General features: G+C 46.1%; 3 protein-coding genes across 4 annotated transcripts; 1 reads left to right on the top strand and 2 right to left on the bottom strand.

Annotated features, from left to right (window-relative positions):
* Nucleotides 1-55,107: 55,107 nt before the first annotated feature.
* LOC138487810 (histone H2A) lies at nucleotides 55,108-55,758 on the bottom strand. Its single transcript, XM_069614383.1, has one exon. It carries the CDS (start codon nucleotides 55,695-55,697, stop codon nucleotides 55,260-55,262), a length of 438 nt encoding a protein of 145 aa, XP_069470484.1. The 5' UTR covers nucleotides 55,698-55,758; the 3' UTR covers nucleotides 55,108-55,259.
* A 129,967-nt stretch (nucleotides 55,759-185,725) lies between these two features.
* On the bottom strand, nucleotides 185,726-236,649 carry DPAGT1 (dolichyl-phosphate N-acetylglucosaminephosphotransferase 1). The gene is made up of 9 exons (XM_069614382.1): nucleotides 236,298-236,649; nucleotides 233,272-233,392; nucleotides 231,634-231,847; nucleotides 231,111-231,257; nucleotides 230,731-230,815; nucleotides 203,801-203,989; nucleotides 202,636-202,723; nucleotides 189,040-189,195; nucleotides 185,726-187,913 (listed from the first exon to the last, which is right to left on the bottom strand). The coding sequence occupies exons 1-9, from the start codon at nucleotides 236,450-236,452 to the stop codon at nucleotides 187,848-187,850; spliced, it is 1,221 nt and encodes a 406-aa protein (XP_069470483.1). The 5' UTR covers nucleotides 236,453-236,649; the 3' UTR covers nucleotides 185,726-187,847.
* A 118,901-nt stretch (nucleotides 236,650-355,550) lies between these two features.
* Nucleotides 355,551-889,067, top strand: C2CD2L (C2CD2 like). Of its 2 annotated transcripts, XM_069614380.1 has the most exons (14): nucleotides 355,551-356,212; nucleotides 499,509-499,604; nucleotides 527,013-527,132; nucleotides 582,389-582,499; nucleotides 646,317-646,427; nucleotides 646,848-646,962; nucleotides 664,109-664,232; nucleotides 664,380-664,444; nucleotides 665,033-665,160; nucleotides 665,572-665,743; nucleotides 742,634-742,732; nucleotides 746,285-746,415; nucleotides 860,569-860,839; nucleotides 876,840-889,067. In XM_069614380.1, exons 1-14 carry the CDS (start codon nucleotides 355,871-355,873, stop codon nucleotides 877,058-877,060), a joined length of 2,106 nt encoding a protein of 701 aa, XP_069470481.1. In that variant the 5' UTR covers nucleotides 355,551-355,870; the 3' UTR covers nucleotides 877,061-889,067. The 2 variants fall into 2 exon arrangements, with proteins under 2 accessions (XP_069470481.1, XP_069470482.1); XM_069614381.1 differs by lacking the exon at nucleotides 527,013-527,132.
* The last annotated feature ends 264,366 nt before the right edge of the window (nucleotides 889,068-1,153,433 follow it).

Below are 1,153,433 nucleotides of genomic sequence, written 5' to 3'. Positions count from 1 at the left end.
AATACCACATTACTAAAATACAGCCAAGTTAGGTAAAAGCCCTAAAGACAAAATCTCTTACATATTTATGGTGCATTGGCCCCGTGGGACCAGACTGAAAAGCAGCTACTAGGCGTGGCAAGTGTGTTCTACACTGCCACCCGTGCATTAAAGGGAATTAATTCTGTGAGATTGGAACAGCGCTGCTCATTATATCAATATGCCTCAAATTGAGGCCGTATTTCCAGAACTGGTGAAATACCTAGAGGCAAAATTATATGCGCATGGGGTGTGGTCACCAGACAATGCCATACAGTGGCATGACCGCATTTGTGGAGAAGTGCAGAAGGAACCACTGAACAATAGAGGGCAATATAATTCAGGTGTGTCTTCTGAGATTATTTAGAGCAACTGACAAACATTCTGAGAGAAACTGCTTGATAAGGCTCTGTGCCAAGATCTGGCTCATTTTGAATAGATCTCTACGAATGCAGGAAAATGATGCTAAGTTAATTAGCAGACTAATAATTGGATTAGATGGAGTTAATGAGCAGGAGAAAAAGTTAAAAATCAGAACGAAGGAAGCATTTTGAAGACTGAGCAAGAACTAAAACACCTGAAATGGTGAGTAAACAACATCAGACATGACAAAGAGGAGGTTATCTTAGAGATGCAAACTCTCCAGGGAGACAATATAGAGAAAGAAGTTGAGCTCCAAGCTATTGAACAAGAAATAGCTAAAATGTTCCAGGAAAAGGGACGAGTTTAATCAATGTCAAATACAGATGAGTGAGATGCAGAATGTAATAAATAAGATGGGTGATGAGACTACTTATTTGTGTCAGGAGGCAGACCGACTTCATAAACAGTGCAAAGATTTTTAAGAGCAAAAATATGTCATTTTAAATCTCAGGAAAAACAAGGCACCACATTCAATGGAATTGAGGTTAGCCCCATCTCGATTAGAGAGAATAATATACCAATGACTGTACCGATGGCTGGGCCTGGTTGTAACACAGTTGGGGGTTTTGACTCACCCACTGGTGGTTGCCACCAGCCCCATACACCTGAGAAAAGGAATGAACAACAGAATAATGCAACTCCAAATATAGCATCCAGTAGCCCTATCACAATAATGAAATCAATCAAGACTTTGATTAAGCCACTCAAAAAGGGAGGTGAGTGTTGTATAGTGGATCACCTGGAAGCAGTGCATGATATATTTAAAGTCCTAAAAATACCCAAGGAACAATAGACAATATTTTCACATAACTCTTGATGCACCCACTGCGAGCATTATCAGAGGATTGAATGAACAAGAAAATATGTCATGGGCAGAATTTGAAAAGGAGGTTAGACACCATTTTTCTCCATATCAGTCACTGCAGGATGCAAACAAAGCTGCATATACCATGACAGCCAAGCCAAATGTGTCACCTCGCCAATTCATCCAAGAATTAAAAAGAGCATTCTCCCGCTATGTTGTATCCTTTAGTCCTAATTCAACTGAGTTTAAGACTTCCTACTTTTATGGCTTACAAAAAGATATTATATCACAGTTAATTTGCGAGTTTGATCGCAAGAAGTCCCTTGAATGGATTATAGTGTTACGCTCACCTGGCTCCCACAGGGGCGTCGGTCGGACCCGGACTGCTGCGGCCTCCACCCACGTGATGCGTAGTGCAGCGATGACTGACTGGATCTGCCCTCCTAATCTTGTCTGCTTGACTCGTAGAAATATTCTCCTACAAGTGGAGAGATGGATTTAGCCACTTGTGGATTCAAGTGATAGCACCCCCACTGTCCTCCCCACTAATCACCTCTGAAGTGCCCTCTCAGCAATCTCACCATATATTCTTGAAGGATGAGCTCTCCATCCTGCGAAGTACGCAGGGGCGCGTTGATGACCAGTTACTTCACTGGCCTGAAGATATTGGAAGAGTTGTAGACAAATCCTGACTCCAAAAGGTCCTGGCGAAGAGCCGTAAGTATATAGTTCGTAAGAGTTCAAAATGTCTGGAATTCACTCCTGTCCAATTCCTCTTTTTATCTTGCAGCTTTGACCCAATAAGAAGATTGACAGCTGAAAGTGCTCCGGTAAAAGTCTGTGTTACCCAACACTGTCCGGTAAATAATGCCAAGGGTTTAACTTGCTGCTTTCTCCTTTTCTTATGGGTGCAGCATAAGAAGATGTGGCGTGCTGATGAATAATACCTCCGGCGGTAAAATCAGGTAAGCATATGGCGGCTAAAGAGATTGTCTCTGTCTGTTCTCTCTGCTCACCTTGTTTCTTGTCCCCCTTAGGTGCCGGGATTCGGCGATGTAAAGATGAAGACAGCGCCGGATCGAAGAGATGCTGCGTGGGACGGTGAGTATGGCGGGCCCTGCTGCTGCTGGTGATGCGACGCTTTTAAAATAAAGTCTTTCCTCTGGTTTGAAGATGCAATGAATCCGGGATCAGGTAAGAAATCAGGTAATACTCTTGTTCTAACCTTTGCTTCTTTCCCTCTTTCTAAGTGCTCCAGGTTCGAGGTGGGCGTGGCAGAAGGCTGGATGCTGCTGTTGGCACGGTGAACGTTACGCTGCTGGATGCAGAATAACGCGAAGCGTGTGCTGCTCTTCGGGCGTGGTTTAAATAGCCTCCAAAGTAGTCCCAGGTAGGTATTCCTCCCCAACCACACCCGAGTAACAAACTAGTCCCTAAGGTAAAGTAGTCCCTTCCAGGCCTCACATGGGCTTGGATCTTCTTGCAGCATGGTCTGCATCAGGTAAGTGTGCACCTATGAGCCTGGCGCCATAGGCACCAGGACTGTACCCAGACAGCCCCTAGCAGGGGTTGCTTGGTTTTCTCAAGGCAACATGATGCCTGCTCCCGGGGCTGATGGACATGGTCTGGATGCCCGGGGGTATGCATCATGACAGCACTCCCCCTCAAGGCCCCTCCTAAAGTCCTTCTTTCCCTTGGTCCCGGTTTGTCTGGGAAGTCCCGATGGAATCTCTTCACTAATCGAGGTGCATGAACGTGGTCACTAGGCTCCCATGACCTTTCCTGTGGCCCGTAACCTTTCCAATCAATTAAGTAAAAACGTTTTGATTTAACCACCTTGGAGTCCAGGATGTTTTTCACCTCGAATTCAGGTTCACCATCTATCTTGTTCCTGGTTGAACTGGTTTTAAAAGTGAAACATGAAAGACAGGATGAATTCGCATATTGGAGGGTAATTCCAGTTTGACGGCCACCGGGTTGATAATGGCCTTAATGGTGTAAGGTCCTAAATATCTAGGATTAAAAGTCTGAGTTCCTTTCAGAGGTATGTGTTTTGTAGCTAGCCAAACCTGATCTCCAATTTGGTACTGTGGAGTTTCACTTCTATGTAGATCAGCATTTTTTTTGTATTTTTCTTTTGCTTGCTTCAAATGTTCTGTTGCCTCCTTGAAGGCTTGTGTAATAGTAGAATGCAAATGACTAACTGCGGGCATCTCTAAGTGCTGAGGCGAGTCGAGTTCTGAGGTTCGAGGGTGGTGTCCATATATGGTATAAAAGGGGCTTTTTCCGGTTCCTGAATGTACAGAGTTATCGTATGCATATTTGGAAATCCATAAAATATCTTTCCAATTACTTTTGGTCTGGTGAAGCATGCAACGTAGGTACTGTTCAAGGGTCTGGTTGGTCCTCTCCATCTGACCATCGGTCTGGGGATAGTGACTGGTTGATAACCTTATGTCGATTTTCGCCAATTAGCAACATTTCTTCTAAAAATGTGAATTGAATTGACTACCTCGGTGAGAGACCAATACGGAAGGAAACCTGTGTATTCGAACGATGTTTTCAAGGAACTCCTTGGCCAGAATTGAAGCAGAAGGTAATCCCTTCAAAGGAATAAAGTGGGCCATCTTGGAAAAAAGATCCACGATACCTAGAATGGTGTTAAATCCATTGCATGGAGGTAGATTAGTAATAAAGTCTAAAGACAAGGTGTGCCATGGTGTAGGTGGAATATCCAAAGGTTGTAAAAGGCCAGCTGTTTTTTTTCTTCTGACTTTTGTTTTGGGCGCAAATGCCGCAAGACATCACAAATGACTTTATATCTTTGCGCCAGGTGGGCCACCAGAATTGTCTCTTAATTTAAGCTTCGGTTTTTGCGATACCTGGGTGACCTTCCATCAGGGTATCATGATAATTGGAGATGACAAGTTCCTGTAATTCCTTGTGTGGTAGAAATAGAAGCCCTTGATAGTAAGGTAGGTCATTGCTGACTGAATAATCTTTGCCTTTCTTTACCCAGTGCTGCAGGGCTGCAGGATCGAAAAGTTGTTGGATTTTTAAATGAATTTCTTCTAGTGTCTGTAAAGTAGTTATGCCAAGAATTCTTTGTTCAGAAATTATAGGCACCGGCTCCGGGTTCGCATATGCTTCTTCCATTCCTATTCGGGATAAGGCATCTGCCTTGCCATTTTTACAGACTGGTCGATAAGTGATCACAAAATAGAATTCGCCAAAGAACAATGCCCATCGAAGTTGGTGCGATGATTGGGCTTTGGCTGTTTTTAGATACTGCAAGTTCCGGTGATCGGTGATTACAATAATGGTATGCCTGGCACCGAGAAGATAGTGTCGCCAAGCCTTCAAGGTGGATTTGATGGCTAATAACTCTTTATCGGTAACCGCATAGTTTAACTCGGGTGCCGAGAACTTTCTGGACCAAAATGCCACTGGGTGAAGTTGACCAGTTTCAGGATCCTTCTGGGACAGGACAGCTCCCATGGCTAAACTGGATGCATCAGTTTCCACTATGTATGGAAGCTCTGGGCGTGGATGTCATAAGATAAGCGCAGACATGAATTTCGCTTTCAGCTCTTGGAAGGCCTTTTCAGCCTCTTCGGTCCACAAGAAGCGTTTGTTCTTACGCAAAAGTGCTGTGGTGGGATGTACAACACGTGAGAAGTCCGGAATGAATCTGCGGTAGAAATTGCCAAATCTGGGCATGCCTTGTACCCCTTTAACTGAACTAGGTGATGGCCACTTGAGAATTGCATCCACCTTTCGTGAGTCCATTCGGACTCCTTTTGGAGTCAGGATAAATCCAAGGAATTCAACTTCCGTAACATGAAAAACACATTTTTCCAATTTTGCATATAACTTGTGCTGGCGTAGTTTCTCAAGGACTGCACGTACGTGCTTAACATGGTCTGATTCTGAGGAGGAGTACACTAGAATATCGTCTATGTATACGACAACACAGACGTCAATGAGTTCATGAAGGACATAGTTCATAAAATACTGGAAGGCTTTTGGTGCATTGCACAACCCGAAGGGCATCACCTGATACTCGAATAATCCGTACTTGGTGCGAAAGGCCGTCTTCCATTCGTCCCCTTTCTTTACACGTACCAGATGATATGCCCCTCGGAGATCTAACTTAGTGTAGATAAAAGCATCCTTCACTTGGTCTAGTAGTTCAGGGATCAGAGGCAACGGGTATCGGTTCTTAACAGTTATCTGGTTCAATGCGCGGTAGTCTATGCACGTTCTGAGGTTACCTTCCTTTTTGGGTACGAAGAACAAAGCTGAAGATGCAGGGGACTTGGATGGCTGAATAAAGCCATTGGCAAGGTACTGGTCTAAGTATTGTCGTAGGTGAAGGTTCTCAGGTTTCCGTAAGGGCATAGATCCTGCTACAAGGGGGTTGTGCACCGGGTCTGAGATCGATTTGACAATCGTATGATCTGTGAGGAGGTAAGGTGTTTGCCTTTTCCTTTTGGAAGACATCCTAGAATTCTTGGTATTCTGGAGGTAGTTGCATGACTGCTGTGGTTACTGTGGCCAGGGCTGCGTTCTGATTTTTCTTTGGGTAACAGGTTTGTGCACAATCCGGGAAGGTTATTCTCTTCTCTCGCCAATCAATACAAGGATTATGTGTTTCCAACCAAGGTATCCCCAGTATTATTTGGAACTGTGGGGCTTTGATTAGATCAAACACAATAGTCTCTCCATGCCCCTCCTGACCCTATAGTGTCATCTCTGCGGTGGAGTGAGTTACAGGCCCAGAGGCAATTTCAGTTCCATCGACTGTGGTGATGACATCTGAGGTGGTTTTTCGGCAGAGAGGTAGATTCATCCTGGAAGCCAATTCATAGTCCACATAGTTTCCTATGGCCCTGATATCAAAATATGCCCTTACTGCGTGCATACGCGATGGCTGCCCTGGATCTACGAGGACCATTGGTATGATGAAATGCGAGGTCTGAGTATCCTTCTTCAAGCTCGGCAAGCGGACCTCTACGCTTGTCGGGCGTGGTCGTTTCCCAAGTCTGACTTCATATGGCTTTTATCAGCAGCTCCTACCACCTTCTTGGGTGGGTTTACAGGTCAATCCCGTAGAAAATGTCCAGAAGTTCCACAATATAGACACAATTGCATTTGCCGTCTCCTTTCCCTTTCCTTTTGAGTTAAGGGTCCTTTGACCCCCCGATTTGCATAGGTTCTGATGCATCTGTTCCTCTGGGGGCAACGTTGGATTTAACCAATACCCGATTTTCGAACTTAGCTCGATCAGCCTTTCTATTCTGGAGTCGATGATCCAGCTGGACCACTAAGTCTATAAACTCTGCGCAATCCTGAGGTGGGTTCACAACTTGAGCCAAGACGTCTTTAAGTTCTCCCCGAAGTCCACGATGAAACAATGTAATTCGTTTTTCCTCAGGCCATCCGGTTTCCACCACCAATCTATTGAAGGTTGCGATATAAGTTAGCAGATCCTGGTTACCCTGTCGTAAGGATAAGAGTTTGTTATCCAGGGCTTGTCCCTGTGAATGTCTGGCGAATAGTCTTTCCATGCTCATTTGAAAACCCTGAAAATCCCGGAGAAGAGGATCATCCTGGTTGACTAGCGGAATGGACCAATCCGCTGCGCTGCCACTAAGATATGATAATACAAAGGCTACTTTAGCTTGGTCATTTGGAAAGGCTCCCGGTCTGCATAAAAAGTGAAAGTGGCATTGGTTCATGAACACAGCGAACCTCTTGGGGTCCCCAGCAAAGCGTTCGGGTGGAGCTAACGGAATATTTCCTGGTAAAATCACTTGCACAAGATTGCTTGATGAAGCTGGGGCTGGATTCCCCCCAAGCCCAGGTAGGGGTGTTTGTCCAGCTTGGTTTTGCAGCAGTTGTCTAGCGAGATCATCTGTGCGCTCCTTCGATACAATTAGTACTCTTCTGAGGGCATTAGTCTCTTGGCGAGCAGAGTGCACTTCCGCCCTAAGTTCCCCCAATAGTTGGGCCAGTTGGTCGGTTTCTGAGGTCTCCATGATGCCCGGGTGGGGATTTGTAGATAGGCTTTGCGTTCTGTTACGCTCACCTGGCTCCCACAGGGGCGTCGGTCGGACCCGGACTGCTGCGGCCTCCACCCACGTGATGCGTAGTGCAGCGATGACTGACTGGATCTGCCCTCCTAATCTTGTCTGCTTGACTTCTAGAAATATTCTCCTACAAGTGGAGAGATGGATTTAGTCACTTGAGGATTCAAGTGATAGCACCCCCACTGTCCTCCCCACTAATCACCTCTGAAGTGCCCTCTCAGCAATCTCACCTTATATTCTTGAAGCATGAGCTCTCCGTCCTGCGAAGTACGCGGGGGCGCGTTGATGACCAGTTACTTTACTGGCCTGAAGATATCGGAAGAGTTGTAGATGAATCCTGACTCCAAAAGGTCCTGGCGAAGAGCCGTAAGTATATAGTTCGTAAGAGTTCCAAATGTCTGGAATTCACTCCTGTCCAATTCCTCTTTTTATCTTGCAGCTTTGACCCAATAAGAAGATTGACAGCTGAAAGTGCTCCGGTAAAAGTCTGTGTTACCCAACACTGTCTGGTAAATAATGCCATGGGTTTAACTTGCTGCTTTCTCCTTTTCTTACGGGTGCGGCATAAGAAGATGTGGCGTGCTGATGAATAATACCTCAGGCGGTAAAATCAGGTAAGCATATGGCGGCTAAAGAGATTGTCTCTGTCTGTTCTCTCTGCTCACCTTGTTGTTTCTTGTCCCCCTTAGGTGCCGGGATTCGGCAATGTAAAGATGAAGACAGCGCCGGATCGAAGAGATGCTGCGTGGAACGGTGAGTATGGCGCGGCGCTGCTGCTGGTGATGCAACGCTTTTAAAATAAAGTCTTTCCTCTGGTTTGGAGATGCGATGAATCCAGGATCAGGTAAGAAATCAGGTAATACTCTTGTTCTAACCTTTGCTTCTTTCCTTCTTTCTAGGTGCTCCAGGTTCAAAGCGGGCGTGGCAGAAGGCTGGATGCTGCTGCTGGCATGGTGAACGTTACGCTGCTGGATGCAGAATAACGCGAAGCGTGTGCTGCTCTTTGGGCGTGGTTTAAACAGCCTCCAAAGTAGTCCCAGGTAGGTATTCCTCCCCAACCACACCCGAGTAACAAAATAGTCCCTAAGGTAAAGTAGTCCCTTCCAGGCCTCACATGGGCTTGGATCTTCTTGCAGCATGGTCTGCATCAGGTAAGTGTGCACCTATGAGCCTGGCGCCTATGGCGCCAGGACTGATGTCCCATAAGAGCCTGGCGCCGTAGGCGCCAGGACTGAACCCAGACAGCCCCTAGCAGCGGTTGCTGGGTTTTCTCAAGGCAACATGATGCCTGCTCCCGGGGCTGATGGACGTGGTCTGGATGCCCGGGGTTTTGCATCATGACAGCAGATCAAGGCACTAAATTATATGAAGTCATATATTGTCAAAGCGGAGAGGAAGATAGAATTAAAGAAACAAAGTCAAAATCTAAAGACTCCTCATCAACGGTAATGGAGATAAGATCTGTTAAAATGTCACTTGAATCAGCTCAAACTCTGGTTAGAAATAATATGACATCGGATCAGAGAGGCGCACCACAGAGACTGCCATCTCAAACGCTGATTTTTCAGTCACATGATCCGAGCAATAGAGAGAGTTACATTAGTCCTAGGTACATGATAGACAGACCCAGAGTGGGATACCGGTCCGATATGTCGGGCATGAATAACAATCAGAGAAACAATCAAGATCAAAGAAACAATATTCCCTACCAGACATTGGGAGCGCAGAGCAGGTTTTACCCCAATACCATGGTATATGGTAATCAGGATAGACCACGATATGTGTATCGGTTAATTCAAACTGGAAATCAGCATAGGGGACAGTTCCCACAAAATGAAAGACAAAATATGAACTGTGCCCCGCACCACTATAATCAATCACCACCACCAATCACACCACGTTCCCCACCTTCCATGAATCAAGAGTTCAGAAACAACTCAAATAGAAATCAATCTCCTGAGAGATACCAGGACAGATTTAACCAGGGTGAAGGTAACCAGTACGAGTCTGGACCGCAAAGAGAAGATTATAGAGAAATTGACAGATTTCAATGTCTTGAGGCCCAAGTAAAAATGTTGTCTGAACAGATAGGGAAACTCTGTGCAGTTAAAAAACAGTCATCAAATGAGGGGGTGGAAGGTCGCAGAAGCAATCTGGTGTCTTCAGATAATAGGCGACTAAATGCTTATAGCACCTGCAATGATAAAAATACAGAATCCCATAAACCGGTTTTGTGTAACGGCCCTGAATTGCTTGCTGATGTAAACATGAAGATGCCCGCAAATGAGAATGAGGCAGGGATTGCAACTACGCATAAAAAGGAAGTTTGGTTTAATCTGGCGTTGAATCGAACTATTGAAGTATGTGCAAATGAAAAAGAGAAAGGAGAAAATAAACGTGAAGTTCCAAAAGAGCAAAGAGACAGATTAAAAAAAGACATCACATGCCCTGATAAAACCACTGATGAAGAAGTAGGTTTGACTGTTGAAACATTCTCCCTAGATACTTAAAATGCCTATAAAATGCAAACAGGAAAAATGAGAACTAAAAAGGAGGGTACAGTCCAGTCACCTGAAGAGTTCTTTGAGCCACATATCTTTCAAGAGACTAAAAAGGCTGATGCTGTGCCAGATGCAAATAGGTGCCCAGAGTCAGAAAATGACACGTTACCGTGTGATGTATATGAGCATGTTCATTTGAAGGACTGCAGTCTGAACGCTGATTGTCCCCGAACAGAGGGGTGAACAGTGGCTACACTCCAGACGACCTCTGAAAGTGACAAGACAGACCAAGATTCCCTAGATGAGATGGGCAAAAAGGAGGGAAAGCTATCCTTTCACTTGCCTCTGTGCCTGGCAAAAAGTGAAAAGGGCTTGAGGAAAGTGAGTCCTGAAATCAACAGAAATTCACACTTTTTGTGTATATTGGAAGAAGTAGAGCCCATGTATTATGCTCCCATTACTATGGAAGAGAGAGAAGTGCAATACATTTGCAATGGTTGACAAAGGTGCACAGGCCACAATCATGTCCAAAGAGTTTGTAAAAAGCATCAATGAAGGGAGATCCCCACAAAATCAGATCAAAGTGAAACAAAATCAAGGCCCAGTACATAATTTCAAAGGTGAGGAGGTACCTATCGAAGGTGTCACCGAAGTTGACATAAAGATAGGAAAACACAGAATGAGACAGGAAGTATTGATCACATCTTTTAGTGAAATTCCATTTTTTGATGGCAACAGATTTCCCGAAAATGTTGCCGCCCTCGATGATGGAGTAAATGGCATTCTGTGGTCTCTAACAAAAAAAACATTTAGGCCTAAGAAAGTAAAGTCACAAAACATTAAGGCCTAAGAAGGTAAAGTCACAAATCAGCAGTGTAAACGAATGGCATACTGTTGCTAAGTCAAATGATGCAGTGGAGGTGTATCTTCAAAACAGCTGTGTGCCTAGTGTCACGGTTATCCTAATGTGTCATCATAAAATGCAAAGTGAAAAAGAGAAACAATCTATGCAGATTTATCTGGATCCTAGGAAAAAATGGCAGACTGAAATAGATAGATACATTGCGCTTTTACTTAAAAGAAGAGAAGTGTAAGCAAAATACTATCCCTGAGGTAACCAAAGAAAAACATCACAACCCTTGCTGAAATACATATGGGAGATGGGCAGCCATGTATCCATATTGGTATATATGGCCATTCTGCAATGATAAAAGCCATGTTAGCACTTGAACAGGAAAGGAGTTTTATTAATGAGAAACTTCTTCAGAGAATAATGGAAAGGGGGGAGATCCCAAAATTCAGAATGAAAAACCAATACATTTCTGGGTTAGACAATCCAGACTTTGAAAATAGAATTGCAGGAAGATGCACATTAAACATTTACATTGGCCAAAAAAACATATACCACAATGTGTGGATAGTGAATGGGATGCAAACATTATTCTTATTTGGGAAATGACATTATGCACAGAATGTGTATGGTGTTGGATTTCTTTTACCAAAAAGTGTGGTCCCGGCTAGGAGAACCTGCACCTGAATTTGAAGACAAGACACAGGCTTATCATTATGCGCAATTGGTGCCATATGCAATTGAGTTACAAGTGAAAAGGGAAGTTACCACTCCTGCATTCACCAGATAAGTCCCTATAACACTAAAGCATAGAAATGGGCAGCAAATGAAGGATTCTGATGCATTTGTGTGCTTAAATGAATCCATGAAGCAGCATGGGCTGGAATGTGAATATACACCATTAGTGGAGATTGGGGATGGACCTGTCAAAATCATGGTAGATAGCAATGGGTGCCAAGACATTTATTTGGAGGAAAATTCTGTGTTAGGAATGGCAATACAAAAATCACATTACACTACAGATTTCAACAATACAGTGATTGGGAATATACCTGAGAGGTATGTAGATGCAGAGGGCATGTTGACAGAGAAAAATATTTTTGGAATATAAGGAGTTTTTTGCCAAGGATGCATATGATTGCGTCACAAATACCGGATTTCTACCATATCCTAGCTGATTTGCATGTTGCCACATTACCAGAGGGATATGATAGGAATCCGGTATTTATGCTCCAATATCGGTTGCCATTGGCATGCTTGGAGTCACTGGCAGAGATAATTAAGAATTTATCAGACCCATTCATAGTGCCTCAAACACTCCCATTTTGGGCGTCTTAAAGCCAAATGGTCAATGGCGTTTGTGTGCAAACTTGAGAGAATTAAATAAAAGGGTACCAGTATCTAGATGGCCACTCCCATTTATTGGTCAAGGCCTCGCTCAGGTACATGGGTCAAAGGTGTTTACCACATTATATCTTACATCTGGGTACTGGTGTGTGCCATTGGCTGAAGACATTGAAAATTTGTTTGCATTTTCATTTGATAAAACGCAATACGCTTGGTCCAGAACATCATTTGGGTATGTTAATAGTGGGAGTGAATTTGGCATATTTTGGAGAAAATCACTTCCAGATGCGGCAGAAAGGGGAACCATAGTTTATGTAGATGATGTTCTAATTAAAAATGAAAGCCTGAGAAGTCATTTTGATGAAAGTTGACATGTGCTTGGCCAATTGCAGAAGGTGGGTGACAAAAGTTCCTTGCAGAAGGCCCAATGGTTCAAAAAGAAAGTGAATTTCTTAGACCATGAAGTGACTGAACATGGGTTAAATCCACAAAAAGAGAAAGGTGGAAGCAATACAGAAATTGAAAAATCCGACTAATGTGAAAGGTCTAAAAAGTTTACTAGGGATGACAGGATATAACGGGAGGTTTATTAAGAATTATGCCGAAATCACTCAACCCTTGACTAAATTATTGAAGCAGAATGTACCGTGTAGATGAGAAAAAGAACAATCTGAGGCAGTGGCTAAATTGAAAGAATGTCTCATGAAGGCGTCATGCTTAGCCTATCCCACAAAGAATAAAGATTTAACGGTAGAAATAGGATTCACTGAACAGTGTATGCCAGCTGTGTTCTCTCAAAAGCATGATTTGAATCATAAAACTATCGCCTATGAGAGCAAGGCGTTATCTCAGGTTGAAACTAAATTCAGTGAATGTGAAAAGGCTCTCTTGACCACTGTCTGGGCATTGCAGCACTTCCGTCCCATTATTCAGGGAGAAAAGGTGATCATTTAACCAAATCATCAGCCATTGCCATTTTTACAAAGCAAGAGGATTCGATCAGGTAATCTGGCACAATCCATAATCACTTACTGGACCTTAGCATTACAGGGATTCCCTGTAGAAGTAAGATATGGACAGAACAAAAAGAGCCCAATTACTCAAGGGATAGCAGATCTGCATGACTGTGCAGCTGAATGTGTTTCAGATGAAACAAAAGTGGAGCCCAGTATGAATGAATTTGAACAATCACCACACAAAGCTTTTAATGTAAATGTGTGTGTCACATTCAGTACTTTAGCGATATTCATGATTAGTTTCTAATTAGTTTCTAATTGTTGGTGTTCTTCTAGGTTAGACGTCTTACGGTTCCTCTTACTGATTCTTGCTAACCTTTGCAGGTATTACCTTGTCTTGTATTCTTAGATTGGGTTATTTCCGTCATCTGCTGTTGCTAATTGTTACTTCCTTTGCAGGTTGGCGGTTCCGGTGGCGTCCATCCATCTTTTGGTTAATAGACCCTTCAGGGGGTATTTCTGAATCTCTCCGAAGGGTATATTGGCAGAAAGAACTCATCGGCTACACAACGGGCTCAACTGTCAAGACTTACCTGTGCTTCATTGGCACGAATATCAAGCCTGTGCTGACATATTCAGAAGCCATACTATGGACAACGCTAGTGACCCAATAACCGCACTCGTCCAATTGGTGTCTGATTTAAGGGCCGGTGTTACGGGAGCCCACAAAGCCACTCACAAAATATCCTTGAGATACGAGCTGGCATTGAGCCTGCTGGGGCAAGTGCTTCGAGCAGCATTCCTGCTCATACAGCTTCGTCAGGGGTTTCTGCTAGGCAGTAGAAGGCTCCTGCGGTACTCGCAGCTCAGTTCCCATTGGCTCCGCCGGAGCGCTTTCATGGTGACCCTAAGGCATACAGAACATTCATCAACCAATGTTGGTTGCATTTCTTGTGCCGTCCTTCTTCATTTCCGGATTCTACAACGAAGGTGGCTTTTGTATTGTCTTATCTGGGTGGAACTGCAGCTGTTTGGGCTAACCCATTATTAGAGCAAGGAAGTAACCTTCTTCATGACAGTGATGCATTGATCGAGGGCATGTCCCGAGTATTTGATACCAGGTACAAGACACAGGCCTTTGACTTGGAATTATTGTCCCTGCAGCAAGGGGATGCTTCCTTGCTGAGTTATTTGGCCAAGTTCAACCAGTTGGTTGCTGAGACAGGATGGCCTGACGAAAAGAAGGCTGCTCTGTTCTATAAAGGTCTGTCTGACACTCTGAAATATGTGCTGGCTACCGTACCTGTGGTCCCCACCACGTTCCCCCGAACTACTGGACCTGATTTTGCAAATTGATGTTCGAAGGGTCGAAAGAAAGGGGAGAAACAAGGTCCTGTACCGGTCGCAGCATTACATCATGTGCCGGTGCCAGGTGGGGATGAACCTATGCAAATAGGGGCAGTACGGGGTCCCTTGTCCTCGGAGGAAAGGGAGCTCAGTAGAAAAAACAATCTGTGTTTTTATTGCGGGTCATCAGAGCATTTTCTAAGGCAATGCCCCAAGAAACCTCAGAAGGTGGGAAAAGCCAGAGCTCTGCAATAGAGGGAGCCCCGTTGCCAAGCAGTTCTTTTCAGGGTTCCTGTTGTCCTGTTCCTTTTGTCTTGCAAACCTCGTTGGCCTATTGTTCCAGGGAACCATGGCTTGTTCATGCAGTATTAGATTCAGGTGCCACCGGTAACTACATCGACACTCAATACTTGCACCAGTGGAAAATCCCTGTTATCCCGAAAAGATATCATGAGGTGGTCAATTCAGTTGATGGTACCACCTTAATGTCAGGGTTGTTCACTGAATACACCATTGACCTGAACATGACTATGAGTTCTGGGCATACTGAAGTCATATATTTTGATGGTATTGCAGCACCCCAGTTCAAGCTCATTCTGGGTTTACCATGGTTGGTGAAAACAGAATCCTAATGTGGATTGGCATACTGGTTCAGTTACGTTTCCATCAGATTATTGCACATCTCATTGCCAATCTATACTTGAAGAGCCCTCAACTCCTTGTTCCTCTTTGTTGGATACTGCTGCAGTAATTGGGGCTATCACCTCGACCTTACCTCGGGAGTATGAGTCCTTCCGAGATGTATTTGACAAAGTAGGAGCTGAGACGCTTCCACCGCACTGGCCATACGATTGCCCTATTGACTTGGTAGAAGGTGCTAGAGTACCCTCGGGTCGGGTTTACTCTCTTACCCAAAGAGAAAACATTGTTCTGAAGGAGTACATCGACAAGGCTCTAGAGAACGGTTTTATTAGACCGTCTCGATACCCGGCCGCTTCGCCACTTTTCTTTGTGCCTAAGAGGGAGGGTGATCTGCGACCTTGTATCGATTACCGTGAATGAAACGTGGTCACTATACGTAATCAATACCCGATTCCGCTTATCTCGGTGCTTCTTGATCAGTTGGGTTCCTCTGAGTACTTTACCTAGCTTGACCTACGTGGGGCGTATAACCTGGTGAAGATGAGGAAGGGCGACGAGTGGAAAATGGCCTTCAAACCAAATACGGCCTTTTTGAATACCTTGTTATGCCTTTCGGCTTGTGTAACGCTCCCGCTATATTCCAACGATTCATCAATGATGTTTTGAGTGACATGTTGGATCACTATGTTGTCGTTTATTTGGACGATATACTGGTGTACTCATCTTATGAAGAACATGTGAAGCATGTGTCAGCGGTCCTTCAACAATTAAGGGAGAATCGGCTCTATGCCAAATTGGAAAAATGTTTGTTCCATGTTCAGGAAGTGGAGTTTCTTGGGTATGACATAACCAATGTTGGCATCAAGATGAGCAATGCCAAGGTTAATGCCGTATTGGACTGGCCCGTGCCCACGACAGTCAAGTCCTTACAGTCATTCCTCGGTTTGCAAACTTTTATTGTCGCTTTATCCGCTCTTTTTCAGAGACGGCTGCTCCATTGACCGCCCTGACTAGCAACAAGCAATCTTTTGTCTGGAATCCGGAGGCCCAACGGGCTTTTGATGCTTTGAAATGAGCCTTCACCTCAGCACCAGTGTTGCAACATCCAGATCACGGACAACCGTATTTTGTGGAGGCGGACGCCTCTGAGGTTGCGGTAGGGGCTATTCTCTCACAATCATGTAAAGACACCGGAATGCTACATCCTGTAGCCTATCATTCGAGGAAACATACTCAATATGAGCAGAACTATGCGGTTACAGAGAGAGAGTTGTTGGCCGTCAGAGACGCATTCACAGTCTGGAGGCATCATTTGTTGGGTACCGCCTCTCCTGTGCATGTGTACACTGACCATAGGAATTTGTTAGCGCTACAGTCATTGCCATGTACTACTGCCCGTCATGCCAGGTGGCATGAATTCTTCTCTATGTATAATTTCAAACTCACCTATTGTCCTGGTCCTATGAATTCCAGAGCTGATGCCCTTTCGAGAGTACACGGTGCGTCGTCTCATTCTTGGGGCGGTACTGTCCTTCACGGTAATCAAGTGGTCTGTGCCTGTACATTACAACCCTCTTTGGTGTCTTCTATCCAGGAATGGGTAGCGAAAAGACCCAACAAGATACTCAAGTATAATATGGATGTTATACGTTCCTTGCCTTATGTACAGGGTCGACTGTACCTACCGAACGTCGTCACTTGGCGCACTGCCATGCAGTGGTGTCATGACTCTCTACTAGTGGCTCATCCAGGCAGGAAGAAGACTTTAGAGTTGTTGAAGCGTTGGTGTTGGTGGCCTGCCATGACCCGGGATGTGTCTTCTCATATTGACTCATGTTCAATATGTGCCCAATGTAAAGGTTCCACGTCAAAACCTTTAGGTCTATTGCAACCATTACTGATACCGGATCGGCCTTGGTCAATGGTGTCCATGGACTTCATCGTGGAGCTACCTCCTGTGAAAGGATTCGATACTATCTGGGTTGTTGTGGATTACTTTTCCAAGCTTGCCATATTTGTTCCTTGTCAAGGCTTGCCCACAGCACCTGCTCTTGCAGACCTGTTCCTACACAATGTGTTTCGTTTCTTTGGTCTTCCTGATATCATAGTGTCGGATCGGGGGTCCCAATTCACCTCCAGATTCTGGAAACACCTCACGAGTACGATAGGCATTGATGACCATTTTTCCAGCACTTACCATCCACAGACGGACGGTCAGACTGAAAGTCTTAATGCCACGCTCGAGCAATATCTGCGCTGTCTAACCCTGCAGTATCAAGAGTCATGGTTTTCTGTTCTCATACACACAGAGTTTGCTTACAACAACTCTATACATGCATCCACTGGTACCACCCCGTTCTATGCCTTATACGGCCAGAATCCGCATACCTTGCCTTTGGACATCGCTTTGGATAACTTGAACCCTGCGGTGCAGGGTTGTTTACGTGACCTTGCTTATGTTCATGAAGATGTTGTGCTCCATTTGACCGAGGCTAAAGTACAGGCCAAACAGTTTGCTGACCGTCATCGGAGCGAGGCTCCACAGTATCAGCCTGGTACCAAGGTCTGGTTATCCACAAAAAATCTACGCATGCCTGGACGTAGATGTCTTCTACCACGTTTTGTTGGGCCTTTCACGGTTCAGGCTCTGGTAAATCCGGTGGATGTTCGTCTGGAATTACCTTTGTCTTGGAAAACACACCTTGTCTTCCACGTCTCTTTGTTGAAACCTTGTGTTCAGGGTACCAGATTGTCTACTCATCCTCCACCCCTCTTGGTCCAGGGTTCTGAGGAATACAAAGTTAATGCTATTCTTGATAGCAAGACTGTGAGGGGTGTGAAACATTATCTGGTGGACTGGAAAGGTTATGGTCCGATGGATCGGACTTGGGAGCCTGCAGCGAATATACACGCTTCTCTACTCTTGTCTCGTTTTTTGGCTTCCAGGAGGTGGGTTCTTTCATTAGGGGAGGATACTGTCAGGAAACGTAAAGGAATCCGGTATTCAAAACACTCTAGAGTCCGGTGTGAAACACCGAGACATGTTACATCTTCTGTTTCCCCACAAATCCACCTTAAACATCAAGGAAATAAAGCATCTTCCCACGTTCGGCGTACTCATATTCATGAGGTACATGTTCAGTCATTCAAAAAGCGCTGGGGATTGCCATGGCAACGCGGACGCTCTGCGTTGTTGGGATCACGTGTCTTTTCACGTTGAACCCGATTTTGGCAAATCACGTAACGGGTACTTTGTATTCTATTGCCTTGTTTTGCATTCTGGATTTTCTTGTTATTCTTGTGACCTCGGCTTGCTTACTGGATTCCTTTGGATTGCCCTCTTGTCTTATAGCTTCGTACCTGTTTTTTGACCTCGGACCGCTTATTGACCTGCTTGCCTTGTGATGCTGTCTTCCATTCCACTACTTGTTTTTGACCTCGGATTACTCACCAACTTGCTGCTGCCTCTCCCTGGTTCTTCCTTACCTGTACTGTACTTACCGCGGACTTCAGTCCCTTCCGGAGTGCTGAACTAGAGACGCTTCATGTTGCTGATTAGGCGTCCTCATGCCGTCGGTGGGTAGGTGGATCAAGGAACACTTCTCGGACTCTGGGATTGTGTTATACAGGCGTCCTCGTGCCGGCGGGTGTTAGCATTTTATGGACTTACCTTGGATCACCAAATTCTCCTTTTCTTCATGACTCTGCAAGAAACACACAGATGGTAAGAGCGTTCCATATATTCACATTCAGTACTTTAGAGATATTCATGATTAGTTTCTAATTGTTGGTGTTCTTCTAGGTAGACGTCTTAGGGTTCCTCTTACTGATTCGTGCTAATCGTTGCAGGTATTACCTTGTCTTGTATTCTTAGATTGGGTTATTTCCATCATCTGCTGTTGCTAATTGTTACTTCCTTTGTAGGTTGGCGGTTCTGGTGGCGTCCATCCATCTTTTGGTCAATAGACCATTCAGGGGGTATTTCTGAGTCTCTCTGAAGGTTATATTTGCAGAAAGAACTCGTCGGCTACACGACGGGTTCAACTGTCAAGAGTTACCTGCGCTTTATTGGCACAAATATCAAGCCTTTGCTGACAGGAATGTAGAAAGAAGCAACAGATCTATAGTGGAGATATTAAAGAAGTTTGTAGCAGAGGCAGGTTCCAGTTGGGATCTACGGTTACCTTTAGTATTAATGGCCATTAGATCGACTCCTGTCAAAGCAACAGGCATCAGCCCTCATGAAGTATTGACAGGAAGAAAAATGGTGCTGCCACAACATTTATTATACAGGACACATGAGCAAACACTTGTGAGTGCATCCACAGTTCACAAATATGTGGAAGCATTGAGGAAGCACTTGCAACATGCATTTGCACAACAAAATCTGGAAAGAGCTGCTGAAAGTGCAAAGACCTATTATGATAAAAAAAAACACATCTGTGAAAGAACATAAGATAGGTGATCGGGTATATAAATACCACTTTGGAAAGAATAGACATGAAAATTCAAAATTTCTCATGGCATGGCAAGGGCCGTGTGAGATTGTAGATAAGATATCCGCTGTTGTATATAAAGTAATGAGGGAGGAGCGTGAGATGGTGAAAGAGCAATTTGTTCATGTCAACCAAATTAAGCCCTGCCACCCGAAGCATGAGATCAAGACACTTGAGCAGGTGGAGCCCAGCTCACACGGCCCTTGCGATAAAAATAAGGCTGACAGTAAGGTATGATGATAAAAGCACAGTAAGTTTATCTGTTGGCGGATACATTGAAGAGGGACTGTGTAGTAATGCATGTAACCTGATAACATGAGGGCAGGTACAAGGTGGTGTATATTTCCCTCCATGAATAATCAGAAATGTGGTCTGGTGAGTAAGCAGGAGCAAACAAAAATGTCACGTTTAGCCTTTGAAAATGGTGCCATGTTTTCATAAAAGGTGCTGAATCAGACTGAGCTATTCTAATATGGTGTGGTAAGATTATTCAACATGGGTCTCAAATAGACAAAGAAACATGGTGAAAAGGAATGGAGATATAAAAACGTTCTAAAAGGGTGCATTTGGTTGGGATTTACTCTGATTACTGTGATGCAAAGTGTAAAGTATTATTTGTTTCTCTATAATGTGTGTTTAATTTCAGGTGTCCAAAAGTGGCAAGTCCTGGAAGCTAGTATGTTTTGAGCTGCGTTTATTTTCAAGCCTTTTTTCAAGTTTTATGCTATGTACTTAACCTGTCTCTTTTCTATTCACTTTAGAAATCACTAATCGATTATGCTGGCAGGGCCGGCTCCTTGAGACGATAGACCATTGGAGGCCACGGGATTGGAGTCCACGGGAGGAAACTCCAGGAAAGCCTCCGTTTTGAAGTATGGGGGTGAAGATAACAGCCCGAGATGCCAAAAAAAGATGATTTCTGTGAAGAAAAATCCATGGAGTGTCAGACCGGAGAGATTCCGCTGAGAAGTATGCTGTTATGGAAGTCTGATGGACAGGACATCCCGGAGGCGTGGTCCTGAGGATTGTGGTGTAGAAGAGGTCCCAAATAAAGCCTGCACTCCCATCGCCCATTTTGAAGTACCAGGAACGTTCACACCAAAATATGTGACGTATGATGAACAAATAAACCAGCAGAGAGCCGCAGTAGGGCTCTGCCCGGTACCCATCAGAAGAGCAACACCTATTGAAGTACCAATAACCAGACAACCATGGACAGTAAGGTATCCATTGAGAAAACCCTACCAGCAAATGAGACAAAATGAAGATTGCCTAAGTACGGTCCCAGAAGAAACCAAAAAGGCCTTGATGGAGGATGAATGGTGATGTCATGAGGGATCGGACAGACTCACAGATAGAAGATATGACGACCCAAGGATGACACACAGACGAAATGCCATGAATAAGGATATTGTGGACCTAGAAGAAGAGAACAATGTTGAAATATAAAGAACCTTAAACTGTAAGCAGGATGAAGACATTCAACCAGCTAACACCTCTACATATGCTTGGAACCACAAGAAAGCTAAGAAAACAGTGCGGCTTACTATGCTAAGTAGAAGAATAGAGCGGCAAGCGCCATTATACATAATCTACCTCAAAACGAAGCACAGTATTATAAGAGTCCACTTTACACAAAAAGCAGAATCAACTCAGGATACTAAAGGCCAAACAGGACAAGATTCGTATTCTAGCTGAACGAGAAGAGATGGCTGAATCGAAACTCAGCAGATGCAACTTGCGCCAGGAAGAGCCAGGGTCAGACCAATAGAAGGAACGAACAGTAGTTTCACATAATTGAAACTTAAGAACAGAATATCCTGTCTTTGAAAGGTTGAGATAAGGAGGCATTGGCAGGTGGCAAGCCGAATAAGAATTAAATGCACAAATTGAGAGAAACTCGGCAAATTCACAGTGTGGGCAGCACGTGACCATCGGAGTGAAAAAAAGCACAGGTTCACACCTACGCTTGTCATCCGCCCATACAGAGATATCATAACGTTTCGAGACAAGAAGATGCAGTTTCGAGGCCAACCACAGTGAACTAATTGACACATAGCTACTAAAGTAATGATTGATTGAAGAAAGGTAGGGTGAATCAAGGGGCACCCTGCACCTGGTTGACCGTTCTGCGTGCTGCTAAGTAAAGTGGAAATGTATGCATGGGGTTGATGCAAACCCAATCACAATGGACCAAATAATCTAGGGTCCTATAGATAGCAGAACCAATGGGACGTCGTACTCTAAGTGACGTCTACAATAGTCATGTTGAAGAGAGGGCTTAGACGCCCACCTGATAGTGTTTACCCAATCCCCCCACTCCATTACCATATACAGATATAGTACCTATAGAAAAGTTACCTTTTCCTAACCAATAGAATTGCATGTTAACTTTTGAGTGTTACACGTCAGATTATGATGCGCTTTGAGTATAAAAGTTATGATTTGTATGAATTTTGTTGGAGTTGAAGAGATACGGACTATCGCATCACTGCTGATTTCTATGACTCCCCGTTTTTTGTACTTGTCATTAAACAGACTCCCTTTGCCAAACCATTGAGTTGTCCTTATTGATTGGTGTTGGAGTAATAAATCTGCACCCCATCCATCTCAAAGGTGTAGCTATCCCGTCTTAAAGTACTTCAGAGTAAACCCTGATTCTATGAGCCGGCAGGGGGTCTCCCCAGTACACTTGGTAGCAGAGGATGGTTTATCGACTATCGATTATTGATTAGAATAAGACACCTATTGACCGTCGACATAAAGTAACTCTAGGTCTTTGGCAATATCACGAGTCCTTTGCCATTCGTCTGAGTAGACCGTGAAGCTCCCCGTAGACAGTGGTCGTTTAGAAGAACCTGCAGGAAGGGCCTGAAGGGACCGTGTTCCCCACACTTCCCTTCCGACTCCTACGGGCAGCTGAGCGGGTGAAAAGCTGAAGAAGGCGATAACGAAGGCGGTGATCCCGAGGGTCCAGAGAGGAACCATGCGAACGGTGAGTGAAACGAAAAATGTAATGTTTTGGCAAATAGTACATGCTTTAGAACAAGTAGAAGGAAAAGGTAACAGAGGGAGGAGGGAAAACAAAATATAGTTCTATAGTTAGAAGTAGAAAAGACTGTATATATCTGTATATATATATATATATATATATATATATATATATATATGGTGATAATAACTTGAGAATAATTAAATAAATAAAAGGTTACCGGGGAGGACACCCGAGAAGAGAGAGGTTACCGGGGCAGACACCCGAGAAGTGAGAGGATTCACCTTATTCCTACGCTTTAATATAGCGGTTAGAAGAAACGTGTACCCAGAGTCCCACATAATGGGAAACGGTTAGACTATCACAACGTTTAAAGACCTCGTGAAAGGGGTACGTTTACACTCCATGAAGGGGTAATGATTAGAGGCAGAGATATCTGTGTCCACCTGGTGTCTGTCTAGTCTGTCAACCGTCAGTCTTATATGTTCTGTTGTTGTGACGTCATATGTCTAAAATTTTCTTTGAGAAAACTGATTCAAATTTGACGCTATTTAATAGCTGAGATAAAATCGCATATGAATTGATGTTTATTGAGTAAATCGGAAGATATAAAATTTTGTGAAAATTTGGATTGGAGCTTGCAGTGTTTGGGGCTCGCGCATATTGTTGGAAATGTTTGAGTCACGCAAAAGTTTTGACACGGTTGTATAAGAGCAAAGGGAACAGATTTAAGCATGGAGGACATGACTCCATTAGCACACTGTCAGGATTCCATGGCACATTTCCAAATTTTCAAGGAGACATTACACTAGAAAACTTTCTTTTAGGAGATCTCATCATCACATATAAATGTAGGAGTAATGGTTGAGTGGTGTTTGGTGTTGGTTCTGAAGTTAACATCTTATTATTTACATAGGTTTCCTTAATGTAAAATTATTCAGGAAGTGCCTAGCTTCCCAAGCCAAGATGGAGGGTCTGTTCCACAACAGTGATTGGAGGAGAAGTGCTGTGAGGTAGTTTGGAACATTCACCAAGATTCTAAACTGCCTTTCATTCCAGTTTCCCTTAGAGGAAGGTTGCAGTACTTTAGCTCTGAAAACTTTTATCATTAGGAATCTATAGTAACAGCTTGTTAAGAACAAACTACAGAGAAGATAATCATCAGCTGGTTATAGAGTCAAGATCATCACAGATGAAGCAAGCTAAGTCAAATTTTGGAATAACTCCTTATTGTTACTAAGTGACTTTAATTTATCAACAATTGTCAAGTCAAGAAGTTATCCTGCTAAGTATTTTGAAAACTGAAATTATATGAGGACATGAACTTCGTTGTGCTCTTTTGCTCGTATTGTTTTTTCTGAGAAAAAGTTAACATTCTTTTATTGTATTTGCGGCTGCATTTACATTTCTTATTTAGTAGATTTTTAACTATATATATATATATATATATATATATATATATATATATATATATATATATATATATATATATATATATGCTTAACGTGAGCAGGTTCAGCCAATGTTTAAATTAATGTTCCCTCGTGTTTAACATTACTAACTTGTTGCGCATCTATAATAATAATATTAGTGTGCCCACGTTTCTCGTAACGAATAACTTTAAAGTAAAGGACCCGCTAACGTACTTGTGCGTGTGTCCATATTATGCTTATCACTTCCTGATAGTGACGTATGCATATTTTTTGTGCGCTTCGTTGCGTGAAAGTTTAATTGAAGGCGATTTTTCAGTTTGTCGTGTTTTTCTTAGTTTTTGGTGAGCGCAGGCTTTTTTCTACACCTTCGCGCGTACCAGGAGTCATCTCACCGCGGTCCAGAGTGCCCGGTTCATCTTCTGCTTTGCGCGACCACAAAGTCATCACATCTCATTGCTGAGCGCGCGGTTCTTCTTCTACGTGCGCGGTTTCGTGAGCGGCGTTTCAATCCAAGAGCACTGTTACATTGTCGATGCGCGTATCTTCATCAGAATAGAAGGTATGTGTATGGCTACTTATGGATGGCAATTGAAGCATCATTATCATCATTTTAAAGGTGAAGCAAACTATTTAAATTTAAATATTCAGAGTCTATCTTCTTCAGAGAATCGACTACAAAAGTAAGACAAATAAGAACTTTTCAAATCTGTTTAGAACTTATTCAAGAAACAGAAAAAAAACATCTTTAAAAGATTATTTGAACTATTCTTCAGTCAAGTTAATTCTTTACAACTTGTTACGAGCTATGAGACTATGAAGATGAGAAGTAACACAGCAGAAAAGAAATATAGTTAAGAAGATAAATAGTAAAATAATAATATATAATTAAGCCTATCAGCAATAGAGCATAGGCTACAGATTTTCACAGACACTGAGGAACCGTATTTGCAGTAATCCAGTTCCAGAAGATTAATCAGTTTTCCAGTGATCAAGATTGAAAACCAGTGAAGATCTGCTTTTGTTTTGTTCTCCATTCCCCTTTCCCCTTGGGTTTGCCAGTTTGATAATTATAGTCTTCTTGAGATTGTTGAGCCGGCATACTTGGGGGTCTGGTGGGCCAGCATCACTCCTGCAAGAAGATTCAAGTTTGGACCCTGACAGAATGAAAGGCCCACGTGTTTAAATCTTGCCTGAGTGATGATGGATCCAGAGTCAGAGCTGAGTTTGGGGGCCATAGGAAAAATGTTAATGGAGATTAAGGAGGAGTTGAAGGTAGCAAAGAAAGAGACAATAACTTTAGGAGTACGCATGGAAGAATTAAATAGTTTTGTGCATAAATCAGAGGCTCCGGAAACTTCTAAGGCAAAGACATTTTTTGAACAAGAACCACCAGTTTTGTATCCTGAGTTAGATGTTAACTGGCCAATACATGAGACAGAAGAGAAAAAAGATAAGAAGGATATACTTTTAATACCAGGAATTTCGTTAGTGTCAACTCAGTTAGCGCCACCAGAAAGATTTAGTGGAGACCATAGAAAACTAAAAACATTTTTAATGCAGTGTGAATTCACTATTTGTGTAGGCCTGAAGCTTTTCCTAATGGAAAGGCAAGAGTGGCCTTTTTGATTTCTTATCTCACAGGGGAGGCGTCAGCATGGTCCGTTCCATTTGTAGAAAGAGGTGCAAGAGAACTAAGAGATTGGAATCTGTTTAAAAATTAATTCCGTAAGATGTTTGACAAAAGAACTTCATCTTTATGTGTAGATGGAGAATTATTAGAGTTACGTCAAGGAAACAGAGAGTTAGTAGTCTATATTACACACTTTATATCACTGGTGCAAGAGAGTGAGTGGCCTGAGGAGAAGAGAGCGTCCATCTTTTACAGGGGTTTAAGAGAAGAATTAAAAGATGCATTAGCAACGATAGTAGAGAGACCAACTGTTTGTGAGGATTTAATTTCTTTAGTAATTCAATTAGATGAAAAGATTATTAGAACGTAGGTCAGAAAAGAGGAGAAATATTTTTGAAAACAGAACTTGGAGTAGGAGTGAACGACCCAAAGTAGAGCAAAATTCAGGAAAAGAAGTTAAAGTACAAATGAGTGAGAATCAAATTCGAGGTCCTTTAACTAAAGAGGAAAAAGAGAGAAGGCGCAAGGAGAAATTATGTTTGTATTGTGGAGATGGAACACATTTTGTTGGAAAATGCCCACGTGCTCCTAAAAGATTTCCTTCTTTTCCTGGAAAAGGACAAGTTGTAGCAAATACCATTCAGACTGCTATACTACATATCACTCTTAATGTATCCTTATATTGGGAAGGTAAATTGAGGTGTGGAGGTCCTTGTGTGATTGATTGTGGAGCTACTGGAAATTTTATGGATTTGACGTTAGCAGAAAGATTGGGGGTGCCTGTGGTAACTAAAGGAATTCCTGAACAAGTGAGGGCGGTAGACGGTTCACAATTAACCTCTGGTTTAATTACTAAGATGACAGGTGTTTTGAGAATGACAATTGGTGAAAACATGGTGAAGAGATTGTATTTGAGTTAATGGATGCACCGCAATTGCAAATAATCTTGAGAATGCCTTGGTTAACTTTACACAATCCATATATTGATTGGGGAAGGAGAACGGTTGAGTTTAAGTCAGAGATTTGTAAGGAACAATGTTCTGTATTTTTTCAAGAAGGTGATCATGAAGGAAATTCAGAAGTTCTTGGAGTGTGTTTTGCTGCTGGAGTGATTAAGGAACATGTGATAGGAGCTGTGTCAGGAATATTACCAGATTGTTATCAAGAGTTTAGGGATGTATTTGATGAGCAAGTGGCTAATGAATTACCTCCACATCGTTCTTTTGATTGTAAAATAGATTTAGAAGAGGGAGCACCTATACCTTGTGGAAGGGTTTATGCATTAACAGAAAAGGAAAACGAATATTTAAAGGAATACCTAGATGAAAATTTAGCCAAAGGGTTTATTAGACATTCACAGTCCCCAGCAGCATCACCATTATTTTTCGTACCAAAATAAGATAAGACCTTGAGAACATGTATTGATTATAGGGCCTTGAATAAAATTACAATTAAAAATAGATATCCATTACCTTTAATATCAGTTATGTTGGACAGAATTCAAGGAGCTAAGACATTCTCTAAATTGGATCTCAGAGGAGCTTATCATTTGGTGAGAGTGAGAGAGGGAGACGAATGGAAGACAGCATTTAGAACTCGTTATGGATTATTTGAATATCAGGTCATGCCATTCGGTCTTTCTAATGCTCCTGCTGCATTTCAATTTTTTATTAATCAAGTTCTTTGAGAATATTTGGATGTTTTTGTTGTAGTATATATAGATGACATCTTAATATTCTCTAAAGAATTGAATGAACACATAGAACATGTTCAAAAGGTGTTGATCAAGTTAAGAGAAAATCAGTTGTTTGCAAAGCTTGAAAAAAGTCAATTTCACACTGAGAAAGTGGAATTTTTAGGTTTTGTTTTGTCTCCTGAATGGTTGGAAATTGATTCTACTAAGATGAAAGCTGTACGAGATTGGCCACAGCCAACTACAGTAAAGGATTTGCAAAGTTTTATTGGTTTTGTTAATTTTTATCGTAGATTCATACAAAATATTTCACAGATTATTTCCCCTATAATGAAATTATTAAAGAAAGGAGTAAAATTTGAATGGAGTGAGGAAGCCGAGAAAGCTTTTAATTCTGAAAGATAAGTTTGTTAATGGACCTATTTTATTGCATCCTGATGTTGAACAACCTTTTTTCTTGGAAGCTGATGCTTCGGATTGTGCAATGGGTGCTGTCTTATCTCAACGTCATCGTGTTACTGGACAACTTCATCCGGTAGCTTTTTTTTCTAAAAAATGTTCACCTGCTGAAAGAAATTATACAATTTCTGATCGAGAATTGTTGGCTATTAAGGCAGCTTTTGTTGAATGGAGACACTATCTGTTAGGTGCCAGACATCGAATCACTGTTTTGACGGATCATAGGAATTTGACTTTTCTTCGATCAGCAAGAACTTTAACACCAAGGCAATTGCGTTGGTCGTTATTCTTTGCTGAATATGATTTTGTTATTTTGTTTAAACCAGGGCGTCAGAATGGAAAAGCAGACGCTTTGTCTAGATGTATTCCTGGTAGTATAAAGAATGATCCTTGTACACCTATGCCTTTGCTTGCAGAAAATAATTTTGTCATAGCTGGTGTTGAAAAGGTTCAGGACTTTCGTGAATCAATTTTGCAGTTTTTTACTGATGACGAACTTTTGGTTTGGGCGGCAGAAGGTTCTGAACGTCACATTAAAGATGGTTTACCTTTTGTTGGAAAACAGTTGTATTTACCTTCTGAAGAGTTGAGAATAGAAGCATTAAAGAATTGTCATGATTCACCTTTGGCTGGTCATCCTGGAATTAAGAAAACTTTTGATTTACTTCAAAGAGAGTTTTGGTGGAAGGAAATGAGAGAAGATTCAGAGAATTATGTGAGAACTTGTGATGCTTGTATTCGTTCTAAGTCTGATCATCAGAAGGCAGCTGGATTGTTAGTCCCCCTTCCGATTCCACCCCGTCCGTGGCATACAGTGTCAATGGATTATATTGTAGATTTACCGCCTGACAAGGGTTGTACAACTATTCTAGTGGTAGTGGATTTGTTTTCTAAGGCTGGTCACTTTATTCCTATCAAAGGAGCGGCTACAGCAACATCTTTATCTCAGGCCTTTTTGCAAAATGTTGTTAAATTACACGGTTTACCTAGTCAAGTAATTTCTGATCGAGGATCTCAATTTGTCTCTAGGTTTTGGAAGGCATTTTGCAAAGAGTTGAAAATAGATATAAATTTAACTACAAGTTATCATCCTGAGAGTTAATCAAGAATTAGAGAAGTATATACAATGTTATCTGGGTGCTGATCAGGGGTGGTTGGAATTACTTTGGTTGGCAGAATTCTGCTATAATAATTCTACAAAGAATTCAATTTCTATGTCTCCATTTTTCTTAAATCAAGGTTTCCATCCACGCTTTTTGAGAGGGGTGGTGTTGGAGGAAACTGAGGTCCCAGATGTTGAAAGTAGGTTGGTAGCTATGGAACAAAATTTGAAAAGAGCAGCTCAGGCTTTGGAAAAAAGTAAATTAATTTACAAAACATTTGCAGACAGAAAGCGTCGGAAAGAACCAAATTATCAGATTGGAGATAAAGTATGGTTATCCACAAAAAATGTACCTTCGAAGAGTAGGAATAAATTTAGTCCGCGATATATTGGACCCTTTGAAATTGAACAGGTTTATTCTCCTGTATCTGTAAAATTAAAGTTACCACTAGGATTAAAATCCATCCAACTTTTCATGTTAATTTATTGAAAATCTTTAGGAATGATACCAGAATGAATGTTGTTCCTGGACCTGTTTTTTCTGAAGACGAGCATGAATTTGAGGTACAAGCTATTTTAGATTCAAGAGTGGTTAGTGGTCAACTTCAATATTTAGTTGATTGGAAGGGATACGGTCCAGAAGAGCGTTCATGGGAGAAGGTTGAAAATATACATGCTCCTAGATTGGTTAAAACATTTCATCATTTACATCCTGATAAAGTTGGCCCTGGGTCAGGGCATTACAGAGGGGGTACTGTCAGGATTCCATGGCACATTTCCACATTTTCAAGGAGACATTACACTAGAAAACCTTTTTTTAGGAGATCTCATCATCACATATAAATGTAGGAGTAATGGTTGAGTGGTGTTTGGTGTTGGTTCTGAAGTTAACATCTTATTATTTACATAGGTTTCCTTAATGTAAAATTATTCAGGAAGTGCCTATCTTCCCAAGCCAAGATGGAGGGTCTGTTCCACAACAGTGATTGGAGGAGAAGTGCTGTGAGGTAGTTTGGAAAATTCACCAAGATTCTAAACTGCCTTTCATTCCAGTTTCCCTTAGAAGAAGGTTGCAGTACTTTAGCTCTGAAAGCTTTTATCATTAGGAATCTATAGTAACAGCTTGTTAAGAACAAACTACAGAGAAGATAATCATCAGCTGGTTATAGAGTCAAGATCATCACAGATGAAGCAAGCTAAGTCAAATTTTGGAATAACTCCTTATTGTTACTAAGTGACTTTAATTTATGAACAATTGTCAAGTCAAGAAGTTATCCTGCTAAGTATTTTGAAAACTGAAATTATATGAGGACAAGAACTTCTTTGTGCTCTTTTGCTCCTGTCGTTTTTTCTAAGAAAAAGTTACATTCTTTTATTGTATTTGCGGCTGCATTTACATTTCTTATTTAGTAGATTTTTAACTATATCTAAATATATATATATATATATATATATATATATATATATATATATATATATATATATATATATATATAGAAAGAAGGGAGGAAAGAACGAATCGCACTCCCGCAGGCACAAACATGAATGCCAGGTTCAAAAGGTTCGGAAAAAACAAACAGACACAGTATAGGAATTACTGATGTCTTTAATGTTTTAATAAGTTAAAAAACAAATGCATTGTGCAAAAAACAAATGCACGACACATAGCAGCACATAGAAGACAGAACAACAACAGGACGCCTAGGGGCAGCAGCCTGCAAACAACGCGTTTCGCGCTATACTGACATATATATGTGCTTAACGTGAGCAGGTTCAGCCAGTGTTTAAATTAATGTTCCCTCGTGTTTAACATTACTAACTTGTTGCGCATCTATAATAATAATATTAGTGTGCGCGCGTTTCTCGTAACGGATAACTTCAAAGTAAAGGACCCGCTAAAGTACTCGTGCGTGTGTCCATATTATGCTTATCACTTCCTGATAGTGACGTATGCATATTTTTTGTGCGCTTCGTTGCGTGAAAGTTTAATTGAATGCGATTTTTCAGTTCGTCGTGTTTTTCTTAGTTTTTGGTGAGCGTTGGCTTTTTTCTACACCTTCGCGCGTACCAGGAGTCATCTCACCGCGGTCCAGAGTGCGCAGTTCATCTTCTGCTTCGCGCGACCACGAAGTCATCACATCTCGTTGCTGAGCGTGCGGTTCTTCTTCTACGTGCGCGGTTTCGTGGGCGGCGTTTCAATCCAAGAGCACTGTTACATTGTCGATGCGCGTATCTTCATCAGAATAGAAGGTACGTGTATCGCTACTTATGGATGGCAATTGAAGCATCATTATCATCATTTTAAAGGTGAAGCAAACTATTTAAATTTAAATATTCAGAGTCTATCTTCTTCAGAGAATCGACTACAAAAGTAAGACAAATAAGAACTTTTCAAATCTGTTTAGAACTTATTCAAGAAAAAGAAAAAAAACATCTTTAAAAGATTATTTGAACTATTCTTCAGTCAAGTTAATTCTTTACAACTTGTTACGAGCTATGAGACTATGAAGATGAGAAGTAACACAGCAGAAAAGAAATATAGTTAAGAAGATAAATACTAACATAATAATATATAATTAAGCCTATCAGCAATCGAGCATAGGCTACAGATTTTCACAGACATTGAGGAACCGTATTTCCAGTAATCCAGTTCCAGAAGATTAAAGGATAGTTCCGGGACTTTTTTTTATTGTTTGGCCATGTGTTTTTAAGCATAAATCGGTAGATCGTAGAAAACTTTCCTATGGACCTTACCCGACTTTTCGTCCATTAACGCACTCAAAAACAGCCGCCATTTTATGATAATCCTATCATTTCCCCCCATCGCCCTGGCTCACCTGCTTTTGCGGCACTAAATCAAATCCCCCGCCCCTGAAACAGACTTGATCAAAACATTCATATTCCCCGCCTCTATCCGTGACGTGACTGAGCTGCGTAGGCAAACGCGCCCAGGCGTCTTCTACGCGACTCCACACAGAACCAGGAAATCAACACAGATGAGCTCACACAACACAGTGCGCCACAATTGGGAATATGAAACTGTACTTTTAAATTAAACCGCAAGATTGTAAATTTGGTAAAGTACATTTATTTGACATCAAATGTTTTGAGAATATTCAGCGATTTGCATTTTTATTTGCTCACGTTCCAAAAAGTTCGTTTCGAGGCACACGATGTTCCTTTGCTGTACACAGGGTCTTAGATCATCTCACAATACAGCGCCACAATTCGGAATATGAAACTGTGGTTTAAAAGCAAACGGCAAGATTGTACATTTGGCAAAGTACATTTATTTGACATCAAATGTTTTGAGAATATTCAGCGATTTGCATTTTTATTTGCTCACGTTCCAAAAAGTTAGTTTCGAGGCAAGCGATGTTCGTGTGCAGTACACAGGGTATTGGTTTACGATAAAATAAGCTCTTCGGTCGCACTGATAATCGCATGGCTGTTCCAACAACGAGGCACTAGGCCACCACAACGGTCTGTATGTTGCATCTAGCCGTTAGTACCGCGTAAGGGCATACTTGTACTTGGCGATCGTCCCATAAAATGGTCAGGGTGGTAACGTTGTTCACGCGGAGAAGCAACTGGCGGTTGAAAAATCCATCCGTCGGTGTCTGGTACTCGTGACACAGACAATAATGGATGATGTACCTGTTTGAAAAACATAAAAAATGAAATTAGTCTCACCATCAGATCTTTATTAAAATTATTCATTTTATATATTAGGTCGGGAAATGATTTCATAGCTAGGACAGTGCAACTGGGTATTATACGTCAAGGGGGGGCTGTAGGATACTGAGACAGTCCCCCAGTGCAGGGGTTGACAGGGAGGCAGTGCAGGTGGAGAGTGGAAGGGCCCAGGACCGAGGTCGCAGACAGTGGACCAGTTGTAGCAGGGGAGAGGGAGAGAGAAAGCAGAAGCAAAGAGGAAGGTTTTTAGGTGCTTCCGTAAAAGGAGATGGTTCTCCTCAAGATAGTGCGCGGTACAAAACAATATGCCACATAGAACGAACAAGTACAACTTAACCCGTCTTTAAAGCTACTGTATAGTAATTAAATTGCGGTATAAACTCATCTAAAGAGTTACTTACATTATATTTGCATTTTCCATTGTGCCTGTGCGTAGGGCAGCCCCGAAATACCACTCCTTCTATGCCGACGTTATTTCTTCTAATGAACGAACATGAAATGGCTTTCGTTTCTGAAATTATATTCATTATCGTTTCTTACGTTATTGCCCCACACCCCCAAAAAGAAGTCTTTTGGGATGGTCCCGGCCTGTCAAGGTCAAATAACAATAGAACCTTTTACTGAGTCGTGGGCCATTCCGGCACCCGAGCAAAAAATCAAAGCAGCTGACCTTCACTTTGAACGAGCACACATTCCTAGTTAGCTACATTCAGTGTAAGGCCATCTCACAGGACTTGAAATTTACACTCCATCTTTGCATTTTGTCTGCGTGCTTTGCAGCCCCAGAGAACCATAAATACGGAGACATTCTATATTTTTTGAAAAATTATTTATAATACTGTTTGGTTTAATTTAATGCGCAAATGAACAAGGTTGGATAGACACATTGCATGTACACTGAGCAATCACTTTTATTTACACATTACATAGATACACATATTCAATGGGCCTGCGACATGAGGAGACTCGAGAGAACAGACAATCAAATTACAATCATTTAAACCGTGATGTGTATTTCTCAATGAGCTCTTCTTTAGGTGGACATGGAACAGAGGCAATGTTGGGTGGCAATGCAGTTGTCCCCTGCACAGGTTCGTTCACAACTCCATTTATGTGCCTATCTAGGACGTCAACAATAAGTCTCTCAATAAACTCATATTGCATATCCTCAAATACTGGTTTGATCACCCATTGTTTACTTCTTTTAGTGAAGGCCTTATTGTAGCGAAGCGTCCCTAAAGTTCCGGTCGTCCTACTTTGTTGACGGCCAACATTATGGTTATGTGCCAAGACCGCTAGAAGAGTCCGATTTATCATGCCCTCCATGCCAAAATGCAATCGTTTTGGCCTGTACTTTAGGCACATATTGTGGAACACCTCCAAACCTCCTGTGTGGCAGAATTCCGTGAGTCCCCTCAAATCTCTTGTTATAGTTTTATCAAATACAATCTTTTCAATGGCTTTGTGAGTGGGTGATGAAGGAATCAACCACTTCTTCTTCCGTGCCTCCTCTGTGGACAAATGGCCATGTTCACAATTGTGGAAATGTTGGTTTGTGTTCCAACGGTGAACGTTGGTACAGTGTAACATTACTGACCGCCATTTTTCCAGTAGAATTTCCAACGACCCTCCACATGTTTTTGAGCTCCACCAAAGATGGTTGCTGATTGACTTGGACCACTGTGAAATACCTTGCATTTTTTTTTTTACCTGCAGCCGACATTTTTTTATTGATTGTTTTTGCAAGATGCCAAACGTCAAATTGGTGATTTATATTTTTGTACTCTTCTCTCATTGTCTTGGCAATTGAAACGTGTCTGTCTGTGGCTATCAGGTCGATCACCATTCCCTGTGATTGTAGTTCTTGCAATGATGCTACAAAGCCAACTTTCTCCATGGCCACTGAGGATGTACTTTGTGACACCTGCACGACCACCGAACTCACAATTTTCTTACTTTCCATGTCCTGAAAGTGGTAGGTGCAGTACTTGGCTGAAAATCCTGGGCTGTCGCACTGTCCATCACCGGCTAGCCTGAACCGTTTGCCCGCGAATGTACTATCAATAGACATTTTTTCCATTCTCCAAGCTTCGCTAATGGCTGGAAATAGATAATCGGTTTGGTATTTGTAGAACTGAGTTTTCGCAATGAAATGGATTCCCACAAACTGAAAGAAAGACTCTAACTTTTTAAAACTTGAACCACTAAAAAGTGCAGCCGCTGCACAAAGTAGATTGCCTGCTGGCAGTTGCCCCAGCATGGGTTGTGCAGACCATGAGAAAGGATGATATTTTGTACAGGTGGCATGTATTTTAAGGTTAGTGCCTCGAATTGCACGAGTCACATTAATCAATGGCTCCCCACATACTTCCCCACCTATCGAATGCCCACATTTCAACCGAATAATAATATCAATCAAACAACTATCGAATACAATGAATTTGGCCTCTTTCCTTATACTGTCACTCTGCATCCCAGCTGGTTCAGCCTGTAACATTGAGGACATGTCACTCACATGAAAGGTAGAATCTCTGATATCGTCTTCCGCTATGTTCAGTGATATTGATGGTGTTTCATTGTAATCCACTTCATTCTCTTCCATTGCAACATCTGTTCCTTCTCCGGCGATGGGTGAATAAGACAGTTTCTTCAACTTTCTCGCGGTCTTAGTTTTTGCGGGTGTGGATTCTGTGAATTGATCTCCGACTGCATCCGAACTACCAGGAGGACATTCACTATCAATGGCTGGATGTGGAATAGCTCCGTTGTCAATCACTTCATATTCTTCCCATTGGCACGATGCATCTCCGGTCTCAAGTCCCTGCCAAAAGGTTTGACAAGCAACATCTCTCGTTCGCTTCACTGTCTGTGTAGATCTAGTTCGTACACCCACTCGCAACTAGAGGACAGATTGGAAAAGGGATGTTCAGTTTAAACACAACTTACAGTATTGAACTATTAACAGTGAAAAACAACATAATATAGTGACCAGGACACTAACCTTCTTTTGCTTTCTTTTCTTTGAAACTTTCTTGCCTCGAACTTCAACATCAGGACGCTGTTGCTCCGACTCATGTGTGCATGTCTCCACTTCCTCTTGCGCTGCTACGACTATATTTTCATGATAAGCACATCCGTCACGCACTGACGCTCCATCGACTCCCTGAAACATAGAACTTTCATTAGTATGTATAATAATATCGAAAACACAAAATGTACTTGGGGACCAATACCCACGTACATCTCAATAGCAAAACACAAATGAACGCTTTGTGTAGAACATTCAAACGACAATTATTCACGCATTGTTGATCTAGTTAGATGGAACTGTCAAGATTCATACCTCGGGCTCCTCATAGACTTCCATTGATGATATTATTGAAGATGGTGCTTCAGTAACTCCCTGAAACACAGTAATTGCATTAGTATGGTTTTCTATTTTGTTAAAAAGAACATAAACTTTGTGCAGGCGTCAACGGCTCATCTAAATAGACCTGCACAAATGATCAGTTGTCTAAAATAAATAATGGATATGTAAATATGATTCGATTTGCTCGATCGTTGGAAGTGTCACCACCCAGAGATCTGCATCAACTACTAGGGGTGATGTTCTTGTAGAAGAAGGTCCGTCATCTCCCTGAAACATAGTACTTGCGTTAATAAAGAAGGAAGTATAGCGGATGTAATCACGTCATATGATTTTGCTTGATCGAACTGTCAGTATCCATACCTCGAAATGCATAAGAACATCAAGGGACGATGTAACTGCGGTGCACACTTCTGCAAGCTGTTGCGCCGACCCGTAACTGCATGCTCCCCCTTCTTCTTGGACTAATGCTCCATCGACTCCCTGAAACATAGGACTTTCATTAGTAATGAACACAATATTGAAAAAAGAAGACACATAGGCGGGTGACGACAGAAGGACATATCAATGGCTAAAAACGAAAGAAACATTGTGTGTAACAATCACGCTACAAGAATGCAAGATCTGATGATCTCCATCGATGGAACTGTTCGGAAACGTACCTCGAGCATCTGAGTGACATCAACGGTAGTCGTCAATACATTGGACTCCTCAGCATCTCCCTGAAAGACAGTACTTGCATTATTTTGGATAACAATAATTATAACTGAAAAAAAAGACTAGAGGACGAGTACAAGGGTGTACCATTAGGTAAAATAATTACACGATAAATTAAAACTATTGATTTACATGCCTAAAACAAGTCAGTTTCAGAATAGCCAAGTAAGATTACCCGATAGGCGCTTGAAGTGGCTGATGACTGCAATAACGACACGGATGGAGAATCTTCCGCCTTCATGTTGAGTGGATACATAAATGGGGAAATTATTGTTAGCTAATACTACACACTACCGCAAGGCCGAGAGATAAATACGTAAACTTGACTCACCAGTGGAGGGATGTGGACGAATAGAGTGGGAATAGCGGTTGAGAGCAATTTTCGCCTCGCTCGCGGTGTGTTCTTCTTTATTAGCAATGATGTGGAGTACATGTCAGAGGTAAAGTGCCTGCTGCAGATGCGGTATCGATCACCCCTCTTGTCCGCAAAGACTTCCATGACTCTACTTTCAAGCTCAGACGGTGGATATCCGCAATATCGGACCCATTCTCTTATCTGATCTATTGTCTTAGGGAAAACATGCATTATAGTACCTTCAGATTTATTATGGGTCTTCGAAGGGCAACCGCCAATGGAACAGGCAGGCATTGTGGAAAGTTCTGAAAAGTAAAGATCAACAATTCTCTATGAATACCAATGTAAACTCAGAACATGTGACTAGTTCCTTGCATGTACTGTCTTGAACGAAAAGAAATTGGACGCAAAATGATTACGGTACATGGCATTACCTTGACGAACAAACAGTTAGATGCAGGGATCAGAGTAGTTTCTTGTCGTAGAACAGGGAGCCGTTCACAGGTTGCAAACTGACGAGTTTCCTCGAAGTGGTCACGGAAGTTCACAGAGACGAAGAGCAGATAACCAGCACCTTCACGGGTTGACTAGCAAAGCGCAAAGAAGTTCTCATTAGAAATATGAAGTGGGTTATAAAGAATTCTAAACAGGGGTGTGTTTGTGAATGAATGACGTGTATATGTCGTGGCATTATGCGGTTTGCAGGGGGGCGTCCAGCGTGAGGGGGGATGCTTGGCAGGAGACACGGGGTCTGGAGGTAGACATGGGATCAACAACCCATGCTCTATAGACCACTTTGACGTGTACATGGTCTTTGGCACCTCTTGGCCTTTATCGCTCCCTGACAGCTCCACTTGCCAGCGCAAGTACCCCGGTGCGAACTGCCTTTGATAGGGCGGGGGGTGGATTGGGGCGGTGGTCGTGCAGACAAGACACAGGAAGACTCGTGAATGGAGACACACTTATGTGGATTGCAGGGGGGCGTCCAGCGTGAGGGGGGATGCTTGGCAGGAGACACGGGGTCTGGAGGTAGACATGGGAACAACAACCCATGCTCTATAGACCACTTTGAAGTGTACATGGTCTTTGGCACCTCTTGGCCTTTATCGCTCCGACAGCTCCACTTGCCAGCGCACGTACCCCGGTGCGAACTGCCTTCGATAGGGCGGGGGTGGATTGGGGCGGTGGTCGTGCAGACAAGACACAGGAAGACTTGTGAATGGAGACACACTTATGTGGATTGCAGGGGGGCGTCCAGCGTGAGGGGGGATGCTTGGCAGGAGACACGGGGTCTGGAGGTAGACATGGGAACAACAACCCATGCTCTATAGACCACTTTGAAGTGTACATGGTCTTTGGCACCTCTTGGCCTTTATCGCTCCCTGACAGCTCCACTTGCCAGCGCAAGTACCCCGGTGCGAACTGACTCGTTTGTCGCAGGGCCTCACCAAGGAGAGGCCATCTAACTGCATGTAAGAGGCAGGCTGCAGGATCTAGTACATGGAAGGCAGGGGGTGAGTTTATAAATACCTCACCCTCCCAGGAGAATATATGGGTGCAGTTCACCCTGGAGACCCTGGATGCCTAGGCAGTTAGTCAGCAGCAGGCTGGCCTGTGGTGGCAAGGCGGCACGGGCCAGAGGGGGTCATCTCTGTACCCGGTGCCCAAAAGGATGATTTATTGGGCGGCCTGCGTGAGGGAGGATGCTGGCCGGAGACATGTGGTGTGACAAGACAAGGCACAGGAAGACTATTCAATGGAGACACACTAGATTCATTTAAAAAATCAAAACAACCATTGTTAAAATATATGTTGGGTTTTATTTTAGATCTTAATTTCAATTGAACATAAATAATAAACATTACACATTGTAAAGTTCCGGTTGCAGCACATCCAGGGAAAATTTGCGGTATTGTCCACTGTCGCTGGGGAAATGTTGTCTAATGGCAAGTGCCGCACAGGCAGGTATTACTCTCCGAACGCGGTGTCCGAGCCTCCCGTGAAGCCACCAAGTGAAGCAACGATAGGCCACCAGCCTGTACCACCTGTGAAAATGAAAGACGCAAACTGTATTAAAATGACAAAACTTTCTTATCACTGTCGATTCAGGTAAAAAATGTCATTCTTCTTTGAAAAAAATTCTATCTAGAAAATGCACAATATGGAACCAATTTACATGCATTCGAATGATATGTAGATGTAATTTTATATGTGGGAGACGACCATGACATAGTAGTGGCATCACTGACATCACAACCAGAGTATACTTACTCGTTACTCGGATTACGCGGACGAACAGTGCCGCGAAGTTCGTGCATAAGCACCATCATCATCCTCAACACGGTCCGTGAGAGGCAGGCTTCCCTGAACTCTGGCAGCTCGGTGATGCATTGCGGACTTGGCTCGCCTTCCGAAATGTAGGCCAAGCACCCGGAATTTTCACGGCAGCAGCAGTTCTCCTCCTCAGTTGGCATTAGCTTGCACCGATTGCACGTGCACCAGGTGGAGACGCCGTCCATGCGACATGGTCCAGGCTCTTCATCCGTTGACTGGTCCTCCCAACTCCCATCGTTTTCGCGTGCTTGCCTTTCCAGTAGTTCTTCCTTGGTGTACTCGGGCTCGTACATATACGGCATTATTGTAGCCATTGTGTGGTAAAGAAAGTAAAATAATTTACAGAGATGGTACAGGTGTTCACAAGGACTAGAAGCGGCGAAGGTAGCTGACCAGAGCACAGAAACGAGTCACAGAATACTCAAAGTAACACAGAGAGAGGAATGGAATCGAAAATCTGCTGCTGTGTGTTGTGAAACGGTGTGTTTATACTTATAGAGGAAAGAGGCGTCCTGCCATTTCCATGGCGACACTTCATTAGCTGAGGCGCAGTGATTGTTGACACGAAACGTGCTTTGGCGTTGGGAAATGGGCGGTACGCGTCTGCTGATGTCAGGCTCAGGGGCGGGGGATTTGATTTAGTGCCGCAAAAGCAGGTGAGCCAGGGCGATGGGGGGAAATGATAGGATTATCATAAAATGGCGGCTGTTTTTGAGTGCGTTAATGGACGAAAAGTCGGGTAAGGTCCATAGGAAAGTTTTCTACGATCTACCGATTTATGCTTAAAAACAAATGGCCGAACCATAGGAACAATAAAAAAAACGTCCCGGAACTATCCTTTAATCAGTTGTCGAGTGATCAACATTGAAAACCAGTGAAGATCTGCTTTTGTTTTGTTCTCCATTCCCCTTTCCCCTTGGGTTTGCCAGTTTGATAATTATAGTCTTCTTGAGATTGTTGAGCCGGCATACTTGGGGGGTCTGGTGGGCCAGCATCACTCCTGCAAGAAGATTCAAGTTTGGACCCTGACACACACTTATGCAAGCTGTTGCCAAAAAACGCACCCAAGCTAAAGAAATATAGCACCGAGTGGGGGACACGATCGATAGAATATATGATGAAATGGGGCAAGAACAAATACCCCAAGGGGAGGGGGAAGACGAGCGCCTAGAAAGCACTCAGCTGTATGACACTGAGGAGGTCACTCAAAGTAGTGGGAATAGAGAGCTATCCCTGGATGGATTAGAAATAATTAGAAACAAAGAGGATACGAGAAGTCGCACTAGTTGGGGACAGGCAATGTCCGACTCCGAAAGAGAGGAGCGCAAGGAAAATGAGGAAGAGGGATGGAGCGAAAGACGACTCCCAAGGGAAAAAGGAATAAGGTGGTCAGACAATAGCAAACCTACAACGAGAGCATCAGAGTCCGCCACGCAGCCTGACCGATATGAAGAAGTATCTCACGGTCAGAGGGGGGTGTCTTCGCCGCCCTATGTGGACAGACTAAGGGCATTGCCAGGTAGATGGCGATGTGGAAATATTACCCCTGCAATAGACAGGAGGACAATGAGAGAAGAGAGAGAGGGCTACACATTCCAATCTATGTTGCTCGAGAAAGGGGGAATAAGACCACAATATATTCCATGGCCACACATGGATCGAGACAATTTGAAAAACAAGCTTCCAATGCTGACATCAGGAGCCGGAAAATTGAGACATGAGCAAGAATAAATGACAGGAGGAAATACACTAGCTATAGGGGACATCAAAGGTCTCCTGATCGCCATACTTCGTGAGAGAACAGACGATGTGTGGGTGTTAGGCAGAATCCTGTGCAGTTCCCTTGGGGAGCACTACAGAAGATTAAGGCTACAGGTATGAGCAATAAATCCCCTTTGGTATCAGTCCATACCACAAAGATTTAGTTGGTAGCTGTGGCTAAGCAGTCAGACGTATCTCAAGAGGGAGATGAACAGTATTCAGGGTTTACACAATAGGACTATAATACTATGGTACAAGGAAACACTGACCAAAGCTTTGTTTTAAAAAGAATATATATATATATTTATTTTATACACTTCTAGTTCAACACATTAATCACAGTTATTAAAGCCAGTTAAAATCATTCAAGAAAAGTATACACAACTCCCTGGTTAAATTAGACAAGTTTGAGCAAGAGTGAAAACTGAGCAAAACGGCACAGTGAAAACCAAACACAAATGACACTCTATCAGTTTCTCACAAGAGAGGGAAAGGACAAGTTATACAGGAATATACTCTTAGGCACCCTAGCAACACTTCCCAATAAGTTTGTGAAAAAGTTTAGGCAAGGCAGTACTTTAGCATGTATAATACTGAGGTGAAATCCGAGCAAAATGACACTTCACAAGTTTTAAAAGTGGGAAGGAAAAGGAGGTTATAAGAGTTAGTTGCACCAACACATTTCTAGGTGAGAAGCAATCTAGAGAAGGCAGTTATAACAGATTCAGCCAGAGTCAATAGGCCTGTGCCAGAGTCAGTGGTACAAGGCAAAGAGCCCAGGAGCAAAATGTTCTTGTAGCTGCAGTCAAGTCTTTGTTAAACGATTTGAAAAGGTGGTTGCAGAAGGTGAAAGACAATGTTAGAGGATAGGGGCGGCCAACAAAGCAGGTAGGTAAAGGATTTAAAACACCTTTAGCGCTACCAAATGAAAAGGGAGGCCTGGTGGAACAAAGTATCTTAAAATAGAAGAGGCTCCTGCAGTGGCGGTTGTTCCTGTGAGTTCCTGCAGTTCGGGAGATCCAGCAGAGGAAGAGAGTCTCTCGTCATGGAGGAAGGTTCAAGTTACTGCGCTGCCCAGGGATGAAACCAGCCGCAGTGCTGCCAAACGAAATAAAAGGTACGCTCCTTTTAAATCGCGGACCGGGTGGACGGGTGCCTGGCTCTCTGGTCTCCGAGTGCAGGGCACTGGCGATTCGACCAAGACAGGTCCAGGAAGGCGTTTGGCAAACTGGTTGGCCCCACCAGCTCAAGGGAAGAAGGATCTTGCAGATGAAGATCTTCTCTCGTCGTGTGGAGAAAAGTGGTGATCGTAGAGAAAGACACGAGAAAGAATTTATATAAAAGTTCTGGCAAATAAAACATACCAGAGTAAAGTTAATATAAAAATAAACCGGCGGTATGTTAGAGGCTGTCAGTAAATGTGGTAGCCTCGAACAATGGGAAAATCCCATAGGGAAATATTTGTGGTTGAATATTTTTGGTAGTAACCACTGCCACCAGCCAGAAACTTTGGAGAGAGGGACTGTACGGTACCCTCTCGAAAATGAACATGAGGGAAAAACTATTAACCCTTGCCAACACCTCCATAGTAAGATGGGTTGTAATGGTTTTGTTCATAACGAGTGATTAGTAAAGTCAATGGGGACTTTACATGCCCTGGAAGACAGTAGTCAGTCCCAGGGTATGGAGTCTATGTTTGGGGGTCACTACGACACCCCGTGTCACTGCATGGACGGTGCTGTGTAACAAATGTGGATAAAGATGGTTCCTGTGAGGGTGAGATAAAACCCCATAGACATTAAACACAAAAAATAGCCTAGAACACACATAACAAATATGCCTAAGAGTGGGAAAAAGAGTCTCACTCTTAGCAGGAGAAAAAAACAAACCCTTAAAATCCAGGAAAGCTGCTGGGGGACTCTATAGGTAAGGGAAATTAGCCATAGAATGAGAATTCTCCCTAACATTGGGCACGAGCAGGCTACCCTGGTGTAACCACAATTAATACCTCGCATGACGGAGCTCCATGCTCCATTTAACAATTATAGAGCTGCAGTATGGAAAGCGCTACTAGTACTGTACCCAAATACTTCCGATATGGGAGCTATAATGACTCGAAAAATGAAGGATTCTGAGGATCCGTTAATTTAGATACAGAATTTCCAAGACGCATGGGTGCTCGAGACTCATGAATCGTGGATGAAATCTATACCTGTATTTTACCATATACTGTGCCAAGGGCTGCCAGAGCCGGTACAGAAACAACTCAAGAAATTGGTGGGAATTGAAGCCACGCCTTGGGCTGAAATACAGTTGACAATCGCACATTATTGTAGACTGTCGCAGGAAAAGAATTGCAAAAAGGAAGCAACTCGAAAAGGTGAGAAAATGAAATTGGTGCAAAGGAAATTGTCAAAATATGCTCTTGAGGGAGCCATGATAACTAGCACAGCTGAATCAAGCATGCAGCAGGTGGCTAGTCCACAGCAGAATAATCAAGGCAGTACAGGGTTTTATCCAAGGGGAAGAGGATTTAGGGGAAGAGGATGGCAGAGCAATCAGGGAGGTTTTCCAAATAATCAAGGAGGTTTTCATAATATGCAAAATGGTAACCAAGATATGTCAAATGGGCAAATGATCCGACCACCGCCAGTCTGTTCGCTGTGTGGAATGACAGGGCATTTGGCGCGCACCTGCAGAAATCAAGGCAAGATGCAGAACGGCCAAGGGACAGGAGCAGGCATGGCAAATCCACCTGCAGTTTTACAGCAGGGTGGGGCACAGAATCACATGGTGCAACAACAAGCACAAGGAGCGCAACAAGGGGTGCAACCACAAAGCATGGGTAATTTCCGACAAGGACAATACCAACAGGCACCGCTGCAACTATCGCAGACCATGAACCCTGGAATGGGAAGTAACAATGGGAATGGGGGAAATCCACCAGCACACAGTGGGCCAAATTTGTATATAAACTAGGACAGCTCACTGGGAACCCTGATGTGTTCTATCCTATCAGTGACACCAGACCCTCAAAGGGAACCTAGGGTGGATGTCGTTATAGGGGGTAAAGATTATTCCTTCTTAGTTGACACGGGTGCAACACACTCGTGCATACGTGAAGGCAAATTGTCCTTGTCCGGCGAGGCCATAGATACTCAGTTTTACAGAAGCTACCAGTCGCGTTCCCTTCACAAATGCACTTCCAGTCTCTATAGGAGAATGTGCCTTTACTATATTCTCGACAGACTCCAGTAAATATTTTAGGTGGAGATTTAATGACAAAGTTGAACATGACAATCTCGTTCACAGAGGAGGGCATAGTATGTTCCACTCCAGGAATGCACTACTCAAATATATGTGAAATGATTAGAACATACTCAGGACACATAGCCATGAGGGCCATACCATTAGAGCCAGAAATGTTTGCATATGATATGCGTGTGCTTATGGCAGGATTGCCAGGCCTTGCAGACAAAACCATGAGAACTCCTGATGATTTCCTATTTAGACCAAGAATACTTATGCATGAGGAGGAGGGTCAATTATTTCCCTTGATGATGCACACAGCCGCAGTGCAAGGGAAAGTTGCCTTGATTGATGGTTATGACAACGAGGGCCAACAATGGTGCACAGTAATCGCCATTGAAGAATGATATCGATTGACTGGCGTCACCGATGACGATCTGTTTGAAGAACAAGCAGAGATAGGAGAGACAATGGTGGAAGTGAGTCTCACCTTTTGGGTAAAGATGATTAAAAGAGAGGTACCTCACAGAATGATGTTGGCGCTAAATCGTCCTAAATATTTTGATGACGACATAGCCAAGTGCCTGTCTCAGTATGGACTACAGGCCCCTATGACATAGGCCTCTTGAAGGGGATTGGAGAAGTAAAGATTAAACTGAAACCAGGAGCAATTCTACCAAGAGCCTGATACTATCCCATGCCCAGAGGCAGATGAGGGGATTTTTAAGACAATTTCTGCCATGATGGACCAGGGCATCTTAGTGATGTCAGAGTCACCATGTAATACATCAGTGTTCCCTGTGAAAAAAAAGTAAAGGGAGGTCTTGAAGGCTAGTGCAAGACCTCAGGCCAATAAACGATATTGTTGAGGCCAAGTTCCCTCTAGTCCCTAACCTGTCTACAATTCTATGTAATATACCTGTTGAGATAAAATATTTCACGGTGATTGACTTGAAAAATGCATTTTTCTCAATCCAGTTGCACCGTGACTCACAAGATCTGACGTCATTCACGTTCAGACAAATGTGTCTAAAAAGCACGAGTCTGCCAGAGGGATACCGTGAGTCTCCTTCTATTTTCAACAGAGTCCTGCAGATGGACCTATGCAATATAGCATTAAAAAGTGTCGTCCTGCAGTACGTGGATGACATCTTAATTTGCAGCACAACAGAAGAGCAATGCAGGTATGATTCTGTTCAGCTATTGACTATACTGGCTGAGAAAGGATATAAAGTTGACAAAAGTTACAATATTGTCAACAAAAAGTGCTGTACATAGGCCAGCTGATCTCACATGAGGGAAAGAAGGTGACCTCAGAAAGGGCTGAAGCCATATTGAACACGGCTAAACCGCATACGATAAAGCAAATGCAGAGCTTTTTATGCCTATGCAACTATGTCAGGGCATGGGTCTTCGACTACAGCTGTTATACTAAGCCTTTACTTCAGGCCCTAAAGAAGGCCCAAGTGACGAAAGAAAAGATTGAGTGGTCTGAAACCATGGAGAAAGAGTTTGCTGAACTCAAAAGAGCTATTTGCACAGCTCCAGTTCTCGAGATTTCCAATTATGCAGAGGAATTTTACCTTTTTTCGCACACAAATGGCAGCGTTATGACAGCAGTACTCACACAAAGAACCTGGCATACTACAGTGGGAATTTGGGCCAGGCAATGAGAGGTCATTTCCTGTGCAAACAAAGTTTAGCTGCCGCAGCGTTCACCATAGAGAAGGCTACAATTATTGTAATGGGATGTTCAATGATGTTGTATGTCGAGCACTCGCTATTTGCCATTCTAGAGAAACCAATGGGCACATTGACATCTCAGAGAGCTTCTGCTTATGAAGTGATCATATCACAGCCATTGATTAAGATAGTTTGATGTAAGATAGTGAACCCAGCTAGGTTTATAGCAGAGCCAGTCACTGAAGGAGAACCGTTACATGACTGTGCAAATTATGAAGAATTCTATGATGAAATCCCCAGAGTAAAAGAAAATGCCTTGGCAGAAGGAGAGACCGTCTTTATGGACGGGTCTTTGAGAATCGACCAAAGTGATGGGCAAAGATACACAGGCGTTGCTGTGATGAAACACACAGCGAATGGAGAGTTTTGAGTACTTCTTAGTGCACAAATACCATCTCATTATTCAGCACAGGCTACAGAATTGTTGCCGTTAATACTTGCCATTGAGAATCACGCAGACCAGGAAGTGACGGTGTACAGTGACTCCGCCTATGTGTACCAATAGAAGGAACGAACAGTAGCTTCACATAATTGAAACTTAAGAACAGAATATCCTGTCTTTGAAAGGTCGAGATAAGGAGGCGCAGGCAGGTGGCAAGCCGAATAAGAATTAAATGCACAAATTGAGAGAAACTCAGTAAATTCACAGTGTGGGTAGCACGTGACCATCCGAGCGAGAAGAAGCATGGCTTCACACCTACGCTTGGCATCCACCCAGACAGAGATATCAGAACTTTTTGAGACAAGAAGATGCAGTTTCGAGGCCAACCACAGTGAACTAATTGACACATAGCCACTAAAGTAATGATTGATTGAAGAAAGGCAGGGTGAATCAAGGGGCACCCTGCACCTGGTTGACCGTTCTGCGTGCTGCTGAGTAAAGTGGAAATGTATGCATGGGGTTGATGCAAACCCAATCACAATGGACCAAATAATCTAGGGTCCTATAGATAGCAGAACCAATGGGACGTTGTATACTTGGTGACGTCTACAATAGTCATGTTGAAGGGAGACGCCCACCTGATTGTGTTTACCCAATCCCCCCACTCCGTTATCACATATAGATATAGTACCTATAGTAAAGTTACCTTTTCCTAACCAATAGAATTGCATGTTCATTTTTGAGTGTTACACGTCAGATTATGATGCGTTTTGGGTATAAAAGTTATGTTTTGTATGAAGTTCGTTGGAGTAGAAGTGAGACGGACTATCACATCACTGCTGATTTCTATGACGCCCCGTTTTTTGTACTTGTCATTAAACAGACTCCCTTTGCCAAACCATCGAGTTTTCCTTATTGATTGTTGTTGGAGTAATGAATCTGCACCCCCCCATCCATCTCAAAGGTGCAGCTATCTCATCTTAAAATTCTTCGGAGCAAACCCTGACTCTAGGGGGTGGCCGGGGGTTTCCCCAGTACAGAGGGTATCAGAAATGAAACATAATTGAAAAGGAGTTTGTCTGGTGCGGTTGATTTTGTTTTCACAGATATTGCTGGTGGAGCATAGTACTGTGCTTTACCAGTTGGGACTTGAACTGGGGACAATGGAAATTGTTTATTTCAATTTTATTTTGTTATTTTATTTTATTGTTTTATTTTTGTGCATACACGCTGTTAAAACATGTTTACTCCATAAAATACATAGACAGAGACTATAATTCAGAACCTACGATGATGCTGTGGAGGTTGGACAATCCATGGACATATGAACTTTTGCATATGTACACTTCAGTCGGAAGTGTGCACGTATGTTATTCTATCACAATGCAGTTTCAGTAAACACGAATGGAAATTCTGCCTTACTATTTCTCCATGGAAGAGAAAAGTGAAGAGAAAAAAAACCCATAAGAAAGGAATAGCTGTCTTCTTATGCATTCTGAAACCTCTTTTGTTTGCACAGGAAATAAGTAGATACATGAAGGCTCTTGTTAAGTAATTGGACAGTGGAGTTTGAAGTCTAGGCTGGGTCATTCTGTTCTTGTCTGTGCCACTAGTGGTGCTGAGTTTTTCCTTGTTTGGCGCTGCAGTCTGCAGAAGGGAGTACGGAGAGAGGCAACCCTCTGGCATTGAAGTTTGCCGGGATCCCCAGGCTGATCCCGGGGGCAGTGCGGGTTGTAATACTCCGGCACAGATAAACCACGGCAGAAAGAGATTGTCCAGACGAAGCACAGAAGTCTCATAAATAATTGTAAGTGAAGTTCAACATGAGGAGCGTGGTTTAAATGCAATTCCTTATCAGTTAGGACAGGGGTCTATTTTTAAAACAAAGTGCTTGATGTTTTCTTTTTGCATCTGCTAAATGGGGCGATTAGAGATGAAAGAGGGGATCCAAGAGAGGGAAGTGTCTTTGATTCCTAATGTGTAGCCTGTCTGGGAGGATGGTGTGATTGATTGTATCGATGGAGGCAGAGAGGTCAAGAAGGATGAGTACAGCACAGCCTTCTGCATCTGCTGTTCTTTTTAGGTCATCCCAGACTGACACTAGGGTGGATTCTGTTCCTCCGAGTGGTCTAAAGCCAGATTGCACAGGGCAAGGAGTTTGTTGGCTTCAGTGAAAAGGCCACCCTGCTTGTATGCTGTGCGGTCCAGGAGTTTGGCCATGAAGCGGGTGTTGGAGATGGGCTGATAGTTTTGGGGGAGGAGTGGATCGAGTGTAGTTTTTTTGAGGAGGGCATTGCTGTAGGAGGTTTTTAGGGCTTCTCTGGAAGGTTTCCAATGTTAGGGAGTGGTTGGGGATTGAGCGTGCAATAGTGTTTATGCTTATTCCCTTAACACCTGCACTGACTAACAAGTCCTCCCCCTATTCGCCAAATCCCAATGGTGAAAGTCAGGAGCAGCAGCAGCATTTTTATGTCTGTGGAAGAGATGAATGGTAAGCCAAGACAGCAGGCCACCTGAAATAAGTGCAGACTAACCCGCCGATCCAGCACAACTGAAGAGTTCCTGGAGAGTGAACTAAACAGCATGCTCTGCTGACACCATTAAAATAAGCAGCAAGCCTACTAGAGTATCAAAGGGAAATGAAGCAGAGAGAGGTGAGGAGTTGCATGCATGAGTTGAAGGATAGTGCCTTTCGGAGCAGCGAGGTGGAAGGGTGCAGACAGGTGTAAGTGGTGGTGCAGAGGAGAACTCTAAGGGGGATAGAAGGGCGGAGAAGCGAGAGGAGCAGAGCAGAGGGAGAAGAGTACAACAGAGAAGGGCAGAACATTGGCCAGAGGAAAAACAGTAGAGGTGATCGAGATGAAGAAGAGTATTCAGGAGGAAGGGGAAAAGAGGGTGTGGAGCAGAGGATGTTATGTTATTTCTCCAATCACTCATTGCAAAAACATCATGGCGAGTGCACTTTCTCAGCGTGCTGCAACATGCATTGAACACACTTTCTTTTTGCACTTTTGATTGTTGTATATATAAAATGATGCAGGTAATTCTATTGCTGAAAATGGAGTCTGATCATCAGATCACCCTTTCATTAAATACCCCATGCCAAAGATTATAGTTCAAACAGTTTGCCTTTGCTAAGATAACCTTCAGGCAACCCCAGTCCCAGCTCTGAAGGGGTACAAGGCAGGTTTAAAGGTCACATGTGCATCCCTGATGGTTGCAGCAACACAGAATTCCTGTTAGGCAGAGGTGTATTTATCTTTAAGTATAAGCAAGTCCTGGGGTGGTATGGTGACTGCTAAGAACACGATTATATAGCAATTCGGTATCCACTCTGAGCATGGCCCTGCTATGCCACGACTGATATGTATTGAGTTTAGTATGATTGTTTCCACAGTTGCCACGTGGGGCAATATCCAAGCTGCCGCTTTTGATACTCCTGCAGGAAGGAAGGCGCTTTGCTTTCAGTCTATAGCAGGGGTGCACAATTGATTTTGACAGAGGGCCGAAAGTACCTTACATGAGGGCTATAGTGGGCCGAAAAGTAAATGTGGACGGGGCAGTAGGCGGGACGTGGCAGGAGGCTTTTTAAACCCCCAAGTTGTACTAAACACATGGAAAAATAATGTTTGAGGGGTAACGATTTTTATTTGCATTTCAAACTTACATTTTGTACTACACATTTTCCATTGTTATAATGTATTTCTATTTAGTTATTGTATCTCGCCTGTTTAATTAACTTATATATATTTTATTGACCCTAGATTGGACATGCCGTTATTTGGGACTGCTACAGTTTGCTATTTGGGTTGCCCAAGAGGAGTATGGCCTTCGTTGAGTCAGGTTTCCTCAAAAAGCCAAAGATGAACATCTCCCAACTGTGCCTGTTTTAGCTTTATTATTGGGTTCACTCTTGGAGTGCAACACTATGCCCCCTCACCTCCAACCAAACACTTTGCCCCAGGGCCCCCTTACCCCCAACCAAACACTATGCCCCATGTCACTCACCCCCAACCAAACACTATGCCCCATGTCCCCCTCACCCCCAACCAAACACTATACCCCATGGCCCCCTTACACCCAACCAAACAATGCCCCATGTCCCTCACCCCCAACCAAACACTATGCCCCCCTTACACCCAAACCAAACAATGCACTATGGCCCCCTCACCCCCAAACGAACACTATGCCCCATGTCCCTCACTCCCAAACAAACACTTTGCCCCATGGCCCCCTCACCCCCAACCAAACCTCCACCCCCCCAAATCAGCACACACAAACCAGCACCAATACAGACCCGAACCCCCAACTCAGCACACAAACAAACATGCACCCATAAAGACCCGACCCCCCGCCCCCAACTCAGCACACACTCTCAAGCATGTACCCATACAGACCCAAACCAGCACTCTCAAACAAGCACCCATACAGACCCGAACCCCCCAACTCAGCACACAAAAAAACATTCAAATCAAAACATTCATACACATCCGACAACCCCCTCACCCCCGCATCTCAACATACACAAAATACAAACATTCATACACATCCGACACACCCCCCCACCTCAACATACACACACAAACAAAGCAAAACAAACCCGACACACAAACACAAACAGAGCATGGTTTCCCTTTACCGGAGACGTGCTGGAAGGCAGGTAAGCTGGAATCTTACTACGGCTGGCGTGGTCCAAGGCTGAAATGCCTTCCGGCATCAAGCCTTATGGACCACGCCAGCCGCAGTGCTGGCCCTCCATTGGTGCAGCACACACACATTACGTGGCTCGTAGGGGCGACGTGGTGCGTGCTGAGCCAGTGTTTTGTCCGGCCCAGAAGACAGACTTTCCTAATGGAAAGTCTTTGTGCGTCGCGGGCCGGACAAAGGAGCAGGACGGGCCGCAACTGGCCCGCAGGCCGTATGTTGTGCACCCATGGTCTATAGGAACCATCTCCCCATGAGGTCTCTCGGGAACCAGTCTTTCCAAAGGCAGCACTGACATTGCCATACTACAGTGCTGAACACTGGACTCCCTTTGAAGTCAAGAGGCATGGGAAGGGTGGAGTTATGGTAGCCAGGAGGCAAAGGTGGGCTGAGAGAGGCTTTCAATCATCATGGTTTCCGTTAGGGCTCTTCACCTCCTCTACCCTCATTTCCTGCAGGCAAGGCACTCTGGGTGTGAGGTTGTAAGGAAAAGGGTACTGGTTACAACACCCTAGGTTGGACCTACTACGGTAGGCTTGCTTTGTACCAATCTCCAGTGACATTTTGCCATAATATGCAGAAAAAATCCTCTCAATTCATCTCTGGGCATTCTGAAGAACAATAATTCACCTGGACCTGTTTCAGGATATAGTGTATCCCAAAGTCCTCTGCCAGGGAGGGGGGAGTTCTGTCCCCATATCTCCAGAGAATAGTTGGGGTGAACTGCAGTGGACCACGGCACGTTTCATTGCTATCTGAGGCACTAGAACCAGGACCCTGCAGTGGAAGGTGGGTGGATGACTTCCTGTAGGTCCAGCCAACTAGCTGCTTTTAAATCAACGCATGAGCCGTACCAAATCTGCTTATATTTATTAAGTAATCTTAATCCATTTTTAAAGTGCCCCCCAGTTTCAAGACCACTGCCCTAGATCAGACTTAAACACTTGGAAATAAAACTGCAGCTTTAAAAACGTATTTATGTTTGTGGTCGCTTTTGAAGTGACCGCAAACAAATATGTTATTGTGTTTGAAAACGCTGTGGTTTTTCTTTCTAAGTTTCTCCGGCTCCTCCGAGCCTCAGAAACTAAGAAAAACTGCAGCGTTTTCAAATGCAACCGCGTTGTGTTTCTGCCCGTCGTGGCTATCACTTTGGGTCTCCATGGGAGCACCGGAGACCCAAAATGAAAGCAAAGGCATGCAGAAACACAACACGGTTGTGTTTACATGCCGCAGTGTTTCTGCCTAAATCTACTTTCCCATTTGGGGCTCTAGGGCTTTTGTTTACTAGAGCTGGCTGGCTTTTCCTTCATTAGTGCCGCAAAAGCCAGCACAGGCGGGCAGCCATTTCACAAAATGGATGCGCCCATGTGCTTGCTTTTTCAATTTTTTGAGCTTGAATTGCTCGAAATTTTACATAGGGACTTCGAAAAAAAAAACGCCAATCGTTTTTTTTTATGTTGCCTATCTATTTTAGAAAAATTTTTGGGCGAACCATTCCTTTAATAGACACTCAACCTAAAGATGTGAACTTTTAACACATGGGGCTACGGAAAGGGTGACATTGAGAGGGACACAAGACAAGATCTCTGCAACCTGGTGTGGAATACAGCTCCCACAAGACCTAGCCAGCATGATAAATGGCGAGGGATCGCTGGAGTGCAAAACAGAGACAGCCACAGGTTGCAGTCCTAAGAGCATTTAGGAAAAAACTGTAAACGTCGGCTTCATGAGTATCCGAGAAACTACCATATCGTGGAAGAATTCCAGTTGCTTTTTTTTTTACTAGCCCATTAAATAGCAGAACATGCATTTTTCCCCCCCAAACTTAATGCTGGTTGTGCTCAAAGAAAACCAGGCCAATATATACCAGCAGTACCAGAGCAAAGCAAGTGTACTGCCTGCTATCCAGGCTTTGACCTTGCGCAGTAACTTCTGCTCCATGTGACATTGGTGCAGGGTGGCCAGATTTGAAAGTAACAATGGGATAGGGCAACTAACATAAAAGCACCAACTCTTGAAAGTGGCCGTCAAGACACTACACTTCAGTAACGTTTGGAGAAGGGGGTTTAATGGGACTGTTCAAATCATATTGTAATTAATGTATCACAAACCAACACTATTAGGTTGTCAAATGCAGCATTTTTTCTGTGCGAGACGGGAGTACTTTCTTACCTGTAACCCCATTTCTCCAGTGGTTGGTATGGTTCAAGGAGTCACATGCTGGGAATATTCCGTTGTCAGGCTGGGACCCGGAATATCCACAGCATGTGAACCCATGAAAGAACCAATGCTGGAGAATGTGCATTGCTGCCTGCCAACTATGAAGAGCTACTACAAAAAAACAGGACCACATGCAGTTTCCAATGGAAACAATCTTGAAAAAGAGGGACAGAGCTACACATTCTGGGACAGTGCTGGCAAAACCGTGATGTCTCGTCACCTTACATCAGTGCCACAGCTCTGCTCATTCTTGGAGCTCAGGCATGTTCCATGTCTCTACCGTACTTTCACGTTCCCCAACAGTAAACAACCACTCACGAACCTTTTCAGGTTTTCTTTTCCATCTACCTAGCTGTCGCCTGGCCCCGAGTGCAGAACTCGGGTTAAATGAGAGGAACGTAAGCATCAATCACTTTTCTCAGGGTCCTGCCCGCAAACAAGACCAGGAGGGTCAATCTACTGCCAAGTTTCTGCTCAGACGCCAGCGGCGCCGTGTCACCACACGTCGCTAGTTACGCATCGGCTGCATCCCACTCAAGTGGGTCGCAATCATGTTTAGACCCCTATCCCGCGGATGGAGACATTTGCTTTGCAAATCAGGAGCCAGGCAAGTTGGGATCATGGTACGGTCTACCGTATTAGGATACCAAGTGAATAGTAAGAGTGGAAAATACGTACAGGAATTGTTCATGTGGATGGTAATTGAAGAAACATTTTTAAGAGCTGGTCAGTTATGACAATACCAACAATGGAGGGCTACCCCCCTCCCGTCTATTCACAAACCTAATCAAAATACTTGATATTTGGGGTGGATTTCGAGTTATTTGCTGTTGGCGGAACCTTATTTTAGATGGGGGCTGTGTGTCCAATAACATTGCTTGCGATTTATGGAAGTTTCTTTTCTGTGTTAAGATCAATTGCAACAATAAAACTCATAAATCTCGAGTGCCACTCAACCCTTTGCGTCTCCCCCTCCCAATTCCACTTGTCCACTATCCCTCACGTACAGAACAGTAGCAGCATTCGAGACTTAATTTAACACTTTCATAAAGTTAGATGTCGAAAGGCAACAAGACCTCGAATTTGATCCAGGAATACACGTAATGCGGGTAAGGTTAGGCACATACCTGTAAAGCAGTCGTGGATAAGTAGATACTACGCACCGACAAGCAATCGGGGTCTCCTGCCATAATGGCATATGCAGCAAACAAGGGCGGATTTCATAGGGTGGTAGCCTCAAAATAAAAAGCACGTGGTAACGTATTTATAAAACTAAAAAAAAAATGCATTTAACGTGTTCAAGGGAGCGAGGCGTGCAAAGTATGAGCAAGTTCCGAGGTGCATTCAAACTGGCGTACCGAACAAATCGAAAAAGCACCGCGGCATACAGGACAAGAGGCCCACACCTGGTACTGGCGGGGGGGGGGGAAGGGGCACGATGAGAAGGCAGCTACCCGTGGCAGCAAGAGCGACCGAGTTGTTGTGAACTTTCGTTACCCCTCGATGGGGTGGAAAAGTTAAAAGCGAATGAAATGGCACTGCCCGGGGAGCGATTGTCGTGGTTCGAGTACAAAGGCAGGGAACAGGGGTGGAAACGCTAAGAATTTACAAATGGCGGTGGGGACAATGAAGCCAGGACTAGTATAACACGTGCAAAATACAGGATATCGAAAGATTTACACGGCAAAGCACAGAAACCAGAACATACAGATGCAAATTATTAATTTGAAAGTAGTCAACGGTAACGCAAGCGCATAATCATGAACAGGCCACACAGACAATCCACCACACAATTCTTTGTGAAGTCTTTTAATATTCCCGCGCCCCCCATTAAAGCAGCAGCTCAGCTCTTTCGTGATGATTTGGGTGGCCCTTAAAAGGGCCTTTGGGTTTGGTCTCGGCTCGCTGTTGTGAAGGGCCGGTGAAGTGAGGGCCCGGGGCCCCCTCAGTACTCCTGGCTCTGCTGGGAGCTCTTCTTGCCTTTGCTCTTGCCCCCGGAGGGCGCGGCCGGCGCAGCCGCAGTCTTCTTGGGCAGCAGCACGGCCTGGATGTTGGGGAGCACACCGCCCTGCGCGATGGTGACGCCGCCCAGCAGCTTGTTCAGCTCTTCGTCGTTGCGCACCGCCAGCTGGAGGTGGCGCGGGATGATGCGGGTCTTCTTGTTGTCGCGCGCCGCGTTACCGGCCAGCTCCAGAATCTCGGCCGTCAGGTACTCGAGGACTGCGGCCAAGTAGACCGGGGCGCCGGCGCCCACACGCTCAGCATAGTTACCCTTGCGGAGCAGCCGGTGCACCCGTCCCACGGGGAACTGGAGGCCGGCACGGGAGGAGCGAGTCTTGGCCTTGGCGCGCGCCTTGCCGCTGGTCTTCCCTCGTCCGGACATCGTAGACAGGCGTTCAGTTTACACGGCGAATTCTGTTCGAAAAAGAATGGCTCAAAACCGTTGGTGGGCCGGTATTTATACAAATCCATCAAAACTGCTGACCAATCAGCTCACTAGCTTTACAGGCGGGAACAGAAAACCGCACCTCCCCTCTTCCGGGGCTCAATTAGCATCACAAGGAAGTCCCTTTACAAGCCAATCGGCAGGTGCCTTTTCCACGTGGGTGGAGACGAAAGGAAGCAAGGCGCAAGTAGTTGGTCCAGCCGTATTACGATTGGTTGTTCGACCGAAGCCTCTAGAAAGAATTGGCTGCTAGCCAATCAGGAACGAGCGCGCGAACAGTTTGAAATATTAGTAATTTGAACAATCCGGCGAGAGCCGCCAATTTTAGTGCACAGATTTGTCTTTATTCGAGTGGGCTGGTTTAAGTGTTTGTTTTTAAGAATATTCGGATGTAAATACGTTGAAAAAAACCATATGCACACAAATTAAGTATTCGTAAAATGTCCTACTCGCTCCTAGTGTGTTAAGAAAGTTGTCCCGAAAATGTCACTCCTTTTACCCCGCGCTGCAGTGCGCAAGCGGGCGGTGAGGGGTTCATTCGCAGTATAATCTGGCACATCTACAAAACACATTTTTAAACGCTGAAGTGTTGTTGATTTAGTGTGGCAGGTAGCAAACAGGAACTTGTGCCGAAGGGTCATAAAAGTCAGGAAAAATGGCCGTACGTGAAGTACAATACCTAAACACTGGGTTGGGAGTTGAAGAAAAGGGATGGGAGGGGGATCGAAGTGGGATAATAGGTGGGGGTTGGCAACATATGGGCGAAGCAGCTATACAAGCATTGGGAGAAAACATGAGGCACGGTAGGGGACAATAAAAAGGCGGGACGTGCCATATTTTCCGTGAGCTTAAACTCCCAATCTTTAAAAAAATGTTCTCATCGAAAAATATGCATTGTAGGTTAACTGGGGGTGGGAGCAGCAGATAGGAAAAGAAAGGCAAGCAATTGAGGGGTCACGGCTCCCAAATGAAGACTATAAGATAAAGAAATGGGTGGCAAAAAAGAGGCAATCGTAAGGATGATGGATGCGCGGGTGAGTGGGGGCAGCGAGGGAGCTAAAATCACAGAAATGCGAGCACGAAAACGAGGGAAAGGAAATGTGCACAAGAAAGGGCGGGGGCGGGCAGAATTAAGTTTGGACTACCAAAGGAAGGCGAGGGCTGCTGAACGCGGGGAAATCCCAGAAGAAGGTGGGGGTGGTGAAAGGGAGGGAAACTCAACGGGGGCAAACCTGAAGGCCTGGGGGTATGTGAAAGAGAGGCAAACAGAAAGAAAGGATCGGGACAGAAGAGAAACAACAGAACACCTAAAGAAAAGGGGGGGGTGGGGTGTGAGAAAGAGAGGCAAACAGAAAGAAAGGATCGGGGAAGAAGAGAAAAAACAAAACCTAAAGAAAATGGTGATCACCGGTGAAAGAGGGGAATTGTGGGAGACGGCGAGGGACACAATGGAGGTGGGCTAAGGTCCGTCAGTGATATTGTATAACAATATGCAGCAGGCATTGCAGGCTAGCGGGATGGCTTTTCTAATGCTGGGTGCAGCAAACATGGTGTCCCTTTGTGTAACGCAAGGATGCGACGGTAAAGGCAGATGTTACGAAATCCCCTTTATCTAGCAGCCGACGTTCAACCACATATTATCTGTTGTGCAACACACTAGAGCAACCTTTCTGGGATCAGCTTGCACTCTCTCCCGCCAAAAACACAATTATCTCTTTTCACCGGCCTGCATGCACACCGACAAGAAACACACACCGGTGCAGGCTATCGGCATGACAGCATGCGGCCTGTTGTTGTGGAGGACGAGGATTCAGCAGTCCAATATCACCATGTCTAACACGAGAAAGCAGCAGTTTTGCGAGATCTGCTACAGTCCTGGGTAATCCGTGTGTAACACACTGGGCGCTGCAGTCCTGTATGATGATCAGTTTCGTAACACACACAGCGCTTTAAATGGAAACGAAACCGCTCTCACGCTGGAGACCAGCCGAGGTCCATGAACCCCATTTCAATTAATCGCACACGGCGTGTCCTTACGTCACCGCCGGGTTTTCCTAGTTCCCCAATTCATTACCTTAAATGTGATTCTGTCAACCTACCATCTCTCAAGGACGCTCATCAATCACAGACTGATTTTGACATGTTTTACACTAGTATTGTTATATATCAAATATGGCAGGCTTTGTGAACTCCCAATTTTTGTAGGCAGTGCTCAATGTGGCTACATTATTTGCTTAGGATCACATGCTTTTGTTAAGCATAGTATCTAGGATTCTTTCACACATATGTCACAGCACCAAGCCTGTTGCCTCGGAACGGCCCAGCTACTCTCACCACCTACCACCCCTCAAACTTCAGGGCCATTTGCATCCGAACGGGCCGCCCATCGGATGGAACTACTCTGCCGAAGACCGGCAAATATGTCATCTCTTACCAGTCCCGAACCACCTGCCGCCCTCTATACACCCACCCCACCAAAAGTATTCCCCCCCCCCACCAGACCAACTCTGTCCATCCAAGTACACTGTCCGGCCCAGTCTACCCTTTCCCCGCCACCACCATCCTACCGGCCACACTGACCAGCCCTGTCAACCCCGGTCACCCGGAAAAATACTGCCCCCACCGCACCCACTACTCCCCACAAAGTCACTGGCCTGCTTTTCAATGTTCGCTCTGTGGCCAAAAACAGACACAGTATTTATAGTCTCCTAACCTCTGAGAATCCCAATCTCATCTTCATCACAGAAACCTGGTTTTCAGACAACCTCAAAACAATCGCTCACAAAGCATTCTCACTGACTACTCACTCATCACCCACAACAGACCCTCAAGAGGAGGCAGATTAGCCATCCTCCACAAATCGCACATCTCTATCACCTCAACCAAAACACAACCTAGCACAGCTAACTGCGATTCCTTTCTAGTCCAACTCTCTCCCCAGCCTACTCTCTCACACGGTTTCCTACTAGTCTACAGGCCCCCTGGATACGACAGACATTTCGCCAACGGCCTATGCTACTCACTAGCGGCCACATTAGTTAACCACCCTGCACTCACACTACTGGAGGACTTCAATATCTGGTCCGACATGCCCAATATCTGGTTTGTTGTGCCCAACAACTCCATGACTCTGCCCCTGGTCGACAGCCTAGAGGCACTCAACTTCACCCAGTATTTCACAGGACCCATGCACACTGCTGGCCACACCCTTGATGCCATTTTCAGCTTCTCCGACTTCATCTCTACGTCCACCCCTAAACCCCTCATCTGGACTGACCACTCTGCCATTCCTTTCTCTCTCCTCACACCGCCACCACCCCCAAAGCATCCTCTACATCTCAGTTCAAGTGCTGGATCAAGGTCAAGGTAATAACGAACCTGGCCAAAGCACTGTTACACACCCTCCACCCACTCCCGGCCACAGATGGATCATTGCTCATAGAGCTCTTCGACTCCTGACTAAATGACTCACTTCTTCCCCTAACGCTTCCAAGTCTGCTCCCTTCCGCAACGGTCCTACCCCCAAATGGTTCACGCCCCACCTGAAGACTCTCAAAAACCATAACCGCTCCAGTGAGCGCAATTGGCGAGCCCTGAGAATCCCGCAAAGCAATCAGTATTCGACCACCATTACCAAAATTATAAATCAGAGATTGGAAAGGCCAAAAACACCTATTATAATAAAAGGGTCCTGAGCTACCGTAGCAGCAGAAAAGAACTCCACAGGATAATCACAGAATTCCTAAACCTTTCCTGCACTGCAACCCTGACTGCCTCCTCACAAACACTCTGCAATTCCCTCTCTGAACATTTCCACAAAACAGCCCTACAGAGGACGGCCACCCTCAACGCCAAACTCTGCAGCCAACCAATTCCTCGCCCAACCGCGAGATCCCTTCGTTCTGCTCTTTTAACCTTGTCTCGAGCGAGGAGTTTGTCAAGCTTCTACCCAACAGCCGACCCTCCGGCTCTCCTCTCGAACCTTGCCCTGCCTCTCTCCTCAAAGAAATCTTCTTCACCTCCACTTGTGGAGGAGAACTGGCGAGGTCCATTCTTAACGGCTCCCTCACCTCCGCCAACTTCCCAGAATCATTCAAAACCACACATGTCACACATCTTCTTAAAAAAGCATCCCTCAACCCTCTCCTACCAATCAACTACAGCCCCATTTCCAACAACCGATTCCTAGCAACGCTCATCGACCGCACTGCGCACCCACAGCTCAATGGTTTTGTGGAATCAAACAATCTCCTAGACCCTGTGATATCAAGTTTCTGTCCGCGCCACGTAAAAGAAACTACACTGATTTCTATCTGGGATGACCCCAAAGTCACAGCAGACTCAGAAGGATGCGCAGCACTTGTTCTTGACCTCTCTGCAATGTTTGACACAATTAACCACATGATCCTCCTTGAAAGACTGCTCTCCCTAGGAATATGAGATTCAGCGCTCCACTGAATTTCCTCATTCCTCACTAATAGACAGCAAATCACCCATCTCCCCCCTTTCTTCTCCACCACACGCCCAGCGAACAGTGTAGTACCATAAGGTGCATGCCTCTCACCCTTCTCTTCAACCTTTACATGAACCCCCTGCCCAGGATCTTCCATTCACACAACCTCACCTGCTATAACTATGCAGATGATACACAAATCACCTTGAGAATTCCTAAATCAATCTCCGCCCCTCGCCCTGACCTAGCAGCATGTCTCACTGACATTGACTGCTGGATGACGACAAGCCATCTCCTTCTGAACCTGGGGAAAACGGAGATCATGGTATGCAGCAAAACTGCTCTATTCCCCCAACCGACTCCCTGGCCACGCTTACTCTTTCTAATGCTAGAACAGCAGAGGGGTGTATCATAAAAAAGAGTTCCCTCAAGTTGAGGAGGCCTGAGTTTTGGTGAACTCTGGCTGACCCAGAGAGTTTGTCTCACTGTTCCATTCGGTTGACTTGAGATCTGATCAACGCCCCCATCTGATTGGTGTTGTGAGTATCAGAAATAGAATCCTTAGAAGATTGTGTCAATGGAGTCCTCGTATGCGTTGGCACAGATCGTGCAGATGGTTCCCGATCTATGGACAGACCTGACCACAGCACATGAGGCGCTACGCCAACGCTGTGACACACTTCAGTCTATGGTAACCACACCTGCTCTGCGGGGAGCTGACTCTGCGGGGGCTCCCGCCTCTGGTTCAGGGTTCCCTGCTCCCCGACAAGAACCTGCACTTGTAGTACTGTCCACTCAGTTTCCACTGGCTCCTCTGGAACGCTTTATGGGTGATTCTAAACCGTTATGGACATTCATTAATCAATGCAAGTTCCATTTCCTCTGCCACCCAGCTTCTTTCCCTACCTCTACCACAAAAGCGGCTTTTGTTTTATCCCATCTGGGTGGTACAGCTGCTGCCTGGGCTAATCCACTGTTGGAGTCGAATAGTCATGTCCTATACAACTGTGATGCCTTAATCACCGCGATGAGCAGAGTGTTTGACACTCGTTATACCACTCAGGCCACAGATTTGGAGCTTCTAAATCACAGACAAGGTAATTCCTCACTCCTTACATACCTGGCTCGTTTCAATCAATTGGCTGCAGAGACTGATTGGCCTGAGGAGAAGAAGTCTGCTGTTTTCTATCAGGGTCTCTCCAAAGAGCTGAAAGATACCCTGTCTACAGTGCCTGTTGTCCCCACTGCTTTCGTAGAACTACTTGATTTGGCATTACAAATCAACGCTCGCAGGGCTGAGGGACGGGGAGAAAATAAACAGGTCCTGGACCCGGTACTCTCTGAGTCTACGGTTCCTCAAGTACCTGCTCCCGAACCCATGCAGATCAGTGTTATCCGGAGTACTTTAAATCCAGCTCAAATGGAGTATCGCAGGTCCCATAACCTCTGCATGTATTATGGTTCCTCAGACCACCTTCTACCGGAGTGCAACAATAAACCCAAGAGAAAGGTGGGAAATGCCAAATCCCGACAGTAGACAGAGGCCCTGCGTCGGGAAGTCCTGTATTGGACTCACCCATTAACGGTCAAGCAAAGTTGTTCCACCTCACTGTAACATTCACGATGGCATCTGGAGTCCCTTCCTCTGCCATGGCTTTCATTGATTCAGGAGCCACCTGTAATTACATCGACTAGCAATTCACCTGCTCTTCGGGAATTCCTTTGGTGTCTAAGGCTCAACCTGAGACGGTCAATGCAGTGGATGGATCTGCTCTCGTCTCGGGTCTGGTGACCCATCAAACTGTACCCCTTCTCATGTGTACAACTGAGGGTCATTCTGAGGAAATACGTTTTGATATCGTCAAAGCCCCAGCCTACAAGGTTATTTTAGGAATACCTTGGCTCCAGTATCACAATGCTGCGATCAACTGGGCTTTGCATGTGATTTAATTCCTTTCAGCTCTGTGCAACAGTCAATGTATGCTGGCACATGGCATCACACTGGGGAGTCCTTGCCAAGCACTAGTTACAACATATTCTCTTATTGGGGCTGTTTCGAGTGCCTCAACGATCAACGTACCTTCCAAATACAGTGAATACTTGGATGTGATCGACAAGGGAATGGCAGAAGTGCTGCCTCCTCATCGGATATACGATTGTCCCATAGTCTTAATACCAGGGGCAAAAATTCCATCAGGAAGGGTGTACTCTTTGACATTAAAGGAGGAAACGATAATAAAGGAGTACATTGACAAGGTGCTGGCTATGGGGTTCATACATCCTTGTAAATACCTGGCTGTCTCCCCACTCTTTTTTGTTCTTAAGAAGGAAGGTGACCATAGGCCGTGAATAGACTACTAGTTACGTGGTAACTGTAAAGAATCAATACCCTCTTCCTTTGATCTCGGTGCTCCTCGACCAGTTGGGTTCTTCTCAGGTTTTCACCAAACTAGATCTTCTTGGTGCATACAACCTTGTACGTATACGAGAGGGAGATGAATGGAAGACCGCTTTCAAAACACGGTTCGGTCTCTACGAGTATCTGGTGATTCCCTTTGGGCTGTGCAACGCCCCAGCCACCTTTCAGGTGTTCATGAATGACTTATTCCATGATATTATAGATCAATATGTCGTGGTCTATTTGGATGACATTTTTATCTACTCCCCTACGTTAACGGAACACATTCATCATGTCTGTTCTGTCTTGCAGCGCCTTCGAGAAAACCATCTGTTCGTAAAAGCTGAGAAGTGCGTTTTCCATGTAACTGAGGTGGAATTCCTCAGTTATGATCTTACCAATCATGGTATCTGGATGAGTTCTGCTAAGGAGAAAGCCGTCATAGAATGGCCTGTACCCAAAACAGTGAAAGCACTGCAATCGTTTCTGGGATTCGCAAACTTTTACAGGCATTTCATTCATGCTTTCTCCTCCATTGCTGCTCCCCTCATAACACTAACCAGCACAAAGGTACCCTATGTTTGGTCCCCAGAGGCCCAAGGTGCCTTTGACCTATTGAAGGCAGCCTTCTCGTCGGCACCTGTTCTACTGCATCCAGACCCGGAATTGCTGTTCTTTGTTGAGGCCGAGGCCTCTGGTTTTGCAGTAGGTGCCATTCTTTCACACATTTGTCCTCAATCCGGGAAGATACATCCTATCGCATACTACTCAAGGAAACTGACGGTAAATGAAAAAAAATTATACCATTACCGAGCGTGAACTGTTGGCCATTAGATATGCATTGGCCGAATGGAGGCACCATTTGTTGGGTGCTCGGCCTGCCATCAGCACCCACGCTGGCCAAACTCTTTCTTACCAACGTCTTCAGACAATTCGGCTTGCCATCCATCATAGTCTCAGATCGAGGGACTAAGTTAAGCTCCCGTTTCTTGGAAGGCTCTCACGTCTTCCCTCTTCATAGACAACAGGTATTCATCTTCCTATCATCCTCAAACTGCTGGACAAACAGAGAGGGCTAATTCTACTCTGGAGCAATATCTGAGATGTTTATGTATCCAGTTCCAGCAATCGTGGCTTTCAGCCTTGTTCCAGGTGGAATTTGCATACAACAGCTCGATGCATTTTGCTACGGGTGTTTTCTCCTTTCTTTACCCTATACAGACTTCATCCAGGGTCTCTGCCATTGGATCTTACATTGTCGTTAGACAACCGCGTTGCGCTTACCTGCGCGCGCAACTTGGATCAGTTGCATCAGGATGTCAGGTCCCATCTTCTACGTGCGCAAGTGCGAGCAAAGAAATACGCTGATGCGCACCGTAGCCCGGCTCCAATATACCGAGCCATCATGAAGGTGTGGTTATCATCACGTCACCTGAGAATTCCCGGCAAGAAGTAATTGTTGCCTCGATTTGTGGCTCCATACAAGATAGTGTCCCTGGTGAACCCGGTGGCAGTAAGGCTCTCTTTGCCTGTGTCTTGACAGGTACACCCGGTGTTCCACGTCTCTCTGATCAAGCCATGCCCATGGCCACTCGACTGCCCTTGCACCCTACACACAGCCTGGTGGATGGCGAGGAAGAATACGAGGTGTCTCGTATTTTGGAATGCAAATTGTCTCAGGGTACTCTCTACTACCTTGTTGATTGGAAGGGATTTGGCCCTGAGGACCGGACTTGGGAGCCTTTGACTCATATTCATTCTCCGTATCTCTTATGGGCTTTTCACGTGTCCAAGGGGTTTCCGACATCTTTGGGGGCGGATGCTGTTTTCTTGGTTTCCGTCTAGGTTCAGACTCCATACGCCTTGACGCAAACAATACCAGGTATTAGGAAGATCATACAGGTCCTTGTTTGCATGGTTTTGTTCCAACCTTGCATTAACCTGCGTCCTGTGCTTTTCTTGCAGCCTTGGTTTGGCGGTGCGTGCGTTCCCCGCTCCCCGCTCTTTTGTTTGATCGACACCTCTACCTGTCTAATGCTAGAACAGCCGAGGGGTGTATCATAATGAAGAGTTCCCTCAAGTTGAGGAATTGGGAGTTTTGGTGAACTCTGGCTGACGAGTGGTGACCCAGAGAGTTACTCTCCCTGTTCCATTCGGTTGACTCGAGATCTGATCACTGCCCCCAGCTGATTGGTGTGGTGAGTAACACTGTGTTGAGTGGGGATTCCAAAGTATTTTCTCTAGCAAGCAGTACTATTCAACTGTTACGCTCACCTGGTCTCTGCAGGGATGTTGGGGCACAGTTGTAGCTCTCCCTGGACTTGGCTCCCCTGGATCAGACCTCTTCCCCTGCTTCTGTAGTGTGGGCTGCTCTGGTTGCTGGCACTGCCCCTGAGAGAATACGAGAGGCAGTGAGCATGCGTTTACCCATATAGTCTCACCCGTTTTCTTATGAGGATGAGCTCTCTGTCCTGCTTCTCAACTGCAAGGGTGCCTTTGATGGATCTAGTTGCTTCACTGGTCCATGTGCGTGGCAGCCCAGACCGGCTGTGGCTGAACCACTTTGAAGGTAAGTGTTCTTAACAATGATTATTGTCCGTATCCTTTCGCAATGTCTTTTTTCCATGATTATTGTCCGTAACCCTTGTAATGTCTTTCCTCTCCCCAAAAGGTGTGAAGAAGGCCACGTGGAGTTGCAGTGTTTGGAGCGAGTCCAAATGGGTGCCAGAGAGATTTACGAGGTTCCCAAATAGAAGGTAAATTGGGGTTCCAAGGTCGAGCGCAAGGATTATGTGTTGCGCGACCAAGCGTATATTTATGTAGTCTCTAACCTTGAGTGTCCTTTTCTCTTGCAGGGATGGCCTGGTGGCGTCAGACAAGAGGCGGCTATCCGAAGACCTGCCAGCGATTACTGGATGGATGGATCCGTGAGGATGCTGGGCGAGAAGAAGAACTCCTGCGTAGTTAGACGCCCGGAACAGGTGAGGATGCGCCTCGACTCCGATGACCATGGGAATCAGGTAAGATGTGCTGCAGGCGATGGAATTGCTGGAGTCAAGTAAGCTGCGCTTCGAGCGATGGTATTGCTGGAAGCAGGTAAGGTGCGCGCTGTAGATGAGGTGCGGTATTAAGGTAAACTACGCTTCAAGCGATGGTGTGGCTGGAGTCAGGTAAGGTGCGCGCTGAAGATGTTGTACTGGAATCGGATGAGATGCGCGCTGAAGATGATGAACTGGAATCAGGTAAGAGCGCTTAAGGCAGAAGCAGACTAACGCAAAGCACTTGCATGCGGGTGGGGCAGGCTTAAATAGCCTGGTCCCAGCCACGCCCCTTTGGCTCCCCCTGTGGCCCCACCTTGCCACTCCCAGAGACTGCTGCATGTGCACCCCAATGTTTCCCTATGGCCACGCCCGGCCTGGATGCACGTGGGGAGCCTGCTGGGGAGGAAGTAACACGTGCCCCAGACACAAACTGTGCAGAGCACACTTTCTCATGAGCCTGGTGCCAAAGGCACCAGGACTGGGTCCATTTGGACCCATTAGATGATAAAGATAGTGGCCCTTGCCATGTGACCATGACAGCACTCCCCCTCAAGGCCACTCTCAGGGGCGTCCTTCTCCCTGGTCGCGGTTTGGCAGGATTGTCATGATGGAATTGTCTGATTAGTCGTGGCACATGGACGAATTCAACAGGTTCCCATGTGCGTTCTTGGGGTCCATAACCCTCCCAGTCGATCAAGTAGTATAGGTTTGATCGCACTATCTTGGAATCCAGGATGCCTTTCACTTCATACTCCGTTTCTCCTTCTATGATATCAGGCTCAGGTGGTGTTTTAATCTGAGTATCTGGTTTCATTGGTTTCAGGAGAGAAACATGGAACACCGGATGGCTCCGCATATTGGCTGGTAAATCCAATTTCATGGCAGCAGGGTTAATGATGACTTAGGTACCTGGCACAGAAGGCTCGAGGTCCCTTCAATGGAATATTCTTCGATGCCAACCATACTTTATCTCCGACTTGGTAGTGCGGGGCCTCCCTCCTATTTCTGTCTGCAAACGTTTTCTGTTGTTCCTTGGCTCTGATCAGATTTTCGGTTGCTTCTTTAAGGGTTTGAGTAATGGTCTTATGTAATGAGGTAATTGCCGGCATTTCCAGTTCGTCAAGTGGATCAAAGGAGGACGTTCGAGGATGCCGACCGTGCATTGTGTAGAATGGGGTTTGTCCGGTGCTAGTGTGCATAGAGTTATTGTAGGCAAATTCGGTTAACCAGAGAATGCTTTTCCAGGATCCTTCAGTTTGCTGCAACATACACCTCAGGTATTGCTCCAGAGTCTAATTGGTCCTTTCAGTTTGACCATCAGTTTGAGGATGGTGACTCGTGGATAATCGAGGATCAATTTGGGCTATTTTACAACACCTCCTCCAGAAAGCTGAGACCAATTGAGTTCCACAATCTGAAATCAGTACAGATGGAAAACCATGTAACTTGACAATTTGCTCCAAAAAACAAAGTGGCCAGAGCAGAGGCAGTGGGAAGCCCCTTTAACGAAATAAAATGTGCCATCTTTGAAAATAAGTCTACTATGACCAGGATTGTGTGAAACCCATCGCAGGGTGGCAGATCGGTAATAAAGTCCATAGACAGCGTATGCCATGGTGCTGGTGGTACAGTTAATGGACGAAGCAACCCTGCAGGACTTAACTTCTGGGATTTGTGTTGCACGCAATCACCGCAAGTCGCAATAAATTGGGCTCTGTCTTTTCTCCAGGTTGGCCACCAATAGTTCTTTTGAATTTTGGTCAGAGTCTTAGCAATCCCAGGATGTCCTTCCACTAATGACTCGTGGTAGTTTGCTATTATTTTGTTTTGCATTTCCTTGTCCTGAATACATAGTCTTATTTAAAAATAGGGTAAGTTATCTTTGATGGAGTACTGGTCTCCCTTAACCAACCACTCCTGTTGGGATATTTGGTCCATCCGAGATTGGAGCTCAGTCTTCAAGTCTTCCCAGCAGGCGGTTGCAGCAATCTGATTTTGAATCCGTTCTTCGGGAATACTGGCCACTGGCTCAGATTGTGTAAAAGCTTCTTTGTCCTCACTCATGCGTAACAGAGCATCTGCTTTTCCATTACGCACTCCTGGTCTGTAAGTAATGACGAAATCATAATCGGCAAAGAAGAGAGCCCAGCGAAGCTGGCGCGAAGATTGGGCCTTAGCAGTTTTCAAGTATTGCAGATTACGGTGATCTGTGATAACTGTGACCGTGTGTCTTGCCCCTAGAAGGTAGTGTCTCCAGGTTTTGAAGGCTCCTTTGATTGCTAGTAGTGCCTTGTCAGTGATTGCATAGTTCATTTCCGGCGCAGAAAACGTACAGGACCAAAATGCTATGGGATGTAACTGCCCTGTGTCGGGGTCCTTTTGTGATAATACTGCTCCCATGGCCATGCTGGAGGCATCTGTTTCAACCATATAAGGCAGATCAGGTTGGGGATGCCGAAGAACAGGTGCTGAGGTGAAGGCCCGTTTTAATTCCTGGAAGGTGGTTTCTGCTTCGGGGGACCAGAAGAACTTTTTATTCTTTCTCACTAAAGAGGTGATTGGATGGACTATATGTGAAAACCTTGGGATAAACCATCTATAAAAATTGCCAAATCCGAGCACAATTTGCACTCCTTTGGTAGTTGTTGGGGATGGCCACTTATGGATGGCATCCACTTTGCGTGTGTCCATGTGAACTCCTCGTGGGGTAAGCATGAAGCCCAAAAATTCACCTTCTGTGACATGGAAGAAGCATTTTTCCAATTTAGCAAACAGCCGATGCTGACAAAGCTTTTCCAGAAATGCCCTTACATGGCCAACATGATCTTCGTTGGACGTTGAGTAGATAAGAATGTCGTCGATGTAAACGAGGACACAGACATCCAACAATTCATGAAGCACATCGTTCATAAAGAATTGGAATGCCGCTGGTGCATTACATAACCCAAAGGGCATGACCTGATACTCGAAAAGCCCATATTTGGGTCGGAATGCTGTCTTGCACTCGTCTCCCCTTTTAACTCCCACAAGGTGATAGGCTCCTCCTAGATCCAGTTTTGTGCATATTTGAGCATTCTTCACCTGATCAAGCAGCTCTGGGATGAGTGGCAGAGGATATATGTTCTTAACTGTGATTTGGTTCAGTGCTCTATAATTTATACAAGTTCTGAAGTCGCCCTCCTTCTTGGGTACGAAAAAGAGAGCCGAGGAGGCAGGAGACTTAGATGGGCGGATGAATCAGTTAGCTAGGTACTGATCTAGGTAAGTCTTCAGATGCTGATTTTCTTGCTCAGTTAGAGCGTAAATTTGACTGCAGGGAATTTGTGCTGCGGGGACCAGATCGATCTGGCAGTTGTAAGGTCTATGTGGAGACAGGGTGTTTGCTTGCTCCTTTTGAAACACACCCAGATAATGCAGATATTCAGGGGGAAGGGAACCAGAGAGTCCCAGGATAGGTTTTGTGTTGAGTTTCAGGCTCTTCACGCCTTTGGCGTAGCAACTTTTGGCGCATTCTTGAGGAAAGGTCAGTACTCGTGTTCGCCTGTCAATCCTGGGGTTATGGGCTTCTAGCCACGGCATTCCTAAGATCATCTGGAACTGGGGATCCCCGATAAGATCGAAAGAAATGTTTTCCCGATGACCATCCTGACACATCAGCATGACTTTGTCAGTATGTTGCGTCACTGGGCCGGATGACAGCTGAGAACCATCCACTGCTGTGATGTTTTCCGATTGTAGCTTTTGCTAGAGGGGAAGACCTATTCGTGCAGCCAGATCTTGATCGATATAATTTCCCACCACTTCACTATCAATATATGCTTCCAAGGCATGTACCTTTGATGGTTGTTGGTGGTGGACCAAGAGTACTGGGATGACCAGGTGTGAGATCTGTACAGCTTTCTTCATTTCGCTTGACAAGTGGACCCCTATGCTTGTCGAGTGATGGAGTTTTCCGGGTTTTGGTATTTCTCTTTGTTGCCATTGTCCGTTGCCCCAACTATTTTCTTGTTTTATCAGGTATTTCCCGGAGGAAATGTCCTGCTTTTCCACAGTATAAACAGAGTTGTTGTTGTCTCCTTTTTTCTCTCTCCACCTTGGAGATAGGGGCCCGTAATCCCCCAATCTGCATGGGCTCGGTTGGCTCATGGGCTTTGACTTGGTTGCCCCGAGGTCGCATATAGACTGTCCTCCCTTCAGTTTTTGTGCGGTCCATTTTTCGGTCCTGCAACCTATGGTCCAGTTGTACTGTCAGGTTGATGTACTCCGCACAACACTAAGGAGGGTTGACCACTTGGGCTAGCACATACTTTAATTCACCACGCAATCCCCGATAAAATAGTGCGGTCCTCTTCTCTTCTGACCAATTTGTCTGTGCTGCGAGATGATTAAAGGTGGCAATATATGTCAGCCGGTTATGGTTTCCCTGTCTGAGGGACAATAGTTTGTTATCCAGGGCTTGTCCTTGGGTGTGCCTAGCAAACATTTTTTCCAATTCCCGTTGGAATTCTCCAAAGTTTCGGAGTAGTGGATCATCCTGATTTACTAATGGTATGGACCAGTCTGCTGCGCTGCCTCCCAATATGAAAGTACAAAGGCGACTCTTGCGCTATCGTTAGGGAAGGCCCCAGGACGGCACAAAAAGTGAAGGCGACATTGGTTCATGAATATGGCATACTTGTTAGGATCGCCGGGAAAATGTTCGGGCGGGGCCAGTGGCACTGCCCCTGGGAGCACCACTTGAACTGATGGTGATGGCTGAGGCATAGTAGTTGGTGCAATTCCGGGTAATGGAACCTCCCCTGCGTGTGTCGGAAGCATCTGTCTTGCCAGATCATCCGTTCGTTCTCGGGCTACAATAAGGTCTCTTCTTAAGGCATTGGTCTCTTGTCTGGAGGCATGTACTTCAGCCTGCAGTTCCCGCAGCAATTGGGCCAACTGGTTAGTTTCCGAGGTGTCCATAATGCCCAGGCAGAGATTCAGAGAGTCTTCGCTTTCTGTTACGCTCACCTGTACTCTGCGGGGACGTTGGGGCACGGTTGTAGCCCTTCCTGGACTTGGCTCCCCTGGATCGGACTTCTTCCCCTGCTTCTTTAGTGTGGGCTGCTCTGGTTGCTGGCACTGCCCCTGAGAGAATACGAGAGGCAGTGAGAATGCTGTGGTTGGATTGTAATTTCCCTTGAACCCTTCGTTCCAGAATGAGGTGAGCATGCGTTTACCCATATAGTCTCACCTGTTTTCTTTTGAGGATGTGCTCTCCTTCCTGCTTCTCAACTGCAGGGGCGCTTTTGATGGACCTAGTTGCTTCAATGGTCCGCGTGCGTGGCAGCCCAGACCGGCTGTGGCTGAACCACTTTGAAGGTAAGTGTTCTTAACAATGATTATTGTCCGTATCCTTTTGCAATGTCTTTTTTCCGTGATTATCGTCCGTAACCTTTGTAATGTCTTTCCTCTCCCCAATAGGTGTGGAGAAGGCCACACAGAGTCGTAATGTTTGGAGTGAGTCCAAATGGGTGCCAGAGGGGTTTACGAGGTTCCCAAATAGAAGGTAAATTGTGGTTTCAAGGCCGAGCGCAAGGATTATGCGTTGCACGACCAAGCGTAAGATATTTATGTAGTCTCTAAGCTTGAGTGTCCTTTTGTCTTGCAGGGATGGCCTGGCGGCGTCAGACGGGAGGGCCAATGCTTAATGTGTGCCGGTGTTAGCAGTGCCCAGGGGATGAAGGCATTCATCAAAGAAAATTAACACGTAAGGGTTAACTTTCTTTCATGAATGCGATTGTTCGCTGAGGTCATGCTAAGAATGCCCCAGCTACCCGCCAGCGTGGCGCCAGCCAGGAGGGAGCCGTGCTCACCCGCCCGTGCGTTGCCATGGTTACTCGCAAGGAGAACCCTCGGCCTCGCTTCGCTTTCTTGGAAGCCCTTTCCATTGGGAATGATTCTCGAGTCCTGTGGCGACATTTCTTCTCCGTGTCTCTGTCTCAAAACAAACGCCCCACATGGAACAGACACCGCTGCAGAAGAAAGTCTACTGTTTGGGGAGGTGGGTGAATTTCTTTGCCGACTATTTGTAAGCACTATTAAACATGCACCATTTTACGTCGCCTTTCATTAAACATATCACCCGCTACTAGGAATTACTGCACTGTAGCGGTAAACTACGGCATAATCTATGAATTCGTGCACATATTGCAGCATGCAAACCTTGAGCGACGTCATTTATCACAAAATATTGGAGAATTCTATAGCTCACTACAATGTACTGCTGCGTGCTGGGGACTTTATTGTGGTATAAGGTAGACTATTTTTATAATGATCTGCTATCCCCCCCCGCCCAACTCTCGTGTGTGTGAGGTGCCCTGGCTGCAGCCCTTATTCACCCGGGGTCATCACAATTGTTACACTAACCCTTGGATGGTCTAACATGGGTACAATTTGGATCGATGCAGGATGCTCCCAACGGCTAATGATCGATAATGAGAACTGTAGCAGTGGGGAGAGTGTCTTTCCACCTGGCTCCGCCCAGGTAAATGGGGTCCGCCCACCATTACATGGCATCCGATCCCCAAGTGGACCAGCATTTGTGTCTTTCGCTAAGCTGGTCCTTTTCTTCTAATTGTAAATTGCAGAAAGGGAACCCATTACATTTGTACTTAAGTGCAAAAAAAGGTTCCCTCTTTGGAATGTATCATTTGCACTACGATGTGAAAAAAAAGTGCAAAGAGTATAAATGCCACAATCAAAACCAAATTCTGGCGGTAATGCAGGAAGATGTGTACGGCGAAAGGGATGGGGGCTGGCATAAGCGGTAGTTTCATTCGATGCCCCGGCTCTGCCATGCAAATCAATGAAAACCTGGCGGACAGTGGTAAAAAGCATGTGTAAAGGGTTTTATGCATGGTTTTTTGCATGATGTGTCTGTTGCGCCAGAAAGGAAATGAGCCCAAAGGTGTAATGTGACCTGCCCCAGGCAGTCACCAACATATCCCGGAATGCGTTCGTGGACTGATACTTTGGGTACAATCCAGTTCTCTGGTTTGCTATTTGGCACTTTAGTAGCACTACTTAGTTATTGCCAGCTTAATTCCAGGAGTTCTACAGTGATAACAACCGTGAAAAGTGAGATCTGTTTTAGTTCACTGCCAGCATGCGGAGATAGGTGGTTCTCAGTTAATTATCTGTGAAGAAATGTTTCTCCGAGGCCCAGCCCACTTCCTGCCTGCCTGGAGTAGTTTTGGCACAGGATTGTAGGACAGAATGTGCTTTTAAGACTTGGCAAAAGCTTTCAGCATCAAGGGAACGCCATCAATAGAGCACATGCTTATTTACTTTACGTGTCATCCGTATGCACACTTTGTTAACAGATCATTATAATGATACGATTCTGCATTAGAAATACTGGGAACGTAAACATGGCGCTATGCGCCTGGGGTGCCCAGAGCTTGGAAGAAAGTTATTCATGAAGTTGGGGTTCAGTCTGGAGGCCAGGAAAGGTTGGGGTATGCATTGGGGGGGGGGGGGGGCTCTTGAGTTTTCAGATGCCGCATTTGTCATCAACTTTATCCAATAGGTTAAAACCGCTACGACCCCACAGGGACTTAAAACACATTTTCTCAACATACAGAACTTTCTTAAACATTTTTGTTTCTCAATTCACTGTGGAACTCCAGTCACTTTCCTAAAAGGAATGTCTCTGCATTCCTTATGGAACTTAAGACTTGGTTACAAAACATGCAGCACTTTCTTGCTACACACTTACAGGTCGGCGCAGCAGCCTGAAATCACACACACATGTGCTGCAGGGACGACTGGCTGCGAGCATTCGGGATTACACAGAAACACTTCAAGCGCAAGAGCGGATTGCAGGTAACACCAGAGCTGAGACACACGGACCCAACATGTCCAAAGCCAGGAATGGGCATTGCCAACACTAGGCGCATGAACCCAACAGGCCAGTGGCAAAGAGGGGCATTCCAATCATTCCATTCATGACCCCAACGCGTTCAAAGTCAAGTGTGAGCACTGCCATCAATGCACACAAGACCCTACGACCCCCCATGTCAAGAACAGGCATTGCCATCGGTGCATGCAAGACCCTAAGACCCCCTATGTCAAGAATAAGCATTGCAATCGGTGCATGCAAGACCCTAAAACCCCCCCTAAGTCAAGAATAGGCATTGTCATCGGTGCATGCAAGACCCTAAGACCCCCCCTAAGTCAAGAACAGGCATTGCCATCGGTGCATGCAAGACCCTAAGACCCCCCCTAAATCAAGAACAGGCATTGTCATCGGTGCATGCAAGACCCTAAGACCCCCCCTAAGTCAAGAACAGGCATTGTCATCGGTGCATGCAAGACCCTAAGACCCCCCCTAAATCAAGAACAGGCATTGCCATCGGTGCATGCAAGACCCTAAGACCCCCCCTAAGTCAAGAACAGGCATTGTCATCGGTGCATGCAAGACCCTAAGACCCCCCCTAAGTCAAGAACAGGCATTGCCATCGGTGCATGCAAGACCCTAAGACCCCCCCTAAATCAAGAACAGGCATTGCCATCGGTGCATGCAAGACCCTAAGACCCCCCCTAAGTCAAGAACAGGCATTGCCATCGGTGCATGCAAGACCCTAAGAATCCAAAAGTATCCTAAGAATGAGCATTGCCTTCATTGCATGCCAGAGCCCATGTCCCAAGTCAAGCATGAGCACCTATGTTAATAAGCAGTACTGTCACTCCATGCATGACCACAACATGCGACACGTTTTAAGAAAGAACACTGCCAAAAGGCTGACTTTAATGCAGTTCATGTTATACAAGAAACAAACATATAGCAGTAAATATCCAGTACCCAATCAAGGGGCGTTCCCATCAATATCTGCTCCAACCTTGACCCAGTCTGCCGCGCCCTCACATGGAGGGAGCTTGTCCTGTTCTAAGAATGAATATTCCCATTAGTGCATCCATGAACCCAACACATGCTCGATCAAGAAGCCTTCCCATCACATGCATGTAGGCAGCATCACCCGCCTCACTGGGCAAGCCTTACCATCATCACATGCATGTAGCCAGCATCACCTGCCTCACTGGGCAAGCCTTCCCATCATCACATGCATGTAGCCAGCATCACCTGCCTCATTGGGCAAGCCTTCCATCACATGCATGTAGCCAGCATCACCTGCCTCACTGGGCAAGCCTTCCCATCATCACATGTATGTAGCCAGCATCACCTGCCTCATTGGGCAAGCCTTCCATCACATGCATGTAGCCAGCATCACCTGCCTCAATGGGCAAGCCTTCCAAGTCCCAGAATACAAAGTTAAAACCAGGACTGTGGACTAGCATCTCCTGGGTCATGTTGATTGTTGCATATTAGCCAGTATGTGGGTTTTGGTTATGGCCAGTATATAAAGGGAATGGGAGGTGGGATTGTGTAATTACTTAATCATAATTGCTCTTTTATAACGCACTTCATACCAGACATTGGTTTCTAAGGACGGCATCGGGATTCGAACTCGTGTTGCGCTGCGTTGTCAAGCACTGGTAGAGCCAACCACTTTGTCATATGCTTAGGAATTAGATAGGCATTTGTCAGGCACTGCCATCAAATGTCTATCACAATGAACTGGCTCGGGCCGCCTGCCCTGCAGGCGGCGCCGGGGCCGGCATTATGGGGCCAAGATATTTTGTGCCCTGGCACTTATTTTTTTTTACAAATTAAACACTGCGGGAGGCGGCTATCCGAAGACCTACCAGCGGTTCCTGGATGGATGGATCCGTGAGGATTCTGAGCGAGAAGAAGAGCTCCCGCATAGTTAGACGCCCGGAACAGGTGAGGATGCTCCTCAACTCCGATGACAATGGGAATCAGCTAAGATGCAATGCGCTGCAGGCGATGGAATTGCAGGACTCAGGTAAGATGCGCTTCCGGCGATGGTGTTGCTGGAGTCAGGGAAGCTGCGCTTCGAGCGATGATATTGCTGGAAGCAGGTAAGGTGCGCGCTGAAGATGAGGTGCCGGATTCAGGTAAGCTGCGCTTCAAGCGATGGTGTGGCTGGAGTCAGGTAAGGTGCGCGCTGAAGATGTTGTACTGGAATCAGATGAGATGCACGCTGAAGATGATCTGGAATCAGGTAAGAGCGCTTCAGGTGATGGTAAGCGTTACGCTGCAAGAAGCAGATTAACGCAAAGCGCTTGCATGCGGGTGAGGCAGGCTTAAATAACCTGGTCCCAGCAACGCCCCTTTGGCTCTGACTGTGGCCCCACCTTGCCAGTCCCAGAGACTGCTGCACGTGCACCCCAATGTTTCCCTATGGCCACGCCCGGCCTGGATTCACGAGAGCCTGCTGGGGAGGAAGTAACACGTGCCCCAGACACAAAGTGTGCAGAGCACACTTTCTCATGAGCCTAGCGCCAAAGGCGCCAGGACTGGGTCCATTTCGACCCTTTAGATGATAAAGATAGTGGCCCTTGCCCTGTGACCATGACATCAACTCATTTTACCTCTGGGCAGTAATATTAATCCCTTACTCACAGGAGCTCTAACAAGCCTACCGGTTTCAGTGGTTTAATTACTATACCACTTTCTTCAGGGCCTCAGCAGCCCTGCGGGTGCTGACACAAAAAGAGAGAAGAGGCTCAGCTCCAGCTGGTCACTGCATCTGCATAGGGAGGGAAGCAGGGAGGTGGTTTTTGAGAGGGAAAACGCAATTTTCATTATGCTACCCATGTGTCTATCTCTGATTTAAACCCCCTCACTGATGTAATTACTCCTTACCCCAGTTCCAGTTACAGCCATTTCGGTCAAGAGTGCCTTTTCCAAAAGATGGGGTGTTTGATTCCCCCACGTAGACCTACAAGGATATACAACATGCAACTTGTGTGTCCATGGTTGTACAGGTCTGGTTGGATAATTCTCATAATAATCACTAAATTATCATATGTTAAAAACTGGCAGTGCATCACACAAGTTCCTAGGTATCACTCTACCCGTTTATTGACACGCAGTGGGGAAACATACTGCTGTGTGTCGGAATTGGCAATAGAGTCCTGGGTATTGTGAGTGTTTAGGGTTATCCCTCCCTCTGTTTGGGCTCCTGAGTCTTACCTTCCTCAGTGGTGCGAAGGCCCTGAAGAAAGTGGTATAGTAATTAAACCACTGAAACCGGTAGGCTTGTTAGAGCTCCTGTGAGTAAGGGATTCATATTAATGCTCGCAGGTAAAACTAGTTAAATAGTACTATTCGCTAGAGAAAAAACTTCGCAATCCCCACTCGACACAGCCACATGTCTGGAATTTCGAAGCACGTTTACAAAAAACTTCAACATTTTTTTAATTTTCATTTTTTGAAAGGCCAACTCAGGGAAAAAGAATAAAGGAAAGTAATTCACCTGTATGGCCCCAGACACACTGGGTGGTCCATTTTTGTAAGGCCGACAGAGAGCTGTGTTTTTTATGTGACAGAAATCTGATTAACTCTGTTTTTTTGCCTCAAGGACTTAGGGCAAGCCTTTTCTTATCTATCCACTAACCCTAGATAAGCGGCACACCAGCGCAATCTAGGGTCAGACACCACACGAGGGATTAGACAGAATAGTTGGAGGGGAAGTATTTTCAAGTTACACATAGGGTAACATAAAAAAGTTAAAGAAATAGAACTGTAGACTTGTCGTTATATGTGTGAAAAAGAGAAAAGATAGAATACCTCTGAGGAAGTGCAGCTGGAAGTGGGCCTTCTTGGCAAGGTCCGTGATGTGAGGAGAGAAGGAGATGACACCAAGGTTTTTTTCCTCAAAGGAAGGCGAAGCTAGAGGGCCCATGGAAGGCGGCCAGAGTGAGAGAGGGAAAGCGGGAGCAGGGGTCCCAATGAGAAGGATCTCATAGCATTAAGGCACACCAATCCTGAGTCACAGATAGACCATCAGGAATGAGCGAGGAAGGAGAGGAGGCAGAGGGAAGCCTGAAAGAGAGCTAAGTGTCATCTGCATAACACTGAAAGTTAGAAGAGAAGGTGGAGATCAGGTAGGCCAAAGGGGCCAGATAGACATTGAAGAACCAGGGTGAGAGGATAGACGCTTGGGGGACACCACATGTGGAGAGCGAGGTAATGGAGAGAAGGGACCCAAGTTGGACCTGGGAGGGTTGGTTCAGGAGCAAGGAGGTCAGCCATGCCAGGGCCAGATCCGTGATGCCCGGTTCTCAGGGAGCCGACTGATAAGGGTGGTGTGGTTGACCATATCAAACGCAGAGGAAAGGTCAAGGAGGATGAGGACAGAGGGAGAGCTGGTATCAAGATTAGAGAGCAGATCTTCACGGGTGTTCAGGAGAGCAGTTTCCGTGTCTTTGGCTTCTCTGAAGCTAGACTGATGGTCATGGAGATGACCAACAGACTCAGTGCAGAAGGTAAGCTGGGAGATGGGCAGATTTTCCAGGCTTTTTCCCAGGCAAGGAGTAATGGAAATCAGGCAATAGTTTGCCAGACAGGTAGGATCGGCAGAAGGCTTTTTTAGGAGGGGCTCACAGGGGGGTGCTTTAGGAGAGATGGGACAGATCCAGTGGCGAAAGAGTGGTTACATAAATCGCCCGAGGCTGCAGCGAGGGTGGAAATGTGGTCCTTAATAGTTCTGGAAGAGCAGGGCTACACCAGTTTGGACGTCACTTTCATAGATCGGACTTGTCTAATAAAAAACATGGAAAGTCTTTGCCATAGATAATAGAGGTGCAGCTACTGACCTAGTACTCTTGGTCAATGGTTCTTTAGATGACTGAATGGTCAGCTAAAGTTGCCTTTTTTTGTTTCCACTGGCAATCCCATTGAATGAGTTGTAGAATAATTGCACAATGTACCACTGAACTGTGTCTCCCTCAATGGCCTCAAACACGTTTAAAAAAGGTTATTGCCCAGGCTTTCCAAATCAATCTGTGCCTCATATGAAAACTCTAAATGGTCGCCATGCGAAGCCCACTTATCAAAATGGTGTTCCACACCTTGTGTGCTGAGAGCTCAGGAGCTGCATGTATGTCTCTCTTTTTGTTCTGCAGGCTAGGCCCTGAAGGAGTCATTATGGACATTGAGAGATTAGGACAGAGAGGGTGCTGCTTTCCCCCAGCAAGGGCTGCAGGAGGTTAGTTTTTTTTGTGATATAGTGAAATTAAATGCTTTCCTATCACCTTGTCATGTAGTTAAGTACCGTTACTCTCTTTTAGGCTTTGAGAAGTGCAAGTACCCAAATGCTCAAAAATAAAAAGTGCAGTAAACTTATGGGAGAGATAAAAGAACGGTTGCATATTCCCACATTAAGAACCTATGTGTACCACCCTCAGTCGGATGGTCTTCTGGAATGTATTAATAAGACTCTTCAAACCATGTAAGCTGGTAGATGAGGATGGGAAAAACTGGGATCGGATGATTCCATGGGCTCTCTTCGCAATTAGAAAAACACCTCTTTTGAGTTACCATGCGGGCGAGAACCTGGGAAGAAAGAGAAGATGCCCCAATACCACTATCCCAAACTGCCACGAAACTTAAAGAAAAAATGGCAACAGTTAGAACCATGGTACAAACACACATGGAGAAAGCTCAAAATCAACAGAGACTAACTTATAACAAAAATGTTGGTACTATTACCCACGTCAGATGCACTAGTTTCTAAATGGCATGGACCTTACACCATAGTAGAACAGATGGGCACCTGTAATTATAAAATAGCCCAACCGACCCCCGTCAAAAGACACATATTTATCACGTAAATCTTTTGAAAGAGTGGTGGGAAAATCCTTCTGAATCCAATGCCACTATTGTATCCTATTTAGTGCCAGAAGAAGCTGACAACCAACTACTGATTTCCCCTGAACTCACAAATAATCAGAAACAAGATCTTGGTGACCTTATAGATCAGTTCCCTGATGTATTCTGTGATAAACCCGGAAGAGTGAAGGGTAAATACCATCACATTCATACACCAGCAGACAAAGTGGTACATTTAAGACCAAACCGCTTGCCTGAAGCACGTAAGGAAATTCTCATAAAAGAGGTGGAACAGATGCTCAAAGATAACGTCATTGAGCCCTCCTCTAGTTCCTGGTCCTCTCCCATCGTATTGGTGGCCAAACCTGACCAAAGCCGGAGATTTTGTATAGGTTTTAGTAAAGTGAATTCCATCTCGGCTTTTGACACATACCCAATGCCTCACATTGATGACCTCACAGACAAATTGGGGAATGCCATCTATTTGTCAACCCTAGATCTTTCGAAAGGCTATTACCAGGTCCCATTACATGGACATGATCAGGAGAAGACTGCCTTTTCCGCCCATGTAGGATTGTTCCACTTTAAGGTCTTGTCATTTGGTCTACATGGTGCTCCTGCAACTTTCCAAAGATTAATGGACCAGATTTTACAGCCCTATTCGGTTTATTGACAATATAGTAATACACAGCAAGACCTGGGAGGATCACCTATATCACCTATACACTACCATGAGTGTTAGGGGAGTTTTTCCAAAGGCCTACTGGTAGTAAGACTTGAGTAAACTATCCCAATGGTTTGTAGATCCCAACTCTTATTATCAGTCTGTACTAGCTCAGGACCTTGGTAGTGTGGCAGAGCAATCAGGCTTATCTTAAGAGGAAGATGTGAGCTGTAGGTAAGTACACCGAAACAAATAAGCACTTACACATATATTTATATAAAATATATATATTTATTATATTTACACCAGAAACACTTTAAATACTTCAGACGTTTACGATAGAACACTTAGGGATGCTAGATAATATACTTGAAAGGCCACTTTAACTTTTGTGTTTGTTCGCAGTAACATTTGTTGCGCACTCATGCGGTTTTCTATCGGTTATACGGTAATGCCTTTACTCTGCCAACACATATACAAAAGTCACTTAAAGGGATGTAAATAAGTGGTTAGTGCAACATGAGCTTAGTTGAAGGTTCTAGAGACCGTTTCTTTGCCTGGCAGGTCTTTTAAGTCCAAAAACACAACCATAGCTAGAGGCATTTAGGAGAGGGCTTGAAGTCTTGACTAACAGTAAATTAAGAAGAGTTTCTGTGGATTTCGTCCAGTGCCTAAAGTTATTGAAGCAGCGAGTTGGCAACTAACAAAAGAGAGCTAAAAACAGACTTAAGAAAGGGACACAAGCAACGGCTTGGGTCAGAGGTAAGAAGGGGTTGCCCTGGACACCTCTACATGCACTCCAACGCTCTGGAGCAACTTCTTGGAATCTGGTAAGCAATACCTTTTTCCCCACAGTACTTTTGGTTTGAAGAAAGTGTTTGTGTTGGCTTCCCCATGATGTGGCAGCTCTGGACCTGACCGCAGGATTCCTTGGTCTGATGACGAAAGGCAGGACAATGGATGGTGTCTCTCAGCAGCAATTTCGAGGGAGGACCTGTAGCACGACCTTCAGCAACTTCTTGGTTCACTCTATGGTTTTGGCGCCTTTTCAGTAGCACCAACAAAGGACATGGATCGCCCGGTCAATTTTCTTTGCTTCTTGCAGTCCCACGCTATGGTGAGGGGGTCTGGGTGAGTTGGATCGGACCTCTGGAGTGTCCTTACAGGTTCAGCAAAGATTTGGATGGATTCAGCCTTTCCACGATGATGCACTTGAAATTGGCAGCAGTTCTCCCGGTATTGGGGTTCCGCAGCTCTGGAAGCTCCTAGGATCTCAGGAGATGGCTCATTTCAAAGTTAGTCTTGGGTCTTGTTATTCCCACGAGCCAAAGGGAAGGAGTCATCCTCTTCAGAGCTCCTCTGTCGCATAGAAAACAGGGTCAGGACAGCAGCGGTTGCTTCACGGTCTTGCAAAGGGACTGCAGGCATCTCTGGTCGTCTTCTTCTTCTGTTACTTCTGTTTCCTGTGGTCTACTTGCTTTACACTCCAGAAGCCTCACCTTATATCTAGTTCCAGCACACATCCCTCTGCAATCTCTCTCAGCATTTTACAGAAAGGGGCTTGTGGCTGGCTGTCCAATCAGGACAGCCAGACCCCCTGTGGGAGCTGGACCTATTTAGGGACTCTGGCAGACTAGGACAGGGGGGTGTGTCGGGGGGAAATTCTGCCGGGGTCGGCCGGACCGTCCGCAGACCTCCGGGCAGGGAGGCCCCAACTCCTCCCGTATATCCCAAAAGAGATAGAGTATGAGACACACACAAGAAGCAAGGTGACTCTGCTGTTTATTAGACAAAACGGCAGGGATGGGTCAAGGAGCGTACGCGTCCGTCCTGACACACACACAATCGTGGGGCTCGCAGGCCCTTTTTACCTTAGTATGACGCGCTACTTGCGTCACTTGGAAAGTTTAGCAAAAAACCTATCTCCACTCTGGATTGGTTACTCGAGTGGTAGGGTTAGTATAGCGCACATATAGAGAACGGTGTTAGTGGCTGAGGGTTAGTCAGGTGGTATACCTGGGCTGTCCCTTCAATTTGATACATGAAAATTGTTACATGAAGACCTCTGAGGATTGGTCAATGTAAATGGCGTCAGTGATAAGAACCCCATGTTCTAATTGGTCCGCTCGCGAGCCTCCCAGTCTGGGACTATCGCTGTTCCCAGCTCGCGGTGCACCTGTCATTTGCAACAATGTTTTAATATGGGTAGGTGTAAACAATGTGAGGATTTATTCATATGTTGGGAGGTCGACTACTCCCACTGCTGCAGATGTCCAATGAGTCTTTTAATTGTATCTGCCTGTGTCTTGAAACGTGGGATTGAGGCGTCTCCTTCCTCCTGGGCTTGGCATCTTGTCAGGTTTGGCTTTGTCACGTGAGGTGGGACCGTGTTTGAGGCAAAATTCAGCACAATTAATATTGTTTTTCCTACTGTGTGCCTGGTTTATCTTGCAGGTGCGACCTTGGCGTTGGCTTGCAGCGTGCAAGATTGCAACATCGTGCCCTTGGCGGTGTGCTTTCGCCGGGCTCATTTTGCAGGGTCAGCAACCCAGTTCTTGCTCATTCAATGTTCGTGGAAGCTTTTGCTTGTGGCCTACTTGGGCCTGGTGCATAGGTGGAACCGTTTGATGCAGGCGCTTTAGGTTACGGTGTCATATTACTTTATCCTCAGTATCGTGTCCCAGTTATATTCTTCATTATGGTGCATGGCTCTTAGAAGAAGCGTGAGCAAGCCTTTTTAGATAAGTTCATGATGCGTCTTGCGTTTCTGCATTTTGAGAGCCTATGTGGAAAATAATAAAGATGCACGTCCGTGAGTATGTCTGTCGCCTACGTCATAGCACTGAGTATATTCTTCGTGTGGATTGGTGTGGGAGTGTCCAGTGTGTATATTTGCACAGGTGTGCTGACCGTTGGCTGGGTCGTCATGGCATCTCTAACGACGTGTAGGTTTAGTCGAGTTGATCCGTGCCGCAGGTGTCGGCATGGACAGGGCGGGCTGCTGGGCAGGTAGATGGGCACATCCGTATGTTCCTGAACCAGGGTATTTGGTCGTCTGGTAGATAGGCAAACTCCTCTCGTGGCGGGTGTCTAGGCCGTGATCCTCTAGGCCAAGCGCGAGAGGGGAATGGCGGGAGCCTGGTCTTCCATTCTCCCACTTCAGTCCCCCCTCTGGTCAACTTGTCGACCACAAACATATGCTTTTCTTTATCTCCTCTTACTCTCCATATTTTAGTTATTCCTCCCAAATGTCCATAGTGGTTAACATGGTCTTCAAATGACCAATACATATATTCACAGGTTCCTCCAGGGGTGCAGTATACCCATTTCCCTATGTAGCTCCTTGGGTTTCTTGGGTTTTCCGAGCTTCACAGATGGTGGGTCCAGGTGATTGGTGATGATCTGGTTGCGCAACTTCTCTCTCTCTTTTATGATTGTGCCTGTGTGTTGGCCGTCATCTGTTGGCATCAAGAGGTGTATACCAACCATTTCGATCATCTCGTCTGTGGTGCGTGCCTTCCGGGCTTTCCAAAATCTTATTATGATCAGTGTAGCTCCAGCCAGAATAGTACATCCAACTATAATCTTCAGTCCATCTGACAGCCAAGATGGCATCCATGACCATAATATTGAAAACCAACTCTCATCCTTTTTCACACCTTTTCTTTCATCCATCATTTTTGAGTGCATTTGGGCCAATTGTGATACAGCTTCCGTGAGTGTACCATTGTCAGCATCGTTAGCAGGAATGAATGTGCAGCATGATTGTCCTATCTTTGCGCAAACTCCTCCCTCCATTGCGGTGAGGAGGTCCAGTACATATCTGTTCTGTAGTGCAACCATTCTTACTGCTCGCAATTCCTCTTTTATTGCGTTGAATCCATTTACTGTAGAGTTAATTGTCATCATTAGTTCCCACCTAGTTATCTGGAGCCATTTTGCGTTTGCGTAAGCCTGCAGTCCAGGATGTATTATTGAGGAGAAGAACATAGCTGCTCTGCTGAATAGTCTGTGTTCCGGCGGGATTGAGGTCAGTGCTGTTTCCGACCTTCCCCACAGGTAATTTCCTGTCAGAGGTTCTCCTTGTCTTTTCCTTCTGTTGAGGACAGTGTTGTTGCCGTTGCGTCTGTTCTCTGGCCCTTTCCGAGGCTGTGCAGATCTCTTCTTCCTTTTGTTTCCTTCAACCATCTTGGGGAAATTCGCCATATTCACATGTTTCTGGGGTACCACTAGTGATGGTACATTAACGTGTACTATAGTGCATACACCATTCCACAAAGGGGGCAGTGTGTGATACGCCTTGTCTCCACAGGCCCAGTAATGGTCCATTACTACTGCTGTTCCTGCTCCCCCCTCAGGTAACTCCATCACGCTTTCACAGTTGGTATTGTAGCCTACATCCACCTCTCCTTTATGTTGGTAGCATACCTTAGGCGCAGTTAGCGTCAATATTGTTATTGGGTCTTCATCCTTCTCCATCCATGTGAGCATGGGTACGTACTTGATCCAAGTCATCCAACATCTATGGTTATGTCCATCAATAGTTGAAATGTTTTCTCTTGTTACTGTTAATGTTGCTGCCAACCACTCCTATGTCCCATTTGTTGTCCATGTACACCTTCCCTGTTATTAGCATCAGTGGTCTTTCCCAACATCCGTTTTTACCAGGGACTTCAGTGGCGTACCAATCACATGGTAGGTACTGCAGTGTTACCTTCTTGGTTTCTCCTTTTTCAGGACCACTTGTTATGTATTTGAATCCTTCAGCATGTAAACTGCTCTTGTGGTAACTCAAATAAGTCTTGAGGAAGTTGTTTTCATATGGATATGTATCTCGTGTTTTCCACACCAGGTGCACCACTGTCCCTTGAAATCTTCCTTTCGTCTGGAACAGTGCCAGGTATATTATACATCGTGCTATTTTCCCATCTATCTCCGTGGCAACGAATGTTCGAGAAGCGCTCATAGCGTATGGGATCAATGAGCAGCTGTCTTCCGTTGTCTGCTTACCTATGTGGGTCATGTGTTGATACCATATGTTGTTTGAGATGTGTGCTGAATCTTGTACGTAGTTGTCAATGCCTTTATTATCTGAGTATGTGCTGCGTTTGACTCTATCTTCCTTGTGTGGGATTTTACTAGTACCACCTGACATAACACCTGTTGCAGCTGGGGGTGGGGGTGTATTAGGTTTGGGTACAGCAGTAATATTGCTAGCATAGCTGTACTGCCATACAGAGGCAGCCAAGAACCCGGTGATCAATAAAATCCCTATCAGTCTTATTACAAATGCTAATTTCACCGGCATTTTGCTCTTACCTTGCTGCAGTCCGGCAGCTTATTCTTGCGACGTTACAGTTGCCCGCCTGAAAATTCTTAATATGCTCGTTATTAAGGTCAGTTATTGTTATTAAGCTCTCCCTATCAAGTAGTCATTCAGTGCCCAGGCGAAGAGCTGTTCCCACGCCAATCTAAGCGATCTACCTCTCAGGGCAGGCAAGTATGGTTGGAGGTGGGGCATTGAATGTTCTATGGCCAAGAGGAATGCTGTGTAGTAGACACGTACCCTCCTTCTTTTCAGGTACGTTGGCCTTTTTACTTCATATACAAATTGGTGTGACAATTCTTCCAGGTAATTATCGTCTGAGGGTACCATCTACTCCTGGGCAGTGAATTGGTTAGTTATCTACTTTCTTAACAGTACAATAATACGCTGTACCTGCATGTGCGAGAGAAAAGAAAGAGAACATTTAGGTGTTTACATGTGTATATGTGCAAAACAATGTCCTTCAGTTCAATTGTTACTACAGTGGGCAGGGGGTCAATGGGCAGAGGGTTTGGGCTCAACTGGCGGAAGTCTCTTTACCCTTTGATCGTGTAACCATGGGGTGGGCGGTATGGGGATCACCCCTTTCTTTTCTAATAGTTGTCTCTGGGGAATCTGGGGGGTGGCAGGGTATGGGGACACTTAGGATGTTAGTTGTGGTAGGAGTCTCTTCCTCCGTTGGTGACTCTGTTGTTGTTCTTCCAGTGGCCCTGTCGGTGGCGCTGGGGCGGGTCTGGAGTTTGTAGATCTTTACGTCGTGTAGGTGGTTCCAAGCACGTTTGTCCTGTAACTTTACTGCTCTCGTTGATACCTCCTCTATCAGATGGGGGCCAGTGAATCGTGGACTGTTCCACTTTCTGTTGAAATTGCGAAGTAGTACGTGGTCACCTTTAGCAACTTTGCACAGACTTTCCTTTTCTAATTCTTTATCCACGTCTTCTTGCTGATCGCTGTTGGACCCGCCCCGCGTGCGCTCGAGCTGTTGAGACACAAACACTACACTAGTAATGAAAGAAGACACATATTGGTACATTTCATCACCAAGAACACTCGCAGTACTCTCGTGGTCAGTAAATGCTCTTGATGTTGGCGTTAGGGGAAGGCGCATTTGATGTCCGATAACCACCTCGTGAGGGGTGAGGTGGTGGTTGGACCCTGGTCTATTCCTTAGCTCAAATAGGGCTAATGGAAGGCAATATAACCAACTCTTCTTTGTTGTTTGCTGTATCTTTGCAATTGCCTCCTTTAATAGGCCATTCAGGCGTTCACATATACCGTTGGCCTGTGGGTGGTATGCACATGCAAATTTATGCTTGATGTTCAGCAAGGATGTGATGTGCTGGAATATTTCGTTTGCGAAATGTGGGCCATTGTCTGACCTCAGTACCTCGCACACTCCCCACCTGGGGAAGACCTCCCTCACTAGGAATTTAGCTGCTCTAAATGCATCTGGGTGTGAACAGGGCCCTGCTTCAATCCACCTCGAGAATGGGCATACTACTACAATCATATACCTATTTCCTTGACATACGTTGATCATATCAACATAGTCAATATGGAGATGCCGGAAAGGTCCCTCTGGCCGGGGTATAGTACCTCTTATCACCTTCAGAGTATGACCGGCCGTAAACTGTTGACATGTGAGACAATTGCTGATAAAATTTGACACATGAGAATTTAACTCGGGGCAGAACCAGTCTTCCCTAATTCGTGCTGCAATTACTTCCTTGCCTGTGTGGGCTGGGTAGTGTAGTTGGCTCAGGGTGGTGTTCAATAGTGCCAGTGGTATTACAATCTTTCCAGTGTCACCCTGGCGCCATAGTGCGTCGGTTGGTGACATTGTGCATCCTCTTTTTACCCATATTTCTTTTTCGGCCATTGGTGCAGCCGCTTGTAGCTCCATAATCTGTGTGGCTGGGTGATGGGTGTACCCTTCTCTTATCAACATCTCCTTAGCCATTCCCCTCCCTCTCCCTCGCTGTGACTCTGGGGGGTTCCATATCTCACCAAAGTATGCAGCATACTTCGCATGTGCGTCTGCTGCTGCATTCCCTTTTGAGATGTGGTCTTCACCATTGGTGTGTGCGGTGCATTTGACCAAAGCTAATTCTTGGGGGTCATTTATTGCTTCAATTAGTTCAGCCAATAGGAGGGCATGTTGCACTGGAGTGCCATCAGCTCTCCTAAACCCTCTTCTTCTCCATTTCGACAGCCCTGAGTGGACAGTGGATGTAACATATGCGCTGTCGGAATATATGGTCACTCGTTTGTCAAAGCTTTCCTTCAACGCCAAGATCAGTGCAACTAATTCCGCTGCTTGAGCGGAGTAATGCTGTGTTAATTGTACACATTTCATTGCCACACACACCGGTACCTCCATCATTTTTACCACTGCTGCCCCAGTCCTCCTTACACCATCCCTTTGGTCGATAGTTGATGACCCATCAATGAACAAGAGCTCACCTCCCTCTAGTGCGTTTTCTTCAACCTTTCTAGTACATGAGTACATGTCAGTTATTTGCGTACAGTCGTGAGCATAATCTCCCTCCTCAATTACTTCTGCTGGGAACCTTGCAGGGTTGACTGTGCTACATCTAACAATTGAAAGTTCAGCTCTGGATAAGATGATCTCATAACCTGATGCCCTTTGTGTGGTTAGGGTGGACTTAGGTTTATTCAATATGGCAAATAGTGCATGTTCCACAAACAGTGTAGTTGGGCACCCCATGGTGATTGCTGATGCTTTCTCTACCGCAAAAGCAGCTGCGGCGAGACCTTGTTTGCAAGGGAAATGACCTAGCATCACAGGATCTAAGTGGCCGCTGTAAAATGCTACTGGTTTGTAGCCCATGCTTGTTTTTTGGGCCAACACTGCTTTCATTACTGCTGAGTCGCAATGTGAAAATATAAAAAAGTGTCGCTCGTAGTCTGGGGATGCCAGTACCGGAGCAGTTGATATCGCATCTTTCAATTCATCAAAAGCCTCTTTCATTTCCATTGTCCACCCCAGCTTTTTCTCCCCTTTATTAGCTTCCTTTAACGCCTCAAGCAGGGGTCCTATGTATGAGCTGTAATCAAACACCCATGCTCTACAGTAGTTGCACAGCCCCAGGAACTGCTGCAGTTCCCTCACTGTTTGTGGCACTGGTGTGTTTGAAATGGCCTGTGCTCTTTGTGGTGCAATCTTTCTTCCATGTTGGGATATGAGCTGACCAATGTAAAGTACCTGTTCTTGACAGTACTGTAGCTTTTCCATGTCTACCTTGTAACCTTTCTCAGCCAATATTGTCAACATCTTTAATGAGTCCTCTCTGCATGTTCTTTCGTTTATACTGCAAATTATTATGTCATCCACATACTGCAACACTGTGCTTTCCACTTCAATGTTACCCAAATCCATCTGTATTACTCTGTTGAAAATTGAGGGTGATTCGCAATACCCTTGTGGCAATCTGGTGTGTTTCCACTTTGTGTTTCTGTAAGTGAAGCTTGTCAGATCTTGTGAGTCTGGGTGCAATGGTATTGAGAAGAATGCATTTTTAAGGTCAATCACTGTAAATCGTGATGCTTCTGCCGGAATGCCACACAATATTGTGGCCGGGTTTGCTGCTATGGGGTATTCTGCTTCTACTATGTTGTTCAAGGGCCTGAGATCCTGTATGAAGCGCCAAGAACCCCCTTTAGCCTTGCGCACTGGATATACAGCCGTGTTACATGGTGATTCTGAGGGGACCAATATGCCATTATTTATAAGGGCCGTTATGGTTTCATATATGCCCTCATCTGCCTCTTTTGATAGTGGGTACTGTTTCACTCTGGGGAGTATTGCACCTTTTTTCAATTTTATCCTTACTCCCCCTATACTTTTTATGCACCCCACGTCATAGGGGCTAGTAGTCCACAACGATGTGGGTACCTTGGTCATATCCTCCTTAAAGAAGGGGACTGGGGTGCATGCGGGTGCCTCAAGTGCCATTGCAATTTTCTGTGCTACTTGTTTGTACGCCACTCTTAGCCATATTTCCACCCTCATCATAAACACCATTTCACCTTCCTCCTTTTCTTCTGAGAACAGCTCCTCATCTGACACCTGGGTGAGTCTACATCCTTCTGCTAGTGCTATCACTGCCCTCCATGCTCTTCCTTCTCTGTCTTGGGCATGTACAGCAATGTAATCAGCTGTTGCTATAATGCTCTCAATGTCCACTGGAACCACCTTTCCTTCTGGTTCATTGACTGGTGTTTCTGGTCTAAACAGATAGGCTGCTGGCCTCCTCCAGATTTTTCCCTCTATCCTTGGCATCCATGCAAATGCCATGTCTGTCCCGTACTGGAAGAGTTCGCCATCTACTGGCTCCGCCCTAATCGCTGTCTGTCCGCAGTATGCTTGCATAATCTGTCGTGCTGTGAGCATGTTAATCCCTGGAGTAGAGCAAATTATGCCGTCCTCAGTAAAGGAGATCGTCATATTCAACCTGTTCATTATGTCTCTCCCCAGTATATTTACTGGTGAGGCACTATAATATAGAAGTGGAACTGACAGGTCATAATCTCCTATAGATAAGGGAATGTTATCAGTAAAAGGAACCAACCCTCTAGCCCCAGAGAATCCTTGGGTGTTCATGGCTTCGCCTGACATCTTAAATTTACCTTCCCTTATGCAAGACAGGGTCGCCCCGGTGTCAACAAGGAATGATAACATTTTGTCACCTATCGTTACCTCTATGCGTGGTTCCTCCGCACTATTAGGTGTTACTGACAGGATGGGACACACCAAGGCCGTCTGTGGGCTGTCCTATTGAGGGTACAACGATTGGCCATTTCCTGTGTAAGGGTTGTGTCCTAGGACCGTCACCCTACCCAGTTGTGTTTGTTGTACTTGGGGTTGTTGTGTTATCGCTACCTGTTGTTGTGGCAGTGAATGTGTCTGTGACTGTTGTTGTGTTATTAGTTGTTGCTGTTCATTTCCCTGTTGCAACGCCTGCTGTTGCTGTATGCCCTGCTGTTCCTGTGTGGGCCTTGGTTGTCCCTGTTCACTCCATGATGGTGTTCCTGGTCTAACTCTACACGTGCGTGACATGTGCCCTAATAATCCACAACTCCAACACACCAGTGGTTCCCTACTCTCCCATGGAAAGCTCCCTGCGTTTTCCTGGTAAACTGGTTGCCCTGTGGGGTAGGAATTTCTAAGTCCTCCCACTTGCTGTTGGGTGTTATATCCGTATCCTCTCCCTCTCATAATTCCTCCTCTCCCCCTGTTATAATTATAATACCCAGCTCCTGGCATTGGGTATCCTCCTCCCATGTTGGTCGTGTATGGTTGGAGTGGCGGCACCTGTTGTGTTATAGCCTGTGAAGGTGGTATTTGGGAGGAATCTTGTGCAGCCACTACTTGTGTGGGGCTTTGGGTCATTGTTGTAGGCGTAGTTATTAGTGCCCCTTCCATTGTGTATTTAGTAAGATTTTTCTGCACTAGTTTAGCCTCTTCCGTTTTCCTGTCCTCTTCTTTTTGTTTCATTTTTCCTTGCCATGTCCTGCAATGATGCACTATAGTCAGTTGTATTTCTGGCCATGCTTTTGCTTCCATTCCCACTACTTTCTTTAGTTGTTTCTGAACTCCTTCTGGGAGCCCTTGTACTAGTATATGATAAAATATTGCTGGTGTTTTGTCCCATTGTTCTCTAGTTTCCATGCGCCACTTCTCTTGGATTTCCTGGATATAATCAACAGGATCTTCGTTCTCACGCATCTTGCGTGAGGTAATTGCTCCTATGTCTGATGTGTCTGGGTACTGTACCCTCAGTGCCTGCCATAGTGCATGTCTGCAGTTTGCGAATGGTGCCCCATCATGCGATGTGTTTGTTATTGTTACCCCAGGGAATCCCGCTCTCTTCCAAATGTCATCCGCTGCATCCCCTAATATCGATATTAGAAGGCCCTTTACATCTCCTACTGCCAGTTTCTGTCCTGCGGTGTGTTTTTCCATTTCATATATCCACTTACCCGCACCTCCACTTAATGATGGGAGCCTGCATTTTATATTTTCTTTGTCTGTATGCTTCCAAGGGACATACTATGGTCTAACCCCTCCCCTCTCCAGAAGTGGCATTAAGTTATGTCTCGTTTTACCCTTTGTGTTCCATAAAATCGAGTCCTCACACCCTTCCCCTTCTTCCCTTTCTTCTACATCGTCAATTTCATCCGTATTTCCCCTGCTCGAAACTCTTTCTTCTCCATCTTTTCCCCTTCTTCCATCATTTCCTGTATTTAATGTGGGCATGTGTATTCGTCCTTCCTGTCTGCGTCTAGGGAGGTCCCCAAGCCGACATGCATAGGGTGTCAGTTCGTCTGTGAAGGGCGCAAATTTTATTGTGCGTAACGAGCGTGAGGTGGTTGAGCATGTAGGGTGGGATGGGAGAGGGCGTGATGGGGACGGTGCGGCCTCATGTGTCTGTCTTTCCTCTATTCCTTGCTCTCCCTCCTCACTTCTCTCCAGTTCATCCTTTCTCCTACGGATCCATGGTGAGTCTGTGTTGGTCCGGGTGATGTATAGTTTATCTAGGCTTTCCCTTTCACTGTTTCTTCCTTCCTTCTCCACTCCTTCTTCTTCCTCACTACAAAAGTCAGTCATAAACGGCACCCCCCACTCGGTCTTTTTCCCATTGATTGTTACTGTTTTTAAGTCTATTAGGTCCAGTTCTCCTTTATCAACCGCTCCCCTTTGCGCTGATGTTGTTGCTACTTCTGTGTCTCTATATACGTCCCCCCATACTTCACTCTCCCCTCTCCTATCTTCTCTTTCTCCTTCATTTCTCTCCTCCATCTCCCTACCATTTTCCTCCCTTTTCCTTTTTAATTCCTCCATTACTTCACTACTCATCTGTTCCAGTATTCTTTCATCCTCTTTCTTCCTTTCCCATTTCACCCTTTCCCTTTCTAATATACTCTCTATCACCCTCCCTTCTTCGTATTTCTTAGTCGTTTCTGATAGTAATCTCCTCTTCCACATTGCCATTTCTCTTTCTTTCTCTTCTTCTTCCCTTTTCTTTTCTCGCAGCACTGCTCTTGATACCCTTTCTGCTGCTGCTTTTACCCATTCAGCTTCTCTCCTTTGCTCCTCAGTTCGTTCCCTTATTTTTTCCAATTCGTTCTTACCTTCTTTCTTTTTCCTCGCTCTCTCTCTTTCCTCCCTCTCGAGCTGTTTAATCAGTTCATTCTGCTCATCCCTTAACTCTGCTAGTCGTTCCTCCAAAATCTCTTCCTTTTGTCGTAACAGCTCTTCCCCCCTCATTTCACTCTCCCTGGTATTATCCTCGTCTGTTTTCCTTACTACCTCCTTCTCTTCTCCTGTTAATGAACCTCGTAATTTTAATAGTATCTGTGCAGCTACCCACTCATCATTTCCTATTTCCACAGTTTGTTCTTCTCCAGTCCTCCCCTCCCCTGCTGGCATCTTCCTATGAGCCACATATGGTGGAGGGCTGTATGCCGGGTTCGAGTACCCCTCAGCCGCCCTTAACTGACCTCTTTCTATTTCTCCTAACTCTCCTAAAGGGTACAACCCTCCTCCCTCTGTTTTCACTCCCTTTGCTAGGGGTATATCGTTGCTCGGTTCCTTTTTTATTTCATTTGATGTATAATTCTTTTCTCCTCCCTCTTGTCCGTTCCCCGTGTTCTTTGGGTCTTCACTCCCCTTTTTCCCATCCTCTCCTTCCTCCTTAATCTCTTTTTCTTCCGGTATTTCCCCCACAGTGAACATTCCATTTGGTCCTGGTCGGGACCCTTGGAACATCCTCCATAAGTTAAACACCTCCACGTGGTTTGCCAACTTCTTCCCTTTGTATGTATTATGCAGATGGTTTAGTAGTGAATGTTGGGCATATGGATCGAAGCTACCATTAGGCGGCCACGGTGTTATCATTTTGTTGTCCGTCCCCTGGGTCCATTCTATGCTATACTTAATCAGTTTCTCCCTATGGGGTGACAGTGTGGTACATATGTGTTGTAGTGGAGTAGTGAGGGTGTTCCCCCACCCTCCCGATCCTGTCCCGTATGACATAGTAGCGCTCCACTTGTTACCCTTCCCCTATTTGGTAGCGGTTATCTCACTAGCAGTTTACAATATACAGCCTTATATCGTTACCTGGCCCCGTAAGTTTGGGGACTTGCGATAGTCCGCTTAAGGAAAATTATTAAAATATAGTATTTACATTTGTATGTTTTCTTCTTCCTTTCTTCCTTTACACAACACCCTTACGGCCCCCTGCGGCCGAGGCGCACGTAGCCCCCTGCGGCTGCGCACCCCTTGTGACGTTCTTATACAGTCGCCGTATTTTCACTTGCTCCTCCTCCTTCTTCTACACTTGCCGTGGCCGGCGTTCTCCGTGCGCCGCCACGTCCCCCGTTTCGCCTTTCCTCAATCAATTCATGACCGTTTATCTCCGTTCCCACTCCCTTACCACAGTTCTCTTCCCCACCACTCTCAGAAGGAAGGATGCCTTGTGCTCGGGATATCCTATGAAAGCCCTATTGGTGATGTCACCGATCTCTTCGAGCTACTGGTAAGTTCTTCATATATTCTTTAAGTTCAAAATACACTTGCAATCTACCCCCGTTAACCTTACAGCTGTCTTCCTGTCACTCCTGGAACAAGGTAATCAATAATATAATCGGACTGCGCACGCTGCGTCGCCTCGCGTGTGATACGCCCCTCGACAGGAGGGCTTAACCAGCCAATTATCTTCCGAATTAGGCAACTGACTAGCTACCGCCTACAGGGAAACGTCATCTACCTATCGAGTTTCTTGCTCGAACAATAGGGATCCTCATCTACTCATTGATCAATAAATGCCAAATCGTAGGAAACCACACACACACACACCCTTACACGTAGTCGCGACCTAGGCCAATCAGTGTCTACGAGCGGCCGCACGTGTTGTTTTCGTGCTCCGCCCCCCTCTCTCGCGTAACGTAGCTCACTGCTCTCGCACTCGTTCGGCTACCATTCATTTCATTGCCTACACTAAATTATCAAAACCTTCGCTGCGCACCTGTGCAACACCTCCCACCTCCCGTATTTAATTCCTCCCCCCTCCCTCACAATTTCACATTGCTTGTTGTGCGTGGCATGCTCACCAAGTTCTCTTGATGCGGGGCCGCTCGACTGCGTGCACCCCTCCAAGCGGCTCGCCACCTCCCCTCGTCTGGACCACGTCTGGACACTCGCCAACCGCGGGCGGGATACTTCTCAACCGGCTCCCGAAGGCCAATATCCGGATTGCGCTGTCCGGTCTTCTCGCAGTTCCGCGATGGTCCTGTAGTCCTCAGAAGGGGGCAACGGCAGAGGGGGCCGCGCCGCCGGGCCTCCTCGCAACAGTAGTAACTGGAAAAAGTAAAAATAAAAGCAGATCTTAAACAGATCTCAGCAGTGTCTCCAACTTGTCGGGGGGAAATTCTGCCGGGGTCGGCCGGACCGTCCGCAGACCTCCGGGCAGGGAGGCCCCAACTCCTCCCGTATATCCCAAAAGAGATAGAGTATGAGACACACACAAGAAGCAAGGTGACTCTGCTGTTTATTAGACAAAACGGCAGGGATGGGTCAAGGAGCGTACGCGTCCGTCCTGACACACACACAATCGTGGGGCTCGCAGGCCCTTTTAACCTTAGTATGACGCGCTACTTGCGTCACTTGGAAAGTTTAGCAAAAAACCTATCTCCACTCTGGATTGGTTACTCGAGTGGTAGGGTTAGTATAGCGCACATATAGAGAACGGTGTTAGTGGCTGAGGGTTAGTCAGGTGGTATACCTGGGCTGTCCCTTCAATTTGATACATGAAAATTGTTACATGAAGACCTCTGAGGATTGGTCAATGTAAATGGCGTCAGTGATAAGAACCCCATGTTCTAATTGGTCCGCTCGCGAGCCTCCCAGTCTGGGATTATCGCTGTTCCCAGCTCGCGGTGCACCTGTCATTTGCAACAATGTTTTAATATGGGTAGGTGTAAACAATGTGAGGATTTATTCATATGTTGGGAGGTTGACTACTCCCACTGCTGCAGATGTCCAATGAGTCTTTTAATTGTATCTGCCTGTGTCTTGAAACGTGGGATTCAGGCGTCTCCTTCCTCCTGGGCTTGGCATCTTGTCAGGTTTGGCTTTGTCACGTGAGGTGGGACCGTGTTTGAGGCAAAATTCAGCACAATTAATATTGTTTTTCCTACTGTGTGCCTGGTTTATCTTGCAGGTGCGACCTTGGCGTTGGCTTGCAGCGTGCGAGATTGCAACATCGTGCCCTTGGCGGTGTGCTTTCGCCGGGCTCATTTTGCAGGGTCAGCAACCCAGTTCTTGCTCATTCAATGTTCGTGGAAGCTTTTGCTTGCGGCCTACTTGGGCCTGGTGCATAGGTGGAACCGTTTGATGCAGGCGCTTTAGGTTACGGTGTCATATTGCTTTATCCTCAGTATCGTGTCCCCGTTATATTCTTCATTATGGTGCATGGCTTTTAGAAGAAGCGTGAGCAAGCCTTTTTAGATAAGTTCATGATGCGTCTTGCGTTTCTGCATTTTGAGAGCCTATGTGGAAAATAATAAAGATGCACGTCCGTGAGTATGTCTGTTGCCTACGTCATAGCACTGAGTATATTCTTCGTGTGGATTGGTGTGGGAGTGTCCAGTGTGTATATTTGCACAGGTGTGCTGACCGTTGGCTGGGTCGTCATGGCATCTCTAACGACGTGTAGGTTTAGTCGAGTTGATCCGTGCCGCAGGTGTAGGCATGGACAGGGCGGGCTGCTGGGCAGGTAGATGGGCACATCCGTATGTTCCTGTACCAGGGTATTTGGTCGTCTGGTAAATAGGCAAACTCCTCTCATGGCGGGTGTCTAGGCCGTGATCCTCTAGGCCAAGCGCGAGCAGGGAAGGGCGGGAGCCTGGTCTTCCATTCTCCCACTTCAGGTGGAAGACTCCTTCCCTACTTCCTGCTTGCCCAGACACTTAGGGAGCCTAGGCGGGTATACCTACTGGTTCCCGCCAAAGGCAAAGCACACACACAGACCTCCCTCTCCCAGAATGGTAGAAAAAGGGCTAACAAAGAACAACCACACTAGTAATGGTGAAAAAAGAAAGGAGGCCCCAAGTTGGTACTCAGGTGCCTCTATTGTGCACTACCAGGGATATGGGCATAGCCTGTAGTGTAATAAAAGACACCATAGTTGGTAGAACACATCCACTGCCACCAGCCATAACTAGGTGATTGTCAATGTGGCTAAAAAGTCACAGGAGCAGAGAGAAGGGGGGATACTAAGTATCCCTTTGGCACTCCACTGAAGGTGATGTGTGCCAATCTCCCAGACTATAGAGTTTTGGGAGAGATACTAAGCATCTCTCTATCCTTAAGAACTGTAGTTACTTGAGGATAGGAATCTTAAAGGAGGATACTAAGGGTCCCCAGCAACACTGCCCATAAGGAGCTGTGTGCTGCAGTAGTAAAACACAGATGCCTTTAAGAGTTATGGAGTAGACAGACTCCATAGTACAGGTAGAATACAAAGTATAGAGTTCCAAAAGACAAGGCCCACAAGAATGAATGAGTGGAAAAAGGCTCCACTCATTCAGGATTCAAAGAAAAAGGCCCAGAAGTCCAGCAAACAGTGCTGGGGCTCTCACCAAGAGAGGGGATGAAGCATGTAAAATGATAAATATCCCTAACACCCGTCCCTCCCAGACTAGGAACAGGAGGATCTAATCCACTCCTGGGTGACTCTTGATCCAGTCGGTCATACTTTCTGGAGAGACCATCAGCATTCTTATGTTGGGTACCTTACCTGTGCTCAATAGTAAAGTCAAAGCTTTGTAGGCTTATGGACCACCTGAGCAATTTTGGGGTTTCTCCTTTCATCTGCATCAGCCACCTTAAGGGTTAGTGGTCAGTTTGAATCTTGAAAGTAGTTCCATAGAGGTATGGCCTGAATTTCTTCAGGGCCCACATAATAGAAAAACATCACTTCCAATGGTTGCCCACCTTGTAATTTTCTACTAATGACGCAGATGGGACGCTGCGTGCCTTTGCTATCAAATTGACTCAAGACTGCTCCTATCCCTGTGTTGGAAGCATCAGTTTGGACTAGGAAGGCATGAGTGTAATCTGAGCTAACAGCACTGGAGCTTTACAGAGTGCATCTTTCAGCCACTGGAAGGCTTTTTCACAGTCCCCATTCTACCTGACCTTTTTAGGGTACCTGCGAGAGGATATGGTATTCAGAGGAGAAGCTATGGTCCCACAGTTCTCAATGAAGTTCCTGTAATAACCAGTAAGTCCTAAGAAGGCTCTTATTTGAGTTTGATTAGCTGGAGTGGTCCAGTCTTGTACAGCCTGTACTTTGCTGGGTACAGGCTCTATCTCCCCTCCTCCTATCTCACGACCAAGGTAGACCACTTTACTTTGACCAACGTGGTATTTACTTGCTTTGATGGTCAGATTGGCCAGCTGAAGGGCCTGCAACACATGTCCCAGGTGGTCAAGATATTCTTCCCAGCTAGGGCTGAACACTGCTATGTCATCAAAGTATGCCATGAAGAAGTTCTCTAACCCATTCAGAACATGGCTAACCATTCTCTGGAATGTGGCAGGTGCATTCTCTAAACCAAAGGGCATGACCTTTAACTGGTACAAGCCTTCTGGAGCTGAGAATGCTGTCTTCTCCTTGGACTGGTCAGTCCTGGCAATATGCCAATAACCACTTGTCAGGTCAAAAGTACTGAGGAACTTTGCTGAGCCCAGTTTATCCACTAGTTCATCTGTCCTTGGCAAGGGATGGGCATCAGTATTGGTGACTGAATTTAATGCCCTATAGTCCACACATAATATAAGTTCCTTAGTTCCCGCCTTTGGTACTAACACTACTGGGCTATCCCCTTCACTCCAAGGTCAAGTATCCTATTGACCTCTTCTTTGATGTGATTGCCTCCATTATCTGACATCCTGTAGCCCCTGCCTTTAACAGGTACACTATCACCAGTGTCAATGTCATGCTGGCCCCAAGGGGTCAAGCCTGGTGTGAGAACAGAGGGGCAAAGTGACCCAAAAAAACTTAACACTCAACCTGTTGCTGCATTGTCAGATTAGTAGAGAGTGCTACCCCTTCTACTGACCCATCTGAAGGGTGTCCCTTTAGATGATCTTGAAGAGGTTCACACTCCTCTTCTTGATCAGAAGCTAAGAGCAAAGCTCCTATCTCTGGTCTGGAAACATAAGCCTTCATACGGTTGGCAAAAAAGACCCTGGGAGCCTCCTTGGGGTTGTCCAAGTCTAGCAAATAGTTGACCTCTCTAACTTTTCCCACAACATTGAAGGGTCCTGTCCATTTGTCCTGTAAGACCCTCTGTCTTACTGGGACCATAATGGTGACAACCTACTTTTTCACAAACAGACAATGTACAGAACATTTATTCAGTATAACATAAACACTTGTATTTTATTTCATTCAATACACAATAGAAAATGTAATCCAATTTATAAAAAATATATTTTTTCTTTTGATTAGAACCCTATACCCAGGTGGGAATATGAACACATTACAAACTACAATGCACATTAGAAAAACATCATTGAACAGTTGACTTAACAAACAACAGCGCCAACATGTAAAATCACATAGGTCTATTTGTTGTGTTTACACCAAACCCAACACGTTTCTGTCAAAAGACCATTTAAGTCAGACATTCATCAGGGGATATCCTGTTCCAGCTTATTGTCCGTGTTCGAACACTTGTGTCCCGGGAGGGTTACCTTTTTTTTAACACTATTAATAAAAACATAAAAAACACTCACTCAGTCACCTAAACCAATTTACACCAGGAAATTAATCCCTACATCAATTATCAAGAAAGACCTTCTTTAATGAAATGTAGGTTGTCACCATTGATATGATATGATAGGTTATTTATAAGGCGCTTAATACCCAGAGGTTTCTAAGCACGGAGCCGGGAATCGAACCTGTGTTGCTCCGTGTCGTCTTTCTTTCAGGGCGAGCATGTTGCTGCTGAGCTATCCTAAGGTCCACACTCTCCTCACCTGTGTTTTGATGTTAGGGAGCTCTCCATCCTGCTTTCATGCAGGGGTGCATTGGTGGTGAGGCTCAGAATATACTCGTGCTGTAAAACTGGAAGAGCCTCTGAAAGTAAGTGTCTAAAATCTTGGAGGGGTCTTTAGTCAGGAGAGCGCTGAAGTCTCTGAGAGAAAAAAGGTTCTGAGGTAGGAGAGATCTCTCTTGCTGCTTTAACAACTCTGTCTTTCTTTTGCAGGTTCTCTGAAGAAAAAATAAGTTTTCACTTGAGGAGCTCGGGCATCGTCGAAGAAAGAACGTGAAGTCTTCTCATGTGTTAAGTATGCATGCGTAGTTAGGAATAGACGCATGACACAGCGCGCCTTCGTTACCCAGCTATGGGTTTTCTGTTGAGGTAAGTAGGCACACATTGCTAGGGAAAAGGCGATGCACAGCTGTTCCGCTCACCTGGACCCCACAGGGGTGTCGATCGGACCCGGACAGCTGCGGTCTCCTTCAACGTGATGCATAGTGCAGAGATGACTGTCTGGACTGGCCCGCCTAGTCTTGTCTGCTGGACCCGAAGAAGTATTTTCCTGCAAGTGGAGACAGGGATTAACCACCTGTGGGTGTTAGTGATGGCCGCCCAACTGTTCTCGCTCTCCCTCACTAATAACCTCAGATATCCCCTTAGTAACCTCACCTTATGTTCGTAAAAGATGAGCTCTCCATCTTGCGTGTCTTGAAAGGCACGTAGATACCAGTTACTTCACTGGTTTGAAGGCGTTGGGAGAGTTCCGGTAAGTATGGACTCTGAAGTCCCTGGCGGGATTGGTAAGTATCAAGTTCAAAGAGTTCAATGTACCCGATGTTCACTCTTGTCCCCTTCCTTCCTTAAGTTGCAACTGAGTTCGTGAGAAGAAGGTCTCGTAGCTGTTGCTGGCGTTCAGGTAAGAGTCTGTGTTACCCAACGCTGTCCGGTAACTATTGCATGCGTTAACGTGTTGTTTTTCTCCCTCTTTACAGATGCGGCATATGAAAATGTGGAGAGTTATGGAATAATACCACCAGCGGTAAATCAGGTAAGTCTATGGTGGTAAGAGGTTGTATTTGTTGATTCCCTTGGCTCACCTTGTTTTTTCTTGTGTCCCCTAGGTGCCGGATTACGGCAAAGAAATGATGGAGACAGTGCCGGATCGAAAGATGCTGTGAGAACTGGTGAGTATGGCGCCGTGCTGGAGTTGGCGAAGCGACGCCTGCAGGACTGATGTACTTTCCAGGTCCGGAGATGAAATGGTTCCGGAATTAGGTGAGGAATTTGAAATAAGTTTGTTTTCTAACATTGTCCTTTTCTTCTTCTTTATTCTAGGAGCTCCGGATTCGAGGCGGGCGTGGCAGAAGACTGGATGCTGGCTGCAGGCACGCAGGCGTGGCAGAAGGCTGGATGCTGGCTGCAGGCACGCTGAGCGTCACGCTGCTGGATGCAGAATAACGCGAAGCATGTGCTGCTGTTCGGGTGTGGTTTAAATAGCCTCCAAGGTAGTTCCAGGTAACAAGTTCCCTAGAGCCACGCCCGAGTAAAAAATAGTCCCTGTAACAAAATAGTCCCATCCAGGCCTCATGTAGGCTGGGACTCATTTGCAGCATGGTCTGCATCAGGTAAGTAAAGTCTATGAGCCTGGCGCCTATGGCGCCAGGACTGATTTCTATGATAAACCTGGTGCCTAAGGTGCCAGGACTGAACCCTGACAGCCCCTAGCGGGGGCTGCTGAGGCTTTAACAAATGTCTGGATGCTTGCTCCCGGAGCTGAGGGCCTTGGTCCTGATGCCCGGGGGTAGGCATCATGACAACAGCGTGCCTTAGTTATAAAGCTATGGTTCTTTTTCTGTGAGGAACTGCTTTGGAATGTTTTGGAAATGCTCGTCGGAGCTTCAGGTACGTATGCACGTATGATTATTTTCATTCACTAATAAGTCTTTAATGTTCTTTCATTAACTATGGTACCTTTTGTCTTTGTAGGTTTTCAGAGGTTGGAAGATTTTAAGACGAATCCGCGGCCGTGGACGAAGACTGCTGACTGAACTGCAGAACTACAGAGAATGAAGTCACCTGACTGCTGCTGCGGAAAACTCTGGCCAGGTACGTTGAAGTCTAAGGTCTGTGGATTTTCTGTTAGCTATTTGAGTTCATAACATGTCTTTTTTCTATTATTTTACAGGTCTGTGAGCTAGGGGCCAGTAGCGTTACACCGCTGTCAGCAGGACTAACGCGAAGCGACTGTTGCTGTGGGGGCAGGCCTTTTATAGTCCTCTATGCCCAACGACTAGTTCTCTATGACTACTTAGACAGTGACCCACAGGGCGACCATCTTAAGGGGATTGGTACACCATTGGATCTCTATGGGAGCCCATTGTCACCTTGGTACTGGGAAATGTGAGAATGCCATGTTTGCCATGCTAAAACCCATCTAGCCCCTACAGATCTGTACCAATACTCCTTCCTGGCCCGGGCACCATAACCCAAAACAGAAACCCTGGAAGTGATCATGACACTCAGCTGGTTTTCTACAGGAACCTTTTTCCTTGTGGAAGTTTTGGGCTTGGTGCCCTTCTTTCCTTGGAGGACTCTGGGTTTCCCCTTGGTCTCAGTTGGAATATCCTTTAAGGTTGCCTCTCTGGCCTTCCTTGTCAACTCCCTTCCCTTCTTAGAGGAGGGGTTGGGTGTGCTGGAGACTACACCCAAGACCTTCAAATAATTGCCCAACAGTACCCTTCATGGCACTTCTGACTGAACACTGACAGTCGTCTCATTGCACTTCATGATAGCTGGCAATACTGGGCACATCCAGACTGGGCCTCCTGCTAACTAGGGTAAGCCTTTTGGGCGCCTTAGCAACTTTCTCAGGCTGAAAGACACTTTCATCTACCACAGTTATACTGACCCCGGTGTCTCTAATGGCAGAGGTGCCTTGACCATTCACAAGTACACTGTCTTTATAATACTCTTTAGTATTATCAGGAATAGAATTATAGACTTCAATGTTCTGTTTTTCCCACAGTCCCAGAGATACTAAAGATCTCTAGCCTGAACACGGATGGGCGCTTCAGCTTGAGGGTGAAAGCTAGACCCTCTCTTTGTAATATCCACAGCATGTGGGAATGTCAAGCTGACAGAGGGGACTCCTGAAGGTTTACCCTTACATCTGGGATTGCCTTTCACGTGGTCACCAGACCCACAAACCACACATTTCCCAAATGTCTTTTGGAATGGGGGTTTCTGGTAACCTCCCTGGGTTGGGCACAGAGGTTCCACTAGCTCTATATGGTTGTTAAGGGGGATATTTACCCTTGTTATGTTTGTGGCCCTCTTTTGCTGGGGGATTTTTGGAATGATCATTCTCCTCCTTTTTTGTGCTTTTTCCCTTCCTCTTTCTTGTGAGGAGCCCCAGACTCCTTGTAAGTAGCCATATTGACCACCCATAAATCAGCAGCCACTGCTAACCTCTTGGGGTCCAGTTCTTTAGAGTAAGCAAGGTGCTTTCTCAGCTCTGTGGAACAGGCAGCAAAAATACTTTCCAGCATGAAGAGATATCCCACGCCTTCATAAGAGCTCACCTTGTAGCCCTTAATCCACCCGTCTACGTTTTTCAGGCTTTCACACACCTAAGTGGGCCACAAGTTACCATCTCTCTTCTTGTGGTCCTTAAACCATTTTAGGTATTGGGAAGGAGTCTTCACAAACCTGGCTATAATAGCAGTTTTTACCAACTGGTAATCCTGTTTATCAACATCATTCTACTCCACCACAGCCATTCTGTGGGAGCCTCGAGATTACACATGGAGCAAACTCAATTTCACAAATACCTTGTACTTCGCATGTAAACTCAAATGTACTTAGCCAATCAGGAATATCAGTTTTCACATCATACAAACACATTCACCAAATCTTTGGGGAGATGAAGCTTCCTGCTTCTGGAGTGGTCTGGCAAAGATGACTCTGAAATAGAAGCAGAATCAAGGGACAACTTTTACATCTCTAGTTCAGGCTGCATCTCTTTTTCCTTGAGTTGCAGTTCCTTCCTCATATCTGTGTCTCATTTCAGACTGTATTTCTAGTTTCCTGAATTCAAGCTGCATTTTAATTTTTTCTAATTCTAGAACCAGCTCAGCTGACATATAAGATACAGGTAGGTTTGAGGACAGAGGTGGATTCATATTCATACTTTCATCCACATCATCTTCTACCTCATTATCTGGAAATTGAGGGCTAAGGGTTAAACTATGACCATCATTTTATTTTAGATCTATTCTGGAAGCAGGAGTTACAGGTCTACTTACAGTTTGGTAATCCAACAGGTTTTGGATTAACTCCGCTTTTTTTCCCTTTTGTACTAAGACATTTATCTTTATACATTTCCTTCAGTTTTTCAACAGTAAGAGACATAAGAGCTTCTGCCTTATAGTTTTCCATAGTGGACTTAGATTTTGTACTTTATAGTATAATGACCTGGAGGATAAATTAATTGTGTGCAATGCAACCAGAAATCAGTGCAATCCAACCTGCATAACTCCCACTGCTGCCACCAGTGTTAGGGGAGTTTTCCTAAAGTTCAACTCTACTGGTAGTAAGACTCTAGTAAACTATCCCAGAGGTTTGTAGATCCCCAATTCTTAATATCAGTATGTACCCGTTCAGGACCTTGGTAGTGTGGCAGAGCAGCCATGCTTATTTTAAGAGGAAGATGTGAGCTGTAAGTGCACTGAATCTTATCTTGGCAGGCATAACAAAGAAGCACTTACACATATATTTATATAAAAGATATATATTTATTATATTTACACCAGAATCACTTTAAATACTTCAGACTTTTACGATAGAACACATAGGAACAATAGATAATAAACTTCAAAGGGCACTTTCACTTTTGTGTTTGTTCGCAGTTACATTTGAAGCAACGTTAGAAAGGGAAAAGACAAGGTTATCGTATTTTTCGGTTATTGCGCACTCATACGGTTTTCAACAGGTTATACAGTAGTACATTTACTCTGCAAACACATATAGAAAAGTCACTTAAAGGGAAGAAAATAAGTCGTTAGTACAACATGAGCTTAGTTCAAGGTTATAGAGACGGTTTCTTCACCTTGCAAGTCAAGTCCAAAAACACAATCCTAGCTAGAGGCAGTTCGGAGAGGGCTTGAAGTCTTAACAAACAGTGAATTAGGAAGAGTTCCTGTGGATTTCAGCAAAGGTTTGGATGGATTCGCCCTTTCCACGACGATGCACTCGAAATGGGCAGCAGGTCTTCTGGTATTAGGGTTCTGCAGCTCTGAAATCTCCTAGGACCTCGGAAGATGGCTCGTTTCAAAGTTCATTTGGGACTGGTTGTTCCCACCAGCCAAAGGGAAGGAGTCGTCCTCTGCGGAGCTCCTCTGTCACATAGAAAACAGGGCCAGGAAAGCAGTGGTAGCTTCACGGTCTTGCAATGGGTCTGCATGTTTTTCTGGTCATCTTCTTCTTCTTCGGATACTTCTTTTTCCTGTGTTCGGCTTGCTTTACACTCCAGAACCCTCACCTTTGATACAGTTCCAGGACACACTCCTCTGCAATCTCGCTCAGCATTTTACAGAAATGGGCGTTTGGCTGTCCAATCAGGACAGCCAGACCCCCTGTGGGAGCTGGACCTATTCAGACACTCTGGCAGACAAAGGACAGGTGGTGGAAAACCCCTCCCCTACTTCCTGTCTGCCAAGACACTCTGGAGCCTAGGCAGGGATACCTACTGGTTCCTGCCAAAGGCAAAACACACAAACAGACCTCCCCCACCCAGAATGGTAGAAGGGCTAATGAAGGACAACCACGCTAGTAATGGCGAAAAAGGAAGGGGGCCCCAAGTTGGCACTTGGGTGCCCCTATTGTGCACTACCGAGGCTATGTGCATAGCCTGAGGTATACGAAATACACAATAGTTGGTAGAACATGTACACTGCCACCAGCCATTACTAGGTGATTGTCTATGTGACTAAAAAGTCCCAGGAGTAGAGAGAAGGGGGATACGAAGTATCCCTTTGGCACTCCACTGAAGGTGGTGTCTGCTAATCTCTCAGATTATAGAGGTTTGGAAGAGATACTAAGTATCTATCCTTAAGAACTGTAGTTACTTGAGGATATAGAAAAATAGTCTTAAAGGAGGACCATAAGGGACTCCAGCAACACTGCCCATAAGGAGCTGTGTGCTCCAGTAGTGAAACAAAGATGCCTTTAAGAGTTATGGAGCAGGCAGAATCCATTGTACAGGTAGAATACAAAGTATAGAGTTCTAAAAGGCAGAGCCCACAAGAATGAATGAGTGGAAAAAGGCTCCACTCATTCAGGATGGAAAGAAAAAGATCCAGAAGTCCAGCAAAAAGTGCTGAGTGTCTCAGTAGGAGAGGGGATGAAGCATGACAAATAATGAATCTCTTAATACTGAGGGCCTTACGACAAGATGGACTAACTGCCAATCCCAAAAAGTGCAAGCTACCACAACCCGCTGCAAAATATGTGGGATTTTTGTAGGTAATGACAGTGTCCAACCCTAACTGGAAAATGTACGAGCTGTCCTTGAAACACAAACACCAAAAACAGAAAAAGATTTGAGGGGTTTCCTAGGGTTGATAGGTTACTATCGTCACTTCATTTCCAACTTCTCTGATAAGACCGCCAGACTAAAAGAAAAGGGCACCATTTTCATGAGTAAACCTATGGGAGAGGTAAAAGAACTGTTGCATATTTCCACATTAAGAACCTCTGTGTATCACCCCCAAACCGATGACCTTGTGGAACGTTTTAATAAGACTCTTAAAACCATGTTAAATAAGCTGGTAGGAGGATAGGAAAAACTGGGATCAGATGATTCTGTATACTCTCTTCGCAGTTAGAAAAACACCTCAAGCCTCCACTGGGTTTTCCCCTTTTGAGTTAGTATATGGGCGGAACCCTGTGATGTCTTAGGCATGCTCAGGGAGACCTGGGAGGAAAGAGAAGAGTCCCCAAAACCACTATCCCAAACTCCCACGAAACTTAAAGAACACATGGCAATGGCTAGAAGTCTGGTACAAACACACATGAAGAAATCTTAAAATCAACAGAGACTAGTTTATAACAAAAAGGTGTCCCTCAGAACATTTTCCATCGGACAGAAAGTGTTGGTACTTTTACCCACTTCAGATAACAAACTAGTTTCTAAATGAATGGGAGAGAACTGAATAAAAGGTGAGGCTTTTGGCTTGGAAGGCAGAGTCGACCACTGGATGAAGGAACCGAAGAAGAACTTGAAGAGGACGTCTGCTGCAACTCCGGGACTGTTTGTTTGCCCGGTGAAGCCCTGCTGTTGTGCTGAAACTTGAAATTAGTATTGACAGAGAAGCCCCTGCAAGGACAACTTCTCCCCTTGAGTTGGTGGGACCAATCAACTCCAATGTAAGCCACCTGGACATCCTTCTCGGAGCTGGTTGAATTTCAACAGAGTTGCTGCTGGAAACCGTATAGCCAGGGAGAGGAACACCAGATTTTGTGTGTCGCTTTTAAGCTGTTTTAGAGCTCCAGGAAGATCCTCCAGACTCCCAGGAAGCAGGACTGACCAAGCCTGAGCCCCCTCAACAGAGTGTGAGATCCCATAAGCAAGGAAAGCCCATCTCAACAGCCAGGAACCGCAGTGTTGCTATTTGTGGTAGACACGAGGAGCTGAAACACTGAACAGCCACCGATTTGAAGATTGCCGGTTGCGAGCAATGACCGTCCCATTGTGCAAAGACTTTTCTACTTACCTACCAGAAGTGATTCATCCTATATAAGACTTTTGGCCATTGACCTTGGCTTAGCCTATTATACTGAATGACTCTGCTTAGGGAATCCAAAAGTATTTGCCTGCTTAAGAATATTTGTGGTCTCTTGTTTGTTCTAAGAATATTTTCCTTTTACCAACTTCTAACAGAATTCTAATGCAAACAGTAAGATATTAATGTCCCCAGCACCCTAGCTGTTGAAGTCACCTGAGGGTGTAGGTCATGTCTGTGGGCCATCCCATAAGGGTCTTTTTCTGATTTTGAAACTAAGAGTAAATAGTATTGAAGTGTGTTTGTGTGTTACTTTTTATATTGCTTCCTTCTGAAGAAGACTTACTCAAACTGACTGATAAATAAATTAATAATTGTTTATTGAAGAAACCTTGTGTGTAAGAGTTTATTTGAATACTTGCCACTGTGAATCTCTCTGTAACTCCCCTACAGCTCACATTGACCCCTCTTGAGATAAGCAGAAAAAGACAGCGAGGTTCAGCGCAAGGACTGAGCAAGTTTGTATGGTTTGGATGGGCTGCAGGCGAATGCGGTAGTGGAAACCTGCCAAGTTTTCCACCAGGTAAGTGTTGCGTAAGAGGGGCTTAAATGCAAAGCACACTGCGCACACAATGTTAAAGATCAGTTGCTTAGTAATTTAATCAGAAGGTGATGCAGCCTGACACGTGTTTCAAGCATTGGCTCTTCTACTGAGGCTGCATATTCATTGTACAATAAAATAATAAAGTACAACATTATAAACATGGCATTTATGGCAGACCCAAACACCAAACAAGGCAGTTAGGTGGTCAAAACCAACCAATACAGAAACATTAAACCCATAGTTTGTCAACAAAGTTGTGCAAGTGAATGCATTTTGACAAGTGACTCAAACATAAGCAAAAAGGGATATATGGCCCATATGGTGTGAATTTATCCAATTCAGGCATTGCCAGAAGTTGAGGGAATAAAAAGGGAAAACAATAGAGAATGACTCAGTTAACATTTGGGGACACTGTTGGCCATGCAGTTAGTCAAAATAAGTCAATTACGTTGTAGATTACCTGGAGCCTGGACTACCTTTCACAATCACTAGAGAGAAAGAATGCAATTTAGAAACAGCTATTAGGGAAACATGACTAAAAATCTATTGGAGGGGGTGAGTTGCTTGAGTTTAGATAGAGTGTGAATGGTAACCTGATGACACTTACCCAGTAATTGGTATACGATACTCTTTATTAAAGGAATGGTTCGGTCAGAAAATATTATTGTCCCTATGGTTCGGCCATGTATTTTTAACCATAATTTGATCGATCGTACAAACATTTCCTATGCACCTTACCTGAGTTTTCGTCTCTTGAACTCAAGCGAAATCAGGCAGCAGGGTGCGGCCATCTTGTGATAATCTTATCACTTGCCGCATTGCCCTGGGTGACCTGTGTTTGCGGCACTAAATCATATCCCCCGCCCCTGAGCCTGACATCACCAAATCATTGATATTCTCTGCCTCTCTCCGTGACGTTACTGGACAGCGTAGCCAAACGCGCCCAGTCGTCACCTATGCGACTAGACGCGGAACCCGGAACACAACACACATCGTCTCACAGCACAGCGCGTCACAATTAGGAACATGAAACTGTACTTTAAAAGGAAACAACAAGACTGTACAATTGGTAAAGTACATTTATTTCACATTAAATGTTTTGATAACATTCGGCGTCTGACATAATCAATCAAAATGGAACTTTTTTTCTTTGCTCTCGTTCCGCAAATCCACAAATGTTTTTCTTGAGTCACGCGCTGTTCCTTTTGGGTACACAGGGTGTTCGTGTGTCTAAATGAAGCACTTCGGTCATACGGTGAATTGCAAAGCTGGTGTATGAACTTGGCACTAGACCACCGTAAAGGTTGTTATGTTGCTCCTAATCGCTGGTACCGCATACGGGCATATTAGACCTTGTCTGTCGTCCCAAAAGACGGTTAAGTAGATCCAGTGATTGACATGTAGCTGCAGCTGGCGGTTGAAGAATCCATCGGTCGGGGTCTGGAATAGATGACAATCGCAGAATGGCACAATGTACCTGTTTGCAAAAGATAAAAATAGAAATGTGTCTCAGTAGCCGATCTTTATTACAGTTAATCATTTTCTTTATTAGCACAGAGGTGACACAATGTGAACCGAGAGAATACAACGGGAATATCAAAGTACTCCGCTATTTGCTTCCGAGGATAGTGCAATGGAGTATGTTGAGCTCTTAACGTAATGCGTAAACTGGGGCAAGAATTCGAGGTGCACAAACAATGTAATGATTTATTAGCGTAGAACCAGGGAGAAACGAGTGGTGGTCTACATGTGTCTCGATGCTGGTCTGCCCATGTGCCCGGTAGATAGCCCAGCACATAAAGGTTGTACTAGCACTTCATTGGAATATGCCACACAGAACGAACAAGTACAATGTGACCCAGCAATAACGGTCAGCTATTCGTATTTTGACTAGTTCTGGTGTGAAAACGTCTAAAGAGAAACTTACATTATATTCAGCATTTCCATTCTCTTGGCGCAATGCAGACTCCTCCGTTCGTGTGAACGATTTTTTATAAACTGAACTTATATGTAACTAGGTCCAGTTTTGGAATGGGCAACCTTATCATATCATACGTTATTACAACCCCCCCCCTTCAATTCAATCCCTTTCGGAATGGTCCCTGCCTCTCAAGGTCAAAAAACAATAGAACCTTATGCTGTGCGCGGGACGCATGGGCCTCCCAGCTCCCAAGCAAAAATTCAAAGCTGGTGACCTTCACTCAAAATGAACATACATTCTTACTTTGCAACATCCTGTGTCAACGCATCCATGAGAACATGAATTTTGAAGCACGGGCACAGGAAATTGGGGGCTGTCACTGCTCGTTGTTCTTGGCGCTACTGAGCTTTAGGGGAAACTTGCCAATGACAGAATGCCCCCTATTCCCAAATTATAGTCGATGTAACACATCAAATGAGTCAAAATGTGTCCAGTAATAGGCCCACCTCTGCTTATCTCATGGCCTCCTACCCCATGGCATGTTTTCACAGTCAGTACTTCTTGCGTGCCTAGAATGTTTTGTGGCCTAGGTCTAATCCCTTTTGTAGGGCAAGCAGATATTCAGCTTTTTGCAGAACCTTATGGCAAGGCAACTGCCAAAACCCAAAGATTTTTACACACTGTTATCCATTGGTCATTAACACGAAAAATGAAGGTCCTACTGTAGCTCGACTAAACTGTGAAATGTGGAAGCAATCGTAAAAATTGTACAATTTTTTTAAGAAACTGACTAAGAGGATTGATTTCAAAAGACAAATTGCATACCTTATTTGGACACTTTATGAAAACATTTTTGGCAAAAATAAAAACAGATGGTAATCATTTGTACCAGGATTTGAACGATTGAACAAGCTCTGCTTTGGGTGGACATGGCACGTTGGCAATGTTTTGTGGCAATGTATGTGTGCTCTGAACAGATTTGTGCGCAATTCCATGAGTATGCATCTCTACGATATTAATAATAAGATCTTTCACAAAATCAAATTCCATTTGATCATATACAGGCTTGACCACCCATTTTTTGCTTCTTTTTGTAAAGGCTATATTGTAGCGAAGCATCCCTAAGTTTCCTGCAGTCCTAGATTGTTCCCGGCCTACATTCTCGTTATGGCTAATACTGCTAGTAAAAGTCCTAGCTTTCATCCCTTGGATGCCGAAATGCAATCTCTTTGGCCTGTACTTTAGGCACATATTGTGGAACACCTCCAAATCTCCTATGTGACAGAATTCTGTGAGTCCCTTCAGATCTCTTGATAGTTTTATCAAACACAATCTTCTCAAGGGCTTTGTGTGGAGGTGAAGATGGGATCAACCACTTCTTCTTCCGTACCTGCTCTGGGGACAAAGGGCCATGTTCACATTGGTGGAAATGTTGGTTTTCTGTCCAGTGGTGTACGTTGGAACAGTGGTGCATTAGTGAGCGCCATTTTTCCAGTAGAATTTCCACAGAATACATCACATGTTTTGGAGCTCCACTAAAGATGGTTGCTGAAAGACTGGGACCATTGTGAAATACTTTCAAAACCTTTTTTTTCCCTCCCGCCAAGATTATTTTATTTATTGATTTGGCAACATGCCATACATCAAATTGATGTTTAATATTTGGTGCTGCTCTTTCATTGTCTTGGCTATTGAAACATGTCTGTCCATGGCGGAGGTCGATTTGCATTCCCCTCGATTGTAGATCTTCCAGTGATTTTATAAAACCAGGTTTCTCCATGGCCACTGAAGTTTACATTGGGACACCTGCACGACCACTGAACTCACAATTTTCTTACTTTCCATGTCCTGAAAATGGTAGGTGCATTACTTAGCAGAAAATCCGGGGCTGTCACACTGTCCATCGCCGGCTAGCCTGAACTGTTTGTTGGGGAATGTACTTTGAATAGCCAATCGTCCAAGCTTCACTATTGGCAGGGAATAGATAATCACTTTGCTATTTGTAGTATTACATTTTAGAAATGATTGATTGCCAGCTGGCAGTTTCCCCAGCATCGGTTGAGCGGACCATGAAAATGTTTTATGTGACTTTTCAGAGGTGACATGTATTTTGAGGTTACTGCCTTGTGTTAGACGAGTCACGCTCACCAATGGCTTCCCACATACTTCCTCTCCCACTGAATGCACGCATTTCAGCATCTTTATAATCTCCATCAAGCTGCTATCGAATCTATGTATTTGGCCACTTTTATTAGACTGTCATCCGGCAACACTGTTGTTTCGGACTGAACCGTTGTGGACATATCAGCCAAACTGGACATAATATATTCAATATCTTTGTCTGTTTCGTCGGTCAATAGTGTTGATGCTTCAGTCTCTGTAATTTCAACATCTGTTACTTGACCACGTATAGGAGAAAACATCAATGTGGACTGTTTTTTGGGGGGCATTTTTTTGGCGGGTGTCGATTGCGTCAAGTGCTCATCGAGTAATGTAAAACTATCTTCTATAAATTCACTTTCGCATTTATCTGGCGGAGCAGGCGCATTGTAGCAATGGTCCAAAAACACTTTGCTGGATTCGCCGGTCATATTAAATTCATTTTCTGGCCATTGGACATAGGCATCTCGAGTGTGAACACGCCGCGCCTCAATTAATAGTTCCTGCTTGGTGAAAACAGTTTGGCAAGCAGCATCTGTCATTTGTATCGCTATCTGTGTCTGCATAGTCCGTACTCCATCGGGCAACTACAGGACAGATAGGAAAATGGATGTTCAGTGTAAATCCAGCATACAGTGTTGTATAATTTACATTAAAAAAAAGCATATAATGAAGGCCTCAGCACAAAACAATTGGCAACAATATAAAGTGTTTGTAACTAACCTTATTTTTATTTCTTTTCTTTGAAACTTTCTTTACTCTAACATCAACATCAGCAAGCTGGCGCACCGACTCAGATCCACGTGCCTCCGGTTCAATATACAGATCTTGTATACATCCCTACAGAAAATAGTATCCATTTAAAATAAGTCATTTGCATTACACATCTAATTAGACCGACTTTCTTTCATTAGATGGTACTGTCAGTACGCATACCTCTGGCTCCGGATCAACTGGAAGGTCTGGTTCCGGAACAACTACAAGGGATAATGTAATTGTAGAGGACGCTGCAGCATCTCCCTGAAACACAGTACATGCATTAGTAAGGACGAAAATATTGGAAACTGGACACACAATTTTGAAAGACGACAAAGGTACATATCAATAGTAAAGTAGGAATGAAACAATTGTGTAAAACAATTACACAATATGTAAATATGATCAGATTATCTCGTCCAATTGAACTGTGAAGACACATACCTCTGGCACCGGATCTACTACGAGGGATGTTGTAAATGTAGTGGACGCTTCAGCATCTCCCTGAAACACGGTACTCGCATTAGTAAGGATGAAAATATTAGAAACTGGACAAACAATTTGGAAAGATGACAAAGGTACATATCAATATCAAACCACGATAAACATTGTGTAAAGCAATGATACGTTGCGAAAACATGAACACATTATCTAGAATTCCGTGCATAAAACCAGTCTGGAACAGAATAGCTAGGTAAGAAAGTGGTTGATGACTCCAGGCAAGACATGGATGTTGAATCTTGTTGCTTCATATTCGGTGGATAGTCATGGAGTTGTAAAGGGAAAGTATTATTCGATTTAGAAATTCCAACATTAAAAAGTGGCATGTAAGGAGACTGAATACGAGAAAATTATGCTTATGTAAATGCATAATATAGTATAGTTATCTGTCCCCATAAATCATTTTTCTATGTGGGTTCTAAAAAACAAGGACTGATGTTTAGCAAAATAGTCATTATTTCAACAGCTATTCAATCACATAAATATGGAAAGTATTATAAGTGACATTTACACTGAAAATACAGGCGTAAAGCTAAATCCGTAAGCATGACTCACCTGTGGCGGCATTTTCACGAATAAAGTCAGAATAACGTTTGGGAGCAATTTTCGAGTTGTTCTCAGTTGATTGCTCTTTGCGTACAAGGATGTGTCGTACATATTTGGGTTGAAGTGCATTCTGCAGAGGCAGTATCGATGACCCCTCTTGTCCTCCAAGACTTGTTTGACTCTACTTTCAAGCTCTTCCGGTGGATATCCGCAATGTCTGACCCATTCTCTTATTCGATCAACAGTCTTAGGGAATACATGCATTGTAATGCCTTCGGATTTGTCATGGCTCTTGAAGGGCAACCGAAAATAGAACATGCAGTCATTGCTGTAAATTCTGCAAAATAAAGGTCAACATTATTAGAAAATTATTTTGCATAAACATGTGAGAAAGAATGAATTGGACCATACATTGATCATTGCACGCTTTCTTTTGGGCACTACAGCAAAACAAGTGCAGCGTGTGCGGCTGTATTATGGGATACATTTCACAAACGATTCATTGATGTGTTGAAAATCAGAACATGTTACTCGTCCCTTGAATGTTGCATCGTGCATGAAAAGGAAACATGCTTATACTATAGGCACGGTCCGCGAAGGATGCAATACGATGCCAATTGACACTGATAAAAATTGATATATCGATAACATAACAAAAGAAACTCAAGTCAATAGCAATGATACGAATTAACATAGCACTACTGAGTATGTTACTTCAAAATAGATATAAATGTACAAATGAAGGAGATATGATTAGGATACATGCCCTTACCTTGACCAATAAACAGCTGGATTCAGCAAGCAGAGTAATTAGTGGCAGGAGAACAGGGAGATGTTCACAGGTAGCACATTGACGAGTTCACTCGAAGCGGTCACAGAGTAGCATGTTCACAAGTTGACTTGCAGTGCTCCAAGATGTTCTCATGGTAAATATCAAGTGGTTTATAAACAATAACAAAAAGGGGTGTGTTTGTGAATGAATGACATGTATATGTCGTGGTATTAGTATTGCAGGGGAGCGACCTGCTTCAAGGGGAGCCTGCCTGGAGACACGGGGTCTGAGGAGGCCGTGTGAACAATGAACCCCTGGGCGTAAAATAGCTTTTGAAGTGTACATGTTGTTTGGCACCTTGGCCGTTCGCGCCCCTGACAGCACCCCATGTCAGCGCACATCCACTGGTGCGAACTGCCTTTGATAGTGGGGGGTGGATGGATGGGCCGGGAGGAGTGCAGACAAGGCACCGGAACACTGCTGAATGTAGACACACTTATGTGTATTGCAGGGGCACAGTCTGCTTCAGGGGAGCCTGCCTGGAGACATGGGGTCTGTGGAGGCCATGTGAACAATGACCCCTGGACGTACGATAGCTTTTGAAGTGTACATGTTGTTTGGCACCTTGGCTGTTCGCGCCCCTGACAGCACCCCATGGCAGCGCACATCCACTGGTGCGAACTGCCTTTGATAGTGGGGGGTGGGATGGATGGGCCCGGGATGCGTGCAGACAAGGCACCGGAACACTGCTAAATGGAGACACACTTATGTGTATTGCAGGGGCACAGTCTGCTTCAGGGGAGCCTGCCTGGAGACATGGGGTCTGTGGAGGCCATGTGAACAATGACCCCTGGGCGTACGATAGCTTTTGAAGTGTACATGTTGTTTGGCACCTTGGCCGTTCACGCCGCTGACAGCATCTCATGGCAGTGCACATCCACTGGTGCGAACTGCCTTTGATAGTGGGAGGTGGGATGGATGGGCCGGGAGGCGTGCAGACAAGGCACCGGAACACTGCTGAATGGAAACACACTTGATTCACTTAAAAACTGAAACAACCATTGATAAAACATGTGTTGTGTTTTATTTGGTTTCTTATTTTGATGGCACAAAAATACTACACATTGTAAAGGTCTGGTTGTAGCTCAGCGAGGGAAAATCCCCTGTACTGACCCCTGTCACTGGGGAAAGTTTGTCTAATGGCACCAAAGACACAGGCGGGTATTACTCGTCAAACGCGGTGTCCAAGCCTCCCATGGAGCCACCATGTGTACGAACGATAGGCCACCAGCTGGTACCACCTGTGAAAGAGAAAGATACAAACTGTTTTTAAATGACCAAGATAAGTGTATTAAACCTTAGTTGTCAATGACAATTCTTGTATGCAATGGCATTTTTGCCAGGACAAATGCTAACTAGACACTGCACAATATTGAACGACTTTTATGCGACTATTACTAGAGAATTGCAAGACTAAACTGATATGACAATGATATATTGAAGTTACGAGAATATAGGGGACAACCATGAAATAATAGTGGCCTAACTGACATCACAACCAGATTTCATGGTTACTTACTCGTTACTTGGATTACGCGGGCGAACTGTTGCGCGAAGTTAGTGCATAAGCACCATCAAAATCCTCAACACTGACCGTGTGAGGCAGGCTGCCGTGAAGTCTGGCACCTCGGTAACGCATTGCGGCTGTGGATCGCCTTGCGATATGTAGGACAAGCATCCAGAGTTTTCGCGGCAGCAGCAGTTCTCCTCCTCGGTTGGCATTAGCGCGCACCGATTGCAGGTACACCAGGTGGAAACACCGTCCATGCGACTAGGCCCAGGCTCTTCATCTGTTGAAACGTCCGCCCAACTGTCGTTCAAAGCCCCATCGTTTACGCAGCTTGCTCTTTCCAGTAATTCCTCCTCGGAATACTCGGGCTCCTACAGGTAGGGCATTATTGTTGCCGTTTTGTGGTAAACAAATGCAAATAATTTATAGTGGTGGTACTGGTATCTGTTCACACGGGCTACAAGCAACAAAGGTAGCTGACCAGAGCACAGAAATGAGTCACAGAATACTCAAAGAAATACAGCGAGAGGAATGGAAAAGAAAATCTGCTGTTGTGTGTTGTGAAACGCTCTTTTTATACTTATCGAGGAAAGAGGCTTCCTGCCGTTTCCATGGCGACACGTCATTAGCTGAGGCGCAGAGAATGTTGACACGAGACGTGCTTTGGCGTTGTGAAATGGGCGGTACGCATCTAGTGATGTCAGGCTCAGGAGCGGGGATCTGATTTAGTGCCGCAAACACAGGTCACCCAGGGCGATGCAGCAAGTGATAAGATTATCACAAGATGGCCGCAGCTTGCTACCTGATTTCGCTTGAGTTCAAGAGACGAAAACCCGGGTAAGGTGCATAGGAACTTTTTGTACGATCGATCGAATTATGGTTAAAACACATGGCCGAACCATAAGAACAATAATATTTTCTGACCAAACCATTCCTTTAATAACGTGGGCTCCACTGCAATTTAAAAATGGTGTGCATTAACGGTGTGTCAACGTGTGAGAAAAACTTAATGTGCTCAATTAGATACTGATTCAGTTGCAGGCTTTAAGGATTCAAGATCTCATACCTGTATAATGCAGTTGCAAGTTAGTCATTAATTAAAGCATTTCACCGAGGGACACTGAGAGAAAAAGTTGGATGTAAAAATCGACAGGGGGCCAGACATCTCGGTCAGGAAAGGAAAGAAAAAAGGACACGCCAATTAGCTAATTTGAAACCCGTCTAGATGGGCAGGTGTACTCGCGTAGACCCTCCGACCACTCTAGGGGCCTACGCGAAAGTGCTTCACTTACCAGCGTCTCCGCTGTGTATGGGGATCAGGAGCCAGCGCGTCTCCGGCTCCCACTGTATATTATAACATTGGGGTGGCATAGACGCAGAGCCGTGCGTGGCCGTACGTGCAACTATGTCGTCATTTTGGATGAGTATACTTGAAAATGAAAAGCGTTGAACCACAAGAAGAAGAACAATTTGTGGACAAATTCTAATGGATTAAACTTGAGAATGGGCACCAATAGCAAAACTGTAAAATAGAGACCGTAAAAACGGTATTGAAAAACAATTTTTGGTTTGGGGAACTAAATGAAAAATTATTAAAGGCCAGTACATGAATACGAATCCGTATATAGGAGAAAAGTAAAATCCTTAGTATCAACTGGCTAGGAGTAGGAGAAGACATCATAAATTTAGATGAGTCTGGGCGGATTGAGTTGACCCGCATATATATGATTGCCAAAGATATGGATGACTCAAAAATAAATCAATACCCAGTGCTGTGCTAGTGATATGTCCACTGGCACGGGCGTGTTATGCATGATCTAAATGCTAATTAAACATGTCTGATCAGTTTCCAATCTGCATTCGTTAAATTAGTAGTTTAGAATGTGGTTAATTGAACTAAATGGATGGCCAACATTGAATGATGAAATGGAAATACATATTTGAAAAGATAACAAGTACCTGTTATTGGAGGCGCATGATATGCATGATCACAGAAAAACATAAAGTTCATGGTCCGTATTGAGACCTTGTGTGACAGTACGGTATTGGCAGATGAGGCGGGCTTCCAATTGCCTAGGTTTCAGGACAAGGTTTCCCCCACATTGAGGTAAGGTGACTTTAGCCATCCCAGCAAATTGGATCTGTGCTTTGTCATCCATTTGGTGAACTTTTTGCCAATGTACAGACAAAGGGTATTGTGAATCAACCTTAGAAATGGATGACAAGTGCTCCCTTATTCTGATTTTCAAAGGGCGAATGATACTGCCAATATAGCGCTGTCCACATATACATAGAATGCAATATACACAAAATTTTGTGTTGCAGTTAATAAAAGCGTTGATTTTGTGTGTTCCCAGTTGGCCAAATGCGATTTTAGAGGTTTCATACGCAAAGGCACACATTGCAAATCCCTCACATTTGTGAAAACCTTTGTTGAGTGGTTGCTGTAACCAATTGTGTTTGTATTTTTGAATAGATATAAAGGAGGGTGAGAGGATGTTCTTAAGGTTGTTAGCTTTCGTATAGATGAAGTTAGGCGAAGCATATAATCATGGACTAATATGTCTGTCTAACTGTAAAATATGCCAATGTCGTTTGACTATGTTGTACAGACTAGAACTATCAGCATTGTATCTAGAGATACATTTAAGTTTGTGTCTGTGTGCTGTGTGCACATACGTTTGGAGTAAGCAAATCCTTTCTCTTCATACATTTGACCTCCCGTTCTGCTTTTTCAAGTAGGCTTTTTTCATATCCTCTGGCTAGGAATCTGTGTCGGATTAAAGCACATTCCGTATTGAAGTCCTGATTTAATGAACAGTTCTGTCTGGCACGGACAAATTCAACTTTAGGTATGTTGGTTGAGACTGATTTCTTATGATAACTAGTCACATGCAATATAGCATTAACTGATGTAGATTTCCGGTAAGTCTTGGTAACAAATTTGTCACCAGATTTGCTGATTGATAAATCCCAAAAATGAATACTAGTATTGCTGAAGGTATGTGTAAATTGTATGCCCCAATTGTTGGTATTGAGATAAAGAATGAATTCATTAAGACAATTAATAGAACCTTTCCAAATCAGAATCACATCGTTTATGTATCTTTTCCACTTATAAATATGTGGCAAAAATGTAACATTGGAAAAGACGATCTACTGTTCATAGTGATGCATGAAGATGTTTGCAAGAGCTGCAGCATAGCTAGCTCCCATCGCTACACCTGTTAGTTGTGTGTAGTAGATGTTATTGAATAGAAACACATTATTAGAGAGTGCGCTTAATAGCAATTCTTTAACCAATTCAATGTCTTCGAAAAATTAATCCGAATGTTCGCGAAAAATATAATCAACATTGGCAACTGCCTGCTGGTGGTCGATTGAGGTGTATAAAGCTTTCACATCAAGCGTCACTAATAAATTTGGCAACACTGGAAGCTAGTCTAATGTGTGTAAGATGTGCATGGTATCACAAATGAAAGTAGGAATGGTATTTACCATGGGTGCAAGACATTCATTGATATATAAATAGAGATAGGTTCAAAAATGCCACTGCCACCACTCAAGATCGGTCTCCCTTCAGGTATTTTCATAAAGGTTTTGTGCATCTTGGGTAGAAAATAGGTTGTGGGCATTATTGGGCCATCGACAATTAGGAATTGTTTCTCAACATCAGTTATCAGACCTCTGATATGCCATTTAGATACAAGTGTTTTCACTTGGTTGTAAGTGAGGTGTGGGATTGGATGCCATTATCTCATGGCATCCAGGGGAGTTGAGATGTTCGATCCCCATGGCAATGTAATCCACTTTGTCTATGATCACTACATTGCCCCCCTTATCTGCCTCCTTGCTAATTAAATTGTCATATGATGCTAACTTGCGCAAGGCCATTTGCTCTCGATTTAATAAATTATGCTTGCATATATTCTTCCTCTTGGAGGTGTCTTGCATTTTATGAATGTCATTAAGGCCAGCTTGGTGAAATGTGACAATGAGATTCTCTTTAGGAAACACGGGTACAAATTTCGATTTAGATGATAATTCTTTTATTTTCAAACTTTGCTGCTGGATATTCAAGTTTTCTCCTATATACGGATTCGTATTCATGTACTGGCCTTTAGTAATTTTTCATTTAGTTCCCCAAACCAAAAATTGTTTTTCAATACTGTTTTTATGTGTCTCTATTTTACAGTTTTGCTATTGGTGCCCGTTTTCAAGTTTAATCCATTAGAATTTGTCCACAAATTGTTCTTCTTCTTGTGGTTCAACGCGTTTCATTTTCACGCATACTCATCCAAGATGGCAGACATAGTTGCACGTACGGCCGCGCATGGCTCTGCGTCTATGCAACCCCACTGTTATAATACACAGTGGGAGCGACGGACACGCTGGCTCCTGATCCCCATACACAGCAGAGACGCTGGTAAGTGAAGCACTTTCGCGTAGACCCCTAGAGTGGTCGGAGGGACTACGCAAGTAACTTTCTCACACGTTGACACACCGTTAATGCACCCCATTTTTAAATTGCAGTGGAGCCCACGTTGTTAATAAAGAGGATCGTATACCAATTACTGGTTAAGTGTGATCAGGTTACCATTCACACTCTATCTAAACTCAAGCAACTTACCCCCTCCAATATATGTTTAGTCACGTTTCCCTAACAGCTGTTTCTAAATTGCATTCTTTCTCTCTAGTGATTGTGAAAGGTAGTCCAGACTCCAGGTAATCTACAACATTATTGACTTATTTTGACTAACTGCATGGCCAACAGTGTCCCCAAATGTTAATTGACTCATTCTCTATTTTTTTTCCTTTTTATTCCCTCAACTTCTGGCAATGCCCGAATTGGATAAATTCACACCATGTGAGCCATATATCCTTTTTTGCTTATTTTTGATTCACTTGTCAAAATGCATTCACTTGCACAACTTTGTTGACAAACTATGGTTTTAATGTTTCTGTATTGGTTGGTTTTGAACACCTAACTGCCTTGTTTGGTGTTTGGTGTTTGGGTCTGCCATACATGCCATGTTTATAATTTTGTACTTTATTATTTTATTGTACAATGAATAGGCAGCCTCAGTAGAAGAGCCAATCGCTCGAAACACGCGTCAGGCTGCATCACCTTCTGATTAAATTACTAAGCAACTGATCTTTAACATTGTTTGTGTGCGCAGTGTGCTTTGCATTTAAACCCCTCTTGCCCTCTTGAGATAAGCCTAGCTGCTCAATACGCTACCAAAACTGTGTAGTACAAGCTTATACCAAAGGTTTGTATTTGTATTTATTTTATTTATAGAGCGCACCAGGCCCGAGGGCATCCGGGCGCATAGTTTAGTTACAACATGATAAGGCAGACGGAGTAATACAATTACAGTTTAAAATTACAGTTAAATGTATAAACATATATACATAATGCAGTCACAGGTGAGCAGAAGGTCATAGCCTATATACATGAGGTGAGGCAGGTGGCTAGTGCATGGGAGTTGGTTGGCTAGTAGGTGATGGGTCTTGGGCTGTTAGCCAGGCTTTGGCCATGTTTTTGAATCTGTGGAAGGAAGGTTCAGATCTTAGCAAGTTGGGAAGCGAATTCCAGAGTTTCGCCGCCATTACTGGGAAGCTGGCTCTGCCAGATCTTTGAAGGTTGAAGGGGGGTATAGAGAGGCAGTTAGTCTGAGCAGTTCTACGAGGTATGTTGGTGTTGTGGAGGGCAAATCTGTTGGCTAGGTAGGAGGGTGCTTGGTTGGATAAGGATTTATGAGTGAGAGCAAGTGTTTTCAGTGAAATTCGTTGAGGGACGGAGAGCCAGCGTAAGTTACGTCTGGTGTCTGAGATGTGTTGGTTCCTAGGGATGTTGAGAGCTGCTCTAATAGCATTGTTTTGGATGATTTGTAACTTGTTTAAGTTACATCTGTTGGTGCCCAAATAGAGGGCATTACAATAGTCAATTTTTGACAGCACGAGAGTCCTGGCAAGTGTGACACAGTTGGGCTGGTGATAGGAAAGGGCGGCTAGCTGTAATGAGCTTGCAGGTGTATGCCGCTGCAGAGGATACTGCATTTGTTTGTCTGGCCAAGGATAAAGTAGAGTTGAGGTAAATCCCTAACATTTTAGTGTCCTTAGAGGCCTTGATAGTGTTACCATCAATGATAAAGGAATTGAACTCGGGGGCCAGTTTGGATAGTTTTTGAGGAGAGCCGAGAATGAGGAGCTCTGTCTTCTCGTCATTCAGACAGAGTCCGTGTTGCATCATCCAGGCTTGGATGACTTCGTAGATGGCATTCATAGAGAGAGTCAGCGACGTAGTCTCCTGAGATTGGGATGAGTATCTGGGTGTCATCAGCATAATTAGTATTTGTGACACCCAGATAGTCCAAAATATCAAATAGAGGTTTTGTGAACACGTTGTACAACATTGGATTTCCTATACCTGTAGTCAGAGTTGTTGTAGTGTTCCCAAAGGGTACTGCATACAAACTTTGCCTAACACAGGTATGGGGCGCTGTGGTCAAGTGGGCAAGTATTACCAAGTTTCCCTCTCCCTTTACACCTCTTTTTCGCAATCCCTAGTTTACTCAGAGATTAGAACAGAGTGCATTCAAGACATGTGAGGAAGCAGGATGTTTAAAGATGGGTGACATGTTGGAGGGTGTAGCGATAAGGTCCTTTCAACAAAGTAAACACGCATTCTCCCTAAATGAAAACAAAAGATTGAGGTATGCTCAGCTTCGACACTGGTTAATGTGAGTTAAACACTTTATAATAAGGGATCTTACCCCCTTCGAGAAGTACATTACCACAAACCCAGGGGACAAACATGTGGTGGGAGCACTGTATAAAATCATTGGAGAGGATCTAGATCCAGGTCAAGTGGAATGGTGGTATACAAATCTATGGGAGAAAGTCATAGGCACTACCATTGCAGAGACCCAATGGTTGGCGTTTTGGAAGGGAATTCCGAAATTGATGCAGGCACTTAAGATACGTGAAATATGTATCAAGATAATGGTGCAATGGCATCTTACTCTGTAGAAATGACATACATTTTATACAAACGTTTCAGGGGAATGCTGGCGGGATGAAAGGAAATGGGAACAGGAGGTCATATATGGTGGGAGTGTCCCAAAGTGAAGGTATACTGGGGAAGTGTTAATAAGGCAATGAAAGAGATATTTAGTCCCCAAATACATAGAGATATGGCAGTAATGTTGGGGTTGGGGGATAGAATGGAGGTCCGCATTGTAAAGAGTCAAAAGAAAGCTTACATGATTCTAAGTGTAGCTGCTGTGTCAATAATTGCACACAATTGGAAACAACCTATGGCCCCTACAGAACAGGATTGGTTAATGAACATGTGGCATTATGTCTCTTTGGAATGGGTTACATATGTCTTACAAGGGGAACAAAAAGTTTAAGAAGGATTGGGATTTGGTGTTGGACTTTCTGCATAAAGACTGTCGAGAGAACTGGTGCCCACAAAGAGCACGAGTATTGGATTTATTCTGCTGAAGGTACAAGCGGACTGGATTCAAAAGACTGATATTGACAATGGTGGCAGCTGTTCGGGGGTGGGGGAGGGAGAGGGAGGTAAGGGGAGTTGAAGGTGGGGGGAGGATTTTGTATGTGAAAAACTGAAAATCTTAAAAATACGTTTAAAAAAATAAATTCTCGTAGGAAGCCTACCTGTGAGAAGAAAGGAAGTAGGTGCTTTAATATCTGTTCAGTTGTGTTATTTCTCAAAGGAAGACCTCAGGGTATCGCGTGGCGTAATCCACAATCACTAACACATACTTATTTCCTAGCTTAGAAGTTTCAAGAGGGCCAATAATATCCATTCCAATCCTAGAAAAGGTATCTCAATGATGGGCAATGGATTCAGAGGTACTGGTGGTACATGGGTGCTGGTTCATTGGCAAATATCACAGGCCTGTACAAAGACTTTGATATCTGCGCCGATCCCTGGCCAATAGAATTTAATACTTATGGGCCGCTGTTGAGCAGCTAAGGGGAATGGCGGCCTGACTGTGAGCTCCTCAGGGCTGGATTTGCCACGGTCTGGCGCCTCCGGGGAGACAGAGGCTTCACTGCTGGGGATCAGGGTTGCGGCGGCCTGCTCTGGGGTGGAGCTCTCTGAACTGGCAGCTTACGCTGGAACCCCATTGGCATCTCTATCAGCATCCAAGCCTGGATGCCTGCGGGAGCACTGCACATCCTCAGTGCTCGCTCCGGTGGTGAACACGATACGTCAGCACGTCCTTTGGTGGGGGCTCCTGCTTCCTTGTGCACTTGTGGGCCTGACTGCGGGGCGCCATACGTGGATGAACATCACGGGAACCAGCCAAGCTCCTAACGACATCCGAGGTGAGAGCTCCCCGGGGGGCTGCGAGAATTGGGCACTGCTTGCTAAATACACAGCAAGACCCGTGACCCTGGAGGCATTGTGTGGTCACCACAGTGGAAGGGCACTGTGGTTTTCTAGCCCCCAAGATAGTGTGGTCTAACAACCGGCTGGGGCACTCGCCTGCGCTTCCTTACAACTGACTGTGGCACTCACGATATAGGTTGTGCCTGACCCCTTCCCCCCCTTCTTGTCATAATCGCCTGCTCGGGCCTGAGAGTGCGTGGCTTGGAAGGCCCAGTGACACCGTAAACAGCGTGGCACCTGTGAGGTGGAGCCCAGTCTGATAGATCTTGGCAAATTCTTTCTGACTCTGGGCTCGGTGGGACAGGGGTGCAGTGGTCTGCCTCTCTACCCTCCTTTAGAGAATAATGGACTGCACAGTACTTTTTGCTGTAAGTGGAATTTCCTGTTGGGAATATTATTGAGTCTGTGTAGTCACTGCTTGGAGGGGACAACCACTGAAGTCATAACATGGTGGTATCGATTTACACAATGTGGTGGCTCGGCAGAACAACATGACTAAGTGAGCCAGAAAGAAATGCGGCCCAATGGATTCTTTTACCAGTGCCTAAACATCACCCATAGAACCTGCCGACCGGGAACAGCCAGGGAGCCCAGGTTTTTCAACTGCTGGATCCTGAGATGACCAGCCGATGATGGCAATGCAGAGTGGTTTCATGGCTGTCCTGGATGACATTGTGACAACAATTGGATCCCTGAAGTCCACACTTGAAAAAGAAAGCGGCCGCATTACCGAAACTGGCACCAGAATAGGAGACGTTGAGGACAGGATGGGCCAACATGATTGTAATATTGCGACATTGAAAGCAGATCTTGCCATGGTCTGAAGGAAATGCGATGACCTAGAGTCCTGTTCACAGCGGAATAAAGTGCGCATTGTGGGAGTATCCATAGTGGCCTGTAAGGGACCTATAGATACATTTGTCAAAGAGCGTTTGAAAACTCTATTCTGTACGTCTTAGTTCACTACCCAGTTTTTAGTTGAGCGTGCACACCGCACTCTTGCCCCGATGTCCAGACCTGGAGCTCCTCTCCGCATTATTATTGCAAAACTACTTCTTAATTACAGAGACCTCATCCTGAAATTGTCATGGGAACTGGGGATGCTTTACTACAAGGCCAATAACATCCACATTTACACAGACTTTGCGGCAGGGGTCCAGGCCATGAGAAGATCTTATGACCCAGAAAAGAGACTGCTCAGGACCAGACATGTCCCGTACACCCCCATGGTCCCCGCAAAATTACACATTAAACACATAGGTAGAGCGCACTTTTTTGAAAATCCTTCCGACGCCCTGGCATATGTGGAGGCGTCTATCCCGCTTCCAGTAGCGGAACGTGGGCGCAATCATAATCGTGTCCCAATAGGAGATGCCAGACAACACAACATGGGGGACTGAACGCAAAGTTTTGACACCAGAATTTGCTTTTGCTGAAAATAGTGCAGTTAGCAGGCATGTGAAACTGTTAATTTAAGTTGGGGAGTGTGACCACTGGGCTCCCAATGGATGTTGTGACTGCTCGCAGCATACTCCAGGAAAGTTCCTTGGTTCCGCGAGGGCTAGATCATCAAGTTGCGGTGAATGGTGCGGGAGTGAGGGGGTGGATAAAGGAGCTCTGGGGAGAAGTTTGGGGCTCGATGCTGGGAACCCAGTTGGGAAGGTTGGGGAGGGCAGGGATGGGAAGGAGGAATGAAGGTATGTTTATATGCAAATGAGGGGCGACATCATCAAGTTGGGGTGGATGGTGAGGGTGGGGTGATGGATGGGGTAGTTCAAGGGAAGTGATTGGGCATCGAAATGAGAACTGGAAGGGGGTGGGAGGAGGGGAAGGGGGATGGTGAGTTAAAAGGTTTCTAAAAGCAGATGGCAGCGGGTGGATGGCGGTACTTGGGTGGTCCTAGCCCTCGATGGGTTCATGTATTGTGAGTTTTCCATATTGTTGTTGGGTACAACTAAATGCCAGGTGAGGTGATTGGATTGGTATCATAGAACATTCGGGGTCTGAACAACCCCATTAGAGCCAGGAAAGTTATAGCTTACCTGGAGAGACACTCTCCTAAAATAGTAATGTGGCAAGAAACACACACATTATGCACAGTAAGTGATGGGTTTGCAACCAAGTGGGGGTGACAGAGATATTACACAACCTACTCTCAAGTTAGAGGGGTACTAAATATGGTACATTGCTCATTCATTCCAAGTAGGGGAGATGCAGGTTGACCCCGAAGACGTTAGAGGGGTATTATCAGGAGTGAGAGTCACATTGGTAAATACATATGGCCCGAACATAGATGATGCAGGGTTCTACTCCCGAGTGTCCGAGATGTTGGTAAAGATGGGAAACGATCCCATCATCTGGTGAGGTGACTTTAATATGATTTTAGATGTACATATGGACCAGACTAGCACGACATGGTGCGAGTCATCTGGTGCAGCAAAAATGATCAAGCTAGTGATGACCTAACTGGGACTGGTCAACGTACGGAGGAACACCTGACAGTGGCCGAATATACATATTACTCTACAGTCCATGATGCTATTTCACAGAGTGATTTCTGGCTGCTCTCAGCAGGGTTGGCGCTACGTTTGCATGGCAGCAGAAATGTACAATGTACCTTGTTGGATCACTTCCCGGTGTGATGTCACTGGAGCTTGGTAACACATCACGGCCCTGGCCATTGTGGACAATACCACGGTCCATGTTTATGGATAGTGTGTTAGTAGAAGATATGCAGGAGAAACCTGAAGGATTCTTTGAGTAAATGAGGGGTCGGTCCAGACCTACGCCATGTATTTGTGAGATGTTTAAAGCTTGGTTATGGGGCACAATGATTTCGATCATGTCAGGGGTATTGAAGACCTCCAGGCGGGAGCTGACGGAGGAAGTAGGTACATTACGCAGATTAGAGAATGAATACAGCATAAAATCTGATAAAACGCTCCTTGGATTGATTAAAGGTAACCTGCTGAAGTTCCGAGACCTGGCGGACCAAGAGGTACGCTATATGGCCAAGCCTAAACAGGGAAAAAACGTTATGGGGAGGAGTACAGGCTTATTGGCAGGAATAGTGAAAGGCGAGAAGGGGATGGTTTCCGTGCCAGGGATAGCGGGAAAAGCTGGGGAGTTTTTGACAACTACGGCAGTGATCAACGATGAGTTCCTACGGTACTACAGTAAGCTGTATGCTAATGCCGATACTTGTACAGAGGAAGAAATAGAATGATATCTACAAGAGATTGTTCTCCCAGATCTCCCCACAGAGGTCAGAGCGACACTTGACGATCCTATTACTGTGGAAGAAATAGCTAACGCCATCACTATACTGTCTTCCGGTAAGGCTGCAGGACCGGATGAACTGGGTATAGAACTACACAAGACATTGTGACGTCCTAGCACCACGATTACTGAGGGTTTGGGAAGAGGCACTGGCCACAGGGAAATCCCACCTACGCTCACTGAGGCAGTCATCACAGTGTTACCAAAACCAGGTGGACACACGAATGAAGTTGCATCCTATCGACCATTGTCATTAACACTAACGCTAAGATTTACGCTAAAGTATTAGCAAGCAGACTCCTCCCACATATTACATATCTGGTACACCCAGAGCCGTCGGGTTTTGTTCCAAGAAGATCCACAGCTCTTAATTTACGGCACCTTTTTGGTATAATATCACAAATCGATTAACAAGCTCAGGCAGTGGTTGCATCTCTTGATGCAGAGAAAGCTTTTGACTCCGTATCTTGGAACTACTTGTTTGGGGTACTCGGGCGTTTTGGGTTTGGGGAGTATTTTGTCAGATGTGTCAAACTTCTATACACCGACCCGACAGCTAGAATATGAACTAACAGTGCTCTCTCTCAAGCATTTACACTTGCACGAGAAACTAAACAGGGATGCCCATTCTCTCCGTTGTTGTTTGCGCTCACAATAGAATCACTGGCACTACAAATGAGGGAACGGCATGCACACAGGGGGATACACTCAGCGGGACCAACTCAAATTATTTCCCTGTACGCAGATGATACTTTACTATATATACAGAACCCAGAAGTCCACTTGGGACCAGTTATGGAAGAGGTAGCTAGGTTTACTAATGATTCAGGTTACAAAATCAATGCTACCAAATCTGAACTGTTTCTGCTAACGGATGATCTTAAGGGACTTAGGTGGTCCCCAAAGAGCTTTAAGTACCTGGGAGTGATGGTATCCCGTACACAGCGAACACTGTTAGAAAATAACCATGGGATGTACCTTAATGCTCTTGCTGTCAAATTGGTGCTATGGGGCAGATTCCCATTGTCACTATATGGGAGGCTATCCCTGTTAAAAATGGTGGTGGTACCCAAGCTACCATATTATTTCACAACTATACCAATTTGGTTGGGTAGAATCTTTTTTGCAAAACTTCACTCTATGGCAGTGCAGTTTGTGTGGGGGGAGTGGAACACCTCGTAAAAGCTGGGAGGGAATGGCAGAGCCCTATGAGCGAGGTGGCCGGCTGCCCCTGACTCCGAATTGTATTATCTGGTCGCCCAAGCACAATACGCAGGACACTGGTAGTCACCAGAACCCGGTCCAGTGCATAGAGAAATGGAACGCTATGGAGCAGCTCCAACAGACCTCAAGGCAGTCATATTAGACGACCGGTACACAGATTCATGCACATTTGACCTGGTTCGTACAACAGTGAATGCATGGGTCCGGGTATTCGAACGCCTAGAAATATCAACCGCTTATAACAGCAAGATTAGTCTCTGGAACTGCCCTGCTCTCGCTCCCACGTATAACACTGACATACAGAAATCCTGGGACCCGAGTAAAGAAATGGTGTTGGGTGATTTGTTTCCTGAGGGGAGGTTCTCATAACACAAGAAGAATTTAAAGGCATGGTCTAGTAAACATTTTTATTTAAAAAATAGATAGGCAACATAAAAAGAAAATACTAGCATTCTCTTTTTTAAAACTTCCTATGTAAAATTTTGAGCTATTCAAGCTCAAAATTTGCAAAAGCAAGCACATGGGCGCATCCATTTTGTGAAATGGAGGCCCTCCTGTGCTGGCTGTTGCTTTTGCGGCACTAATGAAGGAAAAGCCAGCCAGCTGTAGTAAACAAAAGCTACCGCTGGGTGGCTTTCCCTTCATTAGTGCTGTACGGGGAGGACGGGGACCGGAGACCAGAGCAGGAAAGCTGCAGCTGAATCTCGGTAAGTGCTATTTATTTTTTTTTAAAAAATAAGCACTAGCTGCGGTTTTTTTTCTACGTTTTCTGGGCTGGAGGAGCCCGGAAAACTTAGAAATAAAACCGCAGCTTTAAGAACGTTGTATTTATGTTTGCGGTCGCTTTCGAAGCGACCGCAAACATAAATACAATGTTATTGTGTTGGAAAACGCTGTGGTTTTTCGAAAGCGACCGCAAACATAAATACAATGTTATTGTGTTAGAAAACGCTGTGGTTTTTCTTTCCAAGTTTCTCAGGCGGCTCCGGCTCGGAGGAGCCTGAGAAACTCGGAAAGAAAAACCGCAGCGTTTTCCAACACAACCGCGTGTGTTTCTGCCTGCTGTGGCTATCACTTTGGGTTTCCGGTGCTCCCAGGGTAGCACCGGAGACCCAAAGGGAAAGCCACAGCAGGCAGAAACACAACACGGTTATGTTTACATGGCGCGTAGTGTTTCTACCTACAGCTGATTTCCCATTTGGGGCTCTCGGGCTCCCCGTGGGGAGCCCGAGAGACCCAAATGGGAAATGCTAAATGCTGCGTTGTGTCTGCCTAAATCTGCTTTCCCATTTGGGGCTCTCGGGCTCCCCGGGGGGAGCCCGAGAGCCCCAAATGGGAAAGCAGATTCAGGCAGAAACAACGCGGTTGTTTTCCGCAATGCCGCGCTGTTTCTGCCTGAATCTGCTTTCCCATTTGGGGCTCTCGGGCTCCCTGTGTGGACCCCGAGAGCCCCAAATGGGAAGGCAAATTCAGGCAGAAACAACGCGGTTGTGTTGGAAAACGCAGCGGTTTTTCTTTCCGAGTTTCTCAGGCTCCTCTGAGCCGGAGCAGCCTGAGAAACTTGGAAAGAAAAACCGCAGCGTTTTCCAACACAATAACGTTGTATTTATGTTTGCGGTCGCTTCAAAAGCGACCGCAAACATAAATACAACGTTTTTAAAGCTGCGGTTTTATTCCTAAGTTTTCCGGGCTCCTCCAGCCCGGAAAACTTAAAACCGCAGCTAGTGCTTATTTTTTTTAAAAAAATAAATAGCACTTACCGAGATTCAGCTGCAGCTTTCCTGCTCTGGTCTCCGGTCCCCGTCCTCCGCCTACAGCACTAATGAAGGGAAAGCCACCCAGCGGTAGCTTTTGTTTACTACAGCTGGCTGGCTTTTCCTTCATTAGTGCCGCAAAAGCAAAAGCCAGCACAGGAGGGCCTCCATTTCACAAAATGGATGCGCCCATGTGCTTGCTTTTGCGAATTTTGAGCTTGAATAGCTCAAAATTTTACATAGGAAGTTTTAAAAAAGAGAATGCTAGTATTTTTTTTTATGTTGCCTATCTATTTTTTAAATAAACATTTTTACTAGACCATCCCTTTAAGGCAACACTGGCCTTGAACCCAGTTAGGTTATTACAGTATTTCCGCATTAGAGCTGCGGTGCGCCGAAGATGGCCATCGTTCCCACAAGAGCCGGAATCATGTGAGTGTATTAATCTGATAGCATTGAAAGATATACCGAGGGGGCAGGTTTCGTGACTCTACAGGGTTGTACAGGCCGCTCAGATCCGAAGAAATCCAGCAACGGCTAAATGTGAGAGGGATCTGAACATGAATATAGATGAGTCTAAATGGCATAGATATTGACTATTAACAAAAGACTTTGCACTAAATGCAAGATTACGACTCATCCAATTTAAAGTTTTGATTACATTATACACCTGCTAGAGCGGCAGGCTTCTTGTCTACTGCAGAAGATAAATGTATGAAATGTGGGGGCGATGGAGCTGACATGATCCTTATGTTTTCGAACTGTCCTGTGATATCACGATTCTGGCAGAGGTCGCTGAAGTGTTGGAATAAATGATTGGAATACTCCCTACACTACTCCCTCTCAAATATTTATTGGGCAATATTGGAAAGGTGCCCATTGGTAAACGTAAACTGTTCAATGTATGTTGTAAAGTGGCGAAGAAATGCATTTTGCTCAAATGAAAATCAAAAGCTGCACCCTCAGATGAACTAACTTACGCAAATGAAAAAGAAGAGGGGTATATAATGACAGTAATCGGGACGGGCAGACCTAGGGATGTATGGGGACCGTTCCCTGAATACTTAAGTACTCTAACAAGTGGGAATGTATGAAGAAACAATGCCATTGTAAAATGTTAACACGCAAAGTTATCCAATACAGTATTTATTATCATTGTATGGAATGTGGGGGCCGTGGAGCCCGAGTCTGATCTGTCTACCTGTCTGCTTAAATAAAGGTTTTTAAAAAAAAATGTACTACTTTTGTGGGCTTGTGTCTTGGTTTGCCCTAGATGGCCTTCCGATGAGTTGTGAATGGGAAATCTCCAGAACGATGAACCTCTGGCTTTTGGGGACTACTAATTGGGTTTTTATCATCCCTTCTCCTGTGACTTCTTTCCTATGCAGTAGTCCTTGTTTTAGGAAAAAGAAAGGACCTCTTCTTTCTTTCCTTCCTGCTCAGATATGACTTGTGATAATGCTTCGGGTAGTAAAGGATTGTTCCTCTGGGAAAAAGCTGAGTCCGGGAGAATACTTCGCTCTTCTTCACTGGTCTTTGGAGGTATGTGTGTATTTCGCTTTGATCAGTCTTTCCAAAACCTAACTCACCTCTGTCCATCTTCCCTTTATCAGCCTCTTCTTTCAAGATGGGAATCTTTGTTCTCTCGAGTATCTCTTGAGCTATTTTGTCCCCGGGTTGGATTTTAAATGCTGTCTCCACATGATTCTGTAATAGGACTTTAACATCTCCTCTAAAGTCTGGACCAATATCTCCAGCCAGGAGATTGAGTCCACATTTCCAAGCGAGTCCTGATTTGTGTGCGAGTTGGATTGGAGGCTCCGTTACTCAACCTTTCATATTTCAGCGTCCCAAAACCTGTTTTGGTTGAGCTGCATCCCACTCTGACACCATATGTGAGGCAGGCATGGTATCAAGAGATAGACACAGACACAATGGATCACGTTTGTAAAACCTTTATTAACTGGAATTGGGGTTGGAGACTTCCTAGCTTCCCCTCCTTCTAAAATGGGAGTAGTCTCAACCATTAAAATAATAAAGCTGTTTGTGTCAAACCTATGCTTGCCTTCACTTTCTTCTATAATAATAATGTGTTCGGGACTTGGATCACAACAAAAGAGTGAGTCAAATAATATCAGGATAGAACTGGAGTTGTCCCACAGCTTCCTTCCCCAAGCTTGTGCCACTCGGGATTCTACAAAGTTCCTCAGGTTCAAAAACTTCAAAGTTCCTTCAAGTTACCAAGAGCTCCCTTTCTCCAGAAGCCCTTCTTGCTTCAGACTCAAAGTTATCACAAAGTTCCTTTGTGCTACCTTTTCTCTGGAAGTTCACAGACCACAGTTCACAACTGTAGGGGTTACAAGATTCTCTCTTGCTCTGGTTTCCTTTGGGTGTTTCCTTCCCCTTCAACACTTGACAGTTCCACATTTGGGTTTCCCTTCCCCAGTAGTTCAACAACTCAAGCCTTCGTATCAGAGTCTTCCGACAATGCACAGTATTACTCGGCCCTGTGCTGGACAACTCTGATACATAGGCCCTCCTGGAATCGTGCCCCTGGTACCTTATCACTTTTGTCACAATCTTCGTATCTGAGACTTTTGACAATGCACAGCATTACTCAGCCCTGTGCGGGACCACTCCGATGCCTAGGCTCTCCTGCAATCGTGCCCCAGGCACTTTATCACAGTTCACAAACAGGTTTGGGCCCCAGGCACCCTTTTGCTTCTTTACTTTCACAATCTGTATTTCTCAGGGTTTCAGCTTCCCTTCACTTTCTCTCCCTCACAACTTCCCTTCACTTTCTCTCCACTTGGCTCCTCCTTCGAGCCTCGCACAGCTCCTCTGCACTTTCGGAGGGTTTCTTAATTCAACAACGCTCTTTTCCCCAGTGTGTAAGCATATGCGCGACACTCAGTTATTTTCACTCTAATCATTTCCACATTTCAATTTACAATGGACAATTGAAGCTATATCTTCAGGGCGTCTTTCACCTTACGGTTGTTCTAGCCTTGCAACAAATTATCTCTCGCGTTTCGCTTCTTTCACCAACCGGACTTCCTTCTTACTTTGAACTCACCAGTTGTGATTTCTTTAGCGTATCCTTTGCGGTCCTGTAGTACCGAAGTCAGGGGCTCCTTGCCTGCCCCTCCGACACTCCTGGGCTGTCTCTTGGCCCAGGTGAACAAGCACCTCTTTAAGGACTTTTCATTGGACAACAGCTTTCCGCACAAACCCCCTTCTGGCTCCTTGGAGACATGGCTCTCTTAGCACGCTTTCTCTAGCCTTCTCAGACCACAGGCCCTTAGCGTTTTAGAGTTCTGTTCTCAGACAGCAGGTCTCAGGATGCTCAGGTGTCCCAGTTTGCCTGATAGCTCAGTCTCCACTTCGTACTACATCTTGAGTTCCAACTTGTCCTTCTCGGATTCTGACTCGTTCTGAAGGCTTCAAGCGGTTACTCCTTTTATACACCGGTGGAGTATTAACAGGTTTCAGCTGGACATCATTTTCGCTCAGTACCTGACTTTGCCTGGTCTTGTTAATGGGACATTCATGAAAATGGTAGTTATTTTAAATGCAGTTACTCCATCTTAGTGACATAGAGATGTTATGCGTTTTAAGAGCACAGCGAAAAAAGGAGGTCAGGAGCCATATAGACTGAGAGAATGGGGAGATACCATGTCTCACCCTTGGGTAATCCCTCCCCAATCCCAGAGGACCCTCCACCCAGGTGATCTTCGCTCGCTAGTCCGCCCCCAGGGTCGGGATGCAAAAGTGATGGCACTCCCCTGCCCACCTGCTTAAAGGATCCCCTGGGAGTAGGGAGGGAAACCCCTTAGGTTTTTCACATTAGTGAGTCATTGTTTCATACAATATGGGCATGTGCCTAGATTAGCTCTTCCTTGTCTATTTCAGATTTTCCATACTAAGGTTCAGGAAAGTCATAAATCTATTAAAGACTCAGAGGCAAAGTTTTATTGCTTTCTCATTCTTTACTGAAAGCTCGAGCAGCCTTTATATTTATTGTTTATTAACATTTATAAAGCGTGCAACAGCCCTGAGGCATTGAGGCACTTTATAAAAATGAGCATTCAATACCATATCAAGAACTGCAATTTTCAAGAACAATCTAGTCTTAAACTTGAACACTCTATGGCCTCAGGCCTGTCACATATCCATATTCCACCAATCACGACTCTTCTGTCCCAGCATATCACTATCCCTCCTTCTAACTTTCCCTTTCCGAAGGAATGATTCTCCTAGCCGCTGCCACAACAAAACCATCTGTGAAAGCAACACTGTTTTGAAAAACCTCTCAATGATTCTTCGCTGCCGCTATGCGGGATCATCCCAGGGGACATTCAAGCTACCGGCTGCTTGTTATCCGTCCCTGCATGGATGACATAAGGCACAAAACCACAACCAGCTTTAGATCAACTGTGGGAGGACAATCGCCGCAAAAGCTATGCTGCTCCCTGTCGCTCTGCCCTAGTGCGCCCGGACTACACAGAACTGAGCAATTAAATGGGCGGGATAATACTTCACCTCAGTCTTTAATAGAATTAGGACTTTCCTGAACATTCGTGTCTAAAATCTGAAATCATGGTTCTTGGAAGAAGTCGAGAGAGAAACCTTGCACAGTGTCTAAGACCCATGCGTCCGCTGTCAGGTCTCGTCAAGGTGGCGCGTGCGCTGCTAGGCTGCCCCCGACGGGTGGGATTGTGCTGTTTTCCTCTAGGCTGGGTGCAGGAGACAGTGGTCTCACCTTTGATAGCATCCTGCTGTCTGCTGCACCAACCTCTCCCTCTTCCACGCCCCCAGGAGGGGAAGAAGGGGTTGGGTCTGCTGTCCTCCTGGTGCCAGTTACTGCCTTGGTAGGGCCTTTGACCTCCTCTGCAGCTGGCTAAGCGGCCCCTGCCTCTACCAGCCCTTGCGAAAACCTGTGGCACAAATACTCTTTTCAGGGAAGGCTGGGCCTTGTCTAGTGTGGCGAAAGTACTGATGAATTTAGACATATCCTTGACGAAGGTCTCGCCGTAAAGTAGTGCCTTGACCGCAGATGCAGCTTCTGCGGCTGCCGATTCCCTCAGTTTGCAGCGACGTTCTGCTGCGATGGCGCAGTTGGCATTTCTTAAGAGACACACCTCCCGCTTGGCACATCCTGCCAGGATGTGGAGGTCAATAGCTTCATCACCTTTGGCTTGCTCTGCCAGTTGCAGGATCTTGGCTAAAAGGCGTACAGTGTCCAGGAGCTCATACTGGCAAGCTCACCACAATCGATCTATGCCCTTTTTGACGTCTCTTGTATATTTTGCCATAAAGGTCAGCATTTGAGGGTCCACCTCGGGGGTCTCTACTACCCTGTCAGTTAGTGACGGTCTGGGCATTCCACCCTTAATTTGCTTCTGGCTTCTCTATTCAGAGGGGTGCACACCTGTCTGCACAGGTAGTTAGCCACCTTCTCACAGGAGGCTCCCATTCCACGGATCTCAGGTGGAGCAAAGAATCCAGATCAAAAGTGTCATCCGGGGGACTCTCCTGGTGCTTGTCAGACTTCTTTCATTTCTTTCGGGGTTCCTCACCTTGCGGGGAGTCCGAGCTAACAGAGATGTGCTCACTTTCTTCTTCACTGGTCGGTTGTGTGAGACTTTAAGAGTCTGTGCCCTCAGCATCTTCCTACGGGCTACAGAGTCTACCATTGTGCCACCTCTGCCGCACTTTGTCTTTAGAGTGCTTAGTCTTGCTGTGTTTCTTCTGCAGCAAGCGTGACTGTGTTTGTGACCTGTGTTCATCTTGCCACTGCCTCTTATGGGACTTGGATTTAACTGCCCTGCGGCCCTGTGCACAGGCAACCCAGTCTTGCAGGAAGTCTAACCTGCTGGCTATGGTCCTAGGCCTGCCCATGCTGCTTGCTCTATGAGCTGTCCCACTGTGGGGTCATCTCGGAGATGCAAAGGCTCTTCTGCGGCTGACTCACTCCCAGAGGATTCCCTGCGCTGAAAAGCCATTATGGCTAGGACACTGGTGACTAAACTGTGGTGGCTTGCAGGCTGCACTTGGGGCCTGTCCCCAGAATTTAGTTTACTTGGGCTTTCACCAGTCGAGGAGAGCTAGTAGCTCAAGGGTTCTTATCCCCTTTTTCCGTGTTTATATCAGTATACATAAAATATGTATATATACGTATATATTCTGCGCTGTGCACATGCTTATATTACAGGATTTCCTGGGTCTGCCCGTGAAGGATTGTGCAGCGTGCTAGTAATCTGCATCGTCAGTGCGGGACGGTAAAAGCCGCTCTATGAGCCTGTATTACTCTCTGTGAGGAAAGCTATAGGATGCAGTGTGCCCTGGTGACGCTAGGTGGCGCCTACAAAGAGCGCCGTTTCGGAGCTCTTCGGTGTCTGAAATGCAGAGCTACACGTAAAAGGATCTCTCGGAAGATGAGTATGCTGTTGTTGACTGCACGCAGGAAGCCGAAAACGACAACGCTGGAACTGAGAGGAAGTCCCAGGAGTATTGTTGTTTCAATTCCCCAAGACAACACGCTCGCAGCAATGCGCTTCCAAATATAAAGCAAAATGAAAGTATATTGAAGCAATACAAACATGCACTACTAGGGTGGGCAACTTTTCAAAATGGCTTTGCAAGACATTTTACACGCGGAGGCTAAAAAATGGTTTGTAGTGTGCGCGGCGCGAGATTTTATATAGCGCCATTTGTTTGCAACAAACATATGGATACTTTTGTTTACATATGACTGTTGTGATGTTTAAATGTCCTGTCCTGCTGGCTATCTATGTATGCTGAGAGAATGTGCGTGCTTGGAATGACCGACAGCTCAGGAGAATGTTGATGTGTGTTTGCTGTTGAGTGTTCTGTGAGTGTCAGTTGGGGGCCTGAGTGAGCTGGTGTGTGTGAGGATGGCCAGTGGGTGGTCTGTCTCCTTGTATATAACTAAGAGAAACTGGAACCCATACCTGTATGTATGTAAATAAAACGTACCTACATCACAACAATGACACTTAAACACATAGTTGGAAGCTTGCTTTGTTGTTGCTCAGCTCACTAGCATAGCATTTTGCTATCTTGATACAGTCAAAAAAGACAGAAGTCAAAAGTTATCTTTAATATTTAGTCAGTTTATAATCAAAAACGATTCTCCATTAAGGTAATAATTAATTGCATATTTTGAACTTGTACTTTTTTTGACTTTTTGCTGAAAGCAATAACTTCTTGTTTTGGGGCACTTTGCAGAAAAATCAGTACAGCTCATCTGAAAATTATATTTAATTTGAAGCTCAGCCTTAATTGTGTTAACTTCACAACGGTTCCTGGCATCACTCCAGGTAAAGGAAACAAGAGTAAATACTCCCTCCACATATGCATTTGATGCAGGTATTGAGAGCACACAGCTTGCAATCTTGGTGAACTGTTTTCCTTCATGGCCCAAGGCATTCAGGAGCTTTATCCATTTTTGGAGTTCCTTCATCATTTGAAGAAGTTAAAATATGTATGATGCTTTCTACAATGCAAAATTCTTCATACAACAGATTAACATCTACCAACAGAGCTGGGAAAGATTGAAACAATGCTGTTATTTCAGCAAAAGACATAGGTCTATTAAGTGACAACAATGATAAGCACTGAAGTCGTCCCTTTTCAAAAAGATCAATCCACTTGTCAAAGTAGATCAGCACCGAATCATAGAAAGCAGTCACATCCTTCATAATAGCCTGTCTCACCTCATTACCTATACATTTCAAATCGTTGTCTGCCTTAAATCCAATAAAACAGTCTTTCTGACGCCTGGACATTTTCTTTTGGAATGGACTAAAAACATCAAAAATTTCCGTAATAGTCATGTCCCTCCGCTCCATTATGAGAATTGTGTCTTGGAAAGCCTTCAGCACATTGTGCAGAAAAGAAAGCATGATCTCAGCTTTTGTTACTCTACTTGCATCATGCTCACCACCACCCATGCCGTCACCTTCAACTATTTGCCACAAAAAATAAGGGCATGCTTCTTCTCCAAGAGAAAGACAATAGGGGTGCACTGCAGGCCAGTTGGACAGCAGGCGCTCAATGGCTAGAAAAAGGCTGAGCCATCCCTTTGGTACATGCCGTTGAAGCACACATGCCAATAAGTTCTTGCCTACGCTTGGCTCAACAGGAGAAATGACTATAAACTTTGGTCCCTAGATTTTCAACATCAAACCTCATTCTCCCAATGCCGTGTTTGGCTGTGTTTGGCTGTGTTGTGCAACATATGGGCTCAGCAGTTGCCCTGAATTATCTGGCCAGCCTTTTGCTTTTGCAGTATGGTGAACACACTATTATGTCTTCCAAAACGTACACTTGCATTATTTGCACTATACGAAGAAACCGGATTTAAATTGAGACCAAAATATTGTAGCTTATCCTGTACTTGGGTGGAAATCGCAACTGCGGTTTCAACACTGTCTTCATAGAAAATTACTATCTTCATAGAAATCAAGCAAACAATCTTTCACCCCATTGTCAATATCAAAATGTCTTATCAGCAATGGGAATAGTTTCATGTTACCCTTGTTGGAGGCATTGCTTCCAATGGAGAAAAACCTCCAAGAGTTTTGCCCAGTCAGAGCATGGACACTATCCTTGATGGAATAGGGACCAAGCACATTAACTGCTATTGCATCAGCTTTTGTTTTAGCACAGTTTATGTTGCATGAGATGTTGGGAGTCAGGAAATATCTTAGCAGCAAGTTTCATTCCGCAGTCCATTGAACGGTAACAATGATTATGGATTATTCCATGGTACACACTGGAAACATCTGCCAATACTACCTTGTCATGCTCTGTGGTCTCCACAGGGTTAACAAAGAAATGCTGGATTGCTTGCCTAGCGCAGAGTGACTGCACAGACCTTTTATGGAAATCTGAATTCTCATGTCGCTGTACATCATGAAAACCTCCATGACCAATAGAAAATGACTTTCCACATGGGATACATCTGGCTTCATTGTCACAATCCTTACAGCCAGTAAACCAGTGGGTCTCTACTTTCCACTCTTTCCGGTATACACTCAAACGCTTCCTTTTCTTTTGGGGTAATTTTTTTTCAACAATGCTATTTTGGAATTCAGCCATTTTAAGTCTTTGAGTGTGGCTAATATACCACTAAAGGCTTGCCTTCAACAAGTTACTTGGTAAAGTTTCTTCTTGGTTTTTGCCACTCTCTTCTCTACTCTCCCACAGCTGCGTTCGTGGTGTTTCCTCCTGGGTTTTAGCTAACCACTTTTCTGTTTGGCTCTCAAGGTCACTCAAGCAACTTTTTCGCTGTACAGAAACAAAATAGGGGGAATATTAGGGAAGGAAGACATTAAAATGTATTCCAAATCTGGTACCCATTGCTGCTGGCCCAGACCTGGAAGCAAGTAAGAATAGCACTACAGTGCTAAAGTGGATGACTGGGAAGCACATATTACATGAAACATCACATACCGTTTTATTTTTATTTTACATTTACATTGTTTTTAATGTGTCACTCTCACAATTGGTCACATTTTGTCACTGTGTGTCTAAAAGCACAACCTGCACTACTCCCAATTGTGGTACAGTTCAAGAACACTATCCTGTATAGTGCAGTGTGCATTTGTAGCTTTTCTCAAGAGCTATACTTTTCAGCCAATCACATTGGAGCCTTCAACACCATTCGCATCTATACAGCAGAAAACGTCCACCGTGAGGTACTGAAAGGAGAGCGATTATCGCCCTGCTAAATCTAATTAGAGCAATTCAAAAAGTAAATGGTGGGAAGGTCACCCTGCAAACATACGCACCTAGAATATAAACGGACCCCTTTTAAGACTCCCATAGCCATTCAGACAAATAAGTGGCTAGCTAATAGCAGGGACGTAGATGGATATCTGGCACATCAACATGTTTTCCCTTATATCATTAAATCTTGACATACAAAAAAATTAAAGTTGCTTTAAGTCACTAATCAAATGTTTTTAACCTTATGAATAACAACGAGCTGTATGTTTGTGACAAATAATCTGCATATCTATCTTTGTTTATTACACAACTTCTTTTATTACCTGTTTTAAATCACTGAAAGTACAGTGGGGTTAACTATACTTTTCAGTTTGGCATTATCTTGCATTCTGGCACATAATAGTTTACCATTCAAGATATGAAAATTAAAGCCACAATTATATTCTTTTGCCTTAACATATTGCTTTACACGCTGTCATGTGACTTTATTATGCAATTTATGTTTTTTTGTAATTGAACTCCATAAGACTGAATGTTGAAATCCAACAATTTGAGCCGAAGTGTGTGATCCTGGTCATCCCTGACCAACTAGACACCCGTACCCCACGCCCCCCACACTCCAACTTCCCTCCTTTTTAATTACAGCAGAGTACCACTAGTTCCTTTTTCCCACCACTGAACTTAACAGCGTTCAAGCCCTTGGTGGGAACTAAGTAGTTCCACTTCCAACAGCAGCAGCACCTCCCTGCAATGGACAAACTTCTGCTTCCCAGACCCATGACAACAGAGTGCTACAGTCATACAAACAGTGGAGAAAGCACCTACCATGCTACAAACAAATGCAGCTCTTCTCGACACCTTTAATAAAATAATCTCATGCTTTAACTATCTACTTTAAGGTGTCTCCAAGTGGGTGGTGCTAATCGTGATACCTTTGCAGCATTAGGGTTAAGAATTCGGTATGTGCACAATAATAAAGGAATACCTCCCCCCCCCACCGGGCCTGGTACAGTTCACACAGAAAAAAACACCACACACTTGCTCTCATAACATGTATTACATCACTGTATCTTCGACCACCAACCATGCTTTTTTCTAATCCACATTCACACAAACTCATCAACGTGCCTCTTTTCCCTGCCTATGTAGCCACTCACCTCTGCCCCTCTCGAGCAGATTCCTCTCACCTTGTCGTGAGCATTAGCAAAGGTCCTAGCACTGGCAGGCAGGTGACGACAGCTGGTTCCTCTTCTCCCCTCAGGCAAACTTCTTGCCACTGACCAGCTGGGCTGGCAATAAATGGCATCCGACACCCCCCCACCCAATCAATCAATGCATTGCGCCCCACAGCTGCTGATGTGACAGGCCGGCTATGCATATGCACTAGAAGTGCATCGCCTGGAGTCCCGCTTTAATGGGAGGTGGATCACCTCCAATTAAAGCGGGACTCCAGGCCATGCACTTCTAGTAACACAGCACAGCAGACCTGGCACGTAAGCAGCTGCGGCTGCAATCAAATACAAAAGGGCTCATTTAGGGTGTCTCACAGATTAGCAGCCACTTTCCAGCCACTGTTATTACGATTCTCAGGAAATATATGTATATGACCCCCTCCCCGCTCCTATTACATACATTTCCAGCGAATTGGAATAACAGTGGCTGGCAAGTGGCAGCTAATCTGTGCGACATGGATGCATGCACAGGGTGAACCTCCCATTAAAGCAGGACTCCAGGCGACGCACTAAAAATGCATCTGCACAGCAGGCCTGTCACGTCAGCAGCTGCGGGGGCAATTGAATGCAATAGAACTCACAGATTAGCTGCCACTTTCCAGTCACTGTCATTCCGATTTGCGGGAAATGTATGTATATGACCCCATTTCTCACAAATAAGAATAATAATAAAAAATAATAATAATAATAATAATAATAATAATAATAATAATAATAATAATAATAACAGTGGCTGGCAAGTGGCAGCTGATCTGTGAGACAGGGATGGATGCACAGCAATTAGTTGTGACCTGTGCACCCGGCAGCGGCTGGCCCCAGCCCCCAGCATGCCTAAAAGTGACTCCCGACTTGCTCTGTTCGAGCAAAAATTGGGCTCGAACAGAGCAAGTCAGGACACCCCGCATCCTGCGGAGCCACTCGGCAAACTGCGGGGCAGAGTGCCCAATTACGGGTCAATCCCGCAAAATACAGGACAGTTGGCCACCCTAGAAGAGGCAGTTAGAAGGAGGGACAGCGATATGTTGGGATACAAGATTCGTGATTGGTGGAATATGGACATGTGACAGGCCTGAGGCCATAGAGTTTTCAAGTTTAAGACTACATTGTTCCAGAAAATTGCAGTTCTTGATAGGTTATTGAATGTTTAGTTATAAAGGCTGCTCAAGCCTTCAGTAAAGAAGGAGAAACCATAATACGAGCCTCTGGGTCTTGACATCGAATTGGTTTTTCCTTTACTGCATTTGGCAATTGGCACAGTACATAACCTAATCATTTGGCATGTGTAGGCACCAACAGCAAAGCTGTTGAGCATTCTGTCATGATGCACTCTTTATCCCGTGGATGTGCAAGACCCCTATGCCATAGGATTCAATGGTAAAATAACAGCTGCCATTGAATCCTACAGGTGGATGGATCCCATTTTTGAGGAGGCAGTGCACCACAGATGATCTAGATACTGCTTCATGCCCTGGACCTGCCTGTAGAGGGCACAGAGGGGCATGACACGTGAGGAAAGTGCTTACAAGTTAGAGTTTGAAATCTATTGCTTTAAACAGACATAGTAAAAATACATCTGCTGTGAACAAAAGTATTTTGACTATGTCTATTCTTAATGTAATACTGTGCAGTATTTAAGCATTATGGGCAAGTTACAACACATTTTGAAATGGTGATGTCTGCCTCTCAGAACGTGCTGTAATTTGGCAAAGAGTACTTAAATAATGCCCATGCATCTAGTAAATTTATTTAACGGCTTAACAATGTGTAAATGTTAAGAGTTTGCCCACGATTACAATAAGCATAGACATACTAAAAAGATGTCAATTTTTTGCAGTGAATTGAAGTCTTTTCACTATCTCTATGCTTAATGAAAAGTAAATCAAACAAGGCTCTGTTGAATGGGGCAATACATAGTTCAGATTTTCAACACTAACATTATAGAAAGTCAAAAACACGGGGTGAAGCATTATGCTTTCTCTAAACTTTACTTCTCGAGCAGCAAAAAAACTGAACAATAATATATATACACAACAAAGCACTAAACTACAAATCCCAATAAACATTGAGTCTTTGGTAGTCCATATATTATTGGTGCTTTACAAAACACGTGACTTCATTCACCAATCCATACACTTTGTGAGAAACCTGAGGGTTTTTCCCTCCCTACACCCGGGCGATCCTTTAACTAGATGGCCCGGGAAGGCCATCGCTTTTGGATTCTGACCCTGGGGGCAGGCTAGCGAGGGAGGATCACCTGATTGGAGGGTCCTCTAGGATTGGTGAGGAATTACCCAAGGGCGAGACAAGGTATCCCCTGTTCCAAATATCACCTTACCCAACATTCCCTTAGCCTATATGGCTTCTGACCTTCTATTTTCCCCGTGCTCTGTAAATGCATAACATCACTATGTCACTAAGACGGAGAAACTGCAGTTAAAAGAACTCTACCATTTTCATGAATGTCCCATCAGCAAGAGCAGGCAAAATCAAGGCACGGAGCAAAAACTATGTCCAGCTGAAACCTGTTAGTACTTCATAGGTGCATAAAAGGAGTAACTGCTTGAAACATGTAGACCGAGTCAGAGCCCGAGAAGAAGAACGAGTTGTAACTCGAGATGGAGTACAAAGTGGAGACCGAGCTGACAGGCAAACTGGGATGCCTGAGCACCCTGAGACCTGCTGTCGGAGAACAGAGCACTGATTCGCCAAGGCTCTATGGTTTCAGAAGGCTAGAGAAAGCGTGGCGAGGGAGCCGTGCCTCCAAGGAGCCAGGAGGGGATTGTGCAGAAAGCTGTTCTCCAATGAAAAATCCTTGAAGAAGTGCTTGTTCCCCTGGGCCAGAGAGACAGCCCAGGAGTGTAAGAGGGGCAGGCAAAGAGCCCCTGACCTCGGCACGACATTGCTGCAAAAGCTACGCCAAAGAAATCACAAACAGTGAGTTCAAAGTGAGAAAGCTTATCCCCCATTCCTCCTCACATGACATATCCACCAGATCAGCTCCACCGTCACATTAATCATAAAGAGACAAAAAAGGGCCCCATAACTTAACGGGCCTCATTTGCTATGAGCAAAGTTGGGATGACCTCTTGGTTCGAAAGTTTTTCAGACACAGGGTCATTCCTCTGTAATTTCCTTACCTCTTGAGTGTCAGGTGTCGATTCTCCCACCACCCGCAAGTTCTTATTTATGATCGGCGTTTAATGGGTAGCCGTTAAATTTGATTTTGTTGTGGTTGTAATTGCAGTTTTGCAATTACCATTGTCATCAATGACTGGACGCGACTCTTCGTCGGTATCCACTTTTTGCAGTGCTGTATTTGTTCCAATGCTGGGAATGTTGGGCAATGAAATGATGTCTGAAGGTAAGTGCAGTTCGAGCAGATCTGAATCCGTTATATCCGTGATATCAAAATCAAAGGGCGTTTCCAAGGCATCAACGGGGCCTTGAAAGGGAAGCCTATTTGAGGACAGTGTAACAGGTTTTCTTGAACTATTATCACTGATCGTTACACTCGTGAAGGTGTTTACAACCGACTTTGCTGCGATCGTTTCTGTTTCTAACATTTTGTCTTTTGATGGCATTGTACACAGACGTATTGTTTGTTAGCGATGTAGAAACTGGGAAACTATTGGGCTCAAAGAAAGAGGATGTTGCATGGAGCAAATTTGCGTGCTCAACTCTTTCAGAATGACACTCGCTCGCAAAAACAGTGACGGTGTTGGATGAAACATCGCTTACCTCGCATGCCTCTACGGTCAGGTTAAGTTGAGTTTTGAGTTTTCTCCTCTGCTGCAAAAGTTTGCCACGTTTGCGGACCACTTTTTTCACCATTCATCGTCGTGAGTTTCATGTTAATTAGGAGCAGATTGTTGTCACTTGCTTCAGCGGACTGAAGTAGATTGAACTCTGCTTCTAACTCTGTGCCGCGTTCAGTGCAGGGAGTTCGTATTTGTAGGTTAGGCCTGCAATTAAAGAAACAAGCACACTCAGCACCACGTAGCGGCAGCTCCTCAGAAAAGCAGTCTTTCGCCAGTAAACAGGAAGCAGACTGAACTCTGCTTTGAACTCCCCATAACTCAATTCATTCCTCACCTTTATCTTTATTTTCCAATGAAACCTTATACTGTGGTAAAGGGTGTGTTTTTTTGTTTGCCCCACTTGTGTTGTCTTGTGTTGTTTTGGGTCTACTTGTCAGTTTGCTGTTATGTTTCGCAGGATAAAGAGCTATTTTGACAGATTGACCATGTATGATGCTCATATTGTTCTGTAAATTGAGATGTGATGCTTTACTGTGGGACATTGTTTACTTTATTGGTAGTTGTTGTTCATTGTAAACTTAATAAAGTGTTTTTCAAAAAAAGTGAGAAGGCAGTCTGTTTGATGAAAGAAGTGAAGCGCAAGAGATAATTTGTTGCAAGGATTTGTAACTCATAGGCTGAAGATGGTTAGATATACGTAATCATTAAAGATACTTATCAACTGAATTTGTATTCTATTGGTACTTAGAAAATTATCTAAATGACCATATTCCTAACACAATTATCTCTCTTAAAGTTAACTGACCAAGGCAAAATTAATTCTTAAAACCCCATTGATGTACGTTTGTATTATTTATAGTGTGGTATAGTAGATTATGCTTCAATCTTGTCATTGGAATGACCAGGATCCAGATGTACATCAAGAACACTGATGTAGTGAAGTGTTATCTTTATTTGGGTAACTGACATAAGATGGACCAAAATGATAAACAGAGCAAAAAACTCAACATGTCAGGTCTTTGCCACCAGAGGCTAACCCCTTCCTGGGTTTGGGCATTCCATCCAGTCTTCCACATACCTCTCTCCTGATAGTTGCTTGCTCACCCTGGGTTGGGGTCAATGTGGGGGTCTGCACCTCTGCATTGGAATTGGTGAGGGAGATTATTGGCTGCTGCTCACATGGTCACTTTAGCTTAATCTGGTTCTAAGGGCTGGTCCAAGCCTTTATCTGGCCTATCTGCCATCTTGGAATCCACATTCGCATCCCCATTACTGCAGAGTGCTGTTTGGTAAGAATACAGCTCCTATGCCTCTCCAGCGTGTGAACCTGAAACTTTGAAATCCTTCAAAAGTCTTAATTCACTCTGGATAGTAAAAGGAATCCTTGTCTCTGGTAAACCTGCTCATTTGCAACACCCGCCAAGGGGGGTGCTACCAGTAGACAAGTGGTTGGTAAGTTAGCATTGTATAACCCCATCGTCACTGCCGGAAGGCGTTAGCCGGCTCGCAACACCGAGGCGTGCACTATAAGGCGCTTGCCTGTCTCTAGCCTGTCGCGGCCGCATCAAGGTCGCTAAGAAACATTGACACCCTGCATCATATCGAATCAACCCGTGGAACTCCTTTTCTAGACCACCAGCACCCTAACACCATTTCAAAGACATTCCGCGCTACGACACACTCCGGTATTGCTATGCAACTTGTGCCTCTTTTCTGACCTGCTGTTCAACCGAAACCAGAAAGTACACATGCAAAGGTTCCTTATCTGCGCAGCCCTCCGCTGCGCCACCCACCACTTACAGTCATTATGCTGAATACCGCATTAGCCTATGTTTACATGTATTGTCTGTAATAACATTGGAAATTGACTCCATATATCGCAATAGACCATCTTTCTAACACTGCATTTCCTATCAAACTATTTAGCCATACGTGTACTGAAACAGCCTAATTATCGTCATGCAAACTGATTCGGAATTAACCTAATCATACTAACAAGGCTTGTTTGAAATAGCTCTATTGACCTCAGCTAAACATGTTTTCTCAAAAATGTTCCTTAGTGACTCGTGTTTTGAAATAGCCTAAATCATCAGCTTGTATGTATGTTCTGAAATAGCCTAACTTTTATTATTTAAGCCTGTATTGAAACAGCTCTATTGTTCTCAGCTAAACGTGTTGTGCAATAATTGTCCTTACTTATATCTGCTTTGAAATAGACTCATCAACTACTAATCCTGTATGAAATAGCCCTATTGGCTCAGTCAAACATAATTGAAATAGCTCAAGTGTCATCAGCTTAGCATGCCTGAAATAGCATAACTGTTAACTGTACCCAATATCTCATTCTCAGCATGTGTACCACGCTCCACCACCTTTTCACGCTAGGCACACCACTCACCTTAAACATCATTCTGCTGTATGCCATGATGTATCCCTTCAGCAGTCCAGACTCAAGCAGCCAAACCATGACAAACATTCTCAATCCCGACCATCCCACGCAGCCTTCACTAATGCACCCAATTGCCACTCCAGACTCCTTAGACTTAGAACACGCACCCTGCCCATGCTCTTCACAGCCCTCCCCACACCTACAACATGCTGAAACCTTATGTTAGGAACTTGCACCCCTGACAGACATAACAATCATTACCATTGCCTGCACTCTCGCCCCCCCCCCGCCCAAGTCCAGTCCTATGCTGCCACCCTACATAAAGCCCGCTCTCAACCCTACCAAACCACATAGTTACACCTAAAGTAGCTAAGCAGTCACGACCAAACAAAAATATCCCTGCACCACAATGCAAATGCGCCCTTCTCAATGTCCGCTCTCTTACTGCCCATGCCCTTGAAGTCAATAACCTCATCTTAAGCCAAGACTTAGATATTTTAGCCATCACAGAAACATGGCTACATGAAGCATCTGGCCTGACCATCACCCTTGCCCTACCCGTAGGTTACTCTATCCTCAGACAGGAGAGATCCTCTAAAGTAGGAGGAGGGGTAGCTCTGATCTTCAAAGATGCCCTACCTCTTAGGCCCATACCTCACCAATGGGAAGTTAATGCAGCCATCCTATCGGCTAAACTGTCACCCTCACCTAACACCATAAATATTCATTTCATTTACAGGCCCACGAGACACCCTGCAGACTTCCAAGGACACGTCACACACTTACTCAGTGAAAACATTAAAAAGACCACCAAAACCTTACTCCTAGGTGACCTCAATCTTGGATTCAATGACCCCAATGATAAAGCCGCTGCCTCCTTCACCAAGGACCTCACTGATCTAGGTTTCTCTCAGAAAATTATGACCCCTACCCATGCCAAAGGTCGCACCCTTGACTGGGTGGCCGATCACAACTGTGAGTCCACCATCACATCTAACACTGTATACCCATGGGCAGACCATAACTGTATTCAATTCACCGTCCCCACAGCCCCAAGCACTAAAATTACCACACATGCACCCGCTATCCTAGCAAGAAGTGCTAAAAAGCTAACTGCGGATAACCTCTGACCCTTTCTTGACCTCCCATGCCTAGCACCTCCTTTCTCACAAGACCCTAACATCCTAGCAGATATATTTAAAAATATCCTTACTCACGCAGTCAACTCCATTGCCCCACTAGAAAATAAGCAGGATAAAAAGTAATTCCACTCTAACTCGTGGTTCACAAAAGAGCTCCAAACCTTACGTAATAACAAACGCCAGGCGCTCAAAAACTGACAGGCTAACCCCTGTGACACTGCTAAAGAAAACTTTAAATTAATTGCCAAAATGTACAAAATATGCCATCTTCAATGCCAAATCCGAAGCGTGTAATCGCTGAATATCCGGCGCTAACTCTCATTCCAAAGAACTCTTCACTATATTTAATGAACTCAAAGTTCCTCCTACTTGCACTGACGAGATCGTTAAAGATGAAGCATGGTGTACTAGTATACAAGCTATTATGCTAAAAAAAATGGACTTCTTACAAAATAAAATTCTAGACCACTACAAAGCCCTACTAAACCAGAACCAGCCAGTACAGACCCCGACTAATCACAAAAATACCAACTCCCTTAAATTCACATTTAGAGACATCTCAGAAACAGAAGTCAAAGACATCCTCAAGCACCTTAAACCATCACAATGTAAGGGCGATGTATGACCCCACCCCTCCTGCCCCCCTCCCACCCCAAGATCATCAAGGAGTGTGCCGAGCCACTTGCTCCACTCCTGACCGCGTTCATCAACTCCTCATTCAGAACAGGCATTGTCCCAGACAGCCTCAAAGAGGCTTGGGTGCGTCCGCTTCTAAAAAAACCCCAAAAAAAACACTGGACCACTCTCAGCCCAATAACTACCGGCCCATAACAACTGTCCCATTTCTTCTCAAAATATTGGATAAGGCCGCTCACAGTCAGATCCAACTTTACCTAGAAACCAACTCCATCCTACGAAAAAGACAATCTGGGTTTCGCAAAGGGCATGGAACTGAAACCGCCCTGCTAGACTTAAAATGTCAAATCACTCAAATCCTGGACAAAGTCAAACCCGCCCTACTCCTCCTCCTAGACCTCTCTGTGGCTTTCGATCTTGTAGATGATAAAACCCTCACCACACATCTCACACATTCTGCGCACTTTTCTGAGCAAGCAGCGCCCTGGATCACCTCCTTTTTAGAAGGCAGAGCAATGAAAGTCTTCTCAATCATAGCTAGTGCAGCTCCCACCGTCATTCAATGTGGTGTCCCAGAGGGATCTTGTACTGCCCCTACACTCTACAATCTCTTCACAAAGCCCCTTTTTGATAAATTGGATGCACTTGGGATCGCGAACACAAACTATGCTAATGATACCCAGGTGCTCCTTCCTCTAATAGGCTCATATCACCAACATACTACAGCCTTAAGACAAATCTACTCCACCATCCAAGCCTGGATGGCCACAAACGGCTTATGCCTTAACGGGGACAAGACTGAGATTCTTATTCTTGGCCAAAAGTCCACACTAGCTAGGCTTGACTGTCTTTACGCCAACTTCAACATTGACAACTGCATCATCCCAGTCTTATCCTCTGTCAAGACTTTAGGGGTCCATATTGATGCCACACTGTCCATGAACAAACAAGTCAGTGCCATTGCCTCCGCCCTTAGCACTAAACTCATGAACGCCATAAAACCTTTCCTAACTAAGGACAACTGTCTCTCAATAGCAAGAGCTAGCATAGGGGCCAAGCTAGGCTACTGCAATGGGCTCCTAGCCAGCACCTCCACAAAAAACATAAACAGACTCAAAATCACCCAAAATAACTCACTTAGAGCAGCCCTTAGCATTCCAAAAAGAAACCACATCTCACAAGCAAGAAAGAATGCGCACTGGCTCCCTGTCGAAGACCGCATCACTTTTACAATTCTCACAACAACACACAAATGCATTTACCTTACATCTCCATCCTACCTTTCAGACACACTAGCCAGAGCCACCTCAACTAGGCCCACTAGAACATGCTACACTAACCAACTCATCATACCACGCATCAACAGGGCTAAAGTAGGAGGGATTGGCTTCCCTTAACTAGACCCGAAGCTATGCAATGCCCTCCCAATGGCCCTCAGAGCAGAAACATCTCTCCCTGCCTTTCGAAAAAAGCTCAAAACTGCCCTTTAGCTAACTTTCCCTCCCATCCCACCCCTTCACAGCCACTAGCAAACTGTACATAAAATATATATGCCTGTATGTTGTTATATGTAACTAAGCTTTTCTCACTCACTGTAACAAGCGCCAAGATGCCTTTGGGCTGTTGCGCGCTCTGCAAATATGAATAAATAAAATAAATAAATTAGCATAATCTGTATGCAGAAATCCTTCCAGAAAACCTTGGACTCCACTTTCGTTTCCATGTTACTGCAAAGCACTGTCGGTTAAGAATAGTGCTCCGCTGCTTCCCTAGCTTGTGAACCTGATACTTGAAAATTCTCTGATTCTGATGGTCTATTTAATCCCTAAAATTGCTAATTTTTAAGACCTGCAAAAGGAGACTCAGTTGAGAATGGATTGGTAAATTTGCATCATGTTTGTGTGGAAATGCTGCCAGAAAACCGTGAAACGGCAAAATTGTATCACATGCGGGTGGAGATCTTGGGGGAAATCTCTATGGACCTTTGAATTGAGTTATTTTCTATTACAGGATCTTTAGCAAAAATAAAAGTCAGGGTTTTGAAAGTCTCCTAGGTGTAAAACTTGAGTCAATGAATCATGTTTGCTTTCCCCATCAGGGACTTTGGGTCTGGCTAGTGGGACCACCAGAATTTTTCATCTGGGGGTGATTCCATATAGATTTCTCCTGTGACTGGCCCCACCTAACAACAGGGACCAAGGGACTATTCTGATACTGACACTGTGCCACCTCTCATCCACTAGCTTGGGATGGTACCTGGCCCCTTAGGGGATCACCAAAATTAGGAAGGGGACTTTTAGTCACAGCAACTATAGCTTATTGTGCTATTACTAAATAGCATTTTATGGTTCTTTTTGTTCCATGGCTTCCTTTTATCTTAAATGTATTTACATTATTAATAATTAAAGTTTTCACTACGTGCATTGATTGAATGCTTCATTGATTTAATATTGTTCAAACCACTTTTAGGTGTATTGATATCAGCTTTTCCAATTTTATCCAGGCTCTATATATTTAAATTTCTTATTATAGTTATGAAACAGTGCTTATTTTATCTTTTTTTAAATGTAATATACTTTTTAAAAAAAATATATTTGAGCTATGGCATTACTCATCCACATTGTAGTAATTTTACAATACATAGTTCTCTTCTATTGATTTGTATTACTACTGTATATTTAGATTGAGGCAACTGTTTTAATTCATATTTAGGATGCTTTTTTATCATCTCCACCGTTCAATCTTTGACTATTGCAATGAAGATACAATAAAGACTATGAAACATTAAGAGCAATGAATCCATCTGTGAATTAATCCCAGAAAGCCCCAGCACAGCTAGTCTCAGTATAGTTAACAGATGACCCAAGGGCAGCGGTAACCTCACCTGAGAAGATCAATGTCAGGCTTCTATTGCCCCTGCATGAGATGGGTATCGACCATGTAACCTCAGTCTAGCAAATGGAAGACTTTTCTCTTATCTTTCCTCTATAGACTGTTTGCCTGAATCGAAATGTGTTACTTCCAATATTCCGAGTGGCTTGGCTGATTTTCAATGCCACCTTACCTTCATTCAAAGACACCCAATTTGCTAATTTCTCTCTTCTTGGCAAAAAAAAAAAAAAAAGAGGGTGCATACTTTAGGCCCCATCAACTATATGGCATTGCTTTCAAGATTGTGGCATAAGGCTATTGTGATGGGGTGGCTTTAGGATTCCCTTTGTCTACAGCTACATTTCAATATTGTGGCAGAAAAATTGCTATTTTGCTACAAAGCCTACATTTCCCAGAATACCATATACAGCTTTTTCTCCACCCTCACAGGCCAAGGATGGATGATGCAGAACAGATGTGAATGGACGATGCTAGCCTTTGATAATTCCAGTTCTGGTGTAGTCTGCTATAACATCCTGTTTGCTTCTATCCAGTGTTACTCTTGTGTCTATCTTTATTGCTCCTAGATTCTATATTCATAAAATTAGATTTTGCTACGGTTTACAGTGTTTTTCCGCTTGCAATGGTGTCTCTGTTTAGAATTCCTTTTGTTCTAGATACCCCACTCTTCCAGTGGTCCTTGAAGAGAACAGTTTTGCTGCACTGCATAGTTCTTTGACCCATCACTGTAACACAGTGTCCTGTATGTCAAGGTTACCCTGTTTGGAGAGTACGCCTAGTCATCAGTCTTTTTACTTTTCTTCTGTGGTTGGTGAGGGGAACATTATGGTGTTTGTCCTTGTGTTTTTATGGCCTCCTGTTGGGGGCAGTTCCTGGTTTTACCCTGATCTATGTGATCACTTTGAAAAACAAATTTCGAAAACGAAAATACTGAATGACTTTTCCCCCCTCACATTTCCACATAATGATATGCGGGAGGAGGAAGACCCCTGCAACTCCCACCATACTCCCCTTTTGTCGTTTATTACACTATATACACACATACAATTGCGGGGAAATGTGTATTTCGAAATTCTGTATTTTCATCTTCAAAGTTTTCTTTGGCTTAGTAATTGACTGATACCATTTTACTCTACTTGATTTTGTGGTGGTTATCAAATGTGTCTGTTATTCTACTACTGTTTGAAAGCCTACATGTTTCTCTGTCCTGTAAGCACTACTTCTATATGTTGCTTTTGTAGCGTAAATGTGTATTAAATGTACCCCTTTTGTTCTGGTATGTGATCAGCAGGGTCTATGTGCTTCTCTGAGATCCCAGGTGGTTTCTTATATTTGTGTTTTAAAGAGCCGTGTGTCGCAGAACTATTATTCATTGTTTGACTCAGTGCAGTGCTCTGAGAAAGAAGTTGTGTCTATAAAGTTAATACTCCTTTTCTGACCCTGCTTAGCCTGTGTCGTGATAAGCTTCTAGGCGCTTGCAGTAACCTGCACTTGCACTAACCTCCTGAGCCATCTTGTGGGTATTAGAGCTTATTCGAAGCGTGGAGGAAAATGCTGAAATCAGCCAGGCCTCTCGAACTGGGTGAGCCTGCACGCTTGTAAGGGGTTAACTGCGAAGGCCCTTCTTGAAGACAAACATCTAGCTTTTGCAAGAGGCTCTACGCAGCCCTTGGGAGCCAGGCACAGCTTTGCACAGCCTTGCTCGTCTTCGCTCTGCGAGTCAGGTGCATTGATAACACAGGAATGTCAGGCCTTCCAAAAACAATGTGCACAAAGCCTGGGAGCCCAGACTGGCTGTTTCAAGTCTTATAAGTTTCCAGGCGAAAACATGTTTGAGCTGGTGCGTCATAGTGATTGACATGCAGCCCCTAATAAGAGAACTATACCTGGGCCAGTGAGGGAGGGACTCATCCTGGGCTGTTTGGTGAAACGCGCGTACGAAGAGGAACAGCACTTGGACGACCAGCCGTGCACTATCTGGGCTGAGACTCCTAGCATCACATCCCCTCTCTGGTAGAGGACTGTGGGGGGCTTGGCCAGTCCTCCCCTCCTCTCTTAAGGAGTGCTGGGCACCTGTAGCAGCGAGGGTCCCGGGTGTGATCTGATCATCTACATTTTCTAGAAGCGTAAGACAAAATAATTGCATACTCATCTGTGACTGATAATTGGCATTATACAGCTTGCACTTTCATTCCCATATTATTGTAAAATGCTGCTTAGTTCTCATTAGACGCTGTAGAAAATAAATGCAAGCATCATCTATTTTGTGTGATTGGCTTTCTTCCAGACTGAGTTCATCTTGCTTTTGCATAAACTTACTTGTTAGCAGGGACGCAGATGGATATCTGGCACAGCAACATGTTTTCCCTTAAATCATTAAATCTTGACATACAAAAAAATTAAAGTTGCTTTAAGTCACTAATCAAATGTTTTTAACCTTATGAATAACAACGAGCTGTATGTTTGTGACAAATAATCTGCATATCTATCTTTGTTTATTACACAACTTCTTTTATTACCTGTTTTAAATCACTGAAAGTACAGTGGGGTTAACTATACTTTTCAGTTTGGCATTATCTTGCATTCTGGCACATAATAGTTTACCATTCAAGATATGAAAATTAAAGCCACAATTATATTCTTTTGCCTTAACATATTGCTTTACACGTTGTCATGTGACTTTATTATGCAATTTATGTTTTTTTGTAATTGAACTCCATAAGACTGAATGTTGAAATCCAACAATTTGAGCCAAAGTGTGTGATCCTGGTCATCCCTGACCAACTAGACACCCGTACCCCACGCCCCCCACACTCCAACTTCCCTCCTTTTTAATTACAGCAGAGTACCACTAGTTCCTTTTTCCCACCACTGAACTTACCAGCGTTCAAGCCCTTGGTGGGAACTAAGTAGTTCCACTTCCAACAGCAGCAGCACCTCCCTGCAATGGACAAACTTCAGCTTCCCAGGCCCATGACAACAGAGTGCTACAGTCATACAAACAGTGGAGAAAGCACCTACCATGCTACAAACAAATGCAGCTCTTCTCGACACCTTTAATAAAATAATCTCATGCTTTAACTAACTACTTTAAGGTGTCTCCAGGTGGGTGGTGCTAATCTTGATACTTTTGCAGCATTAGGGTTAAGAATTCGGTATGTGCACAATAATAAAGGAATACCTCCCCCCCACCCTCCACCGGGCCTGGTACAGTTCACACAAAATAAAACACCACACACTTGCTCTCATAACATGTATTACATCACTGTATCCTCGACCACCAACCATGCTTTTTTCTAATCCACATTCACACAAACTCTTATTAATGTGCCTCTTTTCAATGCCTATGTAGCCACTCACCTCTGCCCCTCTCGAGCAGATTCCTCTCACCTTGTCATGAGCATTAGCAAAGGTCCTAGCACTGGCAGGCAGGTGGCGACAGCTGGTTCCTCTTCTCCCCTCAGGCAAACTTCTTGCCACTGACCAGCTGAGCTGGCAATAAATGGCATCCGACACCCCCCCCCTCACCCAATCAATGCATTGCGACCCACAGCTGCTGATGTGATAGGCCGGCTATGCATATGCACTAGAAGTGCATCGCCTGGAGTCCCGCTTTAATGGGAGGTGGATCACCTCCGATTAAAGCGGGACTCCAGGCCATGCACTTAAAATGCATCTGCACAGCAGATCTGGCACGTAAGCAGCTGCGGCTGCAATCAAATGCAAAAGGGCTCATTTAGGATGTCTCACAGATTAGCAGCCACTTTCCAGCCACTGTTATTCCGATTCTCAGGAAATATATGTATATGACCCCTCCCCGCTCCCATTTCATACATTTCCAGCGAATCGGAATAACAGTGGCTGGCAAATGGCAGGTAATCTGTGCGACATGGATGCATGCACAGGGTGAACCTCCCATTAAAGCGGGACTCCAGGCGACGCACTTAAAATGCATCTGCACAGCCGGCCTGTCACGTCAGCAGCTGCGGGGGATATTGAATGCAATAGAACTCACAGATTAGCTGCCACTTGCCAGTCACTGTCATTCCGATTTGCGGGAAATGTATGTATATGACCACATTTCTCACGAATAAGAATAACAGTGGCTGGCAAGTGGCAGCTGATCTGTGAGACAGGGATGGATGCACAGCAATTAGCTGTGACCTGTGCACCCGGCAGCGGCCGGCCCCAGCCCCCAGCATGCCTAATTGTGACTCCCGACTTGCTCTGTTCGAGCAAAAATTGGGCTCGAACAGAGCAAGTCAGGACACCCCGCATCCTGTGGAGCCACTCGGCAAACTGCGGGACAGAGTGCCTAATTACGGGTCAATCCCGCAAAATACGGGATAGTTGGCCACCCTAGAAGAGGCAGTTAGAAGGAGAGACAGTGATATGTTGGAATACAAGAGTCGTGATTTGTGGAATATGGACATGTGACAGGCCTGAGGTCATAGAGTTTTCAAGTTTAAGACTACATTGTTCCAGGAAATTGCAGTTCTTGATAGGTTATTGAATGTTTAGTTATAAAGGCTGCTCAAGCCTTCAGTAAAGAAGGAGAAACCATAATATGAGCCTCTGGGTCTTGACATCGAATTGGTTTTTCCTTTACTGCATTTGGCAATTGGCACAGTACATAACCTAATCATTTGGCATGTGTAGGCACCAACAGCAAAGCTGTTGAGCATTCTGTCATGATGCACTCTTTATCCCGTGGATGTGCAAGACCCCTATGCCATAGGATTCAATGGTAAAATAACAGCTGCCATTGAATCCTACAGATGGATGGATCCCATTTTTGAGGAGGCAGTGCACCACAGATGATCTAGATACTGCTTCATGCCCTGGACCTGCCTGTAGAGGTCACAGAGGGGCATGACACGTGAGGAAAGTGCTTACAAGTTAGAGTTTGAAATCTATTGCTTTAAACAGACATAGTAAAAATACATCTGCTGTGAACAAAAGTATTTTGACTATGTCTATTCTTAATGTAATACTGTGCAGTATTTAAGCACTATGGGCAAGTTACAACACATTTTGAAATGGTGATGTCTGCCTCTCAGAACGTGCTGTAATTTGGCAAAGAGTACTTAAATAATGCCCATGCATCTAGTAAATTTCTTTAAAGGCTTAACAATGTGTAAATGTTAAGAGTTTGCCCACGATTACAATAAGCATAGACATACTAAAAATATGTCCATTTGTTGCAGTGAATTGAAGTCTTTTCACTATGTCTATGCTTAATGAAAAGTAAATCAAACAATGCTCTGTTGAATGGGGCAATACATAGTTCAGATTTTCAACACTAACATTATAGAAAGTCAAAAACACGGGGCGAAGCATTATGCTTTCTCTAAACTTTACTTCTCGAGCAGCAAAAAAACTGAACAATAATATATATACACAACAAAACACTAAACTACAAATCCCAATAAACATTGAGTCTTTGGTAGTCCATATATTATTGGTGCTTTACAAAACACGTGACTTCATTCACCAATCCATACACTTTGTGAGAAACCTGAGGGTTTTTCCCTCCCTACACCCGGGCGATCCTTTAACTAGATGGCCCGGGAAGGCCATCGCTTTTGGATCCCGACCCTGGGGGCAGGCTAGCCAGGGAGGATCACCTGAGTGGAGGGTCCTCTAGGATTGGTGAGTAATTACCCAAGGGCGAGACAAGGCATCCCCTGTTCCAAATATCACCTTACCCAACATTCCCTTAGCCTATATGGCTTCTGACCTTCTATTTTCCCCGTGCTCTGTAAATGCATAACATCACTATGTCACTAAGACGGAGAAACTGCAGTTAAAAGAACTCTACCATTTTCATGAATGTCCCATCAGCAAGAGCAGGCAAAATCAAGGCACGGAGCAAAAACTATGTCCAGCTGAAACCTGTTAGTACTTCATAGGTGCATAAAAGGAGTAACTGCTTGAAACATGTAGACCGAGTCAGAGCCCGAGAAGAAGGACGAGTTGTAACTCGAGATGGAGTACAAAGTGGAGACCGAGCTGACAGGCAAACTGGGATGCCTGAGCACCCAGAAACCTGCTGTCGGAGAACAGAGCACCGATTCGCCAAGGCTCTATGGTTTCACAAGGCTAGAGAAAGCGTGGCGAGGGAGCCGTGCCTCCAAGAAGCCAGGAGGGGATTGTGCAGAAAGCTGTTCTCCAATGAAAACTCCTTGAAGAAGTGCTTGTTCCCCTGGGCCAGAGAGACAGCCCAGGAGTGTAAGAGGGGCAGGCAAAGAGCCCCTGACCTCGGCACGACATTGCTGCAAAAGCTACGCCAAAGAAATCACAAACAGTGAGTTCAAAGTGAGAAGGCTTATCCCCCATTCCTCCTCACATGACATATCCACCAGATCAGCTCCACCGTCACATTAATCATAAAGAGACAAAAAAGGGCCCCATAACTTAACGGGCCTCATTTGCTATGAGCAAAGTTGGAATGACCACTTGGTTCGAAGGTTTTTCAGACACAGGGTCATCCCTCTGTAATTTCCTTACCTCTTGAGTGTCAGGTGTCGATTCTCCTACCACTCGCAAGTTCTTATTTATGATCGGCGTGGAATGGGTAGCCGTTAAATTTGATTTTGTTGTGGTTGTAATTGCAGTTTGCAATTACCATTGTCATCAATGACTGGACGCGACTCTTCGTCGGTATCCACTTTTTGCAGTGCTGTATTTGTTCCAATGCTGGGAATGTTGGGCAATGAAATGAAGTCTGAAGGTAAGTGCAGTTCGAGCAGATCTGAATCCGTTATATCCGTGATATCAAAATCAAAAGGCGTTTCCAAGGCATCAACGTAAGTTGAAGAAGGGGGGGGCTTGAAAGGGAAGCCTATTTGAGGACAGTGTAACAGGCTTTCTTGCACTGTTATCACTGATCGTTACACTCGTGAAGGTGTTTACAACCGACTTTGCTGCGATCGTTTCTGTTTCTAACATTTTGTCTTTTGATGGCATTGTACACAGACGTATTGTTTGTTGGCGATGTAGAAACTGGGAAACTATTGCGCTCAAAGAAAGAGGATGTTGCATGGAGCAAACTTGCGTGCTCAACTCTTTCAGAATGACACTCGCTCGCAAAAACAGTGACGGTGTTGGATGAAACATCGCTTACCTCGCATGCCTCTATGGTCAGGTTAAGTTGAGTTTCGAGTTTCCTCCTCTGCTGCAAAAGTTTGCCACGTTTGCGGACCACTTTTTTCACCATTCATCGTCGTGAGTTTCATGTTAATTTTGAGCAGATTGTTGTCACTTGCTTCAGCGGACTGAAGCAGATTGAACTCTGCTTCTAACTCTGCGCCGCATTCAGCGCAGGGAGTTCGTTTTTGTAGTTTGGGCTTGCAATTAAAGAAACAATCACATTCAGCACCACATAGCGGCAGCTCCTCAGAAAAGCAGTCTTTCGCCAGTAAACAGGAAGCAGACTGAACTCTGCTTTGAACTCCCCATAACTCAATTCATTCCTCACCTTTATCTTTATTTTCCAATGAAACCTTATACTGTGGTAAAGGGTGTGTTTTTTTGTTTGCCCCACTTGTGTTGTCTTGTGTTGTTTTGGGTCTACTTGTCAGTTTGCTGTTATGTTTCGCAGGATAAATAGCTATTTTGACAGATTGACCATGTATGATGCTCATATTGTTCTAAAAATTGAGATGTGATGCTTTACTGTGAGACATTGTGTACTTTATTGGTGGTAGTTGTTGTTCATTGTAATCTTAATAAAGTGTTTTTCAAAAAAAGTGAGAAGGCAGTCTGTTTGATGAAAGAAGTGAAGCGCAAGAGATAATTTGTTGCAAGGATTTGTAGCTCATAGGTTGAAGATGGTTAGATATACATAATCATTAAAGATACTTATCAACTGAATTTGTATTCTATTGGTACTGAGAAAATTATCTAAATGACCATATTCCTAACACAATTATCTCTCTTAAAGTTAACTGACCAAGGCAAAATTAATTCTTAAAACCCCATTGATGTACGTTTGTATTATTTATAGTGTGGTATAGTAGATTATGCTTCAATCTTGTCCTTGGAATGACCAGGATCCAGATGTACATCAAGAACACTGATGTAGTGAAGTGTTATCTTTATTTGGGTAACTGACATAAAATGGACCAAAATGATAAACAGAGCAGAAAACTCAACATGTCAGGTCTTTGCCACCAGAGGCTAACCCCTTCCTGGGTTTGGGCATTCCATCCAGTCTTCCACATACCTCTCTCCTGATAGTTGCTTGCTCACCCTGGGTTGGGGTCAATGTGGGGATCTGCACCTCTGCATTGGAATTGGTGAGAGAGAGGATTGGCTGCTGCTCACATGGTCACTTTAGCTTAATCTGGTTCTAAGGGCTGGCCCAAACCTTTATCTAGCCTATCTGCCATCTTGGAATCCACATTCCCATCCCCATTACTGCAGAGTACTGTTTGGTAAGAATACAGCTCCTATGCCTCTCCAGCGTGTGAACCTGAAACTTTGAAATCCTTCAAAAGTCTTAATTCACTCTGGATAGTAAAAGGAATCCTTGTCTCTGGTAAACCTGCTCATTTGTAACACCCGTCAAGGGGGGTGCTACCAGTAGACAAGTGGTTGGTAAGTTAGCATTGCATAACCCCATCGTCACTGCCGGTAGGCGTTAGCCGGCTCGCAACACCGAGGCGTGCACTATAAGGCGCTTGCCTGTCTCTAGCCTGTCTGCGGCCGCATCAAGGTCGCTAAGAAACATTGACACCCTGCCTCATATCGAATCAACCCGTGGAACTCCTTTTCTAGACCACCAGCACCCTAACACTGTTTCAAAGACATTCCGCGCTACGACACACTCAGGTATTGCTATGCAATTTGTGCCTCTTTTCTGACCTGCTGTTCAACCGAAACCAGAAAGTACACATGCAAAGGTTCCTTATCTGCGCAGCCCTCCGCGGCGCCACCCACCACTTACAGTCATTATGCTGAATACCGCATTAGCCTATGTTTACATGTATTGTCTGTAATAACATTGGAAATTGACTCCATATATCGCAATAGACCATCTTTCTAACACTGCATTTCCTATCAAACTATTTAGCCATACGTGTACTGAAACAGCCTAATTATCGTCATGCAAACTGATTCTGAATTAACCTAATCATACTAACCAGGCTTGTTTGAAATAGCTCTATCGACCTCAGCTAAACGTGTTTTCGCAAAAATGTTCCTTAGTCACTCGTGTTTTGAAATAGCCTAAATCATCAGCTTGTATGTATGTTCTGAAATAGCCTAACTTTTATTATTTAAGCCTGTATTGAAACAGCTCTTTTGTTCTCAGCTAAACGTGTTGTGCAATAATTGTCCTTACTTATATCTGCTTTGAAATAGACTCATCAACTACTAATCCTGTATGAAATAGCCCTATTGGCTCAGTCAATCATAATTGAAATAGCTCAAGTGTCATCAGCTTAGCATGCCTGAAATAGCATAACTGTTAACTGTACCCAATATCTCATTCTCAGTATGTGTACCACGCTCCACCACCTTTTCACGCTAGGCACACCACTCACCTTAAACATAATTCTGCTGTATGCCATGATGTATCCCTTCAGCAGTCCAGACTCAAGCAGCCAAACCATGACAAACATTCTCAATCCCGACCATCCCACGCAGCCTTCACTAATGCACCCAATTGCCACTCCAGACTCCTTAGACTTAGAACACGCACCCTGCCCATGCTCTTCACAGCCCTCCCCACACCTACAACATGCAGAAACCTTATGTTAGGAACTTGCACCCCTGACAGACATAACACTCATTACCATTGCCTGCACTCTCGCCCCCCCCCCCCCCAAGTCCAGTCCTATGCTGCCACCCTACATAAAGCCCGCTCTCAACCCTACCAAACCACATAGTTACACCTAAAGTAGCTAAGCAGTCACGACCAAACAAAAATATCCCTGCACCACAATGCAAATGCGCCCTGCTCAATGTCCGCTCTCTTACTGCCCATGCCCTTGAAGTCAATAACCTCATCTTAAGCCAAGACTTAGATATTTTAGCCATCACAGAAACATGGCTACATGAAGCATCTGGCCCGACCATCACCCTTGCCCTACTCGTAGGTTACTCTATCCTCAGACAGGAGAGATCCTCTAAAGTAGGTGGAGGGGTAGCTCTGATCTTCAAAGATGCCCTACCTCTTAGGCCCATACCTCACCAATGGGAAGGTAATGCAGACATCCTATCGGCTAAACTGTCACCCTCACCTAACACCATAAATATTCATTTCATTTACGGGCCCACGAGACGCCCTGCAGACTTCCAAGGACACGTCACACACTTACTCAGTGAAAACATTAAAAAGACCACCAAAACCTCACTGATCTAGGTTTCTCTCAGAAAATTATGACCCCTACCCATGCCAAAGGTCGCACCCTTGACTGAATGGCCGATCACAACTGTGAGTCCACCATCACATCTAACACTGTATACCAATGGGCAGACCATAACTGTATTCAATTCACCGTCCCCACAGCCCCAAGCACTAAAATTACTACACATGCACCCGCTATCCTAGCAAGAAGTGCTAAAAAGCTAACTGCAGATAACCTCTGACCCTTTCTTGACCTCCCATACCTAGCACCTCCTTTCTCACAAGACCCTAATATCCTAGCGGATATATTTAAAAATACCCTTACTCACGCAGTCAGCTCCATTGCCCCACTAGAAAATAAGAAGGAAAAAAGTCATTCCACTCTAATTCGTGGTTCACAGAAGAGCTCCAAACCTTGCGTAATAACAAACGTCAGGCGCTCAAAAACTGACAGGCTAACCCTTGTGACACTGCTAAAGAAAACTTTAAAATAATTGCCAAAAAGTACAAAATATGCCATCTTCAATGCCAAATCCGAAGCGTGTAATCGCTGACTATCCGGCGCTAACTCTCATTCCAAAGAACTCTTCACTATATTTAATGAAATCAAAGTTCCTCCTACTTGCACTGACGAGATCGTTAAAGATGAAGCATGGTGTACTAGCATACAAGCTATTATGCTAAAAAAAAGGGACTTCTTACAAAATAAAATTCTAGACCACTACAAAGCCCTATTCAACCAGAACCAGCCAGTACAGACCCTGACTAATCACAAAACTACCAACTCTCTTAAATTCACATTTAGAGACATCTCAGAAACAGAAGTCAAAGACATCCTCAAGCACTTTAAACCATCGCAATGTAAGAGCGATGTATGCCCTCACCCCTCCTGCCCCCCTCCCACCCCAAGATCATCAAGGAGTGTGCCGAGCCACTTGCTCCACTCCTGACCGCGTTCATCAACTCCTCATTCAGAACAGGCATTGTCCCAGACAGCCTCAAAGAGGCTTGGGTGCGTCCGCTTCTAAACAAAAAAAAAAAACACTGGACCCCTCTCAGCCCAATAACTACCGGCCCATAACAACCGTCCCATTTCTTCTCAAAATATTGGATAAGGCCGCTCACAGTCAGATCCAACTTTACCTAGAAACCAACTCCATCCAACGAAAAAGACAATCTGGGTTTCGCAAAGGGCATGGAACTGAAACCGCCCTGCTAGACTTAAAAAGTCAAATCACTCAAATCCTGGACAAAGGCAAGCCCGCCCTACTCCTCCTACTAGACCTCTCTGTGGCTTTCGATCTCGTAGATGATAAAACCCTCACCACACATCTCACACATTCAGCGCACTTTTCTGACCAAGCAGCGCCCTGGATCACCTCCTTTTTAGAAGGCAGAGCAATGAAAGTCTTCTCAATCATAGCTAGTGCAGCTCCCACCATCATTCAATGTGGTGTCCCACAGGGATCTTGTACTGCCCCTACACTCTACAATCTCTTCACAAAGCCCCTTTTTGATAAATTGGATGCACTTGGGATCGCGAACACAAACTATGCTAATGATACCCAGGTGCTCCTTCCTCTAATAGGCTTATATCACCAACATACTACAGCCTTAAGACAAATCTACTCCACCATCCAAGCCTGGATGGCCACAAACGGCTTATGCCTTAACGGGGACAAGACTGAGATTCTTATTCTTGGCCAAAAGTCCACACTAGCTAGGCTTGACTGTCTTTACGCCAACTTCAACATTGACAACTGCATCATCCCAGTCTTATCCTCTGTCAAGACTTTAGGGGTCCATATTGATGCCACACTGTCCATGAACAAACAAGTCAGTGCCATTGCCTCCGCCCTTAGCACTAAACTCATGAACGCCATAAAACCGTTCCTAACTAAGGACAACTGTCTCTCAATAGCAAGAGCTAGCATAGGGGCCAAGCTAGGCTACTGCAATGCGCTCCTAGCCGGCACCTCCACAAAAAACATAAACAGACTCCAAATCACCCAAAATAACTCACTTAGAGCAGCCCTTAGCATTCCAAAAAGAAACCACATCTCACAAGCAAGAAAGAAAGAATGCGCACTGGCTCCCTGTCAAAGACCGCATCACTTTTACAATTCTCACAACAACACACAAATGCATTTACCTTACAGCTCCATCCTACCTTTCAGACACACTAGCCAGAGCCACCTCAACTAGGCCCACTAGAACATGCTACAATAACCAAATCATACCATGCATCAACAGGGCTAAAGTAGGAGGGATTGGCTTCCCTTACCTAGACCCCAAGCTATGCAATGCCCTCCCCACGGTCCTCAGAGCAGAAACCTCTCTCCCTGCCTTTCGAAAAAACCTCAAAACTGCCCTTTAGCTAACTTTCCCTCCCTTCCCACCCCTTCACAGCCACTAGCAAACTGTACATAAAATATATATGCCTGTATGTTGTTATATGTAACTAAGCTTTTCTCACTCACTGTAACAAGCGCCACGATGCCTTCGGGCTGTTGCGCACTCTGCAAATATGAATAAATAAAATAAATAAATTAGCATAATTTGTATGCAGAAATCCTTCCAGAAAACCTTGGACTCCACTTACGTTTCCAAGTTACTGCAAAGCACTGTCGGTTAAGAATAGTGCTCCGCTGCTTCCCTAGCTTGTGAACCTGATACTTGAAAATTCTCTGATTCTGATGGTCTTTTTAATCCTTAAAATTGCTAATTTGTAAGTCCTGCAAAAGGAGACTCAGTCAGTTGAGAATGGATCGGTAAATTTGCATCATGTTTGTGTGGAAATGCTGCCAGAAAACCGTGAAACGACAAAATTGTATCACATGCGGGTGGAGATCTTGGGGGAAATCTCTATGGACCTTTGAAGTGAGTTATTTTCTATCACAGGATCTTTAGCAAAAATAAAAGTCAGGGTTTTGAAAGTCTCCTAGTTGTAAAACTTGAGTCGATGAATCATGTTTGCTTTCCCCATCAGGGACTTTGGGTCTGGCTAGTGGGACCACCAGAATTTTTCATCTGGGGGTGATTCCATATAGATTTCTCCTGTGACTGGCCCCACCTAACAGGGACCAAGGGACTATTCTGATACTGACACTGTGCCACCTCTCATCCACTAGCTTGGGATGGTACCTGGCCCCTTAGGGGATCACCAAAATTAGGAAGGGGACTTTTAGTCACAGCAACTATAGCTTATTGTGCTATTACTAAATAGCATTTTATGGTTCTTTTTGTCCCATGGCTTCCTTTTATCTTAAATGTATTTACATTATTAATAATTAAAGTTTTCACTACGTGCATTGATTGAATGCTTCATTGATTTAATATTGTTCAAACCACTTTTAGGTGTATTGATATCAGCTTTTCCAATTTTATCCAGGCTCTATATATTTAAATTTCTTATTATAGTTATGAAACCGTGCTTATTTTATCTTTTTTAAATTTAATTCACTTTTTAAAAAAAATATATTTGAGCTATGGCATTACTCATCCACATTGTAGTAATTTTACAATACTTAGTTCTCTTCTATTGATTTGTATTACTACTGTATATTTAGATTGAGGCAACTGTTTTAATTCATATTTAGGATGCTTTTTTATCATCTCCACCGTTCAATCTTTGACTATTGCAATGAAGATACAATAAAGACTATGAAACATTAAGAGCAATGAATCCATCTGTGAATTAATCCCAGAAAGCCCCAGCACAGCTAGTCTCAGTATAGTTAACAGATGACCCAAGGGCAGCGGTAACCTCACCTGAGAAGATCAATGTCAGGCTTCTATTGCCCCTGCATGAGATGGGTATCGACCATGTATCCTCAGTCTAGCAAATGGAAGACTTTTCTCTTATCTTTCCTCTATAGACTGTTTGCCTGAATCGAAATGTGTTACTTCCAATATTCCGAGTGGCTTGGCTGATTTTCAATGCCACCTTACCTTCATTTAAAGACGCCCAATTTGCTAATTTCACTCTTCTTGGCAAAAAAAGAGGGTGCATACTTTAGGCCCCAGCAACTATATGGCATTGCTTTCAAGATTGTGGCATAAGGCTATTGTGATGGGGTGGCTTTAGGATTCCCTTTGTCTACAGCTACATTTCAATATTGTGGCAGAAAAATTGCTATTTTGCTACAAAGGCTACATTTCCCAGAATACCTTATACAGCTTTTTCTCCACCCTCACAGGCCAAGGATGGATGATGCAGAACAGATGTGAGTGGACGATGCTAGCCTTTGATAACTCCAGTTCTGGTGTAGTCTGCTATAACATCCTGTTTGCTTCTATCCAGTATTCTGTTGTGTCCATCTTTATTGCTCCTAGATTCTATATTCATAAAATTAGATTTTGCTACGGTTTACAGTGTTTTTCCGCTTGCAATGGTGTCTCTGTTTAGAATTCCTTTTGTTCTAGATACCCCACTCTTCCAGTGGTCCTTGAAGAGAACAGTTTTGCTGCACTGCATAGTTCTTTGACCCATCACTGTAAGACAGTGTCCTGTATGTCAAGGTTACCCTGTTTGGAGAGTACGCCTAGTCATCAGTCTTTTTACTTTTCTTCTGTGGTTGGTGAGGGGAACATTATGGTGTTTGTCCTTGTGTTTTTATGGCCTCCTGTTGGGGGCAGTTCCTGGTTTTACCCTGATCTATGTGATCACTTTGAAAAACAAATTTCGAAAACAAAAATACTGAATGACTTTTCCCCCCTCACATTTCCACATAATGATATGCGGGAGGAGGAAGACCCCTGCAACTCCCACCATACTCCCCTTTTGTCGTTTATTACACTATATACACACATACAATTGCGGGGAAATGTGTATTTTTCGAAATTCTGTATTTTCATCTTCAAAATTTTCTGTGGCTTAGTAATTGACTGATACCATTTTACTCTACTTGATTTTGTGGTGGTTATCGAATGTGTCTGTTATTCTACTACTGTTTGAAAGCCTACATGTTTCTCTTTCCTGTAAGCACTACTTCTATATGTTGCTTTTGTAGCGTAATTGTGTATTACATGTACCCCTTTTGTTCTGGTATGTGATCAACAGGGTCTATGTGCTTCTCTGAGATCCCAGGTGGTTTCTTATATTTGTGTTTTAAAGAGCCGTGTGTCGCAGAACTATTATTCATTGTTTGACTCAGTGCAGTGCTCCGAGAAAGAAGTTGTGTCTATAAAGTTAATACTCCTTTTCTGACCCTGCTTAGTCTGTGTCGTGATAAGCTTCTAGGCGCTTGCAGTAACCTGCACTTGCACTAACCTACTGAGCTATCTTGTGGGTATTAAGAGCTTATTCGAAGCGTGGAGGAAAATGCTGAAATCAGCCAGGCCTCTCGAACTGGGTGAGCCCGCACGCTTGTAAGGGGTTAACTGCGAAGGCCCTTCTTGAAGACAAACATCTAGCTTTTGCAAGAGGCTCTACGCAGCCCTTGGGAGCCAGGCACAGCTTTGCTCGTCTTCGCTCTGCGAGTCAGGTGCATTGATAACACAGGAATGTCAGGCCTTCCCAAAACAATGTGCACGAAGCCTGGGAGCCCAGACTGGCTGTTTCCAGTCTTATAAGTTTCCAGGCGAAAACATGTTTTTAGCTGGTGCGTCATAGTGATTGGCATGCAGCCCCTAATAAGAGAACTATACCTGGACCAGTGAGGGAGGGACTCATCCTGGGCTGTTTGGTGAAATGCACATACGAAGAGGAACAGCACCTGGCCGACCAGCCGTGCACTATCTGGGCCGAGACTCCTAGCATCACATCCCCACTCTGGTGTAGGACTGTGGGGGGCTTGGCCAGTCCTCCCCTCCTCTCTCAAGGAGTGCGGGCACCTGTAGCGGCGAGGGTCCCAGGTGTGATCTGATCATCTACATTTTCTAGGAGCGTAAGACAAAATAATTGCATACTCATCTGTGACTGATAATTGGCATTATACAGCTTGCACTTTCATTCCCATATTTTTGTAAAATGCTGCTTAGTTCTCATTAGACGCTGTAGAAAATAAATGCAAGCATCATCTATTTTGTGTGATTGGCTTTCTTCCAGACTGAGTTCATCGTGCTTTTGCATAAACTTACTTGTGTGGGAAGGTGATTAGGAGTGATTTTATTGCACTAAGGGCTGGTCCCCGGGGGGTGCGGGTGCTCCTTTTTCACTACAATTGGCGCTGTGAGCAGGGTTTTGCAAGCACGATGCCCTTCTGGAAGAAACAAGCAAAGGATGAATGCAATGTGGGAGATAGTGCACTCTGTCACATTCCAGGATGGCCGGCAACAAATGCATGGTCGAGTGTGGCAGATATTTTTCATCGGTACTCAGCACCGAGGGCATGGGACATGCTTGAAAATTATGTTTCCCCGGCGGTAATTAGTGAGTGCTTGGAGAGTTTACCGCTTGGGAAATGCAGACAGGAGCTAAAGGCAGCAGAGAACATAGGCTGGTTATTCCTGCAGGCGCTCAGGAAGTTGCATGAGAATTAATTACTTAAAGATGCGCAGATTCACAAATTAACTGATGAGATTTCCCTGCTCCAGGAGCAACAAATGATTATGAGAGAGACCTTGAATCGTCTGTTAAGCGGGCCGATCAGATGGAGGACATGTGTGCCTCCTTAGCTGTGCGTGTAGCCACGCACAAGCGCAGACAGCGGCGGGGCAATCCGTCAAAGATAACGATTCGTGCACGAATTAGGAAAGATAACTGGGACCCAAATTTATGGTCGGGTGAAGTTAGTGACAGCGAAACTGAACACATATTTGACTGGGGTGAATCTGTTGAAGTCAGGCTTGCAGAGTTAGACTGCTCTGACGAAGAGGAGCTGGAATGTGCTCCAAAGAAATGTGTTTATCCAGCGCGGCCGTTAATCACTAACAAGTCTAAAGGCCAAGCTGGCGGTGGAAACATTCAGAATACTAGGATTGTATGCGATTATACACAGACAGAGCTTTTAGAGATTGCTAAGCTATTTAGACAAAGGGCAGGTGAACCGATTATGAAGTGGCTTTTAAGGGGCTGGGATACAGGTGCCGATGGAATATTCTTAACCCCATAAGAACTGTGAAAAATGGATTCAATCACCACTAATGTAATGCTGCGACAGATGTTGCGCGGTGCGCTCGGGCAGCAAGGCTCGCATTCCTCGTTTAATTGGCTTCAGACTGCCCTAATAAATCTGTATGCGAGTCCGATGAATATGGAAGAGAATTGGGGCTGTTGGGGGTCACTAGTGGAAGCAACAGATCAGTTTAGAGAGATGGGTTTACATTGTGCACTATACAGTGCAAATTTTGCAGGGCCTGACATGGAGTTGTTTACAGCTGGGATGCGCGCACGCTTGCTGAGAAACGCTCCGAGCCATATGAAGGGAGCATTGCTTTCATTGCTGGGTCCAGCGCAAGGCAAAGCCATTGGTGAAGTGGCACTTCTATTAGGGCAATTAGAAGGGCTGGATGTGCGCAAAGCAACGTGCCTAGTGGCTGCGCGTAATGACTCAGAGAAAAAGCGTGGCAAAAATGTAAAGTCTAAAGAGAAAACTGACACCATTGAGGTCACGCGCAGACAAATGTGGGTGGACATGCTAAAAGCGGGAATTCCAAGGGAAGAGATAGACAGTAAACCCACACTTCTGTGCTGCTTGAGAAATGGAAGAAACTGAAAAAACAGGGATCAGAAAAAACTAAGACCTCTGCACCCTCTGAAGAAGAGGTGTTGAAGACCAAAGTGCGAGCAAAAGGTTACCCTGATTTGGCAAAGGACAAGTGGGAGGTCCCAGACCACATTTTTGATTGAAGGGCTGGCTCTGTCTTTGAGGTATGGTTAATAAAGAGAACCAGTCCCAGAGACAGACGCCCTTTTGTGCCACATACATTGTATTTGGATGAGAAAGTAAAACACGTCTTGGCTCTATTAGACACAGGAGCTGAGGTAACCACTTTGAATGGCAATCCCAGTAAATGATCTGGTCCCAGAGTTCTAGTCAATGGTTATGGGGGAGCAGAAACTGTTGCAAAAGCCTTTAATGTAAAAATGTCAATTGGCGAGGGATTGCCTTTCACAGCAAATGTTTTGATTGCAGACATACCGGAGTATATTCTAGGCATGGATGTGTTGTTGGGCAAAAGTGTGACTGCAGATTTAGGTGAATTTGTTTTTGGCAATCGGAAGGTCCATGTGACCCGTTGTGGTTGGGCATGCCAAATGGTCCCCCTTGCATTTACCCCCTCCTGCTGAGCCAGTGTGTGTGAAACAGTAACGGTTGCCAGGAGGACATAAAGAGATCAGTGAAACTATTGAGTCATTGGTAAAAGCTGGCATAATGAGGCCGGCAGTCAGTCCATTCAAGTCGCCTATCTGGTGTGTCTGCCGCCCAGATGGGGCGTGGCGTCTGACAATTGATTACCGCATTTTGAATAAGAAGGTGCCGCCCTTAGCTGCGGCGGTGCCAGACATCATTACTCTGATTGAAAACCTTAGGAAAGAAGTGGGTGAATGGCATGGGGTCCTTGACCTGGCCAATGCATTTTTCTCCATTGATATCGACACTGAATCACAGGAGCAATTTGCTATCACTTGGGGAGACAGACAATTTACCTTTACTAAACTGCCCCAGGGGTAAATGCATAGTCCCACTCTGTGTCATGGATTGATTGCCAGAGACTTAAAGATGGTGCAGTTGGATGATTGATGTGTATGTTGCTCACTACATTGATGACATCATGCAGACCAGTACTGAGAAAGAACATGTAGAAAAAGCTGCTGAAAAGTTGATCACACACATGCAAGACCGGGGGTGGGCCATAAATCCCAAAAAGGTGCAGGGGCCTTCTCAAGAGGTGAAAGTCTTAGGTGCAATCTGGTCTGGGTCAGTTAAGAAAATTCCCGACCCTGTAATTGACATGGTTCAGCAGATGGCTCCACCAGCAGATAAAAAAGAGGCACAAAGATTTATTGGGTTAATGGGTTTTTGGAGAAATCACATACCTCACTTAAGCCTGATACTGAAACCCATCTACAAAGTCACCAGAAAGAAACATGATTTTACATGGGGCCTAGAGCAACAGTCTGTCTTTCAGCAGGCTAAGGACACTTTGCAGAATTACATCACGCTGGGCTCCAGGACAAAAACTGATCCTTTTGAACTGGAAATTCGTGTCTACAATGATGTTGCTGTGTGGAGCTTGTGGCAAATTCAAGGACAGAAAAGAGTGCTGCAAGGGTTCTGGTCAAGAAAGCTCACAGATCCTATGACAAGATACACTCTGCTTGAGAAACAAGTTGCTGCAGTGCACTGGGCTCTATTCGAGACTGAAAGAATCAGAGGCGAGCAACCATTGACAATTTGCACAGAAATTCCGATCATGGGCTGGGTGCGCGACACTGCTGCAAGCGGAAAAAGTGGCAGAGCGCAAGACGCCACTCATGTCAAATGGAAATGGTATATACAGCAACGTGCGAAAGCTGGCCACACTGGGGTTTCCAGACTGCAAGAACAAATGCTGGAGGCAGTGAACTTGGAAGCGATGCCTGAACCGAGCACCCCTGTGGCGCTGCCAGAATCTCCCTTCAAAGTCGCACCCGCCTATGATACATTGACAGAGGAAGAACAAAAGTCTGCATGGTTCACGGACGGCACCGCAAAGTATGATAAAGGGCAAAGACACTGGCAAGCTGTTGCATTCCAGCCCCACCGAGAAACACTGCTAATGAGAGAAGGTGTGGAAGGATTCAGTCAATATGCTGACCTGCAGGCGGTGGCCTCCGTGATTGAACAGGCGAAAGAGACATAGACTGCATACATATACACGGACAGTTGGGCCACGTATCAAGGCCTGACGCATTGGGCACCGGCATGGAGAAGAGACGGCTGGCAGATCAAGAACACTCTGATCTGGGGAGGGCCAGACCTCTGGGAAGAGATGTGGCGCAAAGGTGAGAGGTGCAAAATCTGCATTGGGCATGTCGATGCACACATGCCCCCTGACACCTCACTGGCTGCCCTGTTCAACAACGAAGTGGATCAAATGGCAAAGATTCGCCCATTGACAACACCTGAAGATGCTGAGGTATTGCAAGGAATGACAGACTGGGAACACCAAACCTCAGGGCATCTAGGGCAAACAGGAAGATATCAATGGGCTAAAAGGAGACAATTGCCCATTACCATGGATCAAGCCAGACAAGCTGCCTCCCAATATTCTGCGTGTTGCGAAGTGACGTACTACCCTCTGGAGAGGAAACCTCAAGGCCCTTTGAGAAGAGGTGAAAGAGCTGCTAGCGTATGGCAAGTTGACTACATTGGCCCTTTACCGCCCGAGAATGGAAAGCATTATGTGTTGACCATGGTCAACATACTCTGGACTGCTGTTAGCTTATCCAGTCGCCCATGCAGATCAACGGGCTACCTTGCAAGGAATGGAATACCTCACCAGGCACTATGGCATCCCGGATGAAATCCAATCAGACCAAGGCAGCCATTTTGCTGGACACAATGTGCAAGACTGGGCGTTAGAACAAGGCATCAAATGGACACTGCACATCAGTCGATACCCAGAATCCTCTGCTTTGGTAGAGTGCAGCAATGGGCTTCTCAAGCAACAAATAAAGAAACTGACTAAGACTCACACTCTCAAGGAGTGGTCAAACACCTGGCACAAGCGCTGTTTGAACTGAACAATCGTCCGTTGGGAAACCGCCAGACACCCTTTGTGAGACTGACAAGTGACAAGGTGGAATCCACAAAGACTCTTGTTATTTGGAAAACCGACAAAGAAGCAAAGCTGCCTGTGCAAGCCACTGCAGGCAGCATTGGGCTTGATCTATCTATCTGTGAGGATGATGTTATACCAGCGGGGCAAACCAAATCCATCTCACTGGGTATTGGCATCAAATTGCCGGCTGGCACTTATGGACGCATTGCTGCACGATCCAGCCTGGCGAAAAAAGGCACTGACATTTTGGGAGCTGTGCTTGATCCTGATTATAGAGGGACTGTTTCGGTACTCTTACATAACACTGGGGCATCTGCAGTACCATTAAACAAATATGACCGAATTGCACAATTGATTTGTGAGCAAGCAGTTGTTCCCCTAGTGGTAGAAAGTAAGCAATCCCCAGACACTACACTGAGGGTGGGAAGGAGGCTTCGGTAGCACGGGGAAAAAGGTGTGGGTTCACCATCCTAACAAAAAGCCTGAGGCTGGGGAAGTGTTAAGTCAAGGTGTTGGAAGTACTTATGTTGTACTTTTGCAAAAATTCTGACATGCCCGTTTATATTCCCGCTACTAGGCTCAGACCACGAACGTAGAGCAGTATGAAGGGGATGGGACTTACCTTGCTGTGGGTGCTCCTGGCCTGCCAAGCAAACGCTTTCTCTGTAAAGAATGGGTTGATGCAAGACGCTACATGGACTCCGAGAATCGCATGCACTACACCTGATGCTCCAGTCCTGCGTTATAACTACAACCGCACCGTAACCTGTGAGAAAAGCGCTACAAATGAGTATCCACATTGAACTGCAAAAGTGATAGCTTGGCATATTGTCGGACACCTTTTGTCACTGACTCATATGACTGCTGCTTATGAAATCGTAGGCCCAAACGTTTCAGTGAATGGATCCAATAATTTGTTTGATGTTTCATGTTTCTTCTGTCCCAAGAACTGCAGCGAGTGTACTCGCCAAGATTTTTTGGACTATAACTTGACTAAATGTATTTCATACAATTGTACATTGAAACAGCCACTGCCGGATGGTAGTATGGTGTTTGTATCTAAAACTGATATTGTATATGACAGGCTTCCCACTTGGAGAAAGGTATTCTTCAAGTCACACGAAGTAGAAACTGTAAACATGCTAGATTTTCCAGTAGTTAGACAATATTTAAATTGAAGACACGTGATGCACGTGTCTATCATTACAGAGGTACACTTAGACATAGATTTATCACGAGGCAATGTTTCCTTAGTACTACCAAGCTGCTACAAATGGAGTCAGTTTCTATGGCCCATCGCCAAATTGCGCGTAGATAGGGGGTTAGATTCATTGATTGTGGGTGCAGCGGGGTTGGGAACGGGAGCTTTAAATGCTTTTGACATAGATACTGTGCGCAATAAGTTAGCCACTATGGGTTCTGATGCCAGCGCCGCTATAAAACTTCTGGCTCAGTGGGGCCCATTGATAAGCCCTACCCTGCACAACACTGCTGCAAGTATTGGCAACCACTGGAGATGGCAGAATTTTAGCTATGAAGACATTTTTTCTGCCATAGGGCAGGTCAATAAGACTGCTAAAGACACGATGCATTTTGTGGCAAACTTTGTTAAATCAGCAGGTGTTTGCTTTCCGCTCCGAATGGGGGGCGACTATCCTCAACCCACTGGCACACAGAGCTACAGTTACCAGCAAACATATGGATTAAACCGCTTGCTTTTGATTGCATGAATAACACATGCCATGCTTTAATGCAAGTTAGTAGAACGGCTTATGCTTTAGAAATATGGTGTCCTTTTATAGTATTGCCTATGAAAATCAATGGTTCCTGGTGGCTTCCGCAGATACAAGGAGAATGGTTAGACAGAAAACTACACCATCCATAGTCACACCTGCATGCCCTGGGATCAGGGGTGGTTGCGTCTCCAAACTGGAAGGAGCCGGACCCCTGCATGCATCCTGTAGCAGGGGAGTGCACCTGGATGCAATACCACATTAATGGGACTGACATTTTCGAGATAGATCAGCATAAGGCCTGCGTAGTTACTAATAATTTCTAGCTTATTAACAATTAAAGGTTATTATGGAATCCTCAAGTATTTTGCGTAGATCAGGTTGTAACTATCTTAGACATTGTTACTAACACCTTATATTCATTAACCCAGTGGTCTCACACTACTTTGCATGATGAGCTCACGCATTTGCTTAACTGGACTCTACCCTATGGGGTGATTACTGCCCGGCTTCAAGCTATTAGACAATTTGCCCAAACAGCTTGGAAAGATTTCCAGACGCTAGCTACCTCAGTTATCTCTGCAGAGTGCAAGCTGATGATAGACGGGAACCAATTAATCAAAACTGCTGACCATCTGCAATCGGTTACTACTCACCACTGGTGGGATGTATTCACTGGATGGTCTCCCTCCTCCACTAAGCTGCTTAATATAATGCTACATCCATTGCTGTGGCTGCTGATTTCCCTAATATTCATTCTTATCGTTTTCTTTGGGCTCTTGCGCAGAACGTCTTTCCTTTTTACTAGAATGACTGCGCTAGAAAAATGCTTAATCGGCCTACAGCACACCATACATGCTTCTAAATCATGGAACTGAGTCAGCATTTTCAGACCTCACTTCGAACGGGGTGGAATGTCGTGATAAGCTTCTAGGCGCTTGCACTAACCTACTGAGCTATCTTGTGGGTATTAAGAGCTTATTCGAAGCGTGGAGGAAAATGCTGAAATCAGCCAGGCCTCTCGAACTGGGTGAACCCGCACGCTTGTAAGGGGTTAACTGCGAAGGCCCTTCTTGAAGACATAAACATTTAGCTTTTGCAAGAGGCTCTACGCAGCCCTTGGGAGCCAGGCACAGCTTTGCACAGCCTTGCTGGTCTTCGCTCTGCGAGTCAGGCGCATTGATCACACAGGAATGTCAGGCCTTCCCAAAACAACGTGCATGAAGCCTGGGAGCCCAGACTGGCTGTTTCCAGTCTTGTAACTTCCAGGCGAAAACATGTTTACTGCCCGGAAGGGTGAGCCTAGAAGCTTCTCGAAGAGCTGGTGCGTCATAGTGATTGATGTGCAGCCCCTAATAAGAGAACTATACCTGGGCCAGTGAGGGAGGGACTCATCCTAGGCTGTTTGGTGAAACGCGCGTACGAAGAGGAACAGCGCCTGGACGACCAGCCATGCACTATCTGGGCCGAGACTCCTAGCATCACATCCCCACTCTGGTGTAGGACTGTGGGGGGCTTGGCCAGTCCTCCCCTCCTCTCTCGAGGAGTGCCGGGCACCTGTAGCGGCGAGGGTCCCGGGTGTGATCTGATCATCTACATTTTCTAGGAGCGTAAGACAAAATAACTGCATATTCATCTGTGACTGATAATTGGCATTATACAGCTTGCACTTTAATTCCCATATTTTTGTAAAATGCTGCTTAGTTCTCATTAGACGCTGTAGAAAATAAATGCAAGCATCATCTATTTTGTGTGATTGGCTTTCTTCCAGACTGAGTTCATCGTGCTTTTGCATAAACTTACTTGTGTGGGAAGGTGATTAGGAGTGATTTTATTGCACCAAGGGCTGGTCCCAGGGGGGTGCGGGTTCTCCTTTTTCACTACAGCCTGTGTCCCGAGTCAGGAGAAAGAAACAGGGCGATGCTTGCGGAATGCACCCTAATCCTCTGTGCACACGAGTTTATGTGAATTGCGGGGAAATAATCAGTATTTTCATATTCGTATTTTATTTTTTCACGGTGATCACATAGATCCGTTTATGCTCCAGTAGAGTATCATTTATTTATTAACATTTATAAAGCACACAAACAGCCCAAAGGCATTGTGGCATCATGATAGGGCATATATGTCAACTATAAAACATAAAATGAGGATGATGTGTGCATTTAGCTCTGTTCTTGAGAAATATCAGGGGTTAATCCTGAGTTTCATGACCTTTATTAGCTGAACAGATTTTCCTAGGGATTTAACAGTAGTGCTACAATCAACATGCTTCCATGGTGCTCTAAATTACAAATTCCTATATTCTAAGCAGGGGTTACTCCTTTATTAATTTTAACTCTCTCATAATATTTTACAGACATTCACAGATATTCCATACATGTGCACAAAGTTGGCTCGATACAACATATTTATTTTGGTCACTCCTTCCTAGATTACTCTAACCTCTTTCTTTTAACATTAAGATGTTGGGCCTCATTACGACCCTGGCGGTCCGGAAATAACGGTGGCGGTAAACCCGCCGCCACCGTTGTTTCCGGACCGCCTGATCCCGACCCCTGCAGGCGGGAGGTGATGTTCCCACCAGGTCTGACCTGGCGGGTTTAACACCGCCCGCCTGCAGGCGGACGAGGAAACACCGGCAGCATTACGAGATGCTGCCGGTGTTTCCATGATCCCGATTCCCATTGAGTCCTATAGGACTCAATGGGAATGGGGATTTACACCATTCCGCCTCCGTGATTCCCGGAAAACCGGGGTTGTAATGCCCCGGTAATTCCGGGAATCACGGAGGCGGAATGGTAATACAAGTCCGGCGGTAACCAGGCGGTTTTACCGCCGCGGTTACCGCCGGACTCGTAATGAGGCCCGTTGTCTTGCACTGACGACACAGGCGTGAACCATTTAGATGTGGCTCTATGGCCTTTGTGTCATAATTTCAAACCTAACAAATGTATTGGGGTTTGTGATGACTCCAGCTAGTCATCACTAAACCCCAGCCTGGGTTCTCCTCCCACGTGGCCAGGGGAAGGCACCAACTACCTGGTCCTAAACCTGGGGGGTGGTAACATGAGGGGGGAATCACATGGGAGTAGATAGCTGCCAGGGGGAAGTGGTGACTTCTTTGGGAGAAATGCAATATTCATCTAATTGTGAGGATGCAAATCCTATCATTCCCAAATGCGTCATGGCATGCTGTCCTAGCCCCAATATTAAAACACAAACCTTTACACAACATTCCCTAACTCTAGCAACCCTCAGTCTATAAAACAATCAAAACAAACTAAATGTCAAAGGACTATACCACTATGGACTGCCTGTGGTACTGGGACGAGGAAGAAGGGCCCAGAGTTAGTAAGGATCAAAGGTGCTATTGACCGGAATGTGCAGTCTAGTTGTCATCATAGAGCACAACATCTGAGCAGGACATTTAAACTCAGGAATGAGTTGCAGCTGAGAGGAGATGCGGGAGAAGTAGCTGAAGCAGCGGCAGTTCAGACTGCTAGGATTGCTGCAAAAGTAGAAGGAAAAGAGCCAGTTGATGCTGACGTGAGAATTCAAGGCATGCAACATTGCAAGGCAAGCCGAAGTGGAGACGTGCTCCCAACCCGACGTGTTGATTCAGTCTGTGAGAGGACGTGGAGGACCAAAGGAGCTGGCAGAGCTCCGGAGAAGAGCTGTGCAGTCCGCTGAAGATACACAGGAGCTGGTGACAAAGCGGGCAGGACGCAGGAAGTCTGCTGCAGCAGCAACCAAGGAAGCGGAGACGCCAAAGAAGACCAGTGAGTTGGCCTGATGCTAAAAGTGACCCTGGGGCACTCCAAGCAGAACAAGTGACAACAAATAATTTTGAATACCAAACAAATACAGTACAGAGGCAGCAAGGCCGCAACTCCCCTTTTGGATACCAACTGAGGGGAAACTTGTAACCCGCATTGCCAACAGCCAAAAGGCTATCAAGAAGCAGTTAAGAGGCAACTTGGGCGCAATTCTCCTTTCTTGAGTTTCCAGGTTGCAGAAACCTGTAACCCACATCGCCAAGAGTCAAGAGACTAGAGGCAGCCATTGTTCAGCCCTCCTCACATGGGACACTGGTATGGAGAATCTTGTAACAAATATTGCCATCAAGATCATTTGTAGTTGAAGGAGTTTCCTTCTTGGCAGGTGAGTAGACCAGGAAAGGGATCATAGTAGTTAATCTTAGCAGACAAGCATGACAGGAAAGAAGAGGATTTGAAGTAGTACGTTTGTGGCAAAAAGGTGTCGTTTTGACAAACTGTTAGTTGCTGTGCTAGCCTGACAAAAGTATTCCATTGGAAGAATGCGTGTGATATGCTAGTAATTGCTTTACATCTTGAGGAGAACAATTGCCTTGGTGTATGAACTTTTTGCTTTGTAATAAAGACATTTGCCTTATCAAGAAGGTTATTGTGGAAGATACTTATTGTTTTAATTGTGAAGAAGTGTTTGTGAAAGAGACATTTACTTTACTGAGTGGAAGGACGCAGCGGATGGAAAAGATATTTTGTGTTGAACTGAACTTCACTGAATCAGAACTTTTACAAAATATTCATGAATTGATCCAGGGGAAGAAAGCCCAACCCTTGTCACAAAGAGTACTTTCTGAATTTGAACTTTTACACTGTTTTGTTGAACTGAAGACAGCAAATATTCCTTGTATACTTGTGTTTGTATTAGTGTGAGGGTCAGAGACTTCCTGGACACTAGGTCATTTTTCTTTAGTGTTACTTTGCTAGGTAGGGACCTCCTTGTTAGGATAGGGGAAGATAGGTCTTTATCTCAACCTTTTTCATTTAATAAATGGCAAACATTTAGAAAACTATACCTTTGTGCCCGTCTTGCATTTCTGACCCCTCACAGGTTCCAATTCTTTAGATAGTATAATTAAAAGGAAACTATTAATATACTGAAGTCATTGACCTTTTCAGTACATAAATCCTCCTAATCCCTCATACCAGAGCAAAGCAGATTTTGGCCCATGAGGGTGGCATTTAGTATCCTTTTCCCATTCTTGTTTTGTGTCCCCCTGCATTCACTTACACAAGGCCAATCCTTGGCACTCCTGTCAGTTGGCTAGATGCTCCAAGATCATCCTACCTGAACAAGGATGGGCTTTTCTAAAACTCTGTCTGATGAATAGCCTCTATAATTAAATGCCATTTTTGAGCACGCCTTGAGTCCCTAACATAACCATGAACTGACTTTATCTAGTGGCTCTTGGTAAAGTAGTGGAAAACTATCACTGAGAATGCTCAACTTTGTTTGGTTCACTAACCCTGGCGCAGGCACAATATAAGTGCTCAATGACAAAATATACTTTTGAGTATGGTCTTTAAATTGAATGTATCTAAAGGGATTTATAAAGCACAACCATAACTGGTAAGCAATATAGGGAGGGGGATCATACATAAGGGTGCAGTGGTAACAGAGGAGCAGGGATGGGGAGAGGTTGCCAGGATCTCCATAAAGAGAGAATTAGGGTTGAGTGGAGCAATTGTCGAGGTGTTCTTTGAAGAGTAGTGTCTTCAGTTCCTTCTTATCTGCATTGTTCCAGTTATTGGTTTCCAGCCTGTTGGTGTTGTTGCTTTTTGTGGTGCACTGGCCCCCGGAGAGTGTAAGCTTCTTATTGGTTGCGACTGCTTTGCAGGTGATGCATGCCATCTTGAACATGATGCATGCTTGAAGGGGTTGCCAGTGAAGCTCCATGATGAAAGGGTTTTATAGTTGAATTTCAGAGGGGTTCAAGGTGGCCACCGTCTAGGTCGAAGATGGCCAGGGCTTGGAGAATATGTCTGAAACTCAAAGCAAGGATGAAGAACTTAATTATGGAGAGGAGTGAAACCTAGTACCATGCTCCTTGAGAGATGTTGCACTCGGTCAGACAGGCAGCCAATTCAGGGCTTGGGCATACTTGGTTGGATTTCTGTGAGTAATTAATAGTCATTGCCAGGTTGAGCTTCAAGTAGGCAGTTGACAATCAGGCTTTTTGAGGGGGGACAGACAGTGTGTTAATTATGAGACTTCCAAAATGAAAGCCGGACACAAAATTGTCATGTTTTTTGTAAAAGACATTTATTAATAAAAGAAATTGGTTGGAGAAAATGCCTCTGGCCCTATTCTAAAGAGGAACTTCCCTGCCTAGATACTAAAAACTAAGGATCTGTCTGTGTCAGGATGTCAGTAACTGAATAGCCGTTCTTGTGCCCAAAATGTCCTATCCCGACTCTCACAATACAAAAAAAAAAACAACAAAGGGTTCAAGGAATTATCTTTTAACTTGATGGTGGTAAAAGTGTTCAAAATCAAAAGTATAAGAATGACTCCCAACAAAAAATGTTATGCAAGGTAAAGACACTTGGAACCAGAGGGTGGTCCCCTTCCCCTGGATTCTTAAAGTGGATGGCAAAAATGTCACTTTAGCTAACAGTTCCTTTGTGTCTTCACTGGACTCACAAAGTTCTTGTTTAAGCAATAGGTTCTGTAACAGTCTTTCTGTAGTATTCCTTATAACTTTGCAGATGGTCTGGTACCCCTGCCAGGGATCTTTGTACAATTTCAACTGCCTGGTGTACTCGCTTGCCAAAACTATTCTTGTGATTTTTCAGCTGGTATACTCCCGTGCCAAGGATCTTTTTACAATTTCAGCTGCCTGGTGTATTTGCCTGCCTGGATTTCTTATGCGTTTCACAGTTCTTTGGCTACATCACAATAGCATTTACTGTGAGGTGCTAGGTATATCAGTCTATGGTAACATTTGCTCAAACGTTTTCCCCACGCTGGCATCTCATGCATCTGTACTTGATTGCCTTTGTACTTTGCCATGTCTGCATTCAAACATTCTTCTTATTGGGTGCTGAATTTTTACTTTGCCTTTACTGTTTTCAAACATACTTCACTTAGTTTCTGCATCAGCAACTTTGTACCATTCAAACATTAGTTGGCGCGCTTGTCAGAACCCCCTGGGGTCTCTAGCTGCTTTGGGCAGGCTCACAGCTTCCTTCCAGCATCTCTGATCCTGCTTGTGCTTCTGCCCGCTTTCCACTTTGGAGTGTGCAGACATTCTTCCAGCGTCCTGCACGGCTCAACGGTCACACCCCAGCTTTCCCTATCGGCCTGGAGCAGAGAACGCAGTTCCTGCGAGTGGCCCTGCTTCCATGAGCTTCTGCATGGCTCCCAGAGGCTCCACAGCCAGTCTTGCTCACATGCAATGTTTCTCCTCTTGCCACGGCAGCCTTCTCCGTTCCACCAGTCTGTGTGCCTTGCATTTGGGAGCCTCAGCATGGGCTTCAACGTCTTCTCCTGCACTGCTCAATTCTATTGTGCGGTTGCCATCTTTAAATGTCCCGCACACTGAAGGTTTGGAAAAACAACTAGCCTGCATGTTGCACTTCAAGCTCCTGTCACTTTGCACAAACGTCCTCCTCCTTGTTGTCTCAGTACCTGGGTGGTTATGGGAGTTGGGAGTCCCTGGAGGTCATTGGACTTTTAACTCTTAGATGGTTTTCTCAGAGATTTCACATAAAGGCAAATTAGAAACAAAAAGGTATTAAGTACGAGTTGTGGGCGTTTGGGTGAAAGGTGAGGGCCTGACCAGAGTAGTATAAAGAAAGGGTTTCTTGACTTCCTCTACAGGGGGAACCATTAGATGACAATAGGGCATTAAGGTCTTGGGTGTCAGAGGGTCTTCCTCATGGGAAAGAGAGGAATACTGTGCCTCATCCAACGAAGTCACAACATCTTCCTGGTAGTTGTCTCCTCCCATGTAATCCTTCCTCATATAGCCGCCCACAGCATCAGGTAGCAGCTGCCTTCCACTGGCCACATTGGAGGAGTTTCTCGCGGGTATCCATGATGACTCCATTGGATTCATCACATGTTGCACTTTATCTTTAGGTAAAGTTATGTGCCATCAGGGTGTTGGTGTATCTCGATGTTGTGTTGGCAAGGCGTTCCCCCAGTTTTTCCTTGTAGTGGCTGAAGATGACAGGTAACAGGATAAAGGCTTGTGTAACTCCGAAGTTACTGGGTCACACTAAGATTTGGAGCACATCTGGGAGAGGTAGGAGGTGAACAGCAGCAGGTCTGTTCCATCAAGGCCTACCCACATTGCAAGGATGTTGAGGATGGCTTCATGGTGAAGGATATCAAAAGGTGGCAGCGAGGTCAAGCAGGCACAGGTCTGCTTTGTCCAGGATTTGTAGTCATTGATAACTTAGGTGGTGGTGAACTCTGTGCTGCATCTTGGTAACAAACTGGACTGGGCGGCATGTAGTAGAATTCGCGGAGGGATCCTTTCATGACAGGGTTCCCAATTGCTTTGCCAACATAGAGTAGATGCGTGATGGGGCAATAATTGACCTTGCCATCCGAGTTAAGTGTGTGTTTCTTCAGGAGGGGAGGCCATGTCCCATTTTCAGTGCATCTTTGAAGCCTTGTGTCAGTGATGCACTGATGTTGTGAAGTAATGTGAGTGGTTGACATGTAAAGAAGAGGTCATCTTTGCAGCTGGTGGGTTTGACTGCAGCAAGATTGTTGGTAAGGTCTTCGAGATAACTTGCCCTAAATTTGGCCCATCTTGATACATTGTGGACTGCTATGGGTGGGAAGTCTGTGGTGTGTTTGGAGCGGTCCTTGTGTTGCCTTTTCTGGTCTGTGAAGAAGCGGTTGATGGCATTGCATTTGTCAGTGAAAAGCGGTTTTGGTGGGTGTGGGTTGATACAGTGCTTCATGGGTTTGCAAATCCCTTTGTGCTTGTAGGATGCCTCCCTGATGGTTGTTGTATACAAGTTTGTTTTGGCTGTGTTGAGTGTCCCTGTGCTGGAGTTCTCGTGGTGATGAGGTCACCTAGTTGATTGGATTTTCTCTAGCACTTTAATTGTCTGCACATGGTGTGCTTGCTGTTACCAGGTTTCTCTGTGTACCAACGCATGGAAGGCGTATGTTTGCTGAGTTGGAGTTTCAGTGTTGCATTGGTGTGGGTCCCAATTAGGGTATGGTGGAGTGTGATTAGCTGGGTGTTGATATTCTCCAAGGGGCAGACTTTTGAGGCCAAGATGATGTGGTTTTCTACTAGTGAACCCATGGGGAAGTCCTTGAAAAAGTGGTTGATGTGGGGGAGGATGGCTATAGCTGAATAATGGGTCCAGTCCAGACGTTGGGGGTGGGGGTAAGGCATACAATTGTTAAATACGTGGTGACTAGTAGGTCAAGTGTGTTTGTTTTGGGCTGGATTTGTGAGGAGTTACTGGATTCTAATGGTGTCACGTAGTACATGTCTTTTTGTTGGCATGGCTACTGGGAAGTTTAAGATCTCAGAGGAAGAGGTCAGTTGTGTTGTTGTTGGATGTGATGAAGTTGTGATTCTGTCCAGGGGAAGGCCTTGTTGGCTTGGGATGATAGATAGATCAGGTGGAAGGTAGTCATCTGCACATGGGCAAGTACCTTATATGATGCCATAAGCTGTGTCCGCTTGTCCTATAAGAAGCTGGATATCTGCCCCTTTTATCTCTCTGCAAGGGGTACCACACAGGTCACATTGAGAACCCTCACTTTAGGTGACAATAGCCACGATTTGTTTTGTCTGTGGCATGAAAGGACTAAGACTGCTGCCCCATACAGCACTCTAATATTTACCATTCATTCTATACGTCTCAACTAGGGCCAATTTTAATTAATAAGTGCAATGTCAGGCCTTGTGTGCATCTTGTTATGCTGAGGTTTCTTGGCCGGCAACTTCCATTGGGCAGTGTACATTTTGAACCCTACGACAAAATAATGTACTGTATTTGAAGCTGGCAGCAGCTTGCTTGTGGCAAGCAAACTTTGAAGCATATGACCTTTTCTGTTTTTCAAATGATGTCTTTTTGATTAAGCATTAGCCTCCACAATATGAATGCTACAGTTTCAAACAATTTTTGTCAGAGAGTATGTTCTTGTACAAAATGTACTGTTTGTTTCCTTTCCATATCCCGGCTAAAAAGCCAGGTGTTTTACACCAGTTGGGAATGGTAAGGCTACATGTCTGCATTTCAGATATTAGCGTGGTCCTATTTGAGTGGAGTCTGGGTTATGTCCTTTAAATCCAACATTTGGCGATGAAAAAATACAAGCTCTAATTGCTATAAGAATTGGCCGAAAAAAGAAAAAAAAACTACAGGTGACATACAACTTTCACTCCGATTATCGGTTATCGCCAAATGCGTTTTGCCATTCAGTTATTTAAAAAAATCTTGAATGGCTTACTTGTAATTCTGGACAAGCCGTCTACCAACAGTGAAATTCAGGCCGATTTAGCATTAAAACCGACAACGTTTTCAATAGAGGAATGTTGCTATTCCATAACAACCCATGTTTCATTCTCAAGGTAAACCTTATTTATTTATTGTTGTTTTTTAGTTTAAAGAACTTTTACAACAGTATGGACATAATAAAAAAATATATATAAATCTTATATGTCCAGATCAAACGGGAGATTCTGTTCCCGTTCTTCTTTCATAAGCTACACGGGCCTCAGCCAGAAGAAATGTTACATGACCTGGTCGAGGAGCGTGCATTGAGTTTCTACATTTTCCATACATAGGAATTTAGTTCAACTATTGGGATCTTTGTGACTTAAAAAAGTGAGCATTGGCATTGCCAGCAGTTTGGGATTTTCTGTAGGCATGGGAAAGGTACTTGCCAGGCAAAACCGTAGTTGTATTAACCGCTCCTTAAATGGTAGCAGGTGCGATACCTGGGTATCTAATAGAAGTGCCTGGCAAATTCCTATTACTTATACACAAGCCAGAACTATTGGCTTTGCTAATGCTTGTTTCTAACCGGACTTCAGTGAAGGACACACAGAGTGCTTATAAGTCGAGTGGCTGAAGGAGTACCTGGTAAGACATATTTATTACACCAGTAGCGGGTGTACTACTTCAAAAAAGTAATGAACTCTCAGAAGACTGTTTTGAACAAACACTGGCAGGCGCTTCCAGTGCAACGTTTGCTGGTAAGGCTTGATTAAATCAGGTGTTTTGGGCATGGAGGAACTAGGTGGGACTGGCCATGGCAGTCACTGGGTCGGCAAATAACACCTACAAGCTGTGTGTCCCTCCTCATATGCCATTCATCCCTGTCTGTACTCTAATGCAATAGTTTTGGCTTATAGGTGTCACAAGCAACACTGAATAGCCCAAACTAAAAATGTACCTACAACAAGACGTTGCACGCCCTACCTTCCTATTGGTCTCGAATATACATTAATAGCGTTGATACATAGTGAGAAACAAAACATGCTGAAAATCAAGCCTGTTCCCACAGACAAAAAGCAGGTTTTGTTCCTACCAAATCAAAAACATTTTCCGAGGTATACAAGGCAGCCATTTACGGTTTACTACAAGTCTCCCAAGAACATTGCTATGTGGGTACCTGCTTAGGATCAGATTTTCAGTATGGCCAATGATCAGCACCCTTCCAACCTTCTGTGTAATCTGTTTCCAAAATTGCACGCAGCAGAGGGCAAAATATCAAGAGCAGCAACTCGTCTGAGCAGACTCTGGTACTCAAGATTCTCCTAGGATTTAAATGGCAACTAGCTTCCAAACACTATTCTTCCATGGCATTTGTCAATACATCAACATTGTTCCAATTAATGACAGAAAAATATATTGCACCAGAACGGATTGGGATAGAAAGGGGACATAAGAAAGACCAGGGGTTTGCATGATGATTGCACAATGGTCCACTCACTCCAGGCTGTACCTTCTATTTACGAGCAAAACTCTACTTTAGGACAAGCAATGCAAATGGATTGTACCTTGGGTAAATTGAAGTAGTCCACTCTTGAAACAGATAGGATTCTGAACACTCCTTAGGCGTTGTATCACAGCTGCCAAGTGAAGTGACACGAGAAACCTAGAACAGCCATTCTGCTTTTCATGCTGTTCCTTCATGTTCAGACAACCAAAAGAATCGATTTCCTGCTGTATCTTTAGGGGAAAAAATTGTAGTTTGCAAACTCGCAACAGTTAATAACTAAAATCCACAACATAAACATATCTTTCAATGCAATAGTTAAAAAAAAAAAAAAAGATTCAGACACCTTATGCACTACTTTCCTCGATGGTCAATTCTATGCTTCGTAATAACGTGCCTTCATCCACCCCGAGTATATCCCCCTCAATGGGGCGGGGGCACCTCACACCTGCAGTACTGTTCCAAGACCGATTAATGTCATTATAGTGTCTATTCTTCATTGGTACAGCAAGAGTCATTCATAATAGGATTGTCAGCAGCGATGAAATGAACAGGTAGAGTTCCTCCTCTCCACCTACTCCTCAAACTCATCATCTTTGAGTCAAGTGAATAGGAGGTCAATTTTAGCAGTTACACCAGAGCAACAGTGTTTGCCTCTTCCTTGATCGCAGTACAGACAGCAGGATGCCCCTTCTAGGATTGGGGCTCGCTCCTTCTTATATATATTCTGAGTGATTCAGACATCATAAAAGAGCCGCACTAGCTGGTACCGGATAAGGAAAGCAGCTCCGCTGCCCATCACCTGTACAGGGAAAATAAACAAACTGGAGTCATAAAATAGACACTACCTTTTACATGCTGTCCTTGCCAAGTTTCCAGGTTGCCCTCGATGGTGGCCACTTAATCTTTGTAACTGTAAATCCAAACCAGAGTCTGGGTTCTTCTCTGTTGTATTATATTACTCTGCATTTGTAAAATGTACTTTGTTCATCTTGGTAGTGCACACCAGCACCTAACTGGCTTTTTATGTTATGTTTATTTCATTTATTAGTAGATTTTCATAGTGCGAACAATGATGCGCAGGGTGGGTGAAAGCTGATCGGGCATATGTTTGGTTGCAACCCATACAACAAGGAAGAGTATATTTCTACCGAGACTATATGATTAGCAGCAAACATTGTAGTTATTACTGGTTAACGTTTGGAAATAAGAGTGTGTGCCCTATGTTCCCGAAACGGGATGATGGATTGGTGCTTCAGGGATACTCCCGTAGAGCAAGCAATAGAGTGGGGTCCCAAAGGGAAAAGGCTTGGTTCTGCTTTTTAGATTTCAGTATTTTAGAGTTGCTCCGGAGAAAGGCATTGCCAACCCTGGATGTATCAATGGTGCTCAGAGGGTCTACTTTATAGGCCTTGGGTGGGATTCTAAAATACACATCAACGACAATTGGCAAGGATTTGAATGTGATGCTTGACTCCACTTGGCGTAGGTAAATGTACTTCTTGTTAAGATGGAGAAATTGACACCCTGATTTGTTGGATGTCGGATTTTGGGATATGCTTACGAAAATAAAAACAAATTTGAACAAAAAAAATAAACTAATAGTATAATACTAAACGTATCATGCAATGTGAACGTAAACGGCTGCAATTTCATATAGTGCTTTCTATTCATGTTTGCCTCTTCATCCACTCCCCCAGTTTTGGGAGACGTGGAATGTGAGGCACAAAGTGATAACAAGATCCATTCAATGTCAGTCACCATGTTGATTTGTCTAGATCCACCTCTGATAACGTGGCTACATCTGTTAAAAAGGACCAGAATTGTATTATTATACTAAAAAAAGACAGTTTATTGGGTTTGGAGGACAGAGTATGTATGCCTGTCCTACCTCCTCAGTCTTTATGCTACCCTCACTTCACACTCACCTGGATTAACAGAAGAATGATAGTGAGCGTCCTCTCGTGAGTTGGTCCAACAAGCTTCAGAACAAAATTAATGAGAGTCATGTTGTTGCATTCAATGTATTCTTCGTCTTCATCTAATTTCCTCCGAACTTCCACAATGTGTAACATCTCAGCAACCTAGGAGTGGCACAATCATCATTAAAAGACTTCCTTGAAAGCAAGGATACTGGTTGGAATTACACAAAATAGGTTGATAAAAAGCCAGCACAAAGACTCACAACTTGTAACGGAAATGCGGGAGTCATACTACAAAACAAAATAAACTAAAACTTTGAATAGAGCGTAAATGTGTGCCATGTGGTATCCGGTCATTACATCTAAAACAAAGCATCGACAAACCATAGCATTGAAAGAAATGCATTAAAAAAAACCATTGAATGAACTTTTTTCAATGGTAAATGGTTTAGTTTACTAAAAATGTGTTTTAAACCATTAAAATGGAGGGTTGGAGGGGGAACCCCCCATAAAAAAAAATACAAAAAATGCATTCAATGTTTTTTTGGATGCTTTTTCTTCTATGCTATGGTTTGTCAATGCTTTGGATGTCGAGGCTGTCACTAGGAACCGTGTCATTTATATGAGATTGGCACAAGTCTGGTCAGCTCTTCCTGAAGGGCAAGGAACTTGCCCCAGTCCTCTAAACCAGCTGTCAAATTTTGAAGACCGGTACACTCACAGATGAGAGAAAATGTCTTGCAAGCAGCTCATCTGGGTTTTGGAGGAGTGAATTTGGCCCAGTTAAGCAATCCTGCTAGGAAGAAAGCGCTTGTTAGCAAGGGGCAGAAGGTAAAATTGAAATGTGAAACTGGGAAAGGCAGAGTACATAAAAATGCTGGGAAGTGAAACAAATTGCATCTTTCAAAAATACTAAAATCTCAACAATCCATTAAACCTAGGGCGGGTGAGGTCAAAGCTGAGACCACTAAGAGTTATAAGCTGCTGTTTTAAGAACAAAAATTGAAAGGCCATATGGGCCTCAGAATCTTTTTCTGTGATCACTTTCTATGAATTTATGGCTTAGGTTTGCATCATTTGGGCAATTGTTCTGACAAAAATTATTGATTTCTGGTGTTAAATTCAGAAAATAAGCAAGACAAAATTAGCCAACCATTAAAAACAAAAGGGGAAAGCGGTCATTTGGTTACAGGAGGGAAATGGAGGGGCACAAACTCATTTTAATATTAAAAAAGGCACAAGAATACAGTTTTGAGGAAGATAGGAGGTATGGTCCGCCAGACATAAGAGGGCATAACGCCCCTGTTACAATGTTCAAATATCCACACAGTCCTGTGAACTTCAATTGGAGAATATGACAGATAAAGGAATGGGGATGTCAAAAGGGATTCAGAAGAAAAAACACTTTTTTCATAAACTTAACATACCAGGAAAATAAATATTTTATAAACAGTTTTGAGCGGTGTGTTTGAATCTAAAGATCTATAATCAAAAATACAATCACTTGACAACCACTGACCAGCCTCTTTGCCTCTTCACCTATAGACATTTGCTTTCCTCCCTGCAGCACATGCGAGTACCCCTTGCTTCGTAATTACTGTGCTGTCTCTCCACACGGCCGGCAAGATAGCTCTGTGGGTTGAGCACTCCGTGCTGCGATCTGTGTGAGACCAGCAGGTCGCAGGTTCGAATCCCGGCAAGGCCAACTCAGCCTTTCATCCTTCCGAGATCGATAAGTGAATATCAACTTCAGTTGGGTGATATTGTATGTAAATATGTTCTCCCGAAAGTGCTATATAAATAACATTATTATTATTACTCACCTATAATGCATTTGTTGCTCCTCCTCGCCTCTCCCTACACTTCCTCCAATCACACTACAACTTCCTCCTTTCCTATTATAAAACACACATCTAGAAACTCCCACTACTCCATCTCCCTTCCAACAAACCGAGCAGACAAGCTAATTGTACCTCCTCTAACACCCATCTACCTCGCCGCTATTCCTCTGAAACTCAACCTCTCTACTCTTCTTTACTTCATCAACTGAACTCCAGCTCACCTTCGTGCAAAAACCAAAACCTGGATTTCTCTATCCGACACTGCCACTCTGGCGGCCATACACGACTCAAAACTATCCTTCATTCACTCTCCTCGACTCACTGGCAGAGGTGGAGGCGGACACGTACTCTTCCCTCCCCAACACCTCCCAAATCTACAATGAAACGTCCCCTCCTACCTCTTTTGAATTCCGCCTCATTCGGTTTACATCTGGTCCATCTATTGCCCCCCGGGGCCATTCTTTAATGATCTTTGGCAACTTTTTGATTCTCTTTCCACCACACATCACCTCATTCTCTTAGGAGACTTTAACCTTCCTTCTCCAACCACTTTTCAGAAATTTCAACTTCAGTCTTTTGTAAGTGATCACTGTGGCGGGATGGAGTAGGAGGCTGACAAGGTGTTATCATTTTGGTTATGAACATTTATTAAATAAGGTAATAAACCTATCTCTCCCTACTTCTAGAGGGGGTTCCCTGCCTCAACCTAGAATAACTTGGGTGTTCATCAGGATGTACGTTAACCGAAACATATAAACCGTCCTCTGTCCCAAACCAACTACTCTATCCCTGCCATTCCAAAAGTGTTCAAATATGGTTCCTATTTAAACACCAGGAGAATGACTCCCTTCTTCTGGTGAAGTACTGCAGTCAATGGTTGATTTAACAACAGTCTCTTGCAAAAGGGTCCGATTTACCAATTGTACCAAGACAATGAGAATTACTTCATGCTCCTGGTCTGCTTGAAAAACTTGCTTAAAATGGTTCTTGGTGGTTCTTCTCATAAGCCTTACAACGTTTCTTTAGTTCCTTCCATGAACTTTTAAACAATAAAGTCCAGGACTTATACATCATTTTCCTGGTTGTTAATGTTTCATTGGCTAAATTACTTTTATCCAGTTCTTTACAGGTATCTCTACCGTGACGAGGGAGATTACTCCCAAGTGCTTCTTCAGCCTTAGTAGCTTTGATGTGGCTTCTAGGACGAGGGAGATTACTTCTGAGGCATTTAAAAATCTTCCCCAAGCTCCTACGGATCTACTGTGGCCCTGTTACCTTTCTCTTGGAGCAACCACGTCTCCGATTCTTCCTGGGGTCTTGGACTCGGCCACTCCACTTGGCAGATGATTCTTCATTCTCCATTCCCCGCTGCTCGGTGCTGGCTATGCAGGGTTTCTGGTCATTTGGTTCCAGCACAGTTGCAGGACCGAACGGTCCACCTCAGCAAGGTCACACCACCGACAACCTTCTTCCAACTGCTGGTTGCCTCGACATTCCGGGCTTCTTCAGAGTGCCCTGCTGACCTGGGTGCGACGTCCTCATCGCAGAGGACCAACCTCTGCAGCTTGCCTTGGTGCTCCCAGCTTTGAACTGGACGCGGTTTCCAGCTTTCACGCCGGCTTCCTCCTTTCTCTAATCCTTTCTCAGTCTTTATATTCTGAAGCTGGTTCCTCCACAGCAGACTGTCAGTCTTTCTTTGATTTCCATGTAGTGATTTTCATGTCCCGTCGGGGCTTCTTCTCAGTATGGTCTAGCTTTAACCAGGGAGTAATCAGCATCCTTTCATCTTCCCAGTACTACTAGACTTTACATCTGAGACATTAGTAACTTTACAATAACTCAGAGTAGTATCCTCTAGGGAGGAAAGAGGAGGCGTCACTAATGGGAAGGTTTCTGGGGGCAAGGTGGGTCTTTCACCAGACAGGTGGCCTTGTCCCCATGCAGGGAGTCTCCCCCTATGAGGTCCTCCCACTTTTTACCAGCCTCACTGCCCTAGTCCCATACGGAAGGGCTCCGCCTGGGGAGAAGTGACAAGATCTGGTAAATCGTCACATCACGCTCTCCACTCTATCCATAACCTACCTACTGTGGCAAGGTAGAGTAAGGAGGCTGACCAGGTGATAGCCTTTTGGATATAAACCTTATTTTCAACAAAAAGGAAAATAACCTCTGCCCCTAGTCCTAAATGGTAATCCCTTCATAAACCAAATAACTAATGTGCTTATCGTCAAGATATATGTCAAAACCAAAATAATGTCCTCTGTCCAAAACCAACTACTCTATCCCTACCACTAGTAAACAAACAAAAAGACTTCAACAAGCTTCTTGACAAGAACATAAAGAGAATGACTGTTCTCCTGGAGAAAAAACTGAGTCTTAAATTAGGTTACAGCAGTCTCTTGTAATGTGGTCCGAGTTACCAAAATACAATGGCACCAGGAGATGACTCCCTTTTCGTGGTATATCTGGAGGAGTGTTAAAGACTGCTCAGTGACAGTCTTTTGCGCAAGTCTTTAAAAAGTCTCTTTACTTTCTCCGAAGGGTTCTGGAATAGTTGGGTTAAAGTTTTGTCAACTCGTCTTCTTATCTTGATTACTCTCTCAGGGCTTCTTGTACCCTGTATCTGTTCTCGGTTATTGGGAGGTTACTCCCAGACAGTTCTTTACCCATTTGGTCTCTTCCACGCTTGTTATATTCTCCACTGTGACTAGGGATTTCACTCCAGAGGCACTCAGACTTTATCACTCTCGTTGTCACCACTATGACAAGGGAGACCACTCCCAATGCACTCTATACTTTTTCAGCTTCGCAGGTTACTACTGTTACAAGGGAGGCTACACCCGTAACTTCCTTGGCTCGTGGTTCTCTGGGTATCACTACTGTAACAAGGGAGATTATTCCTGAGGAATACTTGACTCCTGAGCCTCGCTGGACCCCACCCGGCTCTCCCATGGCTCATGTTACCTTCACTTTGACTGGGGAGCATTACCGGTTCTTCCCGGGGTCTCAGGTTGGTGTTGGTTCAGTACAGGTTTCCTGTGTGCTCTTCTCCTGGTACGGCTCTGCAGGGCCATATCTGCGACAGTCTCTGTGCTGTTAATGGACCACACGGTCCACCGCTGGGATATGATACATGATATGATACTTTATTTGTATCACGCTCGTACACAAGTGTTTCAGGAGGTCACGCCACTACAGGATCCTCCACTCTTCAGCTGCAAGTTGGCTTCCCACCAGCTCACAGTATTCCTCTTTGCTTTCTGCCCAGAAACAACTGTCTCTCTTGGTTATGGTGGCCATGGGTTTCAACTTCCCAGGCTGTGCAGGATGGACGCCAGCTTCCCTTGTGGCTCTTTCTGCTTCCCAGCACACCTAATCCTTCCTTAGTCTTTACTTTATAGAGCGGGCCCGCCCCAGCCTAACATCAAGGTCTTTCTCCATTGCTTTTGATGTCATCGTCATGCTTCCTTGGGACCACCTCGTCACAGTCCTGTGGCAATCCATTCTATTGTTACTCTGCATGCTTCTTTGTCTCTTTTCCGTTTCAGTTATACCAAATCTTAAAGGTGAGACAGGAGGTACTTCACAACAGCACTTTCAGACTGAGTATTAGATGGATTTAACAGGTTTATGGCATCTGGGGAAAAGGGTTTAGGGAGGTCCTTCACAGGTTGTGAGTCCTTATCCCCAGGAGGGGAGTCTCTCCCTGTGAGGTACTGATTTTCCCCCTCTCCTAGGGAGACTATTGGGTAGCGGCTTCACCTCCCTAGCCTCACAGGGAAGGGCTCCCCCCTCTGGGGAGAAGTGACGATATCCAGTGAATCGTCACACTACCCACACCAGGGGGTAACTCTTTATATCTATTATTCATCTCCACCTCTCTCTAAGCCACTTATACTACTGTCACACCATTCCTATCAGATCAATTGTTTTCACCACCATCTCCTCACCACTTGCCTCACCTATTATTAAAATAACATTTGAACCTTCTGCCATTCCTCTGTTTTGATCCAACCTACAGTTCTCACTCTCCTCCTTCACACCCGAGATGCCTCGTCCACCAACACTGCCTTCTCCAGCTTCCAATCCCTGGATGTTGTCCCTTCTGACACAGGAAAGGGGGCAAGGGGGAGATGTCCTTCCCATGGGGTGGTGCAGCCACACTCCAATAGTTCCCCTGGGGGTGGTGCACCATGGGAAACTCCTTACGGAACGACAGACGAAATGTTAGGGAGAACGCGGTATCCACCAACCCCTTTGTAACCTCCCTCACCCTCTTACCCGATGCAGGGTAACCTTATCCCACACACCTCCATCTACATGTGTAAGGTAGACCATTTCAGTGCACTACCCTATACCGAGACGAGGAAGAGTAGGGACTATAACAAGACTGGAACGAAGAAAAACACCAACAACCCAGTAAAGAATCACAACAAGAATACTGAGACGAAGATGATGCAGAGTGCTAAAGAGCACCCCACGGAACCATCAGGAGCAGACTAGTTAATATGGACGATCTATTGGTAACCAGGATATAAAAGGGAAGGAAGAGAAAACAGTTGTTCGAGCCCACCTAGGAGGAACCGCAAGCATCTGAGCGAGATGGGGAGAAGAGCAGACCAGGACAATGAACCGGGAGCAGGACGCTTCTCAGCTGATGCAGAGTAGCTGCAGTGTGCTGGCGAAGTGAAGCCTTGGAAGTCGTTGAGGTCTGGGAAGAGCGAGGACCCAGAGCTGCGCTGCCAAGAGGAACAGAGAAGGTGCAGAGCCGCTGCACACAATGACAAAACCCCAAGAGCTGGAGGCAGCCCCCGCTGCATCGCAGACACCAGGAAGGGCTCTCAACCCAAGCGGGCCAAAGATACACGGGTTGCCCAACAGACGAAGGGGAGCTTAGAAGAAGGTGGCAAGCAGAGAGGCTTGGGGAAAGCCAAGAAAGGAGGTCTGAGACCCATAAAGCAGTTGAAGTGGCCAAACATCAAAGAAGGTGAGAGTTGGGGCTTGAAAGGATAGTGAACCAGGTCTATCGTGCAAGCAGCTGGAGAAGAGAGGAGACCCCACATATACCAAGTAGTGTAAGAAGCAAGAGAAGCACCATCCCTCTTCTTCATCGCAGTACCTGATGAAGGAGAGAACCAGGTCTGCCAACAAGGGTCTGAGACCCACATTGAGAAAGAAGCAGGGCAAGAAAGTCATTCCCCCTTATATTGTGGGGCATTTAGAAAGGAGTAAGGGCAAAGGGAGACGTTTCCTCCTGGCATTGAGAAGAAGAGAAACCAGGGGAAGGGAGACATTCCGGCTAGCACCTTTTTCCAAGGACTTTGTCCAGAAGAAGGGAGTCATTCTTCTGGACCCAGCAGAGAAGTTATCCTCATTTGTCCATAAGTGTAAGGGAAGGAAATAGGATTTGACACAATGGTGGACACTTCTTATTTGGGACATTCTAACATTCTCCATAGTTTATTGTTCGAGCCAGGTAAACCAGTACTAGTTTTAGGGATAGGTAGGTTTTTCCCTTTTCTTTTAAAACAAACATCAATAGCAAACCACCATGCCACCTTTGTGTTGGTCTCTTACTTCTGCACCCAGACACTTCCCAATTCTTAATTTCAACCCCAAGTCTCAGCGTCCTCAACAATGGCTCAGCCCATTAATTTGCTCACTCTGCACAGATATGCGTCGGCTGCTGCACAAATGCAGATGTACCCAATCGCATGAGGAGCTGCAGCTCTACCTCTCTGTCCTGAACTCTCTCAAGCTCTCTTGATAGAGCAAAAAGGGAATTCTACCTCATCCTCCTTCCAACCATCCTCGCCATCTACACCCTAAAATCACTCAAAATCTACAACTATCAAATCCACTCTCCTGGCTAATGACCTAGCTGAATACTTTGCTGCAAAAATATCCCAAATTAGAGAATCTGTCCTGACAGTCCACGCACTCCCTCCTCCTACATTCTAAACTCTGCCTACTCTACCATCATCCTCTGCCTCTATCGCCCACATTATTCACATGAATAACGAAGTTGTCTTATCTCTACTGATGAAGACCAATCCCTCTTGTGCCCCATCAGACCCTTCGATAATCAAGCCTATTGCTCTTTTAGCGGCCTCTCACCACGATGAACTCTTCAACCTGTCCTTTGACTCTGCTTGCTTTCCTTATATTTTCAAAACAGCCATAGTCCTTCCTCTCCTAAACAAGCAAAGGGCTGAAATTCCGCCATGCCTCTCCTTCCACACTACTCTAAAGTGCAGTGCAGTGCAACCTATCCTCTATCCTAATTCTCCATTATCTGTCCTCTGCCTTTGACACCGTCGATCACTCTGATCTCATTAAAACTCTCTTTCTTCTTGGGTTTCATATCAAGCCCTTGCCAGGATTGAATCCCACATGGCACCTCGCAAATTATCCGTCTCCTGGAGCAACAACACCTCTCAACTCACTATTGGTGTTTCACAAGGCTCTATCCTGGATCTGTTCCTGTTTACACTCTACACCTCTGCTCTTGGGGCACAAATCTCCTCCTTTGGGTTCTCGTATCAGCTCTTTGTGGACGACACCCAAATCATCTTCTCTTTTCCTGAACTCTCCTCTGATCCCTCTATCAAAATTGCCAACTGTCTCTCTGCCATTAAACATTGGATTGCTTTGCACTCTCTGACATTACACTATCAAAACAGAGGTACTCTTTTTCCCTGCCAAATTCTCTTGCTCATCTCTTCTTCTGCCTATCCAGTGCCCACCTGACAATCTCCCCTAATCTTCTTCAGCTAGAAACCTCAGCATCATCGATCGCCCCCCTCACACCATCTCTACTTTCATCTACAAAACTGGAAACAGCAGCTCACCTCAACCTCCTAAATATTAGGAAAATCAGGAACCTCTGTCTTTTCAACAGCACCCAGCATCTCTTAACCACACTATTTTATTCTTCTATAAACTCGACTATGCCAGCGTCCTCTTTGGTCTCCTCAACTATGCTTTCTCTCCTCTTGACAAGATCATTAACTTTGCTACTAGGACTCTTTGAACTCCCTCACTTCACACCTACTTCCTGGTACTGTCAGCAGGCTGGATGGCGGACGATGCAAAACTGGGCCCGAATTAAATTTCTTCTTGTGGTTCACAAATCCATCCACGGTAAGGCACCACTGTATCTAGCCTCCTCTATTCAAATCCTCCTCGACTATCCATTTGGCTCTTCATCCTCCTGGTGTGTCCTCTTGCATCCACTTTTTCGGTCTTCTTGCTCCACTTGCATGGAAGTCTCTTCGACCGGACATCAGAGAAAGCACGGTTAAAGTGTCCATGGCGTGTCTGGTTAAAGTGTCCATTGTGTGTCCAGCTCCTACTTCTGCCCCGCCACACCACCTTCCTCTTTGTTATGCCCTGTGATGGTGTCAACAAATGAGGGCAGAGAACACATTCCAATTTGGATGATTAACTTATTTATTTTGAGAGTTCTTAAAGAGGAGTGGACCAAGCACCGACAGGAACTAGGGGAAGATTCTACAACCAAAAAGGGAGATGCTATGCAAACAGCGTCAGGCCAAGTCAAACTAGTGATCTCCAGTTTCCATTTGTTCTGATCACACAAGTAATGTGCTTTCCCTACACTTACCAAGCCTCTGTCCTCTTATGGACACCATATTCTAAAACACAAACGCCTGAAAAGAAGCGGTCTAAGTCCTGTTAGCCCCCAAGCTAACTCAAATCTATAGACAAATAATCGTGTGGTTCCGTCAACACAAAGTTCAAATCCAGTTTAAGGTTCTGTGTCCTTAGGTGTCACCCATCTAAGGTACTCACTGTGTGATATGGGGTCTTCCTAGACCTTGCCCCCCTCTTGGCTTCTCGGGGTCTTCTCTTTAGACCTTTGGGTGTTTCACAAGGTCTTTTCCAGACCAGTATCTTTCTTTCCTGGAGGTGGCTTATTTTCTTGCAGCTATCAGGATTTGTCTTATTTCTTGTGCGGTCTCTTGTATGCCTACCTTTTGAGGTCTTCTCTGGAGACCTTTCTGAATTATCTGGAGATCTTTCAATAGACCAGTGTTAGGCAGAAACCTGTGCAGTTCCCTCTGGGACAACTGCAAAAGATTTAAGACTACAGGTGTTTGTCAGTAAACCCACTTGGTAGCAGTCTGTACCACACAGATTCACTTGGTTGCTGTGGCTGAGCAGTCAGGCGTCCCTCAAGAAGAGTTAGGCAGTATATAGAGTATTCACAATAGAGCAAGTAAACACTGACCAGAGCTTGGTGCAAAAGAGAGATAATTATTTATTTAAAACCACATCTAGTAAAACACACAGGCACTAATGTTAAGCAGTTCCAAAACACGGTCACTAAAAGATATACACTCCCTTAAAAGAATATTAGACAAGTCTTAAGTAAAGCCCCACTTATTTTCAGACAGCGGTGAGCGCGTAACACAGATGGCACTCTAATAATTTGTTTTAAAAAGGGAGAGAAAAGCAGAGTATAATTTGTAACAGATCCCAACACTTTCACAAGAACACAACAAGAGAGGAAGGCAAAGTAAAACCGTGAAGTTAGAGTTCAGAAGGCCGGATCCACTTTAAGAGGATCAGAACGAAATGTGTCCAAGGTCACACGGTTGAAGTGCACAAAAGTCTTGAAAAGGTTCAGAAAGAGTTGGACCAAAAGAAAGGGACCAGTTAGATGGTCAAGGCGGCCAGCCCAGTCCAGAAGGTTAAGGGATTATTATTACCTTGTAGCAATCTTTAGAAAGGGAGGCCTGGCGGACACGGTACCTTAAAGTGGTGAGAATACTCCAGCGGTGCTTCGTCCGAGGGAAGAGAGGATCTCGTCGGGGAGGAAGACAGGAGTCCGTTGCACTGCCAGGGAAGAAACCAGCCGCGGAGTTCTCAGGTAAAAGGAGCGGTACTTTTATTCGCGGACCAGTGGTAAGTGGCTATCCGGTTGCCGGGGTGCTTGGCACGGCAATTCGACCACAAGACGTCCTGGGATGCGAGGAAAAGAAGGTAAACTGGTTGTGCCCACCAGTCAGGGGAAGAAGACTCTCCAGCCGGGAGATCTTCTGTCGTCGGGAAGTGGTGAGTCGGTTCCGCAGGGCTCCACCGGTGGTGTCGTCGTGGTAGGTCGGCTCAGCTTCTCCCTCGTCGGATTTTCAGGTCCTGTGGCGACTTCTCAAGTTCCAGTCCCCAAAGCCCTGCTTTTATGCAGCACACCCCCATTCACTCAGCCTGTCAATCAAACATGCTAAGTGGTGAGCCGGCCAATCACACAAGAGTGCGACTTGAGTTACCAAGGTAACTCGGTCCAGGGTGCCTAAACTCCCTCCTACACCCCCTGTGGTACCCAGACAGAGTGGCACCACTTTTGGAGGCTTCTTTGGAGAAGCCCGCCAAAAAGTGGAACAAAGGGCTCAACTTGGGTTGGAGTCACAGAAGAGAACACAAACGCCATTTTAGAATCGAGTCCTGGCAAAAAATACCAACCGCCGAATTAATATTAAATAAATAAACCGGTGGTATGTTCGAGGCTATGAGAATTAAATAATTAAAGTTGGTAGCCTCGAACAATGGGAAAATGCCACAGGGATATATCCGCGGTCGAATATAAAAAGTAGTATCCACTGCCACCAGCCAAAACTCGATCAAGGGGGATGGAGACGTGCCCCCTCGACTAACAGACCCCGGGGCAATCGAATTGCCCCTACCAGTACGTCCACAATATGATGGTTTGTACCGGTTTCTGTTAATAATTTGGGACTAGTAAAGCCAATGGTGACTTTACATGCCCTGGGAGACAGTAGTCAGTCCCAGGGTATGGAGTCTATGGTGGGGTGTCACTATGACACCCCTGTGTCACTGCACGGAGGGTGCTGTGTAACACACATAGTAAAAACACATGAGACCCTATGGAGTAAAGGACCCCATAGCCCATAAAACACATAAACAGTGAAAGGAACACCATAAATCATGTCCAAGAGTGGGATAAAAAGAGTCTCACTCTTGGCAGGAGAAAAAACAAACTCCAGAAATCCAGCAAAGCTGCTGGGGGACTCACTAGGTTAGGAAATTCAGCCTAAAGAGAGAATTCTCCATAACAACCAGTCATCTGCTATCCTGGTGGGGTCTGCCCCGGGATTCTCTGGGAGTCTCTCAGAGACTTTTCCTCTGGAGATCTGGCTCATCAGACCTTGGAATGCTTTTGATTCTTTGGGATTTCAGAGGACTTTTTCTTGGCTTCATTAGAGGGTTGTCCATCAGATCTTAGAATTCCATGCAGTCCTCTGAGATTTGATTTTTCCCGAAGTTTGTCCCTTAGATCTCAGGATTTACTGCAATGGGTATTTCTCCCTCTTATTCAGAGTGCTTTTCAGGCAAATTATAGTTAAGGCACGCCTGCCAGGGTCACAACTCTGTCTCACTCTCTTGTTCCAAAGAATAATTTAGTTGGAGTGGTTGACATTCAGGACCTCCTCCAGGCTGTTCAGTTTCTCTCTGGTTTAGAGGGTGCTGTGGTGCTTCTCCTCTGGGTTTCTGCTTCTCTCAGCAGTGTTCCCACTGTCTCGGTGTACACAGAATGATTCTCCAATTTTGCTTAGCAAGCAGAGTACCTTTTCCAGGTAGCTTTCTCCCTTCTGGATAAGGGAACCTCGTTCGGCACTCTACTACTCTCAACCCCTTCTACCTTTTGCATTTCCCTGGCCTCTTATGTCCCTACTAATTCTTGCAGAATTGGGTATTTGGATCTTCCCGTTTCGGAGGTCTTAAAGCTGCGCAGAGGCATCAGTGCCATCTTGGAATTAATATGTTCGAACAGTTGTGGCTCTGCGGCACCCCGTCTGACGGCAGTGATGATTTGGCTGACCTCGAGTGTCTTGGCGTGGGTTCTGCCTCAATCTGCATAGTGCATGTTCCTTGGCGTCTGCTGCATGTTTGCCATATCCCTTTTAGAGTGTAAACACTTGGCGTTCATATTATGTTTTGTTTTATGGTCCTCTCCTCTCTCGTGTATGAAGTGGGACGCCGATGTGTGAACACTCGAGGTTTGCAACAGTTTCTGCTGCTTCACTATTTGTCTCAGAATTGGAGCTATGAAATACTGCACCCCGAGGTGAATTGGAACCTGCTCCAAACATCCACATGACACATTAGGTAGAAGATGACCAAACGAGTCCCTTGTGGTTCACCCCTTGATAAACAGGATGGTGAGGGGAGTCCGACTCCCCACACCTTAAACCCATCCTAACTGGATATAGGTAGGCCATATCACACACCCTTCCACGTAATGTTACTGCTGTTCTTTGCAGTGGGCAGGAAGAGTGGGTGAAGCCTTCTTTTTTTTACAATACAATTCTATTTCTTCTGTGTAAAATATACTGGTTTCTACTTGAATCCTCATCACAACTTAACTTGGCACTAGTTGTATATGTACTTTTTGATTACAGCTCACTCATAGATTTGTATTCCTTATGTCAAATGTTATGCTTTAAAATAAATGTTTTTTAAAAAGCGTGTCCAGGTTTCCCTGTTCCATGCTGCGATAGTGGCATAACATGAAATGACGAGGACCCGAGCCAAATACATTTGAGTAGCACATGCTAATTTGCATATCCAACATATAAAAGACCGTTGGTCAAGCTGTTGGGCTCACCAACCCCCCCTCTGACTTCTTGTGTGTCGGTTGAAACATGTCCTGAAATGTATCCTTGGTGTGGGATGAAACAAGCATTGCGCATTGGATTTACTCCCCACACAGGCACTTTACCTTCAGAATAAATGCACCTAGTTTGGATAGGTCCTTTTCCTTGAATTTGGAATAGCTCATTCCCAACTTGTCACCATCAGCACTGAGCCTGCACAGACAGTAACAAGAAACCATTAGTTTGTAATGTACAAACAAAATTCATTCACAGACGTTTTCATGGGATGCTTTAAAGGCCCTTTAAATCTAGCTGTTGCACTAAGTGGTAGGCTCGTAATAAGTAGTTCTAAAATGAAGGTTGTAGTGGTGGCTTCGTGCAGTAAATTGGTCATACCCTAAGCAGATTTTCCATGTCGTGTTAAGACATGAAACTGTGGAGACCTTGCGTAAGCAGTTAATGCAGCAATTGTCGTAGGCCATGCAGGAACTATACAATTTGGATGTCTGAGCATGTCATGCAATGGCTGTCGCATTATTATGCCACTTCAAAAATGGCTTGGCCCCTGGTTTTTTGTTCAAGGGGGGCTTTCGCTTATGAATGGGGAGGTATATCCGTCAAAATGAGTTCAGTGAAAAGATACCCCTCCCTCGGATCTCCAGTTGTAGTAAAGCTTTGAAAGGACAATAGTCCGGATCCATACTGTGTGAAGAAAACTATGTTAAATGTTTGTAATGTCTGTTGTGAACCATAAGTATTCAAATGGTATGTATTAATGTGGAAAATGCTCAACAAGGAGAAATAAAATTACCTTGGGAGCTTAAAGAGAAGGAACAAAAAGGCACAGCGCATTTTTAATGTTGTATATGCATTAGGAATAGAGGCTTTCCTACAACTGGACACCCGAGGGAGGGGTAGCTTTTCACTTAACTCATTTTGGCACTATTATGCCAGACAACACTGCAGACATAGTATATCATATAGGCATTGCCTTTGCAGCCGTTTCTGTGGGCAGATAATGATGAGGGCAACGATGTTTATGAGGTACAGAATGATCTCTGCACCAGCAGTGCTTAAGAGTTCATTTGAAGAACTTCCGAATTACCTTGGTCGCTAGGGATTTAAGCAGAAGAACTGCACTTCATAGAATGTTGGTACTGCATTGGTGGATGATCTGAAAGAGCTATAGCGTTACCATGGCAGCCTGTGACACATGCAGGGGCTGTTATGGAAGTAATACAACATTACCTTAGCAACCTGTGACACGTCAGAGAAGAGCTATAGAATTACCTTGGCAAACGGTGCCGCGGGCAGGGGATGATGTGGAAGAGCTGTGGTACAGAGTAGAGGAAGTTGAGGACTTGCGGAATAAAGAAGAGCAGCATGGTTTTGCTGAAATGGCCCACTATGCCAACCACTGCAAAGGTCATGCCAGCAAAATAGCAGAAGGTGTCGCCAACGAAGACCCGAGATGGGTACCTGCAGAGAATTAAATAAAATAAACATAAATAAAGCATTCCCAAGAAACCGTCGATAGTGTGGCAAGTCCACAGTGGTGATCGATGTCCATCTCCACCTTGTAGTCGCTGGATATCAACACAATCAGCAAACAAGTGTTAGGACTGAGTTTCTACACTCTGGCCTGGTGGAGAGATATTTGGAAGGCCAACCTATATTGCGTCAGGGACACCTCTGGGCAGCTGTAGCTAAACCAGTTCCGGTAGCAGTGACAGGCAGTCTAGGCTAAGATCTTCAGAGGTGGTGAGCTTGTAAAGGGTCCACAATGAGTTCACACAATGGGTATCACAAAGTACACTTAGGATGTATACAAATAGAGTTATTTATTGGCCAAAACACACTATATAAAAAGGACTCCTAGCATGTGGATTTATCACACAACAAAGTAGATACATATATACATTGACTTATTATAGGGCATAATACATATCACAAACTCCTGCAAAGGGAAGGTAAGATTAGTATTATGCCCGCAAGGTCCACAGAGAATGATCCCCAACTAAAATTGTCCGGGCCCTAAGTTGTCTGGGGCCTTTTGCCCAATAGTTCAGGTAAAAGGTCCACAGAATCCTTGCAGCAGGAGAAAATGCAGGTAGGGTCTCTGGGGTCCAATGAAGTGTTCTTATGTTTAGAGTACAAGTTAAACTAGCTAACAGAAGTAGGCCCAACTTTTAGAAGTTTTACACAAGCAAGCAATGGCAAAGCCAAAAATGTTGTATTATAAGCCCATTGACTTATAATGGGAGTATAGGGGTAGGTAAGAAGCTCTGTAACTTACCCCCCGTACTCAGATTCTTCCCCAGACTTGCCAGACTTGGCAGGACAAAGGAAGAGGGTCCAAGGTTACTTTTCCTACCAAAACCCGCAGTCCTATATTTGCAGGTGTTGCAGGTTCTAGCCAATCTCCAGTTGGGGTCTTTCATTGTTGCAAGGACTCTGGATTGAAGAATGCAGCAGAACTCAATGCAGGACCCCTCTCAAGACTGGACTCTGGTCAGGTATGCGATTTCAGACGGTGGTCACCGCAACACAGCGATACAAATGGACTCAACTGCCGAGATTTCGCAGAGGTTAGTCTCGTAGTGCCAGCTGAGGATCCCCCAAGTTCCAGGTCGAAACTCGGAATGGTGATGCCGGCAGCACGGTAGACCAAATTCGGAGCTGGTCTGCCACAGGACGATCCCGGGACACTTCCGAAGGCTCTTTGTTGCAGTGTACTGAGCAGACATCAGGAATGGGTGGTCCCTACACCCCAAGGGTCGCAGCCTGTTCGCAGGACTGCTAAAGATCTTCATCAAGACAGGGCTCCTTCAGGACAGCAGCAGAAGTTGGTTGCCAGGCCTCTTTCAGTCAGGTCTCAAGTTTCTTCGCAGGTCTTAAAGCTGGATAGGATTCTTGGCTCCTTCAGGTTTCTCGAGGACCTCTCAAGAATGGAGGCTGGGGTCCTCTTCTTATCCTAAAAGCCAGGTAAGAGCAGCTACCCTCACTAGCCAGTAGCAGGACTAGCCCACACACACACACCCCAGCAGTGGTCTAATCAGGACCACTGGCAGGAATATTCATGCATACCAGACACAATGAAACCAGTTTGTGGATTGCGACCAGGCAGTCCCAGCCCACATCCTGCCAGCAAACACACAAAGCCCGCCAAAATCTTCTGCTTTCCCGGGCACTGGAAGGCCTTATAAGGATTTGCCTGGCCTCGCAGACGAGGAAGAAGGCTAAAGAACAAGATGGCAAAAGGACAAGCAAAAAACCTCGTGGCACAGCCATGTTTGACCAGTAGCCACAATTAGTAGTCAAAGGTGGTAAACACAGTAAAGCGAAAACGAAAAGTCCCCAAAAGTGGTAAAAAGTCACTGCTGCCACCAACTTATCCTTTTAGTACACCTAGAGTAACCAAAAATCCACCAAGTGTTAGTCTAGTACAAAACAAAAATGTACCCTATTCTACTGCAGTGTAAGGTGCTTTGTACAATAAGAAGTTACCACAAGTGATACAAATGTAACCAAAAGTAGTAACAAGATTAAGGAAAACAAGGTTTCCCAGTACTGACAGCCGGAAGAACATGTCAGTTTACCCCATGACATATGAGCAAAAGCTAGTGTAGTGAAGCTTAAGGCTTCACTGCACAGTAAAAAGAGCAGGCCACAATCAAAAATAAAAGCAAAAGGTTTGGGGATTCCATAAAGATGGAAGGAAAGGTGCAGTACAGAGAAATCTATCCTAACAAGCAGCTTGCATAGTAACTATTCAGAGTTACGTGTTAGAGAAAGGGGCTTTTGGTTTCGACTTAGCACTTCTGTGAGTAGTTCTAACCAAGCTCGAAAGCATGTGTTCCTATTGGTTCAGAAGTTGCTCATAATTTGGGTAGTCAATACCTGGACTAATCCAAGTGATCTCCTCCTTGTAGGCTTCTCTCTTTCACAACCCCATAAACTGACAATTGAAAACAGCAAGGCATACAAGTAAGGCAAAGTGACTCATCTGTAGTGTCCCTGGTACACTTAACCCAGATATTGCTCTCTTACCATCCCTTCTACCATCAGTTCTGTGGTGCAGCTAATAGGTGTACTTTCTACCAACAACCCATATCTGTAACGGATATGTGGGTGTTTAGAGGATGAAAATTGGGTTAGGAATGACAAAGGGGGACACTATATATGTATATAGATCCTCTGTGTAAATTTATGTAATGTTTTCTGTATATTTGCATTTCTGTAACCTTGTACAAATTGCGCCCGGATGCCTCCGGGCCTGATGGATTGCGCGTTATAAATAAAATAAATACAAAATACTCTTCTACGAAATATATGGTCTAAAACATTGCAACGATTCCCACAATAAAAAGTCACAGTTTCCAATAGTGCCAAGAGAGATTTTAGACTGATGGGCCAGAGTTACTCCAGTAGCCTTTCCTCATAATATGAAATTGTGATATGTTATGATGAACGCCCTCTTTCCCAGAGATCAGTCTTCAACCCATACTTGTACAGCATATAAAATTGAATAAATAATTTGGAGAGGAAAAAAAATAATAAATAAAAACACTTTGCGAATCTTGCTCTTGTATTGGCCATTCTAGTGCCACAGCCAGTGCCAATTATCAAAAGCAATGCCCAATGACCTCACAATTGGTAAACCGACTGGACAGGTTTTGCCAGTTATGACCTTTTCATGCCTTGCTGTGCTTTTAAAAATGTTATGATGTCTATCCCATGCCATGCAACATCTTGTTCTGCCTTATTAGGCTAGGCTGAGCATAGTTTACCTCTACCAGTCTATCTCAGGTCCCATTGTGCCAGGGCAGGAACTCAGGCCCACAGATGTCTATCCAATTGGCCAGGTTTCCCTTCAAACTGCCCGCTAACACCTCAAATTCGTGCCAACCGCAAAGCCATTCAGCAGTACCACTGATAAAGATTCAATGCAGCAGGACCCGCATTTTCAACTATCAATCGGGATGGCCAACTACACAAAACATCACAACTGTAGCATTACAACTCTTGCTGTTAAGTTAGAATGCATATTTAGAAGATTGTGGTACCATTTTTTAGGTCCCCTCAACTCCCCCCCTCAAGTGCTTTTTGATTATTCACTTTTCTGAGTGGCCATAGGGACTTCTCCTGTAGTCCCCTTGCCATTACAATCCTTTAAACCTTACTTAAGGAATATGGTATTGGAACACGCCCAAAGCTCCCATGCTAGCGGTGCCTCTCAGGCTCCCCATTTTTGACATTCTGTGATGTTATCACCCTCCACAAGTTTTAGGGAGTGGAATGGTAGCATCTAGACTTTAGTTTTGTCTTCTCCAAGGGTGCAAGCCATTTTACTGCATCAATCGCCCAATGCACTTTTTGGCAGCCATTGGAGTACCAATGCATTGGTTTAAACATTGCTCTCTGCCATTTTGTGTTTCAGGGCTTCCTTTGTTCAGGGTGACCACTAGGTAGGCCCAAACTCGTTGTTCTCACCATGTGGGGTCTTTGTGAGCCCTCAATGGCAGCCTCTATATTGGTCGTAACTGGTTTAGCCATAATGCCCCCAAATATCGCATCAGAAAAAAAGGTTAAAAAGATCACGCTTTTTAGTTGCAGTTTTGTGGGATTTTGCACTTTTAATTAAAACAAAAAGAGATGGGTGTGGGGGTAAGGGTATAATTCTAAGGTGGGGGTTGGAGGGGCTCTTAAAAAGTGCAAAAAAAGCAAAAAACATTTTCACAATTCGACCAAAAAGAAATCAGTCTTTTAGGCCTCGTTATTTCTTTTCATTTTTTTAATGTAGAACCATACCAGTATAGGTTCCTGCCCTACACTATCCCCATCACTCCTTGTGGGGGAGGGACTTTAGCTAAGTGTTAGTTCCAGTGACCATTAAGAATGATTGGTCATCTAACCCTTTGCCCCAGCCCTCTTTAACAACCGCCTGACTGGCTTTTGGCCAGGCCATTCGTGCAAGGGTATTTATGCTTTGTCCAGCTCCTGCTGCACTCTCTTGCTGCTTTGTTCCTGCAGCTTGGAGGCGGCAGGTTTGCCAACCTGCTGAATGCGTTTTCCTGCACTTCGCAACGTTTTATTTTTTATTCTTTATTTATATTATCAATGCAACAGCATTTACCGTACCATTATACATGTTTGCTCTTACTTTGGATAACAACCTCTGGTCCTGACCCATGTAGGTTTCGAGAGCTTTCGTCGGAATGTCTTGATGGGTGCATTGAATTTTCTTGAATAATATTAGCAAACCGTGGGTCTAAGAATGACCCAGCAAACATTATCAACATAAATAGCAACTAAATAGTCCCTATCCCTCCCTCACCCTCCCCCCTTGGACATGGCTACCAAGCAACCACAGTTCATAGTTAAAATTTCTTTTCTTGTTTGACGGACTCAAGTTCCATTGTCCATGTTCTTTCGGGGCACATCACCATAAATTCAAAGTAAGACCATTAACATTATTAAGCATTTGCTGTTTGTGGAAGTGGTGTTCTCTGTCTCTGACATACTCATGAAAGGGGAGCCATGTCTTTAAGAATTCCTGGTACGTCGGTTTTCCAAGATGGCCGCGCTCGGGTGAACAGCACATCCCACGAGCTCCAGCACAGAAGCAGTGATTGCGTGTCGAAAGCAGTGAAAATGCCCTCCCAAGGATCTATTGACAAGCAATTATGGATCTATTGTCAAGCAATTATTGCTGGAGGACGTGGCGAGAAGGGGGCGAACGCAGCGCCGGGCCCGCAGACCCTGAGTCCCAACATACGCAGCAACTACGGAGCTCTGAGGACATTGTGTGGCATTCAGGCCGCTCCCCTGCAGGCAGACCAGTGACATGCGGTGCCGGCCCTCTGCCCCGCGCAGCAACCCTCAGGGCACCACGACGGCAGAAGCCGCCTCCCACTTATGAGCACCGTCCGACAGCGGGACAGCCTTTGCAGGACTCACCGGACCCGGGACCCGGCTGCCGCCCGGAAGACTAGCCCAGACAGAGGGCGGGGTACTGCGCAGTGCTAGCAGATCCACAGGCGTGGGGGGCCCTTCTGCCTGCCTCCACCCCCGCACAGGACACCAACCGGAGCGAAGAGGCTCTGCACAGGATCACAGCCCGCAGAGACATACGGTCTGCCCGCATGAAGACTGTAATCCCCAGGGCTCAGACACATCACGAGCTCACCGCTCATCGCCAGGAGGAGCCCGGGCGCACCCAGCGGGGGGGGGGGGGGTGGGATCAGCTCAAGGCCAACTTCAATCGTAGCGGGCCGTCATTTGCCCCGAGTACCCCCGGCACAATGGAGGACCGTGACTCACCCGCAGAGGCCGATAACAGCTCCAGGCAGCATCTTACTGAGGATCCACACGGGCAGCGGGAGCACGGGAGTGGACCGGCAACCATCCGCACACCCCACATCAACCACGGGGGACCAACAGGGGCAGCCCACTCGGCCGAGCCTTAGCAGGGCCACGCCCGTCCAAGATCTCTGGGCAAGGGGCCCCCCACCTAACCTCCTATAAAACCAGGGGAGGTGCAGCCCCAAAGGGCGCCCGCAGTTTGATGAGTCGAACCTCCGCCAGGTGCACCTCCTGCTAGAGTGCCCGGGCCTGAGGCGGCAGACCATAACGACAGGAGCAGAGAGGACTGGCCACCAATGCAAGCACCACTCCGGCACCCCCAAGTTATTGTGGAGGGTGGACCCAATCGCACAGCAGAGAGGGGCGCCCCATCTTTGCGGGGGAACATTGCCTAGGCATTAGGAGCAAACCAGGCCCGCGGACCCTACTGCACGAACATCGACATTTCCCTTAGCCTGGAAACTCTGGGACAGGCTTGCGCCGCGTAGCCCTTGCAACTGGGACCCCTAAGGCACGGATAGCTGCACCGGGACCCTCTATTAGCAGAGGACCCCCCCCCCCAAAAGACTCCACTGACCGCAGTCAGGCCTCGTGGCCCGGAAGGAGAGGTGTAACCACATACTAACTCGGGATCCAGGGGCTGCTTCATCCCCAGCGAATCGGGAGAGTTCTGCCTCTAACGGAGATATGATATGATATGGCATTTGTAACGCGCCTATACACAGGTGTTTCAAGGCGCGACGAGGCAAGGGAGGGGGAACAAAGGGAGGACGGACAAACGATCCTACTAGGTCAGGTGTCATTCAGATCGTGCAAGTGCACGGGAAGTGGGCAGGGATAGTGCAGTACAATGGTATAAGATAAGTAAGTAACGGCCAGCAAGTTGCAAGTGCATGGGCAGGTAAGGGGACTGTAGGGATACAGAAACAGTCCCCAAGTGCGGGTGTTGCCTAGTGGGCAGTGCAGGTGTGAGACGCTGGCGGGGAGGACAAGGACCCTAGATCGGCAGAGGTGAGGGGGCAGTCCAGCAAGCCAGTGCAGTTCCGGTTACAGCCAGGAGATCAGCAGAGGAGAGGGGGAGAAAAAGCAGAAGCAAAGAGAAAGGTTTTGATGTGCTTCCGGAACCGGAGATGGTTCTCCTCAAGTTTAAGGGAGGCTGTTCCAGAGGGATGCACCAGTCGAAGAAAGATCTACCACCAACTCGTTGCTTGGAGAAGCGACTGACCCTGAGGGAGTTGGAGGCGGAGGAGCGAAGGGCTCGAGAAGGAAGATATTTAGGAAGAGAGAGTTGAAGGTATAGAGGCCCCAGACCCCAGAAGGCATTGTGGATGATGCAGAGGGTTTTGAACTTGATCCTTGCAGCTACTGGGAGTCAGTGCAGAGATTTCAGTCTTGGAGAGATACGATCCCTGGGCTTGAGGCCAAGGACAAGTCTGGCAGCCCTGTTCTGAATAAGTTGCAGAGGGCAGAGAGTAGAAGCAGGTAGATTTAGAAAGAGGCTGTTGTAATAGTCCAGCCTAGAGAGAACCAGAGCCCTGGAGACAGTGAGCTTCTGGGGGAAGGAGAGGAAAGGAAGAATACCTCTGAGGAGGTGCAGCTGGTAGTGTGACTTCTTAGAGATGTCAGAGATGTGAGGAGAGAAGGAGAGTGTGGAGACGAAGATGACCCCAAGGTTTTTAGCCTTGTAGGAGGGAGCAGGTGTGCCGATGAGGAGGATCTCAGTCATACTGGCATTATGGCAGAGGTCATTGGCGGCACACCACTCCTGGATAGCAGACAGTCGGAGGTGAGGGAAGTAGAGGAGGCGGCCGAGGGTAGCCTGAAGAGTTGGGAGACCCCCCCCCCTCTCCCGCACCAGAAGTCAGGCCTATTAAACTACAAGTCTAAATACTAGCTGAGAAGGGAACAACTCATCCAGAAACCTAACGAAGGTTACCTCTACATCTGTGAGCCAGCCCCAACACCCTCAAATAAGGTCCCAGGAAGGCCCTCCAACGAGGTCGCCGGTAAGAGTCACAACCAAAGCCCTTCGCCCTCACGAGAACAGTGGGAAGCTACAGCAGGGGGGGCGGACGGGGCCCCCCGGGGTACTCCAGTGGGAACACAGAAGAGGCCTCCTAAGGGAGCAACCTCTAGGAGAATGGGATCCCAAGAAACATCGCGGATCACAAAGTGACTCGAACAAGGAGCTTTTCACCACTGGACGGTCAAGTGCGGCGGTCACCTGCGGAGATCCCCACCAAAGAGATGTCCAGGAACAAGGACACGCCAATAACCCTCACAATAGCAAAGAAAGCACAGGAAGGAACGTTGGCGCAGATTTGGGCCTGAGAGACAGACGCCATGGGGACCCAAAACCCTAACGATTGGGGTGCTGAATCTGGCATGGACAGCAGGCGGGAAGACCAGGAAAGGCCTGTGACCCACTTCTTGCTCAAAAAACCTGCTGGGAGAAATAGTAGAGAAAATTACTGATGCAGGACAAAAGCAGATGGACACCATAAGAGAAGACCTGGCCGAAGGAATACAAGAGATCAGAAGGGACATCAATAAGATCGAGGAAATGGTAGACACCAACAAAAGGGCAATACAAGAATTAACAGAAGACGCACAGAAAGCGATGTCCTCCTGGCGACCATAGCAGTGGCAACCCACAACCTCGAGCTGAGGGTTGAAGATTTGGAAAACAGATCCAGACGTTCCAACATAAGAGTCAAATGCTTGCCCGAGGTTATACAGGATCAAGACCTGACCCAAACCATGAGATCCATTTTCGAAGACCTGCTGGAGGCAGAACTGAGCGCACAGATCCAGTTCGACAGAATATACAGTGTGGGCCCGAAACATCAGGAACTGGGGGCAAGAGCGAGAGACGTCTTAGTGGCGTTTCATAGCTACACCCCGAAAAAACAAATACGAGAAAAGGCCAGAAAGGCAAATCAAATCACATACAATGGTGTTGAAATCTACTTGTACCAAGACCTTTCCCAGACTACCCTAAACAGACGAAGACGGATGGCTCCGGTATTGGCTCATCTGAGAGATAAACATGTGCGCTATAGGTGGCTACATCCATTTGCGCTGAGCTTCACTTGGCAGGGGAAACGCCACAACGTGCGACCAAGGGGCAGCTATACTGGGGCTCGAAGAAGACAACCGACCGCTAAGCACTTCCTCACCCGGCCAAGCTGCGCCGGAAGACCTGGGAATGGACAACTGTGGAGACCAGAAGATCAAAGAAAGGGGGGGAAACATCCCCTCGCCCCAGAACAACGCTCCTCGAGACAGACCATCCCCAACAAGAATGTTCAGGGGACAAGGAAAAATGAGCCAAACACAAGGGATCTACATAACTATGGCACCCCTCGGGAGGGAACACATTGTGACAAGCCACATGCTCGCATGACCAACACTAGTAGAGATCCAGTTACACTAATGGGAGGTGGGGGGGGGAATCTGTTCATTGGAATGGGAAGGGGAGATCCCGCGTGGGGAGGAGGCTGGGCAACTACTAGGGTCTAGCTCTTGTGACCAAAAAAAGAAGAGGGGGGGCTGAGTGCCAGCTGGACTCTCCCAGCAAGGGGAGGGCGGGGGGGAGCAGGGAGTGGGGGAGAAAAGGGGGAAAGGAGCTGACAGAACGGGATGGCGCACGTAGGGGAAGGGATTGGCCCTGCAAGGAAGGGGGGAAAGGAGAGGACACAACAGGGAAACCCAGAACCGCACACCCAGACAACGAACCCTAAAAGAAACCGATCATGGGCCGGCCGGACCATTTAAAGATTCTATAGCTAAACATCAACAGGCTTAACACCCCACTCAAAATGAAAAAAGTGTAGATATCTCAAAAGAGAACCCACACATATTTACAATGCAAGAAACCCAGATACAGTCGCTGGACACCCACAGGGTCAAAGTCTGGGGCTACGGGAGAATGTTGCATGCCACACAAGCCTGCAAAAAAAGGGGGGAGGTACTCGTAGCGCTGAGAGACGGGCTCAACCTGTTGGTTAAGGGGATCGACAAGGACGGCCAGGGCAGATACCTCGCAGTCGCACTAGAGGGAAGGGGGATGCCTGCACGGTAGCGACATGCACCAAACACGGGCTAAGTCCCATATATACAGAATGCACTCACTCGTCTAGAAAAGTTCACGAAATTCCCCCTTCATCTTGACGGGAGACTTTAATATTGCCTGGGGCCCAAATAAGGACAGGAGCACGATACCCTAAGGCCCACCGGGACTACCTACAGGGGACCTCAAAAAGAAAATACCAGACCTGGCCCTGGTGGACACTTGGAGGCAAATGAAGGGGGACAGGGAAGGTTACACCTTTTACTCTCACGCCCACATATAGCACTCTAGGATCGATTATATTTGGTTGTCCAGCTCACTGATGGGCAAGGAAACCGACATAACGCTGGGAGCTATCACTCTTTCTGATCACACACAGATGACCCTAGGACTAAAAAGGAAAAAGGGCCCATCAGGGCTCTGGAAATGGAAATACCCAATCCAGCTCTTCAGAGACATTACATTAGCACGGGAGGTGACGGAGGAAATTGAAAGATTTGCCGAGACTTATCAAATTGGGGATACTGCCTGGCAGACCTGGTGGGACACGCTCAAAGCCCCACTCAGAGGCAAGATCATAGCTATAAAAGCAAGACTCGCAAGTGAACTGAGACTGGAGGAAGCCCGCCTAGAAGTAAAACTAAAAGAGGTGCTGACCAAAATGGGTGAGAAACAGTCACGCGCTATCAAAAGAGAATACAGGGCCATACAAGGGCAGCTTGACACCATACCAACCAGGGCGGCGGAGCGTAACCTGCTGCACCGTAAACAAAAATTCTATGTTAAAGCCAACAAATCTGACCGTCTGCTAGCCAAAATATTGAGGAAAGAAGAAAGGGACAGAACAATTTTAAAAATTAAGCAACAGGGCGACCAGACGACCACTAAAACAGAGGATCTAACAAGGGAATTTGTGAAATACTACTCCATGTTGTATAGCTCCGACTCCCCGGCCACAGAATCCGAGGCAGCTTACCTAAGGGAGATAGGCCTACACTTTTTAACGGTAGAGGAAAGGGAAACCTTGGAAGGGAAAATCAGGAGGGACGAGGTTAGGCTATCTATCGACTCACTGCCAGTCAACACATCCCCAGGGCCCGACGGCTACGTAGCAGAATTTTACAAGCTACACAAGGAAGTCCTAATCCCACATCTCGCGAACCTCTTCAACCACGTAGAGCAATCCCAAACACTACCGCAAACCATGGAAGAGGCCAAGGTAATATTAATCTTAAAAAAGGGGAAGACCCAACTGAATGCGGTCATACCGCCACATTGCGTTGATAAATGTGGATGCAAAAATTCACACCAAAATATTAGCTACCAGACTCAAGGCAATCCTACCCAGACTGGGCCACACGGACCAATCAGGTTTTCATTAAGGGAAGACTAACGGGGGACAACATAAGAAGAATAACCCACTTAATTGAAAAGGCACAGAAGAGGGGAATCCCCGCTCTTCTCCTGGCGGTGGACGCAGAGAAGGCCTAGATCGGGTGGAGTGGGGATTCCTCTTTGCAACTATGACAAAGATGGGCTTTGTCCCGCGGTTCCCAAGGAGAGTCAAAGCTAACTACCAGCGCCCTCTGCTCTGACTCGCGATCAACGGGCACATCTCTGACCCGATCCAAGTCGAAAGAGGCACAAAACAGGGCTGTCCACTTTCCCCCCCATCGTATATGCCATTCACTTAGAGCCATTTCTGGCAGTCTTAAGAGAAAACGAAAACATAGCGGGGATACAAATGGGGGTGCCGACCACAAAATCGCTGCCTTCGCGGACAGCATGATACGGCCAATAATCCAGCCTCACACCTCTCTGGGGGCAGTTCACATGGAGCTGACCCGCTTCGGGTCCATAGCAGGATTAAAAATTACAAAAAAGTCTGAAATACTCAACCTCACACTCTTCCAACAAGGAGAACAAAGCCTCAGAAACACCTTCCAATACAGATGGGTAGACATGTCCATTACTTATCTAGGGATAAGGTTGACCAAATCTGTATCAGGCCAACTACCCGCCCCTCTTAGAGAAATGTAAAACGAAACTGATAGATTGGGGACCGCTAGCAATATCCTGGCTGGGGCGAGTCAACGTACTAAAGATGGTGGTCCTGCCACAAACTCTCTACCACTTCACGTCCCTCCCGGTCCATATACCACCCTGCTTTTTTAAAGACCTCCAAAATAAATAATAAAAGAATAACAAACCCCTGAGAATAGCGGCCAGACTAACGAAAGGGCTCGTGGCTTCTGGGGGACTGGGATCACCAGACTTCAGGGCATTCTACCTCGTTGCTCAAAGGGTCATCAGGGATTGGCAAGTAGATAATAGAGGGAAGGTATGGAGACCTATGGACAGGGCGGTTGTGGGAGCCCCATTGGAGGAAATCCTGTGGCAGTCAAGGGCGGACAGGCCACCGCAAATGCATGCAAGCCTAATTACAGATACAGTGAGTAAGGCATGGGACTCAGCAGTGAAGAGGGCGCAGATCCCTTCCTTCCCTTTTCCTTACACACCACTCTCTGACAACCCTTAGTTCACCCGGGCCTCAAGACGACCACGTTTCAGGCTTGGAAGATAGGGGGGGTGCCATAGGGTAAGGGACACAAATTAAAACCTTTGACGAGTGTAAAGCAGACTTTAGCCTGGGGGAAAACCAGAGATTCCCTTACGCAGAGCTGAGACATTGGCCGACACACCCGGCCATGAAAAACGCAGGGACCGGGCCCTCACGCCCGTCGAGAAATATTTAAACACAGGCGCAGGAGTGAGGAGGGTGGTAGCGAACGTGTACAAGCTCATTAAAAAGGTGGAGGAGCCCCCAAACATACTATACATCGGGAAATGGGAATCCGACACAGAATCTACAATTGATATGACCGAATGGGCAAAACTCTGGGACCAGATTCCAAAACTGGCATGGTCAATACAAATCAGAGAGATGTGGATGAAACTAATGATGCAGTGGCATCTAACCACGGCCAGGCTCTATAAAATATACTGAAGGTGTCACAACAGTGCTGGAGGAACTGCGGACAAACAGGCACTGTAGAACATGTTAACCATGAAAACTGTGAATGTTTGTTTATTTGGTAATGCGCGCCAAACCCTTAGGTAGCTGCTGCCCATTTATTTTTTGCCCTTTTATTTATTTACATAATAAAAATGTATTGAAAAATGAATTTCTGGTACGCCCCAGCCCTAAGAGCGCACACCTTCTCCATTGCCAGCACCCCCCAAATCTTGACCCACCAACAAGCGACTATCGGGCCTTCCGGCACCTTCCAGTTTTGGCTAGTGTCATGCGCTGCCATGAGTAGATGGGTGACGAGTGCTTTTACCTCACGTTGCTGCATATACCCCCTCCACCTCTGCCCCCAATATTATTACCACTGGTGAATCAGGCAACTGTGCCCCTGTAATCTCTTAGATGTGGGCTTGGATCTCCTTTCAGAATATTGTGGCTTTGGGTCATGCCCACCACATGTGCCCCAATGTTCCTATTTCTCCACACTGCCTCCAGCACAAGGGCAAGTGGTCCTTATTAATTGCATTCCGCGCTTTGGGGTGGTAGATACCATCTGTGGCAAATTTTATAGGCCAATTCTTTTATGGCTGTACATTTGGACGACTTTTGAGCCCTCCTGCAGATATGCCCCCACTCCTCTTCCGTGGTGTCGATTCCCAGATCTCTACCCCATCTGACCATTTATGGTAACTCTCCTGTGTATTGCGTTTCATCCAATAAACTATACACCCTCGAGATTCCCCTTGCAGTCACCTTCTCCTGCATATTCAGTTCCAATCCTATCAGTGTTCGTGTGCCCGCTTTCTTCACCTCCTTTTGAGAGATCCAGGATGTATTTGTATCTCTCACCCTCCCCTATGTGGCATTTGTGCTTACAGTCCTCGAAGAGGAATGGATTGCCATCTTGGTAAAAGTCCTCCAATTTCAGAGCATCGCAACCCTCCCATCTTTCCCAATAGGCCACCTTTATTCCGGGGGAGAAATCTGCATTTGTGGCACATCGGGCTGTGTGACCTAATCCCGGGGTAATCTTCCCCCATTTTAGTGCTAAGTCCCAATGTTTCAATGAGCCCCTTGTCGCCTTCAATAGTTGGCCCCCCTGCTGCTCTGTTTCAGGTGTGTATTGATTGCAATGCACCTAGAGGTATAGTGGTTACTTCCTGTTCTATTTTACTCCAGCCTTTATACGAGTCTGGGCTCGGCCATTGTATCATATTTGCAATGTGAGCTGCCAAAATGTACCTCTTCACTTCAGGGATTCCCAATCCTCCTGTCCACAATGGTCGGAGGAGAACCAACCTCTGAATCCGGGGTTTCTTTTTATGCCAGATGAAGGCTATGATTTCATCCTGTAGTGTTTTAATCAGCTTAGCCGGTATGTTTATTGGCAGGGAGCTAGTGACATAGTATTTTAGGTACAATGGTCATTTTGACCGCATTTATTCTGGCAAACCATGATAGGTCTTGTGCATCCATCCCATTAGATTTATTAAAGTTGATCCTAAACCCAGAGACCTCAGCAAACTCATGTAATCTGCTCATTGCCTTTGACAGGGTCTGTTTTGTGTTCCTCATGAATAACAGGATATCATCTGCATAAAGGGCTATTTTATGCGTCCCCCTTTTAGTTTCTATTACCAGAATTTCGGGGTCTTGTAGGATAGTGACTGCGAATGGCTCCATTGCCATAGCGAAAATTAGGGGTGATACTGGACAGCCTTGAAGAGTACACCTCTGGATGTCTATTTGTTCTGTGAGTCTCCCATTCACCATAAACCTTATGAAGTGGACAGAAGTTAGTCAATCAATAGCATTCGAATGAATGCCGGGCCACACCCAAATTTCGTTAGTACCCGTTCTAGGAACCCCGAGTACAGGCTATCGAATGCTCTTCTTGCGTCCAGTGCCGCCATCGAACATTTCTGCTCTGGTCTTTAGCCCAAGTCTAACAGGTCTATAGCCCTTCTAATGTTATCCTGTGTGTCTATTCAAAATAAAGCACGCCTGATCCTCATAAATAATCCCCGGTAGTACCATTGCCAACCTTCTTGCCAAAATCTTTGCATATATTTTGGTGTCGCTATTCAACAGAGATATCGGACGATAATTGGCGCAGTCAGTTTTGTCATTCGCTGGCTTGGGGAGTAACACCGTAGTCAACCTACCCATATCCTCTGATACTGTCCCTACCTCTCTGATTCTGTTAAATAGGCACGTCATATGCAGGATTAGTTGTGTTCTTTAGTTGTGTTCTGAAGGTCCTATAATAACCTTTATCAAACCCGTCTGGTCCTGGTGTTTTATTGGTGGATAGCATAGCTATAGCTTCGTTGACCTCCTACGCTGTTATAGGTTTCTCCAGGGCCTCCCTTTCATCTACAGTCAGTTGTGGTTGATTCGCATTTCTAATGTAGGTTGTTTGGATTACCAGATCCAACTTCTCTTTTCTTCATAGGGTTGTATGAAACTTTCCCATGATCCTCAATTTATCATCCTTCCCCCACCTGTATATTACCTGCTTCATCCTGAAGCTCTGTGATGTGGTTGTGCATCTTAGTCTTCCTGAGTTTTGCCGCCAGTAATCGGTTAGCTTTGCCTCCCTGTGTGTAGTAAGTCCGTTTTGTATTCAGTGGGGTCTGTGCTGAGCGTTCTGCTATGTGTGCTTCCATCCGTGGCCTTACTTTACTTAGCTGACTCAGTGATTATTGGTTTTGTGTTGTATCTCAGCCTTTTGTAGTTCCTTTTCTAGTTCAATTCGAGTTACATCTCTACCCCTAGCGTATGCTGCGGCTTACAAGATAATAATTCCCCCCTCATTACCGCTTTCCCAGCATCCGATAAGACCCCGCTAGTCTACCTCTCCTGTGTAATTTTCAGCAAAGTAATCGGTTGTTTTTTCCATATGAGCTCTAAGTGCTATATCGTGCAAGATAAACTAATTGAGCCTCCATTGCTGTGTACCCTTTCTACAGTCAGGTTGTGCTTCGATCTGTATTATCACTGGGGCATGGCCAGATAAATATTTTGTCACTTTGGTTATAGCTATTACTTGAGGTATTAAAGTGCCTGAGACCAGGACCATATCTATGCGTGAGTAACCCTTATGCACTGCAGAGTAGTGGGTGTATTCTCTATCATTGTTATAAAAGAATCTCCAGGTTTCTATGAAGAATTTCCCCAGGGCTTGTCGATCCTGTGGTCATTATGTGAGGGGGGGGGGGGGGGGGCGTCTTGTCTAAATTGGGGTCCATAACGCAGTTAAAATCCCCTCTAATTATCACGTGGCCCTCACACCAGCTACCTATTTTCTGCAGGACTGTGCTCAGGAACCTATCCCGTTTGTCGTTTGGGCCATACAATGCTACCAGGGTGAAAATCTGTGTTCCCAGTATACCCTTGAGATCCAAGTCCCTCCCCTCCGTGTCTCTATAACAAAACTGTTCCTTAAATAAGAGGGAGGCTCCTATTAAGATCGCGACCCCCCTTGTTTTGGTCTCATTGGATGCAAAATATTGCTTGGGGTACGCTTGGTGTGCCATTCTTTTCTCATGTATGTCTAGTAAATGGGTCTCTTGCAGAAATGCCACCGATGTCTGCAGGTCTCTCAACCGTTTCAGTATAGATCACCATTTCATTGGTGAGTTGAGGCCCTGGGCATTCGGGGTTACATTGTTTATGTCAGCCATGTATGATCGAGTGTCCGCCTTTGGTACGTGTATGTCCCATATTACTCTCTTTCCCCCCATCTGTGCTGAGTCATCTCCCCCCTCATGTTCCTTTACTTAACTTAACTTAGCCCCCCTCCCCAACTTCAACAACTCATGCCTCAGTTGCACTTTGAAACTTTCTGGAATTTGGTCCATGTAGATAGACCAATGGGCCTTTATCCGACCCCGCCCCCCCCGTCCCCAACGCCACCTCCATTTCGCTTGTCATGGACTACAAACAGCTTTAGGTTAAATCAATCCCTCCTACTCTCAGCAGGGCATTGTGCATTATATATATATATATATATATACATATATATACACAGACACACACACACAAAACATTCTGCCGTAGGCGATCATTCAGGTGTCCCCTCTTGATATTACGCCCCTTCCCCTTCTTCTTGGATAGGGGCGCCCCTTTCGCTACCCTCCTTATTTATACGACCTGGCTGTTGGACCGAGTCTTTCTCAGGTAGCAAGTCCCTTGAAACAGTAGCTTCCTCCATGTTCACCAGGTCGTCATTTCTTCCTCTTTTGTGATACGCTACGCTTTGTCCTGGTATTCAAATCGTATCATGCAGGGGAAGGTCCATCTATATCTGACTCCCTTCTCTCTAAGCCAGTTCGTCACCATGCAAAGTCTCTTCCGTCTCAATAGTGTGGTTTTTGCCATGTCTTGGTAGAATGTGATGCGAGCGTCCTTGTATTTGACTGATTCAGTTCCTCTGGCCGCTTTAATTATTCGCTCTTTTACCTGGAAGAAGTGAACTCTTGTGATGACATCCGGGGTCAGGTCGTTTTTCTGCTGGCAGACGTTCTATATCCTGGGTGTCCTGTCCAGAATGATAGCATCACTTTTGGTATTGCCCAAAACCTGCCGGAATATGCCTTGAACATGCTCCTGCAGCTCTGAATCCAGGCTCGCCGTTGGTATGCTCCTGAGTCTAATGTTATTTCTCTGCAATCTATTTTCGCTGTCATCTTGTCTGGCCACCACCCAGTCCATTTGTTGTTCTATTGCTTCCATACATTTAGCAAGCACTCCTTGTTCATAGCTTTGCTCACATAGTGTTTCCGTTTCTTCCACCCTGCGTTCGATTGTAGTTACTTGTTTGGACAATTCTGCAATGGACTTGGTGAGGCCGATGGTGCAGTCTTTGATTTCTTTTTTCATATGTGCCAGCATGTCCTGAAAATCCGATCTTCTCATGGGCGGATCCTAAGTTCTGCGTTCCAATCTGCACTTGACGGTGAGTGGATTTGTGCTGAAGTCTGTGTTCGCTTCTTGGCTGGGTCTTGGTGGCTCTGTATCATAGCTTTAATGTCCCCTAAAAGGGGAACTTTCGTTTTGCATGCATTTCTTGCCATTTTGCTGTGCCCCAGAAACTCTGATCCCTCTCTTGTCCGTTCACGATCTCAGTTTTAATGGCTCCTTTCTTCTCCTGTTGCTCCCGGCTTCCCAGTGCCTCTCTTGTCCCAGTTCCCCCAGGTGATGTAGGATGAGGTGCTTCTCCATCTGTTTCTTGGTTTCCTCAGTTGTTTGCTCTGTGGTATCTTCAGGGGGTGTTTATGTCCTAGACCCCGGCTGTGTGGTGGTTCTCCAATGTGTTTATCAGCGTGTGAGTGCTGCTCTTGCCTTATATCTAAGGACTAAGACTAAATATATAGCTTGCTGTGGCCTGTGGGCCTAGAACTTCTTGATGCCTATCTTTCTCTGTGTTTGGGTGGCTTCTGCGAGTATGCTGTCCACTTTGTTTGTTCCTTTGCAGGGACTGGCAAGTGCTTGTGTGTATTGTCTGCCCGTTCTTTAAATCCGTACAGTGGCGTTAATACGCGCATGTTTCATTTCCTTTTATTGCTGCGGCGTGTATGCGTGTTTTCATTCCCCTCCCATGAGCACTTTTTCCTGATTGCTCACCTCCACTGCTGGACTGATGTCTCCTCTACCTGGCCACCTCTTCTAAGTGCAGTGCACAGCGGATTCCGGGTGGTTCCTCTCTTTGCGTCTCCTACACGTATCCAGTTCTCCCTCGCTGCCGTCACATGGCCACATTTCATTGTAGGAGCGGGCGTTTAATCTCTTGCACACCACCGCCTACACCTTACTTCTCTTGTTGCTGCGCACCCTCCACAGCCGCTTCCTCTAGTGCTCAGATTCTGCTGCTGGTACATTCTCTTGTCTGGTGGCTCCCTCTTGTGTCGGGCGGTCTCATGGCTCTTACTGTGGTCCGTCCGCCATCTTGGATCGCCTACGCCGCTAGAATCTTTTGTGTTGAGGGTGACTGGCGCCCCCCCGCGCGCCTCGCCGCAAGCCCCGGCACCAAGGACTGAGACGCACACATCTGTCTTCGTTTGGGCTTCCCGGTCGCTCTAACGTGGCCGGGAAACGCCCCGTTTATTTGTACTGCACGCAACGGCGTGTAACGTCACGCTGCCGCGTGCGCGCCCGTCATCGGGCGGCGCCACACTCCTCCTTTTTCGGGGAGAACCAACAATTACCATTCAACTATGCACTGCAAACCAAACAACACTGCAGCTAGAACAAGTCACAAAAACAACATGGCAACGAGAACAAATCACAAACCCCCGTGCCATGAACACCCCTTTATTGGCATCCACCCGGGTCCCCTTAACTAGCATTTCTCACCCTCCGGATCCTCAACCAATTGTCCCAGCACGTAATCGGTGAGGCGAGCAGGTTTCCCTCGCCCAGCCCTCTGGGGGTACCTTCGGCTCGCCTCCGGCACGGGTGATCTGTCCACCGACGGCCCCTGAGCTGGGGACTCCGGCATGCAGGGTGGGTCTCCCTCGTTCTCCAGGACTCCTCCCAGGTCCGGATCAGGAGGTGGGTCAGTTCTAGGATCTCTGAGCTTTTTGAAGAAGCTTACATTGCGAGTTACTTCTGACCGTCCATCTGACGCAGTCACCATGGAGCCCCGGACCGCCACGACATCCAGTGGCTCAGGCTCATACGGAAGGGAGAGCTTCCCATGCGGATGTCGATTGCGAATGAGAACCTCATCGCCCGGCTCCAGCTGTTGTGGGCGAAGCCCCCTCCGCACGTTCTCTTGCTCAATTCTCACTTGCCGGTCCATTTCGACTCGTTGGTCGTCGATCACCGCAGGCTCTCGTTCTCCGACCTCTGGCAACAGTCCTCGTGGACACCTTCTGAACATCGCTTCCGCCGGGGCCACCCCCGTGGATGCATGTGGCGTGGTGCGGTATACCCTCAAGAATTGGTACAGGGCTCTCTGTAGGGACTGCCCCTGTCCTTGGGCAAATCCTAAATGTCTTATTGAGGGTCCTCATCAGACGTTCCGCCTCCCCATTCGCTCGAGGCCAAAGAGCCATGATCTTCCGGTGCACCACCCCACAGCTCACCATCAGTTCAGCAAACCATTCACCCAGGAATGGCGCACCGTTGTCCGAGCACAGCGTGTGTGGAAACCCGTGAGCCGCAAACAACTTTTCCACCGCCACCACCACGTGCTCAAACGCCACGGACTCCACGAACTCCACCACGGGGTACCTGGAGTACTCGTCCACCAGGACCAGGACGTGGGTGCCCATGGTGGTGGACCCAAAATCGGCATGAACTACCTCCCATGGATGGGTCCCCCTTGGCATCGCCTCGAAGACCGGCTCCCGCTGTAAGGGCGAGGCTGCCTGGCACCAGACACAAGCCGCCACAAAGTCGTCCACCTTGTGTTCCAGCTCGGGGAACCACACCTTCATCCGGAGGCGGGCCTTGGTCTTGGCAGCCCCCTGGTGGCCCCGGTGTGCCAGTGCGATCACCTCCCCCAGCTTTGACTGGGGGACTACAATCCGATCACCGCGAAGTAGCAGGCCCGATGCAGAGAAAGACAGTTCTTCGCAAACCTTCCATAGTTGTTCTAAACCAATCCGGGCCTCCTGAGTGCGCCCCGCCAGGGCCTCGAGCGCTGACTTCCAGGAGCCTTGCTGCATGGACTGCCTCAGCACCTTGAAGCCCTCATCCTGTGCCGCCGCAGCCTCCAACTCCTGGAGAGGCATGGCATTCGGCGTGGCTGCTTCCACCACGACTTGGACATGCTCCTCAGCTTCTTGCTCACAAGTGTCATGGTCTCCTTCTCCAGGCGCTCCGGGGTGTCTGGATAGGTAGTTAGCTGCGTTATTTGCCCCTGGCCGGTAAATCAGGGTCACCACATACTCCAAAAGAGCCAGCACCCACCTCTCAATGCGTGCCGGCGGCTTGGATGACGACCCTGCTAGGATGGGCAGCAGTGGTTTATGGTCAGTAACCACCGTCACCGGGCGTCCGAGTACATAGAGCCGGAAGTGGCGGCATCCCCACAGCACCGCCAGCGCCTCGCGCTCAATCTGCGAGTAACGTTGTTCGGCGTCTGACAGCGCTTTGCTGGCATACGCGACTGGCCGGACGCCACCGTCACGGTCAACCTGTGTCAACACAGCACCCAGGCCAAATGGGCTGGCATCGACGATGATCTCCGATGGTAGTGCAAGATCAAAGAACGACATCGTGTCCTCGGCCGTGAGGGCACTTCTAATGTCATCAAAAGCCGCCTGCTCCAGTGGACCCCAATTCCAGATGGTGTCCTTTCTTGTCAGGGCCCGGAGGGGCTCAGACCTGGATGCCAGGTTCTTGATGAACCGCCCACAGTACGTGACCATGCCCAAAAAGCTTCGCACTTCCGACACAGATTCCGGTGGTTGTGCCTTCTGTATGTCCAGTACCTTTTTTGGGTCAGGAGACACCCCCCCCTCCTTGAACACGAACCCGAAGAACTCCAGGGAGGGGCGCAGAAATTCGCACTTCTCCTTATGTAGTGTGAGTCCCAACGACTGCAACCTCTCGAATGTCTTTGCCAGACGCCTCAGGTGGTCCACCTCCGTCCTTGCGAACACCAGAATGTTGTTGCTTATGTTTAGGACGCCCTCGAGGTCAGCTAGGGCTTCTGCCGCCGAGGACACCCCAAAGCTCAGCCTCTTGTAGCGATATAGTCCCCGGTGTGTGGTAAAGGTGGTAATGTATCTTGACTCGGGGTGGAGGACGACCTGGTGATAGCCGGCCCGGAGGTCGAGCTTCGAGAAAAAGCGAGCGCCCTGCACCTCCGCAATGATGTCATCCAGCGTCGGTGTGAGGTGCCTCTCCCTCTTGATGGCTTTGCTGGGGATCCTCATGTCCACGTAGATCCGGACTGCACCTGGTTGTTTGAGTTTCCTTGCCACCACTATGGGGGGCACCCAGGGAGTCGGGCCCTCCACCTTTTCTATGATGTCTAGATCGACGAGGCTGTCCAGTTCTTTGTCGACCTGCTCACTGAGGTGGAAAGGTACCCTCCGATGTTTGAGGGCCACCGGCTGTACCGAATCATCAATGTGCAGCCGCACCGGCTCCCCGGCCATCTGCCCAATCCCTTTGAACAGGGCACGATGCTTCTCCAGCAAGTCATTAATGTCTTCCAGGTAGACGGAGTACGCGAAGCTGACGATGCCGAGAGCCTCCGCCGCTGCACAACTCAACAAAGTGTTCTTACTCACTGGGGTCACGTAGAAACGGGCTATGATGTGAGAGCCATCGTGTTCTACTTTTGCTATAAAGGCTCCGTCCAGAGGGATGGCTTCCACACCACCGAACGCAAAGATGGGGGCCCTTGGTGTGACTAGCCTGGGCGGCTGATCCATGGCGTTGTAATGTTCTCGGGCCATGACGTTCACCGATGCCCCTGTGTCCACAAGGACAGGGACTGGAGACTGGTTCACTTCGACCACGCACCTTGGTTGTCGTCGGTTCCTGCTTCTTAGAAGCTCCACACTTGAGACAAAGAATATGTTCTCTTCGTCTTCTTCCTCGGCTTCTCCCACCTGGGCCTCCTCCTCGCTCTGGTCCACTTGAGCGACATTGGACGGCCGACCTTGGCGAGTGGAAACAGTTCGGCCCTGGCCCCTTGGCACTAATACGGGCAAAGTCGCCCTACACATCCTTGAGAAGTGGTCAGGCAACCCGCACCGTCCACAGGTCTTTCCAGCTGCAGGGCACTCGGCTGGGTGGAGCAGGTCGTATCCGCATTTTTGGCAAATTTCGCCTGCCCTCCCGGCTCTGTCTCGTGTGCCACCGCCGTATCTCCTGGCACCTCTCCCCCCTCGCCACATCGCGCAGATCTCTTCAGTTTTGATAGGGTGCGACCCGGCCTCCATTCTTGCAGCTCTCGCCTCTGACACCTTGTGGCACCTTCCTAGCTCAAGGATGTGCTGGAGTGTTATCCCAGGCTCCCTCAGCACTTGGCGCCTGAGCTTTCCTGACGAGCACGCCTGGATAAGCATGGTCCTAATCATGTCCTCTGCATCGCCCCAGGCACAGGCGAGCGACAGACGCCTCAGGCGCCCATAGAACGTGTTCAAGGTCTCGTCATCTTTTTGTTTGGCAGAGAGCATCACGAATCGCTCATAGTCCGTGTTGGCAAGGGGCAGAAAATATGCTTGGAGGGCGGCCTTTGCATGATCATAGGTTCCATTCCCTTGTGGCAGAGATTCAAAAGTCTCTTGGACAGAGGGCCCTGCCGAGTATAACATCGTGGCCAGCTTGGTGTCGTCATCGACCACTTGCGCAGCCCTGAAATACATGTCCAGGCGGTCCACCCACCTCCTCCATCTGGGCCCCAAGCTGGATGGCGGACCCGACACATCGAAATTCGGGGATGGGCTGCAGGGCAGCATGCGCACGTACCTGGGCCATGGCAGGCGCCGCTTTTTGGACACCAGGTGCAGCAGCTGGTTGAACTGGGGGTTGGAGAACGAGAACGGGAACCACTGCCTGACCATCTGCTGGAGCTGCCGGTTGCTGCATTGGAGGTTGTCGACCCTGCGGGGCCACTGGTGCACGAGGATGAATCTGCGCCGCCACACCGTGTGCTCCGTCCTGATCCTCGGTGTCACTCATGAGTTTGAGCGCACAGGCACCCCCATAATGTCGATCAGGGGCCGCAACTCAAACACCCAGTCCAAATTGACCCTCAGCATGGACCACCTCTGGATGCAGTGACTCCTACCACCTCTGTGATGATGAAGAGAATGAAGACAGGTGGAGTCAGCAGGATGATGATGAAGGGGATGAAAAAGGCATTATGCCTTTGGCTGTTCCAAAAATGTGTGGCAAAAGACAAATAGATTCAGCAGGCCCAGCCAAGATAGGCCTTCTTCTAGCTTCCACTCGACGTAGAAAACCCAAAATTGAGTCGATGCACTATTTGGGCATAACTCTGTGTAGATGTAGCTGTCAGCTACTAGAATATCCAAATATTAGGCCTGGGGTCGCTTCAGGGCCCAAACCGGAGCCTCCTGAAGTCCCACGGCCCGTTGCACAAAATGGCCGCCAGCCGTGTGGGCAACGCACTACCCGCGGCGTGAAACGAAGTCTGTCTACCGATCTCGTTTCGGTGAAAAATTGTTCTGATGATCACCGCCGGGCCCGGGCATCGTTTCCCCCACTCGTCGCCACTGTTGAGGGTGACTGGCACCCCCCGCGCGCCTCGCCGCAAGCCCCGGCACCAAGGACTGAGACGCACACGTCCGTCTTGGTTCGGGCTTGCCGGTCGCTCTAACGCGGCCGGGAAACACCCCGTTTATTTGTACTGCAGGCGACGGCGTGCAACGTCACGCCGCATCGGGCGGCGCCACATTTTGGAACGGCATTCTTTCTAACGGCTGATTAAAAAGATTATCTTCGCCGCAGGTTGCTCCTCATGCATTCCGGTTCCCATTTTCTTGTCTATTTTGTCGGTTTAGTCCCTAGGAGAGGGGGAAGGAGCTCCGTAGAGAGCGTGGAGCTCACCGAGAGACCATGTTCCTCGGTCCTCAGCTAGCCACGCCCCCCACTTCACAACGTTTTTGCCCTCACTTGGTAAAACTTGCTAAGTGCAGTGACTTGGGCACATCCCAGTTTGAGTGTTTTGTTTCCTGAGGTCCAGTCCAGGTCTGCTGACCTCTCACATCTACTGAGCCCTCCACTCTGGAAAAGGTTTTTTAGCGGTTTACCACTGGAGCTGCCATTTTGCACCAGAATCATCCTTTTGGCTGGTGTCCCAAAGGGTGCCGAGACTCCACCATCCCACCAATTCTTCATCTTAGGCTGTCCGAGGGTGCCTTCAGCCATTGTCCCTATCCTGAGATTATCTGCTGCTGTTCTGCCTTCATCTTTCGTTTTTTCATCAAAATCTCCAATGGAGGCTTGACAGTTGAAGAGCCTATGTTCCATTCCTGGACCACTGGATCAACACTGGCTCAGGCTGCAAGTCCCTGGGAATCAAATCCTGGAGACAACACCTGCGAAAAAAGGAGTCACTTCTTTATAAGGTTGTTTCCTGCTGCTGGACCCTTCTCCCTCAAAACCACTGACTGAGAACTTACCTTTGGGACCTGGGGTTGCCAATTATTCATGATACTCATGCTCAAGTTTCCCTCTGGTCCAGAGTCGAGATTCGTTGTAGGAAAGTCTTTACCACATTTGCCATAGACTTCTATTGGGGTAGTCCTGCTCAGCTGTTTTTTCTTCTGGGGGTCTTGGTCCATTCTTCAACCCCTGGAGCACTAAGGGTCTCCTCTGGCCTTTCCTGGGGTTGCTCACCACGGAATCCACACCTGTAGGGTTACATTGACTTTCCGCCACTAAAACGCATGGCCAATTGACTCTCCTCCCATTCATTCCTATGGCACTTTGAACCTGCTCTGGAACTCTGTAAAATGGACTCTCTGGTGCTTAACTGCCCCAGGACACGTTTCCTGGATTCCCCTAGGACTGCAGTGAGCTTCTCATTTTAGTACTTACTGTTGATTTTATTGTTCATTTTTAAAATCGTGCTCTACATTTCTTCAATGGGACTACTGTATTTTTAACATTGTGATTATCCTTGGTAACATTTATTTTCTTGAATTGCATGAACGAAGTAGCGGCCTCTGAAATGTACTAATAATTCTTTAAAGCATTTTGCTTTGGTTTAAAAGTGTTTCCTACCCTTTAAGGCTTTAATGTAATGTATTAACAGATTTGCATTTAATGTTATGCCCCAGGGGTTCCAAATTAATGTGTAGTAGTGTTATAGGCTTTAGGAATTTTTAGCGTAATTTTCCTGATTGGTAAAATTGTTGGTTTCCCTTTTTCTCTCGCTACCTAGATGTGACAGGTGCTGACCACCAAGTCTAGGGTCTTTCACATATACCAGGATTGGCTTTTGTCTATATGTACATTAATTTTATCTCTGCTACCTGTAATCTGTAACTATGTAAACTGCATATTTCTGTAACCTTGTAAGCTTTGCATATTCTTACTGCTGCGCCCTGCTACCTCTGGGTTTGTCGCGCATTATAAAGAAAGAAACAAACAAACAAAAAGTTCAGCACCACAGTGTTCTATAAGTGGTAGAGGTGCGCTAAACAAATCCTAAATACCATAAAGCTTGATGACATTACAATGCAATGCAATAAACTGGCCACTGCCTATGCCAGAAGGCATCTCAAGGAATGTTTGCCACACCTGGAAGGAGACGCCATACCTACTTCGTACGTGGTAGTTCTGTTTGCAAACCACCCCAAGTTTGTGTCTGCTTCATAAAGAACTGCAGATCTGGTGGTGACGCTAAAATGATATCTGCAGGGCGGTGCATGGATTTTTTGTGGTTAACACCGAAAGGCTATGTCACTTTAAAATGAAAACACAACACAGACTACAGTTTCAATACTCCTAAACACCTGCTGCAAACTCCTACCCATCCCCAAACAGAGGCTGCCTAACTTCAATGACAAAGTGTCGAAAGTATGTACGAATGGGATTTATAAAGCGTAATCCCAGCCCTGAAGCAACAGAGAGCTTTATGTAGAGGACACAACCCGGGAGGGGGGGGTCAGGGGGGAGAGGTGGGGGAGGGTTACAAGCAGGGAGTGGGGGACTAATTCTCTGTTCGACCCACGAAAATATTCACATGACTGTAACCTGGTGCCGGTACACAACAAATCCACCTGTTTGAGTGTCCAGAGTATTGGTCCTCACCAGTTGTGGTAGAGTAAGGCCAGTGTGGTGAAGAAGAATGGCATCATGAAGTACAAGGAGAACAAGTGGTCTTCACGGCAATCACCTGCGAGAAGAGCACAGGAAGAATTCCATCATTAAACCACTGAGCACTACATGACCCGACAGACTACCTGCAGCAACGCTTATACTCAGTCGCTCACCGTACATTGGCATCTACAAATATTTAATTGGCCTCATCAAGGACGTCAAACCAGATTATAAAATGCTTTGTAGCTAATCCAGTCATGTGTTTTACTTGCTTGTGCAGTGGATTAAGTATCCATGCCCCACCTTGTTATCTAAATGTGTGACTGTACCACAGCATTTAACCCACCATCAGCGTGCTTGCTCTTTCTTACCATTGAGTTCGACAACATTAAATATGATGATTGATCCAGAAATGACTAGAGACTGCCCAGCCTCGATTCCGTTAATCCCGGCTAGAATGTTGATTGCGTTGGTGCAGAATACAGCCAACATGCCCATGTAGACATAGTACAGGAGACCTAGGAGAAGAAGACAGCCGTTTCACAAATCATGCACTTGCCGGCTGCACTACCACTTTTCATTGCCTGCATTTATTTATTTAACTTATTTATTCTTTTCTCTCCCCTGTTCCGCACTTTCCACTTCTCCCCCTTCCACGCACTTTCCCCTTTTCCATGCACTTGCGCGTTCCTAATGTCACTGTAAGATTGTTGTTTTTGTTCTCCCTTGTTCCCCTCCTTTTGCTTGGTCGCACTCTCAAACCCTTATGTACAAGCGCGATATAAATAAAATATATCATATCATAGGGATTGCCTAAGAAGCTATCCTTGTGGTTTTGCTGCCTCTATGCAGAGTTCACACAAAATTACAGATGCTGGGAGCAAGCCCTCTTACCCAAGTCAAGGTGCATGCCCAGCAGCATCCGGAATGGCTTGGGCACAACAATGGTGGTATTGCCAAAGTTGGTGAAGTATACCATGAGCAAAGGCAAGGAGGCCATTGTAGGGAGGAGCAGCTTGTGGCGCCAGCGAAGATTCAAAACATCGTCAGCGAAGCCCAGGAAAATCATACAGCAAATGGCGAGTAGGGAGCCAATGAGAGCCACAAACTACAAACAAAACATGAGGAACTTAATGAGAACCAGAAATCATTAACAGAAAAAAAATGATGCTACGCACAAACTTTGAAAAGATAAGCAAAAGGAGCACAGGAGAACCACAAACTGAAACAAAAACAGACGACACTTGATAAGACACAGAAACACCAAACAGAAAAAGACCCAATAAGAACCACAATGTGTAAACGGTAAAAAGGGAGTCACAATGTGAAATACAAGTGCACAAACAGAAGACCAGACTCTCAGGGTAACAAGCTGCAAAGCAAAGCGGAATGACGCTGATAAGACCCATATACAGAAGACAAACACGACAAAGGACACAAAGTACAAAACAGAAGATTGGTGTTGAGCGATGAACAGAATAGAGGAGACTTGCAAAGTGTGGCAAACTGCAAAGAAGAGAAGATCTGATGAAAAGCATAAACTGCAAACAGGAGAAAGATCTGATGAGATCCGCAAACTGATAAGGGAAGAGGGAGAATCCAGTTAGAGCCACAAACTACAAAAACCAGATGAATGCCACAAATTGTATAGACACAATCTGTGAGCACAGAGAACGGGCTTAGCATCAAACTTGAAACAAAAGAAAAGAGCCACACGCTTCAATTGGTGAAAGCTGCATATTCCAAAGACGCCATGACAGAGCTTTCAACCTTTTCCATCCCAATTTTGTTTTAGGCAGGTGAAAAACCATTGAGATGTATGGGCATGCATGTGCTTGCTGGGCGAGTACAATGTTTACAAGGTGGGTGACACCCGTCAAAAGCGTGCGATTTGAGAGGTATTCCATGAGGGAAACGAGCTACAAACAGAAGGGAATCCTGCAAGTACACAGACTACAGGCAAGACGGAAGATCTGATGGGAAACAAACTGCAAACAGAACAATCGAGAACCACAAACTACACTAGCCCAATGAGAACTACAGACAGAGGCCCAATGAGACTGAAAGTCTAAAAATGCAAGTTAAAGAAGGGGGCCTTTGTCTGTCTAAGTTACGTTAACAAGCAGCACACTACTTGACCAATAACTCGAATATCAAATCCAACCCTAGTGCAAACCTGTGGTGTATGAAATGACAATGCAGACGTTCACATGCAAACTCCTATGATCCACAAATGCGACTGTAGGCCCTGCAGGAAAAAGTGCATGCTTATAATATGGAAGGATGCACCACTGTTGTGGGGGCACAACCAGACTATCTGACATACCACTAGAATGACGACACTGCCATGCCCAAATTACCTGTAAGCGTTTCCGTGAGTGGCAGGCAAACAAAGTGAAGCGAAGGGGTCATCTGCAAGGTTGGCCACTATGGCATGCCCATGCTAAAAGATCAGTCGGGCCCGACTAGGCCATGCCCAACATAGTCCACACAAACTTTGAATCTCTGGCCCAGTCCACTTATAGTACTCACCTCCTGGTGGGGAAAGGCCTTGCACTGTTCCTCTACAAAGCAGCTGAGGAATGGCACTGGTATGAAGCAAAAGAGGATGATGAGGAAAACAGCCCCGCTGATCACTCCCTGCGACTCCGGTCTACAGGTGTAAAATTGGAAAGAGAAACAAAGCCTGTGTTACCAAATACAACAATCTGTAGTAATGCTCATTGATGTTCATGCAAGAACTACAAGTGTACATAGAAAACCAGATGTAAATCATTAATTAAATGCATGTTTAGATATACCTTTCTACTATTGTGCCGTCTGAAATAAAACAGCTGAGATGCCAATGTTAGAGTAACAGAAGTCACACCAACACTGTATTTCCTATTTGTTTCTCTGGTGTGATGATATCCCACCGTGATATGACCAGAGCACCCGCTCAACTGGGTGCAGGGGTGGACTGGCCTTTGGGGAACTCTGCAAGCTGGGCCTATTTTCTGTGTAATTTCAAATGCTCACATATGAAAAGGGTTGACCTTGCTGAAAATGTGAAATATGGGGCAAATTTGAAAATTATTTCCGGGGTCTCCTTTGGTTTCCAGTCCACCCCTGACTGGGTAGGAGGGTAGGTCATTTCATCATTTCAGCAAACTTCAAGTACATATGTACTGTATGTTACTATTTCTTGTTATAGTGTGCGTTTTCCGTTTGCATAGCCACTTGGGGACCTGCAAGGAAAAAAGGATAGGAGTAGAGGTTGCTTAGATTGACTCTGCAGGCAGCGTAGGATATAGTAATGTCAAAACAATGGGTAAGAGTAGAATGAAAATATACCTGAAAGGTATCATATTTTGAGCATATTCGATCATTTTAAATTCAATTGTAAATTTATACAACGCTTATACACCGGTGGAGTGCTTCAAACCAGGAAGGGAGCAAAGGAATACAGTAAACATTCTTAGGCCTTGAAGTTTCCAAATGCTCTAACAGAAAAACTAGCATATTAGGCCTGACAGCATTTCTCCTACTGCAAGTGCATGAAATGTTACAGTTGCGACCATGCTAGGGAGGGGGGGGGGGCAACGACAGGACAGCCGAACGTACTAGTCCTAGTACATTCAGGTGATGCATGCGTACAGACGAGGGTGAGGAGGGGGAAACAAACCCGTCCAGTCTAGCAGGGCCCTGGGTTAAGTGCAAAGAGAGGTTGCTGCGCTCATGGAGCGTAAGCTGAAAGTGCAGCGGCCCAGAAGCAAGTGCAAATACTGGCAGGGGAGCCTGGGACCTTTAAGGCTCTGGAGGTGAACCAGGCAACCAGTCAGCAAAACTGAACAGAGTTAGGTAGGAGAAAGAGGAAAGAAGGGTGGAGAGAAAAAGAACAGAGGTTAGCAGGGGAGAGGGAAAGAAAAGGAGGAAGAGAAGAGGAAGGTCTTGAGGAGTTTCTGGAACTTAAGGTGCTCAGGCTCAAGACGGAGAGTGGCAGGGAGGCTGTTCCAGAGGGAGGCAGCTGCAGAGGATAAAGATCTGCCCCCAAATCTCTGTTTGGGGAAGCGGTTCACCCGCAGAGAGTTGGAAGAGGACGAGCAGAGGACTCTAGACAGAGAGTATTTAGGAAGAGAGCGTTGTAGATGGTGCAGGTCACAGCCCCAGAAAGCCTTGTGGATTATGCAGAGAGTCTTGAACTTGATCCTTGCAGACGCAGGGAGCCAGTGGAGGGATTTCAGCGAGAGATGCAGTCCATGGGCTTGAGACCAAGGATAAGGATTGCGGTTCTGTTCTGGATGAGTTGTAGAGGACTGAGAGTAGAAGTAGGGAGAGTGAGAAAGAGGCTGTTGCAGTAGTCCAGCCTAGAGAGGACCAGGGCGCTCAAGGCAGTGAGAATATAGAATAATGCTGGTGTAATGTCATAAATCCCGTTCTGTCAAAAAACACTATCCAAAGGAAAATTTGACACATTTGCTTATCTGTCAGAAAATCCTATCAGGGTAAGACATTTTTACATTAAAAAACACACAAATGTAGGTGACATACTTTTTTACCCTCTTCATTCTAAACAGGCAAAATGACCTAGAAGCTATTTTTAGATTAACTGGACTAAAGTCGCAGGACACAATGGTTTATTAATGGCCAGTGAAGGCCTGGAAGCACAATGACTTAGCGATAGGGTGCAATATGGTCACAAACCCAGGCAAGTAGGAAACATGGGCCTAATTTTAGGGGGGGTGGACAAGAGTGTTTGCCACCCCCCCCCTTAACTTTTTTGGCACACTATTTGTCCCACTCATTTGTCAGGGGCCCCTTTCCCATGAGATGTCATGTCCCTCTCCTCCAACATTTTCAGCAAAGTTACTCCACTGGTAGGAAAGGTCCTTTCGGTACCCTTGTACCAACACGCCTGACATCACTGATCAGGAATCGCACTGATGCACTCAAGCATCACGTCAATAAATCTAAGCAGGTATGAGATAAGGAGGGCCTACAAGTATTTGATTTCCCTGCAGGACCACTAAAATACATTTCTAGCAAACCTACAAAAGGACATGTTTACCAGAATACATTGATGATCACACAAGAGGAGCATCAGTACCACGAGGCAGGGTGCGCTGAATACCTCCTATGTAATTTAGAGTTAATGAGCAAGTGAAGGTTTATGCAGGTCCCACCCCCACAAACAAAAGTCATGTAATACTCACACCTGCTACATTGTCTTTTTGGCATCTAAATACACCGTACGTACCCATCTATACTCGCATGCACGACATACTACCAACACTTTCTATGTTGCAGCCTTGGTTCTCACGTAAGCTCCATAACAACCCGGCCGCTCAAGACTGGCACAGATTATCCCTTTAGGTGCTCATATCTGCTGCGCTACTAGCAGACCCATTTGTATGCTGCTAGACGAAACTCCATATGCAGGTGAGGCAATAAAGCCCTCCCAGTGCTCTCTATGTGCCATACCCCCATTCCTGTAACCGTAAGTGATTCAGAGCCCTGGAAGAACATGATGTATTCACATAACTCCCATGTATGTTGCACCGCCAGTCTATTGTACTCACATGGGCTGCTTGCTGCTCTTGTTCATATCTATCCCAAAAAGTTTGGCTGCTATGAAGTGGCCCTTGAAAGCCGGAATGAGAGTGAGTGTACCCAGGAAACCCAAGAGGGACCCGCCGAAGTTAATTAACAGGGGGAAAAGTGGCAGCCCCCCCATGGCTATACATAGGCTGGCTCTGCAGCCTGGATTTGGCAGAAGTTAGAAGTGTACGATGAAAGAGAAGGTGTCCCTGTGCCCTCACAATACCAAATGCCAAAGATATTACTGCTTGGACAGGAAGAAGAACCAGGAAGCAGGTAGTATAGTCACTACACTGCAACCTGGGTAGTATCTACTTCCCATCCGAGAAAAGGACCTTAAAAATGCTCCGCCGCTGGGTAATCACGTGGGTGGCACGTTCTGGCGTTTTTGGAAGTCACGTGCCTCTGGTTGCGCACTTCATCAACAACTTGTCTTTGTACGGCGTGGCATGAGAGGGTAGGCTGGCGCTGTCTCGTGGCCGAGACGGGTAGGTAGGAGCACACAGCGCAGTTTGTAGCCAACTTGGTGCCCAGGGCGAAACACCAGAATGCGCCTCCCTCCCACTGGCACACATCGCTCCCAAACTACACCTCTGTGTCGGGCAGTGGTAGAAATGGAAAAAAATTGAAGGGGATCCCACAAGGGCCATGGTGAGGGCGGAGTTGGGGGGTGGTGCCCGAGGGGGCGGGGTTAGTGGGGGCGGAGCTCCCAGTTGACCTTCGATCAAAGGAAATGTCCAAAATAATAGTTTAAAACGGCACTTTTTCTTTCATGCTGCTTCTTTTCCAAACTATATATCAATTCCACTTGAAACCACTTCCATGGCACTGATGAGTTACTCCACTATGAGGAAAATAGTTATAGCAGCGTTGCTGAGTAAATATTCTTTAAAATACACAATTTGCATTGCATTTTATAAATATAAAAATCCCCTTAGGCACTATTCAAACAGGGTGATTTCTGTTCACCATAAGCAACGTTTTCCTTAGCTTGAACCACACCCAGCACAGCTCCTGCAGCGCCACTCTGAAAGCAGTTGGGTGGCTTCATTGTGTGGGATGTTAACTGGTATTTATTTATAAATAAATAAACAGGGTCGTGGCTGAGGACTGTAACTTCCTCTTGTGACCTCTTAACCTCTTACATGGGGCCACCAGAGGAAGTAACAGTTTTCTCACGTGAGTTTTTTTTTTTCTTCTGCCCAGCGCAGAGCAGGGGTTTGGGGCGGCTGACTGGCCAGATCCTGAGATCCGGCTACACATCTGGTGCCGGATCTCGGATCCGGCGAGAGCCGGCCCAACGACCAGCCCTAGTGTCGGGAGCCAAACAAAACCTCTCCTCATTCTGAATAAATAATTGATATATAAACAAAGGTTGTTTCATTACATTGTAATGCAAGTACTTTACAGAAGAATTCTAATGCGAAAACATAGCTGTTTCTGTCCAAGTGAAGGTCTTGCCTGAATGCAGTTTCAAACTGTCCATACTGGCACACTGCAGAGTGACCAGTCTACCGGGATCTGAGGGCCCACTGGCCCTGTGTTGCAGGTGTTCTGTTCGTACACCTCACTTGTATTTCGCAAGGGGCAATACTAGACTAACCATATGAATTATTTTCTGATAGAAGGTTATCATTCCAAGATGGGCGGTCTCATACACTCTTATTTTACTCTTTCTAAAAACGCCTATGAGAGTGGGAAAGGGGACAAATGGCATGAGTGAGGGTTCTGGTATTCTTTGTAGATCACAGAGCATTTCGGGACTATAACAATCATCAGAGATCTCTATATTGGATAAACAAGTCTGTGATAAAAGAAGTGTATGTTTGAATCTCTAAATTAATAACAGATGCATGGATTGCTGCTCACATCACTGTTCACAACACTCACCCTAATATTAAAATGTTTGTAAACATAAACTATACATACTCATTTGGACACATTAAGTTTTTGGATGCAACTATAAAATGGCTGCAAGGTCAGCCACTCAAATGAGGTACAAGGACTCTTGCTTCTTGTTTCTGAAGAATTTTAGATGATGAAGGGCTGGGTCTCAGTGTGAGCATGCCCAACCCCCAATACAGAAACATATTTTGGGAATTATATCTATAGACAGGACAGGATACCGTAGACAAGAGACCCAATAAACAATGCACAGCAATGCTACACAGAAAGGACTGTACCTCTTACAAACTTTAGCCTGACCAGTAATAAGCTGATGAAGCATTTTAATTAAAACCTAAAGGGTCCACAGTTCCTCAGCCCCTGCCTACTCACTATTACAAAGGCCTCAGGTCATTTCTGCAAAAACGAGCAGGTCCATGCTTTATCCGAGCTGGCATTAGCATCTCTTGTTAGTGCTGGCCTGCAGCTACTGAAAATCATGGTGTGGCAGTGTAGAAAAGGTGTTTGGCCTAGTGGATGTACAATTTGAGGCAACGTCATTGATTGCTTTATGAGTTTAAGTGTGGACACAGTATGGCATGCTCGTCAGAGCCACACACACAAAACCTTCCAGTGTGTTATTGTATGGACATTGCACACATCAGACAAAAACAAGCCTATGTACTGTTACATACGGGAGCACCACATAGACGCCATTAACTAACAGGGTGGTGGCTTGTGCAGCGCACAAAACATTGCTACACACATATACCTGCATTGATTTGCCATGGACTACTGTCTGCATGGTGACAATGAACTCTACTTCCTAATCAAGTTGCCAAGTGACATTGAGTTTCCATCTGGTGTGTGCGCTAGGCAGTGGCTGGCTTGTTTAGAAAATTAAAAAACCTTTGATGATGAGCGGATGCATTTAGTACATGTACCAAAGCAGCCACTAGAATACTTGAGCAAGAAAATGACAGGGATGGGCCATATGTAACTAAAAAGTAATATACAAAAAAGCTGTTTTGGTGTGTCAAATAAAGAGACATGAAAATAAAGAAAATAGTTTAAAACGTTTTCTGTGTGGCATTTTAATTCTCTTTGAAGAATGCATAGGTTTGGTCAGCTAACTGATACTTGTGCTGGCCTGGTGAATAAAAATGCCCCATGTGCAGTTCTTAACACTGAAATGTTTAGCACATACTGTTTAAAAACAATGGGTTGTTGAATGAACCACCACTTATAAATTTCCCCACTTGAAAGGCTGTCAACACAAAGAATGAGGGGCACATGGTGTGTGACTCCAGAGCATCTCACACACTGTGTTTGGAATATGCATTCCTTTGCATATTACGAACGCATCACAGTCGTCCACAAGTCGGCAGAGAGCAGTCAGCAGAACATCGCAGGGGAGCACACACCGGCACAGCAGGCTGCTTAATTTTTTGTCCAGCAAGATCAAAGTCAGTTTCTTGGGTGGGCACCTTACTGCACCCCCTACTGAGCTATTTAACTGTGTGTCACAAGTTTCTCCCCTTCTCACCTGTTTCTCCTTACTTGGGACCTTCTTGGAAGTGGCTTCCTTCTTTCGTACTGTCTGAGACTTGTAGCCTGGGCACGGGTCTCCGGATTCCAGCGTGAGTGCTTGGTTGCCCTTCGCTAGGAAGCGTTCAGTATCCATGATGTGGAACCAGGACGGAGAAAGAGTCCGGGCTCGGAAGGAACCGAAGCGCGGAGGACCGAGCACAAGATTAATCCAGGAATGAACCACAGAAAGGAGGAAAGGAAGGAAATGAATGGGTACCAGGAATAGGAAGGCGGAAAAAACAAGGAATCAAAAAAGAGCACCGAGCGGACTGCGACAACACATGTCTAACTACTCCAAGCAATAGCGTTCAGACGCGCGGCGCCATGGGGGCGTGGCTGTTTTCTAGGAAGTTGAACGTAACGTGCAAGAGCTGGTGTCCAGTGTTTCGAAACCGTCAGCCATGTTGGGAGGATCACGGAGTTCATACCGCGGTGCATCATGGACCATGAAGTCCAAAAGGGACGAATTCGGCGGTTCATGACATTATGCCTCCTCCTAAACCCTGCACCACTGGGTTTGCCTGGCTGGATCCGATGATATCTTTGTATTAAACGGGGGGCATTCACGTTTGCGACAGGTTCCCAAGTGCGCTCACTGGGAGGATATCTTTCCATTCAACCAGATACTGGAGTTGACCACGTCTGTATCTGGAATCACATATCCTGGAGACCTCGAATTCAAGTTGATTATTGATGATTACTGGAGTGGGTCTTGGAGCAGTTCGAGTGGATTGTACGAACGGTTTTAACAAGGAAGTGTGGAAGACTGGATGAATCCTTTTCCAGGACTCTGGAAGTTGGAGTCGGTAGGCCACTGGATTAATGATTTCCTTTATGGAGAAGGGCCCATAGTACATGGGGGCCAGTTTATTTGGTCGCAGATGTCAAGGAAGAAGTTTCGAAGACAGCCAAACCTTATCTCCCACTGCGTAAGAAGGGCTTGGTGTTCTTTTGGTGTCTGCATATCGTTTGACATCTTTCCTGGCCTGTTCCAGTCGCTCCTTGGTGTCTTTGTGTACGTTGATCAGTATTTCAATCCAGGAATCGACTGCAGGGACTGGGGTAGGATGTGGAAGAACAGATGGTAGAACTGAAGGATGAAATCCCTGAATACAAAAGAATGGACTGGTCTTGATGGCTGAATGATCCGAATTGTTGTAAGCATATTCAGCTACTGCTCTAGGGTCTGGTTGACTCGTTCAGTTGCTCCATTGGTTTGTGGATGGTATTCTGAGGACAACGCGCGCTGGATTCCCAATATTTGACATAGTTGTTTCCAAAACTGGGATATGTATTGGGGTTCTCTGTCGGAGATGATTTTGGAAGGTAGTCCATGAAGCCTAAATATATGTTCCATGAAGATCCCAGCCAATTCAGATGAGGATGGTAGCTTGAACAAGGGTGTAAAGTGAGCCATATGTGTAAACAAATCGATGGTAACCATTATGGTCGTGTATCCTCTAGATGGGGGTAATTCCACGTTAAAATCTGTGGCGATGATTTCCCAAGGTTGTGTTGGCATTGCTGGTTGGTGTAAGAGACCTGCTGTTCTTCTGTTATCATGTTTATTCTGGTTGCAAAGTGCACAGGATTGGACATAGGTTCTTATGTCGGTTTTCATCCTTGGCCACCAGAACTGCCTCTGTATAAGATGGAGGGTGGTGGTGATGCCTTGATGTCCTGATTGGAAGGTATCATGGCATAGATTCGCAATCTTATTTCTCAGTTCTTGTGTGGGTGTTGCCAGCCGTGTTTCCTTGAAGAGATATCCGTCCTTCATCAGGAGATTCCTTAGATTGTTCCCCTTGTATTCCTTCCAGAGTTCGGAAGAAGGCGTCTCTGCACAAATGTCTTCCAGGAGGGAAATGGCTTGAGCTACAAACACGGTGTTAGGAAACATCTTGGGAAAGGTCTGTGCTTCGAGGGGCTCATAATCAGGACGTCTGGACAAGGCATCAGCTATGATGTTATGTGTTCCAGGACAGTGGTGAATTTGAAATTGATATTGGGCAAAAAAGATGGCCCAACGGGCGTGACGGCTGTTTCTGCACTCCAGGGATTGTAGCACTTATAAATTTCGATGGTCTGTACAAACTTGTACTGGGTGAAACACCCAATAGAAGATGACGCCAGTTGGTGAAGGCTTGTCGAATTGGCTAACAGCTCCTTCTCCAGGACGGAATAATGAGTCTCACTGGGAGTCAGGGTGCGGGAGAAATATGCAATAGGATGCTCCATCCTGTCCTCAAGTTCTTGTTTTAAGACTGCTCCAATGGCATAGTCGGATGCGTCTGTCTCTACCAGGAAGGGCCGATCTATAACAGGCTGAGCTAGGATTGGAGCTCGAGTGAATTCCTGTTCCAGTTGTTGAAAGGCCGTCTCTTGAGCCGAGGACCATTGAAATGGAGTGTCCTTCTTAAAGAGTGTTACAATAGGATGTAATATGTCAGAAAACGGGGGTATGAATTTTCTGTAGAAATTAGCAAGTCCCAGGAAGGATTGGATCTGTTTCACAGTAGTGGGAGCGGGCCAGGACAGGATGGAATCAACCTTGGAAGGATCCATTCTGATACCTTTTGAACTGAGTACGAATCCAAGATAAAGAACGGTGGATACATGGAAAAGGCATTTTTCAGGTTTGGCCAGGAGCTTGTGTTCACGTAGGCGTTGTAAAACTGCTTTTACATGTTCTTGATGGACCTGAGGTTCCTTGGAGTAAATTAGTATATCGTCCAGATATACAATGACAAAAAGGAACAGCATGTCAGAAAAAACCCGGTCCATGAAGCGTTGAAATACTGCGGGGGCATTGGTGAGACCAAATGGCATTACCAGATACTTAAAGTGACCAAAAGGAGTTCTGAAGGCTGTTTTCTACTCATCGCCTTCCCTTATGCGAATGAGATGGTAAGCACCCCTGAGATCAAGCTTAGTGAAAATGACAGCACCCCTCACTGCCTCCAGAATGTTCGAAATAAGTGGTAATGGATAGCGGTCCTTGAGTGTGCGTTGGTTGAGGCCACGGTAATCCAGTCAAGGTCGAAGTTCCTTGGTGTCTTTTTTAGGAACGAAGAAGAGGGAAGCACCGGCTGGGGATTTGAAAGGTCGTATAGTACCATTTGTCAAATTGGTGTCCAGATATTCTCGGAGAGCTTTCTTTTCTGGTTCAGACAAAATGAACATTCTTCCGAAGGGAATCACTGCAGATGGGTCTGTATCAATGGCACAATCCTCGGGTCTGTGAGGTGGGAGAGCTTGAACAATGGCTGTTGAAAACACATCTGAGTATGTTTGGTATGCCTCAGGGATTTGGATAATGTTGGAGACAGTTACGGATGGTTGCTTGAGCTCCTGGAAGTCAGTTGAAGAGCTTGGCAATGAGGCGAGAGATATACAATGGGTCATGCATTGTTCTGAACCGAGAAACAAGGATCCAGCTGCCCAATTGATGTAGGGATTGTGTTTCTGTAGCCATGGCATGCCTAAAACCATGGGGTAGTGAGCAGATTTAATGATGTCAAATCTAAGTATTTCCTGATGATTGTTTATTGAAAGTAGTAAGTCCTTGGTTTGGTGAGTTATGGGTCCAGAAGCCAAGGGTCTGCTATCACTGGCTTCAACAGGTTGTACTATCTCTTTGGTTTCTCGAGGTAAGTGATGGTTGACAACCCAGTCATGGTCTATGAAAATGCCCATGGCACCGCAGTCCACTAAGGCCAGGATGGGGTAGGATTCTTCTTTGGAAGGGGACACAAATGTCTGTAGAATCACAAGAGTGTTCTGTCCTGGAGATTTCAAGGAAGGAAGAGATGAGGAGCAGACATCTTTCTCCCGAAGCTGTGCTCCGCCTAGGATCGGGAGCTGGCGTTTCCCGAACGCCGAGGTGGCACAATAGGACATTCTCTTACCAGGTGTTTATCAGAGGCACAATACATGCATAGTCCTGTTTTTAATCCGACTGATCCTTTCTTGTGGAGAGATTGGTCCTTAGAAGGCGCCTAGTTGCATGGGTTCTGGATCTGAGGATTGCAACACAGGTGTTTCTTTTGGGCAGGGATAACCTGTGGCTGTCTTTGGAAATGTGGACTTAGACTTCCTTTTTTCTGCCTTTCTTTCCTGGATCCGGAAATCAATCTGTAGGGAGAGGTCCATGACAGCTTGGAAGGAACTTGGGCGAGCTACTCTAGCTAATTCATCCTTTATCTCTTTGTTTAAACCCCTTCGAATGAGGGTGAAGCTGGCTTCTTGGGACCAATTGGCTTCTTTTACTAGCTGTTTAAAGCGAGTCACATAAGTGAGCATATCCTGAGTCCCTTGTTTAAATTCAAGCAGCCTTTCTTGTGCACCGTAAACAAGTTCTGGGCGATCAAACATGGCCTTAAGGGCTTCCACAAACCCATCCTAACCATCCAGGAGAGCATCACCCGCATTGACTAAGGGAGTTGCCCAGGTTAAGGCATTGCCCGTGAGATGAGATATCATGAATCCAACCTTTGCTCGTGGGCTGGAAAAATAGTACGGTTTGAAGGTGAAATGTACTAAACAAGAATCAAGGAAGGCACGTAGGGTCTTGGATGATCCGTCGTATTTGGCCACTACACCCCCTAACAGGACACTTTCCTTGGCTGCAGAGTCATGAGATAAGACTAATTGCTTTAATGCCGCATTCTCAGCCTTGAGGTTTTGGACTTCAGTTAATTCGTGCAGACCTCTCATGAGGTACTGAACTGCGACTTCCATATCTGCCCTTTTATCAGGTTTGAGGCGTCTCAATCTGTCCCAAGTTTCTCCCCTTCTCACCTGTTTCTCCTTACTTGCGACCTTCTTGGAAGTGGCTTCCTTCTTTCGTACTGTCCGAGACTTGTAGCCTGGGCACGGGTATTCGGATTCCAGTGTGAATGCTTGGTTGCCCTTCGCTAGGAAGCGTTCAGTATCCAGGATGTGGAACCAGGAGGGAGATAGAGTCCGGGCTCGGAAGGAACCGAAGCGTCGGAGGACCGAGCACAAGATCAATCCAGGAATGAACCACGGAAGGAGGAAAGGAAGTAAATGAACGGGTACCAGGAATAGGAAGGCGGAAAAAACAAGGAATCAAAAAAGAGCACGGAGCGGACTGCGACAACACACGTCTAACTACTCCAAGCATTAGCATTGAGATGCGCTGCGGGGGCGTGGCTGTTTTCTAGGAAGTCGAACGTAATGTGCAAGGGCTGGTGTCGAGTGTTTCGAAACCGTCGGCCATGTTGGGAGGATCACAGAGTTCATACTGCGGTGCATCATGGACCATGAAGTCCAAAATGGACGAATTTGGCGGTTCATGACAGTGCACCCAGGGCCGTGGCCCCCTCCGCCTAGGCCAAGAAACGGGGCTGGGGCGGGGCTTAAGGCAGCATCGTGGCTTAGAGCTGATGAACACCGCCATTTCTCTGTTACCATGCGAATTTGGTTTACAGCGATTTGGCCTGCCCGTAAGAAGGGATATTTCGAGTTCAAAGAGTTTTATTGGGGTTTTAACAGAAATGACAGTAGACATTACAAATATAGTGCCAGAGCCCTCACCGAGGAAAATAGAAGGTCACAAATCAAATGACAAGATAAGTATATACAGTGCAGGCAATGGACGGGAACAAGACTGAGCGCTGCTCCGGCCAAACATTTCTTGCCGGAGCACCACTCTGTCCCCCAGACACGACTCTCACAGATCCCGTGCCTCATCGAGCAGACCACTTTCAGAAGACTGTGTTCGTGCCGAGTCCGCTGAAAGCAGTCTGCCCGTAGTCCTCTGAAAGCAGTCTGCTCTGATGTACAACCCATTCTTCAATGAGCGTTCAGAACACGCAGTACTGGAGCCTGCATACAGAAAATGCTGAAGCCTCACATACAGTTTTGCAGCTGTTCAAACTGGTGTATATGTCCTGCATTTTATAGACATCTTTATTAGGGTGAATATTGTGACCAATCAAAACAGAAGAGTCCCTTATTCGCTTTAAAGGGTTCCTTAATGAATCACTATAAGACATGTTTAACATTTAAAATTGTGGACATTATGTTGTTCCCAAAATGCTCTTTGCTTTTATGCAAATTGCCAGGATTGGGTTCTATATAGAGATACTGTGTTGCGCAACCTGCCCAGGGGCCATGCCCCTTGGCCTGTCCCTTCCTTCCCAAAGCCCCGCCTGCCCCTCCTAAGAAGTGACGATTCCCCCAATAAATGTTTTCCTTTTCCAGCACTGAGTACATACAACATAAATAAGGTGCAAGGCAACAGAAGCGATATTTCGGTGTATTTATGTGCAAGAGTTTTTTTTGTGCAATGGGGCAGAGAACAGGCATTCCTCCGTTCCCAGGTGAATTTCCAGTATACCAGTTTACATTAACACACATAGTTATTTTTTTGTTTCCTTGTGGGGAGGCTTTCTTTGTACTGCCCGCTAGAAAGAAACTTCTGGCAGCATCTCTACAGGTGAGCCTCACTCACGAGTGCGCAGTGCATCCCCTCAGGCACCCGAAGCCCACTGCCTGCACCATGCCGCCGAAAGAGCCTCCCAAAATGGCCGCCGCCATTGTTTACTGCGTTGCCTAGCAACGCGTCTCGTTCATCTGCTTGCCAGCCCGCCGGCAGGCGGAAGCCGGCCCAATCGAGGAAGGCCCAGAGAGCAAGGCCCTTCCTGTTTGCCCCTGCCCCTCACTTCTGGCAGCATCTCTACAGGGCAGGAGCCCTCCTCGCACCGGGAGGATCCAGCCTTTGATGCCTCCCCCAGCCCCGATCGACCGCCGACCTTCAACACGGTCTGCAGGAGCAGCCGTGGCCATCTGTACAGCGCTGCTGGAGCAGTCGCTGTGAAGCACTCCCTGTGCTTCTCTTAGGTGAGCCTCACTCACGAGTGCGCAGTGCATCCCCTCAGGCACCCGAAGCCCACTGCCTGCACCACGCCGCCGAAAGAGCCTCCCAAAATGGCCGCGCCATTGTTTACTGCGTTGCCTAGCAACGCGTCTCGTTCATCTGCTTGCCAGCCCGCCGGCAGGCGGAAGCCGGCCCAATCGAGGAAGGCCCAGAGAGCAAGGCCCTTCCTGTTTGCCCCTGCCCCTCACTTCTGGCAGCATCTCTACAGGGCAGGAGCCCTCCTCGCACCGGGAGGATCCAGCCTTTGATGCCTCCCCCAGCCCCGATCGACCGCCGACCTTCAACACGGTCTGCAGGAGCAGCCGTGGCCATCTGTACAGCGCTGCTGGAGCAGTCGCTGTGAAGCACTCCCTGTGCTTCTCTTAGGTGAGCCTCACTCACGAGTGCGCAGTGCATCCCCTCAGGCACTCGAAGCCCACTGCCTGCACCACGCCGCCGAAAGAGCCTCCCAAAATGGCCGCCGCCATTGTTTACTGCGTTGCCTAGCAACGCGTCTCGTTCATCTGCTTGCCAGCCCGCCAGCAGGCGGAAGCCGGCCCAATCGAGGAAGGCCCAGAGAGCAAGGCCCTTCCTGTTTGCCCCTGTTCGCCTCTGGAGTCCCGGAGTCGGCCCTCCCTGGACTCAAAGGCTACGTGAGTAGAACCCCACACACCAAGGCTGCTCTGCACTGCCCCAGACTCTGAATTGCGTAAATTCTTAAATTTGCTTATATCACTATATGATTCTACTTTGTAAGTCACTCCTCGAATCTGTAATTTCTGCACATGTATCATTGCAATGCCAAAATCCTGTACTCTTGATTCAAAATGCCTCATTTCGTACTTATAGACAGTGAATGCTTTTTGCACATTTCTACCATCTGACATCCTCTAGGCAACTAGCGCCTCGCACTACTAGAACCACCGCTGCTCAGTCTCGCCACCCTTCACGTGCACAACAGAGTACTCCAGCATGCTACCAGGGCTGCACCACCAGACTAGCACTCTACTACTCATAGGCACACTCCTCGCCACCGCAATATATGGACAACATTATCTACACTCGTGCTTACCTAGCCCCAGCATCATGATGCAGTCCAACACAAATTCAACACCTTCTCACTCTAGTCCCAACACCGCGCATCCTCACACCTCTACACCTAATAGCTGCACCAGACTGTGCAGACTGAGGACACGCACACTACCTAGGTCCTTCTCATCGCAACACATCCCAACATCACACAGAAACTATAGACTAGGTTCTCGCACATCCGTCTCCCACAACCTTATGGCCAGGATTCCTCACATCCTCACACCGTGTACTAACCTCACACCCACCCCTAAACCACCCACCCCACCCAACCTCAAGCAGAAAAAACAAATGAAACAGCGGCCTCCCAACAGAAGTCAGGTAGCACCAACACTCAAATGCGCATTACTTAACACTCGATCGCTCACCGCCCATGCCCTAGAAATCAACGAGCTCATCTCCAGCCTCGACTTAGATCTGCTAGCCATCACAGAGACTTGGCTACATGAAGCTTCAGGCCCCGCCATCACCCTAGCTGTACCAGTAGGCTACTCCATCCTTAGACAAGACAGACCTACAAAATCGGGGTGGGGTTGCCATAATCTATAAAGACATCCACCATATCAGACCCACACCCCACACTTGGGAAGGGAATGCAGACATACTATCGGCCAAACTACCCCTCTCTCACAACAACACCATTAACATTCATGTCATCTACCGGCCCCCAGGACTCCCAGCCGATTTTCAAGGGCAAATCACGCATATTCTCAGCGAAAACCTAAAAAAATCCACCAAAACCTTACTCCTAGGTGATCTTAATCTAGGCTATAATGACCCAAAGGACAAAACAGCAACCTCCTTCCTCAAGGACCTCTCCAACCTAGACTTCATACAAAAAATCATGTCACCCACCCACACCAAAGGCAGAGCTCTTGATTGGCTGGCCGACCATAACTGCAGCTCCTCTATCACATCCAATACATTCCTCCCTTGGACAGATCACAGCTGCATACAATTCTCTATCCCTACGATACCTACCAAAGAAACACCAGTACATAAATCCACCACCCTAGCCAGAAGCTCCAAAAAATGCAAACAATCTACGCCCCCTTCTCAAAACCCCATGCCTCGCCCCTCCTTTCCCACAAGATCCTAACATCCTAGCAGACATACTCAAGGATACGCTCACCAATGCTATAAATTCCATTGCTCCTCTAGAAGAGAAAAAAGAAAAAAAATCTTTCCATTCAAACGCATGGTTCACAGAGGACCTCCAAGCTCTGCATAACAAAAAGCGCCAAGCACTTAAAAACTGGCAGGCCAACCCATGCGACACCACCAAAGACTTATTCAAAGACACCGCAAAAAAATACAAAACCGCCATCTTCAATGCCAAATCTGAATCATACAACCGTCGAATATTAGACTCAAAGTGCCACTCAAGAGAACTCTTCTCTATCTTTAAAGAGCTCACAGTTGCTCCCACTTCCTCTGACGAGATCATTAAGGATGAAGGCTGGTGCAACAGTATCCAAGCCGCCATGCTCAACAAAATAGACCTCTTACAAAACAAAATCCGTGACCACTACAATACCTTGCCGAAACAGAGTCGGCACTTAGATTCCCAATCGCCTAGCAAAACCACTAACATCCCCAAATTTGCCTTTAAAGAAGTTTCAGAACTAGAAGTCCTGGACATACTGAAACATTTGAAACCATCGACTTGCAAAGCCGATACATACGCCCTAAGTTAATCAAGGACTGCGCTGAACCACTTGCCCCAATCATTACCGCATTCATTAATGCCTCATATAAGACTTGTTCTGTCCCAGACAGTCTTAAAGAAGCTTGGGTGCGCCCACTTCTAAAAAAGCCCACTCTCGACCCCACGCTGCCTAACAACTACAGAACTATAACAACAGTCCCCTTCCTTCTCAAGATTCTAGATAAAGTGGCACACAGCCAAATCCAACTATACCTCGAATCTAACTCCATCCTAGGTACCAGACAGTCAGGCTTCCGCAAAGGTCATGGAACAGAGACTGCTCTGCTGGACCTTAAAAACCAAATAACCAAGATATTGGACTTAGGTAAACCCGCCCTTTTACTTCTCCTCGACCTCTCTGCGGCATTCGACCTAGTGGACCACAAGACCCTCACCTCACACCTCTCCCACTCCGCACATTTCTCTGACCAAGCCACCTCCTGGATAACATCATTTCTTGAAGGGAGGGCCATGAAAGTCTTTTCAAACACTTCTAGCGCAACACCATCCATAATACACTGCGGTGTCCCTCAAGGCTCTTGTACAGCACTTACGCTTTACAATTTATTCACTAAGCCCCTATTCGAGAAACTTGATGCACTTGGGATTGCCTACACCAATTACGCTGACGACACCCAAGTGCTCCTCCCTCTAACAGGCTCATACCACAAAGACGCCCTAGCTCTAAAACTCATTTACGCCACCATTCAAGCCTGGATGGCCACTAACGGCCTATGTCTTAACGGGGATAAGACTGAAATCCTTATCCTCGGCCAAAAATCCACACTGGCCAGGCTAGATAGTTGCTATGCCAATTTCAACATCGACAACTACACTATCCCAGTCCTATCTTCTGTGAAAACGCTAGGGGTCTACATTGATGCAACCCTGTCCATGGAAAAACAAGTTAGTGCCATTGTCTCCGCATCTGCACTAAGCACTAAACTCATCAACGCCATCAAACCATTCCTCTCCAAAGAAAACTTCCTTTCAATAGCAAGAGCTACCATAGGCGCTAAACTTGACTATTGCAATGCACTCTTAGCCGGCACCTCTGAAAAAAACCTAAACAAACTTCAGGTCACCCAAAATAACGCTCTAAGAGCAGCCTTAAACATCTCCAAAAGGGGCCACATCACACTGGCAAGACACTCAGTTCACTGGCTCCCTGTCAAAGAACGCATCACCTTCAAGGTACTGACTACTACCCACAAATGTATCCACCACACTGCACCATCATATCTCTCAGACACCATTCTCAGACCGACCTCATCCAGACCTACCAGACTGTGCTACACTAACCAACTCACTGTACCACGCATCAACAAGATTACAGCAGGAGGGCAGGGTTTCCCCTACATAGCACCAAAACTTTGGAACAATCTCCCCCACGCTCTAAGAGCAGAAGGCTCCCTCACAGCGTTTAGAAAAAAACTCAAAACCTCTCTCTTTAACTAAACTTCCTCTACCTACAGCCAATTAGGCACACATTGGTAAATATTGCTACTGCCCAAACTTGTATGCCTGTATGCCTCTATGCTGTAACTAAGACGCGCTTTTCCTGTAACCAGCGCTATTCTGTAACCAGCGCCACGATGCCTCAGGGCTGATTCTGTGCGCTTAACAAATACGAATAAATAAATAAATAAATAAAAGGGGTGTTGTGCAATAATAACACTTCAATGGCCTGGTAATTGCTTCCCTTATTGAGGACTCTCAGGCAACTGTATACTATAATCATAGAACTGTTCTTGTGCCCCTCGTGAGGATGTCTTTACATCATTGGAGGGTTCTGGGGTCTCAGCCCAATGTTTTAACCCCTGCAGAGGAGCACCACGAGACAGGTCCTCTGACTGCGGCTTTCCGCTCCGTTCTCGTGCGCACCTTTGCTGCGTGTCTTGGGAGAGCTCCACATTTCGCAAGTGCCTACTCTGCATACCTCCCTTTCATAAACTGTTTGGCATTACCCCAACACATAGTCATTATACTTCACAGGTCTACTTCGATCTCTCCTGGGACGGGTCGCCGGGCTCCCCCCTTCTGCTGGCCTGCTTTCCCCTTCGTATTTTTGGTCGATCTGGTCAGGGCTTTGCTCATCCTCCCCAGTGGGCGTCATGGTGTTTTATAGGGCCAGTTCCCTGGTGGTGTCCTGGTCAAACTCTTCCCTTGCAAGGGTTTCTGGATCTGCACTGTACTGCAGTTCCTGTCCTTGCAGCGATGAGTCTCTGGTAGGTTTTTTCTCGAACATGGCCACTCTTTCCATGTTCAATGATCTGCACTCATCTTGGGTACACACCTGGTTGATGCCTCTTTGGACAACCTGGATAGGGTGACTTAACCGGGATCCTGTCTCTTGGTCTTTGTGTGGCAATCAGATTTTGACCCCACCGCCCTCATTGACCTCATGCCTTTGTGTTGCCCTTTGTCAATCACTCCAATCCTTCATCTGCTTCTTGTTATTTCTTATCCTCCAAATCACTTCCTCTATGTCCACGTCATTGTCTTCCCGCACTCTTGACATCCATGGGGCTACTAGTGTGGACACCACTCTCCTTCCCCTTAGCATGTGGAATGGTGACACCTCAGTGACTCATTGATCCCGTTGAGGGTCAGGTGATGAGCAGAAACCGCCTCCTTGACTGTGCGGAAAGCCTACATGCCCAAAGCTGTGGCCAATTGTATCGCCCCTTTGATAAATCCGTTGGCCTTTTCGACCAGTCCATTGGCCTGGGGGTGATACAAAGCCGCTTTAATCAGTCTAATATTGTTTTTTTTCATGGAGCTTTCCATTTCCCGGGAGACCAGCTGGACTCCATTGTCCGTAATGATTGCTTTGGGCAGCCCTTCTCTCTGGAACACATCCGTAAACACTTCAATCACCGTCGCCGTGGATATGTTTGGCATAAACTCAGCCTCCATCCATTTTGACAAATAGTCAATCATGAGCAGCCCGTACCGACGTTCGAGTGGCATCACTTGTGGGGTTTACCACCAGTTACAGGCCACTTCAAATGTGGACAATGTTCAGTTTGCCCACTTACAAGAAACATAAAATCGATTGAACTAAATGGGAATAATTGGAAACTCTGTAGTTTTACAAACTGTACTACCGAATGGGTAGTATACGGCATAAAGTGCCCTTGCAACCTCATTTATATAGGGAAAACCAAACGCTGAATACGGCTTAGAATTTGCGAGCACCACTTGTGCATAAAAAACAAGGTTGAGAATAAACCTTTGGTGGCACATTTTGTGCTACATCAACACAAACATACAGAAATGTTCTGGTTTGTCATCCAGGTAATTAAGCCAAACAATAGAGGCGGCAATCGTCGTGAGCTGTCTCTAAATGTGAACAACTTTGGATAAATAACCTGGACACAGTGGGACATGGTTTACATTCTTCAATAGAGTGGAACATTCTTATCTAGTTGATATGGTGTATTGGATATCATAACATATATTCATCACAGATACATAGATATCGAATGATATATCACTATCAGATCTTTCGTTTCATGCTAAGTACTGATCAGGATATATGATGTCATGCACAATCATACAGTTCACAAAGTGAACACTGTTTTGAAATAAATGAAGACGTGACCCTTATGAGAGGAGACTGTATTTACTTTTTTCATTTTCTCATTGGTTTGCATTTCTTTCATTTGTTTGACTTCCCCAATTGAAAAAAGAAACGTAGGTATCACAACAAAGCTCTTCTAAAAATCTTGCAATAACCGGAGATACATAAACATACGCCAGTTTGGAACAATGTGGACGATGTGTGCGTCCAAACAAAGAATCTATTTTCTCTGTGTAATTTAAACATCACAATTTGACACCACTACAAGTTGGCTTTTTCTGCCGTATACAACAGGAAATCAAACATGACACGCTAAGCATGCCACGCTCGTTGCACGTCTCATCATTTGATCTAAACACATTTAAAAAAGAAAGGCATTTCCCAAAATAAGCCTTCGATCGATGTGAACACAGAGAAAAGCACGGGATGCTGCGCACGCCTTATTCGAGACACCTTCCGGTGAATTACATGCGCCCCGTGTGAGGATTTTAATACTGTGAATGTACCACTTTAAAAGCCACCACTGCATGGCGAAATGCACCCGGTAAAATCAAGTTGTGCCTTATGTAAACAAGTTAATCTTGTTTATTCAATGACAATCTTGACACTCCATTCGTTTTCGTCCTACTGTTACGGCCGCTTTGGGTGCACGACGGCGGCCATGGTCACTATGGCAACGATGGAGACGCATTGCGTGCCTTGCCTCTGCTACCACTAAAATGGCGAACACAAGGAAAAGCAGCACACTAGTTGTTCCAATCACCGTGTACCAGCAGGCTCCGCCCCCTACTATGGAGAACAAATTTATGCCGGCTGCCTCTTCGACTCAGCGCGTTGCTACTGTCGTCAGAAGCCACGCTCGTAAGTCCGTTCCATTAGACTTGTTTAGTTTCTAATCAGGAAGACTTCAATCTTAAACCTTTTTCAGCCCTGACTTTCCTCCTCTTTAGTGACTACGCTCGCCTCCCTCTCACTCACCAGATGAGCTCCACCAACCTATCAAGGCAGGAAACACTTACTCTCGGATTAGTACGTCTTCCTCTTTTTCTCCAAGCATTCCTTCCCTCTTCACACACCTATCGAACACTAATCTGTTTCTTTTTTGCATACAATCTCCCGGCTCTCGCCGGGACTACATTTCCCATCTTACAGCGCACTAAGACTGAAGCAAATCCGTTTGCAGTTCATCCTCGGTAGGCTTGAATACTAAGACCAGTCTCTCTCTGTTAACTCTTGTATTCTACTAATACTAACTCTCTTCCTGTATATTTAGCTACGAATCTAGTAATACCAATTCAGCGCTTTCATTTGTCCGGCAGACAGCTGACTAACAGAAGAGAAAGGTACTTGACACTCTAAAGAGACTTTAAGCTCCCAATCTCTGAGTAACCACTCTGTGTTCATTATTCCGGACAGATGGAGATTCAGAGAGTCTCCCACTGAGCCCAGGATGCCGGACACCTGAAGCCTTTACTGAAGGAATTTGACTCCTCTACACACCATGGAATTTCCCCCCCATGAGGGTTTCCCTGACTTCTTCTCATTCTGCCTTTCATCAGGCCCAGTGAGAGGGAGACAGGTGAGCTTTCCATTCTTCGATAGAAGGCAAAGAGCTCAGGTTAGTGCCCAGCATTTTTCTATTAAGCTCCACACTTGTGACTGTGCTCTACGGTAACCTAAATTATGTAAGATTTACTATAGTACTCCAACAAGTGTTGCAAAGGCAAGGTGAATAAGAAAACGCTAAAGAGACAGCGTCCTAAACTATTGCCTACAGCAAAGGCAAGTTGAATAAGAACACACTTAAAGAGGCTGCGCACTAAACTAAAGACCGTTTGTTGAAAAGTAAGAGCTTTGTCTTTTGTCTTTACTAGATTTTGCTTAAATATGCTAAACATGATACAAAATAACATCAAATCATAAATAAATCTACTTCAAAAAAATTAATTGAGAAAAAGTGACCGAAAAACAAAAAAATGTTGATTTTCAGCCATCATAAGATTTGCCGGTCAATTATGTTGAGGTTCTCCGGGTATCTTCTTTTTCAGAGGCAAATCACCGCCTCTAGACCTAGATGGGCCCGCCCAACAACGGAACTTTGAGAGATTTTGAAATATACCACAAGAAATCAGGTAAATCATTTTTTTCTAATTCTAAAATTATGAGATAAATGGCATGAAAGATAACTGAAAATGGAGGATAAAACTTAGTTCCTCCTTCTGTTATAGGATACCAAGGTAGATGCTCCTATCTCGGAATATTTCATCTTCTAACAATTGCTGAAATATTATTTTGCTCGCGCCCTCACTTTGTGTGTAAGTATAACACTGGTGACGTTTCTTAGAAAGTTTTTATTAGTAACCTATGATTAATACAGTCTGTTTATGCATTATTTTACCTGATTTTTATCACTGCCACGGGACAAAACACTTTTCTGAAATATATTTCTTCTGTGCTATTTGTAGTGTAACTACTCATCCAATATTAAAGAAGTATAAAAGATTAATGCATCATCCAAAAAAACGATCCGTTCCTGAAGAAGGCCAAGCAAACCATTCGGAAAAAGACACTACAGATAGTGTCCAATAGACAATATGGCCGAAACATGTCGACTATCTATAAGACCATAAATTAGAAAGTCTTCTGTATGATCAGAGATCAAGTCAGGTTTCTTTGAGGCTAAGCCTGTGTGTTATGTGATTGAAAATACTGATGGAAAAAGATCTGTCATTAACAACTCTTATAGAAAGAAATCCGAGAGTAATTTGACTGTTGAATATACATTTATGGTTTTGACGATGAATTACAGTACAACATAACCGCTACCCAATAACCCCATTGTGCTTGATTCTGTTTTTTGATTCCCAGTAACTGTGAATCTTATCACGTGTGACATTTATATATATATATATATATATATATATATATATATATATATATATATATATATATATATGTATTGATGTATAATAAAGTCTATTTTTTTTATATATAAGGTTTTTTAGATAATTGTCACCAGTCAGAGTTGCATGGGCGGAGAGAGGGGTAATCAGTTTCCCACTTCTGTATTTCGATTTTCATTTTTCCCAATTGGAAACTGATCCCCCAAAAACAAAAAAGAAGCGACAATACCCAATTTTTGATACCATCACTTTCAATGGGCCAATAAAGTCCAAACCCAATTTGAACCACACCCCTTTGAGAACTTCCCTAGATGAGAGTGGTGCTTGTCTAGTCTTTAACCTTTTGCCACTGTGCATGCATTCATGGCATCTCGCTACCATCACACCTATATCTTGATCCATTGCAGGCCACCAGTAGGCCTCTCTCACCCTGCGTTTAGTCATGATGCCTCCCAAATATCCCTATTGGGTCCTGTACAGAATGATCTTCCTCATACCAAGCGGCGGTATCACCTGGTCACACTTGAATAATAGGCCTCCTGCCTCCCACATTTATTTGGACACCTTCCAGTATGACCTTAAACCCTCAGGAATCGACCTTTCATCCGGCCATCCAGTCCTGACCCACTCGGTGAGCTTCACCATCGTGGGATCTCTGCTTGATTCTTCCTTCCAATGTCCCTCGCTCATTTCTGGAAGTCTTTGCTCTTCAGATCCTCGGCTCGGAACTGCGGCGCGTCACAGCTGCGCTCACCTGACGGGAGACCCGATCCCGAAGGAGGGGGGACGAGGGCGCAGGCGCTCCATGGCAGCCTGGTGTGGGGGCGACCGGCCCTTCAGCGTGGCGTGCCCCGCGGCGGCCCCGGAGCGGGCTGCGGCTGGAAGGCACCCAGAGCACGCCCATACACAACGCGATCGCGGCTGCGATCACGTGATCAGCTCCGGCATTTCCCAGGTCTCGGAAAACAGGAAAAGGCGTACGCTGACACGGCAGCCTTTAAGGGAGGCGGGACAAACCCTCAGCAGCCAATAAGGCGTAAGCCAGGCAAAGCTGATGCTGATTGGTGGGGACTTAAACCTAGGGAACCCTTTAAAAGCGCGCCAAAAGAAACTGACGGGGTGCTCTCATTTTCCAGGAAAGAGAAGAGGACGAGGAACGAAGATCGGAGTGGTGGGCCTATCCGGATACCACGAGATAGGATAAAGTTGGGAACTGCTTCAAATCTACTTTGGAAGGGTCAATCACTGGTGAAGGAAACCAGAGGACGATATTCTTTGTTTTGTTAAGGACCCATTACTCATTAGAATAAAATATTGTTTTGGCATCCACCGTCTCCTGAAGTTTTCAGTATCACACTGGCGACGAAGGTGGGATTACCGACAACGTCATGGAGGCCCTAATCAAAACGCTATCGGAGGGACAGCAGCAACTACAACAATTAATACAGCTGCAAACCCAACAGGCGGCTGCCGATAGACAAGCCTTCCAGCAGGCCATCCAGCTGCAGGGCAACATACAAACCACAGCCCAGGACAAACAACACGAGACCATAGCCCGTCTCACTGATGTGGTGGCCAACGTCAGAAACCAACCATTGGTGCCATCAGCTCTACTCCAGAAATATAAGGAGGGGGAAGATCCTGCCTTCTTTTTTACCAGTTTTGAGAGGATCGCCAGGAATGCGCAATGGCCTCCCGACCGCTGGGGACAGTATGTCGCCCCCCTTCTATCCGGGGTGATGCAGGGTGCCTATCAGGCGGTTAACCCTAATGGCAGCACTCCCTACGGAGAAATTAAGGCCGCAGTCCTGGATCGTCTAGGCCTAGATGAAGAAGCGTACCGGATACAGCTGAGAGAGACCAGACTCAGGGTGGGGGAAAGCCCGCGCCAGCTATACTATCGTATAAAAGACTTGGTCGAAAAATGGCTGCTACCTCCCACCCCAGCGAATCAACCCGTCCTCGACAAAATCATCCTGGAGCAATTCATCGAAGCCCTACCAGGACAAATGCAGAGGTGGGTTAGACAGCACCACCGGCCCTCCTTGACTGAGGCGGTAGATATCGCCTCCGCATACCAGAAGGCGGGTCACCACAAGATACAACCGACAGGAATAACAGCCCGGATAGCAATCCCAATGTCCGACCCCCTGGCATTCCGGAGTGGTAGGACCCTACCCATGAGGTGGAGACACACCGACGACAGCTCCAGAAAACCGGAAGAAAAAAGACCAGGAGGTGAAGAGAAACACCCATTGGCAGCACCAGGATACAAGCAACCGCAATGCTACGAGTGCAATGAATGGGGCCATATAGCCAGGTTCTGCCCTAGAAGGAGACCAGCCGAACCGATGGACATCGGATACCTGAGCCCTGGGTCGGAGGAGAGCCTCCCGGGTCCCTATGTGGTGGACATCCGGGTGGATGGCAGACCATCGCGCGCTCTACTCGACAGCGGCAGCCGGCAGACCGCCATATCACCAACCGTGAGTAACGCTCCCTATTTGTCTAATATAACAGTACCCATTAGATGTATCCATGGGGATGTAAAGCGATATCCAATGAAGAATGTGGTGGTAGAACTAAACGACACAACCACTCCCTTGAGGGCTGCCGTCCTACCGTGTCTACCTGCCCCGGTAGTAATAGGGACCGACCTGCCTGGCTTTGAACAGGCCATAAATGCCCTGGAGGGAAAGAAAATTCCATGCGATTCCGACGTCCCAGCGTCAGACTCTGCTTCCCTGACCCCTATACCAGGACGGAAAAGACGAACCCGGATGGAATGGTGTCAGGCTAGTTACATGACCAGACCCATCGATTGGAATTTGGAGGAGAATGAAACCACCCTTAGAAGGGAGACCCTAACTGACCCAACCCTACGGATAGCACGAGAAAGGGCAACCCAAGAGGGGGAACCCGATCTAAGTAAGGGACCAGGGTTCCTATTACGACGGGGTCTACTATATCGAAGATATAAGGGCGAGGATGAAGTCACCAAAGAGCAATTGGTGCTACCGAAAAACCATCGGGACATAGTTGTACAACTGGCCCACAACCATCCCTGTGGCGGCCATATGGCTTCCCTCAAGACCCAGCAGAACTTATTGAAGCGGTTTTACTGGCCGGGCATATACGGGGAAGTGGCGCAGTTCTGTAAAAACTGCCCCACATGCCAATTGACCAGCGGTGCCCTACCAGCAAAGGCGCCACTACAGAAAATGCCTCTCATAACAGTTCCCTTCCAGAGGATAGGCATGGATATTGTCGGGCCCTTGGAACCCGCTAGCAGGGGGTATAGATATCTGTTAGTGATTGTCGACTATGCCACCCGATACCCGGAAGCGTTTCCCCTAAAGGGGACATCTGCCAGAGTTTTGTGTGATCAGCTTATTCCGTTTTTTGCACGAGTGGGTTTGCCTTCGGAAATAATCACAGACCAGGGTACGAATTTCATGTCCACCCTCCTACGGCAAATATGTGAGAATCTCCAGATCAAGCAAATGAGAACCTCAGTATACCATCCCCAGACCGATGGACTGGTGGAACGGTATAACCAGACCATCAAGAAAATGTTGAAGAGGGTGACAGGGCCGGACGCGAAGAATTGGGATCGGGTATTGCCTCTGGTGTTGATGGTATTACGGGATACACCCCAATCTTCCACTGGATTCTCCCCCTTTGAACTTCTATTCGGAAGACAACCCCGGACGATACTGGATCTGGTGAAAGAAGAATGGGAAGCCAGCGGAGAGGTATCACTTACTGAATATACTGAGGAGCTAAAAACCCATCTGACAGCTCTGCGTACCTTGGCCGAAGCAAACCTCAGCCAGGCTCAAACAACCCAAGAGAAGAACTATAATAAAGGGAGCCGAATGAGGACCTTCAAACCCGGAGACCAAGTACTGGTACTTCTGCCTACATCTGCAAACAAACTATTGGCCAGATGGAGAGGGCCATACAAAATCACGGACGTGCTCAGCCCAGTGACTTATCGGGTGCATCAACCTGATAGAACCACAACCGACAAGGTTTATCACATCAACCTTCTGAAGGAGTGGAGCGAACCAAGTCTGAGTGCCTTCACAGAACCCGAGGAGCCAGAATCAGAGGAAACCGTGAACACTGTTCCTGACACCCTCGAAGCCATCCGTTGGGGCGATGTCCTCTCCCCAACCATGAAAGCAGACGTCATGGACAAATTATTCCCCTATGCCAATGCTTTTTCTACATTGCCCGGTCGGACCAGAATATTGGAACACGGGATCAACACAGAACCCGGAAAAACCATAAGGCTTAGGCCATATCGAATCCCCGAAGCCAGACGAAGAGTCATCAGTTCAGAAGTAGACGAAATGCTACGGATGGATATCATTGAGCCATCCAACAGCGTATGGTCATCCCCCATAGTCCTGGTTTCCAATCCGGACGGGTCCGTCCGCTTCTGTATGGACTACCGACAATTAAACACAATTTCCCAATACGAAGCATATCCTATGCCGCGGATGGACGAGCTCTTGGAAGGCCTCGGCGCGGCCCTCTTTCTGAGCACCCTAGATCTAACCAAGGGATATTGGCAGATCCCCTTACGTTCTCAGGACAAGGAGAAAACTGCCTTTTCCACGCCAAGGGGGCTCTATCAATACAAGGTCCTGCCCTTTGGACTACACGGCGCCCCCGCCACATTCCAGAGGTTAATGGATATCATCTTACGTCCACATGACGGATATGCAGCCGCTTATCTGGATGACATTGTGGTATATAGCAAGTCCTGGGAAGCCCATATGAACCACCTGGAACTAGTGGTTGCCGATCTGCATAGGGCTGGTTTGCATATTAACCCAAGGAAAAGCACGATCGGAACGCATGAAACCAAATACCTGGGGCATATAGTAGGTGGGGGTGTCCTAAAACCACAACTATCCAAGACACAGGCCATACAAGATATTCCGACTCCCACCAACCGGAAACAGATCCGAGCATTCTTGGGGCTCGTTGGATATTACAGGAGGTTCATACCTGACTTCTCCTCGGTGGCTGCCCCCTTGACCGATGCTTTAAGGCTCAAAGGTGTTCCGAACCTAACCAACAACCCGAACGCCCTGAACGCCATAAAACTCCTGAAACATAGGATTTCATCGAATCCTGTACTTTGTTGCCCGGACTTTCAAAAACATTTTTTCCTGCAAACTGACGCCTCGAACCAAGGTTTAGGGGCTGTACTCTCACAAGACCGGGAGGACGCCCTACGTCCTGTATGCTTTATCAGCCGGAAGTTGCTGCCTCATGAGGCTGCCTATTCAACCATTGAGAAGGAATGTTTGGCCATCCGATGGGCCATCGACTCCCTTAAATACTACCTACTGGGTCGCCGGTTCACCTTGTACACGGACCACGCCCCCTTGCAGTGGCTTGCACAACATAAAGATACCAACCAGAGGGTGCTCCGCTGGTTCCTCTCCCTTCAGCCTTTTGACTTCCTTACATTGCACAAACCAGCCAGGTTTCAGCTGGTGGCCGACTACCTATCTAGGTGTGCTTCCCGGCCCGAACGGCCTGGGACTGGGGTGGGGATGTGTGGGGATGCGCCTCGGCGCCGGCAGCATATGTTGGCTACAGCGGCGATCGGGGGCCCTGAGAGCCGCGGGTCGGCTCCCTCGCTCTCGGCTGTCATGAGCGCCGAGAGCGAGGAAGCGCGAGCCGCGGCTCGGAACTGCGGCGCGTCACAGCTGCGCTCACCTGACGGGAGACCCGATCCCGAAGGAGGGGGGACGAGGGCGCAGGCGCTCCATGGCAGCCTGGTGTGGGGGCGACCGGCCCTTCAGCGTGGCGTGCCCCGCGGCGGCCCGGGAGCGGGCTGCGGCTGGAAGGCACCCAGAGCACGCCCATACACAACGCGATCGCGGCTGCGATCACGTGATCAGCTCCGGCATTTCCCAGGTCTCGGAAAACAGGAAAAGGCGTACGCTGACACGGCAGCCTTTAAGGGAGGCGGGACAAACCCTCAGCAGCCAATAAGGCGTAAGCCAGGCAAAGCTGATGCTGATTGGTGGGGACTTAAACCTAGGGAACCCTTTAAAAGCACGCCAAAAGAAACTGACGGGGTGCTCTCATTTTCCAGGAAAGAGAAGAGGACGAGGAACGAAGATCGGAGTGGTGGGCCTATCCGGATACCACGAGATAGGATAAAGTTGGGAACTGCTTCAAATCTACTTTGGAAGGGTCAATCACTGGTGAAGGAAACCAGAGGACGATATTCTTTGTTTTGTTAAGGACCCATTACTCATTAGAATAAAATATTGTTTTGGCATCCACCGTCTCCTGAAGTTTTCAGTATCACAGTGGTTAATAACCAATCGGAACCTGGTGCCCCACACGTATGTTCTGAAGTATTCAACTGCCCACGCATAGGCTTACATCTCCTTCTCGATCGTCGAGTAGTTCCTCTCTGCACTGGATAACGTTTTGGATGCAAAAGCCACTATATGTTCATTGTCACCCTTCCTTTGTGTCAACACGGCTCCTAAACCATATGAGCTGGCATCGGTTGTGATAGCAGTATCCCAGGCGGTGTTAAACGATTGCAAGCACAGAGATCTCACGATACTTGCCTTCACGGACTCGAAAGCTGACTGCTAATCCTGCGACCATGTGAATTCAGTTCCTTTCTTCAGTAAACCTCTCAATGCTGTGGTGATTTCTGAAATGTTTGGAACACATTTTGTGTAGAATTCAGCCAGCCCTATGAATGATCATAATTCATCCTTGTTTGTAAGTGCAGGAGCTATGGTAATGGCTTGTAGGAGGTCCTTTTATGGGATGATGCCCTCATTGGCTATCTTGTACTCTAGGTACTCTACTTCCTTGGCTCTTAGTACACATTTGTCATACCTCAATCTCACGCCAGTGTCTTGTAGCATGTTGAGGAATTTCCTCAGCACTGCATCATGTGTGCTCACACCACTGCATATATAAGTATGTCATCTTGGAAATACGAGACGTTGCCCACATCTCGTAAAAATGAGTCCATCATCCGCTGGAACGCAGAGGTTGTGGACGACAATCCAAACGGCACCCTGGTAAACTGGAACATGCCAAATGGGGTAATGAGCGATGTCAGCAGCCTTGAGTCCTTATGTAGGTATTTTTGGTGATATGCATCTCTCTTATCCAGCTTGGAAAACACTGTGGCCTCCTTCATACTCAGTATCAGCTTTTATGCTGAGTAGAGGGTAGGTGTCTGTGATGACCTCCAAATTCAAGCTTCTGAGATCTATGCAAACTCTCAGATCATTCGAGTTCTGATTTTTAATCAAGACAACTGGGCTCAACCACTCCGAGGACTCCACTTCTTCAATGGTGCCCTCCTTCACCATCTTCTCCAGCTGCGATTTCAACATGCTCCTAGCGGTTGCCGGTATGAGACGGTTGTGCTTTACCGGGACGGTGTAAGGTTTGAACATGATTTCATGGACATATTTCTTAATTCTGCCTGGCTCATCGGAGAGCATCAGGGGGAATCCCACTTTGAATACCGGCGCTCCTCCTGCACACACCGACATCACCTGATCTCCTGAACTGGTGTCAAGTTTGATTCTGAGTTTTGCTTGGTCGTCCCAACCCAACGCCGCTGGGCCTTCTTCTGCGAAGTACACTCTGGTTCTGGTTTCTCTACCTTTAAATTCAACAACACTGTTAATGTAGCCCAACAGACTCACTGAGGACCCTCCAAACACAGTGGGCTTATGTTTGGTACTAAGCACCTCAACCTTGTCTTTTCCCACCATTTTCTTGTAGGCATCGATGGGTAAAATGGTCAAGTCCGAAACTCAGTCAGCCATTACTCTCGTCTCGTTGCCGTCGACTTTGATGAACCAGTGCAGCTTTTCCCTCCTTGCTCTCGTGCTATTTCCACCCCTTGTCTCATCTAGCTGGAAGGACGTAATTCTTTTCTTGTTCCATCTGCACGCAACAGCAATGTGGCCAAGCCTTTTACAGTTGGAACACTCCTTTTTCTTGGCTGGGCACTCCCTGTCGTTTGCTAGGTGGCATGCGCTGTCGCATCTGTGACACTTAAGGGGTTCCTTCCTTCCCCACTTTTCTTCTCTAAAGTCAGGCAATGGTTTCCTTCTCCATCCTCTGAACAGCACAGCCTGCACTTCAGCTGTCCCGGGGCCTCCCGCCAATTCCTTACGTATTCCTACTGTCTCTTCCACTGCTCTCGCGATCTGGACAGTTTTGTCCAGCTTCAGCTCCTTCTCAATTATGATCTTGTCCTGCACCTTCCTGCTATTCGTGTGTACGGTCAGCATGTCGCAAATCATATTTTCAGCTGAATTCCTGAACGCACATGGCGCAGCTAGCTCCTGCAGTTTCTTCACGTAATCATCCACTGGTTCCGTGGGACCCTGTTTCCTGCCATAGAATCTGATCCTGTGCAGGACTGTGTTCTCCCTGTCGGAAAACCGTTTTATAATCCTCCTTATGGCTTCATCGTAAAGATTGCCATTGTTGCCTTCTATGACTTCGGGGGGCAAACTGGCAAAAACTCTCTGGCCTTCACACCCAGTGCGTTGAGGAGCATCACTCTTTTCCTTGTCGGTGTGAAATCCGCACTGCCCACCGCTTCGACGTGCGTAACAAACGTGTTCCCACTGAGGACATGGTATGTAGGGCCCACCTGGCGCATGGAGGAATGGCGGGGGTGGTGTCGCTCATTGCATCATGCCACACGTGAATCCTTTCCCGCTGCCTCGTCGCCAATTATGTTGTGCAATAACACTTAACTGGCCTGGTAACTGCTTCTTTTATTGGAGACTCTCAGGCAACTATGTACAACAATCATAGAACTGTTCATGTGCCCCTCGTGAGGATCTCTTTACATCATCGGAGGGTTCTGGGGTCAACGCCCAATGTTCTAACCCCTGCAGAGGAGTGCCGGGAGACAGGTCCTCTCACTGCAGCTTCCTGCTCCGTTCTCCTGTGTCTACCATTCTCGGGTGCACCTTTGCTGCACGTCTCACCAGAGCTCAGTGTCACGCGAGCACCAGCTCTACATGGGGTATTTTTTGGGGATTTGTTATGTATGTGCAACAGAGAGAGGAGATGTGTTTTGAGCATTGGAACATACCTGACTATCCTGTGGACTTGGGTACGAAATTCCAGCATAACAGTTAACAGTAAGGTGACTAGTTCATTTTTGGATTGTTTTCTCGTACAGAGGGTAAGGTGACCAGATTTTCAAGATTAAAAAAACTGGGACGGTCACAAACATAAAAGGACTACCAAGTGGAAACTCAAAACACCCCATTGCCAGTGGTGAAAATGGAAAACATTTAAAGGGGGATCCCTCAAGGGGTGGGGGCGAAGTTTGGAGGAGGGGGCGGAGTTCCAAGGGGGCGGAGCTGGCATTTGAACTTTGCTAAAAGGAAATGTTGAAAATAATAGTAAAAATTATTAACTTTTTCATGTTGCTTTTTGCCAAACTCCACACTACAGCAATTCCGCTTGAACTTACTTCCATGGCAGTGGTGCACCCAAAATACTGTTTGTAAAGCAGTGATTTTTAGTACATTAACGGGATCCATAGACACACTGTTCAGTGGAAGGAAGGCTACCAGGGTAGCTCAGCAGGTTGAGAGGCAGTTGCTGAGATGTTATATATTAAAAACTGGTTAATCATATTACTTTTTTCAATTCCTTATTAAAAAAACAAGTGCTATAAAATGTGTTTGGCCAGGTCATGGGTTGGGCTGGTTGCCTTCTGATATTCAGGGTTGGGTTGTGGGTATTTTGGTGAACATCAAAAGTTGGCTACCATGAACCCACAGTTTATTTTCCAAATAACTGCTGTCGGCACAACAGAAGCAATCTGTGGCTAAGCAGTTTACGATATGGTAAGTAATTTATAACGCGCCTGTACACATGTGTTTCTAGGCGCAACAATACAAGGGAGGGAAGACAGAGGGTGGACAAGACAAACTATCTTACTAGGCCTTGTCTCATTCAGATCGTGCAAGTGCGAGTACGAGAAGTGGAAGGGAAAAGGGAGGGGAGGTACCAGGGAGAGGGACTGGGAAAACAGGGCAGCAATGCCTGAGTAAGTGCAGCACAGGGCAGTGTGGCTCTGGGTAAGTGCAAGGAAGCAAGGGACTGTAAAGGTTACAGTTATTTATTGTATGTATTTCATTTTCTTGGCAGCACCCAGATCCTCAAATAGCCAGGTTTTCTGTTGTTTCCTGAAGAGGGTTCAACTTGGATGAAGGGTGGGAAGGAGTTCCAAAGGGTGGGGGCAATGACCGGGAAGCTCACTCCCCCTGCCTTTTTCTGTTGAATCTGGGTGTAGAGAAGGCAAGTGCGGATGATGAGCGAAGACATCGAGGAGTGGATTTTCTTGAGATTCATTGTGCGAGAAAGGGGGGAGTGACGTTGTGGATGCAGCAGTGTGTGACTGAGAGGATCTTTAACTCAATCCGGGCTTTAACCGGAAGCCAGTGGGCGTTGCACCTAGCTTGTGTAATGTGATTGGTGCTTTTCATACCCCAAACAGCGTGGAGAGCATTATTTTGGATCAGTTGTAGTTTGGTAAGAATTTTGAGGAGGTGCCAGAGAGGAGGACGTTGCAGTAGTCTAGTTTAGTGCCTAGCAAGGGTGAGGCAGTTCTCAAGTGTGAGGAATTTTCTGCTTAGGTTGATACATTTTGTTTAGTACGCCGCAGATGAGACCAGGGAGTTAACATGCTTTTTTGCATGGAAAGTTCTGCATTAAATTAGACGCCCAAAGTCTTTATGTGGCTGGACACAGGAGTGGGGTTACCGTAAATGGAGAAGGAGGCAAAGGGGGGGTTCAATAATTTGAGTTGATGGGGGAACCCACAATGAGGAGCTCAGTTTTTTTGTCATTATTGAGACAAAGGTGGTGTTCAGCCATCCAAGCCTGAATGATGCTGTAGACTCGATTGATGTTGGCTGAGTGTAGGCTGTGGTTTCCAGTGATTTTCAAGAGTATTTGCGTGTCGTCTCTGCAAAGTTAGTGTAGGGTATGTCAAGTCGGTTGAGATGGTCAGTCAGAGATCTTGTGTAACCATTGTAGAGTGTGGATGAGATGCAGGATCCTTGGGGGATGCCATAAGGTACTGGGATGGCGTCAGCAGCCTCTGACCCTATGAATACCATGGATAAGCACTCGCTAAGGAACAATTTGATCCAGTTGGTGGCCTCATTAGAGAGGTTGAAGTTAGTGGTGAGGTTCTGACAGAGGATGTCATGGTCAACTAAATCGAAAGCTGCCTAGAGGTCGAGGAGGAGAAGGATGGCAAGGAGGGCAAGGTCTCCAGAGTCACAATGCAGTCAAGTTGGATCTTTAGACCAAGGAGGGCAGCTTCAGTGCTATGCCTGGGTCTGAATCCCGATTGGCGGTCATTTGTGTTCTAGGTGAGCTTGGAGCTGTGTATAGGTAGCCCGGTAATTTTGAGTAAGTAGGGCACAGTAGTGATGGGGCGATAGTTGGTGGGTAGGGTGGGGTCAAGGGAAGGTTTCTTCAGTAGGGGTGTAACCCATGCTTATTCAATGGTAGTGGCATTGTAGGTGGAAATTATGGTGTCAGGGTTGTTACTATCAGCTCGTGAAGAGAGAAAGGTCAAGCAAATCCGTAGTAAGTTTGCAAGTGTGTCTAGACATTATGGTGCGTTGTTTGGTCTCGTTGCGGATGTTGGTGGAGACGTGAAGGAGGTTGAAAAGAATCAGGGAGTGATCCCTTCAGGGAATGGGGTAGACTGAGGTGAACCAACAGGTGTGCTGTGGTTCAAAATCCAGTCAAGGATTCTGCCTTTGGAATGTGTTGGTGTAAGTAGGGATTGTGTGAAGCTAAGGTCCAGAAGTGAGGCCATGAGGGTGATGGATTTCGCATCTTAGACATCATCAAAGCCTAGGTTAAAGTGTCCAAGCAAAATTAATTTGGTGTTAAGCTTAATCAAGGGGGTGAGGAGGAGACGGGATGTCTATGTTGGGTGCATTCTGATTACAGCCCCAAAGTGTGTGGATGGCTCGGAGGCTGTGCAGGGGTGACTGATCAAAAGAGAGCCTGGTACCCAGTGAGACTCTGAGGGTAACCAAGCAACCAGTCAGTGCGGCAAGGGAGGGAGAGAGAGAAAGTAGAGGAGAAGAGGAAAGTTTTGAGCTGCTTCCGGAACTTCACGTGGTCCGGCTCAAGTTTGAGAGGGGCAGGGCGGCCATTCCAGAGTGAGGCACCTGCAGAGGGGAGATATCTTTGAAACACAATTTAATTGATGTATAAGTGCCTTACAAATGCAAAATAAAATAAATAAAATAAAATCTACCCTGTAGCCCCCACTCTCTGCTTGGAGAAGTGTCTGACCCTTAGAGCGTTGGATGTAGTTTGGGCCATGGCCACAGAAAGCCTTGTGGACAATGCAAAGGGTCTTGAACTTGATCCTTGCAGCCACCGGGAGCCAGTCGAGTGATTGCAGGGCTGGAGAGATACGGTCCCGGGGCTTGAGGCCAAGGATACATCTCGCAGTCCTGTTCTGGATTAGTTGCAGCGGGCGGAGAAGAGGAAGGCAGATTGAGAAAGAAGCTGTGCAGTAGTCCAGCCTAGAAAGAACCAGGGCTCTAGAGACAGTGAGCTTCTGGGGATAGGGGAGAAAGGGAAGAGTACCTTTGAGGAGGTATAGCCGGTAGTGTGACTTCTTGGCGACGTCTGAGATGTGAGGAGAGAAAGAGAGAGTGGAGTCAAAGATGACACCAAGGTTTTTTGCCTCACAAGAAGGCGAAGGAAGAGAGCCCAAGCAGGGCGGACAGAGTGAGAGAGAGAGAACGCGGGTGCAGGAGTCCCAACGAGAAGGATCTCAGTCTTACTGCCATTAAGGCAGAGATCGTTGGAGGCGCACCAGTCATGAATCACGGATAGACGGTCAGTAATGAGCGAGAGAGGAGAGGAGGCTGTGGGTAGCCTGAAGGAGAGCTGTGTGTCATCCGCATAACACTGAAAGTTAGAGGAGAAGGTAGAGATCAGGTGGGCCAAAGTGTGGATATTGATTAGGAGGGCTGGGCATGTGGCTTCAGTTGGTGTTCATGGTTTCAGCAAGATAAACCCTTCTCGGAAAACTTCGACACTTTCGGAGAAAGGGCTGATAGCTTGTGACTAAGACCTTTGGTATTCCAAGAAGAAGAGCCGAGCAGGGGTGGGACGCATGTCTGTAGCAGAAGATATGCATCAGTTATGCAACCACACGAGCAATTTCCCCGAACTAGGCCGCCTGAAGTTAAGGCAGGCATGGTGTGTGTGAGATAACTGTTAAACTACAGGAATAAGTTTGCAAGAAATCCTTTGCACGAACAAAGGCACGTGAGACAGGGCGTGCAACCAGCTGCCAATGACTATGTAGATTTTTGTTTTGACTATGTGCCAGCTATTCAATGCAATGTTAACCAACATGTTTATAAGCTGTATGAACTTTGAATGCTTAGCTCACTCCTGCACAGTCCTCTTGAATGTGCAGGAAGTCATGCCCTTTCGTGAATGCTTAAATTGAATAAATGGATAACTTGGTTTATTTGGTCTGAGTCTTATTCGAGGGGTCCCTTATACCAGGTTGGGGTGAGCAAAAGGTGTTTCCTAAAAAGGGGCCAAGTAGAGGATGCAAAACCAGGGTGAGAGGATAGAGCCCTGGGGAATGCCACAGGTAGAGATAGAGGTGGAGGAGAGAAAGGAACCAAGTTGGACCTGGAAAAGGCGGTCCAAGAGGAAGGGGGTCAACCACTCCAGGGCGTGATCTGTGATGCCCAGGCTTTCACGGAGTCGATTGATCAGGATGGCCTTGTTGACAGTGTCAAAGGCAGAGGAAAGTTTAAGGAGGATGAGGACAGAAGGAATGCTGGAATCAAGATTAGAGATCAGATCTTCACGGGTGTTCAAGAGAGCAGTTTCTGTGCCTCTGGCAGCTCTGAAGCTAGATTTATGGTCATGAAGACAACCAACAGATTCAGTGTGGAGAGTAAGCTGGGTGATGACCATCTTTTCCAAGAGTTTGCCCAGGAAAGGGGTAATAGAGATTGGGTGATAGTTTGCTGCACAGGTAGGATCGGCATACGGCTTCTTGAGGAGGGGGTGCACAATAGAGTGCTTGAGAAGAGAGGGGAAGTTCCAGTGGTAAAAGTGTGATTACAAAAAACAGCCAAGGCTGGAGCGAGGATGTCAATATGGTCCTTGATGGTTTTGGAGGAGCACCTGTTTGGACGACACTTTCATAGATCGGACCTGTCTAGAAAACTTGTCAGGTGATGTCAGAGAGAAAGAGGAGAAAGGAAGAGGAGAGGGAGAGCTGGCCACAGAGGAGCCTAGCGAGGAAGAGGAGATAGAGGACAGGATGTTCTGAGTGTTAGTGGTGAAATGAGAGGCCAGAGTCATACAGAGGGCCTGCGAGGGAACAGGAGAGGTAGAGACTGCTGCAGGATTGGCCAATTCATTGCAGATTTTAAAGAGTTCTGCCATGTTTTTAGAATCCACAGTGACACAGGCTTTAATGTGTGCTCTCTTCATGGACAGGACAGAGAGTCTGTATTGCCTTTGGAGCAGGCAGCAGGCCAGTCTGTCGAAGGAATGTGCCTAAAGCCCTCCACTTCCGCTCAGCCACCCTGCTCTTGCGTTTCAGGATGGCGATGTCAGAGCCATACCAAGAGTTGCACTTGGAGGTAGGCTTCAGCTGGATTCTCATGACATGGGCAAGGATGAATTTGTGTGGTAGTCCAACAAAAAATCACATTTCAAAAACTAGTGAATGCACATTTAGACAGCATATTTGAGTATGGAAATGACAGTTTTTTTTCTATGAAAGTGTAAGATGCACATTTGGATAACAATTGTGTGCCCAGCATGTAGAAAGCCTGCTTTTAACAGCAAATGCCCCACCCTAGTGATAGCCTTGGCCCATTGATTCCCGTGGTGTCCCTTTCAGGCCAGAAGAAAGAAAACAGCCTGAGCAAATAGAGCCTGCAAATGTGCGAATGAAGGACGACTTGGGAAAGGAGCACAGAGCAGATTAGAACACAGAGCCCCCAGATTCCCTTGACGAAGCTGGGGGCTCGGTAAGTCCTTGTCAGGGCTGAGGCAAGCCGGGTCCGAGATCCGGCCAGACATCTGATGCCGGATCACAGACCCGGCAAGAGCCTGCCCATTAACCAGTGCTGCCTATTGCGCAGTATTTCTAGGACTGCACTGCTACCCTCCATATAAAATGTGCAGATATATAATTTAAGCATGACATTTATAAAGGAGCTTTTGCTCTGATTGCTCCAATTCTTCCTATGTATTCGTTTTGTAACCAGCCTTTGTTGCAAAATCAGTTAATGCGTGTGATGGTTACCCCAAAGACTGGAGGTTTGAGCCCACCCTGCGATGCCAGAGATCTGGTTAATGTGCTACGGGAAAATACTCTAAGTATTCTGATGCTTTTTTGGTTTATAAGTGTTGTCCACTATCAATATTCAATCATTTCGTGATGGAACTGTCAGTGGTCACCTTCCCTTTCGCTAAAACTGGAATAGGGTTTTTAATTAAAAAAAAAACTCCAGGCAGGGGGGAGTGACATCCCAATTCTGGGACAGTCCTGGCAAAATCGTGATGTCTGGTCACCCTAGCAGAGGAGCGATTTGGCCTGCCCAGGGGAGGGGGTTGACTTGTGGATCTCTTACGAGCAGCAGAGTGGGGAGATGCGTTGTGCAGTGGGGCATACTTGAAGATTCCATTGCCCTTAGTTTAGCACCTTGTCATCATTGCACCAGTGGGAAGGCAGGATCTTGAGACAGCATTGTGGTCAAGAGCTTGTGTTCGATGAGCATGGGCCTACTTGAGCATTTATCCTGTGCATAGGGACACATTCGGATAGTGAAGAATGGCAGACTACTTGTGCTCCAAAATAAAGGAGCAGTTTGTCCTGTGGAGAGGGTGTAGTTGGCCATTTGCCGTGGCAAACGTAGTTGTTTGTCCTGTGCGCAGAGTGCTAATTTAGGTATTTGTCCTGTACAGCGAGCCAGGGAAGTATGGGATTTGTTGTCTTGCGCAGCAGCGGGTATTTGGGTATTTGACATGGGGACAGGTGTACTTTACAAAAAGCAGCATGGGGTATTTGCTCTATGCAGAGAGTGGGATGAGATTTCCCTGCCCAGAGGGGCTATTTAGGGATTTGTTGTGTGCAGCAGAAGTGTGGGATGGATGTTATTTGTCCTGTGCAGAGAGCGGCACATGTTTCGGCATAGATTTGCTTTTCTGGTCCTGTACAGAGTGGTAGATTTTCCCTGTATAGAGGGGCAGATTTCTTATGGTTTTGTGCAGAAAGGCGAATCGCAGTAAACAATGTTACAGTTTAGGCTTGGGATCTGTGAAGAACAGTCTCCATGGGACTAGGAACAGGTTTGTAAGTTGAAATGTGAAAGTGTAGCATCTGTGTGGGGCTTTGTAAACTGGGCACATGGTGTTTATAAAGGAGAGTCAGCATGGTTCTTGTAGAGGAAAATTCTAACTATTTCCAGTTAACGGGCATGTGGCTTTGTAGGGGTGGTTTTGAGTGGTGGCAGAGTGTAGGAGTCGGATTTGAGGAAGGGTAGCTGGATAGAGCTTTGTAGTAGAGGGGTCTACATTACCCCTTTAAAGAGATGTTATGGAAGGTGCAATGTAAGAAGGGGCAGAATTGTATCTAATCATTGCTTTTTGATGGCGCTTTGCAGAGAATATATCAGGATTGTACTTGGTTAGAGGTGATTTGGATGGAGCTTATAGAGAAGACACCACTTTTGGATCTTTGCAGAACAGTTTCAGATGGTGCTTTGTAGAGAGGGCACCTGTATTGGACCGTGTCATAGTGCTTTTGTATGGGGCTTTGCAGGGGGGGGGCAGGATTGGACATTTGTATAGGTGTTCTGGGTAGTGCTTTGTAGAAGACCCTAGGATCTGACCTTTTCAGAGGCTGTTTGTGTGGGGCTCTGTAGAGGAGCCTCAGGATAAACTATGCCGGATAGGTCTTGTATGTGGTTTTGTAAAGTGGGACAGGTTTGGACCTTGACAGAGAGGTTTTGGATGTCACTTTGGAGAGGGTTAATAAGTCCTTCCAAAGCAAATGGATTGAGCTGTTTAAATTCAGGGAGCTAGATGTGCCCTTGTCAAGTGGGTCTAGATTTGGGTTTGTAAAAAGGGCATGAATAGGACCTTCTAGAGGGTTCAGGACTTTTGGTGATGTGGCATGGGTGGGCCTCTTTTGTAGTGGCGCCTTCATGTACCTTTTTAAGAGTGTGGTGTTGATAGAGAAAGGTATGGCTCGGGCAGGGAAAACAGGTATATGGACTGGGTTTGTGCAGAGTGGGGTCTAGAAGGGAGTTGGGCATAGATTTGTCTAGATCAGGCTGTAAACAAGGGGTTCAGGTGAGGCTGCGCAGAGGTATCATCTATATGTGTTTGTGGATGCTTTGTTTGGTGTGAAGGTGCATCATTGCACAATGGTCAGGTTGGGGGTTTTCACAAGAATCGGAAAAATGATTATTTGTTATTTGAATTTATATTATAATATTTATATAGCGCAGGCCTAGCTCAGAAGCAGTGGAGTGCTGTACAGCAGAAGTAAGGCAATATTAACAGGCAAAAGTGTTGAGGGGTAGACAGTAACACATATTATTGTGTGACCACAAAACAATTAAAATAGTAGCACTTTGTTGAGCTGCAGATAGATACCTGTGACTGGTGGGTAGTCTCTTGAGTCTAGGTAATGTCACAGTGTGACTAAAATAGGAAGGGTTTCAGTACTTTACAGCACAGGAGAGATGGAATGGTCAGTATTGCTGCTCAGATAGAATTCCATAGGAACAGAGTATAGCAAGAGAATGGCCGTTTCCTCGTTTTTTTCTTACGGGCCCATCCAGTCTCAAGTGTGGCCATGATACTTATGTTCGTCTGTCGCGATCTGCCAGAGGTGTTTAACTTAGCTGGCAGGGAACGTAGTGTGGCTGCAGAGGTAGCCTTGTAGGTGATGCAGACATTTTTAGCAGGATCCTAGCTGATAGGGGTGTCCAGTCAGATTGGGTGTAGTCGAGGGGATGTGAGGTCGAATTTGCATGTCTTGGTATTGAAGGGAACCACTGAGTGGTTCCTCCTTAAAAAGGGGGCTAGCTACATGGCTGGAAACCCTGCCAGTACCTCATTTCCCACATCTAAGTGATACATTTATCACCAGAGCCTACACTATTGCTCGGAAGTCCTGGGGTGGTAGGAAGGGTTTGATCTTGCAAAGTATGGTGATTTGATGCCAGCCCTTTTGGGCCTTTTTAGCTCTGTGTTGTTGAAAGGATACTTACATTCCCACAATGGATCTGAGATCTGAGAGATTGTTAATAAGTTAGTGAGTGTCAGGGAAAATCTGTCCATGTGCATGCCATCTAGCCACATTTGGGTGAGAGCCTAGAGTAAATAATTCTATCTTGGTAGGGTTAAGTTTCAAGTAGGATATTGGCATCCATTTTGAATCGCAGTAAGGCCTGGTGGGCGATGTCCTGGGAACCGATAACTCTTTGGTATTGCTGAGTGTCGTCCAAGTATTGGTGTATTCAGATCACAGTCAGGAGTGTGTTGAGCGGTTCAATGTATGGACTGAATAGGACCGGAGAGAGGATGGAGTTCTGGGGCACACCCCAGGGCACTTGGCAGTGTGTCGACCTTAGAGAACCCATTCGGACAGCCTGGTGTCTCCTAGTAGATATGAGGACAACTGCCATGCCTGCAATGCCCATTCTGTGACTAAGGGGAACGGAAGTGTGTCTTGGTAGAATGTGTAGAATGAGATTGAGGAGGACTAATAGGCATGCATCACCTTTATAGTTATATTGCATGGTTTCACCAACCACCTCAATGGTGAATGTCTCCTTTACAAGTTTGGGGCGGAAGCCAGATTAATAATCCTGAAGTAGGCAGAGTTGGTGAATTTTGGCAAATAGATTGGCAATCACCTTCTCAATGATCTTTCTGATAAAAGGGAGCCCACTGATAGGACAGTAGTTTGTCAGATCCTCCGAGTCGAGGATGTTTTTTTTTCAACAGGATGAGCCCTGTTTGTAGTCTGTCTTAAAGAGTGTGTTCGCTAACAGAAGAGTTGACAATCCTGATAAGGGCCTTCATCATGGGACCGCTGTCAAAGGTTTCGCAATAAATAATTCTGACACATAGAGATTGTTCAAGGGTTTTTCTTTTTTTTCTTTCTGGGGCCTATGGCTGTCTCTTTCTCTCTTGTCTATTTTCGAAACTCCTCCTTAACCCAGGCGTCCTTTACCCCATGTTGGTGCTAGCATATGTTGACTCCGACTGTTTAGAAGTTTATCTTATACTGCAGATGGTATGCTAAGATGGTGGCTGTCAAATCTCCCAAAGGGACTTCCTAACTGGCCCTACTCCATCCAGTGGTTAGTGTTTCTAATGTAAATTGGGATAGTGCCTTGCACTTACTCTATTGGATTTGGGATGGTTCGCTCACACCCATATTTACCTCTTCCCTTCTACTGTTACTACCATACCCTCTTTACTTGGTACAACATCCTTTCATCGCCAGGCATTTCTATGCCTGCATTTTAAACGTGTACAAAATAATGAGAACGTTCATTGAATTTATTTTGGGGCCGGTGGGAAAGGGCTGATAAGGGGTTGGGGGGACGGGTATAGTTAAAAATAGGCGTGGGAGGGGGGTTTTGAGGGCACCTCCCCTCCCCCCCAAAAAAAGAAAAAAGTAGATGAACTTTTTAATTATTTTATACACGTTTAAAATGCAGGCGTAGAAATGCCTGGCGATGAAAGGACATAGAGCCCTTTACCCCTTCCACCATTCTTCTGTCCTTCTGATGTTTCACTCCTCCTAGTTCTTGCCACCCTTTGATGTTACCACTACTCCTCTTCTCCATTACTACTCTCCATACTTTTACTCTCCTCCCCACTACTACTCTCCTCCTCCTACCAGCTACTTAAGCATCCTTCTTTCACTCTACTTGAAAGTCTTGGAAAATGGGGCTAAGCCCACCCACTTTCTCTGTGTGGATCCGCCATGTACCAACGATGGTGGAGTAGGCAGTTGTGGCGAACCAGAAGGAGTCTGACTAAGGTGAGCCATTTTTAAGATGTTTTATTTAAATAAAAAAAAAATGCCTATGTAATCCTAATGCTATGAGGGAAGTTCCCTGCCTAACAAACTAAAAAGCAAGGGTGCTTGTCAAATTCCAAAGAAATAGTCCTCAGTACAAATCCTATTAGCCACTCCTGCCACTTAGAAGAAAAATAACAACATTAAAGGAAGCCAAAGCAATGGCCTCTATCTTTGGGCTTCTGCATGGCCCAATCACTTGGATCTCTTTCTACAAGAGGTTTTAAAAGTTTGTCAGTTTCTCGTAACTCAGTTCACAACCTTTCTGCAGATTCTGTACTCCAAATCTCAATTCCATACACTTCTCTCCAGAAAGAAAAGGTTTTCTTAATCTAATTAGGTTTTAAAAGTTCATCAATGTCTCGCAACACACTTAACAACCTCTCCGTAGGTTCTGTTGTGCCAAGTCTTACTTCCATACGGTTCCCTCTTTCCAGAAAGAAAGGTATTCATCATACGATACCCCCGTTTCCGACTCTGGGCTTGACAATATTCTGGTATGATACTTAATGATTGGAACCCTCCAGGTTCTCTCTTTCTCCAATTTGGACTGTATCACAGTTTCTCAGGACTCCCTAAAGTCCTATGGCCTTCTTATAGGCTTGTTTTATCTCTGTTCGGATTTGTGTGGTTCTTGTAATCTTTGCGGCTTTACCAGCCTCGAAAGTCTTTCTGTTTCTTAGGATTCTCCGAAACCCTATGGCCCTCTGTCAGGCTTGCATTAGCAGTGCCTCGATAGGGCGTCTACCCGTTCGGGTTTTATGGGCTCCGGTAACCCACATAGCTGTTCCAGCCTCGAATGTCTCTGTTTTCTTCTCTCCACGGCATTACCTCTTTGGGAGCGTTAGCTTCCATTCTGTTACTTGGCTCTGCAGCTAATCTACTTCTCAGCATTCCAGGGTCTGCACTGCACTCTGGTCTTGGCATCAGTTAACGGCCCTCTGGCCGACAAGGGCTTCTGTGTGGTTGTGCCACCAGGTGTGACGGTCACTGTTCCATCTCCATCTCTCCTTCGACCTTGGCTTCTCAATCAGACAAGACACCAGCCATCGGCATCTTGCAAGCAACTCCTTCGCTCTCCACTCTACCGCTGGCTCTGCAGTCCAGCATGGCTCCATCCCTCCAGGACGTCTTTCCGCCAGATGCTCGCTTCTGCATAGGATTCTACATCTTTCATTCAAAGTTCCTCTTGGTTTTATGCATGTCATCCGAAACAAAAGGAGAGTGTCTTTCCTCTTTCACTGTGGAGTTCATGCGAGATCCAGCATTAACTGAAGCTAAAGAGATTGAAGAAATATCACTATTTGGTGAATCCAAAACAGAAGTCAAGTCAACAGTGGAGTTAGTCAAACAAACAGGTTTTAACAAATTACAAGCAGTAACATGCTTCTGATTAACAGAGATCCTCCAAAGGAGGAGTCACTCCCAGTGAAGCTGCACTTGCCCAAACCCCTAAGAAGTGTTTGGCTGAGCGGGCTCGCCTCCCTCGCCTCAAAGGGGTAGGTTCCCCCTTGGGGAAACGAATATCCTGGATTCATCATACAGTTCAGAGTCTCAGTTCATATTTTAGCTCCCTTTGCAGTGAGGTTCACAATAAGTATTTTCCTGGAGGGTAGATTTCCAGGGGTCGAAATCGGTGGGAGCTATGTGGCTTCAGCTTGTAGCCTAGAAGAGCCTGGTTAGCTTGACACCAACAACTACAGGAGCTAATTTTGGCTCCCCAGGCCAACTCATACCTAACAGAAATACCTATGTGCCATTCATTTTCTGTGTTTCGGATGATTGATAAATGAAAATTAGGGCACATCTATTTGTCATTTAACCCCTTAAATGCTGAGGGTTTTCCCTCCCAGTGCGGAGCCCTTTTTGGACATTTTGGTATGTCAGCATTCAATCCCTTGTAACCTTTTTGTTAGAAGTGTAATCCTGGCCAAATGTGCACCCCTTCCTTCTCACATGTAGGCGGTCATAACACCACCAAGGATTCGTGGTTTGCTTTAGGGAGGTGCGAGAAAATAACCAAAAAGTGACCAAAGTCTTAGTTTTTTCAGAAAATGCCAATAAAATGATTTACAAAGAAGCCTGTGGTTTATTTCCTGTAAGAGCTAGGAACAAATGGTTTTCAGTTCTGAATTTTCCATTTTCCAGCCTTTCAAGAACAGGTTGAGCGAAAACAAAAGAACATATTTTTCATAAGGTTACCATCAGTTTTGTGAGAGGTCGGCGATTTTCCCCTTTTTTTTAATAGGGCATGCGTGGACGGAATGGAAGAGGAGGATAGGAAAGCTCAATGGAAACACAGAAAGGTATACATTTCTGAAATGTAGACAAAATTCCAAGTTCAGGAAGGGTCATTTGCGCAGGTCAGGCAACAACTTTGTACCTAAAATTCTCATAGCTTGGTAAAAAATTGGAAAAGTGACAGAAAATAAAAGTGTGCGCTGGACATGTTTGCACTTGTAAGGTAATGGCTTCTGTGACTATTGAGGAAAGCAATTCACTGCTACTTTCCCCCGACTCTTCTATGTAGGTTCACAAAACAAGCAATAATACCAGGAGCCAAAAACTGAGCCATGGTGCACAGAATTGTTATGCTGACTGCCTAAACAGAGATGCTTAGCATTTGAAAATAAGGAAAATGAATGTGGTGAAGAATGGCAAGCATACATTTTCTGAAAGAGCACAGGCAGACCATTTGAAGGATAGATGACTTGCGCAGGTTACAAAAGCATACAGTGCCTAAAGCAGCGACTAAATGTAGGTCACATTTTTGAAATGAAAGGGTTGTGTAACAAAGTGCAGTAGGAAATGTATGAAAACGTTATCAAAACCAAGAGAAAACATCAAATGTCCTACCTTTCCACATTTCCACAGGTTTCCTGATAAAAAATGGTATCTCACATGTGTGGGTGCACTGATCTGGGCGCAAAAAGAAAAGTCTAAACCACTGTTACATCAAAAGACCGGATTTGGCTTTGTGGACAACCCACAGATTTGGATCTGGGGTGTCGCAGCCACAAAGGAAAACAGGGTAACCCATGCATTTCTGAAAAGAAGACACTCGCGGGAATACAAAGAGGTCTGACTTGTGTGAATCGCCCTAGAATGTATTACACACAAGGCCAGGCAAAGTCCAAAATGTAGGGAAAAAACAACATTTTCAGACATTTGCCACCAGGAAACCACGAAACATGCAGGCAACAACACATGTCCTACCCTACCTTCTCATGTTCCGACGTTCCCACAGGTGTCCCGACAAATATGGTACCTCACATCTATTGGTGCACTTATCTGGGCGCAAAGGGAAAAGGCGAAACCACTGGTACACCAAAGGGCCTGGGAAGACCACTTTTTTCCTGTATTTGGTCTTGTGGAGAACCCACAGATTTGGGCCTTGAGTGTCGCAGCCACCAAGGAAAACAGAGAACCCCATTTATTTCTGAAAAGACACCTGTGGGAATCCAACGAGGTCTAACTTGCGTAAATCACCCTACCCAAAAGGCCTGACAAATTCCAAAATGTAGGGGGAAAAAACTAAATTTTCAGACATTTGACACCAGGAAATCACCAAAACATGCCGGCAACACATGTCCTACCTTCCCATGTTCCTGCAGGTGTACTGACGAATATGGTACCTCACATGTGTGGGTGCACTTACCAGGGCACAAAGGGTAAAGACTAAAACACTGGTAAAAGTGCCAGCTAAGTGTATGGAGGTGTCTGGAGGAGATTGTGGATTGCGCTACAGTGGCTGGCTGCTGGTTGTTGTTACAACAGGAATCAATGTGCTTCCCTGACACTGTCTCTTTAATTGGTTTTCCCATAAAACCTCTAGATTCTGCGAAGCAGAGGGAAGTGGCAGTTAAGTGTTTGGAGGTTTTTTGGTAGGGGTTGGAGGGCGCTGTGCTCAACTGAGTTTGCCTTTTGGGACTAGTTGTTGCATATTGCGTCCACCCCCGCCTTCTCTGCCTCCACTACCTAGACTGCCGCCAAGTGTCACTGGGCCTCATTACGACCCTGGCGTTAACCAATGGCGCTATTAGCGCCATGGTTAACGCCGGTAATTTACCGAATCCGCCATGGTGAAATGGGGAATTACGACTCCATTCCAAGGTTGGCGGGGCAGTAATTCCCCATTTACCATTGGCCCTTGCCCATTCCCATTTTTGCCCCATAGGGCTCAATGAGAATGGGGAAGGGGGTAAATACGGTACCGCAAATTGCGGTACCGTAATTACCTTCAAGGTCCCTTTGCGGGTCCCTACCTTAACAGCTGGTACAGACCAGCCGTTAAGGTCGGGAGCCGCAAAGGGACCTCGTAGTAAGGCGTTAATGGGTTAACGGCGCCGCAACCTTTTATGGCGCTGTTAACCCCTTAATGCCTCGGTCATAATGAGGCCCACTGTGTTCGTTTGGCTCCCTCCAGAGGAGCCGCAGATTTTCACCCATTGCCTATGTCATCTCTGCTGCTACGGACAGAATATCCAACGTTTGATGTGGTAAGGCACAGTCTGGTGGGAAAAAACAGTGATTTAGAGATGACCTCTCTCTCTCCCTGAAGCAGAGTACTTATTTTTTTTCATTTTTTTATGTAATGCCAATTTTGAGGAGCGACTCTGTTCTCGATAAAGAGACTTCAGGTCTTGACCAAATGGACAGGACTGCGGACATGGCTGCCCCTGGTGGGGAGGAAATGAGGACGATGGAAGTTCAGCCTGCTCACTTTTTGTCTAAAAAGACTCTTCTCCATCTCTCTCTCTGTAAAACCTTCGGATTTGGGTTTTGGTGATGTTGAGTCTAGGCAGGAGTGTATATCGGCCCCCCCTATTATGGCGGCGAGGAAGGTTGTTAGATTCCATGCCTCCACAAAAATGTCATGTATTTAACAACAAAATTAGCAATGAGAGCAGTAAATGTTTGATTGACTTGGCTAACTCTGACTATACACGGATACCCTAATGTCCTTTGAACCCAGCGGTATTTGTATTCAGCAAGTCCAATGGTGGGATTGCATTGACACCTTCGACACCGAAGCAGCCGCCTTTTATACAAACACGAGCTTCATCATTAGAGGGGGTGGCTACAGGGGGCACTTGTGTATCCCAGAAGGGAGAGAAATTTGACGACTCATTTCATATTCTATTGTCTGCTACTAAATGTCTTCTTAGAGACATAACAGATCTGGTCATGGCTTTGATCCATGAGGATTTGGCATCACGTAAGAAGGGGAAACGCCTTGGTGCTAAGGGCGAGGGTAGGGTTGAAGGAACAAGCTTTTGCTTGGCCAAGCGGTACAGGTAGTGCAGACACAAGAGGGGGTCAGGATTGATTTAATGTATAGGAACTGCACTAATAATACTGGGGATACCGCCTGCTCACACTGTCCTGCGTCAGACAACGATGAGGACATTGGTCTGTAATATAAACTCTTTAGAGAAGTCGACTACCTTCAGGATTGGGTTATGGCACATAGTCTGTTTTAAGGTGTTATGACATATATCATCTTCGTCATTCCAATGAAGTTTCCGGGGTTCGGCATTCTTGAGTTTATCTGTCAGCCTAGATGTTTTGTTTGAAAAGTTGGGGATAAACCTACGGTAATATCCTACTAACCCGAGAAAAGCTCTAAGATCTCTTTTGGTCTTGGGTGTTGGGGTATCTAAGGTGGCTTTCACCTTTTCATGTTGAGGCTGTACATTCCTATTCCCTACAAAGAAGTCGAGGTATTTTACAGCTGACTGGGCCAGTCTGCATTTAGCTGGATTAGCAGTTATGCCAGCCCCTCTGAGGACTTTCATGATTGTATGAACATGAAAGAGTTGGTCCTCCCAAGTCTTACTCTAAATGATGATATTGTCAATATAAGCTCCACAGAAATTGGAATAGGGTTGCAGGATTTTATCCATGAGACGTTGGAAAGTGGCCGGTGTGCTATGTAAGCCAAAAGGGAGGACTTTGAATTGGAACATTCCTAGAGACGTTGACAATGCAGTCTTTTCCTTATCTGGCCAATATACACAAACTTGCCAGTACCCTTTGGTTAAGTCTGGGGTGGATAGAAAGGTGGCTGCTCCGAGTTTGTCAATTAGGTCATTGATGCGTGGCATGGGATAGGCATCCAAGTCTGAAATGGCATTAACTTGATTGAAATCTATGCATAATCTCCAGGAACGGTTAGGTTTAGTAATCAACACGATAGGAGACAAAAGTGGACTTAAAGAAGCTCAATAATATTGGCTTTCACCATTTTGTCGACGTCCTCAATCACTATCTGTTTACGGGCTTCTGGGAGTCTATACGGTTTTAAGTGAACCACTTTATCCTTAGGTGTTCTAATATAGTGGTATGTGCCTTTTACTCTTCCTGGTTTTTCTGAGAATACATCGGGAAATGAGGTAACTACATCTTTTAGATCTTTCTGTTGTTGGATAGATAGCTCTGGAGGAATCAATTCAAAGTTATCTATCTCTTCAGGAACCAGGCAGGCTAATACTTTGGCCTGGGTGGCTGACGGGTTCTCTTTCCACTCTTTCAAGAGATTTACGTGATACAAATGGACCATCTGTTTTCTGTCTGGTTGGCCTACTTTATAAGTACAGGTTCCCGTTCATTCTAATATCTCATAGGGTCTGTGCCACTTGGAGACAAGCTTGTTTTCTGAGGTGGGTAAGAGGACCATTACTTTCTGTCCTATGGAAAATGATCTTAAGCTCACCTTCCTGTCGTAAGTGGATTTTTGTTGGCTCTGTGCCTTTTCCATCTGACTAAGGACTAGATCTCGAACCAATTTCATATGTTCTCGCATTCTGGTGATGGTTTGCGAGATGGGGATGGGTGCCTCTTCTCGTTCTTCCCAGGTTTCCCAGAGCATGACCAGGACATCTCTAGGTTCTCTACCATAGAGCGGTTCAAAAGGAGAGAAACCTGTGGAGGCTGAGGGGTTTTCCTTACTGCAAATATTGCCCACGGAATCATTTAGTCCCAGTCTTTCCTGTCCTTATCTAACAATTTTCGTAGAATTAACTTCAGAGTTTTATTGAATCTTTCTACCAAGCCGTCGGTTTCGAGATGGTACACCGAAGTTCGCAAGGTGGTAATATGGAGTACCTCTTTGTTTCTGCCATGAGCTAACCCTGGGAAAGCCGAACCTGGAGAAACACGGTAGGTGGTGTTTAAGGATTTTCTGTGTGGTATTATTTTGCACTGGGAATTCTTCCGGATAACGGGTCGCATAGTCCACAATCACAAGGACATATTTGTTGCCTAGCCTGGATGTTTCTAGAGGTCCAATTATGTCCATCACGATTCTTGAAAAAGGTGGCTCTCAGGTATTACCAACTGTGTCTTTACTAAGCCTTCCGTAGATGTCTCTCTTCTATAAAGTAATCCTTGTTTTAAGAAAAAGGGGCTTCCTTTCTCCAAGCCTTCTCCTTCCGGAATAGCTTGTAGGAAAGCTTCAGCAAGAGTTGAATCCTTTCGCTGGGCGAAGGCTTGGTCGGGATAAATGGTAGGCTCTTCTCCTTTCCTTTTTTCAATATCCACAACATACTTCAAAGGGGATCTCACCATGATTCTGTAAGAGAACTTTGACATCTCCCCAGAAGTTGGGATCGATGACACATGCTAAAACGTCTCTCCCAAACGTCCACTCTAGGCTAGATTTTGGGGCCAATCTTATACAACACCCCAGAGGGGGTATTAAAACCAAGTCTGTTGGAATCATTTCTATTTTCCCAGGGGAATAATAGCTTCCCTACTGCTACAGATATCAAATCCTATCTATTCCTTTGTGGCAATGGAAGGGTTAGAAGCTCTCTGACTAAGTTTTTGAAATTGTAGGGTTCCCCAATTAGTTTCAATTGAGTCAAATCCCACTTCCGACACCATATGTAAGGAACTCATGGTGGCAACTGTAAAGACAGACACAAGTGATCACAGTTCAAGGGTGTTTATTAAACTGTATAATGGGTGAGAAAAAACTAAATCTAAGATGGGAGCAAGCTACAACCATCAAATAATAATAAGGCAGTCCTAGTGGCATCTTGGCAAATCAAAAGGGCCTATACTAAAAAAAAACAATTGCCAATACTTACCACTAAGCTACAAAATAGCGTGGGATAATGTTCACAAGAAAAGAAAGAAGTGTTCACCAAATGATAAGTCAGGATGGTATGGCTGGGTTCTCCCTTCCCCACGTATTTAGCACGGGACAAGGCCGGGACCTCTGAGCAAAGCACACTCCTGGGCCTCACCAGCACGATGTTAGAGTTCCTTTCAACGATGCCAGGACCTTCTGGGGCAAACTCACTCTTCTGCAAAGTCTCTTGCCTTAGAAGGCCTGCCGGACCATAAACAATTAACAAACAAAAGTTCATTCCGGAACCTTTCACGTTGGGCGATTGCTCTTCGCCCCTTGGATATCCCTCAGCTGGGCTTTGATTCTTTTTGCAACATTAGCCTCCTTCAATCGGGTTCACTCCAGCCTTTCAGTCAAAAAGTATAATTCAAAAGTCTCAATGTTTTTTTAAACAACTATTCATTGTGGACATCCCTCAGCCGGGTTCACACTTGTCGCCACAATGTTCAATGATATATCACTGTTTACCCCCAATTTGCAGGCATTCCTCCGCCAGGTTCACATTTGCCAATTTCACAATTCACTCAGTTTTTTCCAATGTTTCAAAGACTTTCGAGTGTATGAGGAGTTTTGCTCGACTCTCCTAGGACCACTTTGACACTTCACGCCGGCCTCTCCTAAGGCCTCTTGATTCTCATAGTTTCAACAAAAAAACACAATCCCAAAAGGCTCCAGTCAGAGTCCTTCGAAGGAGCGCCCCTGCAGCGCCGGACCACTCTGCTTCTGTACCTTTTATAGGGTTTCTTTAAAGTTCAAACACACAAGTTCTTTGTCTAACAATGTTGCCGCCTGCAACCTTGGGCCCAGCACAGTTTGGTTTACTATCAGTCTTCTCCAACTCACCGGCTGTGCTCAACTGTTGAGGTTTCTTGTCTCGGGAGTCAATGATGTCACCACGGCAGTAAGCGCTTCTCCCCGTTTGGCCACCAGCGCGGGAGGGCCCTGGGTGCCGTTGACACCTGTCACACCAGATGCCAGCTAGATTTCCTGTTCTTATAATTTCGCTCTCAGAGGCTTTGCGGTCTGAGTTGAAAGGGCAAGGGCAATTCCCTCCTCATCGTCCCTGCAGGTCTTGCTGCCTTTCTCCTCTGTTTAAACTGCTGGTCCAGAATGGCTGCTTCCTCGTGCGTTCGGCCTTGCTCCAAGTGTGCTCTTGTGCTTCGCCTTTTATCCCTGTGGGGAGGGGAAAGAGCTGTCAGGTGTGCGTAGTTATTGTCAATTGCCTGACTCTGCCTGACTCTTGTGTTGAGATATATCAGGTAAACGGCTCTGGTGTTAGTCCGTTGTCTTTCACGATGTAAGAAAGTGTTTGTGTCGGAAAAGGGAAGGAGTAGAACCTCTGAATCTCCTACGGGGTAGGATGGGGAAAAGGTGTTATAAGGAAGGGGGTACCGCGTCTCACCCGGTGTCCCACTTCCACTCCCCGAGGACCCCCATCCAGGTGATCCTCCCACACTGGTCGACCCCCAGGAACTGGATCCAATAGCAATGGCCATGTCCTGGCCACCTGGATGACAGATCCCTGGGGACTAGCGGTTGAGACACCTTCAGGTTTCTCACAAAACTCTGCAATGACTTCTCTTCCTTTACCATTGACGGAATCCAGATACCCGTATCATCAACGGTAAAAACATTTGGTGTCTATTTGGATGCCACCCTCTCACTTGCCAAACAAGTAAACGCAATCGCCTCCTTTTCCGCTTACACAGCAAAACTCATCAACAAGGCCAGACATTTCCTCTCACTGACCAGTTGCTTGACCATAGCAAGAGCAATCACTGGAACAAGACTAAACTACTGTAACATCCTATTTGCAGGAACATCCAAACAGAACACTGCTAAACTACAGATAATTCAAAACAATGCCCTGCGAGCAGCTCTGAATATTTCCAAAAGAGACCACATTTCAATGGCCAGAAGAAATGTCGACTGGCTCCCCATTCGAGAAAGGATCATCTTCAAAACATTATTCATCACGCACAAGTGCCTTTCCAACTCAGCCCCCCAATACCTAACCCAGAACATCGAGGGATCCAAATCCACTAGACCGGTGAGATCCACACATGCACACCGAGTAGCCTTATCTAAGGTGAAAAGAGCAAGAGGAGGTGGGATCAGCTTCCCTACAGTAGCTGCAACCCAGTGGAACGCCCTTCCCGCCAACCTAAGAGCTGAAACCTCCTACTGGGTATTCCAGAAGGCACTAAAAATGTGGCTTTTTGGCTAGCAGTCCCCCTGGCTGCCTCTCCGATGCAGAACAATGAGAGACTCACTACTCTTAACTACTCTTAACTGTTCATTTGGACAATGTTTTGTCGCTACAACTGTAGGCTCCTTAGCCCCCTACAGCCCATTTTGTCTCACTCTTACCCCGGCTTGTTAAGGGTTTTTCATTGTAACTAGTCGCAACAGCACCCTGATGACTTCGGGCTTGGGTGCTTTAAAAATGCAAATATATCTGAATAAAATTAAAATAAATGATTAATGAAATGAGTTTGTTGTTTTTAACGCTCACTGGTGGTGGGTAGTGTGAAAAACCAGAAGGTGTTTCCCAACCTAGTCCCTGGGGATCCCATACTCAGGTGGCCAGGGAGGGCCATCGCTCCTGGATCCCAACCCTGGAGGTGGGCAGGCAAGGGAGGATCACCTGGGTAGTGGATCCTCAGGTAGTAGGCGAGGAAACACTTGTGTACGAGCGCGATACAAATAAAATATCATATCATATCACCTAATGGTGAGACGTAGAATCCCCCTTTTCCTGCAACTCCTTTTTTCCCTGCTCCTACCCAATATATGGGAAACTACATCTCCCATAATTCCTCTCCCCTTTATTCTAACAAACCTACTGGGACGAGGAAGATGAAGCTAAGAGCTAGAAAGATGACCCCCAGAGATTTACAATGGCTCTGTCCCGTTAATAAGATCAGGCAGGGTCAGACACTTGATTCTAATCACACACACACCGGACAATTATCAGCACTCCCTATCCAGATAAAAAGTGGACACACAGGCACACTCTGAGCAAGGATGGGTACGAGAAGTAACAGCTCTTCCTGAGCTAGGGCTAACCAGGCTGTGGAACGAGACGGGTGAAGATGGAGGCGGCAGACCGTATTCCAAATGAAGCCCGCGGGTCGGCAGAGGGCGACCAAGGTGGTGGGAAGAGCCCACCTGGAGACGCTATGAAGATTACTGGTTCCCTCCCGTTGGGGAGTATGATGGCTTTCTCACTTATGGACCCCGGGGATTCTTTGTTTGGGTGGCCAGGGCATAGCCATCGCCTTTGGAACCAGACCCTAGGGGTGGACCAGTGCGGGAGGATCACCTCGGCAGGTGGTCCTTGGGGACAGTTGGATGTATGCCCTTGGGAGTGACGCAGTATTCCCCCCTTTCTGATAAACCCCTTCCCGACACTTCCTCCACCTTTATAGATTGTTATGAATCCTGTCCCGTTAGCCCCTCCCCAATTCCAACAGGTACTAACATTAAAAGGGAGGCATAGGTGAAGAAATATATCCCTATCAAACATCCCCACAGTCACTATGGGACATTATCATCTAAAACTCATTCACCTATACCCCCTTTTCCCTGAAAAAACAATTACAGAAGTATCCCTGCATCATTAGGGAAAACTACAACTCCCATACTTCCTCCCCATTGCCTTCTTTCAAAACCACTAGAACGAAGAAGAGGAGTAGAGCTATGAAGATCGCCCTTAGGAACCAATGTATTATAGATTCCTATGGGCAGTTTCCATCTTGTCCCATTAACGAGGACAGGCGGGTCAGGGCCTCCCTTATCAACCACCCACACCTGATTCCGATGAACACTCCCTGTCAGTATAAAAGGTGGAGCACTGAGACACACTTTGAGCGAGCTGGGGATGCAGTGTGGACCAGAGGAGCTGGAGAGCAGATGAGAGTGCTGATAGAACCCTTGAGAGTCTGGAAGGAAGCTGAGGGCTAAGAAGCTGATTCTGTGTTGTTGAAGGGCTGTAGCAGGGCTGAGGAGCTGTGCCTTCCAAGAGCCAGAGAGGGCAGATCATATCCTGCTGACTCTTTCCACAGAAGTACTCATTTCCCCTGGGCATATGAAGGGAAGTCCAGGTACCCGAGAGGCAGGTGGGAAGACCCTGACCTTGACCGATAGAGCTCCAGAGAAGTTGCTCACCAGAGCCGCGCTAACCAGGTGAGTTTCATGGCAAGAGAGAGGAAATCCCAGTGAGCTTATGTGTGGCTGGAGCGGGAACCTGAGCATGGAATTTGAGAAAGAAAGCAGGAAATAAAAAGGCCCATGAAAGGCATTATGGGACTTGAAGTTCTTTTTGAAATTAAGTGAGATTGAACTGTAAAATAAAGTAACAGAGTGGTCCGGCGGAAAATGAAATTAAACCCATTTGAAAGACTCTGTGCACTTGAAAGTGGTCTGAGCCCGAACAAGGGAGACCGAGAAATTGTGCTTGAAAGGGGTCCGAGCCTGAAAGAGGGAGACCCAGAAATTGTGTTTGAAAGGGGTCCAAGCCCAAACGAGGGAAACCCAGATATTGTGTTTGAAAAGGGTTTGAGCCAGAATGAGGGAGATCCAGAAATTGTGTTTAAAGAGAGACATTCTTTTGTTAAAGCCAAGGCTGAAGAGAGCCTGAGAAAATTGTGCGAACTGTTGAATCTTGCCAAATATTTGAACTGGGTAAAAATCTACAAGTACCATAAGGCATAGCAAACGCTAAAGAATAAAGCTAGGCGAAGGGAACCCGAGAAAGTAAAGTGAAACAGTTTGAGCCCAAAAGAGGGGAACCAAGGAAAGAGATTGAAAGTGAGAGGCTTGGCCCAGTTCAGGGGGCCTATAGAGACTTAAAATACCTTTTCCATTGGAACTTTTGTGTTTGTGCCGAAGAGCTTGGAACTTTTATGTTTGTGCTGAAGAGCTTGGAACTTTTGTGTTGGTGCTGCAAAATGCAGGGGTTTGACCTGGACTTGGGGAAAAGGGAGACCCAAGAGGTCAAAACCTTGAACTTTGAGACGGAGCATGTGAATGCCAAGCAGGCTTTGGAGGGCCGAGGCAGCCACCTCACGTGCACTTGCATAGCAGAGTGATATGATATGATATGATATGATATGGAATTTATGACGCGCCTAAACACAAGTGTTTCAAGGCGCGACGAGGCAAGGGAGGGGGAACATAGGGAAGACAGACAAAGATCCTACTAGGACAGGTGTCATTCAGATTGCGCAAGTGCATGGGAAAAGGGAGAGGAAAGTGCTGTACATGGGATAAAAGAATAAATAACAATAAGTAAAAGTATGGCAAGCAGGTGGCAAGTGCAAGGGTAGGTGCAGACAACAGGTGTCAAGTGCTGGTAGTGGGACTGTAGGGATATAGAAAATAGTCCCCAAGTGCAGGGTTTGCCAGGAAAGCAGTGCAGGTGTGTGACTGGCGGGTGAGGATGACCTTGGCCCGAGATCAGAGAGTGGCCTGGTAACCAGTGCAGTTTCAGTTTCAGCCAGGACAGGAAGTCAGCAGGGGAGAGGAAGAGAAAAAACAGAAGCAAAGAGAAAGGTTTTGAGATGCTTCCGGAACCAGAGACGATTCTCCTCAATCTTCAGGGAGGTTGTTCCAGAGGGAGGCCCCAGCCGATGAAAGAGATCTACCACCAACTTGTTGCTTGGAGAAGAGACAGACCCTGTGGGAGTTGGAGGCAGATGAGCGAAGAGCTTGAGAAGGAAGATATTTAGGAAGAGAGAGTTTAAGGTATTGAGGCCCCAGGCCCCAGAAGGCCTTGTGGACAATGCAGAGGGTTTTGAACTTAATCCTCGGAGCCACTGAGAGCCAGTGCAGAGATTTCAGTCCTGGAGAGATACGATCCCTGGGCTTGAGGCCAAGGACAAGTCTCGCAGTCCTGTCCTGGATGAGTTGCAGAGGGCGGAGAGTAGAAGCATGGAGATTTAGAAAGAGTCTGTTGCAATAGTCAAGCCTTGAGAGAACCAGAGCTCTGGAGACAGTGAGCTTCTGGGGGAAGGTGAGGAAAGGAAGAATACCTCTAAGGAGGTGCAGCTGGTAGTGAGACTTCTTAGAAGCGTCAGAGATGTGAGGAGAGAAGGAGAGTGTGGAGTCAAAGATGACGCTGAGATTTCTGGCCTCACAGGTGGGAGCAGGAAGAGGGCCAAGAGAGGCCAGCCAGAGATTGAAAGGAAAGGAGGGTAGCGGGTGGGCCGATGAGGTGTCTGGCATTAAAGCAGAGATCATTGGTGGCACACCACTCCTGGATGGCAGACAGGCAGTCAGAAATTAGAGAGGGAGAAGAGGTGGCTGAGGGTAGCCTGAAAATTAGCTGAGTGTCATCCACATAGCACTGGAAATTGGGGCAGAGCGCAGCAATGCGGTGGGCAAGAAGTGACAGGTATTGGTTGAACAGCCAGGGAGAGAGGGTAGACCCCATCATCTGGGGTCTAACCTCTCTCCCTGGCTGGGGCACTTGTACCCATACATCAAGTGCTCCACCCCATCCACGTGTTATACAACGTGGGAAAGAATCTTTTGATCCCATTCTGCCATCCTTTTGTTTCCCACTGATTTTCTGTTTGCATTACATTTCCCTAATTCACTTGTATGGCATTAGAGTGAGGGCACGCATTAGGTTTTCTAGCTTAATTGTTATTCTTTTGGACTAATGACGGTCTAGGACTGTTTTCTTTTTATTTAGATGGTAGAGTGTGCCCCCGCCTTTAGTGTTAGGACAAGACAGGAGTTCTTTCAACCCCCTCTGAAGTAAATAAAACTGGTGATTTGGATCATTTGTGTCCTCGTCCTTCTTGTGATACCATGTCTGCCTCACAGGAGGCACGCATGAGGCGGTGACAAAGGCCTTGATAGCTGTTGGCAAGGCGAACAAAGGGAACTGGATGGGATAAACACAAATGGTGAGTGAGCAGGAGGAGTAAAAGCCTGGTTTGTGTTGCAAGCAAATGATACAGTAACAAGTGAAGATTACAAGCGCGCCACTTGTAGCAATAACGAGCAAGGTTGCGCAGAGGAAGCAAAGAAGAGTTTAATTACCGGAGTGAATTACGCAAAGTAACAGAGTGGTCCTGCTTTTGTGAAATGCACTCTCGAAAGTCTCTTTGAAATGTGGATAAATTGTTAAAGGAGAAAGGAAACTTTCAATGACAAACGATTAAAAGTGTTGAAACGAGAAAGTAAAAAGGCTCAAGCCAGATGGGGGGAAGCCTACAGAAGTGTATGAAAAATCACAAGCCCGATTGAGGGAAGTCTATGAAAGTGAATGAACTACAAATACCAGAAAACTTTGTTCTATTATGAAAACCTGTGAGAACGTCGAACAAGATTGGGAGCCTTTTGAGCAACTACAAATACCATGAAGTTTTGTTCTATTGAGAAAATACATGAGAACTGTGAACCAGATTAAGAATAAGGTCGAAGTGGTCATCCAGGGGTCTGTGTCAAACCCCCTGCAGTCTCGAAAGTCTTAGACAGTTATAATATGAAATAAGAGAAAGGTACGTGAAGTCTAGCTTGGGGATGGAGGGGCCCCCTAAAGGTAGAGAGAGGTCAGAGCCCGGGTGAGGGAGACCCAGTGAACTACAATCTTGAAGGAAAATTTGAAACAGGATAAAAGGGCATGAAAGCAAGCTTGAAGGAACATTTGAAATAGGGTAGAAAGTGCATGAAAGCAAGCCTGGGGAAGAGAACCGCCGTAAAAAGTGAGAGAGCGGTCTGAGCCCGGCCAGTAGGGGAACCAGTGAACTATAGGAAGATTGGAACTGTGTTTTGTTTGTTTTGGGATACATAGAACCTTTGGAAACTTGAAGAGCCTGGAGCTCAAACCTGAACTGTGGAATTGTACCACTAAGCCAGAATGTGCCACACTGACAGAACTGTCATGCCCACCTGTCCCTTTTGTTAAAATCTTCAGACCCAGCGCTTTTAAACTTGAGCAAGGGATTTGTTATTTCTTTTGAACACCACTTTTTCCTTTTACATATTCCCCTTTCAAATTTGTTAATTAGGAGTGAGGGCAAGGCTAGCTTTTTTTTTAGCATAGGCCTCCTTTTGTTGACCAGACTAACTTGGACTATTTATTTTGTTTTGATGGTCGAGATTGCTCCATCTTTGAGTTAGGGCTATTTAGGAATTCCCCCAGCCTTAACAAATATAAAAAGAAAGGTTTTCAAAACTTGCATCCTTTGTATCTGTTTCTATTGTTGATACCACGCCTTCCTCACAGTACCGAATAGCTACTTAGCTAACAGCAATACATACTTATCAGGTGTTGGGTACTAGATGCATAGAGTACTGTTGAAATATGTTACATAGTCCCAACTGTGAAATTATTTAACCAATTGACTGAATTGCTGAAGTCCTTGTATTGGGCTGAAGATGCAAAAGCCTGTTTTCTAGATCTGTATTCGAATTCTGTTTGTTTCAGAAAAGAAGTGGCCCACTTTGGGCCCAAACACTGCCCCACACTATTAATTTGGCTTTTTCTTCGGGCATTGCCCTATTGACATATAGGGAAATCTGAGCCTGACTGCACCATGCCTCGGGTCACCTTTGAATGAATACGTAAATGTTGTGGGAAGAGGCGAGTTGGTACCGTTAAAATGGTAGTAAATATTGTCATAAGTGGGATACGTGAAATATTTTGTTGTTTTTCACTGCACAGCTTACCATTAATAGTTTTCATTTTTGTGGCATGTGTTTGGAAAAACGAAACTCACTCTCGTACGGTGTGAACGTTAGATGAAGGGTCCCATTGTTTTGTGTTCTTGAATCCACCGCACTAACAATTTGAAGGACCAAATGTGTCGAAATAGCCACAAAGAATTGATAAGATTCACTATATTGAAAGCTTACATTGGAAAGTTAAGTTTCCATTACTGAGATCTGTCTTTCGAAGCGGTTGGTCATCAGTCACATAGGGAGAATGAAAGCTCAAGACACAGTGGGCCTCATCACAAGTTGGGCGGAGCAGTAAAAATGCAACGGTAATAGCGTTACCATCGCATTACTGCTCTGCCCAATCCCGATAAATCTCCAGCTTTCTGCCCATTTTCGGCAATATTACCACTGACGCTATTACCGTCAACGGTAATATTGCTGAAAAGCCCCATAGAGTCCTCTGGACTCAAAATAAATGGGGATTAACAGCACCACGGCAACTCGTGTTCCAGCGCTAATAGTGCCTGACCGAGTTGCGGTATAGCAATCTGCGTTGGGAGGTATCCCCGAAGTATCATTGCTACGGTGTGACAGATGAATGCTCAATTTGACACAAAGAATAGACATTGTACGTGTTAACTGTAACTTAAATTGATAGTTTACATAAATATGTACTGTGTGTATTCAATTATGAAGTGGGTACTGAAATATATCTTTGCACTCTCGATTTTCCATAGTTATATTATACCGATGTGCGCCGTCATGGGTACAGTCTACCTGATGACGGCTTCTTCAAACGTAATTGGACAATAATCATCAACAACGCATCTGTGATAGCCATTATCTGGAACGATCTCCAGACACCAATCTGTCCTTTCGCATTTGCAGTAATAAGAAGAAACATGGCAGCCTATATGTTGTAAAAACCTGCAGATGTGAAAGTGTTGCATTTGAAATTTTAACCACTAATTTCTTCTCTGTAATGAAATGCCATGTGCAATCAAAAATCGGTGATGGAAGATAATAACTCTCTGAAGAATGCAAAGGCCGGGATTAATTGATCGATGAACGGAATTGGCATTATAAGATCACTGTTCACAGTTAAACAAAAAGTGAGAACCAATGCGATCTCTGCTACCTATAACTTCAATTGGAAAACGTTACCAATGTTTTTGTGGACTTAATTACCTCTTTTCAGAGTTATGTCAAAATGAAATGTACTTGTAATGCTCCTGACTATTACTGTTTTATTCAAAATAAACAGTTTTTATCATTTTTGTGAAAAGAAACAAATGTTTTGCGTTTGTTGTGGATGTCTGTGTTTATGTTCCTAGTTCTGTTTTAGCTAACATAATTACTTTTCTGATGACAAGGTACGTTTGGCTATGCTGCCCACTGTGGGAAGTGGAAAGAGGTTGCTTAAGAATTGCCTAGTGAAACGGTACCAGAATCACAACAAATATTACTAAATATCGAACTAGATGAAAAGCATATTTTGAATATTAAAATGATATGAAAAGAAACCTTAAAACCCTGTGGGTAGCAGAAAGGGGTTTCCTAAAAAAGATAAGCATTGGAAAAAGCCATATGAAGAAAATAAGAAAAGGAAATGTGTCAATTCAAGTTTGAATGAAAGGATGGAAAATCCTAACCTGGCAGGAGAGTTAACCAGGTCTCCAATACAAAAACTGATACAGTGATAAAAGAGTGATGAAGAGATGTTATGTTATTTGGCATTTATATAGCACTCTATATATCATTGGTGTGACCTCAAAGCGCTGGTAGGTTCAACGCCCTCGGGACACATAGTTCTGGTCAGTAGAGAGAGATAGAGTCGTAGGGTGCGTGGGTGCACCAGATATGGGTGCAGCTGATGTAATTGCTGGATGGTAGCTGCATCCTAGCGTTAGGTGTGGTGCTGAAGATATCAGTTGGATGTTGGACACCAAGACTGGGCTCTGGCTGCGTTAGACCTGAAGGACGCATATGTGAGCAACAGGGCCAGAATGTGCTCGGCTAGCTGCGTTTTATTAGGGTAATGAGGTGTTTGTGGGGTCGTATTCATATGTGAACAGCTAAGCCGAATTAATCCGGGGTATAGCTGTGCTCTAGTTGAATGATGGTGCATAGTAGAGAGTAAGCGTAGTGATGTGATATGATGGTTATCTTTAAAGCGCCCAAGACCAGGCACGTGAACAGGATGGCAGGGAACAGAGCAACACACATACACATAGAGACAGGTGCTGGGTTTACAGCGACGAGAGGGGGTTACAGATATATAGCAACAGCATGGGGAACAGGAAAGCAGGGTACACATTGATGCACGTGTGGGGCATGTTAATATGTACATTCACATTTCCATCCAGATGTGATTCAGGCTAATGTTCACAGCTGCACCCAAGTGAGGGGCATACCAACATTTGCATTTCTATCTAGAAGCGACTCAGGCTAAAGTTCACAATCCTGCCAGGTCTAGTGCAGGCTAATGTTCAGAATTCTGAGTGCGGCATTGCCAATATTCACAATCTTGTCCGGGTCTGGCGTAGGCTAATGTTCACAACTCTAACTAAGTGTGGCATTGCTAACATTCACATGCTAGTATGGGTCTGGGGCAGGCCAATGTTCACATAAAGGGAATAACGACAAAGTCGATAATAATGACAATAACGCTATCTCTATGTAAGAGCTCTGCATTAGGGCGACCAGTAATCTGGGTGGAAAAAAATAATCTGAGGGACCCCGGAGTGTGGGGGATTTTGGATACACTGCAAATACTCTGCAGTTACCACTGGATGTCGGACCATATGCACAGCATGTGATTCTAAGCAGATTAACAGGCGTCAGAAACACATTTAAACACAATGGTTAATACAGAATCGACATAAAGTGAAAGGAGCATCTCTGGCAGCTCCTGGATCCCCTGCAGTAGCTCCTGCCTGCAGGGTGTTGTGTACTGGTTGGGTGACCTGCAATGGGTGGACCGTGTGGTCTGAAAACTGCGCTTAGACCGATGAGACATACCCATTGAAAAGCCACCCAAACAACTAAAAGAAAACGTGTTATTGAATTCTAAAGAGAAAATCTGTTTTGTGAATCCTGTGAAATCACTGAATTCTGTGTTGAGAATCGTGTGAAACCAAGGAACTTTGTATTGTGAATCTTAAGAATATTTGACCACATCAGAGGGGCTGGGATGCACCCTGTGCCCATTAAGGAACCAGAACTGTATTTTGAAACCTTGAAGAGAATTGAAAACATAGGGGAAGGGAACCCCTCTATGAACTTAAAGTTGCTAAGCTACTGGAGTATTTGAAAACTTTTTCATGTACTTGAACTTTACCTTACACATTTAGCTTTAGAATGTGAGGGCAAGGTTGGATTTTTAACACATATGGATTTTGATTTGGAGATCCTGAAGCAGACTCTCGTTAGTTTTCAGTTAGGTAGGGAAATCACACATAGGATAGGGCAAGTTAGGCCTTTTCCCCAAAAGTAGGGGGTTTAGTATATGAAACCATGTGGAAACCATTGATTGAAGAAAATAGGAAAGAAAAATATTCCAGAAATGTTTTCCTATCCTTTGGCTGATAAAGTAAATCATCAGCAAACCATAGAAAAATCTTTAGGGGAAAAGTCGAACCTCCTAATGTTCTAACATCTTTTGAAAACATTTTTACCCAAGAACTAAGATCTGAAATAGAAAGAAAAGATGGTAAAAAAATCCCGAAATTCACAACAGAAATTGTTAAGGATTCTCTTTCTGTGCTTTCCATAGAAACATTTGGCAGGGAACCTATACATTAAGGTAACCTTGAATTAAAATATCAAGAGGAGAGCTCAGGTTGGTTGGAAAACCCTTCAAAAATTCAAAATGAGTAAAACCTTAACACCTTTGAAGAAAATAGGGAAGGAACATCCTACCCCGAGAGTAATGTTCTGTCCGAACCAAAACATTTTAACATGTCCCTTAGAAAATTAAAATCCTTTGCAAGACCAGATTCTATTAATCCCTTGATAGAGATTGAGGGAGATATTCTATCCTCCCTAACTATAGCTGCAGAGAAAAGATGTTTTTCTTGTAGAGGATCTGGGCATATTGCTAAATATTGCCCAGCAAATAAAGTATCCTTTCATCTTGCATCTTCAATGAAGAACCCCAATCAAAGAGGGTTAGGCAATATAATAAAAGTGGAACCATCTATTACTAACATTCTTTATGAAAAATCTAGTGAGATGCTAGAATAGCGAGATGGGAAACTGAGAACACCTAACAAAGAGAGGGGAAAAACCACACACTTTTTGATATACTCGGACTAACGCTACATATCAAATCCCTGTTACTACACTGAGACAATATTTGGGCACAATTAGATTCGGGAAGTGAAAGATGTGCCGTCAGACCAGATCTGCTTCCCCAAGGATGGAAACCAAATGATAAAATAAGAGCAGGTTGTATTCATGGACATGTTGAAAGACAGCCCCAAACCCAAGTTTCCATTGTCATACTGGGAGAAGCAATCCATTATACGGTAACCATTATTCTTAACTTACCAGCTCAACTAGTTCTGGGAAATGACATGCCACAGTTCAATCAATGGATTTTACAGGTGCCACAAATACAAAAACAGACCCTAAAGGAAAAATGCTTTGACCCAGGGACGGAAGAAAACACCTCTGAAAAACTTGTCTTGGATCGATCAGCTGATAATTTCCATTCAGCCTATGATCAAAAGGATAGCCCTTGTGTAGGTAGCCCTGTTCTTAGGGGAAGGGGGTGTGTGAAATCCAAGGCTTCTCTCACTCATTTCGCTGGTGTTGCCTCCAACCAGGTGTCCAGGGAAAGGCCGAAGCTGCTGTATCCTGACCCTGGCGGTGGATCTGCGAGGGCGGACTACCTGGGGGCAGGTAACTTGGGAGGAGTAAGTGAAGTGCCCTTGGATGAAACACGGTACGTCCCTTTTCCGTTCCATCATGAAGCCCTCCATTCCTCAAGCCTTCATGTGTTATTGTCAGTCCTTTCCCTATTTTTACTCTGACTCACACTCTACACACAACAGCTAAACACTGAGACGAGGAAGAGTCAATCACAATCAATACCATCTCTTTATCAAGCCCCATAATGTTCCTTATTACTTTGAAAGTGAGATGAGGAAGAGAACATCAAGATGAGTGAGGAAACCCAGAAGAAGGAATGAGTGGTCTAGGCCTCAAATGACCAATCAGTATGGTAGGAGGTTTAAATGCCTGAGTCCCAAGAAACATGGAGGACACTGCTGTGGCTGGGAAAGCAGTTTACAGCCGTACGGAGGATAAACAGAGGTGGACCTGCAGGTGGTATGGCGAGAGACCCGTGTGAGTCCAGTTACCAGGTGCAGAGTGTGTGCAGTGAGAAGCGAGTCTGAAGAGAGCGAAAGAACCGGAGCAAACTGCAGGACGTAGGCCGTCGTGACCCGGCAGAGCTGGACAAGTAAGCCCGAGCTGCGATAGACACGCTAGTACCAGAGACGGGGCCACAGAAAGCCGCTGCTGAGCAACGAGGAAGCGCTGCACGAGAAGGAGAAGATCGTGGCAGCCGAGAGCCAAGCTGCAGCATCGTACGAGAGAACTGGTGAGTCAGCCTGGAGAGGGGGCCCAGGTACGACAAATGGGCTGGAATGCCTGTGGCGTTGGCCCTTTAAGGGCACGCACGCGACGGGGTGACGTTCACTCCGTTGCGTGCGCAGTTAAATAAACGGGGCGTTCCCGGTGACATCACAATCACCGGGGAGCCCACACTAGCAAGATCGCTGTCTCCGTGTCTCTGTGTGACAGGGGGTGGGGGGCTCACGGACGGCAGAGTCCGGACACCACCAACAGTGGCGACGAGTGCCGGGATCACTTCCTGGAACAGGCGGAGACATTCGCTCGTAGCATAGATGATCCTACGTGAGCGCTTCAGCGAATTCTGACCGCGGAGAGGGGAGAGACGCACGCTGTCGGCGGCCATTTTGATGAATAGGCCTCGGATACTCACGGCTTCATAACGAAGCGCCGGTGAGCCATCCGGACATAATTCTTGGACATTCCAGCGGCGGACAGCCACTGGAAACAGCACGTGTCAATTTTAAAATGAATCATTGACATTTTCACTGTTTTTCACCAAGTAGATGGGTGAGACTCCATTGGAAGCCTGCTGAATGCACTCGGGGTCTTTCCCCCTGCCTAATTTTTGGACGCTTCATTGTCCTGCCTGCTGGCTGGAGCGGTACATCCACGAGGGGCGCATCTGGAGAGAGGCAGAATTTAGACCGTATCAGGAGGCTGCTTGCTGGTGGTGAGTTGCGGCCCCATTAATCATATCATCTGGGGTGCCTGTGCGCTATCCACCATGAGTCAAGCTGCTGCTGCTGCTGCTGCTCCTGCTGCTCAGCCTCCGCCCGCCCTCCCGCTGAAATCACCTGGGTCCCTACAGCCAATGCCTGAGTTTGATACCTCGGGCGCTCCATCAAGCCTGGGAGAGAGGTGGAAGATGTGGATGGATAGACTCGAGATGTACTTCAGGGCCACGATGGAGACGAGCGACGACAGCAAGCTGGCCACTCCCCTGTACTCTGCTGGCCCGGCAGTGCATGAGATTTTTCTGTCCCTGCAGCCAGCGGATGGGTCGTTTGCGGCGGCAAAGGATGCACTCCATAATCATTTTCTGCCAATGGCCAATGCAGATTATGAACGTTTTCTCATGGGGACGGCTCGACAGAAGGATGACGAGACTCTGGATGTATTCTACGGGCGGCTGCGGAGACTGGCGGCGCCATGTGCGTGGAATGACCCTGAAGTCATGATTCGCAATCAACTCATTCAGGGGTGCGCCTCAGGGAAACTGCGGCGCCAGATATTGCACGAGCCGGGTATCACCCTTCCCCGCATCTTAGAACTGGGAAGATGCCACGAAGTGTCTGAACTGCGGGTGACCAGAATGGAAGCTAGTGCCCGCCCAGGCAAGGTGGAGGAGGTCTGCGCGGTCGGAAAAGGCCGTGGAGCGAGGCGCCCCATGAACACCCAGGGCCCGCGCCCGCCTTGGACTACTTCCTCGTGCCCAAAGTGTGGGTACGATCTCCCGCACCCGGCTCAATGCCCTCCGACTGGGGTGAAGTGCAGTAGGTGCGGAGGCGCGGACCATTTCGCCAGGATGTGCCGATCTGCAGCTCCCAAGGTAGTGCCTAGGGGGCCTGTTCGAGCCGGTTTCTCCCGACCCCAAAGGGCGTCCAACGTTGCTCAAGTGGACCAGGGTGACGAAGGGGACCCTCAGGAGGGGGAGGAGGAGGAAGAGGATGATGAAAACATTTTCTTTGTGTCCAGTGTGAGCATGCTGAAATCCAGCTCCAAGAGACAGCCCAGATGCAATGTGCTGGTCAATGGAGACTCTATACCAATGCTATTAGACACCGGTGCATCCGTGAATGTGATGGCCAGACAGCACTATGATACCATGCAGGCGCCGTCCACGCTGTCCGCGCCGAGAGCACGCATTTTCGCTTTCGGCGGCGACCAGCCCCTTCCCTTGGACGGCGTGTTCGTGGCTGATGTTCAATATGGCGACTCACATATCCAGGCCAGGTTCTATGTCACGCCGGTGAGCGACAACACACTGCTGTGCTGTGCTGCAGCCGAAGCTCTGGGAATTGTAACATTTGCATATTCAGTGTACCTAGACGACATTCAGGTGCTCCTGGCCAAACAGCTCTCTGTTCGAAGGCATTGGACAGTTGGTGGGTGAGCCGGTCCGGCTCCACATCGATGAGTCGATCCAACCAGTGGCGCTGAAGCACTGGCGAGTTCCCTTTCATCTCAGGGATCTGGTGGATCGAGAGCTGGACAATCTTGTAGGGCTGGACATTATTGAAAAGGTTGAGGGCCCCACCCCATGGGTGTCTCCCATTATCATCGCACGCAAGCCCAAACAGCCCGACACGGTGAGGATCTGCGTGGACATGCAACTCCCCAATAAGGCCATAAAGAGGGAACGGCACTTGACCCCTACCATTGATGATATTATAGCGGAACTGCAAGGGCGAGGTTCTTTTCCAAACTGGATCTGAGAGCAGGCTATCACCAGGTGGTCCTGCACCCCGAGTCCCGCTACATCACAACGTTTACCACTCATCGAGGTCTTTACCGATATAAGAGGTTGAGTTTTGGGGTGTCTTCCGCGGCAGAGGTGTTCCAAAACATCATAAGAGGAGCACTGGCTGATCTGGATGGAGTCCTTAACATCAGCGACGACATCCTGGTGTATGCCAGGTCGGAGACGGAGCATCTGGCACGCCTGGCCAAGACCTTTGAGCGCCTTCGCTCGCTTGGACTCACCCTGCACAAGGACAAGTGCGAATTCCTGAAAACAACGATCAAGTTTTTTGGATTCGTATTTAGGGCGGATGGGGTGTCTCCGGACCCTCGCAAAGTGAGGGACATAAAGGAGGCGCGTCCGCCAGAAAATGTTGCGGAGGTGAGGAGCTTTTTGGGCATGGTCACTTACTGTGGCCGTTTCATCAGGAATCTGGAGTCCCGTTCAGAGCCGCTGAGATCTCTCACAAAGAAGGACACCGTCTGGCAGTGGGGCCCCCTTGAGCAGGCGGCATTCGATATCAGAAGTGCCTTGGCGGCGGACGACACCATGGCGTTCTTCGATCCGAGCCTGCAGACAGAGATCGTAGTGGATGCCAGCCCCTATGGCCTGGGGGCAGTGCTTACACAAGTGGGGAGTGACCAGGAGATTCGACCCATAGCATACGCCAGCAAGGCGCTCTCCGACACCGAGCAAAAATACTCCCAGATTGAGAGGGAAGCCCTGGCGGTGCTGTGGGGTTGCAGACATTTTCGCCTCTGCATTCTGGGGCGCCCCGTGACTGTGGTCACGGACCACAAACCGCTGTTGCCGATCATGGCGGGCTCATCATCCCGTCCACCAGTGAGAATAGAGCGCTGGATGCTCGCCCTGCTCGAGTATGGAGTGTCGTTGACATATCGTCCAGGGGCTAACAACGCGGCGGACTATCTCTCTCGACACCCAAGAGGGGACTCGCAGGAGTCTACGTCGGCTGAAGAGGCCGACGAACATGTCCGCCTGGCCGTGGAAACGGTCACCCCAAACTCCATGCAGGTGGAGGAGCTGGAGCTCGCGTCAAAGAGCGACAAGTGTTTTGCCATCCTGAGGGAAGCAATGCAGCGGGGCGCCTGGAAGACGGTGCTGGAGGCCGTGGAACGCAGGACATGTGAAGCCAGGGTGGCTCTCGAGCAGTTATAGAGAGTGAGAGAAGAACTGACATTCTCAGAGTCGGGGCTGCTACTAAGGGGTGAGAGGATCGTGGTGCCCCAGGCCAAAGTTGCACAGGTCATCGCTTTGGCGCACCAGGGCCACCAAGGGGCGCCCAAAACAAAAGCTCGCCTCCGCCAGAAGGTGTAGTTCCCGGAGCTCGAGCGGAAGGTGGAAGCATTTGTGGCGTCTTGCGTATGGTGCCAGGCTGCGGCACCGGCCCAGTGGGAACCGTCCATTGAAACGATGCCAAGAGGGACCAGGCCATGGGAAGTAGTGCACGCAGACTCCGGGTCCACGTCGAGAGGCACTCACTTCCTAGTTGTGGTGGACGAGTGGTCTCGATACCCGGAGGTCGAGTTCATAGAGTCTGTCGCATTTGGGAACGTGGTGGTGGCGCTAGAGAAGATTTTCGCCACCTATGGCCTGCCCTCCGTGCTGTGCTCCGACAACGGGGCACCATTCCAAGGCAAGAGTTTTGCTGAGCTCATGAGGGAGTATGGCATTCAGCACCGGCGGGTAACCCCACTGTGGCCCCGGGCTAACGGTGAAGCAGAGCGCATGATGCGCACCCTTAACAAAGTCTTCAAGATTGCCCACAGAAAAGGCGAGTGCTTGCAGAGGGCCCTGTATGTCTTCCTGCAGGGATATCGGACCACACTTCACTCCTCAACGGGTGTAGCACCGGCGGAGGCTCTCTTCCAGAGATGCCCGAGAGACGTCATACCAGAGGTGGGGGACAGGGACCCCGCCGTCATTGACAATGAACAGGTCGAGGAGGACAGACGAACAAGGATGCAGATGGAAAACATCCGGAGAGGCCTGAGACCCCCACACATCGTGCTGGGGGATGAGGTGCTGGTGAGGAATCGCCACCCACAAGGCAAGTTATCCCTCACGTATGAACCCGTCCCACTGGATGTCGTGGCGGTGAAGGGCTCTATGGTGACAGCCTCTGATGGGACGTCGTCCGTGACTAGGAATGCTTCCTTCTTCAGGAGAATCGGCGACCCGAGAGTGGACAACCCGGACAACCGAGAGGGTGAGGATGCCTTGGATGAAGGTGGGGGTGAAAGCCCCGCCGTGGACTCTCCTGCTCGGGGCAGACCAGGTCAAGAGACACCGGCCAGAGACGTTGGCAGGAGGTACCCCCTGAGAACAGGGCGTGGGAAACCTGCCCGTCTTACAGACTATGTAACGGACTGAGCTGGGGAGGCTGACCTGGGGACAATGGTCAGGCCGTGACAGGCACCCTCGGGGGATCCAGGGTGGCTGTTAATAAATGGGGGTTTTGGTATGTACATAGTTGCGTGCTTTATAAATGTGTAATAGTTAGTCCCTCCTGTTTCCAATTTGTTGTTATGGAAAAGGAGGAGTGTGGCGTTGGCCCTTTAAGGGCACGCACGCGACGGGGTGACGTTTACTCCGTCGCGTGCGCAGTTAAATAAACGGGGCATGCCCGGTGACATCACAATCACCGGGGAGCCCACACTAGCAAGATCGCTTTCTCCGTGTCTCTGTGTCACGGGGGGTGGGAGGCTCACGGACGGCGGAATCCAGACACCGCCAACAATGCCCTTAGAAACATTAACAAGAAACTATTGCCGGCTGCGATGTCCTTAGAAATATTAACGAGAAACTATTGCCTAGTCAACGGCACCAGAAGCACAACAAATATTACTAAATATCGAACTAGATGAAATGCAACATATTTTGTATATTAAAAGTATATGAAAAGAAGCCTTAAAACCCTGTGGGACGTAGAAAGGGTTTTCCTAAGAAAGAAAACAAGCATTGACAAAAGCCAATTGAGAAAAGGTACAATATTACAAAAACAAGCATTGGCAAAAGCCATATGAAGAAAATAACAAAAGGAAATGTGACAATTCAAGTTTTAAGTTTGAATGAAAGGATGGAAAATCCTAACCTGGCAGGAGAGTAAACCAGGTCTCCAATGGAAAACTGATACAGTGTTTTGTGAAACCTGTGAAACCAAGGAACTTTATTTTGTGAATCTTAAGAATATTTGACCACATCAGAGGGGCTGGGATGCACCCTCTGCCCATTAAGGAACCAGAACTGTATTTTGAAACCGAATTGAAAACATAAGGGAAGAGAACCCATCCATGAACTTAAAGATGCTCAACTACTGGAGCAGCCGTTGAACACTTTTTCATGAACTTGAACTTTACCTTACACATTTAGGTTTAGAAAGTGAGGGCAAGGTTAGGTTTTGACACAGACGGATTTTGATTTGGACATCCTGATGCAGACTCTCATTAGTTTTCAGTTAGGTAGGGAAATCCCACTTAGTGTAGGGCAAGCTAGGCCTTTTTCCCGACCTCATTTTTGTTTAATAAATGTTTATAGCCCAAAACGTATCTTTTGTGTCTGTGTGTAATTCTTGATACCTTGTGTCTCTCGCACTACCTAAATATATATATAGGCCAGGCCAAGAGGAGACTCACACACATAGGGCCCGATTCATGGAATGAAATTGTGTGGAAAAAGGGGCGCTTGCGTGCAAAACGCACACAAGCACCCTTTTTTTGATTCATGGAACACAATGCGCAGGCCTTACCCGAGACTTGCGCTGAATCCCCGCGGGTCCAACATGTCACTGCAACACCACAAACACCTTGCGCGAGACTCCCAGCGAAGGCGCTTACCGTTTTGCGCAGTCACCTAAAAAGGGGGCGGAACACGTGGAATGGGGAACAACAAGCGTAAATGTGGGTGTTGTGGGAAGCACCACAGTAAAATACCCCCAACGCCCACACGCCCGCTAACAACACGTATTCATGGAATCGAACAGGACTCACCGGCGCTCAGAAAAATCCAGAAACACGTCTGCCACCGAAAGCTGGCATAAGTGTCACCGCGCACTAAAAACAATGCATAAAAAAGGGCGCGCAAAACAGCAGAGTGGATTTGAGGGGGGCAAGCTGGGATGCAGGAAGTCCGAAGAATAAGGGGGAGCAGTAGAATAGTCGGGAAAAGATGAGAGCGGAGATAAGGAGGATTCCACCTCATATCATATTAGATCTGGACACGGAGTGGGAAGATGACCTCACATCACCCGCCCTGTGCTCCCAAGCACTGAGCCCCTTGGAAAAGGTGCTCAATGTACTGCATTTTTTGGCCACTGGGTCATTTCAGTGGACAACTGCCATCGGGGGCATTTCACAGCCCACGCAGTTACGCTGCCTACACCAGTTGTTGGCAATCATGACTGCACGCCCCTCAGTCCGCAGGCACATATACATGCCCAAAACACCCGCAGAAAGGCAGGCTGCGGTACACTGCGGGGTGGCACACTTCCCTAAAGTGCTTGATGCCATCGATTGCACCCATGTGACCCTATGTCCACCTAGGGCCACAGAACATCGCAATCGCAAGCACTGGTATTCCATCAACATGCAGGTTTTATGTAATGCCAAGGGAATCATTGCCTCTGTATATGCAAACTATCCATGGTCCACCCATGATAGTTTCATATTCAGAATGTCTCCCCTACACCAGGTCATGGAAGCTGGGAGGCATGGCAACACATGGCTCATTGGTGAGTACAAATGGCCCTGCAAATGCATGCATGTCTCACACAAACAAAACCACACCACTGAAAAACCATCTCACCTCCACAGGGGACAGTGCCTACCCTCTGAGCACCTACATGATGACGCCAATACGGAACCCCACCACACCACCCCAGGTAAGATACAACGCAGCCCATATTGCAACTAGGGCCATAGTGGAGCGCACATTGGGAGTGCTAAAGTAACGCTTCTGCTCCCTTGACCACTCTGGTGGTGAGCTACTATATGCACCACCAGTAGTGTCCAGGATCATTGTGGCAGCATGTGTGCTGCACAACATTGCAACATGGCGTGGAGTACCGGTGGACATGGTGGTGCCCCCACATCCCCAACCACATTCATGGCAGCTGTGCATGGGAGGGGAAAGGGCCCATGGCGAGGCTGCCCATACCCATCTTGTGGCACAATTTTTCACCTAAAACCCACCCCTGCGGAGTGCACTCAGCCCTGGCACATTCCAGGTGACAATCGATGATGACAAAGGGACAATCATCTGTCCCAACCTTACCACCCTGAGAATCTGTTCTTGGAAGTGCTACATTGTGTGCATCCCTTAGAACTAAAACTAACTCAATCTGGTGTGAAGAAAAGGAACACATGGAAGATGGAGTATGCCACTAACACCATGCCAAAGTACACATCCAAATGCCGGTATGTTACTTAAACTCTCCCACACTTCATGTCACCTGGTTGACACACCATGCCATGGCATGCAATGTCGAAAGAGACAAAGAAATGGCTGAAACATATCACTACTGTCACAAGTGCTCAACGATCAACGGAACAAGTACAGAAATAACTCACTCTCACACAACAAAATAACAATGTACACAGGAACATCAATTGGCCAGTGCTACATACCAGAAACACAGGACCCAAGATTGAATCTGGCTGACGGTGACCATTCATAATTGCAAATGTGCCTCAATGTGTCGTGACTTGCACATGGCACCCTTGTATGTTCTTGTGGCACTGCTAACCAAAGGGGGCAGGGAAGCGCATACAGCAGGAAGGCTAACAATAACAGAGATAGTCAAGCTAATACATGAAGATGGAACATGAACAAAGGATGGATCTCAATGTCCAAACAAAAAGGGGTGCAAACCATGCACTGGACAAACAATCATGAATCCCACTAGGGGTGTATACGCAGGTCGGACTTGAGACTGCCCACAAATATAATGGAACCCCAATGCCTCTGTGTAAGTTACTTTTACACGCTGCACTCCTTGCAAGCCCATGGAAAGGGGAAACAGGAGTGGCATATGTGTCTGGACCCTAAGGCACAAACAAGGAGTGTACCAACACGAGACAAGCCTGCATGGGTCCAGCTGGAATCTACAGTGGATGCCCTCGGCTGCCACACAAAGTATAACACTGTCACATAAATGCACAATAGACAAAAAATGAATAAAAACAAAATCAAAAATGCCCATGGGGCACTAGGTTGGGGGGGTCCCACGGGGGGTTCAACCAGGAGGGAGGAGGGGCAGGGTGCACGTCAACACCCAGATGTGTGGATGTTGAGAAGAAAAAGAAAACACTCCATGGGTTAATGGGCCGCACGGCTAGCATGGATCGGGAGACCTGTTGCTGCTGTCGCCACCCTCTGGTGTAGCATCAGAATGTAGTAGTGTTAAGAGAGGATCACCACGCATAGCCCTGGCCTGGTCCTCCATGGCAGTGGCCATGCAGGACTGATATGATTGCATCTGCAACATGATGGCTCGGAGGTCTCCATGCAACACCTCACGGGATGTACAGAGTTCCTCTGTGATGGTATGAGTGAACTGTTGCATCTGCTGTCCAGACCGTCTACTGCGGGCTGCCTCGAGTGCAGCCAATGTAGTTCTGAGCGACCTATACTCTAACCTCAGGGCGTCCCTGTGGGCCCAACCCTCTGCAGCCATGGATGCACGCAGAGCGCTCAGTTCTGCCAGTTGGCTCCTGTTGCTGGCCACCATGTGTAGCCTGTGTGAGTCGCATGTGGACCGCAATGCCTGCTGCTGGTGCTCCACATGTCTCTCTGGGGGGATCATTGAATTGGCCACTCTATCCATGCCCTGAGCCAACATCTCATATGAAGCAGCCTGTTGTTGTGCAACAGCATACATGGACTGCTCCCACACAGTATCGCCAGCTAACAAACGTCCACCGCGTTGGCGGACCACACGCCTGCCTGGCCCAAGGAAACCTGGCCATTGATGTGATGCCGCTGTCTGTGGTTGCAGGACTGCATCCCTCCCTTGATCAGCTGGCCCAGGACCAGGAGTCAATACTGTGGACCGTAACCACCATAGATGGACGTACCAACGCTGACTGGCCCTTCAGACGTTTGTGATACAACAGCACCCACACTCGATGCACTCACCTGCAACAGCACAGAGAAGTTATATTCCGGTTCACCACCAGAGCCATAGGTATCATCAGAGGCAGACTCATACTGAGTCAGGGCCGGGATGCACTGTAGCACCAGTGGTTCATCATAGGCTGCCAGTCCACGTCCTCCACTGGTGCTTGTTTGCAGATTAGTATCCTGTTCCTTCTCCACCTCCTCCTCTGCATCCAGTGCCTCATCACCTGTACATGGACAGAATAATACATGAAGACCCGTGTAAATAGAATAGCCCACACACATAGGCATCACAATGTCGTCATGCAACACATTAACCTGCCATGTCACAAACTCCTGCACGTACGCAGTGTCAATGGAAGTGGAGGGTAGCATGAAAGCAGCCATGGACGTGTGTGGAAGGGCTAAATACCACATGTAATGCATGGTGCATAGCACCTGCTTCACACACGAGCACCTGACTGGCATAGTTCAGTCACCAACATCACTGATGCAAATACACAGATGCCACGTAGCATAGCCATGCCTGAACCGTCAAACTGCATGAGATGGAACTTGCTGACTACTGTCCCAGAGCCATGTACAATGGATGTGACATGACATGTAATTCCCAAACTCAATACACACAAGTGTCACAAGGTGCTACGATGCTACGATGCAAGAGTGGTGGAATAGAGTGAAGCCAGACACACCCATCCCATGAGGCCAGGTCACATTGACATCACGCGAGTGAATATGCACGGTGAAGGGGAGACCTGGGGTTGTAAGTGGGAGTGGGCAGTACAGTACATGGGAACGGCATCCAAATAATATTCAACTACATAATCAGTAATGAAAATGCGGTGGCCTGGTGGCAGTGTAAGAGTTAGTGCAGACATCAGGTGTCAATTGCTGGAAGAGGGTTGTAGGGATACAGTAAACAGCCACCAAGTGTAGGGGATGGCAGGGAGGCAGTGCATGGGTTCAACTGGTGGCGGCCTGTGTCAGAGATCAGAGTGTGGGCAGGTGACTAGTGTATTCTCTCAGTCATCCAGGACTCCAGCAGGGGAGAAGAGGAGAGAAAGCACAACACATGAGGAAGCATCAGAAGTGCCTCCAGACACAAGAAGGTTCACCTCCAGTTCCATTGAGGCAGGGAGGCTGTACCAGAGGAAGAGCGCAGACGAAGATAGACATTAACCACCAACTAATTGCTATGAGAAGTAACTGACCCTGGGGGAGTAGGAAAGGGATGATCAAAGACCATGAGAAGGAAGCAAATTTGGAAGATGGAGTTGAAGGAACTGCGGCCCCAGGACCCATGAGGCCTTGTGGACAATGCACAGGGTTTGTAAAGGAACAGTCGTAGCCACTGGGAGCCAGTGCCATCATAACAGTCATAGGGAGATAAAATACCTGGCCCCAAGACAAACTGACAATTCCCACAGTTCAGTTCTGGATGAGTTACAGAGGGAAGAGAGTAGAAGCACATCAATCTTGGTAGAGACCATTGCAGTACCCCACCATAGGAATGACCAGTCCTCTGGAGACAGTGAGCTGCTGGGGGAAGGAGGGGAAAGGAAGAATACCTCTGAGGAGGTGCAGCTGGCAGGGTGACCTCTCAGAGACATCAAAGATGTGCGGAGAGAAGGCGAGTGTGGAGTGGAAGATTATCACAGGCCGAACGCCCTCAGAGGTTGGAGCAGGAAGAGGGCCAAGAGAGGCTGGACAGAGAGTGACATGGAAGGAGTGTGCAGTTGTGGTGATGAGGATTGTCACGGTGTGCAGCACATCATGCGTATGCAGTCGGCAGGACAACAAGCACGTGTTAGTCCACCATGATATGGTTCACCCATGGCAGTCATGTAAATGCAGTCAGAACTGCCAATCATTAACTTCAAGCAACATACACATGTCCTGGACAGACACGCATCACCACTCACCAGACATTCCCTCATAACTTGTCAGGTACCCCATGCCTTGGATCTGCTCTACATCAATTATATCACTAATGATCTCTTCATGTGGAGTGAGTACTTCGTCCTCTCGTGGTGACCCACCTCCAGTCACCAGAGTAGAGGAGTAGTTGGCACCCAGCTTATCTTTGGCTCAGCGCCGGAGGTCATTCCACTGTTTCACTGCCTCAGCAGCTATGCGCCTCTCATTGCCCAAGGCGTTGATTCGATCGGTGTCGCACTGCCAGAGGGCCATACGCTGGGCAGGCGTATGTGTGCTCCCTGGCCACACAAGCATGTCATGTTCATGTTCCTGCACATAGGCCACGAGGATCTGGAGTTCCTCATCACTGAAGCTCCTCTTCCTCGATGCGTGGGTCTCCTGTGCCGTGCCTTGGGTCTGAGCCTGTTCGCCTACTGCACGCTTTGCCTTCTTGCAAGGTCGTGCAGGCCCTGAGTGGCTGGGACCACTTGGGTCAGTAGGGGCTGGTGCACTGGTGGACTGGGCTGTGACATCACCCACTGCTGCTGTGGATGCCTACTAGGCTTGCAGGCATCTGTACCTAGGTGCTGGTGCCAGGACCTTTGTCCGCACGTCTCTTGCCCTTGGAGACAAGGACATCCGCCCCAGGGTCTCTGTGGGCTTGGGCCGGGACCACTACAGGTCTGGCTGGGTGACCCTGAGCCTGGGTGGTGGTTGCTGCAGCTGCCCCTGCAGCCTCCTGACCCTGCCTTGTGTGGACAGTAGATGGCAATGCTACTCCAGGACCCAGGGTGCTGGTGCCTGGACCTTTGACCGCACGTCTCTTGCCTTTAGAGACAAGAACATCCGCCCCTGTGTCTCTGTGGGCCTAGGCCGGGACCACTACAGGCCTGGCTGGGTGGCCCTGAGCCTGGGTGGTGGTTGCTGCAGCTGCCCCTGCAGCTTCCTGACCCTGCCTCGTGTGGACAGCAGATGGCAATGCTGCTCGAGGACCCTGGGTGCTGGTGCCTGGACCTTTGTCCGCACGTCTCTTGCCCTTAGAGACAAGGACATCGGCCCCTGGGTCTCTGTGGGCCTTGACCACTACAGGCCTGGCTGGGTGACCCTGAGCCTGGGTGGTGGTTGCTGCAGCTGCCCCTGCAGCTTCCTGACCCTGCCTGGTGTGGACAGCAGATGGCAATGCTGCTCCAGGACCCCGGGTGCTGGGGTCGTCAGTATCAGCTGCATCTCTCTGACCCTGTTGGGTGGAGGGCATGGCTCTCCCTGCATGGCCTCGGGCACCTCGGCCACCTTGGCCACCTCTGCCACCACGTCTTTTGCCTCCCTTCCCACTTGTTGCCCTCCCAGTCATGAGCACTGATGGATTAGTGCAATAGTAGGTGCAGCTATCAATTGTCCTGGGCAATTTGAGTGAGGGTGCAGTGTATGTGATGTAAAACGTGCAAGTGTGCTCCAGCAAGGCTCAATGTAACCCCCTAATAAACGGGCCGTGTAACGCACAGACACAATTGACAGACTTCGGAAAGTGATAATCAGAGGGACGGGATTGGTAGGGTTTGTGAAGAAAACGAGAATAACCGGGATCGTGAAATGAACAGAGGGGGTTATGGGAATGGTAGTGTTTTGTCAGGGTAGACTGGGTGATCGGGAATGAATTATTATAGGGATGTGGAGAAGAATGATTGGAGGTATTCTGGTAGGCAACATGAAAACAGGGATTCTGGGAAAGATAGTTTCTGGGTTCAGTGGGGTGTAGGATTCTAGAAGGTTCCCCTCACCTTCCTCCTCTGTATAATACCGCGTCTCACCTGGGGCATTTCCCCGAGCACAACCCCGGGCTCCTTGTCACGCATTCCACTCGTCCCTCTGGGGGTCCCATTCCTCATCCCTGTGCCCCGAACACCCCTCGCCCTCTTGCCCGGTTCCGGGACTCACAGGTTCTCTCTTCGCCCCAGTTGCCACGGCGCCGATTGCCACAAAGCTTTGGTCGGCATGCTGTTTGCCCGCAGAGACGTCTACCCCTTTGGCGTCTTCCATGGCAGCTGCTAGACCGGCTTCTTCCGCGTCACATGACCGCCACCTTCCGCTCACGTGTTTCTGGACTACACTCACCTGATGCGCTCGCAGGTCATGTGACCGGGATGAAATAGCAGCGCCAGTATTTAAACATCTCTGTCTGTTGCAGTGCTTCGGTGCTTCACAGCTGTTTCTTCGGATTCCTGTACGGCGCTACATACCTGTTGTCTCACCCCTTTTGGATCTTGACCTCGGATTTGTTTCACGGACTGGCAACGGATAACCCTTGGCTTTGGTACTTGCTTTTGGATCATTGTTACGACCACGGACTGCTTCATGGACTCCTACTACGTTCCGCCCTTCTTGTGCGGATTCTGGCATCAGGTGGGCCTGGCACTTGCAACGTTGCTGGGATAGTTACATACTGAAAGAACAGCCTTGCTGGGTCTCGGAACCTTCCCCATAGGTACAACCGCTACTCCACAGACACCTTTTGGTAAGACCGTTCCACTTACTTGTTGATTGGTTGTTGATTCTGTTTTGGCTTGACACTTAACCAGTGTTTCCTTTACAGTGGTTCGGGGCTCCACGAGTATCGCAGTTCTGGAAGAACATCTCCCACCTGTGGCCTCAAAGGCTGTACAGAGAGTGACTTTGATTCTCTCTGTGCGGCACTTGTGGACAGAGGACTCTTCGGCTACACGACAGTCAAGACACAACACTCCTCCCTTGCTCGTCCACCCCCAGGGTTGGGATCTGAGTGCGCCAGCCCTTCCATGGCCACCTGAATAAAGGATTCTGAGGTCTGCTTGGGAGAATACCCTCACGTTTCTCACCCCCCACCCCACTTGCACAGCGCTGGCATTAGGCTTAGTGTGCTTCAGATATGAATGACTGATGACCGAAGCATTCATCACAGCCTCGTAACAAGGTGGAGATGAAGGACTCGTGATCGCTCCTCTAATAGGAAATCAAAACAACTGCACAAAACACCTATCCCCCTCTGCTTCATGAACGAGATCCACAATCTAACCCTGTCACCCCACGCAGGCCAAATCACCCACTCTGCTAGGGTGACCAGACACCCCAATTTTGCCGGGACTGTTCCCAAATTGGAACCTCTCGTTCCCCTGATCTGAGAGTTTTTAAATTTAAAATGTAAAACTCTGTCCCGGTTTTAGGGAATGGGTTGGTGACCACTGGCAGTTCCAACAAAAAATGACTGAATATTGATAGTGGGCAACACTTATAAATCAAACAAGCATCAGAATACTTTACATACTTTCCCGTATCACATTAACCAGATCTCTGACATCGCAGAGTGGCTCCAACCCTCAAACTTTCAGGTACCCATCACACGCATTACCTGATTATGCCACAAAGCCAGGTTACAAAATGAATACATAAGAAAGCCTGGAATATTAGTTAGAGCAATCACAGCAAAAGCTCCTTTAATATTATTTTTTATTGTGTTTTGATTCCCAAATATAAACATAAAGGAATCTTACACAAGTAGATACAAAATTTATAAAAATGAATTTCGCAACTACATACACAAATTATAAAATAATAAAACCAATGGATAAACTTTGCAAAATAAATTAGAATGTTACACACCTTTCCTTCTCTACACCACATAGCCCACAGCTTAAATCTGTTGTACCAACATTCCAGCTCCCCATTCTCTCCAATGTTGGGAGTTGGTTCATTCGTAACCGGAGGTATAAAGATCTTCTTTCGGAGCATGGAAAGATAAGTACATACCTCGGAATTTGTTCCCTCTTATATACCAATCTTGCATACTCCTTATATAGGCTGAATTTAGACAGATCTTCTGCTGTTTTACCACAATCATAATTAACAACTTTTGTTTTACTTTTGCCTGATTTCGACTCAACTTTTCTGTAGATGACCCTTTTACATACAGTAGTTTATTCAATTCTACTTTCGTGCTAGTTATAGAATGTCCAGAAGTTTGTATCTGCACTTTCCCCCATTTTTTGTATAGTGAATGAGGTGGTGGGTTTAATAATTTTGCATAGGACATCAATTTCCTTCACTCAACCCTTGCGGCGAGTGAGACTAGTCCAAGCTCATGTTGTATAATTGAGTTTGGTATGGATTTTGCTAGTGTTAAAATTTCTTTCCACAGTTTTCCTTGGAACGTATTTAAATTCTGTCCTAAATCATTGAGGTTAATATCCAGCCCATACAAAATCATCAGCTCCACCTGCATCTGGTAGAACCGTATGAGTGGAATCAGTGAATAACTACAAAGTTGTGCGCATACCTGCCTCATCTTAGTAAACAGAAGGCCATACCTAGAGTTGAGAAAGTGTGCCCCTCCTAATTTAGCGGTTGAATTCAAAACCTCATACCCCAGGTAGGTTAGGGAAGAGACTCTCTCCAAAGACTTATCCCCTACTTTCCATATAATCTTTTTAGGGCTTTTTTTGTTGTAAAAGCGTGGACCCTTGATTTCATTCCATTTACCTTAAGGTTATTTTCAACTGCACAGGTGTGAAAGAGAGACAACTTGCGCTGCAGTCCAATTGGGGTGAGGTCGAACAACACTACATCATCAGCAAAAGCTATTCAGTCCAGTGTTGACGACCACAATCTCACTGAGTTAGTGCTTCCACCCTTCCAAATATTAGCAATATCTGCTGTATGCAAGGTGTAGAAGGTAGGTGCCATGACACACCCCTGGCTTAGCCCCACTAACGTGTCTGTTAGTGGTGTCATAGCCCCTCCTTATTTAGCCACACCCTCACTGATGTTTCTGTGTGTAGCAGTGTTAGCATTTCCACCACACTCAACAAGATCCCAAACCTCAACAACTTTTCCCACAATCGACCATGACTCACTGTGTCAAATACACTGGTCATATAGATTGAGGCCATATAGATGGTCCAAATTGATTTCTTCTTCACCGCTACTCTCATATGTGCTAGCGTGAAACCATTTAAAGGGGTGCCCATACCTGTTTGAAAGCCTATCTGGCAATCAGTTAACAACCCTTGTGCATTTATTTCTCTTTTGAGATACCTCAATATAAGGGTCCCAACATTTTTTATTGGTACAATGTGTGAGTGCTTACATGTTTCCAGTACTTTTGATGTCTGATATATAGGGAGGGAAAGCTCATTTATTAATGACATACTTACATTATAAATCCCCACATTTTATATGGAGGATAGCAATCCATTCCAAGAAATACTGCGCAATAGGGTGCTTTGAGTGTTAGTGTAGAGGAGCAGCCAAATGCCTTTGCAGGAAGCCCTGCCCCCCTACTACCTATATGCTGGAAGGCTGAAATTGTGCCATGCTTGACACCAGCAGTTGTGACTATTCTGCGTCGATTCTTCTAGAAAAGGTATCCACTAAGAAAACCCTATCAGATGTATCCCAGAAGAGAGGACAATCTCTTGGAGGAGATCGCCGAAGGAATATGAAAATGAGAGAAAGAGAAGAAGTTGGTGATGTCAAGAAAGACGAGCGTGACGCACTGAGAAGGCTGGCTGAAAGAATGTATGGACCTTATGGAAACTGATGACGAAGTAAAGAACCGAGTAAACTTTCATGTGTGAAACGAAGATTGTACATGTGAAGAGCACTGCAGAAAAAGCCAATCGTTCGATAACCATACAGATGCCGCAACGCAAGTAGATCAAGTAATCTTATCAGCTGGCTATACGTAATGAATAGACTGCAGGCGAATCCGCTATTATATAGAAGCTGGACAGCTGTGTCACAATTGTAGTAAGTTCAAACCCATGGAGAGAAGGGCTGAGAGCTGTGTCGCAGCAAAGAATTAGCTGGAAGCATGTAAGAAACGAGAACGGCTATTTGGCCTGATGTCAAGACTGAAGGCAGCCAAGACTGGTTATCTATTCTCAAAGGCAGAGAACATGAGAAGCTGGATCATCCATTGTTAAAGTACAAAGAAAGAACACCATGAATGCCAAGTTTTAGTAATTCAAAACAATTAAATACTCCAAAATGGCGGAATTGCAGTGTTTTCTCACGTGAGCCTGGGATGAAATTAGAGCTTGAACTAGAAGTCCCAGATTTGATAAGGGTGTGCCCGTACTCCCCAATATTCCCAGGGATGAGAATACATGGCAAGGCCAAGTTCAAAGACAATCTTCATGGCAGAATGCTTGGGCGATGAGAGATATAGGGATAATTGAGTGGGGAGGTAAAGTCACGTCCACCTCCTGGCACCTGGAGTATGAGCTTACGTGCTGCTAGTGAGCCGAATGTTCAAAACATGGCATGAGCGTGCCAACCAATTGTTTAGGGACATATAACTGTCATGATGCCTACCTCCAAGGAGCCAGGCCCAGCCCAGCAACCCCAGAGGCAGACATCATTTTCCCCAAGGACGTCTCAGCGGGCCCAAGTTGGGGCCTTTTGGACGCAGTCCAGGCGCCTTTGGCGCCAGGCTAATTCTAGACCCCAGTCCTGGCGCCTTAGGCGCCAGGCTCATAAAGCAAGACATGTGTGTAAGTGTTTTAATGTGCACTTACCTGAAGCAGACCGTGCTGCTACATCCAGGCCCTCTTGAGGACTGAATGGGACTACTTTATCTTTTGGACTACTTTATCACTCGGGTGTGGTCTGAGGAAGAATACATACCTGAGTGGAAGGATACATACCTGGAACTACTTTACAGGCTATTTAAACCACACCCGAAGAGCAGCACATGCTTCGCGTTGTTCTGCATTTAGCAGCTGGACGCTCACCGTGTTTGCTCCTGCATTCGGACCTCTGCCACGCCTGCCAGCATCCTGAACACCTACAAAGGAAGAGAAAGAGAGAATAGGAGAAGGAAAAGACTTTACCTGCAAGATCCGCATTCCGGAGTCAGCTCGCCGACGATCCTGCAAAGGAAGACACTTAATTTAAAAGCACATCTCATCGACCGCCGCAGCGCCGCATTCCACTCACCTTCACAGGGCGCCTCCATGTTCAGCAGCGATCACCCGGATTTGCAGCCACGCTTCCACTCCTAGGGAGAAAAAGACAAGAGCAAAGGTGAGAGAGAGAAGGGAATGAGGAAACCTAAACCTCCATGTTAAGACTTACCTGTTGGGTCATTCCCTCTTCATTTCGGGTCCGCGCCGCATCCAGGCGTTTTCGGACCCCGGCCCCTATGGAGAAAAAGACATTAGCGTCAATGAGCTAATGAAAAGACATTACCCAAAAATGCTCATCAAGACTTACCTGATTTCTACAGGGATTGCACCTCGCATCTCGGGTCGGTGCCTTTTCCCCGGCATTCCGTACCCCGGCCCCTATGGGGAAAAAGACATTGACATTAGCATATTGTTGCAAGGACAAAAGGGGAACCTTTCAAGGAACTTACCTGGAAGCCAAGCAAGTTTGGTTCTCATAAAACCAAGAATCCAGTGAAGTAACTGGATACCTACGCGCCCCTGCATCAGAAGCAGGAAGGAGAGCTCGCCCTTCAAGACCCTAAGAAGGATACTTTTGCAAGCCGGACAAGCAGGAGTTGGGAGTCCGGTCCAGTCCATCTTCTGAGCCCCGCGCAACACCTTAGAAGAGGTCACAGCAGCACGATCCTGGCCAGCGCCTCCGTGGGAGTCAGGTGAGCATAACAATAACGAAGTGCCTTATAGTTTGAGAACCAATGTGTTTCTAATAACTGTTGAAGATGACTTGCATTAGGGGTGGGCATGAGTTGTTCGCCTGACTATAGAGACCCAACCACAATCCGACCCCTTATAGAAAGTATACTTAGATGTTCCCCTTGAGCCTACCACAATCCCCTGTAGAGCTTTCTTATTTGCCACGTAGTATGATGTCACTATTTATGATAATTTGTTATAAAGGTGTGGTTTTTAATGAAATGCTTCAAGCGATTGCTGTGCGACATCGGTTGACATCCGTTGTAACTCCCTGTTTTAGACAATTGATATTAAAACAGTAAATAAACGTTGCCGTCTTCCTGAGTTGGTTTGATTATTTGGTGTAAGAGTTACTCTGCCTCCCATCCAACTGCATGACTCTGCTACCCGCCAAGGGCCCTAAGTTCACGTGGTAGCAGTGGCCGGATGGTTTAGACCCATCGATCAGTTAGCTCCAGAGTTTCGGACGATCAGACATCCTTCACCATTTAGCTGGAAGATCGCTGGGTTTCCTGTGGAGCGTGGCCGAATAGAAATCTTGCAAGAAAAAAAAGAGAACGGTGGGCAGGGTCCCTCTGATGAAATCCCTACCTGGTTTACACAGGCGCTCTACGGATGGAAGGCAAAAGTGGTTGGTTGGAGGAGGAGACGATACTGAAGGCCTCGAGTCAAAGAACGACTGAATGGTGAGTAGACTGAGGGGAATGGCAAATTAAGCGAAGGGATTGTGGTAATTTAAAAGTAACACGAAATATTGTGTGGAGATAGAGACACGCCCAGAAACCTGGCACAAGGGGGTCGAGAAGAAGTCGTCTCACACTCCAGTCGGAGTCACTAGGCTACGTATGAACAGGTTCATATAAGGAGATGAGTTAAATCCTGTGACAGGATCTTTGATTAGGGGTGAGAAGAAAAAAGGTGATCACAGAGTATTTTCTGTAAATGTGTAAAAGTCAACTAGTCTGTCTGTGTTATGTATTAAGTTAAAGTGTTGAAGAGTGACACAAGTTGTGAAGGAATTGAGACACAGTTAAGAAGGTATAGTGACTATCTAGGAAAGTGGTTGGTACCAATCCAGCGATAGACAGAGATAATTGAAAAAGTAAGAGACTTCAGCGGTGATTGTTGGAGCGCGCTCATATTTGTTGTTTTAAGAATATTGAAAAGTGGCAAAAGTATTGTATAAAATCTGGTAAGTATTGACAGTCAATTGAGACTCGTCACAATGGAAGACACTCCTCTGATGCATTTATGTAAGACATTGCAAAAACACAGGCCCAAGCTCAAACAGTATATTGTGAAATGGGTGAAAGGCATGGCCGATAAGATGTTCATGCCGTGGCCACAAGGGGGATCACTGTCAAAAGCTGTATTGCAACACATGACCACATACTTGTACGCTCCGTACAAGGGGAAAAGATTAGAGAAAAGGCTAGCGATTCTAGAGCTTTGGAAGATGTACCAAGAAGAAAGAGAGGATCCGCTACCCGAGGAGTGGATGCTTAATCAGTGTAAGGAGGAAGGTGTTGAGCCCTCAGCTCCCCTTGCCTCTCCTGAAGTAAAAGGCGCCAATATGGAAGAAGGAGGGTTGTATCCTTTAAAGGAACTGAAAACGGGACAGGGTATAGCAACCCGATATATGGACCACCTGCTTATAGCAGTGACGATAGTCCAGAGTCTCCAGAGAAAAGAGGAGATCTTTAAAATCATGCAAGACAAGAAAGAAGAGTGAGCGATAGAATGTATTGACAGAAATAGAAAGGGAGATTAAGAGATGGAAAGGGGAAAGGGGAAAACGACAAAGCTGACGAGATAGCGCTCGTGTTGGATGGGAGGGCAGATATTACTCAAGCTAGATGTGAAAAGCATTGAGGAAGTAAGGCAAAGAGAAGATAAGGACGAACACGATAGATAAGACTCCGAACGAGAAAAGAGGTTGAAAGAAGACAAACATAGATGAAAGAGCAGGGAGCGGCGAGAACAGATGTCTCAGGAGAAGCAAGAGAAAAAAGAGGAACGTGCAGAAGAGCAAAGAAAGTACGACAATAGGCAGAGAGCAATAGAGGACAGGGATAGAAAAGAAAGGAAGAGAGGAGGAGGGAGCATAGAAATTAAGGGACAAAAGGATACAGAAATGAAGAGAAGAGGAGGAAAGGAGAGCAGGAGTGAGGAGAGAAGAGCAAAGGCAAAAAGAGGAGAGATTTAGAAGGGAAGTGAGAAAACAAAGAGAATTAGAAGAGTTAGAGCAAAGAAGGAGACAGTGGGACTTTGATGTTAGCCTTGTTTGTAAAGAACCAGTAGAGCCAAGCCCAACAATACAACGGGACAGAATAGAAGAGTTCCTTCCATTAAAGGAAGTAACGGCAAGGGCATCTAGAGTAGTATTAGAAGAAGAAATCTTTGATATAGGAAGTATCGGAGACAGGATCGATAAAGCCTATCAAGAATTAAAGGAAGGTAGCAAATCTGAAAGCTGAGGGAAGGGAGGAGAGTCCCTAGTATTTGAATCACGAAGCGAAGCGTGAAAAATCCCTTTAGCCTCGAGCACAGAGCCTTATCCTTAAGCAGACTGACCTTAGATAAAGGTGAAGGAGATGAGAGTCACACTAGTCTGGGAGTAGACATGTCAGATGAGGAAAGAGAATTCTTCCTTGGGTAAGAGGGAAGATGTGCGTGTGCCTCCGAGGGAAGCCTGCAGACAGACAAGGAACTAAGATGTTCAGATCAGGAACAACGTAAGGACAGGACGCCAGATCCCATACCATATCCAGAACATCCCAAGGACAATCGTATAGATGAGAGGGGAGGATCACTGCCATATGTGAGTAGGTTAAGGTTGCTTCCAGCGAGGAGGCAGTCAGGGACGATTGTCCTTGCCATGGATAGACAGACGATGGGAGCCGACTGTGGGTTAGGGTTTACACAGTTTCCCTTTTGGAAAATGGGGGGTCGAGACCACAGTATATTCCATGGCCGCAGATGGATAAGGACAATTTAAGGTGCAAACTCCTGAGTTTGACTTCAGCGCTGGGAAATAGATATATGAGTTAGAAACAATGACAAGAGGAAACACATTGGCCTTACAGGACATTAAGGGTCTCTTTGCAGCCATTCCTGGGGAGAGAGCTGATGATATATGGAGGAGAGCAGGCTATTCGAGTGTGACAGCACATAACACAGCGCATGACAGAGCACCGTTTAATAATTGTAGAGCAGATGTTTGGAGGGCTTTCAGGGTACAGTATCCTGACACATCAGATATGGGTGCAATCGTAAGATGAAACAAGATGAAGACCCCATTGCTTACATTCAGGATATTCAAGAGTGTTGGCAAATTGAAATTCGCGAACCGTGGCAAAGAATGGTGCCATTATTTTAGCATATTTAATGTCAGGGATTGCCTGAGCCAGTGTAGAAGCAAATGGAGAAACAAGTGGGAATGGAAGCAAAGCCATGGGCTGAAATACAGTTGACGATAGTACATCACTGTTGGCTATTGCAGGAGAAAAACAAGAAGAAGGAAGGATGAGGATAGGAAAATTGAGAAAGCCAAATTAGTTCAGAAGAAATTGTCAAATATGCCATAGAAGGGCCGATATTGACAAGCAGACAGGGGCTGGGAATACAGCAAGCAGTGGGTGCATTGCAGGCAAATAATCAGCGCCCGATGGACCAAGCAGGTAATGAGTTCATGCCACGAAGCAGAGGTACAGTCTATAGAGGAAGGGGTGGCTTGCAAAACAATCAAGGTGGGTTTCAGAATGCGCAGAATGAGAATCAGAATATGCAAGGAGGATTCAAACAAGGGGGACTAATTAGGCGGTCTCCCCCTGTATGTTGGACCTGGGATGACAGGGCACATTCCACGCATATGTGGGAGCCAAGGGAATGTACAGAATGGCCAATTTCCGAGAGGCTGGACAGCTTATCTTCCACCATATAGCACACAAGCTAGGAAAGGGTTTGCCCAAGATCAGACAGTGTATCAGACACAAGCGCCGCAAATGCAACAGACACAGCAACCAGAGCAAGTGCAAATTAATCCACCACAAGGGCAGTAGCAGCACGCCTGTTGTCAGGCATCAACACGCCTGTGTTCCTTGGGGCGCACATGAGCGGTCTCCACCTTCGCTACCTGCCTTATGTCAACAGGAAAAAAGGAGAAAACGGATGCTGTTCTGGCGAATACACCGTGCACCGTTTCACTCACACTGGCAGTTATTATGGAGACGGTGGAAGCCCTGCCTCTCACGCTACAGCGTAGGCATTGGACAAACCCTCGAGTGACGCGTATCCTGGGACGCATTACACGTAAAAGAACGCTTCATTCCTGTTTCGGTGTTTCTTATTGAAGTTACCACGGTCATGCTCTTTGGTCCAGTGTTCTGTTTCATAGTTGTCCTGACCTTGGTTTATTTAACAGTCTTGCTCTTTCTCCCTCCCGTGTGTTCTTCCCCCTTTGACCCAGATTGTTTGAACAAACTGCTCTTGGAACCTGTCTTTACTCCTGTTTACTGCCCGCACCCTAAACAACCCGGTATGCCTAATGCACTGCCTCAGCAACGTGCTTTTGTCCCTGGTTACTGCCCTCACGTTTCTTGACTCAGCCTCCCAAGCAGACTGCATGCGTAAAGCACTTTTGTTTTGGACATCACCTGCACCCGTTGATAATTGTCCACAAGAGTGTTGTTGTTTATATCACTAGCCGCAGCTCCTATCTGCCTTCTTACCGACGTCCCATCCATGGAGTGTCTTTGGTCTACACCAACGCTAGTATCAACACCAGCTACAATGAAGTGCTACGTCTTCCTAACGAACGTTGCCACCTGGACTAGAGACAATTACACCACCATTGATTAGGCGTCCTCGTGCCGTCGGGACAGCGCCTCTGCATTGGACTGCTCTCTTGGACTACGAGACTCATTCCTACTGGTAAACCCATATTTATTATAATCTTTTCTGCTCAGAAACAGACTTTTTGTCTTCCTTGTACTGATTACATACCCTACCTTCGTATTGCAGCTCTCAGCTTGTTACAGAGTTCTCAGGAACTCGTTTGTCAACTTCCCCCGCGCTGTCTTTCCTGGTTCTTCTTCCAACTATTGGAGGTTGGTTCAGTCTGCCTTTACAATAGATGGCATTGTATCCTGCTGTTCCCTGTACTAAGTGTTTCTTTTTTCCTTGCAGCCAGTGTGTCAGGGGTACCTGTGTTCCATCTTTCAACTAATAGATCCTTCTGCTTGTTTTTTATATCAAGTAGAAGGGTACGTTTGTGGGAAGAATTCTTCAGTGACTAGTTCCAGACGGAATCTCCCTCTGTGCTACTAGGCCACGTCCTGGGAAAGCCTAACAAAATTAGAAGTCATACTATATTAAGATGGACACAGCTGATGCTCTAGATACACTGGTTTGTTTGGTCTCTGAACTCCGGGCTGACATGTCAGCCGCTAATGAGGCAACACATCATCGTATCAATGCATTACAGGCCTCCTCATCAACTGATGGGGCAGGTGCCTCTGCCTTGCCTTTGGGGGCTTCTGGCCCGACTTTTCCGACGCCGCAGCCAAACCCAGTACCAGTCATCATGTCAACACAATTTCCTCTGGCTCTGCCAGAGCGGTTTAACAGTGACCCAAAGCACTACTGCACCTTTATCAACCAATGTAGACTTCATTTTCTATGTCGCCCGGCCACGTTCCCTACTACCACCACCAAAGCAGCCTTTATACTATCATACATGGGTGGTAACGCCGCGGCTTGGGCTAATCCACTACTTGAAGAGAACAGTTATATGTTATATGACTGTGACGCTCTTATCAATGCCATGGGACGGGTTGTCGATACCCGGTATAAAACGCAAGCCACGGATCTTGAACTCCTGTGTATACATCAAGGTGACTCTTCCCTTATTTCCTATTTAGCAAAATTCAATCAGCTGGTAGCTGAGACAGGATAGACTGAGGAAAAGAAGTCAGCCATTTATTATAGGGGCCTATCCGAATTATTGAAAGATACTCTGGCCACCGTTCCAGTGGTTCCAACTGTGTTTCCCGACCACTTGGATTTGGTTTTACAAATAGACGCCCGTAAAGCCAAACGGAAAGGTGAGAAAAGACCTCAGCCAGCGGTTTCCATACGCACAGATACTTCAGGGGTCAATGATGCTGAACCTATGCAGATAAGGGCTGTACGAGGCCCAATGTCCGCTACTGAAAGGGAAAACAGACGGAAGAACAACCTGTGTTATTACTGCGGCTCTTCCGAGCACTACCTCCGATCATGCCCAAAGGAACTGATCAAAAAGGCAGGAAATGCCAAAGCTCGGCAATAGACAGGGTTTGTTTGTCGAGTACTTCATTACATTAATTCCCATGGTTCGTCGCCTTTAATGTTTCCGGTGACTTTGTCTTCCTCCTCTGGACAGTCCTGGGTGGTTTCAGCTATCATTGATTCAGGGTCTACAGGCAATAATATCGACATTCAGTATGGCCGACAAACAGGGATACCCATCATCTCAAATTCAAGACCAGAGGTCGTCAACGCAGTGGATGGTACCACTCTGATATCAGTGTTGGTAACCGAAAGCACCACAGGCCTCATTATGACCACAGAGAACGGACACACAGAATGTATTTCGTTCGACATGACCACAGCCACCCAGTTTCAGTTGATACTCGGTCTTCCATAGCTCTCTCTGCACAATCCCGATATCGACTGGAGAGAGCACGGGATCCGCTTTACCTCAGACCACTGTGAATCCTGCTGTTTGGAGGACATCAGCCTCCTACAGCCAATCCTTGTTGGCTCCTTCTTGATAACTTCTCAGTGGTTGTTTCAGTCATGACTACTGCCATTTCTGATAAATACGCTGTATACCTGGACGTCATTGATAAGGGTAGTGCAAAACAACTGCCCCCTCACAGACCCTACGACTGCCCGATCGACCTAATACCTGGAGCCTGCATACCCAACGGAAGTGTCTACTCCCTTACACAGAAGGAAAACATTGTCCTAAAGGACTACCTTGAGAAAACCCTTTGCACAGGATTCATGTGACCATCCTGGACCCCTACAGCCTCCCATCTACTAATTGTCCCGAAGAAAGAAGGAGACCTAAGGCCGTGCATAGACTACAGAGACCTGAACGCAGTAATGGTCAGAAACCAATATCCATTACCATTGATCTCTGTTTTACTGGATCAACTGGGTTCCTCTGTTCTGTTTACCAAATTAGATCTGAGGGGAGTATGCAACTTAGTGCGAATCTGCAAAGGCGATGAATGGAAAACGGCCTTTGAGACACAGTATGGCCTGCTCGAATACAGGGTCATGCCATTCGGCCTCTGCAACGCCCCGGCCACATTTCAAAGATTCATGAATGATGTTTTTCATGATATGCTGGATAGATACGTGGTGGTGTATCTTGATGATATACTGATTTATTCCTCCTTATATACACAACACATTCAGCATGTGACATCAGTGCTCCAACGCCTGCGGGAAAACCATCTCTCTGCCAAGGGGGAAAAGTGTATCTTTCACACCACGGAGGTGGAGTTCCTTGGTTACGATCTTACTAACACATGTGTCAAGATGAACCAAGCCAAGGTTAGAGCCATCCTAGATTGGCCGACTCCTACTACAGTGAAAGCCCTGCAGTCCTTTCTAGGATTTGCACATTTTTACCAGTGTTTTGTACAATCCTTTTCGGAAGTGGTAGTGCCACTGACTGCTCTGACTAGTAACAAACAACTGTTTGTATGGTCCTCTGCAGCAAAGGAGGCCTTCGACAGTCTTAAGACAGCTTTCACTACTGCACCTGTCTTACAGCACCCCAACCCAGCCGTGCCTTTTTATGTTGAGGCAGACGCCTCGGGTGTAGCCATTGGGGCCATTTTGTCACAACTGTGTGTCGACACAGACGTCCTCCACCCGGTGGATTTCTTTTCGCGCAAGCTCTCGCCCTATGAGTGTAACTATACCATCACAGAAAGGGAGCTGCTGGCAATACGGGATGCTTTTAAGGAGTGGAGGCATAATTTGTTGGATGCATCACACCCAGTGCATGTGTATACTGATCACTGAAATCTCCTCGCTATGAAGTCGGTTAGATGCACTACTACAAGGCATGCTCGCTAGTACAAATTCTTTTCAGTGTTCGATTTCACCATTACATATAGACCAGGACCCCTGCACTCCAAGGCCGACACACTTTCACGCATGCATGGATCCTCCACGGACACCAGACAAGAGAGTACCCTCCTGTTGCCACACCAGGTTGTGTGTGGTTGTACCCCACGCTCGTCACTCCAACAGTCGCTTCAGGAATGGGTCTCAAGCCATAAAGATGAGATCTCAGACCTCAATTTGGACGTGGTACATTCCTTACCTTACGTCAATGGTCGCATCTTCATACCCAACGCAGATGCTCGTCGTACCGCTATGTTATGGTGTCACGACTCCATGTTTTTCGTACATCCCGGTAGAAGAAAAACCCTGGACCTGTTAAGCAGGTGGTGTTGGTGGCCTTTCATGCAAAAGCACATTGCCGAATATATTGCTTCATGTGCTATCTGTGCCCAGTGAAAAGCAACCCCTGCCAAACCCATGGGTTTCTTGCAACCCATGCCTGTCCCATGCCACCCCTGGACGATGTTGTCCCTGGACTTCATTGTCGAATTACCAGTCATAGTGGCTATAATACCATATGGGTAGTGGTAGATTATTTTACCAAAATGTCTCTGTTTATTCCATGTCCGGCCTCCCCACAGCACCAGGACTCGCTGACATGTTCATGAAAAAGGTTCTTTGCTTGTTTGGTCTCCATACGATCATCATAACAGATAGGGGCACGCAATTTACATTACATTTCTGGAAAGTGCTAATGGCTTCATTTGGTATTAACGACAGGTATTGAAGCGCATGCCACCTGCAAACGGGTGGCCAGATCGAGCGTTTCAATGCCACCCTTGATCATTATCTTCGCTGCCTTCTCCTACAACACCAGGAGACATGGTTGTCATTGTTAGTGGTGGCCGAATTCGCTTACAACAATCGGTTCACACATCCACAGGCTCTTTTCCATTTTATGCCAACACCGACGAGCCTTGCCTTTGGATCCGTCCTTGCCCCAGGATAATCCCGCTGCACTCGATTGTGTCAGGGAACTGACTGTTGTACATCAGAACATAGAGAAGCACTTACGGGAGGCACAGGCAAGTGCCAAAGCTCTTTCGGATGTCCAATCGTTCCCCCGCTCCTGACTATCAAGAAGGGATGAAAGTGTGGCTATCTACCCAGAATTTACATCTGCCTGGTCGTCGAGCTTTATTGCCTCGTTTTGTGGGCCCTTATGCCATAACCAAGCTCATTGGTCCTCTAGCTGTGAAGCTGGAGTAACCCCCTACCTGGTGTATCCACCCGTTTTTTCACATGTCCTTGGTGAAGCCATGTTGTCCGCACACTTGCTTACCTGTTCATCCACCACCCATTACCATCTTGGGTTCGGAGGAATACAAGGTTAATGCCGTGTTAGACACCAAGATCAAGAATGTGGTCCGGTTGTATTTGAGTGACTGAAAAGGCTATGGCCCTGAGGACAGGACCTGGGAACCTGCTGAAAACGTTCATGCCACACATCTACTGGCTTGTTTTCATGCTACTCGGGGAGAGAGTCTCCTTTTAGGGGAGGGTGCTGTCAGGAATCAACACACCCACGTCCCTAGGGGCGTACATGAGCGGTCTCCAAGTTCGCCACCTTCCTTATGTCCACAGGAAAAAAGGAGAAAACAGATGCTGTTCTGGCAGACACACCGTGCACCGTTTAACTTCCACTGGCAGTTGCCATGGAGACGGTGGAAGCCCGGCCTCTCACTCTACAGCGTAGGAAGGAGGCGTTGGACAAATCCTCGCGTGACGCTTATCGCGGGATGCTTTAATCCTCTTTCGGTGCTTCTAATTGAAGTTACCACAGTCACGCTCATTTGTCCAGTGTTCTGTTTCATGGTTTTCCTGACCTTGGTTTATTTAACAGTCTTGCTCTTGCTCCCTCCCGTGTGTTCTTCCCCCTTTGACCCGGATTGTTTGAACGAACTGCTCTTGGAACCCGTTTTTACTTCTGTTTACTGCGCTCGCACCCTAAACGACCTGGTCTGCCTAACGGATTGCATAAGCTACGCGATTTTGTACCTGTTTACTGTCCACACCCTAAACAACCCGGTTTGCCTAATGGACTGCCTCAGCAATGTGATTTTGTCCCTGGTTACCTCCCGCATGCTTCTTGACTCAGCCTCCTGAGCAGACTGCATGCGTAAAGCACTTTTGTCTTGGACATCGCCCGCACCCGTTGATAATTGTCCACAAGAGTGTTGCTGTTGGTATCACTATCTGCAGCTCCCATCTGCCTTCTTACCGACGTCCCATCCACGGAGTGTCTTTCGTCTACACCAACGCTAGGATCAACACCAGGTACAACGAAGTGCTACGTCTTCCTAACGAACATTGCCACCTGGATAAGAGACAATTACACTGCCATTGATTAGGCATCCTCGTGCCGTCGGTGTTCTCCTTGTGGAACTATTGCTGGACACTATTAGGCATCCTCGTGCCATCGGGACAGCACCTCTGCATTGGACTGCTCTCTTGGACTACGAGACACATTCCTACTGGTAAGCCCATATTTGTTACAATCTTTTCTGCTCAGAAACAGACTTTTTGTCTTCCTTGTATTCATTACATAACCTACCTTCGTATTGCAGCTCTAAGCTTGTTACAGAGTTTTCAGGAACACGTTTGCCATCTTCCCCACACTGTCTTTCCAGGTTCTTCTTACAACTATTGGAGGTTGGTTCAGTCTGCCTTTACTATAGATGGTATTGTATCCTGCTGTCCCCTGTACTAAGTGTTTATTTTTTCCTTGCTGCCAGTGTGTCGGGGGTACCTGTGTTCCATCTTTCAACTAATAGACCCTTCTGTTTGTTTTTTATATGAAGTAGAAGGGTACATTTGTGGGAATAATTCATCAGCGACTAGTTCCAGATGGAGTCTCCCTCCATGCTATTAGGCCACGTCCTGGGAAAGCCTAACACCCCCATGCAGACACAACAGTATGAAACATGGGACAGTTACTGACACCTAGAATATGAGGTGCCACTGTGGTAGTAGGAAATCCTTTCAAAGGTACAGGGGTATGTATGGACCCACAATAGCAAATAACAAGGGGGGTCCTGGGAGACTCTCTGCCAGACATGAGTCCTGGTTACAAGAGCCTTACCCAGAGTCTTTAGCTCACTATCTTTCACAGAGAAGAACTATCCCAAACATATCAGTCTTTGTCCTGCCCTGGGGCAGTCCAGCACCGAAATGCTAGGCAGTTCTCCTCTGAGCAAGGGGTCCAGACGTGGACCCCTTGCTCACTATTCTTAGAGAGGCACAACACGTGTCTGGGGATGCTGTTGGTACTCTTGTTCAGAGGAGAATTGCCTAGCATTTCGGTGCTGGACTGCCCCAGGGCAGGACAAAGACTGATATGTTTGGGGTATTTCTTCTCTGTGAAAGATAGTGAGCTAAAGACTCTGGGTAAATTCCCTTGTAACCAGAACTAATGTCTGGCAGAGGGACTCCCAGGACCCCCCTTGTCAATTTGGACCCACAATAGGACAGCTCACATTACTATCAGTAACGTCAGACCCCCAAAGAGGGACCGAGGGTTGATGTGACGATAGGAAGCACATCTTTTTCTTTTTTAGTAGACACTGGGGCTACTCGTTCATGTATACGAGAAGGAAAATATCCAATGTCAGGAATTGCCATGAATGCTCAAGGGTTCTCTGGAGCTACAAGTTGAGTTCCTTTTACTGATGAATTACCAGTCTCTATAGGAGAGTGTGACATGTTTGTTCCTTTGTTGTATTCACAACAGACAACAGTTAACATTTTGGGAAGAGATTTGATGACAAAACTTAACATGACAATTTCATTTACAGACGAAGGGATAGTGTGTTCCACTCCTGGAATACACTACTTAAATGTGGGCGAGTTCTTACTGGCGTACACAGGGCAAATGGCTATGCGAGGAGTTCCAGTAAAGCCAGAGGTTTTTCTTTATGGGGTGAGCATTCTATTGACATGGCTACCTGGTTTAGTGGGGAAGACTGTGGATACCGGACAAATTCTTGTTTAGACCACAGATACCTATGGATGAAAAGGGGGACAGACTACCCCTCCAGAGTTAGAAGCAGCCAAAGTACAAAGGGAAATGGCAATGCTCGAAGGAACGGATGACGAGGATAGGCCATGGAGGACAGTAATAGCTCTCGAAGAAGGGTACAGGTTGACTGACATTACTGATGATGACATTTTTAGAGAAGACTCAACAGACGAAGTAGTGTTCTTTCTGAGCATTACATACTGGATAAAAATAGAGAAGAGGGAAATCCCACAGCAAATGGTAATAATGTTGCAGCGTCCAGCATTTTTTTAAGAGGACTTGGAGAAGATGCCAAGTGTCCTATGTGTAAGTGTACTACAGGCTCTTATGACGTAGGACTGTTAAAAGGAATAGGGGAAGTCAAAATAAAGCTGATGCCAGGAGCAATTTACCTCGAGCAAGACAGTACCCCATGTCTCGAGAGGCCGATGAGGGCATATTCAAGGCCATTTCAGTACTGATGAAAGAAGGGATTCTGGTGCCATCAGAATCATCGTGTGAGACCAATGAACCAGATTGTAGGGACATCATTTCCTTTAGTTCCTAACCCGACGACGATACTATGCAGTGTTCCAGTGAAAGCATGATATTTCAAGGTGATTGATTTGAAAAATTTGTTTTTCTCAATCCTGTTGCACAAAGACTGACAAGACTTGACTTCATTTACATTTCGACAAACTCATCTGAAACATACTAGGCTGCCTCAAGGGTACTGTGAGTCTCCATCGATCTTTAACAGTGTCCTCTAGATGGACCTAGGCAATGTTTATTTGAAAAGTGCGGTGATACAGTAAATAGATGACATTTTAAATTGTAGCACTACAGAAAATGAGTGCAGACAAGACTGGATTCAGTTGATGACTATCTTCACAGACTAAGGATACAAGGCGGACAAGGTAGACAAGGAGAAGTTACAATATTGTCAAGAACAGGTGTTATACATGGGACAGTTGATTTCACATGAGGGAAAAAAGTGACACCTGAAAGAGCTGAGGCGATTATGAAAACTGCAAAACCGCACACGGTAAAACAAATGCAACAGTGTTTGACACTATGCAATTATGTTAGAGCCTGGGTGTTTGACTAAAGTTTGTACACAAGACCCCTTTTGCAGGCTTTAAAGAAAGCACAGGTGAATGAGACTAAAATAGAATGGACTGAGGAGATGGAGGAAGGGTTTGAGGAATTGAGGATAGCAATTTGTACAGCCCGTTTTAGGATTTCCCAATTATGCTGAGGAATTTTATCTATTTTCCCACACAAATGGGACTGTCACGACAGCAGGGCTTACAAAGAGGACTACATTGGGGTACAAGCCTCTAGCGTATTACAGTGGGATTTTAGACCCATTTATGAAGGGACACTTTCCTTGCAAACAGTCCTTGGCTGCCGCCGTGTTCGCAATTGAGAAGTCTACAAGTATTATTATGGGCTACTCTATGTAACAGAAGGCGATCAAATGCATGATTGTGCAAATGATGTTGCATTTTATGATATACCTCGTGTGAAAAAGAATCAGACTAATGGAGAAAGGCATTCTGGCGCAGCTGTAGTGAGGCATGGAGTAAATGGCGAGTTTGAGGTTGTAGCAAGTGCAATGCTACCATCTCACTTTTCAGTGCAAGCGGCAGAATTGGTAGCACTCATTGTCGTGCTCGAGAAACACGAAGGGCAGGAAGTGACGGTGTACAGTGATTCCGCCTGTGTGACATCAACCGTACATGCAGGGTTAGCACGTTGCAAAAGCAGGGGCCACCTCCGAGTGGATGGCACTCCAGTGCAGCACGCATCCTTATTGGACAGACTTATTAAAGCACTACAACTCCCAGTAGCCATAGCAGTCATTAAATGCGCCATTCACACTAAGTGGACAGATTTTATTTCTTGCAGGAACAAAACCGCAGAAGCCAAAAGAGTTGCGTATTCCCCAGATATCTCAAGTTTTGATACTCCAAATGTCAAAGAGAAAGTAGTGACGATTATGAGCATGCAAGAAGGGTTTAATCATTTGCCAAAAACCCAATTAATGGAGATTCAAGGAAGTGCACCGCAGGAAGAGCAGGAGTTATGGAAACAAAGGGGGTGTTATTTATCCCCCACAGAAGCACTATGGCGACCGGGTAGCACCGGAAAGCCGGTGTTGCCAGTAGCATTGTAAAAGGTAGCGTTTGAGCAGCTGCATTACCCTGCGCATGTAACTAGGGAAAGTCTTGCTGCAACAATTGCAGAAGACTGGTTTATTCCAAATTTGTCAGACTATGTTGCATTTTTGTAGTAAACTGCATTGTATGTCAAATGTTTACCGCTGGGCATATGCTGAGAACGAATATAGGGGTAATAACCAGACCGAATGCTCCTTTTCACCATTTACATATTGATTATGTTGATATGCTGCAGCTGTGTAATGTATGTAGGTATCTGATAGTGGTGATGTGTCCCTTCTCTAGGTGGATCGAGGTAGGTCCATGTATGCACCCTGATGCCACTTGTGCAGCAAAGTATTTAGTACGTGAAGTTTTTCCAAGATGGGGTGTGTGTGAAGTGCTAAAATCCGATAATGGGCCACATTTTGTTAAAGAAGTATTCGAACAGATAGGACTATTATTAAGTAGTAAACATAAGTTTTCTTCTGCTTATAACCCGCAAGCAAACAGGATATGTGAGAGACTCAACAGCCTCCTTAAGGAAAGGATTGCCAAAATCAAGCTAACTTTGAAGAAGGGATGGCTATATTTCCTACCCTTAGCTTTATATGCCCTAAGGAATCAGCCTGGTTCGGACCACCACCTCACCCCCATGAACTAGTAGCAGGGAGGCAAATGAGAAAGCTTCTTACACCTCCATCAAGGAGTAGAAGTGATGCCCATGGTACAACAAAACTGTTAGGTGATGAATTAAATAAATATTTGACATGTATGACCTCTAGCATCTCTCTCATTTCAGATCAACTCAAGCGCCAGGGCGGTCGCTCTCAGAACACATATGAAAATGATCCAGCAACCGAATCTCCTGAATTATTATCGACACCTTTTTATTGGCGATACCGTTTTGATCAAATATTTCTCCTGAAAGTGGCACGGTTTAATGGGCCCTTTACCATTGAAAATATAACCCCCTCAGAAGTAATAATCGAAGGCAGAAGAGCTTGGTTTCACTTGAAAGACGTGAAAACATACAACGGGGTGACCGCCCCTCAAACCGTTGCTGATACAGAAGCAAGACAAGTAGAAGAATTTCAAGGTGTGCAGTCTCAATCAATGACAAAGAAGAAGGATGATAAACCAACTAGCTATTAAATGCAGATTTTGCATTTGGACTGTGACTCATTCAGACACCCTTTAAAAATATTACAGAAGGAGTGCAAACCTTTGCTGGGAGTCACAGGAATCTTTGAAAATGAACTTTAGCATAATATTGATGTATCCCAAATATGTCTGATCTTCATTTAGAGTTTGAAGATTGGAAACGAGAACAGTATCCAGACTCGTTTCTCACTGAATATCTGTTTGGTTAAACTTATGGTGTTCACAGACAGGGATGTGCACCGACTTGTGTTTGCTGTTTTTGTATTTATCCTTCAAGCTTATCCTGCTCTTGTCAGAAGAGGCGTTGATATTCACACTTTTTACAGGATCCTAAGAATGGCCCTATAATCAGAAGACTGCTCACAGCAATAATAGAAGAGATATTGCAATTGCAGGACAAAAAAATATTTTTTCCTTAAATGATCACTTTAGAAATGAGGAATGTTAAAGTATTACGATTTTAGGAAAGAAGCAAGCCTGACCAATCCCAAGATGTCACAAAAGGTCGAGGTCAATATTTTGGTGCATAATATATGCTTGCACAATTACACATTTTGTCTTTCTACCTCTCTTCATTTCCAGTCTCTACTACAAGAGTCCACCCACTAAGGTAGAGGCCACTATGATTTCCCCCACTACAGGAACTGCTTTTGATTTACTTACTTCTACTAAGGTAGAGGCTCTTATGGTTCTCCCCAAAGAAAGAACTCTTTTTGATTGGCTTCATGATAATTATGCAAGCACTGACCTTGATGTAGTAAGACATAAGAGAAATGCAGAGGAAGATAATGAGGGGATAAATACCTATCTAGACAATGCAGCACATTTGGGTAATAACATGTGGTATCTGCACATGAGAAAGGTGGGAGAAATAACTTCTAAGGAGGGTTGCTACGTCTGCTCTCTCATACCCTATGCCATGGATGCAGTGCAAACTTTTAATTCAAGAGAAATCCTAGAACACGATGCCAGATGCCTTGTTCATCTTTAATGTGGCCACTTCGCGGTGGAGATCGAAATTCTAGTTTCCATTCCAGGATGATTATATCAAGACCACGCATATGTAAAAGGAACCTGCATGGAAGAGCAAGATGCTTATATATCCGGTGACAGGACAGGAAGAGGTAATCATGGCAGAAATGAAGAGATTGAACTGCCCCGATAAAACAGAAGTAGCTGGATGGCCTGGATGTTGGGAATAAACTCAAGTTTTAGTCTATGGTCGAGTGAAATCCAAGAAAGGAGGGGATGAGGGTCTGATGTCCTGTAAAACTCAGTTACTAAAGGCAGAATTTGTACAAGAAGTACAGAGAGTGAACAATGGACGTTTGAAATCATATGATATGATATGATATTATATTTGTATCGCGCTCGTACACAAGTGTTTCAGAGCGTGACTAGGCAAGGGAGGGGAGCAGGGGAGAGCACAACACAACAACGATCTTACTAGGCCCAGTGACATTGAGAACGCGCAAGTACATGGGAAAGGGAAAAAGGGAAAAAAGTGCATGGAAGGGGGACAGTGGAAAGTGCAGAGCAGAGGAGAGCGGAATAAATAATAATTAGAACATTGAGGCAACAAACAGTGGTAGTGCAGCCGGCAAGTGGCAAGTGCTGTGTTTAAGGCAGCAGACTGGGTAGTCTGATAAGTGCAGAAAAAGAAGAAAAAATCAGGGGGGGGCTGTATGGGTACAGATACAGACCCCAGTGCAAGGGGTGGCCGGGAGGCAGTGTAGGAGGGTGGCAGGGTGAGCAGGTACCTGGGCCCAGGGGACAGAGGGTGGCCAGGTGCACAGTGCCAAGAGAGAGCAGATCAGCAGGGGAGCGAAGGCATAAGCAAAGAGGAAGGTCTTGAGGTGCTTCCGGAACCGGAGATGGTTCTCCTCAAGTTTTAGAGTGGCAGGGAGGCTGTTCCAGAGGGAGGCCCCAGCCGAAGATAGAGATCTACCCACAGCACGTTTCTTTGAAAAACGATTGACCCGGAGGGAGTTAGAGGAGCGAAGAGCTCGAGAGGGGAGGTATTTGCGGAGGGATAGCTGAAGGTATTTTGGACCCAGGCCCCAGAAAGCCTTGTGGACGATGCAGAGGGCTAAATAGGGGCTAAACATGCCAAATTACTGACGTGGGGAGAAGATGAATCAGGTCCTATGATCATGAACCCATTGGTGAATGCAACATTGTGTTTCCGTAGAGAAGGAAGAATTTGTGTGGGAGGTAACAAAGCTGCAAAACTACAGTTGATGTACCAGGCATGAAAGCAGGGACAGCCATCCTGATGGATCGATATTGGGCTTGGGGTCAAGAGCCTACATGAAGTTGCCCAAGGACTGGGAATGGACGTGCTCCTTGGTGCTCATCCATGTTTCAGCATTAGTGATTCCTTAGAGTGACCTTAACATTGGAGAATTTCCAAAAGTGGATGCCCATTTAAGAAGAAGATCACTTTAATTTCTCAATCGAACAAAGAGAGAGAATTACTTCTCAGCCAAATCAATAGACGCATATGACTCTATTCCATATGATCACAATTTGTTCAGCAAGACTGCTTCAGCATTTACGACCATCTTTATGCCTGGGATCCAGATACTGGCCAATGCCAAATGGTTGCAGATTACCAGATAAGAACTTCTGCAGACAATCAACACCACCATAAAGGGAGTCAATGCTATCAGGGAAGAATTGAGGGCTATAAGACTAATAACCCTGCAGAACAGTGTCACGATCCATGCCCCTGACCCCCTCAGGTATAACAGCCCCCTGGCAGCAGTGTGGCTAAAGCCATTCACACTGGCCCCAAGGGCCTTAAAACTCCACCAGAAACATACATGGAGTCACGCCTTTGGCGCCAGGCTCATTATCAGAAATAAAGCAATACCAGTTTTGGACCTTAATCCAACATGGAGCCCTATTACATAGCTCAGTTCTTTAAAACCAAGCAATGCGGTCTAGTGTTTTGGGTGTGGCTGGGCATGGAACTACTTGGCCTGGAACTACTTTACCTGGGCTATTTAAACCACACCCAAACAGCAGAACACGCTTTGCGTTATTCTGCACACCTGCAGCGTAACGCTCACCGTGTCCAGCTCCTGCTCATCTGCTTCTCCGGCGGCCCTATCTTGAAGCCCTAGATCTGGATTCCATTAATAACCTGGAAGAACAAGAACAGCATTAGCGAGCAAGAACACTTACCTGTGAAGTAACCAGTCTTGAATCCATCCTGCGCTTTGCTTACCTCGCCCATCCCCGGAGCTTGCAGCAACCTGCAAAGGTAAAGAAACAAGGACAGCATTAATAACAATTCTTACCTGGGCAAGCAGCGGGTCCTGGCAGCACCCTGCGCTTCTCTTACCTTGCCCATCTCCGGGTTTCACCGCAACCTGCAAGGGAGAAGGAACAATGACAGCATTAAAAAAGAAAGCACTTACCTGGGCAAACAGCGCTTTGATTGCTCATCACTCCGGAACATCACCGCAACCTGCACAAAGAAGGGAAGAGAACACAGGTTAGCAATTAACAACAATAAACAGTGCAGCGCTCCGCGCATCAATAACTCACTGTGGTCTTTGCGATCGGTGCGGCAACTCCGAGATCACAACCATCCCTGTGAAAACAAAAAGAGACATTCATAGGGAACAGTGTAGTAGAGCAAGACGCTGAGAAGACAGAGGAAATGGAGGGAAAGGAAGAGACAAAATAAAGACATAAAAGACATTATAACTCAACTGAAAGATAGCAAGCAGAGTCAGAGTCACAGCTGGTCTGGACCCAACATAAGGGCACACGGACCAGTGAAGCAACTAGGTCCACAGAATGCCCGCACCAACCACGCGCCCCTGCACAGAGACGCAGGACGGAGAGTTCAACGCAAAAAAATGTAAGGTGAGCAATAACCCCATAGGTAGGGGATTTGGACCAGAGGGAGGTGGGAGTCCACCCATCACAGAACCAATATCTTAACCCTCCATTCTCCTGTTATAGATGCTACCCAATGTCTGGCACATAACCAAGCAGGGAGGGATCCGGGATAGTGCTTAGACCTCCATCCAGTATCGTGTGGCGCCCCCATGGATACCAGGTGAGCGTAACCAACAGATATGTCCTTGACATGATCACAGCAATGGAAGGAGGAGTTTGTGCCAAAATCGGGCCACCACATTGCACATTCATACTTTCTCACGATGACGAGAATGGGACCTTGACAGAGGCCATAACGTTGCTGATGAATTTGCATAACAAGATGGAAGACAAGACAGAGGAAATCACAGATTACAGTTGGTTCGCGTCCATATCCTCATGGGTTCAACAATGGATGGCAAACATCTTCAAGTTTCTTGGAGCGGTATTAGTGATGGTGATGTTTGGATTCTGTGTGATCAGGATAATAATCACACAGTGCAAGAAGACAACAAAGAAGGCAGTAGGAATGAAGATCATGATCAATGTCGAATCAGGGTTGCGACCCAAGGAGTTGACCGATGAAGATATCAGAAAATACATAGAAGTCAGCATCATAGCATCTGAAGGAACCACGTTCCTGTATCCAAGGAATCATAAGAAGTATGTGGGACGATGGGTCTATTGCAATCCGAATCGACAGTGCAGCTACATGACCTGAGTCTGGATGAACATGTAAAATCAGCAGGATCTCAAAAAGGAGTGATGAAGATTAGGACCTTGAAGAAGCACTTCTTCAAGAGAAGAAATCAAAATGTGGAAACCCGTGAAGGTGTGGTAGATGGATTGACCAGAGAGGGGAGGAGTGTAGAGGAGCAGCGGAATGCCTTTGCAGGAAGCCCTGCCCCCCTACTACCTATATGCTGGCAGCCTGAAATTGTGCCATACTTGACAACAGCAGTTGTGACTATTCTGCGTCAAATCTTTGAGAAAAGGTATCCACTAAGAAAATCCTGTCAGATGTATCCCAGAAGAGATGACAATCTCTTGGAGGAGATCCCCGAAGGAATATGAAAATGAAAGAGAAGAAGTTGGTGACATCATGAAAGATGAGCGTGACGCACTGAGAGGATTGGCTGAAGAAAATAATCTATGGACCTTATGGAAACTGATGATGAAGTAAAGAATCAAGTAAACTTTCATGTGTGAAATGAAGAGCACTGTTTCTACAGAGCACTGCAGAAAAAGCCAATCTTTTGATAACTGTACAGATGTCGCAACACAAGGAGATGAAGTAATCTTAGAAGCTGGCTATACGTAATGAATAGACTGTAGGCGAAGCCACCATTATATAGAAGCTGGACATTGATGTCACAATTCTAGTAAGTTCGAACCCATGGAGAGAAGGGCTGAGAGCTGTGTCTCAGCAAAGAATTAGCTGGAAGCATAATAGAAACGAGAAGGGCTGTCTGGCCTGATGTCAAGACTGAAGGCAGCCAAGGCTGGTTATCTATTCTCATAGGCAGAGAATGTGAGAAGCTGGATCATCCCTTGCTAATGTGCAAAGAAAGAACACCATGAGTGCCAAGTTTTATTAATTCAAGACAATACTGCAAAATGGGCCGAATTGCGGTCTCTTGTCACGTGAGCCGGGGATGAAAATAGAGCTTGAACTAGAAGTCCCAGACTTAATAAGCATGTGCCCATTACTGCCTTATATTCCCAGAGACGAGAATACATTGCAAGGCCAAGTTCAAAGAGAATCTTCATGGCAGAAGGCATGGGTGATGGGACATATAGGGCTAATAGTGTGGGGAGGTAAAGTCATGTCCACCTCCTGGCACCTGGAGAATGAGTTTACGTGCTGCTAGTGAGCTGAATGTTCCAGACATGGCACGAGCGTGCCAACCAATTGTAGAGGACCATATAACAAAGGGCCTTATAGTTTGAGAGCCAATCAGGTACAGTGTTTCTAATAGCTGTTGAAGATGACTTGCACTAGGTGTGAGCATGAGTTGTTCACCCAACTATAGAGACCCAACCACAACCCAACCCCTTATAGAAAGAATACTTAGATGTTCCCCTTGAGCCTACCACAATGCCCTTGTCATGTCTCCTGTCACAAAGCCCCATTCCTCTAGCATCAGAAACCCTGTAGATACCCATCAGACCACTCCCGCTACGGCCCATTCACCTCCACATATCCGGCGGCAGCAGTATGGTGGTCAGATCCGGCAAACTCGGAGGAAGGCGACTTGGGACGGTAGCCCAAGACCTTTGCGACCGTTCCTTCACTGGCAATTACCATGGCGTTATTCAATGGTGCGCCGCGGATATCGTCCCAACCTAGTTCCGTGTCACGTGATGAGGAAGACATGATCACCTGATATCATCTCGGAACACGTGACGCGGAAGCATCGGGAGAAACACGTCATGTGACCCGAGTCATATGACTCATCAGTGCAGTTAAAAGGAGCAGGTATGCACTTAAACAACACTTCACAGCTGCTTCGTTACCAGTACGGTTTGCCGCTTCTTTCATCTGCTACTCACGGTTTTTGATTACGGAATGCTACACGGATTCCCTTGGTTGCTCCCTCGGACTGTAAACTACCCTTGTGTTTTCTGGAACTCCCGACTCCTGGCTCCGCTATCTGGTTTGATTTTGGACTTCCCTTGGATTTGTCGCTACCCTCTGGCTTTTGACTCGGATTGTTACTGGACTGCCCACGGATCATCCTATGGGAAAACCAATCAATGGTCCTCTCCATCTGTACGGGTGTTGATACTTACATCTGGAGTGCTACGCAGGACTTCATACGCCTCCTGCTGCTGCCGGTTATTCGCAGGCTCCTGCCCCTCATTGTCCCTTCCCGGGGTATGGTTGGTACCCACTCCCTTTCCTTCTAGGTAAGGCTCACCGTGTTGCATATCTGTTTGTTCTGATACTCACCTGCATTGCCATTATCTTATTTGTCCTCATTGCTTGCCTTATAGCGGTCAGGGGTGTTTCCTGCGTTCCTGGTTCCGGTTTCTTGGCACTCAACACCTGTGGCCTCAAGGATTGCACGGGTAGTTATATTGCCATCTCCCCGTGTGGTACTTGGGGACATAGGTTCTAATAACCTGCACGACCATCAAGACAGAACAGCCCCCTAAGTTTTTCTTATTTGCCATGTAGTATGATGTCACATATGATGAGTTTTTGTTATAAAGGTGTGGTGTTTTATTAAATGCTTTGAGAGATTGCTCTGCGACATCTGTTAATGTCCGTTGTAACTCCCTGTTTTAGACAATTGATATTAAAATAGTAAATGAACCTTGCTGTCTTCCTGACGTGATTTGATTATTTGCTGTAAGAGTTACTCTGCCTCCCATCCAACTGCATGACCCTGCTACCTGCCAAGGGCCTAAGTTCATCCGCCTTGTTAGTTCTTTTATGCTTGTGGCTGTCCCAGATTTTTTTTTATCTTGAAATTCTGGTCACCTTACCCACTGTACAAGAAAACAATCCAGAAAATAACTCTCTACCTTACTGTAAACTGTTATGCTGGAAATTCGTACACAAATGTGTCCCTCTGCACACAATAGTCAAGTATCCGATTGCACAAAACACATCTCCCGTCTCTGTTGCTCATAACAAATCCCCAGAATACCCCTCTCCAGCGGGCAGGACAAAAAAAGCCACTCTGCACGCAAGAAAACAAACAAAAAATAATTATCCACATTACTACTGTAAACTGGTACTGGAAATTCACCTGGGAACGGAGGAATGCCAGTGATCAGCCCAATTGCACAAAAAAACACCCACTTGCACATAACGAAGCATCAAAATACACTGAAATACCCCCTCCTCTGCTCCACTACAGTAACAACCAAGTATGTTATAGCTTTCAGATTTACTTTAAAACAAATTTGCTTGGTAACAGAGGAATTACAGTGTTCATCAGCTCTTGGTCACGATGCTGCTTTATGCTATGACCTTCCCCTCTCGGCCACGAGAGCCTTCCCGCTCGTGCCCTGCCTTACAAAGACGGCACATTCCCCCTCCTCCCTCTATTCCCTGCTCTTCCCCTGGCCCTTCCTCAGCCACCTCTCCCCCCTCCTTCTCTGCCTTCCCCCTGTTCTCCCAAGGCACAGTTTCCAGACAAGTCTGATCTATGAAAGTCTTGTCAAAACAGGTTCACCCCTGTTGCTCCAAAACCATCAAGGACCACAATGACCCCATGGCTCCTGCTATGGCTGACTTCTGCAACCACTCCTTCGCCACTTGTGTCTTCGCCCCCTCCTCCCCCCTGAGGCTCTCCCTTGTGCACCCTCTTCTTATGAAACCCTCTGCCGAGCCTCTCTGCCCGGCTAACTATTGCCCAATCTCCATCACTCCTTTCCTGGGCAAACTCCTGGAAAAGCTGGCCATCTTCCAGCTTAATCTTCACACTGAATCTGTTGGTTGTCTCCATGCCATCAATCTGGCTTCACAGCTGCCAGAAGCACGGAAACAGCTCTCCTGAACATTAGTGAAGACCTGCTCTCCAACCTTGATTCCAACACCCCATGTGTCCTCATCTTACTTGATCTCTCTTCTGCCTTTCACACAGTTAACCATGCCATCCTGCTCAACCGTCTCCAGGATAACCTGGGTATCACGGATCAGGCCCTGGCTTGGCTGACTTCTTTCCTCTCCGATCGACCCTACCAGGACCAACTTGGGTCCTTTCTCTCCTCTATCTCTACCTGTGGTGTACCACAGCGGTCTAACCTTTCTCCCTGGCTGTTCAACCAATACCTGGAACTTCTTGCCCACCGCATTGCCGCTCTCTGCCCCAACTTTCAGTGCTATGCGGATGACGCACAACTCATTTTCAGGCTCCTTTCTGCCACCTCTTCACCTTCTCTCATCGCTGACTGTGTGTCTGCTATCCAGACGTGGTGTGCCGCCAATGATCTCTGCCTTTTTGACAGTAAGACCGAGATTCTCCTCATCGGCACACCTGCACCCTCCTTTCCTGTCACTCTGTCAGAACTTGCTTCTTCCAGGCGTAGAGGCAGCACAAACGCAGCTAAAACACCTCCCTCCCCGTTAGGTCGCAGTACCTGGAGATAGACAGCACAGGCAACCTTGACCCTTTGGGGAAAGAGGGTTAGGGTCCGTTGGTTGGATAGGTAAGGAAGTTAGGAACACCGGAAAAAGGTTTAGGTAGTGGTTCTGGATGGGAAGGGGGAATGTCAGGGTCACATGCTCCTCGGCTCCTGCTCCATGAATTCGCCGCCCATGCACTCCTGCTCTCACCACTCACTCTTTCACTGAATGCTTGAGTTCACCTCAGGCTTTTGTACTGGAGCCCCTCACCAGGACATCACAAGTAAACACATTGACTTCAAATTAGCCCCACATTGCAGCATGCGGGATTCCAAAACTGCATTACTTCATGCAGCATTGCCCAACTTCCCACCCAAACCTGCATTCACCTCATGCAGTAGCAATGGGAATTGCCCCAAAGCAATAATGTACTTAGCTTCGGTTTCTGCCTGAGTTTCTGCCTTTCTGGCCTTTTCGTGTTGATTGGCCACGAACTTCTCCTAGATTTCCTGTCTCTCTGCAAGAGCAAAATTAGAGTCAATACCTGTGCGTGCTGTGCGCGTGATTGGTTAGTGGCTTCTGAATACCCTGCACGGCGAGAAGCGCCGGTCCGGAGTCATGCGACTATACTGTTAATCACATTGAAACATGTGGGCATTGTTAGTTCGAGTCTCATGCGTGATTAGGGACGTTATTACTTCTAGCGTTCCCTGCAAGAGTTTTGCGCTCCGGCTCGCGGTGGGCTGGTGGGCCTCTGCGCCGCTTCTACTGCGTGGCCCCCCCTCGGGTATGAAGTGCAAGGTAAGGCTTTGTACTTATCTCTGCCTTGTACGCGGGGTCTGGGGTTTGCAGGCGTCGGGTGGAATCACCCCGCATAAGCTTGCCTCCGGAGCTCCTGAGAACACGTCTTTCCAGGACGCCGGTCAGGATTGCGAGCGGCTCCCCAAGGGCGCGGCTCGCGCATGCGCGCTGATGCGGGCGCGGTCGGAGGCGTGGCGGTCTTCCTCCGAGCGGGCCCAAGCGGCGAGCGGCCCGCTGGGAAATGAAGTTCCCGGGCTGTTCTCCATCCTTGGACCACGGTCCTACAAAAAGGATGGAGAACACGCCTGGAGTACTTGGTGGAGTGCTTCCTGGTTGCTTGTCCGCCCCCCAGGCTAACCATAAGGGCATTTACCCCCAAACCAGCCCCAGCCCTGACAGTACTCCCCCTCCCTCCTGCAGGCCCTGGTTTATGAGGGTGCCGAAGATGAAACTGGCGGAGGAGTCGAGGAGCATGGACATTTTCAGCGGGCTCCCAAGATCTTTCCTCGGGACCATACCCCACCCAATCCACCAAATAACATAGTTTCTTGTGTCGAATACTTGAGTCCAAGATAGTGTTGACCTCAAATTCGGGGTGGCCGTCTACCATAATGGGTGGAGGTTTTCTAGTTCTCACAAAGGCAGGGGCCGGTTTCACCAAGGCAATATGGAACACTGGGTGTATCTTCATGTGCGGGGGAAGTGTCAACTTGACAGCCACTGAACCAACCAGTGCCTCGATTGGAAATGGCCCTATGAAGCGAGGGATGAATTTGCGTGAGCCTTGTAGATGAGTGTTTCGTGTAGAGAGCCATACCTTATCCCCGACGTGATACATGGGACCGGTTCGTCTTTTCTTGTCAGCGTGATGCTTGTAGGCTTGCTTGGCTGCAACCAGATTGCGTTGGACAGCTCGCCAGATCTCTTTTAGTTTTTTCTGCTTTTCCACTACTGCAGGCACTTCGGGTATGTTATCTTGGGGTACTGGTTGAAAACGAGGGTGGTACCCATACAGGCTGTAGAATGGTGTTGTTTTAGTAGAGGAATGCACTGCATTATTGTATGCGAGTTCGGCGAGCCAGATGACGTCCGCCCAGTCATTCTCTTTTCCTTGGGTGAGACATCTAAGATACTGTTCTAGAGTCTGGTTTAGTCTCTCCGTCTGACCATCAGTTTCCGGGTGATAGCCAGTGGACAAACGTACATCAATCCCAACTGATTTGCAGAACGCTTGCCAAAACCTTAATGTAAATTGCGGTCCTCGGTCTGAGACGATTCCGTATGGTAATCCATGCAGACGAATTACATGTTGCGAAAACAGTATGGCCAGTGTGCTTGCTGATGGGGTTCCTTTGCAGGGTATGAAGTGCGCCATCTTGGTAAGATAGTCTACCACAACAAAAACTGTTGTAAAGCCTTTACTCTGAGGTAGTTCAACAATCAAATCCATCGACACAGTATGCCATGGGGTAGGTGGCGTAGGTAGTGGTTGTAGGGGTCCAGTTGGCTTTTGGTGATCGGATTTGTTTCTGAGACACACTTCACATGCAGTTACATATAGCTGGACGTCTTTACAAATGGTTGGCCACCAAAAATGACGTTTCACCAGTTCTATGGTCTTTGCTGTTCCAGGATGGCCTACAAACGGGGAGTTGTGGCACCATTGTATTGCTTGTTGACGTAGTGGTGCCGTAGGTAGAAATAGCGTGGTTTTGTAGAACGGTAATCCTCCTTTTACCGACTGGTCTCCGCCTTGCATTTCCCATTGAGCCAGTTGCTGAGCAGACATAGCTGCCCTGATATTGTCAAACATAGAATCGACAGTTACACTCCCAATGACGCGATCCGGATCCACCATAGGTCTGGGTTCTTCTTTTCTTGTCTCAGATGGGTCGAAGCTTGGTTCGGGGTATCTTGAAAGTATATCTGCTTTTCGATTTTCTGCTCCTGGACGGTAAGTTGTCACGAAATCATATTCCGAGAACTGCATTGCCCATCTGAGTTGCCTGGGACTGAGGGCTTTGGCTGATTTTAAGAACTGCAGATTACGGTGGTCGCTGTAAATAGTCACGGTGTGTTGGGCCCCCAAAAGATAGTGACGCCACTCATCGAACGCTGTTTTTACTGCCAACAGTTCCTTGTCGGCTATGACGTAATTTTGCTCCGCTGGGAGTAACATCCGTGAGAAGTAGGCGACTGGATGTAATTGCCCGTTTTCGTCCCTCTGTGATAAGATCGCCCCCACTGCATAGCTAGAGGCGTCGGTCTCGATGACGTATGGTTTGGTCGGGTCTGGGTGCTTTAGTACTGGAGCGGTGACAAACGCTTTCTTTAGAGCCTCAAACCCCCCCGCAGCTTTCTCATCCCACGAGAACGGAACACCTTTCCGTAGAAGCCTGGTAATGGGTTGTACCTTTTTCGCGAAGCCATCTATGAAGCGACGGTAAAAGTTAGCAAAGCCAAGAACAGATTGGATGTCTTTGACTGATTTCGGGGGAGGCCAGTCTATGATAGATTGCACTTTTTTCCTGTCCATAGTGACCCCCTGTGGTGACAGAATGAACCCAAGGAACTCGATGGTAGTCTCTGGAATTCACATTTCTCAAGCTTAGCATATAGATGATGTTCACGTAGCCTTTGTAGTACCGCTCGGACGTGTTTTGGATGTTCTTCCAAGTTCTGAGAGTAAATCAAGATGTCACTGATGTAGACTATGGTGAACACATCCAGATACCCACGCAGAACTTCGTCCAGGAAATGCTGGAATGCTGCTGGTGCATTGCACAACCCAAACGGCATGACCTGATATTCGTAGAGACCAAACTTGGTCCGAAAGGCCGTCTTCCATTCATCCCCTTTGCGAACTCTCACTAGATGGTAGGCCCCCCTGAGGTCCAATTTGGTATAGACGGTAGATCCACGTACCTGGTCCAACAGCACAGGTATCAGGGGCAAGGGGTAACGATTCTTGATGGTTATTTTGTTTATTGCCCTGTAGTCTATACAAGTTCTTAGGTCTCCGGTCTTTTTGGGGACGAAGAATAGAGGGGAAGAAACCGGGGATGTGGAGTGCCTGATGAAACCATTGGCCAAGTTGGATTGTATGTATTCTTTCAAATACTTGTTTTCGGCTTCAGTGAGGGCGTATATCCGACTGCAGGGTAGCACTGCACCTGCTTCAAGGTCAATCCGGCAATCAAAAGGCCAGTGCGGGGGCAAGGTTTCAGCTGCTGTCTTGCTAAAAACATCCCTGTACTCCTCGTACTCTGCTGGCAAACCTGCAACCACACTGCTTCCCACGTAATGGGTCAAAAGCTTTGGTGGGGTTATTTGACAGTGTGTCTGACAATAACTGGAGTGGAACTGGACTGTGCCGGCATTCCAGTCGACGGATGGGTTGTGGAGCCTCAACCAAGTGAGCCCCAGGATGAAGCCAAACTGTGGAGCTGCGATGACGTCAAAACTGAGCATTTCCTGATGTATTGTACTGCATTCTAACAACAAAGGTATTGTCTGCTGAGTAACTAGCCCAGAGACTAAAGGCGAACCATCTACTGATTTCACTTCTTCAGGAACTGTCTTTGTATTTACCGGGAGGCCCAATCTCTTGGCCACCTGCACATCCACAAAGTTTCCTGTGGCTCCGGAATCTACCATCAAGGTCACCGGAACACATTTTCCCTGCCATTGCAGACATCCTTCTAAGGTGACATGGGTTATCAGATTTGTGCGCACGTTTGCCAGCATGTGTGGGGTGTTTTTCGTTTTGCTCGCTCCTGCCACCCTCATGGGCGAGCTAGCGCGTTTCCCGACGCCCCCCCCTTGGATGGTTTGTTGGGACATTCCCGTACGAAATGGCCGGCTTTTCCGCAATATAGGCATAATTTGTCCTTTCTCCTCTTCTCCCTTTCTTCCTTGGAGAGAGGTCCCCGAATGGAACCTATTTGCATCGGTTCATCAGCCCCCTTGTCTGACACCCGAATGGGCTTCTGTTGGTCCAATCTCACCATCGGTTTGTTTTCCCAACGACGTCGATCCTGTCGCCGGTCATTCTGTCTCTGATCTAAACGAAGAACGAGATCGATCATAGTTGAACAATCTTCAGGCTGGGGGTCCACCTGAGCTACCAGATCCTCCAGCTCCTCCCTAAGACCCTGATAGAACAAAGCCATCCTTTTCTCCTGCGGCCAATCCGTTTCCATAGCCAGTCGATTAAATGTGGTAACGTAAGTGACTAGATCTTTGTTTCCTTGTCTTAGAATTATCAACTCCTTATCCTTAAGCAATGAAGCGGCCCTACGATTGAATATCCTACCAAACTCCTCCAGGAAGGTTTCCCAGCTGTAGAGCAAGGCATCATCCTTGCGGACTAGCGGCGTGGCCCATGAAGCGGCATCCCCAGTGAGATAGGAAATCACGAATGCCGTACGAGCCTGAGCTGTCCGGAACACAACAGGTTTAGTTAAAAAATGCAACTGACACTGCATAATGAACTGATTAAAGTTCTGAGGGTCTCCATGGTATCGTTCCGGAGCTGCCAAGGGTAGAGATGGTTCAGTAGCTACCTGTACCTGTACCGGGACTGGTGGGGGGGCTCTGGGTAAGGGAGTGGCCTGGGCCTGATTTTGCACCGTTAAGCTATGTACCTGCCCCGCGAGGGTCGGATAATCCTGCCTAGTTGCCGCCAGCTCCGCCTTTAGTTCTTGGAGTAGCGTTACCACGTCCGCCATGGTTGTGCTGCCTGGGCGCCTATACAATACTTGGGCTCGCAATTCTGTCAGAACTTGCTTCTTCCAGGCGTAGAGGCAGCACAAACGCAGCTAAAACGCCTCCCTCCCCGTTAGGTCGCAGTACCTGGAGATAGACAGCACAGGCAACCTTGACCCTTCGGGGAAAGAGGGTTACGGTCCGTTGGTTGGATAGGTAAGGAAGTTAGGAACACTGGAAAAAGGTTTAGGTAGTGGTTCTGGATGGGAAGGGGGAATGTCAGGGTCACATGCTCCTCGGCTCCTGCTCCATGAATTCGCCGCCCATGCACTCCTGCTCTCACCACTCACTCTTTCACTGAATGCTTGAGTTCACCTCGGGCTTTTGTACTGGAGCCCCTCACCAGGACATCACAAGTAAACACATTGACTTCAAATTAGCCCCACATTGCAGCATGCGGGATTCCAAAACTGCATTACTTCATGCAGCATTGCCCAACTTCCCACCCAAACCTGCATTCACTTCATGCAGTACCAATGGGAATTGCCCCAAAGCAATAATGTACTTAGCTTCGGTTTCTGCCTGAATTTCTGCCTTTCTGGCCTTTTCGTGTTGATTGGCCACAAACTTCTCCTAGATTTCCTATCTCTCTGCAAGAGCAAAATTAGAGTCAATACCTGTGCGTGCTGTGCGCGTGATTGGTTAGGTGCTTCTGAATACCCTGCACGGCGAGAAGTGCCGGTCCGGAGTCATGCGACTATACTGTTAATCACATTGAAACATGCGGGCATTGTTAGTTCGAGTCTCATGCGTGGTTAGGGACGTTATTACTTCTAGCGTTCCCTGCAAGAGTTTTGCGCTCCGGCTCGCGGTGGGCTGGTGGGCCTCTGCGCCGCTTCTACTGCGTGGCCCCCCCCTCGGGTATGAAGTGCAAGGTAAGGCTTTGTACTTATCTCTGCCTTGTATGCGGGGTCTGGGGTTTGCAGGCGTCGGGCGGAATCGCCCCGCGTAAGCTTGCCTCCGGAGCTCCTGAGAACACGTCTTTCCAGGACGCCAGTCAGGATTGCGAGCGGCCCCCACGGGCGCGTCTCGCGCATGCGCGCTGATGCGGGCGCGCTCGGGGGCGTGGCGGTCTTCCTCCGAGCGGGCCCAAGCGGCGAGCGGCCCGCTGGGAAATGAAGTTCCCGGGCTGTTCTCCATCCCTGGACCACGGTCCTACAAAAAGGGTGGAGAACACGCCTGGAGTACTTGGTGGAGTGCTTCCTGGTTGCTTGTCCGCCCCCCAGGCTAACCATAAGGGCATTTACCCCCAAACCAGCCCCAGCCCTGACACACTCTCTTGCCAGCCTCTCTTGGCCCTCTTCATGCTCCCACCTTTGAGGCTAAAAACCCCAGAGTCATCTTCGACTCCACCCTTTCCTTCTCTCCTCACATCTCTGACGTCTCTGAGAAGTCACATTACCAGCTGCACCTCCTCAGATGTATTTTCCTTTCCTCTCCTTCACCCAGAAGCTCACTGTCTCCACAGCTCTGGTTCTCTGTAGGCTGGACTACTGCAACAGCCTCTTTCTAAATTTGTCTGCCTCTACTCTCCGCCCTCTGCAACTCATCCAGAACAGGACTGCGAGACTTGTCCTTTTGCCTCATGCCCAGGGATCGTATCTCTCCAGGACTGAAATCTCTGCACTGGCTCCCAGTGGCTGCGAGGATAAAGTTAAAAACTCTCTGCATTGTCCACAAGGCCTTCTGGGCCATAGCACTTCAATACCATCAACTCTCTCTTCCTAAATATCTTCCTTCTCAAGCTCTTCGTTCATCCGCCTCCAAGTCCCTCAGGGTCAGTCGCTTCTCCGAGCAACAAGTTGGTGGTAGATCTCTTTCTTCTGCTGGGGCCTCCCTCTGGAACAGCCTCCCTGCCTCTCTGAAATTTGAGGAGAACCATCTCTGGTTCCGGAAGCACCTAAAGACCTTCCTCTTTGCTTCTGCTTTCTCTACTCCTCTCCCCTGTTGATCTCCTTACTGAAACTGAAACTGCACTGGTACCTGGCTAACCTCTGATTCAGGCCCAGATCCCCTCCCTGCCAGTTGCACACCTGCACTGCCTCCCTGGCAACCTTTGCACTAGGGGACTGTTCTGTTTCCCTACAGTCCCCTACCAGCACACCTGATGTCTGCACTTACCCATGCACTTGCTGTTATGTCTAAGCTCTTCCTCCCCCACACCTGGCCCTTCTCCCTCCTCCTCACCTGTGTCACTGAATTCGGGTCCGGCCTCTGGTATGTGGCCTTTTGTCGTGTAATCCTTCTTTCTCCTTTGAAGAGTGCTCCTACCTCGAGAGGAAGCCTCAGTGACCGTCTACACAACGGCAGCCCCGTGACTCCCTTCCCGAAGGAGGACGGGAACGGGAAAAAGCCAAAAGGCACAAAAAACCCTGTTGATGTTGACTTGTGCACGTGGAGGTGGTGATCCAAAAACAGTTGTGTGACCCAGGTAGATGGTTGGAAAAGATGGTAGAAGTAGAAAGACCCTATGGAGCGGTCCAAAAGTAAACGCAAGACTAGTAAGAGCGGCAAGCTCAGGAGGAGGAGCAAACTGGAGAATGCTCTAGGACAAGAGAGACCACAGGGTAAAAAGCAATAGTCAGAGGGCAGAGGAGGTTGGAAACGGAGTAAAACCGGAATGGGTACCAAGACAGAAAGAAAAAGAGAACAAAAGATCCCCTGGCGCGAGAATGCACGCGAGAGCGGGCAAAGGCGGAGAAGACAGCAGAGGGAAACCGAGAGAGAAAGTAGAGGTTCTGGTGCGGAACGAAAAGGGAAATTACCAGCGTCAAAACCGCACAAGAGAAAAGTCTACAGCAGCGGTTGCAACGCACCAACCAGCGGCCATGTTTGAAAAGACTAGACCCACACAACGGAACGGAGGTAAACGTGACAGGACGTTTTAATGGCGTCCCAACCGCCACCTCTTCCATATACTCCAAGATCCTGTGCGCATGACACTTGCCGCCAGCTGGCCGCACTTTTATCTACTGTCCTTATTTACTGTATTACGGTCTTTATTTATTTTACTGTTATCCTATGTACTCCACTGCCCCCTCGTCCCCGCACTTTTCCCTTCCCCCTCCCCTGCACTTGCGCGATCTCAGCATCACCTAGTCTAGTAAGATCATTGTCTCTGTCTTCCCTCTGTTTCCCCTGCCTTGCCTCGTCGCGCCTTGAAACACTTGTGTAGAGGCGTGTTATAAATGCAATATCATATCATAAAGTGTGCAACCTGAGGTACGAGAGTGGGTTTCAATCCATAATTCCCTGACTATTTGTGTTTGATCATGCTGAAAGCACTGTGAAATAGGCCCTCACATGCATAGCGCTGGCTTTAGGCTTAGTGTGCTTCAGAAATGAACGACTGATGACCAGAAGCATTCATCACAGCCTCATAAGGAGGTGGAGATGAAGGACTCCTGATCACTCCAAATAATAGGAAATCAAGACAACTGCACAAAACACATCTCCACCCTCTGCTGCATGTAAGACATCCACAAACTTATCCTCTCACCCGGGCAGGCCAAATCGCCCGTCTGCTGGGGTGATCAGATGTCTCGATTTTGCCAGGAAGGTCTCACAATTGGGACGTCTTTCCCCGAGAGTTTTTTAAACTTAAAACCCCTGTCCTGGTTTTAGGAAATGGGAAGGTGACCACTCACATTTCCATCATGAAATTATTGAATATTGATAGTGGCCAACACTTATAAATCAAACAATCATCGGAATACTTTACATCTTTTCCTGTATCACATTAACCAGAGCTCTGACATTGCAGGGTGGCTCAAACCCCCAAACTTTCGGGTACCCATCACACGCATTACCTGCTTGTGCCACAAAGCATGGTTACAAAACAAATACAAAAGAAAGCCTGTAATATTAGTTAAGCAATCACAGCAAAAGCGTCTTTATTAATGACAAGCTTACATTATAAATCCCCACATTTTACATGGAGGGTAGACTAGTCCTAGAAATACTGCCTGATGGGGTGCTTTGAGTGTTTGCCTTGGTAGTGTCTGTGGCCTTCCCGGTTTTTTATCTTGAAAATCTGCTCACTCTACCGTCTGCACGAGAAAACAATCCAGAAAATAACTATCCAACTTACTGTAAACTGTTATGCTGGAAATCCGTACCCAAATGTGTCCCTCTGTACAGGATAGTCAAGTATGTCCGACTTCACAAAACACAATTCCACTCTCTGTTGCACACAACAAATCCCCAAAATACCCATCTCCAGCGGGCAGGACAAAAAAATGCCAATCCGCGAGAAAACAAACAAAAAATAACTACCCCCACTACTACTGTAAACTAGAAATTCAATGCCCATGCTCAGCCCAAATGCACCCTCTTGCATATAACGAATCATCAAAATACACCTAAATACCCCCTCCTCCGCTTCATTACAATAACAACTAACTTTAAGATTTACTTTAAAGCAAATTCGCTTAGTAATGGACAGTGCTTGAAGTGGGCGGGGGCTCAGCCGGTCCACAAATTGCTGTAGTACTCGGGCCCTGCCAGGCGTACCTACCTTACTTCTATTAATCTCACTCTGTTTCCCTCCTTATTTGTGTAGGTCTTAATTTGGCTCACTTTCTGTGTGTGCCTCGCTCTATTTGTCTCGCTCTTGTCTTGCTTTTCATGACCCTCCCTCCCTTTGCCCCTTTTTATTTGTCTGACACAACCCTCTCCCCATTCCCCAGCTATTGCATAGAAACTGTTTGTACTGCACCAGATATATACACCTGGCATTGGCAAAAAACATTGCAAATGACAGAGCAATGATGCATAATGACATAATTCGGTCACGACAGGTAACACTGATAAAGTCATCTGCTAATGTAGTGAAAGATGATTTAGTGGAGCTGTACAGAGCTATTGTTGGATGTAATAGGAGGCAGCAAGCTGGAGGCGGTTTGAGACAAGGTATTCGTACATGTCATTACTTCAAACAGACAGGATGCATAACCTGACAATACCACTAAGGATCCCAGATAGTGTGCCATAAGAACTTTCTTAGAAGAACCTATGTTGCCCAGCATTGCAAACCACTTAGGCGACTGATAACCTGTGGCATACTCTGTCCTGATTAGAATTCTATACTTAAGCATTGTCCGGGCCAGCAGAAGATGTGCCTCGGCTCGTGGAGCCTATTTCAACATGATGGTTGGGCCCCCACCCCCTTGCTTAGAGTGGAGAACAACAGCCTGAGGGACCCGTGGGAGGCATACATTATATAATGGAGACAAACAAATACAGCCAGTGGGTTAATAGCCACCGATTATCACAAGACAGCCATCCAGCAGGGAGCTGAAACACTAAATGCCCACTGAAACGCTATTAATCCTTCTCACAAAGGGGCAAATGTAGAGAAACCGTAATGTGTGCACTGCAAAGAACACATTTAAAGTCCAGAATTAACGGCACACTTTGCTGTGTCATAAGAAAGCTGATGGCCAACATGAGGGAAGTTTTGGGGGCACCCCTGAGGCTCAGGCCCCTTGCCCCTTGGGTGACAGATTTAATTGTGTGTTGTGGGTAGTGAGCATTGGCACAGTTCCAAGCAAAACGGCAAAACCCCCACAAAATACAATTAAGATCAATTTTAGGCACTATAATAAATTATTTAAACATACACTGTTTGACATGTAGGTAAATGTGGAATATTGCACTTTTGGCCTAACAATACTCGCCCTCTAGGTGCCAACATAAAGCATTGTTTAACTCTCAAATACAAAAGTATGCTGTATGTTTTTTATCCACAGAAACTGTGAATCCGCTTTTTTTTATACAGCAAACCATTAGTACATCCAAAAAGAGACCTACTCAGGGGCAACCATTCCTGATTAAAACAGTCTTCCAACTTCTGTTTAGGACGGGAAGCGTTTACTATAAGGGACAAATCGCAGAAAAGTGAATTTAATTCATGTAATTGGAAATTGGCAAATCATCACTGCTGGGGAGTATTAAGAACATGACTCAAATAAAAAAGAAACATAGGAAAGGACACAAATGTTATTCAATGGCCTTCCTATAAATCATTTGATCAAAATGAAGCTGAATTTACTACAGAAAGGGGGGGGGGGCAAAACAACAAAGGATTACTTTTATTTATTGGTTGTTTATAATGCACCCATTAACAAAACAAGGATCACGTTCGCAAAGAACTTGCCTCAGGCTACACGTGGATAATATTAATTTGGCTGCCTAGACTGTTCACTTTGCAGCTGTGCCATGTACAGTGTTTATGAAATGATCTGTCAAAGTAGGCAAGAAGTCCAAGGTGAGAATGACAAAGGGGCATGGCGGACAAAGCAAGGGAGCCTCCCATTTAGCAAGGCCACCCTGAATGTCCTGTATGGCTCTGTCTTTGTTGTTCCGAATGATTTTAAGAAGACCACACGGGCATACCTCTCAACTTACCCGCTTTTGGCGGGTGTCAGCCGCCAGAGAAAGTGTTCACACACTCGCCAAACCTTTTATCTGTCCATTCTCTTCAATGGACTCTCACCCGCCTGAAACAGAAATGTGTTTTCACCCGTCTTTCTGACTCGAGAGGTTGAGACCTCTGCACGGGCTTCGACTATCTCATACTTGCCAACCCTACAGATTTAGGCAGTAGGCTACTGAATTTTAAGCAGTCCTACCGCCTACAGATTTGGGTGACAGATCCTACTGCTTTTTACAGTGGCAAGTAATTTATGTGACTCTAAGGCAGGCTGCAGGACAAAGCATGCAACACATTAATTAGTCTGTCTGTACAGTGGGGTACTAGGTGATTATTTTGATTGGGCTCAGACCAATCCACTGACCTGACAGCTACGTGACTCTGTCCTGCACTCTGGCTGGGACAGGCCTTAGGTGAACCACCAGTGAAGGCAAGTGGCAGAGCGTAACACCATCGCACAGCATCTGCCTATCAGACTGAGGGGATTATCAGTCTCCATGTCATTCAGTTAGCTTGCAATAAATATGTACTGGCCAGGCTGCTGTCACACAGCAGTGGCCAACGTTGCCTACCAGCTCTGTGTGCTTAGCTTCTGTGAAGTTAGGTTATTGAATTTGGTGCTAACTGACCATTCACATTTTTAACCATTTGAACAACTTTCCATATTGTGCTGTTTGATGGGTTGTGTATTTTAGAATGCTCCAGTGGTGCCAATAATGTATGTTTTGTATTGTCCTGTGATGTAATTGTTAAGCGTTATGCACATTATTATTTTTGAAACTTGAAACATCCTACATCTTTTTGGTCAGAGAATGTTGGCTAGCATGCTATCTACAGGGTGGGGCTGAAAGGTGTCATGAAGGGAGGACATAGAGGAGTAGCAGCTTCCCACAGCAAAGGCTGCAGGTGCAGGAGCAGTCGCGCGACAGTTAAGGAAATGCTTTCATTTGGATAGCACCGTATATTTCAGTAACGGGACTCTCTTTCAATTTGGAGAGGTCCAGGTTCTCAATATCGTGAAAAATTAGAAGTGGCGGACCATTTAAAGCACTGGTAAATAAATGACGGTGTTGATCAACTTTTGGCCGCGATGCTGTATCAACCTCCGAGCTTCCTCTCTCGGCCACAAGGCCGCGCCAGTCTCCCAGCTCGTGCGAGGCTTTACAAAGATGACACACAAGTTGATGAAGTGCACAAACTGAGACATGTGACTCCCCTGACACGCGCGAACGTGCAACCCACGTGACGAAGAGGGGAGCGGAGCGTTGCTAAGGTCCCTTTCTCAGATGGAAACCAGACGCTACCATGGGTCCAGGCAAATACCATCAGCACCATCCTTGTCTCCCAGCCCACTCTATCTGGGCTCACGTTATGCCTCACCTAACTTATTGTTTTTTGTTTGATTTTTTTAAGTGAGGTGCATGTTTCTGAACCCTTATTTGGAGTTGCTACACCTGCCTCGCAAAATCTGTAACCCTAGCTGTCACACTATCTTCTGATTCCACTGAACCCCACCGGAGGAGCCCCGTTGCCTAATTCGCTTACCCTGCCCTCCGCTCATGTGCATCAGAGCCTCCTATCCTCTGGCCTCACCATGCAGGCTCTGTGGGAGCTTCTTCCAGTACCTGCTGGGCTGGAGTTGGACTTAGGTTGGCTGTGCCTGCTCTTGCTTTTTGCAGCCTCCTTGCTCACGGTGCTGGTGTGGCTGGCACAGTATTCGCATGGTCTGTGGAGCCGGAGCATCCAGAACCCACCTGAACCTGCAGGCATCTGGAAGTCGCTTCTGCGTCTGGGGTTCTCAGTCGGTGAAGGTGCACGAGTACCCGAAGCTGGAGTCCGGGGCCTTCTCTCCTCTCTTTTCACCTTTAAATCCTTTCGGGAAAACTGGCAGCGGGCCTGGGTGAAGGCCCTGAATGAACAGGCCAGCAAAGATCGGGTGAGTGGGATCTCTACGCCTTACTAACAATGCTTTGTGTTGTGGATACTCCATGTGCTCCTGACTTCTTGGGGCATCTTCTTTTAGGGTAAATGGGGTGAACATGGTTTAGACTCCGTGATATTTATATTAAAAAACCTCTTATCACAGCTTCTCAATTTGATTGTTTTAATGGTGGGTATTCTAGAAAGCACGTGACCTGAGTGTAGATCATCAATGAAGGTTCCTACCTTCCTTGGTAATGGGACACTTCTGTGTAACCTGCACTGATCAACTGTCATGACACTGCTACAGCCCGATGGGTTGACCAATGTAATAATAAAAGACAAAAAGGAGCTATGGGCTGATTTTATCGAGCTGTTTGGACTTCTATCAAGGTCCAAGACAATACCGAGCTCATGGAAATCTGCAGTAATCATTCCTATTTTCAAGAAGGGCAATAGGGACGATCCTGCCAACTATTGCCCTATTGGACATAATAGGCAAAATATTTGCCATCTGTCTACAACAAAAAATTGTGGTTTGGGCATCTAACAATCTACTGGACTCCTGCCAAACTGGCTTCACAAAAGATGTCGGAACCGAAGTCAATCTTCTAATCGTTACTCTCCTGAAACTTGAAGCTATGAAGTCCAGAAAGAAATTATTTATGGCCTTCATAGATATGCGACAGGCCTTTGACAGAATTAACCGCACAAAATTTTAGAACAAATTGTCAACATGGTCCTGTCCACTCTCTTTACTCCAACCGCTCATGGCCTTGCATAATGAAACATCCATCAAAGTGCATATTGACAACATCGGTCATATGACAAAAGAAGTTTTAACAACACGAGGAGTGAAAGAGGCTGCCCCTTGGCAGCTCTTTTTTGTTTAAGTTGTATATAGCTGACATTCCTGAAGCTTTGCAGCATGTCTGATGCTTTCCACCAAAACTAAATGGACAGACGATCAGCTGGGCTATTTATGCTGACGACATAGTGTTGTTTGACCAAACTGAGATCGGTCTACAACGCCTTTTGAATGCACTAGTAGTCTATTTACAAGCCAACGATCCTTGAAATTAATACAGGCAAATCCAAGATCTTAGCGTTTGGCATAAAACAAAAGTCAGCGATGAAAACATTCAAATGGTCAGCAGCCAGTGAAATAATTGAGTCTGTCTCATCCATTTGTTATCTAGGTGTGCAAATTAATAAATCCATCAGAGAATGGGATTGGGTGGCAGATTTGAAATACTGCATGGCAACCTTCACCTTGCAAAGCAAACGATTGCACTCCGAATATGGCAAATTCACCTTGATTCCACTTAAGACTTTTTACTTGCAGAAAGTTATCCCTGCTCTAACACATGGGGTGGAGGCTAGTCTAAACACTGACAACTCTATTTGGGCAACATTGGAAGGCCATTTCTGGAGAGGGGTGTTAGGCTTACCCTCTTTTTCTATTGTAGCCATAAAACATGAATTAGGATTAGAGCCTCTCAATGGGATTATCCAATGGAAATCAATTGCACTTTTACGCAAAATGAACATTAGTAAGGTCGCACCTGCATACAAAATATTCAAACCATCAAACGAAAATCCACACACTGGAATCCTATGCATTTGGTCCACCATGAAAATCGGAGTGATACTATCAATCACTGACATTTCTTGGGCCACAGTAATGGACATGCCTCAAATCGCCAAAAAGAAGCTAAAACTGGGGAATTGGATAAAAAACAATGAATTGCGGGATGTTATGCCAACTTCGCTCAACTTGCGTGTAACTTGCAATAGCCTAGATAAATTGCCAAAGTATCTTGCAAGATTTCCATCAAGGATACATCGCAGCAAGTTCCTGAGGCTTCGTCTCAATGCATATCAAACGAAAGAGATGATGTGGCTGAGACACTACAACGACATAACAAACAATACATGCAGGTTTTGTAATAATGCACGAGTCTCTAAAACACATAATCACAGAATGCAGCAATATATCCACCCAGCGGTCATTCTTTCTAGAACATCTTACATCGGCCCATCAACAGACTGAACACTGGTGGCATACTTTAATATCTGGAAACAATGTGGCAATAACATGTGCCTTGGTAGACTTTCTTGAAAAAGTCTTAGAAGTAGAAATACTGGCGTGTTAACGAATCAAATCTTATACATCTAAAATTTGGTTATGAAGCAATATGGACTAACAACTGAGAAGGTGTCAGATGAACTTGTGTTTGTAATTAAAGTTGTGTACATAATTAATTGTTACAATAAAAACAATGTATTATCCTTGATCACCCTTCTAACTTAGACCAATGCCTTTTGTCTGCAGCAAGCCCCGCCAGAGACTGACATTTCTGCAACTTTCTTTCCTTAAGATCGATGTACACCGGGTTGATTTTATTAATCGTCTGAGCTTCATCATATTTTTCCTCGTGCCCACAGGCGGGATTCAGTGAAGGTACGAATCAAGGTGGATGTACACAAACGACTCTCTAGAGTTCCTTCAGCATTAGTGAATTTATGCTTTGGACTGTCGCAGTTCCATAAAGCAGAGAACACCCTGTTGCTTTCTCCTTCCTGGGCCACAGTGAAAGCTGGTCCATCATGGATATTCAGTGCACATCCTTCTTCAGCACTCCCAGAGTCCACCAAACTGATCCACTATGTAAGATCTAGCATGGTGTCAAATGCAAAGCAAAACAGTTCATCCTTGTGTTTGAAGCCACATGACATTGAGCAAGGGAATCTGATTGCTGAATGTATAGCTAGGACAGGCCCCTACCAAGGCCAACCTATGGAGATATACCTATAATAATTCAGACCAGACATGTACGGAGTAACATTAGGACTTCTACATGCGTTAATTTAACAGGTCATCTCAGCACTGCTTGATTCCCTAAGTGACCCAGTCCATCAAGAAAACATTTCTTCCCAGGTGGCACACGAATAAAATGTACATCCAGTTAACACACGCCATTACCAATACTTTAGATTACTTTGGGTGACTACTAGGCACAGTTTTTCCACTTCTGGTTGCTATAACGAAACGACACTGTTCACTCTCCAATTCTGTATGTAGTGTAGCCTAGGCTGATGTTCAGGAGTCCAACTTCCTTACAACTTGTATTCTTCTGTTTAGGAACAGCCTACTCTCTTTAGAGCCCTCAATATTGAACAGGTCCCTCTCGCTGATCAAGCGGTGCCTGATGAAGGTCAAACTATGCACCTTCATACAGTTTTCCTAGGTGGGGTTGGTTCTGTGAGCAGAGGATTCAAGCGCCTCCAAAGATCCGGTCCACCGCCGCTCTCCTCTGGGCCTTATCTAATGACACAATATTATTAATATGCCCTGCACGTTATGTTAAGAGGCCCCAGTCCAGTGATATGTTATTGTCCTCTCAGTGGATCACTAACACATCTGAGTTGGGCCCTTCCTCATCTTTTTTTCTTGAGGTGGCCTAGAGTGTGGCTCATCCCATGCAGGTGGTGCCCAACTAAGTGGTCATTGTGCTCTAGAAGCCCATGTTTCCAACTCTTCAGTGAACCACAAACTCCCTCCTTATCTCTCTGTATCGCTTTATGACCCACACGCTTGTCTCGGCTGAAAGAATATAAAAAGAGGTAAATACATGCTTACACAGAATATAAATGACAACAATACTTTTTGTCTGGCAAATGTTTTCATTGTGAAAAGTTCTTATGTGTAAGTATTCATCAAACCAAGCAGGCTGCTCTTTTCATTTTGGAAAATAATGACGCAGTGTACATATTTGAATCCTCTACAAAAAACCTCCTCATCAATTTGGTCACTCTGAAACCACTTTCTTTCTTCTATTTAGGGCTGAAATATAACATGTAATCTGTACTCCCCCCCCCCCCCCCCCCGTTGCAAATGCAAAAAGCAGCTTTGCTTGTAGGGGGAGGATTTTAAAAATAAAATGTGTTTTTTAAAGGTTTCAACAGGGTACAGCGTAACCAGATTATTAAACAGCATGAGAGTCAAAGTGCAGTAACCCATCCCCATCAAATACATCACACTCGTCCAAAGTATACCACTTCACAAGAACAAATGTACCTTCTAAACAATATGCACAAACAAGGAGGGTCCTGGCAGTGTCTCTCTACTGGCCTATATCCCGGGTTAGAGTCTCAACCAGAGTCTTTAGCTCACTGTCCTTTCACAGAAGAGACATTTCCACTATACATCGGTCTTTATCCTACTCAAGGGCAGTCAAGTACCAAAATGCCAGGCAATTCTCTTCTGAACAAGAGTACCAACAGCAACCCCAGACATGTGTTTCGGCCTGGTGGGGCCTCGTCAGTGAGGTGGATCTGTGACTCTAAGAACAGGGAACAAGGGTTCCACGTCTGGATTACTTTAGTAACTTGTGGTGAAAACCCAAATCTACTTGATATGCACAAACAAGGGGGGTGCTGGGAGTCTCTCTCTACTGGCCTATATCCCGGGTTAGAGACTCTACCAGAGTCTTTAGCTCACCATCCTTTCACAGAAGAATCCTTTCCACTGCATATCGGTTTTTGTCCTGCCCTGTTTGACACTCTTACCCAGGGTATAGACCGGCAGAGAGACACTCCCAGGACCCCCCAGGCCCCCTTGTTTGTGCCTTATAAACAATAAACACCTTGCTGCCTACTGAACAAAAGTAGTGTGCCGCATCTAGGATATTATAAGGAAACTCCTCCCCCTGATTGGGATAGTGAAATATAGGGGAAACGTGCAGTCGCTGGTGGGGTGGCTCCAAAGTGGGTCAAATTAAACCTTCTATAGAACTACAGACAGCAGTGTCCCGGGAGGCCCATTGCTCAAGGTACATCAAAGCCTCAAAGTCCTTAGCTATTCAGGTGCAGAGAGCCCGTCTGCACTACTGCCACAGCTCTGAGAGGAGTAATATTCAAGGAAGGGAAGTCATACCGTGCCTACATGAGTGTGAGATTCCAATAGAATTGCTGTTAAACTTTCCATGACGTATATTTCATGGGCCTTCTCAAGCCATTCTCTCTGTGAGGGTAGTTGGCTCCTCTCCTAGTGAAGGGTTATGCACACTCGGGCCGCTAGTAGCAGATTCCTCTACATATGTTGTAACGCCCAAAAATCATTGTCATTCCTTTCAATACCAAACAAGACCAAACACGCGACCAGATCTCTCCATCTATCGCCTTAACCCACCCCATCACCGCCTTCCAAAAAAAAATTCTCACCAAGGGACAATCCACCGCATATGGCAGTATGTACAAGGACGGCCACAATTCCTCTAGCATAGGGGACTGATGTTGGGGTACATTTTAGATAGTCTTGATGGTGTCCAGTGCCACCTGAACATCAATCTGCCATTATGTATTTAATATTGGGTCGTTATGGAGGAAGACCAGAGCACCCTGTATGTTGGGCTGGGAGGATAGCTCAGGGGCAAGGTGCTCATCTTGGAAGCAAGACGACGCAGAACAAGACGGGTTCGAATGCCGGGTCCGCGCTTAGAAACCTTGTTGCTATTAAGCCTGTCACAAAAAACAATTATAATTATATTACCCACCAAACCTCTGTGTCCTCCGCGATCTGCAGGTCTGTGGACCACTGTGTCTGAGATCTAGGTATGCTTGCATGTCTTCTCGTCAACAATGACAAATACATACATGAGATGAGCCCTTTAGATCCAGTTTGTGTATTTAGAATCTTTTCGAATTGGGTCAGTGGGAGTTTCAGATCAATGCCCCAAAGTACCTCTGTCAACACCCCCTTCAGCTGGAGGTATAACAACAGCATTATGGGGGGCCGGTCTAGTGACGTCTCTAGTTCTACTTTGGTCATAAATGCACCTTCCTTCCATATCCGGCCTTCCCTGACAGAGCCCGCTTCATAGCAAGTATTAAACCTCAAGGAGCCCTCTATTTGATCTCTAATGGGGGAGACTAGATTCAGCTAAGCGACGAGGGCTAGGTGGTTATCCCCTTCATCTCCCTGGATGGCCTCCAAAGGTGCCACAACACTGCAAGCACCGGGTGATGGCGGATCCTCTGGAGAAGGCATCTTTGTGGGACCCACAACCACTCCCCTAGCGTGACAGGGGGTAAAGAGCAAATTCTCCAGGGAAACCCACTGTTTATTCTTATTGTTCCTCTTGTGTTGTGTGATAAAGATCATGTATGGAAGTTGTTTGAGATTCTATTCTTCACTTCTACATATTTGGCGCCTACAGGTCACTAAATCTCCCTATTGGAAAGTCTAACTATCTATCATGCCAGTTGTTCTTTTCCTAGTTTTTTAAAAACATTTTTATTAATTTCAAGCAAACAATACAAACCAAACAGGCAGTGCATGTATCAACAGTTTCATTGTACATTGCTTACTTCTAGCCACTGCTTCCCTTATCCCACCCCCCATTTCGAGCCTATTACTTTACACATTCCGTTTCTGCGTCCTGTGGTAGGGTCTCTCCTTCCATGGGTTCTGCTGGGTCTCGTATTGACCCAAAAAGCTCTGCCATCAATGATTTCCAGGCCATCCGGGACTCTGTCTCCTCCCCCCCACCCACTCCAGCATTGCTCGTTTCTTGCCATACCATGGTTTCTGCCTCCGCCCATTTCTGCAAATCTTTCCACCACACCTCCACTCTCAGTCTATGGCATGTCTTCCACCCCATAGCGATTCCCCTCTTTGCAAGCACATATGCCAGATCTCTGTTTACCCACATGAGTGAGCTTCTGTGATCTTGGGAACCCCCCCAACAAACAGGCCCACACTGTGTCCACTACAATCTTGACCCCCTTCTCGGCCAGTCTCCGCTCCACGTCGCTCCAAAAGCGTTCAATGACCGGGCATGACCAGAACATATGCGCCATGCCCGCGTTATCCTCATCATACTTGGGGCATGCTTCCCGTCCTGCATTCTCAAACCTCGATATCCTCTGGGGTGTCATATATGCCCTGTGCGTAATAAACAGTTGTATCTGTTTCAATCTCGCATTTCTAGATACCTTCTTATGATACCCCTGAGCCCGTTCCCACATCCCATCCTCCATCGGGGCTCCTACTTCCGTTTCCCAATCTAGTCTCAACTGTGTGACCTCCTTCCCCACTTTGAACATCAACATCTCGTATATTCTAGATATCTCATGTCCCCCTTCTGCTATGTTGTATATCATATCTATGGTGGCATCTGGTTCTTCCTCCAGCACAGTTTCGGGCCATATTCTCTTAACTCTCTGCACCATTCTGTGATATGTAATATACTGGCCCGTGTGCAACCCAGTTTCATCCCGCAGCCCCTCAAAGGTAATAATAGAACCCTCCCACCAAATATCACCCATTGTTGCTAACTCAACCGGTTCCCAGTAGTTTCTGATCATTCTTAGCTGTTCATCTGCCCCTGTTAATGCAACCAGTGGTACCTGCGGAGAGCATGGAGACGGGTTCTCCATCATCTGGCATGCCCTACGCCACATCTTCCACCCCAGTAACATCATCTTGGGGCGCCCTTTCATTTCTGCCTTGGGTACCCACATCATCTATTTTTGTCCAAACAGCCTGGATTCAGAGGTCTCTTCATCAGAGAGCCATTTGGCAACATACTGCAGTTGGCTCGCTACATAATAAACCTCATAGTTGGGCAATTTTATTCCCCCTTTTTCATAGAAATTCTGTAGCTTCCATAAAGCCACTCTGTTCCGCGTGCCATGCCACAGGAAATCCCTGCACATACTATTCAGTTTGTTGAAGAACTTCTTAGGTATCAGGTATGGTATGTTCCCAAAGTAGTGCAGGAGCCTAGGCAGGACGCCCCATCATTGCTAAGGGCAACCTCACCCAAAATCGCATGCAATTTTCAATTTTTTGAATGGCCACCTCCGTGTTGCACCTATGCTCCTCTTCCACTGTGTGGTATATGTCTATCCCTAAGTAGTGAAACGTACTGACCGCCCATGGTACCTGCAATACGGGTAACTGCTCCACTGAGATCCCTTTGTACCCACCTAGTGGGAACATGCTAGACTTCTGAGGGTTCACCGCTATACCAGACAACCCCGCATATCTCTGCATTACTTCTAGAATATATTGGAGATTTTCTTCCGGGTGCCGCAAGTACAGCAGCATATCATCTGCGTATAGGGCGATAGATGTCGTCCCTCTTTCGCCTCAATGCCTATGGTATCGTATTGTTGTCTCAGGTATATTGTTAGAGGTTATAGGGCCAGTATGTAGAGCATTGGAGACCACGTACATCCCTGTCTGGTGCCCCTCCGAAGCTGCCACCTTTCCGATATCACTGATCCTGTCTTGACTCTAGCCAGCGGTTCACTATACATTATTTTCGCCCACCGTACATATCCAGGCCCCAACCCATAGCATTCCAGGGCCGCCAGCAGCCATGGGCACTTGACCGAATCAAAGGCCTTTATTGCGTCCAAGGACACAATTGCCATTTCACCTGCGTTTTCGCCACCACTCTCAATAATTTGTTGGAGTCGTCTATGATTATTAGAAATGTTCCTATTTGGGACATAACCCGTCTGATCAGGGTGTATTAGTCTACCAATAACCCTCTTCAATCTATTTGCCAAGACAGCCGTCAATATCTTGCTGTCTTAATTCACCCTCGACAAAGGACGATAGGAGCTGCAGCTGTGCCCAGGCTTATTAGGTTTGGGAAGCGGTATTATAATCGCTTCTCTCAGTGACTCTGGCAAACTTCCCGTCTCAAATGCTTCATTTAACATTTCTAACAGTGGGGGGAGAACCTCTTCCATGTATGCTTTATAAAATTCACTTGGGAGTCCATCCGCCCCCGGGGTCTTGCTAGTAAGCAACTGTCTTACCACCTCCCCAGTTCCTCTAGGGTAATTGGTGCATCTAGCTCCTCTTTCTCCTCCGCACTTATCTTTGGCAATCCTATATCCTCCAATGCTTCTTTTATCGTAGCGCAACTGCTCTTACCGTCGTCTCCATATAATAACTTATAATAGTCTGCAAACTCTTGGTTAACTCCCTCTTGGGTGTCCGCTACACTACCGTTTTCCCTCATTATGGTCCTGATTGTGACTCTGGGGGTCTCGCTCTTATATAGCCACGCCAAGAGTCTTCCTGGTTTATCCCCGCCTGCATGCTGTCTCTCTACATATTTTTTTATAGTTGTGGTTACTCAATCTATCCCAGTACTCTGCGCATTTTTGCTGTAGCATGAGTATCGGTTGTAATTTCTCTTTAGTGCCATCTTTGCCCCTTAAAGCCTCTTCCAGTTTCTCCTCCGTCTCTCGTAGATCAGCTAGAATCCCACCTTGTAGACCTTTAGATTTTGCTATGGCTACCCCTCTCATCACAACTTTGAAGGCCTCCCACAGTCTTCCTGCCGAGTCCACACTACCAGTATTCATCTCAAAATAGTTTACAATCTCCTCCCTCATGTCCTCCCTTAAAAAAAAAAATAAAGAAAAGGGGGTCTCTCAGTGCTTCTGCTCCTAGGCACCATGTCTGAATCCTCGCTCTCGGGGGACAGTATTGCCATCCGAGGATCAGGGGCGAGTGGTCCGAAAGAACCCTTGCTTTATATTCTATTTGTGTAATCTTTGTTATCACGTCAGGTGTAGTAAAGACATAGTCCAACCTTTTGTGTAACTGCTGCGGGGCAGAATAATGCAAATTTTGCCCCTCCTGGGGGTGTCTCATTCTCCATGCATCTTCTAGACCAAAGTCACTCAGCAATGTCTGTAGCGCTTTGGCAGCAGGGGCGGGTCTATCCATCTTCCCATCCGATCTATCCACCCTTGGGTTAAGTACGCATTTAAAGTCCCCTCCCCAAATCACCGCGCTCCCCACACACGTGCACAGATTAGTACACAATGTTCTGATGTACGCTGCTGTGTTCTGGTTCGGGGCGTATGTATTTACTATGCTTATCTTCCTATTTTCCATCAGTCCCCTCAATATAACCATCCTCCCTTCTGTCTCAGCTACCTCTTGCAACCGTTGAAATGGGACATGTGGCGCCACCCAAATAAGCACTCCCCTGCTATAAGCAGAATATGAGCCCACCATCACCCCCTTCCACTTCCCAGCAATCGTATCCATTTTCTCCCGTGTCAGGTGGGTCTCTTGTAGCAGTGCAATGTCTATTTTTTGCCTATGCAGGTACAACATGACCTTATTTCTCTTTAGATAACTATTTAGCCCCTTACATTCCATGTAACTATTTTAAGGTCCCCCATGGCTTATTCGAGTTCCATTCCACCTCCCACAGGTGCAGTCTAAATCTAAGTTCCTTTCCATTCTGTATAGGCTCGTTCCCTGGTTTAAACTCCTCTTAACCAAAAACACACCAAACTCCCCGTCCCCCCCTCCCTCCCATCTCCAACATCACCCCCCTCAACTGTTGCACAGCTCGATCCGTGGATCTCAGGCACCCCCGCATCTAGCTCTTTCTGGCAATCGCCTATACTCGAAGCTCCGCAGGGCGAGGTTGCCCTAATGGCTAACCTACTGCTACTACTACTACTATTACTATTGCTCGGGGGGAGAGGGGGGGTGCTTTCGTCCTACCGCTCCTGTTTGCTTCAGTCCAACCGCACATTGCTACTCAATTTACGTATGTATACGAACTGCTATATTCCAGTCCCTTAAGTTCGACACAGTCAAAGGTATCACAGCCAAATATCAACTTTACTTGGTCGCACCCCTTTATCTTAATCTAGTCACTGCTGGGGTACCCGCTCTGTGTCACATCAATATACATGCAATATCCCAATCACTTATCGTGTTCTTCTTGAGCCTGCTCCGTATCTCATTCCGGGCAACCCTGAAGGTCCAACCATGTCGTTGCTTCTTCCGGAGTGTCAAAAAAGTACATCCTGCTTTTGTGCGACACTTTCAATTTCGCGGGGTACAGAAGCATGTATTTGATTCTGGCCATGCGTAACCTCCTTTTGATTGCCACATAGCTATACCGTTGCCTCTGGACCAACATTGTATAGTGAGGATACGCTGTGATGGTGCTTGAAGCCCTTTCAATCGTTCCCCCTTTACGAAAGTACTCCAAAATCTTCTCGCGATCTTTATAGTTCAGTATCCTTGTGATTATTGCCCGGGGAGGGGCCCCAGGCTTTGGCTTCCTCATAAGGGCTCTATGTGCGCGCTCCACTGCAAATCCTTGCAAGAGTTTTTCGCCCCCTATTCCTTGTAAGATTAGGTTGTCAACGTAGTCTGTAGGGTCCTGGCCTTCCTCCCCCTCCAGCAGGCCGACCACACGGATATTGTTCCTTCTTGCTCTCCCTTCCGCTTCCTCCGCACGATTCTCCAGGTTAGCTACCTGTTGCTTCAGTACGTGAACCTCCTTTGCATTGTTGGTTCTAGTATCCGTGTTGGTTTTCACTGCACTCTCCAGGCTGCTCGTTCTCTCTGCCAACGCCCTAACATCTTGTCGCAGCAGGGTGACTTCTATGCCTACTGCGTCTATTTTAGCCTCCAGGGAAGTGTGCAAGTATGACATCGCTATCCCCCATGAGTCTCTCAGCTCCGTAATGGCCGCTAATATCTGGTGACTTTCAGTCGCTACGGTGCTCTCCACCGGTGCTGTCGCGCCTTTGGGCGCTGTGGTCGTAGGAGATTGCTGCGTTTTGGCGAATGCTTCCATTGTGGATTGTTTGTTCTTGTTCGTGCTTACGGCCCCTCGCCCTGCCATCTTGCGGCCTCAGTTATGTGTCTGAGGTTGCTTGGTCTCTGGTGTATCAATCCTGCTTCTCTGTTTTGATGCGGCACCAGTGTATCGCTCCAAGTCTGGGGCAATTATCCTAGAGGAGCCCCTGTATAAGCTTGTGTTTGTTGGGTTATTTCACCGAGTGGGTTGTGTCCTCCCATGTTTCAAATTGTCTTGCTGCGTCTTGGAGACTACTCTTTTCCCTTATCGTGATCACCCAGCTTTTGGGCTCTTTGCACTCTTCCCACCACTGCCTGTATCTGCAGCAGTCTCTCTTAGATCAACATCAGCTTGGATCCACCCTGTATGCCGTGCCTTTCTATGGCGGCGTCCACTATCTGGCTCTTCCACTCCTTGGGGTCGTCTTCTTGTCTTCAGCCCCACAGAGTGCCCACAGCTCCCAATATTGTACTCCTGTTTGTCTCTAGGAGCACAGGATCACCTCCATCAGTGCCAGCCCAGTGGTCTGTTAATGTGTCCTCCCGTAGCCGTTGCTACAAGGTGTCCGTTTCCCCAGTTATCAGCTGCTGATGTTATTAATGAGCAGCCGCCTTTTGCACCAGCTGCCCTTTCTGCTGGAATCCCAATACTGTCCTCCAGCACGACTCTCGCGCACCTCTGTCCTCTGTGCGGCCGTCCCAAACTCCTTCATCCTAGTCCAGGCATCCGCTACTAATGTTGCCACGCGTTCCTGCGGTGCACCCGCTGCCTCCGCTACAATGCATCGTGCAGTTCTGGTCAGCGATGCCTGTTCTCCGCACGAGGAAGCGTTCGGGTAGCCGCTCCTAATAGTCTCTGTCCCGCGGCGCCCAGCCGCATCAGCTTCGCGCAATCGGCTCCCTCCGATGGAACGCTCGGGGAGCCCCACCAGCGGCTACAGTATCTCTTCGATCCTCCGCTCGCAGGCTTGCCGCACCCTGCTGCTCAACGCAAGCGGATACTGTGTTAAATATCTCAATGCCTTTGTTGTCCGCCATTTTGTGGGAATACATGCCCACCAAATCACACGCATAAAAGACTATATCTCCGGCATGCTTACACCGATAGGCTTGTAGTTTGCTTATGTCGTGGGGCACACATTCCAACGCCTTTGCTAATATTTCTAGGAACTTTTAGATCAATTTAAGCGCGTTACCACGGATCGCCGTCGGATCAACAGGAGCTGCTGCACCAGAGCACGTCCTACTTCATGGCTAGTTAGCCACGCCCCCTGTTCTTTTCCTAGTTGGCGCTGATGTGCTGCTTATCTAAGAAAGGGGATGTTAGAAGCACTGACCCTCAACTAGCTCACTACTTTTCTATATCTAAAATTTCCAAAAGAAATACTTTAAAAAAAAAACAACACTGGGGGAGTTTTTTTCTACTTTTATTCATCCCTGTTTAGCATGGTAAAAATTGCAGTTGATTCCTCAGTTAAATAATGATTTTTGTGATCTTCTCAACCCAGGCTCTCAATCAATCTAAATGTCCTGGGGTTTCAGGGAATCAACCTGAACGCTTAGATTGTCTACCGGTTTCAGCGGGTTTAGCTCTAGTCTAGCCGCTTCATTGAGGACTGGACCCCAGCCTTCTAGTTGGGCTCCCTTGGGGGAAAAGGGAGGGTTCTCAAATGTCCTCCTGTGTACGATTCAAGAGGATTCAAGAGGCGTTTCTTCCTCCTTTATTTCAGCCCTGCATAAGGAGACGTACAATATGGAACATCACTATATCTATTACCCTCTAGGTTCTCATTTAGTGTTTTAATTTCACCAAATTGTCTCTTATCCTTTCAGAGTTCACAAAGTTTTTCAAGGCGTCTGTGATCAATTCTTCCAGAGTCTGCCTGTAATTAGAGAGCCCACAAGTGTAATGTCCCCACCGACTACCATAAATGCATACACCATTCTTCAGTATGATTTATCCATTATCACACTAACCTCTATTTTGTTTTTCTTTCCAGTGATTTGTTGATGTGCCACTTGGAGGTATCTTTTTTTCTCTTAATATTTAATTTGTTCTTTTTGGGCCTATGGGTCAGAAAACCCACAGTTAAAAATGTAACTTCATTCTTTGGGCTTATACATCTCTGTGTATCTATCATTCCGATCTTTCAAAATGACTCCAAGGTTTTATGTTTAACAAATTACAACAAACCCACACAGGGAGAGACTCGTTCTAAATATTCTACCTAGTGTATACTTTGCAATCTGATTTCATACTGCTATTCATTATTGTATAGTTATTGTCTCTTTGACACGTGGGGTTGTAGTTCTGTTTTGGGATTCCACACCCCCACACTCACTTGCTGATCTTGTCGTTTTTTCTATAGCAATATATCACTTACCTTTTATCACTTTCTGTCCTCTTAAAAATATTGGGCATTTTTGTTTCTGGATGCGCGTTCATCTGGTGTCCGTTGCGTCCCTTTCTTTGTTTTTGGAAACACACAGGTGCATCACGTGATGTGTTTATATATAATTATCACGTGGTGCGCGTACCGTTTCTCGCCACCATCTTGGGATGTGATCTTAACTGAATGGATCATGATCACCATTTCTCTGTTTTCGACAAATGGATCGTTTTGATACACCCGCAGTATTTCTGCCGCCATCTTGGAATTAAATCTTATATATTTTCTGCAACTATCCATTGCATCTCTTGTTACGTGTGCCATATCGGCATGTCCAGGTCTCTGATTCAGCTATATTGGATCTCAGAGCAAGTGTATCCTAATGTTAAAAAGTGCTCAAAAATAAGTGCTTTGATACCACTATGTTTTTTTTTTTTATTTTGCACGCAATCTTTTGGTGATATATTATCCATTTCTTTTTGAATATGTTTTAGAGGCCTCTTATTTGGATGTTTTTGATACTTGTATTATCTGGAGTTCTGATTTCAGTGTGTCTCTGAGCTCTATTCCATCCCACAGTAGCTGGAGTCTGCCAGCAGAATTCTTTATTTAGACCATCTTTAAAGGTATTGATACAAAAAATCCACAGTTGCTCTCTTTTGAAGAGCATCACTCCTATGTCTCCCCCTCTTCGTGGTATTTTTACCTTCTCAAGGAGTGTCTATGTTGCATCATTCTCGGTGTGTTGCATTGAAACATAGCATTCTACAAGGGGTGCCGTCATTTGTTTTGTTCTGATATTGGAACGGTGCTCGCATATTCTCGTTTCTATGGTCTTGGTGGTCATCCCTATGTATCTTTTATTGCAAGGAAATGTAATTTGATACACCCCATGTGTCATATTACAATTCGTTAAGTCGTTTGTTCCCACGGTGTAGTCCACCCTATGTCTATCTTAGTGGTACGTTTGGTAAATGGGCAAGCCGAGCACTGACCACATGGTGTATGTCCAGCAGCTCTTGGCATGGCCCATAGTCTGCTCTGGTCATTCATTTCATTTTTGTTCTCTTTGATCTGTGTTCACAAATGATTCTCGTAGATTCCTTCTCCTCTTTATAGCGAACAATGGGACCGCTAAATTAGTATTCCCGACATTCAGGATTGGCCAGAGTTTCTTAATCTCATGTTTTTATTTTGTTAAGCGCGAACTTGCAACATTCTCCGGCATCTTTCAATCCTAGCCTCTAAATGTGACAAGGCTGCACGGTGACGTACTTGCTCAAAAGCAAGTGGAAAGGACCCTCATGCGTCATGAGTACTTGCTGCCATTTTTTGTTTCCTTGACAACTAGATACACTGCATGTAAACAAATGTACAAAACAGCCTTTCTCAATTGAATGTTCCTTACGCAAAGTGAATACTTGTATAGAAATGTTTCAGTACACGGGATGAGAATGATGATTCAACTATTACTAAACTGTACAATTGACAACAATGTCACAATTTATTACAGAAAAATTTAATAAACGCCATGTTCTGCTGAAACTGAATTTGATGCAAATTTAAACGCACATGTATGCTGCTGTAGGTGAAACCAATCGGAGTGTGTGCACACAGGCAATAAAAGGTAACAAGGAAACAGTCAAGTGTGAACGCTTGTTGAAATATATATATATATATATATATATTTTTCAAATTCCACTAATGAATACAGCACAAAAGGGACAAAATCAATCCACCAGCTCTCTATCCATGTCAACATTGAATCAATTAATTGCTGGAAGAAATGCACAGCTACCACAATTTGGAAGAGAATAACAACTAATTTTACCAACATATGTAAATTAATAATTACAAGCCAGCCCAGCTACAGGAACAATCCACCATTAACCATCAGAAATGCAAGGGATACTGCCACCAAACTATTTTTTAGATACCAAGTGTGATCCAGTGGTACATTGGAAAAGATGGTAGAAGAGTTTTGATCATTATGTTTTTGCAGCCCATGGATTAAATTTTGCCAGTGAACGTAAAACATTTTTACTCGTACACTTCTTAGGGAACTATGGACAGGAGCAGTTTGAGAATCTTCCATCTCTGTCAGAAGAAGAGTCTGTGGGACTTACAGAATATGAAAGATGTGTTAAAATCCCCTTCCCCCTCCCTTCGATCCGCTGATCTCTTCCTTCTCATCGCCCCCCCCATCCCCATGTGCCTTTTCCCGTTTCTGCTCCTTTCAGCTCCTAGCCCCCCTGCACTGGAACTCCCTCCCTCCCTCTCTCTATCCGCTCCATCACCACCTTTTCCTCCTTCAGTACTTCCTTGAAATCTCTCCTTCTACATTCCCTGCCCTGATACCCTTACCCCCCCTCTCACTTCTCTCTCCTCCCTCACATCTTTCCCTACTCACCTTCCCTACCCGGTCCTTTACCTTACCCTTACCTCTCCCTCCCTAGATCGTTACCCTAATGCCCTTTCTGTCTCCCTCCTTCCTTTCTCATCCCCCTCCTTCCCTTACTTACCCTCACAGATTAATTGCACTACCTACTGTTTTATTGGTTTGATTCATGTCTGGTAACTTGCTTCTACTGTTATATTTTCTATGTAACTTGTTGTTATAATGTAAAACGCTTTGGAATTAAGCGCTATATAAACACAATAAATACCTTTTGGTTTTTTCTCAGAAAGCGATTGGCTATATGAGGATTTAACTGTGAAATATGGAATAATGGGTGAATTCTAGACCAGGATGGTGGTAACCGTAGTTTAAAAGCCACTGGACCTACTCTTTGCAGAATCTTCAAGGGTCCAAAGAATCGTGGCGATAACTTTGAAGGGACCAAATGTCTGGGAAGAGACCGAGAAGAGAGCCAGATTAAATCACTGTTGTGAAATTCCGGAGGTTGTAGACGTCTTATCAGCTTGCTTCTTGCTTGATGCGCTTGCCTCTGTCGGGGTCTGTAAGGCTACAAGTCATCCAGATTGAATCTTGTTCATAAGCTCATCCACTGATGGAACCTATGATCCAGAAGGTACACAGACTGGATGGTAACCATAAGTACAAAAGAAGGGAGAAACTCCAGTGGCAGAATGTCTTGAGTTGTTATATACACACTCTGCATATGGTAACAAGGATGCCCAGTTGTCGTTTGAGGCAGAAGCAAAGCAACAGAGCTTCTAGGGATTGGTTCAGTCTTTCAGTCTGGCCATTGGATTGTGGATGGTATCCTGAGGTTAAAGCTCTTTACTTCGAATTGCTTGCATAAATGTTGTCAATAGTTGGAAGTATACTGCGGTCCATGGTCAGACAGAATTGTAGAAGGTAGTCCATGTAGACGGAAAATGGCCTGCAAAAAGACCTGTGCCATAGCTTGTGCAGAAGGCACCTGGGGGAGAGCTATGAAATGTGCCATCTTGGAGAATGAATCCACAGTTACTATTATGGTGGTTTAGTTTTCAGATAGAGGGATGTCTATGATAAAGGCTGTACTAATGTGTTTCCAGGGCAAGGTAGGCAACCATAGATTGAACAAACTTCCCAATGGGAAGTTTCGAAAGGGGTCTTGCTTTGTAGACATACGATGCAGGCTGCTACACATTATTGGACATCACGTAGCATGTTGGCCCACCAAAAAGGTCTCCTGATATTGTCTATGGTCACGCTGACTCTTCAGGTCATGTCACATCTTTAACACTTCTTGTTGTAGGTATGGTGTTGGGATGTACAAAGCTTGATCATGAAACAGAAGATCATGTTCTTCCTGTAGGTCGTATCGTTTCTTCACTGCTTGAGGCGGCTGAAGGTGAGAAGGGTACCCACTGTGAGAATGTGGAAACCACACCTAAGAATGATGCTTTGAGAAAAAGTGTTCGTTTTGTGCGGGTTTCCCGGTATTGTGTTCCATCCTGGATAAGACGTCAGCCAATTGGTTTTCTGTACCAAGGAGGAAGGTGAAGAGAAGGTCGTGGGGGGTGGGAAAGTAAGCCCATCGGGCTTGCCTACTGTTTTTGTACTCATGTTGCTGTAGGACCTTTAGGTTGTGATGGTCGGTTCTTACGGTCACCTAATGCCTGGAGCCAAGTAAAAGATTACGCCGTTCTAGGCAGGCTCTTTTGATCGCCAAAGTTCTTTTTTACAGTGTAGTTCAACTCAGATACTGACAACGTCTTTGATATATATGCAATGGGATGTTCACGACCGTCTTCAAAGACCTGCTTTAGGACTGCACTGATCGCGGCATTAGATGCGTCAGCTTCTACAATGAAGGGCTGGGTTTCATCGGGCAGCCTTAAAATGGGAGCTCTTATAAAATGATCCTTAAGTTCTTGAAAGGCCATTCTGGCTGGCTCATTCCAATGGAAATGTCCCTTTTTTCAACTATGATGTCTAGGGAAGGATATTCCTAGACAAGTTGGGGATGAATTTCCTATAAAAGTTAGAAAACCTGCCAAATCTTCGAATGTCTTTGACTAATCTGGGCTCCTTCCATTGCACAATGGCCTGGACTTTCTGAGGCTCATAGCTGCCCCGTCCGAAGATAGAAAAAAGTTCAGGTAGCTCACACAGTCCTGATGAAACTGGCATTTTTCCAGCTTGGCGAATAGCCTATTTAGAAACAGAGGAGAGGGAACCTCTGCCCAAGAACGATGTTCATTAATGATTTTTGAAAACCTGTGATAGTAAGAGAAGTTCAGCTGATCTTGGAGCAGTCGTAAGTGGAATAAAGCCCCCGTTAGAATCCAAGTCCCCTGATAGGAATGGGGGAGTTGTGTGCCCACTGGGCTGAGCCCAAAGGGAAAAAACCCAAGGCAGGGGAAAAACCCAATCCAATTGGTAGATGCTTTTATGTCTTGGCATGGAGCTGAAGAGTAGTGATGAAGGTATTCCACGAGGATCCACTAGAAATAACGGCTGTAGTCTGTTTCTGAATCCCACTGCCAGATCTGAAGCTTGCGAGTGCAGGGAGAGTTTTGTAAAGATATTGCCAAGGGACGCGGAAGACACAGAGAGCAGGGAGCTGCAGAGTAGGTGTGCACAGAAGGCAAGCGGAGCGAAGCATGGAGCGGATAATGAAGGTCAATGAAGTGCGGGGTAGTAGAAAAGAGACCGCAAGGTAGCGATATGGAAACCAGGAAGCAAGTAAGCCAAGTAGGGCAAAAGGCGGAGCAGCCAGAGCAGCGGAGCAAGGACGGAACAGAAATGGAAACTAGCGTATTGCTTAACGGAACAAAGCAACACAGGGAGTTACCTGCTGCTTGTCTTTCATAGTGTCCGCAAGGAGATTCTCATCCCATGCAGCAACGCGACTCCTGGCGGCCATCTTGATAAACGCTAGAACGTTGCAAGGTTTCCCTGGAAGTGAATAAACTGTGTACCATCTTGAAGGTTAATACAGCCCCGAGGGCTTTTTTCGCCATTACTGCCAAAGGGACCAGGAACTGGCATCATTCCTAACCGCTACCTGAAAGTTCTGTTGGGATTATGTCTGTACCTTCTGTTGCTTCTTGGATATTCCACTTGCAGACCTCTCGCAAAGCTGTCCAGGAACACCTGTTGAAAGTTAGGGAAGCCACAAGAAGATTTGCTGACCGGAAACACTGCCAATCCCCTTTGTACTCTGTAGGCGATATGGTCTGGTTGTCCACCAAATATCTTCCCAGGTATTTAAGACCTACCAAATGTTCTCCTCATTTTTATGGACCATTTACTGGGATCAAGGTCATAAATCCTGTGGGCTTTCGTTTGCATTTACCGATGCCATGGAAACGCATACATCCAGTGCTTCTGAAACCTTATAGATCTTTGCCCAGAAATTCAGTCATTCCGCCTCCAGTTGTTACTGATGCCCAGCAAGTGGAGTATGACGTGGCCAGGCTGTGTGATTCTAGATACAGGAGAGGACGTCTACAGTATCTGGTAGATTGGAAAGGTTACCCCCCCTTAGATGTCAGTCCAGAAAAAGTAGACACCCCTCGATAGTAAGGCAATGTGCTTTGTTGGCCGAAGACCAACTGCCTCATGTGTTTAGTATTAGAAATATGTAGCCAAAAGCTAGACTGAAGTGCGGCCATTTTGGTGACTGAAATCACCATTTTGTTTTCTCTAATGTTTGCTTTTTGCTTACTGTTAAAACTGCTTTGCTGAAATATTATTCTGCTCCACTAGAGCATAACGCAAGGCCTTGAGAGACATGTTGAAACATAATGCAGAAACCCAGCCAGAAATGCCCAATCCCCTCCCTCACATATCCTTGGAAGTAAGCAGCAAGGCATCCTAATCAGTCCACAGGTGCCAGTTTGTCTCGAAAACACAGTAGAAATGCTAGAAGCGAACATTAAATGACTTGAATTATGCTCTTCTTTGCGCCCCCCCCCCCCTTCATGAGCCCTGTAGAGCTCTGGAGAGCAAGTTGACCCCCAGTACACGAATAGAAACTAGGAGATAGCAAGGCCTGGAATGTGTCTCTCCCCTGCACGCAGCTTGCTTGCAAGAACAGAAGCATTGTGTTCTTTTAAACAAAGACTTGTGTCTGTAAGCTCATGAAAATTGCAAACTGTTGCTAAATGAATGTTCGAAGGTGTCATACTCGTCACCATTGTCCATCATCGTGCCCAATTCAAAGGAAATGAATTAGGGGCGGTATTGGATGTTTCAGTACTGATTACAAGATGCTTGATTTGTATATATGTAACTGTTGTATGATTCTCGTCTCTCTTGCGTCCCCCGAGGTCTGGTAACGCACGTCGCGGGACGTGGGACCCAGTTGGCCAACTGAGACTATTTGCTTTGCAATAAACCCTAGATTTTGGGAATACAACCTCGTGTCTGGCGTATCAGTTCGTGTGTGGTGATTGTGCCTTGTTTCCATAACGCAAGGGTCCCTCAGGGGCTCTTTCATAGCGAGCGCTCCTGGTAACCAATTGCCAACATACATGCACCTTACCTGCTCTGCCAATTATCATAGTCTCCATCCCGGCAAGCCTAGTAGTCTGATCCTTCAGAGAGGGCATGATGTGCTTTTTCACCCCAGGACTCTTTGGTCCAGCTGGAGGCACCATTCCCGCTTCACAGGTGCCATTTTTCTTCACAATATGGCCGCTGCTTACACTTCCTGGCAGAGCTATAAACGGTCTAGTCTTTCTGTGCACTGCGTTTATGTATGCTAATGCTGCTGGTGTGCCTCGCGTCTCAACGCTTGGCAAACTTGGTTACTAGCTCATCACTCCTTGTTTTCTCCTCTTCCATCCTTGATCTCTGTTCCCGCCTCCTTGGTGCCGTTCTCCTTGTTGTTTCTTTCTCCGTTTCTTCCATTGCCTGCTTGTGATCTTTGTGGTCCTGGAATCCCCTTGCTGCAACCTCTTCTGTTTTCTACCATCCTTCCACGCACAACTTGTTGGCCACCTCGGCTCTTCAAGCTCCTGAAACCTCTTGCTGTCTTCTGTATTGAATTCTGCACTTCCCACGGGCTACTCCTGCAGGTTTCTTCCCCTCGCTGGCGGTTTTCCTGCTTATTGGGTTGTCTCCCCGGGGTTTCTCTGCGTTGATTGTTTATCTATTGGGAAGGGTGGTGTCGGGGGAGGCTCTACCCTTCCTTCACGAGACTCGTACAAAAAAGAAGACCCCAAAGGTGAAGGCCACCATGAAGACCCCAGATAAGAAACCATAGGTGTGTCCTATACCAGAACCTGCACATTCTGGCACTCTGCATAGATTTTTCATTTAGTCCAATAAAAGGTATCAAAATCTAACTTGTGGTTTTAAAACTAGCCAGAAAGTGGCCTAATGACCTTCACCCATTGTTGTCTACCTTAATTCCTGTATCTCCATAATTCCTCTTGCCAGAAGGAGTGGGGCTGGGTTTATGGCCAAGGGCAGCACACTATAGTGCTGTGCCTCTAGCACCACCTGTAGTGGAGGGAGAATCTTCTTTCTATGACACAATAGATGGTTTGTAAAAGACACTTGGCCTACGAGTTGGGCGGTATTCCATTGGTGAACCCTTTGGAATGCGTCCCAACAAAATTACCTTTTCTGCCACTTGGTTCGGCAGATTTCCCACTTGATTACAAGTGGTGATGGCGGTATTAGTCCTCTTTAATTTGGAGTCCATAGGAAGGCCAAATTCATAGTATGGTGGAGCGTGAAAACAAGTGGCGGTAATTACATTACCGCCACTTTTTTTCCCACACCACCATACTCGTAATGAGGCCCACTCTCTTTTCCTGTCATTGATCATATTCTACTCTTTCATATCTAGCCATTCCTATCCTCCGAGTAGCGTGCTGGATGATTTATTACCATGAGGTGCCTGTCCTTTTTTATTTATTTGAAATAAGACACTTGCATTTTGCATAGTTCAGCTATAAGTTGCTGCCTCCTTGCCCCAACAATAGTCACTATTTAGTTACAAGTTTGGCCAGCTAACTTAAATAAGTTGTCAAGCAAGGTTTGAAATTTCGATTCGATGAGCAGAAGACCAGCTCCTTGGTGTCTGGCATCTCCCAGTAGGCAGGAGCTACCGCTGGGGGACCAAGAGCAAGTACACGGTGCACTGCAAATCTAACTTCCACATGAGATACACACTTGAACTTTTTCCCCATTCTGTATGATCCATTATGTTAAGTGTCCTAACTCTTCATTATTTAAATTCTCAAACACTCAAAGGTAATGTCAAATGTGCATGTTTGTAAGGCACCAGTTGGCCTGGGGAGCCAAAAGTAACTCCTGCTAACCAGAGTCTTCTAGGCTTGAAACAGGAGCTAAATAGCCCCCAGCCTCTGCAATTTCGAACCCTGCCCTGAATGCACATCCATCTGCAAATATCCTATTGGTTTATGTGATAGGTGGCTTTAGATCGTATTGAGATATTGGTGAATTAATCGGGATTACCACTTCTATTGCAACTCCTTCCTGTTTCCCAGCATCGTTGCTTACATTTCCACTCAAACAGTCTGGTACAAGGTCGCCTCATCAAAACGAGTAAGTAAACCACTGGCTCTCTTTCAGTGATATCACTAGCATTCTTATTAATTGGATGATGTTTAAACTTGACTGCGGAGGTTAGCGGAGCCTACAATGATTTCTTATGGGAATTTAGGACAAACATACTTGTCTTTAGCACTAACGGGGTTAAGGTGAGAAATGAAACTGTTTGATTTTCATCCACTTTAACTGGAATTAGTCTCAAGGGGCATTGCTCTGCTGTAGGTAAACCTACTCTACCATGGATTGAAATCCGTGGGTACTATTTAGTTAATGCTTGTAGCTTATAGCCTTGTTGCCTTGATAGTAACTGCTACAAGGATCTACTTTTTACTCCCCAGTCTGCCTGGTGTAATTTAAAAATACTAATGTGACATTAACTTTGTGTTTGGGAGAATGTGTATAAAGGAGCATTAGGATAAACGAGAAGAAATTTGAAGCATAACTAGGTCCTAAAATGAACAAAGGGTTATCATTTGCAGTAGGTAAAAAAAGAGGAAGGCAGCACCAGTGTTACTAAGCCCCTATCCCCTCCTGCAATTTTGGGAAAGATTTGTGCTCTTGGAGGGGTGTTGGTTCCTGGTCACCTGAATAGTAAAGATGTTATCACTACAGCTACCAGAATCCTTTGAGACTGAAAGAGCAACTAATTAGTAACACCTGAAAAGAAATACAGCCTCCCTGATGATTGTGACAAGAAAGCACTTGGAGTAGAAGAACAACAGAGAAACTGAACTGCAGCAGATGGGATTCAACCCTGTTAATACTTGTTCATTTTTGGGATTTAACCCAGTTACTTCTTGCATCAGGTATATTTGACTTGGAACTGGAGTGCGCGCTTCGCCTTCCTCTCATTATTTTTTATAATTTTCAGAAGTCTGTGCACTGGCACCTCATTCCCCATAAGATGGCTCCTGCTTACTTTGTGGGGTCGGATACTTTGACAAATTCATGAAATGTGTCCCTTCTGCCGAAGGGGGAACCCCCCTCTGTGAGGCTAGGGAGGTTGGTCTGTTCTGCAGCACCCACCCTAAGGGTCGAGGCAAGTGGGACCTCACCAGGAGAGACGCCCCCTCTTTTTCCTGAAGACAGTGTCACAATATGTTATCACGAACAAGAACGAATCTCTCTTTAAGAAGAAACCTCAATTTAACTAAGACAAGTGGACTCGAAGAGGAGGACACACTAAGAAGAGGCGAGTCAGAGAGAGCGTAAGCCCCCTGACAGCTTGACAGCTGAGAGGGGTGGAGCCAAGAAGAGCTGTAGACCTTGCGACTTTCAGAAGTGGTCTGAACGTGACTGTGAAATGCTGGAGGTTGAGTGTTCATAGGCTCTGCAGAGACAAGGAGAAAGGAATTCAAGTACTGGTGGTGGCGGGACGACGACAGCTTTGTGGTGGCAGTGTGCCTGTCCAACAATGCAGAAATGACCATGCTGAGCGAATGACCATGCTGTGGGGAAATGACCATGCTGTGGGGAATCGTTCTGCATCTGGGAAAACACGTCCCAGTGAAATTGACAAGATGTGGAATAGAAACGTGATAAATTGGAATTGTAACCATGTGAGAGAGCATCACGAATAAATATATAAGAGAGACCATTAAGTATTGGATACAAATACCCTGGGAAAAGGCGGAAAATATCCCATAAAGCAAGAATTGCAGAGCAGAACATTTCAGAAAGAGAATCCTATTAGTGCAAAGTGAAGGCCAGTAGAGGCCATAAAGGAGAAACGCTAAGTAAACCACCTAAGGAGAGCGAGGACATTAATCGCCAAAATCCCAATCCCAACTAAGAAAATATGTCGGAGGAATCCAAAAGCCATAGCAGCTTGGATCAAAAGATAAGACCGAGGACAAAAGGGGATTAATTGAACATTGTCCAAAGAAAAGAGCAAGCCCAAAAAACTCCGGAAGCAGTTACAAGAACTTATGCAGAATGTGATCAGAGACTATTTAAAAATAGCCTACTAAAAGAACTTTAGAGTGAAGAAGAAACTCTTTGAGAAGAGACAGTTAAGAGAATGGGGTCATTCTGCTGGTTTCATTTAGTTGGTTAGAATAGTGGTAGGTTCAGGTAGAACTAGTTCTTGGACACTAGACTATTTTTATTTGGAGACGCTCTGACGATTAACAAGCACCTTAGTTATTTATATAGGCTCGGAATACCCTCATAGCAATAGGGAAAATGGGCATTATTCTTATAATTTAATAAATAAGCAGTGGAAATGTCATCAGTGTCTGCATTCTTATTCTGACCCGCCACAATACCAAGTAACTGCTTTTAAATCCTGCTCATCAAATTTGTATTTCAATCGTTTCATTTCAATCCCTGCTCTATCCATTATATACCACACCAAAGACTTTTCTTCATAACATATGCATTGGGCAGTCACGTATTAAATGGTGGGGGGAGGGGAGTAGTCTGTGAACATCCACGTTTTATGCTTTTGTCTGCAATTGTATTTTCCTTCTTGGGCAGTATTCCATTGTGATGTCAGTTCTATGCTGTATATTAAACTGTCAAATATTTTTTACGAACACCAGGTTGGAATGAATTAATTGAGGTAACTAATTGAAATACGTGTAAGCATTATTTCTAGGTTTTGATTCCACTGCAATTGCTGTTATGTTTAATGCCTAGCCTGCTGTTTATCAGTAATTCTCTTAAATCCAGTGCTGCCTGGAACAGGAATGTGGTATACAGCATACCTAGAAACTGAAACTGTCCTTTGGTTTGCACATAAAAGATCATGTTTCAGAGGCCAGACGGGAGCTGCATTGGCTCCCTATTGCCAGCAGAATCTCATTTCGTCTCCTGTGCATCACACATGTGCTTCTTTGGCAGTAGACTATCTTGGTTGTCGGCATGAAGAGTGCTGAGATCAAACACTATGCGCTTTTTACAGGTGCCTAGAGCCAAGCTCAACCTGTCTCCCAGGGGCCCTTTTCCTATGTAGCACCTAGAATCTGGAATGCCCTCCCTCCTGACCTAAAGACCTGCGCCTCACTAGCAGATGTCAAACATAGACTAAAGACCGTTTTATTCAACTGATTCTCGTCTGGGTTCTCCCCTTGCACTTAACCTTGTTAGGTTTATGTTGTCTATCTCTGTCTGCTAGCGCTATTATGCCTGTCAGCCTTGCTCGCAGCGCTATGCAAATGAATACAGCAAAGTAAAGCTTTTAGTTGCCTAGATATTTTCGGGTGCAGCTAGAATTGCCCAGCTGATGAACCAAACTTTACTCTCAGGTCTTGAATTAAAGTACACTTTCTATTTTCATGCAAGAGCCCACCCCACGTCTTCTGATAATCCAACTTCCGTTCCAGTTCATTACAGCTGGAACAAGTTACTAAACTGTTTCAGTAACCAAAGATCCACCTGTAGTATCAAAGGTATACTGCTTTAGTTTGTACATGCTTTAGTCACTTACATTCCTTCTGTGAACCAGCACTATTTGTGGTCTTCAAGCATGTAGGAATTCCAAAACAAATTTGTTAAGACACCTACGTTGAGCCTAGTGAGCATCAGTACATCAAAGGGTTTAAGACTGTCGTGTCGTCTTCAAACTGTGGGACTAGGGGCCTGAAGGATGTCAGGGGGCACCCAAAGCTCTTCAAAAAGGGAGTATGGTGTCTGCTTTCAATGAAAATATAAGCAGTTATGATTCTTGGGATGAAAACGGGCAGCCACGCTTTACCCTGTAGGTTCACTCCGACTTCGGAGCCAGATGAGTAATGCATTGTGGATATGCAAATTAGTTCAAATGCAAGACTTTCACTCCAGAAAAGTGCCTCTGTCTTGTAGTATCGCAGTACTATTTTATACATGGTGATTTTTAACCTAAGAAAGACTACTTATATGTTTCACTCCTATTAGAGATAGTCAGTGCAGTATAGTCAGACATCCCTATGGTTGGAGCATTGGGGTATGTATGTTTAGCAAATATGAGAAAAGTTTAATGGTGGGTTTTATAAAGCCTTGGAAAAAACACTTCCACCTGAAATGTGAATGTAGATTAATCCATTTCAGCAAAGTCACACATGCCGCAGGGCACCCATTGCTAAATTGCATACCCACAATGCGTTGCTCTTTTGGCACTGAACTTGCAGTAAGGCCTACTAGGTGACGGTTTGCCATGTGAGACCTAATGGAAGGGGCAAGTCTGGAACCGGGTCTTTGTGTGATTGGAGTGCGGGACATGGGCGATTGGTGCTGTGTTTGGGCCTCGGGGGATGGAAATGTGTTTGTCAGAAAATGTTCTGGTTCTTTGGTGTTTCCAGCCCTGTAGTGGTAGGCTTATCGCTGGTCCTCTTGAATCCCTTCCTCCTAGGACTGCGTTTAATATCTTATTGAGACTTGCCTTTGCGGTGCTGTTGTGCTGGGATACATTATTTCCCTGGGAGACGGAAACTTTTTATTTTGCGTCCTGGGGGCATACCTGTCTCTCTTAAATATTTTTTAAAACTACTGGAAAGATTTTTTGTTCATCCAAGTAAAAAAAAAAATTATATATGCGCAACGTGTTTCAACTTCATCTTAATGGTGCAAATCTATCCAGTGGTTATACATGGCATACCCTTTTCTGTAAGGTAAAATGAATGGGAGTAGACGGAAACCAGATTTTTTTTTTTTTCTTGAATAACTTTTGAACCATTTAACACATTTTCCCCAAACTTTCCAGCTTGATGGGACCAGTGAGAGAAATTTTTGTTCACTTTTCATCCCAATATGTCCAGCAAGCCAAAAGCCATTAGCAATATAATTTTTGGGAAAGTCAGTGGACACTGATTTTAATCTGACTTTATGGTGGTGATCGTTCCTCTATAAAATACACACACATGTATATTATGAGTTGAGTCTGTACGTTTTTGTCCACCTCCTATTTCCCACTCTTCCCTGCTCTCCTTACGCAGTTTCCTTCGCTCCACAGACCACAGTCTTTTGCTGCTGCCCTGGGTGAGGTCATAATTTGCCTTTTCATGTACATGGCTCAGCCAAGGTGGTGATGTGCGCTGAATAAAAGAGTAATAACCGATCAGAACGTGTGTTTTTGAGTACGTGTGTGTGTAGTATGTGTCATTGTAAATGAGGTCTTTCTCTAGCATGCACAAAATCAATTGCACTGCAAATTAAACCATCACTTTTTCTGCACCACTATGATATAAAGTGTAAATGGTTTGTTCTGTACGTAGTTCTTGTTCACCAGCCCTTCTGTGACCCTACACCATTGTGCATGGAACATTGCCCTTGGTGACAATAAGAATGTAGTGACTTGAGAATGTTATAGTAAGAACTGAGGAAGTTGAAGGACTGGCTACTGTATAGAGCTGCAGCCATACATTAGCTCTTGAATAAAACTTAATTGAATTACCTGATTGTGTGGATCATTCCTTGAATATAATACTGGCGACCATTGCCCTGGCTGCAGCTGACGTAGGGTATGGTCTGAGTGAACGCTAAGGATTTGCACCAGCTGTGTGCAGGAAGCAAAGGTGCCTGGTCTGTCTATATGGTTTTGGGAGAAACACAGTGAGCCAGTCCCTGCATCACCTGTGTGAGTAGCAAAACTGCGCCCTTATCCTTACTGTAAAATGGAAGCGGGCCTGAGACCCACAGGGAGGAATAGTGCACGAGGCATGCAGGGAGGAAGAGTGGTTCCCTATAAGCTTGGGAATCTGGGCAGTGGAAGAGAGTTCCCAATTTCTGGGATTTGGACATCAGGAGGGATCCTAGTGGGTTCCCTTTGTGTGCGCCATGGCCTGCAAAACCAGAGTTCCTGCAGAAACATGCAAAACGGGATTAGAGGAAAGGACCCTCTAACGTCTCTGTACGTGCAGTGGACATTTTGGTCTCCGTGGTTACCGTCATAAACAGTAGCGCGGAGACGAACTCTGAGTGTTTCTTTTAGCAACATGATTATGGACAATAGGAATTGAATGTAAGCAGCTTGGTGTCAAACATAAAGTGCTTAGTCTCAGGGATGAGTCTTTCACTATTTGAATAAAGGCGAAGCACTTAATTTTCACGCAGTTGGGTGACTCCACAAATGTGTTAAGTACCACATAAACAAAGCCAGAACGTATAGAAAGCAAGGGAAAACAAAGACCCTTTGTGGCAAAGGGCCAGCGCCTCATCACATGAACTGTGTTTTGGCAAGGGTGTAGTGCTGTTCGGTGTCATCATGGCAAATATACCAGGACAAGCAATATTCCTTCCCCAGGGATTGATGAACCAAGATTTAAATGGAAGGAATGGAAAGAAGATTTTCTGAAGTTCACTCTAGCTGTGTATGGCCAAAAGTAATCAGTAGACGGGAAAGATGCCTTGTTGTTTCACTGTCTTGGGCATGGTGGACAAGAAGTATTAAGGTTGCATGATCCTTCGCAAGTAGGACATGTGTTGAATGTGTTTGATGTCCGCATCTTGAAATTAGACAGTCATAGAGAATAAGATTCTAGTGAGAACAGAGAAATTGTTGAAACCATAGAGGAGTTACTTACAGCTTTGATGAGGCTGGCTGTAAAGTGCCAATTCAAACCCTGCAGCAACAAAGAACATTTGAGAGACCAGCTCATGATAAAGTGCACAGTGGATAGTTGCGAGAAGAACTGTGGAAAGGGAAAGACCCAGACCTGGATGGAGCCATCGAAATGGCAACGAATGTTGAACATATCTCCACCTGCATTAAAGAATTTGTCAAAGAAGGGAGAATCATCGAGAATGACAAAAAGAGCCCAGAAGGAGTGGAGACTAGTTTAGTTTTGTCAACAGTGAAAAGAATGACAAGACTGCAGGGAGGGCGATAGCCCTCAACAGGAAGAGTGCTGGAGAATTTAGTTCCCGTGGAAGAGGAAGACACTTTCAAGCATACAACCGAGGATGAGCACCAGGTTTCCAAGTTTACAGAGGAACATCTGGTGGCTGCAATCCAAAAAAGGGGAGTGGATGATATGACATTTATAACGTGCCTATACACAAGTGTTGGATGTTACAGATGTGGCACCACCAATCATGTTGCCAGAGACAAAGAGTGCATGTGGTAGAAGGCGTCATATTTCTAGATGTTGCAAGTTTTGGAGTATGCATTGTTGCAGATGTATATTCTGTGAAAGAAGTATCTGAAAGTGGTGAACAGATTAAGCAGAGTGACAATAGTGAAATAGAGAAGTGGGCACCTAAGGTTTTTCAGGATCGGGTTGGATGTTTAAACAAGTTTGTTCATAACATAAAACTTAAAAGAAATGCAATTCCCTTCGCTGCCAAAGTTAGGCCTGTACCATTGGCATATAAAAAAAGAAGTTGCAAAGGAAATAGAGATAATGTTAAAGGATGGGGTAATTGAAAAAGCCGAAGCTTCAGGGTGGGTTAGTCCCTTTTGTTATTGTTAAGAAGCCAAAGGAATCAATTCATTTGTGTATAGATCTTATAGAGGTTAACAGAAATGTAATCACAGAGAGGTTTCCTCTTCCCAAGATTGATGAGATGATGACTGATCTCAATGGTGCCAATATCTACTCTTTGTTAGATTTACGTACTGCTTATCACCAAGTGAAAATGCACCCTTTGTATGACTTACATTCATAACACATATACGTCTATTCGAATGCGTCAGGATGCCTTTTGGCCTTGTTTCTGCGACCAGTGTTTTCCAGCGTGAATTGCACAGTATTCTGGGAGGTTAGTGTGGTGTCAAATTTTATTAGGATGACATCTTGTTGTGGGATGGGGATGTCAAACAGCATGATGATCGACCCTATGGTACTGAGGAAACTAGAAGAAGCGGGTTTAACGTTAAGTTTAGATAAGTGCAAGTTCAGGAAGAGACGAGTAGATTATCTTGGCTACAGCATTTCTGGAGAGGGTGTGAAACCGAAGAGGAGCATGATGCAGGCAATTGTGGACATGCATGCACCAACGAATAAGAATGAAGGGTCTTCATTCCTTGGCCTAATTGGGTACTATGGGAAGTTTATTTGAGGATTAGCAAGCAAAACCCCCAATCTGAAAAAGTTTATGAGAAGAGGTGTTGTGTTTAAATGGAATGAGAAGTGTGAGAAGGAGTTGTAGTGAAAGAGGACATAACTTCTACAAGACTTTAGAGAGGAAGCAAAGACTGTTGTGTATACGGATGCATCAGAGTGTGGGCTAGGTGGTGCCTTAATGCAAGAGGAGGGTTCAAGAAAATACACAGTAGCATATGCCTCCAGGTCTCTCAAGGACATGGAATATCGGTGTTCAGTTATTGAGCCAGACGCTCCGGCCATTTTGTGGGCTATTTTAGAGTTCAAGGTGTATTTATTTAGTAGGAAGTTTATAGTTTGCACTGATCACAAACCACAGCTATTTTTAACAAGAAGGGTTTGCACGGTGTGTCCAAGCGAATTTCCAAATGGATCACAAGGTTGCAGGGGTTAGAGTTCGTTATGGAGCATGTGAGTGGAAAAAACAATGTAGTGGAAAGAACAATATAGTTGCAGATGTCTTATCCAGGAAGCCTATGGTGTCAAATTAGAAACATTAGGTGATGAAAGGATAAGTGACATTTTTGTTGTTGAGGAATCTCTTCAGGAGGAGGAGTGGTTGGCAGCATGTGCGGAAGATGCTAACTATCAGGCGCTATTAGGCGGACATTACTGAAGTGGAAGTGTAATATCGAAGTGGGTGAAAAAGCAAAGCTGATTTATAATTGAGTCCAAGATGAGTTGTGAGTCATAGACAATATGTTGTGTAGAGGATAGCAACTTTTGGTGTGTGGTGCCTGAAGGCATGAGAAAGTTGTGGATTTCAGTCATAGGTCCCACATGTGAATCAGTAGGACGAAAGCGCTCATCAGAATGGATTTCTGGTGGCCAGGGATGGACACATTTATTGAGAGATGGATAAAAGTGTGCGAGCAATGCAGAGATAGCAACAAAGTGTTGGGTACCAGAGTGCCTCCCATGGTGATACCAGATATCGCCAGGATGGTGTGGGACACCATTGCCATTGATTTGTTGGGACCCTTAAACGTTTGTGGCACACAGAATGTGTTTGTCATAGTTGTGATGGATCTGCTCACAAAGTGGCCGTAGATTGGTATAATCAAAGACATCACTTCTAAGAACGTAAAAGCATTTCATGAAAATATATTTTGGAGGTAAGGTTGGCCTGCGGTAATCGTGTCGGACAGTGGTCTACAATTTGTCTACAGTTAATTTTGCAGTTGGTTGGTCAGGAACGAGGTCAAACGCAAGTGGACAGCGCTTTACCACCCCCAAAGCAATGGGTGTGTAGAAAGATTTAATAGGCACTCATGGATGGGAAACGCATTGCAGTGCATTTTGGTTGTGATTTGGAGGAAGGAGATAAGTTGTAGAAATGTCAGTATAGGAACACACCCCATCCTGTCAATGGAGTCACTCCCTTTGAGCTGATGTGTGGTCGGAAGCCTGATACCCTGTTGGTACCTGGATGGATGGTACGAGCAAATATTGTGGTTGTGGATATCCAGTCTGCGAAAGAAAAGATGAGCGTTAGGGGTGTGAGCAGAGGTAAAAGTTGTAAAATGTGAGACATGGATGTAGGTTGAAGAGTGTCAAGAAATGGGATGAGGTGAAGGTAGAACTCCCAAGGTGGACCAGGAAGACTGATAATAAATTCTCTGAAACCTGGACAGTCTTAGATGATCTTGGTAATGCACTCCAACTGGAGGGGGGGAAGACATTTGGAATAAAGAACGTGTTGTGAAGATGTAATCTGTGTACAGGTTTCCTTCTTCGTGTTCAAAGGGAAGGAGGTGTGATGTGATGTTATATTTCATTTATATCGCGCTCGTACACGTGTTTCAGAGCGCGACCAGGCGAAGGGAGGGGAACAGGGGCGAAACAAAAACAACGATCTTACTAGGCCCATTGACACTGAGAACGCGCAAGTGCATGGTGGAGGGAAAAGGGGGAAAGTGCATGGAAGCGGGGAGGAATTGGAAAGTGCAGAGCATAGGGGAGAACAAAATAAATGAGTCAAATTAAATAAAGGTGATAAACAGTGGTAGTGCAGCCGGTAGGTTGCAAATTGCTTTGTTGGTCAGATAAGGTGTATCTGATAAGTGCAGAAGAAGAGTGGGTCAGGGACTGTATGGGTACAGATACAGGCCCCCGTGCAAGAGGGGGCCCAGAGGCAGTGCAGGAGGGTGTCCGGGTGAGCAGGTACCTGGGCCAGAAGGACGGAGGGTGTGCAGGTGCACAGTGCTGAAAGAGAAAGCAGATCAGCAGGGGAGAAGCGGGGCAGAGGCAGAAGCGAAGAGGAAGGTCTTGAGCTTCCGGACTTTAGATGGTTCTCCTCAAGTTTCAAGGTGGCAGGTAGGCAGTTCCAAAGGGAGGCCCCAGCCGAAGACCGAGATCTACCCCCAGCTTGTTTCTTTGAAAAACGTCTGACCCTGAGGGAGTTAGAGGTAGACGAGCAAAGGGCTCGAGAGGGGAGGTATTTACAGAGGGGTAGTTTAAGGTATTTTGGACCCAGGCCCCAGAAAGCCTTGTGGACAATGCAGAGGGTTTTAAATTGAAATAGTTTGTTTTGTACATAGTTCTTGTTCCCCAGCCCTTCTGTGACCCTACACCATTCTGCATGGAGCGTTGCCCTTAGTGACAAAAAGAATGTAGTGGAATGTAGATGCTTGAGAATGTTATGTTAAGAACTGGGGCAGTTGAAGGACTGGTTAGTGGAGAGAGCTGCAGCCATACATTCGCTATTGAATAAAGCTTCTTTGAATTACCTGATCGTGTGGATCATTCCTTCAATAAAATGCACTACTTCTCAAAACTTGCTTTTATTATAGCATGAGCTACCTAATATTTAAAACAAGTGCAGTGTATGTGATTAACCAAACCGCAGAGGAGCAGGCTTCAAACTGTAAGGGACATGTCTTGAACAGAGTCTTTTGTGTGTTTGGAGTGCAGGCGCATGGTTGGCTAGAGCTGTGTTTGAACATGCGTATACATGTTTGTCATTCCTGGTTCTTGGGTGTTACCAGCCCTTTCTTTTTGGACTTACCTTTTTTTTAAATTTAATTTTTATTTATTTACTTGCGTTAATTAACATCCAATTTTTAGAGAAATAGAAACAACGTATTCATCATTAAAAAAAAGGAAATGAAAGAAAGAAAATAATACTGATAATAGTATAATAGTAATAATAATAATGCTCATAATAATTATCCTAGCTTGATGATAAAATCAAACAGCTTTAATAAATCCTGTCTCTAAGAGAACTTCTCCAAGAAAATGAACTAATGCCATTACTTTTGTTTTCTGTCCTTGCATTAACAATTTCCACCAGATGAAAGAATTCAAAAATCTGAAAAAAGAGGTCTATAAAACTTTGAGCGTAGATCTCTTAAGGCTGGACACGCTGTGATAATATGGAACAAGGATTCAATCTCAGTGGTAACCTTACAATACCGGCAATGATTTTCTGATGACAAACACTGAATTGCAGATTTAAGCAAACTCTCATAAATTGGGCTCTGATCTTTTTGTCCGGAAATTGTTTCAAATATCCACCAACAGTGTTTAGCCTATGCCTTTCTGTTGGTAAATGGACTACAGAGTGGTGACTATTCGCGAGGGCCAGAGTTTGAATCCAACCATAAGATTTCAGTTTTTACTCGCGTTGGGTTAGTCACCAGTTGCTTCTGAGAATTTCCAATTTCTTCCAGGCACGCCGTCATTTTTATCTGCCAGTATCTCAAAGATAGATTACAATCCAAAATAATTTCCTCATAGACCATTTCCAGGGGTGCCGGTCTCTGGGTGGAGCAGCATTTTCCGTAGAGAACTAATCTATTACAATCGACTATACACTTCAGGAATGTAAGGCCCAGTTCTCTTCGAAGGATAGCCATCGGGGTAGATTGGGGAACACCCAAGACCTACTTTCAAGACGGGTCCATAGTGTCTCTGGAATGTTGAACATGGCTTCAGCCCCATAGGTCACCGCCGAAGTAAGGTTGGCTTTATAAAAATGTAGGACTGGGAGAATAGAACATTTCCCAAACTTTCTATTTAAAGGGGTAGCCCAGCTAAAACATGTATTTAAAAAATAGATAGGCAACATTAAAAAATACTAGCACGTTTTTTTTTTAAACTTCATATGTAAAATTTTGAGCTATTTAAGCTCAAAATTCGCAAAAGCAAGCACATGGGCGCATCCATTTTGTGAAATGGATGCCCGCCTGTGCTGGCTTTTGCTTTTGCGGCACTAATGAAGGAAAAGCCAGCCAGCTGTAGTAAACAAAAGCTACCGCTGGGTGGCTTTTCCTTCATTGGTGCTGTACGCTGAGGACGGGGACCGGAGAACAGAGCAGGAAAGCTGCCGCTGAATCTCGGTAAGTGCTATTTATTTAAAAAAAAAATAAGCACTAGCTGCAGTTTCTTTTCTAAGTTATCCGGGCTGGAGGAGCCCGGAAAACTTAGAAATAAAACCGCAGCTTTAAAAACGTTGTATTTGTTTGCGGTCGCTTTTGAAGCGACCACAAACATAAATACAACGTTATTGTGCTTGAAAACGCTGCGGAGGAGCCTGAGAAACTCGGAAAGAAAAACCGCAGCGTTTTCAAACACAACGGCGTTGTGTTTCTGCCTGCTGTGGCTATCACTTTGGGTCTCCGGTGCTCCCCCCGCGGTTGTGTTTCTTCCTAAATCTGCTTTCCCATTTGGGGCGGGAGCCCGAGAGCCCCAAATGGGAAAGCAGATTTAGGCAGAAACACTGCAGCATTTTGCATTTCCCATTTGGTGTTCTCGGAGGTCCCCCGTGGGGAGCCCGAGAGCCCCAAATGGGAAATCAGATTTAGGCAGAAACACTGCAGCATGTAAACACAACCGCGTTGTGTTTTTGCCTGCCTTGGCTTTCACTTTGGGTCTCCGGTGCTCCCCTGGGGAGACGCAAGGAGTTTTTGGTAGACGCAAGGAGTTTTTGTTGGTAAAAAATCGAAAGGCCCGATCTACACCAGCCCCTTCGCCTTCTTCCAGCACTGCAATCTCTTGCAGTGCGGTGTCCGTGGAGATACACAATCCATTCACCAGACTTTCTGAGGCCTTTAGGCCATTTAATAAATCTTCAGGGAAATCTGGCAGCTCCTGATGTTCCTCCTTTCAAGTCCACTGGGAAGGATATGTTTGTGGTCTGGACAGATTTAGAGCAGATGGTATTTGTGGCATGGTTTAAAGGAGTCATCATACCCACGTTGTCACCTGAGCAGCTCTTTCCCAAACTCTTTTCTTCTTTTCCTATGACAAAGCCTTCCAAACAAATGAGTTTGGAATGGGTCATTGCCAAACGGGCAGTATGGTCCTTAAGCGTATCATTCAATTGTTCATCAAGTTTGGTGAACGGGCCAAGGCTATGGTAAGCATTTGACATGATTGAGAAGAGATCTAATTTTTCTCTTCGATTAGACGAATTTGATTGTGCTTGACCAGGTAGCTGATTGGCCTGGGAGCCAGATGAGTTGATTTGCTCTGAAGTTAATATGGGCACTTTCAGGCTCTACGACCACCGATTTTGTTCGAGGGCAGCTCTACTTCGCCTAATGATGGCGTATTGTTATGTGCTGGTGCGCCGAAAAGAGAAGACCCGGGTCTCTTCAATTCAGGTGCTGGGGCATCTGTTAACGGGGCCGCCACACTGGAGTCATCCCCCAAATCCAAACACTTATCTTTTGGGGCCAGAATCAAATCTGCTTCCACAGTCCGGGCATCTTCATTACTAACAGTAATTGGTAGACTGGCATTAAGCTTACTTTGCGTTAATACATATGGTATTAGCTTCAACTTCACCCCAGACATTTGAGCTGTAAAGTTAAAGGGGATGATAATGTTTGACCCCACATAATTAACCTTATTCAGACTCCGGGGATGTTTAGGTAACCAGCCTCATAATTCCACGCCCCCCAAGATGTCCGCATCTCAAACCTTATTGAGTCCAGTCGCAGAAGGAGCCTTTTTTTTTTTTTTTTAGTAAACATAGACGGAACCATTAGACTCTGTACTGTACCCTGTTTATGAAGTCTGTGATATACACAAGGCTTATGCACCGGGTTTACAGATGATTTTGTTGTGGTGCCCATCCACCACAGCAAGGTGCCTTTAGTTCTAATATGAGGTTTGGCACCAGAATTCGTAGAAGGGAGATTCCTTTGGCAAAACATTAGAATCCTCGATCTTGCTTCGAGCTGGAGAAAATGGACTGCCCTTTGAACGGGCCGGGCCGTTCTACAGTTCTTCCTGACCAATCAATGCTAGCTTTTAAGTTAGAATTAGTCTCTGCTGATGCAGGCATCAAGTTGGATCCCTCGCTCATATGGGCCGCACTCTCCAGATGGGACAGGGGGCGCGAGATACCCTCACCTGTGCCGTGTAGGTGATTATGGACTTAAGCCTCTATTAAACAAGGTATTCCAAAAGCTGGCACCATAAGGTCTCCTTTCCCCGCTTCCGTTTGTTACAGCCGCCTTTGGCACTACATCCTCTGTTGAGATGTCCCCTTTTAATAACGGCGAGGGACTAGGAGCACCCTTGGTCTGACTGGCAGGTAAATCATGCGTGGAGGGGTAGCAGAGCAGATCCCCTGGCTGAATGGGCAGCCGCCAATAGTGAGTTCTGTGATGACAAGTGCTGCATGCTTGAATTATCCGAGTCCAGAAGAGAAAACAGCGGTCGAGGAACAGCCCCTGTGTCCCATAGGGTGTCTCTCGATGTCACTGATGAAAATGGATCTGAGGTTCTTTTGGGGCCTGGAGTTACCGGGCACCCCAAAAGCCGCACTGTGGGAGAGGCGAGAGTGGGAGCATTTAATAAAAAAGGACTTTGGGATACTCACCACAGACTCATCGCTCTCCCATTCCCAATGTTCTGCGGCTGTCCTGGGCATTGAAGGTGTGACTTGTCGGGCGTCTTTGATCACACAAACTCAGTTGCTTAGAACTCCTAAGAACCATGGCCTCATCCATCGGACACCAGACACTCTACTGCACTCTGCTACGCTTCTTTTCTCACGTGGGCTAAGAGAGCGAGCGCAAGCTGGAGGAGGAGCATCACAAATGGGGAGGGCAGACAGACTCCTCGAGTCTCAGCGAGTCTGCAAAATGTAGTCTGCAAATAAGCAAAAGTCTGTAATTCTTGAGAGCAGAGAAATAATAAATAGCAGCAGATGAGCCAGCACACGCTGTCCCCAGCACACCAGACACTCTACTGCTGGACGTATCCCTTGTCTCATAATACCCCTTTCATCCCAGCACTGACTTTAATATCTTTTTTGGGACTTTCTGTATTTGTGGTGCTGTTGTGCGGCTTACGCTATTGTTTCTCTGGTTTACTATGCATGTATTTGCTGTGTGGTTGTGCTTTGCTACCCTTTGCTGTCTTTGATATGCTTTCTTATGTTTGGTATGCTACACAATGTTGTGTTACGCTGCTGGGACATCTTTCGCAATGTTGGTTGGTAATGCCCCCGCCGCGAGTGTTATATTGCTATTAGTACCCCGGCCCGCATTATGTGCGTGACCGGGGCACTAAAAACATTTTTTTCTGTAAAAAAAAGAAAAAAAAAGGACCAAGAAAATGGCCGCCATGGAAAGGGAAAACGGAATCAGTCTTCCCTTTCCATGGCGGCCATCGGGAGCGGACGCGCTGGGAACACAAGTGTTCCCAGCGCGTCCGCTCCCGAAGGAAAAAAAAAAAGCAGAAGGTAAGTGGCGTTGGGAGGGAAGGAGAAAAAAAAAAAAAACACGTACCTGTGTCCCCGGCGAGGGACGAGGGAAGCCTCCAGCCGTGTGGAGGCGCGGAGCGGGGATGGCCCCGCTCCGAGTCTTCACACGGCTGGAGGCTTCCCTCGTCCCTCGCCGGGGAAGCAGGAACAAGCAGGTAAGTGGGAGTAGGGGGGAGGAGGGAGGAAAGGGAGTTTTAAAAAAAAAAAAGCCTTACCCGAGTCCCCGGCGGGGGCGAAGGCAGCCTCTCAGCCGCGGGGAGGCTCAGAGCGGGGATGGTCCCGCCTCCAGCCTTCTCATTGGCTGAGGGGCTGCCACGCCCCCCCCCCCCCCAGGACAAGGAATCCCAGCCGAGAATCGAAGGAATCTCGGCCGGGTAAGGACCCGGCGAGTGCCAATCAGAATGCATGTTGCATTCTGCTTGACTCTCGCCGGGTACTAATCTAGGTTATCACTTGTTAGTCCTGATTTTGTTGTGGACACTGGTTTAAACATGAAAAGTCAAAGAAAAAAGTTGTTTCCTCTCAGAGTCCTTTTTTTGTCTGAAGAACATAAATGGTAGATGGATTCAATCCGTCAATATGTCTCGGAGTAGACTTCGTATTCCAGGGTCAAGTCTGCCTACAAGGTGGACAGTCACTTGGAAGCAGCCAGAAGGTGACATATAGCATGCCACAAAGCACAGAAATCCACTAGTGGCACTCAGATCGTGAGAACAGTTCCGTAATGGCAAAAGTAGAACTGGTAAGCTGCCAAATAGACAACGCCCCTATTTCTCTTAAGGTCTCCCTGCTGGCCTCTTAACAGGAGAATGTAACTGAAGCCCAGGTCTAGAAGGGTAGACCAGGCTTGGTTTTTCAGATTAACTGTCAGACGGGCCCAGCCTCAGCCCAAGATACATCCAGCCTCCCACTATACCACTTTGACCTTCCCTGTAACGCTTCTTGCACTCCTCAAGAACTTCCAAGAACTTTGGTCCAGGGGATTGCTCCTAGAGGAGCCCCAGTTCTATACCAGTTAAGAGTGCCCTTACTTCCTTACAGCGTTCCTTTTTATAGATCCCGGGCCAATCGCACCAGAGGGGCCAGGTAGAAGGGCATTTGTTATCCTGTTCCCTTGTTCATTGTTTCAGCGCACCCACCGTAACAACGATGTAAGAGTGTTGTGGAAGGCCTTAAAGCCTGGCCACCCCATAGCCAGAAACATACTCGCATCTGTAGAATATTTCACACAAAAGGTTGCCAGACATTATCTGGCACGTCCAGCTGTACTGCCCCTATTTGCCTTCATTCCCATTTGCCTTTCACACAGCCTGTTCTTGACTTGCCCATGCTTGGCCACTAGGCTTGGCAGTCCCCGAATTACAGTTCTGGAGTATGTTTTGTGGGTGAATGTAAACTACTGTTGTGGCCATTGCAAACCCCCACATTACTTTTAGTAATGCCTTTTTATCTCTCTGAACTGCCCTCACTTAAATGTTTCCTTTTCCTTCAGACATGTAAAAATGTACCCTCCTAATTTCTGCAATCCATAACTATAATCTATTTTGGCTGGTTTGGAATGCACCCACGCTGTCACAAAGATTATCCTTCCTTTAACCAGCCCGGACCCAGTTTGACTCTCCCTGTTTGTTTTATCTGCACCTTGTTTTCCCTTCTCTTTTGCCTTCCTCCTCAGATTGTGGTCTGGATCCACCAGGTGGAGTAAAAATATGCCAACTTCCACACCAACCTTGGTGCTTTGAAACCACCACGATGGAGATTTCGGGAAGTGTAAAATATTTTTAACATAACATACACCACCTCTTTCCAAATCTAACCCCATGCGACACTGATCAGGAACGGTCATTATTCCAAGGTCACCATAGCGCAGCCTGCTATATTCTGGTTCTTGCAGGCCTGGGATATAGTAAAGTGGGTGGAGGGGGACCGGAAGATGAAGCCAGAAGATGGGTATCAAAGGTCGAACAAAAGAGATGGAGAGGTGAAAGCGTTGAGTCAGGTTAGGGTAGTCTGCATAGTGGACAGTGGCAGCATAAAGCCTGAAGGCCATTGAGCGAACATGGGGCTGAAGAGAGGAAGGGCCACACACCGGCAACAGCAGCAGTAAAGTGACTCCAGACCCAGTTGCTTACTTGAGAGGTCAACCGAATTAATCAAAACTACATATTGGTATAAATCCATGTACAGAGTGACCTGCTCTTTACACTTGATTATTTTGAGCCAGTGAGTTGGTGCGTCTGCTTGCCTCCCTGATCCAAAGAACTTCGCCTGAGAGATAATCACTGTGATGTCTCTGCCCTAGCAAGACTACATGGCGGACTGAGGATTAGTAAAGACTGATGCGTACACTGTTCTTCCACCTGTTGCAAATTGGGGTTTCATTGTGGCTTGCTGTTGCTTATGAACAGTTGGGCTCAATAAATAACTCCTTCGCTAGAATTGAAATCCTCACTTTACAGGTACTCGTCCGTGTTCCCTATTTACAATACCAACCAGGGTTAGAAATTATGATTCGATGGCCCGGTGCTAAAACCAGCCCCTGGGTGTCATGCATCACACTGATCAGCAGCCACCACTCTGGAACCAGGGGCGAGTACACAGCACACTACATACTATCTTCCACATGTCTTAACTTTTTGCCCTTAATGTATGATCTATTGTATTTAAATGTTTCCAAATGTGTCCTAATTCTTCATTACGACCATTCTCAAACACTCAGTGTCACATATGCATATTTGTAAGGCACCAGTTGGCCAGGTGAGACCAAAGAAGCTCCTGATAACTGTTGGTTTTAAGCTAACCAGGGTCTCCTACGGTACAACCAGGAGCTAAATGGTTCTTAGCAATTTCGAACCCTTCTTGATCACGGGCACGCCACATTCGTTTCCATTAGTCACTTTAATAGATGGTATTGAGGGTGATTGCCTGCCTGTGGCCTAACACTCCGCAGATTTAAGGATAGATCTTTAGGCGATGAGAGCCTTCTACCTCGTGTGAACACTGTATCCTTCCCCCACCTTCTGTCTCCCGGCTCTCACAAAATCACTTACAGCAGCCTTATGCCTCTCCCTCCACCAGTGTTCTGTTTTCCTTGGGGACGAGAGTCCCATGGGGACCAGGATTTTGCAGTAAATTCTAATTACCCCTGGAAGGAGGCAGCAAAGAAAGGAAGCACGCCTAGATTGAGTGTCCCTCAGGTGAGCAGGCGGGAGAGATGAGTGCAATGACATCATTCTCCATTTTGTAAAAATTGTAAACGGCGCCTGGAAGTAAAGCTTTGCAGGCGGCTTTTACATTGCATTCCTATCAAATGTGCCTCCTGTTAGTAGGTTCTAAATGTAGGCGGATTCAACAGATATCCATTGCTCTTGCACCTGCCTGAAAATCTCATCCAGGTATAAAATGATGTGCTCTTCTGAAGACGGAGGGGAAAGCACAGAGGCAAGTTAATTCCACTCTGTTCTTCTCCATCTTCAAAGGTATAGGAACCTCCCCGCAGCAGTAAAGGAAGGCATAAATGCATTACACATTACTTTTGCCCCTTGGTTTACAGCTCCGCCCATTATAAACTGACCCCGCGATCCCCCATAGAGTATTAAAATTGGGAAGAGCATCCTCCGTCACTGGCATTGCAAGGTGTTACTTCCCTGTGATCATCTGCATACCACTCCTGCCCCTCCACCCCACCCCACCGCTGCAGTCTGCTACCTGATTGGTACCAATGCATGTGCTGTTCCACGGATCATTGCAAGTGCTTGCTTGTCAACTGGCCGTACGTTATCGGTCCTTTTTTCTGGTGCTGCATCTTTAGCTAGTTGTAGTTTCGATTTTTCCCATTTGAATAAGGGCCTACCAGTTCCAGCATTCAAAGTGCTGCTATTAAAAAAAAATAATAATAAAATCGATAAAAAGAAAATAGACTGCATAACCGTGACTGATGACCTGATGTGAGTTGAAAATACTTGTAAAAGCAGCACTACAAAGAATCAGGGCCCCGTGACTGGATTGGATGTGGACATCTGCAAGAGGCAGTGAATTCGATCCTTGTCCAGTTTAACTCATACTAGTGCAGCAAACGGCGAAGTGCCATTTGCACTGGAGGAGACCTATGTGTCCACTTAGTTTTGGAATTTCATCAGGCCGTCAATCCTGAAAACTGCTGACATGACCTATTATTTTAAAAACCTAATCACTGGACCTTCCCTTTGCTGCTTCCTCTACCAGTGCGATCCCAGGTTAGTCCTTTTGCTTCTCTCCATTGCAGCTCCTTCTTTTAAACACTGTGCGTGTGTGACCTCTGTGCGTTCTGTTCTGGGTGTTTTTTCTCCTTTCCTGCTTTGCTAGTCAAATCGGCAGTTGGGATCTGCTTGCTGGTTGCTAAGACACTTCATTTCGAGCGGAGAGACTATTTGAAGAAGGTATGGAGATGCTGTTTGGTGGCCATTATGTTATCACTGGAAAACGGTAACCTGAATTTCTAGTCTCCACTTCCCCATTGTCCACTTGAAAGACCTGTGACAACGTTGATCTCATTTCCCTTATATGGAGAATTTTGGGGACACGCGAAACAAGCTGAAATACCAGCGTTATGGGTTACATTAAAAGTGGGCATTTTCTATATATGTGAGCCAAGACCTTATTTTCTGTCAGGGTCTCAGTGTTGACAAGGGGAAATGGTGGGCTTGTATGGTTGGGCACTGGCAGGGTGACGAGGGGAAGACAGCCTGGGTACAAAGTTGGCACTGGGAAGGTGGCAGCCTGGTGGGTGCCCACAACTCTTGAAGGTTGAACAGTGGCAGAGAAACAGGTTGGCAGAGGGTGGATGGAGGTCGCAGATTGTTTGGAAATGACATTGCAGGGATTGGAATACAGATTTTAAGAGAAGGAGCTAAAATCGGCTCTTCGGTATCAGGCAGGACTACCTCTGAACGAGGAGTGAGTATATAACTTGCCGCAAATTGAGATTTCTTTTTATTTATTGTGACATTTTGTTTTACATTTGAAAACATATATCACATTACTTTTGTTAAAAACTCATCTCTCCTACAAAAACACTGTTGTTTTTCTACATCCCCATTATCATGGTAACTTCGTCATTGGCACATTACTTCACGCTGGTTTCAAACTTCTGTAGAGTATTTTCTAGGAAGTTTATCCCCTGACATGTGAATTTGTGGTTATGTCCCTGCAAAAAATAGTCCCAACATTCCTTAGTGGTGGTTCCGCCTTCTGTGGCCAAATATGTCTTCAACAAGTATTGTCTTCAGCGCTACATTCTAATAGTAAGTGAGCTGTAGTTTCCATTTGATTTGGTTTTTGACATCATCTACAGATTCCATTGGCAATCCCTCTTTTACCAGTCCGGTTCATATACTCATTGGTTGGATACACATCCAACCTAATTTTCATCAGTCTTTCTCTGTAGAAACTTGAGGGGAATTTGTGCAAGTATCCGGGCATTTCATTTCTTTTCCGATGTTCATTTGCCATATTTACGCTATTTTTGAGAGCCAATTTTACTTCTCTTGTCGCAATCCAGTCCAGTCTAAGTAGTTTCTCCTTCACTTTATTTGGATTGGAAATTATTTCTTTCATAGATGAATCCAACTCTACCAGCAATTCTCCCCACTCCTTTTTCCATAGAAAATTCCATTTCATCTTTGCTTCTATAGACTCAAGGCATAGTTCTGCTCTTATTGCAACTATTGGCATAGATTTAGTCAGTTTAAGTATGGGCTCCAAAACATACTTTCAAGTTTTGGCCAGATTTTATGAAATTCATACCTGCCTCGCTTCCATACGTTAGCGACGGTACCACTTTTTGGGAGTAAAACATTCTCACCAGGACAAGAGAAAATTTGCCAAATCTTCCATTTATAAAATACTGCGCATAACCGCTTAACCTCTGACTGTAAATCTTCTTCCCATTTTTTTTCTATGCTTGTGCTGTTAAACCTGATACCGAGATAGCGGATCTCTGAGACATTATCCAGTAGCTCCCCTCCAATTTGCCATTTGAATTTTTTTGTTGAGAAGATCATACTTCCTCCAATAGTGACTATCTTTGATTTCTCACTATTGATCACCATGTGATTAGCTGACATGTAGATCTGCAAATTGGTTAGACCTATTCTTGTCTCATCCAATAATACCATCTCATCGGCATAGCAAATGATTGGTACTTCTTTCACGTTCAGTTTTGGAGGGAAGTGTCTTATGTTTGTTGTTATAATCGGGAGGTCGGCTATATATAACTTAAAAAGGGTAGCTGCCAACGGGCATCCTTATTTAACTCCTTTTTTTTTAGCCACGTCCCGAGACAGCGTTCCTTTGTTGTCAAGATGTATCTGTGTTGTAGTATTTCGATGTAACGCTCTTATTGGGTTTAGAAGATTTTTCGGGCACTTCCAGTTTTCCAGTTTGTCCCATAATTTTGTTCTGTGTACCGTATCAAATGCCTGACTGAGATCTATAAATGCCAGTTGTACTTCACTCTTTGACTTTTGTGCATTTGTTTTCACCATGTTTAGTATAAAAAGATTCAGGTCTGTACTTGTTCTTTTGGTGAATCCCGTTTGTCCGGGGTCAATTATGTTGTTTTTTTCTGCCCAGCTTGCCAATTGCCGTTGTAATTCTGCCGAGAAAATCTTTCCATTGTTGCCAAAAGGGATATAGGACGGTAGTTTTTTGGTTCGTCCCTATTTCCTTTTTTATATATTGGAACTGTGATGCTTTTATTCCAAACTCATGGTATTTTCTTTTGCACTACTATCTGATTGAATAAATATGTTGTAAATTAGTGTTGCCCATTTTTTCAGATCTTTTTTCAAATGTATGTTAGTTTAGCCGTCCGGGCCGCCCCCGTCGAGCTTTATAGACTTTTTATTGCATCTATTAGATCTTTTATCTCCATCCTCCCTGACCAAGGAGTCTTTGTATCCACTTCACACTGAGTCACATCGTCATCGTAAGCTTTGAAGACTTGGGTGTAATGTGAGATCCAGTCATTTTCTGCAACCCCAACCGTCAGCCTCTGTTGTTGATTTAAGGAGCAATCGTCAATGATCTTCCATGTGTCTCTTGTTGTTGCATTCCATAGAGACCTTAACATTAGCTCACCTTGTTCTTGCAGTCTCCTAGATTTAAATTCTCTGAGCCAGGATTTCTAATGATTTTTGGCCCGTGCTATTGCCTTTCCATCTTCGTTTTTTTTTATTTCCTTTTTTTAATTGTCTTAATTCTTGCCTAAGTTGTTTCCTTCTCGCCGCTAGTTTGACGCTATATTGGTATTTGCATGTCATCGTGTCTTGTTTTAGGCCTGTTTTTTTGATCACATATACTGTAAGCAAGGAATCATATTCAAGATGTTTCTTCTGAGCGATGATATTTTCACTTAAGTTCGTAATGTCTTTGATGGTAAAACGCAGCCGATTTCCCGCTGGATTCAGTTTCAACTCCTGTTATCCTGAGTTAGCTGTTATAGTTCCTTTTCTCTTTATCGACAATAAGGATGCTTCCAATATTTTGTGGTCGCTATCTTCTTGTTCAATGATTCTGAATCTTTTTATTTTTTGCAGCATTGACGCTGAGGTCCACATGTAGTCAATTGTTGATTCTGCCGCTCCATTAGACCATGTAGCACCACCGGTAATGTCACCCTTTATCTGGCCATTTAGCATTGATAGATTATTTTCAAATGCCATTTGTGCCCATTTTGCGGCGTTTGAACCACCAACATCTAAGTCGTTCAGAAGTGGAATTCCATTTACATTCAAACATCTTATGTTTAGGTCACCACAAATAAATATGTCCAAGTTGGTGTAAATGGCAGTTTGGATTCGCAGTAGATCTGTTATTGCTGACAATAAATTATCTGCCGTAATCCCTGTGTGGTTCCAGTAAAGATTGATCAGTAGTGTTATAACGATCTTTTCCCTTTCCTTCTCTCTGTTTTCAAGTAATACCCATTGCAGATATTTATTTGGGTTTCCTCTCTTTATTGTCCGGTATCCATTTCCTTTTTTAACCAGTATCAATAAACCCGCAGATGGTCGACCAAACAGACCCTTTATAGCTTTGTTCATATGTAAATCGAGCCTGTTACTAGTTGGTAGGTCACTTAGCCATGTTTCTTGTAAACATATTAGAGAGGCGTTAGTTAGATGTTGATTTTCCGTGGTCATTAGGTGGTTAAAACCCCTTGTGTTCCATGAGATTACTGTATCTTGTCTTGTATCACTTTCTGCGTCATGCTACTTCTGTTTATTCTTTGTTGCCAATGAGGTTGCTATCCAAGACTAGTCCTCGCGGTTGTTTAGGGAACCTCCAGCGTTCTGTTTTGGGGACTGGTTCATATTCCTGCTATGATTATTTCTTATTGTTATTTTAAAATCTTCTTTACTTTTTTTGTATTCATTTACACTTTTAGTTGGCACATTAATTTCACCCTATTTATTCAGTAGAGATGATATAATCTCATTTACCATCTCTGACAACTCTTCGTTGAGGTCCCTCATGTCATAACCTCTTTTCTGAAGGTCCTTCGCAGCCTTAAGCAGAGCTGTTTTTGTTGTTTTATTCTTTAAATGCAGAATCACATGATCAACCCGCTCCTCGTTAACATATTCCACAATGGCGATATCATTGGAACTTATTGACCTGTAACCTGGGACACACTGTAGTAGCTGCATGACATTTTTCCGATTCAGGTTGTACTCGCCGTTCTCAGGTAAGATGTTCTCAATCACAATCTTTAATTCATCTAGGCAGTTTGTGTTGTTTATTTTGGCCTTGCTTCCCCTACTAATATTTTTGCTGTTATTTGTGCCTGGCATTGTTGGATTCCAAGTTGATTTGTGTTCGATAGTTATTTCTTTTTTCGCATGTTCCATCCGTAAGTTTTCACGTCGTCTCTCGAGTATCTTTCTTTTTTGGTCCAATGTTAGAAATTCATGATCCCCTTCATTTATATTTTCGTCAGATGTATCTATGGAGCCATTACTCATTATCTCCACTAGAAAAACATTTTGTGTTATTCCTGTGCTCAATATCTCTTAAGTTTGAGCTGCTAAACTTGCTGCTGGTACTTGTTCTGCTTTGTTAATGTAAAACGATACGTTGTCTATCAGATCTTGCGATTGTTGTTCCGAATCAGAACTTGTCCTCTACGCTCTCTACAATATGCCTTGGTGTCTTTTTAACTGTTTGATCTGTCGTACTGACTTTATTTTCCTCCATCGTGGCCTTTGTCTTCAAATTTATGTTTCTAAAAAATGCTCTTGCTCCTGTATTTTGGTTCCATTGACTTCCTTTGATATTTTTTGATTTCTAAGCCTCCTTTGGAGCAATTCCCCTCATTGTTCTCTTTCCGTTTTTGATGTTTTTTTGTATGTCCTGCAGTGTTCTGGACAGTAACGGACCTTGACTCCCCCCAAATATAGGGAATAATTCGTCCACATCCATGATTTTTGCTGTTTTTGCCAAAATTCCCTTCTGTGGGAGTGTTTTTTTCCACCACATCTTTTTCTATTAAAGTTATAGGGACATTTATGTTTGAGTCTTTCTCTTGAGTGATCTCTTTTACTTCATTAGGTTCCGACTCTATAATTCCTTGTAATCGGCCCTTTCCGTCTTGTGCACTTGGTATCGCGTGGGTTGGTTTTCTTCACGTATGCATCCACTTTATTTTTGTGTGGCGGGAAAACTGCAGCTCCCCCCCCCCCCCCAAGTCAGAGACCACTCTATTCTCGTTGGTATTATTGATCTTGTTTGCATGCCCAATCCTTTGATCAATGTCTCTGGTTTCATAGGTTTTCCACATCCATTTTAAGGAGTCCACAAGTGTGTGAGATAATAGTTTTTTTTCGCTTTTTTTCGCCACTTGCTAGGTCAAAGAGTCTCCGCTGCCAGGCCGCCGATTTTTCTGCTTCTTGATTAAGTTTGGCATCCAAGTTGACTGACCTCATCTCTTGCGCTGACAGTTTGGTTAGCATTAAAGCTAATCATGCGCTGTTGTCTTTTAAGCTGTCCCTTATGTTTTCGTACAGCTTCATGTAAGGGGCCAAAGAGATTGAAAGTGCGGCCATGACGTTATTATGAATCTGCATGCCTGCTGCAATTGAAAGATGACTTTTATTTCCTCGATTCCCTTCCCCATTGTCAGTTTTGTCAGAGTCCGTTTTAGACGCCTCTTTTAGCAGTCAGGTTTTTTTCTATCTCTTCATTTACGTTGTTTTCACTTCCAATCGACACACGTTTGTTTTTTTGAGCGGTCGTGATGTTTTCTGTTTGCGTCGCAATTGATCTGTTTTCTTTCTTTTGGGCATATAATTCCCTCTTGCATCTTAAAGCCACCTATGTGTCTTCATTTTGCCACAAAGGTGGATTGTAAACAATACTTGTCATGCTGCAAAGATCTGATCGTGTCCACCTCTTCAGAACTGTTCAGTAAGTGTGGCACCCTATGGAGATTCTTAGATGTAGATACATGTTGCAAATGTAATAATGACTGTGCAACACAACCTCCATCCAATTCCGGCAGGTCATTGTAATATGACACTATATCCGGTGTTTCTTGGTCTTTGTTTTTCTTGGAGTTTCTTTTCATCGTTTTTATGAATTGTTCTCTCAATTCTTGCTCAAAAATTTCATCTGCAATAAATAATTCATGTTTACTTGTGCTTTGGTGGCTTATTCTTTTCCCAATTAGGGGGAGGCTGCTTTTCTTTTCACTTCATCTAATAGCCGTTTCACTTGAGTATGTACATTTCTAGATTTGGAAACACGTTTTTGAGTTTGATTCCTCTACACCACCCACCTCGTTTTCCTTGCCATTAGAAAAAAGTCAAGTTTTTATCGAGATTTGGTTGAGCGTTTTCGTTGGTTTTAAGGGGGACTGGAGACCTTTCCATGCTTTTACCCTTCATATTATGTCTGTTTTCAAGGTCAATACTAATGACCCTCAAGAGTGACTCTTCTCTGCGTTCGGGCATCACAGTCCCTTCAGCCTCTGTTCCTTTGACCAGCCTAGGGTTTTTGTCACCGGCCCTCAAAGACACATCAGAATACAATGGTACTGCAGCAGTGTTTTTACTTAGTAATTCCTCTATGATTTAATTGTCCATTGGGAATCCTATCCTCATAGCGCTCTGCATTAATCATTACATCTGATGCATCAGAGTATATGGAGTCATCCAGATTTGTAACAGAATCTTGGCTTAGATTATTTTGAGTTGGTTGCACTAAGTCCATCTCAACTGTAGTCTCCGCTAAGTTTGATACGTGTGGCGTGTTTGTTAAATCGTTACTCTCATTGGCTTTGTTGTCAATTAGTCTGTCGCCACCGTTGGTTTCCATCTGTGCATTAGCAAGAACACCATTTATCTGGTACCCTACTTTGGATAACTCCAAATCCGTAACAGCCAAGGCTTTTTCCTCTGTTTTATTGGTGTTCAATGACTTCTCCTGAATCTCACGCCATAATTTCTGTTGAGCGAATGCCCTTTTTTGTAAGGTACTAACAGTACACTGCTGCGAGCCACTATTTACCGCCGGAGAGCAGGTAAGCAATTCTTGTGCACTGCCTTCTATCAATAGGTGTGTTTGCATTTGTGTTGCAGTGTCTTTTAAAAATGCTTGTGTATCACTGTTCGCCACGTGGGATCGTGGTTCATCCATTGCAACATTACGTGTGTAGTCATATTGTTTAAGTTTCCCTGACGGCCCGCCCTTGTCACATTTCTCTGAAGCAGATGCGTAACGTAATGCAGAAGAGTCCTGATCCCCCCCCCTCCTTACCTGTGTTCTTACAGAGGCCAATTGCGTGGGCATGTCAGAAGACGACATGGCGCGAGGATGGATAGGAAAAGTTGACTTCGCTCAAGTGTTGTGTCTCGCTGCAAAGAACGGTGGGGGCGTTCATTTCAACCGATGACTTCCTGGAGGGGGCGGAGCCATAGGCGGGATTCAGCAGGCTTGCTTTCAAATGTCAATCAATATCTCTGCCTCCGCTAACGCTGCCCGTAAGATCGGTCCAAACAGCCGATACGCATCACAGCTGTCAGCAAGTGCTTGTGTTCTCAGCTCCTCGCACGCAGCACAGCCAAACAGCGCCAGTAATCACAGCCCTTTACACCACAGGGCTTAACCTTAAATTCCCACTTTAACTTATTGTATCTTTTTTTTTTTATATATATGATGACCCATTCTGCTTGAATTGTTGTCATCTCGTTGGCCTAATGCTCTTTTATTCATTCACAAACGCAGAGATAGGGTCACATACGTACATTTGGAGGGCACCAGTTGACCTCTGCAGTCAACAGTAGCTCCTGGTACAGTTTGTGTGAAGCCAACCATGCTGATGCCGGCTACAAACGGAAGCAAACTAGCGCCCATCAGTTTTGATCCCTGGCATTTGTAACGGCAGTTGGGTGGGCACTTGAAGGTCGATTTACGACTTGGTGCTGAGTTTGCTAACTACACCTGGTCATGTGTGGTGGGAGTGCAGAGCCGTTGGTAGAGGTTTTGTAGACGGGCTTGGGTTTCTGCGGTAAGTGCCGCAGGAATGTCAGCTGCTATATTACATTTTCAGGAGCTAAACAGTTTTTTTTTTTTTTGGCAGCAGCGACAAGTCACATAATCATGTTGAGATGAATAACTCCACATGCTATGAAATTATCCTGGCAGTGTCTAAACATTCCCCTTTTGCCCATTTCTCATTTGCTATTCCCTCTTTCTCCCAGTCTAAAATCCCTTGTTTCGCTCTGCCCACATTACCCTTTCTTAGAGACTTGCATTTCCTTTTCTCACCACCTGGTGGCCTGATAACTTCAACCAGTCTTGTACTTTCCTTTCACACATCATTTTGATCATCTGTATTCGCTCAAATGAAGTGAACCACGACTAAAACTAGAAACATGGTGTCCCTAAGACATTGGCCCTCATTATGAGTAAGCCGGTTCAGAATTAAAGGTGCCCTGCACCAGCTCACTCTGTGTTTGCCGGTTGGGGCAGACAATTCACTTAAGCACCAGCACCCTTAACAACCACAGGATTACGAGTACAGCAATAGTGACGTTAATCCCCATTTTCTTGTAATGCATAGGAATGCATCCGGATTTTGGAATAATTACTGCAGCAGTATTTCCACCTGTTGTAATTCCTCTGATGTCTGCTGGTTAACTGGAGGATATACCTCCTGCAATATACTTGAGGTATCTTCTCCAATTTTCATTCTAACTCATGATTTGGTGGGGCGGAAAAGTAGCAGTAAAGTGGTAGTAATGAAATTACTGCCATTTTAGTGCCATTTTTAACGAAACTAAGGAGGCACTCGGTCTTTCCTTCTTGATTGTCACTCCCCTTCTATCCTAGACTGACTTCCTGTGACCTAGACGGGACATGCCATTTTTGCCCGAGGGCCCAGCTTGCCATTCTGGGTTCAGATCTGTTCCTGACACTTGCCGATTGCACACATTTGCTTGTTTGCTGCACACAACACGTTTGAAGTTTTTGTCAGGCTGCAAATGGTATGCATATTGTGGCTGTGTTAATCAATGGCCACAAGCAAGCGACTTTACTACGCTGGCTCTTCCGGGGAGTGCCTAAGCTTTGAAAGTAGCACATACCACTGGAGGGACTCGCATTCTCTTAAGTCATGTCTGAAATAAACAACCAGTCCTGTGTTTTAGAGTCACTTAATTTTTAATTCTGATACTTCTATCCCTGTATTTTTAAACGGTACGTGTCGTTTTCCATGCCTCTGCCAAACACTGGTACATATAGAATATGATCGAAGAGCTATGTTTCAGCTTGTTTTTATGAAACGAGTTGGAATGAAGCATAGTAGATTGGGGAGGGGGTGTGGGGGGCTGTCAGTGTTGTTGTCTCTGTATTACTAGCTTTAGAACGTTTTCACCGAGCAATACATGTGCATGCATATTACTGTGTGTATCACAAACCTAGCTAGCAAGCAACAGTGTTCTACAAAAAAGGCCAAAAGCGGAGGGAGAGAAAGGGAAGAACCGGGGCAAGGGAGACCAATTAAGAAGTGCCTTGGATCGCCTGCACGCGTCTCTCCAGAGATCTTTGTACAACCTCATGCATATGTTGGAATTCTGTCAGGGACCTTTTAGACTTTAATCTGTACGTTGTCAACAAGCGTTAGTTGGGTAACATGAGCATCTGTCAATTACAATGAAATGACGATCACCTTAAAAAGCTCCCATGGCCCTAATGGAGCGCACATGAAACCACTCCTGTTAAATAAATGTGCCTCTCCTAGTTTATGGGAGCCCCTGCCGTAGGCGCACATGAGCACGGGTAAGGCCCACCCTGTGGACACAAACTGCCCACACAACTGCTGCTCCTTCACTCCCTCCCATTTCGCCTGGCATTCACCTTTGTTGCTGTCTTTCATTGTCTGCTCTCCCTGCTGTTCCCCTCTTTCTTCCTGCCTGCTATTTCACTTCCACTGGTAGCCCCTTTCTCCGCCTTCCTTTCCTTTTTCTCCTCGCCTGGCAATCTCTGCCTTCTGGCATTCTCCCTTTGGCATAAAGCCCAACCCGTTTCCTCCCCTTCCCCATTCCCTGTGTGGTCCCAAGTGGAATGCAAGAGCGATTGCAGCTGTAATATATTTCGGCGCTCTCTGCTTACCGCCCCCAGGTGCAGGTATTTTTAGCACACACTGTCATCGTGTTCCATCTATTGTAATATCCAGGGCACAGAGGGAATACTTGCGTTGCTGCCTGGCATTGGGAAGAGTGCGAGTAGGAGCGGTGATTGAACTCGTTGAGGAACTTGATGTAACAAGGATGGGAGTGGAGGGGGTAGCGCATCACAGTTGGATTGTGGTCCGTTGAAGCCCTCTCAGTTGCTGCTTTCTTACTACAATGCTAACTTTACACAAGCAGTATAAGAGGCGGCTGAATAGAGCACTGATGGTGTTACCGTTCTGTATAATTACGAGACTGTGCTTGTTCATCCCATTTTCATGTGATCAACAACTTGGTTTTAGTTTTCACCAAATCCGTGCCACATGCATGCACATATACACTTTCCTGGTAGAAGTCAGTCAGACCGACATTTCGACTCTGTAACTTAACTCTGTCCACTGTAACTTAATAACTTAATAAACGCAAGGTCAATGTCCAAGCATTTAACTGAAATCCTATCAGAAAGAGGCATAGACATCCTATTTGTAACCGAAACATGGCTAGATGACAACTACAAGATCACCCTCAACAACTGTCTGAAGACTTCAAATGCATCCAAGCAAACAGGAAATCTAAAATGGAAGATCCGCAAAACCTCGATAAATGCAAATCCTTAATACTACGGCTATCAGTAAACCCCAAAACTAACCTGAAATTCATACTGATATACAGACCACCAACCTACGATGCGACTTTAATAGACGCATTCACTGAGGCAATCGCCATCCTAGCCATCAAGTACAATCATCTGATCATCCTCGGAGACTTCAACATCTGGTTCGACGAAGAAACCACAACCACACAAAAATCCTTAACCACCCAACTAGCAGCCATGAACCTACAACAACTAGTCAAACGAGCAACACACTCAGCAGGGCACACACTTGACGCAATCTTCATCAACAAGGATTTCATCACCACAGCATCCCCAATTCAAATACTCTGGAGCGACCACCTCATCATTCCATTCATAATCACAACGCCCGCTCCAACAAAAAGGCAACAAGAAAAACCACTGATAATGATGAAAAAAAATTGGAGAACCATAAAAAACGGCAACCTAACCAAGCTTCTAGAACTTAGCAAACCACAAGCATCAACCATGGAAGAAGCAGACCTAGACAAAAAAGTTGCCCTACTCCATACCTGGATTGCAACAACTCTAGACGACATTGCCAAAGAAAAGCCCTTCACCCCATTAAGTAAGAAAACAGCAAAATGGTTCACCCCACTACTCAACGCCATGAAAAGAAAAAAAAGAAAACTAGAATCTGAATGGAGGACCAACAACACCACTGCAAACAAAGTGAAATTCCTGCAACAGATCCGCTCATATAAAAAGGAAATACAAAAAGCATAGAGGAAACATTACGACAACCGAATCTTGAGAGCACCAAACGCCCAAAAAGAACTCTTCAAAATCATAAACGAAATAAAAAACCCACCGGGCTGCAACAGCACGCCAATCCCATTGATGAAACTTTGCGATGACCTAGGAGACCAGTTCAAAAACAAAATAACCTCCATCCAACACACAATGCAAAACGGACCAAGCGACCACAGCTCAAACCCCACCGATACCGACAAGGAACACCCAAACAAGCTACGAAGCTTCCCAAAAATATCAGTTAAGGCTTTCGTCAAACTGGTAAAACCAAAGCAACAAATCAGGCTCTCCTGAAGACCCCTGTCCCCCGGACATATACAAAGCAATTCTCAAACAAGTAACCCCCATGGAATACCACAGGAATCTCCTCAACCTCTCAATTGCAACAAGTAAAGTACCACAGGCCTTCAAATCAGCTTACATCAAGCCGCTACTCAGACACAACAGGAAACGTAGAGGACTTATCCAACTACGGACCCATCTCCAACATACCCTACATAGCCAAACTGCTAGAAACGTACGTCTACAAAATGACCCAAGAATTCATAGAAGAGCATTGCGTACTAGACCAGGCACAAGTTGGTTTCAGACCAATGAGAGGACCAGAATCAGCTCTCTTCTCACTATGGGACGAGCTAAAAACTAACGCAGACTCGGACAACAGCACCACCCTGATTCTCCTTGATCTATCCGCATCTTTCGACACTGTCAACCATGACATCCTCATAAAGAGATTAGAAGGACTAGGGATAACAGACACCACCCTACTATGGATCAAATCCTTCCTAACAAAAAGAACCGAAACCGTATGGATGAAACCTTTTAAATCCAAACCTAGAGACTCCACGTGCGTACCACAAGGATCATCCTTCTCCCCGCTTCTATTCAACATCTACATGTACCTATTAATCAAACTCATCAAAAAACACGGCCTCACATGCTACAACTACTCCGACGATACTCAAATAATCTTCAACATACAAGACACCCGAGAAGAAAACACTACACTAGAGAATTGCCTTCGTGATATATTCAACTGGATGAAACTCAACCATCTAAGAATCAACCCAGGCAAAATACAATGCACACAAAATGCAGCAGCCAGACTCCTCCTCAAGCTACCCAGAAGAGAACACATCTCACCCGCGCTAAAAATACTACACTGGCTATCATTAAAACGGCGAATAAAGTTCAAGTCCATGTGCATCACGCACAGAGCAATACACAAACAAGGTGCAGAATTCCTAAGCGATAAACTACGCCTACATCAACCGACAAGAACACTGAGATCAAGCACCGACATCTGCCTGGAACCAAAACCCTATAACCGAAGAAAACTCAGAGGATCCTCTTACTCTCACCAGGCACCGAAAACCTGGAATGACCTACCTAAGAATATACGGAACACAACAAACCACCTAGCATTCAGGAAACTCCTCAAATCATGGCTCTTCACAACGTAACCACAACAGCGATGCACTAGAATGCCAACCCCATTAAAACAACGATGAAAATAACACCAACCTCGTCCACTCTCAAAATGGACAAACGCCGAACCCAAAGAACCGACCACACGACAGACCATAAGATATCATGGGAAATAGCCACAAAGGAGGTCTCCAGAGACTGACCACATACTCGGACCCAGACGAAAGCCTTAAATTACTCATCCACCCTCCCCCCTCCCGGACGTACCATATCCAAACCGGCAGACGCATTTAGATAGAAAGTTTGTTAGAAAAGTCCACTAGGCCACCCCCAGCACACAAGGAGGAGAATAGACACCAACCCACATTAATCAATCCATCAGCATTATAACACCTACAGAGCTTGCTAGAATAGAACGGCGAGGAGCAATCATAACACTTACAGAGCGCATTAGAACAGCACAGGGAGCTCCTCACAAAAACCAAACCAAACCCTGCCAGGCGTAACCCCTTTGCCCACCCTGATGAGATTGGGAGGATTGGCGAGCGCCACTCTCGGACAGATTTCTGAACTTCTTTTAAACTTCATACAACCGACTAACAAAAAACTCAGCATTTCTGCAGCCTTCTCACTCAAAAATCTCACACAACCATCTCTCGCACAACAACCCGCATGCACTTCACAACACCGCAACAACACATAAGCAACACCAACAGCACACGAGGACTGACATCGATCCGATACTCGCACTGAAACTCAGCACCCGGTGTATACCGAGTTGAAGCTGCCAACAGAACACCACTCCTCTCACTATCCTACTCCCGCTTCACCTACCAACCCATCCCACCTTCTCATTTGCAGATCCGCCAGAGCGCCTGGGACCCAACTCCGTTGGTGACAGTGCGCGGTTCAAATACCTTTAACATTTAACATACCCAGAGATTGTTTTTGTCATCATTTATTCCAGGTAAATTGCCTCCCTCATTCAACCCTTTACACTTCTTCCTGTTGCCCTGAAGCATGTAATCATGCACTCTGCCTGACCCATGGGTTGTGTGTGGAGGGACTGTAGTGGGCCGTGCCCGATCACCCGCTACGTGATGTGGGGTCTTATGGCTAGTACCCCCTCGTCTCCCCCACAGCCCGAGGGCCTTTACGACTGGACTTAAGAACTGTATTAACAAGGTCCACTGGCCCTTCCTAGGGGTACCCGCTGTATTACGGTTACCATGCAGACTCTGAAAGCCCCACCGTTGGAATAGTAGGCCCCAACTCGGCCGAGTGACCGCAATGAAGTGGCACTCTGAAGTCCCTGCTCGCCGTTCCTGATTTGTGCACAGTAGCAAAGATGTGCCAGAGTCTGAATTTCAAAATGGTGGACCAGCCTGATATAAACTTGGGCCAAGGTGTTCAGCAAAGCTGAGGAAATCAGTCACTCATCTGCACTAGTTAACTGCTTCTCTACTTGCCAAACTCTTAAACGAACCAATGTGCTTTCCAGGTGTTGCACATTGATATAAACACATACCATGATGAACGACTAGGCAGCTATAAAAACGGGGGGTGAGCATGTGGGCATTTAGGGTAGAGGAGCAGTGAGCATTAGAGAGAAGGAATTGGCGTTAGAGGCGCACAAGAAGATGAAGGTTGAGCATCCAGGAGGAGGACGTGAGAACACAGGAGCGGTTGGAGACAATCAAGAATTGCTGAAAATGGAGAGGTGAACCACGTGGAGAGTTGAAGATGGAAACGTTGGAAGGAGGAAGTATTGGTAGTTAGGGAAGCAGCAGGAAAAAGAGAAGAACGGTGGGAAAACACTTGGTGGAACAGGGAGCATGGCGGTCAGAGAGCATGACAACCCAAGCTTTTCTGTTGTCTGTGGGAGGAGGAATGACCATGTGGCGGAATAGGAGGTTAGACAACTGCCAACTTGAGGGCAAACGACAAATTTTAGCCATAGGCCCATATGCATGAGTGAGAAGCGACTTAGTGAGGTGGGAAGTAAGGTGGGCCTGGGTGGTTGTAGATTAAGGGCCCAGAGATGTGTGCCAGAACCTAAACCAGCACCTGGAAGCCTTCTTAGCCTACCTCAACCCTGTGATATCGGTTTAAGAAAACCCTCAAGCTCTAATAGATCTACATTAATTCACATAGTGCTTTCTGTTGCGGGGCCGGGATGGCCCATTGCATTGCGCTCCCTTTCAGTTCACTTTGGGTATTGGTAGCTGCTGCCTATGCCCTCCTGGCTCTTGTGGACTTTGTTGGCGCCTCCTGGTACCCCTGCTCTCCCCCCCTGCGGCCACTGCTTACTTGAACTGACACCGCCATTTCTGAACGGCACCTGTACCGGCTATATTGTCACGGGCGCCGTGCTGTGGGGTCATCACGGTGTCCGGAGTTGCACTGGGAATGCCTGGCCATTCTTGTGGCTCTGGTAAGGGGGGCACGATGGATAAGTTTTCCAGGGCTGTGCCAAGGACTGGGCCAGGAGGCTCTTCATCCAGCCAGGAAGAACCTGAAGCAGAACCCCGCTCCTTACCGTGATAATGGAATCTATGGCTAAAAATCTTGCCTCTTTCCATGAGCAATTGGACGATCTCAACGCCAATGTCGCCTCACTTAAGTGTAGAGTTGACTAAGCTGGCACTAGAATTACTGAGGCAGAAAATAGGATTGGCGCAAATAAAGATGAGATACGCACACTTCAGGATGCGATGGCTGCCCTGTCGCGGGATATGAAGACTGAGTCCCGCTCCCGTAGGAATAATCTACGCATTATTGGGGTTCTGGAGAACGCTCTTAAGGGGCGCATGGAGGACGCGGTTGAGGCCCTCCTCAGGGAGCTGCTGGACAACCCCATCTTGTCACCATATTTCACGGTAGAGCGAGCCCACTGGGCCTATCGCCGTGCCCTAAACCGGGGGACTTTCCCAGCCCCATCATCTCCAGAATTCTCAATTATAGAGACAGGGATCTCATTTGACGCCTGTCACGCGAAAAGGGGGACTTGCGCCTAGACGCTCATACCATCGGAATCTTTCCGGACTCCAGCAGGAGAGACGGCAGTTCCTCTGAGTCAAAAAACTGCTCAGAGAGCGCAATGTCCCTTATGCGATGCTCTTCCCGGTGCGACTTAAGATCACCTATAAAGGCAAGCTGTACTTCTTTACTGTTCCGGATGAGGCTGTGAAGTTTGTGCAGTCGCAGATTCCTCTCCGTAATCTAGGGGGGGCAGCTCGGATGATAACTGAACTCAAACTGGCCCCACTTCTTGGTGCTCACATCTGTTGAAAATGTTTAATTTGGCTTGGGTAATGTGATGATGACAACAGTGCTTTTATTAATTTAGTCACACATGGCTCTCTGGTCTGGCTCTTGGCGTTTAGTCAGCACATATCCTGGTGGCGCTTCTGCCCTTTGGCCCACTCTCTGATGTCAACTATGTGTGTCACCCATTTCTACGGCCACACCCCTGGGTTGCTGAGCTGACTGGTATCGGGTGCCATGCTGTTGAGTTTTGTACCGCTGACGCCGGCACTGTCTACGGTGCTTGACGTCTTTTGCTTGGGTTAAATGTCAACTGCACGGCAACAGTGCGCCCCACTGCAGTTACAATGGTTATTCTGAGTTAGTTTTTGGTGGTCGTTGGCCCCTGTTGGGCTGATACTGGGGTATACCCTTGTTGGGTTTTGACCACTGACCCTTGATTAGAGGGAAGCTTTGAGTTTTTGGGGTGGGGGAGGGATGGGAACACTGCCCGCTCTGGTGGGGTGGTGAGGGAGGGGGGAGGTTTGTATTGGGGGGGAGGTTTTGTTGAAAATGGCGGAGGCAGACTGGCTTACAGCACTACATCGGTCAGCCATTCCAGCGACAACATTAACTGCAGGCATAGGACACGGCGGCAAAGATGGGATGTGCCCTAGGCTTTTGAAATGCCAACTACCATAATGTCATGGAATGTTCGGGACCTGAGCAATCATACCAAGGCCCGTAAGATCATGGCCTATGTTCAAAGATATGGCTGTAAGATACTATTTTTGCAAGAAACACAAACGGAGGGCCCCCTGGCTATGAAAATGGTGACTTCTTGGGGACCCATCAGGTATTACACATCATACTCCACTCAGGCCAGGGGGGTACTCGCAATGGTCCATAAATCCATCCAATTTGTACTCCAAAAGAGTTATATTGACCCTGACGGTAGATATGTTATATTACATTGCACAATTGCAAACAGAGAGCACCTCCTGGTCAACACATATGGTCCTAACGTAGATGCACCTGATTTTGTGGACAGGGTGGCGGAAATACTTCTGGGCTACATGGGAATCCTAATCATCTGGGGGGGGCATGAATTTCATTTTAGACACGAATCTGGACAGAACCGGAGCCACCTCCAGGTCTTTATCCAGCACATAGGTTACAGGCACATTGCATGACACTTAATATTTGTGATGCCTGGAGACTGTTGCATCCACGATCACGTGAATACACCCATTATTCCTCTGTACACGATAGCTCTTCCAGAATCGACATGTTTTTGGTGTCAAGGGAGGTAATGGGGAGGATTGTGGAAGTGCGCATACTGACCCGTACCCTTTCTGACCATGCCCCAATCACCCTCCAAGGGGAATTGGGAATACCAGCTCCAACATTCTGCACATGGCGATTCAAATCTTCCGCGCTTCGGGATATCGTATTTAAAGCTGATATCCTTGCAGACATTGAGTCCTTTTTTAAACATAACACCATTCAGGACACCACTATTGGGGTCCGCTGGGACGCCTTCAAGGCCTATATTAGAGGCATGTCCATATCTAGGGAGGCCGGGGTGCTAAAAACCATAAGAGTAGATCTTAACTGCTCTGAATCCAGACTACGCGAGCTGGAGCGGGAATGTGCAACGCCATCCAGCCCTACCATACTTGCCCAGATTAGCGAGGAACTCCTGTTGTTCAATACACACGCCACTGGAGAGGTTCAGTACATTAGTCGTCCGGTTGAGGCTCGATGGTACGGGGAGGGGGCAGAACACTGGCTGCTCTGGCAAGGGGGCAGTGGGGTCAGGCCCAGATCGCCTGTATTGGAGATGGGCAAGGCTCCATACAGTGGTCGGATCAGCAGATAATTGACATCTTTACGGAGTTTTATAGGGACCTCTACTCCCAGCCCCCCTGAGCACAGTGAACAACGCATGAGGGATCTCCTTGATCAAATTCCTACAACATGTATTTCTTCGGCGACCAGGGACCAGATTGATGCCCCGTTCCGCCTAGACGAGATAGTTACTGCCATATTGGATCTCCCCAAGCGCAAGGCTCCTGGTCCTGATGGGCTCACGGCTGAATTTTATCAGGAACACATCGCCATATTGGCTCCTAAGCTACCGGAGGTATGGGAGGAGTCGCTCTGCGTGTCTGCCCTCCCTCCCTCCCACCCTGCGTGAGCACGTAATAACAGTATTGCTTAAACCCGGCAAGCCTAGCGAAGAGTGTGGTTCGTACAGGCCCCTCTCGCTTATGAACGTGGACACCAAGATCTTCGCTAAAGTAATAGCTAACCGCTTCCTCCCCGTTATGACATACATGGTTCACGAGGATCAAGCGGGCTTTGTGCCGGGGAGATCCACCTCTCACAACATCAGGTGGCTTCTTAATGTCATGTCGCGGATTGACCAGGGCTCGGATGCGGTCACGGTTACACTGGACGCTCAAAAAGCGTTCAATATGGTGTCTTAGTCATATATGTGGGCGATGCTAGAGACGATGGGGGTCGGTCCTAATATGATTAAATACATTAAACTGCTGTACACCTCCCCGGTGGCCAGGGTACGAGTCAATTCCATGACGTCTGCTCTGATTCCGCTCTCCAGGGGGACCCGGCAGGGCTGCCCATTCTCCCCTATCCTTTTTGCCCTAATAATTGAACCCATGGCAGATTAAATCAGAATACGTCACTCTCACAGGGGGATTTGACTAAAAGAAGCTCTGGAGATTATATCTTTCTATGCAGACAATGTATTATATGTCAGAGATCCCTCTGTCCATCTGGACCCAATATTGCGTGATATCACTCGCATTGGCACCTACTGGGGATTTACAATTATACCAAATCTGATATCTTTCCACTCACTGGCACTACCCAACAACCAACCACTGAATAACCACTCCGTTGGTGGCCCGCTGCGATCAGATACCTGGGGGTACACGTATCTCTTACTAAAGAAGCTCTCCTGGCTGTGGTGGTGGTGCAGCTTGCTGAGTCCAAATTGGCACGCTGGCGCCCCCTCCCACTGTCACTTATGGGGATGCTCTCTTATCAAGATGGTACTTCTCCCCAAGTTTTTGTACATGTTCTGTAACATACCCATCTGGCCTGGGGTGTCATATTTTGCGGAATTACGTTCAATGTGTGCGCAGTTCTTGTGGCAGTCTGGCGCGGTACGCAAGAAATGGACGGCTATGGCCCTCCCCTATGAGAGAGGCGGATTTACTGCCCCTGACTTGACACTTTATTGGCTGGCAGCGCCGACCCAGTATGACTCCCATTGGTACCCTGGGACCCCCCTCCCTCCCGCATGTCAAGCTGGAAACTCTTGCGGCGGGTGGGGTTAATGTATTGTCACTTCTATTGCACCGGCAGTATACACCAGACTCACCCATAGACCCAGTCGGCACTACACTGCGGGCATGGGGCCGCCTGTTTGAGTTGACAGCAGATCCGTTCCCCTATTACAAGTGGCTCCCCGTATGGGGATTTCCTGGGCTGAAACCTACACATGATGCTGCCCTTAAGCAACACTGGAGTGCTCTAGGGTACCGGGCACTGACAGACTTCTAGCCCAGCGGGCAGTTTCACACCACAGACATGGAGGCCGGGCCACTCCGGGTCGGCACTGGAGTTGCTGCAATACTACAGGCATCGCGCGGCCTTCCGTGCTGCATGGCTCGACTTCCCGGATGAGTCCCCTGATTCACCAGGGATTTCATACGTTGCTAATTCGGGAGGTACCCGCGGCGTTGTCTGCTCATTATACAAGTTACTACTGGCAGGCGCCCCAATTTCCGCTATCGCGCTATGCAATTTAAACTATTGAATCGACTGTATTGCACCCCCCTCAGATTTCCAAGTTCACTGATACCGGCTCACGTTCCTGTCCTCGTTGTTATATGGAGAGAGCGGGTCACCTACATATGCTTTGGACATGCTGTAAACTGGGGGAATTCTGGGAGAGAATACTAGCGACATTGACGGAGATCGCTGAAAGTGTTGTTGATCCGGACCCCTTGGGTGTGCTGTTTGGAGTGTGGAAAGTCAAGTATACTGGATGCATGGTCACATTTTTAAATGTAAGTTGTATTGTGGCTAGGAAGTGCATACTCCAAAATTGGAAGAACTCCTCTCCCCCTACATACCAGAAATGGATGAATCTGCTTACCTGGTCCGGGAATTGCGAGGAGGAATATCTCGATATGCTTCCTATGCACTCATGCCCAGTGAACAGTTGGACTGCATTTAACATTTACCTTAACACCCAAGTGGAGGACGTGTCGGAGAATGGCTCATCTGTGGTGCTGTAAAGTAATGTTCATGAGAAATGACACATTATGCTTTACTTTTTCTTTCTCTTTCTAAGGGTTCCTTATCTGTTTAATGATACTTCTGAAATCATGCTGCTATTTTATGAACATTCCGAATGTGTATGTCTGCCCTGATGTTTGTGCTTGCTGTATGCCTCTGCCAACAAATACAATTCTTAAAAAAAAAAAGGGGGAAGGATGGGGGGGGGGGGTGGTCTTAACTTCTCTCATCCAGAGGTGGGTGGCCGACAGCAAGAAATCCAGAGCCAGTCCTACTACTGCGTTGGATGGTGACAGTTGAGAGGACTCCAATTCATGTTCCGTCTGCTTGCGTCAGCATTTTTCTATACAGTTCACCGTCATCTCAAGCCTTGCCTCAAACAGATGCTTGCCTGCATCTCGGTTTGCTTCTAGATACAACACATCTCATCCAGGAGGCAAGCAGAGAAATGTGTAAGAGAAACCAGAAAAAGCAACCCACGTTCCGGGCAGCAAAGATGAAAACCATCACACAGCGAGAGAAAGGGACAAGCGAATAGAGGCAGCAAGCCTGCAGAAGTGCACAGCCGGCTTAATCAGCATGCCTCCAAGAAGGAGAGGGGAGCCGGATGGAGCTGCTCATATACTGTCCACCAGAAGGCTCTGGCATGCCTGTGCAATGAGACTAAACTCCAATAGACCAGCACAGGCTAAACGGGAAGAAGTATCCACCCTCTCCCGGTCAAATTAACTCGGAGGTGCCTAACACCAAGCCCTGTGATGCAAATACAAACACTGTGCCGGGCCACCATGGCCCATCAGTAGCAACGAAGCACACATAATGTAGGCAGGGCTTAGCCCACTAGTTATGCTGTTACAATGCACATGTGTTTGCTGGGTGGGGAAGAACTGGCCAGATTGGGCAGGGAGAGGAGGCCAATCCCCAGAAGGAGTGGGCCAGCAGGGGTGGGGGGGATATAAGGGAGATACAGGAAGCAGGAAGTGTGAGTTATTCATGTGAGGTAAGGAGTGGAGGACAACAAAGAGACCAGCAGGAGGGAGGAAGTAGCTGTGGACTGTGGAGGTGTTTTTTGGTATAGGCGAGACATTGGCTAAAGAGGGGAAGTGGTACTGCAGTGTGAGTGGATTAGTTTTTGTGTTGTGTTGGGAGCATTAGTACTGAGTTAAAGGAGGGTGCTTGAGAAGTGGGTTGGGGGGGGGGGGGCGCTATGATGCTTTGAAGGGAGGAATAATATCAAAGGGTGTAGGCAAGACCTAGGAGGAGTGATAAAATCAAAGGGACAGGAAATTGGAGGGTGAAGTGAGTTGGAAGATTAGGAAAAGGAGAAAGTGAGGCTGGACGTGTCTGGTAGAGTCTGAATTGAACAGTATTGCACAATCCCAAATCTTGGTGGAACTCTAACCACTGGATAGAGTAAGAACAGCTAGGAGGTCCATGAGGGAGCCTTCGGTAGAAAAGGCAGCTCTGCCTTAGGGCTTCACCACCAGCACAAGATATACTTTAGACGGAAGGGGTCAACCATTGATATATACTAACCTGCGGTCAGGGCTGCCTGAGTTAGAATGAAGGGTCAATATAAAATGAGGGAGACAGGACAGCACTAGTGCCCACAAAGACATCAATAAAAACATTTGAACCATCTCTGAGATGGGAGTGATTGCTATGCCATCTGTGACAGAATTTTTCCTGACTACGGTCTTAAAGTTCTCATAAGATTTGGGTTTTCAATAGAACACCCAAATGGGGGATGGGGGGGAATAACTGGAAGATCTATATTTTGTCTCATTTTGTTTATGACTCTGCCTTAAAGATAAGTTGTTTTACAATCTTTCCTGTTTCTAGTAGCTGTGACATCCCAATAAAGGACCTTCTTTGGAACCTTTATTTATGTGTCCTCTGGGGTTTTCTCAATGTCTTTGTGAAAGCACAGAGACCCTTATTAACTCTATACCATTGCAGACTCCTTTCCATTCCTCAGTGGTTGGTTCCTTTCTAGAACCTTTTGCGGCTGATCTACACAATCTTCAATGCCCCCTTCTCTGGAGGGGTTTTCTCTTCCCACTTTCAAAAAAACATTTTCTGTCCTCTGCTGAAAAGTCCCTCTTTGGAACTTGACAGCACTGACAATTAGAGGCCCATAGTTATCCTTTCTGCAGGCATACAAAAATATTGAAAGCGTTGCCACTTCCCAGCTCCAAGAATATATGTCTCCCTGAATAGCATCAGAGGCGCCTACAAATATGGCTTCCGTCCAGCACACTGGATCGAGTTTGCCTTCCTTTCCATTTTTGAGACGACACTCTTGTAGTTGCAGACAAGCAAGAGTCACTCAGATATTCCTGTTGGACCTCTGTTGCCCTTGATATGGTGGATCACATCGTTTTGTTCAATATATTTCCTTCTGAGGCCCCCACTTAGCCATCCAACAGCTCTGCTCCTTTCTCATTAATAGCCGCAATAGGTTATTCTAGGCTCATTCTACTGTCCCAATTCCACATCATTTGCAGAGTGTCTCCATCCAAAGCCTCCCTTCACTTTCCCCTTTCCGTCTAAAATATATATGCTTCCACTCTTTCAAGTAATTAAACGTTTCAACATTGCATATCATTCCTATGTATGCAGCTTTATTATGCAGATTTATTTTCCACATTCCCAGCCCCCTGACTAATTTCCCCAGGTGGGACTCTGCCTGAACATCATTCAAAACTGGATGGCCAATAGCTAGTTCCAGATCAACCATGAAGGACAGAAATTCTCCATCTTTCTGTCTTTTCTTGCTTCTCTTTTATTAGTGAATGTATCTCATCCCAGCTCCCTTATTTGCAATGTAGGGGCTTTGATGGATGTTGCAAAGTTTTTAAAAAAAAATCTGTTTCAGCTCAAGCAGCCATTGCACATTCTCCCTTTATTGCAGTAGAATTTATAGCGATGATCCTCTGAGCCCTTGTGAACATCAAAGTTAGCTTCCTGCATCTCCGTGTATGTATGGATTTCCACTTTGCTCACTGCCAAATTGCAGGTAGCACAACATGCTATAATCGGATTCATGGGCTCTGGAAAGGAGATCATGTCAATGCTGGGCCATGTCCTTTCCCTGGCTCAAGGCAAAGGACAGGATTTAGTTGAAACCTTCATGCCTGTCCCACAAATCTCTTTGGGGTCTTTCCCCATGTATATGAGCAGCAAGGTCACCAATGTGGACTAGTCTTAGTGCCAAACTTTAAATGCTTTGCTCACAGCAGTCAATATTTTGGAGTCAGGGGCCATAGACCGAGTAGTACTCGTCCAGCAGGTTTTAAACAAGAGTTCAGCCATCTATCTTCTTAATGGCTAGGCCAATGTGTCTGTTCTATCCTCTTCAGTGTTGACTGGTGCATCTCCCTACTTCGGTCTTAGATTCCCCCTACTTCCTCTTCTCCTTTTTTCCCCAAGCTGTTCTACTTCTCCCTCTTTGGTGATGTCCACATTCCACTGTCTCACCAATGTGGACATTTCATCTGCCCTGGCTAGGGCTCATCCCACCTCCTCCCCCGATGATCCTCTTCCTTCCCTTCTAATCCTGCTGGTTTATTCAATAATTCTTCTTACTGCCCTCTTCAACCCTTTCCCACTAGCACAGTCGACCATGCCATTCTTTTCGAGGGGATTGGGTCCTCCGACGTATTCCATAACTATGACAGTAATCACCACAGCTGTGCTGCTTCGGAAAATCTTTGTCATGACCACCGGGTTTCCCCTCACAAAACCTACTAAAATGTCTTGGCTAACTGCATATAGATCCTGGGCTCTGGGAAGGTAGGACCTTGGCTATGTAGTTTTGACACTTCCTTATCCTGCAAACATGGCCCCCGGTGAAATTCCTGGTATGGGGGCTGTGCAGTCTAGTTGTTGTCACGCCTTCAGTATTTAAGCCCCTCCCCCTTAGCGTTACGCGCTTCGCTTCTGTTTGTTTTCAAAGGACGCTTACCGCGGATCCTGTCAAGATTCTCCTCAGAACCCCGTTCTTTCATAGTTCCTGGTTCCGTGCTTCCGTTATTCATAGCATTCCTTACCTTGCCCCTTGCTCTCCTTGCCTTTGGTGTTCGTTACACGTTTGGGGGCGAATCTTTCTAATTGAAGTAAGTTAGCGGCAACGCTTAGCTGTGCTCGCGCTTTCCGCCAGTATTGTTTCTGGTATATTTATTGTGGTGGATAGTGCGCATAGCGCTTGATCAGTTCCAGTCAGGTGTCGAGTGTCGGGGCTCCGGCACTCAAAACGTGTGTGAGGAGTCTGTCACTAGTGACACGCAGACTCTTGCCTCAGGTTTCCTGTTGCTATGTCTTCTTTGTGAAATATCTTTAACTTGTGACTCTCCATTGAACTCGCAATAGTTAAATAATTCTCTCCGTTCATTTAGTCATTGTTTATATTTGGACAACGTCATTAGGAAATTCTGTGGCATTCCATATTGAACCCCTGTTACAGTGCTCCTCAGGTTTTATTGTCATTCGTGCACATCACCTCAGGGTCCTGTTTCAATCCAGTCCAAGGGTTTAGGAGTCACTCCAGTGTGATAGCTGGTCATTATACAGTGGCTATTTGGTTCCTTCCTGTGCCTTATTTGCCTTCCCTCCAATCACCCTTCTACAGTAAGATCCTAATTGCCACCCCTTCCATCTTCAGGACAAGCGCCCCTGCGCAGAAGCAGGATGGATAGCCCACAATATACTAATCAAAAGTATGAGTAGAGAGATTGAAGGGGAAGATAGATAGGGAGATTAGTTAGTGCAAGTTACCTTGGGAAAGTTACATTTATCTATGTTCTTGTGTTTCCTCATAGATTCCTAGTCTATTGGAGCTTAAGATTTCGGGAAATAAAAACTAAGGGTTAGAACAACGCACTCAGAGAAGAAAGTTACATTATAAAGAGTGGTGTCCCCGCAGAGTCAGGTAAGCGTTACAGAACGCGAAGCCGCCATACTGAAAAGTACTCTGCCTGGACATCATGGGATCTTCTGAGATAGATCAGCTCACCCAATTATTGGGTGAATTAAGAACCGAAGTCCTTGCAGCCAGGTCAGAAACTAGTGCTCTTAGAAGAGAACTAGGAATAAATAGAGAAAGAACTGGCTCATCAACTAATGCAGAAGCAAGCAGGGCAGGTGCCTTTACCCCATGGAAGTGGTCAGGCTTCTTCCCCTGCGTCGCCCCCAGTTCCTGTTCAAGTGGTCATTCCAGGGAATATACCTTTGGCTCCTCCGGAGCGCTTTACAGGGGACCCAAAAAGGTTCGCAGTGTTTCTAAATCAGTGCAGGTTACACATTCTGTGTAGGCCAGGAGTTTTTCCAAATGACCAATCTAAGGTAGCCTTTGTGTTGTCCTATCTGGGAGGTGTTGCTGCGGATTGGTCCATTCCCTTGGTAAATAGGGATGATCCAGTATTACAAAACTTCACAGAATTTCAACGAGAATTAGAGAAACTATTTGCTCGTCACACGCAGGGACAAGCTCTGGACAATGAGTTGCTGTCCTTAAAGCAAGGTAACCAGGAGCTCCTTGCATACGTTGCTACTTTTAATAGACTGGTGGCAGAAACCAATTGGCCTGCAGAAAAGAGAACAACACTGTTCTATCGTGGTCTACGCAGTGAACTGAAAGATGTTTTGGCTCAAGTAGTAAACCCACCAGAAGGTATTACAGATTTCATAGATTTAACAATCCAATTGGATCATCGTCTTCAGGACAGGAGAACAGATCGTGCTCGTCAAGACAATCGGCCCCTTCTGATCCGTCCCAGAGAACCAGTGGTTAAGCCCGGAGTGGATGCTTATTCAGAACCAATGCAGTTGGGTGGAATCCGAGGCCCAATATCTCAAGCTGAGCGAGAAAAGAGACGACAACTGCAGTTGTGTCTTTATTGTGGCAAGGCTGGTCATATTTTGAAAGAGTGCCCAGTGAAACCTGCTCGGAAACCCCTAGGAGGAGTTAATCAGGACAAAAAAGAACAGATGGCGGAAAACTCCAGTGCCCGACAAGTCTAGAGGTCCGCTTGTCGAGCATGGAAAAGGTTGCAGCGACCTCACACTTTGTGTTTCCTATTGTCCTTTTTAATCCTGAAACTCCCACCGAAAGACATGCCTTAATGGCATACATTGACTGTGGGGCAGTTGGCAATTATATGGATCAGCATCTGGCAAGCAAATTGGGATTCTCTTTGAGGAACAAGTTGGAAGCCGAGAATGTTTCCGGGGTCGATGGCACACCATTGGTGTCAGGACCTGTTACACAGTGCACCAACCCACTCACTATGCTGTGCCAGGAAGGACACAAGGAGAGGATCTCGTTTGACCTAATTCGAGCTCCACAATTCCGAATCCTCTTGGGAATACCTTGGCTGGAGAAGCATAACCCGATCATCGATTGGTGCGCCCGGACCCTGACCTTCCCCACCAAGTGTCTGAGCATGTGTTTCTCAACTGAAGGTTCCAAAATTACAAAACAGCCTGATGCATCTACTCAATCTACCTTGGGTCTAATGGGTTCATTGCCAGGAGAATATCAAAGATTCCAGGAAATATTTCAAGAAGAAAAACAGGCTGAAGTATTACCTCCACATAGACCTTATGACTGCCATATTGACCTCATTCCAGGAGCTCAGCTTCCGTGCAGTAGAATTTATGCTCTCACAGAAAAAGAGAATGCGCACTTGAAGTCTTATTTGGACCAGTATTTAGCTAATGGTTTTATCAGGCCATCCAAGTCACCAGTGGCATCCCCTCTTTTTTTGTGCCCAAGAAAGAAGGTGATTTAAGAACATGTATAGATTACAGAGCCCTAAACCAAATTATTGTGAAGAATCGATATCCTCTCCCCCTTATTTCAACTTTACTGGAACAGGTGAAACAGGCACGAGTATTCACCAAGCTTGATTTGAGAGGCGCCTATCATCTTATCCGTATTAAGGAGGGGGAGGAGTGGAAAACTGCCTTTCGAACGCGGTTTGGGCTCTTTGAATATCAGGTTATGCCTTTTGGGCTTTGTAATGCTCCAGCAGCCTTTCAGTCATTTATGAATGAGATCCTTAGAGAATATTTAGACATCTGTGTGGTGGTTTATGTGGATGACATTCTCATCTTCTCCGCAAACCATTCGGATCATGTGAAGGATGTAACATCAGTGCTGCAAATTCTGAAGGATAACTCTTTGTACGTTAAATTAGAGAAATGTCAGTTCCATGTCCCGGAAGTGGAGTTTTTGGGTTTTATCCTGTCTGCACGAGGCATTCAGATGGATAACAGAAAGGTTGATGCCATTACGTCTTGGCCCGCCCCTACTTCAGTCAAAGGAATTCAGAGCTTTCTTGGATTTGCCAATTTTTATAGGCGATTTGTTTCTGATTTTTCTCGCCTGGTTCATCCCATTACCTTGTTACTCAGGAAAAATAGAAAATTTGATTGGACTAAGGAAGCTGATGAAGCCTTTAAAAAATTGAAAGAGAGATTCACCACCGCACCTGTTCTCCAACATCCAAGACCTGACCTTCCATTTGTGGTTGAAACGGATGCTTCAAATGTTGCCACGGGAGCAGTTTTGTCTAAGCGCAATCCTAACACCCAAGAACTGCACCCAGTGGCCTTTTGGTCTAAGAAATTCTCTGCGGCTGAACTGAATTATACCATCACAGATAAAGAGCTTTTGGCTATAAAGTGCGCACTCAAAGAATGGAGGCCCCATCTGCTCGGAACAAGACACACTGTGACCATTTTTACTGACCATCGCAACTTGCAATATTTGCGCTCTGCAAAGGCACAATCCTCGAGGCAGTTGCGATGGGCCCTCTTTTTTGCCGAATATGATTTCATCATTACCTTCAGACCAGGAGTGCGAAATGGTAAGGCGGATGCCTTATCCCGTATCGGAAAAGGTGATGGAGCTTATGTACCTGTGAAACCAGTGGAAATCGTTTCTGGGGAGAAGGTACTTGGAGTAATGGACACTGCTGATTCGACATTTGAAGAACTACGAAATGAGATTAAAACCAGCATGACTAGAGATGAGTTGGCGAGGTGGGAATCGAAGGGGGAACGTTTCACGATTTTGGATGACTTATCTTTCTATCAGGAACGTCTGTACTTACCCACACCAAAACTGCAAGAACTAGTAATGGCTAATTATCATGGAACCCTGTTGGAAGGTCATCCCGGAATCACGAAAACCTTGGAAAAAGTGAAGAGATCGTATTGGTGGCCAACTTGGAGAAAAGATGTCATCCAGTATTTGAGAACATGTGGCAACTGTGCTCAAAATAAGACTCAAAAAAGGAAACCAGCTGGTCTTCTCCAACCTCTGAGTGTGCCCCCTGTTCCCTGGCACACAATTTCAATGGACTTCATCACAGATTTACCAAATTGTGGAGGTTGTGATACCATTTTAGTGGTAGTGGACTTATTCTCAAAGATGGCGCATTTTATCGCATTGAAAGGTCTTCCCACAGCGGCTGTTCTGGCAAGAACCTTTCTGGAGAATATTGTGAAATTGCATGGTTTCCCCACAATAGTGGTTTCAGATCGGGGAAGTCAATTTGTTTCTAAATTTTGGAAGAAGTGTTGTGAATTGGCAAAGATTGATGTACGCCTGTCCACAAGCCATCAACCCCAAACTGATGGCCAAACTGAGCGAACCAACCAAACTCTGGAACAGTATATCAGATGCATGCTACATCAACTCGAAGACACCTGGTTAAATGTTTTATGGGTTGCGGAATATGCATATAATAACTCAGTGCATGCCTCCACTGGATTGAGTCCTTTTTATACCCTACACGGCCGGCATCCTCGTACATCAGCCTACGACCCACCAGAACCTTTGGAAATGCCAGCGGTTAAATGTCTGTATGAAAAAATCACAACATCCATTGCTCAAGCAAAGAAACACTTATCTTTGGCTAAAGAGTCCCAGAAGAAATTTGCGGACAGCAAAAGATGCGATGCTCCAGAGTATAAAGTGGGGGATTTGGTGTGGTTATCCACTCGGAATTTGTCCTTAAAAGGATCACGAAAATTCCTTCCGCGATTCCTGGGACCTTTTGCCATTGAGAAGATAATCAATCCTGTAGCCATGAAGCTCATCCTTCCAAAAACCATGAAGATCCACTCTGTGTTTCACGTGTCCCTTTTGAAACCAGTCTATCCAAACACCCGAATCCAAGAGGCGCCAGCTCCTGTGGAAGTGGAGAATGATCAGTTGGAGTATGAAGTCAAGGCCATCCTGGCTCTAAGATTGTGCATAATAAACTGTACTACTTAGTGGATTGGAAAGGCTATGGTCCTCAGGACAGAACATGGGAACCGGTTGAAAACCTTCACGCCCCTGGGTTGCTAAAGGCTTTTCACGTAAATAACCCGTGCAAACCTGGGAGGGGGAGTTCCAGTCTTGGAGGGGCTTTGGGGGGGAGGGGAGTACTGTCATGACCACCGGGTTTCCCCTCACAAAACCTACTAAAATGTCTTGGCTAACTGCATATAGATCCTGGGCTCTGGGAAGGTAGGACCTTGGCTATGTAGTTTTGACACTTCCTTATCCTGCAAACATGGCCCCCGGTGAAATTCCTAGTATGGGGGCTGTGCAGTCTAGTTGTTGTCACGCCTTCAGTATTTAAGCCTCTCCCCCTTAGCGTTCCGCGCTTCGCGTCTGTTTGTTTTCAAAGGATGCTTACCGCGGATCCTGTCAAGATTCTCCTCAGAACCCCGTTCTTTCATAGTTCCTGGTTCCGTGCTTCCGTTATTCATAGCATTCCTTACCTTGCCCCTTGCTCTCCTTGCCTTTGGTGTTCGTTACACGTTTGGGGGCGAATCTTTCTAATTGAAGTAAGTTAGCGGCAACGCTTAGCTGTGCTCGCGCTTTCTGCCAGTATTGTTTCTGGTATATTTATTGTGGTGGATAGTGCGCATAGCGCTTGATCAGTTCCAGTCAGGTGTCGAGTGTCGGGGCTCCGGCACTCAAAACGTGTGTGAGGAGTCTGTCACTAGTGACACGCAGACTCTTGCCTCAGGTTTCCTGTTGCTATGTCTTCTTTGTGAAATACCTTTAACTTGTGACTCTTCATTGAACTCGCAATAGTTAAATAATTCTCTCCGTTCATTTAGTCATTGTTTATATTTGGACAACGTCATTAGGAAATTCTGTGGCATTCCATATTTAACCCCTGTTACAGTGCTCCTCAGGTTTTATTGTCATTCGTGCACATCACCTCAGGGTCCTGTTTCAATCCAGTCCAAGGGTTTAGGAGTCACTCCAGTGTGATAGGTGGTCATTATACAGTGGCTATTTGGTTCCTTCCTGTGCCTTATTTGCCTTCCCTCCAATCACCCTTCTACAGTAAGATCCTAATTGCCACCCCTTCCATCTTCAGGACAAGCGCCCCTGCGCAGAAGCAGGATGGATAGCCCACAATATACTAATCAAAGGTATGAGTAGAGAGATTGAAGGGGAAGATAGATAGGGAGATTAGTTAGTGCAAGTTACCTTGGGAAAGTTACATTTATCTATGTTCTTGTGTTTCCTCATAGATTCCTAGTCTATTGGAGCTTAAGATTTCGGGAAATAAAAACTAAGGGTTAGAACAACGCACTCAGAGAAGAAAGTTACATTATAAAGAGTGGTGTCCCTGCAGAGTCAGGTAAGCGTTACAATCTTCAGCGTCTGCGTCCTGCATCGATGGCGTCGATTCGCCGCCCTCGAGGACCTCCTCCGACGGCCGACGTCACTGGATGTTATAAGTAGGACGCATGACGCCCGTAGTCTCCGTTCCGGCTTTTCCGCGAATGTGTTTGCTTCATGAATCTCGGTACGCCTCGACTCTTTGGAGTTTCTGTTGTTCATCTCGGTTTTTCAAACCTGTTCGTTTGCGAAGTTATTCTTCGTGAAGATGTCTACCTCATCTTCCACACCGCGTCCGGGCTTTAAGAAGTGCGGGGACTGTGGGTCCAAGATGTCGGTCACAGACTTGCACGACGCCTGCCTCTGGTGCCTCGGGGAGGCCCATGACACGGATGACTGTGTCGACTGACAGTCGCTCACGTCGAAAGCCTTGCAGGAGCGCAGGAAGAAGTTATCGGTAGGTAAGGTGTCCAAGCCCTGGAAGTCGAGGTCTGCGGGGCTTTCGACGGACGTCTCGAGGGGCGACTCTCCGCGTCGTCGTCGGAAGTCCAGTGGGTCTTCCCCGTCCTCATCCAAGGACTCTGCCCGTCGGCGGGTTGCTTACCCCACCAAGCATGCGACACCGGAGGAATGGGCTACCTTCGGGAAGAAAATGTTGGAGATTCTCTAATCGCAGGGCACTGGTCCGTCCGCGCCTCCGAGTGGGGTCGGTCGTGATCAGCCGAGAGACGCCGCTCGCACGCCTTCGTGCTCGGGTGGTCGTCAAGATTCGCAGGAAAGGTCCCGCTCGGACAAGGGGCATCGTTCTCGTCATGCCCGGTCCAGGACCCGGTCCTCGATGCGCTCGAGACCGAGTGAGCCTGTGAAGTCTTCGTGGAAGACATTGGCGCCGAGGTCGTCGACGGACTCTCTTGAGGCTCCGCCTCCAAGGACGTCGTCGACGACGTTGGCGCCCAGGATGTCGAGGGACACGCTCAGGGCTCCTCCCTCGAGGCCTGTGTCGACACCGTCGATGCTGTCGGCGCCGCGTCTGTTGTCTACGCCGATTCACTTAACACCCTCAATGCCTTTCGGGGCTGTGTCGACGGGGATACCCCGTGGCTCGGGGGAACCACCTAGGAAGGCTCTGGCCAAGGTCAAGCATGGCTTTGGTTCCAGTTCTGTGCCTTCTTACCGCCATCTGGAATTAATTTCAGAGGTGGATGAGGGCTCCGATGATGGCATGGTGCCTGACATGGTGCCTGACGAGATTCTCTCGGGCCATAGCCAGTTTGAGGACCTGAGGCAGTCCCTGCATGATGCTAGTGGGCTGAACACCTCTCCGGAGGTGGAATTTTGTAGGCCTGAGCCTGGCACTCATGCCGATTCTTCGTACCGCGACTTATGTCACGGGTCACCGAGTACTTAGGATGGTCTGCTCCCCCAGGGGAGTTTGTTCAGGATGACCTTACGGATATCCTCGACATTGGTCCACCAACTGACCCGGTAATGCCATTCCATATGGCTCTGCAAAGAAGGGTGGCAGCGGCTTGGACTGCTCCGGAGAGTCTCCCGGCAGTGAGCAAGTCTTTGCCGTGAAAATACCACCCAGCCAGTAATGACCCCTGTTACTTGTCCAAGCACCCTACGCCGGAGAGTTTGGTGGTGCAGGCGGCTATGGCCCCGGCAAAGCAGGCGTCGTACCCTACCATCCCTCCTGATAGGGACGACAAGTGTTTTGACGGCTGGGCGAAGAAAGTATTTTCTGCAGGGGGTATGGCGCTTCAGGCGGCCAACTCCATTTGTGCCTTGTCTCGTTTCACGCACACTATGTGGAACTGTGTTTCCTTGGCGGCTGAACATATTCCCGAAGGGGATGAACGGGATGGTTTCCTTGCCATGGTTCAGGATGGCAAGGATGCTATGTGTGAGGCCGTTCAGTCGGGTTTCGAAATGGCAGATTGCGTCAGCCGGTCCATGGCGGCGAGCACCGTGATATGCAGGTTTGCGTAGTTGCGGAAGTCCGGGTTTGCTCCTGATGTGCAGGCCCGGCTCCTCAACATGCCCTTTGACGGGGAACATCTTTTTGGCAGCAAGGCTGACGAGAGCCTTGAGAGGTTGCAGACCTCCAAAGCTGCAGCGAAGTTGTTGGGCGCTGCAGTTCGACAACCTCTGCCTTTTCGTCCTAGGGGACAGCAATGGAGGGGAGGTTCCTTTCATTATTACTCATCCTTTGGTAAAGCGAGAGGAGCTGCCAGTCAAAGGGGCCACCGTAGGAGTGCCAGAGGTGGAAAACAAGGTACTCGAGGTGCCAAGGCCGCTCGGGCTGTTGCCTCTTTGCCCTCAGGCAACGCCGCAGCCGCTTCAGCTCAGTCATGAGGCCATGTCCCATGGTTCGCCAGTTGGGGGAAGGCTGGCGCAGCATCGTGCAGAGTGGTGTGCCATTACTTCAGGTGTGTGAGTTCTGGAGATCATAACCCACGGCTACTGTCTTCCTTTCTGGCAGAGGCCTCAAGACAATCCACCGGGGAATCTCTCTTTGAAGAGTCTGGATCCGCTCCTTGCGCAGGAAATTCAATCCCTGCTGGAGAAAGGCACCATAGAAAGGTGCCTGTAGCGGAGAGGAACAAGGGATGGCATTCCCCTTATTTTTTGATTCCCAAGAAAGACGGGGGATTGAGACCCATCATGGACTTGCGCGGTTTGAACAAACTCCTCAGGAAGGACAAGTTCAAGATGGTTACTCTTTCTCAAGTCCTCCAGGCCCTTCATCTTCAGGACTGGTTGGTGTCTCTCGACCTGAAGGACGCTTACTTTCATGTGCTGATCCATCCGAAGCACAAGAAGTACCTAAGGTTTGCGGTTGGCTACTCGCATTTTCAGTTTCGGGTCCTGCCGTTCGGATTGACCCCCGCCCGAGGGTCTTCACCAAGCTCATGGTAGTGGTGGCAGCGCACCTCAGGAAAGGGGGATTCACGTTTACCCCTACCTGGACAGTTGGTTGATCAGGGCGCGCTCTCCCGAGCAAGTCCTGGATCATCTGTCAGTCACCTGCCACTCCCTCCACAAGCTGGGCTTCTCCCTCAACTTAAAGAAGTCTCATTTGACACCAACTCAGAGGCTCCAGTACATCGGAGCAGTGCTCGACACGTCCCTGGGGCAGTGTTTTCCCCCCCAGGTGAGGGCTCATCACATTCAGCAGATGGTGCACAAGTTTCAACTTGCCCAGACTCTCCCAGCGTTCGAGTTCTTGAGACTGCTCGGCCTCATGGCATCCTGCATTCTTCTGGTGCCAGAGGCCAGGTTGCGGATGAGATCTTTGCAGTGGGCACTCAAGCTCCAGTGGTCTCAGTCCTCCGGCAGGATGTCGGACCCTTTTCAGGTGCCGTCTTCGGTCGCCCAGGACCTTCTGTGGTGGGCCGACGAAGGCAATCTGATGAGGGGGTCTCCATTTTGGCTGCCCTGGCCGGAGGTGACGATCGTGTCGGATGCATCCCTCACGGGATGGGGTGCTCATGCCAACGAGTTGACAGTCAGCGGTTGTTGGTCTCCGTCGGAAGTCCAGACTCCATATCAATCTGTTGGAGCTGAGGGCCGTCAGGCTAGCCCTGAAGGCTTTTCTGCCGAATGTGCGAGGAAAGAATGTCCTGATCCTGACGGACAACACAGTGGCCATGCACTACCTCAACAAAAAGGGGGGGGTGCAGGGTCACTTCCTCTGTGCAGGGAGGCGATGCAGCTCTGGTTCTGGGCAATCCAGCAGGAAGTTTCAATCTCGGCAGTTCATCTGGCAGGAGACAAACGAGACGGCCGATGCTCTGAGCAGGCAGAGCATGATCTCTCACGAGTGGGAGTTGGCTCAGGAGATTCTCCTAGAGATCTTCGACCTTTGGGGGACCCCTCAAGTGGATCTCTTCGCCTCCAGTCTCAACCGTAAGTGCGAGAGGTTCTGCTCACGGGAATTTCCTCCACACGGAGCCTTAGGAGATGCGTTTGTGGTGGAGTGGTCATTCCCACTGCTGTACGCGTTTCCTCCAGTCCCCGTCATCCCTCAAGTACTGCGGAGGTTACGGAGGTTCGGTTCCCGGATGATCCTCATTGCTCCGGCGTGGGCCCGGAGGACGTGGTACCTGGACCTTCTCGACTTGTCCATCTGCCCTCCACGTCGTCTTCCCTACCGTGATGATCTGCTCTCACGGGAGGGGGGGGGGGTCAGGTTCTCCATCGAGAGGTCAGGTCCCTCAACCTTCACGCTTGGTTTCTGAAAGGTTGAGGTATAAGGATTGGGACCTCCCTGAAGATGTGATGGAGGTGTTGCTTTTGGCCAGAAGGCCCGCAGCAAAGTCCCTGTACCGTTGCCGTTGGAGGAAGTTCTGCGACTGGTGCAGGGTTAAGAATGTGGATCCTTTTGCATGTGAAATTCCCATGGTTCTGTCTTTTTTGTTTTCTTTGGCCCACAGGGGCCTTCAAGTGGGTACCATTAAAGGTTACCTGGCGGCGCTGTCTATAGTTAAGCGCTCGTCTGAAGAGTGTTCCTATTTTAAAATTCCTTTAATTTCTCAATTTCTGAAAGTGCTCACTAATGTCTTCCCGCCGTCACCTTTCCAGGTTCCCGGTTGGGATTTGAATCTTGTTCTCAAGTTTCTGATCGGTGCTCCATTTGAGCCTTTGCATTCATGCCCTTTGAGACTGTTAACTCTGAAAACAGTATTTTTAGTTGCGGTCACTTCCGCTCGCTGAGTGAGTGAGTTACAGGTACTTTCAGTTAAACCACCCTTCACTGTGTTTCATAAGAACAGGGTTGTCCTTAGAGTTCGTCCTTCTTTTCTTCGGAAGGTGGTGTCGGAATTTTATTTAGGCCAGAAGGTTGTTCTTCCGGCATTTTATCCTCCTCCACATCATGGTAAGGAAGAGGAGAGGCTCCATAGGTTTGATCCTAGGAGAGCGTTAAGCTTTTATATTTCACGCATGTCCCGGGTCAGAGTGGACGATCAGCTCTTTATTGGTTACGCTGGAAAGCGTTTGGGACAGGCTGTGACGAACAGACTTTGTCTCGCTCGATTATTTTGGCTATCTGAGTGTTACCGCTTGGCAGATAAGGACCCACCGGTCGGCTTACGGGCCCATTCTACCAGGGGTATGGCTGCCTCTACTGCCCTGCAGAGGGGTGTTCCTATTCGCAACATCTGTGATGCAGCCACCTGGGCTTCGGTACATACGTTTGTACGTCACTATTCCCTCGATTCCATCCGGGGGCAGGATCTGGCCTTTGGCAAGGTGGTCCTTTACTCCGCAATTTGATTGGGCATGCTAAATTTCTGTTTTCTAAATTCTTTTCCCACCTCCTTGCATTGGTACTGCTTTGGGAGCCTGTCATAGATATGGAATACGTTGAAGAACCCAATCGCCTCGAAGAACAAGTTACTCTCTTACCTGGTAACGTTCTTTCGATGGGATGGTCCGACGACGTATTCCATATCGCTCCCTCCCTACGTTCCCCGCTACAGAATTTCTTATGCGATTGCAGCTTACGTTTCCACAATGCTTTGTTTCTCAGACTGGCAGAAGACTGGTGGCACACGTTCTGGGAAAAAACTACAACTGAGGCTACGGGCGTCGTGCATCCTACTTATAACATCCAGTGACGTCGGCCGTCGGAGGAGGTCCTCGAGGGCAGCGTAGCAACGTCATCGACGCAGGACACAGACGGCGAAGATTTTCCGAAGCAGCACAGCTGTGGTGATTACTGTCATAGATATGGAATACGTCGTCGGACCATCCCATCGAAAGAACGTTACCAGGTAAGAGAGTAACTTGTTCTTCTCTTCTCTTGCTGAACTTGGCTCTCGTGACTCTGTTTCATTCTAACCTCTTGGGACGCACCATCTCCGTTTCCTGGGTTGGTCACTCTTCCTCCATTTCGCCTCTCATGTTATGGCCCCCAAGGCTCAGTCTTTGGTCCTCCTTTTTTTCTCTCTGCACCTCTCCTCTAGGTTCTTTTATCTCTTCCTTTTTGGCTTTTCTTCACCTCTATGCAGATGACTCAAATTTGTAAGGGTGCAGGTGAGAGGCTGACATGGGGGTGACATTTTTTTCACTAATATTTATTGAGATATTAATGAAAAACTGTCTGTCCCTATCTCTATGAGGGCGGGGTGCCTCAACCAAAACTAAAAGAACTGTCAGATTGTCTGTCAAATACTCACCGTCTTGTGCCATCTCTAGTCCTTACACTCTACAACTAAGGATATCTAATAACACACAAGTTCTCCCACCAGGGGAATGACTACCTTCTCCTGGTGGATGCAGAGAATTCTTCTCGACAACTGTCCAAAAAGTTCTCAAGCCAGGGGGAATGACTCCCTTCCATGGACGTCGATATCTTATTCCACCAAAGTTCACACAAAGTAAATATATCCTGATCCAGGAATGACATAATGACTCCCTTCTCCTGGACTGGGCATGGACTTGAACATCCTTTCACGGGGCCAGGGTAAATAGCTCTCTTCCTGTGATGCCCTCCGGTTCCACTGGTTTGTTACAGAGTCATTCAACAGATTTTGCCATTCCTTCCAAGTGTAGGCAAACTTCCACTCTTTTTATTGGTATTCTTTGTCTGGCTTTTAGACCCTTTTCACACTTCTTTCGTCAGGGTTCCCAGACCCTTCTATTGCTTTCAGTGGGCTTTGCCTCCCCACTGAATGGTGGAAGATTTTCTCCTTGACTCAGTTCTTTATTGTTGGGGTCCTTGTCCCATTTCTGGTGGTCAGTGGTTTTGGGTTTGTCACTGATGCAAGGAAGCTTTCCTTCCACACACACTTTGTACACTTCACTTCACTTAACGTTGGGGGTCCTCAAGTCTTCATATGAGTAGTGGGCTTATGCCTGCCACCACGATCAGTACGGCCCCTGCTGTTGCTTATCTGGACTTGATTGGGGTCCTCCACTGTTCCCTGGTGGTCAGTGGGTTTATTGGCAAGGCCACTGTGATGAGGGAAAATTCCTCTGATGCAGTATTTTTGATGTTGGGGTTCCTTGGCCCTTCCCTGGTGGTCATTGGGCATATTGTACCTCCACTGGGGCAAGGAAAGGAGCTATGCTAAACGTTGGGCCTTTCAGGATCTCCTGGGCACTGTGATTGTCGAGGGATTGAGGGGAGGTAGCCTTAGCCTGCTTTACTTGCACCGCTGCTTCCTCTCTGGGTCTCCTGCTCCACCCGTTACCTTCATTTGGGTGCAGGTGCGTTGCCGGGGCTTCCAGGGACGGCGCTCCTCCAGCTTGCTTCTGCGGGCTCTTCAAACTGCCTTCTGCTTTCGGCTGGCGACTCCACTGATTGCTATCCTCAACTCGCTTTGCCTCTGGCTGGTTGCACAGGCCCGATCCAGCGGTCCTGCTTGGAAGCTCAGGCGGCCGACTGCCGGCATCCTCTGTACTATCCTTCCATGGGTCTGCCAAACAAGTTTGAAACTCCTGCATCAGACACACTCTGCACTCTCAGCCTTCCTAAATTTAATGTGCATGTTGCTTAACGCCAGTACATGATCACGACTTTTTTAACTTTACAGATTTCGATTATTTTTTTTTTATCATGACTGGGAACGACCCAATCTTTCAACCTGTCAACCTCATATCGTCTCCACACCCTCAGGTATGCCACTTGTGCACAATAATTTCACCCTACTCACAACTTCATGGAGTATTTAGGAGTTGTGACACATTTTTGTTGTGGATTGCCACCCTTACAGATTGTGCTCTGCCATTGCGGCACCGAGTTGTTATCGACATCAGCGCCAATGAGGCAATTCATTTGACTGTCTCACTGCATTACTCAACTGGCTACATCATTCGTTTCATGTGGCAACTTGCTCCACTATCGAATTATGGACACTGCACACTGTTTACCTTCACTCTGATACTTACTGGCTGATACAAAATCTTGGCTAACATTATCCTATGATATTGACACTAGTGATTATAAAGAACTATTCACGGATTAGTGAATCACGCCACGAAATAGGCTTGTATAAAATGTGTCATCAGTATGTACAGCTTATTTTCTGCTCTGTATTTTCTGTTCCTTCCACATGTACGAAATATTGGATTTCGCATCCCTGGACACTGATAACTGAATGTCTTGACACCAATGATAACATTTTATTATGACAACGTGGTATTGCATTTTGTGTATTTCATGTCTATCATACGTTCATATCTTGTGTTTTTTCTGATGGGTTCTGGCCCCTACTCATTTCTATTGTTGCCCTGTGTACTAATACCTTTTCCTTTACTTGCACTTCTTTGCATTATGTGTTGATTGCACTCTGTGACTTTTGTTTTGCATTATGAACAGTTTTGCCTTGAAAAAGGACCCGTTCAGGGTCGAAACACGCGTCAACAGTTCTGTTCTTCAGTTTACTATAAACTCCTGTACACAGCTCTTGGACTGATGACTCTTTTTGATCAGCTTAATTTGGTCTCTTACTCTCTAACAACTACATCAAGCTAGTATATTTGTGCACTTTTGAACTCATGTCAGGGCTGCGCAACGGAGCATGGGGTGACACTTACCTGTGTGTTTTTGCCCAATTTATTAACTACCTTTTGCATAGAGCAGGAACTTGCATTTCGAGATCCCATATACTGTTCTATGTTGCTTAAAGGACATTGATGTCCCATCTTCGAACAGGTCTCCCAAAATCCTGCAGTTCCCCCCCCCCCCCCCCAAGTGTGGCTAGTCCCAGTTCCCTCATAGCCGTCTTCCTGCCCACATCATCAATCCCCACCCCCTTCCCCCATGGCAAATCCTATCTATACTAGCCTTTCACATGTAGTTTAGTCAATAACTGTTTTCACACCACCCTTACAACCTGAAACACATTCATTGTTACTTTCCTTCCTATGGGATTCCACATTACATCAACCCACAGCCGATATCTTGGGATGCTTCACAAGAGGCCACTTATCACTTCCCATGTAGGATCATTCCAATCAAGTACCACTTGCAATTGTGCTGCCATAAAATACAACTCGTAATCCATTAAATGTAATCCTCCATCCAGGAATGGCTGTCTCAGAGTGCCAAGGATACTCGCTGTCTACCTGTTCCACAATAGTTCTCCAATCTTTTCATCTAACATTTTGAAGAAAACTTTTTTTTTATCACATGTGAGATATTGGTAAACAATATAACAATCTGGGAAGTTACCACCATTTTAAACAATGCCACTCTACCGATCAGAGACAAGGGTAGCGTTTTCCAAAATTGAACGGCCTCCCCTATCCCCGCCTGTGTTTATATACAAAGGTCTCAATATCCTGAAAGACTTGAATGCCCAAATATCTAAATGACTCCAGTTCCTAATGCACTCCCCGTTCTGGAAGGGCAGAAGCATCACAAAGCTAAAGGCCTGCTAAAGGGAATACAAATTTTCTGGATTGACGTGAAAATCTGACAATCTGCGGAAATGACCTAGTACCTTTAAAATATTTGGCATGTTCTCCGCTGGATTACACACGTAAAGCAGCAGATCATCTGCATATAAGGACATATTGTGCATCGCTCCTCCAGCTAATATAGCCGTCTCTCTTGCGTCCATTTGAAAAAACCTGGCATGCAACTCCAACGTGATAGCAAGTAAAAGGGCGATACCGGGCACCCCTGCCTTGTTCCTCTTTCCAGTGTCCACGGCGATGACTCAAACCCTTTGTTTTCAACCTCTGCCATTTTAAAATGTTCTCAACGAGACCAAAGGACTTCAATACATCGAAAAGCCACTGCCCCTCTAAGGAATCAAAAGCCTGCATCTAGAGAAACCGCTAATTCCCCCGCCATGTTTCACCGGATCCATTATACAATGAAGGCGACCCAAATTCATTGTGGTATTCTACCCCCTATAAATCAACATTGGACCGGATGAACCAACTTCGGTGCCACCTTAGATCATCTAGTCACCAGCACCAATTTTAGCGACCACATTAAGTAGTGATATGGGACGATAAGAATCTTGCTGTTTTTGCTTTTTCCTAGAAAGTCAAAGCTTGCTGCCGTCGCTAAATTCTCTGTACTTTGCTTGTATACTGTTGCTTCTCTGTAACTTGCCGGCCCAGGGAAATCGCCACTCTTTTGTCCCACACCTACCTGCCTTAGCTGACCAGCTTCTCCCTCCTCTCTTCGCTTTCACCCTCATTTCACTTTCTGTTTCTGCTGTCTTTTCCAACTGCTTCTCCATTGACTATCCTTCCCTTCTCACTAAATCTGGCAAGAAGTTCAAAAAGGATATCTTGGCCTCTAACCCTGGTCTTCCTATCGCCGACACCTACTCCAATACTTCCTCCAGACAATGGACTCTTCATATGATCTCTGTGCTCTGTCCGATTTCCTCCTCTCCCATTAATGCTGGCACTCGCTGGGAAGTTCTCATGGCTTCCTTCGACTCCTCTAAAGTCCTCAATGTCTACCTTAATGGCCTTGTCATGGTCCAAGGCCCTCAGGCCAATCTCCTCTTTCGATAGGCGCTTCCCTCGCCTCATCAATTTTCTCTCATCTCCTGCTGTCCCCTCCTCTCCTGCCTTGGCTACCTTGACCTCCCTCCCTCTCCTCCTCCTCCTCCTCCTACTCCTCCTCCTCTTCTGCCCCTCCTAGGGCTATTTCTCCTCCGCAGGGCGTACCTCTGATCTGTACCCCTCCCCGGAAAGTCTTTAAGGCTGGCAACCTTCTTCATCTTGCCACTCTCAACTCTCACTCTGCAGTCAAACACTCCTCTGACATCTGCCACCTCATTGAAGAACTAGACCTTGATGTCCTTGGTCTTACTAGGTTCACGGCCAGCTCTGTCACAAGTTTTGACACTCTCCTCCCTGATGGCTACAAGATCCTCTCTGCACCCAGATCCTCCAGGCCAGGTCCGGTGGGGGTAAGGGGGGAGGGGGGTAAACCCTGATCTTTCCTGAGTGGATTCTTGCCTCCATCATTCCCACTCAGACCTACTCCTCTTTTGAATGCCTTGTTTGTAGGCTCTCTCCTACCCATTCTCTTACTGTGGCAACCATCTACTGGCCTCCTGGTCAAATCACCTAATTTTTCTCTGAGTGGGCGGACCTCTCGCCTTCCCTCTGGCCTCTACCACTCCACTCCACTCCACTCAACTCCAACTCCTCCTCCTCCTCAGTCACCTCAATATCCATTTAGACTCTCCTTGTTCCTCCTTTACTCTTCAGTGACCTCTGTGACTTCCTCTCCCTGTCCATCCTCCACTCCGGCCCCAGTCACTCTGCAGGGACCACACAATATCTTGATCTCCTCTGACCACTCCTCTCTCCTGGAGCGATAATTCCCTCCTCCCATCTCTCCCTTTGCCCCCCCCCAAGCCAAGCCTAGCCCAACATTGCCACCTACCTTCTCAGACATCCAGCCCAAGAAGCGTCTGTCAGTTCAGGCTTTTGCTGCCACCTTCCCCCCGCCCCTCCACCTCCGGCTCACTCACATCCTGACACAGCCCTGTCTCTGCTCTACTCTTCTATTTCTGATGCTCTTGCCCCTATTATGAGCATCCGTTTGAAGTCCAAAGCCAAGTGCAATTCCTGGTATGACTCTGACATAGCTGCACTTAAACGTAAGTGTAGGGCAGCTGAGAGGAAATGGAGGGCTACTTGGTCATCCTCAGACAAGCTGGCCTGTCACCTGCTCCAAAGACAATACTGACTCTGTCCTCACCAAGAAGAGAGTTCACATTCAAGCCTGTGTCTCTGCGGCATCCAACAACTCGAGTGAACTTTTTAAAATCTGCAAGGAGCTAGCCAACCCTGCTGCAGTCTCTACCCCTCCTGTTGCCTCCCAGGCTCTTTGCAATGCCCTTGCCTCTCACTTCATCTAGAAAACCCAGGACATCCCGTCCACCCTCTCCTCCCCTCCCCTCCCCTTCCTCTCCGTCTGTGCTTGCTGACCCTCCTTCAGCCACCCCCCACCCTCCTTCTCGTCCTTTCCTCTTCTCTCCCCTGATGAGGTCGCTAGACAAGTCCGATCTATTAAAGCCTCATCCAAACGGGTTCATCCCTGTTGCTCTAAAACCATCAAGAACCACATTGATACCCTCGTTCCAGCCCTTGCTGATTTTTGTAACCCCTCCTTTGCCTCAGGATCCTTCCCCTGCCCTCCGAAGCACTCCCTTGTGTATCCTCTTCTCAAGAAACCCACAGGTGACCCTTCTTGTCTGGTTAACTACCGCCCAATTTCCATTACTTCCTTTCTGGGCAAACTCCTGGAAAAGCTGGTAATCTCTCAGTTTAACCTTCATTCTGATTCTGTTGACTGTCTCCATGACCGTCTTCAGAGCTGCCAGAAGCACGGAAACTGCTCCCCTGAACATCAGTGAAGATCTGCTCTCCAAACTTGACTTCAACATTCCCTGTGTCCTACTGTGTCCTACTAGATCTCTCTTCTGCCTTCGGCACGGTCAACCATACCATCCTGCTCAACCGTCTACATGATAACCTGTGTATCACTGAGCAGGCTCTGGCCTGGCTGACTTCTTTCCTCTCTGATCGACCCTCCCAGGTCCAACTTGGGTCCTTCCTGTCATCTATCTCCCTCTCTACCTGTGGAGTCCCCAGGGGTCTAACCTCTCGCCCTTGCTTTTCAACCAATACCTGGCAACTCTCGCCCACTGCATTGCCATTTTCTGCTCATATTTCCAGTGCTACGCTGATGACACAACTCATTTTCAAGCTGCCCTCGGCCACCTCCTCTCCCTCTCTCATCTCCGATTGTCTAACTGCCATTTAAGATTGGTGTGCCGCCAACGATCTTTGTCTGAATGCCAGCAAGACGGAGATCCTCCTCATCGTCACACCTTCACCATCCTTCCCCTCACTCTGGCTGGCCTCCCTTGGCCCTCATCCTACCCCAACCTGCGAGGCTAAGAACCTCAGGATCATATTTGACTCCACACTTTCCTTCTCTGCCCACATCTGATGTCTCTAAAAAGTCAAACTTCCTACTGCACCTCCTCAGAGGTACTCTGCCTTTCCTCTCCTTCCCCCAGAAGCTCACTGTCTCCTAAGCTCTGGTTCTCTCTAGGTTGGACTATTGTAACAGCCTCTTTCTAAATCTACCTGCCTCTACTCTCCGCCCTCTGCAACTAATCCAGAACAAGACTGCAAGACTTGTCCTTGGGCTCAAGCCCTGGGACCGTATCTCTCCAGCTCTGAAATCTCTCCATTGGCTCCCCGTGGATGCAAGGATTAAATTCAAAACCCTCTGTGTTGTCCACAAGGCTTTCTGGGGCTTGGGTCCAAAATACCTTCAGCTACTCCTCCGCAAATACCTCCCCTCTCGAGCTCTTCGCTCCTCTACCTCTAACTCCCTCAGGGTCTGTCGTTTTTCAATGAAACGAGCTGGGGGTATATTTCTGTCTTCGGCTGGGGCCTCCCTCTGGAACAGCCTCCCTGCCACTCTAAAAGTTGAGGAGAACCATTTCTGGTTCCGGAAGCACCTCTTGCTTCTGCCTTCGCCCACCCCCCCTCCCCTGTTGATCTGTTCTCTCTCGGCACTGTGCACCTTGCCACCCTCTGTCCCCTCCAGGCCCAGGTACCTGCTCACCCTGCCACCCTCCAGTACTGCCTCCGGGCCACCCCTTGTACTGGGGTCTGTATCTGCACCCATACAGTCCCACCCCCCCCCCTTTTTTTTCTTCCTGCACTTATCAGACCTACCCTGTCTGCTCCCTTTAAACCAGCACTTGCCACTTGCTGGCTGCACTACCACTGTTTGTTGCCGTTATTATTTATTTATTTATTTATTTATTATTGATCTGTTTCTCCTTTGCTCCCCACTTTCCACTTCTCCCCTTCCATGCACTTTTCCCCTCTTCTCTCATGCACTTGCGCGTTCTCAATGTCACTGGGCCTAGTAAGATCGTTTGTTTTGTTCTCCCCTCTTCCCCCTCCCCTCCCTTGTTGCGCTCTGAAACACTTGTGTACGAGCGCGATAGAAATAAAATATGAATTCAATTCAGGCCCTATGGTCCTTCCCACGCTTCAACAGAACCGTAATAATTGCCTCCCTCATCAAATATGGCAGAACACCTGTTTTAAATGCATGATGATGTACTTTCTTTAACTGCGGAACCAGTATGTCAGCATATTCGCGATAAAATTATATAGGGAAACCATTGCTGCCCAGAGACCTACCAGTGTGCTTTGATTTAATAGCATAATGAATGTCTGATTCCTTGATGGGGCCCCTCCAACCTATCTCGGAGGTCTTTTGCCAATACTGACAATCGTACCTGTTCTAATAAATCAGTTGCATCTATTTCTGAATAAGTACCTTCACTTGGATACAATTGCTGCGTATAACCCTGAAAAACTGCATTAATTCCTTGCTGGGATTATACCATTTCCCCAGACTCGTTAATAATCTGAGTGATCACAGCCATATGGTGTTCCCGCCGTATCAACCAAGCTTGTCGGTTCTTTACTTTCTCCTCTCCTTATCTCCTCTCTAGTTTTCTCCAGACTATTCTATTGCTCCTCTCTTCCCGTTGGTCTCCCGGTGTCTCACCTTGCTCCTCTTCGTTCAATCTATCATTCATCTATCTGGGTGCTCTGCACTCTCTCTCCCTGTGACTCTTACTTCCGCTCTGCACTGTCTACACTGGCTCTCTTTTGAAACTTGTTTATTCTTTAACTTCATTTGTATTGTTTTTAAGTCTCTCTATGCCTCGCCCATCCCTATCTCTTTAATCTTTCTACTCCCCAGCCCATTCACTCCATTCCCCATCCCTTTTTCTTTTACCTGTTCCCATATGCGCCATCTCGTTTCCACTCCTTTGATCAGCTTGCGCCCAAAAATTGGAACTCTTCCCGGTGCTCCAGGTAAGATTTGGAAGTGGGGGTATTTTACTCCCTATTTTGTATGTTGGGAGTTAATCATTTTTTAGGGAGTAAAATTAAGCCCAATGAGAGTATTTTATAAGCGAATAAAGATATGTTTTAACTGGAAAACAGAAATGTTTTTGTAATCGTTTTTTCTCTGCAACTAGTTAATCATGTATGATAAAAGGTGTATGTTTACTTCAGGCAGGCAGGTATAATAGTACTTTCTTCCTGTGGTACTATATGCACTATTGGTCCAAACATATCTGTGCGAGTGGCACAAGGTTCTATGTGGCTGTTTCCTATTTTTTGTTGGGGGTATTTTTACTCCCTTTATTTTTGGGGAGCATTTCCGTATTTGTAGGGCGTAAAAGTGGCCAAAGCACCTCATATCTGTAAGGCCGACTCTTCCTCTCTTTGTGTTCCATATCTTCTTCTTGTCCCCTTTTTAAGACTTACCTTGAAGCTCATCTTCTCCCTTGGTGATCTGTTTGTTTTTTCTTTGACATGTTAACTTTTTTTAATGTACTGTTATCTATTCTATTCGTCGAGTGCTATACAATACAATAAAATACAAATGGTGACACTGATTCTAGCAGTTTTTGCAAAATCTTTTTATTTCCTATTCCATAAATCTCTCTCAACCCAGGGTTAGAATTTTCCCCCTCCATATTATTTATTGAAACAAACAATGTCTTAAAGAAGGGAACACATTCCTGAATCCATGATGCATATGTAAATTCCATCCATTCTTTACCACAACATTCAAGATAGTGACTGTGTGCTTTTAGATTGACTGAGTGCTAGAGGCTGTGCACAGAAGGTAGGGGTAGTCTGTAGTTTCAATCTGTACAAGCTTCCCACAAAGTTGCACTCTCCCTATATCAGGGTTTGAACTTGAGGGGCGCTGGGAGCTATTTAGCTCCTGCTTATAACCTAGAAGAGCCTGGTTAGCTTAAAACCAACAGTTACCAGGAGCTACGTTTTGGCTCCTGTCAGGAATCCTTGGATGTCGTCCCTTCTCCCATAGGGGAGGCTCCTTCTCATGGGGCCAGAGAAGTGAGGCCAGAGGCCACCGCCCAATAGTCCCCCTGGGGTTTGTGTACTGTGGGAGGATTACATGTGTAGGGGAAACCCTTATGGGATGAGGGATGAGTCCAGGTAGAACGTGGTATCTACCAAACTCCCTTTACCAACCTCCCTCAGCCACTTACCATTAGAAGGCTAAAATACTTCCCCAAAGCTCAATGTATCTCTGTAGGGTAGAATATCACAACTATCTACCAGATACCAAAACTAACAAGAGTAAGCACGGCCCATGTGGACTACTTTGGAATAACATCAGAAAAACTGCAACGAAGAAGAGGTGGAGTAATGAAGAGCACTTCACTGAACTTGCAAGAGCACTCTAGTCCACATGGACCTTATGTATGCATAACAGGTGAGGAAGGACTCTGAGCGAAGTTGAGCCCTCCATGGAGGAACCGCAAGGCCTGGAAAGGAGGAAGCAGCGAGAAGGCAGACCGGGAAGTCGATACAAGAGCACGCCACCCAGTGCTCCAGATAGGATTTTGGAGTGAGAGTATTTTACTCCCAATATTTAGAATTTGAGAGTAAATCCATTTTCAAGAGAGTAAAAATGAGTTTCCTCCTTCGCAAGAGAGTAAAAAGTGTCTGACAACTATCCAATTGGTGCGTAAAATTAAAACTTTGTTGGAAAACTGTAACTAAACAGCTGTATTTCCAAGTGGTTCTAAATAATGTATTGCACCTGGGGAAAACATTTTCCCTACACAAGACCCTTGTAGATGCATTCTACCCATCTTCACCTTCATGATACTTGGGCACAAACTCTGTTACGAGCTACTACAGATGCCAGCTAGTTGCATTGGGTGATTTATAAATCAAGTCCTTTCGCTCTACCAGCATCACTTCTCTTCCTCTCAGGCCTCCTGTTGCTGCCTGGCACTACCTGCTCGACAGCCACTCCATGTTTTTGCTCCATCTCTCCTTCCCTTTGCTACTCTGTTCCCCCTGTCTCTCTTTCTGACGCTGTGCCTCTTGCCCTTAAGTGTTGCGATGTCATGTTTTGCGGTCTGTTTCTCCGTCACTCTGCCTCTCCCATTGCTGCATTTTATTTTTTGCTGTTTCCCTCCTATATCTCGCTGTATCGGTTGATATAACTCCTCTTCCTCCCTCGTGTCATTACTCTGGCTACATCTGTTCTTTTTATTTCTCGGTTGTGGTTGCTTATCCTTGTGATTATCTTTCTTGCAATGTCCCTTATGCTATTGGCATGCCCTTCTCTAGTCTTTCTTTTCTATTTCAATCTCTCCCCACCTGCTTTTGATGTGTGTTTTTAATTTTACTGTCTTTAAATGTCTTTTGCTCTGCTTCTATCCCTCACTCCTATTAACTGTTTCCCTTTTCACTTTCTTTGTTGCACTATCATGTATGAGGACCACTGCGCTCTCTTCCTGTTGCTCGAATTCCTGTTTTGGACTGTATTGGTTGGGTGAGCTTACGCCTTTCTATGCGCCGTAAAATAAAGAAATGAGAAAAACTTGAAGTGGTTTTTTTAATTCCTTTTAATTGAAAGGTTTTGAAGTTGTAGCCTTTGTGGATGACACGTGTTTCGGCAGGTTTTACATTGCCTCTTTCAAATCCAGGCTGTATATACATGTAACACAAATGAGAAAAACAAAACAAAATAGAAATAAATGAACACAAACCATACTAAGTCAGTCTTAAGAAAACATTTATAAGGGTCATTTGGCATGTCATCACTGGTGCAATAAGAGTGCTCTAATCCTGGAAGCTAGTGTGGGTTGGGCTGGTAGCCCGTGATTAGTTAGTCCATGTAAAAGATTTGGCCACATGGAAATGCGGGAAAAGAGGTTGTGAGGGGGAAAAGGAGAGAATAGTTTGAGCAAGATGCACAAAACTAGATATAAAAGGTTGGATTGGATGTGCACAGGAGCAAGAGAATACGTCAAAAGTGTACTATTTGCAGCATAGAACAGGATCTTACCCATATTCACTTTCTTAAATACCAGCAAAATGCAGAGAAAACTATACGTCATGGGTTCAATCCCACCTGCGTGGAAATTATGAGGAAACCCATTAGTTTCAAATGATTAGCTTAGGGAGGCATGTGTATGTCAGATCAAACAACCATTCTCATATGCATTTGGTCTGTTGTCAGCCGTTGCCTGCTTAGTATGACAGGCATGTCACACGGATTAGGTGTGCAACCTATTTAACAAGTTATTTGTTTAGTAATACAAAAATGCGTTAGTCAAAATTATCGCGACATGTGATTAAAACATTGTTCCATTATATAATGTTAGGTTAATTATCATACTTTTCCACAATATACTTGGGGGCATGAGTTATGCACTTCAATGCGGCTGCTAGTTGTGTTTATTCAAAAAGCGGCATGTCCGCGATGTATAGACACCATTGTGAATTCGAAAAAATAAAGTAAAAGTTACACGTGCGCATCATGATGCAACATGTGTAACGGGAATCATCGGATGCGAACGAGAAAAGACCCCCTTAGTGTGGGCGGGCAAGAAACAAGGTCTTACCTTATGAAAATGTCTCCTCCGTGTGTCGGGTGGTCTGCGTTCGGTGCCCTAGCCTGTAGGTATAAATAGAAAGTCCTTTGTTTTGTTGTTGGCGGCCATATTTTGAGACAGTTTAGACGTGTGGCCAGTGTTTTTAGGTGGAAGGGATACCCAATCCAAAATGTGGGGTAGGAAAAGATGCAAATAAACGTGAGCTTAATTCCTAAATCTAAGTGTGAATTATTATTGGCACGTTCACGAAGGATTAGAATGAGTGAAAATTCCACGTAAGGTTGGCATAGATCTATCGATCTGACATACACATGCCTCCGTAAACGAATCATTTGAAACTAATGGGTTTCCTCATAATTTCCACACAGGTGGGATTGAACCCATGGCGTATCATTTTCTCTGCATTATGATGGTATTTAAGAAAATGAATATGGGTAAGACCCTGTACTATGCTGCAAATAGTACACTTTTGACTTATTCTCTTTCTCCTGTGCACAGCCAATCCCACCTTTTTATATCTAGTTTTGTGCATCTTGCTCAAACTATTCTCTCCTTTTCCCCTCACAACCTATTTTCCCACATTTCTATGTGGCCAAATCTCTTGCATGGACTAACTAATCACGGGCTACCAGCCCAACCCACACTAGCTTCCAAGATTAGAGCACTCTTCTTGCACCAGTGATGACATGCCAACTGACCATTCTAAATGCTTTCTTGAGCCTGACTTAGTATGGTTTGTGTTCATTTGTTTCTATTTTTTGTTTTTTCTCATTTCTGTTACATGTATATACTGCCTGGATTTTAAAAAGGCAATGTAAAACCTGCCGAAACACATGTCATCCACAAAGGCTACAACTTCAAAACCTTTCAATTAAAAGGAACTAAAAAAAACCACTTCAAGTTTTTCTAATTTCTTTATTTTACGGCGCATAGAAAGGTGTAAACTCACCAAACCAATACTATTTTGAACATACAGAGTTGAGGGTCTCTACGTCTCCGTAGCAGCTTACTCCATTGCAGCGTCGGATCTCAATAGCAATCTATCAAAAATAATTTACAAACACAATTTGTATTGGGTTGCGAGGTATTACCTCTCCAGGTATCAACCAAAAAGTCCCTCACCAGCTACTTCTGTTTTGGATTGTCTAGTATGTTTTCCGTCGCTCTGACCCCCGCCACACCTTTGGTCTCCTGTATTGCTTGGTTCAGAGCTGCTCTTCCTCCTGTTTTTATGTTGGTCTTTTAACATAGCACCTACAAAATATCCAAAAAGCTGAAAATGCCTTGTCTATTTAAACATCTAGTGCAGTTTTACCAATCGGTGCTTCTTTTTAGATGTGTGCAAACCTTCTTTTGGCCATTACGCTGGGAATTCTAGAGTTAGGGGTGTGTCTGTACAGATGCAGCACTTGCTTGAATGCAGATGCTTTACCAACACTGTATGCCGTTTACAAGTATAAGAGCCCATATGAGCTGTGTGTTCTGAGCCATTACAAGTATAGCAGATCAGATGAGATGTCTGTTCTGAGCCATTACAGGTATAGTGGTCCTCCTGGGATGTGTGTGTTCTACTTCTGATCCATTACAGGTTTTGTAGCTTGATGAGGTGTGTATTCTGAACCATTACAATTATAGCAACCCTGAAGAGTTGTGTGTTCTGAGCCTTTACAAGTAGAGCATGCTAGATGAAATGTGTGTTCTGAATCACTGAACATTTAGTAGTCCTTTTGATAAGTAGAAAGTTAAGTCAACTCTGTTAAAATTGAATGTTATCTGCATCTTAAATGCATATCTCTGATGCAGACTTATTAACTCACTTATCAACAGGATTTGAAGTAACAGGTTACACAATAATCTCTGCAGTAGGGTTGACCCACTGAGCTGCCTTTCTCAACAGACTGTTGACACTGAAAGGAACATAGGGTTGGTGCACTGGCAGTTCCATGTGAGGTTTGCCTGGCATAAATGGCTTTTCAAAAGCTCTATGCCTGTTTGGACTATCCTGCATTAGTCAGGCGATTCATAATGAGGCTTTGAAATGTGCTATATTGTTGGTGTTACGACTCAGTAATAGGACATTGGAGAAGCAGAAATTTTGACAAGCACAAGCCCGAGCAGAAGGGATTGAAGTATGACAGCCATGCCATCTTCTCACACCGTTGGAGGTTGGTGGGAAGTGCTCAGACACTGTTCTTGCTCAGTACTTTAGCTTGCTGCAGAAAATGCCAACACATGCTTGTGCTTTCTTAACAGCAGCTCTGTAAAGAAATTTGGGTACTGTCCCAAAACATAGCAGTCCTGCTAGGAAATGTGGGCATGATGCAATCAGCCCTGCTGTGCATATTTGGCCTTGTGCCATGACATGCGTATAACAGCTCTGTTGATAAATTAGGCTACTTGGCCTGTATATATAGCCGTCCTTTGGAGAGGTACTGGTACAATCTATACCACTGAAAATATATACAGCACTACTTCTACCTGTGTCCATTATACCTGCTTTCGGTGGGTGGTCAGAAAGGGAGATAAAGTTCACACCACATGCCTAGCTATTTGTTACCCTCTAAGAAAACAAACTATGTATAGTGCCCTTTCATGCACGCAAACACATGGAATCTTAAGACCAAAAAAAAAACTCATCTTCATATAGAGCACCAAAAAAGTTTCCTACTCACAAAAGCCAAACAACTGCTTGCTGGGAGGCTCGCCTAAAAAAAAAAAATTAAAAAAAATCAAGCGGTCACGCGCCCAGAGGCCCCTGGGTTCGGTGTGCTTTATACATATCGGAATAAAGAACCCCAAGCTATTGAATGCAATTGATGTGCTTCTGTGATGAAAGTATGAAATGCCCATGCTGCTGCAACTGCACTGCCTCCATTAAAGCAGATTAAGACTGAGGAAAATTAAGCAGAAATGCAGCCCTTAAGACCATTTTCATTTTTACACAATACTACCTGTGTCCTAAAGCAAACTGAAAAGCATGTTCATGATTCAAGATACTGTAACCTACAAAATGCAGGCAGTTGAACAAAGTGAACAAAACACAAATTCCCTTTTACATTACTCAAAGTATTATCTTGATAGAATCATTAATGGAGGAGAGTGTTAACAAAGTTAGACAGACCAGGACTCAGCCCAGTTGCTTCTTTCAAGAAACTGTGTGGATTAGTAAAGAGTGATCTGCGACCTGCTGCTGACCAGGCTGTCACCAGTGAAATCCATGATTTATGTGCGTGCTCCCATAAATAGCCTTAGTAAGTGGTGTGCAAGGAAGTATTAAAAGGGCCGTATTGACAAGATTTCTGTAAAAAGGGCTAATTATCTGGAGGGCTGATGCCACCGTATGGAGGGTCCAGTGTGGAGAGGCCACTCCAGGGAGAAGCTCCTGGCATCCCCTGTAGTCAGCAGGCGTGTGGAGAGAAGAACACGCCAGCCGAACAAGAGTTTCCTGCCACACACCACAGACAAACGCTGACTGACGAGGAAGCAGTACAGCAGGCCAGAAGCGTCCATAGAGCAGCAAGACCACCGCGGACTGAGAAGAAAGGTACGCAAGTGCGAGGGGAGGCACAGGGGCTCCAAGACAGTATTGCAGAAGCTGGGAACAAGGAAGAGAGTGGGAGACAAGGGTCTGGTAAGTATAAGGAAAGGAAAAATTAATTGTAATGGCAATCTAGGCTTCCAGAGTCCTCATCATAGTCTCCGTACCTAGCAGGCTAGTAAACCAGGAGTACTGAACCGAGAACAAGCAAGTGCGAGTCTGGGGGACACACCCACAAAGGTAGACAAACAAAATCCTACAGGAAGAGAACCCAAGAAAGCCAGAGAAGGATAATTCCTCTACTTCCATATGATTGTGTTCTGAGCAGAAGTAAAACGGGTCAACCGGACCCACAACCAAAGTGAAAATCAAGAAGAAGCTAGGGGAAAGGGAGAGATTTCCTACTGGCATTTGAGAAACAAAGCAACAAGGGGGAAGACCTCATTCCCCTTGGAAATATGGGACATTTAAATAGGGGAAGGAGGATATTCCCCCAGGGCTTTAAGAACTTTGAGAAAATCCAGGTGAAAGGAGATATTCCACCTGGTACTGATTCAAGGAACTTTCAAAATCCCTGTCCAGCAGTAGGGAGTCATCCTTCTGGAGACGTCACAGACAACAGATGTGCAGTTCTAAAACCTTTATTATTATTGTCAGGATGGTGTAATGTCCAACTTGCCCTAACTCTAAGGTGGGAATTTTCCCTACCTGAAAGAAAACTTAAGGGAAATCTAAGTCTGTCAATCCAAAACAAAATGCAGTCTGTGTCGCAACCTATGCTTGCCCTAACTTCTACAATGTGTAGGGGATATTAATATCTTAGTAAACTAACACTAAATAGTGTTCAAAAGTAAAGATAGCTTGTCACAGGAGCTTTTCCATGGCTCCCTTCCCCAAGTTAAGTACTTGGATTCACAAAGTTCCAAAGGTTTCTCCGGATTAAGTTGGTCACAAGTTCACGGTACTTTAGCTCTTAATTTTCACAAAGTTCCAAAGGTTTCTCTAGATTCACTTGTGACAAGTTCTCAATATCTTAACTCACAATGTTCCCTGTGCTTCTCTGGTTACCTTTCCTGCATTCAAAGCCCTCTGTTGCATAACATTCAATAGGTTTCTTAGGCTTCGTTTGCCCAAGCTCAAAGCCCCTGTAAGTACTTTAGGAAATGGATGAAATGGGACTTGCAATATCTCATGAAGGCTGAGGAGGGGGTCGAGTAGGTTGTGTCCTTATTTTATTGTTTGAGACAGGGAAACCCCTGTTAGCGTTAGGGACGCTAAGGCTCTTCTCCCCTTTTCTTTTAAACAATAAACATCTATAACCAGCCCAATGTCATCTTTGTGTCGATCTCCCGATTCTGCACCCTTACACTCCCAAAGCCAACTGATGCTGAACAAACACAACTATGTGAATTTAGCTCTGTGCATTTGGGACAATCTATAAATAAACATTATGACATTTAAAGCAGAAGGGGTCATAAATACTGTATACAATTATGTGTTTGCATTTTATGTGGCAGTTAGATTTGCGTAAAGCTATGTACTAGGCTCCTCGCTTCCCAGTGGTAGCTCCCGGTGAGTGGTTACTGCTGGCTACCCAGAAGCTGCTTGTAACTTCTTCTTATCCAATCTTCATTTCTTGCCCTGGTACGTGCACGGCTTGTAGACCTGAGTACTAACCAGAAGTTCAGAGTTCCCGGACAGGAGCTGTGTAAATATGTGGTTCTAGTCTCTGCTCTTTAGGTCAGAATGGTAGACCCCTCCCCCAAACCCCCATGGGACTGTGTTCATTACGGCCCACATTTCTGATGTCTCAAGTCAAACCTCCTACTGCACCTCCTCAGAGGTATTCTGCCTTTCCTCTCCTTCCCCCAGAAGCTTGCTGTCTCTCGGGCCCTGGTTCTCTCAATGTTGGACAATTGCAACAGCCTACTCTCCGCCCTTTGTAACATATCCAGAACAGGACTTTGAGACTTGTCCTTGGCCTCAAGCCCTGGATCGTATCTCGCCAGCCCTGAAATCTCTTCACTGGCTCCCAGTGGCTGCAAGGATTAAAGACCCTCTGCATTGTCCACAAGGCTTTCTGGGACCTGGGTCCAAAATATCTTCAGCTGTCCCTCCATAAATACCTTCCCTCTTGATCCATTCGCTCCTCCACCTCGAACTCCCTCAGGGTCAGCCGTTTTTCTAAAAAATAAGCTGGGGGTAGATCTCTGCCTTTTGGCTGGGGCCTCCCTCTGGAACAGCCTCCCTGCCACTCTATAATTTGAGGAGCACCACCTCCGGTGCCAGAAGCACATCAAGACCTTCCTCTTGGCTTCTGCTTTCTCTCCTCCTCTCCCCTGTGGATCTTTCCTGTATCGGCATCGTGCACCTGGTCTCCTGTCTTTAGGGCCCAGGTACCTGCTCACCCTGCCACCCACCTGCACTGCCTTTGGGCAATCCCCTTGCACTGGGGTCTGTATCTGTAATCCTACAGCCCCCCCTTTTTCTTTTCCTGCACTTATTCAGGCACACCCTGTCTGTTGCCTTATTCCTAGCAATTGCCACTTGCTGGCTGCACTACCACTGTTTGTTGACTGTTTTATTCATGTTTTATTGACTTTTTGCTTAGCACTTTACACCGCTTCCCCCACTCCCTTCCACTTAACCCTCTCCCATGCACTTGCACGTTCTTAATGTCAATGGGCCTAGTAAGATCATTGTTTTTGTTCTCCCTTGTTCCCCTCTCTTGCCTCGTCGCGCTCTGAAACACTTGTGTACGAGCACAGTACAAATAAAATATCAATACCTATATGGAATTCATAGCTAAAGTGTCCAGGTCCAGTATCCCAATGTTGTGGCTACCTGGGCACTGTGTATGCAGAAGGATATCACGGTCTCGTGCCACTAAGAATCCGGCGATCCAAAGCAAGGCTGTACCATTTCAACCCTGTATCACCTAGTCATTCCGAACCTAAAAAATATTCAAGAAATTTATTTCAGTTGTAATGTAACCCTCTGCTTGTTTGTGGCCTGTGTGTTTTTGTGGCAGGTCAGTCTTTTGTGTCAAGGTTTTTAGAAGCCTCAACCCCTAAATATGTAGAAATGTAATTTTGTGTTTACTATGGCAATAATCTCCAGGCCCATTTGCCTGGGTCTATAACTTGGGATCAAGGCCGTTATTGGCCCGTGAAGCCAGCAGGCCTTGGGAATTATTGGCACCCCAGGTTTAAAAACCGGGGTGCTGATATCAATGTATTTGTTTGAAAGAACGGGAAGCATGCTGCACAACCTGTTCTTTGAAACGACTACCCCTCCCCACTCCCCAACATGGCCGCCATGGAAATGTAAGGCGGGGCTCCATACAGGTACCATCTTCCATTTACATGGCGGGCAGGGGTCATCTGAGTAGCAGAAAAGTGGCACTGTAAAACCGACAGGTAAGTGGGAGTGGAGGAGGTAGCTGATTGGAGGCAGGTAGGTGGGTTGACCTGGGGTAGGGACACCCAGTGTCGTGGGGGGGGGGCTCTTTCATCACTCTAGCACACCGGGCCAGCAGGGGGTCCCCGCATTTGAGGGCAGCTCACAGGTATTCCACCCCTACTCCCCACCATACCCAGTCTTGCTTCAACCCACTGCAAACACCGGATTCCGTCTGTCACCTGGTCTCCACTGCTCGTACTCCGTTACCGAACCAAATCTCTGCCACACACGCCATCAGGAAGTTAACTACTCACACCAGCTCTCTTAAGTCACCCCCACTTCTCTGTACCTCCTTGACAAGCACACTATGGCACGTGCGGGGCAGGGCCCACACAATGCGCAGATGCGAGGCGAGCCACGGCCCCAGCCGGCGCCAGCGAACCGCCCAGGGGGCTCAGCCTGCAAGTGATTGATCTTTATGTATCCTTCCCCCAACAAAATAGGCCCATGCCCCTGAGGTCTACTGGGGAAAGTCCCGGTGGGCCAGTCCAGGCCTGGGTAGGGTGGAGCAGGTTGGAAGATGTGAGCAGTGCACAACTTGTTCTGAGCTCTGCATAGTCAGTGTGCGTTTGGAGCAACTGGACTGGAGCCGAACCCACCGTGGGTGCTAGTTTTGCATGTGGTTGGAGGTTTGGGGTGCCTTCTGCCGTGTGTTCATCAGCATTATTGTGGGCCACATGGCCAGTTAGTGTTTCAAATGTTTCCAACTCCAATCGTGTTAATACACCATGTTTCCATTTCAACCACAACAAAGTGTTTTCACACAAAGATCCAAGTACTACATTTTAAAATGTGAAGGCCTGATAACATCTGTGTTGCAATCATGGAACCCTTGGATGAAATTTGCCCCAGGTTTACTATATCCCAAACAATAAAACACATTGTCACGCTTAAAGTTTAACGATGCTAATAGTCTGTGGGAAAAACAGGAAATGTGTTGGTTTACTGATTTTATTATTGTGCTTAACTCTTTCACTTGCTTGTTTTTTTCTTTCTATGTAAAACCTCATACCTGTGGTAATAAAATACATGTGCATTGGCCACCATTTTACCGTTCTTAACCTATCAGCCCTAAAAAGGTGGGCGATTGACTGTCCCTGCACTGGGAGACACAGAACGTTGAGCTTTTGGCCAGCATGTGATGGGAAAGATTTCTCTTTACTGCACTTTTACTTCCATCTTTATGCAACCCCCAAACTTTTTGCTTTTGTTTTTTAATCTGACCTGTACTTTTTGCAGTGCAGCTTCACTACACTGGCTTTTGCTCATATGATGTGGGGAAACTGACATGTCCTTCAGGCTGTCATTACTGGGAAACTTTGTTTCCCTTAGTCGTGTTACTGTTACTACTTTTGGTTACTTTTGTATCACTTGTGGTAACTTTTTGTCATTGTACAATGAAGTTTACACTGCAGTACAATGGGGTACATTTTTGTTTTGCCCTAGACTACCACTTAGAGGTGTTCTGGTTACTCTAGGTGTGCTAAAAGGATAAGCTGGTGCCAGCAGTGACTTTTTTCCCACTTTTTGAGACTTTTCATTTTAGCCTTACCGCGTTTACCGCATTCGGATACTAACTGTAGCAACTGGTCAAACATGGCCGTGCCCAAGATTTTTTGCTTGTCCTTTTGCTATCTTGTTCTTTAGTCTTCTTCCTGGCCTGAGAGGCCAGGAAAATCCTTATAAGGACTTCCAGTGCCCGGGAAAGCAGAAGCTTTTGGCGGGCTACTGGAGGGCTGTGTAGGTTTGCTGGCTGGATGTGGGCTGGCACTGTCTGGTCCCAATTCACAAACTGATTTCATTGTGTCTGAGTGATATGCATGAATGTTCCCACCAGTGCTCCCGATTGTACCACTGCTGGGGTTTGTGTGTGTGTGTGGGCTAGTCCTGTCATTGGCTAGTGAGGGCAGCTGCTCTTACCTGGATTTTAGGATAAGAAGAGGACCCCTGCACCCATTCATCAGAGATCCTGGAGAAACCTGAAGGAGCCAAGAATCCTATCCAGCTGTGAGACATGTGAAGAAACCGGAGACCTGACTGAAGGAGGCCTGGCAACCAACTTCTGCTGCTGTCTTGGAGGAGCCCTGTCTTGCTAAAGATCTTTTTGCGCAGGAGCTGCGACCCTTGGAGTGGAGGGACCATCCATTCCCGACATCTGCTCGATACCCTGCAACAAAGAGCCTTCTGAAGTGTCCCGAGATCGTCCTGTGGCTCGCCAGTTATGAATTGGGGATAACCTCTGCAGAACTCCGGCATCCTCGCACCAAGAGGACCTGAGATGGGCAGGAAAAGTATGACTCTGGCAATTGAGTCCCTTTACGTCGCCGTGCTGTGGTGACCACAGTCTGAAATCACTTACTTTACCAGAGTCCAGTCCTGAGAGGGGTCCTACATCAGGTTTTGCAGCATTCTTCAATCGAGAGTCCTTGCAACAGGGAAAGACACCAACCAGAGATCAGTTAGAACCTGCAACCTCTGCAAATCGAGGACTGACTTTTGTTGGGAAAAGCAACCTCGGACACTCTTCCTTTTTCCTGCCAAGTCTGTGGAAGAATCGGAGTATGGGGGTGGGAGAGGGGGGGTAAGTTACAGAGCTTCTTACCTACCTCTATACTCCCATTATAAGTCAGTGGGTTTATAATTAACCTTTGTTCTAACACTTTTGGCTTTACCATTACTTGCTTGCGCAAGAATTCTGAAAGTTGGGGCTACTACTGCTAGCTAGTTTAACTTATACTCTAACCATAAGAACCCTTCATTGGACCCCAAACACCCTACCTGCATTTTTTCCTGCTTCAAAGATTCTGTGGAACATTTATCTGAACTATTGGGCAGAAGCCCCCAGACAACTTGGGGTTGGACAGTTTTAGGCAGGGAACATTCTCTGTGGACCTTGAGTGCATAATACTCATTTTATCTTTCCTTTGCAGGAGTTTGTGATATGTATTATGCCCTACAATAAGTGAATGTATATATGTATCTACTTTGTTCAGTGTTGTGTGATAACTACATTCCTAGTAGTCATTTCTCTATAGTGTGTTTTAGCCAATAAATAATTGCATTTTTATGCATCCTGTCTTAAGTGTAATTTGTGCTACCCAATTTGTTAACTCATTGTGGACCCTTTAGAAGCTCGGCACCTCCTGAAGAACTTAGCGTAGACTGCCTGTCACTGCTGCCCGAACTGGTTTGGCTACAGCTCCCCAGAGTTTTCCCTGTCACAATATAGGTTGGCCTGCTATACATCTGTCCACCAGGCCAGAGTATAGAAAATCAGTCCTAACAGCATGATCCGTCTCACACCTAGCAACATGGAGTTGCCCACCAGGACAGTAAAGGGGCCAAGCCTGCCAAAACTAGAGAGTGCGAAAGAACGGTGGCTGAGCAGCCTGCATTTGGTGGAACTGGCACTTCTAGAGACAAAACATCATTCTGGCATTCCACTCTTCAGGGGTAGCGCTGACATGCCCTCTATGGCAGCCAGTGTGGGAGGAAAAGAAGGGACCTGCCATTTCTGGAATTAGCGCTCCTGTGCCATTGATGGCGCTGTGGTTGCCACAGTACATTGTCTACCATGAGGTATGTGGGTAACAAAAGCCCCCTGCACGCACAAGTGCCATAAAAGTCAGGGAATCCTTTGCGAGCTCTGCTGCCTCAAATCAAATGTGTGCCTACCTCAAAGGATCCCTGTGCGGGGCAGTGGAGGAAAGCTGTGGAGAGGGAGGATGGCCCCAGTCCCACTTTTGGTGCGCTGCCTTAGGTGAAATAAGAAAGAAAGACTGTCGTGCCTGACCCATGTGGTGCAGGAAGCAGAGTTCCTGTTGCGCTAATTCTCTGGCACATTTGGAAATGTTACCTTGCCTCCCAGTGGCTGCCCGCTTGCAGTGCGGGGATCCGAAGAGTAAAAACTGCAGCCTTTTCCTGCCGTGCTCCCACTTTGGCAACAGAGACCCATTTGTTATGTACCTCTCTCCCGGTGCCACAACTCTTGTCTGTGGCACTGGCATAAAAATGAGGGTATCAACGTAGGGAATGGCCTCTGCCAAAAAGGTGGCAGGGTTTTTTCTGGCTGATGGATTTACTGTCGGCGATGACTTTGGATAACAAGGCTTGAGCCTCATTACTCCAAATTAGTTTGAGTTAAGTTGTGGTTTTGGTCTTGGTTATTTTTGCCACAGTTGTGTTGGTTTCACATAGTCAGCGCTGTGATTGGCATGGGTAGCGGTCAAATGGATTTGTAGAAGTGTCAGCAAGTTTCTTGATCAGTGGTTTCCCATGCGGATTCAATTTCTTTTTAGAATCGGTTGTTGAGCTTCAGTAGATGTGCATTCAGCATCTTGATGTCTAGCTGCTTGTGCAGCTCTGATATTCTTGTGAGTTGTGGAGCACCAGCCGCTAGCTTTGCTGCCTTGTTATTATAGACTGCTGATGCTTTCCCAGGCAGCTGCTCCACACCAGTGAGGTCTGTCATGGCTTGTCTAAAGGTCATGATATTGTTGATTTTGCTTTGGGTAGGCATGGACCTTGTTTTGTGCAGGGGGGTACAGTGCTACCAGCTTAGCTGATGCCTTCTGTTGGATCTTCTCCATCAGGTTTTTCCAATTGAGCTTAGTGTCTAGGGTCATACCCAAGTAGGTGCTGCTGGTCTCCCATTGATGGCCTCTCGGTTGAGGAGGATTTGTGGGTGCTGTGTGATGTTTTTTTTAATTTGTTTTATTTTTTTGTGAATTGTGTAGTCATAGCCTTGCTGGTGCTCTTTTCAATTTTTCAGTTGCTGTTCCATGCTGAAAGCTATTAAGCTTGTCAAGGGATTGACTGAAGGGTCTTAGCCACTTCCTTTTCACTGAAAGACTTGACAGTTGACCACAAGATCGTCTGCATAGAATGGCAAGTCAGTCTTGCGAACATTTGCGGAGATGATGTTTGTGTAGAGGGTCAACTGGAATGGTCCAAGGTTTGGTCCATATGGCACACTTGCTCGAAATAAGGCATGTTCTTGAGAACTCTTCCCGCACAGACACATGAAAGGTGCTTTCGGCCAAGTAGCTAGCTTGCTCCCAGGTTTACCAGGTAGCTTGGGAACTCCATGTTTGATTGCCTTGTGCGGCAGTCCTTTGTGCCATACTGTCAAAGGATTTGGTCATGTCCAAGAAGCCTACCCTGGTCAATTTATAGATGTTGAATCCTTGGCTTATTATATCCACTTCTCTTAGTAACTGATAGTTGGTACAATGTTCTTTTCTAAATCTAGACTTTAGAATAAGGATTCTTTCTGAGGCAAAGTCTTTGAGGTGGGCAAGTTTCGCCATTTCCAAGAGCTTTGATAGTCCAGAAAGAAGACTAATCATTCGTTAGATTGCAGGATCCCTTGCTGGTTTTCCAGCCTATGGAAAAATGATAACTTCGGCTTCATCCCAGGATTTAGGGTACTGAAGTTTCATGCAGACATTGAAGATTTAAGCAAGGCTTTCTGTAGCTGCGGGTGGGAGCTTCCTGATGGCCATGTTAGTTATTCTGGTGCTTTGCCATTTGCCAGCTTCTCTGCGAGTCACGTAATCTCAGTCCTTGAACTTTCCTTGAGGTTCTACACTTCTGCTTCGGATGGGTGTGCTGAAAGATGGCTAGCAACTTCTTATTCAATCACTTGAGCTAGTCTTCTGGCTTATTTTGGCATGAACAAAGCCTTGAGTGAGTCTGCAAGTACCCCATCCTTGTCTTGTTGCTAAATGCAAGTTGGATCTGGCTCTTGTATAATTGGGTTTAGTTTCTTCTATCCAATCAGGCGATACTGAGTTGTCTGATTCTTTTAGCTTGGCTGCAGCAGCCTCCTATTTTTCAACTGGTGCTGCCTGATTTTACTATCGTAGAATCCTTGTGAGACGATTAGACCTGAAGGAAGGTCTGGTGTGCAGAACTTCTGCCACTGGCATCAGGCTGCATCTTTCACAGCGATGGAGTGCATCATTGCTCTCGGTTGGTCGTAAATGGAGCTGCGTTTGAGCATCTGCTTTGGAGCGCTGCACTCAGTAGCTGGTTGGAATGCAGTCATGAAAACGGTTAAAGCCTTGTTGATCCCTCTACTGATATTAAGGGGGCTATGAATTGTGATGCTGCTCAGTTTCTGCTTGTACAGGCCCTAGTCATAGTTTCTAAAGTGCTACCTGGTTTTGTGCTGGTGAGATTCAATTTTGTCACCAATAGTAACCTCTGGTTACTTGGGTTGTGGTCTAAAAGTTAGCTCTGCAGTAGTTTTCAGCTATTCAGATTTTTTTAGGTAGTACAATGTACAGAACATCTTGTGTGTGGTTTACTGTGGCTCTTCAGTAGTGTATAGGGTCTGTTGGACCAGGTACCACAAAGATGTTTTTCCTTGAGTATACGTGCAGAGTTCGTCCCCTGGAGTTGGCTGTCCTTGAATTCCAGCACTGATGTTTGGCATTCAGTTCTCCTTCAATAATAGTTGTGATAATAGAGTCCAGCAAAGCATCCAAGTCATCATATGTTGCTTCACTTTAAGAGAGCAGCATGTGGCAATCGGATGTAATGGTCCTTCTGCCGTCTTGACCTATACTCCTATGGCTTCAATACTCCGGAGGGGTGGCAGCACTATCTTATATGGCTGACCCTTTCATTCACAATCACAGCCATCACAGCTGACCCTCCACCTCTGCCTCCTGCAAATCGGTCAGTACGATGAAGCTAGTGATTCACCAGGCATAGTTTGTGATTTCCTTGGAGATGGGTCTCTAACAATATCCCTGCATGTATGTTCCTCAATTACAATATGTAAAGTAATCATTTTTGTTTTCTTGTGGATGCCATTCACATTCCACATCAGGATGACGTAACCGTATTTAGATGTCTTTACCATTTTGGTTTCTTCGCTCCGGAGAAGGCAGAGGATGAGCTTTGCCGTCATTGACACTACAGGGTGAATATTAATTTCCAGTATGTCATTTGCAATTTAACGATCATGTTTTGCCAATTGATGGAGCTTGGGGTTCTGCCTTTGGGCACCATTTTGACTGGCTGTAAATGGGTGGGTGAGTGGTAGCCGTAAACTATTTACATGGGTTTCCCTGTCTGTTCCCAGTGTCTGAGTCCTTGGCATGGCCTTGTCTGGTGCAAGGTGATTATATTGATCCTTTTGGCCTCTCTTGTATGGTAATAATCTGGAAGCTGAGGTGTCTGCTTTTGCTGCTCCTCTTTCTTTGCCTTAACCAGGTAAGGGAATCCGCTGTAACTTGCAGGGTGCAGGCCTTTGCAGTATGCACAAGTCACTGGTCCTTCTTTTGATTGCGAGGGCATACCTTGGAGATGTGGTTCTGCCTGAAACATACACCGCGTGGCTGCTGATGGCAGAGGTGTATCGGAGGTGCTGGTTGTTGTAGCACATAGTGGATCCTCCTTTGTAGTTTGTTGCTTCTGTTGTGACAATGCAGCCTCAATGTCTTGTAATCTGCGACAGAGTTATATGCTGGTGCTGTCTGCTGGACAACAGTATTCTGTGACAAATCCCTTGGTGGTGTCACTTCTCCCCCTGAGGGCGACCCTTCCCATGGGGCCCGGGAGGTGAGACCGCTACCCGATAGTCCCTCTGGGGGTGGTACTCAGCGGGATGATCCCATGGGAGTGGACCCCCTACGCGGGTGAAAGGAAGACCGTCAAGGGAGAATGCGGCATATTAACCACGATGCTGCCATGTATTGCTCACCCAACAGCACAGATAAGGGCCAAGTACCCCACACTCTGTCTCCTCTTTCTTCTGTTGGTTACTTTATGCATAGTAACCCTGTCTATCAGATAGAAAACACTGACGAGGAAGAGTGAGTGAGAGTGAGAATAGATGGATCCAGAAGTACTGACAAGAAGAAGAGCCGGGCTATGAAGAGCCCGATGCGGATCCAATACAAACGTACTAGTTATCTGCGATGCGAAATATGGCATACCTTAACAACTAACAAAGGACTCTCTTCAGGGTCACTCCTGCCCCAGAGGAGCATCAAGCTGGGGAGCAAAGCCGTGCCGGGAGGACGCGCTGCAGACCCGGACGCCAAGAGAGAGAAACTGGCGTTTGGGAAGGCTGAATAGAGCAAGCGCTCACCTGAAGGCTGGGAAACCTTACGTCTGGTGGCAGGAAGGAGGACATCTGAGTGGTCCAGGTGAGACCAGACATACGGTTAGAAACCAGCAGTGCAAGGCTGCCGAGCATAGACTGCGAAAGCCCAGAGAAACTTGCTAGTGTTTCTGAGGACTGGTACCTTTTCAAAGCAAGTACAAAGGTACGCTGAGTGGGCCCGGGAAGGCACTGGGAAACCCTAGAGGCTGTGGTGGGGAGGAAGTGCAGAACCATCTTCCTCGTCCCAGTGGGTCGAAGTTGAGAAACAAAACTTATTGGGCGAGAGAGCCCCCAAAGAGACTAGAAGAGGGATAAGGGGTCTGGGACCGGATTGGAGAGTTATACATGCAAGAGAATGCCTGGCAGGAGAGTGAACCAGGCCTGAATAAGAGAGACAGGCCTCCAGTTAAGGTGCGAACTAGGCTTTTTTACGCATGAAAATCTTGTAAATAAGACAGCTTTAATATTTTCCTTTTGTATATTTACACACAAGTTTAGAGCAGAGTGTCACAGGTTTCCCCCCTTCTCACCTGTCTGTGTTTGTTGGAGTTCTTCGATGGAGTCTTCTTGCGCACAGTTCGGGTCTTGTATAACCCTGTGCGTAGGTCCTCAGGTTCCAGCGTGCGTTCAGCGTCCCGTCTCCTGGGAACGTTCAGATGTCCGGGAAAAGTCCAGGAAACGGCGAGGAGTGCACTCAGGAAACGAGTGCAAGGAGATCCGGGAAGCAACAGAGGACAAAAGGGGAAGGAATGAAGGAGGAGGAATTTAGGGGACTGGGAACCAGGAATCAAAGGAATTCGCAGAACGAACTACGGCAGCACACGTCTAGCCACTGCAAGCTGTAGCGTTGAGATGTGCAGGGCCGCAGGGGCGTGTCAGCTTTATGGAACGTAGTGCGTACGACGCGGAAACTGGTAAACAGCATTCCGCGGCCATGTTGGGAGTACTTCTTTGTGCAAGCCCCTATCGGTGAGGGACCAGGAAGTCCAGAAAGGACACGTCCGATGGTTCATGACACAGAGGGCAATGCAAAGGTCAGGTTACTTGACAGAAAACAGAAGGCTTATTTAGATTTTTATCTTAGGTTTGGTGAGAATTGTCATAAATATGTTCTATGTACAGCGCTTTGCCGAAAGCACTATATAAATAACCATTTGACTATGAGATTAGATATAGAATTTAGCATGGAGTCCTTGTCTCTCTGCACTGTTGTATCATAATATTGGCATACCATTAGGTAGTAATAGCTCCAGGAAATGAAGACTTTCATTAAATAGCTAAAGACAATTCTGTTATCGAACCTCAAAACACACAATACATGCTTGCTTTACTATGTAATTGGCCAGGTTTTTGTGTTTTCAACATTTAAATATATACAGGAGAGATGAAATGGCCAGACCTTAGAGAAATAATGAAAGGTGTATTCTGTCACAACGCAGAAAGCTGCCGCATAGTAACGATTTCCATACAGTTTTTGCACACGTCGGCTGTAGGTCATATACATTTTACTCTCTTACAAAGGGGAAAAGTCATTTTTACTCTCTTAAAATCACATTTAATATCAGTTTAAAAATAGGGAGTAAAATACTCCCACCTCAAAATCTTATCTGGAGCACTGAAGAGACATTATAAACCTAAAGAGAGGTCTGGGACCCGAAGGTTAAAATGCTGGAGGAATTGTACATGCAAGACAGTGCCTGCTGGATAGTGAATCAGATCGTATGGGGGGGAGCGGGCGCACTACTGAATACTGCTGGATTAAAGAAATTAAGTAAAGTAATTTGAGTTTCAGGTGCTCCAAACAAGTGTTCATGGCTATGGGGATGCCAAAACTAGAAATATGTTGGTTCCTCAAGGTAAATCAAGGAAATACCTGGGCACTCCTATGGGATGTTCCCAAATGTGACTGAATGGAAACTTCTCAGTCTAAAGTATGCTCTTGGTTTTTTATTTTGCACAAATAGAAAAAAATAATTTTAATACATGAGAAGTCAATCTATATCAACTAACACTTGTAGGCAAATGCAAATGTTATTTGCATTATTTGCTGACTTCTTCTCTTCCAAAATTCTTTCTCTTTGCCAAAACATAAATTGCTCCCCTTATTCCCCTCCCGTTTCCCCCCCACTCCCCTCAGCTTGTATGTCTGACTTCTCTCCTGTCACTCCTTCTGATGTTTCCCTTCTCCTGTCCAAATATCATCCTACTGCTGCCCCTTTGGCTCCACTCCCTACCCTCCTTATTCCTAAGGTTTACCCTCTTCTCATTCCTTACTTAAACTCCTTCTTCAATATCTGTCTCTCCTCTGCTACCTTCCCCTCCTCTTTCAAGCACGCTACTATCATCCCTATTCTGAAGAAACCTTCTGCTAATCCTCACCTTGCATCCAACTTCCGTCCAATTTCACTTCTTCCATTCCTTTCTAAAATACTTGAACGCTTAGTCTATTCTCAGCTCTCTGCTTTTTGTCACTAACCTTTCTCTCCCCCCCCCCTTTCAATCTGGCTTCTGCCCTAAACACTCTTCTGAGACCGCTCTCACTCATGTTCTCCCTCCTCTCTGCTCGCTACTCTAAGCAATCCCCAGTCCTCATCCTCCTTGACCTCTCTGCTGCCTTTTTATACAGTTGATCACCCCTTACTTCTCAACACTCTTTCCTCTTTTGGTTTCAAAGGCTCTGTCCTCAACTGGCTCTCCTCCTACCTTTCCTACTGCTCTTTTACTGTCTCTTGGGGCGGTTGTACCTCCTACTCTTCCCTTGGACTACAGCGTACCACAAGGCTCTGTTCTTGGCCCTTTCCTATTCTTTCTTTACACCTCCCTTCTTGCCCCTATCATCTCTTCTTTCGGTATTTCTCACCATTTCTACGCCCAGCTTTTCCTTTCCTTTTTATTCCTTCACTCCTGACCTCCACCTATCTCGCAATCTTGTTTTACTGCAATTAAAAGCTGGATGTCATCTCACTTTCTCTCTCTCAACACAGACAAGACTGATGTCTTATTCTTCCCTTGCAACACTTTCCCCCTCTCTATCCCCTCCTTTTGTTCATTTTCCCCCATCTAATCTTCCTTTCTCTGCCCACGCTCGTAATCTAGGCATTTACTTTGACTCCTCCCTCTCATTTACCCACCATATCTCTCTTACTTCTCGCACCTGTCGCTATCACCTTTTCAATATTCGTAAAGTCTGCTCCTCTCTCAACTTCCATGCCACTAAACCTTTAATCTCCTCCCTCATCTTCTCTTGCCTTTTCTACTGCTCTTCTCTCCTCTTTGGACTCCCTGTTTCCCCATCTTGCCCCCCTCAAATCCCTCTACCACCCGTATCCTCTGTCTTCTCTCTCCTCACGACTCCATCTCCTCCTCGCTTTCTCATCTTGGCTGGCTTTCCTTTCATTCCCCATATTTCTCCTCTCTCATTTCATTCTACACTCCCTCCTGCTCTCTCCGATCTCTTCCTACTCTGTTCCCCCGTCCCCATGTTCCTCCTCTCGTTTCCGTTCCTTTCAGCTCCCGGCCCCCTTAAACTGGAACTCCCCACCTCTCTGTCCGTTCCATCCCCACCTATTCTTCCTTTTGTGCTTCCTTGAAATCTCTTCTTCTCCACTCCCCATCCTGACACTCCTATCACCTCCTTCCACTTTTCTCTCTCCTCCCTCATACCCTCCCCTTACCTTTCTCTTCCTGCTCCATTCCTCTTAAGTCTCCATCCCCCCTCTCTCATCCTCAGTCTATTCCTCTTCCTGTCTCACACTTCCTTCCCCATCCCCTCCTTTCTCGTTTATCTTCATAGGCAAATTGTTCTACTTACTGTTTCACTGGTTTGATTCATATTTTGTAATTTGCTTCTACTGTTTCGTCTTTATTGTATCCTTGTTATAATGTAACGCGCTTTGGCGTAAAGCGCTATATAAACATAAACATTATACATTCAGATACGCTCTACTGGTTTGTGTAAATATCAATTTAGTATTCATTGACAATATATCAGACAGAATTAAGTTTTGCAGGAATGTTCCTAGGTATGTCACCAGGATGTGTTGTAAAGAATGTCCCTGCTGTCGCTACACGTTTCGGGAGAAAAGGTCTCCCTTATTCAGATGAATACTTGCTCTTCCTGAGAAAACTAGCAATGTTTCAGAACTTTGAATAAATGAACTCCTAGGAACTCGCATAAAGGGAAACCTTTGTTATAGTGCTAACTGCTGCCAGAAACAACCATCGAGTGTGGTTTTTAAGAACGAATAAGAAATAAGAAAACGTGTCTATTTTCCATTATGTGTTATAGAGGACGTTAATCATGTGCACGCTGAATAATCTCCTGTTTGATAAAACAGATACTCACTGATACTCACTGATACTCGTGGATGCAGCTTTTGTCTCTCTGCTGATACAACCAGATATGTGGCTTTAATTAGCCTCATAGAGACTTAAGTAAGCATCATTGCTGGTGTGGTGTCGTCACTCACTCATGTCACGTGGGGAGGGACATGGGGCAAAGGGAAGAGGAGGGGCATGAAAGAGAGAAGGCAGTTCTGGTTTGGGTGATCTTTGAATAAAGACCTGTTGGCTAAGAGCTCTCGCCTCCATCTCCCTTTTGTGGTTAGAGTGCATAGCAGGCTGAGTGAGAGATCGAGTAACCTACCCCGGGGACACAATATTGGCGACGAAGCGGGATGAACTTCCCGGTGAAACCAGCATCTTCCCTTTCTGGACGCCTGCGCTCGCGGCTGGACACTGTCGCTGCTCGAGCTGCATGCAGTCTCTTGGTCCGGAAGACAGAAGGAAGAAAAGGCGGGTGTAGCTCTGCAGCTCCCCACCAGCAGCTGGCCACACACACCTCGCACAGCATTCCGGGCGGGTTGAGGAGCACAAACTCCCCGCCGATGGCAACGGTAAAAACGCCAGCAGGTGGAGCACGAAGGCTCCCCGCTATAGCAACGCAGTCCGGGCGGTATTGAGAAACTCCCACCAAAGGCAACGGTGCTGTGCTCCATACCGAAGTGGGCACCCTGGGCGGCGTGAGACCGTCTTCTCCTGCCCATAGAACTTGTAAGGGCGCCCAAGGCAAAGCGGTCTCTCTCAACAAAAAAAATATATATAAAGCAAAACTGAGAGTCTGGACCAAGAACTGGGTAAAATCCGGGTGGTGTGAGAGGTCTATCTCCCGCCTACGGCAAAGGTGAAAAGCTGCGCAAAAGCGGCACACAATTTTTTCGCGTGTGGTCGGAAAACGCTGCGCCCTTTGAGTGAGCGGCCCATCATCAGCAGGTGGGAATGCAGATTTTCCTCGCTGCCACAATTCTCAAGGTAGGAGGACAGCGCACATTTAAACATGCAGGGAGTGCGATGCTAACGTAGCACACGCACTAAAGACAGAACTTTAAGCCCAAACGGTGAGTTTGACCATCACCAAGTGTCAACAACCACACACAATATCGGGGGGATGATTCACTTACGGTACAGATGACACCTGCCCGTGGGCTGCCTACAAGAATGTCAGACAGCTTATTAGCTCAGCTGCCTTCCAACTTTGACCCAAGCGACACCAGCACTGTGGGATCATGGTGGAAGAGGTGCGTGAGGGATTCCGAGGTGTGCCTCGGAGCCGTTGGCCCACTTGACGATGAAAAAATACACAGCCTATTGAGCTATAGGCTCAAATGTAAGAGACCTACTGGATGAGATTCCAGAATGCGATACGAACACTTACATTAAATTGAAGACAACCCTCACATACTACTTTACGCCACACACAAATGTGGACTAAGAAAGACACATTTTTCACACCACCAAACAAATCAAGGGTGAAACCATGGACGCATTCGTGATGAGACTGAGAGTAAAAATGAAACATTGCGACTTCAATACGTACTCCAATAAAGAAGCACTCCACTCACACATCGTTGAATGCGAGAGCGTTGACTTCAGGAGACGACTACTACAAAAACCGCGAAATCTGGAGGAGATACTACGCATAGCCCTTTCAGACGCAGCATTAGTATCGCAAGTTGAAGGACTCAACGACATCAATATCACTCACGGGAAACACGCGAGTCTACAAAAGCTCGAAAGTGCCTTGAAGGGCAACAGTGACCCATTCTGCTACAGGTGCATGAAGGACAATGCCCTGCCATGGGGCAAGTGTGCTCCGCCTGCGGCGGCGGAAATCACTACAAGGCGGTCTGCCTCATATTTCGCAGCAATATGCGTGGAGTTGGGAGAAATGGACGACCAACACCAGACAAGGAGCCGAGTCAACCGAGCCCATTCCGCGCGATAAACCACCAGAATGACCCCACACATCAAGAAGACCAGTCGGACAAGAGACGGGAGAGGACCTCAAGTGACTGGAGAGACAAACCCACTACATCCCGACAAAGGAGACCTCGAAGATATGTCAGATACCTAGTAGAACAATCATAGTCTGACAGCGCATCAAGTGCATCCTCGGAAGACAACACCAGACAAAGCAAAAGACCCAAGGGAGAACCACGGAAACAGGGATACCTGTATGCCTTAGGGAACACAACTGCAAAAGAAAACAGCCGGTCCTGATGATCCAAGTCAACCAGACAGCAGCTGAATTTCTGGTGGACACTGGGCCCATTGTTAACGTGATCAGTGAAGAGGTGTACAACAGCATACTCCAGGCACCCCGCCTACAATCTGCCAGACCGCTCATATTCCCATACGGCTCCAAGATGCCTTTAACCTGCAAAGGTTTCTTCATAGCATCATGCAGGTACAAAGACCACTCATGAGACGTACCCATGCATGTCCTGGAAGCAGCAACTGACAGTGGATGCATCCTCAGCTACAAGGTGGCCATTGAAATGGGCTTGATCCATGTCCTGTACAGACTTATGGCGCTCAAATACCTGGACCCTACCGTAAGCATTGATCAGGTATTCCCAGCACTGTTCAAGGGTCTAGGAAAGTTGAAAGGCAGGCAAATCGAGTTACATATTGACGCCAACATTGTTCCAGTGGCACAGCACTACAAGGGAATCCCCATCAACATACAGAAATGGGTGGAAAATTAACTAACCAAGCTCCTAGAGGCCGACATTATCGAGCCAGCAGAAAGGCCCACACCATGGGTGTCCCCCATAGTGCCCATACCCAAAAGAGACTCCTCTGACATGCGCATATGTGTGAACATGCGACCAAATTAAGCCATCACCAAGCTCCACGAATCACTGACATGGTGCATTTACTAAATGGGGTCACAATCTTCTCAAAACTGGACCTCAACAAAGAGTATCACCAATTGGAACTCAGAAAAAGGTCTAGATATATCACCACTTTTGCTACTCATCTAGGCCTATACAGATACAAACGGCTCAGCTTCGGGGTCTCGTCTGCAGCAGAGATCTTTCAGTCGGAGATCCACAATGTGATCAAGCATGTGCCAAACTGTCTGAACTACAGTGATTACATCCTAGTATTTGGTCAAACGCAGGAACAGCATGACACGCTCATTTGAGTGTGCATGGCTCTGGAAGAAGCTTAACTCGCCCTCAACAAAGAGAAATGGCAATTCCGAAAGAAAACCCTGCGTTTTTTTGGTCACATCTTCTCCGAGAGAGGAATGACACCTGACCCCCGAAAAGGTCAGTGCCCTCACAGGCACAGAGCCACTTAACTGTATCACTGACCTCAGATCTTTTCTTGGGCTAGCGAGCTATTGCACACAATACGTTAAGGACTTTGCATTGGTCCGTGAGCCCCTCGGAGCACTCACCAAGCTTGACTCAGAATTCAAATGGTCTGACAAATGCCAAGAGGCGTTTCAGCTCATCAAGGATAGAATTTGCAGACGCCAAGAACATGGCCTACTTCGACCCCAGAAGACACACTGAAGTAATCGTGGACGCAAGCCAGTCGGCCTTGGGGCCATCTTGACCCAACTGGATGAGCGAGAAGGGCACGCAAAACACATTGTGTCATACACAAGCTGGAGTCTATCAAAAACGGAACAGGCTTACTCACAGGCTGAAAAGGAGGGGCTTGCAGTAGTATGGGCCTGCAAACATTTTCACTTATTCCTTTGCGGGAAACTGTTCAGTTGTCGCAGACAACCAGGCATTATTGTTCATCTACGGAAACCTACAAGAAAAATGCCACCAAGGATACCATGGTGGGCATTGAGGTTGCAAGACTACCAGTTCAACATAATTCACAGGTCAGGAAAGGAGAAAAATCCAGCAGATTTCCTCTTGCGGCACTCATTCGAGGAGCGCCCGGCAGACCCGTCCTTAGCGGACCAGTACATCAGATACGTGATCCAGGGCTACACTCCACGAGGCCTCGATGCAGAACAAATAGCCCGGGAGTCAAATGCAGATCAAGGCTTACAGATCATCATGAAATACCTGGAGACAGAGCACTGGAAGCAAGCTAAACAACTCAAAGAAAGTATGGAGAAGGATGCAAAACGGGACATCACATGCCTGTTGGCCGTCAAAGAAGACCTTGCCAAATCAGACGAAGGGTTGCTACTAAAAGGCACGAAACTGGTAATTCCACACAGTTTACGGCAAAAGGTCCTCAAGCTGCCACATGAAGGGCACAGAGGAATAGTGTCCACAAAAGGAATGCTGAGGCAAAAGCTATGGTTCCCTCATCTCGACGACCGTGTGGAGGAACTGCTCAAAAACTGCCCCACGTTTGCGGATATAAACCCACACACCAGACCCGAACCCCTATGCATGACTGAACTACCAAAGGGAGCATGGGTGGAAGTCGCTGTGGATTATTTCTAACCACTTGAAGGAGGTGACCACATCCTTGTAGTGGTCGATGAATACTTGAGATTCCCAGACTTAGAGGTCATACCGTCCACAGCAGCGTATCACACCAGTCCCGCATTGGACAGAATGTTTGCCACCTATGGCATCCCCAAAGTCTTGAAAACGGACAGCGGGCCCCCCTTCATGGGACAAGATTTCAAAACCTTCGAAGAATACATGGGTTTTCGACATCGCAAAATAACACCCCTATGGCCCCAGGCAAATGGCACTAGAGAGGTTCATGAGCAACATCAAGCGCACAACTCAAATAGCTTGGCTCACAGGAGAGCCTGTGGAGAAGTTGCTGTGTCAACTGATGCATGCCTACCGTAATACCCCACACAGCACCACTGGAAAGACACCTTCAGAGGTGATGTTCAGAAGAAGCATAAGAACTCGATTCCCCCACATTGCATCAGAAGATGACGATATAAGGGTGATGCTGAAATGCGACAACAAGATACCTCAAGGAAAGCGGACATGAAGAAAGCAGCAGACTGGAGAAGGCGAGCTGAAGAAACACCCTAGAACCAGGGGATGTGGTCATGGTGAAGCAACCCCAAGGTTGCAAGAACATGGCCGCATTCAATGAGGAACCGCTCAACATAGTAGATATAAAAGGATCCACGTCACCGCTGAGGGCGACAGAAAGACCACAACAAGAAACTCCTTGCACTTCAAGCGGATGCCCAGAATCGTACCAGCTGCTGATCCGCACATCTCACCAGTTTCCTTTTCTAAAAGGGATGCGCCCTACGAGGGAGATGAAGAGGACTCCAGCACTGAAAGCCCTCCCTGGATGTCACCAAGGCTGTCTGAGGAAACCAGTCGGCGATCCCAAAGAACAAGAAACCAACCTCACCGACTCATTGAAGAAATATCTTGAACCAAGGACTTTGTTTAGTATGGGGGGGTATCGTCACGCACTCATGTCACATGGGGAGGCAAAGGGAAGAGGAGGGGCATGAAAGAGAGAAGACATTTCCGGTTTGGGTGATCTTTGAATAAAGACGTGTTGACTATGAGCTCTCGCCTCCATCTCCCTTTTGTGGTTAGAGCACATAGCAGGTTGAGTGAGAGACTGAGTAACCTACCCCCTGGGACACGACAGCTGTGTGAATTCCTTAAAGGAAAATACATGTACTGCAATGTCGTTCAATCTTCCTCACTAAAGCCTATGGAATGATGCGCCTGTTCTTGTTCCGGTCCTGAAGGAGACCAACATTTATGCTAAGACTCGTAGAGTTTCTACTACTAAACTTCAATCAAAATTGTGAAGCCAATCAACACTACACAACATTGCATTTACCTTAGCGGTTAATGAAATGCCGGGCGTGGGACAGAAAGCAGCTAGAAAGCAGCCTCCGGTCCCATGCTCTGCTTTCTACTCCAGGATTTACTCACGTGAGCCGTCTGACGTGTGCAAGTGTCATGACATCGCTCAAACGGGAGTTGAGTCAATAACTAACCTGTGTACTGATTGGTTCTGCACAAACATGCCAGATGCAGTATATATCCAGTATAAAAGGAGTTCATATTTAAAATACAAACCTCATGTGCCTAGATCTCCAGTGATCTATTGATCTGGTGAATGTGCTTTTACAGATCCAAGGGAAATATTCACTATGCACATTTTCCGAGATTATTATAAACCTCTCTCTGCGTAATTGTGTGCTGTCACTTATTATACATTGTCACTTTCAGAACCTTGTGTCCGTTGTTGGATTATATTTGGCGTTCTGATATTCGGTCACAGTATTGTAAACAATAACATTCAATTGCAATTGTGTAGAATATAAATGAAGACGATGGTAGTTTCTCAGAAGGATGAAGTAGATCATGTTGTGCCTGGATTCCAGACACACCTCGGTATGGATTTTAACAGTGCACCGTCAAAGATATTGTTGCATAGTAGTATGAATTAATTGAATACAGTGGGTTATTGAAAGCAACAACTTTGAATTGTCTTATTCTCTCCACAGCTATTCATAAAGCATGTTCATTATCAAAACGTTTCCAGGATTACAGTATAAGGGCGACTGTGTCACAGAGGAAGTGTACATATAAACAATTGTGATTTCTCAAACAAATGGGGTGTTGCATAGTGTCCCTCCATTTCAAGAATGTTGGACTTTGTAAGTAATCTCCCAAGATTACATTATAGAGGCGACAATATTCCGATAACCATGTTCACATAGCCAATTGTAATTTCCCAAACAGGTTGGATGGTACCTATTGTCCCTCAGATTATGGTCACATTGTGTTAATGATGTATTACAGATAACCTGTGAGATCAAATTCTGTGTTCATTCCACGCAGTGACAAAGGCGTTCGATCCACATTGTCTCTTTTTGGAGTACATTTCTAAGTAAATCGCCACCAGGTCTGGGTGATCTAATCTGATCTAGAATGATCACCTGCATTCGGGCTATGGTATGTCGTGCCTGAATGAAGTGTTGTGAAAGCAGGGACTTTTCTGACTTGGTCCTATTGTTCTTTCTTAAAAACCATACTTGATGATTGTTTCTGGCAGAGGTTTTCCGTATAACGGAGGTTTCCCTAAGAAGCATATATCCTGATAAGGTTAGTGTATCACCATGAGGCAGTGGACATGTTTGTGAGTCCCTATGAGTACATTTATTCAGAGTGCTGAAACATTGCCATTTTTCTCAGGAAGACAAAGTATCCACCTGAAGAAGGAAGACCTTTTCTCCCGAAACGCGTATTCACAGCAGGAAGTTCTTTACATCACATCCTGGTGACATGCTTAGGAAAAGTTCTGCAAAACTTCATTGTCGTATATTGTCAATGAATACAACATTGATATTTACACAAACCTAATGGGTCAATTTAAATTGTTTGTATATATTTTTCATAATATAAAAAGAGGTCTCAGTAGAGCATGTCTGAAGGTATAAGGCAAATAACTTGGATTTGACTAAAGTATTAGTTGATACAGATTGATTTCTCGTGTATTAGAATTGTTTTTCTAGTGGTGCAAAATAAATATGAAGAGCACACCTTACACTGACGTTTTAATTGAATCACATTTGGGATCATTTCATAGCAGTGCCCCATTTCCTCTTTTTATTTCGAGGAACCAATATATATTTCTGGGATGGTGAACTAGGCTTGAGAAAGAAACCTTATAAGCCTGAGAAAAAGAGGCCTGGGGCCCACACAATCGGAAGAGAATACCAAGGGAAGAGGGAGATATCCTTTGGCAAAGGTCGGAAGAAGGCCAACAGGAAAGAGAAACATTCTTTAGTCAAAGTCAAGAGAAGACCAGGGGAAGATATCCTTTGGCAAAGATTCAGAGAAGACCATAGGAGGAAAGATGCATACTCTGGTCAAAGCCCAGATATCATTGTGACTGTTGAAAGTGAGCCATTAAGAGTTTTGAGGGAAGGGAGACATTTTCTCCATCTTGGTGCAACTGTAAAGAGTTAACTAGGAAGGCCCTGGGAAGGGAGCTCTTCGCCCCCCTCCCTGCCATCTGTATGGAACTGTATAGCAAGGCCTAGTGATGGCCAGGGGAAGGAGGATATTCCCACATCGGTTACAAACTGCATAAAAACCATCCAGAAGGATGGAGCCACCCTTCTGGAGTCGGGACAAGTGCTCTTACATAGTTTTCTTTTGAAGTGTATGGGATGGAAATAGGTTTGGGACGTAGGACAGTGGACTATTTACTTTTGATGGATATTCTGACAGTATCCTTAGTTTTGTTTGAGGCAGGGACACCCATCTTAGTTACAGGGACAGGCAGAGTTCTTCTTTATTTTTCTGTTAAATAAGTTTGACAACAAACATGTCACCTTTGTGTCCCACTTCTAGGTCTGCACCCTTACAATTCATTACTATTAATACTCTGCTAGGCCCTGGGAGATCTGTACAACAGGGGCATTTGTTGCTAATCAGCAGTTGACATATTGGCATGGCCTTCATTTTACTCTAGGTTTTGCTTAGTGAAAAAAATCTGTCATGCTTCTGTAGTCCTCCACCCTTTTAAGGGAGATCCTAAGATGAAGATGGTTGTTGCATGGTTTGATGATAAAGCCAGATAAGCAATGTTCATTAAGTAAGTTGTGGCAAACCAGATGAAGCAGTCGGAACCAAGGTGGACGTTTCCATGTTCTTTATTTGACCAAAATAATAAAATGCTGATTTTGTCCTATGACTGTGGGGTTTTTCCCTACCTAACCAACCTAACTAATGGTGCTCGTCAGTCATCAGAAGTCCAAAGAAAAAACGTCTTCCGTCCAACAATCTAACCCTGTCTGGCCCTACCACTTAGATCTGTTAACTCAATAAGGTAGCTTCCCTTTAGCCAGCTCTCGCAGCTTTGTTTCAGGGTTTCCAATGTACAACAGTTTCCAAAAATAGTATAAAGTCTGTATTACTTATTTATCCGGGTTCGGTAACCCTCACCGATTAGTTTTTGTAGCTCTTGATATATGTTTAAACTTTTGGTCTCTGGGAGTTCTTGAGACCCTCTAGTCTCTCTCATGTACTCTTTATGACCGTGCGTTTTTCCTTTCTTAGCAATTCGAACCATTTTACTTATGGGGTTTTCTCTTCCTCTTTGTTTTGGATATCTTACAACCTTTCTCTGTGTTTGATAACCCACCTTCTGGGGCCTTTACTCTGTCTTTGAGTTTCATCAATGCGGCTTGGGTTATGATTCAACTTTTTAGAGTCTTCAAATACGGGGCTTCACGTTTTCGTAGGCTTTCAGCCTCAATATTGATATTCCTTCGGTAAAGTTCATATGGTCCCTGTGGCCTCCCCCTTATTAGAATCACCCGGGTACCTTCAGTTAGCGTTGGTTGATTCACTGGGTTCGGTTATGGGACGTATCTGTTTTGGCTGCTTCATCTCTGGTTTCTCTCTTCTCTCACAGGCTCGTCCTACTTTTTCCATTTAACTTGCGGTGGTCGGCACAACTTTGCCGACGGGAGGATTAGTTCCTCCACCTTGTACGGGTCTCGGTGTTGGGCGTGTCCCCCAACCCACCACAATCCTCTTGTGGTCACGCCACCCCTTGGGGCGGTCTCTTGTCCTTTGTCCGTACAGTAATTGCTCCGCTGCGTGCTATTCCGCCTCCAGTGTCTCCCTTAGGCGTTCTCCTTCTCCTTCTCTGTTTGCCACTGGCTCCGTGGCTCGATCCTGCTCCGCCTTTCCAATGTGTGCATACGCCAGAGGTCTTCCCCTGTGTATGCTTCTCTCTACACCTCCATGGTTTGCTCATTCCTTTTACAGGCTGTTTAGCATTCTAAACAACGTTGTGTTTCTCTTCAGGTGTCGTACTCTGTCCAGCATTACCTGAAGCCAATAGAAGGGAAATCATGTTATTGGTGTTTAAAGATAATCGCATGTGTGCAAGATAGCTTTGCTTGCATAGGGAGTTCCTCGTGGAAATGGGAGTCGCTGGCCCCTAGAGGCGAGTCACTCCCAGTTAGGTCCCACTTGCCTAAACCTCTAGGGAGGGTCTTGGTGAGCGGGCTCACCTCCCTATCCTCACAGAGGGGGTGGCTTGACTTTGGAGAGAAGGGACGAATACTGTAGATTCATCAGTGACTACAAGGGGTGTTTGCATTGCTTACCATCACTGGCAGAGTGAATCTGCCTTTTCGACATCAGCACAGGCAGATCCTCTGGGTACTGGGCTTGCATCATCGGCAACAAGCAATGCAAAACAACTACCTCCCACCCTCATAAAGGACCTTTTTTTGCCCCTACCATACACACCAGAGCGGGTCGAAAGAAAGCATTTGCAGAGGGTAGAATTCACTATCTCCAGGAGGTACGACAGGGACACAAGTAGCCTGGCAGACTTGTATCTTTTATTTTTGGGGCCCCATGAAGTTTGTTTTGTTTTCTTGACAGACTGCAGCTGCATTAGTAAATGCAGAAAATTGGAAGGGATAATACTCGGTATGGTTTTCGCATGAAAAACAAACTGTTGTGGTAATATCTAGATATGCTAGACCAGTAGGGAGTGTTAGGGAGAATTCTCATAAATGGTTAATTTCCCTTACCTACTGAGTCCCTCAGCAGCTTTGTTGGATTTCTAGGGTTTATTTTCTTCACCTGGTAAGAGTGTGAGCCTTTTTCCCACTGTTTGTGTGATATTGGGCACTGGAGCCTCCCCTACTCCATGTGCACCACTTTTGTGTGCGTCACACAGCACCTTCAGTGCAGTGGCACGAGGTTGTCTTTGAGACTTCCCATTGACTCAATTTTTCTGGGGCTGACTACTGTCCCCCAGAAACAGGTAAAGTTGCCATTAACTTTATATAGTCACTTTAAACCACAGACCCAGTACACCCCATCTTACATGGAGTATTGTAAAGGGTTAACTCTCATCCCTTTTTGTCTGTGCCTCTTGGAGCCTTGTTTCGCTCCCTTGGCTGGTGGCAGGTGTATCTAGCCTAACTTTTCTACCGTGATTATATTCTATAAACGTGGTATTGTTTTAGGCTATTATATTTGCCTTGAACATAAACCCGCTTGACCAAATACATTTTATTTTGATTCCGGCTGGGTTTATTCACCATTTCTTTTTGTTAAGTCTTGCTCTTGTTTTATTCTGCGTGCCAAACCGGGGATGACTCCTTTGTTCGCTGTCTTTTCGCGGGCTTCTGCACAGAAGCCCTCCTTAAGGCGCCTGATAGTCTAGGTAGGCAGGATGTGAGGGAGGGATCTTCGGACCCCTGCCATGGGTTCCCTTGGTAACCCAAGTTGCACTCTTGTCTGATTGGCTAAGGGTACTGGCCTTGCCAGGCCAGCCACCCTGCTGTGTGATTGACAGCCAGTATGAATGGGGGAAAACTGCATAAAAAGCAGGTCTCTGGGACTGGAAGAGCAGAGTCGCCATGGGAACGAAAGAACCAATGAGGAACTGGAAGAAGAGGACCCCTACCACGACTGAACCGCCCGGTGAAGCCCTGCTGCATGTCAGAATCTTGAATCCGACGACAGAGAAGATCCTCCAGGAAACTTCTTCCCTTGAGCTGGTGGGATCAACCAGTTCGCCTAAACTACAAGCCAGGACCCATCCTCTGGTCGAATTCGCTGTACAGAGCTACAGTGGGCCGGATAGCCAGGAAGGTCGGACCCTGCTTGGGTTTTAAGGAGCGCACCTTTTATTCGTTGTTTGGCTCTGCTGCTGGCTTCTTCACTGGGTGGCGCTGGACCCTCCAGGCTTCCTACTTCATGTCAGTCCGACAGTCGCTTCATGAACCGTCTTCCTGCAGGAACCACCAGGAACACCCGCCTCAGCTCCTTCTCCGTTTTAAGGTACTGTGCAAATCCGGTTGTCAGTTTCGTTCAACCGCGGTGAAAGTGTTTGGAATCTTTCTCCAATCCCAGGGCTTGTCCTTCTCTTCTCTTTGAACTAACTTTTCTACGAACCAACCTCGTCCGAAATATGTGCCACAAACTTTACCGCAAACTACCCTGAACTGTGTGATCTTGAGCAAAAGACTTTTGTCCCATTGACTTTGGCCCTAAGCATTTTCTATCTGATCTCCTCACTGTAGTCCATCTTGTTCAACTGCCCTGAGTACGTACTTGTTGGTTTTGCCTAATTTCTAATAAGTTTGTCTTTCCCTCCCTTTTAAATTGCTGGAGTGCCATTTTGCTCCCACTTCATTTTGTGAGCCTAGCTTGTCTGGAATTTAAGGGAAGTTGTGTGGTGTATTTATGATTGTGATTTTTAAACTTGCTTAGAATAGTGAAATGTTATACAACTGTTCAGTAAATAAATATATATTCTTTTACTTAGAAACCTTGAGCCAGTGTTTGCCTGAATCATAGTAATTGCTGTCCTTTGTGTAACTATTTGTACTGCTCACTTACTCTTGAGATAAGTCTGGCTGAAATTGTACTTTCACTTGTAGTCTTAATTGTGTGTAGTGTTCCCAAAGGGTACTGAATATAATTCTGCCTAACAGGGAGTTCCTGTTCAACATATATTGTGGAAGTTTACTATAGTAGATTTAAAGTTTGGCCTGTTGTGGAAAAAATATAGTACCCTTCTCGGGTCAAATAGTGCATAAGTCCTGATGTTTTGTAAAGTAGTGGATTCATCTGCTCTAACTTCTTACTTTACAGTTTCCAGGATCCAAACATTTGTTTTTGTTTCAAGTCTACACTAGCTGCTTTTGCCCAGGATTGCACACATTATTTTGAAAGGTCAGGGATGCCACTACTCTGGCAATGTAGCCATCTCTTGCATATAGAAACTTTGCAGACATTGAGAAGGTCAGGGGCTTGATGCTGTCAGTGGGGGAATAGGGCCAACCCCTGAATCTGGGGAGGAGCAGACCACGATGTAAGGCAGAGCTATCCTACCCCAAAGGCATAGTGAGGGAGTTAGCGGGGTGGCAGTCAGTGACCTTCCTAAACGTGCCTTGTATGCTGACAATACTGGTACCATGGTCTGTTGCATTGGTCCTTCTAGTCAGTTGTTGGGCCAGAGCTCTCACAGTAACCTGGTTTTGACAAGTGGATGTGGGACCCCCTCTCAGCCAGGTGTGGTAGGCCTACCAAGGAGAAATCTTGAGCCAGTCTTACCCTGGAAGTGGACGTTGCTAGTTTAGAGGGCCCCTTGTCCTACCCCAACCCCTTGTGATAGCATGCTTCCATGCAGACCACCTCGTTCTCGAGCCTTGCCTTACATCTCGGATGCTTGCCTGTCACTTTTATTTTTTCATAGGGACAACCCATTCAGTCCATCAGGCATGCAGCAATTAGAGACAACAGATCAAATGCCCCACATTCCCTTGGGGAAACTGAATCCCATCAACTTGCAAAACAGACGCATGAAGCGAGGCAGCGGCTCTGCAGAGGTACATCACCGACGCACTGCTGAGGAGAAAGGAGCTGCCCGTATATGTGAACAAGGGACAATCGTCAATGGGCCGCCAGAAGGCTTTGACATACCTGCGCAAAGAGACAGAAACCCACTAGTCCACCAGACACTAAAGGGAGAGAAGTATCCACCCTCCGCCAGGCAAACTACCTCTGGGACGCCTGAAACAATACCCTGTAACACAAACACTTGCCTTACTGGGCCTTCTGCAGCAACCCAGCGCAAGGAAAGTAGGCGGAGCTTAGCCCACTATTTATGCCTTTGCAATGCACACTGGGGTGGGAAGACAGGGCTAGATTGGGTAGAGAAAGAAGACCAATCAAAAGAAAGGACGGGAGATGTAGGAGAGGAGCAGGAAGTGTGGGTTTTTCTGGAGAGACCAGAGCTGGAGATGAGGATGACCAAGAGACCAGCAGGACTAGGGTAGGAACAGTGGATTGTGGAGGAGGTGACGTATTGGCTAGGGAGTGAAAGTGCTACAGCAGTGCATGCACGTGTGGTGAGTGAATAGGCAGAGTAGTGTAGAGTGATTGTGAAGCGAAGTACTGGGTGAGAAGAGGGTGGTTGTGTAGTATAATGCAGAGGAGGAAGTAAAAGTGTGGCAGAGGGAGCGTTAGTAGATGTAGTAGGAGGAGTAACATCAAAGGATGGAGGCAAGATCTAGGAGGAGTGGAATACTGAAGGGACAGAAGGTTGGTGGGAGGAGTGAGACTGAGAGACAAAGCATTGAGAGTTGAAAAAGGAAAGGTGAGAAGGGAGCGTGATCAAAGGGGCATGAATCGGACAGGGTAATTGCAGGGTGCTATCCCAACTGTCATTAAAACAGTAACCCCTGGATAATGTAGGGAGAGTTAGGAAGTCCCTGAGGGAACTTGGAGAGATAAGGCCAAGTGCCTTTAGGTTAAAATCACAGGTCATATAGAATTTAGTTTACTGAAGGATAAACAATTGCTAACACTAACCTGGGATTAAGGTTGCCTAGGCTAGAATGGAGGTTGAAACGGACAAGAGTGACAGAGGGACAGCCATAGGCCCTACAAAATGTTCAATAAAAACCCTTGAACAGCCTCTTAGGCTGGGAGTTGTTCATGAGCCATCAGTACAATCTACTGAAGCCACAGTTGAATCTAAACTATTGGATTGCCAGTCCAAAGTACAAGAATTGATGCACTGTGTACTCGCAGTGCACACCGTGACATAGATTATCCCCATATGGGTGCTCTGTCACTGGCCTCTCAGGTTTACAGGTGTTCTGCCAGTAGGCGCCAATCTAAACTGGATGGCTATAAAGTCGGCGACATGCTTGGCGCCAGTGGCGGAACCAGAGGTGCCTAGCGCATCCTCCCCCTGGCACCCTATTATCAGCCCTCCGTGGCCCCAAAAGATGCCTGCGCTACTGCTTGAGCAAGGGCAGCAGAATTCTGACATCTACTGAGCATGTGATGGAGGTAAAGCAACTGCTGCAGGAGTTCAAAGATGTTAAGACTGGGTTGGACCAAAAACTAGACCTGCTGGCAGTCCAAATGGAGGCCACTCATTACAAGGTTGAGCAGATTAGCGGCAGTGTTGAAGAGGTTGATAAAGAATTGATTTTCTGGAGGATGCATGGAGTAAGCACGTGTCTGATTTGAAGGACATTAAGAGAACCCTGGAGGTAGCGCGTGCCAAAAATGAGGAATTGGAATCGTCAACATTCCGATGGCGCATCATTCCCTGGGGACAAGGCCGGTACCTGGTAAGCCGGCGAGAGCTGCGATTTCCCCGATTTTCAGTGACGGACCTCGTGATCTTAGCCTGAGAGCGACAAGGGAGATCAGGGAGGCGTGCTATGGGAATACCATGCCCCAGATCTAGCCAATCTGTACAGGCAGCTCGTAAGACGTATGTGAAAGTCGAGAAAGAACCGTGTCAGAGGGATTTGTTATCAGATGCTTTTCCATTCAAACTGAGGGTATTATACCAGGGCAAGTCGCATTTATTTACATCCCCACGGGAGGCACAACACTTTATTGAGACACACCTGAAACATGTGTGACAAGGTCAGTAATCTGACGTTTTCAAGAGGGTGTGGGAACCCATCTAAGCTTGAAGTGGGACGCCTACCATTGTAGAAACCAGAGCCAGTTTTGCCACAAAGGGGGAACGTGGCAGTCTAAGGGGCCCCAGTTCTCCTCCTCTCCCCATGTGTATGCATCTGGACTATACCACTGAATCATCCCCATGACTCTTGCTAAAGATGCCCAGTTTATTTATTTTATTGTTTAAAGCGCGGAACTGCTGGATAGCGGCGCAAAAGCGCGGAACTGCTGGATAGCAGCGCAATGCTGTACAGAGTGTGGGTAGCAGTTTCTTTCTTTTCATTGCCGGCCACACCCATCTGAGCGGACCACCAGCGACATGACAGCCCCCCCTGCGCCCCCCTAGCCTCCAACTGAGTGGGGGCTTTTAACACCATTCTGGACACGTGTATGAACAATTTATCTAATGCGTACAGGTGCCCACTCGCGCTGGCTTCCGTGATGAGAAGGGTTAATAAACCTTCATGGGGTGGGTGATGCTTGGAGATGCATGCATGAAACTGAGCATCATTATATGTTCCATTCCTCTGTACATGAGAATTGATCATTAGTTAATCTTCTCTGTGCTAGATTATCCGAGTGCGCCATACTCCACAGAACTACATCGGCCCCTCTCCGGTCACGTTAGTCCAGCAAATAGACTAGATCCTGTTTGTTAGGCCAGTATGAAAGATTAAGTCGGATGCGCTATTGGATCTAGAATTTTCCACCACTTTGTAAAAGGGGTTAGAGCAATATTTTGAGCTCAATGAGGGCTCCAGGAGGCTGGGATGCTGAAACAAACTTGTTGGGTCTTGAAGCAGATTTAGGCCACGCTTTAAACTCTGGACTCACAGCCTGCTTACAAAGTGCTCCAGATGAGATTTTGAGGTGGGAGTATTTTACTCCCTATTTTTAAACTTTGAGAGTAAATGTGATTTTAAGAGAGTAAAAATGACTTTTCTCCTTTGCAAGAGAGTAAATTGTATGTGCCATACAGCCGACATGTGCAAAAAACTGTATGGAAATCATTATCATGCGGCAGCTTTCTACATTGTGACAAAATACACCTTTCATTATTTCTCTAAGGTCTGGCCATTTCATCTCTCCTGTATATATTTAAAATGTTGAAAACACAAAAACCTAGCTAATTACATAGTAAAGCAAACATTAATTGTATTATGTGTTTTGAGGTTCGATAACAGAATTTTACTACCTAATGGTATGCCAATGTTATGATACAATAGTGCAGAGTGGCAAGGGATCCATGCTAAATTCCATATCTAATCTCATGGTCAAATGGTTATTTATATAGCGCTTTTGGCAAAGCCCTGTACATATAACGTATTTATCACAATTATCACCAAACCGATCGACCTTGAAAGCATGAAAAACTGAGTTTGCCTTGCCTAGATTCGAACCTGCAACCTACAGATCACGCACAGATCATAGTAACGAGTGCTCAACCGGCTGAGCCATCTTATTGGCTAACATACTTCAGAGGTCGGTTAACTGAGTATCGACTGAGGTATAATAATCACAGTGCCTACATGTTGGGCGAACCATGTATGAAGCGCTACATAAAGTTAAATACCTATCTGGATTATCACAAGGACAGGTATGCTGAGTTTCTATTTCAATTACAAATGTAACTTTCATTTGTTTGTTTTTGAACAGCGCTTGCACTTCCTGGAGAGTCGGGTTTTGGATGATTTAATTAGTCTTGAAGATTTGAGAGGTTAGAACACCTGTGACTGGTGTAATGACAATCACTCTCCCTTGAACAAAGGCTCTGCTGCCACTGACCATTTATAGTAATGTACCCCATTGACTGCAAGAAGAATGGATGTAAACAAGACCGTGCATAGTCATCATTTTACACACTGTTTTTATAATTGGAGTGTAGATTAAATTATATAATAAGTGTAAAAATGATCAGCATGCGCATGATTGTGCACACAACACAGGAATTCAGAAAAATATAATTGTGCAATCAATACTAGTTTGCTTTCACTTTGCTTTGCTGTCCTTGGCCAATGCCAGTCTGGCGCACGCCTCTATCAAGGTACAACTGGCGGCTATCTTCTAATACACCAGGTCTCCAGGAAGGTCTTCCCTTTGGTCTCATCGACTAGTCAAGGAGTTCCTCAAAGGATCTTTTCCGACAGTGAAGGCTCCTTCCCTGGCATGGGAACGCAACGTGATGCTGATGAGGCTCATGGTGGGCGGGGGGGGGGCCTTCGAGTCTATGCATCAAGCCCCTCTCAAATTCCTCTTGTGGAAAAACGGTTTTCCTTGTGGCCATCACCTCTGCCAAGAGGGTACGTGAGATCCAGGCCCTATCCTGCAAGGAACCATACCTGACTTTCCACAACTCGAGGGTGGTGCTGCAGACGCACCCCTCTTTCATGCCGTGCCGAAGGTTGAGTTGGAATTCCACCTCAACGAGCGATTGGTGTTGCCTGTTTTTTCCCCCGAAGCCATGGTCACCAGCTGAAAGGACCTTGCACTCGCTGGACATTGCTCGTGCCTTGAAGTTCTACGTGACACGCACAAAGAGTTTTTGGAAGACTTCACAACGGTTTGTGAACTTTGGTCCTGTGAACCATGGGAAGGCCTTGTCCAAGGCTTCCCTTTCAAGGTGGCTCTCCGGCTGCATCACGATCTGTCATCGATTGGCAAACCGACCGCTGCCCAGCCGGCCTATAGCTCACTCCACGAGAGAGATTGCTGCTATGATGGCATTCCTGTCTGGTGTGCCCCTGCTAGACATCTGCAGGGCTTCTATGTGGAGGTCCACACACACCTTCACAAAGTTCTACTGTGACGACAGGGATTCCAGGGAGGAGTCCAGAGTTGGCCAAGCAGTGCTACGCAACCTGTTTGCTTGAGGTGAGTCTGTTCCAGAGGTAAGAGTTAATTGCTTCTGTTGTGCATTGTGTAATGTTGTACTGCTATGTGTTCATTATTCATGAGCATGTGAATCCATGCCAGACCCCATGCTGGAGAAGGAACAAGTTACTTATCTGTAACTATTGTTCTACAGCATGTGTCTGGCATGGATTCACATGCGGACCCTCCCACTTGGGGAGAGGGCTCTCATTTAATGGGGGCAGTATGACCCAAAGGACAGTGATTGATTGGTTTAAAGGAGAAATACAGTTTGTAAGTGAAAGTGAAACACCTTTTTCTTTTAGTGAGGATTTCCAGCCAGACGACGGGGAATATTCATGAGCATGTGAATCCATGCTGGAGAACAATAGTTACCAGTAAATAACTTGTACCATTCCTTTGTAATATGCCTGACATTTCCGCCTGATAAAAGCAGGCTGATTGCATATGAGTGAATTTGAAATGCACCTGCAAGTGTAATTTGCTTGCAGCGTTTGTATTTTTTCCTCAAAACCTAGTAGAAAAGTGTAGAATAATGGCTGTTTACACTTCACATTTCCCCTCAGTTTTGTAAATTAACAAATGTTCACTGTACTGGACCTTTTGCATATAATTGCAAACTGACAGGCCCCTTCTGTGAAATTTAGGTTTGTTATAAAAATAACTCCCTTTGACACTAAAAGTGATCCCGACACTAATGAAGAACCTGGACCAGGGGGGAGATGAGAAAATGAACCAGAGGGTGTTGAGAGGTTCCTCCTGAAGGGTGAGAGAAACCGTAGGTGTACCTGAGAGATGAGACCCTGAAGTAGACACTGAGATGTTAAACCAGAAAAGCTAGGGAAAACATAAGAGTACTTGAGTGGTGATGAGACCCTGATTTAGAGGGTGTTCAGAAGATATTCCAGAAGGGTGAAGAAACCCTGGGACATATTTGACAGATTGTGACCTTGATAATTAGATTGGAAAACTTGGAGATTACTGACACAAGATTGGAGGCCCTGGCAGCCATTGAAACCAAGCATTTAAATAAAGGTTTCTTTATTCAAGCATGTTCAGCCTATGTACGTTTGATCAGTAGCACTGACAAAGCTGTCTACCAAAACCTTCTTATGAAGACTGCCAGACAAGATGTTAATGGCTGGAAGTCAAGGAGATCATAAGGTTCCCCTTCTATCTTTTGTGACCAAGGAAGTGTGACTCCGATGTCATTTCCCAGCAGTCACAATTTGTTGTGCTGTCATTCGCCATTTCAGACTGACCACAAAAGTGATGGGTGGAAGGTTTCGAATGAATCTAAACCACTGGCAATTGCTCTGGGCAACCTTCCACACCACCGTTTTTTAGCCGTCTGCTCCATTGCAAAAAGGGGCCAGCCATGTGCAAATCAGTCAGCAGCTGCCGCCACCGAAGGTAGCAGCCCAGCCCGAACTGCTAGACCAGGTCCCCTCTGCACAGAAAACCAAGCAACTCCAGACATGTTTCGGCCTTGTTGGACCTCCTCAGTGAGGTGCAGCCTGGTTCCCTGTGGCGCAGCGAGCAAGGGACCCACGTCTGGGCATACCCTCTCTCACAAGGAGAAACAAACTGACCACAAAAGTGTTGGGTGGAAGATTTCGAATGAATCTAAACCACTGGCAATTGCTCTGGGCAACTTTCCCCACCACCGTTTTTTAGCCCGTCTGCGCCATTTCAGTGCATTTCCTACTTCTGAAAGAAAACATATGGCCTTAGTGTTTATGGCTAAGACTGGAAAAGAGGGTTGGTGGCTAAGTGGGTGACAAAGGGTTAACCGGTTTTTACTCTGAGATAGGAGTGTGACATCAAGACTCTATTCATTGGACACCAAGTCTGGACTTCAGTGGATTTTGCTCCACACTAGGTTGCAGCATAGGAGTGACAACGGACTGGACAAATGAGACTTGGACTTTGAGAGTTGGCCATTGGTGACTGAGGGGAGAAGATGGCTGGAGAGTGAATGGAGCAAATCTGTTCCAGGTTAGTGAAGTTTTCCAGCATGTCCAAGGACCAGGGTTGCCCCATTGATGGATTCCCTGGGTCTTTCTCTCCTCTTGTGTAAAGTGGGCACCCAACATTATATAACATGCCCAATAGCATGACTAACTAAACCATTTTCCTAGCCCCGGAGAGGGTGTGGCGCTAAAACTGGTGTGAAGGTAGCTGTGGAGACAAACTTGCCAGGATCCCTGAAAGGGCACACCCACCCTTCACAGGACTGGAAGATTGACCCTGATGAACCTAATACTCGGTCACACAGGTGATCATACTGATAAATGTCAACACGAGGATCAGTACAGCAAATTGGGGTAAATGCCATCCCCCGTCATTCTTGGGATGGAGGATAGGGTGCACACCGTCACAGAGACGTGGGAAACCAAAGAGGATCCAAGGCCTCCAGAGACAGAACTGGGTGGTGGTGTCGCCGCTAACGGAAGGCGGTGGACCAGGAGGTCCAGTCACAATGTTGATAACACCTATGTGAAACCGCAAAGGACGCCACAGCAGAATGAACGGAGGAACCGTTCATAGCGGCGTGTGAGAAGAGAAAAGCCAACCTGACTAGAAGGTCTCCAACTCTTGTGAGCTCCGGTGATGTTATCCCTGCAAGCTCCAGGTAACGGGGAAAGCGTAAAACCTAAAGGGAGACTTATAATCATTATATTTATACTCATCCTAGTGAAGAGAAAATATTAAAAGTACTTGTTGAAAGTCGGAATTGTTAATGGAACGTTCAGACCCGTCCCAGTGAATAGAAAATATTGGGAGCATCTGAAGAAAATAATCGTTATTGGAACGCTCATACTTATCACAGTAGGGCGAAAGTTATAGAGAATCATTACTGGAACACTCAAACTGGTCCCAGTGAAGAGAAAATATTGAAAGTATCTGAAGAAAGTACAAATTATTCTTTGAATGTTCATACTCATCCCAGTGGAACTGGAGTAAGACGAATAAGAAAAGTGACTGAAAATACTCGAGTTCTCAAGTTAGCTTTAGTCAAGATAAAAGTTGTACAGTTCGTAAAGAGGGAATTAAAAGGGGAAGGAACAATCAAATAAAAGAGAAGGTTGAGACCATGTCAAACCCCATATGAGAACTATATCATTTAATGAAAAGCATCACCAAAAACTATTTTGGAAAAACACCTTTTTAAACTGCAATTGGTGGAAGAACCACAAATGGGTGAAGGGAGGCATTTGCCTAAAGTTCAGTTATTCTCAATAGTTCCAGGGCCACAGTAGGTTAGATTTTGGACAGTGGACTGCATTTTGGTTTTGGACTCCTAGACGATGAATGAGCATTCTAGTTCGTTTTGTTTGGTAGGGGATGCCTTATAGCTTAGGGAAAGTCAGGAGTTTGCAGTAAATAATTTTAATGAAACACCAGTGAGGGGAAACATCTGTGTCCTTCTTCTGACACACCATATATGGTGCCGGGAGTGTGGTATTAATCCATGATGTAGAGAAAAATCACAAGAATATTTTTGTATATGGCAGCACCCCTACATAGATTACCACCTATCGGGCTACTCAGGATAAAACTTATTTTCAGAAGAAACCCAACCCCTTTATTAATTTAACCCACTCCATTGACTTTCAAACTATCCAAAGATTCAGGAAGCGAAGAAGAAGTTGGGTTAATAGGAAGTGATAGGTTAGACGAGGGGTAAGAAATTGAAGATCGAGACTCTGAAGATTCCTTCATGGATAAAAGGAAGAATTCCAACTTGAGTACTTTAGAAAATGTCATAGATCGGTTGGTGGATCACCATATACAGGCCGACCTATGGTTTCAGGAAGGTCTAGAACAACTAGGAACGGAACCACAACAGGAACTCTTAAAGTTCATGTTAAAATGCTTCTTGATAAAACACTCAATATTGAACACTCAATTAATGCTCCTTACGCTCTCATGTATAATGTAAGTCTTTTAACGATGAGAAACAAGTGATAAAGGAACATTACTACCATTATGGTCACTACACATAACGCACTTCAAATGCAAAAAGTAATTAATGAATTAACCTTCGCAAAGACATCATAGCCACAAAGGTGTATTACAACTATATCGAGAGGGGGAAGAACTGAGGGCCTATTTAAAAAAAAAAGAAAAAGTTTTACTTCATGAGGCTGGATACCTAGTTTGGTTGGGATGAGGGAATTAACACATGTCATTTGGCATCCTTGTTAAAAGGTGAATTACCAGCATTGTATCAAACCATTAATCCTCAGGGAAACACCCCATTCCCTGACATAAAGAGAGCATTATCAGAAAGAGTGGGCCAAGCTGAGGGTTTTTATCAACCAAAGTTTAGGGAAATGCACTTGTCAACTAACGAAACTATAGAGTTGGGTGCCCCAGTCCAGAATATCCTTTCCCAATGGTTGGGGAATAATACTCTCGGCGAACTACTAGAAATTCTGGCATTAGAACAGTTTGTCAAGGGGAGTATTGCAACAACTGGAAATTACTTTCGCCATAGCTTTTCTAATAGCTCAGGCCCATGCAGAAGCTGCTAAACAATTAAGGGCAAACCATAAACCTGGAGAAAGTAAAAAGGATCTTAGAACTCAAAGTAAAACAACCCCCTTACAGAAAAGGTGAGAAAACCAGATTAATCCCCCCCCCTGAGATCGTGTTTATAGGAAAGGACCCTGAAGTGTAATCCTCACAATTTTCCCCCCAACTGAAGAGGAAATCAAAAAAAGGTAGAGCCCCAATATCTGTTACACCTCTCTCTTTTCCTGTGGGGAGGGGCATGTTTCCTGGGCTTGTCCCAAAAATCTAATCTAAGAATTTATGGAAGTCGGGTTGTCCTCAGCGTAAGCTTGGTGGGAGGAAGACGAAAAGAGAGAGTAAGAGACCGAAACAACAGAGGTCTATTTTTGTGAATCTAGTTCATTCAAGAGCCATAAAGTCTCCATAAATGAGGTGGAAGCTGTCGCATTGTTAGACCCAGGGAACAAAACAGACAGCGCTTCTTGCAGATTTAATATACCGAGAAGACTTGTGGAATAGTCACCCTGTAAGAATTACATGTGTCCCTGAAGATGTGGAGGTATAACCAAACGGTTCTCTAACTCTAAGAGTGTGAAATCAACCTGTGACGATAAAGTTGGCCATAGTACCGGGCCTAATCATCGATACAGATTTTCCCAACTTTGGTCATTTTATTAAAGTCCCAATCCGATCCTCAAAATAACTCATCATTACATTCCTGGGAACCTTCTATGAATATCTTTAGTGGAGCCATTTGGGACTGGGATACAGAAAAAAATATCATACCAGAAGTGCAAGCCAGCGAAAGAAGGGAAAGGATATGTGACAAATCGCGGGATGTCACTTCTCTCCAGGGGGGAGCCTTTCCTCATGAGGCTAGCGAGTTGAGTCTGCTACGTAGTACTCTCCCTAGGGGTAGAGGCAAGCGGGACCTCACCGGGAGCGACTCTACCTCCTGGGACAAGGACCCCCGTTCTGGGAAGGAACACTCCCTAAACCCTGTGATTTTAACAATCCATCAATGAAATCCTTCAAAGTCTGCTATATCAATCAATTGCATTCATAGCACCTACAATACCACACCTATGTGGTACTGGGATGAAGAAACGCAATGGAGGAATACAGAATAGGAGCTCAACAGAGCGAAAGGAATTTGATAGTCCACCAGGGAAGTTCACTTTTCAACATCATAAAAATAAAGGGCAGAGACACCAACGTCATTCTTATCACCCCTATTGCCAGATCACCCAGCAGGCGCTGTTGTAGGAATAGAGATAGCAAAGAGCATATACCTTTCACTGTGCATCAGTAAAGAGAGCAGGCAATCGACCCGCTGCAGTGGGAGGCTGCTACTCATCTGTCTGCCCAGGAGAGGTTTACTAATGTTGCATTATTTTTTATTGATAGTCCACTGCTCATACCTTCCAGTAACACTTTGTGTGTGTGTTTGTGTATTAAAGACATGCACCATATACAACGCATCAAAACACAGTACATTTAAATAATGCCCCACTCTTAAAGTTCATGTTAAAATGCTTCTTGACAAAACACTCAATATTGAACACTCATTTAATGCTCCTTATACTCTAATTTATAATGTAAATATTTTAATAATGAGAAACAAGTGATAAAGGAACATTACTACCATTATGGTCACTACACGTAACGCACTTCAAATGCAAAAAGTCATTAATGAATTAACCTTCTCAAAGACGGCATAGCCACCTTCGAAACAACTACCTGCCTCACCAGGCCTTGCTAGGCAACCTCACAAATCATGCTAGGCAATCCTCATAAAAGCACAACCCCCATTTCTATACCTCTATGCCTTTCTCAATGTGATATCAATGAAGGGTAAACAAACTTCTCATACACACTATCTTCAGAAGGTAGGGAGATGGATGGGCTGGAGAAACCTGGATTCCTGCGATGCTCTACAAGCCAGAAAACGTCAGCACCTATCAAAGCACCATGGTCTTTTTATCAAAAAAGCAGAAAAATAAAAAATAAATGCTTTAAAATGAGTTAGTCAATTGGCAGTAACCATGTTGTCCGCTTCAGCCAATTAAGAATAACATCTTTTCATAGGTGGTGAGCTGAGTTGCCTTGGGTGGAAATGTAAAACTATTCCCCATACTGCTCAATCAAAATAAATAGTTCTGCTCAAAAGTCAGATGCTTCAAAACAGCCAAAAATCTGATTTAGTGGCTTTCAAAACAAGCCAGGAAAAAAGGAGGGGCTTCAACCTCTCCCCTCTGCATCGAGAATAACGGGCCCAGTGCTTCTCCTTCTCGCCTGGTCCTTCTAGCCGTCCTTCTGCCTCCTCTGCTCCCACCAACAGCAAATCTCCTGCCCTGCCTTCCAAAGCCTCCCTTTTATGCTATCTGGGTTTAAATTGTCAACTCCCCTTATTGGCATACGTATCTAATGGAAGCAAAATGTGGTTGAGACCTTCATCGTCTTAAAAGGCTATTTAGCTCACTGGTCTTGTATCGGTGTGAAGCATCTTGTTGGGGAAGTAAAAAGCTTGTTTATGTTGAGAGCAAGTCTAATGCACTTTTCACCCACTTAAACAAGCCACTCTGCAGCTCCAAACTTCGCTTGACGTTCTGTAGTTCTCGGTAGTTCTTTCAATATCAGTTGCATTTACTATTACCGAGGCACTTCGGAACACTTCCTAGAAAACTTGTGAATACAGTCATTGGCTTGGTTTGCGTGATGTACCCACAAGATCCATAACAAAGATAATGGTCTGGGATGGAACCCAAAAATCCAAACCAACACTGTGTTCTGCATCTATAAGTGCTGTCGCCATGTACCCCTCTGTTCCCCGCGTTATCGCCGTCTGCTCACCCTCTCGTCCCTGTGATGTCTCGATATACCCCCTGGCCCCATACTGTCCCTGTGTTCCCTGCCCACATACAACACGTGTATTCATTCAACTCCCCCTCCCCCCTCAGGGCCTCGTGCTATCGTTGTATAACCAACCCCCTCTATGCCCCTCTAGTCCCTCCGACAACACATCTAGTCCCTGTGATGTAGCTTTGTGCCCTGTGTGTCGCTGTATACCCTGCCTCCTGCTCCTGTGATGTTGCTATGTATCCCTCTGTATTGCCCTCCCCTCTAGTCCTGTGAAGTCGCTGTATGCCCCAATGCGCCCGTGTGTCGCTGTGTTCCCTGCCTCCTTTCCCCATGTCATTATGTATCCCTCTAGCCCCGTCACTGTAAGCAAGCACTGAAAGTCCTGTCTGTGTGCCCCTTCGTGCCTGTTTGTCGCTGTGTACCCCTGCCCTCCTGTTCCCGTATTACCACTATATATTCCCCTGCATCGCCCGCCCCTCCAGTCCCCATGATCTCCTTGTGTGCCCCACTAGCCTGTCTGCCGCTGTGTACCCTCCCTCCCTGTTCCCCATGATGTCACAGAAAATCCCTCCGACCCACCGTCCTGCCTCTGTAAACCCAGCCCTCCGCTGTTGTGTGCCCCGTGTATCGCTGTGTGGGCCTGCCCTGACGTTCCTGTGATATCGCTATATATCCCTCTGTAGTATCCCGCCGCCACAAGTTCTTGTGATGTCGCTGTATGCCCCACAGAGCCTGTGTGTTGTTTGTATCCTGCCTTCTTGGCCCCCCGTCCTGTCGATGTAAACCCATCCCTCTAGTTGCTTTGTATCCCTCTGGCCCCATGTCCTGTCGCTGAATGCCCAGCCTTCTAGTCCCTGTGATGTCCCTAGTACCCCTACCCCTCCAGCTCCCGGGTTGTCGCTTTGTACGCCTGCCCCTCAGGCCCCGCCCCGCAACCCTCTGGCCCCTGTGACTGTATGCCCAGCCCGCTAGTCCCTGCACTGTCCCTATTGTGCCCTACTATTCCAGCCCCCGTGCTGTCGATGCATACCGCCTGCTGTCCCGTGATGTTGTTTACCGAGCGCCTCACTTCCCCGATGTCACTGTGTACCCACTACCCCTAGGTTCCCACGTTCCACTGCTGCCCAGACCATCCAGTCGCTGCGCCAATCCGCTGTTACAATGACACAACTATGTGCACAGCCCTTGCCTCCCAGTGGTGACGCAATACCCCCATCCTCCTGGTCCCCTATGATATCGCTGTACACCATGCCCCTCTCGTGTCCCACGTAGTGACTGCCTGCCCAGCCCTCCAGTCCCCTTATGTCGCTGTATACCCAGCCCCCTGCTCCGGTAATGTCTCTCTGTACTTCTGGCCACTGCATACCTGTTGTTTGTTGCTACCACACCCCCCCCTCGCCCCGCGATATGTACCCAACCCTTCCGGTCCTCATGTACCGTTCCTGGCATGTCCCCACTGTCCGTAACTCACCACTTTTATGCATGAACCATCATATCATATCACTATGCTTACTCTCTACTCTACACCATCACTCAATTAAGGTACAGCTATACCCCTCAATAAATTTGGCCTATCTGCTCACATACGAACACTACCCCACGAACACCTCATCACTCTAATAAAATGCAGCTATATCCCATGACAAACCGGCCTAGCTGCTCACATAAGCATGCTACAGGCCTAACGCAGCCAGAACCCAGTCTGGGTGCCCACCCACCAGACTGCACACATTCAACTGATATCTCCACCACCACACCTAATGTAATGTTTCATGTTATCACACTCTAAATTGGCTTGTTTCAAGATTAACTTAGTTTCATGACTAACACTGAGACGAGATGGCTGCATGATACGATTCCCTCTTGGAGACCACCTGTGACTCCCATTCTCCTGGTTACCTTCGTCTTTGAAGAACGTCTTCCGGAGGTGGTTTCCTCAGAATCCTTCTTGCTTGTTCCCTGATGCCGGTGCCTTTCTCCTCTTCTGGTCTCTCGTTTGTGTGCTCCAGTGCTCAGACGTTGTACAGGACACCCTTTGGCTTCACACTTGCGATGGTATTGGCAAAATTTGGCAGGCCAGCAGTTCACCAGGGGTCCTGTTTGTGTTCTCATCACCATCAAGCCTCGGGCTTCTGCCCTGCTGGTTTCTCACTCTGTGGTGATGTTGTAACTCTGGTGTTCTGCTCTGTGCAGTTGAGCAAGTGTGTAACTTGTGGGCTATCTGGTTTCTGCTTCTTGCAGGTGTCACGCAGCTTGGGGCTTTCCTGGGTCAACATCTGCGTTCCTCTCTCTCCCCTCTGGCTTGCTGATGTTACGTTAATCAACGCACTCGTCTCAGTAGCTTCTCAGTTAAAGGGACATATTCCTTTTCAGTAAATTGATGGCCTCTATGGCAGGCTCTAGTATTGACCCTACCCAGCCCACACATGCTCCATCTTGTCTGTGGGGCGTAGAATCCCACAACCCCCCAGGAGAAAAACCTCCCATCTGCCCTAGCAGCGCTTGGAGTGACCATCTGTCCCCTATGAGCTCGGGACCTAGCTCCTTTCTCCGCCTGACGCCACTTTGCGCAACAAAGCCCTTAGACCTTGCCACTTATCCTGGCTGTGACAGGACCATAGATCCACCTAATGAGGCCACACTTCCATATGGGGGGGTGCAGATGTAACCAAGTCCTTGTCGAGCTGGCGTACATTAGGAGATAGCTTCATTTGCAAGAAGCCCATTGGAAGGAAGTGGGGAGACCACAGGAAAATGCCCCGGTTGCTACACCTGTTGACAAAGGGCAGAAGACCCAGGCTCCAGAATGCCCCCTAGCCCATGGCATCTCGTCCATAGCCACCAGAGAAGAGATTGTTGTTCACAATAATCTGGCACCGGGGAAGTAAGTACCACCTATTCTACCTGGGATAGTAAAGTCAAAACAAGCGAGAACCACAGGGTTGTAAACTCTAGGTCATCTAATTCTTTACTGGCAGACCAGGGCTCCACTCCTATGGACACGAATGGCCCAAAAGGGGCAGAGACTGGGGCATATAGTACCCGCGAAAGAGGGAGCTCGGTTAAGTAGCATATCCAGGGAAGGCCCCTATGAGCCTCAGTATGTCTTCATGGAGTCCCCAAATTAAGTCTGAGCCAAGGAATGCCTTACTTAATAAGTGTCTACATTGGCTGCGGACAACCAGTGGTTGTTCATTTGTCTCTAGGGAATCCATGCTGGGTTGTCGCGCAATCCCAAGTATGGACAAAAACCATTATGACTCAATTAAATTGGACTTTTGGGACCAAAGGATGGCTAACGGGGTCCTGAGGAGTAGTGTGTGGGCGGGCCAGGCTGCCACGACTGGGATAGCAATCAGTTCATGCCCCCTGATTGTATCGGATGACCCTTTTGGAAATACCATTGCCATCACTCCCCTAACTGGTGCGAACCTCATACCCCTGGGTCAATGTCAATTGGGGCAAAAAGCAGCGGGACGCATGGCGTTTACAGTACTCTGAAAAGGGAAGGGTTATTTAAATGCTGTTTTTGTTAATTGTGTTAATGTTTATTTGTGTTAATTGTGTTTGGACTTACTTTGATGACCTGAAGACCGAATAAAGTTATGTTGTTGCCTCTATGCAGTGTTTCTTCGTCCCAGACTTGATGTGGAAAGGTTTCTGATTTTTGAGAGCATACCATGGAGGCCATAATGCGTACAGCTTTAGGGAGTTTATCTTGGGACCAGGAGTCCTTGTCCCCTAATGGGGAGACTCTTCCGGTGAGGTCCTACTTGCCTCTACCCCTAGGGAGGATATTGCGGAGCGGGCTCACTTCCTTAGCCTCACGGGAGGTGGTGGGGGGTTCCCCTTTCGGAGAAGGGACAAATTCCCTCAATGGTACCTTCCCCGATGAGGCTGCAGCTTTGCAAAATGATGAATAAACCCATGCTGTTGTAGATTTTGCTTTGTTAGTTCTATACATAGAACATTATCATAGAGTTCAAAATTAAGGTTCAGAACCGGTAAAGATTTTAACTTCAGTCAGATTTTGAATATGTACAGTGGTATTTGTACCCGCTGGCCACTTGCAGCAAATGTTGGTTGGGGACCAAATTGAAACAGCCTAACAGTCTCTGCTCCATCTGTGGTGCTGGTATTTTGATTTTTCTGTTTTTGGGTATTAGGTGGCACTTTAGGGCCAAAAGGATAGCTCAGGGGCAGCACGAAGCATGACACCGCAGAGCAATACAGGTTTGAATCCTGGTCCTACTTTTAGAGACTGATCTATAGTATTAAGTGCGTTATAAAAGATTCATTAATTATAAGATATTACTGTTGTGTTGGAGTACATGTAGAAGGGAGATGAAATGTGTGGAGAGACACACAACCTATGAATGTTGTTTGGCATTTTACCAACCCATTGACTGACCATAGCCATGCCAATCGCCATTGCCACCCATTACTTGCCCCCCCCCCCCAGCTTAAACCACTCTCCTTGGATCTGTTGGAGGTAGCACTATCATGCAGTAATAAGCAATCTTCTGAGAGTTAATGGCTTAATTGCTGATATAACTGCGAACTTGGTGAAATCAAACTTTCTTCACCAATTGTGCCCTCAGCCACTTGATTTATAAGCAATATGTGTCTTAGTGTCTGTTCATTGCACTGAAGTCCTATTAAGCCCACAGTTTGGCCTTGTATATACGTATTAGGCATTTCCAAGCATGGAAATCATATGCCCAGGTACTCGCACCATTTTCCAGCTGTTACCATCTCATGGCAGGTAGTATCATTGTGGCAGTGTCTGGTAAATACCTATCCCATGCCTACACAAAAGCCAAAACTGTTGGCTTTGCCAATGCCTGTTTCTCATTTGTTGTGTGCCAAGGAACTAGTTTACCACTAGGCCACCGTCCCTGCTAGTGCTGCTTGACAGCTGTAACTTCTTTGTATGTCTTTGTTGTATACATCAAATAACTGCAGTATTTGTCTGAGGTATCGGGTAATATAATCGTGGCAAAAAAATATTGCAGCAAAAATGCTGCTGTTTGACCCGGTAAAAGTGTGCCCCATTATAGCACTTAAGAGGAGCGGGGGTTGCGGGGGTGTCCCCCCGCATGTTTTACATGGACTGCGGCGCAAAAACGGCGGCATTTTTGCTGCGATTATATCACATGGAACCCTGTCTGAGGATTTACTGTCCCCTAGACTGTGTGTAAACTAATTGAAATCATTGCATTCTTCTTTTCCCTTCTTACTCAGAGTTCAGTGCAGATCACATTTGAAGAGAATCTCCAGCTCCCAATGACCGCTAACATCACTCATGTCACCTGCGCCGACCAATCAGACTGCAGTATGGTAAGTAGTTACCACTTTTGTTTTGCTGTGTATAGTTTGGATATTGCTGCGATCAAGTGGCATCTCTGTCTTGCAAATTGGTAAAGAGCAAGAACGGCACAAAGGGCTTATGAAGAAGCAGAACTTGCCTTTGGTCCTGATGATTGGAAAGCTCTATGAGTGACTCGATGAATTGTCTAGGCTGAGGGCCAATAAGAGCACTGCTCCCCAAAGACCACTCCCCATGCCGCACACCTGGACTGAAAGTACAGAGCATGCTCAGCTACTTGCTTCCAATGTGAGCGGCCTATGTTCCTACATCAAGAGCTGCATCAGGTACTTGCTCCAATCCAGATACTCATGCCCCTCTTCACTGACTATTGCTACCCTCATTCACTTCTGTCTGCATACTATGCATCCCTGCCACATGTTACTGCACCTTCAGAGACTCTTGTCCACGTCAGACTACTGTTCCCATTACCTCTACCCTCTTCCTGGTCTACATCCAATCCCATTGCCCCCAAATAATTCTACACCCTTTCACCCACTGACTCCTTCCATCTACTAATTGTTGCCCCTCACGGTCACGGACGTGTGTCTGTTTCCTTCTGCTTGTCTGCACACCGCCTTGAATCTTCGCTTTTGTTCTTAGACTGGCCTATCTCACTCCTGACCCACCCCACTTATTTCTGCTCTTGTCCACCTCCAACCACCTTACGCTTGCCCAGACTTTGGCCAGCATCTGCTAAGAGTGAATACTAGTTGGCCATCTCTGCAAGGTTTTTATTTTTTTGCGTCTTTTAAAAGCAACAATCTGTTATTCACAAAAGTAAGTCCTTTAATTTAGTGGACACAAAGTGTAACAAACACGGTTTACTAGTTAATTACCAATGTGTCTCATGCGCTTGTGTAACATGCAACAAACGTCTTTTTACACACACTAGGTCTTCATGCTTTTATTTCTGCATCTCCAACTCCTCGGTAGAACGTGTTGCACCTGTTGTGGTTGGTGGGGGTGTTGTGTGGCCTTGTTTACTTCTCACTTCCTGGAGTTGTTTTGCTTCTCCTATTTTGCTGGAATGCTGATTTGTGTGTTTGGGAGTTCACCCATCAACGTTCGCCCAGGCCTAATGCCTGTGTGCCATCTGGGAGCCTTCCCTGAGGTCCCTGAACCTTTTCCCCAACAAATAGTGTTACTTACCTGCTACTGAAGACTTCCTCTGGAATGTATGACTTTCTACAGCTTGTACCTTGTCTGTTTGACCTTCCATTCTGACCCTGAGACACTCATAACTAGATAGGGATGGACACCTAATGACTGTGTGAAATTGTTACAAGTATTTACCTGCTTTATGTTGGTGGTGTTTCATTTATTCTTACCTGAAACTGATCTTCTGAAAGTTATTACAAAAGTTTTACTTACCTTTTGAATTGCTTACTGCCATTCTAAAAGTATTACCAAAGTGATTTACTTACTGTGATGATTGCATCAGTTGTTCTAAGGTACTTATTGCGTGTTATAGTACATACCCTCTGAAGCATCACCTTTACCTGTATAAAATAAACCATTATTTTTATATAACTTTGAGCGTGTTCGTGTTTCTTTGGCTTATGTGTATACCCTTAAGTTCTTTGTACCTCCCAACAGCCCTTCCTCCTAAGATAAACCTGGCTACTCAGCCATTGTTACCAACAAAACGTTTGTGGTTCAGGCCTATACTAGCAGTTGGAGCCCTCTGCCCGCAAGTGCGTGTCTTCTAAAGTCCTGCCTAAGTTGGACTTTTGTAAAACTGCCTAACAAAGTGGAAACCATAATAGAAGCCGTTGGACCCAAACCTGACCCAAGAACTCACCTTTGCCTTTGTGACCCCTGGGACTCTTAGCAGCCTCATCAGTGCAAGAAGTCTCCCCCAGGTCTTCGGATCTACCTCGAGTTATTGGTCTTCTCCTTGGGATCTTTTGGGGCACAATGACATTGCCCCTTTATTCTCCCCCTCTGAACACAGTACTCCATAGGATGAAAAGTGCTTCCACGCATCCACCCTCTTGCTTGTCTTTCGTAGTGCAAGCTCGGCATTTTGGAATCTCTTATGAGATTGCTGCTTTTTCAGATTTGTCTGCCATTCTTTCTTTTCAGGAACTTGTAGGTGCTTTTCTGGGTCAACAGTATAACTACATAACTATAAACTTTGCCCATTTAAATCCTATCTGAGGACCTTTTTGTTTTACATCTCCTTATGCTTCCTAAATAATTGAAACCAGTTACTTCTTGACTTTCTGATCAGTGGCCAGGACTTTTGAAGATCTGTTTGATTTATGCGTGTGTGCTTTGTTTTTAAAGCAATTAAGTTATATATATCCTAGATGCACCACGTAGGCTCTCGCGTGGTCATGCATAAATGGATTAGAATGCTTGTTTGAACTGATTTTCTATACTCTGGCTTGGTTGACAGATGTATAGAAGGCCAACCAAGTTTAGTGACTGGGACAACTTTGGGAGCTGTTGCCAAACCAGTTCAAGGTATCTAGGCGAGTGGTCAAGGCAAAGTCTCGGGAGGGGTGAGCCTGCTAAGGAGTCATCAGTGAGCACACACAGTGAAAAGTCAAGGAACACACTGAGACAAACAGTTATGAAAAAAATACTTATTTATTTATGGCCTATATAACACTATAAAAAATGACTAATCGCATGTAATATTTTCACACAAACTAAATAAATTATACATGTATACAATGACTGGAATAGTACAAAATCCATATTTAATAACCCGCAAAGGAATGTAAGTATTCGTATGCAGCGTTACAGGCCCACAGAGATACAACACTAACTTTAAAAGTGCACCCCTAAGATGTATGGGGTCTTGTGCCCAAAAGTTCAGCGAAGTTCTGCACAGGTTTGTGAGATGGGGGAAAAAGTTATTGGAGGGCTTCTGGGGTCCAATTAAGAGTTCCAAGGGCAGAGGACAAGTTGTTTGAGTGAATAAATGTGTCCCCACTTTCGGAATACTTGCGTGAGCAAGCAATGGCAAAGCAAGGGGAGACAGGGGTTCAGGTAAGTACATTTATAACTCCCTCCCCCAATCTCCCTTGTACTCTGAGTCTTCTTAGTATTTGGTAGGTCTACAAAAGAGGGGCCAAGGTTGCTTTTCACGTCATCAGCTCCGGTCCTTGATGTCCAGGGGTTGCAGGTTTGAGCACTTCTCCTGTTGGCGACAAATGCTGGTGCAAGGTCCTCAGGATGAAGAATGCAGAAGAACTCGATACAGGAAAGCGGATGGCCACTGGCGCGGTGACGCAGGGGTACACACTTGTCATGGTCGGATTTCACCTAGTATCTCGGGTCCCCTTGATGGTGGAACCACGAAATTTGGCGGGGATGAGTCCTGTAGCACACGCTGCCGATCCCCAAAGTTCCGGGTCCAGTGCGGAACACCGATGTCTGTAGCGCAGTACCCCAAACTCTGAGCTGGGCAGCCACTGGGTGATCCAGGGGCACTTCCGAGGGTGGTTCTTCGCAGGACAACGAGCTGACGTCGAGAATGGATGTTGCCTCCACTCCAAGGATCGAAGCTCCTTCTCAGGACTTTCGAAGATTACCTACAAGTCGGGGCTCTTCCAGGACCGCAGCAGAAGTTGGTCACCAGACCTTCTAACGGGTCTGCAGTCTCCTTACATGTCTTGCAGCTGGACAGGATAGTTTCCTGGCTCCTTCAGGTTTCTTCCAGGATCTCTCTGGAACTGGTGCAGGGGCCCTCTTTTTATCCAAAAGCCAGGTAAGAGCCGAAATTCCCACCAACCTTAAGATCACACACACGCATACACCCCAACCCCCACACCCCAATCATGACCACTGGTGGCACAGCTCATACCATACAGACACGCTGAAACCAATTTGTGGATTGGGACCGGACAGTCCCAACCCACTTCCTGGCAGCAAACGCACATGGGCCTGCAGTACCCCACGAAAAGCCTCGGCTTTCCTGGGCACTGGAAGTCCATATACATATTTTGCTGTCCTCGCACGTCAGGAAAAAGGGTTAGTGACAAGATGGCCGAGGAAGAGACAAACGAAAAACCTTGTGGCACAGCCATGTTTGGACATTAGCTACAGTAGGTAGCCAAATGCAGTAAGGCTAAAACAAAATACACTAAAAAATATTTAAAACAATGTCTGCTGCCTCCAGCTTGTCTCTTAGGCACACCTAAAGTGTGCTCCTGGGCGTGGTGAGTGCCCCCCCTTTTTTGACTCCTCCATCTTGTTTGTGCTCCTCTTTCTCTGTTTTTCCTCTTTTTCGCTCTTTTTTTCTCCTTGTCTGCCGTGCTCCCTTTACCTGTATGCCTCCCCCTCCCACCTAACTTCCCCAGTGATTGGCTGTTCCCCGAGGTAGCTGCTGTGAGAAATCCCAGGGCGTTCACATGTAGTCCCGGGCGTTCTTTATTCAGGTGGCCAGGGGAGGGCCATCACGTCTGGATCCTGACCCTGAGGGTGGACAAGCGAGGGAGGATCACCGGAGTAGAGGGTCCTTGAGGACTGGGGAGGGATTGTCCAAGGGCAAGACATGGTACCCCCCTGTTCTAGTCCTGATCTATCCTACCCTCCCTCTACTGCCATATGATATTTTCATGCATGTCCTACGCTACCCCAGGACTTTCCCTCAAACACTAACCTTGAGAAGGGGAAGAGAAAACTAAGAGTGATAACATTTTTCTGTCATGAAGACACCCCTAGAGTTGAGACATGCTATCCCCCTTTCCATGATGCTGACCTATCCAACCTCCCCCTCCCCAGCCTTTATAGGATGCATTAAGACACCCCCCTTCACCCTCAAAGTATCAGTCAAGTACTGTGACGAAGAAGAGAAATTCAAGAGGAATGCAGACTTCCTATGAGAAACACGACTATGGTACTGGGACGAGGAAGATGCAGATCAAGGTAATCCAACATCCTCAATGGACCTGCCAACTAACAAGGGCATGTAGGGTCAGGCAATTGTCACCCATGCCCACCTGCAGCCTATCAAGTACTTGGGTGAATATTAAAAGGGCACACACATTCAACACTTCGAACAAGTTGGGTGTGGTGCTGTGGCTGCCGGGAAACAGCTGGGGGAACCCAGCACACCGATAGGCCAAGGGTTTGCATGTGGGAGCGGCCTTCAACAGCATGGCGAGAGACCTGCAACTCCTGCGGCAAGGAAAGGTCCAATGAAGAGACCCGACAGGCATGCTAATCCCCTTCTGCATTGCAAGTATAAAGTGCTTGTTCCCCTAGACCAGAACACGGACCCAGGAGTGTCTGAGGGGCAGGTTGTGAGACCGTGATCTCACACAGCAAGGACGTTGGCTGTGAAAGAAGGAAAACGCAACTGGTAAGGCAAGCGATGTGAAAGCCCTGTGTGTTTGACTAAAGCGAGCAAGATACAATCTTGCCGCTCGACCGCGTAGAGTGAAACTGACTAAAAGGAATGATACAAAATGGTGGCGGATAGGATTACCTGTTGTCAAAAGACTCTGCAAGTGAATTGAAAGCTTCTGTGAAAAAGGCAGAGCTATTGATATTGATATTTTATTTCTATCGCGCTCGTACACAAGTGTTTCAGAGCGCGACACAGCCCTGGAGTAGGAGGGAAATAGATTACTAGAAAGGGGGGAGCAGTGTGAAAATAGAAGTGGGAGCAAAATTCCCAAACCTGATAATTGGAGAGCATTGGGGTGGCCCCCAGACAGGAGGCTGATCCAGGCGGACCACAGATACCCCTCAAGAAGGACAAGAACGCTCAAGCGAAGTAAGGCACCTGGTTGCGTGACCTCTAATGGGTGGACTGTGCATTCTGTCAACTGTGCCACGACCAGGGGAGCCCTAACTGTGGAAATAAGCTGCCCGATATATTGAAGTTGCAAGCCAAAAAGCTTGGTTTAAAGTTGGGAGGGGCATCCCGCAAGAAACAAAGAGAAGTGACATTTTTGCAGTAAAATGTTAGTGAGTTGAACTTCTGCGCTTGAAAAGGAAGCAACATTGAACCAGTTGAACATTTGTAAGTTGGAGAACCACCAAGAGGGTGTAACTTGGGACGAGGGAAGCCTGAGAACCGTTGAAAAGGTGAATCCTGACAAGGAAAAAGTACTGTGAACATTTTTCAAGTGAATTCCTAAGTTGCTAATCCTGAAAACTAAACTGGAGTGCCTTGAACTTGGGGAAGGGAGCTGCAGAAAAGCTCCTTTGTCACATTTAAGGGATAGTCCGGTCCAAAATTGTATTGGCGCAGTGGATCGGGCATGTATTTCAGAGCATACATCGATCTTTCTTACAGTAACAAGGAGCAACATGGCAGCCTACAGGTTCTAAAAGCGTGCAGATGTGAAAGTGTTGCATTTCAATTTTAAAGCTCTAATTTCTCCTCTGTAATGGAGCGCCATGTGCATAGATTACTCGTCGGTCATGGAAGATAACTTTCTGTGAAAAACACAAAGACTTGCATTAATCAACCGATGGTCGATCACCATTCAAAGTTACACCAAAAATGAGAACGATGCGAAGTTCACTAGCTATAGTTAACCAAGTTTTCGTGGACTTAATTAACTCTTTTCAGCATTATGTTAAAATGAAAACTACTTGTTACACTCCCAACTATTGCTGTTTTCTTCAAAATAAACAGTTTTCATAATTTTTGTAAAAAGAAACAAAAGTTTTGCGTTTGTGGATGTGTGTGTGTGTTTAAGTTCCTGGATCTGCATTAGATAACATTATGATGTTGGTGATGACAGAGTATGTTTGGCTACTATGGCCACTATAGGTGGAGCTTATCCTGAGCGTCTATTGATGTCACTGTTAGGGGAGGGCAAAGTGAATCAGTGCCGCGAGGGCACTTGAATTTAGGGCGATTGATCAACAGATAAGATTAGCACAAGATGGCGGTACCCAAGTCTTCGTTTTTTCGCATGTGTTAAAGTGATAAAAACTTGGGTAAGTTGCATTGGAATGATTTTTTTTAAGAACGATCGATGTATGCTCTGAAATACATCCCCGAACCATTGGGCCAATAAAATTGCTGACTGAACTACCCCTTTAACTTTACTTTGAACACTATTGAGTGGGCCAAATCGCATACGTCCTGTGACTCTATAGAAGTGAGGGCACGCATAGTTTTTGACGCAGACAGTAGTTAGCTTTTGACTGACAAACTTAGACTTCCCTTAGTTTTCTTTTCATTAGGGAACATTCCCACCTTAGAGTTAGTTAGGCATTATCCCATCCTGACCATTGAAAATAAAGCTTTTGAAAATCTAATCCTCTGTCCGTCTCATCTCTTGATACCATGCCTGTCTCACACTGCCCTCTTAACAGAGGTCCCCACAGCAGCATTGCCTGGGCAGCCATCTGCTAAGGGCCAGAGGCAAAGTGCAGCCCCCTACTGGCAGCTTTATTCCATGTTTGCCCGTGTGCGCCAGGGACACCTGATGCTGACAACCTACAGTGACTGATGAGGTAAGTGTGGTGTGGACGGGGAGTACAGCCATTACTGCACTCCAGTAAATGTTGCCACTCTTATTACCTAATATCTTATACCTGCATCCAGTCTAATTGTGTAAGTTAGCCACATTTTGCATCTAGCCTGAAATGTATCTCACTTGGGTGGATTGTTGGGGGTTGAAATGTATCGCACTTGGGTGGGTTGTTGGGGGTAGGAAATGTATCGCACTTAGGTGGACTGTTCGGGGTGGGAAATGTATCGCACTAAGGTCGATTTTTGGGGGTGGGAAATATGTTGCTCCTAACTAAGCGTACTGAAAACTCACCATTCTGCATTCTCACCCTCCAACTCTGAATTAAACACAACCATACCTCTACTGCATACACATCACTCAACATGAAACCAAAGCATGCACAAACGTACCTCAACACCACATGGCGGCTACCAACCTAAAACTCATCAACGCTTGGTGACCGGTTTCTCCAAACTGAAGCTGCCAACAGCACATCAACGTTCTCTTGCTCTTCTCCCTCTCAATCCCACTAACAAACCTTCTGGATGTCGGTCCCCTTGTCCTTCTTTGCTGTTTAGTTTAAGTAGCTGGGACTGGCCCAGCGTAACGTCAGTTTGAGTTACAACAGCTGGTTGAATGCTCTTCATGTTTGACCGTAGCATTCTCGGTTCTTCTTCGTCCCACAACCTATCATAGTGAGACTGTCTGACACATTACAACACATAGTCTCGGACTTTACAGAAGGGTTGGGTGCTGTCATTACCCTGTGGGGTTGGGAGATAAAGGGGCCTTGTCCCAGACTTGCGTCCTTGTCCCCAGGAGGGGAGTTCCTCCCATGAGATCCTCCCGCATGTTACCACCACTAGGGGGACTATCGGTTAGCAGCCTCACCTTCCTAGCCTCTTAGAAAGGGACTCCCCTCTGGTGACAAATGACGTCATCTGGAGGATCGTCACATAGCCTTTCCCTTAAAGCTTCGGCTTCCCCATCCACTCCCATTGGAAATCGAGATAGGAAGTCAACATTTCCCTGTTCTTTCCCCTTCCTATGCTCAACATGAAAGCAAAACGGCTGTAGGTCCAAAGACCAGCTCATGATGTGGGGGGTTAGTGTCTTTACGTAGGCTGAGCCTGGTTAAGGGGGGAGTGGTCTGTCACCAGCTTAAATTTGGGACCAGTGCAGTAATATCTCTGATGTCCTACTGCACACTTAATGACAAGGGTCTCCAATTCTATGGTGGCATAATTTATCTCGCAGGGAAAAAGTTTCCTACTTGTGTGTAGGACCGGATGCTCCACCTCATCGTACACTTGTGACAAGATGGCCCCAAAAACCACCTTAGGAGCATCCGTCTGTGAAATAACTTGGTTATAACTAGGCACTTTGAGCACCGGTTTGTGACAGAGAATGTGTTTCAGTGTGTTGAAACTGACCTGTTCTTGTTTATCCCAGTGTATCTTTTGGGATTCAGCATTCTTTAGCTTATCGGTCAAACAAGATATTATACTAGAGTAGTTGGGAATGAACCTCCGATAATAGCCGGTTAGGCCCAAGAATGCTCCGAAGTCCCTCTTGGTCTTAGAGAGAGGTGTTTGACTAACAGTCTTGACCTTTTCTAGCTGAATTCTCACCAAGCCATTCCCTACAAAGAAAACCAGGTATCTCGCGGCCGACTGGGCCAGGTGAAATTTATTTGAGGTTGGCCGCCATTCCCGCCTGCCTTGGGGCTCTTTCGATTTCATATAGGTGGTGTAGGTGTTAATACCAGGTTTGCCTTATGGCTACAGTATCATCAAGCTGTGCACTGCAGAAGTGGAAAAGGGTCCCAATATCTCATCCATGAGTCGCAAGGCATAAAATAAGCACTGTTGTGTAGCAATTTGCTTTGCAATTCTGTGGGTTTGCTAATCAAATTGACACTTGTGTAGCAAAACAAGCTATTTAAGTTACCCTGTTCAATGAAAGCACAGCTTGCCATAAAATCCTCATGTTCCCCCCAGTGCTTTCTATGCCCTGTTTTCTCTGTTCACTGCAAGTGTAAAGGGGTGCCCAAGTCCATCCGAGGTGATTAAACATTCCAACAGTTGCACAGCCATTCAGAATGCTTTTACAGATAAGCTAAAACATATACAAGCAGACATCATTGCTAAGCAAGCTGCAGTAGACAACTGCAACTTGAAGATACTCCCCACAGTACTCGCATCTACTATCTGCTCTAATCCCCCACCATGTCTGGTACCATTATGTTTTTGTGAGATTCTGATTGATTGCCAAACAAAGCAAAGATTTCAGGCTATTCAGAACAATGCAGCGTGCATCGTTGAAGGACTATGCAAGACCGGCCATGTGTCGGCAGCCCGAATTGCCTTACACAGCAGAATCCACTTCAGAATACTATGTATCACGCACAAAGGTATGTACGGGGAGAGCCCTAAGTATTTCTCGAACAGTATTGCCTGTCTTCCAGCTCGACAAGTCCTGAGATCGAACAATGCCTGCCTCCTCTATACACCACGTGCCAGATTGTCCCTCATAGCACAAAGAGCCCCAAAAATCTGCAACACACTACCTCGTGACCTGAGATCATGTTCCTCATTAGAGGCTTTCAAATGAGGGCTGAAAACCCTTTTATTTCATTAAACCTCCACTGTATTGACATCTATCTGCTCTAATCCCCTACCATGTCTGGTACCATTGTTTTTGTGAGATTGTCATTGTCAAGGCACCCTTATGCCCCAGGCCTCTACGTTTTGCGCCATAAAAATAAATTAAAAGAATGCAGCAGTAATCATCTCACCCACTCTTAAGTGCCAAAGGCCTGCGTGGTAGTGATATGCCTGCACTTTTTTTTTTTTATAATTGCAAACCAGAAGTAATTGAAATTATACTTTTATTAAGCTAACTATATCCTGTCTGGCAAAGACCAGTATGTATTATCTTTATATTTATTTATTTTATTGTTAATTCATAACGCGCTTAATACCAGCGAGTGGTTTCTAAGTGTGGGATCGGGATTCAAACTTGTGTTACATGGCGTTGCCTTGCTTCCAAGAAATATATACATTTCATTTCTTTTTTTTTTTAGTCCTGCAATTCTATTCCTAAACACTTAAGTGGCTACATAATGCATAATTACAGTATTAACACTGTAAAACACTGCATCATCTCCATGCTTTACAGTAAAATTAGGTTACTGTATCTAAATCAGTGTCAAACTACATTTCATTTTTTTGGGGAAGATGCATCATGTTCATGAGTGAACGCTTTTGAAAATGTAATGTACCTGATCATACATGCCTTTTGGTGGCAAACCTAGTTCTTTAACTTGCTGGTTGCATATATCTGTGCAACTGGTGCTGAATGAATGAGCTGATCCCATACACCTTAACATACACTCTTATCACCCTGTTTCTTTGTATCAGCTACCCTTAAAGCAAGATGGCCGCAAACTACAATAGTCCCTCTAGTTTGCCCAGTTCCCTGCTTGCTCCGCCACCTACTCTGCTTAGAATCTTACTTTCTTTCCTGTTACATAATTAATACAGAAAGCTAACTAGATGTTTATGAAAAGTAGTGTTTAATAGGTCACCCAGATCTCCTGCACTACTATACACTGTAGTACGCCTGCCAAGCTTGATTTGCTCTATAATTAAGATTGCATTATACACTAGCACCTTCAGGAGAGTGCTCAACAAACTGTTTTCAGAACCTTTTTATCATACCTATTTATTTGTGTCCATTCATACAGCACACTTTTTACATTTTACAGACATTCAGGACATGCAAAGTCTTTTCGCCAACTAGTATAGTCGAGTCAATTTTATGATGGGTGAGTACCATTTGCAGGGGATGTTTGAAACTTGTAATTAACCCTTTAGTGCCATGGGTATTTCTCCCGCGTGCCAGGGCCTTTTTTGGTGATTTTTGGTGACCCTACTGCCCCATCTATTGGGGGGCCTGTCCCACCATTTGTGGTGGCCGTCTCCTCACCAACACCGAATGGAGGGGGGGCACATCATGCAGCCCTTCCTAGGAGGTTCAGGGGAGGGCTGCATGAGGGGTCCCCCCCCAGCCATTTGGGGTGAGGGGGAGAGGGCCACCACAAAAGGGGGGGGGGGGCAGGACACCCAATAGATGGGGCAGTAGGGTTTGGGCACCCTGGGGGCAGACTAATGTGGCCATTTGCGCCAAGCGAACTTGGGTAAACAAACAAAATAATACAAAATTGTAGGCTGCATTTTAGGGGGGGCTGAGGGCCACCCTAAATTGACAGCGAATGCTGTGCTGCAACGGGGGAGGCACTCCCCATCCCCACCCCAAATGGAGGGCCCCACCTCATGCAACCCTCCCTGGGGTCAGATGGGGGGGCACCACATGCATCCCTCCCTGGGGTTAGAGGCCCCTTCCTAGGAGCAGATATCTACCCCCAGGGAAGGTTACAAGGGGTGCCACCTTTTCTACTTCGGTTGGGGGGGCACCCCCCTTTCATTCAGTAAAAAATCCATGGTGGCTAGTGGCCCCCCACCCCCTTTTCCCATCATTTCATTTTTTTTTTTTTTTCATTCCCTGGGGGCAGATGGTCAGCCATCTGCCCCAGGGTTCACATGCATGTGCCCCCATGCTTTGGGGGCCGGAATGGGGGAGAGGGCTGCTTACTTGAAGCAGTCCCCTTCCCCCCAACTCACAAACATATCCATGGTGGTCTAGTGGGTTGCTGGTCCCGGATAGAGCGCTCTGCGCCGATCCGTGACCAGCAATGCCTCATATATGTGGTGTCCTTGGAAAGGGGAGCTCTGCGCCCGATCCGCGGGCAGCAATGCCACACAATGGGTATCGTTGTAAAGGGGAGAATCTCCCCTTTCCAACGATACCCGCCTCGATCTCCGGCTTGAAATACAGCCGGAGATCGACGTGGAGAAATAAGGGCTCTTACCTTCTTTCTTTTTCTTTCACTGCAGCAGCCGAAAATGGCTTCTGCAGTGATTGTACTTTCAGTTTCACGCCGACATGCTTTACGCACGTCCACGTGAAACTGAAGGTAATCCAGCCCCCTGGCAGTGAGGGGGGACCTCCCTCTCACATAGCCCGGGAGTTGGATTACAGTTTTGCTCGATCCCTGCGTTGCAGGGATCGAACAAAGCAGAGTGCCAAAACTGACGAGCCGCCTTGTCGGTGGCAACCTGGAGCGCTTTCCACTGACAAGCCGGCTCGTCGGTGGCACTTAAAGGGTTAACATTTACTTTGCAGTAAATGTCAAAACAAGGCTTCATTGTGTATGGCTGGCCTTTGGGTGGCAGCAGTGTGCCAAACATAGGTTTTTGGTAACATGCATCATTTTACAGAAAGCGCATTTAAATTTGTTGTCATCAGTTGCCATGAGTCACGTGCATGTCTCTTAAGTCGAGTAGGTAAACTAATGAACTCGATCTGCAGGTCCAACGAAATGTTAAAGAATTTGCAAGGCCTGACTCTTCTTACTAATGTCTTACTTCAGCGGTATACAATAACCTCTGGTGACACTAAACATACCAATACAACATTGCTTATCAAATGGGTTTGTTTGCTAATCAAGTGCATTTTAATTAGCAAACTCTGTTAATCAGTTTTTTAAAACTAATTCATGCCTTGAGTCGCTGGAAAGTTGCTGGTGTGCCATGGAGTCGAAAGGATAGGACTTTGAATTGCAATAATCCTCTTGGAGTGGAGAAGGCATTTTTTTTCTTTGTCAGAGGGGTTTAATGGCGCCTGCCAATAGCCGTTTGTCTGATCAATAGTGGAAATAAACACTGCAGATCCCAGACTGGTCAATAAGGTCATCGGGTAGTGGGAACTGGAATATCGTGTTCAATTTTCTGAAATCTATGCAAAATCTCCATGACTGATGAGGCTTGGAGACTCGGATTATTGGCGAGGATCATGGGCTCTCAGATGGTTCTATTATGTCTGCCTCCAACATTTTCTCCACTTTCTTGAGGTTTACTTCCTTTCTGGACTCTGGGAATTCTGTATGGTCGTAAGTGAACTACCTTTTACGGGGGCAGTATGGATGAGATGTGTGACATTTTTTACTCTTCCTGGTTCTTCATTAAACACATCAGGGAACTGGTCCCACAGATTTTGTATATCTTCTTCAGGCCGCAAAGCAGGTGGTGCTTGATTATCCTCTAACGTCCCCCTCAGACAAGAGTGCAACCATGACTACTGAGGTTCACTCGACAGGATCTTCCTTCCACTCTTTGAATAGATTTATATGATAAATCTGAGTCTTTTGTCAGGTTGGGACAGTTTGTTCTAATATCTCTTAGGGACCATGCCATCTCAAAGTCATCTTATGTTTGGATGTGGGTAGCAATACCAGAACCTTTTGACCTATGCAAAATGATTGTTTTGCCGCTTTCTGATCATAATAAGCTTTTTGCGTTACCTGTTCCTTTTCTAGATGTTTATATACTAGGTCTCACCCCACAGCCATGTGTTACTTTTAATGGTCGAGCCATCTGTGATAATGCTAGGACAGCCTCCTCATTTTCATCCCCGGTTTCCCTTTGCATATCCATGACATCCTTGGGTCCCAACCATACAAGAGCTCAAAAGGTAAGAAACCCAAAGAAGCTTGGGAGGATTTACGGACTGCAAAAAGCACCCAGGGTATCATATCCCAGTTTCGGCTGTCTGCCTTGACTCTCTTCTTGAGTATATTCTTTGTTTGATTAAATCTCTCCACCAGTTCATCCATCTGTGGGTGGTACACCGAGGTACAGTGTTTTAATGTGGAGTATTTGTTTAACCTCCGTCATAAGCATCGACCTAAATGTACTACCCGGGTCGGATAAGATTTCTTTGGGAAAACACACCCTGGACAAGAAAGGGATCACATTTTCCAATATGCCCTTGGCTATTTTCTCTCCGATCTTTACATGCTAGGTCTTTTTCCCATTATTATACAGGAGAACTTTTACATTGCCCCGATAGTCCAGGTCGATTACTCCTGCTACTACATCCAAACCATGTCGCCAGGATAAGCCAGATTTTGACACTAGCCTGACAGAAGTAGCTTTTGGGGCAGATAAAATCAGACCTGTAGGTACTCCTTGCCGTTGCCCTGCATCAACAACCATATCCTGACTGCTGCATATATCAAACCCAATAGATTTGGGAGTTGCTACCGTGGGAGTGGCAGTGTCGTGACTGAAGATCCCAGGTGAACTTGTGCCTTTCTCTCAAAGTACCAGCCACAGAGAAATAAACACAATCCCTAGCCAGCAATTGGGATGAAAGGTGAAACCTAAAACTCTCTCGGCAGCTGAAAGTGAAACAGACAATTGACATACCCACTATGACTGGTAACCCTTATCGTGCCCCCTGCATATGAAACAAACATAGTTCGGGAGAAGGTAAGTTGAAGAGAGCTGAAGATCCACAGCCTGACGAGACCAGGGCACAAACAGCGCAACCTGTCACGAAGGCGCAACTAAGTGAGTAGGCAAGAAATCCAGAAGTTGCTTCAGGGTTCCACCAAGTTCCAATGAGAAAGAACAGTCAAGTAATCCAAAGTTCCCAAATCCAGAAGGGGAAATGTAAAAGTTCCAGGGAAAAACAGGCAATCCAGTCCCAAAATCCACAAGAAGACCCGGTTCGCAGAAGCCTTAAGGAAAATCCAAAGAGCCAAGGGTCCAAAAAAGCAAAAAGATCAAATCCAGGAAGTCGGAGGAGTACAGGAAATGAAGAGCCACTCGCAGAACAGCTAAGAAGCACTGGTTCACAGTTGCTGGGTCTTTGATCACTCCTGGATGCTGCGCTGCTTCTGGGAGGTGGCAAAACACGTGACTTACTATTGTCAAGGGACCACTTTGCTGTTGTGCCGTGACTGTCGTGCCCGTCGGTGCAGTGTGGTGTTACCATGGTGTAAGGCAGAAACCTGTGCAGTTCCCTCTGGGACCACTGCAAAAGATTTAGGACTACAGGTGTTTGGCAGTAAACCCACTTGGTAGCAGTCTGTACCACACATATTCACTTTGTAGCTGTGGCTGAGCAGTCAGACTTCCCTCAAGAAGAGTTAGGCAGTATACAGAGTATTCACAATAGGTCAAAAGAACATAGTAGAACAAGTAAACACTGACCAGAGCTTGGTGTAAAAGAGATATAATTATTTATTTAAAAACCACATCTAGAAAAACACACAGGCACTAATAGTAAGCAATTCAAAAACACGGTCACTAAAAGATATACACTCCCTTAAAAGAATATTAGACAAGTCTTAAGTAAAGCCCCACTTATTTTCAGACAGCGGTGAGCGCTTGACGTAGATGGCACTCTAATAATTCGTTTGAAAAAAAACGGGAGAGAAATGCAGAGAATGAATTGGAACAGATCCCAACACTTTTTCACAAACACAACAAGAGAGGAAGGCAAAGTAACACCGTGAGTTTAGAGTCGGTAGGCCGGATCCACTTTAAGAGGATCAAACGAATTGTGTCCAAGGTCACACAGTTGCAGTGCACGAAAGTCTTGAAAAGGTTCAAAAAGAGTTGGACCAAAGAAAGGGACCAGTTAGAAGGTCAAGGCGGCCAGCCCAGTCCAGAAGGTTAAGGGGTTATTATTACCTTATAGCAATCTTTAGAAAGGGAGGCCTGGCGGACACGGTACCTTAAAGTGGCAAAAAATACCACCCGGCGAATTAATATTAATTAAATAAACCGGTGGTATGTTCGAGGCTATGAGAATTAAATAAAGTTGGTAGCCTTGAACAATGGGAAAATCCCATAGGAATATATTTGCAGTCGAATATAAAAAGTAGTATCCACTGCCACCAGCCAAAACTCGATCAGGGGGGACGGAGACGTGCCCCCTCGACTAACAGACCCCGGGGCAATCGAATGGCCCCGACCAGTACGTCCACAATATGATGGTTTGTACCGGTTTCTGTTAATAATTTGGGACTAGTAAAGCCAATGGTGACTTTACATGCCCTGGGAGACAGTAGTCGGTCCCAGGGTATGGAGTCTATGGTGGGTTGTCACTATGACACCCCTGTGTTACTGCACGGAAGGTGCTGTGTAACACATATAGTAAAAACACATGAGACCCTATGGAGTAAAGGACCCCATAGCCCATAAAACACATTAACATTCAAAGGAATACCACAAATCATGTCCAAGAGTGTGAGGAAAGAGTCTCACTCTTGGCAGGAGAAAAAAACAAACTCCAGAAATCCAGCAAAGCTGCTGGGGGACTCACTAGGTTAGGAAATTCAGCCTAAAGAGAGAATTCTCCCTAACATATGGCAACCTCCAGCTATGACGCTGGAGCGAACGCAAGCCTGGTGCCTCAGGAGAACACATGGAGCCAAGGTCTCAGTGCACCGGCAGAGCCCCGGAGGGCAAGGTGGAGTGCTGCATTGGCTGAACAGGTACGTTCATGACAGAGTCCCCCCTCAGGCTCACGGGCAACTAGGATGGGTAAAATGGAAACATGCTGCTAATTCAGGAACATGGACGTTTTCGACGGGTTCCCACGTCCTCTCCTCGGGCCCATACCCCTTCCACTCTATAAAATACTGAAGACGGCCCTGCATAGACGTGAGTCAAGGATGGCGTGAACTTCGTATTCATCAGCGGAACCCAAAGCAAGGGGAGGTGGTGGCACAACAAGGCGGGTGGAAGCAGGTTTTGGCTTCAACAGAGAAGTATGGCAGACTGGATGAACACGCAATGAGGCAGGTAAAGACATCCTAAAGGTTACAGGGTTGATGGCCTTGATTATTTTGTATGGACCTACAAAATGTGGGAGCAGCTTGCAGCAACCACGAATATGGAGATAGCGGATTGAGAACCAGACCTTGTCACCCGGACCCAGACCATAGAGTGGGGCCAGGCGACGATGGCTATCTGTCATGGGACGCATGGTGTTCTGTGCATCCTGTAAAGGAACGTGGGGTCTGTTCATGTATAACCTTGCAGTCTCTGTAACAGGCATTAGCAGCAGGGCTGGGGGTTGATGGATCATCTAAAAAGGGTAGTGTGCAGCACTGTTGGCTGTAAAGGGAAAAGAACGGAGAAGAGCCAGTAGAAGGATGGGGAGCATTATTGTAGGCGAACTCTGCTGTACATAAGACATTGAACCAGGTATCTTGGTGTTGTAGACAAAGGCAACTAGATACTGTTATAGCGTCTGGTTCACGTGCTCAGTATGTCCTTCGGTTTCTGGATGGTATGCAGACGAAAATCAACCATCTAAGTCTAGGAGAGAAGTGAGTGCTCTCCAAAAATGCTAAGTAAATTGCAAACCCCATTCCGAGATAACAGAAGGGAGGGCAAAGTTCTTCACCTTGGGGAGATCAATGATGAAGTCCATAGACGCCATATACCACAGCTTACGCGGAATCGTCATAGGCTGAAGTAGGCCAAGGGGTTTACCTCTGCAGTTCTTCCCTTGGGAACAAATGGAGCACGCAGTGACGTAATCAACTGTATTCCATCTCATTGCTGGCCACCAGCACCAATGCTTTAGGAGTGCCAGGGTTCTGCTTTGGCCGGGATGTCCATTGATCAAAGTGTTGTGTGACCATTCCAGAGATAGGCCTCTGGAATAAAGGGTTGGTAGGAAAAGGCGTCTCTGGAGAAAAGGTAGGCCTTCATGGTAATCCACGTTCCATTCTTGTAGGGTGGTGTGTAACCCACTCCTTGATTGACGTTACCAGAGCCGGTGGTGGCATACAAAGACAAACAAAATGAACCTTTTCTAGAATTGTCGGGAAACACAGGAAGTAATTGACCCCCTCCCCCGCAAGATGGGACAAGACATCTGCCTTCCCATGTGCCGAGTTGAGAGAATGCTTAATAATGAAGTTCTAGGCAGCAAAGAAACAAATTCTAGCGCACTTGGCGACTGGTCACGCATTTCAAGGAGGCTACATCTTGAATATTGCGGTGATCGATATATACAGTCATGGACCATTTGACTTCTAACAGATGGTGCCTCCACGCCTGGAAGGCTTCTTTAAGCCAATTGCTCCTTTTCCGTAACGGTATAATGCGTCTCGGTGACAATGAATTCCCTGGAATGAGAGGCCACCGGGTGCAACATACTAGAGGTCGGAAATATGAGACATGGTGGCTCCTGAGGCAAAAGAGGATGCGTTGGCTTCCAGCACGAACGGTGCGTCAACATTGGGATACTGGAGCTGCGGCAAAGGCTTTCTTTAAGGTATCAAAGGCTTCCTGTTGGAGATCAGCCCAATCAAAGGCAACTGTTGGACTGGTCAGCATGGTTAAAGGGGCAGCAATGGCAGAAAACCCCTGAATGAAACAGCTGTAAAAGTTTGCAAAGCCCAAGAATGTCTGTAGGGCAGGCTTTGACGGATTTAGGTATGGGCCAGTCGAGAACAGCTTTCACCTTGGCTGTATTCGTGGACAAATCGGTCTTCAGAAATGTGGAAACCCAAGAAATAGATATCCCATGCATGGAAAACACATTTTTTGGCTTTAGCAAATCACGCATTTTGCCGTAGTCTGAGGAGAACCTCTGAGACATGTGCAACGTGGGCCTGCTAGGAAGGTGAAAAAATCAAGATATCGTCGAGGTATACAATGACATCAGAATCAAGGATGTCATTCATGAACCATTGGAATGTAGCAGGTGCATTACATAAGCCAAAAGACACTACTGTTTATTCAGAGACCATAGCGCGTGCAGAAACGCGGTCTTCCGCTCGTCTCCTTTCTTGATACAGATCAGGTTGTAGGCACCCCCAAGATCCAGTTTAGTGAAAATGACCGCTTATTGCATCGATCAGTGGGATTAGATACCTGTACTTGTTCGTGATCTGGTTTACCTGCCTATAGTCGATACAGGGCCTTAAATCCCCTACTCTCTTCTGGGCGAAGAATATGGGGCTCACAGCTAGAGACTGGGAGGTTCTGATGTCATTTGTGCAAAGCTAAATCGAGATATTCTTTTAGAGCCTGGTCTTCTGTAGGAGTTGGAGAATAGATCTGACCGCAGGGTATCTCATCGCCTGGAGTGAGGTCAATGGGACAGTCATATGGACGATGTGGGGGTATAGATTCCACCTTGCCCTCATCCAATACGTCCAGAAAAACGGTATGCTATTCTGGGATAGCTGATGTGATTGTACCTACAAGGTGTCCCACAGTTACTAAGGCTTGGCATGGATAACGGTTCATGACAATAAGGGGAACGAAAGTCTATGTGCCCTCTGCCCAATCTATCAACTGGTTGTGCTTCCTTAACCAGGGGATTCCCAAGCTCACCCCGAATTGAGGAGCAGCTAGAAGGTCAAACGATAACAACTCTGATTGTTTGCCTTGTACAACAAGGGTTAGAGGTACAGTTTGTTTCCTAACTGGGCTATAGACAAGGGTAGACCTGACGACTGTTTGTACTGGTTCATGCCTTTTCTATCATGTAACGGTAGGTTCAAAGAACAAGCCATGGTAATATCAATGTAGTTACTCGTGGCACGAGAATCCAGAAGTCTTGAGGTGGGACGCATGCTCTGGGCTCATCACTGCCCTGCATTCTATGGATGAGCATTATGAAAACCCAGTTTTTTCTTCGTCCTTTTGGGGCATTCTTTGACGAAATGTCCAGGTTGGCCACAATAGAAACACACGTTGGTCACACAGCATCGCAGCATTGCTCTTTCGATTGGTGTCAATGGACCCCAGACACCGCCAATCTGCATGGGTTATGCAGCTGTTTGTTGAACCTGATGGGCTTTGGGTTCACCTTGGTGTAAACCTGGGTGACTTATGTGACTCACCCTTTCGTTTGGCCTTCCTAGCAGCTACCTCTAGTGTTAGATCTACCAGGTCCGAGTACGGATAAGGTAAAGCAGGTACTACTGCCAGAGCGTCTTTAATGGCATCACTGAGGCCTTTGTAAAACACGACTGTCTTTTTGTTTTCAGGCCAGGAGGTCTCAGCAGCTTATTGGTTGAATTGTGTAATTTAATCCAGTAGTCCTGCCTTTCCTTGTTTTAGGTTTAGTAATTCCAGGTCACAGGCTTGTGCCTTGAATCATGTGTCAAAGACCTGGGTCATTTCTGCCATCAAGAGGTCAAAGTCATACAGTACAGGGCTATTACCTTCAGTAAAGGATTCGCCCAAGTGGCTGCTATCCCACCTAAATGGGATTGTGTAAAAGCAGCTTTAGTAGTAGAATTGGGGGAATCCCTGAAGTTTACACAAAGTGCAGTTTGCATTGATTTACAAGCGTGCACAATTTCTGTGGTTTCCCGCTAAATCTCTGGTGGAGCCAAAGAAAAAGGAGTTGGGACAAAGACAGGAACTTGAGGGACGTTCACTGGTGCAGCCCCAGAAGGCACAGGGGCATCCCCCCAATTCTTCATATGGAGGAAGCGGATGGCGGTTACTCTGAATCGTATCTCACTGCTGGGGAATCACTGCATTCGAAGTGTGGTGATGGCCTGAAGTAATGCGGCTACCGAATTCACAGCGGCCTCCATAAATTCAGGTGGGAGAAAAATGGCTTCTCAGTCTGTCGTGATTGAAGGTCCCAGGTGAACTTGTGCCAGCCAGGGAGAACTAAACATAATCCCTAGCCAGCAATTGGGACAAAAGGTGAAACTGGAAACGGCAACGCCAGACACTCGGCAGCTGGAAGGGAAACAACCGACATACACACTTTGACTGTTAACTCTTATCGTGTCCCCCGCATATGAGAAATATCTAGTTCGGGAGAAGGTAAATTGAAGAGAGCTAAAGATCCACGGCCTGGCGAGGCAAGGGCACAAACAGGGCAACCGGTCCCAAACGGCACGAGGGCTCAACTAAGTGAGAAGCCTAGAAATCCAGAAGTTGCCACAGGGTTCCATCAAGTTCCAATGAGAAAGAACAGTCAAGTAATCCAAAGTTCCCAAATCCAGAAGGGGAAATCCGAAAGACGTTCCAGGGAAAAACAGGTAACCAAAATCCCAAAATCCACAAGAAGAGACGGTTTGCCAAAGCCTTAAGGAAAATCCAAAAAGGGCAAAGGGTCCAAAAAAGCCAGAAGATCAAATCCAGGAAGTCATGGGAGCATAAGAAATGAATAGCCACACAGAGAACAGCCGAGTAGCGCTGGTTCACAGTTGCTGGGTCTTTAAATACTCCTGGATGCTGGGCTGCTTCTAGGTTGCGTCAACACATGACTTGGTTGTGCCACGTGACTGCTTTGCTGTTCCGCCGTGACCACCGGCGCTGTGTGGTATCACCATGGCAATCTCCTGCTAGGGTGCAGGAGCGGATGCAAGCCCGGCTCCCCAGGAGAACAGAGGGAGTGCAGCGATTGGTGCGCCAGCGGAGCCTTGGAGGGCGAGGCGAAGCCATGACTGACTCGGCCGAACAGGCAAGCTCTGGTGGTCAGCTTACTGAACTTAAGGTTCCCCCATTTATGTCAGCTGGGCAGGATCCTACACCTGACACCATTTGGGTTGACCTGGAATGAGGAGTCTGACCAAGTGCAATCATGGCTGTGGTTATAGATTTTTATCTAAACAGAAAAGTGTAATCCTGTCTATCCCCAAGTGGAGGTGGTTTCCCTACGTCAACAAAACCTAAGCTCTGGCTGGACAGGAAGTCCGTAATATCGAAAATAAAGATCCCGTACTAGTCAAAACTCAGTTTCTGTCATTTAAACACAAATCGCGAAGCTAACCCAGGAGAATGACTCCCTTCTATTTTTTTTTTGTTACACAGTTCCACAAATGTCCCGGGACTAGGAGAATGGCTCCTTTCTCCTAGTTTACATCCAGTCTCTAGCAGGCTTTTTTTGAGTTACTTGAATTTTGGATTCTTCGTCAATTCTTTAAGTTCTTTCCACTGACTTTGTGTTATCACTGTTTGAACACTGGCCTTCTACTTGCCTCCACCGGGACAAGGGAGAGACTCCCCGAGATCTCCTTGATTCATCACTGTTGTACTAATGTTCTTAAAACTGCCCCCGCTGCAACAAGGAAGAGGCGCCCGAGTCGTCCTTGACTCTTCATTACTATAGTCTTATAGAACTGACCCGGGAGTTGTCTCACAAAATGATCTACTTCTCTGTTGTCTTCGTGTTTCACGGTCTCAGGTTTTCCCGGCCCCCTCCAAGACATTGTTCCTGGGGAACTCTTCACCAGTTTCGCCAGGGTTCACGTGTTCATTCCTTTTCTTGTTTATTCTGCTTTTGTTCGGACTCCTTGACTTTGCAGCCCATTACTGTTGGCGGTCAGCAAGTTTCGGACCAGCCCGACCACCCGTTACAGGTTGCGCAACCACCACAGTTCCTTGTACTTCCCATGCAAATGTCTATGCGCCTCCGCAGTAGGCTAGTGTTTTGGCGATCTCTGTGTAGTTCTTGGACCGCACGGTCCACCCACCACAGTTCACGCCACCACCGCACTGATTGAGCTACAAGAGATTCATCTTTCAGCCGATTGCCGAGACGCTTTCCTAACACTGCTGCTTCCATACAGCCTTCCAAAGCCCTGTTTCAAACTCACTTGCTTTTTGGAGGCCTCCTAGCTTGATGACTTTGCTTTCTGGATGTCGTTCCCCTTGTCCTTCTTTGCTGTTTAGCTTAAGTGCCGGGACTACCCCAGCATATCGTCAGCAAGTGGTCGAATGCGCTTTATGTTTGACTGTAGCGTTATCGGGTTCTTCTTGGTCCCAGTACCTATCATAATGAGACTGTCTGACACATTACAAAAACACATAGGGGCTCATTACAAGTATGGAGGTCTGGAAACAGCGGTGCCAGTAAGCTTACCGGCACTGTTTCTGGAAGGGCATACTACAGGTCTGCCTGCTGCAGCCGACGTGCGGCGGCCACGGTAGGTAGACTGTCACAGAAGCACCGGCACCATTTGTGGTCCCCAGTCCCATAGATTCCAATGGGACTCTATGGGAATGGAGAACAACATTTTACCGGCAGCTGACTTTCCGGGCCGCTGTGGTTATTATATAAATTATTCAGAGTCCGGCGGCAACCCACCGGTAGCACCGGCAGGGTTACCGCCGCACTCGAAATAAGGCCCATAGCCTTGAACTTCATGGAAGGGCTGGGTGCTGTTATTACTGTGAGAAACCTGAGGGTGTCACAGCTGCTAGTCCCCGGGGATCTCTCTCTCTCAGGTGGCCAAGGCACGGCCATTGCCTTTGGATCCAGACCCTGGGGGTGGACCAGTATGGGAGGATCACCTTGGTTGAGGGGTTTTCGGGGCGTCGGGGTGAGATAGCTGTTGGAGAGACACGGTATTCCCCTCTTTTGTGTTTATCTACCCATTTTCCGAAGTCCCAACTCCCCCCGAGCCCCCTCACCACCCCACCCTCCCTTTTTTACATTTTTTTTTTTTTTACACAAACACTGGTCAGAGGAAGAGGGTGACTGAGTGTTACCAGACTAATACTCTCACATCACATCGTACAGGACATGTCCTGTTAATCGGGTCAGGAATAGTCAGGCACTTTACACTAAGTGCATACACCTGATACCAGTTAGCTCTCCTCACACAAATAAAAGGCAGCACCTAAAGACACACTCTGAGCAAGGCGGAAGACGAGCAGAACTTCTGGGACGAAAACACACCTACTGGAGCAGAGCAACGGACCAAGGGACGAGAACAGCGGGCCGAAAACCCCAAGGGTTCCCTACTGGAGGTCGGTGCCTCCGACAGACCCTGAAAGCCACGTGGAGCAGGCCAGATCCCACAAGTGAAGATTGCATTGTGTTTCAAGGATGCCAGCGACCCTTCTGGGTGAATGGCAGAGCTGTGTAGGTGAGGCCCAAGTCCGTAGTACTAACTTTGATTCGTGAATTGGAAATGGCAAAATAAGAAAGCGCACACAGCCTGTGAGTTGGCAAGCGACCTGAGAGGCCAATGTGTGTTAAAGTGAATGAAGTAGCAACATTATATTACAAGTGGAGGCTGCACGCGTGTGATGAGACGTGAAGAAAGGCAGACCTGTGAATGAACTTTAAAGTAAAAGGCAGATGTGAGATCAGCGATACTAAGTAACGGAGTGGTCCGGCAAAAGGAAGTAGACCATTCAAAAGTCTCTGTGAAAGGTACATTATTTGAAGCTAAAAAGTGAACAAATGACAAAAGTGAATTAAGCAACAGTAAACATGAACTTTGAGTCAATGTGGTCCTGCAGTGGTCTGTAAAGAGAGCCGCGCACATTTGAAAGTCTTCAACATTCGAAAGGGGTCAGAGCCTGATTTGAGCAAGACCCGAAGGGTAATAAGCTTGGGGAAGGAAGCCCCTTGCAAGTTTGTGTTGAACTGTGACGTGATGGGTCTGAGCCCGACAGAGGGGGACCTACGTGAACTGTGTGCTGTAAGGTCTGAGCCCAGCAGAGTGGGACCTTTGTGAACTTTACGTTGGAATACAATTTTGAAAGTCAATAAAGACTTTAACGTGGAAGGCCAGGCAGGCCTCGATCCACGGTTTGGAACTGCTTAGAGTGTTGGAAACCAACCCAAAGTGTGTCCTGCTGCCTACAAGGACAGCCTTACTCCGTGAGGTTTAACGTGAGGAGAAGAGCTGGTTCAACTACTTTATTCTTTTGAACACTGATTTTTCCTTTGCATACATTTCTCCTTTTTACACTTTTTGTACAAGAGATGGGGCAGGCGTTAGGTTGTGTCCGCATAGGCCATTTATGATTTGATGGACTCCACTAGGACTGTTTTGTTTTCGTTTATTTATTTTGGCATTTGTAGAGCACTCCTAATCCTGAGGCATCTGGGCGCTAATATTCTTAAAAACAGTACATACATGATATCAATAGCAGTTGAAGTAGCAAAAACATAATACGTTTAGGGATGACTTAGCGTACAAGTTATACATAGTTTAATATTATGGGTTGGGTGCACAGAGAGGTGTCGGTAGTCATAATGGGTGGTCAGTAAGAGTAGAGCAGTGATGTGGCTGGTAGTTACTGGTCGCTGATGTGAAGTTGGGTTAATTGGGATGCTCTTGAGAAACTTGAAGGGTTTTCAGATTTTTTCGGAAGGTCCGGAAGGATGCTTCAGATCTCAGAGATGAAGGTAGAGCATTCCAAAGTTTGGCAGCTAACACTGGAAAGCTATTGCCGCCTGCTTTTTGAAGTTTGTATTTGGGAATGGTGAGTAGATGTGTGCAAGCACACTGCATAGGTCTGTTAGGTTTGTTAATTGCAAATTTGTTTGAGAGGTATTTAGGGGCTGATTCCGACATGCATTTGTATGTCAGAGAGAGGGAATTGAAAAGGATACGGTCCCGTACTGGCAGCCAGTGGGCAGAGCGTCTTGCTTCGCTGATGCAATTTTACTTATTTATTTATTAAGGACGTTAAATGCTGCCCTTATGGGATTATTTTGGATCAATTCAAGTTGTTTTAGGTTGGTTGTTAGCGATATAGAGGACATTTCAATAGTCCTTTCTGGATAGGATGCAAGCTCTAGCTAGTGTAATACAACCGACTGAAGACAGGAAGGGTCTGCAGGCGTTGATGAGCTTAGATATGTAGGCCGCCGCAGTAGCGGTGGCGCTGACTTGTCTTGTTAGCGTGAGGGCAGAATGAAGATAAATGCCCAGGGTTTTTCTTCCTTAGATACTTTAATGGTGTTGCCATCTATGGTAAAGGATTTGAGGGTATCATCAAGTTTATTGAGTTGGTGTTGTGAGCCGATGAGGAGAAACTGTTTTATCATTGCGGCAGAGGCCGTGTTGGGCCATCCATGCCAAGATTGTTGGGTAAATTTGATTTAGGTATTTAGAGTCAAGGTCGTAGGAGCCAGTTGGCGATATGAGGATTTGGGTGTGACACCCATGTCATGGAGGAGGTCAAAGAGTGGTTTTGTGAAAATATTGTAAAGTGTGGGTGATATGCAAGATCCTTGCAGCACTCCACATGAAACTGGGGCTGGGGGTGTTGCTGCTGAGGGTGAGAAGACCCTCATAGTTCTGTTGGTAACAAATAATTGTATCCATTGTATGGCATCAGCTTTTTTAGTTCAATTTCTGATTGGAGCATGGCAATTTCTCCAAGGAGAGCATTTTGTTTGTCTGTGCACCAGGCAGTGTCTTTATGGCCAGATTCTTGGGGTTGGGGAGACTGGAGACTCGAGTTCACGTAAAATGGTAAACAGCTCATTGGTGCCGGAGTTGGCTTTGGTGATTCTGTCATTGTAAGTGGAACTCTTCGTTTGAAGGATAGCTTCTTTGTATTTTTTTAGAAGTGCTAGTGAAGATGTTTTTATTTGATTCAGTGGGTGATTTATTCCAGTTGGTTTCTGCTGTTCTCTTAGAGCTATGTAAGGTTTTGAGGTCTGGGGTATACGAGGCGTTAAGGTGCGCTTGGGGTTTTGCTTTGCGCATGCTCCATGGTGCAACCTTATCGATTTGGCTTGGAGGGTTAGGTTGTAAAGCTTGATGGTTGATGGTCGAGACTACTCCCATCTTAGTTATAAGGCAAAATGAGTTTCTCCAACCCCAACATTTTCAATAAAGGTTTTACAAATTGTATCCATTGTGCCAGTGTCATACTTTTGATACCATGCCTTCCCTTCATTACCCTGTGGGATTGGGAGATAAAGGGTCCTTGTCCCCAGGAAGGGGGGGGTGTTCCTCCCCATGAGATCCTCCCACTTGTTACCACCAAGCCTCTGAAAAGGGACTCACCTCTAGGGAGAAGTGACATCATCTGGAGGATCGTCACATGGGGTAGTGTAAGATGTTACTCATTTCCCACCTCTCCTTCCTTTGATTTGCAGTGTTTTTCTGTGTATCTGTGGTATGCCAGTCTCTCCTCTATTTGATGTGGGATGTTTCATGGTGAAATGTTGCAGGAGTGCTTTAAGGTGTTGGTCTCACCCAACCAAGCACGTTTTTGTTGTCTATGGAATGTTTTGGGTATGGTGTTGTAACTTGTTGGTCTTTTTTGTCTCAACTGGTAGGTGCTGCTTTGCCAGCTTAGTGCTCAAGCAGTGACATTTTCCGTGTCAGTCACCCAGCAATCTCCAGCTGCTGTTTCTATGGATACATACCAGGTCACACTCTCACTCTTGCAGACTCAGGTAACGATGCATGATGGCAATGAGATTTGATAGTGGCCAACTCTTTATGGGATGAGTGATGAGTAGTGAATGCATTGTGGGATGCTGGGATGAGGTGATATGTCAGTCTTAAATCGGCTGCATGAACTGCAACAACCTCCGCCCCTTGTTGTTGGTGGGGGTGTATCAGATGGTCTTCTAGATGTTCTGTGTGACAAGGAAAACTAGAACAAAAGCAACCTAAGGTGGTACTGTAAGTGCCCCCTGGGAGTCCACCCAAGTGCACTATATAGTGTGCCACCCTATGGAATATTTTATGTAAAGCAGTGGAAAGCCCACAGTTCACACAACTGGACAAACAGTGTGCCATCAGCTGCGAAGCCCCCACACCACAATACAGCTATTGCGTATACTACACAGAGTCTCTGACCTGTCCTACTGTCATAGTGACCACATGGCTGTGCCTTGTCGTAAAACAATACTGAAGTCTGGAAGCAGAACATGCTGTATTGTCCAGCATGGGGATAGATAATCAGAAATAACTTTGTAGAAAAAGTTTCCATTTTTTTCACCGATTTGGGAATTAACATTCATGACCAGAACCCATCAGGAGAGTTATTTGCATGAACAGCTCAGAGAATGTGAACCATCTGTTATGTTCACTTTCCCTTGCCGCTAGGGTACACATTTTATTTAGCAGGTGCTTCCCGCAGATGGGAACCGCCTGGCACATGTACTGCCTATTATGCCACATACCAAATATAAAACCATAGACTCTCCACTTATGATTATTTTTCTACAAACGAAGGTCTTCTCAAATTTGGTTACTGGTCCCTCCTCTTCTTCCCACACCTTAACTAGCTGTGCCTGGAGATGGCTCTGGTAATTTTATACATTCCTGCTGTTACTCATGAGATTTCCTGATGAGTCTTAGCTCATGACCCCTCTGGTAGAGAATTCTTACTTGGTCTACTCAATATATGCCACAACATTAAAAACGTTGTTCCCCACTGTCTCCTGCATGTTTTGTAGCACTAATGTTTATAAAGCTTTGTGTTGTGGTTTGGGGATAACAGACCACTCCAAACCGAGTATGGGAGTTCTTGATCTTTGGGTTTTGTACAGACAAACAAGACAATAAACACTGCCAGGTGTTTCCACAAGGCCAACAAAAGAAAAATCGGTATCCAGCCCTACTGGTGTGGTAAACTTGAAAATAACAAATCCACATTAAAATATCAGGATGTCTTCCCTTTTTACTTGCGGTCTATATTTAACAGTCCTTTACTGTTGTGAAATAGCCATTATGTTACACTATACGGAATTGTATAGATTAGCCAATATGTACAGCATGTAGAAGAATTGTGTAGTTTGGCCTATGTACTGCACTTCTCACCTGTAACATCTAGCCTCTGAATCAACCCAAGGGATTTGTAGTGTAGCCAACGTGTCTAGTCAAGTTAACTGTTAGAATTAGCCAATGTTTTTAACCTTGTCTCACTCCATGCATATGGCATTCAAGCTGAAGGCACGGTCACCGTCACGCACGCATCTGCCATCATGTACCACAATTGTTCCCTGGGGACACGGTCCTGGTGTGAAATCGCACAAGAAAAAAGTGGGACGAGCCAAGGTTCAACGGTCAGTCAAGTTACAGGGAAGAAGAGCTTGGATCTTTTTGGGTGACATCAAGCCATACATCGGAGAAGACCCTCTGCCCTCACTCCAACGCGTAGAGACTACAGACAACGGGGAAGAACCACAGCACGTGCAAACGAGATCCATGACTGGAAAGGAGGGCGCATGACCATCAAAAGCAAAGACAAAGAACTTTTTTGCAAAGTTGCAGCTTTATTTCGGACATTTCCTCTGAGCAAAAAAGGGGATAAGGTCATAAACACGGACACTCTGTGCATCCTAGTTGCAGGGTGAAGAAGAAAATTAAACATATAAGCCACAACATAGTCTGTTGACTTTGAACTTTGGACTTGGGCACACTGAAGCCTTGATAAGAAAAGGATATGCCAAATTTTGATTGAGGACACATAAATTGGAAGAAAATACAGTATCCTGACTCTTTTAACACAGAAGCCTTATTTGGACTCACTTATGGTGTGTCACAGTAGTGACATCACTAAGGACGTTTTGATCCATTTCAAATCAGTATTGAGATCATACTCGTCTTTAGTGGGAAGGCTCACTAACATCACTGACTTTCTTCAAGATCCTGAAAACGAAGACAAGAAGGAGGCTGCTCATCGTGATTGCCGAGCAGTTTCGTTTGCTTCTGGAGTACAGGGAAGACCAGACAAATGTCCCTGTCACCAGAAGATAGCAGACTAGCAAGCAATGTGTTTTTTCCCCTAATTGAGGATTTTCCAGGGCTTGTGGGGGAGACCTGGCAGTGTTGATGTCCTCACTTTCATCAGAGATCCAGCGAACTCTACACAGATGAGCATGCTCCTGCATGGTATTGTAATACAGTTCGAACTTTCTAATCATCATCCGAATTACCGGAGAAGATTGTAAACTTTCCGTTGAGGGACAGATCGCGAAAGTGTTGCCAGAGACTTCACTCCTGTTTATGCTGACAAAGAAACAACATGTCTTCTGGAGTGAAACAGATGAGAGGCATTGATTGGGAGCTTGTTTATTTTGAACACGCACATTAAAGACTTGCTGACCTTATTACATTATTTGACATTTTCGTATATGAAAAAGAGAACTGTTTCCAGAGACAAGAGACAATCTATTGTTCAGGCAAAGAGAATAATCGGTCCAGTATCTGTAACCTACAAGCAGAGATGAGTAGAATTACTATCTAGAATGTATTGAAGAGTTAGTTTATTTTTTTCTTTAGATGATTGAAATGGGCAGCCAAAATAGTAATCTTGTCCTCCCTCCAGCACGGGGTCTGGCATGGATTCACATGCTCATGAATATTCCCCGTCGTCAGGCCGGGAATCCTCGGTAAAGAAAAAATCAGTATCAGTTTTGTTTCTGATCTGTCTTTCTCAGTAGTAACCAATCACTGGTCTCTGGGTCATACTGCCCCCAGCCAATGACTGCCCTCTCCCTAAGCCCCGCCTCTGGCAGCGGTCTTCAGATTTTTACTGCACGCTCAAGTGTTGGGAGTCCTCGTGTTTAGCTCTAGAGCTTTTGCGGCGTATTCGCGCTTTTTCAAAGAGAATTTCTCATTTTTCGGTCAAATAGAGCCTCAAGCTCCACCGTCTCTACATCCGATTAACGGGGATCCGTGTCGGATTTTTCTACGTCCCTCAAGGCTGAAGATTTCGTCGAGTTACGCTTCTTAGAGGATTCCAGAAGTTTCTGCGGCCTACCCGTACATGGCCCAGGAGAAAGGAAGCTCGACGCCCGGAAAGCTGTTCAGGGTTTGCCCTGGATGCCAGCTGTAGAATGTGTTCGAGGACAAGCACTCGAAATGTCTCTACTGCCTTCATGAGGGCAAAACGCACGTGGAGAAGGACTGTGCGTTTTGCAGGAACATGTCGGAAAGGACCATCTGGGACCGACACCTTTGTCTCTCCAACTGGTTGGAAGGAAAGAGCCCGTCAGGTGAGAAGAAGAAGAATAAGTCCGAGCGGTCTTCTAAGTCCTGTGAGGGCGCCCCAGTGACGGGGGCCCAACAGAAGGCAAAGCACCGCGAGTCCGCTGGCACCGGGAGCACCGAACGGTTGGGCTCTTCGGCTGCCAGGCAGGGCGTGCCTTCCCCGGCACCATCAACCACGAGCCACCGCTCTGGTTCGGGGAAGAGGAAATCCGAGAACCCGGGTAAGCTTCTGGAGCGGCCCCGGTCGATCTCGAAGGATTCAGCCGAGGGGGAGCGAGACAGTGACACCCACTCCCACCCCAAGGTGAAGGCCTCAAACACGCCCAAGGTGGTGAAGGCCTTGATTCACCCGGCCAAGGCTTCTATCGAGGAAGTAGCGGCGGCCCTGGCACAGCCTGGGGAGGCTACACCAGTGGAGGCGACCTCGGGCCCAGAGTCTCCCTGCCTCCGCAGAGGGAAGCCTCTTTCAGACCCATCGTGAAAACCCCGGTGGAAAAAGAGGGGGGGGGCGGTGGCCATTGTGGACACAGACACAGCATCCGAGGAGGAGCTGGTAGAAGTCTTAGAGGGCCTAGACGAGGGAGTCGAAGAGGCCTGTCCGCACGGGAGGGATCCTGACGAAGGTGACAACGAGACTGACGGCGGCACCGGCGAGGGTCCTAGTCACCCGTCGCTTCCGGAGCCGCAGGATAACTCGGCAGCCATTTTGTTGGCGATACAATCCTTATGTTCAGAGATAAGGACGAGATTGCTCTTACCACCGACGGAGGATCCGGAACCAGGCTCGACGGAGGAGCCGGCGGCAGGCCCGGCGGGAAGCCCCCCGAACAAGAGAATACGGATCCATCCAGCCCCGCCTTCTCAGCCCTCGCGGCCTGCTCAGCCTTTACCCACGTCCCCCGTCCCTGGGGATGACACGGGAACGGACATGGCTACGACGGGTACCGACGACAGCAGTGACAGGATGGCGCTCCCATCGCCCCCAGCCCGGGCCTCCCCGCCCGACGAGTTCGGATCTTTCCATGCAATGATCGCCAGAGCATCCAAGCTTTTTCAGCTCTGCCCCGAAGAGAAGAAGGAAGGTTTCCTTTACCAATGGCGCGAGGCCAAGAGGAAGACAGTCCTCGCCGTGCCTCTACTTGATGACATCTGAGACGAGGGTCTCACCCTTCTCAAGAACCTGTCTATGACGCCTGCCAAGAGGGATCTTCCCCGACGCGGCCCCTTTGTGCCTTAGGGCACAACTGACCCCTGACTCGGTCGTCTCAGCGGCGGCAAAGAAGAAAGCGGGGGGGGGGCATCGGCCTCAACGTCAACTTCCCCGTCGAACGGCGAAGGAAAGAAGCTGGACGCAATGGGACGACGAGTTATCTCGTCAGTGGCAACAATGATTAAGGAGGCCAACGCCCTCAAGATCGTGGCCCGCTACGACAGGGAGTTATGGTACAAGATCGCCCCGCTGTTGGACTTCCTACCGGGTGACAAGAGGGCCGAGACCCTGGAGATCTTGCAAGAAGGCGAAGTGGCATCGGACCACGCCATTACGGTGGCAACGGGTCATTGCCGACACCGGTTTCCGCCAGCTAGGCAACGGCGTTTGCCTTAGACGGGGGTGGCTCAAGGCGACAGATTTCCACCAGGACGTACAAGCCAAGGTTTTGGACATGCAGTTCAACGGGAACAATCTGTTTGGGAAAACAGTGGATGAGTCCCTCCAAGCCATCAAGGCGGACACAGAGACAGCTAAGGCCCTAGGCATTCTCCGGCAACAAAGGCCGTCCTTTCGGAGCACTGGAGGCAAGCAGGGTGCCTCCAAGGGATTCAGCGGTGGCTCCTCTACGTACCGCCAAGCGGCCCGCTCCTCGTCACAGTATATAGAGGATGAGGAAAGTCGGGTGGACCCCGCCGTCGTCGCCAGGGAGGGCAAGGCATCCTCCAAGCAAGACTGAACCGAAAGCGGTGTCGGGCCCCCACCGAAGCACCCCAGTGGGAGGCCGGCTGGCGAAGTTCGTCAGCGTGTGGGAGTCCATCTCCACCGACCGTTGGGTGCTGGACGCCCTGGCCCAGGGGCACGCCCTCGAATTTCTAAAGAAGTGCCTCCGCATTCCACCCGTGGCCAGGAAGGAAAGTCACGTCCCTCAACTGCTATTGGAGGTAAGGGCGATGCTCAAAAAAGGTGCCATCGAGCTCGTCCCTTAGAGGCTCCGGGGCTCCGGAGTATACTCAAGGTACTTCCTCGTAAAAAAGAAGACAGGAGGATGGCACCCCATCCTGGACCTGCGACGACTGAACAAGTACATCAAGGCACCGAAGTTCCGGATGGTCACCTTCCAGCACGTGCTGGGACAGTTGGAGGAGGGCGATTTCCTGTCGTCGTTGGATTTGGCGGATGCGTACTTCCACATCCCCATTCTAAAAGGACACCGAAAGTTCCTCAGGTTCGTGGTCCAAGGACGGCACTAACAGTTCAAGGCCCACTTGTTCGGATTGAAGTCGGCACCCAGGGTGTTCACCAAGTGCCTCGCACCGGTGGCGGCGCGGCTGCGCCTGCAGGGGATCCACGTCTACCCCTACCTGGACGACTGGCTCATCCGAGCAAGGACAAGGGAGCTCGCCATAGATCACACAGCGCAGACCGTCCAGCTGCTCACGGACATGGGATTCTCCATCAACTTTCCCAAATCCCACCTGGTCCCGTCGCAAGTCGCACTGTTTCTGGGAGCCAACCTCGACACAGTGGCACGTCTGGAAAGGACGAAGGCCATCCTGGGCAAGGTGCAGCATCTGCTGGCCACAGATGTGGCCAGGGTGAGGTCCATCAAGTCCCTCCTCGGGATGATGTCCTCCTGCATATATCTTGTGCGCCTGTGTAGGCTTCGGATGCGCCCTCTGCAAGAGTTCCTCGACGCCCGCTGGATCCAAGCGACGGGCAGCTTCGAGGACAGGATCCCGCTCAATGAGACCTTCCGACGAGCGATCTGGTGGTGGGGCACCCGCGCTCATCTGACGGCAGGAACAGACTTTCAGACCACATCCCACCAGATAACGGTGACGACAGATGCCTCCCTGGAAGGGTGGGGAGCGCACACCAGAGAACTTCACGCGAGAGGCCTTTGGCTCCCGGACGAGAAGACACTCCACATCAACATCCTGGAGCTCTGTGCAGTGTTCTGGGCCCTCAGGTCCTTTCTCCCGTCCCTCAAGGGCAAGGTGGTGAGAATCTTCACCGACAACACCACCACAATGTTCTACATCCGGAAGCAGGGAGGAACCAGATCCCCAGCCCTCTCCAAGGAAGCCCAGGATCTGTGGCATTGGGCCGTCGCCCAAGTGATGTTTCTGGTGCCCTTTCATCTGGCAGGGATAAAGAACACCATCGCCGACTCACTCAGCAGGGAGCTGCGCTCGTGCCACGAGTGGGAACTATGTCAGGATCAAATGGATTGACTCTTCCGACGATGGGGGAAAACCGCAGATCGACCTGTTTGCGACGGCGACGAACTCCAAGTACCAGAGGTTCGCCAGCAGGTTTCCCCAGCCGAGGAGCATGGGCGATGCTTTCTCGTTCCCCTGGGACGGCCTGTTCCTGTATGCGTTCCCTCCGTTGCCGTTGCTGCTCTGACTCGTCAACCAGCTCAAGAGGTCCCGGTGCAGGATGATCCTCGTCGCACCGGCGTGCCCGAGGCAGATCTGGTTCCCGGACCTTCTGGACTTGTCAGCATCCCCACCAGTCAAGCTGCCGACGGACGCGGATCTTCTCTCCAGAGAAGGAGGCGCCATACTTCATCACGACCCGGAGTCGCTGAACTTGCAGGCCTGGCTCCTGCAGCACTAGAGTTTGGAGGGTATGATATCCCGGCTGACTGCAGAGAGGTCCTTGCAAAGGCCAGGGCGTCCTCAACTCTCAAGTGCTACGGACATAAGTGGAAGAGGTTCTCTGTCTGGTGCCGTGCACAGAAGATTAACCCTCTACGGATTACGGCCCCTCAAGTGCTGCCGTACCTACTGTTGCTGGCCAAGGCTGCACTGGCCCACGCCTCCATCAAGATACATCTGGCTGCGATCTCCCGATACACCAGAACCACGGGACGGGTGTCCTTGTGGTCCCATCGCCTGGTGAAGGAATTTATGAAGGGACTGTTCCGATGGTTTCCGCCGGTGAAGGCCCCTGCGTGGGAGCTCAACGTGGTGCTGACCAGGCTCATGGGGGTGCCATTCGAGCCCCTGCATTCGGCACCGTTGAAGTTCCTGTCCTGGAAGACTGCGTTTCTTGTGGCCATCAACTCCGCACGACGAGTGGGAGAGATCCAGGCCCTTTCCTGCAAGCCTCCATACTTGACTTTTCACGACACGAGGGTGGTGCTGAGGGCGCACCCCTCTTTTATGCCTAAGGTGCCGTCGGACTTCCACCTCAACGAGCCCTTGGTGCTACCTGTTTTCTTCCCGTCGCCTTCGTCACCGGCCGAGAGGACTTTGCACTAGCTGGATGTGGCTAGAGCGCTGAAGTTCTATGTGGACCGCACAAAGAGTTTTCGGAAGACATCGGAGCGATTTGTGAACTTTGGACCTGTGAATCAAGGGAAGGCTCTCTCGAAGGCTTCCATTTCCAGATGGCTCTCCGGATGCATCATGCACTGTCATCGGTTGGCAAACCGACAGTTGCCTGGCCGTCCGAGAGCCCATTCGACCAGAGCTATCGCTGCTACCACGGCGTTCTTGTCTGGTGTGCCCCTGCTGGACATCTGCAGGGCTGCTATGTGGAGGTTGACGCACACCTTCACGAGATTCTACTGCGTCGACCAGGATTCCAGAGAGGAGTCCAGGGTCGGCCAAGCGGTGCTGTGGAACCTGTTCGCCTAAGGTGAGCCTGGTGAGGAGGTAAGAATTGCTTAATGTTGAGTTTTTGATGTAATGCTTAATGTTGAGCCTTTGCCACCTCCTGCTAGTTGTGCATGTGTGTACTGCTATGTACTCTTATATTCATGAGCATGTGAATCCATGCCAGACCCCATGCTGGAGAAGGAACAAGTTACTTACCTGTAACTGTTGTTCTCCAGCATGGGTCTGGCATGAATTCACATGCGAACCCTCCCTCCTACCCCTCTGCTGCTCTTCACTTGGCCTTACTGCCACTTTGCGTGCTACCAAATCTGAAGATGGCTGCCAGAGGCGGGGCTTAGGGAGAGGGTAGTCATTGGCTGTGGGCAGTATGACCCAGAGACCAGTGATTGGTTACCACTGAGAAAGATGGATCAGAAATTAAACTGATACTGATTTTTTTCTTTACCGAGGATTCCCGGCCTGACGACGGGGAATATTCATGAGCATGTGAATCCATGCCAGACCTATGCTGGAGAACAACAGTTACAGGTAAGTAGTTTGTTCCATATAGGCACAGGAATAAGTGCTGTAAAATAACTTACAGATGCATCATTTACACATGCATAGTGTTTATTATCATATTACTGTCACTGACGATTCGAACTGCATTTCTTATTGGTGCACAAAGCGTTACGATTCCAGTGCACCCACCTAATGATGTACGCATAAACCCACGAAGGTGCCCGTACCTTACATAGTCATTCCAGTCCCTAGAAGGTCTGACAGAGGAATAATTGATCTTGAGATGGATGTGATTAGCAATGACACACACGCACACTTTTGGTAACAAGTAAGTTGAAAAGCCAGAGATGGAGTCGGCAAAGCAAACATGAGAGGGGGTTAATGAAAAACACCCACACACAAACGACGAGTGCACATACACCTGGTCTAGTGTCAGTATCTGCAGAACCACATTCCAAAGAATGGGAGAGGTTTGGACAACCAACGATGAGAAGCTCCACACCAAGAGAAGTCAAAAGACAAATGGATAAGGCTGAACTTTTAAAGAAACAAAAGGAGTTGGAGAATAAACGAACAGAGACCGCATTGACAAGCACACCTAATATAGCAATGTAAGAGGCAATGTTACGCTCACCTGGTATCCACGGGGACGCCACCCAGCCAGTTGGTCATTTGTGCCCTTCTTTATGACTCCCTGGTGTGGTTTTCGATGTCGATGGGATTCCGCCTGGAAATGAAGACTATATTAGGACTGGACGATCAAGGTAAGTTTTTCCCCACCTCCCTTGTGTTTTCAGCCCCTCCGGGTTCTCTTCTCACCTGGCTGTCGGAATTGGTGAGCTCTCCGTCCTGCTCTCTGGGTAGGGGCGCGTTGTCTTTTGTGGGCGCGGGCGGTCCAGTTACTTCACTGACTGCGGCCCTTGTAGTGTCTTTCAGGTAGGTCTTATTGCGATTGATGGTGTTGTTATTCTTGCATGCCTTTTCTCTGTTCTAAAATTTCTCTTTTTATCTCCCTTAGGTGCGCGGAGTATCAGCTTGGAGAACTGGGTAGGCTGGTTCTCACCGGTAGATGATGGCGCACAATAGCGCTATGATGCGGTAAGGAGGCGCTTTGCGCAGCGATGTCTTATCCTCACTGACCTACGCTTTTCTCTCTTTCATAGGTCATGGTGTACTCCCAGCGCAGAGGAGTTCCGGAGCTATGCCGGTCGAAAATCAGCCAGCCAGGTAAGTCTCTAAGCGCTTTGTGGTTGTAATGTCTCTTTTACCTCCTTTAATAATGTCTTTCTCCCTTTTTTCAGGTTCTTCGATCCGGGCGGCAAACTCTTCAAACGGAGCTGCCCAGGAGCTGCGAGCAGTGAAGGATGGAGATTGCAGGTTAGATTCTGCTGCTAACGATGTTCTTTGTTTTCTGCAGGTCCGGAATTCGTCAGGCTCGTGAGAAAGATGGACACTGTGAGCGTCACGTTGCTAGTAGCAAAGTAACGCGAAGCGTGTTGTCTTGTTAGGGTGTGGTTTAAATAGCCACTGTAAAGTAGTCCAGGTAAAGTAGTCCCTAGGCCACCACACCCATGTTTATCTTTGTTTATGAGCCTGGCCCCAAGAGGGCCTGAGAAGTGGATAACAGGCCTTATAAGCGATCCGAGTCCTGATTCCACCTGGCCAATGGGCTTTCCAGTGGGGATCAGGGCTGAGGGTTGTGACTGCACCGCCCCTCCCATGGTGTGTCTCCTGCCTGGTCCAGGTTTAGTCAGGAAGTTCTGGTGAAACTACTTGATTAGACGTGGTGCATGGATGTTCTTACTGGGTTCCCAGGACCTATCTTGAGGCCCAAATCCCTTCCAGTCGACAAGATAATATAAATTGGCTTTAAAGTATTTTGAGTCCAGGATACCTTTGACTTCGAATTCTGGTTCTCCGTCAATTAGTATGGGTTGAGGTGGTGTCTTGACTCGTGTACCAGGTTACATTGGTTTTAAGAGGGATACATGAAATTCCGAATGGATTTGTAGATTAGGTGGTAAGTCCAATTTGACGGCTGCCGGGTTGATAATTGCCTTGATGGTATAGGGTCCCAAAAATCGAGGATGGAAGGTCCGGGTCCCTTTGATGGGTAGATATTTGGCGGCTAACCAAACCTGGTCGCCCACTTGATAGTCTGGGGCCTTTTTCCAATGCTGGTCGGCGAAGTGCTTTTGTTTTTCTTTGGCATGAATGAGATGTTCCTTCGCCTTTCTAAATGCCAGAGTGATGGTTGTGTGAAGAGTCTTTACTGCAGGCATTTCCAAGTTGGCAGCAAGGTCGAGTTCTGAGGTACGTGGATGTCTACCATACAGGGTGTAAAAAGGTGAAGCCCAGCCGCGTTAAGGGCGACTGCTGAGACTCCCGCTGTTTGGCGGTTGCTGCTGCTGGTCTATCCCCCTTGGAAAACTTTCTTTCACTCATTCATCCAGCTTGTTCCCCTCACGCCCCTCGCTCTGTGTGAGGGCGACTGAACGCGAGCGAGAGAACCGCTGCAACTCGGGTTGAAGCCCCGCCCACTTGGCGAGCTCCTCCCATCCAGGAAGTGCGGATATAAAACAGGAGCCCAGCAACCCTTGCGGCGTGAAGCCCGGCCACGTTAAGGGCGACTGCTGAGACTCCTGCTGTTTGGCTGTTGCTGCTGCTGGTCTATCCCCCTTGGAAAACTTTCTTTCACTCATTCATCCAGCTTGTTCCCCTCGCGACCCTCGCTCTGTGTGAGGGCGGCTGATCGCGAGTGAGTGAACCGCTGCAACGCGGGTTGAAGCCCCGCCCACTTTGCGAGCTCCACCCATCCAGGAAGTGCAGATATAAAACAGGAGCCCAGCAACCCTTGCGGCGTGAAGCCCGACCGCGTTAAGGGCGACTGCTGAGACTCCTGCTGTTTGTCTGTTTGCTGCTGTTCTGCCTTCTGCCGACCGCAACGCTCTTTGCGGAGCTGTGCCACCGCTCGATTAAAAAAAGTGCTAGTGGGTACGTGACGCGATCCGTGGAAGTCCGCAGACACGGAGGAAGACGCTACTCTACCGCAGAATGGCAAACCCATGGACCGCCCTAAAAGCCCCTTCGGATGGGGGCGGCAAGGTAAGCAAAAGTGCACCCTGGCCTGCTTCTGCACACTCTGCTATACATCTGCAGGAAATATCTACCACTGCACTGAATATTACACACTTGTCAAAGGATTTACCTGTTGTATGTGACAATGGTTTATGTCCATCGCTCCTCCTGGCGAATTCAGACAAAAATAATTGCATGGACAGCCACTCCTATGATCACCCTCCAAACAATAGTACTCTCACCTTACAAGATCATCAACAAATGGCTATTGAAGTAAGTGCAGTTCAGAAGGAAACAAGCACAAATATACCCGAAACTGCGAAGATTCAGGCAACAATACTACCTCCGTCGCTTAAACACACCATCCAGTGAGCGCCATCTTATTTGTTCAATCTATCTAATGCACAAACAAAGGTGTCCATGAAAACGAATAGTGATCTTGGCGACCCGTTTCTCAAGCTTCCCTTTTCTGGTATCGAGGTCACCGATGCTGAGCTAATTAATGCTGCCAACGTCCCGATCGTGGACCAAGAAACACCTTTTAATAAAGACCAAGAGCAGGCGGAAGGTGCTATGCAAAAAAGCACTTTTGGCGAAAATGAAAATCAGTCTGCACAAATATTAAGCAAAAATGCCCCCGTTATACCTGTACAATCATCTCTGCCGGCACGACAACCAATCACAATTGAGACACGGTCTTCAAATGCAAAGGCACAACAGGAACTAAATCTAGCATCAAAAACAACAAGAACATAGTGCTGGCTGCACCCAGGGAACAAGCTGACAAAACACATAATGATGTCCAAAAACCATGTAATGGGAACAACTCGCCTGTAACTCGAAGTAACCTCGCAGGAAATCCAACTTATGGAAACATGGAGATACGAAAAAACCATTCAGAGAAAGGAAAGTGAAAACCAAAGCGCATATGCATGCCAAGCCCCCGAAGATTCAGGGGAAAACAACCTTACCAAATCGGGCAGCGATCCTGTGGTCCCAGACCAAGGTCTATTTAGCCCAACATCTAAGTTGGCAAGCAAGGACTCAAGCTCTATTGCAAGAGCCCGCCGCCTCCAGCGAATCATCGAATTAAAATTAAAACTAAATCAGTGAACCTTCGACGATTCAGTGTCAGCACCAACAAACGTCAGTACTCCATGCACCAAAAACCCTAACAGCTCTAACCGAAAAAATGTTGAAAAAGTCCCAAATTCTTCACTTCAAGACGATCGGTCTGATATGGAACACTCACAACAATCATCCAATGGAACCAACTCATCGGTGCAACAAGTGATCCTATCTGTTGATACCCTAACCCAATTGCACAATAACGTTGTAGCTGCTTCCTCAATTGTCCTACTACCCTTCACCAAACTGTACGAATCCTTGAATGGGACAATAAGTGATCAAGGAGCGATGCTTATAAATCTAACAAACAAAATGGAAAAACTTGAATCTTTTACAAGCTTCCTACAAAAACAACTTGAATCACAGGCAGACCTGTCTACTCGTTGGCAGGAACGGTTGTGCGATTTGGCTGCAAGACATCATTGCCAAAACGTCAACCTAATCGAAAGTGCTGGAAGCTGTCAAATGGATGCGTCACCACTCTGGAGAGGTAGACAAGAAAATCCAGAAGCACGACTCCCTTTCGACGCGAGACAATCTGCCAAAACTGACCCTTTCACAAAGCGGAAACAAGATCCTAAAGGCTCAGGGTCCTTGTTTGGCAACCACGTCCTCAATAGCTGAAAGCTTACGGCCACTGGCGATGCCCCCCCACGACACTCAATCGCTGCCAGCGCCTATTAAAAAACCTGAGTCTCAAGCAAGGTTGCATCCTCATTATGCTGATAAAACTGATGTCAAGATACCAGAAACAAACCATCAACAAACCATTGAAGACACTACAAATGCAAATACCCTCTTGCAAATTGATGCTGGTAAGTCTTTACTGACAGCAGAGGCACACATGCTACCGGCCTCAACAATTAATCGCAAGAACACGTCATCTACAATGCCTTCCAATATCATAAAGAGCTTATTCAACATATTTACTGGGTCATCTAAAACCATTTCCATGACAGAAAAATCTGTCAGAATGGCAGGGAAAGGAAACAATCCACTATTTCAAGAAAATAAAAAAGACAAACACAGTCAAAACATCCCAACGTGAAAGAATGTATAAGGAACCTCACAACGCCAACAAAACCAGGATTGTTTGACCGCACAATGGCAACAACCAAGCAGACGTCAAATGACATGCTTGACCAAGATCTAGATAAAGGACAGGACTATGTGCCTAACAAACAATCCACAAAACGTCAGCGTCTCGACTCCGAAGAGCTGAGTAGAGACAGTTCTGTGAATGCCTTGACAATAGATCTATGTGATCTCTCCACATACTCAGCAGAAGGTGACGACCTAGATGAGCCAAAAATATAGCCCATCCCAAAGAAAGTTTGAGATCTCGAACGAAATCATCTGCCGAAACGTGGAAACAACATAAAACACTGGCCGGGAAAAAACCAACCAGGTCTGGCCCACAAAAAGAAGCGGCTAGATCGACCGAGAGACCAATATCACTACATGCATCCAAGCTTAATCCAAAATTAACGTCTAATCAAAAACTCAAAAACCCGTTATACATCCAGGGTGCACTTAGGCAAAAATCAAACCTCTAACAACCGATTTTGGAAACTGCGACTTCAAAACACTCAATCTGACGACAACGAGGTCAACTTAAATAGAGAAAATGTCATGAAACTGTTTGCATGCATTCCAGTGCTACGGACAATATCGTTAGACGACATAAAAATCGTTGAATACCCAACTGAGTTAACTTCTGACCAAGTACTAGTACACATTGGCTCTTCAGCGGTGAAAAACATGCTATTACGAGCTACAGAAGACCTACTCATTTTTGGTTTCGATCTAACGCTGGAACCCCAACACGAATTGCAACAAGATAAACAACGCTCATGAAAAAACGGAAGGATTAGACATTCAACGTGCTACTCTGCGGAAATCTTTAGCTTATTCTGCCGCAAAATACAATGGAAACAAGACATGTGGTTCTCCCGGTCGAACTAGGCCCGGAAACCAATTCCAAAAAGGTAATTATCAATAACAATGATTGAAGAAGAACAACGCGGACCAAATTGTGCTAACCTGGAACACTCGAGGATTCATCCACCTATTTAACTACTTCGAGGTGCCTATGGATAACATCCTCGCCGTATGTCTACAGGAAACTTTGCTACGCGAGTTACCAAATCGAGACAGCTTAATTACATTCCTAAATCCTGCTGGGAAAAACGCAACTGGTCGTCCGTTTTCTGGGTTAGTCACCTTATTGAAGATCCAAAACTGGTTGACGCTGCTTGAATCCCGAAACCCAAATCCTTTTGTTCAAGGCACTTTGGTACAAATAACTGCTACAACAACGCTGGCGAAACAATACCTTCTCCTAATAAATGGATATTGGAATCCCGCTAAGATCTCATCAAATAGTTTCATCGGAACAGTGACGACCTTAATTGACGAGGCATCACTGAAATACAACAACTTAACCATCATGGTATGTGGTGATCTAAATTGTAGTTGGTACAAATTTGATAAAACTACAAAAACAAACACGTTGAAAAAACCTGATGAGGTCGAACTGAGAGGAAAGCTTTGGTTTGATGCCCTAGCAATAAGAAACTGCACCATGGTCAATGGGAAAACCAAAGGAGACCAACCCTGTAACCCAACATGGCATGGCCCATATAGCCAAAACACACTGGACTACATTTGGGTTTCCTGACATCTTTTTGACCAAGTGAATTCCCTAAACGTCATACCAATGCCTCAAAGCGACCTTGATCTACTCCGCCTAGTTCTGGAGACGGACTGGGGAGAAGTTCCTGAAAAATATGACTTACAATCACATCGAATGCAGCGGGAAATCGCCTGAGGATCAACCGGTCGCAAATTGGGAAACTCACAACCGACATAACCAATGAGAACAACGTGGATTATGTTCCCTTGTTGACAGATTGCCATCCGGAAGTTGTAAACTCTAGAGTAATTGGGCACTCAAATAAGCATCTGTTAGCAATGTCATCACAAAAGCAAAAAGGATTTTGAGGAAAGACTTACGGCAGATCAAGAAATTGAAGTAACCACCAGATAAAAATACAGAAGTTAAAAAACTCAAGAGCATCGGGCCCTGACCAAATTTCAAATATCATGTTGAAGAAAACCAAAGTACATTGGGCCAAGTTCATGGAATCTGTTCAGAATAGTGTCGGAAAACAAGAAAATTCCTGAGTCATAGTCAAAGGCGATTGTGGTACCGATCTATAAGAAGGGCGATAGGAACGATCCGACAAACTATCACCCAATCGCCCTTCTTGACTGTAATGCTCACCTGATTCCCGCAGAGGCGCCGGTCTTGACTGGGTGAATGCCGTATCTTCAAAGGTGATGTGTAACACACGGTTGGCTCTTTGGGCTGGACCTCTGTGCACTGTATGTCTGACTCGAAGAGTAAGATGTCTGCAGATAGAAAATATGGGATTAATGAACTGGGGTTATTGGTTGCCTCTCTCCTCTTCCCTTTCTCTTCTCCTGTAGAACCCCAAAGGTTAACACCCTCACCTTAGGTAAGTGAACGCCGAGCTCTCCATCTGCCTCGTGGCAGGGTGCCGTAACCAGTTTCTTCACTGGATAAGGGTACAGGCCTCTTGACCTCAGAGGACTGCTGTCCGTCGTTAACTGCACGAACGGTAAGTTCTGGGCACTTCAAATGTCTTAAAAGTCTTTTGTAATGATATCTCTTGTTTTGCAGGGTTCCGGCGATGGCGGATGGCGGGCTGATGAGAGTTGAGGATCGAACCCGCGTGAGGAATAGAAGCGCCTGGAAGCACGTAAGTAAGCGCTTGTAGCCTGCTTCACGTTGCGCACTAACTGTCCCTTTTATCTTGCAGGTACAAGTTCGGAGCTTTAGAGAAGCTGAAGGGTGCTGGAATACCCACTGGATTCGGCGTGGGAAGGAGTAATGGCACGTGAGTAATAAAGTTGCCCAATGTCTTTAAACGCACCTTCTTTTGTCTTTCAGATGCGGGATGCAGCGCCGAAGGCCTCCGGAGCGTGCAAAGAGCTGGTAAGCTTTTGTCTTTCAGATGCCGGAATGCAGCGCGAGGCGTTGGTGACAGCCGATGGACCAGGTAAGAGATGCGCTGCCACTGAAGACCGTAGTGCTAACCTGTTCTTTCTTTGTCTTTACAGGTGCTGCTGAAGACTGGATTCCAGGATGGTAAGCCTTTGTTCCCTTAGGCCCAGGATCAGAAGCAGAAGACACGACGAGCGTTCTGCTGCAGAGAATGCAGAATAACGCAAAGCAAGATTCATCCATCGGGTGTGGTTTAAATAGCCTCCTGTAGTGCTTAGGTGTCTCCTTCCACAGCCACGCCTAAGAAAAGAGTTCCTGCTTTCCAGAAGAGTTCCAGTGTTCTGAACCTAGGTAGTGGCTCCTGCCCCACCCAACAGGGAAAGTAGTCCCAAACAGAAGAGGATCAGGGGTTCAACTGGCAGGTAAGTAAGCAGCATGGTCTGCTGCAGGTAAGTCCACCCAAGCATTATGAGCCCGGCGCTTCCAGCGCTGGGACTGGGCATCTTTATGAGCCTGGTGCCACTGGCGCCAGGACAGGGTCCAAAAGGTCCCAATTGGGACTGGCTGGCACTCGGAACCGGGGTTATGGGTCTGCTTCCAAGGGAGTCAGGCAAGTCCTGATCTTTTGGAAGCAGAGATCATGACATTGACACAATCGGGAAAGTCTATGGCTCCTTCCTTCGAAAGAAACTTGCTTTATGGGCCTTTAAGACAGGAAAACACAATATTCGACAAACAGGTTTCACTGAGGGGGTTGGAGTCGATGTAAACCTACTCTTGTTGAACATCTTAAAACTTGAGGCTCTGCGCGCAAAGATAAAAATCTTCTTTGCATTTATAGACCTAAGGCAAGCTTTCGACACGATAAACCGCGAGAAACTTTGGTCTAAGCTAAAAAAGTGGGGATGTCCATCAACAATCCTGGAACCACTGAAAGCTCTCCATTCCAACACCTCGATACAGATTAGATTAAACCAACAGGGTGAGTTGAGCCAACCGGTAATAACCAGGTGTCAAGCAAGGTTGCCCGTTGGCAGCTGAACTATTTAAGATCTTCATAGCTGACCTACCGGCATGGTTAAACTCATGTTTTTCGCCCAGGATCAAGGACACCCAAATCAAATTCATCATCTACGCAGACGATATAGCACTAACTGATTACACACAGATTGGCCTACAGCGCCTTCTGACACGACTGAACGAGTACATCGAATCAAATGAGCTGCTGATAAATACAGACAAAACAAAAATCATGAGTATCAGTCACACTCACAAGAAGGCAGTAAAAAAATTCATATGGCAAATCGCTAGTGACAAACTCAATATTGTAACATCCATAAGATATTTGGGTGTGATGTTCAACAATTCCATCTGCGAAACAGCATGGGTCAACGACCTGACCAGTAGAACAAGGAGGCCTACAAGGAGCAAAAATCAACCATGACTACGGGAAATTCACTATTGCACCAATATTGACTTTCTATCTACAGAAGGTCATTCCGACCATTGTGTTTGGTGCGGAAGCGGGTTGGAACTTGGACTTTCGCTTATGGCAAAGATTAGAAGGTACCTTCTGGAAACGTGCCTTGAGGCTTCCCCACTATATCTCGATATTGGCATTGAGATACAAACTTGCACTCAACTCTCTGTACATGACAGTAATTTGGAAATCTCTCTCCACTATTAGGAAAATGTATTGTAGCAAAAAAATACCAGCATATGAAATCTTCAAGATTAGAAACGACGACACCCAATCCATACTAATCCAAATTTGGAAACAAAAACTTGAAGCCATTATGGATGCCGCAAATATAAGCCGACTCGAGCTAATCAATCGCCCGCAACACGCGAAAAAAAAATTAGAAGAATGGGATTGGATGCAAAACATTGAAAAACGCATGAAACTGAAAACAGGCCTTCCATCAGGACTAGGAGAAATCAAACTACATAAGCCACCGAAATACCTACTAGACTGTCCTTCAATATATTACAGGAGCATGTTTCTAAAATTCAGACTAAATGCCCTAAACAATCGAGAAATGCTCTGGATAAGAAGAAACAAAGACACCGCAGACAGTAAATGTCGATTCTGTGAATCGGGTGAAATAGTCCCTCAAGCATTTGGTACTTGAATGCATGGGCACAGTTACCCAGCGGACCTTGCACTTGAATAGTTTCAAACCCCGGAACCATGACATGAATGATTGGTGGTCATATGTAAGTGCCGGCCATAACATCAAGCTATCATGCAGGCTAATTGACTACCTAGCCATGATTCTCTGCGATACAACTTGTGATGGGAAAAACCAAGAGTTTAACCAATAGTGATCTACACGTATCACCACCATGAAGAATAGACTGTGATCAAAGACTTGGGGGCATCGACGTGATGTGGAAAAGGTTTAATTGTAACAAAAGTTTGATATTGATTTATTGAACTGTAGTTTTCTTTTACAATTTAAAAAAAAAAAAGGTGTTTGTCCAGTGCTAGAATGTACGGAGTTGTTATATGCGTACTCAGCTACCCAAAGTAAGTCCCTCCAATCTCTCAATTCATGGTTCAGCATGCACCGTAAATACTGATCGAGGGTCTGGTTGGTCCTCTCGGTTTGGCCGTCCGTTTGGGGGTGGTGACTGGTAGATAGCCGGATGTCAATCTGTGCCATTGCGCAACATTTTCTCCAAAAATTGGATACGAACTGGCTGCCTCGATCGGAGACCAGAACTGATGGAGAACCATGTAGCTTGACAAGGTTTTCCAGAAATACTTCTGCCAGGGTGGATGCGTCTGGGAGGCCCTTGAGAGGAATAAAATGTGCCATCTTGGAGAACAAATCCACGACTACAAGAATGGTGTTAAAACCTTGACTCAGTGGCAGATCAGTGATAAAGTCAAGGGAAAGAGTTTGCCATGGAGCTGGAGGAATGTCCAGTGATTGTAGGAGACCCAATGGTTTCTGTTTCTGGGATTTATTTTGTGCACAGACGCCGCAGGACTGAACATACTGGACAATGTCCTTACGCCTGGTAGGCCACCGAAAGTTCTTTTTCACCTTGGCTAAGGTTTTAGCGATTCCAGGTTGTCCTTCGATCAGAGAATCATGATAGCCTGAAATGATATGCTGTTGTAACTCCTTCTTGGGTACATATAGCAGGTCCTTAAAAAAAGGTAACTGATCCTTGATGCAATATTGGTCTCCTTGAGTTTGCCATGCGAGGAAAGCATCCGGGCTCATTGACTGTCGAATTTCGTTTTGTAATTCGGCTTGTGATAGGGTTGTTGTGATACCCAAAAGTTTGTCTTCTGGTATGATGGGTACCGGGTCTGGCGTTGTATACACTGTTTCATCGATGCCCATCTGAGATAAGGCGTCGGCTTTCCCATTCTTGACCCCAGGTCGAATGGTGATCACAGAGTCATATTCAGCGAAGAAGAGGGCCCACCGTAACTAGCGTGAAGACTGGGCTTTGGCTATTCGAGGGGATTGGGTCCTCCGACGTATTCCATATCTATGACATGCAATCACCACAGCTGTGCTGCTTCGGAAAATCTTCTGCGTCCTGCGTTGATGACGTCGATACGCCGCCCTCGAGGACCTCCTCCGAAGGCCGAGGTCATTGGATGTTATACGTAGGACGCACGACGCCCGTAGCCTCAGTTCTGTTTTTTCCACAAACGTGTTCGCTTCGGAGATCTCGGCGCGCCTCGACTCTTTGGAGTTTGTTCTTTCTCGGTTCTTCGAACCTGTGCATATTGTGAAGTATATTCTTCGTGAAGATGTCTACCTCGTCTAACACCCCGCGTCCGGGTGTCATGATGCCTACCTCCAAGGAGCCAGGTCCGACCCAGCAACCCCAGAGGCAGGCATCATTTCCCCCAGGGGAGTGCCAGCGGGCCCAAGCTGGGGCCCTTTGGACGCAGTCCTGGTGCCTTAGGCGCCAGGCTCATGTTGGACCCCTGTCCTGGCGCCTTAGGCGCCAGGCTCATAAAGCTAGACATGTGTTTAAGTGTTTTAATGTGCACTTACCTGATACAGATCATGCTGCCACATCCAGGCCCTCTTGAGGCCTGAATGGAACTACTTTACCTGTGGGATTACTTTCCACCCGGGTGTGGTCGGGGAAGGATACATACCTGATCGGAGGAAGGATACACACTTGGAACTTCTTCCAAAGCTATTTAAACCATACCGATCAGCAACTCACGCTTCGCGTTGTTCTGCTCCTCGCAGCTGGACGCTCACCGTGTCAGCTCCTGCATCTGGACTTCAGCCACGCCCGTCAGTATCCTGGATCACCTGCAAAGGGAGACAAGAGACCTTACCAGCTAAATCTGCACCACGGAGACATCACCGACGATCCTGAAAGGGAAGACATTATTTTTAAAAGCATTTCGCTACGATCGCTGCAGCGCTGCATTTCACTCACCTTTCCTGGGTTCCTCCATCTTCAGCAGCGATCATCCGGATACACAGCCACTTCCCAGAGCCTAGAGAAAAAGACAAGAATAAGAGGTGAGAGAAGGAAGGGAATAAGACTTACCTGTTGGGTCATTCCCATTTCATTTCGGGTCTTGCCGCTTCCAGGCATTTTCCGGACCCCGGCCCCTATGGGGAAAAAAGACAAAGACATTGAATGAGCATATGCAAAGACAGTTCCCGAGCGCTCATCCAGAACTAACCTGCCATTTACTGGAACTGGAACTGCACGTTTCACTTCGGGTCGGCGCCATATCTCCGGCATTCCGAACCCCAGCCCCTAAGGGGAAAAAAGACATAAGCATTAGCGCTTGCTGCAAAAAGACAATGAACATTATCATTAAGCTTGGACTTTTGAATTTGCAGCAGAACTTTTACAGAGCCTTACCTGAATAGTCAAGCTTACCAGAACTCTCCTCAATCCAGTGAAGTAACTGGGATTCAACGCGCCCCTGCATCAGAAGCAGGATGGAGAGCTCCTCCTTCCTGACCCTAAGGTGAGACTTCATGGGGAATCGTGGAAGGGTATCGTGGAGGGTTGGAAGAGAGTGGGAGGCTTGAGCATAACTCAATCAGTAGGTAATACTCCCTTTTCACGCACAGGGGAATATTCCTGCAAGCCGGAGAAGCCAGAGTAGAGGGCCCTTCCTGTCCCTCTTCAGAGTCCTGCGCTTCACCATTGAAGAAGCATCAGCACTCAAGGCCAGACCTGCGCCTCCGTGGGAATCAGGTGAGCGTTACAGAACGCGAAGCCTACCCACAATTTCCCACCCGGGCGTTATGGAGACTTCCGAGACTGACCAGCTGGCCCAGCTTTTGGGGGGAATTACGGGCAGAGGTGCACTCAGCCCGCCAGGAGACTAACGCTCTCAAAAGAGAACTGATCTTATCCAAGGAAAGAACAGATGACCTAGCCAAAAGGTTATTACAGGCCCAGGCAGGGCACACTCCTTTACCTAATTCCGGAGACATTTCCACATCAATGGGTTTGAGTAACCCGGTACAAATTAATCTACCTGGACACATGCCTTTGGCCCCGCCTGAACGTTTTGCGGGGGATCCCAAGAAATATGCCGTCTTTATGAACCAATGTCGTTTACACTTTCTATGCAGACCCGGAGCCTTCCCTAATGACCAGACCAAGGTAGCCTTTATACTATCTTACCTCAGTGGCAGTGCTGCCGATTGGTCTATTCCATTGGTAAATCAGGAAGATCCCATTCTCCAGAATTTTCAGGGCTTCCAGGCCAGCATGGAAAGATTGTTCGCTCGACACTCTCAAGGACAGGCCCTTGATAACGAACTGCTATCCTTACGACAAGGTAATCAGGATCTTCTGTCCTACATAGCCACCTTTAACAGACTGGTTGTGGAAACTGGATGGCCAGAAAGTAAAAGGATCACATTGTTTCATCGAGGCCTGCGCGGAGAGCTTAAGGATGTTCTAGCTCAGATAGTAAACCCACCCCAGGTCTGCGCAGACTACATTGACTTGGTGGTTCAACTTGATCACAGACTTCAAAATAGAAAAGCAGATCGGTTCAAGTATGAAAACCGAGCACCGATCAAAACCCACGCTAACTCCAAGAGTACCGACGTATCTGAACCTATGCAAATCGGTGGTGTTAAAGGACCATTAACGCAGAAAGAACGAGAGAGAAGGCGGCAAATGCAACTTTGTCTGTATTGCGGGACTTCCGGTCACTTTCTTCGAAATTGTCCAGTTAAACCACTTAAGAAGGTGGTTGGAGCTACTGATAACGAATTAGTGACACCTGATTCAGGAAACGACCTAGCCCGGCAAGCGTAGGGGTCCGCTTGCCGAGCTTGAAAACTAACTCTTTGACCTCGCATTTTGTCATGCCAATGGTGCTCGTGGACCCAAAACAGCCTCAGCAGTTGCATGCTATTAAAGCATACATCGACAGTGGAGCTATTGGAAATTGCATAGACCTAGAATTGTGTTCCAGGATTAAGCTTCCTCTCCGCCCGAAAGTAACCCAAGATGTCATTACTACAGTAGATGGAACCGAAATAGCCTCAGGGCCTGTAATGCATTCCACTGTTGAAGTGACACTGGTGGGTCAGGATGGACATCGGGAAGCAATCGTGTTTGATGTGATCAAGGCCCCACAATTTCAAGTAATTCTTGGAATTCCTTGGTTAGAAACACATAATCCCAGAATTGACTGGCGAGCAAAGAAGATAAGTTTTCCTGATTGTGAACCAACTTGTTATCCAAGAAATCCAGCTATGGGTCTAGCCTCAGCAACTTCCACCCCTGTACAGCTACCGTCAGAATACCAAGAATTCCAAGACGTTTTTCAGAAAGAACAGGCTAACGCGTTACCTCCCCATCGGTCTTATGATTGCCAAATTGATCTGGTACCCAATGCTCAACTACCTTGTAGTAGGATTTATGCTCTTACGGAACCTAAGAACCTGCATTTGCGTCAGTATTTAGATCAGTACCTAGCCAATGGTTTTATTCGCCCGTCCAAGTCTCCTGTCTCTTCAGCTCTGTTCTTCGTGCCGAAAAAAGAAGGTGACCTTAGAACGTGTATAGACTATCGCGCCCTAAATCAAATAACGATTAAGAATCGTTATCCTCTGCCCTTGATCCCTGAGCTTATCGACCAGGTGAAAGACGCTTGTGTGTACACCAAGTTAGATCTCCGAGGAGCTTATCACCTGGTGCGCATAAAAGAAGGCGACGAATGGAAGACTGCATTCCGCACCAAGTTTGTGCTCTTCGAATATCAGGTGATGCCCTTCGGGTTGTGCAATGCACCTGCCGCCTTTCAGTACTTTATGAATGATGTTCTTCGGGAACTTATCGATGTCTGTGTCATTGTTTACATTGACGACATCCTGGTGTACTCTTCTTCAGAATCTGATCACAGAAAACATGTTAGGGCAGTTCTTGAGAAACTGCGCCAGCACAGACTATTTGCAAAACTCGAAAAATGCGTTTTTCATACCACAGAAGTGGAGTTTCTCGGATTCATCCTGACACCTCAAGGAGTCCGAATGGACTCGCGAAAGGTGGACGCCATCCTCAAATGGCCATCTCCAAGCTCGGTGAAGGGAGTTCAGAGCATGCTCGGCTTTGCCAATTTCTATCAAAGATTCATCCCGGAATTTTCCCGAACAGTCCAACCCATCACCGCTCTCCTAAAGAAAAACAAACGCTTCGAATGGACTCTTGAGGCCGAACAAGCCTTCCAGGACCTGAAAACCAAATTCACCTCTGCACCTGTATTGAAGCACCCGCACCCAGATCTCCCGTACATAGTGGAAACCGATGCATCCAGTTCGGCCATGGGAGCTGTCCTGTCGCAAAGAGACCCAAAAACTAACCAACTACACCCAGTGGCCTTTTGGTCCAGAAAATGTTCTCCTCCTGAAATCAACTACGCAATTACTGATAAAGAGTTACTGGCCATCAAATCTGCTTTCAAGGCTTGGCATCACTACCTTCTCGGGGCAAGACACACCATCACCGTAATTACGTACCACAGAAACTTACAGTATTTAAAAACGGCCAAAGCTCAATCTTCACGACAACTCCGCTGGGCTCTATTATTTGCGGAATTTGATTTTGTAATTACCTATCGCCCTGGCTGCAAGAATGGAAAAGCGGACGCCTTATCCCAGATTGGCATGGAAGAACCTAATTCGAGCTTAGAACCTGTGCCCACCATACCTGAGCAAAGAATCTTAGGCTTAACCTCATTGCACACTATTGAGGACATCCAAACGCAAGTAAAACTACTTCTAGACTCTTCAACCTTACTGGAATGGAGTCAGAAGGGTCCTCATTACACCGTTAAGGATGACTTACCCTACTTCCAGGAGCGGTTGTTTCTGCCAAATAAAGAATTGCAAGAACTTGTTATTGCCCATCATCATGAATCTTTAATGGAAGGACATCCTGGAATCGCTAAAACGGAGGAAAAAATTAAACGTCACTTCTGGTGGCCTTCTTGGAGAAAAGACAAAGTCTTTTGTTCTGTCTTGCGGAATTTGCGCCCAAAACAAGGCTCAAAAGAAAAGGCCAGCTGGCCTACTTCAACCCTTGGATATTACACCGACGCCATGGCACACCCTGTCAATGGACTTTATAACCGACCTGCCTCCTTGTGCTGGTTACAACACAATCCTTGTAATTGTGGACCTATTCACCAAAATGGCCCACTTTATATCCCTTTAAAGGGTTTGCCTTCTGCTTCCATCTTGGCCAAGGAATTCCTGCAGAATGTAGTTCGCATACATGGTTTCCCTTCCATATTAGTCTCGGATCGTGGAAGTCAATTTTTCTCCCATTTTTGGAAGAAGTGTTGCCAATTAGCACAAATAGATGTGCGGTTATCCACCAGCCACCACCCCCAGACCGACGGACAAACCGAGAGAACCAATCGGACTCTCGAGCAATATCTTCGGTGCATGTTGCACCAATCCGAGTTAAATTGGAAAGACATCCTTTGGATCGCAGAATATGCATACAACAATTCAGTGCATTCAGGAACCGGACAAACCCCCTTTTATACTTTGTATGGTCACCATCCTCGGACCTCTGACCTAGATCCACCTCTGACCCTGGAAATGCCCGCAGTAAATCATCTGCATTCCACAATAACCCGAGCCTTCAAAGAAGCTGCAACTCATTTAAAGCAAGCCAAGAAAAAGTATAAAGAAAACGCAGATTTGCACTGGAGTAAAACTCCACCTTACCAAGTAGGAGACCAGGTATGGCTAGCAACTAAACACTTATCCCTCAAGGGCCCGCGAACCTTCAATCCCAGATTCATAGGACCTTATCCCATCAAGGCTATAATCAACCCAGTGGCCTTTAAACTGGATCTACCGTCCAACATGCGTATACATCCAGTTTTTCATGCATCACTTTTGAAGCCCGAACAACCAGGAACCCGATTGTCCAAGCCTACAGATCGAGTTCAAATTGAAGGGGAATTAGAATTCGAAGTTAAAGACATTTTAGACTCCAAGGTGGTAAAGTCGAAACTCTTCTATCTTGTTGACTGGAAGGGATATGGACCTCAGGAGAGATCGTGGGAGCCTAGTAACCATGTCCACAAACCTCGATTAGTACAAAGGTTTCACCGGAGATTTCCGAACAAGCCAAAACCCCCAGAGGGAAGAACCTTGGGAGGGGCCTTGAGGGGGGGTACTGTCATGATGCCTACCTCCAAGGAGCCAGGTCCAACCCAGCAACCCCAGAGGCAGGCATCATTTCCCCCAGGGGAGTGCCAGCGGGCCCAAGCTGGGGCCCTTTGGACGCAGTCCTGGCGCCTTAGGCACCAGGCTCATGTTGGACCCCTGTCCTGGCGCCTTAGGCGCCAGGCTCATAAAGCTAGACATGTGTTAAAGTGTTTTAATGTGCACTTACCTGATGCAGACCATGCTGCCACTTCCAGGCCCTCTTGAGGCCTGAATGGAACTACTTTACCTGTGGGATTACTTTCCACCCGGGTGTGGTCGGGGAAGGATACATACCTGATCGGAGGAAGGATACACACTTGGAACTTCTTCCAAAGCTATTTAAACCACACCCGATCAGCAACTCACGCTTCGCGTTGTTCTGCTCCTCGCAGCTGGACGCTCACCGTGTCAGCTCCTGCATCTGGACTTCAGCCACGCCTGTCAGCATCCTGGGTCACCTGCAAAGGGAGACAGGAGACCTTACCAGCTAAATCTGCACCACGGAGACATCACCGACGATCCTGAAAGGGAAGACATTATTTTTAAAAGCATTTCGTTACGATCGCTGCAGCGCTGCATTTCACTCACCTTTCCTGGGTTCCTCCATCTTCAGCAGCGATCATCCGGATACACAGCCACTTCCCAGAGCCTAGAGAAAAAGACAAGAATATGAATGAGCATATGCAAAGACCGTTCCCGAGCGCTCATCCAGAACTAACCTGCCATTTACTGGAATTGGAACTGCACGTTTCACTTTGGGTCGGCGCCATATCTCCGGCATTCCGAACCCCGGCCCCTAAGGGGAAAAAAGACATAAGCATTAGCGCTTGCTGCAAAAAGACAATGAACATTATCATTAAGCTTGGACTTTTGAATTTGCAACAGAACTTTTACAGAGCCTTACCTGAATAGTCAAGCTTACCAGAACTCTCCTCAATCCAGTGAAGTAACTGGGTTTCAACGCGCCCCTGCATCAGAAGCAGGATGGAGAGCTCCTCCTTCCTGACCCTAAGGTGAGACTTCACGGGGAATCAGGGAAGGGTATCGTGGAGGGTTGGAAGAGACTGGGAGGCTTGAGCATAACTCAGTCAGTAAGTAATACTCCCTTTTCACGCACAGGGGAATATTCCTGCAAGCCGGAGAAGCCAGAGTAGAGGGCCCTTCCTGTCCCTCTTCAGAGTCCTGCGCTTCACCATTGAAGAAGCATCAGCACTCAAGGCCAGACCTGCGCCTCCGTGGGAATCAGGTGAGCGTTACACCGGGCTTTAAGAAGTGCGGGGACGGTGGGTCCAAGATGTCGGTGTCGGACTCACACGACGCCTTCCTCTGGTGCCTCGGTGAGGCCCATGACACGGATGACTGTGTCGGCTGCCAGTCGCTCACGTCCAAAGCCTTGCGGGAGCGCAAGAAGAAGTTGTCGGTAGGTAAGGTGTCCAAGCCACGGAAGTCGAGGTCTGTGGGGCTTTCGACGGACGATTCGAGGGGCGACTCTCTGCATTGTCGTCGGAAGTCCAGTGGGTCTCGGTCACGCCACTCCTCTGCCTCTTTGAGGCACTCCCGGAAGCGCCGTCATCGGTCGCCTTTCCTGTCCTCTTCCGAGGACTCTGCCCGTCGGCGGGTCTCTTATCCCACCAAGCATGCGAAGCCGGAGGAATGGGATTCTTTCGGGAAGAAAACGTTAGCGATTCTCCAATCGCAGGGCACTGGTCTGTCCGTGCCTCCGAGTGGGGTCGGTCGTGATCGGTCGAGAGACCACGCTCGCACGCCTTTGGGCTCGGGTGGTCGGCACGATTCGCGGTTGAGGTCCCGCTCGGACAAGGGGAATCGTTCTCGTCATGCCCGGTCCAGGTCCCAGTCCTCGACGCGCTCGAGACCGTGTGCACCTGTGGTGTCTTTGAGGAAGACGTCGACGCAGGTGGCGCCGAGGTCGTCGACTGACTCTTTCGAGGCCCCGCCTCCGAAGAAGTCGTCGATGCCATCGGCGCCCAGGCTGTTGAGGGTCACGCTCGGGACTCCGGCCTCGTGGCCTGTGTCGACACCATCGATGCTGTCGGCGCAGCGTTCAGCATCGACGCCGATTCACTCGACGCCCTGGACGCCTTTCGAGGCTGTTTCGACAGGGGTACCCCGGGGCTCAGTGGAACCCCTTAGAAAGGCTCTGGCCAAGGTCCAGCATGGCTTTGTTCCACATTCTGTGCCTTTTTACCGCCATCTTGAGTTTATTTCACAGGTGGATGAGGGCTCTGATGATGACATGGTTCCTGATGCGGTGCCAGACGAGATTCTCTAGGGCCATAGCCAAATTGAGGACCTGCGGCAGTCCCTGCACGATGCGAGTGGGCTGGACACCTCTCCGGAGGTGGAGTTTTGTAGGCCTGAGCCTGGCACTCATGCCGACTCCTCGTACCAGCGTCTTATGTCTAGGGTCACCGAGTACTTGGGATGGTCTGCTCCCCCAGGGGATTTTCTTCCGGATGACCTTACGGATATCCTCGACCAAGGTCCACCAACTGACCGGTACTGCTGTTCCATAAGGCTCTACAGAGGAGGGTGGCGGCGGCTTGGACTGCTCCGGAGAGTCTCCCGGCAGTGGGCAAGTCTTTGCTGCGAAAATACCGCCCAGCCAGTAGAGACCCCTGCTACTTGACCAAGCACCCCACTCCGGAGAGTTTGATGGTGCAGGCGGCTACGGCCCCAGCAAAGCAGGCGTCGTATCCTACCATCCCTCCTGATAGGGACGACAAGCGTTTTGACGGCTGAGTGAAGGAAGTGTTTTGTTCAGGGGGTATGGCGCTTCAGGCGGCCAACTCCGTATGTGCCTTGTCACGTTTCCCGCACACTCTGTGGAACTGTGTTTCCTTAGCGGCTGAACATATTTCCGAAGGGGGCGAACGGGATGGTTTCCTTGCCATGGTTCAGGATGGCAAGGATGCCATGTGTGAGGCCGTTCAGTCAGGTTTGGACATGGCAGATTGCGTCAGCCGGTCCATGGCGGCAAGCACCGTGATATGCAGGTTTGCCTGGTTGCAGAAGTCAGGGTTTGCTTCTGATGTGCAGGCTCGGCTCCTCAACATGCCCTTTGACAGGGAACATCTTTTTGGCAGCAAGGTTGCAGACCTCCAAAGCTGCAGCGAAGTCGTTGGGCGCTGCAGTTCGCCAACCTCCACCTTTTCGTCCTAGGGGACAGCAATGGAGGGGAGGGTCCTTTCGTTATTACTCATCCTTTGGTAAAGCGATAGAAGCTGCCAGTCAAAGGGGCCACCGTAGGAGTGCCAGAGGTGGAAAACGAGGTACTCGAGGTGCAAAGGCCGCTCAGGCTGTTGCCTCTTTGCCCTCAGGCAACGCCGCAGCAGCTGCAGCTCAGTCATGAGGCCATGTCCCATGGTTCGCCGGTTGGGGGAAGGCTGGCGCAGCATCTTGTAGAGTGGCGTGCCAGTACTTCAGATGTGTGGGTTCTGGAGATCATAGCCCACGGCTACTGTCTTCCTTTCCGGCAGAGGCCTCACGACAATCCACCGGGGAATCTCTTTGAAGAGTCCGGATCCACTCCTTGCGCAGGAAATTCAATCCCTGCTGGAGAAAGGCGCCATAGAACTGGTGCCTGTAGCGGAGAGGAACAAGGGATGGTATTCCCCTTCTTTTTTGATTTTCAAGAAAGACGGGGGATTGAGACCCATCATGGACTTGCACGGTTTGAAGAAACTCCTCAGGAAGTACAAGTTCAAGATGGTTACTCTCTCTCAAGTCCCCCAGGCCCTTCAACTTCGGGACTGGTGGGTGTCTCACGACCTCAAGGACGCTTATTTTCATGTGCCGATACATCCAAAGCACAAGAAGTACTTGAGGTTCGCGGTTGGCGACTCGCACTTTCAGTTTCGGGTCCTGCCGTTCGGAATTGACCTCCGCCCCGAGGGTCTTCACCAAGCTCATGGTAGTGGTGGCAGTGCACCTCAGGAAAGGGGGGATTCACGTCTACCCCTACCTGGACGATTGGTTGATAAGGGCGCTCTCCCGAGCAAGTCCTGGATCATCTGTCACCTGCCACTCCCTCCACAAGCTGGGCTTCTCCCTCAACTTCAAGAAGTCCCATTTGACACCAAGTCGGAGGCTCCAGTACGTCAGAGCTGTGCTCGACACGTCCCTGGGGCAGTGTTTTCCTCCCCAGGTGAGGGCTCATCACATTCAGCAGATGGTGCACAAGTTTCAGCTTGCCCAAAGTCTCCCGGCGTTCGAGTTCTTGAGATTGCTCGGCCTCATATCATCCTGCATTCTTCTGGTGCCAGAGGCCAGGTTGCGGATGAGATCTTTGCAATGGGCACTCAAGCTCCAGTGGTCTGTCCTCCGGCAGGTTGTCGGACCCTGTTCAGGTGCCGTCCTCGGTCGCCCAGGACCTTCTATGGTGGGCCGTCAAAGACAATCTGATGAAGGGGGCTCCATTTTGGCTAGCCTGGCCGGAGGTGACGATCGTGACGGACGCATCCCTCACGGGATGGGGAGCTCATGCCAACGAGTTGATAGTCGGCAGTCGTTGGTCTCCGTCGGAGTCCAGACTCCATATCAATCTGTTGGAGCTGAGGGCCGTCACGCTAGCCCTGAAGGCTTTTCTGCCGACTATGCAAGGGAAGAATGTCCCGATCCTGACGGACAACACGGTGGCCATGCCCTACCTCAACAGAAAGGGGGGGGCACAGGGTCACTTCCTCTGTGCAGGGAGGCGATGCAACTCTGGTTCTGGGCAATCCAGCAGGAAGTTTCGATCTCAGCAGTTCATCTGGCCGGAGACGAAAACGAGACGGCGGATGCTCTGAGCAGGCAGAGCGCGATCTCTCACGAGTGGGAGTTGGCTCAGGAGATTCTCCTGGAGATCTTCCCCTTTTGGGGGACCCCTCAAGTGGATCTCTTCGCCTCCAGTGTCAACCGGAAGTGCGAGAGGTTCTTCTCGCGGGACTTTCCTCCAAAAGGAGCCTTAGGAGACGCGTTCGTGGTGGAGTGGTCATTCCCACTGCTGTATGTGTTTCCTCCAGTCCCTGTCATCCCGCAAGTACTGCAGAGGTTACGGAGGTTCGGTTCCCGGATGATCCTCATTGCTCCGGCGTGGGCCTGGAGGACATGGTACCCGGACCTTCTCGACTTGTCCATCTGCCCTCCACGTCGTCTTCCCTACCGAGATGATCTGCTCTCACGGGAGGGGGGTCAGGTTCTCCATCCAGAGGTCAGATCGCTCAACCTTCACGCTTGGTTTCTGAAAGGTTGAGGTATAAGTATTGGGACCTCCCTGAAGACGTTATGGAGGTATTGCTCTCGGCCAGGCGGCCAGCAACAAAGTCCCGGTACCGTTGCCGTTGGCGTAAGTTCTGCGACTGGTGCGGGGTTAAGAATGTGGATCTTTTTGCATGTGAAATTCCCATGGTTCTGTCTTTTTTGCTTTCTTTGGCCCACAGGGGCCTTCAAGTGGGTACCATTAAAGGTTACCTGGCGGCGCTGGCCATATTTAAGCGCTCGTCTGAAGAGTGTTCCTATTTTAAAATTCCTTTCGTTTCTTAGTTTCTGAAAGGGCTCACTAATGTGTTCCCTCCGTCACCTTTCCAGGTGCCCGGTTGGGATTTGAACCTTGTTCTCAAGTTTCTGATGGGTGCTCCGTTTGAGCCTTTGCATTCATGCCCTTTGAGACTGTTAACTCTGAAAACGGTATTTTTAGTTCAGTCACTTCCGCTCGCAGAGTGAGTGAGTTACAGGCACTTTCAGTTAAGCCACCCTTCACTGTGTTACATAAGGACAGGTTGTCCTTACAGTTCGTCCTTCTTTTCTTCTGAAGGTGGTGTCGGAATTTCATTTAGGCCAGAAGGTTGTTCTTCCGGCATTTTATCCTCCTCCACATCCTGGTAAGGAAGAGGAGAGGCTCCATAGGCTTGATCCTAGGAGAGCGTTAAGCTTTTATATTTAACGCATGTCCCGGGTCAGAGTGGACGATCAGCTCTTTATTGGTTACGCTGGAAAGCGTTTGGGACAGGCTGTGATGAAACGGACTTTGTCTCGCTGGATTATTTTGGCTATCTCGGAGTGTTACTGCTTGGCGGGTATGGACCCACCGGTCGTCTTACGGGCCCATTCTACCAGGGGTATGGTTGCCTCTACTGCCCTGCAGAAGGGTGTTCCTATTCGCAACATCTGTGATGTAGCCACCTGGGCTTCGGTACATACTTTTGTACGTCACTATTCCCTCGATTCCATCCGGGGGCAGGATCTGGCCTTTGGCAAGGCAGTCCTTTACTCCGCAATTTGATTGGGAATGCTAAATTTCTGTTTTCTAAATTCTTTTCCCACCTCCTTGCATTGGTACTGCTTTGGGAGCCTGTCATAGATATGGAATACGTCGGAGAACCCAATCCCCTCTAAGAACAAGTTACTCTCTTATCTGGTAACGTTCTTTCGATGGGATGGTCCCACGACGTATTAAATATCGCTCCCTCCCTGCCTTCCGCGCTACAGAATTACTTATGCAATTGCAGCTTATGTTTCTGCAAGGCTTTGTGTGTCAGACTGGCAGAAGACTGGTGCCACACATTCTGGGAAAAAACTACAACTGAGGCTACGGGCGTCGTGCGTCCTACTTATCACATCCAGTGACGTCAGCCGTCGGAGGAGGTCCTCGAGGGCGGCGTATCGACGTCATCGACGCAGACGCCAACGATTTTCCGAAGCAGCACAGCTGTGGTGATTGCATGTCATAGATATGGAATACGTAGTCAGACCATCCCATCGAAAGAACATTACCAGGTAAGAGAGTAAGTTGTTCTTTTAAGATATTGTAGGTTCCGGTGGTCTGCGATTACTGTAATGGTGTGTCTAACTCCCAGAAGATAGTGTCGCCACGCCTTGAAAAGCAGACTTGATGGCTAGGAGTTCTTTGTCCGTGATAGGGTAATTAATTAATTTCCGGAGGTGAGAACCTTTTTGACCAGAAGGCCACAGGATGCAGCTGGCCAGTTTCTGGGTCCCTCTGTGAAAGGACCGCTCCCATTGCCATACTGGAAGCATCAGTTTCTACGATATAAGGGAGGTCCGGACGGGGGTGCCGCAGGATTGGAGCGGAGGTGAACCTTCGTTTCAGTTCCTGAAAGGCTCTTTCTACTTCCTCGCTCCAAGTAAACTTTTTATTGCATTTTCATAGCAGTACTGTGATCGGGTGCACAACCTGAGAGAAGTCTGGGATAAATCGGCGGTAAAAGTTCACAAAACCCAGCATACTCTGTATCCCCTTCAGAGATGTTGGTGATGGCCATTTTATAATAGCGTCAACCTTATGTACGTCCATTCTGATGCCTTTGGGCGAAAGGATGAAACCAAGAAATTCTACTTCGGTGACGTGAAAAAAACATTTCTCCAGTTTTACATATAAATGATGTTGGCAGAGCTTGGTGAGGACTGAACAAACGTGCCTGATGTGATCTTGTTTTGAGGCTGAGAAGACCAAGATGTCATCTATGTACACTAAGGTGCAAACGTCAATCGGTTCTCTCAATACATCATTCATGAAATATTGAAACGCTGCGGGAGCATTGCATAAGCCAAAAAGCATGACTTGATATTCAAACAAGCCATATTTGGTACGGAAAGCTGTTTTCCACTCATCTCCGCTTCTGACTCGGACCAGGAGGTATGCTCCCCGAAGGTCTAATTTGGTATAGATCTGGGCATCTTTGACTTGGTCTAGCATTTCCGGGATAAGAGGCAAGGGGTAGCGGTTCTTCATGGTTATCTGGTTTATTGCACGGTAATCAACACAGGTCCTCAAGTCCCCTTCCTTTTTTGGTACGAAGAACAAAGAACTGGCTGCTGGGGACTTAGATGGGCGGATAAATCCATTTGCAAGGTACTGGTCCAAATAGGATTTCAGGTGAAGAGTTTCTGGTTCAGTGAGAGCGTAGATCCTGCCGCATGGGATTTTTGCCCCAGGAATAAAGTCAATTTGACAATCATAAGGCCTATGCGGCGGCAATGTGTTCGCCTGGTCTTTTTGGAATACGTCCTGAAAGTCACAATATTCATCTGGCAGACTATTAGTTACCCCTAGGGTAGAAGCTATATTATTGGAAGTCTTGGGGATACAGGAGTCGGGTTCCGGTTCAGGAGAGTAGCAGGCCGGGGAGCAGTTGCCCGCCAGTCTATCAAAGGGTTGTGAGCAACCAACCATGGCATTCCTAGTATCAACTGGAACTGAGGTGCCTTAATAAGATCGAACGAAATACACTCCCGATGTCCATCCTGGCACAGCAAGGTTCCTGCAGCTGTGTACTGGGTTACTGGTCCAGAGGCGATTTCGGTCCCATCCACGGTAGTCACCTTGACCCTGGTAGACTTAAAACACAAAGGGAGCCCCATCTCTGCCACCAACTCTTAATCTATATAGTTCCCATCTGCTCCGCTGTCGATGTACGCTTCTATGGCATGCATCTTTGATGATTGTTGGTGGTTTATTAAGATCACGGGTATCGCAAAGTATGAGGTCAGTGGCTCTTTCTCATCACTCGACAAACTGACCTCTACGGTTGCAGAGCTTGGTAGTTTTCCGATTCCTTAACTTCATCCTTTTCTGTGGCCCCGACTGTCCTCCTTGGGGGTTTTACTGGGCAGTCTTATTGAAAATGTCCTGGTTTTCCACAATACAAACAAAGTTGCTGTTGTCTTCTTTTATCCCGTTCTTGTTTTGTCAATTGAGGTTGTATCCCCCCGATCTGCATGGGTTCTACAGCGTTGTCTGGCACCCGTGGTGCGTTCTCTAGGCCAAACATAAACTACTCGAGAGTCTGCTTTGGACCGGTCTGCTTTTCGGTCCTGTAACCGATGGTCTGGCTGCACGACCAGATTTATGAATTCGGTACAGTCTCTGGGGGGGGATCAACTACCTGGGCCAAGACATCCTTTAATTCGCCTCGTAAGCCTCGATGGAATAACGTGGTTCTTTTGTTTTCTGGCCACCTGGCTTCAGCAACCAGTCTTTTGAAAGTCGCAATGTATGTTAAAAAGTCTTGGTTCCCCTGCCGGAGGGATAAGAGTTTGTTATCCACTGCTTGTTCCTGGGTATGGCGAGCAAACAGTTTTTCCATTTCTCTCTGGAACCCCCCATAGTCCTGTAACAATGGATCATTATGGGTCACCAACGGCACCGAACAATCCGCTGCACTTCCACTCAAGTATGATAGGATGAAAGCTACCCGAGCCTGGTCATTTGGAGATGCCCCAGGGCGACAAAGGAAATGAAGGCGACACTGATTTATGAATGCTGCATACTTCCGTGGGTCGCCCGAAAACCTTTCTGGTGGTGCCAGGGGAACTGTTCCAAGCAGCGTGATCTGTACTGGTGAGGGGGTATACGATGGTGAGATAGGATTTTGCATCGGTGGATTTCCTCCAGGCAGAGGAGTCTGACCTGCCTGCGATTGCAAGAACTGTCTGCCGATTTCGTCGGCGCGCTCCTTGGTCACTGTTAGATCTCTTCGGAGTGCATTAGTCTCTTGTCGGGCTGGATGAACCTCAGCACGAAGGTTCCCCAACAATTGGGCCAGTTGGTCGATTTCCGATGTTTCCATGGCGCCCAAGTGGATTATTTAGGTGAGGCTTCGATTCTGTTACGCTCACCTGGTATCCACGGGGACGCCACCCAGCCAGTTGGTCGTTGGTGCCCTTCTTTATGACTCCCTGTGTGGTTTTCAGTGTTGATGGGATTCCGCCTGGAAATGAAGACTATATTAGGACTGGACGACCAAGGTAAGTTTTTCCCCACCTCCCTTGTGTTTTCAGCCCCTCCGGGTTCTCTTCTCACCTGGCTGTCGGAATTGGTGAGCTCTCCGTCCTGCTCTCTGGGCAGGGGCGCCTTGTCTTTTGTGGCCGTGGGCGGTCCAGTTACTTCACTGACTGCGGCCCTTGTAGTGTCTTTCAGGTAGGTCTTATTGCGATTGATGGTGGTGTTGTTCTTGCATGTCTTTTCTCTGTTCTAAAATTTCTCTTTTTATCTCCCTTAGGTGCGCGGAGTATCAGCTTGGAGAACTGGGTAGGCTGGTTCTCACCGGTAGATGATGGCGCACAATAGCGCTATGATGCGGTAAGGAGGCGCTTTGCGCAGCGATGTCTTATCCTCACTGACCTACGCTTTTCTCTCTTTCATAGGTCATGGTGTACTCCCAGCGCAGAGGAGTTCCGGAGCTATGCCGGTCGAAAATCAGCCAGCCAGGTAAGTCTCTAAGCGCTTTGTGGTTGTAATGTCTCTTTTACCTCCTTTAATAATGTCTTTCTCCCTTTTTTCAGGTTCTTCGATCCGGGCGGCAAACTCTTCAAACGGAGCTGCCCAGGAGCTGCGAGCAGTGAAGGATGGAGATTGCAGGTTAGATTCTGCTGCTAACGATGTTCTTTGTTTCCGGAATTTGTCGGGCTCGTGAGAAAGCTGGACACGGTGAGCTTCACGTTGCTAGTAGCAAAGTAACGCAAAGCGTGTTGTCTTGTTCGGGTCTGGTTTAAATAGCCACTGCAAAGTAGTCCAGGTAAAGTAGTCCCTAGGCCACCACACCCAAAACACTAGACCACATAGCTTGGTTCTAGGAATCAAGCTGTGGATGCCTCCATGTTGGCTGAAAGCCCTAAAAAGTAGTTCCACAAGCAGATGTCTATCTTTGTTTATGAGCCTGGCACCAAAGGCGCCAGAACTGGCCCCAAGAGAGCCTGAGAAGTGGATACCAGGCCTTATAAGTGATCTGAGTCCTGATTCCACCTGGTCAATGGGCTTGCCAGTGGGGATCAGGGCTGAGGGTCATGACAGGCAAGTACGAGTCCTGCAAAACTATTGCGTGCCGAGATGATCACAGAATCAATATGGCCGTTCATAGCCAAAGCGAGGAAAAGACACAGAGATAAAGAAGGACTGACAGAGCTTTCTCCTACTCAAATAGTACAGATGAAAATGCCTGGACCATGGATAGAGATGCCTGAGAATCCTCCAGGAGGAAGAAGATATATGGATGTGATTAAGGATGTGATTATAGCCAACTACATGAAAACCTTGAGAATCAGAATAAGCACACAAGAAGACAATAATGAACTAAACGACTACTTGGACAGCACAGCACACTTGGGAAATAACATATGGTACCAACATATGAAAGAAGTTGGAAGACGAACTTCAGAGAAAGAATGCTTTGTGCACTCTTACCATACAGCATGGGGAAGTCGAAAAATCTTCATAGCTGTGGAAATAGATGTCACAACAGCAGACACTCTATCACACATAGCAATGTGCAAGACCAGAGGCCAGTTCATGGGAAGTGATGCTTCACTCAAATGGGCAACTGATCCAAATGAAGACGATTATGTCCAGGACATAAAGACGAGAAACAATGAAAATACAAAACATTGTGATCAGATATGAGAAGCCTGGAGTTAAAGGAGCAGAGATCAGAAGAGAGACAAACAAAAGACTGAAAGTTCAAGGAAAAACTCCAGAAGAAGCTTGAAGTTGGAAAAACAGAGGCCAAATGCAAATTTGGGGAACAGTGCTTTCACCAGACAGATGGGAGAAAGGAGACGAGATCTGCAGAGCATGGATGGTCATTGGAGCCTGCAAAGAAGCAATTGAAAATGTGCAGATGATATGCAAGCCATTATGGCAGAGACTTGCAAAATTATTAACATGGGTCGAAGACAGAGGAGGACCCTTACAGACAGTGCCATTGGAGAATTTCAAATTATGCTTCAGAAACAATGGTACAAGAGAAATGGGAGAAAATAAGAACTGTGGACGCATCTTTGATGCTCCAGGAATGATGTATGGAACCGCAGTGATCATGGATAATTATTGGGCATGTGGATCCAAAGCATATATCATATTACCGAAGAATTGGGGAGGTATATGTACATTAGTAAATGTCCATGTCCCAGCACTGGTGATTCCAAAAAGTGATCTGAACATTGACAGTTTCCCAAAAGCAGATGCTGACCTGAGAAAAAGGAGATCTGTGGAACTGATGAGCAGAATGAAGAGAGAGAATTACTTTTCTGCAAATTAGAAGAAGCCTTTCATGCGATCCCGTATGAACACAGGTTATTCAGCCTAACCTCTTCAGTGTTCATGACAATTCTGATGCCAAGGATCCAAGTTGGAGCAAATACTAAATGGTTGCAGATAACCAGATGGGAGTTACTGCAGACCATCAACACGACCATAAAAGGATTCAATGCAATCAAGGAAGAGTCAAGGGCGATTCGACTAATGACTCTGCAGAATAGATATGTCCTTGACATGATCACAGCTATGGATGGAGGAGTTTGTGCAAAAGTTGTAGAATCATGTTGCACATTTATACGTTCGCATGATGATGAGAATGGAACTCTAACAGAAGCCATAGGTATGCTGACAAACCTGCAGAATCAAATGATTGATGAAGCTGACGAAGTTGATGACGACAGTTGGTTTGGACCACTGTTTTCATGGGTTCCACAATGGATGGCAGATGCATTCAAATTCCTAGGAGCCCTGCTAGTGATTATAATGCTTGGATTCTGTGTTATCAAGATAATATCTCAATGCCAGAAAACTGCAAAAATTGCCATAGGGATGAAAATCAAGAATTGATGTTGAGTCCGAATGGAAGCCCAAGGACCTGCCTGATGAAGAAATAAGAGACTTTGTGAAAGCCAGCATTCAAAGTGGGCGCTACCAAGTGGCTGTTTGGCTGGTTTTTCTGCCCCTCTTCTGTGGAATCCTTCTACCGGACACTGAACTTACCTGTTGCTCGTCGGCAAGAGGAATCTTTACTGTTGCCATAATGCGGCTTCTGTTGCACATTTCGACTGTTCAGCTGCAAAGTAATTGACCAAAATCTTGTTTACTCTTTCTGTTTCTTTTCTATCTTTAGTGTGGTTCGCCGCAGCTCTAGCTCTTAATCAATACTGCTCCGCCCACATAGTTTTTTATCTGTTTTTTCTGTTTGTTTTTTCTCTTTCTCCACTACAGTTGCCTAGCTCTGCCTCCCTGCCCCGCCCCCGGCACGCCCCTGAGCCAGTCCCGGCCCTCGCCTCCTCATAACAGCTTGGTGCGCGCGCATCCAAAGTGGCCGCTACCAGTGGCTAGTTGGCTGTTCGGGTGTGCCGGGGAGCGGGAGCAGCGGGCCAGTAACTTTATTATTTACTTTGGGGTAAGCAGATTTTTATTTTTTGTTCTATACCGTTCTGCTTTGTTATAATTACAAAATTTGGGCACCATGGCAACTGTGTTACGAAATGGGAAAATGTGTGCTTTAAAGACCCCAGTGCTCCCCGGGACCTTGGAAAACAATCTGACCCCTCAATGCATGTGGACAGAGATAAAGTCCTTTAGGGAACTATATGAAACCTCCAATATGGGGGAGGATAATGAAACACAAAAACCTGTGGTCCCTTTATTGGATACTATTATCCAAGAAGAAAACTCCTGGGGAGCTAATGTGGAGGAGAATGAAAAGGAAATAAAGGGATGTGATTAAGCAAGAGGTAGAATTCGCCTACATGCATTCTCAACTCCACACAAAAATGGACGTCCAATCTTTGGGGGAGGAAGACATATCCTTTGTGCCTGCTGGCTTGTCCTTTGACTCTCAAATCCCAATTCAATCAAGTTTTCTAAGTGTAAGAGAGTCAATAAACCATAAACTCATTGAGGGAGCAGACAACATGCCGAAGGAGATAAACCTTGATGTTTCTTTGATGGGCCAAGCAGTGAGGGTGGAATTGGGGGAAGCGTGCTAGGCTCTCAAGGGGCCCTTCCACGCCTGTTAATGCAGCTCGAAATGGAATTGACCAAGTACACCTGTTCAATACACTTCCCCAATTGAGGCCCTTAACACCCTATAGAGTATTTTTAGCCTCTTTATTTACAAACACACAAGAAGGCTGGGGAGGAGAACTCAAGAGTGTTATGGAGATCAAGGGGGGACAATCACCTGTGGAGAATTTGGTGAATACAGCAGTGCCTTCACATATTAATAATCCCCCAACTTGAGGGGTTTCCCTCATGAGCTCACCGATTAACGACAATGATAAATTTGAGGAATCTCTCCCAGTGATCTCTAGGATATTGAATCTTCTAGATAAAGGACACGAGCTGACCCATTGGGAGATGAGAGACCTGAAAAGAATCGTACTAGACACTCAAATAAAACTTAGCAAAGTGGAAGGTTTCCTTATGGGTAAAGAGGATGATAAGGTACCCCTAATGAAGACAGATATTCCACCTGTTCCAAAAATAACTAACTCGCAAGGATATCAAAACCCTGTCATTGAAAAAGAGGGTCTGACTTTTTGCCAATATGACATCCCTGGGGATTGGGATGAACAAGGCACAAGAAAAAAAATGGAAATAAAGCCCAGAAATATGAAATAGAAGGGGAAAAAAAGATTATGGAGGCACTTAAGGATCTTTCAGGGAAAATTTCCACGCTGGAAAAAGGTATGCGAGTACTGATGGGGAACTCCATCCCCATAATGCCTTCATGGCCGGTATTGCGAGCTCAGGAAAAGGATACTAATCTCAGTGATACACCAGATAGTCCATCTGCCCTAATTAAAATAATGGATTCCGCTGATGGTATAGGAGAGAAATAAGATGTAACAAAAAACAAGAGGAAGATGGAAGTGTTAACGGAAATGGCTTCTTTCTCTCAAGGCGGCAAAAGCATTTTGGCCTTAAAAGCAAAATAAATTCTAATGAAGAAGGGATTGAACCCTCCCAAGTTAGATTTTCTTAAAGAACTTAAGGTGCCTCCGAACGAAGTTGCCCTATCTGATTTAAAACAACTCAATGAGGAGAGTAGGAAGGCCCTCCAATTAAATAATGGTGACACTCTGAAATCCACCCGGGAGCATCCCAGGGAAATAATAAAAATAAAAAAGTAAACATTTGAAAAAAACTTAAATTACAAATAAGAAACAGGAGGGAGATATGAGACCTAATATAGAAGATAAGACAGAGGGTATTGACAATGAGAAAGCACTGTCGCAACAAATGGGGGGGAACACAAGGAAATAAAACAGCTACAACTCTCCAATTTCTATAAGGCCTTAGAAAAATCGGCATCTCGACAGATTTTGCCACAAGATCCCCTTAACCCTATGGCTGGAAGCCCTATGACCTCAGCTGAATCTAATAGACTGGGCTTTTCCTCCATACCCTCAGTTCAGACTTCTGTCCCCTCTCTTCCAGAGATTTTAAAAACCCCGGGTTCAGATGTAATGGAGGGGAATATGAAATCCAACTCCGGGAAACCCCAGTCTGATAGGGACACGAATGAGGCACTTAAATCACCTCTACAGGGAGACCAACAGCCCCAGATAGGGAACGAAGGGGGGCAAATTCGAGCCTTCCAGACACCATAAAAAGGATTATGATGAATCTCTTCCCTGACTTAGCACTGCTTGGAAATAAGGCTATGACGGGAAGAGACCACGTCAAAAGGGAAAATCCGGGTTGGGCATCTAATGAAATGCCTTCTGATTCTGTGTCTAGGGGGGGTGACATAGGAAAACTACAGTTGCATGTGGACCGGTGGGGACAGAGGGAGGTATGTGAGAGGGCACCTACACAGTATCTCGATGAATATGTAATGCCCCACTCGAAAGGTCCGCAGGAATTGAGAAATCCTCTACAATATAAATCAGCTAGGCCCCTTCATATTAAGGATAGCGATTTAAGGAATACAATGTGGCAGAAGGTGGCATTCCCAGAATATCCAAGTATCCTTTTGTACAATCTGTGTGACATTGGAGGACCATCTTCTTTAAATAGACCTAGTGTTCTGTCATTCTTCAATGAGGTGCCCCGTTTGAGGCTGATTGTATCTGCGGATATTTGTTTAGTGGACTTTATTCATCCCTCACGTCTTGACCATGTTTGCATTGTCCCTAACTCTCAAAAGATTTTTGATATGATAATACAGGAGACAGAACAGTTTAATAGAATGGGATATGATATCTTGATTTTCAGCAATGGTTGGGAGAATGGAAATGCCCTTATGCATCAAAAAACAAATTCCAACATACCAATGGATGAAGTAGATACACAAAAGGAAATTAACACGGCCTATAAGGGGGAGGAGACTCAGGATTGGACCTGGCTTGCCCACTCCCTAAGAGTCAATTTCCAAAGTCTAAAAGATGAAACAAAAACTCTAGTTCCATAAAAGGAAAAGATCATTGAAAATTGCTCTCGTGGAACTCGAGGGGTAACTCGAATTTGGTGAATCGCATATTGATTACATTTTTATGTCAAAATCTTTATCTACTTTATGTTTAGAACTTGTGATAAATGATACAAACATGAGTGATCACAGATTTTTGGAGATTAAAATGGTATCCAATACTATATCATCTAAACAAAGCACAATGCAGAAGTATTCTAGAGTGTCCTATGGTGAAAATCGCATAACCTGGCATGAGGGAAATGTCAACAAATTTAACACCGTCTTTGTTCAAGAATATAACTCTATGCCATTGTCCACTAGACTCCAATGCTTTTATGTATCTAACGTTACAGAATACATCAAAAACATGATAGGTAGGTCGATAAAACAAAAAAGACAAGCCATTATGAAACCCCTTCATTCACATGCCTATGACCCCTTGGTAAGGCAAAAAAGAAATCTCGCCAATAGACAAATTAGAGCAATCCTGAAGACCAATCATAACCAGACGGAAAAAAGGAGACAAATTCTCCGAATTAAACAAGTAAAAAAAAAACTGGATGAAAAATCACAAGGTGGTCCTTCAGAACAATGATAATATCAACATGCTTGAGGAACTTGGGGGTTCGTCGGGATGCAGATTTTGGAGCCTGATAAATGCAATGGAAAAACGTCAGGTTATTATTCAATCTGTAAATGTAGAGGAAGCGACCTGGGAAAAACATTTCTCAACCTTGTATAAAGGCAAATGGAAATGACAAATGAACTACTGGTTATAAAAAATGGGCTCTGGGATTTCGATTTCTCGATTACAAATATTGAATCTCAGATTAAGAGGGCAAACAACTCAAAGGTGGCCGGACCAAATGGGGTGACTAATAATACTCTGAAGAGGTCCCCGGAACACTGGGCAAAATTGCGATCTATTCTTTTATTCCATCATACAGTCCAGGATAATTCCCCAGTCCTGGAAAATATCCTATGTTGTTCCCATATATAAGAAGGGGGATAGAACCTGCTGACTAACTACCGACCGATTTCGGTTATGGATGCCGATTCGAAGATCTTTGCCGGGTCGGTATTACAGAGGATTGAGGAGTGGGTGGATTCTAATAAGATTCTTCTGCCCCAGCAGTTTGGCTTCCGAAAAGGGATGGGAACTGTGATAGGAGGTCTGATTATCTGTCTTCTCTTAGAAGGCTTCTAAAAAAACTGCAACCCCGATATATTTAGCATCAGTCGATCTTTCGCTCGCCTTTGATAAGGTGGACAGGGTGAGACTTTGGACAAAAGTAGCCCCAATGGGGCTCCCTTCTGGACTCCTGGCAATTATCATTAATCTTCACGAGGATTCCGCAATCGAAGTCAGATTGAATATATCCTGTGACCTTTCTAAAATCATCCAAACTAATAATGGCCTTAGACAAGATTGTTTGTTTGCCCCCACCTTCTTTAACCTTTATACTGCAAATGTAAATGTTCCCCTCACAACATTCTCCCTCGTTTCTCCCAGGATAGAGGGTATCAAAATATGCTGGAGTGCATTTGCTGACGACCTCCTCCTGGTTGACAACACCCCCGTTGGCTTACAACGTAAACTGACAGCCCTGGCATTATACGTACATGAAAAAGCACTAGTTAAAAATGAAAGGAAATCGGTTGTAATACCCTTCATCACCAGGAAGAAGATCGTAAAATACAAGTGGCGAATAAATGCTTGCCCTCTAGCAAAAGTAAGATCTCTTTGCTATTTAAGCTTTCCGGTCTTTGGGAGTGCTTCTACACAGTTTTACTGGAATCTCTATTTGGAAAAGGCCGACAAGCGTATCCTCCAAATGAGGAAGGTCTCTAATAAATACTGCAAATTCTCTGTTACCCCTTTGATCAGGTTCTACAATTTAAAAGTTGTTCCAAAATTATTATACGGTTTTGAAATTCTACCATTTTAAACCTTGCGTTTGGTACAGAAAATGGAATCCAAAATATGGCGGAAAATCACCTTTTACTTACCCCAAAGCGTGCCGGTATCCGCTATTCGTTACAAATTAGGTCTCTTGTCCCTAAATATGAGAGTTAAGTGGAACTAAATGGCACTATATCGAAATTTGATTGTATCTAATAATAATTCCCTGTATACCCTACTGGGATGTAGGCTGAGAAGTGGTACCAGCGAATCGAAATGGATGCTGAGGCTACAGAAAGACTGTGTAGATCTCCTTGAGACCATTAATGTATCGCATGATATGTTAATTAAAAACCCGCTGGGTGTGAAAAAACAATTGCAATGGTTGCACTGGGCGAACACTATGGAAATGGTGGGCACTTCCAAGATTTACAAACAATTGATTGCAGAAGGGAAAGAAATAGGCATGTTGAAATCCTACCTGATTAAATTCCCGGATCCAACAAGGAGAGCAGTTTACTTATGTTTTCATTTTCATGTTCTCCTGACGGGGGGGAATGCTTGAAATTAGATCAGGAACTGGTTAAAAAAAAAATCCCCTGTCGTTTGTCATTTGTAAAACGACGATTGAATCATTTGAACACTTACTACTTCACTGTGAAACAATTGCTCCACAGCGACTCACCTTTTTTGGTAGATTTGTTAACAGCACCTCGAGGGTATTGTCTGAAACATTATGGTGGTACATGCTCCACAGGAAGTTAAATGCACTAAGGTTGGCCGTGGTAAACTTCCTAATAGAAGTGTGTGGTCTGGCAACTATAGAAAGGAAAAACTAGCATTACAGAGAATCTTGATTTGATTTTATTTTTAAATATTTTTATTGGCATTTATGGTCATACATAAAGCAGTTAGACATAGGTTATGTCTCATAATATTGATTGTGCGACACATTCGCCAAAACAGAGAATCTTGATTTGATATCCGTATTTATATGAATGTACTGTGTGGCTTTTCCTATTCCTTATTAGCTTTGACCTTATGTTACTGATCGTGAGAATGTAAAATTTTGCAGAAATTCTACTGGATATCTGAACTTCCTTAAATGAAAATTGTGGTTTCCTCTTTGATAGTTGTCATTTTGTTTTAAAAATGTTAAATATTCCTATGGAAATTGTATATTGTTTTGGATTGGCTAACTATGTGGAATAACATGGTATATTGTTTTAAGTTTTGTTTAATGTATTGTTTGACTTTGTAAAGGTTTGTTTCGTATAAACCAGATACAAATAAAAAAATAATAAAGCCAGCATTTATGCACCAGAAGGAACAAAGTTTCGGTATCCAAAGAAACAGAAATTATGTGGGAAGATGGATCTATTGTAATCCAAGTGGAGAATGTCAATTCATGAGCACTTCAGAACAGCAGGAAACTTGAAGGGAGTCATAAAGATATGGACCCCAAAGAGACATTTCTTCAGACCTCTGTGTGGCTCCAGAGGATGAAGTGAAGGTGGATACAAAGGAAGAAGTGAAATGGTCGATGAATCGCCCAGAGGGGGGAGTGAAGAGGAGGTGCCAAGCACGATTCACACTGTAGCCACCCATTTTGAAGTACCGGGAACGTTCACGCCGAAATATGTAATGTATGATGAGCAAATAAACCAGCAGAGAGCCGCAGTTGGGCTCTTTCCAGTACCTATCAGAATAACAGCACCTGTTAAAGTACTGACACCTAAGAAAACCTCTACAGTAAGGTACCCATTGAGAAAACCATTTCGACAAGTGAGACGGAATGACGACTGTCAGAATGTAATACCTGAAGAAGCTAAGAAGATACTGAAGGAAGACGAATGGTGACCTCATGAGAACCCAGACTGACTCACATATAGAAGATATAACGACCTGTGTATGATGTCAAAAAGAGACGAAACACATGGATATGTGACATCCTGAGCCTAAAGTGAAACAATTGATGTCAAGATGTCAGAAACTTATGCCATATGCATGATGAAGATGGTGAGTTAGTTTAAACATGTACATATGCACAGTAACCGCAAGAAGCAAGAAATCGTGAGTCTTGCTTATGCTCAGTAGTAAAATAGATTGTGGCAAGCGCCACCTATACATATATCTACCTCAAAAGAGCACTTTATATAAGTATACTTCACTATGCACGAGCAGAATCAACCAAAGGTTACTAAATGTCTCAAGAGGAGAGCTTCGCAGCAAACAAATCGAGCATTAAAGACAGAAAGAAACTCAGAGTTAACCATACCAATAAGCCATGGTCGTATCGGCTGGAATAGGCCAAAAGTGGATACAATTAAGAGAAAGACGAACAGAGTATCCTGTTCGGAAACGTCAAGATAAGCCACAGATGACAGACGACTGGCAGAATTGAATCAAATGCACAAAATTTATGAAGGAAAGGACGATTACACAGTGTCTGTATCACATGACCAGGCAAGCAGGAAGGGATGAAAATGTAACACCTACGCATGGGCCTTTGCCATACACAGACGCCTTAACTTTCCCAGACCAAGAAGCCGACTCGAGGCCAACTACAAGGAAATAATTGACACATGACCACTGAAGTGATGATTGATTGTAACAATAATTGAAGGGAAGCTGGGGGTGCAGACGAGCTCCCTGCACCTGGCCGGCTATTCTGCACGCTGCTAAGCGCAAGTGGAAAAGTATGAGTGGGGTTGTCATCAACCCAATCATAGTGGACTGTGGAATCTAGTGTCCGCTAGTTAGTAGAACCAATGATGGGACATACTTTTAGTGACCTTTCCAGTAGCCATTTTGAAGGAAGGGCTTAGATGCCCCACCTGACATGGTTTATCCAAGCCCCTCTCCCCGTTATCCTATACAGATATAGATATAGTACCTATATTAAAGTTACCTTCTACCTATATGTAAGTTACCTTCCTAGAACCAGTCGAGTTTCATGCTAAGTTTTTAAGAGTTACACGTCAGTGATGATGAGTTTTTGGTATAAATGTTATGTTTTTTCTGAAATTAATTGGAGTTGAAGCGAGAAGGAAGATCGAGCGATTGCAGATATTCATTAAACTCCCCGTTTTTTGTACTTGTCATTTAACGGACTCCTTTTGCCAAACCATTGAGTTGTCATTATTGATTTGGTGCAAGAGTACAAATCTGCATCCCCATCTATCTCCATCTTAAAGTGCCGTTTGGAAACCCCCAGTCCTATGGGCCGACTGTGGTCCATCGTGCACAGGGGGATAGTATCTGCTTTTCAGAGAACAGCCTTTTCACTTGCTTCAGAACTCATCTCTGTCTGTGAATATCAGGGATTCCCTCCACAATCCAATCTTTTCTGACCCCTTCTCCTTCAGTCCTGATATATTGCCACAATGCTATATCGCCCATTCAACTGTATTGATACCCCTAACACATTCACATTTTTTTCATGCTGCGTTTTTTCAGAATTCCCTACCCTGGGGTATTTACATTTGTCTTATACTTTCCTACCCAACCGTCTCTTCTCTAACTATTAACCTGGTGGAGCCAAATCTGATCATATATCCCCTCCACCATTTCTGAAGTGTGTACCCTAATGTCTTCAAATCTGTCTCTCGTACATCTCCTGCACTCCTCTGTAATATGTTAATGGTGCAGTCAAAGTCCTCCTCCTTTAGGCAATGTATTTTTAAGCACTCCAGCACTGCCACCTACCTTCTCGGTTATCCGACCCATGAAGCATGCGTCAGTTGAGGTTTTCGCTGCCACTTTCTCATCCCCCCTTCCCTCCCCCCATGGCTGACTCGCACCCTGACACAGCCCTGTCATGAGGATCCGCTTGAAGCCCAAAGCCAAGTGCAACACTTGGTATGACTCACACTGCGTCACCCTCAAACGCAAGTGCAGGGTGGCTGAGAGGAAATGGCGGGGTTCTGGTACATTCTCTGACAAACTGGCCTGCTGCCTTTCCCCAAAAAAATACTGGCTCTCTGTCCACACAAAGAAGAGAGCCCACATCCAAGCCCGCGTCTCTGCAGCATCTAAGAACTCGCCCAAACTCTTTAAAATCTGCAAGGAGCTGGCCAATCCTGCTGCAGTCTCTACAGCTCCTGTCCCCTTCCAGGCCCTCTGCACGGCCCTGGATTCTCATTTCATCTCTAAAACTCAGGACATCCTGTCCGCTCTCTCTTCTCCCCCTCCTCCCTCTACTCCCTGCTCTTCCTCTGGCCCTTCTTTGGCCACCTCTCCTCCCTCCTTCTCTGCCTTTCCCCTGTTCTCCCCAGACAAGGTTTCCAGACAAGTCTGATCTATGAAAGTCTCGTCGAAACAGGTTCACCCCTGTTCCCCCAAAACCATCAAGGACCACATTGACACACTGGCTCCTGCTCTGGCTGACTTCTGCAACCACTCGTTTGGCACTGGAAAGTTCCCATCCCTCCTGAAGCACTCCCTTGTGCACCCTCATCTTAAGAATCCCTCTGCCGACCCTTCCGGCCTTGCTAACTATCACCCAATCTCCATCACTCCTTTCCTGGGCAAACTCCTTGAAAAGCTGGCCATCTCCCTGCTTAATCTTCACACTGAATCTGTTGGCTGTCTGCATGACCACCAGTCTGGCTCAGAGCTGCCAGAAGCACGGGAACTCTTCTCCTGAACATACGTGAAGACCTGCTCTCCAACCTTGATTCCCCCAGTGTCCTCATCTTACTTGATCTCTCTTCTGCCTTTGACACGGTCAACCATGCCATTCTGCTCAACCGTCTCCCTGATAACCTGGGTATCACCGATCAGGCCCTGGCTTGGCTGACTACTTTCCTCACTGATCGGCCCTCCCGGTCCAACTTGGGTCCTTCCTCTCCTCTATCTCTCTCTACCTGTGGTGTTCCCCAGGGGTCTAACCTCTCTCCCTAGATGGTCAACCAATACCTGGCACTTCTTTCCCACCGCATTGGTGCTCTCTGCCCCAACTTTCAGTGCTGTGCGGATGACACTCAACTCATTTTCAGGCTCCCTTCCGCCACCTCCTCTCCTTCTCTCATCTCTGACTGTCTGTCTGCTATTCAGGATTGGTGTGCTGCCAATGATCTCTGCATTAATGCCAATAAGACCGAGATTCTCCTCATGAGCACACCTGCTCCCTCCTTTCCTATCACTCTCTGGCTGGCCTCTCTTGGCCCTCTTCCTGCTCTCACCTGTGGGGAAAAAAACCGTGGGGTCATCTTCGACTCCACACTTTCCTTCTCTCCTCACATCTCTGATGTCTCTAAGAAGTCACACTACCAGCTGCACCTCCTCAGTGGTATTATTCCTTTCCACTCCTTCCCCCAGAACCTCACTGTCTCCAGAGCTCTGGTTCTCTCTAGGCTGGACTACTGCAACAGCCTCTTTCTAAATCTGCCTGCCTCTGCTCTCCGCCTTCTACAACACATCCAGAACAGGACTGCAAGACTTGTCCTTGGCCTCAAGCCCAGGGATCGTATCTCCCCAGGACGGAAATCTCTGCACTGGCTCCTAGTGGCGGCGAGGATTAAGTTGAAAACCTTCTGCATTGTCTACAAGGCCTTCTGGGGTCTGGGGCCTCAATACCTTCAACTCTCTCTTCCTAAATGTCTTCCTTATCGAGTTCTTCACTCATCCGCCTCCAACTCCCTCAGGGTCAGTCGCTTTTCCAAGCAACGAGTTGGTGGTAGATATTGCTTCTGCTGGGACCTCCCTCTGGAACAGCCTCCCTGTCTCACTGAAACTTGAGGAGAACCATCTCTGGTTCCGGTGAGCCCCTCAAGACCTTCCTCTTTGCTTCTGCTTTCTCTCCTCCTCTTCCCTGTTGATCCCCTGGCTGAAACTGCACTGGTTACCTGGCTACCCTCTGACATCGGGCCCAGGACCCCCTCCTGCCAGTTGCTCACCTGCACTGCACCCCTTGCAATACTTGCACTCAGGGACAGTTTCTGTATTTCTACAGCCCCCTACCAGTACCTGACACCTAATGTCTGCACTTGCACTCATCACCAGCTGGCCGCACTTTTATTTATGGTCTTTATTTACTGTTATCCTACCTACTGTAATAATACACTGAAGGCTTTGGATGGGCTGGTCAGTTCGGTGACACTGGTCCTAAATAGCTTCAAATCTAAAGAGTGTCTTTCATACTTAGAAAAAGTCACTAGTTGCTGTCGCATCTTCTGAGTGGTGTGGTGAAAAAAGCTTACTATTCCACCATGAAGTAACAAATTGTGAGCATACTCGGACATAAAACATGTGCCAATTGGTTTGAGTCAGATTTTTTATTTGGTCATATTTAATAGCCCCTGTTGATGACGCGTGTTTCGGCTTTAAAGCGCCTTTCTCAAATCAGGGCTCATACTTTCCTTTTTATGTATAGATTCACAAATTATAAAGTAAAATAAGCAAATTATCAGTTCAAAACATATGTGAAAACCATGAATAACAAAACACAACAATGTTACATCACAACATTGAGTCAAGAAAAGTCATATGAATCCGAAATTGCACAGAGAATGAGGGTTGGTGCAGGAGAGGATTGAGGGGAATGTTTGGAGAAATAATGAGAAAAGAAAATGGAGAATATAAGTCACCTTCTGCTCATATTTGCTTGACTTCATATTTATAGACACTCATTGTATTTTAAAATGAAAGTATTACCTTCGAATTGCGCTCTTTAATAGAGTCCATTTAGAAATGTGTGTGTTAGAAGGGTTAGATCCCTGTTGATAGATTAAATATGAAAAGCGTTTCAACGCCATTTCTCGGTAGGTTAAACACATTATACCTGTGCCATTGCATTCCTAAATTTCCTCAGTGTGATGGTGAAACAGTATCTGTAGGCGTCCGCACCTATTAACACTCATAAATGTCAAAAACAAGTGGTTCCAGTGATTATAGGGTATGTAACTTTCCTATCACTTGAATAATAACTAAGTGATATGCGAATGCTTGTTTCACTATAGCAACCCGCTTAACTGTCTCATAGGCAGTTAGTAAGCACATACAAATATCGATGGTCTCTTACCTATGTTATCTCTGTTCCTGGTCTCGCGCGTTGGCTAGAGGTCAGGCGCGAATAGCGTCCTCTTTGTGTCATGCCGCTGGACGTTGCCATTGGCAACGCTACCATTTGAAGTCCTTTCGTAGTGTCTGGTCTCATTTTCAAAGCTGAGCGTCATCTTTTGGTAAGGCAGTGCACGCACTGCTCTGATTCATATGTAAACTATCCCAATTAAGTGTGAGTTGCTGTAGGTTTAACAATTTGTTTAATTAAATAATACATTCAACACTCTGAAGTGAGATTTAAATAACTCAAGTACAGCATCCTTAATTATAGATGTAAGAAATACATATAAAAACGTAAAACACATTCACATTACTATACCTCACATATGTACCTAATTCTGACCATTAGCTGATTCTGTTGTAATTGTAGCAATTAAATGAGATTAATCATTTACTAATTGAACACCGTAATGAACAAGGGTACACAGCGGCTCATTGTGTATCTTTATTACCATTAGGACCCATAATGTGAGTACATATGTGAGGAATGGTAATGTGAATGTGAGTGACTTATAGTCTCCATTTTCTTTTCTCATTATTTCTCCAAACATTCCCCTTAATCCTCCCCTGCACCAGCCCTCATTCTCTGTGCAATTTCTAATTCATATGACTTTTCTTGACTCAGTGTTGTGCTGTAACATTGTTGTGTTTTGTTATTCATGGTTTTCACATATGTTTTATAATTTGTGTATCTATATATAAAAAAGAAAGCTCTGATTTGAGAAAGGCGCTTTAAAGCCGAAACACATGTCATCAACAGGGGCTATTAAATATGACCAGATTAAAAAAATCTCAATCTGACTCAAACCAATTGGCGCATGTCTTATGTCTGAGTATGCTCACAATTTATCCTATGTACTGCACTGCCCCCTCCCCCTATCACCCTGCACTTTTCCATTCCCCCCCCTGCACTTACGCAATCTCAATGTCACCTGGACTAGTAAGATCGTTGTCTCTGTCTTCCCTGTTTACCCTCCCTTGCCGCGCCTTGAAACACTTATGTATAGGCACTTTATAAATGCCATATAATATCATATCACATATATTTCTATCCATAAGATCTATCCATTGCAGAATTTGCAATCTTAATGTTACTTTGTGCTGTGTACACAATATGCCACATTATTAAACATTAGAGTTCCAGAAAAGAAATGGGTCAATGTTGTTTTTGCAGTGCTTGTCTAGTTTTTGGCGTGGCTCTTTGCCAAAGTACCCATTTTCTCACTTAGAACTTCAAGTCCCAATGTGTTATTGCAGTCAATGTGATGTTGGGAACATTATCTCCAAGTTCCAGTATTCAGTGGTTCTCCTGTGGGTCTTTTTATCAGGTGTTGGGGACCAAATCTCCCAGTGCAAGGATTCACTGCTCCTAAGGTCAGTCTCTTAATCAAATGATGCTTGAAATGTTGCCTCCAAGTTCCCCGTGTCTGCGATTTTCATGGTAGTCCTTCTCAAATGGGCCTCAGACCTTTGCTTCCAAGTTGCGGGATTCAACGCATCTCAGTTTAGCCTCTTTACTGGCTGCTCACAGGACTCCCTCATCTTGAACTCCTTGTCAGGCTACTGGGTTTTTCCTTTGATGACTTCTCTCATCTGGTAGCTTTTCCAGTGGTACACCCTCAACTCTCACTGCTCTCGAGTTGGCTTGCCATTTTCTCACTGTTTCTTCTTTTAGAGCTCACAGCTACCGGGAAGGGTACTTTCCGGAAGCTCTGCATCTTCTCATAGTCTGCCATTCCTCATACAGCTTTCTCTGTCTGTACTGTGGCAGAGGCAGGAAAACACATGACTGAAGTTCATTTTAAAGATTGTATTAGCATTGTAAGTATGGGGTTGGGATAAATGCCTATCAGGTCAATGGGTTTAGCTACATCTGAAAATGGTGTTAGTCTTTGAGCAAACAATGCTAATGATGTCAGAATAGGGTAAACTAAACAATGTTTGGGCTCTCTCTCTATTAATATTACTCTCTCTACTGCTGATACTGCTACCCCTCTTGATATCTAATCTACACCATGCTTTCATCCTCTGAACTTCGATTTGTGATTCCTCTTTGTTTGGAAGGTAGTGTAAATGCTGTTTGTAAGCCTGTCTGTCAAATGGGGCAGAGGAGCATTCCTCCATTTTTATTTCCTGGCTTGGTGAAGAGGTCTTTCTCCATGCAGGTACTGCTAGTGTGTGGTGGGGGTTCAGCAATGTGTTTCTAGTTGGATTTGGTCTTTCTGAGTATTGACCAATTGGTCTCATTGAAATGTATAAAGGTTGCCATGCTGAGTGAGGGAGCTGCAGATATTGGGTTCTCCCATGGATTCACTGAGACTTTGCTGGTCCTAACTGGGTCTGGGATGTCTTGATTCTTATCTGCAGGTAATTGGGATGGTGGTCTTATGGAAATGCACAGGGATTTGTGGATCCCTTAGTTTTCTATCTTCAATGACCCTAAAATATGACTATGGTAGAGGGAAGGAGTGACCTGGGTCGGGTCAGAACACTGACTCAGTGACAGCACCCCCTCAGCGTTTCCATATTCCTCTAATGTTCGTTATTATATTTGACTCGTACTTGATGCTTCTTGTTGGTTATTTGTTCTCCATGGCTATACAGAAGTTTCTAGCAGTGTAGCTCTGTCAGGACATACCCCTCACACAGTTCCATATCCTCCGTCCAACTCCGTGCACAGTGTTGCAGCCTGCATCGCTTGACCATGGAAAGAAATGGTTAAAAGACTGATTAGTCAACTGGTTGTTCAGTTTCTCTTTGGTCACTTCATCATAACACCCCACCCCCCGCCCCCGAAGAACTGGCTTCTTTCCTAGCTAAGCTGTCACTACTTCTTCCTGATTTGTAGCCCTCAATGAGATTTGTTAATCATGCCACTTTGGTTTTCTTAGTACAAAAAAACTACTACTGCAGAGTCCTACTTTTAGGAATGAGGTTGATGTTGGTATTTTTAAGCAGCTCTTTGTATTTTGCATCTTCTATGTAATTATGTGATTCATTTAGTTTCTGTGGTAGCATAAAATGGTGATTGTATTAGTTTTCTTTTGACTCTCCCAACGGTCCCTAAAAGTCCCTATGACTTCAGACCTCAAATAAATCTTGTTAATTCTTGTTACTTGCCATTATAGAAATCAGTACACCTACTCACTTATTCTGTTGTCCACATTGAATTTTGAGTAGATTGCATTGGCTTCTTTTTACCTGTGAGCTAAGTCTCTACTGTGCACCCAATAATCATTTTCTTCCGAATTCCCAGCTGGAGATCTGCCTGGAGGAAGCACAGAATGAGGGCCTGCTGGTGTCTTGGAGCTTCAGAGACCGGCCTAACTTGACCTTGGATATCGTACCAAAACTCCAGATCCGGGAGGTGAGTGAGAGTAACCTTCAGTAGGCGTACAGCAGCAACAAAACTGAATGGCAGGGAGTCGGGCATTGGGCAATCCATGTGATTTTGAAGGATGAGCGGCAGGGCATAGCTGGGTTTTGTAAGGTTGTCGAAGAAGGAAGCTGACCCAAAGGTGGTGGTTATAGACTTTTGTTTTCAGTACCAAAAACCTATCTATCCCTACCTCTGAGCCCTTTTGCTGCGTCAAAACTAATACGAAAGGGTCCGTCAGAACGTCCCTCAAAATAAACTCCATCATCCTGTATCACAACCTACGTCTATCACTCACAGCATAACTAAAGGATACTCTAACAGAAAGGTCCTTATTCGGGAGAATGGCTCCCTTCTCCTGTTGCTTGTATAGCATCCAAAAGAATGTTCTATTGCAATGAAAATGCCAGTGAGAATGCCTCCCTTCCGCTGGCTTGTGGGTTTCGCACAGGGCCCTTGTACAAGGTTTGCCTCCAGGAGAATGACCCCATTCTCCTGCAGTAGCTCTATACAGTTTCCAATAAAGCCAGGTGGAATGCCTCCCTTGCCCTGGCGTCTCCAGCACAACTCCTGGTTCAGTACCTGGAGAATGACTCCTATCTCTTGGTTTTGTTTGGCACAGTTCTTTCTCACTGCTTTCAGCTTGATGTACACTTTGCCACTCTGGTTTCTTATTAGCAAAGTCTCAACAAATTCTGTTGGGGGTCCCCGACCTCCTCTGGTGGTCACTGGCTTTTTCCCACTGTGACTAGGAAGATTTCCTTTAATACTCTCAGTATCAACTTCCGCGTCCCAGACTCTTCTCTGGTGGTCAGTGGTTTTCTCTTTCGCACTATGATGAGAGATTGCCTCTTATGCTCTCAGTATCTGCTTTCGGGTCCCAGACCCTTCTCTGGTTATATCAAGTAGCAGGCTTCCCACTACTGAGATGAGAGCTTTGTGAACCAGTCTCCCTTCTACCCTTGCGTCCCCTCTGGGTCTCGTGTACCTCCTGTTATCTTGTGTGGGATTGTGGTATGTCACTGAGACTTCCTGGGACTACAGGTCTTCTCTCCGATTCTGCTAGTTCACTGCTGTTGCTCTGTCGGCTGAGCGTTACTTCTTTTGTCTGTTCCACAACTTGGCTCTCTTGCTTGGTCTGCTGCCCAAGCACAACCTGTGGAGGACTCCCACAGCACTTCACTGGTGTCCTCTTCCCTCCGGTCATTCGGTAGTACCTGGATCTCTCACGCTGGTTAGCCTCCACACCTGCAGCCAGACCAGGCAGAGTTTGATACGGCTGGGCTTGACACATTTGATAGACATTTGTTCCTTTTTATACATTGTATTGAGTTCCTGCTATACCGATTGGAAAAGTCCTTTGTTAACAACTGTCTCGTACAAGCAGAGTCCGTGACCTTCATGTCTCCTGTGTTCTTCGTCCTAGTACTTTTGGCTTTAGGTTTACCTCTGGAATGGCAACAGTACATGGATTGACTTTCAATAAATTGGTTCTGAGCAGTGGGCAGGGCTAGGGAATGTTGGGGAGTGACAATATTCAATGGGCTGTACCCCAGGTGATCGTCTTTGTCCCCAGAGGGGCAGTCCCTCCCCATGAGGTCCTCCCTATTAGCGACCACACCTCTGTAGCCTCATAGGAAAGGGACCCGCCTTGGGGGGAAAAAGGGAAGACACCTTGTGAATCGTCAGTTTGTGGGGATAAATGGTGATAACACGGTGGAAGAAGCAGTTGGACTAAGATGTGGCACGTTCATGGGTATTTATATAAATAATAATAAAACGCCTGTCTATCCCGACAGCTGTGAGGGAAATTCCCTCCCTAACAAACTAAAACTAATGGTGTTTGTCAAAGGCCCAAAAAAATAGTCCTTAGTCCAAACCCTGATTACTATCTGGCCCTGCCATTGAGGAAAGAAAACAGAAACACAGACCAGAGCAATAGCCTCTATCCTTGGGTTTTCCTTGGCCCAACTTCTAGGATCCCTTTCCAGAGAAGCTTTTAAAACTTCAATTTCTCGCAATGCCTTCTTCCAGCCTCTCGGCAGGTTTTGAGCGGCCCGTCTGAAATCTTTATACCCTTCTACCATATTCCCTTCTTTATGTGGAAAAAGGGTCCCTTAAAGAGCTAGTTGACTCAAAAATGTTATTGTTTAAAAAGATGGGCCATAATCAAAAATATATATAAAATATATTTTTTAAGAAAGTTGCTATGTAAAACTTTAAGGAAATGAGGCTCAAAGTCAGAAATTTTAAGCACTAGTAGGCATCCATTTTGTGAAATGAATGAGCCTTCTGTGCTTATGTCAAGCTCTGCTCTCGCGGCAATAATAAAGCAAAATCCCCCTACTGGGAGCTTTTGCTTATTCCAGCCGGAGAGCAGAGAATGCTGTCGGCCCCTACCCTGTGGTCTAGGTGAGTGTTTTATTTCTTCTTTTATCTGCTTTCCCAAAACAAAGTCCTGGCAATCATAATCCATATTTATAATTGCTTTGCCTTTCGTTTTAAGCCTCCCAGGCTGCCCCGAGCCGGGGGAGCAAAGTGAAAGTTGCTGCAATTATGAATATTTTGCCAGACGTCAGCAGAGTACTCCTAATTGCTGCGACTTTTGTTTCAAGTTTCCCATGCTCTGGAAATTTGAAAACAAAGTCACAGCAATTCTGAAAACTCTGCTGGCGTCCGGCAACATTTTTATAATTGCTAGGCCTTTCATTTTACATTTTCTGTGCTTCCCTTGGCTTAGAAGAAAAAGTAAAATGAAAGTCAAGGCAATTACTGGCAGCCCCCTCTCTTCATGTTGAGCTCTGCTCTCTTGCAGCAGTAAGCAAAAGCTCCCAGTAGGGGGCTTTTGCTTGATTAGTGCAGCGAGAGCAGAACCTAACATGAACAGAGGAGGCTGCTGCTTTTCAAAAAATGAATGCCCCCATTTAAAAACTTTGAGCCTCATTTCTCCAAAACTTTACATGGGAAATTTTGTTAAACATTTTTTGGGGGGATTATGGCCCATTCTTTTAAATAACATTTTGGAGTGAACTACCCCTTTAATCCAATGTGGGATGAGGTGGGCACAACCAGTTTGTGAAAATAACAGTTCCTTAGTCTATAAAGTCTACTTAGTTTACAAAGTTCAAAGGAGCTACTCAGCAAAAAGAATCCTATGGCAGAAGGATCGACAAATGTAGAAAGAAACTGGGTGTTGCCACTCAGTTAGCTGGGTGCTCTCAATATGTTTTTTGTCATCCATTCCCCTGCTTTGCCCTGCTTGTTTTTGTCATCTGTACCCCTGCTTTGCTGCTTGTTATTTTGCTGCCTTTTTTCAATCTTTCTGCCGCACCTGTGCCCATTATTGGCGGTTTCCTTCCAGTACATAGGCTCTTAACCAAACACTCTAGGGCAGCCCACTACCCATGCAGCCCATCCGGCTGAGGGCCCTAAGGCAAAGGGCAGCTCCCAAAGAAGCAGCTCCAGACTGTGTTCGCCTGAGAAGCGAGTAGCCAGCCGTTAACCAGCAGCGACTGACAAGTTAAGTGTGGTCTGTGTGGGGGAGTACAACAATCGCTCTATTCCAAAAAAGCCCTGTCTCTTATTACCTACACAACATAGCATACCAAAATCAGCCAGCTAGTAAAGAATACGCCATCACTGCTGTGTACCAACCGTTAAGTGGTGTTATTTACTGTTGTGTCCCATACTTGGACGTTCTCCCTCTATCCAGATAACTCCAATCTCAGTGTTTTGCACTTACTGTTGTGCCTCCAATTTAGGCGTTCACACTCTCTCCAGGTGAAGTTTAGCCATGTGTCACACTTAGAAGCATTATGGAGATTAGTATTGCATCATATCTAGACAGAACTGTAATACTAGCCTGAATCATATCTAGGTAGAATGTGAAGACTAGCATTGCACCACATCTAGACAGAATTGTGAAGATTAGCTTTGCGTCACATCTAGACAGAATTGTGAAGATTAGCTTGCGCCCCATCTAGAAACAATTGTCAATGTCAGCTTGCACCACACCGAGACAGGATTGTATAGATCAGCCTCTTTCACATCTAGACAGAATTGTGAAGATTAGCTTGCATTTGGTTACTAACTGTGGCTAGTGTCCAAACGTGGCCGTGCCACATGGTTTTTCGCTAGTCCTTTGGCCTGTGAACTGTGAAGATAATCTTGCATCGCATCTAGATAGAATTGTGAAGATAACCTTGCATCACATTTAAATAGAATTGTGGAGATTAGCATATGTCACATCAAGATTGAATTTGGAGATTAGCATGCGTCACACCTAGATGGAATTATGGAGATTAGCATGCGTCACACCTAGATGGAATTATGGAGATTAGCATGCGTCACATCTAGATAGAATTTTGGAGATTAGCACGGGTCGCATCTAGACAGGGATGCCATTAACCAACCCTACTAATAATCTCACCCCTCTGCATACACCTTTCATACTCGAACCAAACACAACCATTCCTCCAAGCACAACAAACTGCACGCACTTCACTACATTACAACAACAAAAACCACACATCGTCTCGCACAACAGAACATGACAGCAATCAACTGAAAAGCACACTTAAGCTTAGTGAACAGTGTTAACCGAACTGATGCTGCCAACAGCACATCACAGCTCTCTTGCTCTTATCCCGCTCAGTCCTACTAACCCACCTCACCCACTTTCCCTTTCAGATCCACCAGAATGCCAGGGGAACCACTCGGTGGTGATAGTGCATGGTATAAATATCCTTTAACTTAACATATATAAGCTGCGACTTACGGCGTGCTTTTCAAACCACTCTCATAATATTGTAGATTCATAAGGGTATAAAGAAAAATCGGGGGTTGACCATTTGTAAAATGCCCAAATGTCTTTGTCATTGCCTTTGAAGAAAGTTGAATTAAAATCTGGTCAGTGTTCAATAGTGTGCCAATACATTTCTTAATGTTATTCCATCATCGGGGCTTAACACTGTTAATGTCACAACATGATACAAGTATAACATGTATGTCCAAATAATATACATACCCGCAAGGCGGTAGTTTAGATACATCAAATAGTGTAAAATGAAAAAATAAGAATGAAAAAATAAACAAGAAATCAAGACAATGAATCCCCTTGAAAATGATAATTTAAACAATTCAATATGGCTTCAATGCGATATTGAAGGAGTACCTGTTGTGCGATGCCTATACATGCATCTGTGAAGAAAAACAGAAATCGGAAAATGCCTAAACGCTGTGTTGTATTATACTGTCACGTGATTTTAAATAGATTAGAATGCACATGGTGGCTTGCAGTCCTTACGTGGACAGTTTTTACATGATCTTAATGTGGTATCATCTCTGTCTCTGATCTACAGGAAATAGTGTATTCAGTGTTGAATCCTGACAGAAATGTTCAGTGGATAAAATATTCGGAAACATAGGTGATGAACTTACCCCTGCTAGGAAGCTAAAGTGGTGGTGCTGTCTCGCGGGCGAACACTGGTAAATGTTAGGTATCCCCTGGTTACCGCGTGATGTTGCGTCGTCACATGTGCGCGTATGTGATGATGTCACTGAGGCCTTGTGCCCCTCACTGTCTGTTGGAACAAAGTATGGGATGGAGGTAAACCTCAGGATGACGCACAGCATTGGTGGCGCTATTGCATGAAAACCTCTTGGTGGATACAGAGCAGGAAGTGCTTGTGTCTCAATGTTCACATGGTTACCTCATTTACATTGACAATTACCTGTATGCAAGATATCTCTTGATTTAATTAAATGTTTACAGTGGAGAACAGTGTCAAGACACTGTAACAGAGGTTGACCTATAACAAAATTACTCTGTATAATACAACGCAGCTTTTTTACATTTTACTATTTCTGATTTTCTTCACAGATGTATGTATAGGCATCGCACAACAGGTTCTCCTTTGATATATCAATGAAGCTATATTGAATTTTTAAAATTATATGCATAGTTTTCAAGGGGATGAATTGTCTTGATTTCGCATTTATTTTTTCTTCCTTTTTTTGTTTTACTTGCACATTTTTAAAAAAATGATTAATTTAAAATGATATAGTATATACATAAACTTTTCATTTGAGTATATAAAAGTATATTCGCGATCGACTAAACAATATGTCTGTTATTTTCTCATGTAAGGAAAGCACATCAAATGTTGCAAAAAGGAATTCTTCAGATATTGCCAGAAAAAATGGGGAAAAGCAAAAGGGAGAGGGAGAAAAAACAAAGGAAAAGGGGAATTTTCGTCAGTTTATACTCCATAGGTTTAATTCTATTATGGGAGCCAAAATATCCGTGAGGAATTGAACTGTATATATCAGTTTCCTGTCTTGTCCTCTTAGTGAATAGCCTTCTTCTTGTTGAGCAGATATCTTGAATAGTTCTCCAAAGAGCGGTCTCTTAGCGGCAAGGGCGGGACAAATCATGATTAGGTGTTTCAGCGTTTCAGGTGTATCTTTGTCCAGGCAAAATCGACAGAATTGCTCAGATTTTGCTATTTGTCTAATATTAGCTTGTCTTTGTCTAGTCGGAAATGTATTTGGATGAATTTTCATAAATGCAGTACGGATGAGTGGATCCGGGAAGAATGCCAAGTATTGCGGAAGTTCATTGAGTGCACGAATGTCAGGTGGACATTGCAAATTCATGCTGTATCTTGCTTTTTCTTCTGATGTTTTTGCCCAATCATTTTGTTGCATCTTTACCTTGGCACGTTGGAGCGATTTAATGAGCATTTCTGTAGTAATGTCTTCAATTGCCATTTGTTGGAAGAGGGCTGCTTTCCATGCCTTTAGCAAGATGTTGTTCATGGCATGCAGGGTTTCTCGCAAGATTTGAGTTGCTGTTGTTGTGACTTCATTTATCAGCTTGCACAAGAGATCCATCTGCTTCCACAGCACAATTGAGGTGAGAGATTGCAAAGCCACTGCAAACCGTATTCTGGCCATGGGATAACCGTTAGGAAGTTTCAAAATCTTCCGCCAGAAGGAGGCTTCAAGGGTTTGCCAGTTTATCTGTGTTGCAGTAACCATTACGTTGCTCCCATAAGTAATAATGGGGATGACCTTTTGACGATAGAACACAATGATTGGTTTTAGGGAGAATTTGCCATAACGTCAGTGTAGCATCACTCCTTGTCTGGCTACCATTGAAATCTTGCCTTCTAGAAAAGTCATCCATGTTGTTTCGGATTTCTGCTGGTTTATTAATACACCAAGATATTTAAAGGTGGTAACTACCTCCAAAGGTTTGTTGTCCAAGATGAAATTTGGGAGCCTGCGACATTGATCTGGAGTTGGTTCACTCTCATGTATCTTTTCGTCATACGTAGATGCTCTTGAAGTCCTGAGTGGGTTTTATCCAGCAGTACAATGTAATTTGCATACATGAGGTATTCAATCGGGAGAGAGTTGATTTTCAGCGGGTTAAGTGTATCTGTTCTGATATGGGCAGAGTAGTCGGCGGTGTATAGGTTATACAACGTTTGTTTGTTTTATTATTTATAAGGCGCACCAGACCCGAGGGTATTAGGACGCAACAGTTACAAGAATTTGCAAAGCTTAGTTACATACAGACATAGAGCGAAGTACAATCATTACAACTGTGGTGCAGAGATATATACAGTACAATATTTACAAATTTGCAGATTTTATTGGCAGTGTATAGGGACGTGAGATGTCACTGATGTGGTCGGTAAGTGTTCTTGCTAGGTTTGAGAGTGCATGCAGGCATCATGCCAAGTGCAAGTTAGTGGTCTGTAGATTTTAACCAGAGGATGGTGTTAGATCTGAAGTTCTGATATGACTGGTCAACTCTCAATGAGGGGGTTAGGGAGTTTGTGTTTGGCCACTTTGACAGGGAAACTGTTGCCTCCGACCGTAGATAATTTAAATCTGGGGCTGGACAAGCAGTCTCGGTTAACTGTTCTGGTTGGACTTAAGGAAGTCCTTTTATGGAATCTCTCCGAAAGATATAACGGTGCCGCATTGTTGAGGGATTTGTGGGTGAGTGAGGCAGTTTTGAGGAGGATTTTGTCGTTTGTCTGGAGCCAATTGTTCAATCGTCTACTCTCTCTTCTAGAGATACCTATGGCCGCTCTAAGGGCATTATTTTGTAGGGTTTGTATTCTAGTAATGATGGATTTATTGGCTCCTTTGTATAAGGCATTTTGATCGGTGTCAATAAACCCGAGGAGGCTCGTCCCCGGTTGCTTTGTAAGGCGGGGTTAAGTAGCATTATGAACCCTTCATAGCATGGTGCTTTAGCGAGCCAGGTCACTTGGAGGCATATAGCATGGCAGGATTCAAGTTCGGGAGCTGGCGAATCGAACAAATGGGAGTGGCCTTTCGTGTTCCATGAGCACAATGTCCAACCATGATTCTTTGATAAGATTGGTGGTTATGAGTAATGAGTCTGTTCTTTAGGTTGTAATGGGAGATCATCCTCGTATTCTCGCTGGAAGGGATACTGGGGATGGAGCGGGCTCCAAGAGCGATGTTCACTCAGTGAGTAGTAGTCGCGGTCTCTGCCTGGGACGTTCGTGTTGATCGTTGGCGTCAGTAATTTATGATATTGTCTCCAACTAAGCCCTTCAATAGCTTCTGCAGGTTGAACGGCAGAGGGCATCATTTTCTGGAGGCCTGGTTCTTTTCCTGAATATTGTGTACATACAAAACCCAGTGTTAGTAATGGTGCAGTCATCTGTAGAATTTGATTCATTGTATCATATGGAATTCGATCTGGAACCTATCCAAGATTGTTCATCCTCAAATAACACAGCCTTGATTTCTTGTGATTGTATTGATTTAAATTCAGGTATTGCGTGTAATAATCTTAGTAGATTAGTCCTGTTGAGTGTGAGAGATTCCCCTCTACGATCGACACGAGCGATCTGTAGGATATAATTCTTTTTTTTTTTTTTTCAGCCATGGGTCAATGAAGTTCGGTAGCCTATATGCTTCAGGAGAGTGGGGCTTCCGTCTATCAATCTCACAGATTTGTTGTCCGTTGGTCGGGATGTTCATCAGAGCTTCTGTCGGAACGGTTGGTAGGTCTGTCATTGTGGCCTCATTGTCTGAAATCCCTTCAGATGTTCTTGTTGTACCGCTTGAATAGTTTGACGGTGCGTCTGAAATTCTTGTGATGTTGTCTGAGTAGATGGATGGTGAGTGTGAGATGGTTTCACAGGAAAGATTTGGCCCGCTGGACCACTCTGAGGGGCTGATAACGTATTCATCAAGTATTATTAGTGCTGAGTCATTGATGGTTGGGGAGTCCTCAGCTTTCTCCAGCACATCCATGTCTGTTGTTAGATTGAGAAGATCCTCTATTTGGATTGCTGGTGATTCTGAGCAGCTTTGCATGGAACATGTCAAGGGCGGGCGATGGGTGTTAGAATCTGCTTCTGGATCGCCATCTTTTTTCCTGTTTGTAATACAGGATTTGGATTGAATGTTAGAGTCGATGGCTGCAGACACGTTAAGGTTTCTTAGAAAGGCTCGGATCCTGTTTTTGTTGCCCATTTTTCTTTTGTTTTTAGTGTTGGGGATCAGTTTAGCGGGAGGCATTTTGTTTTGGGTTTTATTATTTGAAAAGATTTGAAAGATATCCATTTGCTTCATTGTAGGTAAGGTTTATGTGGTTGTTGCGCCTGGGGGGATGGCGGTCCAGCGTGAAGGAGAGCAATGGGTTTGCTGGGGTTCTGAGCTCTCATTGAGGGTAGAAGGCACGTCAAAATCCTTCGGATTCGTAGGTGGTGGTGCCATGTTGGGCTTGGGCAGTACCAACTGATGCGCCTTCATCAGGGTCATCATTGTAGATGTCAAAAGAGCTTTTTCGGCCCTATCAGCCACTGCCATTTCAAACAGTCTCGTTTGCAACTGATGGGAATGTTCTGCTTCGCGATCCAAGGCGTTTTTTTCTATGGTGTCAATGAGGACTCAAGGCAGATTTGCTTTGTATGGATTAATGCCAGGAGGGTGGCTTGGTCTTTAATATTCCCATTGGTACATTCATATAGCTTACAGAACGGGATCATAGATTGTGTAGTAATTGCTATGAGCATATTTTGAAGCTCAACCATGGTGGTTGGGATCCTCTGGTGATGTTGTTCATCAGGGGTTTCGCATTGGCATTTGTTAGTAGTTTGGTGGGCATCTGTATGATGCGTAGGTGATGTCTTTCCCTTGTTGCTCCTATGGTTTGAAGAAATGGGATGGTCAGTCTCTTCATATTCAAACTTGAATTTCTTAATTTGTGTATCCCTGTTAGATGATGGCTGTATATCCAAGGTTTTATTGGCGGGATGATTACCGTAGGGATGTAGATTTCTTATGGCTGGCATGGATGTGGAAGGCAGGTCATTTGTTCGATTGGAAAACAAGTCTCCAAACACTTCTTTTCTTTTTTCGATATTGGTCATAAGTGACTCTATCTCAGTAATATCTAAAGATAGTCGTGCCGCCCTGGAGTTAGATTGGTGTGAGCCTCTCAGCTTTGTAGTTTTTGGAGGACTTCGGCTGGTGTAAGACGGGACCCGTTTCAGTTTGGCTTGTTTGGCTTTTTCTTTTTTAGATAATAAGGGGCGTAGGATCCTATCCGCTTTCTGTTTTGTGTCTTTCGGAGCTATGGGAGCTGCTGTTTTTCATAAGAGGACGAGATTGGATTCAATGGCCTGCTCTGTCTGTTGAGTACCTTGAGAGGTCTTGTGAGGTATATCTATGGGAGGCTCTTCTCCTGCCACTGGGTCTTTCATCTGCTTCTTTGGAGTCGGCACTTGGAGAGATCTGATAGTTGATGTTCTCCTTTGGATGACAACAGTCGGGGAAAGAGGGGGTTCGACAATGGTGGGGTTCCGGGCACTGCTCGGAGGACCCTCAGGGTTGGTATCACTGGGCAAAGGGGAGGTGGCTCTATTCAGCTCTTCATTATCCGGTTGTGTCGACACCTCAAAGACATCCATTTCGCTGGTTATTGGCTCATATCCCTCGGTGGGCTGGAGGGGAGAGGTGGTGGCTTTCATGAGTAGAGTCAGATCTCAATGGTATTGGGTTTGTCAGGAGGGGGCTAGCAGGCTCATCCGTTGGGGACGTCTGATGCATGATCTGTTGAAGGTTCTCTTTCGAATCTTCTTTTTTGTGGAAAACTTGGAGAGGGCTTGCTCAATGGAGGGTTGAAGTGAGAAATCGAGAGTAGTTGGCAATTTTTTTTTGGTCGCGTTTTCCTCGTCTGGTTCTAGGGCCAGATTTATTTGGAGGAATGATTTCTTGGCCGTTGGAGGACGAGTTAGTCATGATGCCATCTTGAGTTTACCTTCAAGAGCAGAGTTTCAATGGTGTATCACAAGTGCGTGCACTGTAAAGGTGTAGGGGAAGAGCAAAGAAGTTGAGCTGTGCAGGAGCAAAGGGGTAAGACCACTGCAGTCTCCCGGGTGAGGCTCTTTCCCAGGTTGTCTGCATGTTTAGGAATCAGTGTGTGTGTGCAGTTTTGGTAGGGTGCACAACAGGTGGGAGAGCACCTTAAATTATTCCAATGCGGGAGATAGTCTTGGCTTAGGTCGAAGTCTTTTGTTTGCAGGCTCGCCGCGGCACACGAGCGCTGAGAGGGTTGGAGGTAGGAGTCGAGGTTGCGTGTCGGACAGGATCAAAGGGGCGAACTCCTGCAGTCTACTGAACACAACGCTAGACCAGGGAGTGGATCCTGCATGGCATTCGAGCCTAGGTACTGCTGAAAGAGGGAGTAGGTCGTGCACAGCAGTGTCACTCCCCTGGGGGTCTGAAAGCAGGGTTGATGTAGTGGAATGGGTTAATGTGTCGTGGCAGGAGAGAAACCCGCTCCCCAGCCTGGTCGCCGCAGCAGGGCAGGACAGCAGGGGAGCGCAACGCGGTCTGCCAGAAGCTGTCATTGAATGCGGGCACGACAGTTCAAGCAAGCAAGCAAGGCAACAGCGCGTCGAGAGGGGAGGTGTGCCTCATACAATTGTTCTAACAGTTAGCAAGGAGGTTAAATCGGAGTAGGCTGATTAGGGAGTGTCGCCTGCCGCAAAGTTCTGTTGCGTGATGCAGGGAAAGGGTCCGTTGTCGGTGGATCTGCAAGAGTCTGAGGTTCGTTGTTCGCATCAACAATCAAAGGCGGTCAAAGGTTGGGGCCGGGTAGGGGGATCTCAATCACAGCAGAGATCGGGAGTGCGGCCACAGAGCTCAAAGACCACAAGACTCAATGGCACGACTCCATGGCCCGCTCCGCGGCTTGTTAGTGCTTTTGAGCAGAAATGGTCAAAGAAAGGGGACTGGAGGTCCTCAGTGGAACGCTGTAGAACTCTGTAGCAAACAGTTCCAGGCAGGTACGGCAGACCCCAAGACTCCACACTATTTGATGCATCTGAACTACTGCCTTGCAGGCATTTACATTATTTGGACCTATATGTTATACTTGTATCATGTTGTGACATTAACCGTGTTCATCCCTGATGATGGAATAACATTACGAAATGCATTGGCACACTATTGAACACTGACCAAATTGTCATTGCCTTTCACGAAATGAGAATTAAAAGGACATTTGGGCATTTTACAAATGGTCAATTCTCGAATTTCTTCATACTGTTATAAATCTACAATATTATGTGAGTTGTTTGAAATGCACAACATAAGTCACAGCTTATAGATGGAGCATATTGAGAGCACCCAGCTAACTGCTTGAAGAAACACCCAGTTTCTTTCCCCTTATTACAATGCCACCGTTTCTGACTTGATTTTTGATCTTTCTTTCGGTTTGAGCATGTGAGCTCTGCAGGTTCTCTCTGTTCCCAGTCTTGCTTGATATCTTTTATATTTCCAAGGCCCTTTTGGCCCTCTAATAGCCTTATTGGACATCTTTCCGTTCTGATTTTAATGACTCCTGTAATGTTTTTTGCTTTCCCAACCTCAGCTATCAAAGTCTCCCTTTCCACGGCTTGCCAGAGCTCTCAAGATCACAAACCAGAGTTTGCCTTACCTCTTGATTCCGTTGACTTTTGGAGTCGTAGAGGTAGGGTCTGTCTCTGCGAGTGGCCAGACTGACAACCCACTTCTCAAAACAAGGTGACCAGCAAGGCCATCACCAAGGTCGGATCCAATAATCGTAGTGGAAACCCTTTGGGTAGAAAACCCCTCTGATGATGCTACTTGATGAGTGACTGGCGAGATATGGCTTCCTTCTGCGTTGCAACAGTACACGAATAGATGATGAATAGAAAGGGAGTCAGTGGAAGCTAAGGAAGGAGACATGACTTCCTTCCGTTTTGCAACAACACAAACCGATAACATGAAAAAGTAGTCTGTGGGAGCAAAAAGAGAATAGCTTTGAGAAAGACAGAAGGCAGAACCGGTTGGAATATCCAGGGTAGCAAGGAGAGGCAGAGAAGTCTAGAAAAGGATTCAAGAAATTAAAAACTAGCGCCATAGCAGCTTACCAGAAAGGTTGCGACGCAAGGCAACAACAGCTGTTATCCTGTGACTCTGAGACGTGATTCCGCAAAACCCAGATGGAAGCGTTGCGGCCGTCGCAACTAGAACATCAACTATGCCTTCCGAAAATGGCATAACAGGACCAAAAGGAATGGCAGAATCGCGCTGACAAAAGCCATTTGGTCGGCTTGCTTTAGTGGGGCCTTGCTTGGACGGATACCCGTATTTAGCATTCAAGCTTTCCTGAATCCTGTAACCAGTTTTGCTTCTCCAGCCTTGGATGCAAGCGTTCGACCCTCTAAGCGGCGTTACCTCTTCCGGAGCATCTGCTTCCCTTGCTCTGCCCTGCTTGGCAGCTGACGCACTTCTCTTGCAGAGATCCGGGATCTGATCTCTCCACTGGGGTCGGGTCTCTGCGTCTATGAACAGGCCTCAGGCCCACCATGGCTTCCGTGTGGTCGCGCCACCAAGCGAGACAGTCTCTTCACCGTCTCGCTCTTGACCTCATTGCCGTCCAGTATGCCAGCCTTCCAGCACCCTGCTCGTCATCAGCTCACTCCCCCACGCTAATGCCGTCTCTGCGGTCAAGCATGAATCTGCCCCTGCAGGACTTCCTCCTGTCAGTGGCTTGCCTCTGCATAGGATTCTCTCTCCTCCATTCCAAGTTCCTTGTGTTTTATGTACATCATCACAAACAAAAAGGGTGTGTTGTTCCTCTTCAACTGTGGAGATCAGGCTAGATCCAGCATTACCTGAAGCCAAAGAGATTGAAGAAATGTCACTACCAGGAGAATCCAAAACAGAAGCAACAGTCTTTCTGATTCCCATGTAGGCAGACAAGGTATTCTGGACAGTGAGCTTCTTACAGGAATGTGAGCCTTATCCCCAAGATGGGACCATTCCCACTTTCCCATACCCTTCGGGGAGGGTCTTGCTTAGTGGGCTCACCTCCTTAGCCTCCAAGGGGATGGCTGCCCTCTAGGGAGAAGGGACAAATGGTCCAATTTGTCACATACCCCTCCCATTAAACGAGTGGCTCCCCCTTGAATGAGAAGATGGCAACTGTGTGAGAAATCCACATCGTCTTATTCTCTCCCTCTTTTATGTTCCACAAGAAGCTGCCCTCTTCCGAGTCAATTCTTTGTTGGTGGTTGTTTTCCCAGGTCCATACAGATGGTTCCTCTTTTCCTACAAAGATTCCCCAAGATGATGAGGGCGAGTATTTCTTTGAGGAATGTCCTTCAGGAGGATGGTTTAAGAGTTCCGGGAAGGTTGGGGAGTCTGTACCTATGATGACTTCCTCCGGTAGGCTGGGTACTTTGGCTGCTCTTATCTCAGTGGGAGGACCCCTGAACTCTAGCATGAGGGGAATTTTTGGATAGGTTTCCACATCCCCATGTACAAATGTGATCATTACCGCTTCTTCCCTTTTTAGATCTTTGGGATAGATCAGATCAGAGCGTATGGCTGTTTGTTTGCTTCCAGAGTTAATTAGGGCTTTATCCTCGATGTTATTGACACTTATTAACCCTTGGCTTTGGAAGGGCTGTGGGGTTTAGTAACATATGTGCCTCTTCTAGATTGAATTATCTATCGTCTTTCACTTCTCCTCCACACTCCTCTCCCCCTTGCTCACCCACATCCTTTTTCACCTGGGGGTAACTTTAATTTTGCATAGGTAGAGGCAGAGGCCTCCGAACAGTCTCTTCCTTTGGGTTGCACCTACTAGGGAAGGGTTGTTCTAGTTTTCTAAGGGTCTCAATTACAGGGGCTCTATTGGATGGTTTAAAGTCCCTTCTTGGTTTCAACTGCTTCCCTGCAGTTTTAAAGTATATGCCTAAGTAGGTATTCCTTTTGTGTGGGGTGCAATAGTTCCACAATGACAGTACTTGCTATCATTTCACCTCCACCCTCTAGTGGGAAGGCGGAAGTCTGCATCTATAAACCAGAGTTAGGAGAATCTCAGAAGAAACTTCCAAGTCCAATAGTTATTGTATCTCCTGAGGCATTCTACCTGCCTTTCATCTTCGACTCCTGGTCTACTACCAAGGCAACAACACTTTACTGGAAACTTTGGAGGCCTGGGCTTGTGCCCTCAGTATTTGCCATTCTGAAATTCAGGTCTGTTAATGCCTTTCTTGGGTTGATTAAGCTACATATAAAATAGTACTGCCCTCTTAGACAAAGACAATTTCTTGAAGAAAAGGTTTGCATTTGGGCTAATTTGCATTCCCACAATGCCTTGCTGGTGTGGCTCAGAACTGGCTAGCAATGGCTACTAGGGGCACTGTGGAGTGAGAGAGACTGCTCAAATGGATTATATATTTCAGGGCCTGCGGTAGCGACCCTGTAATTATGGTGAAGTTGCTCAACCCATAGGAAGAGCATTTTGTGGACAGATTATAACTTTGTTCCCCCCACCCCCGGAGGAATCCTCACCAAACTTTGCAGTAAAAGTGTATGGCCCCCTCGGATTGATTCGGTGCAGTTTGGTGAGGTTTTGGCAGGGGTGGGGGTCCCAAAATGTGTGGCTTTCCTCATAGACGCAATGGAAAAATAAAGTTGCTCACACTTACAGCCCAAACTGGTGGAAGAATTTTCACCAAATTTGCACCAGGAGCGTTCATCCCAAAAGCGTGCTTTTGTAAATTTGGTGTAAATCCATCCAGAAATCCAAAAAATGGGCAAAAAGTATGTAAAAATTATTAGTAATATCTGTGTTTCGGTCTGCGGACACCCCCTGGGCCAATGAGGGTCTGGCGTGATGTCTGCGGACATCGGACACCTCCGCTGTTTTGTTGGATCCACGGACAGCCGCCGGTGTCAGTGGATAGCGTGGTGAGGAGAAGGTTTGGAAAACACCTTTTTGATTATTTGGTGGTCGTAAGAGGGGCTGGGATCGGTGGGGGGTGGAATACACATGATATGGATCTTTTTTCTTGGTAAAAAAAAAAGTGGGCATGGGGGCCGCCCACTCCACGGACACTGCGGTAGTCCCCGGACCGCGCTGTGAACGAACAGCTTGGAAAACGCATTTGAGGTTATTTGATGGCTAAAAGAGGGTATGGAAAAGGCAGGGTATTGGAATAAAGATGATATGGAGTGGTTTTTATAGGTAAAAAAGCGTTTACAGATGTCGCAGAGTCCGCAGTCAATTTTGGTACCGCAGACATCATTCCAATTCAGGGCAACTTTTGTTAATTGAAGGTGTATTGTATGTTATATGGTTTAATTATATTGTGGCACAGCCATGCCCCCAAGAATCTGTCCACTGGATATGACAATTATAGTAATGTGTATAGTAAGTGTAGGTACTGTAGGGGGAGTATACAATATTTGTAATATGGTGGAATAAAACAATTGAAGTGTAAATTGTATTTGATTGCAGTACAATTTAGGGTAGTGCTTATCGAATTTGTATGTGTTCCTTTGTAAACATAAGAAATAGATTTATATTTGGTAGGGTTACTTAGTTTTACTTTTTATGAAAATGCTACTAAAAAGAAACATTTTTAAACGCCTAGCATTTTATATTTTTAATTTGATATAAATGTCGCACTTTCGAATCTTCCAGTACAGTCTTGTTTTTTTGCTTGCATTCTGGGACTTGTATTCCAAGTTTCATAATGGGAAAAGTGCAATTGCAAGTTACAGAATACAAAGAAAAATATGAAGACTTCATTAGCACCTACAGATTGGAATGGGTTATGTTGGCAGGTCATGTACTGCCAACATAATAAAGCCCTTGCAGGACAAGGCCGCAGTGTTGAGCGACGCAGGACACGCTGCCCCATCACACCTAGCACGCTCGCTACGTCCAAGCATCCATGCCTATAAGAACCGAGGCACAGACCCCCTGCAGCAAAGCTTTTGCAGGACAAGGCCGCGGTGTTGAGCGACGCAGGTGTTGGGTGGCGATGGGGTTTTGGCATAGACGGTGAGTGCGGACGACCTCACCCTCCTGTCTGCGTCCGCCAGTTAAGAAGTTGTGTGGGGCCCAGGCCCTGTGCGTTCCCCTCACAATCCTAGATTGCGTGCGCACCCTCCCACCCTGGGCCGCGTGCGTTCCCTTGCAATCCTAGATTGCGTGCGCTAACTTGCAACTCTAGGCAGGTCCCTCTCCACTCGGCCACGTGCCCCTACATTCCCCGAAGGCCCTCTCCTGCCTTCTTCCCCTTTTCCTAGCCCCGTTCTCCTTTTCCCAGACCACGTCCCCTGACCTATTGTGTACTGTTTCTGAGGTCTTGTTCTCCACGGTTCCTAGCTATTTTGCATTGCCTGCATCCCTGCTGTGTTAATTGTTTTCTTCTAGGTTCTCTGGTCGATTGTTCTGTTTATTGTGTTTTGTTATCCTTGGTTGTTATTGCCTGCATCCCTGCTGTATTCATTCTTCTGCTCTAGGTGCCCTGTTCGATTGTTCTGGTTTTTTTGGTATTTTTTTGTTATACATTGTTGTTTTCTCACATTTTAGTGCCTGCATCCCTGCTGTGGTCTTCCTTACATCTAGGTTCCCTAAGCGATTGTTCGGTTCTTTCGTTCTGCTTCTTTTTGGTAGTTTGCTTACATTGTACTGCCTGCATCCTTGCTGTGTCCTTTCTTTACTTCTAGGTTCCATTGGCAATTGACTATGTCTATATTTTGCGTCTGAATTTCTGTCCTCTTTGTGCCCCCCTCCTTCTGTGTCCCCACACCCTGTTTCCCCGTGCCTGCCTGCTCACTAGCTCACCCCCCTACTCTCTCCATCCCCACTCTTCCCTCTGCACCCTCTATGGTGCTCTCTCTCCTATCTTCTCTAACTGCTTTTCTATCGACTTTACTATCCTTCTCACTAAGTCTGGCAGGAAGAAGTTCAAAAGGGATATCCTGGTCTCCAACCGAGGCCTCCCTATCGCCGATACCTACACCAGTGCTTCCTCCAGACAGACTCTTACTGACATCCTCTTTGTCATTCCCTGTCCAGGCCCATGGACCCCTCCCCAATATGGTCTCTGCTCTCTCTCCTTTTTCCCTTCACCCAGTAATGTTGGCACCCGTTTGGAAGCCCTCCTCGCCCCCACTCCTCCAAGACCGTCATTAATGCTTCCCTAAATGGGACCGTCTTGCTCCAAAGCCCTCAGGCCAACCTCCTCCTCCTTTTTGATAGACTCTTCCCGTGCCTTAACAACTTCCTTTCTTCTCCTGCTGTCCCTTCTCTTCCCTTTCCGGCTCCTCTGCCTCCTCCAGCCTCTGGCTCCTCTATGGCTCTCTCTGCTGCTTCTCCGGGTCACCCTGTTGCCTCTTTCCTCCGCCACCCCTTTGGCAACCAGCTTCTCCTCCTTGGCTACCTTGCCCTCTCCTCCTCCTTCTTCCTCCTCTGCCCATCCTCTGGCGCCTACAACACTACCGCAGAGCGTACCTCTGACCTTTACCCCTCCATGGAAGTCCTTGAAGGGGAGCAACCGGCTCCATATTGCTACTCTCCTTCCTGATGGCTACAAGATCCTCTCTGCACCCAGAACCAACTGTCCCGGTGGGGGTGTAGCCTTGATCTTCCCAGAGTGTATCCCTGCTTCTCTCATTCCTGTGCTGGATGAATCCTCCTTTGAATGCCTGGTCTGCAGGCTCTCTATCTCTCCTGGCCTTTCTCTAACTGTGGCCTCTATCTACCGGCCTCCCGGCCAGGTAGCCTCCTTCCTCTGAGTGGGCGGTCCTCTACTCCTCGCTCCTCACCTCTACCGCTCAACTTCTCCTCCTTGGAGACCTTAACATCCAATAGGATGCTTCATGTCCTTCTGCAGGACTCTTTGGCAACCTCTGCAACTCTCTCTGTATTCTTCCCTCGGGCCCGAACCACTCTGCAGGGCACATCCTGGATGTTCTGATCTCATCATACCTCCCCCTCTCCAACCCTCCCACCACTCCTCTCTCCTGGAGTGATCACTTTCTCCTTTCCTTCCTGCTCTCTCTACCCCTCGGCCAAGCTGACTTCAGCACTGCTACCTACCTTCTCGGTCATCCGACCCATGAAGCGTGTGTCAGTTGAGGCTTTGACTGCTATTTTCTCTTCCCCTTCTGCACCTTTGGCTGACTCGCACCCCGTCACAGCCCTTGCTAACCTCCATCTTTCAAATGGATTGCGTCCTCCCACGTATTCCTCATCTTTGATATCCGATATCCAGCTTCAACTACTTCGGCAAAAGAAATTCGGCAGAGGGCGCTGTGCGTCGATGTCATCGAAGGCATATATAGCACGCGCAGCACGCGTTGGCTTCATTTCTGTTTTTCCATGACAGCTTAAGCTTCGAGAAATACGGCGCACTTCTTCACTTTCGTGACGACTTCGTTATTTCAAAAGAGAATAGAGAGAATGTATTTTTCGTTAGTACCAACAACCCCCGAAGACCAGTTTCAAAAAGTGTCATGATTGTGGGCCGAAAGTGCCTTTGACCGATCCCCATCGTATTCGTTTGTGGTGCCTTGGGACAGACCATAACACCACAGACTGCTCCAAGTGCCAGTCGATAACTGAAAAGGCCTTGAAGGAACGAAAGCGGAAATTGAAGGTAGGTCGAAACCTTAAATCTCCTACCCCTGCCAAGAAACCTTTGACCAACAAGTCAAGAGGCGACTCTCCTTGGAGGAAGAAGGCCAAGCGGTCGAGCGCCAAACAGAAGCCCCCAAGCCATGCTCCTACCGTGCCTTCGAAAGAAGCTGGGAAGGAAAGGACCCGAACTAAATCCTGTGCATCCTGGAGCCCGGGACGAAGGCCCGATCCACATTGAGAGCCGTTGAGGCCTCGATCCAATGAATCATGGAGGGATCAATCGAGACACAAGCATACGTCAAGGTCCTTGACGCCATCCAAACACTCAAAGTCGACATTGACGCTGAAGGCATTGACGCCAGCTATGCATTATTGCCAGCTGCACCATCAACGCCGAGTGCCCTCGTATGGCGCAATGAGGAAAGTTTTGACGGCTCCTCCAGCGTCTAACCCATTATTTACAAAACCTCTCATACCTGAGAAAACCTATGTTGCACTACCAAGAAAAGACTATTTTAAGTCTTCTTCCATATATGAGGAAAATGAACTCTCGGATGATGAGGCTCCATTTGGCATCCAATTTGGTACGCCAAATGTACCAGAGCATTTTATTGCAGAGTAGTCAAGGTTGTTAGACGTCTGTCAACCTACAGACTGCAAGGGGGTGGATACCTCACCTGAGTTGGAGTTTGGGAGACCAGAGGCTGGGGAGCATGCAGATGCGACCTACACACTACTTATGTCCATGGTAGTGGACTACATGCGGTGGAGTAGACCTCCATTGCCATTAGAACAAGATGATCTAATAGACATCTTAGATCAGGGTCTTCAGTCAGATCCCATATGACTGTTTCACATTGCTAGGTAGAAAAGGGTGGCGTCCAATTGGGAAACACCGAAAACCAATCCGGCTGTAAATAAGATCTTGACCAACAAGTACCGCCCTTCCAGTAGTGACCCTGACTATCTGCCGAAATACCCCACTCAGAGAATCTGGCGGTGCAGGTAGCTACTGCAACATCTAAGCAAGTGGCTTACCCTACCATCCCTCCAGGTAGGGAGGATGACAAAAGAGTAGATGGATGGGCAAGGAAGGTATTTACCACAGGGAGTATGGCATTCAAATCTGCCAACTCCACATGTGCACTTGCAAAATGTACTTTCACTCTATGGGGCTGCATTTCCATGGGGCAGAGCATAAACCCGAATGGGATGAAGAGACTGGCTCTTAGCCATAGTTGGAGACGGTAAAGAAGCCATGTGCGAGTCGCTTCAATCGGGTCTGGATTCTGCTGATAGCATTAGCAGAGCTTTGGCTACTAGCACCATAATGCGCAGGTTTGCAAGTCGGGTTTTGCACCAGATGTGCGATCGGACCTCTCAACATGCCCTTTGATGGGTCTCCCCTTTCTGGCAACAAGGCCGATGAGAGTCTTGAAAAGTTGCAGACCTCGAAGGCAGCAGCCAAACCTTTAGGCGCAGCTATTAGGCAACCTCAGCCTTTTCGACCTAATGTACAACCTTGGAGTTGTAGATCTTTTCGCTAGCACTCCTCAGTTGGAAGGGCGAGAGGAATGGCCGGTCAAAGGGGCCAAAGAAGATTTTCTCATGGTGGACGAGGAAGGGGTGCAAAGCCAGCTCAAGCAGGGCCATCTTTACCACCTGCCACTGTATCAGCCGCAATTCACAATTCACCAGTGGGAGGCAGACTGTCTCAGCATCTAGAAGAATGGCAAGACATTACTTCGGATACTTGGTCTTTGGAAACTGTAGCCCACGGGTACTGCCTTCCTTTTTATACAGAGACCTCAGAACAATCCACCGGGGAGCCACTCTTTGAGGATTCCAGATACGCTCCTTGTGCAGGAGATTTTAACCCTGTTAGAGAAAGGTGCGATAGAACCAGTGCCTGTAGCGGAGAGCAGCAAGGGTTGGTATTCCCCTTATTTCCTAATACCCAAGAAGGACGCAGATACTTGAACAAGTTCCTGAGGAAGGACAAGTTCAAGATGGTCACACTTTCTCAGTTCCTTCAGGCCCTCCAACTACAGGATTGGATGGTGTCATTGGACCTTCAGGATGCTTATTTTCATGTGCCAATCCATCTGAAGCACAGAAAATACCTGTGGTTCACAGTTGTCGGTTCTCATTATCAATTTCAAGTGCTGCCATTCGGGCTGACCTCCGCCCGAGGGTTTTCACCAAACTGATGGCAGTAGTGACAGCGAGTCGCAGGAGATTGGGGGATTCACGTCTACCCCTACCTGGACGATTGGCTGACCAGGGCGCATTCTCCCAAACAAGCCCTGGATCATCTCATCACCTGCCACTCCCTTCACAGTCTGGTCTTCTCCCTCAATAACAAGAAGTCCCATATGACACCTTCTCAGAAACTCCAATTCATCTGAGCTGTTCTGGATACATCCTTGGGGAAAGAGCTTGCCACCCGAGCTGAGGGCTCAGGGCATTCTTAAGATGGTCACCAAATTTCAAAGTGCCCTGTGTCTCCCGGCCTTGAAATTCTATTTTTGAGGTTGCTCTGCCTTATGGCATCCTGCATTTTTCTGGTACCAGAGGTCCGCCTGAGAATGAGATCCCTTCAATGGGCTCTATGAACTCACTGGTCCCAGTTCTCAGGAAAGATGACTGACCTACTTCAGGTTCCCAGCAGGGTCGTGCAAGATTTTCTGTGGTGGACCTGCGAGGACAACGTTTTGAAGGGAGAACCCTTTTGGCAACCATGGCCAGAGGTAACAGTAGTGACTGCTATCTCAGCTTTTCAGAAACCAAGCGTGAAGATTGAGAATGTTGACCTCTGGTTGGAGGACCCGACCCTCCTCTCGTGAGAGAAGATCCTCTCTGGGGAAGATGTATCGGAGGACAGATGGACATGCCTAGAAGGTCCTGGGTCCACGTCCTGATGGCCCAATCTGGGGCAATTAGGATCATGTGTTTCTTGAACTTTCTCAACCTCCTGATCACTTGAGGAATGATGGGGACTGGAGGAAACACGTACAGGAGTGGAAACTCCCAATCCACCACGAACGCGTCTCCTAGAGCTCCTCTTGGGGGAAATTGCCTGGAGCAGTACAGTTCGAACTTCCAGTTGACACTGGTCGCAAACAGACCCACTTGAGGGGTTCCCCAAAGGGTGAAGATCTCTTGAAGGGCTTCCTGAGCTAGTTCCCACTCGTGGGAGACTGTGCTCTGCCTGCTCAGAGCGTCTGCCACTGTGTTCTCCTCTCCGGCTAGGTGAACTGCCAATAGAGAGATTCCTTCTTGAATTGCCCAATAGCAGAGCTGCATTGCCTCTCTGCACAGTGGTAGTGACCCTACAACTCCTCTATTGTTGAAGTAGTACATGGCCACTATGTTGTCGATCATTATCGGGATATTCTTCCCCGTACAAAGGGCAGGAAGGCCTTCAGTGCTAGTCTGATTGCCCTCACCTCCAAAAGATTAATGTGTAGTTTGGACTCTGATGGAGACCAACGGCCGCTGACTGTCAAATAGTTGGTGTGGGCACCCCACCCCGTGAGTGTGGCGTCCGTCACTACTGTAATCTCCAGCTATGGTTGCCAAAAGGGTTCTCCCTTCAGAATATTTTCCTCACAGGCCCACCACAGAAGATCCTGTGAGACCCTGGTTGGAATCTGAAGTCGGTCCGACGTCTTTCCTGAGGACTGAGACCATTGAGTTCTTGGAGCCCATTGAAGGGATCTCATTCTCAGCCGGGCTTCTGGCACCAGAAAAATGCAGGATGCCATGAGGCCGAGCAACCTCCATGAATCGAAGGCCGGAATATTCTGGGCACTCTGAAATTTGGTAATCATCTGAAGAATGTCTTGAGCCGTCACCTTGGGTGGTGAGCTCTTTGCCAAGGTTGTGTCCAATACAACCCGATGTACTGGAGCTGTTGGGAAGGTATCATATCAGACTTCTTGTAATTGAGGGAGAAGCCCAATCTGTGAAGAGTGGTAGGTGACTTTGAGATGATCCAGAGCTTGCTCAGGAGAATGCACCCTGATCAAACAATCGTCCAGGTAGGGGTAGACGTGAATCCCCCCCTCCTGAGATTCACAGCCACCACCGCCGTCAGTTTGGTGAAAACCCTTGGGGCAGAGGTCAGAAACCGAAACTGATGGTGAGAACCGCCAACTGCAAACTTCAGGTATTTTCTGTGCTTGAGATTAATTGGCACATGAAAATAAGCATCCTGGAGGTCTAATGACACCAACCAATCCTGAAGTTAGAGGGCCTGAAGGATTTGAGAAAGTGTGACCATCTTGAACTTGTCCTTCCTGAGGAACTTGTTCAAGTATCTGAAGTCCAAGATGGGTCTCAGTCCTCCGTCCTTCTTGGGTATTAGGAAATAAGGGGAATATCAACTGTTGTTGCTCTCCGCTACAGGTACCAGTTCTTGAGCCCTTTCTATAGCAGGGTTAAAACCTCCTGAACAAGGAGCGAGTCTGGAACCATTAAAGAGCGGCTCCCCGGTGGATTGTTCTGAGGTCGTCTTATAAAGGGAAGGCAGTAGCCATGGGCTACGGTTTCCAGCGCTCAAGCATCTGAAGTAATGTCTCGCCATTTTTCTAGATGCTGAGACAGTCTGCCCCCCCACTGGCGAGCTGTGACTCAATACCTCAGAGCGGTGCAGAGGCCGATCTTAAAGAGGCTGCTGCTTGAGCTGGCTTGGCACCTCTACCTCGTCCACCACAAGGACTTTTTCTCTGGCCTCTTTGGCTGGCCATTCCTCGCGCCCTTCCAAGTGAGGAGTAGTAGCAAAAAGATCTACCCCTCCAAGGTTGTGCACTAGTACGAAAAGGCTGAGGTTGCCTAATAGCAGCGCATATAGACTTGGCTGCCGCCTGTTAGGTCTACAACTTCTCAAGGCTCTCATCAGCCTTGCCGCCAAAGAGATGAGACCCGTCAAAAGGCATGTTGAGAAGCCTAGACTGCACTTCCGGTGCAACACACGACTTCTACAACCACGCATATCTGCACACTACTGTGCTGGTAGCCATGGATCTGCTGACACTATACGCAGTATACAATCTTGACTGAAGGGATTCACAACTAGCTTCTTTGTTTTCCTTAATTATAGCTAAGAAGCCATCCCCTTCTTCCACCTTGGGAGTATACTCCGAGTGTACAAATATTTTGCCAGGGCACAAATGGAGTTGGCATATTTCAGTGCCATACTCCCTGCTGAAAATACCTTTCTTGCCCATCCATCTACACACTTATCGTCCCTATCAGGAGGGATGGTAGGGTACGCCGCCTGTTTCGAAGTTGCTGTAGCTGCCTGCATCACCAGTCTCTCCGGAGTGGGGTGTTTCGAAAGTAGTCAGGGTCACTACTGGAGGGGCAAAATTTTATTTGTCAGTTTCTTATTAACTGCCGGATTAGTCTCCAGAGTTTCCCAATTTCTAGCCACCCTTTTTTGTAATGCCATATTAAAGGGCAAAACATGGTCTGTCTGGGGACCCTTATCCAAAATATCAGTTAGGTCATCTTGTTCATAAAGGAGTGGTGGTCTGCTCCATCCCATGTACACAACAATTTTGGACACAAGTTGTCTGTATGGAGCGGCAGTCTGTTCACCAGGCTCAGGTCTTCCAAACTCCAGTTCGGGAAAGTATCAACTCCACTCGCAGACTGTAAATTATCATATAGGTCTTTAATTCTGGATTCCTCTGATATTCGGCATTCTGGAACATTGGGTGTCCCATATTGTAACCCAAAAGGGGCATTTTCCTCATCCGAGCGTTCCTCATATTCATAAATTGAAGAGCGATTTGAGAAAAAAAAAATCCTTTCTGGGAAGAGGAGCATATGTTTTCTCAGGAATGGAAGATACAGGCTTCGATGACGTCGAAGGCTTTATAGGCATCGACAAAGAAGGGGCGCTCTACTTCGGTGGGGACAGCTGGCGTATGTGGCACAGCTGGCTTTGAGAGCCCGACAGGCTGCGAGGACACCTTATTTGTCGAGTGCCTGGCAGGCGTCAAAGACACTGCCGGCGTCAGAGGTCTCAACGAGGACCTCAATCTCGATTTTTCTCTGCTTGCCATCGCATGAAGGCCTCGAAGGCTCCTGATGTTTGTCAGGCTGTTTTCCCGGGCGTGAGCGAGACCGATCCTTACTGGCTTGCTTACAAGGCACGGTAAGAGCATGACCTTTTTCAAAGATTTTCAACATTTCCTTTCGGAAAGCTTCCCATTCAGCTAGGGTAGATTGATATTTTTTTTATTTTTTTGGTGGGACAGGCAACCCTTTCGGGACAGGCGTCAGACGAAGTCGACAAAGGCCACCTCGGGTGCCTTCTCTTTGACTTCTTTGAAAAAGATGAGTGGTGGGAGCAGCTCCTAGAACTAGAGCACTTGCTTTCTCCCTTCGAGGAGTGTCACCTCTCGACTCGTCTGTCAAAGGCCTAGCCAGTCGGGCTTAGGGGTTTTGGATATCTTCCCTACCTGGAGTTCCCCTTCTGCTTCCTCAAGGCCTTTCCTGTCATGGACTGGCACTTGGTACAACTGGACGTGTCGTGTACCTCGCTGAGGCACCATAAACAGACAGTGCGGGTCGGTAAGAGACATCCTGGACCCGCAGTCTAGACATTTTTTTAAACCAGACTTCGGTGTCGATGGTGTCAAAGATGAAGACATAACGAAGGCTTTACGAAGAATTTCTTGTAAGAAATCGATAGACAATGAGGCGTGTCGAATTTCGTTGTCGAAGCAAATGCTGTCGCGGAAAAACAGAACTGAGGCCAATCGGTGGCGCGCGTGCTCTATATGATCTCCAATGACATTACCCTTGACGGAGGCCTTCGAGGGACTTCGACTCGATCGACGCCCAGCGCCCACTACAGAAAAAGTTTTCCGAGGCAGCTGAATCTGGACATTACATGTCAAAGATGAGGAATACTTGAAGGACACAATCCATTCAAATGGTACTATATAAAGGCTATTTTGTAGCGCTGTACATCTTTAAGCTGCCGTGAATGTTCATACTTCAAAGTTCCACTGGTGACACAATTTCTAAATGGGCTCACCAATGTGTCCCCACCCCCCCACCCCCATCTCTGTTCCAGGTTCCAATTTAGGGTCTTAATTTGGTTCTAAAATTTCTAATGTGTACACCTTTCGAACCTTTACTTTCATGTCCTTAATGTTGTTAACCTTTACAACCATTTTATTGGTAGCTCATACATCAGCCCATGGAGTGAGCGAGTTGCAGGCACGTTCGTCCAAGCCACCCTTTACTATCTTCCACAAGGATAGGGTTGTTCTAAGGGTTAAACCTTCATTTTTACCCAAGATACTTTCTGATTTCCACATAAGACAAAAAATGTTTTGCTATGTTTCTATCCACCCTCCTCTCCCTCCCCCTCGCATTCTAGCAAGGAGAAGGAGAGATTCCATAGGTTGGACCCTCGTAGAGCTTTTAGCTTTTATATATCTAGACTGTCAAAACTTTGTATTGATGATCAGCTTTTCATTGGATATACGGGCCACAAACTGGGTCAGCCTGTCTCTAAGCAGACCTTATCCAGATGGATCATTCTGGCCATTTCAGAATGTTACAGGTTGGCAGGGAAGGATCCTCTGGAAGGTTTAAGGGCCCATTCCACCAGGGGCATGGCTACCTCTAAAACCCTGCAAAGGGGTGTACCTATAAAATAGATTTGTGAAGCGGCAACATGGTCTACTTTCCAAACGTCCACAAAGCATTACTGCCTGGAATCTTCCCTCGGTCAGAATGGTAGTTTTGGTAAAGCAGTCATGCACTCGGTTCATGAAAACAATTAAAATCAAATTCTGCTCCCTCCACCAAATCAAATACTGCTTTGGGAGTCTATCAAAGATGAGGAATACGTGGGAGGACACAATCCATTCGAACAACAAGTTACCCCTCTTAAAGTTCTTTTGACTGTATGTTCCTCCCACGTATTCCTCATCGCACTCCCATCCTACCCCACAGTAGAATTTCCCATGCTATTACAGCTTTCGTTCCTTCAAGGCTGAGTACGGTCATTCCCGTGGTTATTCAGGTATTTCTGCTGTAAGGGAAAAAACCGAACTGAAGCCAATGGGCGCTGCTCGTGCTATATATGCCTTTGATGACATCCTTGAGACGGAAGCCCTCGGGGCACATCGAGTCGACGCCATCAAGGCACAGCGCCCTCTGCCGAAAAATTCTTTCCGAAGCAGCTGAAGCTGGATATCGAATATCAAAGATGAGGAATACATGGGAGGAACATCCAGTCGAAAGAATGTTACCAGGGATAAGTAACTTGTTCTTCTATCTCTGACACTCTTGATGTATTTGCCCCTGTCATGAGAATCCGCTTGAAGCCCAAATCCAAGTGCAACTCTTGGTACGACTCCGACCAAGTCACCCTCAAACGCAAGTGCATGGTGGCTGAGAAGAAATGGAGGGCTACAAGTGCACCCTCTGACAAACTGGCCGTCTCCAAAGGCAGTACAGACTCTGTCCTCGCCAAGAAGAAAGCACATATCTACGCCTGCGTCTTTGCAGCATCTAACACCTCAGCCGAAATCTTCAAAATCTGCATGGAGCTGGCCAATCCTGCTGCAGTCGCTACCTCTCCTGTGCCCTCCCGGGCCCTCTGTACGGCTTTGGCTTCTAATTTCATCACTAAAACTCAGACATACTGCCCACCCTCTTTTTCTCTTCCTCCTCCTCCACTCCTCGCCTGCCTGTGGCCTCCTCTCCTCCCTTCTCTTCCTTTCCCTTGTTCACCCCCAATGACGTTTCTAGATGAAGTCTGCTCCAAGTCCCTTCAAAATAGGTTCTTCCCTGTTCATCCAGAACCATCAAAGACCACATTGACACCCTTGCTCCAGACCTAACCGGTTTCTGCAATCACTGTTTTGCCACTGTAACCTTCCCCTCCGCCTTAAGCACTCCCTTGTGCACCCCCTCCTTACGAAGCCCTCTGTCGAACCTTCTTCTCTGGCTAACTATTGCCGTTCTCCGACTCCTTTCCTGGGCAAACTCTTGGAAAAGCTGGTCGTCTCCCAGTTTAATCTTCACACTGAATCTGTTGGTTGTCTCCATGACCACCAGTCTGGCTTCAGAGCATCCAGAAGCATGGAAACTGTTCTCCTAAATATACGTGAAGGCCTGCTCTCTAACCTTGATTCTAACCTTCCTTCTGCCCTCATTCTTCCCTATCATTCTTCTGCTTTTGATATGGTCAACCAGGCCATCCTGCTCAATCGCCTCAGTGATAACCTGGGTATCACTGATCAGGCCTTTGCCTGGCTGACTTCCTTTCTCACTGACCGACCCTGCAAGGTCCAGCTGGGGTCCTTCATCTCTTCTCTCGCTCTACCTGTGGTGTACTCCAGGGGTCTAACTTCTTTCCCTGGCTTTTCCTTTTTTTTTTTTTATTTAAATGTTCTTGGTTTTGAAACACAAGGGTAATATTTAAGAGTACATTCATGTTGTATTCACATAAGTACATCGATATGTTATTGAGATTAAACAAGAGTAATGCTACTAACAGAATTAAACCCCCTCTCGGGTTAAGTGGTTCTAATCCCTCCCTCCCCAAGACGGTCTGGCGAGTTTGTCCCTTTTGTTGGTGACAATTTAGTCTGTGCTTAGCGCAAGATGGGATGTTGGTCTCAAATGGCTTGCATGTGTTCGTTTGATGCGACAGGCCTGATTACCTCTGGGCTGTTGGATGGTGGCCGAGTCTCATCGTCATGTCTTGTTACGGTGGTTTTGAATCTTCCGGCGTTTTGTCTTTGACTTGGGATGTATATGTTGGCGAAGTCACACCAGGTTTCCTCGTGGCAGGCTGCCTTTCCATGGAGTGCTGCTGTGATTTTCTCCATCGTGTATATGTTTGTTGCAATGGCAGTCCATTCCTTTTTGACTGGGAGGCGTGGAGATTTCCATTTGATGACCAGGCCGGCCCTTGCAGCAAGTAGGAGTGGGGATGCCAGTCCCTTTATTCCAGTTAGTTTATCTTCTGCTTCTTCCAGGCCAAATAAAATCATAAGGGGGGGGGGGGGGAATGGTTCCCGCTCAATGCTGTCTAATTCTTTGATCCATCCGAGCACTTCGTTCCAGTATATACAGACTTTGGGGCAGTCCCACCATGTGTGCCAATAGTTGGCCTCCATTCCACATTGTCTCCAGCATTTAGGGCTGTTAGTCTGGTACATTTTTGATAGTCTGTGAGGGTCGTACTGCCATCTATGAAGTAGTTTTATAGCATGTAATTTGTATTGCGCGGCGATGGATATTCGGGACGGAGTTTTGCAGATTGTGTCCCATGCCTGTTGATCAAATTCTCTGTTGAAGTCCTTTTCCCATTTCTCTTTGAGGCGGTGGTTCAAATTTTGGTCTTTGGTGATCAGGGCACCTTACATGCGCACAATCAAGTCTTTGTTAGTGGATGTTGTGTCGAGGATTTTCTCGAAGGGAGTGAGTTCTCTCTGTATCTTGGTTTCCCACTCCCGTTTGGTTAGGACTCCCTTCAAGCAGAGATAAAGGAAAATCGCTATAGGATGCAGTTGGAGGGCGTCTTCCAGGTCTGTGATTGATATGAATTTGTCGTCTCTCCACAGTTGTCAGACCCTTTTGAGTCCTGCATCAAACCAGGTTTGATATCTAGAATGCTCCGGGATTTCTTCTCTGACCCCTAGGGCGCAGAGGTGGCTCAAGGAGGATGGCCATGTGGTCACTCCCACCATCCCTTTTCCCTCCTTCCATACATTCCATATGGTTCCCTGTATAGGGTGGTTGCGCAATTTTCGTGTGAGTTGTGGTCTGGGGACCCATAGCCACTCCGATAGCGTCGCGGGGGTCAGGTTATCGTTGTCCAGCTGGACCCACTGCAGGTCTTTCTCGTCTCTGAGGTTGGGGGGATGAGGACTCTCAACTGCGCGGCCTGATAATATCGTTAGATGTCGGGGAGGCCTACCCTCCTTGATCTTTTGGTAATGAGTTTCGTAGGGTATTCTAGGCTTCTTTCCTTCCCACAAGAATCCAGTTATTGCCCTTTTCACCTGTTTGAAAAAGTCGTCTGGTACTGTCACGGGAAGTACTTGGAAAGGGCATAGGAAGCGCGGGAGACTAACCATCTTGATGGCGTTCAGGCGTCCCATCCAGGAGATCGTGAGGGGTTGCCATTTTGCGAGGTCCGCTTTGAAGGCGGCAAGGAGTTGGGGGAAGTTGGCCTTGTATATATCGGCGATGTCTCTCGTCAAGTTGACGCCCAGGTATCAGAGTGTGGGACCTCCAATGGTGAGGCCGAGTTGTTCGAATTGTGCTCTTTGGCTGGTAGGTTCATGTAACGGGAAGAGGATTGATTTAGCTCTACTGATTTTGAAGCCTGACAGTGCGCCGTTTCCCTGGCTTTTCAACCAATACCTGGCACCTCACTGTCCGTCCGTAATCCAGGAGTGGTGTGCCACTAGTGATCTCTGCCTGAATGCCAGAAAGACTGATGGCCTCCTCATCTGAACACCAGCTCCCTTGTTTCCTCTTTGTCTGGCTGCCCTCTCTGGGCCCTCTTCCTACTCCTACCTGTGAGGCTAAGAATCGTGGGGTCATCTTCGACTCCACCCTCTTCTTCTCTCCTCACATCTCTGACATCTCTAAGAAGTCAAACTATCAGCTGCACCTCCTCAGAGGTATTCTTCCTTTCCTCACTTCCCCCAGAAGCTCACTTTCGAGTGGATTGTGTCTTCCAACGTATTCCTTATCTTAGATGTATTCCATCCAGCTTTGCTGCTCTTCGGAAATTTTTTCGGCACAGGGCACCGTGCGTCTGTCGTCGAGTCGATGGTCCCTCGAAGGCATCCGTCGAGGGTGATGTCATTGGGTGTATAAGTAGCACGCGCGGCGCCTGTTGGCTTCAGTTCTGTTTTTCCACAGTTACGTTGCTTCGGACATTCAGCGCGCCTCGAGTTCTGTGAAGAATAATATATATAAACAAGAAGAAATATGTCCTCGTCATCGACACCGACCACAACCCTGAGATCGGGTTTCAAGAAATGCAAGTTGTTCGGCTCAAAAATGTCGATCACGGACCCGCACCGCAAGTGTTTGTTGTGCCTCGGAGAAGGCCACAACATGGAGGCCTGTTCGAAGTGTCAGGCGATGACGGGGAAGGCCTTGCGAGAAAGGAGAGGAAAGCTACAGGTAGGTCGGAAGGATTGAAAAGCCTCTAGAGTCGAGACCCCATGAGGAGAAATCTCCTAGACGTGAAAGGCATCAATCTAGATCCCGAAGCGATTCTCATCGCTTGTCGTCTTCGTCAAAAAAATCGAAGAAACAACGCCACAGGACTCCCTCCACCTTGTCGTCAGACGAGTCTCCGAAAAAAATAAAATAAATGCCCCACGAAACATTCGTCTTCCGAAGAGTAGGAAGCATTCAGGGTCAAAATGATGGAGGTGTTTGAGAAGGCGAAGCCTCGGTCCGCGCCTTCTTCGGAAGCTGGCCGGGAGCGTCATCGCTCCGACACTCGCGTGCCCTCGAGCCCGGGTGATCGTAAAAGGAAGGATAGGGAACCTTTCAGGACGCCGAGCGATAAACGCTCGAGTCGAGTCGACCGCTCAAGGTCACCAACGCCGTCTGAGACCTGTCACACCTCGAAGAGAAAATCGTCAAAGACTGCATCGACGCCCTCGAAGCAGACCCTGTCGAGGACCACTATGTCATCGACACTTTTATCGACGTAGAAACCCTCGGCGCCAAGGGCTCCAACCAAGCCAGGGCAGCCAGAAAAAGAGAAGGAGAAAGTTACAAAACATGTAATTTCTTCAGAGCCTGGTACTACACCTCTTCCTCCTCCTCTCCCAGAGAAGGTTTTGAAGCCTCTGCCTAGGAAGGAGTTTTTCAAATCCTTGACCTCAATTTTTGAGGAACAGGAGAGATCCGAGGAGGAAAATGTACCTTTTGGATTGGGCTATGGCACCCCAAATGTCCCAGAATGCTTGATCTCGGAGGAAAGCAGAATGAGGGATTTGGTGGAGTCTTTACATAATGCAAGTGGCATTGACACTTCTCCTGAGAATGACTTTGGTAGACCAGATCCAGGAGAGCACGCCAGTTCATCTTACCGTCAGTTAATGACCAAGGTGGTAGATTACTTGGGATGGGCTAGACCACCAGCCCAATTCGTCCAAGACGATTTAACAGACATATTGGACCATGGTCCCACTGAAGACCCAGTACTACTTTTTCATGTAGCCTTACAAAACAGGGTGGCCAAGAATTGTGAAACTCTAGATTCTATTCCTCTGCTAAATAAGTCCCTCGCATCAAAATGCCGCCCAGCCAGTAGCGACCTCGGCTATCTGTCAAAACATCCAACTCCCGAGCGTCTGGTCATACAGGCAGCCACAGCTTCCAACAAACTTGCGTACCCGTCTATCCCTCCAGACAGGGACGATAAGCGTGTGGATGGTTGGGCACTGAAGGTATTTTCAGCCGGGAGCATGGCTTTAAAATCTTCCAACTCCACATGTGCCTTGGCAAAAATTTTGTACACTCTGTGGGAGTGCATCGCAATGGCGGTGGAGTACATACCAGAAGGGGAAGAAAGGGAAGGTTTCCTAGCCATTGTTAGAGATGGAAAGGAGGCCATGCAGGAATCCCTTCAATCTGGATTGGACACTGCGGATAGTGTAAGCAGGTCCATGGGCACTAGCACGGTAATGAGCAGGTTTGCGTGGTTACGGAAGTCGGGTTTTGCACCGGACGTACAGAACCGCCTTCTGAACATGCCTTTTGACGGATCTCACATTTTTGTCAACAAGGCTGACGAGCGCCTTGAGCGGTTGCAGACCTCAAAAGCAGCGGCCAAATCTTTAGGAGCTGCTATTAGGCAACCTCAGCCTTTTCGTGCGCAAGGGCAATCATGGAGGGGACGATCCTATCGTTATTACACCTCACATGGAAAGACAAGAGGAATGGCCAGTCAAAGGGGCCAAAGAAAGGCCACTCGTGGTGGACGAGGAAAACGTGCTAAACCAGCTCCAGCTACAGCCTCTTTGCATCAGCGGCTGCAACATCCGCCACAAAACCACTTTGAGGAATTGCACCACAAAACTCCTGTAGGAGGCAGGCTGTCGCAGCATCTGCAAGAATGGCGAGCCATTACTTCAGATGTTTGGGCTCTAGAAATAATAGCCCAAGGCTACTGCCTTCCTTTTCTAAAGCAACCTCAAAACAATCCACCAGGGAGACACCCGTTGAAGTTTTCAAACCCGCTCCTACAGCAGGAAGTTCTAACCCTGCTGGAGAAAGGTGCTATAGAACCAGTACCTGCAGCGGAGAGGAACAAGGGATGGTACTCCCCGTATTTTTTGATCCCCAAAAAGGACAGAGGACTGAGACCCATCTTGGACTTAAGAAACTTTAACAAGTTCCTCAGGAAAGACAAATTCAAGATGGTTACCCTTTCTCAGATCCTTCAGGCCCTTCAACTCCAGGACTGGTTGGTGTCATTGGACCTCCAGGATGCTTATTTTCATGTGCCGATTCATCTCAAACACAGACAATACCTGAGGTTCGCGGTTGGCGACTCGCACTTTCAGTTTCGGGTCCTGCCGTTCGGATTGACCTCCGTCCGAGGGTCTTCACCAAGCTCATGGTAGTGGTGGCAGCGCACCTCAGGAAAGGGGAGATTCACGTCTACCCCTTCCTGGACGATTGGTTGATCAGGGCGCGCTCTCCCGAGCAAGTCCTGGATCATCTGTCAGTCACCTGCCACTCCATCCACAAGCTGGGCTTCTCCCTCAACTTAAAGAAGTCCCATTGGACACCAACTCAGAGGCTCTGGTACATCGGAGCAGTGCTCGACATGTCCCTGGGGCAGTGTTTTCCTCCCCAGGTGAGGGCTCTTCACATTCAGCAGATGGTGCACAAGTTTCAGCTTGCCCAGAGTCTCCCAGCATTCGAGTTCTTGAGATTGCTTGGCCTCATGGCATCCTGCATTCTTCTGGTGCCAGAGGCCAGGTTGCGGATGAGATCTTTGCAATGGGCACTCAAGCTCCAGTGGTCTCAGTCCTCCGGCAGGATGTCGGACCCTGTTCAGGTGCCGTCCTCGGTCGCCCAGGACCTTCTGTGGTGGGCCATCGAAGACAATCTGATGAAGGGGTCTCCATTTTGGCTACCCTGGCCGGAGGTGACGATCGTGACGGACGCATCCCTCACGGGAAGTTGAGCTCATGCCAACGAGTTGACAGCCAGCGGTCGTTGGTCTCCGTCGGAGTCCAGACTCCATATCAATCTGTTGGAGCTGAGGGCCGTCAGGCTAGCCCCGAAGGCTTTTTTGCCGACTGTGCGAGGGAAGAATGTCCTGATCCTGACGGACAACACAGTGTCCATGCACTACCTCAATAAAAAGGAGGGGGCCAGGGTCACTTCGTCTGTGCAGTGAGGCGATGCAGCTCTGGTTCTGGGCAATCCAAAGGGAAGTTTCGATCTCGGCAGTTCATCTGGCCGGAGACGAAAACGAGACGGCGGACGCTCTGAGCAGGCAGAGCGCGATTTCTCACGAGTGGGAGTTGGCTCAGGAGATTCTCCTGGAGATCTTAGCCCTTTGGGGGACCCCTCAAGTGGATCTCTTCGCCTACAGTGTCAACCGGAAGTGCGAGAGGTTCTGCTTGCGGGAATTCCCTCCAAAAGGAGCCTTAGGAGAGGCGTTTGTGGTGGAGTGGTCATTCCCACTGCTGTACGCGTTTCCTCCAGTCCCTGTAATCCCGCAAGTACTGCGTAGGTTACGGAGGTTCGGTTCCCGGATGATCCTCATTGCTCCGGCGTGGGCCCAGAGGACGTGGTACCCGGACCTTCTCGACTTGTCCATCTGCCCTCCATGTCATCTTCCCTACCGAGACGATCTGCTCTCACGGGAGAGGGGTCAGGTTCTCCATCCAGAGGTCAGATCCCTCAACCTTCACGCTTGGTTTCTGAAACGTTGAGGTATAAGGATTGGGACCTCGCTGAAGACGTGATGGAGGTGTTGCTCTCGGCCAGACGGCCATCAACAAAGTCCATGTACCGTTTCCGTTGGCATAAGTTCTGCAACTGGTGCAGGGATAAGAATGTGGATCCTTTTGCATGCGACATTCCCATGGTTCTGTCTTTTTTGCTTTCTTTGGCCCAAAGGGGCTTGGAAGTGGGTACCGCTAAATGTTACCTGGCAGCACTGTCCATATTTAAGTGCTTGTCTGAAGAGGGTTCCTATTTTAAAATTCCTTTAATTTCTCAGTTTCTGAAAGGGCTCACTAATGTGTTCCCTCCGTCACCTTTCCAGGTGCCCGGTTGGATTTCAACCATGTTCTCAAGTTTCTGATGGGTGCTCCGTTTGAGCCTTTGTATTCATGCCCTTTAAGACTGTTAACTCTTAAAACTGTATTTTTGGTTGCAGTCACTTCTGCTCAGAGTGAGTGAGTTACAGACACTTTCAACTAAGCCACCCTTGACTGTGTTTCATAAGGACCGGGTTGTCCTTAGAGTTCATCCTTCCTTTCTTCCGAAGGTGGTGTCGGAATTTCATTTAGGCCATAAGGTTGTTCTTCCGGCGTTTTATCCTCCTCCACATCCTGGTAAGGAAGAGGAGAGGCACAATAGGCTTGATCCTAGGAGAGCGTTAAGCTTTTATATTTCACGCATGTCCCGGGTCAGAGTGGATGATCAACTCTTCATTGGTTACGCTGGAAAGCGTTTGGGACAAGCTGTGACTAAGCAGACTTTGTCTCGCTGGATTATTCTGGCTATTTCTGAGTGTTACTGATTGGTGGGTAAGGACCCACTGGTCGGCTTGTGGGCCCATTCTACCAGGGGGATGGCTGCCTCTACTGCCCTACAGAGGGGTGTTCCTATTCGTAACATCTGTGATGCAGCCACCTGGGCTTCGGTCCATACCTTTGTACGTCACTACTCCCTCAATTCCATCCGTGGGCAGGATCTGGCCTTTGGCAGGGGGTCCTTTACGCCGCAATTTGATTGGGCATTCTAAATTTCTGTTTTCTAAATTCTTTTCCCACCTCCTTGCATTGGTACTGCTTTTGGGAGTCTGTCATAGATATGGAATACGTCAGAGGACCCAATCCCCTCGAAGAACAAGTTACTCTCTTACCTGGTAACGTTCTTTCGATGGGATGGTCCGACGACGTATTCCATATCGCTCCCTCCCTGCCTTCCCCGCTACAGAATTTCTTATGCGATTGCAGCTTACGTTTCCGCAAGACTTTGTGTGTCAGACTGGCAGAAGACTGGTGCCACAAGTTCTGGGAAAAAAACTACAACTGAGGCTACGGGCGTCGTGCGTCCTACTTATAACATCCAGTGACGTCGGAGAAGGTCCTCGATGACGGCGTATCAACGTCATCGACGCAAGACGCAGGCGCCAAAGATTTTCCGAAGCAGCACAGTTGTAGTGATTACTGTCAAAGATATGGAATACGTTGTCGGACCATCCCATCGAAAGAAGGTTACCAGGTAAGAGAGTAACTTGTTCGTCTTAAGCATCCCACCTTTTTCTATTTCCCAAAGGCTCTCTCCTCCATCCCTGGCATAAACTGGGGGTTCTCAAATAGTGGTGTATATTGCCCAGAATCGTTACATGCCCCTGTTTTACCACTTCATCCCAACCCGCTACCACGAGTGCAGTGATCTGTGATGCTCGCATATTAGGAGGCTGATCCTCCTTGGCTAGCAATAATACATAATCTGAGGGAGCCCCCACCCCTCCTCTGTCCATGGAAACCCAGAGTTTACTATCGTCCCCTGATAGCCATTGTTTCAGCACCCTCAGTTGGGCCACCCGATAGTACTGTCTGAACTCAGGAACGGCCAATCCCCCTCTATTCTTTGGAGCCATTAAGGTTTGCAGGGCCACCCGCTGTCTTTCATTATGCCATATATACGCGGCTAGAAGCCTGAAGAATTTGCTAAGTAAGAAGACCGGCAGGGCTTGAAAGTAATAAAGAAAGCGTGAGAGGATCACCATTTTAATTGTGGCCATCCACTATCTGTGTGGAGGGCTCCAGCGTCGCAGGTCTGCCTTAAGGGCGTTAAGCAGTTGGGGGTAGTTCGCATCATACAATGTTGTCATTGAATTCGTAATGTGAATCCCTAAATATTTGATGCTCTCATCCGGCCACTGAAACTGGGTGCACCCCTGTATTTCCACCCATCGTTTCCCTCGGTAGTGTGAGGTTTTGTACCTCCTATTTGTGTGTATTTATTTTTAGACTGGACACATTGCCAAACCTTGCCAGCTCTGGGGCTATTGCCCTAAGGGACGTCGACGGGTCAGAGAGAGCCACCAGCATATCATCGGCAAATGCCATAGTTGTATGTTCGTGCCCCCCAAAATGAATACCTTTTACTCCTGGTGCTTCTCGTAGACGTTGCAGAAGGGGTTCCAAAAAGATTTCATAGAACAGGGGAGACAATGGACACCCCTGCTTGGTCCCCCTCTCCAAGCAGATGGGGCCAGAGAACTGAATTTGATAATTGGCTCCGGAGGTAGCGCTCCCCAAATCCCATGCATACCATAGTCTGAAAAAGAAACGAGCTCTCCACCCGGTCGAATGTCTTTTCAGCATCTAAGGCAAGGAGAAACACTGGGATCCCATGCCTCTCTACCTTCTCTTTTAGATGACATACCCTTCTTGTATCATCAAATGTTTGACGTTGTTTAATAAATCCTGCCTGATCAGGCCCTATAAGGGTTGGGAGTTTATCTTCCAATCTAGAAGCCAAAATATTGGTATATATTTTATCATCAATATATATTAGCTCTATTGGGCGATATGACCCGCATTGCATCAGGCCCTTGCCCGGTTTTGGAAATGCCACCAATTTGGCCTGATCCATCAAGGCTGTAATGTACACAGTTCTTTCAAAGGAGTTATATTATTGCGTTAAATGGGGGACGATGACTGTCCGGTATTTCTGATAGAAAGTGGCCGTAAAGCTGTCGGGACCTGGAGACTTGTGCAAGGGAAGTTTCCCAATACCTACTCTAACTTCCTCCTCCGTGAAATCCTCTTCAAAGTCCTCCCTCTCTTCCCTGGACAGCATGAGGAGAGTTACAGCTTCCAAATAAGTGTTCTGCGACTCGCCCTGAGGCTTGTCGGAAGAAAACAGGGCCCCGTAAAAGCGTTCAAAACACCCTATGATTCCATCCGTGTCTACCACTGCTTCCTTTCCCCCTCCCTAATTCTTAAGATCATTTGGGCTGCCCTCCTCTGTTTCAATTGTTGTCATGATTCCTGCCCCTCATGTCCCCGCCCTCCAAGATGTCAGGCTGGAGCCAGGCCACAATCACCTACATGGCCCTCAAGGGCCTCTCCATCCCTCCAAAGACCGACTTGGAGTCAGACTTGGCGCTTGTGGCACCAGACTCAGTCACTCCCATAGGATAACATTGGGGATTGGACTTGTAGTGCATTGATGAGGACAAGATGGATGCCCCCACATATTTCGGTTCCCAGAACTGCATGTGCGGTCTAGTCTTTTGGGTGTAGTTCAGCCCCGAGACACCTGGGATATCCAGAGACTATTTAAGCCACACCCAGGCTGAGAAATATGCTTTGCGTTTTCTGCACCTGCAGCGTGACACTCAGTGTTCGGATCGGTCTCCAGTAGGCCTGCATCTTTCTTCTGCGCTCAGCTCCTGCAAGAACACAGTTAGGAACAGCCTTACCTTGCAGCGCTTCTGCCCATCATTCATCGCTCCTTCTGTTCTGCGGGCATCTTCGGCGGTGTGAATCCCATCCCGGCACGCCGCTTCCTAAGGAAAAGGGAAAAGAACAGAAAAAAGGCATTAGTAAGCATTCTGCAAATGTTCGCTTATTTTTAAATACTGTACGAGCTTCAAACGTTTACCTGAATCCCGGCCGTTCTGAGGGAACTCTGTCTCCGGAACTTCTCATCCATCTGCAAGAGGGAAAAGACACTCGAGGTTAGCGTGGAAACATCTAGAGGCGCTGCATACTGCGCTTACCCACCACATTTGTTCTTCATAACCGGCATCCACGCTGAAAATGTTGCGGCACCTAAAAGACACAGAAAAAGAACTCCGTTCAATGCAAATACGAAAGGGGTGCATCACGCTCTCACTCACCTTCAGCGCTACTCATCTCAGCAGCACGCCGCCATCCCCGGACGCCGGCCATCATCTAAGGAAGGAAAGGAACAAAGTTAGAGAACTGTTCAAAAGACTCATTATACTTACCTGTCGGACTCTTGCCAGTGAAGTAACTAGGCAGCAACGAGCCTGCATCAATCAACGCGCCCATGCGCTGAAAGCAGGACAGAGCACACTATCCAAGAAAACAAGGTGAGCTGTGGATCAAAGGGAAGGGTTGGACCCCGGGGAAGAAGGGGTTCAAGCACACAGAGACAATAGGGAGTTAAACTCTACCAATCCTGTGTTTCAGGCCCAGTCTCCAGTCGAATAGCCTCAAGGGAAGGGTTCGAGGTCGTAAGAGGTCAGAACAGGCTGAGTGACGTCCCCGTGGATACCAGGTGAGCGTTACAATTGTCACGCTAGGAGCTTCCCTGCTCTGTCCCTCTGCATGTAATAGTGCTTTTTAGCTCGAAGAAAACTCCTCTCTGCCTTTCGGACCCTTAGTAACTCAAGCTGCCCTCGAAGTGCTCTGAGCTTTCATCGTGCCCTTGTTGAATAATTACCCATCTTCGACATGATGTCCTTAAGCTGTGACTCTAAGTCCTCCTCTAGCTTCCTACTCTGCTTTTCCCTTGAGGCCTTAGGTTCTGATCAATTACCCTCTTATTACCACCTTAAAGGTGTCCCCCACCCATACATCCGGGGAGGTGCCCGACATCTCATTCTCTCTAAAGTAGGTCTGAATCCTTTACTCTACTACTGCTGACAAGACCGTATCTGCTAGGATCCATTCTGGTAATGCCCACTGCCAGAGCCCCGTCCGCCAATAGCTCTTGTCCAATGTTGCGCCCAGAGGTGCATTTTCGGATAGCACGATCGCGCCCAGGGATACCTCTCGGACTCATCCCGCCAGTCGGGAAGACACCCACATATAGTCTATATGTGACTGAGTTCTGTGTACATGCGAATAGGATATATATCCTGTTTCCATGCCCATGCAAGTGCGCCAGACGTCCACTAAACCCAATTGCTTAAACTTCTCTGTAGTTGCAGGGACGGTGTGCCTTGGGGCGCATATCCCACTCTACTTTTATCTGTCTCTCGATCCCAGGTTACATTTAGATCGCCTGTTAGTATGACGTACCCATCCGCTATATTTTCAAGTGCCGCCAGGGTAACCCTGGGAAATCCATCCTGTCCTGAGTTCGGTGCGTACACTGTTGCTGCTTTAAATACGTCTGCTTTAATGCAAAGCTAGCTTATCCTCTATTGATCCCAGAACCACCATGTTCAAATTGTTTTAAAATGCTAGAAGCACCTCTGCTTTTCTTTTTGCACTAGCCTGAAAGATCTGAGGGTACCCCCGCAATCGAATTCGCGATTTGTCCTTCTTGCTCATATGGGTTTCTTGGACCGTGAGAAAGTCTGGTTTCTCACGCCTCAAAAAATAATCCAGTTTATCGCTTTACTGGCAAGTTTAGTCCCCTGATATTTTAAGTGGTGATTTTAAACCCCTTGATTAGCTCTGTCCTTCAATTTACATCCCCCTCCTTTGGCCCCTTATCGCTGCCCCCTGTTGGGGTCCTCCTGTGTTAGCAGAGCCTTTGCCACTATGGGTGTGAGTGACCAGTTTTCAGATCTTTGTCCCTCTTTCTGCCCTGCCCGCTTCTCCAGCCCACTTCAACTCGCATGCCCAGCAGCTCTGTCTCCCATTCGCTCCCACCCCCATCCCTTGCAACAACCCAGGCCGGTTCATGGGTCTGAGAGACCTCTTCGAGGAGATCCCCGGCCACGTACCGGTAAACTACCTGGATCCAACCAACAGTGGAGAGGTGAAACTAACCATCTCCCTAAGATTCCAGTCAGGCCGACTGTCCCAATTCCCCTACTCCAACCCACCCCCATTACAACAACCCTTACTTTGCCCAACGTATCAGACACTCCTGCACTCACTGGTGAGCCAGATCACCCCTCCATCACCTCTCCATGCGTGGGGTGACTGCCGGTTTTTCCCAGCCTCTCTGGCCCAAGATTTTCTATTTTCTCGCATCAACTTTGACCACTCCCATTGCCACCTCTTCTGAATGATTTGGCTCCCATCATCCTGGATCACGGACCTGTCCAAGTTCTCAGTTGCCACCACATTGAGGCCTTCTTCACACGTTGTCACTCTGCATTGCCTGACTTTCCAGGTGAACAGCAGGCCAAACGGAAAAGTCCACTTGTATCGGACCTTCTACTGGTTAAGAATTCTGGGGACTCATCCCATCAGCCTCCTTCTGAGTAGGGTGGAGTATGCCAAGTCTTGGAAGAGCTGTACTTCCGAGCCATTGATGATCAATGAGGTGCTCGCACGTGCAGCCCTCAAAACATCTTCTTTCTGTCCATAGGAAGTAAATGCTGCCACAACGTCCCTCGGGTGAGCCCCCGGTTCTTTTCTTGTCAGCCCCACTATGAATCCTGTCTAGATGGATCTTGTCCGGTGGGATATCCAGGTGAAGGTCGGCACAAGAAGTCTGGATTGATGTTTTAAGCTTTTTGTCCACATCTCTTCCGGAACGTTGTTAAAGCGAATGTTCGAGCGGCTTGTCCTATTCTCGTGATCCTCGCACTGAAGCTCTAGATTGTGCGACATCCGTGCTAACTGTTCCAGGGCTTTGTAATATTTCTGAGAGTCTTCAGCCTGTTCTTGTACTGCTTGCTCGTTCATGTCTACTCACTCTCCTAATTTTGAGAATTTGCCTTTGATTTCCTGTACTACACCGTTTAGATCAGTTTTGAAAGAGGAGATCTGCTCTTGAAAAGATTCTTGAAGAGATTCTTGAGGCGTTTCTGGTGGTCCGCGAGGCACTGCATCAGTTCTTCTTGGTGATTGCAATGGTGTTCCAGAGTAATGGTGTCTCCTCGTCCCGAGCTGCTGTTTGTGGAGATTGGGTGATTTTTGGAGCCCTCAGCGCCTGAGTCTGCCAGCAGCTACTAATTGTGCCCTCTGCCCCTCATGCGTACGCTGTAGGTAGTGCCGGGGTGCCCTTATTCCATCCTCTTACTTTGGTTTTCAACCTGTGCTCCCAGAGGGTTGCCTTCCTGATCATCCCCCAGCTCGCCTTCACCCGAGATCCATGCACCTTGGTGTATGTCTGCAGCCCTCCAGGGGCCAGAGTGCGCCTGCCCCTGCCTCCGTTGGGCAAACTGCGAGTAAATAGTGTGCTCCCACTGGGTTTAGGGAGTTCTCTTGTGGATGAGGCCCAGACTCCTGTCTTGGCCCCTTTCTTTTTTTTTTTTTTTGTATTTGGTTTAATCAAACCTTTACAAATTCACCTTTCAATCACTTTTAAATCACATTTAAATTACACTAATAAAAAAGCACCATACCAAAATATCAAAACAGAACAGCATAGTAGAGTATTTCCCATACTACTGTTAAAATACCGAAAACTAATATAAAATACAAAGTAAAATAAAACCATTCATATAGCACAATGCTTGTAGTTCATTGTATTCTTACAGACAGTTCATTTCTTATGACAATTGGTAATCTTAATAGATAAAAAACATACAACTCAAGGTGAAATTCCTTAGACACCCTGTCAGCAGCATGGTAAGAGTTTCACTTTTCCACTCTATACATCTTAATACCCTTAATAAATCCCAAAAGGGCTAAACCTTCCTGCAAACTTTGTATATTCAGACAATGCTTCCATAGCATGTCCTCAGAGCACCACAGATGAGTCATTCAAAGTTCGTAAGTAAGCATTCCTTAGACTTTTCAATATGTCGCATTCCAGAACGAGATGTTTAATAGATTCTGGTGCTGATTGACAATATCTGCAGCCCATTTCCTCTAGAGATATTTGTTTCCTTCTTAGCAGGGTATCCTTTGTTGGCAAGATGTTCCATTTTAGCCTCAAAAGTAGCCGACGATAGTACCGATTCGGAAACTGAAGCAAGATTTTTGAGAGGGATCCTCTGCACTTACGTTCGTGAGTCAAATGCCTCAGAGATGTATATGAGTGGAAGGTTTCTGTTGTTTATATCCAATCCTGTTCCAACAACCATTTTTTAATCAGCGTCTGATTAGTAACCAGAATCTCCAAGTTGGGGCCAGTTTTTGAAGGATAGTCTCACATATATTTTTAAAATCCAGTAGGTACACCGAGCAGCTTATATCACTACCCATCCGCTCATATAGGGTTTCCGAAATAGGGGCCATAATGTTTGCATATAATGTTAGTAACCAGTGCTCCAGATAAGATTTTCAAGTGGGAGTATTTTACTCCCTATTTTGTAAAGGTGGGAGTACACATTTTTTAGGCGGTAAAAATGTAAGTCCAATTCCCAATGGGAGTATTTTATAAGCGAGTAAACATTTTTGAACTGGAAAACAGATTTTTTAAAAATAGATATTCCTTTGCGCCTAGTTATTCATACCCATTAGAAGATACATGTTTACTTCTTCCAATCCGGCAGTACTAATAGTAGTTTCTTCCAGTGGTACTATGTGCCTAAGTAGTCCAAACATATCCATGGAGATGTGTGGGTGAAAGCAGGAGCCTACATGTCTGTTTCCTATTTTTTGTTGGGAGTATATTTCTGATGCTTGTTAATCTGCTTAGCATCACATGCTGTGCATATGGTCCAACATCCAGTGGTAACCGCGGAGTATTGCATCTTGTCTTTCAGGGGACCGAAAGGGACGTCGGCATAGGCATGTCTGAAACACTATCCCTATCGTGACGTGTGTAGTACCCAAAATCCCTCACCCGCTGAGGTCCCTCAGATTGTTTTTTTCCGCCCAGATAACTGGTCGCCCTATAGCGGAGCTCCTCAGAGACATTGTTTATTTTACCGAATTGTCAGTTTATTCCCCGTTAAGTCACTTCGTCTATCAAGAACATCTTCGACGAAGACTACGGGGGAACCGTCTACGGCTGTGGATTCCGGCACCTAAGATCCGGCTTTCGGACCTCCATGCGGTCGGGCCTTCTGGCCGGCCTACACAGTAGGGAGAGTGGGCTCGGGGTTTGCCATACTGCTATGATGTCTTCCCTCTTTTCCACTTCTTTCCTTTTTGGTCTGGTCACCCTTCCCTTCTGCTATGGAAAGGACTCCAATTAGATTCTGCCCTCTGTGAAGGGTCAGATATCCGTGGAAAGACGAGCACACTTCGTGTACGCTTGTCTCCCCCTAGATCACTAAAGCGGTGTTCGGTGTATAAACTAAACCTAATCCCTTAAGGAGCGCCGGTTGAAGCAGTGGGCTGCATACGGTATGTCATGCGTGGAGTCCCCGTCCCCTGCCGCAACACCAGCCGAGAGTGACGGGGGTACATCGGATGACCAACCGTCCAACGCGGACCTTGAGGCGGACGATTCTAGAGCCGCCACACCGGTCCCCGACCCTTCCAGGCTCGACTCCGGTCTTGCTACAGGGACCACACCCGGTGACAGGGGTGTACAATCGCAACACACAACCCAAGCACCCTCCTCGACGACGTTGAAGAAGGCGCAAGCGCCATCGGATCGATCTGATCCGAAGCCTTCCCCGCATCCGCAGCAGCGCATGACGACTGGGCTTAATAAACTTAACAAAGGTGCTACTCCCCAAACTACACACGCCGAAGTTTCTGAACAAGAAACTTCGACGACTTTCAAGGTTTCCAAGGCCCGTGCAGGCCCGAAAACTACGAGTAGGCCTCTAACTAGGCCTCAACCTGGGAAGCCATCATCGGAGGCTTTGTCCCCCGAAGATTCGGTAACGATCAGTAAGAGCATCAACAGGATTGCTACGGCGGTGGGCCTAGTACCGGTTTTGCCCACAGTTATGGGCCAATCCGCCGAAAGGTTTTCCACGGTTTTGGAAGACGATCCTGAGGACTCTTACGAAGAGAGCCAGGTACCCCTCTCAAGCACCCTGAGGAGATCCTCTGAACGCCTTAGGGCGGAGGACCCGGTTCCTGCTCAGCTGGGTCCATTTGGGTCATCCAAGTGGACCACGGAGCAATTTGAGGGGTATATGGATCGGCTGCCGCAGATTTCCGGTGCTTCTGATGAACCTCCGCCGAAAAAAGCTCAGGTAGACCCTAAACCTCATACACAAGTTGCCCAACACCTAGATGTTCACCACTATGTTGATTATCAAGAAGATGTCCAGAAGGACACGTATAGAGACATCTATACAGAAGAAGAGGAGACTTCTTTTCTGGACAATTATGGGGAAGATCAAGGCGCAACGGACAACTGGGAGGACACCTAGCAGGACGATCCCAATTCTGATATAGTTTGCCTCGACTCTCCCACATCCACACTGGTTAGGCAGGCTCCCCCGGTGGGTGATCAAATGGCTTTCAACAACACTTTGAAAAAAGCAGCAGAATTCTTTAAAATTGCCACGATTGAGGCATTGCCTGAACAGGATTTTGCAGAAAACATTATTAATGACAAGCCTCCGGCTAGCCAGTCTATCCCTCTCTTGAGCTCTGTAAAGAGACGGCTGGCCCCTTCTTTACTCACACCCGCTCAGACGAGGGCTGTGAACCCAAGGGTCGAAAAACTCTTCCGGCCTTCCCCCACCGACCCGATTTACATCAAAGGGCATGCAATCCCAGACTCGCTGGTGGTGACCAACACTCGCAAGAGAGCAGGGGTTCCCCTTGCCACGGGAGAGTCACCCCCGGACAAGGAGTCCAAAAGGTTGTATGCCTTAGGCAAACGGGTCACGTCGGCGGCTGCTTATACCATCCGGATTGCCAATAACAACGTTACTGGCAAGCTATGTCGACGCCCAATTGAACCTACTCCAGGAAGGCCTCCAGGAGGTTTCAGAACCAACCAGAGCCAAGCTTCTCGCCATTGTCTCAGAGGGTAAACTTGCCAATCAAAATGTTGTAAAGAATACCCTGGACTCCGCAGAGACAGCAGGCAGGTCTCTCGCACAGGGTACTCTCCTAAAGAGACACGCGTGGCTGCGCACGTCGGGTTTCAGGCCTGAGACCCAGGCATCCATCATTAATAAACCCATAGAAGAGGCCAACCTCTTCGGGAAGGCGGTAGACGATGCGTTGGAGACAGCCAAGAAGGAGCATGAGACTATTAAGTCGCTGCACCAAATTTCCCAAAAACCCTCTTCACAGAGGGGCAGCAATTCTCTGCGGTCCTTTCCAGGACAAGCCCGCGCCGCTCAAAATAATTTCGGCACGGGCAACTTCAACGCAAGTCAACCGGCTGCAAGCCCCACTTACTACCCCCAGAGGGGTCAGAAGCGCAGAAAGAATAGAGGCAGAGGCTCCAATTCCAGAGGTGCGTCAACCTCGGGTCAGAAATGACCACCAAGCTCAGGTCCCCTCCCATGTCTCCCCAGTCGGGGAGCGATTAACATCTTTCCTCAAGGCATGGGAGGGGATAACTTCAGACCAGTGGGTATTAAAGACGGTCGCCCACGGTTACTGCGTGGAATTCGCCCGACCCCCACAGTTCAGACTGCCGAAACATCGATGCCTTTCACCGGAACTTTCCCAGCGCTGCTGGGAAAGGACGCCATAGAAGCCGTCCCGATTCTTCAGGTAAACAAGGGTATTTATTCAATATACTTCCTTGTACCCAAAAAGGATCTCACCATGTGTCCTGTTCTAGACCTGCGCCCAGCGAACAAGTTCATAAAGCCCCAGAAGTTTCGCATGGTAACACTTCAAGAGGTGATACCATTGCTAAAACAAGGGGACTTCATGACAACATTGGATATGAAAGATGCATACTTTTATATTTCAATGCTGCCAGCGCACAGAAAATTCCTAAGGTTCGTGATTCAGGACAAACACTACCAGTTCAAGGTACTCCCCTTCGGCATAGCCTCGGCGCCACAGGTGTTTACCAAGGTCCTGGCAGTGGCAGCAGCACACCTGCGCAGACTTTCAGTTCCAGTTTACCCTTACCTCGATGATTAGCTAATCATGGGGGACTCGTTCGACGTTTGTTTTTCGAACACCCAAAAGACAGTAGACCTACTGTTCAGCCTAGGATTTTCTATCAACGAAAAAGAAATCCAGCTTAGTCCCCAGCCAAGTAAACAGTTCCTGGGCTCTAATTCGCACGGAAGACTGTCTAGTCTTCCCTTCCAGCGAGAGGGTTCAGAACATGCTCTCTCAAGTTCCTCAGTATGTAGCCAGTCGGAAGGTGACGGTACGCAATGCTATGCGTTTGCTAGGGATGATGGCGTCATGCATATACTTGGTCCCCCACGCGCGGCTGCGCATGCGTCCTAGGCAGGAGTGGCTCAACAGCCTTTGGTGTCAGGCCAGCGGACAATGGGAAGATCTGTTAGTTGTCTCGCCAGCCCTCGTTCTCTCTCTGCAGTGGTGGTCGAGGGAGAACCTCTTGAAGGGGAAAACCTTCATCACCCCTGCAGTGGAAGCCACTCTCACGACAGACACATCTCTCGCAGGGTGGGGGGGGGCTCACCTGCTTCAACAGACAGCGCACGGAGTGTGGTGCCCTCAAGTAGCGTCCAACCATATAAACCTACAGGAGCTACTAACAGTGTTCAAAGCATTGAAGGCCTTTCAGGAGCAACTGCAAGGGACGACAGTGCTGGTCCTAACCGACAGCACAACAGCAATGTATTATCTGAACAAGCAGGGGGGCACCCACTCTCCAGGGCTATCCAAGCTGGCCCAAAACATCTGGATATGGGCTCTCAAACACAAGATGTTCCTGATATCCCAACATGTTCCAGGGGAACTCAATCTTCTGGCAGACGTACTCAGCAGAGATTTTCCTCTGCCAGAAGAATACGAATGGCGTCTGCACAAAGACATTGTATCCAACGTCTTCGCAGAATGGGGGTTTCCAGAGATCAACTTGTTGGCTACTCAGGAGAACGCCCAATGCCCAGATTACGCCTCCAGGTACCCCCAGAACCGATCCAAGGGGAACGGTCTCTGGATAACTTGGTCGGGGAAATTTGTTTACGCTACCCCCCCCCCCCCCGACTCCCTTTCTGAACAAGATAGTGCACAAGAAGCACCAGGAACCAGTCACCATGATTCTGGTGGCTCCCATGTGGGCCCGCCAACCCTGGTTCGCGCATCTGATGGAAATGTCCCTCTCCCCACCAGTCAAGCTGCCCTGCCCGTACAACATGTTGTCTCAGGATAGGGTGGGAGAGAGACTCTGCACCCATCCCCACAAACTCTGAACTTAGCAGCCTGGCTCCTGAAGTCATAGAGTTTGGACATCTGCAACTCCCTCAAAGATGCATGGACATACTGAGGGAGGCAAGAAAGCCTAACACATGTTATTGCTATGCCAGCAAATGGAAACGTTTTGTCATTTGGTGCAGTTCCAAAGGCGTCAATCCCACCGATTGTTCGCCTTCACACATTGTGTTATATCTAACCCATCTGTTGGACTCTGGGTTAGTCTTCAATTCCTTAAAGTTCACCTAGCGGCGTTGTCAGCCTACACCACGTCACAGCAGAAGGTGTCGTGGTGGAAAATACCTGTGATTAAAGCCTTTATGGAAGGGGTTAAAAGTATTTATCCCCCCATCACTCACCCAGCCCCTGGGTGGGATCTAAATGTGGTTTTAACTAGGCTCATGGGACCCCCTTTTGAGCCTATGCATAAAGCTAGTCTGAAAGACCTGACTTACAAGACAGCTTTTCTAGTAGCTATCACTTCTATCAGAAGAGTTAGCGAACTACAGGCCCTCTCGGTCTTGGACCCCTTTGTTACAGTCCACAAAGATAAAGTAGTTCTGCGCACTCATCCCAGATTAGCGCCGAAATTTATTTCGAAGTTCCATGTGAACCAGTCAGTCGAACTACCCACGTTCTTCCAGAGACTTACTAACATGGCCGAAAGAAGCCTTCACACACTAGATGTGCGCAGAGCAGTCATGTTCTACATGGATAGAACTAAACCACTGAGGAAAACTAAACAATTTTTTTGTTTCAGTGGCAGCTGGTAGAGAAGGGGACCCTGTCTCTAAATCAGCAATATCAAGATGGATTGTCAAATGCATCACACTGTTACACTCTTGCAAAGAGAGAACTGCCCTTCAAGCCTAGAGCACATTCTACTCGAGGCACTGGGGCATCCATAGCATTCATTGCAAATGTTCCCCTAGAGTCCATTTGCAAAGCAGCAACCTGGAGTTCTGTACACACCTTTACAAAACACTATTGTCTAGACACTCATTCTAGGTCCGATTCTCAGGTGTGGGACAAGCAGTACTAAGACATCTTTTTTCTACTGTTCCTTCTCACAACCCACCTCCAACTCCGGGTACTGCTCGCTAGTCTATGCACAGCATGTGATTCTAAGCAGATTAACAAGCATCAGAAGACATGCATTACTTACCGTAAAAGCATTTCTGATGATTGCATCTGCTTAGATTCACATGCGCCCTCCCTGCCTCCCCGCTCGGGGTGGAAGGAACATAGACTTCTTACTACTTTCTCTCTTCATGTACTCACTCACTATAGCCTTGGGCTCCCCCATGGCAGAAAAAATACAATAGGAGGGACCTCGGCGCGTGAGGGATTTTGGGCACTACACACGTCACGATAGGGATAGTGTTTCAGACACGCCCATGCCGACGTCCCCTTTCGGTCCCCCGAAAGACAAGATGCAATACTCGCGGTTACCACTGGATGTCGGACCATATGCACAGCATGTGAATCTAAGCAGATACAATCATCAGAAATGCTTTAACAGTAAGTAATTCATGTCTTACTCCAGATTTTTAATTTTGGGGAGTATTTGCCTATTTTCAGAGAGTAAAAGTGGCTGATACACCCCTTATCTGTAGGGCTGTTAGTAACCTTCACTGCACTCAGGCCCAAATTGAGACATATCCTAATTCATACCTAATTGCTGCAAAAGGCACAGCATTAGGTATTCCAAGGATCCGTCTCCAAATACTTCCCTCAATTTTATTTAGAGTTTCTACCATCATGCCGAGGCAAAATTCTAAACCATATGTTAACTTGGGAACAATCTTACCCTCAAAAAACATTAGTGCTGGTTTAATCGAGAACCTACCAAATTTTCTGTCCATCTTCACGATCTGGGATTCCAGAAGCTTGGCCTTGCGTAAGAGGATCTCCTTATGCATTTTACTTCCCCTGTGTGACCCAAAATGGAATCCCAGATATGTTAAACTGGTAGATTCACTCACCAAAGTTCCTTCAATATGCCATGACGGGCGCAGATTCTTTTTTTCGTAGAGCTTTCGTGAATGACAATATTTTTGTCTTGCTCTGGTTTATTACGAGTCCATTTTCTCTCACATATTTAGAGAAAATGTCTAGTAGGTGCTGCAAACCACCCTTGTACGATCAAAAATAAGGAAATCTGCATACGCCAGCCTTATGATTTTACTTGGCCTATTCTAGGTGCTAACACCCCTTCCTTCATCGTGCTCTCTGCCACATCTGACACATATTGGTTGAAAATCCAGGGTAATAGGACACACCCTTTTCTAATCCCCCGGTACGATCTCACTCTCTTTGATGCATCTCCTTTCTGGCTCAGTCGCACCTGGACCCCACAGTTCTCATAGACTCCTTCAGTGAGTTTCAGGAGACCCTGTGGCAGACCCCATAAAGCAAGTTTTTTTCCATAATTTGCTGCGATCAACGCAGTCAAACGCTGCTGAGAGGTCAACTCAGGCCATGAATGTACAGCCTTTCTCTTCCCTCCATGCGTCCTCTTGTATGCATTTAAGGGCAAGCCCATTTATGTTTGTCTAGTGTCCCTTACGGAAACCGTTCTGGAATTTACTGAGTGGATGAAACTGTTTTTCCCATTCCTTCAAGTGCGTCAGTAATGGAGCCGAAAAGATTTTACATTCTGCATCTATTAACGAGATCGGCCGATAATTTTTCGGATCCGACCTACTTCTGCACTTGAAGATGGGTACTATGTGCGCTGTACTCCAAGATGGTGGAGTGCTACCGTCCTGAAAATAGCCTTGAATTCGTAAAACAGGATATTTGCCCACATATTTGGACAAGACCCTTTGCATTTTATCATCACATCCTTGACGGTATTGATCTGAAAGGATGGTTCCCATTTATCATAATCTAATTTAACCTTATTTGCTTTTCCCCTCTCCCCTAGTGGGCTTATTGGGTTGCCAAACCTTTTACTAAAGAACTCTATCCATTCTAATTCTGAGATCGGATTCAATTGTAAGACCACGTAGTTGGAATCCTGTCCATTCACCAGTGTCCAAAAGGCACTCACTTGAACCTTAATTAGTACTCCCAACATAACTTCAGCATCTTGTTGCAATAACTGATTTTTCATTGCCTTACACAAGTTTAAAAACCATTTTTTATCAGCTTAATTGTCTTTTTTCGAATGGGATCATTCAACTTCAATCTCCTAGTTCTATGTAGATCATTCCTCATAGAAGTTTTAGCCAAGGCTATATCATGATTATAGCAATGCATATGCCTAATAATGGGGCCCCTTCTTTCACTCATTGAGGTAATATCTGCCACTGCAGCGACGATAAGTCTCTGTATCTCTTGGGTATTAAAATGTATCATTTTCCAATCTAGAGTGGTTTTATTCAAAGAAGCCCACAGATTATGGTTTAGTGTCTCAATATTTCTAGTGGTCCATCTGACCGCATTTCCCGACACACTCACTTCAGTCTGTGGTTGCACTCTGTAGTCTCTAGTAGTTAGGACCATAGCAAAGCATGCAGTCAATATGGAATGGTCGCTCCACACATTTTGGGTGACCGTGAATGTAGAACATCGATTCCTTTAGGTATTGGTCAGGATAGATATAGTCCAGCACAGAGGAACTTTTCCCTCTGTGCCACCCTTCACCAAACAGCACTCCTCTCCGTTATGCCACACGGTGCCACTTATCTCTTGGAAGCTGCCTCTTCACCAGGGAGTTCCAGCTATATCTCCGGTCTGCTCCTCAGAGTTCTCACTGTGGTAGGGGTCTTCCCCCTAGCTGTTGGTTCCTAAGCGCTCTGCGGGTACTGGAATAGGCGCATCCCACCTCTGTGTTCCTCTTTTATTTTATTGAAGCGCTGTGATAGCCGGTGGCCTCCTGGCTTCTCCTCACCTGCAGCTTGTACCACTTCCAAGCAGGTGGCCCCCTCCTAGACCGCACTGAGGCCCTTCACTGTCTTCCTTCTGGCTTCCCTTGCATTGCTGTAAGCAGGGCATTTCTTTTTTGTCATTTTCTTTTTGGGGTTGGGGAGGGTGGATGTATACCCCAGACTGCTGGTGCCCCAATGGAGCATGTCACCTCAGATGTCCCGGCGAGGCCACAGCCCCTGCGGCACTTCACTTTCCGAGCCTCTGGAGGGGCTCTGCCCTCACTGCATTGTGTATTGCCAGCTGCTGGCCCTTCCAGCGGTCGTGTCCCCATGGCAGATCCTGATCCTGGACGAAGACAGCGACTCCTCTGAGACAGCTCAGAGCGCTGTTGCTCTCCTCGTCAGCACATCAGAGATATACATGGCACTTTGCTTCCCTTTCTAGCTGGGCTCGGATGGGCCTCGCACGCTATATTGCCACCGCACACTGCACCCACTCCGGTCCCCTGGCAGTCTCGTTAGCCGCTACGGCTAGGTTTCGCTGTTCGGGGCCGCACTTGCCGCTACTACCTCGGTGGGGGCTTCCCACTGTCCTAGTGTGCCCGTTCTCAGGGGTGAGTTGGGTAAAAATAGCTCTTCAACTTTAGGAGGGGGCCGGGTGCGAGCTGTGATTATCACGTCCTCGCCCTGTCAGCAGCCATCTTGGAATCCATCTAACATTTTTAAAACGCAAAACAATTAAAATTATTTCAATTCTCTCACCCTGGTCCCGGAATTATTTTGGTGTACACAGACTACTGCGCTGTCCGTGGACTCTGCAGGCTGCAAAGGGCCCTTTGATTTTCATTTTTCTGTTCTGTTTTTTTAACTGTGAAAGGTGGCTCCTAAAGGAACTTTTTTAAATATTTTTTTGTGGCTTTTTTCATTTTTTTCCTAACGGGGCAAGGTAAGGTGGGGGAAGGAAGGGAGGGAAGGGGCACCAACCACAGGGATGGAGGGGCAGGTGGACAGTGGAAGATGTTGGGCGGGCCTTAATTTTAAGGCGGGGCAGTGCTTCTTGATCGCTGCCTCGAAAGCACAACGAAACTGCTCTCCCCCCTACAGATCGGTGCTTTGCAGTACAGAAATAGGACTGTGACCCTTGAAAGGTAAGGGTCAATAGCATTCTGTATGGCCTGTGAAGCGGCTGCTGGGAACCTCTGCCCCAAAAGAGTATCCTTTGTGGTGACAGGAGCAGTTGAGGAAGATTGGGTAGCGGTCGTTTTCCCTGAGAAATAGCACCTGGGTGGTTGGATCTGTTGTGACGCCTCATGGAGGTAGTCCTGAGGGGTACAGCCCAGGTTTTCCGCGACGAAGTACAACCTTGCAGTGCATCTCACCTTAGCTGCCCCGAGCCTTTGGGACATTTCCGACGGTGCCGAAAAATTGCAACACCCAGGACTCACTCTGGGCTCTGGAGATACGGACTTCCTCTATCAGATCTTTATTTTCCTCTCGATTTGTATCTCCGCGCCTGTTGCCCTCTCCAGGCCCTGCAGATGGTGATGGTGGTGGGGTTGGCTGGGGTGGAGGAATGGCCACAACAGATGCCATTACAGCAAAAAAGAAGCTCAATAAAAGATCTCAAAAGCAGGTGCTCGCTCTTGGATAGCCAGATTGAAAATGAGGAAAGGTAATGGGTGGTCCCTTCAGAGGAGCCATATGTATACCGTGCGACTGTCTGCGGACTACAGAGTTGAAAATATGCACTTGAAAGTTGTAAAAAGTTTCCTGATAAATTAAGAATGGGTCTAGCAGTTCTGGAAGGGTAAACCTTTGACTTGAAACAATGTACATTGTCGGAAAATTCAGTTTTAAACTGCGCGGAGCACGAACACCATGTTCTCAGTGAGGCTTTCACACTGCACGGGTGCGGTCACGTGATGACGTTTGGGGACATCCGCAGCCGTGACGGCCGTCCATGGATACCCACTGGGCTGGAGCTGAAGAGCACATGCGCATGGATGCCCGTGCGCGGGCTAGCTGTCCGCGGACTATTGAACATTGTTTGTCCTTTTATCTTTTTCTCTAGTATACAATTGTCCATTATTTCCATTAGCGTATTACGGAATGCTAATGGAAATGTTGGAGAATCTTATTGAGTCTAAATACTTTACTGAGAAATGTAAAGTAGATGGAGTCTAAAAGATTATTTTTTTTGTTCTATTTTTTAACTGTGAAAGGTGGTTCCTAAAGGAACCATTCATTCATTCATTTATTTATTTATTTCAGGGGAGGTCCGGAAGTAAGGTGGGGGGAGGGAAATGAGGGAAGGCGCACCAACCACAGATATGGAGGGGCAGGTGGACAGGGGAAGATGTTGGGTTCGCATTGATTCTAAGGTAGGGGGCAGTGTTTCTCATGCTCCTTGATTACAGCCTTGAAAGCACTTCGGAACTGCCCTCCCCAGCAGAGTGGTGTTGAAGTATACGCAGAGTGCTGTTGTCTTGGAAAGATATGGATCAACTGCCTCTTTTATGGCTTGCAAGGTACCTGGTGGGATCTTCTGCCCCACAGGAGTGGACTGTGTGGTAGCAGTTGTGGAAGACGAGGTAGAGGAAGACAGCCTACTACTTACTGAGAAAGGAACCGCTTTTCTGAGAGCATCCCGGTGGTTGAATTTGGTGTGGCGTTGTACGGAGATGGACCCAGTAGGAGTACTGGCCAGGTTGTCCGCGACTGAGTGTACTCGGTGCATTTTCACCTTGGTAGCCTTTGCCTTTGATACAACCCCAACAGTGGTAAATAACTGCCACACCCATGATTTTCTGAGTGCTGGATGTAGGCATTTGCTCTATTTCATTTTCCTGGTCCTCTTGATTGTTTTCTGCATTATTGCGCTTTTTCTGTTGCACATAGTGCACATACATCGGGCAATAAGCAGGCCTCAAACACACAATTGATTTCTGTACATGATGATCTACGCTAATGTTGTCATTTTCTGGTCCTGTTTCTTTCCTCCTTACTGGAGTTTCCCTCTATGTGCCTCGGATTTGGTTGCATTTTGGCTCTGCATATGTATTGTTTGTACTAAGACAAGTGTGTAGTGATTCTCGTATTGCTAGCTATCCATTCCAAGTTTAATGTTAGTCAACATTCTGATAGGTTTGCATTTATTATTTTATTGGCCGACCCCATTACTTAGTAAAGTTTAAACTTAGTTTCTCTTTCTGTCCTTTTGACAACCATTTACCGCAAGATCTCCGGCAACGGTTCCGAGGACAAGACCATCCATCGCACGACAACGACTCCCGTCATGACAAACTATTGCCTGCGGCCTTCAAGGCTCCAACGGGCCTCGGCCCTGCACAGTAGGGAGAGCGGGGGTAGGTTCATATTCCTGTCTCACTAGGAGAATGCATATTCCCCTAAACTCACATTTATTTCGCCAGGTTGCCATTTTTATACACAATGGAAAACACTTTTAAATTCTGTCCTTTCTATAACAGGAAGTTTCCCTGAAAGGATTCACCTGTGTATAACCTTTGCCTTCCTATGGACCCTGCCGAAAAACAGTGCAAGTCTTGCAAACTGTTAAGGCCCAAAACTTGAAAGGACCGCAAGATTAAATGCTGTGCCCACCACACCATGCAGGCCGAGGAACTCAATTCTCTGGCAGACTCATTAAGCAGAGATCCTCTACCTCAAGAGTATGAGTGGCAGCTCGACAGAAATATCTTATGAGATCTTCTTCCTCTGGGGCTATCCCCCTTTAGACTTGTTCGCCACAAGTCAAAACAAACAATGCCCAGCCTTTGCATCCAGGTTTCCACAGCACGGATCCAAGGGGAACGGACGGTGGATGAACTGGTCAGGGACATTTACCTGCGCCTTTCCCCCTACATTGCTACTGAGCAGGATGGTGAACAAAATGCACCAGGAACAAGTGACACTAATCCTAGTTGCTCCTATGTGTGCGAGACAACCTTGGTTTCCACATCTGTGCAAACCGGTGATGTGCGAACCAGTCAAACTCCGTGCCCCTACAACATGCTCACACATCACGGGGGGATAACGTTTCACCCTTAGTCTATGAACTTGGCAGCTTGGCTCCTGAAGTCATAGAATTTGGCCATTTCAAACTACCTCCAAGGTGTATGGAAATCCTCAAGGAGGCACGCAAACCAAACACCAGACACTGTTATTTTAACAAATGGAGAAGATTTGTAATGTGGTGCTAGTCAAAAAATGTACTCCTTCACACATTCTTCAGTACATGCTCCACTTACTAAACTCCGGGCTAGTATTTAACTCCATCAAGGTTCACCTAGCGGCTCGATGCGTTTACCCCACTTCTCAAAGCAAGGTGTCCTCGTGGAAAGTCCCTGTCATTAAGGCATTCATGGAAGGAGTAAAGAGACTTTACCCCCCTTGCCCCATTTCAAACCTGCCTCCGGGGTGGGTCCTAAATGTGGTACTCGCAAAGCTCATAAGACCCCCCCTTTGACCCTATGCACAAATCCAGCCTTAAACACCTTGCATATAAAATGGCTTTTCTGGTGGCCATCGCCTCCATCGTAAGAGTCGGTGAACTAAAAGCTTTGTCAGTGCAAAACCTTTCTTTGTTATCCACAAAGACAAGCTGGTACTAAGAACACACCCTAGGTTTTCATATAAGTTCATATCCAAGTTCCATGTCAACCAGTCCATTGTACTACCAGCTTTCTTTCAAAACCCTTGAAGCACAGCTGAGAAAAAAACTCCATACACTAGATGTAAGGAGGGCGGTTCTTTACTATGTAAACAAGACAAAACCACTACGAAAAACAGACCAGCTGTTTGTCTCTGTAACACCTTGCAGGGAAGGGGATCACGTTTCTAAGAACGCCATCTCCAGATGGATAGTGAAATGCATACAACTCTGCTACTCTCTATCAAACAAAACTCTCTACCCAAGGTACAGGAGCTACTTGGCATTTATTGCAAACGTCCCGCTGGATGCCATTTGCAAAGCAGCTACATGGAGCTCCATACATACTTATACTAGGCACTACTGCATTGACGCACATTCTGAAGCAGATTCATAGGTGGGACAACCAATGCTAAATCATCTATTTGCCGCTGTACCTTCTCACAACCCACTAACCTCTCCAGACACTGCTCGCTAATCTGTGCATAGCATATGATCTAAGCAGATCCACAAGCCTCAGAAGGAATACATTACTCACTGTAATCGTATTTCTAATGCTGGTATCTGCTTAGATTCACATGCGCGCACCCTTCCTCCCCTGTGGAGTAGAAGGTGCATGGATGTTTTCTTGCTTGATCTACTCTTATCTGCTTTATTACATCTGTACTCGCGCTACACTTCATACTATCTCATGTCAGAAACAAAACCATCTGAAGGACCTCAACGTGTGAAGGACCATGGGTACAGTGGACGCAACACTAGGGATAGTATCACTGGCACGCCCTGTCGACTACCCTTTTCGAGTTTTGAAAACAAAAAATGTAATACTCTGCAGCTGCCACTAGATGTCGGCATATGCATAACATGTGACTCTAAGCAGATACAAGCATCAGGAATGGTTTTTCTAAAGTCTAATTGGTATTGGACTCGAAGACTTATCTCTTGGTTTCAGGGCCCCAACTTCTAATATAGACCTGTACTTACTAAGGTTGGTAGAGCGGTAGAACAGCCAGGCTTATCTTAGGAGCAGGGATGTGTGCTGTAAATCAGTACAACAAAATCCAAACATACATGGATCCAAAGAAACACACACTGTAAGTTATATCAAAAATAATGATTTGTTTTATATATACACATTACAAATGAGCAATAACAGAAAAACCGTATAAACTAGTTTTATTTCTGATTTTCCGGTCAGAGCCTGGGTTTATGGCCTGGGTGAATCGTTTAGAATGTCTTCAGTTTCCAGTTGTCTGCACACTTGGACGTCTAGATTGCGACCGAAACATTCTTGCCAAAATACTCTTTCACCTAAATGCGTCCTATGGGTGTGTGCTAACTGCATATTGTTTTTAAGAAAAAACTAACTTTCTCAATTCTTTGTCCATATTTTCCTTTAATATTTATGATTTTTCTCTTAATATCATCCAACTTTACTTCAGTGTTTTGTCTTACTCTCTGTCTTTCTCTAAACAAGTGTTTCCCCATGGACTACATCCATGGTTCTTCAGGAGAGAATCTATTGCAGGAATCAAATAGAGTGGAAAAAAACCGAAAACAACCATAAATGTCTTGTACATTTCACATTCTACTTTGGTGAGTTCACTAAAACTCGTCTTTGCCTTTCAAGATGCCAATACTTACTCTATTTTGATCTGAGTCATTTCTCCCTGTAGATTGAATAATTCCACTTGTTTTATCCAGTGCATGTCACCTAGTGATTAACATTTTAGCTTAATTGCATTGCTATTCATGGTAGATCCTTTCTGATTTCAGTTTCATTTGATTCAAAATTACTTTTTTCTTTTACTTAACTAAGGCATAATTATGTGCTGCCTACATCTACTCGGGTTTTACTAATATTCAAGGTGAGATGCTGGAGCTTTACTTGAACCATTTGGAATTTCACTAAGTATAGCATATTAGTTACAGATTAACTAAAGTTACAATTTTTTAAGATCTTACAGGCCGGGATACTTAACTAGAGCTTTAAAATAGCTACTATAACTTATCTTAGTCTGTCAAAGGTCTAAACTGACCATATTCAGAAACATAAAATCCACAAGGTAGTAATTGCTTCCTGGTTCCCCCTCCTTACCTTATTTAAGTCTTCTCAAGGATACAATTGTCCTATTCTCCTCTTTTCACACCATAGACCAGCTCTTCTTGGGCTCCTTTACACCCATATGCATTGGTTACATGATCGCGCATCAGGACGCGAAGATGTCATCACGTCACGTTTGTGTGTGCCGCGTCATCGCGTTTACCGCTATGACTTAATTGCGTCTAAAGCACATGGCACACATTTTCCCGGCACATTTAGCATTACATTTGAAGTACTAAAACGTTTCTGGCGTCACATTTTGGTGAAGTTTGACCTTTTTGCTGTATTCATCTTTTTAGTTTTAGTATTATAGGTATATATTTTACCCTAATTGATTATCTTTGGGTATTGGTCTTTATAAGTATTACATTCTTAATTTGGCATCATAAATATGTTTCCTGATTCTTTTTTTTGTTGGGAATCGGCTTCAATTACTATATTCTGATCTGATAACTCCTTAATATTAGTCTTGGAAAACCACCTAACTTGGCAAGATTCAGGACCACTTTCCTATAGCACTCTTGTCCACCCTTAATACTTACTATTATGTCAGATGACATGGTTTCAAAACATTTTGTACTAATGCACATAACAAAAACATATTATAATATTGAATCAATTACATACATTCATTACTTTGCACATTTCTGTGTTTTTATGCATGTTACATTGTTCAAAAAGATTTTTGTTAGATGACAAACATCTTACTTGACTGAATAAACTCTTAATCATATTATGATGGTTATTGTGGCTACAGCCAATAGGCCATCGCATGTTCTGTGTTAAAACCTGTATTTACTGTGTCCATTAAACAAATCCATTCAGCTACTTTTCTTCTTAAGAGTAGTTCTCTATTGCCTCCTCTCTCGGCATGATGATTCTTTTCTAGTCCCAAAAATTGGATTTTCTCTATTTCTGAGTCTTGATGTTCCATACTGAAATGTACTGCCAACGGGTATCTTGCATCTCTATTTCGTATGGCTCTCATGTGTTCCAGAAGTCTCACCTTCAATGCCCTGATGGTACTTCCGATATAGAGTTTATGATATACACATCTAATCCCATAGATGACAAATTTACTATTACAATTAATGAACTGGTTGATGCCTCTATTTTTTCCATTTGGTAAGATTTGGTTTTTGACTCCATTCTGTATCTGGGGCAGATTTTACAACTCCCACATTTATACATTCCTTTTGGAGAAGACATCTTCAGGTAGCTGCTGAGGTCCTTCTTTGTTTCTTTCTTGAGGTTGCTTAGGTTTGTTAGTAGTTTTATTGTAGGGCCTCTCCTAAAGATTATGGATGGGCTATCTTCTATGAATTTGCTGATGCTGTCATCTGTCTTCAATATGTTCCTGTGCTTTTTAAGGATGCTTTTCAGGCTACGGACATCGCTGCTATATGTGGTAACTATATAGACTTTAATCATCTTTGTCTTTGGTTACTGTACATCTTTGAGCAGGAAGTCTCCTGTGATTTTCTCTGCTTTAGTCAATGCTTTGTTCAAGTTTTTCGGTTGGTAGCCTCTTTGCAAAAATGTTGTTTTGAGTTGCTTAAAATCTCCCCGTACGATATGTTATTGATAATGTCTTGGGTGATTACTCTCCACATGTAAGATACTGTTAACAACTGTTGGTTTGATGAATACATTTGTTGAAATTTTATCCCCATCTTTGTATAGTTCTAAGTCCAGAAATTCGATTTTCTCTTTACTAATAGTAACATCAAATTAACTTTAGGATAATAGAAGGAAGTAAAGAAGGTGAGTAAATCTGAATGTTACCTTATTAACCCAACATGAATGACCAACTGTAACCGGTAAGCAAACAGTGTACTACCTATGGGAAGGCTTAAGGCTCGGCTAGAAGAGTGTTTCTCAGCTCAGGGTTCTTGGAGGGAAAACACGCTGGTCCCCAAGTCAGTAGGAGCAGAAGAGTTCTTGGAGGGGAACCAGCAATACCCAAGCAAGTCAATAGGAATACAGCAGTTCTGAAGAAAATATTCTTAGCACAGGTTTGTAGCAGTCTAGTTGGTTTCACAAAGACACAGGGACTTTGAGGAAGCCTTCCTGTAGCTGCACAGGCTGTTAGGCCTGGGCGATTGGATTAGGGTGAACACCCAAACATTGGAAAACACAATCCCAGCACACAGGAGCGCCACAAATGGCTCGAGGTAAGTTTACCAAAAGCCCCACTGTATCTTGAGAATGAAGATGATGATGCAGCTGGACGCCTTTTCGATGCACGGTTGCAGACCCGGTTTCCTGCTCCTGGGGACGAAAGGATGGACCCTGGATGGTCCAATGCAGTTGTAGTCAACAGAGGACCTCGCCAGCAGAGGATTCAGCTCACTCCCACATCGGTTTGCGGTTTTGGCGCCTTTTTCTCAGCAAGATTCGTCCATAGCAAGACATTGCACTTTAAGATGGTTGAGGTACCCCGGGTATTGGGATTCTGCAGCCCAGGAAGGTTGCAGAAATTCGGGGTATGGCTCAAATTGAAGGTGGTCTTGAGGCTGATTGTGGCCACTAGCCCAAAGGAGTCGTCCTTGGCGTAGCTTCCCTGTCGTTGTCGTTTCAAAAACGGAGTCAGGATAGCACTAGGGCTTCACTGGTGCTTCTGCAGTTGCTGGAGGTGCTGCAGATGTCTCTGGTCGTCTTCTGCTTCGGAGCTTCAGTCCCAGTGGTCAACTTTGCTTTCTGTCCCAAAAGCCTCACCTTTTATGCTGGAACCCATTCATTGTCCTATGGAGCTGTCAGTCGCCTGGGGGTCGCTGTCCTGACAGCCAGCCTCCCAGTTGAAACTGGATTCAGTCAGGCATACCTTCAAAAAAAGGCCAGAGACATTTTGGGATCCTCAATCACTTCCTGCCTGAGCAGACACACTGGAGCCTTGGCGGGCTTCACAAAGGAATCCCACCGAAGGCAAAACTCAAAAAGGACCCATCCCAACCTGGATCGGTAGAAGAGCCAAGAATGAACTTGCAAACGAGAAATTGTGAAACAAGAAGACGGGGGCTATTTTTGGAAAATGGTCACTCAAGGGTTCTTTACTGCAGATGTGACAACAGCCTGCAAACAACTTGCACATAAATGGTAGAAAAATGTATCCACTGCCTCGAGCGATTTAGGTTGGTTAGTTACTGTAACCAGACAGTCACAGTGGGAAAGGAGTGAGTGTAAACACCCAGCACTCTACATAAGGTGGTGTGTGCTGATCCCAGAAAGGAAAAGGTAAGTAAGATAAAAAAAAGTACCTCACTACCCGTGAGAATATATGTTCTCATGGGAAAATGAAATAAAATACAGGTGCCTGTAGTGAAAAACATGGAGGCAAGCAGGATTCCATTCAAGTAAAATAAAACACAAAACCAGTAAAACAGGGTTCCCAAGTCAGAGCGAGAAGAATGAGTGAATGAGGAAAAAGTTTCACTCACAAAAAAAAAAATCCAGAGTCCAGCAAAAGTGTTGGATATGCCCATTGATAAGGGTCGCTGAGAGAGAAACGCCCCTTCCTGTGCCTGTGTTTCTCTTTTTCGATTACGACATCCAACGAAAATGGAGGTAAGGGAATGTGGTGTAAGAGTAAATATTTGACGTAAAAGAATTCTATTTTTGCTTAGTGCCATCTTCAGTTTCCTGTTGTGGTTTAGCAAGGGTTGTACTATGTTATGAGTCATTTACACTGCCCCAGTCATATTAGAGCATCCTGTTCATTGCAACGTTTCACTGTTCGTTGCATGATTTCCTAGTCTTTCACAGCTTTCCTAATTAATTTGTTGTGTCTTTCTTTTCATTGACCTGGCTTTTTGTCTCCTGTCTTCTTTGCCTATATTTGGTTTTGTCTCGGTGCAGAATAATGATGGGAAGGCAGATCTTTCTACCATCCAGGAACTGATTAGAGACACGCTGATCGGTACGCAGCCTGCAATGATGGTGAATCTGAAAGCCTGTGGTAGTGGAATGGTAAGTCGGGGGTGTTCCTCCTCTCGCATTACCTGGCTCATCCTAGTACCCATATTTCTAGGGGAGGAATGGTCCTTGGTCTGCCTGTGAACACCTTCACCGCATAATGTTAGAATTTTGTTCTGACTCCATGCACCTGTGTCTATTTATTTTGTACTACTGCTTATGGTGCATTTCTTGTAATGCTGACATTTGAAAGGAGAGGCTTTCTTTTCCGATGAAATGTGTAACATTTTTGTTACATTTGTTTGATTGCTAGCATGTACCTAGGTACTACTTCTATGGGTTATGCTGTGTTTGGGTGTGGTGAAGTGGGTGTTGTACCACACAAATGACTGGGGCCAGATGGCTCAAAATCACTGTGGAGCCATTGTAGTTCTCTGACCCGGTATGTATTTTGCTTTTCCCCTGTGTTCGCAGTCTCCTAGTACCCAGCTGCAACAGGGGACTCCAACCACAAGTCCTCACTCTGGAGCAATCCGATTGTTTCTCCGACAACTTCGAGCTCAGAATGTGTGCCGGTCAGAGAAAGGAGGTGAGGATGGAGTAATATCAAGGCTGACTTGAGGAACACCCAGAGGCTGTGATTAACAAGGCAAGGGAAACAGAAGATAGGGTATTAGGGCAAGGCTAACACAACTGGGTAGGAAAGAGTAGGAAACGGGAGCCAGAAGATAGAGTCGGAAGAAAATGAAGTAGGGTAATGTAAGGGATCAAGAGTAAGACTCTGACCCAGTGGCATGTTCAAAGTTGGTTATAGACTTTTATTTTCAAAATAATAAGCAGGTTGGGGGAATCCTAAGTATCCCTAACCGAGGGGTTTCCCTGCCTCAATGAATCTAAAAAATGTCTGTTCACGATGTTAAACAAAAGTGTCCTCCGTCCTGTGTCCAAACCCTAAACTGACCCTTAAACTCTAAACTCAATATAATGTGTACAAGGGGATTTCTGTAAGATATATATTTGGTGCTTTCCTTCAGAGTTCCAAAACATAACTGTTTAAGGTGCAGAAAGAAAGGGAATAAGGTTTACCAGGAATAGGAGTCTCCCTTCCCCTAGATTTCATCTGGTAATCAAAAAGTAATTTAGTCACAGTTCACACTTGTTCATGAGGGATAACTCTTCCCTTGAGTATTCTTCAAACTTTATAATTCTTTTAAATGTTCTGTTTCTCACTCTCTGTATTGCCATCAATTTAAAAGGAGCACCATTCTTCCAATTTCCATTAGATGCTCTATTTTTGTATATCCCTGGTGTACTCTCCTGCCATGGTATTTGCAGCTTTCTCATTAGTCCTCTAACAAGGGGTATGATTCCGCCCTTTTACACTTAATTCTTGCTGTTTCACAATTCCACATCCACTTTGCTTCTTACTCCTGGTTTGCTTTTCTGCCAGGATGTCATATTACACTTTCATAGCTTTCAAGTTCACTTCTCTTCTTACACCTGGTTTACTCGCCCGCCAGGATCTCAAGTTACACTTTCATTAGGTTAAGTTTGTTCCCCTTCCCCTCCTGGCTTACTCTCATGCCAGGATGTCAAATTAGTAAATCTTTGTCTTTCTCTCATGGTCGTGAGTCCTGGACTCACTTCGCTTGGTTCACTAACCTGCCAGTGCTTCTCCCTTCTCCAGTCCCTCTTTTATTTGTTTATTTTTATTTATTTTATTTATTGTGCATTTGTTAGGCGCTTATACAGTAAGTCTGTTCTGTTTCAAAGCGCTCACAGGGCAACTGGGAGGGAACATGGGATTGAAAACAGTGAATACAGTGGAAGATAAAGACAAACCTACTATGCTTTGTGAGTGTTCAAAACGTGCAAGTGCAGCGAGAAGAGGGAAAGTGGGAATGGGGGTAAGTAATAGAATGTCTGTGCTCGTGTCAGATGAAGTGCGTAGCATGGTAAGTTCTATACGGCCTGGAGCCACATTGGGTAGAAAGTGCAGGCCTACAGGATTGAGGCTGGTGGGTGCCGAGGCCAGTGCTGCGAAGTAGGCAGAGGCTGGGGCGTTAGGTATGGGAGGCCAGGTCCCCGAGGGACACATAAGGGCCCTGGACACCAATCAAATTGACTCTGAAATTAGCAGAGATGGGAGACGGGAAGAAGGAGTTGAAGAGGAAAGTCTTGAGGAGCTTCCGGAATTTTAGGAAGTCCTGCTCAAGACAAAGAGGGGGGAGGGGTGGGTGTTCCATAAGAGGGAGTCAGCTGAAGAAAGTGACCAGCCTCCGACCCTCTGTTTAGCTAAACACTTTACACATAGCGAGTTGGTGCCAGAGGACCGCAGAGGTCTAGTGGGAGAGTATTTAGTAAGAGAAAGTTGCAGGTAACATAGTCCCAGGCCCCACACAGCCTTGTGCATGATGCGAGGGATTTGAATTTAATCGCAACCGGGTGCCAGTGAAGAGTTTTTAGGGCTTGAGCTGTGCGGTCCCTGGGCTTAAGGCCAAGTATAAGTCTTGCTGCCCTATTCTGGATTAGCTGCAGGGGTCGTTAAGTGGAAGAAGGTAGATGCAGGTGAAGGCTATTGCAGTAGTCCAGCCTAGAGAGAACCCATGCTTGTGTAACATTGAACCTCTGGGGCAAAGGGAGAAGTAAGAGTTGAAAGTGGGACTTCTTGGCAATGTCCGGAATGTGAGGGAGGATAGAGAGAGAGGAGCCGAAGAGGACTCCAAGGTTTCTGGCTTCAGAAGAAGGAGCAGGGGGGAGAGCCCATAGGGGATATCCAGAGTGAGGGAGAAAAGAGGGAGCCGGGGTCCCAATGGTAATGATCAGTCTTGTTGGCAATCAGGCAGAGCTTGTTGGAAGTACATAAGGACTGGATGGCAGATAGGCCGTCAGGGATGATGGAAGATGCAAGAGGGTCAGCAGGAAGTTTGAAAGAGTTGTCTCATCTGTGTAGCATTGAAAGTTGGAGAAGGAGGAAATGAGGAGTGCTAGCTGACCATGATAAGTGTGAAGAGCCAGGGGGAGAGGTTTGAGCCGTGGGGGACACCACAGGTGAAGACAGAACTAGGTGAGGCGAAGGTGCCCAAAATGACTTGGGACAAGCATCCCGTTAGGAAGGAGGTAAGCCAGTCCAGTGCCCCCTCTGAGATACCGAGGGTATCATGGAGCCGTTTTATGAGGATAGAATGAATAACCGTATCGAAGGCAGAGGAGAGATCGAGTAGGATCAGAGTCCAGAGAGGCACCCGATGCTTCTCACTGGATGTGGGCCCTTTTCTTGGCACGGATGGAGAGTTTGTATTGCCTTTGAAGCAGGCGGCAGGTCAATTTGTTTGAGGGTGGGCGTGAGGTTTGACACTTCCGTTCCACAGCTCTGCACTTGCATTTCAGGGCTGCAAAGTCAGAGTCGTACCAGGTGTTACGTTTGGAGGCGGGTTTCAGGCAGATCCTCATGACTGGCGAAATAATGTCAAGGGTGTTGGTAATGGCCTAATGGAGGTTGCTGAGAGTAGTCAGTGGTAGTCTGTCGGTAGGTGAGGGGGGATGAGGTTTGATGCGAAGGCAACAGCTGGCACTAGTTTCATCCGATGGATGTTCGTGAACGAGGTTGGGAGGGCTTTGGGGGGGGGGGGACAAAGGGCAGAGGGGACACAGGTACAAGGAGAGGAGAGAATAGTCTGACCAAGAGACTGGAGTGACCAGAGGGGGCGGGGAGGAGAAGCTCAGAATGGATGAGGGCGAACAGATTGTGTCCAGCCAAGTGGGTTGGGCCAGAAGGAAGAATGGAGAGGGATAGTGATGTGCAGAGGTCGAGGAAGAAAGTGGATGCTGTGACAGGGGAGTCCAATTGGATGTTGAAATCGCCCATCATGAGGAGATTAGAGGTGGCTGAGAGCAGGGAGGAACAGAAATCAGCCCATTCAGAGAGGAACATGGTGGTAGCGCCAGGAGGCTTGTAGATGGTAGCAATGGTTGGAGAGATGACCAGCTTGTCTGGTGCATAATATTGTATTTGACCAATATTGGGTCACTGACTATTGGGGCCAGTTTTTCTGAAGTCCTACGAAAATTTCATAAAAACTTTCTCTGAGGCAATGCAGTTCTCCGACTCTTAGAAGGCTGTACCACCTAAGAACATGGTAGCGTTGACCGAGCAGCCAGGCTTATCTTAGGAGGGAGACAGGGCTGTAGGTACATACAAAGAACCTGTAACATACAGTTGTTTCAAAAGAACAACTTACACCCAGGAGTATTGTAAAAATAAATGGTTTATTTTAAATACAAGTAGGCCAAGATAAATCTTGAGGAAAGTAGGTAGTATCAGCCAAACATAAACACACTTCTAAAAACCAATACAATTACGCATTTAGAATAGCGCACCTATTCATGGGGATTAAAAACCAATGATTACTTTTAGAGTTACATTCAGTAATTCTAGGGCAGTAGACCGTAAGGTTTATAACACACAATGTTACAAGTGACTGCTTTAATAGTAGTTGCTCGCGTCCACAATTGTTAGAAAAAATGACAGTAATGTTAGATCCACTCATGGAACAGTATAAACCTATAACTACTTTTAGGGTATGCTTCAGTTATCCACGGTGAGTAAAGCCTAATGTTGTAATGAACTATTACAGTTGGCTTTCGGTTAAGTGAAACACAGACTGAGGTAAGCAGTAACTTGTTACATTTTTTTTCGGGATGCACTAAGCAGACCAAGGTAAACAAAGACTTCAGTAAAACTATTTTAGCTAAGCTCTAAAGCAGATATGGGAAAGCAAAACCAAGTTAAAGTTTAAGAATGCACACAACAATTTAAGGTAGGTTAAAAAAAAACAAAGTAGACTATTTTAGACATGCTCTAAAGCAAGTCAGGAAAAGCAAAAACCAGTTGGTGAATTTATAACTTATTCTCTGAAAGAAATAGTAAAGTGAGCCAACGGTAGTCCCTTTTAGAAGAGGAGGATCCAATTCACAGGCAAGTAAAGTAACCTAATATACTTTTCCAGAATGGCAGAACACATTCAAAGGTAAGTGTAACAATGAGACAGTCAGGCGGTGTTGAGAGAAATAAAAATGGGTCTTTATTCAGACTTAAAATAAAATGGTATAAGTAAAATAGTTTCACGCAGAATTATTTTCTGCAATGTCCTTCTTTGTGCTTAGGTTGGGTTTCTTCTCTGTTCTTTGCGGGGAATGGGGTAAGGACTTCTGGCAAGACTTCTCCTCCTAGTCCTCCTACGCCCACCAGCCTTCAGTAGCTCCGGATGTTCTGTCTGGTTCGATCTGCAACAAAACCAAGAATGAACACCCTCTTGTCTTCCAGTGTTGTCTTTATATAGCCAGAACTTACCAGGCCAATCAGTGTTCACTTCCTCCTCTAGTGTATATAAACTCCCCCAAGGCCCGCCCCTTTTTCCCTTGATGCATTGCAACTTCTCTTCGTCCTCGACCTCCATCCGCTTCCTGTCCCAGTCTCCTCTGCCCAGGTAAGTGCTTAATTTCTCCCTGGAAGGGACTGTGTGTATCTCTGTGAGACCCGTGCTTTTGGGCTGTACTGTTATTGCGTCACGAAGTTGTTCTTTTATATTCCGCGGCTCCGCTGCACTTATGTGGGCTATTGAACAACCGCGGCTTCCCATGCCGCTGCAGCCCCGCCTCTCACTGCTCGCGGTCCTTTGACTGCTGCCGGAGTCGAACGTTGACTGCGCTGCTACTTCGCATGAACATGGCATTACGGCCAGGAACACACGGGTTAGCCATCCAAAAGGCTGTGAGGTGGGTGCTGCAAGCTGAAATACACCACTCTGCCTCATCCTGCTGGGGGCCCTCTACTCTCCCTGCTACTCGTTCTACACCCAGTGAGACTGCCTAAACATAAGCCCGCTCTGCTTCCCCCCCAACTCTCTGTGCCCACGGTGACTGTGAGGCCCCGCGGTCCACGCGCCGAAACTCGCTTGCCTATCACTCCTTGGCCACCCAGCGACTCCACATATTCACGCGCGGGGAGTCTCACACCACGACTCTGGGACTCTCAGGGTGTTAATGAAGGGGGAAGCACCTAACTCTTTCAACGCACGTAGATGAGGACAGTGTCACCCGCTTAATCCAGGGAGGAACCCTACCTGCCTCACTAACGGCTCATCACCTTGCGAACCCAGACATACTCCAAAGTGACACTAATCTTTCCGGCCCTCCCCCAGCTTGCTCCACCTGCGACGCCAGTGGCCGCTGCGAGGCCCCAGCGAGACTCAGTACTGTACAGGGCACCAGGCTATGTGCTGACCACTGCTGCTTCCTCATCAGCGCCCTGTCACATACCAGCCCCCTCTGTCAGGCTGTGACAACACCAGCCCCACCGAGCACGATCTACCTATACGCTGCTACCGCTGACCTCCTATCATCCCCTCTACGAGGTCCCAGCCTCTGTCCATCACCTACCCCACCGAGTCGGTCTCTGCTCCCCTCCTCAACAATGTCCAATAGAGCGTGAGACGCTGACAAGGTGGGCGCCATGGAAAAGTTTACCAAGGCGGCACCTAGGGCGGACCAGGCATCATCCTCTGCAACGCAGGAGGATGGCAACCTTCTGCCGGACCCCCCGCAACCAGACTTGGCCGCAATGATGGAATCCATGGGCAAAAACTTTGCAGCCTTTCATGAAAAGCTGGACGACATCAACGCAAATGTGGCTTCTTTAAGGGCTAAGCTTGACCAATATGGGGCCAGGATTACCGAAGCGGAGCAGAGGATGGGAACTAACGAGGACAATGTGCATACCCTACAAAACACAGTTTCAGAGCTTGTCCGAGACATGAAACAGGTCAAAGGTAAATACGACGACTTCGAATCGAGGTCGCAAAGAAATAACATTCGCATAATTGGGGTTCCCGAATCTGCACTTAAGGGTGCATGGAGCTTGCGGTTGAAAAACTCATCAAAGACCTCCTAGATGACTCTGATCTCTCGCCATTCTTCACGGTTGAAAGAGCTCATCGCTCATTGGCACCTCGGCCTAAACCAGGAGACTTCCCCAGACCAATAATGGCAAAACTGATCAGTTACGAGGACAGGGATCACATACTCCGATTGGCCAGGGAGAAAGGGGAATTAAGGCTGGATTTGCAAATAATCCGGATCTTCCCTGATTTTTCAGTGGTGGTGCAAATGGAGAGACGCCGATTTGGTGGGGTGAAGAAAATGCTCAGAGATAGGAAAATTGAGTATGCAATGCTTTTCCCTGCCCGCCTAAAATTCACCCATCGCAACAAGCTCTTCTTCTTCATGGTCCCTGACGAGGCTGTTAAGTTCTTTGAAGCGCAGATCCCACTGGCAGATCCCCTCGAGGGACCGATGGACAACGACTAGTACCAGACGAATGGACTCCTCTTGTGAACCCCCATTGGCTGCGGTGGGCTGACCCTCCCGCGTGTGTCTGGGGGTCCCCCCTCATTGTCCCGCTGCAAGCCCTCCGTGGCCCTACACTAATATATTGGGAACACTGCTCCCTGGGGGCGGGGGGGCTTGCCTGACAACAATGCCACGCATCGGGCCTGTACACCACGGACCAGGCTCCGCCGTCATGTACTGGTCCATCGCAATTCTATCTATGACCTTGATACCCTTGATTATGCGTATCCTCGCTTTGCAACCTTACTTTCATCAGCTGATCTTCAGATTTATGTTGTATTATCGAAACTTGTATTACTACATGTGGGCAGAGCGGCAGCCCCCACTGCAGCTGCAATACCCTCTGAGTCTAAATGTTTGTGTTTTAGCCCCGGTTGGGCGATTTCCCAGGGGTTGCCGAGTTGGGGATGCCACGCAGTTGTTTACTTTAAGGATGGGTATCTACTCACTGCTAGTTGGTGCAGGGCGGTGAGGGTGGGGGGTGAAGAAGTTGGGGTAGGTTATATACAAAATGGCGGGAAGGTTGAGACCGGTTCTAAAGGGAGGCACTCTTATGCCATTGCAGCACACATGGCGTTTGTCAGAGGCAGATCCTTTGCTTGGGATGTCCCGTAAGTTATCTATATGGCGATCAAAATGATGACATGGAATGTTCGGGGGCTGACAAATTTCACGAAGTCTCGTAGGATCGCGGCTTATGCACAAAGGCACGGGGTCAAGGTCCTCCTATTAAAGGAGACACATGCTCTGAAACACTTATCATCCAATACTCCTCTCAGGCTAGGGGAGTTCTGACCCTTATCCATAAGTCGATAAACTTCATGCTCCACACATCCCACATCGACACAGAAGGCAGATATGTGATTCTACACTGCACTTTGGCTCACAAAGAATGCTTGCTGGTCAACTTATACGCGCCCAATACCGATTCCCCGAGTTTATTGACGATGTGACCACCATTCTTATGAGATATCTAGACGTCCCCATCATATGGGGGAGGGGGGGACATGAATCTGATACTTGATAATGTCCTAGACAGAACAACGACCACTCGCAGCGGCCAAGCGACTCCTCATACACATGCACTCTCTGAACTTACGTGATATATGGAGAACGTTCCACCCCCATGAAAGGGACTATACTTTCTATTCACCGGTCCATGACAGCTCCTCAAGAATAGATCTGTTCCTCTTGTCTGGCAGCTTTGTGGGTAGGGTCTTAGATGTCAGGATCCTCGCACGCACACTATCTGACCACTCCCCTGTGCTCCTACAGATCCAACTCGGCAACACAAAGTCGGCACGACCCGCCTGGCGCTTTAAATACGCTGCCCTATCTGACATTGCCTTCAAAGCTGAGATCCTAGCGGACATAACCACATTCTTTGAAAATAACAGAGCGTCTGACACACCTGACGGGATCAGATGGGAGGCATTTAAGGTTTACATCAGAGGGATGTGCATCTCTACGGAAGCTGGAGTCCTGAAATCTATAAGGCAAGCCCTAAACAATTCTGAAACTAAGCTTAAAACCCTAGAACAGGAGTACCTCTCCACACCGACCCCAGTAACCCTAGCTAAGATCAGAACAGAGCTGGAACAGTTTGAGTCACATGCCTCGAGTGAGGTGCAATACTATGCTCGCCCTGTTGCTGCCCGTAAATATGGGGAGGGAGACAGACCGGGTAGAACTCTGGCCAGGCTGGTGCAGGTGGAGGGTGGTAAGACCCGAATTGATAGTATTATAGACGAAAATGGGCAGAGGCACTGGTCAGACCAATTCATACTAGACACATTCGCCAGCTTCTATGCCAATCTATACGGTCCCCAGCCTGAACACTCAGCCCAGGACTTGGATGACCTGCTGGAAAGCATTCCTATGACCCTTATCTCCCAGGACACCAGGAAGCGACTTGACACTCCGTTTACCTTGGATGAGATAGTCCAGGTGAAATCGGACCTTCCCAAAAACAAGGCTCCTGGCCCAGATGGGCTTACCTCTGAGTTCTACCAGGAGCACGTGGCCATATTGGTGCCTGCTCTACACGGGGTCTGGGCCGAATAACTTTGAATAAACAGCCCCCTCCCCCCCCCCCCCCCCTCCTTAAGGGAAGCCTTAATAACCGTCCTCCCCAAACCTGGGAAACCCCCAGATGAGTGCGGGTCCTACAGGCCCCTATCCCTTATTAACACTGACATGAAAATCTTTGCCAAGATAATCGCAAACAGATTTCTCCCATTCATGTCCCACATGGTCCATGCGGACCAGAGTGGATTCGTTCCCGGTCGATCCACGGCACTTAACATCCGCCACCTATTTAATGTGATGTCCAGAATTGACCCGAACGCTGATGCCGTGGCGGTAACAATAGATGCCCAAAAAGCTTTTGATATGGTCTCCTGGCAATACCTATGGGCCGTGCTGGAGAAAATGGGAGTGGGGCCAAATATGATCTCTTACATAAAACTCTTAAACACGGATCCACTAGCCAGGGTCCTTGTAAACTCTGTTCCCTCCTCTCTCTTCACGCTACACTGTGGTACTCGCCAGGGTTGCCCATCCTCCCCCATCCTTTTTGCGCTCGCTATCGAACCCATGGCTGACCATTTAAGAGGGCGTCACATCAATAAAGGCATTCGGGTACTGGACACGCCGGAAATCATCTCACTTTACGCGGATGACGTACTCTTGTATATCAGAAACCCATCCACATATCTGGACCCGATCATCCGCGACATTACCAAAATAGGCACATACTCCGGTTTCACAATCAACTATTCTAAATCTGAAATCTTCCCTCTTACTATGGCAACTCAACAACCGGCATGTGAGTACCCCCTACGCTGGTCCCCAGGTGGTATCAGGTATTTCGGGGTGCAGGTGTCGCTAACCAAACCTTCCTTACTAGCGGACAACTACGAGGCTATGGCTCAGCTCGTCGTGTCCAAGTTCTCCAAATGGCGCAATCTACCGCTATCCCTTGCGGGCAGACTCTCTCTAATAAAGATGATAGTGGTCCCCAATCTCCTTACATCTTCACTAATGTACCAGTCTGGCCCGGGATGCAATACTTTAAGAGGCTCCACTCGGAGTGCGCCCAATTTCTCTGGCACTCTGGTTCGGTCCGCAAGAAGTGACAACACATGACTTTACCCGATAATAAAGGGGGGCTCACAGCCCCAGACCTCCATCTGTATTGGAACGCGGCACAGGCCCAACACGCCTCTCATTGGTACACGTTCCAGAATCCGCCCCCGCATGAGAAACTGGCGGGAGGTGGGACCAACATCATGACCTTATTACTGCACCGCACATTCTTAACAGACGCCCAGGCAGACCCGGTGGCCACCACGATCAGGGCTTGGAATGGTATCCTGCGCCCCGAGCAAGAGCAACACCCATACTATAAGTGGCTTCCCATATGGCAATTTCCCAGACTCCCTCCCACACACGACCAACAACTCTTGCGACACTGGGAAAATCTGGGCTATCGAGCCCTTGCTGACCTCTTCCCCGATGGTACGTTTGTTACCCCTCAAACATGGCGACCAGAACACTCCAACTCTCCGCTCAAGATGTTACTTTACTACAGGCTTAGAGCAGCGGTACGAGCTGTGTGGCCCTCATACCCAGACGAACCCCCAGACTCACCCGAACTCCAATATATAGCAAACTCCGCAGGCGCCAAGGGCATAATATCCAATTTGTACAAAATGCAGCTGGAGAAAACAGAGTACAAGTCTCTCAAACCACGTGAAGCATGGGCTAGGGAGCTTGAAACGGAAATAACTGATGAAATGTGGGGCAAAATGTGCGCACACACGCGCAAAGTATCCCTTAGCGCCAGATTCCGCTGCATACAATTCAAACTCCTCAACAGGCTCTATTACACACATCGTACAGAGTAGCGAAATTCACACGCACCCCGACTCATACATGCCCTAAATGCAAATCCAGCGAAGCAGATCACATACGCATGTTCTGGTCCTGCGCTGCGCTAAACACGTTCTGGGTGGCTGTGACGGAGGCGCTCTCCGAAATAATTGGTTCCCCGGTGGATATGGACCCACTAGCCCTGTTTGGTATCTGGGATGGGAAAAATGTAAGGAAAATGTCAAAATTCTTAAATATAAGTGCCATTGTTGCCAAAAGATGTATATTGCAATGCTGGAAGCGCCATAAACCCCCCACCCTCATGATGTGACTGAAACCCCTTACCTGGATACAAATGTGCGAAGAATACATTGGATCCCTACCAATCTCATCACGCCCCAAAAACGTGTGGTCAGAATTCTGTAGCTACCTGAACAATAGAAACGAAGTGGAATGGAGGTCTACTCCCCCACCAGTACAGCCCAACACGCCATATGCAGTGTGACTCTTCTTCCTTTTTTCCTTTTGCGCCTCTCCAAAACATCCACCGTCCCCAACCTGAGATGTTGAATTTAGTCATGTTGTACTGCCTTGTGTGATGTTATGTTGCTAGCTTATTGCTATGTAAACTGTGCTGTGCCTGTCTTAACTTTCTGCCAATAAACAAGTTTAAAAAAAAAAAGTAGTTGCACTCCCAACAGTCATTAAAGTTAACTTGTAATTGTAACTTAAATGTTACTAGGTGAGAAAGGGGATACAATGTATCTCGCAGCACTCCACATAAGGTGGCGGTGTGCTGGCTCACTATGTAAAATGTAAAGGGGATTAGAAATCCCTCTTTACTACTTGGGAACAGTAGTTCAGCCAAGTATCGAGAGAAAAATAAAAAGGGAAGCCCAAAGGCAACCCAGCAACACTGCCCCCAAGGAGCTGTGTGCCGCCATAGAAAAATACATGAAGCCCAAAAGTTAAAGGAAACTATACAATCACACAGACGGTATGGAGAGACATAAAAGGTTCACTGATAAAAAGAGTAAAAGACCGGGTTAGAGGGGGAAAAGGTTCCCACTCCTCCACGAACAGGGTCAAATAATTACAAAGCCCAAGCAAAACATCCTGGGGTTGACACAGGTGAGGAAGAGTTTCCATGAAATTGAAAATCTTACCTAACACTGACCCTTGTTTAGCAACGTTCGTCTCAGTTTCCACTCTTCTTTTCAAACATTGGGCTTCTGCCCCTCTTCCAATACTGTTTGTATTTACATTAACTTCTCTTTTGAAGCATCGTGTCACTGACCCGTTTGTTCGCAAATATTCCAATTGTATCAAATAATTAACTTTGTCTCACTTGCGCTGTTTCATGGCACGGCATACACTTTCAGACGCTCCAGTAACCCATTTGCTTTCTCTGGGCTTAACGGAACGACTTCAGTGTCCCTCGCGTTTCTCTTCTCCGTTCGCTTCGGTTTGCTGACGGTGTGCGTCCCATTAGCCATCTGCCACTCTTGCTTTCTTCTGCTGCATGCAGCTCCCACTGCCTCAGGCTCTCAAACGGTGAGCTTCTTTTGTTCCGGTTTCTCTGTGTGCTGTTTGGGTCAGCCTTCGTACTGCTTTGAATGGTTTCTTCGCCTCCAGCGTTCTGACTGGCGACAGAACAAGTTACCATCAAACTCCATCTCTGCCTCTTTCGTAAGTCTGCCAGCATGGTTTAGCAATTTCCATAGGCTTGACCATGGCGTTGGTTTACGGCTTCTGGTCATCTTCATTGATCCATCCCTCTTCCTCTTCTCAGTACTAAAAAAAAGGGGCAGAGGAGGCGGATAAGGTGAATGAATGGGAATATTTGGATACTCTTCATCTACATCGCAATAAGCCATATAGGTATGTTGCACGGGCACATGTATGTCATTAAACAATATGGCTGCAAGTTTATTTTCGGTCTAGTATTTTTTTTGTGCCTCCTGGAGTTTGTCTTCCCCTATGTAATCCTCCCGCAAATAGCCACCCTCGGGTCAGAGTTGGGTAGCTTCTGCCTTTCCCTGGCCACATAGGAGAAGCTTCTCCCCAGAGTATCTGTGACAATATTGCTAGATTCGTCACAGTAAGGTGAGGCTACTAGAAAGCAGAGGAAATTCCCTGTGAACCCCACTACACTCTACCCACCCTCCCCCGCCAATTTTGCTTAACCCAAACTTTCCATCTACTTTGTTCGACCAAATATCGAGCCCACAAATTCAAGCTAAAATAGCTAAAGACCTTTCTACACACAGTTATCCTGTGCCCATTTGTTTCTCATGCTGTTCTGGGCTGCCTTGATTTCACCATTGTTTTTTTCACACCTGTGTTTCTTGTTTTCTGTAAGCAAATCCCGATAGCAGAGGTCTTTCCTGGGCGCCTGTTTATGATCGTTTTACAGGTGAAAAGTCCTTGTACATTTTCTATGTACAACTACATCTGCATTATGCAATATAGGGGTTGCTCCCTTCCCTAGGGGGAATGGTGTAACAGGAGGGCTCCCATTTTAGGTAGGAGTCCCCATGCCTGAACATTTTGTCCCGCAGAGTCCTTTGGCACACACACCCTTTTAATGAGCACAGCTGTCTCGATTTCAGCTTTGAAGAAACTCGTTTGTTACTGTGAAATGTCTGGTGTTGTGTGACCTTTCACTAGCTTTAAAGATAGCCATTGGACTAGCCAGTATATTCTTAAAAAATAAATCTTTAAAGAACATAATATATATTTACAAAAGACTGGGATTAACTGAGCCATAGGACCATGGACAAAACATCCTCATCTGTATTGGAAATTGAGCAAGAACTGTCTATTGAAAATAATAGTATGCATTTCTGGGTTGGGGGGGTGCAGAAATTGACCGCAGAAGCAGCACAAATTCTTTTAGGGGGAAAGCCTGAAGGTCACCCAGGGTGAGAGAGCTCAGGCTTTTAGCATGTGTTTGGACCCTAATGGTTTACTGAATTGCCTCTTGTGTTTGAGTGTTGGGTTATAATGGAAAAACAAAGCATGTTTCTTTTTTCTATTTCTATGTGGCCGTGTGAGGTTGTGGAAGGAGGAGGGGTCTGACACACAGGAGGCCCGATTTGGGCAAAGGCTTTTATTTTATACCAAAAGAAAGAAAGAAACCAATCTAACACTAACTCTAAGAGGGGTTTACTTACCTCAAATAAAACTAAGAAATGTGAGAATGTCCGTAACTAAAGATTCCACAGTCCTGTGTCAAAATCCTACTTCTAACCCTCACACTTAAAACAAAACTAAAATGAATTCTCTTCAGGGTCCAAGAGAATGTTCACTTTCATCTGGACGGTATGCTTTGCAAAGTAGGGTGTGAGGAATCAGAGTGCGTCCTCACTTATTTCCCCAAAATATCCTCTTCCAAGGTGGCCAGGGAAGGCCATCGCTCTCGGATCCTCACCCTGGGGTAGATATGCGAGGGAGGTTTACGTGGGTGGAGGAGACTTGGGGAATGGGGATAAGGCACCCGGGTGAGATATGGTATCCCCCAGTTCCCTTTTGTCAAGAATCCGATATCACGTAGGCTTTTGTAGGGTATTTCCAATCTCTTCCTTATACTTCTCCACGTTCCCCCTGCCCACTACACACCACTCTGGTACTGAGGTGAGGAAGAGACAACCCAGAGGCAGACATCCTCTCTTTTAGTCATACAGACATACCCAAACACCACTCTGGTACTGGGACAAGGAAGACAGATGCTGAGTACCTGGGACCAAGGAGGCAGGAAAAATGACCCGCACAGGTGAGGCTGGGGAGATTGCCTGGGATTGTGGAATGCAGTAAGGAGAAGCCAGACATGAGACCAGGGTGACGCGTACCCGATGCGACCAGAATCTGCAGAGACGTGGAAGCGGATTGTGGTGGGAGTCTTCGGGAGGTCTCCAATAGCAGAACTGATCTGAAGTCATCCTGGAGTCGGGGAGACTCCTTTTCTGTGCAACCGTGGTGGCGGAGAGCCCGGGACAGAGGCCTTTTGAGCTGGGAGCAGTGACAGAGAGCTTACTGATGCGGAGTGCAGCACCCGGAGATGGCCTAGCCGGTGACTGAAAGGAGCCTGAGTGACTCCGGGACGCTGTGGGGTGAACTTTGTGATTTGCTGCAGGGCAGACCTCTCGCAAGTGAGCGGAGGACCGGGAAGGCAGTGTGAATGCCAGTCCCAGTTGAATTAAAGAACTTGGACAATACGATAAGCAAATATTTTGTGGATACCAAATTATGAATATAAAGAAATTGAATATTCAAAAAAGGCCAAGAAAGCGCCACGAAAAGTGAAGTTTGGAACTCTTGAAAAACACCTGTGAGCAGGATGCCAATTCCCAGCAGGAGAGTAAACTGGGAATTTGATAATTGGAATTAAAGAGAACAAGCATTGGCAAGTACCATTTGAATATGAAAAAGCCAGTCCGGTGTCTTGTTTGCGTGACCTGTAATGGGTGGACTGTGTGGTCCACTACCTGTGCCTAGACCAAATACACCCATATAAAGGAAAAGCCACTTATCCCACCCCTAAGCTTGTGTTTGACTAAAGCGGAAAACTTGGATGAGTTGAATTTTAAGAGCGAACTTGGTGATATTGGTGAAACTGACAAAAAGGCAACTTCGCCTGGAAACTGAGAAGTGTCCCAAGGAATTGTGATGTTTTGGAACATTGAAAGACGTGAATGCTTGCGGAAGGGAAGCCCTTTTGTTGTTGGTGAACTATCCTGAATCTTGGGGGAAGGGAAATCTATTTGTCCAACTAAAAGCTGGACAAAGCTCTGAACTTACACTTGAACACTTTTCATTTGATGCCGACATCCCTACACACTGTATACAGTTAAGTGTGAGGGCAAATATAGGTTTTGGACAGAGGCAGGTGTTTGCTTTGGACTTCCTGACACAGATGATCCTTAGCTTCCATTGGGTAAGGAAATCCCACATTAGCATGGGGCAAGGTATACATTTTCCTCACCCTTCCTTTACTTTAATAAAGGTTTGTGACCCATTCTTTATTCAGTTGTCTGTGTCAGCTTCATGATGCTTTCACAAAGGGGGAATCTCTCCCTTCTTCAAGCATTCCTCAGGCTTCGCTGGACAGTCTACTGTGTTTGGCAGAATGTCTCCTTTCCTAGGCCGGTCTTAGGATTCTCTTGGCAGTTCACTGGACAGCCCAGGTTTACTTTCCTGCTAGGTGCTGTCTTTCTCATGTGTGGGTCCCAGACCTCTTCTTTTGCTTCCTCTTGATTGATTGTTAGGCAGCCCTGGTATACTCTCCTGCCAGGGACTGCTTCCTCCAATGTAGGTCCCAGACCCTTTCTTATGCTTCTCAAATACGGGTCCCAGACCCCTTGGAGTGATTTATCTGTGTGTCACTGACCCCTTTATTGTGGCTTCCTAAATGCAGGTCCCAGACCCCTTTGTATTGGCTTCTCAGTTTGGGTCCCAGACCCTTTTCTAACAGTTTCTCAATTGCTCAAGAGGTCTCTGGGCAGCCCCCATACCTTCTCTCGGGGCTCCTGGTCCTTCGCCTCCTTCTCGGGTCTCTGTTCATCTTCCTGCAGCTCTTTTCAACTGTTTCTTCTTCTTGCACTGCTTTCCACGGCTTTGCCACTCTCTCGTGAAGCCGTGTGTACCTGCTTGCCTGCTTCGTGCAGCGCTATCCTGTGACTGGGACCTCCAGTCTTGCCCTCTTCCATCTTTAAGCTACTTATAACTGATAGACTATACTGTTCAATCTGGTGTTCTGAGAGGTTGGTTAGAACTCTGTATAACTTCCTCGTCCCAGTACTTTGAGAGGCCAGCTCATTGGAGTCAGCCCTACTCTTCCTCGCCCTAGTAATAATATCACTGCTATAACAGATACCTAGAGGAACTTTTAGGATATGGGGAAGACGCAGAAGATGAGGACAGGAAGGTGGGTGAATGTGTGTTATACTGCATTGACTCTTGGTGTCCTCCCCGTTTCCTAGTTGGCAAATCCCTCCCCATGATATCCACCCGCTGAGTACCACCCCCAGGGAGACTATCGGGTTGCAGCCTCACCTCCCTAGACTTATGGAAATGGTCTCCCCATCTGGGAGCAGGGGCGACGACATAAGATTCGTCACACCTGGTTTTTATTATTTTGTGAGATGATAGATTTTGGGGGATTCTGTAACTCACAGCAACCAAGATTTGTTGACGAATGCAAACACAACCTCAATTAATTAATCGAGCCACCTTAAGGCCAGTCCCCTTGCTTGCTTTGGAAGGATCAGATTGACAGAATGCGTACCTAAGCATTCTTTTTTGGTTTTTACATTGCAGAGTAAGCTTGGAAGCAGAGGAATGCCCTCTGCTTGAACAATACAGAAAATGTCTCTCTGTCCAGAAGAAACTCTAGATTATACATTTTTCATATGCTGATTGAGTTACCTTTTTATTTTGATGCTTTGTTGCAGGAAGTGGCGAGCTATGCTGTGTGGCTGAGCTGGACAGCCCTGTGCAGCAGAAATGCACCAGACCTGCAAAAGCGTCTACAGGCAGTGCCAGGAACGAAGTGGAGTGGAGTGAGGAGGTCTTTTTGTAAGGAGCTATTGTGTTTCTGGGGTTCATTATACCATGCCAATTGGCCTGGAATAATAGGGAGCTGAAAAGGAAATGGAGGTGGGAGGAATTATTAGAATATCCGATTGATTGAGTTTTGTTTTTAATGCAACTTTCCCCCTGCAGTGAACTGAGTGTGAGGAGTAAGGAACTTCGGCTTAAGGTCCTGGAAAGTTCGGTTAGTGGAGAATGTGAGTACCCTGGCCTGTGAACATCCCTAACAATCAAGGCAGGAAGCCCAGCTGGGTACGAAGGGGGTGGAGGCAGAGCAGCACAGTGGCATGAGAGCAACTACAGTAGCAGGATTTGCAGAGTATAAGGAGAGTAGCAGGGTCTGGGTGATAGAGAAAAATGTAATGTGTGGTCCCTCTTAATCCACAGTATATGTACCCATCGATGGATACTAGGAAGCATCCATTTCTGTAATCGGGCCAGTTGGGAGTCGGAACATCAAACCTTCTCAAAGGCCATGGTATCTTTTACAGTTTCTCTTGGAAGGGAGCTTTGGTGGTTGACCTGGTAGGCCATTGATTGAGGGAAGCAATTGATGATTAATTGATTCTTTGAGAGCAGACTTGATAGGGACTCTGGATTAATTTCTGCTGCGCTGGTGTGTGCATGTGACAAAGGGAGTGTATATACTGGTCCTGGGTTTACCAAGGACAGAATGACAATTTGGGGTGGGAGCATTTGCTATAGGTTCTGTGTCTGCTTGTCTGTTGCATTGTCACCTACTACAAACCGTCTCACTGATCGCAATTCTCACTTTTTTTCTGTAGCTGTGTTACTGGCACATACCACTGTTTTGTTGTCTTCACCCTTTAAACATCTGTGTGGGAAGCAGGTTTACCCACTGACGTCAAGTCTGAGGTTGTGCACAGGGCCTGCACCCACTATCACATTGGAGGTAACGTGAGATGCTTATATTGGTGTTTGGCCTTGCCTCGGTCCTTCTCTGAAAGAATTCTGAATTCTTGACTCCTTTGACCAAGGAACTACTAAGAGCTCATTTATTGCCTGAATGGGTAGGCTCACCCAGGTCTGATGTCGGTGGGCTTTTCTCATTTGAGCCTTGTTATTGGACCCCTGCTTGAGTAGGCTGCATTGCAAAACAAGCAGCTCTTCTGCATGTCTTTTAATACTGCTCCCTTTGACTACTCTTTTCGATCCAGTTATCAAAAGCACCTGCACGTTGTGTCCGAGTTTACAGCACATAGTGCAATTCTCGGAAGGGTTTGTCTGTGTGTGTTGATCATACCTATTGAAATGAGCTATAAACTGTTCCACTGTTTTCAATTCTTTCATGTGCAAAATTCAGTTTGTCTGCCAAGGCTCTCCACAGTACCGGAGCTCTCAGTACCCTGTACCTCTGCGAACCAGCATCACCCCTACCAAAAAGGTTGAAATGGATCGCACCATCATGCCTGACGGGACCATAGTCACTACAGTCACCACGATACAGTCTAGGCCCAAGATGGATGGAAAGCTTGGTAAGGGTTTACAATACCTTTATCCACACATTTTATGTTGTTGGTTGACATTTTGCAAATGAACCTGGTTCTTTGATTAGGTCTGGAGAGTAAAGGCATACCAGTTTTAATCTTTTGTATTCTGTTGCTAAAAATATTTTTCTGTTAATGGCCACTTGACTATGATAGTTTGATGCTGTTCATTGCTTCAGCATTTTGTGCTAGGATTGGTTGTCCATGTTTATCATTGGTTTATCATTGTTTTACCATAGATGGGGTCTGCCAGCCTAGAATTGGGTGAAGATTTCCCTTAGGTTGTACATCTTTGGTTGAACATTTTCCATTGGTTGTTAGGCAGAGTAGGAGCAAAAAGGCGTAAGTTAATAAAATTAATAGTAGAGTTACTCTTAAACGGTGCAAATAGTTTGAGTTCACCAGAGGAGTTGTTCCAATGCAATAGGTAGGCCAAAGTCAATGTTTTAGTCTTGTATAAGAAAAAACTGTTCTGGTATTTAAACAGAAAAGTCTTTGCCACGGTTCTCAGAAGTAGTTCATAGAAGAAAGATTCATATGTCTGGTCACAAGCTGACTAGGCCTGCAAGTTGCCAAAGTTTCACTCACTTTCGCAGTGAGAGGTAAGTTCTCTCGGTCGGGTTTTTACAGTACCTTAGGTTGAAGAAAAAGATGCAGCTAAAGACTTCTGTTCCTGGCAGTTCCTGCAGATCTCGCTGTTCCTGAGCCTCAGTCATGGGGACAAGAGGGAGGACGTCGGGGGACTCCTGCACTACACGGGGACTGTCTCCAAAGCTGACAAACTTGCAATTCTTCGATTCCGGTAGCTGTCTTCAAGCACACAAACCGGTGTCCTTCTCCCTGGGTATTTGTTTTCCTGCAGCGCTCTGAGGAACATACAACCAGCTCCGAGAATGGTGTCCAGGTGCCTTACGAGTTGATTGGGCCCACCAACTCAAAGGAAGAAGTCGAACTTGACGATTCGGACCTGCAGCAAACCAACAGTCCAGGAGTTGCAGCAGCCATCCTCTTCCAGCTCATATTCGGTTCTTTCGTTCCAGTGTTCGACTCTGCCTTCCAAGTCAAGAAACTTGCCTTTTAAACAGTTTTCTCCCATTCATTCCAGCCTAGCTGCCACTCAACGAGCATGGTGGCTGTTCTTTGTAGAGGAGGTCCCAAGTACAGCCCGCACTCCAACCGTCCCTTTTGAAGTACCAGGAACATTCACGCCAAAATATGTGATGTATGACGAGCAAATAAACCAGCAAAGAGCCGCAGTGAGGCTCTGTCCAGTACCTTTCAGAAGAACAGCACCTATTGAAATACCGATGCCAAGGAAACCATATCAACAAATGAAACGAAATGAAGATTGTCTAAGTACAATCCCTGAAGAAGCCAAAAAGGTCTTAATGGAAGACGAATGGTGACGTCACAAGAACCCGGACTGACGCACATATGGAAGAGATGAGACACCATGGACAAGGGACATCATGGACCTAAAGTGAAAGGACGATGTCAAATATCAGAAGCTTAAACTGTAAGCATGATGAAGATTTTCGACCAGTTTACACATGTACATATACTTGGAACAGCAAGAAAGCTAAGAAAATCGTGCGGCTTGCTATGCTTAGTAGAAGACAGATTGCGGCAAGCGCCACCTATACATATCTACCTCAAAAGAAGCACGTTGTAGAAGTATATTTCCACTTTGCACAAGAAGCAGATTCAACCAAAGGTTACTAAAGGCCACACGAGGAGAGCTTCGTATTCAACAAATCGAGAATAAACGACAGAAACAAAACTCTGCAGAGGCAAATCCTACCAAAAAAGCCAAGGTCATATCAGTTAAAATCGACGAACAGTAGCTACAATTAATTGAAGCAAAGAACAGAATATCCTGCTTCAGAAAGTTCAAGAAAAGAAACTGAAGGCAGGTGGTGGGTGAAACGAAAATCAAATACACTAATTACAAAAAGAGGCAAATTCACGGTGTCTGAATCATGTGAACAGCCGAGCGAGAAGAAGTGAGACTTTCACACCTATGCATGGCAGTAGACCACGCGAAGATATCAGAACTTTTCCAGACAGGAAATGCAGTCTTGAGGCCAGCCACAGTGAATAATTGACACATGGCCACTAAAGTGATGATTGATTGTAACAATAATTGGAGGAAGGCTGGGGGAACTAAGGGGCTCCCTGCACCTGGCTGACCATTCTGCATGCTGCTAAGCAAAGTGGAAAAGTATGATTGGGGTTGGTGCCATCGCAATCATAGTGGACCAAGTAATCTAGGGTCCTATAATTAGTAGAACCAATGGAACGTCGTACTTTTAGTGACGTCTACAGTAGCCATTTTGAAGGTAGGGCTTAGATGTCCCACCTGACAGTGTTTACCTAATCCCTTTACTCCGTTACCATATACAGATATAGTACCTATATTAAAGTTACCTTTCTAGAACCAATAGAATTGCATGCCATCTTTTAACCGTTAAATATCAGTGATGACGAGTATTTAGTATAAATTATGCTTTTTTATGAAGTTCTTTGGAGTTGTGAAGCGAGAGAAGATCACGCATCCGCTGATATTCATGAGACTCCACATTTTTTGTACTTGTCATTAAACAGACTCCCTTCGCCAAACTGTTGAGTTCTCATTATTGATTAGGTGTTGGAGTATTAATCTGCACCCCCATCCATCTCACGGGTGCTGCTATCTTATCTTAAAGTACTATTGGGCAAACCCCAGCTCTATGGGCCGTTTGGGGGTCCCGCAGTATACTTGGTAGCAGAGATCGGATGGTTATCGATTAGATAAGACACCCATTGACTGTCGACCTAAAGTAACTCTAGGTCCTCACCAGTATCACAAGTCCTTTGCCATCCGGCTGAGTAGACCGTGAAGCTTTCCATAGACAGTGGTTAGAGTAAAAAGTAGAGCCTGGAGGCAGAGGTCTGAAGGGGCCTGTGTTTCCCCACGTAACCCCTTCCCACTCATACGGGCAGCTGAGCGGCACGCCCTGTGTCGACGCCCATTTTCGAGTTTCGAAAAATAAACTGTAATACTCCGCAGCTTCCACTAGATGTCGGCCTATGCACAGCATGTGAATCTAAGCAGATACAAGCATCAGAAATACGATTACGGTGAGTAATGTATCATATATATATATATATATATATATATATATATTTCTGATGTTTGTTAATCTGCTTAGAATCACATGCTGTGCATAGGTCCGACATCCAGTGGTCACTGCGGAGTATTGCATTTTGTTTTTCGTAGTCGAAAAGGGGACGTTGACAAGGAGTGTCTGTAACACTATCCCTATAGTGACGTGCGTTGTACCGACAATCCCTCACTCGTCGAGGTCCCTCAGATTGTTTTTTTCCGCCCAGCTACTGGTCGCCTTTATGCGGAGCTCCTCGAGAGACATTGCCAAATAGTTTCTTCGACCTTTGGTCGTTTGTTATTAATATCAATAACGTACATCCCTCCCTCGACGCAGAGCTGTTTCTCCGCCGAGCAAGATCTTCGACGGAAGGACGAGCGGAGGGGATCCTTCGGCACTGCCGAACACGTGGCCTGGCCTCGCCGGCCATACACAGTAGGGAGAGTGGGGTTGTGTGGTCTTTCTTTCTCTTTAAGAATGCCTTTCTCTTTCCCCTCCCTCTCTTTCGAGGTCGTAGTCCCACTTCTTGCCCTCAGCTATGGAGAGGACGCCATTTAGGTTTTGCCCGCTTTGCAAGGGTAAATATACCTGGAAGGATAAGCACAAACGGTGCAACCATTGCTTACCCCTCGATCACCAGGAGGAACGGCTGTGCGGCCTGTAAATTACTAAAGCCCAAAACTCTAAAGGACCGCAGGGTCAAAAGGTGGGCGGCCTACGCCATGTCTAGGCCTGATTCCTCACCCGCTGCTGCTGCCGCCGCCGCTGAATGTGACGAGGACAGTGACTACACGGCCCCCGTAACGGAGGTTGTAGACCTCTCAAAGGAGCGTTCACGCTCCTCGTCGTCCGTCCCCGGCCCCGACAAGCCCGGCTCATGCCCAGCTTATGGGGATGAACACCCCGACGACAAGGACGCACACGGAAAAACACCAAAGCATATACCCCCCGGCACGCATTCGTCGAAGACTAAGGCAGCCATAGCGCCAATGGGGGCGCCGGGCCCACCGGCGTCTTCCGCCGACCGTAAGGGTCGTCAGCCCTCCCCGCCACCGCCTCCGCGACAGGCGACTGGGCATTCTAAAAATAAGGGTGCTAACACCAAAACCTCCGGCAACGCGCATCGTAAGAGCACTCACGTTGCCAGCAGGGACTCGACGAGCAGGGACTCGACGAGCAGGGACTCGACGAGCAAAGACTCAACGTTACATAGCGCGACGGCTACCGATCCCTCGGAAGAGAGAATGATCGCCGAAAGCCTCGCGCGCATAGCATCCAAGGACGGCCAGAGACGTATGGCTAGTGAGACGCCGAAAACCGCGCACAAGGCCAAAGATACGCCGAAAGTGCCGGAAAACCGATCAGGCCAGTTCCCGACGCCGACGGAAGGCCCTAGCCAGCGAGAAGGCTACTCAGAAGGCGAAGGCTCACTTTCTTCGATGTTATGGGACAGAACCAGACAACTACAGGAGGAAGAAACTCCTTTTTCATTCCCAGACCGTCCTGACCGACCTCGGTTGCCCTTTGAAAGGTTCCAGACCTGTATGGATAAACCAGACAGGTTCATGTCCATCCCAGAAGACAGGGCACCCAAGAGACCAAGGGAGGCACCCCTGGAGAGTCCAAGGGCTAAATACCAGAAGTTTTATAGCCCCATACAGGAGGACATATACTCTTACAATCTCACTGAGGAAGACACCTTCTTCCAGGAGGAAGATGAGTTCACCTATGTTGAAGACCAACAAGAATAGGAAGGTTTTCACGAGGACACTAACCTAGGTGAGGAGGGATTCCAGGAGGACACAGGCGAGGGCGACCCAAATCCCTGGCAGTCACCAGCTAGGTCTACAGACACAGGCAGTAGCAGTATAGTCATCAGGTCTACTGAAACTACAGCAGTCAGGAGCCCTTTGCCTGTTGATGATCAACCCACCTTCAATGCACTGCTCAAGAAGGCAGCAGCACATTTTGAAATTGAAACTGGGGAGGTCACCCCAGACACAGATTTTGTGGAGAGGATTATCAAGGAAAAACCCCCCACTAGCCAAATTATCCCCATCCTCGCCTCAGTTAAGAGACGTATTACCCCTTCTCTTTCCACTCCTGCACTGGTGAGCGGGGTCAATCCGAGGATTGAGAAACTGTTTTCTCCCTCTCAATCAGACCCATTATATATTAAGGGTCACTCAATCCCGGACTCCCTGGTCGTCACCAACACCAGGAAAAGGGTCAGAGTCCCACTATCTACCAGCGAGGCAACCCCAGATAAAGAGGGGAAGAAGCTTTATGCCCTAGCCAAGAGAATCACTACCTCTGCAGCATTCTCTACCAGAATTGCCAATAATAACACACTATTGGCAAGCTACGCTGATGCTCAATGGGGAAAGCTTAAACAGGACATTGAAGAAGCTCCTGAACCCCTAAGAACTCGTTTGCTGGCTACAGTTTACGAGGGCTCTCTGGTCAACCAAAGCATCGTCAAGAATACCCTCGATGCAGCAGACACGGCTGGCCGCACTTTGGTACAAGGAATTTTGCTGAAGCGTCACGTCTGGCTTCGCAATTCCGGGTTTAAGGCAGAAACTCAAGCGTCCCTTATTAATAAGCCCATAGAGGAGTCCAACCTCTTTGGGAAAGCAGTGGATGACGTGCTGGAGAATGCGAAGAAAGAATTTGACACAATAAAGACCTTAGACCAAATTTCGAAACCCCCTAACAGGCAGGGATTTGGTAATGAGCGCTTTTTTCGTGGCCAACGCCAGCAACAAAACCAACAACAGTATTCTGCCAGCAACTACCAAGGAAATAGTGGCCAGTACAATCAGAGGGGTCAACGCTGTGGCAAAGGGAGAGGCTGGGGTTCCACCCCCAGAGGCTCCCAAGCCACCAACACCACCAAGTGACGCGAAGATTCACGTCCCCTCCCATGCAACGCCGGTCGGGGGCCGGATAACATCCTTTCTTCCAGCATGGGAGGGAATAACATCAGACCGTTGGGTACTTTCCACCGTAGCCCGCGGCTACTGTATAGAGTTCAACAGTTCCCCAACATACAGACCCCCGAGGGGACGCCGCATGACACCAGAACACCTCGCCATCCTTCTCCAAGAAGTGGACCAACTGCTGGAAAAAGGAGCCATAGAGGTCGTGCCTCTATCTCAGGTAACGGAAGGTATTTATTCAGTGTACTTCCTTGTACCCAAAAAGGATCTAACCATGCACCCTGTATTAGATCTGCACCCAGCGAACAAGTTTGTCAAACCCCAAAAGTTTTGTATGATGACCTTACAGGAAGTGATCCCACTGCTATCACAGGGAGATTACATGACAACACTGGACATGAAAGATGCATACTTTCATATTTTAATGTTGCCAGCGCACAGAAAATACCCCAGGTTCATGTTAGAGGGCAAACACTACCAGTTCAGAGTGCTACCCTTCGGCATAGCATCTGCACCAAGGGTATTCACGAAAGTACTGGCAGTGGCCCATCTGCGCAGGTTATCCATCCTAGTATACCCTTACCTCGACGACTGGCTCATAACAGGGGATTCTTACGAGACATGCTTCTCAAACACCCAAAAGACTGTAGACATTTTGTTCCAACTGGGCTTCTCCATCAACGAGAAGAACTAGGAATGCGCTTACTAGGAATGATGGCGTTGTGTATTTATTTGGTACCTCATGCGCGCCTGCGCATGCGCCCGATGCAAGAGTAGCTCAACAGCCAGTGGTGTCAGGCAAGCGGACAATGGGACGATCTAGTGGTGGTCTCGCAGGCCTTGGTTCTCTCGCTACGGTGGTGGACAAAGGAAAACCTGATAATAGGGAAACCCTTTGACACACCCGCGGTGGAGGCCACTCTAACCACGCATGCATCCCTCACAGGATGGGGGGCTCACCTATCCCATCAGACTGCTCACGGAGTGTGGACTCCGAGCGTAGCATCCAAGCACATAAACCTACTGGAGCTACTGGCGGTGTTCAAAGCACTAAAAGCCTTCCAAGAACACCTACAAGGGAAGACAGTGATGGTCCTTACAGACAGCACCACAGCCATGTACTACATCAACAAGCAGGGGGGCACACACTCTCCAGGACTGTCCAAGCTGTCCCAGAATATATGGAAGTGGGCTCTCGGACACTACATGTTCCTACTGTCACAACACGTTCCAGGGGAACTCAATCTGCTAGCAGATGAACTCAGCAGAGACTTCCCCCTGCCCGAAGAGTACGAATGGCGATTGCACGAAGACATCGTCTTAGACGTCTTCACGCAATGGGGATTCCCCAAAATAGACCTGTTCGCAACTCTGGAGAACTCACAATGCCAAAGTTACGCCTCCAGGAACCCCCAGAACCAGTCCAAGGGGAACGGCCTGTCGATTCAATGGTCAGGGAAATTTGTTTATGCTTTTCCCCCGACTCCCCTTCTCAACAGAGTTGTGCACAAGATGCACCAGGAACAAGTCACCATGATACTAGTGGCCCCATTGTGGGCCCGGCAGCCATGGTTCGCCCACTTGATGGAGATGTCTCTATCTCCCCCAGTGAAACTTCCCTGCCCACACAACATGCTGTCACAGGACAAGGGCAGGACACTGCATCCATGCCCTCAGAACATGAACTTAGCAGCCTGGCTCCTGAGATCATAGAATTTGGACATCTACAACTCCCGCAGAGATGTATGGACATCATCAGGGAAGCCAGAAAACGTAATACTCGCCACTGCTATTCTAGCAAGTGGAAAAGATTTGTCATCTGGTGTAGAGGAAGAGCATCAACCCGGTTGACTGCTCTCCTACACAGATTGTTCTGTACCTGACCCATTTATTGGATTCAGGTCTAGTGTTCAATTCCATTAAAGTCCACCTGGCGGCACTTTCTGCATACACCACTTCCCAACTTAGTGTCGTGGTGGAAGATCCCAGTTATGAAGGCCTTCATGGAAGGGGTGAAGAGAATACACCCTCCGATAGCTAACCCAGCTCCCGGATGGGACTTAAATGTGGTACTTACCAAACTCATGGGCTCACCATTTGAACCCATGCACAAGGCAACTCTTAAGGACCTCACTCTTAAGACTGCTTTTCTAATAGTTATCACCTCCATTAGGAGAGTAAGTGAACTACAGGCTCTTTCTGTTCTAGACCCCTTCATAACAGTTCACAAGGATAAGGTGGTTCTACGCACACATCCAAGGTTTGCACCGAAATTCATCTCGAAATTCCACGTAAACCAGTCAATAGAACTACCAACGTTCTTTCAAAACCCTTCCAACTTGGGAGAAAAAAGTCTGCATACACTGGATGTACGCAGAGCTGTCATGTTCTACATGGAAAGAACCAGGCCACTGAGAAAGACTAATCAGTTCTTTGCCTCGGTGGCAGCAGGAAGAGAAGGAGATGCAGTTTCAAAGTCCACTATATCTAGATGGATTGTTCAATGCATCACTCTCTGTTACACTCTTGCTAAGAGAGAACTACCCTTCAAGCCAAGAGCACATTCTACTCGAGGCACTGGGGCATCCATAGCATTCATTGCAAATGTTCCCCTTGAGTCCATCTGCAAATCGGCTACCTGGAGTTCTGTGCACACCTTTACAAAACACTACTGTCTAGATGCACACTCTAGATCTGACTCCCAGGTGGGACAGGCAGTATTAAGACATCTTTTCTCTACTGTTCCTTCTCATAACCCACCGCCAACTCCAGGTACTGCTCGCTAGTCTATGCACAGCATGTGATTCTAAGCAGATTAACAAACATCAGAAGACAATGCATTACTTACCGTAAAAGCATTTCTGATGGTTGTATCTGCTTAGATTCACATGCGCCCACCCTTCCTCCCCGCTCGGATGGAAGGAACATAGACACCTTTCTACATCTCTCTCTCTTTTCTGTACTCACTGACGTATAGAAGGCTCCCTCAGGGCAGAAAAAATACAAACAGAGGGACCTCTGCGTGAGGGATTGTGGGTACAACGCACGTCACTATAGGGATAGTGTTACAGACACGCCTTGTCGACATCCCCTTTTCGACTACGAAAAACAAAATGCAATACTCCGCAGTGACCACTGGATGTCGGACCTCTGCACAGCATGTGAATCTAAGCAGATACAACCATCAGAAATGCTTTTACGGTAAGTAATGCATTGTCATATATATATATATATATATATATATATATATATATATATATATATATATATTAGGAACAAATAGGTCACCACAGCGGTTAAAGACGCTTGTGAAAGGGTGAGTTTACACTCCATGTCGGGGTAACATTAGGGGCAGAGGTCTGTGTAGCCAGCTGGAGTTTGTCTAGTCTGTTAACGTCTGTCTTATGTGTTATTTCTTGTGACGTCATAGGACAACATTTTTACCTTCCCGGAACTAGCATAAAAATTACACGATTGGATACTTGAAATATTGTAGAATACAACCTGATGTTTATTGATTAAAATAGAAGATATAAAATGTTGTGGAAAAACAGGATGTGGTGCTCGCTCATATTGTTGAAATTGTTTAAGTAACGAGAGACATAACAAGTGTTATATAAAGAGGAAGTGAACAGATTTAAATATGGAAGACATGACTCCATTAGTACATCTGTGCAAACAGTTGCCAAAACATGCGCCTAAGTTGAAAAAGTACAGTGCAGAATGGGTTAAAGGAACCGCAGACAAGATGTTTATGCGATGGCCCCAGGGTGGATCATTATCTAAAACGGTCCTACAGCACATGATGACATATTTGTACACCACATACACGGGCAAAAAGTTAGACAAACGCCTAGCTAGTCTAGAGCTTTGGAAAATGTATCAACAGGATAAGGAGGAGGAGCTGCCATTAGACTGGATACTTAACATATGCACAGAGGGGGGTGATACACCTTCCGAGCCACCCGCCCCATCTGAAATGAAAACTGAAGACAGTAAGGACGAAGGGTTATACCCGCTAAGAGAACTTAAAGCAGCTACAGGGTATAGCAATCTGGCATATGAGTCACCTAGGCAAAGTAGTGACGAAAACCTAGACAAGGACAAAGATAGAGATATCACCTCCAACGTCCCGAGGGACAAGGAGAGGCGCGAGAACAGGAGAAAAGACCAGGCACAGGCAAGTACATCTCTCGACATAGAGAGAGAAGGCAAAAGATGGAAAGAAAGTGAGGATAGAACTGATGAGATAGCATTCACACAGAACGAATGGATCGGAGGGCAGATTTTATTGAAACCCTATGGTAAAGGCATAGATGACGTGAAACAAAAAGAGAAGCTAGATGACTTACAGAGAAAATAGAAGGAAAAGGAAAAAGGATTGAGAGAGACGAAAGAATAAGGAAAAAAGACAGGTCGAGACGAGAACAGTTATATTGCGAAGAGCAAGAAAGGCAACGCGATCATAAACCTAGAGCAGCCATTGATCAGGACAGACAGGAGCAGCGAAGTATAGAAGAACAACAAAGGATATGGGAGAAAAGAATAAAGAGATGAAGGGATGAGGAAATCCGAAGGGCAAACAAACGTAGAGACGCAAAGGAAGAGGAAGAAGACAAGGTCAGAGAAGAAGCAAGGAAGCGCAGAGAATTTGATGATGATGTAGAACGTAAGCGAAGACGGAGATCATGCGATCTTGAATATCTGGAAAGGGAGGTTAAAAAACCTGATCCAGTAGTAGATTGGGAAGATATAGAAGAATTCTTCCCCGAGTACGATTCAGTACCAGGCACGTCTAGGGCAAATATTGAGGATGACTTCGACACCAGAAGCATCGGAGAGACGATCGATAGAATATATGACGAAATGGGGCTGGAACAAGTACCTCAAGGGGAGGGGAAAGACGAGCGCCTGGCGAGCACTCAGCTGTACAATGTTGAGGACGTCTCCCGAAGTTGTAGGAATAGAGAACTGTCCCTAGAGAGGTTGGAAATCAGTAGGAACAAAGAGGATGCAAGAAGTTGCATGGGTTGGGCACAGACAATGCCAGACGCCGAAAGAGAGGAGCATGAGTAAAAGGAGGAAGAGAGGAAATGCGAAAAACGATTCTCAGGAGGGAAAGGGATCAGATGGTCAGATTCTAGTGGGTCTGCACCAAGGGCATCAGAGTAAGCCACACAGTCAGACACACACAAAGAAGTATCTTACGGTCAGAGGGGGGTGTCTCCACCACCCTATGTGAGCCGACTAAGGACATTGCCAGGTAGGCAGCGATGCAGGAACATTACTCCTGCAATAGACAGAAGAACAATGAGGGAAGAGAGAGTGGCTATGCGTCCCAATTTCCGTTGCTCGAGAAAGGTGGAACGAGACCACAGTATATTCCATGGCCACACATGGATCGGGAAAACCTGAAAAATAAGCTTCCAATGTTGACATCGGGAGCCGGAAAATGGATACACGAGCTATAAAAAATGACAGGCGAGAACACGTTAGCTATTGTCATGACGCGTCCGTCTTGGAAGTTGTGGAAGCTATGGAAGAAACGCTAATGGAACTGTTTGCTGCAGTCTAGTGTCTGGATTGTTTGCCACGCCCCCAGAGGTCCGACGCTTATCTCTGCGTCTGTCCGTAACGCTGACGCGTTGCAACCCTTCCTTCCGCTTCTGGTCTAAACGCTGTGTTTCTTCCTTCGTGCCTTCCTTGCGAGTATCCCGCTGCTATTATTCTGCCTCCTGCTTTCTTTCTCGTGCCTGCTGCCTTCCTTGGACTGTCTGGCTTCCATCCATGTACCTCCACTTCTGCATTGCTTACTTCCATTCTGTTTCCTTACCTATTCCGGCTCCGTTCCTCCTCTGTTGCTGCTCCCGTTCCGGAGTATACCTTGGATCCTCTATTGTCCGGATCACCGGAAGAGACTTCTGGGAATTGTAGTCTCCTACCGCTGGCATTCTATCGTACCACAGAGAAACATCGAACCAGGGTTTTTTCGGCTATGCTTTTTCCCTGGAATTGGGGGTGGACTTCCTGGGGGTCCCACTGCCAAGCTGATTGCTATCTGGCAAGGTAGCCTCCAGAAGAGTTTGTCCTAAGGTCTGCAAAAAAAAGGCAAGAAGGAGCCTGGAGAGATAGAAGGACGATATCTACGGAAAGCTCCTCAGAAGGACCAGAGACCGGTGAGGCGGAGGAGGTGGGCGTTCCGGGCATTGATCTAAGCAAAGAACCCTTCAAATCTGAGGGTTATAAGGGATATCAAAGGTCTTCCAATAGCCATACTTTGGTGATGGCGCAGACGATGTGTGGCCACGGGCAGGTTACCCTGGTGTGATCACAGTTAATACTGCGCATGACGGAGCTCCATTTAACAATTGCAAAGCCGCGGTATGGAAAGCATTACAATTGCTATATCCGGACATGGGAGCTATAATGACACGTAAAATGAAGGAGTCGGAAGACCCTTTGCTTTACATCCAGAATTTCCAAGACGCATGGGTACTCGCGACTCGTGAAACTTGGGTGAAATCTATACACGTGTTATATTATGCCAAGGGCTGCCAGATCCGGTACAGAAACACCTAAAGAATTTGGTAGGAATCGAGGCAAAACCGTGGTCTGAAATACAGTTGACCATAGCACACTATTGCAGGCTGCTGCAAGAAAAGAATCGCAAAAAAGTGGCTGCACAAAAGGGTTAAGAGGCAAAATTAGCGCCGAAGAAATTGTCAAAATATGCCATTAAAGGGGCAGTGATAACTAGCACAGATGGGTCGAGCATGCAGCAAGTCAATAACCCACAACAGAATAATCAGGGTAATACTGGGTTTTATCCCGGGGGAAGAGGATTCAGAGGAAGAGGATGGCAGAGCAATCAGGGAGGTTTTCAGAATAACCAAGGAGGCTTTCAAAACATGCAAAATGGCTGTCAAGATATGTCAAATGGGCAAATAATTGGACCACCGTCAATATGTTGGTTGTTGGGCATGATAGGGCATCTAGCATGCACATGCAGAAGTCAAGGCATGATGCAAAACGACCAAGGAACAAGAGCAGGTATGGTGAATCCACCTGTGTTTTTACAGCAGAGAGGAAATGGAGTTGCACAGAATCACGCGGTGCAACAAACGCCAGGAGCACAGCAAAGCTTGCAACCTCAGAATTCGATGAGTTTTCCACAAGGACAGTCAACAGTCGCTGACGCAACTGTCGCAGACGGTAAGTGCAGGACAGGTTGCGAACCCTGGAATAAGATGGAACACTGGTGATGGGGGCAGTCCCTTCGCACAAGGTGGGACAAAATTATATATGGACTAGGGCAGCTCACTGGAAACCCTGATGTGTTCTATCCCATCAGTGACACCAGGCCCTCACCAGGAACCAAGGGTGCATATAGTTATAGGGGATAAAGAATATTCCTTCTTAGTTGACACGGGTGCAACACGTTCGTGTATACGTGAAGGCAAGTTTTCCTTGTCCGGCGATGCTATAAATACTCAGAATTCAGAGGAGCTACAAGTCGTGTTCCTTTTACAGACGCACTTCTAGTCTCTATAGGAGAATGTGATATGAATGTACCGCTATTGTATTCGCGACAAACCCCAGTAAACATCTTGGGTCGAGTTCTAATGACGAAGTTAAACATGACAATCTCGTTCACGGAGGAGGGCATAGTATGTTCAACTCCAGGAATGCAAAATTATTAGAGCATACGCAGGACACACAGCTATGAGGGCTGTACCATTAGAGCCAGAAATATTTGCCTATGAGTACGAGTGCTAATGTTGAGGCTGCCAGGCCTTGCTGAGAAAACCATGAGGACCCCAGACAAATTTCTATTTAGGCCAAGAATACCTATGCACGAGGAAAAGGGACAAGTATTTCCCTTGGTGATACACACAGCCGAAAAACGAGGGAAAATGGCTTTGATCGATGGGTGTGATGATGAAGGCCGTCAATGGTGCGCAGTAATCGCCATTGGAAAATGGTGCAGATTGACGGACTGATGACTATCTGTTTGACGAGCAAGCAGATAGAGGAGAAACAGCAGTTGAGGTAACCCTCACTTTTTGGGTGAAAATGATCAAAAGAGAAGTGCTTCAGAGATTGATGTTGGCACAGAACCGTCCTGAATATTTCGAGGTCGACATGGCCCAGGTGCCTGTCTCAGTGTGGGCCAGAGGCCCCTATGACGTAGGCTTATTGAAAGGAGTCGGAGAAGTGACAATTAAATTGAAGCCAGGAGCAATTCTTCCAAAAGCACCACAATATCCCATGTCCAGGGAGGCAGATGAAGGAATTTTTAAGACCATTTCGGCTATGATGCAACAGGGCATTTCATTGACATCAGAGTTGTCACGCAATACTGTGGTTTACCAGATAAAAAAAATCAAAGGGAGGGTCTTGGTGTTTAATTCAGGATTTACACCCAATAAATGATATTGTTGCGGCAAAGTTCCCTTTAGTTCCTAACCTGGCTACAATCCTATGTAATATACCTGCTGAGGCCAAATATTTAACGGTGATTGACTTAAAAAATGTATTTTTCTCAATCCCATTGCATCAAGACTCACAAGATCTGACGTCATTTACATTCAGACAAATGCGTCTGAAAAGCACGAGGATACCCCAGTGGTACTGTGAGTCTCCTATTTTTAACAGAGTCCTGCAGATGGACTTAACCAATATTGCATTAGAAAGTGTTGTCTTACAATATGTGGATGACATCTTCATTTGCAGCACATCAGAGGAGAGATGCAGACACGATTCTGTTCAGCTATCGACTGTGTTGGCTGAAAAAGGATATAAGGTTGACAAAGAAAAGTTACAATATTGTCAACAAGAAGTATTATACATAGGTCAGCTGATCTCACATGAGGGGAAAGGGTTACCCCAGAAAGGGCTGAAGCCATACTGAACACGGCTAAGCCACACACGATAAAACAGATGCAGAGCTTTTTAGGTCTTTGCAATTATGTCAGGGCATGGGTCTCCGAATACAGCTCATATACCAAGCCCTTGCTACAGGCCCTAAAGAAGGCACAGGTGATGAAAGAAAATATTGACTGGTCTGAGACCATGGAGGAAGGGTTTGCTGAACTCGAGCCATTTGCACTGCACCAGTTTTAGGGATTCCCAATTATGCAGAGGAATTCTGCCTGTTTTCACACACGAATGGGAGCGTTATGACGGCAGTGCTCACACAGAGAACCACATTGGGATACAAGCCCCTGGCATATTATAGTGGAAATGTGGACCCAGTGATGAGGTCATTTCCCTTGCGAACAAAGTTTAGCTGCCGTAGCGTTCGCCATAGTGAAGGATACAACCATTCTGATGGGATGCTCGATGACGTAAGTTGAGCACTCGCTATTTGCTATTCTAAAGCAACCGAAGGGCACATTGATATCTCAGAGAGCATATGCTTATGAAGTGATAATATCGAATCCATCAATTAAGATAGTTTGATGTAAGATAGTAAACCCAGCTATGTTCAGTCACTGAAGGAGAGCCAATACATGACTATACGAATTATGAAGAATTTTATGATGAGATTCCCAAAGTGAAAGAAAATGGATTGGCAGAAGGAGAAATTGTCTTAGTTGACGGTTCTTCGAGAATGGATCGGCATGATGGGCAAAGATATACAGGCACTGCTGTGGTGAAGCACGTGGCAAATGGAGAATTTAGAGTGCTTCTTGGTGCACGATTAGCATCTCATTATTCAGCACAGGCTGCGGAATAATTGGCGTTGATACTCGCGATTGAGAATCACGCAGACCAGGAAGTAACGGTTTACAGTGAGTCCACCTATGTGACATCAACAGTGCACGCACGCTTTGCGTGCTGGAAAAGGAGGGGCTACCTCTGAGCGGACTGCACGCCAGTACAGCACGCAGCCTTATTGGATATGCTCATTAAGGCACTACAGCTCCCAGTGAGCATAGCAGTTTTGAAATGCGCCATCCACACGAAAGGGACAGATTTTATCTCACATGGAAATCAAGCAGCAGACACAGAAGCCAAGCGTATGGCATCCAAGAGCGAGACGATCATGGATGTGGAAGTCACTAATGTAAATGAGAATAATTGTCGTACGGAGTGAACCTGAAAGCTATAGCAACATGGGACAAACCCAGTTAATGGAACTCCAAGGGGAGGCACCACAGGAGGAGAAAAATCTCTGGAAGCGGCGAGGGAAATCTTAGGGTCTGAAATGCAAAATTACTTGAATTGCATGACATCTTGTCTTACTGTAATTTCAGGCTAGCTGCAGCGAAGACGAAAAGGGTGCAGAGCAGCATGGAACACAGGAGATACTACAAGTGACCAAGTTCAAGGACTACGTATTCCATCAATCTTCCTTAGAGACACCGTCCTGGTGAAGAACCACATGAGGAAGAAGTGCGACGAGCTAAGGTTTAACAGTCTCTTTACAGTGGAAGACTGCACTCCCTCTGCAGTGACGCTGCAAGGAAGAAGAGCTTGGATCTTTTTGGGTGACATTAAGCCATACATCAGAGAAGGCCCCCTGCCTGCACCCCACCGCGAAGAGACTACAGACAACGAGGAAGAACCACAGCACGTGCAGATGCGATCCATGACTAGGAAGGACGCACGACCAACAGCAAAGCAAAGACAAAGAACTTTTGTGCAAAGTTGTGGCTTCCTTTGAGACATTCCTCTGAGAAAAAAAAAGAGGTTAAGGACATAAAAACGGACAGTCTGTGCATCCTAGTTGCAGGGTGAAGAAGAAAAGTGCACTTACAAGCCACAGCATAGTCTGTTGATTTTGAACTTTGGACTGAGGCACACTGAAGCCTTAATTAGAAAAGAATATGCCAAATTTTGACCGAGGACACACAACCTGGAAGAAAATACAGTATCCAGATTCTTTCAACACAGAGACTTTATTCGGAATCACGTATGGTGTCCCACAGTAGCGACATCACCAAAGACGTTTTAACATATTTTGATCTAGTGCTAACATCGTACCCGTCACTGGTGGAGAGGCTCACCAGTATCGCTGACTTTCTTCAAGATCCTGAAAACAAAAAAACCTAAAAGGAGGCTGCTTACTGTAATTGCCGAGCAGTTCCTCCTGCTTCTGGAATACAGCGAGGAAAAACCAAATGTCCCAAGCGGAGGAAGAAGAGAATAGGCTTATTAATGTACTGTTCTTTCGCTTAATTGAAGACTGTCCAGATCTTGTCAGAAGAACTACAGATGTATTGACATTTCTTCGAGATCCAGCAAATACAGAACGTTTAAGTATAATCCTGAACAGAATTATTATCCAAGTTGCTCTTCACGCACACCGAAATTGCAGAAACTGTTCGCAGTGAGTGAGGGCCAAACAGTCCCAAACCTCAGCAAGGGCAGGACAAATGTCTCTGTCACCAGAAGATAGCAGGTTGGCGAGTAACGTCTTTTTTCACCTAATTGAGGTTTTTCCAGAACTTGTGGGGAGACCTGTCGGTGTTGACGTCCTCGCATTCATCAGAGACCCAGCTAATTCTGTGCAGATGAGCATGCTCTTACATGGTATTGTGATGCAAGTGGAACTTTGTAACCATCAGCAGAACGATCTGAGAAGATTTTAAACTTTCCGCCGAGGGACAGATCGAGAAGGTAGTGCAAGAGACTTCACCTTTTGTTATATTGACAAGGAAACATGTCTTCGGGAATGAAGCAAATCTGAGGCACCGATTAGGAACTCCTATATTTTGAACATGCACAGTAAAGAGACTTGTTGAATTATTGCCTGATTTTGACACTTCCCATAGCCGAGCAAGAGAACTTACTCCAGAGATAATAAACAATTGTCCCTCTTTGTCTGAACAAGGGATTGTCTGAGTACCTGAAACACATAAACATAACCGGCAGAATCCAGAAATAATATTGTTTAAGAGTGTATTAAAAGTTAGCATCTTTCAACGGATGATCGAGATGGGGATCCAAAGCAGCAATCTCGTCCTCCCTCAGGAGGAGAGACGCTCTTACTTTTCTGGAAGCAAATACTGTAGATTGACCTATAGGGGTATTATGTATTTATGCATTATATTCATCATTGTTTTACTGTCACTGACGATTAGAACCGCATTTTCTATTGGTGCACAGTGTTCCAATTCCAGTGCACCCACCTAATGATGCACACAAAAGTCCCTAGGAGATCTAATAGCGGAATGAATGAACTTGAGATGGATGTGATTAGCAATGACACACACACAAATTGAAAAGCCGAGACAGGGTTGGCAGAGTATGATAGTAAAAAGGTTACTGACAATCACACTTATGCAAACCTTGAATGCACACACACCAGGCCTAGTGTCAATAACTAAAGAACCACGGGTCAAAGAAGAGGGCAAGGTTGGAATACCAACATGAGAAGCTTCACAAGTAACGAAGTTAAAAGGCACATGAAGGAAGCTGATCTCCTGAAGAGACAAGAGGAGTTGGAGAGGAAACCAACAGAAATAACATTAATGAACACCCCTGATGCAACACTGATGGAGACAAAGACAATATCAGAGAAAATCTCACGAGCACAACTAATAGCAGAATCAATATGGCCGTCGTTTGCCAGAACCAGGAAGAGGCAAGAGGAAATGGAAAGAATTGCCAGACTTAACTCCACTCGACTAGCACAGATGAAGATACCTGCATCATGGATCAGGATACCTGAGAATCCTCAATCAAGAAGAAGCAATACAGATGCATTCAGGGATGTAGTTGTAGCAAACTACATGAAAACCTTAAGAATAAAGAGAAGGACACACACAGATGAAAGTGAACTAAACGACTACTTGGACAGCACAGCACATTTGGGAAACATCTGGTACAAGCACATGAAAGAAGTTGGAAGACGCAGTTCAGAGGGGGAATGCTTGTGCACGCCTACCCTACAGCATGGGGAAATCAAAGATCTTAGTAACCATAGAAATTGATGTCCAGACCGCAACTGTCTATCACACGTAGCAATGTGCAAGACCAGAGGGCCAGTTCATGAATAGTGATGCCTCACTGAAATGGCCAACTGAAGCAACTGATCCAAATGAAGACGACTATGTCAAGAACATAAATACAAGAAACAATGGAAAGACAAAACACATTGTGATCAGATATGAGAAGCCTGGAGTAAAAGGAGCAGACATCAAAAGAGAAGTGAACCAGAAGCTAAATGTCCAAGGAAAAACTCCAGAAGAGGCTCAGAATTGGAAGAACAGAGGCCAAATGCAGATTTGGGGAACAGTGCTTTCACCAGACAAATGGGAGAAAGGAGTAGTGATTTGCAGAGCATGGATGGTCATCGCAGCATGCAAAGAAGCTATTGAAAATGCACAAAGGTTATGCAAGCCATTGTGGCCAAGGCTTGCAAAACTGCTGACGTGGGTCGAAGATAGAGGAGGACCCCTGCAGATAGTACCACTGGAAAGCTCAAAATTGTGCTTCAGTAATAATGGCACTACGAAAATGGGAGAGAATCAGAACTGTGGACAAATCTTTGATGCTCCAGGAATGGTGCATGGAACTGCAGTGATAATGGACCATTATTGGGCATGTGAATCCAAAGCATATATCAGACTGCCAAAAAACTGGGGAGGTTTATGCACATAAGTGAATGTCCACGTTCCAGCGTTGGTGATCCCGAAAAGTGACCTGAACATTGACAGTTTCCCGAAAGCAGATGCTCACCTGAGGAAGAAGTGATCTGTGGAACTGCTGAATCGAATGAAGAGAGAGAATTACTTCTCTGCCAAATAAGAAGCTTTTCATGCGATCTCGTTTGAACACAGGCTGTTCAGCTTCACCTCATCAGTGTTCACGACAATCTTCATGCCAAGATTTCAAGTTGGAGCAAATACTAAATGGTTGCAGATAACGAGATGGGAGTTACTGCAGACCATCAAGATGTCCATAAAAGGATTCAATGCAATTAAAGAAGAGTTAAGGGCGATCCGACTGATGACTCTCCAGAGCAGATATGTACTTGACATGATCACAGGTATGGATGGAGGTGTTTGTGCAAGAATTGGAGAATAATGTTGCACATTTATACCTCTCATGATGAAGAAAATAGAACTTTAACAGAAGCCATAGGTATATTGACGAAACTACTGAATCAAATGATTGATGAAACTGACAAAGTAGACGACGGCAGTTAGTTTGGATCATTATTCTCATGGGTTCCACAATGGATGGCAGATGCATTCAAAATTCCCAGGAGCCCTGCTAGTGATATTGCTACGATTTTGTGTTATCAAGATAATAATCTCCCAGTGCCAGAAAACTGCGAAAAAGGCCATAGGGATGAAAATTATGATTGATGTCGAACTAGGATGGAAGCCCAAAGACCTGACTGATGAAGAAATATTAGATTTTGTGAAGGCCAGCATTCATGCACCAGAAGGAACGTTTCTATATCCCAGGAAGCATAGAAATGATGTGGGAAGATGGGTTTACTGCAGCACAAATGGACAATGTCAACTAATGACGTGGAATAAGGACGAACACGTGAGAACAGCAGGAAGTTTAAAAGGAGTCATAAAGATATGGACCCCAAAGAGGCATTTCTTCAGACCATCATGTATAGACCCAGAAGATGAAGAAAGAATGGACCCAAGCAATTAAGCAAAAGGGAATATAGAGGAACGAAAGAAGATGGATCCAAAGAAAGAAGTAAAAGTGGTTGATGAATCGCCCATAGGGGGGAGTGTAGAGGAGGTCCCAAGTACAGCCCGCACTCCAACCGTCCATTTTGAAGTACTAGAAACGTTCACGCCGAAATATGTGACGTATGACGAGCAAATAAACCAGCAAGAACTGCACTGGGGCTCTGTCCAGTACCTATCAGAAGAACAGCACCTATTGTAGCACCGAAACCATGGACAGTAAGGTACCCATTGAGAAAACCATATCAACAAATGAAACAAAATGAAGATCGTCTAAGTGCAGTCCCTGAAGAAGCCAAAAAGGTCTTGAAAGCAAGCGTCCCCCATAAGGTGGTAACCTCCCCACAATGAGAGGCAATAAAGAACAAACCCCAGGAGGGAATGATACAAGGACCAAGTGAGGGTGATGTAAAAGGGTTTTTATATAACCAATATAGGGCATGCAAAGGACTCTGCAAGCACCAAGAGCGCTCTGACAATAGCAAAGACAGTCATATTTATTACAAAACTACGTCATAAATCCTGTAAGCTATAGGGGGCACATAGTCTCAGGGATTGGGTGGCGTTGACTAAGCTATAGGTGGTGTATCGAAGAGCTGCTCCAGGATTGGTGGTCATCTGCGTGGGGTAGACTGGCCAGCTGGGCTCGTCGTGGTGGAGCTGCCAGGCCAGGCGCGGTCTGTGTCGGTGATTGGTGGCTGCACTAATACTTTGCCCTTGTGGCCACACACACAAACACTTAACACTCTAGACGACTCCAATTGTCCTGCAAATCCTACAATATGTTAATCTAAGATCAAATGGGAGACAGGAGAAACAACATGCAATGTGAAACTTCACCAATACATCAGTGTACAATTACTTTTGACCTATTGACCAGGTGTCATAAATCCAGGTGTCTCGTCAGAGGGCACGGGGTGAACTGCCTTGTCATTCTATTCTGTTAGATGTGGTGAGAGATTGCTTTACGATATGTTAGTACAGGGGTGAATTACTGTCTCTATGGCCCATTAACTTGGGGTGAACTGGAGTACTATTGGATCAGTAAGGGCACATCTCTGGCCCCTCAGGGCGGTGGGATTTAGGACCAGGTTGTACATAATTCACTTGGCCAAACTATGGCGGCCTCTGACATGGGGGAGGTAATTACTTGAAGCGGGTCCAGCAGAAATGTGGGGAGGTGAGGTTGTGCTGCTCGAGCACCAGCAAGCCCTGGCGGACCTTGGCGGGAGGAGGGGGAGATGGCCTTGTAGCTGTAAGCGATTCTCTGTGCCTGGACTGCACAATATATCATAAGAGGGGATAGTTACTAATGTTAATAGCATTAGGATGATTACATATTTCTATCATTTATAAATGTGTTTACTACTTCATACGTAGCAATGGAGGTCTAGCAGTGGCACATGCATTACATAACGTTAGTTGAACACATACTGAAATTCATAGGACAGACAGACGAATAACAACGTGAGGTAGCGTCAGGTTGGATCGTGTACTCAGGAGCATAGAAGCAATATTTTTGTTAACAATTGTTCGTTTACATCCTTGTTTGTAACAAAACTGGTTCAGCGCCCTTGAAGGCTGTCACACTTCTTAAAACGTGTTTCACTACATTACACACAAGTATTCTCTGTAATGCTTTTTCACTTTATCCTTTGTACATTAGCAGCAATCATTAGTTAGCATAAGGCAGAATCTATCAAGCCCTTTCATTAAACCTTCAAGGCACATGGTATCTTGCAGTGGGCGGGGGGGGGGGTCATCCTCGCTTTTATTAACGTTATAAGTTTCATCCCTTTCCAACACCCATGTTATCATTTACAAACGAACCGTTGGGTTTTGGTATGCAGTTAACACTTCATCTGGGGGATCTGGCAGGGGTTCAAGGAGGAAGGTTATTGACACCATATATTTTAAATGTTGGGGTTAGATGCAGGGTCGAGGCTTGTTTGATTGGGATGGTTCTGGTTATTTTCGAGACTCAAGCTTCAAGTCAGGTCACTTCTAAGACAGTGATGTACTGCGGAAGGTAAATGATACAGTGTTTATTCGATACTTGTTCGTGTCTGGTTGCTCATGAGAACGGGCCTTCAGCGGATCTGCCATTGGGTGGCAGTGCAGGGGACATGCATGGCTCCATGTGCGCGGTGAGCAGAGGCACAGCTACAGCTTTCGCAAGCAGGCTGTTTCGCTAGGTGTTTGGTCTGTACATCTAAAATGGAGTCTTGGCGTTTTCCAAATGGTGTCTATGGTACGTTACAGTACGGGTCGTGTGACCTTATGTGTCGATCAGCAGCCATCCTGCCTCCCGGGCCCAGGTGCCTGGGGGACCGCTGACGAGCCACAAGCCTCACGGAGGTGGGTAATGTGGGGGAGGGGGTCCTACAGACCTGTCCGTCCTCCCATACATATCCCCCTTTCGTTACTTAAGTAACGAATACTGTAACTCGCCCAACCTCTGGCGTTCTTTCTCATTGGCAACTGCTTCGTCCCACGCCGGTGTTCCCTTTATTGGCATCCAGGCTCTACATACCCCTCGGAGACTCTTCCCCCCCCCCCCCCTCCTAGCATACTCGTCAGGTGTGCAGGTCATATATATATATATATATATATATATATATATATATATCTCCTTCCAAGTCCACCCATACCTCTGTATACCATTCCTGTTCTCGGGGCTCCTTTATTGTGGTATGATATAACCTGTCCACTATATCCCCATCATAGTATAATGGCACCATTCTATACTTGGGCTCAGGGTCCTTACCTTTTTGTAGTAGTGCTTCTTGCATGATCTGTGCTGCTCCTCTAGTGTTGCCCATTGTCGCCATCATCATTGTGCCATTTCGGCACTGCATTTGCGCAGCATCGAAGACCCAACTGGCACACGCAAAAAATCAGGAGTAAAAATACCACGATGGGCATCAACATTTTGACTGTCAGCCCCAGCCGGGATGGTACCCAAGAAAAATGTTGTCGAACCAAATACTGGCATCCGTTCCACCTTTGTTCCCCCAGGTTGTGCACCGCTGCAAAAACATGTTCCGGCAAACACCTCCATCCATCGCTGTTAAAAGGTCTAGGAATACCTGTTCTGCATGGTCATTAACCGTAGGGCCCTTAGCTCCACCTATTGATATGATATGATATATTTTATTTATATCGCCCCCATACACAGGTGTTTCAGAGCGCGAGCACCTTGATCACATTGAACCCTTCTTCAGTGTCATTGGCCAGCTGGATCAGCTCCGAGTGCGTGATCTGGAGCCATTTTGCGTTGGCTCGCGCCTGGATACTCAGGATAAGGGAGGCGAAGAACGTTTCAGTGGAATTAAATAGCTGGTACTTGTCAGAAATCTATGCTAACAGGTCTGAGGAGGCTCTGGATATGTAGTTGGATTATCTCCGCCGCCTTGATATCACATCTTGTGTGTTGCCCGAGGACAGGGCATACAATGGAGGTTCTTCTGTTGGTTGTGTATTTTGTTCACGATGGGCAGCTGGCGCTCCTTTTCCTCCATCAATGTGGCTCTCCGGGATTACCATCAAAGCCGAATGCAGTGTTGCCAGAGAGCATGTGCCCATCCAGGATTGTGGTTGGTGCAAGTAAGCCTGTTTACCGCAGACCCAGTAAGTGTCCATGAGTGCTGCTGTCCCTTTTTTCATGTCTGGGATAATGAGTGTCCGATTGCAGTTCTTGTTTGCACCCATGATGTTTTTTCCCTCGCCATGGAAGCACAGTTTGTATGAAATGTCTTTTTGCAATTTAAATGGTTTTTCTATGGCTGTCACCCAGGTCAGTTTTGTGATGTGCTCCTTCCAAACTGGTGTACAGGTTTTCTCAATCCATTGTAGTTTTTCTCCCGGCAGTCCTCGTAGTGATTCAGCCTTGCACAATATTACTTCATCTTTCCAATTATTGTCCAAAAACAATGTCCCTTTAATCACGAAAAAAGGTTCTTTAAACATATCACTCCTTTAGCTCTTGAATAGCAGGTTTTTTCGTTTTGTAACATTTCAAAAGATACTTCGTGTGCCTGGAAGGTGTTCTTAATTCTGCACAGAGTGAGATGAAGGAGACACTGGGCATCCGCAAGAGGCAGTTCTTTAGGTAGAAAGACCTTAGGTGTGCCTGAGGCGTGGGGAATCGGGGAAGAGACATAACAACTCTCATTGGTTGTCTGTTTTGCCCTGGAGCTCATGTCCGCATACCATTTATTTGACTGATGTGGATGCCTAGGGACTTCTATTGTGTCTAGGCCCAGGCCAGAATATTTGTCATATTTTTTCCTCCCCGCCTCCCTCCTTCTACTGCTTTTAAGGTAGCTTTTCGCTTCTCTTGCTGCTTGTGACATCACCCCCTCTTTTCCCGCGCCCCCCCCTTTTCCCATTCATCATATAGGGCCAAAAACCTCTCTGCCATCTCTGCATTCTCTTCCTTCCTACTCACGGGGGGTCTAGTTTCTCATTTAAACCATAGACATATTCTGAGGCATTTGAGGGGGGAGCTGGATTTGTGGTTGGCCTGTTAGTATCATTTGGGGGCTGTACATGAGTAGGGTCCGTATCATAACCCCATATGAGCTGAAATCCATCCCATATTAAATAGGCCCCCTCCTTAACCATTCTTGTCCCATTCCCCATATGAGTTCCATTCCTTCCCCCCTCATTCATCTCGATAGAGATGAATGCAATAAACCAGTAGATGAGGAGGCCAAAAATCATGGTGAAAAATAGAACAGCGCACACAAACAATCCACATGCATACGAATATCTACGTAAATCAAAGACATCATTTACATTTCTAACTGCCCTAACATTATTCGTTGCGGGCTGCCCGTTCGTTGCCATGGTTAATCCTATATGTTAAAACATAAAAGTGCATTAAGCATACTCGACCAGTTATATTTATCATTTTTATTTTAGAACAAAAGTAAGGAAGAGAGCCTTGGAGAGAGGGAGAGAGAGAGATTTCTATATTGTAGTTAAACATTATCTACTTTTTTTATGCCCCAGAAAACAATTTATTTCAGTAAAGTTTTTCTTTATCATGCATTATCCTGTAGACATGTAGGACATGGTTATCCTTGTTTCTCTTTTCTAAAGTGACACTTCTACAGTGCCTTGTACTCCTTCCTCTTGCTCTTGTGTGACACTATCATAGGCTCTTTGTACGTCTGTTAAATGTATCCAATATCTCAGGCCCTTTACCTTTACCGCTGTCACTGTGCAATACACTACCTCATATGGGTCGTGAAATCTTGGGGCATTTCCCCCACGCACGATGCTCCTGACCTACACCACCTCACCTGGCAGCAACTGACCTTGCAGGTTTTCTTCTATGAATTTTATTGCGTCATTTCCTTCCTCTCGTGTAAATGGTGGTGCAAGCTGTCTTGATATCATGCGGGCTGTTCTGGTGAGTTTTGTTAGGTAGTCATTGAATTTGTTACCTAATATAGTGGTGCTTTTGTGGGCGTCTGAATGTCTGCGGTGTGGGGAGTGTGCTGTGCATGCGTCTTCCAGTCACTATTTCGTGCGGTGACAGATGATGGTCCTTGCTGGGCTGATTTCTCAGCTCGAACCAGGCCAAAGGCAGACCATGCACCCAATTTCTTTTAAGGGAGAAACACAATTGTGATAACCTCCCCTTCACGAGGCCGTTGATTTTCTCATCTACGCCATTGCTTTGCAGACGATAAATCGAGCACAGTTTGTTTAATTCCTAGCAGAGCTGTAACTTCTTTGAAGAGGTCGTTGACAAAATGTGTGCCATTATCCGAGTGAATCATGTCGCAAATTTCCCAGCGTGGGAATACTTCCCTCACTAAGAATTTTTCAGCGCACTTGGCTCCTGGACGTGCACAGGGCCCTGCTTCGACCCATCTGGAAAAAGGACAAACTACCACTATCATGTACCATGCACCATTGGACCTTTCTCCCATATCTGCATGATCAATGTGCAGTTCTCTGAAGGGGCCTGTAGGTTTGGGTATTGTTCCTCGCAGTGTTCTTAAGGTCATTTCTGAATTGTATATCTGACATGTTGTACATTCCATTCCCAATTTGGATATATGTTCCTGTAGTCCTGGAACAAACCAATCTTCTTGCATCTCTGCGGCGATATGTTGCTTTGCATTGTTTGCTGGGAAGTGTAATAGTTGAAATGCTATTTCTAGGAGCTTGACTGGCATTGCCACTTTTCCTGTGTTATTTTGACATCATAAAAGATATGTTGCTGACTGGCTACATCCCCTCTTTTCCCACAGCTCTTTCTCTTCTTTACTTGCTCCTTCCTGTAACTCTAGTATTTGTGACACGGGCATGGTGTTGTATCCATCTGGGAGCTCTTCCTCTACTCGTTGGTGTATTAAGTACTCACCTGGCAGTTCTTTCACTAGATAAGAGGCTTCCTTGGCTGCAGGGTCTGCTGCTGCGTTTCCCAAAGAGATAACATCTGTGTTGGTGGTGTGGGCCTGGCACTTCACTATGGCTACCATGGTGGGGTCTTTCAGTGCCTCAATAAGATCTTTCAGTAGTTCTGCATGTTATACAGGTGACCCATCGGCCCTATGGAACCTCCTCCGTCCCCACCTTGCCAACCCACCATTTACTGTAGTGGTCCTATATGCTGAGTTCGTGTAGATTGTGACTGCACACACTTTTGCTTCATGTAATGCTTCAATTAGTGCGATGAGTTCTGCCCCTTGAGCTGAGTAATGGGCGGGCAGGTGCTACTGTATTACTTCGTACTCACCTTCTTCCAACCTCACAACAGCTATTCCTACATGCTTTTCACCTGTGTCTGGGTTTATTGATGCTGACCCGTCTATAAGGAATACTTCTCCTTCATTTAATGCATTTTCACTCACCACGGTGCTTTCTCCCTCCTCCCCCTTGTATGTTGCACAGTCGTGTGCCTGCATGTCTTCCAATGTGTATGGTTCTGTGATAAATCTTGGGGGTTCACTGTTTTACATCTTACTATGTGTATGTTTGCACTAGACAGAATTATCTCGTAGGCAGCGGCTCTTTGCGTTGTAAGAGTGCTTTTTGATCTTTCTAAGATAGCAAACAGGGAGTGTTCCACAAACAGGGTCACGGAGCACCCGTTCACTATTGTTGCACTTTTTTCAATGGCAAACGCTGCGGCTGCGAGAGATTGCTCACAAGCGAAGTGTCCTTGCATTACTGCGTCCAGTGTGCCACTGTATTAAGTGAAGGGCTTGTGTCCCAGGGATGTCTTTTGTGTTAGTACTGCTGTCATGAGGGTCCCTTTACAGTGGAAGAACAGGTAGACCTTGTGCTCGTAATCTGGGTTCGCAAGCACTGGTGCACTTGAGATCAGTTCCTTGAGTGACATGAACGCGTCTCTTAGCTCTGCGGACCATTGTATTTCTGTGTTCTCTCGTGGAGCTTCCTTGAGTGCCTGCAATAATGGTCTTGTATACGCTGCGTAATCTAATATCCATGCTCGGCAGTAATTACACATGCTGAGAAATGTTTGCATTTCCTTTACTGTTTTTGGTCTTCCCACTGCTGTAATGGCAGCTTCTCTGTCTGGTATTATTCTCTTGCCATCTTGTGAGATTAGTTGTCCCAGATACAACACCTCTCGTTGGCAGTACTGTAGTTTCCCCTCTGTCCACTTTGTAGCCTTTGTGGGCCAACAATGTCAAAAGAGCAATGGAATCTTTCCTGCACTCTTCCTCATTTTTTGCGCAGATGAGCAAGTTGTTCACATATTGAATAATCTGCTGTCATGTTCCCTAGATCTTCATGTAGAATTCTTTTGAATATGCTGGGGCTTTCACAGTACCCCTGGGGAAGTCTACAGTGCTCGTACCTTTTTCCTCCGAAAGTGAATGCTGTCAAGTATCTGCACTCTTCCGCCAGTGGTATTGAGAAAAAAGCATTTTTCAACTCTACTACTGTGAAATGCAACGCATTCTTTGGGATGCTGCACAGGATGGATGCCGGGTTAGGGACCAAAGGGAATTCTTTTTGGATGACGTCATTGAGGGGGCGCAGGTCTTGGATCATCCTCCACGCCACGCCTTTCGCTTTTTTAATCGGGTAAATGCAAGTATTACATGGCGAGTTTGAGGGCACTATTATTCCTTGGGCCATTAATGCACTGATTGTCTGTTTTATCCCTTCTTCTGCTTCCCGGGACAGGGGTTACTGTTTTACCCTGGGTAATATTGCTCCTGGATTGAGTTTTATTTTAACTGGTGTGACCCCATGCAGTATTTCTACATTGTGAGGACCTGTGGTCCACAGGGTACTGGGCACTGATTTCATATCATCATCGAAAAAGGAAGGAGGGGCTCCTACCACTGCCATTAATTGTACTGGCACTTGTCTCTCCTGTATCATGATATCACAAGCTATTGCTATTTCCATTATAATTTCACCATCACTTTCTGAGTCTGAAAAAAGGTCTTCATCTGATAGATCTCGCAATGCAATTTCGGCATTGATGTACAAAACCGTGCGCCATTGACAACCATGTATGTCCATTGCAATGACTGCTATACTTTTAGCTGAGATCTGAACTGCATGCAGATCTAATTACATCACTGTCCCGGGCACAATCTCTGGGCGTGCTATTGGCCAGAAGATGAACTCTGCGGGTACTCTCCATTCTAGATTTTTCAATTCTGGGACCACCCGTGCCAATGTTTTTAGCCCTTGAATGAACACATCAGGGTCCACCGGTATGCCGCGCACTTCCGGTGCTGTTGCTCATGCGTGCACCACCAGCCTTACGCGCATGGGGCAGATCCTTGGAGTTGAACAAACTATCCCTGTTTCCGTGAAGGAGATAGTCCTATTAAGCTTACTGAGAAGGTCCCTTCCCAGTAAGTTAATCAGGGACTGTTCGTAGTACAATAGGGGTGCCCTTACCGTCTCCCCCCCACAGTGACATCTAAATCTTCTGTATAAGGAACTTCGACAACAGCCCTAGCGAACCCCTGCGTCTCCAATTTACGATTAGATAACGGAAACCGGCCTTCACGCAAACATGATTTTTTAGCTCCCGAATCCACCATAAATAGGAACTGTTTATTACCTATCTGCGCCCTTATCAATGGTTCCTCTGCTGCATTGTAGGTCGTAGATAGTATAGGACACGCAAGTGCTCTCTGTGGGCTGTCCTATGCTGGGTGTCTCGTGTTCCCCCCTTGGCTGAAGACATTACCTGATACCACTGACACTCCACCGTACGGTGCAGGTGCACCGTTAGCTGTTGTAGCAAAAGGGTTGCCCTGTGTGTATGGCATATGCTCGCGGCTCTGCGGGTGCTGTTGTACGTTATGGGGTTGTTCCCTTCGTTGTTCTAGATACCCTTGCTCTTGCCCTTGTGCCCCTCCCATGGGTAATCCATATGGGCTTCCCGGGTGTGGATGACCATAAGGTTGATCATCTTGGTACATGTTATTTGGCCTGCTTCTGCATTCTCGTGAAAAGTGTCCCCACCTACCACAATTCCAACAGTTCCCTTGTCCCCCTCTAGGTCCTTGCCCTCCATATCCACCATTTCCCCCGTACCCTTGACCACCCCCTCTGCGTCCCCTGTACCCACCTCGTTCTCCGCGGGGGGCCCACACTTGCCACTGCGGTCCTCTGTACTGCTCCTGTCCATTCCACTGTGTCTGCCCGTTGCCTGCCCAATTCGCTGCCATCCTCCCTTGTATCGCTACCAGTCCCCCCTCCTCTTCTGCCTCCCTATCCTGGGGGAGTGCTGCTACGGCTGCAGCGACCTTCACCAGTTTCGTTTGTACTAACTTCCCTCGTCTGACAACCTTTTTTGTGCGATTTCTTTCTCTCTTTCCTTTATTCTTTTGCACTGGTGAACTATTATGCTTTGAATTTCTGGCCAACCCTTTGCTTCGATCCCTGCTATTTTCTCAAGTGCTTTCTGCACTTCTTTTGGGAGCCCTCTCTTTATTATAAAGTAAAATAGGGACATTGACTGGTCCCAGGCCGTACCCGTCTCGGCTCTCCACATCTCCTGCACCCGAAAAATGAAATCCATAGCATCCTCCCCATCATTCATGGTGCATTGCATCACTGACTGTAAATTTGGTGTGTCTGGAAATGTTTCACTTAATGCATCCCATACTCTTGCACGCACTGTATTAAAAGAAGCTCCATCATGGCGGTCACAATCCAATGTTACTCCCGGGAAACCAGCTTTTGCCCATACTCTGCTTGGTCACCTACTGCTGATACCAGCAAACTCTTAACATCCCCTACCGCTAATGGCACTCCCGCGGTATGCTTCTCAAATGCTTATATCCACTTACTTGCCCCTCCTGATAGTAAGGCAGGGACTTTAATACATTTGCTTTATCCATTTGGGCCCAGGATATGTAATTTGGCCTCCCACCTCCCCTATGTATCAATGGGAGTTGTAATTTGCTCTTGGTTACTTTTCCTGTACTCACCTTCAATCCTTTCCTTCCCAATGTGGCCATTCTTCCCATTCTATTCCTTAGCCTCCCCGTCCATTCCTCTTCCATGGCTCTTCCCAGGGGTCTCGTCCGATCTTCCTGTCATACCTCCTGCTGCTGCCCCCAGCCTTCCATTTTCCTGCTCTTCATCCTCAATGTCACACCACAGCTCTTCCATCCCCTCCAGTGGCCATCCCGTCCTCGCCTGTGTTTTTTCGAGTTCATGTGGTCCCAGTTCTGTTATTCAAGTTGGTTCTTCCTGAATTCTAAATAGTATTTCCCCCTTCTTCCACCCTTCCTCAGAGGACCTTTCAAGTGTTTGCGCCCTGGGCGTTTGTTCTGTCCTGGCAACACTTGTTCCACTTTGTTCACATTTCTTATCCTAGATAACCCATATCTGGCCATTGTGAGCCTAGAGTCTAAATCCTCCGTTAGTTTGTCAATGTCTACTGTGGGGGTGCTTACCTGTCCACTCTGTCTGGGGCACTCATATGGTGGTGGTGCAGTTGGTTGTGGGGCAGTTGTAGGGTCGGTTCTGGGCACATACGTGGGATCGCTATACCCTTCTGCTGGCACTGGTTTGTTTAGGAGGGGGTACAGTCGTGTTACCTCTATTGACCCCTTCTCTCCCCTTACCCACACACTCATTTTCATGTGCCACTACGGGAGTTATAGTGTTGGTGGGCTGGTTGGTCGCTATATCTTTCTTTTTAAGTGGAGGCACTTCTTCGAACAATCTCCACAGATCTAATATCTCTCTCCTATTATGAAACTGTTTTCCTTTGTATTTTATGAATATGCACGTGGCTACCATATCCAAGACACTTATCAAATGATCCTCCTTGTGGTCATACCTGGGGTAGCCCCTCTCCTTTCAGTTCCGTGAACCATTGGTCATGGTACTTGTTTATACTTTCTGCATAACCAGGTAGATTTTTGCAAATGTGGGCCAGGGGTGTTTCTGCCCCCATATTGTATTCTCTTTACTCACCTTTCTGTGTTATTTACGACTGTCACTGTGACTTATGTGCATGTCTATCTCTTATCTCTAATAATTCTTAGATGTTAAATGCTTGTTCACAATATTACTGTCTTAAGATCTTACCGGGTCACACTTACAATGACCATACCACAGAACTATCTAGTATCATTAACTCAACATCATTTCTTTACAATTCAATTCTCTGAAACATGAATAGCTTAGCACATGCAACATGAAACAGACATTTAACAAACTTTTAACATACAACATATAAAAATGACTCTCCCTTTTCTCGCCCTACACTTCTGTCTTTTACAAGGCCTCCTAACCCAAACCCAATTTTTTCCCCCCTTCACCTTTAGAAGTTATAGCACTTTTTCTAGTATCGATATACCCAGAATAAAGAAGAAGCAGTTTCTAATGTATACACCCTATTGTTCAGACACCTTATTTTATTTTCTGCCATTCAACTTATTCCCAGTACTAGTCAAGATAGCACTTTGCGGCGCCGTCTTCTACCCCTTTACCCCTAGGTTCGCGTCTTTATCTTCCCTTATTTCACCTTATTATCCTAATGGCCATATGCAGAGAAAGAAAATTGTATTAATAGTTGAAAGTACCCATTAACTGGCTCCCTCCCCCTTCTCCTTTTATGATTACTCGCACTTAATACTCACGTGCCCGTCTTGATAGGAGATTCTCCGGACTGGGTCCGTCCAGGTGGCGCTGCCTCACACTCAGTGGCCGCCCCCTGGCTCCGGCGAGTGGTACTAAAGGGTTTTTTGGAGCGGGACCCGTACCCTTTTGGCCTACTGCGTGCGCACGTCTAAGCGTACCAGTTGCCGTAGGTGGGCAGCTCTCTTGAGCGGGCGCACCATGCGTCTCCACTGCCGCCCGGAACTTTGCGTGCCAAAAGGGGACAATACAAAACAAATCACTCCTTTTGGGGTCACCACTGAAAGCAAGCGTCCCCCGTAAGGCGGTAACCTCCCCACAATGAGAGGCAATAAAGGACACACCCCAGGAGGGAATGATACCAGGACCAAGTGCAGGTGATGTAAAAGGGTTTTTATATAACCAATATAGGGCATGCAAGGGACTCTGCAAGCTCCGAGAGCGCTCTGTCTGACAATAGCAAATAGTCATATTTATTACAAAACTACGTCATAAATCCTGTAAACTATAGGGGGCACATAGTCTCAGGGATTGGGTGGCGTTGACTAAGCTACAGTTGGTGTATCGAAGGGCTGCTCCAGGATTGGTGGTCATCTGCGTGGTGCCAACGTGGGGTGGACGGGTCAGCTGGCCAGGCCAGGCGCGGTCCCTGTTGATGATTAGTGACTGCACTAACACTGTGCCCTTGTGGCCACACACACAAACACTTAACACTCTAGACGACTCACAATATGTTAATCTAAGATCAAATGGGACACAGGAGAAACAACATGCAATGTGAAACTTCACCAATACATCAGTTTACAATTACTTTTTACCTATTGACCAGGTGTCATAAGTCCAGGTGTCTTGTCAGAGGGCACGGGGTGAGCTGCCTTGTCATTCCATTCTGTTAGATGTGGTGAGAGATTGCTTTGATATGTTAGTACGGGTGAATAACTGTCTCTATGGCCCTTCAACTTCAGGTGAACTGTAATACTATTGGATCAGTAAGGGCACATCTCTGGCCCCTCAAGGCGGTGGGATTTAGGACCAGGTTGTACATAATTCACTTGGCCAAACTATGGCGGCCTCTGACATGGGGGAGGTAAATACTTGAAGTGGGTCCAGCAGAAATTTGGGGAGATGAGGTTGTGCTGCTTGAGCACCAGCAAACACCGGTGGACCTTGGCGGGAGGAGGGGGAGATGGCCTTGTAGCTCTAAGCGATTCTCTGTGCCTGGACTGCACAATATATCATAAGAGGGGATGGTTACTAAAGTTAGTAGCATTAGGATGATTACATATTTCCATCATTTATAGATTCGTTTACTACTTCATACGTAGCAATGGGGGTCTGGCAGTGGCACATTCATTACATAACGTTAGTTGAACACATACTGATAATTCATAGGACAGACAGACGAATAACAATGTGAGGTAGCGTCAGGTTGGATCGTGTACTCAGGAGCATAGAAGCAATATGTTTGTTTACAATTGTTCATTTACATCCTTGTTTGTAACAAAACTGGTTCAACGCCCTTGAAGGCTGTCATACTTTTTAAAATGTGTTTCACTACGTTTCACACAAGTATTCTCTGTAATGCTTTTTCTCTTGATCCTTTTTACATTAGCAGCAATCATTAGTTAGCATAAGGTGGAATCTATCAAGCCCTTTCATTAAACCTTCAAGGCACATGGTATCTTGCAGCGGGCGGGGGTCATCCTCGCTTTTATTAACGTTATAAGTTTCATCCCTTTCCAAAACCCATGTTATTTACAAACAACCCTGTGAACCGTTGGGGTTTGGTATGCAGTTAACACTTCATCTGGGGGATCTGGGCAGGGGTTCATAGAGGAAGGTTATTGACACCATATATTTTAAATGTTGGGGGTTAGATGCAGGGTCGAGGCTTGTTTGATTGGGATGGTTCTTGTTATTTTCGAGACTCAAGCTTCAAGTCAGGTCACTTCTAGGACAGTGATGTACTGCGGAAGGTAAATGATAGTGTTTGTTCTGATACTTGTTCGTGTCTGGTTGCTCAAGAGAACAGGCCTTCAGCGGATCTGCCATGGGGTGGAGGCGCGGGCGACGTATATGGCTCCCTGTGCGCGGTGAGCAGATGCACAGCTACAGCTTTCTCATGCAGGCTGTTTCGCTAGGGGTTTGGTCTGTACATCTAAAATGGAGTCGTTTTCCAAATGGTGTCTATGGTACGTTACAGTACGGGTCGTGTGGCCTTGTGTCGAGCCACGAACCTCACGCAAGTGGGGAATGTGGGGGAGGGGATCCTACAGACCTGTCCTCCCATACGGTCTTAATGGAAGATGAATGGTGACGTCACGAGAACCCTGACTGACGCACATAAAGAAGAGATGACGACTAGAGAATGACATGCAGACGAAACGCCATCGACGAGGGACATCATGGACCTAAGGTGAAAGGACAATGTCAAATGTAAGAAGCTTAAACTGTAAGCATGATGAAGATATGCGACCAGTTTACACATGCACATATGCTTGGAACCGCAAGAAAACTGAGAAAATCGTGCGCTTGCTATGCTTAGTAGAAGAGAGATCGCGGCAAGCGCCACCTATACATATCTACCTCAAAAGAAGCACGTTATATAAGTATATTTCCACTTTGCACAAGAAGCAGAATCAACCAAAGGTTACTAAAGGCCACACGAGGAGAGCTTCGTATTCAACAAATCGAGAATAAACGACAGAAATGAAACTCAGCAGAGGCAAATTGTGCCAAGAAAGCCAAGGTGGTATCAGTTAAAATAGACGAACAGTAGCTACAATTAATTGAAGCAAAGAAGAGAATATCCTGCTTCAGAAAGGTCAAGATAAGAAACTGAAGGCAGGTGGTGGGTGAAACGAAAATCAAATACACGAATTACATGAAGAGGCAAATTCACGGACCAGCCGAGCGAGAAGAAGTGAGACTTTCACACCTATGCATGGCAGTAAACCACGCGAAGATATCAGAACTTTTCCAGACAGGAAATGTAGTCTCGAGGCCAGCCACAGTGAAATAATTGGAACATGGCCACTAAAGTGATGATTGATTGTAACAATAATTGGAGGAAGGCTGGGGGAACTAGTGGGCACCCTGCACCTGGCGACCATTCTGCGTGCTGCTAAGCAAAGTGGAAAAGTATGAGTGGGGTTGGTGCCAACCCAATCATAGTGGACCAAGTAAACTAGGGTCCTATAGTTAGTAGAACCAATGGGATGTTGTACTTTTAGTGAAGTCTACAGTAGCCATTTTGAAGGGTGGGCTTGGATGTCCCACCTGACAGTGTTTACCTAATCCTCTTACTCCATTACCATATACAGATATAGTACCTATATGAAAGTTACCTTTCTAGAACCAATAGAATTGCATGCCAACTTTTAAGCGTTAAATGTCAGTGATGACAAGTTTTTAATATAAATTATGTGTTTTTTATGAAGTTCGTTGGAGTTGTGAATCGAGAGAGAATATCACGCATCTGCTGATATCCAGGACACTCCCCTTTTTTTGTACTTGTCATTAAATGGAGTCCCTTTGCCAAACCATTGAGTTGTCATTATTGATTTAGTGTTGGAGTATTAATCTGCACCCCCATCCATCTCGCAGGTGCTGCTATCTTATCTTAAAGTACTATTGGGCAAACCCCAGCTCTATGGGCCAGTTGGGGGTCCCGGAGTACACCTTGCCAGACAGTCAGCCAGCCAATTACGCCAGAGTGCATTTGGGTCTCCTAGAGGGAGTTTCGGGCACCTCCCTCACTTCCTGCCCACCCCAGACACTCGCCCGAGTCCTGAAGCCCGCCAAAGGTGTAGGAACAAAGGGACCAAACCTGATTTGGCACGCAGAGACAAACTCTAGAAGGACTTTTCCAAAAAGAAATGGCAAAAAAAGACCACCGGGACCTGGGACCTGTTTAAACAAAGGAGGCTCAGACGCCATCTTGAAAAACATGGCTCCTGCGATTTAACGCTACCAGTGTCGCGGTTGGGAAAAATCATGGCAGTTTGTTGTAAAACCATTGCCAGCAGCCATTTCGAGAGGAAAGGGTAGCATTTGGCTGCTACATGAGTTTCTAGACGTAGGGGCTACCAGGTAAGCCCTCCAGCACTCTATTGTAACATAGGGTGTGCTGGGTCTAGGAATTTAAAAAGACTAGTAAAGTCAATTTAACTTTACTTTCTCTGGGAAACAGTAGTTTATCCCAGAGAAGGTATTTAAACCTTGGTACAGCCTAAAAGGTTTCCCTGTGGCATTGCACTGAGGGTGCTTCGTGACCACATGACAAGATGATGCCTATGGAGTTGTCTAAAACTCCATAATCAAAGAACACAAGAGTAAAACACACATCAAAATACATGAGAGAGTGGGAGAAAAGGCTCACACTCTCTCCAGGAAAAACATCAAGTCCTCAAAATCCAGCAAAGTTGCTGGGGGTCTCGAAGTTGAAGGGAAGTAGCACATTTATGAGAATTCTCCCTAACAGTTGTCATCCTTGCCTGGATTGTTTGTAGATTTTTTTAAAGGTTGGTTGTTGATCTTCAGTGGGTTATTAGAAGAGTATGGGTGGTGTGACGGTGTCACACCTGGAATAAAGAAGGACATCAAGACTGTCTCAGTGTTTCCTTTCATTTATTTGGGACAGGAACAAGATCTGGCAACAGAATGTAAATGGGGATTTGGCAAACAAACAAAAAGGTACGATCTGTGGCGGGTTAGAACAAGAACATAGACTCTGATTTGCCATTTCACTGTAGTGGTTTATTAAAAGAAAAGTGAAAACTACTAACTTTCCCAATACTATAGATATTCCCTACCTACCAAACTAACTATGGTGCTTGTCAGTCGTCGGTGAAAGTCCCAAATCTGATTCAACCCACTGTCCAAAACTAACCTGCCCTGACTCTACCACTATTAGCACAACTAAGGAACAGGAGAATGACCCCCAAGTTCATTTCAATATGAGATTTGTAAATAGCTTTTAGCAACCACTTCAAATCGTACATGTCAGAAACTGGATTCTTCCAGGTTTCAGTGGTTTCCTTCACTTGTTTACTCTTCTTTCTCTCTTTATCCTCTTCTCGTTTTATTCTATTATTTATTAGCACTTTCCGTTGACATGTCTCAACAGATTTTGTTTTATTTTCTCCCAAGTTCCACCTGTCATTTGTTGCCCACTCTTTATCGTGACAGGGACAACTTGGTTCCAATATTCTTTCTCACTTCCTTTGTGACTGCAACGCTGATGAACGTTCCAGCAATTATTCTCACTCTCTTCCAGTATTCTCAATGTTTTGTCTTGACTGGGTTGAGTATGAGCGTTCCAGTAACGATTCTTACTCTCTCTAGGTAGTCTCAATACTTTATTTTGACTGGGACGAGTATGAGCATTCCAGTAACCATTCTCACTCGCTTCGGTTTCCCTCCGAGTTTTCCCCAATACCTGTCTTCTGTGGGGATAACATCACTGAGGTCCTTAATATACTGGTATCTTCTCCTTGTCAGAATGGCTGCTTGCCTCCTCGAGATTGTTGCGAGCCGCTTCTTCGCTCTTTTCGTGCTTGCTTTACTCTGCAACACCTGTGCAAATGTGGTATTGGCATTGTTCATGGACCCTACGGTCCACGGGCCCTGCTACCGGTCACGACCACCACTTTCCCTCCGACTCAGGACGCCACTCCCTGCTCCCTCACTTCAGCTCTGCATTCTGCACTTCTTCCCTTTCCCAATGCGTTGCGTTGGCGGCTTCACTCGGCTCTCTTTCGGATGTTGCGCGTCTCAAACTCCTTCAGCGGGTCTCAGCCAGCTGATTTCAAACTCCTGGGCTCTCTCTTTTCCCAGGACCCTGCCTCTTCATTTTATGGCATTCTCATGGGGCTTTCCCGGTACCTTTATTGAAGTCCTTCTTTTCTTTTGGACTCCTACTCAGTATGTTTCCAATGATCTTCTTTGTCCCAGTTTTCTTAGTTTTCTTTCATAGACGCCAGTGATGTATTTGGTTGACAATAACAAATGTTGATTTGTTCTTCATGTCTTTATTCATAGGGTGTTAATGATGATGTGCTAGTGATACTTTAAGGAGTTCATCACTGGAACAGGAGTCCTTGTCCCCAGTGGGGGAGTTTCTCCCGGTGAGGTCATGCTTGCCTCTACCCCTAGGGAAAGTATTGTGTAGCGGGCTCACCTCCCTAACCTCAGAGGGAAAGGCTTTTTCCCTTGGGAGAAGTGACCGAATCCCACGATTCGTCACATATGGCTCTATTCCCTTGGGTTTGAGCTTCTTGCTGTCAACACATTCTCCTTGCCCAAGATCTCTTCTGCTGGTGCCAGAACATTGGATTTCCCGGCCATATAAACCAATGTCCCCTTCTGTACAGATTGACTGGGCCATCTCTACCCTTTTGTTGCGAGATCCAGGGTGACCTGAACCCCTATTGTACGTCTGAGCTAGTTATTGGCTTCAAGGGTCCTTCACCCCATGACTTACACTCTGTTGGTCTGGTGAGCAGTTGGGTCAGTATTCATAGCAGGCGGGGAAACCTAGAGAGGGGCCTCTGGGGTCAGTCTTGGCTTTTGCTTGTTTTTCTTTTCCCAGCCTGCCTAAGTTCATAGTTTCCTCCCTGACCCCAGGTTGTATATGTCCTCATTTTCTGGTCCTGCCTAGGGCCAGCCGGACAAGCTGCAACTGGCCTGTTCTAACTAACTGGGTGTGGTTCCTCTCTCTCCCCCCTGGTCTCTTGCCTTACCACTTGATGGTCCTGGTTTGGCTTTCCTTTCCTCGCCTGACTTTATTCCCTCTGTTTTACCAGTACCATCTTTTACACCCCTACCACTTCATCCCCGGGATGTTCTCTCCTTGGTCTTTTCAAGTTTAGTTTCTCACCCTGATGTTTCTTCATCAATGTCACCGCAAGTCTCTGATATTACCACCGCCTTCTCTTGCTCTCTCACCACCTCCTCTTGCACCCTTGCTCCTAAACTTCCACTCCCACCTCTTGATGTAATTCCCTCTTCCTGTCTCTGTCCTTCTCCTGATATTGTCTGCTCCTCCCTTCTTGCTTTAATTCTCATCTCCTTTCCCACTCTCTCTCCCTCCTTTGAGACTGTGTTCCCTTTGTTTACCGCCTCCGCCTTTCTCCTTTTACCCTCTGATGTTACCATCTCCTCCTGGACCCTCAACACTAACACCACTCTTCCCTACTTCCACTTCTCCACTCTCATCCACCTCTCCAGCATCTGCTTCTACCACCGGTCTTCAGCCTTCCACAGAAATGAGCCTCTTACTCCTGCAACCCTTACTGAGCAATTACTAGGTGCTTTTATACTCTGGTCTCTCTTCTGCCACCGTGGAATTCCCAGTGAGAGTCTGCATAAGTGACAAGTGTATTTGAGTGAAGGCTTGGGTTGGTTGTTCTCCCCGAGAGCACTGTTATGGGCTGAAGGTTGAAAGGGCTGGACAGAGCTTATAACATACCTGTCCTCCATTTTGGATTGTAGTTTCCCCCCTGAAACTCTTTGGTGTGTCTGAGCTTGAAACTCCAGTGTTTGGAGTCTGAATAAGAAGCGGGCAAGCTTCCTAACTGTTTATTTCAAATACTCCATTTTGCATATGGAAAAATTGCAACATTTGAGAATTCTTTGTTTACGTTATTTCCCACGCCGGATCTTCAGCGTTCAGGAAGTCGTGAACTGGAAACATCATGACAGTGATATTTTGGAATTCACTGTGTCCCCAGCAATCTTTATTAAATGATTCCTTTGATCTGCCGATTGAGGCTGCTCCTGTTACAAATAACTTGCTGCCATTGTTGAGGGAACAGTACAATTTGTCATTTTACTGTCTGTTCAGGATCTGCTTTTTGGGAACTTTAGGCTCTTTCAATAGTGGAGTGTTTCACAGATTTTGCCCTGTAAGGTCCTAGAAGAGATTTGGGCTGGATCTACCTCTTCAGTGTTGGTCTGGCCTACCAGGCTTTTGGGTGGGAGGCTTCCAGATATTGACGTTTGTTCTGTAATGGACTTCTGTGATTGTTCCCTTCCATGTGATGTGGACCAAGGAGGGTTGTCCGGGGGATCCTCACCATGTCACCCTCTGGCCTAGCATTTGCTTGCTTGGGATGGCACCCTGCTCCCCAAAACTAAGCAGGGGGCTTTAGTGTACCTGGTGTGTAGCATAGTTCTTTTAAAAGATGTTACTTGCTACTGGATAATGTGGACATTATGCAAATTCCCAGACCTCCCCTTTCAGCTAAAAGAAAAGGGATTGTGGTCTGTGAGTAGCTCGATCTTGTCCATTTGCTCATTATCTCAACAGGAAAAGGGAAATGAGAGAAATCGCATGGCTTTGTTAAGATAAAACACACTTTTCTGACCACTTTTCCTGCCATACCTGGCCCATTTCACCCTCTTGGAAGAGGTAGGGAGATGTGTTTTAGGATTAGTATTGTAACTTGATAGAAGCTCATTGTAGAGCTTCACCATTGGAAAAAAGCCATGAAGTGCAAATAGATCATGGCGTTCTCACAGGTTAGAAATTGTCTGCCTTTATTGGTTAAGGATGGTTCTTTCCCATCCTATTCTTACTAATGACCCTATTTCTCCCATTTGGTACTATGAAAAAGGGATGGCAAGACAGGTGTGTCTCTTCTAAGCAGCCCTACAGACAAGGGGCCTATCAACCACTTATACTCACTAGAAATAGGCAAATCCTTCCAAAAAATAAATAGGGAGTAAAAATACTCCCAACAAAAAAATAGGACACATACAAATAAAGTGCCTGTTCCCGTTTTCACAGCTCCACAGTTGTCTTCAGATTGGTAGTATATGTAGAGCCACAGGAAAAAACGACTATTATCACTGCCTGATCCGAATAGGTCAAAATGTATTTTTATTGTGAATTAATAGCTAGGTGCAAAGAAGTATTTATTACAAAAACATTTGTTTTACAGTTAAAACGTACTTTTATTTGCTTATAAAATACTCCCTTTATGAATGGGACTTACTTTTTTGCTCCCTAAAAAAATCATTTTACTCCCAACTTGGAAAAAAAAAACTTCAAAATCTTATCTGGCGCACTGCTTCTAAGATTGTGTTCAACTACAGGCAGAGCTTCTATGGCGCAGCCACCAAAGCTGCTTAGGGTCAGGACCTCCTCTTTACGGCCTAGGGCTGGATGTCCTGGGCCAGTAGCTTTTCACTGCTTTTTCCTTAGTATGCTGGTAAGGATAACCGCCCTCAAACCCTTATGTCTTTGCCCTCCAAGGAGCCTTGGCTGTCAGGGAAAATGAAGCGTCCACCTTGTAGTGTCCCTTTCCCATCCTCATCTAACTAACATTAGCTAGAAGCTCTCCAGGCAAATATAGCTATTCCGGGGAGAGGCAAGAAATCACACAGGTTTTCCTGCAGACATTTGGGGGGGGGGTTTGGAAGGGTGCCTGCCTTGGATCTCTTTCATAGTGCTATTTATTTATTCATTTATAAAGCGAACTAAACCCAGAGGCATCAAGGGCATGTTACACCATCTTGGAACGTGGTAGTTCGTTACCAGTAAGCGTGGAGGAGCAGGTTCCATTGTTTGACTGCAAATGTTGGGAAGCTGGCCCCTCTGGCTTTAGCTCTGTTGTAGATTGGTTGTAATAGTCTGTTGCTGTTGCCTGCTCTGCGGGGTCTGTTGGATTGGTCTCTGATGATTTTCTGTGATAAATAATCTGGGGCAGATTTGCACGATGAACAGTGCCTTAAAGATCATGCGCTCTCTGATTGGGAGCCAGTTAACGTTTTTCCTGGCGGCACAGATATGTTCTCGTCTAGGGATGTTGAGGGCCGCTCGAATTGCACAAAGCGTTTAGACCCAAGGGTATATACCAACTCTCATGGCATTCCGTAATTATTTATATTAATATAGTGATCTCCTTACAAGGAACCCCAATATACTTTTGATTCACAAAATATTCTTTATTTCATATATAAAAAATTCTGATGAAATGGCAGAGTATAAAAAATTGCTTGCATTCATTAAAAAGTACATGAATTGTATTTCTTGAGACAATAAACACACTTCATAATCAACAACAACCCTTACTATACCGCATACAACCCATATCATTCATTCACATTCATAATCACTCATGCTGTGCAAAATAAGCAAGATGTACATTTAATAAGAAGCACAGTTAACATACAAAAAAGACACACAGGGTCTTACAATTTGAGCCCAAAGGGCAAAGTGATATTTACACATTTAATGCACCCAGTCACTACAATGTAGGCACATATCAGTAATACATTTTGATATGAACATTTTCCCTCGCACTCGAGATGACTGCGGTAACTTTGAGTAGTCCAAGGAATTTTAGACAAAGTACTGTCGGCTCGTGTTTCGGATTAAGTAGTGTTCCTCATCTTCAGGACATGTTAACCCTGTTTGAGGTTGCATTGGTGTGTGTTGCCATTTATCGATTTGGATGTCTTAATTTCGTGATTCCCATGGTCAAAGGCAAAATGCTCACTGTTCCTCGCGGTTCGTGCCAGGCACCTAGCACTTAGTGGACTTGGTGTTTCGATTCTTCAAATTGAGCTATCCCAGAACTTCGTACATCTTAGGCAATTATGGCCTGCATGCTCTGGTGACTCAGTGGTATCCTTCCCACATCGGTTGATGTCTCACTGCCGCTGGAATTCGTAGAGGCGTGTCAAACAGCCGAGGCCAATATGACAAGCCAGGAATCTCTTCGACACCGGTCCTCTGGTTTCCAAGGGTACCACTATGTTACTACATGAGGTGTGTAGCTCTCTCTACGTCCTTGCATCCAAAGATGGCTGCTCGAATGGCACTGTTCTAGATTACCTGCAGTTTTGCAATGTTGCGGAAGGAGGTGCCTGCAAATAAGGCCAGCAGTAGTCCAATCTTGATCCTATAATGGCTCATGCAATCGCGAGGCAGCTGTCTTTGGAGAGGAAGGATCTAGCAGAGTTGGTCAGTTTGGTTGTGTGGGCAGCAGATGAGGAGATGGCATTCACTTGGCATGTGAGCAAGAGTGTAGTGTTGAGGTACACACCAAGTGTTTTTACTGAAGCCGATGCCGGAACTTGGTGATCATCAATGCAGAAGGTTGGTGTACTGTGGGTCTAACGTTGTTGTGCCCGACGGTGGCCCCTGTTGGGTAAGATTTTTATAGAAATGGTAAATCTTCCTGACCTGTCTCATCCCCAGAATGTTTTGCTTTACTGGTGGATTATTTTCCCTATACCTCTGTGAGTGGGAACCTTTGTCCACACTCAAAGAATCTTTTACTCTTTTTATGGGTGTCATTTTTTAGATTCTCCATAGTGTCTTTTTAAAGTTATCCTCTTTAACAACTTTTTGGCAATAAGTGCATGTTGTTGCTGGGTTGCCCTAGGGCCTCCCCTTTTAACTTTCTTTGGCTAACCTTGAGAGACCTACAGTTCCCAAGGGTAGAAAGGATATTTGAATCCCTTTGGACATTTTATTTGGTGAAACCAGCACACCCCATCTTATGTGGCATGCTGGGGAGATGCAATGTATCCCCTTTCACACTAAAACTGTAACAATTATGTTACAGGGATAAGCTTACCTTTAATGGCTGGTGCCAGTGATACCTTTTTATTAATTTGGTGCACCTTTACCACGGGCTGTGTTCACAGCTGCAGTAAAGGCACCTAAGGGTGCTCATATTACCAAAATGGCCCCTGTCTTTTTCACCATTTTAGTGTTTCTTGTCCTTTCTTGTTCCTTCCTCTGACATCCAGGGTGGGAAATTCCTTTGTGTGATTTTTATCTTTGGCGGGAGTCCCCTGGACTCCCCTACCCAGTCTCCAGTCTGTCTGTGAAGGCAGGAGGCAAGGGGAAGGGGGAGGAGTCCAAAACTCTGCAGCCCTTTGTCTCCCTCCTTGCCTCAATGGGAACACATCCCACTGGGGGGGCTGGTTGTCCTGATTGGACAACCAGACCGTCACTTGTTGTAAAATGCAGGGAGAGAATGCAGAGGTTGTGCTGTAATTCCTGTTAAATACTGTGGATCTGGAAGCTGAAGACAAGTCGACCACTGAAACTGAAGAGGAAGGAAAAGCGGCTGAGAGGATTTCCAGCAACCGGAGAGCCCGCTGTGTAACCTGAGCCTGTTGTAGCCCTTCCTTCCAATCGAACTGTGGACTCAAACGACGACCCTGACCCAGAGCCTGGTGAGACCTACTACACTTAAGAAGACCAGCATTTTGAGCCATCCTACTCTGTGCTGCGACCTTGCAGGGCTGCAATACCCCAATACCCTGGGACCTCAAGCCATTATGTGGTACACGGTCTTCTGAATTCCGAATCTCGCAGAAATGTTGTGGGCATCCTGGTGTATCTCGAGAGACACAAATTGAGTCCAAAATGTCCCATCAAAAGAGTGCTGGACCGTTGTAACGACGAGAATCCGACCGTGATATTCTGTCTTCTTCTGTGCTCCTTTAAAAGACGCCAAAACCACAGAGCCGCTTCCAGCCGTGAGGAAAACCTGCTGGTTTCAGTCACCACGACTAGGAATCCACTGACCGGGTATTTGACTGCAGATCCTGAAGTTCTCGTGCTGCAAAATCTTCAATGCTGAGGTACTGTGTTGACTTGGGTATGTACTTATCTTAAGTCTCTTGTGATTCCTGTGTAGTTGTGCAGTGTTTACTGTGATTCGGAGGCCTCTCGTCCAGTTTACCCAGTTCCACTGCTGGACTTCTGCTAGGGTGTCTTCTGTGAAGCCCCTGGAACCTCCTCTAACTCTTAAAGTAAACTACTCACCTGTTTGCCCAGTCTTCCTGAGGAACTCTGACTTTTGCTACTTAAGAACCTATTCTGACACATTCTGTTGGTCACTAGACCCTAGAGACCCCCCTTCTGCCACTGAACACTCATGCTCCAAGAATAAGGGAAAGACTTTTAAGGGATTGGGCCTTTTGCCTAGAAAAGAGAATCGTGTTTAAAAGCGACTTACTTGAAAAAGAGTTAGTTGGTAACTGTAACTCTGAGAGTGAACAGTTCAAAAAGGTTCTTACTTACCTTGGATGTGTGATGCAATATTCTCAAAAGTATATTTAACATCTTTCTTTCCGTAGAAACCGTTTTGCCATCCTAACGGAAAGAAGATGTAAGGGTATATTACTCGCCTGTGATTTGGTTGTGCCGCTTCCTAAAAGTAATGCTGTTGGTCTTGCAAGATTATTCCTGTTAGGATAATTGTATGAGTGTCCCCCAACTGGGTCTTGCTTCCCCTGACATGCTGTTAGCCTGTCCAAAATAAGTCTGCATTAACTCTTACCTACCTAGAATAACCGAGTCAAGTGTGAGTCATTCAGTAAAGTGTAAGATTGGATTTTGCTTTCCCAATGCTGTTTAGACAGATACAAAAAGAGTATTGGGTGTATACCTGCCCCAAGTTGCTGATACCTCCTTGAAAAGGTATATGGGTTTTACTTACCTTGACTAAGCTGTGTTATCCCAAAAGTAGTTATAGGTTTTTACTGTACCTCGAATAAGTGATCCACTAGTTACAAAACTATATTGTCTAGTTGACTGATTATGTGATTTGTTACTGAGCATCACTGTACACCTGCGAAGGTCTACTACCCTTGAATTACTAAATGTAATCTGAAAGTAACCATTTGTTTTTACTTCCCAAGAATAGGTGTAACCTATACTGAATGTGTATGAAAAGGTTCGACTTCCCTAGAACTACTGTTAGATGTTACAAATAAGGTTTATGTGTTGGTCTGTGTATCTTCAAGCATAGTGTTGTGTTTTTATAATTGTGATTACATATAATGTGTGATAGTACTTATTTACCCCTAGATTTATCTGGGTCTACTAGTATTTAATTAAATCATTTATTTTTACAATACATATTGTTTGTGTTTCTTTGGACCATTTATATTACAATTTCATTTGTACTGATTCTACAGCCCTCTCTCCCTCCTAATAAGCCTGGCTGCTCTGTCGACGCTACCAACAAACTCAGGTGGTACAGCCTTGTACTAAAAGTGGAGTCTTGTACTGCTTCAGTTGAATGGTCGTGATGAAGTTGGGTAGAAATTCAGAAAAACTGCCGTAACAGCCCCACTAGAAGGAGTTCTGTCTTATTGTCATTGAGACGGAGACGGTGGGTGGCCATCCAGGTTTGAATGATAGTGTAAACTTTGTTCAGTGCTAGGGAGTTCTCATTGTAATTGCCAGCTAGGGAGAGAAGAATTTGAGTGTCATCAGCATAGTTATTGTAACAGATTCAGATTGAGTCAAGTTGGTCAAAGAGGGGTTTAGTGAAGATGTTAGAGTGTGGGGGACACACAGGAGCCCTGGGACTCCACATGTTATGGGTGCCGGTGTAGCACTACACTTCTCAGCAAATACCCGTATGGACCTGCCTTGGAGGAAGGAGGCCAGCCATCTAATGGCTTCCCTCGAGAATTGGGCTGAAACCCTGAGATGATGGCAAAGGATCTGGTGATTAGCTCGATCAAATGCAGCTGATAGATCCAGGAGCAGAATGAGGGCAGAATTTCCTTGGTGGTCCCTGATCTCCTCAAGCTGATTTGTTTAGGCCGATTAGTGCTGATTCAGTGCCATGACGGGCCGGAAGCTGGACTGACGGGCACCCAGGATGTGGTGGGTTTCCAGAAATTGTTGGATCTGGGTATAGACAGCTCTATCGAGGATTTTGAGCAGAAAGGAGACCAATGTGATGGGTCAGTAATTGTTGGGAGAGGCCGGGTCAAGCAATGGTTTTTTTGATCAGTGGAAGTACCCAGGCTTCTTTCAAATTAGCTGGGACATGGCCAGCAACAAAGGAGGCATTGAAATATTTAGTGATGAATGGGATCAGGTCGTCTGCGCAGTCCTTGATGATTGGTGCTGGACAGACATTGCGTCCCTTTTCGGATGGCTGCTGCTTCAGATTCGGTGATAGAGTTGAAGTAGAACATCGGGAGTTGGTTGGGTTCTTGGGCGGTGCCTAAGGGCAGCAGTTTTGGCATGGCTGTCTGTTTGGGTTGGGCTGTCTTGATGGAGATTTTTTGTGTGCATGGTTTCGGTCTCATCGAGCATGGCTGTTTGGATGGATGAGCACAAGGCCTCATCTTTGACTATAGCAGGAGAGGGGGTTGCCGGGGATTCTAATTCCTGTAAGATTGTAAAAATCTCTTTGGTGTTCAATTTGGCATTGGAAATTTTATGGTTGTAGGTGGTGGTTTTGGCTGCTATAATCGTTAGTCTATATTGTTTGGCGGCCTCAGCAAATTTGATTTTGTTCAGAGTCCATTAGTGTTTTTCTCCAATTTGCTTCGGCTAGGCGTTTCATTTTGCGTAGTTTTAAGAGTTCTGGGGTGAGCCAGGAGTTGGAGTGTTTGGCATTTGTGGATTTTCTGGAGCCTAGCAGAGCCACTGCATCCACTGCTGCTGAGGGTGCTAGTGTAGAGGTCAGCCAGAATGGTGGGGTCATTAGAGTGCAAGTTCTGGGCTTGAGGGGCTTGCAGGAGGGGGATATGCTCGCTTTGGTAAGTTTGCGAGTGCTACGTGTCCAAGCCAGGGGCCAGTGCGGGACGGGGGAAGGTAGTTTGTTCTGTGGGCGTGATAATGAATGATAGTATGTGGTGATCCGACCTCGGGCAACGGATGTTGAGATCGTCTTCAAAGCGGAGTATGGGGCCAGGGAGTCTGTAGACCACAAATATGGTCATGGTGACTGTGTGCGAGAGGGATAACCTGGCTGCGAGTAGGTCGCAGTTTCCGGTCATAGGTATGGTAGTGTGTGTGATGGGAATGGATTCTTTGGCAATTAATGCTACTCCTCCCTTTCTAGAGGTAAGTCTGTTTGTTCTGTAGTTGACATAGCCTGTGGGTATGCCAGGGAACGCACAGGGCCAGAGGCTAGGTGTAGCCATGTCTCGGAGATGGCGAGGAAACCTAGGTTTTGGGTGCAGATGAGGTTGTTAATGTTGAGAGCAAGATCAGTGATGGACCTGGCATTGATGAGGGCTCCCATTAGCGGAGTGGTGGAGTCGTTGGCTTTGTTGGACTGGCAGTTTGGATTCATGTTGGGGGACAGAGAGGAGGATTTTAGAGTGTTGGGGAGTGGGTAGTTTGCAATAATCAGGGATACGGGCTGCTTCAATGAGCATGTTTCTGCCTGTGGGCATAGCCTAGGGGTCAGGGCTCTCTGCAAGGGCTATGTGGTTGCTGGGAGGCAGACTTTAGAGTGAGCGGTGTTGGGGGTTGATTGAATTTGCCTGGCACGGTGGACTTGTTCTCCCAGGCAGGAGTTTCTAGTCATACATGTTGTGGGGCACGATGTTGGCTATCTCGCAAAGCTCCCTAAATTCACCCCCCACCCCATCAGACAGTTTCTTTGCTTTCCCACCCCCGTTTTCTCTTACAACCTCAAAACCTTTCCTTTTCACTTCCCTACCCCCTTTTATCCTCTCCACTACTGCTCTTTGTAACAGCCTGTCAGCGCTTTTAAGCACTATAGGAATAGCCTACTTACACACAGCAGGACAATTCCTCGGAATGTTCTTTTTTCTCATTGGAAAACAAGATTTCATTGCATTGCCCCAGAAAGTGAAAACATTTGAAGCTGTGCCCAGAAAGACCTAGAGAGAGATCCGTTAAGATAAATGCTTCCCCCATCAATAAAAAACAGCTATTCAAAGGCTGCCAGCTTTTCTTTTCACACGAGTATATAGGCTGCTGAATAACGCTGTAGACACTGGGAGGGGTATTGGAAAGTACCTCATCCTCCTTTATTGAATCAGGGATACCATAGATGCACCTTTACTGGATTGGAGGTACCTTTACTGGATTGAATGTGCTCTTAGACACCTTCTCATTTTACCCAGTCAGCATTGTATTTGCAGGTATAACTGTCTCTCAGGGAACATCTTAATCTTTTGGATTGCCTGCTGTCTGAGAGTGGAGCTGGAACCTGGGACGGATGCTTTGTCACTGATGCATTGGTTGATCATGTGGCAGAAGATGGCACCCAAAATCTGAACAGTTAATGCATTCCCCATTCCTATTTGTGTCCCCATGCCTACAAGGCATCGGGTAGGGGATACTAATACTCTTGCCTACAAATTCTCAGAAACTTGGAATGAATATTTAACAAAGACAAAAATCTCAGGCTGGAAAGGATTATTCCATATCTGAGATTCAGATTCTGGAAGATCTCGCTGCAGAGTAGGGGCACATGAGAACTGATGTACATCATATAGACCAGCAACCTACACCAAAGAGAACAGAGACAACCATCAGACTCCCTCTGCGAAGCCCGGACAGACCTCTTAGTTTATTATCACAGTGAAAGATCTTGGGGAAACAAGTTGTGGCTTTTCTTGGCTCTAAGGTATTAGATCAAAGGATTAAACTTGATTTACGTTTATTCTGCCCAACCCTTGCATTTGCTCCTATGGCAAGGCCGCATTAAGGACAATTCCGTAGGGTGGTTCTGGACCAAACTAATAGTCATGGATGTGAAGAATGCCCAAAGACATACAAGATTGTTGCTTGAAATTTCACAGAACCTCAGGCTGGCAATAGTCGCATCCAACAAATAAAGCAGAGCTGGCAAAGGTAAAATAAGGCTGACCAAGGAGTAGACCGTGGTAGATGAAGCATGTAACTGTATGTGACATTGGTAATAAGGCTCTTCGTAGAATCTGTACCGTGGTAGCCAGAGAGGAAGGGAGCAAAGTTCTACCTGTGGGTAGGCAGTACCAGATTTGAGACAAAAAATACTTGGTTACCTTGTAATTGTTTATTTTTTTAAATATTATTTTCTTTATGAAACAAAAATGGTGATCACGGTCACATGTAAAGTTTGTATTTTATTTTCCTTTCACAAACACCAAATATACTGTTGTATAAATAAATTCATTAACTTCACAAATCATGACCTCTCAAATGAGTTAAACCAACAGCACAAATATGTGCACATTCACCAAACCATTAACACCCAATTACCAACATGCTCATAACCAGCATCTAAATAATTGATTAAACCGATAACACAAATATTTTCAAATGTAATTAAATGAACAGCGCAGTCGTTAATAACAGACATGTCCAACATATGTTTCGATGGACTGAAGGATAGGGAGCTTGTTACAAGGATATAAAAAATTATTATACAGATCCTTTAGTTCCTTTCACCATCTTCAACAGGGCTAGTTCTGTGTCACTGGTTTCTCTTATAACTAGGGGAAGACTCTAAATAGATCTCCAATTTCTGAGCGTAGATGGGCTTAAGTCCCAAGGCATTGATCCAATTGAGATACAATTGGCAATCCATGATAAATATCGTAGTTCATCCTTTGACATTCCTCCCATAAATGTAATTGTTAGTCTAATGGATTGTGTCCTCCCATGTATTCCTCGTCTTATGATATCTCCATATCCAGCTTTAGCTGCTTCGGAAATAATTTCCAGCCGGGGCGCTGCACATTGATGCCTTTCGACTCGATGTCCCTCGCGGTCCTCCGTCTCGATGTTGACGTCATCACTGGTGTATAGCATGCTGTGAGAAACCTGAAGGTGTCTTCCTAGCTAGTCCCCGGGAATCTGTCATCCAGGTGGTCAGGACACGCCCATCGCTATTGGATCCAGTTCCAGGGGGTGGACCAGTGAGGGAGGATCACCTTGATAGGGGGAAGTGGGAGTGGGACACCAATGGGTGTGACATGGTTTCCCCCTTCTTTCAACACCTTTTCCCCATCCTACCACGTAGACATTCAAAACCACAGCCCCCCTTTTCCGAAACGAACTTTCACACGACACACCAGAGAACAAACTAACACCAGAGCCGTTGACCTGACATGTCCCAATACAAGGGTCAAGCAAAGTCAGGCAGTTGATCAGAATCACACACACACCCCTGACAGCCCTTTCCCTTCCCCACAGCGATAAAAGGTGGAGCAAGAGAGCACAGTATGAGCAAGGCAGAGCTATCCAGACCTGGCAGTTCAAGAATAGGAGAAAGGCGGCGAAGATCGATCGGCTAACGAGGAGAGACACGACCTTGCCCTTTCCAACACAGACCGGCGAAACCTCCACAGAGAGAATAGAGAGACCGAGGGCACTAGCCCAAGTGTGCTGCAACAAATGTCAACGGTACACAGAGCGTGTCGATGCTGATAAGTCGGAGCGAGGAAAAACACCTGCTACAGTGTTACCCGCCTTGACTCCGATAAAGAAGAAAGCCAAGCCATTCATCACAGCCAGTGCGCCAAGTGGAGAGCCAATTAGAGCCGGACTGTGTTGAATGAAAGTCGCAAAGTGAGAAAGTTCAAAGAACTGTAAAAGAAAAGGGGAGACCAGCTGCAGGGGGGACCCATATCACATGGTTGCTGCTCCAAGAAACTCTGATCGATCCCCATCTGAGTAAAACTACAAAAACCAGAAGGCTGTAGGACAGCAGCCAAGTTAGGTCAAAGTGGTCATACAGGAGGTCAAGCAAAATCCCCATACAGTCGAAAGCCTTTGACCTACGAAGTTGAGAAAGCCAGGGAAGTGAATCCCGCAAACATATATGAATGTGAAGTTTGATTGTTTATTTGAATAGCGCCTATACACAATGTGTTTCAAAGGGCTTCAAGGCAAGGGAGGGAGCAAGGGAAAATACAGTGACATTCCTACAAGGCCTTGAGACATTAAGAATGGGAAATTACTATTGTACTATGTCTGGCGACATTTCAGATAGTGCAAGAGCTTTGACAAAGATAAGGAGGGCGTGGTAGGAGATGAGACAGACAAGCAACTAATGTACTAGTCCTGACAACATTTCTGGTAGAGGCGGAAAGTTAACAAGAGGTGCAAGGAGGAGGGAAGAGGAGAGGAACAAAACAAGCGACTATTGTACTAGGCCTGACATTTCAGGTAGTACTGGAAGGGGAGGAAACAAACAAGGAGGGAGGGGGAGGAAAACAAACCGCTACTATCGTACTAGGTCAGATGACAAGTTTGTATAGAGTAAGAGTTATGACAGGAATAAGGAGGGGGGTAGGAGATGAGACAGACAATCAAGTAACATACTAGGCCTGACAACATTTCTGGTAGAGCCGGAGAGTTAACAAGAGGTGCGGGAAGGAACGAGTGAGAGAGGGAGGGAGGAGAGGAAAAAAACAGGAGACTATCGTACTAGGCATGACAACATTTCAGGTAGTGCTGAAAGGGGAGGAAGCAAACAAACAAGGAGGGAGGGGGAAGAAAACAAACAGATACTATCGTACTAGATCAGATGACAATTCGGATAGAATAAGTGCAAAGAATATAGAAAGGGGAAGGGGAAAGAGGAGGGGGAAAATATAGGGCGAAGAGAAGACTGTGAAATGGTGCGTGTGGTGAAGAAGAAGCAAGCAGGAGGGGGTGGGCAGCCAAACAGACATCACAAGCATAGAGAAGGCGGGAGGAACAAGCGCTAATGGCACAACAAGTTTGCAGAAAACACAGCCAAATTTGAAAAAGCTAAATGCATGAAAACACAGCCAAATGTGAAACAAGCTAAATGCATGAGAGTGCAGCCAAACTTCTATTAAGCTAAATGCATAAAACACAGCCAAATTTTAAAAAAGCTAAATGCATGAAAGAGGGACTTTAGAGAGGAACGAGACTTGGCCATCGACTGTTCTTATAGCTGCAATTGGAACTGTTGACTCATGCTGGGAAAGGTTGAGTGTGTACTGTGCTCCAAGATGCCATTTTACCCTGTGCTCAAAACGTAGGGCAGGGAGATGCAAGTTACCCCATCCTGACATATTTGTGGACACTACTTTCTTTTCTTGAAAACCATCCCACACCCCTTTTTGTATTAGTTGTAAGGTTTGGAAATAGGTTTTGTAGAATAGACCTTTTTATTTTGACACAATGCCACTATGACTGCCTTATTTTCATTTGATGGTCGACGCTTGCTCCCATCTTAGATTTAGATTAGACTTTTTTCCAAACTGCATACAGTTTAATAAACACCCTTCAACTGTGATCACTTGTGTCTTTCTTTACTGTTGCCACCATGAGTTCTTTACATATGGTGTCAGGGGTGGGATGTGACTCAATTGAAACAAATTAGGGACCCTACAATTTCAAAAACGTAGTCTGAGAGCCTCTAACCCTTCCATCGCCACCAAGAAATCAATAAGGTTTGATGTCTGTAGCAGTAGGGAAGCTATTATACCCCCTGAGAAAAGAGGAATGATTCCTACAGACTTGGTCATGAGGTGCTATATAAGATTAGCCCCAAAATCTGGCTTAGCCTGGAAGTTCAGGATAGATGTCTTAGCTGGCGTTATTGATCCCGACTTTGGGGAGATGTGAAGGTTCTCTTACAGAATCATGCAAAGTCCCTTTTGAGGTACGCCAGGGAGACCAAATTGTGCAGCAAATTCTGGAAAGAGCTCTGTTCCCTCAATTCAAAGAAAGCAAACCAGTTAAAATAGAAAGAGGTAACTTAGGCTTTGGGGAAGCTGATAAATCTCTGATAAATCTCTTCACATCGAAGATAAGAAAGGAGAAGAACCAACTTACTCTTATGTCCTGTCCCCTTTCCTCCATACTGTATGGGGTGTCCCTTCCAAGGGACGGGAGATGGAATGTTTTTCACCAGAAAAAACCTTCCCCTTTAAATTTAGAGGCGCGCAGTGGTGTGGCCCAGGGAGCATGTGCTGCCCTGACTCCGCCCTCCGGCGACACACCTCAGTCCCCTTTTCCGCATCGACGGGAACGGGCTGAATTCACCAGCGCTCTTGGGTTTGGCTTCGGCCATGTAATTCCAGGCACGGATACTTCTTCTTTGTCTTTTTTGTCTTGTTTATCATACAGGTACTTGTTCCTCAGGCGTCGTGCTCCTCCCCGGCGCGTGTCGACTTCTACAGGGTTCAGCAGGTGTCCATCCTGCAACAGGCTCTTCCCAACTTCAGACCCCCATTCCCTCTGCCTACGTTGCTTTGGCCCAGACCACAGTTGGCAATCCTGTTCGGCATGTGACCCGCTGTCCTCTAAGGCGCTGAAGAACAGACTAGCCAGGTGGAGGGAGCGCTTTCAGAGGTCGCCTCTAGAGGATCTCAAGAACTTTGTGAAGCATCGAAACAGGCCCAAGGTAGGGCCGATATTCTCCATCGCACACCGCAAGGGAGACTCCTTCCCAGGGACTCTCATGCATGGGAGGGACTGGTCGGGTCCTTCTACCAGCACATGCACCGAGGCTGCTTCAGATACCGGCCTTCGGATCGAGGGATCCTCGGATATTCCCGGGCACAGTGTTGAGGGACTGGACCCAAGGGGCTCTGCCCTTTTACCAGCACCATGGCTGAGGGGCTACGCCCTAATACTGGCACTACGTCCGAGGGGGCACCTAAATGCAGCACTACCGACCCCTGGGTCGAGGGTGTCACACCTACCGGGCCCATGCCCGAGGAGCAGGGTAGGCCTCGTGATCCACACGCAAGTGTCTTGGAGGAGGCTGGGCCCAGCTGGCCGAGCAACACTTTGCAGGCACGTGGCAGGCAGCTCGACAAAATGGCTGTCGCGCCAGAAAGAGGCACCTGTCCAACGCCATACCAGGAATTCGGCGAAGAACGAGTGTCAAGTTGGGACTGGCCTCAACCAGGTAGGTGGCCTACAGTCTGCATCCACATGCACAGTGTACGCAGCGGCTCCACCAGCTCCCCGCTACCCCTTCGGCACCCCCTGCCACCTCTTTGGCCAATGAGGAGGTGCTCTTCGAGAAGTTCCTCGGCCTCATGAAGTCACCTCAGATGGGGGTTATCATCAAAGACGCCATCAGGGAAGTCCTTCCTGCAATGCTAGTGGCACCACAGATGCCTCAGCCGATGCCCCAGGCCCCGGTGCAGACACCTTCTCCGGCTCCCCATCTGACTCCACAGGGGGCTCCGTACCAGCCTTGGCCGCCTCCTCAGCCTCCGGCCGCGGGACCTGTACCCCAGCCTCCAGCACCAACTACTCCTCCTCTGCCACAGGATCCTCCAGATCCGCAGGGTACGAATGAGGAAGGTCCAGACACGCCATCCTCAGCCAGGGCCTTCCACGAACGTCTTGCTGGTCTGGCGGAGTACCTGGGCCTCCCCAAACAGAGGTCGAGCAGCCGGCAGAGGGGGTTCTGGCCAAAGTCCTCACGCAACACCCCTCCGCCAAATCGGTGATTCCTATGCAGACCAATGTAGTCTCCCTGGCCAGGAAGGGCTGGCTCAAACCCCACTCGGCCCAGCCGGTCAATCGACGCCTGGACGCCAAGTACAGGCAGGTGGAGGGGGATACACTCTTGCTATCGGTCCATCCTCAGCCACACTTTTCAGTGTTCGCTGCGGCATCACTATACTCCAAGCCCCAGTCGTCGTCAGCCTCTTCCTCTGCGGCGCTGCTAGGCAAGGAGGAGAAGATCTTGGAAGTGTAGGGCAAGAAGCTCTATTCCAACGCCTCTTTACATCTACGTCAAGCCAACGCAGATGCCATGCTGGCAGCCGCCAACCAAAGGTTATGGAGGGAAATTGTGGACTTTCTCCCATAACTCCCCACCCAGAGCCAATCGCGCTTTAAGGCTGGGCTAGCTGACCTCATGGAATCCACAGTGGCTCATATTGATACCTCAGGCCGTGCCATCTGTATTGCCATGGACATGAGGAGAACAGACTGGCTCTGGGCAACAAAATTCAACACGGACGTCCAGGAACGCATACTAGATCTACCGTTTGATGGTGGGGGTGGGACCTCATCTACTCCTCTACGGACGAAGAGCTGGACAAGAAGAAAAACAGCTCACAAACAGCTATGTCTTTATGCATCCTTACAAAGACCACACCGCAATCGTACACCCAATCTCAGCAGCACTGAGAGAGGGGTTACACATATGGAGGGTTCCGCGGCTTCCAGGAATGCAGATCCAGGCAGCTGGACTGCTCGCCGTCTCGGAGCCGGCGCAAGCAACAAAAAGGGGGGGGGGGGAGGGTAAGGGCTTCTTCCAGTCCCCCTCCTCAGCGACAGCCTCCGAGGGAAAGGAAGCATGACATGCCTCTTTGGGTCCACGTGTCTCCGGTACGGGGCAGGCTTGCTCTCCATGCACATTTCTGGTGCCAGAATTTCGCGGACCCCTGGATCCTATCCGTAGTATCCACGGGATACCATCTTCCTATCCCAGCCTCTCCTCCCTCCTCCCCTCCACTCCCACAGGTTGGGACAGAAACTCTTTTGGCAGAGATCCGGTCGCTTGTAGAGAGCGAGGCACTGGAGGAAGTCCCAGCCTCCCAGCGAGGCTTTGGCTTTTACTCCAGGATTTTCGCCATTCAGAAGAAGAACCAGGTGGGCCTGAGAGTTGTGCTGGACCTTTCCACCCTCAACCTCTCCTTACCCCTGCAAAAATTAAAAATGGTTATGCCAGCTTTTATAGCGGAGACATTGGACAAGGGAGACTGTATGTGCTCCATGGATCTGAAGGACGCGTACCTACACGTCCCGATTTAGCAGCCCCATCGTTCTTTCCTCCGGTTCAGGAACATGGGCTACCAATTTCAATACAAGGTCCTCCCTTTTGGTCTCAACTCGGCCCCCAGGGTCTTTACCATACTCATGAATGCCGTGGCGGAAACTCCTCAGAGCGCAGGGCATCCACATCTACCCATACCTTGACGACTGGGTCATATGGGTACATCTCCGGAAGCGGTTCACCACTCTTCCCATGCCCTTATGAACACACTGCACGATCTGGGCTTCTCGCTCAATCTCGAGAAGTCACAGCTGCAGCCTACACAGACTCTGACATTCCTGGGCCTCATCTGGGACACGTGCTCCGAGAAGGTCTTCCCGCCGGAGGACAAAATCTCGGCCATCAAGAGGGCCACCGCCCACTTCCTCAGCAGAGAGGTGACCTCGGCATGGTGGTACCAGGGTCTACTAGCAGCTGTCCTATTAGCCGTGCTGCACACGAGACTAAGGATGAGAAGGATTCAGCTGCACTTCACGGCCTCATGGAACCAGGAGCCTGGCTCTCAATCCGAGATGATCGACGTTCCTCCATCTCTCCACCCGGACCTGACTTGGTGGTCCAGAGACTGCAACCTGCGGACGGGCATGGCCTTCCGGCCGCCCACTCCGCAGGCCAGCATCACCACGGATTCCTCGCTCAAGGGCTGGGGAGCCACCCTGGACGGTCTCTCGGTCCACAGCACCTGGACTCGACAGGAGCAGGAATACCACATCAATTGGCTAGAGCTGAACGCCATCTGGTTTGTGCTCAGGGTTCCTTCCACTTCTCAGGGGCAAGGTTGTCCTCATCCAGACGGACAACTTGACCAGCATGTACTACATCAACAAGCAGTTGGGCACCAGATCCCGTCTTCTGCGCAGACTGGCGATATGCATGTGGGAGTGGGCCCTGGAAAACATTTACCTCACGGCAGTCCCTCGCGGGGGAATCCAACCTGGAAGCGGACAGGCTCCGCAGGCTGGGAGCGGACAATTACAAGTGGCAGCTAAACAACCTTGTTATTCAGGAGATCTTCAACAGGTGGGGGTCACCCCCACGTGGATCTCTTTGCCACCTGGCACAACAAGAAGTGTCCCCAGTTCGCATCCTGGCAAGGTCAAGGCTCTGGCTCTCTGAGCGATGCATTTCACCTCCAGTGGACCGGCATGAAAGCCTACGCCTTTCTGCCCACCCCCTGATCCACAGGGTAATCTGCAAAATCAACGAGTCTCGCCGACTCCTCCTCATTCTAATAGCTCCATGATGGCCGGCCAGGCCATGGTTTTCCGAGCTACTCTCTGAGGTGCCCCTGATTCACCTCCTGGCGGGCCCAGCACATCTTCTGGCACAGCAGGGCGGCAGAGTCATCATCCCTGCTCCAGGCAAGCTAGCCCTCATAGCGTGGTACCTGAGCAGGTAAGGCTTCGGCACCTCAGCCTCTCACAGGCCAATCTGGAGATCATACAAGGCGCAAGGAGCAAAGCTACCAGGGCCCAGTACAAAAGCAAATGGACCAGATTCTACCACTGGGCAGACTCCAAGAGAATCGACCTCTTGGCGTGCACTTTGGACGACGTGCTCTCCTTTTCGGCGCACTTCGCTCATTCAGGCATGCAGTGGACACTTGCCGCATATACCTTGCAGCCATTGGGGCTTTGCAAGAACTGGGAGGAGGGCATTTTCTCCTCCTCCAACCCTATTGTCAAGAAACATCTGACAGGTCTTGCTAGGCTCTACCGGCCCGTCAAGAGACTGCACCCGGTGTGCGACCTTAACATAGTCTTGGGTGCACTGGTGCACAAACCGTTCAAGCCAATGGCGTCCGTGGACATCAGGCTGGTCACCATCAAGACGGCCTTACTAGTCAGCCTTACCTCGGCTCGTAGAGTCAGCGAGATCAGGTGCTCGTCGCCTCTGAGACATATACCACCTTTCACAAGGACAAGGTAGTCCGGCCGATGCACCCGGCATTTCTGCCCAAGCTTCCGTCTTCTTTCCACTTGAACGAGGAAATAGTCTTTCCTATGTTTTTCCCCTGATCCCAAGGATGAAGCACAGAGTGCTGTACTGCCTGGATGTCAGATGTGCCCTGAAATTCTACTTGGACAGGACCAAGGACTTTCGCAAATCGGACGACCGGTTTGTCACTTTTGGGGGCTCAAGACCAGGCTATCAGGCCTCTAAGGCTTCCATATCCCGCTGGATGGTCTCCGCCATCAAAGAAACATATGAGGGCCAGCACAAGCCGCTCCCGGCCAACATGCATGCCCACGCAGTCAGGGCCAAGGCAACGGCCATCACATTCCAGCGACATGTCCCTTGGCCAGTCATAAGGAAGGCGGTCACTTGGGCCTCTCCCTCGGCTTTCTGCAAGCATTACTGTTTGGATGCCGGCTCTAGATCTGATGCAGCTTTTGGACATGCGGTTCTCTGGAACCTATTTGCTTAAGGAGGGTCTCCTCTCCGGCCCGGGGCTACAATCAGTTGTAATCGCCCATACAGTATGGAGGAAATGGGACAGGACTTAAGAGTAATTATAAGTTACTCACCGTAGTGACTAACATACTCTTCGTCCATAGTCCCCTTTCCTCCATACGTCCCACCAACCTCCCCCTAATAATACTGGTGCCATTAGGCAATGTTAAATCTATTGTCGACGCGTCGATGGGGACTGAGGTGTGGCGCCGGAGGGCGGCGTCAGGGCAGCACCCCAGCGTGCCTCTAAATTTGAAGAAGGTTTTTTCTGGTGAAATATGTTCCGTCTCCCGTCCCTTGGATGGGACGCCCCATAAAGTATGGAGGAAAGGGGACTATGGACTAAGAGTTCGTTAGTCGCTAAGGTGAGTAGCTTATAATATCTATGCCGACCTAGCCTTTGCCCAGCGAAATGATCCAGCCCTCGCTGAAGCTTTCTTACAAGCAATTCCAGTAGAGGAAGGCATACAGAAGGAAAGTAGGTTTATCTCTAACTATTCGGATAAAACAGCCTGCCTAACAGATAAACTTAAAATCGTCAAACCTCAGAAACTCCATTGGAACGATGACGACATATGCTATCACATCTTAAAGCAGACATTATGCCAAAACCCAATCCTAAAGGTGATCGACTTCTTGAACAGTTTGTGCTTCAGACGGATGCCTCTCTTACAGTATTAGGAGCCATCCTGTCCCAAATTTGTGACAGTCTAGAACACCCCATACTATACACCACTCGCAAGTTATTCACATGTGAAAAAACTACTCTGTGGTAGAACTAGAGGCCCTAGCCATCAAGTGAGCCTTTATCCATCTTGGATGTTACCTATTGGGATGAACGTTTACACTGGTTACCGACCACTCACCCTTAGTTTGGATTAGCCAACGTCCAACCCTCGGGTCATGCGATGGTTTCTAGACCTACAACCCTATTGTTTCACATTGGAACACTAGAAGGGAAAAGACCTGGGAAACGTGGATTTTCTTTCCCGGTTCCCCTGTGAAGCAAATGTGGCTACATCACATGGAGGAAGGGCAAGTGAGCGACCTGAAGGTGTCTCGCTAGCTAATCCCCGGGGATCTGTCATCCAAGTGGCCAAGACACAACCATCTCTATAGGATACAGTTCCTGGGGGTGGACCAGTGAGGGAGGATCACCTGGATGGGGGTCCTCGGAGGGAGGGAGTGGGACACCGGGTGAGACGTGGTATCCCCTTCTTTCAGCACCTTTTCCCCTACATTCAAAACCACTGACTCCCCCTTTTTCCGACATGAACACTTTTTCACACGACACACCAGAGAACGGACTAGCGCCAGAGCCGTTTACCTGACATGCCCAATACAAGGGTCAGGCAATTGATCAGAATCACACACACCTGACGGCCCTTCCCCACAGGGATAAAAGGTGGAACAAGAGAGCACAGTATGAGGAAGGCAGACTGCAGGACACCACAGCTATCCAGACCCAGCAGTTGGTGAATATCAAGAGGCTAACATGGAGAGACACAACCTTGCCCTATCTGCTGCAGACCCACAAAACCTCTGCAGAGGGAATCGTAAAACCGAGGACACAAGCCCAAGTGTGCTTCAACAGATGTCAACGGTACATAGAGCGTGTCGACGCTGATAAGCGGGCGCGAGGGAAACTCCTGCTACCGTGGTACCGGCCTTGACTCCAGTAAAGAAGAAAGCCAAGCGGTTCATCACAGCCGGTGAGTCGAGGGAAGAACTGATAAGAACCGGGCTGTGGTGAATGAAAGTCAGAAAGTGAGAAAGTTCAAAGAACTGTAAAAGAAAAGGGGAGACCAGCTGCAGAGGGGGACCGGCACCACGTGGGTGCTTCTCCAAGAAACTGTGGTCGATCCGCATCTGAGTAAAACTACAGAAACCAGAAGGCTGTAGGAGAGCCAACAAGTTAGGTCAAAGTGGTCCTACAGGAGGTCAAGCAAAATCCCCATACATGCGAAAGCCTTCGACCTACGAACTTGAGAAAGCAAGGGAAGTGAATCCTGCAAACATTTATGAATGTGAAGTTGGCAAGAGTCAACCCGACAGAGGGTTGCTGACAAGAAGGGGGCAAGTCTAAAGTCCCAAGAAACCGTGTGTTGACAAACGTGAACCTGGCCGAGGGATGTCCACTGTAACTGTTTAAAAAGACATTAACATTTGCGAGCAAAGGAAAAGCCATAGTGAACACGGAGGAGCGAGGCTGACGGTAAGAAGGAGTCAGCGCCCGGAAGAGGGGGACACAGTGGTGAACAATTGTCACCCAAAGTAAAACTAGGAAACAAACTTCCATTGTTTTGAAGGAACATTTTGTTTTGTTATTGAATATGTCTGGCCCTCGAAGGCAAGTGACTTTCAAGAGGTACAAGACTTGGCCATTGACAGTCCTAATAGCTGCAAGTGGAACTGTCTACTCGTTTTGGGAAAGCTTGAGTGTGTACTGTGCTCCAAGATCGAAGCTACTGCATCCTGACATATTATTTGTGGTCAATTCTTTCTTTTCTTGAAAACCATCCCACACCCTTTTATTTTGACACAACGCCACTAGGACTGCCTTATTTTCATTTGATGGTCGACGCTTGCTCCCATCTTAGATTTAGGGTTAATTAGGATTTTCTACAACCTGCATGCAGTTTAATAAACACCCTTGAACTGTTATCCCTTGTCTGTCTTTACTGCTGCCACCATGAGTTCCTTACAGCATGCAGCGACCGCTGGCTTCAATTCCATTTTTCTGCAAGAGCTATCGCTACGGAAGATCGGCACACTTCGGTCCCTTCAAGAAACCTATTTAATTTTGTGAAAATATGGCATCATCGTCGGCATCACCAACTCCAAGATCGGGTTTAAAAAAATGCCATGACTGCAGGGTGAAAATGCCCCTTACAGACCCTCATTGAGTGTGTCTGTGGTGCTTAGGATCCACTCATATAACATCAGAGTGCGGATCCTGCCTATCGATGACAGCAAAAGCACTGAAAGAGCATAGAGGGAAGTTAGCTGCAGGTAGGACACACAAATCCCCTTTGACGACTGTCAAACAATCCTCTGAGTCGGAAGAAACCTAAAAGATCTTGTCCTCACTGCGCTTGAAGAAAAGGCGCCATCTTCGTCGTCTAGTTCCTCCCCTGAAAGGGTCGCTTGCCCAACCAAATCTGCCTCACCGGCTGAATGGGAGAGATTCAGACTCAAAATGCTTAAAGTATTCGAGAATGCAGCCTCAACCCCCTTAAAGAAAAGCAAGAGCCATGCCCATCTGGACAAACCCGACAGAGAAGGCAAAACTGTGCACCCTCGGCCCCAGCCCCGGGTGTCCAGGAGAAAACTCCTCTGGAGCTTTCAGAGGATCCACCAAGTCGAGAAAAAAACTCCTTCGAAAGGGAAATCTTTGAAAAGATTCAACATCATTGCCCAAAAAAATCGACACCTCGGTTGTCGAAGCCTTCAATGTCGACAACGTTGAAGACTTCGACGCCATTGTCGACGCACATTCCAAAATCCTCAAAGGAGTTTGAGAAAACTAAAGACTCCCACTGCCAAGGAAAGACTTTTTTAAGTCACTCTTCAATTTATGAGGAAAATTAGCCATCCTCTGATGAATCACGTCCTTTTGGATTACAATATGGGACACAAGGTGTTCTGGAGGCTCTAATATCGGAGGACTCGAGGATAAAGAATCTACATGAGACTCTGCAAACTGCAAGTGGGATAGACACCTCCCCCGAAGGGCAGATCCCTCAGACCATGCTGATGGGTCGTACAGGCAACTAATGTCTAGAGGCATAGAATATCTGGGATGGAGTAGACCTGCACCACTTTTTGAGCAGGATGATCTTACAGATATTTTAGATAAGGGACCCCAGGAGGACCCTATACTTCCCTTTCATGTAGCCTTACAAAGGCAAGTCAATTCCAACTGGGAGATGCCGGAATTGATTCCAGCTTTAAATATAAAATTAACAAGCAAATACAGAACTTCAAGCAGTGACCCACGTTACCTAACTAAACATCCAACTCCAGAAAGTTTGGTGGTTCAGGCCGCCACATCCACATCTAAACAGAATGCTGTCACAACTATTCCCTGCTACAGAGATGACGGAGGCTATGATGCTATGGCAAGGTGTTCTCTGCAGGAAGTATGGGCCTTAATTCAGCAAATGCCATGCGTGCACTGGCTAAATTCACTTTCACACTATGGGAATGTATATCGATGGCGACTGCTCCTATCCCTGAAGGGGAAGAAAGAGATGGTTTCCTAAATATTATTAAGGATGGGAAGGATCCAATGTGTGAATCCCTTCAGATTGGTCTCGACTGCTGACAGTAACAGCAGAGCTAAGGCCGTTAGCACTGTAATGCGCAGATTTACCTGGTGAGAAAGTCTGATTTTGCTTCGGATGTGCAATCCAGACTTCTTAACATGCCCTTTGATGGCATGCATTTATTTGGCAGCAAGGCTGACTAGAACCTGGAGAAGCTACAGACCTCAAAAGCAATAGCCAAATCCCTTGGTGCTGCAATCAGACATCCACAAACGCACTCCACTGGAACAGCTTGGAGGGGCATTTCCTTTTGGTATTACTCCTCCGTTGGAAGAGGGAAGAGGACTGTTGAATCAAAGAGGTCAGAAAAGATTCCCCAGTGGTGGACGGGGCAGTGGTGCTAAGACTGCCCAGGCAACGGTTACTTTACCCTTAGCCGCTGCATCAGCTGCTTCAAAACCTCTCTAAGGCCTTAATCCACAAAACCCCTGTGGGAGGCAGACTCTTGCAGCATATGCAGGAATGGCAGAGTATTACTTCAGATGCATGGGCATTGGAAACAGTAGCCCAGGGTTACTGCTTTCCCTTTCTAAAAAGGCCTCAGGATCATCCATCGGGGAGCCACTCTTTAAAAATTCCAGATCTGCTCCTTCTGCAGGAAATGTTGACCCTGCTGGAGAAAGGTGCTATAGAACCAGTACCTGTAGCAGAGAGGAACAAGGCTTGGTACTCCCCTTACTTTCTAATCCCCAAAAAGGATAGAGGATTGAGACCCATCTTGGGCTTGAGAGACTTGAACGAGTTCCTCAGGAAGTTCAAGATGGTTACCCTTTCCCAGATCCTTCAGGCCCTCCAGCTTCAGGACAGGATGGTATCATTGGACCTTGCGGATGCTTACTTTCATGTGCCAATCCATCACAAGCACAGAAGATACTTGAGGTTCACGGTTGGCAGTTCTCATAATTAGTTTTGGGTTCTGCGATTTGGACTGACCTCCGCCCGAGGGTTTTCACCAAGTTTTGATGGTGGTGGTGGAAGCCAGGGGTGGACTGGCCTATAGAGAACTCTGGAGATTTCCCAGTGGGCCTCTGGACCCTGGGCCTCTTTTGTATTGTATTTCCAAATTCTCTCATAGGAAAAGCATTGAGCTTGCTGAAAATGTGTCATATGGGGCCACTTTGAACTTTATTTTCAGGGTCTCTTTTGGTCCCCAGTAATTATTTCCAGGGCCTCTTAGTTCCCAGTCCACCCCTGGTGGCAACGAGTCTTGGGAGAGGGGGATTCACATCTACCCTTACCTGGATGATTGGCTCATCAGGGCAGGTTCTCCCAAACATCTCGGCTCGACCGGTCACTCCCTCCACAGACTGAGTTTCTCCCTCAACTTCAAGAAGCCCCACGTGAAACCATCTCAAAGGCTCCAATTATTCATAGCAGTCCTAGATGCATCCTTTGGAAAAGCCTCAGCACCCGAAGTGAGGGCTCAAGGCATTCTGCAGATGGTTACCAAATTCCACAGTGCCCAGCGTCTTCCGGCCTTTGACTTTTTGAGGTTGCTCGGCCTCATAGCATCCTGTATTTTCCTGGTGCCAGAGGCTTGCCTGCAAATGAGATCTCTCCAATGGGCTCTCGGGACTCTGTGGTCCCAATTCTCAGGCAGGATGTCGGACCTTCTTCAGCTGCCAAGCAGAGTCACAGGACCTTCTGTGGTGGGCCTGCGAGGGAAACATTCTGAATGGAGTATTCTTTTGCCAACAATGGCCAGCCCACGCCAACGATCTGACAATCAGCAGTTGTTGGTCTCCATCGGAGTCCAAACTACACATCAACCTTTTGGAGCTCAGGGCAATCAGACTAGCGCTGAAGGCCTTTCTGCCCTCTGTATGGGGAAAGAACGTCCTGATAATGACGGACAACACTGTGGCCATGTACTACCTCAACAAGAGAGGAGGTGTAGGCTCACTACCACTGTACAGAGAGGCAATGCAGCTCTGGTAATGGGCGATTCAAGAAGGAATCTCCTTCTCGGCAGTTCACCTAGCCAGAGAGCAGAACACGGCGGCGGACGCACTGAGCAGGCAGAGCAGTCTTCCATGAGTGGGAACTAGCTTGGGAAGTCCTTCAAGAGATCTTTTTCTTTGGAGAACCCCTTAAGTGGATCTGTTCGTGGCCAGTGTCAACCGGAAGTGCAAACTGTACTGCTCCAGGCAATTTTCCCCAAGAGGCGCTCTAGGGGACTGTATATGTTTCCTCCAGTCCCCGTCATTCCTCAAGTGATCAGGAGGTTGTTTAAGTTTGGGAAAGCCATGATTATAATTGCTCCAGATTGGGCCTGGAAGACGTGGTACCCAAACCTTCTGGACATGTACATCTGCCCTCCAATACGTCTGCCACAAAGAGAGTAACTTCTCTCACGAGAGGAGGGTCAGGTTCTCCATCCAGACGTCAAGACACTCCACCTTCATGCATTGATTGTGACCTCCCAGACGAAGCAATGGAGATTTTGCTTTTGGCCAGAAGGCCAGCAACGAAATCCTTATACCACTGTTGTTGGAACAAGTTGTGCAGCTGGTGTAGGGATAAGAATGTGGACCCTTTTACATGCATCCACACCTATGGTGTTATCGTTCTTGTTACACCTGGCTAATCTGGGGCTCCAGGTTGGCACAATTAAAGAGTCTCTGGCAGTGCTATCTATTTTTAAGCACTCCTCTGAAGAGACTTATTTCTTCAAAATACCATTAGTGATACAATTTCTGAAGGGATTGACAAATGTATTCCCTCCGATCCCATGTCAAGTCCGTGTTTGGGATCTCAATTTGGTTTTGAAATTTCTCATGTGTGCTCCATTCGAGCCTAATCATTCCTGCCCTTTAAGATGACTAACTCTGAAGTCCATCCTTTTGGTTGCTCTTACATCAGCCCGAAGGGTGAGTGAACTTGAAGCCTTGTCCTGCAAGCCTCCTTACAGTCTTCTTTAAGGATAGGTCCTCAAGGTTAAACCTACTTTTTTACCAAATATTGTGTCTGAGTTTCATTTAACTCAAAAAAAATCATACTTCTCTCGTCTTATCCTCCACCTCATCCTGGAAAGGAAGAGGAGAGATTACACAGACTTGACCCAAGATGTGCACTTACCTTCTACTTATCCAGAATATCTAAGTTAAGACAGGATGATCAACTTTTCATTGATTACACGGGCCATACGTTGGGTATGTCGGTCACAAAACAAACCTTATCCAAGTGGATCATTTTAGGAATGTCTCTATGCTACAGATTAGCGGGAAAAGGTCCTCTTCAGGGTCTCAGAGCTCATTCGACTAGGGGCATAGCTACTTCCCCTGCCTTATTGAGGGTAGTCCCAATTCAGGATATTTTGTGAGCTGGCCACGTGGTCCTCCGTCCACACATTCACATTGCATTATAGTCTGGACTCTTCCTCAAGCCGGGAAGGTGGATTTGGGAAGGCAGTGTTACATTCTGTGCACGCAAACCAATAAGGATGTCCTAAATTCTTATTTGAAACTAAACATTCTGACTCTCTCCTCCAAAAATGCAAGCACTGCTTTGGGAATCTATCATAAGATCATGAATACGTGGGAGGACACAATCCATTCGAAGAACAAATTACTTACCCGTGGTAACTTTCTTTCGATTTGATGTTCCTCCCACGTATTCCTCATCGCCCCTCCCAAATTACACCACCGTAGAATTTCCTTATTGCAGTTTACGCTCTTTCAGGGTGAGTAACTTTCAGGTGTAAGGTAAATCAATATGCATAAAAACAGAACTGAAGGCAACGGTTAGTGGAAGTGGAACACCGGTTGGCGAGACGCGGTATCCCTGCACCTGCAACACCTTTACCCCATCCTACCAGTAAGGCTATTACTGACGATCGCTCACACCTGACTTCCATTAGACTTCCCCACATGGATAAGAGGCAGAGCATGAAAGCACACTCTGAGTGAAGCAAGGCACACAAAGGTATAGCAATTTCAAGTCCGCAGCTGAATGAGGGGAGAAAGACGGCAAACCAAGAATGCTTCGTAAGAAGGGAATTACCCTTGACCTTTTCACCAGATGCCATTACTTTCAAGAAACCTTTGAAGCCGAAAGCACAGGAAACCAGACAAAAAAATCCTGCATTGTGTGTCAGAGATACCGAAGGCCCTCCCGCGCATCTGACCAAGGTGGGGAGGAGGAGGAGCAGCAGCAGCAATTGCTGTGATAGTATTGTCCTTGGCTCCAAGAACAAAGGTGCCGGAAAGAGCAACACAGCCAGGGAGTTGGGGAGACCGATGCAAGACCGGTCTGTGTTGAACTCAAGGTTGCAAGCAGCAACATTGTATACTGAGCACTGGAATTAACATTGTTAAACGCATGCGATGAAAGATGCGAGAAAAGCTAAACTGCTGATAAATGTTTAAACTTGAAAAGGAAAGATACAATACCGTTGAGTGCTCTGGCACCGTGGATTTTCTCATTTGAAAAGTCTCTCAAGTTATTCCGCCAAGAGAAACGAAAGTAGAAGATTGATGAGAATAATTGTGTTAAGTTAATCGAAATGGTCCTGCAATGGTTTAAGCAAAACCCATTGCACATTCGAAAATGTCTTCGATTCTGATATCAGGAGGATCCAAGGCCGAACGAGGGAGATCCATATCGAGGGGATCCGAGCCCAAACCAGGGAAAACAAGTGTGAAAATTGTGATAAAAAGGGGGTGTCAGCCTGAAGAGGGAGAACCATAGTGAACAATGAAAGCAAGAACGTGTGCATGTGAAAATCCTGATAGGAATTGAACTTTGAGACTTTGTTATGACAGACCCCATGCATTAAGAGACTGTTATTGTAAAGAGGCTTTGGCAGAAGGCCCCGATGTCTGTGCTTTGAACTGTATCCTCATGGCCAAGAAGCTGGTGTGTGTGCGAAGCTCGAACGTGCCGCCTTGCCCCGTGCTGAAAACGTGGGGAAGGGAGGCCAACTTTTCCACCGTCCTGATATTTCTTGAACACGTTTTTTGCATACATCATTGTCCCACTCTCTTGTATTTAGAAGTAAGGATTGGCATTAGGTTTATTAGTATAGGCCCTTTTATTTGACAGAGACTTGACTAGGACTGTGTTATTATTTGATGGTTGTAGCCTGCTCCCATCCTTAGGTTTAGATGGGCGTTGGACCAGCCCATTTGAAGTTTGATAAACACCCTTGAACTGTGATCACTTGTCTGTCTTCAATGTTTGATACCATGCCTTCCTTACAGAAGCCTGTTGTTTTTTGTCTTTCCATCCGGATACCTGCAGTTTTATCTTTATTTAAAAACATGATTTATGTCCCATAATGCAAATAAGTCAAAGTGGTAATGTCTTTACAAGGCAATGTATCGCACAAGCTAGTTACAAAATAGAGCAGAAATTAAAAAGTCCACCTCAACAGTCTGGCCCACACTGAGATTTTTGTGGTACTTTAGGCCCTCCAACGAAACCAGTTGTGCACCGCTGAGAGTTTAAGATTATAGTGTGCTGAGGGTGAAGGAGATGGTGGAAGGTCTGTGAGAGAGAGAGACTGAGGGAGACTCCGAGCGAGAAAGGGGTGAGAGAGAAAGAAAGGAGTTGCAGTAGTAAAAGGTTGGAGGTAGGAGGAAGTAGTATGAGGAGGGAAGAGATGGAGAGGAGTGTGATCAGACTGGAGGGACAGAAGGGAAGAGGTGGGAGGAGAGAAAAAAGAGAGACTGAGTTAGGTGAGAAGAGTTGAGGGAGAAGATGGGGAGAGATGGGAAGGAGACAGTGAGAGAGATGGAAGGGGAGATGACATAGGGAGTAGGAGGAGAAAGGGGAGTAAGGAGCAAGATAACGGAAAAGAGCGAAAGGGCTGAGGGGAGAAGGGGAGTACCTGGCAGACACAATTCAGAACATTACTGTGCCCATTCTTGTGGGATTCCTAGCACAGGACATCCTTATGAAGCCCCTGAGAGAGTTAGTTAGATTAGGCCTTGGATTCAGATTTAGTCCTACCCATCAAAGGAGAGTATAGATGAGGCAATGTGGATTGCCAATCTCTTGAATTCACACTAGCCGTGAGTGCTAGGGAAGCCTAGTTTAGGGTGGAGGTAGCCCACAGAAGTTCAGTGATCAATCAGAAATATGCATTAATCAAATGTCTACACTTGGAAGAGGCAGAAATGTATTGCTACTTCCACACCCAGGACCAAGAAATGCTATCCAAGAAAGTGCATCAACTGTAGAAAAGGTCAAGCACCTTGCCAATAAAGTTGAGGGTGGCGAAAACAAGTCACAAATAAAAAATATACCATAATAGTGTTAGTGGGATACATTCTAATGTATGATAACAACCCTGCAGGCAATGCTGTAAAATCTTTTTAAAAATTTGAGGATTGACCTCACACTGGACAGGGCATATCGTGTCCTTTGCATCGAATGCTGCTTCTTGCCCTCCAGCTGAACGAGCATGTTGCAAGGCACACTCATTTGTACGCATGGCCTCTTTAAGGCAGAATGCGTACGTGACAGTAGAACCACAGTGTGAAGCTGCTTGCACGCGCATTCCCTGGGGCACTTGACATTTACTTTCGGCATAAACTGGTTCCCTCTCAAAATGGAAGCCTTTGGAGTTCTCATGGTTGGGCTGAATCAATGCCATTAAAATGAGCATTCTCCTTAAATTAAGTTACATTTTTCTTACCTTCCCAATCCATGTTCCGAAGTCAGCACTGCAAACATTTCAATGCAAATATTCCTTTTTCCTGCGCCAGCTGTAAGTCTAGGGTGGCTTTTAAAGCTCTCATTGCAGATCTTTTTAATGGGATTTTAGAGGTTCTCTATCTAAGTCATTATCTTGTTGCCGCCCAACATAATTATGCTTTCAACTTAATAGATTCTCACTGTTATGAAAACATGGCAAGTGTTTCAGCAGTTCTGCCCCTTTATACGGACTTCTCTGGAGGTCAAAGATTGCTCATCCAGGCAGAACCTTAAGGGCCACTCTCATGCTCTTTTCCTAATGGGGTGAAGCCAACTGTAAAGTAGGTATTTGCTCTCCCTTCTCCATTAACCCCCATTTGGGAAAATGTAGATTTTCCTACTGGGTTAAAGGCAGAGGACTTTAAGGCTTGGGAGTGGGCGGCCTTTTACATTTGGGTCAACTTTAGGTTAATGGTAGATTAAAGCCTTAGAAGAATGTTCTCTTCCACAAGGTGAGGATTTCAGATACTTGCAGTGCCCTCAGACAGGGCACTGAGCCCCCTGTTTGAGCATAGCCCGACTTGGTAAAAACACCTCATGGGTTTAGAACATCACCTTCAAACAGGTACTCCTGAAGAGAGGATGTTAGGACAGATTTTCAATTTAATAATAAATCTTCCCCACCTCTGTCATCCCAAGAACTTTTTGCTGGACTTGGTAATTATTTTTCCTTGTCCCTAGAGAGTGGCAATATTGTTCCCCTCTCACCCTGTATTTTACTCTTTTTATGGGTGACCTTTTTATGTCTCTTCAACATTTGGGCTTCAGGTATTTTCCTAAGGCAGCACACTGCTCCTTATGGGCAGTGTTGCTGGGTTGCCATCGGGCTTCCTTTTTTATTTTCTCTTAATGTACTTAGGTGAACTACTGTTCCCAAGGGGTAAAGTGGGATTTCCATCCCCCTTTACATTTGATATAGTGAACCAGCATATCCCACCTTATGTGGAATGCTGTGGAGATACATGGTATCCCCTTTCTCACGGACTTGGTAAAACATGTTTTACAATGACGAGCTTATTTTAATGGCTGGTGGCAGTGAATCTACTTTAATTACTTTTTGTCAAAATTACTTGCAGGCTGTCAAATCAGCCGCACTAATGCACAGGAGGGTCACCATTCTGCTAGATGGCTTCTTTCTTTTTCACCATTTTCAAGTATTTGTTGTTTCTTGAGTCGTCTTCTACCGTCCTAGGTGGGGAGATCCTGGTCATAGCTTTGTCTTTGGCGGGTATCCGCTGGAAAGCCTGCCAAGTCTCCAGAGTGTTTGTGAAGACAGGAAATGGGGGAGGAGTGCAAACCTCTGCCGCTCTTTGTCTTTTGGCATGCTTGCCTGGAACCAGTTCCAACTTGGAGGCTGGCTGTCCTGGAAGGACAGCCACCCCCCAAAGTTTGAATGTTGCTTGCCTGATTGGCTGGGTTCGAGTATAACGGTCTGATTCTGGAAGCTGAAGAAGTAGTCGACCACTGGAACGAAATGCAAAGAGGAAGATACGACGGCTGTAACAAAATCCAGCGACCAGAGACCCTGTTGTGTGAGCCGAGCATGATGTGTAACCCTTACTTCCAAGCGACCTGGGGGTACTGAAAACGACGACTCCTACTCAGAGGCTGGTGGGACCCACTCTTCTCAAGGAGACCTGCCAAACGAGCCATCCCTCGATGTGCTGCGACCTTGCTGGGCTGCAAAACACCAATACCAAGGGACCTGAGCCAGAGTGCTTTGCAGGGTCTTCCGAAGTCCGATTTTTGCTGGAACTTTGCTGGATCCCTTGTGGTCCCACTGAAGCAAGATTTGAGTCCTTGAAGTCCCCTCGAGTGCTGGTTCGAAAGAGTGGAGAAAATCTGGCGATATTGGTTCATCATCTGGTTCCTGTAAAAGGGCACCAAATCCAGAGAGACGCAAGAAGCATCAAAGATTTCTTCGTCTGGAGCCTTCCCTGTCGATCTCTGCTGGAAGTTCCCATCCAATGTCCACTCTTCAGTCACCATGACCAAGAATCCAAGGACCTGATCCTGTGCTGCTATATCATGAAGTTGTCCACTTACAAACTCTTCTTCGCTTCTGAGGTACTGTGTTGTCTTGGGGTATTACTTACTTTAAGTCTTGTGTTGATCCTGTGAAGCTGATTGGGTTATTTGTGTGTTTGGGAATTCACCTATACCTTTCGCCCAGGCCTAACGTTTTAACGCATCTAGGGTGTCTTCTACGAATTCTCTGAACACTTCCTGCTAAACCTGAAGTCAGTACTACTTGTTTGTCAAGCTATCTGCTGGAACTCTGACTTTTCTGCCTACTGTTGGCCACTAGACCACTAGTGTCCCCCTCTTCCACTGAGAACACTCAAGCTCCAAGAATAGGGTAGGACTCACCAGGATAGGTCTGTGCCTTGAAAATATAACAAGTATTTTAAGTTGCTTATTTGCAAAGGTGTTAGTGTTGTAACCGTACCTATGGGAATAGAGAAGGTAAAGAGTGTTAACGTTTTTACATACCTTTTGAATGTGTTCTGCCATTCTAAAAGGTACATTAGATTACTTTATTTGCCTGTGAATGTGTTTTACCATTCTAAAAAGTATAGTAGGTAATTTTTACTAGCCTGGAAGTGTGTTCCACTCTTCTGAAAAGTAATGTAGTTGGTTTCACTGAATATTTCTGTAAGAGAATAATTGTAAATGTTCACCAACAGGGTTGTACCTACCTTGTATAGCTGTGTGCCATTCTAAATAGTATAACATGAGGTTTTGCTTACCTTGATCTGCTTAGAGCATTTCTAAATTACTCTTACATTATGTTTGCGCCATTATTAAAGAGTGCCCTTGGGTTCTTCTTTCCATGAACAGCTTTTAGAGCACTTTTAAAATAGTGTATAAAGGTTTTACTTACCTTGAATTGTTTAAGGCATTTCTAAAATAGTATATAAAGTTATTGCTTGCCTTAGTCTGTGTTTCACTGATCTGAAAAGCAACATTGGTGCAACTGTAACAGTTTATTAGCAATTAGGTTTTACTCTCCTTGTATAACTTCAGGTTATCCAAATGTAGTTAGAGGTTAGTTACCTACCTGTGAACTGTGTTCTGAAAAGTAATTTGTAAATATCACTTCTGAAAAGAAAGGTTACATATGTTGCAAGGTGGACACCTGCAACGCTGTTATAAGGGGTTTCTTCTTGCTAGGCATTGAAGGTTATGACCAATAGTGTCTACTGCCCTTGAATTACTTATGTTATTCTAAAAGTAACTAATTTGGTTTTACTCCCCAAGAATAGCTGATATCCATTTGGCTTACCTTGAATTACGTATTGTATTCCGAATAAGGTATATGCTTTGGTTTGTATGCTGTAGCATTGTATTGGTTTTTAGAAGTGTGTTTGTGCTTTGTTATAGTAATTACTTTCCCCAATAATTATCTTGGTCTAATTGTATTTAAAATAAACAATTTATTTTTACAATACTTCTGGGTGTAAGTGTTTCTTTTGAACCATATGTATGCTACATGTTCTTTATACTTACCTATAGCCCACTCTCCCCCCTAATATAAGCCTGGCTGCTCTGTCCATTCTACCAACATTACAGGTGGTACAGCCTTACGCTAAGAGTTGTATTGCCTCAGGTGTTTTTATAAAGCCCTAATTGGACTTTTGAAAAAGTGCCCTAACAGAGGATATCAAGCGTTTGGAACGGAAATGTAAACACTCGTACAAGGGAAAAAGGGAACAAGATTAGCAAATTGAAATGGATGATGTATCATAGAATAACATTTGGTTTAGAGTTCATAAAATTTCACTTTTTAGTCAAAGCAAAAATAAAAGGATTTCTTACAAGATAAGGCTGTGTTGGTAACTTATGCCAGAACGTCTGTATAAGTTATTTCTATCCCATGTTTCCATTTTGCTGGAGGAGCCTTTTGCCCATCGGTATATTTCTTCATTCATGGTTTTCCTGTTGCATGCTGCAGCAGTTTTGCCATTAGATAGTAGCCCTCATGAATTGTATGGCAACATTAGCTACCTTTATATCCTAGGGTTAATCTTCTTTGTGATGTGGATGACTTTGGACCCCGGTCAAGACTTGTAACTCATATGCTTCTGGCCTCTTGATTATCAATCACTCAACAACGGAGGTCAAATAAACCTCTTTCTTTTTGATGGTTCTAATTATGGGACACTTTGCTAAGGGTTAAGCTTGCTTCTGCTGTGCAATTGGACCACCACAGATAAAAGGGTGCATTGTGCCCATTTAGAGAACATGTTAATAATTCCTATGATGGTGCAAGCACACAGAGACCCAAACTGTTGCCATTGTATTACTAGCAAAACCATTGTAGGCTTTCATGTTGTTTGAGGGGTGGACTATGTAGCGCAACCTGTTAAGGTCTACTAGGGCCTCTTGAGTAATTCATTTATTTCTCAACTATTGAATAGCCCGTGTATACGGGCCAAAGTGCGTTAAGATAGAAATATTCAGAGTGTGCATATATTATGTGGTGTATTTTCTGTAATTCATGTTAAGAGAGAAAAATGTACACAGTAGGACCATGATTAATCCTAAGGCAACAGCTCCCTCTAGCAGTGACAACAGGCAAAGCGGGTAGTCTCTACTGTGCATGACTGCATCGGACAAACATACATCTGCCCTTTTTATTATAGGTATAGATTTGATAATGCATTCAATTATTTTTGCTCTGTGCCCGAGTCTCAACTTTTCTTTGAAACATTTTCTATTTCTTTATTCTGTAAATGTGAATCCTCTTCTTTATGGAACAAAAATAAAAAATAAAAGAGAAAAGCGATAAGGAGATGGTAGAAGATTTAGTGATGGACTGGGAATGCATCTGGAAGGAGAAAGATGAGGTGGTAGAAGAAAGTGCGAAGTGTTGCAACAAGGACGTGAAAGAGCAAGGGATAGAAAGAAGTGCAGCGAATGAGTGGAATATTGACAAGGTGCAGGAGGGAGAAGTTGCACCAACCGAGGTGGGAAAAGCTCTGAGCAGAGAGGAAGGTCCAAGGCAGGGCCATATAGATGAACATTAGAGGTGACGCAGCAAGTGGAACAGGGAGACTATAGTAGGTGGCTGGAGTACCAGGATCCTGGAAGAGAGCGATATTAAGAGTTGCAGTGAGCACCCTATCTAGGGCAGCCTCCAGTCATCCTGTGGCTTTGATCCCTGCTAGAAGGCTTTGCACTCTTGCCCCCACCTGTAGAGTCCATCAACAGGCCCCAGTCCTGAGCTGAAACTCAGGAGGTGGCTCTCCCCTCTCGTAAAATGAGAAGAAGGGTGTAGGAACCTCTTAAACATGGGACTGAGAACGAAGGAAAAGGGACCTAAGAAGACTATAGAAGAAGGGTGTGGGAACACTTTAGACCGTTATTTGTGTTAATTGTCCACAAACCCTCCACTACCCGTCCCCACACTACCTGAGACTCTGTGACCTTCTCCCTACTATTTCCTCCCCTTGTTGCTTGTAGACCCCTTGCTGCCAATAGCCCTCCCTCCCCCGTTATCTCCCTGCTCCCCTTTTCTATGCTTCCTTCACTGTGTTCATCCCCCTATGATTGTAAAGTGCTCTGTTACTTTCCGAAGCTAGGCTGTGCTGTATAAATACAATAAAATAATAATTGGCCGGGAGAGGCCTGATCCCGGACTTAATGAGAACCGGGAGAATGTTTTGTTCAAATACTCTGTTTAAATGGGTGACACCTTCTTTTAATTTCTCGAAGCACTATCCTCCTCCTGGTGAATAACCATCCTTACAACTTTAGCTTGGTAGTTCAAACCATATCAATTTTTTATTTGGCCCAATTTGTACACAGTTCCTAATTTTTAACCACCACCTTTTGTCTGGCCATTGTGTCGTTCAACTTCAACCATGCTATGTGACAGTATCTATGTTCCCTTCTTTGTTGTCCACTTATAGACCCATTCTGGTAGGAGAATGATAGATCTGTATGGCCTCCAGTTTGTTCTTTTTGTAACATATCTTTCTAACTCTGGAGCCTAGATTCTCCCTCAAGATCCCCATCAAAAGTGGAAGTGATGGAGAACAAGCCCACCATGCTGTCAGAAAGCTGTACACCCGGAGCCTCCCCAACCAGCAGCCGTAAGTATATGGAGTAAGCGTTACCGGGGCAACTGGTATTCTGTCCTGGTGGGATGGCGTGGTGTGTGAAGGCTGCCGGTCCTTCTGCACATTTTATGCCTAGCCTGCTAGGGGAATGAGTGGGACTATTCATAAGCGGGACTAGAGTTGGAAGGCTTCTTGGCAGCTTTCTTTGGTAGATTATCTCGTGGTCCACTGTTGCTCTGCTTCCTCTCTCTGTTCCTTGCTTTTTTCTTTTGGCCATTTCCTCTTCTTTCCCCACTTACCTTCTCTTTCCACTCGCCCTGCGACTCCTTGTTCCTGCTTTCACGGGCTTCTGCTCTCCTGGTACTCGCTCAACCACAGTGCTTCTTGCGACGTTCATTCCTGAACACCTTCTCCAGCATCCCCTACACACTCCTATCCCTCTGTGCTAGCGTGCCGCTAAAACGCATCCCCTGGACACTAGCGCTTCCAGAGTGTCCACTACTTTCATGTGTCGTCTTTACTCGCCCACTGTTGGGTAATTGTCATTCTTACTTTTGACTCCTTTCTGCAACATCCATGTTACACTGTGAAGATTATCTATTTCTCGTGCAGTTTTACACTCGTCTTCCAGGGTTTTTCTCTGCCTTGGCAGTTGGACTGTGGGAGACTGACATGTGGGTGTCAGTACGAACACTGTCAATATCCCCTTTTCTGGGTAAGCCCCCTAAATAGGTTTGATGCTGACTGCTAACTTGTGCCCTTTTGCGCTTCAGAGAGATCCCGTGAAGAGCCTGCTTGTGACCTTCCCTTGTTTTGTTTTCCCAGCATACTGAAATTTCAGAGTGTAGCTTTCATCCATGGGCTTTAGGGCCCAGTAGGAAGAAAGGGGCTGGTGTCAAAGTAATCTACCTTCTTGTTGTGACACTGACAACGTAACTTGCTTCATTGACAGTCCCCAAAGTCTTTAAAAAGGGGGCGTTTATACAAAGGTGTTGCCCCTGTGAACTACCAAGAGCATGTTCCAGATTGCAATATTACCCACCAGAGACCAGCACTGTTTTAGATTGCACCACATCCCAAGAATAGAAGTAGACCACCATGGTTCCATTATTTGATTCCCATTTCTTTATTAATATCAAAATTGTAACAACCCTGAGTTTTAAGATTAGAACGTGGGTGTTATCCATTGAACATGTGCAGATTCTCCTTGTGCCTTAATTTTGGTCTACGATTTATCAATTAAGTGCTGCAGTGGAAGGGCTCTAGTTTACAAATGTCACAAGGGAGTTATCTGCACATTGCAGTACAAATATTTTTCCCATTCTTTTTTACTTAACCATATTTATTTTATTTGCAATTTGTTCAACTTGCCACATGTAAATAACATGCTTCAATGCACAAGGCGATTAAGAAAAAAACAAGGGTAGACATGAAGAAAAGAGAGTGAGAAAAGTACTGGAAGGGAAAGAAGGAAACATCTTTCAATATAAAGGAATTAATTCCCAGTGGTGGGAAATCACATTCCTTGGATGCTAGGATGGTGAGAGAATTAAGTGCTGGTGGTGAGGTCATTCAGTGGGTGGCCATGGCTATAAGGAAGGATGCTAGAGCACATTCGAAAGCGCGATGTCCGGTTTATTCGACATAATTCACTTAATTGCTCACTTGAATTTGGTTTTGTCCTCTAGGCTCTTCAAGTAATTTGGGAATTTGTTCCAAAGTCTGCTAACTTTGGAGTTCAGGACCCTAGTAAAAGATGTTTAGTTTCTGAACAACTCTTCAAATCCCCAGTGAGGAAATGCCCATGCTTGGCTCTCTGGTGAAGGGATATGTGGTCCCGACAGGGTTTGGATACTGCCACTCGTTCAGTGATAAACGACCAGGGGAGGTTTAGGGAGTATCCCCTTGTCCACTACACCCTAGCTCGCAAGCCAAGCACACAGGAAACTATATTTGCACTTACCGGGACTTGCAAACTTGGAAAACCTACAAAGTACATGCTCCTTGTAGCTGGCAGCACGCACATACGAGTAACAAAACGAACATGGCACTGGCCCTAGGTATTGGCTTAGTTTGCAGAGCTGCTTCAGCAGGGGGAGGAAACCAACAACATGTGCATAGACACCCCAACTTGTGCATAGTACTACCTGGGAATTAAAATCGGCCAATCCTATTTAGAAAAATATTTGTTAGGACAACTGTTATTGGAGGAGGATGCCATGCCCCTATGCAGGAGAGCCGGGTTTAGCACAATGTTGTGGAAGTGCGTAAATGAGAAGTGAGACATCTAAAGGAGGAGGTAGTGAGACAGGCACCTGGAGAAGGAGGTGGTGAAAGATCAGAAGGAGCTGTTAAGGTGTCAGGAGGCAGTGGTTTCAGAGGGAGAGCATGGCAAGTAAAGGGAAGTGGGCCGTGAGACATCAAGAGGCAGGTGAGCTGATGGAACAGGTGATAGTAGAGTAGAGCCATTGAGAGAAGGAGAGCAGCTGGGGCCAGCTGAGGTAAGGTACCCCAGATACACTTGGATCATCGGTGGATCAGTGTGGCTGGGTGAGATGTAAGGAAGTGACAGGAGTTAAGGTAGAATCCAGCATATGATAAAAGGTAACAGGGGAAGGGTGCACACTGAACAAGATTGTTGCAGCTGTATGGGGAGGACAGCCAGAAGGGGAAATGGAGGTTTAGTCAATCCCCTATGCTAGTCTCCCCTCCTCCAACCCAAGCAATAAGCCAAAGACCGCTAGATCTTGTGGCCTATCCTTGGTGACCTCTAGCCTCATTCCTGTGGCTGCTGTGATTTAAGCATTTACTGCATGCTATCTTGGGGACCGGGTCAGACTGAGAAGCTGAAGGAGAACTTATTGGTCGTTCAATATATGGAAGGAGTGCAGAGGACACTTAAACACCCGAGACTGTGAGTGACTGACCTCCTCCTCTCCCCCACTATACAGTTTTGGGAGGTGGACAAGGCTTTTGAGGCTGTTGAAACACAAGAACTTTATTTCCTATTTTATTTGTTCAATCTTCAAGAGAAGAAATATCTTTTGGTGCACAATACTGGAATTTAAGGAGAAGCTACCCTCTCAGGTTTTTGCTCTATATGTCTTAATGGAGAAACCCTGGGTGAAGGACCCAAAGAGAAGTTGTCCTGATTATTCTTTACGTCACCTTTCCTCACACTGTTTTTTTTATTTTATTTCCCTTATCCTTATTTGTAACTAACCCCAAATAAACATTAACAAAATCGTACAAAGTGGTGTCTGCCTGATCTTTGACCAATGACTTCTTCGTGACACCCCCAAAGTGCATTAGACAGGTTCTTTGATTTGAAATGCTGGAGAAGCAACACTTCTGCGTAGGTTGACCAGAGGACTTGTTGCAGGGATACCATGCTGCCAGTCCTAGGCTTTCCTGCTCAAGAATGTATTTCTTTATTAAATGAAAGCACAGGACTAGGAAGGTGGTGTCCTGGTGACCTGGTATCGTCTAATTGACAAAGGCCTATGCATATTCCTGATCTCTCTTATGTGTGGGTCACGCTTAACAGTTTAGTAATCTCCACTTGTCTCTCTCTGCCTGGTATAGGTGACAGCCACATGTCCAGTGGCTTGGATCCTGTGGCTGAGACAGCAATCCGGCAACTGACTGAGACTAACAGAGCGCCAAAGAAGACCCCGACCAAGCGGAGCACTTTGATCATATCTGGAGTGTCTAAGGTAAGATGGAAGAGGCAGCTATACAAGCCTACATCATTTTTGCTGGTGATGGCGAGACCTTGGGGACCGAGGACAGTTGCTGTGTACGATAGATCATGGGACACAAGGATGGCTATATTGTGAAATAACCAAGAGAAAGGCTAATTATAGAAATAGAAATTAGGCAGCATACAGGCTACACCATGAAAGTGTCAGTATCCGTGCTGGCTATAGTTATAGAACATGAGCAGAAAGGGTGGCTACAGTTTGAGTCTGCCTACAGCCGTGCTGGCTAAGAGTGAGGCATCACCAGCAAGCATTAGAATGATAATCGGCAGCAAGAAAAACAACCATAGGGCAAGAGAATCAGTAGAAAGGATAAGAGGAGTTTGCCTTCAGCCTTAGGTTTGAGTTTAGAATTAAACTGTGTAATGTTGTCTGTGCTCTTACCAATACCCCTCCCAGCCCATGATAAACCCACATGCCTTAGGCCATGGTTAGCAGGATATTTGATGGCTCATTTGAAATGCATGCAGCAGCCTTCATCTGAGAGTAGCGTTGGATGCTACTGCCATGGAGTGTTGTGTCCAGATGCACTGCAAGTCCCTTCTTGCAAGGCTCAAAAACAAAGTAATGCATAATATGCCTAATTCCACCAGTGAGAATACACCAATCGCTTTGAGAGAGTTTATCTGTTAGTTCATCAAGGCGTTGCTTTGCAACTTTAAACGTTTTTGTAGGTAGGATCCAGAGGACGATGAACTAGAATCAGAAAAGCCATTGAGGTCATCCTAACTGTAAAAGTTAATCTTTAACAATAGGCCTGCAGCACCCACATCGTCATTCCGGAATCCTTACCAAAATGAGTACTGCAATGATGTGCCCATGGTAGTGCCCCAACAGAAAAATCTGCAGCTTAGCAGAAAGTTGATACTACAATGTAATGCAAGGTCTACTATACTAGGTCACTCATCAATTTTTCTTAAGGATGGGCTATAGAGAAGAGGCGGAGCCACCCGCTCCGCGATGCAACCGCTACTGGTGAAAGATGGAAGCTCCCTCAGTCATTGTGTATTGAGATCCGGGATGCGGAGTGCCTAGCAGGGGTAAGGTTCCCTGCATAAACAGAAGTCTATCTGCTTCATAGTGGGGCAAAGTTAGGTGGCTGTTACAAACCGATGGCCTACCACCAGTCTCTCTGAGATAAACTCCTAGAAAATAAACCACAGGACGTGGTTTTACCATTTACACTATTGATGTGTGATTGTGAAAAGAGCAGTAGCCCAGAGTAACACCCACTGACTGAGCAATACCTGGCACGGGGTCTGGATGGGGGGGGGGGAGCTCTGTGGGAACCCATCAGTGTTGGGAAAGATTTCTCTTTTCCTGCACTTTTCCTTCCATTTTTATGGACCCCCAAACCTTTTTGCTTTTATTTTTGATCCTGACCTGTACTTTTTACAGTGCAGTGAAGCCTTCGCTACACTGTCTTTTTGCTCATCTGTTATGGGGAAACTGGCATGTCCTTCAGGCTGTGAGTACTGGGAAACATCGTTTCCCTCAGTCTTGTTACTTAGTTGCTACTTTTAGTAACTTTTTATCGCTTGTTGTAATTTTTCTATCATTGTACAATGTATCTTACAATGCAGTACAATTGCGTAAAATTTTGTTTTTACCTTAGACTAACGCTCAAACATTTTACAATTTTTGGTGCTTTTCGTTTTAGCCTTACTGCGTTTACCAAGTTTGGCTACTAACTGTGTCTAGTGACCAAACATGGCCATGCCACAAGGTTTTTTGCTTGTCTTTTGGCCAGCTTGCCTTTTAGCCTTCTTGCTGGCCTCTAAGGCCAGGAAAATCCTTATATGGACTTCCAGTGCTCGGGAAAGCAGAGGCTTTTGGCAGGATAGTAGATGGCTGTGTGTTTGCTGGCAGGATGTGGGCTGGGACTGTCTGGTCCCAATCCACAAACTGGTTTCAGTGTGCCTGAGTGTTATGCATGAGTGTTCCTGCCAGTTGTCCTGATCGGACCACTGCTGGGGCTAGTTCTGCTATTGTCTAGTGGAAGTTTCTGCTCTTACCTGGCTTTTGGGATAAGAAGAAGGACCCCTGCACACACTCTAGAGAGATCCTTGAGTAACGCGAAAGAGCCAAGACTCCTGTCCAGCTGTGAGACCTGTGAGGAAACTGTAGACCCGTATAAAGGAGGCCTGCCAACCAACTTCTGCTGCTGTTATGGAAGAGCCCTGTCTTGCTGTTCTTCAGCAGTCTTGTGAGGGGTCTGCGACCCATGCAGAGGAGGGAACATCCATGCCTGACTTCTGCTCGGTACGCTGCGAAGAAGAGCCTTCGGAAGTGCCCCAGGACTGCCCTGTGGCTGACAAGCTTTACGTGTGGGCTACAGTGCTGCCAATGTCACCATTCCACGTTGAGGCCTGGCACTTGGGGGATCCTCAGTTTATCCTACAAGACTTACCTCAGTGAAATTTCAGAGACCTAGCATCAAGAGGACCCGAAATTGGAGGGAAAGTCTGACGGCGACAAGTGAGTCCCTGTCCGCAACAGCTTACCTGAATCGAATCCAGTCTTGAGAGGGGTCCTGCATCTTGTTTTTCTGCAGTCTGTCACTGAGAGTCCTTGCACCAGCCAAAAACACTGACCGGATATCAGTTCGAACCAGCAACCCCTGCGAATCAACTGAGGCTGACGGTTGGAAAAGCGACCTCTGACCTGCCATTGACCTGCCAAGTCCTGGGACGGATCTGAGTACAGTAGGTGAGTAAGTGGTTCTTAACTGCCCTGAACTCCCTTTCAAAGATTTGCTAACTTTTCTAAAACTTGTACAATACTTTGGCTTTGCCAGTACTTGCTCACGCAAGCCTTCCGAAAGTTGGAGACACTTTTGTTAGTTAGAATAACTTGTCTTCTAACTCTTGGAATCGTTCACTGGACCCCAGAGGCCCTACCTTCATTTTTTCCAGCATTACAAACTGTGTTGGAACTTTTCCTGAAAGTTTGGGCATAAAGCCCCAGGCAACTTGGGGAAGGACTTTTGAAGCTAGGGATAATTCTCTGTGGACCTGTAGTGCATAATCTGATCTGTATTTTCCTTTACATGGGTCTGATATGTGTTATGCCCTACTCTAGTGACTGTATATATGTATTCTGCTTTGTGCTTTGTGATGCTTCTACCTGCTAGTAGTCATTTTTCATAGTGATATTTGGCCATAAATAAATATCTGTATTTGTATACATACTATCTAAGTGTAATTTGTGATTCTCATTGTGGACTCTTTACAAGCTCACCACCAATTGAGACTTAGCTTAGACCACTTGTCACCGCTACCTTGAACTGGTTTTGCTACAGCTCTCAAAGTTGTGCCTGTCACAATATAGTTTCGCCTTCTATACATCTGTCCCCCAGGCCAGAGTATAGAAAATCAGTCCTTCCAATCGGCAATCAATGAAAATCAAAGCGGTGAATACTTGCACTCCACACAGTGGCAATAGCAAGCAACAAACATACCTTACAGCAATAGACTTTCAGGCTCCAGGTCCTTGAGCCGCCATTACTATGCTGCCTGATTCCAACATGGCAGATAGACTATAACCTTCGGCCAGGAGGACTGGGACAAGGACCGACCCTGATTAACAAATCTGTGCAAGATTGTCAAGTGTTAGGTAATATTTTCATAGTAATGATAAATCTTCCTGAGCTGTGTCAACCCCAGAACATTTTGATTTTACTGGTGGATTATTTTTCCTTATACCTCAGTGAGTAGGAATCTTTTTCCACGCAGTCTTTTACTCTTTTTATGGATGTCATTTTTAAGACTTGCCATAGTGTCTTTTACAAGTTATCCTCTTTAACAACTTTTTGGCAATAAGTGCCTATTGTTGCTGGTTCGCCTTAGGCGCTCCCCTTTTAACTTTCTCTAGCTAACCTTATAAGAACTCCAGTTCCTAACGGTAGAAAGGATCTTTGGTTCCCTTTTAAATTTTACTTGGTGAAACCAGCACACCCCACCTTATGTGGAGTGCTGGGGAGATACAATGTATCACCTTTCACACTAAAACTGTAACAGTTATGTTAGTGACAAACTTACCTTTTAATGGCATGGTGGCAGTGAACCTTTTTATTATTCGGTGCACCTTTACCGCAGGCTGTTTGCACAGCCCCCGGTAAGCGCACTCCTGGGTGCTCATTTTACCAAAATGGGCCCCGTCTTGTTTTGTCGCCATTTTGATATTCCTTGTCCTTTCTTGTTCCTTCCCCTGCCCTCCAGGTGGGAAATTCCTTTGTGTGATTTTTATATTCGGCGGGAGTCCTGCGAACTCCACACCCTTTGACTTCCAGCTTGAATGCGAGATTCCAGTTCAAACTGGAAGGCTGGCAGTCCTGAAAGGATTGACAACCCCCCTCCCCCAAGTTTAAATGTTGCAAGGCTGTTTGATTGGCTGGGTTTCTGCATAAAAATCCCAACCTGGAAGCTGAAGAGGTAGTCTACCACTGGAACCGAAACCTAAGAGGAAGATGAAGAATTTGCAGCTGAAATGATTTCCAGCGACCGGAAAGCCTGCTGTGTAACTGGAGCCTGCTGTAGCCTTTCCTTGCAATCGACCTGAAACGACGGCTCCGACCCAGAGCCTGGTCAGACCCACTAGAACCAAGAAAACCTGCATTTTGAGCCATAGCATGCGTGCTGCGACCTTGCGGGGCTGCAATACCCCAGAACCCTGGGACCAGGAGCTATTGTGTGGTGCACGGTCTTCCGAATCTCGCTGAATCTTTGTGGGCATCCTGCTGGATCTCCAGAGGCACGATTCCAGTCTGAAAAGTCCCCTCAACAGAGTACTGGTCCTTAAAAATGACGAGAATCCCACCAGCAATATTCTGTCTTCTTCTGTGCTCCTGAAAAAGGCACCAAATCCACAGAGCCGCATCCAACCACAACGAAAACTTTGCCTAGAGCCTTCCCCGTGATCCTTGCTGCAAATGTTCTTCCAGTGTCCTCTCTTCTTAATTAAGGAATTCAACAACCAGGTTTTTGGCTGCAGATCCTGAAGTCGTCCTGCTGCGAAATCATCTTCTGTGCTGAGGTACTGTGCTGGCTTGGGTATTAACTTACCTTGTGATTCCTGTGTAGGTTTGGGGTGTTTTCTGTGATTGGGAGTCCTCTCGTCCAGTGCAACCAGGCCCCTGCTGGAATCCTCCTAGGGTGTCTTCTGTGAAACATCTGGACCCTCAACTAACTCTAAAGTAAAATACTGACCTGTTTGAACAGACTTCCTTACGAACTCTGACTTTTGCTACGTACAAACCTATGCTGATGCTGCCTGTTGGACACTAGACCCTTGTGACCCCCCTCTTCATGTTCCAAGAATAAGGGAAAGACTTCTAAGGATTGGGCCTTTCGCCTAGAGAGAGAATAAGTGTTTAAAAGTTACTTACTTTAAAAGAGTTGGTTGGTAACTGTAACTCTGAGAGTGAACAGTTAGAAAAGTTATTACTTAGCTTAGAAATGTTCTGCCATTCTGACAAGTATATAGAAGGTTGGTTTACCTACCTTAGAAATGTTCTGCCATTCTGAGAGGTAGATACAAGGTTATTTTACTCACCTGTGAATTGGTTTTGCCTCTTCGCCAAAAGTAATGCTGTTGGCTTCACTTATTTCAGAAAATGAGTGTGTAAGTTTCCCAACTGGGTCTTGCTTCCCCTGACTTGCTGTTAGCCTATCTGGAATAAGTCTGCATTAGGTTTTACCAACTTAGAATAACTGTGAGTCATTCATAAAGTGTAACACTGGGTTTTGTTTTCCCTGGTCTGTTGTAGACGGACTCAAAAACACTTTATGTTTACACCTGCCTTTAAGTTGCTTATAGCTCCTGTAAAAAGTGTATTGATTTTACTTACCTTGAGTAACTGTTTAATCCTAAAAGAAAAAGTTAAGTTATTGCATTCCTAGTCTGTGAACTGAAAAGAAACTGTAATTGACTATTACGCCCCAAGGTCCAACTCCCCTAGAATAACTGTTATCCTGAATCAGAGTTATAGGTTTATACTGTTCCTAGAATCTATGATTCACTAGGTCGGAAAAGTATATTGTCCAGTTGATAATTCTATGCGATTTCTTGCTGAGCGTGTTTATATGATCTGTGATGGCACTTATTTCCCCCAAGATTTATGTGGGCCTGCTTGTATTTAAATAAACCTTTATTTATTTTTTCTTACAATACACATAGGGCCTCATTACGGGTCTGGCGGTAGCGTTCCTGTAACAAGGGCACGGCTGCCGCCGGACCCATGATTTTACCAGCACCCGCGAATGGGCAATTACTGGGTCATGCCAAGGTTGGCGGACCCGGTAATTGCCCATTCACGGGTGCCGACAATAAGGGACTCCCCATCCCCATTCTGTCCCATAGGGCTGAATGGCAATGGGTAGCTCTGATGCACCGGCACCGTTCATAACGGTGCCGGTGCATCCACGAGTTGTGCTCGCGGGTGCCGCACTGCCCGCCTTGTCTGACCTAGCGGGCAGAGCAAGACCCGCGAGCACAACTTGTAGTATGGCGGTACGGTAGCAACAGCACCGGTAGCACTACCGGCGCCGTTGTTACTGCACCGCCATACTTATGAGGCCCATAGTGTTTGAGTGTTTCTTTGGACCATTGGTATTATAATTTCATTAGTACTGATTCTACAGCCCTCTCTCCCTCCAAAGATAAGCCTGGCTGCTCTGTCTACACTACCATGAACTCAGGTGTACCGTCTTATACTAAGAGTGGAGTCTTGTACTGTCTCAACTGAATGGTTTTACTAAGTCCTTAGGACTTCAGAAAAACTGTCCTAACATTACAAGCATTTCTAGCACAGCCCATAGAAAATCCCCACATCTTTAGTGCTGCCAACAACACGCACATCAATTCAGACCCTTATGCCAATGCTGTACTTACTTCTCTGAGCCCGCATGCCACTGTGCCTTTGTCAGAACATACTGCTCCCCATTTGAATGTACTTGGTACCCCTTTTACAGGCACTTCTCTCACCTCAGAAGGCATGACACACGTATACATAAATAGGATTCCTGTTGCCAACATTATTTGCTCTAGATCAGCTTGCCTAGATGCACAACCTCTCCTCACTGCTAACAACACTTACTCAACAGGATAAGACATTCAGTGTCTTGAGGTTAGTGTAGCTGGTACTGTGTACAAAAGACCAATACAGACCATAGGATTCCTTAACGCTTCCCCAATGTCTACTACCGATGATAACACCAAAGTCAGCCTTTAGATTTCAACACCTAGCACTTGACCTTTTGGGTCTGGAAAATATTACAGGAACTGCTCTTGCGCCTTAAAAGATAAACTCAAGATCTCCATGATGAATGTGTCTACTTGCATTGTAAGAATTATGCAAAAGGCCACAATTCATCAGACCATATGACACTATGCCCAACACCTGACATTGTCATTAAATATCAACACATTGAAAATTGTTCAATGATTCAATAAGTGCGCCGGAAAATGAGCATAATTGTTTTATTTTTGGTCCTTGGGTATACAGGACATATAGTTATCAATCAAATCCAGAAATAATAATTCATGTGTGTCCTTGGTTAATCTAATACAAAAAGAATAATTCACATGTGTCCTCAGTTAACACGTGTTTCGGCCAGTGGCCTTTGACAAAAGTGAACATTAATCATCTCATTCCTAAAGAAGCAATGTGTGTGTGTAGTAATCGCAGACAAAAAAGGGATTGGTGAAGGGTAGGGTTCAAGGGTATGACATTTTTAAAATCAAAATAATTTGTTAGTTATGTATACATATTTACATTAGTGCCATGTTAATTCTCAGTCTCAATGTTTGAACCTTTTTGTGATTGTTAACTCACCCGATGGTTTGCTATTGTGTGTCTTCAGTTCAGAATTCTCTTCTAACCAGCTCCCAGTCACGGGTTAATACATGGTTGTTCTATAATAAGAACATAGTGTTTGAATTGTTTTCTCAAATAACAGATAAACCATGTTGTTTCTCCTACTCTTCTAGTCCTATGCGTTTATTTATAGTGCCTTAGCCGTTTTCGTTTTCATCTTTCTCCCTTGTGTTGCAAATAAGTGCACCATTAACTGCGCAGCGTTTGCAGGCAGCCTTCTCAATCAATACATTCTCCCTCACTAGTAGCGATAACATGAACAGCTGCATATTGTGTAAACTCATGTATTCTACAACTTAAATAAGGCTGAAATCCATAAGCATGAAATCACCCCCCCTCAGTGTGTACAGTCGAAATGCTAACAGCGTAGCTTTATTTCCTGTCTCCCTACTGTTAGTACTCTTAGTTCTCACTTCTCGTGTTAAACGCATTCCAGCCTTGGCTATGCTCAGTATTCATGCCAATTATGTGGTATCCCACATTCATGTAGCTTACCAGTTATGGAGGTAATCTCTCTTGCGGCAGCCTTCCAGCATTTTAAATGCATCCGCCATTTTTCTTAACTTTTAAATGCGCGTGTGCGCAAAGCCCCACCTATTGCCATATTTACTTATAGTTACCAAAAGTAACCCAGAGTTCCTTTAAAGTAGTCGGCTAGGCTACCTTGCTATTTTATTTTTGTGCCAAAGTTCACATTGTGACTCGGTTCCCATAATTCTAAAGAGATATACTAGATACTCATATTAGGTACTTATTTTTACCAAAATTGTTTGTAAATCCATTTATTCTGACGCATGTGCCTATACATTACTCATTTATGCAAAAACTTCTGGTCAGTACTAATAAGTAATGCATCCTTATGAGAACATTAGAGATCGCTTGTATATGAAATTCTATTAGTGTCATAACTTGAAGCAATGTAAAACATCTACTGTTGTGTTGCAAAGACATTCTATATTTTAAGTTTGTTTTAAAGTGTTTTGAATTGAGAATGCCTCTTATTTCTCTCATCAGTGTTTTCATCTGTTCATTTACATCACATTGCATTGTACTCGTATCAACTGAACAAAAACATGTATTACTATCATGGAACCCATTTAGTCTCTCTTGTGATTGCGATTGTTCCACAATTGCCTTTCATAGAAATGAGCTCATTTCATTGTCTGCATTGACACCAACGTCAGTGCTGCGAAATTGGCAAATAATTCTTGTCCCTTTTTGCCTAAGATGGCGTTCCTTACTTCCCCCTCTCTTATTCAGTGTCACTCTTTTGAGACCTATAAATCTGATCCCTAGTTTCTTGCATTTGGTGTTCTTTCTGTCATTGCACGGCCGAAGACAGTCGGGGGTCCTGGATATTGATGGAAGCAATATGCTCTCTTATTCTCAGTGGCCTTATGGTACTACCTATATATATATTTTGTTACAAATACATATCAGTGCATACACAACATATGTTTTTACAGTTAATGAATTCCTTGATCTGTAGTTTTGTCCCACTTGAGTCGCAGAATTGATCTGTATTCGGATCAGTGAATTTGCACATTGTGCATGTAGCACGTGTGGAAAACTTGTCTTATCGGATTTAACCAAGTTATTGTTCTTTCCTTACTCGTACTTGGTAAAAAAAAGATGGACTGAGTTTATTCTTTAGTGTATCAGCTTTCCTGAAAATCACTGCTGGTTTCTCATCCAAAAATCCCTCTAAATCTTTGAGTAGTTTTGAACAATGCTTCTTCAAAATCTTCCGAATCTCTTGCTGATTCTGACAGTACTTTGTGATAAATTTCGCTTTGTTGGCTAGTGGATCTTTGTTTTTCGTTTTCTGTACTAATGGTTCCTGTCTCAGTTAATCGTGCCCTTGTTAGTGTGTCCTGTATATTATGTTGGTAACCTCTTTCCCGAAATCTGGCGGATAATAGATCACACTCATTTTCAAAGGTCCTTTGGTTCTCAGTTGCTCCTGGCTCTGATGAATTCTCCCATTGGTATATTATGTATGACTGATTGTTACTTCAGTGGGTTTTCTGAGGGTCCGCGTTAACAATTTGCCTCCTGATACGTATATCTTCAAGTCTAGAACATGGATCTTTGTGTCATCGTGAGCTTCCACAAATGAAATTCCAAAGTTGTTAACATTGAGCTTGTTGATAAATTGCTGCAGTTGTACCGTGGTTCCCTTCCAAATGAGTAGTATATCGTCTATGTATCTTGCCCATAGTGTAGTGCTCCTTTTTGATAATATTCATTTGTGTAGACGGCGGTATCCTCAAAAAGTCCCATAAAAAAATTGGCCAGTGCTGGCGCATATTTGGTGCCCATCGCCACCCTTGTACTTGTCCATAATGTATTTCATTAAAGATGAAGCTATTGTGTTGCAGTGTCGCCTCTAACATTTTCATAAGCATGTTGTGTTGATGGAGGTGAGATGCAGAAGTTTGTCTGAATGTATATTCTATGGTCATGAGTGCTAGTTCATGTCTGATGGATGTATATAGGGCCAGAACGTCTAGTAAGACCAGTAAGCAATCATGATCCCAACTTATTGTTTTCAAAACATTTAGTACACTTGTTGAATCCTTGAGGTACGATGCTAGTTGGTCTACAAACGTTCTCATCATAGTATCAATATATTCAGATAGGTGTTCCGTGGCCCACCCTATTCCATTAAGGATGGGTCTTGCTTCAGGTATCCGTTCAAATTTCTTATGTATTTTTGGGAGTTTGCTCTTCAGATCAGTCCTTTTCTATGCCATTCCTCAGTCAGTTTAATTAGATCGACAACCTTCTTGGTAGGATTCTCTTTCAATATAACATAGCATCCAGGGGTATTTAAATGCTGCATAGCCATGTCAAAGTAGTCGCTTCGCTCCATAATGACAATATTGCTTCCTTAATGACTATTGATTCGTCTTTTCCTTAGATTGTCTCGTGCAATTCTTTGTTGTTTGCCCTGCTATTATATTTCAAGCGTTTCACTCTCAAAGTATATTGTCCTTCATTAATATCATTGGTAACAACAAAGTGAGTTTACTTTTTTCTGATATCGGTGTTCTCTTCTTGAAGTTTTCTACTTGTGTGACAAAGAATTTCTCCAGTTTTAATTTGCGGGTAAATTTGAACAAATTTATTTGAAGGTCAATTGGATCAAAGATTGTAGATGGTGCAAATGATAGTCCTCTGTTCAGAACATTTAGTTCCTCTATACTTAGATGTCTGTTACATATGTATATCACTAGATTATTAAAGTGCGCTTGCTGGTCACTACTTTGGCGCTGGCCCTTGTTCGTCTTTTGCTTCAACCTTGAGCAGTGCCTGGATCTCTTGATTTGTCTACCCCGCTCCTTCCTCTCCTCCTAGTGTTGCGATTATTGTAGTTACAGGATGTGCCAATTGAAAACTGACCCGATTTGTAGACGTATTTTTATTTCCCTTTTTGAATCTGTGAATTTGATTCATGTATCCTCTAGTGCTGCCGTTGTACTTCTACCTTCACTACTTTGTCCTTCCTGTTCGGACTCAATGTCTGAACTTCCTATCGACGTATTTGTGGTACTCCACCTTGAGCCATAGGTTGGTTTTTGATCATATTTTGTTTGAAAAGTGTAAACTCTGTCCTCTCTATAGTCGCGTTCATCGCAGAACAATTCTCTCATTTTGTGTAATTAACACGGTACATTTTTTGAGTTTTTCTCCTTGGTCGTCTCTGGTGAGTTCATTTCCGTGATTTCTTTCTTTATCTTCTCAATTTGTTCCAGTACTCTGGAATGCTCCCTCGACACATGCTGTATGAGCAATTCAAGCTTCTTATTAGAGCTTACATTAAGATTATCCTCCCACTGATTAGCCAAATCTGTATCTTCATCATTGGAGAAGTCTGGAACGATCAAGATTCTAAGACCTCTTGGAATTTGTTCCATTTGTAAATAGTTTTTGAGTGATACCATTTCCCAATATTTATTTCTCTTTGATAGATGCCCTTTCAAGTTTGATACATTTTGCGCGCAGATCCTCTAGAATATTAGAGGATGGTCTGAAAGCATGCTCCATGCTTCCTCTCAGTGCAAAAAGACTAATAGTGTGCTCTTCTCTTGTAAGTAGGTATTCCGCCATTGCTGACATTTGATATGATATAATATGACATTTATAACGCGCCTATATACAAGTGTTTCAAGGCATGATGAGGCAAGGGAGGGGAAATAAAGAGAGGACAAAGACCACAATCTTACTGGGCCTATTGACATTGAGATCGCGCAAGTACATTGGAGAGGGGAGGGGAGAAGTGCCAGGGGAAGGAGAGATGGGGCAAGTGCAGGACACACAATCAAAACCAAGTAGTGCGGCCAGCAGGTGGCAGTGCAAGGTTTAAGTACAGATAAGTGTCTGGTAAATGCAGGTAAAAGGACTGTAGGGTTGCAGCTACAGACCCAAGTTAAGGGTTGCTAGGAGGCAGTGCAGGTGTGCAACTTGGAGGGCACGGACCTGGGCCCAAAGTTTAGAGGGTAGCCAGGTGACCAGTGCAGTATCGGAGAGGAGATCAGCAGGGAAGAGGATGAGAGAAGGCAGATGCAAAGAGGAAGGTTTTGAGATGCTTCTAGAATCGGAGATGGTTCTGCTCAAGTTTCAGAGAGGCAGGGACGCTGTTCCAGAAGGAGGAACGAACAGAAGGGACAGATTTCTGCCCCCGACTCATTGCTTGTAGAAGTGCCTGACTCTCAAGGAGTTGGAGGTGGAGGAGAAAAGAGCTAGAGTAGGAAGATATTTCCGAAGCGTGAGTAGGAGGAATTGCGGTCCCAGGCCCCAGAAGGCCTTGTGGACAATCCAAGGGTCTTGAACTTAATCCTTGCAAGCACTGGGGCCCAGTGCAGAGATTTCAGGGCTGGAGACATACGGTCCCTGGGCTTGAGGCCAAGGACATGTCTCGCAGTCCTGTTCTGGATGAGTTGTAGAGGACAGAGAGTAGAGGCAGGCAGATTTAAAAAGAGGCTGTTGCAGTAGTCAAGCCTAGATAGAACCAGAACTCTGGAGACAGTAAGCTTCTGGGGGAAGGAGAGGAAAGGAAGAATACGTCTGAGGAGGTGCAGTTGGTAGTTTGACTTCTTAGAGACATCAGAGATGTGAGGAGAGAAGGAGAGTGTGGAGTTGAAGATGACCTCGAGGTTCGTAGCCTCACAGGTGGGAGCAGGAAGAAGGCCGAGAGTGGCTGGCAGGAAAAGAAGGTGCAGGTGTGCCGATGAGGAGAATCTCCATTCAGGCAGAGATCATTGGTGGCACACCACTCCTGGATTAAAGACAATCGGGGATGAGAGAAGGAGAAGAGGCGGCAGAGGGGAGCCTGAAAGCGAGCTGAGAGTCGTCCGCATAGCACTAAAGGTTGGAGCAGAGAGCAGCAATGCAGTGGGCGAGAGGACCCAGGTATTGTTTGTGCAACCAGGGAGAAAGGTTAGACCCCTCGGGAACACCACAGGTAGAGGTAGAGATAGAGGAGAGGAAGGACCCGAGTTGGACCTGGGAGGGTTGGTCCGAGAGGAAAGACGTCAGCCAGGCCAGAGCCTGATCAGTGATACCCTGGTTATCACAGAGCCGGCTGAGCAGGATGGCATGGTTGATTGTGTTAAAGGCAAAAGAGAGATCAAGTAAGATGAGGGGAGATTAGCATCGAAGGTTAGAGAGCGGGTCTTCATGGATGTTTAGGAGAGCGGTTTCCGTGCTTCTGGCTGCTCTGAAGCCAGTCTGATAGTCATGGAGACAACCAACAGATTCAGTGGGAAGATTAAGCTGGGAGATGGCTAGCTTTTCCAAGAGTTTGCCCAGGAAAGGAGTGATGGAGATCGGGCGATAGTTAGCCGGGCAGAAGGGGTCGGCTTAAGGTTTCTTGAGAAGAGGGTGCACAAGAGTGCTTCAGGGGGGAAGGGAAGGTTCCAGTGGCAAAAGAGTGGTTGCAGAGTCGGCCAAGACTAGAGCCAGGGTGTCAATGTGATTCTTGATGGTTTGGAAGAACAGGGAAGAACCTGTTTTACAAGGCTTTCATAGATCAGACTTCTCTAGAAACCTTGTCAGAGGTGAAGAGACGAAAGGCAGAGCAGGGGTGGGGGGTGGCCACAGGGGGCCGGAAGAAGAGGAGAGAGTGTAAGGGGAAGCAGGAGAGGACGAGAGGGTGGACAAGATGTCTGGGGTTTTAGAGATGAAATGAGAAGCCAGGGCCATACAGAGGGCCTGGGAGGGAACAGGAGAGTTGGAGACTGCGGCAGGATTGGCCAGCTCCTTGCAGATTTGAAAGAGTTTGGCTGAGTTGTTGGATGCCGCCGAGACGCAGGCTTGGGTGTGAGCTTTCTTCTTAGTGAGGACAGAGAGTCGGTATTGCCTTTGGTGAAGGTGGCAGGCCAGTTTGTCAGAGGATGTACAAGATGCCAACCATTTCCTCTCAGCCACCCTACCCTTGCATTTAAGGGCGACATGGTCTGAGTCGTACCAGGAGTTGCACTTGGCTTTTGGCTTCATGCAGATCCTCATGATGGGCGCAAGTACAACAAGAGTGTCAGAGATAGCAGAGTGGAGCATGGAAAGGGTTGTGTCGGGGTGTGAGTCAGCAGAGGTGCAGGAAGGGGTGAGAAAGAGGCGGCGAAAGCCTCAACTGACACACGCTTCATGGGTTGAATGACCGAGAAGGTGGGTGGCAGTGTGGGGGTTGGCTTGGCCTGAGGGGTAGAGAAAGATGAGCGGAGAAAGTGGTCACTCCAGGAGAGGAGTGGTGAGAAGGTTAGAGAGGGGGAGGTTTGAGGAGATCAGAACATCAAGAGTGTGCCCTTAGAGAGAGGGAGAGAGCCGCAAAGGTCGTGAAAGAGTCCCGTGGCGGGACAGGAGCTTCCAGGTAAATGTTGAAGTCTCCAAGGAGGAGTTCAGTGGTCGAGGCCAGGAGGGTGGAAGAGAGGTCCGCCCACTCGAAGAACGAGGTGATCTGACCAGGTGGCCAGTAGATAGTAACCAAAGTGAGAGAGTGGCCAGGAGAGAGAGAAATCCTACATACCAGGCATTTGAAGGAGTAGGCCTGCATAGGAATGATAGAGGCAGGAATCCACTCCGGGAAGATCAAGGCTACACCCCCACCTTGATCCCAAGATGTCACTTATACTTGATACTTTCTTGATGCCTTATAGAATATCTGCATTCTCTGGGCTCTGCATCTCTTCTAGGTACGTCATTCAGCTCTGTGTGATGTTTACTTGGTGATGGTTGGTGACGTCACCATTCTTCCTTACCATTTATTTGCTCTGCTTCTTCAGGAATCTTATTTAAACAACCATCATATTACCTTGTGTGCAGGTATGGTTTCCTCAATGGGAATCTTGCCTCTAGGATTCCTTTTGGCCTTTGTCGTTTCAACTGCTCCGTGTATGTCGCATACTCTGCTTTCTAACATATAAGCAATAGGGGCGGAACGGTTGAGGTCGGGGTGCTTGGCTCTTCCTCTACACTCCCCCCCCTATGGCGATTTATCGACCACTCTCACATCATCCTTCACATCTAGGCATTCAGGTCTGAATAAAAGCTTCTTTGGGATCCATATATTTATGACAACCTTCAGGCATCATGCTGTTTTCACATGCTCATTCTTGTTCCACATCATGAGCATGCATTGTCCATTTTGACTGCAATAGATCCATCTTCTTACATATTTTTTATGATTCTTTGGATAAAGGAACTTCGTTCCCTGAGGTGCATGAATACTGGCCTTCATAAAGTCTCTGATTACTTCATCCGTCAGGTCTTTGGCTTTCCATCCTGGTTCGACATTGATCATGATCTTCATCCCTATGGCTTTCTTTGCTGTCTTATTGCATTGCGAGATTATTATCTTGATCACACAGAATCCAAGTAATATCATCACTATCAGGGCTCCAAGGAACTTGAAAATATCAGCCATCCACTGTGAAACCCAAGAAAAGAGTGATCCAAACCAACTGTCATCAGCAATGTTTGAAGTTTAGTTTATTTGTAAAGCGCACCAGGCCCATGGGCAACCGGGCGCATACTCTTGAATACAGGTTACAAAAAATATGCACAAAAGGGTCAGATTTATAAGTTATCCATAAATACAAGATACAGTTTATGAGCGAATACAGTGTGGCATATATACACAGATAACACATATTACAGGTGGACAGGCAAGGAACAGGCTAGTAAGAGGAACCTTATGCTTTCTGGGTGAACAGCCAAGCTTTGGCGTTGTTCTTGAACATTCGGAACGAAGGTTCAGTTCTTATGTGGGTTGGCAGAGTATTCCACAGTTTGGAAGCTATGACAGGGAAGCTCACGCCTCCCGCTTTTTGGAGTTTGAATCTCGGTAATGTTAGCTGTGAATTTGGGCTGATCTGGTGGGATGGGAAGAAGAGTGAAGTGCAAGACGCGATGAAAGGTAAGGTGGGGCATCGTCGTTCAGGCATTTGTGGGTCAAGGCTAGCGTTTTCAGGGCAATTCTAAGTTTTACCAGGAGCCAGCATAGGTCAGATCTAAATGTGGAGATATGGGACCGTCTAGGTATATTGAGAGCTGCCCTTATGGCATTATTTTGAATAGTTTGAAGTTTATTGAGATTAGACTGACTACTCCCTAGGTAGAGGGCACTGCAGTAATCAATTTTGGACATGAGTGTTCTAGCCAATGTAATGCAGTTGTGAGTGTACAGAAATGGTCTGCAGGCCGTGATAAGTTTACATGTGTAGGCAGAGGCCGACCTGACAGCATTTGTTTGTCTGTTCAGGGAGAGGGTGGAATCCAGATAGACACCTAATGTTTTGGTGTCTTTGGAGACCTTGATAACGTTGCCGTCAATGGTGAAGGACTTATAGGCTTGGTTAAGTTTGTTAAGACGATAAGTGGATCCTAGCAGGGTCTTCAACTTCGTCTATCATCTGACCATGGAGCTTTGTCAGCATGTCTATGGCCTCTGTCAAGGTTCCATTCTCATCATGAGAAGGTAAAAATGTGTGACATGATTCTCCAATTTTTGCACAAACACCTCCATCCATAGCTGTAATCATATCCAAGACTTATCTGTTCTGGAGTCATTTGTTTTATGGCTCTCATCTCTTCTCTGATTGCATTGAATCCCTTTATAGTTGTGTTGATTGTCTGTAGCAATTCCCATCTGGTAATCTGCAGCCATTTGGTATTTGCTCCAACCTGGATTCTCGGCATGAAAATGACGGTGAATACTGATGAGGTCTGGCTTAACAGCCTGTGCTCATATGGAATAGCATCAAAAGCTTCAATAGATTTTGCTGAAAAATAGTTCTCTCTCTTCATCCTCTTCATCAGCTCCACAGATCTCTTCGTCCTCAGGTGAGCATCTGCTTTTGGAAAACTGTCAAGGTGTAGGTAACTTTTTGGAATCGCCAGTGCTGGAACATGGGCATTCACTAATGAGCATCGTCCTCCGGAATCCTTGGGTAGCTGCATGTACGCTCTGGATCCACAAGCCCAATAATGATCCATGATTACTGCTGTTCCATGTATCATTCCTGGTACATCAAAGATTCAACCACAATTCTGATTCCCTCCAACGTTTCTTGTGCCATTATTTCTGAAGCACAGCTTTGAACTTTCCAGAGGCACTATCTACAAGGATCCTCCTTTGTCTTCGACCCAAGACAGTAGCTTAGCAAGTCTTGACAATAATGGCTCACAGCTATTCTGTACGATGTCAATGGCAGGTTTGTAACAACCAATGACCACCCAGGCTCTGCAAATTACCACTCCTTCTTCCCATCCATTTGGTGATAACACTGATCCCAGATCTGCATTTGGCCTCTGTTCTTCCATCTACAAACTTCTGGAGATTTTCTAGGACTCTCCAGTTTTTTGTTTACCTCCCATCTGATTCCAGCTCCCTTCACTTCAGGCTTCTCGCATCTGATCACATGATTCTTAGTATGGGCTCTGTTTCTTGTCTTTGTATCTTGGATGTAGTCATCTTCGGCTGGATCTGTTCATTCAGTTGCCCATTTGAGGTAGGCATCTTGGCCCATGAACTGGCCTCTTGTTTTGCAAAGTGCTATGTGCGACAGACAATGAGCTTTCTGGACATCTATTTCAATAGCTATAAAGATCTTGGATTTTCCCATACTGTAAGGCAGGAGTGCACACACAAAGCATTCCTCCTTCGTAGTTCTTCCCACTGCCTTCATATGTTGATACCATATGTTATTTCCCAAGTGAGCTCTACTGTCCAGGTAATCATTTAGTTTGAAATCATCCTCTTTGGCGCTTCTTTTAGGCCTCATTCTTCTCATGTGACCGTCCATAATCATTTCTTGAAGTGTTAGCATAACTCCTTCTAATTGGGCTAATCATAGGTACATTTATCAGCAGAATTGGTACATCCATATGTGTTATCTGAGTAGAAGAAAGTTCAGAAAGTCTCATACTCTCAGCATACCTTTTAGGCATGAAAATGTCTCGCAGAATCTCCATATGTGACTACCTTTTAGGAATCATCCTTGGGTCATTTATCACAGGACCAGGTATAATTACATGCATTACCTGTGTAGGTTCACCTTCTATCAACCATTTCTCATGCCTTTCTTGCCACGCCTGTTTCTTGCGTCCAAAAATAGTCTCCAAGACACTTCTTGCGTGTCAATGATTGTTAGTGACATTTATCTCAAATTCAGGCAATTTGTCATCTTTCTTGGGGAAAAGGAATAACTACATAGGGTCTTGGCTGCCTAGTAGTGGCCACGATTGTACCTTTCTTCTGCTCAGGAAGAATCACAGGAGTCTTGGCTCCATGTACATCAATGTAGTACAATGTGCGTACTGAGAGTGAAAGCAGTATGATTATGAACAAATCGCAAGCGTAAATAATACACAGGATATTTTGCAGCATCTACTTTGCGGACAACGTGGACGCCTCTCTGTATCCGGCATAATTATGTTGCTACTAACACTTCCCATCTTTATTGCCTAAGGAAGGAAAAAGTAACTTTAATACAGCAGAATTATGCACTACTTCTGGAGGCTGCTATCCTGGCTTGGCAACTTATCCTCGATTAGCTGTCTGCTTACTGGATACCAAAAGCAAACTCTCAATGTAGCCCTGGAAACGGTCTTTAACCAGACGAAATGTGGATGCCTCTCCAGCAAGAAGAAAACCGGCTTCAGTAAGTCTAGATAAGTTCAACGACATACACCAGTTTCCAGTCGATTCCTCGAATCTGTCTTAGACCAGATAACATGATGAATTTCTTTTAGCATGAAACAAAAGTTCTGTCTGACCAGCAACCTCTCGATCTGTCCCTCAAAGGAAAGTTTCACTCTGATCTCAGAGTTCTCTCGGAATTGGTACTCAGTTGTGATATGTTACCTCTCAAGATTTCGTTTAGTGCTGCATTTTTTTTTTCCGGCTCCCTTAGGAATGTCCGCACATCAGTGTGTCTTCCAACAAGATGCAGGCATTCTTCAGTCAGACGATAGAAGACCAAACTGACCAGCCTGTGTGCGTCATCAGCTGATAGGGGCATTTGTCCTTTCCCCACTATTCTCTGGTAGCTGCAGAACTTGCTCGATGATTGCTGTGAGCAACCTCCTTACGACTGGGCCATTCTTAGGATCCTGCAGAAAAACATAAGCACTAGTAGTTCTCCCCACAATTGCTGGGTATGTGCGCAATATAAAGAGGAAAAACTTATAATCTGTGAAATGTTGTCATTGGGAATCACCATTTCTTCTAGGTAAGCTTCAACTTGGCTATCCTTTCTTTATGCAAGCCGTTGAGCCATTCACAGATTCCATTTCCTTGTGGATGATAAGCCGAAGAGAACTTGTGCTTTATACCAAGCAAAAAACTAATCGGCTGAAATGTTTGGTTCACAAAATGTGGGCCATTGTCTGGCCTCATTACTTCACATACTCCCCATCTAGGAAACACTTCTCGCTCTAAGAATTTTGATGCACAGGTAGAGTCTGGGTGTGTACACGGACCAGCCTCAATCCATCGTGAAAAGGGACAAACTACTACAATCGTGTATCTATATCCATTACATACTTGCAGCATGTCGACAAAGTCGATATGCAAATGCTGAAAGGGGCCAGTGGGTCTCGGAAAAACTCCCCTAAATGTGCGCAGTGTATGCCCATCCGTGAATTTTTGGCACACGATGAGGTTCACTACATAGAATGGAACATGCTCTAACAAATTTGGTGCGAACCAATCCTCTGCAATAGTTGCAGCAAGGTTCTCTCTAGTTATGTGCACAGGGTAGTGTAGCTGTTCCAGCGCCACCCTTAAGAAGGCTACGGGCATCACCGGTTTAACAGTGCTGTCTTGTCGCTACAATGCTTCAGAGGGGTTTAAAGAACGCCCTCTTCACGTCCACAAATCCTTCTCATCTTGAGGTGCTTAACCCCTGGACCTCTATTAATTGTGTCTTTGACAAATTACTATATCCTTCAGATACGTTCATCATTACAACCATTTTCTCATTTACATCAGGCATATCAAATGTCATAACGTTTTCTGAAGATGCAGCGAGTTTTGCTTCATCGTCTGCTACTTGGTTTCTGCGTGAGCTAAAGTCTGCCCTTTTAGCAAGTGCTGCGCATTTAACGACTGAAATGACTACTGGGAGTTGCCGTGCCTAAATAAGCCTGTCCAATAAGGCGGCATGTTGCACTGGAGTGCCATCCGCTCGGAGGTAGCTCCTCCTTTTCCAACGTGCTAACCCTGCATGCACCGTCAACATTACATAGGCAGAGTCGCTGTACACTTTTACTTCCTGGTCTGCATGATTCCCGAGCGCGACAATCCGCGCCACGAACTCTGCAGCCTGTGCTGAATAATTAGACGGTAGTCGAGCACTTACCATCTTCTGAAACTCCCCATTGGCCGTGTGCTTTACTACAGCAGCACCTGTGTATCTCTATCCATCATTCTGATCGATCCTTGAAGAACTGTCAATAAAAACAATTTCTCCTCCTGCTAAAGCATTCTCTTTTATCCTAGGGATTTCATCATAGAACGCTTCATAGTTCGAACAGTCATGCCCATGCTCGTCCTCTGCCAGTGGTTCAGCTACAAACACGGCAGGATTTACTATTCTGCATTGACGTATTTTGATCGCTGGATTCGATATGACTTCTTCATAGGCAGAAGCCCTTTGAGAAGTCAACGGGCCATTTGGTTTCTCTAAAATGGCAAACAGTGCATGTTCAACAAATAACGTCATAGAGCATCCCATCACTATGCTCGCAGCTTTCTCTATTGCGAACGCGGCGGCTGCCGAAGATGGTTCGCACAGAAAATGACCTCTCATCGCTGGGTTTAAAATGCCACTGTAATATGCAAGGGGCTTGTACCCCAAGGTGGTTCTCTGCGTAAGGACTGCTGTCATAACACTGCCGTCCGTGTGCGAAAAGAAAAAGAATTCCTCTGCATACTTAGGAATCCCTAAAACTGGAGCTGTGCAAATTGCTTTTTTCAACACGTCAAACCCTTCTTCCATTTCCTCAGTCCACACAATTTTCTCATGTGTTACCTGTGCTTTCTTTAAAGCCTACAATAAAGGCCTTATATGTGAACTGTAGTCAAAGACCCATGCTCTGACATAATAACTTAGACCCAGAAATCTTTGCATGTGTTTTATCGTGTGCGGCTTTGTGGTTTTCAAAATAGCCCCAGCTCTCTCAGGCGTAACCTTCTTTCCTTTGTGTGAAATCAATTGGCTTATACACAACACCTCCTGTTGACAATAATATAACTTCTCTTTGTCAACCTTATATCCTTTGTCAGCAAGTGTAATCATCAGCTGAACAGAATCGCGTCTGCACTCTTCCTCTGATGGTCTGCAAACTAAAATGTCATCTACGTATTGCAACACAACAATTTCTAAATCAATATTGCTCATGTCCATCTGGAGGACTGTATTGAAAATAGATGGAGACTCACAATACCCTGGAGGTAATCTTGTGATTTTTAACTTAGTCTCTCTGAACGTAAATGATGTCAGATCCTGCAGTTCTTTGTGCAATGGGATTGAGAAAAACGCATTTTTCAAATCAAATCACAGTGAAATATAGTGCTTCAACAGGTATATTACATAAGATTGTAGCAGGATTAGTAACTAGAGGGAACTCAGCCTCTACAATCTGGTTTATCGGTCTCAAATCTGGAATTACTCTCCACGACCCCTTTCCTCTTTTTCACAAAATAAAATGCAGAAGTACAGGGTGACTCTGACGTCACTAAGATACCCCGATCAATCGTGATGGAAATTGGCTTAAAAATGCCTTCATCTGCCTCTCGAGACATGGGATACTGTCATGCTTGAGGTAAAATTGCTCCTGCTTTCAATTTAATCTGTACTTCTCCAACCACCTTCAACAGGCCTACGTCATAGGGGCCTGTGGTGCACAATGAAACTGCCACTTTTGCCCTATCTTCATCAAAATACTCAGGCGTTTTTGTGCTAACATCATTTTCTGAGGATCTTCTCGTTTGATTGCTCTCACCCAATATGCAATGCGCGTGTTAAATATTACGTCATCAGATGCATGATCTCCAAATAGATCCTCATGAGTGACGTCAGGCAATCTGTAACCTTCCCCGATGGCAATTACTGCACACCATCTGCCCTCATCATTTCCATCAAGCAAAACCATTTCACCTCACACTATGGCTGCTTGTAGCTCTAAGGGAAAAACTTGTCCCTCTTCTTCAAGAATAGGTATTTTTGGTCTAAACATAAATTCATCCGGTATTCTCATAGTTCTGCCTACTAGCCCTAGTAGCTATGTGAACAGAATGTGTACTCCATAATGGAAAACCTCTGGTTGTAAATTTGCCTGCATGGCCATATGTCTGCCTTGAATATAGCAATGGCACCAACATGTAACACTCTCCTATAGAGACTGGTAATAGAGACTGGTAATTCTTCAGTGAAAGGGACTCTACTTGTAGCTCCTGTAAAACCTTGAGTATTCATGGCAATAAAGAAACCTAATCTCTTTGTAAACATAATAGTGGACAGCTCTAGAGACTAAAAGTATCTGTCCACCTTAAATTTCTGTGGCTCCAAACAGAATTAGTAAGAGTACAATCTTTTGTTTAGATGTGGCATTTCCAGACATCGAAAATTTCCCCTCTCGTATACATGAGCACGTTGCACCCATGTCTACTAAAAACTAAAAAGATTTGCCTCCTATACTTAAGTCTACCCTTGGTTCCTCGTGAGGATTCGGCATCACGGATGGTATTGAACACGTCAGGTCTCCCAGTGAGCTGTCCCATTGGGGATACAGCCTCCTTCCGTTACCTGTAAAAGGATTCCCTCCATCGACAGTGACAGCCCCTACTCTAGAAGTCATTAGCTGTCCTGTGCTTGTACTCTGCTGAATCTGCATGGACGAATGCTGCGACTGCCCTTGTGGCGGATTGACCTCTACCTGCTGTGTTTGCAAGCCTTGCTGCATTCTCGGTGCTTATTGCTGCTGCATCGTTTGATTCTGAGCGAACCCGTCTCCACTCGCAGGCAGATTTGAAGTCCCCCTCTCAAAAATTGGCTGTTTTGCATGAACCCTTGATGTGCAAAGTGCCCTGTCATACCACATACCCAACATGTAGGAGGTACCCTAATCTGCCCATCCTGCATATTTTGACTGTCATTCTACATATTTTGAAACCCACCTTCATTATTGTGGAAGCTTCCCTGATTATTCTGCCAATTCCCTTGATTATTCTGAAAACTTCTTCCTCGAGATCCTCCCCTTCCTCGTGGAGCAAATCTATTATTGCCTGATCAAACTGCCTTTGGTTATTCACCTGCGGCATATTTGCAGTCTGCTGTGAGTTCGATCCGTCTACACTAGTCAACATTGCCCCTTCAATGGCATATTTTGACAACTTCTTCTGTGCTAACTTTGCCTCTTTGCCTTTCATAGCATCATCTTTTCCTGCAATAGTCTACAATAATGCGCAATGGTCCGCTGAATCTCCAACCACGGTTTTGGCTTCTATACCCACTAACTTCTTGAGCTGTTTCCGTACAGGGTCTGGAAGCCCTTGGCACAATATATGATAGAACACAGGTATAGATTTTCCCCAATATTCACGTGTTTCCAAGCTCCACTGCTCTTGGAAATTCTGAATGTAAACAAGCGGATCATCCCTGTCTTGCATCTTTTTCGTCATTATAGCTCCCATATTGGATGTGTCTGGATACAGTACTCTAAGCGCTTTCCAGACTGCCGATCTACAGTTATTGAACGGTGCTCCATCTTGAGCAGTGTTAACTGTAGTAACATCAGCATATCCTGCCCTTGACCAAACGTCATCAGCTCTCTTAAGTATGGTGATCAGGAGACCCTTAATGTCTCCTATAGCCAATGTATTTCCTCCCGTCATTTTCTCTAACTCATGTATCCATTTCCCAGCACCAGTTAAATTCTGAAGTTTACACCTTAAATTATCCTTGTCCATCTGGGGCCACCGTATATACTGTTGGGTCTTCCCCCCCCCCCCTTTTTCAAGCAAGGGAAACTGTGATGCCCCAAACTCATTCTCATTTCTCATCATTTGTCTGTCCACCGCAGGGACAAGATTCCCGCACTGCCTTCTTCCTGGCAACGATCTTAATCTGCTCACATATGGTGGCGACTCTGCCCTCTCACCATGGAGTTGCCCTTTAGGTCTGTCTGTCAATGGTTCTGATGCCCTAGGTATAGGTGTGTTTAAATCTGACCATCTTACTTCCTTATCCATTGAAAAACATCCCTCAGGACCGAATACATCCCCTCTCTCTTCCCCATGGAAGGTGTCTCTGTCTTCGTCTGACATTTCTTGTGCCCAACTCGTGCAACTTCTCTCCTCTTTGTCTTTGTTCAGTCATTCTATCTAAAGACAACCCCTTCTGCTTTGTATTGCATGAGGCTCCCTCTATGTCATATAACTGCGTACTCTCGAGTCAATCATTTTTTCCCTTCCCCTTTGATTCTTTCTGGGCTTTTATTTCATGATATACTTTGATTGCTTCCCCAATGCTCCTAGAGTCAAACCCGTCCTCTAGATTTACTCTAAACGGGCCTGGTAATGACTCGTATTTTGGGATGAACTCCTCTGTCCTTCCCATGCTACTTCTGGTTTGGGATCCCTTATCTCCTTCTCCAAGCGATCGAGATTGCGTGCTCCGTCTTTTTACGTTCTATATTATTGTCAAATTCTCTGTTTCCTTGCTTCATCTCTTACCCTGTCTTCCTCTTTTTTTCTTCATATCCCTTCTCTCGTTTGCACTGCGTATCTCATCATCCTTTCGACTCTGTATTCTCTTGTCCCTTAACTTCTGTTCCTCCTCTTCTATTCTTTTTAGCCTTTCCTGCTCATCAATTGCTCTTGGTCTGTTATCACGTTTTCTTTGCTCTTCTGCTCTTTTTTCCTTAATTGCTCCTCTTGATATAAATGTTGTCGTCTTTTTCTATCCTTTCTCTTTGCTCCTTCATCCTTCAATCGTTCCTCTTTTTCTTTATCCTTTTTATCTTGCTCATCTTGATCTTCCCTTTGCCTTACATCCTCGATGCCTTTACCATCGAGTTTAAGGAAAATCGGACCACCCATCCATTCGTTCTGTAGAAGTGCTAACTCATCAGCTTTATCTCTTTCTCCCTTCCATCTCTTTATTTCTCTTCCTATATCTAGAGCTGTGCTTGCTCAATCACGTCTCTCTGTCGCGTCTCTCCTTGTCTCTCAGGACCATAGAGTTTGCATCTCTCTCAGTATTTTTCTCTGGACCCTCGTCACTGCTTTGCGTAGGCGACTCATATGCCGGGTTGCTATACCCTGTTGCTGCCTTAAACTCGCTCGATGGGTATAACCCATCGTCTTTCTTATATTTGTCTTCTATTTCAGCTGGGGCGGGGGGAGCAGAGGGCTCCTCACCCCCCTCTTTGCATACATTAAGTATCCAATCTACAGGAGGCGGCTCATCTGGTTCCTCCTGGTACATTTTCCAAAGCTCACCAGTCGCTTGCCTAGCTTTTTTTCCAGTGTATGCTGCATGCAAATGTCGTCATATGCTGCAGGACTACCTTCGATAGTGACCCTCCTTGCAGCCACAGCATGAATATTCTGCGGTTCCTTTAACCCATTCTGCACTAAACTGTCTAAGCTTGGGTGCATGTTTCGGCAATTGCTTGCAGAGATGCACAAGTGGAGTAACATCCTCCATTCTTAACTCGTTACTTTTAACTTGTTTGGCACTCGCTTGCTTTAATCACAAATTTAAATAAGTTTCAGAAAAATAACACAATATGAGCGTGCACCACTCGACGCGTGCTCCAATCCCTCTAATCCCACTTTCTACTTTAATCTTGCTAAAAAAACAACCACCAAGTTCAATTTAAAACAATCCATTATTTTTTTCTGCTTATGACGACATCATTTTCATAATCGCATCAAACAGACACTCGACCGGTCACACACATTCTTCTCTACAGTCTTCTCTAAGATCTGTCTTGCCCTCTAAGATACTCCATACAGAGTTTAAATTAACCTCTTTAGATTTGTCTATAATCAAATCCGTCTTCTACGTCATCCGCTATGGGACTCTAGGTTCACATTTCTTCTGATACGTTCTTTAAAACGCAGGCCAGGACGTATTCTAATATCGTGGCCTCTCTCACATACCTCTATTGCTTGGCCACGCTCAAGTCAACATCTATTTACTATATACATATGACACTCTTATTCTCACTTTACGTTTATCCCGCCTCCCGCCATTACTCACTTTTTTTCTTCACTTGTCACCCATATGTTTTGCCAACTCTGTTTTTACTCACCACTCGCATTTTCGTCTTCTGACTCTCGGGATCGTACGCCTCTTTTACTGCCTCTTCAAACTTCTGTTCGATCAGCTTCTCGTAGACGTGGGAGGGGTGTCTGTGGAAACCAGTGGACCCGTCATACCGCGCTTGCAAGGTTTTTCAAATTACACTAGCCACTATCTACAGGGAGCTTCACGTCCTTTCAGCCTAATGGCAAAGGTCGTTCGATATTTCCGGGACTCTTATGTTTACTTATGTCGATGGATCTGAACCATCCTCTCCGCTACCAAGTGAACTGGATAACCCAGCCCCTTAAGATGAGTAGCAATTACCCTGGAGATGGATGGGGATGCAGATTTGTATTCATACATCAATAATCAAAATGACTCGGGTAGTTGGTAAAAGGAAAACTGTTTTAATATCAGTTATCTAAAACAGGGAGCATAACGAACATCAATGAATTTGCTCGATCCTCTTACTCGATGCATTCTAGAAAAAAACTGACATTTTATACACAAAACTCATCATCAATGACGTTAACCTATGTATTTACGAACGTCATCCTATGTGGCAAACTATAAAAACCTATGAATATGGGTGATTGGTTCTGAGTGAACATTTAAATATACAATCCATACCAATCTAAAAAGTGTGAATATATGATTGGTTACTTAACATCAGGTGGGGCAACTAAGCCCTCACCTAAAAATGAGCACTATGAACGTCACTAAATACACAATGTCCCATTGGTTTACACAACTATAGGACGCCTAATTATGCGGTCCCCTACAATTGCTTGGCACTCTAACCTCCGTCAGTACTTTTCCACCTAAGTCTAGCAGCATGCAGGCTGGCCATCCAGGTGCTGGTGAGCTCGCTTTAACCATTGCTTCCCACCAATTAGCATATCAATCCACCATCACCTCAGTGGTCTACTGTCAATTAGGCTTTCAAGCTCGGCTTTGAGAGTGTTCTTTGCTCTGAGAAATTCAGGGAGTGAAGGCACGATCTGCCCTCGTGCGTAGGTGTGACCATCTCGTTCATCCAACTTCATCCTTGTATGTGACTGGAAACCATGGAATTGAGCTTTTAGTGCTTTTTAATACTATTTTTTAACAGACCTTGACGTCTTCCTTGTTTTGTTCATGCCATCTGAACAGGAGTTCTGTTCTTTCACATGATTTGTATCCAATGTCGGTTTCCTGCAGTCTGATAAGACTTTGGCTTCATGGCTCATCCAGCCTCGCCTGCTGAGATTCACTTTGTGATTCAATTTGCTTTTTAACTGCGATACTCTGGAAATTAGGCTTTCTCTGCCGTCTTGCTAAAGTCCAGCACTGCTATAATGCGTAGTGGAAACATCCATTCTTTACTCCCTTCTATATGATTTTCTGATGTTTGTGAAATCTGCTTAGATCACATGCTGTGCATAGGCCGACATCTAGTGGAAGCTGCGGAGTATTACAGTTTGTTTTTCGAAACTCAAAAAGGGACGTCAAATAGGGCGTGCCAGTAATCCTATCCCTAGTGTGATGTCCACTGTACCCATGATCCCTCACGCGTGTAGGACCCTCGGATTGTTTTTTTCCACCATACTAGTCGGACGCATGTTGAAGAGTTCTTTCGGCACTTAGCCATTTATAGTTAATAATTACCGTTAATACTTCCCCTCTCACTTCCACCATACTCCAAAGATCAACACAGGTGAAGATCGAGGAAGTCGGCCGTCGAGGACTGCCACAACGGACTCTGGGCTTTGGAAGGCCTCTGGTCTTGGCTCTATACAGTAGGGAGAGTGGGGGGGGTGGTCATATAGGCTCTCTATTCCCCCTTTTCTTACATATACCCGCCCGCTACCATTTTGTAACATATTGGGAGTACTCCATTCAAATTCTGCCCTAAATGTAATAGGAAGGTTCCCTGGGTGGATAAGCACAATACGTGCAATCTGTGTATCCCATGAGACCATCCCGAGGCTACCTGTCGAGCTTGCAAGCTCTTCAAGCCGAAGACCCTTAAAGACCGCTTGACTAAGTGCTGGGCCCACTACGCCAGGCAACTGGAGGCCATGGAGGTAGAGGGGACATTCAGCGATGGCAGCAACGCCGCCGAATCGGACAGCGGGGGCAAAGGGGATGACTTCGGACACCCACCGCTCACCCCCAAACCCGAAGGACTGACCGGCGGCCACGTTGTGGGGACAACAGCTGGCGGCAAGAGCGCTTCACATCATTTCACCACTAAGCACATCAGCCCCGGCTGGGACTCGACATGCGTGTCGAGCGATCGGCGCCAGACAACACCACGAGAGCGGTCGATCGAATCTTTGTCCTCTGGGCGTTCCCACTTGCATTCGCCAACCGTCTTCGGTTGATAAGGGTGTCGCCCGATCAACAGCCCCCAAGGCTCGATCGTCGGATGACAAAACCGCTCGGCACTTTGAAGAGGCTAGACGCGAGTCGCGTCTGACCGCACTCCCGAGACTATATGTCCTCCTTCAAATCCCGCCTCCGAAACTCGACGCAATGTCAGAACCTTCGAAGGCCCATAGAAAATCGGGTAAACATTCCTCTAGCCATGGGGCAGGGGATAAACAACACAAGAAAACATCATCTTCAGGTCCCCATGTGCATAAGGAGAAACAAAAGGCCCCAAAGGAGACAGGGAAGGCTAAAGTTTCAGAGCCTACCCCAAAAACAAAAACCATTCCTCCCACTGTTGAGGATATGGGCACTGAGGAGGAACTAGAACCTGTTATTATTCCAAGCTCCAAAGAATGGAGCTCAACAGACACTGATAGGGTCATGAAAAGATTAACATTCATGGCTAATTTTTATGAGGAAGACCCTAACTACTTTCGTAGTTACTCCAACACCCCTCCTACCTCTGCCCCTTCTGGGTCCAAGGCAACACCTGAGTCCTCTCAGCCCCCAGCTAAGAAACTCTGCACTGACGCCCCGTTTCAGGGCTTGCTCACAGACCCCTTTGTGGTGGAACCTTACCACCCTGATTCATATTGTGATGAAACAGAACCTCAATTGGTTGATGACCAGGTGGGTGACCCTTATTATGGGGAAGAGGAGGAGGATGAGGCTGAAGCCTACAACATTGACTCCCCTGTTGCTAAAGACCCCCCGTCGCACGACTCGGCTGTAGATAACCAACCCCTCCTCAATGAGGTACTGGCTAAGGCAGCTGCCCATTTTTGTATCGACACACAGGGTGTCCAGGAAGACGGGGATTTCGCGGAAGAAATCCTAGGAGACGAGAAAGCCATTACTCAGGCTACCCCTTTGTTAAAATCTATCCAGCGCAGGATTGATCCTCGCTGCAAACCCCAAATCTCACTTTAGCGGTTAATCCGCAGATCGAGAAATTATTCCGTGCCGCACCCTCCAATCCCCTGTACATTAGGGGCCAATTAAAGCCCGATTCCCTGGTCCTAACAACCACCAGAAAGAGGGAAGGTACACAGCTTGCTTCCTCGGAAGCACCTCCCGATAAGAAAAGTAAACGTCTATATGCTCTGGGGAGAAAGGTTGCCTCCACTTCAGCCTATCAGGCACGAATTGCCAACAGTGCCACCCTTTTGGCAAGCTACAATTGCCATCAATGGGAGGAGGTGTCTGCTTTGGTTTCCTCCACACCCGAACCCTTAAAGAGCCAGTTGGCTCGGCTGGCAGCAGATGGAAGGTCTGTATCAGGCTGCATGTTAAAGAAAAACTTTGATGCAGCAGATAGTTCTGGGAGGTTAATCGCAGAGGGCACTGTTATAAAACGTCACGCTTAGCTTGGGCAGTCAGCTTAGGCAGTCAGGGTTCAAGCCCGAAACCCAAGCAACCCTGGTAGATATGCCTGTGGAGCCGAATGTACTATTCGGCAAGGCAGTGGAGGAAGCTTTAAAAACTGCAAAGGATGAGTCTGAGACCCTAAAATCTCGGTACAACGTCATTTCATCACGGGATGTTTATTCGCAGGGTTTTTTAGCGTGAATATTTTTTCATAAAAACCCAGCGAAAAAACATCCTGTGATGAAATGACATGGAACCAAAATCTGTTGGCCAACTCGCCAATAAACCCTCGGGACAATGGGGTAATAATTATTTTCGCCGCTTTCAGGGTCAAATGTCCCAAAGGGGTTCAAACTATTACCAAAACCAGGGTACCTCAAGGGGTAACAACCTATCCCAATCCTCACATGGCTACCCTAGAGGGCAGCGCAGGGGTCGCACTAGGGGTAGATGCAGCCCCGCCAGAGGTGGTACACCACCCTACAAGCAGTGACGTTCCGCTTCAGGTCCTCTCCCATGCATCCCCAGTAGGGGGGCGCATTTCCACCTTCACCCATGCATGGGAGGGGATCACTTCGGACAGATGGGTGCTGTCCACAGTGTCCGGAGGATACTGATAGAGTTGCTAGGGCGCCTCCACGAACATCCTCCGCGAGAAAAGGTACACTCGCTGGAACATCAGAAGATTCTCCTCGAGGAGATCGCCGCTCTACTAGCAAAGGACGCCATAGAAGTCGTCCCAGTCAACCAGGTAAACAGGGGTATTTATTCAACCTACTTCCTTGTGCCAAAAAAAGATTTGACAATGCGCCCAGTATTAGACTTACACCCTGCAAACAACTATGTCAAGTCCCAAAAATTTTGCATGACTACACTCCAAGGGGTAATCCCCCTCCTAAAAAAGGGAGATTACATGGCAACATTGGACATGAAAGATGCCTATTTATTTTCATATTTCCATGTTCCCAGCACACAGAAGATTCTTGCACTTCAAAGTGGACAGTCAGCACTACCAGTTCAAGGTGCTGCCCTTCGGTATAGCCTCGGCTCCAAGGGTATTCACCAAGGTACCGGCGGTGGAGGCGGCACACCTACGCAGGGAGGCAATGCCAGTGTACCCTTACCTGGATGACTGGCTCATCACAGGGGAAACCCCATTAATTTGCACTTCCAACATCCAAAGAACTATCAACCTCCTCTTCGAATTGGGTTTCTCGATCAACGAGAACAAATCAAGCCTGGTGCCAAGCACCTCAAAACAGTTCCTAGGAGCTGTCCTAAACGCGCAAGAGGGGTTGGCCTTTCCATCAGAGGAAAGAATGCAGAATCTACTATTGCAAATTCCTCAATATCAGTCCGGTCGCCAGATAAGGGTGCACAAAGCGATGGGTTTGCTAGGCATGATGGCGTCATGTATTTACCTGGTTCCCCACGCACGCCTGTGCATGCGACCCATGCAGGAATGGTTGGCGAAACAGTGGTCTCAGGCAAGTGGTCAGTGGGACGATCTAGTGGTCGTTTCGCCAACACTGGTACAAAGTCTACGCTGGTGGACAAGAGAAAATCTCCCAAGGGGGAAACCCTTTTACGATCTGCAGATAAAGGATGTAGTCACTACAGACGTGTCCCTTTCAGAATGGGGAGCACACCTCCTTCACCACAAAGCGCAGGGCCTCGGGTCTCACACAGTGGCCAAGAATCACATCAACCTGCTAGAATTCCTGGCAGTCTTCAGAGCGCTTCGAGCATTCGAACTCCACCGATCGAACCTGTCAGTGCAGATCCTAACGGACAGCACGACCGCAATGTTTTACAGAAACAAACAGGGGGGCACTCGGTCGCAAAATCTGTCCAAGCTTTCCCAAAAAATTTGGATATGGGCACTCAGACGGAACATTTACCTGTCATCTCAACATGCTCCAGGGGATCTCAATTCACTAGCAGATGCTTTGAGCAGAGACCAACTCCTGGAAGAACACTAATGGTGTCTATACAAAGAAGTCGTAGAAGACCTCTTCTCACGTTGGGGTTTCTCCACTATGGACCTGTTCGCCACAAGCGACAACAGACAATACCCAGACTTCGCGTTCAGGTTCCCCCAGCCAGGCTCCAAGGGGAACGCTCTATGGATGAACTGGTCAGGGATGTTTGCCTACGCTTTTCCACCAACTCCCCTAATGAGGAAGGTGGTCAACAAGATGCACAGAGAGTCGATGACGCTCATCCTAGTTGCTCCCATGTTGGCGAGACAACCGTGGTTCCCGCACCTGGACAGACTGGCGATGTGCGAACCCATCAAACTCCCATGCTGGCACAACCTACTGTCCCAGCACCAAGGTGAAACAGGTCATCCTCAACCCAACTCAATGAACTTGGCAGCATGGCTCTTGAAGTCAGAGTTTGGGCATCTCAATCTACCACAGAGATGCATGGATATCCTTAAAGAATCAAGGAAACCCAACACAAGACACTGTTACTTTGATAAATGGAAAAGATTAGTTATTTGGTGCCAGAATGAATATGAATATATATATATATATATATATATATATATATATATATATATATATATATATATATATATATATATATATATATATATATATATATATATATATATATATATATATATATATATATATATATATATATATATATATATATATGAGAAAACGAGGAGAGGGGTACACTCCAGTTCCCTGTACAACCTTCTCATTAGTGTTCTCCTCCGACCGGTTTCTGTGCTCTTACACATCAGGGAGGCTGTCTTAACTTGCAGCTCACAGCAAGTGCAGGTGATGATGACATGTAAGAGCACGGAAACCGGTCGGAGGAGAACACTAATGGCTGAGAAGGTTGTGCAGGGAACTGGAGTGCGCCCCTCTCCTCGTTTTACCATATTTCCAGGATTTTGAAGGGTGGAATCTTCAAGATCTGATAGGGTGCTGCACCGGGGTGATATATGCCCTGCTTTGGAGTGCCTCACTGCAGGCTACTCTTTCCCCCCCCCCCTCCCCTTTCTCCACTGTGGGATTGGGTGTGAGCTTTTTCCTTGTTAAACCTGATGACTACATCTACCAGAAGCCCTTGCAGCAGAAATCATCATTGATTATCATCACCTGCACTTGCTGTGAGCTGCAAGTTAAGACAGCCTCCCTGATGACGTCTAAGAGCAGAGAAACCGGTCGGAGGAGAACACTAATGGCTGAGAAGGTTGTGCAGGGAACTGGAGTGCGCCTCTCTCCTCGTTTTAATATATCTATATCTATATCTCTATATATCTATCACGGCCACGGTAGTGGCCATCTAGTTATGGTTAAATTGCTGTTTCCATAGAAGAACACTTTTTGGGCGGCTTATAACTCAGCTCCCCCTGAACGAATCCTCACCAAACTTTGCAAAAAAAGTATATGGTCCACTCTGAAGTTTTTGCAAAGTTTGGTGAGGTTTGGCCCAGGGGGGGAAAGTTAAAGGGGGGGGAGGGGGTCCCAAAATGTCTTTTTTTTCCCATAGACTGAATGGGGGGAAAAACTTTGAGCACGCCTACAGCCCAAACCGCTGGACGGATTTTCACCAAATTTGCGGCAGGAGCAGGGGCGTGCTTTTGTAAATTTGGTGACAATCCGTCCAGTAGTTTTCTTTAAAACGACCAAAATGTATGTCTCAAAAAATGTGATATCTATGTCCGCTCTGCGGTCACACGTCCCTGTTCGCTCAGCGGACAAGATAACGATTGGCTAAGGGGCTTACGTCATGACCGCGGACATGCGACGTGTCCTACGATTGGCTGGAGTGAGGCGTGATGTGTGTCAGATTGTTTGGATGCGCCCGACATCTTGGATCCGCCGACAGCGTGGCGGCGAACAGATGCGAAATGCTGTTTTGGGGAGTGTTTTGGTGTGTCGGAGTGCTTGGGGAGGTTTAGAGAGTAAGAGATGGGTTAAATACTGTATTTGTTTAGGCGGCAGGTGCTAATGATGTATTCGCCATGCCCACGTTGTCCAGGATGTTTGTGATTACTGAAAATGAGGGGTCTCATAAGGATAGTATTTAGGTCCGTGCTGTGCGCAGGCAAGCTGAAACTGTTCTAAGGACACGCGTGGTGTTCGCGAACAATCTGCAGTTATAATTTTTTTTTCTATGGGTGTGGTCCTGACTTATAAGTCGCCATGGGTGTGATATGCTTCGGTGGTTGTGGGCAGGATGTAGAGTTTTGGGTGCATGGCCGTAGGCCATACACTCAAGACTCTAGGCCCTACCCACAACCACTGCAGCATATCACACCCATACAATCGAATATCTATCTGGTAGGTGTGGACAGGGCCTAGAGTCCTGGGTACAAATTGAGTATATGCTGCAGTTAAAATGTTTCATTTTATGGGTGTGCTAATGACTTATGAGCCACCATGGGTGTGATATGCTGCGGTGGTTGAGGCCAGGGCCTAGAGTCTTGGGTGCATGGCCGCAGGCCATGCACCCAGGACTCTAGGCCCTGGCCACAACCACCGCAGCATATCACAGTAATAGATACACCGGTAGTATCGAATATCGATCAGTTGGTTGTGGGGAGGGCCTAGAGTCTTGGGTGCATGGCCAAAGGCCATGCACCCAAGAACTAAGTTATAAGCACTGAAGTTATAAGCCACCATGGGTTTTATATAGTGCGGTGGTTGTGGGCAGGATGTAGAGTTTTTGGTGCATGGCTGCAGGCCGTACGCCGTAGGCCATACACCCAAGACTCTAGACCCTGGCTACAACCAACGCAGCATATCACACCCATACATCGCACCCATAGATTTGAATATCTATGAGGTGGTTGTGGGCAGGGCCTAGAGTCTTGGGTGCAAATTGAGTATATGCCGCAGGTAAAATGTTTCATTGTATGGGTATGACAATGAGTTATAAGCCACCATGGTTCAGATATGCTGCAGAGGTTGTGGCCAGGGCCTAGAGTCTTGGGTGCATGGCCGTAGGCCATACACCCAAGACTCTAGGCCCTGGCCACAACCACCGCAGCATATCACACCCATAGATACAGCCATAGAATTGAATACCATGGGTTTCATATACTGCAGTGGTTGTGTCGAGGACCTAGAGTCTTTGGTGCACGGCCGAAGGCCATCCATCAAAGACCAAAGTACTAAGTACTGAAGTTATAAGGCACAATGCGTGTGATGTGCTGTAGTGCTTGTGGCCAGGGCCTACAGTCTTGTAAAACCAAAGTTATAAGCAGTGAAGTTATAAGCCACCATGGGTTTGATATGCTGCGGTGGTTGTGGGTAGGACCTATAGTCTTGGTTGCATGGCTGCAGGCCGTAGGGTATACATCCAAGACTCTAGGACCTGGCCACAGCCACTGCACCATATTACAGCCACAGATCACACGTATAGATTTGAATATGTATGAAATGTGTGAAATTATACTTACTGTTTCATTTGTTGAGATTTGATATATTTTTTACATGACTTTAGTACTTGGAGGAAATATTCTTTTTCAATTTCTGTGATAAAAGAAGAGCATGTTAATGTTTGTATTTTATAAAGCCTTATTACATTGTAGCTATTTTTTTACCCTCATATTTAGTTTACAAACCAGTGTACTGTGCATTTTGCTCAGTTTCTGTGTTTGTTTTTCAAATCATTGGTTTTGGGGGGAAAAAAATCTTTGTCGGATTAAAAAAACCCTTTCTTTGCTATGCTACAAACTATTTCTTTGTTTCCTTTGAGTGTTCACTTGTTGTTACTGGTTAATGTTCTATGTGTTGACTCGTTGCAGATTTTTTAAACAGTTAGATACCTGTTGGCGTATTCTAACTGTTAATAGTCTTTTAATTGAATTTTTGTTAATGTTGTAGTACACATTAGTTATTACATTTTGGCTTTAAGAATATTAAATAAGAGTTTGTAAGATTTGCTGGTAATCTCTGCTTTAGAGTAATGCTACTATCATTACATTCGAACCATCCACATTTCTTTTTAATATATGCAGTGTAGTGACCTGCATTGGTTGTGGCTCCTGCGTGGTAGATTATGCCTATTGTTGTGAAGGTTTTCTTACCAAGTGACACTTGACCGTGTGTGAATCCAGTCAGCTTGCAGTTGTTTTTTGGTACCATCTGCATTGTAACATAGAAGCATTAGTATTATGTAGTTACTATGTGTTTGTATGAGTAAGATGGAGCGATTATCTGAATTGCAGATAGTACATAATCTGCCGTGGTTTGCATTTTGTACAAGTTGCTGAAATGGAATGGATTCACAATTAGGTATGGATACGTACACAAATCGCTCATTAGGTATTTGTTCCTGTGTCACATTGCTGCAGAGAGTGCATGTATGTTTTCACATGTAGGAAATCTGGAAGATTTCATTTATAGGTATGTTTTTGTTTTCCAGTACTTGTAGTAAGTACATTAGAAATTCTTGTGGATCTTCTTGTGAGTATATAGTGAACCTCACCATTCCAGCACATTAGTCCAATTCTTGTCATATTCCGTGAACACTATACGTGTTGTCAGGATTGTTTGTTGCGTTTCTATGAAGGACTGACATTTGCAAACACAATTGGTCTGTACCTTGTAAGTAAATGTTGTTAACAATTGGTGGCAATTGAAATAGAATATTCATTGCTACATTTGTGTAGCAACTTACACCAGTTTCATTTGAAAATTTTAATGGACCAGATAGTTCTGTGTCCGAGGGATTTTTTCGGAGTTTGTTTTCCTTCTTTGAAGAAGTACCTGATTTACTTTCACTAATAGGTTCTTCTTTGGTTGTGGTAATTGGTGAAGTATTAGCTTCTTTTACTCTCTTTGAAGGATTTGTAGTCAGATTCTGTTGCATTTCTGTTTGAATTAGTTTTCTTATACAACGTTTTCCTTTGTGGAACAGAATATGATTTCAGATGGAGGGGTGTACAGTGAACGTAGTCTATTGTATTCTAAAATGCAAGGAATATCAGCGTTCACTTTACTTGCATCTAAGTTGATTAGAAATAGACCGTCAAGTGTACGTAAGCGCGATAATGCTATGTAGCTCATGCCTTCTTTAAAGACTGTGTTTCCAATATCTATCAATGCTTTGTCCAGGGTAAGACCTTGGGATTTATGAGTGGTGACTGCATATGCAAGAGTTAGAAACAATTGTTCTCTACGTACGTACATGTCTTTGAAGAGTAGGAATGGAGCTGTTGAGCGCCCTATCCTTTTTACTTCTGCAAGTTTGTCAAAGAGAATATTGACAAACTGAATGTTGTTGTCACGTGGGTATGTTTGAAAGCCAACAACTGTACCCAGTGCCCCATTAACTAGTCCTTGTTCCACGTGAAGGTTACGGTTCAGCATTACTCTACAATTTAAGAATAATTTTAATACTTTTTCCAACCCAGCTCTGTTGGAGATTGAATTTTCTAAGGTATTTAGTCTTGTTGTGGCTTGCTGACACATGGGTAGTGTCATACCATGTACGTCCAGTTTGTCTGTGGAGCAAATTTCAATTATTGGTTGCATTTCTTTTTTTAACATTGTTTCATTGAATTTGGAACAGCTTGCAAGAGTTGGCATTAAGGCCATACAATTGACATTTTTGTGTGCTAATTGTTCCATAACATCAGTAGCACATGCGTTATCGCCATATTTGTGCCGGGTTTTCAATATTGCTTGTGCTTCTTGAGATAGTACACCAATTCTAATACTTTTTAAAACATTGGCGTAAGTGAGGTCTACAGTTTGACACATGTTTTCTGTTAATTCTCTGTATTGGAAATGTTGCCAAAGGTTGACATTTCCTATGTTGCCAACAGTTCTACGGCAGAGTTTGTGTCCTAAGGTTTTAAAAATAGGTTCACCTTTCACTGGTGTCAATTGTAGAAGATCTCCGAAAACGATGAATGTGTTTTCCTGCAAAGAGATCTTCGTACTTTGTTTTAAGTACTTCATGCAATCTGAGGTGAATCAAAGCCAACATTAGGTTGGAGACCATGCTCACTTCATCTATTAGTAGCATTTTCATTTGTTTTAATACTTTGCTTAGTTCCATTTCAGCTTCTGTAGAAAGTTTGTAATAGTCTAATTTGTTTTGGTGTTCTACTGGAAGGAGTAGTAATCGGTGTAAAGTGACACCGCCTATGTTGTAGGCAGCTAAACCTGTGGGGGCAGTTACAACAGCTTGTTGTTTGTCAATTGTTGAAGGAACTTGCTGATGATTTTGGTTAAGAATGTTTTGCCTGACCCAGCTTCACCACTGACGTACAGCAGTATAGGTTTGTAATTTTGGCAGGTACATTCTTTATTTTCGGGTTGTACACCATGTGCAATTTCTTTTGTTACTGCTTCAAAAATGGTGCGTTGGTCTTTAAGTTTTGGTTGTAGTACAGTTAAGTCTTCTTTATCTTCTTCATAGTGACACATGGTGTTTTCCACTTCTCTCATAGCTAATTCTGCCTCATTTGCTATTAGTGGATGTTCTAGTGGTTCTTGGCTTCCTGTTACAGAAGGTTGAGTACTGTCCGAAGTGTCCTTATTTAGTTGGGCCTGGAATTCCTCTTCGTGGTGTTGTTCATTGTGCAAAATTGTTTTGTACTGCGTAAAGTTCACATCAGTGATAGTGCTTTCATTTGCTTTGAAAGCGTCTTCATAGCAGTCATAGTTATCTAGTATGTCTTATTCTTTTATCCATGGTTTAAAAAGTGGTAGCAGGGACATGTAATATAGTTCTTTCTGTTGAGGAGTTATTAATGACAATTTGAAATGGTTAATTAAACTTTGTTTGGTAAGTTTCACTAAGCTGCCTTCACAATCTGTCACACTATATCTACCTTTGCTTTCATCAGGTTTTATATTATTTTTGTATGCAAAGTTTTGGGCTATGTGGTATAGACACGTGGTTTCCAAAGTGGTACTCCTGTTCGGGTAGTATGTGTCTAGTAAATTATTTTTCAAAATGTCTTGGCTGTTGGGATCATTTTTGGCTATTGTTTCTATGTTCTTATATGATTTGAGAACTCTTTCTAGATTTAGCAGGACCAAGTCTTAGCCATACTATATTTTCAGATTTTCCATACAAAGCAGTACCGGTTAAACGATCTGCAGCTTCATAGGTGCCACATTCTCTATGAAAGAGCATTTTTATGCCTAGGCTGTACAATTTCTGAGATAGTGTTTTGTCTGATAAGTCATTCCAGAGGTCTTGCAGCTCTGTTTTTTCTGCTTTTGTTAAGTAGGCTGTAAGATATCGTACAACTGCAGTGGAATTGTCTGCAATGTACTGCACATCTATGTTTGCATTCCATAAGAGGGCAATGATTGCATTGCAATCATTGATATATTTTGATTCTTCAGTTCTTTTTATGTAATACGTGTTCTTAGGTGATTTACCTTTAACACTATGTCGAACTGAAGACATGAAGTTGTTCACTTCACCTGTTTTTGTAACTGGTCTAGGGAAACCAAAGCAGCATTTGGTGTAGTATTTCCATTTTTTTTTGTATTTGCAACGACAATATTTGCCACATTTGTCTTTGAATTTGTACAATTTGTCCATGAAGGTCACTATGTGTTGTTTGTGAAGGGATTTCACAAGTGACATATTTTTGGATGAACTGCAAAACAGTGGCATCACTGTCCTGACCAAATTTAGGTGCACCTTTTTAATCCATAAAAGCATGTGGATATGTGGTGCTCCTCTGGCTTGGTATTCTTTTCTCCAAAAGAAGTGTTGCACTTCTCCGAGGGGAGGTTCAGTTTTATTACAGATAAAGTGTAGCATAGCAATGAAACGATGGTGGAAATATCTTGAAACATTAACAGGATCTAGAGAGCAAAGTTCTCCAGGTGTTAGTATATCTATGTTGGTTTTGTTGTTGTTTGATATGCATAGGAAATTATGTAAATCTTCCCATGCATATTCTGCACAACTTAATGTAACAAACCAAGTGGGTGGTCCAAGGTTTCTGATCATACAACGTACATCTCCGTGATGTCGGAACCAGTATTCTTTCGTACCACGCATGTTTGCAAACAGATTAGTTATGCTTGATTGTAAAACGTCATCTTTTTCTTGCACTTTTGCATTAATTGCGTAGCTGATATATTTTGAAAGTAGGTTCCAGATTTCAATATGTGTGCAACTCTGTAACATAGGGTTGCTAGTTCACTTTCAAAGAGTAGGTGAATATGTATTGCACATTTTGTCTAAATCTGGGATCTTCAGAATACATTAGTAATGAGCGGTATTCTGATGCTGTTATCTGAGTGGGTCTATCATCGTATCTTTGTCCTTTGCCAGTAGGAAATAGTAGTGGAAAAGCACGTGCTTCTATACTTTTTTTCCCATATGCTCATTGGTGAACCTTTGGTTTGTCGCTTTTGGTGAGTTTCTAGTGCATCATCTATGCTCTCATTGGAGTGCAATGGATGAATTGTATAATGGTCCAAAAGAGTGGATACTGCAGCAGGATCCAGAAGTTCAAATTGACCAGTTTCTGATGATTCTTGAATTATTTCAGTTGTTTCCTTTAAGCTTTCTTAAATATTTATTTCTTTGTAGTATTCATTATTGTCTTTCAGATATTGCAAGGCTTGTCTAACTTTATCTAAGTCCACGAGTTGTTGCCAAATTTTTTTTTGTCTTTTGTTGGTACACCATTTACTAAGACAATTAAAGAATGCTCTATTGACGTTGCACTCCTAGAGTGTGCACATTTTCTGTCAGATCTAATGGCAAATAAACTACTTTGCCATGAATGCCTTTCACCAATTCAGAGGAAGGTAATTTTGCTGTTTTTGGTTGAAGGCGTATTATTGCTTGAAATGGGTGTACTGTTTGAATTATGATGCTCTCATATAAATTGAGTTGTTGCAGGAGTTTTGGTAGTGGGAATAATTCCAAGTTATTTGTGATGGCACTTGAAGGAGTTTGGTTGTTGTCAAGTTTTGTAGTGCAGTAACTGCAACATATTAAGGGTTCACTTATTTCGTATTTGTTTTCTGCTAAAAGGTAGAGAGCTAATTCAAACCATTTGGAATCTTCATTGTCTTCTATTTTGCATGTTACATCTATAGTTTTTGTGTTACTTTTGTAAAAAGTTCTGCGGCAACACCCACACGTGGTTTGGTACTTCAGCGGATGTACTTTTAAATTTTAGTATTTCTTTTTTGTATGTGTGTAATAGAAGGTTGCCATGTGCAGAATTGTTGCTAGTCTGCTGTAAAGCTATTGCATTTTGTAAGTGGCTTTCACTTCCAAAATATTTTCTCTGGATACGGTCGATTTTCTTCTTGTAGGTGTTTGGTTGTACCATGCAAAAGAGTATGATTTTAAATTGGCTAGTTCTAAAGCTGGACTTTTGGCATAGTACAGCCTATACACTAGATGTCTTACATTTGAATGATGTGTTGATATAATTTTGATATCATGGAAGGTGATTTTGCAAATAGGTCCTGAAATGCAGGCTAATGAATGTCCTTGTAGTCCTGTGTATTTTCGCACTCGACAGGTATCCATATTTTGCAGCACTTTCATTTTGATTTTGTCTTTACCTTTCACATACTGATTGAGGAACTGGCATAAAGATTTGAAAGATTTGTTGGGAATGTTATACATTGACGTGCACGGCCGTTTGCATACTGGATGTTCTGGTTCAGTCGAATGGAGAGGTAATTCTGAGTTTTCTGGGGATACTTTTGTAAGCAGTGTTTCTTGTTCCATGATGGTATTATTGATTTTGTCATATCCTCGTCCTCTGCTATGGATGGCAATTGTGTTTGTTTGATTTTGTTTGTATGCTTCTTCATTAAAATATGGTTCTGTGGTCGTCGTGTGACTCCATTCACCTCCACAAATATTTAAGAAGTTATTTTTGTTGACATTCCGTTTATTGAGAAGTTTCTTTTGTAATTTAGTACTTAGTTTTGTTAGTGGTTTCATCCTGTTTAAAACTAAAATAAGTAACTTCCTTTTGAGAATCAATTTTCTCTGGTAGGTTTTAAGGGTTGTGGATGATTTCGCTCCTCTTCTTATTAGATTCTGAAGGACTCTGTGGCAGAACATTTTTGCTAAAATACTTTTTTTACTATGGTTTCTTGCTAGTATATGAGGATTTATAGGAGCAGTGTTATCAGTAGTGGTAGCCGAATTCTTATTAAGCATTTTCTGTTTCGTGGCACATTTTGATAGAGGAGGCAAAGTTTCTGTAGTTGAAGCTTCTTTTGTTTCGGTAAATGACTGCATTAGCTGTTTTGTTTCAACGTTTTGTCCAAACACTGGTAGAGATGGATGCTTACTTTGGACACTTTTATTTCCATTTGCTCTATTTCGGCGTTCCTTTCTACGGACCCGCTTTTTGGTAGGCATTCTTTGTGGTCTGTTGAAATAAAAGAAGGTATAGGTTGATCTGTTTTACAATGTATGTGTGCTGTGTGCATGCGTGCATGCGTGTATGGGTTTGATGGGGAAGATATTTGTGGTGGTGTGTGAATGTGCATTGAGCAGTTACAATGAGTTCGGAAGGCTATTTTTCTGTTTGTATGTTACTACACTGTGCTTCAGATGAGAGTAGAAAATGAGCTAGTGGTGAGGAGAAGCATTAATAGTAAACATAATGGTATAAAATTAAAACCGGTATTTGTTTTGTAGTACTAACATCCTAAGGCTTGCGTATGTTATTTGTAATTAAAAAAAAACGGGGATTTGTGTGCCATTCTGCCCGTTAATCTTTGTTTAATAAATGGGGATTTGTGGGCAGAATGGTTCAGAAATCGATGTTTTGTTTGGTGCGCAAATTACATGAATGACCCACACAGTCTCTTTGAGGAACAGTAAGAATATAAAGGTAGTATTGTACTTACTTTTTTTTTGTGGAATGAGCAGGTTTCTTCTGATATGTTTGTAGTGCAGATGCTGTTGATTTTCAAGAGAGTGGTCTTCACTGCAATTGTAAAAGGAAGAAGTTAGTAGTGTTGTGTGTTTATAGCAGTGATGTTAATGTACACGTTCATTTTTATGCTTTCGTGGAAGTATTCCCTTTTGATATCGCAACACAGTGTATGCGTGCCTTTCAATTGACAATGTGCAGCCTTTATGTTATTTGCAGTATGTTGGTTCATCCTGCTTCGCAAATTAGTACAATTTTAAGTTCATGAAATTCCCTTAGTTTTTTTGCAGCTGTGTTGTAGATAGCAGAGAGGTTTGGAAGTGATAGGAGGTCATTATAGTAGATGGGAAAAATTTGAATACTTTCATATTATAAGTAGGCATGTGAAAAATCGGGAGCACCTCAGAGGGAGATCACCACAGCAATCGGGAACTTTTATTTTTCTCATATGATCGCATTGGGAGTAGCATTAATTTAGGCAGAAGATTGGTGACATTTCTTAATGTAAAATCGAGTTTCGCGCGTAAATCGGGAGGGTTGGTACGTATGTTTAGGTTATGCGGGAGATAGTAAGAAGTAGTGCGATTTTTCAATGAAAAATCGGGAGCGTTCGTATGTATGTTTTGGCTATACAGATTTAGTGGCATTAATTTGTTTATATGGAATCATAAGAGTTGTACATGTACTCTGAATAAAATATGCATACCTGTACTTTGTAATCGTGCATGTGTTTATGCATGGAGCTGTAAGTAGAAATCCTCGAGACATGCACAGTAGTTTTTGTAGTAGGTGCTTTGCAAATGATATGAGACTTGTATTTAGAGTTATCAACAGTACATTTGAAGTGCGGAACTCTGATGATGGAGTTGGATGTAGAGGTCTTGGATGTGATTGGTGGATGGTTGTGTGACTGCTTAGCTCTGTCCAATGAGGGAATGGATTTGCGAGTGATGTGGAAAGGGTAGAAGGACTGTCTACGAGTTACATGTCGTGCGGATACTGCGCCTGTCCGCGGGTAGGGCGTGTCACATATGGGGTTTTACAGCAAATCCAGCATGGAAAGGGGACTGTAGGGACCAGCCAATCAAATCTTGACATTGTTCATTTGTGTAGAAAGAGAGAGTGTGTAGTGAAGATGGCAGAGGTGGAGACAGTCAGGGTGTTGGTGCTCGGAGATATTTTTGTCCATGATTTACAGCACTATTCTCAATGTAAGCATGTGGCAAACAATTTCGATGTAAGAGGAGTGGAGGTGGTGTGGAGCGCTGCGACTGACTGCAGCATAGAGGCAATTCTCCAAGTTTGCAGAGATATGCGTAGGATGAACAGTCCCCATGTGGTAGTTTTGCACTATGGTGCTTTCCATTTGGGCTACGTGAGTTCACCTACTTTGTTGGGAGATTTGGAACAGTTGGTTCAAGCAGTCATCAACATCTTTCCAACTACGAAAATATTTTTTTCTGGATTACTTCCTAGAGCAAAATGGGACAACAGTTCTGTTTTTTCTCCTGATCAAAGTATTGGTAGGCGTGCAATCAATCGCGGCATGCATGCTTTCATGTTAAGAGCTGGTATGTTTTTCTGTAGCCACGAGAACATTGTTTCCAGTAATGCAGCTTATTTTGAAGCAGATGGTGTTTCTTTATCTTTTTTGGGAAATGCCATGTTCTTTTGGAATGTAAGGCTTGCTTTGGAGCAGGTTATGTGATGATTGTAGGAGTAACGTAAGTAGAACCCCCCCCCCCAAAATACAAAACAACAGTTGTCTGTCAAGCATTAGCAAAACAAAAAAAAGTCTCTTTTCAAAGCCCACCTTGAAGGGGAAATAGGGAACACTATTTAAATGTACAGTCGTCACGCTTCGATCCTGTACATGTCTGTGGACATGGCGGTAGTCTGCAGGCAGCGCTTATTACAAACAGGGATTCTGGGGGTGGAGAGGCATGCAAATGAGAATGAGCGTAGCTAGGGATTGGTCAGTAAAGTTCAGTGGGTGTGTTTTGAAGGGAGAGATTTAGTGAGAACGTCTTTCTCCTAAGAGGAGAACAGACAGCTATGGCTGTGTGTGCTCGAAAACAGATTATCTGGATTTTGGGAGACTCATGGATACATTGGCTGAATGTGCATGCAGAACGTTGCTGTATATCTGCAGATCTTGGATTCCCTCATGTGGAAGTGCACTGGCATGGAGTGTGTGGAATGAAGTGGCTGGAACTGGTATCTCTCTGTGCTACTTTACAGACAGAGCGTCATCCTGATATAATTATCATTTATTGTGGAGGAAAGAGTTTGGGGCATGTGTCTGGAATTTCTTTGCAATTTGCAATGAAGGAAGGACTTGAGAAGGCCATGGACATGTTTCCAAATTGCCAAATAGTTTTTTCTTGTATTGCGCAAAGACAAATGTGGCTCCGTTTTTCTTTATTTGGTCCTCAAATGGAGAAAGCGAGGCGCAATATCAATAAGGCTGTTTGTGCCTTTCTAAGAGATGTTGGCATGTCCTCATTCCACAATGAAAATATTATGTTTCGTAGCACATTCATTTTTTGCAGATATGGAGTCCATCTTACATATGCTGGCAATCAGATTTTTCTTCGAAATGTACAAGATGCATTGCAACCTTTTTTGGAATTATATTCACCTATTTTGCATTACATGTTGACAAATCCAAGTTTTTCAAACGCACAAAACACCACCAAAAGGCTCTTTTCAGAGCCACCACTTACTCCCAGAGAAAAGTGCATTGGTTTTGCTACGGTTGCACCCTGAAATTTTGTCTGTCCTAGGACTGTCCGCTGACTTTTAGAAAAATGCGCGGGGGCCTACACCGTTTACTTGATAGTTCCATTTTTAAACTGAGAAAGGCGGCTCTGAAGAGCTTTTTTTTTTAAAAAAAAATATATTTTTTTGAATTCTTTACACACAACACACTAGGAGAGGAGGGGTAAGGAAGGGACACCAACCACAGGGATAAGAAAGGGCAGGTGGAGAGAGAAAGATGTAGGGTGGGCCTTATTTAGGTAGGTAGCAGCTCTTCTGGTACTCCGTGACCGTAGTCTCGAAAGCACTTCGAAGGCTCTCCCCCCTGCAGAGTACTGCATCGCAGTACATAAACAATATTGTGACCCTCGAAAGGTAAGAGTCAACAGCATCGCGAATGGCCTGTGAAGCAGCTGGAGGGATGCGCTCTCCCACAGGAGTGTCTCTTGTGGTGAGAGGATCGGAAACGGAGGATGCTGCGGAGGACTCAACCTACTGCGTTCTTTACATGGTACAACCTTGCGAATGTCCGCACCGTGGAACGAAGTTAGGTGTCGCTTCATGGTTGTCGTACCAAAGCTGTACGCACCAGTTATCCCACGACTCAGCACCAACTTGCACTGTTGACAGGTGACCTGGTTCGCACGTGCTTTTGGTACGTTACCATAAACTGTAAAAAACTGCCACACCCACGACTCCCGGCGACTGCTGGTAGTAGGGAGTTCCTCCACCTCATTCTCTTCATCCTGTTCATCCTCGCTCTCTACATCCTCACGCGTATTCCCCTCTGCAGGCCCTTGGGGAGGTGGTGGTGGTGGTGGAGTGTTTGGGGTGGTGCTGAGGCTGATATAGCAACAGCAGCCATGGATGCCATCGGGGTTGGTGAGGTAATCTCTGCTAGAGCACCAAAGGCAGCAAAACTCAATCTGCAATCACCAGAAGTACAATGAAGATGAGCTTGGGGGTGTGGCCTTTTATAGGGGTGGAGGGGTGCGCCTCGTGAGCATATCGATCACTCAAAAGCATTAAAAAAGTTCCAAACAATGTGTAAATCTAGGGCCATTGTATGGGACATGTGAAATGGTGGTTTTTTTATTGTAAAATAATTTGGCTTGTCTGCATAAGTTCTTTTGAAATGTTGGGGAAGCGGACAAAGTGCGCAAATTAGGACACACGCTCAGCGTGGGTGTGGTCACATGAGACATTGTGAACACATCCGCAAAGGAAATGGGTGCCTGCAGGACACTAAATGCACAGGAACGGTCGTGCGCATGCGCGCTGGTGTTCTACGGACAGTGTTCGGGTCCTGAAACTGATTAAAAGTGCGACACAAGTGAGACGGACAGTTACAGACAGGCGCGATGCTCTCAGGACTTACGAGTGTGGTGCGCATGTGCGTAGATGTTCTGCTGACTGTATGGCTGGGTATAGTGTCCTTAAGACACCTCCATTTTGTTTGACTACGGACATGCCGGATACCGCGCCTGTTCTACGGACAGTTCCATCTTGGCTGCGGATGGTACGGACAGATATAGTGTCCTTGGGACACTCCCTTTTTGTTCATTTACTGACATCCCGGACACTTGGTGTGTTCTAAGAACAGTTTCATCTTGGTTGCCAACAGTACGGAGAGGTATAATGTCCTTAGGACACCCACATTTTGTTGATTTACGGACATCTTGAACAGCTGGTGTGTTCTAAGAACAGTTCCATCTTAGTTGTAAATGTTATGGGTAGGTGTATTGTCCTTAGGACATCCATATTTTATTTATTACGGACAGGCCGAACGCTGTCCGTGGACATTTTAACTCTTTAAAAAAAAAAGTAAAAAAATTTTACGCAAACAATTCCATTAAAAATAACATACCTTTTTTTTTATTAAACACATATACAGCAATTAAGAGAGAGGGGGGTGGAAGCAGACACTGAAACAAATATAGAGGAATTAGGGGATTCCACAGGCTGGTTGTGAGGGGATAAAGGGTAAAGGGATGGAAGTTTCGTCGAAACGTTTGTTGTTCTTGAGGGTTCTTTGAGCATGTCCACTTTCTCTTCTATGTGTTTCAAGTTGTCTTGCACTGTGTCTTTTGGTTGAATTTCTTCAATTTTTGTATGGTCTGTTAAAAATAAATATATATATAAGTACACATAAAGTACTGACTATTAATTTGCTTATGCAGAGAAGTGTGTACCATTATTATCGCTATCTCCCGACATTTCGTCATGTGGAAAATTCTCCTCCAACCACTCCAAAAAACTGCACATTTCGGTGTGAAAACAGAAATACATTATTTGTTCTGCACCTCATACAAAAAGTATACAAACATATAAGAAAATTAAAGTTCACTTACTACTTTCTTGTACTTTGTGTTCGTTGTGTTGTGTTCGTCTACTGTCGCTCCTAGCTGTGCAGTTTCTGTGAGGTAATTACGTTGGAGGCATATCTTTTTTTTTTTTTTTGTTATGGTATAATCCATTTCATTATATATGGTATTTAAATGGATGGGTGATGTGTTAGACGTGTAGGTTCCACTGCTTATTTATCATTATTATGTGTTTGTGTGCTGCTTTTTAAACTTGTGCAGTTTTTATATGGCATGATAGAACAATTTCAGATAGTGTTTGGGTAGTGTTGATCTCGTCTGCGCCGTCCGCACACATACCCCTCAGTGCGTGGCCTTCAAATATCATTAGCGGGTGGTTCACTATGTTCTATCTTACATGTATATAAAGTAAGGGAATCCTAGTAAATATCTCCTAAATTCACATGATGAAATTGTATATTCAGTAAAAAAAATGTTGTTAAAGGGACGTTATGGTTAAATTGCGCTACTAAAAACCTATGAAATTCACTAAAAAAAACTTTAACGGGACGTTATGGTTCGAAGTAAGACCGAAAAACCCTTGAAATTGGCCAGTTATGGTAAGATAAGCAACCATAACTCCGCCACCACCGTGCACGGCTAAGACTAACACCCAGGACATCAAAGATGACATCACAAATGTCATTGATGACATCACATGTGCATTTACTTTTCATGAAAAGTTTGTACAAGGGATTCTTATTATAGTGTAGACAAAAAAGTGTCAAGGGTCAATGGAATAAATATCATGAGCTAATTAGTCTATTAAGCAATGCATTGATATAAATACCATTCTATTATGAAGTTCTATCCCGTATACTAAGCTACTCATGCAGAAACATAGGTATTCTGTGTAGCATACATGATGAACGTGCACTATTCATAATCTTGACATGTTGAATAATGAAATAACTGCTTTCTTGTTAGTTTTGCGTACTGTGAAACATGTAATAAGTAGCTAATAAAACCCACTTACTATATAATTGCATTATTACAGACAAAACAGAGACAACACATACAAATATGAGTATATACAGGGAAAGTGAACTCCGCAAAAAAGCAACAGTAGTACCAGAAAGTGTTCACAACATGACTGATTATTTTTATGCAGAGAAACGATTGCTTTGTTTCAAAGCTGCTACTTCCCTTATGTATATGTACATTATGTGACTGGACCCTAAGGAAAGTAATGTGAGTACAATGTATACAAATATGAGCATATACAGGGAAAGTACAGTAATAAAAAAACAGAACTATCAAAGTGCTGATAACCCTACTGATTATCTTCATGCACAGAAAGGATTGCTGTCTTTCAAGTATTTCTCTTCTCCTATGTATACGTTTCATATGATGTGACTGGACCCTAAGGGTATTACTGTAAGAACATACTTGAAGGATAAGTGTACAAATATAGTACCTTTTCAATTTTTAGTTCCTGACTGTTACTGAAGAAAACCATGTAGCCTAGATATGTCAGTAAAGGAAAAAAGGGGGAGCCAGACATGTGATGTCATCAGTGATGCCATCAATGACATTTGTGATGTCATCTTTGAGGCTGACCTCTTTCCTCTCTGATCGACACTCCCAGGTCCAACTTGGGTCCTTCCTATCATCTATCTTCCTCTCCTCCTGTGGTGTTCCCCAGGGCTCTAACCTCTCGCCATGGCTTTTAAACCATTACCTAGCAACTCTCGCCCGCTGTATTGCCATTTTTCTGCTCAAACTTCCAGTGCTACGCAGATGACACTCAGCTCATTTTCAGGCTGCCCTCGGCCACCTCCTCCACCTCTCTCATCACTGATTGCCTAACTGCCATTCAAGATTGGTGTGCTGCCAACGATCTCTGTCTGAATGCCAGCAAGACTGAGATCCTCCTCATCGGCACACCATCACCTTCCTTTCCCCTCACTCTCTGGCCGGCCTCCCTTGGCCCTCCTCCTATCCCTACCTGCGAGGCCAAGAACCTTGGTGTCACCTTTGATTCCACACTCTCCTTCTCCGCCCACATTGCTGATGTATCAAAAAAGTCAAACTTCCTACTGCACCTCCTCTGAGGTACTCTTCCTTTCCTCTAATTCCCCCAGAAGTTCACGGTCTCCCAAGCTCTGGTCCTCTCTAAGTTGGACTATTGCAACAGCCTCTTTCTAAATCTACCTACCTCTACTCTCCACCCTTTGCAACTTATCCAGAACAAGACTGCGAGACTTGTCCTTGGTCTCAAGCCCTGGGATCGTATCTCTCTAGCTCTGAAATCTCTCCATTGGCTCCCAGTGGATGCAAGGATTAAATTCAAAACCCTCTGCATTGTCCACAAGGCTTTCTGGGGCCTGGGTCCAACATACCTTCAGCTATCCCTCCGCAAATACCTCCCATCTCGAGCACTCTGCTCCTCTACCTCTAACTCCCTCAGGGTCAGTCGTTTCTCAAAGAAACAAGCTGGGGGTAGATCTCTGTCTTCGGCTGGGGCCTCCGCCTGGAACAGCGTCCCTGCCACTCTAAAACTTGGGGAGAACCATCTCCGGTTCCGGAAGCACCTCAAGACCTTCCTCTTTGCTTCTGCCTTTTCCCCCCTCTCCCCTGCTGACTCTACTCTCCCTCGGCACCATGCACCTGGCCACCCTCTTTCCTCCGGGCCCAGGTACCTGCTCATCTTGCCACCCGCACGCACTGCCTCCGGGCCACCCCTTGCACTGGGGTCTGTATCTGTACCCATACTGCCCCACCCCTTTGTTTTGTTCTTCCTGCACTTATCAGACTTCCCAGCCTGTTGCCTTAAACCCAGCGTTGCCACTTGCTGGCTGCACTCCCTCTGTTTGTTGACTTTTTATTTATTAATTAATTTATTTGTTTTTTTTTTCCTCCTTGCTCCACACTCTCCTTTTGTTCCCCCTTCCATGCACTTCTCTCTCTCCCCCTCTACCATGCACTTGCGCGTTCTCAATGTCACTGGGCCTAGTAAGATCGTTGTTTTTGTTTCTCCTCTGTTCCCCTTTCCTTGCCTTGTCGCGCTCTGAAACACTTGTATATGAGCGCGATAGAAATAAAATATCAATATCAATATCCTGGGTGTTATTCTTAGCAGTGCACGGTGGTGGCTTGAGTTATGGTTGCTTAGCTTACCGCACCGGAACCTTTAAAGGGCCAGTTGGCACAGGTTGCGTCGAAGGGGAGAGCCGTGTCCGGTTGCATCCTTAAGGCAACCTTTGATGCCGCGGATAACGCCGGCAGGCTAATGGCAGAGAGCACCGTCATTAAGAGGCATGCTTGGTTAAGACAGTCAGGGTTTAAACCCGAGACACAAGCATCCTTAATCGACATGCCGGTGGAGCCTAATCTACTGTTTGGCAAGGCGGTAGAGGACGCATTAAAAAATGCCAAAGATGAGTATGAGACTCTGAAATCCCTGGGACAGTTGACCAACAAACCCCCTAATCAAAGAGGGAATGGCAATTTTCGTCGCCCACGCGGCCAAAATTCATAAAGAGGCTCCGACTATTCTCAGGGGCAGGGTACATCATGGGGTAACAACCAGCAGTCTACCCAGAGTTACAACAGGGGAAACAAGAGGGGCCGTGGTAAGGGAAGAGGCAGCCCCCAGCAGAGGCGGCACGCCTCCCGCAAAACAGTGACGCGGAGATCAGGGTCCCTTCCCACGCATCTCCAGTAGGGGGATGCATTACCAACTTCACCCAAGCTTGGGAAGGGATCACATCAGACAGATGGGTGCTGTCCACAGTGTCCGCAGGATACTGCATAGAACTACTCAAGCGTCCCCGAAACCACACCCCACGACAAAAAGTACATTCCTTGGACCACCAGAAGATCCTCCTCGAGGAGATCGTCAATCTTCTAGAAAAGGACACGATCAAACTCGTCCCGGGCAAACGGGTAAACAAGGGTATTTATTCAACTTACTTCCTTGTGCCAAAAAAAGATCTGACAATTCGCCCAGTTTTAGACTTACGCCCTGCAAACAAGTATGTCAAGCCCCAAAAGTTTTGCATGACTACTCTCCAAAAGGTAATCCCCCTCCTAAAAAAGGGGGATTACATGGCAACATTGAACATGAACGATGCCTAATTTCATATTTCCATGTTCCGAGCGCACAGAAGATTCTTGCGCTTCATGGTGGACAGTCAGCACTACCAGTTCAAGGTGCTGCCCTTCGGTATAGCCTCGGCTCCAAGGGTATTCACCAAGGTTCTGGCGGTGGTGGCGGCACACCTACCCAGGGAGGCAATCCCAGTGTACCCTTACCTGGATGACTGGCTCATCACGGGGGAGACCCCAGTAATTTGCAGTTCAAACATTCAAAGAACGATCGACCTCCTCTTCGAATTGGGTTTCTCCATAAACGAGAAAAAATCAAGCCTGGTGCCAACCACCACCAAACAGTTCCTAGGAGCTGTACTAAACACCCAAGACGGGTTGGCCTTTGCATCGGAGGAAAGAATTCGGAATCTACTACTGCAAATTCCTCTATATCTGCCCGGTCGCCAGATAACGGTGCACAAAGCGATGGGTTTCGCTAGGCATGATGGCGTCATGCATTTACCTGGTCCCCCACGCGCGCCTGCGCATGCGTCCCATGCAAGAATGGTTGGTGAAACAGTGGTCTCAGGCAAGTGGTCAGTGGGACGATCTAGTGGTCGTTTCGCCAACACTGGTACAAAGTCTTCACTGGTGGACAAGAGAGAACCTATCAAAGGGGAAAACCTTTTACAATCCAGAAGTACAGGCTGTAGTCACTACAGATGCATCCCTGTCAGGGTGGGGTGCACACCTCCTTCACCACACAGCGGCCAAGAATCATATCAATCTGCTAGAGCTTCTGGCAGTATTCAGAGCGCTTCGAGCGTTCTGGCCCCACCTGTTGAACCTGTCGGTGCAGATCTTAACAGACAGCACAACAGCGATGTTTTACCTAAACAAGCAGGGAGGGACTCGTTCGCCAAATCTGTCCAAGCTTGCCCAGAAAATTTGGATATGGGCACTCAGGCAGAACATTTACCTGTCATCTCAACATGTTCCAGGGGATCTCAATTCACTAGCAGACGCCTTGAGCAGAGAGCCTCTCTCAAGAGAACACGAGTGGTCTCTACACAGAGAAGTTGTAGAAGACATCTTCTCACAGTGCGGTTTCCCCACTATAGACCTATTCGCCACAAGCGAAAACAGACAATGCCCAGACTTCGCATCCAGGTTTCCCCAGCCAGGCTCCAAGGGGAATGACCTGTGGACGAACTGGTCGGGGATGTTTGCTTACGCTTTTCCACCAACGCCTCTAATGAGGAAGGTGGTCAACAAGATGCACAGGGAATCAATCACACTCATCCTAGTTGCTCCCATGTGGGCAAGACAACCGTGGTTCCCACACCTGCGCAGGCTAGTAGCGTGCGAACCCATCAGACTACTGTGCTGGTACAACCTACTATCCCAGCACCAAGGTCAAACAGTGCATCCTCAACCCAGCTCAATGAACTTGGCAGCATGGTTCCTGAAGTCAGAGTTTGGGCACCTCAACTTACTACAGAGGTGCATCGACATCCTAAATGAGTCTGGAAAGCCAAACACCTAGGCACTGTTATTTTGACAAATGGAAAAGATTTGTTATCTGGTGCCAGAATTAGCAAATCAACCCGGTTGATTGCACTCCTTCCACTATTGTCACCTACATGCTCCACCTGCTAGACGCAGGGTTGGTATTTAATTCACTAAAGGTACACCTGGAAGCACTGTCAGCATACACCACCTCCCATAACAAGGTATAGTGGTGGAAAGTACCAGTGGTTAAAGCCTTCATGGAAGGGGTAAAGAGACTCCACCCTCCAATTTCTAACCCACCACCAGGATGGGACCTTAATGTGGTGCTGGCTAAACTCATGCGCCCCCATTCGAGCCCATGCATAAAAGCAGTCTCAAACACCTGACATATAAAACTGCCTTCTTGGTAGCCATTACTTCCATAAGAAGGGTCAGTGAAATTCAGGCTCTGTCAGTGCAGGATCCTTTATTTACTGTTCATAAAGATAAACTGGTTTTACGAACACACCCTAGGGTTTCACCTAAGTTTATTTCTAAAGTCCACGTTAACCAGTCCATTGAGCTTCTGGCTTTCTTCCAAGAAACCCAAAGCTCTGCTGAGGTGAAACTACACACGCTAGATGTGCGTAGGGCGGTTCTTTACTATGTAGACTAGACCAGGCCGCTAAGGAAAACAGACCAACTGTTTGTCTCCGTAGCTACAGGCAGAGAGGGGGATCGCGTCTCTAAAGGTGCCATCTCCAAGTGGATTATAAATTGTATCCAACTGTGTTACTCCCTTTCTGAAAAAACTCTGCCTTTCACGCCAAGAGCCCACTCTACAAGAGGCATTGGAGCCACTCTGGCTTTCAGTGCAAATGTACCCCTTGACACCATTTGCAAAGCAGCTAATTGGAGCTCTATTCACACTTTTACTCAGCACTACTAAATTGACACTCATTCCAAGACAGATACTCAAGTGGGACAAGCGGTTCTAAGACATTTATTTGCTCATGACCCTTCTCACATCCCACCTCCTTCTCCTAACACTGCTCGCTAATCTATGCACAGCATGTGATCTAAGCAGATTCCACAAGCCTCAGAAGGGATACATTACTCACGGTAATCGTATTTCTGATGCTTGTATCTGCTTAGATTCACATGCGACCCACACTTCCTCCCCTCGGAGAGAAGGCGCATGGATGCTTGTAGTCTTATCTTTCTATCTATCTGCTTGGATAATCTGTACTCACGCTACTCCTCATGCTACCTCATGTCAGAATAAATACAATCTGAGGGTCCTAGACACGTGAGGGATCATGGGTACAGTGGACGTCACACTAGGGATAGTATTACTGGCACGCCCTGTGTCTACGCCCATTTTCGAGTTTCGAAAAACAAACTGTAATACTCCGCAGCTTCCACTAGATGTCGGCCTATGCACAGCATGTGAATCTAAGCAGATACAAGCATCAGAAATACGATTACGGTGAGTAATGTATCCCATATATGTATACGCATATATATTATACGCTTGCTGCCATCTATTCACTATAAAGCTAGCCTCAAGATTACTTTGTCAGCTTGCGTTTCTTTTGCATCTGTACAAGTGTAACATAGCTTGATATCTTCACCTGTACTGTGGCATAAGCTTCTTCACCTTGATCCCAAGATGTCACTTATCCTTGATATTTTCTTGATACCTTATAGAATGTCTGCATTCTCTGGGCTCTGCATCTCTTCTAGGTACGTTAGTTCAGCTGTGTGACATTTACTTGGCGATGGTTGGTGATGTCACCATTCTTCCTTAACATTTATTTGCTCTGCTTCTTCAGGAATCTTATTTAAACAACCATCATATTTCCTCGTATGCAGGTATGATTTCCTCAATGGGAATCTCGCCTCTAGGATTCCTTTTGGCCTTTTTTGTTTCAACTGCTCCGTGTATGCCACATACTCTGGTTTCCAACATACAGGCAATAAGGGGCGGAATGGTGTAGGTGGGGTTACTTGGCTAATCATCTACAAACTAAAATGCACATTGTGGCAGTTATCATTACCTGGCTATTCCTATGCAGCAGTCTTAGCGCTACCATTCACAGAAACCTTAGAGATCAGTGCTGCTTTCACTTTACCAGAACTTGAGTAGGGGAGGCAGATTACTTCGGGTGTGGTGCTCAAACGAGCTTGCTTCAGCACAGGGTGTGTCAGTATTTAAACAGCTGCCTGAGCACTGGGTGCTTGCATTGGGTTTGCTGCCAGAACCCGCTCCTGTTAGTTTCCTGGTTTCCCTGCCCTGCAGCCCTGCTACTCTGCCTGCACTCCTCTGCCTTCTGCCCTGCATGTGTTTCCTGCCCTGCTTCCCTGCGGCAGTCCTCTGTTCCCCGTCTGCAGCCACATGCTCTCTACCGTTAAGTCTCTTGTTCCCTCCCTGCAGTTCCTTGCTCTGTCTCCATAGTACCTAACTTTAGCATCCTTGATTCCAGTTCCTTTTATCCCTTCTTACCAGTCTGAAGTTCTGTCATTGTTATCCTAGTCCTGTGTTTTCCTGTTCCTGGTCTATTGTTTAGTCCGCTGTTCCTTGATTCCGGTCCTTAGATTCTAGTCTGCAGTTCCAATCTCCTGTACCCTTGCACTTAGATTCTTGTCTTCTTCCCTCTCCTCTTTTTTACTGTTATTTCCTGAACCTTGCTCACTTTGACTTCTATTCTTTCCCTGGATATTTCTGTTACTGTCTTTGTCCTCACTTGTGCTTGTGTAATTCCTTTGTTTGTTCAGAGTTTGGCCGAAGGGTTTCCCGGCAGGCAATCTCTGCCCCTTTACTTTGTCACGTTTCAGTATTGTACCTTGTACAGTGTGCTGGTTCCTGTTTCAGGAGGTAGTCACTGTTCAGTTCCTGTTGGACCTGTGCAGGCTTCAGTCTTGTGGTCCAGACACAGACACCAAACTCCTGCTGCTCCTTTCCATGAGCATTCCAAGTGGGCCCCTGTAATAGTAACCAGCTCAGAAGGCTAGAGTTTCCCCTGACCCTGTGGGAAACTTCCCCATTCTATGTGCACCAAAATTGGGAACCTACTGGAACTCCCGGCCCATTTCTGTTCACTGCTATTGTTGCCAGTGTGTAGTTATTGCCTAACCTCACACACTTGTCTCTTGTGCAATTTTCTCTCCTTGGCTTTGTGGGCACGTCTCTGCCCTCAAGCCCCTGACACCTAGGTGCTTGTCAGTCGTCAGCAAAAAGTCTTAAAATAATCTGTCCATCATTCAAACTAACCCCATCTGGCCCTACAACTAAGCTAATAACTAAGGCCAGGATAATGACTCCCTTCTCACGATGTATTTGCTTTTTGCAAACTTCAATTCAATGTTATTTTCAAATAGTCTCTGGTTGATTACTTTTATCAATTTACACAGTTGATTCAGTACTTTCTGGGACTTTCCTCTCCCTTTTCTTGGGTTATAATTTTCTGTTCTTTTCTTGTCTCCCTTTTGACTTTCCTTATCAATGATAATTTCTCTTTTCCTCTGGTAGGGTTATCACATACTGACGCATTTCTCCCTTTATGCTTTCTTTGCTTCTTGGTCTCTTCTCTTTACTTAAATCTTTCCTGATTGACCTGATTCACCTGGCCTCTTCTGGGTATTAACATGATATTTTCCTCTCTTTTACTGGGACAAGTATGAGAGTTCCAGTACTGATGCTTGTTAACTTCTCTGGACATCAATGTGATATACGGTATCCAGTGATAATAGAGAATACAATTACAGAGAATGCAATAACAGAGAAACAAAAATTGAGAAAAAAACTTTGAACAATTTTAAAAATAGATATGGGGGTAGGGTAAAAAGGGTGGCAATGGGGTTGGGGTTGCTTTAACTACACAGAGAAACGGGTGGTTTGGGGGACCCCCCAAAAAAATTGATATTTTTTCATTGTTATTGTTTTAGCACAAAAAGCATTCTGTTATTTCTCTGTAATCACAGAACCGTGATATACTCTTCTCCTTTATTGGGACTAGTATGAGTCTTCCAATAAAGATTCTCATTAGCTTTACTGGCTTTTAATGTTATAGTCTCTATATCTGCACTTGGACAAATATGAGCATTCCAATAATGGTTCTCCGTCCCCCTCCCGGGTCTCCCGCCGTCTCCGTTACCTGTGACTGGTAGAGATAACGTCACCAGGTTCTCAGTTTCCTTCTGACCATCTTTCTACTTCGTCAGGTTGGTCTCTGTTTTCTTCACATCTCTTCTTCTGTGCCGCTGTAAGTGAAGCCACTCTGGATTCTCAGTTACTGGTTTATTCCGTTCACTTGAGTGGTATCGGCATTGTTGACAGGAATGCAGGTACACCACGCGTTTCATGTGGTCAAGCCAACACTCTCCCTCTTCTCGCAGGTTTGGATGCTTGCTCCCAACAGTGCGCCTCTCCTTTTCGTCCTTCGAGACTTTGCGCATCACTCTGTCTCGTTCCTGCTCTCACAAGTTGTCGACGCAGAGCATACATCCTCTGCTCAGCGGTAGCTTGCAAGCTAATTTGTAATTTACAGGCTTCTCCCTTGTCTCTTTGTGGCAGTGGGTCTTCCCTGGCGTAGTTCCATCTTTTCTCTCTGTACTCCATGGATTCTCTTCTCCTCCACAGGTCATACTCTTCGCCTCAGTTAATGATCATTTCTTAATTAAAGGAATACTTGCAGTTTCCTCTTGCCAATAGCGCATACTGATATTTTCTTCACATGAATCATTACAGGATATGTTTGAAGAGGTGACATTGGCATGTTCTCTAGGGAGTTCCGAACGGGAACGGGAGTCCATGTACCCAAAGGGGAGTTTCTCCTGGTGAGGTCCCACTTGCCTCTACCCCTAGGGGAGGGTATTACAGAGCGGGCTCACCTCCCTAGCGTCCCGGGGAGGAGGGGACTCTCCTGCAGAGAAGGGACGAATTCCTGTGATTCATCACAGCTGTGACAGTGGTGCTTAAGCTTTAAAGAAGTAATGAGTAGTGTCTGGCAGCTAGAGAAGCCCGCTGTCCTAGCTCAGAGACTGGTAGGAAAGAAACCTCTTAGTTTCCTGAAATGGTGAGAATCAATGCTAGTTTGGAGTTATATCCAGTAGCAAGGTCACCATGGGGAAATAAATAACGTGTGTGTGACCCAGGTGGTGGGTTACTTACCTCTGTTGATTCATGAGCACTCCAAGGGCAATAGGGTTTCCCCTCAAGGTCTAGTCCATGTAGCTGCACTGAGGCTGTTGCATTGTCCTTCTAGGACTTGGACACTGATATGAACTTCTCCAAACAGCAGGACAGTCAAGCCAAAGGCCAAAGCATGGACAAAGACTCCAGCTATGACTGGAAGCCAAGCCTCATGCAAGAAAGGTAAACCCTGAGACGGTCAGTTTTTGGCTCAACAATGTCCTTGGTGGATGCCTGGGAGTTTTGTTTTGATATTAGAATAGTGTTGGACTTTGAGCCACCAGTCCTTTCGACTAGGTGCCTTTTTGATAGACTTTCTGTTAAACCAAAATCCAGACAATGTTTTGTATAGAACGTCTCCTAAGTTATACCCCATTTTGTAAGCCATTTTCCAGCCCATCAACTTGAAATGTAGTGGGGCTTAGACACAATTGGAGAGAACCCTGCCTCAAGGAGCGCCGTCCTAAGACTTAGAGGGAAGGACTGTTGGGGTTCCGCAATTTGTTCCGAGTCTTGGGAAGGTGAAAAGACGTAAAGCCAAAGAGGCTCTTTTAAGTTGTTAGTTTGATTTTTTACTTCATTGATGAGAGGAAAAGTAAACACTTTTTGTGAGCATTTACTCAGTTGTATGCATGTAATCTTACTCGGGACCAAGGGCCAAGTATGACTTTGCAAGTATCTGGGGAAATCATAAAGTGTGCGGTGGGCCTAGTTCTGGAAGGATCTGGACTACTCACTAAGATCTCGAGATTCACTAGCAGTTCAGGAAAGATTTATTTTTCAAAAAGTCTGTCAGTTGATAGCTGTACAGTGGCCAGATTCCCCAACCTCTTAAAGGTGTTTAGTTTGAAAATTGAAAGTTTGAAATTGCAACACAAACATTCAAGTTTGAAAACGCACCTTTTTGTATGCTTTATATTGCTTTGCCTTTAGGTTTGAACATGTAAGTTTAAATACAAGGTTTTCTTGGTGAATTTAATTTACAAAGCTTATGTTTTAAGTATTTTCACTGTTGCCACCTTCTATCTCCCAGCCCGTCCAACCTCCTATCTTCCATTTGTGTTTCCCATCCTAGAGTTATACACATTCTTTCTAACTTTACATTTGGGAACAAACCCTCCATTATCTCCACTTTTACCCTTCTCAGCCTTCCACCTCCTTTCCTCGAAACCACGTGTCCTTCTTTAAAGGGATTTAATATTGAAATGACCATGTCCCACATGGTTTAGTGATTTTTATTTTTAATGATTATTATTATTATTTTTTTTTTTTACTTGATTCTTTTTGGGAACTTTTTCTCTTTTTAGTTTTAAAACCTTTTTGAGTCATCCAACTTTTTTCAATCTTTATTTTTTCAAACTTTTATTTTTGAACTTCAGCACAACATACCATTATACAGTCGATTGGGGCAGATCCCGCTACTGTAGATCAGCAAGCTATTCTTATTGGCACTGGAACTGACTGCCTTGATGGTTCCATCCAACATGGATGAGTCTGAAGAGAACACCGAACCAAACAGAGCGACATGGTGCACATTTTAAGATGTCAGAAAAATTCCCCAAAATTAACCAGAGGTTCTACTCCAGAAACATCCACATTCGGAGGAAGGTAGTAGATGTTAGGACTATTCTCAAGCTCTGATAAATTCATATGAAAATAATAATTTCACAAGGCCACCCTTTAACAAATCAGTAAGTGATTAAAAAGACACTCATCGAAACATTGCACTTAGATGAGTATTCGTATTTCGCCATGCGCACTAGACCAGAACATTTCTGAGATTGACAGTAAACTGAGGCCATTACCAGCTCGAGGCCTTCCATTTTGGCCTGCAGTCAAGGGTTTCACCAAGATCTGGCACTTGCAGAGGGAAGGGTGTCCTGTTTATCTTTACCTCGATGACTGGCTTGCGGTAAAAGCGTTCACTCAAAAACAAACCATGAGTATGTGCTGGAAAACTGTAAAATGTATCAACCAGGCAAGATGTATTCCCTCCCTGCGTTGTAGGAAGTATTCCTGGGTACAAGAGTTAGCAAATAGAAAGTGCTGCTAACCTTATTGGGGAGAATTTGCCATTTGATCAATATAGCCCCAAACCTTTACATCATGACCATTTGTACATTAAGTTTCTGTCATGCATCTCTCCAGTTCCAAATTGCTGGCTAAGTTTATCCACGAGTAAAGTAACAAAGAGTGGATTTGAGCAATAGAACACTAGGACGACAATTTATCGCTAATCCCACGTACTTGGCTGATCTTCTGTGGTGAGGAAAAAGAAACTATCTGGAAAAAGACTTAACCTGCCAGGAACCAGTGACTTGGATATCAATAGTGACGGATGTGTCCCTGTCAGATGAGGATAACATCTTGGTGATCAGAAGATAAAGGGTAATTGGCAGAAAAGCAGACCCTCGATTGGAAAGTGCTGGAACTCAGGACCATTGGTCTTATATGGATATCCTTTGTCCCGATGAAGTAAAGTTGAGTATTCAAGTCCCTACTATGTGCAGAGCTCCAGATAGGTTTTTGAGGTGGCATTATTTTACTACATGCTTTTTGAAAGTTGGGAGTGAAATGTTCTTTTAAGGAAGTAATAAAGTAATTGCCATTCCCAGTCAAGGTATTATTTTAGGTGAGTAAATTTATATTTTAACTCTAAACCATAACTTTTTGTAATCCATACATCTTTGTTGCTAGCAATTCGTGCAAATTAAAAGATGTATTTGTACCTTAAAGTTCCTCATAACTTTTGGCAGTAATAGCATTAGAACACTTTCCTGGGACTTTGCTCTTCTGGTATCGCTGATCCGAACATATCTGTGCAGCTGTGTGAGTGAAAACAATGTGTGCATTGTTTCCTGTTTTATTTGTTGTAAGTACTTTTTCCCTTTGGTATTTATTTGCTTCGAATATTTGCCTGTTTTCTTGAAGCCACTTATCTGAAGGCCTAATAAAATTAGAGCTCCTCCATGTGGCATGTAATACTGATGCTGCTAGTCTGACCACAGCTTTGCAGTATGGCAACAAATGCAGACACTTGCCTATATGTTACTCCTTATTTTCTGTTGAGAGTGCCTAATTTTAGGGCAAACTGTGTGCATGTTCTGAAGTGACTTGAAGTTTGCAAGGGCATGTTGCAAAAGCCTAATAAATTAATACGAATGAGTCTAAGTAGGAAATGTTTCGCATTCTTCTGATGCTGTGAACATTTACCCCAAAACAGAACATCTATGAGATGCCCAAGCTTTTAGCAAAGATGGAAAAACTGTTTGTATTCTACACCGTGAGCATCTGGAAATCTTGTCATGATTCTTAATCAGATAGCAGTCAGTTACAATGGATTTTCAACAAATAAATGACCACGTGGATCGACCTGTTTGCCACAGTAGACAATGGAAAGTGCCAAAACTTTACAGGGAAGTAATGTCAACCAGGTTTATTGGATGAGTGATGCATTTATCATAATTTTCAATGTGCTGCTTCAAAGTGGGACAGAACAAAGGACTTACACATTATTGTGGACGAAGATATTTTTTGAGCTTCTTATTAAAAGTGGTGTGACTAATCGGGACAATTCGTCTCTTCTCCCCAGAGGGGGAGCCACCCCCTTTGAGGATAGGCAGGCGAACCCGCTAAACAAGACCCTCCCTAGGGGTCTGTGCAAGAGGGATCTCACTGGGAGATAAGTGAGATCTGAGTGAGGAACTCGGTGTCCAAACCACTGTTTCTGCCTATATGCATGTTGAAAAGACTTTGGCATCTCCTGTTAAGACGATAAGCAACAAAGATCCTTCTTTCTCTCTATTGGCTTCAGGGAACTCTGAACATCGCCTGAACGCCATGATCAAGAAAGCACACAATTCCTTTTTGTTTTAATGACTTGCATAAGGAGAGATCAGACTGTGAATGGAGGAGAGATTCCTACAGACGGAGGAGTGCAACTGTTACGCAGAGGCGAGCCTCTGTAGAATCGATTTCCTGGAGGGGCGGAGCCACGTCAAACCACTGAGCCAGTGGTGGCGTGATTGGAGTGAGACCCGCTAGCTGGGGGCTGGACAGCGCATGCTTTGACCGAGCAGGAGACTCCTGGCAGAGTAGGAGTCACTGCAGGAAGACAATAGTCTTCTCTGGTGGCCTGACCACTAAAGAGCAGTGGTGGGCCTGGCTCCCAGCAACCAACGGTGAGACCGGAGAAGAGGTCGGATCCCTGAGGTTCACCCGACAAGTGCCCTTTTCGCAGAAAGAAGTACTGACTGGGAAACAGATGCTACCGACTTGTGGATGCGAGTGAAGCCTAGCACTGTTGGTTTCCCGGAACACCAAAACCGACGCAGGTACAAGAAAGCGAGAGAATGGAACAGACATACGGTCCCACTAAAACAGATTGAGAGAGAGTTGAACACTCCATTGCAAGACTGAGAAGCTAACAGGGACACGCCCTATGAAGAACGGAATGAAAGACGCGTATGAAGTATATCAAGCCTGGGAAAGCCGACAAGGCTACTGGAGACTAATGGACAAACAACTCCGAGGGGCAACAGAGTGAAATGAAGGTGAATTTCCTGCAGCAAGGCCAGGAAGGTGCATGAGGCCTCAGAAATCTGCAACACCCAAGCGGGCAGACACCCCAAGTTAATCATTGTGATTAGGAAACAAGACACTTACCAAAGAGTCACAGGGCTTTGGGAGAGTCCCATTGCAACCAAGGTGGGAGATGGAGACGTTTCTTTTCTAGTAATCCTGGAGGGATTTGGACATTTGAGATAAAACCTGAGCAAAGTAAACCTAGGACACAGTTTACTTTAACAAGGGGAGAGTGAAACGCATTCAAAAGATAATTATAATTGTAACCAAGAGACTCAATACAAAGATTGGGAAGACTATACCATTATGTTCTAATGGAACTTTAAGACTGAGAGCAAGTCAATTACAAGTTGGGCCAGGCAGAGGCCCACACTGAGGCTATTGTGCAAGCCCCTCTTCCCCCTTTTCCTTTTAGTTGGGTGTTTTCTAAAGTGGTCGGGCCAGTTGTTGGGTTAGATTCGGTCAAAAGACTTTTGATTTTTTACTTGACGTGCACCCTTCGCTTCAGTTTTGCTAGGAAGGGAACTTTACTCATAGCAATAGGGCTGGCTAGGCATTTTAGTTATTATTTCAATAAACATATTTAAGTAGTGGTCAGTTGTAGCTCATGGATAATACATTTCATCTACAAACCACAAAATACGAGAGTACCCAGCGACACATACACTTTCTCTTAGTTTAGGTGATAGCAAGCTGATAAGATGCTGTTGATCGAAGTGCTTGAGATGATGTTTATAAAGACCTTTCCATATCAGGAATAGATTACTTTCACAGCGACAGGCCTACGGAGTAATGCAGAGCATCTTAAACGCCCCTCTGCATGTTACAGGCAGCTGTGATAACTGTCTGTCACATTCCAGGACCATGTGATTTAAAGAGACAAGTGTGTTGTCAAGTGTGTTGTGCTGCTGTATTCTTTACTTTTTAGAGTCAGTGGACGAACTAATTGGTAGGCTAGGATCTAAACTATTGGAATAAGAAAGATGAAACAAGACGAGCACCCTTATTGCTTGTACACAGTGGTGGAAAAGAAGTCATAAAATATATGGATTAAAGTTTTTGAGTAAATCCAAAACTTTTTTGACCACCATGTCTATTTGAGGTTTTATCAGCTGTTTGGCATAGAAAAAGATTCTTGGGAAAATCGCCTATGCTCGAGTACAGCATGTGCTTACAGAGGGGGCCAGGTGTTTTCTGGCCAGGTGATGGCTGAGGCACTGACCACCAGAAGCTTTAATTTTGAAGGATTTATCTTAAGATGGTGTTCTCTCCTCCAGCCATCAGCCCTTGTCATGCACTCAGAGAAATTGGCTCTAGGTAAGTATGTAGCTAGTGACAGTTTGCATAATAATAGCTGTAAATCATCAACATTTTTTAGATTTGAATGCCTAGATGAACAGTGGGGGTCATCTGCATTCTACTATAGACATTAAAGAAGGTTAAGACGAGACCACCAGGGGGCGCAGAGGCAATGGCTGCCTAGTGCCGAGCTCCCGCCAGGACAGGGCCTTCTAGAGGGATTGAGCCCCCCCCCCGGACCCCCCTGGCGAAACAGCTACCCGGCCATCGGCGGGTGACCCACCCGCAAGACTTCGGCTCGAAGGAGCGGACCTCGCCGCCCCCCGAAAACCGGAGTTCGGGCCGTGCTGGAGTCGCGGCCGAGTACGCAGGGACGGGGAGAGGCCTGCAGACGGACAGAGCCCAGCTGAGGAGCCCGGCCGCCGGCCGGAGTGCAGCGCCCCGCGGACCCAGGAGGAGTGGGCTGACGGAGCTGACGCCAACACCGGGCGGAGGAGGTAAGGGGGCCACGGCAGCAAAGCGGACCGCGGGCCAGTCCACTCCCGGACGGGCTCCGGCGGTCCGCCTCAGAGGATCGGCCTGAGCCCGCCCCTGCCAGACCTCGGCGGCGGGAAGCAGCCCGGAAAGGCAAAGAGCCGGTCGGGCAGGAACGGCCCCTCCCGCCGGCGCACGCTTCATTCTTCGGGCCCACCACGGGCAATATCCCCCGAGAGGGGAACCGGACCCCCAGCCTTGGCTCCCGCACCAGTCGGTGGCCCCGGGCCCAGCATCCGGGGCCTGAAAACGTTGCCCCCCCTGGGCCCCCAGGAGACAATCGCAGGACAAGGGGTGCACACCCGGGATTGGCGGGGGCCAAGGCAACCCCCGCAGCACACCCCACTCCAGCCATCACAGACCTAGAGGGGTCCTGGCCTGGCCTGGCCGCATAGCACGATACACGCCGGGGAGAGGGGATATCTCCCACCAGCCCAACAAAGGAACCCAGCGAGGCCGGAAGGACAGAGACCAGGCCTAAACAGGTGGTGGCCCCAGGGGACAATCCTGGGGCGTGTGCCCGCCTGACTCTCCCCCCGGACAGCAAACAGAGGCTGGAACACGACGGAGGCAGCCTCCCACCCCCCACGAGACCGCACCAAGACGTGGGGGATCTGGACCAGCGGCGGACCCCAAGGGGGGCACTGAGGGGGATCGCATGAACGGGCTAGAATCGCTGCAGGCGTTCAGATATAAGAATCGCACCAGCAACCACACGGACCCCAGTGACCCGACCCACCCGGGAAGCATGTCGGAGCCCTCGACGGCGATGGAGAGGGGCTTTGCCTCCATCCTCCAGGAAATTAGGGAAATGCGATCAGATATCGGCCAAAAATTCGAAAAAATGGAACAGAGGGTGGACAAAGTGGAGGAGAGGCTGCAACGGGTAGAAACCAACCAGTCCTCGTCAACGGCACAGGAGGTTCAATTTGATATGGGGCTCTCGGCCTTGGAGAAGAGGGACGAGGAAAAGGCCAGACAGTTTGATGACTTCGAAAACAGGGAAAGGAGAAATAACCTAAGATTTTTCGGGATCCCGGAAACGGAGGGGGAGACAGACCTAACCCGAGTCATGAAAGACATTATCACCCTTTGTTCGCGGAGGAGATGACCATAGAACCCACGTTCGACAGGGTGCATAGAGCAGGGGGCAGGGCCGGGAACCCCCGATCTGTCCTAACCCGGTTCCACTACTATACGGAAAAAACCAAGGTTTTGGAAGAAGCGAGGAAGGCAGGGGTGATCACCTACAACAATGCCCAGGTCACCATTTTTCAGGACCTTTCCGCCTACACCTTGGCGAAGCGCAGAATGTGCCGTCCCCTGACGCAGCTACTCAAAGAGAAGGGGGTCCGCTACAGGTGGGGGTATCCTTTCTCCCTGTCCTTCGAATATATGGGCCAACTACTACGTTAATCACAGAAGAGGACATTAGAGGTGCCATACACGATTACGTGGTGGACCCAGCCCCCCGAAGAAGCCCAATCGGCCCAGAGGCTCTGGCCAGGGGGGGGGGGGCGGGTCAGTCGGGACCCAGGAGAAGGAAAACAGCCTCACGAAAATACAAGAAACTGAATACCCCGCCTCCCGCCCAGGAAGGAGAACAAATGGACTCGGAGGGCTGACGGCAGGGGAGCCCTGACAAGCTGTAGGACAGGCGTGGAAGCACGTGAGGTCCTAGTGACGACTCTACCCCCTGGAACAGCAAGTATACAGCGGGCAACCGACGGGGAAGAGGTTGGGGGGGAAAGGGGGGCTCAAGGAGATGAGCATTGTTCAGCGGGCCTAGCCAGGGGAGGTCAGGCTGGTGGTCCGGCCACATGCCAGTGATGGCGGAACTTACTGGCTGGACGTCGGGTAGGGGGGTGGGGGGTCCTTTCAAGTTGGTGGGGGAGGCTTTTTCAGGGAGGGGGGAGGAGGGGTTGTTTGGGGCCAGTTTTAGGGCCCCAGGGGAAGGGGGTAGGGGGAATGCAAACAATCCAGAAGCGAGACAAATGAAGCGAAACAGGGTTTTAGGCATGACGTGGGTGGCCAGCCGGGAGAGTAACATAGATAATGGCTGATGGCTTGCCGGCCCTGGGGGTGGGCACCTTGAATGTGCGAGGTCTGAATACCCCCACAAAGGGGTCCCTGGTCTGCAGGGAGTTCAGAAGAGCTAAGCTAGACCTGCTTTTCCTGCAGGAGACACATTGGGCCCGGGGGAAGGAACCCAAGATGAGGGGAGGAGGGATTGGCGAGATCTTTTGTGCATCACATAAGTCAAAGAAGAGGGGAGTGGCGATTCTGCTAGCAGGGGGAGTAGGCTTTGAACAAGAGGCGTCCCTGAAGGACCCCGAGGGACGTTACCTAATGGTGAGGGGTTCTTTACAGGGGGCCCCCCTGACCCTCGTAGTTATATACGGCCCAAATGAAGGCCAGGCCCAGTTCTGGGAGGAAGTAAGGGACAGGCTCAAACTCTTTGTCCAAGGCAAAATAGTGGTAGGGGGGGGGACTTCAACATGGTCCTAGACCCGGCCCATGATAGGAAGCGACTTGGCCCTCCGAACGTCAGACCGGTAGACGAGGCCATGGCACGCTGCTTCCGGAGGGTCAACGCTGAGCTGGGCCTGGTCGACACGATTCCATTCCCCAGGTCGGACGACCCCTCGTTCACGTACTATTCAGCCATCCATACCTCATTCTCTAGAATCGACTACATCCTGGTGGACGAAACGCTTCGCCCACACGTCTCGGGCTACAGTGTGGACCCGGTCCCCTGGACAGATCATGACATGGCCCGCGTCACCATAGCCGAGGGTTGGCACGCGGAACACAGAGGCCGCTGGAAATGTAATGACTCCCTTCTCAAAGACGAGGTCATTGCGCAGGAAGTGCTAGATGCCATCACAGAGTTCTTTGACTTGAACGACAACGGGGAAGTGGGCATACACACATTGTGATAAGAAAGGTGATGCCTGCCTATCTGCGCTACCCTAGCCAGACAGTAATCCAAGGTTAGTTTTGTAGCAGAAATTAACCCAATGCCACACTATCGTGGGTTATACAGCAAGTATTTTTAATTAACAAAAGCAAATCAACTCTACACGCCAACACGTGTTTCAGCCCTCTCTGGGCCGTCCTCAGGGCGTTTGTATATTACAATTAAGTGTAACTGTTCAATAGGCATGACGAAATACATTTAACCAATGTTAAACCAAAGTAATGAAACAGCCAATCCATTCAGTAGAATCAAAATTAGTTGCATGGATCATATAATTCATAAGGTGGAGAGGAGGAGTAGGATAGAGGGCAAAAGAAAGGGTGTGGGGAGAAAAAGGAGAGAAGAAAAAACAAAATGTTAGCATTAAAAAATGAACATTATTATTGAAAGTTTGACTTTAAATAAAGGTTCATGTTATCAACCTGTAGTTACTAAGTTACTTGATACTGAGTACTGGAGTAACTTATAGAAAATTATTCTTATTAGGTGAAGTCGTTACACCAAAAAGACAGCAAAATGGTCAAATGTTATGCTGTACCTTAAATTGGTTGATATTGCCAAATAGGTGTCCTATGTAGGGTAGATAGGTTCGAATCTGAAAAAGGCTGTAGTGAGTATACAAAAGCATATTTAACATTCTATAAGGTGCCAGCAACTTACTTACAATATTTCATCTGATCTGTGTGTTAAAATAAGTATCAACTCATAATATTCAAAATTCCTTACCACTGATAACAGTGTTGTCAAGCGTTATCCCGATAAAAGGGGTGTGTTGCTGCAAGTCTATTGTCAGTAAAGTACGAGCGTCATCTATTGCAAAAGATAAGGAGGATATTATAAAAAACTAACGGTACTATTCTGGTTGTAATATAACCTGGTCTCTTATCAAAGACAAAGACAAAAAACAGAGACAGAGGCGCTTACCATAACACGCCTGAATGCGTTCCTGCACGGTAATTTCTGCCTGCAGGCAGTGGCACTCTGTGCTAAGTGAAGGAGTGGCTGGTTAGGCCAATAGCTATGCTGCTTTTGCTAGAAAAAGAGTGCGGTCATGTGACCGGACAAAGTTCCTGTTGCTAGGTAACAAAGTGAAAGAAAACTAAATGAACGGGACTGCTCGTAAGTGCAACCATTCTATTTTAAAACCATTAAAAGGAAGCCTAAGCTTTTGTGGTTTGACAAACATTACCTTGTACTGCAATGTGCAAGGAACAGTTACGAAACTATAATTACCTGTGTGGTTCGAATGCTACGTTTACAAGCTGCTTGTACTAAGGGAGAGTGTGGTCATGTGACTAGACTGAATCCCTGTTGCTAAGTAACTAAGTGAAAGGAAGCTAAATGATCAGGACTACACCGGAGTGCAGTAAATGTATAATAAAAGCTTTATCAGTATTAGTAACCATTGTGATACACTGTAAAGTACGGTGACAACGTAATGAAACTAACATAACCTGGAAAAGTAGTGTGATTTACAAGGACGTATTGAGCCATCTTGTTTGTTAAATGGTGTCTTAAAGTTAACAAGCATATGAGGTATGTAAAATGATTGTACAAGAGTTGCAGTATAATTCCCATGCTTAGTGAGAGAATAGGTTAACATGGAAATTAATATGGGACTTGCCAAACAATTAACTTACGTGGATCATCCATAAATTATCGTTCTAATAACGAAGTCAAAAGCAGCACACCTCGAACTAAGGTATAGTTTAAAGTAACATGTAATGGTAAAATGAGTATATACTGAGCTGCTAAGTACAAAAGCAAAGAAAAGATCAATATCCTGTGGATGGTATGGGAATTGGTTAATGGATTGGACCAATTGTTGTCCTCTAAGGTGTAACGACTTATTCAAAAACAATGTATATAATAATACTCTTTTATACCAAATAAACTAAAATTAAATCACAGAAAAACATTAAGTTCATGTTCTTGGTTGAGTCCCATTTGAATACATCTTAATCTGCATATCATGCGGGCCTCCGCTTGTCGAAGAAGAAGTTGTCTGTTTCCCCCTCTGGCATGAGGTTTAATGTGTTGCAGTCCAACAAATCTAATTTCACTCTTGTGTCCCATTTGATGTTCTTTTTGCCAGTGGGTTGCCAATGGTAACTTGACATCTTGACTGTTGAGGTTTGCTAGATGTTCTCGGATTCTGATCCTTAGTTCCCTGATGGTGCTGCCCACATACACTTTTTTACAGACACAGATGATACCATACACTATATATTTAGAGCGACAATTAATGAAGTCCTGGATTTTCGTATTCAAATTACCGTGGCAGATAAATTCTTTAGTGGGTGCCAAAGCATATTGACAAAAATTACAGGTCCCACATTTGTGGAACCCTACAGGTTTAAGACTTTGCGTCAGCCAATTCTCCTGTCTGCTGAAACCAGGTTGCATGAAGGAGGGACATAGTAAGTTTCTGAGTGTTGGTGCTCTAGAAAAGATTATTCTCGGTCTTTCTTTAATGTAGGTTTCCAAATCTGGGTCAAGTTGTAAAATATTCCAATGTTTATTAAGAATATGGTAAATGAATTTTGAATCACTACAATATTTCGTAATAAAGCTCACATGTGATGGAAACCCTTCAGGTTTTTTGCTTTTGGGCTCGGTAAGAAGTGACGATCTTGTAACCGTTTGCACACCCTTAAGTGCATGGTAAATATTAGATTTGGTATAGCCTCTTTCTTGGAACCTGGTTCCTATAGACTTACATTCTGCAATGAAGTGAACCAATTTGGAATCCAGTTCACAGGTAAAATTGATACCACTGAAATAGAGTTTTTGGACCTCAGAATTTATATAACTAATGATACCCTGCAAAACCAGTACCTTTCGCAAAACTACAGCAGTTAACTCTGTTTTACATGCTAAGAGTAGTCACAGAAGAAATTGTATTGAAAACATTCCTCGAGGAGAATTACTTAGAGCAAGGAGGAACTGTAGCGAGGATTCTCACTTCATTGCAGAATGTAAGTCTATAGGAACCAGGTTCCAAGAAAGAGGCTATACCAAATCTAATATTTACCATGCACTTAAGGGTGTGCAAACGGTTACAAGATCGTCACTTCTTACCGAGCCCAAAAGCAAAAAACCTGAAGTGATTCAAAATTCATTTACCATATTCTTAATAAACATTGGAATATTTTACAACTTGACCCAGATTTGGAAACCTACATTAAAGAAAGACCGAGAATAATCTTTTCTAGAGCACCAACACTCAGAAACTTACTATGTCCCTCCTTCATGCAACCTGGTTTCAGCAGACAGGAGAATTGGCTGACGCAAAGTCTTAAACCTGTAGGGTTCCACAAATGTGGGACCTGTAATTTTTGTCAATATGCTTTGGCACCCACTAAAGAATTTATCTGCCACGGTAATTTGAATACGAAAATCCAGGACTTCATTAATTGTCGCTCTAAATATATAGTGTATGGTATCATCTGTGTCTGTAAAAAAGTGTATGTGGGCAGCACCATCAGGGAACTAAGGATCAGAATCCGAGAACATCTAGCAAACCTCAACAGTCAAGATGTCAAGTTACCATTGGCAACCCACTGGCAAAAAGAACATCAAATGGGACACAAGAGTGAAATTAGATTTGTTGGACTGCAACACATTAAACCTCATGCCAGAGGGGGAAACAGACAACTTCTTCTTCGACAAGCGGAGGCCCGCATGATATGCAGATTAAGATGTATTCAAATGGGACTCAACCAAGAACATGAACTTAATGTTTTTCTGTGATTTAATTTTAGTTTATTTGGTATAAAAGAGTATTATTATATACATTGTTTTTGAATAAGTCGTTACACCTTAGAGGACAACAATTGGTCCAATCCATTAACCAATTCCCATACCATCCACAGGATATTGATCTTTTCTTTGCTTTTGTACTTAGCAGCTCAGTATATACTCATTTTACCATTACATGTTACTTTAAACTATACCTTAGTTCGAGGTGTGCTGCTTTTGACTTCGTTATTAGAACGATAATTTATGGATGATCCACGTAAGTTAATTGTTTGGCAAGTCCCATATTAATTTCCATGTTAACCTATTCTCTCACTAAGCATGGGAATTATACTGCAACTCTTGTACAATCATTTTACATACCTCATATGCTTGTTAACTTTAAGACACCATTTAACAAACAAGATGGCTCAATACGTCCTTGTAAATCACACTACTTTTCCAGGTTATGTTAGTTTCATTACGTTGTCACCGTACTTTACAGTGTATCACAATGGTTACTAATACTGATAAAGCTTTTATTATACATTTACTGCACTCCGGTGTAGTCCCGATCATTTAGCTTCCTTTCACTTAGTTACTTAGCAACAGGGATTCAGTCTAGTCACATGACCACACTCTCCCTTAGTACAAGCAGCTTGTAAACGTAGCATTCGAACCACACAGGTAATTATAGTTTCGTAACTGTTCCTTGCACATTGCAGTACAAGGTAATGTTTGTCAAACCACAAAAGCTTAGGCTTCCTTTTAATGGTTTTAAAATAGAATGGTTGCACTTACGAGCAGTCCCGTTCATTTAGTTTTCTTTCACTTTGTTACCTAGCAACAGGAACTTTGTCCGGTCACATGACCGCACTCTTTTTCTAGCAAAAGCAGCATAGCTATTGGCCTAACCAGCCACTCCTTCACTTAGCACAGAGTGCCACTGCCTGCAGGCAGAAATTACCGTGCAGGAACGCATTCAGGCGTGTTATGGTAAGCGCCTCTGTCTCTGTTTTTTGTCTTTGTCTTTGATAAGAGACCAGGTTATATTACAACCAGAATAGTACCGTTAGTTTTTTATAATATCCTCCTTATCTTTTGCAATAGATGACGCTCGTACTTTACTGACAATAGACTTGCAGCAACACACCCCTTTTATCGGGATAACGCTTGACAACACTGTTATCAGTGGTAAGGAATTTTGAATATTATGAGTTGATACTTATTTTAACACACAGATCAGATGAAATATTGTAAGTAAGTTGCTGGCACCTTATAGAATGTTAAATATGCTTTTGTATACTCACTACAGCCTTTTTCAGATTCGAACCTATCTACCCTACATAGGACACCTATTTGGCAATATCAACCAATTTAAGGTACAGCATAACATTTGACCATTTTGCTGTCTTTTTGGTGTAACGACTTCACCTAATAAGAATAATTTTCTATAAGTTACTCCAGTACTCAGTATCAAGTAACTTAGTAACTACAGGTTGATAACATGAACCTTTATTTAAAGTCAAACTTTCAATAATAATGTTCATTTTTTAATGCTAACATTTTGTTTTTTCTTCTCTCCTTTTTCTCCCCACACCCTTTCTTTTGCCCTCTATCCTACTCCTCCTCTCCACCTTATGAATTATATGATCCATGCAACTAATTTTGATTCTACTGAATGGATTGGCTGTTTCATTACTTTGGTTTAACATTGGTTAAATGTATTTCGTCATGCCTATTGAACAGTTACACTTAATTGTAATATACAAACGCCCTGAGGACGGCCCAGAGAGGGCTGAAACACGTGTTGGCGTGTAGAGTTGATTTGCTTTTGTTAATTAAAAATACTTGCTGTATAACCCACGATAGTGTGGCATTGGGTTAATTTCTGCTACAAAACTAACCTTGGATTACTGTCTGGCTAGGGTAGCGCAGATAGGCAGGCATCACCTTTCTTATTGCTTATTGTATAGAAGGGGAGTCGAGAAGTTACCCTTCTAAGCTCTGCTACTGCTGCTAATGACCCGTTTATACTAGAATAACCACTTTTTGAGTGAACCAATCATAATGTGTGCGCAACAACCCATATAAGGGCTTCACTTCTCGGTATCTGTACCTCATACACACATTGTGGGATGCATTTAAGGCAACCCTATGAGATGTGCTCATCAAAATAGGAGCCCAGAAGAAAAGAGAAAGGGAGACCCTGGAAAAGACCCTAAGGGATAAAATAGCGCAGCACCGGCCCGGCGTGACCGGATCGGCCACTGGAGCGTGACCAGGTGACTGCCCTGGAGGATTACAGACTCCAGCTTAAAAGCCTCCTCCTGCACAAGACGGAGAGGGGCCTCCAGATGGTGAGGCAGAAATACTATGACAAAGGGGATAAGGCAGATAGTATCTTAGCCTGGAAACTAAGGGAGGTCCAAAGAAGTAGAATGGTCAAGGCAGTGAAGGACGCCCAGGGGACGATAGGCTATGACGCCCCCCCACATAGGAGAGGCCTTCCGCCACTACTATGAGAAACTATATACCTCGGAATATGACGAGGGCGGTGCCCAGATAGAAGGCTTCCTGGAGTCCATACAAGTTCCGGCCCTAACAAAAGAGATGTCGGAGGGGTTAGAGGGTCCGGTCACCGAGGAGGAGATAGACAAAGTGATAAGTGGGATGAAGGTGGGAACCTCCCCGGGGGAGGATGGCTATACAGTGTACTTCTACAAGAGGTTCCGCTCCAGCTTGGCCCCGCACCTGGCGAGGGTCTTCAATTCTGTCCTCGAGGGAGGCACTCTCCCCGACTCCATGATGGGAGCCATTATAGCAGTACTGCCCAAGGAGGGGAAAGACCCAGCAAGAGTGCTCCTCGTACCGCCCAATATCATTATTGAACACGGACGTCAAGATTTTGGCCAAGGTGGTGGGGAGGCGGATGGAGGGGATAATGCCGAGGTTGGTTCATGGGGACCAGGTGGGCTTCATAAGAGGGAGACAGGGGTCGGACAATATCCGTAAAACGATAGATCTGCTCCACTACGCACAGGAATCTGACCTGGACGCATGCGTCCTTTCTTTGGACTCCGAAAAAGCCTTCGACAGGGTGGAGTGGAGATACATGGAACTCCTCCTCAAGAAAATGGGCTTTGGGTCCCACATTAGGAGCTGGGTGTCGGCACTCTATAGAGCCCCCACAGCGAGGGTCCAGGTGAATGGGAGGTTGACCGAGTCCTTCGCACTTTCACGAGGGACCAGGCAGGGTTGTCTCCTCTCCCCCTTGATATATGTCCTAACGATAGAACCGTTAGCTATAGCGATCAAAGCGCATGCGGGCATCAGGGGGATTAGCAGAGGCGACGTGGAGTTCAAGCTCTCCCTCTTCGCAGACGACATCCTTGCCTATGTGGTGGACCCGGCCACCTCGCTCCCCCCTTTTTTGTCCCTGGTGGCCACATTTGGCCGCTTCTCCGGACTGAGAATCAACACAGCCAAATCGGTCCTGCTCCCAATCAAAGTGCGAGACCTCGAGCTGGACCTCCTGGACAGGTTCGAGGGAATTGCGGTGGGAAAGACCTCCATCCGATATCTGGGAGTCCTGCTAACTAGGGACCTATCAAAATTGGCCTCTACTAACTACGACCCCATAATCGCTGGGATCGGGTCGGACCTGAGGAGATGGGTCAAGATGATCCTGTCCTGGTACGGCCAGATGACCGCGGTCAAGATGAATGTCCTGCCCAGGCTTTTGTACCTGTTCACAGCGCTCCCCACCATCATCCCAGAGCAGACCTTCAGGGTCCTACAAAATGCAGTCCAAGAATTTATATGGCAGGGGAAAACCCCAAGGATAGGGAAAGCGACCCTGACGTTGCCGAGGGAGGAGGGGGGGATTTGGGCTCCCTGATTTCCGCCTGTACTTCCGGCCTGCACAATTGAGGGTACTCTTGGAACACATGAAAGAGGGGATGGGGACATACTGGTCTTACCTAGAGGACATGGACGCCCACCCCCTGAAGGTTAGGGATCTCCTGTGGGCCCCACGCAAATCGATTCCGGGGAAGTTAAGAGGGCACCCGACCCTGGGAGTCCTTTGGGAAATCTGGAGGGAGGGCCCACAGACATCCTACCTCACTTCATGGCCGTCCCCGATGTCCTCCCTTTGGGGGCTCCCACTTGACTTGGGCGGGAGGGGGTTTCGGAATTCCCAGACCTGGTCCGACATGGGGATGGAATGGGCTGGGCAGATGTTCAGGGAGGGAGAGTTTCTCCCATACGAGGACCTGAGGGAGGCCCTCGGCCGGGGATCCCTCACTATTTTCGAATACCTCCGCCTCAAGGGCATATTATGTGACCAATCATGGGGCCAAAACCTGAGGAGGCAGCTGACCCCCTTTGAAAAGTTCTTAGATACAGCAACCTCGAGAAAGGGCGCGGTGTCGAACTTGTATAAAATCTTGAACACTTTCAATCTCCCCGGGAGAAGGGGTTTCCGCTCATTCTGGGACGATTTGGTGGGAGAGGTCATCACAGAAGACACCTGGTCGAGAATTTTCAAAATCGCTTTTCATGGGAACTTGTTCACCGCAGACATGGAACACAATTTCAAGATTTTGCAGGGGTGGCATAGGGACCCAGTAAAATTATCCAAAATGTTCCCGGGCGTTACTCCAATGTGCCCGAGGGGTTGTGGCCAGCGGGGATCCAGGAAGCACATGTGGTGGCTTTGCCCGAAAGCTCAGGTCTTCTGGATCGCGGAGGTGTCGGACGAACCTCTCCCCCAGGACCCTTTGTCAATGTTGTTGGGGGTACCCCCGGAAGACTTGGAAATATATAGATATCCAAGGATGATGGAAACGATGCTGCGGGCGGGGAGGGTGGCCCTGGCACAGAAGTGGAAGAGCCCTGAACTCCCCTCCAAGGAGGATTGGCTGAAGAAAGTAAAGAATATGTTCTTGATGGACAAACTCACAGCAATGGTGAACAACGACTCAGGGCCTTTCATGGCACATTGGTATGGGGTGCAACAATCTTGGGGATGGGACGTTCACTGACTTGAGACAGTGGCCCGCACCGAGGGAGGGGAGGAGGACTTGGAGCCCAGTTGGGCCCGCCCTGAAAGCCCACGACCGGGGGAACGGCACCATCGACCACAGTCGGAAAGAATGGTCACCTACCACAGCATCTCCTGAACACAGGGGAGGATAAAACCGCTCATTGTCTCTTTGTTTGAAGTTAGTGCTGGATTGCGGGGGGGAGGGGTACCGCCGGGAGGGGGTGGAGGGTAGGGGGGGGGTTAAGGGTTGAACGGGACAGTTAATCGCCTTGTGTACCTAATGGGTTATTCAGCCCGGTTTGTTAAAGTTTCAAAATGCCAATAAAACCAAAGTTTAAAAAAAAAAAAAGGTTAAGACGGTGTTGAACCCTGCCTGATGACTGAATAACCTATGCTTGAAAAGGTGGAAGGTTGTGCTCTGAAAGGTTTTACATTGAGCCCTTCTTCACCAATATTGGTTTTCTAAAGGCTGATTAAGTTATCTGGTTGATAGTGCCAACTGAAGCCATATAAGATATCTACCCTTTAATATAAAATCATAAGTGACAATTTTATGTTACACATTTTGTAACGCTTTAAATTGGGATCAATGTATGTCCTAAAGATTTGGGTTTGGTGTCATTCCTTTCTACATGTTTCCCACTTTTTAATTTTTAAACTTTGGTTTTATTCACATTTTCTTAATATAACAAACAGGTTCATTGTGAGTACAAATTTAACACCTTCAGCAAACCCTTGAACCCAACCCCTTCCTCCCCCCCATACCACCGCCCCAACCCCGTCCCGTCCCCCCAATGAATTGTTCAATCAAAACTTTAACCGTGGGAGCTTTCATATGACCTCTTCTCAGAGCTGAACAATACGTTTGCATCTGTGTGGCTGTATTTCGTCTGCTGTCCCCCGGGCCGTGGGTCGCACAATTCACCTTGGATACCACGCATTCCAGTTCCCGCCCTTCCCACACCTGAGTGTCCACGTGGCGTCAATGGGCGTCCCAACCCCATGCCTGATGGACACCGTAACAGTTCGCTTGAAAAGTGCCAGCCTCATTATTGACCATCGCCGTCAGTTTGTCCATGAGGAACATGTTCTTCAGTTTTTTCAGCCAGTCCGCCTTAGAGGGGGGTCTCGGGCTCTTCCATCTCTGCTCCAGGGCCACCCTACCCGCCCGCAACATTGTTTCCCACATTCTTGGGTATCTGTATATTTCCGCCTCCTCCGGGGGGAGGCCCAGCAGCATTGTCAACGGATTTTGTGGGAGTAGTTCTTCGGTGACCTCCGCAAACCACCTCCTTACGCTCTCCCAAAACTTCTGAAACCTTGGGCAGTACCACCACATGTGGCCCCTCGTTCCCACCTGGCCTTATCCCCTTGAGCATCTGGGTGACACCCCTGGGAAGATCTTTGAGATTTGCACTGGGTCCCTTTGCCACCCCTGCAGGATCTTGAAGTTGTGATCCATGTCTGATGTGAATAGGTTCCCGTGGAATGCTATTTTGAATGTCCTGGACCATGCGTCCTCTGATGGGGCTTTCCCGGCCAGGTCATTCCAAAAGCCGCGAAATCCCCTCGTCCCCTCTAAGTTCTCGCTGTTCAATATTTTGTAAATCTTAGACACTGCCCCCTTCCTTGTTGTCGACGTGTCCAATAGTTTCTCAAAGGGGTTTAGCTGTCTCTGCAAGTTCTGGCCCCATGACTTGTCGCAGAGAATGCCCTTTAGGCGCAGATATTTGAAAACTGAGAGTGACCCTCGCCCAAGAGCCACACTCATTTCCTCGTATTCAAGGAATTCGCCCTCTTTGAACATTTGCCCCGCCCATTCCATCCCCATGTCCGACCAGGACTGAGCATTCCTGAACCCCCTGCTACTGAGATCGAGTGGGCGACCCCAGAATGAGGACAGCGGGGAGGGCCAGGAAGTGAGGTGTACGGTCTGGGGCCCCTCTTTCCAGATCGACCAGAGTACTCCCAAGGTTGGATGGGCCTTCAGTCTGCTCGGGATGTACCTGCGCGGCATCCACAGAAGATCACGTACTTTTAGAGGGTGGACATCCATATCTTCTAGGTAGGACCAATAGGTACCCATCCCCTCTTTCATATGTTCCAATAGCACGCGCAACTGGCCTGCCTGGTAATAGAGGAGAAAGTCTGGTAGCCCGAAACCCCCCTCTTCCCTGGGTAGAGTTAGAGTAGCTCTCCCTATCCTCGGGGTCCTCCCCTACCATATGAACACTCGCACTGCCTTCTGTAGGTCCCGGAAGGTTTGGTCGGGAACCCCAGCCGGGAGAGCCGTGAAGAGGTACAGCAGTCTCGGCAGGATGTTCATTTTTACCGCCGTCATACGACCATACCAGGACAGGATCATCCCACCCCATCTCCTAAGGTCTGAGGTAATCCCAGCAATTGCGGGGCCATAGTTAGTTGGGGCCAGCTTTGAAAGGTCTCTGGTGAGAACACCCAAGTATCGAATGGAGTCTTTCCCCACTACAATCCCATTATACCAGTCCAAAGGATCCAGCCTCGGGTCCCGGACCCTTATAGGGAGTAGTACTGACTTTGCCGTTTTTATTTTTAACCCCGAGAACTGCCCAAAGACTGTCATCAAAGACAGGAGGGGGGAGGGGGGGGAGGAGCCGGACTCCACCAAGTATGCCAGGATGTCATCAGCGAACAGGGAGAGCTTAAACTCCACTTCACCTCTTTTAATCCCCTTGATATCAGGGTGGGCTCTCACTGCTATGGCTAGGGGTTCCATCATCAGGACATATATCAAAGGGGAGAGTGGGCATCCCTGTCTTGTCCCCCGTGAGAGGGGGAATGGTTCCGCCAACTCTCCGTTCACCTGTACCCTTGCCGTTGGAGCTCTGTATAATGCTGACACCCAGTTCCTTATGTGTACCCCAGAGCCCATTTTTTGGAGGAGGAGTTCCATATATCTCCACTCGACCCTGTCAAAAGCTTTCTCAGAGTCTAGAGAAAGCAGGCTCGCCTCGAGGTCTGACTCTTGGGCATAATGGATCATGTCGATTGTCTTTCTGATTTTGTCCGAACCTTGCCTACCCCCAATAAATCCCACTTGATCCCCATGTACCAGCCTTGACATTATCCCTTCCATTCCCCTCCCCACCACCTTGGCCAGAATCTTGACGTCTATATTAAGGAGTGATATCAGGCGGTAGGAGGAGCATTCTGTCGGATCTTTACCCTCTTTGGGCAGTACCACTATTATGGCCCTCATCATGGTTCCTGGTAGGATTCCCCCCTCTAACACCGCATTGAACACCCTCACCAGGTGTGGAACAAGGGTGGACCGAAACCTCTTGTAAAAGTACACTGAAAATCCATCCTCTCTGGGAGACGTCCCCACCTTCATCCCTCTAATCGCCTGCTCCACCTCTTCTTCTGCCACTGGTCCCTCCAGACCTTCTGCCATTTCCCCTGTCAGGGCCGGAACCCAGATGGAGTTCAGGAACCCCTCAATCCGGGCGTCATCCCCGTCATATTGCGACAAGTATAATTGTTCATAGTATCGGCGGAAGGCCGCTCCTATGTTTGGAGTGTCGTAATCCATCGACCCCTGTTCATTCCTCACCGCCTTCACCATCCTACTTCTCTGAACCTCCCTCAGCTTCCAGGCTAGAATCCTATCCGCTCTATCCCCCTTCTCGTAATATTTTTGTTTCACCAGTTGCAGACTCCTCTCAGTCTTATGTAACAGGAGGTCTTTCAACTGGAGTTTGTAGTCCTCCAAGGAGGCCATCTGCTCTCTTTCTAGGGGCTCCTCTGGGGGACCTCTCGGCTGGAGTTGGGCTATTTTTTCTCTCAAAGCCCTCTCCTGGGATTCCCTCTCCCTTTTTCTCTGGGCTCCCAACTTAATGAGGACTCCTCGCATGGTCGCCTTGAAGGCGTCCCACAGTGTGTGTGTGCCCACCCCGCCAGTATCATTTACAAAATATTCTGTTATGGCATCTAACACCTCCTGCGCCAGGACTTCATCTTTCAACAAGGAGTCGTTACATTTCCAGCGCCCTCTGCGGTCACCCCGCCAACCCCCACGCTATAGTGACACGGACCAAGTCATGGTCCGACCGGGGGACTGGATCGACCCTGTGGCCAGAGACACATGGACGTAGGGGCTCATCGACTAGGATGTAGTCTGTTCGGGAGTACGATGCATGGATTGCGGAGTAGTATGTGAATGAGGGGATTCCGGTGCTGGGACTTGGAATTGTCTACCAGGCCCAGTTCCTCATTGACCTTCTTCAAAGTTTGTGCCATGGCTTCGTCCGCGACCCTATTGAACTGTGGCCTCATGCTTTTCCTATCAGTTGCTGGGTCCAAGACCATATTGAAATCCCCGCCACCCCCCTCCGCCCACCACCATCATACCTTGAACAAAGAGTTTTAACTTGTCTCTCACTTCTTCCCAGAATTGCGCCTGGCCCTCGGTCGGGCTATACACCACCCCAAGGGTCAGAGGGGAGCCCCGCAGTGAGCCCTTCACCAACAGGTACCGGCCCTCCGGGTTTTTCAACATGTCCTCCTTTTCAAAACCTACATCCCTTGCCAACAATATGGCCATGCCCCTTTTTTTGGTCTGGTGAGATGCATTGAACACCTCTCCGATCCCTCCCCCCTGCATTTTTGGCTCCTTCCCTCATGCCCAATGTGTCTCTTGAAGAAAGAGCAGGTCAAGTTTGGCCCTTCTAAATTCCCTACAAACCAAGGACCTCTTGGTTGGGGTATTTAAACCCGGCACATTAAGGGAGCCCACTCCCAGGGCAGACAGGTTTTCAGCCATTATCTAGGACTACTTGTCTCTCGGTCAGCCTCCACACAGCACCGCTCCCTCCCAGCTCCGTTTGATTAATACTCCGTTTCCCATTACCCCCCTATCATCCCCCCCCCCAGGTGGGCCTTAAACTTTTCCCCAACTGCCCCCTGAGCCCCATTTCAAATATAACAACCCCAACTTTCCCCGTACCCCCCTCCCCCCACCTCAGCGTCCAGCCAAGTAGTTCCACCATTGCTGGTAATTGGCCGGACCACCAGCCTGCCGCCTTCTGCTAGGCTGTTATCGGAGTTTGTTCCTCTTTGAGCCCCCCCCCCCTGAATCACACCCCCAGAAGTCCCCATATACTTGCTGTTCAAGGGGACCCTGTGCGTTGTTGGACCCCGCGATCTTTAGATCCAACTCGTTTTCGGGCCCGGCTGGCCCACTCATCTTCAATCAGGGTCTTTGTGCTCTCTGTCCTTCACCGGAGACGGCGAGTTTAATTCTTTGTGTTTCCTTGAGCTTGTCTTCTTTCTCCTGTCTCCCTGTGGCCTGTGGCCGCCAGCACCCTCTGCGCCCATCCCCGTGGGTTCCCTCTGGGGGGTCGGGTCCGTCACATATTCTCGGATGGCTTCCCTTATGTCGTCCTCCGTAACCAGGGTCGTCCGCTGGCCTATATATTCAAAAGTGAGGGAGAAGGGGTAGCCCCATCTGTAGCGCACTGCCTTCCCCTTTAGCAGCTGCGTTAGGGGCGGCACATTCTGCGTTTGGCCAGTGTGTATGAAGAGAGATCTTGGAAGATGGGCACCTGAGCATTATTGTATGTGATCTCCTGCGCCTTTCTAGCCTCTTCCAACACCTTCGCCTTTTCCGTGAAATAATGGAATGGGACCAAGATGGACCGGGGGCCCCACGCTCTGCCCCCTGCTCTGTGCACCCTATCGGAACGTTGGTTCTGTCGTCATCTCATCCGCGAAAAGGAGTGCAATGATTTCTCTCACCACCCTGGCCAGGTTTCTTTCCGTTTCTCAGTCCATCTCCGGAACCCCAAAGAATCTGAGGTTGTTCCTCCGTTCCCTATTTTCAAAATCGTCAATTTGCCTGGCCCTTTCCTCATCCCTCTTCTCCAAGGCCGCTAGTCTCAAGTCCATTTGCATCTCTTGGGTTGTAGAAGACGATTGGTTGGTTTCTAGCTGTAACAGTCTGTCCCCAACCTTGTCCACTCTTTGGTCCATTTTCTCCAATTTTTGGGCGATGTCCGAACGCATGTCCCTGATTTCCTGCAGGACCGAGGCAAGACCCTTTTCCATTGCTGAGGCTGACAGGGACGGGGTCTCCGACTGGGTCATCCCACTCTCTCGTTCCACGACGCTATTTTCGCACCTTGCCTCCTGGTATCGGTATACCTTTAGGGTTTTATGCCAGCTCATCAGGCCGCCCCCTGTGCCTTCCGCAGGGTTCGTTGCTGGGGTTTTTACCCCTTCCCTTTTAAACTTGTCTGCCTCGGAAGGAACGACCCTGGGCGGGCACTCGCCCCACCAATCCCGGGTGGGTGCCACACACCCTGACGGTTCTTGAGTCCTTCCAGGCCCTCCCCGCGCTCCCAGGGAGAGGGGACGCAGTCGCTGGGTTCCGCCCGAGCAGAGCCACGGGTCGGTCGCTTATGGGGGACCTCCAGTTGTGCCTCCTGGGCTTTGTCCAGTTGCCAGTGCCCCCCCCCCCACCTGGTAGGCGGGCACACGCCCCGATCACGGGCCCAGGGGCCAGCTCCTATGCAGGGTCTGTACGCCGGGCCCCCGCCCTTTCAATTTGTGTCCCGCGTCGATTGCGGCACTTTCTCCTTGCCAAGTGCCCCTTTGGAGGGGGCGGGCTGCGGCTGTAGATTTTCCTGGGCTAAAGCTCGGCGGGCCCCAAGCGTCGTCCGATGTAATGGAGAATGGTGATCCAACCCCCCTCCCCCCTCAGAGCGCGGACTTCTCGAGAAGGCCAGCGAGCCCAGGCCCTCTTTGTCTCCGCCCAGGGGGCCTGCCAAAAGAGGCAGCGGGTTGGGGCTCCGGCACCAGCCCCGCTCAGTTCCGTGTCCAGGCCCCGAGACCGGGAGACCTCGCCACCGACGGGACCGGGCCTCCGGCGTGAATTTCTTCTGCGAGGGGAGGGGCTCCCGCCGCGCTCTGATGGTGTCCTCTCACGCCGCGGGCCTCCGTAGCCGAATTCCCCACTGCTCCTCCGGCGTCCGTTCGGAATGGCTGGGGAGAAAAAGTAGTTACTCCAGCGGGCACACGCGGCCCAGTGTTCCGTGGCGCTCCACGTCTCTCGAGGCCGCTCTGCTCACACGCGGCTCCCCTCTCGAGGCAATGGGCCGTGTATTCTGTCTCCCGGGGGTCTGCAGACACCGCTCTTTTGCCCTGGGGGACCCCTAGGGGGGCCCTGGGGGTTCACCACCTCAGACGTCTACATTTTTCCTGGTGGGGGAGGCGTGGGGGGTGCTCAATCCCTCGAACCAGCCCAGCTTCGACGGTAGCTCAGCACTTAGGCTGCCATAGCCTGTGCGCCCCCTGGTGGCCTCCTGTTTCCCACTTTAATGGTAATACTGTTCAAATTTCAAATTCTGAATGCGTTTTAAGGTGATTTAGCAATTGAGTTGTGTTCCTTCCACATATTGAACTGGATACAGGTGATACTAATGCTAGTAGGTTACCATTTGTGTTACACAGACAACAATTTCCTATAGTGTCAGCATTTGCTGTAACTATTAAGAAGTCTCAAGGGCAGAGTTTTCATTGTTGGAATATACGTCCATAGACCGTGTCAGAATTGAAAGTTATGAAACAATTTTAGTGCAGTGAATTAAGATGTTCCCAAGTGGATCCCAGTGTTTTCTCATTTCCAAGTTCTGTTACTTAACAAATAAACCCAGTAAACAAGTAACAAAAGGGGAGGTGCGAATGAAGCGGGCACCGAGGGGCAAGCGAATTGTGCCCTTGCAGTATTCGTACGAGGCGACCAAGCCGCCGAGTTCAACGTGCAGCAATCGCCGGAGCCCCCCTAGTATACATATAAGATCAGTGTGCCAACACCACCATTACCTGCCTCTCTCTGTAAATCAACCATGATGGACTCAACCTCAGATTCTGTGCTTCTGGATGAGTGAAAACCGCTTGAGAGTTCTATATTATATTGTCATTTTCAACAAATATTTGTATTTGCTTGCTCTGTTGGTTGAGATGGCAGATTTAATACTGCATTAGAACTTTGAATGGCTATTGAGGCATCCACCTAATACTTTTTCAAGAGGGTAGTGATTACTACTGTTATAAGGGCCTCTGTCATGATAATTGTTATGTTATTTCTCTTAATACTATGCACATCACCAGTTTAGTGGCCTTAAAGCACTGAGCCTTGTCCGTTTAGAGGCAGATTTTTTTACCCTGTCCAGGATGGCTAACAGACCATGGTCTGTGGGGGTGAAAAGGAAACTGGGCTAAGGAAAGCAGGAAAGGGGAAAAGTTGGAAAGTCGGGGAGATAAAAACATATAGACTTAACTCACAACATGTAGGGAAATTAAAACATACGGATGAGTGTTAGTGATTGCTGGGATGAATAGAAAGTTACTCACTGTAGTGATTTTGCATCCATAGTCCCCTTTCCTCCATATTGCATCAGTGTTGCTGTCCGAGTATGGGACTGGAGGCCCCTGCACCACAAAAACTGCATCTCCCCTTCAAATTCCAGACTGCATAGCTACGGCCACACTCTGTGAGCCCGCCCATTCCCATGCCACATCCCAGCCCCCTTTATAACTGCACTAAGCCAAGGGAGCTGTTTGGCTGGGATGTATGGAGGAAAGGGGTCTCTGGACTAGGAGTACAGTAATCTATATGGTGAGTGACTGGGAGAAGTAAACTTAGCTGATGCTTATGCAAAAAGATTTTTCAGGACTGCGTGCCCGAAGGTGGCATCGGACCAAGAACTGACATCCAGACAGTAGTGCCAAAAGAATGCAGAAGGAAATGAACATGTTGCTGCCTTGCTAAGAATGTTTCGAGTGACATGCCTTTTGAAAGGTTGCATCCTACTCTTTCAGCCTCATTATGAGTTTGGTGGTATCTCAGCAGTAATACCACTGAGATACCACCAAATGGTATTACTGTTACCACTACCTGGTCTGGCGTTATTACAACCGGATTACAAGTGGGGGTAGGGGGTGTTAGTCCTCATTGATTGGAGTCCATAGGACTCTATCGGTATTGCAGCGATATTACCACTGGTGGTAATACACCTCCAGCAGAATGCTGGAGGTAATTCCTCTGCCTTACCTCCAAACCTGTAGTTCCGCTCTGTTTTAATGCAGCAGTAACTTTGTTGCCACTGCCATTACCACCATTTTTACCATGCCGCCGTACTCTTAATGAGGCTCTTAGACATGGATACGCTTGGGCAGAGCCTTCTCAACTATGGAATCTTTGGATGCTTGCCCTCCAGGTGATGAATCACCAAGATAGGGAAAAGAGCTTTCAACTTTCTAAACTCGTTGGTACTGGCCAAGTAAAACTTGAAGACCATCCTGTCTAAGTAATGCAGTACTTTATCTGCCTATGACTGCGGTTTGGGAAAGAATGTTGGCAATACTATCTCATGGATTGTGCGAAAGGCAGAAGCAACTTTTTTGCAAAACGGCTGGGTGAGTGTCCTTTTAAAAATACAGTCTACGGCTCTGATGGTACCAAAGCCTCAATTTTGCTTACTCTTATGGCTCATGGCCACAAGGGAGGGGGGCGGTCTTCCACCTGACCAACCTGATAATGACAGATGCCACAAGCTCAAATGGCATATTTGTCAGAACCGCCAATAATATGTTGAGGTCCCACACAGGTTGTGGCGGTCTAACCGGTGGAAAGAGCATTCCAAGTTCCTTTTGGTGTCTTTTGCACTAATGGGTTTGCAGAGGAAAGTTTCATAGCCTCTGTGTTCCTACATGCGCCAATCGTCGCTACATAGGTTCTACAAGTATCCGCTTGCACCTCAAACTTTGGTAGATGGGCTGAAAACGACAAGACATCATCAAGAGAACAAGGAAGTGAGTCCACCTCCGTCTGCTCTGCCCAAAAGCAGAAGCGCAATCACTTGCACTTATATTGTCAGCTAATTTAATACTTTTGTTTTCCTGAATTAGTTGCACATTTTCCTCACAGTTCAAGGTGGCCCAGTGCCAGTTTCTCAAGAACCATACTACTAGTACTGGAGTCTATGGAGTCAGATGGTGGATTGATTCCGTCTGCTGCGACACCAGGTGCCATGTTAGTTCCAGAACCCGGGATCCCTGGGCCGCCATTTGAGTTGGGTCTGACAATCATACCCTGGTGGGCTATAGGGGAGCAACCAGAATCATTGTGCCACCATTGGATGACTGAAATGTGTTGATCCCCTTTTGGACGAGGGGAGTGGGAGGAAACCTGTAAAGCTTGCCTGGTTCGATGCTACCTAGAACACACACCCCATGCCCTTGTCCTGACCTGCCCAGGAAGCGAAACTGGAACTCTTGGCATTGCCCCTTGTGTGGAGAAGCCCAGAGTTCGAACACGACCTCAAGAGTTTCTGGGTGGAGCACCCATTCCTAATAGTTTGATCTGAGCTTGGTGAGCCTTTCTGTTTCCATATTGCTTTCTTTGGGGACATGAGATGCCCAGTTCATGATCCCTTAGGCCACTGTCCACTCCAATGTCTTGCCTGCCAGCATGCAGAACACAGGGGACCTAGTCCCCCCTGATTGTTGATGTAAAATATATTGAGTTTGTGCTGTCTGTCCGGATCCGCACCTCACATCCCAGTGATGGGAGGAGGAAAGGTTTCACTGACAGAAAAATGGCCCTGTGTTCCAGATAAATTATGCTTCCCCTTGTTGAGGCATGCTCATAGCCTCTGCGCTGAGTGAGACCCAAGGGTTACCCCCAACCCTCAGTCGGGAGGGGGCAGAGCCCGTTGTTCCCACTGCTGAACGGGCAGCAGGACTCAGAGGGGTCCCCCCCTCATCATGTTGCCCTCTTCACACCATGAGAGCAAATCCTCTTTCACTGACGGAGGGACTGACACCCTGTCTGACAAAATCGCCCTCTTGATACCATGAAAGTATAACAGTAGCTGCAAACGCTGCATCTTGAACCTGGCTAATGTACTGTGAGAATGAAAGTGGTGTGACAAATCGAGGCTGAGAGGCCTAGGAAGTGAACCCGCTCCGCAAGACCCTTCATAGGGGCAGAGGCAAACGGGACCTCACCAGGAGAGTCTTCCCCCTTAGGGGACAAGGATTCCAGTTCCTGTGAGGAACTACCTAAAACCAGTACAGAGAATGGCATACATGGGACTCTCTGGAATGCCACAAAGTTTCAAGCCTCAAGACTTGGATAAAAGAAACGTTAATGTATATCATTTGCAACAAGAAAGAGAGCTTGTCTCTTTAAATGAATGTCTCCAAACCACAGAGACGAGGACGTTGAAGAGCGAGCATATATTGAATGAGGAGAAGAATGAGAGTAAGATATGCATATGTGAGATGAGGAATGCCCCTACCAGCGTCATAGCGGAAGGGAAGCGCGGAGCCCGTGCTGTTCAAACCTGCATTGAATGAAGGAGTAGAAAAGCTGGAAAATCGCTGTAATCCGACAAGTGAGTGAGAGAGGTGAAGACGCGAGAGATGCCTCAGTACCACAAAGGCAGTAGCGGAGAAAGTCAGAGGCTTAGCAGAAGTGGTGGTGTGGCCGTGGAGGAGTCCTTGTGGGCCAGGGGCCAATGGAACACCGCAGACACCATAGCAAGAAAGCGAGAAACAGTCTGGCTGGGTGCCAGAGCATTGAGACCGCAGGAGAACGAAGTCCGGAGCACGAATGCCGGAAAAAGCAAACCGATAACCATGCAAGCAAGCAAGGACATTCCGAGAGGTGGGCCGAGCTCGTAGAAGACTCCCATCCAAACAGGAATTATTGCACTGTTTGGGAAACTCGTCCCAGTATAAATATTGAACTTCGGGAACAAACTTGATGAGCTATAAATGCAGAAAAGTGAGAAAGAGAGAAACAGAAAACCCTGAAGGGGGATATGAAAGAGCCTGGGGAATTATACCTTATGAAGAGAGAGAGTCTACATATGGGTGTACGAACGAACAAAGAAACAAAATAGAGAATGGATGGGATGACGTGAAAACCAGAGAAACCAATAGGATAAAGCATATCCGAGCCAGAGTATATGATATTAATGAGAACTGTTATTATGCAAGAAGTCAGTTTCTCTACTGAAGAGGTATTTTGCTGAAGTGCATTGAGATGATATGATATGATAATAATCAAAGGAACCCAAAAAGGGCCAGGAAAACGAATATTAAGAAGGGGAACGGAATCCAGAATCCACTGAGAGAACTTAAAGAGCTGATCGAACAAGTCATATGAGACATTGAAAGAAGAAGGAGCGTGGTACAAGAAATACAATTCAGGAGAAGGGAGGGTTTCTCCTGACCTTGCTTATTAGTATAGTGGTAGGTCGCTTAGAATTCAGACGAGTTGGAGGAGGCCGGATGTGAATATTCTGAGACCTCTGTGTCTTCAGTTAACTCAGACCTCACAATGAGTATCCTTGAAACCCTCCTGGAGTACATAGAAGCCCATCAGATACAAGTAGATCAAGGGTTCCAGGAAGGGATTGGAACAAGCAAGACCAAGTCCTCAATCACGCGTAGTTCCTCATGGTATATTACAACCATATCAGGATTGGGAGGATTTGGTGGCGTTGTTTGTACATTTTGAACGGCTTGTTTTCATGGGACGAGGGATTAAAGTTATTTAGCCCCATTGTTCAAAGTAGATTTACAGGCATCCTATCAGAATGTCAATCCTTTGGGCACTACTCCATTTCCTGAAATCAAAAAGGCCCTACTAGAGCTGGTGGGACAGATTGAGTTTTTTAAAATCAATTAAAGTTCTGCGAAATCCATCTTCTGTCCAATGAAAGCCCATTAGAATTAAGCTAGATGAGTACAGAATATGTTTAACCAATGGCTGTGGGGGAGGAAACACCATCAGAGGTCCTTGAGGCCATAGCCCTTAGAACACTTTCTATGAATCTTTCCCTCCCATCTTTGCAACAAGGCATTTTACAGCAACATAAACCCTTGCTTTAGATGGCCATTCAGATAGCCCAAGCCCACTCAGAAGCAGCTAAATATCTGAAACGCATAGGGAAACCGGTAGTAGTAAAGAGAGAGACAAAATTCATCCCCAAGTTCGTGTCACCAGAACAATGGATAAGAGCTCAGAAAATCCCAGCCCAAGAAAATCCAAGTAAGGAAGAGGCCCTAAAAGAAGTCCTACAGTCCCACTAAAGAAATCCCACCTACCAGCTACAGAAGAAATGGGGAGAATGAAAACTCCATTCCCAGCAACCAATACGTTTCTAATGTGGAGAAAAGGGACATCACTTGGTTTTGTCCCAAAAATAACATGAAGAACCTATGGAAATTGGTTGGTTGACAGTAGAGCCATGGGAAGAGGGGAACGAAGAATCGGGAGTAGAGTCGGTTAATGCTGAAATATACTATTGTGGGCCCCAACCTTTTCAGACCCATGTGAAGGGGCAAATAAACAGGGTGTGGGCTACTGCACTCATAGACTCAGGGAGCCGACTCGGGTTCACTACCGCCTTTCAATCAGTCTCCTCATTTGTACTATTCAAAAGTCTCAGTCTTTTTAAACAACCATCTAGTTTTAGTTGGGGTCCCCTGCAACCGGGCTCAGACCTTCAAAAGCATTTGCCAATTTAAACAGACTTCCGAAGGGCGATCTTGTCTCACTGTGTCACTCTGTTAGCCTATGGCAAGTGCAGGCTTCACAAAATCACAATTGGTACAGCATTCCCCTCAGCCGGGTGCAAACGCCTGTTTCACAATTCCCTCCGTCAGGTTCACAATTTATTTTACAATCGTCAAAACTACTGCAACATATCAAGGACTTTCGATTGTACAAGGGGTTTGGCTTGACCCTTGTATGGCCACCTTGACACCTCACTCCGGCATTCCCTATGGCCTCTTGTTATTTGTAGTTTGAATACTTTTTTAGTTAGACACAGATTTTTGGTTCAGGAGATGGGTACCAGCCAGATTCATCAGAATGAGCACCCACGTGGCGCCGGAACACTCTATTTCTGGTACCAAGTTCGTTCCCAAAATACCTCTGTATACTAATCTTCTTAATGTTGCCACTGCAAACTTGAGCCTAATACAGTCTGATTCTGCCGACTCACCGGCTGTGCTGAACTCGGCGTTTCTTTTGCTGCTGGAGTCAAGGACGGTACCACGATGGCAACCGCGTCTCTCCGCCCTGGCTATCAGTGCGGGAGGGTTTCATGCACCGCTAACATATTGCACATCATTCGCCAGCTGCGATTCCCAGTCTTATGTTTCCTTTGTCGGAGGCCTTGCAGGTCTGGGTTGAAAGGGGCAAGGGCAATTCCCTCCTTGATATCCTTTCAGGTCTTGCCGCCTTTTTTTCTGTTTGAACTGCCGTCCTGCAATAGCTGTGCTCTCGAGCTCTGCCTTTTATCCCTATGGGGAAGAGAAAGGTCAGTCAGGTGTGTGTATTTGTTTTTTGTGAATAGTGTTGTGGGTAGTTTATTAGGAAGTTAATAACTTTTTTGATCATTTAGCTCGTAAGGTCGTAAGAATTTTACTATCCTGATTTAACATAGATAATGGTCTATAGGATCCACAGTCCGTTGGTAGTTTGTTCGGTTTAAGAAGGGGTATAATTATCGATTCTCTTAGGCTGGGGGTATGATTCCTGATTCAAATGCCTCCTTATACATGTCTAGAAGAGGCGGGCGAGGTCTGCTAGAAACTCTTTGCAAAACTCACTTAGCAGGCCATCTGAGCCTAGAGTTTTGCCTGTAGGTAATTGTATTGTCTGTTGTAATTCTTGTATGGTAATATGGGCATCTAGGCTGTCGGATGCTGCAACCGTTTGCTTTCTTTATATCTGCCTGTGGGATGTGGGTATCGTCCTAATACAAGTATCGATAACATTCGTAGAAAGTCTTATTAATCTCGGCTTGTGCATTGCTCGCAGTCCCCAAGGCATTGTCGATGGAGTATATTGGTTCTCGTTTTACGTCCCTCTTGTATAGCCAGGCTAAAAGTCTGCCGGGTTTGTCCCCCTCCTCATGCTGTTTCTCTTCATACCTGGAGTAATTGTGTTTCTTCAGTCTGTTCCAGCAGTTCAAGCATTTCGAAGGGATTGTGTTCTACGTCGTATTCGACATCTATGACATGTAATGTCCACAGCTGTGCACTTCGGAAACTTTTCAGCAGAGGGCGTCTTGCGTCAATGGCGTCGAGCCTATGTCCCTCGAGGGTCGACGTCACCGGATGTTATATATAGGACGCACGGCGCCCGTTGCCTCAGTTCCGGTTTTTCCAACAGCGAACGTGTAAGCTTCGTAAATCTCAGCACGCCTCGTCTGTTCATCAAACTTCATGATGTCTCTTTCTTCGACCCCTCTGCCTCCAAGGTCCGGGTTCAAGACTTGCCGGGATTGCAAGTCCAAGATATCGTTGACCGACCCGCATCATATTTGTTTATGGTGTCTGGGGGAGTCGCACAACACCGACGATTGTTCGAAATGCCAGTCTAACCGCCAAGGCCTTGCGTGAAAGGAAGGGGAAGCTCCAGGTAGGTAGGGGGCTCTCGAAGTCCCATAAATCTGGATCGAAGTCTAGGGTTTCCACCGACGACTGGAGGGGCGACTCCCCGCGTCGGCAGGAGGCTCGAGGTTCTTGGTCCCTCAGTGGTTCCCGCCATTCCTCATCCTCGCGGCACTCTCGGAAGCGCCGGCACCGGTCGCCTTCCCTGTCCTCCTCGGAGGATGGCGCCATGCATAAGATGGCGTTTCCCTCAAAGTCCTCGACTCCGGAGGAGTGGGCAGCTTTTAAAGAGCAAATGATAGCGATTTTCCTGTTGCAAGGTACGGTTCCTGTCGCGCCTTCTCACGAAGCCGGCAGAGAACGCTTTCAAACCGCGGCTTGCCCGCCTTCGGGTCTCAGTCCTCGTCCCCAGCGAGACCGTTGCAGCCTGTGGTGGTATTGACGCCGGCGTCGACTCGTTCGGCGCCGAGCCAGTCTGACTCGGACGATGCTCTACTGTCCTATCAGCCCACGCCTGTAGCGGCGTCAACGCCGAAGGTCTCGGTGTTGACACCCACGGCACAGATTCCGGCGTCGAAGCCCTCGGGGGGGTCTTGACGTCGAAGTTCTCGATGCCCTCAGCGACGAAGTTCTCGATGCCCTCCGCGTCGAGGCCCTCAGCGCCCTGTGCACCTTTTGGGTGTAATGTGTCTGAGGAGGTGGATATGCCTAGGAAGCCTTCCTCTAAGTCTGGGAGGCCGGTATTGGGCCCCAGGCCCTCTTCTGTCACTTTGGCTGGGTTTCCCAGACCTTTGGCTGACAATTCTGAAGGAGGAAAGGTCGGAAATTGAAGACCCTGCTTCTCGGGATGAGGCTCAGGGATTGTTGGGTGACAGACCTTTGGAGGAGTTGAGACAGTCCCTCCATGATGCAAGTGGCTTGGATACTTCTCCGGAAGTGGAGTTTGGGAGGCCTGAACCCGGGGCTCATGCAGATTCTTCCTACAGGCGGCTCATGTCTAGGGTCTCCGAGTACCTAGGTTGGTCCAATCCTCCTGAGGATTTTATTCAGTATGATCTTACTGACATCTTGGACCAAGGTCCCCCCTCTGACCCGGTTTTACCGTTTCATCTGACATTGCAAAAAAGGGTGTCATCAGCTTGGCAGTCCCCGGAATCTCTTCCGGCGGTGAATAAGAATTTGTCAAAAAAGTACCTCCCATCTGTTAGCGACCCCAGCTATTTGTCCACTCACCCCACTCCTGAGAGTTTGGTGGTTCAGGCGACTACGGCCACCTCGAGGCAGCAGGCATACTCTACCATCCCTCCAGATAGGGACGACAAGCACTTTGACGGATGGGCGTGTAAGGTCTTTTCTTCAGGGAGCATGGCACTGAAAGCTGTCAACTCCACATGTGCCTTGGCAAGATTTACACACACTCTGTGGAACTGTGCTTCCTTGGTGGCTGAGCATATTCCCGAGGGGGAGGAAAGGGATGGCTTCCTTGCGCTCGGCCGAGACGGCAAGGATGCTATGTGTGAATCCTTTCAGTCGGGTTTGGACATGGCAGACTGTGTCAGCTAGTCCATGGCTGCGAGCACCGTGATACGTAGGTTTGCGTGGTTGAGGAAGTCGGGGTTTGCTCCTGATGTGCAAGCCCGTCTTCTGAACATGCCCGTTGATGGTGTTAATTTATTTGGCAGCAAGGCTGACGAGAGCCTTGAGAGGTTGCAGACCTCCAAAGCTGCAGCGAAGTCTTTGAGCACTGCAGTACGTCAACCGCCGCCTTTTCGTCCTAGGGGACAGCAATGCAGGGGAGGTTCCTTTCATTTCTACTCCTGAGAGGGGCTGCCAGTCAGAGGGGCCAACGTAAGAGTACCCGTGGTGGTCGGGGAACTCTTGGTGCCAAAGCCGCTCGGGCAGTTGCCTCTTTGCCTTCAGGCACTGCCGCAGCCACTCCAGCTCAGTCATGAGGCCATGTCCCATGGTTCGCCAGTTGGGGGCAGACTTGCGCAGCATCTTGGAGAATGGTGTGCCATTACTTCAGATGTGTGGGTTCTGGATACCATAGCCCATGGCTACTGCCTTCCCTTCCTTCAGCGGCCTCACGACAATCCACCGGGGAAGCTCTCTTTGAAGCATCCGGATCCGTTCCTTGTGCAGGAAATCCTATCCCTGTTGGAGAAAGGCACCATAGAACTGGTGCCTGTAGCGAAGAGCAACAAGGGATGGTATTCCCCCTATTTTTTGATCCCAAAGAAAGACTGGGGATTGAGACCCATCATGAACTTGTGCTGGTTGAACCATTTTCTCAGAAAGGACAAGGTCAAGATGGTCACTCTTTCTCAAGTCCTCCATGGATGCTTACTTTCATGTGCCGATTCATCCCAAGCACAGGAAGTACCTGAGGTTCGCGGCTGGCGACTCGCACTTTCAGTTTCGGGTCCTGCCATTCGGATTGACCTCCGCCCCGAGGGTCTTCACCAAGCTGATGGTGGTGGTGGCAGCGTACCTAAAGAGAGGGGGGGATTCACGTCTACACCTACCTGGACGATTGGCTGATCAAGGTCACCTGCCATTCCCTTCACAAGCTGAGCTTCTCCCTGAATTTAAAGAAGTCGCATTTGACACCTTCCCAGCGGCTCCAGTACATCAAAGCAGTGCTCGACACGTCCCTGGGGCAGTGTCCGCCTCCTCAGGTGAGGTCTCATCACATTCTGCAGATGGTGGACAAGTTTCGACGTGCCCAGAGTCTCCCGGCTTTCGAATTCTTAAGGTTGCTCGACCTCATGGCTTGCTGCATTCTTCTGGTGCATGAGGCCAGACTGCGGATGAGATCCCTGCAGTGGGCTCTCAAGATGCAGAAGTCGCAGTTCTCTGGCAAGATGTCAGATCCCGTTCAGATTCCGCTATCTGTTGCCCAGGATCTTCTATGGTGGGCCGACAAAGGAAACCTGATGAAGGGGGAACCATTTTGGCAACCATGTCCGGAGGTGACGATCGTGACGGATGCTTCCCTCACAGGATGGGTTGCTCATGCCAACGAGTTGACAGCCAGCGGCCGTTGGTCTGCGTCGGAGTCCAGACTCCACATCAATCTGTTAGAGCTGCGAGCCATCAGGCTATCCCTGAAGGCTTTTCTGACGTCTGTGCGGGGGAAGACTGTCCTGATTATGACGGACAACACAGTGGCCATGCATTACCTCAACAAAAAGGGGGGGCAGGGTCACTCCCGTTGTACACAGGGGCGATGCAGCTCTGGTTCTGGGACATCCAACAGGAAATTTCGATCTCGGCAGTTCATCTGGCCGGAGACGAAAAAGCGGCAGCGGACGCTCTGAGCAGGCAGAGCGCAGTCTCTCACGGGTGGGAGTTGGCTCAGGAAGTCCTTTTCGAGAACTTCGCTCTTTGGGGAACCCCTCAAGTGGATCTCTTCGCCACCAGTGTCAACCGTAAGTGCGAGAGATTTTGTTCGCAGGAATTTCCTCCGAGAGGAGCCTTAGGGGACGCGTTCGTAGTGAAGTGGTCATTCCCACTACTGTACGCGTTTCCTCCAGTCCCCGTCATTCCCCAGGTGTTGCAGAGGTTAGAGGTTCGGTTCCCGCATGATCCTCATTGCTCCGGATTGGGCCAGGAGAGCATGGTACCCGGACCTTCTCGACCTGTCCATCTGCCCTCTACGCCATCTTCCCTACCGAGATGATCTGCTCTCATGGGAGGGGGTCAGTTTCTCCATCCAGAGGTCAGGTCTCTCAACCTTCATGCTTGGTATCTGAAAGGTTGAGATACAAGGATTGGGACCTCCCGGATGACGTGATAGTGTTGCTTTCGGCCAGGCGGCCTGCGACAAAATCCCTGTACCGTTCTGCGACTGGTGCAGGGGACAGAATGTGGATCCTTTCCAATGTTCCATTCCTCTGGTGTTGTCTTTTCTGCTTTCTTTAGCCCACAAGTGCCTTCAAGTGGGTACCATTAAGGGTTACCTGGTGGCGCTGTCCATATTTAAGCGCTCGTCTGAGTGTTCTTATTTTAAAATTCCTGTAGTTTCACAGTTTCTGAAAAGACTGTCATGACCCTTGCTCCTGGACCTCACTGTCAAATAAGCCAGTTAGGGCCAGGTCAAAGGCCTTAAAACCTCATCCAAGACTCTCTTGGAGTCAGTCCTGGCGCCTTTGGCGCCAGTCTCATAACCATCATGAAGATCAACATTAGAATGGGACTATTTACTTGGGACTATTTAACTTGGGAGGGGGGTTGGGGGGTTCAGCCAACATGGAAGCACACACATAGCTCAGTTACAAGGAACTGAGCTATGCGGTCTAGTCTTTTGGGTGTGGCAGGCCTGGACTACTTTACCTGAGACTATTTAAACTACACCCAAACAGCAGAACATGCTTTGCGTTATTCTGTTGTGGGCAGCTTACCTGAAACCAAGGACCTGCAGAGAGAGAAAGAGCACTACGAAACTTACCTGGAACAGTATCCTGTCTTCAATCCATCGCTGACTTCAGTTCCACTCACCTGAAGGTACGAACTCCATCATCCGGCACCTCATGCATCCTGGAATACCATAACCTGGAAAGAGGAGAAAGAAAGACAGCATTAGTAAGCGTTTACTCACGTTTCCCCCTGAATGAAGAAAGCCACACAATTCTTACCTGGGTAATCATCTCCAGGTCAGTATCATTGCTGGAACATTACAGCGCTCGGCGAGGAACAGCGCAACCTGCAAGGAGAGAAAAGACACAGGTTAGCAATATAAAAGGAGAAACAGCGCAGTGCATCGCGCATTACTCACCGGACAGCATCGCGCACACCGCGCTTTCGCCTACCGGCCCATGCTCATCTTCAAACCTCATGACAACACTAAAATACCTATCCATACCTAAAAGGAAAGAAGCAAGACATTATTATTCAGAGGAACATAAGAACTGCATATAAAGACTGTAAAGCAGCAAACCTATGGAGTCGCAGCAGGCCTGGATTCCCACAGGGGGGCTTGCACCAGTGAAATAACTTGGTCGCTGCTCGCCCCCCACATCTACGCGCCGCTGCCACGAGGAGCAGGATGGAGAATCCACCTTTTACAATATTAAGGTGAGGAGAAGGGCCAAGGGGGATGAAAGAGTTGAGGCCAAGGGAGTTGGGAAAACATAGACAATCTGGTATTGAATCCAGCCCTCCTATATTGCAGACCCATCTTTAAACAGAGGCCTTACCGGGAGAGGGTTTGAGAGTGCAAATCATCCAACCAGGGTTGGGTGGCGACCCCGTGGATACCATGTGAGCGTAACAAGGACTGACTAATGTGTTTCCACCGTCCCCGTTCCAGGTGCCGGGTTGGGATTTGAATTTGGTTTTAAAGTTTCTGATGCGAGCGCCGTTTGAGCCCTTGCACTCTTGTCCTTTGAGACTGTTGTCTTTCAAGACTGTGTTTTTAGTTGCGGTCACTTCCGCACGCAGAGTGAGTGAATTGCAGGCACTTTCTGCCAAGCCACATTTTATTGTTTTCCATAAGGACAGAGTTGTCCTGAGGGTGCGACCTTCTTTTCTTCCGAAGGTTGTCTGATTTTCATTTGAGCCAGAAGATAATTCTTCTGCCATTTTATCCTCCTCTTCATCCGGGTAAGGAAGAGGAGAGGCTCCATAGGTTGGATCCTAGGAGAGCTTTGAGCTTTTATCTTTCACAGATGTCCCGGGTCAGAGTGAATGATCAGCTCTTTGTAGTTTATGCTGGACACCGCTTGGGTCAGGCTGTTTCCAAACAAACCTTGTCCAGATGGATTATCATCACTCTTACTGAGTGCTATCATTTGGCGGGGAATGACGCTCCGGTAGGTTTGCGGGCTCACTCCCCTAGGGGTGTGTCAGCCTCCACTGCTCTCCAACGGGGGGTTCCCATTCAGAATATTTGTGAAGCAGCCACATGGGCCTCTGTCCATACTTTTGTTAAACACTACTCCCTGGATTCTATGCATGGGCAGGATTTAGCCTTTGGCGAGGCGGTCCTCTATTCCGCTATTTGATTGGGTAATCTAAATTTTACATTCTAAATTCTTTTCCCTCCTCCATAGTCTGGTACTTCTTTGGGAGTCTGTCATAGATGTGGAATACGTCGGAGGATACAATCCCTTCGAAAACAAGTTACTTACCAATCTGGTAACGTTCTTTCGATGGGATGTTACTCCGACGTATTCCACGTCGCCCTCCCAGCCTGCCCCTCTGGAGAATTTCCTCTACGATTGCAGCTTCTGTTTCCGCAAGGCGATAGGCAGTTATACTGGCAGGAGAATGGTGCCACACGTTCTGGGGGAAAAAACTAAACTGAGGCAACGGAAGCTGTGCATCCTATATATAACATCCAGTGACGTCGACCCTCAATGGAGGCCCTCGAGGGACATGGGCTCGACGCCATCGACTCAAGACACCCTCTGATGAAAAGTTTACGAAGTGCACAGCTGTGGACATTACATGTCATAGATGTGGAATACGTCGGAGGAACATCCCATCGAAAAAACGTTACTAGATTGGTAAGTAACTTGTTCTTCTGCTTCAGTGCAGTACCTTTTGATATGATATCTTGGTAAGTCGTGGAATTTTGCTTAATATTTTCTAGTTCTTTTTCAGCTGAAGTGAGTTCTTCGGAAATTGCCGCCTGAATGCCCCCTGATTTGGCCATCGTCTCTCCCCTAATAACTACCTTGAACGCTTCCCACAAAGCTCCTGCCCTGGGTACGCTCCCTGTATTCTTTGTAAAGTATGTTGTGACGTTATCTCTGATATGGTCTTTAAATATGTCGTCTCGTAGCGCTTCACTTCTTAATTTCCATGTTGGGACTGGAGGTGTGTGGGGTGCATGGTCTGAGAGAACTCTAGCTTTGTATACAGTATCAATACAGTCATCTTTTTTTTTTCTTTTCCAAAAAAGTAGTAGTCTAGTTTGAACAGCTTGTGGAGCAGCAAAGAGTGAGTAGTACCTAGTGTCTGGGTGGAGCGATCTCCAAGCATCTAGCAGATCGAACGAGTCTAGAATTTCTTGTAGTGCGCTGGCTGGGGGAGCGGACCTTATGAACTTGCTGTCTGATCTGTCTATTGGCGGATTTAGTGTGCAATTGAAATCACCCCTATTTCCCCCCTCCCCCCTCACCCCCCCAAAATCAGGGTGCCCTTTCTGAAGGGGCAGAGTGTGGGCTAGAGTGCTTGGAAGAATAATGCTGTTATAATTGGGGGCATTTGTGTTGACTACACAGATGTCCACATTTTCTAAGAACCCATATATGAGTGCCATCCTGCCTGCGTCGTACTTTTTAGTTTGAACTATTTGAATGGGCACTGAAGGTGCTATCCAGCTCAGGCCCCCTCTGGCATAAGCTGAATATGTGGAGGCAACTATCTGCCATCCCCATTTTTGGGTAATTATGTTCTTTTTGGCTACAGTAAGCTGCGTTTCTTGTAATAAAGCTATATCTATTTTGTTTCTACGCAAGTACGTATACACTCTGTTTCTCTTAACAAAGGTAGTAAGACCTCAGACATTCCAGGTCAGCAATTTAAGTTTATCTGCCATGGGTTATGATACATTTCTATAAGGCGCCGCCTATAGCGCCTCATGGTGGCAGCACAGTCAGTCTTTGGCAGTGGTCTTCCATTTAAGTTGTGCCCGCTTCTGCTGCTTTTGACTCGGTGAGGCTTAGCCTTCCTTATACGGTCACATTCATATATAGAGTTTACCAAATGCAAACATTGGTCCCTTTATGCCCTCGCAACATCCCCAATTTATAACAATTGCCAGTCAAGTAAAGTATAAACGCTCTCGTATTGGACTGTCCATTCCTGGTCTACCAGAGTTACTTTGGTCTATGTGCCCCACTGCACCATGTCGTGCTATTCACTACTTCATCTGTTTGTGTAGGTGGAGTTTACTTGAGTATTTATTCCGTGGGGGGGGTCCCACTCCTGTGTCCATCCATGAGGATGCATCTTCGGGGGGGTTGGAAGAATAGAGAGCAATTTTTATGCAGGATCTTCAGGCAGGCTGGGTATATGAGCATGTACTTCAGGCCTGCTTCCTAAATCTCTCTTTTGCAGATGCAAACTGTGCTCTGCTTCTCTGCACCTGTATGGTGTAGTACTGATAAACTTCAAGGCACTTTGATGCCCTTTGTAGAGTACTGGGGCTAAATAATTGGGTACTCCCTAATTTTTGTTGACGGGGGGTCAAATCTGTTGGTAGGGAGAGTCTAATAGGAAAGTGAGTAAATTACAGATTGACTACCCTTCTCTAGAGGTCCCGTATGAACATACAAATCATGTTTTTTTTTATTTTTTTTTTACAAAAACGGGGTTCTACAACTTAAATTTTCTTTCCAGCATAACAATTATTGTTAATATGCATGACATAGGAAAAGAGCATTTGATTTTCCTTTTTCGGTCGACATATGTCCACTTGCAATCCGTAGGATCAATGGAAGACACTGTTGGTCCGGCTGCTGACAGGATATGAACATTTAAACAGGTATCGTCACAGAAATCGCTAGTGGATTGATGCTCTGATTAGCGAAGCTATCCATCGTCCCACTCCATTAGATTAAGAGTGGCACCAAAGACACCTCCACAGATGTATTCCTCCCGGTTCGAGACACTGGATGATAAACTACTGTTACACCCAGCAGTCTTACCTCAGTCGTCCTAACTATAGGTTATGGATCACATATTTGGCAATCTATGTGAATGGGGAACGAAACTGATCTCCTAGAAATTACGAATGTCCTGAAGATGGCCCAACATTTGTATTACTGACCACCACAGACCAAGGTGGTACACCATCAAGGGCCGAAACATGTCGACCGAAAAAGGAAAATCAAATGCTCTTTTCCTATGTCATGCACATTAACAATAATTGTTATGCTGGAAAGAAAATTTAAGTTGTAGAACCCCATTGTTGTAAAAAAAAAAAAAAAAAAAACATGAATTGTATGAAAGGTACGATTGATTTGAGTGGAAATCTGTAATGTTTTTTAAGATGTTTTTATGAATTATCATCAAAGAGATTTATGTTTTTGCAAAATTGCATTTACTTTTAGTAAGTGTTCCCATTAAGGTGATAACTCTGCTCAATTTGAAAGCAGTATTTCTCCACCCATCCCTGTGTTCATACAGGATCTCTAGAGAGGGGTAGTCAATCTGTAATTTACTCACTTTCCTTTGTAGAGTACCGCCTGTCCTCTAAAAGGACAAGATGTTTTCTCTGTCCTTGTAGTTTAGTATTTTCACTATTAATGGTCTTGGCGGGGCTCTGGGCGGGGGAGGGGGCTTCTGGTCAGGACTCTGTGTGCTCTCTATACTGTAATGCCTTAAGTGAGATTGCCTTTTCCGATTTGCTATAGGAACATGTTCTCCACATATGATGTGGGGTCTGCTCCTTCTCCTTCTGGTAGGCCTCATATTCTGATGTTATTCCTACGGGCTCTCCCCTCCGCTTCCTCTGCTCTATTTTCCAGTATGTTGACCTTGTGTTTTAATATGTGAACATCTGTGTTCATTTCTGGATCTCTGTGTTTTTGCTGAGCTGCATTACAATGTTGGTGGTTCTCTGCCAGTGTTCTGGCTTCCTGACGTAAGAGCCAGACGTCCACCCATACTGCATCTATTTTGCACTCCACAGAAGTTTTTCATTCTGCTATAGCCAGGAGGATTTGACTCTCTGCCCCCATTGTATCTTTTTCCGTACCTTGTGTCGACTCGTCTTTGTTATCCGTGGGCATTTGTAATGAGCTGTTAGTAAAGTTGTCTGGTTTCCTTTTGTTTTAGCTGGTTTAGGAGGCATTTAGGATGTGGAGAAATCTGGCTCATTGCTTGGGGTGTTATTAGAATACGGGCCAACATTTGCAGGGTGTTTAGTGTGCAAGATTGTTCCTAGGCCCACGCTTGAGCTCACTGGTTTCCTCTTTGCTGTTAGTGTGCATCACCTTCAGTTTCCTGTGCTGTAGGTCACTGTGTGACTTAACCCTTAGTCTGTATCAGTACTTTTTAGTATCCACCTCACTCATGGTCTTCATGTACTGCTAGTGACTGGGACCTGTAGTTGTAGCGGGTGGCTCACAGTCTAGTGAGAGCACGCTGTCTACTGGGGGTGTCTGTTGGGGTGCAGATAGTGGTGACAATCTCTGTGTGGAAGGAGCAGCTGGGCTCATAAGACAGAGCACTCAAGAAACTCAAACTCACTGGCCAGTGGAGTAAGTTTGCTGAAAATGTTGGGGGGGACATGACAACTGAAGGAAAGGGGTGGGGTGAAGGGAGGGCGGATGGTGGCTCTGAGGGATCGTTGCGGCCAAATTGTTAAAAAAAAAAATTGGTCGAATGGTAGATTTGACCGAATTCGGTCACCACCATTAGTTCGAAGCCGAAGATACCGAACATGAAGAGCATTGGTTGCAGGGGTGTCCCTCGCTTCCTCAGCATTGGTGGCAGTGAACCCACCCAACCAAAAAAAGAAGAATAGGGATGCTGCAGCGTCAGATCCCACCCGCGTTAAAGGGATGGATCTGATGCTGCAGATTACAAGAGAGGCAGTGGATGGAGAAAAGGTATGTGGCGGGGATTATGGGTGTACTGGCGGTTTGAGGGGACATGGGTTTGGTTTTTTGTACCAAGGTAAAAACATATTTGCAGCGAAAATGAACGAGGTTAATTCCACCGTAATTTTGTATGTCGGTCAAACAACCTAAATCCCTGAGGGATAACACTAAACTACTACACCACAAGAGTCCATTGCTGACGCTCTTTTATAACTTTCATAAGACTGGTGGTGTACCTTTAAAATTCAATTAGGCCCCCACGCATCTTCAGCTGGCCTGCCATGCACTCCGTGACACAACATAACATTCACAAACTTATTTCCACTAGAACATACAAACAATGCATTGTTTATCCTTCATTCAGACACAAAGGTCAACACACATATGCTTGCACACACTCTCACTCACACACAAATGCACCCAGCACCTCCACTGACATACACTGTGTGCACACAACATTTATATGTACATTTACAATAACACATGGAAACAGTGGTGCAACGTCCATTGAGCAGACCCGACTTTATCACCCCCTGATATCTGAAATGTTGGGCTACATTGACTTGCTGAACTATAAAGCCGTGGCCGAAAGGACCAGATTCACTGGAATATCAGCAATTTGCCTGATTTTTCCTTTCATTCAAAGGCAGAAACCATTGGTTAATGCAGTGCATTGGGTGACCAAGTATAATTGGTATAGATTTTTAAATGGCATATATCTCCAAACTTGAGTTCTGCACAGCACCTTATATGTCTACATGCTGATATAATTTTTTTCCACAAGATTCTGACTCATTAAATTAAGGTATGTTTTCCTGTATTGAAATGGCTCCAAGCAGTGGAGTACCAAGCGGGAGAGTCGCAATGGGGTGGTCAAGCTACCCTCTCCCCGTAGCTCTTTTAAAATCCAGACCGGGACATTTGTTATTGGGACACCTCTCGCATTCAGCACCTCAAAGAGGGCGCCCAATGGCAAAGGTGTCCTGCTGGAAGGACAATGTGTGCTGAGCAATTGTCCTGGCAGCAGAACACCTTTCTCGTTCCGAATGGTTGAGGTGTCCCGCTGCCAGGACATTGTCCCAAGGAGCTCCGGGCATCAGAGGGTCCTCACGTTGCTCTGTTTTACAAGGTGAGCCATTAGGCACTGACGGGAGGAAGGGGGTACTATTAGCAGGGACTTTTGTCCCTTTAGAAATGTCTGGGAGGGAGTGATCAGAAGTGAGAAGGGTGTATAATGGTCCATGCTTTATGAAATAATGACTATGGCTTTAAAACCCAAGGAGGATTTGTTGGGCTCACATTAATCTGCATGATGCTATTGTGACTTTGCATGCAGAATGGGGAGAATGAACTAAAGCCCTACTCCCATTGCTTAACATATTTCTATGACAATGTATATAGGGTATGGCTAGTTTATTATGTAATGTGGTTTGCTTCCAATGCATTGCTATACATAATTATATGTATTACATAAATAATAAGCAAATGAAATGTAAAGCACAACCTTAATAAATATCTATATCTCCGAAGCCTGGAAAGATGTGCATGGGCACTTAAATTGTCCAAATCCCAGTTTCACCATTTAACCAAGTGTGTGATCCTGAGCAAATCATTTAATCATATTGTGCCTTACCTGCAGCTCTGTAAGTGATTCTGATTCACTTCAAAGCTTATGTTAATGTATCATACTATTATAATGGAAAAGCCTAATAAGTATAGAGTTGCTCCACATATAACAATAGTGCAATTTAGGTATTTTGCACCTCAAAGTTATTTGTCACTTGTCCTATTTATGGCAACTTATTCTAAAGTAACTTCCATGGTGTCTCTAAGTATCAAAGACTGATGATGCGCCTTGCAATGTCCTTTTTTGTGAAGTCGCTTCTGTTGGTGCAATCCATATGCTAATTAGGAAGTTTACATGTATTTTGCCTCAGAGGGCTTGGATAGAGCTCCCCAACAAACAAACATACACAAACACAATTAAAAACATGTTTTTTTTTAAAGTACCTCTGCTCTGCTTTCAAATGCCACCCGGGCCACGTCTCACGTTACACTGACCTAATCTCTTCGCACTCGCATGCCTCCAAACAGAAACCAGGAAGCTGAATGAGCTTCCTAGTTCCTTTCTGTGTGTTGCACGAACACGAAGCTGGAAAGCGATGCTCTGTGCCGCTGGCCCCCGGAAGTGCTGCTGCTAGCATGACAGCACAGGCGCCAGGCCCTGCAACACCCAGTTCAGCACCCTGGCTGCTGACTTTGAGTCCGGCCAGCCAGGGTGAGGGACTGAGCCACGCAGGGCATCCCGGCACTGTAGGTGTTGCAGCGCGGCTGCCAGGCATCTCTGCATTATGTAATGAGACAGCGCAAGCCCTGCTGAGCACCCCAGCTGGGCTTGCGCTGTCCATTACATAATTGATGATTGGAGCCCCCCCTGCCCTCCCTCCAAAAGATGGGGGGGACAAAAAGGCCTGCCACATAAGTTGGGGGGGGTGGGCAAAACCCCCTCCCCCCCCTATAATTACACCCATGTCACTGGCCAAATAATGCAAGCCGTTGCTGTGTTCAGTGAGAGCCCAGGGCCTGCACTCAAAATCTTTTGGACCCAATGTTTTCCTCACTGCTTCACATGGTTCTCCAAAGTTACTACTATGCATTGGGGGCCAGCGTGCAGTGTTTGCAATGTTCTGCAGGGGTATGTACTTTAGAGTCTTTGTAATGCCTGCGTGGGGGACCGTGTCTGTTCCCAGGATGGCTGCTGGGCTTCCCAACAGGAGTACAACTGCAGTGAGGAGGTCCTGCCCTCTGATTTGATCTGCCTTAGTCCTTGTGAGTATTGCAGTCTTTAAGGAGGGGGCAGCGTCCAGGGTATAGAGGTGGGTGCTGAGGGACTTTACTCTGTATATGTTGTTGGCACAGTGTGGTTCGCATTCATCGTTACTCTCTGTACTCATTTTTTCTTTTTGCAGCTGCGTATATCATGTCATTGTCTCGTTGTTGAGCTCCGCGTTTCAGCGCTGTGGGCGCTCTATTCGAAAACACTGTTATGCGCCGCTGGTCAGCAGGGAATCCTCATTTTACCCTCCTACCCTGGCGCTGTTGTGTTCATGTCCCTACTGGGGTAGCGCTTCCACCTCGAGAGGGGAGGGCGGGTGTCGCTGCGCTCTCACCTCGTTACTATCTCTGATTCAATCAGCGTTGCAGGCGCCTTGCTCCTTTCTGTGCCGTTTTTAGATCGCATCACCAAGGGGAGCGTGTTGGTGATTTCGACGTGTCAGTGCTTATTTGGTCTAGATTTGCAATTGTTTTCCGCACTATGTTTCCACGAGTGCCATCTTGGTTGCCAGTCCGCTTTGGAATCGGGGCTGCAGGCTGCCAGAGCAATTTTAAGACCTACAGAAGTCCCTGGCTCAGTATATCAATATCCACCCAGCCTCTCCTTTGTTCTAAGCGACTATCGGCTAAATATAAAGTCCTTCTAGGGCGGATCAATCTCAGATCAGGCAGGAGCTGTGGAGGGGGTGCAGTCCTACTGCATGGCAGCTAGCCACACCCTCAGTCAGGTATGTGTAGTTGTTGGCAATTGCCGAACTCTGCCTGACCCTTGTGTTGGCACATGTCAGGTAAACGGCTCTCGTATTAATCTGTTGTCGCTCACGGTCTGAGAAAGGGTTTGTGTTGGAAAAGGAAGGGGGGGGGGGTAGAGTTTGTAAGTATTCTAATGGGCAGGATGGAAAAAGGGTGTCATAAGGAAGGGGATACCGCGTCTCACCCTTCGGTGTTACACTTCCACTCCCCGAAGACCCCTTAACCCAGTGATCCTCCTTCACTGTTCCACCCCCAGGAACTGGATCCAATAGCGATGGCCGCGCCCTGGCACCGGGATAACAGATCCCCGGGGACTAGTGAGTGAGACACCTACAGGTTGCTCAGACTCCTCTTTTCTTCCACCCTCACACGCAGGACTTTGCCAAGAAGCCCACTTTCCACTACACCGCCTCAAAGGAATCCTTCCTTTCGCCCAGAAGCTCAATGTCTCCAGAGCTCTGGTACTCTCTAGGCTTAGCTACTGCAATATAGCCTCATCCTTAATCTACCCTCTTACACTCTATGTCCCCTCCAGCTAATCCAGAAGAGGGCTGTGAGACTTATCCTTGGCCTCAAGCCCAGGGACCACATCTCTCCAGCCCTAAAACTGTACACTGGCTTCCGGATTGCTGCAAGGATCAAATTCAAATCCCTATTCATCATCCATAAGGCTGTCTGGGACCGGGGACCACACTATCTGCAACTGGCTCTCACTAAATACTCTCCCTCCTGATCTTTACGCACCAACTCTCTGCGTGTCGGGTGATTCCCTAAACAGCGATCTGGTGGATGATCTCTTTACTCGGCTGGTGCCTCCTTTGGAACAGCCTCCCTATTCCTCTTCGTCTTGAGCCGGATCTCCTCAATTCCGGAAGCCCCTCAAGACTTTCCTTTTCACCTTGTTCTCCCCACCTCCCCTCCCCACAGTTGTTGAGATTGCTGACCAGGGCCCTTATGTGTCCACCTGGGTCCTGGGCTCCCACCCCCAATCGCCTTCATCCTCCGCCAACTCCCAGCACTTGCCTCGGGTGCCCACTGGCCTGTGCTATCACAGGCCTGCACTTATTTACTAGCAGTTGACCACTCTTACCTAGTTATCTTGGCCAATCACCTAACCGCTGCTTGCAACTTACTCCCTAGCACCTCCCTCCTTGTTACCACTAGCACGTATCCCCCTAGGACTCCCCCCATCCCTTCTATCTCTCTCTGCACTTGCACGTTCTGAATGCTCACAAGGCCTAGTTGGACTGCCTCTCTCTTTCATTGTTTATATTTGTCTTTTATTCCCATGTTCCCTCCCCGTTGCCCTATGGGCGCTTTCAAACACAATTTACTTGATGTATAAGCACCTTACAAATGCACAATATAATAAATAAACAAATAACGGGGGAGCCCCTCCTGTGGGGCTAGGGAGCTGAGCCTGCTCCGCAACACACTGACTAGGGGTCGAGGCAAGTGGGACCACACCAGGAGACACCCCCATAGGGGACAAGGACTCCCGTTCCTATGAGGAACATCCTAAACCAGTACAGAGAATGGCCTACATGGGACTCTCTGGAATGCCAAGAGGTTTCAAGACTTGGACAGAAGAAAGGTTAACATACATCATATGTAACAAGAAAGAGAGCTTGGCTCTTAAAATTAAAGTCTCCAATCCACAGAGATGAGGATGTTGAAGAGCGAGCGTATATTGAATGAGGAGGAGAGCAAGAGGAATGCACAAATATGTGAGCCGGGGAAGGCCCCTACCAGCGTCATAGCGGAAGGAGGACGAACAGAAGGGAAGCATGAAGCCTGCGTTGTTCAAACTTGCATTGAACGAAAGGGAGCAGAAACGCTGGAGAATCGCTGTAACCAGACAAGAGAGTGAGAGAGGGGAAGACACGAGAGAGATTCCTCAGAACCCTGAAGGCAGTAGCAGAGAAGGCCAGAGGCCAAGCAGAAGTAGTGGCATGGCCGCAAAGGAGTAGTTGTGGGCCAGGGGCCCGTGGAACAGCTCAGAGACCACTATGAGAAACATTCTGGCTGGGTGCTGGAGCATTGAGAAGGCAGGAGAACGTAATCTGGAGTGCAAAAGCCAGAAAAAGCAAACGGATAACCAAGCAAGACAGGAAGGATGTTTTGTTAAAGGCGTTAACTGGGAGAATGGCCAGCCAAACAGGAATTATTACACAGTTGGGGAAATTATTCTCAGTATAAATATTGAAGTTTCGAGAACAAACTTGATGAACTATGAATGCACAAAAGTGAGAGAGAGAAGGGTGATATGAAAGCCGCTGGAGAATAATATGAAGGAACAAAATAGAGAATGGGTGGGATGAAGTGAAAACCAGAGAAACCAATAGGATAAACCATATCACAGAAACAATATATGATATGAATGAACTGTTATTATCCAAGAAGTCCATTTCTCTACCGAAGCGGTATTTAGAAAAAGTGCTTTAAGACTGTTGATAAAAATCAGAGGAGTCCAAAAAAGCCCAAGAAACTGAATATTAAGATGGGGAATGGAATCAAGATACGAGTTACAAGAGACTAGCTGAAAGTTAATTGTTGAAAGAAGAAAGAGAGTGGTATAAGAAGTACAATTTAGGAGAAGTGAGTTGTTCTCCTGACCTATTGTTATTTATATAGTGGGAGGATCAGTTAGCTTAGTGTTGGACGGCGGTCAGTTTGTTTTGGACATTCACTGATGACTGACAAGCCACCCTAGTTTGTTTTTTGTAGGTAGGGAACAACTCCATAGCAGTAGGGAGAGATGGGCCTTATTCTTTAATAAAAAACCCTTGAACATGTCCAAAGAGTGTCCTCAACCTTCTTCTGATCAGCCACAGTGGCTAACAGCCCGAGGAGTTGCTGGAACTACCATGCCAATTGCTCAAAGTGAGGTATCCCCCAGAGGCTGTCTCCCTGCCTGTCAAGAATCAGAAGCATGCATTGTAAGGTATACTACATGATCCTGTTCAAAGCTAAAGTCTGCATTGACGTCGGCTCTTACTTAAAAACCCTAACTTCAACAGGTCATTCATTAGAAATTGAAGGGTGCACAGAGCCTCTTCTGGTGACCTGGGGCTGATCATTCAGTCATCTAGATATTGGTAAACATGCTAACCACTGGTCCTTCGCTAGCCCACTATGGCTTTCATAATCTTACTAAACACCTTGGCCGAGTTGAGTCAGAATGGCAGGATTCTGTACGGGAAATTCCTCTCCATTCACGCCCGTTAAAAGATGCATCTTTATACTTCAGATGAGGCCATAATAATATTAGTTCCTTACTCTTGCACTACGTGTACTGCTGATCCAAACATATGCACGGAGCTGTTGGGTGAAAGCAAGAGGACAGGCATGTGTGTCTGGTTCTTATTTTTTGTTGGGAGTATTTTTACTTCCTATTTTTGGTTTTTAGAGTACTTGCCTATTTTTAAGAATTATAAGTGGCTGATACACCCCTTCTGTGCAGGGCTGCATGTATGTCTTAAAACCGAATATGGTTCTGCTTCATCTATGATTGTTGGCACATTGGAGTCTGCAGCTCTCACATATACAGAAGCAGAAAACCCTTTCCCCAAAATCCCTGCTGCACAGGAGTTGAATACAGTTCTAGCAAGACTCTAATGCCATCCTTTCAAGCTGATGCAAAGGTTATGGCTAAAATACGTATCTTTGGAGGCAGTATTTGTTATTGACGGCCTGTTAGGCAAGATTGTATCCAGTACCCTTTGGGTGCACTACAATAACCCTGACCTCCTGGCAATAGGGACCCAACCTTTGGCATAAGACTGAACTACACAGGTTGGTAGTATGGCTGAGCAGGGGGGTCAATGTGAGCAGTAATGTTGTGACACTGAGTTTCACAAAACAGTTATTCAAATAAACACTTACACTCATGGTTTCTTGATAAAACAATTATTCATTTATTTCACAGTCAGTTCTATAAGCCTTCTTCAGAAGCGAGCAATATATGTAACAATTAAAATACACTTCAAAGGACAAACTTAGTTTCTCTAAGTCAGATGATACCCATTGGGGGTGGCACACACACTTCCTATACCCTCAGGTGACTTAAATAGCTAGGACAATGTGGACATTGATTTATCACTGGTACATTTAGAGCAATACTGAGTTTGGTGTAAAAGAATAGAGGAATAAAACAAAGGTTAACAAATAATTAATAAACAGGTAAGTTCTTTTGAAACCTTTCAATCTTCAGTAAATTAACCCTTTCCTGGGGAAAAGATAAAGGACAGAGTCAGAGGTAAGAAGAGTCACTCAGGGAGCCAGGACAGCCAGTGATAATTGCCCAATGTCAAGGGGAGCTGAAGATCTTCTTTGCAGGTATGTAAAAAGTCTTGCACAATGTTTTTAGAAATGTTTGTTGAAAATAGAAAACTTGAAGGGCCACAAGCTGGCAGGCTTGTGAGGATCAAAGCTTTAGGAACTCTGTAAGGTAACCAAGACGGGTCTCAACTGAGAGCAATTATAGCTACACAACAAGAGGTAAGTTCTCTTAGACTTTACAGTACCTCTGGTTAGAAGAAATGGTTCCAGCTGGCTTCTTTTCCTGTACAGCTCTGCAGATCCTGTTGTTCCTGAGCCTCAGTCGGAGGGGCAAAAGGGAGGACGTCTGGGGGCTCCTGCTCTGCAGTGGGAAGGTCAGCGGCATCAATGGGCAAACTTCAATTCAGCGGTACTTCGTGTTTCAGCTCCTCGTGTCTGACAGCAAATATCAACACTGCGTTTCTCGGATACCACTTCTGGTTTTCCTTGCTTCTGGGGTCCAGCAATCTGTTGAGGTGGCTCAGGCTTGGTCAGTCCAGAGGATCTTCCTAGCGCTCGGGTCCGACTTAAAAGCAACGCACACAATCTGGCTTTCCTCTCTGTGGTACTTCGGTTCCAGCAGCACTGGAAATACAGCCAGCTCCGAGAGGATGTCCAGACAGGCTTACTTTGGAATTGATTGGTCCCACCAACTCAAAGGGAGAAGGTGTCCTTGCAGGGCTTCTCAAGTCGAGCCGAATTTGGAGCTTCAGCACAGCAGCAGGGCTTCACCGGGCAAATCAACGGTCCAGGAGTTGCAGCAGGCATCTCTTCCAAGTTCTTCTTCGTGTTCCTTCGTCCAGTGGTCGGCTCTACCTTCCAAGCCAAAAAGCCTCGCCTTTTATGCAGGTTTCTCCCATCCTTTCTAGCCTAGATGTCAATCACATAGCAGGGTGGCTGCCCTTGCCGGACAGCCAACCGGCCAATCACCTTTGGGTGCATTCCTGTAACCAAGGGGATTAAGCAAAGGGAGTTTCCCTCACTTCCTGCCCCTGCCAGACATACTGGATGGAGCCAGAGGCGGGCTTCACTCATGAAACCCGCCAAAGACAAAATGAACAAAGGGACCAAACCTGGTATGGTGCACAGAGTAAATCTCAAGAAAGACTTTTCCAACAAGAAATGGTGAAAAAAGATGACCAGGGCCATTTTGACAAAATGGGCACCCATGGGTGCTTTACAGCAGCTGCAAACGCAGCCAGCGTTAAAAACCCACAAAGGTAGTAAAAAGTAAACCACTGCCACCAGCCATTAATTGTAGAAAGGGTAACATAAAAATGTTACATGAGACGCTAGACAAAGGGGATACTAAGTAACCACCCCAGCACCCTATTGTAAGATAGTGTGTGCTGGGTCTAGAAAGTTACAAAATGTAAGTAAAGTCAATTTCACTTCACTGCCCTTGGAAACAGTAGTTTTACCAAGAGAAGTTATTTAAACATTTGGGAAATCTAAGAGACTTCCCTGTGCCACTGCACTAAAGATGCTGTGTGACGCAATGTAAAGGTGATGCCTATGGAGTTTGTCAGACTCCAAAGTCAATAGAACCACAGAGAATAAATTACATTAAAATAAAATGAGACACAAAAAGTCATAAGTCCAGTAAAATAACTAGGGGTCTCTAAGGAAGAAGGGAATTAGCACATTTTTGAGAATCCTCCCTAACAGGGCCAAACAAGATGTGGACCGAAATTGCACTTGGTCCTAAATTTGGTCATTAGGTTTCTTCCGTAGAGTTATTCTTAAAGCCCAAATACAATTCATCACTACCTTGAGGAAAGCCATTAAATACCAGGGACAAATCATTACGGATATGTCAGACTATTAAAAATTCACCCATTAACTTCAGGAAAGCATTTCAATCTGAAAGTGTATCTGCCTGCATTCTTTAAAGACCAGTCAACCCCATGAAATAGAATCATTTGTTTTTTAGGTGCCAAGAGGACGTTAAGATGTTATGTCGAAACGAAAAAATATATAAGGAAACCTGAACAGTTTTTGGGAATGATCACACGGACAAGCCACTTTCCAAGCAAGATACTGCTAATTAGATCAAAGTGTGCGATTCCTTCTATCACAATCAAGTAACAAAACTGTTTAATGAAATGACATCTCAGAACTGCAACATCAGCAACAACGCGTGATGTGGTCAGGGTCATGAACATTTCATGGGGGAATGCAGAGTTGGAGGGGCCCCAGTCCCTAACCTCATTGAGTGTGCTTTGTATAGGACTGCTGGCACCACTGTACCTTCCACAGTGCCCGCCGGCCTCTCTTCTAGCCTGAGTTCACTACGGTAAACCTGTGGGTATACCTGTTCCCACATACCCAATTATGGTTTTCTGCTACGCAATTGCTTCAAATCACGTGAATCTCCAGTGCTAGATAACAATTAGTAAACGTCACTGTAACTGTTGTCCTCCAGCTTCTGAAGCACTCCAAGATTGATGTGACCACCCCCACCTCTTCCCATTAGGGCTACATAATAGGAATTTGTATTAAGCAACTAGTGTGCTCCATAATCTCAACGTAGCTGCAGTGAAATCTAGAGCTTATCCGCTCATTGGTCAGGACATAAAAATACCAAATCAAGTAGATGGGAGTACTGCAACTGTTCTTAACTGACTGATCACATTCTGTTCAGGAAGCCCATCTTGATGAAAGTTAATAAAAAGCATTTGCCTCTATGACGGACGCCAATGCAGAAGAAGCATTGTTACAGGTAAGTAACAAATACTTCTTATTGGTTGTCCGCTGGATTTCCTGTTTTGGTTGATGTACTTTTATGTAAGTTTGTACTCCTGATCTGTTGCAGATTCCTATTGATCAGGATGAAATGGCACTGTCCCTTGGGTATGCAGCCTCCATGGATGCTACAATGCAGGAAGAATCCTTTATGGCCGATACCCAGGACTCTACGAGCACACCCCCTTCTGTGGAGACCACTGCCTCAGGTCAGAGGATTAGCCAGGAAGTGGATGACACAACCAGGTCGGACATATCTGAGAGACCTTCAGTGGACGACATTGAATCAGAAACAGGCTCTACAGGTGCTCTGGAGACGCGTAGTTTGAAGGATCACAAAGGTGAGGTTGCCACAATATGAAGTTGTTCATTAGACTAGACTACCATAGCAAAGACTAAGTCTTTGGACAGGTCCATGTTTGAAGAAATCTGATTGGTTGAAGTATCAAAAGCATCAAAGAAGGTGGTCTGTTTGAGTGATTAAAGCTGAAATAGTCGACTGCTTGCAATCTCGTTCTTAGTGAATCAAGGTGACATTATATAATCCTAGAGCTCTTACCTGTGCAGCCAATTTCAAGATGTCCTCAGTGAGTGGGAGAATCATTTGGAGCTATTATAAGCACACATGCCAGCAAGAGAGAGCACACAATTCAATTCCTCTTGCCCAAATGCTTTTCATCCAAGGATGCTTATAGCCCTGTTGTGAAATAGTTGTGGTCACCTAGTCAGTTCATTATACTCCACTGGCATAACATAACCTTTTTTTAAAAAAATGTATTTAGTTTAAAGTGCAAATTGGTTAATTAAAACCTTATACACTAACGTATACAATTACAAATCATTTTTATACAATATTTCAATAATAAGATGAATAAAATACAATTTCAATTCAATGCAACAATTATTCAGCACGTATGGAATTTATATCTAATTTCAAGTCTCAAAAATTCATCTTCAAAGTTCATATTATTCCGGATACCTCTATACCTTTCCATAGACACAATAACATTAATAAAATGGCAATAAAATTAAGGGAACCACATTCAATATAAATCACAACCTTAAAACACATTAAAAGATTATTATTCCTAAAAAATTGCTCTATTCCACTTAGAAAAAGCTGCCCAATGTATACCTTGATCTCCCCCACAAAAATCGTTGACCAGAACTGGTCCAATAATATCATGCTTAAATCACTCACCAAATTACCATATCCTTTGTAATACCATTCTTGCAATTCACTACACATGGTGGGGATGTGTCTTGCGCTTTTTACCCCAGTTTTACAATACCTACACAATCTTTCTTCTCAGGGAATTTTTGTCCAAATACCTGTATATTCTTTACATGGGAGAATATTCAAAGGAAGTTGGATAGTAAATCTCCTCATTTCTCTATTTCCTATTTTTATCAAATATTCTCTAGGTGTGGCGGGTTTCTTTGTAGAGAGGTAAGTCAAGATTTTACTCAGATCCCAAGTTATTGATGTTTTCTTTAGGGTTGAGTAATATAGTGACCTCCTCTCTCTCCGTAGGAACTTTCAGGCGTAGTTCATCAAGGAAGGGGAGTACAATATCTTGCAGGCTTAACTTATAGGAATTTCTTTTCCCTTTCCCACTTCTGTTTATACCAATGAGTCTCATTAGGCTCTCTTCCTCCCCCTCCCACATCACCGTCCTGAAATACAATTTACAGCAACTTATTTTCCACAAAGTCTCCAAAGAGGTTAACCCCAATTCACATCTTATCGCCTCTATAGGGATGGCCCCTGGTAGGCCTTAAACAGGTCTCCATAGCTTCCCTTCTAATTTTCCTAAGTCAGTTGTACATTTTCCCTCTACCGTTTCCAAAGCATACAGTGCACCAGGTATAATACAGCTTTTATATAACTCTAAAAATCCTTCAATGGAGTGTCCACCTTTGCTAGACATATATTTTCGTACAACATTCCCCTTTTTTAATACGTTGGTTTCTACCATTTCCTGGAAAAAATTCTTAGGGGGATTGCTCATAATTGGGGTGTCCAGGCAGGGGTAGATGTCCACCATCTCCAATGTTACGGAGCTTATGTGCCATCTAAGGCTATTTTTCTCCTCTCCTTTTTGGTTGCTCCAAATATCATAATCTTAGTTTTATTAATATTGATATTTAGATTATTTCCCTTTGAATAAAGATACAATTCATCCAACAACCTTTGCAATCCCACTGGAGTTTTATCCATCAAAATGGTATCATCCGCATACATCAGACCACAGATAGCCTTACCCCTTACTTTAGGTGGATAATTGTTTGTAGTGGCAAATCTGTCCCATAGATCCGACACATACAGGTTATATAATATGGGAGATGTTACACAGCCCTGCTTAAGGCCTAGGTTCGTTCTAATAGCTCGAGATATGTTCCCCCTTTACCCAGGCAAATAACCACGGTTGTATCTCCGTACATTTCCTTTAAAAAATGTAAGATTCTGGGACCATGTTTTTTTCACTCAATTTTTTTCAACATAAGATAACAATTTTCAGCCCTTTTCATTATTTACATAAAACCTTTCGACCAAGCCCTCTTAAAAAAAAATTATAAGTGTTACCTCAAAAATAGCCTTCAGCTGCAAACTGAAGCCAATAACAACATTAAAACCACCATCCACTAACAGCTTATGTGTAATGGTACATAGCTCCCCTATATACTCCAGATTGGATGATCCAATGGTCGGTTTCTGGGCCTACAGAATATCTAATTAACAGACTGAAAGAATTGCAGTCTGCAGCCGACTGCCACCTTTACTTGACAATATGTCTTTAAAATCTCCAGTGGTTTCCAATGGGCAAACACAGTTAATTTAAATGTGTTCGTCTGCCATTGCTCCTCACTGTCAACACCACACACACACCCTTGCTTCTGCATTCCAGGGAGGAGCACGGGATCCTCCTTCAGAAATGGCTCCTCCTTAACAATACCCCTTCCACTCCCCACCTAACCTGAGCCTGGGCGATCTGCTCCCCCCTGTTTCCTCTCATGGTTGCTTGTAGACCAAATTGCCTGTCCTCCCCATCCCCCATTGTTAGCTCCCTGGCATTGTTCGCTTGCGATCTGCTTTTCTTGTGGTGTACTTCAACCTAGGACTTATAAAGCACTCCATTGCATCCCGAAGCTAGGTCTGCGCTCGATAAATACCCCAATAATCATTATAATAACTTGTTCTAATTTTCGTTGATCTCTAGAGTTATGCCTTGTATTCCAAAGGAAATTTAGTCTCCCTTCTCTCCCTTCTACAAATGGACGTTCAAGCTGAAGGGATGGTTATTCCTGGCCCCTGTAAAGCAAGTTTTCGTGACACTTTCAAACCAGCACATGGTTTTTAAACATTTGGCAAAAGTCAAAACATATTTCTTTAACTTTTGTTCTTGAAATAATTCTTTGAAGTTGGAGTAGTTTACTCCCTTCTTTTAGAATAGTTTGCTAACATTTATTTTAAAGACGTAATGCACTGCATGACCTTAATCAGTGAATACACCCCATTTTAATGTTGTTTTTTTTAAACCTGTATGAGAAATGTACTTTGGAGGTTGTGGTCTGCTCCTGAATATTGGCCTGGTGTACTTCTTTTCCAGGAGCTGCAGGCTCCTCGAAAAGGGGCGGTGAGGGGGTGGGGGGGGGGGGTGTTCAGTGTTGTCAAATTCGAATGCTACTGGATACTACCTGATACGTGGGGGGTGACTCAGGGGGCCGGGTCCCGCCACCTGCTTTCAGGGTGGTGGGCTCTGGCCCTGTGACTAATCCAAAGAATGTGTCCATTCCTCCCAAGCGGAAGCCTCCCCTTTGGGACTTGGGAGGTGAGCCCTAGGGGACAGGGTAAATGGGATCCCACTGGGGGGGGGGGGGTGAGGAAGGCAGAACCTCGAGCCAGAGAGGGGCCGCTGAGGCAGGAAGCACCACCACCACCGAAGGCGAGAGGTACCAGCGTCCTGGAGCACAGACCACAACGCTGCCAGCAGGATGAGACTGCTCCCACTGAAGGGGCTAGAGAATCCCAAAGCCCACAAGGGCCAACTGAGAGCAAACTCCAGGACGGGTGAATGAAACCAAAAAGCAAAGCAGAGAGAGAAATGTGTATCCTGCGAGGGGCCAACCAAGAGCATACCCCAGGACAGGATGGACAAAACCGAACAAGCAGAAGGGCCAGAAAAGCCTGTCGCCCATAAGAGGCCAGCCACCCATATACCCCAGGACGGGGTGAACGGAATCGAACAACCAACCTGGGCCAGAGTCGCAGAGAGCCTACCAGGGGCTAATAAAAGGACAGAACCAATGAAAGGTAAAGAAACAAAGCACCAGTAAGGAAGCCTGGCATCTACCCAAGGTTATGATGATATGATATGGCATTTATAACGCGCCTATACACAAGTGTTTTTCGAGGCAAGGGAAGACAGACGACGATCTTACTAGGCCAGGTGTCATTCAGATCGCGCAAGTGCATGGGAAGGGGGAAAAGGGAAAAGTGCGTGGAGGAAGGGAGAGGGGAAAGTGCAGTACATGGGATAGTAGAATAAGTATATAAATAGAACAGCAGGATGGTGGCAAGTGCAAGGTAAGAGCAGACATAAGTGCTGGTAGGGGGACTGTAGGGGATACAGAATACAGTTCCCTGGTGCAGGGGTTGCCAGTCAGGCAGTGCAGGTGTACAATTGGCAGGGCCTGGGCCCGAGGTCAGAAAGAGTGGCCAGGTAGCCAGTGCAGATTCAGCCAGGAATTCAGCAGGGGAGAGGGGGAGAGAACTTAGAAGCAAAGAGGAAGGTTTTGAGGTGCTTCCGGAACCAGAGATGGTTCTCCTCAAGTTTCAGGGAGGAAGGAAGGCTATTCCAGAGGGAGGCCCCTGCCGAGGACAGAGATCTACCACCAACTCGTTGCTTGGAGAAGCGACTGACACTGAGGGAGTTGGAGGCGGATGAGCAAAGAGCTTGAGAAGGAAGATATTTGGGAAGATTGAGTTGAAGATAGTGCGGCCCCAGACCCAGAAAGCTTTGTGGACAATTCAGAGGGTTTTGAAATTAATCCTTGCAGCCACTGGGAGCCAATGCAGAGATTTCAGTCCTGGAGAGATACGATCCCTGGGCTTGAGGCCAAGAACAAGTCTTGCAGTCCTGTCCTGGATAAGTTGCAGAGGGCGGAGAGTAGAGGCAGGCACATTTAGATAGAGGCTGTTGCCATAGTCCAGCCAGATTGTTAGAAGTAAGAGCCAAGGAGGGCCCAGAAATAAACCTTCTTGCACTTGGGAATACCGAGACACCTGATTTAAATCTGCACATCCCTGGAGAAGGGATAAAATCCGATGGTTGGATGAAGGCATTGTTTTGAGCACATCAGGAACATTTGAGAAACATGTATTTCTTTTGAAAACATTCTTTGGTTTTGAGACACAAGAGTCTCTCTGAACTCTGGGGTGAAGGTCAGAAACCAACCACCACTACTTCACAGGTGAAGTAACCCTTAACTAAGCCGTAGCATTCTTGCACGCCATTTGAAACTCCTGGGTTCGTTGCGAGCTGCAGGAGAAAAAGCATAGTTCTTCTTAAATTTCCTTTTTACTTCGTAAGCTCCATCCCGGTGCAACGTCCACACCTGCAGTGAGAGCTGTCAAGTTGTCATGCCAGCGCCATGGGCGCATACATTGGCGATCAATATGGACAAATTGTTATTCATTTATCTACAGAAAACTCTTGGATCAACCGCTATTCACTATTTGCACTTTATTTCACTTTATTTCCCATTTGCAAGACTTTGGTGCTTTTTTATTTTTCCCAGAAAACTACACTTACCATAATGCACTTGGCTATAACCATCTATTCCTGGCTATTCCTATTTTTCTTCATCAGAACTACAATCCCCAGAAGCCCTAGGGATTTGCTCTGCTTCCACCAGCTCAGGAACAGAGAGGGAGGTGGCCGATTGTCTGCAGGTGTGCTGAGCCAGGTGCAACCAATTAGCCTGCCTCTGTGCTGGGCTGGGCAGTATAAAGGCTGCTGCTTGCGAGAGCTCAGTCTCTTGCATTGAGAGTCCTTCCGGCACCTTATTTGCTTCGAGCTACAAACTTTGTATGCTGTTTCCTGATTTCACCTGCTCTTTGTTCCAGTGCCCTGGTGGGCTCCTGCCTTGTAGTCTGCTACACCCTGCTGCCTACAGCCCTAGCCTTTTGGGCTCCCTGCCTCAGCCCTGCTCCTCTGGGCGTCCTGCCTTGCAGCCTGCTACATGCTTCCAGCCTCCGCCCTTGCCCTGCCGGGCTCTCCACATTGCAGCCGATCACGCTCTGCTGCCTTCCAGCCTCCGCCCTTGCCCTGCCGGGCTCTCCACATTGCAGCTGATCTCGCTCTGCTGCTTTCCAGCCTCAGCCCTTGTCCTCTGGGCTCCCTGCTCTGCAGCCTGCCTCACTCCGGCTGCCTTCAGCCCTTGTCCTCTGGGCTCCCTGCTCTGCAGCCTGCCTCACTCCGGCTGCCTACAGCCCTTGTCCTCTGGGCTTCCTACTTTGCAGCTTATCACGCTCCGCTGCCTACTACCTACCTTTTTCCGCTGGGTTCTCGGCCTAGCAGCCCTCTAAAGTCCTCTGCAACCTTCTACGGTCAGCGGCCCTGCCCCTCAGGAGGGCCCACTCCTTGCTGCCCGGCCCTTCTGGGTTCCTTGCTGTGCAGCCTGCTTTACTCTGCTGCCCTAAGCCCTTTTCCTCTGGGCTCTCTACCTTACAGCCCTGCTCCTGTGGGCTTGCTCTTTGCTTTCCTGCTCCTCTGAGCTCTCAACCTTGTTCCTTACTCTCCTCTGCTATCCTATCCTGTTACACGACTTTCCCTTCATTTCCTTCTGCTAGTTTGCTATCAACCTCCTTTTCCTGGATTTGTCTGTAAGTATCTTCTCTTGTACTGTTTGTAGACCCTTTTGTACAGAGCTTGTCTGTTGGTTCCCATCAGTCAACCTCTGCCCCTTCCCTTGTCTCGTTTCTACATTACAGACACCCATGGCTGCTGTTCCAAGCCATGAGCAAACAGCGTGGGCCTCTGTTATAGCAAACTATGCAGAAGGCTAGAGTTTTTTCCTAAGGTTCGTGGAATACTCTTTTCCTATATCTGCATACACCCCAAGAGGGAATTCATTCTGTACCTTTTTCCTTGCTCCTCTTGCCTACTCTTCGTTCTCTTTCCTTTCAGCTGTGTGTACTTATCTGTCCACTTTATTTTGGCACAACCACCCAAACCCTTTCTGGGTGTCCTGTGCCACTCTTAATAGAGTGCCATCCTTGACACAAGTCAATCCTTATCCCTCCTATGGGCCACCTCTTCCCAGTACTAGGGTCAGGTAAATCTCTAGGGCTCTTAAGTATCTTCTTTGTCCCAGTACCTTCAACTTCATAGATATTACAAAAGTACATGGACCTATCCTTAACACGTGAGTGTGTGTTAACAGAGGGGTCTAATGACTGAGGGGAGTGTGTAGGGTACGGGTGAAGGGTGTATTTACCACGTTCTCCCGAGATGCTCTCCCTTGTCCCCAGAGGGGAGGTGGTCTCATGAGATCCTCCCGCTGAGTACCGCCCCTAGGGGTACTATCAGGTAGCAGCCTCACCACCCTGATCTTGTACAATAGTAAGAAAAGGTGGAGGGGAAGAGTTTGAGGTGCAAAGGGACAAGGTTGACCAGGTTCAAAGAGGGTGGAAGGGTTGAGAGAGAATGGATGGTGGAGAGAGGGCAGAAGTTGGATGAAAGCAGAAAGCAGGATGGTAAAGGGCAAAATTTGGAGCAGAACATCAGGCAGCAGGGGTAAGGACAGGCTGAAGGAGAACATCAAGCAGGAGCAGCGTGGGCAGAGGTTTGATGAGAACATGAAGCAGAATGGGAGAGTACAGTAGCTGAAGGCAAACGTCCAGGTGGCGAGAAGGGAGTAGAGGTTGGAGGAGAAGAGGGATGAGAAGAAGAGCGGTTAGATGTACTCTCCTGTGTGTTGGAGATAGATAAGTGCCATCAGAGGTTGCACACTAAAGAAAGGAATCTAATTGCACGTGCAGAAAATAAACCGCTAACTTCCTGATTGTTTCAGGAGAGCAAACGCTTTGCCGTTCTGCCATTTGGAACTAAAATTTGCTGAAAAGGCCACATTCGCATTGTGCTGGGCCGGTGCTGAGCGGGCAAAGTCATAACTGGCAGACATGGTGAAGGTTCAGTGCAAGCACGGAAACAATCGTCCTTCAAATTGAGGCATTGAATATTTTATCACTGCACTCAATTATATTCTGATATTGAAGGCTCAAATCCTGGCTATTCTACCAACTCAACCTTAGTTTGGAGTTGGATTTTACTGCTGATGATGTTTTTGACTTGATTCTTAAAGGCAAGTCTTCTAGACCTCCTGAAGGACTTTTTAACTATGATATGCTAGGTTATTTATAACGCGCTTAATACCCAGAGGTTTCTAAGCACAACCGGGGATCGAACCTGTGTTGCTCTCTGTCGTCTTGCTTCCAAGCTGAGCACGTTGCCTCTGAGCTATCCTCCCGGGATAACTATGCTTTTAAAGATAATCCGGGGATGTGAGCTTTTAAAATTGTCACTACTTTTTTAACTAGTTCCGTCTACTAGACTAATTCCTCCTTCCTGGAAAATCTCCCATCTTGTCCCCACTTTTAAAAAAGGCGATAGACACAGCCCTTGTATCTATCGACCTATTGCGATGCTTGACGCTTATAGCAAAATGTTCTTGCAAGCAGTCATATTGATTACTTTCAATCAGGTTTCAGAAAGGAACTGGCACAGCCTTCAAAATCAGTGGTCGAAGTGTATGAAAAGAAGTAGTGGAACTATGTTCCCTGCTGGCCTGCCCCACTCCCCACAAACCCCATCACCACACTCCCTCCAACGCACAGTATAAACCCCCAGACAAATGTGCCTGCTGTTTAAGGCAACGTTCAGTACAGTGCATGTAAGTGCACGTTTCTACTGCTTCCCACACTTTTAAAACAAAACCATTATGGAACGGTTTATTTTTCAAATAAAAGTATGGGAACGGTAAACCGTAATTTTAAAAATGTAAAGGCGCACCGCTCCCTTCCACTTCAACCACTGCTCAAACTCATTAATTGGAAACACCCCTGTTAGGCAAGATTGTATACAGTACCCTGTGGGAGACTGCACCAGCCTTGTCCTCTTGCAATAGTGAACCCACGCTTTGGTATAAACATGTACTACACAAGTTGGTAGAGTGACTGGGCAGCCATACTTATCTCAAGAGAGGTCAATGTGAGCTGTAGGGTTATTACACAGAGATTCACAGTCACAAGTCTTCAAATAACACTTACACTCAAAGTTTCTTGATTAAAACATTATTTATTAATGTAATAGTCAGTTGAATAAGCCTTCTTTAGAAGGGAGAAAAATATGTAACACAATAATATACATCAAAAATACACACTCTGTTTCAATAAATCAGTAGATACCCATTTGTGATGGCACACATACACTTCCTACACCCTGAGGTGACTTAAATAACTAGGACACTGTGGGCATTGATATATTACTGGCACATTGAGAGCAATACTGAGGTTAGTGTCAAAAGGAAAAGATGAGGGAATAAACAATGGTTAACAAAAATTCTTAAGCAGGTAAGAACTTTTTGAACCCTCCAATGCAAAGTAAATTAACCCTTTCTTGGGAGAAAGGTAAAGCACAAAGTCGGAGGTAAGAAGAGTCATTCAGGGAGCCAGGACAGCCAATGTTAATTGAACAAAAGTCTACGTGAGCTGAAGCTCTCCTTGCAGGTAAAAAGCCTTGCAAAATGTTTTAGAAGTCTTTGTAGAAAATGAAATCACTTTAGGGCCACAAGCTGGGAGGCTTGTGAAGGGCAAAGCTGCAAGCAAACTCTGCAAAGGCAACCAAGACACGTCTCAACTGAGAGCTAGCAAGGCAACACAACAACAGGTAAGTCCCCTTAGTTTTACAGTACCTTTGGTTTGAAGAAAGTGATTCCAGCCGGCTTCTGTTCCTGTGTAGGTATGGAGATCCTGTTGCTCCAGGTCCTCAGTCGTCAGGACAAGAGAGAGGACGTCTGGGGACTCCTGCACTTTGAATTGAAGGTCAGTGGCAGCAATGGGCAAACTTCAGATCATCGACACTTTGCGATTTCAGCTTCACGCGGCTCTAACAAATAGCACCACCACGATTCTTGGATACCTTTATGGACTTTCCTTGAATCTGGGGTCCTGCACTCTGTTGAGATGGCTCAGGCTTGGTCAGTCCTGCTTCATGGGAGACCGAAGGATTATCCTGTAGCCCGGGTCCGACTTAAAAACGAGACACTCTATTCTTGTGTTCATCTCCCTGGCAATAGGTTCCTGCAACAGCAGTGGAAGCACAGCCAGCTCCAAGAGGATGTACAGACAAGTTTGCTTTGGCGTTGATTGGTCCCACCAACCCAAGGAGAGAAGTCGTCCGTTGCAGGGCTTCTCTAGTCGAGGTGAATTCTGAGCTTCTACAATGCAGCAGGGCTTCACCGGGCACACCGATGGTCCAGGAGTTGCAGCCAGCGTCTCTTCCAAGTTCTTCTTCGGATTCCTTCATCCAGTGGTCGACTCTGCCTTCCAAGCCAAAAGCCTCACCTTTTATGCAGGTTTCTCCCATTCATTTGCAGCCTAGCTATCAATCACACAGCAGAGTGGCTGTCCTCCAAGGACAGCCAGCCAGCCAATCACCTTTGGGTGCATTCCTGCAACCAAGGGGATTAAGCACAGGGAGTTTCGGGCACCTCCCTCATTTCCTGCCAGACATGCTGGAGCCAGAGGCGGGCTTCAGCAGTGAACCCAGCCAAAGACAAAACGAACAAAGGGACCATACCTGGTTTGGCGCGCAGAGTAAATCTCAAGAAGGACCTTTCTAACAAGAAATGGCAAAAAATAAGACCGGGGCCATTTTGAGAAAATGGGCACCCATGGGTGCTTTACTGCAGCTGCAATTGTAGCCCGTGGTAGAAACACACAATGATGGGAAAAAGTAAACCACTGCCACCAGCCATTAGTTGTAGAACGGGTAACATAAAAAATGTTACATGAGAAACTAGACAATGGGGATACTAAGTAACCCCTCCAGCACCCTATGGTAAGATAGTGTGGGCTGGGTCTAGAAAGTTGCAACATGTAAGTAAAATCAATTTCACTTCACTGCTCTTGGAAACAGTAGTTTCACCAAGAGAAAGTATTTGAAACGTTGGGACATCTAAGAGACTTCCCTGTGCCACTGCACTGAAGTGTGTTGCAATGTAAAGATGATGCATATGGAGTTTCAGAATCACAGAAAAATACATGAGAGTCGGAAAAAGGTCTCTCCCTCCAGGTTAGAAATTAAGTCTTAAGACCAGCAAAAAGAGCTGGGTGTCTCTAAGGTAGAAGGGAATCAGCCCTTCATTGTGCCTTCAAAGATCTCACTAGTATGTTTGATCGAGTTGACAAAACACTTTTGACCTGCGGTTGTCCTCCGAAGTTGGTTGTTGTGCTTGATTTAATTGGTCTATGAATGGCACTAAACTTCAATTTTATTTTATTGGGCATTTGGAAGGTGCTTATACCTCAATAAATTGTGTTTCAAAGCACCCAGAGAGCAAGGGAAGGGAACAGTAAGACAATGGAATATAATCATAGTGATGAATAAAATACAACAACGGTCCAAATAGACCATGTGAGCATTCAGAGCGTGCCAGTATAGAAAGAAGGGACTGGGAAAGGGGTAAGTGCTGGAGGATCACAGAGGGGGAAGTGCCAGTGAGCCCCTATAGCAGTGAGCAGTGTAGCACCCATGGGTGACCATTTTGTCAAAATGGCCACGGTCTTCTTTTTTCACCATTTTCTGTTTGTGAGCTCTTTCTTGGGTTTTACTCTGTGCGCCAAACCAAGTTTGACCCCTTTGTTTGTTTTGCCTTTGGCGGGCTTCAGTACTGAAGCCCACCTCTGGCTCCAGTGTTTCTGCAAGGGCAGGAAGTGAGGGAGGTGGCCAAAACTCCCCTGTCCTTTGTCTCCAGGGATACCTGAATGCCCCCAGTCCTGATTGGCTGGCTATCTGTCCGTGCAGGACAGCCACTCTGCTGTGTGAGTGACAGCTAGGATGTGCATGAATTGAAGAAACCTGCTTAAAAGTTGAGGGTTTTGGGACTGAAGACCACTGGGAAGGACATCCCGACGAAGATACCGTGAACGAAGCTTGCTGCATCCTCCTGGACCGTTGAACTGCCTGGTGAAGCCCTGCTGCTGTGTGAAACACCCTTTTCTAATCGACAAGGGAAGCTACGTAAGGGACAACCTCTTCCCTTGGGTTAGTGGGACCAACTAACCCTGAGATTAACTTTGCTGGGACACCTTCCCCATCTGGCTGTACTTTTTTGCTGCTGCAGGAACCGAGTGCCAGGGGTTGAGAAATCCATAGTCGAGTGCAACATCTGTAAACCGGCCAAAAGCTCCAGGAGTCTCCCTAGGACCCTCCAGAAGCAGGACGACCAGAAGTCGAGTCACCTCACCAGAGTGCAGGAAGCCCAACTGGTGTCCAGGATCCGCGGTGGTGCTATTTACCGAGCACTGAAACTGCGAAGTGCTGCAGATCCAAAAAGAGCCCGTAGCTGCCGCCGACTGTCGAATTGCTGCTGCAGGTGTCCCCAGACGTCGTCCCTCTTGTCCCCACGACTGAGGCCCAGGAACACAGTATCTGCATCGCTGCAACCAGACAAAACCTAGCTGGACCCTCCTCTTCTAACCAAAGGTACTGTCCTGACTTGGTGTACTTAACTCCGTGTCTGTAGCTTGCTCTTTTCAGTTGAGACTTGCAGGCACTGATTTTTCTAGCATTCAGCTCTAACATTCACTAGTGTAACAGCTTTTGACCCTACAGTGATTTATCTTCAACAAACCCTCTAACTTTGTGCAAGACTTTTATCTAAGAAGTGCCTCAGCGCCATAAACTTAGCTCCAAATGACTTGGCTGTCCCAGCTCCATGTAGATTCTTCTATTCCATTTGACTTTGATTCTTACTGTCCCTCATAGGTGATACATTGGTTTTAACTAATATTGCTGGGAAGGGTTTTATCTAGACTTAATTGGAAGATTTAAAGTGCTCACATGCTCTAAAAACCCTTTGAACCTTTTTCCTTCCTTTAACCTTTCCTTTCTACCGATCTTAGAATTTACAAAGTGCACTAGTGATATATTAATGCCATTACTGTCCGAGTTAGTGAAGTAACCTCAGGGTGTAGGAAGTGTGTATGAAGCATCTGTAAAGATTATTTACTTGCTTTGTGTTGATTCTGAGAAAGTATTTTAAAGTGTATATGATTGCTACATATATTGCCCTTTTTAAAGAATGCTTATTTAAAACTGACTGTTAAATAAATAATTATTTTACTTGAAACCTTGCCTGTAAGTGTTATTTGGATACTTGTATTGGTGGATTTAATTTCTACCGCGCTACAGCTCACATTTACCCCCCTTGAGATAAGCCTGGCTGCTCAGTCACTCTACCAACTTCTGTAGTACAAGCCTATACCAATAGGTGGGTTACCCAATACCAAGAGGACAAGGGTTGTGTAGTCTCCTACAGGGTTACTACATCAATACTTGCCTAACACCGGGCAGTGACCACTTGATGGAAGAGGGGTCACCAGCCAATACAATCAGTGCAGGGCCTGTGAGACAACACAGGCCAGTGGTGCCCGAAGGCAAACGCCAGGGGAGGGCGGATGCTGTGGGCGATTGGACTGAAGGCCAGGAGGACACATTAGGGCCCAGGCCGCCAATCACAGCGACTGTGGGGTTTAGCATGGGAGGGAAAGGGGAAAGGAGGAGAAGAGGAAAGTCTTGAAGTACTTGCGGAACTTAAGGAGATCTGGCTCAAGACTGAGAGAAAGGGGGGAGGCTGTTCCAGAGGACGGAGCAAGCCAAGGAAATGGAACGGGCGTCTGCTCTCTGCTTAGATAAGCGCTTGATAAAGCAGAGAGTTTGAGCCAGAAAATTCGAGGGATCTGGAAGGAGAGTATTTGGTCAGAGCAAGTTGCAGATAGTGTGGTCCTCGCCCCCAGACAGCCTTATGGATGATGCAGAGGGATTTTAATTTGATCCTTGCAGGAACCGGGAGCCAGTGGAGAGATTTTAGGGCTGGAGAGAGAACAGTCCCTGGGCTTGAGGCCAAGGATTAGTCTTGCAGCCCTATTCGGGATTAGCTGGAGGGGGCGGAGAGAAGAAAGTGGTAGATTGAGGAAGAGGCTGTTACAGTAGTCCAGCCTGGACCAGAGCTCTGGAGACATTAAGCTTCTGGGGAAACGTGAGGAAAGGGGGGATGCCCCTGAGGAGGTAGAGTTGGAAATGGGCCTTCTTGGCAAAGTCCAATATGTGAGGAATAAAAGAGAGAGAGTCTAAGATAATTCCCAGGTTTCTGGTTTCAGATGAATGAGAGGTGGGAGAGCCCATCGACTGTGGTAGAGTTAAGGGAGAAAAGAGGGAACAAGAGTCCTGACATGAAGAATCTCAAGTCTTTCTGGCATTGAGACGGAGATCTTTGGAGGCACACCATGACTGGATGGCTGACCGGCAATCCGGAATGCCAGAGGAAATCAGAAGAGATGCAGAGGGTAGTCTGAAGAAGAGTTGGGTGTCCTTTGCATAACACTGGAAGTGTGGGGAGAAAGTGGAGATAGGGTGACCAGGGGGGGGGGGGCGAAATAGGTTTTAAAGTGCCAAGGCGAATGGATAGAGTCCTGGGGAACGCCACATGTGGAGATAGAGCAGGGTGAGGAGAAAGAACCCAGGATAGCCTGGGAGGGATGGTCGGTGAGGAAGGAGGTCCATTGATGAAGCAATTCACATATCTTGGATTCCCAATCTGAACTGAAAAGTCTTATTTCTTGCCCTTCAAACATCTCTCCAGGAAGACAAAATATTTGATTAATCAAGCAAAAAAGATAAATTTTAAAATTTTCCATACTTTCAGTTTTAAAATTCTACAAAGCTAAGGTGATCCCGACCATTATGAGTTGGATCATAACACTCTGCACCATAACTAATTTGGTCAAACTGGAAGGCTTATTCTGGAAAGCAGTTCTAAATCTTCCCTCTATTATGCCGATAGCAGCAATATGTTATGAGTTGGGATTGACTTCCTTAAATTGCTTGGTGAATTGGAAAATACAGTATTTTAAATTAAACTAATCTGCCAAACAACTCGCTTTTTAACAGTTTTGAATTAACCAAAGAGGTTTGTCTTATGAAAGAGATGTTGCCTTGGTATTTAAGTGTTCAAAAACTGCCAACAGATAATATTGGTATCCAGTGATGAAGCCACCTGGGTAAAGGTGACCAGAGGGCGAAATTTCACCAAATTTGCACTCTGAAGAAAATCAAGCACTTAACCCAAATATTCTAGGACTGGAGTTAGGATAGTAATATTACCCATCCAAGAATACGTGAGGGGGTGCAGGGAAAGAAATTGCTTGCCTGGCGACTTTTTCCCCATGGGACATTTTCACATAGAACCATATTAATTCTTCTATGAATATTTTAGCCACAAGACCTATGAAAATCAAGAAGAAATTATATTTACTTGTTTGGTGTAATACTCAAAATGAGGTCTTGCAATACAAACATTTTAACCAAATTGGCTTGACAGTGAAAAAATTAGACTGTTGTACCCTTGCATCTCACAAAATTTCATTGCCGGTTTATTAGACAACAGTTTTTAAGATTTCGTTTAAACCTTTTATTTAACCAACCAAATTATAGGAGCATTGAAAAAAGTTCCTTGTGAGGACCAGTTTTGCTGGCTGTGTCGCGATGGTTCAAAGACCAAAACCCTTAAGTGCTTACTTATTGATTTTGGTAAACATCACTGCTTAAGATTAATGCATTTCTCAAAATGTGTACATGACACTGAAGTATTATGCACTCCTAACTTCTGGTATAGAATTTTAGAAGGGAACCAAATTTCATTGTCTGTGGTTACATTTTTAGGAACTCTGTTTTCTAAGGCGTTATGTAAATTTTGATTATAAGTTTGTATATTTGATGTTTTTGTTGACTGTAAATGTATGTGAAAGGTTTAATTTTAACCATATCACATTAAACAATGTCATAATGCGAGCTCTGCATATACGCTCAAGCGCGGCATATAGCTACGTTGCTTTGTGCTGTTAGGAATTCCTAGAAGGCTGCTCTTGGAATGCAAAGGGGAAACAGACTGATTGGGTTAAAGTTTAAAGGTATCTTCTGCTTCTTATTGGCTGACTGTATGTAATATGTGCTGTACTTGACATGATCTTTGCCTCTTCTGTTTCTCCCACAGTTGGGTTCCTGCGAAGTGGCACCAAGCTCCTTTTCCGTAAGCGCAAGCGTCAGAAAGAAGCCGGCTTGAGCCAGTCTCATGACGACCTCTCAAATGCCGTTGCTACAAATGACACAAGGAAGAAATCTGGCAGCTTTTCCCGGCGCCTTATTAAGAGATTTTCTTTCAAGTCCAAGCCGAAGGCAAGCGCCAATGGGAGTACACCAAGCAGCGAAAACTGACTGCACAGGAACAGCATATGGCAAGCACTGACATCATAGATATTGCAGCCTGGCGTCGAAGGTTTGGCCGGTGTTCATCATCCTGCCAGACACTGGATGGATGGACCGTGAGAGGTGCCCCAACCAAACTGAGGACTGGCAGCAGAATTATAGCAGATGGGTGGGCATTAAGGACTTGCACGTACCAGTAGGATTGTCACACTGAACATTTGTATATGTTGAATCCAAAAGTCCCAGCAATATCCAAGTGCTTTGCTCTCTTGGGGGTTGGAGGGTTTAATTTGACTGCAGCGGCAGCCAAGGCCAGATGTTCCTGATGCAGGGCAGGCTGCGTAGATGTGAACGTGTTGCAGGTGTACCACACATTCAACTTAAGAGATTCTTTAGATCAGGATGGCACCTCACTGTGGCTTAATTGGTCGCTACCAATCCTACAACATTCTCTGTGGCACCCGGTAGCCTTACGTTACTTTTTCAGACACTGGCTGCCTATTACGCTCGCCACAGCTGCCGTTGGCAATCTCATTGTACTCAGCCATGCACACTCCTCGTTGTGGCACAGGATAACCTAGTTCCTGGGCTCTGAAATTCATGCTCTCTTACCCATGAGCCTCACAGCTGCTCCTAGAAAAAGAGGGCATTGAACAGACAAACTGGTTACGAACGGATCCTGTTACTCCCAATTGGCATTGTGGTGTTTATTTTTTGTTGCTGTATCAGCTGCACTTTGTAGACTATTTTGCAGACGGACATTAGGCTTATGAGTAACGAGTAGACTAGTTAAGTTCAAAACAACATCTGGAGGGTGTGCACTGCTTTTTTCTCAACAGGACATTCAGCATCACCTCACAGCCATCTCAATCATTGGACATTCGCATTGCCCTTTGAATTTGTTAACTTGGACGTTTTGCGTTGCTTCTTGTTGGTTTCCTTTGTCGCAGGGCAGCATCTCCTTACAAGGGTCTCTCTCTTGTCCCTTGCAACCTATGGGCTTCGTGCATTGCCGCTGCAGGCTGTGCCCCCTTGTGGGTCTTGAATTGCTATGGAGAATATTCACTGTTTCCATAGCATTCGACATCTCCTTTGAAGGTTATTCTTGTTACAAAAGATATTCTTGTCAATCAAGCTTAGTCCCGCTCCAAGTCGTCAACTGGCTTATTCGAGCTCCATGTCCTCAAGATCTCTCTTCAGCTCGGCAGACTCTTGGACATCCCTTTGCCCTAAAGCTTTAAGTCCATAAGAGGAAATCCATCATAACACTGATATAGCAGCTGATGTTCATAGGGTATGTTTGGGATGCAAGGTTGGCCTTGTGTCCCAAGAAACATTCAGCATTGCATCCTGAGATGTGTCCTATACTTGTATATTCAGCTTCACTGATTGTTATCCTCTTTGGGACAAACTGCACTGCCTTCAGGGATTATGCTTCAGTGGAGAGTTAGCCTCTCTTCTGAAGTGCATCTCCAGCATCCCCTTTAAAGGTCCTCTAACAATAGGCACACCCTTCATCCGCAAGCATCAGATGCCCTTTTCCTTAAGGACAGTACTGGAGCATGTACTGCAGCACTAAAACTGAGTTTTCAGCATAGAGGCAGCTCTGCCTCCGCCCTAGCCTCCCTTACACATGCAAGTCTGTTCTCCGCCTTGGTTCCCCTTTCCTACTCCTAAGAGACTGGGTGCATGCCACCTACATTCTTTGAATGCAATATGTGATCACACACATTTTCCTCATACATAAACAGTAAATGTTATCACTCATTTGCTGGTTTCACTGCAGCACTTACTGGCCTCCAAGATCTACATCAGTCAAATCTGGTTTTAAAAACTGGTGCCTGTGGGTTTCAGATCCTTGCATTGGAGCCTTCGATGCACTGTCTGTTCAGTCTTGTTAATATTATTTGTATCCATACATGCAAACTGTAGTCTTCTCTACGGTCTCATGATGCCTTCTTAAGTGCATTACAAGTATGGCATTGTTGGGAAAGAACGGCGGTAATGCATTATTGCACTGCTGTACTACAACTTTGGTGAGGCGGAGGAAAAACCTGCAGCAAAATGCTGGCGGTAATTCCACAACCTTACTGCCAAAAAACAGCCAAATCTGTGGAATTACAGCCGGCGGAATTACTGACTGGTAATTCTTCCAAAATCCCCATGGAGTTCGATGGACTCCATGAGTGGGGATTAACACCGCCATACCACCACTTGTAATCCGGCGGTAATTCCACCAGACCAAGTGGTGGTGACGGTAATTCCATTTGGTGGTATTCCGACAGATTTACCACTGTAATACTGCCAAACTTGTAATGATGCCCATTATCTTCACACCTTCTAATGTTGATGGAAGGTCTTTGGCCTCACAATCTCCCAAGTGTCCTTTTTTGGTCCAAAACTCGGGCTTAATGTATGTCTCTCCACTATCTCGAATAACACATTTTTTCTAAACATAATGCCATGGGCAACACAAAATGTGCACATTCGGCCTGTTACCAGGAGATGCCCCAACACTGAGAGTTAAAGGAAGATGCCCATTGGGCATAATTCACCTTATGTTTTGATGAGAAGTGATGTAGCATAGTTTCCTCCTTTTCCATACCAATACTGCACTCCTCCACACAGGACATTTTAGCACAGCAAGTACTAGTTGCAACCTGACTTGTGCCATGGGAGGTCCCCATTGCAAGCCACTTGATGTATGGGACTGAGTAAAGACCATTGCATCTCAAGCCATAATGTTTACAGATCTGCTAGAATCCAATGGCACAGCATGTGGAGAATGTGGCTTGATCTATAATTTTATGACTTTCCTAAAGTGTCCCATGATGGATTCAACTGAGGAGGTAATTACTTCCATTCCTCAAAAACAAAAACATTCAGTGGTTCTCTACTGCTCTATGGCAGATAAGCGTCCCACCTAAATCAAGTTCAGAGTAACAATAGCACGGTCCCTCTCATGTTATCTGTGACACTACTGAGGGGGTATGGGGTCTTTCTTTTTCCAGTTGTTTCCTTCAGACATGGGGAGACACATACGTGGCTTTCGAGGACTCTTCTCTGTGAGTTGAAATCCAAACATTCCTCTGATGGCCCACAGATAAGGTTCTGGAGTTCTATATTAGAATTAAAGGAACAAATGACTCCATTGGGGGTGACGCTGCTGTTCCACCTGCTGCTATGGAAGTATATCCCCTGAGCTGCATGGGTTATTTATGCTGTGGACGATAAACAGAAGGCATAGGGCTGTCTACCTATGCCTTCCGTTTCTCAACTCTCTCCATTTCTTCTTATATACAAATAGAATGGTAAGTGGGTCTATTGCTTCACCATAAATTGCTCACTTTTATTTAGCTCTGGGGGTTTCTTTGGCTTGGATTTTACCACCAAAATGTAGGTGGTGAGTTGTGGTAAGGAAATGTTTTTTAGCAATAGACTTGCGTCCAAAAGTCAGTTATGCATTTGGTACCCAGAGGTCGTCTCCTCTTGACAACCCACTTTACTAGAGCTGGTTGGTGCTCCGTAATTGTTTCAATCTCCGATAATGTTAGCTAAAGAAGGCAAAAATACCTCATTTTGACAAAACAACCATCTCATCGCTCCAAAGGCTATAACATTCTTGTTCTTCGGTGGAATTTCAAGTCTTCCAGGACAGCAGCCGCCACCGGGACTAGTCACCCTTGCAATTAAAAACATGCCACCTCAAGAGGCTCTTTCTCCTAGCCTTCAACTTCAGGCACCCTACCGAAGCAGGGATTCCGGCTCACTCCTCTCATGTTGGAGGCTGTAACCAGGATCACCTGAAGGCATGGTTAAACCTCTCCAAAGATCCCTGGGTCCTGTCTCTGGTAGGAAAGGTCTACCTCCTCCGCCCTCCACATTTCTCCTCTTCTCATTCCCTTTTTTTGTAGCAAAGGCCTATTTGCCTATTTTGTAGCGAAGGCCTAGTGCAATTTCTTCTCAAGGCTCTTTGTAGTGCACAAAAAGTGCCAGGCTTCCCCGTGGACTATTTAGGACCGCTCCTCATTCAATCTTCATCTTCTTAGAAGTTCAATATGATCACATCAGCGTAGACCCCCTCAGCCCTAATGCACAGGGACACGATTGGCACAGTGGATATGAAAGAGGACCTTGTATGTGCCAATATGGCCCGCTCCTCATCAGTTTATCCATTTCCCTCCATTACAATGTTCTACCCATTGGCCTTAGCACAGCTATTTGGGTGTTTATGAAGCTTTTGTCAACAGTATCTTCCCACCTGCACCTTTTGGAGAATGGATGCATCTCTTTATTTGGACAACTGGCTTATTTGAGTTCCAGGTCCTCAAGAAATCGTCTCAGGTCAGCTGACTCTCTTGGAACTCCCGTTGCCCTAAAGATCTCAGTCAATAAGAAGATATCAATCATAATACTGACACAGCAGCTGGCGTTCAAACGCTATGTTTGCAACACAATGGGTAACTTGCAACGTCCATACACCAGAGTGGATGGGGCACCTGCATGCAGCATTGACCATTTCTTTTCCCACTCCAACACATTGGCCTGGTGGTTTAAACAACTGCTAGGATTGATGGCTTCCTGCGTTCCGGAGGTTCATCTGGAAAAGCTAAAATTGAAGAGTTCAGCTCTGAAGTAGCCCCTCTTTAATCAGAATGTTTTAAGATCTGTTGACCATTGTTCCCATTCCTCCACTTCTAAGCAAGGTCTTTGAGTGGTGAGTGCATAATTCCAAACTCCTAGTGGCATTTGCTTTTGGGAAGAAATCCCCCTGAGCATAAAAGATTCCTCCCTGTTGGGCTAGTTGCACCACTTTCAGACCTCTCAGTACATTACCTGTGGTGAGTTTATGATGGAAAGCATTGAAGAAACGTCATGCATCTCAAAGCCATATTTCTTGCGCTCCATGCTTTTCTTCCGCTCCATGCCTTTCTTCCGGTGGTCACTCACAAGAACATGATGATCCTGTCGAACAACATGACCACCATGTTTTACATAAACGAGCAGGGAGGCACCTAATCCCTCGTCCTTTGTCAACTAGTGGTTTAAATTTGGGTAAGAGATGTTTAACAGGACCATTTGCAGGTATACTTAACCAAGTGACAATCTCGCTGGGCAGGTTATTTTAGTCAAACCGCAAGTGGGAACTACACCTGGAAGTGGTGAGTTCCTCCTTCTATATGTGGGACAATAGTCTTGTAGATGTGTTTGTGTCTCACACCATTGCCTAATGACATCCATATGCATCATGGATGCATTAGTGGCCCAACTCTTTTGGGGAAGCACTAAAAACTATGCCTTGGGACAACATACATTTTGACTCATTCCCTGCCCTTCTATTGTGCAAAATCCTGACCAATTACACGGTGAGCCAGGATTGCTCCTTGATCCTAATTGCTCCACAGTGCCCAGTGAGGTTCTAGTTCTCGGGCATAATCAACATAGCTGTTTCGTCACCTGTTTTTCCATCCAGAGGCACTATTTGCTCAGCCAACAAAACCATTTATTTGTATCCCTCCTCACTGTCGTTGACCTTAGCAGCCTGGTTCCTGGGGATTTTTACCTTCAGGGACCCAGCATTTTCCCATGATGAACTTGAGATCATTCAGGCTGCAAGGAAGTAATCCATCCACTAAGCATCAGTACTGCTGTAAGTGGAAACATTTTTGCCACTGGACCTTAGCGATTCAATTACTTTTGTTCAACTCATCAGCGTGCTACAGCCTCTTTCAGCTTCATAACCGTATGTTTTTTTTTCTTCTCATAAGGATGAGGCTGCCCTTCGTATTAAAGTCAGGATTTTCACTTGTAGGCGCAATCTGATATGCAGAGTATGATTGGTGTTGTCAAGAAAAAGATTACTCCAAAGTTTCAATTATGTATCATCGCAATATTGAATATATATATACCAGAATTCGTAATAGCCGACACGTGTTTCTTGCTTGCTGGTACAAGCGATACTCTGGTCTCTCTCGATGTGAGGTAGTAGAAACTCAGCCTTTGGGGGCTGATGTTTGTATTGCCACAGTCAAAATGTGCCATAGGTGCATAGTTCTTAGTCAGAAAAGAGCGATGAGCAAGGGATGTTTCCAAGTTCCTCAGCTTGACAGCAAACCTCTTTCTGACTAATTTATCTGTTATCGCTAAGATTGTTTCAACTTTTAATTTAAACCAAGAAATCTGCTACTCTCTTTCCAAATCCATCTTCTGAAGTGGAAAGAGCCCTCCACAGTCTGGATGTGTACGGCCAGAGCAAAGAAATATGTTCCTCGACACACTTTTTGTTACTTACAGCAGTGAGCAACCTGTTGAGCATGCAGAAACAATCTTCTGTAACTAGCTGGATATCCTAGATTGGAGCACTGAAACCTTTGGTTCTCCAGTTTCATTGGACCACAAATCTGTCAATGGTGAGGGATCATGGGAGTCGTAGTCCAAAACAACTTGAGAGGTGCAGGTTACAGTATCCTGTGCTAAATGCTCGAGGCCCACAAAATTCCCAAGAGTTCCACTGCTGGAGGAGCTTCATGCACAGACTCAGAGCTAAAGCTGCATCTGTGGCTTTTCAAAGAAATGTCTCGGTCAAAGTTATCTGCAAGACAGCCACTTGGGCATCCACACCGTTTTTCTATAAATGTAGAATGGACGCATTTTCGCTTAATGCAGAGATTTTATTAAAATTGCATTTGTGTGTTTTGTCCTTCTAAGTGGCTTACATGGCCTTACCAGCGGCAAGGAAACTTTCAAGCCTTTTCTCGCCAGATCGATTTTCTTATGCAACCCCTCCGCCACGATGCATTTGTCCTCATTCGACTTTGAATGAGGCAGCCTAAGTGACCATCCTAAGACGATATCTGCACACCAGTCACATGGCTATGTCCCACACTGATGTAAATTTTAGGATGATTAATTCCAAATCTGATTGCCAGTTTGGTCAGGGCATGCCGCATGATGGCTTGACCTAGTCTAGATGTTGAAGCCACCTTTCCTAGATAGTTTTCATGCCCGAACATCTTCACATAAATAGGATGGGTGAGGAACTGGGACCTTACTCACTTCAAACATAACTCTTCAAATAATGGCTTGCAAATGTCACCATTGTACGTTTTGTGCTTGTACACAGCAATTCTTCCTTCATACAGTGTTCACATCTGTGGCTGCATGCATATACCTCCCATGTGCGCGGCAGGTCACTTGGGAAGAGAGAACCTGAGGCAGCGAGGTTTAGCCTACTGGTGGAAGGTGGGCCAGAGGTGCTAGTGCCCGAAAAGGCACTTTGGACTCTATTTACAAGTGTTGGTGTATGTGTTATTGTTCCATCTTTAGTGGGGTCCATCAGAGGTGGAAATAATAAAACATTCACTGCTGCTTCACAATTTTCTTTCCATTGTCATATTAGATTCATAGTGGCGACACCCATGCACTCTTGCCTCCTGCCCTTTTCTCTTCTGTCTCTGAAGACAGAAAGGAGGATGAACTCTGTTTCCATCCATGATTGCCCAAAGGTGTTGCATGCTTAGTGGTGGGTAGGAAATTCAAACATGGATCATGAGCCTTCTCTGCATCCATCACTCAAGGACTCCCACCTATGGCTGCAAATGGCCCTCTTCGCTGCACTTTATCCGAAGTCATTATTTATCTAGAGGGTCTTCGGGTTGGAGTAGTGGGGCGGAATTGTGTACTTGATGGCACAAGTTGTGCTCCATCTGGGGATAGTTGACCTGAAACATAAGATAAGAGACAAAGTGAAGCACTGAAAAGAGATCCTCACAAGGTAAGGGAGGATGGACAGCACACCAGTCTACAAGTCCTCACCAATGCACATAACATAAACTGCTGCAGTAAGCTTGGATGATTACATTCTTTGTATTCAAGTCTGCAACAGGGGTGCCTGCCGCGAGACTGTTCACTGCCCTGATAACCATTCACACCTCTCTAGACCAGTAACAGTCTTGGGACAAGTTTGTCATGCTCTCAAAAAGTTAAGAGTGGCAGGTGCTTCGTTCTGTGCACCAGGTCATGGAGAGATTTCTTGTGAGTAAAGATAGGGAGTGCTTTTACCAGCCATCATAGGAGGAGTCTGCACAGGTAGGACTGTACATCAAGCTTGCATTCACATTCCTGACAAAAGACCGTGCAAGGCTATTTTATCGTATAGGTAGCTATTACTGGTTGATCATTTCATCTGGCACCATTCAATGGCCACACAATAAGGACTGGTATAAATAAAAATGTATATCGCCACATTGATTGGCCCCAGTAAAATCAAAGCACTTTTTTTTTATTTGACGGAGTGGCAGTCCCTAATGCAAGTACTTAAGGTAACAGTATGTGAACCCTCGTTAGGAAATTAGTGACATTTAAAAGACATAATTACCTAAATGCTGATGTCGCTCAGCCCCACTGTGGCAGCATTGTATGTGATGTGCCTCATCTGAAGGATACAAGTCCTCTCACTGATGGTTTGGGTGGAGTGTACATTATTCTATCCGGCAAATTATCTATAAAAAGCTTGCATCTATTGCTGCTTCGTTCACAGCATGATTTGAGAAGGACATTTCCAGTTTTGGGCATCATATCTATCTGCCTCTTTACGAGTTTGGTGGTATCTCGTGGTAAATCCCCTGGAGATAACACCAAACTGTATTACTGTTACCGCCACTTGGTCCGAAGATATTAATGACAGGTGGGGTGTTAGTCCCCATTTAATTGGAGTCTATAGAACTCCATGGGGGATTTTGGCAGAATTACTGCGGCTGTAATTCTGCCGAAATTGGGCAGAAAGGTGGCAGATTTACCTCCAGCTGGAGGTGAAGCCTCTAACTTTTTGCCAAACTCACAGTTCGGTGGTGCAGCAATGCGGTGGCAATTGTATTACTGCCGCATTTTTACCACACTGCCCAACTCATGAGGCCCTATTTCTTGTCTTGAGAGTCAAGATCTGCTTCATGACGGCAAATATGGCAAACCACACAGCGTTAAAGTCATACACCCTAAATACGGCCGTGCTCAGAGATCTATTTTGACATATTCTTGCTGCACAAAATGGCTCCCGGCATCCCCGCTCGACCTTTACTTGCTTGTAACTGAAGTGGCTAGTTTGAGCTTTATTAATATGGCTGCAATGTTCTATGTCTAGAGCTTGGAGGTTAGAGGTGAGATGGCTTAAACTGGGTCATGGTCACTATGAAAACTAGGGAACTGGCTGAGTATTTTTTACTTGGAATCATTTTTTGTTGATTGGTGTGCTGCTGTGTTGTTGCAATGTTAGCATAGACGTGTATATACATTTATTTATCAATTTCTTCAGTTTTATTCTGCCAATGCGCCAGTATCAATGAACAATGAGATTATCCGAAAGACAGAATCCAGCAGGCATTTAATATATGCAACATCAGAGAAACCTCCTTCAGGAACCAGACATAGACTGCTCATTTAAGAAAGTTTTTTAGTAAATATATCTGTTCCTTTGGGGTAAATGAGCGAATTTCGACCCCCCGAAGGTCTGTCCCGACTGGTTGTCTTATTTCTTCTCTGGGGAGAAACACTTTGGAAAAGTGACAGGCAGGTCTGGACTAGATTTCGCATAGAGGGGTGCAGAGGAACTTGGAAATGGGTATGCAAGCATAGCATGATGTGGTTCCTACAGAACAAACGGTGAGCTTTGTAACAATGTTTTTATTGGAAGGTGTTCTTGATGGGTATTACTTCTTATGAATGAGGGTGCTGTCACATTCTACTGCATTTGTACACATTTGTTCTGTGGCTTAGAAGATGGTCTTCAACCTGTGAAATATCTTCAATAACGTATTCCAAAAACAAACTGCTCTCATCTTGACAATTATTTATCCTCCACCTTTACTCACTGTGAATTTTTAACAAGATTTGAAGTTGGAGAACAAGGCAATGTTCATAAGTAACATGATAGCAAGCCAACATAGAGAACCGAGCTGCCCATTACAAGAGTTGAGGAGGGTTAGATATACGGTAAAGAACTGTGCTTGGGTCAGACGGCTTTCAGCATAGAGCAAGTGGGTGTAATTGGAGCTTCAGAAGTAAGTAGTCATTTGTACTGCACCAGTTACCACAGTAGTAGTATCTCTGTGCCGAGCATTGTCTGGCGTGTGTATTGGTTGTATGCCTGAGGTAACCAGATCTGGGCCTCTGGTGGTGAAAAGAAGGGTGATGCGATAAGGGGGACATTGGTGAAGGAGGGCTAGGGAGTTCATTGAATCATTTGAAGGGTGAGCATCAGGCGCTACAAGCAATTCATACAACACGTGTGGGCTCCTGGTTCATTTATTTAATAAAATGTCGGTTTCTTTTGAAGGTGGTTAGCTTGTGAAGACTTGGAGCACCTATTGTTAAGGGGAACTGTATTGTTGGCTATATGAACATAGAAGCAGGGTTTATTCATCTTCAAGTGTGAAATCCCTGGAGTGGTTATAGTCAGAGCTGCTGTGAATGTATGGTTGAGGGAACTGCAACAACTGTGTTAGGCATATTATCTCATCCATGAAAGACGACATGGATACCCTGATCTTTTTATTGGCAAGGGGAAATATAGTGGGATTATTTCAAGAAAAATCATGAGGAATGACATGGTCGAATGGCGGATATTATTTAAATAGGTCAAAGGCATCATGGAAAGCATTGGTGGGAAATCTGATTTTATTCGGAAAACAAATCATGGAATGGAAGTACTCAAAAGAGGGAGCTTTTATTTTGTGTGCTTAAGCTAAATAACCGTTCATGGGCTCGGTTTGAATGGGAAGAGTGATCCTAAAAATAGCTCATCTTCGTTAATGTCTGAACTGCTTTAACATTCGTTTCATGTTGCATGGCTCGCCCTTTAGTTACTAGAGTACAACGTCCTTTCATCGATGGTCGTTCTTTCAATGATTTTTTGAACGAATATATTTTATGAAAAAACAAATCGAAAAATATAGGGGGCTGGGAAATTGTGTATATAGAAGGGGTGAGGGGTCGGGAATATTGAAAAAACAATAGGGCTTGGGGGCGGAGGGGACCCCCTCACAAAAAAAAAAAAATTCGAGAGTTCTTTTCGTAAACAAATATTCGTTAAAAAAACAAACCCATCGAAATTACTGTAGATAAAATGACAAAGAACCAGTTATTAGGTGCCATACAAGATCTGAAAGAAACACACAAATCCTTTGCTTTTCTTTTCTAAATCTTTAAGTCTTCAACACTTAAGCATAGTTAATCTGTGGCAGTTGTGTTTCTGAACAAAGCACGGTGTGAAGAGCATACGTCTTTATTCTTGTAGAGATGGTGTACTACCACAGTTCACAATGTATTTACCAGACTTTGCATATTTTGCAAATTAAACAGCTTTCGGCTCTAGTGTTGCACCATTTCTGTGCGGACACAAGTGAACTGAATTGAAGCACTCTTGTTGCTAACTGACTTGATGAAATAAAATCCCAGTCCTAAGAAATACAACTGCTATACAAAAAATGGTACTAGTGGGGATTGTGGCCACTTTGTCCAACGGTACAGGTATCGGCCAAGTTCTTTTTCTGCGGCTACATCCATGTTGCTGTCCCTGCTCACAACGTGCATTGGTGATCAACCCCAACACAGATCTTCAATCCCTTTGGTACCACAATAGCACCAAAAACTCTAATATACGAATTGGTGTTTGCACTTTATTGGGTACCCCCCCTGCATAGTTGCAGTTCATCCATCTACCGCCTTTTATGAAGCACTTCTCCCTCATTGCATGGATGTTGGATGCAATAGGGCTGCTCAATGCCTCCTATACCCCTCTGTGGATTCTCCCGATGCCTTCCTGACAGTTAATACCTTGAGCCAGGAGATTATGTAGAAGGGCTCAGGGTTCTCCTTTTGCAGTGGTCGATCTAAACTGAGGTTCTGTTTATTTATTGAAAGAATTATAAAGCTGCACTTTTGTAAATGTAGTTAGGATTTTTCCCATAACTGTGTGAAATGACAAGATGTTAACTTATTACAATAAAATATGTGCTATTTAGACTGTCTACTGTTTTCTTTGTGTATTTGGTGCCATTAGGAGTGCTCGTGGCAGAATGGTGAGCAGATTGAATGGGACCCAATCAGCTGCTTCTGTTGTTTTCCCAAGTATGTATGGGGTTCATGGCTAGTGTGATAACTATGAATCAGGAATAACATTGTTACTGTAAGATACCTCCATGGGTTGAGCATCTGTCAAAAGAGGGCCACCGACATGGGCAGAACTGGGGCTCATCAAGGTTCCTTTAGCTCAGTAACAGTGGTTGGGCAGTGACTGCCATAAACCTTGGAACAGAGCGGGTTGGGCAAGAATTAAGCGTGACAATTTAATACTTTGAATAAAGAATGTTCTCACCAAAAGTATATTTTATACATTATTTATATCTCATTGCAACCTGGTCAATGTTTACAGTATCTGCCTTTGATATTTTCAATATCGTCCGACGTGTCATGCACATTTTGCCTTGAATGAAACCCATTACATTGTTGAGTGACATCTGGTTGATTTTTTACTTGTCTGCACCTCTCCAAAGTGTCGGGCTATTTGGAAACTGGACTGTGGGGACACTGGGGACTATGAAGCTGACTCTGCCTCAACAGTGAAAAAACAGAACTTCTGCTCATGGGTTCACCCACCACCCTGGGCAACCTCGATGAACAGTACATATCTGTCATGAACCTTGCCACTGGCAAATCAGCCTTCCTGTTAGGGCCAGGTCAAGGCTTTAAAACCTTTGGCGCCAGGCTCATAACCATCATGAAGATCAACATTAGAATGGGACTATTTATTTGGGACTATTTAACTGGGGGGGAGGGTCGGGGGGGGGGGGTTCAGCCAACATGGAGGCACACACAAATATCAGTTACAAGGAACTGAGCTATGCGGTCTGGTCTTTTCGGTGTGGCAGGCCTGGGACTACTTTACCTGGACTACTTTGGGTGTGGCAGGCCTGGGATTATTTTACCTGGACTACTTTACCTGAGTCTATTTAAACCACGCCCAAACAGCAGAACATGCTTTGTGTTATTCTGCTGTGGGCAGCGTAACACTCACCGTGTCCAGTTCTTTGATGCCAGCTTACCTGAAACCAAAGACCTGCAGAGAGAGAAAGAACACTACGAAACTTACCTGGAATGGTATCCTGTCTTCAATCCATCGCTGACTTCAGTTCCACTCATCTGAAGGTACGAACCCCATCATCCGGCACCGCATGCATCCTGGAATACCATGACCTGGAAAGAGGAGAAAGAAAGACCGCATTAGTAATCGTTTACTCCAGTTTCCTCCCGAATGAAGAAAGCCACACAATTCTTACCTGGGTAGTCCTCTCCTGGTCAGTATCATTGCTGGAACATTACGGCGCTCGGCGAGGAACATCACAACCTGCAAGGTGAGAAAAGACACAGGTTAGCAATATAAAAGGCAAAACAGCGCCGTGCATCACGCATTACTCACCGGACAGCTTCGCGCACACCGCGCTTTAGACTACCGGCCCACGCTCATCTTCAAACTGCATGACAACACCAAAATACCTTTCCATACCTAAAAGGAAAGAAGCAAGACATTATTATTCGAACTAAGAGGAACATAAGAACTGCGTATAAAGACTGTAAAGCAGCAAACCTACGGAGTCGCAGCAGGCCTGGATTCCCACAGGGGGGCTTGCACCAGTGAAGCAACTTGGTCACTGCTCGCCCCCACATCTACGCACCCCTGCCACGAGGAGAAGGACGGAGAATCCACCTTTTACAATATTAAGGTGAGGAGAAGACCCAAGGGCAGGGGAAGGAGTTGAGGCCAAGGGAGGTGGGGAAAACATAGACAATCTGGTATTGAATCCAGCTCTCCTATATTGCAGACCCATCTTTAACCAGAGGCCTTACCAAGGGACCGGGAGAGGGTTCGAGAGTGCAAATCATCCAACCAGGGCTGGGTGGCGTCCCCGTGGATACCAGGTCAGCGTAACAATATCCTTTACCATTGATAACATTCCCATCAAGGTCTCCCACAACGTCAAGACACTTAGAGTTTACCTCGATTTGAATCTGACCATGGATAGGCAGGTTAATGCCATTGCCTCTTCGTCAGCCTACTATTCCAAAGTTCTCCACACAGCCAGACCCTTCCTATCGCGCCAGAACTGCCTCACCATTGCCAGGGCAATAATTGGGTCGAGGCTGGACTATTGCAATGCCCTCCTCGTAGGGACGTCTTGTAAACATCTGGCCAAACTCCAGCTGGTTCAAAACAATGCCCTCAGGGCGGCCACAGGAACCTAAAAAAAGAACACATTTCCCAAGTAAGAAGGGAGGCCCACTGGCTCCCGGTCAAAGAGAATTGTCTTCAAAACTCTTGCTCTCACCCACAAATGCCTCCACAAATTGGCACCCGCGTACTTGGTTCAGAGAATCATCAAGCACACCGCCACAAGACCTCTCAGGAAAGGCTACTCCAACAAGATTGTCACCCCTAAAACTCGCAAAGTCCGCGCCGGGGGCTCCATATTTCCTACACTGGCCGCCACCCACTGGAAAGCATTACCTACCCACCTACGAACGATTGAGTCCCACCGAGCATTCCGTAAAGCTATCAAAACCAAACTGTTTGAATTGGAAATCTCCACCATCAACCTGTAAATGACATCATGTATTACTCTTCTGTATGTAACTCTTGATAATCATCTGTATGTAACTCTGTTAACATCTGCATGCCATACAGTTTTTTTCTGTAACCAAGAGACCATGTTCCTATCGAGCAAATCTTCCTACAAAATTCTTGTAACAGCGCTCCGATGCCCCCGGGCTGCAAGTGCGCTAAACAAATGCAAATAAATAAATACTGGCCATGGTGGCGGGTCGGAATGAGGACACAGACTCTGATTAGCCATTTCACTATTTGGTTTATTAAAGAAAAGGAAACAGGCCCACCTTTCCCTATGCTATAAGGTATCCCTACCTAACAAAACTAAGGTGCTTGTCAGTCATCCATGAATGTCTTAGCAGAAACTGTCCACCGTCTAAGCTAGCCTTACTGACCCTACCACTATAACAAACAAGGTCAGGAGAAAGACTCCTTTCGAGGGGATTGGGTCCTCCGACGTATTCCATATCTATGACAGTAATCACCTCAGCTGTGCTGCTTTGGAAAGTCTTTCGGCATCTGCGTCCTACGTCGATACGCCGCCCTTGAGGACCTCCTCCGACGGCTGACGTCAGTGGATGTTAAAAGTACTCGAGGACCTCCTCCGACGGCTGACGTCAGTGGATGTTAAAAGTAGTACGCACGACACCCGTAGCCTCAGTTCCGTTATTTCCGCGAACGTGTTCGCTTCGGGAATCTTGGCGCGCCTCGACTCTTTGGACTTTCTATTGTTTCTCGGTTCTTCGAACCTGTTCATTTTGTGAAGTTTCTTCTTCGTGAAGGATGTCTACCTCGTCTTCCACCCCGCGTCCAGGATTTAAGAAGTGGGGGGACTGTGGGTCCAAGATGTCGGTTACGGACTCGCACGACGTCTGCTTCTGGTGCCTCAGGGAGGCCGATGACACGGATGACTGTCGACTGCCAGTCGCTCACGTCTAAAGCCTTGCGGGAGCGCAAGAAGTTATCGGTAGGTAAGGTGTCTAAGCCACGGAAATTGAGTCTGCGGGGCTTTCGACGGACGATTCGAGAGGCGACTCTCCGCGTCGTCATCGGAAGTCCGGTGGGTCTCGGTCCCGGAGTCAGTCCCGCCCTCCTCTGCCTCTTCGAGACACTCCCGGAAGCGCTGTCATCGGTCACCTTCCCCGTCCTCTTCCGAGGACTTTCCCATCGGCGGGTCGCTTACCCTACCAAGCAGGTGACGCCAGAGCAATGGGCTTCCTTCGGGAAGTAAATGTTAGCGATTCTCGAATCGCAGGGCACCGGTCTGTCCGCGCCTCCGAGTGGAATCGGTCGTGATCGGTCGAGAGATACAGCTCGCACGTCTTCGGGCTCGGGTGGTCGGCACGATTCGCGGGAGAGGTCCCACTCGGACAAGGGGAATCGTTCTCGTCATGCCTGGTCCAGGTCCCGGTCCTCAATGCGCTCGAGACCGTGTGAACCTGTGATGTCTTCGAGAAAGACGCTGAGGTTGTCGACGGACTCTTTCGAGGCCCCGCCTCGGAAGAAGTCATCGGCGCCCAGGCTGTCGAAGGACACGCTCGAGGCTTCGGCCTCAAGGCCTGTGTCGACGCCATCGATGCTGTCGGCGCCGCGTTCGACGCCGATTCACTCGATGCCCTCGACGCCTTTCGAGGCTGTGTCGACGGAGGTACCCTGAGGCTCGGTGGAACCCCCTAGAAAGGCTCTGGCCAAGGTCAAGCATGGCTTTGGTTCACATTCTGTGCCTTCTTACCGCCATCTTGAGTTTATTTCAGAGGTGGATGAGGGCTCTGATGATGGCATGGTTCCTAACACGGTGCCAGACGAGATTCTTTCGGGCCATAACCAATTTGAGGACCTGAGGCAGTCCCTGCATGATGCTAGTGGGCTGGACACCTCTCCGGAGGTGGAGTTTTGTAGGCCTGAGCCTGGCACTCATGCCGACTCCTCGTACCGGCTCCTTATGTTGAGGGTCACCCAGTACTTGGGATGGTCTGCTCCCCCGGGGGAGTTTCTTCAGGATGACCTTACGGATATCCTTGACCTTGGTCCACCAACTGACCCGGTACTGCCGTTTCATATGGCTCTACAGAGGAGGGTGGCGGCGGCTTGGACTGCTCCGGAGTGTCTCCCGGCAGTGGGCCAGTCTTTGCCTCAAAAATACCGCCCAGCCAGTAGCGAACCCTGCTACTTGTCCAAGCACCCCACTCCGGAGAGTTTGGTGGTGCAGACGGCTACTGCCCCGGCAAAGCAGGCGTCGTATCCTCCCATCCCTCCTGATGGGGATGACAAGCGTTTTGATGGCTGGGCGAAGAAAGTGTTTTCCTCAGGGGGTATGGCGCTTCAGGCGGCCAACTCCGTATGTGCCTTGTCACGTTTCAGGCACACTCGGTGGAACTTGTTTCGTTAGCGGCTGAACATATTCCCGAATGGGACGAACGGGATGGTTTCCTTGCCATGGTTCAGGATGGCAAGGATGCCATGTGTGATGCCGTTCAGTCGGGTTTGGACATGGCAGATTGCGTCAGCCGGTCCATGGCGGTGAGCACCGTGATACGCAGGTTTGCGTGGTTGCGGAAGTCTGGGTTTGCTCCTGATGTGCAGGCCCGGCTCCTCAACATGCCCTTTGACGGGGAACATCTTTTTGGCAGCAAGGCTGACGAGAGCCTTGAGAGGTTGCAGACCTCAAAAGCTGCAGCAAAATCGTTGAGCGCTGCAGTTCGACAACCTCCGCCTTTTCGTCCTAGGGGACAGCAATGGAGGGGAGGTTCCTTTCGTTATTACTCATCCTTTGGTAAAGCGAGAGGAGCTGCCAGTCAAAGGGGCCACTGTAGGAGTGCCAGAGTTGAGAAACAAGGTACTTGAGGTGCCAAGGCCGCTCGGGCTGTTGCCTCTTTGCCCTCAGGCAACGCCGCAGCCGCTTCAGCTCAGTCATGAGGCCATGTCCCATGGTTCGCCGGTTGGGGGAAGGCTGGCGCAGCATCTTGCAGAGTGGCACGCCATTACTTCAGATGTGTGGGTTCTGGAGATCATAGCCCACGGCTACTGTCTTCCTTTCCGGCAGAGTCCTCAAGACAATCCACCGGCGAATCTCTTTGAAGAGTCCGGATCCGCTGCTTGTGCAGGAAATTCAATCCCTGCTGGAGAAAGGCGCCATAGAACGGGTGCCTGTAGCGGAGATGAACAAGGGATGGTATTCCCCTTATTTTTTGATTTCCAAGAAAGACTGGGGATTGGGACCCATCATGGACTTGCGCGGTTTGAACAAACTCCTCAAGAAGGACAAGTTCAAGATGGTTACTCTCTCTCAAGTCCTCCAGGCCCTTCAACTTCAGCGCTGGTTGGTGTCTCTCGACCTCAAGGACGCTTATTTTCATGTGCCGATACATCCAAAGCACAAGAAGTACCTGAGGTTTGCGGTTGGCGACTTGCACTTTCAGTTTCGGGTCCTGCCGTTCGGATTGACCTCTGCCCCGAGGCTCTTCACCAAGCTCATGGTAGTGGTGGCAGCGCACCTCAGGAAAGGGGGGATTCACGTCTACCCCCGTCTGGACGATTGGTTGATCAGGGCGCGCTCTCCCGAGCAAGTCCTGGATCATCTGTCAGTCACCAGCCACTCCCTCCACAAGCTGGGCTTCTCCCCCAACTTAAAGAAGTCCCATTTGACACCAACTCAGAGGCTCCAGTATATCGGAGCAGTGCTCAACACATCCCTGAGGCAGTGTTTTCCTCCCCTTGTTGAGGGCTCATCACATTCAGCAGATGGTGCACAAGTTTCAGCTTGCCCAGAGTCTCCCAACGTTCGAGTTCTTGAGATTGCTCGGCCTCGTGGCATCCTGCATTCTTCTGGTGCCGGAGGCCAGGTTGCGGATGAGATCTTTGCAATGGGCACTCAAGCTCCAGTGGTCTCAGTCCTCCGGCAGGATGTCGGACCCTGTTCAGGTGCCGTCCTCGGTCACCTAGGTCCTTCTGTGTATGGTTCCATGTAATAATGTCGCCACAAAAATCTCGCCATGCAAAAATATCACCGAAAAATGGCAGTTTTTTGTGGCGACATTATTGCATGGAACATTCGGGGGACAACCCCGCAACCCCAACATTTATTTTTTTTTCTTTTTTTTTAAATTTTTCTTTTTTTTGCCTCTGTCCCCATATATATGGTCACCCATATAATATCGCCGCAACCTTTTCCCGGCGATATTATTTACGGCGACCATATATATGGTGATAATACCTGATACCTTCTGTGGTGGGCCGTCGAAGACAATCTGATGAAGGGGGCTCCATTTTGGTTACCCTGACCGGAGGTGACGATCGTGACGGACGCATCCCTCACGGGATGGGGAGCTCATGCCAACGAGTTGACAGTCAGCGGTTGTTGGTCTCCGTCGGAGTCCAGACTCCATATCAATCTGTTGGAGCTGAGGGCCGTCAGGCTAGCCCTGAATGCTTTTCTGCCGGCTGTGCGAGGGAGGAATGTCCTGATCCTGACGGACAACACAGTGGCCATGCACTACCTCAACAAAATGGGGGGCTGGGTCACTTCCTCTGTACAGGGAGGCGATGCAGCTCTGGTTCTGGGCAATCCAGCAGGAAGTTTCGATCTCAGCAGTTCATATGGTCGGAGATGGAAACGAGACGGCTGACGCTCTGAGCAGGCAGAGCGCAATCTCTCACGAGTGGGAGTTGGCTCAGGAGATTCTCAGGAGAAGTGGATCTCTTCGCCTCCAGTGTCAACCGGAAGTGCGAGAGGTTCTGCTCGTGGGAATTTCCTCCAAAAGGAGCCTTAGGAGACGCGTTCGTGGTGGAGTGGTCATTCCCACTGCTGTACGCGTTTCCTCCAGTCCCCGTCATTCTGCATGTGCTGCGGAGGTTACGGAGGTTCGGTTCCCGGATGATCCTCATTTCTCCGGCGTGGGCCCGGAGGACGTGGTACCCGGACCTTCTCGACTTGTCCATCTGCCCTCCATGTCGTCTTTCCTACCGAAACAATCTGCTCCCACATGAGTGGGGTCAGGTTCTCCATCCAGAGGTCAGATCCCTCAACCTTCACGCTTGGTTTCTGAAAAGTTGAGGTATAAGGATTGGGACCTCCTTGAAGACGTGATGGAGGTGTTGCTCTCGGCCAGAGGGCCAGCAACAAAGTCCCTGTACCGATGGCATTGGCGTAAGTTCTGCGACTGGTGCAGGGTTAAGAATGTGGATCCTTTTTCATGTGACATTCCTGTAGTTCAATCTTTTTTGCTTTCTTTGGCCCACGAAGCAGCACAGCTGTGGTGATTACTGTCATAGATATGGAATATGTCGTCGGACCATCCCATCGAAAGAATGTTACCAGGTAAGAGAGTAACTTGTTCTTCTCCTGTATTGTATTTGCTGCTTACAAACTTCTATTTTGATAGAACTTTCAGGTAGTCTCTGGTGAGTGTTGATCCGTTCATACAATTCGTTCAAGGCTTGGCTGGGCTTCATCTCTCCTTGATGATTACACTTTTGAGTTGCATTTCCCTACTCTTGGTTCTGTGAGGAGTCAGGAAAGCAACTCGGATACAAGTCAGCCATGATTGTGGTTAAAGACTTTTATTGAAAATAAAAGGGGTTGGGAAAATGCCTCTCTGCCCCGGTCCTAAGCAGATCTTTCCTACCTAAACCAAAAACTAAGGATCTGTCTGTCAGAATGTCTAAACATAAACTGTCCAGTGTCCAAACTTCTATTTTGACCCTCACACTATAAACCTAACTCTAAGGTGAAAAGGGAAATGTCTTTAACCTTGGGTGAAAAGTGTTCATAAGGGATGTATAAATAGTTAAAACAAAAGTTCTTGAAGGAAAAAGGGCTTGGCTCCAGAGGGTAGTTCCCTTCCTGTAGATTCTTCTTTACTCCTTGAGGTTTTATACGCAACAGTTATTTGGGTCTCTAGGAAAAAGGTCCTTGTTCCAAAGGGTGGTTCCCTTCCTCTTGGGAGTCTTCTTTCTACTTGAGTGTTTATACACAACATTTCTTTAGCCTCTCTTGGCCAGCTACAACAATTGCACACAAAGCTGTCTGTCTTCGTGATTTTGTTTGCTTTCACGACACCTGGTATTTCTCTTTGTTAGGTGGTTTTGCTTCTTTCTTGTTTAACATAATCCTATTCAATTGCCTGGTATCCTCTCCTGCTAGGACCTAGGTTCGTTCGGGGTTTTCGCCGCTCGCAAAGTTGCTTATATATGGCTTTGGATAATGTATCCTCCTGATATATTATCCCCTTTGTTAAATTCTTGCACTGTGTGCATTCACACATTAGAAGAGGGGTTGTTTGTGACTTAATTTCCTCCTTTACAATGTGTCCATTATTTTCCGCTCTCTGTTAAGCTGTTTCCACTCAATCTCACACTGCGTGTTTGCCGATATGCGCCGGTGTCCCCACTACTTCTAGGTGGACTCACCAACTCCTGTTGGCATTGGCAAATCCTCTCAGGGTCAGCCGAGGAAGGGTTCCCGTCTGCTTCCTTCTTGTGGCAGCTTTCATACCATTCGCCCGTTTTCTGTGGCTTCCACTTGATACGTCTGCTTTACTCTTGGCTCCAGTAAGTGAAACGCTGCTTTCCTTAGTCTGCGAACACCCAGGAGTCCCTCAACAGCTCCTGGCATTCCTGCAGTGCCTTTTGGTACAGAGATTTTTTTCTTCTCCTTCGATGAGCCGCCTGGCTCCACCACGCCAGTCTCAGCCTTTGGGTTCTCTGCTCCTCTTAGAGTGTGGGAGTCTTGTCTCACCAGTCGCCCCATACACTGTCCTTGATTCTCTGTTTGAGCTGCTTTAATCTCCTGGGCACAGGTGTGTGCCAGAAAACAGTAGAGTGCTCTGAGCCTGCAGTCTTTTTTCCTCCACATTGCTTGATCCCTATTCTTCGTCCCAGTATTCCGAGAATCCTGGGAACCGAAGACCTTTGGTGGCAATTGACTTTAGGAGTTTGGATAAGCATTTTTAAAAGGTTGTAATGGCAAGTCAGTTCTGGATGATGTACAAGTGGATTTGAAAAGATGATTTCATCAGATAGGCAGTGCAGACCAAAGATTGGTTCATAGATTTGGCGAAAGGGTGTTCTCTGTTCTTCATAGGGAAAGGAGTAGATCCATGACAATAGGCCATGTGGAGTTCAGATTTGGTAATGTTATTTTCAAGGGAAAATGGGGGATACCATGTCTCAAATGATGAAGCCATGAGATCTCCCCGGAGGCTGTCTCCTCCAATGTGATCCTCCCTCGTAGGATCGGGTCAGGCTCGGGTATTGGCTGCTATCCCCTGGCCACATGGAAGGAGGTCACCGCCTGGAAATCAGTGAAGACTACATTGGATTCATCACATACCCTTCACCTACAGTCTGGGTGGTCCCGCTGATGCACCCAAGACTGTTTATTCTCCTTGGGGTTTCCTATTTTATCCATATTTGAGCCACATGGGAGAGCCATTGGTCAGACTGGGGAACATTACTCCCTATAATTAATTGGGCTGGTAGGTTGGGAGTTTCGGCCACCACAAGAAGTCATTTCCTTCCCAAAATGGTAATGGAAATTTCTGCTTGTGGGTGTCTCTCAATGTGGCCATAGACACAAAATAGTTTTTCTTTCCCAACTCTCCTCCAACCCAGCGGAAGTAATTCTGGTCTAATTGTGCGCCAGTGATCTTTCCCTCTACGACAGCAGGGATTCAATAGGTGGTTTTGGCCCTGCTGTATAGAAAAAGATGGGGTTTTCTCGTGTTCTTAATTTTCTTCTCTTTCGGGAGAGGTTTTTCAAGGCGCTCTTCCCCCTCTACTAGTATCTCACTGGGTAGGGCATAGAGGATACTCGCGTAAGATGGTTCAACCCATGTTTCCTTATCTTGCCCACCCTGACTGAGATCCTTTAACCATGGTGGGAAGGTCAATTTATTCAAGGGGCAACATTTCACCAGATGACCATATATCGAACAAGAGAGGCATACTTTCTGATCTAAGGGAGGAAATGGGGGTAGTATAGATGGCACCTTTCTGCTTTCAACCCCATCATTGTGGCATCAGAACCTGGCTCACTATCTTTAGAACCATTAGGTGTCTTTGGTTCTTGTAGACCACTGAGTGATGTACCTGGGGTGGATGATTCGTGTTCCTCTCGATGGGAAGGGTAATACCCTGGCAGAAGTTTAAATTGTTCCCATGTGGGATCTAGTCAATCTCCTATAGGAGATGATGGTATCTCCTCATCTTCTCCTTCTACTTCGAGTCTCCTGCTTTTCAGGGGGAGTGGATGACTTTGGCACAGTGTTTTACTTATGGGGAAATCTAGCTTTCCATTCTTTCCCAGATGTAATGGGAATATTACCCAGAGTGGAAACTGGGATATTTTGAGACTGAAAGATTTTCCAGTTTTCAGTCTCTAAGGGATAGAAACCTTTCCTAGTTGGTGGGGAATCAAGAAAGCTGGTATTTTCCTTTTCAGTGTCCTAACTAAAGATGACTCTGCTGGCTGTTCAGATGTTATAATCTTCTTGGAGCATACAGAGGTATTCTCAACTCCTTGAGGTTTTAGGTGCTTCTTTCCTAGGGAAGATATCGGAGTCACCATAGTTTCAGGAGTGTCAGTTTTCTGTTTTCAAGGGAAGGGGGATCTCCTGTATTATTGAGGTATCAGGATTTCTTATTTCTTCCCCTAGCAGTCTTTACACGGTCTGATCGTAATTAGATTCAGAGTGTTTCTCTGCCATCGGCTTCGAGCCACACACAATTCTTGGTCCCACCTCCCATCAGCTTGTGTCTTTTTTTTTTCTCATCTCCCTTCCTACCGTTGGGATAGGGGTTCCCAGATGGTTTTGTACACCAACGGTCCTACCAACTCGCCGCCCTTAACCTGTGTTCGCCTGTAAGACAAACGAAGAGGGCAATTTTTATCTCCTCTCTGCTTGGTAGGAGAGGCAGTACTCTTAATCTCTTCTTCCACCTACTCACACCCAGAGGCATGAGAACAATAACTGAGTTAGTAGGATTTTTCACCCTAAGTGCTAGGGAGATAATTATATCCCTACTGGGAATCCGGCAATCACGGGGAAAGGAAAGTGTGTAAGTATTCCCCTCCACATTTGTTCTAGTAGGCAAAATTGCTTGAGAAGTCAAGGGGAGAAACTGAACTCCTACTCTTTGGCCCAGATGGTGAAGGGGCACTTGTTTTCTTTCTATAGGAACCCGTCCACTGGTAGAAAACAGGACCTGTTTAGATCTTTCCCCAGGTATAAGAGTTATGGAACTGGAACCAATCTTGGTTTCTTGGGTGTATGACCTACTAGTAGGAGAGGTGATGTAAATCCACTTATTCCCAGGAATAACGACTGTGGGGCTAGAGTTTACTCTATTGGTGTAGGATTCCCAGTTTGTGTCAACTGAGCCCGATCCCAGTCTGACACTATATGAGGAGTCAGGAATTAAACAAGGACATGAATCAGCTATGATTGTGTTTAAAGACTTTTATTGAAAATAAAAGGAGTTGAGAAAATGCCTCTCTGACCCTATTTTAAGAGGAATGTTCCTACCTTAACCAAAAATGAAGGATCCGTCTGTGTCAGAATGTGTAAACAAAAACTGTCCAGTGTCCAAAGTTCTATTCTGACCCACACACTATAAACAAAACTCTTAAAATGAAAAGGGAAATGTCTTTAACCTTGGGTGGTTTAGAAACATGTTCCTAAAGGAAGAATAAATGGTTCAAACAAATGTGCTTCAATGAAAAGGGTCTTGGCTCCAGAGGCTAGTTCCCTTCTCCTGGATACTTCTTTACTGCTTGAGGTTTTATGCACAACAGTTCTTTGGGTCTCTCTAGGAAAAAGGTCCTTGTTCCAAGGGTGGTTCCCTTCCCCTTGGATTCTTCTTTCTCCTTGAGTTTGTATACAAAACAGTTATTTGGGCCTCTCTTGGCCAGATACACACATAAAACTGACTGTCTTTGTAATTTTGGTTGCTTTCCGGACAACTGGTATTTCTCTTTGTTAGGTGGTGTTGCTTCTTCTTCCTTGTTTAACACAATCCTGTTCAATTGCCTGATATACTCTCCTACCATGGCTGCTGGTTTGTTTTCACACACTTGCGACTGCCTGGTGTACTCTCCTGATAGGACTTCTGTTCGTTCGGGGTCTTCGCCCGCTCCCAAAGTTGCTTATATATGGCGTTGGATAATGTATCCTCCTGATATATTATCCCCTCTCTGATTCTTTAGTTCTTGCACTGTGTGCATTCACACATTACAAGAGGGGTTGTTTGTGACTTAATTTCCCCCTTTACAATGTGTCCATTATTTTCCTCTCTGTTAAGGTGTTCCCACTCTTTCGCACTGTGCATGCTCACCGATACGTCCCAGTGTACCTGCTACTTACGGGTGGACTCACCGGCTCCTGTTGGTGTTGGCGAATCCTCTTACGGTCTTCCAAAGAAGGGTTCCCACCTGCATCCTTCTTGCTGCAGCTTTCACACCGTATGCCGGTTCTCTGCGGCTTCCACTTGACGCATCTCATTTCCTCTTGGCTCCAGTAAGTGAAATGCTGCTTTTCTTTGTCTGCGAATGCCCAGGAGTCCCTAACCGGCGCCTGGCGTTCCTGCAGCATCTCTTGGTGCAGCAGCTTCTTTATTCACCTTCGGTGAGCCGCCTGGCTCCACCAGGCCAGTCCCAGCCTTTGGGTTTTCTGCTCCTCATAGAGAGGGGCAGTCCTCTCTCGCCAGTCACCACAGCAGCTGCCCTTGATTGTCTGTTTGGGCTGCTTAAATCTCCTGGCCACATGTATGTGCCAGAAAACACTACAGTGCTTGCTGAGCTTGCAGTCTCTTTTGCTTCATATTGCTTGATCCCTCTTCTTCATCCCAGTATTTCGGGAATTCTGGGAACTAAAGTCGTTTAGTGGCAATTGACTTAAGAAGTTTGTATAAGCATTGCTAAAAGGTTTTATTGGCAAGTCCGTTCTGGTTGGTTGATCAGTGGATTTGAAAAAGGTGATTTAATCAGACTGGAAGTGCAGACCAAAGCTGGAAAATTGGTCTGTAGATTTGGTGAAAGGGTGTTCCCTGTTCTTCATAGGAAAATGAGCATATGCATGATAATGGGCCATGAGGGCTTCAGATATGGGAAGGTTATTTTCAAAGGAAAATGGGGGATACCACATCTCTCGCAATGAAGCATGGCATCTCGCCAGAGGCTGTCTCCTCCGATGGGATCCTCCCTCATATAGCCGCCCCCAAGGCCAGAGTCACGTAGTGGCTGCCGTCTCCTGGCCACATGGGAGGAGGTCACAGCAGGGAAGTCAGTGATTACTCGATCTGATTCATCACATTTCACTCTCTAGAGATGTTCTTCTCTCATTCCATGTCAGAGTTGTCCAACACTTATAGTTCTCTCCTTTTTATTTTGTTTTCCGTTCTTTGAGACAAGGAAATACCAGTAATGCCAGTAAGATGGAGATCCTCCTCATCGGCACACCTGCACCTTCCTTTCCTTTCACTCTGTGGCCGGCCTCCCTTGGCCCTCTTCCTGCTCCCACCTGTGAGGCTAAGAACCTCAGGGTCATCTTCGACTCCACACTTTCTTTTTTTTCTCCTCACATCTCTGACGTCTTAGTCAAACTACCAACTGCACCTCCTCAGAGGTATTCTTCCTTTCCTCACCTTCCCCCAGATGCTCACTGTCTCTAAAGCTCTGGTTCTCTCTAGGCTGGACTACTGCAACATCCTCTTTCTAAATCTGCCTGCTTCTTCTGTCCGCCCTCTACAACTCATCCAGAACAGGACTGCGAGACCTGTCCTTGGCCTTTAACCCAGGGATCGTATCTCTCCAGCCCTGAAATCTCTTAATTGGCTCCCAGTGGCTGCAAGGATTAAGTTCAAGACCCTCTGCATTGTCCACAAGGTGTTCTGGGGCCTGGGTCCGCAATACCTTCATCTCTCCCTTCAGAAATACCTTCCTACTCGAGCTCTTCGCTCCTCCAACTCCCTCAGGGTCAGTCGCTTCTCCAAGCAACGAGTTGGTGGCAGATCTCTTTCCTTGGCCGGGGCCTCCCTCTCCAATAGCCTCTCTGGAGAACCATCTTCGGTTCCGTAAGCACCTCAAGACCTTCCTCTTTGCTTCTGCCTTCTCTATTCCTCTCCTCTGCTGATCTCCTGTCTGTTACTGCACTGGGCAACTGGCTACCCCCTGAATTCAGGCCCAGGTCCCTGCCCACCCAGCTGCATACCTGCACTGCCTCCTGGCAACCCTTGCACTTTGGTCTGTATCTGCAATCCTACAGTCCCCCTACCTCAGTGGTATTCAAACTGTGGAGTGCGCCCCCGCAGGGGGCCGCAGGTGCATCCCTGTGGGGCGTGAGAGCCCAGCATGAAATGTGTTAAAAAAGTATTTTTTATATATATATATATATATATATATATATATATATATATATATATATATATATATATATATGAAGAAATGGGCAGGGGTGGCCCACATGGTCGGGCTGCATGAAACTGTCTGAGGCACCAATGAAAAAGTGACCCGCAGTTGTAAATGGATATTCATTCCTTTAGCCACAGGCTGTTTCAATAACACCCACAGGGGTGCTTTGGTTCTAAAATGTAGGTAAATTGTGATATTTAAAGAATATTTATTCAGCAACAATGGTCAAAATTACTAACTGTATAGGGAAGTAACTCATCAAACTGGCCCACATTGGCCAAAAGGTTGGCCCATTTTGACTGGCCCACACTAGCATTTTGGTACAGGCATTGCCCTATAGCCCAGTCCGAGCGTGGCTGCTCATCCATAATGGCGAGGGGGCACACACCCAGTGGCCCCCTCGCCCATTATGGACGAGCTAAGGAGCCAGCCCAGTGAAACAGTGAGCACTCCCTTAGCTACTTTCTCCAGCTAAGGGAGTGCTCCTGGGCTGGCTGAACTGTCAAAGGGAAACACTATTTCCCTTTGACAGTTCAGTTCCCCAGCCGCACATGCTCACTGAGCCATGCAAGGCTGGGGCGTATTGCTTTGCCAGAATTGCATAGCTCATTGGAAATGCTGGCTGGGGAACTGCTTGTCTGTATGTGCGAGGGGGAGCTCCTGCTTCTCCTCGTACATACGGACAGAGCTGCCTGGAGCAGGGCATTTCAGCACCCACACGCAGGCCAATGCAGAAGGTACGTTTATATTTTTTAATGTAAACATGTGCATGGATGCGTGCATGCTTGCGTTATGAGTGTGTGTGTATGGTGATGGATGCTCTCGTGTGTGTGTGTGTGTGTGTGTGTGTGTGTGTGTGCGCGCGCGCTATTTTATTTTGGTCCGTTGAGTTGATTGTGGCAAGTGGTGGATAGAGGGGGGTAGGCTGGGTTGTACAACAAAGGCATTTTAAAAATGCCTAAATGCCTTTGTTGTACAATCCCCCTATCCACCTGCTAAAATCAGCTCACCTTCTGAGGCACTGTGCAGCCCAGGGGACAGGGATGGTATTTTTTTTTACTGGATTTCTATCATAGATGTCCAGTCAAAAATACTATGCTTTCCCCCTTGGCACCCCAGCGCCTTGTGCATACACATATTCCTGTTGATTGTGTTCGGCCCAGTGGGGCCCAGGGGGCAGGGATGGTATATTTTTATAGATGTATAGATGTCCAGTAAAAAAATGTCATGCCTGTCCCCTGGGCCCCTCAGCACCAATTGCAAACTGTTTGGCTATTTACCCATTTTCTTTTTTAAGTATGCTCTACAATGCAACATTTTAACCCATTATTTAAAAAATAATTCACGGGGGGAAACCCCCTCCCTTGTGCCCCCCTTGATTGGTTCGGGCTCCCTCACTGCGCTCGGTCGCTGTGGCATTTTTGGGGGAAATAGTTATGACCCTCCACTTAAAGAATTCACCAGCCGCCACTGGCCCTCAGACTGTGTTGGGAATGGGATGGGGGGAGCCCAGGGACTGTGGTGGGAGCAGGATGGGCGGGAACCATGGGATAGTGGTGGGAGCAGGGTGGGGAGAGCTCAGGGACTGGGTAGGAATGGGATGAGGAGCCCAGCGACTATGATGGGAGCAGGTGACGGTGCACAATACATACTGTCCATTTGGCCAAAAATGTTTGAAGACCACTGCCCTACCTGCACTTATTAGACACTGGTTGTCTGTGCTTACCTCTTGCACTTGCCACCTGCTGGCTGCACTACTTGTTGCTGTTTTAATCCCGGGTGCAGCACTTTCCACTCCTCCCCTTCCATTTGCACTTTCCCCCTTGCACTTGCGAGATCTCAATGTCACTGGGCCTACTACGATAGTTGTCTTGTCCTCTCTTGTTCCCCTTGATTGCCTCGTCGGTCCTTGACACACTTGTGTATGAACACACTATGAATAAAATATCATATCATAAGACTGAGTTCAAATATTGATTCTATTTCTCTTCTTGAGGTTGCACTATTTGGATTTGTTTCTCTTTATGGAGATGAATAGGATTGGTCTCATCATGATTGTGATTAATCCAACTATGTTATCACTCTTCTTCGGGGAAACTCTCCTCCCATATGGCCAGGGAAGGGCAGTTGCTACCTGATCCCAACCCTGGGGCTGGTTGCCCGAGGGAGCACCATATGGGGACGGCAAAGACCCATTGGAGGGAACATGATATCCCCCTTTCCACTCAGGCTATGACATCCCCCTAAATTCATAAACCATGATAGCCTACTGTGACATTAAATAAATCCAACGAGAAGAACTCCTTTTGACAACATGTGCCAAAACACTGGGACGAGGAGGAGCAGGGGAGTCATTCAGAGCGCTAAAGTCCTAGAACTAGAGGTGCGCTCTAGTGATTGGCCGTTTCCAATTGGTGCCGGGACATTTAAAAATCTAGCACTGCAAGAAAGATGGCAATCTACATTTCCTGATGCGGGTTGGGCGACGAGAAGCAGGCCACCTGCAACGGAGAACAGAGGAGCTCCTACCGGCGCTGCCGAGAGAACTCCAAAAGGGAGAAATTTGCTGTATGCAGGCTCGCAGCAGGAGAGACTGCTGAGAGAAGGCCCAGGCACAGAGAAAAATGGAGGACGACCAGGACACCAAGAGGAGAAGGTACCCCGCTGGAGAGAGTGGAAGGAGCAGAGAACGCCAAAGCTGCCAAACACTGGGCATCCCAGTAAGGGGAAGTGGGTCACTGGGGTGCTTAGTGGCAGATACCGCACAGCGACTGAAGCAAAAGAAACTCGCAGGGCGGACCTGGGCAAGGGAGCTGGGACGCTGCATGCATATGACAGAGGCAAAGCGAAGTGGGTCGCAGAATCATTTTATTAACAAACTGAATTGTGATGTGCTGGGAAAGCCCTGGCAGGCGAGTAGACAAGGCAGTCCCTTGCGAATCTGGAGACCTGCATCTCAAGAAAGAGAGAGATACTGAGAATAGGTCCTGGCAGGAGAGTATACCAGGCAATGTGGTTGCAAGTCAGGAACTCCCAGCGAATTATAAACAGACATTCAAGACAGCATTTGAAAAGTGTGTGAAACCTAAGGGATGGGAAACCTAACCCTTTGGCTGGGAAAGTGACTGAACTGTGAATTGTTGAGTAAATCAAGGGGTGAGGAAGAACCCTTAAATCTGTCCATCTAGGGGGAAGGGAAACAAACCCCCTGGACTGGGAAATTACCTTTTACCTAGAAAAGTTGAGAAGAATCTGAAAGACTCGGGGGGGGGGGGGGGGGGGGGGTTTGGGGGGGGGGTTGGGTGGTGGGGGGGGGGGGCTGGAAAACTCCCACCTTTAGAAATGGTGACCAGGAAAACTGTGTTGTGAAAGTGAAGCAAGTCCAGGGGTGAGGAGGAACCCTTGAGTGTGTGAATCTAGGGGAAGGAAACTATAAGCTCTGCAGGGGAAAATTGTCACACCAGGGAAAAGATGCATGCTTGAGAGTTGGAAACTCAATGAAAGGGAAGACCTTGCTCCATCATTCTAAGAATTGTGAAACCTGGTGAATCTAGTAAAGGGAGTCCCTAAATTGAGGTCTGACAAAGAGAAGAGCCATAAGAATTGAACAAAGAGGCATTAAGGGTGGTGATCAGAGGATTAACAAGATTAGGAAATCAACTTCTTGTATATGGCACTCTTCCTCATCGCATACAGAGCTGCGAGTGTGGCATCAGCCTTCCTGCACCACCTGGAGACAATATCATTATTTGGGCCCTTGAGTGCTTTGCGTCCGGAGTCCCTTTTTTGTTCTGGGTCCTGGGTCCAGCCACGGCAGATTTGTTTCTCCTGTAACAGCAGCGTTCTGTGAACATTCTCCCTTCTCCTGTGAGTCTTTCCAGCTCTCTGCCCTCTTTAATGCAGAGTTGGCAGGCCCTGAGCCTTGAGTTCTTACCACAGGACAAGGTGGGCTGGGCGACTATCCTGTTGTGTGCAGTATATTTTAGTATTTACTTTGTTGGTGCAGTTGCACCTTTTGCCACTCTGTCTGCTGGAGCCCTTTAGTAGGACTCTAGTTCAGCCCAGTCCTTTTTGTGTCCTGCTGCCTGCCAAGTCTTTTTTTCCATCTAACTGCTTACCTGCATACACTTCCTCTCCCCTTTCAATTGCTACTTCCCTAAGCACTTGCTGGTTTGGGTGTGGGTGAGGATATTTCGGGAGGTGGGCCACCAGGGCTGACTGTGAGCAATTGCTCTTGAGCCCCTTGTGGATTCAGGTTTTCCGGCCTGGAACTCTTTTTCTTCCTGGAGTGTCTATGGTGCTGGAATTACTACCTTAATTGCTTCTACGCTACCATCTCATTAGGATTTTTCAACTTTGTCCATCTCCCCGGACTGGTACCTGCGTTTTCCTCCTATTACCACTTGCTGTTGACTTTGTGCCTGGCCCTCTAAAACTGACTATGGTCATTTTATCACCACCAAAGCAGGTTTTACAACTCTTCCCTGCCTCCTGTGTTTGGTGACTGGAGTAGTAACGTGTCTCCCCTTGACTCCTATTTTACTAGTCTCCTTGGAGATCTTCATCCTTGGGCACCCCTTTCTTTGGGTGACCCATCTGTCCTGTCGTCTCATCTCTCCTGATGCTCTTCCGAAATTCCACTTTGGTCTTCTAAATGTTCGTTCTATCTGCAATAAATCATATTGTATTCTTGATCTTTTTCTTCTCTCTAATTTACATTTTGTTTGTCCACCTGGATCACTCCTGATAATTCTGTAATTCCTGCTTTTCTTCACACTTCTTTCTCCTCTTGGACTCTTATCTCCTTGTTCGAATCTTCCTAGTTTTCCTTCCTTTGGAATATAGTTTTTCTTCCTTTTCCAACCCGTCCCCTGTCTCTCTTCTACGTTTACCGTCCTCTTGGACCAGCTACAGATTTGCTTGAACATCTTGATCTTCTTCTTTCCCGTCTTCTTCCGTCCTCTTCCTCTTTCTTCTTTGGGATTTTAATTTCCCTGCTTCTAACTCTTCACTTTTGTTGCTGCTTTGTCTTACTATTACTGACTTTATCACTTGCATTTTCTTTCTTCTCCCTCGTCTCATCAGTCTGGTTCCTCCCATGATCTAATTTTCTCTTTTCCCATCTTCCTCTTGTTTCCTCTCTTCCTTTTTATGCTTCAGATCATTTACTTTTCTTTTCCCCTCTCTCCCTCTCCTTGACTCACCATCTTTTCTTGCGTCACTGTGTTCTTCTCTCCCCCCTCCCCCACCTAACTATTTCTTCATTTTCTCCTTATTTAGCTGCTAGTATCCTACATTCTTCTGTACAATCGATACTGGATTCTACCTTTCCTTTACATTCTTTTTCCCCGACTCGTAAAACCTCACAGCCCTGGCTCACGTCTAGCCTTATTTCCCTCTGCCATAATTGCGTAAAGCCAAGCAGCTTTTGAAATGTTCTCACTCCCCTTCCATCTTGTTACACTTTCACTGCTCCACTCTTTTGATTCGGCTTTGCTTACTGCTAAGAAATTTTATTTCTCAGAACTCACACTTTCCTTATCTCACCACCCTAGTCTTTATCAGCTTTTGCACAACATCCTCTCTCCAAAATCCCCAGATCCTTCTGCGCCCTCATCTTTCTTCTGATTTTGCAAACTACTTTACATCTAAAGTGGGTAATCTCTGTGTTGCTTTTACTCCCTCCTCTCCCTGTGTTTTTTCTCCTCTTTCTCCATTATCTTATTATCTTGCATCTTTTTCGCCTCTTAAAGATCTTATACTTCTGCTCTTCTGACCCGGGCTCATCCAACTGTGCCTCCTTCTGACCCTCTTCCTTCTCTTATTTCTCAAGTATATCCCCAGCTTTTTCCTTATCTTACTTCCCTTATGAACTCTTATTTTGCACATTCGTGTTTCCCTGCTGCTTTCAAGCATGGATCTATTCTTGCTTTTCTGAAGAAACTTCACTTCATCCGTCTTCACCAGCTAATTTCCATCCTATTTCTCTTCTACCTTTTTGCTCCAGAATTCTTGATGGGCTGCCTATACTCAGGTAACTCCTTATTTAAGGGTTCACTCAATTCCTCCTTCCTTCGCAGTCTGGCTTCCGCCCATCTCATTTCACCGAAACTGCCCTTCATGTTTCCAATTCTCTTATTTCCACCCACCACACTTGAAGCTTTCTTTTATTCACATTCTTTTTGATCAATCCGCGGCATTTGACACTGTGGATCACTCTCTTCTTATATTTCTGGGTCTGTTCTAATGGTTTTGTTCATACCTCTCACAATGAATCTACTGTCACCTGTGCTGGACACTGTTCCCCATCACTCCCTCTTCTTTACAGTGTCCCTCAAGGCTAGGTACTTGGTCCTCCTTCTTTTTTCTCTCTATACTGCTCCTCGTTCAACCCTTATTTCCTCTTTCATCTTTCTTTTCATCTTTATGCTGATGACACACAGATATTTCTCTCTTCTTTTGATTCTGCGTTGCACTCTACTTCCTCAAGTTGCCTTCTAGCTGTTCAGAACTTGTTCTTTCACTTGCTGCATCTTAATCCCTCAAAAACAGAGGTTCTGTTTTTCCCTTCTACAATGTCTCCTACTTTACCTCCCCTTTCTCTCTCTTTTCCTCCATCTTTTCTCTCCTTTTCACCTTCAGTGCGCAATCTTGGCGTTATCTTTGACCCTTCTCTTTCCTTTTCTCTTCATATCTCTTCCATTGCTCGCTCCTGACGCTATGCTTTAACATTCGCTGTGCTCGCCCCTATCTTCCTTTTCATGCTATTAAACGTCTTCTTTTTTCTTTGTTTTTTCACGCATTGATTATTGTTCTTTGTATATTGCTTGGTCTTCCTGCTTGTCATCTTTTTACTCTTCGTTCCATCTATAATTCTTCTGTTCGTCTTCTTTTTTCTTTACCCCCTAGATCTTCTATTATATCTTCCCTGCTTTCTATCTCACTACTCCCTTTTGAATCTCATCTCTAATATCACTTTCGCTCAATAGTTTTCAAATGCACTCATGGTCTGGCTCCGCCTTATCTATCTTCTTTACTTACTTTTTATGTTCCCTGACGTTCTTTATGATCTCAGAATCTGTTTCTTCTAACAGTTCCTCAACCTCCATGTGCTTCGCCTCCTTTCCGTTCTTTATCTTTATTGGCTCCTAAACATTGGAATGCTCTCCCTCTCCCGCTTCGCTTTTCTTCATCTCTTTGTATTTTTCAAACTAATCTTAGATCTTCTTTTGTCTCTTACCTCCTAGAAGTACAATTCTTTCTGCTTTGTCTTCTCTGCTGATGTAATTTGTATCCATTTGTATCTTTTGATTGTACAGTTTTTTAAAATTCCTTTTATTGTTCAGAACCTTTCACCAAAGGTGCTCTATAAATGTAATAAAAATACAAACACGCAATTCAAGGGGAAAGGGAAGCGGAAATCACTTGAAGGAAAAAGAGTACAAGTCACAATAAGGGGAAGATAATCTCTTCTCGACAAACTAACCATTCTAGTCGAAGAAGCGGAGGACAAGAATAAAGGTGGGGGGGCCTACTCCCATCTTTGGAAACTGTGGAACTTTAATCACTTTGTTTATTTGTGCCCCATTTTCTTTGGAACTTTACAGATGGCCACTTAAAAGGCTGTATACCTTTACACATTTTCCTAAATGTAGCTTGTAAGGGTCAGGATAGGATTTTTGAATACATGATGGAGAACTCTTAATTTTTGGACTTTTTGACACTGACATCTTTTAGTTTCGTTGTGGCTGGGAATCCCCTCATAGTGGTAGGGTGAGAGAGGTCTTTCTCCAACCCTTCTTTTACTTTAATGAAAGTCTATAACAAACATCTGAACAATCCCTGCGTCTGAGTCTTACGCCTAGGTATACCATCACTGGCCCTTCTAGCTGCTCAGATTCGGTCTTCAGTATCATCAGCATTCTCTTGCTTGCTCGTATATTGCTTTCTCTCTCATGCCGTTGTCAAGGATGATCTGTCATGATCTCTGCTTCCAAAAGGTCAGGACTTACCCAACTCCCTTGGAAGCAGACCCATAACCCAGGTTCCGAGTGCCAACCAGTCCCAATTGGGACCTTTTGGACCCTGTCCTGGCGCCAGTGGCACCAGGCTCATAAATATGCCCAGTCCCAGCGCTGGAAGCGCCGGGCTCATAATGCTTGGGTGGACTTACCTGCAGCAGACCATGCTGCTTACTTACCTGCCAGTTGAGCCTCTAATCCTCTTCTGTTTGGGACTACTTTTCCTGTTGGGTGGGGCAGGAGCCACTCCCTAGGTTCAGAACACTGGAACTCTTCTGGAAAGCAGGAACTCTTTTCTTACCTAGGCGAGGCTGTGGAAGGAGACATCTAAGCACTACAGGAGGCTATGTAAACCACACCCGATGGATGAATCTTGCTTTGCGTTATTCTGCATCCTCTGCAGCAGAACGCTCATCGTGTCTTCTGCATCTGATCCTGGGCCTAAGGGAAAAAGGCTTACCATCCTGAATCCAGTCTTCAGCAACACCTATAAAGACAAGAAAGAACAGGTTAGCATTACGGTCTTCAGTGACAGCGCTTCTCTTACCTGGTCCATCGGCTGTCACCAACGCCTCGCGCTGCATTCCGGCATCTGAAAGACAAAGGCTTACCTACTCTTCGCGTGCTCCGGAGGTCTTCGCACTGCATTCCGGCATCTGAAAGACACAAGCTTACCAACTCTTCGCACGCTCCGGAGGCCTTCGGCGCTGCATCCCGCATCTGAAAGACAAAAGAAGGTGCGTTTAAAGACATTGGGTAACTTTATTACTCGCGTGCCATTACTCCTTCCCACGCCGAACCCAGTGGGTATTTCGGCACCCTTCAGCAGCTCCGAACTTGTACCTGCAAGATAAAAGGACAGTTAGTGCGCATCGTGAAGCAGGCAACAAGCGCTTACTTACGTGCTTCCAGGCGCTTCTATTCCTCACACGGGTTCCATCCTCAACTCACTTCAGCCCGTCATCCGCCATCGCCGGAACCCTGCAAAACAAGAGACATCATTACAAAAGACTTTTAAAGACATTTGAAATACTCTGAACTTACCGTTCGTGCAGTAAACGACGGACAGCAGTCCTCTGAGGTCAAGAGGCCTGCACCCTTATCCAGTGAAGAAACTGGTTACGGCACCCTGCCCCGAGGCAGATGGAGAGCTCTGCGTTCACTTACCTAAGGTGAGAGCGTTAACCTTTGGGGTTCTACAGGAGAAGAGAAGGGGAAGAAGAGAGAGACACCCAATAACCCCAGTTCATTAATCCCATATTTTCTATCTGCAGACATCTTACTCTTCGAGTCAGACATACAGTGCACAGAGGTCCTGCCCAAAGAGCCAACCGTGTGTTACACATCACCTTTGAAGATACGGTATTCGCCCAGTCAAGACCGGCGCCTCTGCGGGAATCAGGTGAGCGTTACATGATCATGTAGTATTTCCTGTACCATTAAGTTCTGGGTATTCGTCTGTGGACTGGTTTCAGCATTGTTTGGGGGACTCCTGGTCCACCATGTGTCTTTAGTGGGCATGCTACCACCATTGGCATCTCTCTCTGGACTCCGGGACGCCACATGTCCAACTCTTTCTCTTGTTCACTCACAGCTGAGTCGTGTGCTTATCTGGTCACACACCCAAATGCTTCTCTTTCTCTCCTCCAAGTAAGAAGCTACATGTCTTTTTCCACTTCACATGTGTTTCAAATTCCAGGATGCTGCGTGTCGGACTCTCTCTCCACCAGCCAGTTTTCTAACCCGCAGACTTTTCTTACTGCCAAACTCCTCCCTCTTTATGCATGATGTATGTGACTTTCCCGGCGTATTTCTGGGTCGTCCTCTTTCTCTCTCACATGGCTTCTCTCTTCCTTCATATCTCATCCTCCTCGTCCCAGTTGAATGGGATATTTCACTTGGAGGTATTTTTAGTTTCTGAATGACAGTAATAGAAATGGGTTTTTTCTTCAAATAGGTTTACATAGCAAATGTTCTCCTAGGGATTGTTGGGACTATTTTTAGGTAGTTCCTCATTGGAACGGGAGTCCTTGTCCCCAAAGGGGGAGTATCTCCCGGTGAGGTCCCACTTGCCTCTACCCCTATGCGTAGGGTATTGCGGAGCGCACTAACTTCCATATCCTCACAGGGTTGGGGCTCCCCCTTGGGGAGAAGGGATGAATTCCCACGATTAGTCACACCATGCACACAATTTTGACCTTTGTCCGAGCTGAGTTTAACTCTCAACTCCAAAATTTGTTTTATTATCTTTTTTAGATTTATTGTGTTACTTTTGTAAATGTTGGGGTAGATGGATTTGATCCCAATAGAGAGAAGAGGTTATCATTGATCGCACCATATTAATGTTATGATGGGACCAGAAGGGATGTAATATTGTTACAACGTTGCAGTTTTGCATGTATCTAGAATGGTTAATTGAGGTTTGTTAAAAGTTACGCTTATTGTTACTTTGTGTCTAGTATGATATATTTAGATTTGTGTACACATAGCAACATAATATGGGAGCACATTGTGCAACTTGGTGCAATGAGATTTAAAGCACAGAGCTTCATACAAAGTGGGGAAAAAGGCTCTTGAATGGGAAGCGCATTAAGAGGGAATGCTGTAGTTTTGAACACAAGTAAATGAATGTAAACATTCACACATGGTAAATACACAAGGAGATTGGATGCTAAAGGTTTGGGGTGTGTAGGCTGAGGCCTGAGTTTGTGAAATAGATTTCGATCTTGTTCAGAAGAATGGCTGGCTAAGGGCGTGGGGGGTATCGATTGGCAGAGGGACAGCTGCAACCAAATGGGAGAGGCTTTTTGGAGGTGAAATAGAATGAAGAGCGATGGCCCCAGGGTTTTGGGCTTGGAAATTGTTGTTCAAGTCGCCAAAGAAGCATCTACCACCTGGCAGGATCAATCTGGGGTTAGTGGCTAAAAATGTGAAAGGGTGACTGGAAGCGAAGATGACTGTGGGGCTATGTGAGGGTCAAATAGGTTAGCAGGAAAAAGTGTACAATGGGGAAGGAGGCCAGATAGATTGAAATGGTGGTCGCAAAAGGAAAGGGCTCAAGAGGAAACCAAGAATAAATATCCCGGGTGTCAAGAGTGTTTGGAGAAATGAAGAGTTAGTGCCCGATCAAAGGAGCCTTTAGTTAGCTCTCTATAGCCTCATAAACTGAAAATCTGATACATAAACCATGCTTGTCAGATGTTGCATTGCAGGTCTGTGACCAAGTGGAATCAGTACTAAAACTGTATTGTATGCCCATATTAGGGTTCTGTGTCCTGCAGGAAGGAACCCAAGAAGAGGGTTGGGCTTGTATTTGCAATGTCATGAAATTGTATATCTAGGGGATTGTGCCACAGTGAAGGCAGCCAGTAAGATTATGGGGGACTAGATTTCCTTGTATAAGGCTAAACCATTTGTATTTTGGGTGATGGCTTGGAACATGAGGGAAATGTGGGAGTGTGATAACTGTTCTGGAAACATGTGTCTATGTGTATATGTATATATATATCTATACACATACATATATTTTCAAAAGAAAAGAAAAATGCCTTTATGGAAAGGCAAATCCGGTGGGCTGCACTCCTGAAAGCAGCTGGGAGATGTATATCAAAACTCAGCAGAAAAGAGGCATGACAGCATGTCCAGGCAGCACAAAGGTTTCTTTATTATTAAAGGTGCTTAAGAAAGGGAAAATCCTGGATGGCAGACGACTCATTTCGCGGTATTCTACCCGCTTGTTCACGTAGGTAGGGAAAAAACACAGAGAAAGGACTCTTTTTAAATACTGTGTGAAACTCTATGGTAAAAACATAGTGGCCCAAGTCCTATGTCAGCACCAGTTACCCCCGCCTGGCAGCCATATTTAAACATGCTAAGTTAACACAGTGTATATACATTTATTAAACCAAATGGCCTAATATATAATAATATAATGAGAAAAAATATTTTTGAACACTGCACGATTGCTGCAATTACACAAACTGAGGAAAAAAGGGGGGGAGGGGATGGTTGCCCACAGCGCTTCTATGTGGCGGAGTGTATAAATAATCTATATTTTTGGCTTAAGACATGCTTACTATAGATGTTTTGGCTAGTAATTACGTTGGCCCGATTGGAACCACAGAAATAGTGAAACCTAAATGTGCAAAATAACTAGCTCTGGCATCTAAAGAATAGAAGTAAGATATACAATTAGAAAAACCTGCCAGAGAGCACCGTCCATGTCAATACCCCCATCTTAAAGGACAGGACTTAAAAGTTAATAAGCAACCCTATCTTCAACTCAGTTTCATAATGCAGCAGCCGATTCACTGTTGTGAATGGCTGTCAGAGAACGCTGTGTTGTCACCACTAGTCTCAACTGTATAGGGACAAAACAACATATTCATCTAAAATGAGTGTGCACAATAAACATAGCAGCAATAATTGTTCAATATAGTAACAATATAAAGTGCATAGTGCCTAGCAGCAAAAAATACTCTCTGCAGAAGTAATAAAGTGCATAGTGCTCTCCGTCCATGTATGCTCAAAAATTAATATGACAGTATAATTCATCCATCATAGAACAAATTGATTGATGTCAGATAGACAAAATTAAAAACAGTAAAGATAGCATAATATCAATATATTAAAAAATAGTCCTATCTTCAAGGTAAAATTCACAGAAAAAAGTGCATACATGGACTGCTGGAGGACAATCATAAAGTTTATCAACATTAAAGTGCTAAGTGCATGTAAACAGTGCTCATATTTAAGTGCCAGCGTACATAACAAAACTGCTATGATAAAGCGCCTAGTGCTACACATCAGGAAATGTTGTCAGTTGACATGTCCATGTCTATAGTTAATAGTAGGCTAATAAACCAAAACAGTTTAAATCAATGTATGTATAGCCACAAAAGACATAATGAGCGTCCGTCCTAGAGATAAATGGTGACAATTACTGACAAAAGGGACGGAAAGTGGGCATAAGAAGTCAACACTTTTCTGTGTATAAAAGCTTGTCATAATGAGTTCACTTTGAAATCCTACCTAGAAATCATGCTAAAAACAAATATCAACAAGTAAAGCTTCAAAATTCCATAAGAAATGGACCTGAAATGTATGTAAAAAGAGAGAAAAATACAGAGATGATAATTAAGGCAATGGAGACATGCTGTTGGACATATACAGGGTCATAAAAGAAAGGGAGGAAGGGCCAAAGGTATAAAGAAAAATTCAAAAATACTTAAGTGCCCAGAAACGTATATAATTCTTCATCAAGATTATGACCCCTAGGTCTTTTCGTGTCAAGGTCCAGAATGGACTTTGTTTCTAGTTGTCTCAGCAGTAGCTCCCAATTGCCACCTCTGGGCGATTTGGGCACTGACCGGATACCAAAGAAGAAGCCCTCCAATTTACTGCCATGTTCAGACTGAAAATGCAGAGCCATTGGATAGTTCAGATCTACATTTCTTATGGCTCTGATGTGTTGAAGCATTCTCAGTTTCAGTTTGCCTCTCGTGCTCCCCACATACCACATTTTGCAAGGACAATTCAACACGTAAACCACATATTCAGTGTCGCATGTAATCCTAGTCACAATCTTGATGTTATTGCCCAAAATGGGATGTATGTAACACGTCTTATTGACAGCATAAGTACAGGCTTTGCATTTTGAACATTTGCAGAAACCCAATGGTTTAATATTCATCCAACCATTAGTCAATGCATTATCAATCGGACTCATGAAGCTCTGTACTAAGGTATCCTTAAACGAGGTAGATCTACGAAATGTGATGTTTATGCGATCTACCAAAATACTATTAAGATGTTCATCTGATTTAAGGATATGCCAATGTCGCTGCATGACTTGGCAGATGTTGTAAGCATCTTCTCCATAAGTCAAAATGAGCCGTGTCTCACTCATGTCTGCGGTTTTGTGTTTCAAAGTATCTGCTACCAGTAGTAGGGAGCGGTCTGTATCTCTTGCTTTCAAAAAGGCTCCCTCCAATACCTTTTTGGGGTATCCTCGATGTTTAAATTTATTGGCCATAAGGGCACATTCGCAATCAAAAGTGTCGATCTTAGAACAGTTTCTGCGTATGCTAATGAATTCCCCATATGGAATACTCCATTTGAGGGCTGTGGGGTGATTACTCTTGGCATGAAGTGGAATATTGGAGCTTGTGGGTTTTCTATACAGGCTGGTAATTAATTCACCTTGAGCCATGGTAACAAGAATATCCAAGTATGTGATAGCATTCTTGCTGTGGCTCTCAGTGAATTGTAGATTTAGGTCATTGGTATGAAGAATTGTGACAAAATCCAACCATTCTGAGCTAGCGCCTTCCCAAATGACAAACAAATCATCAATATATCGCAGCCATAAGGCAATTTTAGATGTATACTGACTGTTTCTAGGGTGCCATACCACGAATTTCTCCCACCAGCCCATCATCAAGTTTGCATAGGAGGGAGCGAATGTAGTGCCCATAGCAGTGCCTCGCAGTTGCATAAAGAACTGCTTGTTGAAAAGAAAGCAATTATTTGTTAGGCAGAGTCAGATCATCTCAAGTATCATTTGTCCATTTTGAAGATAATTCAAGAATTTGGTATGCAAAAAGTATTCGCATGCCTTGAGGCCATCTGTGTGTCTTATTGACGTGTAGAGAGAGACTACATCAAGTGTCGTAAGTAGATAGGTGGATTCCCATGGTATTCCTTCTATGCGACTCAGGAAATCTTTAGTGTCCCTTAAATAGGAGGGCAGAGTGTGGACAAAGGATACCAAAGTCTCATCTGTAAATCTGGAGATATTCTCTAACAGTGCCCCACATAATATGACTATAGGTCTGCCCGGAGGTCTTATAAGGCTCTTGTGCACTTTGGGCAGAAAGTAGTTTGTCGGAATGACTGGGAATGTAGGATGCAAATACGAACATGTGTCCTCATCCAACAAGTCTCTCTTTCCATGTTTGTAAAAGATGGCCTAATTTACTGTTCATGGCCGTATATAAATATAAAATCTGTTTTGTGGTTCAGGGAGACTCTGGATCTCCAAGGAATTGTCTAGTCTCTCCCCAGCGGCCGTTGGGAAATAAACTTGCTTTGATGACAATGTGTATTCACTTCTTGAGAGGTAGGTTATTTTAGAGTGCAGAGATCTGAGGTCAGCCCCGATAAACAATATACAATATGGAGTCAAAGCTTAATACAAAAACGGGTGTCCCACAGTGAACATAGACAAACAAATGGCCAAACACAAGAGTGTGATAAGCAAACACTTTCCTAGGAACTGTGTATAAATTGGGACCACAATAATAAATAGGATTTGAACTAAACTAAATTCGCCACGATCGCAATTCTTCAAGATGAGTACAATTCTTGGAAAAACTCAAAAAAGGTTTCTCCCTGGCGAGTTCAAAAGTATTCAAACAAAAAGATCTCCAGTTTTCTGTAGAACCTAGTCTCTTCCAACAGATTATCACCTTTATAGTCTTGGGTTTAAAGGATTCCTCCATCCTTCTTTCTCCTTCCGGGTAGCTCACAATACATTCTGGAGTTTAAAAGGGTTCTGTACCCCTCTTTCTGGTTCTTAGGATGTGGAGCCTTGTCCTGGGTCTCAGCTCCCTACTTGGACTAATTGGTGGGCTTTGCATATGTGAAATTGGCCTTCATCCGATGCCGGCAGCCAAAGGAAGACATGCAGCCCTAGGAGCTGACTGGGCTTCTCAATAGGCCATTGTTATGCTCACCTGGTATCCACGGGGATGCCACCCAGCCCTGGTTGGATGATTTGCACTCCCGAACCCTCTCCCGGTCCCTTGGTAAGGCCCCTGGTTAAAGATGGGTCTGCAATATAGGAGAGCTGGATTCAATACCAGATTGTCTTTGTTTTCCCACCTCCCTTGGCCTGAACTCCTTCCTTCCCCTTGGGCCTTCTCCTCACCTTAATATTGTAAAAGGTGGATTCTCTGTCCTGCTCCTTGTGGCAGGGGCACATAGATGTGGGGGGTCAAGCAGTGACCAAGTTACTTCACTGGTGCAAGCCCCCCTGTGGGAATTCAGGCCTGCTGTGACTCTGTAGGTTTGCTGCTTTACAGTCTTTAATGCAATTCTTATGTTCCTCTTAGTTCGAATAATAATGTATTGCTTCTTTCCTTTTAGGTATGGAAAGGTATTTTGGTGTTGTCATGCAGTTTGAAGATGAGCATGGACCGGTAAGCGAAAGCGCGGTGTGCGCGATGCTGTCCGGTGAGTAATGTGCGATGTGCGGCGCTGTTTCGCCTTTTAAATTGCTAACCTGTGTCTTTTCTCACCTTGCAGGTTGCGATGTTACTCGCCGAGTGCTGTAATGTTCCAGCAATGATACTGACCAGGAGATGACTAACCAGGTAAGAATTGTGTGGCTTTCTTCATTCGGGAGGAAACGTGAGTAAACGCTTATTAATGCTGTCTTTCTTTCTCCTCTTTCCAGGTTATGGTATTCCAGGATGCATGCAGTGCCGGATGATGGAGTTCGTACCTTCAGATGAGTGGAACTGAAGTCAACGATGGATTGAAGACAGGATACTGTTCCAGGTAAGTTTCGTAGTGTTCTTTCTCTCTCTGGAGGTCCTTGGTTTCAGGTAAGCTGGAATCAAAGAACTGGACACGGTGAGTGTTACGCTGCCCACAGCAGAATAACACAAAGCATGTTCTGCTGTTTGGATGCGGTTTAAATAGTCTCAGGTAAATTAGTCCAGGTAAAATAGTCCCAGGCCTGCCACACCCAAAGTAGTCCAGGTAAAGTAGTCCCAGGCCTGCCACACCCAAAACACTAGACCGCATAGCTCAGTTCCTTGTAACTGAGCTATGTGTGTCTCCATGTTGGCTGAACCCCCCACCCAAGTTAAATAATTCCAAATAAATAGTCCCATTCTAATGTTGGTGTTCATGATGGTTATGAGCCTGGCGACAAAGGCACCAGGACAAACTCCAAGAGAGTCTTGGATGAGGTTTTAAGGCCTTTGACCTGGCCCTAACTGGAAGGCTGACTTGCCAGTGAGGGCCAGGGCCAAGGGTCATGACAAATTCCCCACCTGTCTCTGTCAGGGTCTTGGGTCTCCGTCCATCCACCAGCTTCTCTCTCCTTGTCCCACCACAAGCATGTTCCTACACCACCCTTAGGTGTACCCTTTAGTGTCTTGGGGCTCAACACCTTTTCCTCCGCACTACTTTTCTCCCATCTCTGTTGATGCAGTCTCCCTCCTCCTTAACAATTTTCCACTTCTTTTCCACTGTTTTCTATGCCATCTCTACTCCTCAGATGCTCTTCCACTTTTCCTCTTCGCAGCCTTGTACCAGCTCTTCCTTGGTGTTTCACCACATTTCCCCTTCCCTCTATCACCCATTGTAGATGTTTCTCAACTCCTCTACCTCTTTCAACAACTCCACTAATTCCTTATCTCTTTCCTCTTTTGCCTTCTCCTTTCTTGACCTCATCTCCTTGTCTAACGTTTAATTTGTTCCACATTCGCTAGCTTCTTTATCTCTTTATCTACTCCCCTGGACTATCTCTCCGCAGTTCTCTGGGTCGTTCTCTTACGAGCCTCCTGTGTCTCTCTGCCCAGCTTGTGGATGTCTCTGCCCCACCTCTCTGGATCTAGCCTTCTGGGTGTTTTCTCTTTCCAGGCTCCTATCTTCCCTTCACTCCAGTCTACTATATCTCTCCTCTATCCTCCTGCTCCTTTCTCTCGCTTTAGCAGCTGCCTCTGAGTGACTCACTCCTATACCCTTCCTATGCTACAGACATCTCCTTTTATAGGGCCCTTAGCCCACCTTCCAGCCTCTCTGGCATAAATGAACTTAGGTGTGCAGGCTTGGTGTGGGGAACTTGAGATTCATAGATTTCTGATAAGTGGTGTTGGGGTGGTCTCTGTTGATCACCTTGTGATCTGTAAAAAGGGGAAATGGAAGAAGATTGACATTGAATGGCAAATGGAGAGGCATGCTGTTGAGAAGATGGAGTAGAACTGGCATTCCACTGAGCATTTCAGTGGGTCCAGAGAACCCAGAGCAAGGGCTGCTGGCTGTGATGAACTACAGTAGAAGAGACTGTCATCAAAGATAACTCCCACAATGGACAACGGTGACGGAAGCAGAAACTCAGCAGCTTGCAAACTGCCATTGCAATTCAAATGAGGGGGAAGGAAGTTATCCAGCCAGTCATGACTGAGTTACAGAACAAACTCTGACACAGAGTCTATTGGAGGAAGCACATGAAGCTGGACAGATGCAAGACTGCTGTGTGGTTGCGTCCGTACAATGAAGCACACTTGGCTGAGCAGTGGAAAGGAGGAAAGCAAGGGACAGAAATGATGAGCACAGAGCAGCATAAAACAAAGCCCTGCATGTCCCTCTTAGCCAAACTTTATTTATCTACAGGGTCTTCAAGTTTGAGTAGTGGGAGCGGAATTGTGAACTTGATGACACAAGAGGAGCAAACCAAGTTGTGGCAAACCAGATACAGTACCCGGGTCCCGGATTGAAAAGGAGTACAGAGTGGCAATGAATGGGATATTGAATCTATGCTGGTATAAGATGTGGGTCTTTGCAGAGCTGGGCGGGGCGCTGTACTGAACTGTACCAACCAGACTCCTTCCACCATCAATCCAAAATCCCATGAAAACGAAGCGACTCGCCTTACAGGAACCAATCGGATGTCATAGGAAACTCCCCAGACCGCACAAGTGTGCAAATCTAAGGATGCATGGCGATCCCGGGTGGCACGAGGATGCAATATAATTGTAGGCATGGACTTCAAGGGGTGTGGAGTAGTCAAAGTACCAAAACTATCCCAAGAGCAATCCCAGTTTGTGCGGAAAACAATTACTCTCCTACACAGTGTGGTTGAAAAATTACCACTGATGATTCTGGTGGTATTGGTGAAATTTATTACAAAAAAGCAATAACAGGGCAAAACCAAACCCACAGCAATACATGACTAAGGAGCAAATGAGAACACCCTCCCTCCATGCACCGTTATCTTATACCCAAAAGAATACAAGCATTTCCATGGAAGGGGTGGTCCAGATTGCAAGGAATCATACTGAAACAATGTTGCAAGCAGGAAACAAAGACCCACTATACTAGCCTTTGATATCAGCAGCGTTTTTAATCAGTGTTATCATGGAGGATAGCATATCTTATTTAGTGAAGGTCAATATACCTTTCACACACAGATTCACACACGCTCTGAGGCAAGCGAGAATGCTTACAGTATGATGACTTCCTTCTAATAATGCCATTTATCCTAAAAAAGTGGCAGCCTAAAACACGCTTACTTATACCAAAAGGGCAGCATGCCAGAAGCAAGAGATGTGAAGGTGGGCATAGCTACACACTAAGTTAACAGCTTTCATTGTAAAGATGTTCAGTAAAGTCTAAAGCCTCGCCTAAGCAAGAAACAGTTGTTTTACCATGGCAATTTGTAGTATCTGTTCAGTAATATGCAGTAATGTGCAAGGAGAGTACATAAACTGTTTAATTCCCAAACCTTCCAGTAGAGTCCCCTCCTATGAGACCTTCACTCCAATCTCATTACATGCATCTCAAGGGGAACAAACCTCACATCCCGGCATACAGTAGCAAATTGTCTTCAGTAGCATGACAGTAAAGCACTTGGACAGACTGAGAAACTTCAGAGCAGGTGTTGCATAGCCGCTAATAGAGCCACTTATACAACTTCAATGGACAGGACAGACTTAGAATGATGACTAGTGCTATAAGTAAAAACTAAACAATAGATACACCCAGGGGTCCTGATAGAACTACAGTCCAAGACCCAAAGGTCCATGAACCCTCCAGACTTCATGGACCTTTGGGTCTTGGATTGTCTTCACGGTTGCACAGACACCTCCTTGTGAGGCCAGAATGATATCTAGGGCCATACGATTCTGAAGCACCATGGTTTGGATCACTACTTGTTCTCGCGATAATCGAGTCAGAGGACATAGTGGCATTTGCAATATCCTCCACTAACTGTGACAGTTGGGTCAGACGATCTCCATTTATCTTGATCACGCTGGTATAAGATATCCCACCCCACGATAAAGTTTTCCGAGGTGGTGCTTCTCCTGAGACGGGACAGAGTGGGAAAAGTACAAGTATGACGCACAGCAGGCAGAATATACCCCATGTGACCACTCCCTCCCCAATTAATGGGTCAGGGATAAGCTTTGTCCCTGCAAATGAAATAAGCTTTGCAATACGTAGCGTACCCGGATTGGGAAAATGAAAAATTACGTTCAAAGGAAAATGTAACATTATTGATCACTACACGCGAATCAGTGGACATGCTATGACATTTGCTAGTTCCCATGAAGAGAGGACCTGGATTAGTGTAACATATGGGACCAAATGCTGAGGAGGAACGGTGGAGTTCTGCTGGTTTAGTGCGTACTTGAAAAAACAACATAGAGACATGGAGCTATTTAATGACGTGATGACCAAACTCCTTCGAACCAATTCTGGACAATACTTCAACAACAGATCAAGCACGTCAACTTGTTAACCCCTTCCTTATTCCCTAGATCAAATACATTTAGTACTTTGAACAAATAGGTACTAAGTCACCACACAATAGCCATTGCTCCAAAAACCAGTCACAATTTTATTTAATATAAATCACAAAAACTCATATGTAGATCTAAAAAGTGTAAAATTGTAAAACTTTCCTAAAAACCTTTTACAACATTTTTCATAAAATTCAAATAATATAAAAAAAACTGTTGTGCTCAACCCTGTAACACCCTGCCTATACAAAACTAGATAATGTACAGTACTTTGATGGACATACTAATACCTAAAGAAAACACAATGGTCAGTAGCTCATGGGTTCCTTTTTATTTAGGATACCTCACATCAAAACATACCTTCATCTGAGTATATTTCTTCCCCATACAATGCTACCCTGGGGTCAATTTCAACTAAATTTTTTTTGATGTATTGTTAATAACTCACAATACTCTTAATAGCCCAACATGTTTCGTTCAACAAATTTTAGTTCAACAAAAATGCTTTTGAACTTCATCAGGGGGACCATATGTACCCTTTAACCATATTTCTTATTCCATCAGTGGTTCAACACTATTCACCACTCTCTCCTTGTGAGGTTCATTCAGTACAATCTAATTATACTACAACCAATTCTTGACCTAGGGAAACAAAACGAGGGAATAAAACAAGAAACAGTCAGAAATACATATATTACTGTTGTTCTACCTAACCAGCACCTCTGTTTGCCGAGCTAAGGCTTACCGTGTCATTAGTCCATATAGTCCTTAACAGCGTTTCTTGTAGGGGAGAGTCACAACACAAATGTCAGACACCTCATAACCTGAAAAACACAAACGGGGAAGGAAAACTCAAACGGTATCTAATTAAAGCTGGAAGTAATCTACAATCTATCTAAATCTTTGTGTCTTAGTCTAAACTACTACAACCAAGCTGATCACGATTTCAAAACAACCTTCTTTTTCTTCTTATTTTAAAAAATGCGATGAATAACCACATGGTTTTAGTCTCTATGCTAACTCGATCTGATCTACCTCTTTGTTCGACTGGCTGACCACCAATGTATCATTATACACTAGATCTAACCACTCTGCCCACGTTACAGTGCTGTGTACCATGATCCAAAAAGTAACATTTTGCCCAATCTTTACCTCCTCTTTGTAGGAATTAATTAGTCACGCGTAACCCTCACGGGCTGTTTGTCCTGCCGCCGTGCTCTGGGTTAGCAACCTCCTTTTTCAATTGTTTCCGACAAAACATGCCGCCCCTTTCAAGAAGTCGACCAAATTCCTGTAGTCTAAAAAGACAATGAGAAACAGTCAACCAACGTGGGAGTTGTGGTGTCCTCACCTCTTATACTGCCTTTTTCATGCCAACAGACCGACCCAAAAATACACTTACCGATTTAGTGGCGAGTGTTCCTTACGTCTCTCCCCTGTCAGCCGTGGCTCTCACTGTGAATTCTCATCAGCTGTTACTTATGCTCGTATGAAATGTCACGTGAGCACTTCTGTTCAGTGACGTGTAACTGCTCACGTGTTATTCGTGTCATCTGCAATTTAACTACTTACTGCCTGGGCTTTAGCGTGACTGTCACTGGTCAATGGGAAACGTGGAGAAAACTATTGCACTACCATATATGCTCGTAATTAACTATTTATTACCTGGATTTCGCCTCCCCGTTTAATGTTATCAATGTCTGGTATTGAACTGACTCCCTTCTTATGTTCAGGCTACATATTTCAGTCGTAGGTATCAGACAATCGTGCTAGTTGTTTGAATTACAATAGTGTTTATTATTAGATCAAGTATATAGTTATCAATCTGTCTGTTCTCAACGCCTGGCTAGATATCCTGTACCACATGGAATCGATCACCATAGTTTATGGGTATAACTCTCTGGGAGACACCGACATTATCCTGACTGTCACCTAGTGTATGGTTACACGTACCAACTGTATTCGTGTACACAGTGTTCGTGCCGCACATACTAATATGTTATACTTTAATGGATGCACTGTCAGTGCTTCCAATTCACTTGCTCATTCAGTCCTTTAGTTGCAGAGTCAGTTAAAAAAATCAGCCATTGCTCCTTGTACTGTAGTTTCCTTAGATCAGCGTTAGTGTTACTTGTTCTTTCCAATTGCCACAGGACAGTCCACTTCAGTTCTTCTAAATCATGGCCCATCATAGAAAAATGACAAACCATTGGGGCCAGTGTATTTTGGTTCTGAATACAACTTCTATGCTCGCCTATTGGTATAGTCACTTTCCGTTCTGTCATGCCTATGTACATTTTTGGGCACGGGCACCATACTGCATAAATTACATGCGTCGAATTGCAATTAGTGAACCTGGTTTGTTGCCACAGTTTAGGAAGTCCCACATCAACTTCTTTAGTTCTGCGGGTATATTTACAGTTCACACATTTACCACACGGAGCATGTCCCACTGTTGTGGGTAGACCCCATGATTGTGTGATGCTCTTTTGTTCTTTTGATTTAAGAGCAAGGTCATTCTTAGTTAGCAATTCCTTCAAATTAGGCGCTCTCTTGTAGGCACATAATGGACATTCCAATGGACTCTCTCCACCTGTAAGAATATGCCAGTTCTTTTTGATGATTTTAACCACTTCATTGGATCTTTCATTAAAAGTGCTCACAAATACTATATCATTCTTGTTTTGATTTTTGGGATGATATTCCAATAGTGCTTCACAGTGATTATTAATCGACCTTTTGTATGCTCTTTTCACAATTTTCCTGGGGTACTTCCTTGTTATCAGTTTAGTTTTCAAATGTTCATCTTCTTCGTGAAACGTGGAGTTCAATGTGCTGTTTCTTTTCAACCGGAGAAGTTGCCCAAACGGCAAGTTTTCCCCGTAAATGCCTCGGATGGAAGCTGTTAAAACTCAACAAAGCGTTCTCATCAGTCATTTTGTAAAAAGGTTTCACTTGTAATATTTTCTGAACTCTGTCAACCCAGATCGTAATGTCCAGAAAATCAATTTTCTCTGAACTGTAGGTACATGTACATTTTAAATATTTATTCCTTTGGTTGATCCACTCAAAGAACTCCAAGAAGGAGCTCACTGTCCCTTCCCATATTATCAGAATATCATCAATAAATCTATGCCATAAGGCTATTTTGGAAAAATATGGGTTTGTGGTTTGGTAGATGTGTTGTATCTCAAAGTTTTCGACATAGAGGTTGGCTGCTGTTGGTGCCACTGGGGAGCCCATGGCCGTGCCATGAATCTGATGGTATAATTCATTATTGAACACAAAATAATTTTCCGTAAGTGCCATTTCAACACACCAAAGAATAAAGCTATTGGGTGTCATACCTGTGTTCCTCTTGGCAAGTAATACATTCTCTAGAACTTCTAATGTTTCATGTTGTTGTATACAAGTATATAATGCTACTACATCTAGGCTGACTAACAGGTGAGTTTCAGGATCAAAAGTCGTGTGTTCGATGCAATTAATCACCTCTGTTGTATCTTGTATGTACGAAAACATATTCAAGACAAACGGTTTGAGAAACTTATCAGCCAATTTTGCTAGTGGTTCCAATATCCTGTACCAGAGACTATTGGACGTCCTGGGGGGTTAAGCAATGACTTATGAATTATAGGCAATGTGTAAAATTTAGGAACTGACGGTCTGAACACAATAAGATATTCGTATTCCTGTTTACAGATCCATTCTCTTCCAAATGCCTTCTCAACTTTATCGCTGATCAAACGAGACAATCTTTCTGTAGGGTCATCCTTTAACCTGTGGTAGTAAGAGCTATCATCAAGTTGTCGTTTGCATTCTACAATATAGGCTTCCCTATCTTGGACGACCACTGCACTACCTTTATCCGCTTTGCGTATAATGATACTGTGATTTCTTGCCAACAAAGTCATAGCCTCCCTTTCTGCATTACTCAAATTTTGGAATTTGGACGGAATGCTCGCCTTTTCCAAACTGTAAAGGTCGTGCCATACTCTTTTAGCAAAGACTATGGCCTCAGGAGTGTAACTCGCTACTGGAGGATCAAAATTGGATTTTTTCTTTAGCCCACTTTCATTCACAGTTTTTTCAAATTCTTTGTCCATAAAGAACTGTTTCAGGTGAATTGTACGTAGTAATTGTTCAAACTCTATCCTAGTCATGAATTTATCGTAATGTGTGGTAGGTACAAAACCTAATCCAAGGTTCAACACTGTCTTTTCAACAGGGCTAGGAGTATAACTGGACAAATTTACTAATAGGGATGGTTGCTCCGAGTTCTGCGCTCTTCCGCTTCCCACTGGTTCCCTGTCGCGCGCTTGTCCAAAAAAGATACTGTGGATGCGGACGGTTGCTGCTGTTGGGTTTGTGGGCCTTAATTATATTGGTTATTCCTACCTCCTCTTCTTTGTGATCGTCTGTTATTATAGTTACCTCTCTGTTGTCGACCCCTAATTCTGTAAGTTCTCTGGCTTTGGAAGCTCCCATCATTTGAACTGCCCGAGCTATATGATGTATAGCCTTTTCTGTTTTGTTTTTGTTGGCCATATCCTCTTTGTTGGTGGGCTCCTGGAGATATATAGCCATCTTTTGTCTGATAGGCTCCTTCATGTGAAAAATGTATCAAATCCTTTCATTCGTGCAATCCTATATTTAGTGCAGAAGCTTTTAAAATCCATCATTTCACATGTAATGTCCTCTAGACGTTTTTTGTATGTGTCCACTGGTACCAATTTTGTAATGGCTTCTTCCATTGTTTCGGGATCCCCTGTGATTTTTAATGTCATTTCTCTTTTGTTATCAATTATCAGGATTACCCAATCTCTGCCACATTTGTTGGCTGTATAGCTCCATTGTATGATGAACTCCTTATTGTCAAGAAATAAACGTGGTTCATTCCGTACGATTAGTCCAGTGGGTAGGGTGCCCGACCGTAGGTATTCAATCATGATGGTTCCATGTAATTCCGTACGTATAAGTCTCTTTTTAATTTGCACCAGTGCGTACTTGATCTGGGGTGGGAACATTCAGAGGAACAGTAAAGTGGGAATGAGCATGCCTACAGGGTCCTTGGCCTTGGGACTGCGTAGCCAACTAGAGATCCAAACGGACATCCCAACACTGAAAGGAGATGGTTGCGATAGGGAACATGAAGGATGAGTCATGTGGCAAATGGGCACAGACACAACAATCGGTAAGATTAAAAATGCAGGCACACTGTCAGGAGAGGTGCAAGTAGGTGTTTTCTCTATGAACCCAGGGTGTGCAGAGGGACTGTCATTTTCATAACGGGAGGTGTGAAAAGCATCCGAAGCAGTAATATATCAATATTCTGACAATCACTACGATAACAGAAATATATCCAGACATCATGTACAGTAGATGAAATCCTCAAAGGTCCAACTTCAGGAATCAGTTTGTGATACCAGCACAAACGTTTGTGGCTTGACGACAAAGTTTGGTTTAGTTCCTTAAAACAGGTGAGATGCTAGACACAAGCTAAATTAATTTCCTTGACCAAAACGTCCAGTTCAAAGTGTATAGGCTCTGTGAAGTTGCAGCAAAGTAGATATCAACGTTGAAAAATATCCACCAGGAATCGGATACTAAGCAAAAAATTCCATGTTCCACAGTTTATGTCCGAAAGTGTCACCTGAAAGTCGAAACTGCAAGTATCCAGGTTTCCAGAGCCACAGGCATAGAAGGGTCATTATAACAAACAGAATGACAGGGCCATAACTTGCAGGTATTGGTGAATCGCAAACTAAAAAGTCCAATTTATGGACTCTCCCTTCCCTGCACGCTGAGTTGCTGAAAACTCAGCTGACATTTTAATGCAGAATAAACATGAGAATTCAAATACACCTATTGTGACTGCACCAATGTACTTTAATCCAGTCAATACAAAATAAATTATACAAAAACTCTTAATAGCTGTTTCCTGTGGAGGCCCAACAGTCAAATTCCTGCTTGACGCGTTTCAGGTACCCAAACCCCTTCTTCAAGAGCAAATCATACTGTAAATCAAGATCCAAACATATATATTACAACTGTGGAATAAAACATAACAATTCATACATAATTTCAATGAACTGTACCCCGGTACACTTCCCCCAACTCGACTATACCTTCATGCTCATGAGCTCACAACGCTTTCAACTGGTATGTTCGTGAACCAACAACCTGTGGCACTGTGGTTGTCCAAAGAGACATTCTAGAAGCGTTAAATAATGAACCTCATGCCTTGTGGAAACGCGCACACATGCGATGTGTGGAGAAGCTAAAGATAAATAATGCGTTACCTCGCCTTTGTCTCATAAAACATAAATGGTGGAGTAGCCTTCAAACTGTTCAACTCTCGTGACAAATAACATTAGAGATATGCCCAATATAGTGTTAAATGTAAGAACAGTAGTCGGGGCGGGGGGAGGAGGCAAGGGGGCCCCCTCTACTTACCCTACCCACTCTTATGTAAAATGGTGCAAGGATATTCCTTTGGTGCCTGCAGCACGTGGAGTGATTGCTCACTAGTCCATCATGTCACTCTCCCCCACTAACTGTAGTGCCATTGTGTCCATCGGGATCACATTTGTGGAAATCAATGGTTATGTGTGAATGGCGGGTAATTTAAGAGCACAGCATCCCCTAAAGTTAAACCATGCCTCAGTCCCAAAACTACAATCCATGTGGATCGGTGTGTACTCCATTCAAAAATTCACCTGCTGTATGGCAAAACTAGCGGTCCTTGGGGAATGAATCTCACGTACGGTCCGGACGTAAGCCCCTGGCTCACAAGTACTTCCTATTTAAAAGTCATCCTTCAAATCCTGACAGGTGGTCACGTGAGAGACAGGATACGTCACTTGAGCGTGGTCACGCGTGGAACTGAAGACTGGTACGTACGTTGCAACCAGCCCGTCGTCCTATTGGATGGGGACCAAAAGATCTGTATATTATACTCCAAACTAATGGTGTCCCTGAAACCTAGAAGCGCTCACGCTACACTGAGTTATCTTAATCCCACAGATAAACCACTAATACTAACCCGCCACTGTTTATTGGTTCATTCCATACCTTACAAAAATGACATGAAAGATGTAACTCTATATATGCAAAGCGTATTCAGAGTTCTACATATCATGCATTTCATTAAATAATCTCCACACATTCTGTTTCTGCAAGGTGTGAAGTCCTGTAAGTCACAGATGTCAAACAATACGCCCAGAGTGCACTATCTCCCCCATTGTGGCGCAAATGCATCTATGCGATCAAACCTTTATATATTGCGCGCATCCATCTAGTCCGTATCTTGCCCCGTTTAACACATTTGGGTACAGAGCATACAGTGACAGTCTCTTCACAACATGGGATGGTATCACATTCATATAGTCTCGGATTACATTTTTAAATGGAACAATTTAAACATAATTCTTCATTTAACCCTCAAGGTTGAACTGTATTCAATCTCTGTACCCAGCACATTTCCCACTGTAGTAGATAGGAGTTGAATTCACCCCCCACCCCATGGCGTTTAACCACTTCTAAAACGAGAAATTTCATCTGGCCATCTGTATTCCTTAAAATGTCTTGCCACTGGCGACTTGAGGTTGTTGCATATCACATTTGATTTGTGTTCTGTCCACCTCTCTAACTGGTCTTGAGGTCTGACCAATATATAGATGTCCACAAGGGCACTTAATTGCAAATACAACAACCAGTGTAAGACAAGTTGCATAGTCTTTCAGTTCAATCTTTTGCCCTGTGTGAGGCTGTGAAATTGTTCCACTCTTTACAATGTTGTTGCAATGATTGCAAGGAAAGGCATGGAAATGTGCCTTTCTTGCGAGTGCTTAATACCGATTATCTATCCTTCATAGGACTCTCAGCACGTACCAATCTGTCCTTGAGGTTCATGCCCCTTTTAAAGGCCATCATAGGTTGTCTTGGAAACAATTTATGGAGTATATGATTTTGCTGGCATATGCCCCAATTCTTCTAAATGATGTAGCTAATTTGGAAGCTCTGTCTAGAGAACCTTGATATGAATAACAATGGGGTCTGACTTGTCTGTTGCCTAGGGCTAAGCAGTGTATGATTGGGTACTAGGTCTGATCTAGACCTGGCATCCTGTAGAACCTTTTCTGGGTAACCACGTTTCTTGAATTTATTCACCAACTCTGAACATTGTGTCTCAAACCCATCTGAATCTGAAATTATTCTTATTACTCTGAGCTTCTGAATATATGGCAGACTCTTCATCATGGCCTTCGGATGAAAACTTGAATATTGTAACAAACTATTCACAACTGTAGGTTTATGATAAGCTGATGTCACTATTTTGTTGTCCTTGATCTTTTGGTCCCCATTCAATATGGCGACTGGCTGGTCGCAACATACGTACCAGTTTTCAGGGCCACGCAGGACCACGCTCGAGTGACGCATCCCATCTCTCACGCGACCACCTGTCGGCTTTTGGAGGATGACTTTTAAATAGGAGGTACTTGTGAGCCCAGGGCTCACGTCCGGAACCGTAAGTGAGATTCATTCCCCAAGGACCGCTAGTTTCCCACACATTAGGTGAATCTTTGAATGGAGTACACACCAATCCACATAGATTGTGGTTTTTGGACTGGGGCATGGTTTAACTTTAGGAGATGACGTGTTCTTAAAGTGACCGCCATTCATACATAGACATTGATTTCCACAGATGTGATCCAGACGGACACAACAGCACTACAGTTAGTGGGGGAGAGTGATGTGACAGACAAGTGAACAATCACTCAACGTGATGCAGGCACCAAATGAATATCCTTGAACCATTTTACACAAGAGTGGGTAGGGCAAGTAGATGGGGGGGTGACTACTTTACTTTCATTTAACACTATATTTGTCATATCTCTGATGTTATTTTCACCCCATTGTCTCCAGAGTTGAACATCTTGAAGGCTACTCCACCATTTATGTCTTATGAGACAAAGACCAGGTAGGTTTTCTGAACGCATTATTTATCTTTAGCTTCTCCGCACATCGCATGGGTTTAGGGTTTCCACAAGGCATGAGGTTCATTATTTAACGCTTCTAGAATGTCTCTTTGGACAACCACAGTGTCACAGGTTGTTGGTTCACGAATATAACGGTTGAAAGCGTTGTGAGCTCATGAGCATGAAGGTATAGTTGAGTTGGGGGAAGTGTACCGGGGTATAGTTCATTGAAATTATGTATGAATTGTTATGGTTTATTCCACAGTTGTAATATATATGTTTGGATCTTGATTTACAGTATGATTTGCTCTTGAAGAAGGGGTTTGGGTCCCCAAAACACATCAAGCACGAATTAGACTGTTGGGCCTACACAGGAAACATCTACTAAGAGTTTTTGTATGTCTATTTTGTATTGACTGGATAAACTACATTGGTGCAGTCACAATAGGTGTATTTGAATTGTCACGTTTACTCTGTATTAAAATTTCAGCTAAGTTTTCAAGTGTTCAAGTTTAAGTGTGCGGGGGCGGGAGAGTTCATAAATGGGACTCTTTAGTTTGCTATTTGTATCCTGACCTTGTTTCAAGGCCATTATTCCTCCCCGTACCTAAACCTCTACAACTTATTTATTAAATTGGATTGAAAATAGGTGTGCACTAACAATTCGCTTCACAGGGTATCAGTGAATCAACAGTAGTGGCCTCTACTCTCTGCCAGTGCACCGCCACCTCGGGGAGATCAATCGTCGTTGGAGGGACTAATCCAGGGGTGACGTGATTCATCTCACCTCTACCTCGCAGAGCCTTTCCTCCACCCCCAGGGGAGTGTCCTAGACTCCCCCACCCAATAGGGGTGGTGAGGTTAGGAATAGAGGTAGTGAAAAAGCATACAACTGTGATTGCATCAGTAAAGAGAGCAGGCAACAACACACTGCAGTGGGCGGCTGCTCTCATTCTTCCACACAGGACTGATTTGCTAATGTCACATATATTCTATTGATGGTCTAACCCCTTTTGTATGAAAACATGCACTATATACAATATGTCAATATACAGTACTTCGAATGGATGCCCCACACATAATGTGCATGTGCAAATGCCTCTAACTAGATTCTCAGTAATGAACACTCAATGAATACTCTTACATTCATGTACAGTGTCATTCTTGTAATTATGAGAATAAAGAAACATTGATATTGTTGTCACTGCAGAACACTTGTAATGCAAAACGTTACATAACTCAATATGCAGCTATCACTGTCACTGTTTTATGTCTGCTCAAGACCAATCAACCCTCCCATAAGCTAATAGCCACTTCACAAGTCATTGTCTACCTCAATCGATCTCACTAGACCTCTCCTCTTTCCCAAAGTGTTATTAAAGATGCGTAAGACTGGTTCTCCTACTCACTACTATACTTAGAAGGTAGAGAGATGAGAGCTGGAGGCTGGATGCTTGGAACCTGGAGGATTGTGGCCTGCACAATCCAAGAAAAATCCCAAAAATATCAAATCCAATTGGAAAACCCACCTATCAAAACCACCTTGGTAATACAACAAAAAGCAGCCAAAATAGGTATACATGCCTAAAAATTGTATAGTTTCAATTGGAATTGACCATGGTGCAAACAATATCCAATTAAGAATAAATTCTGTCTATAGGTGGTGAGCTGATTGCCATTGGTAGGCATACGCCCCATACAGTTCAGTAGAAAATAGTAGTACTTTTCAAAAGCAAAAGGAAAAGTCTTTTTGAGACTGAGACGCCAAAAAATCCAATTTCAGAAGCTTCAAAATCCAGTGTAACGGTGCAGAAGGATGAGACTGACACACAAGGTGATTTCGCCACACTTTTATTTGAAATGAAAGTAAAGAAATAACCCACCTCTCCCTAGATCTATGAGGGGATTCCCTGCCTCAACTAAAATGTTAATGGGTCTGTCGGGATGTCTTATTAACTGAAGAGTCCACCACCCTGTGTCAAATGTCCCTATCTCTGTCCCTTACACTTGTAACTAAACTAAACAGTTGTACCAAAGTTCTTGGTCCAGGAGAATGACTCCCTCCTCCTGGGCCAGGTGGTACAGTCTAGCTGCAATTTCTCAAGCAAGGGGGATGGTTCCCTTCCCCTGATTCCTGTACTTCACAAACTGACAAAAAGGGTGCAGATCCTCCAACACCCTGTATAACAAAGTTCAAATACTTTATATCCCAGGGGGAATGACTCCCTTCCCTTGGATTCTTGATTTGATCCTACTTGTTAGTTGGTTTGCCAGGCGAATGCCTCCCTTTTCCTGGCCCTTGTTAGTTTTGCATTCCTGGTTCACAACACCAAAGAGAATGCCTTGCTTCCCCTGGTCTTCCTTAGACTTTATTTAACATTTCACACCACCAGGGGGAATGGCTCCCTTCCCCTTGCCTTTCTTAGCAAGCAAAGACCCAATTGTGATAAGGGATGGGTCATAGACCCTGGTTTCTCTTCGTTCTCCTGGTGTACTCTACTGCCAAGTCCTGCAATGCGAAAAGGGGTTTGTAACCTTCTCTTGTGGGTGCATTTCTCAGACCCGTACTTCTCTATGGCAGACCTGGTTCACTCGCCTGCCAGGTACTGCCACGAAGAAAACAACTTCAAACATGCTCTCTTTCACTCTTTACTTTGGGAATGGTTTGTGACCAATCACTGTGCCGAGGCATACGACTTCCGTTACACTCTTTCTCACTCTTATTCTCAATGGTGGTCTGCGACCAACCACTGTGTCGAGGAAGATCTGTTGTACTCTTTCTCAATTGCAACTATGGTTCTCACACCCGGTCTCCATCTGGACTTCCTTTCTCTCCTTTTACCTGTTTCCTGGGAGCTCTTCACCAGATACCTGCAGGGCAGAGAGTCCTGGTTTGCACTGCGGTGCGCTTCTCTGCTCCTGGTGATCTATACAGCTCTGCTGCAGGATACTGTTGGCGGCAATGGCGTTGTTCTCTGTACGGCTGGTCCACCCGCCTCAGGTCACGCCGCTGCCCTCCAGCTCTGTCTTGGAGGGGCCCCACGCTACCGAGACAAGGCTTTTCCTCTCCAGCCGTGGGGAGCGGGTTGCTCTTGGCTACCTTGGTGTGGTCTCGTCGAACTTCCTGGGCTGGACTGCCTCTCCTGCTGATTTTGCTGACTCTCTTCATAGTCCTTTATGTATTTCTTATATCGGCTGGTTGGCAATATATTCTGAGTCCCTTGTTTGTGTCTTTGGACCTTTAATCTTTATTCCTCTATGGCTCCTCCTCGCCCGAGAACTTCTATTGTTACTCTCCCTTGCGTAGTCCATGTTCTTCCGAATCTCAGTTGAAGTCAATTTTCTAGATCTACATAGATGCATAGGTTGGTTAGGTATGTTACTGGGTTTTACCAGGTGAGGAGGTGTATAGGATGATGGGTGAGGGTTATTATACCATGTCTCCCTTTGATGTTTGTCCTTGTCCCTAGAGTACCACCCCCACAGGGACTATCGGGTAGCAGCCTCACGACATCCAAGGATTTGTCACACCAGGCAAGAAAAAGGGAGGGACTCCCCACCCATCTTTCCCCTTTTCATAGGGTTGCATGAAGAGAGTGGTTCCAGTCTGCTATCTGGGTACTGCAGTCTCTGGTCTGCCTCATCCAGCTCTGTCAGTTCTGTGAACAGCTCACTCCCCCTCCCGAAGCCAGTCTTTTTATAGTATCGGACCATTGTCTTACTTATGCCGTCTCTTCCCCTCCTTAGCTAGATGTAGAATCCTGTCTCTAGCGACTTGTCCAATTCCCAGTGTTTAGGAAGATGCAGGCTCTTCTCTCCCTTCTCTGAAGCAAGGCCATCGGCAAGTTGCTTTATTACTCAACGGAAAATCGTGAAATATTCTTAGAACTGCAACTTTCTAAATAACCTCTGAACCCGATCAGTCAACATTAACCCCCATATCCAGACTTGTCTGAAAACATTGTAGTCCTTGGGACATTATTGTTTACGGGAACATTCAGTAATATTTACTAAAACAAACCAGACTATTTGAACCCTTCCCAGACCATTGTAGTAGAAGTATTGTTTATGCAATGTGCTTGTGTTTTCCAAAACAATACATTGTTTTGGGGTGCCAAACACAGAACCAGGGTGACTTTGATAGCAATTCCAAGGTTATTTTTTTAAAACATTTTTTATTTGTATTGGCTGAATTTAATCAACCTTTCAAATATAATGCAAAATTGTTAAAACAATTACAAAATATATTATTTTTCTATAACCTTCCAATTAAACACAAAAGCATAAAAAATAATTCAAATCAATTAAAAGAAAAAAGGCAATATAAGATAGAATATATACAGAATAAAGATAAAGAATGAAAAGTGATCAATACTAAAATTCATCAAATGTATCAAATTTCACATCAAATCACATATTACAAACACCTTATAAATCACTTTAGACAAAATTGTTAAATGCGCTTGTTTGTCATTAAACAGACAGCAATCAGAAGTCAACACTTTAAGTCTCTCGAAAAACTCTTCCAGGTCAAGTATCTCAATCTTTTTTTCTCAATACATTTCAATGTCGTCCGCTCCCTCTTCCAAATTTAAATTGGTGAGATAATTGATGGTAGCTATTTGAATGGGCAAAGTGTTCAAACCCAATATTATGGACCAACATTCTTACTGTGTGATGTTTCCCAGTCATTTGCAATGTCTGGCAAAAAAGATTTCTCTTTTTGGCTGAAGCGCATTGCATTCAGTAATTATGTGAACTAAGGTTTGGCGTGTATCATCCACTGTGCAAAAACTACATATCTTTTTTTTTTCCAGGGGGCAAAACTTTCCATTTCGATTTAAGATCAAGAGTGGTCCATAAATTAAAACGTAAGCAAAGTATACCACTTCAAAATTTGACTGAGGGACAACGTAGCAGATATTGTGGTAGAGTACTAACTTTTTTAGGTGAAATTGAAGCACATCCCCATTACGATAGGTATTTGTATTTATTTTTGTTTATATAGCGCTTTACACCCAAGCGCTGCACACTTTAACAACAGGATACATATGACAATAACTTTATAACAGTAACAGTAGAAGCAATTTACAATAGAGAATCAGATCAATAAAAACAATAAGTAGAGCAATTAACTGGATAGGAGAAGAATAGTGCAGTAGAACTGAGAGGGAGAGGAGGGGGGAGAGGGAGATGATCAAGGAGATGAGGCAAGGTGGGAGGGGAGCAGGCAGGGGGGAGGGGTTTCATGGCAGGGAATGGAGAAGGAGAGATTTGAGGGAAGTTCGGAATGATGAGAAGGTAGAGATAGAGCGCACTGAGAGAGGTAAGGAGTTCCATCGTAGAGGGACTAGGAGATGGAAGGAGCGGATACGGGATGTGGCACAAGGGGAAGGAGGAACAGTGAGAAGGAAGTTGTCAGCAGAGCGAAGGGAGCGGGAGGGAGTGTAGAACGAAAGGAGGGAGGAGAGATAAGGGGGAGCAAGACCGTGGAGAGATTTAAAGACTAGGCAAAGAAATTGAAATTTAAGTTGGGAGTGAAAGGGAAGCAGAGATGGAGTCACGGGGGGGAGAGGAGACAGAGGGTGCGGACGGCAGAGTGGTAGATAGATTTAAGGGGGGCGAGATGTGAAGTAGGTAGTCCAAAGAGTAAGGAGGAGCAATAGAAGAGGCAAAAGAAGATAAGGGAGGAAATTAAGAGTTTGGTAGCATGGAAAGTGAGGGAGGGGCGGACTTTGCAAATATTAAAGAGATGGAAGCAACGGGCACCAGATGTGAGAGAGATGTGATGGGAAAAAGTGAGAGAGGAGTCAAAGTGAATACCTAGGTTGCGAGCGTGGTCAGAGATGGGGAGATTAGAAGGGGAAAATGAATGAATGAAAGGAGGAGGAGAGGGAGGGGGAAGAGAGTTGGAGGGGAAGAAAACGACTTCATTTTTTATCAGTGTTAAGGGAAAGGAAGCGAGAATGCATCCAATTCTTTATTGCAGTAAGGCAGGAGAGAGTTTAAGGTGGAGGTCAGTAGAGAAGGAAGAGAAGGAGAGGAAGAGTTGAGTATCATTGGTGTAGAAATTGTGAGAAATGCCAAATGAGGAGATAACTGGGGCAAGGAGGAGGTATAGATAGGTTAAACATATTTTATCCAGTCCAACTGATATATCTTTGATTTGGCTTTATCTGGATTACCTAGCAGTGTCTCAATCAATATCTCTGCTTCAGCTAATATTTTATATACATTTCCTAGCCAATTTGTTACAAATGGATGTTTAACCGTGAACATGTAGTGAGAGACCACCTTCAACAAGACATTTAATTCAGTTGACCGTAAACATTTTTTAAAGAGAGAGCGCACTCGCCAATTATAGTGCGCCTGGAGCGAAACCAGCCCAAGCTCATACCTAATCCAAGGTTATTTATTAAAGGTCTTTTCATGTAAGATAGCTGTCTCTCTTGTGTCTCTCTTGTGGCAAAGGTATCTGAGCCTAGTGGGACTTGGGTTTTTTGGTGCAAAGGCCGACCTTCTCTCTCTTGTCTACCCCAGCCTTATCTCCGCCTCCGTAACCCAGATGTCCCTATCGGGGAGGTTAGTATGATATGATAGGTTATTTATAACGCGCTTAAAACCCAGAGGTTTCTAATCGCGGACCCGGGGATCGAACCTTTGTTGCCCTATGTCGTATTGCTTCCAAGGCAAGCACGTTGCCCCTGAGCTATCCTCCGTAACACTGGGATCGGTAACCCCTATCTGTCTTTCACTTCCTGGGCTACAGGTGATTTTCCTAAATCATTGGCTACCCGACTCCTTAGGGATCTTCTAACTTTCCCTCTCCGACCCCACTTAGTAGTCTCAGGGAGTAATAAATGGTGCCTCCTTTCGCCCAGTGGCATTCCTTTCACACCCTCTCGTACTTGACCCTTCACTATACTGGTCCCTTAAGGTGTCATCCTCCCACTACGTCACTGTCCCTCCAATCTCTCATTCCGCCTTTCCACTTCCACCTTTCGAACGTGCTTCTTTTCTTACTCCTGTTCTTACTATCACTCTTGCCTCCAACTATCCCTCTGCCACCTCGTTCCTCTCACTCTACTTCCCCACTTCTTTTTTTTGAACAACTTTATTTATTTTGGTTTTTCAAAGAAATAGATACAAACAATCATGATATTCCCTCCCCCCACACCCTAACATCCCAACATTGGATACGGTGTAGCAAGTTCCAACAGTTTGAGACTCCTGGGTCGCACTTTTTTCCAGTTCACAGTGTGTATTTTAAATAACAGAAATGCTGCGCAATAGTCTCGGCTTAAAGTACATTTGTTCTCTGTCGTTTGTAAAGTCGTGTAGTGGCATCCAGATGTTCAAATATTTTCTATAGGAGCCGTGGGATAAAGCAGTAGTCTTTTCCATGGCCATTACCCCCCATAGTCTCACCCACCACATGGCCACTATCGGACCTTGTTTATTCTTCCAAGTATGAGCCAGGGTTATTCTAGCCGCACTTAGCATGTGGGTAATGAGGTGGGCTTTTGTGACCAGATTTAGCGTAGCATCCCTCCACCGCCTCCCCCAGTAGGACCACCGTCGGGTCAAATGGTAATTGTGTCCCAGTTATCTCTCTGATGTGACTTAGGATTTCTTTCCAGTATGTTTTGGCAAGCGGGCAAGACCACCACATGTGTATTAGATCACCTGGTTGTCCGCAACCTCTCCAGTAGGCCATGGGGTAATCTGGGTTAATGGAATGCATGCGTGCAGGCGTTATGTACTATCTTAAGCACATTTTGTATGCTGCTTCTTTAATGGAGGTGCATTTGGAGCTTTTCATGGCTCTTTGCCAGATTTGGCTCCAGGTTTCGCTAGAGATCGGTTTCCCCATGTCAACCTCCCACCGCTGCATATAGAGGAGCGATTCTTCAGGGTCTACTGCTCCCATTAAGCTATACAGTTTCGACACCCCTTTCTTGGGTTGGCCCTCTTTTATCGTGAGTTCTAGTCCCACTGGTTCTCAGGTTGCCTCTTCTCGGACCTTCCTGTTTGAGATCCAGTGCCTTAATTGGACATAATGGAACCTTTCAGTCTCAGATATATTAAATTTAGCTTTGTAACTCTCAAAGGTTAGGGGTGTGCCTTCCTCGTAGAGGTCTCCCATTACTAGTGCTTTCTCATTCTCGCCACATTGTACCCAGAAGTCAGACCGCATTCCGGTAACCGGACCTGTATTTCATAACGCCTTGTCCCAATACCATAAGGAGGCCTTGGTGGATTCAAGTAACACACCTTCTTTGTTTCTATGTCGTTCAGGAAGGAAGGGGAGGTTATCCAGGGGGGCTCTAGTTGCTTCTTTTTCAAGGGCCGTCCAGCTCGTTTGGTTATTTCTGGGTGACCACTGTAGTATTGGAGCTAACTGTGCTGCCCATAAGTATCTGCGGATTTCGGGAACTCCCAGCCCTCCCAGCAATTGGGGTCTGAACAGGACCTTTTTTGGATTGCAGGGGTTGGGATGCATATTGGTAGGGCTCTTACTACATAGAGGAACCTGTGGAGCAGGGTCGTCTTTACCGCCATTATTCTTGCCAGCCATGACAGTTCCTGCGCCTCCCAGTGCTTTAGGTCCTCTGCTAGCTCTTTCGGCAGATCCGGGATGTTGGCCCCATATAGTTTCTCGTATTTGGAGGTTAGTTGTATTCCTAAATATTTCACTGCTTTTTGTTCCCACTTCTGCGGGTACCTATCCGCCCATTCTGTCACCAGCTCTGCTCTCTCAGTAATATTGAGTGCGCAGGATTTGCTATAATTAATATAGAATCCAGAGACCTTCGCAAACTCCGTTAAGATGTCTAATGTTTTGGGTAGTGAGTGTGTTGTGTCTTTGAGGAACATGAGGATGTCATCCACGTAAAGAGCTATTTTTTTGGGGACCCTGAGCGCCCGCTTCTACTCCTTGGATCTCTGGGTCATCGCGGGTCTTTTGTGCTAGTGGCTCCATGGCCATGGCGAATATTAAACGTGACAGCGGACACCCTTGTCTTGTGCCCTTCTGGATAGGGATACTATCTATGAACCGAACGTTAACCATTAGTCGTGTGGATGGATGTGCGAAATTGGTCATTACCATGCGTATGAAAGTCGGGCTACACCCGAACATTTCCTGCGTCTTCTGTAGGTACCCCCAATGTAGGCTATTGAATGCTCGGGGGGCATCTAAAGCTAAAACTGAGAATCCATGTCCTGTTCTACGGCCCCATTTGATTGTATTTATAGCTCTGCGGATATTATCGTGTGTGTTTCGCCCCTGTATGAAGCCTGCTTGGTCGTGGTGGATTATCCCGGGGAGCACCTCCGCTAGTCTACGGGCTAGGATCGTCGAGTAGATTTTTGCATCTCCATTTAATAACGAAATGGGGCGGTAACTCGCACATTCATTGGGGTCTCTGTCCGGTTTTAGTAGTAATATTGTGGTCGCTTGGCTCATATCTCTAGAGATCCTACCGGTGTCGCAGATGGAGTTAAACAGTTTCGTTAGAGGGCCTATCAGGGTGGTTGTTAACGTTTTATAATATGCGTTACTAAGCCCATCTGGGCCAGGGGTTTTATTCGTTTTCAGTGCTTTTATTACTTCTCCCACTTCTTCTGTTATGGGGGCCTCTAACATTTGTCTATCTGAGTCGCTAATTTGTGGTAGGGTCATTTGGTTGAGGAATGCGGTTTGTTTTTCTCTCACCAGGTCCTCCCTTTTTAAGTGTTCAATGTAGTAAGAGTGGATCACTTCCTCTACTGCTTTCTCTCCCCATATTAGGTCCCCTTCTACATTTCGGAGTTGGATTATGCGGTTACGGTTTTTTCGCTGCTTCAATTTAGCCGCAAGGAATCGGTTTGCTTTATCCCCTTTAGTGTAGTAAAATTGTTTGGTTTGTACTAGGAGAAGCACAGCTTCGTCCGCCAGGTGGGTTTCTATGGCTGATCTAGCTTTTTTCAATGCCCTCCATGCTCTCTGCGAGCCTTTATTTTTATACTCTGCTTTGGCCTCTGCCACTTGGGTCTCCATATCTTGCCTCACCCTTTTTTTTCCTTTGATGTGTTTTGTTGTGTGTGCTATGAATTCCCTTCTTTCTACGGCTTTACTTGCGTCCCATATAGTTTCCCAGTGAATCTCCGGGGTGATATTTTCATGGAAATAATTCTTTAGGGTTCGTTCAATGTCTGCTCTGAGGGCTAAGTCTTTCAGAATTATTTCATTTAGGCGCCATGGTTTACGGGGCTGATATTGTGGGCTCAGAGGTTACAGTTTTAAAAGGACTGGGGCATGGTCCGACAGGCACCTCACTCCAATCTCTAATCCCGTAACTTGTGGGATCAGTGAGTCCGAGATCAGCACCATGTCAATCCGGGAGTGGCCTCTGTGTACCGCAGAGTAATAAGTGTAAGCCTTTTCTTGTGGATTAAAGAAGCACCATGTTTCGATCAGGTTTAATTCCCTGATGAACTTAGCTAAGGCCTGTCTGAACGTGTGATCATGGGAGGAGGCAGGGAGAGTTTTGTCCATCTCGGTGTCCATCACCCCGTTAAAATCTCCTCCCATTAATATCTGTCCCCTTCCCCATTGCACAATGATCGGGAGGATCTCCATTAGGAAGCGATCTTGTCCTTCATTAGGGGCATAGATTGATACCAATGCCACTTGCTGCCCCATCAATTTCCCTCCCACCAACAAGTAAAGGCCCTCAGGGTCCCTCTTCAGAAATTGTTTTTCAAAGATGATCCCTTTGGCTATCAGGATACCCACTCCTCGTTTTTTGGTTCCACTAGTGGCGAATAATTGTGTGGGAAACGCTCTATGCCTCAGTCTGTGTTCATCTTCCTTGAGTAGATGTGTCTCCTGCATCAAAATCACTGAGGCCTGCATATCTCTCAGTCTAGCCAACATCGATTTGCGTTTAATTGGGGAGTTGAGCCCCTGGACATTTAGTGTAACAAATGTTAATTCTGCCATTTTCATGTCCTGCACTCCTGCTTCGTTTAAGATCCAGGGATCTCTCCAGTTTTTGGAGTGTTCTTTGAGTACAATGCATCACCGTCATCCTTGAACAAAAACTTTCCCTTAAACCCCTTAACTCTCAAACTGCAACTTCCTTTACAAACATCTTTGGAGGGTTTACCACAACAAGTCACCAGGTGTAAACTTCCCTGGGAAACTGGTGTCTGAATCACCCCTCCCCCGTCCCCCTGCCCCTCTTCTTTTGGTTCTTATATGTTTCCGGTCTTTGACGTGTCTTCTCTCGGTCTCCGTCTTTTTCTTTCGTTTTGTATTCACGCCCCATTTTGTCGGTGCCTATCTCAGGTTGAAGCTCCGCATTTGGTATTTTATGCATTACACTTGGGGCTTGAGCACGCACATTCACGTAGGGTCTATGGCATTGATATCTTTATTGCGGCCCCTCGGCAGGGGCGTGTTGGCTTCCATTGTTCCTTTTCAGATGAGTCCATTCTCTTTTTATCTCTAGGTGGGGAACCATTCGCCCCGGCCTCTCGCATGTCCTCTTTGTTCCCCATAAAGCTTTCCATTTCTTACTCCTTGGTGATCGTGTCACGTTGACCCTCCCATTCAAAGCGAAGTCCAGTAGGGTATGCCCAACGGTAGCAAACTCCTTTAGCCCACAGCCAGTTTGTCACCACCCTCAGCCACTTTCTTTTGAGGAGGGTTGCCTGCGCCAGGTCCTGGTATATTTGGATAGTTGCCGATCTGAAGTGGATGGGTTCTTTCCTCTTTGCGGCGCGCATGATATCTTCTTTTACCTGAAATAGGTGTACCCTTGTAAGGACATCCAGGGTTAGATTTTTGTTAAGTTGGTCGTCGAGTAGACCCTGTGTGTACGGTCTAGAACTATGTTCCGATCATCTCCAGTACTTAGGATATGTTGGAATAGGTCTATTACATATTGTTGTAGTTCAGGGTCTGTCACAGATTTTGGGACCCCTCGGATCGGAGTGTTATTCCTTCTGGACCTATTTTAAGCATCTTCTTGCCTATTTTGGACCCGTTCTATTTGCTGTTCAAGCTCTTGCACTCCTTTAGTTAGTTCTTCCTGTTCCTGCCCCTGTTCGGCCATTCTGGTTTCCACCTCATCTATCCTTCGTTCAGTTGCCATGACCCCCTTGTTGAGATCAGTTATAGATTTAGCCAAGTCTGCGGCGCTTTCTTTAATGTCCTTTTTCAGTTCTTGAAGCAGTGCCAGGAGGTCAGATTTCCGGATTGACGGGTCCGTTGTGTCAACCAGATCTTCCGTTGGGGAGGTGTACTTGGGCGGTGGCTTGGATCTGGCCCCGTTTTTGTGTCTCCGCCGCCTGCAACATCGTTTTGATGCCCCCCGATGCTCCACCCTTCGATTTAGTAGCTTGTTTGGACATATTTGATTGGCAGGAGGGGAGGACAGGAGCCAGCTGGGCTGGGCCTGCTACTAATGTGTTTATAACATTTTCTGTATTGCTCAGGTAGTTCCTTGCACCTCCCTACTATGGGGCTTTGTATGATTGTGGATCCCGCTAGTAATTTGTCCCTCTTGCTCTTCTCCGGGGGTTTCAAATCGCTCTATTAAGTGAGTTAGACTACTGGGCAGCTCGTTGAATAAACTCGGCCTGTGTTGGGATCACCTCTCCTGCTGGGTTGCAGGGTCATCAACTCCCTGGTTGTAGGGTAGCTCGCATGAGGGTTCCCCTCAGCAGTGTGGGCAGGGTATGTTGCTCTGCAGTAGGACCCTGGCGTCTTTAATGGGTGCCAGATACTGTTATGATGTGTGAGAGCTCCCTTCATGATGTGAAACACGGGCAATTCTCAGTAACTGCGCCAAAACGTGTATTGCAAATAATTTAAGAAAAGATGTAATTATGAGTCCAACGGATTGATTCACGAAGTAGTCCGACATGTGTTTCGAGTCTTGACCGACTCTTCATCCGAGGCTAAGCATAATACAATCCAAAATGATAAGCAAATTGTACACCATTGAATAAATCATTTTGGTTGGAAAAACATCCATTTGTGCAAATTGAAAACAAAACAAAGGCATAAAGCACAGGGGCAAAAAAGGGGGGGGAGGGTGTAGGTGAATAAATGTCATATGTCATAATAACAGAAACCCAAACATCAATAGTAAGAAATAAAAGAACACGCACAGTACCACATTCAGATGATGTTGGATTGAATGGAAATTCCATGGAGCCGGAATACAAGAAGTGCACATGGGACAAAGCAAACAAAACAAAGGTGCAATGGTTAACATGCATCCACGGAAATGACTGAAGCAGCGCATTCAGAGAAGCAAAATTGTCCATTAGAAACCGAAAATAGAGGCTTGTTAAATATATGCGCCCTTTTTTTGATTAAATCCAATTAGAGAATGTTAGAACCAAGAGTACCTTGGATTGAAGAAGGGGCCTAATAATGAATAATTGCAGGACAACTCTATGAAAGGGTGAAAGGAAAAAATAGCATAAGGAATATGCCAAAAACGTGATTGAATAAACGCGAAGAAAAATTAAAACTAGAAATGTACCTCATGGCTTTGCAATTGCGGAAGTTCTGTAAAAAACACACAAGAATTCAATTTGTAAGGAATTGAGAAACTATTTAGAACGTACCCGCTCAGTTTAAAAACTTTAATAACTAATGAAAGCCCAAATCCGCACGATCGAGCCACAATAATTAACTAGTGAAGAAAAGATACTTGCTTAATTGCGACGTGCAGATACACTAATTGGAATTGTCAGAGAGGCTGAGGGGCCGTCTAAAAACGTCTTACCAGCACAGCAATATGAGCAAAAGTGATCTGGAGGAATTGGCCCGGCCCGCGGAGATAGAAATAGGACTATGTAGAAATCAGCCTCAGAAAAAAAAATGGCTGAAGGAACCCAATATGGCCGCAATTGAGTAGAAATTGTGCTGCCATATTGAATATACTAAATGCTATTGCGAAATTGGTAAAAGGGCTGTAAACAAAACCGTGAACAAATTCGAATTTGCAAAAGTAAGGTTAATTCATCTGAAATGAAAAAGAAAAACTGCATTAGTGGGTTTGAAAAAATAGTTGGACATTTTTATGTGTGAATCATAATCCATATCCATTATACCTATGCTAATGTCGTTCTAGATCACGTGAAGGTGGTGCTAATATGAGAAACAATTAATGCATGGTTAAATGATGTGCTCCGGCGGCGTGCAGTGTTTTAATTTGTGTTTCCTTTTATTTGCCCCGCTTCTTGCTCGGAGCCTCTCCCTCCTGCGCCCTGCTTCTTCCACCAGTTTCCATGCGTCGAGGACGGTCCCTCCTTCCCTCTCCCGGTCGGCAAAGCTTATGCCCGGTTGGGGTGTAGTTACGACTCCCGTTCCGGTGATTTAGTGAGGCGGGGGGAGGATTAGTATGCGCCCGATCGACGCGCATTCTTACGTGGCGGCCCCCTTCACTGTGCTGCCTCCTCGCCGCTGCTCGCGAGAGCCTCCGCTCCCCCTCTCACCTCTCAGGCCCAGCGCGGGTCACAGGACGGCTCTGGTTGTAGATCGGGCAGGTTCATCGGTTATCTTGGGCTCCCGCTAGCTCCGTATCCAGCTCCTGCTGTCCTCCGGATGCGACGCTGTTCCTCCCGAAAGGGGCCTGGAGGTTCTGCTGGCTGCTCCCTGATCCATGTGCCCCGCCACGGGATGTTTTGCTGGCTAGCTGCACTGGGTCTCCCGTGGGCGGGCATACATGCCCGTTCGCTGTGTTGTGCGACTTGCCGCCCTCGGGGGTGCAGAGCGGATCTCTGCGGCGCCTCGTCATTCATATACCAGGGCTGCGACTTCGCTTTCGCTCCTCATTGATGGGTCTCGGAGTCTTCCTTCTCATTTAGGATCGAGGACTACTGGTTCCCGCATGCAGGGCGAAACGGGACCAACCTCCATCCGCCAACGGGCGCCCGTCGATTTTCTGTGTCGAGCCGCCTTCTTGGCGGGAGGATCAGAGCATCCGATTTAAATGCCTCGATCTCGCTTACGGTGGCTCTCCGTCGCTTCTCTTCTTTCCTGGCGGTGCTTCATGTGTTCCGCCACGTCAGTCTCCTTTTTCGGCCAAAAACGGTCACATTTACGGGAGGATTAGGGCCGTATTGGGAAAGGGGTTACAGAGCCTACCTCGCAGCCACCTGCACGGTTCCTCGGCTGGCCACGTCCCCCTACTTCCCCACTTCTTACTGTTCCTCTAGTTATAATCCCTAATTCACTTTACACCAATAGCTACTCCTATTCTCCCACTCAATGTCACCCTTGCTTCTCTTCCTCTACTACTATTGGCATTCTGCTACTACCACTATCCCTGCACTGCCTTTATTTCCACAAGACACTCTGGGATATGGTGCCCTGCTCACCCCTTCGCTAGCCCCTGTTCAAACCCTCAGGGACACTTGGGAATATGGTGCCCTGCTTACCCCTCTACTACCATCTACTACTTATTTTCTTCACTCGCTAATACACTACTCCAACTGCCTTTCTTTACTCCCAATTACTACCTCTTCCACTACTACTACTCCACGCCTACTCTACCTCTACTTCTCACACAAACACTCACAGACCCCCTCCTTATAATAGCATGCACACTCCTTTCGTTCTTGCCTCCTTTTGTCTATAGGACATCCTCCACCGCCTCTTGTCCTCACCCAACTAACCCACACTAAACCATCCACACAGGCTTACTTAAATACCCCACTGCCTCCCAGAATTGGCCACTTACCTTAAAAAATACCTTACCTAGCTCCAGGGGGAGTGACAGGGGAAGGCCATGGAAAGGCCAAGGAAGGGCTTAAAAGGGCTAGTAAGCCCCACCTCTTTTCCGACATGGACCCTGTTGGGGTCCATGGATGTTACATTGAAGGCCTCCATTGGGGCTTTTCAAAATAATCATGACATCCCCGGTGGTGTAGTGGGTAAAGGCCTCTGTGGTGCCTTCATTTAACAAAAAGCAATCCCTGATGGCATAGTGGGTTTAAAGGAATAGTGCACTCAAAAATATTATTGTCCCAAAAGATGGGCAATAATCCAAAACCTGCATTAAACATAATTTTAATGAAAGCAAACGAGGCTCAAAGCGTTTACATGGGAGCATCCATTTTGCCATTTCAGGCAGCCTCCTCAGCTCATGTTAAGCTCTTTCCTGGCGGCACTAAACAAGCAGCAAAAGCCCCATACTGGGAGCTTTTGCTTACTGCAGCCAGAGCAGAGCTGTGCATGAGTTGAGTAGGCTGCCTTCACTTTCATTTTACTTTTTCGGTGCTCCCCAAGCCCAGGGAAGGTCCGAAACGTAAAATGAAAGGCAAAAAGAAAAGGCGCTGCAATTATAAATACAACGTTGTTGTATTTCTGACTGTGGCGGCTTTCGCTTTGAGTCTCCTGTGCTCCCCCGGGTCAGGGGAGTCTAAGAGACTCAAAGCAAAATTCGCTGCAGTCAGAAATACTTTGTTGTATTTGTAAATGCTGCAGTATTTACAAATACAACAATGTTGTATTTCTGACTGCGGCGGCTTTCGCTTTGAGTCTCCTGAGTTCCCCCGGGTCAGGGGAACCCAGGAGACTCAATGTGAAAGCCTCCGCAGTCAGAAAAACAACGTTGTTGTATTTAAATATGCTACGGTTTTCTTTCTACGTTTCTCGGGCTCCTGGAAACATAGAAAGAAAACCACAGCATTTTTAAATGCAACAACGTTGTATTTAGGTTTGCTGTGGCTTCAGCTTTGAGGCTACTGGGATCCCCGACCCAGGTTGGAGGAGCCCAGGAGACTCAAAGCTGAAGCCACAGCAAACATAAATACGTTATAAATGCTGCGGTTTTCTTTCTAAGTTAGAATGAAAACCGCAGCATTTATTTTGCAGTGCTTTTAAAAAAAAATATTTAAAGCACTTACCAGCAGCAGGTTGTGTTAATCTCTGCTCTCCGGCAATAATGAAGCAAAAGTCACCTGCTGGTAGCTTTTGTGTATTACAGCTGGCTGGCTTTTGCTTCATTAGTGCCGCAAGGGCAGAAATTAACACAAGCACAGGAGGCTCATCCATTTCACAAAATGGATGTCTCCTAGTGCTTTAAATCTGTGACTTTGAGCCTCGTTTGCTCAAAAGTTTACATAGCAACTTTCTTAATTTATATTTTTTATATATATTTTTTGATGATGGCCCATCTTTTGAGCCAATAAAATTGTTGATGGCACTATCCCTTTAAGGCCTTTGTGGGTCCTTTATTTGTTATTAAAAGTGCCTGGTGGGCTAATGGTGGATCCTTTTGGGGGCAGACTCCAGCAGAAACAATCTTCTGGAGTCTGCCGGTGTTGTCATTGATACAGCACCCCTTGGTGCCGGGTGTCACGTGTACTCTTGCTGAGTCCTGTAGCCGGTCTTGCTGCATTTTTGGCACCCATTGCCAGGGATGCTGCTGTGATCTCCGCTGGCTTTCTGGATGCGGCGGGCCTCTCTCTGGCCCTGACGTCAGCATACTTTTCTTTCTGTGGTGGCTGCCCCACTTGAGCTATGGTCCAGAGGCTGCCATCACCGCAGGTAAGGAAGGGGGCCTGCCGGCATTCAGCCACCCGTGTTGGGGTGACCTCTCTCCCCCCCCATCCCTTGACAGGGCCACAACGCTGGCCCTGTCGCAACATTTGAATGCAATTTCACTATGTACATGCCTGCCTGATGACTATATGGCTTGAGATACCGCTCAGCCATAGCATTTGGGCTAAATTACATGTCAGAGGCGAGTGACTTGGCTAATGGCCACTTTGTTCAAGGCAATTGACTCTCAGGAGCTCTTCCATGGGATCGGAGAGCGTACCTTTTGGGGGTTGCGTTGCAAGATCTAGAGGGGTCAGACACTGAACATGGTACGCCAAAAGTGAGGTCTAAATTGGGGTTGTTTCTTCTGGAACACTCTAGTTGAGTCCAGGTCACCTTTTCAGCTTCTAGGGCGTGATCTTGGAGGATTGCCAGTCTGGAAAGGGAAGGGATAGGTAACTCTGGAACTGCAAAACGAACAATAAATTCATTAAGAGCCAGGGGCCCATTTAAGGCTGCTGGGTGTGCTGCTAGATGTGCTAAAGCATTTCCTTGGGCTGTTAACGACAGAGGGATCATGTCCCTTGCATTTTACTATAGCTATAGCTGCGGACGTAACAATGCATCCGATGAAGCTAATACCCATTTTCCATTTAATATTCAGGTGCCCATACAAGTTAAATATCCCTGTTGCTTCCAGAGACCTCCGAAGTCGTGGACCACCCCTTTGGTGTAGCTGGAGTCTGCATAGATCATAGCTGATTAATCTTAGGCCAGAGGAAACGCACAAGTAAGATCGACGAGTTCAGTGAATTGTACTGATTTTGCCATAGGTAATAAATATGCTTCTAGAACAGCATGGGGGCGGGGGTACACACAAAATACCCAGAAACCAATGTACCTGTTTCTGGGACACAGGTACAAGATCAGTCAACAAAAAGAATCTGGTCAGGATTAAACATAGGTACATCAGGCAAATCAACACAGGGTGACCAGAGTGTTTCAACGACAACCTGACAGTCATGCGGCTCCCCATCCTTCAGGGTTGTTAGCAAAGAGGCGGTATTCAGGACTGAACATTGATTACATTGTTCAAAGTTACGTTGGTAGCAGAAATTAGCAACTTTTCATATCGGGTGAGAGGTGAATTTGACACATGCTGTGTCTTCCCTTTAAGCAATAATGACAACACAGCACTGGCAACCGCAATAGTGACAGGATGCCCCTGCACCAGAGAGTCTGTTTTCTTTCTACCAACAGGGCAGCAGTGGCGATAGCTTGCAGGCAAACTGGGGGTCCCACGGCTACTGCATCTAAAGCAACGCTGTGGTATGATGAGGGCCATTGGTTATCACCATGTAACTGAGTCAACACACCTTGAGCAAACCCATTGCACTCGCGCAAAACAGCCCTAAGGGTTTACTGTAATCTGGTAAACCTAAAGCCGGAGCCATTCCACATGCTTTCTTAATGGTGACAAAGGCATCTGCTGCTTCCTGGGACCATAGCAGGGATTAGGGGTCAAATCATGCACGAGGTTCAGAAGGGGCTTAACTATGGATCCATATCCCAGGACCCATTATCGCCTCGGAACACTTGTGTACAGGTGCGTTATAAATGACTTTTATATCATACAGTTGTCAGGTAAGAATTGATGCAGTCACACTTTGTGAGACTACACAACACTTATCTGTTTGGTATTAGGTAACACACCTTTTGGTATAGGTCTGTACTACACACGTTGGTAGTGTGACTGTGCAGCCAGGCCTATCTCAAGAGGGGTAAATGTGAGCTGTAGATCTGTAGCAATGAAATCCGTAAATACAAGCAACCAAGTAACACTTACACTCAAAGTTTCTGTTATAAATATTTATTTAATTAACATCAATTTTTAAATAAGCATTCTTTAAAAGGGCAATTCAGTGTAACAATGTAAATATACTTTAAAATTACCTTTCAGATTCATAACAAGTTAGAGGATAATCTTTGGATATGCTTCTTACGCAATTCCTACACCTTGAGGTGACTTCGATCACAAGGACAGTAATGGCATTTATATATCTCACTAGCATACTTTGTAGATCCTGAGGAACAGTTTCTCAGTATATGTGAGGACAACTAAATCTTCCAATGAAATCTAGATAAGCCTTTCCCAGCGGGAACAGTCTACGACAAGCTACCTCCTATGAGGGACCAACAGTATCAAAGTCAATGGACTGGTAGAGTCTTCAGGGAGCAAAGACAGCTAAAGTAATTTGGGACACAGGCTATGGATCTGATGTACCTCTTAGATATGATAGGTTATGCTATGATAGGTTATTTATAGCGCGCTTAATACCCAGAGGTTTCTAAGAGCTGAGCCGGGGATCGAACCTGTGTTGCTCCGTGTCGCCTTGCTTCCAAGGGGAGCACGTTGCCACTGAGCTAGCCTCCCGAGTATTGCACAAAGTTAGAGAGTTTGTTAGAAAGAATCACTTGTAGGGTTACAAACTGTTAAGCTTGTGTGAAGAGTTGAAATCAACTCTAAAAGGTAAGCCAATGCAATTCCCAACTGAGAAGAGCGCAGCTAAAAGACAATGAGGTAAGTACCCCAAGCCTAAAAAGTACCTCTGGTTTGAAGAAGAGTGGTCCAGCTGGATTCTGTCTTGCTACAGTCGTGCAGACCCTTGTTCCTGAGCCTCAGTCATGGGGACAAGAGGGAGGACGTCTGGAGGGCTCCTGCGGCAGTACTTGGGAGGTCGTTGGCAGCTACAGGCTGTTTTTCGTTCAGCTGCACTTTGCGGTTTCAGCGCTTAGCAAACAGCACTGTTACGGCTCTTGGATACCGGTTAGACTCTTTGCTCCCTCGGTCCTGCACTCTGGTGAGGGGGCTCTGGATCTGGAGGTCCTGCTTTAGGATCGTCCTTAGGAGTTTCCTGGAGCTTCTAGACAGATTTGTTCCACGGCAGACGTTGCATTCGACTACAGACATTCAACCCCTGGTATTGAGTTCTTACAGCAACGGAGAAGCACAGCCAGTTGAGGATGGCGGTCCAGTGGAGTTTGTCTCAGGGTTAGTTGGTCCCACTAATCCAAGGGGAGAAGTAGTTCCATCTGTAGCTTCTCTGTCGAGGAGAAAAAGCAATTCAGCACAGCAGCAGGGCTTCACCGGGCAATTCAAAGGTCCAGGAGGTAGCAGCAAGATTCATTCATGGTTTCTTCATCGGGTGTTTCTCCCAGTGGTCGACTCTGCCTGTAGTCCCAAAACCCTCGCCTTTTAAGCAGGATTCTTCCATTCATGCACAGCCTAGGCTGTTAATCACACAGCAGGGTGGCTGTCCTGAAAGGATAGCAAACCAGCCAATCAGGACTAGTTGGATTCAGGCATTCGTAGAGACAAAGGACAGGAGTTCCAGGACCTTCCTCACATCTTGTCCTTCCAGACACACTGGCCAGAGTGGGCTTCAGGGCTGAAGCCCGCCAAAGGCAAGGCAAACAAAGGGCTTAAACCTGGCTCAATGCACAGAGTAAAACCCAAGAAATACCTCAGAAACCGAAAATGGTGAAAAAATAAGACAGGGGCCATTTTGACAAAATGGTCACCCATGGGTGCTCTACTGCAGCTGATGGTTCAGCCTGCGGTAGAAAAGCACAATGGTAGGAAAAAGTAAACCACTGCCACCAGCCATTAAAAGTAGTGAGGGTAACATAAACATGTTACATGAGGGAGTCGGATAAGGGGCTACGAGGTAAGCCCCCAGCACTCCCCATAAAATGGGGTGTGCTGGACTACAAAGAGAAAAGGTAAGTAACATCAATTTCTCTTTACTATTCTTGGGAACTGTAGTTCACATAAGAAAAGGTAGTTAAACCTTGTGAGAAATCTAAAAGGATTTCTCTGTGACACTGCACTGAATGTGCTGTGTGTCACCATACAAAAAGCAGATGTCTATGTAGTTTGTCAGACACCAAAAACAGTGAAAATACAACATCCAAATTAGGTAGAAACACATGAGAGATTGAGAAAAAGGTCTCACACACTCCAGGGTTAAAATTAAAAAAGTCCCAAGTCCAGCAAAAGAGCTGGGGGTCTCTAAGGTTGAAGGGAATTAGCACATAAATGAGAATTCTCCCTAACAGTAACTTAGCATCCTGAGGAACCCCCTCATTTGCTTCTTGGTCTAGGGCTTAGGGACGTTTTGCATCACTGCAATCCGGCCCTGAGACAAATGTCTTTCACCAGCAGAAATCTCATGGCCCAGGTATCGCAGACAGGTAGACACAACTGTAATTTGTCTTTAGATGCCTTTTCAGCTGGCGCTTTCAACAGAATAAGTGAGTCTTCCTCAGACGCTTCCGACGAGGGGGGTGGCTAGGAGCAGATCATCTACATACTGCACCAGCATCAACCCTCCTGGAAACTGAACCGAATCAAGATATTTCTTTTAAATTTTGGAGAACAGGGTAGGACTTTCTATGTATCCTATTAGAAGCCTAATGAACATATACTGAGTGGAATTATGGATAAATGCGAACAGGTACTGACTGTCAGGATATATGGGTATAGAGAACAATTCTGAACACATTTACAACAGTGAAGTACATGAAATAATGGTAGCCGTATTGAGTACAACTGGGAAAGTTGGTAACATGGAGGCATTAACTGCATGGAAATTCTGAATAAAATGTTAAACCCCTTTACCCGGGCTTCACAGTGGGCAAATTAGGAGTATTAAAGATATGGGTTGGTACAATAATACCTTGTTAGAGAAGGGATTCTATTACATGGCAAATACCTTCTTCGGCCTGTTGGGAAATAGGATACTGAGTGAGATTCACGTGCAGGGGTTTTGCAGGATTTAGAGTAATTGTTTTTGTTTAACCAAATCTTTATTAGTGCAAGTATATACATGTGCATATCAATAAAGCAATTTGCACACTTATCTCAAATGAACCTGTCGACAAACAACATTTCTAACGATAACTGCTTCGACCCCCGTACCCCTACTAATCTAGGGATGGCTACCCCCCCGGAATTCCCCCTCATGGCTCAGTCCTCCTCCACCGGCAATATCCCCAGTGTCCTCAGTCCCTTCAGAATGTATAAGCATGCATAGTCCTTAAGTGCATAGGTAATAAAGGACTACCATATCTTCCCAAACTCCCCATCGTACTCTGAACACTCGCTGTCATTTTTTCCACCCCAACAGTATCACAGATTGCATAATACCATTGTATAATGGAGGGTGGCTCCTTCTGCCTGCACTGTTTCATAATGCATCGTCTGGCGCTCTTTAATAGGTTCACCCACAGCAGAGCTGCCCGCCACTCCCCATTCAACGGGATATTCAGGATAGCCATAGCCCCATCCATTTCTATATCAATACCCATTATCCCACTCACCCTCAACATCACCTCCTGGCAGAAATGTGTAAGCTGAGGGCATCACCACCAGATGTGCTTTGTGGTCCACCCCGAACCCACAATCGCGCCAGCACAGTGGCAAGTGCAAATTATACATCTTATGAAGCTTTTATGGGGTGTAGTGCCATCTATGCAGCACTTTATATTGTAGCTCCCGATGTTGCACCGAGATGTATAGTCTGTACCACCACTTTACGGCCTATTCCCACTCCCTATCTGTGAATGCTCTTCCCATCCCTGCCTCCCATTTAGCCCTCACTACCCCATTCTCCAGTCCTTCCCCATCTAACAGGATCTTGTACACGGCTGAAATCAACCATCTATTTTTCTCGCTAAATGATAGCAACCTTTCCCAATCTGTTAAATCCCGTGCTGCCCCTTCCATCATCATTGGCGCTCCCACTCAACACTTCCTAATTCATACTCCTTACAGCAGCTTTCAAATGATGTGAGCTGATTCCCCTTATAGAGATCCCCAATTAACCTCATGTAACCCTCAATCCACTGCTTAAATCTATTGCAGTCCATTCCTGTGGGAATGCCAGCTTTCGAAAGATGGGGATCTGTAGTGATGGCCACTACGCCAACCTAAACCTTTTATTCAGTCAATCCCAAATCCATAGGGTGTTCCTTGTGAGCGGGCTCTCCAGGAGTGCCACCGGCCTATCCTCCTTTCTCATCAAAGGCATTTTCCAGAGATACTTGCCTGCCTGTTCCATGGTTACCCAGGGCTTTTGGTTGCCCTCCCTCCCCATTCTGCTAATACCCTCAGTTGCGTGGCCTGAACCTATTTTACAACTCTAGGGCAGCCCACCCCCGAACCCTCTCCTGTTTTTTGGCTCTAAATAGAACGTTCCTTCCTATACAGGGATTCTTCCCGTTCCATACAAAACCCATGATGTCCTCTTGAATCTCCTTCAACATCTTCCCTGGTATTGATAGAGGGATCACCTCAAAGAGATAGAACGGACAGTGGAGGATATCCATCTTTGCAATAGCCATCCTTCTTAGCCATGACACGTATAGCCCTTTCCATCTCGCCAGGTCAGCCCTGATTTGCCTTACTAGTGGTGGGTAATTTTCTCCTATAATTTGGTTTATGGTTGCTGTCAAATTCATCCCCAGATACCTAACTGGGCCCTTCACCCATCTGGGTGGAGTGGGGTATTCCTCTCCAACCTTTCCTGTTCTTCCTCTCCCACCGATAAATTGAGTATCTCTGATTTGAAATAATTCACTTTACAACCAGATACCTCTGAGAAGGCTCTTATCTCCCCCATTATCGCTGGCAGCGATGTCCCCAGCCCAGTGACCATAAGGACCACGTCGTCGACAAAAAGGCTCATTTTATGATGCAAGTTCCCCCATCTGACCCTATTCTGCCTTATCCTATGCGCAAAGGGCTCCATTACTAGCGCGAAGACTAGAGAGGAGAGTGGACACCTCTGCTTGGTTCCTCATACAATTGAGAACAGACTTGTCAGCCCCCCTTTCACCTTGACCCTAGCATGGGGGTTTTGGCAATTTGCCTGAACCATCCTCAAAAAATGTGGTCCCACCCCCACCCTGCTCAGCCTTTCGCTTATAATATCCCAATTAACGCCTTCTCGGCATCAAGCAGTAGCAGGCAGGCGTAGAGCTGCCCCCCTTGTGGCCTTTTCAGTTGCATGCAGAAACATCCTTACGTTATCAAACGCGTTCCGTCCCTGGATAAACCCCGACTGGTCCTCGGCTATTAGTAGTGATAGTAGGTTGTAGAGGTGCACACAATTTCCTCTAAACATTGCAAGAATGTTTGTCTTACACTAGGTATGTTATTACAACAATTTCCAGGTGCTCCTTGTTGGATCTGTGCTACCAGATCAAGTAAATGTGAAGAGAGCAGGTCCCTCAAGCGTGAGGGGCAAACAAGGGCACACAATATACAATGTAATTGTTTGATGTTCTTACAATTTCTTACCACACTAAACGGTTCATTTTGTAAAAAAGATTTTATCTTGATGATTTCAATTCAATACAATCTCAAACATTTGCTTGATGACAAGTTAATTATTCATACAGAGTAATTAATAACATTACTATATGTACTGTATCAAACAATTTGCTATTGTTCCACATTATCTTAGTCACAGGTTTTTCATATTGATATTAGAGATTTTCTACATGTTGCATACAGTTTTCCAAAATACAAACGGATTCAATCCTGGTCAGTCCAGATATCTCGATAGGGATTTTCTTTTATTACACCGATGGGTGTCACCTATGAGCTACTATGCATTTCGGGATCCCACGCCCTTCTTCAGGTATAGATATCGGGGATAATTATTTTCTGTAAAAACAAGAGTAATACTGTTTAGGTAACTTGATTCTAACTGTATATCTTGTTTCTTAGCTTTGATAAAGATCAATTGGCACTAGTGCACTAACCTGGGAAGCATAAACGGGCCAAATGCTGTTGCACTTCACTCTTTAAAAGATATCTGTGCGCCAGTTCTGTGGATAAAAACACCACATTACTATTCTGTAAGTATTTACATGGTTGTGGCCTCAAGTGGGACAAGTCGCTGTAAGAGCGCTGTGTCCCACTAGGAAACCACCTGTATCTAAATTGGAGGCAAAAGAATTCTTAAGTCGGGTCATGTGGACTCACCTAGGTCTGTCCTAGTGTCCTGTATGTGTTCTGATTTCTGTCACAAAGGTGTTTGGATTCAGACAATCACATAGGATCCAATGGTATCAGCAACTGTAAGAAGATACTGTGTATTAGATACATAATATCCTTGCTGGATACATTACCCTTTCATGTACTCAATTCATGTTAATTAAAATAGTTATTGATACCTCTCAATCAGAGCTGTCTTGATCAATTCTTCCTGTTTCGTTTTTCCAGGAAGTGTTGCAGCATTTTTAATATTGATTGGAGCTCGGCGGTAACCAGGTAATTGGTTCCTGTTTGTATAAATGCATAGATCTTAGATCAGTGGTGCACGTATGTGGAAATTCTAAGTGCGACTACATTCGCCAACGTTCTAAGTGTGTCTAAATTTGCCACTGTCTGTTTGCATTAGTTCAATATATGTCCCCCTTTTTACCTCAGTTAGTTTGAATTGGCGTATGTTCTAATAGCTTGATGTTATCCGTGATATTCTTCACTACAGAATCGCCACAAAATATTTTCCTGAATACGTGCCCGATCGTAGATCGACGTGCGGGAGTAAGCAGTTTTTCCTGTTAGGCAATATGAGTCGCTGTTGGTGTCGGGCGGGATCCCGAGGTGACTGATATTAATAAATCAATAGTCATCTGTTAATTCCTGCGCTTACCTCTCGGTTTTAGTTGCGTTAGCGTCTCCTGGTAACGGTGTGACTCGCGCGTTGTTGCCATCAGCCAGTTGCTAAGCAACCGTGCCGTGTGTCGGTTTTTATACTGATCGTTGTATACCTGTGGGCGATTGCAACCGCCATTTTAGGAGTACTTTTAGTTGCGATTTCCAACTGAATCCTCTATATTACATAACAGGGCTATTCGCTGTTATAATTTATCATGCACCGCACAATTATCAGTATTACAATACTTCTCAATAAGCATCGTATTAGTGCACCTCAACGTGGCTATTATTAGTTATAATTTGACTTGTGGTCCTACGTGGATGGACTAAAGTATTTGAGAAAATTCTCTCTAGGTTTATTATGAGTCCCGATAGGTTTAGAATTTTGTTTATTTTATAATCAGTCAATTGGTGATTTTCCCATGTGCGATCTATATATGCGGACCTATGGTTAACCCAATGCATTCACGGATTCACAGAGAACGGGGATAACTTGCAAGTCACAGGGATCACATAGATGTCTCAAAATAAATTTGTGACATACGTGAGTCATCTCGAGTTCTATGTCGGGACAATTTCTGGTGTTCCCCCAGATTGCATCCAGATTAACATTCACAATTATGATATATTCATCAGTTCACAATAGCAATATATCGGAACAATTTCTGTTGTTCCCCAGGGTTACATCTGGATATGCATTCACAATTTACATGAAATATTCATCAATTCATATTAGCAAGGGTAATTTGCAGAAACACATAGATAACATTGATATCTCAGACTTCTTTTCCGAGATACATAGACCCTCTGGGTGTCTCTTGTGGTTATGCCAGTAAAAATCATATTTAGAGTTACTCTCCAATCATTGAGTGTGTCATACCTTGATGCATTTCTTATTTACAAAAAGCAATTCTAGTCCCAATCTAGGTTCATCCCTTGTGAGTGCATAGTATCAGGTTTCTCAATCCAATATACTTCTCTCTGTTGTAAGAGTTTGGTAAGATTACCACCTCTCCTGGGTAGTGTAACATGTTCTAGGATTATGAATTGGATTTGTGCGATCGTGTGCTTCTTTTCAGTGAAATATTGTCCAACAGGCGATTTTGCCGATGACAGACGGTTATTTGATTTATGCTCACCCCACCAGATTTTTGCATTCCTTCCGGTGAGGCCCACGTAATACATGCCAAATGGGCATTTTATACCATAAATTACATTCCTGGTATCGCAGGTCGATGTATGCATGAGTGGAATACGGTATCCCTTGTGCGGATGGTTAACATAATTCCCTCTGATTATGTTATGACAACAGTTAGTTATTACAAGGAATTGTTCCATTAAAGGACTTCTTCTTTGTTTTCTTGTAACTGAAGTAAGACTTAATCGGGTGGTCACGGACCAAATTGTTTTAACTGTAGGCAAAAAAAGGGGGAGGGTTAGGGAAGAGTTTTGCCAGTGTTGGATCTAGCGACAATATCTTCCGATTTTTCTTAATTATTTTTATCCGACAGCTCTGTTGGGAGTAGGTGGTGACATAGACAAGGTCATTATTTGTACCGTTAATGCTTGGTCTTAAGGCTTCTGGTCTAGATGTATTTTTGACCTTGGTAGCTTGCACTTGTACTCTTTCTTTGTCAGCTATTAGTGTCAGGAGTACTCCTTCTAGCCTGGCTGCCAACATCCTTGTATACAGCTTGACATCTACATTAATAAGGGCAATGGGCTGTTATGAGGAATTCTGCTGTGGGTTCATTCACGGTTTCGGGATGAGGGTGATATGTGCTATCTCTATGGAGGGCGATATCTTGACCCTTTCCCGGAATTCATTGAATATCTTTGCTAGTCCCTTGGACAATGGCTGGCTAAAAGTTGTGTAGGATGCTATTAGCCCATCCGCCCCCGGCTCTTGTGTGATTTTAGCCACGCAATAGCCTTTTGCACCTCTTCCCACGTTATGGGCCCCTCCAGTTGCTCTGTGTGTTCAGAAGATAGCCGCGGCCCCACCCATCCTGCCAGGTACGCCTCCTGCCCCTCCCTGCTACAGGGTTCCTCTCTATAGAGATCTGCAAAGAAATCCTGGATGACCCTATGCTTATCTCCCTCTGTCCCCACCAGCTTGCCCCCTTTGTCCACCAGGTTCACTATGAATGGCCTCTGTTCCTTAGCCCTTAGCTACCTCGCCAGCACCGCTGCCACCTTGTTCCCGTGCTTTATATAATGTCTGCCTACTCCTTAGACGGGTGTTTTCCACTCATCTGCCAATTGGCTGTTTAAGCTGTCCCCTCATGTGGGCCAGTTGCCTAGCAATCTTATTTGTACCCTTCTTCTTGTGTGCAGCCTCCAACTCCTGAATATCCTTCTCTAGCTCCATCTCCGCCTCCCTCCTGTCTTCTCTCAACCTCTTCGAGGGCTGGATGAGGCAGCTCTTCCTCTTTGTCTTGAATGCATCCCATTGCTCTCCTAGCATTCCTCTCCTCTCCCCACCCTCTTACATTCCATGAACCTGCACATCTCTCACTCCATCTGTTGCTGCACCCTTTGATCCCTAAGGAGGTATCCTTCCAATCTCCACCCTTTGTATCTTCTCCGCAGGCCCCCTCTCTCCCATTTTAATGTGACTGGCGCGTGATCTGTGATCGCCACGCTCGCTACGTCTGCTTTCTTGGTGGCCTGAACTATTCTCTGTGTTGCCCAAATATAATCGATCTGGGAATATACGTTTTATGAACGTGCGAATAGAAGGAATAGTCCCTATCCTCCACGTGGTGTATCCGCCAGGATCCTTCAGACCCATATCCTAAATTCTCTCTGTGAACTGTTTGGACATTGTCCCGATTGCATGCCCCCTAACTCCTACCGACCGATCCATATCCGGGTCTGCAGCTAAGTTGCAATCTCCTGCCATCACCAGCTCTTCCTCCCCTAAACTGGTCAGCTCTGCCAGGCAGCCCTCCAGGAATTGCTCCTGCCATTGATTAGCTGCATAAACCAATGCCCACGTGTACATGGCCCTCCTAGCTTCCCCTTAACTAACACAAATCTACCCTCTGGGTCCTGTTTTACTGCGGCTCCTTTCAGCTTCACTGAATTTTGAATGAGGATGGCCACCCCTGCCCTCTTACTCCGCGCTGCAGCATGGTATTGAAGTGGATATTCCCTGTTTTGGAGACAACCCACATCTCCCTTCAGTAGATGGATTTCCTGCAGGCATACTATCTCTGCCTCCTTTTTCTTAAACTCCCGCAGGACTGCTACCCTCTTGATCAGGCTGTTCACCCTTTCACTTTCCATGACTCTAGCCTATACATCTCTCCTTGTTCATAAGTATTCCTTTTTCCCCAGACACCTTCCTTCCCCAGACCCTTTACCACATTTTACCTGATCCCCCCCTAGACTAGTAACATCTAATCCTGGATCCATTGTGCAGGTGTTAGACATGACACCTACCCACGGACATCATGCATTGATGTCCCACCCCCAATTCCTGCGTTAGCCATCTCTACCCCCCACAGTGCGTCTCGCAGGCGTACATATCATGGACCTTTCCGTGATCCATCTGTCCATCTCATGTCGTCCTCCCTTTTTTGAGCTCCACACGAGGGGTTATTCTGTTCTGCTCCCGACGTCTCCCCTTGTCGCTTCTCTGCTCCCGCCCACACAGATTCTCAGGAGCTCATACCCAAAGCCCTCAGTCCGTCCTCCACCTGAGACAAATGTTTCCCTCATTTCCCATGTGAAACTGGAGCTTTGTTGGAAAGAGCCACCGATATCTCATTTTCTTCTTAGTAAGTTCTTCCATGAGCGGCTTAAACAATCTTCTCTTTGCCAATGTTTAATGAGACAGATCATCGTATAGTTGAATTTGGCTACCCCTTAGCCGTTTTTTCCCTTTTCCTCTTGCCGCACTCATAAGCCAGGATTTATGTTTGAAGTTGTGCATCTTTACCGGGACATGCCTTGGCCTGGCCCTTGGATCTGTTTTTTGACTGCCCACCTTGTGCAGGCCTTGATCCCCCTCTGCAAGATCCATGAACATCTCCCGGATTCAGCCTTTGAGGTCTGAACCTTCCTCCTCGTCCTTCAGGTCTTTGATCTGTATATTGACGCTCCTTGATCTGTTTTCCAGATCCTCGCACTTTTCTTCCAAGTCTCTTATCTGTTTGTCTGCCCCTTGTGCCTGTTGTGTCACTTCCGGTACTTTTCCGCCCAGCCCTGTGATGTGCCCTTCCAATTCTATCACTCGCTCCCCCAGTCCATCAATGTGCTTGCAATTCGCCGTAATCGCCTGCAAGAGTTCCTCCCTGATGTTGGCCGTATCCGGCTCTCTTATCTCCCCCTTAAATTTGGCTAGGGCTGCATGTAGATCCTCCTTGGTGAATGCTATTTCTTTGCCACTGCGCGCTGTCTGGTTCCCAAAATTGAGCGTAGTCTGAGGATGCCCCCACTGGTTTCCCTTCTGCTCTTGAGCTCCAGCTGTGGTGCCTTTCCTCTTTAATCCCATCTACATTCTCTGGGCCCCTTCCACCAGCTGGGTTCACTGCTCCGTCGGTGGGTGCTCAGCCCCTCCTCTGCAGCTTGTTGACCCTCCAGCATTATCCCCCGTCGGGCCAGGGCACTCCTCCTTTTCCCGCCACTAGTCCTGCCCACGCCTCAATGTGTGCCTGACCCCGGTCATAAGCCCTCTGCTCCTCCTTACTTCGCTGCCCCCCGTGTCCTCTCACTGCCTCTGTGGTCTGCCAGCCACCATATTTCCTGCGGGTTTCCCTTTCGGCCGAGGCCCCTCCTCCCGTTCCTGAGCCTGGTCTTCATGCACTACTGTGCTGCCTTCACTTACAGGACATGCAGGATTTTACTGAGCTTCTCTGTTAAAAGGGATGGCACTTGCAATGCCTGCGTCTGTCTAGGACCCCATTCTAGCCACACCCCTTGAAGCTAGAGTAATTTTGACTGGCTCAGCGTTAACCATATATCCAGTGTCATTTGCATGGGTTGACCATAATTTGACTTGGACTATGTACAACAGATCCTGCCACAAACGGGGAGTGTCGGCCTGGTCTTCAAGGTTTGAATGAGTAATTTTCCATAATGCTGCCAGCACCTCGTGCTCTCTGTGAGAAGGAATATCAAGGTATACAACCTCAGGGGGAACAGTAAATAGAGCAACTTAACTTACACAATAAATCTAATCTGAACATTCACAGGTGAACAGGAACTCAGCAAGAATGTATGTTTGTCAGGAATTGGACCTATCGTGAAATACATCAAATCATTTGACCGGTAACAACACAATGAACATAGGGGGCAGTAGGATCAATCGATATAAGTGGCACAACAAGTTCAGAGACCTCTTGGTAATCCTAACCATCAGCCTGAAGTGGTGACGGTTGGCGCAGTTGGATGCCAGACTCGTTATACTGAGGCTGATGTCAACACTTGGCTTTCCAGTGCCCAAACACTTTGCAATAGTTGCATTGGTCACTATATGTGTTTGTTTAATACCAGTGAGACAGGCATATTATCAAGGGATGACACAGGCACAAGTGATACAGTTCAAACACCTTTTATTTTATTCGTCAGGGTGGTGTAATGCCTAACTTGCCCTAGCTCTAAAGTGGGAATGTTTCTTACCTAAAAGTAACAAAGGGAAGTCTACGTCTGTCAGTCCAAATAGAAATACTGTCTGTGTCCAAACCTATACTTGCCCTCGCTTTTACAGAATAACAATGTGTAGGAATTGGATAAACTTAATAGTGTTCAAAGTAAATATATTCTGGAACTGGAGATCTTCCAAATCTCCCTTCCCCAAGTTCAAGACACTCCGGTTCACAAAGTTCCACACCAACTTCAAGGCACTCAGGTGCACAAAGTTCTACAGGCTTTTCAGGATTATCACAGTTCACGGTACCTTATTTCTCACAAGTTCCGTGGGCTTCTCTGGGTTCAGACTTCGCGTCTCTCAGGGTTCCCTTGCCCAAGCTTAGACCCCTCTTGGTGTCATAAAGTTCACTTGTCATAATAGTTCACCTTAATTCTTAGGGGTTCCCTTCCCCATATTTCAAAGGCTCTTTTTGGCTGCTTTGCTTTTCACTTGATATACAGTTCTTTCCAATTATTATACAGTTCACATATTTGGTGGGGTCTCCCTTGGTCTGGGTGCAGGTGTAAGACCACACGGTCCACCCATTACAGGTCACGCAACAAGGAATCTTGGGCTTCGCTTCGCCCTTTCTTTGAAGCTTATCTTATCTCAATGTGGTTCAGCTTCAAATTCAACACTCGTTGTACTTCCACACTTTCAATGATATTTCTTAAAAAATTTTCCTTTGTGTTATATCTTCTCTTTCTCTTATTTCATACACAGTACCTTCCAAATATCCTTTCTTGTGGATTTTGCTCACTTTTCCCTTCTTGTGAGGCTCCCCTGTTTCTGCTTTCCATTTTTCTTCCTATTTTGATTCCTCGCATGGCTCCCCTTCACTTTAGACAACTCTTCCTTTATTCTCCCAGAGGCTTTTGAGAATGTGTATTCACACATGCAACCACTCTGCTACTTAGTATCCCGTAATTGTCATTTCATAATAGAGGTTGAAGATTTCTCATCACACGCGCTAGCTTGGCAGCATAGTATTGGCTTGCGTCTTTCACAAACCAGGCTTTCCCTTCACTGGTTGTGATTGCTTGACTTTAGCTCTCAATGGTTCCATTTTCTGAGGTCAGGGTCTCGCCATCTGCCCCTCAGACACTCCCGGGCTGTTTCGCTAGCCCATGGGAATGAGCATGTATTTTCAAATACTTCACACGGGATCAGCATGCCTTCCGGCTCCCTTTCATTGTCCCGTTTTTTCTGTTTGTACTATTGTGTAACTGTTCGACTCATTACAATAAACACACATTTCACAGACCCTTCTGGCTCCCGGGAGACATGGCTCCCTCGCCACACTTCTACCTGCTCGGCGTCTCGTTCTTTTCCAGTTGGTCCTGGGTGGCTCTGGCTCTTCAGCTAACCTCCCAACCCGCTCAACTTGCTTTCTGCTTATGCTCTTTTTATACTCTCCTGTGTATTTAAAAGCCTGCAGGTGGGCACTGTGACAAACCTAAGGGTTCTCTCCAATATCATCCCCCATGGATCCTTTATCAAGGTGGCTAGGGGAGGGCCTTGCTCTTGGATCCCAACCCTGGGGGCGGACAAGCAAGGGAGGATCACCTGAGCAGGGGATACTTGGGGGATGGACTTGGAGAGGCCTTAGGTGAGACGCAGTATTCCACCTTTCGTGGAAGAGTGGATGACTATATCCCTGAAGCCTTTAGCCTCTGGTATCTATCCCTTGAACTCTGGAAAGGCTCTGAACCCATATCAAAATCCAGGGAAAAGGAAGACAATCTAAAGTCAAAGTTGGGCAAAACCTTTTCTCTGGCTTTAACATTCACCTATCCTCATCTTCCACAGCTATACCAGGTTGTTTTGAAAACTAGCATTCCTTGCTATTCTTATCTGAGGATGATAAAAGAAGAAAAGGATTCGACACATCACCCTGTTATTATCCTAAATATCCTCCTAGAAATAAGGCAAGGAAACGAGGATTAAATACATTAAACTCTTATCCTCGACAACATACCTATCCCCCCTTTTCTGACTTTTACCTACCCGAATCCCCTTTGATATTCATGGGAAACGACACGTACCAGAACGCTTATTCCCCACAGTACCATTCAAGGACGAGGACGAGGAGCATCCCACAAGTATACTCCTCCTAAGTAAAACACCACTTTGGTACTGAAAAGAAGAACATGCATAGAGAGGCACACCAGTATGCTCAATGCAGATGTACTCTTAATAAGGTATGGCAAAGTAAGGCACTTGAAGTTGATTGGGCACACCTGCAGATGCAGTTTTCAGGAGAGTATAAAAAGGACATAGTCATTCAGCAAGTTGAGCGAGTTGGGAGGAGAGCTGAAGCACCAGAGCCACCTAGGACCAGCTAGCTTCAGGAGCACAAGACGCTGAGGGTCTGCAGGTTGAAGAAGCAGGAGGAAGCGTGGCGAGGGAGCCGTGTCTCCAAGAAGCCAGAAGGGTCTGTAAAAGGGTGCCGGGCGGTATCTTGATCCCTTGTAAAGTGTTTAGAATGGACTGGATAGACACAAGAGCAGCATGTTTAAAATGCAAAGATTTTAATAATCACATGTTTGGCCCAAAGAGATATAGAGAGACTGAATCCTATCTCTGTAAAGCACCTACTCCGTCAGTGAGAAATGCAATATTACGCTTTCGTTTTAATTTATTGCCCACACGTGATGTGCAAGCTCGGAGAAAACTAATCAATACTGAAGACACTTGGTGTCGCTTTTGTAACAATCATTCCATTAAGGAAACTCTGGAACATGTGATTGTAGATTGTCCAGAGCTCATGGGCTTGAGGCAAATAAATTGTGTTAAGCACATGGCCTACTTTGCACAAATGAAGCCAGAAAACAGATGGGTTGCAATAGTAACTACTAATACTATGACCATCAGAATAGCCACAGTTAATTTTTTGAATGCTTTAAAATTGGAATAAATGTTGTAAAACTGAGTTGGATAAATTATGAAATAATAACAGGAATAACAGATACAGTTGTTGCAGTAAGAGTGTACACCGAGAGACAAATCAAGAGAAATTTTATGCGAAATACTGTTGATTCTGAGCCGAAAGAATATTACTTTAGGCTTATTTTATTGTATTCTCTTTTTGATATTTCCTTGGCTGTTGTTTTAAGAGTGTCCTTTTTCATTTTTCTTCTTTTTTTTCTCTTATTTTATCTAACGTATTGAGATCTAATGATTAGCTGCAACAACTTGTCTTCTAGTCTTGATTTTGTGCTTGCTTTGTTCTTATTTGCTCTTTTTAATTGTCATGTGTTCAACCAGTTGCTTATCTTGTTTGATTGTTGAATTTTTTGTAATAATTGAAAAAGTTGATTAATTTCAGCTAAATACAATAAAAAGAAAAAGTGTTTAGAAACAAATGCTTATTCCCCAGGTCTAGCGAGACAGCCCAGGAGTGTCTGAGGAGCAGGTGGTGAGATTCTGACCTCAGTACGAAGAACCGTAGAAGCTAAAATCACAACTGGTGAGTTCCAATGAGACGGAAAGCCCAGTTTGTGAAAGGCATGAGTGAATACTATGTTTTAAAGCAAGTGCTTTAGGAAGAAAGACGTGCTGAAGAGAATGTAATGACGTAACTCTCATGTATGCACAATAACAGGTGAGTACTGAGAAGAGTCAAAAACTGCACCAACCTTAGACGGGCACAGCAAACATGGAGACGTAAGAATCCACCTGGTCTCCCTATGCAGCCCAAGACTGAACCTGAGCTGAACAGGAATTCCAGGGAAACCCTAGTGGGGAAGGAAACCCTGGGCTGGTTTTCTGCTGGCGATGTGATGGTCGCTGAGTTGAGCGCAGCTTACAGGCAGTGTGAGGACTGCAGATGTGAGTTTAGCTGGATAGGTCAGGGCTTCCCTTCTGAGACCTCTGTAATAAGAAGGTGAGAGTGGGGCGTGGCCTGGAGCTGCCGCGGGTGGCATGGTTTCTTAGGAGCTCCTGCTTGGCCCATCGTGCTATTATCGCCACCGCCGCTTCCAGACACCGGTATGCGGCGAAAATAGAACGTCTCATGCATGAACTCACACTGCGGCTGCCGATCGAGCGGGTCCCCGTTCCGGGGCCGAATTGCAGAGTTTTGGAGTGTCTTACCCACGGGACCCCGCTCGACTGCAAGATGGCGGCTGCGGAGCAAAAGCAGAGGAGTACCTCCATGAGGGGTAGGGGCAGGCGCACTAAAACGAACAAAGCGCCTAGCACTCTCATCCCTCTGTCCCGCACTGGCTCACCAGCATTTTGCCCTGAAACCTACGCTCGCCATCAAGCCCGGACGTCTCAATCAGCCCGAAAATCCATAGAAGCGAAGGCGGCGTGACAGCAGAGATCTGCGCCACCCCCGACGGAACCTGCTCTGGATAAGGCAGGGGGCCCCGACCCTGGGAACTTTGCTCTCGCCTCCTTTGCCGGCGCGCCTCCTCTCGCTCAGCCTGTGCGGGGGCTGGACCGGACGCGGCTACCCCTGGAGCGGCCTGGCCGGAGCTGGTGCCCGAGGGGGGCTGCGGGCGGGGAGTGTTGCGCCCTATGGGCCCTGCCTGGGACTCTCAGCTTCTCGCCCCTGGCAGCTGCTCTGGTGGCGGCATCCCATCTGCCCAGCTGGGCACCAGCCTCAGACGGAGTGGCCCGCCACGACATGCTATCCACACCATTCAGAGGACGCGGCCGGAGCCCACCCAGATCTGCAGCCCAGCAGGCCGCTCAGCACAGCGAACCACCGCCAGCCTCCCAATCCTCGGTCCAAAGCACTCCTGGACCTCAAAACACAAGGACTGATCTCCTGAAAGCGCGCGGGGTAACATGGACTCCCCGTGCCCCCCCGGAAAAACAAATCAGACCGGCATCCCTGAGGTGAGGAGCGGGGAGGGGCTGGGGATACCTGCCTGAGTTCAACTCTCTCCGAAGCTTTACTCCAAGCGGGCTCCTGAATCACGCTCTTACTGAACGCTGCGGGCCCACTCCACTGGGCCCCGGGTGCACCCTCAGGCCTCCTCTTCCTGACACTCCACCACTCCTCCCCCCTATCATCGGGACCCGCCAAACGATCCTCCGAGCCCCACCACAATCTGCTACGGGCAACCGAAAATACACCGCAACATCCCTCTATATTCAAGCTCCCTGGACGGCGCCTGGCGGGGCAGGTATCTAAAGAAGACTCCTGAGCTCTCTCCCTGTGAAAATCAGCAAAAATCCCAAACAGCGCGGCCTGCCACAGATACCCAACAGCACTAAAATGTCAAAAAGCGGCAAGACTTCTAAGCAAGCAGATGTCTCCTTACTGGCGAATGCCACCACGGAGAGATCCAGAAAGGGGGGTCTACCAGGAGAGCCCTCCAACAATTCCACATCCACGGTACCGGCATCTGCCCACTGCCCATCCCAAATGGTCACCAAAGCCGGTTGCAAGACCTACTGTCAGCTCTGACCAAAGAAATTCAAAAAAGCACTCAAGAAGTCACGAAGAAAATCAACTCTCTGGACGGACGGGTGGAAGAAGTCGAACGCCGAACGGCCGAGCTTGAATCCGAGGTTTGTGACCAAAGATTTGAAGATGGACAGGACAGGGACAGGATCACAGCCTTAGAGGAGGATGCAGAGAACCGCTCTCTGAGGAATAACATTCGCCTACGAGGGATCCCATCCTCCATTCCAGACGCAGAATTAAGAAGCTATGTCTCAAACCTACTCAGATTCATAATTACACTTCCAGAAAGAGCGCCCCTGGAGCTGGACCGGGTACACAGACCCTCCCGAAGACAGGAGTCCACATTCCCCCCGGACGTCCTGGTTAGAATCCATTTTTTTCAATTGAAGGAGAAAATTATGTGCGAAGCGAGGCAAATGCACCAGATCACCTTTCAGGGATCCACAATTTCACTCTACCAAGACCTGGCTGCCTCTACTCTCCAAAAACGGAAAATCATGCGACCTCTAACGGATTGGTTACGAGAAAGAAAGATCCCGTATCATTGGGGATTCCCGACCTCAGTCAAATTAAAGTGGGAGGGAGCCCTGAAACAAATTCACACACCAAAAGAAGCAGACAAATTCATGGGCCTCGGAAAATCGGACGTGGAGTCGGAAGCAGAAGAATAAATCCGCCCCACTCGGGGTAAATCCTCCACAGGAGAATGGTCAAAAACCAGCAGGTGGCGCAGACTTCGGGGTCCCCCCTAAGAAAGACAATATTCCAGGATGACCAATCGGCAATAACTCAGTCGAGTCCGAGCACTACAATCTCGGGCCGATGCCCTTCACGGGCAACCAGTCTTAAAATGAGGTGCATCTCACAGCTTACAATGATTTGAATCCCCTACAGTGTTGTGGGCCTCTGAGACATCCACTCGCAAGCATGCCAATAGTGCGGGAGCAGGGTTGAGCTCCAACATACTTCAGATCAGCGGGCCAGTTGGCCATTGCTAGGTGCTTTGGTGCCACCAGTTCCCCAGTGGCAACAGAACAATGGTTCTACTACTAGTTCAAGTTACGGGGGGTGGATGAGGGGAGTTAAGTTATCAGAGCGATCAGCCCAGAGACGGGCACGCCGAACTTCACAGGCTCTGGCCCCACACTCAACACCGCAGCATATCGCATCAGCAACGAACCTTTCACCAAACCAAAGCAGCAAGCAATCTCTCCTAGCAGACTCTCGGCCCCAGGGAAATTGTAACGCTCACCTGACTCCCACGGAGGTGCTGGTCTAGTCTGGGTTGCTGTGGCCTCTTTGAGCGTGGTGCGCAGAACTCGGAGCACCGACTGAACAGGACCCTCAAATCTTGCGTTGTTGGATTGAATTGCCGATGGTGAACTCAGGTGAGTTAGCGATGGGGGCGATCCCTCTTAATGTCTTTATATTCCTCCAGTAATGTCTTTTGTCCTTTCCCCATAGGGGCCGGGGTGCGGTACCTGCGAACGAAGCGGCGCCGACCCGAAATGAGGAATGGTCCACCAACAGAAAACCGGTAAGTGTTATGGCGGAAAATTAGGCTTTCCTCATATGTTCCTTCTGCTCACCTTTTGTCTCTTCTTCTCTCCCCTCGGCGCAGAGATGTGGCGACTGGTGCAGACAGTCGCGGTGGAGCCAGAAGAACTCCCGAGGACAGGTGAGTGAAGCACGGCGCTGCAGCGAGCAACGCAGTGCTTTTAAATGAAAGTCTTTTCTCAGGAACGCTGGCGTGAAGGTTCCGGATGCAGGTAAGAAGTTTGATAAAATTCTTGGTTTTCACCTTTCTCTTCTCTTCTTTCCTTACAGATGTTCCAGAATCGAGGCGGGCGTGGCTGGAGACCAGATGCAGGAGCAGACACGGTGAGCGTTCAGCTGCTTGGATGCAGAACAACGCGAAGCGTGAGCTACTGTCTGGGCGTGGCTTAAATAGCCCCCAAAGTAGTTCCAGGTAAGTATCCTTCCCTGGCCACGCCCGAGTGGCAAAATAGACCCAATGAAAAAATAGTCCCTTTCAGGTCTCAGGGAGGCCTGAATCTTGCAGCATGGTCTGCATCAGGTAAGTGCACAAAACACCTTCCTTTATGAGCCTGGTGCCTATGGCGCCAGGACTGATGTCCAACATGAGCCTGGCGCCAACGGCGCCAGGACAGCGTCCAAAGAGCCCCTATAAGGGGCCGCTGGGCTTTTATCCGGGGGCATGATGCCTGCTCCCGGGGTTGCTGGGCCTGGCCTGGTGCTCCGGGGGTAGGCATCATGACATAACCCCCCCCCCCCCCAAGGCCCCTCCCAAGGTCGTTCCCTCTGGAGGTTTCGGTTTGTTTGGGAAATTCCGATGGAACCTTTTTACCAGTCGAGGTGCATGTACGTGGTCGCTGGGTTCCCAAGACCTTTCCTGAGGCCCGTACCCTTTCCAATCAATTAGAAAAGTTTTGATTTTGAGATCTTAGAATCCAAAATGTTCTTCACCTCGAATTCAGGCTCCCCATCTATCTGGATTGGTTCTGGTGGCTTTATTAATCTGGTTCCTGGTTGCACTGGTTTCAAAAGTGACACATGAAAAACGGGGTGAATCCACATGTTAGCTGGTAGATCGAGCTTGACTGCCACTGGGTTAATTATAACTTTGATCGAGTAAGGGCCCAAATACCTTGGATTAAAAGTTCGAGGTCCCTTGAGCAATAAGTGTTTGGTAGCCAACCATACTTGATCCCCTATTTGGTATGGAGGCACCTCACTCCGATGCAGATCCGCATTCTTTTTGTATTTCCCTTTCGCTTGTTGCAAATGTGCAGTTGCATCCTTGAAGGCTTGAGTTATCGTGGAATGCAAATGGTCCACTGTGGGCATTTCAAGGCTCAGAGGTGAGTCCAGGTCTGAAGTACGAGGGTGATGTCCATATAGGGTGTAAAAGGGGCTTTGTCCAGTTTGAGAGTGTACCGAGTTATTGTATGCATATTCGGCCACCCATAAAATATCCTTCCAATTACCCTCCGATTGGTGCAACATACATCGTAGGTATTGTTCAAGGGTCTGGTTCGTTCTCTCCGTCTGACCATCGGTCTGTGGGTGGTGGCTGGTTGAGAGTCTTATGTCGATTTGTGCCAGTTGACAACACTTTCTCCAAAAATGAGAAATAAACTGGCTTCCCCGGTCGGAGACTAGTATGGACGGGAATCCATGCAAACGGATTATATTTTCGAGGAATTCCTTGGCTAGGACAGAAGCTGAAGGTAATCCTTTCAACGGAATAAAATGGGCCATCTTGGAAAATAAATCCACCACAACCAGAATAGTATTGTATCCATTACAAGGGGGCAGGTCCGTGATAAAATCTAGTGACAAGGTGTGCCAAGGTGCTGGTGGAATGTCTAAAGGCTGAAGAAGACCGGCGGGTTTTGTCTTTTGGCCTTTGTTTTGGGCGCAAACTCCACAGGACATCATGAAAGATTTAATATCCTTTCGCCAGGAAGGCCACCAGAATTGTCGTTTAATTTTTTCCTCAGTTTTGGCAATGCCAGGATGTCCTTCCATCAGGGTATCATGATGACGGGAAATAACCAGTTATTGCAATTCCTTTTCTGGCAGAAATAAGCATCCTTGGAAGTAAGGTAGGCCATCGTTGACCGAAAAGTAAGACCCCCTTTGGATACAATCCTGCAAGGCTGTAGAGTCCAGGAGTTGTTTTACCCGTGCTTGAATGTCTTCAAGGGTTTGTAAAGAGGCTATCCCCAAAATTCTTTGTTCGGGAATTATCGGCACAGGTTCTGAGTTTGTGTCTATTTCTCCCATTCCTATTCCGTCCGCTTTGCCATTCTTACAGCCGGGGCGGTAAGTGATTACAAAATCGAACTCAGCAAAGAACAAAGCCCATCGGAGCTGACGTGACGATTTAGACTTGGCAGTTTTTAAATATTGTAAGTTTCGGTGATCAGTGATCACGGTGATGGTATGCCTGGCGCCAAGAAGATAATGCCGCCAAGCCTTAAAGGCGGACTTAATGGCTAATAATTCCTTGTTGGTGATTGCATAATTTATCTCAGGCGGCGAGAACTTTCTAGACCAAAATGCTGTTGGTGCAGTTGGTTGGTTTCAGGGTCTCTCTGAGACAGGACAGCTCTCATGGCTAAGTTGGACGCGTCGGTTTCGACTATATAAGGGAGATCGGGACGTGGGTGCTTCAAAATAGGTGCGGACGTGAATTTAGCTTTCAATTCCTGAAAGGCCTGTTCGGCTTCCTCGGTCCATTCGAAGCGTTTATTTTTTCGCAAGAGTGCAGTGATGGGTTGTACCACACGTGAAAATTCTGGGATAAATCTGCGATAAAAATTAGCAAAACCAAGCATGCTTTGGACACCTTTCACCGAACTAGGTGATGGCCATTTGAGGATGGCATCCACTTTTCGTGAGTCCATTCGGACCCCTTTAGGTGTCAGGATGAATCCAAGAAACTCAACCTCGGTGGTATGGAAAACGCACTTTTCCAGCTTTGCAAACAGTTTGTGCTGGCGCAATTTCTCAAGGACGGCCCTGACATGCTTTCTGTGATCAGATTCCGAAGAGGAGTACACAAGAATGACATCGATATATACGACAACACAAACATCGATGAGTTCCCGAAGGACATCGTTCATGAAGAATTGGAAGGCAGCAGGCGCGTTGCACAACCCGAAAGGCATCACCTGGTATTCGAATAATCCATATTTTGTACGGAAGGCCGTTTTCCATTCGTCGCCTTCTTTTACTCGCACCAGATAAGCCCCCCGGAGATCTAACTTGGTGTATACGCAAGCGTCCTTCACCTGGTCAAGGAGTTCAGGGATCAGAGGCAAAGGGTAACGTTTTTTTTAACAGTTATCTGGTTCAATGCGCGGTAGTCGATACAAGTTCTAAGGTCGCCTTCTTTTTTGGGCACGAAGAACAAAGCTGAGGATGCCGGAGACTTTGACGGGCGAATGAAACCATTGGCTAGGTATTGATCTAAATATTGTCTCAAATGCAGATTCTCAGGTTCAGTAAGGGTATAAATCCTGCTACAAGGGGGTTGTGCACCGGGTACCTGATCGATTTGGCAATCGTACAATCTGTGGGGTGGTAACGTGTTGGCCTGTTCCTTTTGGAAGACATCCTGAAAGTCTTGGTATTCCGGAGGTAGTTGCATGGAGGCAGAGGTTACAGACGCTAGACTAATCTTCAGATTTTCTGGGTAGCAGGTTTGTGCACAATCCGGTAAGGTTATTCTCTTCGCTCGCCAATCAATTTGAGGATTATGTGTCTCTAACCAAGGGATTCCGAGAATAACCTGAAACTGTGGAGCCTTGATTACATCAAACACAACTGCCTCCTGATGGCCGTCCGGACCTATAAGTGTCACCTCAGCAGTGGAATGTGTTACCGGTCCAGAGGCAATTTCGGTTCCATCGACTGTGGTGATGACATCTTTGCTGGTTTTAGGACGCAGAGGGAGGTTAATCCTAGAGACCAATTCACGATCCACATAATTTCCTATAGCCCCACTATCGATGTATGCCTTTATTGCATGCAACCGCTTAGGCTGTTCCGGATCTACGAGGACCATTGGCACAATGAAATGCGAGGTCTGAGAGTTAGTTTTCAAGCTCGGCAAGCGGACCCCTACGCTTGTCGGGCGTGGTCGTTTCCCGAAAGTGTCTTCATGGTTTTTATCAGTGGCTCCTACCACCTTCTTGGGCGGTTTTGCCGGGCAATCTCGTAGAAAGTGTCCAGAGGACCCACAATAAAGACATAATTGCATCTGCCGTCTTCTTTCACGTTCTTTTTAAGTTAAAGGTCCTTTAACCCCTCCGATTTGCATAGGCTCAGAGACATCAGCACCCTTGGGGTTAGCGTGGGTCTTGACCAACACCCGGGTCTCAAACTTGGACCGATCTGCTTTTCTGTTTTGAAGTCTGTGATCCAATTGGACCACTAAGTCTATATATTCTGTGCATTCTTGGGGCGGATTTACAACTTGGGCCAGGACATCTTTAAGTTCTCCGCGTAGATCTCGATAAAATAACGTGATTCTTTTATCCTCTGGCCACCCAGTTTCCACAATTAGTCTATTAAAGGTTGCAATGTAGGATAGGAGGTCCTGATTGCCCTGTCGCAGGGATAGGAGTTCGTCATCCAGGGCCTGCCCCTGAGAGTGTCGAGCAAATAACCTTTCCATGCTTGCTTGAAATCCTTGAAAATCACGGAGAATCGGGTCATCTTGAGTAACCAGTGGAACTGACCAATCGGCAGCACAGCCGCTGAGATATGACAATACAAAGGCTACCTTGGTCTGGTCATTAGGGAAGGCCCCAGGTCTGCATTGGAAGTGCAAACGACACTGATTCATGAATACGGCGAATCGTTTGGGGTCCCCAGCAAAGCGTTCGGGTTGGGCCGGCGGCATGTTTCCAGGTAGACTAATCTGCACAGGGTTACTGGGAACCACAGGAGCGGGGTTCCCCCCGGAACCGGGTAGAGGAGTGTGTCCAGCTTGACCTTGCAAAAACTGTCTAGCCAGGTCATCAGTTCTTTCCTTTGATACAATCACTTCCCTCCTGAGAGCATTAGTCTCTTGACGAGCGGCGTGTACTTTGGCCCGTAATTCCCCCAGTAGTTGGGCCAACTGATCAGTTTCAGAAGTTTCCATAGCGCCTGGGTGGGAATTTGTAGGAAGGCTTCGCTTTCTGTAACGCTCACCTGACTCCCACGGAGGCGCTGGTTTAGTCTGGGTTGCTGTGGCCTCTTCGAGCGTGGTGCGCAGAACTCGGAGCACCGACTGAACAGGACCCTCAAATCTTGCTTGTCTGGCCCGTAGGAATATCCTTCTGCAGATGAGAAAGGGGATTAACAGTCTGTAGAATAGTGTGCTTGCTCCCCCCTTCCCCACTTTGTTCTTCTCTAACTTCCTCCGAAATCCCCGGTTGAAGCTCACCTTATGGTTTGAAAGGATGAACTCTCCATCCTGCTTCTGGTGCAGGGGCGCGTGTTTGTCCAGTTACTTCACTGGTTGTCAGAATGGCGCTGGCAAAATCCACTTGACTTTTCGGAGCGGAACGCCGTAAGTATGAAGATTACAAAAGTTCAAGTGTTGAGCCTCCTTTTCTGTTGCCTTCCTAACCTGTGATCTATCCTTTATTTCAGGTGCAGAATGAAGGCGATGTGTTGAGGGATTGAATTGCCGATGGTAAACTCAGGTGAGTTAGCGATGGGGGCGACCCCTTTTAATGTCTTTATATTCCTCCAGTAATGTCTTTTGTCCTTTCCCCATAGGGGCCGGGGTGCAGTACCTCCCAATGAAGCGGCGCCGCCCCGAAATGAGGAATGGTCCACCAACAGAAAACCGGTAAGTGTTATGGCGGAAAATTAGGCTTTCCTCATATGTTCCTTCTGCTCACCTTTTGTCTCTTCTTCTCTCCCCTAGGCGCAGAGATGTGGCGACCGGTGCAGACAGTCGCGGTGGAGCCAGAAGAACTCCCGAGGACAAGTGAGTGAAGCGCGGCGCTGCAGCAAGCAACGCAGTGCTTTTAAATGAGTCTTTTCTCAGGAACGCTGGCGTGAAGGTTCCGGATGCAGGTAAGAAGTTTGATAAAATTCTTGGTTTTCACCTTTCTCTTCTCTTCTTTCCTTACAGATGTTCCAGGATCGAGGCGGGCGTGGCTGGATACCAGATGCAGGAGCAGACACGGTGAGCGTTCAGCTGCTTGGATGCAGAACAACGCGAAGCGTGAGCTACTGTCTGGGCGTGGCTTAAATAGCCCCCAAAGTAGTTCCAGGTAAGTATCCTTCCCTGGCCACGCCCGAGTGGCAAAATAGACCCAATGAAAAAATAGTCCCTTTCAGGTCTCAGGGAGGCCTGAATCTTGCAGCATGGTCTACATCAGGTAAGTGCACAAAACACCTTCCTTTATGAGCCTGGCACCTATGGCGCCAGGACTGATGTCCAACATGAGCCTGGCGCCAACGGCGCCAGGACAGAGTCCAAAGAGCCCCTATAAGGGGCCGCTGGGCTTTTACCCGGGGGCATGATGCCTGCTCCCGGGGGTGCTGGGCCTGGCCTGGTGCTCCGGGGGTAGGCATCATGACACGGACCAAGGCACATCTAATGTGAAAGTAGATATCAATGGCTGATACAAGCAAGATAGTGATACTCACATGGAATGTCCAGGGCCTGAACTCGCCAAGAAAGCGCAAATCAGTGTAACACAGACTGGGACAGCTATCGGGAGATATCGTACTTCTCCAAGAAACTCACCTACTGCAGGAAGACGAAAGCCGGGTGAGATTCAGTAGGTACAGAAACAGAGCATACTTCGCCTCCTCCAGAAAGAAGAAGAGAGGAGTAGCAATTCTATTAAGCGACAGAGTACCACTGTCAAAAATCGCCATAAAAAGAGATCCGGAAGGCCGCTTCCTCCTCCTAAAGGGCCTGTTTGAAAATCTTTCTATCACCATCGCTTCGATTTATGGCCGCAACAAATCCCAAGCCAACTTCATCACAAACCTAATCCCAACCATCCAAGCCTTTCGCGAAGGCCACCTGATTATGAGTGGAGACTTCAACTGCATGCCAAATCCACAAATTGATAAAACTCTGCCCCCCCACGAACACAGACTTTGCACAAGCACTGTCAATAGCCAAATTACTCAGAGAAACCGAATCTGTTGACGCATGGAAGCTATTCAACGGCACTTTAAGAGATTACACTCACTACTCCTGTGTGCATAAAGGCTTCTCAAGAATAGATCTCATACTAATATCTGGAGTCTTGTTCCAATGTCTTAACAATGCAGAAATCCACACCTGCATGATATCGGATCACGCCCCAGTATCCGCTAAACTAGCCATCTCAGGTCAAAAGCTTCCCGTTCAAAGACATTGGAAACTCAATGACTCATTGCTACTAGATGAATGCATCCGATCGGAAACTGAAGAAACAATCTCCAACTATTTCAAAGAAAATATGATGGAAAACTCTCCCATCAACATCATCTGGGATGCCATGAAAACGGTCGTCAGAGGCACACTGATCAGTGCCAGAGCGCAACAAAGAAGAGTCTTGAATATCGTGACAGCCAAGCTGGAGGAAAATGTAAGGCATTTAGAGGGCGAACTCAAATCACACACCTCCAGAAACAAGGAAAAAGCCGTAAGGATACATAAAACAGCACTGGAAATGCACTGCGCCGACCGCACAGCGAAGGCCTTAGCATTTACAAAGCAATTCTATTACAGCAAAGGGAATAAGGCAAACAAGGTGCTTGCGCAAAAATCGAAGAAAATCTGCAGCCGAAACAATATCTTGAAACTTAGAAGGGAAGATGGAAAAATGCTTTACTTCGAGACTGAAAAGATTGAGGAACTGCTGAATCACAATAAATCAATCATGTCCGGGAACCCCACGTTACTAGACAGTCTGCCAGAATATCTGAGTATAATGCCCCCCTGAGACACATCTCAGCTGGAATCCCTGGAACTACCCATCTCCACCGAAGAAATCATTGAAGCTATTAAATCTCTCAAAACCGCCGCTCTGTGGCCGGGCGGTTTATCTGCAAATCTTTACAAAAAATATGCCAGAATACTAGCTCCTCAAATGACAGCCCTATTCAACTTCTTTATCACCTCAAAGTCAATACCCGGATTAATGGCAGAATCACTCACAGTCCTGCTACACAAACCTGGAAAAGACCCCGAACTAGCCGCTTCCTACCGGCTTATCTCACTCCTGAACAACGATGGGAAGATCTTTGCGAAGTTCTGGCCAGCAGACTGGGACCGACCCTACCAATCCTAATTGATCAAGACCAAACAGGTTTTATCCCTGGGAGAGGGACCCACGATAACATCAGAAGGACGATTAACATCATTGAAAGCGCCCACAAACTAAAGGTAGGATTGACAGCCATATCTTTAGATGCACACAAAGCCTTTGATCTGGTTGATTGGGGTATATCCAGGCAGTCCTGAAACACTTGGGATTTGCCCTAATTTTATCACATGGGTAATGGCCAATTATCAATCTCCTACCACACAGCTAAGGGTAAATGGCACTAGGTCCAGCAAAATTCACATATCCAAAGGTACTAGGCAGGGGTGCCCACTCTCACCCCTAATCTTTGCCCTATCTATGGAGCCTTTCGCTGCACGAATCAGGCAAAATGCTAGTATAAGTGGGTTATCCGTGGGTGGCCATGAATACAAAATGGCACTATATGCGGACGATGTCCTAATAACAGCGACAAACCTATCAAAGTCCCTGGGAGCCCTGTGGGAGGAGATTTCAGAATTCGGGGCCCTGTCAGGATTCATGGTAAACCTGTCCAAGTCCACAGCCCTGGCGGTTAACCTTTCTAGAAAAGAATAAGACGCTCTCAGCCCTCTAATGCCAATCCCATGGTCGACTGGTCCAATCGATTTTCTCGGGGTTCACTTCCCTAATGACCCACTGCGCTTGTACTTCCCACAAATAATCAGAGATCTTCATAAGGATCTTAAAAGGTGGAAGCCCCAGGAAATATCCTGGTTTGGCAGAATCACGGCCATTAAGATGAATCTGATCCCCATATGGTTGTACGAATGCACGGCACTTCCAATCAGTATCCCGGGTCCAACCCTGACAGCCTTACAAAAGCAAATCCAAACATTTGTATGGGGGGGGGGGGGACCTCGCATAGCCAAACGGATAATGATGAGGGGGATACCACAGGGAGGGCTGGGAGTACTGGACCTAGTCAGATGCACTCTTGCAGCGCAATTGTCTCACGCTTTCACATGGGCCCAAGAATCAGATGAACCGAAATGGACACAACTCGAAGAATATTGGAGTCCATTGGCGCCCTCAGACCAGCCACAAACAAACAGCGGACCCCTGCTGGCAACGGTAACAACAGTTCGTTGCTGGAAGGAAGCAGCCCGAAAATGGGGGACCCGCGGATCGCTAGGCCCCCTAACTCCCATCTGGAATAACCCTGAAATCTCACCAGGCTCGTCATCGCACGGCTTCCAACCATGGATTTAAGGTGGCTTACGAAAGACCAGCGATTTTCTGGAAGCAGATGCACCCATCTCATTCGAAAGGTGCAAAGAAAAATTTGGGGTTTATGAACGAGAAAGATTCCACTATGCACAAATACGCCATTGGATATCCCACAGAGTGACCAGGGAGAAATGCTCCAGAGATTTAACAGCATTTGAACTATCCTTAGCGACCCCCACAAGCAAAGGCAGGATTCCGACCCTGTACTGTCTCCTAGACAGGGCAGACCCCTCTAAAAAGGAAAGATATATGCTTGAATGGGAAAAAGACCCGGGAAAAGAAATTGAAGTAGAAGAATGGGGAAAAATTTGGGCCAGACTGCATAAAAGTTCACAATGCATTACAAACAGAGAAGGGGGCTACAAACTCTGCTACAGGTACTATGCAACCCCTGCTCAAATCAATAAGGCCAATCCAAATATTCCTGGAACCTGCTGAGAGGATGCCCATCTATTGGCTCACTATTCCACATGGTATAGACATGTCCGAAGGCGGAAATATACTGGAGAGAAGTAATCAAACACATTAAGGAAATCTCGGGCCTCTCCATCCCATGGGACCCCGGAATCATTCTTCTAGGCAACACAGGTGACGGGGCATTCCCAATCTCGGGCTAAATCCCCAGGCTATGCACACATCTACTGCTAGCAGCAGAAATAGCAATGGCCCGAGTTTGGAAAAATAAAGAAGGCCCATCCGTGGCACTTTGGTGGGTGAAATGCTGGGACATAGCGGTGGCCGAAAAAATCACTGCGATCCGAACAGGCTCCCTGAATAGAGCCCTAAACATATGGGACCCATTTATGGACTACGCCGCCAAATTCCCGGCCCTCAACAAACGGCCTCCATTAACCAGATGGCTCCAAAGCAGCCCGCTTTACTGAACCACAACCTCACATCATTTCGTAATCCACTTGGCGACTATGGACAGACAATGGACAGTAATGCCCAATCCGTCAAGCTGGTCCCCCCCACACCGGTCCTCCCGAGAGACATTATCGCTTTAACATACCTATTGATTGCTGTTCTGCGATTGCTCTTATGGTTATTGTAATGCTCTTTTGTAAAACCCAATAAAATGTCGTTATGAAAAAAAAGAAGCTGAGAGTAAGAAGCAAAGACCTGGCAAAGGGGGGAGTTTACTTGGCTTGAGAGGAATGTTACCCAATAATGAGGAGTGGGTCTGGGAGGTTTCCAGCTGAAGACGAGATCCCGAGTAAGGATGGATAGCACCTGCATTGTAGCCAGAAAAGGGGCGATAGAAATGATAGGCACAAGGACTATGAAGAAAGAGGTTTGCGATAAAGCTGTTTGCCTACCGTGTGTGATAAGGGTTTTGGCTGAGATTAAATGATTGAATTTTACCGGGCAAGGGAAGCTTAGTAAATCTTGTTGGTGGAATCTTATCCCTTTTCTGGAAGGAATAATCACAGAGTGACTGTCTGCGTAATGAACTGAAGCAAAGGTTAGATGAGGAAGGACTCGCGAACTACACGCACGGGAGTGCAACCACGACGTACCTTTGAAGGCGTGATCTGAATCCCCGGTGCTGAAAGCCGTGGATCCAAGCGGGAAGAAGGCACCCCAAAACCAGTAAGAGGGTTTCGCTAATGCCTCAGAGGAGGCTCCTGCAGAAGGGACAAAGGGTTGGCCGTTAAACCTGAGAGTAAATATAAGCGAGTCTGCAGAGATGGAGGAATGGAACTTACCACTGTAGGCATGGTTTCCGGACCGGCAAATGCTGGCCGAGAACCGGTGCTGGAATGTAGTGTTCTGTCGCAGAGTGTTCTGTTTTGCTAAGGGAGGAAGAAGGAAAAAGAGGTAAGGAATCGGGAGAGGTTAAAGTCTAGGCAACGGGGCACAAACTTATGTAGCGTGACTACCAGGGGTGGCGGAGTAGCAACGCGCTGCAGTCCAGGACACGGGCGCAGATGAACACAGCAGGCCGGTGTGGGCGGAGACAAGACCAAGCCTCCGCTGCAGACTGCAGCGCTGCCTATGACGTGCGCTGCCATTTTGGGGGAACCAATGCGCATAGCAGCAACATGCCGCCACCTATGCCTCAGAGACCATCAGCGATGATGGGATATGACAGTATGCCCAAAGGGAAGGGGCACCCGGCTTGCCAGGATGCCACTGATGGAAGTGCCGAACCAAAAGAGGAGCGTGAAGTGCAGAAGAGGGCTCCCAGGAACGATCAGCAGGGTTCCTGATTGATTGGAAGGAACCCTTCCAATCAATCAGGTACTGCAACACACACCTATGATAATGAGTCACAAATGCCCGCCACTTTGAATTCGGGCCCAGCCAGGGTAGACACAGGAGGGGGGCAACCAACCTGTCTCCGGGAGAAATGACTGCCCATGTCAGGTTTGAGTTGCGAGACATGAAAAACCGGGTGAATCCTAGCCCAGGAAGGAGGCAACTGCGGATTGAAAGCTGGCGAACCCCAAAGCCCCAACACAGAAAAGGGCCCGATATAGCGAGGGACCAGCTTTGAAGGAACCAAATGCTGGCGGAGAAACCGGGAGGCCAACCAGATTTGTCTCCCACTTTGATCGCAGGAGTCCGGCGACGATCGGCAAAGCGTTTGACATGCTCTTGCTCCTCCTGTAAGGCTTGTCTGGCTGTGACATGACTCTGTTGAACACCATAGATCAAACCGCCAATGTCTGGAAATGCAGTGGCAGTGGGAATCAAAGATAGAAAAACAGCTGGGTGATAGCCATAAGTGCATAAAAAGGGGCTGTGCTTGATGAGTGCATAGCGTTATTATAGGCGAATTCAGCCAAAGGTAGCAGATCCTTCCAGTTGTCCTGAGCTGCAAAGATATAGCACCAAAGATAGCCTTCAAGAGTCTGATTCAAACCTTTCGGTCTGCCCTTTGGTTTGTGGGTGGTACCCTGAGTTCAGTGCCCTCTTGATGCGGAGAAGAGAGCACACCTGCTTCTAATACCTGGAGGTGTATTGTGGTCCTAGGTCAGAAATTATAGTTTCCGGCAGCCCGTGTAGGGAGAATATCCTCTCCAACAAGATGCAAGCCATTAGGGCAGCAGATGGAACCCCAGATAAGGGGATGAAATGTGCCAGCTTGGTAAAAGAGTCTACAGTCACCATGACTGCGGTGCAGCTGCGAGAACAGTGTAAATCCACAATGAAGTCCGTGGTGATGATCTGCCAGGGCTTCTCGGGAATAGGCATTCTCACTAAATGACCCACCGGTCAGATGCGAGGCACTTTAGTTTGAAGACAGACTGGACCCAATGAGACATATTCCTGGACATCCTTCTGTAAGGACAGATACCAGAAATTCCTCTGTAAGACGTCTCTGGTGTTTGCTACCCCCCCCCGGTGTCCTGAAGCGTGGGAATCATGACAAAAACAACAGGCTTCATCGTGTAGAAGACTCGTAGGGAGGTATACTTGCTGATTGTGGAAATAGCAACCCTGGTCACGAGTGAGCTGGTAGTCCGTTATTATCTGGGGACATCGTATATCCAGATGCTGTGAATGCATCTTGATCTTTTGTAGGAAATCTGATATGACATGAACAAATACAGCCTTGGGAAAGATGGGTTCCGAACGGAATCTAGACACTGCAATGGGTTCTTTCCATGACAGGGCATCGGCTCTGAGGTTGATGCTGCCAGGGATGAATGAGAATGTAATGTTGTATGGAGAGAAAAAATGGGCCCAGCGTGCTTTTCTGCTATTCTGTTCTGGGCGTATTGTAGAGCCCGTAAATTATGGTGAACAGTCTGCACCTCTATCGGGTACTTGGATCCTAACAGGAGATGCCGCCACTCTTTGAAAGCCTTCTTGATGGCTAGGAGCTCTTTCTCTAGCACTGTAGAATTCAGTTCTGAAGGAGCCAGTGTCTTTGATAGATAAGCTACCGGACGTTTAAGTCCCTGATCGTCTTTTTGCAAGAGAACTGCCCCTAAGGCCTGATGAGATGCATCTGATTCTACAACGAAGCCTTGCTCTTGATCCGGTGTAATAAGCACAGAAGCCGAAGTAAACCGCTCCTTCAGGTTATCGAAAGCCAGGTAAGTCCCTTACGACCAAATAAAGGGGGTTCCCTTCTTGAGAAGAGTGGTTAAGGGTCGTATAATGGGGGAAAATCCTGGGATAAAACATCTGTAGAAATTCGCAAATCCCAGAAAGCGTTGATTGTCTTTGACTCAGGTAGGAACTGGCCATTCCAGCACTGCAGCCACCTTGGCTGGATCCATTGTGATCCCTTCTGCTGACAAGATGTAGCCCAGATAAGACACACAGGACTGGTCAAATTCACATTTCTTGAGCTTGCAAAACAAGTGGTTCTGTTTTAGTTGTCGTAATACCTCTTGGACATGTTTGACATGGTCGGATGTTGGGGACGAGAAGACTAGTATGTCGTCTAAGTATACCACTACGAAATGTAGAAGAATATCAGCAAATAAATGGTCCATAAACCATTGAAAAACAGCTGGAGTGTTCGACAACCCAAACGGCATGACTCAGTATTCGAAATGGCCGAACGGGGTGGGAAACTCTGTTTTCCACTCATCTCCTTGTTTGACACGTATAAGATGATAGGCGCCCCTCAAGTCCAACTTAGTGTAAACAATGGCTACCTTGACCGCTTCCAAGATGTCTGGGATGGGGGGCATAGGATAGCGGTCTGGGATATTGATCTTATTCAAACCTTTGTAGTCCATACAAGGACAGAGTTCGGAACTGTTTTTCTTGGGTATGAAAATAAAGATGCAGCTGCCGGAGAATTGGACTCAGCAATGAGCCCATTCTTGAGATATTCCTTCAAGACTTCCTTTTCCCTTGCGGATAATATGTACATCTGTCCAAAAGTTAAAGGACTATCTGGTATCAATTGGATAGTACAATCATTCTGATGATGTGGCAGCAACTCGGAAAACTCTGTAGTAGAAAACACTTCCTGAAATCTCTGGTAGGGTAACGGAATGCCTTGTACATGGTTGTTAAAGTCCCAGAAAGTCTGGGCAAGGGGACACAAACTTATGTAGCATAACTACCATGGGTAGCGGAGTAGCAACACGCTGCAGTCCAGGACGAGGGTGCAGATGAACACTGCAGGCCAGTGTGGGCGGAGACAAGACCAAGCCTCAGTTGCAGACTGGAGCGCTGCCTACGATTTGCGCCGCCATTTCGGGGGATCCAATGTGAATAGCAGCAACCTGCTGTCACCTATGCCACAGAGACCATCGGTGATGATGGGATACGACGGAGAAAGCTTCACTTATGAATTGTGAAATGTACAAGGAAGTGATACAGCAACAACGCAAGGAAACTAAGTAACGGAGTGGTCGAGTGTATGAAGACACGTTCTTGAAAGCTCCTGTGAGAATAGGAGAAGCTTCGCAAGGTGAAGGGGAGCTGTTTGAAGGCAGAAGTGGGAGCCACGCGAGATGGGAAAAGTGTGCAAAAGTCCCCAAGAAAAAGGTTATTTTAAAAGGGACTGTGCATAAAGCAAGAAGGAAAGCTGAATCCAAAAAGAGGAAATGCATTATGGTAGATAGAAGTCTAAGGAGAGAGCACCTGTTGCACAACCTGTAATATGTGGACTGTGCGGTCTGACAACTGTGCTACGACCACGGGGCACCCCATTGAATAAAGTGAACTGTGTGACAAGTTAAAATTGAATAAACCAAGCGAAGCTATTGAATATAGGGGACGGGAAGGAATCGCATGAACTTTTGATATGTGAAACAGATGAACTTTGAGGAAGTGTGTTTGATAAAGAGAAACTTTGTAAAACCAACAAGGGCTTTGAGCTTGGGCAGGGGAAACCTGAGAAGCCCATTCAAGTGTGAAACCAAGAAGGGCTTCAGCTTGGGTAAGGGAAGCCTGAGAAGTCCATTGAAGTTTGTGAACCAGAGACTTGTTAAGATGGAAATGTAAAGCCAAGAGGGGCGGAAGCTCACGCAAGGGGAAACTGAGAGCCAATTGAAGTTGGGAACCAGAAAACCTAAGGAACTTTGTGAGTCTGAATATTTTGAACTTTTATGAAGCCTGTGGAAATGCGTGAGCCCTGAGTGCCTTAAACCTGTAGTTTACCTTTCTATTGAAGTCCCCTACACATTGTTAGTCTTTAGAAGTGAGGGCAAGCATAGGGTTTTGACACAGACAGTACTTTGCTTTCGACTGATCGATCAAGACACAGACTGCCATTAGTGTATTTTAGGTAGGGAACTTTCCCACCTTAGAGCTAGGGCAAGTTAGGCATTTTACCACGCTGACAACTAAACTGTTTGAACTGTATCGATTGTGTCTATATTATCCCTTGATACCATGCCTGTCTCACAGCACACTACCTCTCAAGTGCCTGACTCTGCCTGACCTTGTTAATGGGACATCTCCCTTGAGCATACTGGGGTGCCTCTGTATGCATCCTCTTCTTCTCAGTACAAAAGTGGTGTTTTACATAGGAAGAGTATAATGGTGGGATGCTCCTCTTCCTCGTCTGTCCTTGAGTGGTACTCTGGGAAATAGGTGTTCTGAGACTTGTTGTAACCCATGAAGGTTGAAGGGGATTTGGGTAGGTTAATGTCACAGAAGAACAAGTTACTTACCCCGGTAACGTTCTTTCGACTGGATGTTCCGCCCACGTATTCCTTATCTTTGATATTGCCCAATATCCAGCTTGCTGCTTCGGAAAAAATGTTTTCCCAGTAGAGGACGCTGTGCGTCGATGCCTGTCGAGTCGATGTTCCTCGGAGGGTGATGATGTCGACATCATCACAGGTATAAGTAGTGCCCACAGCGTCCGTTGCTCAGTTCCGTTTTGAAGCGAAGAAGTGTCTTAAGTTAGACGGTTACTACCCCTGAGGGAGCGCAGACTGTTACCACAAGGGAAGTTTTACTGTGGGGTAGGAAGGGAGGGGCGATAAGGAATACGTGTGAGGAACATCCAATCAAAAGAATGTTACCAGGGGTAAGTAACTTCTTCTTTGAATGGATTGGGTCCTCCCACGTATTCCTTATCTTTGATACTCTCCCAAAGCAGTAACATAATTAGGAGGAGGGAGTAAAATTAAAGTAATTAAGTATGTAAGGAGTACAATACTGCCTTTCCAAATTTAGATTCTTCGCCAGCAGAGGAATTCGGACTATAGTATTTTGTAAAGGTGTACACAGACGACCATTTGGCAGCCGCACAAATATCCCTTATTGGAACTCCTCTTTGAAGAGCTGACGAAGCTGCGATACTCCTAGTTGAATGGCCCCTTAAGTGTTCTGGGGTTCTTTGCCTGCCAATTTGTAACATTCTGCAATAGTAAAAATAATCCACCTAGAGATGGTTTGTTTGGTGATGGCTAGGCCCAACATATGACCTGTGTAACCCACAAATAACTGGTCAGTTTGTCTCAGCTTAGCGTGTTTGCTAATGTAAAAACTCAAGGCATGCTTTGGATCGAGTCTGTGCAGCCTTTCTTCCTATTTCCCTGGGTGTGCAGGAGGGTAAAAACAAGGCAAGGTTATCTTCTGAGTTATGTGGAATTCAGATACCACTCTGGGAAGGAAGTTGGGCTTCAGTCTCAATACTACTCTGTCTTTGTGGAAGACAGTGTGAGGAGGCTGGCAAGATCAGGCATGTAACTCACTCACCCTTAGGGCAGATGTTATTGCCACTAAAAACACTATTTGAAGGTAAGTAGTCTTAATGGGCACGAATGAGGAGGTTCAAAAGGAGTACCCATTAAAAAGTTTAAGACCAAATTTAGATCCCACAGGGGCACTCGAAAAGGAGTTGGGGGGGAGGGGGGTAAACATTAGTTAACTCCCTTCAAAAATTGTATTACCACAGGCATTTTAAAGTAGGAGACTTCTTCAGCAGTATGCTTGAAAATGGAAAGCACTGCTAGGTAACCTTTGATCGTACCAATCTGGAGTTCCAAGATTTGCTAAGTGCAACAGAAATAATAACACCATTGGTGGATTGCATGAAAAAGGGTCAACATTCTTATCTCTACACCAGCTGCAGAACTTATTCCAACAGCAGAGGTGTAGGGATTTGGTTGCTGGCCTTCCGGCCGAAAGCAGCACCTCCATTACTTTGTCCGGGAGGTCCCAATCTTTGTATTTCAGCCTCTCAGAAACCATGCGTGAAGGCTGAGAGTACTGATATCCGGATGGAGAACCCAATCTCTTGCAAGAGAAGATCCTCTCTTTGCGGAAGATGAATCGGAGGACAGATGGACATGTCTAGAAGGTCCAGTTACCACGCTCTTCTGGCCCAATCTGGGGCAATTAGGATCATGGTTTTCCTGAACCTCCTTATTACGTGAGGAATGGCGGGGACTGGAGGAAACGCGTAGAGAAGTGGCAATTCCCAGTCCACCATGAACGCGTCTCCTAGAGCTCCTCTCGGGGGAAATTCCCTGGACCCGTACAGTTTGCACTTCCTGTTGGCATTGGACGCGAACAAATCTACTTGAGGGGTTCCCCAGAGGGTGAAGATCTCTTGAAGGACTTCCTGAGCTGGTTCCCACTCGTGGGAGACTGCACTCTGCCTGCTCAGAGCGTCCGCCGTTGTGTTCTTCCCTCCAGCTAGACGAGCTGCCGACAGAGAGATTCGTTCTTGTATTGCCCAAAACCAGAGCTGCATTGCCTCTCTGCACAGTGATAGTGACCCTATACCTCCTCTCTTGTTGAGGTAGTACATGGCCACCATGTTGTCTGTCATTATCAGGACATTTTTTCCCCGTACAGATGGCAGGAAGGCCTTCAGCGCCAGTCTCATTACCCTCAGCTGCAAAAGGTTGATATGTAGTTTGGACTCCGATGGAGACCAACGACCGCTGATGGTCAAATCGTTGGTATGAGCTCCCCACCCCATGAGTGAGGCATCCACGCTACTGTTATTTCCGGCAATGGTTGCCAAAAAGGTTCTCCTTTCAAGATATTTTCCCCGATAGGCCCACCACTGAAGGTCCAGTGAGACTCTGTTTGGGTTCTTCCCGAGAACTGTGACCACTGGGTCCTGAAAGCCCATTGGAGAGATCTAATTCTCAGGCGAGCCTCTGGCACCAGAAAAATGCAGGATGCCATGAGGCGGAGCAACCTCAGAAAATCAGAGGCTGGGAGATGCTGGGCATTTTGGAATTTTGTCACCATCTGTAGAATGTCTTGAGCGCTCATCTCTGGTAGCAAGGCTTTTCCCAGGGATGCATCCAGGTCTGCTCCGATAAATTGGAGTCTTTGTGATGGTATCATGTGGGACTTCTTGAAGTTGAGGGAGAAGCCCAGTCTGTGGAGAACGTGGCAAGCTTAATTAAGGTGATCCAGGGCTTGTTCCGGGGAATTGGCCCTGATCAACCAATCTTCCAGGTAGGGATAGACATGAATCCCCCCTCTCCTGAGACTCGCTGCCACAACCACCATTAACTTGGTGAAAGCCCTTGGGGGGAGGTTATCCCAAATGGCAGAACCCGAAACTGATCGTGCAAGTTGCCAATGGCGAACCTCAGGTACTTGCTGTGTTTTTGATGGATGGGCACATGAAAGAAAGCATCCTGAAGGTCCAATGATACAAACCAGTCCTGAAGCTTGAGGGCCTGAAGGATCTGAGGAAGGGTTACCATCTTGAACTTGTCCTTTCTGAAGAACTTGTTCAAGTCTCTTAAGTCCAAGATGGGTCTCAATCCTCAGTCCTTCTTGTGAATTAGAAAATATGGGGAGTACCAACCCTTGTTCCTCTCTGCTACAAGAACTGGTTCTATAGCAAATTTCTCTAGCAGGGTTAAAATCTCCTCCATAAGGAGCAGATCCGGGATCTTCAAAGAGTTGTCTCCCGGTGGATGACTCTGAGGTGTTTGTAGGAAAGGCAGACAGTAACCTCGGGCGATTGTCTCCAATACACACACATCAAAAGTAATAGCCTGCCATTCTGTCGTATGTTGAGCTAATCTGCCTCCTACTGTAGTTTTGTGATACAAGACCTCAGAGAGGTTTTGGGGTGGCTGACAGAGATGCTGAGGGTAAAGCAGCACCTGCTTTTGTGGTCTTAGTACCTTTAGCCCATCCACCACAGGGTAATTGTCTCAGGCCTCTTTTTGTTGGCTGTCCTCTGCCTTTTCCGAATGCGGAATAATAGCAAAAGGACCTACCCCTCCAGGGCGCACCTCTGGGGCGGTTTGGAGTTTGCCTTATCACAGTTCCAAGGGATTTGGCTGCCGCCTTGGAAGTTTACAGCTTCTCCAAACTCTCATCAGCTTTACTTCCAAATAGATGCGTGCCGTCAATGGGCATGTTGAGGAGTCTGGATTGTATGTCTGGGACAAATCCCGACTTCCGCAACCACTCAAATCTGCAGATCACTCTACTAGCCACCATGGATCTGCTGATGCTGTCAACAGAGCAGAGACCGGTTTGGAGGGATTCACACATAGCGTCCTTTCCATCATAAGGAAAGTCCTTTCCACCATAAGATTCAAGAAACCGTTCCTTTTCTCCCCTTCGGGGATATGTCAGCTGCCATTGAAACACAATCCCATAGGGTGTGCGTGAATCTCGCCAGCATGCATGTGGCATTAGCAGACTTTAGTGCCCTGCTGAATACCAAGAAAACGTTCTTGGCCATGGCATCGAGCTTTTTGTCATCACGATTTTGTAGGATATGCATTCTGCTTTCCAGAAGAAGTTGCAGCATGTACAACCAGACTTTCTGGAGTTGGGTGCTTTGGGAGGTATAGAGGATCCAAAGCTGATGCTCTATACTTAGCTGTCAATCTTTTGTTAACTGCAGGGATCACTTCTGGTGTTTCCCAGTTGGTAGATACCCTTTTATGTAAAGCCTTGTGAAATGGGACAATAGGGTCCTCCTGTGGTCCCTTGTTGAGTATATCTGTTAGGTAATCTTCCTCGAACACAGGTGTGGGCCTAGACTACCCTGTACACTCCATCACCCTAGTCATAAACATTCTGTAATTGCTTTCAGCATGATCCCCTGGATCAGGCCTACCAAAATCAACTCCCGGGGAAGTATCAATTCCACTTGCTGCATGCAAGGATTCCTGCAAATGTTTTATCCTAGATTCCTCTGACACCAATTATTCTGGGGCCGAAGGCGTCCCATACTCAAGACCAAAAGGTCTTTCCTCTTCAGATGACTCTGCTTCCTCATAGATTGAGGATAGGGCCTTGAAATAATCTGATCGAGGTTGTGGTGTGTAATTTTTCTCAAAAAGTAGAAGAAGGCAGAATAGATGTCATTATTGGCACAGAAATAGTTGAAATCGTTGACGATGACGTCAATGGCTTTGATGGAACCGTCAAAGGCTTTGAGGTCGCCAATGGGATTGACAGTAATGTCGACTTGTTTGACGAAATCGTCAAAGGTATAGTGTTGTACCGTGTCGAGGAGGTCGCCACACGAGGCGTCGATGACTTCTCCTTCGATGAAGGCGTCAAGGGCGTTGATGACGCACTCTTCGGCTTAGCCGTATGAGTCGATAGTGATTACTTTTTGTGTGTCACAGAGGCTTTCTCTCTACTCAAGGGTTTTTCACGCTCTCGAGGAGTCTCCCCAGCCGAGATCGAAGACTCACGGCTTCTATGTTTTTTTTGTTGTTTCTCCTGGGGTATCGCCTCTAGGTGTCTTCGAGGGGGGCAAGGCCGCGTTCTTGAACACCTTTAACATGCTTTTACGTAATTCCTCCCACTGTGCTGGGGAACTATGTTTAGTTGGACAAATAACCCTCGCAGGGGAAATGGAGGATGAGGTGGACGTTGACCTATGGCGCCTTTTCTCACTGTGTTTCGAAGAGGAAGAGTGATGTCATCCACTTCGAGAGCGTGATCGGGAGTGTTTTTTGTGACAAGGAGACGAAGGCATCGACTCGTCGGAGGTGCGTGTGGATGGGGTAATGGACTTTTGTGGCTTACCTCTCTCCAATTTCCCTCTGCACTCCCTCAAGGCCTTGGCCAACATGAACATACACTTGTCGCATTCAGAACATGAATGCTCTGCCCCAAGGCACCACAGACAGACCCTGTGTGGATCCGTCATGGACATTTTAGCCCAGGCAGTCACAACATTTTTTAAACCCAGACCGGGGCATAGACGGAGCCAATGAGGAGGCCATGTCGTCGAAGTTTTGTAGTAATTTTCACCGAAAACTTGAAGAAATTCGATGTTCTCACGGAACCGAGCGTTGCGTTCCCGAAGCTGTGAAGCACGAAAAAACGGAAAAAAGCAACGGATGCTGCGCGTGCTACTTATACCTGTGATGATGGCGACATCAGCACAGAGGCGTCTGAGGGACATCGACTCGACAGGCCTCATCGTACAGCACCCTCTACTGGGAATTTTGTTTTCTCCTAAGCAGCAATCTGGATATTGGGAAATATCAAAGATAAGGAATAGATGGGAGGACACATTCTATTCGAAGGGGGGGGGACACCATGTTTCACCCACGGGTATTCCCTCTCCAATCTCTGAGGACCCTCTACCCAGGTGATCCTCCCTCGCTAGCCCACCTCCAGGGTTGGGATCCAAAGGCAATGACCCTCCCCTGGCCACCGGTGTAAAGGATGCCCGGGGAGCATGTTGCGAAAATCCCTTAGGTTTTTTACATATACATTTCATCAGTTTCGCCTGGCTCAAATTACTGGGGTACTCCTTTTCCGTCTTCCCCGTTCTCGCCCATCTGGCGCGGGTCGAAACCTTCCCCTTCCCCGGGGAAGTTGTAAACTCTGTAACTGCAACACCATAAGTTTGGCTTCAGTGCTTTCTTTTTGTCTTTCAACTTTTCATGGAAGTCCCTGTCAGGCCGACAAATCTCTACCAAACCCTTTCTTTCCCATCCTATTAGTACTGCCTTAATGCTTTCAGATATCTTAGGTTGCAAACCCATAATAAACTTAGCCACCACAGCTTGAGGTACTATAATGGCTTCATCATCATTTTAAGCGCTTGAGATATTTCACAGGATTTTTTCCCTTGGGTTGCTTACATGCATTAATCTTAGACCAATCAGTCATTCGAAGGACACATTTCAGTAATCGCTTGCACCAGTCTATCGGTAAAAGTTTTCAAATACCTAGCGGTAGCAGGTATTTCAGCTGGCCGATTGGCACACACTTTGACCAAGGTAAAGGTATCTGTGGGCAGCACTGCTCGCAACAATTGATTCAAATCAACACAAGTGGGGTGATAGCAATCTCTTATGACCTGAAGTACCCCCGGGAACTTAACAGGATCTTCTCGTATCTTTGGAAATCTCTGAACAATATTAAACAAATCAGTGGCGCTCCAGTGGGCATGTACAGTACCTAGGGTATTGCCTCCTCCCGGGAGTTGTCTAAAAGGGAATGCAGCAGCACTGGTATTGGCTGACAAATTCAGGAACCCGTCAAACATGCCTGAGGACGGCGAAAAAGGTTAAGAGATCTGAGGTCGTATTTCAGGGGTGAACGGGTCAACCATATGGTTTATTGGAGTAGACTGATAAGTTGACAGTTGAGTAGAGTCTGGACTAGCCAGTTGTCGGTTAGGTGTAAAATTTAAAATGGCAGGATTGTAAGTGTCCAAAATATATTTGAGACTTTCCTTTAATGAGGACTCCCTTTGGATTACAGGAATTAATCGTTTGTACCCGGCCGGTACCTGCAGGTTAGAGTACTCGGTTTTCAGGGATTTTACTTGCCCCTTTCTACAGTGTCTTTCAGTGCCCGGTTCTTGGACGGAGTCTGCCTCTTAGTAGATTTGGTAAACCAATCTAGATAACTGTCCTCTTTGCATCAGTGTACACGTGCCCCTTTTCTTTTCTAACGCCTTGTGTAAATTAATGATTCTAAGTCGAATGTGCCTTCCTGAGGGAAGCATCTAGATGACTCAATCTGTGTATGTTCATGCCATGGGCGAATAGTGAGTAAACATGAAGTGTGCTGGATTTCCTTTAGAAGAAAGTGGCACTTGTCTATACATGCCTGAATCCAATCTCATGGGGATAAGACAAGGTATGACTTATTACGCATCTAGGTCGGTTCCCAACTCTGTCTGCACCGGGACGCTATTGAGTCCTGTGGCTGGTGGCGTGGGTATGGCTCTGCCATGTCTAATTAGAGGCTCAGGTATTACCACCCAGTCTCCATTCCTCCCCCAGTATAGAAATGTCAGTGACTCGCAGGCATTGGTCAAATTTCCGATTGGTATCATCATAATTGAGCTAAAAACATTTGACCTAAAACATTTGATTGAATTTTTTTGACCCTTTTTTCGGTCAAAATTCACAAAATATTTATATGGGGGTGGGCAAGGGTATAGATTAGGATGAGGAGAAGTGGGGGGGTTGCGGTGGGTCTCTCCCCGCATTTAGACTGAGCAAAGGTCAAATAAATTCTATCAAATGTGATTAGGTCAAATGTTTTAGGTCAAATAGACCCAAAGCCTTCAGATGACTGCTGGTTCACAGTCTGTATCCCCCATTGCACTACCATCAATGCAGGGCCGTATTTCAGCTTGTTTCAGAGACTTGGGTAGGTAAGGGTCACAGACAGGACACAATCGGTAGAACAAAGCCTATTACAGATCCTGTACTAGGACATATAAAACAGGGTCACAACTGAGTTGCACATTTGGGGTTTCAAGTATCAAGGTACAAGTAGAGACAAGACAATCCTGGGTGTCTCATCCAAAATATTTTCTTCCCACTCATCCAGAACACATTCTTCCTAATTGATACTACACTACTCTAACCAGTGAAGCGGTCTCATGTTCTCTTAAGTCATTAGGGAACATGGATATGCTGCTTTTAAACTGCAGTGGCTAGCCGCGTTTACTTTTTCTTATTCAGATAAACCGTTTTATATGCAGGGTACTGTCCCTTCTTGATATGATATGATCGTTTATTTATATCGTGGCCATACAAAAGTGTTTCAAGGCGCGATGAGGCAATGGAGGGGTACAAGGGAGGAAAAATAAAACAATAAAACACAACGATCTTACTAGGTCCAGTGACATTGAGAACATGCAAGTGCAGGGGAGAGGTGGGGAAAAGTGCTGAAGAAGAGTTGAGAATAACAACAACAGGTAGCACGGTTGGCAGGTGGCCAGTGCAATAATTGAGCGCAGACGAGTGTCAGATAAGTGCAGGTAAGGGGACTGTAGGGTTGCAGATACAGACCCAAGTGCAACGGTTGCCAGGAGGCAGTGCGGGTAAGCAGACGGGTGGGCAGGGACCTGGGCCCGAATACAGAGTGTAACCAGGAGCCAGTGCAGAAACAGCCAGTGATCAGCAGGGGAGAGGAAGAGCGAAGACAGAAGCAAAGAGCAAGGTCTTGAGGTGCTTCTGGAACCAAAGGTGGTTCTCCACGAGTTTAGGAAAGGCACAGCGGCTGTTCCAGTGGTAGGCTGCAGCCGAAGAAAGGGATCTACCACCAACTCTTTGCTTGGAGAAGCAACTGACCCTGAGGGAGTTGGAGGTAGCGGAGTGAAGAGCTCGAGTAGGAAGGTATTTCCGGAGGGAGAGTTGAAGGTATTGCGGACCCAGGCCCCAGAAGGCCTTGTGGGCAATGTAGGGGGTCTTAAATGCAATCCTTGCAGCCACAGGGAGCCAATGAAGAGATTTTGGGGCAGGAGAGATACGGTCCCTGAACTGGAGGCCAAGGACAAGTCTTGTAGTCCTGTTCTGGATGAGTTGCAAAGGGCGGAGAGTAGAGGCAGGCAGATTTAGAAAACAGCTGTTGCAGTAGTCCAGCCTAGGGAGAACCAGAGCTCTAGAGACAGAGAGCGTCTGAGGGAAGTAGAGGAAAGGAAGAATACCCCTGAGGAGTTGCATTTGGTAGTTTGACTTCTTAAAGACGTCAGTGATGTGTGGAGAAAAGGAAATCGTGGAGTCGAAGATGACCCCAAGGTTCTTAGCCTCACAGGTGGGAGCAGGAAGGGGGCCAAGGGAGGCCGGCCAGAGGGAGCCAGGAAAGGAATGTGCAGGAGTGCCGATGAGAAGGATCTCTGTCTTATTGGCGTTGAGGCAGAGGTCATTGGCGGCACACCACTCCTGGATTGCAGATAGACAGAGATGAGGGAGGGAGAGGAGTTGGCCGAGGGTAGCCTGAAAACGAGCTGAGTGTCCTCCGCCTAGCACTAAAGGTTGGAACAGAGAGTGGCAATGAGGTGGGTCAGGGGTACCAGGTATTGGTTGAAGAGCCAGGAAGAGAGGTTAGACCCCTGGGGAACACCACAAGTGGAGAGTGAGATAGAGGACAGGAAGGACCCAAGTTGGACCTGGGAGGGTCAGTCAGACAGGAAAGAGGTCAGCCAGGCCAGGTCCTGATCAGTGATACCCAGGTTATCACGAAGGTGATTAAGCAGGATGGCACGTTTGACTCTGCCAAAGGCAGAAGAGAGTTCGAGTAGGTTGAGGACAGAGGGGAGATTAGAGTCAAGGTTGGAGAGCAGGTCTTCACAGATGTTCAAAAGAGCAGTTTCCGTGCTCCTGGCTGCTCTGAAGCCAGACTGATGGTCATGAAGACAACCAAAAGAATCAATGTGGAGGTTAAGCTGGGAGATGGCCAGCTTTTCCAAGAGTTTGCCCAGGAAGGGGTTGATAGAGATTGGGCGGTGATTAGCCAGAAGAGAGGGGTTGGCTGTTCGTTTCAGACAAAACACTACAAAACATAGCAATACACTGACACAATGACCTGTGTTCACCAACCCATGATTTTCGATCAGCTCTTTCTTCTGCGCCTGCTCTGCCTGCCCTACTTGATTCTCTGGGCATTCCGGGCAGCTCTCCCCTCCGATGAAATAGTCTCTCCTGGGACCGTGGGATCACCGGGAAGTGAGCCCAGCAGCCCTTGGTCTTGGCCATAGAGCAGCGGGAATCCGACGTCTAAGGCACCAAACGTGGTGGAAAAATGACAAACTGACCATTCCTTTGAACTGGTGAATAATGTATTAGTAAAAAGCAATAACAGGACAAAAACAAACCCACGGCTGTTCGAGACTTCGGTGCAAGTGAGAAACCCTTCTCTCCATGCACCGTTCTCTTATACCCAAAGAAACACAAGCATTTCAATGGAAGGAGTGGTGTAGACAGGGCAGGGAATCATACTGAAACAAGGTTGCATGCAGCAAACAAAGCCCAACTATGCTAGCCTTTGACACTAGCTGCATGCTTAGTCAGTGTTATCAAGGAGTACAGCATAGTGTGATACATTTAGTGAAGGTGAACATACTCCTCATAGATTCATACACGCTCTGAGGCAGGCGAGCACGCTTACACTATGATGACTTCCATCTACTAATGCTGCTTTTCCTAAGAAAGTGTGAGACTAAAACACGCTTACATATGCCAAAAGGGAAACACATCAGAAGTGAAGGATGTGAAAGCAAGCATAGCTACACGCTAAGCGAAGAGCCTTCATTGCAAAGTCATGAGCAGTAAAGTCTAAAGCCTCGCCCAAGCAAGAAACTGTTTAGATATGGCGGTTTTCAGTATCTGCTTAATATTATATTGCAGTGATGTGCAAGGGCACTGTATACAATTGTTAATTCCCAAACTTTCCCCCACAACGGTTTGAGCTAACCCAGCAGATTCCAGGAGAGAAGCTCATGAAGGTACAAGAGAGTCAGTAGAGGAAACAGGCCCCTCGCACACGGCCAGCAGGAAGTAACTGAAATATAAGATACCAGTTGGCCGGGGAAAAACCCCAGAGGTCTTCAACCGGTGAGCGAAATCCAGAAGGTGAGATAGGCCGGGTCAGTTAACAAGGAGACCATCAGGATATGCGCCAGAATCAACGTAGAACCATGAGCGGTATCACAACACCATTGTAAGGCAAGATGTTTTAGTTCCAGTGTCGGAATATATAGCTGGTCTTGGACATAAGGCAAGTCGTTGCAGACTGAGTATTGCACGTTGATAGTTTCTGGCGTATGTTGTTGCACCCACAAATGCAGCCTGTTTAGTAGAGATGACAAAGTGTCACAGATGCACAGCAAGTGCCCCTCGGGTGTAATGGTCAGTTTGGGTACAGGTTCCTTGGGGAACTTGTGTCCATACACTTGGGACAGGGCGTCCGCCTTGCCATTGGATGCTCTGGGGGGATAGGCCACAACAAAATGGAAATAAACAGGTGCCAATGGGCTTGTCTGACGTGCACTGCACGGCACTGTGCCGTGTAAAGTGCCACTAGGTACCGATGGTCGTTGTATACCAAGACTTGGTGGCGAGCCCCCAATTGATGGTGCCTCCGCTCCTTGAATGCAGTGAGGATGGGCAGGAGTTCTTTATCCATTATGGAATAGTTATTTTCTGCTGGACTCAACTTGCGGTAATAACAGGCTACTGGATGAAGATAATGGGTCTGCAGGCATATTTGTTGCAGCAATGATTTGTTTGTTTGTTTGTTTGTTTTTTGTTTGTTTATTATATTTGCAGAGCGCACCAGACCCAAGAGTAACAGGGCGCATCAAGGATATGCGAAGCTTACATGAGTTATAGATATACAGGCAGAGTACGACATTAATATACAAATGAACAAATACAAATATAGTACAATATACAAGACTTAGGTTACATTTAGAATCAGGAAAAATATACAATTAGGTGTTTAGATCTGTGCATAATTACAATCTCTCATATGTCATGCTAGCATAACATAGTTTCAGGGTAAGTTAATTTCAGTCAGGTTGAGGTGAGTAATGAGGTTCTTTCTGAAGACAGAGTAGGGGAGGTCTGCTCTCAACTGGTGTGGCAAAGAGTTCCAAAGCTTGGCGGCCTTCACAGGGAAGCTGGTGCCGCCAATTTTAGACAATTTGAATCTGGGTACCACCAGACAGTTCGTATGGATGGTTCTGGTCGGTCTACTAGAATTTGACTTTGTCGCCTGAGGCATCAGCCTTGACCACAAATGTAAGCTTGAATCTCAGAAGTAGTAAGACGGTGGCCATAGGAAAGGCTAGTTTCAGCGGGTTGAAGGTAAAATGTGCATCTTGTGTCCAAAGGCATGGGATGTTTTTTCCTGTTAGGGAGGTCAATGGATGTACTATTGCTTCAAACCTCCTAATAAATTGGCGGTAGAAGTTGGCAAAACCAAGAAACGCCTGTAGTGCCTTGATGTTCTTGGGAATTGGCTAATGCTTAATAACGCTGTTCTTGCCTTCATCGATTTGTGCCCCTCGGAGAGTTAGAACATAGCATAGAAATTCAATGGACGTTAAATGAAACTTGCCTTGGCCAAAAAACTGTTTTCCTGCAAATGCTGCAGAACTGAATGAACGTGTGGCAGATGCTGAGAAAATGACATGGAGAAAATCAGTATATTATCTAGATACACAATGCCTTCCTGGTCAAGCAAGTTTCTAAACACCTTATTCATGAAGTGATGGAAGGTTGCAGGCACGTTGCATAAGCTAAAGGGCACCACCTAATAGGCATAGATCATGTAACGGGTCTGAAAGGCTTTCTTCCACTAATCGCTTGTTTGCATGCCTACAAGGTGATGGACAACTCGCGTATCCAACTTGGTGAATATGACTGCCCTTTAAAGGTGATCAAACAACCCATTAATAAGTGGCAAAGTGCATGGGTTCTTGATTGTTATTGCATTAATCACTCGATAGTCGATGCAGAGTTCCCCACTCTTTTTGCCATTCGAATGCCATATAAGCCCTGACTTCAGATTGTCTGCAAGATACTGTTGGAGCTGTTGATCCTCCATCACTGTAAGTGGCTATATCTTACCACACAGGATTGTGGTATTGGGGACAAGATCAATCAGGCAGTCAAACGGCCTATGCAGTGGCAGGGCCTACACCCTTTCATGATCAAACATGTCTGAGAATTCTGAATTGCAGTCTGGAACACCAAGCGTAACCACTGCAATATCATGTACTGCGGTAAGCAGAGCCAAGTATGGGCCAGACCTTTCAAATGGGTTCTCACAGGACCCAAGGCAGGGTCTAACACATTTTGAGGAGGTAAAACCTACAGTGCCAAACTCCCGCTCAATTGATGGGTTATGCAACCTTAACCACTGGTGTCCAGAAGAATAATGCCAAAATGGGCGGCATCAATGACGTCAAAGATGACATCGCCCGATGATCCTGGAACAAATCCATGTCAACTTGGTTGTGTTGGCTATAATGGAGCCTGATGACAGTTCCTGTCCATCTACAGACGTACAGGTTCAGGCACATATTTCGCTCAACCAGGACTACATAATGATTGGGCGAAAACAAGATCCATGTACATTGCTGTTGCGCAGAGTCAATAACCACAGTGGTATCCTGGCTTTTAGCCTTCAAGTAAAAGGAGTATTGTAATCTGTTGCAGAGATATGCCTGGCTTGTTATTTGAGAGGGAATCATGAAGAACCAGCCTCATCTCTGCAATCCCCTTTGGGGACAAGCCACAGAGTTTCTGACTTCCTCACCATACAGTTAGGGCAGTTTCTAACGAATTTACTGGATTGACCACAATATAGACACAGGTTGTCTCTCTGACACTGGTTCTTTTTTTCCTGGCTCAGGGGTCCTCTTACAGCACCTAGCTGCCTGGGTTCCTCTGTGTTCCCCGAAGGGGGAGGAGGTCATGGATGATCAACCTTCACCTTCGGCCACAGTACAGTGGTTCTCCTTTTGCCCTTCGTTCCACTTGACATGCATCCTTTTGTAGAACCAAGTTGAGCAGGTCAGGATAGGAAGTGGGAAATGTGACGATGATTGAGAGCGCATCTTTTAACACCTCCCATAGTTCTTTGTAAAAAGCTGTCATCTTCTTCTCTTCAAGCCAGTGGGTTTCTACCACCAGTTGGCTGAAACGGGCAACGTACCAAAGCAGATCCTTTCATCCTTGGTTCAGGTCCAGCAGTTCTAGGTCATTGGTCTACCCTTTATGCCTGGTGTCAATAACACAACCAAATTCTGAGTGAGGGCATCAAAGTAAACAGGTTTGCCTAATGTGACAGGACGGCCGCCACAAATAACTACTGTGGAGACTTGAAGACGTTCCAAAGGTTTCATTGGAACTTTATAGCAGATAGGATGGTGGTAGATGCTAGTGGCTTGCAGGGTCTACCAGGTCTTCAGGAAAGTTGGCACTAGGGCTGTCTCTCTCCATCTCCACTTCCCTGTATGTGTTCCCGCCTCCCAAATCCAGGCGTCCCTAATGGTGGTTGGTACTACAGCAAGGTGACCCCTACTGTCTATCGATCTTTCTGGGGATAACTGTGGCTTCCCTAAGGTTTTGGCTACTTGACACCCTAGGGGTCTTCTAACTCACTCTCTCTCTCTTAGCCTGCTTAGTTTTCTAGGGATCTTAGGGATGGTGCCTAATTCCACACTGTACCACTCTCCCTGCTTTCACACACATTCTTACCAGACCCTTTTCTACACTGGTCTGAAGCTTTTCTCCTCCCACCTTGCTACTATCCCTCCAATCTCTCACAGCGCCTTTCCACCTCCACCCATTGATCTTACTTCTTCTCTTACTCCGGTTCTTACTATTGATCTTACCTCAAACTACCCCCTAAGTCTATTTCTGCTGTTATTGTCTCTTCCCTCCTTCCCTCCACTCTACTTCCTTTCTTCTCACTATTCTTCTTATTATCTTTATCGCTCTCTACTCTTACCACTAGCTACTCTTGCTCTGCCACTCCCTGTTGCTCTTCCTACTCTCCCTATTCTACCATTCTTACTTTATTATCACTATACCTTTTCTACCCTTCCTTCCTCCTCCTACTACTATCAGTCTACTGATGCTTCTACTCACTAACGCCCTCTACCAACTACCGTTCTACTGCCTATTTCACTTTCATGCTACTCCACTACCTGTCTCTACTCCCAACTACTACTACCTCTGCCATTAGGACCACTCTGCTACTCCTACTTGACTGGTACTCCTCACACTCTCACACACAAACACTCCACAGACCTCCCTCCTTTTAAATAGTCTTCGCACTCCTTTTGTTCTTGCCTACTCGGGTTGCTCGGACGTCCTCTTCCACCTCCTGTCCTCACCCAAGTAACCCACACTAGGCAATTTGCACACATCTTGTTAAATACCCTATCCTGTCCCAGGATTGGCCAATTTACCCTGACCGATCCACTTACCTGACTTCAGGGGTATTGTTGGGGAAAGAGTTTGGTAATCCTGACCAGGGCTTATAAGGGCGTGTAAGCCTTCCCCCCTTTCTGCATGATTTGGCTGTGTTTCGACAGGCACCCTGGTGGGCTCAAGGGAATATTGATCTTTCAGGCATTTCTGTAGGCCCAATGTTTCCCCAAATATCCCTGGTAGGCTAGTTGGATTATAACAACCTTCCTGGAGATCTTTATTTAATACAACTAATCCCTGGTGGTGCAGTGGATTGCTCTCCTTCGTGCAGGCTCAAGCAGATGCTGTCTGCTGGAGCCGTGCTTGGTTCCAGGATCCTGTGCTGGCCCGGGAAGCCTCTGCTGCATCCATCGGCGGCTGGTGTTGGGGCGTTCACCACACCCTGTTCTAACAGGCAGGTCAGCGACATCGCTCTCGCCGAGCCCCACAGCACCTCTGCAACCCCAGCGTGGCTGCTACGCCAGGCTCCTCAAGTTTCTCGTTGTGGCTTCCACGCCGGTCTACCTGTGTGCTGCTTTGGCTCCACAGCTTCCTCTGTCTCTGTCTTGACCCCGCCATTGTCCTCGTCACCCGTCGGAAAGCTGGGCTGGCGACCAGGTAAGAATGGGTTGGGAGGGGATCCTGCACCGGGGGAAGGGTGTTGGGGGTCCTCCCCCAAACCGTATTGGCAGGGCCAGAACGCTGGCCGTGTTACACCAGATTGCTGTTCCCCACGTCTATAGGACAGCATGAAAGCAACCTTGAATGTAGAGTATGGGAAGGCTGCGGGTATGCACAGGAAATGCAATTTACACTGAATTAAGAAGGCCTGCTAAGTATGTGGATCACCTGTAAAGCGTTTAGGAGGAGCGAAAGGAAAGGGCACAGTAGTGACGATAGGCAAGATCACTGTGCAAGAAGGGGGGGGGGGGTGTGCCGCTGCTCCTGCCACAAACTCCCTGCCTCTTCTGGCAAGGTGTGCGCGGTGGCCTGAAGAGTGTCCAGACGTGCATGTATATAGGCATGGGCTGAGGACATCTCGGTCTTGAGTGGGGTTATGACTTGGACCAGGACTGCCAGTGAATACGTGGAAGCGTCCATGTCAGCTAGGCAAACAAAGGGCTGGACAATGATGTAAGATGTGGACGTTTGCAGAGTTGGCATTGTACTGAACCGTAACAAAAACAGACGGCTTCCATCATCAATCGAAATTCTATGAACGGGAAGGGACTTGCCATAGCGGAACCAGTCGGATGTCTCGACAAAAGGCGAAAGTATGGGCAAACCTCTCTGGATGGTATGAGGACACAAGAAAAACCAGGGAAATGGATGCAGGGTGCTCCCGGGCAACACAAGGTTGCAATCTTACTGTCGACAGTGACTTCAAATGGTGCGAAGTAGTCCAAGTTCCAAATTGATCCCAAAAGTAATCGGTTTGTGGGGAAAACAGTTTCTCCCATACATAGTTTATGAGCTAACCCAGCAGATTCCAGGAGAGAAGCCCATGAAGGTGCAAGAGTTAGTAGATGGTGCAGGCGGCACCTAGCATTCAGCCTGCAGGATGGTACTGCAAGGTGAGGTACCCATTCATCAGGGGGAGGGCAGGATTCCTGAGGTCACCAAACCTTAAGGGAAATCCAGAAAACAAAGTGCGAGAGACAGGCTTGGTCTGTGCACAAGAAGACAGTCAGGATATGTGCCAGAATCAGGGGAGAACCAGGATCAATGTTCGAATTCAGGTCAGGTTGGTGCACACAAGTAACTACAGCTGAATCAAAAGACTGGGAACGCAAGACTCACCAAAGGTTTCTTCAGCACAGACACCTTCCTCCGACAGTTTCTTCTGACTTCTGGTATCTACGGCCACCACGGAGTGAAGTGCAGCTATGCCCGCTCTAGGGAAATGTGTGCCCTGATGAGCTCCGCTACCCTGCCCCTCCTGCTATTGATTCTGAGACTGAGTCCTCGCCGCCATGGCATTCTCCATTCCTGCCCATATCCCCTGTAGCGTGAAGGTGCCACTGAGCGGTGACGGCCGTACCTCCTAATGGCTGGTATCAGAAGACCTACAAGAGAAGATTTAGAGACTTCTATATTTGAAACTGGAAGCAATAATCCGACAAAGTCTAAGCCATGCTAATCTTCAAAGAACTTATGCTTGTAAGGCACCCTTTCCCCTTGACCTATTGAAAAGACTTGAACCAAAGAAACGCTACGAATCAAAACCAGACCAAGTCAGAGAAATGTTAAGTCCACAAACTGATGCATGTTTGGACTTCAAGTCTAATATTATAGAAGAGGGACTCGTGTATGCTAAGAAATGAGAATTTACATTTAGGGCAAGTCTGATGAAAAATAAGAGTGAGAAAACAGATATATGCTGGGACAACCAGATTATTCCAACAGTCATTGAAGAAATATCAAGTTAAATTTATGGTGAAATTAAATCTGTTCTAGGTCTACGAGTCTCAATTTATTTTTCTTGTAAAGCAAAATCTAGTCTAAGTGTAATATTTTCTTGACATATTTCAATGGGAAGCTTGCCATTAAACAATGTCTGGCCTAAGTCTAATATACAACGAAGAAATATAAAACAGAGTTTGTTGTGAAACCAAGTCTAATCTAACACCTACTGAAGAAATCCACACACTGTTTGTTATGAAATGAGACCCATTCTAACACTAACCTTCATTACAATGAAACAAACTGAAGTTGAATGGAAAACAATGTCTATTCATGCTTAATGAACACTGAACAAATCTGAATTGATGCATGTTGAGAGAAGGTGTCCTGTCTAATCTTAATCTGGAGGAAGACGGATGATCTAAATCTCACATAAACCAAGTCTAACTAAAGCCAAGGTCAGGCTAATAAAATATGCATTGGTAGTGTGAAACAAAGGACCGAAGAGGATAAAGCAAATCTTAAATTGATCAGAGACTAACTGAGAAACAGACGTGATGAGAGGTGGAACAGCTTGTTGTCAAATTTGGTGGGAGCGCAGGGAAAGGAAGAACGCCTCTTGGATTCCATCAGCACAGTCTACTAGAATCCTGGACACAAATCCAATGATTTGTTTAAAAAAATAAATACCTTTACTTTTTCTTTGGAATTTAATCCTTCTTTTGTAGTAAGGAAAATCATCATAGGGCATCCTTTGTTCAATAGGAGCATTTCCATCTTTTCTTTGCCTCACTGCACCCGACCATCCCTTTATGATTGGGTTCAAGAGATGTATCTGATGCAGCAAGCAGTACACAGTGGCACGCCTCATATAGCATGCTTTTCCTGTCTTGGAAGTTTTCATCCACGGAGTTCCTCTGGAAATAACATTGAGGTCACTGAAGGCACATTAGGTCTCCCTGCTGAATAAGGGCCATGTATACCAAACAATATCGGACACAGAAGGCTATGCATCTCGACAGTAAGGGTGATTCGGGGGTGGTGTGGTCTCGTAGTTGGTATCACCTATTGGTACGAGGTGCAAGTTCACCACCTCCATCGAAAACATTACCCGCAACCACACATACATGAGTATATCATTCCATGTGCCTGCATCTGTGAGTACCTATTGGAGGCAAAGCACCAAGTCATAGTACTTAACCTGCAGTACTAGACATCATTTCACCTCTGAAAAAGTTCAAAGGATACTGCCCTTTAATTTTCAAACTTTTGCATTACTTCAAAAAGGAAATGAACACTCTCTAGGGTAGATCAGGCACATATCTCTATGAACAAGTTCCTTGTCTTGTTTTAGGTACATGCAGAGTGGTGTGACAGAGGGCTGGGTGCCTCCCTGACCTAGAGGATTATGGGCCCTGTACTGGTATGAGGAGGATCCCCTGGTCACACCCACTTAGTATCTGCAGGTAGATAAGCAGAAGACACATTTATCAACAGAGCTTTAGAGGCACGTTAACAGAAATGCATTCATGCTGAAAAGCTCTAGAATTCCTCAACATGATTTATGACACACCCACGCATCAGCTACCCACAATGAAACACAAAGTTTATACTTGCATTCCTCGTGCAGCTTTTGCTCTGGGAGTGCTTACTGGGTAAAGAAGGGAGAACATGGCTTTCCTCCCAGAGTCAACTACCTGCCAGCACATGCAGGGACACGCATGCCCAAATCCAAGATGGCAGATGTAGCTCTTAAAGCTGCAGTCTTCCCAATAAACTGAAAAACAATTACCACACCTGTAACAAAAGCAGAGGGCATTCAGTTACTTAAGTTAAATGTAACAACAAGGTGAAAACACTGAAGTGAAGCCTAACCTCAGGGGAGGGACTAGAAGCGTATGTAAACTCACGAAGGAGGACACAGGATGTGGATTTTTGGGGAAAGTCTGGAGCAATGGTGCTGGTGAATTAGAAGAGAGCTGAATTAACGAGAATAGAGGAAGAGGAGGAGACTAGAAGCAAGAGTGGGAGAAGGGAGAAATTCAGGGGGTGATAAGAAAATGAAGACTGCGGCATGATGAGAGACTAAGGTGGTGGCAGGAGGAGTCTGAGAAGATGGCAGAAGGAGAACAAAAAAGTGTCGTAGGGGAACAACATCTGGTGGCAGATGAGAATACTAGGTGCCAGTAGTAAAGAGTAAATGCCAGAACCTGGACAGCGGAGCAAGTATCTCTGCAACCCAGAAGTGATGCACACCCAACTCCAAAGGATTAAAACCACTATTCATTATAACATTTTGGAACTGTTCCCCAGAGAAGAGAGGGATACAGGGCACGCCCCCTCAGATTGGATGGTGACATCTCCAGGAGCTAAAGAGAGAAAGCTACAAAAATATATATATTTGCCAGGGAAGTTGAGAAAAAAGGAGACCCCCTTAGATATGAAAAAGTACCTCTAGAACAGGAGAAGACAACAGAGAAGGAACTTACATAAAGTGGAGGAAAATGCCGTGCTCTGTGTCTTGTTTCTTCTTATGGCTCCCGTCTGCCTGGATCCGACGTAATCTGGCAGCGTGCTACATGCTGCTATCAGATCTGAGGAAAGGACCCATCAAGTTGAGGCGTTTCGAGCACCGCGCCAGCTGTGATGGTTGTTTGGAGATGTCCCCGGATACCAGTTCCTTACCTCACCACCATGGCGACAGGTGAATACTGAGATGTCGGGTCCCTGGTAGTGTGTGGGGCCAGACCTTGGGGGTAGGCCCGGCTTGGGCCTGGCTTAGGGTGCCGCGCGTCGCGGTGCGCAAAAGAAGACGCAACCACACGTTTTGCTGCATAAACCCGGACTGGCGTTCTAACGGCAGTTACGTTGATTCCTTTATTTCCGGTGTGTCACGTGACCCGGAAATAACTGGGCACGTGACACCACATTCCTCCCCAACTTGGAGGTGTTTACTCTACTATTAACAACAAAACATTAGAACGGTACCGTGTATTCAAAATGACTGAGTTCATCTTGGCCGGGTTTTCTGTAGGTAAACTCAGTCCACCACGTATCCTTGGAGACAGGAGGATGGTCTGGGCCTCTCTCTCAGGAGGTATCGGGTGTTTCCTCTCTCTGGCATGTCCGCCCTTGGGAGCTCAGGTTCAGTCCTACCTTCTTGCTGGTGTGGCGTCTCGGGGTCTCTTGGCGTGGCATAGATTCTGGGTGATACTTGGTCTCGGGGCGTGCAAGGTGCCATCGTCTCTCTTCTTGGGGACGCTGGGCCCTCTTCCCACAGTTCGGGTGGTACTTTCCTGAAGTGTGACACATTTCTTGTCACTGTTTCGCTCCCTCGGGTGGCGGTAACCATGCTGTGGTTTGCCGCACTGACTGTCCACGGTTGGAGTTCAAAGTTGAGGGACATCTTCTTGGGCGTTGCCTGGTTTTTGACGATGACAGTGTCACCTGGCGTTAGCTCTCTGTGACTGGCTCGCCTGGTAATGCTTTCTTGTTCATTTCACCTCTGTCGCATGGCGTCTATGGCCGGGATGTCCGGTTTGGGGGCTACCCACTGAGGGTGTATGGGAAGCTCTGCCTGTATGGGTACCCCGAGCATGAGAGCAGCAGGGCTGATGCCTGTGGAAGAGTGTGGGGTTTGCCTGTGGGTCCTCAGGAAACGATATACCGCTCTCAGCCATGGATGTCCTCGTTCTTTGGCGATGCGAACTACCTTATTGAGTGACCCCATGAATCTCTCTGCATCGCCGTTTGCTTGGGGCCATCTTGGGGTGATTCGCTTGTGTTTTACATTTACGTCCTTAAAGAAGTCGCGCAGCTCTTGGGTGGTAAATGATGGTGCGTTGTCGCTCTTTATCTTTCTTGGAATTCCGTGTGTTGCGAAGATCTTTTCTAGCGTGAGGATTGTGGTCTCCGCGTTGGTGGACGCCACGTGTTCTACCTCAGGATACCTGCTGAACTCATCAATCACCACGAGTAGATATCCTTCGCCGGCAATTGTACAGTGGTCCATGCTGACTGCATCCCACCACTTGCTGCTTCTTGGGGCACTACTGATGGGTTCTGGGTTCTCAGGCCTTCTGGAGGCTTGAAAGGCTGCGCAGGATTCTACCAGCTCCACTACCCGTTGTTGTATGTTGGGCATCCACATTCTGGACTTTAGGTATGCCGTGGTTTTGACAATGCCCTGGTGTCCGCTGTGAGCTAGCCGGAGGGCTCTCTCCTCTAGTGATGCTGGCAGTATGATTCGGTGGCCTTTGAGGAGTACCCCTACAGGGGCAACAGAGAGCTCATGTTGGATCCCGAATATTGCTCGGAGTTTGGCTTGAGCTGGCGTGGTGCGTTGGGCCATGGATGTGAGGTAGTTCTTCCAATTACCTGACTGGATGGTAGTGGTGGTATGTTGCAGGATGGGATCCGCTTCCGTTTCACATGCTACTTCTTGTAAGGTCAGGGCCCGCGGTCCGGCGCAGGCGACTACGTGGCACACATGTTCATCAGTTTCCTTCGCATGGCGTTGTTCTCCTTCCGTGGCAGGCCTTGGGTGACGGGACAGGTAATCGGCTGGGTTGTCTGTCCCTGGGCGATATTCAACTTCTATATTGTAGGGCTGCAGTTGCAGCATCCATTTCTCAATGCGTGCTGGTGGGTGAGGAGCCGACCCTCGGAATATTGGGATCAGGGGTTTGTGGTACGAAAATACCTTTGCTTGCTTGCCCAGCAGGTACACTTTGAAGTGACGGCATCCCCACAGGATAGCGAGTGCTTCTTTCTCTATGTGTGCATAGTTCTGCTCAGGTTTGGTGAGTGCCCGACTGGCAAATGCGATGGGGAACACGTGGCCTTTATTGTCTGTCTGGGTTAGTACCGCCCCAAGGCCAACCAGGCTGGCATCTACAAGGAGTTCGGTATGTCTTTCTATGTTGAAGAATGCCATGGTTGTGGAGGCTGATAGTGAGTCCTTAATTTGTTGAAATGCTTGTTGGTGGATCGATGTCCATTCCCACTTCTGGTCCTTCTTCGTTAGTTCTCGGAGTGGGCTTGCGATACTGGCGAGGTCTGGAATGAACCGTGCGCAGTACGCCATTCCCAGGAAGCTCCTTACCTCAGTGGCAGATTGAGGTGCCTTGGTGTTCTTTATGTCCTCCACCTTGGAGGGGTCAGGTGATACGCCTTTTGCGTTGAAGATGTACCCAAAGAAACATAGTTCTTCCTTTGCGAATTCGCATTTTTCTGCATTTATCGTCAGGCCTGCTTCTTCCAATCTGACCAGGACTGCTGCCAGGCGTTTGTGGTGCTCTCTCTTGTTTGACGCGTACACAAGGAGGTCGTCGCTGATGTTTGTGGTGCCCTCTAGGCCAGCGAGGACTTTGCGGATTTCGTGTTGGAATACCTCCGCAGCTGACGATATCCCGAAGTTAAGCCGTTTATACCTTCTTAGACCGAGGTGAGAGGAGAATGTGGTAATATATCTCGACTCTCTGGCTAGTCGGAGCTGGTGATAGCCGGATCTAAGGTCAAGTTTGCTGAATATTGTTGCTCCTGTGAGGTCCACAATGAGCTCATCTATCGTTGGAGTCATGTGGCGTTCTCTTCCGATGGCTGCATTGGGAAGCCTCATGTCTATACAGATTCGTACTGTGTTGGGTTGTTTAGGTTTTTGGGCAACCACCATGGGGGATACCCACCGGGTTGGGCCTGACGTCTTTTCTATTATTCCTGCTTCTTGGAGCTTGGCCAGTTCCTTCTCCACTGCCTCTCTAAAGTGGAACGGTATCCGTCGGTGTCGGACGGCTTTCGGCTCGATGGTAGGGTCTATGTGGAGCTTGATGGTTCGGCCTTTCAGGCATCCGATGCCTTGGAATATCTTCTGGTATTGTTCTAGTAGGCCGTCGAGTTCTTTGTGTTGAAGGCTGAAAGTGAAATGTATTAATTTCAGTTTTTCCACTGTCTTACAGCTTAGTAGCATTTCACAGCCAGCATCCACGACATATATGCGTGCCCGGCAACTGGTGTTATTATGAGAAAAGTCTGATTTAAAGAAACCTTCCAGTTTCTTGGACCTGGTGATACCCAGACTCCCGCGTAAATCTGCTTATCCCTGGAGAAGGGATCAAATCTGATGGTTGGATGAGGACAGTGTTTTGAACTTTGAGAGCCATTTTCATTTGAAAACATTCTTTGATTTTGAGAGACAAGAGCCTCTCCGAAACTCTGGGATGAAGGCTGGAAACCAGCCACTGCTACTTCCAGGGAGAAAAGTACCCTTAACTAAGCCATAGCTTAGAATCCTTCTTTACATTGTCTTTTTCATAGAGCAGAGTAGTGTTAGGTTAGGGATGTAGGAGAGACTTTAGTTTGTGTGACATCCTAACAAGCACTTTTTTTGTCATTGTATAGTATAGTGAACTTATCTTCCAAGTAGGGACTAGAACAGGTTTTTCTTTACTTTACTTAATAAAGCAGTGTTGAACTATGCCTCTTTGTCTGCCTCCTGTCTGACATATCACAGCTGGTCTTGTAACTTTTTTGAGTAGTCAAGGAGAATTGTTTTGGTCAGTAAAATCCGTTTCCCTACATCTGGAGACTTTTGTGGTTCCCCACTAGGGTATGTCACCTCCAAAGCTGAGTCTACCTTGCTTTTTTGGAGGTTTGAGTCCATCTCTTTCCAGGGTTCGGTGAATTTAGTATTGGGGGTACCTAAATCGGATACATTGGTGCCGAAACACAGAAAACCTACCAAATCCACAAAACCTATTCTGGTCATGATCAAATCGCGTCAAAGAGAAGGAAAGGAAAACTTCAAAACATTTGGTACCAATGCCGGTATAACATTCTTGCAAAGGTGAGTCTTCATTTTCAAGACATGACAAGAAAAACGAAAACTGACTCAAGCATATATAACTTCTCTATACACAATGGAGAAGCTGAGAAGGTGTTCACTTACAGAGACAATTCATATCCCTGCCACTGAACAAGATTCTTTTCTTAATCCATGGTAGCATCACAGGGCTGGTTTGGTTACCCAGTAAGAGAGGAATATTTTCCTGTTCTTCAATTTTCTCCAGCGTAAACGTATTCAATTACTTCTCAGGCTCCTACTATCAATTTATTTTTTACAAATGTGCAGGTCCCTAGACCAATAGTATTTCATGTGTATCGTAACACTTTAAACATAGACAGGGTTACCTCATTACTGAATGTTCAGGTTCAGGCACTGATTGCCTCTACTACTTCACTAATGTGTGCAAATACAGAAGAAATTATTTCGGGCCCATACATATCCTAGTTGTATTTCATCATTTTGTTAAGTGTGCTGCCATGAAGTCAATTTTCTCATAACCTTTTTTTTTTTTTTTAGAGGTAAAGGTGTTGTGGCGTATTGCCTAATGATGTGCAGCAAAACCACAATTTTCATTTTAAAACTTTATTGTATTATAAAAAAAGACAATCTTGAACTCATCAAGAAGGCCAAATAGTTATATAGTCAACTTCAATAAGGGAGGCATTCAAAGTAAATTCTATATTTTCTGTGAAGTTCTTGGGGTCAGGATGAAAGCCAACTGAAAAATATTCTGGTTAGGTTCAACTAACGAAAAATATCACTTCCGTTTAATCCAGGGATCCCAGTGTCTACTCTGACTTTGGCAGTCTCCATGTATAGGGTTCCAAGAAGTGACTTGCTGAGCTGCTCTCCCTTCTGTGTTCAAACGCTTGATGGGCCTCTCTTCACATGTGCATCTTAGATCTTAGTAGCCTTTCAGGCTCCAATATGATATGGCATTTGTAGCATGCCTATACACAAGTGATTCAAGGCATGACACGGCAAGGAAGGAGAAACAGAAACAGAAGCAGGACAGAGACAACGATCTTACCAGGCCAAGTGACATTGACATCGCGCAAGTGCAGGGGACGGGGAAAAGTGCCAGGGGAAAGGGGAAGGGGGAAGTGCTGTACATGGGATCAAAACAATAACAAGAAGTGCGGCCAGCAGGTGGCAGGTGCAAGGCTAAGTGCAGACAGCAGGTGTCCAAAAGGTTAGATAGGGTGACTGTAGGGTTACAGATACAGACCCAAGTGCAAGGGTTGCCGGGAGGCAGTGCGGGTGTGCAACTGGGCGGGCAGGGACCTGGCCCAGAAATCAGAGGGTAGACAGGTGACCAGTGCAGTATCAGACAGGAAATCAGCAGAGGAGAGGAATAGAGAAGGCAGAAGCAAAGAGGAAGTTCTTGAGGTGCTTCTGGAATCAGAGATGGTTCTCCTCAAGTTTCAGAGAGGCAGGGAGGCTGTTCCAGGGGAGGCCCCAGCTGAAGAAAGAGATCTACCACCAACTAGTTGCTTGGAGAAGCGACTGCCCCTGAGGGAGTTGGAGGTGGAGGGGCGAAGAGCTCGAGTAGGAAGGCATTTGCAAAGAGAGAGTTGGAGGTATTGAGGCCCCAGAAGGCCTTGTGGACAATGCAGAAGGTCTTGAACCTATTCCTTGCAGCCACTGGGAGCCAATGCAGAGATTTCAGTGCTGGAGAGATACGATCCCTGGGCTTGAGACAAAGGACAAGTCTTGCAGTCCTGTTCTGGATGAGTTACAAAGAGCTGGGAGTAGAAGCAGGCAGATTTAGAAAGAGGCTGTTGCAGTAGCCCAGCCTAGAGAGAACCAGACCTCTACAGACAGTGAGCTTCTGTGGCAAGAAGAGGAAAGGAAGAATACCTCTGAGGAGGTGCAGTTGGTAGTTTGACTTCTTAGATATGTGAGGAGAAAAGGAGTGTGGAGTTGAAGATGACCCTGAGGCTCTTAGCCTCACAGGTGGGAGCAGGAAGAGGGCCATAGGAGGCCGGCCAGAGAGTGACAGGAAAGAATCTGCACGATACTTGGGCTTTTATCATGCGTCAGCTGTGTGTGGCAGTTGATCGCCCAAACGCATGAAAGGTACAAGTTCAAAAACTTTATTTGCTTCATCTGGACTGGTGTAACACCTACAGGACCTTGCGGAATCAATCTAGAAATAACAATAAAGGTGTCCGATTGGGTGAACTCCAAAAGTGTCTGAAGGCCTAACTTTGGGAATACTGATCTTCCACAGTGTTCCCTAACTAAAGGTCCCAGGGCTCTAGCACTCGGCTCTCTTCTTGACAATTTCAGTCTTGGGGGTGTTGCGCCCCCCTAGCTTCTTGGAAATCTCAGTCATAAGGATGTAGACCCCTGCTTACTTCTTGGCAATCTCCCTCTCTAGCTGCGGGCCGCACTACTTGGCTAACTAGGATACCTTGCAACACACTTCTACCAGTAAGTATGTCTTCCACTTTGCTAAGGGTTTTTGCCAGGGTGTGATATTCTCACCAAGCGTCACTGGTTGGGTCTACTACTAATCACACCGCCGGATGTTCTTACTCTCTGAAAAATAACCCTCTATGGCCAGTTGGAAAGGTTCTTCTTTATGTGCTTCGGGGGTATTGACAAGGGCTGCTGCAGTCATGAACTTAAAAAGTGAAAGGGACTGGCTTGTGCAACTCTTAGTCAGCATCTCCTCTTCGTGTATTCAACTCTGCAGTCCATATTCCGGATCTGGGTTGTCTTATCGCGAACATGTTGTTCGTGGTTGAACTGCTCGGGCCCCCGTTTTGACCGTTCTTTAAAAATGGGGGTGCAAGCAATTTTTGTCCCCCGCCGCCAATTTTAAGGATGCGGTTGACAACCCTGAACCCTCAAAATACCAAAGATGGGTAGCAAGGGGCAACCCTGCAGCCCCCGCGCATCATGTTCGGTATTTTCGGCAGCAACCAAAACAGTTACAGTCAAGTCGAACAAAACATCCATACGGACAGTTTTTCCGATTAAATTGGGTGTTACCCATATTCCTCCTCCTCCTCCTCCTCCTCCTTCTCTTCCTCCCAGTCTGTGACTTTTACTGCAGATATCTGGGCTCTTTTTTTAGTTCCCTTGATTAACTTCATGATTCAATAATGATTCTGGATTCAATAATGATTATGATGGTTTTTGGTTATTCACTGGTCTCGTCTTCCTGAGCATGATTGGTTATTCCAATTTCCCCACTTTGTTCCCTCCTTTACTAAATGTGTTCCTCTTTAGCTGATCCTTCTTTCCCTGCTGGTAATTGCCAGCAATTAATGCTGCTGTGGCAGCAGTCAATGACTTAAATAGCCTGGTCACCTTTTTGAGATCAAACAGAAGTGCAACACAGGCCCTGCTTCTGCAGTTCTGTCCTGTTTCTCTGCTCTGTAATGTGTGATGCAGTAAAAGGTTTAGGTTAAGTGCCTTCTCCCCTACAGTGCAAGCCTGCAGCAAAGGGGGCTTGAGATTGCAATCAAGAGGACCAGTGTGTGCGGCTACAGCCTTGGTTCCCAGACAGGTCTCTTAGTTTCTAAGGCTATTGGTGCATGTGGTAGCGTACGAAGGGACAAGCCTTTGCACGGAATCTAGAAAAGGGATATCCCCAACTGACTGAGGCCAAAGCTGGATGCCGTGTGCAGCATCTACCTTACTAATATAAAGCCAGATTGGCTGGGGCACGAGGAGGAGCTTGGGGGAAATTGCCGCCTTTATTATTTCCCGGTAGCGTTTTGCACAGCAGGCTAGCAACCATGGTCTGCATAGACCCTTTGAACCCAAAAGGAGGGGGTGGCTAGTCTGACATTCTTGGAGCAGCCCCTCACTGTTGTGTAGGATTCTCAAGCTTCCCCAGCCTCTGAGTTTGCAATATGTTCAGGCTTCACCACTTTTAAGGAATTTCAGGCGTTTCGGGTCTCATCAGCCTATAGCCTATTGGGAATTGCAGGGTTCTCAGGACTCAACAGCCTCTCACAGTTTGTAATATTCTCAGCTCTTCATTTGGTAGTTGTCAAAAGCAATTCACCCCCCCCCCGATCCTGGGTTGTTCTCCTTGCATCTCAGAAATTGTGAGCCTTTTATAGGTCTCTTGTCTATGCCTCAGTGTTTTCTCCAGTTTCACTGATCCTTGGTTTTCCATTTTGCAATAGCTTTGCGACTGGATAATGAGGTTTCCTGTTCTTTCCCTTTGTACTTATAGCTGGCATGGACAGTTAATTAAACCTTTGTTGACATTTTGGAATGTTACCTTATTTGTTGTTACGTTTTGAGAGCCCATAAGCAGTGGTGGAAAATATAAAGGGGTATCCCACAAGAGCCGGTGTGGGGTGGAGTTTGCAGGAGAGGGTGGCGTTCAGAGGACGCAGAGTTCAGACGGGTCAGAGCTGGAAGTTGAACTCTGCGCAAAGGAAATGTTCAAAATAAAAGTTTCAAAATGGCGCAATTGCTTTCATGCTGCTTCTTTCCAAAATCCCCACTGTACATCAATTCCACTTAAAATCACTTCCATGGCAGTGGTGCACCCAAAATATGTTATCATTGCAACTTTAAAATCCCTTTAGGAGTGTGAAATCACAGCTCTTCTAGGGTTAATCACCTATGAATCCAATGTGCTTCCTCGACCAAGGCCCAGTGCTCCGCAACCTTTGGCTCTCTAAATGTTTTGGACTAGAACTCCCATTAGCCCTGGCATGTATAATCCTGAGTAAGAGAGATCATGGGAGTTGTAGACCAAAACATCAGGATAGCCACAAGTTCCAGTCCCCTGAAATAGGCCATTCCCAGGTGAATAGAACCCAACTTTATGCCCAACACCCGCTCGACCAAAGATTGGTCCATCCATTATGATCAGACTCTAGTGCCACCATTTGTTCAATGGCACGGTGGAACTGCCTTCCTAGGATGTATCACCTTGTAGTGCCCTCAGGAAGTAGCCCAGCCTAGTGGACGGGTGCCATCCATGGTAATCCCTGCTTCTCAGTGCCCAACGCCTGGGCACAGTGACCTGCTCACAAAACCACCCTCCTCCTATTCTGCACACTGCTGGATGCCTCATCCGCAAATAATAGAAATCAGATTATGCTCCAGGGTTCTGGCTCCACAGCCCTTGTTCAAGGCGGAAATGTCCGCCTGTCTCTGCAGAATATTTTTATATTTCAGAGGTCCGGTCTGGCTCACATCAGAAAGAGAAGGCATGCCTTTCCTACGAGAGGGTGCTTAAGGCACAAAGAAATATTCATGTGGGTCGGAGGTAGCACAGTGGGGTGACCATAGCCTATGTTCACCCCCTCTGTGCTACCTCTGACCCACGTGAATATAAGCTGGGAGTTCATTGATGTAATATCTGCTCTGTGTGCTAGAGCGCACAGAGCAGATTAGATCAGAGAGCCCTCAGCTTCGCTGAGGGACAAAGACGCCTTGCTCTGTGTGTTAACGAGGGAGTCCCTGTCCCTCAGCGAAGCTAGAGGCTTGGTAAAGCCTTGTGTGAAGAATCCTACGGATCCCTCACTAAACCCCTGCCTAAAGTCTCCTCCTAGATGGCCAGGGAAAGGCAGACGCTTCCTGATCCTGACCTTGTGGGTGGTGTACTGCAGGAGGATCAACTGAGAGGAGACAAGGCCCAGGGTGGTGAGGAGATCCCGTGGGATGAGACACAGTATCAGGTGCAGACAATTAAAATGAGCTGGAACTGTGGCTGGAGTTCGTGCAGTAGTAGCAGAGGCAGAAGGAGCTGAAGTTGCTAGTTGAGTTCTTAACAATGGGACAATTGAAACGTAGCACTCACGTGTGACTCGCGTGAAGAACAAACACTACGGAAAGCCTTTGTTAACATTTAAACCTTATGAAGAAGTGGTCACGTGTACCTAATTTCACTTTAAACTTTTAATCCTTATTCATGCAAATTACAATTGCTCATAAAAAGAAGTCAAGTGTTTAAACTTTATATTTGAAGTTGGAAAGAGCAAGCCTTGCCCAAGCCAAGAGTATTCCCCAATTAAGACTGAAACAAGCCTTTCTGAAAGCCAGAGAACCATTTAAACCACACAGTAAGCCACATAGAGTTTCCTTGTTGCCTAAGATACAAGTGTGCAAGCATTACCTGAAGCCAAAAGAGTGGCACCAAGGCTTCTGGGTAATTATTATGGCTAACAGTTGGCAAAGGGATGAAGGCAAGGTTGGGGAAGGGAAACTTGCTACTGTCATGGCCACTGGACAAGAACCACAGTTAACATCCCCTGAAGGGTCCAGTTGGACCCAGTCCGGGCGCCTCTGGCGCCAGACTCATAAGAAAGTGTGCTCTGCACACATTTTTCCTTGGGCACGTGTTATCCCATCTCATATTGAGCCTCCACGTGCATCTGGGCCGGGCGTGGCAACAGGAATACATGAAGCTGCACGTGCAGCATTATCTGGGAGTGGCAGAATGGAACCATCTAGCAGAGCAAGGGGTCGTGGCCGGGACCGGGCTATTTAAGCCTGCCCCGCCCTGTTGCCAACGCTTCGCGTTATTCTGCTCAAGCAGCGTAACGCTCACAGCAGCCTGAGAAGCATCTTACCTGTTTTCCAGCAAAACCATCACGGAGAAGCATCTTACCTGTTTTCCACCAAAACCATTGCGCAGAAGTATTTTACCTGTTTTCCAGCAAAACCATTGCTTAGGCGCATCTTACACGTTTTCCTTCAGAGCCAGCAAAAGCATTGCGGAGGCGCAACTTACCTGTTTTCTCCATCAGAACCAGCAGAACCATCGCTGAAGCGCATCTTACCTGTCTCAATCAAACTCCTTGCCCGGAGCACATTCTACCTACGCCTGAAGCACCTCTTACTTGCTTGCAGTGACTCCACCCACGATCGACTAGAGCGCACTTTCCTGGCTCTAAGAATACAACAGCTAGCAGCGTGCCTTACCTGATTCGCAGTTCGGATACCAACACTGGAGTTCTACACGGCCAGCCTCCTCGCGGTTGCAGGCATCCTTCACCTGCCGACAGGTCGTCGTACCGCTACTCTTCTCCAAGCGCCGCCGGACTATACCTGCAGGAGGAAAAGAACAACTAAGGTTAGAAACTTAATAAAGACATTGGCTAAGGTCGCGCGCCATTTCATCATTGCACTTACCTTAAGACTCCAACTTATCATCTTTTTGGGAACACTTGGGGCCCTCCACCTGTATAGCGGCTCCGCCGGGCCTCCATAATCTATTGGAGAGAAAGAGGCATCACTAAGGATACAAACATTAATCATGTGAAAATACATTAATAATGAATATAAACAATAATCATTACTAAAAACACCTACCTTCAAAGTGGTTCGGTCACAGCCGGCCTGGGCCACCACATCCATGGACCAGTGAAGCAACTAGGTCATCCTGAAGCACCCCTGCTGATGAGAAGCAGGACGGAGAGCTTGTCCTCACAAGAAATCAGGTGAGCCTAAATGGGTAAACGCCTACTCACCTCATTTTGGCACGAAAGGTTAGAGGGAAGTCACGATACCTCCACACCCTTCTCATTGCCTCTCGTGTTCTTGCAGGGGCAATCCCAGCATCCATAGCAGTCTACTTGGCAGCAACTGGGGGGGAGAACCGATCCAGGGAAGTCTAATCCAGGGAAGGCTCGAACCGTGCCCCAACGTCCCCGCAGACACCAGGTGAGCGCAACAGCTACTTATAAATATTCTTTGAAGTTGATACAACGTTGATACGTTGTTGAAAACTGTAGAAGGAAGAGGTGAGTGTCCTAAAGGCAATTAGAGGTTGTTGGTTGAAGATAGACAAGAGAGGCTGGCCCTTTGAAAAGGGATATTCAGAGGACGAGTGCCTTGCCTATTTGAAGGTAGGTGTTGAAGTTCCTGAAACTGAATCTTGTCATAACCTGTTTGATGTCACAAAGTGCTGAAGCTTTGGTGGTGTATTTGGTTTTCAGTAGATGCGAGACTTCAGTAGCACAAATTAAGTGGAATGCTATGAGGCAAAGGAGTGTGCTTGCATGGTAAACTATTTTAGAAGTTGAAGTTATTCAAATGTGGAAGTAGAAGTGCTGTGAAGTCATCCTGACAAAGATACCTACTGTGATTCCCAATCTTACCAAGAGAGACAAAATAAGTATTAACCAAGAACTGTGTTTCACTAACATTTACAGAAGTTGTATTTCTTTTGAAGTGTAGCAAGTATTCTTGGATAATTGGAAGTGGTGGCAAAACATTGTGGCTGGGTATAACATTGATGCCATTTTGAGGATGTGGAAAGTGCTTATTGCATCAGGAAGAAAAGCCGTATTGTTGTTGGAACTTTGGTTAACAAAATTTTACCTTGACATTGAAACATCACGAACTGAATTGAGACTGTACTACCTGCATGGATTTCCTTGTTTCTTTTTGTTGAACATTAGAGCTAAATGTATCTTGAATCCTGGGGAAGGGAGTTCACCCAAGTTACTAAAGGGTTATCAAGAAACTGTGTATATAATTGTTGATGTTATTTGAATTGCCATATATTTTCTTTGTGTATTTGATGTGTACGTGTGAGTGCCAGACATCCTGTGTTAGTGTTTCCCTTTAGTTTTGTTAGGCAGGGAAATCCTCGTCAGAGTAGGGCTCATTAGGCGTTTAATAACTTTTACGATTTCATAAAATTGATTATTTTGAACAATCATCCGAAAGTTGTCCGCCTCGTATTGCTGATCCCTCACACTTGTCCGGCTAGTACAGGACAACTCCGAGATCCGGGGAGACATCTGATGCCGGATTTCAAACCAGGCAAGATCCGCCCATTGACTAACGCTGCCCATAAGGGAAATAAAATTGTGTGATCATCTTATTTGAATAGCTAGATGGGGGTCATTCTGTTTGGTAGCCTTGTCTGAGCAGTAGCTGTCGTGGGTTGGGGAGGGGGGTTGCAGCTTTGTAGTAGTCTGATCAGAGAATGGACAAGCTGACATTTCTTAGTCTGCTCTGTGTAATAACGAGGGGAGGCAACCGTGCAGCTTGGAATTCTGTTCTGGACTGGGGGAACTAGAGCTTGGCAGCCTGGGCTGAGATAAGGGGGAGTAGATTGACCGGCGTAATTGCTGTCAGGGGGTCACAAAGCAAAGATGGCTCAACACCAGATATACACAAGAAAAGGTGGAAAAATAAAGTATTATGGGATTTTAACATCCTGCCTGGATTAAATAGGACGGAGAGCAGGTCTGCATCTTGACTGCTTAAGTACCTATATCTATGTTATAACAATGTATTCTTTTTTCCGTGCGTATTATATAATTAGCAACAGCCAACTATTAATGCATTAGATCACAACGTAAAACAATTTCTAAGAAACATTACACTTAAAAATCGGAACCAGATAAGATAAAAATGTCCTCATTGCATCACTTATTCAAGACAAAATCTCTAAAATAGTCATGATTTTTCACCCAAACAAAGTAAAATGAACAATACACAATTCCCAATCATCACTCATAAATCCAACCCATAACGTATCCATCGACAACGACTCAGTTACCTCCTTCGACAACGACTCAGTTACCCCCACTGCCAGTAATGTTTTCCTTCGCAGGTCCTCAAGAGACCCACAATACATAAGATGTTGTACAGTTTCCAGGCAGGACTCCTCACATAGACAACATTATCTCTCATTCTCCGTTAGATTCGCGCAAGCCCCCACGATCTCCTTGGTTTTGACTGTGTTGAACTTCAGCCTTATTTAGTCCCATAGCAAGTTATTAACCACAAAGCTTTGTATATAGGTAGGTGTTACTTATCTCTTCTGTACAAAGTCTACAAACAATGTCACATGCTTCTTTCGTGGCCAAGTCAATGAAGAGTTGCTCATGACTTTGTGCAGAAATCAATTCATTCATGTATTTTTTGTACTGGGCATATGGTAGACTCTGCACGCTATCCGGCACCAGCATATGCCACAGCGCTGCTATACGTTGTATTTGTGCAACATTGCAGGTGGTCATGCTTTGGGTTCTCACCTGAGGTGGTGAATACAAAATGCCCAACTAAGTATCATTGGGTTCATTGGCCAATTTCCAGGACAGCGTTAGGCAGCTTAAATGCAGTTTAACTAGGATGTGCCCCGGGGCGTGCCTTGGTGGGCATGCGTTGAGGAAGCAGACCTACGGAGCTCCCGAGAGATCCTGCATGTAGATCCGTTCACACAGTCCATTTTGCTAAGAAAACCAAGCGAACAGTGTCGAAAGCATAGCAGAACAGGTGGGCGAGAAACCGCTGAGTGTGGAAGCAAGGAAACAAGGAACACACTATTAGCTACGAGACGTGGTGCACCATAGAGCCCAGAGTCAAGATGGCGGAGGGGTAAATCTACAAACAAGGAGAAGGTGGCGGAGGGTGAATATAAGGCTTCAGACAAAGACACCAGAGCGCCAGCAGCAGGACGGGGTACGGAAGGCAGCAAGCTTCACACACGTAAGGCAACAGCTGCGATAGCGAAACAGCTTGGCGGGCTGGTAACAGCACTGAAGAAGGTCCAGGAAGGAGATGCGTTTGGACGCAGTCAGCGGTGGAGAGACGACAACCAAGGAGGAGATTGCAGACAGCGATCGGGAATGTGAGAGACCTCGAAAATGAATGTGTACAGCAGCATCAGCAGAACGCAGAAGACAGCCAGAGGAAGTGAGTGGGGGCCTCCCCCTCAACTCCCCTGCGGCGTGGAGGAGGTGTGACGGAGATAACAGAGGCCTGGAGTGGACCACGGGCCTTGCGTGGCCGACGCAGCACAGCACCTCGAGCGATATCTCGCAAATTCAGACCAGAAGTCAGCCCCAATGCTCCCATCAGTCACTGAAGGCCCTTCAGAAGGCAAAAAGCCCATTAAGGTAACGCAAGGGGATAAAGCAAAGTGCCAGGCAGCGGGGGACGAACACAGCGCAAAACATACAGACTTAAATCTAATCATGTCAGCTGTATACAAATTCTCCCCCACTACAGATCTGAGGGATAAAGAGGCTGAAACACAGGCGCTTGTCTCACGGAAGACGATAAACCCTCATTCAATCCTAACCCCGGACTGTGCACAAAGAGCGATAGCGTCTCCCTACTGCAAGAAGACAGGGGTCTGCTTACGTGGGGCGAAGAGGGGGAAAGAAGGGAGCAGCAAGGGTGAGGGAGCATCAAGAGGATGGCACGGGCCTCCCCCTCCTCTAACCCCCGACCGGGCGTATGATTGTCCCGCAACAAAGCATGACGACTTAAGGCAGCAATTGTGCAAGATGGCAAAAACACACTGATGCCCAAGAGACAGAGCTAGTTGCATGGCTGGTAACTCGATTACACGCTGCAACGCCTCGTGAGGTGTATACTAGAGTGGGAGACACCGGGACGAGAAGTCAGTGAGAAGCCAAGCCACAGGCAGGACTTGCTAGAGAAGGGATTAACACGCAGGCACCAGAATAAAAGCACAGAGGTGACCGGTCTCAGTTGCTCAGGCCCTCCTTCCTTGGAAGTTAGAAGGACCAAAGCAGAGCGAACCCACAGAGCAGTGCAAACTCACAGGGAAACAATACGGACCAACAACCACACCCTGCGGGTCGGAACTGAAATCACTGACCTTTTGTGCAGGGTAAACTCGGAGGACAGACTGGGTAGCCCGGCGGCCGATACCTTAGAAGAGGGTGGGCACCCACGTCCTGTTCCAACTCACAACAGTGAATAAAGACAGAGAGGGCAGGCTAGTAATTGCACACAGACTGCTAGAGGGCAGGGAGGTGTGTTTCGTTAATACGTACGCACCAATCCATGATGCAACAGGCTTCTTCAAAACACTGGGCCCCAAACTCTCCCAAAGTGCGGCATATATTTGGGAGGGGGCGATCACAACTGCACACTTAACCTGCTGCTAGACAGGTCAGATGAGAAATTTAAAAAAACCAGTGCCACAGGCAAAGGCCTTGCAGACGCTCCTGAGCCAGTTGAAGCTTGTTGACATCTGGGGGGAAGCACATAACGACACTCGGGGATATTCCCACTACAGTGCCCCACATGGCACATATACACAAATAGATTACATTTGCACGGGGGAAGAGAAACTGTGTGAGTTTATGAACATGAAGTACAAGGCGAGGACCCTTTCGGACCATGCGCCTCTAGTAACGCAATGGAGATACGTGGAGGTTGAGAGCAGAGGCACTATTGGTTAATGAATTCCAGGAACACATGCAAGAGGCCATTGAAGAATACTTTGAGCACAACACTGGCAGTGTAGGTAAAGCAGTAACGGTGTGGGACGCCGTCAAGGTGGTGGTTAGAGGGAAAGCAATAGGAAAGTCTGGGGGCCTGAAGAGACAAATACTGGAACTGGCCAGAGTTGAAAAAGAAATAGCTGAGGGGGAACAGAGAGTGAGGCAAGAGGGAGAGGAACTGATTAAGCTGTGAACACTCAGGCAGCACTGCATAGCCATATGGAAAAGACTTGGGAAGCTAGACTATGGGAAATATATTCAGAAGCTACATTACAAGGGAGACAAACCAGGCAGATTCCTGGCCCGGTTGACCAAGAAAGAAGTAAGAAGGGACCCAATTAAACAGGAGAGATTATCAAGACCCAGGAGGACATCAACCAGGTGTTCTCACAATTCTACGAGCAATTGTATGCCCCGAACCTGGGCGCAGAGGAGTGGGAAATGCAAGAAGCCCTCGCCCAAATAGTCCTCCCAAAACTCACAGAGGAACAGGCGGGGGTCCTAGACGCTCCGATAACATCAGAAGAGATAGAGACAGTGATTGAGGGGCTCCCAATAGCCAAGACCCCAGGACCTGATGGACTACCGGGGGAGTTCTATAAAAAATACAAAAGCACACTAGCGCCCAAATTACTGGAGACATACGAAGAGGCGTATACGCAGGGTCAACTACCTGACGGCATGCTAGAGTTGCTCATAATTCCAATCTCAAAACCAGGAACCCCCCCTGGAATGTTGATCATACAGACCCCTCTCTATGATTATTCAGGACAGTGAGATCCTCACAACGATCCTAGCAAACAGAATAAAACAGGTCATACCCACATTAGTACACACAGACCAGACTGGGTATGTCCCAGGATGTAACACCACGTGGAATCTGAGAAGACTCCACCACGTTATCGATCAGACAAATCATAGGCCGGATAAGAGCGCAGTCAATGCAATCAAGGCCTTTGACTCTGTGAATTGGGACTGGCTCCTGCGGGTACTTGAACAGTTCGGGATGGGCGCCAGCTTCCGGCGTTGGGTCAGGCTAATATACACATAATCCATGGCTAGAGTTAAAACGGGGAAGCATGTTTCACTAGCATGGAGAATAATCTGAGGGACAAAACAGGACTGCCTGTTGTCACCAATGCTTTATATACTGGCTCTGGAACCACTGACAGCCTTCCTGAGGACAGAATATAGAGATATGGGTATAACCATAAGCAACACCACCCACCTAGTATCATTATACGCAGACGACATGCTCTTGTACCTCACCGACCCAGAAGATAACCTGCCGCAGCTATTAGAGGTGCTAGGATCATTCGCTAAATTGTCTGGTATAAGTATAAATAGAGACAAATCTTCCCTCTGCCCCTTGGCGACACTAAGGCAGGAGAACATAGACCACCTTCCAGACCTGGGATTAAAATGGGCTCGGGTCTCCTTCAGATATCTGGCCATGACCCAGCTGCATCACATCAGGCTAACACCCTGACAGCCCTCAACAATGTCATACAATCATGGTGATCCGGAAGACGCTCCCCCTGGGAATGCCTGGCAGAGCAGCACTCCTGAAAATGATAATACACACCCAATTGCTATGCCACTTTACCAACGTTCCCTATACGATACCGAAGAAATTCTTGAATCAACTGAACACAATAGTGAGAGAATTCCTTTGGGGAGGAGGAAGGAACAGACTAGTTCTAGGCACACTACAAAAGGACGATGACTACGGGGGAATCAAATTCCCGAATTACTAATCGTATTACCTGGCAGGACAGCTGCAGTTCGTGGCCAGATGGCTGGGTGATGAGACCACAAATCTGAAAAAATTGTCCAGAGAGCGAATTATGTTTATCACAATAGTGTATCAAATTTTATTCACCATGATACAAAAAATTAAAAAGAGTCAGTTAATGACATATTAATTTACACTACATTAGTAGATCACATGACAAGACAGCAAGGGTATACATAAAAACTGGCTAAAAATAGTCCACCACAATAAACATTCATAGTGCAGCATTCAGACCATACACAGCACTCAGTGACATTCAACCATACAACAATTGCTAAAAGACATAACAAATTTGACTGGCAATAGGAGGTGAGGTGTACAAACTTTCCTCAGGTCCAATCTGATTATTTTAGTATTTTAAGTTTTACAAAAACAGCAATAGAGATAATTAAAAACAATCTATCGTGAGGGTGGATCTAAGAAGGAGAATATTATGTAGATCACATCCCTGAAGGATTGGCTCAACCGGTTTCGACGTAGAATGTACTTTGGACAACGTCTTCATCAGGAGAAAGATGTCATAAAAACTGCAAGACTGCATAAATATGCTGCAGTGCCCTGTCCCAAACCTCTAAAAACAAAAGTATCTACACCATGTGCCACCTGTCCAGTAACAACAACGTATTTCAGACCATGTGTTTAAATTAAAATAAAATTAAGTTGGGGAGTCAAAGGAAAATCAAGAACAGTCCCAACTTACAGGGTTTTAAAACCAGAGCAAGAGAGTGAAGCCCAAAAGAACTGTGCTGGAGGTGACAGATGGGTTGCACCACGGAGAAACTGCATTGCAGAAAGTTTGATGTAAAAGAAAAGTTATTCACTTAGAACATGAATTGGAAGGTGACTATAAACAGAGAGGCTGCACAAACGTACAGCAGGACTAACCTCATATATATGAGCATACGCAGCCAGGAAGGAAATCGAATGCAGTGGCTGCTGTACGTCCCCAGGAGGCCCACTGAAGTCTTGAGTCAGATAAATGAGGAAAAGGAGAAAATCAATAGGCATGAGATAGCCAAAAAATACAGATCTAGGGCAAGGTTCCCTATGTCATGTGATACAGACATGCTCACATACACCTTGGGTCCCACTGCTATGGGCGGTGCCCTTCGGTAGTAGGCATCTAAAGTTCCCCACTTAATAGGTTGTGCAGCAAAACGCAGCGTATCAGCGTGAAGTAACCTGATTCACTGTAAGACAAAAAGCCCAACCAACGTGAATCAAATACCCCAAACTCATGTGGGCAAAAAGTGGTACTATTGACCTAGCATAGACTCCACAAAGGCACCCACCTCATGATGGAGAATGGCGTCCTCTTGGCTGATTTGGTGCTGAGTTGGCCATCAGTCATGTTGAGGAAATGCCTGAGGCATGCCAAATGGGTACCAAATGTGCTGGCCTAATCGACATAAAGTCCATAATGTGTAAAAATAATGAACAAGCAAAATGAAGGGCCAACTTCATTATAAAAGATTTTTAACACAAACGGACCAAGGCATTGAATGTAATGTCAGCTTAGTCTGTTCAACTATAAATGAGCAAAAATAGAAGGGGACTTACATAGATATCAGTATGTGCGCAGCGCAGTGCGGCGGTTCCAGTTTAGCAATCGTCTGTCGCGGGAGGCACAGGTGACGTGCTACACTGGCGGCGTAACTGTGGTGGGCTAAAGTAACCTGACAATGTCACGTGTTGTGCGTAGCCATTACGGCAAAACATCATAGCGCTATGGTGACCCAGGTGTGTCGCGTACTATGCGTGACTAATACGGCACCACGTCATGACGCTTAGAGGTAAATATGCGCCGAAGAACAAAGAAAGACGCCTGGTTACTCGATCCAGCTGCCACACCAGATATTCGCCAAATTGGGGGCAAAGGTACAGCCATCCCCATTCCTTTCGTTTGTAGGAAATAAGTATCCTTAAACTTAAAGAAACTATTGGCCAGAACTAATTCAGCACAATTAGTAAGGAATTCAGTCAGGACATTGTGCGGTAGAGGGTGTCTGTCTAACATGACATGCAAACTTGAGACAGCTTTATCTTGAGGAATGTTCGTATAAAGGGCCTTAATATCTAAAGAGACCAGTATTTGCTTTGAGGCGTCAAAGGGGCGACCTTCCACTAGATTAATCATATCCCTAGAGTCTAAAATGAATGTGGGAGTAGCCATTGCTATTGGTTTGATGAAAACATCTATATATTTAGACAGAGGTTCTAAAATAGAACTACAACCACAGACAATTGGCCGGCCCGGTGGTCTCAAAATATCTTTGTGGATTTTGGGGATGATGTAAAAGAGAGGAGTTCTTTCTTCTGAAAAATTGATGAAATCAAATTCCTTACTAGACAAGAAGCCCTCTTGGCGTGCCTTTTCACTAATTGCAAATATCTTCTTTTTTATAGATGAAGAAGGGTCACTAATAATGTTTTGATAATGGGCCTGTATATTAAGTAACCTGAGGGCCTCTTGATCGTAAAGCTCAGCGGCCCAAACCACAATCCCCCCACCCTTATCAGCGGCCTTAATCACTATAGTGGGATCCTGAGTCAGAGAAACTCAGCAAGTTTGAGATTAGGTCTTGTGTTATTTCTCGAGTGTTCCATATATTTTTCCAACTCCTTTAGAACAATTGTTTCGAAAATTCGGACTTCCGGTGGAAGCTCGGCTGAACTCGGCGTGAAAACTGAAGGTTTCACCAGTCCATAGTTATTAATTTCACTAGTATTCTCTTTGTCAGAAAAAAATACTTTAAGTCTAATTTTTTTCAAAAAATGTTGGAACTCACTAGTGAGGTGCATCACACTAGGTGTTTGTGTGGGGACAAACGAAAGTTCTCGTTTTAATATAGCCAATTTAGGTTCGCTAAGGACTCGAGATGATAAGTTAAAGATTGGTAATATCTCATTTACCACCTGTATGACCGGTTTGCAAGTTTGAAAGTCCCTGTGCCCTTGGCCCTGTGGAGGGGCATTCTGTATTTGCATGTGAGGCTGTCTGTATGCACCTCTGCCTTGCTGGAAATTCCTGCAGCCTTTGGGACTGCCCCTTCCTCGAAAAGGGTAGTTCCCTGAATTCAAATTAGTGGGTTCTTCGTTGCCTGAACTGTTAGCGGAAGTATCTGAAAAGGTAACACCTTGTCTCCTACCAATTCCACCTAGCTGGTTACCATGTTGTTTCCAAAACACTTGGGGATTGAAATCATCTGCCAAATAGGGATAAATAATCTCCTTTTTAAACATAGAAATGTCTTTTTTAAGTTTACTTTTTTTCTATAGTTGTATTTTTAAACTCAAGAAACTATTTTTCCACTTGTTCAAGTTTTTATTTTGCTTCAGTAATAAGAGGATTGTCCCCCCAAAAAATTCTTGTTCGAGTATGGTTTCCATAATTTTCTGACTGAGTCACCATAGATGCATTAATCCTCCAACCCACTCTGAAACACTGCTACCTGAGGGAGGTTATATCGACGACACAGCCCGGGCACAGGAATCTTCCCATTCTCATCACTCTGGGCCTCACCCTGTGGAAGAGAGCATGGAAACTTTGGAAAATCCCAGATCCCTGCTCGGTGGACATACCCCTGGCAGGATTGTTGTACGCGCAACACTGCATGCTACAGACATATACACGGCACTGGGAGGCCAAAGGAATAGCTCAAATAGGGGACCTCCAGAGGGAGGGCACATGGGTGGACTTTCAAACCCTAATGGAAGAAAGTGACATACACAGCGGTCCATTCTTGCTATATAGGGGGCTGGTGACGGGAATGAACAAGAGGTGGCCCAAATTGAGCACCGGGGAAGGCACAAAGTGTTAGACACATTGTACAATGTGGCAGAGGGCGGGCACACCGTGTCCAGACTGTACGAGCTACTTCAAAGCACTCAAAACATCACCAAGCCCCCAGTGAGAAGGAAATGGGAATCAGAGCTCAGAAGAAACCCTCACGGACCAAGAATGGGCAAGAGCCCTAAAATACACAAAGTCTCCAGGAACGCGAGGTTCCGGCTGAAACAACTGTTTGTTACGCACAGAGTGTACCTCACCCCAAGTAGACTATCCAGGATGTTGAGCAAGGCTAACCATGTTTGTCCGACGTGCAACACGAGAGAGGCAGACATGCTGCACATGTTTTGGACCTGCCCAATGATAAAGGGATTCTGGGAACAAATAAAACTGAGAGTGGCGGCCAGAGGAATTCGAATGCACACGTGGACGCCAGAAGCCTATCTGCTAGGACTGTTCCCAAGGGTTGATAGACAGAAGGAACACTTGGCAAAAATAAAAGACTTAATCAGTATCCTAGCAAAGCGCTGAAGAGCAATAGGCTGGAAGTCCAGCAAAGGCCCGACACTCGAGGCATGGTGGTCAGATCTAAATAAATGGGCATTGGCTAAATCAGCGGTATGGACTACGGCACTGCAGAGGGGGGCTCATGAGAGCAGCATCAAAATAATAGAATGGAACATGCTTGTACGGGAGTTATTTGCACCCACAGTTGGAAGCAGCACAGAATCTTCAGAGGAATAAGAGACACAACTGCATCCCGGAATGACGCAGGGAAGCGAGGTACTACCAAGATAAGCCACAAGCCAAGAAAGGACAGCCAACAGCGCAAACAGACCTTGGGACATGAAGACCCGCACAGCATGAATGATAAAGGGTATGAGATACGGCAATATTGGAAAGTGCCACAATACGAAGACTGGCAGCCACTCCCGCCGGATGTTAGTTGTACTGTAAGGAAGTTATTTGTTGTTTGTCAGTTGACATGTTGGAAAATCAATAAAAATTATTTAACTAAAAAAAATAGGATGTGCCCGATATTAAACTCCAGGACCAATTCAATAGCTACATTAGAGGGCAGTCTAAGGAGCCGCATAAGCATGGTACGTTCCAGTTTGTGCATCTCAATTAGATTAGCAAAGGCCCAGATTTCGGCTCCGTAAATATAATAATCTTTACACTATACAGCTGGAGTATGGCCGCAATAGACTACCTGCATCCTTGCGGAGCAAGCGAGCCAATAGCACAAGTTATCGATGCAGTTTTTACTTATACTTGATCTAAATGTTTTGTTCCCTGGAGCCTATTATCCAGGCTAATCCCAAGATACTTATACTTCAACTACCACCCCATCCAACAGCTAGTTCATTACTTTTATCCTTCCTTTTTTTAGGGGTGGCCTAAAGAACATAATTTTTGATGTTGCTATGTTCAGTTAACGAGTTTAGGGTGATGTACACTTTTAATTGATTCAGAGAGGACTGAAGGTCCCCTGAGGTCAAGTCCAACAAGGCCAAGTCATCCGCATATCCCAGCCATTGTATGGGCCTAAAACCCCTATTTTGGTGGGATTGAGCATGGGTTGGCTAAAGCAGTAAGGAATCGGTTTTGTACTTAATCACCAGCGCACCCAGGTCTGTGCAACACAGTTACCCCACGGACCCAATCTTGTGACTGAGAATAAGTAAGCCTATAGTTTGCTTATATTACCTCACATGCCCTTATCTTTTTGGGTACATAGACCGGAGGTTCATATGCCAGAATAGAAATGCTTTTCAGAATAGCAGTCGGAATAGATTTTTTACTGCATAATTATATGTCTATCATGATTTGGAGGGTATTTTATATTGCATATATTTCTACTCGAGTCAGAAAAGTTAATCACTGACATGGTATTGTCTACTGCCAACTTTCCCCTGTAAAACTCGTTTTTACATCATGTTATAGCTTTAATTAGAATTCCTGCTCAATACCCATGCACTCTGCCTATACTTAGATTCCATACCTGAAAACAGGAGAGTCCTCTACCCCAGTATCGTCTGTGGATTAAAAAAACTCCAATACATTAACTTGCCCAGCATAGGTATCGTCACCCAACTACTATAAGGTATGCTTATTTCCATCTTCATCTATTATAATGCTAACATTGGCTATATATGGCAATATACAAACACCAGACATGAATGAGTAGATTATCTAAACATAGAGAACTAAATTACATAATGGTCACAGCGGCTTCCTGTTGATACTTCGAGCCTAAAATGAGTTTCTTTGAAAGATCAGAAACTTTCCTCTGAATGTTATCGCGTAAGTACCAGCTTTATTCATTGAAACCAAGTCTATTCACCATGGTTTGCTACTAATGCTTTGTCTTGAATTCGCTGTCCTTGAACAAAACACTTATGTCCATCTATTTCTCAGTAGCTTGACATGTTCTTTATTTATTTCACTGTTTTTCATTTCATACCTTTTGGCTCAAGAAGAAGGGATGTTGATCCCAAAACGCGTCAGCCTCTCCATTTTGAACTGTTTGCATACATGATTGATGTTCATTTGTACAGCATCTACTACTTGACATTGAATTTGTTTTCTGCATCGAATGAGCCTATGACAATACAATTTCTTGTACTGATTAAACTGTTATGCTTTAATGCCTAAAACATTGTTTGTTCTTATATTTACTTTACCAAAAGAGTATTAATCGTTAAACTCTAAAAAGATTTTCATTTAACCATCAGTTGATGGAATACTGACAGTGTGCAGGGGACGGGAGGGCTCCTACCTTTGGATCCTCTTTCTTTTCTCTACTTATAGGTTATAGTGAGCCTGTGCCAGGGTAGAATTTCCTCCCCCGCACCTTAAAACAATATAGAACACATTCATACACCACATTAACATTACATGAGATTAGGTGAGTGCATCTACAACCCTCCGCACAGGTGGCTAAATCAGTACCCAGATCAAAGAGATAAAGATTAAACAATATTGGCGCCAATATGCATCCTTGTTTGAGCCCTTTATAAGTGGTCAACCAATACGTATTCCTACCCTGTTGGTCCAAATAAACCTTCGTCCTCGTATGATCATGCAACTGAATGATCATTTTTAGTAGCCTTGCAGGGATGTCTTGCAGGGATGTCCCAGTCCCGAAGTTTTCTACATAAGGTAGCTCAGTCAACAGTGTCGAACGAGGCACTAAATCGATAAATGCCACAAATACAGACAACGTTCGCATCGACCAGGCTTGCTGAAAGATTGTAATCAGCGACAAGCTGTTGACACTGGTATTGGATCCTTTCCGAAATCCTGTTTGATTAAGCAGGATTACCTTACCATTTTCCGCCCATTCCTCCAACGCCAATAGGAGAGTGCGTGCAAAAATGTTTGCTGGCACATCAATCATGGCGAGCAATCAGTAATTCCGTTGATCCGCATGCTCTCCTTTCTTAAACACCGGGACTGTGATACTATCCCTCCATGAATTAGATATTAGTTGGGTAAGACTAATCCAATGGAAGAGCCAGTGCAAAGCATTGGGCCAAATCCAAGGGTGATGCTTAATCAATGTACTTCAAATTCCGTCCGGGCCATGGGCACAAGAGGACTTAGTAGCTATGATGATCTTGTATATATCCTGTGGACTTTACAAAAATAACCACTTAGAGTTTACCCCGTCATAAAGTGATCTACCACCACCTCTCCACCAAAGATGCTACATGCGAGACCCAGACTAGTTCAGTTACGCCACTGATATCTCGAGTCTTTGGAGAATTGCCATTAACAATTCGCCAAAATGTATGTTAATCTTTTTCAAGAGAAGAATGTACCAGGGCCCGCCAACGAGCATCCTCCTTCAAAAACGTATGGTTCTGAAGCCACTTGTGATGGTGCTTTTTCATTGCTTTTGCCTAACCGGCATGGGTAGGCGGATCTACCTTCTGCTCAGCCAGCACTCTCAGATCTCGGTGGCGTGCACCCTTCCTTTCCTTGATCATTTTATCAAAGTGATGTCTATGCATTTTTTTTTTTTACCAAGCCCAACCCTACTATGAGCACCAGACATCACTAAGGATTGATTTTTTTATTTTGATCACATCGTTTCCAAAGGCATTATAGCTATTGCTGCAGCCTCCCGATGAAGTGAAGGATGTATTAAAGCACAAGCCCTTGTATAATGGGCAAGGGTTTCCATTGCTACCATTGATACCTGACCTATGTTTTATCACTCCAAGAAAGCCGATAAAGTTGAGCATTAATATGCAAATTACCAGATTAAATTGTGCCCTCTTTCTCAGTGGGGAAATTCAAAGAAAGAAAAGTGGATAATGATCGATTTCATCACGTTGCCAAATAACCATGTCCAAAATCAGGTCAACAAGTGTTAGTAAGATATAGTCAAGTATTGTACTAGATTTATGACCTATGCGTGTACATTTGGGCAGAATGTCTGGGGGATACACAACATTTACTATAGTGAATCCAGCAGTGTACAACAGACTAGGTCAGCTCTTACCACGGCCACAGGACGTCAAGAGAACACTGTTCCTACCTAGTATCAAGGAGGAGTATAAATCACCATAGACGGACAACAAGTTCTGAGGAATCTTTGAGTTTAGCCAGGTTTCCTGCAGAGCAACCACCGAAAATGTGTCTATTTGATCCAGTAATCCATCTGCTTCATGTAGGTGACTGTTCCCACAAATGTTCCAATTGAGGAAAAGAGAGCACGATTAGGATCTTGGCTAGGTACAGGCGAGCCCTCTTTGCTCCAACATATTAGCTAATCAAGCCCAGTGCAATTCTTCCCCCTTAGGTCCAACTTCACGTGGGGCCCTGCCATGGTTAGCACTTGTGGTGGAGCTTAACACTGGAAATTGGTAATGCGTTATACTATATGAGGTAACTTTCAACTTTGTCACTCCACGCTCATTTCCTTCACCATTCAGATCTTCACCATACTTACATCCTTGTGATTCCATCAACCTCAGGCCGTGTACAGTCATAGCCAAGTTTATGTAACAAAGTGCTATGGTCCATTATTTAGGCAAGAGTACCTTCCATATGAAAAAATATTAGTTAGGTGGCTTTGGTGTTATTCTCACATACATCTACAAGCCAAAAATCATCACTTGTTATAAATCGAAGGGGGATCACAGAATGAAGTAATTCCAACAGCCTTGAAAGGTTTAGATATAAGCTAGAGGCACTAGCAAAGATACTTTGTATTTGAAAGATATTGATTTTGTCATTATTTATTAGCGGTAGACCATGTGAGGGTTGGATACCAAGCTTCTTGCAACTAGAGCTCCCCACATCCGTTTGAACCATTGCAGTTTATTGCTACCCCCTCTGCTGTTGTTCTCAGAGGAATATTGATCAAATAGTCTCTAGATTGTAGGATGAAGTATCTGCTTCTATTAACAGTGTTTTACCTGCCTCTGGAATGGTATTGAAAGAAATATGTTGACCATTATAGCCTTGCTGACCACCTTCTTGTCTCTTTACTACCAATACCTTTAGGTCTACTGGATCCTCCACTAGTTATTTTTAGACTCGCATCATCAATCCATTGGGGGACCAAGGAAGCACAATTTGACATAAATAGACCCTTCTTCTGCATAGACAAAATCCCTTTCTTATTGTCTTGTTTTAGTACAAGGCTACCCGCTCTGAGGCAGAGGGGAAGGTTTGGCCTGATTTATCATTTCCATTATTTCCTTAGTTTTCTTTTTCAACTTTGTGGACAGTGTTCATACATGCAGGCCTTTCTTTTCATCCTCTCATGTTCACACCAAGCTGCAGACACTGGGTCCGTTTGAATAAGATCCAAGCGTGGCTGTGAGCATACGGATACTAATAGATACGCAATCTTTTTTTATTGTGGTTGCAACAGTATGTTTGGGGTATTTACTAAATTTATGAGATCATTTATGAAGTGCTGAAGTTTACTCAGAGTGCCAGATATTAAATCCGGCCGTGTACGCTGTTCATCCAACTGAGTGTTAATGTCATCACATTTAGTGAGCACCTGTTCCAATAAAGTTTCCAAGATGCCAAACACTGCCTCAGAGGAATTACTGTCTGTATTTATTTGGAGATTTTTCAGTTCTACCCCTAAGCTCAGTTGTACGATGGTCTAATAAAGTTCTCTCCATTATACTCTTTTGCTAGCTCGCGTAGAGTTATGTCAAATGATTGCATCTCTTTTTCTGCTGCTGCATGTAAGCCAAGTCAGGTATGTGCAGTGTTTGTTCTTCATCAGTAAGTATCCCTGATACTGTTGTGAGAGGATTTAACAGAATGTTGATGGGTGGGGTCCCTTGCAAGGTATTGACAACCATGGATGAATTCAAGCACACCTCCACTCCTGGGGTTATTAACACCCTTACCACTGATTCAATTGTCTTAGAAGCAACACAAGGGAGAGAGGCAGTTAGCTCCTCTGTAAGGTTAGTGCAGAGATCTAGAATAGAAGAAGCAAGCTGCCCCAGGGACATATTAAGTGGTGAATAGAAGTCAGGAATTTTCATTGATTTATTTACCTACTTAGTCTCCTTGCTGTTTTCCTTGTTACTTTCCTCCAGTGCAACTGTGCGCTCTGTGCAACTCCTGGAAGCTCTTCTGGTACTACAGTCATGTACTGAGGAGATTGCTGGTGCTACTTCACCTCTAGCCATATTGCTTAGACCAGCTACCTTACCAGTGGAGCTTACAATGTCAGAAGGAGTCACGCTGCAATCCACCATTTTTTCCATCGCAGTGCCATGTCAATAACATCTGAAATCAACACAGGAACCTGGGAAGACGTACTTGCTAATGCTGAATCAGTTACAGGTTCCGACATCAGCCTCCTCTTTGCCACTCGTGCCCCTACTGTGCCAGGTGCACGGCGCTTCAGCATCAACTTTGAAGAATTACATGTGCCAGAAAGGAAAAGAAAAAGAAGTCGGAACACAGTGCTTGAAAGAAAAGTCGTAATCTCTCTAGGTAGTCGGTGCAAGCATCAACACTGAATCACAGTCTCAAATGGCGTCTCAATAAAGGGGCGGTGCTGTTCACTACTATTCACTGAGCGCACCATAAGCTCAAATTTGCTCAAGTTGCTCGGTTACTCATTTAGTTGCCCGCCCGCCTCAAAAATGTCAGTTGTGGGCGAGATAAAAAAAAACAGAGGTGAAGGAGTGGGGACGAGGGGGAAAGGGAATTATATCCACGTGGCGCAGCCAGTCCTAAATAGCAAACTCATCCAGCCGCGGGAAACCTCAACCACCACACCCAACACCGCAAACCCTCCTCACACTCTGCTCGCTTCACGCCACAAGTTCCTCTGAAGGGGCCTCAAACAAGTCAGAGACAGGATCACAGAGCACCAGTACTTGGAACCCCTGCCCCCAAGGTGACCTAATACTGGGCTGCTAAGACTCTGTGGTTCCGGAGCACCACTCTTCACACAGGGGTCCGGCTTCACACAGGGAACACGTCTGCCTCACTTGTTCAGAAAAGTTCGAGGAAAGGTCCTCTCACCTCCTCCACTACTCAGTTACCTCTGTAATACACAGTATTTTCTCTTGAATACGAACCCTGTGCCAAAGCCACAATGGCTTCTCCAGGGTCAACAAATCTGGAGGTTCTGTCAACTTTCTTACTGGGTTGGGTCAACAGGGAGGGTTCCAAAGCAACAAAGTCTCGAGGATAAATGTAGTATTTGGGTCTAGCATATGCTAAATATTAAGCAAGGTCTCTTACCTTCAATGCCCTGAATCCAGGGGTCCCTTCCATGGTGTATCCTCTCTGTTCTTGACACTCCTTGAAACTCAAAGTCGTGGGGGTTTTACTGTCCTCGCACTTCTTTCTTGACTCTCTTCTCTGTACGTTGAGCTCCTCTTTTCATCCTAGACTCCTAGGGGAGACTTCACTTTGGGTTTTGGGGCCTTATGTGCACCTGCAAGCTGGGCTGGGATAACAGTCAAAGCTAGGAGGACACTGTATTAAGCACCAAAGCTTTCTCCTGGGGACTTGCCAGCTGAGCCAACATGCTGATTTGATAAGACTGTGTGATATACCGACAGCCATTTGGAACTTCCACCCAGAGGCAGTCCAGCTAAACTTTTCTGTCGACTGAGCGAGGGTGCATGTCCTCCCTCTCTTAGGGTCCTGGCTCTCTTCTCAACACACACATCCTTATCTTCCTCCTCAACAAGTTCCAATTGCCCCATGCCTATGGTGATCTCTCCAGCACCTCCTCTCCTCTATCTCCTTTACCTCTTTGTGTGTTTCTTCAACACCTCACCATAAGCTTGTACCTCCAACCTTTCTTTTTTTTATAGTATTTTTTTACTTTTTGCTTCAGACATTGGTACAAAGGGGAATAGCATACCATAGATGTCTTGTTAGGCCATATAGGAACAACAGGGCATTACTAAATCAAGAAAACATGTTCAAGAATGCCGTTTCACAGTCAGATTAATATTGACAAGACCGCTTATAACCAACTGTTCAATTTGTAACTACTGAGGCTGAAGGTGAAGAATGTTCTGCCCCCAACACCAACCCGCCACCCCCACCTCCTCCCAACCACCTATCCCTGACATCGGGCCACAGGAGAATAAATAAGATAAACAGTATGAGTTCACTTGAAATCATTTTTCATCCTACTACAACTTTGTTTCATCATGTCCAATCTACACTGTTTGCAAAAACACTCTGATTAATTAGTGTGTTTGTTTGACCAAGGATTGGTTAACGAAATGGAGTATACAGCGTTTTTTGTTACGTAGGGCCTCCTTGCATTAGGTATGGTGCGTTTGTGCTGCTGTATCCTTAAGCGCAGTTTAGTATTCAAGAAAGGGAAGCCAAACCGTGTCTATGTGGGAGTGTGTTTCTAATAGTGCCGCTGTGATGCTCTCCATCTGATATATTTTGTGTGCTTTGCTTAACCATTCCTTCACTATCGGGAGCTTTGTTTGCTTCCATTGTATTGTCAGACAGGCTCTGGCTGCCAATATGAGGTTTCTAGGCATGTGTGATGGCACTGTGTGTCTCCCCTCGGCGTCTGTTTCCACTCCAAATGATATTAGTAAGGGGGTAAGCTTCTGTGTAGCCCATCTATTGCCTGTATCCAGCCTAGGACCTCTTTCCAATATATCTGGGCTTTCTGGTAACTCCACCACTGGTGCCAGTAATCGCTAACCTCTGGGCACCCCCTCCAACAGTGCAGCGTGACCCCCCCTGGTATATTCTTGCCAGCCTTTGCAGAGTTAAATGCCATCTCATTAGCAATCTCCCGATGTGCATCTTGTACTGCATTGATATTGAGGTGGACCAAACTGCTCTATATATCACTGTCCATCTGTCTTCACAGTCTTGCAGGCCCAATTCCGCTTCCCACTTACTTTGCGTGCTTGGCTTTGGTAAATGGCCTCTATTGATCAGGGAAGAATACAATCTAGCTATCAAGCCCTTGGAGCCCTTGTGCTTGTTTAGAACACATTCCAGGAGAGTGAGGGGCCTCTGGAGGGTTACACCCCACTTTGGTCTAATAACACACACCTTAGTTGTAGGTAATACCATGGTGAGATTGTGAGGCACTGTTGAGCCGCCTCTAATTCCTGCTTTTTCACAAAGACACTGATCTTCCACATCTGCCCTGCTCTCACCAAACCTTTCACATATTGATGCTGGAAGCTGTTTGGGTCAGTCAATGGGTCCCTTATGGGGGGTGCCCATATGCAACTAAGGGAAGAGGGACATGTCGTCACTCCCTGCATATTGCATGATGGACGCCAAAGTGACCATAGCACTGCCAACACTGGATGTTTATGGATCCTCCGTGGTATAGAACCGATGGGGACATATAGCCATTCACTGAGAGTAACTGGGGAAAACAGCCCATTTCTAAGTCGACCCATTGTTTTTCTGTGTTCACCCACAAATGATCTATGAGAACACGAAATTGGGATGCTCTATAATATTCGTACAGATCCGGGTACCCCATTCCCCCCTTATCTCTGGGCTTTACTAAAGTTGTATATGCTATCCTGGGGCTTTGTCCCGATAAACAAACTTAAGTAGGGAACGCTTGACTTCCGTATGGAATGATTCTGGGATTATTAGCGGGAGCGACTGATAGAGGAACAGTCATCTCGGGAGAAGATTAATTTTAATAGATGTGATCCCGGCCGCCGAAGACAATGTTAACCTGGACCACTTCTGCAAATCCGTTTTAATTGTTTCCCACAGGGGCACATAGTTGGCACAGAACTGGTTTGTAAGGTCTTTAGTGATCTCTACACCTAGGTATTTGAATCTCTGTGTCCGCAGATAGAACCCCCAATCCGCAACCAGGTCATTCGGGAGGCTTGAGGACCGTTTTAAGGTAAGTGCTATTGTTTTAGTCCAGTTGGTGCGAAATCCTGATAATGCCCCATACTCTGCCAGGGAGGTGAAAATGGCTGGGATGGACTCTGATGGATGGGTTAAATATACCAAAATAGCATCAACGATAAATGCGAGCTTGTATTTGCGTCCCGATATGAAGAGTCCCTGTATCTGGGCATTTGCTCAGATGAATTGCGCCAGTGGTTCCAAAACCAGGGCAAACCAGAGAGGCGATAGGGGGCAACCCTGACGCGTGCCTGAGTTAAAGGAAAGGACTCCGATGCAATTCCATTTACCACCACTTTGGCTGTTGCTTTGCGATATAGCGTCTGGGCCCCTACTATCCATTGTTGACTCAGTCCTGCCCATCACATCACTGCTCTTAAGAAAGGCCATTTGACTCTATCAAATGCTTTTTCTGCATCAATAGATAGCAGAGTGGGGCAATCGTCTAGGTCATCAATGGAAGCGATAAGGTCCAGTGTCTTGTGGACATTGTCCGCACCTTGCCTGCCTCTTATGTATCCCAACTGGTCTGTATGCACCAATTGCGATAGGATCTGAGAAAGACGGTTTGCCAAAACGCTGGCACATATCTTGGCATCGACATTTATCAAGGATGTTTGTTTGTTTATTTATTTAGTGTGGCGCGCAAAACCCAGGGGTAACAGGGCGCAACCGAGAACAGGAGGATAAGATTACGTAAAAACCTAGTTGCATGATAAGGCACATATGAGTATAAAGCATAGCATTACATTACGTATGATCTGGTGAAATGACATATTTACAGATATACATACAGTTAATTACATTTCGGTAGGTGAGCTAAGGGATGTACATATATACAGTCAGGTTGGCTACAGTTTGTTAGTATGAGAGGGCTCAGATCAGTCATGGGGATCATTAGATCGTAACCAGGTGAGTGTGTTTCGCCTAAAGCTATAGTAGGATTGGTCTGTTCTGATGTTGAGTGGGAGGGCGTTCCAATGTTGGGCTGCCATGACAGGGAAGCTACTGCCGCCCGTTTTCTTTTGTCTGAATTTGGGTACCTGCAGGCAGTAAGAGTTAATCGTTCTGGTGGGGCGGGTGGAGTTTTTTTTTTAATTATTCTGGCTGCGAGATAAGGGGGGCTGCATTGTTTAGGCATTTCAAAGTGAGTGATGCTGTTTTGAGTGAGATGCGGTCACAGATTTTGAGCCATTTGTGTTCTCTTCTTTTGTTAGAGATGTGTTCCTTGGAGGGTAGTTTAAGGGCTGTTCTGAGTGCATTGTTTTGCAGTGTTTGAAGTTTGTCGGTTATGTATTTGTTGGCTCCTAGGTACATGGCGTTACAATAATCAAGTCTAGAGAATATTAGGGCATTAGTGATGATGATGCAGCTAGCTTGGGAGAGGAAGGCTCTACTTGCCCTGATTAGCTTGGACGTGTAGGCGGTAGAGGATGCTAATGAGTTTACTTGTTTTTTTAGTGACAAGGCTGAGTCTAGATGAAAGCCTAAATTTTTCACTGTCTTGGCAACTGTGATGGTGTTGCCATCAATGTTGAAAGCCTTGTAGTTGGGGCTGAGTTTTTTTAGATTGGCGTTGGAGCCGAGGAGCAGGATTTCGGTTTTCTCATCATTCAGGCATAAGCCGTGTGTGGCCATCCATGCCTGAATGATGTGATATATTTTGTTTACCAAAGCCGTATCTGAGTCAAAGTTGCCCGAAAGGGGTATGAGGATCTGGGTGTCATCTGCATAATTAGTGTATGTGACACCCAGTCTGTCCAACTTGTCAAATAAGGGCTTGGTAAATATGTTGTAGAGGGTTGGGGAGACGCAGGAGCCCTGGGGTACACCGCAGGTTATTTTGATGGGGTCTGCTGAGGCTAGTGAGGAGAAGACTCTCATAGTTCGATTGTCCAAGAATGATTGGATCCAGACTATGGCCTCTTTCGAGAAGTGGGCTGCCGAGGAGAGGTGTTCGCACAGGACTGTGTGATCCACCAGGTTGAATGCCGCCGACAGGTCGAGGAGGAGTAGCATGGCGGTGTTTCATTTGTCGTTAATCTCATTGATCTGGGTTTTAAGATCGATTAGGGCTGTCTCAGTACCGTGCTGTGGTCTGAAACCAGATTGGCGGGCGCCTAGTAGTTTGTGAGTTTCTCGATATTGCTAGATTTGTAGGTATGCCACTGTCTGTTATCTTTAACAGGAACGGTACCGTGGTGATGGGCCTGTAGTTAGTGGGAATAGCAGGGTCTTGGGTTTGCTTCTTGAGGAGAGGCAGAACCCAGGATTCTTTGAGATTCCTTGGTATGGTGTTGGAGGACAAGGATGCGTTGATCACTTTGGTTATAAAGGGAGCTAGGTCCCTGGCAGCACCCTTGATTATTTGGGGTGGGCAGTTGTCGCCTTTGCAGTTGGATGGTTTAAGTTAGGCTATAACCTTTTCTGTTTGTAGGATGGATATTTTAGTGAATCTGAAGAGATTTGGGCCTGATGGGTTGGTTGTTTTGGCATGATTGCTAGGGGATGATACGTTAGGGGTTCTTTTTGTGAGAAGGATTTCTTTTTTGTAATTGTTAGCAAATAGTTTAAGTTGTAATTTGTTCTCTTCTGTGGGGGTATTGCGCCATTGGGTTTCAGGTTTCCTTTTGCGCATTGTTAGTTCTTTCAAGTGGGGGGTGAACCAGGTCTTCAGGTGAGCTTGTTGTTTGCTTTTTTGCATTTTTTGGGGGGCGATGATGTCTAGTCCTTTTTTCATAGCCTTGTTGTAGCTTTCTACTAGGCATTCTGGATTTAGGTTGTCGGGGAGAGCATTGCGGGTTGGCAGTAGAAGTGGTAGGAGGCTGTCGGGAGTTATATATTTTTTTGCTCTAGTGGGCAGTGGTGGTGCCATGATTTTTCCTTTGCTGACTTCTTTATTAAGTGGTAATGAGAAGTCAATGAGGTAGTGGTCTGTCCAGTGTTGAGGAGTGGTTTTGGTGATGGTGGTATCGCAGTTCAAGGCAGCGATCCAGTCCAAGGTCCTGCCTTTATTATGGGTAGGGCTAAGCACTTTTTGGGTTAGGCCGTGTTCAGCTAGCATGTTGGCTATGGCTTGTGCTGGTTTGTCATCAGGGTCGTTCAGACCAAGATTCAGGTCGCCTAGTAGTAGGATTTCAGAGGTGCCTTTTGCATTGTTGGCTATGAGGCTGGATAGGTCTGCTTCGAATGAGCCAATGGGGCCAGGTGGCCTATATATTAGGTGGATGGTTAAGGTGCGGCAGTTAGAGATGGGTAATTTGGATGTGAGGAACTCGCAGGATTTGAGAGGTGATTGAGTGAATGGTTTTAGATCGAGGTTGGTCTTTGCTATGATGGCCAGACCGCCTCCTCTCTTATTAGGTCTGTCCATTCTGATTATTTGATAGTTTTCAGGGATGGCTACTGAGAGTACTGGGCCTGCTGCTTCATGCAGCCAGGATTCGGTGATTGCTAGTAGGTCAAGGTTGTTAGTGGATAAGGTGTCTGCTATTTCCGTGGCATGGGCCACTAAGGATCTAGCGTTGATCAAGGCTCCAGATAGAGTGGTTGTGTTGGGTAAGTTCTAGATGGTTACAGGGATAAGTTTGGGTTGGGTGAATTTATTACAGGGCGTGGTTAGGTTAGGACATACTTTGGGGTGTTGTGAGGTAGATCTCAGAAGAGGATTGGGAGTTTTGTTGTGGCAGGTGGGCTTATAGAGACGAGGTAATCTGGCGCGAAGCCTGATGTTTCTTTCTGTGATCGTGCAAGGTGCATTTTCTGCTGAGTGCATGGTTGCTGCAGTAATAGCCGTGGTAGTGTGTAATAGGGGCATGAGGAGGTACTGTAGGGTTGCTGTTTGGCTCTTGCTAACGTACATTGTACAGTGAGTGATTATCTCAAATTACATTTGGTAGATGCAATAGCGATATATCACATCAACTAGCATCAGGTAGAACACAGCAGCTAGTATGAGGTAGGGCTAGTTTGGTAGCAGCAGCAGTAGTGTGGTTTAGCGGCTATCAACAGGTAATACACAGCGACTAGTATAATGCAGGGCTAGGCTAGTAGTGGCAGTAGTAGTGTGGTACATCAACTAGAATCAGGCAGCACATAACAATGCCATGGGGCGCTATAGATATGTGGTGCAGCATGAGGCAGTGGGGCCATACAGTTATACTGTGGTACAGCACAGGATTACAAGGCAATACGGTTACAGTGAAGTATGGATTCAAATAGGAGTTGGGCACATAGGCTAAAAGCAACTATCCAACAACAGGTAAGTAGCAGTCTAATGCAGGATTTGTTTGGCCGTTGGGTACATAGGCTAAAAGCAACTATCCAACAACAGGTAAGTAATAGTAATTTAGCTAATGGTTGTGCGCAGACAACTTATAATGTGGACTAGTGTGCAGGAGCAGTGTAACTTAATACCAGACCATAATAAGACAAATTCAACCAAGGCAAGTAGGTTAGAGCAGTGCAATGGACAGTATAGAGCAATAAAACAGTGTGAGTCGTGGATGTCTAATTTGTGGGTCAATTAGTGATTGTCCACCTGTCATGGGTGCATGGGGCAATGGGGAGTGGGTGTGTAAAAGGTGCACCGGATCGGAGTGCATTCAAGTGGGGCAGACTCGGTGGGTCGAGTAATAGCCGTACACTGATGAGGTCTATGAACAGTAGGCGACGGGACAGTGGGCTCTCAGGGTAAGATGAGCAAGTAACAGGACAAGATGGAAGTTCTTGTGTGTCAGCGTAGTTTTCTGATTACTGCTTTCCTTGCTGGCACTGACGATGTGGCTATGGAGATATTTCAAGTGTACTCACATGCGTTGGCTCATGTGTGTTGGCCGTACCGTGGCGCTCTATGGCGAACAGGGGCAAACAGGAAGGGGCCTTGCTCTCTTGGGCCTTCCTCGAGTGGGCCGGCTTCCGCCTGCTGGCGGCCTTCTGGGCAGGATGTTGGGCGTTGCTAGGCAACGCAGTAAACAATGATGGAGGCGGCCATTTTAGGAGGCTTGAACTTGCTGTAATGCACACGATTTCGGGTGCCTGGTGTGGGATGGCAGGGCGTGCTGCGCACCCCCGGTGGGCTTCAGGCTCACCTGCAGAGGGCACAGGGAGAGCTTTCAAATGGCTGCTCCAATGGATGCACGGCTGCTACTGCAGTCCGTGTTGTCGTCGACGCGGCGGATCGCAGGAGACGCATGTAGATCGAGGCAAAAGGGGCTCTGGCCCTCTCGAGCATCTACCTGAAGTGGGGGACAGGGACAAACAGGAAGGGGCCTTGCTCTCTTGGGCCTTCCTCGAGTGGGGCGGTACGAAGCACAATCAGTGCCGTCCTTGCCTTCCTTTGGTATTACTATAATTCTCGAGTCTGTGAATAAAGCTGGGGCCTGGCCAGATTTCAAGATGTCATTGAAAGGTTTGACTAGAAATGGGGCTAGGGCATTGCTGTAAGCTTTTTTTTTTTTTTTTTTATTGTTGTTTTGATCAGAAATTTAATCTGAACTTTCAACATATATTCCACATTACAAAAGTAAAATTATCAAACAAAATTATCTAAATTATATACATGCTAAACATTCTAATAATTTTCATTTACATTTGAGCTAATGAAGATGTAATGGCATATCAACAATTCCTAACTGAAGAAAACAAACAGATGTATATTAGTTCATATTTGATGCAATCTTAACAGTCGGATCAAAAGTTAACCGGTTAAGAGGAGGATTTAAGCTTCAATTGATTAAGATACTTTACAACTGCATATCTTATGGATTTGGAATTGCCCACAAATAATCTTGTCCATATTTCCTCCATGTACATAGTATAATTGGCATGAAAGAGATGTTTAAAATAGAAGATTTGCACAGACAATAAAGCTTCACATTCCACTAATAAATGTTTCAAGGTTTTGTTGTCTTTCATGCAGACGCGACATTTTGTAGGCCATAGATTTAACCTGAATATCAAAAAGTAAGAACGTTGAGTAGGACTGGGAGATTGGATCAAATATTTTTCAGTTTGTCCAATACATTTATGCCCAAATGGGTTTTGATTCAATTTTTGCATTGCCTGACAAGCGGATCTTGTTTTGATCCAGTCATGCTTCCAAGGTTTGGTTTTTGCTTTGTCTGGATTCTCAATTAATAATTCTTTGGATATATTAGCGTCATTCAGAATTTTATGAGAAAAAGAGCACCATTGCTTTGCAAATATGTCACCAGAATTTAACAAATTGTTAGATAACGTGGAGAGTAAACCGTTATGGATCTCTTTCATTATACATTTTCGGAACAGTTGGCAGATCTTCCACTTGTATATCGCATAAATTGAGAGTAGTCCTAATTGATGTCTAATAACACACACATGGATTCGGACATAGGTAACATCAGGGAATTTTTCCAATATAAACTTTCAAATTTCAGCCAATAGGTGTAGATTTGGCATCTTTTAGTCTCTGAACCAGAAAGTATGGTGGGTATGTATTTTTGTTTGAAATACACAATTAAGGAACTAATGGAAAATTTACGATACTTCTTACGAATCAAAGTCATTTGGGATGGAGCTGTTTTTTGTTTTAGCAGGAGATGCTCCTCATATGGTTTGTCAGTAAAGTCATTATTAACACATATACCTAAATAAATATGAGGGCACAACCTTAAAAGCAACATTTAGCAAGCGCCATTGCTTCTTTTTTTGATTTCTTTTTTTTTTGTTTCCCCAAATTGGATTACCTAGGTCTTCATAAGATTAATACTGATGTGATTCTTGATGGCATAAATATCTAAGATGTTTAGCATGTTACACAAGCCAATCAGTGTTTGGGATATGAGAACCATATCATCAGCGTAAAGAAGCCAATTGATTCTCAAACCTTGTAGCTTCACAGGATCAGTAATAACCTTAGAAAACCTGATTCCAACATCCCAAATGAAAAAGTTAAATAAAGCAGATGCCAGAAGGCAGCCCTGTTTCAGGCCTTGTGCAGTTCTTATTGGTGTGGACAGTAGGCCACAGTTGTTTAACCTAATTTGTATTGATGTATTTGAATGAAATGCAACAATCCATTTTAATATGAACCAAGGGCATTTTAAATCTAATAGTTTCTTAAACAATAATTCCCTTGGGACAAGATCAAAGGCTGACTTAAAATCAACAAAGGCAGCATAAATTGTTTTTTTCTGATCTTGTCCTTGCATCATAATTGCATGCAGAACCGTTAGATTGATGGCCGTACCTATTCCAGGAATAAAGCCGTTTGACACGGATCTCGATAATTTAAAGTATCTAACAAAATATTAAATTCTCAGAATTAACCGTGCAAAAAAATGTTCTGGGCAGTCTAGTAAAGCAATTGGACGATAGGACGAAGGATTTGTCCAATCTTCTTTTTTAAATATAGGAAAGATCACGGATGTTTGCCAGGATGATGGCAGTTTCCCCGATCTCATGATCTCTTTGAAGACAAGATGTAATATGTCAGACCAGATTTCCTTGTCCTGTTTAATTTGTGCATTGTGGAGGCCATCAGGCCCTGCTGCTCTGGAGGTACTCAATTTAGCTATACAATGTAATATGTCTTCTTGATCAAATTGTATTTCATGGTCACAGACAATTTTATCCCACTCTAAACCAACATCGGGCAGCGGGGAATTATAGATGTTGGTAAAGTACAATTCCCAATTGCTTTCAGATATATAGTTGATTTGAACTGCAACTTGATGTTGATGACATGCAGAATTCAAGAGAGCCCATATACCCCCTGAAGATTTTAAGATGATTTGTCTCATCATGGCTTCGCCATCACGCTGATATTGAAGTGCGCAACGACTAGCTAGCCATCTTTTATGATCTTTTTTTAACAGTTTTATTTCTTCGCGGTTAATTACAAGAGATTCTTCAGGACCTTTTAATAGCCTTCTCACCCGATTTCTTAATGCGCTCTTTTTGTGTTTTACCTAATTGTCAAAGGTATGCAGGTGTTTTACGCAACTACCTTGTACACTTGGAGTTTTGGATGAGAATAACTGCATGGCTTGAATATAGCAAGGGCTGTCTTCCACCATGGAAACACTAAGAGCATTATACAAATTTCGCTTGAGGCAGAGCAATTTAGCTTTGGACCACTTTATGCGATTCCCCCGAGTTATTAACTTGAACATTCATAACATTTGGATTGTGGGATTTAGATATTGTTGTAGGCCATCTGCAAGTTACCACCAATTGACTGTGATCACTCATTTTTGTGTGTCTTATTTTTAAGGAAATGATGTTAGAAAAGAGCTGATCATTTACATATATGTAATCTAAGGTGGAGTGGCAGCCCTCATTATACCAGGTAGCTCTATGAGGGACATCGCCTGGAACTGTGCCATTCAACATTAACAAATTCCTATTTTGCATAATCATTAACCAATGATGTTCGTCAATTGTATGGGCGGATGAAGATGTCGAACCAGCTAAAAGATGCATATTCAGATCATCCATTAAAAAAAATTCCATTATAGATTTATCTTGTGATAGTTGGTCTAATGTATTGTTGAGGTGATTGAAAAATTAATCCGCTGATAGATGTTTCTTGCCCCAATAAATGTTAATGATTACACAAGTGATTGATCTCCGTTTGAATTTTATGATTTGAAAATAGGGAGAAGGGGAATGATACGAGATAATTACAAAGTCTCGACCCTTCCGAAATGCAGTTATGAGACCCACCATTGGTCTGCCCAAAGGGTTAACAATGGCAGGCACTAAGTATATTTCGTAAGAGTCCCAAGTTGGCAAAGAACTTAACCAGGTTTCCTGGAGAACAATGATATAAGATTTTAAAAGATCACAATTACTGTTGTTGATGAGTGAGGTGTTTAAACCCCCTAGTATTCCAGGAAAGTAGTTTAATTTGTTCATTCCACTGGGATTGTTATGATGATTGATTACAATCTTGATTCTCCCATGCTTCATAGGAATTTAAGTCTGTATTTCTTTGGGCAAAGGTTTTATCGCCATATATTCTGGATTGCGGCATAGTAGGTTGCATCATTGTCTGAGTCTTCATTGGGGCATCTTGACTGAGGATGAAGCCTAAATTGTAAAATGCTGTTACTCTCACCTGGTTCCCACGGGGGCGTCGACTGGAACTGGGCCGCTGTTATTTCCACCAGCGTGACGTGTAGCGCCGAGATGACTGACTGGACTGGCCCGCTCAGCCTAGTTTGTCTGGCTCGCAAGAATATTCTTCTGCAAAGGAGAAGAGGAATTAACCACCCGTGGAATTGAGTGTCAACCCACCTTCCCCACTCCCGTTGTCTTCCCACTGATCACTCTTGAAGTCCCCTCCTTAGTCTCACCTGATGGTTTGGAAGGATGAGATCTCCATCCTGCGTCGACCGCAGGGGCGCGTTGATGACCAGTTACTTCACTGGCGTAGAGGAATTGGTGAGTTCCAGTATTGACTCTAAAGTCCAATTGTTCATAAGAGTTCAAATGTCTGCTCTTCACTGTGTCCGATTCCTTGCAGGTTGCCGATTAATCCACTCGAAGATTTCCAAATGGCACTCGGTAAGATTCAGGTAAGTCTATTGTGTTTTCCCCTTGGGGCCGGGGTACGGCGATGAAGCAGAGTTGACTGTGCTGACCCGAGATGAGGTGAGACCCCCGTGGTAAATCAGGTAAGTTTTTTGGGGGGTAACTGGTATTGTCCTTGCTTTCCCCCCTTAGGGGCCGGGGTACGGCGATGAAGCAGAGTTGACTGCGCCAACCCGAAATAAGGTGAGTACCTCCCGTGGTAAATCAGGTAAGTCCTTGGAGGTAGCTTGTATGGCCTTAGAGAGTCCCCTTGCTCACCTTGCTGTCTTTGTCTCCTTAGGTGTCGGAGGGCGGCCGCGAGATGGAGAGAGCGTGATGGAATGCTGAAGTACCGCCAAGCAGGTGAGTTCAGCGCGGCGCCGTAGGAATGCAAAGCGATGCTTCAAAGACTTCTGTCTTTCAGTTCCGTGGCGAATTGGATCAGGATTCAGGTAAGGATTTAAGTTAAAACTCCTGTTCTAACCTTTATCCTTTTTGTCTTCTTGTTTCAGGAGTCCCAGGACAGAAACGGGCGTGGCTGAAGACTTGAGCTGCTGAAATCACAGTGAGCGTTACGCTGCAGCAAGCAGAATAACGCGAAGCACGTATGGCTGTCCGGGCGTGGTTTAAATAGCCTTGGAAGAAGATCCAGGTAAGTATTCTTCCACAGCCCCACCCAAGCAACAAAATAGTCCCTTCAGTAAAATAGTCCCTCCTAAGCCTCATTTGGCTTGAGTCTTCATGCAGCATGGTCTGCCTCAGGTGAGTATGCAGCATGGTCTGCTTCAGGTAAGTTATCAATAATGAGCCTGGCGCCCATGGCGCCAGGACTGTACCCAAACAGCCCCTAACTGGGGCTTTTGGGCATGCTCCAAGTGGCATGATGCCTGCTTCCGGGGCTGCTGGGCCTGGTCTGGTCTTCCAGGGGCAGGCATCATGACAGCACTCCCCCTCAAGGCCCCTCCTAAAGTCGTTCTCTCCCTTGGCCGTGGTTTGTCTGGAAATTCCCGATGGAACCTCTTCACTAAACGAGGTGCATGCACGTGGTCACTAGGTTCCCAAGACCTTTCCTGTGGACCATAACCTTTCCAGTCAAGTAGGTAAAAGAGTTTTGATCTCACTCTTTTTGAGTCCAAAATATTCTTGACTTCGAACTCGGGCTCCCCGTCTATGAGGATAGGTTCAGGTGGAGTGGTTAGCCTTGTTCCTGGTTGCACTGGCTTCAAAAGAGACACGTGGAAAACGGGATGGATTCGCATATGAGCAGGTAGGTCCAACTTGACAGCCACTGGGTTAATAATTGCCTTGACAGAAAAAGGTCCCGAATACCTGAGGTTAAAGGTCCAAGTCCCCTTGAGTGGTAAGTGCTTAGTGGCTAACCATACTTGGTCCCCTATTTGGTATTGAGGAGCTTCACTTCTGTGCTGATCCGCATCCTTTTTGTATTTTTCCTTAGCCTTTTGCAAATGGATGGTTGCTTCTTTAAAGGCTTGTGTAATAACAGCGTGGAGATGGTCCACTGCGGGCATCTCTAAATGCTGGGGTGAGTCCAAATCCGAGGTTCGAGGATGGTGCCCATAATTGGTAAAAAAAGGACTTTGTCCAGTTCCTGAGTGTACGGAATTATTGTACGCATACTCTGCGATCCACAGAATGTCTTTCCAATTCCCCTCAGACTGATGTAGCATACAACGGAGGTACTGTTCAAGAGTCTGGTTGGTCCTCTTCGTTTGACCGTCGGTCTAAGGGTGGTGACTGGTCGAAATCCTAACATCAATTTGTGCCAGTTGGCAGCATTTCCTCCAAAAATGTGAAATGAATTGACTGCCCCGATCTGAAGTTAACACTGAAGGAAAGCCATGTAGGCGGACAACATTTTCAAGGAACTCCTTGACCAGGATTGAAGCTGAAGGTATCCCTTTGAAAGGAATGAAGTGGGCCATTTTAGAAAAAAGATCTACAATAACTAGAATGGTATTGTAACCTTGGTACGGGGGTAAATCCGTGATGAAGTCTAATGACAAGGTATGCCAAGGGGAAGGTGGTATGTCTAATGGTTGCAATAATCCAGCAGGTTTTTTCTTTTGCCCTTTATTTTGTGCGCAAATGCCACAAGACATGACAAATGACTTGACATCCTTTCGCCAGGTAGGCCACCAAAATTGCTTCCTAATTTTAGCTTCGGTTTTTGCAATACCCGGATGCCCTTCTATTAAGGTGTCATGGTAATGGGAAATGACAAGTTCCTGTAGTTCCTTTTGCGGTAAAAATAGCTGGCCTTGGTAATAAGGTAAATCATCGATGACAGAGTACTCTGGACCTTTCTTTGCCCAGTCCTGTAGGGCAACGGAATCAAAGAGTTGGTGGATCTTGTTTTGAATGTTCTCCAGTGTCTGTATGGAAGTCAGGCCAAGGATTCTCTGTTCCGGAATTATGGGTACAGGTTCTAAAGTTATTTCTGCTTCTCCCATTCCAATCCGGGACAAGGCGTTTGCTTTACCATTCTTACAACCTGGTCGATAGGTTATTACAAAATCAAACTCCGCGAAGAACAATGCCCAACGGAGTTGGCACGAAGATTGGGCTTTGGCTGTCTTTAGGTATTGTAAGTTGCGGTGATCGGTGATGACCATGATGGTATGTCTGGCACCCAGTAGATAGTGCCGCCAAGCCTTGAAGGCGGACTTGATGGCCAGCAGCTCCTTGTCGGTTATGGCATAGTTTAATTCGGGGGCTGAACATTTTCTTGACCAAAACGCCACTGGGTGCAGCTGGTTAGTTTCGGGATCCTTTTGGGAAAGGACTGCTCCCATGGCTGAACTGGATGCATCTGTTTCCACTATGTAGGGAAGCTCGGGCGCGGGTGTCTTAATATGGGAGCAGATGTGAATTTAGCTTTTAACTCTTGGAAGGCGTTCTCGGCTTCCTCTGTCCACACAAAGCGTTTGTTTTTTCGCAATAGTGTTGTGATGGGATGCACAATGTGCGAGAAGTCTGGGATAAACCTGCGATAAAAATTGGCAAAGCCAAGCATGCTTTGAACTCCTTCGATTGAACCTGGCGAAGGCCAATTAAGAATGGCATCCACTTTTCGTGTATCGATCCGGATTCCTCTCGGGGTCAGAATAAATCCAAGGAATTCCACTTCCGTAGTGTGGAAGATGCATTTTTCCAGTTTAGCATATAATTTATGCTGGTGTAACTTCTCTAGGACTGCTCGGACGTGTTTTACATGCTCAGATTCTGATAAGGAGTATACTAAGATGTCGATGTAAACGACCACACAAACGTCGATAAGCTCTCGGAGGACATCGTTCATGAAGAACTGGAAGGCTGCTGGTGCATTGCATAGTCCGAAGGGCATCACCTGGTACTGAAATAGTCCGTACTGGGTGCGAAAAGCAGTCTTCCATTCGTCACCCTCTTTGACAAGTACCAGGTGATATGCCCCCCGAAGGTCTAGTTTCGTGTATATACAAGCGTCCTTCACCTGGTCTAGTAGTTCTGGGATCAAAGGCAGTGGGTATCGATTCTTGATGGTTATCTGATTCAGTGCGCGGTAGTCTATACATGTTCTAAGGTTGCCTTCCTTTTTCCGGTACGAAGAACAAAGCTGAAGATGCAGGCGATTTGGACGGGCGAATGAAGCCATTAGCAAGGTACTGGTCTAGGTACTGGCACAAATGAAGATTTTCGGGTTCCGTAAGGGCATAGATTCTGCTGCAAGGTGGTTGTGCTCCAGGTACAAGATCTATTTGACAATCATACGATCTGTGAGGTGGTAAGGTGTTTGCCTGTTCCTTTTGGAAGACATCCTGAAAGTCTTGGTATTCAACAGGTAATTGCATGGCTACTGGAATTACTGGGGCCAGGACTGAGTTTTGAGTTTTCCTTGGGTGACAGGTGTGAGCACATTCTGGGAAGGTTAGTCTCTTCTCTCGCCAATCAATACAGGGATTATGTTTTTCCAACCTAGGTATCCCCAGTATCATCTGAAACTGTGGGGCCTTGATTAAGTCAAACATCATAGCCTCTCGATGCCCATCTTGACTCAGCAATGTCATCTCTGCAGTGGAATGAGTTACGGGTCCAGAGGCAATTTCCGTTCCATCTACAGTGGTGACAACATCGGCCGTGGTCTTGCGGCTGAGAGATAGATTCATCCTGGTAGCCAATTCCCAGTCCAAGTAATTTCCTATGGCTCCACTGTCTACGTACGCCTTTACTGCGTGCATGCGTGATGGCTGCTCTGGATCTACAAGGAGCATGGGTATGGTGAAATGCGAGGTCAGAGTGTCCTTCTTTAAGCTCGGCAAGCGGACCTCTACGCTTGCCGGGCGTGGTCGTTTCCCGAGTCAGATTTCACATGGTTTTCGTCTGCTGCTCCTATAACTTTCTTGGGTGGTTTTACAGGGCAGTTCCGAAGAAAATGACCAGCAGTTCTGCAATATAACATAATTGCAGTTGCCGTCTTCTATCTCTCTCCTTTTGGGTTAGGGGTCCTTCAACCCCCCCGATTTGCATTGGTTCTGAGACATCTACTCCCTTGGAGCTTACGTGGGTTTTAACCAACACCCTGTTCTCAAACTTGGTTCGGTCACCCTTCCTGGTTTGAAGTCTGTGATCGAGCTGGACCACTAGATCTATATATTCAGCACAGTCTTGAGGCGGGTTCACGATTTGGGACAAAACATCTTTGAGCTCTCCTCGAAGTCCTCGATGGAATAATGTGATTCGCTTGGCTTCAGGCCATTCGGTTTCCACTACTAATCTATTGAAAGTTGCAATGTAAGATAAAAGATCCTGGTTACCTTGACGTAGGGATAAAAGTTTGTTGTCCAAAGCCTGTCCTCGGGAGTGTCGGGCGAATAGTCTTTCCATGCTTGTTCGAAAACCCTGGAAATCTCGAAGAATCGGGTCATCCTGGTTAACTAGTGGAATGGACCAATCCACCGCACTGCCGCTGAGATATGACAGTACAAAGGCTACCTTGGCCTGATCGTTTGGGAAAGCTCCAGGTCTACATAAAAAGTGCAAGCGGCATTGATTCATGAATGTTGCAAACCCTTTTGGGTCTCCGGCAAAGCGTTCAGGCGGAGCCAAAGGAACGGCTCCAGGTAAATTTATCTGCACCGGGTTACTCGGTGGTACAAGAGCTGGACTTGCCCCAAGTCCTGGTAGAGGTGTTTGTCCAGCCTGGCTCTGTAATAGTTGTCTGGCCAACTCATCAGTTCGTTCTTTTGACACTATCAGTTCCCTCCTGAGGGCATTGGTTTCTTGGCGGGCGGAATGCACTTCGGCCCTTAACTCCCCTAATAATTGGGTCAACTGATCAGTTTCCGAGGTCTCCATGACGCCCAGGTGGGTATTTGTGGATAGGCTTTGCGTTCTGTTACGCTCACCTGGTTCCCACAGGGGCGTCGGCCGGAACTGGGCCTCTGTTATTTCCACCAGCGTGACGTGTAGCGCCGAGATGACTGACTGGACTGGCCCGCTCAGCTTAGTTTGTCTGGCTCGCAAGAATATTCTTCTGCAAAGGAGAAGAGGAATTAACCACCCGTGAATTGAGTGTCAACCCACCTTCCCCAATCCCGTTGTCTTCCCACTGATCACTCTTGATGTCCCCTCCTTAGTCTCACCTGATGGTTTGGAAGGATGAGCTCTCCATCCTGCTTCGACCGCAGGGGCGTGTTGATGACCAGTTACTTCACTGGCGTAGAGGAATTGGTGAGTTCCAGTATTGACTCTAAAGTCCAATTGTTCATAAGAGTTCAAATGTCTGCTCTTCACTCTGTCCGATTCCTTGCAGTTTGCCGATTAATCCACTCGAAGATTTCCAAATGGCACTCGGTAAGATTCAGGTAAGTCTATTGTGTTTTTCCCCTTGGGGCCGGGGTACGGCGATGAAGCAGAGTTGACTGCGCCGACCCGAAATAAGGTGAGTACCTCCCGTGGTAAATCAGGTAAGTCCTTGGAGGTAGCTTGTATGGCCTTAGAGAGTCCCCTTGCTCACTTTGCTGTCTTTGTCTCCTTAGGTGTCGGAGGGCGGCCGCGAGATGGAGAGAGTGTGAGGGAATGCTGAAGTACCGCCAAGCAGGTGAGTACAACGCGGCGCCGTAGGAATGCGAAGCGATGCTTCAAAGACTTCTGTCTTTCAGTTCCGTGGCGAATTGAATCAGGATTCAGGTAAGGATTAAAGTTAAAACTCCTGTTCTAACCTTTATCCTTTTTGTCTTCTTGTTTCAGGAGTCCCAGGACTGAAGCGGGCGTGGCTGAAGACTGGAGCTGCTGAAAACACGGTGAGCGTTACGCTGCAGCAAGCAGAATAACGCGAAGCACGTGTGGCTGTCCGGGCGTGGTTTAAATAGCCTTGGAAGAAGATCCAGGTAAGTATTCTTCCACAGCCACACCCAAGTAACAAAATAGTCCCTTCAGTAAAATAGTCCCTCCTAAGCCTCATTTGGCTTGAGTCTTCATGCAGCATGCCTCAGGTGAGTATGCAGCATGGTCTGCTTCAGGTAAGTTATCAATAATGAGCCTGGCGCTCATGGCACCAGGACTGTACCCAAACAGCCCCTAACTCCAAGTGGCATGATGCCTGCTTCCGGGGCTGCTGGGTCCGGGGGCAAGCATCATGACAAATGTAGTCCGTGCTAACCATAGTGTGTTAAGTATAACTCCCGACCGTATGTAAAGTCGATCTTCGGAAAGGTCTGGAAAGTTGGTAAATTCTACAAGGTCGATATCAGCTGAAGTGAGATCTTCCAAAACTGTGATCTCGGCACAGATGTTTAAAATACTAGCGCGATTCAAGTCATACATATTGAAGGGAAGACCTCGGCATTTAATTAATAGCCGATGATGTTTATTGAATTGCGCTTGATGCTTAGATGTAGTAAGAGATCATTTAGACTCAATGTGGTGTACTGAATTAGAGCCCATACCAGATGGTTTTTGACAGTTCGAATACTCAGACTCTTGATTTCGATCTTGCAAAATTGGACCCTTCAAGAGAGGTTTAACATTTGGATATGTGCTTTGTGCCGTCTGTAAGGTATTATTAACCACACCCGGGCACGACTGCAACAAAAGTTGTTTAATATTTTCATTGTCTCTTTTGTAGGTCGCAAACGATATTCGTATTTCATTACAAAGCTCCTGTAGAGTGCGCTCTGTATTGGATGGGGTTACCACTTGTGGTGAACAATTATCGATGGACAAATTATATCCCTATCGTTGAGTAATGTTTATCGTATCAGATGAAGAGAGCATCCCTGTGGAGCCCAAAGGTTGAAATGTATTTATCTTTGTTTTTAGGTAATCCATTAGTTTTCACAGTTTGACTGGTAAAGTTTACAGCTTTCGCCGACCCCATTAAGGCCGAGGCCGCCACAAGATCATCCAAAGGCTTATATAAAGCAGGTTCGTTTATTTGACTTTCAACAGCTTGTTTAAACTGTAGGCACCTTTTTTTTTTGCTGCCGTGATTAGTCTTGCAACCTTTTTATGTTTGATGTTAGGAGGCAGCCTTTTAAGAGGTTGATCTGCTTTTGAAACCAGGGTGTCATTTGTCAAATTTAGACCAGCATGTTTGGAACTCAAAAACATTGGTGCTAAAATAGTTGCCAGTTTTTGCTCAGATCCTAAATTTGAGGGTGCTAAAGTGACATCCCCATTTGGCCTAAAGGCTTGTTGAGAGTCATTAACAACAACAATTTCAGAAGCAGGAGCAATAGAGACATGTTTTACAAAGGCATCAGCAACAACATTGACAGTCTGAGATGTAGGGATCACAGGGACTGAATGTGTTAGGGGTTTTAAGAAAACTGTATCAGTACAGATGGTTTGAGTGCCTTGTTCAATGCAAGTATGAAGGCACTTAACGTCCCTTTGAGACTTCAAGCCAATCTCACGAATTATGTAATCATGAGATTGGATCATGCAATCAGTTTGATGTTGTTACTTTCCTTCTAGCAATTCATAGAGCTTGGCCAAAGACAGTAAAGCTGTATTCATAGCAGTTAAGGTGTTATTGAGTGCTGGAGCCTCCGGAAAAGAAAATCTATTATTACCATTTGGAGTTTGAGGCTTTTGAATGAAATAAGGATGGCCACCAGTTGTTTCGTGAAATTGCGACTGTCTGGGAGCCACAAAGGATAATGATCGATTGGACACACTGGATGATTTTTCAAACATGACTGGAGATCTATACAATTCTTGTTTGTCATTATCTTTCAGCTTGCTTAGAGAAGTGGGGATTAACATGACAGTTGGAGGGTTGGATCTACATGATTGGTCGTTTAGTTGTAACAAATCCCCGGTGTTTGAACAGATATATTGCACATCAGAGTTAAGGTGATCATCAGGCGAGGATGAGTTGAGAAATTCAGGGCCTCGGCATCTATTTCAACCGTGTAATTTTCATATTCCTTTCTTAATAAACGTTGAGCGTGAACTGAACATAGCGGAGGGTTTGTCGGTAATAAGTCAGCAGCTGTCTGGGGAGGAACAGCATGAATATCAGGTATTTGAGTGACGCATATCTCACCAGATTTACATGCCAAAGCAATAGAAGCATCAGCAATTTCTTTGCCTATCACAGTCTCAAGAGGCTTGTTCAACACATTAACTTCACTCAGTACTATGGACTCGCTCTGTTTCGATCCATCAGATGTTAAACTCACTATATTTGGAATTGGATTGTCATTCACAATAAGGGGAGGTGCTTTCAAGATCTTACCACCATCAGGGGAACAAAAAGAGCGAATATCAACAGTCAGGGATAAGGACCTTTTTTTCTTTTCTTGGTTCTCTTTAAGTCTTTTGGCTAAAAAGACTTTTCGAGATTCCAAGGGACGGATATCATATGGACCATTTCCAATTTTGGGCATCCCTGATGTTAGAGATTTTATTGATTTGGACATGTCACGTAAAGATACCATAAACACTAGGTGAGTATTACGTGACCAATTAGCTGCCTGACTGGCGCACAGAGAATGTATCAATTGACAACAGAAATCTTGCAGAATATAAAGGACCACTCTGTGTCCTTCGAAGCAAACACACGGATGGACTCAGATTACAGCAGAATATTACTGTTTTTTAAATCAGACCGAAACAGCAATCAGTACTCTGTGGTACTCGGTGCGCGGGGCAGGTGCGCCAAGGGGTTGGATTTTGAAATGCAGGGATCTGACGTCACACGGTCAGAGTAGGCGGGACCTCCCTCCAGGAAGTACCTTGGAGGAAAAAAAAAATCAAATATACACACAGTAAGGTTAGTGTATGTGAACACTAACGAAGCAGGACTATTCTTAGGTCTAATTGAGTCCAATTAAACACTGTTCTAACAATCACCTCCTTTGTTGTTGGTCATGGGTCAGGCAATGTAGGAGCCACACGAAAAGACCTCCTCCTGGACGGAAAACACCACGAGTGCACAAACTGGACGACAGCAAGGTTCTGGCTTTTCCTTGGAGAGAGAAACGTCCTTGTCAGAGAAGCACAACGGGTGCAGCAAACACAGCAAACAGTACTCTGTGGTACTCGGTGCGCGGCGCAGGTGCACCAAGGGTTTGGATTTTAAAATGCAGGGATCTGACGTCACACGGTCAGAGTAGGCGGGACCTCCCACCAGGAAGTACCTTGGAGGAGAAAAAAAAATAATCAAATATACACACAGTAAGGTTAGTGTATGTGAACACTAACGAAGAAGGACTATTCTTAGGTCTAATTGAGTCCAATTAAACACTATTCTAACAATCACCTCCTTTGTTGTTGGTCGTGGGTCAGGCAATGTAGGAGCCACACGAAAAGACGTCCTTCTGGACGGACAACACCACGAGTGCACAAACTGGACGACAGCAAGGTTCGGGCTTTTCCTTGGAGAGAGAAACGTCCCTGTCAGAGAAGCACAACGGGTGCAGCAAACACAGCAAACAGTACTCTGTGGTACTCGGTGCTTTGTAAAAAGCTGGTGTGCACCTATCTTGTCCTGGTGCTGATCCTGCTTTGAGGTTGTAAATGGTGTTTTGTATTTCTTCAGTCGTTATTGGGGAGCCTAGCAGTGTATGGTTCTCTTCTATAATCTGGAGTATGGGAATACTTTCTAAATATAGAGCCACGTCCTCTTCTGTGCCAGACCCTTCCGTGGCATATAGGGTGGAATAGAATTGGGAGAAGCACTTAGTTATCTCACCTGGGTCCGTTATTACTTTCCCCTTTCCATCTCTCACCCTGGGTACTGCCCTGTCTGCCCTTTGAGCCCTCAGACGTGTAGCTAGCATTGTATGAGCCTTGTCCCCTTTCTCATCGAACTTTTGTTTCAGGTACCTGAGCTAAATAAGCGATTTTGTGTGCCATACGTCGCTCAGTTCTTTCCGGAGCATCCTAACCCCAGCTGAGGCCAGTTCTTTGGGGGCTACCTGAGTGTGGGGGAGGTGTTCCTTCTCTCTGATCTCCCTTTTAAGTGCTAACTCTCTTGACAGTTGAGTTATGTTCATATATGCTCCCTCTGATATCAGTACGCCACGAAAAGTGGCTTTGGCTGCTTCCCAAAATATGATTAACTGTTGCTCCCCTATATCGTTGTTGGTGAAGTAGCTCTTAATTTCCTATACCAGAGTTTCTCTAAAGACCAGATCTTTATTGAGTGTGTTGTTACAGACCCACCTGCGATCTATGTGTAGGGGTGCGGGGGTTCCTAAGTCAAGTTCCAACAGGCACAGATCGTGGGCTGACCACCCTATTTCAACTTCTGCTTTTTGTATACTTTATATGTATGCATGCGGCGTCCAAAAGAATGTAGTCTATGCATGAGTATGTCAGGGGGTGAATAAAAAGTGAACACTTTGTTTTTGCGGGTGTTCCTGTCTCCATGTGTCAACTAAGTAGTTAGCCTTCAGGATGTCAGGGAAGCTTTCTCGAGTCGGACCGGTGGGAGGGATTGCTCCCTGCCTCATGGAATACCAGTCCATAGCGGGATCGGATATTGCATTAAAATCCCCCCGCATATCAACAGGCCCGTTTTCCAGTCATCTAAAAAGGTGAAAAGATCTCTGCTAAAGGCCAGTTGTTTCTGGTTGGGAGCATAGGCCGAGCAAAGAGTGATCTTACGTGATCTCACCTATCCATTTAGCGCAATGTATCTCCCTCCTTCATCTCTATGAATCTCTATGAATCTGTGTGACCTGGAGGTCTAAGGATTTCCTATACAGGATGCCCACCCCTCCTCTCTTATGTTGACCTGATGCCCATAGGACCCCTCCCAGTTCCTTCACCCCCCCACCCTAAATTCCTTCCCCATTATACATTTTGTTTCCTGCACAAACAGCACATTGAGTTTGGAGAGTTTGTATTCTCTCATCAACATGGAGCGCTTCAACAGGGAATTCAAACCTTTAACATTGAGGGACCCAAAAGTTATCCCATCAACTCACGCAATAACCCCACAAGCAGTGTTTTCTCTCAACCTTGGTCTGGTAAATTGTTAACCCAGTATTTCCGCAGAAGAACGAACATCCTTCTATAAATGTGTAGTTAAAGTGATGTTTCTGTCTTGATTTTGGTGCATTGTGATGGAACATTTCCCCCTATCTGATGCGTATCCCCCCTAATGAGGAGCCTCAATTGAACCTCCTTTTGATGCGACGCCCTTAAGTAGTAAGGGCCACACTACAGAGGCCCCTCACCGAGGATGATACATCACTTAACAACCCTTTGCTGAAATGGTTGGGACAAACCGCTCCCATGAACTAAAACTTCATAACCTAAACACATGCAATCTAATTTGAGTCTGAGCAGGGGTGTAATTTTTGCAAACCTGTCCATCCAGACTCTAATTACCCCTCCTCGCTTAAACAAATTGACTCTCTCTTATCAGGTCCGGTGTCTGCCTCTTGACCAACTGGCTTATGTCAGTGGGTAAGTTCACACCAGAATTTCCTGGACAGTCAGGATGACGTGGGTCCTCACGGGGTGCTAAAATGTTGACATTTTCTTGAGCCTTGTGCTCGTCCCCAAAGTGGCGAGGAGGCTGTTGCATCGTCAGTGGGGCCTCTAATCTTTCGAGTTCCGTTCTGGGTCATGTCCTGTGCGCTTGAGATCAGACTTTCTAAGACTCCTTGAAATTCTTCCTCTGATGTGACACGGCACCCTTCTCCACAGTATTCAAAGTTTAACGAAAAAGGGGAACCGCCATCTATAACGCACGTCCTGTTCTTGCAGCCAAGTTGTGAGCGGGCGACAGCTCCTTCCCTTAATAAGCGAGGTTGCCGAGAGGTCTTGAAATATTTTGGTGCTAGATCCTTCAAATTCGATAGGTTGTTTTTCTCTTGCCCTTTGTATAATGTCCATCTTTTGCTTAAAATAGTGGGGCTTTGCTAGAATCGATCTTGGAACATTAGCCGGGCCACCCACCCTATGGATTCTATCAAAGTCAAAGTCAACCGACGTTGCTTGGTCAAACAGTGAAGCAAAAGTGCTTTGGCTGGCTTCTCCAGAGAGGAAGAGGACTCTCCAGGTTTCTCACTCAGACCCATTATACGTAAGTTTGATCGCAGTTCCCCATTTTCCAGGTCGTCCATCTTCAAGGTCAAGTCTCTTTCCTTCTGCTCTAATTCCTGGAACCGAGCCTCATTGTTCATGACTGTTAGGTCTCCCGTTAGCTGGTTATTTTCGAGGGAATCTATGCGGTCCTCGACTTTCACCATTTTGGACTGCAGATCAGTGACTTTCTTGGTCAAGGAAGACTTCATGGATCTGACCTCTCCAAGCAAAAGTCTGATATCCGTCTTGGTGGCGCTGTTATTATCTGCGCATGGGATGTCTCACTGGTCTTCTGCCTCCATGATTGGTGGTGTATGGCGGAAGCTCTGGAGTCTGAAATTAGTATGTGGTCCAGTCTGCTGCCAGGTGTGCCTGCCTTTGTACTCCCGCCACAGGGTGGCTTTCTGCTATGTTTACCACGTTGTCGGTCAGCTCACTGGATGACCACCCCCAACTGGTGTGCTCATTATACTCCCTATTTCTGTGTTTTTGCCTGTTTTGTTGCTGTGAAAAGTGCCTCACAACACTGGGCCACCACCCAGAGTTATTTGCTGTGATGTGACGAGGTGTTAATGCAGCTGGACGCGCAACTGATTGCTTCTGCTTTGTGGGATTGGCCGTGCTCTAATGCGGCTATTGTTTAACTAAATGTTTTAGTCCATTTGTCCCAACTTTGTACTTTTCACTGGGTGGCAGCCATGATTACTGCGTGGTAGTACTGTATAAGGAGGGGGCCTCTCTGGCACACACCGACTGCGCTGCAACATTTTCCGGGGACCGACCTAAATTTCGTGTGCCAGCCGTTTATAAATATGAGGCTAAGGGAAAAGACTTGCGCTGGCGTATGGCGTCGGAGGTTGGAGCTCGCTGGTCTCCCTTAGGTCTTCAGATTTACCTCTCCATCCCCTCTCCTTACCGCGTGTGGTGCGATGCTCGCCCTGGGGCTCCTGAAGACCGCTGTGGCATCTGCAGCATTCTCTGAACTTTCCCTTGTGTCAGCAAGTCGGAGTCTTTTCTCCTATACTCCAGCGGCATCCACCATGATAATTCTGTGGGCGCTCCCAAATGCAATTCGGACAATTTTCAGAGGGACCAAGGGCTCTGTTGTTGCTCCGCTTCGGCCCTCTCCTGCTGACAGGAGTTGTGATGCAGATTCTGGCTTTCAGGTCACGGCAAAACTCTCATTCGGCGGCTTCTCCCAACATTGTTTGTTCCTCAGTGAGAGAGACAATGGCTTCGGCTGCCATTACGTCTGCACACCATGGTGGTCTCCCCTCCACCCTTTTTGAACAGTCATCACTTACTGCAACTTTTTCTCTGCTGCTTTCCTCTCCTTTCTCCTTCCCTCCATCAGTGGTCTCAACCTCATAACTCATGTTGCCATCTCCAAACCCGTGCTCAATGGAGTTTTCCTATATTCTTATGGTATCTCCTCTAACCATACCATCGTCTCTACATGCTCCTCCTTTCCTGATATTTCCTCCAGTGTTCTCTTTAATATAACCCTCCTGCTGTCTCCTCCAGCCACCTCGTCAATGTAATTTTGCTTTCCCCCTTGATGTTGCATCATACCACTTTGATGCTTATTCCTCATTCCTCTCTTTATTTAGATCTTGCTCCAGCCACCACCCTCTTCCTGATAGTCCACTCTGTTCATTACTATACTCTTCCTCTCCCTCCTTTTGGAAACGTTCCTCCAGCCTCCACTCTCCTAACCCACCTATACCTCTTTCTCCTTGTACCTCCAATTGTCACTAAAAGCCATCTCTTTCCTATACCACCCACACTACTCTCACAAAGCTCCCCTATTATGCAACAGAAAGGCACATTGCCTAGCCACGCTCAGGTTTAGGCCTTAATTGAGCTTTAGATCTGATTGGTTAACTGTGTTTGTTTGCAGGATTTCTGCTAGTCATGCCCATAAATTCCAAAGAGATGTGTCTCAGGCCTTGATAAAGGCTGGCCATCATCTTGAGTTTCCACTCTATGCATGTGTGAAGCAGGGCTGCTGCTACCACAGAGCTCCTTGGTTTATGTCCTTTATGGTGCTGCTCCACAGTGACTAACTTCCCCAAACAAGGGTTCTTCGATGTTTGGTCGCCCGCATATATTCCTGTGGCAGTATTTTCTTAGCAGTAAGGACTTTGCAAAATCTCTTTCCTGGTTGGTCCCAGTATAACCTGAACTCAGTTGGGAACTCCCATACAAGATTGCCTCGCAGGAGGTGTAGGTCTCGTGACCACTCTATGGGACAGAATTTGAGAACTGTTCCATACCGAATGCTTAGAGTTGAACTCTGCTCCGCCTAACGCAACCAAAGGCTCCACACTGAGTTCTAATTTAAGTGTGGGCAAAAAGGGCATGCCCCAGAAAAGCCTTGATCTTTACATTAGTCTTAGGACGATAGCTGAGGGGCAATGTGCTTGCCTTGGCAGCAAGACCACGCGGTGCAACACAGCTTCGATCCCCGAGTCCGCGTTCAGAAACCTCTGGATATTAAGCCCATTCTAAATAACCAATTACAATTACAAGAGGGACAAGAGGAGTCTGAAGTGTACAAAGACTGGACCACTACCTTCTTCTGTATTGTGAACTGGCCTAGCAAATGTTGATTCTAACAAATTGGGGATATTAACAATTATTCCCAATGTAGTACAATTAATTGTATTTGTAATGGGGTTTGTTTTTCCCTATATTCTGATTATTTCTAGTTATGTGAATTATCACGAATGGTGGCAGCCCTTCTGGAGGAAGCTGAGGAAAGCAGTGAAGCACATGTTGAGGGCTGTGGACTTTAACAATCTTTTCACTTAATTAGCAATGCTGGAAGGACATCAAATGTACACTATTCTCAGTTCTTTAGTGAATCTAATGGAAAGACTATTCAAAAGATGTATTTTTTGTCATAGCCGGAAAGAGGCCCAATTAACGCCAATTTCAACCATTTGAATGGTAATTATCAATCCTTCTGAAAAACATGTATTTGTTGGAAATTCAGGTGTGTTAAAATGTTGGTATTTTAAATGATGGATCCATTACAAAAAAAAGTCTAAAAAAGAAACTCCCTAAAATGTTACGTTTTTATACATTACCGCATTGTTCTACTGTAATTCTATAAGTTGGAAAGAAAATGTTTGAAAACAAATTCCTGCTTATAGTGTTTTCTCTTCACAGTTTGTGTCACAGATCTTTTTCAAGCCATGTCTAAAGAGAAATTAAATGTAATGCATTGCTGTTTGTTACAAGGGTTTTCTAGACACATTTTCAATAGTTTTTTAGGCCAGAGAGACAGTCAATAGCAGTAGAACATACCACAAACTGCCCATTGACATTATGTGCTAACTCACGTGCAGCACAGAAATCCCTTTGGTAGTTGCTGCCTGCGAAGCAGATTATACCAACCAGTTGTAGAAGGTACTGTCATAGAGGAAGCATAAACACCCCAATGGTACAGGGTGCAGCCTCGCGGAAAGCATAAACTTCGCACTGGACAGGGAGTAGCCTTGGAAGAAGCATAATCTGCCCATTGGTAGAGGGACAGCCCTGGGGGTAGCAGTTACCAAGGGTAGCAGCTACCATACATTGGTAATAGCCTCCCTCCAGGGCAGAATATAGTACCCATTGGTGGTGGTCCTACTTATTTTTTGATAAACAGCATATCCAATGTTAAAATGACTGTAATCTATTGACATTTGTATGACACAAACATCCAACCAAAACATTTTAATAGAAAACTTAAACAATACATGTGTAATGAATACCACTAAAACCCCAAAATAACAGAAATTATGACTCCGGGTCAACGTCTCCAACATATGGGCCTAGGAGGCTTTTATCCCTACCTTTTCAGGGCTTGACAAATCAAACGCCTGCTCATACAATGACGTTTCGGCAGCTCCAATACCTCATCACCTTCCTCAGGACCTTTTTTGTGCATTAAACCCTGAAAGAACAACAAATGTAGGAACTGGGGGGGGCGTGCCTTGGCGGCCATGCAAGCGTGAGCTAACTCTGAGAGGCTCCCACTCGATCCGGCCAATGATCCTGAAAAAAGGCGGAAATAAACACCAGAAGACCGAACAAACGCCAGGAAAAGGCATCGGAAGGCTCAGGGCACAAACGGGAGAAGACCCGAGAAAAATCGGAAGTTGGAAGAGCGTAAACGGAGAGGGAGAGATGTGCGGCACCACCAACAAAATGGCGGGCGCGCAACACTGAGACCACGACCCGCCTCCTGCGACACCAAGATGGACCGGAGGTGAAGGGCGGTGCCGGGAGAGACAGCCGACCAACACCCAGCTCAGGCAGAACTGGAGTACTTCCCGAGCGGCGTAGGCGCGAAGTACCAACTGCAGCAGGCGAGGGAAGGAGCCCGCGACGGCACTGCAAGCAGTCGCGCTGCATTGAACTGGAGCGGGTAGAGACACCGCGAGAAATGAGAGGCGGCCCACAGACCGGACCGAAGAAGAGCCCTCCCCTGCCAACGCGGAGGTGAGCAACAGCAACGGAGACCCGGTAGGGGAGAGAGGTGTGGCAGCGACCGGGACGTCAACACCCGGACCGAGGACTAAGCGACAGACTGCGGAGCCTGCGAGGGGAGCTGCGGCCGAACTGGGACGGCGCAGGGACGAGAGGCGGCCATCAGCATAACGACAAAGAAGTGAACCAAAGGAGATACACACAGATGCAGACCCCGGCCCAGCCGGCCGCCTCAAGACAATTAGTGAGAGAGAAATATAACCCGCGAGGCGGCACCCCAATAGAAGCTACGAGCCACAAATTCAGCTGCACGACTGGCCACCCGCCAAAACACCAGGACAGGGGCAGTGACTAGGGGAAGAGCCGCCCCACAGTAAAATAGACTGCAAGCACCCACGGGTGTGCGGGAGGACAATACCGCAGAGAGACACGGTGGATGAGCAAATAAAGAGAGATGGAGGGAAGACGCTCTTTAAAGGTCAACACACGCAGGAAGTGCGTGAGTGAGTGCGAGGACTGAGCAGAAACCCACTGAAGCGCAACGCAGACCCCGACCAAGCAGGACCCAACTGCAGGCCGAGACGAGCAGGTATCAACATGCCAGACAAGCAAAAGAGCGGCAGGGGGAGACAGACAGTCATGGAGACATTTGCCCGCAAGTGTGATGACCAGCAGCCCGAGGCAGAAGAGAAAGACACGCCAGAGCCATATGTCACGCAAGGAGAGATCAGGCAAGTGGAAAGCAGCATATTGGAAGCCATAGGGGCGCTAAAGACGTCAATAGAAGGCAAGCTGGATGCAGTGATGGTGGATGTGGGACTCCTCAGACAAGACACAAGGAACCTGGCGGAGAGGATGACGACAGTAGAACAAGTGCACAGCAACTCAGCGGAAGTAACCACCTCGCGAACACAAATGTCAGAAGCAATAGAGAGAATCAATATACTAGAACGCAGAACTGAAGACGCAGAAAGCAGGGCCCGGCGCAACAACGTACGCATAGTAGGGCTGCCGGAGGGGGAAGAGGGCAGAGACCCCACGAATTACATAGAGAACCTCCTGATCCAAGAAGTAGGAGCTGAGACCCTGTCCCAGGGCTTTGCAGTAGAGAGGGCACATCGGGCGCTAACCAGGAAACCGCACCCAGGAGCACCACCGAGACCAATGATTGCAAAGATCATGAACTTTAAGGACAGGGAAAAGATCCTGACTTTCTCAAGAGAAGGAGGGAACATAACAAGAAATGGGGCCAAGATAATGATGTATCCAGACTACACGGTTCTTGTGCAAAGACAGAGAGCCCAGTTCTGGCAGACCAAAGAGCGCCTTCGAGCGGCAGGGGTGAAATTCATGCTGCTGTACCCAGCTAAACTTAAAGTACTACATAAGGGGAAGACACAGATCTTCGAGACAACGGCCGACGCCCAGGAGTGGATGGACCAACAAGGTATTCCGCAGTTGGCAGAGGGAGGCGAGCGAAACAGAAACCCCCCCCCCGGCGAAACAGAGAGTGAAGCCGGGCACGATATGCGTATCCAACGCCACAGCAACAAGACAGTAGAGACACCCTGCCATGAAATATCGAAATAGGGTGACCGACAGCCTCCAAGTTGAAAAGCCTACAGTAAAGAGAATTGCAAGGGGAGCACAAAACTCAGGGAAGTGGAACCGCCAAGACCCATAGCGGAACCCCAGTTAAGACAATGTTTATAGTGTCAATTTCGAGACGCTACGCCGCGACAGGCAGGCCCGAGGAGAGAAGGACGGCACCTGGAGAGCGGTGGGGCCCGAGCAGGGGGAGGGAGGCTGGGCGTTTGTTGATGTTTTTTTGGTTAATAGTTATAGCAGTTGGAGAGTTAAGGCTAAGCCCGCAAGGAAAAGAGAAAAGCAGAAGGAGAAATAACAGTTGTCATACACAAAGAATCAGTATGGAAGACAGACGCAGGGAGCAGTACCCACGAGCAGAGAGCTGGTGGAAAGCACGAAGCGAGACTGTCAACAACGGAATACAGCGGACGGCAGGAGAACCGACCCGAGAAGGCAGACGAATAGACTATTTAAAATTGAACAGGCAGAAGAAGGGGAACAAATCCCTGGCAGGAGCAAACCGAGAGAATAAGACACTGAGCAGGCCCATGGGGAAAAAACAGACCGCTAGCGCGAGTCTCCACAAGGACCGAGATGACCTGAGGATTGTCACGTGGAACGTCAGAGGGATGAACGCATATGTCAAGAGGATGAGGATATATACCTGGTTGAACAAAACAAGGACCCACATTGCAATGTTGCAGCAGACACACCTGACGGCCGCGAAACAAGCTAAGATAGAGAAAAAATGGGGAGGTCAGATGTATAGCGCAACATACTCCAATTACGCAAGGGGAGTAATGACCTGGGTCGCTCCTGGAATCCCATTCCAGCTCATCAGCCAAGAAAAAGACGCAGATGGCAGGGTTCTGATGGTCCATGGGATGCTGGAGAATCGGGAGATATGCCTGGTGAACACCTATGCCCCCAACTATGACGCGACGGCCTTCTTCAGGACACTCCCGCCCCGGCTGGCCCCGTACAGGAATGCTACGATGATCTGGGCGGGCGATCACAATTGCACATTGGACCCCCGGCTAGACAGGTTGGACAATAAGCACAAGAGAGCGGCGCCACCAGCGAGAGCACTACGACAGATGCTAGACCAGCTCGAGCTCGAAGACATCTGGAGGAAGGTACATGGGGAACAGAGGGGATACACGCACTATAGTGCCCCACATGGGACATTTACACGGATAGACTACCTTTTCACGGGCAAGGAGACACTGGGGGAAGTTACTGAGGCACATATACACGCGCGAACCCTATCTGACCACGCCCCCCTGCGAATCACATGGAAGCACACACACAGGAGAGCCCCTATACCCACGTGGAGATTAAGGGCAGAGGCATTATTAGACGGAGGTTTCCAAGAATACATCCAAAACGTAATAGACGATTATTCCGAGCATAATGCGGGTAGTGTGGGAAGCACGGGTACGGTATGGGAGGCCTTTAAGGTGGTGGTCAGAGGTGAGGCGATGGGGAAGATGGGAGGTCTTAGGCGAGAAACCCTAGCGCAACTAGATGAGCTGGAAGGGGAAATCGATAAGGCCGAAGGGCAGGCGGGGGAGAGGGGAGCGGAACAGGGGAACCTCACCACCCTGCGACAACAGTGTGTGGAGACCTGGGAAAGACTAGGGCGTCTTGACTATGGGAAATATATACAGAAATTACACGCCGAAGGGGACAAGCCTAGCAGACTCCTGGCCTGGCTAACCAAACAGGAAACTAAGCGGGAACCGATCAATGTAATCCAAAATAGACAGGGAGAGGTGATAAGATCCCAGGAAGGTATAAATGAGGTGTTCTCGCAATTTTACGAGGATTTATACTCCAGGGTCCAGGAAGCGGAAGAGGGGGACCTGGAGGAAGCCCTCGCGGAAATCAGCCTCCCACAATTGACGGAGGAACAGGCCCAAATGTTAGACTCCCCTCTCACTGTAGAGGAACTAACGGAAGTGATCACCCAGCTGCCGACAGGGAAATCTCCGGGGCCAGACGGGTTGCCGGGCGAATTTTATAAACAATACAAAAACGACATAGCCCCGAGACTGCTGGAAACATTAGAGGAAGCATATGAGAAAGGAAGACTCCCGAGTAGCATGTCAGAATCTATAATAGTCCCGATCCTTAAACCAGGAAAGCCACCTCTCGAATGCGGCTCCTACAGACCGATCTCCCTGATAAACAAGGACGCCAAGATCCTGACGACGACATTGGCTAACCGCCTTAAAAGAGTGCTACCCACCCTGATCCATACAGATCAGACAGGGTACGTACCGGGACGAAACACGTCCTGGAATCTACGCAGACTCCATTATGTCATAGAAAGGACAAACCAAGAGGGAGGGGAGGGTGCTGTAGCCTCACTGGATGCAATCAAAGCATTCGATTCGGTGGGATGGGACTGGCTCCTGGGAACGCTCGCTCACTACGGGATTGGACAAGGGTTCATACGATGGATAGAACTACTATACAAAGATCCGAGAGCGAGGGTCAAGACGGGTAGGCAAGTTTCTAAGGAATGGGGCATAGAGCGAGGCACAAAACAGGGATGCCCCCTGTCTCCAATGTTATATATTCTGGCCCTGGAGCCGTTCGCAGTATTCCTAAGAACGGATTACAAGGACACGGGCATAGAGATAGACGGGGAAACACACCAGATATCCATATACGCGGACGATATACTCCTCTACATACAGAACCCACGCACCCACCTGCAGGACTTGCTGGAGGCGCTCAGCGCGTTCAGTAGGTTATCCGGAATAGTGGTCAACAGAGAAAAATCCTCACTATTTCCCCTAGCTGGCCTAAGCGCAATACCGACAGATCAATTGCCGCACCTAGGTATCACATGGACCCCGAACACCTTCAAATACCTGGGAGTGGACATTTACCACGACACCACGGAAACACATGCAGGTAACACACAAGCAGCCCTAAACAAAATCGAAAACGCCATGAAATTCTGGCAGACCTTACCGTTGGGCATGATAGGCCGGGCGGCACTGCTAAAAATGACGGTCCTACCCTGACTTTTATATTACTTTACAAACATCCCATATAACATACCAAGGTCCTTCTTTAAACACCTACACACCATGGCGAGAACCTTCCTGTGGGGAGAGGGGAGAAACAGGGTGGCACTAAATACACTACAAAGGAGCTACGAGTGGGGGGGCATCAAACTCCCAGATTTTGAGTATTACTACTTGGCAGCACAACTCCAATTTGTAGTGCGATGGCTAGGGGAAGAGATCTGCATAGACGCAATACTTTTTGGGCCAACACTCCGGAGATACTACCTGAGAGAACTCTTATGGATAAAGGCCGCCCGAGCCAAAGACCTTCCCAACATAGTCCAGCTAGGCCGAACACTATGGAAAAGAGCCTGGAAATCACAAGGCATACGAGACCCCTGCTCAAGACATATTCCACTAGCGGGGCTAGTAGACACCCGAGTGGCCAGTTTGGCCACGTACAGAACACAATGGGAAGACAAAGGAGTAGCCCAAATAGGGGATCTGTGGCGAGAAGGACAACGGGTCGAATTCCAAACCCTGGTAGACGAACAGGATATGCACAAGGGCCAATTCATCCTGCATAATAGCCTAGTTTGCGCAATAAAGAAAAGGTGGAACACCATGCCAGAGCCCGAGGACACCGAAGGAGCACTGGATGCATGCTATGATGTTTCCGAAGGGGGACACACCATATCCAGACTCTATGAGCAATTGCTGGGATTCACCAACAAAAAGACACTAAGAGCACGAACGAAATGGGAAGAGGAACTTCAACAACCCTTTGAAGAAGAGGAATGGAACAAAGTCCTCTGGTACACGAAAAGGGTCTCCAGGAACGCCAGGTTCAGGCAGCTGCAACTCTACATAGTGCATAGAGCATATCTAACTCCCAAGAGAATGTCGAGGATGGGAGATGGACAGGCCCGGTGCTGCCCGCGTTGCGGAGTCGAACAGGCCGACATGGTGCACATGTTCTGGTCGTGCCCTCAGATAACAGACTTCTGGAACATGGTGAAAGAGAAGGCGCTGACAGCAGACATACACATGCCAGCGGGATCGCCAGCATCATACTTATTGGGCCTGTTCCCAAGGGGGCACCGGCAGATGTCACATGTGGCAAAAATGAAAGACTTAATGACAATATTGGCGAAGCGCCGCATAGCGATGGCATGGAACAAGAGCGAAGGCCCCTCGAAGGAGGGCTGGTGGGCCGACCTACAAAAATGGACAATAGCAGAGACGGCAGTCTGGGCGAGAGCCACCCAAAGGGGGGAGTGTAACAGTGGGGCCAGACTATTGGCATGGAACTCTCTGGTACAAGACCTGCTTGGTAACAGAAGCGGGGATGACACGAGCGACCCGGGCAACTCAGGAAATGAGGAAATTGGCCCGCACACGCCGGAAGGCACCACATAATTCAGAGAAAGGAAAGAACTGGGGGGAAGGAGGCCTGGCCGTGGCCTGCGCAGACACTGAACAGTGCAAATCCTACTTGGAAAGGCCAACATATACACGCATAGACGAGAGCAGGGGACACTCCCAGTGAAAGGAGGGAGGCTGCTGAGAGACCGGTCCCTCCGCTATAAACGCGACAACTGTTAGAGCCAAGCCCGAGGAGGCGACGGACTACGAACATACCGCGGCAGCCTTTGGGAGAGGGAGGGGGGGAGGAGCAGGGAAGGGGGAAATGGGGAATGCGTTCTTTTTTTGTTTGTTCTTTCCCTTTCTTCTTATGTTGTAAAACAATAAAAAGAAGTTAAAAAAAAAAATGTAGGAACTTATTCATATTTAAAAGTCAGATAGCTGACGTCTCGAACTTGTAAATTAATTCTTCACGGTTCTCTGACCTTGCACTGTGCTGTTCTCTCTCTCAACCCACTTGCAACTCTCAACTCGAACCACATAGGGGCATAGTGCTTCTGAATATTTAAAATGTGTGTGCTGTAATCATAAAGAACATTATAAGATTCATGGAAATGTGGAACAAACTATTTATCAAAAAATAAATAAAGCCATGTTAGAACGAAATGTCTGGACCAACCATAGCTGGGGCTCGAATCCATCCCAATCTTGCTTTTTGCAGATGACGCTGTTCTCTTGTCAACATCAGCAAGGGGCCTGGAGACTGCCCTGGAAGCATTTGTGGAGAAATGCACAGAGCTCCAATTCGAGATGAACACTGGGAAAACAAAAACTTTACTTTTCCGTACTAAATTCAAACAGTATACTAGACTTAAGCTGCACCTTAATGGCACTGCTTTAGAACAGGTTCGAGGTTGATTATCTGGGCGTCAGATTTGATGATCAGGGCCGTTGGACATCCCAAATGGTCAAAGCTAGCTCTACCCTGGAGGGGCCATCTGGAAGTTCTTTCTTAGTCATGGCTGAAGGGCTGCCACTCCAGCACTCAGTATGTATACTGAACAGGCATAATCTGCAGCCCTGTATGGAGTGGAGACCTGGGGGCACGCTGTTGGCAGTAAATTGGGGTTGGCCGAAAGAGCCTTCTTCAAATGCCTGTTGGGTATGCCTCCTGCGTGCCCGGGTTCATCCACTCTACTTAGAGTTGGAACTGTGAGAAACCTGAAGGTGTCTCACCCGCTAGTCCCCGGAGATCTGTCATCCAGTTGGCCAGGACACAGCAATTGCTTTTGGACCCAGTTCCTGGGGGTGGGCCAGTGGGGGAGGATCACCTGGATGAGAGGTCTTCGGGGATTGCAAGTGAGACACCGACGGACGAGACACAGTACCCCCTTCCTTGTAACACCTTTTCCCCATTCTACCCTGTAGGATATCTAGATGCTTTACACCCCTTACCCCCCCTTTCCGACACAAACACTTTCTACCACCGTAACAGACAACGGACTTACACCAGAGCCGTTTACCTGACATATCCCAACACAAGGGTCAGGCAGAGCCAGGTAATTGACAATAACCACTCACACCTGACGGCCCTTTACCATCCCCACAGGGATAAAAGGCAGAGCATGAGAACACACTACGAGCAAGGCCGAAGCACAAGGAAAAGGCTACACCGGACCGGCAGTTCAAACGGAGGAGAAAGGTGGAGAGACCTGGAGGGACGACGAAGGTGGAACATCTTGCTCTTTTTAGCTCAGACCCGGGAAGCCTCCGAAAGGGAAATCATAAGACCGTGATTTACAGCTGGCATGCAGAGTAGCAGATGTCAACCGTGCATGGGGGCCTCCCGCATTGATAGTGCAGGTGGGGAGGCACGCTGGTTACCGTGGTACCGTCCTTGACTCTAGAAACAAGACAAGCCAACGGGTTCAGCACAGCCGGTGAGTCGGAGGAACCTGATAGCAAACCGAATTGTGTTGCGCCCAAGGTTGCATGTGGCAACATTATATGAGCGTAAGGAATTTGAGAAAGAACTTGTGTGTGTGTTTGAACTTTTGGGAAAGCCCAGACAAGGGCCAGCTACAGAGTGGTCAGGCGTAGCACTCATTCGAAGGGCTCTCGCTGGTCCCTTTGGTTTTGAGTTGAACTGCAAGTAACAGAAGGCCCTAGGAAAGGCCGGCATGAGACATTGGAGTGGGCATTTTTCTCACCCGTGTATAGTTTAATAAACACCCTTGAACTGTGATCACTTTTGTCTGTCTTTACTGTTGCCACCATGAGTTCCTTAGAGGACTAAGACTGGCTAATGATGACGCTGCTCCCAGGCCGGTTCTTTACTGGCTCAGAGTGTGGGTAATTCCTGAACTCGCAACCTATCGTGAGGCAGTCATACATATTTTAGACTCCGAGGGTGGCAGGGCTTTGTCTTGGTTTGCACATGTTAAAATTTAACCTAAGCGAGTTATGGTCCAACCCTATGGGTATCACGAAAGGTACTGCAGAATTATTAAAGAGGGTTTCTCGCAAGGCAGTTTAAATTAAACTTGTTAATGCATGCAGTGGGCTAGTATTGGGTGATTCATATCTGATTGGCAAGCACTCGCTAGGATTCAAAAGGTATTTGGATATGGACAATCTGCCCCTGGCCCATAACTTGTACATGAAATTTAGATTAAGCTTATTGAACCTGGTGCATCGTACAAGTAAGTGGCTTCCAACTGGAAGCGATCTATGCCCAATGTGTGGTTTAGCAAGGGAGTCGTTAAGTCATTTTTTTTTTTTTTGCGAGGGCAACCGAGTGGCCAGAAGCAGGTACTTTAAAACAATCTGTAATGCACATGCTGCACGACGTATAAATCAAACGCTTTTGTTATTCAAGTGCTGTAATGATATGAACATTGTATATTTTGTCTAGCTAACTATATTCACAAGGTGTGGTGTATAAGAACTAGATTATTAAAGATCGGGGAAACAGGGAATTAATCCCCGTAGCCTATACTTTAGAGTATCTAGCATATAGTTCAAACTAAGAAAACACACAGAGATCCCTTTGAGCCTGCATCGATCCTTGAGCCCAAATGGGTCCTGCCTTCGCATTTAGTTTGAATTGCTATCTTGTACATTCTACATACCCTGGGGGTTAGACAATGAGCATTGTCTTTATTTTTTAACTACATTGTGTAACCTGCAGGTAAAGCCTAGGACATAACTGAATTATTGATAATTGTTCCTTTGAGAAAATTGGCAAAGATTAAGTTCTCCCTTTTAACCATGTCGTTTAATCTATTTAAGGATTGTATGTTGCTTGTACTGCCGTTTTGCACAGCCTTTATGGGCCTAGTTATGAAATTCGTCATCCAAAAAATGTAATTTGGAGGTAATGCCTAGGACATAACTGAATTATTGAGAATTGCTCCTTTTGGAAAACTGGCAAAGATTAAACTCTTCCTTTTTACCACCTTGTCTAATTTATTCAAGAACTGTATTTTTGTCTGCACTAGCACTTTGCACATTCCTAATGGGCCTAGTTATGAACTTGTCTGCATAAATGATGGAACTTGGAGGCCATGTTTAGGATAGAGATGAATCATCGAGATCCGTTTAAACAGCTCTTTTTTGTTATATTGGAAAAGACAAGGTCCCTTTTAACTTTTATGTTCCGTCGCATTGCTTGTCTTGTAATTGTTTTGTAATCCACATAGTTAAGTGTTTTATGATGAATTTTATGTGAATTGGAAAAACGACGAAGTCAAAATAAAAGCCAAATGATGATGAAATAAAAGATTCATTGGATGAAAATGAGAACGATGTGTTGCAAGATAATGAAATAATAAAACGAAATCCAAATAATGGTAGATGGCACTCAGTCCCTGCTAATTTTTTAGCATAAAATGCTGAGGAGAAATGTTTGGGTACATTTGTTCAGTAGTGTTTTGTTTGACCCAGAATACTCAACATTAGGAGTTTCCCTTGTATATTATTGTTTAGAATTGATCCTAAACCCAGAGGCACGGTGAGGGAGTTGGGTGTTGTGACCCAGTTCCTGACCCCCCCCACACCTTCAGTGGGCTTTGTTTGCTCATTTGGATACCAATGTCGATAAAAATATATAGCAGGCAGTTTTCTTTTCTTTTTTATTATTTTGTTATTATTATTGTTGGTTGAGCGAACTCAACCTTTAATAAAACATCATAAACAAAATACATTTCCTTTAAAGAATGTAATCTCCAATATAGCAAGCCTGAAAACAAATACTTGAAAGGTTTACATACTAAATTACATTTTTCATCACGTACAAATAGTATAAATACATTAAAATCCATAAATCATTTCAGTCATCCTAAAAACTCTTCTAAATTCAGTGCTCTAATAAAACATGTGATTCCTAGAACTGTTGAGGTAGTCTTCCCTGCTAGGCAAGTAAACCAGATTACATCAGTATCCAATCCAGTGGGCAGATGGAAAAGCTTTCCCAGATATACCTGGCGCAAATTGCTCAAAGCAATGCAGTCCATTACCCAATGTTTAGTGGTTTCCAACATAACTGTTTTTTACAGAATCTGCAAGAACCTACATTTGCTGGAATCCTCTTGTATATCATCATAATTTGTTTAGAATACAGTAAATTCCAGTGAAAACGGATAGAAATTGCACAGGTCAATTTATCTGAATACATACTCAAGAAAGGGGCCAACACGCCTCTCCTTTTATAATCGTTCCTCAAATGTGCATATGGATAAGAATGGAAGCCTTCCAATTTCATCATCCAATCTTTTTGGTATAACAGTAAATTTACCCTGCCAGGATGATCAATCAAGTGATGTACAGCATTTGATCTTATCCAACAGCATGTTACATAACTGCTGGCGGTCTAGAATTCTGCAACAACACTGCCTGGCGTAAAAGTTGTTAAAATCTACAAATAAAGATTCCTCTGCTGGACATAAAATCTTTCGAAAGAGCGATAATTTTTTCCAAAATGCGCTTGGCTTTAGAGAGACTAATTCTAATTCATATCGAATTACTGATACTGGAAAACTCAGCTGTAAGTTTAATATAAGTTTCCAAATTCTTCCCTCCAGGATAGTCAGGTGGTCTAGAATAGCAAAGGGATGGGTCTCTGTACCATACAGGAGCTTGGGAATAAGTTTAGCCTCATAGTATCTTAGAACTGGTTTCAGAGAGAACCTACCATACTTTATATCAGTCATTTATTAGTTGCATAATCAATTTCGAAGGAAGCTCATTCAACCGAACAAGACTGTTATTCGGAGAAGATCTCACATTCACAGGGAAACCCAAATAGATCAATGAGTCAACACTAGTGACCACCGATTTTCCTATAAACCACTTAAAATTGCACTTTTTCCTGCTCTTTGCAAATCTTACTATTTTTGATTTTGTAGGATTCACAGTCAGCATGTGATCTTTCATATATGATACGAAGCATGTAATCAATCGTTGAAAAACAATTTGTGTGGCATCCAAAAGAAAAAAATAATCTACATATGAGAGCCAACAATAACGCAAGTTCAAATCATCTGCATATGAGAGCCAACGATAACGCAAGTTTTGCATTTTGGGAGAGATAAGAATAGCAGAAGATAAAGTATCCTCAATATCAATGAGGTATACAGTAAATATAAAGGGAGCACGCACACATCCCTGTCTGAGCCCCCGGGCAGTTGGTATTTTCCTTGATAGGACCCCATCATTATTCAATGGAATGTGAAACTCTGTTCTAGAATGGAGACCAACTAGTAGATTAAGGAAACCTACAGGAATGCCCCAGCTTGATAATTTCCGCTAAAGCAGCCATTGATCAAGGGCGTCAAAGGCTGCTGTCAGATCTAGGGATGGCCTGTAAATTGTTACATACCTTCCACTCCATGCCAATTGCCGGACTGAATTAATGACTAACCTGTTAAGTACTGTCCCCATGTGCCCTGGCCTCCCGATGATATAGCACGATCGATGCAAATATCTTGCTATCTGTGTCGAGCAGCGCTATTGGCCGATAACTTTCAGGGCTAGCTCTATCCCCTCTTTTAAAAATTGGCACAATATAGGCACAGGACCACATGGGCAGAAAGACTCCCACAGCAAGTATGTTATTGAACAGAATGCATAAAGTTTTTGACCACACTGTCCTGTCTGCTTTGAAGACCAGGTTGGCCAAGCCATTGGGACCAGGTGTACGCGAGGAGCAAATTGAGTTCATAACCCTATAAATCGTTTCTTCCCCAAAATCCATATGTGACACTGCTTTGGAATCCTAATCTGACCCCTCATAATCCCCACTCGAATCCGTGTTGTCTGCAGAAACTGGCCCAAAATACATCACCCTATCTGTTTCAAAACTCCATTCATTTGGGCAAGGGACTGGGGAGCTTCACTGCTGTTGATAATCTGCCGAAAGGCTGTTGAATTCTTGTTCTTTAAGCACATTAACATTGCTTCACCATCTAGCTGCTCTCTTGCTGCTTTTGATTGTCTCACCCAGTTTCGATGTGATTGCTGAATTTTCCTTATCCCCTCTCTCACTTCAACACTACCAATATTTCCACACCTTTTCACATATGCAATTTTCTGTCGCATCTCACTCTTGCGTAATACCACATCTTTCTTATAAACATGTTTCTGATTATCTCTATTTCTATTCAAACACCCATTGGATACAGCCCCGCCCTGTTGTAATAGGACCCTAATGAAATTTCCAAATTTACTGGGAATTAAGGTTTTACATTTCCAGGACTGATCCGTCAATTTGAGACAATTGTCTAATAATCTATTTACTTTGAAGACTTTTCCACAAATTCCAACGAATTTGAGTACCAGCTCCACTGACTGTCAAGTTAGAAATGCATCGCAGTTTCTGTGCCTCCCCCTCAAAATCTCATTACAGTTCCGCAGAATCTAAAATTCTGCCACAGCATGCCCCCATACCATCATCCACAAAGATGTAATACAGCATTGATCTTGTGACGCTGTTTGTCCACGTAGCACTAACCGGGGCTTTAGAACAGAAGGCCACATTCAGGAACTACAACCCTAGAGCTTCCAGTGTCAAAACCCATCTGCTGCCATTCCTCCTCTTGTAATTATTCAAAACACACTCCCAGAATCAGCTCAGTTTTCAAAACGTATGCAGTCGGAGATTAAATCCCAACTAGCATAATATGTCTCCCACGGGCTACCTCACGCCATTCTAACACACGTTCCGAAATGTCTCACAGCAAATCATCCAAACACCCCATTCCTTTATGCCAATAGACATTTGATAGTAATAAGTCATAGGGTTTGTTCCTCCCCAAACGAATATGCGTGGCCAACACTCATCTAGTTAAATCAAATGAATTGACTAGTACCAACTTAATAGAGGATCTAATTAAGGTCATTAGACCCCTGAAAGACATCCTAATGCACCTTGCATTGCTGACTGACTTCTAACTACAAATCCGTCCAAAGCTGGGGTCTGCGTCAACCATGCTTCTTGTAATGCTATAATATGAGAGGACTGCAGTTTACACCCCAGATCTGGCTCAGAAAACACATGTTTATGGGCCCTTAATATTCCATGATATTAAAGTTAGGGGTGTTCCTCCCAGGCCAGCCGGTAGCTTTACAGTCTTATTTCTGTTTGGACGAATGGAGTAGACGGGCCCAGTTATTTGTAGCTTCAGATTGTTCCATTTTCTGCTTCAAATATATGATTTCAGCCCATGGAACAGGAAAGGGGCCCTCCCTCACTTCACCATTATAGGAGCTGACATCAAACCCCAAAATCCTAAAGTTATCCCTTTCTGTAAAAATAGAATCAAGGACAAATCTAGAATTCAGCACTACCAAAGCTCTTTCACTTTTCCTACGATCTAAAAAGTCAACCCTTTTTAGGTCATTTGAGGAGATACCAACCAGATTTGGTATCTTGGCAAACAATTGCAAGATCGTAGAGCGTCTCATAACCACTTCCTTATTCTCTGGTAGAATACTCTCAAGAAGGATAGTCCGAGGATAATCTGCACCCTTGATTAGGGTCTGCTTTTCCATTTAACAGAAAGCACCCCCCCAAGGATTCTGTTCTTTGGGCCCATTCCGGAGAAAGGGTCCCTTTGTAAGCCTCTGCATTTGCTCCCTATTATTCAAACCGCCCTTGTCGGCAGATTGTGCATTACCCAGGCAGATTTTACTGGCTCTCTATGAACTAACAGACCCCTATTCTCTTCAGGTATTTAAATTACATTGCGCTCCTTCCAAGGCAGCTTCGGGGCCTACAGCCATCCCCTCGCCATCTCGAATGCGTGGAGCGGCGAGAGCTGGGATTGAAGGGCAAACCTTGATCCCATGTGGAACACACTTTACCTTCAAATCCCCGGAGAGAATGTTCACCCATTTTCCATTCCCTCTTCCTGTCCAGCTATCCCTGAGATCAGTGGGGAGTCAACCTGGGATAGTACCTATCCTCTACACAGGGAGCTTTTTTAAAGCTTCCCCTGAGTTAAAGAAGCTGTTCCTGAAATCCTGCTTAGAAATTGTTGCAGGATATAACGTTTTTTTGGAGCAGCCATGATGGATTAACCTTGCCTCTATCTGGGCTTCCTTTACAGCAACCACAAATTCACCACTCCTTAGTTCACCCTCTTTTGCTATTTCTTCGGGCACTCGAAAGAGCTAACATCTTTCTTCAGAGGACTAGTTCTCAACTTTCCAGATAGCAACCTCTCTAATGACAGGCTGCCGGAAAAATGCACTAAAAAGTTGTTTCAATTGCTTTGATCTATTCTTTTCGATACATACCTTTGAATTTTTTTTGTCTCTGAGGCTTGCCCACGACACACCCTTTCCTTTTGTACCTTTTTTTTAACATATAGGTGACAACCAGTGGGAGGTCTGTCTTCTTATTCTTATCGCCTCCCTCACCTGCCCTCTGACTACTCAGAAAGGCAGGCGATTGGGACCAAGCTTTCACAAAGATTACCTCATTGTCACTCAAATTAGCCCCCTTCCCATCCATTACACAATGACTGCTTTGTAATTCTGTTACAGGCCCTGGAACTGCCCAATTCACATCAGATTCAGCTTCCTGTCCCAACACGTGAGAGGACACAGACTCTCCCAACTCATCCACCCCACCCCTCACACATTCCTTACCATCAAAGTCACTTAACACGTCAATTTATTCAAGAACTGATTTCAGCAATACAAAATTATTACTAACATCAGCTTTTAACCCTTCGTACAGTTTAACCATTATACACAGCACTTGGTTGATTTCTATCAAAATTTCATCAGACGGTGCATCTAGCGTAAGTTATTGCCCGGAGTGGACAAAGAGGGACGACGTAGTAAATCCAACGGAGAGGGGTGGATGCACAAAGGAATGTGCAATCCATGCCCAACCCTCTTGTTTCACTAAACTCTGACGTTACATCATGCGTGCTTACAGATCACTTGAGTCACACAATGATATTTGGTCATCTCTGTCAGAGATAAAGGAGTACCTAAGTGCTCCAATGGGAATTTCCTGCATTTGGATTCCCCCCCATGCATCACAATACTTGGTGAATCTAACACCTGGTTAGAAGCCCCTCTAGGAAAAAAGAAAGATGTTATCAAGCTATTCTTGAGTTCTTTATGCATGGGAAGTAGTTGTACTCCCAAATCCATAGAGCCTCCCCAAGGTCTTGAACAGAGTGGTGTCGACGTGATCTACATCCACTGGCTGAGTCGAAACACCCTGAGGGAAGGCGGTAAAAGGAGACTAACGGCTCTCAGCATTTCCCTGTCTGTAATGTAAGAGGGGATAGCAGACTTATTCATAAATAGTGTGCCACTCATTAGATCATATATCAAAATCCACAAGCAGTAAACAACTACACCAATCACACCACAAATAATTAATTTGTTAATATAAAATCGTTCTAAGTCTTTGCAGGGATATATATCTCAAATGGATGACAACCAGGTCATAGTCTGAGCAGGTATAAATACCCAAATTAAGAACCCCAAAACCTGCTTAAAGTTCAATAAGATGGCTCAAAGATGATGGCAGTCACCGACCGAAGAGAGGCAAAAGCACTGAAGGGTGTAGCAGCTTTATAACCATTTTATCAAGAGGCCAAAATTGATTGTCTCTGCCACAAAGTCACAGGACGCAGTCAGCTTGTGGGCGCTGTGCTGCGGCTCAAGCACCTCTTCCCCGTGCCCCCCACAGGGTGACTCCACAGCTCCCTCGGATTGATTTTGCAAAGTTTGGTGAGGTTTCATCCAGGGGGGGCAAAGTTATAGGGGGGTCCCAAGATGTGTGGTTTTTCTCATAGATGCAATGGAAAAGAAAATGTGCTTACGCCTACAGCCCAAACCGCTGGACGGATTTTCACCAAATCTGCGGCAGGAGCAGTAGCTTGGTCCCGAAAGCACACTTTTGTAAATTTGGTGAAAATCTATCCAGTAGTATTTTTTAAAACGGGCAAAAAATAGGTACAAATAAATTAGTGATATCTGGGTTGGGTCGACAGACTTGCTTCCCCATTTAGTCTGCAGACACCCTCATGGACCAATCAGGGCCCGGCATGATGTCCGCGAACATCGGACGCGCCTGCTGCTTGGATGGTGAAAAACGTGAGCTGCGTCACATATGTTGAAACAGCCACCATATTGGATTCACGAACACTGTCTGTAGTCCATGGACATCGCAGTAAAAACGAAACATTCCACTTGTCAAACGAATGAAACCATCTTTGGGGAGGTAAGGAGTGATGTGGATGGGGTGGGATATGGCCATAAAAAGGCGAAAAACTGGTGGTTTTCCACCTTCGAAGTCCGCAAACAGTTCGGGGTCAGCCCTTTGATGTTCCCAAATATCTCAGATGTTCGGGGGCATCCATACATATTTTTGCATTACAGGGTTGGTGAAAAGCAGTTTTTGGATGGCTTATAACTTTGGCGCCACTGAATGAAACTGCATGAAATGTTGTGATATTCTAGATCTGACTTTGAATGGTTCCACAAAGTTTGGTGCTGTTTTGCCGAGAGGGAAGAAAATTAGAGGGGGTCCCAAAATATTTGAAAGGCTTATAACTTTGTTGCCGTTTGACAAATGTGTACAGAATATTTTAGAAAGATTATAGATCCAGCCTTGAATGTTTGTGAAAAATCTGGATTTATGTACGTACATTTTGACACTTTTCAAGCAAAATTGTGCAAGGAGCATTAGCCAGGACCTGAAAGCATGGTTTGGCAAATGTGTCCGTGTTTTATTTTTTGAAAAGTGTCATAATGTAGGTACAAACAATAGTGATATACTTTTGGTGACAGAGTTATAGCCTGTGACCAGATTGTACAAGTCATGAGCTACTGGCCAGGATCACGAGGGACTGGCAATGGGGTTAAAGTGGGCAGGGCTACCAGGGAATGGCTATGTAGTTAGGTTTTTAAAAATCGGAATAGGTTTGAATGGGATATTTATTTGTTGCCTGTGACTAAAATAAAATTCTGCCCGTGGCTTGATGTGCTGCACAGGATTGCATCAACAGATCGCTGTGACTACCGCTGCATAAGCTCCGAGACAATGCTAATCAGCAAATAATTACTGAAGACGTCGAACCAGGTGCCCACATGGCCACCAGCCCACCACTTCAAATCATTAACCACCTTTATTTGCGACCATACCGGGACATATTGGGATTGCATGCCGGACCCCTTTCCACAACCTCACAGCAATGACTGGCCCATAATCCACACACATTGAGAAAGACAGTGTTTAGACACATGTCGGCTGACTTCTAACAATAAATATAGCACCAACAATGGTTTTCAAGCCTGCTTTATTACGACAATAGCTACTTATTGAATAACCCAGTGCTAAGGTAAACGGGGCTCATTCTCTTATTCAAAACCTAACACTTGAAGAAGGAAGGGCACCTTCACAAAAGAACCCCATCGGTAGCGACAGGGTAATCCTTTTAAAGCACGAGATGAAGCGCAGCGATCTACCCATTCTACCGCCCTGCAATTACTTGATAACCATGTACTCTGATTTGATTATTGGGGCATGCAGCATGGCCGACGCTCTAGGTTTAAATGGGAAAAACAATTCTGCTTGCGGCTGGTGCCCGGATTGCTGGATGGGATTGCAGTAAACTTGCACGAGGAGCATCAGCAAGGACCTGAAAGAATGCTTTTGCAAATCTGTCCTGTGTTTTATTTTTTTGAAAATGTTGAAACGTAAGTACAAAAAATAGTGATATACCTTTTCTGCCGTGGCCAGTGGCAGAAAATAATTGTGATATAAGTTTGATGTATGGACAATGGGCCTGGCCCTCGGCAAGGATGAATGCCTACTTTGATTTACTTATTGGGGCATGCGGCATGGCTGAAGCTCTAGGTTTAAATGGGAAACAAAATTCTGCTTGCGGCTGGTGCCCGGAATGCTGGACGGGATTGCAGCAAACTTGCATGAGGAGCATTAGCAAGGACCTGAAAGGATGCTTTTGCAAATCTGTCCTGTGTTTAACTTTTTTTGAAAGTGTCAAAACATAAGCACAACAAATAGTGATATAACATTTCTGGTGTGGGCCTGGCCCTCGGCAAGGACCAATGTTTACTCTGATTTTCCTATTGGGGTATGCTGCATGGCCGAAGCCCATGCCCCATGGATTGTTGAGACTGGCCATGCAAGCCATGAGCACTGGCCATTGGTTACATTATGAGGGTGTAGTGGACACTGAACTAGGATGCTGGGTAGTGTGAGAAACCTTAAGGTGTCTCCCTGACTAGTCCCGGGGGGTCTGTCATCCAGGTGGCCATGACAGGGCCATCGCTATTGGATCCAGTTCCTGGGGGTGGACCAGTGAGGGAGGATCACCTGGATGAGGGGTCCTTGGGGAGTGGAAGTGGGAGACCGACGGGTGAGACGCAGTATCCCCCTTCTCATGACAGCTTTCCCCCAACCTTCCATGTAGGATACACAAACACTTTACCCCCCCTTTTCGGATGCGAACACTTTCGCACATTACGAAGGATGATGGACTAACACTCGAGCTATTTACCTGACATTTCCCAACCCCAGGGTCAGGCAAAGTCAGGCACTTGACGAGAACCGCACACACCTGACGGCCCTTTTCCTTTCCCACACGGATAAAAGGTGGAGCACAAGGGCGCAATACGAGCAAGGCAGACCGCACGACGTGAGAGCTAACTCAGCATGCAGTTCACAGGGAGGACAAAGAGGGTGCATACCGAGAGGTTGACAAGGAGAGAAACAACCTTGCCTTTTCCGACCAAGGCCTGTGAAACCTTCGTAGAAGGAATCGTAACACTGCGAACAATAGCTAGTGTGTGTTGCAGCAGATGTCAATGGTACACAAGACCCTCCTCCGCTGATAACCAAGCGAGGGAGAGACCGTGGTACCAACCTTGACTCTGAGGAGTAAGAAAGCCAAGCGGTTCATCACAACCGGTGAGCCGATGGAAGAGTCGATAAGAAACCGAACTGTGTTGAACGAAAAGTAGCAGGCGGCTAATTCGACTGTGAACCATTAAAAGAGCTATTGATTAGAGAAGGGGGAAAACCAGCCACAGAGGGGTCTGGCACCACGTGGGTGCTCCCTCAAGAAACCTGATTGTTGAAACTACTGTAACCAGAAGGCCTTGGGAAAGGCAAGAAAGGGGTCTGTCATACAGGGGTCTTGTAAAATCCTCTGTACAGTCGAAAGTCTTTGACAACAGAGAATTGTAAATCTAAGGGAAGTGAATCCTGCATCGTAAGAGAAAGCCATACGATTGACAAGATTGGCAAGCGTGAACCCGAAAGAGGGATGCCGATAAAAGGGGGTGAAGTCTGAAGTCCCCAAATACAGTGTGTTGACAAGAGTGAACCCAGCCGAGGGATGTCCACAGTAAAGTGTATAAAAAGACATTAAGGTTTGTGAAGGTCACAACCAAAATGCATTTAAGGCCATAGTGAATCCGATCGAGGGAGGCGAATAGTCGAGTCGGATCTGCTCCCAGAAGAGGGGGATCCAAGGGTGATAAGCCAACACCCACCGACACGTGAATGCAACAAAGCAAAGTACAAGAGGGAAAGCCTTTTTGAGTACATGCTATGCGAGAGTGACACCAGACTAAGAAAAGTTAATATTCAAGAGGGATCTGAGCCCGGAAGAGGGGATCCCAGGGGTGAAGAACTGTCACCCAAATCAAAACCTGAGAAGAACTCTAGAACTTTTTTGTTGAATCTTTTACTTTGAACCTGTCAGGCCCTCGAGAACAAACAGAATTAGCTATCGGAGGTCCTTGTATCATTAAGAAACTTTCTAGGGATCTGCACCCGGAAGAGGAGTATCCAAGGGTGAAAGACATCACCAACGTGCCAGCAGAGAAGAACGTTTTGTGTATAATTGCGGATACATCAGGCCCACAGTGGCAAGAGACTTTTTTGTAGAAAAGAGACTTAACCACCGAAGGCCCTGATTGCTGAGAGGGATGCTAGCTCGTGCTGGGAAAGCTCAAGCGCGTGCTGTGCTCCCAAGGCCTACTTTATCCCGTGCAGAAAACATGGGGAAGGGAGACCCCAAGTACCACATCCTGACATTATTTGTGAACACTTCCTTCTTTCTTAAGAACATTATCCCACACTTCTTTTTGTATTTAGCGTAAAAATTGACAATAGGTTTTCTTAGTATAGGCCCTTTTATTTGACAAGACGCCACTAGGACTGCCTTATTATTATTTGATGGTCGTAGCTTGCTCCCATCTTAGATTTAGGTTTAGACGTTTAGCCAACCTACCTATACAGTTTAATAAACACCCTTGAACTGTGATCGCTTGTGTCTGTCTTTACTATTGCCACCATGAGCTCCTTACAGTAGGTGCAGTGGATAACGGGGGTGGTTTGGTGTGGCTGGGGTCATGGTTGAGCCTCATGCCCTAGGCAATTGAACAATGACATATATCCCCAGCATGCGCTGCTGATAATGATACACATAAGTATGCGTTGCAAGAAATATGTTTGTTAATGGAGGTTTATAGTTTAATATATGTTAAGTGGAATTATTAATAACTTATATATAGTGATGTAACATTATGAAACATTGTCACTTATAAAAACCTATTCGATTGACAAAAAAACGTTATTAAAGGGACGTTACGGTTAGGATGTACCCCACCCTTGGGACTCCTGTGCCCCAGCAGTTAGCTAGTGGCCTCCAACCTTGGCATCCCTTGGCACTTTCTCCTGGGCTCCCATGAGCACTTTTACATCCGTACTGCCCCTTTTATTTATGCACTTCTCTCACTGCACAATGCATATGTGCATTTATAGGAGCACTATGTATAATTTTTTGGTATAAGTATAGGAAATGCAGATGCAAAAGATTTGTAGAACATTGTTAAGTGGCAGTTGGTGGGTGGATGTTTAATATGTTGATAGGCTATACGTAGAGCTTTTTAAAGTGATTGGTGGATATATGTGTGAATGGTTTAAAGCATGCAATGAGGGAGTGTTACAAAGATAACAGTAAAACGAGTAGAAGGGCTGTTGTGTGTGATGGTGTGGATGTACAATCCGGGTTTTCTAATAAGGCATGGGCTAGACAGGAATGTGGAGACTGTGGATTATGGTGCTTATTGTATACTAGAGGGAATAATTTCGGACAGAAAATTGTTTGTCCTTTTTTCTTTTTCTCTAGTATACAATTGTCCATTATTTCCTTTAGCATAGTAGAACATACTAATGGGAATGTTGGAGAATCTTATTGAATCTAAATACTTCACTGAAATGTAAAGTAGATGGAGTCTATAAGCTTATTTTTTAGTTCTATTTTTTAACTGTGAAAGGTGGTTCCTAAAATAACATTTTTTTTAAATGTTTTTTATTTAGCAGGAGAGGCAAACGTGGGGAGGGAAATGAGGGAAGGAACACCAACCACAAATATGGAGGGGCAAATGGACAGGGAAAGATGTTGCACATGTGTTACTTCTATGGTAGGGGGCAGTGTTTCTCATGCTCCTTGATTACAGCTTCAAAAGCACTTTGAAATTGCTCCCCTCTGCAGAGTGGTGTGATGCAGTATACACAGAGTACTGTTGTCTTTGAAAGATATGGATCAACAGCCTCTTTTATCGCTTGCATGGTAGCTGGTGGGATGTTGTGTCCCACAGATATAGGCTGTGTGGTTACAGTATTGGTTGAGTAGGATGAGGTAGAGGAAGACAGCCTACTATTTCCTAAGAAAGGAACAGCCTTTCTGAGACCATTGCAGTGGTTGGATTTGGTGTGGCCGAGCATGGAGGTGGTCCCATAGGAGTACTGCCCAGGTAGTCTGTGACTGAGTACAACGTTGCACTCAGTGCATTTCACTTTGGTAGTTTTAGCCTTTGATACATTCCCAACAGTGGTAAAGAACTGCCACACCCATGATTCTCTCTGGGTGCTAGAGGTAGGCACTTCCTTATCTTCCTGGTCCTCTTCATTGTCTTTTGAAGTATTGCGCTTCTTTCGTTGTGTAGGTCCTCCAGCTGGTGGTGGTGGCTCTTGGGTAGGACGGATAGCAACAGCTGATGTAATTTTTAAGATAAATAGCAATTTTGCTACTATTGTTCCAGTATGTGCTGTGTGCTAGATTATTAATGGATAATGTGTAAGAATAGGTGTAGGAGTTGTGCAAGGGTACCTTTTAACCTTCAAAGTTCCTAGATGAGCTGGAAAATGCAGTTCGGAACTGTTCGCAAAGCTTGGACCCATTCACGAACACATGCCGCATGGGCGTGGTCACGTAATACTGTCCGGAAAGTTTGCGATGACGCGAATGCCGATGAACATGAAAACAGTGGAAAAAGTTGCAAAAAAAGTGTTAAAAATGATGCTAGAAGGTGGGCAATGGTAGAGTTTTAAGGTGAAACTTTATAAATTGGCCAAACATGTTGCTATATTGGGGTAAGTATGATATAAGATAAGAAACCATAACTCACGCCAAGGTTGTGACCACTGTCCATAACTGAAGGCCGTGGCTAGTACCCATTCATGTGTTAAAATATATTTGGCCATGCACACTGACCATGGCTGAAGCTCATGATTAATGGCAGTTACTGTTGTAATGTAATTAGTGATGTGATCTGTGATGTCATCATTGAGGTCATAGTCTGCGCAACAGGGGGTGCGAAGTTAAGGTGTCTTTAGCTGAATTTCCAGGGTTTTGTTGCATTAAGTTCTCACCTTAACGTCCCTGCAACTAGTTTTTTCCTTGAATTTCAAGGGTTTTGTTACAATGTATTGCTCACCTTAACGTCCCCCCATTATGGACATATTATCAAATCAAACTTTCAACACAACAATCACCAACAGCTGATTAATGCCAATCATATTTTATCACAGGTAACATGAACTGCACAGTTCTGCAGTGAAAATGAGAAAAGTAGACAAAAAGGGGAGTTTCATACTTTCCAATATCAAAACCACAAAAAGAGAACTATATTATGAGAAAACTAATCAAATGGCCGACATGTTCACTGCAAAAACATTGAATTCAAAATTGCATTTCCACTACACCAAACTCCCGAACTTTCCCCAACATGCCTATCAGCCCCTGCCACTCCTCATAATCCTCCTCCGTTCCCCAAGTCTCTTATAATCCCCCAAAACACTCAATGCATATAACATACCTCCCCACCCAAAATGTCAGATACCGGCGACTACTGCACATCCACAAACACACAATGTGTCACTTGCTCTAATATAGCTGCGGCTGCGATGGGGGAGGTGTCTACCTGCGACTAGCAATGCCTCGTTAGCTGCGAATACTAACAATAGCACCATCCACCAATAAGAAAGTACAACACACACACATCATACACACCTTACTCATACAAACTACTAGAAATCCAAAGTAGGAATAATTTTCCTGGAAACAGACAAATATTGCAGATATCATGGCTGCTTTCAAAACTGTGTGGCCGACTGTAGACAGTTGCCAGTTGGTTCCACGTTTTTACAAAATTGTTAAGTCTGAGAAGTACAGGGCACCCAGACGTCATACTAATTCATTGTGGAGGCAATGATTTGGGGAATGCACAAGGGGTGTCCCTTACTTTAATGATGAAACAAAACATGGAAAAACTAATGGAACTATTTCCTCACACCATCTTCCTATCATGGCCCCAGGCCCAGAACACAAAAACCACACCATCCAGTGATGGGGCAATGGGTCACTTGACTCACTTATGTCCCTTTGGGACCCATAAACACAGGGGCCCTGGTGTTACGAAATCCCCTCGCCGCCTCCGCCGTATGGCAACGCTGGAAGTTACCATGGAGACAGGGACTCCCATTCTCACAGTCCCGATTCCGTGGAAGTCATGTGACTTCACTGTCATGTTTACGGCGGGATAGGCTCCGCCCCCCTACACCTAAGAGGTGTTCAAAAGAAGCCTGCGGAGACCAGAACGCTGCTTCTAATTAGCGTTACTTTACCGGACTTACTTACCTTGTGCTGATCTGTATATTGACTTTGGATTTCCTTCATCGACCCTTCTTTTGCCTGTTCCTTGGATTTGTCGACTCGGCTTCTTCGACAGTGGTCTCGTCCGTCTGCCGAACCCCTTGCCTCCAGGCTCCATCCTGCACTTCCCTTCCGCTGTGTATTCCTTATCACTGCAACCCCTTCCAGCCTTGTGCAAGCTGTGCTGTGAACTCCCAGCCACCCAGACCCTCCAGCCTTGCGCAAGCGGCGCTGTGAACTTCCAGCCGCCCAGAAATCTCTGTTCATCACGTCTCATAGCTGCCTAAGAAGAACTGCTGCCTTTCATCTCTAAAGTAAGACTGTTCTTTCTTTACTACCTCCTTTGTCAGTACTGCTGTATATTCGTGGCTTGGGCATTTTTCTCAGGATTGAGATTCGAGTTACTGTGCCTGCCCTGCTTTCCTTTGGATAAACTTAACTGGAATACTTCATCATCATAGTGATTACTGTGCATCTGAACCCTATCCTGAACCAGTGCACCATCCCGGACCTAGTTGCGTCCCTCGTGCCGTTCGGGGTAGTATCCCATACTAATTACCTATTTTTTATTTTATCCTGATGTTGATTTTCCTATCTCGAACTCTCTCCTATTAGGGTAAGCTGCCCAACTATATTCTGTACATTCTGGGATTCTGTACTGGCATAATTAAGGTTAACCCAACATTTTTCTTTTTTCTCTTTTCTTAGTAGTTGCCTCTCGACTACTCTTCTTGATACCTTTTTCCAAGCATTATCAAGCCTCCTTTCTCCTTTTCAGGTATTGTTCTCTCTTGCAAACACCGTACTTGTGTTGTGTTACCCAATCATTGCCTTGTAACTGTGTTTCCTTTTTTCCACAGCTTGGTGTAGCGGTGTGGGTATCTCCGCTCTTTTGGGTAACCTATTCCTTTGCTTGTATTAACTCAAACAACAAAGGGGTGTGTTGCATTAAAGAGCTCCTCAGGTTGAGGAGGTCTGGTTCTGGAGAGTTCAATATCTTGAATTTACCAGCTTAGACTGAAGGCTTACCGGAGCTGCTCCCTCTACCCTAGTGTCCAAAGGTCGAGCAACGCCCCGACCTGTTCAACTAGCAGTGAGTAACACCTGGCTGGACTCAGTCGTGGCGCCTTTGCTGCAGGAGTCCTTTTATTTTACAAGAACGTTCCAGGAGCTGAAAGCCTTTATTCCAGAGATCGTCCTCATGTGCTGACTCATCGGGTGTGGCTCCCTAGGCCTGGTCTTCATGTGCTGACTCATTGGGTGTGGCAGGCAGGCTGAACCTGGTGGGCGTGGTTTCAGAAGCTCAGCTATACAAGCTGCTCTATCCTTAAGGCCGGTGCTTCGCGTTACTGTGCACTTGCGTGCAACGTGACGCTCACCGCCGCTTGGACCAGTTTACTTACCTTTGAAACCAGGAATTCTCCTGTATACTCACCTCCAGGAAACTGGTGCTTCATCACTTCATATACAGACTCATCTCCTGACATCCAGTGATCTTGATCCCGACGCTGCAGCACCGCACTCCGCATCCACAAACTCAGACCCTGTGAAGAAGAAAGACAAGGTTAGAACATCTGTCCTAGGGCCGCGCCGCATTTGAACCCTGCGCTCCCCCTAGTTAACAATTTACCAGCTACTGTACTGCTGCAGCTTCATTCCTCATTCCCTCCTGCTGCCACCTCGAGCTCCGCAGCTTCTGCCGGGCCGGCAACATCACCTGCAAGGGAAGAAAGCAAAAGAGCAAACATCAAAAGTGGAACGGACAGCAATACAAGACAACGAACTTTACAATACAACAAAAACATACGAGGAAAGACCAAGGCAAACAGGAACACTTACCTGACGTATAGTGGCTTAGTCGCAGCAGGACTGGACTACCACGTGCAAGGGACCAGTGAAGGAACTCGGTCCAGATAATACAAGCGCCCCTGCCAGAAGTAGCAGGATGGAGTGCTCGCCAAATTGAATCAACAAGTGAGCTTTCCAGGGACAGCGCATGGCACGGGTACCACGGTTTGGGGGAAGGGGTCTCAAAGGGGATCAGGCGCACAAGTTGGCATACTCATGCCCCCTATTCTCCACGCAGGAGCAGTCCCGAGTAGCATCACCTATTACCACCAGTCACCACATAAACGCAGAGGGCGAAGTCGGACCCGAGCGACCTCACCCCCGGGAGGGCTGCAACCGTGCCCCAACGCCTCCGCCGAGACAAGGTGAGCGTAACACTTCATCTTTTACAATCTAAGTCAGAGGCAAAAATGGAGATGAATCACCAGATTTAATGGTAAAATTGAGAAAACACCAGAGAAATGTTAATAAAGCTGTTTCAGCATTCGTGCATGTCCACATCCAATTATGGATTTCGAACAACAATATACAGTTCTACATGGCCAATTTCTTTCGGGATGACGGAGGTACACCTAACCGATGAAGGAAATGCAGTGTTCCTCGATAACATTAAAACAGTACTCCTAATGTGCTAAAGATCTACACTCAATGTTCCCCCAAACAGTCCTTTTAAGGACTACTTATCATATATAAATACACAAATACAAAAAATAACAAAAAAACATTTTTTATTATACCCGCGGCTACAGTTCATTGACTTTTATCATAGCCGTGGTTACAAAAAGTTAGTTGAGAAGGGGACTGACTTTAACTTTTATACTACTATACAACTTGAATAATCAGTACAAAACAACAATGCTCATATACTTATATGAAATAACTGAAAAATAATAAAAATATGTAACAATTAACTAGGTAGGCAACCATTTGACAGCCACACAATATAAAACGATAATTGAAAATACACCCCCCAAAATACAGTCTATTGTACATCTAAAACTACACTACAATTCCTCCTTTTCATATTAATTTTTTTTTAACTATTTTCTTCTATTTCTCTCCAAAGTCTCACATGCTCAAAATTCTGAAAACACACATCCAAAATAAAAAAGACTCTCTAACACCTACCAAGGGGATTTTTCACCCCAGACAAGACTATACCTATACAAAGAACTTTCCATAACACGCTGACACCCAAAACTATATAACCGCGCATACCGAACTACACATACCTGTGGCTATCTGTAGTCTTTTGTAGCTGCGAATATTGTCAAAATGGCAGAAAAGAAATTGCTTCTCTGCCCCCCAGACCCTCACCAATTGCCCCCTTCATCTGTGCCAGCTCCCCCCACTCCCCAGAAAGCCTCCTCTGCCCTCTCCCTTTCACCCAGAACACACGCTGCTTCTGTGATGCAGTTTGCATCGAGATGTCGGCTATTCGCAGGTATAGCCGAGGCTACAGAAAGCTTTGTGCTGCAAACTCGGTCTCTACGCCCCCTCCAACTTCTTAATTTCACTCAGTGCCCTCTAGCCACCCCCCACCTCTACCCTGACAACATTTGTATGTTTTTTGACCTACAAATAGCTTTTTATTGGGTTTAATTTTCCTATAACCTCAGCTATAGCAGCAAATATCTCTCGCACTGAGAGAAAAAAAAATGGCGGTCATTTCTGAAAACCATGATCTTGCAATGCACCATGGGAAATATAACTATAATTTTTGTGGGGACGGGGGCACCCCCTTCTCCGTCAAATTTCAAAATAACCATTGCACGAATAACCCCCAACCACAAAAGGATCGCAAGTCAATGCTTCGTGCCCAAGTTGTTTTGGACCTGGTCCAAATCCATCCTGCGATTTAGGCTGTGCGCTTTGGCATAAATTGACCTTTTTTGTCTATGGGAAAATTATTGGGAAGTAGGCCACACTTTTCAGAAAACAAAAGAAACTTTGACGCTCAATAACATTTTCATTTTGTAACAAATCTTTACAAACCTTTGCAGTCTGGGGGCACCGCAGACTTTTAATCACTTTCGAAATTCCAGACGAATCCGTTACTCGAATCTAAGGTTATTAAGAATAGAATTTTATGGGGTTCCTATGCGTCTCTCACTCACCTTAACTGTAGGGCGGCTTAATATGATATATATATATAGTAGGAAAGTCAATCTGAGCCCACACATTCTACAACGCTACCTGGTAGTCATCGCTGGAAGTTCACCTCCAGTTCTGAGCCACAACAGCAAGGTATTGTGGATATGCAAATTAGCTCAAATGCAAACCTTTTTCTCCAGGAAATTGTCTTTGTCTAAGAGGGCAGTGCTACTTTATACATAGCTTAATCAACCCAAGACATACATTTTCAAGGCTGCCAGGGCAACTACATACCTGGTTTCACCCTTATTAGGGATCATCAGTGCAGTATAGTCCTTACAGTATTGTGGTTGAGGCATTTGGCCATGTTTTCACAATACCAAGAACGTTATGGTGGGTTTAAAACGTTTTTGTTTTTAAAACTTTCATTCTCAGGCGCTTTTGATAGGAGTATGTGTTCATGTTTATTATTTAAGAATACTCTATTACAGAATTGACTTGTTGGCTACAAAATATCTCACTCTGTAGCCAACCTTTCCTTAAACAAATAGCTTAAGAAATATACAAATCCATATAGAACATGTAAAGTCAAAACAATAGGACTGTAGCTTACTCCCTCCCCTGACTGCTCCCCAATTGAAGGAATAGAACTTTCATAAAGCAAAATAATGCAAGCTTAAAAAATTACCTTTAAGTTTTGCAAACATACTCTCAACACTTAAAGCCTCAAAACAAAGGACAGTGTGGTAGGTTTGCCTATTCATTGATTAACCAAGGCATCCAACTCATTTGTATGTGGATCCAAGAAAATGTAAAATTCTATATAAATGCAAACCCCTCTTTGTGTGTGAAAATAAAAACAAAATGAAAATAAGAGACAGTTGAAATGTTGTTTACCTTGAAAAAGGCACAGATATTTATTTGAAGCTTTATTTTGGGCTTTCTGATGCAAAATATCTAATGACCCCTCATTTCTATTCACTAACCCTTACAAACAGGTGTTAAGTGGTTAAATTCCCCAGTCAGCGCCATGTGAGGTTTTCTGCCTGAGCGGATTTGTAACTTTTGACAGTCATCCTTGGATTACGAGGGGCAAGGCAATAACTGCATTTTATTGCTGGCCCTTGCAAACCAGGAGATTCCATGCTCTTCCCTGGAAAGCAGGAGAAGAGCATGAAAACCCTGAGATTAGGCAGGTCTGCTTGGCGGGTGAGAAAACTGATCACACCCCCCCACCCCACCCTTCAGCTGTGAAACCCAGTCTGAGGCAGCTGTGTGGTGCATTAATTATAATGTAGATCTTTCCTTGTGCAAATTCCAATGGGTGATTTCCCTGGTTTTATCATTGGAAGTGCATAACGTGAGTCCCACCATAACATTTTAAATATCTAAGCATATTCCCTAGCCCACAACAAAGGGGTAAAAGCAGAGTAAAATATGCCAGTGATAAATGAGCAGCTTTTAAAGAGGTCTGTCTTTTGCCAGCAAGAACACATTTAAAAGGAAACAGCCTTTAGTATGTGAAGATTGATGCTTCCTTAGGAAATGTGTGCATGCCATCAGTGGAGAGCTTGAATCCTATACGACTAATTAAAAAAAGCTACTAATTCTTCTTTGTCAGAGTCACACAGGGCCAACTCTCATCCCTCTCAATCTGAGAAGGACCATTAAGAGCATGCTCTTAATCAGTGATGCTTAAATGAAGCCATTGCTTAAGAGAACACCCTAAATGATCAATTAAAATGCTATTACAGTTATGTACCACAGTCACAGATTCCCCACCCCCAACTGAGGTGCAGTGGCCCATTGTTATTTTTAAAACAATTTAAGTATCCATTAAGAATAAACAAATAACCAGCACAAGGATACATAAACCTTGAAAAACTTGACAAATCCGAGTTACAAATCTAACAAAAGTATTCTTAATTAATAATAGATACAACCCAACTAATGCATCATACAATTTCTTTATACAATATTCCCGGTGCAAAATGAATAATAAAATGTAATACACATAAACAAACAACAACACAAAGAACATAAAAGCAACAAGACCTACCATAGACCTACACATACAACTCATCACAAACACACAAGTGATGCAACCCAACACACATAATTCCCTCTCCACAATACACTCAAAACTCACCCTTAGCCATATAGCTCATTAAAAGGTTCCCACAATTCCAAATAAGTCCCCTCCTTGATCTTGCTTTTCAACATGTGCTTCTCATATTTGGATAGAGTCTGTAAATCCGACAACCAGCTTTCAACCATTGTTTTTTTCTTTGTTTTCCACACTCAGGATTTGCTTAGTCGCCACGATTAGTGCTTTATCAATCCAACCAGATAAACTACAAGCTACATCACATCTCCCTTGCGTTGAAAGTAGAACCACAGCAGATGGAGACCTCGGAAATGTCACTCCCAAAACCGTATACAACCTATTTAAGCACTTCCTTCCAAAACTCAACCACAACGTACGTAATAAGATACCTCTTCTCCGGCCACAGCCCCAACATGTTCGTTACTTCGCATACCCAACTCATGCATCAGCACCTGAGTCCAGTAAAAAAGGCCCAAAATTGTTTGATGAGTGCAAAGTAAACTTAAATCCATCTTTGACCTTTGGCTGCCCTCCCTAACCCCTCCTGGGCCTTTATAGAAATATTTCTTCCCAGCTCTTCAATCCAAGCTTCCCGCAGCCTTACCCACAAAGCCATACTGAGCCTTCCATCGGCATCATCTTAACAAAGGTTGCAACTATGCATGGTGGCGCATCGAACAAATCACAAACCATGGGTCTTTTTCCCATTGGAGCAACTAAAATCCCCTGCCTTTCTGATAGCAGAGCCTCTAAATCATTGTACCTTTTAAGCTCCCTTTTGCCCAAGCCACATTTCTGAGTAAGGCTCGCAAAGGACACCATATTTCCGTCTTGCCAAACATCCCCAATTATTAAAACCCCTTTCTCAATCCAACTGCGCCAACACAATGGGCCACATTAAGAGTTTGGCGGTCTGGAAACAAGGGTGCCGGTAAGCGTTCCGGCTCCCTTTTTCCAGACCGCCACACTACGAGTCTTGCTGCCGCGGCCATCGTGCCCGGCAGGTCTGACCTGCCGGGCGCAGTGGCCCCGGTAGGCAGACTTGTCATGGAAGCACCAGCACCGTTAGGAATGGTGCTGGTGCTTCCGTCTCCCCACTCCCATGGTAATGGTGAGATACAAAATCTGGTGCCTGACTTCCCTTGCCGCCGGGACTTGTAATGTCCTAGTGGCACTGCAAAGGCAGGCGCCGGATTCGGTGTTACGGGGTTACCACCAACCTCGTAATGAGGCCCAATGTCTTGTTTTCTATCTGCAAACCAGGATTATGCCAGATTGAAGCCCCATAATGCACCCATAAATTCTGTCCGCAACCCATGATGCCAGTGCAGTCTTAGTAACTTTGATAGTTGGTAACCCAGTGGCCAATTTGGGCATCTTTCCTATGGAATATAAACCATTCAGGCAGTATGGGGAAAATCTCTCCCTCTCTATTGACATACATAACGTCTCAGACGCTCCATTCTCAGTAAAATAATAAACAGATTATTTCAACAAAAACCCTCTGTGGTAGTTTGAGAATTGGGTAACCAAAGCTGCTGTTTCGTACACTACGCACCATAACGTAACAGGGTATGCTCTGTCTTTTCCTGACACCCCATAAGACTTCCTGGAAATCTTTGTCAAAACTTACGTTTAAGCATTTTCTTTGGAAAGTTCATCACCAGTGGCCCATTTTCACTGAAAAATTAAAAGGCCCTGGCCAGCAAAACAAAAATGTGCACCCCCCTCATCCTCCACATGCCCCCATCCCCCAATTATGCTGCTGGTCATGCAGGGGGATGCGCCAGATATTTCAATAGGGGCTGATCAGCTCCCTATTGTTATTAAATAGGCACCGCTCCCAAGAGTGGAGCACATTTAATTTCAATAGGGTGACTGCCACGCCTTCTCCCACCATGCCAGCTCAGGGGAGACCTTGAAAATGTTTATGCGAGAACCAGCTTTCCTCAGGGATACCTGGTGCAGCGCCACAGGGCGGCAGCTTGCTATGTGCGGACACTATCTTCCAAAAAGCAGATGCGTTTTTCGACCTAGTCGCTAGCTGGAGTTCTTCCCCTTTTTTCTTATGGCACATTTCCCTCTTTGCTCCAACAAGGTTTTATATTCTCGCCTAATCAGACTTATTTTGGAGGTACTCCTACTCTCTGTCAATTGAGAGCAGCTCACATTCCTTTTGTTGGCACTCCCGGTCAAACCACCCGTTTATGTTGAGGTGCTTGTCGCCCCCGTAGAACCTGGTTTAGTCATAAACGGGTTTAACACACATACCAGCCCTAGGGGATAATTCGGTCCCAGCTAGCAGAGACTCAAGGAGCGGAACTAACAAGTGCATATACCTTGCTGATGCAATTGCTTTCAACCAAGACCTGCCAGAGGTTCCTCTGCCTACCTTCATCCTTCAGGGTGGCCAGCGGATTCCCAGGTAGGTTGAAGAATAAAAAAAGGATCGTGATCACTTTCGATACGTGGGAAAACTTGGAAATCAGCTACCAACCCCCAGCTTTCAACATTCAACAGAATGTAGTCGACATACATTTATAATTCCTTGAGCCATACGTCGCTTTTGGTGGGAATCACAGGGGGACCTACCATTACAAGCCCGATATCCCATTACCATCAGCTCCTGAATTAATTTGCCAGCATAGGCAGTCTTGGGGATACAAGTTCGACTATACGGCCAAGGTATCCCGAAGAACTCATTGTACTCCTTATATAGATACCCATACTCTTCAACTGTTTCTAACTGCATATTGAAATCACCTGCTAACGCAATATGTAGGTGTTTGGAGATACACAAACACCACATTTGTTCTAGTTCCTCAAGGTGAGTTAGTATCACAGCTGTGGTATCCTCCAAAGGTCTCACATAAATATTAACAATAACAAGTGAGTTTTGATCGTCAACCTCCCACTTAACAGTTCAAATATCCGGAGATGCAGAATGAATTAGGGTTTTAGGTCCACTTAGTGAGCTTTTAAAACATGTTAACAGCCGCCCTCTTGGCCTGCCCATAGATAACTTCTTTGCTGCGGTGCTGAAAGCCTTGTAACCATAGATCTCTTCTGATTGTAAGAGCCAAGTCTCTTGCAAACAGATAATTTCAAACCTTTCCAAAAGTTCTTGCCAATCTACGTCATCTTTTTTACTCTTAAAACCAGCCACAGTCCAGCATAAGAGATTACAGGGGGTTGAGGGTTTTAAAAGAAGATTATCATAGGGTTGACTCACCAGGTGAGGTGATTTGTTCTGCCTTAATTCCCCCCCCTGTCATCACAATGGCGTCCTCCAACAAGAAGATTTTACCCCATTGTACTGCAGGGGTGTTAACCACGCTCAGAGCCCCGGTGGGGGGGGGCATGTGTCATGCACCCGTAAACTGTCTCGCTGGCACGCTTAGACAAGCCACCAGAACAAATCATTGCTACTTTATTGAGTTTACTGGCAATTCCGACTTGGTTAAATCAAAGATCAAAGGGGGTTGAATTGTATATATTTTTTTCCCTCCTCTGCACTGTTTATGCTAGCTTGCTCAAATAAAAAAAGTGGCTTGTTCCAAGTGACATGTATGTGGCAATTCGAAGGTTTCAAACCTTGGCACACTTCAATGCTTCTGTGGGAGAGGGCTGAAATACAATTTAACACACATGGGTGAAAATATAAATTAGAGACACTAAAACGTACATTGCACCCCCGCCAAACATACAATCGGATAAAATCCTTGTTACTGTAAAAACCTTAAAAGAGATATCAGTCACGCCCGAAATGTCACTCAGATTCTCAATTAAAGTTCTCTTATATGAGCTCTTGTTCCCGTGAAAAAAAGGCCTTTGAAGCAGTAAATGATTTGTGATTTCTCCATGGGGCTAAAATGCCTGTTGGCCCTTGTTCCGTACTATCAACCTTCTCCACTTCTTTGCCTGGGGAGGATCACCAGGGGTGGAGCAGAGAGAGGTGGCATTCGTTCCCCTAGAGCCTTCCTGATCCTGTCTGAACTGGGCATCATATCCCGGCCTGCCTGAGTTTCACATACCAGACCAGATTTGTTCAGAGTAGGCCTCATTCTGAACTGGGGGGCAGGGACTTCCTGGATCGCTGTGGGGGCAATCTCTGAAATGAGGTTCAAAACTGAACCAGAGGCATCATTGGGTGCCGTTCTTGCTGCACCTGGTGGGAAATTTGGCTCAGGGGGAATGGTCTGATTTGCCCCACAGATAGTCATGTTGCAGCTGCTTATTTGGCAGTCGACATCCACTTTTTCCTTTGCGTTTACAGCCGCTGTGGCAGTTGGCAGGGGAGAAATCCCCCGACCTTCAGCTATGCCAATTATAGGACTGACAAGGACTGTTTGCTGTGCTGGTCTCTTGTCGAGGAGCTCTGCGCTTTGTTTCTGCACAGCCATCGTGCATTGGTGGACTTTCCTTCTTTGTGCCTCGCCTCTCCTGACTTTGTGCTGCCGTGAGAACAGGAGGAAGTCTTGCGCTGCGACACCGTTGTGCCTGACCTACTTCACGTCAGGAAACAGGTGCTTTGAATTGGGCTTCCCTCACTTTGAACACGCCCCGCCTGCCGCCATAAATTCACTCTACTCCAGCGCACTCGCGCTGCGCACCGCGAAGGACTGACAAGGACTGTTTGCTGTGCTGGTCTCTTGTCGAGGAGCTCTGCACTTCGTTTCTGCACGGCCATCGTGCATTGGTGGACTTTCCTTCTTTGTGCCTCGCCTCTCCTGACTTTGTGCTACCGTGAGAACAGGAGGAAGTCTTGCGCTGCGACACCGTTGTGCCTGACCTACTTCACGTCAGGAAACAGGTGATTTGCACCGTGGCTCTCCTCCTTTCTTCCTCTTGGCTTGAGGCTTATTGGACAGGGGATATCTGCTCATGTGTAGTGAATACGAGACAAACAGTAATCTGGGTTTAAACTTGTTCTTTTTCTTTTGTTTTGTTTCTCTTTGTTGTTTGGAGGTGCTTTGAATTGGGCTTCCCTCACTTTGAACACGCCCCGCCTGCCGCCATAAATTCACTCTACTCCAGCGCACTCGCGCTGCGCACCGCGAAGGACTGACAAGGACTGTTTGCTGTTCGCGGTGCGCGACGCGCGGCAAATGGCGGGCGGTTGCTTTTAAATTGTTAATCAAGTGTATTGGTAAGCCCTACTTTTCTTTAGTATTCTGTCCCTATATTGACAGTTTAATTCACACTTACCTACGGCTGTGTTTTTAGAACGCAACCTTTAAATAAAAAATAAATAAAAAAAAAAAAAATATAAAAAGAAAAAAAATAAAACACATCACTCTCTTCTTGTGAATTGTTAATGTTGTGATGGTATTATAGGTGACGTGTCAGACGCCAATCAATCACTAATTTATGGATTCTTCTTTAGTCATTTTAAGGAATGGGAAACGATTGCGGGAATCCAATATAAAATCTGGTCTCAAATCTATCTCAAAATCAAAAATGGAAGTAGTTTGGGTATCAGAAACTTGTATACAGTCTGAGCCTCTTGCTGAGAGACAAACGACGTCTATTTCCAATCCTGTAGAACTGCTTTCTGAACAACACACAAGCATGGAAGGCTTTGTTCCTTCACTTGAACTACAAATGCATACACCTTTCACTTTACAAACTGCTAACGACATAGATACCCAAGCTAATGTCTTTCTCGGGGGGATGGATAATGGCCCTATGCCTATCTCAGACACTTCTATGCTCGCTCCTAATCTCGGCCTTAGAAAGGCGAATTAGTCTCTCTCTCGGCCCTTCTACTCCTGTATCAGCTTTTTGCGGAGCGAGGGAACATGTCCATTTTCATCAGACGCCATGTCCGTCCTCTGCGCCTTTTAATCACCCCTCTTCATCCAGAAGTCACTCACGCGAAATGTTCGCGCTGAGCAAAACTAGAAGCTCCCCCACTTTTGAACCTCAATCTCTCATAAACCCACAATACGAGAATACTGGATTCTCTGATCCTTTGAATAATCACTTACCACATGTGCCCTCCCTTGATCCTATTGCTCCCCATTCTCCTATATCCTCAATATCGAACAATGAAAATTCTTCACATTTACTGGAGCGTGAATTACATTCCTTTCCTGTACTAACCCGCATTTTAAATTTATTGGACAAGGGACATGAACTCACACACGTGTTATTAAAGGATATAAAAGAATCTATTCTTGACAATTCGATTAAACTAGCAAAAATCGAAGGGTTTATATTAGCCCAGGAATCTTGTCATAAGTTTCATACTGCTTGTCCTGAACGTATGGCTGAGCTTGTAAAGAGAGGCTTGCCTGCCAACCTGGCAATACAGGCTTCAACATCACAAAGTACACAAACAACTGAGATTACATATTTGTTAAATGGCATGGCCACCACCTTTGCTAATGCCACTGCTGGAGTCAGTTTGCCTGCAACTTCTACTTCTGGTCCAACTCCAATGGACATAGCAGAGGTGGCGAAACTTCAGCATGAGAGAATATCACAAATTGAACAGCTGCTATATAGATCAGAGCTGTTCTCAGCTGACCTTCTTAACAATGATTTAAAGGCTCAGGCTGCTACTGCGGATGAGCAGGTTCCAGAAAGTCCCTCAGCGCTTACAAACTTACTTGAGGATTCCATCTTGACCTCGACCGATCTGACTGAGATGCCATCAAATATTTATCATCCCTCTCGGAGGATAAAAAAATCCTATCAGAGAGCATTGAAACGAAGAAATAAAGCAAAGAAACACGATGCCGCCATTGCGAACGGTGGCAGTGCAGCCATCTCTTTACAGGCGTCAGCCAAAAATTGCACTCACGGGGATTTATCACTAAATACTTCACAAATTGGAAGCGAAGATTTTCGTTTTAATTCTAGCCAATTGAACGAAGAAAGCTTAATGGCGTTACAAATAAATTCCTCCAAAAAAGCCAAAAAAAAAGCAAAGAAAGGAATGTGTTCAAATTCTCTTAAACCCATTAGTGAGAATGCATTAGAAGATCTTACTCAAGCTGATGAATTAGTGGCCTGTGGAGATGCTGTAAATTCCACCACATTAGTTCAGGCAAATCTCAATACTTTCTTTCCCCTGATTGCAAACAAAAAAACGTCGGGCTGTAGTGAGACTAGCAATATTAAGAAAGAAGCACTAGCATACATTACTCCAACTACTATGAATGTTCCAGCAATGTTTCCTCAACCCATGTCCACGACGCAATTGCAAGAACCACAATCCTCTCTCCCGCAGAACACTGATATTCAAATGCTCCCTCCAACTGTGTTGACAGCCTCTAATAATTCCAGTGGAGTGGCTCTAGCAATGCAAGCTGATTCACCTTTTGCCATTGCCATCTCCTCAGAGGTTACCCCAGTAGTGGCTGCATTTCCTTCTATGGAGGCGAGCATGACCTGTCGAGAGCCCATTGCTGAACATACCTCGGCTGTCGCACAGGTCATAGTTAATCGTGATCTGCGCTCCTTCAATGAAATCCCTCAAGAGACGCAGACCTTGATTGGCTGGTCCAGTAATCAGCAAATCAACGGAGTGGCGCCCATCAATCGTTCATTCTTGATGAACACCATATATAAAATCCCTCCGTTGCGTAATTTAATCTCCCAAGACATTGAATGGATAAAGTTACCCTTAATCAACAATAATCGCATGCTTTGCAAGGTGATTTCGCCCATTATTGCAAAGCTAATTTGGGAGCATAAATTGGACCTAGCTTTCTTGGGATTGGAACTACAAGCATTTTCTTCTTTCGAAAAAGCAACGCAATTCTTGGAATTCATTCCCCCACCTACTCCGTCTAAATGTAATGCCCTGACTAACTCGGCCCTTACACCTTTTGAGAATGAAAAAATTTTAGTTCAGCTTGCCTCCCTTACTTCGGCTCTGAATGGAATTCTGGGAATTTTGCCGCTTTCTCAGCAGCCCTTACAAACAATGAGCACGTCTGCGGCAGTCTCATCATAATGTAACAAGCGTATTGTTCAATCCTGGAATTGTTGCGGCTTAAACAATCTTCTCACATGGTTTACAAATAGAAAACTGAACGCTCTTCCTTCTATTTTATTTTTGCAAGAAACCATGTGCTGTAAAGAATTTTGTTTTGATGGATTCACAGCTATTCATAATACCGCACACCAGCCACCGACTGGTCGGCCAGTTGGAGGCATTTCCATTCTTCTCAATAATGATCTTGTCTTTGTAATAAACTCTAAGCTGTGCTCTCAATTATTTGTAATGACAAATATCGACATTGACATTTCTGGGCCAAAAAAGGTGATGTTGATCTCCATTTATTGGAACCCCGCTAAGCTTCCCATTGATGAAGCAATTCATATTTTAAATGAATTACTAACAAAAACTTTTTGTAACTATCCAGCGACAGAAGTGCTGATTTGTGGCGACTTTAATGCTTATTTATTCGCATCTCAACAAGTTTATCCTTCTCACATAGCCTCTCAGCACTTCAAAACAGCACATGCAAATGGATTAAAATGGGCCCAATTCTTTTGGTCTTGGGATCTAATAATTGTAGATCCTTTACTCCCTCAAACTTTTCTAACTTGGCATAGGGGAACGGCTTGTTCGACTATTGATTATGTGGTTGTCTCCCAGGGTTTAGCGGGCATTATTGGTCCAATCACTTCGTTCTTTCCCGCATACGGCGATCATGCCATATTACAGTGTATCATTCTTGCTAAAACCCAGTCCTTTAGCAGACTCCAACCGCTGTCTCTAGTTCAAAGCGATAGACAATGTTTGTCTATTCATTGGAATATTTCGACTTGTCGACGTCTAACATTTTTAGTAAACCGGGACTGGTGGCCTGATCATGATCAAGGGGCACATTCCTGCCAGATTATCCTTGCATGGAATCTGCAAATGATCCATAATCATTTAATTGCTCTTGCAGAACTTGCATTGATACAGCCGCAATCAAATGCTCCTGAGTATGTTTTGACATGTAAAATCGCTAAATTAAAATCGGAAAGAAATCACGAGCTAAGAATTCTTAAAAGAAACTGCTATTCCACACACTGTAGCAATTATCTTGTAAGAAAGAAATTATTACTAGGTAAATATAGATGCAATATAAGAGCGGCCAGATCGGCATTTCACCTAACTCGTAACCAAAACATGGTACGTCTAATCTGTAACCGCAATACGCGAGACATTTGGAAACTACTGCGTACAGTGAACATAAGCAGTAGGCCTTCGTTTGATTCTTCGATTGATGGCATTGCTTGGTCCAATTTTTATGCACAGAAATACCTGCTTCCATCAAGATTCTCTTCGGTAGATATTATGGACCTAGTTATTCACATTCCAATGATTTGCCCATGGACTATTGAAGACATTCTGTTTGCTATTTCCAAACTTAAAACCTCCAAATGTGCAGGTCCCGACGGCCTTCCTCCCTGTGTAATCAAAGACGACCCACTGTTCTGGGCCAATATTTTTTTGAAGATTTTTCAATCTATCTTTATTCAAAAATATCTTCCGACCTCGTGGGTTTGCTCTATTATCATCCCATTACATAAAAAAGGACCTAAAAATAACCCCCTCAATTATAGGCCTATTGCACTTATGGACGTGGCATCTAAAATCTTCTCTCTCCTCCTATTGAAGGAAGTTGAAGCCCACATCTCTGAGAATCATATTTTAAATAAAGTACAGACTGGTTTTCGAAAGAATATGGGCACACAATTAAATGCCACAATCCTAGCACATCTAAAAGCTGAAGTGCTTCGTCCTAATCATGGTCCAATCTTTATAGCATCCCTGGATTTATCTTCTGCATTTGACTGCGTTATTCGCAGTAGGCTCTGGAACAAAATGCTTCAACTGCAATTCCCCCCCTACTTAGTCGCACTAATTGCACTGTTACATGACAAAACATCTTTTAGAGTACGTATCTCGAGTCAGGGCAATTTGACTGCCCCCATTCCCACTGCAATTGGAGTTAAGCAGGGATGTATTCTCGCAGCAGTCCTATTCAACCTTTATCTATCTGACATTGAAGAGCTTTGGGACCCGGCTATTTCTAACACAATTCGTCTTGGCAGACTTCATCTGTCTTGGCTAGCGTATGCCGACGATGTGCTTCTTCTTGACAGTACCCAATCAGGTTTACAAAACAAACTGAATATTTTTCAGCATTATTGTGGCGATAACAATTTGACGATAAATTCTACAAAATCGAATATTCTCGTGCTCTCCTCAAAAACAAAACCTCGCAAATTTCGATGGCACTTGAATTTTTGCAATATTCGAATTGTTAAACAGACTATCTATTTGGGCTACAACCTTGCAAATAATTCTTCTGCTATTTTTTGGCAAATTACACTCGCAGAAAAAACACGTCCCTTGCAAAATCAAATGAAAATGATCTTCCATAAGTATTGTAAATTCTCTTTACTTCCGTTGTTTGAATTTTATTCCAAGAAGATTGAAGCAATAATTTTGTACAGTTTAGATCTTTGTCTCTTAGACCTATCAGTCTTTCTAAATAAACTTCAAGCAAAACTGTGGAAGGCCACATTAGGTCTTCCGAATTATCTTCCTAACTCAATATTACTACATGAATTAGGGCTGAATTCTTTGGCAGTGCGTCATGACTGGCGCACTTTAAAGAACTTTGCAAAAATGTGCACTCCGATTGAAAATTCTATCTATGAGGACTTTAAAATCATGTTGCAGGAAGCTTATCCCATATCGATTAGAACTTTCTACAAGCGTATGCTTTCTATTTTAGCGAGCATAAACATTTCTGCTGAAGCTTTTCCATCTAAATTACTTAAAGCACATAAACGACTGTTCGAGAATGACTGGGCGGTTATCTGTTCGCAAATTGCGGTTTACAAATCGTTCACCGAATATGCAAAATTCCGTCACAAGCAATCGCCAAAGTTACCATACTTGATACTCTGCCCTTGTGCTGAAACTAGAACCCTCTATATGCGATTCCGTCTAGATCTATTACACACGAAATCAAGAACGAAACATTGGGAGAGGAATGCTAATAATACTTACAGTATCAGCTGCAGATTCTGCAATAAATTGGAAGCAATCGAAACTTTAAAACATCTTTTTCTAGTATGTCCATTCTTTGAAACCGAAAGAGTGAAAACGATTAAATCTTTCAACTTGACAGACTCGAGTCTAGCAAGAGAATTAGTTTGGTCACGTTGTATGTGGGGTTCTTCAAATGCTATCATCCTAGCGACAGTACGCTTATTGAAAATCATTGAGGAGGCACTATCATCGAGCTTAGAGACTGCTCGCCATTGAGTCACAACTTTTGGTGTTTAGGTCAAGACTATATCCATGCATATATGTGTGTATCTATATATGTATGTATATATTTATCTGTGGTGATCACTAAGTTTTCTTTTATATGTTCACTTTCTTTGCCCTACATTATGTCTTTTAAAAAATTAAAAAAAAAAAAAAAAAAGTATTACATGATTTTATATACGATATCTGTAATTTGCCGTTTTGTTTTTGGTCCTTTTTAAATTCTGTTTTAATTCTGTGAATTGATAAAGAATTATGATATTGTTGTTTATGTAATTTTGGGAATGAACTGAATGTACTAAATTTTACAAAGATGTAAAGATGTTATCAGATGTAACTTTTATGAACAATGCTATAATTTTGTAAAGATGCGTATGCATCAAAAACAAAATTTTGATTAAAAAAATTTTAAAAAAAAATTATAGTATACAAGCATTTGTCAAGACGCTGTTCGCTTCTCTGTTTATTCTGTCCGAACGAAACACGCAAATCTGCTGGTTCTTCTTTAATTGATGTTAAAGTGGACATTATTCGAGTGCACCAGACTCCCTATTGTTGCCTTCCCTCCTGTGAGGCGATGTTAGGGCTTCTTATAAGTAACTCTACAATTGAGATCTCAGATCACTGGGGAGATAGGGGATGAGGACAGTTGAAGTGCCACAGCGGAGGAGATGGTCTGGTTGGTCCATATCGACTCTTCTTCATCCCGGACTTGGGTGTCTCGTTGCTCTCCCGGGGGAGGCTATTCCCCCCAAAACCCCAGGAATGGTTCTGATCTCCCATTGAGTATCCCTGAGCCTCCGCTGGCCTGTTTGTTGATGAGTCTGCAATCTGCCTCAGTGATCCACCAAAGACTCCACTAAGTTTTGAAGGAGATGGGCAAATTGATCTTAAAGACAAAGGAGACAGAAGAGACATGGGAGTTAATAGAATGTCAGATGGATCCAGGATAACATTGTCTATTTCAAGGATAGTTTTAAAAGAAGCACTGGTGAGAGTTTCCAAATGTAAGTAGGCACTTGTGGGATTTATAAGTGATAGATCTTTTGCCTCGCTTCCCTGAGTGGCGAATTCAGGGTGGCACTGTAGCTAGCCTACATTGCTCATGGAAAGGCCCTCCTCTGGCCCCTCTCATGTCATTGTTACGCTCACCTGGTATCCACAGGGACGCCACCCGATCTAGTTGGACTGCCTTTGACCCGGATCCTTCTTCCCTGGGTTCCCACTCTGCCATGGATCTGATCTGGAATACAGGAGTTTTGGATTAGCCCACAGTCTCCTCTTCTCTGGGCCCACCTCCCGCGTGAACCCTCGGATTCCCCATAGAGCCTTTCTCACCTTGGATTCGGATATGGTGTTCTCTCCGTCCTGCAACTCTGTGCAGGGGTGCGTTGTGATTGGGGCGCTTAGCAGCCGAGTTGCTTCACTGGCACGGTCCTGTGAGTCCAGTCCTGCTGCGACTCAGTTCTTCAGGTAAGTCTTTTGCTTGGTTTATTGGTCCTTTATTGTTATTGCCCCTGTTAATGTCTTGTATCTCCCTAGGTGCGGAAGAATGGCAGAGGCGCCGAGCAGGCTGTGGCTGCGCCTGAGATGGTAGGTGACTGCGCAAAGCGCGGCGCTATGTGCGCTTTTATGATGTGCTAACCTGTTCTTCTCCTTCACAGGTCGCCGTGATGTTGCAGATGATGGCTGGCGAAAGGATGCGGAGCGGTGAGAGGAAAATGTCCAGCTCCACCGTCGAGTAAGTCTGCGGCAGATTGATGGAAGGCCAAGATGCGAATAAGCCCAGTGCGACTTCTGTTCAGGTAAGCGTTTTTGCGAATGATGGTTTAAATGAAAATGAAACGCTTACTAATATCGTCTTTCATTTCCTTTCATCCCTTCAGGTCGATTCCAGAGGGAGCGTCTGCCATGATGCTGGAGGTGCAGGGCACTAGAGTGAACAACAGATGCTGGATTCTCGCAGGTAAGGATGAATAATGCTGTTCTGCTTCTTCTCTCCACAGGTACAGGCCGGAAATGCAGAGATCAGACCTCAGTGAACGTCACGCTGCGAGTGCAGAGCAACTTGAAGCGTGTTCTGCAGCTCAGGCGTGGCTTTTATAGTCTGTAAGCATCCCAGGTATCTTTAGGCCTGACCACACCCAAAAAGCTAGACAGCATGGTTCAGTTCTGGAACTGAACCATGTGGAGGCATCCATGTTGTGCTAGTTCCATTGGGGATTATGGCTTCTCTATTATAAACATGAGCCTTGTGCCAAAAGCGCCAGGCCTGACTCCACGAGAGTCTTTGGAAGCATAATCGGGCCCTTGGGGCCTCGCATGAGTACTGTGATGTGGTCCTGAGGACCCGAATGTCAGGACCAGGGGCTGTGGTCGTGACAGCACTCCCCCCCCCCCCCCCCCGTCCCCAAAGCCCCTCTCAAGGTGGTTCTTCTGTCCGGTCCTGGCTTGGTGGAATAAGCACGATGAAAACGTTGTATTAAACGTGGTGCATGGATGTGCTCGCTAGGTTCCCATGTTCTGTCCTGGGGGCCATATCCTTTCCAGTCGACTAGATAATATAGTTTTGCTCTGACGTATTTTGAATCCAGAATGTCCTTGACTTCGAATTACTGTTCTCCATTGACCATTACAGGTCCAGGTGGCGAGGTCACCCGTGTCCCAGGCTGAACTGGTTTTAAGAGGGATACATGGAACACAGGATGGATATGCATGTTGGGTGGCAGTACCAGTTTAACTGCAGCTGGGTTTATGATGGATTCAATGGTGAAGGGTCCGAGATATCATAGGCGGAATGTCCGGGTCCCTTTTAGAGGTACATGCTTTGATGCTAGCCACACTCTGTCTCCGATTTGGTAGTCGGGGGCCTTTCCACGACGTAGGTCTGCGTATGTCTTCTGGCGAACCTTGGCTTGACGCAATTGTTCTAAGGCATTTGTGAAGGCTTGTGAGATTATGGAGTGTAAGGTTTTGATGGCTGGCCTTTCCAGAGTCGTAGGGACATCCAGTTCGGATGTGCGTGGATGTCTTCCGTACATAGTGTAAAATGGAATCTGTCCGGTACTGCTGTGTTGGGAATTGTTATAGGCGTATTCGGCAACCCACAATAAGTCTTTCCAATTCCCTTCCACTTGGTGGAGCATACAGCACAGATACTGCTCGAGTGTTTGGTTCGTTCTTTCCGTTTGGCCATCCGTTTGGGGATGGTGGCTAGTGTAGAGTCTAACGTCGATTTGGGCCATTGCACAACATTTTCTCCAAAAGTTGGATACCAATTGGGTACCCCAATCTGAAATCAGTACTGATGGAAACCCATGGAGTCGTACGATGTGTTCCAGGAATGTTTTTACCAGGCTGGATGCATTTGGCAGGCCTTTAAATGGCAAGAAGTGAGCCATTTTAGAGAACAAGTCTACTACCACTAGGATGGTATTGTATCCTTGACTAGAAGATAGGTTGGTAATAAAGTCAAGAAATAAGGTATGCCGTGGAGCCGGTGGAATGTCCAATGGTCTAAGGTGCCCATCTGGTTTCTTTTTTGATGACTTATTCTGTGCACAAATAACGCAAGAGAGGATGAACTGAATGATGTCCTCACGCCACGTTGGCCACCAGTAGTTCCGTTTTACCTTGGCCAGGGTTTTGGTGATCCCAGGGTGGCCTTCCATGAGGGAATCATGATATGCCGAGATGACTTGCTCCTGAAGTTCTTTCTTGGGCAGAAATAGACAATTCCTGAAGTATGGTAGTTGATCTTTGACACTGTGGTATGTTCCCTGTGACTCCCACTTCCGCAGTGATTCGGGAGTCATTGAACGTTGAACTTCTAGTAGTAATTCATCTTGAGTCATGGCGGTTGTAATGCCTAAGAGTTTGTTGCCAGGAATGATGGGCACAGGTTCAGGGGTCATATATGTCTGATCATCTATACCCATGCAGGAAAGGGCATCAGCTTTGCCATTCTTAACCCCAGGTCGAAACGTGATTACATAGTCATACTCCGCAAAGAAGAGGGCCCACCGTAGTTGTCGTGAGGATTGAGCTTTTGCACACTTTAGGTATTGTAGATTTCTGTAATGCTCACCTGGTATCCACGGAGACGTTACTCAGCCTGTTCTGACCTCTTACGACCTCAAACCCTTCCCTGGAGTCTACTCGACTGGAGACTGGGCCTTGTTTTCTTGGAAAGTGTGCTCTCCGTCCTGCTTTCAGCGCAGGGGCGCGTTGATTGATGCGGGCTCGTTGCTGCCTAGTTACTTCACTGGCAAGAGTCCAACAGGTAAGTATAATGAGTCTTTTGAACAGTTCTCTAACTTCGTTCCTTTCCTTCCTTATATGATGGCTGGCGTCCAGGGATGGCGACGTGCTGCTGAGATGAGTAGCGCTGAAGGTGAGTGAGAGCGCGATGCGCAACGCGACCCTTTCGTATTTGTATTGAACTGAGTTATTTTTCTGTGTCTTTTAGGTGGCGTGACGTTTTCAGTGTGGATGCCGGTTATGAAGAAGAAATGCGGTGAGTAAGCGCGGTATGCAGCGCCTCTAGATGTTTCCACGCTAACCTGGAGTGTCTTTTCCCTCTTGCAGATGGATGAGAAGTTCCGGAGACAGAGTTCCCCCAGAGCGGCTGGGATTCAGGTAAGCGTTTGAAGCTCGTACAGTCTTTAAAAATAAGCGAAGATTTGCTGAATGCTTACTAATGCATTTTTTCTGTTCTTTTCCCTTTTCCTTAGGAAGCGGCGTGCCGGGATGGGAATGACACCGCCGAAGATGCCTGCAGAACAGAAGGAGCGATGAATGATGGGCAGAAGCGCCGCAAGGTAAGGCTGTTGCTAACGGTGTTCTTGTTCTTGCAGGAGCTGAGCGCAGAAGAAAGATGCAGGCCTACTGGAGACCGATCCGAACCGGGTGAGTGTCACGCTGCAGGTGCAGAAAACGCAAAGCATATTTCTCAGCCTGGGTGTGGCTTAAATAGTCTCTGGGTATCCCAGGTGTGTCTGGGCTGAACCACACCCAAAAGACTAGACTGCACATGCAGTTCTGGGAACCGAAATATGTGGGGGCATCCATCTTGTCCCCATCAATGCACTACAAGTCCAATCCCCAATGTTATCCTATGGGAGTGAGTGAGTCTGGTGCCACAAGCGCCAAGTCTGACTCCAAGTGGGTCTTTGGAGGGATGGAGAGGCCCTTGAGGGCCATGTAGGTGATCGTGGCCTGGCTCCAGCACTCCCCCCCCAAGGCTCCTCTCAAGGTGGCTCTTCTGTCTGGTCCTGGTTTGTTTGGATGGTTTTGATGAAATCGTCTAAGCAAGCGAGGTGCATGGATGTACTCACAAGGTTCCCAGGTCCTGTCTTGTGGACCATACCCCTTCCAGTCTACTAAGTAGTATAATTTGGATCTGACGTACTTTGAATCCAGGATGTCCTTGACTTTGAATTCTGGCTCCCCAGTGACTACTACTGGCTGCGGTGACGTTGCTACCCGGGTACCAGGTTGAAAAGGTTTAAGGAGAGACACGTGGAACACAGGATGAATCTGTATGTTTGATGGCAAAGCTAGTCTGACCAACACAGGATTTATCATAAGGTAGCTGGGGGCTACGTTACTGAGGGCTTTGTGGGTCAAGGAGAGGGTTTTTAGTTGTATTTTATTGGATGTGGATAACCATTTATGCTGGCGTCTCACCGAGGAGAGGTGTTTTTTTTTATTTATGCCTAGGGCTGTTCTTAGGGCATTGTTCTGTAGTGTCTGGAGCTTTTGGATGGTGGATTTGTTAGCACCACTGTATAGGGCATTACAGTAGTCAATTCTAGAGAGTATTAGGGCTCTAGCCAAGATCAAGCAACTATTATCGGAGAGGAAAGGCTTACCAGCTCTGAGTAGCTTGCAAGTGTAAGCAGTAGAGGTGGTAAGGGATTTAACCTGTTTATCAAAGGATAATGTGGAATCCAAGTAGAAACCAAGTGTTTTTACATCCTTCGAGAATTTGATGGAGTTCCCATCAATATTGAAAATTCTTGGCCTAGTTTTTTGATGTCCTGTGAACCCAGAATTATTAGCTCAGTCTTATCATTGTTCAAGCACAGGCCATGACTAGCCATCCATGCTTGGATGATAAGGTAAACTTTGTTCACTAATCCAGTGTCTGTAATGTAATCCCCAGAAAGCGGGAGGAGAATCTGAGAGTCATCTGCGTAATTAGTGTAGATGACACCCAGATGGTCCAGATCGTCAAACAGTGGCTTAGTGAAGATATTGTAGAGGGTTGGCGAGACGCAGGATCCTTGAGGGACACCACATAGGATATGTGTTGGGTCAGCGGCTGCGGACGGGGAGAAGACTCTCATAGTTCTCTCCCTCAGGAAGGACTCAATCCATTTGATGGCTCCAGAGCAGAAATGGGCCGCAGAATCAAGGTGTCGACAAAGGACCTTATGATTGACCAAATCAAATGCGGCAGAGGTCAAGTAGGAGCAAGAGTACTGTCCTTCCTTTGTCTCTCTGCTCATCTATTTGTGACTTTAGGTCAATTAATGCTGTGTCTGTACCGTGTAGTGGCCGGAAACCAGATTGTCTATTACCTAGGAGTTTATGTAGTTCAAGGTGTTTTTGAATTTGGATATAGGCAGCTTTATCCAGTATTTTGAGTAGAAATGGGACCGTGGTGATGGGCCGGTAATTAGTAGGGATGAGAGGATCTAATGACTGTTTCTTGAGGAGGGGGAGCACTCATGATTCTTTAAGGTTAGCCGGAATGGTACCTGTAGCAAATGAGGCCTTTATCAATTTTGTAATAAATGGTGAAAGTTCTCTGGCAGCATCTTTTATTACTTGTGCTGGGCAGATATATCCTTTGCAGTTTGAGGGCTTCAATGACAGGATAGTTTTTTCTACCTCCAAGGTAGACATTTTAGAAAAATGGAAAGTCGTATTGTGCGCCGGTGGTGAAACATTAGGCAAATGGGCATGAGGTGAGTGCTGTAAGTTCAGTACTTCCTTTTTTTTGTTGAATTTTATTTTGGAGTGTGTTCATTTTATTGGCTAGGGCATGTTGGATGTCTGTACACCAGGATTTGTCCTTAGTGCAGACATCAGGTACAGCAATTGGGGACTCTAGTTCCTTGAGTATGGAAAAGAGTTCTTTCATACTAGAATTAGAGTTGGCAATACGCTCATCGTAGGAATTACGTTTTGCCTGGCAAAATTCCTTCTTATAATGTGAGGAAAGTGAAGTTAATTTAGCTTTGTTCTCGCTAGAGGGGCATAGTCTCCAGTTGGTTTCACTTTTATTCTTTAAGATACGGAGGTCTTTAAGTTGAGGTGTGAACCATTTGTTTAAGTGGGCTAATGGTTTACTAGGTCTGAGTTTGACAGGAGCTATTTTGTCCAAAGTGGTGAGCATAATATTATTAAATTCCTGAACTAGGATACTTGGATCAAGATTTTCTGGCAGTGCATTGAGGATGGGCAAGATGGCAGGGATACCTTTCTCTACAGTGATACTTTTTTTGCTTCGTAGAGCATGGTGGTGCTAATGGCTGAGCCATAGGAGTGGGTCCTATAGTGCAGAGTTGGAATGGTATTAGAAAGTGGTCTGTCCACGATAACGGCAGGATGGAGGAGATAGTAGCAGAACAATTAAAGTCTACTATCCAGTCCAGTATTCTTCCTTTTATATGGGTAGGTTTGTTGACTTTTTGGGAGAGGCCTAGTGCGTTAATAGTATTAACTATGTCTGTTGCGTTTTTATCCGTTAGGTCATTAAAGCCTAAATTAAAGTCTCCTAATAGGATTAGTTGCGAGGTAGGTTTAAGGTTGTTCGAGATTATGTTATGCAAATCTTCCTCGAAGGAACCGAGAGGGCCAGGCGGTCTATATATTAGGTGGATCGTAAGTGATTGTGAGTTATTTATCTGAAATTTGGCACTAAGAACTTCACATGATTGAGAAAGATGGGTGGTTGCTAGTCTATGTCCCAGAGTAGCTTTAGAAATAATAGCAATACCGCCACCTCAGGCGTTGTCTCGGTCTTGTCTCACAATAGTATAGCCATCAGGGATGGCCAGCATAAGTGAAGGTCCTGCTGAATCATGGAGCCATGTTTCCGTAATTGCGAGGAAGTTCAAATTGGCTTCATAGATTAGGTCGGCAATGTCGGTAGCATGGGCAGCAAGCAATCTTACATTGAGAAGTGCTCCTTTGAGGGGGGGAGTCTCAGATGCTTTAACTGGGATGGGTTTGACAGAATTGTTATTACCGGACTTGGGTTTATAGTTATTAAGCTGAAGGGTATTAAAATTCAAGTTAGCCGTGGGAGGAGACAACTTTAAGTAGCTAGGTCTCAGGCTAGGCTTGCAGTTACTTTTAAGATTAGTGGTTGGTAATGATCTTCTCAAAGGTTTATGTAGTTTGGTTAATCTAGCATGAAGTCCGTCATTTCTATTGGACATGGCACATGGTAGAGAGGCATAGGATACTGTCTCTAGGGCTCTAACATGTGTGGATAGGTTTGTGGGCACAGTATTTGTAGGAGTAGTCAAGCTAGGGTCTAGGAGAGGTACTGACGACTGGGCAGTGTATTCTTGGCATCTAGGGTTCACATGCATGATGATAGCTATAATGCAAAGCAGTATTACTTGGTTTAACATCCTTCCAATTCCAAAATCCAAAAGGGCATAGCACATATGTGATTCAATTACGGCTAACTGACGCAGATTGGTAGGTGCGACTAGAGAATAACTGGCGTGGATCGGCCAGCAGCATTAAATAAGCATAGCAAAGATCAGGCTGATGTCAGGGCAATAACCGGTGAAATGGAGATTAGTAGTATCAAAATTGTCAGCAATTAGCAGAGCAGGTATTAGCAAAACAGGCAGTCAGATGTTGTAGCAGCTAGCAAAAGGCAGAGTTAGAATATTAGGTTCTAATGGCGGTATTAGATAAAAAGTGAGGCAGGCATGAGAAACTAAATGATATGACTGGGAGTATACTATCTATGACAAACAGCCAAGGAAGGCTTGGCGGATATATGGGTTAGGCTAATTCCAGGTCTATTCTCAACACCAGGTCGGTAGGACAAGCTCCAATGACAGATAGATGGTTTGGTAAGAATAAACGATTCCTGAAGGAGGGCAACTGATCTTTTATCATGCAATGTTCTCCTTGTGCACTCCACGCTTGTAATTGCTCCGGACTCATCAGGTTTTGGATTTCTTCATGTAATTCTTTCTGAGTTATGGTTGCTGTGATTCCTAGGAGCTTGTCACTCAGGATTATTGCTATTGGGTCAGGGGTCTTATACCCTTGCTCTTCCACCCCCATACGGGAAAGGGCATCGGCCTTCCCATTTTTCACCCCTGGTCGAAATGTAATCACGTAGTCATATTCAGCAAAATAAAGAGCCCAACGTAGTTGTCGTCAGGATTGGGTCTCAGCTGTTTTTAGGTACTGGAGGTTCCGGTGGTCAGTTATTACGGTGATTGTGTGTCTGGCGCCCAAGGGGTAGTGCCGCCATGCCTTAAAAGCTTACTTAATGGCCAGGGGTTCTTGGTCTGTGATAGCGTAATTGAGTTCAGGGGGTGTGAATTTACGCAACCAGAAGGCAACAGGGTGTAACTGGCCCGTTTCGGGGTCCTTTTGTGAGAGGATGGCTCCCATAGCCATGCTTGAGGCATCCGTTTCCACCAGGTATGGGAGATCAGGGCGAGGGTGGCATAAGATTGGGGCAGATGCGAATCTTGCTTTGAGTTCCTGGAAAGCTTCCTCGGCTTCTGTTGTACACTGGAACTTTTTGTTGCTTTTCCTTAGCAATGACGTGATGGGATGCACGATTTGCGAAAATCCTGGGATGAACCGGCGGTAGAAGTTTGCAAAGCCCAGCATACTTTGAACCCCCTTGAATGAATGTGGGGATGGCCAGTTCAGGATAGCATCTACCTTGTGTACATCCATTCGGATTCCATTCGGATTCCATTCAGGCTGAGAATAAAGCCCAGGAATTCCACCTCGGAGACGTGGAATGAGCACTTTTCGAGCTTGGCGTAGAGCTGGTGTTGACAGAGTTTCTCTAATACGGATCGGACATATTTAACGTGGTCCTGCTTTGATGCAGAATATACTAGAATATCGTCGATGTACACTAGAGCACAGGCATCAATCAATTCCCGTAGGACATTGTTCATGAAGTATTGAAATGCTGCAGGCGCGTTGCAAAAGCCAAAGGGCATTACTTGATATTCGTACAAGCCGAATTTGGTGCGAAAAGCGGTTTTCCATTTGTCCCCCTGTTTTACGCGAACAAGGTGATATGCCCCCTTCAGGTCTAGTTTTGTGTAGATTTGGGCATCTTTGACTTGATCAAGCAATTCAGGGATCAGTGGCAGGGGGTAGCGTTTTTTTACGGTAATCTGGTTCAGTGCGCGATAGTCGATGCACGTTCTCAAGGACTCGAGGACTGGCTGCTGGAGACTTCGAGGGACGGATGAACCCGTTGGCCAGGTATTGGTCAAGATAGGCCTTCAGGTGCTGGTTTTCTGGTTCCATGAGTGCGTAAATTCGCCCACAAGGGATTTGTGCACCGGGTATCAGGTTGATTTGGCAATCGTATGGTCTATGCGGTGGCAGGGTATTAGCCTGTTCTTTCTGAAAGACATCTTGAAAGTCCTAGTATTCACTTGGTATGGTGCTGATTGCCACAGTCGCAAGCTTGGAGGTTCTGGTGTCTATTGGTTGTTTCTCTTGGCGATAACATGTGTGGGCGCAAGTCTCGGGAAAGGCCAATTCTTTTGCTCGCCAAGCGATTCGAGGATTGAGCTACCAACCATGGCATTCCCAAAATCAACGGGAACTGTGGTGCCTTAATGAGGTTGAAAACGATAGATTCTTGGTGTCCATCCTGGCACAGAAGGGTTAAAGCTGCAGTGCATTGGGATATTGGACCAGAAGCTATTTCCGTGCCGTCGACAGTGGTAACAGTGTCGATGGTTGATTTAGGGTGTAACGGAAGCCCCATCTTTGCCGCAAGATCCTGGTCGATGTAATTCCCAATGGTTCCACTGTCAATGTACGCTCTTACTGCGTGCATCCGAGATGGTTGTTGGTGATTGATCAAGACCACAGATAGTGCAAAATGGGAGGTCTGTAGTTCACTTTCTTTGCTCGACAAGTGGACCTCTACACTTGCCGGGCTGGGGAGTTTTCCGATTCCTTGATGGTATCTTCCTTGTCCGTGGCCCCTACAGTCCTCCCCGGTGGCTTCACAGGGCACTCTTTAAGGAAATTACCTGACCTTCGACAGTACAGACATAACTGCTGCTGTCTCCTTTTATCCCTTTCTGCTTTAGTCAAGGGGGATCTGACCCCCCCGATTTGCATTGGTTCTCCTGAACCTTCCGTTGTGCGGGCAATATTGTCCTTTGAACGCACATACATAGGGCGAGGGTCTGGTCTGGTTCGATCTGCTCTTCGGTCCTGCAACCTATGATCCAGTTGAACAACAAGGTCAATGAATTCTGAGCAGTCTTTCGGGGGGTTCATCCTTGAGCTCCCCCTGCAACCCTTGATGAAATAACGTGGTTCTCTTCTCCACTGGCCATTCTGCTTCATCTACGAGTCTATTGAACGTGGCTATGTATGTTAATAGGTCTTGATTCCCTTGGCGTAGGGACAGAAGTTCGTTGTCTAATACCTGCCCATGAGTACGACGGGCGAACAGCTTTTCCATCTCCTGCTGAAAGCCCCTGAAGTCATGCAGCAAAGGATCGTCTTGGGCCACAAAGGGTACAGACCAGTCCGTGGCACTACCACTCAGGTAGGATAGCACAAAAGCGACCCATGATAGGAAGTGCAGGCGGCACTGGTTCATGAACGTTGCAAACCTCTTGGGATCCCCCAAAAATCGTTCGGGCAGGACCAAGGGAACTGCCAGAGGAAGGGTTATCTGAACGGGATTGGCTGATGGTGCTGGCATCGAGGGCACGCTTCCCGGCAATGGTGCATGCCCTGCTTGTGACTGGAGAAGTTGCTGGCTTAAATCATCAGTGCGTTCTTTGGCTGCTATCAGCTCTCTCCTCAGGGTGTTGGTCTCCTGCCTGGCTGCATGTACTTCGGAACGTAGCTGCCCCAACATGTGGGCTAACTGGTCGGTTTCTGACGTTTCCATGATGCCCAGGTGGATTTTGATGTGAGGCTTTGTGTTCTGTAACACTCACCTGGTATCCACGGGGCGTCACTCAGCCTGTTCTGACCTCTTACGACCTCAAACCCTTCCCTGGAGTCTACTCGACTGGAGACTGGGCCTTGTTTTCTTGGAAAGTGTGCTCTCCGTCCTGCTTTCAGTGCAGGGGCGTGTTGATTGATGCCGGCTCGTTGCTGCCTAGTTACTTCACTGGCAAGAGTCCAACAGGTAAGTATAATGAGTCTTTTGAACAGTTCTCTAACTTTGTTCCTTTCCTTCCTTAGATGATGGCCGGCTTCGGGGGATGGCGACGTGCTGCTGAGATGAGTAGCGCTGAAGGTGAGTGAGAACGCGATACCCTTTCGTATTTGTATTGAACTGAGTTCTTTTTCTGTGTCTTTTAGGTGCTGCGACGTTTTCAGCATGGATGCCGGTTATGAAGAAGAAATGCGGTGAGTAAGCGCGGTATGCAGCGCCTCTCGATGTTTCCACGCTAACCTGGAGTGTCTTTTCCCTCTTGCAGATGGATGAGAAGTTCTGGAGACAGAGTTCCCCCAGAGCGGCTGGGATTCAGGTAAGCGTTTGAAGCTTGTACAGTCTTTAAAAATGAGCAAAGATTTGCTGAATGCTTACTAATGCCTTTCTTCTGTTCTTTTCCCTTTCCCGTAGGAAGCGGTGTGCCGGGATGGGAATGACACCGCCGAAGATGCCCGCAGAACAGAAGGAGCGATGAATGATGGGCAGAAGCGCCGCAAGGTAAGGCTGTTCCTAACGGTGCTCTTGTTCTTGCAGGAGCTGAGCGCAGAAGAAAGATGCAGGCCTACCGGAGACCGATCCGAACACGGTGAGTGTCACGCTGCAGGTGCAGAAAACACAAAGCATGTTTCTCAGCCTGGGCGTGGCTTAAATAGTCTCTGGGTATCCCAGGTGTCTCTGGGCTGAACCACACCCAAAAGTTCTGGGAACCGAAATATGTGGGGGCATCCATCTTGTCCCCATCAATGCACTAAAAGTCCAATCCCCAATGTTATCCTATGGGAGTGAGTGAGTCTGGTGCCACAAGCTCCAAGTCTGACTCCAAGTGGGTCTTTGGAGGGATGGAGAGGCCCTTGAGGGCCATGTAGGTTATCGTGGCCTGGCTCCAGCCTGACATCTTGGAGGACTGGGAACATGAGGGGCAGGAATCATGACAATTTCGATGGTCTGTTATCACAGTGATTGTATGCCTAGCCCCTAGTAAATAATGTTGCCAGGCCTTGAATTCTGATTTAATGGCCAGAAGCTCCTTGTCAGTGATGGCATAATTGAGCTCAGGTGGTGAAAATGTACGCGACCAGAAGGCTACCGGATGTAACTGGCCAGTGTGTTGGTCACTTTGTGACAGAACTGCGCCTATAGCCATAACTAGAGGCATCCGTTTCTACCACATACGGAAGATCTGGATGGGGGTGTCGCAGAATTCGAGCGGTAGTGAACCTTGCCTTGAGTTCCTGAAAGGCCTTTTCAGCTTCTTCTGTCCATTGGAATTTCTTGTTGCACTTTCTCAGTAACTACGTGATTGGGTGCACTATTTGGGAGAAGCCGGGGATGAATCGACGGTAAAAGTTTGCAAAGCCCAACATGCTCTGAACTCCTTTGAACAAATTTGGTGCTGGCCAATTTAGAATGGCATCTATCTTGTGTACGTCCATTCGAATTCCCTTTGGAGTGAGGATAAATCCAAGGAACTCTACCTCTGCAACGTGAAATGAACATTTTTCGATTTTGGCATAATGGTGATGTTGACGAAGCTTGGTAAGAACAGAATTAACATGTTTGACATGATCCTGTTCGGAGGCCGAATATACTAGGATATCGTCTATATAGACGAGGGCACAGACGTCAATCAGTTCTCTTAAGACATTGTTCATGAAATACTGAAATGCAGCGGGGGCATTGAAAAGGCCAAAGGACATCATTTGGTATTCATATAGACCGTATTTGGTACAAAGCGCGGTCTTCCACTCGTCCCCTTTTTTAATTCGAACAAGATGGCATGCTCCTCTAAAGTCCAATGTCATGTAGATTTGGGCTTCTTTGCCTTGGTCTAACAGTTCCAGGATAAGGGGCAAGGGGTAGCGGTTTTTAACAGTGACTTGATTCAATGCGCAATAGTCAATACAAGTCCTCAAATCACCTTCCTTCTTGGGTACGAAGAACAGGGGAGACGCTGCAGGTGACTTTGAGGGGCGGATGAAACCTTTGGCCAGATATTGTTCAAGGTAAGTCTTCAGATGTTGATTCTCCGGTTCTGTAAGTGCATAGATTCGAAAACAAGGGATTTGTGCACCGGGTATCAGGTCAATCTGGCAATCGTAAGGTCTGTGAGGAGGCAAGGTGTTAGCCTGTTCCTTTTGAAACACGTCTTGAAAGTCCCGATATTGGCTTGGTGTAGGGTACCAACCACATCTAAGTTACTTGCCTCCCCTTCCTGGGCCGCCATGCCTGTGTTTATTGCTTTCCTTCCGTTGTGATAGCAGGTGCGTGTACAATCTTCGGGAAAGGTCAATTCCCTTGTGCGCCAGTTGATTCGTGGATTGTGTGCGACCAGCCATGGCGTTCCTAAAATCAACCGAAACTGGGGTGCCTTGATGAGATCAAAAGCAATGGATTCCCGGTGACCGTCCTGACACAAAAGGATTAAATCAGTGGTACACTCAGATACTGGACCGGAGGCAATTTCGGTACCATCTACGGTGGTCACAGTCTCTGTGTTTGACTTAGGGCAGAGTGAAAGCCCCATCTTTGCTGCTAGATCCTGGTCCATGTAATTTCCCACGGCTCCGCTGTCAATGTATGCCTCAACTGAATGCATTTTTGACGGCTGTTGGTGGCTGATCAGGATCTGGAGTTGAGTTTCTTCGCTCGACAAATGGACCCCAACATTTGCCGGGCCTGGTAGTTTTCCGACTCCACACTTGTTTTCTCCTTATCCGTGGCTCCTACGGACCTTCTTGGTGGTTTTACTGGACATTATTTGAGAAAATGACTGGCTTTTCCACAGTATAAACATAACTGCTGTTCTCTCCTCTTGTCCCTTTCAGCTTTGGTTAAAGGGGGTCAAATCCCCCTAGTTGCATCGGTTCCGTGGAGCTATCCGTTCCTCGCTGAACATGGTCCTTGGAACGCATGAACATGGGACACACATCTGGTCTGCTCCGATCTACTCTTCGATCTTGTAACCTATGATCTAGTTGCACTACCAGGTTGATAAACTTGGCACAGTCTTTGGATGGATCCACTACCTGGGCAAGAACATCTTTTAGCTCGCCCCTTAAGCCCCAATGGAATAACGTGGTCCTTTTGTCCTCTGGCCACTCTGCTTCGACCACTAACCTATTGAAGGTCGCTATATAAGTCAGTAGGTCTTGGTTTCCCTGATGGAGGGACAAGAGTTCATTGTCTAAAGCCTGCCCATGCGAACGGTGGGCAAAGAGTTTCTCCATTTCCTGCTGGAATCCCCCAAAATCATGTAGTAGAGGGTCATCCCGACTAACAAAAGGCACAGATCAAGCTGCAGCACTTCCAGTCAGGTAAGACAGTACAAAGGCCACTCGTGACTGGCCATTAGGAAATGCGGCAGGTCTGCAAAGGAAATGTAGGCGGCACTGATTCATAAAAGTTGCGTACTTCCTAGGGTCCTCCGAAAAACGCTCCGGAGGGGCTAAAGAAACTGCTCCAGGAAGGGGGATCTATACCGGATTGATTTGTGTTGTTGGTATAGATGGAATGGGCCCAGGCAATGGAGCTTGTCCGGCCTGCGACTGAAGAAGTTGTCTACTTAGATCATCCATGCGTTCCTTGGCCATTATTAGTTCTCTCCGCAATGCATTGGTCTCTTGTCTGGCTGAATGCACTTCAGCGCGTAACTGCCCCAAAATCTGGGCTAACTGGTCAGTGTCTGAGTTTTCCATACTGGACGCCCGGGTGGATTATAATTATTGAGGCTTCGCGTTCTGTAACGCTCACCTGGTATCCACAGTGACGCCACCCGATCTGGTTGGACTGCCTTTGACCCGGATCCTTCTTCCCTGGGTTCCCACTCTGCCAAGGATCTGATCTGGAATACAGGAGTTTTGGATTAGCCCACAGTCTCCTCTTCTCTGGGCCCACCTCCCTCGTGAACCTCGGATTCCCCGTAGAGCCTTTCTCACCTTGGATTCGGATATGGTGTGCTCTCCGTCCTGCAACTCTGTGCAGGGGTGCGTTGTGGTTGGGGCACTTAGCAACCAAGTTGCTTCACTGGCACGGGCCCGTGAGCTCAGTCCTGCTGCGACTCAGTTCTTCAGGTAGGTCTTTTGCTTGGTTTATTGGTCCTTGATTGTTATTGCCCCTGTTAATGTCTTGTATCTCCCTAGGTGCGGAAGAATGGCAGAGGTGCCGAGCAGGCTGCGGCTGCGCCTGAGATGGTAGGTGACTGCGCAAAGCGCGGCGCTATGTGCGCTTTTATGATGTGCTAACCTGTTCTTCTCCTTCACAGGTCACCGTGATGTTGCAGATGATGGCTGGCGAAAGGATGCGGAGCGGTGAGAGGAAAATGTCCGGCTCCACCGTCGACTAAGTCTGCGGCAGATTGATGGAAGGCCAAGATGCGAATAAGCCCACTGCGACTTCTGTTCAGGTAAGTGTTTTTGCGAATAATGGTTTAAATGAAAATGAAACGCTTACTAATATCGTCTTTCATTTCCTTTCTTCCCTTCAGGTCGATTCCAGAGGGAGCGTCTGCCGTGATGCTGGAGGTGCAGGACACTGGAGTGAACAACAGATGCTGGATTTTCGCAGGTAAGGATGAATAATGCTGTTCTGCTTCTTCTCTCCACAGGAACAGGTCCACAATGCAGAGATCAGACCTCGGTGAACGTCACGCTGCGAAGCGTGTTCTGCAGCTCGGGCGTGGCTTTTATAGTCTGTAAGCATCCCAGGTATCTTCAGGCCTGACCACACCCAAAAAGCTAGACCGCATGGTTCAGTTCTGGAACTGAACCATGTGGAGGCATCCATGTTGTGCTAGTGCCATTGGGGATTATGGCTTCTCTATTAATAACATGAGCCTGGCGCCAAAAGCGAGAGTCTTTGGAAGCATGATCAGGCCCTAGGGGCCCCGCATGAGTACTGTGATGTGGTCCTGAGGACCCGAATGTCAGGACCAGTGGCTGTGGTCGTGACAGTCATGTGGCGAAACGGGCTAGCTCCCACCCGTGATATGGGGCAACTAGACAACTACGGTTCCTTGTTCCAGCATCAGAAATTGTGTACGATCCCAAGTCAAAAAGGAAGATCTTGCTGGAATCATTCTGGAGTCGTCCATGGCTAGTTCAGGGAGATCATCCAAAACCATCCTGAAGTATGTGTATAGGCCAAAATATTTCAATGTGTTACGCTCACCTGGTCTCTGCGGAGGCGTTGGGGCATGGTTGCAGCACTCCATGTACTTGAATCACCCCCTTCAGGCCTCTCCCTCAGTAGAAAAGCTGTGAGTGGTGGTACGTGGTGATACTGCTCCTGCATGGAGATAAGAGTGTGTGAGTCCGCCAATCTGTGATTGTTGTACCTCTCGAACCCTTCACCCCAAAGTACGGTTTCTGTGAGCATACTCCGGCCCATAAAGCTCACCTGTGAATTATGGAAGATAAGCTCTCCGTCCTGCTACTTCTGGCAGGGGCGCGTCAATTGGGATCTAGTTCCTTCACTGATCCCTGATAAAGATTAGTCCAGTCCAGCTGCGACTATGCTTTGCCTTATAATTGGTAAGTCTTTCTTGAGCTCTTGTGATGCTGTTCGTTCTGTTTAATGTCTTTATATGTTGGTCCTATTTATGCCCGCAATAATGTCTCTCTTCTGTTTTCTTCCCTTAGATAGAAATGCGGCCTCAATGCAGCTGTGACACGCGAGACGCGGCGGATGGAAGATGGATGCTACCGCAATGTTCGACAGCAGGTAAGTGATAGTTTAAGGAAAAGCGCGAAGTATGGCGAAGCGCAACCTTAACCTGACTGTTTTTTTTATGTCTAACCTTGTCTTCTGTTTTTCCTTGCAGGCGCTGCTGTCGACGATGGAGCATGTCGTGCTGCGGTGCCAAGATGAAGATTTCGGCATTCCGGAAAGTGTAAAGATGAATACTTGGTTCGCTGAAGAGATCTACAGGTAAGAACAGCTTCCCCCAGTTGGTAAGTATGCTGGCAGGAAGCAGGATGTCCAGGAAGCAGGATCTTCAAAGGTAAGTCTGACCTCAGGCGACGGTGAGCGTTACGCTGCTTGCAAATGCAGAATAACGCAAAGCGTCTGTCTTGAGGATTGTGGCAGCTTATATGGCTGAGATCATGGGCATGCCCATTAGGGCCGGCTTACCAGTGGCACCCTGCAACTCCTAGAGAGTGAGCATGTGCAAAGGCAATCCATTAGCAGCCACACCCAAGAATACACTTGGGGCTGCTTAATGGATGGAATGTTAAAAGTTAATGCATCCTGCTTAATGGATGGAATGTTCAAAGTTAATGCATCTGAAGTGCTATGTCCATAATAAAAGCTTTTTGGTGTTGAATGGATGTTCTTGTTTACTTTTGTTCATGAGCCTGGCGCCAAAGGCGCCAGGACAGTGTCCACCCAGGTCTCCTGTGCATGTGACCCCTGCATGCCTGTGCCCCTGACTTCATGACCATGACAGCACTCCCCCTTAAGGCCCCTCTCAAGGGTGGTTCTGCTCCCGGCCCTGGTTTGGTGGGATTATTGCAATGGAACTGTCTGATTAATAGTGGAGCATGGACGTGTTCACTGAGTTTCCAAGTTTGGTCATGAGGTCTGTAACCTTTCCAGTCAATTAGGTAATACAATTTTGATCGAACCACCTTGGAGTCCAGGATGGATTTGACTTCATATTCTGGTTCTCCATCTATTACTTCGGGCTCTGGCGGAAAACTAAGCCGTGTATTGGATTTCATTAGAGAGAGACATGAAATACGGGGTGAATTTTCATGTGAGATGGTAACTCCAATTTCATGGCGACAGGATTCGTTATGGACTTTATAGTATAGGGGCCCAGGTATCTTGGGTGGAAAGCTCTTGGCCCCTTCAGGGGAATATATTTGGATGCTAACCACACCTTTTCTCCAATCTGGTAGGCGGGAGCTTCCTTCCGATGTCGATCAGCAAACAGTTTTTTTCTTTCCTTAGCCTTGGTCAGATGCTTTGTCGCCTCCTTAAGAACCTGAGTGATGGTTTTATGCAAGTTTTGTTATGGCTGGCATTTCCAGGGTATCGGGTGGATCAAATACTGATGTCCTCGGATATCTTCCGTGCACAGTGTAGAATGGAGTTTGCCCTATGCTTGTGTGAACTGAGTTGTTGTATGCATACTCAGCTATCCAGAGTATATTTTTCCAAGAATCCTCAGACTGTTGCAACATACACCTGAGATATTGCTCTAATGTTTGGTTGGTTTGTTCAGTTTGCCAATCAGTTTGAGGGTGATGGCTTGTGGACAACCGGAGATCGATTTTGGCAATCGTACAATACTTTCTCCAAAAGGCAGAAACAAATTGAGTTCTGCGATCAGATACTAATATTGATGGCTAATATTGATGGAAATCCATGCAATCAAACAATTTGCTCTAGGAACACAGAAGCGAGAGTTGACGCAGTTCGGAGTCCCTTCAGAGGGATGAAATGGGCCATTTTGGAGAATAAATCCACAATGGCTAATATGGTGTTGTATCCATTGCAGGGTGTAAAATCTGTGATGAAGTCCATCGAGAGGGTATGCCAAGGTGCTGGTGGTACTGTTAGGGGATGTAGTAAGCCAGCAGGGTTCTGTTTCTGAGACTTGTGTCGTGCACAGACACCGCAGGTTTCAATAAATTGGGCAATGTCTTTTCGCCAGGTTGGCCACCAGTAGTTTTGTTTTACCTTAGCCTGAGTTTTGGCTATTCCTTGGTGTCCTTCCACTAATGAATCGTGGTCATTTGTGATGATTTCCTTTTGCAGTTCTTGGTCTTGGACATATAATCGTCCTTGGAAATACAGTAGATTGTCTTCGATGGTGTACTGCTAACCTTTTAACAGCCATTCCTGTTGCGTTGATTGATCCATCGAGGATTGCAAACTGGTTCTTTGGTCATCCACACATGTGGTGGCAGCTATTGTGGTTTGAATCCTTTCCTCAGGAATTATGGCCATGGGGTTGTATGCTGTAAAAGCCTCTTTTTCTTCACTCATGCGTGATAGAGCGTCTGCTTTCCCATTGCGTACTCCAGGTCTATAAGTGATAATAAAATCGTATTCCACGAAAAAGAGATCCCAACGAAGTTGACGCGAGGATTGTGCTTTGGCGGTTTTCAAGTATTGCAAGTTACGGTGGTCCGTGATGACAGTGACCGTATGTCTCGCCCCAAGAAGGTAATGTCTCCATGCCTTGAATGCTGCTTTAATCGCCAGTAATTCCTTATCTGTGATTCCGTAGTTCAACTCAGGGATTGAAAATTTGCGGGACCAGAATGCAACGGGTGTAGTTGTCCTGTTTCAGGGTCTCGTTGTGACAATACTGCTCTCATGGCTATTTTTGAAGCATCTGTCTCAACTATGTAAGGTAGGTCTGGTCGTGGGTGTTGAAGGACTGGTGCTGTAGTGAATGCTAGTTTCAACTTCTGGAAGGCTTCTTCAGCGTCTTTTGACCAATGGAACTTTTGATTTTCCTTTAACAAGGAGCTAATTGGATGTACAATTTGTGAAAACCCAGGAATAAACCGACTGTAAAAGTTGGCGAATCCGAGCACGCTTTGCACTCCTTTCATGGATGTTGGTGAGGGCCATTGGAGGATTGCATCCACCTTTCGTGCATCCATATGTACGCCTTTTGGTGTGAGCATGAAACCGAGAAACTCGAACTCGGTTACGTGGCAAAAACATTTTTCCAACGTGGCATACAACTGGTGTTGTTGAAGCTTCTCTAAGACTGCCCGGACATGGCCTACATGTTCTTCCATGGAATTTGAGTAGATACGAATGTCGTCAATGTAAACAAGAGCGCAAACGTCCAGTAGTTCATGGAGTACATCATTTATAAAGAATTGGAACGCCGCAGGGGCATTGCATAGCCCGAAGTGCATGACCTGGTATTCAAAGAGGGCATACTTCGTGCGGAAGGCCATTTTCCACTCGTCTCCCTCTTTTACTCTTACAAGATGGTATGCTCTTCTTAAATCCAGTTTTGTGTAGATGTGAGCATGTTTCACTTGGTCTAGGAGCTCTGGTATAAGTGGTAAAGGATATAGATGTTTTACTGTGATCTGATTGATGGCTCTATAGTCGATGCAAGTTCTTAAGTCCCCCTCCTTTTTAGGCACGAAGAATAAGGGCAAGGAGGCAGGTGACTTGGACGGGCGAATGAAACCGTTCGCCAGGTACTGATCCAGGTAAGTTCTAAAATGCTGATTTTCTTGTTCTGTCAGAGCGTAAATTCGACTGCAAGGGATCTGGGCTCCGGGTAAAAGATTTATTTGACAATCGTAGGGTCAATGCGAGGGCAGAACGTTGGCTTGCTCTTTTTTGAAGACATCCTGGTAATCTTGGTATTCAAGCGGTAAGGAGCTGATGAGGCCCAACACGATTCCTTTCTTCGGTTTCAGATTGGTGTCATCTTTTTTGTAACATGTGTCGGCACAATCATGAGGAAATGTCAGAACTCATTTTCGCCAGTCGATCCTAGGATTGTGGGTCTCCAGCCAGGGCATTCCCAATATCATCTGGAACTGAGGAGCACCGATGAAATCGAAAGTAATGTCCTCTTGATGCCCGTCCTGACAAAGAAGCTTGATTATCTCTGTGTATTGTGTCACCGGGTCGGATGATAGCTGAGAAGCATCCACAGCAGTGATGTTTTCCGATTTCTGCTTCTGTAGGAGAGGAAGGCCTATTCGGAGAGCCAAATCTTGGTCAATGTAGTTACCCACAGCTCCACAATCAATATATGCCTCCAAGGCATGTATTTTTGATGGTTGCTTGTGATTCACCAAAAGCACTGGAAGGACTAGATGTGAGGTCTGTACGGATTCCTTTTTTATGCTCGACCAACGGACCCCTACACTTGCCGGGCATTGGTGTTTCCCGAATTCTGTTCTTCTTCTTCATCAGTTTTGTCTGTTGCCCCAACCGTTTTCTTGGGTGGTTTTACGAGGCAGTCACGGAGGAAGTGACCTGCTTGTCCACAATATAAGCAAAGCTGTTGTCTTCTTTTTTCCCTTTCTGCTTTGGTAAGGGGACTTCGTAATCCACCAATTTGCATTGGCTCAGGCTGTTCATGTGGTTTAGTCTGATTCTCATGAGGGTGTATGTAAACTGACTGTCCCTCTGATCTAGCTCGATCCATTTTCCGATTCTGTTACCTATGATCGAGTTGCACCGTCATGTCTATGTAGTCCGCACACCTCTCAGAGGGATTCACCACTTGCGCCAACACATCCTTAAGTTCTCCACGTAACCCTTGGTAAAAGAGTGTAGTCCTCTTCTCTTCTGGCCAGTTGGTCTGGGCTATGAGACGATTGAAGGTTGCAATATAGGTTAATAGATCTTGACTCCCTTGTCTGAGTGACAACAACTCGTTGTCCAGAGCTTGTCCTTGAGTATGACGGGTAAACAATTTCTTCATCTCATGTTGGAAATTCCCAAAGTTGTGGAGTAAAGGGTCATCTTGATTTACCAAGGGTATAGACCAGTCCGCTGCACTACCTCCTAAATACGAGAGTACAAACGCCACTTTGGCTTGGTCCTAGGAAAGGCTCCTGGTCTGCACAAGAAATGAAGGCGACATTGGTTCATAAATACAGCAAACGTGTTTGGGTCGCTGATGAAGCATTCGGGAGGGGCTAGAGGCACTGCTCCTGGATGACCCACCTGAACCAGTGTTGATTGTTGTGGTGTGGAAGAATGAGAAGAATGGGTCACTCCAGGCAGTGGAGCCTGTCCTGCTTGTGCTTGTAGCATTTGTCCTGCCAATTTGTCAGTTCTTTCTCGAGTTACAATAAGATCCCTCCATAATGCCTTGGTTTCCTGTCTTCAAGCATGTACTTCAGCACGTAATTCCCCCAGTAAGAGGGCTTACTGATCTGTTTCTGAAGTTTCCATAACGCCCAGGCACAGCGTATTAGAGGCTTCGCATTCTGTTACGCTCACCTGGTCTCTGCGGAGGCGTTGGGGCACAGTTGCAGCCCTCCCTGAACTTGAATCACCCCCTTCAGACCTCTCCCTCAGTAGAAAAGCTGTGAGCGGTGGTACATGGTGATACTGCTCCTGCATGGAGATAAGAGTGTGTGAGTGCGCCAATCTGTGATTGTTGTACCTCTCGAACCCTTCACCCCAAAGTACAGTTTCTGTGAGCATACGCCAGCCCATAAAGCTCACCTGTGAATTATGGAAGATAAGCTCTCCGTCCTGCTACTTCTGGCAGGGGCGCGTTGAATGGGATCTATTTCCTTCACTGATCCCTGATAAGGATTAGTCCAGTCCAGCTGCGGCTATACTTCTCCTTATGATTGGTAAATCTTTGTTGAGCTCTAGTGATGCTGTTCGTTCTGTTTAATGTCTTTATATGTTGCTCCTATTTATGCCTGCAATAATGTGTCTCTTCTGCTTTCTTCCCTTAGATGGAAATGCGGCCTCTATGCAGCTGTGAGACGCAAGACGCGGCCGGATGGAAGATCGATACTGCTGCAATGTTCGACAGCAGGTACCTGATGGTTTAAGGAAAAGCACGAAGTATGGCGAAGCGCAATCTTAAACTGACTGTTTTTTCGATGTCTAACCTTGTCTTCTGTTTATCATTGCAGGCGCTGCTGTCGACGATGGAGCGTGTCGTGCTGCGGTGCCAAGATGAAGATTTTGGCATTCCGGAAAGTGTAAAGATGAATACTTGGTTCGCCGAAGAGATCTACAGGTAAGAACAGCTTCCACCAGTTGGTATGTATGCTGGCAGGGAGCAGGATGTCCAGGAAACAGGATCTCCAAAGGTAAGTCTGACCTCAGGCGACGGTGAGCGTTACGCTGCTTGGAAGTGCAGAATAACGCGAAGGGTCTGTCTTGAGGATCGGGGCAGCTTATATAGCTGAGATCATGGGCACGCCCATTAGGGCCGGCGTACCAGCCACACCCTGCCACTCCTAGAGAGTGAGCATGTGCAAAGGCAATCCATTAGCAACCACACCCAAGAATACACTTGGGGCTACTTAATGGATGGAATGTTCAAGGTTAATGCATCCTGCTTAATGGATGGAATGTTCAAGGTTAATGCATCTGAAGTGCTATGTCCATATTAAAAGCTTTTTGTTGTTGAATGGATATTCTTGTTTACTTTTGTTCATGAGCCTGGCGCCAAAGGCACCAGGACAGTGTCCACCCAGGTCTCCTGTGCATGCGACCCCTGCATGCCTGTGCCCCTGACTTCATGACCATGACACAATCAGATGACTCTAGAGTTATCACAGAAACTTATCCAGGATGAGTTCTTATTAATTCCAGTGATGATCTTGTATTACTCCAGGATAACCCCATGACAACCTTACGATGGGTTTGGAATTGTGAATGATTATTGCAGACAACTCCAGGAGGAGTTATTTCATGATGCTTCCAAAAGATTTAGAAAAAGGGTTTTGATTACCCCAGGATGTATTGTCAGTCCTCTGAGAATGTTCAATCTCCACCCTTAACCTTTCTCCCCTTTCCTCCTCCTCACCTGAAGATTAGTCTTGAATGGATGATATCTGTGGTCTGCTAGTGCAATAATCCTTCTCCTTCTTTCTCCTTTCTTTTTTTTCTGAGAAAGTGTCTTTCTCACGAAAGGAAGCCACAGTGTACTGCTGTGAATAGCACTACCTGCGGCCCCTCTTCTGAGAGGGACATACTGGGGAAAAAGCCAGCCGGCACAAAAAACCCCAGAGGTAGAACAGCAGCAGCAGAGGTCCGTCGTAAGGATTCCGGGTGGAAGATGGGCTCCGAAGGAACCGTAAGGTAGCCGATAATGACGGCCAGCGGGAGTCAACAGCACGGAGAAAGAACAGTAAAGGAGCCGGAGATAGGGAGGCAACAAACGGAGAGATCCAAGGGAGAAAGAGGAAGAGGGAAAGGATAAACAAGAGGACCGTGAAACGGGAAGGCAAGAAGCGGCCCGAGGGGCGGCAGAGGAGAGAGGGCAAAAAGGAAAGAAACTAGTGTAAACAGCAACCGAAAGAAAGCAGTCAGGGAGCTGACCAAGCGGGTTGCAATGCACTGTGAGCTGGGGGGGCGTGGCTAATAAGCTTCCTGGCTCGCAGTGAAGGAACCGCTAGACCACTACAGCGACGTCCGAAAACGTGGTGGAACGCTGCAATGGCGGCCCCCGAGCCGCACCCTGGACCATAACGTCCACGGGAGGGGGCGTATGACAGTATGCCCCCTTCCAATGTTGCAACCCCCCGGCTTTCCAGGGTTAGCCCTGTGAAACTTCCGCAATAACCTAGGAGCATGAGCAAAGGTAGAGGGTTCCCATGAATCTTCCGCCCTCGAGTATCCCTTCCAATGTATCAAGTATTCCAAGCGACCTCGCCTGTATCGAGAATCACATATTTGAGATACCTCAAACTCTGCTTCCTCCCGGGGCGGTGGATTCAGTGGAACCGAACGGGTAGAGGATCCCACAGGAGCCTCCCTGAGAAGAGAGGAATGAACGACAGGATGGACCCTGTGCAAGCAGGGAGGCAATTTCAGGCGAAAAGCCACTGGGTTGATTTTAGCCATGATAGGATAGGGTCCAATGAAACGGGGGGAAAGTTTGGAGGGATGAGTCCATCGGGGAAGATATTTCGTGGAAAGCCACACCCGGGTGCCCACCTTCCACTCTGGCACCGTCTGACGGTGGCGATCCGCTTGAGCTTTATTTGCCACTTCACTGTCCAAAAGACTGGACTGGGCAGTCTTGTGAGCCTCCTGAATCTTGGACAACACACCTTCTACAGCGGGTAGGTTGGATTCAATGGATGGAACAGGGAAAATAGTGCGAGGATGAAACCCATAAGTACAGTAGAATAGAGTGAGCCCAGAAGCGGAATGACGAGTGTTGTTGTAGGAAAACTCCGCCGTGGGAAGAAGAGACACCCAATTGTCCTGTTCCTGGTTTATGTAACAGCGTAAGTATTGTTCGAGAGTGCCATTTAATCGCTCAGTCTTCCGGTTGGTCTGAGGGTGAAAACCGGATGATAATGCCCGTTCAATGCCCAACCGATGACATAAGGCTGTCCAAAATTTTGAGACATATTGGCTGCCTCTATCTGAGGTAATCTTGTTGGGAAGACCATGCAGACGGAAAATGTCCTTGAGAAATACCTCTGCCATTTCTGATGCCGTGGGCAATCCGGGAAGAGGGGAGAAATGAGCCATCTTGGACATATAATCCACTGTTACCATGATGCAGGTACAAGCATTAGAAACTGGTAGATCCACCACAAAATCAGTGGAGATGTGGCTCCACGGATGTAAGGGTATCGCACTCTGTTCAAGTAAACCCAAAGGTTTGGTAGTGCGATTCTTACTGCTGTTGCAGATCCTGCAGGATTGGACATAATGTCTGATTCCGGACCGCATTCCGGGCCAGTAGAAATACCTTTTGACGAGATCTAATGTTCCAGCCTGACCTCTATGTCCGGCCGTCTGGTGATCCTGACACCATTGAATAACTTGTCGTTGGAGGGGACCTGGGGGAATAAACAACCGATGGTCCTGAAACAAAAGCCCTTCTCTGTCAATTAAAGCTATCTTCTCCTTGGGTGTAGCCAGAATCGTAGCTTCTTTAACCTGCTGGAGAAAACTGGTAACATGGAGGAAAACCCCATTTCTGGGAAACAGTCTTTCTGCCGGTGGTAAATGGGAAGCTTCCAATCCACCCTTCCGAAATAGCACATCAGCAAGAAGATTCTGACTTCCAGGGATGTACGTAATGCGGAAATCATACTGGGAAAAGAAAAGGGCCCATCGGGCTTGGCGAGAATTGACAAGTCCAGATACTGAAGGACTTGTAAGTTCTTGTGGTCTGTTCGAATGGTGAACAGACTCTTACTTCCTTGCAGCAGGTGTTGCCATTCCTCACACGCAAGTTTCATGGCCAAGAGTTCCCTCTCAATGACCGAATAATTCTGTTGACTGGAAGTGAGGGTGCGTGAGAGATAGGCTATGGGATGTTCATTTCTGTTATGTTCCTGGAGTAGGGCTGCTCCTACGGCGGCAGCAGAGGCGTCAGTCTCTAGAATAAAGGGTTTTGTCTGGTCCGGGTGCCGCAGAATGGGAGCTTGACAAAACAGTTCTTTCAAGTGTTTGAAATTTTTTTCAGCTTGGTCATTCCATAAGAATGGTAACGAGGACTTTTTTAGCAACTGAGTAATGGGTAACACAACTTCAGAAAAAGAGGGAATGAAACGCCTATAGAAGATGGCTACTCCCAGGAACATCTGTACTTCCTTGACTGATCTGGGAGAGTGCCAGCTTAGAATGGTGTCCACCTTTCTTTGATCCATCAGAACCCCCTGTGATGAGAGTACATACCCCAGATCGGGCACGGTGCTGACCCCGAACAGACATTTCTCCTTCTTTATCAGAAGCTTATGTGTTTTCAGACGTGTTAAGACTTCGGTGAGGTGTTTCTGATGCTGTTTGGAATCTCTAGAGAAAACAAGTATATTGTCCAGATAGACTATAACCAAAACAAACATAAGATCTGAGAAGACCCGGTCGATAAATCTCTGAAACACTGCCGGCGAGTTGACTAGTCCAAACGGCATAACCTGGTATTCGAATAGCCCGAATGGAGTACGGAATGCCGTCTTCCATTCGTCCCCTGATTGTATGCGCAAAAGGTGATAGGCACTGCGTAGGTCTAATTTGGAAAAAATAGTCGCTCCTTGTACAGCCTCTATTATGTCAGAGATAAGGGGCATGGGATAGCGATCCCTTATCGTGACTTTGTTCAAACCACGATAATCGATACATGGTCGGAGTTCAGGAGAATCCCTCTTTGGTATGAAAAACAAGGGAGCACCTGCTGGGGACTTGGAGGGATGGATTAGACCATTCTGCAAGTTGTCGTCCAAATAAGGCCCGAGGGCTCTCTTTTCTGTTTGTGATAGGGAGAACATTCGACCAAAAGGAACTAGGGCATTATGAAGGAGATCAATGGTGCAGTCCTCTGACCTGTGAGGAGGTAGTTCCAAAGGGTTCTTTTCTGCAACGATATCTTCGAAAGCCGAGAAGTCCATGGGAAGGGAGTGGACACCCACAGTACTGGCTTGAGGAACGGTATGGGCCTTGGCTTCCATAAACCGTAGGTCCTTTAAACAGGTCTGTCGACAAAACCCCGATTCAAAGGTAATACTGTTGGTGGACCAATTAATCTGCGGATTGTGTTTGAGCAGCCAGATAATGCCCAAAATGAGTGGAAAATGGGCCGCACGGATGATATCGAACTGAATGGTTTCTGAATGTTGTTGTATGAACATTTGAAGAAACTCGGTAGTCTGCGTAATAAGGCCTGAACTGAGGGGACTACCATACACCCCCTCGACCTTCTGATCCTCCTTGCGGTCCATGCGTTGTAAGCCGACAGAATCGGCCCAGATGGTGGTCCACAAAGTTGCCGGCGGCCCCACAATCCAGTAGGGCCAATGCTTCAATCTTGCGGTGGTCTATGAACAATACTACCTTGAGTACCATTAGCCTCGAATCTTCCTGTGGATTCACTGGACCCACTGATAATGACACATAGGGACTGGTTACTTCCCCTCGAATTCCCGTCCCTCCTAGGACCGAGGGTTCTCGTTTCCCGCTCGTCGTGAAGGAATCTCGGAGCAATTCTTTATTTGGTGTTGGTCGGATCCACAATAGGCGCATAACCCCAAGTCTCTTCTTCGCTTTCTTTCCTCTGGAGTTAAGGACGAACGTGTGGTTCCAATCTGCATAGGTTGTTCTGATCGTGTCGATGCTGAAACTGGAGGAGGAGGAATATGGGCGGGAAAGGTAGTATTCCGATTCCGTCGCCTTTCTATTCGGCGTTCGTAGAGTCGATGTTCAATTTGTAAAGCTGAGGTTGTCAATTCTGGAAAGGATGCAGGCCGGGAACTCATCTTTAATATCTTCCCGCAGTCCTCTTCTGAAGATGACATATTGGGTCTGCTCCTGCCAACCAGCTTCTGTGGCTAAGCGTTTGAACGTGGTAAAATAGGTGTGCACATCCGTCTGGCCTTGACGTATGTCTAACAGGTCTTTGCCTGCAGAAAACGAAATTTCAGGCCTCTCAAACTCTTGTTTCAGTCGGCCTACAAAAGCCTCGTAGTCTTGCAGTATGGGGTCAGTTCCCAACACAAGTGGAGTGGCCCAGGCCAGGGCATTACCCGACATGTTGGAAATCATGAATCCCACCCGGGTATGACCTGTGGGAAATGTATGAGGTCTAAAGGCAAAATGGATACTACAAGCTTCCAAGAATTCCTTGAGCTTCTTTGAAGCCCCGTCGTATTTCCCTGATGGGAGTGCCATGGGAGGCAAGTCCACTGGTTTGGGTTCACGATTAGAAACCAGTTGTTTTAACATGTTATTTTCAGTCCTTAAGGTTTGCACTTCCATAGATAAATTTTGAACCTCTGCTGAGAGGTTTTGAACAGCGGCCACCATCTCTTGCAATTGTTCAGGGGTCGCCATCCTGACCACTGGGCATTGCAAACTGTCAGCCCTCTGAGAATGTTCAATCTCCACCCTTAACATTTCTCCCCTTTCCTCCTCCTCACCTGAAGATTGGTCTTGAATGGATATCATCTGTGGTCTTCTAGCGCAATAATCCTTCTCCTTCTTTCTCCTTTCTTTTTTTCTGAGAAAGTGTCTTTCTCACGAAAGGAAGCCACAGTGTACTGCTGTGAATAGCACTACCTGCGGCCCCTCTTCCGAGAGGGACAAACTGGGGAAAAAGCCAGCCGGCACAAAAAACCCCAGAGGTAGAACAGCAGCAGCGGAGGTCCTTCGTAAGGATTCCGGGTGGAAGATGGGCTCCGAAGGAACCGTAAGGTAGCCGATAATGACGGCCAGCGGGAGTCAACAGCACGGAGAAAGAACAGTAAGGGAGCCGGAGATAGGGAGGCAACAAACGGAGAGATCCAAGGGAGCAAGAGGAAGAGGGAAAGGATAAACAAGAAGACCGTGAAACGGGAAGGCAAGAAGCGGTCCGAGGGGCGGCAGAGGAGTGAGGGGAAAAAGCATAAACAGCAACCGAAAGAAAGCAGTCAGGGAGCTGACCAAGCGGGTTGCAACACACTGTAAGATGGGGGCGCGTGGCTAATAAGCTTCCCGGCTCGCAGTGAAGGAAACGCTAGACCGCTACAGTGACGTCTGAAAACGTGGTGGAACGCTGCAATGGCGGCCCCCAAGCCGCACCCTGGACCATAACGTCCACGGGAGGCGGCGTATGACATGTATCCCCTGTGAGTAAGCTGGGAAGTATTACTATAGGGTGAGTCTAGTATAGTGTACTGGAAAACCTCAAGGGCATTTTCAGCCTTCACTTTCCATCTTTGCTTTCTATGCTAGAGTACTCAAATGTTGTGAACTAAGTTTGCTTATTTAGTGCACTTAACTAAACATTCCATCCCACAATGTCACGAACCAAACGGTAAACTCCCTCATTTCAGTTCTCACCTCTGGCTAACATGGCATCACACCCAATAAACTCCTACAATTACAAATCATTGCACTAAAATACACACTTTCAGTGACCTAAACAGAATCTGTTCAAGGTCTACCTGCATGACAGATTGCCAACAATCACTTCACCCAATATCACTATGAGCAGCTAACAATTAGTTCGACCATTCACCAGACCCAAGGAAACACTTGCGGGGGCTGACGTAGCAACCAAACTCTATTGTGGGGATGTTTAAATTCCATTGTTTTTAAAGACCGTACTCTGAATGAGCAGGTGTGTGGGAACATGTAGGTGTCACTTCACTGCCTAAACAGGCATGACCATTATATTGTAACAAGGACACACTGTTGGGAAGACGTGGTGATAGAGTTCAGCTTGTTAAATTAGATCTGTCTGACAAAACTTCTGTAGCAATTGACTGTTACTTGATAGTCCAATATTTTGTACTTGTTGCACAGCTTCATCTTTGGGAACTGCAACATTACAGAGACATCTGCCAATGTATTTCTGTGTCTTTCAATTGTCCAGGTGAAGTAACAGAGGCGGGTTATGAGGAAGGAATGTAGGAGGAATGATGAACCCTAGCGATCCCTGCCAAAAGGTTTTCCAGCTTTTGTGAAAACCATTACTAGGTTTAAGAATAGTCGGTTTCCACCCATCAGCTTTTACAGTAGAATTCTTTTCACTGCAACTTCTTCTTGTAGTTCACGCAACACTTAGTTCTTCTGCGCTTCCCTGATTGTTAGATTCCACCGGTAGCTGCTTTTCCACCTCTGCCTTTCTTTATAAAGCCTGAATTAGTCCCTCTGCATCACCACAACAGGTTTTAATTATTTCTTCAAATGTTTTAATACACTGTCACTTGGCTGCGGGTATGAAAAAAGCAAGTTAAAACTTGAAAATGTGACTACCAACACAACAGACTTTTTGCTTGAGCTGTACACTGGGGTAAGTGACTCCCCTTAAGCGCGATCCCATCCGTCCCCTTGGTTTCATTTTTATTTATTCTTGTGCTCCTTGGCACTTTCACTCCCTGTCCATGCAGCTACCTACAACTCAGGTCTAGCTGCACACATACTCTGACCTGGATTACGGTGCCCGAGGGCGTTCAACAGATAGCGCTTTGAGATCATACCAATGGTAAAAGGCGCTCTACAAATGCCTAATGACATAAGAGAAATCATGTAGGCCACTTATACTTTAGAGAGTTACTATAGAGGATATAGAGATGCTGTAAAGGAGTGGTGGGAATTGTGCAGCACTCATCTGTATGTGTGAAAAAAGGGAATGCCTTCATGTAGGACGTCAGATGTACACTCCTCCCCCAAACATCAAATAGATGTACAAAAAAAAATACATTCCTTACCTGCCAGCTGGAAAAGTAATACTGCTTTGAAATCCTTTTCTTCACGTATTTCTCTTCTACTTTCATCAATACCCTCCATCAGCCATTTACAGTTAACTTCACCGGGAATTGCCAATGGTTCAAATTACCCCTCCTTTCAAATACACAGAGAATTGTTGGAATCAAAGAAAAGCATATGAAAGAGTACCATGATTTGAATTGTTGCCTAAATAAAGAAGGAGAAAAAAAAGTAAATTTAGTGTGTTCCAAGTATTTGTGAAACGTGTCTGTACCCAAAACCATTAATTAATAGTGGGCTTGCCATGGATGTTCCTTCCAGAAGTGCCCCTACTTGTGAGTGAAGAGTCTCGCAGTAACTTCGTCCAAGAATTTCACCCATTGTGGCTTCAACTAGTTCCATCTGCTCGCTAATAAAATTAGAGGAGGGTGTTCTGTAGAGGCAATACGTTCTTAAGTGCAAAGCATTTGTACCTAGAATGTTGCAGAGTCATTTTGTGAGGGTCCTTTAAAAGACAAACACCTGTTTCAGTTTCTTAAATGTAAATATGAACCTTAGAGAGTCCCAACAACATGTACAGGAAATTATAGGGACCGGAAATAGGAGGGCATGCAGGGACAGAATCCATAACTAAAGTGATCTTTACTGGGGGAACAGAAAGTACATATTACACCTTAGCAAGCAGGCCTTTGCTAAGATTATGTACTACAGCTGAAACAGTGCAGCGCTCATGACTACTGCAACAATCCTGCAAAAATGTAAACTAAGCCATGGGTAAATGTTGCAGAGGCATGGTTTCTCACACCTGTGCCACGGCCTGATACACGTAGATAAGCCAAATTATTACTTAGAGGGTCGAGTGCACCTATCTGAGGAAGGCATGGACCTATTCATGTCGGAACATTGTGCAGAAAGAGGGGCAGCCAGTAGGAGCATCTTTCCCCTACTTGGCGACGGTTTGAAGGCGCTCAGACTGATCAGTAGAACAGTAATTGTGTGGAACCAGAAAGGGGAAAGGAAGGAATCGCCCTGCCCCTGAAAAGGGGGCCTCTGTATGCTGAACGGCTAGGGTGTCTTAAGGCAGTGGTCTTCAAACTGGGAGGATGGCCCCCCGCATAGGACGCCAATGGGGGGGATTATGGTGACTGTTTTTAATAGAAAATATAAGCCTTTTTGGTTGGTGGGGCAGCCCGCAAACTATATTTTTACTCGGAGGGGGGAGGGGGGCTTGCTCAGCATATAAAAAGGTTTGAAGACCACTGCCTTAAGGGAATAAAGTGGCCTCCCACTTTCAAATATCAGAGCAATTCACAGCACTCCTTTTCCCGCCCAGGTCAGATAACTCCCGCTACTGCGCCAGTACTCGGTTAAACAAGACTGCTGAAAAATCCAGAAAAGCAAGAAAATAGCTCAAAGCGCCAAAACCTTGACCGGGAATGTACCGTCCCCATCATTAGACACAAAATAAAAGATGTAAAAATGGCTCCCAACCATCATCATAAAAAGCATTCAACCCAGATCATCATAAACAATGATCAAAAAAGATATTTTCAAATTAATGACAGTGATCACAACTAGCCCTGGCAAGCATTCAGTAAATAAGTTATAAAGTTTACAGGCAAACTATCTTCAATTAACTGCTGAGGTGCAATAGTTGCAAAAAACAAACACCATTGAAGGGGCAATAAAATCCCTGTTGCAACCTCATCAACCTATACAGAGAATGGCACATAAGTATAACTAGAACATACAGTAATTTGTCTGAGTCCTTGAAACTTACATTTGTATTTATTAAATCATGTAGCAATTTCCCCAAACTGTTGAACATAACCTAAACTTAGATGGAGGACAGCACGAGTCATTGAGGGAATTAGAACACTGTCCCCCGTGCCCAAAGGCTGGCACAACTTAGCCCTACTGTGAACTGAAATGGCAATGGAAATTCAACTGGGGTAACCAAGATTTCTATATGTTCGTTAAAATAAATGGCGTAAAAGCAATACAACAGCTCTGCTAGACGGGTATTACTTCCAGCAGTGAAAAAACAATACTCAAAAGCATTACAATACAAAATGACAGTCTTTGAATGCCAGACCGTTAGCTTTTTATGGGGGACAGCTTTACAGAACCTCTTTAGGGGTGCTTTGATCTTGAACTTATATTGAGAACAGAGTATGTGTCCTATGAACACTGTTCACATTACACAAATCTCAAACTGATGCATTTACTGCAAATAATTTTCCCCAGCTTGAACAAGGCGGAAAAGGGGGAGCAAGGGGGTTGAGGCTCTGCTTTAATGCAAATCTCTTTCAGTGGCTGGACAATTAATGGATGCCACTTAGAGAGTGGCGTTCTGTGAAAGCAATGATCAGGCCGCGAGCAATGTTTCAGAGAAATAAAAAGATAGGGTGTTGGGGGCATCCATCCACTGTTAGAGAAGCCTTTTTTCTCCCTTCTTAATGAGAGCTTGGATAGCCAATATCTGCAACCATTCTCTGTGCATAGAACACAACACCAAATCTAATTTGGAGCTTTTGCGAAGTAAAAGCAAATTCATTGTGATTGTTCATCCAAGCCCAAAGTGCCCTGTACCACCAAAAGCAGGAAGGCAGGAATCAGAGGGCATTCATCAGGGCATTTCAACCATCCTCGGCCTGAGACTAGATCTGGTGGTATGTGCCATGCATGCGGTACCACACAGCGGCTCAAACCATCTGCCACACAGTTAAAAACGTGGCCAGCCTTCATGCCAGCCAAACAAAACTGTGCCCCTTGGCACTCTGCTTCAGAATTAAGCAATATAGAAGATGCTGAGAAAGTCACTCGCGCTTCCCACATGCCACACATCAACAATCCTCACGCAAGGGAAATCTATGCCAGCGGGCATCTGTGCATCGGCATGCAGCTGTCTGGGCAACTTATTGAAAATGTCAAGCATAGCGCCAAGGCGCCCTTTATATACGATAAGACACATTCTCACAGTGGCTATGCAACTCTGCAATGTTCTTAAGCAGACGACCGAGTCAAATCTTGAGTATCGCCGCGCCTGTGCGACTCTTTCCTTCAAAGTAAAGCACTGTAATGATTTGCTCATACCAGCTGAAGTTGCGGCCATGTGTACAAGGTATATATGCACCGTACCATACACATAGCAACGTCGCACACAAGGGCAACGCAAGCACGTGGACATTGGACCACTTTAAAAGCAACCAGGGATTTTGCAAAGAAGGTTTGTTTAGTAAATTAAGCTCACGCTATTCAAGCCCGCACATGCACCGTCCCGTAGGGACCGGGGAGGGTCTAAGTGCTCTTCCAAACTAGCAATCAAATATATGTTAACATATAACGGTGCCAGCAAGACAGTTTGACTACCACAGTGGTCTTCAAACATTTTGACCCAGAGCCCCCCTAAGAACAATTTACCTGGCTTGCTCTCCCCCCCCAATCCCTTACACACATGGACTCTAAAATGTTCATCGGATGCGAATGGTTATCGATTAGAGGACAAATATTTGTGAACACAGCCTTTAGCATTTTTTACTACAATACAGAGGACTTGACTAAAAGTAGTGTTGGATATTTATTTCCCACAGAAGAAAACAGCCAATATTGCAGCCCTACAGTAATGTTTGACATGCAACTGATGTACGAATGTATTTCTTAAGTACAACTTTGAGATTACCATCAATGCTGTCACTTGCAAGTTGGACAGTGGCAAATTGGAGAACTAGTGTGAAGGGTGGTCCTGTCTTTCAGCAGCCAGTCTGTCAATATTGAGTTCAATTTTTGCAATAGCCAACCACAGGTTTTCTTCCACCTCCAGCTTGGACTGATATTTAGTCTTTAGTGCTGCAAGTGCTGAGAATCCAATCTCGCAAAGGTACGTGGTGCTGAAAGGTAACAGTACATTGACTGCACATTTGGATAAAGTTGGAAATCCACCCAAAGACAATTTTTTTAATTGGCTCTCTAGTAGGCAGCCACTTTGAAGCACTATTAGTTCCTTCTGGAGGTGTATTGGGAGGTGGGGTCCCCTACGTATGCTAGGAAAGGCTGAACCACCCAGTCATTGACTTTACATTTGTCCTCTGGAAAGTACTTTCGAGGCTGGTTCTGAGAGCATTTAAATGGTTTCCTATTAGTTCAGCAACACATGAAAGATCATACACTGTCTCCTCAAGAGCTTCTGCTAATAATGGAATCACATCAGTAATGCCGACATCAACCCTCTTCCAAAGCTCCAGCTTCTTCTTGAATGCTGATATGTTCACGTTCATAGCAAATTATGTGGTTTCTGTGCCTTGCAGGGTGAGGTTTAGAAAATGTTGCTTTTCAAAGATGTCGCCAAGGTAAGCTAACAGCACAAGCCAGCGTGAATAACACAGAGGCTCTGCTTTCATCTAGTCTAAACCCAGGAGAAAGTGTCTCACTTAATTCCTAAGTTCGTAAATGTGATTTAAAACCTTTCCCCTGGATAGCCACCTGACCTCCGTATGAAACAACAAAGCATCATGTTCAGCTCCCATTCCTGCACATAATGTGGCAAACAGACAAGCTCTTGTGGGATGCATCTTAATAAAATGTACAATATTTACAACAGAAATCAGCACCTCTGTGAGTTCCTTCTCCATACTGCGCACAGCCAAAGCTTCCCAGTGTATCCTGCAGAGTGTCCTGTGAGAAGCCTGAAGGTGTATCCACGCTATTCCCCGGGGATCTGTCATCTTTGTGGCCAGGACACGGCCGTCGCTTTTGGATCCAGTTTCTGGGGGTGGACCAGTGCCAGAGGATCACCTGGATGAGGGGTCTTCGAGGAGTGGAAGTGGGACACCGGATGGTGAGACTTGGTACCCCGTTCCCTGTAACACTTTTTACTCCGTCCTACCAGGTAGGATACCTAGGAACTCAACCCCTCCCGCCTCCCTTTCCTGACACAAACACTTTCTCAAGGACAGCTCACCGTGAGCGACAATGGACTAACACCAGAGCTGTATACCTGATATGTTCCAATACAATGGTCAGGCAATTACTGATCATTACAAACACCAGACTTCCATCACACTTCCCCACACAGATGAAAGGCGGAGCACAAAAGCACATATGGTGCGTGGCACAAAACACGAGGAAGCAGCAGTTCCAAGATGGCAGTTTAATACGAGGAGTAAGACGGCAAGACCAGAGAAGGTTGCAAGGAGGGAAGTACCTTTGACTTGTAAAGACCATTACTTTCGTGAACCGTGGAAAGTAAGAAACCTAAGACCAGTTACTAAAGCTGATCAAACCTGCAGTGTGTCGGAGGTACCCGGGGCTTTCACGCGCCGATAACCAAGGTGTGGAGGAGCGATTGCCGCTGTGGTACTGTTCTTGGCTCCTACAACAAAGCAGCATCAGTGAAGACCGCACAGCCGGTGAGTCAGTGAGACTGATACCAAACCTGCCTGTGTTTTGAACTAAGGTTGCAAGCGGCAACATTGTATGATGATAAAGAGAGAGAACAGTGTGAGAGACATATGTGATGAGCAACGCAAATCTAATTGGAAACCAAAGGAGTCATTGAACTTTGGGAGGCCAAGCAAAGATACATTAGACAGAGTGGTCCGGCACCACGTGGGTGCTCCTTCGAAAGTCTCTGTTAGGTATCCTAATGATGCTAAGTGTGAGAAAAGGGACTCTTGAGATCGAAGTGGTCCTGCACCGGGTCAAGCTAAATCCGTGCACATTCGTAAGTCTTTCATGGTTTCAAATACACTGAAATTGGTCAGAGCCCGACTGAGGGGGACTAATTGGGTAAAATAAAGGTATCTGAGCCCAGCTGAGGGGGATCCGAGGTGAGCCGTGAAACACAGGAGAAATAATATTCTCTGAACATTGTAATAAGGGAATCTGAGCCTGGAAGAGGGGGATCCAACATTGAACTTTTGCTTTTGAAAGGGATCTGAGCCCGGCTGAGGGGGATCCAGGGTGAACACCCAAATTGAATACTGGTAAAAGTTAAATAACTTTTTGCATCTTATTTGGTTGTACATCAGGCCCCCTTAGTCAAGAGACTTTTAAGAAGTAAAGAGACTTGGACACAGAAGGTCCTGATTCTGGTAACAGAACTGTATCTCGTGCCGCAGAAGCCAGAGTGTGTGCTTTGCTCGAGTGAACCGCCTTGCCCTGTGCTGGAAACGTGGGGAAGGGAGGCCAACGGCCTGAACATCCTGACATATCCTTTTGTGAACATTTCTTTCTTTTTCATGAACACTACCCCACACTATTTGTAAATTAGCGGTAAGGATTGAAAATAGGTTTTTTAGTATAAGCCCTTTTATTTTGACAAGACTTCACTAGGACTGCATTATTATTTGATGGTCGTAGCTTGCTCCCATCTGTAGATTTAGGTTTACACAGGCGTTTATCACACCCCTGTGAGAGTTCAATAAACACCCTTCAACTGTGGTCACTTGTGCCTGTCTTACTGTTGCCATTGTTACAGTCCACACAATATGTGGAGCTACTGCCAACACTTTTGCTTTTAACCCAGCTCTAGCACCACACATTGATGAAGCACCATCCATGTGAATACCAACACACACCTCCTACTTCAGGCAGTGGGAACTTAGGAAGTTGTTAACAATGTCAAAGAGTTCAGATGCTGTTGCTCTGCCCTGAATTGGTTTAGAAAATAAGAAATCATCCAATATTTCTTTTGCATGGCAGTACCTCACATAAGCAATCAAATGAGCTTCTGTTGAAATGTCAGTAGCCTCATCCAACTGTAGGGCAAACTGACTGTGCTTCAAGCGCAATATCTATTCTGTACTGATATCAGAGGACTGGTCAGTGATGCTGCGGGAAATTGTGGCATCAGACATAGGGATATGTTTACATTTCTCTGCTGCACCGTCACCAAGCATTACCCGGTTGACAGCGAGAACTGTTGGCAGAATGTCTGTCTCAGCATCTGTAAAAGGCTTTTAAAGACATAAAGACAATAAGGAAGATTATCGAATATGGAGCCTGCTGGATTTTTTTCTGGTTTTCTTTGTAAAAATTGTAATACAATAAACACAAATAAAAAATTAAAATAAAGGCTTTTTGTTTTTGCCCAGATGGTGCACAATGTGGTAAGAAGCTTTCAAAGCATTTGCAGGTATTGAGGCCACAGTGTCTTTTTGCTTTTTTATGCCTTGGAGCTGCCGCACAAAGAAATCCCTGTTTTTTTTGCTAAATTGACATGTTTTGTTTCCAAATGCCGCCTTCATTTCGTTGGCTTCAGGCTGTCATTTGCTAATGTAGCGGCACAAACCACACACAGCGGCTTGACCTCTCTATAAACTGCAATCTATGTGAACCCAAAGTCCAAATAAAAGTCATCATATTTCCATGTTTTTGCATTTCCTTTATCTGTTTCCACCTCTCCTTGTGCTTTTCGTTTGAGATTCCTACCATCTTTGGGAACTAGGAAACGCTCCATCTCAAAAAGCAGCCTGAATCTGTGAAAATATTGCAAACCCCCACTTCAGTGTATGTCACGTTCATTTTTAAAAACCATTTTAAGTTTTCAAAAATTAAACCTCCAAACAGAGCTAAAATGGCAAACACCACACGCAAAGATTTAAAAGGTACCATGTGAAAAGGGTGGGGGAAAAACACCCATGCAAAATTGGGTCAGAAATACTGGGGGGGGGGGGGAACCGCATTGATGCATGTCTCAGAAGACTCCCTGTACAGATCGTGAAGTCCTAACTTGAATTCCATTTTGAAGTGTGGTCCCGACTAGGCCACAGATTGGCAGTGAAAATCACAATTGCATGCATATTGCACAGGGCCGATTTAAATCTTCAGCACTTCTACTCTGTTAGGGGAGTTTTCCTAAAGTCCTACTGGCAGTAAGACTTTAGTAAGCTATCCCAATGGTTTATAGTTCGCCAACTCTTAGTATCTGTACTAGCTCAGGACCTTGGTAGTGTGTCAAAGCAGTCAGGCTTATCTTAAGAGGAAGATGTGAGCTGTAGGTAAGTACTCTGAATCTTAGTTAGACAGGCACAGAAAAGAAGCACTTACACGCATAGTTATATAAAAGATATATATTTATTATCTTGACACCAGAATCACTTTAAATACATTGGACTGTAACGGTAGAACACTTAGGAATACTAGATAATACACTTCAATGGGCACTTTCACTTTTGTGTTTGTTCGCGGTTACATTTGTAGCAATATTAGAAAGGGAAAAGACAAGGTTATCGTATCTTCGGTAATTGGCACTCATGCGGTTTTCAACAGGTTATACAGTAATGAATTTAATCTGGAAACACATATAGAAAAAGTCACTTAAAGGGAGGAAAAAAGGGGTTAGTGGAACATGAGCTTAGTTCAAGGTTCTAGAGACGGTTTCTTCAACTGGCAAGTATTTTAAGTCCAAAAACGCAACCCTAGCTAAAGGCAGTTCGGAGAGGGCTTGAAGTCTTGGCAAACAGGGAATAATGAAGAGTTGCTGTGGATTTCTTCCAGTGTCTAAAGTTACTAAAGCAGAAAGTTAGCAACTAACAAAGGAGACCTAAAAACGGACTCGAAAAGGGGACACAAGCAGCAGCTTGGGTCAGAGTTCCGAGGGGGTTGCCTTGGGCACCTCTATGTGCACTCCAACGCCCTAGAGTGACTTCTCTGAATCAGGTAAGCACTACCTTTTTCCCCACAGTACCTTGAGTATGAAGGAAGTGTTTGTGTTGGCTCCTCCACGATGTGGCAGCTCTGGACCCGACCTCCGGATTCCTTGGTCTGGTGATGAAAGGCAGGACAATGGACAGTGTCTTCCAGCAGCAGTCGGGTACCGGTCGTGTACCATAAGATTGAGACCTCGGTAATCAATGCAAGGGCGTAATTCTTGTGTGCTTCTTAGGAATGAAGAAAAGTGACGCCCCCCCAGGAGACTTAGACTCCTTGATGAGCCCATTCTGCAAGTTGGCATTTAAGTATTCCTTGAGAGCCTTGTGCTCGGGGAGGGATAGCGGATACATCCGACCAAATGGTACCAGAGCATCAGGTACTACGTCTATTGCACAGTCCTCCGGTCTGTGTGGAGGTAACAATCTCGGTAGTCTGTCCTTGAATACTTCTCCAAAATCGTCATAGTGGATGGGAACTGAAGAGACTGTCGACCTGGACAGGGAGTCTGCACTTCCCTTCTGAGCTCTTGTATCAGAGAATCCCAAACAATGTTGTTGGCAGTACCCGGAATCAAAACTCAAAATGTTGGTGGTCCAATTGATCCGAGGGCTATGCCTATGCAGCCAAGGGATTTCCAGTATACCTGGGAAGTGGGCCGCCCGGATGATGTCAAACACCAGCACCTCCTGGTGGCTCCTAATCCCACCTGTTTGGGTCTTGTCTCCATGACAATGGGTCCCGACAAAAGGGGGGAGCCATCAACCCCTTCAACCGGTATGGGTCTTTGTTTCTCTTGTAAGGGTATGTTTTTTTCTCTAGCCCATGCAACATCCACAAAATTGCTGGCTGCACCGCAGTCCAGCATCGCCAAGACCTCAAGAGATTGCTCGGGTGTGATTCTCAGGCATACTTGGAAAACCATTAGTCTATTGCCTTCTGTACCATCTAATGGTTGGGTGTGATTGCAGGGATTGATACTGCTTCCCCCGAGATCTCCCCTGCATAAGAGTGGGGGGTAGTGTTTCCCTTATGTCTTGGCAGGACTTCTGGGCAATTTCTCAGAATGTGCTTTGAGGAACCACAATACATACATAGGCCTAGCTCTCGACGCCTCTTCCTTTCTTCAGGTGTCAAGGGCCCTCGGGCAGTTCCGATCTGCATCGTTTCTTCCGCTGGTACTCTGTCCTTCAAAACAGGCGGGGGAGTGCTCATTAGAGGGTACGGGCTGCTTCTCCTTTTCTCCTGTCGACGTTCCACCAAGCGATATTCTATCTGTAGAGCCAGTGTAACCAGCTCTTGGAAGGTGGCTGGATAAGCTATACGTGCTAACTCGTCCTTTATGTTGTCGTGGAGCCCTCTTCTAAACAATGTCTATTGAGCTAAGTCCGTCCATCCAGCATTGACTGCCAACTTCTGGACATTCGAAACATAGGACTGAACATCAAGTGATCCTTGCCTCAGGTCTAACATGGCTTCATATGAGGAGTACTGCACCTCAGATCTATCAAATCTGGACTTGAACAGTTAAATCAACAAGGCAAAGTCATTAAGGGCAGGATCGCTCTTAGTCACCAGGGGTGTAGCCCATGCTAGGGCATTGCCAACTAGATTGGAGACCAGGAATCCAACCCTGGCTCGGTCAGTCTCATAAGTATGGGGTTGGAATATATAGTAGACAAGGCATGCGTCCAGGAATTCCCTTAAACTGCTTGAGACTCCTGTTGTATTTACCAAACGGGAAGGGTATAGGTGAAGGTCCCCTCTGTTGTCCTCACGAGCGGCGACCTGTTGGTGTAAGGCAACGTTTTCAGAACTGTGGGATTGAACTTCCACTGTCAAGCCTTGATAAGCGGCGACCAGCTCTTGGTATTGCTCCAGTGAAGCCATGGGATCTGTTTGGCGTTGTATGCTGTCATGCGCCGGTGAACCCTCCCGATCCTCCTCCTCACCTGGGTCTTCGGTGGAGCTGCTGTGGGCTTCTGAATGCTTCTTCCTTCAAGATTGCTTGGGTCCCTTATCCTTCTTCTTTTCCTTCTTGTCGTGGAGGTAGGGACGAGCTCCCCCAGAAGCCACCTTGACCTGAAAAGGAGACCAAGCCAAAGGGAACCCTGAGGAGCAAGCCCCCTAATCCAGGGGAAAAGCCCTCTGGCACAAAACAAAAAACCCTGGCAGGACTGGAATGAGGAGGCGTAGTAGAATGGACAACAGAAGGTGGATGCTCTGACGTTCGATTAATCACCGGATAGAAGGAGGTGTGGTCCTTCTTGTAGTACAAAGCTTTAGGTATGAACCTACAGGGTTCGTGGTCTACCTGGGCAATAATCAGTAGGAGCTCAGAGGAACTGGTACCTCCCCGGAGGGAGAGAGCTCTTTGAAGAAATTGGAGCTCTATATTAGTGTCAGCTGGAACGGCAGACTACAGTGGAATAGACAGTCCAGCTGGTAAGGGTAAAGCGAGCTGCCTTCTGGAGAGAGAGTGCCGGACCGGAAGATGAAAGAGAAAGATAGACCTCGCGAATGCGATGAAGTTTAGTAAGGAAACCAAGGTACAGATAG

Source organism: Ambystoma mexicanum, chromosome 9, assembly GCF_040938575.1.
Source record: "Ambystoma mexicanum isolate Mex_15411 chromosome 9, UKY_AmexF1_1, whole genome shotgun sequence".
NCBI classification, from domain to species: Eukaryota; Metazoa; Chordata; class Amphibia; order Caudata; family Ambystomatidae; genus Ambystoma; species Ambystoma mexicanum.
The sequence above is the reverse complement of the archived record's forward strand: the minus strand, read 5'-3'. Positions and strand labels throughout refer to the sequence as shown.

Excerpts from the sequence above, each read along its gene's own strand:
- LOC138487810 (XM_069614383.1), bottom strand. The coding sequence starts at position 55,697 with ATGTCCGGACGAGGGAAGACCAGCGGCAAGGCGCGCGCCAAGGCCAAG.
- DPAGT1 (XM_069614382.1), bottom strand. The coding sequence starts at position 236,452 with ATGGGGGGGCTGCCACTTTTCCCCCTGTTAATTAACTTCGGCGGGTCC. Across the intron at positions 233,393-236,297 it reads AAGAGCAGCAAGCAGCCCAT|ACCGGAGTCGCAGGGAGTGA; the intron begins GTGAGTACAATA and ends TTACACCTGTAG. Across the intron at positions 230,816-231,110 it reads TAATGTTGTCGAACTCAATG|GTGATTGCCGTGAAGACCAC; the intron begins GTAAGAAAGAGC and ends CTCTTCTCGCAG.
- C2CD2L (XM_069614380.1), top strand. The coding sequence starts at position 355,871 with ATGCAGGCTCTGTGGGAGCTTCTTCCAGTACCTGCTGGGCTGGAGTTG. Across the intron at positions 646,963-664,108 it reads GTGCCGGTCAGAGAAAGGAG|GAAGTGGCGAGCTATGCTGT; the intron begins GTGAGGATGGAG and ends GCTTTGTTGCAG. Across the intron at positions 665,744-742,633 it reads CAAGATGGATGGAAAGCTTG|ATTCTCCCTCAAGATCCCCA; the intron begins GTAAGGGTTTAC and ends TCTGGAGCCTAG.